General features: G+C 50.9%; 20 protein-coding genes across 45 annotated transcripts in view; 11 read left to right on the forward strand and 9 right to left on the reverse strand.

Annotated features, from left to right (window-relative positions):
- Positions 1-32,091: 32,091 nt before the first annotated feature.
- MRC2 (mannose receptor C-type 2) lies at positions 32,092-61,567 on the reverse strand. Its single transcript, XM_074562106.1, has 30 exons — positions 61,008-61,567; positions 49,478-49,876; positions 49,048-49,221; positions 48,652-48,816; positions 48,360-48,473; positions 47,469-47,612; positions 46,129-46,317; positions 44,780-44,934; positions 44,401-44,508; positions 41,936-42,051; positions 41,624-41,772; positions 41,286-41,503; positions 40,927-41,069; positions 40,403-40,505; positions 40,146-40,284; positions 39,830-39,865; positions 39,313-39,473; positions 38,692-38,759; positions 38,362-38,462; positions 38,097-38,242; positions 37,500-37,614; positions 37,249-37,412; positions 36,930-37,038; positions 36,226-36,464; positions 35,973-36,141; positions 35,626-35,775; positions 35,228-35,347; positions 34,678-34,857; positions 34,249-34,275; positions 32,092-33,452 (listed from the first exon to the last, which is right to left on the reverse strand). The coding sequence occupies exons 1-30, from the start codon at positions 61,096-61,098 to the stop codon at positions 33,232-33,234; spliced, it is 4,413 nt and encodes a 1,470-aa protein (XP_074418207.1). The 5' UTR covers positions 61,099-61,567; the 3' UTR covers positions 32,092-33,231.
- An 8,872-nt stretch (positions 61,568-70,439) lies between these two features.
- On the reverse strand, positions 70,440-115,511 carry TLK2 (tousled like kinase 2). Of its 13 annotated transcripts, none has more exons than XM_074561702.1 (23): positions 115,008-115,511; positions 112,834-112,922; positions 110,936-111,001; positions 104,033-104,104; positions 101,492-101,561; positions 100,403-100,446; positions 99,214-99,309; positions 96,296-96,463; positions 95,617-95,712; positions 92,395-92,487; positions 90,896-91,006; positions 89,384-89,520; positions 87,863-88,015; positions 83,472-83,538; positions 81,483-81,580; positions 81,071-81,152; positions 79,295-79,386; positions 78,185-78,274; positions 77,519-77,688; positions 75,867-76,005; positions 74,631-74,742; positions 73,527-73,634; positions 70,440-73,144 (listed from the first exon to the last, which is right to left on the reverse strand). In XM_074561702.1, the coding sequence occupies exons 2-23, from the start codon at positions 112,912-112,914 to the stop codon at positions 72,971-72,973; spliced, it is 2,319 nt and encodes a 772-aa protein (XP_074417803.1). In that variant the 5' UTR covers positions 112,915-112,922; positions 115,008-115,511; the 3' UTR covers positions 70,440-72,970. The 13 variants fall into 13 exon arrangements, with proteins under 13 accessions (XP_074417803.1, XP_074417797.1, XP_074417810.1 ...); XM_074561696.1 differs by having other exon boundaries at positions 112,834-112,919; positions 115,008-115,121; XM_074561709.1 differs by lacking the exon at positions 115,008-115,511 and adding an exon at positions 114,666-114,805.
- A 10,627-nt stretch (positions 115,512-126,138) lies between these two features.
- On the reverse strand, positions 126,139-139,457 carry METTL2A (methyltransferase 2A, tRNA N3-cytidine). 2 transcript variants are annotated; one of them, XM_074561973.1, is made up of 9 exons: positions 139,342-139,451; positions 137,420-137,511; positions 133,171-133,532; positions 131,741-131,790; positions 131,199-131,259; positions 129,880-130,019; positions 129,024-129,130; positions 128,739-128,804; positions 126,139-127,388 (listed from the first exon to the last, which is right to left on the reverse strand). In XM_074561973.1, the coding sequence occupies exons 1-9, from the start codon at positions 139,428-139,430 to the stop codon at positions 127,237-127,239; spliced, it is 1,119 nt and encodes a 372-aa protein (XP_074418074.1). In that variant the 5' UTR covers positions 139,431-139,451; the 3' UTR covers positions 126,139-127,236. The 2 variants fall into 2 exon arrangements, with proteins under 2 accessions (XP_074418074.1, XP_074418075.1); XM_074561974.1 differs by lacking the exon at positions 128,739-128,804 and having other exon boundaries at positions 139,342-139,457.
- Positions 139,458-151,509: 12,052 nt separating this feature from the next.
- On the reverse strand, positions 151,510-174,021 carry ITGB3 (integrin subunit beta 3). The gene is made up of 15 exons (XM_074562184.1): positions 173,608-174,021; positions 167,972-168,057; positions 163,448-163,640; positions 161,125-161,377; positions 160,468-160,630; positions 159,695-159,856; positions 159,441-159,536; positions 159,156-159,245; positions 158,630-158,764; positions 157,760-158,189; positions 155,475-155,697; positions 155,178-155,278; positions 154,934-155,053; positions 153,691-153,857; positions 151,510-152,940 (listed from the first exon to the last, which is right to left on the reverse strand). The coding sequence occupies exons 1-15, from the start codon at positions 173,663-173,665 to the stop codon at positions 152,872-152,874; spliced, it is 2,346 nt and encodes a 781-aa protein (XP_074418285.1). The 5' UTR covers positions 173,666-174,021; the 3' UTR covers positions 151,510-152,871.
- A 3,466-nt stretch (positions 174,022-177,487) lies between these two features.
- RPRML (reprimo like) lies at positions 177,488-179,178 on the forward strand. The gene has a single exon (XM_074561812.1). The coding sequence runs from the start codon at positions 178,000-178,002 to the stop codon at positions 178,333-178,335; it is 336 nt and encodes a 111-aa protein (XP_074417913.1). The 5' UTR covers positions 177,488-177,999; the 3' UTR covers positions 178,336-179,178.
- A 66,345-nt stretch (positions 179,179-245,523) lies between these two features.
- On the reverse strand, positions 245,524-275,811 carry CRHR1 (corticotropin releasing hormone receptor 1). 3 transcript variants are annotated; one of them, XM_074562220.1, is made up of 13 exons: positions 275,496-275,811; positions 266,989-267,073; positions 257,242-257,361; positions 255,893-255,978; positions 254,695-254,801; positions 254,209-254,329; positions 253,785-253,938; positions 253,478-253,538; positions 252,511-252,583; positions 251,299-251,384; positions 249,408-249,543; positions 249,164-249,205; positions 245,524-247,961 (listed from the first exon to the last, which is right to left on the reverse strand). In XM_074562220.1, exons 1-13 carry the CDS (start codon positions 275,541-275,543, stop codon positions 247,821-247,823), a joined length of 1,260 nt encoding a protein of 419 aa, XP_074418321.1. In that variant the 5' UTR covers positions 275,544-275,811; the 3' UTR covers positions 245,524-247,820. The 3 variants fall into 3 exon arrangements, with proteins under 3 accessions (XP_074418321.1, XP_074418322.1, XP_074418323.1); XM_074562221.1 differs by having other exon boundaries at positions 245,530-247,961; positions 254,695-254,798; positions 275,496-275,671; XM_074562222.1 differs by lacking the exons at positions 255,893-255,978; positions 257,242-257,361; positions 266,989-267,073; positions 275,496-275,811 and adding an exon at positions 254,932-254,976 and having other exon boundaries at positions 245,530-247,961.
- A 55,970-nt stretch (positions 275,812-331,781) lies between these two features.
- LOC141732765 (acid-sensing ion channel 2) lies at positions 331,782-863,407 on the forward strand. 4 transcript variants are annotated; one of them, XR_012584162.1, is made up of 11 exons: positions 331,994-332,832; positions 809,614-809,764; positions 838,813-838,940; positions 854,232-854,382; positions 854,807-854,863; positions 855,438-855,591; positions 856,332-856,423; positions 858,055-858,134; positions 861,415-861,483; positions 862,323-862,497; positions 862,895-863,407. XR_012584162.1 is itself a non-coding variant. In XM_074562113.1 (10 exons), the coding sequence occupies exons 1-10, from the start codon at positions 332,269-332,271 to the stop codon at positions 862,422-862,424; spliced, it is 1,548 nt and encodes a 515-aa protein (XP_074418214.1). In that variant the 5' UTR covers positions 331,782-332,268; the 3' UTR covers positions 862,425-862,561. The 4 variants fall into 4 exon arrangements, 2 of the variants coding, with proteins under 2 accessions (XP_074418214.1, XP_074418215.1); XR_012584163.1 differs by lacking the exon at positions 331,994-332,832 and adding an exon at positions 749,829-750,485; XM_074562113.1 differs by lacking the exon at positions 862,895-863,407 and having other exon boundaries at positions 331,782-332,832; positions 862,323-862,561.
- Positions 863,408-942,472: 79,065 nt separating this feature from the next.
- Positions 942,473-958,872, forward strand: SMARCD2 (SWI/SNF related BAF chromatin remodeling complex subunit D2). The gene is made up of 13 exons (XM_074562111.1): positions 942,473-942,783; positions 950,797-950,981; positions 953,133-953,175; positions 953,769-953,891; positions 954,031-954,150; positions 954,315-954,410; positions 955,502-955,603; positions 955,876-956,037; positions 956,309-956,406; positions 956,701-956,836; positions 956,979-957,101; positions 957,429-957,530; positions 957,641-958,872. Exons 1-13 carry the CDS (start codon positions 942,616-942,618, stop codon positions 957,692-957,694), a joined length of 1,512 nt encoding a protein of 503 aa, XP_074418212.1. The 5' UTR covers positions 942,473-942,615; the 3' UTR covers positions 957,695-958,872.
- A 75-nt stretch (positions 958,873-958,947) lies between these two features.
- Positions 958,948-963,187, reverse strand: PSMC5 (proteasome 26S subunit, ATPase 5). The gene is made up of 12 exons (XM_074562112.1): positions 962,760-963,187; positions 962,239-962,310; positions 961,724-961,793; positions 961,457-961,554; positions 961,011-961,067; positions 960,678-960,908; positions 960,379-960,505; positions 960,015-960,205; positions 959,815-959,913; positions 959,559-959,669; positions 959,398-959,484; positions 958,948-959,061 (listed from the first exon to the last, which is right to left on the reverse strand). Exons 1-12 carry the CDS (start codon positions 963,003-963,005, stop codon positions 959,008-959,010), a joined length of 1,443 nt encoding a protein of 480 aa, XP_074418213.1. The 5' UTR covers positions 963,006-963,187; the 3' UTR covers positions 958,948-959,007.
- FTSJ3 (FtsJ RNA 2'-O-methyltransferase 3) lies at positions 963,187-970,450 on the forward strand. Of its 2 annotated transcripts, none has more exons than XM_074562109.1 (22): positions 963,187-963,262; positions 963,510-963,636; positions 963,733-963,838; positions 964,051-964,097; positions 964,288-964,367; positions 964,499-964,598; positions 964,752-964,946; positions 965,027-965,142; positions 965,687-965,791; positions 966,037-966,137; positions 966,212-966,292; positions 966,382-966,540; positions 966,895-967,030; positions 967,139-967,344; positions 967,464-967,584; positions 967,682-967,775; positions 968,024-968,171; positions 968,264-968,340; positions 968,509-968,611; positions 968,741-968,924; positions 969,026-969,120; positions 969,445-970,450. In XM_074562109.1, exons 2-22 carry the CDS (start codon positions 963,570-963,572, stop codon positions 969,632-969,634), a joined length of 2,511 nt encoding a protein of 836 aa, XP_074418210.1. In that variant the 5' UTR covers positions 963,187-963,262; positions 963,510-963,569; the 3' UTR covers positions 969,635-970,450. The 2 variants fall into 2 exon arrangements, with proteins under 2 accessions (XP_074418210.1, XP_074418211.1); XM_074562110.1 differs by having other exon boundaries at positions 963,238-963,283.
- LOC141732928 (alpha-2-macroglobulin-like protein 1) lies at positions 970,451-996,205 on the reverse strand. The gene is given in 60 exon segments (XM_074562538.1): positions 970,451-971,101; positions 971,542-971,583; positions 971,758-971,860; positions 971,961-972,029; positions 972,154-972,244; positions 972,327-972,451; positions 972,529-972,744; positions 972,842-973,059; positions 973,180-973,336; positions 973,503-973,577; positions 973,729-973,885; positions 974,021-974,102; positions 974,293-974,469; positions 974,628-974,702; positions 974,953-975,004; positions 975,197-975,318; positions 975,608-975,734; positions 975,811-976,036; positions 976,216-976,369; positions 976,614-976,710; positions 976,964-977,173; positions 977,370-977,519; positions 977,765-977,910; positions 977,994-978,051; positions 978,378-978,596; positions 978,753-978,917; positions 979,071-979,180; positions 979,900-980,014; positions 980,099-980,213; positions 980,305-980,389; positions 980,538-980,691; positions 980,844-980,864; positions 981,526-981,578; positions 981,888-982,050; positions 982,471-982,660; positions 983,096-983,211; positions 983,213-983,304; positions 983,307-983,329; positions 985,100-985,113; positions 985,612-985,733; positions 986,245-986,374; positions 986,451-986,676; positions 987,895-987,985; positions 988,101-988,182; positions 988,789-989,016; positions 989,493-989,642; positions 989,948-990,093; positions 990,177-990,234; positions 990,542-990,775; positions 991,434-991,598; positions 991,719-991,828; positions 992,640-992,751; positions 993,127-993,238; positions 993,341-993,425; positions 993,545-993,698; positions 994,273-994,293; positions 994,786-994,838; positions 994,948-995,110; positions 995,425-995,614; positions 996,064-996,205. Coding segments are annotated over 60 exon segments (7,302 nt in total). The 5' UTR covers positions 996,138-996,205; the 3' UTR covers positions 970,451-971,069.
- Positions 996,206-997,779: 1,574 nt separating this feature from the next.
- Positions 997,780-1,002,601, reverse strand: LOC141732929 (1-acyl-sn-glycerol-3-phosphate acyltransferase alpha-like). Its single transcript, XM_074562539.1, has 7 exons — positions 1,002,287-1,002,601; positions 999,778-999,911; positions 999,316-999,491; positions 999,090-999,185; positions 998,776-998,848; positions 998,370-998,579; positions 997,780-997,949 (listed from the first exon to the last, which is right to left on the reverse strand). Exons 1-7 carry the CDS (start codon positions 1,002,469-1,002,471, stop codon positions 997,780-997,782), a joined length of 1,044 nt encoding a protein of 347 aa, XP_074418640.1. The 5' UTR covers positions 1,002,472-1,002,601.
- Positions 1,002,602-1,004,706: 2,105 nt separating this feature from the next.
- PRR29 (proline rich 29) lies at positions 1,004,707-1,009,281 on the reverse strand. Of its 2 annotated transcripts, none has more exons than XM_074561813.1 (6): positions 1,009,161-1,009,281; positions 1,008,580-1,008,703; positions 1,006,672-1,006,790; positions 1,005,598-1,005,773; positions 1,005,378-1,005,448; positions 1,004,707-1,005,212 (listed from the first exon to the last, which is right to left on the reverse strand). In XM_074561813.1, the coding sequence occupies exons 1-6, from the start codon at positions 1,009,227-1,009,229 to the stop codon at positions 1,005,181-1,005,183; spliced, it is 591 nt and encodes a 196-aa protein (XP_074417914.1). In that variant the 5' UTR covers positions 1,009,230-1,009,281; the 3' UTR covers positions 1,004,707-1,005,180. The 2 variants fall into 2 exon arrangements, with proteins under 2 accessions (XP_074417914.1, XP_074417916.1); XM_074561815.1 differs by having other exon boundaries at positions 1,004,711-1,005,212; positions 1,006,672-1,006,787.
- A 7,817-nt stretch (positions 1,009,282-1,017,098) lies between these two features.
- LOC141732673 (vasoactive intestinal polypeptide receptor 1-like) lies at positions 1,017,099-1,030,384 on the forward strand. The gene is made up of 13 exons (XM_074561957.1): positions 1,017,099-1,017,483; positions 1,020,679-1,020,802; positions 1,024,261-1,024,368; positions 1,025,301-1,025,410; positions 1,025,675-1,025,772; positions 1,026,259-1,026,391; positions 1,027,026-1,027,179; positions 1,027,876-1,027,936; positions 1,028,233-1,028,299; positions 1,028,410-1,028,501; positions 1,028,744-1,028,873; positions 1,029,192-1,029,233; positions 1,029,496-1,030,384. Exons 1-13 carry the CDS (start codon positions 1,017,301-1,017,303, stop codon positions 1,029,586-1,029,588), a joined length of 1,395 nt encoding a protein of 464 aa, XP_074418058.1. The 5' UTR covers positions 1,017,099-1,017,300; the 3' UTR covers positions 1,029,589-1,030,384.
- Positions 1,030,385-1,035,324: 4,940 nt separating this feature from the next.
- On the forward strand, positions 1,035,325-1,081,988 carry SCN4A (sodium voltage-gated channel alpha subunit 4). 4 transcript variants are annotated; one of them, XM_074561989.1, is made up of 26 exons: positions 1,035,325-1,035,729; positions 1,046,313-1,046,629; positions 1,046,944-1,047,062; positions 1,048,025-1,048,114; positions 1,048,793-1,048,921; positions 1,049,059-1,049,150; positions 1,050,837-1,051,145; positions 1,052,989-1,053,052; positions 1,053,548-1,053,689; positions 1,054,569-1,054,781; positions 1,057,149-1,057,304; positions 1,057,531-1,057,654; positions 1,058,347-1,058,585; positions 1,060,669-1,060,842; positions 1,061,155-1,061,511; positions 1,064,607-1,065,035; positions 1,069,297-1,069,426; positions 1,069,740-1,069,894; positions 1,071,121-1,071,294; positions 1,071,852-1,071,974; positions 1,072,236-1,072,514; positions 1,074,454-1,074,507; positions 1,076,362-1,076,499; positions 1,077,390-1,077,494; positions 1,078,240-1,078,510; positions 1,078,972-1,081,988. In XM_074561989.1, the coding sequence occupies exons 2-26, from the start codon at positions 1,046,366-1,046,368 to the stop codon at positions 1,080,162-1,080,164; spliced, it is 5,523 nt and encodes a 1,840-aa protein (XP_074418090.1). In that variant the 5' UTR covers positions 1,035,325-1,035,729; positions 1,046,313-1,046,365; the 3' UTR covers positions 1,080,165-1,081,988. The 4 variants fall into 4 exon arrangements, with proteins under 4 accessions (XP_074418090.1, XP_074418089.1, XP_074418088.1 ...); XM_074561988.1 differs by having other exon boundaries at positions 1,046,328-1,046,629; XM_074561987.1 differs by having other exon boundaries at positions 1,046,331-1,046,629.
- Positions 1,081,989-1,084,710: 2,722 nt separating this feature from the next.
- Positions 1,084,711-1,091,043, forward strand: CD79B (CD79b molecule). Its single transcript, XM_074561991.1, has 6 exons — positions 1,084,711-1,084,934; positions 1,086,966-1,087,007; positions 1,088,134-1,088,442; positions 1,088,933-1,089,051; positions 1,089,329-1,089,370; positions 1,089,717-1,091,043. The coding sequence occupies exons 1-6, from the start codon at positions 1,084,868-1,084,870 to the stop codon at positions 1,089,813-1,089,815; spliced, it is 678 nt and encodes a 225-aa protein (XP_074418092.1). The 5' UTR covers positions 1,084,711-1,084,867; the 3' UTR covers positions 1,089,816-1,091,043.
- A 4,230-nt stretch (positions 1,091,044-1,095,273) lies between these two features.
- On the forward strand, positions 1,095,274-1,098,584 carry GH1 (growth hormone 1). Its single transcript, XM_074561982.1, has 4 exons — positions 1,095,274-1,095,480; positions 1,096,209-1,096,325; positions 1,096,702-1,096,863; positions 1,098,283-1,098,584. Exons 1-4 carry the CDS (start codon positions 1,095,397-1,095,399, stop codon positions 1,098,481-1,098,483), a joined length of 564 nt encoding a protein of 187 aa, XP_074418083.1. The 5' UTR covers positions 1,095,274-1,095,396; the 3' UTR covers positions 1,098,484-1,098,584.
- A 221-nt stretch (positions 1,098,585-1,098,805) lies between these two features.
- RDM1 (RAD52 motif containing 1) lies at positions 1,098,806-1,107,038 on the forward strand. Its single transcript, XM_074562288.1, has 7 exons — positions 1,098,806-1,098,933; positions 1,100,477-1,100,656; positions 1,101,815-1,101,937; positions 1,102,414-1,102,576; positions 1,103,714-1,103,812; positions 1,104,796-1,104,884; positions 1,106,324-1,107,038. Exons 1-7 carry the CDS (start codon positions 1,098,817-1,098,819, stop codon positions 1,106,423-1,106,425), a joined length of 873 nt encoding a protein of 290 aa, XP_074418389.1. The 5' UTR covers positions 1,098,806-1,098,816; the 3' UTR covers positions 1,106,426-1,107,038.
- Positions 1,107,039-1,118,870: 11,832 nt separating this feature from the next.
- LRRC37B (leucine rich repeat containing 37B) lies at positions 1,118,871-1,123,736 on the forward strand. Its single transcript, XM_074562009.1, has 5 exons — positions 1,118,871-1,120,185; positions 1,120,288-1,120,383; positions 1,121,797-1,121,861; positions 1,123,395-1,123,455; positions 1,123,632-1,123,736. The coding sequence occupies exons 1-5, from the start codon at positions 1,119,997-1,119,999 to the stop codon at positions 1,123,725-1,123,727; spliced, it is 507 nt and encodes a 168-aa protein (XP_074418110.1). The 5' UTR covers positions 1,118,871-1,119,996; the 3' UTR covers positions 1,123,728-1,123,736.
- Positions 1,123,737-1,123,780: 44 nt separating this feature from the next.
- Positions 1,123,781-1,130,650, forward strand: part of PLEKHM1 (pleckstrin homology and RUN domain containing M1) — a 29,269-nt gene continuing 22,399 nt past the window's right edge. Inside the window, exons 1-2 of one of the 3 annotated variants that reach the window (XM_074562007.1) lie at positions 1,123,781-1,123,839; positions 1,129,429-1,129,866. The gene's annotated coding sequence lies outside the window, so the exon portion shown is untranslated. Of the gene's footprint in view, positions 1,123,840-1,128,271; positions 1,128,391-1,129,428; positions 1,129,867-1,130,630 lie in introns of those variants that run through there. The other 2 variants (XM_074562005.1, XM_074562008.1) reach the window with 2 other exon arrangements.

Here is a 1,130,650-nt window from a genome sequence, read left to right on the forward strand (position 1 = left end):
CAACCTCACGTCTATTTTGGTTGTTATACTGCCATCATCAGTGTATTAGGTGAACAAAATAGTATACAATTATGATTTCTGACTCATGGGGTTTTTTTCCACCATATTTCCAACAACAGAATTACATGCTACAATGTTTTGATCCCACCCCCCACCCCCCATTTTTTCCCCCCAGACCAAAACCTCTTGTGATATGGATTCATAGTAGGGAAGACCAAGTCAAAAAGAGAGCATCCAAGTGTTGGTGAGGAGGTCAGAAAAGGCTTTGTGACTGGCCCTACTTTCATGGAAGTTCACCATACCATTTTAGACCAGTCTCTGGGCAACTCTGGATTACATCTTCACCAGGCAGTAATGCAGCCCGACTGGATTTACAGAGTAAGAGTTGGTGTCAAGGACTTGGCATCCACATTATATGCATTTTAAGAGGTTTTACTTCTGCCTATTGCTCAGCCGATCATGTGAATGAATGCTAATGACCAGCTGGAGCCTGCTTTCCAGTTAAATTTCATCTGAAAGGCATTTTAGTATGTGCTCTCCCAGACTGCTCCACAGTTAAGGGGAGACTACAGAGTTGTTTCAAAACCAAAAGGCCCAAATCTGAACAAAAAGCTACTGCAGATGCCCTCTCTGTCCTCCAACTAACTCCTGTAAGTCGCACTTGATAAGACACGCTTTCTTAGGGTAGGGTCTTTTTTTGTGGTGGGGTTTTTCTGGGTTTGGTTTTTTGGGTTTTTTTTGAGTGTCTTTGAGTGAGAATCAATCAATCAATCAATCACAAAAGTGAACCTGAGACAACTATTCACCTAGAAGATTTTTCTTGCCGCTAGTCAGTCCATTAGTTGTGTTTAAATTCATTTGGGTGGTTCCCAGGTGAAGTGGTGGTGCTGGTATTCATGTCGGTGCAGGGCAGACTCAGGCTGCCTGCCTCGCACCAAGAGCATATTGAGGAAAACTTAATTCACAATGCAAATTCCGTGCTAAATACCAATCATCAATTCAAATAGCTTGACTGGAAATATTTTTTCAGCCCTGTGCACATCGCAGACAAAGAAGGGATACATAGCAATTTTGTTGGTGTGTGTACTCACTGAAAAATCAATAGATTATTGATATATAATGCATGACTACTCAAAGATAGTAATTTTACAATTTTTAATAAAATATAAGTCCATAATGAGATCACAAATCTCTGTAAAGCCTGTTTTGCATTCATGAAGCTAGATTCTCAAATGAAAAGTACGGAAATATTTGCATATGCTATTTTTGGTGGAGTTAGATTAAGATCTCTAAGGAAGCATTCTAGTGTAACTGAACTTGGTTCTAGAGAAAGAAGCAACAAACTCCCCTCGGTTGAGTATCTGCTAGTTCAAGCCTTTTTTCTCCCGGAAGACTGTATCAACATACAACATCATGTTTGCTCAGTGTTTCACAGGAAAGGGTGGTGAACTGCACAAGTTCACCGTTGTTTTACGATTAGAACAGAATGAAAGACAGTGGTCCACAGTGACCTGAGGACTGCCGAGTTTCACAAGAATCTTACCAGATAACCCCTAAAATATGTGGATGTTTTATTTCAACGTGCCCTAGGACTTTTGTGCCAACAAATATATTTGGCTTGTACATATTTCATGTATTATACTACACGATAATTCCTTTACATCTTGCAGCTTTTCATGAAACAGAGTTTACCCTCCAGATATTTCTGTTTATCTGGCTTTGAAACTATTTGGTGAACATTCAGGTTGTTTGCATTGTTTAATACTTATTTCCAGAAGAAACATTTCCGTTTATTAAATAGGCTTTCTTCTAGTTATTGAGCTAATTCAGTAGCCTCACAATGAATGGAGCTATCTACCAGTTTATCATTCATTTATCAAACAAAGCTTCAGTATTTTTAATTTCCAACGTACAGTACTTGTCTACGCATTTGTTCTGCTGTTTCAAAAGTGAAATGAGACTGTTTGATGGGTTGATAACTGAATGAAAATGTATTCTTCTATACCTCTAAACCAGAGGACAAGTGAATTCAATCTTTCACTTGACCTCGTGTTTGCTTCCCTCTTTCTCCCTGATATAGGTAATAAATGTGCTTCTGTTAGACCAGGTACCCCATATTTCTGCCTTAATTATCTATCTTCCCCTCCATATTTTGGACGGTAATTTATTTTTTCTTCCCCCTGTGAAAAGAGTTTTCTAATTTATTTCAGAATAAACAATAATGGAGATTATTTGTGAACAACAGCTCCCTCTAGTTTTTGTTCTGCTCTATTTGTTGCCAACAGGGAATTGAAACTAAAATAAATCTCCCCCTAACACAAAGATTGATCTTGGTGTCTCACTTCTACATTCTGAAATACAGTGTTTATAATTTTTATCCCAAATTGAAAGCCAAATGGAATTAAAACAGTGGAACTAAGTATGTTAAAATGGACTGTGAAGTTAGAAGATTATGCACACTTTATGGTCTCAGCTTAAACAAACATTAAAAGTATCTGGGTAAAAAGAAAGGAAATTACAATGCCCCTGAGAAAAGAATCTAAATCATTTTAAAGCTGAATAATGTGGTTCTTATTTTCTAATCTGAGGATACAGAACACAATTATTTGTCTTTATTGGCTAAAGCTTATACCCCAAGCTAGCAACTGAGCACATGTGGCTTTTCGGAATTTTTCATCCCTCCTCTGCTCCTCATTTGTACCATTCACCACAATAAATTACACTGCACTTCACTGACCGTTCACACTTAGGGCTGTATTGTCCAAAGCTTTGAAATAGCATCAAACACTCTGAAGGAGACCTCTACCCCCACAGTGGCAAGCAACAGCGAACATCTAGACTTTTCCGAGAGGTTTAAATAGAAGATTGAAGCTATGGTAGCGTGTACAAAAGACCTACTTTGGTACCAACACATTTAAAACCAGACTTAATCCTATGGTTAGCATTCCAGTTTGTGGAGAACCTACATAAAGAGAGAAGCTATCTGTTCTCAGCTATTTTCTTTGTCAGAGAGCAAGATCTGTGGTTGAAAGCTGAAGTTACAAAAATAAAATGTGAAGAAAATGTGCAAAGTTTTTATGATAGGCAGTTAATCGTTGAACAAGTTGTTAACATTGTGGTAAACACTCCATCCTGCAGAATATTTAAATAAGATATGACTATCCTTCTAAATTATAATATTTAGACCACAAAAACTGCACATAAAAACAAACAAAATGCTCTCCAAACAAACAAACCAACACACCCAGCACAAATAATCAAAAAACAGAGTTAGAAAGCAATGACTTTGTGAGCTCAATGGCAGAAATACTATTCACTTCAGAAAGGTTGCTTTGTATTTAGGTTCTACTGCTTCTACAGAATTTTATCTTTCAACAAGTCCCTTCCACTTTCTGCCTCCGTGCCATGAACTCTGTAGATGATCTGTGGCATGTAAAACTAGATGGTTATCTCCTCCTACCTGCCAGCAAATGACAACTAGTGAATAAAATAATACCCTTTCCTTCTTGGGGGGGAGAAATCATGTTCCAAGAATGAAGTGAAAAATAGATATTTCTCTGAATATTTTTAAGAAAACTGGCCTTACCTACCAACTATCAATGATAAAGATGGAAAATCTGTGAAATTAAAAAAGCATATAAAAATTTACCTCCTTGGCTCTTATTTCATAACAATTAATGATGTGCTAATCCTTTTCATTGCAGTATTTTTTGCTTTAAATTTCTTATATGAGGTTTACAAGATGTGTCATATCAACATTTTCTTTTTTTTAAACATGCCAGGAACAGTTCACTAATCTGGGTGACAAGATATTTTCTACTTCTGATTGAAATGTTGCTGTACTACTACCAAATAACGCAACATGTTGAACGTACAATTGTGATACAGCCTAATGACATAATCTTCATTAAAATACGCAAGTTACTAGAGAAAACAATTTTAATCAGGAAAGGACTTGGCAGAATCAGATCAGAGAGATCTTAGGAGACAGTACTTCAGGAAGAATTAACAATAATATTAATTATCATTCTGAGATGCTTTCATATTTATCACCATTTTGACGGTGGCCCAACAGGAAGATGTTTCTCTCTGGTTATTAGTCTCAGCTAATAGACTAGAGCCTTTTAGCTAGATCATTAGGCGTTTATCTTCTTCCACAGAAGTTGTCCTTCCTTCTTTCTAAAGAAGGTTCATCAATCTTCTCTTTATACCATGTACAAGGAAGATTACATTGATACAGAATTTGCCAGATTGTGAGTAATGGATACGTTGGTACATGCTCCAGCTCTTTGGCTCAATCTTTCTATGTACATATAAACAAAACCCGAATCCTCCTCTTGCACATTCTATTCCCGCTCACTGTACTAAAAATCTCCGAAAGAAGATGGGAAAGGAACACTTTACTGCCATTAAAATTAAGACTATCAGCATAGTCTCTGTATTTGAGTCATTTTTACATTCCTCTCCCATACAGATATATGTAGTAGGAAATAAATATATATATATAAAAAAATATATTTTTTAAAACCCATGATTATTCAGGGAATGAACGTAGATCTAAACTTTCACCGGTGCCATACATGAACTTTCTGACTCTGCAAGAGAAAAAGGGCTTTAGAAGTTCCTTGTAGCATTTGGTTAATATAAATCAGATTAACATGCTTATATGGGAGAATGTTAGGTTACTACCCTTATACAAGCTTCTGAAAAAAAAGGATTTTGCTTTAGATTACTGCATTTTAGTACAATCCAAATAAGTGCTATGCTGATGAAGCAGGTAAATGCAATCAGACACAATCTCATAATCTGCTAAGTATTTACATGACTCCACCGATAAGCCCTTGTCTCAACATGCGACATGCCTCCTCTTTCAGCTTTTTCTGTGTATCCAAAGATATTAAGCCAAATTATGTAAACACGTTTGTCTGTGACTGGTATAAAATGTTGGATGTGCATGAAAGTTTGTTATATTATTTTCTTTTTTTTTTTCCACTTTGGATTAACATAGCTTTGTAAATTCAGAAGTTGAAAGACTGGTCCATTAGCTGCTCCACTTTTCCTTGCACATTAGTCTAAACTTAATGGTTCAAGTGTAGCTGCTCCAAGAATGAAGCTGTATTATCTCCAAGAGCTTGTTATATTCTTACCCCAAAATGCGTAAGCATTGTTGAGATGTGTTAATTTGAATATTATTTTCAGTCTTCATCACTCAATATTTGTATTTGAGCATCCAGTAACATAAAAAGTTCATATGTTTTATCTCTTTACAAGGAATTTTTGAAAGACCAGAATTAATTTCTGGGCGTTATTGACAAACGGATACATCTAAATGAAAAATGCCAACATCACAATGACAAAGGTCAGGCCTGTCCTCTAGAATACAGAGGGCAGAATTGTTTCGTGGAACAGGAACGTATGAAGTGTTTCATAATTGAACCACCATGACTTGCTTTGAATGGCTCACATTGTAGTTCCCCTGATGATATTAACATGCAAAAGGTCGCAAGTCCAAATTAGACTTGCAAGTTAACAGATCTAATAAACTTAACTGGGAACATTCCCTTGTATATCTGTTTATGTCCTGTTGGTACTTTCTTACATTACAGAATCACAGCTTTCAGTTTTATTCTTGTAATAGTGATATCACTCTGGCAAGTCATCTGCAAAAGAGATTAAAGGTTTCTAACAGAAGGCCCTGATTTGTACAGTGAAGAGTCCCACACTCCAAAAAAGAACCTGAATAAAATGCAAACAAAAAATTGAAGAACATAGTACATTATGTGGAAAAGTCGGATTTCAGTACCTGTTATACAACTTGGGGGAGAGATCAGAGAAGAGAAGGAGAAAGGCGTTTTCTATTTATGGACAGCGCATGGGTTTCCTTCCTGCTATGTAAAAGGTTTGTTCTTATACTGCTTTATTTGTATTGCAATTTTTTTCCCCTCCTCAGACTTCCTTTTTCTTTTCTAGACCTTCACAAATGAATTCGAACACGGATCTGTCATCAAATCTTCTGGGAACAGACCAGGCCTTAAACTTCCTATTATAGAAAATGTATTAGTCAAGCAGAAGTTGAAATGCAACATAAGCTTAAAAAAAGTCGAGAAAATTGTACTTGACCCAAATAAAGTCACCTCAGGTGAGTACTGGGTGCATGAAATCAAGTCAGTCGTCCTAATATTACAAATAGCAAACTAGATGGATGCTTTGTAATTTAATCATCCTTCTATTACTTTGTTTTATTTTCTTCACACAAAAAAATTAGTTTAATAACAAAAAAGTTTCAAAATAGAGTTCATGCGTGCATTTTTTAGGTGTTTTTTAAACTGCCACATAACGGAAAATATAAATTGGAATTACAGCTGTAACTATAAGATTTGTTGTATTGAATGAAGTGAAACGGCTTAGTGGTATTACTCAGGACACCCAAAATTACTTTTGGAATAAGGAATCGCAGAATACGCAGACATGCCTTGCAATTAATTGTGAAACATGGGATCAAGGGCCAGAGATAAAACACATCTTCCGATCACCCTGTTCCTGCGGGGTGCAGGCTGTTTTGCAGTCACGTTCACGAGGCTTTTAATGAGAACAGGATCAAGTCCATATTTCATGGAACTTTGCAATTGGTTAAGATAAGAAGGGTAATTTAAAATGAATTATTTGTGTTTAAATGCAAAAAAAAAAAATAGGAAACTTACTTATCATAGTTAATGTTATCAAAGCAACAAGTAAATCCTGCGTAATTTATATAGCAGCCGTTAAACAAGTTCCAGCCTAACAATGTGTATGAGTAAATTCTCAGAAAACAATACGAAGTTTGCCAGGATTAGCTAATCAGTTTATTGTTTCGGTGAAGTCAGTCAGCATGTATGCCAGCAAGTTGCTTTTTAAAGTGATATTCCATTTTTAAGCACAAAGCTTCCAATATTTATAGAATGAAGATTATTCACTAAATATCATAGCAGATGGATGGTTTCTCTCTCCTTGAGGGAGACTGTGGGAACACGGCTACATCTCTGGAGACAAAAACCCAGGCCCATATAGACAGAGAAACAGCTTTGCAGGAACGACCACCTTTGCCGGTTCATATCATTGTAGAAATAGCTTACAGAAACACAAAACTATTTTGATATTGTTCTTGACGTGTATAATTAAACTGAGGCTCTCCACACAATCAAGAATGCCATTGAATATTCAAGATTCAGGTGGGTTTTTTTTAAGTTTTAGGGAGGAAATGGAATAGGCCCTTTCCTAATTCTGAGTTACAGCATATTTGCATTCCACTAACTCAAAACCAACACCATTCAGCAAAAATAAGTATTTTAAAATTAAGGTTAAACCCTTTTAAGTGCGCCTTCATGTAGGTCTGACGTAATCCCACTTACATCAGTGTTATTTCATGTCTTTGACTTAATTTAGAACAGAAAATAGGCCTCAGGTATTTGGGGAAAATGTATAGTCAAAATTAACTAGTGCCCTGATCTTGTAACCGTGTAAGGACAAAATCTTATTTCCATTCAGAGCTTCGCTTACATCAACGTGGAGTCTCCTGAGTAAAGGGCTGCCTTCACTTAGTCAGACAGTCATTTGCAGGGTAGGACCCGTTGTCTTTCCCTGCCCTTCCAGCCAGGGCCGGGGTCAAAAAAAAGCAGAGAGCAGCATAGAAATAAAGCAAAATTAAATATTACTATAGGCTCATACTTTTATGTGTGCAACTTGCTGTTTGTCTGTAGGGAAAACACTCAAACTTTGCTTTAATTTTTCAGCAACAAGTAGTTCAAAGGAAAGCTTATCTTAAAGGCCTGTCCCTGTGGCCTTTCTGTCTGTTCTTTTCACACTGCATTAGACTGAGGATATATTCTCCTACTCGCCCATCACGTTGCTAATATATTTCATCTGAATCTTTTATTTCTCTCTGACATCCTTAACATGCATGCAGGCATGCTCGCCTGATTATTTTACATCCTTATCTGCCCCTCACAATTTGTTTCTGCCTATCCTCCGCCACTGCAATGACTTTATCTTTACAGCACCCCTGGGTTTGTTTATTTACACTTGAGTGAGAAGCTAAGGCATAATAAGTGATGGATATAGGACAAGTTTTAGCAGAGCACAAAACTGAATCCAGCCATCTTATCTTCCATATAAGGGTCCTGAGTACCAGTTATATTTCCTCTTCAGAACTTGTTTGAGGCTGAGAGCGCTCTGTTTCTGCCGGGGCCATGGGCAATGAGGCAACTGTGAGAAATAACACAGCCATTTTTCTTTCTTTGATGTCATCACCTTCAAATTACCACTTTCATCGACTTCAGGAACTCTCAAATTGCTATCTAGAGAGTAAACATCTTGTTTTGAAGGAGAGAAAGAAATACTCTGACTTCTCAAGACCAATGAGATTGCTGTGGCCCCAGTTTACTCTTACATTATGGTTTTTTATGATGCCTTGGAGATGGGGGTGAAATATTTATCATCTAGACCATATTTTAGTGGAGAGTAGACCAAAGGAAATACAAGAAAAACTAAATCTAGCAGGAAGCGTTGCCTTCTGCACCATGTACTACTGAATTCTTAAGTTGCTATTAAGTTTCTGCACGGTTTCTCACAGTAAAAGCAGTTTACTTGACGCAGCAGAGAAAAGGACATAGCCACAGTAAAATGTGGGGCAGCAATCACAGATAGAGCACACGTGGTTTTAAAACTGCATTACAACTGGAAATAAGTACATTCAAGTGCACCCATGTAGCAAGAAGAAACATGATAAAGCAGCCCCAAGCAATTTAAAAATACGCTGTGTGAATGAGCAGATGGCCCAAGCAGAACAGTAGTCCAAATATCTCCTTGGGATAAAAGGCAAACACACACACTTAGCAGCCAAGGGATAAAGCACGGCTGGGAGAATCCCATCGGCTGCAATTCCACGCTAGCAAGTACAGTAGTATCAGCTACCCGAGTAGTAGTGCGGGCTTGATCTGGGTGATCTAACCCACAACTGAATCAGTCTGTCCGAGAGATTATTTTCTCTACCTGTAAGTTATATTCTTCCCTGTGGTTGAGAGATTGTACTGCATGAGGCAATTCCACAAGACGACACAGGAAGGTAGGCTGCCTCTCGCCTGTTGAGAAGGCAACGATCTATCATGAAGCATGAGCAGACTGGTTCCACCCAGACAACTTGTATTTTTGCGCTAAACAAGACGACAGGATTTGCAGTCATCTCATGGGATTTATCACATTTCCTAATGTTTTATGTGACATTTTTTGTAAAATAATAATTAGACTCTCTAAAGCTTTTTTTTTTTTTTTTGGTTACCATAACATATGGTTTTGTGTATAAATGTTAACATACAGTGAGTTCTGTTGCAGGGTGCCCTTGAGGATTAGAACAAGCAGCAGACCTCCCCCAGAGTACATATTAAAAAAATGAGCTCAGCTTCGCATTCAAACTGGGGCAGATCAAAGTGCTTACTGAAAGTTTACATTACTGTATAATAAGCAAGGGAGATAAAATTCTTAAAATCGAAAATCCCGTCGCTTACATTACATACAGACAAGCTGGCAATGCAATTCCGGTTGCTTACACAGAGGTGGTTTCTTCTGCAACTACCTATTCAACAAAGCACGGAGCAGGTGGGTCAGAACGCATTCCAGGGAGGAGGGAAATATTAATTGGCCTTCTAGGTGCCACTGCATCATTTAGTGGTATCTATTAGCGTTCTTCACATGTTCCTACACATGTCCTACCAGACAAGCAGTATTGATTTTCTGTCTGCGTCCTAGAGAAGTTCATGAATAAATTCATATTGTTAACAAGAAACATACTGGGATTAGAATTATCAATAACTGACTGTGCTATAATATCAATACCAGGATAATATTCTTAAGCCACTCCAAATGTCTGGTAAACACTGAATACAAAAGTAAAATGGTATTTTGACAGATGTTTTGGGGTTTTTTTCATTTGGAATCCAGATCTTGGAGTTCAACAACATTGTGCAAGAAAATCAAGTGAAACTGTATTTGAGAAGAGGAGGCGATCTCAAAGGAGGAGCATAACACAGTCCTCTAACCTCAGTCTAGATCACAGAGGCCTTGAGACAAAAAACAAAATAGGGACTATTCCAGCACAGAGACAACCTCCATCATCTCTAACTCAGCCACCCACATTGACCACCCAGGGAACTATCAGTTCCTCCATAGCAAACAAATTGAGTGCTTCATCCCTTCTTCACCATAGAAGACTCCTTTTTAGGTCCAGAGGGAAAAGCTTTTGTTCTATTCAGTATCTAACCATGGAAGATTCTTTTAAAGAAATGGAAGATACTGAAGACGCCAATCAGTTAAAGAAAAGTCTTTCCCTGAGCATTAGCAAATTTCCTAGGATTCTGGGACACGGGCACAAGTTTAGTGAAATATATTTAGCACAAGGTGAGTGACATAGATTGGAAGAAGGTGGAAATGACAAAAATGCATCATCAAGAGGTGGTAAGTCTTCCCATTGGCCTTTAAGAGAGCACAGAGTGATGGTCACCGCTGTAGAACTACAGCGGAGAGAATCTAAGGACAGTGACAAATTATACCCTCCAGATGGGAATTGTCTAGAAGATGCAGATCTTTCTGAATTTGAAGATGGGCCAAGCAATTCATCTATTTGAAAGATGCTTAATAATGTTAATTACCGAGATGGGGATAGAGCCCATATTTATTGCAAAGAACGGCGTTCTCATGAAAGCAATCAGAGGTGCCACGGTTACATCAGTTCTGTCAGCTGTTCCCAGACCACTACTGCACCTAACAGCCCGGGACCCTTGGCTCAGTCTGCGCGTACCTCCAAGTCCTCAGCAAATTGGAGCTCAGCAACACATTCTCCACAAACACTGGATTTGGCTGATAGTTCAACACTCAGTATGCATACACCCTTGTCCTGTATATGCTACAGGGACCCTTCTTCTACTTCAGAAAGTTTTGATTCTTCACTGCCTCTTCTCAATACACTTGAAGACGGCAGCTTACAGGAGAGCGGCGTCAATGACAGTTGGAACGTTGCATCTCCCAGTGGTACCTCATACACTGGGGAGAGCTTACACGGTTCACCTAGGTCTTCATCTCTAGAGTCTTCCAGCCCATCTTTGTTTCAGGCAAGATTCACTCCTGATCTTCGTATCGCTTGTGTTTTGCATGATCAGTTGCCATTGACTCTTCCAGCAGTGCCTTATTTACAAAGCCAAAATAATACAATGAGCAACAAAACACTCTCCCATTCAGCAAGCACAGAGGAAGTGAAGAGACCATGGGCAGATCAAGAGGAATTTAAACAACATGAAAGGTGAGGAATATATTCAGTATTTGTGCAAACTCTAGAATTATACATAAACACATAGTAGCTGAATTGCAAGAAACTGTGCTACGGCTAAGTGACAAGCTGTGTAGATTTCAAAGTTCTATTTTTATCATAGGTTGGTTTGATATTTGACTTGTTTTGTAAAGAAAGGGCTACATTTTTCTACTTCCAAGTTTTCTGTACAGTTGGAAACACACGAAAATAAGTTCATAGTTCTTCCATCTATATCTCCATCCTTATCAGTCACATGCGACTTTCGGCTGGTTCTAGAGACACTGAAAACCACTCAAAAAGGAGATGGTGTTTGCATCGTGATACTTCTTCTACAAGTCACACACTCAGTTGCTTTATTCCTAAATGCTAATAAACACCACCGAGGCTTTAACCAAGCTTTCTTGGGCAGAGACACGAGGGCGATTTGTGGGTCTTATCGTTACAGAGTTGGAGGCAAAAAATAGACTCCTCAATGTCACAGAGTCCACCACAACCCACAAACGGTCTCTTTGGGCACTGGTGTACATGGCTAATAGCACAGTCACAGAACTTGCCCTTTCATTCCTTTATAAGGCTTCCCTTTGGGATAGATCCCATCTAACCAGCATCGAGTCCTTTAAGCTCAGCTTCTTTATGTATTCCAGCCATAATCAGAAGTTCTAGTTAAGAGACACAGCTTTGTTCGTCAAAGCTATTTTTAATTGTTTGCTTGTCCTATTTTCTGTCTATGGTCTAAATACAGTAATTTCTTTGACTGCAGAGACTTTCAAATAAAGGCAGAATGAAGGAGCAATAGGTTTCCCTGCTGCTCATTGTAATCAACAAGCTGCTCACTCTGTCTCAAGAAACTGCTTAAGCAATTAGATTCAGAGAGCTATCGGGAAAAACATTTCTGGTCCCAGCTTCACTCCAAATAAACCAACTGTCTGTATTTCAAAGTTTGTCAGCTATCCCAGGGGAGGACACGGCAGACAGCTAGACAGAAGTTTCAGAATGAAACATTTCTCTTCAAAAGTTAAGGAAATTCAGAACTAGGCGTGCTACGCTGTGGGGGGGTTAACAATTTAGATGGAAGGGACATCAAGAGGTTTTTCCAATTTTGCTCTGAAAGGTTGTAAGTATTTCGTTTTCCTGCTATGCCAACAGGAAGCCTCCCTTCTCTTGAGTTTCCTCAGTCTCCTGATGACATTAGTTGGAGTTAGTAATGGTACCTGTTCTGGCCGAGAAATGCCAGAAAATGGGAGAAAAGAAAGCCAAAGGGCAGACTAGAAAGAAACTGAAAGCTTTACAGGTAAACAGGCCTCCTGTTATTCCAGCTTTCAGACAAAAACCTCTTCCTTCTTTCTCAACACAAACCATTTAGGCAAACCAAACCATGGCTAGAAGGGGATAGAAAAAGGGAGAAAGCCCCACAACCCCCCTCCCCTACAACATTCTGCTGGTGACATTAACTTGAAGAGTCTGGTGTTCCGAGGTGCTATACATGTAGCACCTAGGGGTATTAGTAGGCAAAGTTAAGGATGGAGATGTAATTCCATGTGGTTAAGGTATGAATGTGTGAAGTGATAAAGTCACAAATTGATTTTTCATTTTCCTATTTTTACTTTTACGGTACTAGTTAATTTAGAGTCCAGTCCAAGGCTCAACATTTTTGTGGTTTAGTATTCTATTTATTAAATAGGAACCCAATCTGCTCATCAGATTTCATGGAAAAAGCACTAGATCATAATCAGTAAATACTTCACATGTCATAAATGCAAAGCCATTAAAATGTTTTGTAACATAACTTTTTTTTTTTTCTTCTTTGGTTAAAATACAACTCTTCACCAAGAAATGAACTTCCCCTGCATCTAGAAAAGTTTCTAGAAAGACAGGCACTCAGGACAAACATTCAAAATTCATGCAATGCCCACACAGCTGGGAGGGGAGAGTTTGCAGCAGGTACCGCCTCTCATACTTTGTAGGCATTATTCAAACGCACTCATTCTCCTCAAAGAACAGTGGCTGTATAATTCTCAGCAACGCATCCTCGGATTTGGATTGCACAAAAGCCTAAAGGGGATTTAGAGACTGTAAGGTTTTTCCTTTGAACATTTACCAGCTTTAAGGTACATATTAACTCTAAACTGTTGGATATTATACTTCCAGGTCACCATCGTGTGATAAAGGTCCTTACTAAAATCTCTCCAAATCCTAGAACATTAGTGCAAAGGTACTGTCCATTGCTCAACTGCAGACTTTGCTGAGAGCAGTGTTTGATTTCTTCTGTTATGTCCTAATAGTCTCCTGGCAGAAGACTCCGAAGAGGAAGGAGATCAGTGTCGTATCTGTCAGATTGCTGGAGGTTCTCCTGCAAATCCACTGCTAGGGCCATGTGGCTGTGTGGGAAGCCTGCAGTTTGTTCATCAGGAATGTCAAAAAAAAACGTCTCAAAGCTAAAATAAAGTCAGGTGAGAGAGAGAGACCCACAAGATATAAAACATTCCGTTGAGATGCTTCTGCCAAATTTACCTCTCAACTAATTCCTCTATACTAATGGCTGAACAAAATGAAGTCTTTAAATTTACTCAAAGGATACATTTAACTCATGGCTTGATCAGCGTGGTAGTGTTCTTCTGTAGCACAAGCGTTCTCAGTGAAATAACAGTAGACATTAATGTCTTTGATGAGGCTACTGGTATGTAGTGAGCGGATCACCAAAACCATCATTTTCTAGTGCTTCGTTTAGACTAAAACAAGATCTTTGATATTAAGTGCCAAAAGATTTAATGAGCCAATCTACAGCAATTAGTGGTATCAGGCGAACAGCAAATTTTGCAGGGATCATAAACTGCACATGTAAGAATAATAGGTAAGAGAAATGTTTGAATGACAAAAAACATGAGATGAAACGTGTGAAGTGTTGGAAGAATTCAGATGGGGAGGGGAGAAGGAATATGAGCAGGACGAATTTTAGTATTCAGGAAGGCGACTCCCAGCTAGAGAACAGTCCTGTTGATTATTCTTTGATTTCACCCTCACTTATGTCAGCATGCTTTTTTCCCCTAAGCACTGTTCTTGCTGTGCCATTTCTAGTTCCATTCTGAATGAAGATTATCAGTGATGTTATATCAATGTAAATTTAGATTATAAGTGCATTTTCACGAGATAGACCCTATCTTTATCAAGATAAAGATGTTGTAGTCACAACACAAGTTAGGTTGAGGGTTTTTTATTTTTTTAAAGATGCATCCTACGGTGTTTGTTAAGCACTCAGGTATAGTATGGCTTCTGAAGTTCCTGCACGAGTTGTATAATTTTCAACTTACTCCTTGAAGCGAGCACTTAAAAATACAAATTTAAAAAACCCACCATCAGATAATAAGCAGAGAATTAACCTCCAGAGAGGATGCAAGTAGGTATATGATATATACACACACCCTAACTCGTGTAGATTGTGTAAAATGCCAATCCTCTACGTGGGGAGATAATAGTTTATGCCAGCTTTGTCTCTTCAGTCTTAAAAGGCAGATGATACATCAGTGAAATCCTGTGTACTTGGTTCCCTGCCAGGCCTTGTTCATTAAAATTCCTGGCTTGCCCCCAGCTTAGGGAAGTGAGTCACATTTCCCAAACCTTCCCCAAATCCTGTCCTCATCACAGAATAATTCCAGTTTCCCCTCAGTGCTAGTTGACAGCGTACGGGGATGCGATCCTGTTCGGAGAGAGTTCCTTAGGTAGCTGGGGAGCCAGAACGAGAAGAGAGGTGGTGGTATGTTTAGCAACGAAAGAACTAAGGGGAACCTTGTCCCAAGAAGCATATTTTGATGAGATACCGATCTTAACATGCAGAACTTTTGCTTCCGGTTAGTGAAGTGTGTGGGGAGGATTTCTTTGTTTGTTTAAACGGGCCATTGCTGAGCATGGAAAACAGGCCTTTTTCCTCTTTAGAAGTTTCTGTTCCAAGGCTTCCTTTAGAAGAAAAGGGGAAAAGAGAACCAGTTTTTAGGGTGTGGGTGTATCCATTCATTTTAAGGCACTCAAATGAAATTCATTGTTGTCTTAAAAATAACAAGGGGAAGACGCAAGTAAACAATTCCAGGCAATTCCTTGGCTTTGTTGGTACTGACAAGGCCTTAGACAGAAGTTTATGTATGGAGTCCATTATTGCATTTTACATCAGTGTGGCTCATGATCCCTGCAGTTTTATTCCATAAAAGCTACAGATTTTGTCATTTAAAAGCAAACAACAAAAATCCATTGCAGTCATATACCACGCAGAATTTAACAGAAGACTATTCCAATTATCCCTGCTATACTAATTACTAGTTTTATACTAAACATGGGTTTAGTACAAAAAATGCTGTGGTTTCAAATGATTCAGGAGAATTCCAATAAAAAGATAGCAATCTGTAGAAGACAGCTTTAAAATAAAACATTTCCCCATTCCAATTTAATCACAGGCCTGATGTAGTTTAAGGTTAAAGACTTAATTTTTTGCCTTATTCCAGGGGCTGATCTGGAGGCTGTGAAGACCTGTGAGCTTTGCCAGCAGAACCTGATAATTGATGTGGACAATTTTAACGTGAATGCATATTGCCGAAGTCGCCAACAGTCACGGGTAAGAAACTGCCTCTCTTCAGATAAGGGTCCATAATCCTATTTTGATACTGCTGCCTTGCAATATTTCAGTGTGTAGTGAAATGTCAACGTCAACTGAAACCTGCTAAACTGCGAGAAAGAGATACGCTTGCTTATGCAGATTTCAAGAAATGTAAAGAGACTTTATTCATCTTCGGCTCAGATTGTATAATCCCAGAGCATTTCACAGAACTGCCCAATATCTGGAGGCTTTGCATAGAGAAAACCTGTAATTAAGCATGGCAATGGAAAAAAATTCTTGTTTGTTATGTAGATACAACATTGCAGGAGAGAAGCAGATTAATGGAGAGCAGCCAAGGATTTCATTGTTTGTCCTTCACAACATTATGTAAGACGCGGAATTTAGCAAACGAAGCAACAGAAGAATCGAATATCTTCCTGTTAGGCTTTTTTTCTTTTTTTAAATGGACATGGAACTTTAAAAGAATGAAATACAGGAATGAGGGACCAAAACATTGCAACTAATAGCCTCCTTTTTTAAGGATAGCTGAGAATACTGTGTTTTCTGAGAGATTAACTTTACCAGAGCCAGATGTATGGATTTCATTATAAAACGATGCTAGTACTGAGGAAAGAGATCAACATGCTCTGCAACCAAAGAAAATCTTCTTGGTAAGATTGCAAAACACTATTCTTGAATTTTAATGCACAAATTCTATCACTTCATTGTTAGTGACAAGTTTCCACGACCCTAGGGAGTTCAAGTCATGGACAGGACCCCACTATGCAAGCTGTAAGTAAATAACATCTTACAACCAGGCCTTTTAGCAAATTGCAATAGAAGTTGCCTTCTCCAGAAGCCTTGCAAATGTCTCAGTTTTCCTCCGAGTGCCTGGTAGGAGTTTCACTGCCCACTTCTACGCAGCCTTTCTAGTACTAATAGTCAAGTAACAAGGCTTTCATGTGAACCATGCGCACGCAGTTCCGTTTTGAAACTTTTAAGTACTTTCCAGAATTTGAACTGATGCCTGTATTGGAGTCTAGTTAGATAATTCAGTGCGTTCGTGCTCACACGTTCCACATAAGGAGAAACTGCAAGGCTCATTTCCTCCCCCCAGGCATTTTAAAAATGGGATGAATTGCAAGGGTGAATAATTGCCAGAGTATTTAGAGTAATTAAGATTATAGGTTGTGTTTCTTTCTTGAGGTGTTTTATATCATATTATACTGCTGTACTTTTAGGGTATTATTTGTGATGCATTCCTAGTGATGCCAGAAGCGTCTAAAACATATGGTTAGGTGCCCTTTTCGGCATTTCTACTCATCTAAATAAATAATTTAGAGTGCCAGAGTCTTTCCTATCAACTTGGAGAAGATGCACAATCTGGTAGAAGTGTCTTTCTCAAATTATTTGCAGTAAACAGTGTATATTTCCCCATCTGCATGCCTTCAGGCCTTACTTACTCATAAAAAAAGTAAATGATTTCCCAGAATGCTTTGACAGAAGCGTTCACCAGCAAACTATTTTCTAGATGATTGATTTGCCACTATGCTGTAAAATACAGATGAACAGAAGGCCTTTCACTTAGGCTGAGATTGGCAGACACTCATTGAAAGCCTAAAGGAGAAGAACATCACGACTTGAGATGTCCGAAAGGAATACAGAAATTTAGGTGGAAAGGGTGGCGAAAGATGCAACAGTTAAAAGAACCATTTGAGGAGAATTTATAAACATGTTTGAGCATAGAATAGTATAGCACAAAGAATACACCAACCCAGTTACAGCCTTTCCCAGGTGTACCGGTATACCTAACCCATGAGAGGGACACCCCACCACCCCAAACCACCTATACCCAAAAATACAAACAAACAAAAAGGTGTTTTGATCAAAGTCCTGTGGTGTAGGATGAATTCAAGGTTAAGGGTGATGCTGCTTCCATTCACAGGCTGGCTGGTCCTGCCTCTTCCTACTTACAATTAAGATGACGGTGCTTCTCAGGAGCACTATTAGTAGCCTTAAGGTGGCTTTTATCAAGGCCAGATTTACAGAATGCCCATGCTGAATGTAAGCGCACATGTACAAAAATCCCCCTCCCTCCTCTCTGCCATTCTCTCTCTCCCCCCAACAAATGCACTTACATATACACATCATTTTTTTGTCTCTAATCAGTGGAATACAGCCATCTCTGACTTGGAATAAGGGCTACTCTTCCACGCCAGCAATATTGTACAGTGTATTTACAGGGGAAATAATTATTAATCGCTACAGTTCGTTTCACTATTGGCAGCCGGCACTTTAATTACAGAGGCAAAACGCAAACAAAACACTTGTTTGTCAAGAGCAAGACAAAATAAGTGTTTTGTCCTGAGGGTTGATTAGATTCACTGTTTAAAAAAAAAAAAAGTATTCAATTAGAACGACAGAGTGGAAATTCGGGGAGGCAAAAATCAATTACTCCCAGTGGAACGCAGTCAGGGTGCTGCATTTTATTTTATGACAGTTACAAGTGCCATGAAATCTTCAGTACCTACAGGTGGTCAAGATCTCTTGCTGTATCTCACTGAGAACTGACATTTGTAGAAGCAGCTCATCCTTGTTTCATGATCTGTGTTAGGAAAGCTTAACACCGTGCATTTCTGCACCTGGTTCCCCACAGCACCAAGATTTTTTCCTTAGAGACCTTCCATCTAGGAATGCAGAAAACTCGCTCCTTGTTTTTTATATTACTGATTATTATCTACATTGTAGTTGATCTAGATTAAAAAAGAAAGCAGCCACCTCCTCCCCAAAACCACACACACACCCCCCTTCACAGTTCTGGATAGTACCTCTGTAGTTTTAATTGCATCATTTTTTTTCCCCTTTTAATTGCTCATATCAAATCAGTACTTCACATTTGCTTTCTTCCTGATGAACTATAGCAATCTTTACTAATATTTGCTGGAATAGACCCATTTCTCTGCTGGGACTTGCCAAGTCCCATTCTGGACAGGTCTTGTACTCATACAGTGTTATATCCCATGCTCCATTTTACACCTGAGGCCAGCCGAAATGTTTTAGTTACCTGGGTTCAAAACCGTCATTCTTTCCTTTTTAACAGGATAGCGTCTCAGTAAAACTGGCAGCTCTGCATTTCTGCAGGCCAGGACTCAAAATCTAAGAGACCTCCCCCAGCATCCTCCCTCCCTCCCTTCTGAGGATGCTGCATCCTCACAATAGGCCAACAGCTATGAGCATTGCTAATAAGAAAGATTATCGTTACATACAATGCTAATTGTGAAAATAATCCAGAGCTATTCGGTAAATCAGATACTGAACCCACAGCCTTTCTGGCTGAATATGGCTCACATGCAACTGCCTTCTTTTTGAAGGCCTCTCAGTACGGACAGGAACAGCAATACGTTAAGCAAGTTATTCTGGTCACCCCCTCCATCCTCTTTCTGGAGCCTCAAATCCATTACAGTACTGACATAGAATGCAAAATCACGTCCTACACGCTGAGTTGTGACAGGAACATGCATATGCATCCATACCTAGGTGTCACTCATGTGCCCCACAACAGCGGTGCCTTCGTTTTGGTCATGCCTGTCTCGCCACGTGCTGGAAGACGCCAGCTGCCGCTCGGGCTGGCCAGGCCGCACTGCACTCCTCTCACTCACAGGGCACCTGCTTTTCAGTCGCGTCGTATGAGAGATCAATGAAACACAGGGACAAATATCTACGCAGCCTATCCCAGCCACCAGACAGGTTATCGCTACTGCAACATCGCCCAAGACTGTAGTTGCTTCTAGCATCTTTGTGTAGTTTAGCACAAGGTAGTCAACAAAAGGGAAAAAACAGGTTTGTTTTTTACATACAGGCACACCCCAAACTAACAAATCCAGGTCTTTATCTTGGATTTCATCACCTTTACAAATAGAGATTTGCAGAACTCATGAGACTGAGCTACATCCTCATTACCAGAAAAGCAGCAAAAAAAAAAGAGCACCTCGCATTACCTTGTAGTTATGTCCCGTCCTCGCCACTTTCTTCTGAGACTTACAGCAGTTTACTAGTCTTCTTTTGTTGTCAAACCCTTCCATCCACATAGAACCATCAAAGTATCTCCCAGCAGATCTTCCTTTTCAAAAACCAGCCAGTAAATGTCTGTTGTGCAGTTTTCTTACAGGTGCAATCACAGCTGATCCTCATATCCTTCTCCACACCCTAATGCAAGGTAGTTTATTTCCTTGCTTTCTTCCAATTATTTCAATGACCTTCACAGTAGTTTTGTCAGCTTAACGGACTTCACCTGTGCTCACCCTGCTCACCAGTCATAGCATTAAAAAAAATTTTAAAAGAGATCCCAAGTAGCTTTTGGGATTGTATAGGATTACATGCTTGGAAAATGCATCTGGAATGACTGGGGAATGAGAACTATAGTGATTTTTTCAACAGTGCTAATTTAAATGAGTACAGGCACATCCCTACCAGCTTCTCCGGTTGATGTTAACTAGTCACCAACTCCTTTCAATAGTTTTAGCAGCGATGCATTAGGGAATCTTAATTAAGGGTGAAAATGAGGGTTTTGATGAGGCCTTTTTGCCAGCACTCCTCCTTATGGCAAGCATCTCAACCCCTGTGGAAGGTTTTCTTGGCTGTAGGTAAATACAATTTCCATCATCTTGAGAGATGCTTCATTATTCCACTCATTTCAGGCGTGCAGACAGGAAGAGTTAGAATACATTTGTGGTGCTGTCATTTGTGACCAAATCTGTGGGTCAGCGCTATGGACATGTCAAATTAAAATGTATTTCCCTTGTTTTAGCTTGTTATGAATTGCAAAGCTGCAGATGAAACTTTCCAGTTAATTGTCAGGCAAACTCTACGTGAAACTGGGACTGTGTCCTGTACCTTGCAAAGCTCTCTGGAATGACATTTTTGATGTTTTTAAAGTCATCTTTTCACTGGAGCATTATGACTGTAGTTGAGCCGACCTAAAAAAAGGTCCCAGCAACCGATCCAGTGGCTGCTTGTGGTTTGAAGTCTTTCATCAGTCATCTTGAAACTGCAGGAATAGTGATTTTCAGTCCTGACTGTCTGGAGGTTGGGAGGGATTTTAATTAGAACCCAGGCTATGAGATGCTGGATTCTTGTGATTCCTTTCTAGTCTTGCCATTTGGAAATGTCCAGTCTAAAAATAATACTGACATCGTGATAAGAATAATTCTTTTTCCTCTATTGTTGTTGTTATGATATGTTTACCCTTAACAATTAGTGGGTATTTCTGGCTTAGTTATGGCTGAACATCATTAAAAACAAGACAAAACAACTCAAAAAACCCCAAAGAACCAAACAGTTTTCTCCCGACAAACCATCGGTCCAGATGAGAAAACAAAAAGTAAAATCATGCTTTCATATATAGCACATAAGCCACCTGTCTGTGGTGGTGCATCAGGACCTGGCATTTCCACAAGCTGCCTCTCATTTTGACTATCTGTTTTAATAAATAATTTAAAAAGCTTTCCATTTGTCATTCAGAAAGCTGAATGCAGCCCCAGCGCCAGCTGAAGTCAGCGAAGAACTCGGCACTTCCAAACAAATCAGGCAAAAGAACCAGGCAAAAGAAAAATCTCTGCTCAGTTTAGACATCCCCAGTAGAAAGTCAGCATCGCTTGGCCACGATTTTGTTATAGTCTCTATAGAGAAAAGGCAAGTCTGAGGTACAGAAATATTCTACTCTATTCTAGATGTGGTTCACCTTACCTTGCAAAAGATGACTTAAACCGGTCACAAAAACAAGAGACCCTTGTTTTTTTAAAGGCCTGACTAGGTAATATATAAATACCTGTGTTGCAGACATGAAGTGGAGCAGAGAGACCACACTCTCGCTGGTTCATACTGGTTACTGTAAAAGTGGAATCAAAGAGCATCCCCTAAAATCACTGACAAACCCATAGGCAACAATTTCAGCTTCTGAAGATCTGGGATCAGGTGCGAGGTGCCAAATCGTGTAACAGGTGAGAGAATGAGGTGTGGAACCTGCTCTTGTGGGCAGGTCTCTGGCGTGGTGCAGCAGCGGGACAGGATTACAGCTAGAATGAGCCTGTTTTCGGAGCAACCTCAATTATCTGTTAATGGCCCAGCATTAGGTGGTCAAACGTGCTCTAAATTAGTCTAACTCCCTCTCCTGTAATACAAGCCAAGCTCATCTGATGTGGGACGTTTACTGCAAGCAGGATAAATAGTACAAAATGCTGAAAATTTTTAATTGCCATCGTTTTCCTAAAACCTTCAGGAATTGAAGTGACAGCTTTAGTGTCAAATGATAGAATGCTGCAGCAGTCAGAGGTTACAGATGGCCTTGTTAAAATCGCTCATAAAGAAGTCTATCGGCAACAGGCAAACATGAAAGAGAAACCACTTTCAAACCAACACTTGAGACAGAATACCAAATTAAACCAGAGAGTAGTTCGGCGAAGCTTTTCACAATCAGTCATTAGTTATTCATTCAAATATTTTGATACAGAATCGTGTACATTCATTCTTGAAGTATGTATGCTTTTTGATAGCTGAGTCAGCCCACTTGATAGAAACAGATCATAGCAGGAAAAGTAAATGGGCAGCCCCCCAGAGGTGGCACAGAAGTAGAACGTGCTGCGTCGGTGATGGACAATTAATGAGTGTTTGATCCTATTTTTCAAGCGTTAAGCATCAGTGCTCTTCTGCTGTTGGGCTGCGTGCATTGTTTAACCTTCTCTCCCACACAGGGCCGCGCTGATATGGTTGGGATGGGGAACAGCAAGTGAAACGCATGAGCCTCCGGCTATATGAGACCTTTGGGCTTTGGAAAAAATCCTGTCCACCCCCTCAGTGTCACTTTAAGTTCAAAGGGATGACAGAGGCTTTCCCATACTCCAGGTGCCATCCTGCGATGAAGGGGCAAAAGACCTTTGGCTGAAACGACCACACAAGTTGCATCATCGAGATGCCACGTTCTTTCTTCTCTCCTCTTTCAAAGTCTCAATTCAGATTGGACTTGGAAATGAAAAATACCAAGTCCAGATGCCAGACTCTCTCCCACATGTATCTGAGAAGAACGCATTACTCCTAGGTTTGAGTTCAATCATACTTGTGAAAGCTTAAGTGTTACTAGCACAAAATTGTGATTAAATCCATATAAATCTCTGAGGGTCTGGTAGTTTTCCCCCCCATGTATAAATTTTAGTTTAGAAGCCAACACCTTAAAAAAAAAAAGATCAGAAATCATAGAAAGCAAGCTACAATCTTAGATTTTCTTGTTTTAGGATTAGCTGCTTAAATGAAACAATACAGATGAGTAAAATTAATGGCAAACCAGACAGTCCTGTCTGTTGACAAGTCATTTTGATATTGAGAGTAATCCAAAGCTTTACTGTATCTTAAGTATTTAAGTAATTTCCTCACTTGTCCTGTTTTTAAGCATTTTCATGCTTTCATTTTTTAAAAAAGCATTCTCTTTGCTTTCTCTAGCTGTATTAAATCGTATGTCTAATCAGTGTTAAAACGGGAACGCTTTATTAATCTTGGTTGCCTTTCTCCTAGTGCTCAACACAGCCTAAAGCAGAGGAAAATGAAAGTAAGCTTTGGAGCTTAAACTCACTTTTACAGAATTCGTGTTTAATTGTTCTCATTAAATATGCAAGATCTCTTGAATTGGCAAGAGGGACTTCGATATAAAAGAGACACATTAAACATCAAAAAGTGGGAGGAAAATATTGAGGAAATGCAAGTTTCAGAAATTAGGAGAATTTACATGATATCAAGTGTACAGTAAAGATATTTAATTGAAGTTCCCCACAAAAACAATGAGCAATGAAAAGAAAAAAGAAAAACCCCACAGTGTACAAGTTCTAGCTGTTGGGCTTTAGTCCTTTAATTCTTTAAAAGTCTATTGCAGTAAAACTCGATTTGTTACGCATTTGGTGTGCTAGCACTCCCCCTGATTATTTGATTCAATAAGATGTTAAATTGCCTTTACCAGCATTTATGAGCTTTTTCTGGAACATCTAAAAAGAAGGCTGGCATCTTGTTAAAGACTTTATTCATTTAATAAGGCTTTTGTTTTCATCTAGTTTTGCTTTAACAAAGTCACTGTGTTTTCTTTCCTTTGAGCTGATCTGGAAATTCTACATACCCATTTAAAAGACAAATGTTAACAGCCAGACATCGACATATGTAAAACAGGGCAATGAACTGGATTATTTTTTAAGATGTAATCACAAACTGTAAGAAAATGCTTTGCTTTTACTTGCAAAATAATCTTGGGTTCTGTGGGTTAGTGCTTACTCACGCAGCTGGTCCCCACGATGTCAAAGAGCATGTCTCCATCAAATATCGAGTAGGAGCCCAAAGCTATCCACACCAGATTCAGCGTCTGAACAAACAGCAAGCGAAGCCTCGTCCTCCGAGAAAGTTTCCTGCGTTTGTTACTGGTGTTTCAGGGTTCAAGATCTAGAACCGTATTAAGCCATTCGATTTTAGGTGGCCGCCCCTGCCGAGCTCAGAAGGAAGCCGGGACTCCTACTATACTGCTTAAAAAAAAACATAATACAATTCCCCAATTTTAATTTTTCTTACCTTAGTGAAACATTCCAGAGAGGAATTTTAAAGAGGTGCTAGTACCACTGATTAAAAAAATATGTCTTCAGCAGTCTGAAACCGGTCTTTGTTCTTCGACAAAAAAGTTTCAGTCTGTGCCCTCTTTTCCCACCCTTTCAAGCTCCGTGTTGCCAGGCAGCTCTTTCCTGAATGTGACCATTAGTCATGATAAATAAAGTCTTCTTCAGTCCTACAGTATTTCTAAGTTTATAGCGATATCTACTCTGGAATATCTTCTGTGAACAATGGGGTATTTAAATGAATTAATGCGAAGAAAAGAACAATTTTAAAAGGTAGTTAGCATACTTATTTTAACTCATTTGCTTATTGATACTTACTTGCCATCAGCTGGTAAGTTAGGGATCATCCAGTTCCCATATCTAAGAGTAACTCGGCGTACATTTGTGCTTTGCCTTGTAATTGTAACACTACTGCCTCCCAAGTTTCTAGCCACAACCTTGACTTTGACCTCGAAGTTAAACTCTCCATTACGGAGATATTTTATCCGTTTTCCATTACAAAGATATTTTTCTTTGTCTCAACTCTGATTTTGGAACGGGGATTTAACCAAAGTAAACTTCATATTTAGATAAGTTGTGTAGACAATGATTATTGGCTAAGAGATTTACTCCCCGTTTCTGATGTAAATGCTTGCCGAATTGCATTACAGAACGCGGACTCTTGTCCCTCAGCCAATAGGAAGGACTGGTATTTCTCTCAAAGGTAGAAATAAAATGGAAATAAAAGGGCAAGGAAACTTTCTCTCGTAAAACATTTATTAACCTTAGCATGTTAATATTCTCCAGAGATGTGAAATTGCCTTCTTTGGCCAAGCCAGCTACTTTTCCTTCATCTTCTAGGTCCCATTACAATTCATTGTCCGGGATTAGTGAACAGAAAAATGAGAATGCATATTTTAAATAGACATTTTACCAGTGAACGACAGGTATTTGTTGTCTTGCAGATCCGTTTACCGAGGAGCTGATGATGAGGTATGAAATCCTGCTGCTGTCTGAATTCCAACATGCCAGTTACAGGAAAAATACCACATATAAACAGGATTTCAGACTTGTAATGCCTGGGAACAATGCTAAATGCCAAACGAGTTGTTTCATTCTGAAGGAAGACTTCAGATCTTATGTTTATAAGGCAGCTAATGTTCTCATAGCAAACCTCTTTCAGCTGGAGCGACTTTTCGGTTCTTTGTTGGACTTGCTTCCACTTCCTTGGGTTTTTGCCAAAGGAGGGCTCTTTCAGCTCTGTCGGCTGGGGCGACAGTGACACCTAGTAACTGCTCGGCTAATTACAGCTGCGGCCTCCCCAGGCTCTCTCCGGCCTGGGAGCTCCAGCAGGGAGCAATGCCTCCTCCACAGCAGGATTTGCCTTTTTGCGCTACTAGCAAATCCCCTTGGATTGCCATCAGGGCCAGTGCTCGGAGCTGGATAGTCCCGAGCACTGAGAAACAGCAATTTACTTGTTTACGCTGACTTATACCTTAGAATATAAAATCATGCTTTGAATCAGACAGTTGAATTAATTAATGATAGTGTCCTTTCTAAAGAGACCTCCCTGCATGCTTTCTACATTATACGTCATGCCCCGCTATGGCAGATATGCCAGCAGTTCGTTCCCCAGAAGAAAAACATCCGCTAGTTATTGAACACGCAAAATTTACTTATCTAATATTTAAGAGTTAAATCACAATTCAAACGCTATAGATTTGAGAAACCCATCAAAAAGAAAACTGCATTTTTCAGCTGTGTTATAAGCAATGACCAAGGTAATCTAAAAAAGCAGGACTTTGCGGTTTTTGCATGATTTGCAACCAGCGACTTGAGAAGGTTTTCCACATATTAAAACTTAACAACAGTGCTGTAAGAATTACACAATTCCCTTTTTTCAGGAAAACGGAGGCTGAGGCGCTGGGCGCTCAAGTGATTTCCACGGTGTTTAGGAGATGTTTGTGTGCAACAAGGAGACCATACTTGCCGCCTGACTGTATTTTCCCACAGTAATTAAAACTATATAAATCTGAAGGCTATGCCAATTAATAAATATCTTTTAAATGCTGGGGAGGCTGTTGTATCCTCAGATAGGCAGCAAAACAGAGTTCAGAAGGGATTGAGCAGGTGCCTCAGAGCAGAACAGCAGGCTAGTAGTGCAGATAATTGGCAATCAAAATAATTATTCAGTGATTGTTCTCTACTTCCAAGCTTAAGAGAATGCAGTGACATTTCATCTTGTTATGTTCAATTAGTATTTTCCTTGTTGATGAAGAAAGGTATTCTAAAATACCCTTCTTTCTTCATTTACAGATCCTGACTCTGCGAAAAACAGATAAAACTCTCCTGATGTTTGAATTCCACCAAGAAGCCTTTATATCAAGTACCCTTTTCATTGTTTTTTATACCCCTGCTTTTCTCTTAATTAAAGCCAAAACAAGTGTGTTTATGTCACACAGTCCTTTTTGTAGCCCTACTGATGTCTTTGAAAGTCCGAACACTGACTGCTAATTACTTTAAAAGACCATAGGTCAAGGTAACTAGTAGTGAAGTCAACGTGGCATTTCTATTGATTATGTCCTAAAACTGCCTCACCTAACTGGAAACAGCTGGCTAGTAAGTTGGCTTTTTAACTGACCTCCTTTAACCTTTCAAATCACAAGCCATGGAGATGCCTGTGGTTTCTGTACTGTGGGTTTTGAGTCCCATATAATACTGACATTCTTTGCTTCTGAAGTTTCTTCTGATTAGAGCTTGAGCTTATAAAGTGACGTGATCCAGTACACAGCTTACAGCCAAAAGGTCCAAAGCCCACTTTTACAGCTGTTGATTGAATGCACGTGACAACAAACCATCGAGTGCGTTGGCTTCGGCTTGAGCGGGATGAACTTTTGCTGAAGTTCTTGTATTTAATGTTCCCTTTAACAACTAACATGGCCTGAAAAAAGAGGGTCTTTGTTTTAGAGGGGAGAATGAAGGCAGAAGAAAAGCAGTTACTCAGATCTTGACTTGAATGTTGACCTGTGGAGACAGAGAGTTCAATCCATGCAAAGCAACGGCTGCTGTTTGGAAGCGGAGATAGGAAGGCCCCTGAAGGCTTCACTGTACTGTACAGCATAAGTCTGGAGTAATTGTATCTCAGCAAAAAATCGAATTGATTAGTACGAATTTGCTGTATCAATTCTTTTAAGGTATGCTCAGATTTGCGCATGAACCTTCTGAATTCTTGTCTGCTTAACACATTTCCTAACTTCTCAATTCCACACAAGCTTGAAATATATTACTTAAGAAACTGTAATTCTTTTTACTGTGTGTGATGAGAAGGTATAATTTTGCAAGTTTGAAGGCACTTAATGTCCCCTGTGCTGCTTGCTAACACCATGCTGGTTATTGTCCGTCACTGGAAACCTGATCCGTATGCGTGGCTGTGCTCGCTCCTCTCCAAGTTGGTCCTTACAAGCTACATAGCATGAATTAGAAGGTAATTATTAAATATGAACTATACATAATATGACCAATAACCATCCTGAGTGAAGAGTACTTAGCATATTTGTCATTATCCTTGAAAAAAATTACTTACTAAGCAGACACTGTATTCACAGAACATTGCATTCCTTCTTATCCAGCAAAGATTAATAACTTCTGAGTCAGACTTAGGCCTGGATTCTGGGAATGAGGAAACAAAGATCTTGTGGTTACTCGTTTTGCACAAACTGGTTCTTTTCAGAGTAGCGGTTTTTACCATGGGGTGAAATGAAAACAGCTGCCAACTGCAATTTGCTTCAAAAAGGCAGTGTCCGCTGGTCACAGTCCATACACGTCGTATGCATTCTGAGGAGCCCCAGTCTCTCATATGCTACAGCCACTGAGTGTTTTCTTTATCCTGAATATTTAACACTGAATTCTCACCTTCGCAAACACTGCTGCATCGGATCGGAGCGGTAAAGAGAGGTCAGCCCAGCGGACTCCTCGCCCTTTCTGTGCAAACTGTTTGCCATAGCTTGCAGTCAGAACAGCCGCCGTGTCTTTGGCAGAGCCAAGCATGGCCCAATGGCTTCTCACTGCCCGTACCGTAAGGCTCCCAGGTGTATTTGAGCGCTTCCCACGCTGTGGATACTGGGACCACCTCAGTGCAGGGCTAAAAGTACTCGACACAAATGATGAGCAAGTACTAAGCAGCTCAGGCCTGCTTTTATCTGCCAGCACAGGCAAACTCGAAGGAATTAGCCTCTTTGGGAAGGATTCTGCTCACCTAAGACCAGGTGCGACATGGACACTGCAGCTCAGCTCGCTGCTCCAGCCTTCTTTTTTTATTCAAGAGAAAAGGGCGCTTTAGGTCACCATTCACACAACCCAGTTTAGACCTACTAGTGCCCAGTGAGTGCATCCGAGCGGACTACGGCAGGAGCCCAAGGCTATGCCGGCAGCGCAGGTTGACTCAGATTCATCAGCTGAAGCCCACCTTGGAGTCTAGGTGTGATGTGCTGCACTTCTTAGACATGCTAGAAACTGCTTCTGAAAATAAAACTGACATTTTTCTTCAAAACCCTTCCCGCTCGTCTGCAGCCCAGGGGCTGGCAAGAAGCACACCTCCAATGGCTAATTTTAGAGTGCCCTAGTTGCCTGCCTTGGAGGTGTTACCTTCCCTCTGTCTGGTACCTAGGTAGTCAGTAGGGAAATTAAAGAGGATTAAAATAACGAGGCTATTTCGTACCCTTCTCCAGATGAACCCAGCCTGAACCAGACCTCATGGAATTTTCTAATGACTCCCTTAAAATGGGTGTGCTCAATTCAAGTTTAGAAGAGTAGATAAAAGGAGGAGACACTTCATCTCCATGAGAAAGGGCCTTTGGTTACTACAAACTACTATCATCTTCTCCAAAGGCTGCGTTTATTTTAAATTAAAAAAAAAAATAAAGTGCACTCTGTGCTTTGCTGTTTAAAATCAGCAGTGCAAGTTTCACTGGGCTTCCTTTGAAGAGAAACCGCATACCTGAATTCAGGTCAGGTCACCGTGAGAGCGTTTCAGCTCCGGAAGGAGGACGACTCCAGTGTCCTTTCCCCCGCTGCACTGCGGCGTCGCTCAGCATTATTTCCACTGCTGTTTGCAATTAAACAGAGCAGCCCCCGCTGCCCCCCGCCAGCTCCTCTCACCTCTCGGGTGAAAAACAAAAGAAAAATCATCTGTTCCTTCAAAGGCATCCTGAGAGCTTCTGCTCCACACGCCTGCTCTGTGCTCTTCACCAAATGAAAGGCAAAACCGAATGGCCACGGCAAACCTAAAGGAAACCTTGTTGAGACCTCATCTCTCCCAACCCCACCAGCGTGGCGGGTGAGCGGGGAGGGTGCTGGGTCCGTCCCCCAGGGAAGGGCGCGGTGCGTGTGGGCAGCCCCAGGCTGCCGAAGGGATGGGGGGAAGCCCCGAGGCAGAGGGAGGTGAGAAAACAGCAGCCTGAGGCGAAGGCGGTGTGAGCAGGGGAAGCCTCGTGTGGAAACGCTGCCGGTGGCCACCCCCGATGCGGTGCCCGTGCCCTGTGCCAGCGGGAACGCTGCCAACCTCGCTGCTGCAGAAGCGCTCTTTGGTGCCACGGTGGTCGCGTCCACTGTTCACCACTCCTGAGATACGGGATGGAGCAGGTTCGGCTGGATCACTGCCCCATCTCCCAACCCTTGGTGAGAAACAGAAGTTCCGCTGCTTTTCCAAAGACCTTACTCAACCTGATGTCTCCCTTGAACTCAAGAGTCGTCCACAAGTAACCGCTGCCCATTCTCCATCATCTTCTTCCTCCACCGACTCTTCCAAACAACCGGGGGGCAGAGCCACCATACCCATGGGACACACAACCAAGCAATGCCAGGAATTCATACAAACACCCCCTCTCATCTGGGCAGACTTTGAGCCTCCTCCGCTAGAGACAGGTAGGTGTAATTTCAGTTTTGCGTTCGCTACTTGTTAGGGACACGGGGAAAGACAAGTTTTGATTTTCCCAAATAAAAGGGGGGAAAAAAAAAAAAAAAAAGGAATAGGTGGGGAAGGAAATTTTATTTCCGAGCTTCTAAAAGGATCTTACAAACAACCGAGTAAAAAAAGATGCAAAACTATATATATATATTTTATATATATATATATATATAATTGACAGGGTCCTTGTAAGCAATTCTTCACATTATTCTAACGGTGATAGGAGATACCATTTAACCATATATGCATTTTTTTCCATAATCCTGATCACTGCCAACAGCTGACAAAACTCTTCTCATACAAAATTCCCCCTAGACTGTACAGATTTCTTTTCTTGAAAGTAAAGAAAAAGGAAAAAGAACAAAAGTAATCAAGGAGAACAAAAAAAAAAAGAAAAAAAAAAAAACTTTCTTAAACAAGGTGTTCCCAGGCAGGGCTGCGTGAAAGCCAGGCGTGCTGCCTCCTGCACAGCCATGGGACCTCCTGCCCAACTCCCAACACTCCATGCCTTTCCACGGCATGGGCTTTCCTCCGGCGCCGGTAACTCCCCACCGTCCCAGCCGTACCCCTCATGCTTCCCTGCGCCCTCCTTGCCTGGGATCTCACGCGCTTCTCCCACCAACCCCAACCCTGCCCGCCTGCACCCCTCGACCTCAGCACCACTCCTCGCCCACTCCATCCCACCAATCCTAACCTCAACCTTTATTTTTTAGGACTTCCTAACAGCTCTGCTCATCCAGGAGGAGTTAATCCAGGACCTCCATCCCCACCAGCAGCACAGCTTCCAGCTCAGCCTCCCTGCTGCTATTCCAAGCATCCCTGCAGCAGGGATGCCAGCGCACTCCAAGCTTGCCGCTTGGTCCATCGACGCCTGCTGGGGACGAGGAGGAATTCACGCTCGGCTGTTCAGGATCCAGCACCCACGTCGGAAAACCATGGGCCCGTGGTCGAAACCAACAGCTGCAAACCAGAAAGGACCTCAGAAAATAAATGCGGAGAATGCCAAGAGAGAGAAACGGAGCCGGGGCAGCTCCGTGCACTCCAGATTCTCGCTCGCCCTGAAACGTTGTGGCAGCTTTTGGACATTGCCAAAAAGTAAACAAAATCCCAACGATCCTTTGTTCCCCCAACCCACCCCCCCAACACTTTCTTAAACACTTAATGTCCAGCTTAAGTGAAATCAACAGACCTTTAAATCCACACAGGTGACAAAAAGGAGATGAACAAAAAATTAGCTAGTTCCCGTTGTCATCACAACAATAAAAAAACCCAACTCGAGCCTCGGAGGCAGAGAGCTAAACACAATGTCTCTCGTGGGGGCTGTGCCACCCCGCTTCAAAGGTCTACGGGGCTTTTTGGGTCCCATTCCCAGCAGGGAACCCCCCCTCGGGGCCCGAACATCTCTCGCTGTCGCCAGGCATCCTCTGGCCAGACGCCGGCACCGGGGCTGCTGCAGGCAGGTGACGGAGGACGGCTCAGCCCCAGGCACCCCTGCTCCTTCCTGCACGGCTCTGAAGCCAGGCAGGGCTCAGCCCTCCTCCTCCTCCTCACCCTACACATAAAACAGGCAACCACAAACACCCCAGCCAGCTGTGTGAAAGAACGTATATATTCAGCACGCACTCAGTACAGTATAGCAAAAAAAGCTATCGTTTCCTTAAAAAAAAAAAAAAAAAAAAACACCAACCCAAAAACCACCAAACTTTCAATAACCACCAAAGCTTCCGAGTCGCTCCCCACCCTACAGCCCTGACGCTCAGCCTTCTGGCCTGAACAAGGCAACCAGCGGCAAGTGGCCCCAGCCCCGTGCCATCCCTGCCCGGCAAGGGACGGAGGGTGGCCCCGGCTCTCCGGCAGCGCCTCGTGCCGCAGCACCCAGCTCCTCCCGCAGAGCCCAGGGTGCTGAGGATGCTCCTGCCGGGGAAGGAACCTGGCCAGCGGTTTGCTCCGGTGCTATCATGTGCAGTTATTTTGTGGGGGACACACACCAAAGTAACAAAAAATGGGGTGGGCTCTGACTGCCAGCCCCAGGGGGAGCAGCCGCAGCCTCGCCGGCGCTAGACGCAGCCCTAGGGATGTGCCAGGGAGGAGAAGGGGGTCCCATCGCTGTTCCTGGGGGGAATCCACGCTTGGATCGCTGCGACGGCGTCTCCGCTGCTTTTTTCCCAGAGGTGGGGGACGAGGCTGAGGAGGGGGCGAGAAATGGCATGGCGGTGGGGACAGGGGGCTGGCAGGGTCCTCGCCGCTGCGCGCGGAGGGGAGGTAGATCAGCTTTAGAGACCTCTTGCCCAGGAGGATGTCTTCTCGGACACCAGCTCGATTCCTGGGGGGAACGAGCCCACCGCAGGGCCCTGAATACCCGCGCTTGCCTTCTCCCAAGGGGAAGGTGTCTCGGAGCCTGTTCACACCACCAGAAAGCTCTTAAACTGGGGGGGGGCAACTTTCCTCAAAACTTTTTAGCCCTGAAACTGCCTCCACGGCTGCTGCAGGCAAGCTCCCGGCAGCTGGAGACAAGCCCGAAGGTGTCGGCAGTGACCCACGGGGCACGGGGGACCCCAGCTCCCTCCGCTCGCCCGCCTGGCCGGACCCCGACCCCGACCCCAGCCCCTCTCCCTGCCCTGCTGCAATGGTCCCGCTGCCGCCCCTGCCCCCTGCGCCACGGGGATAGCGTGTGTGATGCTCTCCGTCCTCCCCCCTCCCCAGGTCCCCGTCCCCAGCGTCCCCCCTGCCGTTAGTCTTGCTGCTCGTTCATCTCCATGTCCGACACCAGGATGTTCTTCTCGGCGGATTCGCTGGGGTTGGAGGTGGTGCGGCTGTAGCGGGCGCTCTCGAAGGCGCCCCGCTCCGCGCTCCGCCGACGCTTGTACAGGTAGACGGCGACGCCCAGCACGGCGCACAGCGCCAGCGTCGACAGCACCACCACCGCGATGGCCGTCGTGTTCTCCGGCAGAGCTGCAGGGAGGGGAAAAGGCCAGTGAAAGGCAGCCTGATGTCTCCTGCCATCTCACCCTGTAAGAGGGGCTCTGGCTGGTGGGTCTCCAGCCGGAGGGGCAGGGCAGGACAGGACTGGAGTCTGTTTTGGGGACATCCTGCTCGTGGCAGAGCTCCCGGGGCCAGGCGGCCTCTCTGGGTCACTCCTGATGTGCGTGAACATCTGGCAGCTGCCTGGGATAGATCTTTGGGATCCCACCAGCAGATGTTTGCAAGGCCGTGTAGCGATAGGACGAGGGGCAATGGCTTTAAACTAGAGCAGGGCAGGTTTAGATCAGCCATGAGGAAGAAGTTCTTTCCACTGAGGGTGGTGAGACACTGGCCCAGGTTGCCCAGAGAGGGGGTGGAGGCCCCATCCCTGGAGACATTCAAGGCCAGGCTGGATGAGGCTCTGAGCGACCTGATCCAGTTACAGATGTCCCTGCTCACCGCAGGGGGTTGGACTAGATGGCCTTTAGAGGTCCCTTCCAACCCAACCCATTCTATGATTCTATGTGGTGTCCATCCCCCAGCCTGGCCAGGCAGCGCGGGCAAGGGCAGGAGAGCCCGGCAAGGGCCTGTCCAGACACACTCCTCCCTGGAGGGATGGCTCCTGCTGCTGGTGATTCCTAACCCAGGGCCAAAGCCTCCTGGAAGAGGGATTTCCCACCCGCAAACACCATTTCTTTGGTTATTAATACAAGTCGCGGTGCAGCACGGCCCCCCCAACACCAGTTCCTGGTCCCAGTGCTGTGCCCAGGCCAATGGTGCCACTCACCTGCCCTGGAAAAGCTGCTCTCCTCCACTGCAACGACAACACGGACACATGAGTGCACGGCCACGGCACCCTCCCCTCTCCCCAGCGCCAGCGGCCCCACGTCCTCCACCCCTCCCAGCACCGCACCACGCAGGCGCTGGGTGATGCGCAGCTGCGGGGGTCCTCTGGTCCTGCCCCACCACCACCCCACCGACCTCATCCTGCCCTGAGGCGTTGACCCAGCCACTGAGACCTGCGCAGCTTACCACTGAGCCCAGTGGAGATCTACAGACCCTGACACTGGCCCCCACAACCCCCCTACACTGGAACTGCCCAAAACACGTGGCTGGTGCGATCAACGGGACAGAACTCTGCCCTGCAGCACCCTCCTCGGACCCCCAAATCACGCCACATCAGCCCAGGCGCCTCAGGGAAAAGCGGGGGCCCTACCTCGGGGGATCTTGCAGATGACCCCCATGGTGACGTTGGTGCAGGAGCCCAGGCGCCACACGCCGTTGCTGCTCTGGATCCAGTAGCAGCTGTTCTGGCTGAGCATGCTGGGCCCCGTGTCGTGCTGGCCCCAGTTGGAGTAGTTCACAGCGGTGTTGTCATGCCAAACCAAGGTCCCACCTGGCAAACAGAAGAATTAGGTCTAAAGAGGCATGCCCCATCTTTGTCCCAGTTCAGAATCATGGGGAGGTATGATGGGCCAACAGGGAGGACCAGGGGCTGCAAGGCACTTTCCTGGACCTGCAGGCTCCAGCCCCTTGGAGGAGGCTCTGAGCTTGAAAGCCACCACTCCCATCCCACCAAGCCAGAGGAGGACACACATGGCACGTCCAGCATGGCCTGAGGCAATGGGGCTCTTGGTCACACCATGGCATGAGCCCCCCACACTGGTGCCACCACCAAGGTCTTCCTCTGCTCCCCGCAGACCTGGTGGGAATTCAGGGTCTGAATTCCACCTAAGGGAGACAAAACCTTGTTCCTTCCTTTGTACCTTTGGGGTTGAAGGTCATGCCCAGCCAGGCACCCTTGGATGGGCCCTCGTACGCCTGGAGGTGCTCCCACACAAAGACGTTCTCCATCTCGTCCTGGATAGACAACACCGTGCCACCAACTGCGAAGAAAAGAGTGTCAGGGAAGAGCCCGGAGCTTGGAGGCCGGAACTCCGGAGCAGCAGTGCCCGAGAAGACAAAGCTGAGGAACCATGCACAAAACACGTGGGAGTTGGGGAACTCCAACAGGTAACAGTAAGGAGCAGATGGCTGACCAAGGCTGGACTTGGGCACAGGGACAGAGGTCCCATTCATACACCCACAGGCATCCTGGGGACCCCATCCTCTTCCATTTCCAAGGATGCGTCACCCCCCTCCAGCCACCACAGCCCCCCCATACCTTTCTGGCACCTCCTCATGGCGTCCTTCTGCCCCAGTGTGATCTCCATGTGGAAAGTGTAGCAGTGGTCCCGGAAAGGGATCCAGGACGAGTCCTCCAGCGACTTGGGGCAGCTGCCGCTGTAGCTCCACTTGTGGGTGCGGGGGGCATCTGGGGAGCACACGGTGCATTGGGGGTGGGTGGGGGAGAACAGGGTGTCAGGGTCCCACAGCACTTTGGGGCACCCAGCCCTGCAGGGATGCGCATGGAGCTCCAGAAGGTCCCCGGTGGGATGCCATCTCTAACCCTTGGTTGCTCCCTACATGTTCTGCCTCCCGCCAAGCCCCCGTGTCCCCCCCGGGCAGCACCTGCTCGGAGCTGGCAGATGCCTCCCTGTAGCTTGGTGTCGCAGCCGGCCGTGCGCCAGCTCCCGTCCGCGTCCATGTAGGAGCAGCCGGCGACCTGCTGGGGCTCCCCGTCCTGCCAGTTGGTATAGAAGAGGTTCTCCTCCGTCAGCCATGAGTAGCTCCGGCCTCCCTGGAAAACCAAGGGGAGGAGAAGCTGGGGAGCTGCTGTGACCCCTTGGGACCCCCCTACCCGAGTGCTGCCTCCTTCCCTCACCTCGTCGTTGGCCAACCCGATCCAGAGCGGAGCCCGCAGGCTGCTGACGGCCTGGGTGAGGAAAGCCTGGCTGTAGGGGTCAGGGATGGTGGCCAGGGTGGCATTGAGGGTCTCGCAGAGCAGCAGCGCCTCATGCCACCTAAGGGGTTTCTGCAGGATGCGGTAAGTGCTGTTGTGGTAAAAGAGGGTGCCGGTGGGCGAGGGGGGGTACGGCGTCCGCGCGGGGCTCAGGGATGGGTCTGGGGGAGCAAAGAGACATGGTCAGAAAGCACGGAGCACATTCCTGCATCCCAGCACTCACCCCTTCATCCATCCTCCCCCAAGCTGTGGTGTCCCTGGCAGCACTGTGCATGGGGCACGTGGGACACCCTGGTGTAACCGGGGAGGACGGAGAGTCCACATCCCAAAGGGTGATGAACAGTGACACCCTGGTGCCATCCCCACCCTGAAGCTCTCCATCAGGATGCAAGTCCCTATAGCACACGCCGAGCCAGGCTGCTTTAGGGGTGGCCCATGTATCGCTGGGACCAGGGACCCCCCCAAAGTCTGTCTCTCCAGGCTCCCGCAGTGCCCTGAGCCCCCCTGAAGCTGAGCCCTCCTCCCCAAGCTCCCCAGCTACAGCCCCACCACAGCATGGGGCACCAGGGCGGTGGTGGCAAGTCCCCAGCGAGCAGAGGCTGGGCTGTCCCCCCCGCCCCCCCTACCGATGCTCCGCTGGCAGATGTAGCCGTGCTTCTCCTCCAGGCAGCTCCGGTCGTCCCAGCGCCCCGTGAAGTGGGGGGGTGAGCCGTGCCACACCACCACGCAGTTGGTCTGCACAGCCAAAGCCGCAGGGTCAGCACTGCCCTCTGCATGGTCATCCCACCCCCACGGACAACCCCCCCACAGGGACCCGCCACCCTGCCGGGCTGGATCCTGCTCCGCCTTTGGAGATCCACCCTAAAACCCTCCATTCTCATGGTGGGACACAGGGATGAGACCTTCCCAGGGGATGGGGGATGCTACGGGAGGGGTCTCACTCACCGGCTTGTCGCGGGGGCTGGAGGCGCCGCAGCCCGAGGGCTCGCCGGGCGCCCAGCTCACGTGCCGCAGCGGCTCGCCCTCCACCCACTGGAACTCCCTCTGGGCATCGTGGAGGCCAATCCAGAGGTCAAAGGAGATGTTGGGCAGCATGGACGTGATGAAAGCTGCAAACAACAGGCGAGGTGCTGGGGATCAACCCCCCCCGGCAGGTCCCCGGCCAGCGGGGCCGGTGGGGGCAGGGGGAGACCTACCCTGCTCCAGGGGGCTGGCGACGGTGGCCAGGACGGCGCCCTGGTTCTCGCACGCCTGCTTCGCCTCCGGCCACTTCACTATCTCGGCTTTGTCGTGGCCATTGAAACTGAAACACTGCACGGGCAGGGGCGTGGGATGGTCCAGGGGGTGCAGCCATCCCCCCCACCCCGAGCCCTGCGCCCTCCCCACTCACCCACCCTCTGCAGCCCCATTCTGCCCCAACGGTCCTTCTCCCCTTTGTGCCCTCATGCTGGCTGGTCCCCCAACCCCATCCTGCACCCCCACCCCACGGTGTGCTTCTCCCCCAGCATCCCTGTGCACGCACCCCCATCCCAACCCCATCCTGCACCCCCACCCCACGGTGTGCTTCGCTCCCAGCATCCCTGTGCACGCACCCCCATCCCAACCCCATCCTGCATCCACCCCCCCCCCAAAGTGCGCCTCTCTCCCAGAACCCCTGTGCACGCACCCCCAGCATTTCCCCCAAAACACGCATGTGTTCCTCTCCACCCTGCCACTTCTCAGTCCCTGCCACCCTCCTCCACGGGGCTGGGGGAAGGCCAGGAGGTGGCTGCCCCCTCTCTGTCCCACTGTACCTTGCTGAGGAAGGGAAACCAGCCGCGGGGACAGCCCCCGCTCGTGGGAGCGGGCAGCGGCGGGGGGGAAGGCTTCGCCGCCGTCCCGTTGCTCCGCTTGCAGATGTAGGGCAGCGCCGTCAGGCACTTCTGGTCCCCCCAGTCCTCTGCGGGGAGGGACAGGCCGGGCATGACCCCCCCACTGCACGGGGGTAGGGGTGTCTCTGCTCAGCCTGCGACCCCCGGCCCCCCCAGAGCCCCAGCACGGCTGGGCCCGGCCTCTCACCTCTGCTGGCCGTCATGTACACGCACTTCTTGTCCTTGTTGATGGGCCTGGGCTTGCCCGGCGCCCAGGAGACGAAGTTGAGGAGGGACCCGTCGGACCACCTGGGAAAGGCACCAGTGGGAGCACGAGACCGAGCAGCGAGCTGGCAAACGGGACCAGTCGCACGCCCTAACTGGGAGCATACCCCACCACTGCCCTCCCTTGGGTGAGGAACCTCCATCCCAGCACCCCAGGATGAGACCCCCGAGATGCAGGCGCTGAGCCAATGTGAGAGCTGGGGACGGTGGCACGGGGACAGGCAGGGACGCGGCGGCTCGGTCTCCAACTTACTTGAACCTCCCGTCGTTCTCGTAGGTGTGCAGCCCGATCCACCAGTGCTGCTCCTGGCCCCTGGAGAACTGCACGCCCAGACAGGACACATCAGTGTCCCCTGCAGGGACTGGGTGTCCCTGGGGACAGCCATGGCCACCCTGGGCACAGGGACGGGGCAGCCCCCCTGCAGCAGAAAGCATCGCCTTGTCGAGCCCCAAACCCGCACCCAGGCACCGGGACCTGCTGCCACCACGTCAACACCCATCATGACCTCAGCAGAGCCAGGCTGTCCCCAAATAATGTCCCTCCAACTAGACTCGGGTAGGTTTAGATGAGCCATTAGGAAGAAGTTCTTTCCACTGAGGGTGGTGAGACACTGGCCCAGGTTGCCCAGAGAGGGGGTGGAGGCCCCATCCCTGGAGACATTCAAGGCCAGGCTGGATGAGGCTCTGAGCGACCTGATCCAGTTACAGATGTCCCTGCTCACTGCAGGTGGGTTGGACTAGATGGCCTTTAGGGGTCCCTTCCGACCCAACACATTCTGTGATTCTAAGGCAGGGAGGGAGCAGCCCGGGGAGGCAGCGGAGCCCGGGAAGGTCCCCATCCCCATCCCCATCCCCGTCCCCATCCCCCTGGTACCTTCTTCAGGTTCTGTCCCAGGAAGCGCAGCTCGGCCTCGCCGTGCACCGACGCCAGCTCGGCCTGGAACCAGCTGCAGATGCGCTGCGCCTGCACCCAGGTCGAGTGGTGCTCGAAGAACTTGTACTCGGCATCCTGGTACTTCACCCACTCTTTGCTGCCTGCAGGCAGGGACCGGTGTCATGCCGTGGCTGTGCCACCCCCTGCCACAGCCAGCAGCGCCCGCCACCCTCGGTCCCTTGGTCCCCCGCGGGTTGGGCTGCTTTGCTTTCACCTCTCTCCTGCAGGGAGAGGGTCTGCATCCAGCCGAGGGGCCTGATCCTGCCCGGTCCCCACAGCCATGCCATGCAGCAAGGGGCAGCAGGATGCCTGGTCTCCCCTCCCTCCTACGACCCGACACAGGATCCATTCTCCTCTGGATAATGCTGCAGGATGCCCCGCAGGGACTGTGACGGGGCGGCAAACACCTGGGGAGGATGGTCTACACCGAACGGACACACGGCCACGGCCAACGCACCTTGGGTCGTGATCTCCGGCTCCTTCACATCAGCACCTGGCGAAAGGGCAAGGAGAAGCCATCAGCGGGATGTGGGGCTGGGATGCTCCCGCTGAGGCTCACCTGCCGGCTCTAAGGGCGAGATGCTCGCCTGACTACCCCCGGGATGGGCAGCACCTCTCCCAGCCCCCGAGTTAGGACTCATCCTTCCATAAAAGCTCAACCCTCGGAAGGGAGGTGACGGCGGGTTCCCCCACGCCTGCCCCACCATTCCACAGCCCATCCTCCACCGGGTTATTCAAAGCTGAAGGGTCTGGGGGGCCTCCTCGCCGGGTACCTTTGGGCAGTTTGCAGATCCAGTCCAGCTGGGCTTCGCACTGCATGGGCATCCACTGCAGGGAGGCCAGGTCCAGCACCGCGCAGGTCCGGATGTCATCGTCATCGTAGTTACTGCGGTCAAAGTTGTGGTAGAAAAACTGGGGGTCGAGAGAGACGGGCGGTGTTGGGCATTTCCACCAGTGCCGGATTTGCCCCCTCCCTGCACCCCAAATGCCAACGGGATTCATTTTGCCGCAATCCCCCCCCCCGACTCACCCCCAGCCCGTCGCTCCACCTCCAGCTCCTGTCCCCCGCGGGGTCCCGCCGGTTCAGGCCGATCCAGAACCAGTGCTGCTCGTGGAGCTCCGGCTCCGACTCCCTGCGGGGAGCCAGGGGGAAGGGTGAGAACACAACCCCCCCCTTCCAAACTGGAGATTTTTATATTTATATACAAATATATATTTATAATCTGGGCTTTTTTGGTTTGTCTTCAAAGCCCGCTGTCCCCACAACACCCAAAGGCAGGAGCTCGGATAACAGGCACGCTGGCTCAGGGCTGAAGGAGTTTTAAACCCAAACTCCATCCCCAAAATCACACCAAATTTCCTGCGCTTCTCCCACGTGCCCTCTTAGGTGCAGCCACACCATCTGATGCACCTTCTGCTCACAAGTTTGCGCTCAGGGAGCCACATCCATGCCCTGTCCATGCATCCACATGCGCCAGACCACGCGGGAGGGCTGTGGGCTCGTGCCAAGCGCGCTCGGGCAGCGGGACACGCGCTGGCGCCGCAGCCTCTCACCCGAAAATCTTGTTGAGGGTGTTGGCGACAAAGTGCTCCTCCTCGTAGCTGCCCAGGCTGAGCAGCTGGGCCCCCAGCTCCCGGCAGAACTCCTGCGCTGCGATCCACGTCTTCTTCTCTTGCAGTTTCTCAAAGTTGAACACCTGGGGAGGGAGGAACCGGCAGCGGAGGGGGCTCAGCACAGGGAGAGGAGCAGAGCATCGTCCCCCACTGTGCAGCATCCCGGGGGCACGCTGCCACCACCCAGCCCGAACCAGGCTCGTGGGGTGCAGGCTACCCTTCGGAAGCACCAAAACATGCTGCTTCACCCTCCCTGCACCCCCACGGCGGCCAGGGCGAGCCCCCCCAGCACCCCTCACCTTGTAGCAGTGACGGAGCTTGGAGTCGGAGCTCCATCCCAGGGGGCAGGCGGCGGCGAGGCTGGGTGTGGGGTAGGGACCGGGCAGCTCGGGGTTGACCGGGGTGCCCAGGTTCTGCCGGCAGATGTACTTGGCCTTGAAGGTGCTGCAGTTCTTCACCTCCCACAGCCCCATGGAGCTGCCGGTGGCCAGGGCCACGCAACCGCCCTTGTTGTAACCTGGAGCGCTCGCAGGAGCGGGGAGGATGCCAGCCTTAGGGTCGGACCGCGCCGGGTGGCAGAGCCAGCACCCACCACGCAGAGGGGACATCCCCATCCCACCCATGGCCGCCCCCTTACCGGGCTGGTCGCGGTTCCAGTGGGTGTACATGACCTCGTCACCGCTCAGCCAGCGGAAAGCGCCCGTCTCGTTGATGTCCTGCAGTGCTGTCCAAAAATACTCCCCGTCCCAGCCGTAGATGAGGCTGCTGACGTAGGCCTGCTCGAACCTGGAGGGATGGCGAGAGCGGGCGATGCTGCGAGAGATGCCGAGCACCCCGCGCCACCCCAGCCCGCGCATGAGCCATGGACCCGACCCGCTGTCGGGTCACCCCCCCCTCCTTTGGGGGGCTCGTTTTGGGGCAAACCCACCACCGCTGACGTTGCGCTGACCTGTTGGTGATGGTGACCAGCGTGGAGCCGTAGTCGGAGCACATCTTGCGGGCGTCGCTGTAGGGGACGCGGTCCTCGCCCAGCCAGAAGCAGGAGGGGCTGTGCCACTTCCAGCCCTGGGGACAGGGGGACAGGGCACGTCCGCCACCGCTCGCCCCAGCCCTCCCCAGAGGGACAGGAGCCAAACTCGGGGGGCGAGAGCAGCGTCCTGTGTCCCCTGCTGCCACCTCCGCCTTCTCCTGGGAGGTCTCCTGCCCCCGGCCACCCCGGTTTGACCCTGCTCAGCTTTGAGCTCTAACAAGCCCCCGGCCCCAGAGGACATGGCTGCAAGGAAAACAAACACCCAGGCGGCTTCAAAGCCAGGGAAACGGCTCTCCCTGCCAACGTCCAGCCCCGGCCGGGGCGCGGGGAGGGGAGCACAATCCTCCTCTATACGCTGCGGGGCTGAATCCAGCGCGAGTCCCACCACAGCCTGCTTTAATCCCCCGCCTTGTTGATGTTGGAGACTCTCCGGGGCCGGAGACACAATAGCGCCTGTTTTCTGCCAGAGAGGGGAGCGAGGTGGCCCCGGGGCTGGCAGCGGCGCGGGGAGGGACGCGGGGGGCTCATCCGCAAGAGGGGACACGCACGTGATGGAAGAACGAGCCCGGGTGGGAAGAGCAAAGGGGCTCAGCCGGGGAGGCCAAGTGGCCACAGGCTCAGAGACCCCCCTGGCACAGCAGGAAGCATCACGGGGGTTTTACCCCTGGGTCCCCCGGCCACTGGAAGGTCAGTGGGGGACACGTGCCATCTGCAGCGTCATCAGCACAATGGGGAGGGAAGCAGGAGAGCAGCTTTGGGAGGCCAAGAGGAAAATGACCCCCAATTCCATTTTTTTTCCCCGAGTTCCTGCTCCTGCCGCCTTTCCCCAAAGTCAGCAAACCCAGGCACAGACCCACCCACAGCCCCTGCCCTGGGCTGGGTCCCACTGGGAACAGCACGGACACCCCGAGAAGCTGGGAAAGGGGCCCAGAATGGGACAGTGCAGGACCCCGATGTCCCCAGAGGGGCCCAGATGTCCCCAGAGGGGTCCCCAGCCAGCCCTGGACCTCAGCACCGCTGAAGTCGCAGGGGTGCTCTCCCCCACACTGAGCACCACAGTGAGCCCCTGTGATCCGAAAAGGGGCCAGGATGGGACCATCAACCCCAACTGGTGCCTCCAGCCCCCGATCCTGGCATGGTCCCGCATCCCCCTCCGGCTCCGCCTTCCCCATCACCCAAACCTCCATCCCCCATTGCTTTGTTGAAGGCTGTTTCAAAAATAAAGAGGTTTTGAAAAGAGAAAGAAAAAGCAGCAAAGCCACCAAGAATAACCAGCACAAGGGCTGGAAAGGACCGGAATCAATCCTCCGAGCAAGATGCTGCCTCCTCTCCATCAGCCGCTGCATCTGGGTGGCAAATGGCCCCGCTGAGGATGAGGAGGGGGAGGAAGGATGGGAAAAGGCCTTTTCTCAGTTCATTTATCACTCCCGGTTTGTCTCCCAGCGGGTGCATCTCTCTGCTGGGCACCCAGGGCCAGAGTACGACTGCAGCTGGAGAGGCAGGAGGGAGTTAAATCCATGTGGGGACATCCCGTAAGTCCTCAGGACTGCTGCGAGGACGGGTGGTGGTGGCACACTGCCACCAAGCACCCCGTTCCCAGCACCCACCGACACCAGGGCTCCTCCGGCTCTGGCTGGCAGCCCCCCGAATCCAGCCTGGCTGCCCTGCTCCCCCCCGAGCCAAGCGGCTGCTGGGGTTTGTCTCTGCTGCGATGGGGTAAAGACCTCGGAGGAGCCTGGTGGCACCCCTGGGAGCTGGCCCCGAGGGGCTGCTTGCTAGTCCGAGCGCGAGCTGGCTGGCTTTGAAATGCTGGGAGACGTTCAAGAGCGGCGGCGATGCCAGGCTCGCCGCTCGGAGACTTTGCAAAGAGGCACAAAAGCGACTTCCCAGCAAGCGTGGGAATGGGGCAGCCTCAGCCCCGCTCGACCGCTGGGGAAACTGAGGCAGAGCACGGTCTGGGTGAGAACCTGCCGATTTGGTGACCGTCTCCCCAAAACACCCGTATCCTGCCCAGGGAGCGCAGCCTGCCATCGCAGGGCTGGCAGCCATCTCCGTCCCACCGGGCTCCCGCACGGAGCAGCTTTGCTGCCGGGTTTTGGCACAGAGAGGGGAAAAAAAAATGAACATCCCTGCTGGCAACCAAGCACAAGGGGGAGGATCTTGGACGATAGAGACGTGTTTTGTCCCAGTTTATTCCCGCAGCCTCATGCAACCACAGAAGCGAGGGGCTCAGCAGCCCCGGGCACAGACCCACAGATCTGGGTGCTGCTCGCCAGGGCTCCCCAAAATGGTCTGGGGAGAGGTCCCCCGCGACCCTGAAGCCCTGAGCATCAGGCAGAGCCGCTGAGCAGCCAGAGCCACCTCCCGACCCACGTGCCCCTCACCTTTCGGCACCCGTGGTCGTCCTCCTCCTTCTCCTGGCTCACCCGTCCAGGCTTTTTGCAGATGGACGGCAGGGTCTGGTTGCACGGGCTGTCGTTCCACCTCCCTTCCTGCGCAGCGGGGAGAAGAGCAGGACTCAGCCCAGCCGCCAGCCCGGGGAACTCCCCAGCCCATCCACCCCCACGCTGGGCCCACAGACTTCCCTTCCCTACATCGAATCCCTAAGGATGCCGTGCTGGATCCCTCCCATCCCGACAGCTGGGACGAGATGCATTCAACCCCAGCCGGAGATGCTCCCCGAGGTGTCCCTTCCCCGGCCATGAGGACGCTGCAGCGCTGTCTGCAGAGGTGCGGGATGAACCCCCCGCCCTGGGCTCTCACCGGTCCCCAGATGGTCACGCAGTCTTCCAGGCTGTCGCGGAAGTTGTTGGGCTCGAAGGGGTGCCAGTAGGTGAACCTCACGGGCGTCCCATCCGACCACTCAAAGTTCATCTGCAGCTTGAGGTCATTCAGGCCAATCCAGAGCTCCTCCACGTCTGCCGAGACAGGAGGGGCAGGGGGTGAAATTCCCTCTGCCTGCCTGAAACCTCGCAGAAACCCAACGTGAGCCCCCGCGGTGGGACCGCAGCTCCGCAAAGCATCTGCCAGAAACCCCTGCAGGTGCTGCAGGGCTCAGCCCTAACCCCAGCCATGCAGGGAGAGGGCAGGGCAGGCAGGAGAGGGCAGGGCAGGGCAGGCAGGGCAGCTCCTGCCCACAAGGACAGGCCCCCGGAGCAGGAAACACAAGACATTCGCCAGCGGTTTTCGGAAAGGTGCTGGCAGCAGCAACACGATAAATTCCGGACCCGTGGGCTCAAGTCCAGCAAGCTACTGGTTTTCAAACATTCCCTCCCATCCCCATCGCTCCTGGCCTGGGACCACCAGCACGTCGCCCTCCTTCCTCCACCCTCCTTTGGCTCCTGCCTCCCTGGGCACTAACTCCCTTCAGCCCCCAGCCCCTCCCCGGTCCCCGCTGATGTCCGGGTCCCTGATGTCCCCATGGTGAGTTTTGCTGCCAGGCTCTTCCCCTGAGGAGCAGGGACGGGCCGTGGGCTTGCGGGAGCGCATCACCTGGCTGAAGGGGCTGCATTCGTACGGGAACAGCAAAATGCCAGCCAAGGGCAACCCTAATGAGGGGTGGCACCAGCAGGGTCTGGAGGATGGTGGCGTGGGTGCTCCCCTGTACCACCACACACGATTGCTCAGGCTGGAACTTCCCAAGTACCGTCCCAGCTCTGACACATCCCGACACGGAAACTTCAACCCAATTGCATCTGGGTTAAGCCACAACTCACAAAAGAAACCTGGGAGGCAGTAGGCAGGAGTTCCCCCTTCACTTGACCTGCTGCAGGGGACACCCGTGTCCTGGGCAGATTTAGCAGTAAGAGGTGCAGCCTCCTCCCAGCAGGACCTTTTTTTCCTTGTTTTTCTACATTAACCAACTGGGACTAGCATCATTCCCAACTGCAGCCATGTATTTTCTTGCCCAGCGGTGCAGCCTCCCAGGAACGGCTTTTACACTTGCCGGATGGAGGATGTGCCCGGAGCACAGGCTCCTCTGAGCAACACGTCACCTGCCGGCCTGGGGTCTCTGCTGCCTTCGCGGCCAGGAATCAACCCAACTTCGCAGCCTCCATCACACAGAGGTCACCTCCCCAAAAATCAGACGGGCACAGCGGGCTCCCCCTTACCTTGCTTGACCTGCTTGGTGACGAACTCCAGCTCGGAGAGGGTGTGGATGCTGACCAGGTCCCCCCCGCTCCGCAGGCAGGTCTTCTTTGCCTCCTGCCAGCTCTTCTTCTCTCCCACCAGGCGGTAGCAGTTGGACTGGAAGGGCTGCCAGCTGGGCTCGCAGTCCACCTTCACCTCCGACCACGAGTCTGGCAGGACACAAAGCAGCCTGAGGGCTCCCCTCCCGCTCTCCAACCCTCTGCTTGGCAGGGAGAGGACCTCGGGCAGGGACCACAGTCCCACGGGGTGCTCAGGAGACCAAGCTAAAGCAACGGGGGAAGGCTACGGCCAAAACATAACGCGCAACAGCAAGGTGCAGGCAGCGGTGGCTTTAGAGCTCCAGGGACAAAACTAAATCCCTTTTGTTTGCCGAGGAGCGATAGCAGAGCGGAGAGCACTCCGTCCCCTGGGGACCTCCTGCTCCTCTCGATCCCTCCCACTGCTGGTTTTGGCTGGGATAGAGTTAATTTTTTTCACAGTGGCTGCTATGGGGCTATGTTTTGGACTTGGGCTGGACACAGAGTTGATAACACAGGGATGTTTAAGTTACTGCTGAGCAGCGCTTGCACAGAGTCAAGGCCTCTTCTGCTCCTCGCCCCACTCCACCAGTGACTGGGCTGGGGGGGGCACGAGGAGTTGGGAGGGGACACAGCCGGGACAGCCGACCCCAGCTGCCCCCAGGGCTATTCCATGCCATACGACGTCATGCCCAGTATACAAAACTCAGGGAAGAAGGAGGAAGCCCCCCTTCATCACATTCAGAGTGATGGCATTTGTCTTCCCAAGTCACTGTTAAGCGCGATGGAGCCCGGCTTTCCCGGGGATGGCTGAACACCCGCCTGCCCATGGGGAGCAGGGAATGAACACCCCCTGTTTTGATTTGGTTGCGTGCACAGTTTTTGCTTTACTTATTAAACTGTCTTTATCTCCACCCAAAAGTTTTCTCACTTTTACTGATTCTCTCCCCCATCCCATCGGGGGGGAGTGACCCAGCGGCCGTGGGGAGCTTAGTTGCCGGCTGGGGCTAAAGCCAACGCTCCCCTCCCGCTCAACCCGTAATTTCACCAAGCGCTTCTCGGGGGATGCTCCTCGGGGAGAACCTTTTCCAAAATCTAGGCCGCCCTGGGGAGCTTGACCACTGCTCCGCACATCCAGGGTGCCAGCAAGCTGGGGACACCATGGGCATCTCCACAGGCTGCTCCGGCACGCCGGCAGCATCCCCTGAGCATGCCGGGACGGGAACACACCTGGCTGGGAGACAGGACTACCCATTCCCGGTGCTGCCCACTCCCCCGCTCACCCGTCAGGAAGGGGTCGGCGGTGGCGTTGGGCTTCTTCTTGCAGACGTAGGGGAGGGCGATGCCGCAGTCGCGGTTCTGCCACCCCCCGGAGGACTCGGTGCGGATCACCCCGCAGTTCTCCTCGCTGGGGTTGTCGGGCTGGTCTGGAAAGTGGGGTGAGGGGGGGACACGCTGCTGAGGAGCTGGGGCAGAGCCGCCAACGCTGCCCAGGCAGGCAGGGCACCGTACAAGGGCCGGCGCCGGCAGAGCACAGCTCTCCCTGCTCCAACACCAGTAAAGACCTATTTATTTTGTTGTTTCGCATGATGAAGATGTGACCTCACATGCCCAGGATTATTTATTGTGCCTCGATGCCCGAGGACCTGGAGCATCGCTATTTTACCTACCAATGTTGGATGGCAGTTGTGGGGGGCACATGATACCAGACCTGAACTGTCCCCACATCTCCTCCAAGGGTGTCACTGTCCCCAGGAGTGCCTCTGGGTGACAGCACTGGGCACAACCAGAGCAGCCCTCGCAATGGGTCCTTCTGCCCCCCTGAGCGCCCCAGGGTTAGAGATGGGTGTCTGCAGTTGGGGACCTCTCCTCAGCTGCGCCCCAGCACCGAGATGGGATGCAACGACCCTCCAAACAAGGGCGCTCAAACCCAGGTTACCCACAGGGCTACTGAGGGTCTGCGGGAGGACAATTCCCCCTCCAGCGCCCTGTGTCCCCCCTCCAGCTCCTCGGATGCCCCAGGCTGCTTCGCAGACCCATGAGTCTCTCCATCCCCAGGCAGCAAGGGGACACCCCACGGCAGCCCGGGCCACCTGCCCTGCCACGGGCCCATCTCCGGTGGTCACAGGCTGTTCCCCAGCCCCCCCATCCCCACTGTATCCCCCGTGGCTCACCGCTCTCCCAGTTGAGGTACTTGAGGGGCGAGTTGTCCGACCACTGCCAGCCTCCGTTGATGTCCAGGTCGTTGAGCCCAATCCAGAGTGTGGAGCTGTACCCCGTCAGCAGCCCTGGGACCGAGGGGCAGGATCAGTCCCCCTGGCCCCAACTGAACCCCCAGCCTGTCACCATCCCCAGACCAACTACCCAGGTCAGGCGGAGTAACCTGGCACCGGTGATGGTCACGGTGCCACCAGCTCTGCCGCAAGTGAGGACAACGGGTGCTCAGCCAGGCTGCCATCATCTCACCGTTGATGTAGGTCTGCTCGTGGATCTCGGTGATGCTGAGCAGGTTGGCCCCTTGCTGCTCACAGCTATTCCAGGCCTCCCGCCACGACAGCGTCGACTGGAAGTTGAACTGGTAGCAGCTGTTGGTGAGGTGGTCCTTGTCCCAGAAGGTCTCGCAGTCGTTGCCTGTGAGGATGAGCACAGTGAGCACCCAACACAGCCCCATCTGTGGCTCCAAAAACCCCCAATAACCCCCAAATGCAAGATAAAAAGAAGCCAGTGGGGCTGCGCCGGCACCGCTGGCTGCTCACAGGAGGAGGGATGAGCCAGGAGGGAAGGGGACAGGCAGGAACGCCCCCAGGAGGGATGAACACGAGGTTTCTGCTTTTCCCCATGGGACGCATCCCCCGCACTTACTCTTTATGGGGCAGAAGCCCCATCGCTCGTCCTTGCCGTAGTCCTGGGTAGTGGCACACCAGAGATGGCCGTCCTCCCGCCCCGTGCTGGTGCACTCGTGAAACCACTGGTTGTCATACTTGAAGGGGATGGTGCAGGGCTTCCCGTGCGAGTTGCCCTGGATGGTGTAAATCTCTGGGGGGGGAAAGAGGAGCCCTTGCTTGAGGCTGCGTCTGTGGGGGGCTGGAGGGAGGCGAGGGGCAAGGGGTGCAGGGGGCTCAGTGCAGGGGCTGCCTCCTCCCTGGGGCTGATCCCCGTTGCACCGATTCTGCCCGGTTTTGCAGACAAGCTGCCTGGGCAGGACCCCATCGCTGCAGCACCGCGGCCTCAGTGCACGTTGCGGGGCTGGTTTGGGTTACGGGGTTAACACTAATGCCCAACGAGGCATTACCAGAGTATGGCACGGAGCACAGATCCTCCTCGGTGCCGTACGTCCTCCACTGCGAGCCGCGCGCCTGGTCGCCCCTGTCTGTGGAGGAATTGCCCGGGCGGGCGCCGAGATGCTGGGAGAGCTGCTCCCCGAGGCCGCGGCAGCTCCAGCGCATGTTGACGGACTCGCGGTCGCACTCGTAGGTGGCCAAGGGGTGCAGCCCCGCCGTGGCGTTAGCCCCGTGCCACGACACCCCCAGGCACTGCATGGCCCCCACGTTGAAGAGGCGATTTCGCGAGACCCATTTCCACTGCTGGGCCGGGACGCTGGCGTTGCAGCCCTTGGTGAGTCTCACCAGCGAGTCCTTCGTCTCCAGGCAGCCCTGCGCACCCGCGTTGTAGATGAGGAAGACTTTGGAGTCTGGGGAAAAAACACAGGGAAAGGGTTAAAGCATCGCTGGGGATTCTGCGTCATGCCACGCATCGCCCCCAGCCCCACCAGAGCATCCTGGCTCCCTTTTCACGCAAGTTTTGGGGTGCATCCCTGCGCAGAGCATCCGGCACGCTGGGGACCACTGCTTCCCTGCGTAAAAAACCCCAGGGTTTGCCCCGATGCCTGTCCTCAGGGTGATGGTCTCTGGGCAGGGTGACACGGATGGGTGTTTGCACCAAGTGTGGCATCCCTGCAACGCACCAACAAGCGGCTTTTGGGCATCGGAGCCAGTGCAAAGAGCTCGCCCGCTCTAACAGCATCAGCAAAGCCATTTAAAATAGAGTTCCCATCGGCAGCGCTCGGCTGCAGCATCCCGAGGCATCGCAACGAGCCCCGGAGGAGCCCACGCCAATGGCTTCAGCACCATCCATCTGCTCCGGGCGGAGAAAAACAGAGCGGGGAAACAGAGAGCGCATCCATCATTTTTATGTCTATTTGGGGACCTGTTAAAAAAATTTGCGGAGCAAACAAGAACTTTGGGGGAAGGTCTCCCATCGCGTGAACAGGGCGTGATGGAAAATGCCTGCACGCAGCCGCAACTCCCGCGGGCTCGGCCCCAGCAAACACGAAACGTCGCCTCAGGACCCTCCGAAATCCCAGCCCAGGCGCTGGGAGGCGGGAGCAGAGCAAGGGGAAGCGCTGCCAGCAGATAAAGCGCTCGCGCAGCTGCGGAGGGGAGAAAGGCTGATCTCAACCCCGGCTCCACGCACGTCCCGCGGTCCTGCCCGCCGCCACAGCCCAGCCCCGCAGCCCCACAGCGACTCCCCGACCCCCAGCATCACCAAGGGCCACCCCAGCACCTGAATCCAGCACAAAACCTCTATAAACCAGCAAACCCAGGACATCTCACTGGGACGCGTTGCTCCAGCTGACGTGTCATTTTTAAAAGATAACTTTATTGCTTCAAATGCTTCTTTCTAAGCGAAAAAGCCGCCCCCGGGGCTCTGCGCAGCTGCTTCTTGCCCCAACGCCCCAGCAAAAACCTGCCCAAAGCAGCACATCAACAAGACGACTTTTGTCAGGGTTTTTTTTTGTTTGTTTTAAAAGCAACTTTCTTTTTTTTTTTTTTTTTTTTTTTTTTAAACACAACAAGCATTCACCAGAAGTCAAAGCGAACTCACGGGCCCCGCTATATTTAGCTTTGGTTTGCTTTGGTTTTTTGCCATTGTATGAATTTTTTGGGCTGAAAAAGGTTTTCATTTCCCATTCCCCCGCAACCTCACCCTGCCCCAGCTATGTTGTTACAGGCGGCTCCGGCACAGTCGAGCAACAAACATCTCAGCCCAGCGAACCTTCCTGACTTGCCTCTGAAAAGAGGAAAGAAATGGAGGAAGAAGGACATTTCGTTTCAGAGCTTCTGCATCGACCCGGCTCCAGAAAAGAAATGACGCAAAAGGCCTGTTGCCCAGCCGAGATGACATCAGCGATGACCTCAAATACACAGAAGTGAAGGCCGTTCGCACGGCGATCTCCGGGGAGCAGACTCTGCACACGTGCAACAGAAAAAGGCAGCGACTGGAAGAAGAAATGCTTAATTTCTCAGAAAGTATTTTTCAAATCATGGCAAGTGAAAAAAAATAAGCAAAAAATTCAGACGGGGCCAATTTTGGCTGGCTGAAGCTCAGGTCCCTCAAACTGGTGCTGGTGTTCCCCCAACTGGAGCTGGCTTGATCCTGACCTGGACATCGGGAGACAGGCTCATCCCCCACCAAACACCCATCTCACGTGCCAGCATCACCCGTGGCATCACCCAGCCCATCGCTCTCCCCTTCCCGCATGCGACCCACCACCACCACGGGGACACGGGGCAGGGGGTGTCTTTGAGCACTTCTGAGGTGATGCAGCATCAGCGCCGTGACCCGCTGGACCCAAGTACTGGTGCTCGGGAGGGATGAGACCTCCCTGGGTGACAGGCTGTGCCGCAAGGAGACGAACACCGGCACTTCGGTACCAGGAATAGAAAAAGCTGTTCTACTGCCAGCACCGCCGTGGCCGTTAGCAGCAGGGGTCAGCAACGGGACACCCTCCTCCGCTTATCTGCTAATCCGGCTGCATAAAAAAATTAATAGCCTGTCGGAAAAGCCCTGGAGGCAGCCCCAGGAGCCAGTGTTGGGGTGCTCAGCGCCGCATCGGGGCTGCGCGGCACCAGGCAAGGGCGATGTTCAACAGCAGCCACGCAGCGGCACGGTGCTCGGAGGAAGCTGTCCAGACTGGAGGGGGCAGTCCCGGGGCCGGAAAAGCACAAAATATCATTTTACTCTAAAAAGAGAAGAGCTGGAGGTAGGAAATTATAGGCTAAGGGTTTTGGGCTGCCCCCGCACCCCGCAGGCGGCTCGGCTCAGCCCCTTTGCTCAAAGCAGGCAGAAGAGGGCATCAAATGGCCCCCTTGGTCCTTGCGGAGTCCTGGAGGAACAGGAAAGCTTTACCATCAGCTCAGCCCTCGCACCTCCCCGGCGCTTCCATCTTCTCCCCCTGCAAAAACCCCCGTGTGCCACAGGTGGGGAAGCTGCTCCTGGCAAGGCTGGAGCCAGGGCCGGGGGGGGACGACCAACACAAGCTCAACACATGTCAGCAAAGGCACCTTCTGTGCTTCACCTTTCACTTTTTCTTTCACTTTTTTTTTCTTTCACTTATTTACAGGGAATTCGGGGCTGACTTGACCCCCACTGGTGTCCACAGCACTGGCAGCGGCGCTTGGTCCGGCCCCTGATGTGCTGAAAGGAGCTTCCAGCCTCCCCAGCCGATGGGGTTCGAGACCTACGGAAGAAACGGCTCCCCAGGGCACCGACAGTCTTTTTTTCCGTGGTGCCCCTTGCTTCGGCCAAATCCGGGCTCTTCCCGACCATCTCCCAGCTGTCACTCGTGCAGAAACCTCCGACACGCGGCTGCAGAGGCCACACCACCGAGCACCAGCCCGGCTGCGGCTGTCTCCAGCTCCACAACGACGCTCAGCACCGAAACCAAGCGCCCGAGTGAACTCTCCCTGCTCCCACCCGGCTACAGATGGACGGGATGGATGCGGAGTTGGATGGGATGGGGCCAGTTTGTATTGATGAATCCCTTCTCCCAGCCTGGCATCCCGCAAAGCAAACCCAACCCTTGCAGGAGGCAGCTCCGGAGGAGCAAGCCAGTGGGACTGGGAATGTCCCCGTCCCTTCCAGGGCGCCCTCTCCTGCACTGCCCTCCGCAGCCATGGCGCAGTGATGGGCGACTCCTTTCAGAGATGCTCCTTGGGTTTTCACACCCACCCGCAGACTCGAAACCCCCCGGGCAGAGCTTCCCAACCCCCTCCGGCTCCAGAAACCCAACCAGGGCAAAAACACTGCCAGATCCTCCTCCCTGCCCCGAAGAGGAGCTGCCTGCACTGCACAGCCTGTGCCTCTCCCTCCTGCACCCTACACCTTCCCCGCAGTGCCAGCTCAGAGCAGCTCTGCTCCATCATCTCCTCCTCCTCCTCCTCCTCTGCGGAGGAACTGTGAAAGCAAAGGGAAAACCCACGCTTTCAGCGAGGATGCTGTCTTGTCCCAGCCACGCAGACAACTGGATGCTGCCTCCGGCTTACTGGTACGAGCACGGAAACCAGCCGGTGCTACAAGACAGCGTGATGGTGGGGAGTTGGGGCTGCGAGCGAGACTCCGGCTCTGCCCGCAGAAACGCTCTCCTTTCCCACGGGGGAAACACCGGGACGCTCGTGCTTTGGCACAGCGGGAGAAATCAGCCTTGGCACTGGCGGCTGAACGCCGAAGAGATTGGAGAAGCCGCGATCCTTTGGGGCAGCTCTCAAGGGAGGTTTTACACCCCGTGCCCGCCTCCAGGTTCTCTCTCTTTTTTTTTTTTTTTTTTTTTTTAAATTAGAATAAGCACTTTTTTAGCCAGCAGAAAGTCTGAACCGGAGGGAACTCAGCTCAACCCTTCCCACAACAGCTTTACCCACAGCAAAAAAGGAAAGATTCACAGCCTACAATTTTGGGGACCGTGGGCAGCACAGGATGAGAGAGGCGACGGGGAGGCTGCAGGGGACAGAGGTGGCCATCGGTGGTGGCAGACACAGAAAGCACTGCGGCACAGCGTGGATGAGTGTCCTCGGCATCACCCTGCCCCGAGCATGTCCCAGCCCGGCCACCCACACCAGGACACCCACAGCACCCCTGCTACGTTGCATTGTCGCCCTCCCATCACCAACAACACAAGCTCCGGCTGGACCCCAGTCCCGGTTATCCTGAGCTGGAGCAGCTCCACGGCTCGGATCGGTCCCGGTTATCCTGGGCTGGAGCAGCTCCAGGGCTCTGGGCGCAATTTCATCCGACCGGAGCCGAAAGAAAACGCTGGCCCCAGCATGGCAGTGCCGCTCCGGCTCTGTGCCCATCCCCTGCCACCCCCTTGGCTCCTCCACGAGTCTCATCGTGGCACCCGCTCAACGGCAGAGCCCTTTGTGCAGCTCCGGGGCTGCACTGGGGCTCACCCCGTCCTGCAGCCGCCCCGGCGAAGGTGCTCCCTGCCCGACGCTCTCACTCGGGATCGCCCTTTATTTGGGGTGTCCCGAAAAAAACAGCTCCAACCCTGCTTGTGTGGGAGGCTGAGCACACACAGAGCAACATGGATGATCCCCTCCTCAAAGGTTTCTGTGCTGCAGACGCTGCCGGGGAGGTCGCTGGCTCCAAACCACCCGGCACATCCTCCAAGCCTGGCGCGGTGCCCCCCAGCCACGGCAGCAAACGGGGCTCTACTGGAGCTCCAAGACCCGGGAGCTCCTCAGGAGCCGCAGACCCCCACGCGAGGAAAGCAAACCTGCTAACGAACGCCTTCATTCGGATTTGTGAGCCCACGCAAAAGTTTTACCCAGAACATCCCTACGCAGAAACCCACCCTTCGCTCGTACGGTGCAGAAAGAAACCTCCTTTCAGCCTGAACCTCCCAGTTCCACGTGCTCCCCCGCACTGGGAAACAGGGCACAGCAGCCCCAAGCCACTTGCTCCAAACCACCGGCTTTTTAGCCTGTTATTGCTGCCCGAGGGCGAGCAGCGGCTCCGAAACCCACATGGCAGCGATGGAGGAAAAGGTGTGGGAAGCAGTCGCTCATTCACAATAACCAAGGTGGGGACGCACCGAACTCGGGGAGGGGAAGATCAGCAACAGAGAAGCAAAACCCCCTGGAATAAAAAACAACATTAAAAGAACCAAAAAGAACCATTCTATTCTACGAAAAAGTGTTGCTGGTTGAACACAGGAGGGCTTCTCCAGACAGAGCGAGGCTCCGCCGCCAGCAGCCCTGCAGGAGGGGAGGGAGCTGCCGGGACGGGGACAGACCCGGCCCGAAAATCCACCCTCCGGGGACACCCGGGAGCGCAGGACCCCAGGGCTGCCCCCCGGCCCCAGGGCTGCCCCCCGGCACTGCGCCCGCCGGCTACACTGATGGCTGCAGCAGCGGCGCGGAAAAGCCCCAGCTCCATCTTAAATTCTTCCTGGAAAGAAGCTCCCGGCAAAGCCCAGCGTTGCCACCGCTGGCATTCGCACGCCATCCGCTGACGCCGTCCCCAAGGTCTCAGCGTAGAGAGAAGAGTAAAAGCATGGCCGCTGCCACAAAGAGCAGCGATTTTTGGCCCAAGGAAGGAGCCTGTGTGCCCCTCCAAGGCCTCGGAAAGGGACGCGGTGATAGGAAAAGCAGTGGCCGTGCCCGCGGGAGCTCCCGAGGGCAGAGCTGGGGCATCCCTGCTGCCATCGACCACGGGGCGCGAGAGCGGCCCCAGCCCGCGGGGAGGGCAGCACTCCTCCGCCTCCCCCCCAGCCGCTTCTGGGCATCCATAAACTCTCTGCAACCCCTAAAAGAGGAACTTCAGACTAAAAAAAATAATTAAAAGGGAAGGAAACACAGACCGTACCAGCAGCCCCATGGCACGCCGTGAGCTTCTGGCTCGGGACGGGGCAGTGGCACCGCCCCCGTCTGCTCGAGAATCGCCGGCAGACACCGACCCCCCCACCTTCAACGCTCCTAAACTCGTGGTTTGCATCAAACCAGCGATGCTGCCCGACGTCCCGCAGGCTCATCCCAGCCCAGCACATCCCCGGGGCTCAGCTGGGGCCGGACTCGGCCGAAAGCAGCTCCGGGCACTCCAAGCCAAGCTCCGGAATAAAAATGAGGGGTGGTTGTTTTGTTTTTAAAATAAACCTTGGGCAATCAGGGGCAGATCTCTGGTTACAGGGAAGAAAGGGAAGCTCCCGATGGCCTGGTTTAGGGTATGAGGCAGCAGGACCTGCACTTGGAGCCCAGAAACTCCTCTTGGCTCGCCCAGCGGCGCGGAGAAGCTGCTGTTTATACGGTGGGAGCCGTACGAGACGAGCTCCTTACTTGGCTGCGACCATGAAGGCTACCTACCACCCTGCTTACTCTCTGCTGCCTCGCAAAGGTTTTGGACGGGGTCCACATACCGCGTTTCAGCCTCCCTGCAGACATTACCAAGTCCATTCTCCCCGCACCCTGTCTGGGATGCGGACGAATAAAGGTCCAGCTGTTTTCCACGGGGGATGCTCGCCCCTGGGCAGCTCAAGTGACTCACTCGCAGCTGTGGCAGGGGACAAGGGAGCCAGGAGCCCCAGCATCCACCCTCCGGTACCCAGCAAAGGGTGGAAAGATGTAAATCTTCCCCAAATTTCCCCCAGTTCCTCTCCAGCCCCCAGCCCCACAGCGGCTGCAGGCACCCAGAGGTGGAAATCCCAGGTTTGCCGCCTCCCTGGGAATGCAGGAAGGCAGCGCCGTCCATCGAACGGGCTCCAGCTGGGATGGAGGAGTGCGATGGACCCCCTGAGAGCACGGCCAGGAGTGGCGACGGAGGGGGCTCCCCCCTGCTGGGACACGGTGCCAACGTCGCCGTGAATGTCCTGTCCCACACACGTCTTCTCACCCAGCCACAAAATCTCGGCACCGATTCGCCTCCGATTTGCTCGCCCCAAAGCATCTCCCACCGGTAGCACAGACCACCCCGGCCAGCAAATTCGTGGTCACGTCCGGGGGTGCGATGTGACACGCAGGACAGCCCCGACATGTGTCCCCATAGACGCGGTTCCAGCACAGTTGGCCGAAACCCAAAATTTTCAACACTACTAAAGAAACTCCCTAAGAGAAGTAGTAAAAAAAATACGACCCAGAGATTTTTCCTCCCTTGTTTCTCCACCATTCCTGATATTAACACCTCGAGCGGCACCATCAGGGTCTCCAGACAAGCGACCCCCCCTTTTTTACCAAGGCCAAGCACATCTGCACAGCAAGGATCAGCCCCTGGTGTCCCACAGCTTTTTTTTTTTTTTCTTTTAATTAAAATGTCTAACACACAACTTCCCCCCGGGTGCTCTTTCCCTGCCTCGTGCCCAGCCCTCAAGGGCAAGACCAGGGTAAATGGGGCTGTTCCCTGCAGAGCCCAAAGTCGCCGTGGCTGGATTCAGGCGGAGGAAAAGGCTCGATCTCCCCATTCCTGGTCTCAGCACCATCCTGCAAACACGCTGTTTTACATGGAGAAATCCCATTTATGTCCCCGTTTCAGCAGCACGAGGCGTAAATCAGGACCGAGCTCTCACCGGGATGGGGATGAAGGGAACATCATGCTTGAAAAACGCCCCGTACCCCCTGCAAACACCCAAACCTGTGCTCCCGGGCTAAAGAATAATCCCAAGAATTTGCAAGTCAATCCACTAATCATTTTCTAATCCTTAATTAATTAAAGATGGGTCCTTTAAGACAGGGAGCATCTGTGCGGGTCTCTTCTGGGCTGTGAGTAATCTTAAGAATGAGAAAAATGTCGATGCTCCGCAGTCTCGGCACAGTTCAAATTAATTAAAATCCTGCTCCCTCGGCTGCACGTGAAGAACAAAATTTTACAAATTGCTTGAACAACCCTTCGAGGAAACGGCTGGGTTGGGACGGGCTCGCGAGGACGGCTGCAGCGCACGCTCCCAGCGGAGAACCGGCCGCGCTGGAGGGAGGCGAGCGGGGCGCGATACACCGGGGAGCAGCGCCGGGACCCCCGGCAGAGCCGACAACTGGGGCAACAACCCCTTTCCGAGCACCCACCCAGGTACCACAGCCAGAGTCTCCCGCTACGGATCTACCAGCTGGAAAAGATGAGTTAGCAGCCGGCAACCGTACCCCCTCCGCGGCCATTTGCGTTGATTTCGGGGCAAAAAGTTTCCCCAGAGAATATTTAAGGAAGAGGGAAGGCAGGAGCGTGCCTCTGCCCTGCAGGGAGAGGTGAGAAACCCAGCCAGAAATAAAGTGGAAGAGAGAAACCCGCAACGTGGCTTCAACCATCACTGTCCTCTCGCGCGCCACTAAGGTGTCCCGGGGCAGCACCTTCACCTGGGAAACCTCCCGGGGCCACCGCACCGCCCTGGGCGGCTCTGGGGGAAGGGGACACTTTTGCTACCCAAGGCTAAGTGTCTTCTGCTTTTCATTCTTGTAATTCTTGCGCAAGCGGCCACCCCGTGTCCCCGTCCCGCCCGGCTGGCTGCTGAGCGTGCCGGGGCGGCGAGGTCCCCGGCTGTCCCCTACACCCCGCCAGGCACCGAGCCGCTGGGCTTTCAGCCGCGAAGCCGACACCTCCATTCCCCTTTCCTCCTCCCAAATAACCCAAAGAAGCCCGAGTTACAACTTCTTGGAGCGGCGTTTGCCATGCAACGAGCCGTTTCCATTGCAAAGAGGAAAACGGGGAGGGAGTTTCACGCAAAGGCGGCTCTGTTTGTTTTACAGGCTGGAAATTCTTCCCCGGGTCCCCTTCGCCCCCTCCCCTCGCCGCAAAGCCTGGGTGGCCGCAGGCACTTGGTTGCGCACCGGGGAGAAGCTGATCCAAAGCACCGGCAGCGCCATGTCCCTGCACCGACGCAGGGACCTCGTCCCTCCTGTAGTCATGGTGGGACGGGAGCTGCTGCCTCAGTTTCCCCACGGCAGGAGCGTGGGTGCTTAAGCCGTGGGGCAGAGATGGGGCAGGCGGGAGCAATACCCCATCGAGGAGCCACAAACCTCCTGCCAAAAGCCTTGCTCCGCCTTCTCGGCTCTCCTGAGGGAGAGGATTTGGCACGAACCCCTCAAGGAAGCGTCAGCTCCCTGGGGAACCCAACGCCGTCTGCCAGGCCAGCCCCCACCGAGGGCGTCCTTGCAAAGAGCACTCGCTCAGGGGACTCCTGGGACTAACCCACCCCGATCCCAAAATCCCAGCCAGGGTCCTTTCCGAGCTGCAAACCCAGCCTGGCGCTAGGGGACCTCGGATGTGCCACCTCCATCGGCGCCATCCCCTCTCCCCTTCGCCCACTGGGTGCGAGCCGGGGCAATGCTGGGGAGAGCAGCGGAAAAGCGGGGATGGGGTGGGGGGACTGCGGGTGTCCGTGCCCACGGGCCAGCGGGACGCTCAGCGGGAGCAGCGCGGCACGGGGCCGGAGGCAGCTCAAAGCCGCCTTGTTCCTCGCCCTGCCCCGGCGCGGGGCCGGCTGCCACCGCGCTCCCGCCGGCACAGAGGTGCCTCTGTCCTCCGGCTCGCGGCACTCGCCAGACCTGCATCCCACCGACATTTTTCAGGGCGAAACAGCCAGAATCGGTGCTTACAGGTAGCTAAGCCCTGCTGAGACCAAGTAACCCCCTTAAAAGCCACAAAAGGAGGAATTCAGGGCCCTCAAGGAAATTATGGGGAGGTTGAAGAGGAATTCAGCTGCGGAACCTTGGAGGGTCAGCTGAAATGTCTCCAACCAGCAGCTGAGATGTCTCCAACTGGCAGCAAACCCCAGCACCGCTCTCCTGGACGCCCCAGGGAATGGGGGGCTCCTTCCCCATCGCCGCCTCCTTCCTCCATCTCTCGGACAAGCAGTTTCTCCCAGCCGTGAGCCTCCAATCCCAGGCTGGATCCCTCACTTGGGACCGTCGCCCAACGGCATCACCACGAAGCGACGGCAACCCCGGGTTTGCCCCTCGCAATGCCCAGCGGCTGCTGCTGCGCCGGCAGGGAGAGGGGAAAGCTGGGGGCAAGGGGGGAGGAAGGGAGCGGTGCCCTCCCATGCTGCCGTTTCCAAATCTGCTTTGGATTTGCTAAACGTCCTCTAATAAAATAGGCCAAGGGTTTACGGTTATTATTGTTCAGGCAAAAGTAGCCAATTTTGCTTTTTTTTAAAAAAAAAAAAAAAAAAAATTTTCTCAATAGGGCCAAATTAATCCAAGGAAGCCAAAAAAGCTGTTCCTCGCTTCTGTGCTAGACTATCCTGGGGTAAAACGTGTCTCAAATGGCAATTCCAGGGACCGTCCCGAGGAGCCTCAGGCATCTGGCACATGGTGTCTTCAGAAGGTTTTAAACAAAAAAAAAGAAAAAAAGAAAAAAATACAACCCGTTGACTTTATTGTGAGAATTTACGAAAAGAAAAAAAAAAAAAAAAAAAGTCTGCGAATTACCCACTCGGGCCCCGATCCCGCAGGGGGACTTTTCCATAGGATTAACACGGCGGGAGGAGGGGGGGGGGGGTGTCAGGATGGGAGAGGGAGGAAACCTCCAACAAAACACTTCGGCCCCTTCCCGACCTCCCCCTCCGCCAACTGCCCTCCCCGGGGAGACAAAAGGCCGGAGCGGGGCCGCGGGGCGCTGCGGGCCCCCGGCACCCCCCGGCGCCCCCCCCGGGGCTCCCCCCGCGGCCGCGGAAGCGTTTCCGCCGGTCTCGCCAGACGCTGCGTGGCCGCACGGCGCGGGGAGTTAAACTGAAAATAATAAAAGCGAGCGAAAAGGCGACGGAACGGGGGAGAAAAACCCGACGCGGCCAAACGGGAGAAAACAAAACGCGGCGGAACGAAGCGCGACCGGAGGAGGATGAAGCAAAACAAACGGCGATAAAAGCAAATAAAACATCCCGGGAGGAAATAAACCGGAGCGATGTGAACCGCGCCGGAGCCAAGCGCCCCCCCCCTCCCCCCCCGGGCAGCGCCCCGCGGAGCCGGGCTGGGGGGGGTCCCGCATCCCTCCCCGCGCTGCTCTCCCGCCTTTCCCCCGGTAATTAACTCAAGTGGGGGGGGGGGTGTCGGGGTAAGGGGGGGTCCCACCTGGGTGCGCAGCGCCGAGCACCAGCTGGAGGCCGAGGAGGCAGCAGAGGGGGGCGCGGAGGGGCCGCGGTCCCGCCGAGCCGCGCCCCATGCCCGGCGCTGCCCCGCTCCGCTCCGCTCCGCTCGGGGCCTCGCTGCTCCCTCGCCGGGGCCGGGGGACGGCGGAGGGGCGGGGGGGGAGGAGGGGGAGGAGGAGGAGGAGGAGGGGGAGGAGGCGGGGGAGGAGGGAAAAGGGAGGGAGGAGGGACACCGAAAGGAGAGAGGGAGGCGGGGGGGGGGAGAAAAAGTTAAAAAAATAAATTAAATTAAAAAAAAAAAAAAAAAAAAGCAGCGTGCCGGGCTCAGACACTGCGTCAGCCGGAGCCGCGCTGCCCCCGCCGGTGGGCCCGGCCCCGAGAGCCGGGGGGGGCGGCGGCGGCGGCCGCCCGGGGGCTCCGCCGAGGGAGCGGCGGCGGCGGCCGGGCCCGGGGAGGGGTCTCCGTCCCGCGGCGGGGTGCGGGGGTGAAGGCGGGCTTGGGAGGTGATCATGGGTTTGGGGGTGATGGTGGGGTTTGGGGGTGGAGGTAGGGCTTGGGAGCGATGGTGGAGTTGGGGTGAAGGTGGGGTTCGGGGTGGTGGTGGGATTTGGGGTGATGGTGGGGTTAAGGAGTGAAGGTGGGTTGGGGGGTGATCATAGGGTTAGGGGTGATCATGGGGTTTGGGGATGAAGGTTGGGTTTGGGGGTGATGGTGGGGTCAGGGGTGATGGTGGAGTTTGGGGGTGATGATGGGGTTTGGGGTTGATGATGGGGTTTGGGGATGAAGGTGGGGTTGGGAGGTGATCATGGGGTTGGGAGTAATTGTGGGGTTTGGGGATGAAGGTGGGGCTGGGAGGTGATCATGGGGTTGGGAGTAATTGTGGGGTTTGGGGTGATCGTGGGGTTTGGGGATGAAGGTGGGTTTTGGGTGACAGTGGGGTTTCGGGGTGAAGGTGGAGTTGGGAGGTGATCATGGGGTTGGGAGTGATGGTGGGGTTTGGGGGTGAGGGTGGAGTTGGGTGACAGTGGGGTTTGGGGTGACGGTGGGGTTCAGGGGTGAGGGTGGGTTCAGGGGTGAGGGTGGGTTCAGGGGTGATGGTGGGGTTTGGGGGTGATGGTGGGATTTGGAGTGAAGGTGGAGTTTGGGGGTAAAGCAGAGGCTTTGCAGGATGGCCAGCACATCCCTGCAAACCCCTGGGGAGGGCTGGCTCCCCCCGCACAGGGGCCACGCACCATCCCCCTGCCCCCCAGGCGGTCCCGGTGCCCCCGACAGTGCGTGGGAGATGCCTACGGTGCCACCAGCCCCACGTCGGGTCTCGCTCAGCCGTGAGCGAGCACCTTCTCTGTCTCGGGACCTCAGCGTGGGAATCCACCTCCGCCGGCAAGAGGAGCCAAGGGCCGCATGAGCTGCTGCCACACATTTTGGGTGGCACCCGTGGGTGTTGGGAGGGGTTGGTTTATCCGAAACACGGATTGCCGAGCCAGCCCAGCTCAATCCTCCTCCCTCCCTCCCTCCCTCCCTCCCTCCCTCCATCCATCCATCCATCCCTGCGGCACAGAGCCGGGCAGCTCCCGGCTCACCTCTGGGTGGGGGATGCTGAGGTCAGACACAGCTCGTTTCTGATGCATACACTCAAGCCCTCGCCGTAGCTTGGTTCGGGATGACTAAGGAGCAACAGGCCCCACGTCCTGTGGTGAACCTGCAAGCCGGAGAGCTCCTGGATCGCGCACAAGGGAGCGAAGGTGCCTCGGAAAGGTGGTTTTGAAGCCCAAGATGCAAAATCACCAAAGTACGGAACGAGATACCGGAGCTGAAACGAAGACATTTGTCCTGTCTGTACTGCTGACTAGCAGCCAACTACTTCACTCTGCGAACGTTACCATCAGGATGGGCCCACTTGGAGCCCCGCACGCCCGGTGACTCTCCCCTCGCGCAGGGACGCCTCTCGAGGTTCGAGGTCCCTCACCCAAGACTAGGAGCTCCTTCCTCGCCCAAGGCGGAGAGATCCCTCCCTCGCGCCAGGTCCTGGGTAAGTGACCGATGGCACGCTGAACTAATGCGAGTGAAACATCACGAATCCATGGAGCTACTCAATTATTATGAACTTTGTAGAGGTAATTCCATTAGACATAAACCGTTGTCCAAGTCTGAGACGAAGATTGGACCTACGGCACCTCGGCTCCGTCAGGGGTTCGGAAAGCAAAGGGGTCGTGACTCAGCGGAGGGTCTTCCTTACCCTTTGCGTCTCCGGTCTCTGTGTGAATCATTCTAACTCCATTCTAACTCCATTTTCCTTTCTATGTTTCTTTCCACGCGGTAATTAATAAGGTGAACCTTGTCGTCAAACTTAATCTTGGTAAATCACGGTTAAACTTTGTTAAAATTCCATCGAATATATTGAACTCTGTCAAATTATCATTTTACCTCAATAAAACAGATTGCTGCTTCTCTCTTCTGGGTGTGGTGTGTTCCACTCCTGGGGGACATGGTGGCACCTTCCCCCCCCGTCCGGAGAGCGGCCTCTTGCCTCCAGCCCTGGGGGTGACGGCGCTTCCCGGGACCCTGCCGAGGAGCGTGGGGTGAAGAGCATCACGCAGCACCCCACGCGGATATATCCCGTATACAAGACCTGGATAGAAAAGGCTTTTGAAAACTTTTAAATATTTTTTTAAACTTTTTTTTTCTTTTTTTTTTTTTTTTTATACCTCCCCTCTAGGCAGGGCTGCCCAGCCCCGAAAGCCAGGCGAAGAAGGCAGTGTGCGTGGAAAACGTTGGAAATGAGCATTTTCCCGGCTTCCTACGGCCGTCGGGCTGCGTGTTGCTGTGCGAGGATGCCCACTGCCACGGGAGCCACGCGGCCACCACGGATTCCTGCTTGGGGGGGGTGGGTTTCTTCGTTGCTAAAAGCCATTTGCACCTTGGAAAACCATCAGCCCCAAAACAGCGCAGGTGCTGCCCCCCTCCTGGAGCTCTGGCTGGAGGGAACGGGTCAGACGAGGCACCCGGCGGGGATTCGGCACCCCAATGTGCCAGAACCAAAGAAAAGCCCCAAATCCCTAAAACCCGGGAGGAGAAAATTCCCACTGAGCAGCGAGGCGCTGGCTCCCCTGGGCATCGCCCGGCCGCTGGAGAGCCGATTCTCCTCCATTTCTGGAGCAACCAAGAAAGCTTTGAGAGGGGAGGTGGGAATATCGGGAAGTGCGGTGGCAGCCGGGTTGGGAACGTTGAGCTTTTCGCTTGGGATTGTGCTGGGAAGCCCCGGGGCAGCGGCGCAGGCTGGCACCCACCGTGCATTCCCGTGTTCAAGGGTTGTGCTCAGACCCACCCGAAAAAGCAGCAAATTCCTCCTTTCCCTGATGGCTGAAAGGGTCCGGCTGCTCTTGGCGTTGCCTGTGGTGTGGCAACATGGCACAGTGCAAAGATTTGGGTGCACCGGTGCGGAAAGGGTGACGCCTGCGGTGCCCATCCCATGGGAGCATCCCCGGGGACGCGGGAGCCTCACCTCCTCCTCGAGCTCTCCAGGGATTTGGGCAGCGCAGGGGGAAGCACGTCGGACCTCGACACCCAGACTCTGCCACGCAAAATCCAGGTGAAACAATGCTTTTAATCGATCCAAGACGACGGCAGCGCTCCCTCCAGCAGGGAGCAGGATCGGGCCCCGAGATGGCACATCGCGGGGGGGGGACACACACACGTGTAAACCGGCCACGTGGTGTTTGGCCGTTCTTGTGAAAATAAATGAATCCGTTGTTTCCCAGCAAGGCAGGAAGGACCTGCAGACCGGTGCCAGGACGGGCTTTGGGGATGCAAACCCTCCGGGGGGGGCCCAATTAAGTACATCAGCATCTGGGCTGTTGGGCTTTTTAAGCCAGGGATTATTTTTTAATTGAGGCAGCGCCGGGGGAACAGCCTCGCTCGCCCTCCGGGGCTGGACGCGCGCCGGGGGCTGCCCGCGGGGAGCGAGTGCGACAGCCCGGAGGAGAGGAGGGAATTGCCCAGATCCTCCCTCCCATCCCTAAACTTTGGAGACCACTCCGGGGGCATCCCACCCACCGAGGCGCCAGCGGCTGGACGTGATGGAGCCGTGGAGACCCATGAGTGGGACCCTCCATCCATCCCGGGCAAACCTGACATCCCTTTCCCGGGAGGCGAGTCCCATCCAAAGGACAGGACACGGCAGAGACGAAAGGCTTCGGATCCCACGGAGCATTGCTGCCTCCTGGCCTGGTTCATCCCATGTCTTGGAGGCCCCTGTGATTAGAAGATAATTAGCACTTCCTAATTATTAATTCCCCCAATAATGGCTAACAGCTCCTCACCTACTCTCCTCCTAATCCAGTTTAGTACCAGTTCAGTTGCTACTCGTCGGAGCGGATCGGGAGGAAACGCATTTTTCCCTTCCCCTGGGATGTTTCCAAGCTGTCTGACCTCTCTGGCCCTAACGAGCTGCTGCCAGACGAGGGGCGGCGGCTGCGTGCAGGCGATGGCCGACGGCGCCGCAGCCGAGCGCTCGGGAGGGCTCGTAGCACCCGGCAAGGGATGGGGGCGATGGGCTGGCCCGGGGTTTGGCCAGCACTCGGGCCGTTCAGCGTCTGCGGCCAATTCCCGCAGTCGGAGCATCTCTATCTGTCTCCTTGTTGGAAAAATAAATGCTATTTTTTGGCAAAAGCAAAACACTGTACGGGGGTGGTGAGAGCGGAGGGGCTGCAGTGGGACAGGGTGAAACTGCGTCAGCTCCAGCGAAAGTGCCCCTGCAGAAGGATTTGGAAAATATTTCCGTAGATGGATCCGTGCCACCCACCAGTGTCTGCCCTCGTCGGGAGCGCTGGCAGAGGACGGGTCAATGGGCGACGCTCAGCTTCCCACAGGTTGGAAATTAAATGTTGCTAACGAGCTGTGGGACCCAGCCATCGGGGTGGCACCCTGCGAGGTGCCGAGTTTGAGGTTGATACGGGGCAGGTTTGGTGTTTGCTCGTGACGGAGGCGTTAGAGGAGAGGATCTGGCGACCCATGGACCATGAGAGCAGCAGCCGTAGCACCAGGCTCGAGGGCAGACGCTCTGCAGGAAGGATCTCTACAAACCCAGCAGCCACCCCCGAGGAGCAGGGGGTCCAAAGGGTCTAATTTTAGAGCCCGGGGAGGGCACGGGGGTACCGCATCTGACCAGGGAGGCTGCACGTCCTGCTCCATCGTGCTCTTCCAAGGGTGTCCCTCACTTCCCGTGTTCCTCGGCAGGTCTGAGGGGCTTCAGGAGAACAGTGCTGGAGCCCAAAGCCCTGCCTGCGGGCAGCGGCTGTTGAGGGGCTGCTGGTGCGGCAGCTGGCTTCGCCGCGGCAATGGCGGCCGGGGATGGGCAGCACCTGCCAGGCTCGGCCCCGGGCTCAGCCCTCCGTCCGCGCCGCCCCGGCCTCATCCTGGCTCCCGAACGGCACCGGCCGGGCCAAGATCAACACCCACCTGGCAGCCGCCGCCGCGCTGAGGTCACTGCTTAGGGAAGAGGCCGTCTCGGCGTCTGCTGGCTCCTCTCTCCCCCGCGCCGGCGGCAGGGGAAGGCCACGTCGCTCTCTACCCGTTGGAGACGGGCGGGGGACGGCCAGGGCAGCCCCGGTCCCAGCGATGGAGAGGGTTCCCCCCACCCCGATCCTGCTGCCGGGCTCTGCATCGCAGCCAGCGAAGGGTGGTCGGCAGCCCCCTCGCTGGGACGTGGGGCTCAACACATCCCCCCCCATGGGCTATGGCAAGGGGGACTCGTCCCCAAAATGAATTTGTGCCCTTTCCTCCGAGGACAAGCCTGGGGACACCACGCGGGGGCTCAGCTCCTCCGCAGCCCCGGGCACGGCGGTGGCCGTGGAGTGTCCGGGTGCTGCTGACGCTCCCGAGGGTTTGGTTTTCCCCAAGCGCCGACGGGTTCAGCGCCGGGAGGGGGGTCTCAGTGCTGGTGGCTCCACGGAGCAGGGGGTGCGGGGGAGGCACCCTGCCCTGCACTGCAGTCTGCTCCCCGTGCTCCTCGCCTCGGCGCGGAAACGCGGTATTTAAGATAAGCCCCAGCTCTGCTCGACACCCAGCTGCGGGTAGAAGGATCCCGGCCAAAAAGAAGGGCCGTTTCCCTGCCTCCAAACCGACCATCCCCTTGGCTTTTGCAAGGAGCAGACAGGGCTTTGCCAGCTGCTGGGGTTCCTCCAGGGGCTCAATCAGCCCCCGCCCCCCCAAATCCCTCCCCACCCCCCTTGCTCCCAGCGCCGCAAAGGGGGTCCCTTTGTGGGTGCCCCGTGCTGCGGCTCTCGGGGCTCTTTGCTGCTCTCTCTTCTGCAGCCCTTAAGAGTCAGGCAAGTTCAAGCTGCAAATAATTTATTAAAACCAGATGTGCTCGCTCAAAGCTGCCACGAGGAATTTCAGGGCGCTCCAGCCCGGGGAAGGCCAGCGCCGAGATCCCTGCCCTTCCGCCGCGGGGGCGAGACGAGGCCGGGGGCTGCCCGGGGAGCAGCGCCGCCCTCCCAGCCCGCTGCCTTCTCCTTCCTGCCCGGCCTCCCCAGGGCTCCTGGAAAAGGGGAGAGAGAGGAATTCCAGCCATTTGCAAGAAATTTCGCCTTTTAGAAAAACACTTTCTCCGCATGACTCAAGAGCAAATTAGCAGAGCTGGGTCGGGGAGCGGGGAGGGGAGGCAGCTGGGGAGCGGCGGAGGACAGCACATCCCAAACGGCATCTTCCTCCCGCCGGATGCGGGGATGGGACCAGGGAGCAGAGCTCCCACCCTGTCCCGCAGCCCTTTCCAGCAGGAGCAGCGTGGTCCAGTGACCACGTAGTCGGCCCTAGATGCTTCGTTTCCACCTCCACTGCTGCCTCACCTCATTGCCACGGACGCCTCCGTCCCTCACCATCTCCTTTCCATCCCTTTAGCCTTGGAGGGGTTTTGGCATCAATCCTGGCCGGTCTCCTGCGTTTGGGTGCGAGCGGGTGTATTTTCAGGATTAGCAGGAGCCGGGATGAGCCAATGCTGAACAAAGCAGGTTTTGAGCCCTGATCTCGATGCAAAGCTGAGCCAGGCCAAGAGCGAGGAGGTTGCCGACACGGCAGCCCCTGTCCTGTGGACCCCGGCCAGCGCGTGCTCGTGGCTCCTGCACAGCCGGCAGCTTTGGTCAAGAGAGGACAGGGCCGAGCAGACCTGTGGTTTCTTTTTTTCTTCTTCCCATAAAATGCAAACCAGAGCCAAGCACCTTATAAACCCACTGCCTGTGCTCCCCGTGGCTGCTCGAGTGGGGACGGGAGATCTGGACAGCACATGAGGCCAAATCTCCTTGGTGTTCACCCCGCTGCTAGCAACAGCATCCCTACATTTTTAGCTCCATCCCTCCCTCGCCTTTTTAGCTCCAGCTGGACCATTGCACCCCCCTGCCCCACCCCTGCAGCCCAAGTAAGAGGGGATGGGCAAGCAGCTCCAGGCCAGGGCTGCCTGTGGGCTGGCGAGGCTCATCCCACGCACTGCCGCGGCAGGTGGTGGCCAACCTTTGGTTTTAGGCTTTTACCGGATCAGCTCAAAGCACCGAGCATCCCCTGCGCTGACCCAGCAGCTGGCCCGCCTTTGGAAACGAGGAGCAACAGAAACACCAAGGATGGAGGAAGAAGAAAGGCTGGGGCAATCCACGCCATGGTGAGATGCAGGGCTGGGAGTGAAGAGGAGCACGGAGGAGCGTGCGGTGCTGGCAGCAGCGACCGGCTCCTCACCAGACAGCACGCGCCGGCGGCTTTTCCCATCCTTTGCGCCCCCACGCAGTTAATGCATGAAATGAGAGCGTGTCTCAGCCCCGGTCCCGGCTCCCGCTCCCCCGCCCAGCACAGACAATAGCGTCCTTGTGGCCAAGACGCCTGTTCCTGGGTGTGAACGTGGCGAGGGGAGGCCGAGCGGCTCCGCGTTTGCTTGGCCTCTCGCCCCCACCCAAGGCGATGGCCGTGGGGCACCCAGCTGTCCCCGAGGGCAGGGGCAGGGCCAGGGCGAAGCAGATGCCGCGGGCACAGCCACGTGCGGCGATGGGAATTCAGGGTCTTGGTGCAAAGATTCATCAGCATCTGGTCAAAAAGGCACCTCTGGGCTGGGGGGGAGTCAGGGCTGCGCCGGGTCCTGCTTCCACATGGTGCAAGTCTCGTGTCCCCCTCCAGGCTGGGAAGGGGAAGGTTTAAATCAAGGCTGCTTGAGCCAGGCTCGCGTAGCACCCAGAGAAGAACATCCTCCAGCAGCAAACCCCAGGGAGACACTGGCAGCGGTAGCAAACCTCGCGTCGAGGGTTTGCCAGGTCACAAAATAAACTGGGACTGGCCCATTTGGCAGAAGGAAGCTCATTTCATAGCGTGACTCCTAACCGCTTAGCATAGGAGACGAAGCATCCAGCCAGGCAGCCCCTCAGCAAGTCTCATTCCCGCTGGCATCCCATCTACATCCCTGCTCCCAGCCACGCCATGCACGCCCGGGGGGTACCTGGCCTGCGGGCTCAACCGCCGCCACTGCAGGATGTTTGTGCATTCGCTGCTGAAAGGCTGCCGCCACCTCCCCCTGCCCAAATCTGCGTCGCATCATCAAAACTGGCCGAGGGGGCCAAAAAATAATCAATTGCAGCAGCGGGGAGGGAGCCGCGCTGCTCTCGGTGTTCGGTTTCACTCGCGCTCAGCCGAAAGCCGGCTTTAACTTCAAGTGCAGCGAGGGTGACGTCAGGTTTGCAGAGAAATCCTGATCCCCAGAAACTCTTCCTGCGGAGGAACCAGGCTGTGGTGGGCGGGCACCAGCCCGTTTCGCGCTGGGGATGCCCCACACGGAGGTTGGGAGATGCCTACGGAGGAGCTGGGCATGTGAACCGGCCCTCCCCCCGGTTCTTAGTCCAGATATAAGCAGACTCGACGTCTTCAGCTGCCAAGGTCCTTTTTTGTTTTCTATTCTATGTTTTTAAAGCTGACAAGACTCAGCTATAAATTTAAGAGCTGAGTTTCTCGTCACTGCCCAATGTGGTTATTCCGGGTGACTGAAACCAAAGCCCCGGGCGGCCGGGGCTGGGCTGCGGCCACCGGCTCGGCAGAGCCAGCCAGGGCACGGGACCTCAACGCTGATTTTCATCAGCAAACAAAAAAGGTGGTTTTTGTGGCCCAAACATACGTTGCTTCTTAAGGCAGCTGACACTCTACTGACGAGGGACAAACCCACCTTGGACATCTGTCTCGGTCTTCCAGAACAAGATCAATGCCAGTAATTAAATAAAACATGGTAATTTTCAGCGATTCTCACCTCACACGCAGAGATCTCACTGCTCTGAGGTGTTGAATGCAACCGTCCTCCATTCTTCCTCATCTTGTCCCGTGTCACCTCCACGCAGCCACTGCAAGAGAGCTCGTGCCAACGCTACAAAGAGCAAAACAGTAAGAGCCAGGCAAATCAGTTTCTTAAAACTTATTTTAATATCCATGTCTCATCTGTTGGGTAGAGCCAAAACAGTCTGGCCTGGTTTAAGTTACAAATTCTTCATACACTTTTCTTTAAGTAAATGAACAGTGTGGCAATAGGGTCTGTTACTGGAAGTGAAACCCATATTAACGAGGAAGCGTGGCAGCCAGAATTCTACCAGGGTTCTTCACGGCTAACAGCCCCGGGGAAAGGCCACGGCTGTCCCCAGGCCCCCGGATGGGTGTCGCACAGCAGGAATAAATGCATCTGACACAAAACTAATCACACCCACAGAGATAGCACACACTGTATGTCCAAGAAACGAGGGGACCGGGATAGAAAAAACCCTTTTAGAATTCTCCCCGATGCGGACAGACACCGAACCATCAGTTGCAGCAAATGGGATGAAGCATCAACCCCGATTTCGCCCGACAGAGGCTGAACAGACGTGTCGAAGCGCTGCTTGCTAAACAGTTAACTTCTGGAGTAGAGCAGCAGGGATGGAGAGGGCTAAGGAATCATGGCTGAGGATTTAAAGATGCAGTATTTCTTTTCTTTGTTTAAAACACTACAGTTTAGAGACCACCTTAATGCAGCTGCAAGTGAATACAGCCAATTAAAAGCCCAAGAGTCACTACAAAAATAGTAATAAAAATGAAAGCGGCAGAGTTCTCTGCTTCCCAGGTCCATTGCTGAAGTTCAACAGACTCCGCCATGTTTCAGTTGATCAAAAAGTTCCTGATCAGGTTTAAGCACAATATTTGCAGACGATGGCTTACACTAAGGCAGACAAGCGGTAGTTCTCTCTGAAAGTGCGTGACGGAGAACATCGCTTGCCACGAGAATGCCATTCGGGTGCGGAGTGTCCCAAACAGCCCACGCGCTGCCGGAGCTGCGGGAACAACCCCGGAGCTGCCGCACAGAGACACCGCAGTGGTCTGGGTATCGGGTGAGGAAGTGCGCACGGGGTGATTTGTTTTTTTAAAAACACCACCCCGAATTGCAGTAGTGCACCGCTCAGCTCCCTCCCGAGACAAACCTTGCTCTTGAACACTGCATCTTTAAATATTTCTGGCTAGGAACTCCTGCCACATGTTAGGAGCGCTCCAACCTGGCTGCCACATGTTCAAGTGCTGTGCTTTTCGTGTGTGTTTTCAGTTTTCCTTCAACGCGGGGGGGAAAAGGGGGCAGAGTGGGGACAAGAGGCTTGCGTTTCACAGCAGGCAGACTCCAGCTGAAGGTGTAAGGCCCCTCCAGGCAGATTACAGAAGGGAGACAAAACCAATAACCAGTGTTTGCTCCCTCTAAGAACATTATCTCATTCCCTCTCCTTTGAGATCGGATGCAGCGACGGCAGCACGTTAGGAAAGTCAGCAAGTTTTAAAAGGAAAGTGTTAAGGGAGAGAGGAAGCTTTGCTGCCAAGTCACTTAATGGAGAAGAGCAGACAAGTCTTCAGCTTCAGATTTTCATAACCCGAACAAGACACGTGCAGTACTGCGTGAGCACGGATCACACCTGTGACCAACTGCGCTGTGCTCCGATTCTTTCCCGCTCGCTGCCTGCCTTTTCAACAGTCGACAGGTATCATGCTCACGAGGGCAGAGAGCGCGCCGTGAACATGTCGGGGTGTGTTTTCAAAAAGAACAGCACTTCAAATAAATTAAAAAGGTGCAACCGTTGAGCGTGCTACGAAGCAGCGGCTGAAAACCTTGTGGCAGTCTGAGCTGCGATCCACCCTGATCAGAGGAGATCGACGCAGGCCTGTTCTCCCGTGGGCTTCACCGCCCTCCTGAGAAGGTGAATTATTCCTAAGAGGCCACCCCAAGGGAGCAGAAAGCTGCACCATCCGCAGAACGAACACTGCCATGAACCTGCTAATATGGGTTTCACTTTGAGACCAGAAAACTGTTTTCTTCCAAAAAATTGTTATTTTTAAAAAACTGAAATTAATTGGGGGTAAAACACTAACTCTAGTGCCATGAACAGGCAGGATCAACTTTTTTCCCCTCCAAAGGGCAAAGAGTCATATACCATCCCCAGCTGAACCTTGGTGCTTCGAGCTTTTCAGGAGATGTTACCTAAACTTTATTAAAAGAAAAAGAACAATGTTTAAATATCAACACTGGACTAGCCCAGTCTTTTTCCAAAGTCCACATTCTTCATATGAAGCACACACGGCGTCCTGGATTCCCCAAGGCTGCATGTTCAGAAGTTCACAGTACATGGAACCATGTCTTTTTGTATTTTCTTGAGTTTCCCCTCCTTGCTCAGAGCAGCCACCCTTTGTGGTCATTTACTGGATAAACCTCAAGCCATCTCCTATCCAACGTGGCTTGGCCTAGATGCCGAAGGTTTTCTTGATGAGAGTTGATGTTGTCATGCTCTATGGATGGAAAAAAGCAAGAGAAAAAAAGCACCTGGTACAGGTTTCTTGAGACCCTTGCAGATTCCTCTATTCCAAAGCTGTTTCTGAAAGTCTTTTTGCCGGTTTCTCAAGCAGTTTTTGGCCTATTACTCTGTCTCAGTTTGAAGAGCTGTTATTGGATGTTCCAGAGGTTGATGCAATTGCAGCTCCAGCTGGGCTGCTTGTGGATACAGATTTGCGGATGTGAGGCAGCAAGTATGGGTCACAGGCCAGCTGCTGGACATCTATCCGATCCTCCTTTCGGTAGGCCAAACAACGTCTGATAAATGCCTGCAGACACCCCAAAGGCAAAACAAGAATTAGGAGACGGAGAGAAACGGGAAGCGTTCTTTGACAGACAACTCTTTGGGAGCAAGGCCAATCTGACAACCCCAGCGCTGAAATTCCTTCCCCAGTGACCAGACAGCCCAGCTCCTACACCAGAAGGTCATCTTTTCTCAGGAGAAAGCACGGGTGGAGGCACACGCTGCACTCTGTTCGATCCTCAGCCTGACAACTACAACACAAAGCCACCGACCGACCACTCTGCAGGAGGCAAGCATGAAATGCAGAACTTCTCACTGGGTTCAGGGAAACCAAGAGGAAGGAACTGCCAGTGCCTATCGCTGACTGACATACACAGGGCGATCAAACTCGCTGCAAGAAGATTTACCTTTGCTTCTGGCGTGACTACTGGCTTTGGAGGGAACTGCACCTCGGTAGCTTTCAGAATTGTGTTCTCCTGCAGAATATCTTGCTGTGACTGGTTGTGACCGAAGGGCTACCAAAAAAAAAACAAAACGGAAGACAGTTGTTAAAGGTTGATGACAGGCATTAAAAAACCCGTAACGCTACTGTTTATCGTCCCTTGACATCAGTATTTTTCCAGGCAAGAAGCCCACAAATGCTGTGAAGGTGCTGCAGATTCCAGCCAGATGAGCAGGACGCGTTGCTCCTGCGCTTAAAGTGAACAAAAAGGACCCAAGCTGAAACACGTCTGGGGTGTCTCCAGCTCAGACAGGAGGGATCTCCGCCTGCTTCCAGACCTCGTAGGTCAGCTTCAGCGTGTGCAAGAGGGCCTTCATCTAAGCTGACAGGAGATTCACCCACTTCGCTCTTTGCTGGGCTGGTTCCACCATTGGTCTGACTGACAACACTAAGCAACAGAGCGTGTTTGTCAGCCCAGGTGTTCACAACACTTGGTTGCCAAGGACTTGTGAAAACAAGAGTTGATGGAATCCATTTCCTGCTCAAGCCTATGGTCTTCTGTCGTCATAAAACAAGTTACCTTTTGTCACGACAAATCACCTCTTCCTGATCTGCACCCCTCCCTTCCAAAAGCTGTCCTAAAAACTTTTGGGTGGGTCTTTGTACCTACTTTTTTTTTTCCCTAAAACACTTGCAGCTGTCAAGCACTATCAGGCTCAACAAAGACTGAGCGCATCGAAAGCATCACAAAACAACGCCAGACCACGAACCTCAGCGTCTGGCTCTGAATGATACACTTGTCCTGCCATAATGGCCTCAGTGGGAACATGCCCAGTGGAAAGAGATATTCTGCAGAACGTTGCTTTTGAAGGAAGTGCCATGTAGAGGAAAACACAACCAAGTGAGTTCTCCCCACTCCATTAGCATGGACTCTGCCTTGGAACTGAAGGCAAGGAGACAAGGCAGAAGCACCTTCTAAGCCTGGGGAGGAGAAGGAGGCAGAAGCCAGGGCTGCCTCCCTAAAGGTTTAGGAATTACCACTAGGAAAGGAGTTAAAATACCTTCTTACCTTTCTGCCATAGAGACACTGATAGAAGATGACTCCCACTGACCAGACGTCAACTTTATTTGAAATCTTTGGAGGTTCTTTCCCAACCACAAAACATTCTGGTGGCAAATACCTGAGATTAGAAAGAAGAGGCAACAGGTTACGAACAGCATCTCCAAATAGTTTCAATAATTTTCTTTTGAAAGCAAGGAACAAGCTGTTCTGTGATCAGATATTGGCTTGGGACTTGAGGGACCCAATTTTATTTCTGTGCATCTTTGGGCCAAGACCACCAATACATACCCCTTCTGGGGACAGCAATCCCAAGGACTCTCCAGACACTCATGGTCTGAGCAAGTCAGCACAGTCAGTTTCTTTTCGCCAGAGCACATAAACCAGTCCCATTTTCTTTTATCTTCAAGAACTGGTATTTGTTGTCAAAAGGGCTAGGCCAACAATTCCACAATAGAAACACACAGCCAAAATACATATTTCTAGAAATACAACCCCAGATGCCACGTCCTAGTTAGAGACACTCAGCCTCGCTCAAACTACAGCTAGTGTCATTTTTAGGAACGCAACAAACCTGTACAATACCAAATGCCTTAACAAATGTTCCTGTACAACTGTTGCCCATAGTGACAGTTTGCAGCTTGGGTAATATCCAAGAATCACGTTCGGTGGCACTCACTGTAGGTCATGCTCTCAGCCACGGGAGATGCAGTGACAACACTTGGCACTGACGATAACGTACTGCTGAAAACATCCTTCTCATGACACTTGAAAGCGAAGCTCTGGCTATAGACAGCACTGTGAGATTTACATCTTTTGTAAGAGCTAACTATGGATTTTCACCTCCTCATTTCAGTGGAATACTCTTTCCACCTCCCTGTGTACCCGGGTTTCCAAATAGGCATGGTATTCTCCTCCTCCTCGCTTAAACTGTTAGACAGTGTCATTATGGACTGTGAAATAGCAGCCAAGCTCCACTCCAGAGCTCGCCATCTCAGCAGCACATGCAGTTTTTCACCAGGGCCTTTGGAGAAGAGATGATTTTCAAATGTATAAACACTAACCCACTGAAAAGTAAAAAGCTGCCAGCCTCGAAAGGAGCTGTGTGAGGACAAGAACAGTTTCCAGGGCCTCAAATCTCCAGTGTCTCAAGCAGTGGCAGCACATACAGAGCTGACATAGATCCAAAGCTGTTTATAAACTGTTCTTGATCCGTAACTTGCAAGTGCCCGAGGCGATGCTTACCAGTAAGTACCAGCCCCCTGCGATGTCAGTTCCATGCCATCAACAGAGTTGTAGCTGTCATCATCCATGATTTTGGAAAGTCCAAAATCTGTGATTTTTATCTCTCCACATGCAGTACCATTGACTAGAAGAATGTTACCTAGACAGAGGAAAAAAACAGCCCCTTAGGATATACATCTAGCAGGAAAAGAACAAGAATAAAATTGCATTGAACTCTGGCGCTCTGCAGGAGAGGACAAGGAACCCACACAGTGAGCTGCGGCAGCCTGGGGTAGATGTTTTAACACTCAATACCCTGAGCTCCACAGACAGGTCAGCTCCCACCAAGCGCTAGCAGTGCCCATCCTTGAACGACCCAGTGGCCCGACATTACTTGGAGCCTCCAGATTCTGAGCCCTATTAGCCAAACGAGCTTGCCACCCGTGCTGTTTTGACCCCTCCCAAAGGTCCCATTGGAAGGGCAGGTCAAAAAGGAGGACTAAGGCGAGAAATACACATACAGAGTTATGACTCATTCTGCCCAGAAGTCCTGACTTGCCCTGGCCTCTCAACAGCCAGAAACTCTCTCCTTCCTGGCAGTGCTCCCCAGTGGCTTTCTAAGCTCAAAAAGGACAACTACCGCTTGGGCAGGCAAGAGTCTTTTAGAAATCCATCAAGGATCAAGAAGTCAGATCATCACTGTTTTTCTCAAAGCCTACAATAAAGCAGGAGAATCGTGCGTGATGGCAGTGGATGAATCACAGTTTTAGGCGACTGTAGGCAGAGCTCTGCAGCGTGCTCAGACAACATGAGAGCAGTCGGCAGCTGGGGGGGGAAGAAACAGGGTCCCTACAACTGGTGCAACAGCACCACCTCCCGTACAGATTCCTCATGCTGATGCAATAAACCACATCACACACCGGTTACACAATGCCAATGAAGTGCCACCAGCACAGGGAGACAAGCCAGGGATAACTGCCCAAAGAGATGGCTGAATTTTACTGGAGTAGGAAGACAGCTGGGCAGCCTGTATGCAGCACCCCAGAAGAAGGCACTTCCATTTCCCCCCTCGTGACTCTGCCCAATGATAAAGGGGAATCTGCAACAACGTTTGGAGCGGACCTTCTATGTGGCAGGCGTTACTGAATTCAAAGGCAGAGAATTCAAAACCCGAGCAAACAGTTCGACCGTCTGTCCTCAGCTTTGTGAGCTGCCACCCGGTATGAACAACCGAGTACTTCCAAGCTCGCTTCTGCCACCACATTTTCAGGCAGCTGACTACAGAAGGAATAAGCCGGAAGAATGGGAACACGAAACACACTAGTAATTATGGGAACCCTTTATGAAGCAATAACAGAAGCTCTCAACAGCAGAATACAAGCAGGACATTAAGAAACCAAACACAGACACTTGGTGGTTCAAGGGCTCATTCTGAACAAGGAGTCTACTTTTTCTAGAATGTTATTTCCTTGGTTTATGTTGCAATTCTGGGAGACAATACCCTTTTCACAGCATGTTCTATGCATTTTAGTGTTTTTCTTGTTGCAAGTTAGTTTTCCCAGACAGCCCCGTCTCCTTTTTGCTGTCTGACCAAAGTAAACTTCCCCATGTTACTTATAACCCATTACCTTTAGTTAGCATCCTTAAGCACGTCAGCTAGCAGCACAGCATACCTGGTTTAAGGTCATAGTGTATGATGGGAGGTTTGATTTCATTTAAGTATTTTAAAGCATTCACAATCTGCATGATAATGGATCGCGCCTCTTTCTCCGACATTAACTTGTGCTGTTTCAGGTAGAAGTCCAGATCATTTCCCTCACAGTACTCTAACACTGTACAAAACCTGAAGGCAAAACAGTAGTTGTTGTAATTAAGGCACCTGACAGAAACCAGAACACTTCGTTATTGCTTGTCTGTAAGATTCACCTACTTGGTCAATACATTAAATTAAGAGTCCTGCAGCCTATTAATCCCTTTCTAAAAATAAGCTACCGGGAGCACAGTCCTCAGTGCTCAAGGGTACAAAGGTCAGAGATCCCCCATTAAGTGCTAGATCCAGAAGCGGAAAGCTGTATCAACTGGGGCATTTGCCCAGGCCAACAAAGAGTAGGATTTACCAGTAAAGCACCACATCTGACATAATACGGCTAACTGGTTTGTGAGCTAGGGTCTCTAGAAAACCAATGTTCTGTTGAAACTGCCTCAGATCTCTCTGCAGTACAGTCTGTAACATTGGTGTGGACATTCTCTGGACTCTCCTGGAAAGTTTTAAGTGACCAAATACTTTGTCTGTAGTGAATGGGTCAAACCAAGTCAAAGGATGCAGCAGCATAACTTACGAGTCAGTATCCAGCGAAAAGTAGTCGTATAGCTTAACTATTCGAGGATGATCCAGTTCTTTGTGAATTCTGTACTCCCTACATGCATGTCTGAAAATAGGAAAAGTTTGAGCATTAGTCATACAAGTGACTTAATCCTAAGTTCTGCAGATAGCAAACCCAGACATACCACGCAGCGGTCCAACTTCAATCAAACCCATGCACGTTATTCAGACAGCTTAAGAAAAGGCAAGCAAACAAGGGACTGCGCAGAACAGTTCTCGAGAACCACAGAATCTGAGTGCATCTCAAATGCTGGCAATACTACAAAATAACTAATCTTGATTAATGGTACTGCTTGCCAAAGTAGAATAACCTCATAAAAAATCGTTAAGGGATCCAAGATAGCTGAATACAAAAATCAGCAAGTTCTAGAAAAATTCCAAGATGCTCAAGAGCCCAACTTCCAGGTTTCAAATTTGGCTTAGTTTGTCCCAGTGACTTGTTAGGGAATCAAGATAACAACTTTATCTTTGAAGCTCTGTCGAGAAGGCTTGGCTGCCATTCTGCCGAGCTTATCTAACCCACGGCACTAGGGAGCAAGCGTTACCAACACCAAAAGGCTTCCTGTATGTCCCTTCTAGGCCATGACATACCTATAGTCCTAATCATCTGCGAAAGGATTAGGTATTCTAGGAGGCAAAGGGAAGGGGAAGGCTTTCAGGGAGCACAATGCAGGTGTGTATCTGGAAGATGGGCATGAATAATTGTTTCCCACAACAGCAGAGCTTAGCCATTTCAAGGAGGAGAAGCCACTTTAACGCTTTCTTCATAGAGCGCTACCAGTGCTTTAGAACCTCGTGTCATAGTACTTATGCAAAACTGAGCGTGCGTGCACGTGTTTAAAACTTTTCTAATCTGACCAGCTGGTTTTGTAGGAACTCAGCCTCTGCTGGGACAAGAGAAAGAGGACAGCCCTCAGGCACTACTTCTGCAAGTAGCTACCGGGACAAGAGTGGCTTATGAAACGTAGCAAAACGCAGGAAAAAGTGGCAGCCTGTTCAGAGGCACTGAGAACCAAATGAAGGAGGAGTTTGGAAACACGGCTGTCTGCTTTACAGCCTTACTTACTTGTGATAGTTTTCTTTCTTCTCGTCTCTCCAGTTTTTATTTAACTGGTGTATTTTCACAGCTACGTATCTCTGTTCTGTTAAATCAAATGCCTGCAGAGAGAAGAGCTGAAAATCAGTAGGAATCACAACTTCAAGTTAATACTGCAAAAGCAGACAAGCTCTAACAAACCAATATCCCCACCCAGGAAATCGGCATTACGACATACTGAGCGAAGAGCAAACCCACATTTTGATGTAATTAGTTTCACTAATGAAACCAAGCAACTCTGAAAACAATTGAATATTCTGTGCTTTGATCTGACCTGCCCCATGGGATCTAACTAATGCCGCATTTATTCTGACATTTTACCACCAGAGCTACAATGAGACCAGAAAGGCCAAATTACCAAAATATAGACAGTTAATCACACTGGGAAAGACCCTGCCATTATTCCCCCAAGCCACCTAACTCATTTTCTACACTCAGTGAAATAAACCCAGAACATACAGAGGATTTTCAATACTTTGTTTCACACTGGTAGCTCAGCTCTCCATCTTGGAGCATAATGTTTCAGCTTATTTAGAAGATGGAGAATTCAGTGGCAGAACTGTGTAAATCTTGTGCTGTGTTTTTTTCCTTCCAGTTTCTGGCTATTTAGGCAGTCTTTAAAGAACGGACCACTGGAATTCTGCTCTTAGAGAAATGCAGAAATCTTTTGCCTCATCTGAGAGCAGCAACGGCTAATAATTTATAGGACGGGGCAAAATAAGCAGACAAGGATAAACTGCGTCCATCTCAAAAGTTGTGTACTTAACTCCTCATGCTTAATAGATGGGTCGAGACCCTGGAGAAGAAGGGCTAAGCATTTCTTTGTTTTAATAACACAGTTACAACGCTTAAGAGCAGTCAGCTAGGAAGCATTCATACCCTCTTGCTTTCCTCTGTGGAGCCAAGGCTTTCTACTGAGTCAGCAAAGCCTCCAAAGAGCAATTCAGGGTACTTACACGTGCGGCTCACGCTCTTTTTTTCACTACCTGAGCAGTCTAGCCCCCTTGGTTTAGATATCTATTGTTGTACTGCATCAAAATAACAAATCAACGTGAAGTTTCCAATATTTGCATTGGCCTAGTTCTTTTTATTATAGCCAAATTCAACGTAAATTAAAAACTACTAGATGGGGAATATTTAGAACTGGAAAGGGTCTAAGCGTAACAGTCAAATAGCGAGCACCAAAGTATCGCAGGTCTGGGCCATGCAAGAGTGCTGACACACAAGTAATTCTCAGTTCCAAGGAAGTCCCAAGACTCTGCACACACACCTCCAGTCTGCTACTTCAGAGCGTAAAATCAAGACACAAGGGGAAAAAAAAAAAAAAAAAGGCCTTCTACCCCCAGGACATGCAAGCTTTGCTCTTATTATTGGCGCTCTTGTCTCTTATTTCCGGTGATGTTCAGACTTGCTATGCCATACTGAATAAAACTTAGCCTCTTAAGGTATTTGCGTGTAGCACTTGAAGAAACAAGTAGTTTGCTTATCTGTTCGGCCAAAACTTGCAGACTTGGCGCAGCATTTTCTCAAAACATACATTTGCAGGGAATCTGACCTCTGAGGACCAGGGCAGAACCCCAAAATCTCAAGCCTGCTGTCTAATGCAAGCCAGATGGACACGTGCTTTGTCCTCCCTTCTTCCTCCACAATCACACACACACCACTGAGAAAAGTGTAAAAATCCTGCTTACTGCAATATTTCATTGCAGATTCAGATCACACCACAGATTGCCACTTCAAATTTACCTTATATACTTCACTGAAGCCGCCTCTACCCAGAAGATGTAGCAACAAATATCTATCATTTAGCGTCGGATGGTCTTTAAATCTATCAAGAAAGACACAGTTTAAGAACACTGACAGAAATACTGCAATCTACTGCACAATAAATTACAGCTACCACACAGCTTAGAAACAACATTTTTATATTAAGACAGAAAAATATTATAATTGTGTTAACGACTGACAGATTTGGTACTATTTGATCATTTTGCACTGATGAAAGACTATGTAATGGTGCCTTGACACACTTGGAAGCCTTTGTCTTACATGAACTTCAAGTTTATCACCATGCCAATTTAAAAAAAGATTGTTTCCCATTATGAAGGGGACATAAAAAATCATTACGTGTTCTTGTCCCTGAATCCCATGTACTTACTGTGAATTATCTTCATTGTGTATCCTTTTCAATTCCCTGATATGTAGATTTCTAACTCTCTCTAGCCGTTCCAACTCTGCCTGGATCTCTGCTTCTTCCTGCACAAGGAAAAACCAAAAGGAAACCACAACACTGTAAGACGGTGCAGTTAGCACTTCTGCCTGATTTACAGAAACACACGTTAATTCCACTTGTGAAGAACGTTTTGGTAAATAACTTGTTTGGGAGATTAGAGAGATGGTCATCGTCAACTAAAAGTCAGGTGGAAGGTGATGGGAATGAAAACTGACTGGGCAGTTTTGTTTACACCCACACACAGACAGGAGCAGACACATCTTTACGCCTTCTTAACGTTTTCTGTAATTAAGAAGCATTGTAGCTCTGGTCCTGCTCCTTCCTTGATTTAATTGCTGTGCAGCTGGTTTTGTAGGAACTCATCCTCTGCTGGGACAAGAGAAAGAGGATGGTCCTCAGAAGTAAGAAATAGGGACATCACGATGCCACATGGGGACGGGGCAGCATTCGGAGAGGATGGAGATTGTGGAAGGACAACACACGGTCCCATTAGCGGTAAGAGGTAGAAGAGGTCAGAGCGTAACTTAGTGCCGTGGGGAAGTTTTGATGTAGAGCTGAAGTTCTACTGCCCTCAAACACAACGCTAGAGTTCACATCGCTGTGGACAGGGTTGCAAATCTCAATTAAAACATGCGCCTTGAGCAGCATTATTTGGTATATATGACTCAAGGGACACAGTTACCCATTTGTCTTGTGACTCTTTTCCTTTCCTTCTCAACTTGTTCTATTTTTAGGCACAAAGAATGAGCTGGTTTCCAAAAGTGGAGAAGGATAAGCACAGCTTCAGACAATGCCACGATCCCGGAACATTACTTCATTTTCCATTAAGGTCCATTTCCAAATGGATTCCTCTGTTCCAGGGTGGCACACTACGTGCCAGCATAGATGGACCTGCAATGAATCCACTCTAGCAACGCGGAAGCCGTAGTTGAGCATGCCTTTAGTATAGTCCTGCTCGTATCACTTATCTTTGCTCATAGGTCAATAAAATGTAACGGGCAGAGTGCCAGCGGATTCCACATGTGCATTAACTTCCCCTTGCCACTGAAAATAACAAGGAGCGCAGTAGCATTAATGAGGCCTTGCATTCAACTGGTGTGTCAAGGTTACAGGAAAAACTAAGTGTAGAGTTCAGGCCCCACCTGAGAAAAGGAGGACAACTCTGGCAATGCATTTCCATGCTTCCTCTTTGTTTCATAGGGGAAAGAAAACTCTTTGGCCTTAGCAGAGATCACAGCTAACCAAGAAATGGTGGAAGACATCTATTTTTTTTTCCCCAGTATTTTATCTGTTGAAGTGTCCCAAAAAACTTATTTATAGGTTATTGCAATCACTTTAAAAGGTAACCAACAGCTTATCTAATTATAACCTCACTTGCAGGTACGATTCCTACTGAAGCCAATGTATTTGAAAACAAACGTCCATTGCAACGACCTAAACAGGGATAGTTTCCAAAAGCCCAAGAGATTTTATTGGACTGTTACTGATAATGCTGATTATTTGATAATGCAAAGAAATGTGAAAGCCAATGACGGTTGCAGTGTTTGTTGTGTTCTTGTAATTTTCTTCCCTATAATTTTCCATTCCTTCCTGTTCCCCCCTATTAGACACGTACAGAGTCCAGCACTAGGGCCCATCATAGTGAAAAAATAAGACGCATCAAAACAGTGGAACTCCCTGCAGGAAATCGTAATTCTAAGGACACAGAAATCTATTTATTGAAGCAAAGAACATCTTTCCTGAATACCACTGCCTTGGAAAAAAATTATTACAAAATCCTGGCCATCTCTTTCAAGCAAAAAAAGCCTCTCTGTTATTAAACAAACAGTAGTGACCTCTACAGAGCAATGCTATTGTTCATAGAATACTGAATCAAAAACCCACCTAAAAGCCTTTTCTGCGGTTAGTTCTTACCTTTTTAAGATGACCTAGTCGGAGTTTGAAGATTTCTTCCTGTTCGTGGTATTCTGCTAACGTTAACCTGCATAGAAGAGAGATCCAATGCGTTAGGTTTCAACGCATGGGATAAAGTGAACAGCCTGCAGAATACACATCTCCAGTGGAAGTGACAAGTACGCAGAGCGTGTCAACAGAGACAAAAAGCTTAAACCTTGATAAAGCACATACTATTTTCAAATCCAAGACCTGAATAACACCTGTTTAGGCTAGCGACTGATTTTTAACACAGAGAGTTAAATCGTAATCTAAGTGTGGAACTCTGAAGCACAATTATTCCACATCTTATTTTTTCCATTTAAAGTTTGCTTTACTGACTTGCTTTCAAAGTTTTCTTTGTAACAAAAGCTGGGTAATTCAACCCTGCTATTTATTCTGGGACTAGCAGTACCACCTGGCCACAGAGCCACTGCAAACAGAGCACTGACCTGGGATTCAGAACTTTTTCCTGCTTCAGGCTCCGCAAAGCGGCTTCCAGGGAAACCTTGGGAACTTTACATCACCTTACCACCTCTTTGACCTCATGTGTAGTTAGGAGGAGCAATGGGATAAGGGGAATAATCCCCATTTGATTGATGGTAAGTGATGTGCAAAGTTTCCATCCTAGGTGGCTGCTCAAAAAAAGTTTCATAATATTTTCAATGTCTTTTATAGCCAAAGAGCGTCACGTAGGACAGAGGCAAAACACAGCCTTACACTAGAATAACGACAGATCCCGTCACTAGTGAAAGGTAATGATGTGCTGAGATCTCTAAGGTTAGAAAAAGCAATCGTTATACTCACTTTCTTACTACCACCACCAAGGAGTTTGGTAAAGGCATCACATGTGAACATGAAGTTATGAAGCCCGTTATCAACTGCATCGGTTTACTTTGTAAACAAGATAACACACGTGACAGCATATAAATATCTTTTTTGAACCTAAATGGAGTTCAAAGCGTATCCCAGGAGGATTCCTGTTGCAGCAGTTATGCCCCGCGTAGGACTTAGTAAAGAGGTTAGTGTATGAGGTCTCCACAGCACCAACACCACAACTAGTTTGAAGAGGGGACCGAGTGCCGTGTCTGTGCAGGGCCAGGGGACACTGGCTCACTGCTCAGTAAATTCAGAGGCGGCAGCATTCAGCTGATTAAGCGCTCATCTCGAAATGCCCCAACTTCTCCCCGCTGTTGGTAATGCAGAGGGTTCCACATAGTCGAAGTAAGTGATAAAGCAGTTGTTAGCTGATAAATTTAATGCAAAACTCACAAGCCAAGTTCCCTTTGAAAGAATCCTGACCATAAGAAACTGCTTATTACAAATCAAAGATGCATACAAAACACAGCCCGTACCATAAATGTTTACATGTTGTCTCATTCCATATAAAAGCATGCTAATTCACACACCTCCCCCAGCGACAGCGAATCAGATTCCGCTAATCTAAAAGACCATCCCAAAAGTTTAGGTCTTTGGTTGGTGTTGCTGTATAAGGAATAAAAAGACAATTGAATAAACCAGCCACAAGCTTTCCACATATTCTAGTGCACAAATGAAATACAGAGCTAAACACCAACAGGCTACTCCTTAAGCAAGGGATGTAATGAGTACCACCAGGCTAACACTGCTCAAAATAGCTGCCTGTTAGCAGCAAGCGTTACAAAAATCAAGGGGGCTCTAAGACAAACACTGCTCTGTTTCACAGAAACATGCCTAAAATACACCACTAGTGAAGCTGAAGACTCTAAGGTTGCCCAGGCTGCCCTAACAAACCTCAAAAAGCCCCAGCAGACTAGTCTCCCTGAATTAAAATCTTACTCACAGGCTAGAAAGTAGTTTCAGAAGAGCGCGTGTCTAAATTCGCATCATGAGACCCTCCTCTCCTTTTTAAGACACAGAAACAACCACCGAAATGGAACCAAAAATCAAATGAAGGAACTTGTCTGCCCACCTCTCACTCAACTTTCAGAAACATTTATATTCAACTTGCCTAAAAGACGCGCCTCTAAGAAAAAGCCTCCCTCCAAAAATAAAAAAAATTTTGTACCCGATACACATCAGTTCAACAAACGCATTTACAGGGTAACTAGTGATTAAGGAAGCAGTCAGTCAGTACAGCTGCTTCAGCTGACTTGCAAAAACAATGTTTTCATAAGCTAAAGCACTCCACATGAACCACATCCATACACTGGCAAGCAGTTTTTATCAAGAATGCCACAAGAAGCTCTTGTAAACCACAACAATAAAACCCTGAAATATACAAGTGAAGAATGATAAACCAGCAAGAAACGCAGAGAAAAAGACCTGGTAGCACAAGAAGGCTTGCTAGCAAAGCCCAGTAAAGCTAGATTATGTCAAGGCAGGCTCACAACACAGGGAGGAGCTCACTGGATATCAGAGACATTATCATGATTTCCAGGCACATCAAGAGCTGCGCTGCCATGTCTGCAGAGTAAGGCACCCTACAGCTGCACCAGTCTGTTGGGGAAAAACATCCCTGCAGAAACGCGGAAGGCTAGACGTGTCCCTTGGACGTGAAAGGTGACCACAACCAACAGCAACGTTTCCAAATATCCACGCGCAGATATTCAATTTACTTGTCCAAACTCAAGTTGCAATGCAAAAGGACGGCTTTAGAACTTTATTTAGTTCTTTTCCAGCTCACTTGGCCAGAACGAGGGGTAAATCATACAATCTTCATGGTTGGAAAGGACCTTTGAGATCATCGAGTCCAACCATAAACACACACACACAAAAAAAACCAAACCAGAAAACCAAACCCCTACAATCTCTGCCACTGGAGCATGCCCTGAAGTGCCACATCTAGACGTTTCTTAAACACCTCTAGGGATGGTGACTCAACCCCCGCCCTGGGCAGGCTGGTCCAGTGCCTGACCACTCTTTCAGTAAAGTAATTCCTCCTAATATCTAACCTAAACCTCCCCTGCCGCAGCTTCAGACCCTTTCCTCTGGTCCTGTCATTCTTCACCTGGGAGAAGAGGCCAACCCCCACCTCTCTCCACCCTCCTTTCAGGGAGTTGTAGAGGGCAATGAGGTCTCCCCTCAGCCTCCTCTTCTCCAAGCTAAAACATGCCCAGCTCCCTCAGCCTCTCCTCGTATGCCCTGGTCTCCAGAGCCCTCACCAGCCTGGTCGCTCTCCTCTGGACACGCTCCAGCACCTCAATGTCCCTCTTGTACAGAGGGGCCCAGAACTGAACACAGCACTCGAGGTGAGGCCTCACCAGTGCCGAGTACAGAGGCACCATCACTTCCCTACTCCTGCCGGCCACGCTATTCCTGATACAAGCCAGAATGCTGTTGGCCTTCTTGGCCACCTGGGCCTCTATTCAAGCTACCTATTTGCAGAAAGGACACAGTGCCCTCCAACACAACACACCCGATCAGCAGGCACCAGCACCCTGTTCGGGGGCACCGCCTTGGCTGCTGAGAGCACCCCGAAGACCACAGCTCACCCATGTGCCACCTTCTGCAGTGACTGCAAAAGGCAGCGGGAGCTTTTATTTCACATGCGCTTGTAATGATCAAGACCAAGAATTCAAAGGAACCCCAAGGTCAAGTCGTGCCCAGGAGATTTAATAGTGCAAAAGGAAAAGTGTCATTGAGAGTCAACAGCAATGAAATGAAGGCCGTAAAGGAAACTGGTAGAAGGTAGGGGTATTTCCAACTCAAGAAAACTTCCAAAAAAATAATGTTCTGCATTTCTTGTGAGACACAGCTTTGAGAACACTGGGACTCTTAGAGCACCAGTAACTTCAAAAGAGGTAGGAAAACAAATCTGTAAGAAGAAAGAGTAGCACTTCAACTACCTCTCCATTTCCCTGACTCGGGTATCTGCGAAGGACTGCTCTGGAGATAGAGGTCAATGCTTAATATACTGTCCTTATAGAGAGTATATTTTTTCTTTAGTATACCAAATTGTTTGAAAATTCTTACCAGAAAGTACATGGAAATAAAGGCTTCTAAATGTGTACAATTTTTTTTTTCCTTTAAAAAAAAAAAAAGCCCCATGTATCACACAGCGATACCAAAATAAATCCTGAAGTTGCAACACGGAAGAAAGAGACACCACTTTTCAAACTTGATGCAACAGGAACAGGAATACTGAAAAAGTTACTGCATTCAAAGTTAAGCTCGTACAAAGTCTGGACTCAGCAATGATCCTTGTTTTACTCCAATGAAAACTATTTAGAACTGCAGCCAGATGTTGCCGAATGCCAGGCTAATTCCACAATATTCATTTGTGCGTGGAGTAAAGCCTAGAGGCAAGGGCAAGATTCCGTTTCCAGTAGATATTTTGTGCTCTAATCAAAGCAGCCAGCTTTGCAGTGCACCAAGAAGGCCATGTAACCTACGTTTCATTTTCTGCTCCATTGGTCTTGTTCTTGCGCTGCTTCTGCTCGTTGCTTGCTGGAGGGGTCTGTCCCATCGCAGGTGGCTTCCGTTTTGCTAACATTTTTCGTTGTCTTTCTATTTCTTCCCGCTGGGAATTTATCCTTTCCTGTTGCCTGGAAAGAAGAGAGTAGAAAAAACCGTGAAGGATGAACTATTGGTATGTACTCAGTTGTCTTCAGCATCTGTTCTTAACAGATTGGAGCAATGAATTTCAAATCAGTTGTACTTGTAAGATTAGTAACAAAATATTTTTGTACGGTAAAGGGGGATGTGCCAAACATTATGCCTCACATTTTTGAAAGGTATTTTTACATAAAAGGGGATTCTTTTCCTGGCCCACAGAAACCTTTCAGTAAGTGAAAGGTTTTATTCATGAAAAGGATATCCAGGAACAAGGAGCTGCTAACCTCACGGAAAACCCAGGGATCCATGGTAAGTCACTAACTTTCCACACACTTTTTCCTAGAAGGCTCTGTTCTAAATCTCAAGCTTTCCTGCTAAAGCTATTCCTGGAGTCTGGCACTGAGAAAGTATCCTTATGCTTCAAGGGTACGGTTAAACTATCCTTAGTTCTCTGAAATATAACCAACGCCATTCCCAATTTCACTAAGAAAATTCTCTCCTCCAAGATAAAAAGACTTAAAACGTTTTACAGTGATAAAAGCACTCTTGAAATTTCAAGTCTAAATGACTTGAGCATTTACATACTTAATTCACTTTTAAAAAGAGTCTGAGACTGCAGGTAAATATTCCAGAAGTACTTTTTCCATGTCTTACAGCATAAACTAAGGGGGAAATATAAAGTCCTTAATCTGCGCCTAACAAGACCTGCACCTCCCTATCAGACTACAGAGAAGTGATATGATTTTAACGGATCACACATAGCTCTAATGCAATTAATTTGCCAAGTCCTACTTAAAGGTCTAGGCCAGGTGGGAATTCACTGGATATTTTCATTAACATCCTGCATAAAAGGGTCTCTGATCTTCATTTCCAGGTTTCTGCAGCCCCTTTGATCACTGTTACCAGGAGGCAAAAAAAGTTAAATCGTATGGATTTTCTCTTTTAAGCTTCTCTACTTTCTACTTTAAAAAAGAAAAGGAGCTAATTAGCCTTCCGTGACTAATATATGCAAGTATGCAAATCAAACTGATTGACTCAAAATCTGGTCGACCCCTCCAGCCCAAGCACTGCACAGCCGGGCAGGTGCACCGACAACACCCGACAGGGCAGCGGACTGCTTCCCAACCCAGGGGCCAACTCAAACAATTCGATTCCAGTTTCAAGTCTCCGGGGGTTTAAGCGGAGACATATTTCTCACTACAATGCGAAACCGTTCCCCATTGTCAGAAGCTGAGTTTCTATCTGATGCTTTCATGCATCAGTCACACCATTCTCTATTTTGATATGTAAGACATCACAGACAACTGCTTAGTTTTTCTGTCTTTGCCTCTGAAGGTAAAGACAATTTCTGTCCTCACTTGATGAGGTTCTGGAAGGCATAGCCATCTGTCCACTGCTCGGTGAAGGACGCCCCGTGCCGCACCGTAGTGAAGTGACCTAGCCTCAATCGATCCTGCATGCTCTTATCTCTGCATGCCATCTTCTCCTGTTTTGACTGAAAACAAAATAAAACACATGTTAAAATATAAACCATAAATTAGCAGCTGAGAGCTGTGCTGTGTTTTAAATCATTACCAATTCTTACTGCTTTCCATTGTTTCAGTACTGCTTATCTGAAACCCAGCTGAAAATCATTGATCAAATAATTGCTGGCGCTTCACGCTGGTCTGACAGGCATTTGTTTGACCTCCTCCTTTCTGACATTTCAGCCTCACCTTTCCTTCCCCATTACTGCTTGGGCAGCTCACACCCATTCTACCATCAGCTGAAATCAGTCTAGCAGTAGGATTAAAACTCTCCCTTTGTATCAGCAGCTTAGCGAGTCTCCAGACATGGCTCTGATCAGGCCCTTATTCACTCAAACAGGAGATGAAGGAAGAAAATGCACCTTGAATCACTGTTAAGACTAAGATAGGGTGACGAGCCAGCTCAGTCCTAGACTCACACCACTCCTAGAAGTGACACAATCTCAATTAGGTCACCAACACGCCTAAAACTTGGGGGTGGTGTCTGTCACAGAGCGTGTCCGGTAAAGGAGCGGAAATTTCCAAGGCCTGAGATGAGAGCAGCAAAGCTTCAGTCAGTTCGGATTAAAGATGAACCAGCAAAGCTCCTCACTGGAGTCATATATAATGCCAGGTCTACATAACACCTAGCCCGGAGTTACAAATCCTCCCAGAAACGGGAGTCCCATTCAGCCAAGAACAATCAGCTCTGTGACAAAAATCAACTCAAACAGACTGCACGTACTGGCCAGCACCCTGGTAGTTTTGCCCATCCAGTGCCCACAAACAATAGATGTAATTGGCCAACAGGTGAAAGAGCAATCAAACCCCCACATTGTTTAACCATCAGGAAATCTGGAAATCTTTCAACGCTGAAGCAGGCTGGATGCTGGTAAACAGCAGCCTGGCAGTTTCCCCAGTGTCTTTAATGTGTTGTTTTGAGTGTTATACAAAGCAATGATCTCCAACTTTGCTGTTTGAAAGAAGGAAAGATCTAAATCACTTGCCCATGTCACAGAGCATATCTGGCAATTTCACTGCACAATGGGATACCGCTCTTGTATTGCCAGAGCTAGACAATGTCGCTTTTCAGGAGTACGAGTTTCCCAATCATGTCTGCCGCGTTTACAGCTCAGACTATTTCACTTAAGCAAGAGAGACCGCTCTTTGAGACCGTGAAAAGTAACGAAATCAAAACATTCTGAACCACTCCAGTCTTAGCATTACATTCCTATTTGCAGAGAAATAACTCAAGACAGAATTCCAGTTGTCTTTCACCACTGTAGCAATAGGAGCAGGTTTGCGCTGAGAAGTTTTCAAGGACATGAACTGTGACTGCAGAGATGTGAAGAGTCCCCCGCTCACCTTTTCTATAAGAAGCTTCTTGCTCATTGTTACACATCTATTCAACCGCTCCTTGTACTTCTCCAGCATCTTTTGCTGTTCATCTATCTGCCGTCTCAAATCGCAGTTGGCCTAAAAGCGAAAAGAGAAGAAAAGCCTTTGACTTTAAAATCACTCAGAGCCAAGCTAAGCATCACCTAGGAAGAAGCTTCTCCAGCTAGCTCTAGGCATCAGATTAAAGAAAGCAAACCAGCAGGATAAGGAAAAAAGAGTAGGTTCCTCTTAGCAAAACATGCAAGCCAAGCTCTTCGATTTTTAACCCACTCCTTACCCCTCCTACAACAGGGAAGTGCCATCACCCTGGTTTACATAAGGAACTAAGGTACAAAGGGACTAAACACAAGCACCAGGAATATTTTAATTTTTTTTAAACATTTAAGACCTTGCCACAGCTACGAAGTCTCAAAATAGCTTAGTCATCCCTGGACTATCCTCCCTCTTCAGCCACAATACTGGCAGAGGAAAAGGATGGGGTAACTCCCTTTGCACTTCCAATTAAATTCTTGTTCAAGTTGCTATCCATTAGCCCTGCTATATAGACTGCTCCCAGTAACAGATGCTGTTTTTAACACCACCAGTGTATAGCGGGATTTTATGTGCTGCATTTTCGTCGATAAAAAGTTACATTTAACCATCCCCCTTCCAAACAAAAGTCTGACTTCTGATTAAACAGCGGATGGTAACAATAAATAAATTTCCTGCTTCATGGATTGTTTTCCACAAACCCACATGTGTGTGTCTCTATGAGCTTGCCTTAGCTTTTAGGTGCCGAGAGCAGACACACAGAGAGCCTCCCCTCTTCTCCCTTTAATGTGTTTTCTAATCCTTTTCAACACTTCACAAGAGATGCCTCTCCAGCTGATGAAAGCCAAATCAATGAGAACTCCTCCATTAAGACAAGATCCTTGATTTAAAGGTATTTATCTTTTACTGAAGAATACTAATGGGTTAAGAGAAGCTTTACTCTTTTGGTTTCACCAAAAGATGCTCTCCTCATTTCTGTACATGTCACTGACTCTCATGAACGAGCACTTCAGAATACAACTTCCCAGTCGACCGAGAGGCTACTGAACATGCTGCTAAACAAAAAGCGGAGTCAGCTCCTCAGAACTTAGGAGAGAGGAATAATTCTGCAAACATGTTCGGTTAGCTAGCAAAATATCAAACTGTGCAACAGATCAAAGAAAGGCCAACGACACTGCTGAGGACACAAACACCTGAGCTACACCTGGCACCACAGTCGCTGCCGCACCGCTTGTGGATTCAAGCGGGCCCAAACAGAGTATCTACAAGGCAGGCAGTTATCTTGCAAGTAAGGGACGACCGGATTTGTTTTACCTTGCGAGTCTTGGTTCTACAAACGGTATACAAAATCCTGCTCTGCAGCCTGGCTGGCACATGCATTCTAGGTATCTTTAAATAGCAGCTTTTAAAAGAGTTGTCCCACTTTAAATACTTACTCTTAATAAGTCATCTATCCTCCCCTCCTTCTTCTCCAAGTCAGAGTTTTTACTGTTTTCTAGTGCAGATATTTTTTCCATTGTGAGGTCAGACTGTAGGGAAAAATGACCATAAACCACATTTAAGAAAAAGAGCTGATATTTCAGATAGTCAGCACGTAACATCACAGTGTAACCCTCTCTGATCTGAACAGTTAGGTCTAAGAAGAAGGAGCCGATGCCCTGCATCAGGGGAAGAACTTTCTCCATTCTTCATTTTCTTATTGCACGGTGGGCTCCTCCAGCACAGGAGGTTCAGTCATAGAATCACAGGGTTGGCAGGGCCCTCTGGAGATCATCCCCTCCAATCCCCTGCCAGAGCAGGGTCACCCGGAGCAGGTGGCACAGGAACGCGTCCAGGCGGGGTTGGAATGCCTCCAGAGTTGGAGACCCCCCCACCTCTCTGGGCAGCCTGTTCCAGGGCTCTGCCACCCTCAACCCTAGCAGTCAGCTAGCACAAAGCTGCTCCGGAGAACGCAAACTGGTAATAAAGGGCTACAAGATCCTCTGCATCCTGCAAATTTTGGTTTCATAGTTGAGTTCTGCCCACTCGTTGGTGGTCTCTGACATTCACTGTCCTTTCCTGCAGCACAACGTACCTCATACAGCAAAAAGGCTTAAGAAAAACCCCACCAAATCCCAACTCTCAGCTGGAATATCAAATTTATGAGATCTTTCACAGGCACGGACAACTACCTGCCAGACAAAAGCCAATACTTGTGGGTTCTACAGTGGTCTTGACAGAAAACACAGGTCTTCATTTTAAAGTATTATAACAGATTGAGAACAGGAATATTAGGCACAAGCCTTTGTTTCTGACAAACTGACGTATTAGTGCCCACTATGGACAGACGCTTTATAGTTCTTGAGTTAAACCTATTTGGAAAGTTTTATGGGGTGCAGCACATCTCAAATACCTTCACCAACGAAGTGAGAGTTATACCCAGGAACAGAAGACAAAAGACATACCCTATATTCCCTAGCAGTAGAAATATTTCAAACTCAGCACTCTCATTAATGGGTGCGGAAGAAAAGGTGAAAGAAATCAGCACGTACACGAACACCGCATCTAAAATACCCAAATCGACACAAGGAAGTCTCGCTCCATGACTGCGTACACGGATTTCACTTTTACGGCTAGCAAGCAGCTATCTTGGTTCTGAGAAGAGTTAGCAGAGACTTACCTGCGGAGTTGTCATATAACTGTTCTCCAAATTTCAGGCTTGCCTGGAAGCTAAAACCATGAAGTAAGAGACAAACTTGGCGGGCTGTTGCTGCTCTACATATGCCCAGTTCGGGAAAGATCAAAAAGAACACGTGCCAGCATTGCACATCAAGCGAGATGATCCTAAATCCCAAGATACAAAGGGGAGGCCTGGGCAGGTCACCTCACTTCTGCCTTAGCTTGGTTTATGCTTCCTGACAACGTGCAACAAAAGCTTTTGTCACTGAAGGCAACGAGAAGGCTGTCTGCTGGAAACCTAGGCTGCAGAAAGTTTCTTTAGTAAGTGAGTGTTATTATGCCATTTTGCCAAATGCACAGCCATGCTTGCACCGTGTCAGATGAAGTCATGTTTCAGGCTGCACGCTCTTACACGTGACTTCATCCCAACTCACCTTGCCTCAGAGCGCTCGGAGGGCCCTGGCACTGACTGAAAACGCTAAGAAAATCATGCTCACGCTGACTTGCTTTTGGCATTGCCAGAAGTGATCCAAACTGGAAATTGCTGAACTCTTTTTTTTTTTTTTTTTTTTTTAAAAACCTATCAACTCCATACAGGTTTGGAAGGGAAAACCAAGAATATATAAATGTCCTCATCGCACAAGTCAAGCACCTTCGTGGATTCTTTGCCTTAAGCGTATGCTACGTCTAGACCCCTGGAGAATACCATGAAGCTGAGCACTAGCAGAAGGCAGCCTCAGATAACATGTCACTCTTTTCAAGGAAGATGGACCCTGTGGGCATGCTAAGCACAGGAGAGAATAAAAACCTCTTGCTCGCCCCAGGAGGGACCACTCTTTTAAGCACTGGTGTTGGGACAGCAAAGATTGAAATTTGAAAGTTCTCTCTGGCAGGTTCTCAAGTTACGGCATCGTTCTCACACAAGAACTCTCCGTGCACTAGCAAGAAAGTGGGATCGTCAGAGACCAGCATTTTAACAGGACAGACAACAGATCTGACCCCAGTGACACAACAGAGCTCAGAGATTTAAGCTAATCAGTACCCCAGAGGTAGAACTGCTGTTCTTCATGCACAAAGAACTTGGACCACTCTGGTGGGGAAAAGGAGAATGAACTTCCCCCATCAATAAAATCATCTCTGACACAGACTGATGTGAGAAAATGATTGACACAAAACTCATTGTTTAAATATCACTCAAGGGAAGGGTCAGTCACAGAGAAATCAGAGATGGAAATCAAAAGAAGATTAAAAGCAGGCTTGGAGAAGAAATAAGCAAAGTGCATTGCAGATAAAGCTGAACATCCTTCTAAGCAACAGAGGAAGATGACACAGCTAAAAAGTAAATCTTGCCATAAAGCCACAAGAAGAACCTTAACAATTTAAAAGGCACCAAAAAGGCATCAGCACAGTCAAAGGAGCTACTCCTCTTCTTGACTCCATGTCAGTGGAGTTGCTGAGAAGCACTGTCAGGAGCACATCATGTTCCACCTTGACAGGACAAACTATGCCATGGGTGTACTCTGCAGAACCCAAAGAACTTCCAGCTAAACCGTGGATATTTGTGCTGTAAGCAGTGCGGAGGCACCCATGACCAGCGCTTGAATAGAGGCATTCACAGCTATCACTTGGGTTTCCTTCACATCTTCACTTACAAAGAGAGGAAGAACATTCAGGATACAGCAGAACTGAAACAGAGCTAAAGCGTTCCTCTCCTGAGCACGTTCGCACACAGCTGGAGAACTACCCACAGTACTGGCACAGAAAAGCCTCACTAACAGATTGGGCAAACTTCAGTAGCAGCAACTGGAAGCATCCCTTACAGGATAAGAAACAAAGTTCAGCGATTCACTTCAATCAGTAGTTACAGACCGACTTGGGACTGCTGACTCCTTTCACTGGAAACATTATGTCTACTACAGGTGGCATCCTCTGCTGTGGGAGACAAGCTGCATCAAGCTGCAATCTCATATCCAAGAGATGTATCATCTAGTGAGCTATACCTGTGACTGTTTGTGCTGGATGGAAATCTGTTTTTGGGAAGTGCAGGAATGCTCAGTGTTCCCTGATCCGGTAGAAGATGGGCTGCCTTGCTGGGCCTGCAAAAGAAAGTCAGCGTATTGTTATATGCTCCTCAGCGTGATCGCTAGTGCCCATGCAGATACACTTATCTTTACATGGGAGGTGCAGCCTGGCCTGGGTACCATGCTTTCACGTTAAGGTTTAAGAATGCTGTAGAGATTTAGTTCGTTAAAACAAGAAGAGTCAGTTTCTTTCAAGAAGTCTGGCCCAACCTGCTAAAAGACAAAGCTTTTAAAAGCCTAATATAATTAATGTCAGCTGAGATTAAGCGAGGCCAAAACAAACACTTCTCACAGCAAGGCTATACCTCATTCTTTTGCTTTTGAATCTATCAGATTTAGCCTCTCAGATGCTATTATTGTGATCTATGTAAGATTTTGAGTCGTTAACTTAAAACTCACATCATTTTATTAAACAAGCAAAGCCTGGGACCTAGAACTCTTCACAAGGAAGACGAACTTACCAGAAGATGGTAGACTTGGTCATCAATAAACCAGGCTGCACTTGAACCACTGTTTTTGAGCAGAAAAGCTTCAAATTCCCCATGCCTTAACTAGAAACATCCTCCCTTGGGATTCAAATCTTTTCAGAGCTGCTCACCGAGACAAAAGTAAAACAGAGGCCACCTCCCCTCTGTGCCAGCTGCTCATTCTCTAGCCGCTGCTTCGCCAGCATCACCGACATCAGCGTTGGCAGAGCAGAGTGTTCCTCCTGCGGTTCCTTTGCTGTGCTGCCGTCTACCCCATACAGCGGCTGCTCCACTCGCCGCTGTAACACAGTCAAAAACAATACAATGAACTTTTTTTTTTTTTTTAAAAAAAAAAAAAGCAATTCTCTGACTCTGCCAAAACTGTTGTCAGCGAAGCAGCAGCTCAGGAATGGGCAGGCAGCACGGTGAGGATCTGATAACTCAAACAGGACTCCTGGAGTGATTGTTCCAATGGCAGACATCAAAAAGTACATGAAGTTTACAATTAAAAAAGTCACAAATGAACACACAGGACATAATTCCTTGTCAGTTAACACACCCCCTTCCTTTGTATATATATGTGTTTCAGAGCCAGTGGGGCAAACCTGGTTGTAGATCCAGAAATCTTAGTGCATTGCAATTTTGGTCAATGCGTTCACAATTATACTACTTGACCGTTTTTAAGGACTCATTTTAAAACAGCCAATGTCACGATACATTCATTATTCTGGTGAAGTAAACTGAGTCAGAACTGCTAAATGCCAGCAACCTAACCATGTCGAGGACCCAGACGTCACGGTAAGCTCATTTCTGTCATTATAGCTGGGACCAATTTCCTGCAAGACAAGTAAAGTACTAATGTGTTTTCAAAATCTTTTAAAGATGCATCGCATCTCTTAAAGGCCAGCTCCATTCTCCTGCAGTAGGCTAATTTTGCAACTGTGATACAGGAACTGGGTTCAATAAGAACAAGAATCATCTGAGCTACATTGATTACAGCACTCAGAATCTCATTGCCCTCACTTTAAAAGCCAGGCCATCACTGATAAAAATTGGCAGTCTAGATAATAATCATCTAAGTCCTTCCAAGTCGTAACTCTCGGCCAGGCATACGCCACATAGAAAGTAAACAGTCAGGTCAGGCTTCAGTTTTTCTTAAAAACCTAAATTGCAACCTGAAGCATATTTCGTGGCTAGCGTTCCGAATGTCAAGAGCGTGCTTTCTTCCCCAAAAGAATGCTTGTATATGAGAGTAACCACAGAAGAGTCTGAAGACCTGCAGATCATTCTTCTGATCAAAGGAGAAGCAAGGCAATTCAAAGCAGTCAAGAGATTCGAAGACAAGAAGTAACATCCTGAAGTCATTACCATTCCTCCGCAAGTTCTGATTGCAGAAGATTTCCAGTACAATACAGATTAACTCACAGGTTTGGAGGAGGTTTGTCTCATCGTGAAAGACATTTTAACACTGCTCTCTTCCTAGACCATACCGACATCTGTAACGGGTAAGATACTCAACCTTCTCCAGTTTTCACTCATCCCCCTGTTTTTTGGGGCTTAGTTCAAACCACTGATATTCAGTTTGTAAGAAGAGGACAGATCTTACAAATGCACGTAATAATTTGTTATGAATAAGCAAACATTGTAGGTCTAGCTGCAAGAGTAAAGAACAGAAGATAAGAAACACAAAGAGCACCTGCGTAAGGAGAGACACAACCTGGCCTAGCTGAAACGAGCGGAACATCGGTCTTCCCCTCATGAGAAATACTCTGTTCAAACTTTTACCTACTCAATACATACAAGTAGAGAAGAAAACCACAGGAAGAATCAACTTGTCCCATTATAAACACCTGCAGGGCATCGCATCCACTGGAATAAAGAACTGTCCTTAATACCTCACGCATCTGCAACATTCAGAGATGGCATTGCTTTCATTAACTTCTCTTTAAAGAGGTGTATTAGTGAATTAATAGGACAGGAGAAAGGGCTGTTCAATTAACCAATATATTATAATTTTTGTAAACATCAAATATATCTAGAAGCATATCTGATGTCCCTTAAAGCAGCGTTAAAAGCTTCCAAAATCTAGCAACATATATTGAATTCTGAGCAGAGCATTCAGTGTTGGGATTTAGTTCAGTACACATTCGTGAACTGTGCAAAGGTCTCTGCAGAATAATGTAATCAGGGAAGACTTTGCATTTGGTTTTCGGAATACGAACCTTTCCCATAATGCTCCATACCTTTGTGACACTCAACAAATGCCAAAAATTTTTTAAAGAGGGACCCAGGCAACATTCAAAACTAGAGATCAGACACCACAGCCTCTGAATATTGCTTTGCTAGCTGAAAGAAATGTCTTTAGCTGCTCTGTGCTAAAATGGCTTAAAAATACCGGTTATTTCTTCACATTCAGATCTTGTAGAAATGCCGAGACAGCAAAATGGAATTACATAACAAAACAAAATAGCAACAGATGTGCATGTATACGCATTTCTTTGCAAGCTTTTGCTAATGCTCCTTACAAGGCACACATACGTAAACAGAAGTAAAAGACCTTCCCAATATAGTTAAAATATGCACGTTTTTCAGTACACCCAAAGGGTCCAATCAAGATCAGAATATCATTGTACCGGTGGTACACAACATACGACATACTCCCAGCTCCATGGAGAAGTTCGTGAGCTACAACAGAATACAAGATAACTAATATGTCAGTTCCACCTTTTATTAAGGACAGCGATCTATCTGTAACCACACAACATGCTAAAAACATTCCTCTTGCATGCCTTAAGATCAGATGTTCGCATCAGTTGCAACTGGACTAGCCACTGCTACAGGGTCCTGGACATCTGGCTTTGCTGCTAGAACCCAGTTTCAGATTACAAAAAAAAAAAAAAAAAAACAAAAAACTGAATACAGAATAAGCCACATCACTCACCAAGACACCCTTCTTTCCTGTTCAGAACCTTTTATTACCTGTCTGAAGCATGGCCACCAGCCTAATCAATGCCATACCACCAGCTCCGTCCCCGGGGAGAACACTTACCGGCAAGGGGTTGGATAAGGAATGCTGCGGTGACGATCTGGCGACAGGCGGCACACTTCTACCGGGACTGGTTCCTGGGCCACTTCCCCCAGCAAACTGGCCAAAGGAACAATTTGATTATCAGTAATTCCACAGAGATACTATATTTAAGCAAATTTAACAGAGACAGAAGAAATGCATTAATCTTAAAAATGAAGCCTTATAGGCTCAAGGGACTCATTTAAACAAACTGAATATAAGTTACGAGGAAAACCTTAAAATTGCATGTACTCTTTTCAAAAATAACAGCAGAAATACTTCAGACAAACATTCATATTTGCATGGAGTACATTTTTCTTTTTAACACAAAAAGATATAAAGCCGCACACTTGGCTATAGATCTGTTATTTACTGTATAGAATTAGAAAGCCCACTCCCAGTGAGGAGACGTGTCTAACTGTGCACCACAGGGGCGGTTAAGAAACGTACACCTCCACCGAAGCACCTGCGCCAGTCACTGCTGAAGACGGGATACGTAAGCAGCTGGGTAACTGGTCTAGTTGGTGCAGAAATTCATATGGTCCTGCACCTAAAAACCTTTGGCCAGGAAAGAAGTAAGCGCTAACAAGCACTTAATTTCTGACTCCAAGCTACTCAGCAAAATAAAGAACAAACATAAAAGCTAGAGCTCTGAATGGTGCAGACCTAGAAAAATGCAATTAAAAGAACGTTGATTTTTAGAGTGTCCATCGTTATTTTGGGGAGGGGTCTCTGTCTCCTGTGTGGTGCCAGCTTCCCACGGTAAGCTTTTCTAAAGGGGCAACCCCCAAAACAACCTCCTGCTGAAATCAGCATGACTTTGCAGGTAGGTTCTTTTGCAGCACTGGACCCTTATCGAAACAGGTTTGTGCACTCGGATAGCCTCACCTGAGATCCAGGCTCCAATGGAAGTCAACCTCAAACCTATACTTATGTGGCTGTTCTTTTAAAAAATTGCTTTATCAATTGTTCAAAGAAATGTGAATTTAAAAATCAACTTCCAAAATTCTCATATCCTCTACCTAAACAGATCCGAGCATATCAGGTTAACATCGTCAATCAATGACTCCAGTGCTGGATCAGTAACACAAATCGCATTACAGACTTCCATCTACAGATTTTACATAATGGGAATTCAAGCAGACTTCTCAGACAATGCAAAGATGCTTACCTCAAAATAATCACTAATTTTATGTCCTCTAGGAGTGCCTTTTCCTAAAAAGCAAAACAAAGGATGAAAATAAGAGTTCATATTTTTAAGAACAGAAGCTATGATGCCATTCTAAAAAAACTATTCCTCTAGTTTGACACTCCTTTCACTGTAGAGAGGTGCAACACCTATCACAACAAAAGCTTCTGCACAACAAAAGACTGCCCCAGGGTTACAGCTCTTGTGCTGTTGTTGGGAGGGTTTACAGTTGACAATTCAATTAACTCTCAATTCCAAACATGTCAAATCCAATCAAACAGCATTTGCACTTGCTAAAGTACTTAGAAAACACTAAACATCACTGAATGTTGCATGGGTTCTGCAGAATTTCCTTCAAGATAAGGACAGAGAAAAGGGTACTTTTAGTCCTCCACCTTCAGATAAATTACTGCATATTAGATCTCTCACTAACATTACCGTAAGAGTTAGAGAGATAATTAGTGGTGGCTTAATACCAGCTCATTAAAACTTAGCCCTTTTCTCTTATTTTAATATATTATCAAAGCGGTTCTGTCAACACAATCCCTCGATGAAGAACAAAGGAAACAGAAATCTGCCCCTATGCCCATTTGCTAGAAAATCTCCACTTGGACACGTTTTTTCTTTCGTACTGCGAGACAGCACTGCCTGCTTCATACTTGAGCACAGTTTGTTCTCTATTTGTTATGGTGAGAACTTACTCTAACGAGGCACGCGTACGTCTCAAAAAGCAAGGAAGAGAGTACAGTCTGTATTTTGAAGCCTGGCTGCTGTATACGTAGCGTCGCGGGACCGAAACAACACTCCAGAGAAGCCATGTTAAGCCTTTGGGCAGTCTGTCCCATAAAAATGCAATAGTTTGTGCGAATAAGCTGTGGACGAGTATTTTCCTGCCAATGAGGATAACAAGGCTCCCAGAAGAGAACTACACCATCATGGAGTAGTTTATAACAAGCAGCCTGACACACCCTTGAGAAGAGCCATTAGTTTCCTAGGACACTGACTGTGCAAAACGTGCACAAATTACCAACCGTTCAGAAATCCTGCAGCAGGGTCAGGAGAATGAATTACCTTGACTGGTCTCATACGCTTCTGCTTTCCTTTTTCTGTTCCGCTGGTCATTCTGTTTTTTCTCAGGAGTCTGTTAAACAATACTTCAAAATTAACATTTCTGCAGTTATTCCAAGATTTAAAGAAAATACCAAAAACACAATAATCTGCTCCATATCCCCAGTGGCCATTTCGCTTCTCTGGTGCATTTGTTTCTACTGCTGGTACTTAAAGAAACAACTGCTCTCAAACAGCTACTACCTTCTGATATCTGCGCTGCAGAAGGGAGAGAACACTGTTAGGAATGAGGTTAAATTTTTTTTCCTATTTCAGCTGCAGCAAGCCAGCCTCTACTGCCTAGTTACCTCACATGGTTAGCAGAACTAGTTCAAACACTTATAAAAACCCGTATAAATCATTTCACAATGATTACAGTGCGGGTACAAGAGGAGTAATGACAAGAGGTTTGAGTACAGACATCTAAATTTGCGGTCCAGTGGCTACTCGCCGTCTACCAGGACAATTCATCTTGTCTCCACCTAATGTTTCTTCCCAAAGCTCTTTGCAGATGGCTACAAGAACTGTCCTGTCTACTGGTGCACAACTTCAACCTTACACAAAACAAGGCAGAGCTCCCCAAGATGGCGGCCAGGAGGAAGCTGCCACAGATGCAGCAATTCATCTGGACTTCTCTCTCATTCAAGTCAAGGGTTGGTAACACCTGCCATTTCCTCCAGCAACCAGAGACCCCGAGGGGCAGTTTATCTGTGGACAGTGATATATTTAAGCACAGGCACAATACAGAGCACAGGTGGGAGGCCTGAAGGCTACAAAAGCGTCACGTCTGCACAAGGCTAGCAAGCCCAGACACGTGAGAGTGGAGGAGACCCTGGCATGAGACCCTGGCGTGGTGCTTTCCCCGTCACCAGAGTCACTCGTGTGGCCAGACCTGCTGAAAACGTTAGGAAACACTGGGCTAGAAGCAGCTTACTGAGGTTGCTGGAAAGAAAGATAGCTTGTCATTTCCATCACCAACGTCATTTTAAAAACATCTCTTATCCCAAAGGGTCCCAAATAATTTCTGAGCTATATGCTTTACAATCACTGCAGCCACCACTAAACTATAGCCTGGGGGCAGGAAGAAAACCACAGTGTGCAAAACACAGCTCTGGGACAGGGAAAGCCATGGCCAGAAAGTTTGTGGTAAACCTAAGTTTCATGCTCTTTGGAAACCAAAGTCCAAAGTACCCCGTTTAAAGATCTCTGCCAAAAGACTTGCACACAGTAAGCACAGAAATCAATCTACCTCCTTTAATAGGATAACAAGGATAAAGCTGACACAGCCAGAATCTAAACCTGGCTGTGTCCCCAGGGGATGCTGGACATCTACAGGCCCAAGTTACCAGCTGGACAGTCACCGACATGTTATTGTTCTGGTACGAGGATGGAGGGAATGTTAAGACAAAGGTCGCTATTGTGTCTGCAAAGACACTTTTTAGAATGGGAGGACTGAAAACTCCATAATTATCTAGAGACTTGCTGTACCAGCTCCTGTATCTGTAAAATTCAGTGACATAACCTCCTCACTGCGTAGTGAAGAGCAACTCATGAACAGCGTTGGCGTGACTATAACACCACAGGCTCCATTACAGCCTCCATGGAACTGTAAGCATATTAATGACATTCAGTTTAAGTTGTTTTTCCATTCAAGTACTTACATAACAAAAATTACACACAACTTTATCTGTTACAAACTGAAAAAGCAAGGAATGGTAGATTGGATTATGTCAGCTTGGTCAATTTAAATCCCTCCACAGAAGTCCATTAAAGAAACCAAGTAAAATTAGAACAAATACTCGGTTTTCCACTATTAACTATACTTACTTGTATGGAGTTTAAGATACTGCGTTCTCGAAAGACTTAGCTTCACCAGACACCTCATATCAGTACTGCCATATAATAAGGGGAAATATGATCCAAAACTTACCTGATAACCGTGTGGGAAGTTCTTTAAATGCATAAGAAAATGCATTTAAATTTGAGATTTTGCTTTAATTTTAAAGTAAAAATGTAACTCTACAGTTCATTTTGCTGCTTTAGCAAGTGTTTTGAAATAGTTAATCCTAAAGCAGTGAGATTAAACAGGGACAAAGCATCAATTTTCACCTCCCCACACTTCCACAGAGCAATTCATAAAAATGCTCCGGTTTGTACAGACTTCTGCAAATTCACATATTTGATAGGTAAGGCAAACTTTTCCATTAATGCTCTCTGGCTTTTTATTTGGCCAACACTGTATCCAAACCCAGGAAACAAATCACAATGCAGCTGAAAATAATTTCATAAGATGAGCTTTAGGAATGCCGTTCTTTCGGGTTTGGGCAAAATCTGCCTGCTACAGTGGGAAGCTTCACAGCATGGTCCAAAGACTGTAAAGATCCAGACTAAATACTTTCACTAGTCCCTTTTGCGCCCGCTCACTCACACACAATTTCTTCTATGTTTTGAGTTCAATCATGTCCACCTTAAGCCCGATGACCACGAGGATTTGTGCCTGCTTACCTCCAATTCTTTATCACTCAGAGAACCCACGCTGCACAAGCTCTGGTTGGAAGACTCACTATTTAATGGACCCTAGTGAAAAATAAGCAAAGACTGTTAGAGAAACAACTTCCATACAAGGCAGATACGTCCTATCAAACATTGCATCTCTGGGCTAACTACGCTGCTCTTAAGTCACGTGGATACAGCAGCAACACGGGTCAAACACCCAGGCACATGATGGGGCACTAAAAAACTTCAGAAATGGCTTGGAGCAAGACGGAAGTTGGACTGCCCGTTGGACGGTCTTTTCTCAGTATACTGATCCAGCCTCTACAATTTCTATCTCAATTTATACCCTAACTGCTCAATTTAACCACATCCACAAAAGAGCCAAGGCAGTATTCATAAAAGTCTAAGACAACCGGTTTGAGAAACAAAACTTCTGATTTGTTGAGTAGCAGTAGTTCCAAGCTCGGCTCTTCAGGCAAGCATCTGCTTGACCCTGGGCTAAGAATTGAGAAGCATCTTCCATCTGGCAAGGCAGCTATTACCGTTATCAGATGCTGGCAGTACTGCTGATTTTTCTTTAAATGTGAAATTTTAATGCTTTTTTTAACACTAAGAAAATGAACAAGTGAAAGTTGTGTTAACAGCAGTACAACTGGTACCCATAAGATGATCTTTCCCACTACTTTATGGACTCGTGGCTGACCTGCCAACAGAGCAGTTGCTCCTACCAGGCTAAAACACAAATTCAAGAGGCTGGAATAGATTAACCGAAATAGTATCCAGGTACCTACGAGCGTCTGCCTGCATCTTTGCAGGCTCCACTGGATACACATCTGCATTTTTACGTATCCAAGCAGTTTTGGGAATTATTTTTTAAAATCTCTATCAAAACTGGTTTTAAAAGGAAAGAAAAGTGAATCATGCAAAGTCACTGTGTTTTATCCTAGTGCTCTGACATAAAAGTATCCTCCTACAGATCTAACTTAAGAAATCTAGACAAATTTGACAAAGATATAAAAACAAGATTCACATTTACTGATGGAATGTATTAACAGGAAGAATGACATGATAAAGCCACCTCTCCATTAATAACTTGTGAGCATCTTTTCCTAAAGATTCATTCTATTTTAGCGTTCTTATTTTTGCAGTAACCACTTCCCACCAATCAGTCTTTCCTCAAAGCAAAGCCACTTCTCATTATATACTTGAGCAGAAGACTAATGGGAGGAGTGGGGGAGAAGCCTTAACACCACAGAGAAATCATTATTTTTGAGGGTAGCAGTTCTCCCTTCCCCATTTATAAGACCAACACCACCATCAAATTAAACTTGTGACACAACCTAGCTGTTACTAACCCCAATTTCCAAGCAGGCATCCGCAGAAAGTAAAAATTCCGTTTACCTTCTGTATTACACTGTGAATGTTAACTACCAGATGTGTTTCTCCTAAAAGGACACGCTTAGTTGCTTCAATAAAAAAACAACAACAACTTGAACAGCTCAAGAAGCTACACATTTAGGATTTCCTTTTAAAAGCAAATTACTTTAAGAAAAATTGCAGATGATATTATTTAAGCCATACCGTTACTCCTTCAACTCATCACACAAATAGCTCAAGACCAGAAAGATGTTTTACCTCATCTCTTCAGCAATACAAAAGCTTAAAATTTAGTTGCTTTTTAAACAAAGCAGCAAGCTTCCCCACCACCCAATGCGATGGCTCACAAATCTTATAGGTACAACTCTTGGTTATGCGAGGGATTTATTCCTTGGCTGACAGGACTTAACAGAAGTGCCAACACTACCCTTGCCCACATCCACATGAAGGCCTCATTGATTAAAAAAAGTTAATATCTTATGGCAAGTGGCAGCAGAAAGTTAATCTTTTCACCCATGTAAAAAGCTTGTTTGTAAGCTGCACAAATGCTGTCCTCTAAAATCTTTCACTTCCTCTCACGAACTCAAACCCCAACAGCACACGCAAGACATCCACCTTCTGTGCAAGCGTGAAAAGCTTTATCAGGTGCAGGAGCATCTCAACAAATGAGCGTTTGTGGGTCTCAGATGGACAGGCTGGGGTTCTGACATGATGAAGATGAAAGTGAAAGTTGTTTCCATTTTTGCTTAAATTTCGCTGCCTCCGTTTTGCACATGGATAGCAAATGACAGGAACAGCTGCTCCCAAAATGCCATGTTTGAGCTTTTCAGGAACACTGTGGTTGAAAGGGTAAGTCAGTGGCTTACGAAGGGCCAACGTTTCGGCCACGACCCTAGGTACTCCAGGCTAACCTGGAGAAAGAAACTGGTGAGGCTGCCTACAGTTAGAAACGATCCTCAGATTTTTTCAGAGATACGAGCTTACCCTCTCCAGTACAAACAATCCACTCAGACGCATCTGAATGTAAAGTTCTGGAATGCAAGCAGCTGGAAATATGCCTAATACAAAATCCACAACATTTTTCTTACTTCCAGTACTACAACTACCTGTACCGACTATTCCGCATGGGAGATTTACAGCTCTAGCAGTTGGAATCAAACCCGTTTTTTGCATCAACAAAAGAGCAGTTCAGTTCTGACCATGGATACTTGAAGAGCAAAACACTTATTTTTCCTTTATTTTAAAACTTCCTCGAGAAAGCACACTGACAAAATTGTAAAATTGAACTCAGCCCAGTAGTAGAAAGGCTGAAAAGGAACTAACTACGTAGTTATGGAATCAGAGAAGAACAGCTTGTCAGATGTCTATAAGTATCCAGCCAGTTCACTGTCATGTGTATTGATATTGTGAAAAAACGCAGAATTAAGTTTTTGTGGGCAAGTTTTGACCCACAAAAATTGCACGAGCTTTCCTCTCCCTTGAGGATCTTCTAGAGGACCTTCCACTGACACTTCTCTTAATGTAAAGGATTAGGCCTATCTTACAGACAAGCAGCTGAAGCATCTTGTTCACGTCAAAGTTGGCAAAAAAATTCCTCTTGTTTTGAGGAATTCCGGCTATGGAAACACAAATTGTTCATTCGAACGTGCTGTACTCGAAGCAATAAAGATGCAATACCTAGGAGGTTTAAGGAACATGGCCTAGTCCTCAGCTGCACCTCTTCTCACCTAGTTATGCAAAGAAAGGAAAAGCAAGTTTTCCTGATCGTCCAGCTAGATATCTAGTTCCACACATAACCTCACATTATCAACTGCTTATAGCAACAGGTTTAGACAATGGATATGAGAAACCATACATCTGAGCACCTCCCCCTCAACTAACAGTCAGTGAGTGTGTGTATAAAAAAACCCAAACCCTTCAAATTTATGTTTTATCATTCCTAACTGTTTATATTTAACTCAGCAACTGACATTGGATAAATGTTCAGTACTTAATTTAGCATACCATTACAAGTGGTCATGACACAAAAGGAATTAAAGGAACAAACCTGAATTTTGGAAAAAATCAAGTAAGCGATGGCAAGAAATACTAACATCAGAATATTGCTGGGGAAGTAGCAGTAGGGGATAATAAACATGTAATGGTTTACACAGGAAGGGCTTATAAATTTTGTTCCTGAAGAAGTCATCTGCACTGGCATCTGGCTTTTCTAGCATAGACTACTTTGGGATAATACCGCACTTCTCCGGTCTCACTTACAGCCCACTCATCCGCTGTACCCTGTCAAGAGAACCGGTGATGGGGCTCAGCAAAAATTCAAAATACGTGGGTCATCTGAAATAAGCTAATAGTTTCTATAGTGTTTACCCAAATGACAAGCACAAGAACAGCACACACTTCCTCCTCCGCAAGGAATTTCTGTCTGAGATAAGCTGGCATGCTCTTTTCCCTTGTGATTCACCTATCAACTGCTGCTTCTAAGTCCGTGACCTACCTATGCACAACAAAACCTCCATGTTGAGAAGTGGATGCAGCAGTAGCAAGCGCTTTCAAGACTCCTACTCAAAGGCAAGAAATTAAAATCTGTCCACTCACGCGAGTTGGTTAGTCATTTCTCCCTTTGCAAGACTCCTGGAAAGGCCACAAATGAGGCACAATGGCTGAAGTTTCAATAAAAACTGCTTCGCCTGATAATAGCTCCCATCGGGTCTTCCATAACAAAGCTAGCCTGACTCAGGCTGCCCCTACCTATCTCCTCTTCAAGCCTATCTACTGCCTTGCTTGACTTGTGCATTTCCTCAGCCTCGCCAAGCTCCCAAAAGTGATCCCTCAGGCCAGTCCATAATTCTTACATCGGTTGGTCTCCATTTTGTGCTCTCCAACTCCTCGCATTGAAAGAGAGCCCTAGAATTCCAAGCTGCCTAGCCAGAGTCTCCAAAGCGGACTTACAGCGACACACACATTGCAAAATTTTTTTGCTCAATGACGGAGACACGCTTCATTACCTCGAGCCAAGGTAGCCCAAGTTCTTCTAAATTCTGTAGCAAATCAAGAGATTTCAAAAGGAAAAAGTCAATCCTCAATTCCACTAAAAGTTAGTGCTGACTCCACACAGGCTTACACCAAAGTGAAACAGCTGAATGGTTTTCCAGTTACTCTGGTCCAGTGCTACTGTATAAATCAGGTTTAATTAACATATTCTTATCTTATTTCAAGCATCACATAAGTATGAGAATTACAGCCTGCTTCTTAATTGGGCTTTTGGAAAAGCTCAGTATTACAGCCAATAACGAAACCCCCAAATCACCTGGGTCTTTTTGCCACGAGAAGTTAATCTACTATCAGAAGTTCACAGGTAACCTCCCCTGTATCAGATGGGTAAGCAGGTTTGCAACAGGATTTGCTTGGCTTCCATTATGCCCCAAGAGTTCTCTCAGGTTGAAAAAACCGTATTTGTACTTTACTGATGGCAAACTGGACAGAAGGGTCACGCAATTCCCCCTAAGCCTCAGTTCAGGGGCAGAAAGAAAACTGAGACCCGACAACTATTTCTGGGCTCTAGTAGCCAGACAACACATTTGAAATAAGTAAAGTTGCACATGGAAGCATCCAAACAATTTTCAAGTATCTGGCATAAAGTCCTGGCACCTCTGTGGTAGCTGATAAATTCAATGCTAAGTTTCAAATCTCTTATTAACTAGTTCTTCTGGTGGCACGTGACACCTGTTAAGGACCTTTACTGTGCAACCACTTCCCTCCAAGGAAGACATGATTATTGTCAAACACAAATTCTCAACTCCGTAACTTCGCTGCTAAAAACTTTGCTAAGTAGACCACACAACTGGTACTTACTTAACTGACCAAGACTGCTAGAGTGACAAAGGAAGGGTAAAAACCAAAATAAACCCAGTAAATTCTGTTCCTTCTTAAGAGCAATTCTCTTTTTGCAGGCAGATGTTCTGCAGCATAAGTGACACTCTTCAGGTTATTTTCATTTCCGTCTTTACGATACCTCAAAGAGGGAGGAAAGGGAGCACTAGCTACCACCAAGACCAATACTTCTTCAATTCTAGCAGAGTCATCTGGATCTAAAAGGTTCCTACAGCACGACAGAGAAGGTTACTCTCTCTAGAAATACTTCAGCCTTTTTAATTTAGCTATAATGGAGGGATGCACACAACTTCATTTGAAGATCTTTTAAACACCAAGCTTGTAGAAGATACGCACGCTGCTGTGATGATCCACCCTGGATAAGCCTCAGACAAGCCATGTGCAAATACAGAGTCACCCATCACAACTACCTATTCCAATTCTTATCCAGGAAAAGTCTGTGGAAATGACAAAAATCCTTTGGAGTTAACCCACCTGATATCTTAAAGGCAGCACCCAAAGAGGGGCAATGGAGGCAGAAGATGAGAACAGACAAAATTAAAACAATGTTATCTACAGAAACAAACTACATTTTGTCTCCTGTACCTACTGACCCAAGGAAGATGTCTGAGATGATTAGTCAGAAAAACGCTTCAAGTGAATGTGCTTAGACTTTCCCCAGTAAGTAAACATAAACAGGAGCTAAATAAGCAGGAATACTGGTAGGTGTCAGATAGTCATGCGTTAATTCAAGGAGCCGCTCTGCAAATTTGGGGAAGAAGGCACTTTACCATATGGCAAGAATAGACATCTAAAGCATCACTGGCTTTTTGAAGCTATCTAGTGACCTGGATGAACCACATGAGTATAACAGTTGCCTAGAAACATTCCTTGCTCATAAATTTGTTTCCACGTATTAACTCCAAGCTTCTAGAGAAATATATTCTCCAACTACTAAGTAAGATAATTCATCACAGACTTGCAACAGAATTTTGAAGCATTTGGGACTGCAAACGACCTCAGTCATTGGGGTTGTGCCTTCAGCTACCACAGGAGGTGACAGCACACAGCTGTTTCCAAAACAGTTTAGGATTTCTGACCTCTACTACTGTTACTGGAAAGCTCTTCCAGAATCCCATGACTCTGATGGCTAGAAGCTTTTTTTCTACTTTGCAGCCTAAAAATTTATTCTAGATCAGCTTAGTCTCATTCATTTCTCGGAAACACATATAGTTGCTCTTTACTTGCAAACACGGAGGGAAAGTGAGCTTTAAAGTGGCAGCTGTATTAAGGACGTAAACTAGCGCGTTAGTTTTATGCAGGTCCAAAATGTACCCTGTATTTTTAAACGTTAAAGAATCCTAACCAAGCACACTAAGCGATACACCCAGTCGGTGGAAGGCAGGAAGCTCAGTTACAACTGCCTGCTGCCTTCACCCAATAGGAGAGCATCTAAGATGACATTTCTTCCTTTTATGCAATAAACAGCAACAGAATACCTTCTATCCCAGGAGGATGTGCCAGGCCCGGTCCCACTAGATGGCACTAACTTACTCTACGTAGCGTTCCTTAAACATTTAATTGGAGAGAGCTAAAAATCTTAGTTGAATCATACAAATTGTATCACAGCTTTCCCAATATATTCCCTTTAAGACAATGACCTACCAATGCCAGTGCGGAGCATGACGGACGGAGACTTGGGGGGGTAGGGAGGGAATTTGAAGCACCAACCTGGGAGGGAATGTAGTATCTGAGATTAATATTGCAACCAAGATTTGCTGCAACATAGTAGAGTCATGCTAATTCATATCAATGGTTGGCTGATCTATTGCAAATTAGCAAGTATGCAAGTAAATAAATATATACTGTTTGAAATAAGTGTAATGCACTTTAACAGTTTACTGACTAGTACAAAGTAAAACTCTATACTACATAACAACAGGTAAAAATAAAACTTGGTAACAGAACAGCTTTGCTCAAAGCAAAGCCTCCAAGAAATGAGGCTTTTTTACTTGGATATTCTTTAGGAACAAAAATGAGTTTTCAGTATTCACCCTACAGAGAAAGGGCATGTACTTTCTGCTCCAAACATATTGAAAACATACTTAAGACTTGCTTTCCTGTATCTTTTAAAGGTTATTAATTTATAAGGAATAGTTCCTAACATTCTTTGTGAGCACTGAGTACGTTGGCACTGTTTTAAAGCAACGACAGCGTCTATGCTTCTAAGTCTTAGCTAGTCTAGAAAGTTATCTGTACTGGTACAGCTAAAGATGTTAAAGTGACATACATGGCGGGAAGAGACAAGAAACAGATGAAAAAGTACATAAAAAGTTGTAATGTTGTATAAAACAAGTCTTTCAAGATCATAAATACCTTATGTAGCATAAGCTTTTATGCTAGTAAAAGCCTTAAGATTAAAAAAGTCTTAAGAGTGGGGCAAAAGATCAAAAATACCCCACGCTCTTACTTCAGTAACTGAAATTGTTATCCCTTAACAACTTCTAGTGTTAATCTTCCTTACTACACTACCTCACAGCTGAACATTTTACTTTCTCATGTTCCCTTTCAAAACTTAACCTTGTGTGGGTCCTGACTGAAGTACGGATCAGAAAGACAAGTATGAACTCAGACTAAGCCCTTTTTCAAGTCCTGATTGGCTTTGAATTTTTCTAAAGAAATACAGCACCTACAAAGTTTCTTCTTAATATAATTCTAAGAGGTTTCTGAAGATTATCTAACAATGATACGTTGTTTTACCATCTACCTTGAAGTTGTTTAAAACTCAGTATCTTCCTCAAAAGTAAACTCCTTATCACTGACCTAGTTTAAGAGGAGTTCTGCCACCATTTCATTGCTCTGAGAGAGACTACCAATTAGCACTACCAACAACATCTGGAGAACTAACAGCTTCATGCTAATTTATAAAGCAACCACACAATGTTATTATTGAAGCGCCTTACTCAAAAAAGGCAGCTACTGAACAGTTATGCAGTTGCACATGAGGACAAAGATGGGATTTTACTAGCAGGTTGTGGATCAGGAGAGCTTACCTTCAAATACTTTTGTGCATGTGTGTTCTATGCGACCGAGTACCCAATTTTAGCACGCTGCACTCACAGAGAAGTGAACAAATTCCTGAATATATTAAGTCTGGTTACATGTTGTATCGAACACAGTAAACTTGAAACTGTATCTAACAAGTGGCCAAATTCAATTCTCAAATGCATTCTTGGAGAAAGGAAGAGACAGGTGAGATTCCCACTTCCAAAGACGAAGTTGTCATGGTTTTTTGGGGGTGTACAAGCTGCCTTAAGATGGAGCAACTCCTAAGAACTTAATCAGAACCCAAAAATCTTCTGTATAGCAAAACATCTGCTCATAGAGATCCCATTTTCATTCCTCTTAAACATATTTCAAGCAAATTACCATTCAAAACACAACTATTAACACAAAACATTCTGCTTGCAAAGCAAAATTACCAGTGTAGAAATGAAAAAAACCAAAGTGCAGTGCAGGATGGATAAGCAGTCATGCCTGTTACCAACAGTACTCACGCTCACCTTAGCAACCCCGACTCCCGTGAACCTGGCCTCCAGTAGCTCCTGCCTTCGTGGGTCCAGGCTATGCAATTCTTCCATCATTTCTGCTGCTATGGGAGAACAACACTCAGATTATGCAATGCAAGGAACGGAGAGAAATTTAATATTCCGTGCCACTGACGAGGCTCAAAAGTGCCTGTTCTGCAGCATAACCATGTAGAAAGCATTTTCTTGCAAGCGAAATGCAAGATAACCATGCAATAATAACATGACTCTGCCACCATATTACTGTATTTAAACCATAACCCTGCTGGAGAGTTTCCCCTTCTATCTGTTGTACCAGCCATTTCAAGATCTCTAAATCCAAGAAACCAATTATGTCACATTCTCCCACTGGATGCTTTATTAGAAGGAAAACATGGGACCAGAGTGTTATGACTAAAAGCTTCAGAGCTTTTCATCCGTGCTGCATGACTAGCAGAAAAAAAAAAAAGCAAAATTCTTTACCCCATAATTTATTTTTGGCCAATCGTGGAAATACTACATCTCCCCAAACTCCAGATTTCACTGACAACAGCTTTGGTTCTTCCAAGCACAGAAAGGGGTTATAAGAAGAAAATAATGCTTGTTTAAACCTTTTACTTTATCAAGTAAAAAGACACCTCTAGATAACAGCTGCCTCTACATACTAGATGTACCTGGGGTACCTCCTGGCAATCCAACACAACGGATGCCATTATTTGAAGGGTTAAAAAAACCAACCCAGCATAGTTGCGTAAACAGGTTAAAAATCAGAAAATACACAGTTCGAATACTGAACTGCGAAAAAATGGGACAAATTTCAACGTTCATTATAACTGTGAATCACATCTTCCCAACTGCACCAATCAAGTTCATTTCCAGAAATGTCTGTTCCAGTTTCATTTTCTGGACTAAGGTAGAAAAAAAAAAAGAGAGATAGAAGATGAAGATTTGCTGTATAAAGAGCATATGCGATGAGGAAAGTTCTTGAAGGGCAGCAAGTGCCCTCTAGAATAGGCAGTATACAATTGTTCCTTTTATTAACTGTCCATTTTGTCCCTGCCATTTCCTCCAAACGCTGCAGATCTAAGTTAAGGGGGCAAAGCAAATCCATCCAGGGGCATTTACAACTGCTCTCCCAAGCCAGTAACAAGCCTCAAAAACTAATGGGATACTAAATGCGGTTATTAAAGAACCCTATTTCTACTATTGGTTTTAAAACCCCAACAAAGCTACAAGCCTAGTTTTCAAAACAGGAAATCTGTGCAGCGAGGAAAATGACAGGCAAGCCATGAACGCAAAGATGTTAAAGTACTCCCAGGTCTCTCGCCCATTACGGGGCACAGGGTGACCATCCGGGAGGGAATCGCATCCCCACGCCGGGATGCCGGCCTGGGGAAGGGACGGCCACAAGTTCCCGAGCCTTTTCCCCCTCCCCAGCCCCACGGCAGGGCCCAGCTCCCTCCCGGGGCCTGCCCCGGACCCCCCTCCATCCCTCCCCGCAAGGGATGGCATTCCCTCCCCGGCTCCTTTGCGGGGTGATTTTCAGCACCTCTCTCCCATCCCACCCCCTCCCCTCCCATCCTCCCTCCCCACTCGGGAAACAGAGGCACGCGTTTCAAAATAAGCCGGTGAGTGAGCAGCCTTGCCCCACTGCCAGCTGCTGCACCGCCTCGGCCTGCCTCCTCCTCCTCCTCCTCCCCGGCACCCCAGGCAGCACCGCCTCAACTCCCAGGCCGGGGATCCACAGGCCGTGCCCACCCCTTCACCTCCCCCGCCGGCCCGGGGCCTCCGCGCTCCCCCCGGGCCGACCCCCCCCGCCTCGTTCTTACCCCCCGCCCGCCGTGCCGGGCCTCGCTGCGAGCCCGCGGGGCCTGCGCTGCGCCGTGCCCCGGCGAGGCGGGCACCCGAGGCCCAGGCCTCGCTCCCGCCGCCTCGGGGCACAGGCCTCGGGCCCTTCCGCCGTGACCCCGGACCGGCCCCGACGAGCGTTTAACAGCCTCCGCCCCTCGCCTCCGCCGCGGCCCGGGGTCGCTGCCCGGGCTCCCCCCGCCCCACCACACCACCACCGCCGCCCCCGGCTTCGCCGCTCCCGGGGCGGCCTCGGGCCCGGCGCCGGGGAGGGAGGCGAGGGGGGTCCCCGCGCTTCTCCCGCCGCCCCCGGGCTCTCTCACCTGGCGCTGCCGCCGCCGCTGCTGCTGCTCCTGCCGCCGCCCCGCCGCTCCTCTCCCCTCCTGCCCGGGCCGAGCGCTCCCCGGGCACCGCTCGGATCCCGCCGCCGCCGGGGGCAGGAGCAGGAGGAGGAGGAGGAGAAGGAGGAGGAGGAGGGGGAGGGAGGGAACCTGCTGCGGCGGCGGCAGCGGCGGCGGCACAGGCGGGAGGGGGAGGCCAGGGGCGGCTCCGCGGCCTCTCGTGAGCGAGGCGCCGCCGCCGCTGCGGGCACCCGGGCTCCACGCGGGGGAGGAGGGCGGAGGGGAGGGGGGCGGCGGCAGCAGTCGTCGGGGGGGAAGGTGGGGGCTCGCCCCTCGCCGGCTGCGGGGCGGGGAAGGAGACGGGGCAAGCGAGAAGGGATGGATAGGCCGCGGATCCCCGGCCTCGCGTAAGAAACCTCGCCGGGCCGGGCTGCGCGTAGACCGGAGGCGAGGCGCAAGGCCTGGCGGGCAGGGACAAAGGCCCGAGGGAGGTTTAGTCAGGCGGCTGCAGCCAGGCAGGTGGGGAGGGCTCGGGGCGGGGGGGGGGGGCGGCGGGGCGCGGGCAGGTGGCGGGGCCGGTGCTCGCCCCCTCCCCGCGGCGCTGGGCCCGGCCCGGCCCGGCTCAGATCGATTGGTGCACACACACACTCTGGTGAAAGCGCGCGCCGTCTCGCGAGATTTGCACGGCGGCGCGAGGGCGGGGGAGGGGCGCGGAGGGCAGGTCAGCGCGGGGGGGGGGCAGGTCAGCGAGGGGGCGGGGCCTAGGGAGGGGCGGGGCCTGCGCTGAGGGGCGGGGGGCAGGGGCGGGGGGGGCAGCAGGTACAAGGTGGGGTCAGTGGGCGCTGGGGGTCAGGGCAGGCCTGGGGGGAGCAGGAGGCCTCGGGAGGGTCACAAAGGCCTGAAGGGGCGGCAGGAGGCCTGGGGGATCCATAAAGGTATGGGGAGACAGGGCAGGCCTGGGGGGGGGGTCACAAAGGCCTAGCGGGGGGCAGGAGGCCTGGGAGGGCGGTTACAAGGCCCTGGGGGGGGGGGGCAGGAGGCCTGGGGGTTCCATAAAGGTATAAGGGGACAGGGCAGGCCTGGGAGGGGGGGATCACAAAGGCCTGGGGGACAGGGCAGGCCTGGGGGAGCAGGAGGTCTAGGAGGGTCACAAAGGCCTGGGGGGGTCCACAAAGACCTGGGGGGCAGCACAGGGTTGGGATGGACCATGGAGTCAGGATGCCTGTGGGGGTCAGGGGGCGGGGGGGGGGGAAACAAGGCACAAGGTGGGGTCAGATCCAGCCTTGGGGCGTGGACAGGCGAGGGGGGGGGGGTGCAAGGGCAAAGCCGGGGGGTCAGGGCAGGCCTGGGGGCATTTCCCCCTCAGGGGAGCAGAGGATGACCTGCCCCCCCCCCCCCCCTTCCCCCTCCTCACTGTCCCCAGAGTGGGGGGTGTCCACCCTCTCTCCCCACTCTCCATCTCCCATAGCCAGGAGCCACCTCACTCCCAAACCCACCCTCACCCCCCTGAGGGAGGGGGCAAGGACACCCCAGCACCCCCCAACACAGGACACCCCCAAGCCCCCCCCGGGATGGGGGCCTGGTCCCGTTTGCCCCCTCCTCAGGGGCTGAGCAAAGATGGATACACAACCCCGGCAGCTCCCGAGAGCCATTGTCCACCCTCGCCTTCCTACGGCCAGGCTGCCAGCGGGGGGGGGAAAAAAACCCAGAATAGGAAAATCATCAAAATAAAGGCTCATCCTGGCTGCAAACGAGTGATTACATCGCCGTTTATTCGCCTTTCTCCCGGGTGGCCTGGGCCGAACGCGAAATGCCGCTGCCGGGTGTTGACGCCCGCTCAGCTTTAAGGCTGAATCAGCTTTCTGAAAAGCAAACAAGCAGGGGAGAAAGGGGAGGAAAAAAAAAAAAACACCAAACCACCCGAAAACCCCGAGGTTTGTTGGGAAGGGAAGTGGCCGGGCCCGTCCGAGGGGAGGCAGGCGCGGATTAGCCATGGAGGTTTCCCCGAGAAGGGATTGGCGGGGCAGGGAAAGCCGAGGGACATCCGTCACCTCCGTGTCACAGCGCGTCCGACAGTGAGCGATTTATGACCCAACTGGAACCTACCAGTTTGGCAAACGCGACGATGCGGAGGAGAAGAGCTGGCGGAACGGTGCGGAGAAAAAACCCGCTCTCGCAAGGCAGCGGGGGGAAGTCGTATTATTTAAAAATTGTGAATTTATCGCGCATCGAGCCCGGCCTTATTTGTTAACTTGAGGTTGCAAATGGCTTTCGAAGCGCCTGTCTATTCTCGCAAGCTATGTTTCCTGTGCTTTAATCCGTTTTGTTTTGTGTGGGTTTTTTTGTTTTTTTTTTTTTTTCGGTAGAAGAGCCACTCCAGTTTCAGCTCCTGCTGCGTGAGTCACATTTTCAGCACAACCAGCGGCAGGAATTTGTAAAATAAATAAATAAATATCATTTTGTGTGTTGTGTTTTGTTTGTTTTTTTTTTTTTTTTTTAAAGAAAAAAAAAAATTCTAGAGTAAATATTCCATCAGCTGGTAAACTAATCACTGCCATTTAGGAGAGCGCTAATTAGTACCATTCGCAGTTAACATTGTTCGGGGAGGTATAAATTTCATTTGCGCGTTTCTGTTTGATGGTGGGGGGAAGGAGGGGAAGATCTGGGAGCCCTTACACTCCACAAAGGGACCCACTTCCCCTCGGCTCTTCTGGACCCCCGCCGCCGCCCCGCGAACGCCTCCACCTTCACCCCCTCGAGCGCCGGGCAGGAATCGGGTGCCGTAACAGCGGATCTCTGGCACCATCTGCCCGGTTTTGTGTTTTAGGGGTGATGGGGGTCGCTTTGATCTAATAGTTCTCCTGCTTTTTTGGAGGGAGCTTTGCTGAGGCTCTTCCTCCTCTCCCACGCGTTGTTGGCGATCACATCGCCCTCGATCTTTTCCGATAGGATAACAGAAAAAGACCGTGGGGTTATAATTTCCTAACGGCGCTTTGCTCGCTATCGCTTTCACCGAAGTCAGACACATCAACGACCCTGCTCTTCTGCCCTCTGGCAGGACCAGATGCCCAGGGAGGTACCAGCCTCCTGGAGAGTTTACTGCAGGAATGTTTCCTAAAAGACATCCCGCCGATTTCGGACATGGGACCTGTGGCTGCAGTCCTGGGCTCTGCCGGGGTCAGGCTGCAGAGGCAGGTGGTGACTTCTGATAATGAACCTGATAAGCTGAGGTTGCACCATCCTCCTCTCGTGACCTGCCCCTCGCCCTGCCCCATGTACCTCGGTGCTCTGCAAAAGGGTTGGAGTTTCTCTTCTCGCTTGTGTTTCAGGGATGGAGCACGTCCTCTAAAGTATGTTTTGGGGGGGCTTTGGGGAGACAGCCTGTGGGGCTTCCTATCCAAGGGCTCCACTGGCTCAGCTCTGCTCCTCGATTTTCAGTCCACAAAGCCTTTCTTCTTCTCCTTGGCCAGCCATACAATCCCAGCCCTGGAGGGGTTCAAGGCCAGGCTGGACGAGGCTTGGAGCAACCTGGTCTGGTGGGAGGTGTCCCTGCCCAGGGCAGGGGGTGGGACCGGATGGTCTTTAAGATCCCTTCCAACCTGAACCATTCTATGATCCTTCCCTACTCGTCTGCTGCAAACTCAAATACCGTCCTCTCCACCTTCGTCCTCCAAAGAGCAGCTCAGAGCAACACTTCCAGCTGCAGTTTCCTTTGCAGGACATGGCAGCTCGTCTTTCTGTGGCGCAGAAGAGAATCCAGGCATCAAGTTGAAACTGTGTTTCTGGCCACAGGCATAAATTTTGGAGCAGCCTTTAAGGGTACGTCCTGCTGTCTGCTGAGTGCCAGATGGGTACAAGAGGATTTCAGACAAGTTTATCTGACAGCCTCCGTAGGATATAAGTTACCAGACAGATTTCCCAGGGCAGCCAGAGCCCGTAAGTCAGCAACCTCCGAGGTTTTTCCTCCTGCAGTCCATTTCCATCCTTTGAGCAGGGATGCACCACCCATCCCAGCCTGGTACGTCTTCCCGTGCTGTGACGGTGCAACCAAGAGCGGGTTCCCTGCAACAGCAATGGTCTCTAAGGTAAAAATATATTTATCGGTGATAACACACAGCACGCTTGGACTCTTTGTTATGGTGTTATCTCCTGCGGGAGCTAATCCCCCAGGTTGGGACTCAGCAGAGAAGTGGAAGACTGTTGTTGTTTTTTTAATTCTGCTTTCTCAACAAGAAGAGCCAAGTTATTAGAATGCGCTTCTGGCAAGAAAAGGTCAGTTTGTGACTTTCCGTTTTTACAGGGAAAGGTTTTCTAATTCAAAGTGTCTGGAATATGTAAATATTTAATAATTTTGTATAGGAAATTTTTTGATTAATTTAAAAATTCTAATGTCAACTTTTAAGATACTACTTCTAAAAGCCTATAAAGCATCAAAACTAAAACAATGCTTAAGGTTAGGAGGCCGAAATTCTATCAACCTCAACTTGATTTTCCCCATGGCATTTCAGTTTGTGAACGGTTTCAATACGTTTGACTTTCTGGCCCAGCAAGAGAAGAGAATATTTGGATCTCCAAGAATTCTCATGCAGGAAAACTCCTCCTTCCGGCCCGCACTCGAGTGACACAGGAAAAGTATTCCATTTCCCCCCCTCCTTTTTCATTAACTTCGTAAGAGCCCCTGGTGCTTTTAGAGGAGCTGGTTTGAGCGCTGGCGACGGGATGGTTGTGAGTGACGCAGTACGTACATGGACAACCAAATATTATCTCATCCATGGGGGCAAGCCAGCCCTCCTACACCATCGTCTCCGCCAGACTCCTCCCGTCCAGCATCCTGCTCTCCAGGTCTGCCATCAGCCAGTGTTAATGCTTCCCACTACATCCCCCGTGGCAGCTCTCGTCTTCTTGCACTGGTCTCCTTGGACGTCAGCGATCTCCTTGGCACGTTGCACTTGATGTATCATGTTTTGAAGAACTCCTCAGCTGCAGCAGCCATTTTCTGTCACTGAATTCGGCTGGAGCAGTCTCCGAGAGCTCCCCTCCAGCCAGCACGGCGCACGCAGCAAAATAAGGGCAAAACCCCTGCCTTCGCATCACAGCTTTGCTTTTAACCCATGTTAGATTTCACCAAAATTAGGTAAGATTTTATAGAGATTTGAACACAGCGTGTAAGTTCTTTGTCTTGAATTTTGAAAAGATAAAATGCCAGAAGTCAAGCTCCTGATCTTTTAAATGTGGTTTTGGTGATTTTTCCTTTGCCTCTGCTTTTTAGGCTTGTGAAATACTCTAACTACATCTTTCCTAGCATTTCTGTACTGCCATGAGGTCTAGAAACGGATTGACATGATGTAACACATCCACAAAAAAGAGAGCCGAGATTCCTCAGTTATAACAAGGATGCTGGGGAGTTGAGAAAAGCATCAAAAAGCCTGAACCTTTAAAACACAAAAGCTGGCATCAGTGATTTCAAATCTGAAAATTTTACGGACATTAAGAAAAAAAAAAAAACCAACCCAACAACGAAAGCGTTCAGCACTCAACAGGTTTCCTAAGGTTTTAGCACTGGGGGGAGATCTCACCTCCAAGCACCACATCCAGAAGAGCCAATCCTTGTCTGCAGAGCAGATTCTGTTGTACCTGAGGAGGGATGAGTCGCAAGTGAAGGAGTATTCACAACATCTCCCCCTTGCGTGGACTGAGCATCTAGTAAGGGCAGGGCTCCCTCCCGGCGCAGCCCTTCCCTCGCTAGGAACATTAAAAGGGTCTCTCCTCATTTTCATTAGACCGGGAGAAAGTTGGTATCTCACCTACTCAAAGATAACATGCCATCGCCTGACTCCTTCCTGAGGCCATTCGGAGAGCCTCCACCCTCCCACACAATGGAGTTTATCTCGGAGGTTGTTCCTGCCCCTCCCTCTGTCTACACCTTCAGGTATCCCATTAGGGAGGCTTTGATACCCGAACCCAGTAGGAAAGCATCCAGGTGGCTCAACCTCCACACAAGCAGCAAGCCAAGCGCAACCTCGGAGCCGTGCCCTGATCCCAGGGAGCGCGTGTCCCGTGTGCCGGAGGAGGGACGTGGACCCGCGGCAACCACCACGGCCCTGCCGAGGGGAACCAGAACCCACTGGGCTTTTTTATTTTCCCCCGCACGCACCTGAAACGATGCGATTCTCCTTTACGTGCCAGCAAATCCTTCCCTGTCCTCGCTCACTACCAGCTTCCTAGAATACAAGAGGGTATTATCCTCAGCAGGATTTGCCCCCTGCTTCTCTTCCTCCTGCATAAAACGGGCATAATAACACCCTACCTTACAGGGCTTTTGAAAGCCTCAATTAAACAAACTGCTCTGAGATTTGTGCAAGAGGAAAATTAAATCAACATCCTATTGTAAAACTAGAGCTACTGCATGCACGTTTCTCTGAGTATATTCAGCCTCTGTGTGAATGTCTGTAAATACATACCAACCTTCACAACCAGGCTCGTCTCAGTAGGGAAGAAGTCACTTGAAGTCAAGGAAAAGCCAGATTTAGTTTTCCATGCAACCTTGATCGACCTCTTCGCATCCACCCTTGGCACTGAACGTGGAAAAAAACGTGCGGCTGTGTAATTTCAGAGTGTCGTGTGCTGTGCCTGCCTGGGTGGTGCTCCCCAGACGAGGGGCACCCAGCGCCATGCCTTGTGCTTGGTCCCATGGATGAAGAAGTCTCAGGGGAGGATCAGCCAATTTTCTCCCTACATGAGGAAAGCCACATCCAGCGCCCCTGGGGCGGCGCCGCAGGGTACCTCTCCACTTACAGTCCTAGAGCAGATCCCCTGGTGCTCCCTACGCACGACACAGAGGTGTCAGCCCGGCCTCTGCGACCCAGGACTGCAAACAGCAACTCCCCACATCACATGAGCTGAAAGAAAGTTTCATAGGCCAAAGGCTTGGCCGCCATCCCCCAGAACTCCTCAGATCCTGGGAAAGCACCCCCAAATAACATGAAAATGGAAGCCTACAAACCATTAAAACAACCTGAATACGGCAGTCATGCGCGCTCTCCACCCCAAAATCAAGTTCTTGTTCACAGGCTGTGTTGGCGCTTGCAGTGAAGACTCTTTGGAGTTATTCAATACCAGGGAGCGTGTCTTAGAGCAGCAGGGTCCAAACCTCACCAGGATGTTCTTCCTTCCTGGAGACAGCCATGGACCAACAGGCTGGGACCTCCAGGCAGGTGCTGACACGTTAGATTTGCTAGTGATCTTTGCCATCAACGCTTTCCAATCACAGCGAGTTCCCACTCATCCAACTGTGGGTCAAAGACTATTTTCAAAAGCAAAAGCCTTCCCTGGTGGGACACCTCCCGTCATATCATGCAGCCTTTGGGCAGGAGGCAAAAGCAGAGGCACACACATGGCTAAGCTTCTCTTGCTTCTCCCTGCCTGTGCTCCAGCCAAGTTGCCAGGTCCGGACAAAGGTAGCTGCATCCTATTTAGTTGAAATAAGCACTCACTGTTGCCTACACAGGTAATTTCCTGCACTGTGTCCCACTTTCTCAGCAACACAAGCTCCCATTCAGCCAGGCACTTGCGCACAGGAACCTACTGCCTTCAGCAAGAGCTAAGCACAAACTCCAGAGCTTTGCTGATTAAGCACAGAGCTGACAGTTCCTTTCCCTCTAGAGCACTTCACTTTGCAGGAGAGTCCCCCCCACCAAAAAAAAAATAATTCCTCCTTCTTCCTCGCTTTTTTAGTAATTTCTATCATGCCCTGAAAACATATGCAACCACACTGTTAGAATCAGAATCCTACGGACGTTGTGCAAAAAGACGCGTGCCAAGCACACACAGCCCTGTCAAGGAAGATGAATAGCTACAAGAGCAAAAGTGACCCCGATCATGAATTTTCTCTTCTGGACTAATTTTCCCCAATATGGCACCAAACCAGAAGTGGTGGCACTGCTCTGATTGACAAAGCAGATCCAGTTGACCTACGAGGACAACAAAGAAGATTGCATGACTCAGTTTCCCTCCACCTGTCTTTACGGAGGTGCAAGGATGCTCTCCAGATCCCTTTATAACTCGATCCCTGCAGCCTCAGCCTCATCCGTGCCCTCACTTTTAGGCACTGAAACCTGCGCATCTTTCATGTGTGCTCAGGAAAAACAGTTAAGTTCAGTTTGGATCTGTGATTCCTGCAGGGAATCCAACTGGGGACCAGCCGGGGCTCATCCCAATGCCAACAACAAAAGGCAGCTCTTTCAGCTTTAGTTAGGATGCGATGCCAAAAGCCGCTGGGATGCGTACATGGAGGTTCCTTCTGCTCACACCTCTGTTTTATTGAAAATAACCAGGTCTCATTTATCCTGGAGCTCTACAACTAACTGCAGGATTAGAAATGGTGGTGATATACCCTGAGAAGGTGGAGCTGAAGTATTTGGGAGAGAAGACGATTGTGTCTGGTCTCACATGCTTCTGGCCAGAAGCATTTGATGACTACTGTTGTAACAATAAAAATCACTACGGATGACTGCCGTTTCCTGCTTTCCTGTGCTGTCAGGAGGACCCTGGGAAAGCCCCAGTTTTCAGTGGAATTTACAATTTATTTATTTTGGAAGGGAGGGTATCAAAAATACTCCCCAGCCTCTTGTTCTCTTTACCTCCCCTGTTCCCTTCCTGCTTCCCAGTTTCTAGCCAATCTGTGAACTCCGGATGCCACAAGAGGAACGGTGTACCTGGGGAGGCAAAGCGTTCTTTGCCATTCGCTGGAGCCCTCAGCACCACGGCTGGATCGAAAGCCTTTCTGAAGGACTAGTTCTGGCTCAGCCCAAGTCACAGGCTTGATGCCATAATCCCTACATGAAAGGGTTATGCAAAGGGTCAGAATAGGTGATGATAAAGTTCCCTTCCAGCCAAAACAATCTACGAACCTCCAAGGAAATCCACCATCCTCTGGCAAAAGCCAAGACCAGACTTTCTGAAGTGTAACAATGTCTGGCCCAGAATTGCAGGGGCAGTGCCTCTGAAGAGCTATGAAATCATCTCTTCTGCTTGGGAGGTTTGACGAGCTACGTTGGCATTGCCTGTCAGCCACAGACCGCAAGACTGGAATGCTGGGAGCAAAACCAGAGCAGATACGTTCAGAATGGCTTTAAAGCTAATGTTACACTGCTAAAGAGGGGAAAAAAAAAAAAAAAAAGAAAAGAAAGAAATAAAGGCACTTAACCTGGCTTTTCAACACAGTAAAAGTGAATTCAGCGATTTCCTTTGAACATGCTAGGGAGCCGTTGTGCAACCCAGCCTGCTCAGCAGGCCCAAGGTGGGAATGGCAGAAGCTGCTGCAAGTCAGGACCAAGGTACCTGAGCAGAGCTGTGTGGGAGGCAAGGCCCGGAGTCGCAGGAGAGCAGATGCTTCAGAGAGAACGGGAGCTGGCGGAGATTAATGAAGGAAGCTCAGATCTGTCTGTAGGAGGCCCGGCTCAATTCAAGGCCATTAACTTGTTGCTTTCTGAACACCAACAGGACTGGAAACAAAAGCATGTCTGCCCAGCATGGTTCACGCTCAGCGATTGCTTAAATACTCCAGCAGAACGAAGAGTGTTAAGAAAGGCACAGAGCCACTTCGATGGCTGCAGGCTCACAGGGCTGCAAGTTTTTGCATGAAGCCCAAGTCAAAACCAGGCAGGCAGCTGGGACGTAGCCTTGAAAGTAGAAACAAATAAATTACTAGCCTTCATTTTCTGCCATTCAGGAGTTTAAATTTAAAGAGGAGTCCATCAACTTTAAATAAATCATGTTTATAATTAAAAACATATTTTCCTGTGCTGCTTACAAGCCTTTGGATGATTAATAAGGCATTTTTCAAATTACTTTAATTCACACTAATTATGCTGCTTGTTTACCCCAGTCAATAATTTTTCTTCCAGGGAGATAAAGCTAGCCCAGGAGGAGGCCTCCCTCCGGGGACCAAGGAGGGAAAGGACCCCAAGGGAACAGCCTAAGGCACCAGCAACACACGGGAGGTCTTTCACTGAAAGCGACAGAGCTGGTTACATGAGTCACGTCACGTCAAACGCTCACAGGACTCCTTTTGCTAAGCCTGACTCTTTGCCTGGCTGAGATGAGAAGACATGAGCTTGCTCAGCTCCCAGGGGCCTTGAGCTGTGTTTTGCCTAGACCTTGCCTGAGGTACCAACCTTGCCAGGGAACCAGACTTTGTAGGTTTAGCATGAAAACATAGCAGCGACTCCAGAGCTTCTGGGTTGGGTCAGGCTTGTGCCTGGCAGAAGTCAAATGTGCTGAGGAAGAAAGAAGCCTCATCTCCTCCTATTTCATCAGCAGACGCTGCAAAGTCTCTTAGCCCTTTAGAAAATAGAGTACAACAAATTGAACAAGAATTCTCTTCCCAGTTATGTGACTCCCTTTCACCATTATTTAAAAGGGCTAGATACACAAAGAAAAGCAATGGTGCGTTTCCATTCCCGCCCCGGTACTGCAGCCTTTGTGGTATGAATGGGTTTGCTGGGTCACCTTTCCACAGGAAGGGCTGCGATGTCCTGACCCAGAAGCCTTCGGGCAGCAGCCATACCAATGCCTGCAGGGTGACACAGCGACGCAGAAGTTATGAACTGATCATGCTGCCACATGCCCAGAGAGTATTGCTACAGCCCCTTCCGATGCTTTACAAATCCGGGTGCTCCTGGTTTGACTCTCCAGGACTCCTGCAGACTCTCCAAAGTCAGCAGTGACATTTCCTCTTCTTTTTACCCTTTCTCCCCTGTTTTAAGACAGCAGTTATTTCATAACCTACGTGTCTCTATAGTTGACGGTTATTCTTAGGCAACTGTAAGCCACAAATGTCTAGCTAACAAAATATCCATGCTTTGTGTAGCATGAACCGCTCTTCAGCCAGTGGTGCACACACAATAGACCTTGTTGCTTCATGAACTAAACCAAGGTGTGAGATATCAGGCAAGGCTTTCCCTTTTGAGAGGAGAGCAGGCACTAGCGAGACCCATAATAACAGAAGAGGAAAAAAACCTAGTTACTGAACGGTGGCTCAGATCCTTCAGATCAGGGGCGCAGAAGCATGTGAGTTTCTGTAGAAGCCTGATTTATATTAATCAAACCAGCGTTGAAAAGCGTCACCACAAAATTTATTCTAATACCTGTTGTACCACACCCTAAAAATAACAAAAGAAAACAGGCTAAGATAAAAGATATTTGCTGTCAAAGGTGGGGAAATACCTTCAGAAAGCCACAATGTTGGCTTCCTCTAAGAAATTAAACAAGAGTGGTAGACGTTCTTCCGATTGATAATCAAAGACAGCTGTCTTGTCTACTTGGGTTTAGCACACCACCGTGACAGGGCAGCGCAGTTTGTGACCTGGGTGCTGCAGCCACCAAGAACAGTTTCTCACTGGTCAAGCACAAAAATCAGGTAATTCTGCGTAAAACCTGGTCCCGTGAGCTGCTTGTGATACTCTGCGCTCTGGAGGTACCCCAAAACTGGCATCAGCCCCAAATCTTTGAAAGCCTGAACCTTGCCTGATATGAATTTATGGCACCTGAGCTGTAGTGTGCTACCTCCCCAGATGAACACTCTTGTGGACAGTGAGGGCAGCGTAACCTGCTTTCTCCACAGGTTATCTGCATACCACGAGGCATCCGTGGGGAAGCTGGCACAGAGAAACTAGCATGTTTTTTTCAGCTCCTGCCCTCGATCAATGTATTTTAACTTGTGGATTTGCACAAACCTGAATGACCAGAAGAGAGCTGCATGAGGTAAGTTGGCCAAGGGATCCATATTAGGCACAGTCACCAGTTGCAAAAAGGAGCAGATTTACCCTTTATATGGTTTTTGTTCCCAAAACAAGAGTACACAACACAGAGGTGATGTCGAAGATCTCCTTCTGTTTCACGTGGACATCCAGAGTAAGAGTGACTCACTATTCAACTTGCTCAGCTGCTGTAAGACAGCCTGACCATTTCTTAAGTTGTTAAAACCATAAATAATTTTAAAAACTCAGACCAGTAGCAACACATTTAAAATACTGTTTGGTCTCCTCTTATGGCATTTGTCCTTAGCAAAACTCACTTGAAGTGATGCTAGGCACTGTAAAAGGCACTGAGGTCCCGTGTACGCTGGACTCCATAAAACCACATCTCACCAGGACGACACACCGCACGTGGCCATGAAGAGGCTCCAACCTAAAAACCGTGCCCTGTTTCCTCACAGTTGAGGGGCAGGAGGTTTGCGGTATTTGCACTGGATCCATACTCGATACATTGTCATTTGTTTCCCCCGGTTCACTTGCAATCGCCGATCAACCAGATTCTGGATTTTCTCCAGCCCAGCTGTCGTGAAGAGATCATTTAATTCATCTGGAAGCAGAGAGAAGGAGATTGAGGATGCCACAGCTTTCATTTAACTGATACCTGCTCACACTGAGGGCTAAACTATGTGAAAGATGGGCCAGAGGAAACTCACAGTCTCACTCTTGCAGGGAAACGTAAAGGTCAGGCAGGACTTAACTACTGTACTATGGGGGAATTAAGAATCACAGTTTCTCGAGTTTCCCTTCTACCAAGGAAGAAAATAATTATTTGGAGGGCAATTACAATTATAAAAACTTGACACAGATAAAACAGTTTCAGACATGGGTATCGCCTCTAGTAACCGATTAAGGGAGCACCTTCTGGTGAGTAGGGACAGATGCATTCCTTCCCCCTCCCCGCTCTCTCCAGAGGAATTTTAGAGTCTGCGAGAGCACAGAATGGGATCAGACCTACGCTTTTAAATGGCGGCAATAAGATCTGTGCTGTATAGGCTGGAGGGGAACGGGATTCATTAAGGTTAAGGAAAAAAAAAAAAAAAAATCCTTAAAAAACCACACCCTGCTGGGGCCCAATCAAAGCACTAGGAGCCCTGGAGGCTGCAACACTTACAGGGGCAGGTATTCCTGACCAAGCACATAAGTATGGTAGTGCCCCAGCACACTGGCCCTGGGCAAAGCCAGAGCCAGTCCTGCTGAGCAGCAGAGAGCTTGTTCAACTGCAGCCTGGGAGCACGTGATTTGGATGGAGTTTCTGTAGAAAACGGGCTAACAGGTCCCAGCTTGTGCTCTTTTATCAGATGCTTGCCATCGTGAAGCGTTTGCCAAACACGCATTAAACATTAATTTTGTTGTGACAAACAAGACTTGGGCAGCGGGGAAGGGAATCGTTGCAGCTGGGCCACTGCTCTAAAACTCACTGTGCGGAGGGACCCGCGGTGGAAGTGACTGGAGGTGTAATTGGTGATAAGCAGAGAGAATACAACCCCTGCTGAACACCAGGCAGCAGCAGGACTGGAGAAGCTGCCTCAGGTCTATGCCAAACCATGCCCTCCTTATTTCTTCATGGGAGAACAGTAAAGTTAAGAGAAGCTCCTTCAAGTGGTGTCCATCTCACTCCATCCTCTGCAGGCAACAAGATTCAAGGAGAGCTCCTCCGATCCCACCCCTTCCAGTGTACCAAACATGCTAGTCTTTCCTCTAAAAGGATGTTCCGCTAAGGAATTCACCACACCGTATGCATCAGCAAGCGACAAGCCCAGCTATGCGTGCAATTGGGAGACACTTAACATTTTTCACTGCTCCAAGAGAGAGGCTGGAAAGAGCTAGTGGCAAAACTTGAGGGCACAGGGACAAAAAGAGGTGAGGAGACTCAGAGGACTGTTTTCCAGCCTCCTACCTTGTGTGAAGAAGTAGACTCTGGTGCCATCACCTCTCACATAGAAGTTATCAGACAGACATTGACCTAAGGGCAAGGGGGATTTAAACAGTTACCAGCTATCATTTAAAAATCAACAACTGCCATCCAATTGCACGTAAAGACAAGAGGCGCTTCTCCCAGCGCACGCTGTGCTTAAGGAGAATTAATGAGCTGCCTCCTAAACAGGAGGAGCATCCAGATGCTTCCAGAGAAGCATCATCTATTAGTGATCTGGCAAGAATCCCCAGGGGAAAAAGAAAATACCTTTCTTAAACCGAAGCTGGGCCAGATCATAACGGCCATAATCTCGCAACAAAATCATTCCTCCTGGTTTCAGAAGGCGACTCAGTCTGTTAACGATGCATTGCATCCTGAGGAAAGACCAAAACAGAAGTATTCATCATTCTGCAAAACGATGCTTGTTTCCTTAGCCTACTTTCCAAAAAGAAGGTATAAAGTTTAATATATATTTCAATTTCATATAAAAAACTACAAAAAGCTAGCACTTTTCTGAGCTCTCAGACTTAGGCGGGTTGATTTTATTTGGCTGCCTTATTTCTGACACTCCTCAATTCTGCTTTTTTTTCTACAACGATAACTTGGCCTGCCACAGCAGGGATTAACTGCCCTCTCTTACTAATTTCAAAAGTATCTCCGCTGGTTTCTGTAAAACAAGTAATACATGAACTTGAAAAACGCTGTGAAATAAAACCAAAGGGAACAAGAAAGAGAGACCAGTAGGCTGTAATACACTGTCACAGTACAATCACAGCTCTTTTTAAAAATGTTTTCTGAACCTGTCCCCTCCCTTCTTGCTACCTCCCATAAGAAATTCATCTAGCAGCACACTTTCCACAAATGGGTGCTGAGCGCTCATTGGGGCTGGGGTTCAGAACAGGTGCCCAGCTGCGAGCGCAGCAAAATGTCACCTGTAGTCACCTGCACCAAAATTTGTTACAACAGAAAGTACCTGCAAATTTCATTTTCAGAGGCTTAATGGAAAACTGGACCAGGCACAGAACAAACTTTAATTTTGCTTGATGTAAGGGGACCTACTATTAAAGAGCTCCAGTTCTGTACGCATTATCTTCTGCAACCAGAAGGAATTACTAAAACTTACTTCTCTGGGAGAATCGCTGAGAGGACAAAGATAAGAATAACAACGTCAAGACTCTCGTCTGGCATTGGGAAAGGACTTTGGTCATTGCACAGGTCATGGACAAACGCAAAGCAGCGAGAAGAATCATATTCTGCATTGTTCTGTATTAAAGGGGAGAGAAATTAGAGCATTAGCAGCAGAGCCTGATCTCAATATTATCTGGACATGGGAGCATTTTAACTTTCACATAATAAAGTGGTATGTCCAGAGATCTGTTTCAGCCTCACTGAACTAAGGCAGATGAGGTCCCGTAGGCTCTCCGGTCACACAGGGAACAGGGGTGAAATGTGAAAAATAAGTACACATGGGATAGTCACAAAGAGCTTTGGACTTGTTACATTCAGACAATCAGCATTGCCAAAAACCCGTTTGAGGGTTTGAGGGATTATTGCAATTTTAAGGTCAGGTTTTCCACTAATAGTGGTAAGAAGTGAGGGATTTACACTTAAACTGGGTACCTTTACAAAAGTGCGAGCGTCAGGGCCTCTCACTGCATCACTGAAACCAATATTCATTTCAACTACAAGCAGACTACTCCCTACATCCCAAACGTCAAACCTGTCTGCCTAAAGTTATGCTCTTAAAAACCACATTTAGACTTCTAAAAGAAGTTGTATATTTTTCTAAAGCTGCTGCTGGAGATTGCAGTGCCCTCTATAAACAGCGCTTGTGTCAGCTTAAGAGGATGAAATGGCATGCTGCTTCTGCTGCTGTGCTCCCCATCTCATCTCATGAAGAGACTGATTACATTTGATACTTCATATATTCTCAGTTCTCTTCTGGCCTGAAATTTGTTAGCAGTATTTGTCCTTTGACTAAATTACAGCCTCTCGCTCCACAGACAGCAGTATCCCTCCTCGGCTGTCTGTGCAGAAGCAATCAGCTGACGTTCCCAGAACTGCAGTGACAGTAACGCACACACAAACCAAAACCAGCTTCAGTTCCTGTTAAAAAAATTGCCTGAATGTTTTCAAGGTTCAGCAGTTACTCAACTAAAAAAGCACTGGATTTAGAAAAGTACTGCCAACCACAGGGGAAAGAAAATCTGGCTGACTTGTCTGCTGCCAACGTGACATTTTGAGAACTCCAACTTCCCTCATTTCTACAATCTTCGATGGCTTATTTTCCTGGTTTACCAGTACAAGGGTCAGCATCAGGGCTAGCTAAAAACAGAAAGCTGCCACCACAGTCACACAGCTGATGGCAGCTGTGACATATTTGTGTTAGTGTGCGATTGTCACCGTGTACTTCCTACCTTCGTAAGTCACCACTGAGTTTACCTGGACAAGATCCACAGCTGTTGTAGAAAAATCACAGCAATAAACAAAAAGGCCTGGGTCACTGAAATAAAATCAAATAAACTATCATCATTTATATGAAGGTGCTCCACAGGAATTACAGAAGTTTCTTGAACGCACAGAGCACAGAATTGGGAGCCAGAAATCCTGGGCTTTAGTCTATCTCTATCAATAACGTGTTGTGCAAAATCTGGTGGATCGCATCGCTCCTTTATGCCTCAGTTATTCTCATATGGAACTGACTGCTTACTTTTCCTTCTGGAAAAGGAGAGACACTAAGGCCTGTATGAAAATGCTTTCAGAATGAGACACGTAAACTCGCCTTAGGTTTCACTGGTTGCATTCTAAGACCAAAGATTTCCAAGCTCAAAACACAATCATTGGAAGTCGGACACGGCAGAGGGACCATTCGCACCTGGCCTTTCTCTGGGACTGTGTAAACTAGGAACATGTGCAACCATTTTCCAACTGTTTTTCAGAGGCTGGTATATCATGCAGGTAAAAACCTACTGAGAACTACTTACTTGTTGGTTTGTAAAATTGGGAAGACTGTATTTCCAGCACCACAGCCAACCTGCACAAAGTAGATGTACATATAGTGAAAATAATTTCTTCAGCATGTCCCATGCAGCTCATTCCAAATCATCTCTCTACAGCCATGGAACGAAGAGCAACTCATGAGTAACAACTGAGAAGGGCAGTGACAATTTGCAAATCTCACTGCAAGATCTGAATACATTCAGCTCTGAGGAGCAGGCTCACATATAAGCCTTTGTGGGAAACCACTAAGCCAGTTCTCGTAGAAATCTTACTAACAAGCAATATATTGTTACTCTTTTGAAAACTTATTGCTGGAATCCCAAGCAGAACAACCAGTCTGAGTCACTGAAGCATTGGCAAAGGCCACGGATTAGTTGCATTCACTTCCACAGAAAATCCGAGCAACGGAGAAAGAAGTTTGCTTTACTATAATTAGATCCTGCTGTTTCAGAGTTTCCTTCACTAGATGGCTCTTCCTCAAGTTACAACTAGGCCTACCGTGATTCTGCCTTATTATTCCTTCTGCTTGCTCCCATTTGAAGGGCAGATGGCTCACACAACTGGGTTTGGGGAATTTGCCCCATCAATGTTTAAGGAATCCGTAAAATTCAAATAGACTGATCAGAAAACACCTCTGATGCCTTGCAGGGACAGGTATTACTGAAAGTACTCAGGGGAGACAGGAAAGCTGCAATGACCCAAGAACAACAAAGTCTAAGGAAGTCTCAAAGCCTCAGATTAAATTAAAAAAAAATAAAATATCAAAAGAACAGTTCATGTTGACCCTCCCTAGAAGGGCGGACTTCCACAGAACATGAAGCATTAATCAAAACCAGCGGTATCTACAGTGAACAAACTAGAAGTGGCAGAGTAAAAGGCCATTACCAGCTGTCAGGAGTCTAATATTTAGAAGCCCTACAGAGTTTTCTGGGATAAACCCTGTGTCAATCTGAGATTCCCCATTATTACATGGGCCATAAGAAACAAACCAGAGAGCATCTTTACATTCTTGGTTTCACTGTTTTCTTTCACACCTCCCAAGGCAAACAAGAGTCAGCACAAACATGCAAAACATAAATGACAGGGTAAAGCTTTATACAGACAAGTAAAAGAATCAGCTTCTTCAAAAGATGACTTTTAAATGCTTGTTTCAGCATCTGATAGTAATAGTTTGTCTTTTAAACGCGAAAGCTTCTTATGGTCCTTGTGCTCTGCCAATTCACAGCCTGAACCAACAGAATCCCAACAGATTTAATTCAGTTCGAAGCTGCCCTCTGTTTTTTGCAGTTTACTGACTTAAGACAATCAGCCCATTCACTTGCTCTTTGCCAATGATATATACTTTTATGTTCCAGTCACACTAACACCGACACAAGGGACTGTTTGATGTGTGACTCTGTTTTAGAGCTATTACCTCTAATATACGGTAAGATGCAGATGATCCTGGGTAATCTCCATCGCTTTGATTCAGCTCACTATACTTCCGTGCAGCCAACTCCTCCGTGCAGATCTGAGGTGTGCTTTTGATCACGTTTAACTGATCCTCTGCCCTGGTTTCCAGTGAACAATGTCCATTTTCACAGCTTCCCAGCCCCTCATTGTTGGATTCTTCTTTGTTACTAAATTCGTGTGCAGAATCCCCATTTTGACTTGGGTTCCTGTTAGGTGCCAGCTCAGGAAATTCAGTGAACAGCCAGTGTCTGTCCTTGAAGAAGCCATTTTCATGGATTTTATAAAAGTCATCCCAGTACCTCTTAGCATTCACCTCATATTCCTCTGTGAACACAAACAAAAACGTCACCAGCAGTCAAATCAGAAGGTCTCAGAGTTTAATCAGTTCAGACAGTGAGGGATCGCTGCAGATATCTATTCAACAATCTGCTTTAATAAGTAAGGTTATTGATTTTAAATCACCTTTATTTAAATTCTGCCACGACACATAAACACTCACCCTGCCTCCTCACAGTACCTTTGTGAGGACTCAAAAAGGTAAAAGAGATAGAAGAGGAAGGTGTCTGTCTCCTGGTAGGATTTAAAGGAAGCTGACAAGAGAAAAGGCCTCTTTGAAGGAGGCTGGATTGAAGAAATCCAGGTTTTACTTCCATCTCTAACACTAACTTGTTCAGTTCGCTGGAACAATTCATTTGGACCCTCATGACACTAAGTGTCAGGCACTTACAACTTAAGGAATTCTAAGACAGATGCCTGGAGCTGAAGAGTCCTGTCCAACATGCTACCCCTTTTTTTCAGATGGAGAAAAAGGAAAAATAGTCAACTACATAGGCCTGGCAGAAAGCCCAATTAGCATTTGTGCAATACTCCAAGATTACAGGACAGCACGTTTTACACAAGTATTGCTAGAGCCCAGTCTACAGCACTTTGTTTTCCATAGTTCCGTGCATGTTAGAGCATCGCGCATTTATGAAATTAAAACAAGAGAGGGGAATCGACAGAAGTGACCACTGTCGTAACAGTGGAGAGCTAAGGTGGACAGACTAAAGGTGATAAGAGTTAACTTTAGCAGCAAGCATTATCATTTTCACACCAAGTGGAGACATTCCAGTAGCAAGATGAGTATTACAGAAAGCTGGAAGAACTCTTACAAAGCCATGAACTAATAAAATTCAAGACACCCACGGAATTATTTCCACACATCTTCACAGATTTCAGATCAAGTACATTTCCAGGGGAACTATTTTTTCCGTGGGAAGTTATGAATCCAGCTGGTTTCCTGAATTCTCGCCGATGTGATGAGCTCTCTGTCCTGGGAAGTAAGAGCTAATTATAGCACCCTGTGCTTGTAATCACCTAGGGACATTAACATCCACAGCCAGCGATCCCAACTGCATTTTAATAACATGCAACTCCTTAGCCATCTTTGCACAGCAACAAGTGCATTACTGAATGCAAATGACTCTCCCATAATTAAAGACGACGACTGTATGTGAGAATGGATAACCCCTCTCCAACGTCTACCAAGCGTAGGGTTAAAAGAAAAAGCAGGCATCTTAAAATTGGAGATTAGCGTTATCATCTAAACTGCAGTTTATTTATTAGTCTTCCTGAAAAGCACACCAGTGTTTAGAAGATACGTGAAGCACAAAGAGCTGATACAAAAATACTTTCTTTACCTCAACCACAAGGATTTTCTCCTTTTAAGAAGTCTTGGCCTTAAACCCAAAGTTAAAAGAAATTTTAATGTCTGATATTAGACTAGAGCAATAAATTTGTGCCATGATCTCACTGTAGCTCAAAGCAGGCAGGGTCAAGTCAGTTTACTATTTACAGAGGAGAACTCAATGACTGCTAATGTCAGGGGACTAAGTGTTATTGATTCATACCCTGGCACGCTCCTGCCCGAACTGTCACTTCTTCCATGTACTAGTAGGGATATGCGAGGCTGCTGGGGCTGGAAATGCTCTTTCACCTAACAAAAATCTAAAGTCCTGATTCCTGCTGGTCCCTAAAAATCCTGTAACAGCTTGGCTGTAATGGGATGCTTACCCGAGGTGCTGGGGCAAAATTCCAGCCCGGTCATTTTGGATTACCCACATTTTTGCCATAGTGTAATAGTATAACACCAAACAAGACATTGTGCTCCTCCTGTGTTAAATTATTGTGAAATTCTGTTGGATGCTATTGAACAGCTGTTACACTCCAACCCACATGCGTGGAAGCTTTATTTAAAGCTCATTTACCTCGTAGACTAGTGTTTTCTAAGCACTGGAATAAAGGATCAGTAACAATATAAATGCAAGAAATCAAGGGCCAGCTGACAAAGATTATGCAAGAAACAGATTTAAAGCAAAAAAAAAAAAAATAGTAATTTTTTCAGTCTGACTTCCTGCACAATTTATGCCAGAAAAGTTCACGTAATACTTGCTTCAAGATCCTTTTTGTGGTATTACCTCATGACGACATCAGCATGCGAGCCAGATTCCTCCAGAGACTTTTTTGATAAGGACTCCCGACTTTTCTGCTCGTCTTTGTAAGGACACCCCCAAAGCCAAGCCCATACTCACCGTTTCACATTGCAGAAGAAGGGTAAACAAAAGTAACTGTTCACAAAAGACAGGAAGAGAACCTGGGACCCCCTGAATTGCATGGGGGCTAATTATGGAGCCTCAAAAGGAAACCGAGAAACTCTTCCGCTTCTTTCTTTGTTCCCAGCCAGGAGACACATCTTCAACATGCCCCATAGAACTTCTCTCCTCCTTCAGAACAAATTCTGACAGCCCCAAGAAGTCCACAGAATAATACAGCCATAATGACCAATAGCCTGCCTTTGTTCTCCTGCTTGGACATTACTGATTCTCAAAATACTAGCCCCTTCAGGCACACTTGGCTGGGCTGGCTTCCCTACGTTTCAGCCATCCCATTGTCTCCACACGCTTACCACTGAATAGCAACCATCAAAATCTGACTGGCCTCCATTGTTCAGTCTGGGAAATACATCATGAAGACCTGACAAACTGCTCTAACAGCAAATTGCTCCACAATTTCATAGTTGTATATAGGTTCTCAAAGCATGACAGACAGCACCCTTTAATGTTAACCAGATTTTAAAATGAACTCAACACAATGGGCATCACAATAGAAACTGCTGGATACTTCTGGGAATCCAAGAAATTAGGAGGGTTGCTCTTTGGTGTAATTAAATTTGCTATTGTGAACACAACTGGAAGCTATATGGGAAGTGTCTCAATAGCTCCAGTAGTGTTCAGCATCGCCTTACAGATGACACACTCAATTTAATTTGAACAAAAGGAGCAGATCCATCCTAGAGCTCGGCAGGGTATAACAAGATCACCGTCAAACAAGCCTCTTATCATACCAAAGAACGGGAAACCATTTCACCATCGTTCAAGGGACTGGATGATATCTAACAGGTGTGGAGGAAAGATGCAGTATTAACCCACCGAGAACAGCTTCAACCATATTACTTCACTGTAGAGCTGTGCACCTTTAGCTTGATTCGGGTTCAGGTAAGCTTTGCATTTTGGATGTATAAATATCCTTTATGCCAAGTTTGAGGAAATAAAAACTTTGGAATCCCTCTTCTGCCTCTCTGATGATACACACTTCGATCAGTATAAAATAATTTTTCTTTGCTTTTGATTTTATCATTATCATGTTGCTTGTTAACCTGCTAAAGGTGAATACGGACACTACTTTATTAAACGCTCTTAAGAGAAAAAACAAGCTTGCATCAGGGATATCTCCACAGCATGCAAGCAAACAAATGACTACCTGTTAGAAATTAAGATTTAGAGAGCAAAAGCAAGCAGAGAAAATAAGATTAAATGAGGCCGTTGCTCTACGCTGAAAGAAGTTTGTTGACAAGGAACACTAACAAGTATTTAAACGTACACAACGTGAACAAAGAAGCTCAACCCAAGATGACTCCTCCCAGCCAAGATCATTTCTGTTCCAGTAGGATGAGTCTCTGGAGAAGGTGGAAAAGTCACAAAGAGGTAAATAAAGAACAGAAAGATTCATCCTTTTCCATTTTTTGTTATCAACCACTAGGTGATGTGTTTTAAATGATTCGGGAGATGGGGAGAAGGAGAAATAAATAATGATGCATATGCAGCTCTGGCCAGACTGTTCCGCTCTTGTATGAACAAGTTAAGACTCAGCATTACAATAGTATCCAAAAGTACCTTGTTTATCTTGCGGCAATAGCTGTGAGCTGTTCTCTTGAACTTTACTCCTGGCACTGGCTTCCTGCTCTTCTGACCATTCCACATTATCCCTGTTGTAAAAAAATACGATGAACTACTCAGTTGAGAATGGTAAGGCGAAGACAGAGAGAAAAGAGAAAGGTCTAGACAGCTCTCCTGACTGGCAGCTGTGGAGCTTTTCCACGATCTCTAATTCTAGCTCAGCAGCAGTACAGCAGCTATCGGCACATACAGCTCCCAGTTCTAAATGAGCTGCACTCGTAGCATTACAAAAGATGTAACTGGAAGGGATCCCAAGAGACACCAAATCTGTCCGCTAATCCTTTTCCCTATTTGATGCTCAGACAAGTTTAGAGGAAATAAATCCTTTCTATAAAACCACAAGGGCGCTCAGCACAAACAGGCCTGCTCGGAGAGGAACTGCCATTCTCACATGGTGAGAAGCACCTGTGACTGCCAGCTAGGTGCGTGTGTGCAGATCATCAACACAGGCCATTTGATTTAGCTGTCTTGGAAAACTATATTTTCTTTCTCAAGTTAAACCAAAAAAGGCAGTAGGGTTATTTGGAAGGTAACGCGTTATATTAATATTAAATCCAATTATGAGGAAAATATGCAGGAAGCTTTAAAGCATTAAGAACCTATTAATAACTTAAAGGTGCATACGCAGTTGTGTAGCCATTAAAGTGATTCACTTGACCTTTCTTCATTAGAACGAGTGAATGAAAAGCAGACTACAAGATCAAGAAGCACTATTCTGGCCTCAGGAGGAACTAGTCTTTTGGTATTAACTCACAAAACAAAGACTTAAATGTCAAGTCTGTGAAAAAAACCAACAGATTACTAGGAGTTTCTGTAGGGAAATACTATTAAGGATGTGCTTTCGTAACATACGTTTGGTATAGTATAGTCCCAAAATGAATGACAAGCTGATACATGCACATATTACTTTATTACAAATTAAGCATACCCAATTCTCAATAGGGCTTAGCAGCCTGAGACCAAAAGCGGACGCATTTACCCCAACAATGCAAAATCTGACATTTTGGGTGCCTAACATCTCCTGAAACAACAGCTTTCTCCAACCAAAGACCTGTTCCAAGCTAACGTCTAGCAGGATCTCACACTGTTACAGCATCGTGTGGCAACAGATGGGTGAAGTGATCTTTGTTCAATCTATAGATTAGTCACTAATGTATACAGATGAAGAAAAATTATAGAGATTTCTGAGAAAGGACAATTTAGCTTTATTAACTATAGCAATGAAACAATTGCTACAGAGTAAAACAACACTGCTAAAAGTCTAAGGAGGCCTAAGGAATCCCAACTGCATCAGGAAGAGCCGAGGGAGGCTCAGGACGCCCCAAGGATTAGCACCCCCGAGCACCCAGGGCCCTCCCACACCTCTAAGCGCTTACGGCACCACCTGCCACACTGGCAGCACCCAGGCCGGAGGGTGCCACCTCCTGTCACAGGCCCCTCTCGCTGCCTGGCCTCCAGCCCCGCACCCACAGCTCCCCCGGCCCGCTCCGCTCCCCACGGGACGCTTCAGAGGCGAACCCGGGCGCCGGGCCAACAAGCCGGGAGAGAAGGCGAACAACGTTTGCGGCCGGGCGCCCGTGAAGCGGAGCGGGGCTACTCGGGGCCGACCTGCCCCGGCCGCCGAGAGCCCCGTTATTTAGTTCCTCGCCCCGGACTACCGGTAGCCCGAGGCGGCGAGGACGAGCCCCCCGCCCGCCATCTCACCCCAACCCCCGCGGCCGAGCGCGGACAGGCCCCACAGAGCAGCAGCGGCCCACAGCGCCTCGGCCGGCTTCCCGGGCCTCCCCACTGCGGGCAGCGAAGGGCCGAGGATGCGGAGCCGGGCACCGAGGGGGCGAGGAGGCGGCGGCTGCCCTCACCAGGCGTTGTGCTGGAAGAGGCGGGCGGGGTCGGTGAGAAAGCGCCTCCCGAAGGGCCGCCGCTCCGGCGCCTCCCTGGGCGCCGCCATGACGGGCCGAGCGCCACCGGAACCGGAAACATCGCCGCGCCGTCCGACCCGAGAGAGGACTAGGCGGGCGGCGGTCACGTGAGGGGCGCCGCCATCACGTGGGGACGGTGGCGGGAAGCGCGCGGCCGCGGCCTCAGAGGTATGGCAGACATGGCGGCGCCCGTGTTGAGCGTGGAACGGCCACCACGGCGAGAAGAACGCTTTCCCCGGCTTTTATTTCGCATTTCATACAGCGGGAGGGGGCAGGCCCGGCCCAAGCCGCCGTTGTCTAGCATTCACCGGCCGCCGGTAGCGTCTAAGTACGGCCTCTGCCCAGTGTCTGTCGCCGCCTCTGCCTCACAGGCCGCCGCCTGCAGCAGAGCTGGCGGTCCAGTCTGCGGAGGTCGGTCACCGTCACCAGCTCCCGGCAGGCGTTCCAGGACCAGGAGTACGTGCAGAAAGTCTGGTGGAAGCACTCGCTGCCCGTCTGCAGGCCGATCTGGGCCCCGCCGATCTTCTGCCACAGCTCCAGCAGGCTGCGGCGCTGGCGGAGGGCCGGGCTCTGGCTGTACGGCTTGGCTGCTGGTGGCTTCTGGGAGGAAGGAGAGAAGTTGAAAGAGGAGTCAGGGGACCATGGTGGGGGAAATCACACAGCTTTGCCCGGGTGGGACCAAGTGCCGTGTATGTACATACATGACTAAAAGTACTTCAGTGGCTCGTTATGATGCGGTGCTGGCAGATTATAACCAATTCGTGCTGACCATTAACAGTAATAAACAGCCAAGCTATTATTACACCTGTGGTTTCATTTTTCCTTGGACTTACGACAAAATTGCTCTTTAATACCTGTGTCTAGGTAAAACATTCACCAGACAGCTAATTAATAGGTTACACGAGTGACCAGTCACGCTTAGTTCTGCTCTAATTACAGTCCCGTAAGACAAAAGGTCACATCTTCCCTCTACGTTTCACACTCACTTGTGCTTGTGTCTTGGCCAGGCTGGCTGGGAGGAGGTTGGAGGCTGTTGTCAGAGGACGTGGTGTGTTGGGGCACTCAGTGTTGACAGCAGAGGAGCATGTCTGCTTTCTATGGTGAACAGGAGGCTTGACAGCAGCTGCCTGATTAAACAAAGCACAGGTTTTCAGGCTTGTTCCCACACCTCTGGTGCTGTTACGCAGCTGAAGAATTGCTTGTTTCTCACCTCCTGCACCTGGTTTCTCTCATGCATGATGTGACTCCCAAACGAAATGGTTGGCTTGTTCCTCTGCCTCGCCACCTTCTGCGAGCCCTCTTTTGGCTTTGCCAGTGTGGCTGCGTCTTGTTTAGAAACCAGCGGGAAGATGGGTACCTGGGCGTAGGGGCTGCCTGAATGGGGCAAAGGGAAGTGGGAACCAGAGTCACCGACTGTGTGGCCAACCCCCGGCTGCCTCTTGGATGGTCTTCTCTTGCTGGGGAAGGACTCAATAGGTCCTGAATTCCTCACTCTGACCCACAAGTCACAGCAGCTGCCATCAGGCCTGCCCAGCATCAGCAGGCATAGAGCGGCAAAGACACCAACCCCTTGGCTACAGTGTTGAGGTGTATCTGCCGCAATGCACGGGGCAGAGGTGCCTGCGGGTGTTGGGGTAACCCAGAGCTCACTCGCTGCTGGATGCTTTGTAGTGGGGTGTTCAGGGCAGCCACCTTGCACAGACACCTCTGGGGCCCGATTCCTTCACCCATATGAGCCCCCGGAGCAGAACCCACTACAGCTATTTGATTTTGCATCCTGCCCTGGGAAGGTTTTGAGCTGGATGGACTCCCGAGGCCTGCTCCAGCTCTGTTTTCTGTGATCCTTTTGGAAATGACCTTGGCAAAGGTGTGCTAACGCAGGGCTGACCCTGAGCCGCGCTGAACTCAGTACCAGAAGCACCGATCCTCCCCCTTCGGAGAAGTCCACATGCCAGGAGGCAACAGAAGCAGCTGTGGCAAATGCCCCAGCCAGGTTGTCACCCTCACAGCTCTGGTGACATCCCCTTTGGACAGAGTGGGAGTGACAGTGTGCAAGCCTTACCTTTGAGGTGCTCCACGTGAGCCCTTGCCTCCCTTTTGTTCATGGCTGAGACGCGGGCAGCACTTCTGAAGGATGGCATGGAGTAAACACTCTCTCTCTGAGTTTTGTGGGGCTTCTTCTTTCTGTGACACTTGGGGAAGTCACGATCCATCCAGACTTCTTGGCCAGTGCCGTCACTCAGCTTCTGCTGGTAGCAACTAGAAGACAAAAGAGGGCGTCGTTGTCCCATGAAACACAGCTCAGCACTGCCTGCTGTGCACCCGCATGTCTGGAAAGACAGGGTCCGTGAGGATATTTAAACTACGGAAGCGTGTGCTAGACACATGGTGGCATTTACAACAGGGTCTTTGTAGTGCAGGTGCCTGAGCTGGGCTGGTGCTTTTAGATGTCCAACTAGGTATGAAATATTTCTGGAAATCTAGTCTTGGGATCCCTGTATATAATTTGTGAGATAAGGCACAAATATCCCAGTAAAATGGGGACTTCTCTATCTTGCAGAGCTCACCTGATAATCTGAAACAGAGTTCTCTGGGGCAGAGCTGCCAACTCCACCAGATTCAAGAAGGCTTTGAAGAAGACGATTCCTCTGGCATAGATGGAATCAAAGCTGTCTAAGTCATTTTTCCCACGGGCTGGAGAGGAGGAGAACGGTCAGAGCCATGACTGAGCCTTGTCTTCCCTTCCCAGAGCTCAAAGGGACCAGAGATCCCAGCAGCCCGCAGGAAGATCTGGACAAGTTATGCCGTGGGGATCCATCCCCATTTTCTTCTGAGCACTGGTTAGGTATCTAGCAGGGAGGACAGTTCCCTGAAGCTTATCATTACCCAAAGAAGGTGAGGTCTTCTACTACTTCTGTGCCCCATCTTGTAAGAGAAGAGTTTGGCCTCTGCTCTTGTAGCCAGGAAAATCTGGAGCGACTGCTGGATTCCTGCCCTGGTCCCTGCGACTGCCAAACACAACGAGGGCTGGCCATGGGGGCAGAGCGAGCCCTGAGCTGGCCTGTTATGGCCCACTGAGCGATCACTGTCTTGTCTGAGTAGAGCGGCCTTAGTTTCTCTGGGTCTCAGATGCTGATTTCTTGCTCAATTAGTCTGAGAATCAGGTAAATTCGTATATCTCTGCATAAGCGAGGCTTTTGCTGGAGTGCCTTTGCCAGTGGCAAAGCAGCTACCTCTAAACAGCTACCGGGGGTGCAGGGGGGCTGGGGAATCTGGGCAGACAAAGAGTGAGCCTGTGTTTAATGTGAGGGCGAGGGGTCGGTTTAGTTCTAGCTCTGCGCTCATGAGCTTCAGTTATCTCTCTGTCAAAAAGGGTATTGATGCTTCCTTCAATCACTGGGTCCCCAAATCCTCGGGACAGGGGATTGTCCCTTCCTGTGTGTACCTGTGGTTATTGTCTCAGGAGGATCTGCAATGCCGCAGGACCAAGCTAAAGGTCGAACTGGCCATACTGGCAGCATGCCTTCCAAGGGGGAAGCCCGTAACAAGGTGACATTACCTTTCCGTTGTTTCCTTGCCATGCTCTTTGCTGCTTTACACTCAGTTCTCTGCTGCAGGACGTGTGAGGGGTCCCTGCCACACACACAGGCATAAAGAGAGATGGACAGGCTGACAACTCAGAGGCGCGCCCTGACAAGAGACCAACCGATACGCAGCTCCTGCTGCTGGAGCTGGGGCGAGCTGGAGCTGGAGGTGCCGGTCCTTCTGCCAGGCCTATGGGCCAGCGGTGGAAGGACTGGCAGAGAAGAGCTCATCACCCAGCTCCACGCTCACAGTGGTGGGAGTGAAACGCTGTGCGGCAGCTCACGTTAACTGCTCAAGGCTGCACAGAACCCATAAAGGGATCTTAGCCGTCTTCCCCAGCTCAGGTCAGCTTTGACAGAGGGCAGCTGTGGCCTCCCTGGTGTGTGCGGGGAAGCAGAAGCATCAGCCAGGAGGCAACAGCCCTGGAAACCTCCCTTGGCCACACCACAACGCTGGATGGACCAAGCTCTGTCACCCACAACCCTTGTTTGGGGCTGGTGCTCAGGAGCCTGGCTCAATCCACCACCTGTGCCTCGGCATTTCTTCTCTAGATTGACAATGCCAACACGCCCAGCACTGTAGGGATGAGCGTGAAGGTAGGACCCCCGCACGTGATCACATAACAGGCCAGGGACAGCAGCAGTGCCACACACACCTGGTTTTCACCTTCATGCTCACCTGGGTGTCTCCCTTGGGAAGGGTTTTATCACCCTCTTCTTTGGTAGAGGCTTTGCTGTCACACTGGTTTTGGAAGCACAGCCAGGAGAAGGAGCAATTCTTTCTGAATGTGGGAAGACAAATAAATGGAGAGTCTCATGGACTTCCCTCCAGGCTGTAGCCATCCCCCGGAGGAGAGCTGGAACGACCCTGTCCCTGTGGTGCTACCGCAGCATCAACTCACTGTCTCATCCTGTTCATGGGCAGCAGGCTATCCAGCAATGGAAATCCTGCGCCCTCCCAGTATTCCCTGTCCTCTGCTACGGCATCTTCCCTATGGCTAGTTTGAATCTCCTCTTCTTGCCACTTAAGCCTCTGATCGCCTATCCCACCTGCAGTGGATGTGCGGGGTCCTTTATTCCCCTTCCTCTGCCCTTCCCTTCAGAGTAGCCAGCGCCTGGGATGACAGGTGGCTCCGAGACAAACTGCCACCCCTGGAGGTGACACTTCATAGACAAGCTGGTTTTCCTTTCTCTACCCCTTGAACATGATGTCTCATGATAGCCAAAGGCTGACTTGTCACAGGGGGAAAATTAACATCACACCAAGCTCTCCCTTACAGTTATTGTCCTCTACCTGCTAATCCAGAACCTGGTTCATCTGATGGCCACACAACTGTGATCACAGCACGCCAGCCTGTCACCCCTGCACCACTGTGACCCAGCACTAAGGTCCATGGCGCGTGTGGCTAAAGACACAGGCTCAGTACTGGCTGTCACCCCAGAAAGTCTGTGAGACGCTGGGCAAGGGGCCTTGGGCCATGCCCAGACTTCCAAGTCCCAAAGGAGATACCCAAGGCTTGGCTAGACAAAACCTCGACCAACCTGATCTAGTGCTGGCAAGAGCTGGCTCCATGTGGGAGGCTGGTTTGGAGGCCTCCAGAGGCTCCTTCCCACCAATATTTCCACCATTCACTTTTGCCTCTTTCAGCTCCTCTGGGTTTGAATGGATCTGTGGGATGGCCAGGACGGAGCCCTCGCTCCTGACGTCAACTTTGTCCTCTGTGAAAATAAAAAAGCCCCTCTGAGTATTGTTTTCCTTCTAAATGTGGGTGTTTTAAGTACCATCCTAAACACGTCAGCAGCACCTTCTATGCACAGCCAGGACAGGAGGGAGATTGGTTATATAAAAATAAGAGCAGTAACATCTTTTGCCTTTCTCCGGCTCTGTCCTCCAGAGGATTTAAAACCTTTTCAACCCATTAGCGAAACTATTCTCTCCTGCATGCAGGGAGGGGAAAAACCCTGCCACCACTGCGACGAGGGGGAAGCAGAGCGAGATGAGGTGGCTTGTGGACAAATTGGGTCTTGAAACAAGGAGGGAAAGAGAAACCAGAAGGTGTCAAGTAAATCTTTGTCAGTCTCAAGCAGCCCATCCTACACGCGTGATTTCCCACCCTCATGGCTCCAGCGTTACAACACGGAGGAAGGAGCGTGCTGAGAGCAGCGTTGTGCTTTGATTTTTCTGGCAGCTTCAGCTTCGATGTGTTAATTTCTGATGGCCCTGAGCAATATTAAGGTTTCTGGTGGGAAACGTGTTCAGTTGGAAAGTTGGCTTGGGGACGGCGTGTTTGAACCCTCAATGAGAAGTCGGAGTTTAACACGGTTCCTCTTGGCGTGCTGTACTGGGAGCCTGGCTGCACAACCCAAGTGCTGCCACTGCCACGTGTAAGGGCCCGTGTTAAGGAAGGCGAGTGAATACGGGAATTTGTGTTGCCTGTCTGACCTTGGTGACACACAGCTGTAGTGAGCACCTGCAGTGAAGTTTTGGAAACCTACTGCAGCTGCTGGTGTGTCCCTGGCTCTCCCTGCACAGCTTCACCACCAGCAGATTTGCAGTTCGTCGAGATAGGTGGCCCCGGAGTTTTCTTCTGAAGGACTTTTATCCAATCCCATTTGCTGTCAACAAGCAGCAACTTGGGTTATGGAGATCCTCACCACCTTCATGGATTCACTAGTCTGTTGGTTTCCACAGATTCCTAGGCTTCCTCCAAGGAAAAATACCTCAGATACCTTCCCTTACCTTCCATGTTTCCTACGGCTTCCAGCTTCTCCCTGCTGGTCAGGTGGACCTCGCTGGCCACGGAGCCCTGGATGGAGTCATGGTCCTGAGTGTCGCTTTTGAACCCTACGGTAGAGCCCGGGCAATACTGGAATGGAGCAGGGCATCTCGCCAGCAGCAGGGACTGGCTCTCCAGGGAGATTTCAGGCCTTGGCAATGGCAGGGAGAGGGCAGCCAGGGACGTACCAGCCACAGCAGCGAGACTGGGCACCTCCTGTGGCTCCGGGGTCAAGCAGGTCTCCACTGCATCCAGGTCAGAGCCCAGAGTATCCGCAGAGGCTGTGTCCTCTGTAACAAGAAAGTGTTGGAAACTTCCCCTGCGCGCTGGCAGGCAGCGCAGAGAGACTTGGCAAAAAAATGTTTTAAATAATAATAACAGCGACTCCTTTGCCTTTCACCTACCCTTTCCATCTCAGGATCTAAAGGGCTGTAGCCGCAATAATGCAATGAAACTCCCTCCCCGCCAGGCAGGGTGGGATGCCGAGGCCAAGAAAGATCAAATTCCCTTGCCACGGCCAGTCATCACCCGCCACCTCCCCTCCACACGCTGCACCACATGTAACACGCTCCAGACACAGCCCCCTTCGCCTTTGGTACGCTGAGGGATGGCATTTATTTCTTGCCGAGACACACAGAGTTCCCACCGCGGCCCCTGGGCCAAAGAAGGCAAAGCAAAAATTCAACGTGAGATTAAAGGGAAGAGGGAAGTGGAGAGAATTTAACCTCGGCCGAGCGCACGGCATGTCCCACGCCAGCCATGGGCCAAACAGGAGCTGCAGGGAGCCAGCAGCGTCCCCGAGTCCCTGGCACTGGGTTGCTGGCCGGAGGGGCCATGTAGGAGGAGAGGGCAAGGAGGGAAATGTCGGTCCCCACCTCCGGCATGTCCTAGGGCTTCCTGCAGCTCCTTGCTGGCTAAGGACACCTCAGTGCTGCCCACATCAAAGTCTGGGTCCTGGATGTCGACTGTGTCCCCTGGGATATGGGGGAAGATGGGGTTTAGTCAACGGGAAAATATGTTTGAGGAAGGAGAGCCCGAAAATACAGACAAGAGCTTGGAGGGAGGCTCTTGGCTGCAGCTTTACGTGTCTCACCAAAAGGGCAGTTTATAACACCGAGAACTCTCATACCCACAAAGGATTTGGTGATTTTAGAGAATCTCACCCCAAAACTCCTTCGCAAACCAGGGCCTTTTTGGCCAGATGTAGGCTGGAGGTCCAAGCTTTCTCCAGAGTGCGGCACTCTCTCATCCCAGGCTAACCCCGATTCCTTCACTGCCCTGGAGATCCTATAATGCATAAATCCCGGAGCAACCCAGTCTGACCTCTCAGCTGACCCAGCTTTGAGCAAGGGATTGGACTAGAGACCTCCTGAGGCCCCTTGAAACCTGAATTATTCTGCGATCTTGTGAAATGTCAGCATTTTGACTTTTTTTTTTTTTTTTTTTTTTTTTTTAATTCCAGCTTTCTCCTTTTCCCCAAGTCTTAAGATTTTTGCCCAGCGGATGCCTCAGATCCTGAACAATCCCAAAGCGCCGATGTACTCACCACCCACAGCCATGTCCTCCAGTACCTCCCGGTGATTCTCCTCTGGAAAGTGGATTTCCCCCGGGGGTAGGTGAGACTTCACCTCTCCGACATTGACCTGCGTCACTAGAATCAATGGGGAAATGTGTTTCATTTCAGAAAATTTCCTAGAGACCTGGAAAACACAGTTCAGGGTTGTGAACGGGGCAGAAAGCACCTTAAATCACCTCCCAGGTGCATCAGGAAGTGCTTTGCTCATTCTTGGATTTATTAATAGACATCAGTTTACAAAAGGAGTTGAGGTGTTAATGGGCTCCAAGAAGAGGGAACACTGTAGTGCTTTCAGGAATAAAAGTAGCACAAAAAAGAACCCCGGCCCGGGGTGTTGCTGCAGGAGCTGTGTCTGTGGGATGGGTTACGGGATGTCCCCGCTCTCTGGAAACCTCCATGGGGAAAATTCCCCTGAGGATCCATCCCCGTCCGCAGTGGGAGATGATCAGAAAGCAGCACAGAAAGGTGGCAAGCATCTGACCGAGCCGCGTACAGACATCACCATCTAGTGGTCCCCAACACCAACAGCCTCAACGTGGCCCGAAATTTGCAGGTTCAGCAGAGTTGGAGTTACCACAGCTCACAAATGGCTTCTGCCGGGGAGCAGTGAGCCACTGCCACCTCCGGCTCCTGCCCCAGGAGGTACCTCCGGCTGCTCACAGTCCTTTACACCAGCCAGCACACCAACACAGCCTTGAGTTTTTTGGGAAAAAAACCCACTCCAGACTCCCAGCAGCTGGTCCTCACGGTCACGGGCCTGATCCTGCAAGCAGCCGTGCCCACTGGCATCCAGGGGCTGTGAATTTACCTAAACAGGGGTCTTGTCTCATCCCACAGCTCAATGGGAAATGAACGTCTGCCCAAATCGCGCACGTGGCACCGCTCTGGTTTCTCCAGCGTGCCGGAGTCATGGAAGCAGGACAGGATTTCAGAGCAGCACGATGGAGCAAACATGGTTGAACGGGATGGGGAGGAGCGGGTTTACCTTCCAGCTCCAGCACAGCCTCATCCTGCTCTTCTCCCTCCTCATTGCCCGTAGTCATGCCCAGGCTGGACACGCTCTTCCTGCTGAGGGAGCAGATGGACACGTGTGAGATGACCCTGCCCAGCACCTGTCCCTGTGCCGTGGGGACCCTGATCGCCCTGGGGGGAGACCCAGGGGTGGGACCGGCTCAACCCCAGACAGTCCCTGCGTTACCTGCTCTGGGGTGTGACAGGCGCCGCGGGGGGGCCGGGGGCTCCGTGCTGTGATGCTTCAGAGCAGCTCCCCATGGCACTGCTGGCCCTTGAGGCACACTGCTGTGGCTGGTCCTGGCCATTGCTCATGTACTTATTTTTCTTCTTCTTCTTCTTGCCCCATGGCTGCCATTCCTTCCGTAACATCTTGAAGGAAGAGGGGGTCTGGGGCCGGGAGCACCCGCACCATCAAAACACTGTCTGAGCACAGGCTGAGCCCAGGGAGGGGAACAGGAGGGACCTGGCAGCCCCCATCTGGGGGGCTCTGGGAGGGTCCAGTCCTCCATCTCTGGAGGGTCCCCAGCTCCTCTGCAGGAGTCTACCCCAGACTGTGCCACACCAGGGTGCTCAGCAGCAGCCAAATCCATCTCCAGGCCAAATCCTGTGCTTCCCAGGAGGATGTAAGGATGTGTAGCCCCTGGTATGACCCAGCTGCGTCCCTGGGGGTGAGGAATTGTGTGTGTGGGGGATGGACACATAGTTTTGGGGTGCAGGCACACTTCCAAAAGAAGTTGTGTGAATACATGTGGGGCCCAGCGCTGCCCATCCTCACCTGCATTGCTTTATCTGCCTTCGGTACATCCTTCCTGCGCACCACGTGCCTGGGTGGATACGTCTCGGCTATCAGTACCGTGCACCACGAGCCAGCCCTCCTGCAATGTTGGCACCATCCTCTGTCACCCTCCCCTTCCTGTCCTGCAGCTTTTCTGCCGTGAGGACGAGCAGGGAAGGGAAGACTGAAACACAGGCAAATGTGGGCTCCCACCATAGAATCACAGAATGTGTTGGGTTGGAAGGGACCCCTAAAGGCCATCTAGTCCAACCCCCTGCAGTGAGCAGGGACATCTGTAACTGGATCAGGTCGCTCAGAGCCTCATCCAGCCTGGCCTTGAATGTCTCCAGGGATGGGGCCTCCACCCCCTCTCTGGGCAACCTGGGCCAGTGTCTCACCACCCTCAGTGGAAAGAACTTCTTCCCAACGACTAATCTAAACCTACCCCGCTCTAGTTTAAAACCATCCAAGGAGGCAACCCCTTGCTTACTTGTGGGTCCTGCTGGATGTGAACTTCTTGATGGACTCGGTGCTCCTGCTGGATGTGGAGGTCCTGCTGGACACGGAGGTCCTGCTGGGGGCTGACGGGGGTCGGGAGCAGGCAGATATGTCCTGACTGTCTGCAGAGCCACATCGTGGTGGTTGCAACTGGGCCTCGGTGACTGTGGGGCCACAGGGTTTCGGTGGCTCGCAGGGCTCCATGCCCTCCTCGTCCCAGCCCCGCTGTGAGCAGGGGCACCTGTGGGGACCCGCTGACACCCAGGGGGGGTCTCACACCCAGTGGGGCTGTGGCCGAGGGCACGGCTGGGAAGGATGCGACCCGGGACTCTGTGTCCGTGGTGAGGCAGGAGGTGACTTCAGTGCCAGGGGCTGCCTAGCAAGAGGGTGCTGCAGAGCAGGGCCCCCCCCACCCGCAGCACGCCGTGTCCCCCTGTCCTGCTCCAGGGACGCTGCAGGCGATTCACTCTCTGGGCGACTGCCCCGGTGGCCTCGGGTGCACCCAGGAGGTGCGGGGCAGCCCCCAGGCTCGCTGCCTGGTGCCACCTCTCCGTCCCTGTTCTGCCTGATGTCACAGAGCACCTGGCGGCACCAGTGGCATTCCTTGGGCTCAGCTCCCCGCCACCAGCAAGCGCTGAGCTGGGACAGGGTCCAACGGGGTCTCTGAGGCACAGGGTGGCACAGGGATGGGGACAACATCCAGGGCTTGAGTACATCCGTGCCTCCACCCCTCCGGCTGCTGCTTGTCGGACCCTGTGCCGTGCCCGTGGACCTGAGCAGGATCGGGCCCTGCACAGGCTGGATGCATCCTGCAGGAAGGACCCTCGTGGGGTCAGCAGGAGAGCGGGGCAGGTCCCAGGCTGGGTGACCCAGGAGAGGTGGCTGCCCTGAACCCCATGCTGCCACCGTGCCCCTGTGGCACCACGAGCTCTGCAGCATCACGGAGCAGGTGCCCAAGCCGAGCGTTGCTTCAGGGCAAGTGCAGCGGGCTCAGACAGACCCCCTGCACCCCAAACTCCCTCTCCAGCTCCCTCTGTGTTGGAACAGCCCCAGCCAGCCTGGGGGGCTCATCCTGCTCCTTTGTGTGGCATCCAGGCTCTTCCCTGGGCTCCTCTTTACCTTCCCCTTGGCCAACCCTGCAGCTGAAATGACCCTCCTGGGGCCAAACCCAGCTGAGCCCAACCCAACCCCACCCCGGAGCTCTCTTGGGTGTTGTTGACACCCACCCTGAGCCCCACCAGGTGCAGCTGGGGACACTGAGTGTTGGCCCAGGTGCCTGGACCCACTGCATGGGCTGGGGGCACCCCATGGCCCAGGGGGTGCATTGAGGGTGTTGGAGAGACAGGCAAAGAGTTTTTTCTGTCACCTTCTGTGGTCCCAAAATGCTGCTTGGGAAGGTGGCCACTGGGTGTCCCTGCAGCCCTGTGCGATGCGGTGCTGAGCATGGGCTGGGTGCTCCGAGCTGGGGGCACCGGCAGGACCCTGCTCCCATGTTTAGCATCTTCACCCCCAGCCCAGCCCCCAGGCCCCCCCGGGATGGTCCTGCAGCCGTCCCAGCCCCGCTCCCCTCCTCCGAGGGCTTCTCCGGCGGAGCGGGGGGCTCACAGGGACCTGTGGAGCAGGATGGGGGGCTGCTGGGGGTCGCCCCACTTGCAAAGAAGCAGGTGGCTGCCAGGAGTACCATTGTCTGTGTCCCCAGGTGTGTTACCCACCCCCAGGAGGGCACCAGTAACAGAGCAGAGACCCCCATGGGGGTCCACAGCCCTGCTTGCACTGGCTCCCCCGTCCAGACCAGCTCCCCGAGTCACGCTGAGGTGCCAGGGGGTGCCCATGGAGGGGGGGAAAGCCTGGGCACAGACAGCTGGCATGGACACCGACACTGTTAGTAGTTCAAGGTTTCTTTATTTTCATTTTCGTGGTGTGAATCGCTGCCGCTCTGCTGCTGCCCACCCACCTCCCTGCTCCGGGGCTCAGCCCCAGCTCCCACCCCAGCATCAGCTGCCTGCAGCCAGCCCTTGCCCCCGTCCCCCGGCTGCTGGGGACAGGCCAGCTAGGGAACGGGGACATATGGCCACCACCAGCCCAGCCAACACACTGCTGGGGCTGTCAGGGCCAGTCCCACGCCAGGCACAAGGTCGCTGCTGCTTTTTGGTGTGAGCGAAGGGAATAGAGCCAACATGCTCTGGCCAGGGCATGGACCAGGCAGCAGCACCGTTACAGCCAAACTCTGCTACTAGGACGTTTTTATTTTTTTTTGGTTTTCCCACAAGGGTCACCCAAACCACAGGCAGCAGGATGTGGCCTGAACCCTGCCTGCTCTTCTAGAACCCTGAGCTACACAGAAAATAGAGCGGGGTGCAGTAACGCAGCCCCAAAAAGCACAGAAAAGGGAGAGAGGTGGCCAGGCTCGAGGGGTAACGGGCATCGCCACCCTCCCCAGGCTGCTGCCCACCCATCCACGTGCTTCGTGGCGTAGTGGTGGTGGAGGGGGACATGGGGAACTCAGCACCGTCATGGGGCTGAACCAGGCTGCAGCTGGGCCCAGCGCAGCTGATGCTACATAGAGTTGGCCAGTGGTGCAAACTGCATGTGGAGGGAAGGAGGAAGGGCACTGCGAGGCCGGGGCATTTGCTTTTCACTGTCCCAGGCCCCAGCAGTACCAGAAACACGTGGCTGTGAGAAGCTGGGGGATGCCAGGTTGTTTGAGCGGTATATCCTCAACCCGCAAAGCCGTGCGGTGGCTTCTGTGGGCTGGCAGCGAGGGTAGCTGCCCTGTCCCCCGTGGAGATGGCTCCCGTACCCAGGGGGGCCGCGTCTGTCCAGTGCACAAGGGGACTCTGGGAGCGGGCAGAGCTTCGCCAGCACGGGCCACGGAGGAAAGCACGGCTCAGCCTTTGGTTGGAGCAGCCGCTCCTGAAATCCCCATGGCCCGATGAGCACCTAACAAGTTCACAGACTCGCCAGGCAGAGAAAGTCCCATTTCTCTGCGTTCAGTGTATGGAGGGGCCGCCGGCTCCCGCGAGGCGACCCACCGAGGTAAGGACGAGAGGTTTGCTGTGGAAAGCACATCCCTGCAGTTACAGCGGGGTGATGGACAACAGGGCCTTGGAGGGATTGTTAAATTACGCTCAGACACACTCACACACGCAGACACACACACAGGCTCTTCTGTAAACCAGACTCCAGAAGATCCCACAGATCCTTGATCCTTGGCTGATCCCACGGCCAGCGCTGGATGCGGCATCCTTACATGTTCCCGCGGTACGTGATGTTGGTGAAGGTAGACGTAGCTTCTTTGTATAAAGGGTTGTGGCCCTGGAAGAAGGAGGAAAAAGAGCATCGTCACTTTGTGCTTGGCATCAGCATTTGCTCTACTTTACAGCTGGGGAAACTGAGGCACCATTTCAGCATTGAGTGGTGGATCCATGTCTCCGCTCAAGCCTTCGGCTGCCCACTTTAATGGCTCCCCCTGAGGTTTCACGGGGGAGAGCAGGAAAAAGCTGCTGTGGAGGAGAGGAAAGGCAGCAGGAGCTCAGGAGCAGAGCGGCCTCCTGAAAGAGCCACCCCACCCCATCCCTTCCCTCAGGGAGGTGGAGGAGAGGTGGGGGACAGGCTCCAGTACCATCCCTGCCCCCTCCCTCGTGCTCCAGGTGCCTCAGCCCTTCCAGCATCCCGTGGCAGGAGGGACCTTCCACCTCACTCATGGGATGGAAACACTGGTGTGGGCAGTGAGTAAGAGGGTCACGCTGGTGACAAGTGCTTGGGATATGCTGGAGGTGGGAAAAGCATCTGGGATATCTGCTATCGCCTGTGCGCATCCCCTGTGACCACCGCGGGCTCCGGGAAGGGGTGTCCAGGCTGGCAGTGTCACCCCGAGTCCGGCCCGTGACACTGTGCCGTGCTTCAGAGAGGGATGAGGCAGGCTGGTCCCTAAGGACTGTGTCCCGAGACCACAGACAGCAACTGGACTCTCGTGCTGGGAACACTGGGATCTGGATCCACTCAACCCAGGGGCTGCAGGCTTCAGGGACTCCTGCCCGGCACACCTGACCCTCTGGCCCTCACCGTGTCCCACTTGGCCCTGGCCTTCTCCTCCTCGAAGCGGGCGAACTCTCGACGGTCATGGATGGTGATGAGGAGCTTCCAGATGAGCAGGGCGGCGAGGCCGATGAGCAGGATGGCACCCGTCACTGACAGCAGGACCACCAGGATGTCCGGCCCCTTCGGGCAGTCTGGCAGAGGGAGGAGGGCAGAGTTGGGGGGGGGCCTCAGCACCCCCGGGGCAATTAAAACCAGCTCTGGGGCTGCCTGGCCATGGGTACATGGGGCTCCTCTGGTCTCAGGAGGGCTTCATCCTCCCCTGGCAGGGAGCAGGAGCCTCCACCCTTGAGCGCAGCAGGCTCTAAAAAGGAGGATCCCATCCATGAGGTGCACGTGTCGAGACCCTCAAGCTCCTGTCTATAGGATGGGGGTCTGCACCCAAGTCTGGAGCAGCCCAGGTCAGGGGCATCACAGGTCCCACCCGCGCTGGGGGATGACACTGGAGACCAGGTCCTTGGGCTGCTGGAAGTTCATCCCCAAACCACCAGCCAGGGCTGACACCCCACACCGCCCCCGCCCTCCGGCTGTGCATCACCGCTGCACCCACAAACCGGGGCGGCGAGATCCGGTACAAACCCCAGCACCCACCCAGCTCCCCCCGCACGCTGCCGGGGCTCTGCAGCCCCCCCGGCCCTCGCCTGCCTCTTCTCCCCGGGTACGAGGGCCAGGGAGGGCGGGCTGCTGCCCTGCTGATGGCTGGCAGCTGCCTTCGGGACAGCTTTTGAAAGATCTGCGGCCGCACAGTCCCCAGCTCAGCTGGAAAACAGACCCCGAGGTCAGCGGAGACCCCGGAGCTGCTCCACGTGGCTGGGGGGGCTGCCGTATCTCAGCCCAGCATCGCTCCCACCAGGCTGATGGGAGGCAGCAGCTCTTAATGGCATCTTGAGAAAAATCACACCCACGGAGTCAGAAGCAGGATCAGGGCGGTGGCAAGGTTGAGCCCCCATCCTTGGCCTCAATGAGGGGGTAAAATAACCGAGCAAAGTGTGGAAATGTGAGACAGAGGCAGGAAATTTCAGCCCCAGTGGCACCGAGCAGGGAACAAAGCAGCATTTTAACCCCTCTCAGCCCCCGACCACCGTGTCCCGTGAGCCTGGCTGGGGTGGGAGGCTCAAAGGGGACTCAGAAAATCCCCCCATTTAGCACAGAAACCCAGCACGGCATGCTCTGCACCGCCTCCCGTGTGACCACAGCGGACGGATCTTACCAGGCTCCTCGATAACGTAAAGGATGGACTTGCCGCTGGAGTCCTCATAGTACTGGAAACGCACCACGCAGTCATCCTCGTCCTTGTAGGTGCAGTTGACGGCGTCCTTGCCCCTGTCGCCTGCCAGAGCGAAGGCTCAGAGCCCCCCATGCCAGGGGATGCACACGCGGAGGGAAAGCGGGCGGCATACGCACCCCGCCAGATTGCCACGCTTTAGGGCAGGGGTTTGGGTCTCCTCTCTTACCCAGTTCCTGCACCGTCTCGATTTCATCGCGGCACATGCGGCTGCAGGACTGCTGCTCCACCAGCGCTCCCCGCACAAACTTCTTGCACTCCACGCACTCCCTGAGGAAGAGGAAGGAGGTACTGTGAGCTCCTCCATGCTCTCCCCGGGGAAACCGTCACAATTCTTCATCTCAGGCTGCGGAAATAGCTGCAATCCCAACCCAACCGGGCTGCAGCCGGTGAGAGCTCCGGCCGGCACCACTGCGGGCTCCCCAGTGGGGTACGGCCCGTCTCCCACCTCTCTGCCCTCTCTCACTTTTTGATGGTGCAGGCGTCTGGGCACGTGGGACATTTCTCGCAGGTGTCGCCGTAGGAGCCGGGCTGGGTGCAGTCGCACTTGCCGCAGACGCAGGAGCCGTGGCCGCTGCACACCAGCCCGTTGCTGGACATGCAGGTGTCGGTGCGGGTGGTGCAGTTGCAGTAGTCGCCGGTCCAGTCCGAGTCGCACAGACAGTCCCCGCAGCTGCACTTTCCATGGCCTGGGGACAACCCAGAGGGCATCAGGACCCTCAAGTGTCCCCATAGATCCCATTAGCAATCACCCATGTGGGATATCCATGTACCCACAGTGGCAGCTCCACCTCTGTGGGCACGGCAAGGCAGACCAGCCACCCAGGACAACCATCCCTGGGGTGGACAGACAGCAGCTCACATCTAACCTTGACCTTTGCCATGTCCCCAACACCCTTATTCCACCCAAACTGGAAAAAAATGCCAAATTTCAGGCTGAGCTGCCCCAGCTCTGGCAGGTTGGCAGCAGCAGCAGCTGGAGATACTCAATCAGATCTGTCTCTGAGCTAGTCAAGCTTTGCCTTATAATTTCAGATTGATTCAGGACATCTGGTCAAACCCCACCAAATCCCACTCATTTCCCAGTCCCAGACCAGGCAGGGGAAACCGACTGCTGGGAAAAGCTGGACCAGCTCTGCGCACTCGCTGAGACTGGTTTAATCAGACAGACAGACAGACAGACGTGCTCAAATCCTGCCAAAGCCCGGGGCTGTTTGGATTGCGGTTTGATTTCAGCTCAAAGACAAGCCACGGTGAGCGGTGGAAATGCCGCGGAGCCGGCACACACCGACCCGTCCCAAGCCCCGAGCGCAGCGGGGTAGGTTGGGAACACTGCTCCCGGCGGGGGATCGGCCGGGCACCGTCCCCGCCATGGCCTCTGGGGCACCGGCATGAGAAATAGATGTGTAACCCCGTTAATGAGGAACTGGGGCTGAGTCACAGGAAAAATAGCGCCACGCTGGGTGACAAGGCATGGAAACAGACGGGGAAGCTGGGGAGAAGTGGCTCAAGGGATGGGATGGATGCCAACAGGGTCAGACAGATCGGGTTAATTAACAGCTTGCCCAGGATGGGGGCAGCGCTTCCTTATCACCCTTCAAACCTGGCAGCCCTTGTGCAAACAGGCAGCGGGAGCAGGGATGGGCGTCCGGCTCCCCAAGGGCACTGACTGTTCCGGGTGTGGGGGGAAAACCTTCAGTTTCCACCTCTGTTATCAGCAGGCTGTTAAGATAAGGGATCAATCCCAGCAGCGCAGAGTCAGCCGTGAGCCATGAAGTTGGGCTGGGGGGCAGGTGGGGGGGTCCCAAAACCAATTTGGGGACAGTGGGGAGCAGGAACCAAGTGTTATCTGTCCAACAGGTTTCATCTCGCCCGCGCTGGGCTCCAGCAGAATGGGACCAGCTTTGGCCCCTGACATTTTCCTGGGGAGTTTTGGCCTTGCACCACGAAAGCGGTGGCTTTTTTGGCACTGTGTTAGCAGCCACCTTGCCTGGGCTCCAGTGCTTACCGGAGACGTGCGTGGGATAAACCCTAGATGGGGGTTTCCAATAGGGAAGTGGCCCCGGCACATCAGGACATGTGAAACTGCTCTTGGGGTGGGTGTTTTGCAGAGAGGGGCTCCTTCCCCGGTTCCTGGCATGGGGGAAGTATCCAAGGACCTCCCCTCTCTCCCCAGTACTGCAGCCGGGGCTGGAGTGGGGGGTCTGGTAGCACATGGAAGAGATAAATATTCAGGAGGGCCGATGCCGTAATACCAGCGAGGTGGGAGGATTTGCTTCCCCAACTGCTTTTGCCAATGGGGAGTCTTCAAGAACTGGGGGGAGGATAAAAATTGCCTCTCCCCACCCCTCTCCCTCCACCCCATGCTTTCCTCCTGCAGAGCAATACCTCTGGTGTGTCGGGGGCTGCGATTCGAACAGGGGCTGGCTGGTCCCTGTTCCCTGGGGTGCCCACTGGCCACCCCCATGGGGCTCCTGAGTCTAAGCAGGGACCAAGGTCTGCTTTTAACCCTCAGAGCCCATCACCCTGCCACGGCTCTTGGGCACAGAAGGTGATACCAGCTGCCAAAAGGGGAATAATTCTCCCTGGCATCGCTTCAGACCTAGGGCTGGTCCAGGGAGAACCACAGCTGAGCAAGCTGGTGGGGACAATGCATGGGACAAGCCCCAAAATAGACGGTGTCTCCTTGTCCATGAGGTTGGTCGGCGTGAAAATGCCCTGAGCTGCCTCCCCTCCAAGCCCAGCACTCACCCGAGCACATCTGGCCCTTGAAGCGGACGCAGGAGAAGTCGTCGCACTCGCAGTACTTGCCCGTCACCTTCCCGAAGTCGCTGCTGTGGCACACGCACTGCCCGCAAATGCACTCGCCGCGCTGGCTGCAGAGGGGCTGGTCCCGCCGGGGGCTGCAGTTGTCCTGCTGCGAGGGGTTGTACTCCTCCTCCGAGCACTCGCAGTGCGAGCCCAGGCGCCCGGGGTTGCAGCGGCACACGCCGCACTCCAGCGTGCCGTTGCCTCGGCTGCAGGACGAGCTGTTGGCCTCGGCTTGGCTCTCGCAGGAGCAGTCGCAGTTGAAGTCCACCACCACCGTCAGGCTGTCCTTGAAGCCCACGGGTTTGATGGTGAAGGATTTCTGCGGCTCCCGCGGGCACCCCCGTACCTTGGCCTCGATGCTGAAGCTCACCTGGAGGGCAGAGGGGTGCATCAGGGCAGCAGGACCACCAGCACGACACGGGGGTACCCACTCCAGTCCACACCCAAGCTTAAGGAGCCCAGAAATGGGACCCACCAGGTCTCTTTGGGCTTTTCAAAGCTGTCCAGCCTGGTTTGGGTCAGGTCACCTGCCTGCCACAGTAACCAGGCTAAATCCCACGCACTGTGGCCAGCAGGCCAGGCTGAGTTAGAGGACCACAGAGTGTGCATCCAGCAGACTCAAAAATGCATTTTCCTCCTTGCACCCACCCAGCTGGACCCCTCTCTCCACCGCAAAGATGGTGACGCAGGGTCTGTGTCACCCAGGAGGTGGTGGGGCAAGCAGACGGGGCTGTTGGAGAGCATCAGCCGAGCTGGCAGCGCTGCTACACAGAGGTGGAGAAAATCCAACCCCATGCACAGAATCCTCACCGTGTCCCCGATCTTGAGCCCCATGCAAGACTTGAGCCCGGGGATGACCTCGTCGTTGAGGCAGGTGGCATTGAAGGCCAGGGACAGCTCTTCGGGGAGGTCACGCACCTCCAGCTCCACCTTGGAGCGGATTTTCTAAGGGAGGAGGGAGGAGAGAGGAGTGATGAAGATGACAGCACAGGCTGGGCATGGCTCAGGCCTGGGGAGGAGCCCCCCTGAGCACCACAGCGATGCTCCCACACACATGGGAAAGCGGCCAAGTGGCCCGAGTCTTTCTCAGGGCTTGACTACGTCATTCCCCACAGGGGAACGCCTTCGAGGATGGGAAGGAGCAGGCAGCGAAACACAGTGATCTCCCTTCCCCGGGGTCCCCGCAGGCGTGGGTGGAGGCAGGTGCTTGCAGCTGGTCCAGGGAGGATGCTCGGGGCTGGGGGAGCTGCCAAATCTGTGTGGGCTGCTTGCAGTGTGAAGCAGTGGCTATTTTTGGGAAGCAGAGAGCTGTGGGGCCATCACACTGCACACTCACCCCATAGGAGTCCACTATGAGCTGCAGGACGTTGCTGGAGTCTCTGGACAAGGTGCCCACGGTTGTGCCTGGGATCAGTTCACTGTAATTCTGGAGAAATATCATAAATGTGGTCTGCTTGTGCCATGGCTGGGCCAAACTCTGTCTGGGCACACAGGAGCTTCCCAAGGAGCTTTGATAGGTCAGGAGACCACCAAGCTATGTCCAGCTACCCATGGTCAGCTGCAAAGGGTGCTCCTCAGGACCCACCAGGCCAAGAAGGTGGCTTTGCACAGCAGCTGTTACCTGATAGAGACCAACAACTGTATCCGTCACAGCAAAGATCAAGTTGATGTTCTTCTGTGAGAGTTTCTGAGTCATCAGGCCCAGAGAGGGATAGTCCTGGGGAAGAGAAGAGACTATACTCTAGGAATACATACCTGCAACTATGCTGGTACCCATTATGCTCTGCAACCAGGCCCAGACCACCTTTCCCATCCCATGGAGACCCTCAACAGGAGCTCTGGGCTCCCCAGCCCCATGTGTGGGTCAGGATTTACCAGCGTGGTGGAGGCAGAGTAGAAATTATCCTCGTCAATGTGGCACTGGGCATCGTTGGGCTGCACGATGCCGGCCAGCCTGCCATCCAGCGCGATGTGGGTCTTGGCATCCGTGGTGAAGACGAGTAGGTGGGAAGCATCGTTCCTCCAGCCGATTTTCTCCTGCAGCAAAAGGCAGCTCCCAGTCATGCGGCAGCATGTGCCGAGGGCAGCCCTATGTGCCAGCACCCCACTGCTGCCACCCCGGGTCATGGCTTGGCCATAGGGACCAACCTGCCGCTGCAGAGGGAACCGAGGGTGATTGCTCTCCCAGGGAAGCGCTATGGGTGTGTGGGGGCTGTGGAGCCTGGGAGGTGGGCATGGGCTGCTTGTACAGGTGAAAGGCAGGTTTTAATTTGCTAGAGTGTTAATCAAGGTGGCTAATGACTGAGGCATGAAATCCCTCCCATTTCCAGCAAAATCAAGGTGCAGGCACAGGAGAAGATGTCCCATCTGGCCTGATGTGGGGTCATCATCAGTTCCCAAGCACCTGCTCTGTTCCTCTCTTGTCCCAGGACCACATAAGGGTCCTCGTCTTGCCTTGCCTAGTGGTCTAGAAATGTCCTAGTTGAATGTTCACCCACAGATCTGAGCCCCACAGCAGCTCCACAGGGCTTACAGCCCTGTCCTGGTGGGGTTGGGTGGTCTCTGCCAACCCACCAGTCCCAGCCTGATGACCCTCTCCCAGCCCCATGACCCATTCCCAGCCCCAGCCAGGCCTTCTTGCCCCTTACGTCGCACACGGTGGCCTGGATGATGGCATCGAAGCCGCCCTCAGGTGCATCGCGGTTCCGTGAGACGCTCTGCTTCCGCACTTCCTCATTGAAGCGGGTCACCTCGTCCGTGAGCGACAGGACGTGTTTGTAGCCAAACATGGGCAGGCAGGTTTCCCCGATCCTGCGGGAGGAGAGAAGTCAGGGCATGAGGCTCAGAGGGCTCATCCTGCTCCCATGCCCACCCTGCAGCCATCCCACGTCTCATGGTCCTGTCGAGGATGCATTGGAGGGACCCAACCATCCCAAGAGCTGGTGAAGGACCTTTTAAAAAAATCAATCACATGTTCTAGAGATGCTGGGCTCAGGTCAGCTCCCAGCCTTAGTCCTGCTGGGATTTTTAGAGGTCACTTTCTTTGAGCCTCAACATCTCTCCTGTAAAAATGGTGTAAAATTGTTTGTTCCCTTAAGAGCTTTCCAGTCACATTGATATTTTTAGTTTAGACCTGCTCCTCCTCCCTGTGCCAGCAGAACATGCAGTGCAGCAAGGTTTGAACTCTGCCCAAAATCAGGCACCCAAATCCCTACTGAAATCCATTGGTATGGATTTCCAGCCACGTTCCTGTGACGTCCCATTAACTTCCAGCTCTTACAGGACTCCCTCAGCCTGGGACTTACTCATAGCAAGGGTTCGTGATGGCTTGTGGAGGAGAGATATACATGTAGGGGGAAATGGGCTTGTCCACAAAGGCCCCAAAGCCAATGCGTAGGTTGCTGGTGAGCTTGCGCATCTCACTAGCCAGCTTTGTGCCCAGGTTCTGGATGTTCCTCAGATCGTCCTTCATGGAGTTGGACAGGTCCATCAGGTAGTAGATATCCACAGGGTAGTCTTCCACTTGACGCACTTGGACGCGAAAGATCTGCGAGTCATCTGTAATGTTACAGGGCAATGGAGTGAGAGATCTTCTCCTGGGAGGAGCAAAGGGGGCTCACCGCAGGACTAGGGAGAAAGTCAACCTATGGGGTCAGCAGGAACCCAAGGAGATGGTTTAGAGGTGCTGGGAGGAGAACATCACAGTTAAACAGACAGAAAAGGGGCAAAGCCCTTCGGGCAGGGTGCTTGCACAGGGGATATGCTCTGCGCTGCTTGGAGATGGCAAATGTGGCTCATGGCTCCTGTTCTCCAAACCTCTCATTACCAGGACGTGAGCAGAGCCCTCCGGCTCAGACCTGACCCCCAAGGTGTCCTGCATGAACAGTGTGACCAACACATGCTGAATGGAGTGAGTGAAACACCCAGTGTGTGGGCAGCAGGGGTTACAGGGATTACCAGGGGGCTGCATGGCTGCTTCGGACTTCTCTGAGCTCCCAAGGACTCTGAGCATCTCCTGGGGCCTCCCCTGTCCCTGTTCCTTCCCTCTCCTCTCAGCTCCTCCCAGCTTCTTCTGGGAAATTTTTTGTGAAATGTTTTCCATTGAAACAAAAGCCTCCTCAGACAGAGCCTTCTGGGGAACAGGCCAGTTTCGATGACTTTTGCACTTCAAAAAAAAAAAAAAAAAAGGCGAAAAACACTTTGGGTCGACCTTTTCTTTCTGCCTTTTAAAAGTGACAAAGGTTCTTTCTTGCTGTTCTTTGAAACAGCTTTGTGAAATGTAAGCTGGGGCACAGCTCCAGCCTTCTCAGAACACCTCAAATGCTGAAGAAAAAAGCTTTAATTGACCTTAAATTGTTATGGTTTTCATATTTCCTTCTAAATCTGCATGTCACGTTCTAACTTTCAGGATGGAGAAAGTTTCAAAATCTATGAGAGCCCAAAGTCCTCCATCCCCCCTCCAGCTGCATTGCTGGAGCACCATCACATAGTTGAGGTCCCAATTTTGTGCCCAGAAAGCATCTGTTTCTCCTTCTTGAGCTAAAACTGTGAGGACTCTGAGCTTGTGGGACATGGGCTGTGACCTGTCCTACTTATACCCTTCAGCATTTTGTCTTGATTCACGAGTCAAGGCTGATAACTCCTGTCAAGCCTTCTCGGTTGGGCAGAGAGGATACCAAGCTGGGGTTGTCTTCTGCTGCTTCCAAGGAACAGGGACTTACAGCACTGCGTGCTGCCTCTGTTCCTCTCCAGAGCAGCACACCTACCTGCCTCCTGCCAAATATCTTCAGACCTAAATAAAGCAAGGGCCACTTAGAAGCTGCATGTCCCCATTGCGTGGGGACACTTCAGACTGCTGTCATTCAGTTGGGTCAGGACTCCTCTCGGCCAGGCCCAGGGATGTGCCCAGCGTGCCACGTGCTATCAGCCACCGATATCTGGCCCCAGGGCTTTAATGAGCACAAAGAACCAAAATTATTCCTGCTGAGACTGGAAGAGCCATCCATGGGTGGATGGCCTGGGGAGCGGGGGGGCGCTACGTGCGGGGCAGAGCACGGTGATGGCACCACTTACTCCACATTCCCCAAACCCATTTCGTGACCTTGGGTGAGCGGTGCCTGTTAGTTTTGCCTCCTGCCTGGCAGCGCTTGAAATTCCTTGATGCTGGCAAACGACCATAACAGTTAATTGGTTCCAGCCTGCCTGGCTGAAACAAGCCCGGGAAATTACAGGGACCTGTTGGCAGCCCAACCCCACCAGCTGCTCTACGGCTCGTTAGACACGAGCTGACTTCCACCAAAGCGTTCGGAGTACAGCGGCAGCAGCTAAAATCTAAATGGCTTTATAAAACGAGCCCATGCGTTGTTGAAGTCGCATCCCCATCCCGCCCCTTCGGATAACACGGGATTGAGCCAAGACACTGAAGAGCAGAAATCAGCTTGCAGACAGCCTGGCTGCCCACCAGGGATGTTCTGTGAGGGTTCAGTGCAGCCCCCAGCGTGACCTTGCCCCCGATGGACAGGAGACAGCCTTGGCCAGCGAGGCAGAGTGATGGCTCACTCATGGCTTAAGCCCTTTGGGTTATTCTCACGGCATCTCCCCTTCCTGCGGCAGTTTGGGGGCTCTTACCTGGCCGCAGGTTCAGTTGTATTTTCTGGGGGCTCATCTGGGTGGTGGTGGAGCCCCCCGAGCCCTTGTCACTGAGGGGTCGGTTCTCCAGGATGGTCACGCTGCTGGTGGGGAACTCGATGTAGTCGCGCCCACAGCCATTTTGCAGGAGGTTGGCGAGCAGGTCACAGCGAGGGGACGACTGCGCAAAAACCTGCAGGAGGAGGAGACAGTCAGGAGCCAGCTCCCCCCAGGAACTCTCAGGGTTATGCCAGGAGGAGGAGGGAAGGCCCCCCTTTTCCCCAGAAAGCCCCTGCTTTATTACACCTAACACAAGACCAGGGTAAGAGGCTTTTTGGGGCACGTGGTCCCTGCTCGAGGGAGGTGGATATGGGATCAGCAAGTCCTGCTGGGGCTCAGAGCAGGTTTTGGTCTGCTGCGCTCCCCAGTGGAGCTCAGCAACCCCTGCCAAGAAGGGGCGATGGATAATATATCCCTGCCAACCCCCCTCCTGACTCCTAGCTGGAGCCTCAGGTTTGGTTTTTGGCAAAGCTAAATGGAAAGCGCATCTGCGTGGGATGGCTAGAAGAGGGTGAGGTGGGATGTGAACACGGCAGGCTCGGGGTGAGGGGCAGAGTCTAGGACTTTTTTTTTTTTTTTAATTATTTTCTAAACTTTGGCAAAGGACGAGCCACCTTTCCCCCCTATTTTCTTGACACTTGCCCTTTGAAATCTCACTGCGAGCAAGGAACAGCCCTGCGGCAGGTGAGCCCATCACGTGGAGTGGTGCTCGGTTCCTGTCCGAGAACGGGTCAGGCTTATCTCCAGCTCTCCAGCTTCCTGCCGGATGGAGCCGGCCGGGAGAAAGGAGAACCAAAAAAGGAATGAAAGAGCAAAAAGGCAACGGGGCTGCGGGAGAAGCCGTCAAGTGCCCGTCAGGGGCAGGAAGCACAAAGTGTGGCGTCACGGTGGGGCTCCGGGCCTGTCCCTCCTTTCCTAGAAAGCTCCCGGCTCCTCGCCCTTATCGCGGTACATTCAGAAGGGCTCCCGGCGCTCGGGTTTCTCATGAGGACAAATAGGGGAAGAATTTCTTTCCCAGCCCAACGCTGCCAGGATCTGCTGCCGCGTGTTCCCAGCCAGGCAGCAGCCGCCCTCCCCTCCAAAGGGTTTCTCCATCTCCCTCCTCCAGCCCAGATCTTTGTACAGTCAAAGTCCAACGGCAGATGACCAGCTCAGCCTTTCCCTGCAGCAAAAGGAGGCGGCACAGATCCTGGCGGGGCTGGTTCAGCTCCCTCCCTGCTCCCAGGAATATGGATCCCAACGCTGCAGCCTCCCAGCACTGCGGAGGTTGCCCATCTGAGACACCATCTCCCCTACGTTCAGGCTGGCTGAACTCAGGAATAAATTTGTGCATTTTACGCAAACAAGTAGAAAAAACGCCAACGGTGTGAGGAGGCCCTGGCTGGCCCACAGCCCTCTGGAAACGGTGGCCAGGCGATAGCCAGAAAATACATCAGCAGGCGTGTTCCTCCCCGGCGGCCTCCCGCTCCCACCCTCACCGCCTGGACAGCACGCTGTCGGTGAAGAGGACAAGTCATCCCTCTAAATTAGCTCCCTCGCACCCACCCACCCCACAGGCTCGCCCCACGGGGCTCCCGGCTGCGAAAAGAGGTGCCTGGTTTAGTCCAGATCCCATCAATCATCACGTACATTCCTGTTCCAGGCAGGGAAATCACTGGAAAAATATGCGGGTGAAAAGCAGGCTGGGCAGGCAGGTTTTTAACTGTGGTGCTGGGCTCTTGGGTGATACCTGGAGATCCTGGGCAGTTCCCAGGACCTCAAAGGCCGTGTAGCACCTTATGGGATTAGCAGCATCATTCCTGCTGCGAGATTCCCATGGAGAAGCTATTTAACCCCAGGGCTGCATCCTTCCCCTTGAGCCCTAAATATTACGATTGACTCAGGACTCACAGGAGCCTCCCCAGCAACAAAATTACTGCAAAAGGCAAAGGAAAAAGTTACTGTGCCATCGAAGGGGTATTTGGCTATGGGGCCCTCGTAGCCCCCGGTCTGTTTTTAACCCCGGTCTCCGCCAGCCTTACTGGGGAGGGCAGCGGCAACTTGGGCACAGCCCCAGGTAGGAGCGACCTGGAGGCAGCCCAGGCTCACTGGTGACAAATTTGCAGCACGGGGACTTCATCCGCCGACGCACTCCCTGCAAACCCCGCTTCCCCATCAGCACAGTCCTGACAGCACGGGCTGCCCGCCGCGGAGATGCTGCGGGGGGGTGCGTGTTCCCACCCCGCTATCACAAGCCCCTGCCTGAGAGGCTCCCCCAGCTCCACCTCCCCTTCGGGCATCTCTGTCCCGCTGCAGGGAAGGAGGTTTCAGCTCAGTATCTGCTCAGGCTCCTTCCAGGATGGGAAACGGGATGATTTAATCCCCTGACGGCTGCCTCCGAAGCCCGTAAGCGAGGGCAGGGTCTGCCCCAGCTCCATCCCCCAGCTCCCTGCTGGGTGGGGAGTGGGGAGGCTGTAAGAAGTCACACAACCCCAGGGCATCTCCGTTTTCATCTTGAAGGCAACCACATGCAGCATCAGCTTCTCTGCAGGAGAGCTCCCGGGAGGACCCAAAGCACAGATGCCTCTGCAGATTAAGCTAAAACCTTCCAGCAGCTTCCCGAAAAATCAAACCCTGGTCCAGCCTTGCCTCCACCTTTCCTCCAAGGGAGCCAGAGTGGGTGAGACCCTGAAAGATTTATCACGATAATCTCCAAAGTGAGAGATTTTTAGAGCCACATCTTAGTGTTAGGGCTTGGCTGACTTTTTCCAAAAGGAAAAGTGAGCGGATGGGCACTTTGTTGGTAAGAGCGGTCAAGGTTTCTGAAAAATAAATAAAACTCAATTCTTCCCTGCGTCAGCGCTCGGTGGGGTCAGTGATCACAAGAAACCACAATGAAATCCTTCTCCTGTCCAAAGCCAGGATGGAGCAGGAGTCACTGATAACTCCTGGCTCCTTGGAAAGGCGGGGTGGGTGGGAGAGGGCTGCAGTGGGAGCAGATGGAGCACAAATAAGGGCACTGTCCCTTTAAAAAAAGCAGGGGGTGCAGACCTCCCCCACCCCAGGGAAATTAAACAAACCCACAGAAAAAAAACCCTCATTTGCTAAATTAAGCCAATGTGGTCCAGATGTCGGAGGCAGAGTTGCTGAGTGGAGCTTGCACAGCCCAGCTCTCCGGGGGCCGGCTGCTGGCAGCGGGACGCCTCCCTCGCTGCTTGTCACGTCTGTCCACGAGCACAGCCCGGAGCAGCACTGGAAATATTTCCTTTTTTGGAAACCTTTGCTGATCTGGGAGGATAAAAATCCCCATCACAGCCCCCACCGCAGCGTCAAGACACCAACCCGGCCCAGGATCAGTGGCTGGGAAGGAGCAAGGCCCCTTATCACGCTCGCTGTGCGGTTTGGCCACTCCTTGCGGGAGATAAGACAGGGCAGGAGCATCTTTATTCACACCGAGATCCTGGCGGTATCTGATGGGCACAGCGAGCAGAGGCATCCCCTCCAGGTACGCACTGACCCCAAAGCAACGGGCCACGTAGGACGCAACGGGCCATGTAGGCACCATCCGACAGCGTTTTCCAGCTTGGATGACTTTTTCCCAGGTTTTTTCCCCACTCACAGTGGGCACCACGGGCACAGCCGGATGAAGCAGGGATGGAGAAGCAGAAAGCAAGAAAAGCCTTTCCAGAGGGGAAACTGTTCCCGGCTGCGAATCCCTGAAAGAGGTTTCTCAGGGTTTCGTCACCTCTCCCCATCCCAGCCTCACCTCCCCAGTCTCTGCCCTGGGGTGTTGGGAAACTCCCTCCTCTTACGCCTGGACTAACCTCCAGGGCAGCATTTTTGGAGGGGAGCGTGGCAGATCTTCCAGGCTCTCACCCACCCAAACGGGGTGATTGTAAAGCCACAGCTCAGCTCTCACATTCTCGTTAGCTCAGTAACCAAAAGCAGGCACCCTGTCTTCCTTCCCACTTCTTTCCAAAAAAAAAAAAAAAAGGCTTTTAAACCTCTAACTTCTAATCAGTATTTTGTCTTCCTCTCCCCAGGCCCCCTTCCCTTTCCAGCCCTTCCAGCAATTAAACTCCCTTTGCCTGAGCTTTACAATGGCTTTTCAAGAAGCAAACCAAAAGTAAACTAAGTTTTCAAATGTACATTTTTTTTTTTTTTGAGAGACAAAGCAAATTCCCAGTGAAAACATCAGCGTTTCCCAGCCAGCTCGATGTAGGCACTCGGATAAGAGGCAGATTTTCAGAGCAAGGCAGGAAGGGGCAGCCCGAGCCCCGTAACGTGCATCTCGGGCTGTGGTCAGAGCCAGATGCCGCCGAGGAATGTGTTTAGACATGGTGGGAACAGATGGAGACGAAGCTTGTGGCTGTAACGCAGGGACCAGCACCCATCCCACAGCCCAGAGGCTCGTCCCTTCCTACACACCCCCTTGTCCCGCTCAGGGACGCGTTTCAGCCCTGCTCAGTCTCCCCCAGCTCTTACCGCCTCGGAGCACCATGCGCAGAGGGGGCTCACGGCCAGGCACTGCTTGCAGGAGTTCACCCCGCGGGTGGTGCAGATGTTACCCCCTGAAACAGCAAAACAGAGAGCGGTTACAACCTGCAGAGCCCAAAACCTACGTGTGCTGAAGTGTCTCAGTGCTCAGCCAGCAGCTTCAGGAGCAGGGGCAGCCCCATTCCCCCCATCCCACCAGGGCTCTGCTCTAACCCTTCCCCAATCCCAAAACCTGAGTGCTGTCTCCCTGCCCCTTTTATAACCACCTCCCCAGCCCGGTACCAGCTGGGCTTCATCCTGCTCAGCACCGAGCATCGTTTCCCACCTGCCAGCTCCTTAAAGGGTCCCCCCCATCCCTGCAACCTTGCACACGTATTGGAGTGAAGCCCCCAGTGCCAGTGGGGACACACATCTCCCCTTGTGCCTCCCTGCAGACATTTTGGGGCAGGAGGGAGGGGGCCGGGGTGAATTCCCAGGGGTGCTGCGTGGTACCCACAGCCCTGCCAGCGGCTGGGGAACTGCCACCTCTTCCCACCTTCCCCGACCCAGGGTGGTCAGTGCTTTCTTGTGCAGACGCTAAACTCAGCGGCTGGTCTTGGCTCGGGTTCAAACCCAGGGAAAGGAGGGGAGGGAAAGGGCACGAGTCCACAAAGGTGCTGGTGGCAGTTTGTGCCAATGCCCTGGGCAAAGGTTGGGCTCCGTCGGTGGAAGTGGCAGTGGGGACTTTGGGAGATGCATAATGGCACCAGTCCTGATGGTCAGAGGCCAGTGGGTCTGTGTGGGGACTTAAAGGGCCCCAAAATGCCCGCAGGGGCCTTGGGGCAGTGTCGGATCTCGCCGGGGCAGGAGGAGCTCTGCTGGCACAGGCGGGACCCTGCGGCTCTGCGGTTCCCGCTGCCGATGGCCGACGCAGCGAGCGGCTGGGGGCATGGCCGCGGTGCCGTCACCCTCGGCTCTTCCTCCCTCTGGGACACGAGTGTCTTGGCAGAGTTTTAGGATTCCCTGGGCAGAGCAGACTGTAGCCATGTGCCTGCCTGGCTCGGGGAACGCTACAGCCCGGGGAGCCCGGGGGATGCCAGCACAAAGCAGCGGGCACTGGGGTCTCCCCTTTGCCCTGTGTCCCCCCATCCCTGCTCAGGGCTCTCCCCGGCAGCCGCAGGCAGAAAAAGCAGCGTTTTCTATAGCTGCAGGAAATGCAACACAGAGCAGAAAGAGGAAATGGTGAAACGATATCGTCAGATCTTTGGGCAGAACCACCGTGACGCCACTGTGCGCTCGTGCCCGCTGGCACGCAGCCCGGGAGCGCGAGAGTGCATGGGGGGTGTGTGTGGGGGGGTGTGTGTGCGCGTGTGAGCACAGCGGCCGTGTATGCAGTGTGTCACAGATGCGCGTGTCTGTACGAGGTTGGCGTCACAGGCTGAGCTGGACACGCTGTGGCTGTCCCGAAGGCTAACGGTTGCCTGGGGACGCGCCCCAGGGCACTGGGGACGGTGTGCCCTGTCGGACCTCTGACACCCCCACTCCCCACTCGTCCCACGCAGGGAGGGGCTAAACTAAACGCTAAAATCCAACAACTGCCTGGCTCAGCACCAGTTTTGGGGTTGCATCCGCTCCCAGAGCTCTCGCCATACACCAAAATACCCAGCTACAGCCTGGGAGGATGGGGAAGATTTTAAATTTAGCGTTGCCCAAAAGAGCGACGGGTTGATCTCCAGTGCTTTCTGCACCGAGGACACTTAGCGATGTGTTAGCAGCACTATTGCGTCCTTGGGGGGACAGGTCTGGAGAGCCGGGGCTTGGCGGGGACAAAGCAAAGGGCTCTCAGAAAGCAGCAGTGGCACCGACAGCGCCGGCTCCTGCTTCTCACGCTGCTCCTGCCGGCGTCCCTGTGAAATCCCTCCTGCCTTGCCAAGCGCCGGCAGCTGCAGCTCAATGCCGGGGCACGTGCCCTGGATTTGCGCTGTGCCATGCCTTGGATTTGCGCTGTGCCGTGCAGCTGGGAGCCGGTTCTGGCGCGGCTGGCAGCGGCTCAGCCCCTTGGGGACAGCAGGGGAGGCATTGCCCTGGCAGCCCTCGAGGACGGGGACGGCCCCGGCGGCTTTTGAGGTGCTCGGGATTAAACTCTCAGAGCTGCCAACCCCCAGGGCCATGTGCTCGAACATGGGAACAGCTTCCAAAACTGCAGGTCCCTGGGGAGCCCCGATGCTTTGATACCCGGACCAGCACCACAGCCCCTCAGTCGGGGACGCGGGGAGAGGTGCCAAGTAGCTGCTTGCCCCGTGCCAGGAGTTTCATTGCTTTCCGCTCTCACGTCTCTCCCCGTAGCCACCGTGTCCAGCTGCTGACTGGCGGCCGCGGTGGCTGTGGCCCTGGCTGGGGCAGGGTCATGGCACCGGTACCACCAGCAGCGCTCCTGGCCCAGACTCCTATTTAATGTCAGTGTGGGTTTTCCCCCGCAGGGGTGGGTTTTAGCTCACTGGAGGATGGTTTAGCGACCTGGCTCTGCCCCAACACCCAGCACCCCACTGGTAGGAGCTCCTGCCACCCATGGGTGCCCCAGCCTTGCTCCCAGCCTGGGGACAGGACCCAGCAGCATCTGGGATGTGAGATGCACTGGTCCAAATCCTATCCCAAACAAGGTTTCGCCTGCAACTTGAGCCAGGTCTCTCAGCTGCTCCCTGCCTCAGTTTCCCCTGTGCAACGTGAGGTTGTAGGGAAACACACGCTATGCAGCTACAGCCCCCACCCGAGCGGTGCCGTGTGATGGGACCGGAATTTCTGCTGGTTTGAGATTGGGCAGAGACTCCAGAACCACCAGCTCTGCCCGTGCAACCGCTGGCGTAAACCCAGCCCCTGGGGACCAGCCGGGTCCTGGCCAGACCCGGCTGCACCGAAACACGACGTGGAGGATTTCCAAGCTCCTGTCTGCCGGCCGAGCCCCCGGCTGCCTCCGCTTTGCCTGGGCATGCCACGAAACCTGAGCTTTGGGGCTAATGAGGCCCGGGATGGTCCCTCTGGGCTGGAGGGCTCATCTGCTCCCCCGCAGCTGGTACGCATTACCTCCTGCCTGCGCACAGCCTTTCCGCACTGGTGGTTTCCTCTGCTCCCCTTCTGCCGCCACCCCACAGCCCAGCGAGGCCTTGATCTGCCCCCCCCCCACCATGCTGGAGATGTAATCCCAATTTTCTGGCAGATTTTGTCACGACGGCCAGGAGCCGGGCTGTCCCGCCCGGGCAGAGCAGCAGCCCCACGGCCGGGGAGCAGCACACGGGGTTAGACGGGGCTGCAGCATGGAGGGTCCCTACGGAAGGGGTGCTGCCATGCCCGAGGCTGCCCTGGGGTCTGCTGTCACACTGTGCCACCTTGCCATTGCTGGCAGCGGTGGCTTTGCCCAGGGCGTCCCCACAGGTGGGTACCGGCCCCCTTGGGCTGCCTGAAGCCCCAGCCCCGGGGTGTTCGCCCCAGATGCAGCCCCATGAATTGCTCCATGACAGAACCATGTGCCCGGGGATGGAGGACCCTTCCCCACCCTCCAGCACCCTATGGAGCCATTCTTGGCTGCACTTAACCCAGGGTTGGATGGGGCAGGGCCGTCCCTTCCCCCTGGGAAGGGGCCGAATTCCCCCGGGCGCCAGCAGTGATTAACAGAGGGGAGTTATCACCAGCCAAACACGCAGCTCGTCCCGCTTGGAGCAGGCAGCCTCACCCCCCTCACTGCAGGGAAATGTCTCGATTTTGGCATTTCCAGCAGCATTTGCCTGGCTGGACGCAGGGTGCGGTGTCAGGAGGGCTTCGCGGGAGGAAGGGGGGACGCTGGGGCGATGTAGGAGTAAAAGCACAGGCGGAGGAGAGCGGAGGATGCTGCGGCTTGAGCCCCTTCAGGCTTTGGCCCTGTGGGCGCCCAGCAGCGCTTCCCCGGCTCAAGACACTGCTTGGCCATGAGCAGGTTAACAAGAACCCAGCACAGCCTGAACTAGCCTTTTTTAAAACACTTAAAACTGGCGTTTTTCAGTTTGTTTGGTTTTTCTTTTTTCATTTTTGAGGCTTGTTTTTCCAGCCATAAAAAACTAATAAACCGAAGTACGAAAGCCGCATTTTTTCACTACGAAAGCAGCTGGTCTCACATAACGATCTGATCCTAAAGGCTCGAGCTTTAAAAAAAAAAAAAACCCAAAAGAAATCTTAGCACACGAAATATAGGGAAACGGGTAGCACGGGAACCACCCGCCTGGGGCCGGGCAGAGCCCTGGCCCCGAGTGAGGTGAAACGATGGACTCGAAATACCCCAGACGTCTGGGGCTGAGCATCACCCTTCCCTGGCTGGAGAAAATTACTCAGTTCTCGAGCCTGCACGCCACATAACCTCCTCTACGGGCCGCGTGAGCCAGCCACACACTTTGTTTTTCCCTTCTCTGCCAATTTAAGCAAGAATGTGCGCACAGAAAACTTTGATAAAGATATTTTAGAAGACTTGATGGAGACACAAACCATACTGACTTACTCTCTGGCCTTTCTGGTTGACTAAGCGATAAGGATATGGGTTTTTCTGGCTGATCTCCTGCCCACGCCATCCTGGGGCTGTGCCTTTTCCCTGAACCTCTTCCTGTCTGCCAGCATCTTCCCGGAGAGGGGATGCCCCAAACGGAGCTCAGCTGAATACAGGCAGCGATGCACAGGACCAGAGAAATCACCTGTACGGCCCCAAACTGCCGCTTTAGAAACACAAACTCTTCCAGGGGTTATCCTGTGTCCTGTCCTGATGAGAGCTCTGTACTGATGAGAGCTCACTCCGGCAGAGATCGGAGCCTCAGGCTCTTCCTGCGAATTCAACAAAGTCTGGAATTCTTTAGACAGAACAATGTTGCCCCAAACCTCCTCCAGTGGGGCCTCGAAAACAATGGGACTGATTTATAAATCAGGAGCTGAAAACACTGCAGCATTTTGCAGTTGCCAGATGCGCTTTGAGCCCCGGGAACACACCTGGGGAGGAGATAACGCTTTTCTAGGCTTCTTCTCCATGCTTCAGACATTGGAAGTTTGTGGGTTTTTTTTAAAATACAAAGTATTTTAGGTCCTGAAATCACCTGATGCCAGAAATCAGAGTTTATAAAGAAAAGCACCAAAGTAGCATGAGAAAAAATAACACAGGACAGCAACGCTGACATAAATACAGCCCATGCCCTTAAAGTGACAGGGATACAGGGACTACCTGCCCTGCAAACTCCCCCAGCGTATTTTCTGTTTATGAAGGATGGAGCTCAAGTCACGCCCCAGTCCTTCCATTACAAACCAGTGTCCGGAGCCAAACGCGGCGTAGGTAGGGAACGTAAACTTGCCGCACCCGATGTGAGAATAACGCACCAAATCATCTCTTGACCGTGTAACATCTTTGAGAAACCCTCCTGGCCCCGACCCAGCCGAAGCCCAACCAGCTTGAGCCGAGCTTTGTACTTGGGAACTCTGCCCAGGTTTCAGGCTGCCACCTCCCGCTCCGAGTGATTTTCCCAGGAAATCACAGACCCTGGGAATGCAGAAAGTCCTGGGATCTGGGGAAATAACAGGCAATAGAACCACTAAATGACCTGGCTTTAAGCAAGTGACAAGGCTACAGGCTGTAAACCTACCCCAGCCGCCAGCAGCGCAGAGCACGAGGATCCCCGCAGCCACGCAGAGTTTTCCCATCTTCTTCTCCGAGCCCCGAACCTGGGGGGCTGCTTGGACCAGCCCCGCCGTGAGCGATGGAGAGCAGCTCTGGGGCAGCCGGAGGTTTTGAGCAGTCCAGGAGATGAATCATGAGTCTGGGTGTATGACACACAGGGCGAGCGGGGCCGGCGGAGGAAACGGCGCTGGCTCGTCACTCCGTTTTGAGTCAGGAGTGCCCCCGCCCGCTCTGCCTGTAGCTCCTCAGGCTTTTTTTTTTTTTTTTTTTTTTTTCCTCTCTCACAACTCAGGCAAGGACCTAATAAACCCCCCCCGGCAGCAAGTACGAAGCGCTGGTGACCTACAGCCCTGGGGCTGGTAAGAGGCTCTTTCCCATCGGCTCTTTCGCCTGGGTTTTAATTCCTGACAAAATCCTGCTCACTCCCTCCTTTTATTAACTCTTGCATGAGAGGCAGCCTGGGTCTTAAACCTGCCAGAGCCTGGGCTGCCTCTGAGTTCAAGGATTTTGGGGCCAACAGAGCAAATACACGTGGGTGTGAAAGTGTGGTTTCGCAGCTCCCTTCCCCAGAGCACGGGTGCAAATGGGAATATCTCGGCTGAAATGGAGCTGGGAGCCGAGTGAGACCCAGCCAAGAACTGGACCTGGTGAAACCAGCAGTATGGGTGTAAACCTGGACATCGCAAAGGGAGGGAAGTTTGGGTCAGATAATTTCGACCTGGTTTTCTTCTCACTTGTCTTGTTTTTTCCCCTCTGTGTCCTCAAAAATTGCTCTGGTATTGAGCAAGTGCAGGGAGTCAGATCTGCACAGGAATTGTCCCCGCTGAAATGCTGGAGCTGCTTGTGGGTGCCTCCCGAAAGGGTGTGATAAACCTCTTGTTCCCCTGCAATACCGAGGTCCTACTCAGAGAAGAGGAAACTGAGGCACTGAGGCTGGGGGGCAGAAGGGAGAGAAGGGCTGTTTCCCTGGAGCCCCGGGATGCTCTCTCCTACAGGTGACAGGGCTTGGGGACAGCAATGACACAGCCCTGGGTCAAGACGATCCGACACACAGAAACACCAGGCAGCGGAAAAAGAGCTCGTGTGGGTGCCGAGAGCTGCAGCCGCAGCCTGGCGGTGCCGAAAGCTGTGGGGCCATGGGCATGGGGCGGTACGAGACCCGCAGCCCCACACTGGGAGAGGTGGGGATAATGGCATCGTCCCCGGAGCCATGTGGCTTTCAACGAGAGGCGATGGTGCTTGCGAGGGTGAGATGGAGCTGGGGACCCTGTCTCAGGAGCTGGGGACTTGTCTTGGCTTTTAAAGAAGAAGTTTTGATGCCCCTTTTCTTCCCCACTGAGCCCCCCCCCCAGTCCCTGCGGGGTGCTGCTGCCCTCCCGCGGCTGCCTGGGCTCCGCTCCGCGGGGGATCATTTTCCACCTGGGATCCAGCTCCCTCTCCAAAACTTCTAATGAGGATTTGGTAAAACAGAGTAGGAGAAGCCCATGGACCCCTCGTGCAGTGTCCAAAAGGGCTGCACCTTGGCTGGGACATCAATACAAACCCCAAACCTGCTTTCTGGGGGGCTCTAGATCTCGCCCTGCCCCAGATCCCGGAGCCGTTTCGCACCGCAGATCCCACTAGCCAGTTTTAGGGTAGCCAAATTCCTGCTTTTCCTGCACAGGTCCTTCTCCCCCTGCCTGGAAATGCTTGTGTGGCCTTTCCCTGTTTTGCAGGAGGATTTTCTGGCCATGCGGCAGCCTGTCCCTGTACCCCCCCACAAGCACATCTGATGCCCCGTGGAAGGGAGGAGGAATTTGTCCAAGTTTCTATGGAGAGAAATGTGGGAGCCCTGCTTGGCTCTGCCCATCCCATGGATCCGACCTGCCATCGATCTCACAGGCCCCTCTTCTTTGAGGGACTCATCCTGCCAAGCAGCTGGTTGCTTGAACCAGCAGGGGATGGTCCTGAAAATCCCCACCCAGCATTAACCAGCATTAACATTAACTCCAGCCCTTGCTTCCAGCAGGGTGCAAAAACTTTGAAGAAGAAGGGAAAAGTCACAAAAAAAAAGTCACAAAAAAAGTATTTGACTTGCCTGCACCTGCCTGAGCTCTCGTCCTGCCTGAGGACAAGGATGGCATGACCTTAAATCAGCGCATTTGGACTCAGTTTCCCTGCCGACTGCAAGAAGGTGCTGCTCGTCCTGAAAACGTCGCCGTGATGGTAACTCCGGGCACTGTGTGACTGATAGTGGGATGCTCTGGGTATGGAAGTCCCTGCTGGGACTAAGGCAAGAAACAGGCAGGGGGGTTTGGAGCTGGGAGGCCCCAGTGTCCCCGCTGCCCCGTCACCGCGGGCTGTGACCCAGGAGCGATGGGTGCAGCAGTCCGAATCCATGCTCAGGCGTGCGGGGAGAGGAGAGGCTGGAGCTGGAGCCACCAGAGGGAGCAGAAACTCCTTCAGTCTGGGAGCGAGCCGGGGAGAGGGGCTCCCGGCTGGGCTGGGGCGCCAGGGATGCTCTGCTTTCCCGGGGGGATTTTTCCTGGCTCTCAGGTTAAACAGGGGCAGACGCTCTTGTTCGATCAGGGTTTTCCGCTTCCCTCCCGCAAGCGCTTCTGCTGCAAACTGCCCTCGCGGACCGGGCGGCCCTTCGGGGAGAGAAACGCCATGCGCAAAACAAGGAAGAAAAAGCAACAAGTAAAACCCAAGCCAAACAGTTTTTGAGCCCCTAAAGTCACAGCAGCAGAACAGGGCCACAGATCCCAGCCGCATAAAAGGAAACCCGACTGACGCTATCTCCATGCCACCCTCCATCCTCAGCCAGCCTCACGCTCCTGCCCTTAGCTGCGATTTATCAATTCTCATTTAGGTTTATTAAAATCCCCTTCGGGGTCTAGGCGAAGAAAGCGAGCCAAGATATACACAGATAAATCAGGACAAGCTCCCCACATCGTGGCTTGAGGGTGATCTCCTGTTCTCTGCCATCCAGACACGTTTCCAGGCAAACACCAAAGGGGAAAGCCGGGGTACGGCAGCTCCACGGGCACAGCCCTGGGACGGGCAGGGTCGGGACTAAGCCAGACATGGCTGGACACCCCGACTTGTGCTTTCGCTTTGGGAGCTTACGCAGGCAAGGAGAGAGGAGTGACGACAAACCTTCCCCTGGGATTCCCTCCGTGGGGCAGAGGGGCCCGAGGGAGAAGGTCTGCGATGCTCCAGCCCTCCGTGATGCCGCTGTAGGACCCAGAGCTGGGGCCAGGGCAGGGCAGGGGTATTGGGCAGAGAGCAGGGTGCAGCATCGCAGTGCTCCCCTTCCAAGGGGACTAAAGGAGCCGGAGGGGGAGAAGAGGGAGACAAAGGTGCCGGGGGAGGAAACCCCCAGCCCGAGGAAGACAAGGTTGCAGAGAGGGGGATGGATCCAGCGCTCGTCTGGAAGCACAGGACAGGCATCACTGAGCAGAGCTGGGGGTGGACCGGGCTGCGTTGGGCCAGCGCTGCTCTCAGAAGGAGTGGGTGGCACAGAGCAGCAGCGGGGACCGGCGAGAGCAGCGCTGACCTGAGGCTCACGGGAGCCTGCGTCGGGGGGGGACGGGAACCTGCCAGCGGTCCGGGACGGACACTGAGCATGGGGGCTGCTTTGGGGAGCAGGTGGGGGGGCTGGGAGGAAGGATGAGTTGGGTGCCGCTCCGCAGGGCCTCAGGAGTCAGCCCCCACTCGGGGGTGGCTTGGGGGTGGCACAGGGGTGGGTGCGGGCACCCCTGGCAGGGCAGAGGGGGGGTGCACAGGCGTGGGGAAGGGGTGGGCAGCCTGGGTGAGCGTGGAGGGGGAGGAAGGCGGTCCTGGGGGGAGGCTGGAAGGGGGTGGAGTTGCTGGTTTTTTCTTTGAACACGGTGAAGACTTTAGCTTGGAACTTGCATTCGTGGAGCTCCCAGCCGGCAGGAATCAGCTCTCCCTCCTGCGGGAGACCCCCCGGCCCCCGGGGGGAACGGGCACCGCTCCGCTGCCCTGCGCTTCGGGGTGGCACCTTTGGGGCAGCGGCGAGGGCGGGAAGCATGGGGTGATCTTTGGCTGCCTTCCCCTTCCCCGCGCCCCCTTCGCCTTTTATCTCTCTCTTTTTGCTTCTTTGGGGGCTTGCGCTAAGGCTGCCTGTGCCAGGAGGGATCCGGGACCGAGCTGTCCCTCGGCTGCATGAATTGGCTTCCCACCTGCTCGCAGCCTCGCAGAAGTTTCCCCTCCATCCCAGGCTGTGAGAAGAAAGGCAGGAGGTGGAGCAGAGCCCGCCGAGCAGCGCCGAGGCTTGGCATGTGAGAGGTGGGCAGGGGGACAGCAAGCTTCCCTCTTGCCTTCCCCGGAGATCTGGGATTGCTCCTAGACCATGAATGGATCCTTTTTCAACCAGACTCTCCTAGAGCAGGGAGCTTACCCCAACAGGACCCAGGGCTTGGGGATGCTCATGGCCTGCTGCAATGGGACCGGCTCAGTGCTGGCGACCGACGGTGGCTCCTCGGTCCTGGCGCCCGACGAGAGGAGCCTTTACATCACGCGGGTGGTGCAGATCGCCGTCCTCTGTGTCCTCTCCTTGACTGTGATGTTCGGCATCTTCTTTTTGGGCTGCAACTTGCTCATCAAGTCGGAGAGCATGATTAACTTTCTGGTGAAGGACCGAAGACCTTCCAAGGATGTGGGAGCTGCAATCATGGGACTTTACTGAAGCCACCGGGCTTGTGTAGGCAAGTGAATTGTCTGGACCTGGTGCTGAGATGCAGATTCCCATGTGTTTGGGGCAGCTGGGGGGGAGTGGAAACGGGGGGGAGGGTTCCTTTAGTGTGTCTGTGTCCATGGGAAAGCAAAGCTGCGCTTCCCAGTCAACAAACTGTCGTGGTGAACGGGGAAATCTCCCCTGAGTTGTATGAAGTACAATAAATGACCAGCATCGTGTTGCATGCAGAAATGGCTTAAGTTTTGCATGAAACTTGCAGAAACAGTGATAATGTGCAGATCTGGACTCTTTTCTGCTGTTACCTTGGATACCACTACCTGGGATTTAGGGCTAAAAAAAAAAAGGGGGGGGGGAAAAGAAAAAGCGCAAATAACTCACTACAAAAAGAAAACAAAGAAACAAACAAACAAACAAAAGGGAAAGCAAAATGCACGGCACGGGCCATGTCTTTGACCATGGGGCACGGGAAGGGAAGTGCCGTGGGGGCCGTACAACAAAGTCTGCATGCCACAAAATGTGTCCCTGTGTTTGTATATCGGACCTCAAGCATGCATCTTCTGGCAGAGTTTTGTAACGGGGAAAGCATGTTCTTCCTTATTGTTTTGAGCTATCCTGTTAAAGAAACCGGTACTTTCTTCTTTCACAACATGCTGAAGGAAGAAAAGAACCCAGACAAATACAAAAGAACCACTCCAACCCCAAAACAAAAGCATGCTTGATTTTGTACACAACAGCCTTTTTTTCAAGTGTGATATTGTCACAGTCCTTGAGGTTTTTGTAGTTTTTTGAAAACTGGTGAACATTCGGGAAACAAAAGAACCTGTTTCAAAAGAATTTGGTGTTGTCTTCCTTTTCTTTCTCTGTGTGTACCGAGTTCAGGTATTTCAAGCCTAGTTCCAGATATAATCATCTCACCTTCCAATTGAACTCCAATTAGAGATGTTTATTTAAAGCAGAAACAACCACACATTTTTCACAGGCGAGTATCAGTTACCACTTGGAAATAAATTCCTCAGGAACTATGTATTTCAGGCTTGTGTTAAATACGTGCACAGCACCGAAGCAGAGATTCATAAAAGATGCACTGAGCGCCTCTTGCAAAGCAAGATTTCAGCCTCCGAATTAAAATCTCCAGCTCCTCTGATCCCGATGAGCTGTCAAAACTAAATTATGTGAGAGGAGGAGGACTCCTAACCTTTGTTCTGTGATGGAATTACAGTTCGGTCTGTGGGTGTGAGATGGAAATAATTCGAGTTTTGTTGCGCCAACAGTATTCCTGCTGGCTCCGCTTCTGTAGTGGGAAAGCAACCCTGGATACTGGAGGAGCTGATGATCTGCTGCACTTGGATGTAAATCCGGAAGAACAGCTCTCTGCCTTTCCCAGAAGGAGGAAGAAAATTAGAGTACCTTTTGTAATTAAGCAATATTTGCTGAGCACCTTCTTCAAGGTTCCCGCAGGGTATTGATGGACTAAGCCCGATGCAGAGCCGCAGCGGTGCAGCGCTGCCGCTGGTTGCTCCCACTAACCTGTTGTCTTTAACGCCTCGAAAGCACAAAGACAGTGTGGCAACAGGACCAGCATTTTGGGATTCAAAGCCCTGAAATGTCCCGTCGGTGCCAGTGAAATGGCTGAACAGGCAGGGCTCTGATTTTTGTGAGCAGCTTGCAGCTCCGCGTACCCGAGCAGCCTTCTCAGCACGGAGGGTTTGCCGCCCTGCCGGCAGAGGTAAAAGTGGCTTCTCACCGCAGCGTGGAAGGGGATTTTGGTCCCTGCTGCTGACAGGGGTGTTATGGCCGTTGATCTCTTTGCATATGAGCGCAAATTGCTCCCACTGTGGGAGCAGAGCCTGGTCACCACATCAGGGTGAGACGCAAATCACCCTAATGCATACGATGCCCCAGCTCTGCAAACGCTTAGGAGTGTACTTGCGGGTATAACCTAAATGTGTAACTGCATCTTCAGGTCGCTGTGCTATCAGGGGACAGCCCAGACGTGCTCACTAAACTCCCATCCAGCTCCTGCTTTAAGCTGGTGTTTGGTCTCTCTTGGCAATCCATCCACCAGCCGTGGCCCCAGCGCGAGGGAGAATCCCGAGAAACCCTCCAATGTTAGCGATGCAAGTCAAGGCACAGAAGAAGTTGCTGAACCAAAGGAAGCTTCAAAATCACCTTAACCCTGACCTGCAGCAATGCCCTAAGTGAAGAGGCTGCTCAAATTACCTCATCCATCCCTACCCGCCTTGCTCTGCTAGGGGCTGGGAGAGCTGGTTGTGCATGTTGAGGGGTCCTGCTGATGAGTGGGAAAATGTGGCCCTGCAACCCCCCATAGTCACCAACTTGCCAAGTGTCCTTAGAGGCCACATCCAGGCGTGGGGCATGGGGGTCTTCGTCCCTTTTGTGCTGCGGAGTCTTCCAGAGGAAAGGAGAAAAGTCAACCACAGTAGGGTCACGTACACATGAGGTGGAGGAGCAACGTAATGCCCCAGAAAGCAGAGCTGGGCACCTGCTGAGACAGACGGAGCTTGCTCAGGAGTCAACTAGGAGAGGGAAGACTTTCCTCCTGGCCTCTTGGGGCAAAAGCACAACTTGACATTGGCTTATTCATCCTCTAATCGTGCTGTGTGTCTTTCCTGACAATAAGGGCTATTTCTACATTACTGGGTCATGTGGACCAACAGACGAAGGTCTGCAGAGTGAAGCAGTTGTTGGCCACCATCCACCGTTGCCATACTATATGGCATATAGTATTGTTTAACTCTCCCCATGGGGTTACTGGGCTTCTGTCTTGCTTGCAGTGGGTTTAAGACACTTGCACGCAAGTCTCCATCCCGTTAGTTTCCCAATAAAAGGTTGATTACCCCACTGAGAGGAGGTATCATTTGGGGAAAAGAAGACCTCTGGACGATTGATGCCAGCACTGAGATGGCAAGGGGAGAGCAGAAGGAAGGCAACAGAGGGCTGGCATGGTGAGGGAAGCCCGTGGGTTAGCCTGTGGGTTAGCGATTTGGGGTCTAAAGACCCTCTTGTGGTTAAGTCATTGGTTGCTGTTTTAACCGCCCTGATTCCTTCCCCATCCTGTTCGCACAGAGCAGGTGCCAGTGCAGGTCGTGCCTGGTGGAAAGGAGGGTGCTGAGGGCACCATGATGCTCCCCAGATCTCAGGGGAAGAGCCGCCGTCTCAGGCCCTGAAAACCCTGCTGCCGTGCCACAGAGGCATGAGTCCTGCAGCCAGAGGATGAGGTGGTTACTCCAGGGCTGGCGTAAGGAACGCGGACCATAATGGCTCTTTCTGCTGCCTTTCCCCACAAATAGCTGCGTTTTTTCGTCTCACGCCTACTCATTTAGCTTAAGCTCGCAAGTGGGTACTGGCTCCCAAGAAAATTTAAGCAGACATTTTTTTTTTTTTGATAGAGGCTGGTTTAATGTTACTTTGATTTATTTTTTTAATTGTTGCTTGTAGCATGTTAGCTTCCAGAACATCACTGGGGTACCAGGGGCTGTACAAGTATGACTGAGAGACACTGCTGGCTATAAACTACAGCAGAGGCACAGGGAGAGAAGGGACATGCTTAGGTGGATCGTCACATCGGTGGCAAAGCCAGGACCAGCCATTGAGTCTCATTTAAAATCATGTCCTGGCAGTGGAATACAAGATACCAATGCAATCCTGTGGGATTGGCCACATTGGTTCGAGCCACTAGTCCACCTAGTCTGCATCCTTGCTCTGAAAATAATCATGATTTTAGGCACTACATGGTCAGTCAAGTTATCCTGCTGATGGGCAACTGCTTCTTGACCCCCACCAAGGGCAACCTGCACTGGACCTTCACAGTCCTCCTTCAGGAACAGCTTCCTATCTCTGGGCTGGTTCCCACTTGCCACTGGAATTTCTTATTTCTAGACAGGCAGCAGAGAAACAGCAGAGAAAGGCAAGTGTGAGAGCATTTCCCCCTGCTGAGCAGCCTGCCTGCAAAGAGAAATCCTCTACCTCTGTAATCACTGATTTCACAATTGGAGAAATAAAGAGGTGGCTTGACCCACCTGAGAAAACCCAGCAACCCTGGTCTGCCTGCGGTGGAGAAAAACCCAAACCAAGTCCCAAACGATACCCACCTCCTTCTCCTTGCCCTGGCAGTCTTGGCTGAGGACAACGAAAGAGTTAAACAAGATGAGACAGACAAATAGATTAGGGGGGAGGGAGGATCCCAACCTGGGCCTGGCACCAGATGTACTAGAGCGCGTGCACCAAACATACACAGTATTTAATAATTCCTGAGAATTGCCATGGTAATGAAGCGCAGAGTCAGGTTGTTATGGTAACAGCCTTTTTTTTTAGGCAGGGAGGCATTACCCAGGTTGTCACCTCAATCCAGACTGAACACATTGCTGAGAGCCCAAAAAATGAAAAAGAAGTAAAATAAAATCAAATTAGATAAGTAGCAGTTTCCTGTCTCTTGTCTGGCAGTTCCGGGCTTGTTCTGTAGGTAGGTGGAGGGAACCAGGTTGTTCCAGACACACATTGCCCTGGGAAATCTGGGGAATGGCTGGAGTGGATCTCCGCAGGTCCGAAACCGAGTGCTGATGGGGGTGAGGGCCTGGACCCCTCTCATGGGGGTTCTGGGATGCTGCGTCACCACCTGGTTTTCCTTCCACACCTCTGGGCTGGTTTCAGGCGTGTCCCCAGCTGGCTAACGGGAAGGACACGCGCATCTCCCCAAGTGTGTACGCACAAGAGAGCGGGCATGGACAAGCCCTCATCCCAGCCGAGCCCACAGAAGGATGCCGTGATCCCAGTGCACGGCCTGCCTATGGTTACCTGCATCCCGTGGGATGAAGGTCCCAAAGCCGGTCTCCCAGATGAGGCAGGCAGTTTGGGGACTGGAAAGGAGGTGACACACCACTTTTCCTAAAGCCGCATGGGAGACCTAAGAAGAAAACACAGGTTCCCTGAGCTGTGGTCTCCAGGCTGCGGTGCTCCCCGAAGGGCCACCCACTAAGGCAAAATGGAAATCTGCCGCGTCTCCCTCCTGCCCTCACATCAATGGACAAAAAGCCACTTCCATCTCCCCTCCTAAGCCTCCAGCAAGCGTGTCAGGTTTGTGCAGCTGATCCTCACATTGAATTTTAACTTAGTGCTGGTTAAATCGGCAGCTCTGCGAGCCCGTTTGCTATTGAGGAGGCTGAGGCAGTGCAGCCGAACCTCTTAGTAGGGGTTCACTTAGCAGAGACATGGCTTGAAACGCGCAGTGCAATTACTCAGGAACATCGCTCCATAAATCCCCACTGCCGCGCAGCATGGTTCTCTTGTATCGGCCGTGTGAGAGCCATTAGCTTCCAGATAAAGCCTCTCTAGTCCATTAGCTCTGCCAGCGAGGGACAATTTGGTGCCACGAGAGGCAGGTACTCAAGGGAGAGCTGAGGCCAAACAGAATTCAAGAGCCAGCATCGCCTCGCAGCTTCCGTGACTTTGCCTACCCGTTTCCCTGATTGAAAGGGAAACGTTTCCCAGTTCCTGTGTCTTCCCAGCTGCTCTGCTGCTGTGGCCTGGAGCTCCTCAGATCCCCTCTCCTTCCCCGGCCTCCTGCTCGAGCCTGCCTGGAGCTGCTACCCTGGCACAGGGCTCGCTCCCGACTGAGGTGGGCAGAGCACCCAGCACCCCCCACAAAACCTGGGGCGCAGAAAGCTCCTCGCTTCCAAGTAAATCTGGGCTGTTCCTCTTGCTCTTTGCCAAATCAGAGCTGTTACGGGATTGCATGAGCATTTAGAGTCCTCAGTAGAAAACATGGGCTTTACTGCTCCATCTGCAGTGGGAAAATGAACAGTGCCAGGGATGTCCCTGGGCATTGGAACTTGACGGATGATACTGTTAACTTGTGAGAATGGTTCTTAGTATGGTTCAGACCTGTGCGAACAACCTGACCCGAACAGTCCCTGGGCAGTGGCAAAATGACAGGGTTAAAAGACCAAAGTGCATTGCTTTGGACTGTGCTGTCTGTGCGGGGCGAGTGTCTCGTTAGAATCGATGGATTTACATGCCAGTGTAGATGTCTTTAAAGCAGTCGTTTGGCTTTTTGAACCCAACTTGGTTTTCTCAAATATGAATGAGGGACTGGAAACCCCACATTTTAGTCCTGGAGAATACGTCTTTGGAAAAACAGTGAACACAGGGAAGCACAAAACATCCTCAACAGCCTTGACAACTGCCCATTCCATGGTGTTGGACAAGTCTTTGGATTCACACCAGTTCCCCCATTAAGATGACTTAACCAAGCAATTCCCCAGCAGTCTGGTCAAGTTTGCACTCCTCTGATTTTAGAGACAGGCAATTCCTTGGACTTGTTTGTTCCGTGAGGACATGATTGTGGAAAATTCAGTTAAGAGAAAATCAGAATGTTGCCAGCAAACAGTATGGTTTGGCACATCCCCGAAGATATTGCTGTCAACGTGCTGGAAAGTGGTGGGGGCACTGGCGATGCTCAAAGACATGAGCACGTATCTAAAGTGACTGTCTCTGATCTGAAAAGCGCTTCTCATCTACATGTATTTCAGGTTGTAAGTATAACAGAAGTCTAGCTTCAGAGATGCCTTTGCAGCTCTCATCCTTCCCAGAAGCTCATTAGTGTGTGGTGATGCTTTCACATCATTAATTTAAGGCAGGTTAATCAACAACAAGCAAAAATGTCTTTTTAATGACAAAGATTTTAGCACAGTAGTGCAAGAAGCTGAGAGGTGGGTCTGGTTGGCAATCTTGGCTGCAGGTCACAGATGACGTCAAGGTGAAGGCAGCAGTTTTGGCACTCTGTCAGCCTGTGGTACTCAGCTGGTCAGGATCATGAGTGCTCTCCGTTGGGGTGCAGTCAGGGAGCAGCTATTAAATCAAACAAGTTTCCTCTTTTTGAGCTAATGAGATCTCTCTGAACATTGCTTCTCAAGATGAATGGGGTTCTGCTGTCCCAGTGATGAGCTTTGAAGATAGTGCCACTCCTTGCAAGCAGCTGTGAGATTAGAGGATGTGGCACCAGAGTCCCTTGTCAGATCTGCCCTTTCTTTCCATTGTGGGCTCCCTTGCTATTTCTGATTTATGCAGCACCAGCTGTGCCTTGCTGATATGTGCCTTTGGTGACCACCACCACTTCTGGTTTTGCTCTGAAAGGCTCTAGGGGGAAAGGAGACAAGTTCCGTCCTTCCTGTGACGCTCCAGTTCTTCTGAAAGGGTCCAATACTGTGAGGACACGAGTTATCACCTCGTTCTAACTGTGGAAATGGAGATGATCAAGGCAATAATCAACAAAAGGAAGGAGAAACATCTACCCTGTGGCAGCAGGCAACTAGAATGACCTGTCTGTGAAAGGGGCTGGAACTGCAGAGCTACACAACTCTGCTTCTTCATTAAAAGCCAGTTTTGTTCCCTTATGTCTCTGTTGATGTTGTTCGAGGCTGGTACACAAGCGCGGGTGTGCAGATGGATGCAGGTGATTGTGCAGAACGCTGCACCTTCCAGGAAAACAAGGTGTGGATGAAAGCAAGCTCCGGGCACTGTTCCCTTCCCAGGACAGCTGCCTGGCTGGTGCTGGGTGCTGGCTCTCCATCCTGGCATGGCAGAACCGTCCTTTCTGGCAGGCCCCACAAGTGTTCCCATCTTACAGGTTTCTGTGCAGCTGTGAGTACTCCCCTCTTGCCTCGCTGAGGCCCAAAATGCAGGTTTAATAGGACAAGACAGCTGAAGAAGCAAGCAAAATGTAATTAGGCTTTAATTACCCAAGTTCATTTTCTCAGATAATTGAAAATCGGACTAATTGGTTGCAATGAATTCCCAGTACAGACAGCCATCCAGCTTGGTGTGTGCTGTGCCAGCTGCCACACCACTGCACAAGGACCAGCCTGGAAACTCAACACTGCTACCCCCTGACCTGCCGTACCCTGCAGGGCCCAGTTTCTCTTCTCCAGAGAGATGTTAAAACCCCTAAACCCCCCAGGCTGCAGTGAGGGTGGCTGAGTGACTCATGTACACAGCAAAGCTCATTGTTCTTCAGCCCACACATCACAAACCGGGGAGCTGGTGGACCGTTAAACTTCACACACCCAGGCAGGAGCCAACAATCCTAGTGTGATGGGACCTTCCACGGGCCATTTGCAGCATGGCAAAGGATTATGGCTGGAAAGGACAATACGTTTAATCTCCACTTGCCTCTGTCATGATTACAGCATGCAAACAGCTGTCCGGCCTCCAAGACGGGCTGCGTATGGTCAGTGCTGAATCAGCTGTGCTGGTTGCCCCTTCTCCTGTCTCTGCTGCTGGGTTTGTCTCAGCTGGTGGGTTTCCAGAAACCCTGCTTCATAGAATCATAGAATGTGTTGGGTTGGAAGGGACCTTTAAAAGTCATCTAGTCCAACCCCCCTGCAGTGAGCAGGGACATCTTTATGATCTGGGCTGATGGAAACCTCTAGGGTACAAGTTGGAGTTGGCAGTGACACTTCTAGATCTGCCTTGGCAATGCTTTCTGGTAGAAAACCATAGATTTAGTAGCCCCTGGCTGTACTGGAGATCCCTTCTACCTGGGCAAATCTGAACATCTCCACCACGAATGTGACCAGACAAAGTGAAGCAATGATTCTGGCTGAGGAGCTTCAGGAAATAGGTTGCTTTGCCCAGGTGCACACAATTTTTCTAGCAAGTCCCTTGTGAGACTCCACATCCCCGTTTCACGGAGCAAAGACTTGGTATTTGGTACAAAAGGCAGTTTCCCAGTGGCCAGGGATGGCTCAGAGAGGTTGCACAGGTAGGAACAAACATGACGTTCTTTTCATCTTGAAGGATCATGGCTAGAAAAGTGCTGGGCTTATTCTGCATCCTTGGCTCGAGTTTCCCTTCTCTCCCACTGCTAGGCAGTGTGCTGTGTGCCAGGTGGCTGCATTTCATTACGGAGTTTATAAAGTGCCTGGGGAAGCAAGGCATGGAGGGATGAAAAATTACGCACACATTTCACTCAGCACCGACTGTTCGTCATCTCGTTGTACAGAAATGTAATAATCACTGGGGCGGGCAGGGGGTGCAGGGGGGAGATACTAATCGCGTTTGCACCATTCCTGTAGTTTGCAGCTTTTTTTTCATGCTTCCATCTGCCTGGGCTGTATCACTAGGGATATTTCTTTTCTTTTGGGGTTAAAACCGTTTCCAGCTTTATGTGCTTCCCAAATGAATGGGAAGAAAAAAGAAAGGAGGCAGCTCTGGGGTGGCTGGGTGCTCTGGATGTTGCTCCAGTTTCAAGTCAAGACCTGACATCTCATTTTTCCCTTGGGCTGCAAAGCAATTCCAAAGTACTCCCCTGCACTGACCGCATTGCACGATGGTATGAATGGCTCTGCCCCCTCCCACCCAGTTTGAGGTGCTGGTTTCAAAGCACTTTGAGCTAGAGATGAAGCCTCCAGTGCTGCTGTACGAGCCACGACAAACCCAGCTCCTTCTTGGCTCCAGATGGAGCAGCAAAGGCTGACGGGAGAGAGAAGTTAGCAAGAACCTGCTTAGGAATTTGCCCCGTGCACAGTTACTTTAAATGGCTCTGGCCTGCTGCCTGCAGGTATCTTATTTCAGGGCTTTAGGCTGACTAATAGCTCCATTATTCTCTGTGAGGTATATACCAGGTTACCCTTTAACAAACAGGAGGGAACAACACCTGGCAACAAAACACAAAGAGACACAGCTGGCCATTCGGAGGCGCTGGGCCAAAGTCCCTTTTTATAGCTCCCTCCTCATGGGCAGGGGGGCTGTGGGATGAAGAAATCGAAGAACAGCAACGCCAAAGCTCAGCGTCAGCGCTCTCCTCTTTGTTGTGGTGGAAATGCCTGGCTGAGCCTCCCAGTTGTGATCGTTTCTGGAGGAGGGGGTTGTTTTAGGACTGTGCTTTCATGCGCTGAAGCTCGCGGCGGCTCCAGCTTAGAGCATCCCCAGCTCCCTGCACCCTCGCTGTCTCTTCGTGCCTCCCCACTTCATGCCTAGGAGATCAGGGGATCTGAAAAAAACCCCATAGTAAACTATCAGTAAACAAAGGTTTGCATGTCGGTCAGTTCATTCTCTGGTTCACCGTGCAGCCCCCGGGCAACACCGCTGGCACAGGTAACAGGAATGCTGTCCTGCAGGAAAGAGGAGGGCAAGGCTGTCATGTTGTGAAAGGCGTTTCTCAAGCTCCCCCAAAAAACAGCTTTAGAAGAGTTCTCCCTCAGCCTTGGATCCACTTAAACCCCAGGACCGCCCCTCTAGGTCTTCTGCTTATTGTCCCCCATCCACAGTTTGTGTAGCTGATGATGGATGATCAATGGAGGTTTGCAGAACTCTGCGGTTGTTCCAGTGAACCCCATCACCGGGGCCATTTCAGCTCCGTTTCTCAGTTTTACTGGGCTCCTTTCGAACTCTCACCTTGCCTTGTGTTACTCACACCTCTCCTCCCAGCGTGAGGTGTCTGCAAACCTATTACACATCCCCGTCTCCTTTGTTCAAGCCACCAAAGAGTCCTTGTGCAGAAGCCCCTTGTTTTCCAGTAGCTTCTCCCTTGTTTTTCTTTTCTGGGTGCGATGAGGCGTTTTTGGGAAACAGGTAGCATGGCACCGAGTCTGCCACCTGCAACGGTAATAAATGCCTTGCCCAAAGCATCTTACATGGGACCTTCCTCCTGTGCTCAGCGTCAAGTCTTCAACGTCGATCAGTTCACTGCAGCGGAGCCGGGAAGTTTTACTCGTGCTTTGAGTTTGGATCACAATGCAGAGATGGTGGGAGTATGTGGCACTGGTTTCCTGCTGATGGGTAATTCTGGAGCTTGGGAAATAAACAGAAAGAGACAAAACATTAAAATCTCGTGATAAAACTTGGCTTGCTTTGCCTTAGTCCAGCTGCCACACGTCGTTTCCATTTCTCAGGCTTTTTCTCCCTTCTTTCAGTCTCTATTTTTTGCAATGTGACAAGAAAATAACTTTTTATTACAAAACTGGCCCTAGTCACTTTGCCTATGTCAAAATGTCTGACCTTCTTGCCTCTTCTCCATTTTTTCCCCCCATTTTCCTTGACATTTTCTCCCTTTGCCCAGCTGGGATAACCTCCCTGTGAATCCAGGCTACTCCAAGGAAATGCTTCCTCTTAAAAACATCCTAGGGAAACCAATTCTAAGCCATTCTTGTCATGGTTTTACTCTGTGTGGGTCTCCTGCAAGTTACTTCCTCCTGAAATCCCAAGCTCAATGTAAAAGAATTACCTGTCTTTTTAATCAAGGAATAATTTCAGCTGGGTAATGAATTGCCTGAGAAATGAATATGGGGGGAGCCGAGGCCCTCCAACAGAACAGCCTCCAGTTTTGCGCTATTAATGCTCTTTATGAAATGTGTCAAAACTCTGCCAGCCTTCGCCGTGTCTGCTCTGGGGACTCCGCCTCGGGACTAGGAAAATGAGAAGACAGTGGGGGAAGTTTGCCCAGAGCAAGGCTCGAGGAAAACATCTCCTGAAGGCCAGAGAGCTCTGGCACGGCTGCTGCATTCAAGCTGAACACAGGGAGGCCATTGTGCTGTGCGGGGGCTGGAACTGCGCCCGAGCACCTCACTGCTTTGCCTGCAGGCAGTCAGAAACCCACTGATGCTGGGGACAGGCTCTGAGGATGCACAGTCCCTTGTGCGAAGCCCTGCACAGCTAAATCAGGTCCTGTGCTGACCGCACGCTCGCACCAGCAGAATCACACCTTCGTGACCGCACGCCAGTGGAGGTGCAGGCAGCCACCAGAGAAGGGGGTTCCTTCCTTCCATCCCCTCTCCTGTGCCCATCAGTGAGGCAGATGACAGAGCTGATCTGGCTGAATATTGGCCTTTTTTTTGTCCTCTGGACCAGCTTCCTCACCGAACTCGCTGACACGACCCATTTGCCGCCAGTGCCATGACAGGGGAGACAAGTGGGAACATGGGACCCTCCGTCTGGCAGTGGCCTGCGCCTCCCTGACCACAGCCTCAAGATCGCGGCCGAATCTTCAGACAAATCAGCTCTCCACCGGGAAGGTCGGTGAGGCAGAGGGAAGAGCCCTGCAGCTGGGGACACGGAGCAGCAAAGATGCCGGTGGCCACTCCTGGAGTGACTGAACCCCACCGGTGGCTCGGGGTGAAGCGGGTGCCGGGTCCTGTCCCAGCAGGAGGGCCACGAAGATGATCTGAGGGCTGGAGCCCCTCTGCTGTGAGGACAGGCTGAGAGAGTTGGGGTTGTTCAGCCTGGGGAAGAGAAGGCTCCGGGGAGACCTTGGAGCCCCTTCCAGTCCCTAAAGGGGCTCCAGAAAAGCTGGGGAGGGGCTGTTTGCAAGGGCATGTAGCGATAGGACGAGGGGCAACGGTTTAAACTAGAGCAGGGCAGGTTTAGATCAGCCATTAGGAAGAAGTTCTTTCCACTGAGGGTGGTGAGACACTGGCCCAGGTTGCCCAGAGAGGGGGTGGAGGCCCCATCCCTGGAGACATTCAAGGCCAGGCTGGATGAGGCTCTGAGCGACCTGATCCAGTTACAGATGTCCCTGCTCACTGCAGGGGGGTTGGACTAGATGGCCTTTAGAGGTCCCTTCCCACCCAACACGTTCTGTGATTCTATGATTCTATGAAGCCAGCCATCCTGATGCTGAACGCCGCCTGCCCGCTTGCCACGTGGGATCTATCGTCCCGCTCCTGCTGTGTGATGATGAACCAAAATAACTCCCTGTTTTTCCCAGCCGGCGCTGAGCTGGGATGTGTTTGGGAAGACGACTGCCGACACTGTGACAGATGGCCAAGAAAGCAAATGCTGTTTTTTATGTCACCTCCGTGTTTCCTCCTCTGCTGTCTCCTGCGCTGGAGGCGGTGTTTGGAGATGGTGTGTGCTGCCAGAGCCGAGGAGACAGCAAAGGGTTGGAGCAAAGTGCGGGCCACCTCGCTCACGTTTCTCCCCTGGCTCTCTCATGCTTTGTGACCTACATCAAGGCCTTCTCCTGCAGGAATTTGTGCCAAAGACAGGGCTTGGAAGCGATCTGGTGATTGAGATGGGGTGTTTGCTTTTGCAGAGCCACTGAATGGCCTCTCACAACCTGCCTGTGCTGACTGCTGGCTCAGTCTGTTTGCTTTCAGCCTGAAGAGACAGATAGGCCAGAATCCCAGAATCCCAGCCTGGCTGGGGTTGGAAGGGCCCTCTGGAGATCATCCCCTCCAACCCCCGGCCAGAGCAGGGTCACCCAGAGCAGGTGGCACAGGAACGCGGCCAGGCGGGGTTGGAATGTCTCCAGAGACGGAGACTCCCCCACCTCTCTGGGCAGCCTGTGCCAGGGCTCTGCCACCCTCACAGCAAAGAAGTTCCTCCTCCTGTTGAGATGGAACTTCCCAGGGGCAAGTTTGTGCCCGTTACCCCTTGTCCTGTCCCCAGGCACCACTGAGAAGAGCCTGGCCCCATCCTCCTGACACCCCCCCTTTCAGTATTTATCAGCGTTGATAAGATCCCCCCTCAGCCGGCTTTTTTCCAGACTGAGGAGACCCAAATCCCTCAGCCTTTCTCCATCAGAGAGGTGTTCCAGTCCCCTCAGCATCTCGGTGGCCCTTTGCTGTCCCCTCTCCAGCAGTTCCCTGTCCTTCTTGACCCGGGGAGCCCCGCACTGGACACAGTAAGCCCAGAACTGGGTCTCTGGAACTAGGCCAGTGGCTCCTTCTGCCTGCTAGTGTGCAATACTGGCTCTTCTTATGGATCCAATGCTCACTGCACAGAGAGGACTCTGGACAAGCCAAAGCTTTGATAAAAGCCAGTTTCTGAAACTCCGTGACACTGCCTCTCCTCTGCCTTTGCGCATGTCACTCAGTATCTTCGGGCAAGGGACCACTCGCCTCCCCTCCTGGGGCACAAGCATCATGGCAGCGCTCAAGGAGGGCTGAGCTCGTGAGAGACAGAGCCCCAGATCCCTGACATACCGTGGAAATTCAACAGGGAGAGAAGCACACCTCTGCAAGAGAAGGGGAGCACAGAGAAGCCGGTGACTGTAAAGTGTTGTCACTTGGGTTCTACCTTGAAGGGCGCAGAAATGGCCCCGGTGCGGGGACACAGACAGGGACACAGGCAGGGACACAGCCCCTGCAGGTGGCTGTGGCTCCATGCCGTTTCCATGGCAGGAGAGAGCCGCTTCTGCCGCACAGCTCGGCTGCCAGGACGCCGGCTCCTCTCGCAGCTTGCCTGGTGATTGACATCTCCGTTTGGCACAGCGTCTATCTGCCTCCTGCTCCTGCCTTGTTGCACTTGGCAATTCTCCCCCTTCTCCCTCTGTTTTTCCACTAGGAGATCTCACACTCCTCTGCCTTGGCAGCGGGTAGACAGACGAGAAGGGGTGGACAGATATATGGATCCAGAACGGCTCAGCAATGACTCTCCTGTGTCTCCCTGACTGTGATGGAGGAAGAGTCTCCCTGAGTTCAAAGATCCCTGAATTCAGAACCCTGAATTCAAGGATCTGGCATTAAGCAGTGGGGATCACCGGTGTTTAAGGCAGCCAGAGCCTCTTTTCCGAAGACAGGGAACTGAATTTCGAAGGCTGGTGAAAAATCAGTGTCACACTAGGTGACAGAGCTATGAACTGGACTCATTTCCACTGGGAGCTGGGTCCTGGGGAGCACCAAAGGGCTTTGCACAGCATTTTCCAGCCTCGTAGCCCTAAGGACCAGGAGACGGCAAGTGGACGATGAGCTTCATCCCTGCTTTGGGCTAGTGTTGTGCTGGGCTTGCTGCCACCTCAAAGCCCTGGGAGGGGTAACCCCCATCTCACGATGGTTCGCCAGTATCTTTATTTGGGAGAACAAAGCAAAAGAGATAGCGGTGGGCAGATACGAAGGTGAGGGAGCAGGGCAGATACAACGACAGGAAAATTCTGCGGAGACGCAGCGCAAGGCAGGGAGAGGCAGCGACAGAGCTGGTTGCACCCACACACCCTGGCCCAGCCCTTCTCTGCAGCAGGAGCACTGAAATGGAAATTACTTGCTATTTACAGGGCCAGCATCCTTCCTGCTCCCCCCACGGAGGCAGACTGGGGCTCAGCGGGCAGGGAGGGCCCCCGTCTGTCTCTGTGGGGGGAGCAGGGTGGATGCTGGCTCTCTGTGCTGCAGAGGAACGAGGCAAGGTGTGAGACGCAGAGCCATGGTTTCCTCCAAGTGGCAGAACAGGCCAGGCGGTATTTCAGACCTCCCTAGAAGGCCCCGGTCATTATTCTGCAATATCATTCTGCTACGCGGGGAGACACATGTGTGGGAGTGCGTAAAAGCAACGCCAGCCCGTGACCTGGCTTCATTTACCCACAGAAGTAGCGTTGGCAGCAGCAAAGAAACTCGATCCCACGGGTGCTCACTGCTGTGGCTGCGCCCGCCGGGCCCCAGGGGAATTACTCGGTGGTGTAAGAGCCAGGCACCAGTCCAGGTCCCCGGGGCCAGCATCTGCTGACGGGGGCTGATGAGCAAGAGCTGAGGCTGAGCCGTGCCTGGAGCCAGCGCCCTCCTCCTGAGCTGCTGAGCAGCCGCTCGTGGTTGTGGAGACCTCCCACGTCTCAGGGTGCCCCTAGAGCTCAGCCTCCTGGGCACATGCTTTCCCGGAGCGTGGAGCAATGTCAAGGTCAGGCCTGTCACAGGGATGTCTCCTCCGTGCTCGGCAGAGAGGAGATGATGGGTCCTTTGAGAGCAGGGCTGTGAGGACACAGCTTCAGGAGAGCATCATCTCCCTCCACACTGCCACACGCCAACTGCCTCAGACCTGGAAAAGGGTCTGTAAAGGCATGGAGAAAGTCTATGAGGTGTGACTCGGGTGGCCTGTGGGGTGGTGGGATTAAGCCCACCTCGCAGAGCTCTGAGCTGCAGAGGTCCTTGGTACTTCCCATTCTTCGCCTTCGTCAGGTCTGCTCTGAGCAGCACTTCCACAGAGCACAGGTCTCTGGTGTGGCACTCTGCAGACTGCAAGACGAGAGACTTAACTGTGCGCTGGGATGGGGCTGGGGCTGGCAGCAAAGCAATTGTGAAGTCAATTAAGCAGAAAGCTCCTCCAACTACTCCAGTTGCCTCCCTCTCTGCTTTTTCCCACTAGAAATGGGGCTGGAAGATGGAGGCAGAAGAAGGAAGGAAGCAAAAGACTAGCACTGACATTACCTCCCTGGGCAAAGCATGAGAGCAGCCTCATAAAAGTCCTTTTGGAAAAAACAATAGAAGCAGTGAAGCTATACACCTGGAAGTAAAGAGGTTTTTCAGACAGGTATTTGGTTCCCCACGTGTCACAGCCCAACCATCTCCCCGCTCTTATTCTTCCCTTCCGATGTGCTCCCAAGCATTCACACCAAACCAAATGGCTCGTACCAGCACCGGCCCCGTTCCCAGCCTGGAGACCTGCGGGTTGTTCCCTAATCGGGGTTTTTTCAGGCCAGATGGCCGGAGGTTAGAGGCTGGCTGGTAGGCAGCGAGTGTTCCCAGCAAGATAGCTGGAAGGGCTGGCCAGATGGGGCACGTCTGGGCTCAGATGATGGCAGGGCAACACACAGCCACCTCCTGTTTCAGCAGAGCTGGCTGGGAGGCTTCCCAGTGAGGGCTAGACCTGCTGGATCCTCCCCTTCCCTCCTGCCTGGTACCCACAGTCATTCAGGGTGTCAGGTGCGTGTCAGGAGGACGGGGCCAGGCTCTTTTCAGTGGTGCCCGGGGACAGGACAAGGGGTAACGGGCACAAACTTGCCCCTAGGAAGTTCCATCTCAACAGGAGGAGGAACTTCTTTGCTGTGAGGGTGGCAGAGCCCTGGCACAGGCTGCCCAGAGAGGTGGGGGAGTCTCCGTCTCTGGAGACATTCCAACCCCGCCTGGCCGCGTTCCTGTGCCACCTGCTCTGGGTGACCCTGCTCTGGCCGGGGGTTGGAGGGGAAGATCTCCAGAGGGCCCTTCCAACCCTATGATTCTATGATTCTATGATTCAGAGGCAAGAGGCTGGTGAGGCTCAAATAAGATCTGTCAGGCATTTCTCTATTTTCCAGCTCTCCCTGGCCTTTCTGAAAGAGCTGCCGCCTACGTGGCTCCCCCGCTGCAGCACGGCTCGCTCCGCAGAGCTGACCACGTGAAGAGAGCGAGCCTCCGCAGGAAGGGGACTGCCGATCGCTCGGCCAAGGTCAGCACCTCAGGGCCTGATCCGGCAGCACCTCGTATGAAACACAGCCAGTTTCAAACGAAACAGAGCCAGTTCGTTACACAAGAGCAAAGACTGTTTAAAAAAGGAAGTCACCGTCATTGCAAGGTTCTGTCCTGTTTTCCTGGGGCGGCTGGAGCCCAGTCCTGGTTAAGCAATATGACAGCCCAGGGTAGAATGAGCTCAGGATCGTTTACACCTGGCTCTGGGCTGCTTGACGACTAAGTTATTTCAGTCAGGTGGCGTGCCTTAGTTTCCCCATTTACAATGGGAAATCAGCGATGCTCAGCTGCTGCAGCGGTACTGCAGTACGCAGTTTGCTGTGCTGCAGACCTGGGTCTGATCCTGGCTGTTACTCCATTCCCCGCCTCAGTCTCTGGACCTCATCAGACTTCCCGTATGTACCTTCACAAGGAAACAAAAAACCAGGACCTTTGGTGGCAGCGACACACATTGCTCTCTTCCCATGGCAAAAAGGGGCTGTCCTTTTCCCTGCGAAAGGCTCCTGAGAAGTTAGAGCTGTACCAGAGGTCTGACAAACTGCGTTTGGGATGAAGATACTGTGGATGAGCCACCAGCAGCTCCATTAACGTAGGACTCCTTGCAACACAGCGCAGGCAGGAAGGGCACGGTCCCTATGAATTGTGACTTCCCATAGGAAAGCAAGAGCATATGGTGGATATCGATGTGTGCACACAGAAGATCTGACGCTTCTGGGCTATCACAGGTCTTGTTGGGCACAAAGAGCCACTATCCTGTGCGTGAATCAACCTGGAAGCCTCTGTGCAGCACAGCTGTAATCCTTTTTTAACATTACTGCTGCCTCCTCCTTCCCGTAGTATGGATTGGGCCCGGGCTCCATAGGAGATGCTCTGGCTTTTCTGGCAGAGGGATGGTGTGGTTTCAGCCTTCCTCTCCCATGGCAGCACAAGAAGGGACAGGGGACCGATGTGTCTGTGTTGCAGATTCTAACAGAATCGAATCAAAGATCAGGAGTGTGGAACAGCTCCTCCACAGGGATGGACTAACCTAGAAATCTTCAGCCTGGAAGAGAGTTCAATGCCAGGAAAGAAATGGCTGAGGTTTGGAAGATCTTCAGACAGTGACCGGGGAGAAAATGCTGCTCGTTCTTTACTCTTCAAGAACCAGCAAGGCAGAACTCAAAAGAAATGAAAAATCAGCAGGCGCGAAAGAAATACACCACGGTGCTTTTGCACGCTGCAGGATTCACGTTTGTTTGCAGGAGTCAAAGCCAGCGACAGGCTCGGCCTGGGGCGAGACGCACTCACTGAAACCTCCTCACCAGGACTTTAAACCATAAAACAATTCCTAATCTGTCCTCGGGGCAGGAAAATGTTGAAGCAGAGCCAGACCGTCTATTGCTGCCCTGTCACTTGTGTGCTTCGAGGAACAGCAGTGCCCGCAGGCAGCTGCCGCACCGCGTGCCCTTCGGTCGGCCCCAGCGTGCCCGTTCTCACCCCCCGCGTCCCGCTCAGCCCCACGGCTGGGAAGAAAAGACAAATTCCACGCGTGCCTGCCTGCCTTGGCTGACGCAGGGCAGGCGCAGCGTTATTTCGGGATAAGATTTCCACGAATAACTCCCCTCATCTGCCAAACCCAAATTAAAATTTGCTGCCAACAGTCATGAGCCCTCCCCCCCCTCCCCCCGCCGATTCCTCCCTCTCTTCTTTCTCTCTTTTTTTTTTTTTTTTTTGGACAATTTCCTGCATTAAGATAAACCAGTGATAAAGCCAGATTGTGCATTAAACACTGGCCCACGCGGTCTGGGAAACAAAGTGCATTGAAGGAACACTGCGATTCAAACTGCTGCTAGCCGATACGCCCTTGGGCCTGTCAGCTTTTAAAGGATTTTCTAGTCTGTAACATGAGATTTTGGGAAAAAGCACCATAGCCTGCACGCATGTGAGCCTCAGGCCCAGAGATGTCCTGGAGGTCACGGTATTGATGCTTTTCCGTGTGCAGGGAAGAAGTCTGGTTAAGGACCGGGAAAAGCTACGGTGTGAGGCCCGCAGCTCTGCGCGATGCTGTAGGATTCCTGCAGTCCGCTCACCAATTTTTGGCCAGCTTTGGGTGGCTCCCAGCCTACTTTCCAGGGTGAAAGGCGTTTGCTTTATCTAGCCGTACCTGGCACTTCCTACAGAATGCTGGGGCGCCCAGGCAGAATCAGCCATTCAAAAAGGGTCTGGTGTTTTAGCTGACAGATTTCTCTCTTTTCCCATTTCCTGGAAATCTACAGGAGTCCTGGCGCAGTGACACAAAACCCCCTCCTTCTGCCAATAAAGGTGTTCTGTCGCCTGGGAAAAGTGAAAGAAATGGCTCCATGGGTGACCTCCAGTGAAGAATTAGGGTGGGCTCTCCTCCAGCAGCTATCCCCACATGCTCACAACGGCAAACAGTTCCCCCTCCGCCTCACGGAAGCCGTCACAGAGCAGATCAGCGTAGCACAAAACTTCCCAGCAGCCAGGTTCAACGTAGCTCAGGCAACCCCTTCACTCACTGAAGCAGCGGCAGTAGCTTCACACATGGATGCGAGTGTCTGCAGAGTAAAGTAAAAAAATTGAGCCAGCAATGTGCCCTGGTGGCCAAGAAGGCCAATGGCATCCTGGGGGGCATCGAGAAGAGCGTGGCCAGCAGGTGGAGGGAGGTTCATCCTCCCCCTCTGCTCTGCCCTCGGGAGGCCACGGCTGGAGCTCTGGGGCCAGTGCGGGGCTCCCCAGGTCAAGAAGGACAGGGAAGTGCTGGAGAGGGGACAGCAAAGGGCCACCGAGATGCTGAGGGGACTGGAACACCTCTCTGATGGAGAAAGGCTGAGGGATTTGGGTCTCTTCAGTCTGGAAAAAAGACGGCTGAGGGGGGATCTTATCAACGCTGATAAATACTGAAAGGGGGGGTGTCAGGAGGATGGGGCCAGGCTCTTCTCAGTGGTGCCCGGGGACAGGACAAGGGGTAACGGGCACAAACTTGCCCCTGTGAAGTTCCATCTCAACAGGAGGAGGAACTTCTTTGCTGTGAGGGTGGCAGAGCCCTGGCACAGGCTGCCCAGAGAGGTGGGGGAGTCTCCGTCTCTGGAGACATTCCAACCCCGCCTGGCCGCGTTCCTGTGCCACCTGCTCTGGGTGACCCTGCTCTGGCCAGGGGTTGGAGGGGATGATCTCCAGAGGGCCCTTCCAGCCCTGGCCAGGCTGGGATTCTGGGATTCTGTAAAGGAGTGATGGAGAGGGCATCAGCGAGGCATGCAAGTGGGGGAAGAAACCCAGTGGAAGAGACCAGACCCAGGCACTTGTGTGCATCACACACACCCCAACCCCTGGCAGCTCAGCCTGGAAGGGAGGGCCAGTGCATCTCCACAGCATTCATTTCCCTTCACCTCCACCTGGTCTATTCTCGGAAAGCCTGCCTAGAATTCATCCCCCCGAAGCGTCACACTTCACAGCTCCCTTCCCACGCAGAGCTCACCCAGCAGCTTGCTTCCTTGCTCTGAATAAACGCCGCTTCCCTGCTTGTCTCCCCACAGCCCCAAAGGCAGCCAGGCGTGCCCGCTTCCCCCCATGCTCAGGGGAGCATGCTGCAGGCCTGATCCATCCCACGCGGGTCTCGGGCAGCTGTGTCCTGCTTCCCACCAAGGGCAGGTCCCAGGTGGTAACACCAAAGGGTTCAGTGCTCGGGGCCAACCTGGGGATCTGGCCTCAGGCAGATCCTACCCCACCTCTCAGAATCCCTCTGCTGTTAAGCCACGGGCAAACACCAGTTTTGAGGATAGCGGAAGGTTTGTGGCTCCCTGGAGAAGAGTCCCAACTCCTTTCTGGCTCCTTGATGCAAAGAGGCCTGGCAGTGCCCAAACACCCGTGGTTGCTGTGGATTATGACCCAGCCCTTCCTCGAGAAGACACAACTAATTTTCCTGAAAGCTCCCTGTCAGCACTACCACGGCACAAGGGCGAGAGACTCGGTGAACCACCGCTCCCCTGAGACGTCTCGGGGGCAACGACAGGCATAAGCGAAGAGCAAGTTCAGAATCTCACCTGCTTTCGGGCCTCGGGCCAGCGCTCATTAACAAAGGCGATGTGCTGATCCAGAACACAGAACATCATCCCACTCTGACAGGACACATCCCAGCAAGCAAAGACTTGGTAACTGTGCTTCGACCGTGAAATACGCGGGACAAGGACTGCTTCTGTGGGGACCGATGACACGACATGTGAAAATCCAGAGAAAAGGAGAGACCTGGCCATTTGGGGGAGGCACCCGTGGAGACCCCAGCAAGCCCAGACACAGCAGACGACAGACTGTGATATTACCACCACCAGACCAGATTTAGATGGGGAGATTGTGAATACTTCTATCCCACTTCAGTCTCTCGCAGGAGTAGTTGGCAATACATGGAAACTCCAATGAGCCCCACCTTCAAGGCTCACAAATGGAAACATCCCACATGCAGTCTCCCCCGAGGACTTCATTTATGAAAAATTCATAGACAACCAAATTCAGCCTTTCACCTGCTTGTAGCGATCAGCTCAATGTCAGATTGATGGCAAGGCAGACAATGGCTTGTATCCCTATAAATCTGTTATTTTAATGTCATTTACTTCCTGTAATTTTAACCCTTTCTGGCCCAAGTAGTCTTTCAGTGGCCGCAGGCAGACACCTGTATGACCAAGAACGACTCTTTCCTCAGATAGTCACACTTCTCCCAATTATTTTCAGACTTCCAGACCTTGCTGTGGTTTCATTGAGTAATTCTCTGTGGATTTTGCTTCCATGAATTTGCCTAGTTTCTTTTTGAATTCATGTAAACTTCTACCACCTTAATAACACAAAAAATTTCACAGGTCAACTCATATGTAAAATTTCCCAAAAGGCAAGTCCTCCTGTTGCCCCTCAGCTTTGGCTCCAAAGGACACCGTGCCACTGTTGCAATTTTTAAAAAAACCCACACCATACTCTGGTAGATGGTCTGGCCCAGAATTTTTGGCAGGTGCTCCTTGAGACAGCCGTAATCACTCATTTAAATCTCATTTATTTTTATTTTAGAAAGCTCCCTAACAACACAAAAGATTTCTTTCCTGCATCTCACTGGAATTGTGTGCACATTGCCATGGCAACCATGCCAGAGATTTTTGTGGTCCCAGACCCATTTTATTGGTTATTAGATATCTGTGCAATAAATATATATATATAGCTTTGTTCTCCCATCTGTCTGTTCCATCTGCTTATTTCCAAGTGAAATACAACCATTTGGCTCAGCCACAGCTTTCTCTCCTTCCTCATGGGATTGGCTGAAGGAAACAGAAATGCATCTGCTGGTGGTCATGGAAGTGGTGAAGGGGAGGAAGAGGAATGAAAGACATTGCTGTGGGCATGAACCTGACCATGACACCCATGGAAAAGCCTATCAACGGTGATGACAACATCTGTAGGGTGAAACCAGTTCTTCCTCGTGGTCCAAGTCCCTGGCCACATCGCTGGCCTGTCCATTACCAATTATCTCCCAGGTGTGGAGGGGAAGAGAAACTCAAGAAGACTCTGGCCAACACAAACCTCATTTGCTCCTGGTGGAACTGCTGTGGCCCAGCTGCAGCTCAACCCTGGCCGGTTGGTTTCCTGTCACTGGGGAAGTCGAGTCAAACGTTACGTCACCAGTCAGCGAACAGGAAACTCATCACAGCTCAGCTGCATCCATTAAGAGTCTTTTCAACCTTCCCAAAAGAGGAGGAGAAAAGTATCACCTCATCCAAGTACACACTGTTCCATGGAATGGGAAAACACCAACAACGAGACCTCTGTGCCAAAGCGACCGTGTTCCTCCCTACAGCCATCTGCCTCACATCGGAACCTGTGCTGAAAGCAAGTTGACACGCCCCCATGCAAGGGACTAATTCCTTCTGGCAATGTTTGACTTACCTGCCCACCCCCACAGCCTCCGCTGTGGGAGAGAGGATGTATTTCCAGCCTCCCAGCTCCCTTACATTATTTAAGCTGTCGGTTGTTAATTATAGACCTGCATTTCAACTTGATGCTTCCCAGGGGGCCAAACCACACTAACAGACTAAAAGCCGTTCCCAGTTGAATACTTTGGGAGCGTCCGCTAGAATTGAGCTTATGTCTCCATCAGCCAGGGTGAGAGATTCCCTACCGCCCCGACTGCTCCAGGGAGACTGGAACTGCACTTCCCGCTGTAAGACCCATATCTGCATTTTCTTACCCTACAGATCGAACATTCCCGCTCACCAGATGGGAGCCACAGCTTTCTGGGAAGGGATTTCAAATCGGCCTTCAGCTTTCTCAATGTAAACATCTCCTCTCCTGCCTTCCCATGAGCTCCGAATCTCCCAGTGCAGATGGAAGGGGCAGGCGGGATGCATAGCCTTGTCTATTTGGGGATGCCTCAGAGTTCAAAGTGACAAGCAACCCTCACCGCAGCCTCTCCCCGTGCTCCACCTGACCTGCAGAGCAAGGCCAGGATGACAGTCCCATCAGACGAGCTCCCCATTTCTCACAGGCTGGAAAAACTCTGCTGCCCTTCTGTTGAAGCAAATGAAGTCTCTCAATCACACAACCATGACCACCAAGCCTGGGGGACCAGCGCAGCCCTCTCAATGTGGAAGGCGTTGCCAAGCAGTTGCTAAGCAAGTGGTCAGGTCAAGTGAGAATAAGCAAATGAGAAACTCATGTGATGTTGATGTTTTCTAGCTGGTAGCTAACATCCTCCAGCCAGGCTGCCCCTTGGCCTCGTGTGACCACGGAAACATCTGCTTCAAATGCAGAAACAAGTACAATGTTCAAACCATCAACTTGCTCAGGGCAAGAGCATGGAAAAAGACAAAAAGGTGGGAGTAGACAGTAGCGTGGGCAAAGGCTTGAGGATTCTAGCCTGCCACATCCTGATGTAAGAGCATCCATTTCACTCGACTGTGTTAAGGGAGATGTTTTGTGGGGCATTGTTTCCAGGAGAATCAGCTGTAATGGCTCAAATGTGCCAGAGGAAACTCAAGAGCTGGTTGAAGAATGCTTCAGAAAGCACCTGCTGCTGGCACCACTTTCCTGTTGAAGCCACAAAAGTCCGTGTCCTGCTAGCAATCACCGTGAAAGAATTCACAGCGTGCTTAGCAGGATACAACTCTTTCTAAAAACAAACAAAAAAAAAATCAGAAAAGAGTCAATAAATGAAAAAGAAGAAAACCAGAAGGTTGAGCGTTGCATTGCGTTGAGCCATACCTGTAGAAGTCTAGTAGCTGAGGAGAGCTTTTAGACCGGGGAGATTCAGGGCTGCTGTTCAGCACTTATGTGCTTTGCCAAATTTGCATAAACAACCCACAGTAATTATAATTTCATCTTGAATAGGTGTTATTTTAATTGTGACTGCCTTTCCTGCTCAGCACGAATTGGAGAAATCACAAAAGAACAGCAAAGCGGGAAGGCTGTTGATGACTTTGGCTTTTCCTTCCTCCAGCCAGCTCGCATCCCCTATCAGACCCCCCTTCTGGGTGACCCCCCCTTCTGGGTGACCCCCCTGAAGCTTTGTGCAATGCAAAACCATGCAGTGCTGAAATAATTACAGCCCCTAAGTGGTCGTGCAAAGAAACCAAGCACCTTCCTGTCTGGGACGACTGTAGCTCTCACCAAAGCTACCTCAGAAAATGCTCCCAACCGCAGACCCGCTTTGGCACTCGATGGTGGGGTTGGCAACTCGAGCTCCAGGTGGTTTCTCCTTCAAATTGCCAGAGTGGGTAAACTGCTGCAGTTCTCTGAGAGCCTTAACCCCTGCAGCAACCCCCTTCAGGGAACGAGCCCCCTGCTGTTGCCCCCCTAGCCTTCTCTGACCTGAACTGAATACACTCGAACTCTCGGTTCTGTAGGGGGGGTGGTTCAGGCCTTCCGGATGTCATCTGCCCTCTCTAATTTGTCATCTTTTAAAGCATGCTGCTCAAAAGCCGACAGTCTCCAGCTGAGAACTCATCAGCAGTGAGCAAAGTGCACTAATTATCTCCTGCATCTTGCATACGATATTGAGTATGTATCTTTGGAGGAGAAAGAACAGACCCAAGCCGATAGTGGTCTTTTTGGGCTGGAAAGAAAAGATATGCAAAATTACACAGGAACACTTTTAATTAATTGCTGCCTACTGACAGCAGCTGGCAAGACAGCCCTTTGCCCATCAGCATTCAGACAATTAGTTAAGTCTGTACTCCACCTGAGATGGTGGAGCAGCTCTGTATTTATTCATGTTTTGGATAAGATCAAAGTGAATCTCTTCCGTCATTTATTGTCTGCAGAGAAAAATCTCTACATCTCATTTCTTCAAAGAGCGCCGTCTCCAGCTCAGGGATCAAAGCACTTTCAGGGAGACATTCTCCTCTGGGGAGGGCTCATGACTGGGCTTCTCACTTCCTTGGTACCTTTGGCAGGAGTTGACTGTGACAGGGAGCCTGTGCTTTGCTCGTGTGACCAAGGACCTTCAGCCCAAAGACAGCTTGCTCACAGTGGCAGGTGCTACCACAACATTGCCAGCTAGACAGCCCTTTTTGCTGAAAATCATAGAATGGTTTAGGTTGGAAGGGACCTTAAAGCCCACCCAGGGCCACCCCCTGCCCTGGGCCGGGACACCTTCCACCAGCCCAGGTTGCTCCAAGCCCCGTCCAACCTGGCCTTGAACCCCTCCAGGGATGGGGCAGCCACAGCTTCTCTGGGCAACCTGGGCCAGGGGCTCACCGCCCTCACAGCCAAGAATTTCTTCCTCAGATCTCATCTAAATTTCCCCTCTTCCAGTTTAAAACCACAGAGGGTTTGTGGTCAGGCAGGCGTCCTCAGCTGCAGCTGGACCAGGGATTGTAAGGGAAACCAAGCCAGAGAGCAGAGGCTGCTGAAGACAGACCTGACTGCAAGGTCCTGCTGCCAGCACTGATCCTGGAGCTATTGCTGCCTTCGGAGCTCATCTCCGAGACAACAGCGTGAGCCACCCACCCCGTGCAGCTCCCTGGGGGCTCCCATCTTCTCCCTCTGCACCTAGGTGAATCAGTGTGCATCTCCCAGTAGGTACCGGGTGGGACACGATGGTCTGGGCAGACTGCGTTTTCATGGTTTGGGGTGGGACATGTTGGGTGAGGCATGGGGACACGCTCTTTCCTAGCCCCAGGTCCCCAGAGAGCTGTGATGAAGTCCGTCTCACAGCACATAAGCAGAAGAAACAACTTGATTTTCCTGCCAGGTCCCTGTCTGTAGGCTGTTTGCCACATGTGCAGGGGCAGTCAGGATCCAAGACACTCCTAGAGTTGCAGTGAACTAATACAAGGCTGCCGTCAAGGCGTTTATACCTCCATCGGCTTTGTCAGCTTTAACAAGAAAGAATCCCAAAGGCTCAAACTCAAAGCAGGTCTTGCTTAAGGCTGAGGTTACACAAGCAGGCACCGGAACTGCAAATTGTAAACTGCACTTGCAGGAGGGCTGTGAGCCAGATGGGGGGTCTTTAATGTTTCTCGGCAAGCTTAGTCCTACCAGCGTGAGCGACTACCTCAAAGGGGATTGGGTTCCGATTTGCCTCGTTATTGGAGCTGAGGCGCAGCATCCCCAGGATGCCTCCTGTGCCCCGGAGAGCTACCTAATGAGACGTCACATGAGCCCAGTGGTCCTGCTGGTGCTGACTGGGGAGGGGAACTGGGCTTCAAAGGAACCCACTCGCTTCCTTTGCACGGAGGAAATTTCCCCATGGCATTAAAACCAGTGGGCCTGGGAGTCCGCAGACCTCCGGAGATGTCATCTCCGTGCCCGCTGGCTGCTCTACGCTTGGGGTGCAGGGGCAGTGGGGGCGCCTCCAGAGCCCCAAGCAGATGGAGGGACGGAGTCACTCACCTTCCGGAGGGTCTGTCCATCACCACTGATGCCAGGGCACTGATGGCAGTGACGCTCACAACCTTGGCACTACATGGAAAGTTTCTTGTCCTTGTGAGCATCGCACCTCTGTGCCACCCCCGACTCATCACACGTGTGTTCGCTCCAGACACTGCCATCCCAAGGCTCCCTTAGACCCCCAGCAAGTGGGTCCAGTCCCAGCAAGGGGTGCTCCGGTGCAGGAGGAGAGTTTCAGCAATTGCTGTGAGCGCGTAGAAATGAGAGGTTGTCATGGATACCAGTATGCAATTGAGGGCCCAATTCTGCACTGCTCTGCTCCTCCTGTCCTCCCTTGCCCTGTTGTGTGGGATCTGTGGAGGCCCCATTCACAGAGGAAAAGGATTTGAAACTCAAAATCTGCTACGGATGTGGCTTTGGTTCCTAACTCTTATTCACCCAGCTGTATCTCGCAGCTCCCATTTCGCTGGGCTGAGTTTGGATTCAAACAAGTCTGCCTGAGGGCAAAACTGGGACAACGGTTTGAGTGCAGAGCCCCCAGCCTCTCCAACCAGCATGGACAGTCCAAAATACCCAAAGCCAGCATGTGTTTTGGGCTACCCAGTTGCTGATGGTGGAGAGGAAGAGGAGGGAAGAGGTACACGCAAGGGAATGTGTTTGGCAGCTTGGGGAGAAGGCCCTAACCCTGAATTTACTGGGGAGATTAAACCTCTTCTGGGCTGGATTCAGGCCCCCGCAGAGACCTGGGCAGCAGCTTTACTCAGCATTCCCCGCCCCGGGCTGTGTAGGACTGACTTTGTGACCTCCAGAAGTTTTACAAAGGCAGGCAAGTTTCACCATGTTTTCACTTTCAGAGGATAACATCTCCCCAGATATAAAACCGAGAGGTCGGATTATTTCACGGTGAAATGTTTGGGATTTCCCATTTGAAATTAGTGCTCCCATTTATCCAATACATTTTTTGTTTTCATTCCGGCCAATCAAAATTTCCCATTGCTTTTTCCCCATAGAGTTGATCACAGTGTTCTAGTTGGATTTCAGGCATAAAATAATTTCTGGACCAGAACATTTGTTAAAAAAATGGCAATTACTGAGGGACCTTGGGAAGACAAAACTTTGGTTCCCGAGTCACTTCTGAAAGGGTTCTATTACATGCACACACATGCACAGAACTGCCCTGATTTAACAGAAGACCTTTTCGGATCCAGCAAGACTGAAATCTGACATATAAGAATATTTTCAAGATGATTGCTTGCAAACACAAGCATCAATTAGTTCTCTCAGTCTGGTTAAATAGCAGTGTGGGCAGATGATTACAACTGATTGTGCTGCTGCCACTTTACTGCCTTATCACCCCACACCAAAAATCCCTTTGGTTTTCCAGAAACCCGATGGCCTTGGTCTTTCTCTTAGATCCCAGTCCAGGGAAAGCACCTAAACACAAACATCCCCAGATGCTGAATAAAATAACGTGGGTGCTTAACAGACTTTTGAATTGAATCCAGAACGACAGCAGCCTGTTTTGGGTTTTTTTTTGGTGTTCATGTGGAACAGCAACTCTGACATGTTGTAGGAAAGAACCAGGAACCCACAAAACATAATGAAGTGAAAGAGGCTTTTGACCAGCCCCGTGACAGAGCGTTGAGAGATGCGTGCGCTAGACCATGTGTATCTGCAGCCATGCCATCAGCTGGGCATCATCTGCCTGTCTCTGGGCTACCAGCCCTGCTCTGCCCAGACCCCCTCCACGGCTCACTTCTTTGAACCCTCCTGGAGGAGCCTGGCTTGAATATGGGGAATTTCACTGCCAAGCTTTTTGCTCGGCCCTTGATAGCAGGGGCAAACCAGCCCGTATTGCGAGCCAGCTCCCCCCAGCCCTTCCCCACCGACTCACGGTACAGCCCACACAGCCGGGGACAGGGCACAACCATGGCTCCCGCCCACGGCCCCCGCCACAGACCTGCTAATTACACTTGTCTCAAGATTAGTCAGAAGGAATCTGTTCGCTCCAAGCTGCCGCTGCCTCCTCATCCCAGCCGATGCCAAGCGAGCAGCCCCGTCACACGTTGCTGGGTCTCTCTGGCACGTTCGCAACCTCCTCAAGGCAGGGGGTGGGCAGTAGCTTTGCCCCATTAGTGTGCTTGCGGTTTGGGCTGCAGCCCTGCTGACACGCAGGTTTGTTCCAAAGGGGCCTCGCAGCCCACTTTAGGATTTTGCAGAGGGGAGAAGCTGAGAGCGACTGGGGAGGTTGAGCACATCCAGGCTCCTCAACAGAGGGGGACAGCCCCAGTGCTCCTCAGTCCCCGTGCTCAGTCCCTGTGTCTCAGGATGCTATCCACAACCATCCTCCAGGGACTTCGCCTCCAGCCTGGCAGAGCAACTTTAAGGTGACAGACCCAGAACCGACCTGCCTGTTCCCACCATCTTCTTTCCTCGGGCTTTACTCCAGGTCTCCACTCTCCCTGCTTTCAGAAAGCCTGGAAGCCAGAGCTCCCATCGCTGGCTTTTCCCCCTGCCTTCAGCGTGCTGATGCCAAATCACCTGCTGCAATCCCGCAGAGGAGCCTTGTGAGCTGGAGAAGAGCTATGAGGAACAGAAGAACCATGGGATCTTTATAGCTAACCAGAGGCCCTCCTGCAATCTCCTGCCTGCGCCTCCCACCCAAAGACCCACAGCCCCCTCACCTCAGACATCACATACGCGTCCCCTACTCTGCCTCTCCCCTCTCCTCTCCTCTCCTCTCCTCTCCCTCTCCTCTCCCTCTCCTCTCCTCTCCTCTCCTCTCCTCTCCCTCTCCTCTCCTCTCCCTCTCCTCTCCCTCTCCTCTCCTCTCCTCTCCTCTCCTCTCCTCTCCTCTCCTCTCCTCTCCTCTCCTCTCCTCTCCTCTCTCCTCTCCTCTCCTCTCCTCTCCTCTCCTCTCCTCTCCTCTCCTCTCCTCTCCCTCTCCTCTCCTCTCCTCTCCTCTCCTCTCCTCTCCCTCTCCTCTCCCTCTCCTCTCCTCTCCTCTCCTCTCCTCTCCTCTCCTCTCCTCTCCTCTCCTCTCCTCTCCTCTCCTCTCCTCTCCTCTCCTCTCCTCTCCTCTCCCTCTCCTCTCCTCTCCTCTCCTCTCCTCTCCTCTCCTCTCCTCTCCTCTCCTCTCCTCTCCTCTCCTCTCCTCTCCTCTCCTCTCCTCTCCCTCTCCTCTCCTCTCCTCTCCTCTCCTCTCCTCTCCTCTCCCCTCCTCTCCTCTCCTCTCCTCTCCTCTCCCTCTCCTCTCCCTCTCCTCTCCTCTCCTCTCCTCTCCTCTCCTCTCCTCTCCTCTCCTCTCCCTCTCCTCTCCCTCTCCTCTCCTCTCCTCTCCTCTCCCCTCCTCTCCTCTCCTCTCCTCTCCTCTCCTCTCCTCTCCTCTCCTCTCCTCTCCTCTCCTCTCCTCTCCTCTCCTCTCCTCTCCTCTCCTCGGCAGCTTCTGGCATTCCTCCCTGGGGACTGGCCGTTGTTGGGCTGAGTGCTCTGCAGGCAACGCATGAGTCGCACCATTGCTTCTTTTACTTGGCCTCAGCAACCCATTGCCAGCCCACACTTTCTGGCTAAGTTTCTTGAGGCAGTTTAGTGCCCCTGAAACTACCATACTCGCACAAGACCTGGAGCTGGACCAATGCCCCTGCTCTGAGCTTGCTTCTTCTATACCAAGAAGCGGAGCAAGCCCCTTCTCTTGCTTGCATTTTGCATCCAGAACCTATTTCTGCAAAAAATCCCCCCCTGCCTGCCCAGACCGGTGCGTGCTGGAGCGGTGCTTCCCGCACGGCATTGCTGCCCTCTCCTGGACTCTCCAACAGCCGCTGGGCTCAGGAAAAATTCAGCAGCAGAGGCCAAGAAGGTGGGAATCCGGCCCGAAGCCCTCTGTGGCTCACATGGCAACGCCTGGCTCTGAAAATGAAGAGGTTTGAGGCTGAGCTTTCTCCTGCCGTGCCCTATATAACCTTGACCCCAGAAAATGCTCTGGATTAAGTTCTTCCTGGGGGCTGCTTTTTCAGGGCTGTATAAAAAAGTGGTTTAGAAAGGAAACGGAGTCATTCTGTACTGTAAGGCTGACTGGCAATGATGACTCCCCCAACTAAAGACAAACAGGTGGTTCAACCTGTATGATAGGTCCCCTCCTAACCCCCAAGTCCCGTTGTGTCGGCAGCATCTAGTGTTGCAGAGAAATGCAAATAGAATCTTTATTAGCAAAAGGAGCCGTTGTAATCAGAGCTAATTTGGGAAGAAAAATTCAGAGAGCAGAAGGCAGCTATCCCTCTTCTCCGTTGCTGGGTGTTTCAGCCAGTGTGAGGTGGCTGGGGACACAAACAAAATGGGCAGCGGTGGCTAGGGGGATGCTGTCCCTCGGTGGTGGTGTGCACGTGGGGCAAGTCTCAAAAAGTGTCCTTTCTGTCCTCCTGCGTCAGCACAGGAGTTGGCTCATCAGTCACAGCAGCAAGGTTCGAGGTCACGGCAGGGGATGGTGCTCTATCTGTGGGCTCCTCATTACCTCCCTGAGATGCGCTGGTGTCCGCATCGCTGGTGTCACTGGTGGGTCCAGCATCAGGGCCAGCCTGGGGACCCTGCCTAGGGATCCTGAAGAAACTGGTCACCATCTCCATCCTTGTGGCCCTTCCTGTAATCTTGGAAGCCCGTGGAGATGACACCCGGTACTCTCTATAGAACCAGTAACAAGAGCTGCTACAGAGAGACAGAAGCCCATAGTGAAAAAACAGGAATTTAGTGCCAGGAACAAGCACCAGAGCCCTGCGGCCACCCAGCACCAGCTCTCAGGATTAGGATCCCCCAGGGCCATACCCAACCACTCCCTATATCCCTGTGTAAGCTACTGACAAGGATCATCCCAGCTGTTTGTGTCCTGCACCCTTATTCTGGCATGCCACCTCCTGCTGGTCACAGTGGTGGGCTCAGGTTTTCTTTCAGCTCCTGTTCCCAGGAGGAATGTAGAGCTGGGGGACTCAACACAAACAAACAATCCCCAAAAAGTCTCATGTTGGGAGAAGGAGCTCAGACTTACAGGATGAAGAGAAAGTTGAGGGCTAGTAATGCTGGCAACATGATAAGGATCAGGGCTGGGATCCTGTGCACGATGGAGACAGCTGAGGGGAGAGAAATGGGTGAGACTGACTCAAAATGAGAAGTCCCACTGCAAAAGGCCCTGGAGATAATGCTGATGCTAATTCTCCCCAGCCCCAGAGACAGGTGGGGATGGTGTGACCTACAATACTCCTAGCAGTGAGGTTGTCAGAGCTCAAGGCAAGTTGGGGACACCAAGGTGGAGAGAGAGAAATCAGATTATTCAGCATTGGCCTGGTGTGAGGAGCAGCAAGGGAGCTGTGATCTCTTCAGGGATGGTGATGGAAGAGGCAAGAGCTACCTATCTCCAAAGAGACCCTCAAGGGCTGTAAAAGTTGCCACGGCCAACATATTTAGGGCAGCTGCTGTGGCGTCCCACTGTAGTGCTTGCCCTCAGAGTCCCCCAGTCCCCTCCCTGCCCTGCTTCAGTAGTAGATGATCTGTGTACCCTGCTTGGTCCTTTCCTTCTTGATGCAGTCCGTCATGGAGCTGGCGCCCGGCACCCTGGTGATCATGCCGTCCTTGCAGGGAGTGCAAAATGCCACCCCGTAGATTGGGCTGTAGGTCCCAACAGGGCATGGGGAGCACTGGCTGGCCTTAGGAGGGCTGGACGTCCCTGGTGGGCATACAACTGAGGAGAGGACATGTAGAAAGGCCTTTCTGAGCAGCGGCACTGGCTACTTGATAAAGCTGTATTCAAAGAGTCAGGGAGACTGAGCCCTGATGCTTAAGGGCTCAGAATTACCCAGTCCTCTGGGCTGGGTGTGCATGGGGAGAGCAGCAAGGACCCATGGAGCTGTGTGTGGGGAGGGAATGAGACTAGCAGGGGGAACGAAGAGAGGGGACCAAAGGGCTGTGGACTCTCGGCTCACTGCAACAGTCGAGACATCTTTGCAGCTGCTTGGTCTGCCCATAGCCCCCGCTGCACTGCATGGTCTTTAAGAAGCCGACAAACTCGTTGGTGAAGTTGCTGCTGGGGATATCAGGCCCTGTGATGAGGAAGGACTTGTGCTCCTTGAAGAACCTGGTAAGGGCGAGCTGGACCTGGGGAGGGCAGAGCAGGCAGAGCTCAGCAGGGCAGTGCTGGGGTCCAAGGGGGAAGCTGAGACCTTGTTGCCCAGCACCGTAGTGTGGGAGCTGTGGTGTGTGAGCCAAGGGGGACGGCACTGCACACCAGCCTGCGTGGGAGCTCTGGTTGGGCCCCAGGGAGACTGAGCAAACCCTCAGGGCTGCTCCTCTTCATTCCAGCACTGCTGAAGATACCTGGGCCTGGAGAGACCGTCCCAGTTCCCCACAGCCCTCATGCCATGCTCCCTCCTTTGCCGGTACGCAGTCCCCAGGGCTTACCTGCCCGAGGTTGTGCCGGACTGTTTTGCGGTAGCAGTCTGTGACCGTCTCCATGTCCTGGGAGTTGCAGTGTTCGTCCCAGTGCGACCCAAAGGGGGACACTAGAGTATGGAGAGTCACCGGTGCAGCTCAGGCAGCCCCAGCTCCAGCAGGAGATGGGCAAAGCCCTGAACGAATCTAGCCATTAGACACCGCTGTCTCCCAAAAGCCCCTAATTTCAATACTCCCCCTTCAGCCCTGCACTGCCTCCCTCTTCCCCCTGCAGGCACAAACTGCGATGCCTCAACGCCTCTCACTCCACCCTCCCGTTGCCCCCTGGGGACTCCGCTATGGTGCTTCTGCCTGGGGCTCTACCTTCTAGCTGTACTTGGACAATGAAGTCATCCGAAGGGTTGTTGAGCGAGGGGAAGCAGAAGGTGGCAGTCAGATGGAGTTTGCAGTGCTGCTTGATCTCCAGCTGCCTCAACTTATCCTGTAGATCCCGCAGGAATCTTTTGGTTTGCTCATCCTCACAGACCTTGTTGTGGAAGAGCAGCACAGTGTCCAGGCCTCCGAGCACATGGTAGCCTGTGAGGGAGAAAACCCTGAAAGGTGTTTTGTTCTTCCCCCCTGCCAACAGAGAGCTCCCTTGTCCAGAGAGCTGAGTATGATCCCAACCCTCCTCTCACCCCATGGCCTCTCCACCCTTCCTGCCCTTGTTGGGTTGTTGGCATGGCGCTGGACTCACCAAAGATGCTGTAGTGAAATGTTTGAGACACAGGGACCCCGTGCTTCATGTAGGAGATGGTGCAGGAGTAATTCCCACTGTCGCCTGCTTGGAAGTGTTGGAAGAGGAGACGTCCCTCTTTGGTGACCGAGAACAACCTGGAGGCTAGTGCAGGAGACAGAGGGGTTGAGGGTAATCACCAGGACCTGGCTGTCCTGTGCTGAGCTGACCCAGTTCCTGAGTGGTTGTGTCATGCTCTCCTGCACTGCCCCGGATTTGGTCTCCTTAAACCACTGCTGAGACTCTACAAGGACACCCAAAGCTCCTCTTCCCCTTCCTTCTCTGATAAGTTATTGAGGGAGAGGGAAGAAGAAATTAAGAAACCTTGTACCCTCTCCTCTGCCAGAAATGTCCACAAATATCTGCAAGAGAACTATGTGAATTCCTGATAACTTTCTTAACAAAACCTCTCAGACCTTATTAGGACAGAAAAAGGGGTATTACCCCATACAGTTTTACCCCATAATCTCATGTCCTTTTTGAGAACAACACCTCCCACACATGCAATATCATGAGATCCCAGTCTTCTTGCGCCCCCCCCTCACCTGCTCCACAGACCTGCTCCTTCCTTGGGTGGCTGTTTCCCCTCCTACCCCTCTCCTGCCCCACAGTAACAGAGCCCATCGCAGCTCGCTCCTGACCATGCAGGAGGTCAGGACATTACCTGAGGAGCCGGGACATTACCTGCCCTGTCCTGCACCCAGCGGTAGGTGGGATGAGCCACCTCCATCTCAATAGGGCTGCAGGGCAGTGAATACAGGCTGCTCTCCGTGTGGATGAAGACAAGGCCTAGACCAGAGAAAGAGAGACAAAAGCTGGGGACACATTTGAGGAATTTCAGGACCTTGCAAAAACCAGGCCTGGACCTGAGGAAAGAGGATGGTTGGGAAGCCACTGGAGCAGGCTGGCAACCTGTGTGGCATGTGGACGGACCCAGCCCCACTGGGGATGATCCTACAGGGAGACCTGAGGTTGTTTATGTGCCTAGAGGAGAGAAAATGCCAGGAGATGTAGGCGTAAGTGGCAAGAAGTGAGGCTGTGGTGAGCAGAGCTGGTGGAGACCATAGAGTCAGACTGGGCCATCTCTGCTCGTGTTGGCTGTGACTGGGAAGCCACATCCTCTGTCCAGGTTGTTGGCAGAGTGGGCAGCGAGGAGAGGGTTCTCCCACCAACACCTGGACACAGGCTGGATGAGGAGACTGCTTCACCCAGGAAAGAGGAGCGCATGGGTCAGGGAGGTCCAGCAGGAGAGCTTTGCACATCTCACCCCCGTGGTGTTCCCAGCTGGAGTTGGCTGGAAGGTCCCAAGGCAGGGCTGCTGTCTTTCCTAGGAGGAAAGCAGAGGGGCAGCGCTCAGGTGTAGCTTGGAGGGTGCTCACCTCACTCTGGTCTCCTCTCCAGGGCTCCTGTTGGCCCTCCAAGCAGTCAGAGCAGAATATATCCACTTGATCTTTTACCTGAGCAGCTACAAAGCACCAAAGTCAGGATCTGCATGATCCCCAACACCTTGGGTCCCCCAAGGTCTGGCCAAATGCGTGGAACATAGAGCATCCTGCCCCGCTGCGCAGTGTGGAACATCTTGTTACCATGGCAATGAGGAATCTGCTGCTTCTCCCTGTCACCTTAGTGATGGCTCACAGGCTGGGCAGCGTCATGTCTCCTGCCCACCTTAGTCACAGTCACCAGGTCTGGGCTTTGTGGGAAACATGGCCCTTCTTCTGGGGACCAGCTGGGTACTAGAGGAAATCTGGCTGGGGACATCCTAGTAGAAGAGACATAGTAGGAGAGATGATCAGAGGGAAGGAGGAGGAGACAGATGATGAGGGTGCTATGCAAGGCTCTTTGGGTGCAAATCCTAGCAGGCCAAAAGGCAGGGAAACCCCAGAAAGCCTAAACTGAGGGTGAATTTGCCCCATAATTCAAGAAGGAGAATCCAGGGTCTCCAGCTATGGAGGGTACCTAGAACTAGCTGTGGAGCGTATCTGAAAAAAATAGGAACACGTTGAAGAAAGAAGGAAATTGTGGGTTTGAGGGGAAATTAACAGGCACCAAAAGTCTCAGAGGGAGAAATGACAGGAGCTGCTGAGCAAAGGAGAGCAAGATGTGACCATGTACCAGAGGGGACCTTTCTTTCTGCCGATTTGGCTGCATCCTAAGCAAGAGCTCAGCCCACAGCTTCCAGCAGGAAGTTTGTATTCAAGCCTGGGACGCTTCAGGCAATCTCTTGGTTCAGATCGGGATCTCTTAAAAAGGGTGTGTTTCCTTAATGTTCCTGTTTGTCCTGGAAATGAGATTTAGGTTTTTGTGATTGTCCATTGAGAAGTAAAAGTGAGCGGTTAAAATATATGGCCAGTCAGAAACTTGGGAAGAGTAAAGCTGAAAACTCCCTCTTACTTGTACCAGGGTTTCTGGAGGCGAGGTGTAAAGGGAGGGAGAAGTGCTTTTAGGGTAAATGTGTTCAAATCATCCTACTGGCTTCTGAAAAAAAAAAAGTATACGTGAAAAAAAATGTATACATGAAAAAACAGCACAAGTTAAAAAAAAAAACAAACCCAAGCGAAATCAGAAAACACCCACCACTTCATTTAAGATACAACAGAAATACAGAGCACGCAACGACTTAGAGACAGTAGAAAGCACCAGCAATTATTCTTGGGGAAAATCATGAGAAGTGAAGGCGGCCCTCCCTCCCTGTCCTCCCAGAATGACGAAATCATGAGAAAATCTGTGAAAAACCTTAAACTCCCCAGCCCGGTGGCCGGGAGGGGTGGGGGCCAGATCCAGCGAGGGCCGACGGAAAGGGCAGGGCTGAGCCAGCGTCTCCGGAGGCTGTTTGTTTTCAGGCTGTGCCTATGGAGAAAGCTTCGCCCTGGTGAATAATAGGATGAATGAATCCATCGTGTTTCTTTAAAAAGAAAGAAAAAAAAAAAAAAAACAAGAAAAAACCTACACCCCAGCTCTCAAGTTTCTCTTGACAGTTTTAGCATAAATAAACCAAGTCTGGCCCGAAGAAGTCGCCTGGGATAAAAACAGACTTGTGCGAGCAGCAGAAGGAACGAAGGTTTCCTTTCGATTTGTAGCATGGGGCTGCGCGTTGCCTCCTGCCTGGTGCAGGCTGAGTCATGGCACAGCTGTGGCTTTTCTCCCTGATCACCTCCTTTTTACTAAACATGTGGGAGCTTGATAGCATCTTTGAGATCTCCACTCCATCCAATTTGAGTGAAACTCGTGTTCAGAAGTTATTACGAAGAGGGCAGCCAGCCAGGCCAGACTCCGAATGGCTCCATGGATCTCTTTTCCTGAGGGGACCAGGCTAAAAATATACATGACCTGAGGCAGGTGTGATGTTTCTGAAATTTCCTATTTTTTTGCGTTCACTTGAACTCATCAGCTCATTAAGGGATTTGTTTGTGAGTTCTCAGAAAATGTGTTTAGCAGTCACTGAACGTGTGCTGCGGCGTCAGGGGAAGGGATACCCGTCTTACATAGCAAAGAGCTTGGATCCCTGCTTGAAATGCGGAATTCGGGCTCACGTATGGAGCTGAAGTTGGGTCATCCACAGTAAAATGCCAAGAATACAAATTCACTTTCTTACCATCTTACAGCATTTGTTATTCATTTGCTTATCTTGCAGCGAGCAGAACCACCGCTTCAGTAAGTACGTAGAAAGTTCATTCCCTGTGTTGTCCTGGCTAGGAATTAACCTTCCTCCCTCCCTCCAAGAGAGCGAAGCGAGTTATATTCAGATGCAAACTCACTTTGTAAATAAGAATTGATACAGGAGTAGTAGTTTCAGGCTCAGTAGCTACAGGCTCAGTAGCTTGTGCATCCCTACGTGGCTGGGAGGGAGGGACACTGGCGGCGTGGGCGTTTTCCATCGAGGAGGTTTCCTTTTCCCTTGGCTTACGTGAACTGCAGCAGTGCCCAGGGGTGGAGGAGCATCCTGTTGTGCCACACAAACACAGACCCGCAGGCACTGTTCCTGCTGTCCCTCCCTGTCCCCTGCTGGCAGATGGCACAGGATCTCACAGTCTGTATGTCCCCACAGCGGTCCCCTAAAATTGGCTTTGGTTAACTGGGGAGACCTGGATTGCCAGAAATGAAGTTAAGCCGGGCTAAGGCTGGGATATATCTAAGTCCAGATTCACAAGGAGACAGAGGTGCCCAAGTTTGGTCTCTAGTGGAGATTAAACTTGTCAAACGAGATCGTCAGCTTCAGCACTGAATGACAAGGTGCCCCGGTCCCTTGGGGACTCTCCAAGGGCATCCGCGACAATACTGCAGGGTTACAAGAGGAACAAGAGCTTTATGACCGTGGCTGGCTCCTAGCCATGACGCCCTGAACCCTTGATGTTTTTTAGCACAAAGGGAACATGCCTCTTTCTGCAGCCCTTGAGGGCCCATGGAAGCCAGAGCTGGATCTCTTGAGATCGTGATGCTTCCTAAAGAGATCCCTTGGGCTCCCACTCTTCCAGAACAACACCTAGACCAGATCCAAGGAGCACCATCTAGACTGGATCCAAGGAGAACCAACGTAGAAATGTCACCACAGCTGCTAGGTGTCTTGGTTTCAGACCGGGATTGATGATTTGGTGACTATATTCTGCTCCAGGAGCGCTCTCTGCTAAAGGCAGCAACACCGGTTATCATAAGCACTCAACAAGTTGTGTTAGCAGCGCAGGGTCACGTTTCTCTCCCTGAGAAACCCCCAGCCCGTGGGACAGGCAGCGGCGTGCGGCTTCCCGGGGAGGACAGCATGGTTCCACAGCTGCCGTAAACAACCGAATTCAGAGAAAGGGACTCCACGCTTCAGATCCTATCAGGAGACAGTTGAACATGGCTCATTAGGAAGGAATTATGCCCCCGTCTCTCTTCCTGTGATAAATAATATTTCTGGTGATAAATATTCAGGGTAGGCACCAAAGCAACAAGGCTGGCATTTATCTCTTGGCTTGTTTTCCTCTGTGAAGGGTCAAAAGTTGTTAATAAAGGCAGGAGCTGCACCGATAGCACCTCAGAATTAATCCTGGTGATGCCAGGCTCTTCTCCGGGACCTGCAGAAGGGCTTTCGGTGCTCGTCAGCTCCGAGTCCAGCTCTCCAGCTCTGCCCGTTTCGTATCTGTGGGCGATGCAGAGGGAGAAGGGGCACAAGGGCAGGGTTAGGGGCAGGGGCACCATGCGGGAAGCAGAAAGGACAGTGTGAAAAAGCAGGCCGGGGGACGGAGGGCAGCACAGCTATCTGCATATGGAGATGATACTATTTGGGAGACTGAGTGCTCTGGGGGAGCAGATGGTTGAGGGGGGCAGCAAGCTCAGCCCAAAGGCAGCTGGAGAGGCTCAGCATCTTCTGATGTGCAGGATGATGATGCCTCAGTGGCCTCTAGGGGACATAAAGGAGAGAGGAAAATAGCAGTGGCCTCTGCTAGAGGGAAGTGAAGTAGCAGGAGGAGGACAGCAGAGGGTAGCAAATGCCTGAATTCCTCTCCTGGCCCTGCAGGGCTGGCGTGAGCCACAGGCACGGCTGGGGGATGCCGCCTGGTACAGATTCACTGCTCACGTCTGGGCAGATTTTGTTCAAGAATAAAACAGGGAACAAGGCGTTTTGATAAGACGGATGTGTTCTTACCGCAAAGGCTTGTTTTGAAAGACATTTCCTTTAGAAATTTCCTGCTGAGATATCCCCAGTGACCCCATCACCGCCAGGGAGAAGGCAAGGCAGAATGTGATGCTTTGATTATAATCAGAGACGAAGGTTTTGACCAAAAGAAAAGAAACGTCTCCATGTGGGGATTTTATTTCCCAGGAATGGTAGCAACGTTGCATCTGGGTTGCTATTTGGGCAGATTCTTCCTGACTTTCCAGGTCTGAGCTTTGCCCAGCTCTTGCTGGGGTGTCGTGCCTGTGGACTGCAAGGATGGAGATCCCCCGTTCCCTTTGGGCATCCTCCAGAGGCCACATCTGGTCGCAGTGGTTCAGAAGCGGAGCAGTTTTCCTTCGTGCTTACAGACACAGCCAGCCAAGTACGAATCAAAAGCGCAGCGGTCCTTCGCACTCATATTGGAGGACTTCAAGCCAACCCCTGTGCCTAAATCCTGCTCAGCACCTTGCCACTGCAAACCAGCACAGCTGGTCCTGCTGAGACTTCACCTCTGGCACGTCAGGGTCTTCTGCTGCCCATTGTGCGCTGCAGCTTCCCCATGTAATGCAAGGGACTGAGCAGGGGGTGATTGTAAATGTTCTAAGTGTCATTAACCCCAGGGCTAATTATTGGGCAATCTGTCTCCCTTCCTCCCTGCAGACGGATGACCCATATCAGACTCAAAGCTTTGTTTTGCCCTTAAAGCGGCTGGGAGGTGGCCCCAGCTACTGGCTCATGTCGTCACATCAAATAGGATTATTCATCTTCATGAGAGAGCTGGCTGAGCGGGGCCGTGCGTGCCAGGCCATTCCCAGCCTCTGGCTGAGGGAGAACTGTGATTTTTTAGGTGGTGGAGAAGGGCACAGAGCCCTGGGTGCTGGGGGAAAACAGCTGCAGCGGCCGCTCCTGCTCCGGTGGCACCTGGGGTATCCCAGGGCGGAGTTAAGGCTGTTCCCTGCTCTTCACAGAAAAATCTTTTAAATCCTCCCCGAGTTATTTTTATGACGACTGTAGATGACTCTGCCAAGTATGAAGGAGTGGAGCTTTCTCGTTGAGGCATATTTAGTATGGTGAAATCAGTTTTCAGGCTCGTGTCATCTGCCACAGAGGCTCTTACGGAGATGCAAGAGCCGTATCTTCAGTGTTCATGGGTGGCACTTAATGAGATTCTCATTGCTTATGGTTGTGACGAGCCTTTAACACAGTAAGTGGGTTACAGATGGTAGAGGAACGTTTGGGAGGAAACCTCTTACATGCCGCTTGCGCGACTACAAGGCTCTGCTTAAGTTTTGACCCATGGCCATGAGGTCTGGCGTGTCAGGCACGTGGAGCAGGACAGAAGTCACAAACCGGAGAGCAACTGCGAAATGCATTTGTGGGCTTACAGGGTCCATATTCCCCCATTTAGGCTGGAGACTTACCGTCCTGCCCTCCTTGCATAGGAACCCACAAGCCAAACACGCTCCCCCAGCCCGACTGGAAAAGCGGCAGCTTGAAACATCACTTGATGCAGGAAAATAACAGTGTGCAGATGATTTTCAGAGTTGATTTATCTGGCTCTTTACTGATTTAAGCACCACATCTTACACCCCTCTGTTGTGAATAACAGGACCAAGTATTAACAGTCAGAGGGAGTCAGCGATAGGACTGGGACCGGGTATTCAGGAGAATTTTCTCTGCAGTTTTTGCTTTGAATTCAAACTAATATTGCAGAGCTTTCAGTTCTGTTTTAAAGAAGGATACATCTCTTTTTTCCCCTTGAACAAAGGAAGAGATTTTTCCCCTTGGTTTTGTATTTCTGAGTCATTCCACATTACAGCAAATTGCTGGCAAAGTTGCAGTTATGGTTAAATGGTCACTTCAAATTTAAGTCTCTTTTCCAGCAGCTTTATACCCTTTTAAAGAAAACAATTGCTCTTCTGGGATGAAAATTTCCCCTCACTTGGTCTCGCTCTGATGTCAAAATATTCTGGAACATGGGGAGAAAAATCGATCTGAATCCCTGACATAGCTGATAGCACCTTTTCCTTTCCAGCTGCTTTTCCCTGTGCTGATGGCTGAAGAAGCCACGGTTCCTCTCATTTGAATTGTAATTAGGGGTAATTTAGCCTCTCTCTGAAAGCGAGAGCAAACAAAAATATAGTGGTTGGCAAACAGGGTGGGATGTTGGATCTGTGGACCGGGTTATTGGCTCAGAGCTGGAAAGCATGGCTTTCTGCCTCTGGTCTGCTTGAGATGGCCGGGGTGAATCCAGCCAAGTCATTTTTCTGTATCTCAGTTCCTCCCTCGACAAGATGGGGATAAGGATCCTGTCTTCTGCCAAAGTCATGGAGCAAATACTGGCCAGCACACCGAGGCCCAGAAAGCCAATCGCATCCTGGGCTGCATCAAAAGAAGCGTGGCCGGCAGATCCAGAGAGGTGACTCTCCCCCTCTACTCCGCTCTCGTGAGACCCCACATGGAGTGCTGTGTCCAGCTCTGGAGCCCTCAGCACGGGAAGGACATGGACCTGTTGGAGCAGGGCCAGAGGAGGCCACGAAGATGATCCGAGGGCTGGAGCCCCTCTGCTGTGAGGACAGGCTGAGAGAGCTGGGGGGGTTCAGCCTGGAGAAGAGAAGGCTCTGGGGAGACCTTGGAGCCCCTTCCAGTCCCTGAAGGGGGCCTACAGGAAAGCTGGGGAGGGGCTGTTTGCAAGGGCACGTAGCGATAGGACGAGGGGCAATGGTTTAAACTAGAGCAGAGCGGGTTTAGATCAGCCATTAGGAAGAAGTTCTTTCCACTGAGGGTGGTGAGACACTGGCCCAGGTTGCCCAGGTTGCCCAGAGAGGGGGTGGAGGCCCCATCCCTGGAGACATTCAAGGCCAGGCTGGATGAGGCTCTGAGCGACCTGATCTAGTTACAGATGTCCCTGCTCACTGCAGGGGGTTGGACTAGGTGGCCTTTAGAGGTCCCTTCCAACCCAACACATTCTACGATCCTATGATTCTATGATACACCGTGTAGTAATCCCTAGGGAGTCTGGAAACAGGAAGACTTTGGCCCCAGGAGACCAGATGGATGCAGATGGCTGTGGCATTGATGCAATCGGTTCTCTTAACAGAAAGTGTTGAGGTCCTCCCACATTACCACCCACCAGGCAGAACCCAAAACATTGGGTCCAGCTACAGCAGGGAGCTGATGCAGCTGTCCCAGCACTTGGAAGGTGCAGAGAACATGGTGCAGCCCAGGGACATCAAGTTAGAGACGCACAGGAGTCACACCAAAGTGGCAGCAGGATTTCGTAGCACAGAGATGGCAAACAGTCTCTGCTTTCCATAGGAGGGAGCTGCTGGAGAGATGTGGGAGCAGCCTGACCTCTCTCCATCTCAGCAGTGTTGCAGTGAAGCTTTCTTCCTTCTGTTGCTGTTTCTGGAGGAAAGCTGGCGGCGAAAGCAAAGGGCACCTTCTCCTCTGCTGCTCACTGCAGACACATCAGCCAAAAGCTGAGGCTCTTATTTCTCCCCCTCTTTGGATGGGGAGGCTTTTTCTCTACAAAGATTTTTCACATCTGGTGGTGTCCAACCTTTGCCAGCCTTCATGCTGTCTGCCCCAGGACAGATGTTTTAATCCTTGAGCTGTTCAGGGAAAGCCTTTGCATTTATTTTCTGGCTGCTGACGGGCATCTTGCCAAGCTTCTCTGGCTCTCCCTTTCCTTTCCTGCTCTTTTTTACCCAGCCCCAGTGCCACACACGGTGCAGAGGCCGGTGGTGCCAAGGCACGGGTGGTGCCAAACTGCTTCACTTGTCCTCAACCAGTTGGTGTTGGAGCAGGCTGCGGTCAGTGGCAGTGCTGGGATAACTGTGCCCCAGGGACACGATGTGGGGCAGCCTGTGTGCCGGCGAGGGATGCAGAGGTCGGGCATCCCATTTCCCTTCTTGCAGAGGTCCAACAGCCCTGGGGAAACAAATCCCACCTGTCTGGCAGGGCCATCTCCCAGCCCGTTGGCAGGAGGGTGTAGTGCCAATTGAGGGAAAGCATCATGGCACTGCCGGGGACATGGATCTAATAATTTCCTTACTGACATCTGCAGTTATATGAGAAAATGTAGTGAAATGCAGAGGTGGGGAGGCAGGAGAGATCTGTCTCGGCTGGTCCATGATTGCTCCCTGGAGGGAACTCACTCGGATCTTGTTCAGTGTAATTTTGAGCATCCCAAATGATGGAGTTTCTACCTCGTTCCACACTCAGGGGGCTAATTTCACAGGCTAATACTTTTCCTTGCTTCTCAGCCTAGGTCATCCCACCTCTGTTTTCACCCAAGCAGCTCAGCCATGCTGCCTTTGAACTCTCTTCCACCATAAATATTTCCTTTCCTTCCTCGGCAGCAACATCCCATGATATTTGGAGATTGCAATTATCTCCCTAAAGCTGAGTCATCACAAAGCCAGCTGGATCTGCCTCGCCGCGGCTCGACATGGCTCCCTCCTAGAGGTTTTCCCCGCTCTCGATTTTAAGCTTTAAGCTCCCTCCGCTCTCACAGTAGCTGAGACTAAAACTCTCGCCGTCCGGCAGCAGCGCTGCTGGTGCCCCTTCATTGCTCCTGGGATGAAGGAGTTAAATCACCTAACGCTCGTTCCTCCTCTACGCCATGGTTGAGTAAGGCACTGCAGCTGGAGTAGAAACCACGGCGCATTACAGCAATGGACTTATTCCAAGGCCGGATGGAAAACAGTCGACCAGTTGGGATGTTCAAAGTGTGTTAATACTGCAAACGGGGATGAGAAGGGCGAACTTTTCTCAAACTGGGAATCAATAAAATAAAGAAAATCAAATGAGGCCAAACAGTTCAGTGATCCATGACATCTCATTTTGCCTTGGACCATTTGCATCTAAATATTGATTTTATTTAACCATCATTAGCCATTAGTGCCAAAACGTCTTTTGAACCAGAAAACTAGCTTTTCACCTCAAAGCAGCTGAAACCAAATACTTGGATGATTTTAAAGCTTTGCCAAATGTCTCCTTGAGGTGAGAAATACATGGAGGAGCCACCCGCTCCTGTGAAAAGCTTCAATTTAGAGGGAGAAACATCACTCGCTGGAAAACAGGAAATAATAGATTTCCTGTGGAGCCACTGGTCTGAAAGGAATCACGTCCATCCTGGCAGGGGAGACTGGGGACACAAACCGCTGCTGCTGCGCCACTCCAGAAGGGTTTTGCCGTCGCTCTGGTTTTACAATGGGGACATCCTTCAGCATCACAGGAAGAAGACTATCCACAGGTAAAGAGGTAGGGATGAAGAAGGGAGACATGGGGGTCAGTCCCAGCAGGGGTCTGAACCCTGTCTTTGTTCCATGGCATTTCTCTGGGATTTACTGGCTCTGAGCTCGCGGCAGAAGTGCTGCTAATTTTCCTCGGTATTTCATTATCGACTGAAGGGATGTTTATTGCTGATCCCCAGGAAAGCATAAAGTGCAAGGTGAGTGATGCTGCTGTTCAGAGCAGCCAGACGGGATTGTTCAGTGAGTCAAAGCAAAGCAGAGAAGGAAAACAAGCCAAGATACCCAGTCTCTCCCCACTCATCTCAGCCACCATGATGTCCACCTCGGAGGGTGGGCTGAGAACTGGACAGGCAGGTGACAGTGGCAATCTGGACCTTGGGGCCTTTCTTACATGCTCTGCTGTGACATTTGGAACCAGGTAAGCTCACAGCAGATGCCAGGCATGTTGCCTCTGTTGCAGCTTCTCTCTGGCAGTGGTTATCATTTTTGGCAGGAGTTTTCAGATGACCAACTCCAAAGCTGTTTAAGCCACAGAGGTACTCCTACAGGTTACACCTTACAAAGGAGCATTGTGGTTTTTTTTTTTAAATTGACTTTGTGATCAACATAGAGCAGGGAATGTCAGCTTGTCCCCCGGTACGAGCCCGTGGTGTATTGCATGAAACCATGGCTGCCAGGACCACTGCTGGCTTCCATCTGATGAGAGCAGTAAGGGATGAGCCCAACACTGCTCCAGTTAACGAGTCCTTGGGGGGCAGTGGGGCTCTGTTTTGGGCCCCTGCAAACCCCGGCCAAGCCCCCGGGGCTCTCTGGAGGGCAGCAGGTCTCTTTACAAGTCACTGCCAGGCCTGGCAAAGCCCCTGATGGCAACTTCTTCATACTCATGCCTGGTTCCTCATGTCAGTGTGTCTGCCTACCTTCTAGCCATTTGACATCTTGCTATGCCTTTTCTCTACTGGATGAAAAAGCTTTCAGAATCTGTTATTTTCCCCTTTGAAGATGCTCATCCACTGTATGCAAGTCACCTCTTTATCTTCTGTGACATCTAAATTGTCTAAATCACAATGCCTGGAACCAAAGCACTTCTGAGCACAACAACACTCACAGACCCATCGCTCTCCCGTACCTGACGAGCTCTCACAGGGACGAATTGCGTGACAACACATTCATGAGTCGCTGTGTCTCGCCTGTAGCTTATTCCACAGCCCTGCTTTGATGATCTTCCTTGGCTGCCTCCTCACTGGGGTCTGCGAGGTTTGTCAGCCCAGGTAGAGCTCGCAAGAGTAGGAGCAGGTGGACCCTGGGGGGTTTGCAGGTATTCTGGGCAGTCTGTAAGAGGCTGGTCTGCTAATAGAGTAAAAGCCATGAAAAATACAGTATTTTGTGAACTTTGAGCATCTCTCGTTGTCAGTAGTTGTTACTGTTTTAAGTGGGTGACAACAGGAGTGACTGTGACACGGAAACTGGTGCCAGGCTATCATTACACGGCGAGCAGTACTGCTTTTGCTGCCTGCCGCAGTCAGCTCCTCTCTCCAGCAGCATCGACTTAAAAGACTTCTTTTTTTCCCCTAGAAAAGGAAAAATCCCACTGAGCGACTGCTGGTAATCAGGGTGGGATGGGATTCACCTGACCATGCCGGCAGCCACAGACAACCTGGTGTCCCCAAACCGCTCTGCTGCCGGAGCAGATCCAGTTAATGGAGCACTCTCGTTCCCCCGAGATTTTACCTCCACCCCAATAGCCGCCTAAAATAGGCCGGAGGAACACAGAAGTGCTATGGACCTGTTGTAAAGGTGTCCTCAGGATGTGGGGACCCTGCAATTGCCCTTGGTGCTGATAACTTTGAGGATCACGGACACGGTGTCTCCCTGAGCCACCCTCATTTTGCTACGAGAAGCGTTACATGCAAAAAGCTCTGCTCACTGTCGTCATCCCTGGGCTCCTGTGCACGGAGCAGAGCCAGCCCTCAGGGTCGAGCAGCGCGAATAAATCCACGGCCAGCCGCCTGCCAGCGCACCCCGCGCTGCGCGACGTCTCGTTGCTTGGCGTTGACTTCCCAGGTGCTTTGAGAGCCCTTCCCTGCCCAGCGTGGAAGAGTTTCGCAGTGCAGCACAGCGCGACATCTGAAACATTGCTCGTTTTCGTTTGTGGAGCTCTCATTTAGATTCCTGCAGCTCGTGAGCGCCTGTCAGTATCATCGCCAGGGGCTAACGGGTGGCAGGTTGGTTGTACACAGGGTATTTTTAGCTTGTAGACACCCAGGGGATGGCAAAACTGGCAGCTGAGCCGACTTCCAGTGGGATGGGAAGGCAAATTCCCCCAGGGATACTTTCTCCCTGGAGAACAGTGGCAGAAAAAAATAAATTCTCTCCTTGGAGGCTTTGTTTGCTAAAAGAAAGTTTAAATAACCTGCAGCTGAAAGTTTGCACTGAAAATCGCATCCCCAAGCTGCAATCACTGGTGGTGGAGCAGCAGGACTCCTGGGTTCTTCGCTGGGCTCCTGTCCCGATAACCAGCGAGTCTCCAATGCCAGGAGTCAGGATAGAAAAAAAAAATCCCTCTAAGATCCTCCTTCTTGTGTCTGTTGTTGGTGAGATGAGCTACAGACCAACACCACCCTCTCCAAGTGCCTGTCCTGGTTCAGCCCAGCCCACCAAGGGTGATCAGGGCAGTGAGACACCCCCCGCATCACTGGGAGGTTGTGGTGGAGCTGGAAGGGCAAAGAGTTGCCATGTGGGACCACGGGGCATCGTTCTGCAGCTTTGCTGAGACCCACACTCACGCCTATCGTCAGCCACGTTTGCTTTCCAAGCTGTGCCTCCCACCTCTTGCCCCCCTAGAGCTGAAGTTTTCAGAAGCTCAAGAAAAAAGCAGCTGAAAACTTTTTGTAAACTTTGTGTTTATTTATTTTTTTTTTTTACTGCACAATCAATAGAGGCAGAGAAAGAGAGCCCCTGTTATTGAAGAAAGCCTCACCTAATCTCAAGTCATTTTCAGTATATTTTTGTAACCTCTTCCCGTAAATAATTGACTCATCGTCAGTAAGGCTATCCTCAGGCAACCTGCTCGTGCTGCTGAAAACCTCACTGCACCCTGGGTGATATTAGTGGTGGCGGGGAGGAGAGATGTGCATTCACACTCCTCCGTTGCATAAAGCACCGAATCCATGAGAACACGAATTTTGGAACATTACAACAGGAGCACGGTCTGCATTAAAATCTCTTTTGGAGGTGGGGGAAAGATGAGGACATGGAGAATTACATGGCTGGGAGCAGCATCTGCTCATTGGAAGCCTCTGAGACACCTCAAATGGGGACATGGGATTTTTGATCTTCTTATTGGTGGCAAATTCTGTCTTCAAGTCCGAGCTGTGGCGTGAGGAATGGGGTGGGAGTCCAGATTCAACACCTTCTAGGCCAACAGTGGCAGAAAGCTATTGCCACCTGCAAATGCCTTCTAACCTGCAGGAAATGAGTTTGTTGGGGCTCAGTCCCCTTTTAAATGAGCTCCTGGGCAGGACACAAAGAGCCACTGCAGCGTTTAGCCTTGCGCAGCATGGGGGTGGTGGCCAGCGGGGACTATCTGGGGGTACCAGGTTGCGCTCCGTGTGTCAGGTGCTGTACGTTCAGACCTGCTCCACAGCAGCTGGAAATGGTTCAATAAACCATCAGTGAGAGAAAAATCTACCCACAAACACCGAAGGAGAGAAACTGCGGACTGGAGGACACAGAGAGCCAATAAACCATCATCACACACATGAGCGGTCCATCCTTCTGCCTACACATACACGAAGATTCCCCAGTCGCGGTGGTTTTTGCGTTCCTGATCCCTCCTTGGGGAGCGGAGGTGGTGGTTGGGGGCAATTCTCCATCTCTTTCTCCCTTTACCCCTCTCCATGGCTGCACGGGGTCGTGTCAAACTTTTCCTTTTCGCTGCAGCGTTTCTAACGCAGGCTGGTTCGCAGGTGCTGCGCCTTAGCGTCGGATGCTTGAGAGCATCGAGCTGCAAATGGTGGTTTTTGGGGCAATTTGCGCTGGTGGGTGTTTGGCCACTCGTCCTCATTGTCGTCTGGTGGTGCAGGAGCAGTCGCGTCGAGATGGAGGTTTATGATCACAACATTACTTTGGAGGACTTGATTGCATCAGCGGGTTTGCCACTGAAGAGGTACTTCGGCTCTGTCTGTGTGTGGTTTTTCTTAATGGAAAGCGATGAACTGAAATGTTCCCGTTAGATGTACGCTCCCTGGCTGCGTACGGCTGCAGAGACCTTTGCAACCAAACGTAAAGAGGAGAGGTCCCTCATGTGGGTTGGATTTGGTGACCTTGGCAGTGTCCTCGCACTGAGGAAGTTAGAGAGGTCGTTCTTCATGTGCACTGCAAAAATCCCCTCGTTCCATAAGAAATTCTGCCCTCGTTTGAGAACTGCTTCCTTCAGAAGTTGTAAGTCGTTATTGTTCTGTGCCAAGAAGCCAAACGCACGGGGCAGGACGGATCCGTAGCTGATGTGAACCAGCCTTGCACCATTGACATCACCTGGGGAATGCCGGTTTACTGCATCCGACCCGGTGGCTTTACAGGAGTGTGGGGAGGAAAGCACCCGCACACAAAACAGTAAAATTAAAGGTGAGTGTGGCAGTTTTAACAAGAAACTGCTGCTGAACTGTTGCTGCTGAACGACCTCCAGACTTTATTGCCGAGGCAGGTAAATAAAACACAGCCTTATGCCATAAAAAGCCCAATCCCCATCAGCTGTCTGTTGTAAGCAGCTCTGGATCCACAGGAGGGTGTTTACATCTAAACGACTGTTTGACGGAGATTGAAGACTTTGCAACCGCAAGATTTCGGTGAACCTTTGCAGCTTTTTCTCTTGCTAATCGGAAGGAAAATGTTCATTTTGAGTAGAGTCCCAGCAGCAGGACTGCAGATGGACTGGAGCAGAGTCAGTTCAGGGCTGTGGGTGCTGGTTTTTCCGGGGAGCAGCCTGATGGAGAGACCCAGAATGGCTTCCCACCAACAGAAGCTCTCATTTCGCATCCCTGTTGACCCATTTGGTTTATTAAGGGGGCGTCACTGGTGCACGCTCTCCTGAAGACTTCTCCACCAGCTCCCAGTCCTGCAGCTCCTCTGCAGCTGCTCGTGGGAGCGGGCAGGGAGCAGAAAGCACACGGACACGCCGCGATGCCGCAACCCATGTGCAAAGTGCTGGCAGAGCTGGAGGGAGAAGCTCTGGTGTGAAACTAATGTGAGAGAAGCCAGGGAGAGCAGGGAGGTTACGCGTGGCTGGAGATCGATAGGGCCAGAGCCGGGGCGGCTGGAGGGAGGCTTGTCCGTGCTGGGCTGCTTTGCTTGACCCACCGTTTCTCTGCCTCAGGTCCTGGTGTCACGCTGGGGCGGCTCCTGAAGTCACCAGTGCAGGGTGAGGATGAGGATGGTGCTGCCAAGCTCTCCTCGTTCAGAGCCTGCCCAGAGCATTTTGGGATTAAATCGGGTGCATTTTCTCACTTCACCCACAGCGTCTGCTCACTCCCTTGGGGTGCCCGATGTGGTTCCCTCCTGCAGAACCCATCAGGCAGCCGGGAGGAGGTGCTCGTTACTGCTCATTAGCATGTTGTCTGCCTCCAGGCTCCTCACCCTCTGAGGTCTGAGCTGGCAGAGCATCGCTGGGCTGGGTGCATGGACTCAGCGGGCAAACCTCAGACAAGGACATTAGCCCAGCTCCACGCAGGGCTCCAGGGCTGAGCGGGGAGCGGGTTTCAGGCTGCTGCTTTCAGCCGCACAGCCACCCCCCCATGCCTGGCTTGTGATTCACGAGCACCTCCCTGCTCTCCTCCTCCCCGCTGCTTCGTTATCGCCACCAAACTATTTCCATGCATAGTTGATTGATGTCAAATGCAGGCTCAGGATCTTTCTGTTCCTGTTCCTCACCATTTCCAGCAAAAGAAGAAAGATCGAGTCTGTCTGTCTGAGTTATTACCCTGATGCTTGAAGGCCTATTAACGCCAGGAGGGGGATGCTGCTGTCATCTGTGAGCCTCTACGTTGCCGTCAGAGATGCTCCTGCATCTTCTTCCTCCAGCAAACACGGGCTACGGTGACTCCTGCAGCCACACGGGCAGCTCGAGCTTGGCCCTGGGACTGAGCCGATGTCTGAGCCACGAGCTCAGGTCCCCACCTCGCAATTGTGCTCCTGCTCTGAGTAAAAGCAGCCTCACGGGTGGCAGTGGAGGTCCCTCTCACCGCATAGCACATCGGCAGTGGCCAAAAGCAAGTGCTTGGGAAAGAGGGGGAGAAGCATGCCAAGGTGTGTTCCTAGCCTCCAGCTATCCGTGGCTTAGGGAGTTTGTGAGACTGAGGTGGTTTCTTTGTGTAATAACTCTCTGATTTTCCCTTCTGCCTGGTTATCTGGTCCCCCTTACACTCCTGCAGATGTAGCTGGATCTTCTTGCCACAAGCTCTTGAGGACACCAAGTACCCTCCTGACACACGCTACAGCACAGCTTTTATTAGATAAGACTGGGCTTAACCTCTGTGCAGGTGTTGCCTTTGGCTCAGGTGCCCCAGTGTTCCTATTTGGGAAAACTCTGGTTTTCCATCAGAGGCAACCAGCCGAACCCCGGTCCCTCCTGGCCACTCTCTGTGCCCATCCCTTGGCAGCAGGATCCATTTGCCAGAACAGACAGCAACAGGCTCCTGTCAATTAGCCTGTAAGGCAATAAAATCAAGCAGGAGCCGGGCTAGGCGGAGGTTTAGCCAAGATTAGCTGTGTTAACAAAATACTTCATTCAGACCCGCAGCAAATTCCCTCTGTCTGCAATTGCTGGGGAGAAGCCAGCATGGAGTGGGAGCGCTGGCCGGCTGAGCCCGACCAGGGCTGGCTGGTTTTTGGATCCATCTGGCAGTTTTAAGAGGCTTTTGAGCAAGGACGGCTCTCCTTTCAATGTTGTTTTGGGTAGAGTGGAGCCACAGATTAAGCCTTAAGCAGGCTGGGCTCGCTGGTCCCCGTGCAGAGGAGCAGGGGACTGGAAGGCTCCAGGACAAGATAAGAAGGTGAGCGCCAGGGTTGGCGGGTGATCCAGTCTCGAAATAGCAGATTCTTACTGGATAGGGAAAGGCAGGAGGTTTTCAGAAGCCTTCAGTTGATTTTGGAGCTGAGCGCCAGGAACTGGAGCCCTTCTCAGAGGCAAATCCCACGGCTTTGAAATCAGCTCCCACTGAAATTGCCAGAATATTGGGAAATAAGGCAAGGCAGCTGTTCGGAGTCAAACACCTGCACATTTATATCTTTCAACATAGTTTGTCTGTAGGAAGGTATTTTGGAGCAATTGTTTAAAACCAGCCCCTGCAAGCTCAGCCCGCATCCCTTCAGGTGCTGGGCTCCGATGCCTCATCCCCATGGACCAGGGGATGGCTCTGTGCCATCGCACAAGGGTTCAACACCCCAAGCCCCAAGTCCTGGTGGCAAAGGCATCCCCGTCCCCTTCCCACCACAGCTTCCATATAGATTTTACATGCTTTTTTTTTTTCCCCCTGAAGTTACACCTGTCCCCAAGTATGGGCCCAGAACAGCAGCATCCTCATTTGGTAACACGGTTGGAGCACTGTCTTCAAGCAGCAGCTTCCTCTAGCCACGGAAAAATGGCGATTAAAATGGAACTGGACCCCTTAACCTAAGCATCACAGGTCTTACAGGGCACCAGCATGCACGTGTACCCACGTACTATGAACTTCTGGGTAGTTACTGCTGCAGGATTACTTGATAGACCTTTGGGAGTTACTCGTATTTCTGATTACACTTACGGAATCAATTCGAGTTTAATCCAATTTGTGAGCAGCTGGTGGGCTCTTTGTAGTTGCAGTGAAAAATAGATGATGAGGCAAATATTAGGTAGGGGCAGTTATTGTAATTAGCGCACGAAGTATACCCACACTCATAACAGAGAGGTAAATAAAGGTAAAGGAAATCTCTGCAACCTGCTGTTGCTGATCACTTGCTGAAAAAGGCGCTGCATTCAACACACTTTTGGGGGTTGCAGAAGATGAAGGTTTTTTTCTGGGTCTATAACTGTGAATAAAGGGCAAAAAAATTCCCATGGAAGAGTGTAATTCAGAAAAAAGTTCATGCTTGGGTTTAAATTCTTTGCATCCCAGGCAGGAAAGGGGGAGCAGCCCGGGGAGGAGCGTTCCTCTGGCCACACTGCGATGGCCAGTGCTCCCGCTCCTTCCTTCTGCACTAATCTCTGCCTGAATGGTCCGGCTTAGGATGTTTTAAAGATAAACTTCATCTGTAAGAAATGGAGAATGGGGAACTGAAAATGAGCAGGGGGAATAAGTTAATAAATTCTGTAATTACTAGAAGAAGCTAAAGGTAGCAGTAAAACGTCCTACGCGTGCCGAGTCTGGCTTTCCACTCCAGCTCCTATTTATCACCCGCCTAAGAGGTGTTTTAATGCTCTGTCACACTCGCCCAAACCTTTATGCAGGCCAAGGAATTCTCCACCTATATCACATAAATTCCCAACTGGATTTTCACAGGTTTTGGTTTTGAGCGATGGCACGGCTCGATTTGAAGATTCCCTGCAATTTGTTCTATTTAACCTGCTGTTAAAGGCCCTGCAGCATCTTTGCGTCGCTGGCATTCTCCTGCCTGAAGGAAGGGGAGAAGCCAACAAAACCCAGCCCGACGATAAACACTGTGTTGTCCCTGTGCGAACAACAGGACGACTGACTGCAGCAGCAATTTTTCTCAGCTGTCAGCAAAGATGTCACGGATTCCCCTGCCGAACTCCTCACCGGCAGAGCAACGAGGCAATTTCTCCCTCCCTCTCCCTGCTCACAGCCCTGCATCCCGGAGCATCCCCGTCACTCTGGGAATGCAGGGGGGTTAAGGATGGCTCTGTGCGTGCCCACGTGTTTGACACAGCAGCCACCTGGTTTGGCGGAGAGGCGCAGGGTCACACTCGGAGGTTTGAACACAGCACTCGAGCCGGGAGGAAGCATTGCAGGGCTCTTCCCACAGTTTGGAGATTTGTTGTGGTAGCTTCAGCCTGGAAGTCCCAAGAAACCCACCTGCCAAAGCCCTGCTTTTCTTGTGGGGGGAGATGCTCTGAAATAACCTTGACACCTTTGGTGGTGACGACCACGCCGCGTGGCTGGGGTGACAAGACTCCGGCTGGACTCCCCACCCCATCCCACCTGGGGACCACGCTGGGCTTCCTCGGAGGCACCCTCCTGGTGCTGCCGTGGCTGTTTCACTGCATCAGGCTGGAGGTGGGTGCAAGCATCCCCATGCTCTCCCCAGCACTTGGGATGCTGAGTGAATGCGATGACTTTAATTTCGCAGGTGTGCAAGCACGGCTCCCCCAGGAGCTCGCTGCAGAGCAGGAGTGAGTTCAGGGAGATCGTCTTTGCATGTTAATGAAAGTAGAAAACCTGATTATTCCACACAGAGTTAATGGGTTACCCGGGGAGGCAGCAGGAGCTGGATAAAATCACAGCTGGTTGCAATCCTAGGGGAAATTTCCATCCGATGCCACCTCCAGCTCTCCACAAGTCTCCTTTTCGGCTCCTTTTCGGCTCCTTTTCCTGTGCAGCTTCTGTCATCTCTAACTGCCTCTCGGCTTTGCTGCTGCCCCTTTTAAGTTTCGATCCCATCTCCTCGCTCGGCTGCTTACTCTGTTAATCAGCCAGGCGTTTCTGAGTGCTGCGTTGGGAGGAAAGATGCTCCACGCATAGTACCGCTGGCTCAGACAGCAATAAATATGCCGGGTGTTCGCCTCCAGCCGATGAACGCTCCTCCTGTCCGTGTGATGAAATTACAGCGCGGGGAAAGCCTCCAGGGCCAGGCGTCTGCTTTACCCCCACTCTTCTCTCCCCAAAACGTGGGGAAAGGAACTGTCTGAGCCGCCTGAACTCACTGAGACGTGTCGATCTGTCCAGTGCTTTAAAAAATGAGCCGGTCTCCGTCCCCGTTGGCAGGCGCCCAGCTGCTTGTGTTTAGCTGCTGTGGGTCAGCAGCCTGCCCGGCCGCTTGTGCTTTATTTTGAGCTGGCCACCAGTTTTGTGTCTCTCAGGGGCAGCTGGACCCAGGCGTGGGGGTCACAGCTGCAACCAGAGGCTCTGCCCCGGGGGTACAAGGGTCACGGTGCTGCTGTTTTTCTGTGTATCCACCTCTCTGGAGCTGTCATGGCCAGGAGAGCCTGGCAGCAAAGGCACTTCCACCGGGATTGTGCAGCTCGCACCAGGAAGGGAGGATCATAGAATCATAGAATCATCTCGGTTGGGAGGGACCTTTCAGATCGTCGAGCCCAACCATTGACCCAACACTGCCCAAACCCACCACTACCGCATGTCCCTCAGCACCACGTCTGCCCGGCTTTTAAATCCCTCCAGGGATGGCGACTCCGCCACTTCCCCGGGGAAGCCTGTTCCAGTGTCTGATAACCCTTTCAGTGAAGAAATTTTTCCTAATATCCATCCTAAACCTCCCCTGGCACAACTTGAGGCCATTTCCTCTTGTCCCGCTGTCTGTTCCTTGGGAGAAGAGCCCGACCCCCCCTGGCTACCCCCTCCTTTCAGGGAGCTGCAGAGAGCGAGAAGGTCTCCCCTCAGCCTCCTCTTCTCCAGGCTGAACACCCCCAGCTCCCTCAGCCGCTCCTCACAGGACTTGTGCTCCAGACCCCTCACCAGCTCCGTTGCCCTTCTCCGGACACGCTCCAGCACCTCAATGTCTTTCCTGTAGTGAGGAGCCCAAAACTGGACACAGCACCCAAGGTGGGGCCTCACCAGTGCCCAGTACAGTGGGACAATCGCTTCTCTAGTCCTGGATCCGCAAGCCTGTACTGGTACGCATCATCCGTGTGTTATCCTGGCTGCTGCTGTTTCAACGGGAGCCTTGACTTCAGGTGACACTGGAGGACCAGCCAGGAGCTGCAGGACCCTTCCCACCACATGCCAGGAGCTGCTGAGGAGCAGAGCTGCTCCCGCCAGCTCAGGAAACCCACTTTGCAACAAGAGGTGCAGATGTGTGGCATGCAAATGCCCCAGAGAAGACCTTGGGGTGCCTTGGGTCTGCCTCCAGCTTTTCCTCCATGGACAAGAGGCTTTGCCGGCAACTTCTCTTCAGGTGAAAGGAGCAGAAGGGAGTTTTCCAGGTGAATTAAAAAAAACACCCTGATTTTGTAAGAACGGCAATGGGAGGTGAAAGCCATTTAATAGAAGAAAAGGGAATGGGGTCACACCCACACCACCTTTCCAGCATTCAATATTTCCTGGAGAAATTCCTTTACTGGAGAGCAACGCAGTGAAAAGAAATCTCTTGCACTCCGGTTTCGTCAAGGACCCGTGTGAGCGAAGCTCACCTTGCCTCTCCTTTTTTTTTGTTTTTGAGTAAATGAGGAGGAAATCTCTCCAGCACCGCCACACCAATGTTCAGTCGTTAGTTTTCAATTTGAAGGCAATCAAGCTTCCCAGCGCTGCCGTGGCCCGCTGCTCCGTGCCGTGCTGTGCATGCCCATGCCGGTGCCAACGGTGCCACACATGGGATTTCCAGCTACCGCTTTCTTTTTGCGGGAGGAGGATTGGAGGGGCTGGGGAGGATCGAGGGACATGGGTACTTAAATCAAATACTTCTTCAAAGGAAAACGAGCAGCTCTGCAGGTTAAATCACTTGGGTGGGGAATGAGGTGAAGAGAGAAAGAGGATCCAGATGTGGCAGGGAGGGTCCAGGACTTTAAAGCATCCTCAGGAACCGTGGGGGAAAGGCAGGTTTGGCTCAGCTGCAGGCAGAAGGCACTTGAGTCTCTGAGTTTCTCTTTCCCCATTTCATTTCGGTTTTGATTATTTTTTTGCTGCTGCTGCTGCTGCTGTGGAGAGATGCCAAGCTAGAAAGCTGCCTCTGCTACCACATTGCTGCTACCCAAAACGCATGCCTTGCCAATATGTCCCGTCGTGGGATCCCTGCTTGGGCTTAGGGAAGGTGAAAACAGCTCTGAGCTCTGAATTAACCCAGAACTGGGTGCAGGAGGAACTGGGGTGGGGAGGGACGTGCCAGGGCATCCTCAGCTCTCGCCCTGCCGTAGCCGTGAGCGCAGTGGGAGACACAACCTGTAGACAGAGGTGCTGAATGCACAACCCCCTCCCAGACTACCTCTGTTCCAGGACTTGTTAAAAATAAATCTTAACTGAAAAACCTACAAAACTAAGAGGAATTTCGAGGTTTTAAAATGTTCCTTGGAAAGACTTTCATGATTTTGGTTCCAGGCCAAAACATCTTAGGTTTTTAGCAACCGAAAGCTGAAAGCTTTGCCAATAAAATAATGCTTGGGGTTTTGATCTCCTGGTGGGAAAGAAAAACAAGAAAGAAATAGGTACTTTATTACAGAAGAAAACAGTAATCAATCCCCAAATGCTTCTCAAGAAAAAAATTAATTTTTGACTGAGAGGATTTGATGAGCCCTGACTAATTTTTTCCCTTTACTGTAGGAAAGAGATGATGGAGAAAAGAGAGAAACACCATCAACCTGGCTAGGGCATCAAAGGATATTGTATTAATTTATCTTGTACATGAATATTATTGAACTGCTAAAAAAATCCCACTCCTTTGGGTAAAGTAAGCGGTGCAGATGCTTTTTAAAGTGCATCTCTTTGGAAACAGGAATGGCTATTGACTGGAGTGGGGAGAGCACACGGAGCAGTGGGTATTAGGGACAGATACAGAGAACATCAGCCAAACTCCAAAGTCCACATTAATAAAAGCTCATACATAAATAGAGATGGCAGGTATCGATTTTTCCTTTGCAAGCTGCATGCTTTCCCCTGGCTAATGAAATGCAGCCCCGTCTTTAGCGAGAGGTCGGCGTAGCCACAAAGGTTTAACCGGGTGGGAAAATAAATAACGTTCTTCCAAGAGGAAAAGGCAGCCGGTCTGCCCAGGTCTGCACCCACTGGAAAACATCTGTTGGAGGCTGGAAATATGAATTTAGGCAACAGTATTTTGTGTTACGATTAGTGCTGGCACACACCGGGGTGTGTAGGGCTTCTGGTGGAATTTGTCAGACTCCCCTAAAATCCAGAAGGACTTTTTTTTTCCTCCTTCAAGCTCGAAATATTTTGCTGTGATATATTCCAAATTACATGATGTGGATCCCTCCCAGCATACTGATTTGGGCAGAAATTTGCTTCCAAAGTCTTTTATTATTTTTTTTGTGTGTGTGTTGGGTTTTTTTGGGTTTTTTTTTGGCATAGCTGCTCGCATCCACTGAGGAATTCCTAACCTCAAAACAAAGTCAGTGCTGGGGAACGGGGGAAAGACTTGAGTTCCACTCCTCTTCTGTGTTCTTCTATGTTCTCCCACCTACATTCTTGACTTGTGCCACCGTGCAGCTCCAGAGTCTGGCCCGGGTGGCCAAGTTTGCCAGGTCAACATGGGCTGGAACTAGACTATCCCCTTGCAGCAAAAACCGGGAACCCAGCATCTTCCCTGCTTGTTTTAAGGAGCCCGTGACACTGTTCATGCACTGAGCATCGCGGTGAGACAAAAAGGCGCTGATTCTCTGTGCCATCCGTGCCCCAAGAGCGCTGCTTGTGCCCCTTCCCGCAGTGCCCCGAATGCCTTCGGCGCCAGCGCAGCCCTGCGCTGCCTGGCAGGGACTGCCGAGATGACAAACGCTGCCGCAGCCGCCTGCCATCCCGTTAGGATTCCTCTCACGCCGTGCGATCGCCCTCTCCGAACGTGGCGAGAGCCCGGCCGGGGTTTTCTCCGCAATTGCTTTGCAGCACGGGAGCGCTCGCGGCGCGCGGCACCGGCGCAGTGCCGCAGAGCTGCTGCTCAGGCTCGGCAGGGGGAAGGTTGTGAGGAGCAATGTATGTTTGACAGAGAAACCACCTCTCCTGTTCGTCACGGCGTGGGTGATTCCGCTCCTCCTGCTCCTGGTTTGGGTCCCGGTTTGAGCGACACAAGTCTAATTTCTCTTCTAATGCTTGGGAAAACCGCACTTTTAGAAGACTCTGGTGTCTGAATTCGTGAAAATATTTACTTTATAGTCAGCTATGGTATGGGGGTTTCAAGTTGGAGCAAGATGATCATTAAGGTCCTTTCCAACCCAAACCATTCTACGATCCCTATGAAAATCTCAGTGTTTTCGAGCTCGCCAGGTGTGGGTATGAGGAGGAGTGAGACCCGGGCACTTGACCCAAGCTGCCAACAGGGTTATTTCATACCATAATTGTCGCATTCTATATAAATTAGAAAGTTTGCTGAGGAGTTTTCGCTCTCTCCCTTGATGGCTGCCATCCTGAGAACTCCTTGCCCCGGTGCCGGAGCCCTGAGCCCTTCCCTTCCCCCGAGAGCCGCAGCGCTCGCGGTGTCCCACGTTTGCTGTCACTGCTGGGGCTGCCCAGCTCCCTGCTGATGGAATGGGCTGAGTATAGTCCTTGTATATTTTATATTGGTATCGGGATCGATGCTGGTTCTTTAGTGTTATTAATGTTAATTATTCTATTAAATCTGTTTATGTTTCAACCCTTGGGTTTCTTTGTATTTTCCTGTTTCCTCTTCCTGGGTGGGGAGGGGTCATTGGGTGATAGAATAATTGTCTAAACGACAATAAATTGTTGTGCGTTCCTCAAACAAAAACAGTTCGCTAGGGTACGTCCCAACCTTAACTATGCCACATGCCCTGGGAAGACCCTTCTTCAGTCTCTTCCTCCACGCATCTTTGCCTTGGCCCAACAGCTCCAGTAGATTTTAGCCCACCTGCTGAACAGGCTCTCCAGTTATCTGAAAATGGTACCTCTAAATCGAGTTTTTCCCTCCTTCCCAAACATGTTTTGCTTTCTCAAACACTTCGGTTCCTGCACATCATCACAGGGGCGGAGTTAAGGGTATTTGGAGGACCGCAGCGCTTTGGCGGGCTGATAACGGTGTCCAAACAAGTGTCAAACATCCCCTGAGTGATCTGTCCTTCGTTAGCATAGTGCTATGGGGGGATAAACCTGCTTAAACTCATCCAAAACCCCCAGAGGGTGACTCAATCGCTTGAGGCTGGATTGCGGAGCCAAGTGTCCTGACACCCTGCTGCTTCCCGCTCCCCCTCGGCTGCCCTTGCTCTGCCACGGCAAAGAGCTGCTGCTGCTGCTACTTTATCACACCATCAAGCCAAGAGGCACTAATTACCCTCCAGCAAGGGGCAGAAGGGCGCAGAGCCCACGGGGAAGGAGCCTGCATGGCCATCCTGCTTGCCGCCTGCTTAGCACCAGGCTGTGATGCTCCTTGGGAAGAGGAGCCGTGGTTTGGGGGCGTGAGAAGTTTCCGGCTCAGTTTTCATGTGCCGGAGGCAGGGAGCCGGAGCAGCCCGAGGGATGGGTATTAGCGAGTGGCTGCGAAGCACGGGGAACGCGGGGCCAGGCATCAGGATTGGCAACGCGGTGCAAAACCCGGCTGAGCAGCACCTGAGCAGCCCCTGAGCCGGGTCAGCTCCTTCCCCACCTCCTGCCAGCTCCTTCCAGGCAGGAATAACCTGTTCCTACCCTCTTGCCAGGCAAACTGGGTGTCCCAAGGGCGTACCCACTGCCATTGTCCCAGGCCACCAGCACTCCGGGTATGACCCACTGCCTCTGGTCATACCCAGAGTGCTGGTGGCCTGGGACAAGGGCAAGAGCCCGATGGACACTGGCAGCACCCTTCATCATGGGTGATCTGGATCCATGGTCAGAGACCTCTGCCTGTAGGTGCTCTCCATCTACGTACACCTTCTAGCCAATGCGACAGGCTTAATTTGCCCCAGGAAGAATGAGATGAGGCATGAGGGAGCTATTCCTGCCACGGGTTAGGAGCAGATGTGTCCCAAGAGCCACTCTGTGATTCACCACCGCTCACCCAGGGCTTCGGCACCCGGAGAGCCCCGGGGCTGCCGACGGGATGCTTCTGGCAACGGCCACACTTTGCCAAGACAGACAGCTCTGCACGGAGCACAGTGTCGCTGTCGGGTAATTAGCTCCCGTTTACATCCGTTAGGTGTGCGATTAGTCTCCTATTAACGCAATTAACGCTGTGGCATTAGCGTAAGTATGTAATTGGCACAGAAGGCAGCTGCAGCTCAGCTGCTGAGAGCCAAGTGGCACCTATTTTGGGGGTTATCTGAGCGCGGTGAGAAGGGACGGCTGGTGGTCACCTCTCCAAGTGCTGGATGGGCTGGTTTTTGTGTGAAACCCTGGTTGTGCACCCACACGTGCTCCCTCTTGCTTCAGCTGCAATGCAAAGCAATTTTCCACCCTCTGTCCTTGCTTCAAACCCCTAGAGTGGTTTAGGGGAGCTGCTGAGAGGTGTCCCAGCTGCTTCCCATGGGACTGGGGGAGCTGGGGTCTATCCTTTTAGGGGGTCAAGGGACCAGATCTGACCTTGGCTGGATGCAGGTCCTCTCCCAAAGCCTTTTATTCCCCAGGGCCATGCGGATGTCAGAGGTGACCGTCCATCTGGTCCCTGTGCCGGGGGGGTGAGTATGGGCAGGGGGGAGGAATCACACGTCTGCCCACCCCCAGCCCTTCCCTGGCACCCAGCGCATCTTGGCAGGTTGTCAGCTCATGTCAAGGCTTGGCTTTTGGCAAGGTGGGCTGACAAAACACCCTGTTCGCCTGCTAAACCGCCGTGCTGATGGCAAACACCATTGGCCTTTCGGGATGTCAGGCACATGGAAGGAGAAGGGCTGCGTGGGATGGGGACGGGCTGCGGAGGGTCCGTCTCCATCCTACCCCACCAGAGGTGTCACCTTCACCACCAGCAGCATGAAATCCCCGTCCCTTTTCTGAACAAACCAACAATCTGTCTGCTTCCTCTGGCCAGCGCTTCTGCGGTTAATAGCCGAGCAGATGAAGCTGCGGCAAATCGAAGGTCCCCGCCGAGCCCTCGCTCCAGCGAGGATGTTTGGCTTTGGGAAAGCTTCTGACAGTCTTGATTAACAGCCTCTTCATCTGTTCACGCCGGTGATAAGCCATGGGAGCTCTGGGCCATTTCAGCTCTATAATCAAGAGGGTTTGAAAGAAGCAATTTTCTCCTCTTGCAACCTGGTTAATTCTCATTTAATTGCTACCCATTTTGCATAGATTTTCCTCGATTGCCATGGCATTGGCTCCGCACTTTCTCCTCTCCGGCGGTGCTTGACTCGCGTCTTGTTTTGCCAGGCTGGGATTTGTGATGCTTCGGGTTGCATCGGGGCCTTCAAATCTCCCCATGCAATTTAGGTGTAACGTGCCTGAGATGCAGCTTTTATAGGAGAAAATCTCTGGGGACCGGGCTAGGCTTTGTTCCTTGCTATCAAGCAGTGTATTGGGGCACTGCTTTCAGAAAAAGAAGTAGAAAAGCATGGGAATTACACATAGATAGGAAATTTTAAGGACAGAAACACACCTTCTTTAAAAAAAATACCCAAACCAACCAGAATTTAGCGTTTAAGCAAAAAAACTTTCCCCAGGGGGTCAAAAGAGATGGATGAAGCATATGTTGGCTGATCTGAATTAAAATATGTGGGTGTCACAGAATCCCAGAATCCCAGCCTGGCCGGGGTGGGAAGGGCCCTCTGGAGATCGTCCCCTCCAACCCCCGGCCAGAGCAGGGTCACCCAGAGCAGGTGGCACAGGAACGCGGCCAGGCGGGGTTGGAATGTCTCCAGAGACGGAGACTCCCCCACCTCTCTGGGCAGCCTGTGCCAGGGCTCTGCCACCCTCACAGCAAAGAGGTTCCTCCTCCTTGTGTTGAGATGGAACTTCCCAGGGGCAAGTTTGTGTCCATTACCCCTTGTCCTGTTGCTTGTTTGACCCATCTTCAGGTTGGGTTTGTGTGCAAGGGCTAACACCAAGGAGGGAAGGGGTTAAATGCCACCCTGCCACTGGGGACAAGCATCCAGGAGGATTCAACCGTGTTGGGAGGACCTGATGCTGCGTGGAAGCAGTGAGGCTGCTCTGGGAGAGGGTGGGATGCATTCAGATCCAGTTTAGAGTGTGTGTGTTGGGTCTCAACCGACCTGGGGAGTTGGACCAGAAACACATTAGTACTGGAATCTGCCTGATGATCCTGGCCATCCCTGGGGATGCTGAGGGTGAATGGGAAAAAGCACGTGGTGGCATCTCGAAGGTGTCACAGCGAGGGACTGGCAGTCCCAGAAGCATCTGTATGGCAGGGAGGGGAGGTCACTGCTAATTCAAGGCTGCACCTGCACAGGACACATCAACACAGGTTGGAGACTGCCCCCAAATCGTGGTCGTGGGCTGGTCTCGACCAGGCTGGGCAGTCTCCAGGGCATGCAGGTGACAAGCTGCAGTGGCTCAGCCCATGTCCTTGTCACCGTGTGTAAGCTTGCTTGCTTTCAGCTTGCAAAATTTTTTTTTTTACCGCTAGTAATCGGATGAGTTTCCCTTAGCACCGCCTGGCATAAAAGCAGCAGCCAGAAAGATCCCTGTGTGGAAAGATCTATGGAACGAGCTGTTCCCTGTTGAGCAAAAAAAAAAGGCTATTTTATCTGCTTAGTCAACCTGCAGTCTCTAAGCACATCTTAACTACATTAATGCATTAAAATATAGCTCCCATTAGCCACCCAAATCATTTTCATCAGAATCATAAGCATTTCTATTACCACGGCTTTGAGTTAGTGATGCGGCACTGGTCAAACTTCGATAAGGATGTAATCATTCCAGCCTATAATCCGAGGATTTCCTGAATATCTCATCTTATTTTCCTTTTGAACCGGCAGGCACAGTCACACTGCTTTTTCCTGGCTTGTACTTAGATCCTACTTCTGTCTTTGCGGCGTATTTCATTTCCATGTGCTGCTCAGGCTGCGGTTTTCCTTGTTTCTGTTCCTCCAGGTCTCTGGATCCTGCTGTGCCGACAACCCCTCTGCAATGGGGAACGCTGCAAGCACCTAAGCCAGGGATCCCCTTTTTGTCCCGTATTTCACATACCCACAGGCTTCTCCAGAGCCACCAGCTCCTTGAGACTCTCCGGCCACCTCGCTGAAGTCATGCTCCTGCAAAGGAGGACCTCATCCAGCGTCCAAGACCTCATCCAGTGCACCCAGAGCTGCAAGCGCAGGGCAGGAGACCCTCCTAGTTGCAACACGGCTGGATCATCTGCTCTCCCAAAGGCTGGCTTCTTCCCAAGCAAAGCCAAAGCCCTTCTGGAAGCAGAGAGATGCTACCAGTCTCTGGCAGTCGGAAACGATCCTTTAGGACCGAGCCACAAGCCCTGACATCTTGTGATGGGAGCTGGGCCACACTCTGCAGCCAAACCCCGAAGACTTTGTGCCGGCTGAGCCGGGACGGCTGTGTCACCGACACCATGTGCTGGAAAGGGCAGGTGAGGACCAGTCGTTTGTGATTTGCCTCCATGCAAAAATGGGGAGGCAGCAAATGAAGCAGCGAGGGACCACGAGAGACGGACCTCTGGATCTCAAGCACTTGCCACCGGCGCTGCTGGGGGACCCCACGGGACACTGGTCCCCGTGGGCACGGTGCTGAGCAAGGGAAATTGTGACACTTCCCCTGCTGCACCTAAAATTAGGATCTCCTGCCGTGAGAGCCAGGAAGGGCAGCTCAATCTATCAGCAGGCTGCTGGAAATGGATGCTGCCGTCGGAGCAGAAAGCAATCGTGTTTGAGGGATTGCTGCTTGGGTCAGGGTTTGTCCCTCTGGGACTATTTCCTCCAGGGCAGAAGGAGGCTGCGGGCTGCTGGGGAGGGTCCCGAGCCCCCGTCACACTCATGTCTCCTGAAGCAGCTCTCAGACCTGGATGACTGGGGCTGGAGGATGCTCTGCAGCAGAGGTGTCTGGCAGGACGGTGCTCGGCAGGCGGAGGCCAGCATCTCCTTCTGCAACACGGTGCAAATCCATGCCTCAGTTTCCCCTGCTACCAGGAGGCTCAGCAGCAGATTTGAGCAGTCTAAAAGCAATAGTTTCCCATGGGAACTTTTGCCCAGCAAAGAGGAAGGCAGGCAGGCGAGCCAGGCCACGGTGCTTGCAGGGGCTCTGCTGGGGCTGAGATGAGAACAGGCTGTTGGGGACTGCAAGGGACCGAACTATTTCCGAACAAACCTGGAAAACCTGGACCACCCTTGGTGCGCATCCCCATGGGAGCATCACTGGGGGCTCCGGCTGGGAGGATGGACTCAGGCGTGGGTGACGACTGCGGATGGACCCAGAGCCACAAGCAAGGGTGACTCTCAGTCGTGGGACCGACCCATCACTGCTCCTTGCAGATGCCTGTCTCCAGCACGTTGTGCGATACACACACTCGCGCTGCCGCCGGCACAGCCCTGGGGCTCCTCAAGGAACAGCCAGAAAAGCCTTTTCTCCAGGGCTGAACAGACGGGCTCTCTGATGGGATCAGGGAGAGCCGCGCGTACATCTCTGATCTTTAGATTTCCTCCAAACGGGAAAAATACCGCCCTTTGAAAATTTCATGAAGATGGCAGAGAGCTGCCTGTCTCTCGCCACCACGCGCTTTTGAAAGCCATTTAACTGCGGCTGCAGTGACAAATGTCAGCGGGAGGCTCGCGCTGGGGGGAGAGCAGCGAGCGGCAGGGCACTGGAATTAAAGGATGAAATATTTATTTCGGGGTTTGGCAGTGCTGGAAGGACGACACATCACAGTCAGGAGGCACGTTGGCGCAGCTGGCGCTGAAAGCCACGAATGAGCCCATCGGGCTATAAACCGCCACGAGATGTCCTCTCCCTCCCCACCTCCCACCCCTTCCAGGATCACTGCCAGCCTGGGGAGGTACAGAGAGGGTTAAACATCCAGGAATGGCCCAAAGCTGTGCACAACCAGAGAGAGATGCCGTGTCTGAGCCAGGATAGAGGAAGGGGAATGATAGTCCCAGCTTGGCTTTAAATACAAGCTATAAACCCTCCAACTGATGGACAGTGCATCATGCTCATGGCAGTGGAGCTGGAACTGGGAGGTCCTGGCTCTGGCAATGAGGTTTTTTGCCCAGGGCAACCCGGCTGGAAGGTGGGATGAAAGCTCAGATCCTTCACAGAAGGTCAGGACCGTGAGCTTTCTTCTCCGTTCCTTGGTTCAGGCTCCGGACAGCAGGTTTTCTTCTTTGCCAGCTCTTGGTGTGCTGGAGAAGTAGCGCAGGGCAGTCAGGACCCCCAGGCTTCAACCCCAGATGATAGGGCTGAGTCTGGGGAGCGATTCCAGGGCTGGAGGCAAACTCGACGGTGGGTTTCATGTGTGAATCAAATAAAGAAGCTCAATTAAACTCCATCTCCGTGTGCCAGAGAGGCTCTAGTGAGTCTGCCTTGCTCCCAGCCCAGGATGCCCTGTAGCTCCACCAGGTCCCATCCTCACGGTTCCACTTTGCCTATCCCAGCCCCGAGAGGCGCCAGGATAACACCAAGGGTTAACACAGGATTATCTCAATAGGCTACAGCCTTGTCAAGAGCACAGGAATGGCAGGTCATTAATCTCAGAATTACTTGATAACTTTAAATACAATCATGTAATCAGCAGGAACCTGTAATTATTCTTTATGGGCATGGCGCTTACCAAATTACAGCGCTCTCCAAGGCTCTGTGTGATGAGCAAATTAATTCTGCAACGGAAGAGCTTGACCAGAAAGAGGTGTTTGTGTCTGAATTTCACATGTAAACATTGATGTATGAAATGAAATTCGGGTTTAATTGGCCCTCCCTCCTGCTGCAAAGCACATTACGTTTTTATTCTGTTTTAGCTCAGCTGGCGAGAGGGAGCACCACGGAAAACTTGGGGGAGTTTCTCTAACTCTGATGGTACTTGTGTGGGAGACCTACACGGGGTGCTTCTCGTCCCCCCTGTAGATGAGATGGTGTGGATGCCTTCGCGGAGAGCCTGTAACCCACCTCCATGCGATGGGCATGTGGATGCGGAGTAGAGAAGAGACAAAAAAGCCACCAGCTGCCCCAGGTGCCTCTGTGGGATGCTGAGCCCACAGCAGCGCGAGGATGCTCCCATGGAAATCGGGGAGGGGCCATGCTGGGGTTATCTTTTCCAAAAGATAAACATGCCCCAAGAGTCCTTGTGAGAGGAATCAAAGTAATTTTAATCAAAGAAGGCTGAGAATACACACAACTCTCCAGCTACGGAGAGCAAAGTCACGTCAGTCAGAGCAGACCACTGAGAGGAGAAGGAACAAACAGTGACACAAACACAGACGCTTCTGTTTGGGTTTCTTTCTTTGGTTTTTCAGTTACCATCTTCTTTTGCACCAAGAATGACCCCACTTTAGAAAAATCCAAGTTGAACACGTAGCGCATCACTTTTTGGTAACACCACTTGTATGTACAGTGAAAAAGCTCCCTGGGGAATTTCCCCTTCTCTGTAGCCGGTAGATCTTTATTAGCTCCTGCCAAAGCACCTGGCAGAGAAATCAAACTGTCCAACAGTGGGGACAGAGCAAGTTTACCCCTTGCAGGGCATCAGCCCCTTCCGAAATCAACCATAAAGCCAGGAGCTGCCAGTTTTCCTATCGCCTAACTCTGGGGGCATTTTTCTCACCCATATATTGGATAAGGGGCAGTTTCTGGGACTGCTGGTGATGGACCAACTTGTACAAGGACCAAAACCCGCCCCATGTGCAGAGCACGGTCCTCATTGTGGTCACTCCATCATACTGGGAGTTGTCGCTGCTCCCAGCACGTTGCTAGGGGCAATGGGGTATTTCTGGTTTTGGCTGCACAGTAGATATGCAGGTAAGAAATCGCAGCGGGAGGAAAATGTGAGGAATTTGCTTCAAGCTACTGAACTTCTTGAACGTTTAAAGAAAGAACCTGGAGGTTTTAGCCTATGCCTCACTTTAAAGAAATAAAGAAAGATTTTATTCCTTTCTGGTGGTGTATCCGGAGGAAATCACGTTACTACAATTTCCAAGATGCTTAAAACTCCCCAGGGTGGGAAATACTTATGCCTGCTCTTTAGAGTGGGGAAACTGAGGCACAGAAGTGTGAAGGGACTCATGCCAGACCCTGCAGGGCCTCAGCGGCAAAATCCCTGGGACACAGAGAGCAGACTCAGCTCATGACCCCTTGGGCATCCTCCCTCTGCCCGAACATCCCCAGACCTCATATGGGACGGGGAAAATGTGGCTCCGAGGAGGCTGGGGTAAACCCATCCACCTTGCACGGACCTCTCTGCTGTCAGTGACCACGTGAAACAGGGCAGCGGGGGTGGATCGGGGACTTGGTGGGGCCTGGGAACTGCACAGGAGGGGGTCCCCAGCGAGGGGGAGGGAGGCTGCCGCTCCTCCAAGGCACTTAACCCAGCGTGGGAATGATTTGGCCCCATCCCCTGCGTAAGAGCAAGGAGCAGCTTTGGCACCGAGCCCTCCTGCACGAGTAAAAGCCGGGCAGGGAGGAGGGGAGCGAAGCCACGGCACGTCCCCATGGTAGCTGCCTTTGGGGAGATGAGCCACCACTTTGCTGCAGCTCTCCCTCGCCTTTCCACCCGCTGAGGAGGGGCACGGGGTCAGCCTGAGGTCCAGGGGCTTTGCAAAAGCCTGTAGGGCCATCTGGGGCGGGATGGACCACAGCATTAACTAAACCTCAGACTGTCACGCCTCCGTGTAGCTGTTCGGAGCCCATGGGACACATCCCTGTCCCCTGCGTGGTTCCCTCCCCTCTCCCACCCCATCGCTCTGCCTCACGTCTTCGGTGTCGAGATGAGAAATGACCTGGTCAGACCAAGCAGCAGTTATGGGACCTCCTGGGGACCAGGTGAGGAGCAGGGGAAGGGCTCAAATAATCCCAGTGCTACAAAAACACAGCCACATAAAGCAACGTCTGCCATCAGTCCAGGGCTCCCCATCCATCCCCCATTGACCCAGAGGACTTTGGTCCCCCCAGAGGGTTTTTCACCCCCCGGCAGTATCCCAGCATGCACTCACTGGAAAGCTGACCCAGCTTCCCAAGGGATTAGCCCCATAAGCTGTCCCAGCAATGTCCTGGTGTCCTGTCACCTCAAAGCAGCGAGAAACTCGAGAGAGGCAGCGGTGGGACATGGGGCGTTGTACCCAGGATGGAGGCAGGCAGGGAGGCTGCTGCGACCCCTCCGAACTCCTCCGGCGCCTTCTGCCACCCCAGCAGGTCACACCGCTGGCAGTGAGATGACAAAGCAGCATCTCAGCTGTCCTATTCTACAGGTCTGCCCCAGCAAGCAGGACAGGAGCTTCTGTAGGGTTTGCCATAGCTGCAGCGAGTTTGTGTGTCCTCTGCGAGACTGGTGGGTGCAGGCAGGACCCGGCTCCTGTGCTGTGCCATGTCGGGGGTCCCACGCAGCAGGGACGCTGGTTCCCCCATCCCGTAGGGCAGCTCGCTGCTGGCTCAGACGGCCGTGGACTGCTTGATGCTGTGGAAGCTGACGCGGGTCGGGGAGGTGGGGATGGACATGGCCCGAGCCACGCGGGCGCGGATGGAGTGTTTGTCCTGCCATCGGTGCCACCGCTTCCGTACAGCTGATCGGACCTGGGGGTGCGAGAGAGAGGAGAGGACATTTAGTCACCGCACAGCTGTCTGCAGTTGTTCAGACGCACCAACCATCCCCATCCTCAGCCTTTCAACCAAAATTGCTGCCAAAACCCTGCAGGGTCCCGGCAGCCCCTGTCACCTCCCAGGGCACCCTTTGATGGGATGCTGGTGAAACGCAGCCCTTGCAGCTGTGAAGAGAGATGAACCCGACCAATGGCGCCTCTGAGCACAAAATGGAAACAAGGTGGTGAAATAAATCTGAGAAGGGACTCTGCAGGACAGCCGGCATCTCACACGCTGCATCGGATGCTGTAAGGGGCTGGGAGGGGAGCGAGAGATAGTTGGGGAGGTTTTACAGCTTGTCTGGTTCATGCTAGTGGCATTTCTTTGACATTAATTCCACCCTACAACAGCCCAAGTGCTTTGTGGGGCAGGTAATCGGTGAAGAAATGCCTTTCCATTGACTGCAGCGTGGGGTGGCCCTGGGAGGTGGGCACTGGATGCTGGCGGCTGAGACGGTGCAGTTGGGTGAGCACCGAAATCCCCAGCCAGCCCAGCTGGGCTTGAGAGATGTAGGACCATGAATCGCACGGTGTGATATGCTCCCGGTTCACCAGCTAGCCCTGGTCCAGTCCCTTTTCATCCTGCATCAATTATTTCCGATTTTGTAATGAAGCAAGCTTGCCTGGGGCAAACCCTCCTGAGCCAGCAAAGGTGCAAGATCATTTGGGAGGAGACAGAGGAAAGAGCTGCCCAAATGATCAGCCCCACGATCAGCCTCTGCTCTCACCTCCTTCGCTTTCTGCTCTCTGTGGTTTGGGTCAGAGCCTGGGAGATGCCCCTGTCCATATGCCGGGTGTGCGGAGATCACCCTGGGGAAGGATTTCGCAGGGATGAGGGGACACTGGGCCCTTCTGCTGCACCAAATTGCATGGGTGCATCCCAAGAGCATCTCTTCCCAGGGGTCGATTTTCCTCCTCCAAAGGAGGAGACCGACCACAGCCATTCCCATCCAGGCACAGCCTGTGTCTGGAGCTGGAGGTAACGTACTGACCGATATGGCAGACGCCTTCAGTTGGGGCATTGGGTGCCGGCACCCTCTGAGCTCTGTGCAGGGGCAGAGCCTTGGGCTGAGCTTGCATCTGCTGGCAAGGAAGGCTCTAGAAACCACCCCCCCGCCCCCAACCCCTGGTGCTCACCTCGCTGTTCAGGAAGCAGTAGAAGACGGAGACAAAGAAGCCCTGGAAGGAGACAAGCAGCAGTCACCATGGAGCTACGGCCAGCAGCCACCCCCAGGCTCAGGAGCTTTGGAGCAGCCCTGGGGTTTGGGGAGGTCTGTTTTTGGGAGGGGGCAGGAACAGGGTGAGGCATCAGCCACAGGTTGTGCTCCTCCGCATCCCTTGGTGGGGGGACTGGGTCGGAAGCTAGCGCTGAGGACCATACCTGGAAGGACTCCAGAAAGGAGTTGAAGTAGATGAAGACGATCCTGGAGATCTCATCCTCCCCCGGGTTGACGAAGAACAGCATGTAGGTTATTCCCAGCAAGGGCAGCAGCACCAGCGTGGCCTTGACTGCTTTCCTGGGGAGAAAACATGGACTTGAGCTGCTGCAGGGCGGCTCTGGGCATGAGAACTCTCCCCATCCCACTCCCAGCACCAGACTGGTCTCTCTGGGTCTGGGCAAACCAGTGACTAGGGGAGGATGGAGCAGAGCCGGGCTATTTTCCGATGTGATCCCCAAGCCATGGGACTGGTTTGAGCACTGGGCACCTTCTGTGGTTCCTTCATCCAGAAAAGGGCAGTGGATAGCGGAGGCCTGACCTTGAGCTGGCGTGAAATGATTGCTTGGCTGATCTAGGGCTCGGTTAGAAAGGAATTAAGGAGGATAAAATAATTCACGCCCTTCAACATGGGTTTATGAAAAAACTTATCTCAGATAATTAATTTGATGTCTTTTCTTGATGAGATTACAAGTGCAGTTTGTGAAAAGTAATAGTGCTGATACAAGAGGAAGAGTTGGGGCTTGGCATCTCATTCGTTTGGATTAGGGGACAACAACAACGCCAAGCCAATGCTTTTTGCTTAAAAAATCCTGTTAATGGACAGATTCCAACATTAGCTGAAAATAGGAAAAGTCATCCCTGGCAGGTCTGGGCTGGGCAGGGCCGGGGCCCGGGACCTGTGCTGCATCGCTGACCTGGAGGAGAGCCACAGCCACCGACACAAGCTGGCAGATGGCACGGAGGAGCTGGAAATAACCGAAGGCACGAGCATCTTCAGGCTGTCAAACCAGGGACAGCACGTGTACTGGTGTGGCTTCCCTGGGGGAGCAGCCATGGTAGCGAGGGCATCCATCAGGTTTTACCAAAAGCCATCGTCTAAGGTGAGCAGGAGCCCTCCAGGACTGTCCCTTGCCTGGTTTAAGCAGGCCTGCACGGTTTAAAAACCTACCAAACTCTCCAAGCTTTCCTGTCCCACAAAATTTTTCTGGGAAAAACGTTCTTCTGCCCAAAGGTGAAAAACCTTCCCTGCCAAAATCAGGCAAATACTGGAAAACCAGAAGGCCAACCAGCCTATTTCAATAACCTTCATCTTTGCTCACCCCAAGCTGAATCGTTCATCCCAGCTCAACACTCCGTGATGAAGCAAGCTGGCATTTCCCAATGAGAGCATCTGAATTTTTCCATTCTCAGCTGGAAAAGCCACCCTCCACCCCAGCCCTGCTTCTCTTGACCCAGCACGCAGCGAGATCCCTGATTCCTGCCCAGAAAATGATCCGCAGAGAAGCACTGATGAAGACCCGGGTGTCTTCTCCTGTTCCAGCTGCTTCGGAGGGCTGCTCTGACCGTGCACCTCCCAAGTTGTCTGCAAAATATTCCCCAGCAGGGAAGGGTTAAATCTTCCTGCCTTGTGCTGCCAAGAGTGCTGCCTTCTCCTTGTGGCTTCGGAGGAGGTGTTTGGGGTGGCATTGATTCGTGACTTCTCCCTCGGCCTTTGCTTTGCTGCCAAGCAGCGATTTAATTCTCACCTCTGCGCCAGGATTTGCAGCTCCGAGCCCGGTGAGCTGATCAGGTCCCACCAGCAAAGGCTTTTGCAAAGAGACTCAGCTCCCAATGGCTCCCTTCAAAAGCAAATCCAGCCATCCATGTTCTCCATCACAAAGCTCTCACTGGCCAGGATTTTTGAACAACCCCAGATGCAATGGCCACATGCATCCTTTGATGTCTCTCCATGCTCCCATCCCCTAGACACTTGGCTGATGGGGCTCTTCCAATCCCCACTAATCGCGCTAATGAAGTTTCTAGGTCTGCTTTCTGCTTCTTTCGCACTCTTACCTGTACTGGATCGTCTCCGACGTGGTTGAAGCTCGGAGCTTCGTCATGAGGATTCGGACAATGTTGAACAGAAAGATGAAGTTGATCTGGAAGGAAGAGGGCACCTGGTTAGCGTCTGCTCCCCCAGTGTTGCGTCCCATTTCCTCAGCACACACAACAGGCTGTGCCAGGGGAAATGGGAATGTTTCCTCTTGAACCTGGTCTACTGCCTTCCACGCACTCGAACAGGACATCTGCATTTATCATTCTTAAAGCACTTTAGCAATAAGATTTAGGAGGTTTTTTTCAAGGGAGCAGGGCAGCAGGACACATCAGGAGATCGGCGAGGGAGAGCAAGCGTTAGAGAAAGGGCTGAAGGGAAAGAAGTTGGAGGGGGAATATAAGGCAGCCGAAGGGATTTGGGGAGAGTGGCTGCCGTCACAGCAAGGAGCCACTTGGCCACTCTCCCAGCTGCCAAACCGCTAACAAAGGCACGGGAAGGCAGCACTGGGACCCGAGCACAATTGACACAAATTAGAAGTGGCCTGGCTACCTGACGGGCTGGGAAATGAGAAGCAGGCTCAATTAGTCAGCCAGGCCAGTTGGTGCTGGTGATTAGTACTCCCTCAGGCTTTCTTAGCACTGGGCAAGGAAGGAGGAAAAGCTGTGGGACCTCGTGCACGGCTTTCCCCCTACAAACAGGGGCTGGGCCCTGGCACTGCTGCTTGTGACATGCCACCTCTGTGTCCCTTCCCAAAAGGGCAAAGCCCCAGCAAATTATGCTCCCTATGGCCCCTGGTCCAAGCATCGTTGCTCAGCCAAGGGCCAGGAGCAAAGCGATGTGGATCGGGGAATGGGGTTGAGGTCCCCAGGCTGCTGCGAATGCTTGGCAGGGCACCCACCTGCACCCAAATAGTGCCAGGGCAGGGATGGAGGGAATTACTCATGCATGTGGGAGTCTGCCGATGGGACCACCCCTATCGGAATGAGGTTTCCAGGCTCCCTTTCTAGTCCATCCCAAGCCATCAGGATCCCTGCACGCCATTTCTCATTGCGGGTTAGGCGCCCAGATTTGCTGAAGGTGCAGTTTGGGTGCAGGGAGCTGGGCTTGCAGGGCGAAAGGCATCGCTGCCGCGGGGCGATGCTGCAGGAGGGGGCGAGACCCTGGTTCCTTATCCTACGTGCAGATGGGAAGGACTCTAATTTTAGCAAGCAAGGTCGCTTTGCTCTTACCAGAAGCACCAGGATCATGGGGCCTTGGTAAATGTAGTCGGTATAAACTCCCGCTCGCTTCCCAAACCAGCACCTGCAAGGCAAGGACAAGCAGCGTCGGGGACATCTGGTGTTGGGGACAAGCCTGCAGTGTGAGTGACCTGGATTTACTCCTGTCCTTGCACAATCTCTGTAAGTCACTGTCCACAGGGTGAAACCACTACAGCTTAAACTGCTGTAGCCGTTACGGAATAGCTTCCCTGGGAACCTGGTGTATAGAGGCGCCTGGGGGCTTGTGGGGGTGTTTATGGGCCCCGTACGGATGCGGGAACTGGTTATTGTAGGACAAGCAGGAACAACCTCACATGCCCCCAGGTGGTGGTTGGCTCTGTCCCCAGCAAACCCTGTGGGAGCTCATGCAGGTGCATCCGTGTCCCGGGAGCACCTTGTTGGGGTTTTGTTAAATCAGTGCCCTGCCTGCGTGTGTAGCACAGGGCTGCCGAAGTCAGGGGGCAGAACTAGCACCGAAAAACAAGACAAGCTGCCATTCATCTAAACGGGCTCCTTTTAACTTCTCAGTCCGCAGGATGAACTCTCAGGTGCCTGTTAAGTCCTCCATTAGCAAGTGTCTGTGAAAATGGCTCAGGTGGTGGTAGTTTATATCTCTGCTGGTAGATTAAATTCCAGCTCCATTTAGCAAACACATTGTAGGAGCTCTGCCTTAATCTTGCTTTTTCCCCCCTTAAAAATTTGCCCTTTGAAGGGAAAAATGCAGCAGCAGGCGGCCGCAGGCAGGGCTCATGCGGCAGAAAGCCTAAAGGTGAGATAAAAGAAGGAACGGAATAATATTATCTTTTCTTCCTCCCACCCTTTCCATGTTCCCTGCCTCGTGTCAGCCCTTCCCGGTAGGATCCATGCCTGCCACAGCCCCTGGCTGTGGGTAATTGGGATAGGAAGGAGAATGGGGAATGAGAGCGATCAGGCTCACTTCTCGTTGTCGTAGTACAGCTTCCCGATGGCCCAGGCAACGATGATGGGAAAGGGGATACCTGCAGATGAACACACGGATGAGTCTCAGGGGTGCAACCTTGCCACCAAATCATGCTGTAACAGCAATTTTCTCGCACAGGGTAAACCACTGGGTGAGCTGATATGGGCATGCAAATCCCATCCTCCTGCTCCTGGCAACCTTCTTGTAGCTATTTGGGTACAAGAAGAGCTGGAGCAGAGGATGGGGGTGGGCATCACTATAGCCCCGGGTACCTGGTGGGTGAAGGGGAAATCCTGGTACTTACACCAGCCAATGCAGATGAACATCCACTTGCGGAGCTTGTCCGTGGAGTAGGTGAGAACGATGGCCGTGTGCAGGTAGCAGCCCTCGCCGAACATCCAAAAAAAGTTGGTGACATGGAAGTAATTGTAGGCAGCAGTGACCAAGCGGCACCAGACCTGCCGAGGGTGTTAAGAGGAGACGTGGAGGGTGAAGAGCAGAGCTCTGTGTTAACGGTGGTGAAACCAATACACAGAGCAACACAGACTGCAGCCGAGCAATTGAACCCATGTTCCTTATAAGCTGGGGTTGTCCTCCAACCAGCAGGCAGCCCTGTTTGGCCCCTCAAGCTGCTTTTGTGGCATCATTGTTAGGGTCCTCGAGCTCCCCGCACACCCCAACAGCTCAGGACTGGGCTGAGGCCAGCTGCCTGGCAGAGCTGCACCTACCACATTGCTCTCGTGCACCTCCGGGTTCATCGTGAGCTGCACCACGAACCACGTGGCGTTGCGTAGGATGAAGGCTGTGATCAGGTTCCAGTGGATGATGTTCCTCAGGCAGCGGATGCTCCTGGAGATGGGGAGATAAGGGACCGTCAGAGCATGGTGGGTGTTTGGGGGCCGGACACATGTGGGCTGGGCGACAGGACTGTTTGTGGAGCTGAATGTCTTTGTTGGGACGCAAAGCGTGAGCTGCTGGGGCCATGCCCTGGGTGAGGTGCACAGGACCAAGGCCAGGAGTTGGAAGGCACCAAGGAGGACCCTCTGCCTCCATAACCAAGTGCGTTAAAAAAAGCAGCAGGACGAAAATAACCCTGAGATAGGCACGATCCCTCCAGACTGGAAAGCAATGGCCATGGGGGTGGATATGGCAAAACATGATGGCCGTGGGGTGACCTCTCTGGGCTTGTCCACCCAGCCAGTCAGGTCACTCACCGCAGGCGCATGAAGAGGACGAAGGCCACGAGGAGGGCCCCCAGCGAGACACAGTGCCCCAGGTAGTTGATGATGACGGCGATGTGGTAGTGCAGCTTGCTCTTCTTCTGGTGGGGGGAGATGGGGAGAGGGTCAGCAGCAGCCCCGGGTACCACCACCATCACAAAACCACCACATCACATCCAAGAGCTGCACCGCACGTTTTGGGCCCTTTTTCACAAGGCGACTGGAGCCCACCTGGTGCAGGACAGTGGAGGTGGGGCTGGAAGGGGACGTGGCTGGTTGGATGGAGGACAGGAGAGGCAGCAACCTGGCCCTGCAGAGGGCTCAGGCATTTCATATCCTACCCACGCCAGGGCAGCTCAGGGTTGCTGTCCCTACATCACCGCTCCTCAGCGCTGGGACATCCCCAGCCCCTCGTCTGAGGAAATCCTGCTGTAATTCAGCCAAGCTCGCCAGCTACGTGACATCTGATGTCTCAGTTCATTCCCCGTTGCCCTGAGGGCAGCTGAAAGGCTGGGATGAATTTGGGCAGAGGGAGCAGGGGATCTCAGGAAGATGTGAGTGATAATTAAATTAATTGATTGCTCCTGCTGTTAGGCACTCATCCAACCTGTGAATTAGCAATTAACTGAGTGAGAAAACCATTCCTGGCAAGAGATGTCAGCATCTTAAATACCAGAGGTGGTTATCAACTGCAAATGAACAGCCCATATCTCTTCCCCTCTGCTCTGAGGGGTGGCTTGACCTACTCAGGGGCTTATAATTCTTGGTTCCCTTTTTTTTAAATCCTTTCCAGCTTCCTAAACATCTCCTTTATTTCATTGTCAGCAGGGAGGGATGGGGTTTGCACTGAGTGCTTGCGTCAGGAGGGAGCTGGAGGAGGGTGATGGGGCGGGAGGGCATGCTGATCTGCATCCAGCGGCCCCGGGGCCAGGAGACCTCACACCACAAACCCTCTTGGATTTTTAACAGGGAAGGAAACAGGCATGGCTTTATTTTTGGCAGGGAATGAAAATGCAAATCAAGAAAGGGGTCATATATGCTGCAGGCAACCTTATATCTGGGATGCTGCTGCACGCCCAGCCTACAGCTCCCTTGGGCCATTCCTGACCTGGATGCTGTTGTCCTTCAGAACTCCATTGCCTGTCCCTCACCCTCCTGCCAAAGCCCGGCTGAGGAGCTGCTGAGGTCCTACCTCTTCGCTGAGTATCTCCTGGCACTGGGAATAGTTGACCCGCGCTGCCCAGCTCCCGTTAGCGAGGCACTCCCTGTAGCCATTATCTGAAAGACAGGGTGCATGTCGAAGGGTTAACGGTGTGTGAGGATGGGCACAAAGATGGCATTGTCAGATGACCTGGTGATTGTCGCTTACGGAGGGGGTCGCTGGCATCGAGCCAGCGGCATGTTTTTCTTTGAAGCCAGCTCAGATGCTGCCGCGGCTGCGGTTGCAGAACCAAAATGCTTGGAACGTTTCAGACCCGCTCAAGGGCTTTGGGTCTGCACCAGCCCTGCCCCTTGGCACTTGGGGTCCCCAGCGCCTCCCACCACGGAGATGCAGTGGGGGCAGCATGAGTTTGACTCTCCTTTTCCTCTCCTCTGCGCCCTTTGCTCCACCGATCGCGTGCCATCCTGTGAGTGCTGCTTCAATGGCAGCATGAGGTTTTCACTTCTTTCCCTGCGTTAGGAGCTTTCTTTGCCTCTCAGCAAGGACGGCAAGTGGCAAGGCTAATTGGGAAGGAACGGCCACGACAGCCTCGGAGCAGCCCCCGATTAGCGTCAGCGCCGGGGTGATGCCAGCACTGGGGCGATCCTGGGCTTCAGCTATTAACGGGAGAGACCGTGAGCCTCATCAGGGCGACGGGATGGGACGGGGATGGGGATGGCTCTTAGGCAGGCACAAGTAGGGATTAACGCAGAGAGAATCCTGTAACGGCATGAGAGGCACCGCAGAGCAGGAGCCGTACGCACGCCGTCTTCCACTGCCGCAAAAATGTGGGGGACGGAAAAACTGATGTTTTCTGCAGGAAGCAAGATGGGTTTTTTTTCATCAAAAGCAGCACTTGGGTGGTCAGAAACTCAACCAGGTGCTAGGAATGTCTTTGGGCACTTTCCAAGTGCCTTTGCTTTGTCCCCTGTTCCCAGCACATCATTGGCAGTGACAACGCAGTCACCCATGCTGGGAGGGGATGCGCCTCAAGGTCCCCCAGTCCTTGCTCAGCTGGGGGTTGCAGACCTCTGTGCCACCTCCGACAGCAGGGCAGGCTCACTCTTCTTCCCCTGTCCCCAAGATGGGGACATCAGCCTCCTCCCCCTTCATGAGGCCCTGTCCAGGAGGACGTGCTTATAAAGCTGCTGCTGTGAAACCACTCTCCCAAAATTTGGGATATGAGGGCATTTTTCTTTTTTGGTTGATGGATCCCACAGAGCTCCCCAACGAGTTCTGTACCCAGGGGTGTATTGTCACTCATGCCCCTGATGCTCATGGCTCTCTGAACTCCCCCATCCCTCGTCCACCGTGTCCCCCCCCAGTGCTGCTCATCTTACTCGTGGTGTTGTACCGCACGCCATAGAAATATTCGGGGCAGGGTCGAGCAACCAGCTGTCCCACCGCGCTCCGGGGCCAACACGTGCCGATCAGGTCTACGGAGGCGTTGCACTGGGGACCTGTGGGGAAGAAGGGTAGAGAGTTAGTGGAGAATTGTGGGCCACTGTGGGCCACCTCCAGGCTGTTGAAGGTTCAAGGTTTGCCTCGAGAATGGGGGACAATGGGTCATGGCAAGCTCAGCCCCCAGAAGAGCCTCATGGCAGACACCAAAGGGGGTCTGTGCCAAGACTCCCCAAGGGCTGGTTGATCCATCCTGACCATGATTCTCATCCTGGTCCTGTCTGAGCACCTGGGTTAGGCCCAGTTCTGGCACAAGCCTTGTTTTCTGACCCAGCTTCCCAAGTCAGCTTGGGGTTCCCTGGCTCTTGTCTTCCAGCCCTGCTCCTTTCTTCAACCATGACTTTGGCACCCAGCCCCGTAACAGCCAGGTTTTCCCTTTCCCAGGGATGACTCCAGCCTGGTGCTGGTGGGACGCTCCTCAGAGCCCCTCCAGTCCTCTCACACCCGGCTGCAAGATCGCCTGCCCAGCCATTCCCGTTGGTCTCTTCCCGCCTTTCCTGGGAAGAGAGCTCCAAGTCTGTTGCTGCTATTTCAGGTTGCAAACAGGACTTGTGTGCTTTTCCCAGCTACACAAGCGTGCTAACGGAGGCATTAGGTAGGCCAGATTGCAGGCTTTTTTATGTATAATTTGTGTATATTTAGAACAACATGTACTGTAGCTAAATATGCCCTAGCTACATCTCAAAGTGAGGTAGGAAGCACAACGGCTGTAATATCCATATAATACAATCCGTGACAGGCAGCAGACCCCTGGAAGGGGCAGAGTTCAGTGCAAACCACTCCCGGGTACCCGACATGTTTGTGCTGCCGGCGCAGAGACAGACATTGCCATTTCCTAAGACAAAACACCCCAATTCACAGCTCTCTGGGTGTGAGAACACCGCGTTTCCACTCCACCCGGACTCAATGGTTGTTATTCGAATGCCTTTCCTGAGACTTCCTACAGATAGCGCTGGCTAAAGAGCGACTGAACAGAAAAAAAAAAAAAAAAAAAAATATTGTGTTGTTAATATGATGAAAGCTTTCACGGGGGAATATCTGTTCTCACTGATTATTGGAAAAATCGGCTCCTTGGTTTCTTGGGGTGTTCTCAGAGCAAATCTTCAAAGAAAAGGAGGGGTTTCTTCAAACGTCTTTGTAAGGGAAAACAACTTCCAAGCGTGTGAGCTGGGGAAGCATCAGAGCGTGGTGAGTGTTACCTTCTGCCTTCCATAGCTTGTAGTGAGAAATTAATTTTAACAATGACCTTTGCTTTTAGCTTTGCTAATGTGTATGGTTGCTGCAGCAACCTTCACTTTAAGTTAACTGTTTTAAGACACTATTTCTTAGGATCAAAGTGCATTTAATCACGTCTAGTGTGCGTGTCTGTGCTTATCTGCAGCCATTTGCATTCGTTGAGCTCCTTAGTTGTTTTTGACCCAAATTTGACAGAGAAATAGAGGGTCACAGAAAATGAAGTCCCTGTTTAAAATTTTATGATAATATTCATCCAGGTAGAGAAAAAACAAGCGGTAATTGCTTCAACTAAGGACAAAGTTAAATTGCGAGTGCCCTCCCTGTTAGCCACCTGGGAATCCACCCAGGTGAGAAGCCGCATGAGCGTCTGGAATAGGAAAAGCTTTGCTTGGAATAACCCAGCATAGGAAAATGGGGGTTGCAGAGTGCTAATGTCCAGAGCAGCTCATGCAGTCGTTGAAAACCCTCCCTGTGACCGATGGGGCTGAGCACAAACTCCATTTTCTCCCCCCGCCGCCCACACCTCGGTTTCCCTCCCGCAGCCCAGGGGCCGTGCTGGGGCACAGGCGCAGACTGCTCGGGGAGGACAAGCAGGAAGGCTCAGTAATTAAAAGTCAGCAGAGCCAGAGAGCGGCAGCAACGGTACTGTCCGTCAGGAGAACAAAACCGCAGCAATACCATTAATAACCAAACCCAAGGCAGATTCATGGAAATGATGTGGTCAGACAAAGGTGGCGTTGTTCTGCTGCGCGTCTGCTCAAGTCTGCATTTAACATCTCCACATTTCTCCAAGGCACTTGATTTAATGCTAATTGGCACTCTTATTAAAGCACTACGGCCACCCAGCAGATGACAACCGGAGTGGACGGGTCTGGCAGTCCCACCACGGCAGGGATGCGGGGTGAAGCTGGAGCAGCATCACCAGTTCAGCCCCCTCTTTGTCCCATGGGTCGGGGTTGTGGGGTGACATTCGGGCTTGGGGGCTGCAGCCAGGCGAGCAGAGGCTGTCGGAGGCTCCTGGGACTTCACCCTGTGCACAGCAGGCTTCCCCCCGCCGCCGCTGTAGGTGGCATTTTGAGGTCTGACCCACCAGTTTTTAATCTAGTGGGTGCCTGTAATATTTTTCCCAGGCTCACGCTAAGAAATGCTTGATGAAGAAAAGCTGCAGAAAGCAGATGCTGCTCTTTCTGTTCTCCCCAGCGTATAAGGAAGAAGAAGAAGAAGAAAAAAAAAAATCTCCTGCTGGGGAAGGGTTAAGTAAAACAGCGAAGGCGAAGGGTGCCGTGAGGGCTTCGACATCGCGTTTGCCCAGCACGACCATCTGCTCCAGCTGCTCCCCAGCGGCACGCGGCTCCCGGCACTTCAAGCACTGTTTAGCATGGAAATTACATGTATCAGTGCTAAATGCTTTCATATCTGCTTCGTGGCCCATCCGTATTTGCAGGGGGATTATTCTCCCAGGTTCTGCAGACGTCTGCTCCAGCTTTCCCAGCACCGTCGGGTGCACAGACGCGGCTTTGGTCTTTGCAGCGTTACGGCAAGAAAGGTCAATGAATTTCCTACCTGCACCCCATCCCCCCGATTTGGCTCCCTCCTGCACACAAACACGGCATTTTGGGTAGGAAGGAGCCAGTCCTGCTTTGAGATGGGGAATGTGGCACGGGGGAAGTCACTCAAATCCCTTCTCACCCTATTTTCTTCGGGTTGTGTTGCTTTGAAGCAACATAACGCATTTTCTTTCTTCTGAAGGAAAAAAAGCGGCCGTCCAGGGACTTACACAGAGACAAGTGTATCACAATAACTGTCTCAGGATAACAGTAGCAATATCCCTCCTGTTTATACAAAACATCCTTCTCCAGCCTGCTTCCCCCACTCCCAGAGGCCCCTGAGATGGCTCCGAGCTGAAGGCGTGCAGCGTGCGAAGCCTGGCAGGGCAAAGCTCTCCGGTCCCAGCTAATCTGTCAAAGATTTTGAGGAAATTTAAAGAGGATGGAGTGTGTTTATCCTGGGCCAGCACCACCAGACACGTGGCCACAGCGGTCTTGAGCTGATGCCAGGAGGTCTGAAGCGTTACCGTACCATCCAACCATTGCAGGGAGGGTATGAAGAGGAGTAAAGCAAAGGTTGTGCTGATATAACCGTGCCAGTAAACGCGTTCTCGTCTCACACCAGGCGCAGCTTTGCACCAACGCAGCATCCCAGCTTGCTGCTGTGTGCCCAGCGACACCTCAGGCCAAGCCTCTCTCCCCTTGCGCAACGCAAAGGGGCCAGGAGAGACCATGGCAATCTGAATCACAGGCTCATTCCCATGGTTGGGAGTGATGGGGTTATTTATCTAAGGCGTCTCAGGAGGCTGAGTAACAGCTGAAAGGTTTTAGCTCGTATCTCTGCCCGTCCTGAGCTTTTACTCAACCACAATCATCGCAGTCCATCCCTGATGTCCTTGGTGACTGCGTTGCTGCTGCTGCTGCTGCCTCCTGAGCTGCCTGGAGCCTCTGGCTCCTTGAGGGTGTCCCTGCTGCAGCATTTGCATTTGGTAATCAGGGCTTCATCTCCCCATCTAATCAAAATATCCTCGCTGAAGACGGCATGCAAAAGGTCGCTTATCCCTCCTGAGCAGCTCCACCACACTGGTGGAGCAGGAGGGGCCAAATCACACCTTATTTCCCCAAAGCAGGGGTCTTTGGGGGGGATGCTCTTATTTCAAGCCGCTGGTGTACCCAGGAGGGGTGGCTCATTCCCATCTGCGGAGCTAAATGCTTGAATAACACCTCAAGGCATTGAGGGAAATGACACTGGGGGACAACTGATGTTAACGCGGGGTTGGAATTGGGGTGGTGGAGCTGCTTGCCTTCTCTCTGAGTCAGGGTTGGTTACTCAATATGGCTGGGAGACACTGTGGTTGCCTCCAAATACTCAGATCCCTGCTCACAGCCGACCTCCAGCACTGCTTTCAGTGGCCTTGGATATTCCTATTTATCTTTGTAGGAGTCCGGTCCTTAAAAAAAACCCAGCAATCCTCCCAAGCATTCAAGTTCCGTGATCCTCAATGTAAAATAATTACACGGGCTAATTAAGTGTTATGATAGCAAAGTGTCTTCATAATGAATTTTCGGCTTGTTGCTATTCACCATCACCAATGGTCCCCTTGGGTCTTTGCCTCTGTTCTGGAGAAGAATAAATAGGAGGCATCAAACCTAGCTTCTGCCATTGGTATTTGGTGCCTCTGCTCAATGTTGTCATTTGAGATTGACCATGTACAGCATATATATTTATCGAATGCATAATGTAGCGGGCTGGGTTTCGGGGAATACCTTGTTCTCCTGATACGACCCGTAGAGTGGTTGGCGTTGTGTTATTACCAACAGTAGCAGCAAGTGGTTTATTCCCCAGGCTTTGCTGGTGGGTGAGCGAAGCAGCATAATCCCTCGCTGGCAGAGTTTTCCTAGCAAAGACTTGGAGTTTGGCTACGACTGAACAGAGTAGCTGGCAACGATTTTACTGCATCCAGTCCAAAGCGCGGTTTAACTGCTGTAGCTGCCGCTCACGCTGAGACGTGCCAGGACACTGTTTCCTACCAGAAAATCTCATCACCTTCTTCCCTCCTCCCCTACAATAAAATCTATGAATATAAGCAAGTTTCTATTGACATCCCCGTGTCCTAGATGATGGAGCAGAATGGCTTTATCGATACAAGTACCCACTTAAGGCACTATGATTTTTCCATATACATGAGTTCAAATTTTACGGTTCCCAAACCTGCCCCAGTGTCACTGCTCTCCCTCGGTGCCAAGTCCCTGCCAGGACTCATTGCTGCCTCTTTAGCCCCTGCTCAGCTCCTTTATGAGTATTTCTGCCTTGGTGGGAGAGATGCCAACGAGGCTGAAGGGAAAAGAAGCGCTGATGTTGTTAATTTGACCTTTATGAATTTAAATTCGAGTCTCTCCCCCGGGGGAGTCAGTGGGTGAATGAAACGGCAGCGGCAGGAGCGGGGACTGCTGGAGCAGCGTCAGCGGTTCGGGGAGCTGAGCTGGAGCGTGTGGAAAGTCTCTTGGTCAAACTGTCACCCGCTGTGAAACGTGTTTCCAAACCTGTCTGATAAAGTGCCTGCGAAGGAAATGCTCTCATCGCTCCCTGCTCCCCTGTGCTTCTCAGCCACAGGCTTTTGCTATATCTGGACCAACTTGATTCGCTTTATTGCAATGCCAAGCTACGCTCCGTTCCCCTCCTTGAAAAAGCCTCCAGTTTAAAAAATAAAAAGACATTTCTATTCAGTTCTGCCTAGCTTTGGTGTCATTTTTCCTTTGCTTTAGGAGAACTTGCATGGCAGGAAACGTCGCGTTCCTGGGAAGGAATCAGCTGGGCTCCCCTCTCTCTCCTGAGCACGCACACAGGACTGAGGATAACAATTTATTGTGATAACAGTTTAACAGCTTAAAGGAGTGAATCGTGCAGCCAGGACCAGCCGGGGCTATTAGCAATGGGGTGCCAACTCCTTGGGCTGATCCAAGCTCGAATGCTACAAACAGCCAAACAACCCGGGGAGCGCTCCGAGCTCGCTCTGCTCGAGTGCTTTCTGCTGGGCTGCTTTGGAAAAGCCTCATCTATTAATTAGGAAAAGGCTTTCCCATCTGCTCAGATTCCCCTTTCCTTCTCCAGGGAAGTGCCCCGACGGGAAGCGGTCCTGCAGCTGCCGGGGGATGCTTTGCTCCGATGGGTGAAGTGACCTTGTCCCTCCCCTCGTGGCAGGGCGAGGTGAGGAGCAGCTGCACACAGACCCCGGGGAGCTGAAATCATCACTTCGACAAATTTGTGGTCTGAGGCAAGCTGTTGGCTGGGAGCCCTTGGGACAGGCACCTATCCACCCCGGACAAGGGATGCTGATCCTCGCTGCATTCCTTTGCAAGCCTAATCTGGGAATTTCTTGGCTTCTAGATGTTTGGGGGTGCCGCTGACGCGACTTTCCTAATGCACCATGTTCACCTCAAGTCCAGCTTGATATGATTTCAGCCTGGAGGAGAAAACATTCACTGCTGCTGAGGAAAGCAGCCTTTCTGAAGGAGTGGCCAATTGTGCGTGGATGCCCGTGTGTCCCAGCACCGGCCAGAATCAGGGGCTCACCGAGAGGTATTAATGACGCGTTCCTAAAATACGAGGTTGGACCATCACGCCTGCGCAAGGACTCTCAATTCCAAGGGACGTTGCCCTGTGTTGGGGACAGCACGCCTAAAGGAAGGTGGGTAAGTCAGTGCTGATAAGAGGGCAGGACAAGGGAGCTCTGCGGGGATCAGCTGCTTTGCTTCCTAGGATGAAGGTTTGCTTGCAACGCCTGCACCCCATGAGCCCGGTGAGCATCACCCCGGGTCTCTCTCCACCACACTTCTGTGAGCAGAGACTTTTCCAGCTCAGTGCACGTGCCTCGGAGAGCGCTGGTGCCCTGGTGATATCACTGTCCAGCCATGCATCCTCATTAAAAAGTGTGAGATTAAATAACGAAGGGACTGGTGACCCGCGAGAGGAGGAGAACCCACGCTGGGCTACGTTTCAGAGGAGGGATGCTGCACGCGGGCGCGAGGCCGCACATCCAGCTGATGCCCTGCTGAGCCACGCGCCGGGACACCGCTGGGCTTGTGTTATCGGCATGTGCCATTTCCCAAGGGTTACGCAGGCACTAACAAATTAAGTCTCCCGGCATCGCTGCAATTCTCATTAGCGTCATCCTAACAACTCTCCATGTTAAATAGCCTCAAAACAAAGTTTGCAGTTTTGTAAATATCCCTCCCTAGGAATCGCTGCCTGAATCAGGCAGGGCTTAAATGGACCCCGAGGATGAGGGCTGGCGCTGAGCTCCACTTACCAAGCAGCAGACATAAGACAATTAATTTCATCTCTACCTCTTGTTCCAAGCCCCCTCCCGGAGCTGGAAGCGGCTCTCACATGTGCCAGCCCCATCCCAAATTAATGAGTTACTCAGGGATGACGGGTTGGGTGCCCGCAGGCCCTGGAGATTTTGTGAAGCTGAAGCCTGACATGTTGTGCTCCCCTGTCCCAGGGTGACGGGCACTGTGGTACACTAAATCCTGCTTGGATTCATGCTAATAAATCCCTACAGAGCAAAGCCCAATCCTTGTAGAAAGCTTGAGGGTGGCATGGCACATCCATCAGCAAAACCACGGCAGAAATTCTCCCCCTTCTCTGCCCTCTCCCTTGGGCTCAGGGGGTTTCAGCAGTGGGTGGCAAAGGCCACGAACTGGGCATGAGGATGCTCTTGGACCCTGGGTCATGCCACCGGCTGGTCTGTGCATCACAGAAAAGTCCCTGCAGTGCTTGGCCAGTGCTTCTGCGGGTCAGCGCCCATGGAGCTGGACATGTGTTGCACCAGGGAAGATGGGCAAGAAGAAAATAAATGCCATTGATGGACGAGAAGCTCAACATGAGCAGGCAACGCGCACTTGCAGCCTAGAAACCCCCCTGCATCAAAAGAAGCATGGGCAGCAGGGTGAGGGAAGGCATTCTGCCCCTCTGCTCCGCTCTGGTGAGACCCCACCTGGAGCACTGCGTCCAGCTCTGGAGTCCTCAGCACAAGAAGGACATGGACCTGTTGGAACAGGTCCAGCGTAGGGCCACAAAGATGCTCCGAGGGCTGGAGCCCCTCTGCTGTGAGGACAGGCTGAGAGAGTTGGGGGTGTTCAACCTGGAGAAGAGAAGGCTCCAGGGATACCTTGGAGCCCCTTCCAGTTCCTGAAGGGGGCCTACAGGAAGGATGGGGAGGGACTCTGGAGCAGGGACAGGAACCATGGGACGAGGAGGAATGGTTTTAAGCTGAAAGAGGGGAGATTTAAATGAGATCTGAGGAAGAAATTCTTTGCTATGAGGGTGGTGAGCCCCTGGCCCAGGTTGCCCAGAGAAGCTGTGGCTGCCCCATCCCTGGAGGGGTTCAAGGCCAGGTTGGACGGGGCTTGGAGCAACCTGGGCTGGTGGGAGGTGTCCCTGCCCAGGGCAGGGAGGTTGGGACTAGATGGTCTTTAAGGTCCCTTCCAACCCGAACCATTCTGTGATTCTATGATTTATCACAGCCTAACATGGCCAAGGACAATCACCTTGCTGAGCAGAGTGATGAAACCTTCAGGGAGCAAAGCACACGAGCGATCACCAGGTTTCTTGTCTGCACCGTGCCCAGGCCAGAGACATGGGGGCATTTCCATTGCCACTGGCAGCCCTGCTTTTCCTCGGCTTTCCGCCTCCATCTCCTGGGCTGGGGGTGCTCTGGGGACGCTCCTTGCAGGGCTGTGTGCCCCGGGCTCTGCCAATCGGCCAGGCACTGAATCAGCTGGTGCCGAGTTGTAATTTTTTAAGAAGGAGTTTTTAATGCTGCTGTTAATGGGAGCTGGGTGGCGGGCAGCCATCTGTCAGCGCTGGACTTCCGCAGCCATCCATCACCCTGATGGAGAGACCTGCTCCGAGCAGCAGGGACCGGGGCAAGCCAGGAAATTGCTCGGTGCCTGCTCTGGTCTTCATTCAAACGTGGGAAAACAAACTCTGCAGCATCCCTGAGCTGGGGAGGACTTTTCTCCTTATCCCTGTGAGCTCCTTTCCTCTCCCTCAGCCACTTTTCCTCCCTCAAAACTTGTCACTGAACCAGACCTGTCACTGCTGAGGTGACATCCAAGTCACGTCTTGAATATAGGCTAGCAGCCAGTTTTGGCACAAACACATCTTGGGCCTGACCTGGTTGGATGCAAACCCATGTGCGGGTGTTGAGCAGGAGTGAGCTGCCCATGACCCTGCTGGTCTCACCCAGCTCGGCTGAGCCAGCCTTGGCCATGGCCATGGCCCCAGAAGCTCCTCGTGGCTGGTGGCCTCCCGAAGTGCTCAGTGACACACATCTAGGAGTGCTGGGGGATGGAGGGTGGCCGAGCCCTGAGCACATGGTGGCCACACTGCACTGGTGACGTGGTCTCTGCATGAAGTCACAACCTCCAGTTGTCACCCCTGGGCAGGGGGATGGCAGAGGGGGGTGGACACAGGGTTTAAAGGTCCTGGTGTCCTTGGGATGGCAGAGAAAGGGCAGCATGGGAGCAGGGGCCAGGCAGATGTCTCTTTGCCCACCTCCCCCTCGAGCCCAGCCCAATAGACATTTATTTTCTCTATTTTTGGCTCTTCTGAGCTGTGCATCTTCTACCTGCCTCAGCTGTCACCCTCCAAAGAGGCTGCTGCAGCAGCCAGCACGGGGCAGTAATGCAGCCTCAGCACATCCCACCTCCCCCAGAAAAGGAGCCAGGAAGCCCCAGATCAGCCCAGAGACACCCCCTTACCCCCTCTTCCGGCCATCCCTGCCACCAGGGTCCCCCGGGGATGGCAGGTGGGGGCTGGGGACGCAGGGCACTCACCCGTGTGGTTGGTGACAGGCGGCAGGCTCTCGCAGTACTGCTCTTGGATGGAGGCTGCAACTGGGCTATCCCAGAGGAGAAACGCCTGCATGGGGAGAGAGCAGACCACAGGCAGGGTTATACATGCAATATGCTGCTTCCCCAGCCCCCGATCCCTCCTTGGACACGGCAGCAGGGGAGGGGGGTCAGATCTGAACTTGTCCATGTCTTGGTGGATGCCACCCCCAAAGCTGCACGACGGACACGTACCCATTTGCGGGACGGGTTTCCCAGCCCAGAGGAGCTGGGTTTATCCAGCCCGGGGTGGTGAGACTGACACTCTCTGCTCTATTTCCCACTCACCACTCCTCTCCTGCCCCAATTATCCCCCTCAGCAAACCATGCTGCAGCCCTGCACAGCCCCTGCCAGGCCACAGGGCTTCTGCTATTTAGCAATTTAATCAACACTTTTAGTTTTAGCGTCTTTGCATCCTGAGAGCGGACAGGGGAAACATGATGAGCCTGACACCACGCTCAGATTTTCAATACCTTATTAAAATCACAGCCTTGTAAGCTGTCAGCGGGAAGATGTTAATACACATCCTTAAGGAGATCTGATCCACAGTCAACCGAGTCTGGCTAAAGCCTTTTTTCAGGAGAAGGGCTTGTCTGCAAGCGCTGCCATTCCCATTGCATGGGAAGCATTGACCAGCATCTATCCCATCCCTTCTCCAGAGCAGCTCCGGGGTGGCTCTGCATCTCTGCTGCTAGTGAAAACCATCGACTCCGTCAGCATGGGGAGCTATTTTGGAAAAAGCTACTACCGAATTATTGTGCCTTTGCGGGAATTTGGGGAAACTAAAACCGAGGAAGGCAATTGCAAGTGGAAGACGGCAGAGGGACGGTGCCGTTAGACCGAGGGCTCACCAGGGAGGCAGACGGCGGAAGGAGGGGACCTGCTGTTTTGCAAAACACATGGATTTCTACCAGAGCAGCTGCCCAGTTTCTCCTCTGGCTTATAGACGGGTGACATGGTGACAGGCGCTGATCCCCTCTGCTCAGGGGATGAACGCCAACGGGGAGGCTGAGCTCCACTTCCCCCACCCTGAGCCTGCCCTGCCAGGGCTGGCCAAAAACCCCTTGGAGGAAAGCTCACCGCTGCTGGATTGAGCGGCGGAGCCATGCCCCGAAGTACAAGCACTCACAGATCCCTTGGGGGACTCAAACCCGAGCCTGGGGGTGGGAAGGCTCCTCTACTTTCACCTCCTCTACTTGCGAGCGAGCTCCCGGCTCCCCAGGGCGGTGGGCTCAGACACCATCCTGTGCTGAGCCAATGCAACGAACAACCTCCGCCTTCCCCACCGGCCAGGCTGGTCCCTGATCTCCCTTCCCGAGTGCCATCTACCTTCGAAACTGCTCTGGGTAGGGAGGAGCAGGTCCTCCTCTTGCCCTTTAGCCATACGAACACTGGCTGCTCTTGCTGGCACACTCAGCAGTCCCCTGCGCCTTACCAAAGCATTAGCAGGGTTTATTCAGACACGGAGACAAGCTCAGCACCCACTTGCTCTTTTCCAAACAACTATTTACTGCTTTGGAAAGCTGGTTTTGACAGCAAGAGAGATGTCAGGCAGACGTACAAATGGAGCTGAGAATAGCTTCCTTGTTATGACTGCTCCAGATGGCACAGGGGATCCGGCAGCAGAACCCTGCCCTGAGCTCCTCTTGTGCTGGTCCTGCAGGAGCCGGCCACCTCCTGGGTCTCTTTGCTGAAAGCTGAGACCCCCCCCCCAAACTCCAGACATGGGGTAAGCGAGGTGTAGCAGGGCCGGCTCCCCTCTGCACTGATGCCCACTGGGCCTGGTGGCTCTTTGTACCAGTAGCTGGGACAAAAATGTTCCTCCAAAAGGGGCCAGGATGGTTTGCCTACCGGAACGGGCCTTCAAGTGTTAATTGGATGCGTTTCTCCTAATCTCAGCCTGCTCCAGCCTGGCAGTGCCCATTCTCCTTCCAGACACAGGGAGAGGTCTTGGCACTGAGCAGCAACACGGACCAAGCTGCAGCTAGAGGGGGGTGTGGATGGAGCGCAGTCTCTGGCTCTTTGCAGGCTTTGTAAACGAGCTGCAACAGCTACAGAAGGAAGGAAGAAAGAAAGAAAAAGGTTCCCCAAAACACAACAAACCCTAACAGCTTTTTTACCAGGCTCTCAGTCTTGTCTCACTGCGATGTGACCGATGCTTTTGACAGAGGCAGAGGTTTTTTCCCCACTCCCGTCAGCACCAGCTCGAGGAGAACAAGCTGGGGAAGGTGGCAGCTGCGGGTGGATTTGCACAAGCCAAAAGCATCCCGATGTGGTACCCTGATGGTCAGGCTCTTGCCTGTTTTGCCCTGTGCAGGTTACTTGAACCCCTCCCCAGGCTTTGCACAGAGAATAGGTCAAAGCTCCGTCCTTGAAGAGCTTCGTCTGCCAGAGCATCGCTGCCGTAATGCCACATGGCGCCCAGCAGGTCCCAGGCTGGCTGGGCTGGAGCCAAGCATGCCTCAACAGCCCCGAAACGGCAGTGGGTCGCACTCAGGACAGAGAGGGGCTGTGTCCCTCTGCCCTCCTGGCCCTGCTTGGACATAGGTTACGGAAAATCATGCTCTGCAGCGAAGGACACCTCCACGACCTCTCTGACTGCCAAAATCCCGGAGAGCTTCAGCTGAGCGTTCGGCTGCACGGGGAAAGAAAAGCAATCTGCTTTTCTAGAAGCAGACGCTGTGCACAGAGGTCCCGGTCAGCCCGGGGGGAGTTGCTCCCATGGGGACGATGGTTCTGCTGGGAACTGCATGGGCCCCGTGAGGCCCCACACTGGCAGCAGCTTCTCCTCCATCAGGAGCCCCCAGTGGCTCCACTGCTGTTGCCTCAGCGTCCACCCAGCTCCCTTCCAGGCTCTGCAACACCTCTGTTTTGCACACAGGGAGGCATCGCCACAGACGCTGGTGGGACTGGGTTGACCTCGGACCTCGCGGAGCAGCTCACTCCTTCCTTTCACCCCCATGTTTCCTACAGCGGGACCAGCCGGCCCCCACCAGTCCTTGTTGCACGGCTCAGGCACCAAAACCTGACGCTGCTCCAGTGTCCCACACGGCAAACACCAGCGGCAGTTGGTGTCCCGCTACCCTCCAAGTCCCAGAAGGGAAACTGAGGCACGGACCACTGTTTGCCGGAGGTGGCTCAGGCTGCGCTGCACCACACGGGGCAGGTCGCTCCTATCCAGAACCACCAGCCGCGTCCTGCTGCAATGCCACTGGGTTTTTCGGAGCCATTCCCTGTGCCTGTGAGGGACACAGGGTGGCAGATCCCCCGGGTCAGGAGATGCGGCGCAGCGGGCTGAGACAGTGTCGGCTCTTGGGCACGAGGATGCTGGGGGGTCTCGCTGCCAGTCTGGGTGTAAGCAGCAAAATCACACACACACGGCATCAGTCTCTGTGACCTGCCACTGACCTAGCAGCAAAATTCAATTAATAACAATTAGGAATTAATGTCCCCCTGCAGTGCTTTCCCTCTCCAAAGCAATCCACAGATATTAATTAATATATTCACATCCGAGTCAAACGTCAGCCCCCTGCACCGTACTACCCAGAGACAGGCTTGTCCCCTCTTGATATCTTATTGCCTCAAACAAGATCGGATCTGCGTGGCAGGAAGGGCTGACAGCTCTGAGCAGCGAGATAGATGGCTCGTAGCCTAATTAGCAATCTAAGATGGGGCTTGGGTTTTCCACTGCCGACAGGGCTGTAATTGGAGAGCGGAGCGATTAGCGGGACGAAGCAGTGCGAGCCAGCGGCTTTGCACAAAGCAGGGAGAGGTGAGCGGGACCGATGGATGGTGACGGCCACCGAGACCTCCCTGGGAGGGGGGTCAACACCAGCCACCCTGGAGGCATCCTTGCTGTCGGGACCTTTCTCACCCATCACTTCTCCTCCCCGGCTTCTCTGGGCTTGCTGCTTCCTGAGACACTCCATGTGGAAGAAGAAAATCCTCCTGGGACACACGGAGAGGGGAAGGGCTGAGCACCGTCTCTCCGCCCTGGACCTTCGCTGAGGTTCCCTGGGGCATCAGGCTGGGATCAAGCCTGCTCTTGGCCCCGAGCCTGCAGAAAAAGGTGCCAGACTTTGGGTGTTAAATACAGTGAACGTTAAAAGAGCTGGATGCCAACCTCGGATGGCAGAGCAACATCAGTGGCGCGGGAAGGGAGGGCACGGAGCAGCACGTCTTGCCAACACCGCAAGCCAAAGGCTGGAGGTGGCTTTGAAAAGCCTGACGGAAAGAGCTGCCCCCTCAAATGGGCTTGGAGGTGGGCAGGGAGCCTCCAGCCCCTGCTGCCCAGCCCCCCCTGTCCCCTGCCTTCACTCCGCTGGGGGGATCCCTTTGCCCTTGTCTCCTCTGACTTCCAGGCACCATCTTCTGCAGCTGGTGAGCTTCTTACCACCTCCACCCTGAGGGCTTTCACTTGGATAAGTCCCATCCCCAGCCCAAGCCACGAATGAAACCCTCGGGGAGCACCTGGCCCGTGAAGGACCCTCTCTACAACCCCCTGCCTTAACCATGAGCTCAAGGTTTCTCCGCGACCCCCGCTTGAGTAACCACCGCCCCGGTGCTCCTCCGCTTGCTTTCGTGCAAAGCCCCATCAGAAGCCTTGCTCGCGTCAAGGCATCAAAAGCGCAGGCCGAGGACCGAGGCTCAAAGCAAGAACCACGGGGGGATTTTCTGTGGCTGATGTTACTCGGGGCGGGGGGGTGGCAAAGAACAGGCAGCGAGAACGCCTCCATCTGGCATTGAAAATCTGTGAATTTATGAATTTAGCCATATTAGAGGGCCAGCCCCCGTTGTGTGCAGACAGAGGCTTTGGTGTGAGTATTTATTCTGTTCGGAGTCGCTCTCTGAGCGTGCTGGATGCAGATCCTAACAAAAGAATATCAATCAGGGCTAAATGAATGCCCTGTAAAACCTGATTTATGAGCAATTAAAGGTTTTTTTCTGGATTAAGCTCTGGTCTCTCTCACTTGCCATAAATAATTCTTACTTATCTATCAAAAGGGGCGTGGATTTTGGGGGACAGGTGAAAAAAAAGAATAACGGCCTTCGGGTGTTGGAAGCTAAAGGCACAAACACGCCGGGGAAGGGGACACTGCGCGAATCAAAGTGGCTCCTATGGCATCGGGATTTGCCAGAGCAAACGCTGCTGAAGAAGAGTTGGAGTGAGGGACACAAGCACAGGGGAGGGCTGGTTTTCTAAGGCGGGGGAATGAAACTCTTCTGCTGGTCGTACACGGGGGGGACCCATGTGCACTCACGGATATTTTCATTTTGGGGTTGGAGGTTTGTTTTCCCCAGCTGCCTCCCAAGCCCCACATCTCGGCTGTCCCAAGCCCCCCTCCCCTTCACCCATCACCTTTTTAGGGTCATCCCCCTGGGCTGAACCTCTGCCATTTAATTCACCGATAATTTTCCTCCGGTTTATCTGCGTTCACAGCTAGGGAAAGCTCGGCCACAGCAAAGCGGCATCTGCCATGGTCTTTCCAGGGCGAATAGTACAGGATCCCAGGGCGGAAGAGGGACTATGACCTGCAAAAGACCATCACCCTTTGCCCTCTGCCATCTGAAGGGAGGCGATTGCCTCTGGGTGGGCGACTCATTGATAAAGCAGGACACTGCAGAGAAGGGGATACGGTTGGGAAAAAAAAAAAGAAAAAACAACAGATGGGCCTCTGGGTATGTTATGCCGTCTTTAGAAAAAGCCACCCGCTCATGAGTGACAGCTCTCAAGCGTCGGACAACGGCTCCTGGGCTCGGTTTGTTGAGGGAACCCCATGCTAATGACTTGTGCTTTCCTTCGGGTCCGAGTACCGTTCTCCAAGACAAAACCATGGATGCAGCTTCTCTAAATGCCGCAGACTGGGACCTCAGCTCGAGCTTGTCGCTCGCAACAAACTTCTGGGCCATCCCCGTGCAGGATTTCTGGCGAGCAGAGCTGTATTTCAGGGCAGGGTTGAGGCGGCCGTGCAGGTTATTCTCACCGTATTTCTCTATATTCATCCTATGGCGACAGAGCAGCTATTCCGGGAACAGGCTGTGCCATTGCCATTCACTTCTTCACGAGAGATGCGAAACCACGGGGATGATTTCATACATGCTGAATCGACTCTGGCTTTTAAGGAAAGCGAGGACTGGGAGAGATCCCCAGGGTCAGTGTGTCCTGCTACCGCAGCTCCGCAGCTTATGCCAGGCTTTGAGCAGCGAAGGGGCAGGGGGCTGGTTTTTGGGCTTCCTAATGCTGGAGCTGATAAAGGCAGGGAGGAAACCACCCCGCCCCCAACATGAAACCCTGGTTTTTTTTCCCAAAATGCTCTTGCAAAGAGTTTTATCAGCCCCAGAAATGTCATCGGTTCCTGACAAAGCTGCAGGTGAACTGTTTCTTTTTAATCACTTATTTAGTTTGTTTAAATGACTTGCAGGGTGCCGGAGAAGCATTTTGCAGCGAGTTTGGCTGCCGGTCTGTCTGTCCGACCCCCCCGAGGGATGTCTACCCAGCAAGGCAAGGCGCACAAATGGATGCTGAACTGCAGCTGCTGGCCAGATGCGTGGGGAACACCTTCGCTGTGCCAGCCCAGGGATCTGTGGGATGCAAAACCTGCCCGAGCAGGGGAGATTCGCCCCTGCTGAGGTCTGTGTTGGGGCCAGACCGCTGCAGGTCTCTGCTGGATGCTGCCTGGCTGCGGGGATGCGCTCACAAGAGGCTGGAGTTTCACTGTTTTTTAGCCTGCATTGTCCCCAGGAGAGGGTTGGGATTGTGCTGGAAAAGGGTCTGAATTTTAAATGCATGTATTTAGAAGGAAAAACAGATAGCTGGATTGCAAAGGGGCATTTTGTAGCTTGGGTGTTTCTTTTTGGAGCTGGCTGGGAGAGATTTCTCTCTGCTTGGGCTGGCTTTCGTGACCCCCCTCCTGGTTCCAGCTCCAGCACGGGAGTGGTTTTGCTCTCAAACCGGAAGGTTTTTGAACATTTGGCCCTCCATCCTCGCAAGGAGCCCACCCTTGGGGGACATGCAGAGGTGGCCAGGGAAACCCCTGAGGTTTAGCAGAGGATGGGAGCTGTGTCTCGGTGCCTTTGGGCTTTTTTTTCCCCGAGCACTTTTCGCTCACAGAGTAGCTATCGGGAGCTGTCATGCTCACTTGGCTGTCCCCATCTCAGCCCCTGCCTCTATTGCACCAACTCTGTGGCTTTGCCAAGGGTGTCCCCACATGTTGGCCAAGGAGGACCTGGGCTGGGGGGGAAGACGTCCTGCCCTGTCTCGCCTGCGTTTCTTACATCAGAACAAAACCAAACCCAAAGAGGGGAATATAACCGCAAAAGAGCTCTTATAAAACAGGCTCAGGGGTGCGCAGTTATAGGAGAAAGGAGCTGCTCAGAAGAGGAGCCTTTAAAAGCAACACCAACTTGGCAAGGAGGTCACCTGGCGTATATCAGCTCTTCTCATCCTTTAGGTGAGAACTTTCCCATCCCAAAGGTGCAGCTAAATACTCCTCCCTGCTCTTACTGCCGGCAATGCCTGGTGAGAAACCAGCCCGCGGGGTACGAACCTCAACGGTGCTAACGGGGAGGGCTGACCCTCCGCTCCTTCTGCCGTCTCAACTCTGCAGTCACAACTGGGCCACTGAGACAGCATTTTGCAGCGAGCTAGGCAAATTTTTTTTTTTTTTTTTTTTTTTTTAATTTTAACCCTCTTTGACACAGAGGTTTAATCGAAGACCTGATCATTTCATTTAACTGCCTCCTTACGTTTGTTCAAATAATGTTCAGGATTTCACTGTAAACCTTTTCGTCTCCTCGTTTTCCCCTGGGGTTTGCGATTTAAACATGCTTTGGGCTGGGAACATTTCCTTTCTCGATGAGCCCTTGGGGAGGAGGAATATTGCTTCTGACAAAGCATTTGCATTTTGTGCAGAGCTGCAAAATTAGCAGCGGCTACAGTTCTAGAGCAAGCAATTCAGAGAGGAAAGTCTTCTGCTTTGCAGGTGGGGGGGAAAGGAGAGGTTTCTTTAGAAAATCAGTTAAGGAGGGGTACAATCAGGCATTGCATTTGTGTTGCCCCCATCCATCACACCCCCAGAGCAGCCGCCCCCTCCCAGCAGCGTAAGGGAAACTGGTGGCAGCTGGTTTCACTGGGAGGTGCGAGGCGGGGAGCTGCTGGGAGAGCTGGGCTGCGCTCGGGAGGACCTGGCTGCAAGTCAGTGTCCCCCCGCAATTTAACCCACTTTCACCCACTCCAGCCCCCTCCCCATTAGTTTTTGGGCATCGTGAGCTTTTGTCAAGCCCCCGTGCCTGGACTGGAGGAATTCTCCGGAGGGCCCTTTGTGTAGCGGTTTCTCCTTTTACTTTTCCCTTCCTTCAAAGAAATGGAAAAGTCATTGCGGAGAAAGCGAGTGGCGGAGGGTGCGGAGGGGCGATGGGGAGGGAGGCAGAAGAGGACTTAAAAGCATCTTACCTGCAGGAGGAGGAGGAGGAGGGGAGCAGGACGTAGGCTGGGCACCATCCTTAACTCCCGCTGCCCCCAGCTCGCCGGGGCATGGCTGGCAGCGGTCCCCACTCCCGCTGGGCTCCTTCTGCCGTCGGGGATAAAAATCCTCCGGGTTCCGTGCAAAGGAGCGTGTCCGGGTCCCAGCGGGGCTGCCCGGGGGCGGGCAGGTCCCCGTCGCCCTCCCCTTTGCTCAGAGACCGGCTCCTGCCTTTTATAACCTCCCTCGCAGCCGCTCCTCCGGCTTCCCACCTTCCAGCTCGCCTGGCGATGGGCTACATCCCTCCTCGCCAGCCTCCCACTCCCCCCTTCTCTCCCTCCTCCTCTTCCTCCTCCCCTTTTCCTTCCTCCACCTCCTTACTGCCTTCCAACTCTATTTTATTTTTTGGGTTTTTTTGCCTTCCCTCCCTCAGCATCTTTAGCAGCAGAAACTTCCCACCGGTCCAGGGACCATCCTCCCACCCCCGGCTCCCCCTGCACCAGTCTCTCCCCTCTCTGTCCCCCGCACTCCCGTTTTGCGGGCTCTCCTGGGTCTGTGCAAAGGGCTTGGGGCTGCAGTTTGTGCGAGGGTTTATGTATTCCGGGATTTGGCTCCAGGGCTCTGGCAGAGGGACTGGGGGAAGGGGAGGCTTCCCCTCCCGCCGCCACCCCTTGTGGCCCCTTTGCAAACTGGCTGGAGAATGCGGAGAGACGTGAGACCCCCCCCTTCCCCGTCTGACAGGGATGGGGTGGAACAGGCTTCAGACCTTTCTTGTGAGCGAGATGCTCCTGAGACAAGGAGGGGCTGTGGAGCAGGTGGATTTAGGATGGAGGGTAGGTTTAGATTAGATTTTAGGAAGAAATTCCTTGCTGTGAGGGCGGTGAGCCCCTGGCCCAGGTTGCCCAGAGAAGCTGTGGCTGCCCCATCCCTGGAGGGGTTCAAGGCCAGGTTGGACGGGGCTTGGAGCAACCTGGGCTGGTGGGAGGTGTCCCTGCCCAGGGCAGGGGGTGGCCCTGGGTGGGCTTTAAGGTCACCTCCAGCTCTAACCGTTCTGCGATTCTATGATGTAGGTCTTTCCATGCAGTGGGGCTGTGGTGGGGGCACTTGATCATAACAGGGGGAAACTGAGTCACGGAGGAGGTGTGGATGCTGCTGGGAGGGCGGTTTTACTCATGGGGTGGGTGGTGGAAAGGGCAGAGGTGATGGGGCAGGAGCACAGGGTCTTGAACTCTTTTGGGAGCAAGAGGAGGGGAGCACTGTTTTGGGGGACATGTGCCCTGCGGAGGGTGGGCACCAGCAGTGGGTGGTGCACGGGAACCTGGATGATGGTCCCGGGGTCTTGGCTAATGGCTTTCCCCCCCGCCAAACCTAACCCTCAGACGTTAAAGGGTCTCTGTCATGGCTCTCTGTCTCACCTACTGCTGTCCCCTGGCAACATCCATCCTGGGCTCATGGGGAGGGGTGCCCCACATCCCGTGTCTCTTGGGGATGCCATGGCCAGGCTTAGGTCCATCTCTGAACTGGATGAATCTCTGGTTGGGTGAATCCTGCTCCCCCGTGCCAGGGCAGTTTCAGGGCATCCCTTCTGCACCCACCTGGGCCTTGGGGGGATTGTCCCAGCTGTGGCTGCTGTGCCCACCCCAGGGAGTAAGCCAGGCTCCATCTGCCCACGGTGACCTGGCAGTAGAAAGCCAGGCAGCATATTACAGTTTCTTCTTTCCTTGAGGAAATAAGGAGAGCCAAGGTGTGCTGCTGGGAAGGGTATGACAGAAGACATTGCTATGGGGGTCACCATCCTGGTGGGACCAAAGATGTTTCCCCTATCTGGTGCTGGTGCATCCACCAACAGCCTCTCACGGGGTGCTGGACCGTGCTCCTCTCTTCTTCCCAACCACAGCTTCTGCCTCCGTGGCTGCAGACCATGGCGTATTGCAAGATGGATCAATAGGAGGGCAGTGTCCTTTGATGGATTCAAGGCCGAAGCCTCCATCCATCTTCGCTGAGCCGCTTTCTGTCTCTGAAGCTTGGGAGAGGGCAGGAGGCGATCAAGGTCCTTCCTGCATCTGCGGGACCAAGGCACGAGTGGTTGGCCAGGGCTGCACCCCAGCACGCGGGTGCAACCATCCCAGGCCCCAAAGGGTAAATGCTCATGGCCCAGTAATTAAAGAGAATAAACAACACAGACAGAAATCTTCCGGCATTAGCTGGATTTAATCAAGTGTGTCATTGCTTTGGCAAAGAAGTTTGAAAATATGTAAAGCTCTGGTAAATTCAGGAAACTCTTTGTTTCTCAGGTCTCCTAACATCCCTACCCCTGACAAGTGACAGGGTGAGACGCGCTCCAGAGCCACCCTTGCGTTACCTTCCACTTCAATAAGCCCAATCGAAAACGCAAAATTTTCTAAAACAAGGCTTGAGAAAGCTCCTGCACCCCCAAGCAGCCTGGGTTCAGCCCGTTCACCGAATGCGTCGTGGGTCTGGGACACAGCTCGGGTTTTGGGGGCGCTGCTCAGGGCTTTGTGCACGCCAGGGCACCGGAGGCACCTTGAGGTGGGGACCCCATTTCCACGCCGAGAGCCTGGGGTTGTCCTTAGCCATCTCAGCCTGCCCATGGCCACCGAGTGGGACATGTGCAATGGCCACACTCTTTCTCAGGTGCCCAAAGTGCCAGGTGACGGGAGGAAAGCAAAAGTGAATATCAACTATATTTAGTCAAGGAATCGGTTGCCAGGGACATGAAGATAATTCCTTCCCCATATATCAGGGAAATGGCTGCAGTGCTGTTTGAAAGGCCTAATTGAGGGGATTTATAGTAAAATGCAACTTGTCAGATGTGGCAAAGGAAAAATAAAACAGTCCCTGAGACAAGGAAATCAGTACATTCGTCATGGTTAATCTCAAACTCCTCGGTGCGGCGCAGAGACAAACGTGGGAGATGGGTATTAGGGATGGGGAGAATGAAGAGAAATGTCAGATCTCCAGGAAGGAGGGAGAGGAGCGATTTAGCCTGACTTTATCAGCCTTTGGTGTGTTTTTATTGTTGTTTTATGTAATGGCATATGTGTTGATGCTCCTGTGTTTGAGCAGCTCCATGACGGCTGCCCTGTGGGGCTGTTTGTGTGACTTACACCTCCGCAGTGCTCCTACATTATCCCCTGCTGCCACCCCCTCTCCTGGTTTGGGAAAACCATGCAATTCCATGTGTCCGTCCTGCACAATGGGGACGAGACTGGGGCCGGTCCCAGCACTGGGGGAATGTGGCACATGTGTCCCTGCTTCCCGCATGAGGCATCGGTAGCAGTGTGGGCCACGGAGCTTTGCTTCCAAGGGGGACATCTGCCGGGAAAAAATAATCCTCGGTGTCATGGACATAGAGATCAGGTTGGTGGAAGTGTGGAGTTTGGCTTCTGAGCTGAAAACGCAGCTGAGATCAGCAATGTGCCTCAGTTTCCCTGCTGCTGTGTCGGCACTCTTTCTTTCCTGCACAAATGAGTGAAGCTGAGGATGCTTTTCAGCGCGGTGCTTGGTGGAGGAAGGGCTGCCAGCACGTGGAGCTGCGCTAGAAACTGCAGGCTGTGAAAAAAAAAAAACCCACACAAGCCATCAAGTTTCTCCCAGGGGACTTGCTTTTTGCCCTGGGTTTAAAATCCAGTTTCAGGCTTTCTGTCCTGTGTCCCTTTTCCCTCTTCCTAGACTTGGGGTGAGGGGGGGGAAGAACACGCTCTCAAATTCTGCCTGACAGAAGAAAGTGGTTGCTGGGACCAGTTTTCTCTCATTCCAGGCCCCTGTATCATATAATCCTGCCCCAAATTTGGGTTGCCCTGTTGTACTTGACCGCTCTGTATAGCCTGTCCTGGCCCTGCAAGTCTTACGGCGGCTCCGAAAGGAAGAGCAGGAAATCTTAAACCACAGACCCGCTGAATACGTTGCAGGGAGGGAAGCCAAAGGCTTGTTACTCAACCAACAACCTCCTTTAACGGTTATTACCTTAGAGCAGAGAGGTTTCTTGGTCCTGAAGACCTTGGGAGAGGCTTGGGTGGCCTCTCAACGCTTCAGACCCCTCTTCGTCCCCTCAAACTCTGCTGGGGATGCCGAGTTGTCCATGCAGTCATGCAGGGAGAGAAACCAGTGTCCTCCTGCGAGGAGGAAAACCCAACTGAGACACGTGTTGGGCTGGGTTTTGCTCTGACCCATTGCTCCATGCACCGAACGACTGATTCCTTCAGTACATGGATAATTCTCTCCTGCCCTTTCTCCTCCCCTCCCCAGACTATGTGCATCAACAGGAGATACTATATTAACAAAAACACTGAAACTGCAAATTAAAACAATCAAACTTAAGCAAGCTGGAAAGCCCACAAAGATCTGGGATCTAACCAAACGTCTCATTTGATTTCTCAGTTTCTTAAAATAGCTTGTCATATTTTTCAAATTTCTTTTGGGAAGAAGTGTCAATTTTGAATAGAACAGAAACACAAAAGCTTTTGTTTTACAGCTAATTAAACCTCAAGGCAGAATGCTAAACTAATCATAATAATAGTCATAATTATTATTTTCCTCAATCAAAATGCTTTTAGCTAAGTCAACCGAAGTTTGCCAACCAGGAGATTGGCATTTCTGATCAAACAAAACGCCGCGGTTTGTGGTTGGGAAAAAACTCCGCGGTTTTACTCTGGAGACTGATCCCATCAATCCACCAGCCGAAAGTGCTCTGCTTTCGTGCACCGTGTGACAGAGAGACCCTGCCAGCATCGAGCCGTCCTGTTCGTGGCTGTGTCTTTGTTAGCAGCGTGGGGACCCTTCCTTGCAAGGTGCTGTTGCATTGCACATGATGCTGTTGCATGCATGTACACGAGTTGCATGGATGTACACGATGCTGTTACATGGAGGTATGAGTTGCATGGATGTACGAGTTGCATGGATGTACACGATGCTGTTGCATGGATGTACGAGTTGCATGGATGTGCATGATGCTGTTGCATGGATGTACATGATGCTGTTGCATGGATGTACATGAGTTGCATGGATGTACATGATGCTGTTGCATGGATGTACACGATGCTGTTGCATGGATATACATGAGTTGCATGGATGTACATGATGCTGTTGCGTGGATGTACATGATGATGTTGCATGGATGTACGAGTTGCATGGATGTGCATGATGCTGTTGCATGGACACACTTGATGCTGTTAGATGAATGGTGGCCGGTGCAGCTCTGCTGATGCAGGGACATGCCTGTGCCTCTGGGGACCTGCCAGTGGTATGGCCACATCCACAGTGCTGCAAATCCTGTCACCGATACACTCTTCCTTTGAGCATGACCACAACATCATAAGACTGGACATGTCATGGGCGATGGAAACATCCTGCAGTGATCACGGCAAGGACTGGGACTTCTTTAGAAACAGCTAGTGGCAAAAATACCTCCCTACTCGTCAGGTCTGTAAATGCCAGTCAAGACAGGAGAGATTCTGGATGTCTTTCAAATCTGGTTATTTATTCCCTGTGCATTTGATGAAATATTAATCTCCTCATCTCCAAAAGGCAATCAAATAAAACCCAGAAGGAATGACACACAGGGCCTCGGTGCAGAGAGCAAAAAGCAGCAAAATAAAAATAAAATAAGAAATCAAACATAATGTAAAATGCGTCTCTCTGGTGGCACAAAGGGCAGAGATGAAGTGACCCAGTGCCCTTGAAGCAGATGGACTTGGGATGCTGAGCAGGACTGTACTGGGAAGGGTATGAGGAAGACTTGGATCAGGCGATTGCTTGGGCAGGTCTCAAGCTTTCTTGTAAGGGCTGTTGGTGGGATTTCTTTGAAGGTTTCCCCTTCCTTCTTTTATGCCTTAATTAGAGGGTGGGTTTGTGCCAAGACAGCAGCCAGCTCGGGCCACTGCGCTCGGAGATGGGAAGAAGCCAGATGGTGGATGTGTTGGAGGTGGTGCCGGCTGTTACTCGTAGCAACCGCGCCGTTTGGCACGACAGCGACTGGCAGTCTCGCGGGGAAAGAGCTTTGGCGTGGGGATGTTTCCCTTCAAAGCTCATGGCTGATATAAGGCCCCGTCTCCATCTGCTTTCAGGGTAATGCAACCTGAAAATGGGCCTAACCGTTGTTTGAGGTGTTCTGCATGACTATGTCCTCCAAAGCCATACTCCTCTGACTTTCTAAGACCAAGCACATGGCTCTTGGAAAACCTTCTTGGCTACTGTGGATGATGCTGGTAGAAAATGTTTTGCATGTGCAGGCAAAAAAGCCTGGCAAGTGTTGTCTAGTTTTGTATCCTCTCAGCCCATTTTCTTTGTGTGTTTGGGGATGTTGGTGCATCTTTTCCTCACAATAATCTTACAGACAAGCTCCTGATATTTGATGAGTCCAAAACCTTTCCACCTTCTCTGTTTCTCCAGCTGTAGCCTGTGTATGGGTGATGCGGTTATTGTGGGAAGTGATGAGAAAGCTAGCTTGCCTACTAGTTGCAATGATAAAATAATTTGGCCACGTAGATAAAAATCCTCTTTCTACCAAACATTTTTCTTCAGTTAATTATGATCCTGTAGGTCCTCACTACTTCAGCTGGGCAACTATAAAAAAGGACAGTCATTTACTGGGCATTTCTTTTAGTCTGTTCTCTTCTTTTATAAAGTCCCTTGGTCCCTGAGAAGCACAGAGATTATTAATATACCTGTAACGCTTCATTCCATAGGGTTTAAGGTTTTGGGCAGTTTGCAAACTATGTTTCTCATGCATGTTTTACTCCACCATTGCTCAACCAGGATTTGTCCTTCATTAGGAACAATTAACTGCTGAGTGAGGGTCAACCAGAGGACTGCAGTTTATTACAGGGGAAAGAGGAAATCACAAAGCCGGTCTGCAGAAAGGGCTCCAGTTTGGATGGGGGTGCATTTCCCTCGCCAGCATATGTTCTTGAACGTCTTTGTGGTGGGCACCAAGTGCGAATGGGAAAGTCGTGTGTGGCAGCCCGCGCCTCCCTCCACGCACACGGAGCATTGCCGTGGCAGCTGCAGTAATTGCTTCTGCAGAGCAGCTAATAACAGGGCAGAGCTGCCTTTGGAGCAGGGCACTCCCTTTTCTGGCTGAAGAAGAAAAGTTAAAATGAGGAGAGGAGAGGAGAGGAGAGGAGAGGAGAGGAGAGGAGAGGAGAGGAGAGGAGAGGAGAGGAGAGAAAAGAGAAGAGAAGAGAAGAGAAGAGAAGAGAAGAGAAGAGAAGAGAAGAGAAGAGAAGAGAAGAGAAGAGAAGAGAAGAGAAGAGAAGAGAAGAGGAGAGAAGAGGAGAGAAGAGGAGAGAAAAGAGAAGAGGTAAACCCCTGCTTTTCTTCCTTTCCCACCTCTTTGAAAGCAGCATATCCCACTTGCAGAAGATCTCTGTTCCTCGCAAGCTGACTCCCCCACCTCCCCTGTGCATGTCCTAGGCTATCTGGGATGGAGCCAGGCATGAAGCTAGAGGCATCTTCCACACGCAGGCTTTTGCATGGGGAGTTTTTGACCTCAGGATCTCAGGGAATGCCTGCTGGCAGGAATGATGCTCACTGGGAAAAAGCAGCCTGGGTCAGGCTCCATCTGCGCTGATGCTGGGCTGCAGCAAATCTCCCAGTTCCCCATGGTCAGCCCCAGACCGTGTGAGCCCACGATGTGGCTCAGGTACTGGGGAAGGGCAATCCTCCCTTGCCGTATCCCAGCTGCTCGGCACGGGGTATGCTGCACAGCAAGACAGGACGCCATCCCCGAACCTCTCCGCACTGCAATTCAGCGGGACTGAATCCAGCAGCAGAGCCTCACGGATGCATTGACAGATGTCTGCTATAGCTCAATTCCTCTCTTCCCATCCATCTTCCCTGCTTTTTCCTGCCTGCGTCAGCGATGACAGCCTCCAGGGTGCTGGGACCCCGGAGCAGGGTCAGGACGTGCAGCTAGCAGCCTCAGCATCTAATTCAATTCTACAATCAATCTCGCTGCTTGTGTTTTGCCAATGATCCAGAGAAGCAGCTCAGAAACCAGGCGTGATGGCAGCACAGATAACTGCAGGTTTACCTCTTAAGCACAGGAAGGAGATGGGCAGCAGCTGGAGCTGCTGCTTTGTTCGTGTGCCAGCAGAAGGTGCATTGGCAGCGCTCTTACCTGCGAGCAGATGAAACCCACACTCAGCTCTGCTGGGCACAATCCTTCCTCCCAGCTCTTGAGCTTTACAGAAAAGCAACCACATCCACTCCGGAGCAGGGACGTGGTCTCACGGGTCTTTTTCTACTTGGGATTTTGTTGCTACAAGGGATGACTCAACACAGCTAAAGCCTCCACATTCCCATTAACTTGAGCATAAACATCTAAATTAACTAATTTTGCAAGGCTTGGCTCCAAGCTTGGCACTTCAGTGCGCCGGTCCGCTCAAAGCTACCTCCAGCTGGAAGATGTGCTCAGCAAGAGGCACAATGCGGAATTTGCCCCGTTTAAGGCTGAGCGAGCCGCTGCCTTTCAAAGGACTCTGCACTTTGAAAGCTTTCCGGCTGCTAAGGAAGTCGTCGCCGTGTCCATGAATTCCTCCTTCATCGGAAGGAACCCGCTCTGTTTGCTTGCTATCCAAACCAGAGGTACTTTATGCTGCTCAGGTTTACTGTGAGTCCCAAAATACTGGTCTGTGTTCAGGCTCCAGCTCCTGAACCTGCAGGAATGGTCAATTTCTGTTCAAACGGGAAAATTCGGAAATGATGGCTAGAAAATGTGACCCAAGGGCACCTAATCTAGTAGGGTAAGAACCCAGAAGCGGATCTTTTTCTTTTTTTTTTTTTTTATAAACCACCTGTAAATTTAGTCTTTTTAATAGCCGGGGCCTTCCAGGCAATGGGGGTGACTCATTCAGCATCAGGTGAGAGGCTCCCCTGAAGATGAAGGTGCCAAAACAGGTTGAGTGAGGCACAGAAATGCCTTGCGAGAAGTTCTGGTCCAAGAGATATTTTTCCTGGGCAGTTCCAAGGACAGATCGCAGGAGCTACGGCTACTTCTTGGGAAGCTATCGCTTCTGCCGCCCTCAAAACTTCCCGAATATTTCCCTTTGGAAAGCCACAGGGAGGAGACTTGGTTCTTACAGAGCGCCTGGAGCGTTCTGGAGGCTTGGCAGCCGATAAAAGGCCTTTAACCTAAAATTAGCCGTGGAGCAGAGGCAGGGGAGCAGGCAGGGGGAAGCAGGTCAGACTGTGAGTGCCGCGGCTGCTCGGGCTGCTCACCCGGGTCTCCAGTAACATCATTTGTGGTTCTTCATTCTTGGGATTTCTAGTGCTGGTTAATCTTTCTGACAGCTAACCACAGCCCCAAAGTGCACCGGGTCTCTTAGCATCACCTGCCCTGTCTCCTTAAGCTTGGTTTGTGCAGGTTCAATAATTTAGTAAGTGGTGGGTTCGCCAAGACATCTCCTCTCCTCCCTGTTTACAAGTATCTCAGGTCAGAGTGTCCTCCACAGGTTCATTTTGCTCCTATGGACCAAGCCACGTTTGCAGGAACCAGCGTAAAAGTCTCTCTGGGCTGCTGGGGTTTCAGATGAGCACACCGAGCTGCTGGGCGTTTACAGCCGAGGCTCTGCAAGAGGATGGGAGCCTGGTCCGGCCTCAGAGGGATGCTCTAAGGTCTTGGTGTCCTTAGGTGCCAAGTAACAAGGATCCAAGAAATGCCTTAGCAAGGTAAAATTTTTTGAAAGAGGAGAGATGTGTCCTTGTCCTTGGCCGAGTTATGTCCAAATGGCTTCCACCGTGGCTGAATCCTCAGCTCCTGAGCGGTGCCATGTGCAAGGAGGTCAGAACTAAATGAATCGCCGATCTGTCACTGCCTCCGGCCGGAGATTGGACATTTATTATCCCACGTGGTACACCTATAGGGACCGCGTGTCCAGCGCTTTCAGCAGCCAAAGCAGCACGGGCCGGGAGAGCAGCGGTGATTTATGTCACGCTGCCAACGTGCTGAGCCAGCGCTGGAGCCTGCTGCACCCTGTCCCTCCCCAGGGCAGTGAACTGCCTCCCAAGAAAATTCACAGGTATGCGCTATAGGCAGCACGTCCGAGACAACATCCCGCTCTCCAGCGAAGTGATGTAGGTCAGAGACCTGCTTCTCTGAGGCACCTCCATCCCTTTGACCTCCTCCAGTGTGGGAGAGGACAAATTCCAGGATTATTTCTAGGGTCCTGCAATCTGTCATTGGTGTGTTTAATCCCTCCAATGTTTGCTTGCAAGGGTCTACACTCGCCTGGCACTTCCTCAGCTCCTGCCTTTCAAGAGCTGGGATTTCCCAGAGGTTCCCCTTTCCCCATCCCAGTTTGGGCAGGGCAAAAGGGGCAGCTGCCACCAGCCTGGCTGGGACAGTGCAGGAATCCCGGGAGGCTGATGGGGACTGGCTCCGAGGATGCACGAAGGGAGCACGAAAGGAGCGTGGAGAGATGGAGGAGGAGGAGGAGGAAGAGGAGGGCTGGCAAAACAGCGGAGGGTGCTGAGAGGGAGGGAAGGAGTGACAGCAGCAGACCAACAAGGCTGGAAGAGCAGACCGCAGGCAGAGGGCAACCTTTCGAAAATGGGGCTAAACCAAGCTGGAGTCCCAAAGGCCAACCCCTCCGTCACGAGAGGGATCTGGACCAGCATCACCCCGTGCAGCTTCCTCCGCCTGTGTCTGCTGGAGAGCAGCAGCAGCTTGGGAAATCAGGCCCTTTTCCAGTGTTTTTCAGCCCTGTGAGCAATCTGCTCGGGCAAACCGCGGGCTCCTCCGTGCTTTCCTTTCCCACATTGCAAACTAAGCTCAAAGCCCAGCTTGTAAAGGATGTTATAGAGGCAAAGCAGAGCGTATCAGCGCTGTGAACAGGGTGAATTACAGCGCGGGATCCCAATGGGGCATGTGTGCAGGAACCTCACAGGGTCTCTCACCACAAACTCAAGCACCCGGCTTCGGGCCCCGGGGGAAGAGTCGTGCTGCGTTTGAGAAAAAGGTCGATCCCCAAGGAGGCGTTTTTTGTGCTTGGGTGGGGATTTCGGGCGGCACCGTGCTGCTGCTGGGTGTGGGGCTGTGTTCCAGGGCTGCCACCCCGGCGGGGACAGCGTGGGGACAGTCACTGCACAGTGTGTAGATGCCACCTAGGGGACACACGCAAGACCTCACTCCACTTTGCAGAATCATAGAATCACGGAATGGTTTGGGTGGGAAGGGACCTTAAAGCCCACCCAGGGCCACCCCCTGCCCTGGGCAGGGACACCTCCCACCAGCCCAGGTTGCTCCAAGCCCCGTCCAACCTGGCCTTGAACCCCTCCAGGGATGGGGCAGCCACAGCTTCTCTGGGCAACCTGGGCCAGGGGCTCACCACCCTCACAGCAAAGAATTTCTTCCTAATCTCTGACCTAAATCTCCCCCCTTTCAGCTTAAAACCCTTCCCCCTCGTCCCATGGCTCCCCTCCCTGATCCAGAGTCCCTCCCCAGCTTTCCTGGAGCCCCTTTAGGAACTGGAAGGGGCTATACAATAAATCCCAGAGGGATGAAAATAAGGACCCAAAACCAACTGCTGGTTTTCACCCGGGTGCTCAGCTGGCTGACGAGAGCTCATTGCTGCTCCGTGAGCCTTCTGATGAACGTTCAGGATTTCAGGCTATTCCTGCCCCTGAGGAGGTTTCTTCTGGGCTTAGGTTTTACTGGGGTTTGCTGGAATGTCACACGCTGCCATGGCAGGGACGTCCTGCCACACTTGCGGGGCAAAGGAGTACAAAAAGACAGATGAGTAAATAACCCCTTGGCTGCTGAGGCATGACTCTGATCTCTGCACACATAATTTTTTTAGCAAGGGAAGAAGAAAAACATGCGGGAATATAACTAATGTGCATAGCCATTACGTTTATGCTGCAATGAGATAGCATCGCCGATACAATCCTGTCTAACCTGAGGCAATCCAGGACCTTTGTCAGCTTTTACAAGCTCAAGGGGTTGCAGAGGCAAATTGCTTCTCGGTGACAGACACCAGAGAGTGGAGGTTTGTTCTCAGAGCAGAGGTCCACCACCGCAAACCAAAAAGCTCTGGTTTGACCTCTGCCAAGGCCCTCAGGTGTCCAGAAAAATGTTAATATTGTCAAAGTTGACCCGGGTTTTAAGCATTGCCTGGACCAGAGATATCTTGATGAGCTGTGGTTTTTATTCCAATCTTCAATATGTCGGGTTTTTTTCCTAGTCTCGCTCTGTTATCGTCATTTCGCATGCTCAGTTAGCCAGGGACCAGAAGCATTTGGCTTAGCTTGGCGGGGTGAAGGAGCCTGTGCAGCTTGTTTGAGATCAGCCCTTCTTCCCTGTGATCCCGTCAGACCCTTTGAGCTGCTTTTATTTCATGTGAGTCTCTGTGAGAGCTCGACTGTGCCTTAGGTTTTACTCTAACAGGAGCTTTATAGGGATGCAGCTCCCATCAGGGGTGAGGAAGGGAAACACTGATGATGCAGACCAGGGCTTGGCTGTGGGATGCTGTGTCTATGGCAATGGCTCAGCCAGATTTCCATCCCTAAATCTGCCCTATGGAATGAGAAATCATCCGCTGTTTCCCAATAGCGGGATGAGCCCAGAGCCTGGATCTCCTCCATGCCATGCCCCGTGGCTTCTCTACTGTGCTGCTGCTGCGATGAAGGCGTGTGGGGAGCTTGAGCTGCGAAAGTAATAGTCGGGAAACGAGTTTGTGTGATTAACCTCGTTATTCCAGCCAAAGGACCTGGATCAGCCCCCAGTCAGCTTAATGGCTGCTCTGCGGATATTACCCAGCCGATACATCTTCCATGTAATCACCGTGCTGGAAGGACGAGACAGACTGATCTATGGATGTTTGCCTGCCATTTAACCAGCCCTGTAATGGTGGCTGGGATTATTTAACACAAAATGATTCAGGGGCTGGGAAACGCCGGTCAGTGGGAAACAGCGATCATGACGGCTTCACTGGGGAAAAAGCCTAAGGGCATCCCAGCTTGGGAGAGCTTGGGAGAGGAGTTTCCTTAAAGCACTGAAATATTTTGTAAAGCAAAACCGCATCTTTCACCTTCGTTCTTTCGGTTCGTTTTGTTTTAACTTTTACATTGCTCAGTGCGGGAAGGTCATCATCTGTTCACCATGGAGGTCTCCCCACCTTGAGGGACCCACCCAAAACAAGATACCTGCGTTAGGTCAGATGAATCAAGCCTTCGGCAAGGCAAAGCTAGAAGAGGAGAGAAAGTCATCAAAAAAGGGAAAACAATCAGCTCAAGGAATATATCAAAAGCGTCGAGTGAAGGGCCAGCCAGGCTGTGCGAAAGCTCTGCAAAGCAAGTCAGGGCTAGTTGCTGAACCTGGTATAACACATACAAAAAATTCCTAAAATCTTCCTGTAAAATGGGGTGTAGTTGAGCTGATGGAAGGGAATTATCTGGAAATGCCCTGCTAATACGTTGTGACAAGCTCCCTGCTGCAATGCATTAGGTCTCCGCTTAAACGCAGCAGCACAGAGAGAGCGTCAATGAGCAAGAGCTCGAGAGAGGTCCCCTGTGCTCAGCTGTGACGCGGAGACACCTCAGAGGGGGCAAAAAAGACAATCAGGGTCACTGGCACTGACCCATGGCAGGAGATAGCCTGGCTGTGCCAGTGAATACTTCGGATCATCATTTGCTCTGAAATTGGGGGGTGGGGGTGGGCGAGGGTGATGGGTTTCCAGCTTTGATGCTTCATGAATATTGAAGGTGAAGAAAACCAGCCAGGCAGGATCAAACTCTGGTCTGGGGGATGCTGGTGAGCTACAGCACATCCCCGGGCTCTTCAGTGTAACCTGGAAGCCAATAAATCTCAGTCAGATCCTACCAGCAAAAAACTGGTCCTAAAAAAGTAATTAGACGTGTGTGTGTCTGTCTCTCTGCCCGTATGTATCTCAGTATGTATGAACTTATTTCCCCAGCTCCACTATTTCAATAACAGCTGTTCCCTGGGGATGTAAGAGTTGGTACCGGCAGGGGAAAAAAGGCGCTCGCATTGCACAGCGTGATGTGTGAACTGGAAAAAAAGCAGGCTCTCGTTCCCCTATGATTTGCAGAGGTTTGCGGTTTGTGCTTGTGAGGGTTTGGAGGACCACGGTGTGTTCCCAAGGAAGGTGCCTCGCAACCAGCAGGTCACTGGAGCCAACAGACCAAGGAGGGGACATTCTCTGTCTGCCCAGACTGACTGGATTCAGACGAAATGAAGACATGGGGAATGACTCAGAGGGCCCAAGGAACAACTGAAGAAGGTCCCACTGATGGCAGAGATTATCTGCAAGGCAGAGTCCACCCCACCTCTTGAAAGCAGAGGTGGTCAAGGCTGAATTCATCCCCTTCTACCCCCCAGCAGCGTTGCTGCTGAAGAGGATGAGGATGGGACAGGCTCCCAACGCTGTTGTCAGCATCTAAAGCTGCAGCTGGCATTTCCAAGGACTGGATCCCACTTTTCTTCCGCGTGCTCTCACTGCAAACCAGCACACATCACTGGATGCCAAATATTCCCCGGATGGTGATGGGACAGTGTCAGGCTGTAGCCCAAGAGGGGCTGGGATGGAGGGGCTTTTCCAGGCATCCGTGGCTGCCTTGCAAACAGCGTGGAGACCTGTTCGTCTCAGGCAGGCTGACAGCACAGCAGTCGCTGCGGAGGGAATTGCCGGAGGCAAAAGAGCAAATCTAAAGGATGAGATGGAAAAGGCTGAGCGGTGCCAGACGGGCAGGCAGAGCGCCGGGTCCGGCGACAGCGCCTGGGGGAGGCGGAATGGGGGGGAGAGCCCTGCGTGGGCCCAGCTGTGATAACTGCTCTGCTCCACGGGGAACTGCCTGGGGGGACCTTTGCTGGATTAGAAAGCGGAGCATTTCTGCACTTAATTGACTTGACAAAAGCATGCCACGCCGGAGGACATGAGCCAGTCCCAGGCGGTGGCAGAGAACATGCCATCGCCCTTGCCCTGGCCGCTGCAGCTGCCCCAGAACTCCTTGCTCTGGGCAGTGTTTCCAGCCAAGTCATTTCCGATGTCCACATATGCATGGCCATCAGTTCCCACACACTCTTTCCACCGTTTAAGCATCACAGCCCTGATTTAAGGTGCTCTTTGCTCCTAACCCAGCTCTCATTACAGGAGGAGTGGAAAGCTTTGGTTCTATTCACAGCAGACCCCCCACAGACCCCCAGGTCAGGATTTATTCCCACTCAAGTCCTCTTCCAGCACCAGGTACCTCCTGGATAAGGGTGAGCTGCTGAGTAAGAAAGTCATTGCTGTAAGAATTTGTCTAAAAGCATTAAGGGAGAGGAATCCCAGAGTAATTTAAGTCAGAAGGGATGTCTAGGGGATTTTTGGGTCATGTTACATCTTGTCCTAGGGCTGGATCCTGAGACAGGCCAAAGGATGTCCCTAGGAGAGCTTGCATCTCTGCACCAAGGGTAGTGTCTGGGGACATCCAGGCCGTCCCCTCCTCGGCTCAGACACTGGAGGGTTTGGGTTCACCAGCTCCACGCACATCATGCCACTGGGGACCTGAGCAAGGAGGGTGTCCCCAGTGTCCTCTGTGAAAGAGCCACCCCGCCTGCAACAGCTTGGAGACAGCCAGGGTGCCTTCTCCATCCATGGTAGTCAATGCTTCTCCTACCACCCTTGGTTTTCTTTTCCCTTTTCTTTTTTTCTTTTCCTTTTTCCCTTTTCCTTTTCCTTTTTTTCCTTTTCCTTTTCCTTTTCCTTTTCCTTTTCCTTTTCCTTTTCCTTTTTTTCCTTTTCCTTTTCCTTTTCCTTTTCCTTTTCCTTTTCCTTTTCCTTTACATTGTACCTCATCTTGGAAATTGTGTTTAGAAGCAATTTGTGTCTTCATCCTTCTCTTTTTCACAGCAGCCCGGTCATTTGCTATTCACGCTTTGCAAAGATTTAATCTCATTGTCTCCTGACAACTTCCATTTTCACTTGTGCAGGTACCGGGGCTCCGGTGGGCCTCACACTTCAGTTCAAGACACCTTTCTGAAAAGCTCTTTCAATTGGAGGCAGATGCCTGGCTTTGCTGCAATTTGAAAAGTATTTGCACATGAAATAAAAAAGGCTTATTTCAGGGACAAGTGCCAAAGGGCTGCAGCTAGCTAGGGCCAACTCCCAAAAATTGGGAAACTGGGAGCACGGTGCATTGTGGGAGGGGGAAGAAGGAAAAAGGTGTGTTGGGTAGGGGGAGTAGAGAGAAAATGAACAAGCAAAGGTGAAAAAGAGACAGATACAGGGGAGAGAGAAAGCAGTGTGCTGCAATGTCTCCCTTTCCTGCAATCTCTTGCAAGAGAAATGCAATTTTTTTCTCTTTTATGTGAGGGAAGAGACACACATTATAAGGTTGTCCTACGAGCCGTCACCTCTGGAGAGTGTAGGGTGCTTTTGGAGAGTCTCAAGGCTCTCGTGCTCTGCTGGCACACAATAAAATAGCCAGTAACCTCTTCAAAAATCCATCCTTTTGTACTGGGGGGATCTAGCCACGTCGCAGCCAGGGTGCAGCCCACACTCCCCTGCTCCCGGACAGTGGAGAAGGGCCAAAGCTATTCTTGGTGGTGGTCTGCCTGTGCAACCTCTTGGGTTGAGGGAGCCCACAAACACACAGCCCCGAGCCACCTGAGCTTGCCTGGAGATTCAGTTTTTAACCATTTCCCTTGCACTGACTACAAGCTTAGGGCTTCCTATTTGTTATTCTTATAAACAGCACCTTACAAATCAAAATCAATTGCAATAAATTGAAAAAGGAACTGAAATGTAAACAGCCCTGGATGTGACATTCCTTGGAAGCTGCCTGAGTCTCTTTGCCCCCACGAAGCCACCATTTAATTTGATCTTTGGAGGGAGGCTCTGATCTCCCATGGTCTAACGACTGTGTGCAGGGCCCTGTGCCTAATTGCTGCTTTTGTCTTCTCCACATTTTATCCTCTTTTCCAAAGCGAACTAGGTTTCTAGAGCAGACAGGAGCAGCTGCCAAATAGAAGGAGGGAAAAAAATATAAATAAAGTGCAAGTGCTAGAGTCAAAGCTCCACTGGGCTAAACGTAGGAATTAATTATAAAATTCACACACGTATGTGCGTGCATGTGTCAGGCCCAGAATAGAGGAGAAGGGGGTTGCAGAGTGAGATCCATCATCTGGAAGTTTGTCTGACAAAGTCGGCTTTGAGCCATGCCCACCAAAGCCAGGAAAAAAAATGCCATCTTGTTGCCGTTGGCCACGGCCTTGTGCCCTCTGGTCTTTTCCAGACTTTCTCCAGTGTCCCCAGTTTTAGAAGGTAGTTCCCAGTCTGGGTTGTCCCCCTCAATTCTCCACCCTCGACATCTGCCATGGCGCCGTGCTGATGCCTAACACTTCTTTCTTTCCTTGACTCTCCCAGTTTCTGTTGAACATACGAAGGCTTGCAGATGTCATTTGCAGAATAGATAAATGGCCATTATATGTTCTAGCCAGAGCCTTTGTAATGATTCTACAGCCTCAGTGAAATCAATACAATTTTCTGCAGCTTTCCAAGCTGAGCGCCAGTCAAACAAAGGAATGTTTTCCCTTCTGATTCCTCCAAAGTGTCAGACTGAAGTCAGAGCTGTGTCTCCTTCCCATGGGAATCTATTCGCTCCTAATGTTATGTGCAATGATCACTTAATAATGTTCCTACTTTCTCAATATGCCATATATGCATGGAGGGGAGATGATGCCAGCACAAAGCCTTTGTTAATGCAACAGCTGTATTGGCTTTTCCCTGTTCTGAAAGTGCTCTGTGCTCTGAGAGCAGGAGTGCAGGAGGGTGCTCGAAGGGGGATGGGGAAGAAGCCATAAACTTTATCAGAGAGATTGTAATTGAAATTAAATTGCATTTGATGTACCATGATTAGCAATTCCAGGGTGAATGTGAGACAGGCAGAGCGATAGTGCTCATGTGAAATGCCTTGTTCAATCACTTCTCCACATTATTAAAGCCATTTGGAAGCATCATTCCTTGCCATTGGCACACACTTGCCTGACCCAGGAAATGTGTGCTCTGAAGACATCATTCATGGGCCAAAAAGCTAAGCGGATGGGAAGTGCTTTGCTCTTTTCTATGAAGTAAGCCCGTCTCTTGCTGGGGCCATGGAGCTTTGCCTGAATTGAAAGCCTCGGTCTGTCTGCTCGTGGGTCAAGACCGACCAAAAGGGTCATGAAAAGGACTAGAGGAGGATTTTGAAAGATTGGGCTGGCAAGAATTTTAGCCGTAGGTAAAGGTACAGCTTAAGCCATAAGTGTAGAAGTTTCTTTCCCCATGGATGGGTCTGCTACAGCAGGCTGAAAATCCCTCTGTGACAGCTTTGCCCAGGAGAGGGGGACATCCCCTGAGCAGACTGCGTGGTTCTAATGGTACCACCACACACTAGCAGGTGTGGCTGGACTCCAGACCTCCAAAACAGGCTGGCTGGGGGCTTCAGCCAGCCCTGGCAGTCCTCAGTGCCCTACTGTGTCCATGCCACCTTCTAAGTGGTTGAGATGCAACCGGAGATGAAGAAGAGACCAACCTGGGAGTCCGTTGGGGGAGTTTAGCAGAGGGTCTCCTGTTCTGCTGTGCAGTTGTATCCTGCAAGTCCTCTGAGCTCTCTCTGGTGACCCATTTGGTCGTGATCCGAGGGTTATTTTCCATGGTGGCAGTGCCTAACCAAGGAGCTCCTGCCTCCTCCTCCTCCTCCTCACTCCATCCCTCACTCCCAGTCCCATACGAGGTTCTCGGTTGTGCTGGAGGTGCCATTTCTGGGTCTGCTTAGCCAAGTGGTTGGGGGAACCAGCTGAAGCTTTGAGTTGCCCCCTTCTCTCGTGTTCTTTCACGTACTTCTGCCAGCACAAGTGCAGGAGAGGTGTCCCTAAAGGCTCTGCCTAATTATTTTCCAGGACCAGTGGCGGGTTTCACCGAGGGAAGTTGTCTGAATGCAGAGCAACAGCTTCTCTTTATTGGTTTATTATACAAACGAAGTTCCTTAGAGGCCAAAGGGTTTTCACCGCACTGAACTTGCAGCGATGCAACACTAAAACAATCATTTCGAATCCTGAGAGAATGAACTCTTAAATAATTCAGTCAGGGAGAAAAACGATTCCAGGATGTTTATGAGATGGATGAAGGGATTTTAATTAGTCGTCAAGATTTCATTTAAACTGCACGGCACTCCAGAAGGGGGGATATTAGCTCCTTTGTGAAGTTTTGTGCTGTTTCTAGCATGTATCTGATGAACTTGCTTTCACTGCAGGAGTCGCGTGCATCTTTTTTTAACTGTGTTAAGGGTCCTCAGGACTAGGAGAGGCTGTCGGGTGGTTGCTGGTGTGCAGTGGGCAGCGCTGGGGGAGCCATGCGTGGAGGGAAGTGATGTTTTTCCTCGAAATGGCGGGAGGCTGGTGTTGTCTGGCAGCTGCTCTGGGTAGAGGCTGCAGGAATTTCTCCCTTGCCATAGGTACCGCTTCCAAAGAGGTGGAGAGAAATACCCTCGGGAGCAGCAAAGGACACAACTGCAGTAGCTGCAAAGAGCTAAATCAGCGTTTGAGTCAGCCCTGCCCAAGGAGGGCTTCAATTTCCAGGTATTTCAAACCCGGCCCACTTCTGCTTTTCATTAATGGATGATAAAGGTGAAGTTGCGCCTGAGTCATCTCATCCACCAGTGCCGGGGATGGCGTATTCCTTTGCTGCCTTCGGACCTGCAGACACCCCCGTTCCCGCGCCGTGAGTCATCCCCCCCCAATGCCATTTACTCAGCACATTCTCCCACTCAGGCTGAGTCACTCCCAGCCGCCCGGCTGCGGCGTGTTCCCCACCAGGAGGGCACTTGCTCAGCAGGAGTTAACCTGGCACGTGTATTATTTAAGTCTGGGAAGAGCCCCATGTTGCCGAGAGGAGGAAGCTAAAGGCAGGAGTTGGGCTCTTTCTGTGGAGTTTTTGGAGTAGGGGCACACATCTGTGTCCACTTCCCCATACCTGGATCACTGCAGCACAGGTTAATGGCCTAATACGACACTCCCGCCGGCTGGAAGGAAAAAAATCACAACCTTTTCGTGTTTAATTTTTTTTTTCCCCTCCATTTTCTGCAGAAAACCTAAATTCTGACAAAGAGCATGTATTGAGGACCCTGCTTTTCTGCCGGACAAACTCCAGCTCCGGGCTGCTCCAGCCACAGGCTCATTCCCGTGGCTGAGCCCATGATTTCCAGCCTCACCGCTGCTGCAGAGCCTGTTACGGGCAGGTGGGATTGCAAAGTCACTAGGCTGTTTTCACACCGCTGAGCTCTTGAGCCTGATCATTTCTGCTGGACACTGTCTCTTTGCTAGGAAGGCACCCAGCTTTGCTCTGGAGACAACAGAAGGATGGCTAGTGCCTTGTTGCATGGATTAGTCATGCTCATTGCAGGGGTAAAAGAACCGTGTGCCTCATTTCCAATGCAAAGCTGCCCTGGTTCAGATCCTCACCACTGATTCCTTCTCCTCTACATTCAAGAGCACTCGAGTACCTTGTATTTTCTCTGCAGGGAGACGCTTATTCACTGTGATCAAATCACCTCTCAATCAGGCTTCTTTTTTTTTTCTTTTTTTTTGATCAGCTAACCAGATTGAGCTCTTTAAATCTCCCACAGTATGGCATTTTCTTTAGGTCTCCAATCACGCCTGGTCCCTGCTCTCAGTCCCTTCTGATTTTTCACCTTCTCTTAAGGACCACAAATGCTGGCAACACCTGAGCTGCCCGTGTAGGCAGAGCCAGGGAAGCACATACTTATTAGTTGGGCATTTCTGGCTCTAATGCAGACACGTATTGCCTCCAGCCCTTTCGGCAAGGCTGGTGTTTGATGCCGGTTCATTTTCTGAGCTGTCAAATCGCAAGATACAGCCCCCCATAGGTAAGCCTGGCTTCTCCTTTGATGCAGAGCTTTGTTTCTGGGGAGAGATGAGGGCAAGGAGGAGGTATAAAGAGATGGATTAGAACAGGCTTATTGTACGGGGGACTTGTAATCACTGGCCTGTCTTCTCTTCTTTGCTATTCACCAATTTGTCAAGCTTTGCACATGAATTTATTGCATGTGGTTTTCTATCTCCTTGAACGATGGTGATGAAACGGGAAGAAAGCATCTGGTTGCGGTTCTGCAGCGCTCCACCAGAAACATCCCACCCAAAGGTGATTTCCTCCTGGCAGCTCTTTATTCATCTGCTTCATTAGCACTGGCAAGCCCGGCTTTGTCAGGAAAGCTAATATCTTTTCTCAGTCCAGTTGGGCAGACGAAGTAATTTTCGGTCTCAGTGCTCATCTTTTAACCAGTACTAAGCCAAAGGCCCTGCAGCAATCAAAATCTACTGTATCAGAGCGGGTATTTTTGTCAACTGTAAGTGTGAGACTGAAAATCCACTTGACCAGAGACAGCCTCAATCAATCAATGGCAAGACATTCCCAGCCTTAAATTCCCAATTAACTGAATCCCATGATGAATTTCCCCATTATTTTGCCTTTGACTGGCACCTGTTTAGTGAATGGCACCTGTTTAGGGGAGACCTTCTCACTCTCTACAACTCCCTGAAAGGAGGGTGTAGAGAGTTGAGGGTTGGTCTCTTCTCCCAGGGAACAGGTGATAGGACAAGAGGAAACGGCCTCAAGTTGTGCCAGGGGAGGTTTAGGATGGATATTAGGAAAAATTTCTTCACAGAAAGGGTTGTCAGACACTGGAACAGGCTGCCCAGGGCGGTGGTGGAATCACCATCCCTGGACGTATTTAAAAGCCAGGCAGATGTGGTGCTGAGGGACATGGGGTAGTGGTGGGTTGGGCAGTGTTGGGTTGATGGTTGGAGTTGGTGATCTGAAAGGTCTCTCCCAACCCCAACGATTCTATGATTCTGTGATTCTCTGAATGTGTTGTGGTCTGGGACATCCTGCTTGTCTTCCCTGCACAATGCCCTACTGAGTTCTGCAAGTTCCTCCATAAGAAGGATTTCTCACTCATTGGTATTTAATATCAGCCTGCTGGAGAACTGCTTGACCAGCTTTTTTAAGACTCCTGAATAAAAATTATCTTGGATTATCAATTTGAAATTATATAAATATAGTTTTGTTCCTATCAGGCGTTGCTTAACAGCATCCTTAGTTACTAATGGACTGAAAAGTATTTTCTTTCTCTCATGTCATACAAGCATATTTTCCTGCTCCTTCACAAATATAAAAAATAAACATTATTGGAGATCTTGTCAAGACAGCAAGTATCTGTTCCTCAGAGATGCACAGAGGAATGAAACCTCATCAAAGGACAAGTCTGGAAATAACCCAGTTAATGTTCTTACGGAAAAAAAATGACCAGTGTTTTTGTGAGAGAGGAAGCTATTTCTTAAAAGACTTTAAAAGAAGAACCAAAGGCAACCTCTGACTCCTGTTCTGGAAATAATACAATTACACAGAGCACATTAAAGCCCCAAGTGATCATTTATAGCACATGATGTGAGAAAACGAAGCCTTCAGGAAAAGCTAAATGAAAAGGAAGAAGGGAAGAGAAGTGATGGAGTAACTATCCCACTATTCACTCATTTCTGTTGGAGGACGTTGACATCTCAGACACCCACCCAGCTGCCCTCCCTCCCCAGCACGCAGCTGAAGCGGTGGAAGGGGTGAGCGTTCCTCATATCCAAGGCTGCCAAAATAATTCCCGTGCCCTGGATTGCTTCATCCCTGAAACACCTTTCAGCAGAAAAGTGGTTTGAAATATGAATCTGAGTTTCTGCAGACACTTCAGAGGTTTCCTCCCTGCTTCCCTTGCTGACTAGAGTCAGATTTAAGGGCTAGGGGGGTGAGTACAGCTACACTCCTGGTGCTTCTGGACACCTCAGTGTCTCTTGGTGGAAGTGCTTTGCTGAGGATCGGCACAACTGTGCGAATGGGAACTTGGACCCTTGTGCTGTAGTGGATATGCAGCTGATTTACTGGAAAAAACTTATTCTCTTTCTATTGACGGGTCTTCACGGTCAACGAAACAGAAACTCGCAGGAGAAAGTATAAATACATCCTTCCTACCTCTGCCCTTCCACTGCCTTTCTCTCCCCTCCGCCCCATTGCTGACATCCCCTCCCCATGTCTTCCCCAGTGAAGGCTCACCCTCCTCTCCCTCCACACGTCTCCATCCTGAGCCAACGCTTCCATAGCAAGCCCTTGCCTCGAAGCCCAGCTCAAAGGCGGAGGGACGAAGGATTTGCGAAGTGGGACGGGAAGCAGGGGGGAGCAGGGGTCCTTGCACAGACCCCGGGTCCAGGTACATTGAGTGAGTGTGGGGGGTGAGCGCCGTCCGGGCTGTAAGGAAGGGAGTGGGGCAGACACTCTGCCCCTTCCTAATAACAAATACACACGTGGACATAGGAATAAATAAGCTCCAAAATAAAACGGAGTTTTGCCCAAAGAAATGCACTGTGAAATTTAGGGCAGGATAGCTCACGTGTCCCAGGCCAGCTCTGCAAGTTTAGACTGATTTCCAGGCTTGAGGAAAGAATGACTATCCTCTTCCTGTGAGCTACCTGCAAATGCAGTTATGGGAAGCAAAGTGCTCTTTAGGAACCCTGGGCGGTGGGCGCAGGCACGGCTGAACCCCGCCAGCCTGGAGCTGGGAGCTCAAAGCCTCAAGTGTCTGTCTGCCATCGCTGTCTTTCTTGTAAGGCTGCTCTGACATGTCAGACTGCAGCACTGAGAACAGGCAATAAAACGAAATCTGTGCTGCTTCCTTTCATGGATTTCCGTGGTCCCATCAAAAACCAATCAGGGATGGTGCTGGAAATCCAATACAGTTTGAAGCAGGGGGGGTGGTAATTTGTACTTGCAGTTTAGTTTGAAATCTTTACTTTTCCCGGCTTAGAAAATCAAGCAGCAACTTGAAAAGACACCAAGAGTCGATTATAATTTCTAAAATATTGTGACTTGAATCAGTCACAAACCTCAATTTGATGGAGAGGGTGGAGAGGGGAAGGATGAATCCTGATTTCTCAGCCTGGTGGGGGAAGGGCCCTCCTGTGTTTAAGAAAACCAAAATGAGACAAGAAGGATGTTGCATCTTTGCCAGATGCCAAGCTCAGCCAATCTCTGGGTGAGCTGCATACATACATAATCCTCATTCCATATTCCACAAACAACTTCCACTCTACTTCCAGACAGCCGCCCACCAGCCATTGAGCACGATGATGTTCCTCGCATGACAACCGTGAACTTCGGCAGCTCAGACGCCATGGAGCGCAAACCAAAAAGGCAACTGTCGCATCTGCCATCACCTTCGTCCCGTGGCTTCGTCTGAGGCACAGCAAGGTCAGAGAATCACTGGAAAGTAGGGGCACAGGTCTGGAGCCAGGGCAACACAGGTTTTTCCTGTGCCACATTTTGAGATTGGGAGGGTGCTGCTGTAGAATTAGAGTATCTGGCAGAAAATGGAGATATTTCAGCAAAACCTCTGATGGTTTTGGTTCAGGAGTGCTTCCTTCATGCCACATGGCTGCAACAGAGGTTGCCTAAAATAGACACATTGAGTTCAGTTGCCCAAACCTGTGTGGCTATTGCTGTCTGAGGTACCTCAAGCTATCTGTGGGGTCCCTGGGGCAGGAAAATACAATATAGGACCAGTGGAAATATTACACCCTTCCAAAGAGACAGCCAAAGGCTGGGGAGTACCTTGTTGCATTGAACATGGAGCTAGACACCTCCATTTAGGCAGCCACAACAAGTCTGCGTGGCTGGTGAGCTTCCTCGCTCCTCTTGCTCCATTCACTGCCTCCCTGCAGCTGAAGGTGGGGCACCAACCATAGAATCATTGAATCATAGGGTTGGAAGGGCCCTCTGGAGATCATCCCCTCCAACCCCCGGCCAGAGCAGGGTCACCCAGAGCAGGTGGCACAGGAACGCGGCCAGGCGGGGTTGGAATGTCTCCAGAGACGGAGACTCCCCCACCTCTCTGGGAAGCCCATGTGCTGACAGACGTGCAGGCACCTTGCGCCAGCTTCCAGCGCTGAACCTGCGACGAACGCACCCTCTGAAGTAGGCTGCCAGAGAAAAGAACTCACCAGGAGTTTACAGGAGAAACAAATGGACAAAAATCCCTCGGCTTGTGTTTGGCAGCCAAGGCGAGGAGGATGACTCAGCCCTCCCGGCTTTCAAGTGCCTGAATTTGTGACATGAGCAAATGCAGCAAAACACGATGGGATGCAGGTCCTGTTCCTGAGTGCACTTCTCATATTTATTCCAGTACGTGGAGGCAACTCTGAATGCTGCAGAGCTGCTGAAAGCTGTGCTGCTGAATGTGCTGTGAAAGCAAGGGTGGGTTTTGCAGTGGAATAAATAGTACTTCAACAGCAGTTTCTCATCAGGACTGCTACAGGTCTTTGCCAGCCTAATTGGGATGGGGCGTGCTTTCCTCCACTGGAGTATTGTTTGAGCTGTGGCGGTGGCGGCTGTGGTCCGGCAGCTGGGGGAGGTGCCAGAAATCATGCAAATTAACAAGGTGGAAATGAGAGAAAAGTGTTGTTCTGGCAGAACTGAACCTGAAATTGAGGTCTGGAGCAAAGGGCTGAGGTCCACTCTGCTTGGAGAACAGTGCTCTTCACCTGATGAGCTCCAAGCATTTGACATCACTGCTCCCCACTGCAAGAAAACCCCTGTTGCCTCATCTTCTCCCCTGAATCAGTCATCTGCAGGTAAAAGAAGCTGAAAAGACATCCTGCTTAGCAAACTAAGACATCTTCTCGTCAAACATACTCCTCCTCCTAAACCAAAGCCCCACTCCGCACAACACAGGGCTGCAGCCCCAATACAGAAATGCCTATTTCTGTATTGCCTAAATCTCTCCCTACCTCATCCACCTCACCATGGGAGAGATCATGTTGTGGACATGATGAGAGGTCAAAGCAGACATAGGAAGCTGACAAAAGAGACCAGAGTCCAAATTAGGCAGGGAAGAAGTAACCATTTTCCTGCCTCTCATAAGGAGGAGGGGCTCAGCAAATGGGAGGACTTGTTCAATGCATTGGGCAAGTCATTATCTCGTTATACCTCTACATTTGTGAAAGGAACCCACTGAGCTGTGACCTTTTCAGCCCCTGCTTGATGCTCCGCAGATTTCCATCCTCTTGGGAAATCAGCAACAACAAAAAGAAACTTGTACTTTCTGGTGCCCGCGAGCGTCCCTGCAAAATGAGCGTGGCTGCAAAGGGAAACAAAGGAGCGTGGAGGGGACCTGGCGGGGAGAAGGAAGCAAAGCTTATCAGACACGGCTGTGAGGAGCAATCAGGAACTGGGGTTCATGCTGGCCCGAAGCAAACGGAGGAAACGATAAACATTTCAAGCATGGATAGACTTGCCCATACTGAGCAGCCAAGTTACAAGCATGTGCCTAGGCGGTACTCAGGATTTGCACCTTATCAAGAACTTCAAAGAACAACCACCACAAGGCTGAGCTCCTGCCTACAGATCTTACCTCAATGGGGCAGGAACTCAGCAGCTTTGGATTGTTGGGAGTAGAAGCTTCTTCTGTTTTCCAGGAATTTCCTTGTCCCTAACGCTCTGAAGCCCAGGAGCCTCAAACACCAAGTGAACGATGGTGTGAGACACCAGTTCACCCAGGGATGAACAAGCATGACCCCTTCTCCAAAGCTCTCTGGGGAAAAGCTCACTGGGTTGCCCTCTGGGTTGTCTCTCTGCTCCTGGTGCTATGTCCGTGAGGTCTTCAAAGGTGTCTTCATCCCTCCCCAGCAGCTTCATGGACTTTCTTCCAGTTTTTACGACTGGAACAAATACCCCGGCTCCTTTTGGCAAAGCTGTGCATTGGTCTGAGAAATGCTGGCTGTAGCTGTGCGACTGGAATAACAAGGGCGCTGAGAATGAGTGATAAGCAATTAGATGCTAGATTACTGTTCCCCATAGAATCATCATGGAAAATCTGGCTGTTCATGGCCTGGATGAGCGCACGATCTGTTGGATCAAGCACTGGCTGGATGGAGGGTCCCAAAGAATGGCGGTCAATGGAGTTAAATCCAGCTGGCGGCCGGTCACAAGTGGTGTCCCTCAGGGCTCAGTGTTGGGACCATTTCTGTTGAACATCTTTATTGATGATCTTGATAAGGACATAGAGTGTATCAGCAGCAAGTTTGCAGATGACACGAAGCTAAGCGGGAGTGTTGATCTGCATGAGGATGGGGAGGCTCTACAGAGAGACTTGGATGGATTGGATCGATGGGCCAACGCTAACGGCATGAGCTTCAACAAGGCCAAGTGCCGGGTCCTGCACTTGGGCCACAACAACCCCATGCATCGCTACAGCCTTGGGGCAGTGTGGCTGGAGAGCTGCCCGGCAGAAAAGGACCTGGGGGTTCTAATTGACAAGCGGCTGAACATGAGCCAGCAGTGTGCCCAGGTGGCCAAGAAAGCCAATGGGATCCTGGCTTGTATTAGAAATAGTGTGACCAGCAGAAGGAGGGAGGTGATTGTCCCCCTGTACTCAGCACTGGTGAGGCCACACCTTGAGTATTGTGTCCAGTTTTGGGCACCTCAACACGAGAGAGATCTCGAGGTGCTGGAGCAAGGGCAGAGGAGGGCAACGAAGCTGGTGAAGGGCCTGGAGAATAAATCTGATGAGGAGCGATTGAAGGAGCTGGGACTGTTTCGTTTGAGGAAGAGGAGGTTGAGGGGAGACCTCACCACTCTCTACAACTACTTGAAAGGCCATTGTAGAGAGGTTGGTGCTGGTCTCTTCTCACAGGTAATTAGCGATAGAAGAAGAGGGAATGGCTTCAGGCTGCAACAGGGTAGGTTTAGGCTGGACATTAGGAAAAAATTCTTCCCAGAACACTGGAATGGGCTGCCCAGGGAGGTGGTGGAGTCACCATCCCTGGATGTGTTTAAGACTCGTTTAGATGTGGTGTTGGGGGGTATGGTGTAGGGGAGAACTTTGTAGAGTGGGGTTAATGGTTGGACTCGATGATCCCAAGGGTCTTTTCCAGCCTGAATGATTCTGTGATTCTATGATTCTGTGATTAGCAAACAACATTACTGTAGACTGTCAAAGGAATAACACAGGTCTCTGAAAGACTCTGTGCTATTGTATGGAGAAGGATGTGGACACTGTGAAATGTCCAAATGTAGCTTTTAAGGAGGATTAGCATGAATTCAAGGTACGCCTTTTTGCTTGCGCATTTGATACATAGATTATTAAGCAGACACGTGACAGAAGATAATGAGCTTGACACCATGTCTGAGGGACAGGCTTAATGCACACAAAGGGAACATGCAGGTTACATTTGTGTTCTTGGATAGCTTACACTGCCCTGCTGTTATCAGCTGGTGGCAGAAGGAGGTTACACTTGCCATTTGCTACCTAACAGGGAAACCCAACCGACGGATCTACTGCTGGTCCTGGTTGCATGTCTGACATGCTTGGAGTGAACTGGGCAGCGGTGGGTTAGATACAGAGTGATCCACGGCCTTCCAGTGTGAGATCAACTCACCTTATGCCCTTCCAAGGGCCATAGTAGGAACACAAGAGAGGTCTCCCTTTCGTGTCAGCTCCTATGGGTCTCCAGTTTCACACTGTGCCCGTGGCCTTAAAAAAAGTAAAACTCCATTTGGCCACTGAATTTTGCTGAGTTTTCCACTGTAAGGGGAAAACAAATTGTTGGGTTTTCAGAAGAGCAACCTTCAGATGGGACCAGATCTGCACAGCATCTCTCCACGTCTTGACTGGGAGCAGATTCTCAGGCTGGACATTTAGTTCAGGATGGAGCAGTGTTTGCATCTTTAGCATTCAATATCCCTGGCTGGGAATCTCTGTAAACTTTGTGACAAATCCCAATCCCGATTACCTTTTTCCCTCAATTCTAATGCTGGTATTTTCCACGAATTCCCCCCAAATTAAAAAAAAAAAAAAAAAGCTCATAGTGGCTTTCAGCACTGATCTAAACCTGGGCAAGAATTCAGAGGATGCGTGTCAGCTCTTGTTTATCGAGATCTGAGCAAGAGTCCTTTGTGTCTTGGAGTGGGCAGGCGAAAAATAAAGCAAGGGCAATAAATATTTGTTCTTTGCCTGCAAAGGAATTTCCCTGTAAGCCTCACCAGCCTCCAAAAATATCTCGACATGTTATTTTCTCCTTTCTCCTATTGATTTTTGAAGCTGTCACTGTGACAGACAGTGGAAAGTGCTCTGCAAACACCCCTCTCAACAGGGAAAGCTTTCAGCTGCCTTTTAATTTTTTGTTTAATTTTTGTTTTCGTACCTTCACTGTCTTTTCGGTCCCAGTTCTTCAGTTCAGGAGGGGGATCTTTTGTTTCAAGCCTGACTAAATCACTGACTATCTGATTTTCTCATTATTGTGTGTTTCATAATTCCTCCCTCATATTACTCTGGAAGCAGTTTTCGATCTGAGGATTAGGTGCTGAAAGCTAATAATGGGCTGGTTAAAAATTAATTGTTCTCCTTTGTAGGGAAAATAAATAAGTGAATGAAGATTAGCAGCTGTGCTACTAAACCACACGAAATACTAGTGTCTCTCTGAAAGCCTGCCTGGCGAGAAAGGTGTTTTTATGAGCTGTTCAAGTGGTCTGTGGACGTAATTCCTCAGATGGATTTGCTGCATGCCTCTGCCTTCACACAATAAGCAAAGTGTGTTTCCTGTACATTAGTTACCCATCGGAAATTGGCTGAATATATTTATGAACCTACTTCAGATGCCTGAATTTCAGTTCAGGCATGGCTGGCAGACTGATACTTGTTTTTATCTTTTGGCGCTGAAAAGCTGCTTGATGCCTCTAAGTCCGGATGACAGATATTACGAAGAGTTTCAGAGGCGGTTCAGATCTGGGATGTTTCGCTTCACCCCCAGGAGGTATCTCTTCCAGAATGACAGACTTTGGGTAGGAGACGTGAGGAGCAGGGCAAGGAGGAGGGATGAGGCTGGGTGGTGGGGCTCGGCGGTACGGCACGGTGCAGAGTTCTTGTCAAGGGACTGCTCCTTGTGTAGCAGACTGTACCTGCTGAGTGGATCTGGATAAATTCACGTGAACAGAATGAGTGAATGTCAGAGATGTTTTGGATGCCCTGGTGAACAGCTTGTGTGTGGACTTGATCCAATGTCTGCTACTAAATGAGCTGGTTTTCATTCTGGGAATAGTAGGAGTCTCAGTTTATCAAATTAGCAGCTTTTCTCCTTTTATTGAGATATAGAAGTCAACCATTTGCCCCTTCTTAATCAGCCCAGCTAAGAAATACAGTAGGACCATTTAACCCATCTTCATGTCGTCAGTCTGGTAACATCCTAATTCAGCCTTGGCTAGTGACTATTCCCCTGCCCCAGTCTGAGACCTTCTCCTCCTAGAGAAGGAACCAAAAGGCAGAGGGCAATGGCATAGGGAGAAGAGATAGTCTGCAATTTTCTTTTCTACTCCCCCCCAAAATATTGCAGTGTTGGCTGCTGTGTTGTGGGAACTGAAGGTGTGTCAAGGTGGATGTGGCAGGACCAGGACAGCATCTCTTAGTGAGGTCTTTTCTGGCTATAAGGTGCCCATGGATATTCCTATGAGATCCAAACCTCAAACCAAGGATTTATTTTAGCATCTCCTTCTCCTCTTTCCTGCACAGCCAAGCTGAATATGACTTACTTCTACAAGCACAATAAAGGGAAAATCTGAAGGACTGAAAAAAAATAGTAATTTTGGAAATGTCAAATTATTTTAACAGTTTTTGATTGATGTGAAAGTTCTCAGCATTGTAAAAATGGAAATGTCTCTTTTGTGTTTGTTACAAGACCATGAAGTGCTGTTTCACCTCTGCTCAAGTGAGTAGGAAGAATGAGATGGCAGTTACAGAAAGGGTACTAAAAATGAGAAATGGCTTATTCCATGTGATTCGGAAATCCCATAGAGCATATAAGGAAATGCAATGAGCGGTTAAAAATGTTGTATAATTGTAGGAGCCCCCCTGGCTCCTGCATCTTTTTGCAAGTTGGTCAAGGTGGCCTCCAAATCAGCAGATACCCAACTTGCTTTACCTCCCACAAATGTACAGGACGGGCAAGCTGCAGGAATTGTACTTCTGGCTTTTCTGAAGCTCACTGAGTATTTGCAGAGCAGAGTAAAGGGATCTTGCAGGAATTAACGGCAAGATCATCTGCCGAGATTTTCCGGGTGGGTTTCTTGCAGCAGGCGTTGTCGTGGAGCTCAGAAGCGGCGGCAGCAAGACCGTAAGGAGAGCAAGCTGCCCTCCCTGCTGCCGTGCCTGTCTCCGAGAGCAGCCTTGCAATGTAATTACCAACAAATCGCAGTGCGCTGTCTTGGGCAGCGCGGGTGCGATGTCCTGGTTCCAACCCACATGCTCAGTCCTGGTCTCAGCCCAAGAGAGACCCTTGGACGGTTAGAGCAGGGAACTGGGAAAAATGGTGTTGCCAGCAGAAATGTCTATTGCTTGCAAATAAAACCAGGCAGATGGCCTGCTGAATATCAGTCCTTAATTAAAAGTGCTTTATTCTCTAAGCTAATTATAGAATAATTCCTGCTGTGGGAGGGGCTCCTTTGGCATGGAGAGGGTGGTAATGAACATCTCAGTCCGCCTCCTTGTCAGCAGGCTCAGCCCTTCATTCTGCTGCCTTAGGGATAAAGATACCCCTGGCTGTTAGCTCCGAAGCAGACCCTGTGAAGGGAAATAAAAGAAAGGAGCAAGAGGTCTCAGGCAGCCCTGGCATGAAGAAATAGGATCGCACTGACGCGTCTGTCACAGCGTGGATAACCTCGGGAGCTCCCACCTGGAGCTAGACCCCAAACTGGGTTGTGACTATTAGTGAAAGCTCTGCTAAAGCAGATACATTTCTTCCAAGTGACAAAAAAAATGTTTTTGGGTAACGTTTGACATGATTAGAAGAGGTTTCAGCTAGCGTTGTGATTCTGTTCTTCAGGATTTGCAGTTTAAACTAACTCCAGCCTCCCCACGTCGCATGAACCTGGAAGCGCGACCTCACTGCATGTCCCTGTGCTCCCTCCATGAGCCCCCATGTGTATGCTGCATTGTGGAGAAAAGCTCCAAACACAGATGGTAAGTTACATGAAAAAGGACCATTTATCCAAGATGTGAATGTTTAACAGCTTGAGCAACGCCAAGCCCTTGCAGACACCGCGATCCTGGGGTGGCCTTGCTGTCCCAGCAGGTCTCGCCCCCACAAAATAGCCTTTGTTGGTGCAAAGTGTCTCCTATCTCCCAAAGTCATCATCCATCACTTTGATGGCTCCGCTAAGTGGCAAAAGATCCAACAGGCTTGTGCCCTCCTTCCTCATCTGTCTCCCGTGGCCCTTCCTAAATTGGAAGGCAGCGAGGTTCACCCTGTCCACCTCCCATCCTTTGCTGAACACTAATTCTCCCGGCCAGCCTTCCTGATTTCCCCAGCTCCTCAGGTTTATTGTCCCATCTCCAGCCCTTCCTTGCACTTAGAGAAAGAGAAAAAACCGATGCCTACAATGCTGGGCTCGACCCCTTGTGAGAGGCTTGGGCTGGCCTTGCCTCATCAGGGCAGAAGTCGGTCTTATCGGCGAGCGTCGGCAGGGCTCTTGTCTTTCAAACAGGGCTCAGGGAATGGAAATGCTGCTGATCTCTATCTGCCTGGCATTTCTCACTCTTTTTCTCCATCAAAATCAATGTGAGGGATCTTTTTCAGCCCCTCTCCAGGTTAAGGGAGGTGTGTGTACGTGGGGGGAAGGATGGAAAAATACTCAGCACATGAGAAACTTCTCATGCAATTTTTCCTGCCTGCAGCTTCTATATATAGGTTTAATTAGAACACGAAAGGCACCTCAGGATTATGCTGTGAGATTTGTTTCCTTAGCCCTGTAACTAATGCCCTGTGGTTTCAATAACGCTGCCTTCACTTCGTTAGCCTCCAAGCAAATATCTACCTATGGAAGCTGCTGCAGAATTGCTATCCTGGGTCAGCACACCACGTGAGCTCGGGGAAGTCAGAGGCTCTGCCTTAAATGCTCTCTAATTATCTCTAGCCGAGGTTACGGAGGAAGTGGTTTGGCACCTGTGAATTGGATTCTTGGGAGAGAGCCCCTTGAAATGAGCTGCTTTGCCTAAGACTGGAAAGTTTTGTCTCTTGCTCCCCACGGCCCTTCGCGGTGGAGGCAGATTAACTCTTTCTCGTTTACCTGGAAAAAGACTGAGCCATTTCTGACGGGGATGTCAAAGTAGCCAGCTTCCTTCTGGCTGCCAGGCTACCTTGGTTTGCCCCTTTGTATTAGAATCATCCTGGAAAAGGGCCGTGGCCATGCGGCTCGTAGCTGCAACTTGGAGGGGAGCCCCTCATGCCGATCCAGGAGGGTTTCTGGCTTGCAGAATGCTTGCTGGGGGTCCTGGAGACCTGAGGGTGGATGCTTCTGGGCGGAATGGCCAACTGCTAAATCATTTTATAGGTGCTAAATATCAACGATGCTTTCTGTCCTGTGACTCTCCGTCATCGGGCTGAGGCTGAAGGGCACGATGCCCGCAGGAGGAGCTGGGGCACGGCCAGGGGCTGAGCTCCCTCCTGAGGCACAGGCCACATAGACCAAGCTGGTCACGGTGATATAGCGTGGCCTCTCCGGTTCTGCCTTGGGAATACTTCTTATTACCTGCTCCAGCATCACCCTTGTAGCTGGATATTGGACCTAAAACTAGGACAGGGCTTATGAACCACAGCCGCGTGATTCTACAGGACGCCTAAGGAAGACAAACACAGTTTTCAATGTTCGAGAAAGCCTTCAGAGAACTTAGGGGTTTGACTTTAAAACTGAGTTATACGTTTTTTTCCCCCTTTTTGTTTTCCAGCTGCAAATGGATCAAAATAGCAAGCCTTTCTGCAGGGCACTTTGATGAGGCACAGGCTGGTGTTGCACATATTACCAAGGAACCTTAAGAGTCTCAAGGATAGCTTTCTACCCGAAGCCTTTCTCAATTACTGTCATCAAAACAGAGAGCAGTGCAGGAGAAAGGCAGAAGGTGCATCTGGGGCTGCTCCTTCCATCGTGGAGATGCACTTAGAAAAGCTTTTTGTGGAGCAGACGAGCTCGCACCTGCATTTCTTTTATTCCCCACCATTTTCTGTACACGCAAGTTAGCTGACAAAACTGCTGCTGCAGCTTTTTCTCCTCTCCCCTAGGATTACTATTTTTTTTTTATTGTCATTATTATTAAGGGCACAACAAGATTTATTTTCTGTAAAACAAGCCATGTTATTGTCAAGACAGATTTAAAGGGCTGGATTAGGAAGGGGCATTAAAATACATTTTGTATGAAAATGAAATATCATGAGCAGTTTCTTGGCAGACCTAATGTCTTTCAGGGCTGTTCTTTGGGAATAGCAATTCCAGGCAGGGACTCTGGAAAAAGTACAGTGCAGTGGTATAATGAGAGGCTGTATCAGGATGGATATGCATGAGCCGGGCAGATTAATATTTAATGAACAGTGAAGTCTGCTATCCCCTAATCATTGAGTGCCTGGGATTTGCAAAGTGGCTAATTTTAAAGTATTTTGTATGGAATTATTCATGCATTAAAAAGTACATGACTCTCTTGCAGTCTAAGTCACTGAAATGGAATTAAACTCAATGAAATTTAGTCATCAAAATGCCGGGCGTCGGGTCGAGCCGAGACAACGGCAACAGGACGAGGGTGTTGCCCTTCTTAAAGGCCTCGATGGAGCTGGAGAAGACAGGCTTCAGGCACAGAGCCTTCCTGCAGGGCAGGGATGGCTCATCTCAACGGCTTTCTTGGGAACCCAGAGCAGAACGGAGCCCTTGTTGGGCTTTTCAAAGCAAGGAGGAGCCAGCAGTGGGTAGCGGGGCCAAGCAAGAGCAGGAAAATCACTCGGATGAAAACATAGCACAAGGGTACTGGTACTGGGACAGGCATAGGGCTGGGTCAAAACCAGTGGCCTCACTTGAGTGACAGCTCTGACACCACCGTCATCATCTTCAGTTTTGTTTGTATTTTGCCTAGAACGCTCATTTAAAACATACTTGTTGATCTGGAGTTTAATGAGACTTTACTTTGGCTCGAACAAGTGTCTTTTGGACCTCAGCTCAGACAATTCTTCTGGCACGTCTTCTAGTCTTTTCCCCACCGGTTTCTGATAAAAGAAGAATGTTCCAAAGAAAATGTCATTTTCGCTTGGAAAATGATTTTTTAATTGGGGGGTGGGGAGGAAAGATTTTGTTCCCTGGCATCTTTAAAAGGTTTCCACTCTTTCCCTGTTAGAAAACAGTTTGTGGAAGTTAATGCACCTTCTCGGAAGTCATTGTTTGACCCAAGCTTGTGTTTTGTGCAAGAAGCGCGAGGCAGAGGAGAATGATTCTTCCTCGCTGCACAATCTATGAACGCAATGAGATCACTGACTTAATGAAAGAAGACAAAAGAAACCAAATAAAAAGTGTTTACAGCTATTTGAATGCTACTAATTATGCCAAAGAGTGTTGCAGGAGAGAAAAACATGGCAATAAGTGTATGGGAAAGGCAGAGAAGGGAAGGGCAGAACAGGATGAAGATTCATTTTCTTCTTGAGTGCTTGCGCGGTTCCTCATATAAGGATCTGTGTTATCAGCACAAACAATAATGATGATACCGACTCATTAGGAAGATACAGTAGGTAAACACTGCTGGCAGGAATGAGCAACTCACACCTACAGTCTCAGCTGTGACCCTTGAAGCACAATGACTTTCGTTAATAACGATGGAGGAAAACAAAGCGTGCGTGCACATGTATCTGCAGCCTCTGGATTTGCATGGAAGTGGTTGGAGCATTTTATTTTGGGCTTTTTTTGGAACAAAATGTTGACTCAGAAATCAATTTATCTGTTCTCTGGATAAATTAAAACAAAAGGTGAGCCTGAAAATGAGGAGAAAAAATTTCACCTCAGCTTGAGAAAAATGCTTTAATCAACCCAAAGTAAGCAGTTTTCTTTTTCCTTTCTTTTTTTTTTTTAATTTTTTTTTTTCTGTTGTTGTGGACAGAACAAGGATTTGGCACTGGATCTGCCCAAAGGTTATTTATTCTTTCTTCATCTCTTTTATTTAATCCCTGAAAAGAAAGATCCATTATATTCACAGCAATTATTCTAAGTACAGCTAGAGAAAGCCATGTTAAGTCCCAATTTGAATATGAAACATTATTAAAAGACTTTTCTACATTGTGAATTGTTCTCTTATCTGCCTGCCCATAAATGTCAATGTATTAACGGTCACAATTTGTTTCAGATGTAGGAAATAGCCTTTTCCTCCTCCCGTTGCCTTTTTTAAGCAGTGGGGAAACAAACACAGCAGGTCATGCCCATACAACCACGCAAAAAAGTTCCCAGTACAATTTTGCTTCAGCTTCAATGGAAAAGCCAATCCTTTCTTGCCAGCTGATTATTTTTGCTCTTTAATATACTCTTTAAACCAAGAAAATGTTATCTAGAGGCAGAAACAGGCAGGGGTATATTTTAAAAGTCTTTAATTTATTAAACTACAAGCCAGAAGAAAATTGGAGAAATTAATAACTCGGAGTGTGATTAATATGAAGCTTTTTTTTTATTATTATTTTGATAGCTGGAGGGCTGTAGAAGCAGAGACTCGATGCTTTGTAATGACATGAAGAAAAGGTTAAAGCGAGTGTTTGTTCATCACCGGATTCTCAAGTCCTTGTGTTTGACCAAAGCTTTTGAAAACGCCTCTCCACCTCTGAGGACTCTTGCTCCCTGTGATTAATTTCTGTGGACTTTGTGAATCATTCTCAGGCTAATAGTCTTCAGTTACTTATTTCTTTGATTTGATTTAAAGCGTGTCTCTGGCTCTGGGTGGCTGCATTTCTATTAGCGTACGCGCGAAGGGATGGAACCACCACACGCACATTGAACTGTTGCAACTTGGTGAATGTCTTGGGAAAGCTGCCTCAAGAAGCTAAACACATGCGTGAACACTGGAAATAAAAGTATTAAAGACCAAAAGTTACAGGCCAAAAAAAGGAAAAGAAAAGAAAAAAACAAACAAACAAAAAAAACAAACGAAAGAACGTGCAATTTTTCACTCCCTTGGCCAGACCAAAAGATGGTTTAGGGACAATTGAAAATCAATGTCCTTGGGGAAAAATGGGGGAAAATACACAAATGTTAGACCTTAGCGTTGCTGTGAACCACGCAGGGGACTGTGAAACCTGCACTTTTTTGTTTTGTGTGACATTTCTGAACTTGATGGGTACACAAAAGGCAGTTTTCCTCTGCTTTCCAAAGGAGTTTCTTCTTAATTTACACCACTGGCCAGAAGTCCCCCACAGGTTCCATTTTTCAGCTGAAAATAAGGATTTAAAGAAACTAGAGTGTGTCCCTGAATGGACTGATTTTGTCAAGAAAGAGATTGAAGTGGGAATTAAAGCCTTTTCTTCTGCTTTTGTAAAATTCAGGTGGAGAACCAAATGGCTGCTGCTGGAATGGACCCAGCTGACCATGTTGAAGTGAAGCATTTCAAGGTTTGTCAATACCCGTCACACTTCACAGAGACTTTGTTTAGTGAGAAATTTCAACTTGTCCTCAGTGTTGGAAGATTACAAGATGTGTTACTGGATGTGCAAGACGGAGAGCATCAGAAAATGCAGCAGCCAGCGCTGTGATGGCTGTTGCTGGGTGCCACATGGCCACACCTGAAGGTCCATTCCAAGAAGATGCTGTCCTTGTCCCCACTTTCTTCTGCATCCATAGTGCTTTCTCTCTTATTCTTGTATCCATGTACTCACGGCCCTGGACTTGTTACTACTAGAGAAAGCTGAAAACCCATTTGTGGATCTGTTGGGAACCTGGCTGAGCACAGCTCCATAAAACCATCCTGGGTGAAAATGAGCCTGAGGGGTGTATTGCTGTTGGGACCCTTTTGTTCCTCTGCCTTGCCCACCAGCGCTGCCTGCACTGGTCCCTGTACTGCTCTGGAGAAAGGCAGGAGGGAGGCACGGCTCTTGCATGGCTGTGGAGGTCCAACACAGGACAGCTGGAAATCAAGGGAGGTCGGAGTCGCGATGGGAAGAGGCAAGCTGAGACGGTGGCTCCAGCAAGGCAGAAACTCCTCCTCTGGCATCTCTGTGCGGCCGGCACAGCCCAGCTTCCCTCCTTTCCCACCTGCCAGAGCTTCTCCCCAAGAAGACATTTGGTTCTGCAGTGTCTCGGTGCTGCTGTTAGCCTGGCAGCAACAACAAAATCACCGGGTTAATTAAACACACAAGAACATAATTGCAATTAAACCCAAACAAACCGCTGAATCAGAATAGCAAATTGCCCGGAGTCTGGGGGAAAGGCTGGTTTGCTTATTCTTTTCTTTTTTATCGTAAGGGCTGATGAGGCACAGAGCGGCCAAGCAAACGCTGCAACATGAGATGCGCCACTGGCAAGAACGTTTAGCCTGCTGAATAAAAGATAAAGATAAAGCCCGGACTGGGAACAGCCTGGCAGCTTGAGTCAATTTAGGTTGGTTTCACTCGAGGGAAATCCCAGGGGTCTGCACTCAGCAAACATCTTCGCAACCTGGAAACCCTCCCCCAGCCCCACCAGTCCACTCTGCTCCCAGCTCCCTGTTCCGGTGCTGCAAACCCATAGCAGAGCGGTATGATGGCCAAAGCGTCCCCTTGACCCTCACCAAAATCCACGCCGAGGATGCCTTCCAAAGAATCTGCAAGGAGGATGCGTGATTTGCTCTGCAGCGTGCCTGATCTTCAAGGAAAAAGTCAAGGACGCACCAGGGACCGCTTGGAAATGAACCCGCAGGGCATTAGGGCTGCTGCGTCTGGCCAGCAGTGCCCGGCAGGGTACACGGGGGAAGCTTTGGCACCTTCCCACCGCCACTGCACAATTTCTGCAATACTTCTTTGCAGCAAACCCATCTATCACGCTCGCTCTAGGGTTGGTTTCTGTCGAGCTGCTTCAGCGTATCCTACTAAAGGCATAAAGTTGAGAGAAGCCAGTGAATTATAAGGTCCCCGATAGCAGGACTCAGCAAGCGGGCTGCTGTTAATCTTCCCTTCGCTACTCAGTTTTTGTTCTGCTTGTAATAAATCCCCGCGCCCTTTGCTGTTGAAACTGCAGCCTTGCTGCTGAAAAAGGAGGGGAAAAAAAAAAAAGCCGGAGATTACCATGTGCAGAAATAAAATACGGGATTCACGTCTTGGCCTGGCCAATACTTTTGCTTATCGAGGTCTGAGCCTTAGTGTGATCACCTGGTGGTAAACGTAATGCTATGGTAACTCATGCTGGTCTACAACAGATTGGAAAAGCTGTCGGATTAATGCAGGAAATGGGGCACGCAGCGCTGTGTGATTTCTTATAGCAGGGCTGAATGGGCAGTTGGAGACACGATGTGATGTTGCTTCCAAATCTGGAGTAATAGCTGGCTGGGAATCTGTTGATGAAAGTCTTTTCCCCAAATGCCGCTTCTGTGGATTTACAGCTACTTGTGGGAAAAGGTCATATTTATAATAAAAGCTGGGAAAAAAAGAAATTCTGAGACTATCTACTGCTTGCTTTGATATGATCATAATAATAATTTCCATTTTGGATCAAAATTACTTTCAATCTGGGAATTTATATAAAGCAGAATATAAAAATATTAAAAAATAATGATGAAGGAACACAGCAGTTGACAGCACTCAAATTTCTGCACTTTTAAGCAGGTTCCTCATCTGTGAAAAATTTTGGACTTTTGACTATTCACCTCCAGCTGAAGCATGAAAAAATAAAAGAAAATTCACAGAAAAATCACTTGAGGGCTTTGCAAATGTATGCTGCATAGAAGAAAAGGGGCAGGTCTTCTGATGGGGGGAAAAAGCTGCATCTTGGCGACAGTTCCAACCATCCCAGCATCCCTCCCCATTCCCTGGTCCTTCTGCTCGCAAGCTGCTGAGTTTGATTTCCTCTGGCTCAACAAATCCCTAATCCCAGAGCCGATTTCATGGTCAGGGGTTTACTTAATGTCTAGCCCTGATTCCTGTTGACAACAAGATAGCTTTATATTGCTTGTCAGGTTAGGGAGCATTGAAGAGGGTGCAAATTTATATTGGCTTCCAGGCAGGAGCTGTGTAAGATTGCCTTTGTGTCGCTGAGAATTGCATCTCCGCGGAGCCGTCGCTGGGGCAGCGCTCCCGCCCGATGCCTCAGAATAACGCAGTCTTTCACAGTGAGACCATAAATGTTGTGACAAAGGTGGAGTACGTTCAGAGGGATGGTATCTTTTATTGGAACATTTGAAAACGGAAAAGCTTTTGGCGCACACCTCTCTCTTCTTCAGGTCGATAAATGTTATGTGGCTTTTTACAGCCGCACAAGCAACCGTGTTCCTGGCTACGAGGCTGTAGAGGATGCTCCCTGCAGGAATTAAAGTCAAGGGAGAAAAATTAATGCCAAGCCATCGCCATCCAACAACGCAGGTAACAAGGCTTTCGTCTTCTGCGTGAAGGAACGGGACCGGATGGCCCACATTTGAAGGACTTAAGACCTCAACAGCGCAGCCCTCACCTGGGAAATGGGCTCTTGCTCTCCCCCAGCACAGCTGACTCCGGGCTGACCCGGTGATGGGGCAGGAGCTGCCCAGGACTGGTGGTATTGAGTGGGCGGACCTACTGGTAACCCCTTGAGCATCAAACAGGCAGGGGAAACCAAGCAGAACTGTTCCCAGACTCTGTAACTCACGGGTCTTGATTTCACAGAGCAGCACGTGAATTGTTTCTACCTGGATCTTGAAAATTCCCATCAGAATTGGTGGAAAAAGAGGTTTTCAATGCCATGGGTTCCATCACTGTGGTGGGAAACACCAAGACCAACATGGTTCTCCACCCCATGTAGTCCCCAAGAGGGAACATCAAAGAATTTTCTCTGAGGACAGTTCTATTTTTTCAATGGCTGTGGTCCGAAAAGGCTGTGGATTGGTCTAGAAATGGTCGTGATTTGGAGAAACTTCAGCAGGTTGGTTTTCACAGAGTTGAACTTTTCTGGAGTGAAAAGAAAAATTCCTTTTTTGAGCAATTTTCCTGTATAACTTTCAGCAGATGAGAAGTCACAACGAACTAGCCTTGAGTAGGAGTTGAACATGAAAAACAGACTCTTGCAGAGGAAGGGAAGATATGAACTTAATGAACTTACTGGCTCACTCATATAAAATTGAGCAAGAGAGCAATATCATTGCTTAGGTGACAGTTGTGTTGCTGTTCCCAAATCTTTTCTTTTCTTTTTTTTTTTCTTTTTTTTATTCCAACTAGGCTAGCTAGTCTAATAAAAGATATGACTTTACTCCCCATGCTTTGCCCGGTTGATTATCTACAAATGCCAAATTTGGTATCGTGTCCTCAGTAGATGCAAAATTAACTGGAGTTGCCCAAATCTGTTGGAAACGTTTTATAGTAACACGCTGGGTTGGCTAACACAGCACGGGGGAAAAAGTTAAAAAAAAATCCTGTAAACTCACTCCCACAGAATGAAAATCCTTGCCCTCCTTGTTCCATTTACATTTTTACACTGTTATATTGATGCTGGTATTTTTGATACACTTTGTAGGATGTACTGAAGTGCTTTTTAATATACTCGGATGTTTAAGAGCACTGAACGTTTTGGCTTTTTTTCTTTACTCAAACCTTTAGACATTATTAAAACAAAACAGTGTGATATTTCTGAGGCAAATGCCAGGAATTTCAAAATTCCAGAAAAGTAATTTCAATTTAGGGTGAAAAGTCAGAGCAGAGATTTGAGACTTGCACATCAGAAGACCCCTCTGCTCTGAGTGTGACCATGGGAATTGTCCATGCCTTGTTATAAGGGCATTTCTGGTGGATCCCTTTGCTGGCCTGCTCAGAAGCAAACACGAGCGCTTTCCTCCATCTCTTCCCAACGTTTGCGTTTTCCCTGCATCCCAACAATTGCTTTTGGGTCATTTGTTTAAAGAGAAGGGATACAAGCTGGTTAAACGCGTCAGCTGGGTTGTTCATGAGATGCTCAGACCCTGAAGCGTTTTAATACCCATTTTACTGCTCATGAAAACTCCTGTTCCATACAAGCTCTGGTCTTTTCCAGGCCTTCCCATGTGGCTGATTTTGGGAACAGGGTGAGGATGTCCATCCAGGTCCATTGCTGGGGGCCAGGAACATCCTGACGTTCCTCCATTGCCCCCACCCACTCCTCCTACCCCGTCTCCGTGGGGCAGCACACCAGGGCACAGCGGGTCAGGGTTAAACGAGCAGCTCGCAAAGAAAAGGGATATGTTTGGTTATTTTATATTTAATTTCTCCAGGGCTCCAGCTGATGACACAGAGTTAAGTAGAAACTTTTTCAACTGAGTTTTGGCCTTTCACAGGAAGAAAAGATGGTAACGTGAGGTGACTGGGATCCCTTTGTAGGGAAACATGCGGCAAAGCTGACAGTAAAATATTGTTCACCAGGTGAATTATTAATGCTGACATAGGAGGAAATATTCCTTGGGAATTAGGTAGTACTGAAATAACTCCTGTTTCATCCCCCACCCCATACCACAGCTCTCAGGCGGTGGGGTTAGGCTGAAATATTTGCTGTTGGACAATGACTGCGGAGCAAACAAGCTCAGGGTTTACAAGAGGATTTCTCCTTTCATTAAGTCCCATCTCCAAAAGCTCAGCCTGTGCTGCTGGAGCCCAGCCGCTCTCTTCCTTTGTGAATCACGTCTGGTGACAGAAGTTCACAGGGTTCATGCTGGCCCGTGTGACAGCACCGATACCCCGCGTCTTCAGCAGAGGATGGATGGATGTACCTGAGTCTCCTGTAATTGCATTTGGAGAAAACATCAGCGCAACCCAGAAAGTGTCACTAACTAAAGCCAGCTGAAGTTTTCCATATGCAGTTTTGCCATCACCTATGTCCCCTGCGACACAGGAGATCATCATTTCCTTGCCAGGGAGGAAATCTGGGGAAAGACATCTCCCCCCAAGCTCTGCTTTATCTTCTCCCCTCATTCATACAACGAAGCTCATGCTACTGTGGTGCTTTGTGACACCCTAAGAGGTTTACTGGTGAGAGGTGCATACTTTCAGCTCAGGATAATTATTTCTTGGTTGATCATTACTTTACAGTGTGAAGATTTTTTTCTTAGAAGGCTTCTCCTTAGATGCGTAGTGCTGTTTGCTTTCTGAGTGATGCTGGCAAATTTCTCTGTAGTAGAGGACCAGAAAGGGCCAAATCCTGTCCTCCTACACACTGGGGGAATGTGTCTCTCTTGCATACCTCACCCTAAATTTGGGTGACTGACCTGGAGGTGCAGAGATGTGCTGCCGGGCGCTGAGCATCCCGCAGAGCCACGCTGGGATTTTTTCTTTGCAGGCGCCACCATCTAGTGCAGCGCACTGGAACTTCATGTTTTCCCTTTAGATGTTACCCTGCAACTGCAATCGATCGTTGGAGCTGGTGGAATAACTGGTGCTTAATAAATGAGCCACTGCACGGAGCTGTTTATTCTTCTTAACCACAGCAAACAGTTCTCAAAGTGGGCAGGATTTCTACGGCCTTGATGATGGGAACACTTGCTGCTGGGTTCATTGGCTCTAAAAGGGAATTTGAAAAGTGATTGCACCGGCTGCTCTCTGAGGGCGTTTTCTGGATTTTGAAGTTGACCCAGTCCCTGTTCGCATGACCTAGGCAGGCAGGATAGCCGTGAGGGTGAGGGAGAGGGAAAATCATCACCTTTTGTGAGGCTCACGTGTGAACCGCACCCCAGGCAAGTCAAGGGTGTGGACATTTCTCAAGAGAGCTGATGAGAGGTGCGCTGAGACAGCACCTTCCACCTGGACAAGCCCTCTCCTTTGACGGCTGGTACCCTACCTATTTATTCTTAAAAGCTCTCCTTATTCCTGCAATCTGGCAAATTTTTCATACGAATTGCTACAAAAGGATGCAACGCTGGCACGGTGGTGCAGGAGGTCTCTGCTGCTGAGCCACCACTGACTCCTCCTGACTCCCGGAGCCCTGTTGCTGGATCAGTTGTAGAAAGTGAGACTGGAAGGTGCAAATGGAGAGGTTCGTTAGAGCCAGGGTGGCTTTTCCTTTTCTGAGAAGTGTCAGTGTTTGAGTGGATCATGCCATGACTTTAACTAAGGACCTTCAGATCTAATACTCGCAAGGGCTACCAGCTAAGCTGGAGGACCTTCTTTTCCTCCCAGTGTGCTGGCACATCCCCCCAAATTAGGTAAAGAGGGAGCAATGTGACTGTTACTCACCTACAGACCAAACAGGCTTCTATTTTTGTTTGCCCTGAGATACTCCTCCAGCACAGCTTTCAAATGGAAGGTGATTTTCCCAAATAAGAAGACAGAGAGGCCCCCCAACTCTGGAGTTTGGGGACAATTGCCCAGTGAAGCATGATCCAAAGCTACGGCATGTGGCCCGTTTCTCCCCATCCCGTGGCAGCCTGCTCGCGGTCACGACCTGAGCACGGGGGAGTGATGGGGTGACGTGCTTTGGGGAAGTGAAGCGTGGGGCAGAGTCCCCCAAGCCTGTTTGCAGCGTTGGTCCATAGCTAACTGGGGCAGCCCTCTATCCCTGCCGTTTGCTCACACTTAAGCAGAAATAAAAAGACATTATTCCAGGCAGAGTTGATTTCATGAAAAATGCATTGTCTTTCCACAGCTTCAGTAAAAATATATTGGTTTCTGCCAGTTTTAATTAGAAACCATCTATTCTTAAAACTTGGGAAGAACTAGCATGAGAGGGGAGCGAACATGAAACGTTTGAGAGACTTTAAATCTCTTGTAGGGACTGAATTAACGGACTTTAACCCTTTGCCTGCAAATGAAACTAAAGTCATGTTTCCTCCTCCTGAACATGCACCGGAAAATAATCATATGAAAACACTAAAATATTCGTTTATTTATTACGTGGGCTCGGGAATTATTGCTTTGCTTCGCTTTTCCTTGAAATACATAATTTTGTCCTACAAGGTGAACTAAAAAAATTATAAGTAAAACCATTAGCAACCTTAAAACCAGCAGTAATAGTAAGTGAAACAGAAAGTTTAATTCAACAAAATATAAATGTTTCCATTTACTTTAGAAGGCCTTCAAATTCTGTTTTTCTCCGGTTTTCCCAATATTGCATTGTGTCAGTCTTGGAGATGAAAGCACTGCAATGAGAAATCAAGACTTTTCATTTTGTAAGCGTCAGGACAGAGAGTCTTGACTTTTCCAACGTCTTTCTACCCATTTTCTTTCGAGCTGAACTCGGCAAGCCTGCAAAAAGCCGCGGGGCTCTCAGAAAGCACTTGACTTCTCGTTTTACACTCCCCGTCCACCAGATGACTAAAGCCCTGTTTGCTAATGGCGGTGCGTTGATGAGAGACCAAAGACTTATATCATTTTGCTGCCATTGACTTCGCTACCAAACAGCCCCAAATACGCCTTTCTGAAAAATAATTGGTCTTGGAATAACTCTGTTTGGATGCTCTTGAACCGCAACAAAGGGTCTTATTCTGGTTTAACCTTTGAAACCAAATTAACCTTCCCCAGAGCAAGGCATTTATATTCTGGAATAATGTACTCACACAGAGAGTTATTCTGCAACTACTACGCACTTTAAATTTCATCCCGCTGTAACATGCAGCGCGTAGAGGCCACAGGGTGTGCTGCCTAATGAATACCAAGAGCATCCCCTGCTGCCTGGCAGAGACATACACTCTGTGTACTGATCTTCCCTGATTTCTGAATTTGATATTTGTCAAATAAAAAGCAACCCTTGAATGAAAGCGTGACAAAACAACACGACCGTCCAAAGGTTTTGTGCCTTGGGAATCCTGGTGAAATCCCTAGCAGGGATTTTTACACCTGGTCTCTGCAGGAAGACAGTGATTTAACAGAGGGGATGTGGTGAATCATTATCACAGGGCTTTGCAAGGACTCCGACTTTGCTTTCAAGTGGTTTTGTGTCGATTCCTCTTCAACTGGTTTGAAACAAGGTAAATGGAAAAGTGCCATTTGGATGGATTCATCCAGACAGCAGATCCCACTGCTCGAAATAGGCTGGTTTTGTAAAACTCGGGCAGGGGGCGGAAAATAGAAACGCTTCAGCTTCCTGAATACCTGAGTTACACCACCATGGAGCAGCCCGCCCCCGGAAAGTCAGCCAAAAATTATGCCATGCTGAAGATGACCTCCCTCCTGCCTGGGGCCGTCCCCGGATCAGGCGGTCCCTGAGTGCTGCAAATGATGGGTATGTAACGATGAGTAAAGGTAAAGGATTGACCATCGAGCTCTGGAAGAGGATGGCTTGCATTGCTTTGTCCTGTTTTTGATTAATGAGTGTCAGCCCTGCATCTCTCTCGCAGTTATCGGCAATTTCCCCGAGAGGAGGAAACAAAGCAGGTTTTGGCAAGGTTCTCTCAACCGAATCACAGTTTTCTGTTTCAGGGTGTTTGCTGCTTGCAAACCTGTCTGTCTTGTATTTACAGCTCCTTCCCAGCCGGGCTCCTGGGGATGGGGCTTCCCTGTTGGCACCACAGCCGAAATGATAATGGCAAGGGTAGATCTCTGAAGGGTTGGACTCATGCCACCTCGGGAGATGCTTCCAGGGAGATGCTTCCAGGAAGATGCTTCAGCCTCCCGTGCTGCCTCCATCTCTGCTGCTCTCTCCAGGTCAGCTGCAGCGGCTGCAGAGGGGATCCTGCCCATTTGCTGGGCTGTGCTCGGCTGGTGCTGACCTTCACAAAGCACGGGGTCAGTGGGGGCTTTCCTGGCCACTTTGTTAAAGACAAAAGCCTTGAAATGCCCTTCCAATCTTAAAATAATGAGCCAATAACTCTATCATGTCTGGCTTCCAAATGAAGGTGAGCAAAGGCCAATTTTTAGCTGGTTGGGGTTTTGCTTCTTTAGTTTCCCATCTGCCACGGAGAACTGCTTCCTCACTACCGTGACCAGCGTATGGCATCTAAGTCCTGGCTCATTTTTGGCTAGCAGCAAACCTCCCATCACATCCCACCTGGCCAAAATCACGGCCAGACACTGAGCCACGGCAGTTAAATCAGCGGCGCTGGCTTTGTTCTTCCATTAAAAGTTGATTTGTTGCTGCATTAAATCATGAATAACAGGGAAAGCAAAGATGGGGCTCTGTTCCTCGCTTGCTGTTATTAAAACTCTAAATCAGGTTGCCTACAGAGCCATCTTTGTTACCTTCGCAAATGAGAGTGGGGAATTGGCCTCTTTTGTCTCTGACGGAGGTTGCGAGCACTCGCAGCAATGCTAATAAAGCACCTGGATTTTCCTGAAGCCGCCAGTTTGCAGTTTGCAATGTTACGAGCCACCACAACGGGGTCTTGTAGGAAAAAGGCTCAGAGATCCTCCTCCGAAGGGGCAGCTCGGCTGTAATTCAGACCAGCAGAGGGAAGGCAGTGGACAGGTAATTGGGCTGTGCCTCTGCCTTGCTGTGCTGCCCAGATCTCCTCTACCTGTAAATCAAGTGATGGACTTCGTAAGTGTAGATGCTTGTGCTGCAGAGACCCACATTCGAGTTAGTTTTCTCCGTCCGTAAAATCCTAACCCAGAAACATTGCTCTGGCTGAGACACGGCTGGAAAGACCGCAGGGAAGATGGTGGGGCAAGGGCATCTTAATCTTCTTCTATTGAGTTTAGGCTGATCTAATTTTAATTCTTTGTTTCAAAACAACAACAACAACAACAAAATCCCAACGTTTTGGTTTTGTTTGGACTCTTTGTTGGTGTTACACAAGGTTTATGTTTTTTCATTTGAATCCTCTGGCAGCCTTTTTTTTTTTTTTTTGCCCAGATATCACTAACCAGCTTCACTACAAATAGCTCTGGCTGACCTGAAAATGCTTTTCCACTGATCAGACAATTCATCTAAAATGCTCTGCCAAGTGAGAGCAGTGAGTCACTCACGTCTCTGCAAACCTAGCACCAGCCTGCTTCACCAGCCAGGCCAGCAAAGCTCACACCCACAGACAAAGAGTGCTCAGCAGGTTGGTTTTTTTCCCCCCTCTGATGCCATTAAACCAGGGAAAACTGATCCTTCCTTCATCTCCTGGAATGAACTTCCCATCCTCCTATAGACAGGAGACCAGGGTAGAGAACTGGTGATGCATTTGCAGATGGGAACGAGCAAGGATGTGTTTGCAGGGAATGCCTTCATGCACGTGTCCACTTGTGGCTCTGCTTTTCCTTCTACAAACCAACAAAAGGGCGAGGAGGGCAGGAGCTTCAGGTGCTGGCAGGAGATCTGCTTCTTCAGCCCTGCTTCCCCCCCCTGCTGCGCCTGCAGGTCCTGGGGAAGCGGAGAGGGAGGATCCCATCTGGATGAGCATGTGAGAATGATCAACACAGCACATAGTCAATAGGGAATGTCAGCGATGGCCTCCTCATGGCGAGGGTGAGCGTTGCTGTCTGGTCGGGTGAGAGTGAACTCTTGAAGCCTTTCACTGCTGGGTCACGAAGCCCAGGTTGCACAAGCAGAGTTTTTAATAACTGACATCAAAGAGAGTTGGGTTTTGCTTCTTTGGGAAGTCTGAATATCGAGTAGGAAGGGTCAGCTGCAGACGGAACAGAGCATTTCAATTGGCGTCTTGGGTCCTTCTCCTTTGAGTTTAATTTTTCAATGTTTGTTTTTTATTTTTTGTGTTCTTTTAAGTTTGGACACACAGCATTTGAAAAGACAGACATGAGCTTGGAAAAAAAAATCTGTTGAGCTCATTGTGCTTTTTTTTCCCCACTGAAAGCAGGCAAAACTCTGCGTTAGCTTTTCTGGGCCTTTCTTCTCACCCGCCATCTCAGGTACCTTCTCCGGGAACCTGTGATGTCTCTCCACAGGAGCAAATGGCTCATGGTAAAACCCTCTTCTGTCTCATCTTGGACAATGTGAAGGGCTCTGTTTAGCCTGGGCAGCTCCACAGAGCAACAAAGCCTGTGCTGCTCCCTTCTGCACAGGAAAAACTCTGTGCAGTGATTACTGTGTCGCTTTGCACTAACTTAAATTATATCCCAAAGGAATTCAGAAATTTCGTGTATACTTCCTCCTCAGAAAAGGCAAGGATTTAAGATGAGGCTTGTTCTATCAGTGCAGGAACAGCTCCTCTCTGGAGTGGGTATAATCTTACTGAAGAGTAAATACCATAATCTGGTTGAGTTCCTGTCCCTGCCGCTTCCCAGAGCATTGAATAAACATTAACCAACCCATCCAGCCTCCCCCAGGAGGGGAAAGGATTAGGCCCATTCAGCACACCAGGGGGGGGCACAAACAAATTAAATAACACATTTCCAGACAGCGTGTGCCTCGAGTGGCCTACAGCAAACTTCACCCCTTCCTTATCCCCGGCTCTGATTTCCCTAACGAAAGGTCTAACGACATCACGGGTCACAGCCTTGGTGTATCAATCTGTCCCCACAAAATACAGCGTCTCTAGGAGCCTTTATAAGGCTTAAGTCGAGTCACTTCGTATCGGCTACAGTGCCCCCAAACCCCATTGAGGAGATCTCTGCTGATTTATGGAAATGGAAGTAAACAATTTTAGTCAAATATAGGTGAAACAGGCTTAAAATAAACACCCCAGGGCTGACGTGGCCTTGGGTTCACACTTGTCCTCCAGGGCATCGCCAGCCAACTTAACCCAAGCTCCAGAGACGTCTGGAAGGGCAGAGGCCGAGCACAACTCGTGCCATAACGTTGGCTCAGCTTCTCTTTGTGCATCGGTTGGGACTGAGCCCCAGCATTGCCGGTGTCACAGGTCAGGGCGACCCGGCACTGGGGACTGGAAGCGGATGGGAGTGCAGCCCCCATGACAGAGCGGTGAGGATCACACCTCTGCCACCACAGCCCCGGGCAGCCTCATTACTACACTCTAATTAATTCAAGCTGGGATTTGCTCTCGATACAAACGCAAACAAAAGTTTTCTACCTGCTGGCTTTGCAAAGTCAGTCAGGGCTGGGAAACCCCGCGGTGTCCTTGCGGCGCTTCGGGAGGGGGTTAGAGTTGGATCCGAAAGCTGCTTGGGACTGTGGTGTGCCAGGAGCGGAGCCGAGTCCCTCCTTCTGCTCAAACTATCCCACTTTAAGGCTGGCAATCTCCTAAAGATAAGCTTTTCCATGAGGGTAGCAGCATCTTCTCTTCCAGCCGGGTTATATCAGTGGGGTAAATCCCTCTTTGCCTGACCCGTTCATTACGCCCAAGAGGTTTTGAGTTTCCTACTGGTAGCACTTCTCTAAGCAAATGCTCCATCAGCTTGTGGGAGGTCCTGATGGGGGATGTCCTCATCAGGACACCCAAAATGTGGCAATGTCCCCCATGTGCTGGGTGTCTCCTGCCCCTCTGCAGTTGCTGGGGTTTGGGTCAACCCAACCTGGGGAGCCCAGAAGGCAACTCAGCTCATCCCGAAGCAGATCCTTGCATCCAGGGTTTTACCCCTTGCTCCTGAGAGCTTAAAGAAGTGCCTCGTGCCGTGCTGAGGTCAAATGGAAACAGCACAGAGAGGTCCCCCTGGGGAGCACCAAGGACCTTCTGCCCCATCGCACCTCCCAGCTTTGCTCCTTTGGCAGCAGGCTAGGAATTATCTTTTAGATTGGGGGTTTTTTTGTTTTTTTTTTCTTGTTTTCTCGGTTCAGCCACTTGAGAAAGGACAATCACGGTTGCCATAGCAATGAAAGGATGACTTCTTAATTTGTGGGGTTCTTTCTCTTAATTATTCTGAGAATTGTAATCCCATCAAAACTGCCTCCTTTAGAGAATTTCAGTTAGGAGCTTCAGAGGCACTGAAGGAGAAGTTAAAGAAAAGTTGATGAAGACATTTTTGGGCAAAAGAATGAAAAAATATGTATTTCGGTGAATTTTCCTGGCGTGTTTCATGTGCTGACAAGAACAAATGCCTGGCGTTATCCAGAAACAAGGGCCTGGAACGGGTCCTAAACTTGAATTATTCATGAGTAATTCAAAGTGCTTCCATAGACTTCCTGAGGTGCAAGAGTATCAGGCAGAACTAACACGTATAAGTCAAAATAAAATTGTGTAAAGCTTAATGGCCAACAAGTATGATTTCAAGGGCAATTTAAACGAGGAGGCGCCAAAGAAAAATATCGTTCTGCTATTGCATTTTTCATCCCTGAATCTCTAAGCCCAAGACATAGGACAGAAGCGCCATTACTTTAATTGCGCATAGAAAGAAAAACCCCTTGCAGGAGGTGATGCAGCGAAGCAATGGCACACGAGGATGGAGCCGGCGGCCCCCGCAGTCCCCCCGGCGCGCTTTGCACGTCGAGCAGGTGCCACGCGAGTCACCGCTAATGCGAATATCTTCGAACCCCGGCTGATAAACACGGCCCCGGAGAAAGGGCTGATAAATCTAAGTTATTGCAGAGAAGCCGGGAATGTCAGAGCGAGTGGGACAGGCTCCGACTGCTGAAAAACACTACTGCAAATCCAATATTCCCTTTCTGTAATAAAATCTGTAGATGTAACTCGGTCTGCAGGCTCTGGGCTGATTTGGGCTGAGAGTAATCTCTATGCCCCGGGGAAGCCTCTCCCCCCGCCGTCACCAGCCAGATTTGGAGGCTGGAGGCTCGGCTCTGCCACCACTGAGCTATTAATGTGCTATAATGGTTCTGCAGGCAGAGGAGGAGGAGGAGGAGGAGGAGGAAGGCATCCTGCAGCATTCTCCCTGCTGCTGGGGGATGCCAGGAGCAGCTGGTGGAGAAATCCTCCCCCCACAACAGTTCCTCCACTGCAAAATGCCGATTCAACTGTCTGTCAATATCTTGTAACCAGCACCTTCTTTTAGGGGTGCAGGGGCATCAAAATGGAGCATTTTATTGTGTTCCAAATCCTTCCTTTAGCAGGTGTTTCCCTACACGCAGCCATTTTCATTTTTTTGGTTTTCTTTCAAGGAGACTTTTTCCCTCTTTAATTGCCTTAATTGCTTTCATTTTATGCCCCATTATAAATCCGAGCATAATATTAAATACATTGAAATCCAATCAAAATTTCAATTTTCTATATATATTAAAAAGCCATTTAACCGAGCCAAGGCTACTTTGGAAAGGATCGGATTTAATGTCAGGGGGAACATCGGCATTCAACGTTATGTTCCCATCTGGAAAGGCAGGCTCATTTAAGTAGCTGAGCTCTCTCTGCTCAGTGGAGCTCTGGGTGCCCAACAGTTTGAAGCCACTGGCCGTAAGCAGTTAGGTGACAAGGGGGTCCAAAAAGGTCGGGGAAAGGGAGACTTGTAGGACCATGGTTGTCTTCAGCAAAGTCCTTCTTTTTCCAGATGTCATCATCATGGGCCAAATACTCCCTGGCGTCCCCTCCAAATGCCTGTTGGCCTTCTTTTTCGCAAAGCCCACGGAGATACGGCAAAAGCAGCGTCCTGTGAAACTGGAAATGCAGTGAGACACCGATGGGGACATATTCCTGGTGCTCAGTGCAACCACACAAATGATCTGCAACTGGGCCAGGGAAGACAAACCACTCTCCCAGACTGCAAGCATCATTGCTTTTTTTTTTTCTTGTCTTTTTTTTTTCTTCTTCTTTTTTTTTTTTAATATTCTTTCCTCAATCAAGCCCAGAGGGAAACATAAAACCAACAAATTGGCAGAAAACACAGCAACCTCCAGTGCTACAGAAAGGGGTCTGGCCTGGGACGGTGGGGGCCGCGTGCTGAACAACACAGGGGGCCAAAGAATCACCTTTTATTTTTAAAACAACCCATTGCTCTGTCTGTAAGGCCAGTCCTGACTTTCACAGTGCCAACGCTTCGCCTGGGAGACGCTTCTGGGAGGGCTCAGGTGGGGCTGTGGGAGCGGAGGGGCTCCCACAGGTGGGGGGATCCCTCTCCATCTCTTCTGCCTCCCCCAATAAACCCATTTCCCACGTATTTCAGGGGTGGGATCCCTCACCCTGAGCAGTGCAGCATGGGCTTGAGACACAAGAGGGCAGGCGCAGGCTGTGCAAACCAGAGAGGGATCTGGCTCTGCGTTCCTCAGCCACCCTGGCCCTGCTGTCCCATCCCCACCACTCCCTCCCTGTGAGGGGGGAAAAAGGGGCTTTCCCGAGGGACATGGCTTCTGGCCCTGCCTGCCTCCTCTGCCCTTGTTTCTGAAGGAGCTTTGAAGCAGCGAGGTCTGTGAGGAACGTTCAGGGGCTGAGGTTGGACTACGAGCTCCCAAAGCTGGTGCTTCTCCCCGCAAGGGATGCCCTGCCCTGGCTGTCCCCAAGGAGAGGGAGTGCAGGTCTCCTTAGCTGGGCTCTGCCATCCTGGGGGCTTTTATGGGACTGGTCAGGCTACTTTGTCCTTACCACGCACATCCAGCTGCAGAGAGACCATTTACATGGGTGGTGAGAGGTGCCAACAGCCCTTACCGTCCCTTACGACACATCTCCCCAATCCTTGGTGGTGTCATCCCATAGTGCAGCCCCAGGCATGACCAGAGCTGCTTTCCTCCATTCTCAGGACAGCAAAGACACAAGGACGAAGCCCCCCCAGTCAATCACAGTTTCACAGAATCCCAGCCTGGCCGGGGTGGGAAGGGCCCTCTGGAGATCATCCCATCCCACCCCCTGCCAGAGCAGGGTCACCCAGAGCAGGTGGCACAGGAACGCGTCCAGGCGGGGTTGGAATGTCTCCAGAGGCAGAAACTCAATGCCAGCTCCTGGACAAAACCGGAGCCGCAGGCTCTCGCTGGAGAGCATTTGTCCCCCTCGTTTGTCCCCAACCCCATGAGCAGCAGAGCGGAGCCTGGTGAGCCGGCGCCGGTGCCAGGCAGCACTGCTGGGCACGGTGCTTTTTCCTCCAGACTGCAGCCAAAGCATTCTACATAGTTAAATAATAAAAGGCAGCAGATGGTACACGGTATGAATTACAGAAAACAGGATTGTAAAGGCAGCGCGCGTGGTGAACAAATGAAAGCATTAACGCACCAAGCCAAATAATGCAGACGGGGGGAAGAGGAGGGATGGTCACGGGAGGGATGGGCAGATGGGTTGGTCATGGGTGGGAAAGGGAGCCTATTCCTGCCAGGAAATTTTTAGTGGGGGAATGGTCTTGTTCCCGGCCGTGGGGAGATGTTGAACACAAGGGTAGACAGGCAGCGAGGTCTGGAACCCAGGAACAAGGGTGCCGTGGCCACTCTGTCCTCGGCTGCTCTAATTCTGCTTCACATGTTCCTTGGGTCTGCTCAGCGCTGCCTTCTCCACCCCTCCTGGAAAGGGCATGACAAGATGCAGGAGGTTTGTAAGGCCTCACCTTGGCTGAATTTCTCTTAACGAAGAAGGGGCACAGCTCTGTTTAGCTGCACTGAGAGCCTGGCTTTCAGTCATGAGCGGAGACGGAGGAGGAGGGACCATGCTTTGCATTTCGGGGCTGATGGGGAATTGTCCAAAGAGGAAACCAGCCTCACGTGGCAGCTCTTGCTCCTTCTGCACCCTGGCTGTCCATGAGGACCGTCCGTGGTCTCGGCACAGTCCTGGAGCCTTCTGGCTACGGAAGGAGGTTCAGCTTTAGGGCAGCAACCCGGTACACTGAAAGATCTACTGGGAAATTCAACTCACGGCTATTCTGCAAGCTTTCTGGGTGACTGCTCACGAGTCTTTTGTCCTCTCTTTGCCTCAGTTTCCCTTTTGTAAAATGGAGAGAGTAGCGTTGCGCTGCCATACAGCGGTGCTGGGATGAGTAGCTCAGATTGAGAGACACTCCCATAGGATAACCTGTGCTGGGGGATGCCGCGGCTGGGCTTGCCTTTGCCTGCGAGGGCCAAATGTGGCTTTGGAGGTAGGAAAAGTTCAAACTATCTTATCTCGGTGAAAATCATCAGAGGGAGGACAGGGTGGCTCCTGGCCAGGGGACAAGGGACTCAGGGCTCTGCCAGTGATGGTGAAGCACCTGAAGTGCTGAAGGGTCCAAATGCAGCAAAGCACAAAGGTTCTTTCAGGGTCTGCTCTCATGATAACAGCACTTGGGGTTATAAATTCAAAAACAGGGCTCGTTTTGTCCCAGATAATCTTTGGGTTTGTCCTTAAGGTAACTTCACGGGTGGCTGAGAGTCGCTAGGCATTGCCCTGCAGGCTGCGACAGGCTCTGTCTGTGCTTTGACCCTCTGCTCCCACCTCATCCAAGCTGGGAAATTCGCCTCCTGGATGCTGCCGTGGCCCCTGGGGCCCTCACCTGCCATAGCGCTGGGTGCCGTACAGAGACAGAAACTGGTTTTTAATTCTGGATCTGAACAAAAGCAGGCAAAAATACTGCTCTGCACCGAGACAATATGGAGGGGAGTTACTCCAGACCCTGCTCAGCACCTTTTTTCTCTGGGCTGAACCTTGCTCGCTCCCACCTCCTGCAGCATGCACTAAGGGTGCCCTCATGTATGGAGGCATCGTTACAGGATTTTGCAGTATCTCTTGGGTAGGAAACCTTTCCCAGTTTGCCTCCCCCCCTTGAAGCCTCCTCCTCCCAACCCTCCCGGCTGAATGCACATCTGGGAGCATCTTCCCCAAACTCATCCATCACAGCTGCCTTTCAGCGGCAAAGAAAACATCTGGAGATCCCGCTGGCCAAAAGTCTTCTGAGTCTTCGGTGGGCTGAGCCTTGGGGGCTACCGGAGCTGCTCGCCACAGCCCCCCCCCGGGTCCTGCCGAGGCACGGCCGCTTACGGACTCACCCCCCAGGCAGGAGCTGGGGGTCCGTGACGGCAGCCCCCTCTCCCTGCCCTCCCTGGGGCTCTCGCCCCGATGCGGGGATGAGGATCGATGCGTGACTCACGGCTTCAGCGCTTCACCCTGCCGAGAGTCCTGGAGCGAAGGGAAGCTCTGAGGCAGAGCCAGGAGAGTGGAGAGATGCTGCAGCCCCTCTCCTCCCGCTGCCTCTCCCTGCCGAGTCCTGCCCTCTCCAATTTTTCGCTCGGAGCTGCTGTGACAGAGCAGAGGCTTCATGCGATTGCTTTCTCCCCTGCTCGGTCTGTGTGTGTGTGTGTGTATGTGTGTGCGCGCGCATGGAGCTGAGCAGCAATTTTTCCCCCTTTTCTTTATTTTTTTTTTCAGCCTTGCCCTCCCCCTTTTCCTCCCGTACTTCCCCTGCTGAATTAGCTGCCCACCTTTCCCCAGGAGAAGCCCTTGGAAATATCACCGGCAGCACAGGGTGGGTTTTTTATGGGGGTTATTTCTTGAAACCCTGCCCAAAATGGAGGGGTGGGGCGGAGGAGAGATGCCCGAATCCAGCCGCTCGCATCCCCGGAGCACAGGGAGCGTCAGCCGGTCGGTCTGGAAGCCCCGCTGCTCTGCAAGACATCAGCTCGGGGAAGCGGCATCCTTGGGCTTTACGCACTAGTTAACAGGCTGCGAGCTGCCTCCACTTGTTTTAAGCTCGCTCGCTCGCTTAATCTCGTCTCCCTTCGGCGCGTGTGTGAGTGCATGTGTGTGTGTGTAGGGGGAGGACTTTCTTTCCATTGGCTCCGCTTGCGCTGCCCACCCACATCTCTTCCACATCACCTTGGTGTCTCCCTAAATAAAACCAGCCCTTCTTATCGCACCGAGGAAATCAAGAGAGAGAGTTTGAATGGATTTTATATAAATATTTACCCCTACGAAGCTACTGCTGAGCTTGTGGGATAAACTCGCAGCAGCTGGCCTGAGACTCTCCTTCTCTCTCCCACCCCTAAAAGGGTTTAATTACTTTCCAGAGGGGAGGGGAGGGATCCGGATCTCAGTTCCGGCTACGGACCGACCCAAAAAGCAGTGCCAGGATTTAACTAACTATCCCCGATGGATCTGAAGGACAGCACCAGCGAGGGCAGCATGGGCAGCCTGCAGCCTTCAAGCATCCAGATTTTTGCCAACACCTCCACGCTCCATGGGATCCGTCACGTCTTCGTCTATGGGCCAGTCACCATCCGTCGCCTGCTCTGGACCTTGGCCTTTGTGGGCTCGCTGGGTCTCCTGCTGGTTGAGAGCTCCGACCGGGTGGCTTTCTACTTCTCCTACCAGCACGTGACCAAAGTGGATGAGGTCGTGGCAAACAGCCTGGTCTTCCCCGCTGTCACCATCTGTAACCTCAACGAGTTTCGCTTTTCCCGGCTCACCACCAACGACCTGTACCATGCTGGGGAGCTCCTGGCTCTGCTTGACGTCAACCTACAGATCCCCAACCCTCACCTGGCTGACCCGGCTGTCTTAGCCATCCTCCAAGAAAAGGCCAACTTTAAGCAGTATAAACCAAAAGTTTTCAACATGCAGGAGTTCCTGGCGCGGGTTGGCCACGACCTGAAGGATATGATGCTGTACTGCAAATTCAAAGGCCAAGAGTGCAACCATGAGGACTTCAAAACTGTGAGTATGAGCGGACACTCTGCTTTTCTCTTCTCTGGGTGTGCGGACGGTGGTGGCGTTGCAGGACCAGGACAGCACTGGAGGTCACTGGCCAACCTGTGTGGGCACGGTGCGATGAGTGACTGGTGCCTGCCGGGCTCTGGCGCGGCGGAGGAGGAGGAGGAGGAGGAGGAGGAGGCAGCCTGTTGAGTTGAAGTTTGTTTGCTGGAGGGGGGATTACGCCCCGCAAGGGGCTTGCAGCAGGTCCAGCCTCCCTCCTGCAGAAGGCCCATGGTTCCCTGCTTGGTGTCAGACCAGGGCGTCAGATGGGTCCTGGCAAGCATCAGAAGGGGCTTGGGAGTCTCTTGCTGTGGCCAGTGAATGTTAGCCAGCTGAAGAAAGTAGAAAGGGCTGGGAAGAGGCCGGCAAGAAAGGCAAGCGTTCGGGGATGGTCTGAGTGATGTCCATTAGCCAGTTGCATTTCCCTGGGTGTTTGCAGCCTTGCTGAAGTCTTGGAAGGGGGAATATTTCTGCTTGTTCCTGGTGGTCATGGCTTATAAATCCTAGTTTGCTGCGCAGTGTGGGCAGCAGCTGGGTCCCTTTCCTGGTGCTGTGTTAGAGAGAAGGGGGAGTGGGGGGAAAAGAGAAGCGGAAAAGAAATCAGGCTCTGCTCTGAGCCCAGCCTGCTCTTAGGCTGGGGGGGAGGTGGAGCGAGCCGGGGAGCCCGAGGATCCTGAAGGAAGCAGCCGCTGCTCAGTTTACAGCTTCTGGATGACACCCTGAAGGCTGCGCTGGCTGGCCTGGGTAGTTTGGCTGACAAAAAGTATCAGCTTAAAATAAAAATAAAGGGTAGGTTGCCTGGAAGAAGTGATGCCCCCAGTGTGCTGCTGGGGCAGGGGAGGGGGCTGGGCTGGGGGCTGTGGAGGGGTCTGCTCCCCCCAGGCTGGCGGTCTGAGCCCTGTCCTGGCAGAGATGCGCGAGCACGGGCTGGGGACCGGGCTAAGTTGTACTTTGCTCTCAAGCCACGCTGGTCGGTCCCTTCGCACCGATTCAGCCAGCTGGGGGGTTTCGGTGATCCCGGAGTCAGTTAACGCTACAGCTTGCAGCCGGTTGTTTCTCTTTCTCGCTGCTTGTTCTGCTGGCTACTCGCTGTCCTGCAGATAGGCAGGTGCCATAACAGGTTTTGCGGTGGTCTGGTTTGTCAGCAGGCTTTTTGTCGGTTTTCAGGAGAAGGGAGTATTTTCTGCCTCTGCTGCTTTTGGATCTCTCAGCAAACGAGTCCAACTGACTCATGCTACAAAGTCATTGCCATCACCTGGACTGTGCTCTCTTTAAATGTCTGAGCAGGGACACAGAATTTTATGCCTCCTTTGTTGCCTGTGCGTAGCCCTGATGCCTTGCCCGTTTCAAACTGGATATCCAGGCAAACTGCTCCTTTGCTTCTGCTCCTTGGGCCACGCGAGTCGTAGGAAGGTATCAAGCAAGTCACCAGGAGAAGAGCTTGCTAAGTAAAAGCCATGTGTGACTACGTCTGGAGAATGGGAAAGAAAGAGAAAAACAAATGTGAAAGTCGAGGGGACAGAAGAGTCGGGGAGTGAGGACAGACGCCAGCAGGAGGGACAGCCCTCCCCTGACCGCAGCGAGGGTGTGGGGAGAGGGAGGTATTCTGCCCGTGGGCTTCCCAATAACGCAGTGAACACCAGCCAAAAGCAAAAGCCTCAAAAGCCAGCGAGAAAACGGCACATTCAAAACATCCGCAGGACTTAAAAGAGCAGGTCATGTTGTCAGATAAGATGTGAGCTTTTGGCAGCCTCCCTGGGACACGGTGGGATGTCATCTCCCTGGCCATTGAGCTTTTCGAGGCAGCCGCTTCAGAAACAATGATTATTTTTTTTTTCCATGGGGGATACAGTAGTTTCCAGAAAGACTAAACATTCCCTGTCTGCCGAATAAATCCTTGCTCCGCTAAAACAGGTTAGGGCCAGCTGGAAACAGAGAGGCTATTACGGACTGTCAGTGCTTGTCCTTGTCAAAGTGCTGTGGAGATTCATAAACAGGGCAATGAAATACTTCAGTCCGTTCCTCAAAGCAGCTCCTAGAGCATCCAGAAGACAACATCTTCCCAGCATTGCCTGCTCTGCCTTTCCAACTGAGGCAGGTGTTCCCGTCTCACTGACTCCAGGTAATCCCTCAGGTTATGGCAATCCAGGGAGCAGGACTCAAAAGCGACACAGCAGCCCCGTTCCCCTTCCAGGCTTCACCTCTCAGAGATAAGAGGCAGCAAAAAGTGTCTGCTGGAAAGCTGAGTAGGTCTTTCCGCAGGGAGCATGCTCTAAAGGTCTTTGAACTGCCTCCAGGCTGAATCAGAACCTCACGTCCCGGATGAATTTTGCATTTCATCACCAAGGACCTGTTGCAGCTGCACATGGGCTCTGTGGCAGCCCATCCATTCCGCTGCAACACCAGGTGAAAGAAGAGCAGAAGCATCATCTCTGAAGCCTGATTTCTTTCCCGGCGGGAAACAGAGGGCGTAAATCCCAGAGCCGTTTCGTCATACGTCAGCATGGTGAAGGACTCCGGCTCCTTTTCTGTACTCCCCAAATTCACGCATCTGGGAGCAGAAGAGGCAGGAGTTTTGCAGGAGGAGGCTGCATCGAAGCAGTTACCTCTGCGGTCGGGTGCTGCTGAAGAAGTTAGTGCAGTATTGCCAGCTGGTCAGCCGGCCCTTTTTAATGCGAAGGGGGGTGTGTGGTGTGTGCCGTGCGTCGCCTGAACAAAGCACACCCTGCTTTTGCTGCAAGGGAAAGCAGACGCTGGAATGGCAGCGTCCTGGCACTTGGTAAAACGTGACTTTGCCCTCCTTCCTCCTCCACTTCCCTGTTTCAATTCCCTGCCGCGGCTTTATTAACAGGATTTGAGCTGTGCTTTCCTTACACTCTCTGTTCCTTCTCCCCAGGATGGTGTCTAATGCCTCTCAGACACCAGTTCCCCGCATTATGGGCTGCTCAGAGGAGCGAGTCCCCTAAGCTTGTCTGCAGGGATACATCCAAAGGGAACAGCAAGGTCTTAGCTGATTCCCGAGCTGGCATTGCAATGCACCGAGCAGCAGATAAGATAATGCAGACCTCTGCTGTAGGCAAAGCAATGAAGAATAGAAAATTGGCAGAACACGCTTTAGCAAAGCCATTCCCTTGGAGTTATTTGGAGGAGGGGAAGCCTGATAACAGCAGCAGCTGAGGAAATCCCCTCCTTTTTTTTTGTGCGTGGCTCCTCCCGGGAGGTCTCGATTGAAAATGACCTCGCAGATGGCATTTTTCTGGAGGAGCTGTGCTCATGCTGCTCGACGTGGCATTAAGGTCTTCCCATCCTACCGCTGCTGAGCGTGGCAAAGCTCCGTCTCAGCAGCCCTAGACACACCGCTGTGATTTTCCAGGTATCTCTGTGGGTGTGCTGGAGAAAAGCCTCTTTCCTGGGCCCCTTGGGGTGGCTCCTGGTCCTTTGCTGCTCCAGCATGGGATGAACTGAGCAGCGGCAGGGGAGCCTTGCAGATGTGCGTGGCACAGCAAATGCACGGTGCAAGAGGGAAGAAAAGTCTGTGGAAACCGTTTCAGCCCGTGGGGCAAAGGCAGAACGACTGGTGGGATGACCTGGGTGTAGGCACAGAGGATATGTGCAGCAGGGGCTGTCTCAGTCCCACCTCGCTGAGAAAGTCAGCCCTGGCAGCCAAGCCCTGCCAGACACATCAGACGGTGGCGGCGGGTGTGCGTTCTGGTGTGTGAGAGTGGTTTTCAGGCAGGTCATTTGCTAAATGGAATGTGTAGCGTGTGCTTCCTCGCACATCCAGTTCCTTTCAGAGGTAACACAATAACTTAGCCTGTGCCTGCTATGCCTTCGTTGCTGGACGTCTATTTATTTTCAGTGGCCGTGACAATCGAAGGATATAACTCGTTTATTTTCAATATGCATTCCTACTGAAAGACAGCATCGGCATAATGGAGAGTATCTCATGTGAATATTTCTATTTTGAGACACAAGTTTCTGTCAATCTATCTGTCTCTTTCCATGCATATTTTTTCTCCCATTCTTTCTAGTGCGCCCATGAGGCCAGTATTTAGTAAACAGCTTTTGCTTTATAGACTGGTTAGTCCATTCTCATCTCCTATTATACAACTTCCATCTTCCTCAATAAAAAACAAAATAAAAATTAGGATGATGGCTGCTTGGTTCAGAAAAACATTGCTTCTTTCTATTTAACAATTTTTCTGGAAAAATCATGACTTTTCCCAAAGTATGCCCCAGATTCTGAGATGCCAGAATGAGATCTGCAGTTCTGTGATACTTTTTACATAAGTAGATAGTTCTTGCACTAAGAGACCAAATCTTTGTGCAGCCTTCCCAGTCTGCACCCAATAGGTTGAGTTTTCACGTGCTGTTGAGTTTCAGTGCCATGGGCACGGGCACAGAAGGGAGTGCTGGGTTACCGTGTCGCTCTTGGTGGTGTCTCGGTTGGGTATCTACAATGAGGTGGATTGTTCCTGGTCATGTATCTGGCTGACATGCAAACCATGCCCTTGGAAAATGCAGACCAATGTTTGGCTGGACTAAGTTTCTCTGTCCCTTAAGCATTTAACTGTAAAATGAGTGTGGTAGTGCTTCCCCGTGGAGCTGATTGGGCTTGTATTTCCTTGATTTATTACAAAATGGTAGGGTAACGCTTTAAAATGCAGCAGAACGTTTCATGGGAGGGTGCCAGTTGGGATGAACGTCAGTTCATGAAAAAAGCTTCCTGGGTCTTGAATTGTTCCTGGAGTTAAAATCTAATGAAGAGAAGGCTGTAGAACCTCAGTGGGGTCTTTTCATGGGAAACCCAATTTGAAGTCCTTTAATACTGAAAGTATTCACGCCAGTTGGACTTAAGGGTCTTTTCCAACCTAAGTGATTCTATGGTTCTATGGATGAAACAACTCCCATAGCACAGAAAATTCAAAAGTGTAGGTAGGTCATTTACTTGGGATGTGGGTGATCCACGTTTGAGACTTTGGTCTGACTCAAGACCTGAGCAGCACGGTGATAAACTCCTCCTTAATTTTCTTGTAAAAGGTCTGTCTTTTGTTCTGATTGGAGCTCTTTCTTGACCAGGCACACTCCCCTCCCTCACTAGGAGTTTGAGGTGGGAAATAATCTAAATGTTCTGAGATATCTCAGAATTCTGAAATATCTCAGAAATGGGCACAGACAAAGTATCAGAGACAGCTGGAGATCAGTGGGTTTTGAGTGCAAAGGAAGATGAGGCACCGGGGGGGCCCTGGAGGAGGAAAGACAAAGCACGTCTGTGCGTAAGAGCCAGCTGGGGGCTCAGCCTTCCCTTGCCTGTGGCCTCAGCTTATGCCGTGCACCTGGCTGCTTCGTTTGAGGGAGATCAAGAACTCTTGTCTTCTAAGTGATTCCCATTCATCACGATTATTCACCAGGAGGCCAAGTGAGAGCTCGTCTGTCCCCCTGATCCGTACCACACCTGATGAGGGATTTGCACTCAAAAGAGCATCTGGAGCTGAAGCAAAATGCAAATGCTGCCCTTGAGATGAGGAAGAAATGCTGAACAAGAAGGATGTCATTAGAGTTGCAAAGACAGAGGAGATGTTTGAGGGCTGCAAGGCTTTATCAAAATTTTCCTGGGAATTGCAGGGTGCTTTCCTTTGCATTGAAAGTACCTCTGAATCCGGCTTCTTGCACTTCATCTATGCCTGCAAAATGGGGGGGAAATAGCCTTTCTCCCAGAGATACACTGTGAATTAAAGGTCTGGAAAGTTGTGGAGATGCAAGGTTGTTAAAAAAAAAGAGAACAAGGATGATAAGTGTCTTTCAGTCACCATGTCCTGGTGTTTCCTTAGCCCGTGGTTCTCTGTGACCAACACATTTCATCTCACAGGTCTTGGACAGAGGTCTCTTGGGTACAGGCTGCTGTCTGCAGTAGATGAAGGGTGAAACCACGGGAAGCATTCATATGTACTTGTGCGCTTTCTACATGAACCAGACTTAAATCTAGTCATGCCCAAAACTGGAAGTGAAAGGCAGGAAAGACCAGGATCATATTAAAATAACCAGCAGGGTTTCCATCTGGAGAGGTAAATTGGAAGAACATAGGTTGTCATGACCTTCTTCCATACACCTCATGCAAGTGCCCCTTGGAGATCTCCTAACAAATAATAAATAACCTCCCAGATGCTCCCTCTTGCAGAATCTTTGTGCTTATCTGTCCAAGTGCAGTGATGCTGTGTGAAAAAACATGATGTGACAGCTGTAAACCACTCTGTGGATTTACTCTAAACACTCTTTGCAAGGTCCTGACCAGTGTGGTTCAGTGTCCGTGATCCCCATGGAAGGCAACGGGCACAAATCGAAACCAGCAGTCATAAAGTGAAAAGGGAGAAGTTGATTAAAAGAGGAAACAGGTGTGACTTCAGCCTTGGCCTGGGTGGCCCCTTGAGGTCCTTTCCAACCCTAATTATTTTATGATTCTACAATAAAAAGCAGGTACGTACCTGCTGGGTCTTATCCCCTTTTGCTGTTTTTCAGGCGTCTCATTTTTTCATGCTCAATTCACTCTCAAGTCTTCAATGCGAGGGTGAAAAATGAGACCCAGCTTTGGAAGATGGTTACCTTCCTTTCTGTGAGCATTGCGTACAATTTCGAGTTCACATTACTGACCTGAGGAAAAAAATTGGCCTAAAACACACAGTTGTTGACAACTCTGTGCTGAGCATCCGAGGCATTCACAGCTCTGATTCCATAATGAACCTGTCACAGTTTCTCTGAGCGAGCCCCTGTCCTTTTCCACCTCCTGGAACTAGCCCTGTTTGTTTTAGAAGGAGACAGTGGAGATTCGCTGAAAAAAAAAACCTCAAATCCATCCTTCAGCTCCTCTTGACTGAGAAAATGTGCCTCGCAGCTCCTGAGGAGCACAGCCGCCTGCACAGCAGCAGGGACAGCGAGGTCATCTGAGGCATCTCCATCTCCTCTGGCAGAGCCCGGCGTCTGCGAGTCCTTCCTACGCCTTCACAAAAGAATTTGTTAAAGGAATTTATACCTGGAGTGCCAGCCAGACTCAGCTTGGCTGGTGCGGCAGAATTATGCATTAATTGGCTGTCGGGGGGGACGCATGGTCAGGGTGCGGGCAATAAAAGGCAATATATTGCTCAGATACCTGAGCAGGGCCTGGGCAGGGTGCTAGATGGATGTGTTGCTGCCCCAGCTATACTAACTCTATATAGTATTCCAAAGATATAGAAAGTATTTTGCTTCCTGGGTCGGCATGGGTCTGTTCAGCCTGGAGAAGAGCAGGCTGAGAGGGGATCTCATCAATGCTGAGCAATATCTAAAGGGCAGGTGGCAAGAGGATGGGGCCAGACTCTTCTCAGTGGTGCCCGGGGACAGGACAGGGGGTAACGGGCACAAACTGGGACACGGGAAGTTCCATCTCAACACGAGGAGGAACTTCTTTGCTGTGGGGGTGGCAGAGCCCTGGCACAGGCTGCCCAGAGAGGTGGGGGAGTCTCCGTCTCTGGAGACATTCCAACCCACCTGCATGCTTTCTCCTGTCCAACCTGCTCTGGGTGACCCTCCTTTGGCAGGGGGTTGTATGAGATGACCTCCAGAGGGCCCTTCCCACCCCGGTCAGTCTGTGATACTGGGCTGATGTGACCCTTTGTGCAGGTTTCCATAGGAAGACCTCTTTGGAAAAAGATCCATGAAAAGCCTTCTTGTCTACAAGATGAGCACAGCTATGAGAGAGCTGGGTTGGGGGGCGAACGCAGGTCTTCCAGAGGGAGGAAAACATGAACTGTGGCTATATTTGCAGGTTGCAAAATTCAGTGGCTATTTTGCCACCTGTGTCTGCTGAGATGTTAAGAAAAAAAAGCATTAAATATATTCCCTTTATTGAGGGATTGGCATAACCTGAATGGTCTTCTAAAATCTCGCTGGGATTTCCAGACCTGCAAATAGCTGCGAAGAAACCTCTTAGGGATCACGAGCTCAACAAGCTAAGATGGAAAATGAGCTAGATGAGGTGGACATGTCTGACTCCCATCTGCCACGGATTAATCTATGAAACCAGCATCAGAAAAGCAAAATTGCCCCTTGGAGGTAAAAGAGACTGTGAGTCATTTAAACAGATTGACACCAGTATGCTCAGGGCCCATCAAGAAACACTTTCCATCCAGCCATGAATATTTACAACTGAAGCACATTCCATTATTTGAAGAGAAGCTGAATTGTTTTGATCATTTGTTGTCGTTGCTGCTGTTGAAGAAAGGATTTAGCCTGTGTGTTAAGTCAGGGAGCGTGAAGTGAAGAAGTGAATGGTAATGGAAAATGCACATATATTTGCTCAGGGTGAGATAGATGAAAGCAGGTTTAATCTGCACTTGGTTAGATTTCCAGAGAGGAGCCTGTCTCAGCGGGACCTGGGCCATCAGGGCGTTTTCACGTGCCGTAGAAGTTGCTCAGTTGTCTGCTCCTGTCAGATGAGCCAGTTCTGCATTGTGATTTCCTCAGAGGCTGGAATTTGAAAAGAAAATCAGAAGTGAGAAAGCCTGAGCCAAATTCAATCTACTCACCGGGTGCTCCTTCAGAGCAGTTTGACACTGCACGAGAAGAAGATCCCAGGCTCTGCCCAAGTGGTGGGAGCTTCACGCAAAGCCGTCGGGCTTCCCTTTCAGTCAGTCTTGCTTCCCGTGTGAGTTTGTTAGGAAATGGAGTTTGTCCTGAGGGAAACAAATAGTTCTGAGACCGTCCTCCTTCCGTATCTGAAAAAAAAAACCCAACAGGTTGAAGGCCAAAAATTTTAGTGGGCTGAAGTTTTAGCTGCTTTAGAAATCTGAATCTTCCTGGTGCTGTTTCAACAATGTTGAAGGCTGATCTATAAATGAACGTAGTATAAAGATGGGGATGAAATTAAAATAATTAAAAATGTGTTTGCCTTTTTAAAGGTTTTGACATTATTGGAGGAAGAGAATCAAAACAATCCATTTAGATATTTTCTTGTTTCATGTTTCATTCTTGTTCCTTCAAAACTTTCCGAAATCCCACGCTCACGCGGTGGAGGACAGTCATGCAAGGACTTCACTTTCTGGGGCTGAATCCCATAACGGTGATTCACACTGTTTGTTCGCCTGAACGTTTGAGGGAAATTAATCTCGGGCCAGGAGAAGAGAACAAATAAACCCAAGCAAATGCTCTCTGGTGACTTAACTGCCTGTACCGTGAGCAGGATAACCTAAGGCCTCAGATCCCTGCGGCTGTGATGGGTGACTTATTTCCCCCACTTCAAGTAGAAAATGAGGAGCTGAAGCCCTAATACAGCAGAGAGGAGAGTATAACTGTCGTGTGGGATCGCTCAATGGCAGGCAAGAAAGCGTCACTGCAGTATGCCATAGGCAGGACAATAAGGCGCTAAATTAATTGCAGAGGAGAGTTAATGACCAGTGCAAGGGATTAATGCAAGCTTAACCCTTAATTAGCTAAACTTTCAACACCACACTCCACTGCTCCCTGGCACTAAAATGGATGGTATATATAGAGACATCCATTAGAGCCTCTGTATTTCTTCCACTGCCACCTGCTACGCTTTGGAAGAGCAGCATGTGTGATCCGTCTTCGCCTGCCATGCGTGAACGGCCGCGTCGGTAGCGCTGTTAACTCATCAGCAGTTTTCCAGTGATGGAGAAACCTGCGAGAGCTGCACAGGGACATCAGAGAGGCTTCAGCTTGACCTCAAATGTGCGATGGCATTATGTTTTGGGAGATCGGAGGGACTCTAAGCCACCCGGAAAGTGATGATTTATTTGAGGGGGGTGTCTTGGATTAGAACTGAATTTTTGTCACCAAGTTTCTTGTTTATTCTACTGGAAATATGAACCAGAAATGTTACCGTGAAGTCTGCTGGGAACTGGAGTTTCAGTTCATCATATTTCCATTTTTCTCTGGACGCCCTGGTTGGATTATACCTCCCAGAACGTAACATGGTGTCTCCTCTTTTGCTAGGGAGGTGATGGCTAGTTACAGCAGTCACACAGTCCTGGTGTATGAAATATTTTCTTTGAAGCATTTAATGTTGGGCAATTCTTCCTTTTTTTTTTTTTTTTAATGAAAAGAAACAAAGTGTTTTCCCAAAAGTTTTTGTGAAAACTGCTGCGGTGGTAGATTGTCAAACAATATTCCCATCTAAACCAACCTTTATGTTAAAAACTTGACCAGTTTTCATGAGCAGCATGAGCAGACAGGGTGTGGATATCATGCCCTCCTTAAGAGAAGGAGTCGCTGTGCCAGATGTTAAGCTTTATACTCGTTGATTGAACCGCGTTTTTTGTACTTCACCCTGGTAATGAATCCCACAGCCACCATCCCTTCTACAGATGCTCCAGAAACGCTCTAAGTGGCCATTAACTAATGCTAAATTGTGATGGAGCATCTCCCGAAATACATGTGACATCCACGTGAATAACAAATGAATTCATTTCTGTCAAGGCAATGACAACGGATTGCAGTTGAATGAACATGAGTGCCGTTTGCTGCTCTACGCCAACTGCAACAAGTTCCTTAGAGGGCGCGTGTAATCACAGGGACACAAATGACAGCGGAGGGATGCCGTGAGTGCGAGGATGCAATGGTATAGACGGCTCTTAAGGATGGGCTGCGGGAAAAAACAAGTCCCAGGCTGACAAACCAATCCTATTTCTGTTGAACCCCAGTGGAGTTTGCCTCCTAAAGACATTAATGAGAGTAAGATCATGCTGTTAGCTCCCCCATCCCTGGAAAAATCATTCCCTTCTCATTATCACTTGGTAGTACAAAAAGACCCTTGGAGGTCAGTCCTATGATGATGTCTCTGTACATCTGCATCTCTCCAGGGAAAAACAGATTGAGAGGGAAAGGATTTTTCTACAGTGTTCATGCATGATACTAGAACAATGTGCATGGGTCTCCTATAGTGCCTGTAGGACTCTAAAGTTTCTAAAAACTGTTTCTCTGCTGGATGCGTTAGTGTTCAGAAACTCGTGTTACGTCTCTGCTTCTGTTGGCGCGTCGTGCCAGGTTGAGCCGTGGCACCCAACTCCTTGTTCTCAATCAGTGTTGCGTATCTTGAGGTGCTGTGCAGGGCGTGAAGAGGCAGGTTAAATGAGGCAGAAAAAAGGAATCGGGGAGAGCAAATAGAGGAAGAGGGAAAGTGAGACAAAAGTGGGAGAAAACTGTGTTTATGGCATGAGGAATCAGAGCCCTGAGGTTGGCTCAAAGAAAAAACAAATATCACATCAGAAGCAAGCATGGGTTTTTGAAACAGATTGATGAGCCTGGAATTGGTCTGAACATTTCCATTGAAAACTTTCCATCAGAAAATGCTTTTTGAATGCAAAAAAATTGCTTTCCTAAAGTAACACTGACTGGGATGAGATTTCCCATGAGAAAAATGAAAGCTTTTTGTCTTAAAGCATTTCTGTTTTCCATGAAATTAATTAAAAAAAAATAAAATCTCAGAGCAAAATAAAATCTTGAAACCCTGGGATGTCTCATTAAATGGATGTTCTGATTTTCAGCCAGTTCTGAATTATTTAATGAAAAAAGTCACCCGGAGCTGGGGAACTTTCCACCACGTGCAATCTCGACATCTTGCACTTGTAAGCCAGGTGCAAGCCAGGCTCTATTTTACATGGGTTTTGGGGCAAAACCTGGTATCATCTGATGTTAGTAAGCGTGAACCCTGAGTTAAATACTATATCTGGCTTTCCCTGAAGAGGGACATTTCATACACTGCTTTCAAATGAGTCCTCTATTTCAAAGGGTGGATTTCAGGGCAAGACGCTTTCTGATAGACCATCCTCTGAGATTTCTGGAGATGGTTCAGTTTCAGCCTTATTTCCTGAAAATAGAAGGTTTCTGCAACTTTGCTTCCATTTGAAAGAGCAGAAGCCTCAAAAACATTTGGTTTCTACAAGTTTCATGAAAACTGGCAGCTGGGAGAGACCCAAGCTCAAGTCCACTGAGGACAACGAGGGTCAACGATGATATTATACATTTTGTCTGACAGCGACCAGCTGTCCAACAAACATATGTGCCCCACTTTCTCCAAAAGCAGCCTGGCAATAACAAGACAGCCTACACTTTTCTGACAGTACAGACAGAACACCGAAGAAAAAAATCACTACGCATAGGGCTGTGCTACCCGTGGGACAGGGAGAAACAACCCAGAGGTAGATGTGTGTGCGTGTGAAGGTAGGCACGTGGATGCGGATGTTATGCTCCTGGCTGGTTCTGCTTTTGCCTAGTGGGAATCCTAAGGGACCTGAGACAGAGCAGGGAGAGGTTAGGAGACAAAATATCCTCATCCCTAGGAAAACAAGCTTCATTAATCCTCCTGTTTCAAGAAAAACTTATTATGGTGGCTTTGGTTTTTCCCAGATTATGTAAAGCATTCATTTCCCCCCTTGCATTTGCTGAAGAGATTCTCTTCTGAATGTGTGGGTACTTGAACATGCACATACCTGTGTCTACCATGAGTCGACCTGCTGGGCTGTCACCGCAGTTCTTGCTGGGAGCACAAGTGCTGCATCCTGATTTTGTAACCACCTGATTTTGTAGCGAGGCATGGCTTTGGAATACAGTGCCGTATCCACAATATGGGCCACACACGCAGAGAGGGGTTGGAGGGGACCAGAGCCTCACGGTGTTAGGTGGTTTATGCAGTAAATGCCCACACCCCGTCTCTCCGAAAGAAAGTGAGGATGTGGAAGAGGGACTGGCAGAAGAGTGGAGACGCCCTTTTATTTTTAAGCTTAAGTCCAAACAAATGGCATGAATCTGATTCTTCCCTCCAGAGCTTGGGAAAGGGCAGGAAAACTATGAGTTTAAAACATTTTAGCACCTTCTCTTGCTGGGCTCTGCCGCTCTGAATAGTCCCTAACCATCCCGGTGTGACTTCTTTTGCACTTGAGGCTCATGGCTCTCCAAAAGTGGTTCCTGTATGGAGCCCTCCAGCCTTGCTCCTGCTGTGCCCTCTGCTCCATCCCAGGAACAGAAGACTGTGAGCAGAAATACTGCCATTTCACATCAACATCCAGGTTATCCATTTGGTCCCATTCCATCCACCATGGTTAGCTCTTGGTCTCCAACCTGAAGTGAGTCAGCACCTAATTTCCTTGGGTTGAAAACAGGGGCACTGATATCTTGCCCCATGTCATGCACCGGACAGGTGGCATGGGTGGGAGCCGCCCTGCGCGCCTCCTCCCAGGGAGCAGACCACTCCCCTTGACATTCATGGCCAAAGATGATGTACGTGTGGCCACACTGAGGAGGACTAGGAGAAGACCCCAAAACCCATACGGGGTGATGCTGCTTTGTCTCACCAGGATCCGCTCCCAGCTTAACTCCATGGGCTTTTCCCCTCCAACCAACTATCCCTGAGGCTGCCTAATTCCTGGCAGCGGGAGAGGGTGATGGTGGTGAGAACCTGCGCTGCAGGACCTGGGATGCAGGAGGTGACCACAGCTTTGCGTCGTGCTCCTTGGGCCATGGGTAGGAACAGGCGCCTGCCCAGCTCCGAGCCTCCGTAATACCGTGTCGGTGCAGCGCTCGCACACCACCATTCGGATTGACGATAAAATTGTCAGCTCCTTGGGGCGAGGACTGCCTTCCTGGTTTATGTTTGTTGTTAAACATTTATTTTTAAAATTGATTAAAAATTAAGCAAGGGAGGGGATTTGTTTTAGCCTGCCTCAGAGAATGACGTGGGCTGTGATTTTGTGCAGAGCCAAGAATATCCATCATTCCCTTTTGGAAGGAATTAAAACCAAACAGATTTTTCTACGAATGTCTTCACTCAAAAAACATTTTGATAGCCTTCCTATATTTGCTTCCTCTATTTGCAAGGCAGGTACACAGTGTACCTGAGCGTCCATAGCTATTCCCAGCTCTGCAAACCCCAGATAGCTCCTGCAAGCGCCTGCAGGCTAAACAGCATCCCTAAGTAAAACGTCTGCCGTCCTTTCCACTTCGGAATGCTGTTAAATGTGGAAGGGTATTTCTAAGCCTAAGATTACTCCTCCATTTCGTGTGCCATTGGCTGTTTGTTGGTGCAATTAGTCGCAGAATATTTTCCGCCCGTGTTTCAAAACAAGCTGTAATGGTACCCGTCGCAGGGGGTTAAAGTAAAGCGCAGCTACCGCAGGTGAATTCATCTGGCAAACTATTTCAAGAGATCAAGCAAGGACAATTTAGTCACCGGGGATAGGGAAATGTGTTGTGCATTTATTTTGTTGCAAATCAGGTAGGTACGTACACAGTCCCCATTTGCAAAGTAACCTCGGAACTGGGGAAGAGGTGTAAGCGGATTGTCAAACGCTCTTATTGTTCGCCCTTGTAGCTTGTGCATCCCTTCCGTGCTTTCTTCTATCAGGAGGAGAAATAAATGTGTGAGTCAGGTATGTTCCTGTAATCACACTTACCTTTCAAAAAAGACACGCGCGCTTTCATTAAACGCAATAAACCCGGGAAACAGCATGCGTTCTTGCTTTGGTCTGGCCCTCCTCTGAGCTGTCTGCCCCAGCGGCTCCATCTCCCCACAGGGTTTCATGGTCCCACTTGGAACAGTTTCTCTTTCTTTTCTCTCCAGGCACATCCAGGCTTGACATTTTCCAGCTATTGGGTGTGCGACCAGTGGTGCCCCTCCGGCCACATCAATATGGTGTTTTTCAGCCAAGACGCTGGCTCCTGTCTCACTGGATTGTTAAGGATGGCGAGGGTTCAGTGATGCAGATGGTGATTTTTTATCATTTATTACAGCAGTGATGCAGCAAAACCCAGTTTTATGCATATGATGCTTGCTACTTTGGGGGAAACCCACGTTCCTGAGATAGCCATCTGGGCAGCCCCGCAGAGGATGTTTTTGTGTCTTGCTCCTGAGATGAGAGACAGTTTCCAGTAACTCCACACTGGGTTTTTCTACCTACCCAGTGCAAGCTGGGAGGGGAAGGAAAGGCCAGGGGAAGGGGATCCTGCTGCTTGGAGTGGGGATCAGGGAGGTTCCTGTCTAGGGCTGCGGCAGAGGATATTCCCTGGGGACCATGCTGGCAGGGTCTGCTCCTTTCTTGCAGGCACCAGGGAGCTGTCAGATGAGCCTTCGGTCCTTTGGGCCAACTTGCAGGTCTTTGGCCGAGTTCGAGGATGAAGAGGAAACGTGTGTTCCTCCGCTCCACACAGTAAAACCAAGGCACAGCATGGCAGGATCAACAGCAAGCTTTTTCTCGAGTTATTGCATTTCCCAGGGATGCAGAAACGGGTCCCCAAGTGCAAGCATCACACAACCGCACCTTTGGGAGCCCAGGCTCTGCTCTTCAATGCCAGTTCATTTTGGGGGTCTCTGTGAACTCCATCACTTCGTGCAGCACAGGTGGCCTTGGAAAAGCACAAGCAGAAGCAGGTCTGACGCTGTCAGCTGGTATTCTCCCAACCCTGAGGTCAACTGCCTGTGTGATCCTGACTCCAAGAAGGGATTTGAATTCAAGGAAGCGAGGGACATTTGTATGAGCCCCCATTGCTGGAAATAATGCTTAGCTCCATTCTTTCCCCATGTTTTTCATCCCAGACTGTCATAAAAAAATGCTTCCGTGCTGAATTTCATAGCTTTCCTCCCTCCTTTACTAGTAACACAGAATTATCTTCCTGTTTCTTTAAAATTAAGAGGTTTAGCAAGTAGATAAATTACACTTCTTAAAAACCCAGGCCTGACTGTAAAGCAAATACACCTTCCCTCTTAGGGAACCATTCCTTTGACTTGTTATTTTGAGCTCCATCGTGGTTGTTGCCATGAAGTGGCAACTTTGTGGAAAGGGAGGTTAAGTGCTTAGGTTAAAACAGGTTCAAGCATAATCCAGAGTGTCCTTGGCACAGACAGAAGTGTTTTAGTCGGTCTCATTCATCATTGCCTGACTGCTTAAAGTGGTGGAGTGGCTCATTATTGTTTTTATATGCCTTTAAAAGAGCTGCAAAGAGAAAAGTACCACTATTTTCCTCCCTTAACCCACACTCAACAGGGAACAATAGTATTTAAGACCTCAGAGAGCAAAGTAAAAGGTTTCCTCTTCAGAAACCGAATTCCTCTGCATGAGCCACGTGGAGCAGCCCAGGCTCAGTTCCAGAGAGGAGGTTTCTGTTGGTTTGTGGAGTTACGTCTACGACAGCATTTTGGAGCTGATAGCAGGGAGCTGCTGTTGCCAGCTGGTATTGCCAGACCTGCCTTCATGAAACCATCGTCTGCCCCGAAGCCAACTGGTGGCTCTTCTCCTCATCGATCCTGCCAAAGATTTGTCCTCCCTGGAGGTTGGATGAACCTTCAGCAGGGACTGTGGACCCTGCAATGTAGGGCAGGATTGCACCATCATGGAGCATTAACAAAATATATTTTGAAGATTACTACAAGAAAGACATGGACGTGCTGAAATGTGTCCAGAGAAAGCGCCACGAGGATGATCAGAGGGCTGGAGGGACTCTCCTGTGAGGACAGACTGAGGGAGTTGGGGTTGTTCAGTCTGGAGAAAAGAAGGCTCCAAGGAGACCTTCTAGTGGCTCTACCAGTATCTTAAGGGGGCTACAAGAAAGCTGGGGAGGGACTTTTTACGATGTCGGGTGATGGTAGGACTAGAGGGAATGGATTAAAACTAGAGATGGGTCGATTCAGACTGGACGTTAGGAAGAAGTTCTTCACCATGAGGGTGGTGAGACACTGGAACGGGTTGCCCAGAGATGGGGTGGAAGCCCCATCCCTGCAGACATTCAAGGCCAGGCTGGACGGGGCTCTGAGCGACCTGATCTAGTGGGAGGTGTCCCTGCCCAGGGCAGGGGGGTTGGGACGAGATGATCTTTAAGGTCCCTTCCAACCCTGACAATTCTGTGATTCTATGATTACAGATCTCAGATATCACTGAGCAAAGACCTTCTTAGTGCTCCAGCCTTGCCTATTTGTTTCGCACATGTGGAACCCAGCAGATACATGCAGTGACTCAGAGTAGTCCATACCTGAGAAATTTTGTGCAGATATGTAAACTACCAGAATCAGGCAGAGGTCCTGACTATTTTTTTTTTTTTAATTAAGTGGCTGCTTTAACTTTACATACTTTGCCAAGGATCTTTACAAAGCTGTTTCTTATGGAGATCATGATATGTCAATGCCACAGGAGAAAGCAGTGGCAAATGCTGGGGCAGAGCGACCGGTGGGTCTCATGCATTCAAAAGCAGCTGAACCCAAACTGGAACAGGTACAGAGAGAGACTACGAGGAGGATTAAGAAAAAGAGACACCTGTTTTAGGAGGGAAGATTATGAGAATTTAGCTTGTTTAATCTAGCAAGGCAAAGGCTGTGTGAAGGGCTGCGATTACGCTGTAGAAAATACGTCAAGGGGATAAGCGCTGAGAGGGAAATGGAGCTATTTCAGCTAAATGATGATGCTGGCTTTGGAGCAAATGGTATAAATTGGTCATAGATAACTTTATGCTGGAAGTTAGAAAGTTGGGGGGGGGGGTTAATGCTTGAAGGAATGAAATCCTGAAGTAACTGCTCGGTAGGAATAATGGGGATAAAAAGCCTAGCAGGTTTTAAAAAAGGATCATCCCTTGCGGATGGGATTATATGATGTGGTTACCAGTAACAGGCGGCTGCATTCAAGGACCTCTCCAATTTGATGCACACCAGAATTTTCTGAACAAAAGACGAGGGGTACCCCTGGATCGTGGGTGTTGAGCACACCTAATCTGTGTTCAGCAGGGTGGTGGGATGCCTGGAAAAACACAGTCATGTCCTGGAAAGCTCTTTTCCCTCCGTTCTTGGAGGCACATAGTGTGAATCCTGTGTTTCTTGACGATTAGAAGATTTTAATACACAGCTTATTAGAGCTGGAAATGTTATTAACTCAGACCCTGCCTACGTCTGGATGGAGATATTAATATTTAGTCCATCAGGGTGGTTAACCCTGTCCAGTGCTGTGTGAAGATCCCGTGTGGGGGCTGAAGCAGCTTCAGTGGTCGAGGGTGTTTGATGTTCCTTGCTACGAGCATCTACACAAAACATGAATGCGAGACACCCGAACTGCAGACAATCTCTGGTCTGACAACCTCTCAAACTTGTTAATGTCAAGTTGAGGACATCCCTGAGCGTTATTCAATGTTTTCACTTTCAAGGGGCGGTAAGAAATTTCCTGGGGGTTTTGCTACTGCTCAGTCTGACTGAAATCAAGGCACTAGATGCGGTGGGATTTTTGTTTATCATCTCTCTTGATATAGCATCTGTGAGCCCCTGAAATGCTGCTGTACTAGACTTTGTATGAAAATGGATCAGAAAAATGGTCTGTCCTTTCTATTGCTTAAAAATAATGTAACGTTCTCTCTGATTTAAGGGAGAAAAAGAGGGCAAAGCATCAGCTAGATTGATTCTGACCAACAGCTTTCCAGTGCTCATAAGAAAACAGAGATAGAAATGCAAACCTTACTTGAAAAGACAATAACACACTCCCTCTGCAGAAATGAATGAGTTGGTCTTGATTTTATCCACCTAGGAACTCTGATTATTGTCTCATGAAAGAGAGCACCTGGCCTATTATCCCATAAATAAGCGCGAGCAAATGCACCGTGTTTTCATTACAAAGCCTGGCTCCCCTGCAGGGCTGCTGCACGCTCTGGAAAATACTGCAGAAGAGGGAAGAAATTTGGAATTTTGCCCTCAGGTTTCCTAGAGAGACAAGGCTGTGGTAGCAGTTAGAGAAATATTCGCTCTGCCCACCGGGGTTTCCCTCCCGCGGCTAAAAAGCGATTGTTGCTGCTATTAATTAGAGCTGTATGGAAACATTCGCAGGCCAACCTGGAGCCACGTCAAACACGCCTTGCAGGGTTGTGTGTGTTACAGGCTTAAACCGCAAATCAAGTCCCTTTCAAGATGCACCGTGATGCCCGAAGGGAGTGAGGGAGCGAGCTGGCGATCTGGCACCAAGTGACGCGGGAACACATTTAGGACAAACCAAGGTCCAGATGTGGACTAATTAAGACTCACTTTCTATTGGCTTAGGGGCTATTATCTAACAAATCTGTGACTGGCATCCCAGCTTTGAGCTGAATGTGCAGTTCAACCTCCTTTCTTCTTGATTTTAGTGCCAGCACTGGGGTTTTGCTCTGAGTCCTTTTTGTCCCCTTTTGAATCCTAAATTTTGTGCTGGAAAGCTCCGCTCGAAGCGAGGACAGCAATGACCCTGCTCACACCACTGTGTGCTGCCGGCAGAGCTAGTACTGTCCGAACCCTTTGGTGCTCTGCTAGATTCACCTACGACCCGTCTCTGGAGGGATTACCCTGCTGTAGAGGAGAGCTGTGGATCAGGCCGGCTAGATCTCGGCTGGTCCTGCTGCAAACAGAGGGATGCTCTGCTCAACCAATGCAGCCAGCAAGGAGAGAGGTTAAAAAGTAAATCCGTACCAGTTGATTGGTACAAAGTACAATTAAGCCATTCGAATGGGTGGGGGTGGCTTTGCCGGAGCTCCCTTGGATGTTGAAGTCACCTCTCCCGCAGTAAAAGGTTGATGCTGGTGAAAATGTAGCAGGACAGAAGCGCGAAGGATCTGCCCCAGCCGGCAGCTCAGCATCACCCCTGAGGTACGTGTCAGGCTGGGATGCGAGAGAGTTTTCCATCTCTCGCCGTTGTGTTTCAGATCATTTGCTTTGACTGCGTGCATATGTTGTCAATTCACCAGCACCTTTACGCAGTCAGTTATAATTCACATTTGTTGTTTTTTAATAAACGTTTGTTCACTGGAGTGTTTTCCAGGGAGTGTGCGTGGTGCGTAGAGCCAGCCCACATCCCAGCAGCCTCCAACACAATCTAAGGCAAGGAATCAAGCTCGGAAACAAATCAAGAATATATTATGTGACACATGCCGCCTTGCGGTGTGAGACGGAGGGGGACTCTGTGAATGGGAGTCTTGCAAGAAAGTCCTAGCAGCCATGCAGATTGAATACTTCTTGTCAACGCAGTGGAAAAATCCCAGGGAGAATCATGGCCCTGCTGAAATTCCCTTAAAATCCAAATGCAGTCTCAGTCACTGCCGCACTGAAGCACCTCACCATCTTCTGCTCCCACCGCAGGGTTTGTTATCTGGGTTGCTGTTCCCATCGTCCAGATGGAGAATGGAAGCAAACCAGGGTCTATGGATTGCATGGTGATGAGTGGCCTTTGAGAAACATCCCAGGAGCCCCAGATCTTCAGGAGGGTACTGAGAGACAGAAAGGATATAGACAGAGCCAGGGCTGAACGTGATTCTTCTAAAGATGTAGGACGCATGCAGAAAAGGGAGTGCACAGTCTGTGTGAATACTTCAGAGGGTGTTGGGAGCCCAATCCACTTTGTTGATAGAGCGAGCAATGCAAATTCATAATTACTGTAGATAAACATGTTCAAGTTAATTACTTCTCCCATTTGATGGCTGTGCAAATGATGCATTGACTAATAGAGCCTGCTTTCCTTTCTTCTTTGCTGTGAAAGCCAAGGCTACAGCCTGTGCTTGGGAAGGACGTGTCAGGAAAGCCAAGGAGGGGACAGAAGAGCAGACGCCAAAGTTGAGCAGCTCTGAATCTTGCTGGGGGCACGAGCCTGTGACCAGGAAACTGGACTCGGACTTCAGAAGCTTTTACTTCTATCTCTTTGCCCCCAAATGCAGCTGCTGCTCGGACAAAACCAGTCTGGCTTTAAAGTAGGTCAGACTCCGTAGAACTGAAGTCATCTCAGGATGCTCTGTAGAAGAAGAAATACGTGTCAGTGTGACACCACCCCGTACAGCAGCTTTTAATAGAGCTGCTCTCCGTGTGGTTCAGAGAGCGGCTGTAACACAGAAGAAATGCTGCATCCAGCTGGAACAACCCCTGGGTCACAAATCACACCTGAAGGGACGGACTCAAGCAGAGACGAGGACAGCACAAGAGAAACATGGGAGTGGAGGTTCAAAATCTCACGCTGCTTCCAAAAAAAAAAAAAAGAAAGGAAAGGACCTGGAGGAGCACCAGGGTCCTGAGTACCTTTTTAGCAGATTTGGGGTCCCAAAAGGCTGGTTAGCCACTCAGATGCTAGTGTCTCAGATTTTTCTGGATAGTCTGTCAGCAATGCAGTCAGGACTATTTTAATAGCATGAAGGCATCCCGGGCACTACTTTTAGGTCTCAGACACACAATTAACAGTTTCAGGTTCTGAATAGATTGTTAGTGTTTTGGGAATTGGAAAGGAGACACCAATGAATCATGATTTCAGGCACCTGCTCAGCAGCTGTGAGTTTTGGATCCCCTCTGTTAGCAGTCCCAGGGAGTTCCAAAACTGTTTTGAGGGAAGCATTTCCATTAGCCTGGGGAGAAATTCCCATTTTGTCCCTTGTCATCCCCCAGCAGCCAAATCCTTCTGCTTCTTTTTCCTGGGAGGCATCATTCCCAGGCTCCGCCGAGCTGCAGTTTGCCCTGTTTGCCGCGTGCTCTAAAATCTGCGTTTAGTTTAACACATTGAGCCAATCTGTTTCCCAAAGCCAGCTGCAACTGCAAACCCTCCAGGGGAGCTTGGCAGCGCTGCCGATGTGACACCGGCGTGGGAACGCAGGTTTTTTGGGAAGGCAGTGAAGGGGAGCGGAGAGGAGGAGGAAGATGTAAGAGCAGATCAGCACAGCACCTCGGAGCGGCTTTCCCTTCTCCCAGGGCCGCCCACCATTCAACGGGAACGCAAAAGAGAATAGAAAAATAATGTTTGCTGACTCTCTGAGGAACGCAAGGCTGAAGCAAACTCCGCGTGAGGAATCTATGCATTATTTATGGCTCTCTGTGCTGTACGCTATCCCCCACCGGATGAGCAGGATTTCTTGTTCAGAGGGATGCTCTTAACAGCCAGTTTAAGCCCCGGTCCCTTTTCTCCACTGAGCTGGGACTGCAGGACACGAAGCCACAGCTGCCTTCCCTTCATCTCCCCAGGTGGGAGCAGCCAGGAGGGTTCGTCAGCCCAGCCGTGCGTGGGATGCGGACCCCCGACCCCCGGAGAGCACATGTGTGGGATGTGGACCCACGACCCTCGGAGAGCACATCTTCCCCAGGCAGGGTTTGCCCTCGCTGCCCTCACCGTCTCCAGCCGAGCCAGCAGAGCTCTGCCGAGCCAGGCAGCAATTAGCCCTCTATTCTCCCTGTCTAGACAGGCCTTGGAAACGGTGCTTCTGAGTCGAGATCTTCCAGCTGGGGTAGGTTCGTTTCACAGCTTCCCTTGGAAATGCTGCCGCTTTGCGACGGGTTCCTGTCCTGCTGGACCGCAGCCCAGGCAAACCTGCTTTGGAAAGTGCACGCCGGGACCCGATTCGTGTTGTTTTGCTCCGTGATGCGTGTAAAATACACCAGAACAAAAATCGGAGCAACGCGGAGGCAATGCTAGTGTGGGCTTGTTTGCATTTTACTTATTACCATAAAATATGAAACTATAGTATAACACGATAAGGTTTTATATTGTGTTATTCTAGGCTTCATATATTATAAAGCGTTTATATTAAATATGATATTAAATAGGTTTCTACGCACATATACTATTAAGTGGATATTTAGTATAAATTAAGTGGTTTTGCTTTTCTAAAATGTCATCAATATTTCAGTACAGCAACATGTTAAAAATAAAAGGGATTAAAGTGATAAGCTGGAACTGTCAGTTTTACCTACCGGAAAAAAAAAGAAAATACTTCAACATTTCTGAAACTAAACAAGAAAGTCCAAGTGATTCATGTAGAGTTTTGTCCTGAAGTGAATTTCACTGGATCAAATTGACACTTTGCTGTGAAATGTCAGAAATGAGATGAAACCACCTTTTCCTCCCAAGTGTTTTCTGATCCTTCCTCCACCCAGCGCCTGCCCCATCCCGGCCGCGGGAGCGAGACCCCGTGGGCTCTGGGAGGCTGGTGGGAAAGTGGGAATAAGAGCAAGGGTTTTGAGTGGTTGCGGAGGAAAATGTTCAGCACCTTGGGAAAAATGGCCAGGTTTGGGATTATTCCTCTGCCTCCTCCAGCGCGGTCTTATCTCTTGGGCTTTCTGTGCTACTGGAAGCAGCTGGAGAGCAGCAGGGCTCTGTGTGTGTGTGCGTGTGTTGGGCTTTCCGTGAGTCCAGACGTCCCGAAAGACCCTCCGTTAGCTGGTAGCCACCTGAGCATCCTGATAGACAGCCACCACGGGCACACACCGTGGAAAAACATGCCATAAAATACACAAACATCCATATGGACCCTGTGGTATTAGTGACTAATGTCTTCCTTATTGGTATAAACCACTCGGAGTGACAGCCTGGGACAGGAGGAATTTCTTTTGCTTAGCTTTGTCTCTGGATGTTTGATTTCGGAAGAGCTGAGGGATTTTGCTGAATTTCGGAGAGCCCGAGTAAATGGAGCAGAGAGAAGCTCGGGGAGGAAGGCAGCTATTTTGCCTCCCTGGAAAAACCTCCACGAGGCTCTTTTTGGCTCAATTCGGTTATAGAAAAACTCTCTGAAGCAGCTTTGGGTTGAGATGTGGTCGCAAACGCCACAGCGGCGAGGGCTGCCTCTGCCAGAGGAAGGCGAGAGCCGCACGGCAAACCCTGCGCAATCCGCTCTGCTCTCCCCGGTGCCTGCAGGGCTGCTGCTGATGTCTCTGTTTATCGGGCAAGACATGGCCCCAGGGGAAGCCTAAGGAAAAATTAGCAGCAAAGCAAGGAGTGTGAAGTGCTGCGAGGCAGCAGGCACCTCACTGCGCTGTGAGGGATGGCTTCCAGCAGAAAGAGGAGGGTTTTTTTAAGGAGCCATGAAAATTTTCCTGGCCAGACCGTGGCAGGTTTGGGCTCAGACAGCCCGGCAGATCTTCCAAATATGTCCTTCAAGGGATGCAGTAAAAAGGCCCTACAAACCTCTCCAGTTTGTGTGCTCTTGGTGCCCGCCTCCTGGGGTAGAAATTGTGCCGGGTTCATCGGAGAGGGATGTGGGCTGTGGCGGGGACTTGCGGATCCCTGCTCTCCCAAACCCTGCCGGGGGACTAGGCAGTGCTCGGGGCTCTTTTCTCCTCCAGCATCCATCCATCCATCCATCCATCCATCCATCCATCCATCCATCCATCTCTTCCAGCTCTGGGCTCAGGGACTGGGATGTCCTGACCTTTCACAGCCTATACAGTAGAGGTGGCCACAACCATGGGAGGAGCGAGGGGGGAGCGAAGCAGGAGCTCTGGGGTCTGTCTTACACCCTCGCAGGTGCATCTGTGCTGTAAAAGCAGCTGAAAGCACCAGTAGCTGTGGTGGGTCAGCATCACCTCTTCTCATCCCCTCCCTTGCACTCAGGAGGGGACATCCTGCATTCTCCGCCCCTCTTAATTTGCCCTAAAAGAGCTCTGAAAAGCCAGCGTGGGGCTGCAGAAAAGAGAAGTTTCCTGGAGAGCAGCAGGACGCAACCACCCATTAACACCAAACCCACACCTAAACTGTTCCCGGACCACAGAAAGAAGCCGAGAGCTGGTTCCACAGCGGACAGCTTTCCCCTTCTCCTCCTCTGCTCCGTGCCACAGCCTGGGAGCAGGAAGAAGCTTAAGTCATGTGTTGAAATGACTGAGGATCTCCAGGTTCTCCTGCTACAATTCACTGCTGCTTATTACCAGGCTGGTGGGGGAAATCCGCAAAAATAGCCAGCTCCATCCAAAGACTACGGAGTGTCAACGCCTCTGTGCATATTCCCCGAATCTCACTCTTTCACCGGCGTTGTGAGTTACCCTTACAAGTCCCTCACCACCCGCAAAGCCCAGTTCTTTACATTCAGGAGTAGCATTTCTGAAGCTGTTTTCTAGAAAAGATTTTTAGACCTTTCTTAGGAGCCGAGGTATTCTCATGAGAGGAGCCAGCTAAGCATTGCTAAGGACATTCTTTTAGCTCTTGCAAAATTAAATATCAAATAGCTTCTCTCTGACAATCTTGCATATTAAAAAAAAAAAGGAAAAAAACTTGTTTCGAGTATGCTTCAGCTAGTTTTAAAGAGTAACTTGCCATGAGATACAGCATCGTGTTTCCCAGCTCTCAGATGCTGTGAATTGCTTTCCCATAAAACAGATGCGTGTGAGCTTGGTTCTCTTTCAGGTCATATCCCTGTGCAGGAAATGGGCTCTTTTTTTCCCAAAGTGCCGAGTTTTCAGCTGAACAGAGCCTAATCCCAGCTGCACGTGCACACGGGCTGGGTGAGCGTGCTCCTGGATGGAAGGCACTATGGAGAGGTGCCAAGGCTCAGGAGCCTTCTAGTGCCTGGGACCGCTCATACCTCAATTCGTTGGGCAGCAGTTCTCCCTGCAGTCACACACACACGGTGGAAGGAGGAGCTGCGAATGCTCTTGAAGGTGCCCAGGCAGAAAGCCCAAGCAAGAACACCCACAAAGTCAAGAGCAACTGCCAAAAGCTTCCTTTTTCTTGTACCCCAGCACTAGTCACCCAGCCCACAGAGCAATTCTCACAGTTGGGTTCATCTGGTGGTTAGATGCGACGAGGCGTCACACACATCCAGGCTCCACTCTTGGCTCCTCTAGTGACACGCATTTGTGAAAGCAGACAAGCCAGCAGGAGAAGCAATTTTGGACCAGCAGGTCTGAGACTGCTTCAAGGAAGCGCTTGATTTCTGAGCTCCTCACCTTAAAGTGGAGGCTCCCCAAATGGAAGGGGAAACCCTGAATCTTTATCGTCATAGGATTAATGTGAACATGAGTTCTTAATCACTGGACCAGAAACCTCCCTTCTCCCCAAGGGCTGATTTTTCTTTGCTTTTTCTGTGGGGAATGTGTGAAAGAGAGAAGAGGTTTCTTTTGGCTCTGCAACCCATCTGTGATAGAGGAAACTGTCCCCTGAACCCCAGCCTGATGGTTTAACCACTGCAAAAACCCCCTGGTTATGAGCTACCATGGGGGTGTACAACCAAAGCAACCACCGCGGCTTCCCGTGCCTGGCTGACCGGGATATGCTGGGGGGCAGGTAGGTGTCAGAGCTCGGCCCGAGCACCCTGAAGGCTCCTCTCCTGAACTGCTGGTGGCTTCTCAACCACAGGTACCCCTGGGGCTTTGGAGACGTGGAGGAATTCATTTTCCTGGGTGCATTCGTTAAGGGCTCCACGGCACCATAATGAAAAGCACTGCAGATTTGTCAGCGTGGCCCTGGGAAGACATCTCATAGGAAAACACTATTTTTCTTCTCCCTTCAAGGATCTCACACATTTTATTCCTCCCATATCCACACAAGGCAAGGGTCAGACTCGTGATGAAGAAGGAACACCTTCCTCACCCCTTCTAGGAGGCTTTCATCAAAAAAGTTGCGCTGTAAATAACCCTTGTTTCCACTCACAGCTGTGGATTTTATGTTCTGGGCTGAAGAGATAAACTGACTCCCTACTCGCAACAGAGAGCATTTGTTGCATTTATTTCCAGTCCTCTCCCCCCCCACACCCACCATGGCATGACAAATAAGAGATTGTAATTCTCTGGGAGGCATGCTTTATGGGAAGCAATGCATTTTGCTGTCCAAGCAGCTAAATATTATGTAGCTCGGCAGTTGATATGAGGTTTGGGCAGTATATTCTCTGGCAGACTGGCCACGATTTTCCGATTCACTGAGCTAATACGGGATGATTAAGAGAAGTCTTCCTGCTGGCTACTACTGTAATTTTTTCCCCTGCACCACGTAATTGTTTCCCAATTTACTTTCGCACAAATGGGGCTGTTTCTCCCTTCTCCATATAGGTCTAAGGTTTAAATTTTCTTTCTCTCTTGTGCGCCCGTGGTGACCGTGTCCCATGGAGAAGGTTCAGGGAACACGTCTGTGTGTGTGTCCCAGTCTGGTTTAAGTTGACTGTTCTCAAAGCTGGGAAACCTGGAGAACAGAGTCTACTTCTGCTGTGACCTGTAACTCTTTTAAGTCATTTCTGCCTCAAAGCACAGACCGTTCAGGAGAGGAGGATATGCCGCAGGCGACCCCCAGTGTCTGAGACACAATTCTCACTTGGACTGAGGACAGTCAGCCTTGGATTGGGGTTAGTCAGCTACTGCGTGGTGATCCGCCTTCCCCACACTACATTGTTTTGTTTAAAATATAGCCAGGTCCCATCAGCCCTAGGGCTCTGTAATTGTTAACACTGTTTCAGCGGGATTTATTGGCACGTTTGGCTCCCTCTGTATCCTCGTGCAATCACTATTGCTGATACTGGCGTTTAACAAGCTAATATCATTGCCTTGACATAATTTGGATGCTGTCCTGCAGTTAACAGGTTATAATACAGCTATTTTGCAGTGCAGATACAGTCCTCTCCCTCACCCTGGGAAATTACGTATGCCAGCTCCTCCAGACATCGCGTAACAGCCCGTCTCAAAATGTATTGATGCTGGCTCTGCTCGTCGGGTGCATCTTCACACCCCTTGTGGTGGTACTGGTGTCACTGACCCAGTGTGAGCTGGTTGCAGTTTTGCTTCTAGTCTCCGCAGGGCATGAGGAGCGTAACAGAACTGTGAGCACGTCAAGGAACAGGGAATCTGTTAATAGGGATTGTTTTTTTTCCACTTGTGGAAGAGAAAGCGTTAAAGACAGAGACATTGTATTGACTTCCAGAAAAGTTAAGCTCAACGTGTCTACTTTCAGCTTTTATTTTGGAGCACAGCATAGACGCATCACGTAGGGGAATCAGGTACCTTGATTCTCCTGTGGTTTTTATTCACTCGCTGAATTTACTAGAGAATGCCGATTGCAAGTAACTAAAGGGCAGGCTATGTACACACCATAAATTGATGTGGTAGCACAGGTCTAGGTATAAATTCCCTCCTATACTACAAGAGCGGGGTAATATTCAACACCAGCGGTAACGGTAGCTACCTAACAGCTGAGATATGGAACACCATAATATTACCAATATAGTCTTGATGACTATCACTGAATTCAGAAATCGTATTATCCCCTTCATTTGTATTTTATGACTGTGCTTATGTTTATGTTATTTCTGCTGTGTGATGAGAACACCGGTTAGAAAAGAGAGGAGGGAGAAACAGGGGTTATCGCTGGCGTAGGGACAAGTGTAGGCCACCACTTGTGATCGAGCCAGGATAGAGGCAAAGGCAGACCAAGGCAAAGCATTTCAAATAGGGATAGAAGAATGTTAATACACTTGTACTTGGAGAAATTCTGGTCACACGAACAAGAAATCATAGAAGAAATGGATTTCCCTTAACGTGCCTTAGGTTGCCTGTTTTCTGCTCCTCTGGCAACACCCAGAATACACTGTCCTGGCAGTAGCAATAAATCTTTAGCAATGGCAATGCAAGACCGGTGAGAAAAACGACCGTTTTCCTAGTAGAGGTTGTTCGCCCATGAATGGATCATTATTGACCCACCAGTTCCTCTGCATTCAGCTGGTTGCTGCTGGGACAAACTGCCAAAGCCCAAGGTGGTGGGAGGGAAGCATAATCTGATATAGGAAAGTTAGGAGAGCCCTTAAGCATATAAATCACTTACAACTGTGTAACTGTGTCCCAACAAAGCTAGTGGGATGAAAGCTGGGACAGCTACTAAAGAAATACCTTGGACGAATGCCCCTGATGCTCACCACAGTTTGGAAGGGACCCAAAGTCCAAGAAGAGAGTAATCCCAGCAGAGGATTAATTTAAGCATGGGCAGAGAAGGAAGATGGACAAAGTGTTTGGAGTCGCTGCGGGAGCAGCAAGAGGCTGTTTGGGGAGCTCTCAGTGATGCTCACAAGTCGTTTCTGTCTGGGGCTGCTCCATGCTGGGTGGGAGCTCAGCTGATGGATGGCGTATAATGGTGATGGTGCTTGAGGGACCCTGAGCAGGGCCCTGGCAGCTGTCCCATGCAATGAATGGCCACAACAGTCTATTATCCAGTGATTTTGCTTCAAGGCCTTAGCTAACATCGAAGCAATTTATCTGTGCTATATTCTGTCCTTGTAAATATAGGGTCATCTGCCCCTGTTAAAGCATGAGAGTGAAGACAAGGTCTCTTAAGTCAAGGCCTTAAATCTAGATAGAAGCCAAAACCTATCCCTGGTTGTCCCACGAGAGGCCCTGGCCTTTCAGCAGTAATTAATTTAGTTGCAGGCTGCTTCATGTACTTGGCTCTGAGGATGCAAATTGCACCTGTTCATTGAATTTGTAGCTCTGCCTCCCTGCTAGCCCCCAGGTCGGATCATCACTCATCATTATTTATTAGTGCACAGCATCTTTCTCCTCTCCAAAGGCATTGCACCGGTTCTGTAATCAAAGCAGTTCGTGATGGGGGATGAAGGTTGGGTTGGAGCTGCAGACACCATAGAGGAAGGCTCAATGCGTTTGCTTGCAGTTAATTTTCCCCCAGCACACGGCCACAGGCCTTTAATTCCTGAATATAGTCAAGTCTTTGGGTTTGCATCCCACAACAGGGGTGTTGCAGTGCTTTTGCCCCAGTTTGGGATTATAAATTGAAAGATGACACATAGTAGGAACCTCTTGTACTGGAAAAAAGAAATGGGTTTTGTAATACACAGACAACGCACACGGTTTCCTCTAGAATAAAGAGAATTGCTGCATTTTTGCCAGCAACCTGACCACAGAGCTAAGCAGCTCATTTCTGTCAGCCAGAAGCCATGAGAAAGCAGAGGGAGGAAGACAAAAAGAGACAACAAACTACTATTGTAGTTTAAAAATAATAAATAAATAAAAAAAAAAGGAGGGAGAAAAGTGTCTTCTGTCCTTGGTGTCGTGCCATGTTAGCAGCATCATAGCTCTAACAGGATTCGGGAAGGTAGAAGATAAAGATAGCAGAAGAAATGAATCCCAGTCAAGACAGGCTACGATCATTAAGGGAATTTTAACCTAGCCTGAAGCTATGCACTGCAAACGTCTTAAAACATAACCTCTCGGTGACCTTGAAAAAAGATGTTTCCCTGTTTGAAAATAAAATTCAGAAGGGGAGAAAGGAGAAAATTGATAGAATAAGCACTCCAGACTTTAAACACAGACGTTACTGAACACAGCCTACAGAAAGCTTTCTCAATCCCTCATGCACTTTCTCATGGAAAACCTTACCTATTGTTCCATCTTATTTGCATTTGGGAGAGTGGCTGTCAGGCAATTGGGGCACTTAGATTAAGCACCAAGGTTTTCAATCCTTGGTAGAGGCAGAAAGAAACCAAGGAAGGCACAGGATTCGGGGCTGTGCTATTACCTGCCTGTTTGTAATGCAGATCCATACGCTGCATTTCTTGCCAACACCTCAAAGCTAAAAATAGAAACGTTTCTTTCACAGTTGGCATGCAGGAAGAATCTGAGTCCGGGGAGTGGGGACGTTAGGAAGTTTCATGGGGAAATCTCTCATTTGGTTAGTTGTACATGACCAACTGGCATCATTGACAGAAGCAATGAGCAGCATCAGCTACTTTGGAGTATCATGAAGAACAGAGTTGGCCCAGAGCCTACAAATATTGTACGCAGGATCTGAGAGGACAAATTGAGCCTCAGAGCTGCTCCTGTTGGGAGCATAATGTTGGGCAGGAAGCACATGGCCTCTGCGCCCCATGGGGAGAGAAGCCCTTTAGTTACCACCTCCATCCCTTCTGATTCACCTGAGTGACATGCGATGCCCAGGCAGAGGAGCTGCGCCATGGTTTTGATTGCAGTGAAAATCTGAGGGTCCCTGTAGTGTCCATGGGTTCGGGAGCTTCATGGTGGCCATAGCCATCTTGTGTTAGTTCTGGTGACCAGTCATCAAGACCGCTGTTTGCAGAATGAGCATGAAAAGACATTAAAATCACCCATGTTGCTAGCTATGACCAGATTTTGGTTTGGGGTAAGTACCTGACAAGCCTGCCCAAAGAAATGTTGGCTGGGGAGGGCAAAGGTACGTATCATGATTACTAAAGGGAAGGGAAGGTGACAAACATGCCACACAAGCCAACTTTTATACCTTATTCCCAATCTATTCTGCTGGGACAATTCACCCACTTCCAACTCTTTAGCCGACCCATCTGGCTTGCCACCAATGTCATGTTTCCAGGTTGAGGTGACAGGTAGGCCACCATGTTCTTGAGGCAAGACTCTGCTCTCGGCAGTGATAAGCTACTGATAGTTTGGCTACCTTCCTACCTCCTCCATCTCACTGTCCACAGCCATATCAACACCTGGATTACTTGATCCCCAACAGAGAAGGATGCCTCAGGGCTCTGGTCACATTTGGGAGTCTTTCGCCCTCTTTGGGACCTCTGCCACATAACAACAAACTGGATAATGCCATCAGCCTGCCAGGAAGAACAGGACAACAGCTTCACGTCCTCTGAAGCTAATGAGCTATAGAAAAACGATGACACCTTTTCAGCTTTGTTTCAGTTGGCCACAAACACTGATCACGGCTGATGATCCAAGGGAGTTCATACTGCTCTCCTCCTCTCTGATATTGTAGGGAACACAAGGACAGGCAGTGGGAACCCAGGAACCTTTCAAAGGGGTGTCACAACAGGTCTTTCTCAGCTTTGTTGAAGTAACTGCAACAGTGGAGGACATAACCCACTGCCTCAGAGGTGGCTGGCAGGCTCTACTCTGAGCTTTGTTGGTAGGGCCTTGCCATTGAAGTAACACTGGTTTGGATTGTTCTTCGGGTAGTACACACTATTACAGCTTCGCTACCTTGTTGTCTTCATCTGGGGCTAATACTTAATTGGGAATAAGTTTTATCCCCTTTAGGTTTACATTAGGATAGTTCTTTCTGCATGCGCGTTGGTGAGAAGTCACCTCTCCTCAATTACATTTGTAAGCAGCGCGATCATGGTGAAATGCCTATTTACAGCCAGACTTACTCTTTTTTAACAGGTCCATGCAGAGCAGCTTTTGCTTCTGGCAGGAACAGCCAAACACCCCCTCAGCAAATGCTAGAGCCAGTAGGCAGCCCACCTCTCCACTTCCTTCTGAAGGTTCAGCTATTCTGCAGCTTGAGGTCCATAAGTGAGGTCCTGACGCCCACTGAGGAGGTGAAAGGCAGAGTGCGTGTGGTAACGTATATCCTAGGAGGAGTTAAGTCTTGATGTGTTTGACATTCGATGGTGCGTCTCAGGGACGCGGTTGCAGTCTGTCCTTGATGTGTTAGACTAGAACGCCGTGGTAGTGTCAAAGCACTAATAAGATCAGCCTGAATCTCGAATGTTGTTTGCTCTGGAGGGAAAGGGGGCGGTGAGGTCGAAGAGATGGAAGGGAAGAGTGCTAAAGCTCTTTATGACACAGGGAAAGGAGATCACGACCCTTTAACTATGGATACCCCCCAAGCCAGGCAGAACGGGATGTTGGCATGGGAGGAGCAAGGATCATGTCAGTGTCATGTGTTTCCTTTCTCCACAGCTGCCACTGGATGGGAGTAACATGAATCACCAAACACCACAGCTATGTGGTGTGGCCATGCAGGGAGAAGGAGAAGCATTGAACCCAATACTTGTCACCAACCCAAGCTTGGACCAGCCATCCCAAAGGGGGATGTCACTATGGCTATCTCTACCATAGACATTGCCCAGGAGCTGCCACCTTCTCAGTCCCATAAGAAGAGGACATTGGTTCAGGAGTGACTGCGTGAGGAGAGCACCCCAACAGCAGATACCTCATGGTCTTGTGAAGAATCGTTTCACAGTCTGTGTTTTAAGGAGAGAACACTAGACCAAATTTTGGATTTCAGACAGCCTTTGGATGTCATCTTTCCCTATTCCCTGAGTCATCTCTAAGTTAAGCAATATCTAAAAAAAATACATTGTCAAAAGCAAGACCTCCTCCACCAGCTTCCAGAAGACCCGGCCGCTGCACAACAGACTTGAACCCTCATTTGAAAACTTTTCCCAAACATAGCTCCTCAGCATCATTTTTTCTGGCCCACATGGCCTCCAAATTGCAGACACTGCAATACTCCTGAATGTGTCCCTCTGTTCCTCATTTCAATGGTTGTAGTAGGATCTCTTGTGGTGTTATTGTACATTGGGTTGACAATGTCATAGCGTGGGTGCTTCAGGTGCAGTGTGCATAGGAGAAACTGGTCTCCTGCGAGGCATCTCCTGTTTTGCTTCTAGGTGGTGATATTTGACTGATGGCTGCAAGATTTGACTGATGGTTGCAGTTGTATCTGGTTCTCATTCAGGTTCTCCAGTCTGTCTTCTTACTCTGTAGCACCATGTTCCTGTCTGGGTTGAGCACGAATTAGCTAGTAAAGGTGGCTGAGACTCCTTGTTAGAGATGTTAGGGTGCAATCTGCTTTGCTTTCTGCTCAGACACCTGTGTCACGTGGTAAAAGGGACAATTTCATTTCCCCTGCTTCAATACAGAATGGGCTGGAAACACAGAATATTTATCTAGGTCTTTTGCAAATGATACTTGCTGTGGATGAACACTGATGGTAACGGCAGAGGGCTTCACTAAAATTCTCTCTCCTGGACGATGCTCATGTTTCTTCCCACCACGCACAAGCTGCTTTTTCATTGTGAGCAATGAATTGGTTCCCACAGTCTGTTGTCAATGTGCAGCACCACCTGGAAGCAGGAAGCATGGTGCCTCTTCAGATCGAGAAGTCTGCCCTTCGTAAGTCTTTGGGAATGTCCTTCCAACCGCCAGACACAGACCCACAGGAGGACAGATCTTTGCTACCAGGATGGGGAAAAACTAAGGATGTTTGTCATTACCACTGAATATTTTAGGAAGCTCTGGAAATCAGGATCATGGTTCTCTTGTCCCATGATCATCTGGAGGGATTCTGCGGTAGAGGACAGCCATTTCCCAACCCTACTATTTGTCAGTGTGGCATTTGAGGAGATGATGCAGGCTCTGAAGCTCATTGAAATCCACCCCAGAAGATACAGATCTCAGGGGGCTGGTTTCCTTCTAGAGTTACTTCATATGGATCCAACCAGCCAGGCCAATCTTCACATGGACCCAGGCCAAGGCCTACACTTGCTAGAAGGTGCTGCAGAGATTTCATGTTCCCAGAGAAAGGGAACATCATCCAAGCACACTCTGCCTGGTTCTGGAAGAGAAAGACACTGTTCTGCTTTGCATTCAAATTATTTTAGTAACTACATAGAACTCCTGTCAGAAAAGATGTCCTGCCATGGCAGTGGTCTCTGCGTTAGCTGGACCGGATCTGGGAAGTGAGCCAAAAAAAGCCATAAACTCTTCCTACCAAGTCCTGGTTCCGTAGTACCCACAGCTAGCACAGTCAGGAGACACGAGCACCACAAATCGTTATGCTTGGTGGGATGCTGAGCTGTCATTCCGTCATTGAAATGCACTACCCTGATCCCCCTTCCTTGGCAAACTTCCCGGGGAAGCAGGTCGGCTGGGTAACAAGGGCCCATTAAGTGGGTTTGCAAGCTGCCCTGCTAAACCAGATTTGTTTGGTACTTGAAGCATTGCAAAGCTTTGTGCGCAACGGGCAGGAGACTTGGAGGGAGGCAGGGGGCCACGTTAGCAGATGGAGGCAAGTGTTAACATCCTACGGCACCAACAAACGTACGCCCGTCTCCTCCCGGGGCAGCTTGCCAGAGACAACACGGGACAGGCAGCTCTAGCAAGGCTCTGGGGAAAGGATACGCCACCGCTCTCAGACAAGACCGTATTAACACCGCGTAGCAAAAGCCAGCGGTCCCGGGATCCAGGGATTATCACGTGCCAATAGACAAAACCGTAGGAGCTGTTTGGGCTCTGGAGCCGTCGTCCTGCACAGCTTTCCTTGGCAACGGTCCTCCAGTTCACCAGCAGAGCTGGCTCAGGGTTTTCCAGCTCAATTAGTTTTTGTCTGTTTTATTGGGATTCGGGGCTAAACTGCAATGTGGTGGTGTTGGAGAAAAGTCTTCTTTAGAACATAAGTTTAAGAATAGGAATATTCTATTTGCCATTGGTACAGCAAAACCCTGACGGTTTTGGTTTGCTGTGAGGTTAAGTGAGCTTTTCCCCCTTTTTTTGGTTTTTTGTTTGTTTTAAACCTCCTTTTTATTTTAAGAAAGCCCCTTCTCGGAATAAAGCATCTCAAAACCAAATATTCCGTCTCAAAGAATTCTCTCTCTCCCTCTCACCGATATTTTTCTCCCCCCCCCCCTTTTTTTTTTAATTTGGGTTTGGTTTTACTTTGTCCGAGCTCAGCAAAGAGCAACTGGCAAGACGCTGGGATTTTTCAGACAGGGGGTGTAAGGTTTTATAAACCAAAATGCGGCGGCTCTCTGGAAGCTGAGGCAGCGAGTCAGCCCTGCCCGGCCCCGGCTCTCCTGCTCCCCGCTTTGCCGGGGGCTGAAATTCCCTTTCAACCCCCACCTGCGCTGAGCCGAGTGGTGAAGCAGTCGGATGGCAGGCTGGTGGTTCTAGAGGAAGAGGGGGAAAAAGCCCTGCCCTTCGAAGTATTGAGGAGCTGAAAAAATAATTTAAAAAAATACTTTAGAAATGAACCGAAAACATCTCTGACGATTCGAGCATTTCTGGAGCGATTTTTCAGTTAATAAAAGGTCCAACTGAAGGAAGTTCTGAAATGAAACATCACTTCAAATGAAAAATAATCAAAGCTTGTTTTTTCCCCAAAGTGCCAGATTGACACAAACACTAAAAAGACTGAAATGTTTATGCTCTCATTTTTTCCAATTAACAGCTTGAATTTACAACATGTATTAGTATCAAACTAATTATTTTTTTTTCTTTAACTGGAAAAAATTATTGTATCTCCCCTTCTTCAGACTAACCAAGCTTTACCTCCTACTCATTACAGCCTTATGCTCCTGCCAAAATTCAAACATAACACAAACTTAGTGTTAAGAAGTAATCAAAAGGAAGGAGCAACCAATATATGCTGTTTGCTCGGATGAAATGAGACAGTTGCTTTGCACATGAAAGACAGCATTAGGAGTAAACTTGAAAATAACATATTTTTTTTCCTGAGACCTCAAAATGGCTATTCCACCTATGGATGTTGCTCCCAGACACTGTGCAGCACACGCGGCACTTGCTCCACAACACTGCTGTGCTTGCACCCCTTCAACAGACCCCCTTCTCCACCCCCGTTAGTAGCGATGGCTGCTCTGGGACCACAGACATTGAGACGTGTTTTGGAAAGCAGCACCCTGCATTTCCCCTCATCTTATCCTGAAACAAAATTTTTTGTGATGGGGGAGCTAAGGATGACAGCTCTGTGGAAAGAGACCTGGGAGTCCTGGGGGACAACAGGGTGACCACGAGCCAGCGATGGGACCTTGTGGCCAAGAAGGCCAATGGCATCCTGGGGGGCATCGAGAAGAGCGTGGCCAGCAGGTGGAGGGAGGTTCATCCTCCCCCTGTGCTCTGCCCTGGGGAGGCCACGGCTGGAGCACTGGGGCCAGTGCTGGGCTCCCCGGGTCAAGAAGGACAGGGAACTGCTGGAGAGGGGACAGCAAAGGGCCACCGAGATGCTGAGGGGACTGGAACCCCTCTCTGATGGAGAAAGGCTGAGGGATTTGGGTCTCTTCAGCCTGGAAAAAAGACGGCTGAGGGGGGATCTTATCAACGCTGATAAATACTGAAAGGGGGGTGTCAGGAAGATGGGGCCAGGCTCTTCTCAGTGGTGCCCGGGGACAGGACAAGGGGTAACGGGCACAAACTTGCCCCTGGGAAGTTCCATCTCAACAGGAGGAGGAACTTCTTTGCTGTGAGGGTGGCAGAGCCCTGGCACAGGCTGCCCAGAGAGGTGGGGGAGTCTCCGTCTCTGGAGACATTCCAACCCCGCCTGGCCGCGTTCCTGTGCCACCTGCTCTGGGTGACCCTGCTCTGGCCAGGGGTTGGAGGGGACGATCTCCAGAGGGCCCTTCCCACCCCGGCCAGGCTGGGATTCTGTGATCACAGCACTGAAGCGGTGGGATTGAGGGGTGGCACAGGGCAGCTCTTTCAGTGTAGTTCCAGCTGGAAACATCTGTACTAGATACAACAGCGAGCATCACCCAACTAGCTTAGACTTCTAACTTCTGGATATCTAAAATTAAGCAAGAAACCCCCACCCTTAGCTCCTCTGCTCCTGTCTGTTTTCTAGAGATAATGGCATTGCTCTATTTTCCAGAGATGTTGTAAAGATAAATATAGCCTTCAAGTGCATGAGAGAGCGCTGTGAAGAGGAAGGCAATAACGAGTTCTCCTTGTCCATGGGGGATAACATGAGAAATAATGGGTTTAAGTTGTAGGAAGAAAGATTTAGGTTAGACGTTAAGAAAAGTTGCCTAATGGAAAGGAGAATGAAACCCTGCGGTAGGTTGCTGGGGAAGTGGAGTCTCCATCACTTCAGGTTTATAACAATACATTAGACAAACAGCTGAAGTGGTTTTGGGGAGCGCTGAGCCTGCCGAGGGGAGATTGCCTGGGTGACCTCATGAATCCTAGGGGCTCTGCTGTCACCTTTTTATACGAAAGGCTGAGGGACTTGGTAACAGGCGCCCGGTAAGTGCCTTCAACTAAGTCTGGCTTTGAAATAGCTGGGGATGACGTTTCACCCCACTCTTCCTATGCCTTTTCACACTCTTTCACTGAAAACCACTTAAAGGCTTAGAAATAAGTGGCAGTGCAGAGGAACTGCAGATGCTCCCTGCTCTGAAGGCATTGTGTCGGGGGAGGAGAGCGATAGAGAGGAACCGAGCAAAGCTGGAGTCAGCACATGTGGGACCTCAGCAAGATGCACGCAAAACGTGCTCACAGTCTGGGCATGGAGCAGTGTTTCTCATTCGGGTAGCCATGCCCTATCACTCCGAGTTCATGCTTGCCTAGAGATCACTTCTTCAAAGCTTTTGAAGTCTTGAGTTCCTTTGAGTTCCTGGAGATTTTAACATTAAAACTCTTCAGAAATAGCAGGTGTCTGAGAAATAACATGGCCCAGAAGCTGGGATCAGCATAGACGTAGGCAGAGCACCCTGGTCTGACATGATGGCTCAGAGATGCCCCCAGAGAGACCAAGGCATGGCAGGGACGGAGCGAAATGCTGAGGAGCATTCATTAGCTGGACCCCGACAGCTCCGCGGTACTCTGGCAGTGCTGGGAAGGCAGCAAGGATGCTGGGCTTTGAACCCTGTACCCTGATGGGGCAAAAAGCAGAGAAACCCCAGAGGCTGCTCATCCGGGGCTTGCTCACCTCCTTGCCAAGCAGCAGTGCCTGCCTCGGCATTTACAAGGAGCTGAGCAAAGTGTCCGAGTCTAGTCTTAAGTTTCACCGGCACTGAATCCCAACAGGAGAGAGCAGAGACAAGGGAGAGGGCAGAGATGGGTTTTTCACTACACCTAGAAATTTCTGGTAACTCTTTGGCTCCCCTGGTTCAGCCCAGGGCATGGGCACAAGCAAAACTCAGAGAAGTAGGTATGTGCGTGTATGTCTCTTAGCCCTTTCCCAGCTTTGTGTGAGGAATGGGTTAAAATCCAGCACAGAAAGGTGCCTTGCTCCTGAACAGCAAGTGGAGGAGGAGAGGAAGGGTTAACCCACTGCGGAGGCCGCAGCGTGTAGGTACCCGTGCAAAAACATCCAGCAATATTTTACATGCAACTGGAGCCAGAGCAAGCAAAACACAGACAACAGGATCCTGCACAAGCTGCTCCACACGCCCATGGGCATTACAACGGGCACATCTGTCTGGTAACGCTCGTCGCTGTGTGAGCAAGGCGGGCTCAGAGCTGGCCATGCCAAATTTCAGCATCTGGCTGAAGGTGCTCCTCAACTAGAGGCAGTTCGTCTGTCAGGTTTCCACCTCTGGAGGTTAATAGGGGCTGCTCTGCCCTGCCCAGGGGTCCGTGCCATCGCCCAGGTGGCGTTTGTGACACAGAGGCGCTGAGCTGCTCTGGGTGTGAGCAAACGCCACCTCTGACGGCTGTTGAGCAGCCCAGCTCTGAAGGAGTTAAACGTCTGATACTGAAATCCCAGGCTGCTGTATTTTATTTCTGTTTGCCTCCAGTGGAAAGCTCGTCTCTGGAATCATTTATTGGTCATTGACAGAGCGTTTCTTTTCCTCCTTAACATGAAAAGGTTTGGGAGGTAAGGATTAATCTCGCGTATAAGTCACAAGTTTGGCATGAAAGCTATCTCGCTAACTTTGTGCTCAAAGTGCCTTTCTCAGCATTAGTCCTTGAGCTGGAAAGCGGCGTGCAGGCAGGAGCGCCGGTTTTGAGCAAATACACAGGAAATCTCCCTGGGCCCGAGCCCCCTCTCTCTCATTGCAGCAAGAGCAGGCAGGCGCAGAGCTGAACTCCCCGGTCCGGTGCCTTTGGAAAGCCTGAAGGAGAAAGGACTGTTCAAGGAAATGAAAAACCTGGTATCTCAGAGTTATGGGGTTCTGGTCTTGATGGATTTGCTCAGCCATCTGATATGAGGGGCCTGACAGGTAAAGAAGTGCTCAGAGAATATAATAATTGAAATGCTTACCAAAAAACCAGCACAGGTGCCTCCAGGAATGCAGGAAAGAGAACCTGCCTCCACCCCCATCCTAAGCTCACCTCTGTGCACCTGTGAGCCACCAACCCATGGTAGAACTAGGGCCGTTTGCAGCCTTTAATAGATTTAACCGCGTTAGCACCTCCTCCCCATGGCAGCAGAGTGCCGACCCCCCCTTCCCAGCTGGGGAAGAGAGCTTGGCTGAACTCACGGGTCCTCACTCCCACCCCAGGGCCACTTAACCTTCGTTAATGACGGCAGGAAGGTGCTGAGCTACTGCAGCAAAGCCCAACCGCTGCTCCCGGCGCTGGGTTGAAAGCAGAGCAGTCTCACCTGTGGATAGGGCGTTGTGTCTCAGCGGGGCCTGAGCGTAGCAGGGAAGTTTTTAATTGAGAGGTTGCTGAGCTGGTGAATGCGCAGACAGGGCCCTGGATGGATTTACGGGGCTGTCTCGGCAGCGAGCCCCGTGGTGGTGTAGCAGGAGGGTGTTTGAATGCAGGCGAAGACCTGCTTTGGAGGGAAACAGGGACTGTGTTCAATCACTTCTTCCTACGTAGTCTGAGGTTTAAAGGACACGGGGAACACTTGAACACCCCCTTTGCTGCCTGCCCCCCAGTGTGGGGAGCCCACTCACGCTCCCAGGGTAAAATACCAGCTCTTTTCTTCAGCTTCCATTCTCTGACTTGGGGAGGGTGGTTGATGCTAGAGATTTTGGCTCATAACTGTCAGGACAAATAACCATTGGACCTGCCATAGCCAGGAAAACATAGCGGGAAAACCTGCCACAGCCAGGGAACAGGCGAAAAGAAAGGAGAGTTCCATCCGCTTTGAGAAAGGGGAGGAGGAATAGGGGGTGTTTTCTCCCTTCTGAAGAGCAGGTTTCTCTAGCAGGGCGCTGACAGTCCTCCCCCCGGATGACAGGAAAGGGGGAGCCCCTCGGGAAGGTGCAGCTCCTTGTCCCATGGCGGTGGTGGGATGGGGAAGGCTCAGCCGGGCTGGGGGGTTCCAGCCCAGGGGGTGACGACCCCAGGGGTCCCAGTTTAGGCTCCTCGGCAGGAAGACAATTTGCCTGTCACAGATACACGCTCCCAGACAAGCCTGTTGCCTCAAGGACTGTTCTCGACAGAGCCATGCAGAGACTGTAAGACCCTTTCATTCCCAAGGGAAGTAAAAGGAAAGACTTTAATTATCAGCCAAGTCCGACAAAGCAAATACATCTAGGTTAATGAGCAGCCCACTGGCACACGCCTTATCTGAGCAGGTAGATATTTCCGCCGTAATTGAAAAGAAAAGCTGATCACTAGGCAAAAAGTTCTTTTAGTAATCCTAGGGACTTTCTTTACGCAATTAAACTCCTAATGAGACCTCTTAGTTCTTCCTACTTTTCTTTCAGTATTGTTTGAGGCACACCCACACTGCCAGGGTACATTAGACTCGAACAGGGGCAAGTTTCATTCCTTTGAGGCAGTTGACGGAGTCTGGGGGGGCTCAGGGCTGGCGGGGAGGGCGCTGGCAGGACCCGGTCCCTCCTGGGGCTCAGGGTTTCAGCTGCGGGCTCTGATTTCTCTGCTTTTTCTTATAGCCATGAATCCAGATATAGATGCTTATATCTAAGCTCTTCCTTAGGGTAAACTTCAATTTTTGTTTCAGTGCTAGCTATCTCTATTTAATATAATCATTGCAGGTGTGTGTAACTATTTCTTCTGAGCGTCCTTCTCACCTAAACTGCTAGGCAGTGCCTCTTTCTATCTAATGGCTACAACAGTAGGTAAAGGAGATGGATTCTGAAGCAGGGACCTCTGCTGTCTAATCTTGTAAGTACTTTGAGCCACGTAGCACTCCGGCCTTTTCAGAATGGGAAAAAAAAATAAAACAATCATTTTGTGTGTGTGTGTGTGTGTGTGTGTATGGTTGGACTCGACAATCTCAAAGGTCCTTTCCAACCATGAAGATTCTATGATTCTATGATTGATTTCCTTTAGCCTAAAAGCAGAGCCAGGATTTACAGCTGAAGGAATGCACTTTCTATTCCTCCTGCGACGAGTCTCCTGTTTCTTCCAGAGGCTGGTCCTGGGCGATGGTTTTGGGGTTCAGTAGAAACGTTCCAGTGCAGTTGCCTTATTCTCAGAAGAGCTGAGGCTCGTGTGGATGTGACTAGGCTTGTAAGTGTTTAAGCTCTTTAGGGAAATTGCATGTCATACTTGGCTGGCTTACAGCTGTAAACAACATAAAGACAAAAGCGTTGTAGTACTGTACTCAGATTGTACCTGCTCATACTAATATTTAAGAGTAGATTGACTGCAGAAGAAATAAAGGCGGAATTCACTGTTTTCCCTTTCTTTCTCACCTCTGACTGGCAGTGAAATGCTTTGCTATCTACCATACCTGCTGCTTTTAGTCCAGCGCTAAGCGCTACAACAAAAGTGGTGGAAACACGAAATAGCCTTTATGAGCCACTATTAGAAATGATTGCAGATCTAATTATAGATTCCCTGATATTTGCATTAAAATGTTGGGAAGCCGTGTTGAAGGGCAGAACACAGGTGTGCTAAATATGGACCACAGCAGCCTCTTGCCCAACATCTCGCAGCCGAAGCAGAGAAGGCGAGAAAAAGGTGGGGATTGATTAACTGTTACCACCCTCCTGCTGCAGAAGGAGAACGGAGGCCAGGGGAGTTCAGACAAGCTGCGAGGCTGTAGCAGGAGTCCGTGGTACAGCCAAGAGAGCCCCGCTGGGAGGCTTACGTGGATTACTCTGTCTAATCGCTTGCTGCCCTATTCTGTCCAGTGTCCCCAGCATGTCACGAGAGGGAATTTATTAAGCTTAAAGACAATTGAAATCATGTTGTTGTTAGCAGTTAAGATATGGAATTTTTATAATTCCCTCTTTTCCTATTCAGAGCATTTACTATTCCTCTTCTCTAAAGATTGTGTAAAATCGGGAACCGTCTCGGGATGAGATAAAGGCTAAAATAGTAATGAGCAACTCTATGCCAGTAGACTCTTTTTCCTCCTTTGCAGTGTCTCTGGAAGACCTTGGAGCTCTGCCTGGAGGGAAGCAAGATAAGCTCCTGAAAATCTGGCTGCAATATTTCTAGATGTGGATCATACTTTTCCAGGCATTTTACTCAACTTGTAGAAACCGAAAATCTGTCCACTTTGCACGGTAGCTGCATCCAACTGACTGCAGAGCCCATGTAGAGCTAGCATTTCCATATGCAAATGACCATGCATGTATGCTAATAAGTTCCATTTAGGAAGCAAAGGATGACTTGCATCAACCAGCTGTGGAGGTCCATGCTGCTTCTGTCAATTATTGCCATTGCTTTGCTCACTAGAAAAACCTGTCCTGCAAGGGGAATCTTTGCTTTGTCATGGCCAGAACTTGCAGCCCATGAAGCAACTTCGTCATCTTGATGAAGGGAAATAATACTAAGTTTGAGAAGCAGCTTAAACTGGAGTACAGTGAAACTTGGTAGAGCATCCCACATAGCGAGGAGCAAGAATCCTGGATAGTTTAAAATGGGCTAATTCAGTTTGTCTTTACTGTTGAGTTTCGACATGGGTGCAAAATTTGCAATAAGAGGTGGCATCCTTGGTGGGAAAACTAAACGTGGCCTTCTCAGGAGCACCCACCCCTCCTCTGTGCTCCCTCGCTCTCTCTAAAAACACAAGCAGACATTTGCACAAGGTCCCAGAGCTCAGGGATGTGTGAAAACAGGGAACCACACCTGGTACTGACCCAAGAAAGGTGACAGCAGAGGCAGAGAAGGACAGACGAGGGACAGAGGAGCGGATACAGGAGCCAGAGGCAGCTGCTACAGGAATCCCTCTGCTAAAAATCAGCAGATAATCAGAACATCTGATCATGCACGATGGGCTCCTATCTCTTTAGCACTTCAGAGCCAGCAAATCTCAGCACTCCTATTGATTTTCTGTCTGGATCCTTAGGGGACGGTGCTCACTGAAGATAAGGGCTTTCCCCCTTGGGCTGTACGCTGAAGGAGGCAGGGCTGTCCCGGCTGAAGCAGAAGCAGCTCCAGCTCAGAGCTTGGGGCAGAAAAACAGCTCGTGTGCAAAAACCTCCTTGTCTGGCAAGTTTGTGTCTACCAAGCAATGCAGCAGAAAAGACTGATCCTGGCCCTGAGCGTGGTGTTGCAGGGACTGTTGGTCTTGGGGTCTGGACTTGAGAGGCCTGGAGTTGGCTGGATTGGGATTGCAGGTGCCATCATTACGTCTTTGAGGTAATCATTCACTTAGGCTAAATGAAAAGTTATTCTGATTCAACTCTTGTTTGAAAAAAAAAAAAAAAGCTTGCTTCAGTTTAAAAGAAATCGTCCCTTGTGCACCAGATGCTGTCCTTACGATGAAAAAAAAAAGCCTTGGGTTTGATGACTTGACATTTTTTTAATGGGAAAAAACATGTTGTCAAAAGAATTGCACTGTATTTTACTTGCCTTCAGCGAGTTCTTGTCACTCGTTGTGAGTTTGTTTTACACTTGGCAGGAGAAGGAGAGTGGGGCACCAGGAGTGCTGGCCGTAAACCTTCCCCTCCCCTGGCTTTGCCCCGTTGGGGCAGAAAGATGGTTGACAGGAGTCAGAAAAAAACCTGCCATCAAGCGGTCGGGCAAAACCCCCTCTGCTCACAGCCGGAGCCACCTCCGCGGGCAGCGCTCTCGGCCCCAAGGATGCTCACACCCAGAGCCGGTCACACCCCCACGCTTTGGGGTCCCTCTCCTCGGGTATTATTTCATGTAGTCCATGAAAGACCCTTGAACAGGTTAACAGGCAAAAAAGTCTTTTTTCTGCCTCTATTCCTTCCACTAAGAAGCTTTGAGTAACCTCACCCAGAGCTGAGCGCTGTGGCAGGAAGGCTCAGTGCTGCGTTAGAAGAGGCAGTCCTCCCTTTGCCCTTCAGCAAAATGTGAGAGAGCAATGCAAAAAAAAAAATTGTGCGATTAGTAGAAATTGCCTTCTCGTTAATCTTTCATGAGAAAATACAGGAGTGCCTTGGGGAGGCGCATATTAACGACATATTAAAGCAATACATAATGGGCCACGCAACAGGTACTACGCTTCGGCCCCACTCCCTGGGTTCCCTTGTGATTCAGCTCATCAGGAGTTATTTACAACAGCGCCTTGTCCTATTATGCAAATAGCATTTTTCGCCCCCATTTGGGTATATGCAATGTTCCTGGCGTGCAAGGGGTTGGCAGGAAGGCTGCCCTATACTGAAAAAGTCAGGCGAAAGGCCCGTGCCATTAAAATGGAAAAAAACCTCAGTGCCGTTGCTTTTCTCGCAGACCTAATATGCTTTTCTATCACATGATTGAAAGCACAAATTGTGTTTAATCCTACCACCAGAATTACTCATATCTCTATGCTCTAAGCATGCCCGGAATAGCAAACTTGCAGTCATCCTTTTTGAATTCCGCTTTTTTGGATTAGTGGCTTGTTTGTGGATTCTCTGCCGAAGTACTTGTGTGTATTTGCTAAATAATCTGGACAAACTTCAGCTTTGGCAGCGAGTTATCAGCTTGACAGCTGTCTGTGCCAGGAAAAAGGGCTGGAAATGTGCACTTCAGATTACATGGTTGCCAGCTGTAGCGATTTTATTATGAATCTTGCAAAACTTAATGTTTTCCTTAAAGCTTCAGCACGTCTGATGCAATGTGAACTTGCGCGCCGATGTCATTACAAAGCGCGGCTCTGGGCTCTGAGTTGCAGAGGAAAGGTCGCAAGTGTGAGTGAAAAGGCTGGAAAGACAGGCAGTAAGTGAAAGGTACTCATGGTCTTTCATTTCACTCTCTCTTCAAGCAAAAACCTCATTATTTGGTGCATAACTAGCTAGCTCAGTTAGAGCAGGGCTTCTGGAGGGGCAGAGAGCTCAGTACTTACCCAGGTAAACGCAGACATACATATGTACCCCTGCAGACGCGTGAGCCTAGCGAGCTATTAGCAGGAGAGAGGGGTAGGGCTAGCATGCTGCTTGCCCACAAAGCCCTTGCAGCACGGCAAACCCTCTGCCGGCCCTCCAGCCCTCGCTTGAGAGCTCTCACCCCTCCGCTCCCTGCAAGCAGCTCGCCGAGTCTCCGCAGTGCCGAGAGCCGTTCTCCAGGCTACATCCTCAGCGCAACGTTTCTGCCTGCAGACGTCCTAACCTTTAAATGATGCAAACCCTGATGTTCATCCCTGGAGATCTTGTCATCCCGGGCTTCTCTTTCCACTCTGTCCCAGAAATTTGGAGAGCCAGACAGAGCAGATATTTGGCAAAACATAATGCAAACACCTGCAAAGCCCACTACCCCCAACGCCTGCCAAGCACTGCAGCCCTCTCTAAATCATCTACGGTGCTATTTAGAGAAACTGTGAGGGCTGCATGAGACAATGGGTGGATAAGTAACAATTTGTGCTTTAATGCAAGCTAGTAATCACTGGCTGTCTCCTGAACGTTCTCTGTATGTCAGCAAAGCAAGGGTCCCCTGCCCTGCACTTCCGAAGCTGCTTCCCGGCCCCTCCGAGAGAAATTTAGCAAGCAGAGAAAGAGTATAAGCACTGTGTTTTTGATGTGTCACATCCATCACTGGTTCAATCAGCAGAGATTGTGTAGATGCTGACAAGATGTTTTGTCTGTGAAACTGTTTAGACTGATTTAAAGCGCTGGGACTTGTGCTTCCAGGATGCACAACTGCCTGGAAATGGTTGTTATGGCAAACACGGGCAGGCAGCGGTGCCTGTCAGCAGTAATGAGTGTCGAGAAGTCAGTGGGCTTGGGGAGGGTTTTCTTCCTGATGCCGAACCCAGCGGGGTCAGAGGCTGCATGTGGCCTGGGAGAGGTGGGGATGCCCTGAGGAGAAGGACTTGGGGGTGCTGGGGGACCAGAAGCTCAACATGAGCACGCAACGCGCGCTCACAGCCCAGAAAGCCAAGCACATCCTGGGCTGCATCAAAAGAAGCGTGGGCAGCAGGGCGAGGGCGGGGATTCTGCCCCTCTACTCCGCTCTGGGGAGACCCCACCTGGAGCACTGCGTCCACCTCTGGAGCCCTCAGCACAAGAAGGACACGGAGCTGTTGGAGCGGGGCCAGAGGAGGCCCCAGAGATGCTGGGAGGGCTGGAGCCCCTCTGCTGTGGGGACAGGCTGAGAGAGCTGGGGGGGTTCAGCCTGGGGAAGAGAAGGCTCCGGGGAGACCTTATAGCATCCTTCCAGTAACTAAAGGGGGCCTACAGGAGAGATGGGGAGGGACTCTTTATCTTAGAATGTAATGATAGGACAAGGGGGAATGGTTTTAAACTGGAAGAGGGGAGATTTAGATGAGATATTGGGAAGAAATTCTTGTCTGTGAGGGCGGTGAGCCCCTGGCCCAGGTTGCCCAGAGAAGCTGTGGCTGCCCCATCCCTGGAGGGGTTCAAGGCCAGGTTGGACGGGGCTTGGAGCAACCTGGGCTGGTGGGAGGTGTCCCTGCCCAGGGCAGGGGGTGGCACTGGGTGGGCTTTAATGTCCCTTCCAACACAAACCATTCTGTGATTCTATGCTGCCTGTCCAGTCTGCATCCAACTCCAGAGCACCAGGCGTGGACACATCAGGCTATTTTCTGGCAGGACTTCATGAAAAAAAGCTGCAAAGATGCACTTGGGCCAGACCCCAAAGACTTTGTCTCGTGACTGGGCTGTACGGTGAACAAAGCCACGTGGATGCGGGACTGGCCAGGATGAGGGATCTTCAGCCCATGGCCTAACCAAGCGCTGGAGAACTATGGAAGTAGCTCCTGGGTTTTGCCTCCTGGGAGCTGGGGGCTCTTCATGGTCCAGGTTTCCAGTGCTTGTGCCCTGTGATGGCTTTTGGAATTTAGCTGCTGCTTTAGCCTATAGCTTGGCAATTGCCAAGCCAGAGCAAGGGAGAGCCCTTGATCTGGTGGGTCAATGAGCAAACAGCCCATCCAAAGGGGAGAACTGGTCAGGAGGAAATTAGCCATTTGACTCTCTTCCACTGGAGGAAGGAGCAGATATTTTTAAAAGCAGCTGGGTTTCCATAGAAACCCCAGGAAAGGGTCCTGTAACCGTATGGGGGAAGGGAGTTTTTTGAATTCAGTCCAAACAGCTGCCAAGAAGTTACATGCTGAAGGTGATGCAAAACCCCTGTCCCACAGCTGAGCTGGGAGGGGAAGTTGCTTTTCTCTTATTAATGCTTTTCCAGCTGCATTAAAGTTTTAGATGCCTTCCATTGCCCAGCGCCCTTCACAAAAGCAAATAACCCCCAAATGCCATGCTGTTGGACAGGGTGGGTAAAGCTGAAGGGTTTTCCTCCATGCAACATGCTTCAGGTGATGCTGTGCCTTGTGTGGTGTCCATGTGCTATTTTTGTGGGCAGAAACAAGCTCAGTCTGTGTAGAGACTCGATGCCAGCCTCCTCTGCTCATTGTCTGAGCTGGGTGGTGGGTCAGGGCCAAGAAACATCCTACAGCTGCTGGGTCTAGATGCCAGTTTCCAGGCTTACTAGCTCCCAGAGATCTGCCCCATCCTCATGTAGAACCACCCCTCACTTGCCCCTGAGCACACAAGGATGTCTGTGCAGGTTCAGGTCTCTATTTAGATCACTCACCAATGACATCTGCTAGTCCTCCCCTTTGTGCTTTGACCCCTTCATTCCCATACAGGTCTTCCTTTTTCCATGTGTTGCCACCTGTAGTTATCTGGATCCTTCCTATTTGTGATAGGTCACCAGCATGGGCAGCACCCATCACCTTGCAAGCCATGAGCTTTTTTGGGTAGAGCACAAGGAGTAGGTGGGAATAGACTCATCCACTGGCCTGTCACTCCCCATAGCTCAGACAGATCTGCTGGAGCAGTCACCGAACTATTGCTCGATTGCACCTCTGAGCCTACCTAATCCCCTCCTGAGACCACTTTGGGACCCTTCAAATCCTGCGTCAATGAGTGCTGCAGCTTGATTATGTACTGGATCAAAGGGTTGCCACTGTCTTAGAAAGGTCTCTTGGGGCATTCCCTGTCCCCTCTGATGTTGCATTTGGGAAGCAGGTGCCATCGTCATACCTGGTTTATGAGTTTTATCATGTTCTAGTCCCATTACTTATTAGGGGGTTTTTCTGAAGCTCACCCCCACACTTGCCTGCACCAATAGCCAGCCCCGGGCCTCAATGAGCATGATCACAACATTTCCAGGGCTCACTGTCCCTTTGTGAGAGAGCACGCTCTCCTTTCATCTCCAGCTCTAAGCATTTTAAATGGTGATTACCAGAAGAATTTGATGCATAGCACATCCAGGAACGGGAATCAAAGCATTTGCTCAGCCATGCTGAGAGCCGGTAATTACAGAGAGGGACGCTCAGTGTTTTCCACCAACCCCAGCTGCACGGAGGGGAGCTGACCTCCATAAACACCTGGGGAGCTTCATTACAAGAGAGGGAGGGAGATGAGGGTGGCGCACAGAGGGGAGGGGTCTTAAACTTTGGCTGCCGAGGGAGGTAGGTCCAGATGGTATTTACAGACAATTGCTTTTATATCTTTGCCCATTGATGCTATACCCTCCAGGCACAATTTGTTCAAGCTGGCTTTGGCAACTGGGATTGGAAGAAGTTTTAGCAATCCTGTGACGCCAAGGCTAAAAATCATGACATCCAACCTAAGTATATGAGTTATGAAAATGCTCTGGAAGCATACTGTTTCAGGGTTGTTTCTTCCCCTGCCTTTTATGACATAAACAAGACTAAAAGAACATTCCAGTTTTGGTAAACTCGAAGCTACAAACTACAGTTGCCTGTAGTCCTTTCCCCCTGCTATCCAAACCGAGAAGCTTCCTAAGAAAACATTGATTACACAAAAATGTATTTTTCCTGATGGCAGAAGTTTTGCGCTTAGTAGGGGTGGTAGAAATATTTGGCTCTCTGTGGCCAGAGCAATAGTCTGAGGGTCGCCAGGAGCCATTACATCTTGGTGTTCCTCCTGTGTTTAAGAGATGAGGGTGCCACGGGCTATCCTTGTGCTTTTATAAGTCTTTGCACCTTCATTAGCTCCATGGAGCTCAAAAATAACAAACCACTATCCTAGGCGCCTCAAACCCTTTCATATCCATTAGCTAACCAACACTTTTAAGACCCCATAGAGATGCTAAATGTGACTGTAGCTCCTTTATGGGTCTGCAAATGTGAGCTGCAGCCTTGGGAAACAGGAGCTTTTTGGTCAGACCGTAAGAACAGAACAAGGAGACTTTCTGAAAATTTAAAGGAGACACTTAAACCGCCCCCCCCAGGGTGGGCATACTGCTGTGTTTTCAGCGTTCTGAAGAAGAGACATGTACCAGGATCAGAGATGAGGGATTGGACTAGCATCATTTGTCAAGGTTTGATAATTCCCAACTTCCTAGAAACGCTGCAGCTGAAGCTCAGAGACAGTAAATAACTCGCCTGTAGACAAACATAGCTGGTGACAACATGGAAAAACCATATTTCTTCTAGAATGAGATGATCTCATGCTTCTGCTGTTTGTGGGCCATCGTGCTGCTTTCCAATCAGGCCAGACAATCCTTCCAGGCTCAAGTGGAAAATGTCATCAGCCCTAAAATCAGCAACACCATTATCACTTCAAATTTGTCACGAGGCCAATCCATTTTTGCTGTCACTCTTTAGCATCATGAAGGCCGTAGCAGGGCAGGGACAGATAATGAACCACACTGTACTTGACCCTAATAATTCAGTTTTCTGCCTTAGTGAAGCACAAAAGCCATATTTTGAAAAACTCATTATAGTCAAGCTGCCTTCGGTCTGGGAGGCCAGGAGGAGATACATAAAGTTAAACTGCCCAAAAAATATAAAACGCATTGGCCATACATGACACATTGTAGAACATAAATGCTTTACACCCAAGATCCTTGTTGGATGTAGAAACAATTTCTCTTTAATTTTTCTAGAGAGATCAAATACTTTTCCCATTCAGAGCAGACAAGAAAACATGAAAATCAACAGTGTTCATGAAATGAAATTTCTCTTCATCCATAATGAAACTTTCTGCTTAAACCACTGTGAAGCTTGCACCTTCAACTTGCAATGAAAAGGAAGTTGGAAGGATTTGGTTCACATACTTAGACACCCAGAGCACCTCGATCTGGGTTGGAAATTATATTCGATTTCCAAAATGCTTCACAGAAAAGTCCTTTAAATCTGAAATTAAACATTTTGATTTAAAAGGAATGTTGCAAATATTCCGTATCAGCAGTTTCTGCACCCCCACTTTGTTTTCACCGTTAACTGCTTCGTGCATGGAAGTAATTTTGATTTCTGCACTTGACCACTTTCTGACCAAGTATTTCATTAAACTCCCGGACAGGTCCCACAATTGTAGAACGGCTTTACAAGGAAGGTACATTTGCATTACAGCACATTGCAGATTTAACACTGGCAATAGTGAATAAAATCCTTTAAACACTTGTTAACTCGGGGAGAAGAAATGCGTTAAGCTCATTTGTCTCTTTCCCTAGATGAATTTTTCATTTTCTCTTTCAAGCTCACTGACGTTTGCGAAATGATTTTCTGGCATATGTTCAGTCAATAAAAACTGCTGCTGGATTTCAAGTCACCACAGAGTAATGCCTGGCATTAGGCATGCAGAGGGGTATGTGCGTGTATTGGGTTATAACAAAAATCCTTGATTTTTATCTCATTTGGATACACTTCAGGTATTGGCTTTTTGTGTCTGTCATCTTCAGAGCTGTCAGAGTGGTTGGGAACTGTGGCTGATGAATTCCCCTTGTCTCCACCTCCGGAAAACGCAGCACAGAGCACCTTTAGAGATGTAATGAAAACATCATTTGCCTGATAAAAAGAAAAAAAAATCACCTCAGTTTAAATTCACAGCCACTAATTTATGCCAAACTTCCATTTCACACAGGTTGAAATCACAGCCTGAGGCACCATGTCCTGGGAAATGTTTGGGTTGACCGCATTCACAACGCTTTTTAAGATTTCAAAGTTAAGTTGCCACTTTGTAAAAACAGAAAAAAAAATTATATCTGCTGTGACATCTCAAGCATCCTTTTGAACGGGGAAGGCACTTCCTCCTTCGCTCAGATACCATGCAGCCTGAGACAATCACTCTTTTTTTTTTTTCCCTCAGCAAACTTTGGGCTTTTCCTGTCTATTGAGTAAAGCTGTTATTTGACAGAGAACTAAGGCTTTATATTGGCTCATCTTGTCAAACAGTGAGATGAATTAAAATGAAACACATTCCTTTAAATAGTCCAGTGCTGAGAAAAAGTAGAATTTGCCTCTGTGGACTTTGAAGAGGGAAAGGGGGAGGCAAGGGGGAAAATCTCCTAAGGACCAGCCAAACACTCTAAGAATTAATAAGGATGGATCATTTTTATTGGCCTGACCCAAAGTGCCACGGAAGTCATTGCGAGTCTCATCACTGATTTCCGAGTATGTCAAGAAGAGGCATAAATTGACTTTGCAAAGTCAATGGGGATATATCGACTTGTACTGCTAAATACCTGGCCCTATCTTTACTGCTTCAGGATCGTGAGGCTGTGAAGTGAGCAGTCTTTAATTAGGAAGTAAGGCAGTTTGGAACTCTGTACTTCTACCTCCCTCCTAATTAATCCCAGGATTAATTTTAAAGCTTATTTCTCTCTTTCTAAAAGTTTTTATTCCAGAGATGCCCTATGCTGTGGCCAAGGAGACCTGTGCTACACGTTGTCTGCAAAAGGCTGTTTGGAGAAAGGCATCAAGCAGCAAAGAGAGCCGAAATTCTGATTTTTAAAAATTGCTAAATAAGTAAATAAATTTTGTTTCCAATCATCAGCCTGTAAAGTGATGTTACAGTGTGTATGTGGAGAGTGTTCAGGTGTTTGGGGACATATCTGTAATTAGAATAAGTAAAGCTTGCCATCTGGAGAGAAAATCTGCTTCCTTCTCGATATGGCTGGGGTCGCAGGCAGTTCCACATATGCTATCAACAGAGAATTTTCTTCCTCAGTTACCACCTGCTTGGTAATCTGTGTTTATCAATGAATAAAGGCTTAATTTGAGTCCTGGGTATTAATCTGATACGGCTTGGGTTTTGATGCAGGGGAAAAACTATGGTCATTGAAAATAGTCCCCCATGACGTGTTCCAGGCAATATCCTGTGGCAATCCATCCCTTGCTGGCTCTCATGGTTTTATTGCCTTGTGATAATTGGTGATTTTCTGAATGCTTTTGTGAATCAGTGAGAAATGCTGCTTTTTTTCCCCAACAGTGAGCTTTCCACTGACTTGGTTGCTAGGGGAAGCTTGAAACTGAGACCCAAGAATGACCTGAAAGTTCAAGCACCAGAAAAGAAGTAAGAGAAGCCAATACTTATTCAACAGTCTTGTGTTCTGGGGACATGACTGTTGCTTGCTGTAGGGCCGTGCCCTGACTGTCTCTTTGCCCTGTGGCCCAGAGCCCTGGGAACGAGAAAGATCTGCTGACCGCGTTTGGTGCAGAAGGGCAGGGGCCGAGCTGCCCATTGCTCAGCGCGAGGGGATCATTGGGTTTGCTGTGTGACTTGCGCCAGGAGGTTGCATATACATTGCTCTCTCATCTCTAAAGAAAAAAGAAAAAAAAAAAAAAAAGGAATATACTAGCTGAAGATGTAATTTTGGTCAGCAAGAGTTTCCACTGGGGGAAAAAGAGACCCTTTTTAATGCTGTAGTAAGGAGCTTTCACACTCTGGTCTTGCAAGTCTAATAGAGACTATAATGTGACATCCGTCTCCTTGCCAAGCTTCAGGATTTGGCCTCATCCCCTGCCATCAATATGCAACTAATGACTCAAGCCATTAAATTATCCCTGGTGCCTTTTCCTGCTGAGTAGGAGGAAAATACTTATAATGGCTATCTTAGGGGTGTGCGTCTGTTTGTGTAAAAGAACTTTGAGCTTAGAGACATTAATGTTTCCAATTAAATTACACTTGAAATTTTCTGGGTAGGTCATTTCCTTCCCAGTGATTGTGTCCTTATGCCAGAGGTAAGGTGGCTCCCTGGTTGCTGTCCTTCTCCTGACCTTATTGCCATGCACCAACCCTGACCTGCTGGGACACACCGTAACTTTGCTCTTGGTGTCTCCAGAGAGCCTCTTACTGAAGATGTTAGAGATCACCATACTTGTACCTGCACTATGGACATGTGTCCACCAGAGCTGACATCCCAGAAATACTTGACAAAGACCCAAACACATCCAGGAATTGGCAAAGGCTCTCAGCTGCCATTCAACAAAGCAATGTGTTGACAGTGCAACAAAAAATCCCGTATTTTTGTCAGCTGTGCTTGCCTTGACTTAGGGCTGGATTCTTCTTTCTTCTGTACAAGGAATGCTTACCTTGGGAAGCGGAGCACACTGAGTCCCTTTTCTTTCCCTGGTTTTGGTCCCAATGGATCACCTTTCAAATGAGAAGCTTCATCTTAGTGAGGTTGAGCCGAGGTCTCTGGCACTGAGTTTTCTGATGTTTCAGAGTGTGTAGAGTGTGAATATACCTACATGAACATGCACAGGTGGGAGTAGATGAGTGTTTGTAACTGTTCATACACTCAACGCTGCATGAATACACGCATGAGATGGAGGTCTTCCACCACCCTTTACCTAGGCAGAGCGCTCCTGGGTTTCGTTGAAGGTCTGATTGAGATCTCTAAGGGCGATACCTGAACATGCGGCTCGATGTCAGTGCTACTGCTGCTCATTCCTTCCACCTCTCCCATCTGTCTTGAAGGGTTTATTCGCACAGTTTTTTCAGAGTTCTGGCCTTGGGAGCACCGTGGGATGTGTTGTGTCTCTTCAGGGACAGGGAGTCGGAAGCTCTGTAAAAGTTTTAAAACATTTCTTTTTACTCAGTGCAACAAGCCAGAATTCAAAACTGATAACGCATTTCTCAATTCATAAACTGAATTAACTCTTTTTTGATACTGCTACTGGAAAGAGTAACTAGCCATATCTGCTTTATGGAGCAATTGGTTATTATTCTGCTACTGTCATACAAAAGATAAGGAAATGCTGCTGTAAAGGTTTTTTATTTTTCCCACAGAATGCTTTGGGGTTTGAAAATCACTTCAGGAGTACATTTCTACTCTGATCTGAAGACAATCTCACCTTTTCACCTCTACATCTAAATATCACTCTACATCTGGTCAAAATTTATTTATTTGTTTGTTTGTTTATTATTTATGGGTGCCTTCACTTGAAAATAAGCAATGAATCTCTAAGTGTCTGATCTCCAGTTCTGTTCAATTGGTGTTTAGAGAACAAGGCGGATATTGTAAGGAAGAAAATTCCTCCATTGCTTCCCTTGCGGCTTCAGGAATGGTGTTTGTTTTAATATTGGGATTCCTTTGAAAGCTTCACCGGGAGACTCGTTTTCTCTCCAAGACTGCCTCTAATGTCTTTTTTAAGAAGCACCCAAATAGCTAAAGAATAATCCAGATCTCACTGAAGCATTCAAAACGGGCTTTTTTAGAAAAGGAGACAAGGATTTATGGCTGGTGAGTACTTGTTGCAATGAGCGTGGAGAACTGTGGCTCTAATAACAGCAAGATTTACAGCTTCCAATCCATCAGCGCCCAAGTTGTGCGCGAGATTGTTATGACTGGAGCTTTGTCAAGACAGTGCAGGCACCTGAAAGTTAAGTCTCTATTTTCATGAATAAAAGCTACAATTGAAGGTTTTTGGTCATCAGAAGAGATTCCTGAATCATCTGTAGGTTAAAGGGAAAAAAATAGCTCTCACGAGAGGATTTATTAGGAGAGTACAGCTAAGGGCAGCAAGGCTGGTGGGGCATAATGAAATCGAAGGATGTTCTCAAGTTGTTGCTTGCAAAACGTTCTCCTTCAGGTTTGACACCTTCTTTCAGTGACTGCCAAGAAAGTGCTGCGGTGGATGGCTTGCTTTAAGGCTCTACCCACTGCCACATTGAGCCTGACACAGGGTGCCCTTGGGTGTGACAGGTGACAGCTTCCCCCACTACAGCTGGGTCTTTTTTCAATTAGTGTCATCATCACTTGCCGTGGTGGTTAGTAATAAATGTCGTGAGTGCTAAAGATCTGTCCCGCAGGCTCTCTGCTTGCAAGTCAACTCTCTGTCCATTTAACTCACTGTCCCACAGTCTACCCATCCACAAAGGGCAAATCTACTTTTCTATTTCTACTGTGTCCAAAACAATTTCATTCTGACTCTATCTTTCCATCCATGGTGCGGCCAAGCTCCATCCCTTGTTACCTTTCAGCTGAGAGGAGCAAGCTTGATCTTCATGTGGCTTTGCATAATGATGAGTTTTCTGAGCCTCCCTGGTCCAGCCAGGCAAGATCTGCTGTAACCAGCCAGGCTATAACGGAGGCCAGTGAAACCACTGAAAAATGGCTTCAAGATATTGATGTTTGAATTAATTTTATTTGCATTTTCTTGAATTAGGGATTTTTTTGCAGAAGTCTTTTGCAATATTGTCTTTACGTCTGTCTTTCCTATGTAGCTACCCATCTAGGTTTTTAGGAGAGACTTGTTCTCTGCTGAGAAAAAAAAAGCTTTGGCACAAATGAAATGTTTATCCATTCTGTTTGCCAGCTGGGCGAAAGGCAGGAACGTATCACAGTATGTGTTAATGTCTCCTGCCCAGGAGACAGGAGGGTAGGAATGCAGGCTTTACCTCTTGTGCTTATAGAGACAATATAGTTCCTAATAGTAAGAAAAACAACCAACTTCAGAACCGCTTGCAAGCTGGGATCCTTGTTATTGTGTTGTTTTGTCTGTCAGCTTCACCCCAACCCCCTGCCCCTCCTGAGCCCGTGCTCTGTTTAAGCCCGTTAGAGCTCTTTTGCTGCTCAGGATTTTGCAGGTCTCTTCCCCCACCCTCCCCAAACAAGCTTGTTCATGCCTGGAGGAGCTTCAGAGCTGAGAGGTGTTCAGGTTTTGTCTCCTCAATCTGTAGGCTGCTTGCTGAGTGAGAACATCACATTTATCCCAACCCAAAAATATTTCTGGGAAGCAAGGCCCAGTTTGCACTACTCAAAAATACCACGGCATCCCCCCTTTGCCAGTGTTTTCTTCTTCCGCACTAGCTCACGCTCACTAGTATTTTAGACGCAGACTACGCAGTTGAGCTGCTGCCTTCCTGCTTCGATCCTGCCATGCCCTGACTCTCACACACTTTCTTTTCTTGAGTACAAGATTCACCTCATCTAGATGCAGATGTGTAAGGCTGAAGTAGTCATTCCGGGCTTGCTGTGTAGTTATTAAGGAGCGAGATGCTCCTAGAGGGCAATTCATCTTCCCTGTCCTACCTCCACTTCCCAAAGAGGCATCTCTTGTCCTTCAGGGCTGCCTCCTTCTCTCTGTTAACTACGAAGGTGGCCGCTCAGACCTAGATGTTTTTTTCATTTGGCTCAGTCAGAGCAGATTAATGCCCCCACCTGTATAATCAACCAAAAAAGCCCCCAGTCCTACGCATGACATTGAGTAAAAGGGCTGAAAATGTACAAATGAATTCCCGGAGGACCAGTTTAAAAGTACACTCCACTCCGCTTAAGTCTAAAGTTATCCTAAATAATTCCTTCTGGCAGTTTAATGGTGGGTATTTTGCTGTAATGCTTCCTCTATGACAACTGCAATGACCTAGTTTACAGTTTTTACAAATAATAATTTGTCTTAATTTTCTCTTTGAAGTAGCAAGCAAAAGAATAAATAAGTGAAATCTAAACCTGGTAACCTTGCTAGATATTTTAGGTCAATAAATTATCTTCATGCATAGCTTAGTATTTCAGCTTTCCACTCCAGTGGATGAGGGCTCTTTAATGCTTGTTAAAATAGCAGCGATAAGTGATTGCAGTCTGAAGATGGAAAACATTGAATAATGCAAAGATCTGTGGATTTTGTGATTTTACTTGGCTGGGGGGAGAAAATCCTTTGATTCTTTCAGAGCCAGAGATAAGAAAATCTTTCTTTTCAGTAAGGACCATCCACACTTTTGTGCCAAACTTGGTTCTGAGGAAGTAAAAGCGCATCACTGATGAAAGTGTTTCAGTTCGGCTATGCCAGGGCTGGACATTTCTGACCTGCTTTTCAGTTTAGAAATGCAGGACAAACTGAGGATTATTTCATCAGAAAGCCAGGAAACCTTGTCAGAAACACCATTTAGTGCTACTAATGCAACTGATGTTCTGGATGCAAGTTCTGGATGGTCTGGTGATCAAAGTTGTTGCCCAAAGTTGATTTACTAGATATAGACCTGATTCTAAGAAGTACTTCAAATCGACATTACTCAAAGCAGAACGATGTTTCTCAAGAGAAAACCTGTAGTTTTAATGAGGCAGAGATGTTCATGGCATGAGCCTGACTTCCGTCATTGTATTATTTTCTCCAGACAAATCAAAATCCTCAAGGCCACAGACTTCTTTTAACAAGACATCAAAAAGTTCTGGCAAGAAACTAAAAACTTTTAATGAAAACCAAGTTTGCCACTATTGTTATTTCCATTCCTCTCTACACTCTTTCTGATAAACTGTAAGTCAGATTCTCCAGGGTCCGTTTCAACTTCTCAGAACATCGTTTTCATTCCTCCTTCTTTACAGCGACCGTTTTCTGGGTCTCAGGTCTCACTACATATGGCCATTTGTACAATCGTGCTGTCTCAGCTGTTGCCTCATGGAAGTATCATCTTAAATGAGGTCCATCACGGTGAATCTCCATACCCTGCAACCGTGGCCATGGGCTCACATTCTTGGCCCTGAAGAGTTCCATCATTTTTCCTTTTTGATAAACAGGGATGTAGTCAACATTTCTAATATTTTATTCCCCTGTCAACATATGAGAAAATAATAATTACACCCCGCTCTGCAGGACTGGGAATTATAATCAACACCAAAGCAGGATCTGTACATAATTAGAAGCTTGGTTTAGATTCTTTTTTAGAATTTATCGCACAAGAAATTGCCAGTGTCAGCTAGCATGATTTTAACCAGTAAATCTAAAAGTGACACATCATTGTTATAATTGCCACTGCGGCAGCAGTTAAAATCTCCACCATTTGCTCCAAAACAATGAAGACAAAGACTGTTGAAAAGGTTCCACAAATCAGTCAGAGGCGCTGTCCTGTTGTCTGAAAAGTTTTTGGTTTTCGACCCAGTTGCACCTTGTTATTGTAAGGTTTAGGGCCCTTCATGCCACCCTAGGGTGCAAAGGAAAGCGCCTGAGCCCTATGTGAAGTTGGATAATTGGGCATGAAGAGGGACAGATTTCTCAGAAGGTGATTTGGGAGATTCAGAAATTGAGTTGAAGAGCTCCAAAGAACTTGCATTTCACACAGACATGAGCCAGTTTAGGGTTAGAACCCAGTTTCATAAGACTTTTTTTAGCAATTACTTGGCCATAGTAGCAGTTTTCCTCTTTCAACTTGCCCATGTGTCACAGGGGCAGATGTTCTCCATCATCTTCTCAAAGATCCACCACTCTGCTTCAGTTACCCCGTGGCTCTCAACCGTGCCATGTTCAGGTGCCTGCCTGGCATGTGGCATAAGGATTTGGCCATCTCCAATGCTGGAACATGCTCGGGTTCCTCTAGTCTTCAGGACAGTGACTCTCTGAAGAGGCAATGCTGGGCAATATACTACAACAGGGGAAATATTTGAGGCTGCAGGACCTGTCCACACTGAAAGCAAGGTGGACTCAAGTCTTGGTGTGCTTGGGTGTATGTTTGCCCTTCCAGAAGACAGCTGGTGAGCTGAAATAAATACATCAGAGATCAGATGTTTGGAAGCTCACAGTAACTAGAGGTGGAAAAATACCGGAGACAAACAATTTTACACAATTTATTCGCAAGAGAGGTATACCGACTGCATGATGGCTCCTTAGCAGCCTCCTGCTAGCTGGATACAGTATTATGACTGTGGCCTTTTCTGCCTTGGCTTCTCATATATTCTCTCATTGACTTTCAGTCTTTAAGCTGCTGTTAATTTAAAAATCTCCCTTGTTCACCTCTGATACAGACTCAAGAGCTTTTCTGGCTGAGATGAATTGGAATCCATGTAAGAGCAATAAAATACCGTGTACGGCAGTGTTTTAACAGGCTCCTCTGCATCTCTTTTTCTAACTGCATGTTACTCTGCAGCTTAGATGCAATGGATCCAGACCCTGCAGCGCTGCTCGCGGGACTGCACTGGCTTCATTAAGTGTGTACACGTACCAAGTTGTCTTGATTTTTGCTTTTTTTTTCAAGCACCTGAGAAATCTAGGCAAATGTGAGAAGGCAGGAAAAGGCCTTTTAACTGCATTATAAATCCCATTTTAACTCAACTAATTATAGCTACAGCTTAATTAAAATATTGTGGAGGAAAAGAAAATAATCCTACCAAACTTCAGTCCTGTGTGTATTAGCACTTTGCCATCTGCAGACTTCTGAATCACTACACCTTTTTACCTTAAAGCAAAATGCTCAACAGCCTTTTTCGCCAGAAACACTGACCCTGCTGAGCGCATCTGTCGGGCTCGCGGGGTCCTGGTCAGAGAGGGAAACGTCTCGTGTTGGTGCAAACTTCCTCCTGTTTCCTTTCTTCAAGGTGAGAATAAACACATTCAAATGTTGGCAATTACAAATCAAAATGTCACACCAGAAGAAAAATCCCTCTTACGTAAAATTTCTCATTTCATATTGATTGGAAAGTTCCAGTAGGAGAAATGAAAAATGTTGAACTTGATTTCGTGAACACCGACTTTTTTTCAGTTACAAGCAGCAGAACAAGCCATCATGCCTGCAAAAAAAAATGCAACTATTCTGACCAGCTCTAACAGTAATTTCAAGAGTAATAAATTTGCTGGGGGAAAGAAAATATTACACCGAATCTTCATCAGTCACAGAAAAGCACCATATATGTCAAAGAAAGTTTGAGGTAATATATCTGATATAAATATACTCACACGTGTCAATCAAATTCTTTCAATATCAAAGTGGTTGAATTACCTTGCTTAGTGACATGGTATATTCTTACCGCGAGAGATGAAGGGAAGGATGGATGTTTCTTCACGTCTCCAGCTGAAGCAGAAATTACAAGGCGCAGCACAGAAATTACGGGGTGAATTTCTTAAGTCCTGTGTTACGCTGGAGGTCACGCTAGACGGCGATGATAATATTTCCTTCTGGCCTTAAAAAAATGCATCTGTGAAAATACAATCAGAGCTTATGGGCCATAGAATCCATGTGCTCAGAAATTATTTTTTTAGCAGTATAAATGACATTATCTGCAAGAACAAATAAGCTGCGTCTACCGGAGTCAGCAGTCGAGGCTGAAAATGGGAAAAGTATGAGAAGAGAATCCCAACCTGCTTAATTGCCTCACAAATCAAACGTATGGGCAATAACTCCTGTTTAGGGGAAATTCAAATGAGAAATATGATTACTGCTCTCTGCAGGGGAAAGACAGCACTTTGACAAAACGAGGGCTGGTTTTTTCCAAGTGATCCAAGTGCCAGGGCCTGACTTGCCAGAATTCCTCGGGAAGGTCAAAGCTTTCCCAGGTTCCAGCAGGTCAGGGTGGACTCGAGCTGGTGCAGCTTCTCCCATGGGGCGGGTTATTGTCCTTTCGTGTGTGCCGGGCAAAACACAGGGCAGTTTATGGGCCTTTTCATGGAAATTCAAATGTATACAGGAAAAACATTCTAAACATATACCAAACTTATGTTTCTTTTGAGGAAAACAGCTTGAGACTTTATTAATGGGGCAGCTGATGAATGTTTGTATATAAATAATACTTAAGTGCAAGTTGTGTCTGTGTTCACATGCATTAACATTCCAATGTGTCCTGCACAAAATATCTTTCCCAAAATATTCTTTCAGTAGGAGAAAAAGCAAGTTTTGCTCAATCTGAGTATAATGAGTCTTGCATAAATCCACTGCCAACCTACACAGGCAGATCCAGCCTCTGCCGGAGTAACACAAGGGACAACATCTTACCTGATGCTCTGGGCTTTGTAGAAAGGATCTTGAAGGGTTAAGAACAATTCCATGTATCAAAACAACCCAATACAAATACAAAGCATAAATATTTGGCTGTGTGGGGTGTTATATGTCTTTGCATAGACACTGGGGTCCGGTTTTGGCCGTTCTCTGCTTGTTTCACCATCCATTTGCATCTGTTCAATACATCCTTGTATGTAAGATCACACCATGATGGAAATTCAAATGCTGCACATGCAATAATACGTCTGCAGCTGCGGGTGGAAGCAGGTGCTGTACAGTCTGTGTGCAAGTGCCAGCTCTCAGCTCATTTTGTTCTGACTTGTGTCTCTTTTTTTCCCCTATTCTGAGCCCCAGAGTTATTTTCCTTCTTCTGGCGAGGGAAAGATGCTCTGTCGTTAGCAGTGGTTGGTAGAAGGGCTTGCTCACGGGGCAGGAGATGCTCCCTGCGCGGCTGGGCTCAGCCTGAGCCACGAGCATGGCAGAGTGGTTGCTCCAGCATCTTCATCTCTTAATTGAGAGGGCTGGTCCAGCCAAACAACAAGAGCAGAGGTGGAGTTGGCTTTTCCGCTGCAGCTGGGAGGGATGTGTGGGAGGCTAGAAGTGTCAGATAGCCGCAGAGCACGAAGGACAGGGTTAAACCCCCCCGCAACATGGTGCATGGAGCAAGGGTGAAGCTACTTATTTTTTTTTCTTAGTATTATTGGAGGGATTAAGTGGAATTTAATTGGTGCTTTAGCCTTGAGCTGCCCTCAGCGTGGGAGCTGCAGAGCAGAAACAGCCAGCACCGACTGCAAAGCCAGTGAACTCCAGCCTCTCACCTTCCCTGTCCTCTCAAAAGCAAACAAACAAACACTCCATTAATTAACTGCAGACGCCCTGACTGAGATCAGCAGTGCTGGGAGGCATCACCCAGGAGAGAGAAGTCAGGAAAAGGAGGAGGCTGAAAAAGTCAATCCAGCAGAATAATAAACTCCTCCTGGGTCGGAGGATGCAAAATGAACCTGGGCTGTGAATTCCTTGTTCACCATCTCTACAGTGCTGGTGAAAAGGCAAGCTGGCAGGAAAGGCCCCTGCTCTGATTACTCATGAGGGCTTTCTTGCACATTTCTGTGTCACTTCTAACATCTGAACTACTGAGTTACAATGTCAAGGAACAACCCTGGGCATAAGGATTCAAGTATCCCCAGTGGTAGATTTAGGCCTGGTCCCCCACATGGTTTTGGACCGGTCCCAATGAGTTTTTCTCATAAAAACCCCTAGTGCGGTTCAAGGAACAATTCCCACCGTGCTGAGGAGAGTAAGAGTTAAATTGTAGTGACCTGGGCTGCTCCCCATTGCCTGCCATCGGTGCCAGAGGACAGTCTGGGACATGACAGCCTTGCTAGTGTCAATGCAGCCATGGGCCGCTGCAGAGTGATGGCTGTGTGATGGAGTACTGCATCGCGCTGGAAAACTGAGCCAATACGTGTCTGGGTCATCCTGCCAGATCTGCACAGAAAGTTGTTTTTCTCTGTGCGTCCCTTCAGCTGAGTAATTGCTTTGTGCGAGTTTGTCATCTGCTGCTGCATGAAGTAAGACAGGTTGAGCAGCCACCGAGGCGGCTCCTGTTCCTAAATCTGCCATGTGCCAAGTGGAATGGCTTGATCTGATGCCTCAATTGCTCCATCTGTGAAATGGAGATAAGTGCTACGTTCCTCTATAACTTTCTGGAAGATGCAGCCATGACAAGTGTTACATGGGAATTGCTGTTCTTGTTCAGGCATAGATTAGGTCAGGAGTCTGTTAGCTCCCTGCTCCCAGGATTCAAACCATCTGAAAGCACGACCAAGAAAAGCTGTCCTAGCAAAACCTTTAAACTTCTTTGTTGGCTGGTCTGTACTCTGAAGGATTTCAGCAGACTTTATCCTTGCAGAATACCCGCGTCCACCTGGCACAAGGTAAATCTGCATCTTCAAAGCAGGGCACGTGCATGTTCCCTGCTGGGTCCGGGATGCACGGGGAGATGCTAAAGCCAAACACAAAATATAAATTATGCCGAGTCTTTCCCATAGTGGAGGAACATCTCAAGGTACCCTGTTGGCATGTGTTGCCCATTTAATGCATTGGCACAAGATCTTTGATGTACCCTTTCTCACAGAGGTTTGGATATACTAACCTATATTTTCTGGGATCTAGAAATTAAGCCCTATGAACCCTTTGCCAGCCTATGTAATACCTGAATTGGGCAAGGTTTGTCCCTGGCTGTTTCTGTAAAACTTCCGCAGTTCTGTCATTATATTTTTCTCTGCTTCTTGAATATGTCAGCTATATAGGCCCATTCAACCAAACAGTTTTACAGAATACCTGATTATTAGAGTTCTTATTTTTATTCCTAACTTTGCTGTCATGAAATCAATTTCAAGGCCAGCAGGAGCTGATGAGAAATGCCAACTGCTGTTATACCCCCCTGGGCTTATTTTCTCACGGAGACTTGCATGCTGTAATATTTTTCAAGGAAAACCCCCAAAGGTACAGAGACCAATGACGCATTTAGGAGACTTTGTGGGAAATGCAGGTGTTCTGTGCTGTGACAGGATTATAAACCAGGCAGCGCAAGAGCCCCGGTACCTGCAGTATCCCATTGGTCCTGCTTTTGTTTAACTGGTCTTTCAAACTTGAAGTCTCTCTGGTGGCATTGCTTCCAACATCACTGAACTTCCAGTGAAGATCTCCCAGGACTGTGCTCGCCACTGGAGGCTGGAAGGCAGCAGTAAATCTGTCTTGATTTAACTGAGCTGGTAGCTTTGATTCTGATCCTGGCAAGGAGCTGCTACGATGAGCCAGAAGAGTATTCTGCAATTACACGTCAACCCAGGGCAGCACCTGAGGGCCTCCACCATTCTGCGCTCTGCCAGCACTGAGTTTGCAAAGCAGGTACCTTCCAGGCTCACAGAAATTGCTCACACCAGTAGAATTCCACAGTTGTTTTTCTCACTAGCCTCAGTCCGTGTTGGTCAAGTTTGCCAAATGTTAATGAATCTGTAGAGGGTTAAAATCCAGGGAGTGCCTGTGCTGAGAAGGACTCACAACCCTCTGTTCTGGTCGAGGTGATTCCCAAGCTCATGGAGTGTCTCCTGAGTAAAATTCTGTAATTAGCTGGAGACTGAATATGAATCTATACGTGTGATGGCTGCTTCATCGTTAGGATAAATGAGCAGAACAACATCTTTTCCAAACATGCAGTTCTTGCAGAATGTCTTTGAGTTTCTTTAAGTCTTCACAGTAAAAATATATCATGCCCATTACCACTTTTGAGTCCACTCCAAATCCACTCTGTTAATATAAGCTATAAATATGCTCCAACAGATAATGTCAAAGTAAAAACCATCACAAGAGGAGGTAAATAAATGGAGGCCAAGAGTTCATGTGTGCTTCAAAGATGTTCGGTCTTGCGTCCCTGTGTGATTCTGTAGAGGGCATTCATCACCAGGGAAGGCCTGGAAATCACTGACACTTCCATAAGGAACAACAGAGAAATGGTGTTGAGCTGTGAGCAGCCAATAAAATAGCGCCCGGCTGAAACACGTTACTGGACGCAAGTCTTGAAGGCTAGGTTGGGGATTTGCACAAATAGAAAAACAGCCCAAGACTTTCTTCGCCTCTTGTTGCATCTCTTCTGTGTTGTGTCCAGTAGTTAGGGCACAGAACAGAGGTGCAGAATCCATCTCCGTTTCCTCCACAGACTGTGAAAAGAGCCTAATGACTTAGCAGGATGATCTCTAGATAGCCCACACGGGGTGTGACATCTTCAACACAGAGAAGCTTCATCTGGGGTTTATCGAGAAAAGTCCATTTTGTTGTGGAGTTTATCAAGAGCTCTGGGTAGAGTGAAGCAGTTTTGCCAAGGTAGCAATAATCTTCTTCCAAAACGCATATTATTGGGCAATTGTAAATGCCATAGGTGAATTGTGGTGCATAAGGTCAAGGGACAATTGCTTTCATCTGCCTGAAATATACTCCGAGAGCCTATTAGTACATCGTGTTTAGTGTTATCCTGGCTGAGTTAATTCAGTCCAGCTCTGGCCAAGTGCCACTACATAAACCTTGCTGACATTTCATTTCCATTTCCAGCAGCCTTTGCTGGCAGCAGCCCCTCTGATTGCCTCTCACTCAAGTTTTTAAAACTTTGGAAGAATCTTTTCTTTGTGCAAAGCAACTTGATCTTCTCTCACTGCCCAAGGAAACACATTCTGGCAAGAAGATCACTGAAAAAACTGATACAACGAACTCCAACGGACTTTGGCTGTTTATTCTGTGTCCTCAACTGGCACTTCCTGCAGATGGAGACCAAACTAAGTAGGAATGAAAAGCGAGTTGGTAGAGGCCTTTACTATTCTTTGTATCACCTCCAGTGATCACCTAGGGTCCTTGAACGTTTGTGGGAGCTGCTGTAAGAGAGAGGAATGTGTTTCTTCCCTTACAAGTTGACCATTAGCCTCCATTCCTGTGTCTCGTACCACTGCTAAGGAGGTTTTTCTGGAAATCAAACTCTCTTTCTCCAATCCTTCCTCCAATTTACTAAATTTCCTCTCCAAACTACAATGGCTGACAAGAGAAGAACACCAACAGCAGCTGGTTTGGGCTCCTATCATTCTCCTGTTTTTATCTCCGTTACAACTCTGGGCACCTCTTGCCTGTTTTGTCTAACCTATTTTTACACATCTCCCTTGCACTGTGACGAATTGTGTCCTGTGGGTGCCTGTTTTTCTCCATTAACTGTCAAGTGAGTCCAGACAACTTGCTCAGATGGAGATGTCAACACTGAGGACATGTACATTTGGAAAACAATATCAGTCCAGGGTGTCTGAGGGGTGAGATTCATCTCATCACGCTTTAGGTGTCCAGAGAGTGGATGTCAACAGCTGAGCTAAGGCATCTAGACTTTTTTCTTCCTCAACAGAGACAACTCATCCTCGGATGTTCAAAAGAGAGGATGACTAATCTATCCTTTGGCTATAAAAGGAGTCAACGTGGCTAACTGAGATGTCAATACAGATTTTGTAGATGACTCAGGGTGGAATTGAACTGAAGTGCCTCATGCAGTTGCAGAGCAATGGCTGAGCCCAAGTCTATGGTCACACATCATCATTTGTCAGCAGCTCGTCTGGCTCTGCTCTGCTGCTGATGGTTTAGGGAAAAAAAACCACCAGAGTCTGGTCCTTCTGAACTTGATGACTGAATTTCCCCAGACGCTAGCAATCGTAAGACCAAAATCCAATGCCCTTTTGACTCTGATGTCCTGTCACAACAGTTTAGCAGCAAATAGAAGATTCACATCGGGCATCCATATCTCTAAACATGCAAATAGCTCACTCAGAAAGAAATAAACCTCTGAGTGTGCTGCTGGGGAAGGGGGGGGACACCGAAGATGCAGAGGGAGCTGATGTTGGCTGTTACCTTAGCAACAATCTCCATCTGGTAGGAATCTGAAGCAGGCGGTCTGACCCCTGGCAAAAACGTTTGAATGTTTAATGACTTAAATAACCGAGTAACTCTAGGCTGTTATGCAAGAGAGTAGCATGTAGCCCCAGTTGAACATCACTTGTAACCATAATGGGTGAAGTCAACGTGGTCTCGATTCACATGCTTAGACTTTGGCAAAGAAGGTGATACAGAAGTACATGCAAGATACTGTGTTTGAAAGAAAATGGGCCTGATTTTCCACTTAGACCAAATTTATGTTATTCTAACTCCATAGAGAATTGAGTCAGTATTTCTTTCTACAAGCAGAGAAGGTGGTTTAGGGTATTGGTAATACAGTAATATCAAGCTGTTATACAGCATTTTTAATCCATAGATTTCAATACCCATTAATGACACAGAAGGAGAGGGTACAATTCCACTTGCATTTCATCTCATAATTTATTTTAAATCTTTTTATTATTATTATTATTTTATTGTGCATTTTGGTGTGGCTGAATAATTCTAAATTGATGGGCTGGAGAATTTGGCTCAGCTGTGAGTTTGTTTGTAGGGCTCTTTTTCGCTGAAGTCTTGTTAAGAAGTAATAGAAAAAGAGCGTACGGGGTTGCCTGCTTCAGTGGTCTTAAACCCCAGAAGCTTTATGATATATTCTAGAGGGCCATCTGTTGTTTCTTTACCTGCAATTAAGGCCACTTTGGAGATCCATCTAGTCTAACCTCCCGCTGAAAGCAGTAGGGCTCACGTACACGCAAAAGCTCTTGCCATAGGCATGTTCTTGACAAAGGCTCTTCTACCTGAACCAAGGAGCTTCGCTCTGGGGGAGACTCCTGTCTTCACATCCATTTATTTTGTGCCTTCCTTCTGACTGAAAGGAGGGAGATAAATTGCAATATAAGTATTTTTTTATTGAGTTCTGCTGGAACCTCTTATTGCTATAGGCAAACAATAATTGACTTTTTAGAAATTATGATGTCCATCTCACTATTCATGCCTCATTTCCTATTGTATCATGGGAATGGCTATCACGCCACCTACTTTTCCCATGGTAGAAGCCATTTCATGTAGACCAAGTGAAATTGGTCACCTGGCGCCGATTTCAGTCTTACCTTACCCTGTGCCTTTCATATTCTTTAGTAGAGACCTATGACTCTTCCTGGGCTTTTGCCCATACCGCCAGCCGCAGCCCTCCCATTTGGGCTAGCAATCCATGCTCCCTTTGTAGTCCTGGGCAAATTCCCCAAGTTCTCAATACTTCCTGGCAAAACAATCTGAAATCCCTCTTTCTCTTCACTAACCCTCAACAGAGCCCAGGACGACCATCTCCAAAGGAAGGACCTGCATTAATTAACCATTTAACACTGGCTGGGTCCGCCTGGGTAACACTGGCTGGGTCCGCCTGGGTAACTGGCACAGAAATGGGTCCTTGTAGGATCCTTTCATCTGCTTGAAAATTTCTGGCTCTGGAGCTGCCAGCGATGACAACTGTAGTGCTTCCCTGTTGTGCAGTTTGCAAAAGGTGAGAAGACTGAAATAGTTCTTAAAATAGGGGAAGCAGCCACTTGCCACCCCTCGGTCCTTGATTTCTTTATTTCTTTGCATCCGTGATTCAAACCCTGCTGCCTGGAAGACAGGCCATATGCATTCACCGATGAGGCGTGTGACGTTCCCCTCGCCAATGCATAAGGTCCAAGAAGCTGATGTGTAGTATTGTATTTGTTCACAGAAATTTGTTTTGCCTTTTCATCTTTATAAATCAAGATTTACATGCAAGGAGGTCAGCATCATATGTTATGTTTTAACTGAAATGTTATTTAGCTGGCAGAGCCATGCCTTGCGCTCCCCATATACCCGAAGGCTCCTTGGAGATTAACCAGTTACTAGTTTTATTAGGAGGGGAGGCGAGAGGTCAGGACCTCTAAATGAGCCTTATCAATCTGATGATAAATTTAAGGCTTGGGAAGCCTTGAAAGGCCATGCAGGGTCCTGCTTTTGCATTTTATAACCTTATGCAAGACAAAGCTTGCGCTCATAGAAAGCTGGTGGAAGGATTTAGGATAACGAGGTGGGATGGGAAGGTGGGGATAGCAAGGTGCTGGGAAAAACATGATGCCTCCATGCCTTGCACCCAGTCTTTGCCTTGGTGGTAGCCGTCATCAGAGCGCTGCATGTCTGTGCCCTGTTCTGATATGAAACACATAAAACAGTTATTCTGTATGAAGACTTGGCCACCACTTCCTTGGGCATAAAGGCGAAGAATGGGGTCCTGGGGGACCACTTTGCCACTCCAGGCAGCTGCCTAAGGTCAGGTCAAGTCCCAGCCTTAAAAATGGGTGTTTGGGAAACCTGTGTGCCTGGGGTATCTCACTGGGACAGATGAAGTCTGCCCTGAACCTCTCAGTTCTGAATTGCTCCTCTCATGCCATTTACAGAATTTTCAATTTTTGGCTACAGATCAGTAGGAAAATGCACACCCAAGTCTCATTCACTCATGTACTTCAGATTTTGCAATGCAGTTTAAGGTTATCTCAAAATTCTCTGTTAGTATTTGTATAAAGGAGAACAACCAGACAAAAATCCAGATATCTTGAAGACCTTGAGACATGAAAAACCTTTGTAAAAATTGTGTTGGTTCAGGTTTTTTGGTGTTTTTTTTTTTTATAAAAAAGGGATTCAGTTCAGTACAGGTTTCATATTTATATAAGGATCAGAAAATTGAGATTTTGTTGCAGCAAGCAAATAGACGACTGTCTGAGGATGGATACAAAGGCAAATGTAAGCTGAAAAGAGATAAATTAGCTAAAAGCCTGACTCTTGCATGTTCCATAGAGAAAGCTCTGCTAATTGGAAAGAAAAATTCTTTTTATTAAATCTATCCTTGGAGCAGTCTCTGGTCAAAGCGATGAAAGATTCTCCCATCTGTATAACTAATATCGCAGCATGTGGGGCTCGAAGCCCGGAGGTGACGGCACCGTGTTCAAAACACGCGATACTTTGAGGACTGCGTTTTCTCGACGCACCCAGAGCAAGGGCTCCAAGTGGAGTCTCCCACACCCCCGCTGAGCGCTCCGGTGCTCAGGCTGTTCATCATTCTAGGATGGATTGGTCTTTTTCTCTTCTTAATGACACTTTCCAAAAGCTTCTGACTGTTCTGATGCAAAATGAAAACAAATATGCAAACCTCAAATAGTTTCACAATTCATCTTTTCCAGCCATGCCAGATTCTTGGAGTCTGTCATTAATCTTTTCAGTGGGGTACCTGGGTTTCTTACTAGGGGTTTGCTTCTTGCTTACTTTGGATCTGTAAGTGTCCTGTCTTCTTCCACACTCTCCATGGAGACATTCAACGCCAGGCTTGACAAGGCTCTGAGCAACCTGCTCTAGTTACAGATGTCCCTGCTCACTGCAGGGGGGTTGGACTAGATGGCCTTTAGAGGGCCCTTCCAACTCAACACATTCTGTGATTCTACGATAAATGAAAGGTTGTGCAAAGACCCTGCCTCTGACCAAGCCCATGCTGCTGCTGCTGGTCAGGTCCTGCCCGCCCAGTTCCTGGTGGATAAACCTTCACCTTGTGATGCTTAAGGATGTCAGCTGTGACCTCCCTTCCTTGAATTTCATCAGTCTCGTGGTTTTTGCAACCCTTTCACTGAAGGGTTGCTGGATGTGGCTATCCAGATACGGAAGGGCCTCCATTCTCTGTTGGACACAATGTTCAGTCCCTGCCAATCCATCCTGCTTTATGAAAGGCTCACATGCACATCCAGTTAACGTACTGTTCCAGGAGCAAAAGATTCTCCCACATTTGCTATTGTTACAAGACCAGACAAAACATCCTTGTGGAAATTAAATGCTGCATGTGTGTTTGAATTACTAATAGAGCTGTGGTCTTTGTCTAATTGGAGTGGAAATATGTGGCCATAACAGAAATTAAATGCATTAGCCTGGCTCCATGGTTACTAAGAAACAGAAGGATGCAGGTACGCTGTAGTTATTTCATTCCCAGATGAGGAAGGGATGCTCAGACTGAAATTAAAGTTTCTTTCTGTAATGCAAGCGCAAGCACCCCTATTTAACCTGCACAGCCAGCAAATGGCTCAGTTTGTTTTGCACACTCCGTCCTTTCAGCAAAAGTTGATATGCGCCTTTGTTTACTTAATTAGTTTTTCTCCTTTTTGTATTAAACCGTGTTGCCTTCAGCAGATCATGTTTTATTCTCAGTAGGTAAAAATAATGAAAAGGAATTACTCCAGATGAAGCAAAAGTTCCCCCCTTCTTTGCAACTGAGCTTCAGAAAATCAGCAGGAGAAGTCAGAAACAGAAGAAAAGGCGAGTGTCAGGTTTGGCAAACACAGTGTTATGAGGTGAGGGCTTTTTCAGCTGGTCTCTACTCAGCCATCTTTCTCTGCCGGTAACATCAGACTCACTGGGCAGCAAAGGGAGTGGAGAAACACCACTGCCTCTTGCTCCTACCCCCGGGACTTCACTGGCCAGCTGCCCTCTTGGGGAACATCCCCAGTGCCCCAGCACAACCCAGGGAATGAAGGCACCAAGCTGCACTGTCAGCCCATTCCCTTGGGGAAGGCTTTCCCGCTGCCACCATCCAGTTCATGCAGGCTCCTTGCCGCCTCCCTTAGTCATCTCTGGCCACCCGCTGATGTTCATCTGATCCTTCTTGCTTACAGACCCGTTTCTTTCTCTATGGTGAGCCCTGGCAGGGAGTTTCATCCCATTCAGCTGTTAATATTTGATTACGCCTCTAGTGAAGTGAACACTCATTAAGTTAATTTCAGCAACAATATAAACATCAAAGGACTGAATTAGTTGTAATAGCAGAATGTGATGGGCTGGCATCAATGCTTATTTATTGCTTTCTGCCGCTTCCTAATGCTGCTGCTGTTGAGGGCAGAGCATGGCTTTGGGGGAACTTTTAGGTGCCGCATTTCAAACCTGACTTAAAAGTCCTAAATAGTGACTCCCATAGAGGAGAGCAGAGGTTTGCAAAGCCTGGCATGAGCGTGGAGTCTGGCTCTCCTGAAATACATCAACTATGGAAAATAAGGGATATAGATAAGAGTTAAGATTTCATTGTGCTCCTTATATCCCTCTAGAAGACTGACAGCTTCAGCTGCTTTGTGCTTAGTGGTTCAGACGAGCACCAGAAGATCTGGGATCATTTCAGCTCACCAGGAGTTTGGTATTTCTAATGAAAAACTCTGTGTTGTTTTGGGTCTTTTTTTTTGTTTTGTTTTGTTTGTGTTTTTTTTTTCCTTTCAAATCCCTCCAATTGATTTCCATTAAAATGATCAAAAAAATTAACATTTTGTGGGGATGTTTGGATTTTGACTGTTTGCAGTATGCTGAAATGTCCACTCCAACCTTTTCATTTCCTCTTGCTGCTGGTTCACTGCAACAAGCTAAAAGACTTTATTTTGACTTTTGCTAAAACCACTTGCATTCTGTTAAAACCTGAATGTTGCTATTGATGACGAATTTTGCATAGATGAAACAAAAATATTTACATAGTTCACACCTGTTCCACAGGAAATGAGAAATATTGACTGTTTGAAGCTTGTTTTCATCCCAAGTTGCAACATGTATCAATTACCCCTGAAAATATTGTTGTTTCTGGCCATCCTTGTTATCTTCCCTTAAATAACAAACCTTTCCATGTTTTCTCAGGCTGCTCTGCACCTGGTTTCCCATTTGTTCATTTTGTGTCTGTTACCTGGTACTACCCAAACCCCAGCGACTTAATGCTTTCTCCGGTTTCCAGTAGCACCATTACTCTTTTGATTTTCACAGCAGGGCATCCGAGGACTCTGCAATTGGCAGAACTGAGCTAATTGATTGCCTCATTTAGCTCTTTGAAGACTGAAACAATCGCACGAAGTCCCTGGTTCGGTAACGGATGAGGATTTGGAAGACAATGAAAGGTTTTGCTTGTGTTGGGCATGACATATAAATATAAAAACTGTTGTTTTATCTCCTGTAAGTATAATTACCTAGTCAGATGAGCGATTATAGCACTCACACTATTTGCTCTGGAATTAAAGTACTTGCAGGCCTATGAAGTACTGTACATGCTCTGGTAAATCAAATCAGCTTGAAAATTACATCATGTATTATAAAGTCAAAAGCAAGAACAGGAGGCAGGGACCGTGATTCACAAAAGGTTTCAGTGGACGGTTTCATGCGTCCTGTCTTTGCTATTCCTTCCCCTCCCTGGATTTTGGGCCGTTCTCATTTCTTCCAAGTCGGTGTTGCTTCATCCAAGATCATGAGATTTATTAGATGGGTGAAGGGAGGCGTAACCACCCACCACAGCCCTCCTGCCCTCGGGCACCTCTCGGTGACCCCAGTCAGGCTGTAGCTCTGCAGCTCGGTACAACCGTCCCATTCTTCCTGGGCATTCCCCACACTGGAGAGGGGTAGCCACGTCTTGTACCAACCTCTGCATTTCAGTTCTGCCCCGGTCTGGCTGCTGTCTGTTGCAGTTATAAACTCATTCCTCAAATCCAAAATTCATTTCAAGAGGATGTTAGAGAGAGGAAAGAAACCATTTACTCCCCTTCTCTCCGTTCTTACAAACGTCTCTTTATATTTTCATTCTTCTTGAATGCTTAGCAGCAGTTCTTTTCAGACGTTCTCTTGCTAGCAGTTCCAGGTAGCAGGACAAGTATTATTGCCTTACAAATTGAACTGCCTGCTTTCTTTCCTCTTCTCTAGGGGAATCCATGAGGAATAGCTGAAAGGTGGGCTGCGAGTGACTTGGGTATGGCTCATGTACTCTCTATCAGGTTATTTCCATTTAATTCTAACATTCTAACAAGTATTTGTGAAATGGTCATGCATTTGCCAGAGTCATATCGCCAGCTCAAGTAGAGCACATGTACAGAACTGCGTTTTATAATCACTGTCTTTACTGTAGACATGCTTTAAATCTTTTCTGTTAATATACAATGTTTGCTTTATACCAGACATCTCAGAAATCCTCTAAGAATTCCTGGCCAGTCTTACGAAACAGCATGACACTGGAACCGCACCTTCAGGGTCCTATTCTTCACTTAATAATTTCATTTTAATTTCTTGATGCCTCAGTTTACCCATCTGAATATTAATGTATTCCTGACAAGGCACCGAGATACTCTGGTTGTGGAGCTCTGCACAGCTAGAAATGATGCTGATGTTTTTCTTTAGCATCTAGCTGGCTGGCTGAAATCCCGCAGAGTTGATCAGATCAATTCCGATCAACGCTTCTTGATTTTTTTTCATTGCAGGAGGTGTTGGTGTTTTCAAAGTGTGGCTTTTTTTTTTCTGAGCAGTGAGCATCTGAGGTGCACTGAAATAAAATACAGAAAAGACAGTTGCAATGTTATATTAACTCACTTACTGTCACTAATTAAAGTCCAGTATAAGTGGAATTGTTGTCAGTCCAATTAACTAAAGCAGGCAGTATAAAATGCTCATATTTGATTCCTTCTTCCTCCCTTTTCCAACAATTTAACAGCAGACAGCAGGTAAAAGCGAACACACACTGTTGTCTCCACTGTTTTTCCAAAACATGCTGGAGGCTGTTGAATGTGCTCTGAAGTGTTAATGCTGAACTTGGCTTGTTAAACGAATAAGCCCAGCTAGCTGGGGGTGCCTCCTCCTTGCTTCCCTTGATCTCGCGCGGCACCCCAGGTGCTGAGCACGGGGGGAAAGAGCAGCCCCCGTTTGTAAGAGTCACTGCTAAGTCGGAGGGATCTCATCAGCACTCCCACGCTGGCACTGGGATTCTGGCTGCAGATGAAAAGCAGTTGTCGCCATGGACACCAAAACAGGGAGGACTAATCAGAAAATATCGATAGGGTAAAATGTCAGTGACTGAAAACTAAACCGGCATGTGATCTTTAAAGGAGAGCAGTGAATCATCTCTCAGTTGTGATAGGTGAGGTGATCTCTGACTGCAGGGAATCTTTGGCTTTGGGGAAATCCAAGGGGTAATTTGCATCTTTCGTTATTATTAATAGCAGTGTTACAGTGCTGGAGCAGCATCCTGGTGTGTTTAGATGTTGAATAAACAGAAAACAAAACCGGTGTCGGGTCCTACGAGTCTGCTGCCTGAGCAGCAGGCAGGAACCAGGAGGGGTTGGAAAGACGGAGCTGAGACCCAGGGTACCTCAGATGCCAGACTGCCGAGCCCTGACCAAAGGGCACCAAATTGAAGCTCAGAAAAGGGCACATCTACGGACCCTGGGAGCAGTGTCAGGTTAGGTACAGACCTTTTAGTGACAGGGGAAGGTTGCAGCTTTCGGTCCTGCCTCAACTAGTCCATGCTTGCAGTATTTGCTGCAGCATAACACAGCCCTGATGTCCCCGGGCAGTTAAAACACACGACACGATCTTCCAGCCCCTAACCACTGCCATGGGACAGCTGTGATTTGGGAAGATAATACAGTCTGCCCTCCCAAAAACTAACAAAGACCTTACAAGTTCGCCCATCTATCATTCCAGAGGGGAATTTTCTCATCAGTTTTCAAATCAGGACCTCCTCAAATCCCAGAGCTAATCAGACACTGATTTACTGCTTTGTTTTGCTATATAATTTGCAAAAATACATCCACAGGCTTGGCTGTAATGGCAGCGTCTTTACATTCTGTAGTTCTCTGAATGTATCTGATTACATTAGTCAGAGCGTGGAAGGAGTTGTCAAACGGAAAGGACAACTCCAGTAGACCCAAGTTTACTGCTTAGAGGAACTCTAGTAGGAGAAAAGGAATACAAGTAATTCACCAGCTTAATGCAATTTTTGGTTGTATGTATGTCAGGCACAACTAGGTACTTTGCAAACACACTTCAATGTGTTTCTGTTTCTCTCAGAATATTTAAATGGTCTTATTTTTTTAAAATTGTACCTTATATGTTCAAGAAAAGTGTCCCAGAATGGGGTTTCCTATGGCATGAGACATGCTGGAGAAGAGACAGGATCTGAAAGATTAAAAGGCCTTATTTGTCATGAAAGACGGGAACTTTGAGGGATCTCTTCATCAATGCCATCAACTGCAGGTACAGTTTGATGCTCTCTCAATGTATCCGGTGTGAATGACAGGAAAGGAGCTGATTCCTGTGGTAGAGATCAGGTTTTAGATCAGTTCTCCAAGATTCCCTGCTAGGAAATCTCATGAGAACAACACATCAAGAGGATTTATTGTCAAGGAGAAGACCAAGACAAACACTTTTGTGGTAATAGGGCACCTCCTATTCCAGGATGAAAATGGAGCTTTTTGAATGTAGAAAAAGGAGAAAGAAAAAAAAAAAAAAGAAAAGAAAAGAAAAAAAATGCTTTGCTTGAACATTTTAGAAAAGCAATTGTCTGTTTTCCAATTCCAAATGAGGTTTCCTCTCCATGTGCAAAGGATGGCTTATGCCCTTCCTCTTCTCACAGCCTCCCCATGCCTCTCAGCTGGGGTGACCACCACCTTGGGCAGAGCCCTGTGCTCATGAAGGTGATTTTTTCCCTGTGGTGACTCAGATGCTGTTACGAACTCACAATGCCAATCTTACTGTGGGGCACTGTCGCTGTGAGAAGGGGAGGAATGGGTAAGAAGGGAGATAGCAGGGGAGAGGGAGGGAACACGAGCCACCACAACCATTTGCCAAGAGCCTGTGAGATAACTGCCCACTTAGAGAACCAGCCTGACAGGCTCACAAGGCAGAGCAAACCCAAAGTATTTTATTTTCCTTATTATACTGTTTTAATAACTTGCTAGAGCTCATTACCACATTGTCAAAAAAGTGTGGCAGACAGAATGGCTATTTACGGTTAGACAGTTGTGCTAGGATTTCAAGTCATTATTAACGTTGCTAGCTCCAATTCTGATGTAGACATTTGGGTCGTTTAATCATATTAAAAAAGATTTTTTCCCCTTTACTTTAATCTCAAGGAGTTTTCACATCTGTTCTTCAGATATATAATGTATGTATTAAAACAATGGTGGTCATTCTGCCCGCCAGGCAGACGCTGAAATGACCCTGGAACTGCTTTATGATTGTTGCATTATTATTGTTGGATGTTATGATGATTATTTTCTAAAAAGGACGAAAGCACTGTAGGAGTAGGAAGTTAGTTTGCACTATATTATAATTAATGCAGAATAAATCCGACTGTAATCAGGATGTTTTGATTGCAGTCTAGTGGGGTTTCTGGATGTCCTTTTTAGCCATGACACCACGCAAACCTGATTTTGACACCATTAGAAGTGAGGAATCAAGACGGGAACTGAGGATGTTGGAAGTACTCATGTAGAACTAAGCCTAGAGGAGAAGACCGGTCCATTTCTGCCCACAGGCAAAGATCGAGTATCTGAGGAGACAGTTGAAGGGACACATTTCCAGATTCTCATCATAGTTATTGAATTCACATTCAGGGCTAGGATGAATTTTCCTATCAGCATCTCCAACAAAAAATTCTAAGGGACAACAGTGTCAGAAAATTTTAAAGATTATGTAGAATGAGCCAGATCATCCTTTGTTGCCTTAAAATTTCCAAATTGCCTCTTCTCATAAAGCGAGATAGCTTTGGGATATTTCTCATAATCCTTGTCATCAGTTCTTAACTGTTGCAAAGGAATGAAGGGTCCAAATTATCAGCAAAACTGTTTTGAAAGAGTCTCAGTTTTGACATAAAAAAGGCAGGCTAATTAATCAGCACAATGACAAGAAAAGATATGGTTGAGTTTTCATAGAAAAATATATCTGCGCATAAATCCAGACTGTTTATTCAGGCCTTGTCTTCTATAATCTCTCCTCTCTCATCCTAAAAATGTCAGCAGGTTCTCTGATTCTTTGTTCCCAAAGCCTTTCAAAGGACTTTTCCCCTGACAGCCAACAAACAAGCTGATGAAACACTAACTCTGCTTGCTCATTTTGGCAGCTTAATGCACATACACATGTTTTCTCAATGCATCAAAAAGCAAGATTCGGGACATTGGAGATATCTACATCGTTGGCACAGACTTGTTCCTGATGGATAACACAAAAGCTTTTGAATAATTTTCAGTACAAAATATTTCCGAGCAGACTAACATAATTGTTCCACATAACAGTCACGGCAGGTGCCCCAACTACTCAAACATGGCAGAATTTAACTCAGCATAGCATTTGCATTTTCCCATATTCACCATGTTTGATTTTTCAACCAAATCCTGGCTCGTGGTCTTATGGAAATGAAGTGGACAGAAGCTAAGCAGTACTTTATTTCTGATGAAATATTGAAACAACTTTCCTCAGTGATAAGAAAAAAATAGTTATATGTGGTATTTGGGAGAGAAAAGGCAGCTGGACCTTAGGGAATGGCTCATTCCTCCTTAGGGTGGTGTTTCCTTCTCAAAGTGCTGCTGAAGTCCAACAGTTCATAATCTCCCCTTGGATCATAGGTGTAATATTATGAGCTATAAAGCAGAGGTCCAGGAGTAGCTCCCCGTGCGCCTCTGCTGCTCCAACAACGCCTGAGAGTGGTGCAAGCATACCTTGGGGAGATGCAACCATACATTAAGCATACTTTGTCAGTATTGATGAGCCAGCGTGCCCCCAGCCTGCAAACTGAAAGCAAATTAGACGCTAGCCAGTTCCTGTGGCATGGAAGTCACCAATATCTGTAGCAAACCCTGACAATTTCTGTTATTACTTTTCTGATGTCTGAAGAAAGGCATTCTCCACAGGGTCAGAAAGAGGGATATTTCACATATAGCCTTCATCAATGAATTAATTCCTTGGTGATTTTTGTTTAGCCTTTGAAAGAGAAGGACAGCTGTGCTGACAGGGAATTCTTCCTTTTTATTGTGGCATTGGAGCATAAATGAGATATGACAGAACATCTTCAGGTTGCCTTTGGCATAGTTTTGTGTTAAACGCTGCTTTAAATCAAAGGTTTTCTGCATGGCAGAGGCAGGACACACCAGGTTTACTCTGCTTTTCTGTGTAGAGAATTTTCTTTTTTTCCAATTTGGGTTGAATTTATTTCTAGGAGTCTTCTGTCCTATTTTGTGTTGAAGTACTAAGCTAAATAAATAGGATTTAGATGATTAGAATCCCTAGGTGCACATTTGAAGCATGTCACAAAGCCATTAAGGATGGATAAGAGCTTATTTGGGTTCTGATGAGGTCCTTATGCTATAGCCTATATAGCTTTGATAGCTTTGCTTTGGTGTCAGCACTCAGATGTGTGCGCCCGTGGTCCTTGACCAAAGGCCACGAGGTGAATCCACCTCTAGTGTCCTGGACTGTAGTCAAGTTTGCTTATTAGGGGAAATGCTTGGTGCCCCATGCCTACAAGAAAAGGGGGGATTTGGCCTCTAAACTACATCTCTCATCAGACACAGCATCACAGTACAGAAAACTCTCAGTAATGCTATTATTTTGCATGCTTGGTAACCTTGACATCTGTATTTTTTTCATGTGTAGTCATCGTGAAAAGTATTAAGAATGCTGTACAAACCCCATATCATTTAAACAAAGCTTCTAGAGTACAATGCCTCTATTTAAAATCAAAGTCAAGCATTGAGGCCAGAGCTAAGAGAAAGATCTGCAACTTCACGGCAATTAACAAAGACGATTACATTCTTATAATGAAGAGATTTTTTTTTAAACTCTGTGGTTCTAATTATAATTAGGCAGTCATACATACACATGTCTTGCAGGACACTGAATTGAATTTAACACTTGCAGTAGCCTTTTTTGAATGCTGATGCACAAAAATGTGTGAAATCCTGTCCCCAAATGATGACAGAATTAATTTTCTTTGTCTGATTCAGTGACTCCTTTGTTGTGCAACAGACCCAGAATTTAAGGCTGAAACCAGAACCTTTTAAGACAAAAAAAAGGTTCTCTAATTCAACCCTGTGTTGAAGAATCTGCTTGCGTTTGGGACTTGCGCAGTCCTTTTAGATTTCATTCACAGGTTCAAGAGCTGCTCAAAATGAGAGATTTATGTAGGGTGTTTGTGGAGGTTGCTTTCTCAGGAAACATCACAGTTTCATATGGGGAATGGCACAGGAAAAGAACATTATGGTCACTGTTAACTCATTATCCACTTGTTTGAAAATACTATTTTAAATGAAATTTAACTTTTTAAACTTGATTTAGGTATGGTGTATCAAGAAAGGAAAACTCTGGAGTACAGCATTTCCAGGAAAGGAGATCCTGCGGCTGCCTCAGTTGTGACCTCTTTATGTACCCCTGACCCACACAGATGATACACACGACAAGGGAAATACAACTCCTCCTCCTCCAGGCCCCATGGTCTTCTGGCAAGTTTAAGTACCAGTCTGTTCTCGGGGCATCCCACCTGGTAGTAGCTATGTGCTCGGGCATATTCTTGGCCCAGCTTTCTTGGTGACAGTATCCAAACTGATAGTGATGGTGGCGCGTTTCTGCAGACATCACAGCATAGCAAGGAACCCCTGGAGGATCCCCTGGGAAAGAGTTTGGATTAACAGGAGAAGGAACGAGAGGGGTCTCTCGGCTGAAAAGCATGTCTCGCTGTCATTCCTCCTGCTTGTTTATCCAAGGCCAGGGTCATTCACTGGGTCAACCCTGTTCCTCGCAGCTCCAGGCTGTTTGAGGGAGAAATAAATGACAGCTGGTTTTACAGGCAGCTGCCAGAGCTGCTACACGGGCTGTGCAGCCAGAGAAGCCGTGAGACTAATGAATGTTCAACGGCAGGTGGCCTCATGAGATCCTAGTCATCCTCCCCAAGATGTCCCAGAAGTGGGACAAATTTCATAGCATTGGTCACATTAATAGACACCTAGCTCTTTGCAGTGAGGGTGGTGAGACACTGGCCCAGGTTGCCCAGAGAGGGGGTGGTGGCCCTATCCCTGGAGACATTCAAGGCCAGGCTGGATGAGGCTCTGAGCGACCTGATCCAGTTACAGATGTCCCTGCTCACTGCAGGGGGTTGGACTAGATGGCCTTTAGAGGTCCCTTCCAACCCAACACATTCTGTGACTCTATGATTCTATGATTCTAGAAGTGACTATACTCCAAATGAGCAGGGAGATGGACAAACTGACTGGCTTAAGTAAAAATGTGTATCAGCCATGAGTTATGACATACAGGATTTATAGCTCTGATCTCAATCACGCCTGCATGTTAGCTTGCCCGTCACAACTCCTTGTGGTGATGATGTCTGATGTCTTCACCTCATCTCTTGGGAAGCGTGCCGAGTGCCCAGCTGCTCCTTCTCTTTATAATATTTTCATCATGTCTCACCTAGAAGGTCCTTTATTTTCCTAGCATTGTTCTTTGCCAGGTGCTGACTCTGCACAGAGGTTTGCTAATTGTAATTCAAATTATTCATTGCAGTTCAGACGAAGGCAACAAATTAATCCATTAGAATGTGAAAGATCAAAGCATCTCATCCCTTGTTCGATCTGCAAGGAAAGCAGCAACCCAGGCATCTCTCAGAGCATGAGTAAAAGGCAGCAGAAGCAGCTGATTGAAAATTGGAATTTTCTGGCTGCAGGAACTACCAATATTTTCTCCCTTGTTTGTACTTGGGCGAAGGATAAAAAAGGAAAACGTCAAAGGACTGGCATTAAAAAGACCTTTTTGACACTACCACACAGAACACTTTCTATACTAGTCAGTTCAATTGTTCGTGAGTGTTTCCTTCTAGAATTGATACTCTGCACCTTATTCCCACTCATTCCTACCTTGAACTCATGGTCCTCTTTGGACTGATGCATCACTCCTGTACCGCCGTGGTGCATCACATCTGAAAAGAGAAGCACATGGTAACCATGATGAAATTCATGTGAGGGATCTGATGGACTCAGGATCAGCCCCAGTGCCCCATCTCTAAATTGTTTTGTTTCAACTTCCCCAACTAAAAATGAAAAATTTAGCATTTCCCATGGAAAAATGTTGAAACATTGAATATGAAAGAAAAGCCACATTTTTCTCTCAGCCTTCTTTCTCCTGAAATGCAAATCCATCTTGACACGCAATCCCCATCCACTTTGAAGTACAGGGCCGAGAGCTCTGGAAAACAAGTCCTTCTGTTTTTAAGCAGAGCATTAATGGCCACAGAAAAGGAAAAATTCCTCCATATCACTCCAGGCCCTTCACTTGAGAAAGCCGTCTTATATGCTGGGTGTAACAGTAGTCTCACGTGACTCTTAGCAGGGCTGTAGATGCCTGTAATGGAGACGTAGTTAGATGAATTTGTCCTCAATCTTGCTGAGCATGCTAATGAGACGATAACCAGGTAACACTACTTTTGGGGGTGTGTGTGGAGTGGTTAACAGCTTGACTTAAGACGCGTACACCAATCCCTTGACTTTCTATAAAAGGGTTATATTACTGGACCTAAATAACGTAGGAATAAACTTCTCTATCTTTGAGACCTCAATGAATGTGCACAGGGACCACCCTTCTGACTGTTTCGTTGTACGTGCCCAGGCAACGGTACCAGTTAAGTGGCACCAGTAAGTGGTGGTAGCAATACAAGCTGCTGGGAGCAGGCCGGTGTTGACAAAACCTTTGCAGCAGTCCAGTAAAGTGCTATTTTATTAGAATAAAAGAAGCCATTTATCAGTGAGCCATTTTAGCATGGGCCACTGAAGCTCACAGCTACTAGTGACCGCTGATAAATGTCTACTTGCATGTGAGAAGTAGGAGGGCAAGAACGAAGTGGCTTTTGACAATACATTACATTCGGTTTGTAGCAGGGCTGATGGTTTAACACCGCATGTGACTATGATCTATCTGTGGCCCAGGAGATGGTTTGCTCTTAGCCTCTGAACTGACTGCAGCTGGCTTCAGAAAACCTTCTGAAAGGCAATAACCATTTTCTGGCAGATCAGAGAGTGGATAAGAGTTAGAGTAAGATACTCATTCCTTCTGTTTGCTTTCACTCACTTTAATAAAAGTATAGCAATATTGTGGCTTTCAGTAATACAAGAGACTAATGAAAGATGCCCATGAAAATACCTGTCATTGAGGACTTTTACCGCTACCCATCTTCTAAGCTACTTCCATAGAAAATTAAAAAAAAAAAATCTCCTGAATTAGTTTCCATCATCTACCTTTCCTCAAATCAGTTTAGCTCTTTGTCTCTAACAAAAGACTAATTTCACTCTGCCAGCCTGTTCTGGACCAAGGTCAAGTCACTCTGGCTGAGGGAAGGCAGTAGAAATGACAAAAGGCTGAAAGGCTGAGATTGTGAGCTTCAGGAGAAAACAAAATAAAGGAATGCATGAAATAATGCCAGTCTAAAGAAGTTAGATTGGCCTTTCCTATTTCTCCTTTGTGCTGCCAGCTGGAGCAGGAAGGCACTCCACCTGACGGATCTCTAGGAGATTAAAAAATGTGTTAGGCAAGTGCCTTTTCGTTACCTTTTGTTCTGAGGGTTGAGGTGCTTAAGGGCAAAAAGCGAAAAAACAGAGAAAATCCAACAAAAAGGATGAACATCTACCTGACACCTGAGATCATTCAGATCTACACCAGCAGGCCCTGGTACTTTTACAGGGATACTCATTCTTGTGCTTCCACTTGTATCCCCCTCTGGTGATACAAAAGCTTCATGTACAACAGATATTTCTTACTGCACCATCTTAATCCACTCATACACCTACCCCATTTTTTTGTCCCTAGCATTGCAGACATGGTACCGAAGCTGTGGCTCTACCATGATCATCCCCTCCCTGAAACCCTTTGGAAAGCTTTGCCTTGAATGATTTCTCAGCCATAAATTCCCAGCGATGGGAATGAACAGCTGATCAAGTATATTTTTCTCATGGCCCGAGTGTCGTTATGGCGTTGAACTTTCTTCCTGGTTGGCAGCTATCTCTGGGACGGAAACTTGCTTTGGTCATGACTCTGTGGCTGCAACGTGCTAGAAATGAGACAGACTCTGAGACTGTACATGTGTGTCTAGCTGGACACCCCTAGATGACAACCTGTCTGACTTACTGCTATCTATCTATGAAGCTCTTTCTCCCAGGTATACCAATCATCATGGTACCTGGCTGCCAAAGCTAAGGTTTTATACTCTTTTCCTGCAGTTGTGAGCAGGGAATAGCTCACATACCGTGACCTTGGAGGCCCCACGAGGACAGATGGACTCACAGTAAGCTGCTGACTGTCCTTAACCCTGTGGGCACTCAATGCCTTTCCCCGCTTTTCCTCTAAATGTCTTAAAATAAGACTTAGACCCAACAGAGCAACGTGGATACCTCTGGGCTTGTTTTCAGTGTCACCAAAAGTGATTGGTGCACTTGGCCAATGATCTTTCCTCTGAGGATAAGCCCAAGATACTGGAGGTGAGGAGGACTGGAGATAAGGATGTTATACCCTCGTGAGCCTATCTGCCCTCTGTCACACATCCTGCTCCAACCTGGAATCGCTCGGCAGGCTGTTTACTGATGCCAGGTTTGCTGGGACAGGTTGCCTGATGCCTTTTAGCCAGGGATAGTAGCAGGGGCGCAGGAGGGAAGAAAGGAGGTTGCTTGCTTCTTTGCTCTGGAAAAACCCACACTTCAGATGCCATAAGGGAATGTACATCTCCGCTTGGATGACTCATCTGTCATCCCAGTAAAACAGCTTGACAGCTTGCTGCTCACGCCCGTGTGCAGGCACGGTCACCAGATCAAGGCACAGAGGGTATACAGTTAACAGAGGGAACTCCCAGTTTGCTTACTGCTTCTTTCAGCAGAGCCCCTCCGAAGAGCTGTGATTTTTTTCTTGCCTCTCTGGATTTACTTGGAAGTTATCTTCTGCTGGTAAAGGACCTGGCAAAATGAACGCACTGACGGTGCAGGCAACGGCAAACCTGCACCTTGGATGACTGGGGTGATGACTGAGAACTTGACAGTGGAGGAGAGAAAGAACAAGACCTAAGGGCCAGATACATATCCCAGTTGCACCAGTACAAATCTATGGTTGTTCCTTAGGCGTCAAAGGCTGTGCAATACATTTCTCAGAAAGCAAGTCAAGTGGACGGAAAGCCGCTGCTCTAGCAGTGCTGAGACAGCAAAACAGGTTCCAAGCAAGAAGTCCTGTTCTCTGCATCTCAGGTGGACTTAGAGGGGAGCTGGGTCCTCACCACCACACAGGACGGGAACTGGCAGAGAGCAAAGGTGACACTGCACCGTTAGCTTTTTTACAAAATACAGGCAAGGCCTGCTGAAGTGCATTACCCCTAATACACCAAAGGTAATTGCACGCTAACTGATTTTGTCTAGCCAGACTTTGGTCTAGTCTGTGTGTGACATACTGATCGTGTAATTTCATCAGCCAACTAATCATCTGGGGAGGGGAGAAAGAATAATAAAGTACTGCATTTTTCTCCCTGAGGGAAAGACAATTCTGTGACAAACCATGTCTCGAAGAGATGTTAATTACAGTATTCCCTCTGGGGAAGACTCCTGCTGTGGCCAGCCTTGTCAGGTGCTTCAAATTAGTCTCTTCTTCCTCTCTCTGTCCACCTTGCCAGTCTTTATCAGGTATTTAATTAGCTCTCCTACCAAGTGAGAGGTGTCTCTCACTTGTCCAGTGTTTCCTGTCATCAAGGGCCCTTGGACTGGGGATTGCTGGAGCTAATTTTCCTTGGTTTTAGCTCAGCAGATTGACTGTCCAAAGAAGAGCAATGAGTCGAGAAACCTCAACTTCCTTGCTGCAGGTCTTTTAGGTCCTCCTGTTCTAGCATGGGATTTAAGAGGATTTAATCTAATTCCTGTAAAATTCTTACTGGGAGCACAATGTACCATCCTGATCATCCACCACCCGTACGCAGGGGCGGGCACCCTAAAGCTACAAACTTAGAACTGTGGATCAAGGGAAAACCCTAACTGGTAGGGTGTGTTTTGGAGGTGTTACTAGACTTTATCCTCATTCCCACATGCCTGGCAGCAGGACCCCTCCCATACTTCTGGACAAGCGAGTTGGTCAAAGCCATTTAGTGACACCTGTGTGAGCCCCCTGTGTCTGCACAGGTGAATATAACTCAGTAAACGCTTCCTTGTATACGCTCTACTGTTCTTCAGGGACCTTTCTGACATGATGCTCAGAAACTCCTCATTTGGCACGCCCTTAACAGGACTTAATCTCTTTTGTCGCCCTGTTTTAACAAAGCTTCATTAGATATCATCTCAAGCTGTTTTTTCTGGTGGAAATGTAGTGCCTATCCAAGAGAGAAATCTTGCCGCAATGCAATTAGTTGAAAATTGCACATGCAATAAGTGTGTAATTGAATTTTTATTAATACACTTTGCTTGCATTCTTAATTTCTCTGCACAAAATTTTTAGCTGTATTTTTCTCTCCAAGAACTAAAAGAACCTTTTTCAAAGGCAGTTATTGTCGCTCTTCTACTAGGAAAAGTTAAAGTGTAAAATTTTGCAACTATCTAATTAACTTTCTTTTGCTCTGTAGTTAAAAGGTAGTTAAACCCCTAAGCATTCATTCAACTTTAATGAGGATGGGAAAGTAATTGCGTATGTATTTCTGTATAATTATGACTTAATTGCATTACCAGTAGGTTTATCTTTTGCTTATTTAGCCAAGCTCAGTGTATTAGGATGAGATGATGTTTGTTTGGACTGTTTCAAAGAACAACACGATTAGGAACAGAGTACTCTTGCACATGAGGCACAAGTGATAGATTTTTTTACACAGTTAGCATAGACTTTTCCTGAAGGCCAGTTCTAAATGCTTGTTATCAGCTGTGGAGGTGTTAAAACTCTTCAGAGATCAGCAGGAATTCAAGATATAAATCTTTCTGGTGTCCATTTTTTTGACTGGTTTTGAAGATCTCAAACAAATTTGATAAAGGATCTTGATACTTAGCTGTCACTTCTAATGTAATTCTGGAATCAAGAAAGTCAGTTTTGCTGGTCCAAGGAAAACTACTTCATGTTTGAAGTAGCTGTGAGCTGTTGAAACATGCTGTTGAAAATCTCCTTGCTTTGGTCCTTCTGTGTCATGGTCCCACGTTGCTGTTGAACACATGGATGTTCCCTAAGGCCCGGGAAGACAATCTGGGCTGTTTCACATGCAAGTCCAAAACTTGCTGTGAATGGGAATTGTTGTGCTTTTCAAATGAATTTACAAACCACTGTTATTTCAAGGTGAATAGAAGGAGCTGTTTTAGAGTGAAGTTTCAAGGGCAATAAAAGCTACTATCTGAGAAAATAAGGCTGTATCTATACTAGCAAATTCAAGAGACTCACAAGAATAAGATTGATTGTTACTAAACTCATGGAACAGTCTCTGGAACAAATTTGTTCCGTGTTAACTGATGCTTTCTATCTCTTGCATGCTGTTCTGGTAATGATATTGATATTTCCTAATGCTCTTCATTAGAGTACCCAGCCTTCATCTGCTTTGGAATGTGTCTGACTCTAAATTTAAGCAAAGATTTTTCATGCTATATGTCTACCTCAACCTCACATTTTTTCTTTTCTTTCAGCAAGATCTCTGCAGTATTTTTCCATCAAGAAACATATAATAGTGTGGTTAGGCCATGTTAGAAAATGCTCTATGCAGGCCAACACAAAATGAACTTCTGCTGGATCACATTTATCTTGTGAAATACTCAGGCGTCGATGGATTAAAGTTCAGTGCAAACCAAGTGCCTTGTACTACTGTACAAAACAATAAAAATAAAAAAGCCTCAGAATGAAATGTTGATCTAAAATATATACCACCTATGCTAATAAAAATATGCAACACGTATATTCAATATTGTTTCAGATCACATTTTTGATAATGGTTTCATTCTGGTCAGAAATGATACAGTCACTTCCCAGAGATACACAATCACACAATCCCTTGTGAATGGCTCCTCCGTTCTCCACAGAGCTTAAATATCTGTAACTTTTTCTGGAAAAGCCTCTCCTTGCTCAGAACATTGTTTTTGCTTCTGACCTCAGGGAAATAATAATAATGAAAAAAGAAAACTGAAAACTTTAGCGGCAATCCGTCTTTTTATTGCCATGGTTATGGAAAATTTAGATTTTAATTTAAAAAAGCCCAAATATTTCTCAATAGCTGTCACCAGAGAAGACAAAGTCTGAAAAGCATTTAAATACATAATTGTCATTGATTTTTAATATGACTTAGATAAATTCGCTTGGATCTATGCCTCATTATTTGGGCCTTGAGAGAGGGTCACCTCTGAGTTCATTACAACAGAATCCTGCCTGATATTTCGTGGGACAAGCAATACATTAAAAAGCCAGGAATGCGTGGGAAGGTCACCCATGCTCACTGCGTATACCTAAACTCTGTAACTGCTCCTGCAGTCAAAAAGGGACTGGCGGTCTAGGATGAAGTCAGTGTGTGCTGGAATTAGTCTGAAGTTGCTGGAAAAGATGATCTGGAAGGAGAGAGGCTGGGGGGATGACAGTGGTTTATACCCACTGAGAAAGACCAGTCATGAATATGGTACCCGCTGTGCAAGGTGCTGTATAAACCAACCCCAATACTGCAGTAGTTCCTGGCAAGAGGAGGAAGCTGTGGTGGGGGTATGATTAAGATGACCAGTGTCTGCTGGCTGCAATGGGCTTTCCCTGCAAGGGTGGGGGTCTGGCCCACAAGTTCTGGTGACTAAAGTTGGGATCATAGTTAGGGACCCTGTTTCTGCAGCCTGCTGCCTTATGTGCTATGCCCCAGTGGAAAATGAGCCAGAATAAGGAGATTGCTGTGGCAGTAACCCCCAACATCAGCCTGGGGTGATCTACAGTGCTTGTCAGTCACTGCCCTGCGGAGCCAGGGTTAGAGTGAGCATTGGTCATGGCACTGGTAGCGTCCATACCACCACTGGAAATGGAATTCTGTCCCCTTGGTTCCCAGCCACACATTCCCAGACTGTACATCCCATGTCCATGTGTGCCCCAGCACAGGGCAGGGACAGGATGGGAACAAACACCCAGGTGGGTGGAGAGGTATGAGCAGCTTTTTTTGGCAGCAATGCTGTCTTAAAACCACTTTAAGAGTCATAAAGTGATGGTGTGGCAGGGCATTATCTGTGAGTGGAAATCACTGGCCTGGCCGAGAATGCCCTCAAAGATGGAGAGAGATTGAGTATAACTGGGGAGAGGAGACCAGTGCCTGATGATGGGGTAATGAAGTGCAATGGAGTTGTTATGAAGTGGTTATTGAGCAGGTTTACCCCCCTCCTTTCTCTCCCACCTGACTACAGCCATGTCAGGGCTGAAATTGCCAAGCTTGTAGGGGAGGCACAGTGGCCTGCCTTTTAGTGAACACACAGGTGCCACCAAGCTCTACAAATGCATGGTGTGTACATCCCTAAGCAGAACCCTCCTCGCTGCTGTGGAGAATTTCTAACCCAGGGAGAGTGCTTTCTTTGGTCCTTGAGCCTGGCACACGGTATGTGTTGACAAGGACTGATCAATACATAAAAACTTTCGCAAAGAGCCTGGCTTTCAGAGCCTCTGCAAATCAGTGCCTGTCTACAAGTGGCCTGGGTCCAAGCTGTGCTGGCTTCTGCACGGTGAGTGGTTGAGACTGGCCGGGCAGGGGCAGGACAGCTCTTCTGGTGAATAACAACAGGCACGAGACCAGTGTCTGGAGAGATGCACTTGCACCGTTCTGTCTATTAAGAGCTCTAGTTTCCATTGTTGCTATCTATTTCACAGGCAAACACATTTCCCTTGTAAATAGGGTATCTCCTTAGATGGAGATGGAGATTCAGATTGCCTTTAGTACTGTTTAAACCCTAGCCATAGCAGGCTTTTGGCATCTGAGTTTAGGGTAGTTCATTTCATCTGCTCTTATTCACCAGCTGGCTCCCGGGAATACTTGAAGCTAAACAGATGTCTCCATTTTGAATCACAAAGGTGATTGTTTCCTCTTTATCCCACAGTAGATTCTTGCCCAGAGCATCCCAAGAAACTCATGCCCACATCTTCATGTTTTTATTATTCATTGACCCACAGCAGCAATCAAATGATTTCATCAAAGAGGAGGCAGGATTTGCATAAGAAAATGTCCATAATGCTACGAATTCTGAAATAAAAGCTTTGCAAATATTTGTTCCAATTGCCCATTCAATTTTCTGCTTGTATGTCTCAAAATGCTGTTGCCTTTCAGGTGGAATCTGCATCTTTGCACTGTTTCTCTCTGTCATTTTCTCTGTACACAGTGTAGTGTGCCACATTGCTATGGCAAACCTCTCTAAGTCAAGAAGTCACTCAGTTCCTTGCTTGGGGCAAGGTGTTCTGCTTTCCTGCCTTTTCATCGTGACCCTCTCAGAAGGGTCTCCAGCAAGAACTAAAGCTGGATGGTCTCCAGGAACGCAATGCTGTTTGTAACCAGGGTAACCTGGTGGCCTGTGCCCCAGCCTAAAATCTACTCATTAAACTGCAGGTATATGATAGGAAAGCGTGCTCAAGTATCAGAAGTTGAAGTATTAGAAACCATCTTACCCATTGTTTTTGCCTGAGGTAAGAAAGGAGACTCAACTTTACCTATCAGCTTCCTTCTAATCTCTACCATGGCTCTGCTCTCCCAGAGATCACATTGTCACCTGCAAGCTCTGGGTTTTACCCGCTCAATCAAAGCAGGTAACCCAATCTATCAATCTGCCCCAGCGTAGGTGCCCCCCATCATGCTCTGCTGACAACAATGGGGAGCAGAGGTCTATCATCAAAGTCAACATCTACAGTTGGTGAAATGCAGGACACCCAAATCCCATTTACTAGATCTCCAGTAACTACAGAAAGGCTCCTGCATCTGGGCTGGTCCCCCGAGGGTCTGTAGGTTCAATCCCATCCTTTAACCTTTCTGCATAGTCAGGGGAAGGCAACAGGCAGTTCCAGAAGAAAAGTATCTTAGGTGCCTTCAGGAGAGATGTATTTTCTATTTCCTTCTCCCACAAAAACTTCAAATAAAGGAGAAAAAGTTGGGGGGAGGGGAGAAAGTTGTGCAGATTTTATTTGGAGAATAAATGTAAAGTTCTTGTATTTGCTTTCCAGTTGTCAGTCCTTCTCAGCACATTTGTGTGATATTTTCCTACTTCCTTTGCAATACAAAGCTACAAATACCCTTCTAAGTGCAAACTGAGATTCTCACACAGCTACGTGATTCCAAGAGCTGTGGCTGAAAAAAAACCCCACACTAAACATCATGATTCTTATTTAAAAAGTGAAGAGTGCTATAGACATCAAGTCAACACAACTGAAATGTGAATACTGATTTGCAAACTATTTATAGAGTGCAAAAAGGAAAGAGAAAATAAAGCTGAATTCCAAATGCTTTTAAAGAAAGGTGCAGTTTGCACTTGGATTATTCCTGAGGAAAATAATGAAGAAATAAGCTATATTTGAGAAAAAAAAAATCTCTGTAACTAATCATGTAACTTGTCTCTTGCAAAGTGAAATCCATCAGCACGCTGAGAGCCAACACAAGGCCTATATATCACAGAGTCTTCACACTGGGGGTGTTGGAGATCACACAGCTCTTGAGACAGATTCCCAGAAGAGATGAATTTCACTCTTACTGAGCAGATGACTCCTGGCATCCTTTCGTTTGTGAAATTTAACAATTTTTTTCTGATTATGGTTATCAGCCACCTATTTTTTGCTGAAAATGGATACTGAAGTGTAACAGCAGTTATCAGCCCAGCTGAATAGTTGTTCACTCCCAGCTCTCTATAAATACAGAATTTCTGAAATAATCTCGAGCACATGTTGGTTAAAAATTCAAGGGCTGATGAATAATGAATATCAATGGACACTCCTGCATTAAAATTTAATACTAGCAAAGGAAAATGGAAACAAGACGTTTTCCAGGATTCTGCAGAACAATTACGAGCACTATTATTTCTCTCTAGAACAGGCTTCCTCCACTGAAGTCTTCAGGGATTTCACTGAGCACTCCTACAAACATGCAAGGGAAAGCAGACATCTCGGTAGATAAAGGTGCAGAGTGCTTGGGGCAAAGCCATCTTTTCTTTATGAACTTCCTAACTGTGGAGTATGGATTGAGTCAGTTTTAGAGAATTACATAGTTTAAAGCTAGAAATGAACATTAGCAGAATGCTGAATAGCACAGGTCAGCAAATGCTGTTCATTTCAGAGGGTTAGAAGAGGCTTAACTGAAAAGTAGAATTACTGAAAAGAAAAATGGTTCTGTTTTACCCTAAACTAAGACACCACTCCATTGCTCTCCTCTTCTAGGCCACAGAGCTTTTAGAAAGACATTTAATCTTGATTTCAAGACTCCATACAGTAACAGGCTCTAAGGCCAAGAGGGACTGGTTGATACTGGCTCTGAAAATCAGTGCTCTAATTTAAAAAGGAATTAATTAAAGGAATTCCATTGCCAATGGGAAAGTGACTATGGGTCCACACAGCAGTTTAAATTCCCATATAACTTGGCTTGCTAGCCTTAATATAATTTCTGAGGCTCTCTTTGGAGGTAGTGGCATGTTCACAGGAGTCTCCTGGAAATTTGGGCATCTTTATAATAAGCCCTAAGCAAAGGCATTGCTAAGGGGCGTTCTCATCACCAGCAGCGAGAGGGAATAAGTCAAATTTTGGGATTAAACATAGTAAAATGTTAAAGTAGAGACACAGTCACTCCAGCTGATTATGCAAAAGCACAAGTTAAGATTATGACAGGAGACAGCTTAATTCCCTTTTCAGTTCCTCTCTGCTGCCTGGCAGAGCAGTGGGAAGTCAGGTGTTTCAACGGCACAGCTTCCTTGGAGAATTGCATTTTTCCATTTACTGTCTTTTCTTCCTCCTCCTCTTTGCCTAAGCAGTTTGATTCTAGCTGCCACTCAAAGGTGTTAGTACTTTTTAGCTGTGGATCCCAAGGAGTCTGAATGCGCCTGAATGACGTTAGCTGTTGTTTAGCAGAGTAGATCAAAGGAATGGCAGTAGCTGATTGAGGCTGATTTGAATAATGATCGAGAAATCTCCTATTTACAATAGATAGGCCTATTCCCTGCCTTCACTTTGTTATAGCCCCCTGATGGGATGGGATGTACAGGGTGAGTGTAAGAGTGATTACTTCCACACAGCAGGTCAGTTGATTATTTGTATTTGGATACAGTATATTTCACTATTTCCTTGGCGTATCCCATTCCAGCACCCCTCTGACACACTCTCTCCATGCCCTGAACCAGCAGTGACTTTGATTCACAGGTGGCTGATATAATTCCTGCACATGGATAAGGTCAGGTCCTAAGAGCCTCACTAAGTACTTAATAGGTCCTCAGTCTGGGGTTTGATGCATTAATTAACAGAAATACGGCCCTGCTGGCAGTTTATGCCTTCACTTCTGTTCAAGATTTCCACCCTTGTTGCAAGGGCAGTTGATCTTGTGAGACGTTGTGAACCCCACAATGTTCAGCTCAGTACTAAGGTTATTTATTTTTTAATCTTCTGGACTGTTGTTTAGAAAGACTAGCTATGAAGTGGGAGCCAGAATTATGAATGGATTTAGTCCAGCAAAAGATGTAAGTAGGTGTGTGGAGTGGTGGTATTTGCAAAGACTGGGGCTAGACTCCTCCTGCCTTTTGGTAAGAGCTAGATGTTTGTTCTGCTAAAGGCCCACTGGGTAAAGCTAGTAAGATTTAATTTAATTTTTTTTTCCTGGAGCAGCATTGGGGTTTGGGGGCTTCCCAATGTGCCAAAGGGAAAATGCATCAGACAGAAGGGGTTGATTTGGCCGAAGTCCTTGGGTAACCCTGAGCTCTGGCAGCGCTGGTGTGGCTGTGTAGCTGCCTGCCTTCCTGGGGCTGCCCAGTTCTGTGGTCTCTTGTCTTTTGTGCAACCAGAGCCGGGGATTCAAAGGCAGATGAAGCTCTCAAGAGGCAGGGGAGACTTTGCAGCATTTAAAAAAAGACTGTAGAAGCACAAGTCCCCGTTCATCTCAAAAGGAGGAATTCAGAATTGTGCTGTGCTTTGTCAAGGAGTAAGAGATGTGAGAGACTAACAGCGCTCGCTGCTGAGGTGTGGCATCAGTTGGGTCTGAAGAAAAACAGGATTCTGGGCCCCATTAACTCAATGACTCCTGCAGCATCCTCTCCATGTCAACAGGCTGATAGAGAAATCCAAGGGGGGGAAAAAGCCCCGCTTGAACTCAGCAGCAATTTGTTTTGCTAGCAAAATATTTTCAAGTGACTGTGGTTGCTAAATGAGAACACAGATTGAGGAGAGGGGAGAGAGAAAGGTAGAAAATGAAGTATTTTGGCAATTATACACATGAAACAAGAGACTGGCTGGATATACTGCAACACAGTCCAGCTGCCTGGCTGTGTAATTAAACTCCAGCCTGTCTGGTTGAAATGCAGGAGGCATTTCTGCAGTGAGGTTAAATTAAGAGTTGGTGATGACAAGCAGACATTATGGAAATGTCAAAATTAGCATGTGCTGAATGAGAATGCTGGATGGCCCTAGCTACAGTCCAGCAGCTCAGAAGGAGCAAGGAAAGGAAAGTCTGAAGAAGGGGAATAGTCCCCTCGCCGTGGCTGCTCCTACCTGCCCTCTGCAGAGCACTTACTCCACCACAGGGACAATTTTTGCCAGAGCTGGTACTTTTTCAAGAGTGGTAGCATGAGAAGAGAAAGACCAAAAGTTGGCTCTTGCTCTGAATTGCCTTGTGGCAGTGTCTTCCCTCCCCATTAACTGATGGGGGAAGCAATGTCTCCTCAATAAAAGGAAGGCTTTAAAGTTAAGAAAAGATGAAGGTTCCCACGCTCACTTCCAGAGCTCCCAGGTTCCCCCAAGAGAGGGAAGGCTCCTTTATGTTCAGTCTCACTGCTTCCTAACCAGCTGCTGACTTACCATTTTCATTTTCACCATGCCTATATTGTGTTTAAAACAAAATGAACAAAACAACTCACAACTGGAGCAGGCGTGGTATTTTGTAAATTTTAGAGCTGGTCAGGGAGTCCTTTCCCAAAACCTTGGGTGGCTTATTGCTTGTACAAAATGCAGTTTTGTAGAAACTTTGTGGAAATGCTTCAGCCAAACTCTTTGGCTAAGGAAATGAGGAATGCACTTAGACTAATGCATAGCCTTTCTGATAGGAGGCACTGCTTCACATCTCTTTGATGTGAAGGACTTGAATGTGTCTTCAGCACCTCAGGAATGTCTGTAAGCTGTTTGTATGTTAACTAAGATGGGTAAGAAGGGGAAGGACTGCTTGTGCTTACTTGCTTGAGTTCTCCTTCACCTAGCAATGCCTCTGGAAATAGAACTTATCTCCGCTGTCTTGACAGGGGCACCAATGCAGACTTGTTCAAACCACATTAGGAGGCTGCAGAGAGCACCATCATGAAGCCAAGTCTCTCTTGCAGACCTCTGGTTGCAGTTATATGCAGCCAAAGGAGAAGGACCCACTTGTGATCCCTCCATTTCTCCAAGTATGTATCTTTAATGCGGATACAACCAAAGTAAATACAATGGGAGGAAAAAGTAATTTTTCCTAAGAAAGTTAAAAGTCTGGCTGGCTCACAGAAATTGTAATGATTATCTGAAAATAAAGGAATAGGCTAAACTGTGTGCAGATGCATATATTGCCTTTATTCTGCATTGTATTAATTTGCTTGTTACCTGATACCGTGGGCACAAGTTAAAGCAAAGGAAGCCAAACTTACACCTGTGGGAGAGAGATTATTAAGCTTTGAGCGAACGTTAGCTTGTGTCCCAAGCACAAACTGCCTCGTTATCTCTGGGTTCTGCCACCTCTTGTGAAAAGGTGATGGGCAAGAGAAGATGCAGGAAGAACACACCTTTTCCATTTGTCGAGAGCAGATGCTTGACTATGCTAATAGGAATTCAAGACTGAAGTAGGAAAGGGATAAGGAAGGGATACAGCTAATTTGCCTGATGAAGCACTAAAGGGATGACAGGGACTTTTTTTCTGTTACTTTCCACCACTTTCCTTGAATCTGGATTAACATCATTAATTTCTTTACACAGCTACACTTCCCGCATGGGGCTAAAAAAGGAAGCATGGTTCTCCTCCTCCATGGTTCACTAGGGAGGGGCTCGGAAATTAATTCCTGCATGCTGCAAATTCTGAACCTTGCTGGAGGCAGGGAAGGAAAAAGGAGAGGGAGAGATTAGTCTTCTAGGGAGCCCAGCATGAGGATCTGCTTCTTGATATTATTAGGGAAGTCACCAAGCATTTCTTAATAAGATTTTTTAACAAACTAATCAGCAATATTGGATTTTCAAGGATTTCAGAGGGAATTCTTGCTAATTGAGGTGTCTTTTTCCATTAGCAGCTCCCAGCAGGAGCCTTGCACACAGGTGGAAAAGCATGACTATCTTGTAAAATCAATAGTGCAGCCAATTAAAAAAAAAAGCACAATTAGTGTGGCTGATTCAAATTAGAATTGCAAATTCCTAATGGATCCAGATGTCAAGGCTAGGCAAAGATGTAGGAGTCTGGTGTGTTTAAATTCTGCAAAAAGACTGGCGTGGTCTATGCAATGACGTGAATTCCCATTCCATTCCCCACAACAAAACAGCCCCACATTCCCTGAGAGTAGCTCACGCTCCTGTATTTCAGAACATTTTGAGGGGATTTAACGACAGCCCAGTTCCCTGCACTGCTGCTAATGTAATTCCCTCTCACTCACAGATGAAGGGAATAGTCAAATGCGGTGTTGTGTTCTTCCTTGAGCCCAATAAAATCATAATTTGTAACTGAAAATTCAGTCCCCTCAGCTTAGTGGTGTTTTTACCAACCCTCTGAGCCCCAGTGACGCTATCCTCCCCTCCCTAAGCTGTTCTTTGGTGTGTAGTATGAAGATCAAACTTGATCTCTTCAGAGGGCAGGGCTTGTGGGGCCAGGATTTCCTAAGTAAAAATGAATGAAAACAGAGCACGACCATGTCCATTAGTGTTTGAACCCTTTGGGCCACAAGCTGTTGACTTGGCCACACTCTTTCATGCCTAGACAGAAAACGCAAGTGCATTTGGAATATAAATTCAGGAAAGCATTGCTGGAAGAACTCGTATGAATCATAGAGAAGAGAAGAGAACAGGGAGAGACATCAAAAGATGGTCTGCTGTGGTGCACAGATGATTGCAAGAGGCAGGACGAGAAATCTCCAGGGGCTTTATGCAGTTGTATAAGGACCATGTTTATGCCACAAGTCTCTTGTTGGCCTGACAAATCTTTCTTGCAGAGAAAGTAAGTGACTTTTTATATTGCAACTGTGAACAAACCGTTCACACTATTCCTCAGTTAAAACAATCAGCATTGTTATTTCTAATACTTCTTACGTGCCTGGGCAACAGCCATATATATGGTCATGCTTGATTTTATCTGTACCATTCACCATGCATAAAACTTGTAGCACTTTGAAAATGGGCTCCAGTCTATACCATTTAACTCATGCTACCAGGGCTTTAGCAAAAGTACTCTTAAATGTACAGTTCAGCCCTTTTGGGGATCATCACTTGCTCCTGTGAGGACATAGCACTAGCACTGTGAGGATTTGATTACCGATGCAGCTTGGAGATCTTGCTCTGGATTTTCAAGCAATGTTTTGGGTGGCAGCAGGACAGAAGTGTCGCTGCTATGATTTTACAGCAGGTTAAAATTTGCCACTGTTACTACTTGTCCTTGTGGATGGGCTGCAATGAAATAGTCATAGAAGTAGAAAAGAGGCTATTGTTTTGTGGTAGTCACAGCCTGGTCACATTTTCTCTTCCTGAGAATTTGGAAGCACAACCAAAGTTGAAGCAATGTAAAGACACTGTACCTCTTCATTCTATAGATTTATACCATTTATTCTGTACACCAAAGATGAGCCCTCAGTATGGCTCAGTCATAAGATCCCTCTTTTCAACACTGCATTAATTATTGTTGTCAGAGGTGCCTGGAAAACACATTGACAGAATGTCTTTCTGTTAGAAAATACAGATTAATTTAAATCAAATCATTTCATGGGAACACATTAGTTTTTTCATAACCATTTGTTAAAGGAAAAATCAGTACAAATTATTCCAACTTTTATCTTTGACTTTACACTATCAATGTGTTCTGTTTAAACAGAGTAAAATTATTTCATGTTATTTGTATAGTTCTTGAATTGACTTTCTCCCTGTATACAATTACTGTAACTTCAGATTAATTTTGCAGCAAAATTATTTTGTTGTTGTTTTTAATTTTAACAGCACATTCTCAACTTTCACATGACCACATGACATGGAAAAATCCGGAGTTTTCTGAAAAATTCCCTCTTGGGAGACTTTTGTTTGCTCTTGGGAGGGTGCAGTTGCAGACTCTGGCTAGGCAGCCCTGCTGACTGGCAAGTACCAGAAATGCAGCAGGTGTAGCTCTAAATTCCTCTTTCTCTTAATGGTAATATTTAATCCCTTAGATTTGCAAGCAGGGCTCCTGCAAGAAGGGATGTTTTAGACTGCTGGTCTGGAAATGACAGATAACCCAAAATCAGACCATGGAGAATGAACAGAGGTAGGTACCAGACTTACCATGCACAAATGCAGGGTGATATAGCGTTAAGGTGTTTTTCGGCTTCTACAAAATGACAATACACATTTTCTGCAGGCAGGCAGAGATGGCACCAGAGCAGCTCTGCTGGCAGACATGAGCAAACACATTCCCCTTCCAGCAAGGGAGTTAGAATTGAGAGATGAGCTGCTGTTTGTTTTCCTAACCTACTTGCTGGGCTACTTGGCTCCCTCTCTGCTCACGTAGCTGCTGAACCTGTCAGCCCAGGCTGCTCTATGACAGCCTCGGGGGTGCTATGGGTCTAGGGGTCTGTCTAGGAACTTCTGCTGTGAGAATTCAACCCAAAGCCTCTGGGAGTTGGGGGCTATGTCACTTGGGACTATGTCTTTCCTGGGACAAGGTGCTGGAATTCAAATCCTTCAGCACTTCTCCAAAAGCCAAGGTCATCCATCACTTTCCCTCTTTCCCTTCTGGATTCTTTTTGCTTCCTCCATCCCATTTTCTCTGCTCGAGCCCCCTTACCTCTTCCCCTCGTTTTCAATTCCTGGGCTGTTTCTCAAGTTGTTTGTCAAATGGCAGCAGCCTGCTGATACCCACACTGCTCAACGCAGGGGCTCTTTCAGATCGAATGACAGCCACGCTTCCTAAAAACATAGGAGGGACAAGGGACCTTTATCTTTTTGAAGAAGCACACAGCATGCAGATAGTCTCAGGAGGATGAGAGCTGCTGGTTAAAATTGTGCTATAAACTCTTCCTTAGAAGCTCATTTGAAAGTCTCCCATGCAATTAATTCTATTTTGTCACTGTAATAATTTGGGACTGTGTGACCAGGCAAATATTATCCATACTACCAACTTGGGTCTGATTTCACGAATTAAAAGGAGGAAACTTGGACTGAAGTGGGAGCTTATCAGAAGCAGGGAAGGAGCTTTATTCCCAAATCTTCTTCTTTTATTTAATGGTGCTTACTGAACTTACTGGTCTTCAGGGAGTTGCATGTGAGTAAATAAGTAATGACACAGTAAAAGGACTCAATGGAGCCCATTGCTAATGTCATCTTGCAGCTGACCAAGCAGTTGGAGACTGATGCTGCAGTTTGCCTAGCTAGTGCTGTCCAGTGTGCAGCTGTTTTAGCCTCCTCTCCCTATTCCTCCAAGAAAAGAAAGGATAAGCGTGACAGAGCTTGGTAAGGCAGTCACCTTCTATTGAGTGGAACAGCTAAGGTTTGCAATAGCAAACAGTAATTTTGCAATAAAGCCTTGCCTTTTTTATTTTGGCACTGGAAGAGGGGCTCGTGCCTTGTCACACGAATCCTACCATGCTCTCCTTGTCCAGAAATGCTTTCAGTTTCCTGCTCCAAGGATCAATCCCACTGTATCCAAAGAAAGCTTACCTGTTAATCTCTCATTAAAAGAAAAGGATTTCATAAAATTCTCTTTTGTTATCCTCCCTCTTCCTCCAACTGGAGGAAGTTTAGTTGAAAGAAATTTTTCCACCAGCACTCATTTTTACTCACAACTTCTTCATTCACCTGGTCTGCAGAATTAAATGCAGCTTTTTCTCTCCTCCACGGAGAGCTGCAGAGCCTGTTAATTGCATTTTAAATGAAGCCCTGCAATGTCTGGCAGACACTGAGGGTGCTCACAGCTTCCCTGAGTCCTGCCAGATCAGAGGTGTGAGACTGGCTACCGAGCAAACTTTCAGAGCAGGCCAGAGCCATTTAATGCTGTGGAGTGAGAGGAAGAATGCCAGTCTGCTCCCAGATACACATGCTCAAAGACCTTTGTTCAGGGTGGGATCTAAATGGTTTTGAGCAGTATTACTGTGACCAGGCCTGTCCCTCTAGGGTATCTGGTTCAAACACAGCTCAGGTAGAGTTCCTGAAAAGATGCCCATAAAAGCATTTGCCCTGTGTCCACAGCTGCAGACCCACACCTACCAACTGAATTTGCTGCTTTCCCTTACTGCCTTCGTGTTTGGGGGTGCACTGAAGGTCAATCACAGTGTAGGCTTTGAATTTGGGTCTGATTGCTGCATAGGTCCCCATGATACATTTTCATGGGGTGCTGCATTGCCACCACATCACACCTCACAAGGCGACAAGTCCCCAGTCACTTTTACAGCAAACCTCAAAGCAGACTTGAGCAGATGGGGATCCAGGAAGGGACCTTGGGTCTGGCTGTCCAAGGGCAGTGTGTATATGGCCATAGGCCTTTGTCCTTGTAATCTCAGAGTGCTCAGAAATGCAGGAAGGCACCATATAACCTCTTCCTCTTTTCCAACCTCTCACATCTCACTTATGTTAGATATTTAGGGTGTGATGAAATGCCCCCTGGACCTTTCTCTCCCAAGTAGCATATCTTACTAGCTTAGATTACCCTAGACTCCTAGCTTTTAGATAGCCAAAATCAAGTAAGATCATTAACGCTATAATAGCAGGTTTCCTTATGATTGTCCATCTTCCCATAAAGAGTGGGTAATAGCACTGCTCTGCTGAAAGGATACATGAAACATGAGCTCCTGGACCTCGAGTTATAGTTGCCTGATCAAACAAACACGGCCTGTGTTTGACAGTCTTTTAGTAAGAATGCCAGAAACAGTTTTGTAATCCGATTTCCTACTTTTGTCATAAATTCCTGTTTACAAAAAAATATCATTCACCTGTGAGCCAATTATTTTTGACCAGCTAATAAGCCAATCTGATACATTGCCTAAAATAGACAAGAGAATCTTATGGTGCAGTTTCCTCAGAAAACAATTCAACACAAAGCTGTACATAAGAAAATTCTTACAACAACCATCTATTAAGAACGTTACAGTGGTCTTGGAGCTCTGTTCTTGACCAGCAAAAGAAATGACCCAGGATTAAAGCAAGTGTCTGCTTCTGAATCTGACCTTATGCCATGTGCTCCTGGAGTATCTGCAGTGTATGCATGGGTAACCCATTAGCGTAAGTAGGAGGGAGTTAGTGAGTCATATACACAGATTTATTTTAGGCAACGTTACCCTGAGTTGTACAGATGTGGTATTGTGCATTACAAAGATTTCAATTCATTGAATTCAGAGGCTTTGGGGCATTCATCTTTTAAGAGCCTCCTTCGGTGGCATTACATATTTACTGTAGACTTCTGACACTTTGGGCTACAGATTGCTATAGACAGATCTATTCTCTTAATGCCTTTGGGCTTTACGCAAAAGCTGCTAAGGAAAAAGGAAACTTTCCACTAAATATAGAACCACACTCACTGTTTCAAATTCTTTTCACGCATGCTGATTTTCAGCTTTTTGCTAGCTGATTTAATTGCATTCACAAGCTGTCCCCCCTCTTCCCTTCTCACTAAAGTAAAATACAACACCTGGGCTCTTTCTCTTGCATACATTCTCTTTTTTTTTTTTTAGCACAGCACAGAGAAGAGGGATGACCAGAAAAGAAACTTCAAAAAGTGTATTGTTCAGTCTTTATTTTCAGATTGCCAAGAAACTCAAACCAATTGATGGAGCTGGGTCAGGTTACAAGAGTTTTTCTGCCTCTCTTTGTTTAAATAGCAAATAGCTAAGGTGCTACAAAATGGTACGCAAAGAATGCAACTGTACTTGAGGCTTTAAAAGAACCGAAAACATCTTTTTTTTTTTTTTTTCTCTACTACAAATTACTTCTTTGCAGCTCTTTATTTCAACTCTGAACAAGTCCTAGGTGTGGGGGAATAGCACTTGCGTCTGACTCAGACCCGTTTGGATTTGTCGTTCAGCTCTTCCTTCACAGTAGGCATATATGGTACCATTTTTTACCAAGAGACAAATTTCCTTGTTGTTACTGGTAACTTCTAGGGTAACTGCCACCAGTACATTCATTTAGTTTAATACTAGCTTGTGAATGGTAGATCACTGCTTTCAGGAATAAACGAGGGATGACTATCACCCATTTATGTTTCTGAAACTGAAGCCTAGTGGCTCTGAAATGCCCCGTTCCCTTCCATGGTGTTTATGCCTGATCCCCTGATGGGGTGTTGCTGATAAGTGGAAGAGTGTGAAGTATGGATGAATCTGAGAGCTGTGTTTGCAGGGAGGAGAGGATTACATACTTTAGACGTTTTTCTGAATTCAAGGAACTGATATTTGCAGAATTTGGCTGGCGTAACTACATTAGCTAAGAAATGTAAAAAAAATTAAAAAAATCATCCTGCTGATGCCAGCAAAACTCCCAGCATGGACGGTGCTATACTGGCAACAGACCACTTTTGTCAGCTCAGCTCATGGCACTTGGGGGCATTGTATAATGAAGCTGGCAACAGCCATACGCTGGGTCTATGTGAGGAGAGTCTGCTGGTGTAGTTATGCCAGAGAGGATCTCTGTTGTACACTAGCCATTATCTGCTTCCCGGGGCTGTTCTGATCTTTGAGCATTTACTACTATTTACAGCTGTGCAGCATATTCCTCATGAGTGGATTATCCAGCTTTAGCACAGCATGCTCGGAGGCCATGGAGAATTTGGCCTCCGGTTTCCTCTGCAGTTGCTGGAGCAGCACAAGGCAGCAAGCTCATTATGAATTTCACCCTCTGCAAATCCACATCCACCCACAGGAGTGGTGTCTCTCCAAAGCAGCACACTCATGTCAGAGGGCATGAGCACGCTGCCCCATCACTGGGCATTTCAGGCGGTGGAGTGACTCATTGGAGCTCTAACCACTTAAGACTAAATGAAAAGGGCCAAGGCTATTTTTGGTTTATGGCTGACCTTAACGTTGGGGAATATTGGAGGCAGCATTCCCAGTAGTAGCCAGCACTGCTTGCAGGGTCTTGGAAAGGTCTCCTTTATGTTCCCTGTGAATATCAGAACTCGTGTCATGAGCTTCAGTCCTTCCTATCCAAGCTGCAGGAGGCAGAGTAGCAAACGTTAGTCTGTCCTCCTTGAGGAGGCCCTAGAAGAGACTTTCTCCCACTGCAATTCCTGCTAGTTCTCTCCAAACTCTCCTGCAAACTCCCTGCTTAGTATCTGTATGTAGTAACTGATGGTGACTGCTCACATTTATGGTTCATTTTGCAGTTGGTTGATATAACTTTTAACACTTGCAGGGAATCACTCATGGAAACATATATCTCTCCATTTTTGCCCAGTAATTAATTGCTTAGGCAATTAAATGTCCCAGCAGTTCCTCAGTAATGATTCTTAGTGCAGGGATACTGACAATTAACCCGCAACCTGTGATAATACTGACTTCATTCTGCAGCCACGTTAAGGACAGGAATAATGATTCAGCAGTTCCATAATTACACTTTTTGCATGCAACTACTGTCTCACTACATAGAATCTTTTATGCAAATGAATAGCACCATGCCTGGAAACATAAATAACCCCAGCTCTTCAACATGAATAGTGTGTCTGAAACCTTTCACCCTTATCACATCCCAGATGTGATACACCCAGATCAGATGTATAATAACTGTGGTTTGAGCGAGAGCTCCAGTGTTCATGGAGTTTTTCCAGGCACTCCCACCTGTGCAGAGCTCAGCAGCCACTTCATTCATGTCTCACCTAACCCTGGCAGCAACCACACCAGCTCCTTTCAGAGACAATCTAGAGTCTGAAGGAATCACTTCTCCTTCAGTGCTCCAGTGAGCACTTCTTCTCATGTTGATGTTGTTTTTACAGCTTAAGGATTGTTTTTAAGTTGTTTTTTTTTCCTATATTTTTTGCTCACTGAGATCCCCAATCCTTTCCTGAGGAGCTGCTTCCAGGACAGCCAGACCCCGGCCCATACCACTGCACAGGGTTATTCCTCCCCCTGATACAAGACCTTGCATTTGCTCTTGTTGAACTTCATGGGGTTGTGCTCAGCGTGTTTCTCCAGCCTGCCCAGATCCCCTCTGAATAACAACACTGTCCTCCAGTGTACTGATTACTCACAGAATAGTTTAGTTTAGGTTGGAAAGGACCTTAAAGACCATCCAGTTCCAAAATCCTGCCCTGGGCAGGGACACCTCGCACCAGCCCAGGTTGCTCCAAGCCCCGTCCAACCTGGCCTTGAACCCCTCCAGGGATGGGGCAGCCACAGCTTCTCTGGGCACCCTGGGCCAGGGGCTCACCACCCTCGCAGCAAAGAATTTCTTCCTCAGATCTCATCTAAATCTCCCCTCTTCCAGTTTGAGGCCGTTACCCCTTGCCCCATCCCTACAGGTCCTTGTAAAAAGTCCCTCTCCAACTTTCATGTAGGTGCCCTTCAAATACTGGAAGGGGCTCCAAGGTCTCCCCGGAGCCTTCTCTTCCCCAGGCTGAACCCCCCCAGCTCTCTCAGCCTGTCCCCACAGCAGAGGGGCTCCAGCCCTCCCAGCATCTCCGGGGCCTCCTCTGGCCCCGCTCCAACAGCTCCGTGTCCTTCTGCTGTTGGTGCCCCAGAGCTGGAGGCAGCGCTGCAGGGGGGTCTCCCCCGAGGGGAGCAGAGGGGCAGAATCCCCCCCTCGCCCTGCTGCCCACGCTGCTGGGGATGCAGCCCAGGCTGTGGGGGGTTTCTGGGCTGCCAGCGCACGTTGCCGGGGCGTGTTGAGCTTCTCACCCACCAACACCCCCAAGTCCTTCTCCTCAGTGCTGCTCTCCATCCGCTACTCCCCTCAGTGTGCTGTCACCCATTTAAAACTAGAAAAGGTGACGAGGACAACCTCCAAGCCGTCACGAACAGAAGGCCATGACAACAATCGCATCCCTACCTGTCTGCCGCGTGCCCCAACCCCGCAGCGCCCTGAGGCGAACCGAGGGAGGAGCCCGGGGCCGGCGCATGCGCTGAGGGCCGGCGAGGAGACCCCCCCCGCCCATCGCCGCGCGCCAGTTTGAACTGCCCCGCCAACGGTCGCTGGTTTGAACTGCTCCGCTAACGGTTTCTCGCCGGTTTGAGCCGCGCTGCGAACGGTCGGTTTCTGCTGTCGGAGCTCCCCCGCTCCGCTTCCCGCCGCCGCGGCCCCTGACGGGAGGGAGCCAGGCCTGGGGCCAGCCGCGCCGCGGGAGGCCGGGCCTCGTGCCTGGCCCCGCTGCCTCAGTGCCCGCGGGGCTACGGGCCCCCTCAGGGCTCTCCTCAGCGTCCACCATGTTGGTACCCGCCCTGCCCTCGTGGGCGTCATCTCTCTGGGCCTCTTTTATTTTTGCTGCTGTTGTTGTTGAATGAAATTGCAACTCCAGATAGAATCTGGCCTTAGACTTCTAGGATGCCTCTCAAAGACCACCAAATGCTTTCTGAGCCATTGTAAAACACCTGTGGATGGAGAGCCCCTCAGCTCTGCCTGACTCCTGTGAGGTGAGGATTTTTCGGCTAATTGGCACAACCAAAAGGACATCTGTCTTTGCTCAGCATCACCTCCCTGCTACCAAATGATCTCTCTTGAGAAATTTGATTCACTTTTCCTTCTACCTTCACAATGGACAGACAGTTCACAATACTAGTTGCAGGTGCCTGATCTGCTTAAATGCTGAAAAACTCCAGCAAGTATCTAAGACCTCTGAGTAGAAGCAAACCTGCAACTCTGCTGCCAGCTCTGTGGAGAAGTGTCTGGCTAATAGCAGATGAAGGGGCCGTGTGGGAAGGAGATGCCAGTGTTTGAAGGATGCTGGCACCATGTCTTTCAGTACAGCTCTGCCCCAGAGCTAACAAAAAGTTGTAATGATCTTTGGTCAGGCTTAATTTATCACTCATGGTATTGTGGCCAGAAATCACAGGGAACCAGAGATAAGGTGTGTTTAGATCAGAGACTGAAGGTCTAAATGTATTGGTTTCTCTGTTTCAAGTCAGCTGTGCAATCATGCTGGAAAATTGGTGTTGCAGTGGGGACAGTTTTAAGATAAAAGCCTCAAGGAATGGGAACAGGCCAGCTCTAGCAAGAAGGAGCAAGTCCTAGGCTGGAGCTTTGGTAATGCACAGCTTCCAGACTGAATGTGAACACATAGGTCTCAGAAAAAGCCATTGCTTACCATAACTGGTACAAAATTAGAGCAAACAAATGGAAAGCTTGCTTGGGTATCCCCACTGCAGTCTGTGTTGGTGATGTGCCCTGGATACACACAGCTCTATAGAAAAACCTGCTTCCTCCCACACGGCGTTGTTTGCAGGCTCAAGACTGGAGTAACTAACTCAGTTGGATTACAAGGGTTATATTCTTCGTGCTCTCTCTTCCAAGAATCTTTGGATTCTCTTGCCTGAAGAACTGTGCCTGTTTAACAAGGCAAATTGTATCATGGACATTTTTCACAACGTTTTCTAAAACCCATGTCTCAAATGTGTAAGATAATCTCCTGTATATTTAAAGTGCTCAGCAATGATTTAAGAGGGCAGCAATTACTTGACACATCTCTCTGAAGGCTAAACAGCGCAATATGATGGTGTTTTAAGTCTGATCCAGAGGGCGTCATTTCATGTAAAGAGCAGGAAACGTACTTTTGAAGGCTACCCGCTACAGAAGGCACCTCAGGACCAGTTAAAGCTGGAAGCTGTAACGTGTATTCATCCAGCCACTGGCTATTCATGCAAGGGCTTGCAGCTGACAGAGGAGGACGGCTGGATCACTGGTTAGTATTCAGTGTGTGGAGTGAGTGAAAAGGTGGAAGAGGGGGGAGTGAGGGAAGAGTCCTGGGTATGGAGGTCTTCTGGTGTAAACCTTTCCCCTGTGTATGGTTTGCAAGCACTGGTGTTGGGGGATTGTGCTTTCCAATTTATGCCTACATCTAGGCTATTGCTTTGGAGATTCAGTTGGGGACTTGAGAAATTGTTATTCAAAGATCCAATTATGTTAAACCTTTATGAGTGTTTTCCAAACAGTACAGCTGCTTTGGCAAATCAATTCAGACGATGAAATTACATTTGAAGTCTGACAACTTCATTTGTCCCCTATAACCATAAGTACTGGTATAAAGTACCAGATGGGCAAGCTTGATAACTGAGGGGTAGGAAGGAGGTTTGTTGAAAGAACAGTGTTGAGACTGAAGCACTGATGGGCTTGGTGATTTGGTTGCAGTGTGCGTCTATGAAAAGTTTCTGCGTGACTTTTGGTAGACGACTTAGGATCCCAAGTGCTTGAGGTCTCTGCCAAATTAGTTGTACCCAAAAAACTGAAACAGTGTATCCCTTCTCCCCATATGGTCAATGGAGGGAGTCAGATGTTTCCAAAATGTGATCTAAAAAGTACACATTCAGGGAAGGTTCCAATCCCCTCTGATATGGCCAACAGCAATATGTTACTGTCCTAAGCTCCCAATTCCTGTTGCTACTGGTAGAGCAAGAATGCAGCCAGGGATCTCTAAGGAATGTTCAAGGGTGCCTTTTTTCTGTGAATTTGCAGATAAGGAAAAAATGAACTGAGATGTAGGGGGCTGATTTAATCATAATTTTACCTAGGAAGGGGATGGCCCAATGTTCAGCTGTGAATCTTTAGGACTTCCATGAAAACAGCATCCCAGCTGCATCATCTGGTTTGATGCACAGCTTTGATGCTTACTTTGGAAAACCATTATAGGCATGATTCTCAACTTTAGGTAATCTTTCTTCCTAAAGTCACACTCTGGTTATAGAGAAATTCCTCTTACACAGACATTGAGCTCTGCAGATGGCTGTAACGAGCCCTGCTAACCTCAGTGACTACTAGGTTTTGCTTTTACATGCTTCTTTCCCGGCAGCTCACATTTCAGAGATGTCAAGTTTAGCAGGTTTTATTTGACATTTGGATAAAACTGTAATAAAACAAAATCCTCATTTTGGCATCATTTGCTTACTCCTGTGCATCGTATAAGGTCGGGGGCAGCTACCTGAATCTCCCAGTATAGTGCTCAGTCCCAGAACAAGCTAATCTTTGTCATACAAACATTTCGGAACTTCCTAGCTCTGAATAGTAAGCCAGTGGTGGAACTAATCCTTCCAAAGACTTGCTTCTTGAAAAAGAGAAGAGCTGCAGGGAGCATGGTGTAACTGAAAAAATGGTGTCTTGAACATATTGCTCCTCAGCAAGCTTTGTAGTGGACCTAGAATGATAATGGAGGCATGAGGTAATTCTTGCTAATAGGAGGACAAATATTTTAGGTGAAGATTAAATCTCTCCCACCCCTCCCAAAATGCCATTTTGAGGAGACTGGTGGTGGGCCCAAAAGAGCATTCACAGCCGCAGTTCTGCTGTCAGGGTTTAGAAACCAGTATGCTAGTTGGGAGTATTGCCATTCTGCTTTGCACATGGATCACTTCTGTTTTCTTTTCCCATTTTACCTTAATTATGTTCTAGGGCCCTTACCATTCAGGGTCATATGGAGCATAGCCAGCAAGTTCTTTCTTCACACTGCCTGCTCTAATTACTCCACTAATTATTAGTTGTTCATTATCAGCCTGTTGCTTCTCTCTAATTTCTCTGAAGGCTTGTCCACATGTGCAAGGTGTATCACTTTGGCAGTCGCAGCAAAAGAGGTGGAATTTGTCTTTCTGGGGCTGGGAGTACCTGGGTGGGTTATCTAGTGTATTTTCCAGAGCGATTTTGGACATCTAGCAGTGAGAACAGCGCTTATTTTTGATGTTTACCTTAGAATGAAATAAGTTGTGTCCAGCAATGGCTATATTATAGGCATCTAACCTTAATGGAGACAGATCCCACCCTCAGCATGAAGACAACTGTATTGGTACAAAAGCACTTTAAATTGAAGGAGCTGCTGGGATGTAGGAAATATGCCCTTTCTATTGAGATAATTCTCAACAAACTAGGGCGGTGGCTTCCATGCCAAAGACGGTGATCCTAGGGAAATCATTGCTCGTCTGAATGTAATTAGGGTACCAAAAGAAATTCAGTTTCATAGGTTGTAGGCCTGGATTCTGCCTATTCTTGCTAAATCAACTGCTTGGCTCAAAGGGGTCTCTGGATATTTATATGTGATCTATGAGAACTACGGCTGAAGCCATGAAGCCGTATTCTTGGTGCCAGAGCCTGGAAGTTTAGCAACCTCCACAGGCATCCCAGGCACCACAAGAGGAGGACAGAGACCCGCTGATATGAGGCAGATGATCACAACAGTCCCAGAGGAGTGGCAAACTTGAGCTATCACCCCATTGTGTTCCTCTACAAAGCCATCTGTGTTTGCAACCCTTTTAAGGACATGCACTGCAATGAAACCATATGTGTTTTCATTTGGTAAGACAGCTTGTGGTGAAAATAGACGGGTTGTTAACAAGACAGGCAGATGGCAAATTTGCTGCAATATCATGATTACTGTACTTCAAAGAGATAATCAATAATCAGGCAATTAGGTTCTTGTTAAATTAGAAGCAGACTCTGAGAAATTTAGGAGGATGCATTTTCAAATGTGGGGATGGAGCTTCTGTGCAGCAAAAGAAATTTCTGCACAAACCTCCTACAGATCACTTAATACATACCTCTTAATCACAACTCATTGTTCACAGAAGTAGCTGATGGGCAATATGTTAACATCTTACAAACAATAACTTTATCATGTTTCAAAGTGAATGTCTCAACTTCCTCTATGGTTTCTTTCCTCTTATTTTCTTCCTTTTTTTTTGGTAAGACTCCTTATTTTGTGTTTTTATTTTTTAGAGTCCTTTTGGAGAATTTTGACCAAGATCTGAAATAAATTAAAATTTCTGACTTTAAAAAATAATTTAAAAATAAAAGACAAAGCTTGGCTGAAAAGAGATAATCCTGTTCTTGATCATAGAGCATGTCTTTCTGGTAGATTTTATATGTGGATTTCAAAGAGCCTAGAAAAAGAGAACACTACTGGATATGGCTGGTAATAAGGGAATGTGGCTGGATAAGGGAAAAGCGACTGACATCCACCTGGACTTGTGCAAATCATTTGACACTGTCCTGCACAGCATGTTTGTCTCTAAATTGGAGAGACATGGATTTGATGGATAGACCACTCGGTGGATAAGGAATTGGCTGGATGGCTGCACTCAAAGAGTTGCAGTGAATGGCTCGCTGTCCAAGTGGCAAGCAGTGATGAGTGGGGTTCCTCAGGGGTCGGTACTGGGACTGGTGTTGTTTAGCATCTTTGTTGGTGACATGGATAGTGGGATTGAGTGCACCCTCAGCAAGTTTGAGGATGACACCAAACTGTGTGGCATGGTTGATGCACTGAAGGGAGGGGATGTCAAACAGAGGGATCTGGACAGGCTTGAGAGGTCGGCCCCTGCAATCAACAAGGCCAAGTGCAAGGTCCTGCATGGGGGTTGGGGCAATCCCAAGCACAAATGCAGGCTGGGCAGAGAATAGATGGAGGGCAGCCCTGAGGAGAAGGACTTGGGGGTGTTGGTGGACAAGAAGCTCAACATGAGCCAGCAAGGTGCACTGGCAGCCCAAAAACCCCCTGCAGCCTGGGCTGCATCCCCAGCAGTGTAGCCAGTAGGGCAAGAGGGGGGATTCTGCTGCTCTGGGGAGACACCAGCTGGAGTACTGCATCCAGCTCTGGGTTGCCCAACATCAGAAGGACACGGAGCTGTTGGTGCGGGGCCAGAGGAGGCCCCCGGAGATGCTGGGAGGGCTGGAGCCCCTCTGCTGTGAGGACAGGCTGAGAGAGCTGGGGGGATTCAGCCTGGAGAAGAGAAGGCTCTGGGGAGATGATAGAGCCCCTTCTAGTATCTGAAGGGCACATGAAAGTTGAAGGGGAACTTTTTACAAGGACATGTAGGGATAGGGGAAGGGGTAATGGCCTCAAACTGAAAAAGGGGAGATTTAGATGAGATATTGGGAAGAAATTCTTTCCTGTGAAGGCAGTGAGACCCTGGCTTAGGTCGCCCAGAGAAGCTGTGGCTGCCCCATCCCTGGAGGTGTTCAAGGCCAGGCTGGACGGGGCTTGGAGCAACCTGGTCTGGTGGGAGGTGTCCCTGCCCAGGGCAGGGGGGTTGGAACTGGGTGATCTTTAAGGTCATTTCCAACTCCAACCATTCTATGATTCTGAGATCAGACTAAGTTTTATGCAATGTAAGTAGGGTCATTATTTTGTTTTCCTGGGGCCCTGTAATTAAGGAGAGAGGTTGGTAACTACACTCTGGGATTTTATATGATGGAGATGGCTTGGTTTTAGAGCGCCGTCTTTATTGCTTCTGGTGTAATTGGTTATAGGGAATTATTTGCCGTTTGTATTATCTTTCCTGATAAACAAGATAGGGGATTAGGCTTTTCCTCCCATTGCAGGGAGACACAGCACCTTGGTAACTTTAAGAACAAACCTATTTGTGCTTTTAGTGATCTCTCCAAATAACTTTATTCCTTTCTAGTAAATTCTATTCAAGCTGCAGCTTAGTCAAAGCTCAGTTATCTGATGTTTGCAGCTTCTGTTTTTTGTATAGTTGTTGTGGGATTCTTGGGTAATGATAAAACCTTAGGTGGAATCAGAGGAATATGGAAATTTCCTTTCTTGCCAGATTGTCCTCACTGGGGTACTGCTCAGCAGTGCTCACGCTGTTGAGGGGTATCACAGCTAATTAAGCTGTTCCCTAGGACTGGTTGCACATGTACATAGTCCCACTGCTTTCCAGCTGGATAAGGGGTGCAGGTACTTCTTAATACCCTAGATGCAGAAGGAGCCACTTTAGAACATGAGTGTATCACTGTGGTGGTTGGGAACCTTAAAACCAGAAGTGAAAAAAATCTTAGAGGTATTAAGTGATGCAAGCACAGAATGGACAGTATGGCTAGGCTGGATCTAACCCTCTGTTCAGCAGCTGGAGCAGGCCAATTGTGGAGAATTAAACAAATGAGTATATTTAGGTATGGAGGACTCTGTTTTATAAAGCATGGCATTTTGCTTGAGTATTCAGTAGCTCAGGCACAGGGGATTACAGTCATTCCTGGCTTAGCATCATGAAATGGGACTACCTGATGTTAGCAAAGAGTCTGTCGCGTTGTTACTTCAAGAAAATTACTTGTAAGAATAGTTTACTTTCATCATTTCTTTGTCTCCTTCTGGGAGCTTGTAAATGTTTGCAGTAGAGATGTGATCATTGGAGAGGGAGCGTTGATTACAAAGGGTCTGTTCTAAAAGTCTCCCAAAGTTAGACTCTGAGTCTATTAAAGGGGGGAGAGATCCCCCTGTCCCACAAAAAGAACAAACCCAAACCAAAACAACAACTCAACAACAAAGCCAACCCCCCAAAAAAACACCTATTGCAAAATGAAATGTTAAGAGCCTTGGAAATCAGATCTCATTCGTGCAGACCAAGGAGGAAGTGGAGCCAGGACTGTAAGACTCAGATACTTCAGATGTTTAAGTTAAACTTAAGTGTGTGGGGCATAAAACTTTGATGATCAACTCATCCTCTTGACTTAGCCTACCAGGCAAAGTTACAAGACACCAAGCATGTGGAAGTTAAACAAGTAAAGCATAAATGTTTAACAGAGGTTAATCAAGCTTTGGAACAATTCACTAAGGGCAGTGTTGGATTCTCAACCACTAGCAATTTTTAAGTTAAAAAAAAAAAAAAATCACTTTTTTTCCCTGCAAAGGTATTTTCCAGTTGAAATGCAAAATAATTCAGGCAAAGCCAATGAATTGTATTATGCAGAAAATCAGATCTCATGTTCATTGTGATCCTTTTTTGCCCTGAAGTCTATGACTTGCTTTGACAGAACTTGAAATGTGTTTCCCTGCCAGCTATTACCTATGAGATTTGTAGTTTGAATTGTTATTTCTCTCCTATTGAGACTGGCTGGCTATGTAGGGAAACTGTGTTTTCTATGGGCTTTCTTCCGAAAGCCCCTTTTGGAGTTTATCATTCAGTCTGTGCATTTAGGGACTTCAGTGCAGCAAGAAGAAAATATCCAATTTGCGAAAATTGAGGCACCTGGCTTTTGAACAGTTGCCCATAAGCAAGAACTCTTTCAGGAAGATAATACAAATCACTGCTGGACTCATTCAGACCATAACACTTAAAGCAGACAAGCTTGAAATGTCTGTTTCAGTCTGTAGTTATATGTATATGCACAAAACAGTGTTACACCAGAGTTCTGGGATCAAAACAAATCTTCAGTGTCTCAGTTTTTGACTGATACTTTTTATTTTTTCTAGCTCTAAGTGAATGCTTCTCTCACCTACGGCAGCATTTTCAGCCATAAACTCTGCTCCTTTGCCCTTACGATGATGTTTTGAATGCTGACAATCTGTATATTGTTGAGTTCAACCAAAGATATTTCCACAAACTCAGCAGAGAGAATCCATAAGTCTTTGGCTTGTTATGAGAGCCCTCAGCTCTTCTAAGATTACCTCATCATTGATGAGGGTTTCACTCTGTTCACTCTCTTCAACACATGTTCCACAATAAGCGGGTTTTTTGTTAAACACTGTGCCATCTTGAACCTGCTGTTGTTAGAGTTCAGCTTGCACTTACTTTTATGAAATGCCTAATACACCAGTCAGAAAATACATTAACCCTCTTACTCCAATTATATACACAGTAGGTGCATTATTGGCAAAGCAAATGAATGGCGAACTTTGCATCCCCAAAGCAGCCTCTCTTCTAGTGAGTGCTCCTCACTATTCCGTATTCATCATGGATAATGTGCTCTCTCACTGTGAGATACATTTAAACAGACTACTCGTAACTCCACAGGCAGAGTATGTGTTGCTCTTCAGCCTTTAAAAAGCAATTCCAAGAGAGACTCATTGCATCAGAGCCTTCCCAGGTTTTGTGCACCCTGGCTCAACTGCTACAAAGCTCTATATCACAAACTGTGCGTAAAGCGGATTGGAAACTTAAGCCAGAAACTGCTAACTCATGAATGTGAATCACTTCGCGCAAAGATGCTGATTTTGCTAACAGTGGTAAATGACAATCTCTTTTCATTAACGTAAACTTACCCTTTTATGGGACAGCTTTTTGCTTTTCACTTGAAATATGTTTAGAGGGGAGGAGTGCATGTGCACTTGTAAATGGAAATACTGAACAGTAAAATCTTTAATCCAAATGTTTTGACATTTTAACTTCCATTTTCATTGCAAAACTTTTGAGTTTAATCTTTCTAAATCCTTATTTAAAAGATGCTAAAGTAGAGAAAACATGCAAGTTTGTAAAAGAACAAACCATACAAAATTTAAACTTTTAATTTGACCTATTTTTTTAATTCATTTTTTGAGTACTGAAAAGTTTTGCTTTTGTTTCATATGGGAACAGTGCTTTTCTGTTGTAAAAACTGCCAGTAATTTTTCTCTTCTCTATTTACTGCATTAAGTTGGCATCTTCTGTTGCAACATTGAAAGGTGAAGGTGTGCTTTTTCTTCCCCAGGATGTATGAAGGGCTGTGTTTGCAGAAGGCCTGTAGGGTGGTGTCACAGGGAGGGAGGACCTGATAGCAGCATGCTGGTTGCTGGTCACATCCCAATGAACAGTCCTGCAAAGCTGGGTTTCCTTGCAAGAGCAGCCCAGGACAAGCTGCTTTTTGACTACAGGAGGCAACATAAATAAGACCAATCTATAATATATGCCTGTCTGAAAAAGCATTTTGTAGAGCATTCATAGGCACACTTCATGTCTCATCCTTCACCTGTATATCCCTGCTTCCAGGTGACGTGTGTGCTTGACAATGTGCAGATATGACTGGTGTGCTTAGACACGTAGGGGAAGCCTTGAGGGATTTAGCACCCTGAATATTCATCATCTTCTCAGCAGGCCTAGCCTGCTGGTTTCCATAGTGACTCTGCATAAACGTATGAGACCTGCAGGTTGCTCAGCTGTGTTTCATTCTTGTTAGGTTTGCCCAATCATTCTGGTTCTTTCCAGCCAGCTGTGATTTTCCAGAACAAGCCCTTCCTTTCTCAGAAAGCACCAGACCTGCACCTTGCTTTTCCTCAAATGTTTGACCCAGGAACTCCCCCATTCACACAGCCTCATCCTTCTGAGTGATACAGAAGGATGTATCCTGCCTGTCAACATGTTCCTCAGCTCTGTAAGAAGGCTCCTTCTAGGCATGCCTGATTCTTCTCACCCTTGTGTGTATGCCAAGGTCCCTTTTGGGTGACCAACAGTTCCCTTCCAACACTTCCTCCTGCCTTTGCAAGTGGCCTAAAGCTGCCTTTGTGTTGACTGCTCTCTGCTGCAAGTGATTAAGGTATCTTTGTAAATGCCTCTATTTCCTTTCAAAAATCCCTCCCTCCCTGAAGAAAATGCCCCTCCTCTTAGCCATTATTTTGTGACTCTAGGGAGCTGGCTATTATGCATTGAGGACACAGCATGTTGACAGAGATGTGGTTTTTGAGAAAGGGTTTTCTTCAGTGTGTGTGGGAAGTAAATGAACAGGAGATGATGATTTAGTGTTATCTCTGGTAACAGTGCTGACTTTAAGATCCTTGAAACACAGGAAGTGATGGGTGTTTGAGGAAAGTGTTAAAGAGAGCTGCAAAGGGATAGACGTCTGGTTGTCTGGTGCTGCAGTAGTCTTCTGCCAGCAGAAGGGTTGTTGCATCAGTGCTTGCTGTGACAGCTTCAGGAACTTTAAGAATGGGCCTAGATGAAGCTGTATTTATTTAGAGAGCTTGTATTTCTTCAGATTCTTTGCAGGTTTTCTTGTAAGACTCCTTATGTTCATTGGGCACTAAAGAACTTAACACATGGGTAGTTTCTTTAATAGCAGAACAAGTATTGACTAATGAACTAGCACTGAATTAGAGGTGTTACACTGATGGTTACTGTCTCTGGGGGACATTCTTGTTTTAGATGTCTGCTTTAATTATCTCCTTGATCTTTCATTTCTGTCAGCTTCATCTATAGTCAGTGAAGCCCAAGCTCCGGACATGTTCAGAGGTTTCCCACAAGTGAGGAAGAAACGAGGTCAAGTAGCTGACCAGTTTCTCTGGAACAGTTGTCCAGCTCAGGGTACAATGTCATGTTTCACGCAGCTATAGCTAGCTGAATGCTTTTTCCCCAATGTAAAAGCCTAATTTGATTTGAATGAAAAATTCCTATAAGAAAATATTTAATAGATGTATATATTCGTATAAGCACATTCTGACATTGTTTCCCATTTCCAGCATTTATAGTGTCCATTTTTCCTGTTTCTATTTTTTATTTCATTGTTTGTCAATAGTAGACTTTAACAGACGCTACTATTAATGAATATGCAATATGACTATTTAAAAATTGTATAATACTTCAGATGATAAGTGCGGCAGTTATTTAGCACTGATTGAAAATCTCATCTTTTCTACATCCAAATATCTCTTGCTTATACTGTAAAGTGTCAAACTGTTTGATTACACCTAGCTGCAGACATTTTCATCTAGAAAGAGATGAGACATTTCAATCACTGCTGAATAGCAGCAGCACTTAATGATGTGAAAAAAACCTAAAAACCAAACTACATTAACTCATATGATGTCATATTATCTATGCCACTGGGAGCAGTGTGTTTCATGAAATAATGGGGAAATAATAAAACTAATATAAACTGGAACATAATTCCTTTTCTGAAACTAGGGAATATTTTTAGAAAGCTGATATCTTAGAGAATTTCTGTTTAATGAAGTATTATACCTTGAAAAGGAATTGTCAAATGTTAATTTCTGGTGAAATAGGAATTCTGAGCTTCATAAGTCTTTTCAGATTCTCTAGCCTAGTTTTCTTAAAAAAAGAGGCTGATGTGTTTGGGCTGCCTGTGCACATGCCTGTCTGCTTCTTTCCATTAGTCTGCTTTGAACCCATCAGTCAAATTCAAGTGAATTTGGGTGAGGAATTAGAGGTCTCGAGGATAATAAAGGTCCTATGAATTTTATGAAAATCAGAAGCTAGATAAAGGCAAGAGATCCCATAAGTGTCTCCACTGAGGAGATGGCAATGACGTGAATTCACAGACTAGTCATAAGAGGATTCTTAAGGGGAAAAAGGTTGCATGAAGGTGTGTTCTGTGATTGCTAGAAAGCTTCGCTTGTAGGATACCCATCCATAGGGAATCAGGCTTACATTGTTCCTTTGCTTGTGAAATGGTTTTATGCTGGAATTTAAACGTGGGGAAGGGATTCAACTCGTCTCACTTGAGATGCCAGCAGCAAGGCACCTACCTCAGAACGATGCTGTTTTCAGAATTAGTGGAAATAGGCAATTCTAAATCCAATAATTCTTCTAACCTTCTGTGGATGTATAATTAAGGAGAAGGTGACAAAGTTAAAATATAAATTTGAAGGTCTTTGTACATCCTATGAAAGGCTTTAGTCTTCTGAAGTAATAAATGTTCAGGTGCTTCTAAATTAAGACATTCTCTGCTTCCAGTTTCATAGATCATAGAATGGTTTGGGTTGGAAGGGAGTTTAAAATATAATTTAGTTCCAATGCCCCTGCTGTGGGCAAGGATACCTGGTACCATCTTCTAGCACATCTCAGCAAAAATCATCCATCGTTCCAGAGCACAGCTCCAGATCTGAACCCCAGCGTGAGATTTAGTTATCGGACTTCTACAGATCCAAATTAGAAAAAGCTTAATTCCCTTCTGTTGCATGAAAAGCACAAAGCCTAGTCCTGCCAGCCTCCAGCTTATTCAGGGCGTTCTGCTCATGGTAGTTGTTCTCCTTGTTTCAATAGAACTGTTCTTTCGAGAGAGACAGGAAACCTCACTTTTCTCAGTTTGTTTAGCAGAACCAGAGTTATTTAAAAAGGCGTGCCAAAAATATTCTATTGGACCAATTTTCTGTAAAAGAAACACCAGCTCTGTGCTTCATAGCATGATATTGACATTCGTCAACTTCTTTGGGAAATCACGAGGACATGTTTTGGCTTTATCATGTAGTGTCTCCTTTCTCTGTGTAGGAGGAAGCAAGCCAAACATAATTTATAATATTTGCTCAGAACCTCTCCTGCACTGGGGTTAACATAAATCTGGAAAGCGTAAAATTTCAGGATAGGAATCCCACCTTATCAGGAGGTTTACTTTCAAAATCCCAGTTCTGCCATTCTGGCTGGGGGTCCCAGGGAACAGACACCAGTTCTTATCCACCTATGAACAGAGACACTCAGGAATGGATTACACAGTGTGATGCTACAGATCTCCACCCAGCACAAGTGTGGATGTCAAGCCATATGTAAGAGCGTTGGATCAACCTATAAACACAATAGCTTTTCTTTAAATGATGGGTATAGCATATATTCCTCATTTGCAGTCCCTCCAGGGTGGAGACGTTAATGTGAATTATAACTAACCTTCAGGGGAAGGATGTGCATTCTTAAAGTGGAAGCAGCAAGCAGTGAGGCAGGCGGCTGTTCAGACAGAACATGGGTAGCTGCAATTCATCCTCATGTCTGAGGACGCAGGAGGGTGTGTATGGGGGACTCGGCATGCATGTGTGAAGCTATTTTGCACTTTGCCATGTCGCTTCTCAAAAGTGACTTTATGCATTCAACAACTGGAGAAGCATCTCCTGCGACAGCAGGGCTTTAAGGGTCATCTCTGCATCCGCGGAGCATGGGTGACGGTAATTCAAAGTGACGGGAGCGTCTTCTAGCCCATGGCATTGTCAGCAAGCCAAACTGCTCAGAGATGACAACCCCGCTTCCTCAACAGACTCGGAGCTGTCACTCCGCATTTGGCTTAAACCAGTGAGGGCTCTGATGAACTGATTTCAGTGAGAATACGTAAACTGCAACCAGTGCAAAGGGCACAGTGGAAGTGAGGTTTGATTCTGAAAAGACTCTAGAGGTGTGAAGGGGATGAGGGAGGCTTGTAAGCCAAAACCAGGGCAGAATGCTCGGTCAGGACATAGAGCTAACTCACTTGGAGCTGGGGATGATGGTTATAGTATTGGGATGCTGTCTGGAAGTTTTGCCGGTGAAAGAGTAGCAAAAGATTGTTGTGCTCTGCCTCGTCTCTGACTGAGGGCCGTTTGCTGCCACAAAGCATACCTTTACTGTAGTACACTTGCTAACGGGTTCCAGCAGCTGTAAGCTGGGGCCTCCTGTTTTAGGGCAATAATCATCCTAGGGCATCTGTCTACACTCAAGTTGTTTGGGCTTCTGAGACCACTTGTCCAGATTCTTCCACTATCTGTATTATGTGCAAACACATTTCCAGATGTGGACTTAACTAAGCTGGCCAGTTTGCCTTTTGGAGGAAAAGATGATGGGCTAGGCACAGGTCATGGAAAAGGGAACTTATGCCAAGTGCAGGGCTGTATAAAAGGGGCCCATCTCATGTTTTTGGGTTGTGAAATAGGGAAGGTACATCCCTGTGTTGGGAGGTGTAGCCTTTGTGTCTTGGTTGTAGAATGGGCCCATGCATTTTGATGATGGGCAAGGTTACTTCTGGGGAACATCTCCACAAGGAAAAGGCTGAGGATAAAAACAAGTTTATTCCCCTAAGCTTAGATCCTCCTCTGGGAATGCCACCCAAGGATGTGAACATGTACCAGAACTGGAGCGGTAACTACAGGGTTAGATAAACAGCTCTAGCAGGATAACGAGGAGGGACGGGTCTCTTGGATATGCACTTTTAATGCACAGATATCAGATGTTCGCTTGCTACTGCCTGTTCATCTCCTTCCTGACACTTGAAACAATGGTGTCTGTATTGAGATTTTGAATAATAAATAGGTTTACTCTCATTTGACATGTGCTAAGGGGGATTTTGAGTGATTAGCCAATGCTTGGAGAGTCAGTGCAGCTCAGAGTAAGAACTGTGTTCTCATAGACTAGAAGTCTGCATTTAGTGAGTCACACTGCAGACAACCCTGTTTGATGAATCCCACTTTACTGATCAAATTCACATGTCAATAATATTTGAACAAGCATGTTGAAGTTTTTTCTTTCCGTATTTTGAGTTTCCTACATCCAGTATCACATTAGGTAAAATAATGTGTGGTAGGGAAAAGACCCATGAATAAAACCAAGAAGAGTGTGTGAGGGTCTTGGCTGGAAGTTCTGCAGAAGTCCAGGAAAATCTGTTGGATTTTCAGATATTTTTCAGATAGCTAGAAATTTTTTGGTTGGCTTGAGAGAATCATCTATTTTGTGTGCTTGTTCAGTTAGAGTGTCTGCCTCCTTGGGGAACGCTCAATACATAGTTTAATGCAGACATTTCAAACAGAGACTAAAACAGCTGCAAAGACCTGCGTGTTGAGACAGGCTGCCCTTGTGCTGCATTCCAGAGAGCAAGGTCAAACATGCTACGTTAAACCAAAGAGCATGAAAACTCTTGTGGGTCTAACGATTGCCCAAGATGTCTAGGGAATTTATCTGTGTTGATTCTTGCAGGAATGTTAGCACTTCTATTTGTCAAGTTTACCTGCCTCGCTGAGACCCATGCTGAAACTTATTAATTAGTCCTTTCCAAAGTACTTTGAGATTTTCAGATGAAAGGTAGTATAGAAGTCCAAAGGATGTAGAACATACATTACCAGCTGAGAGCTACATGAAGAGTTGGAGAATGTTGAAAGGAATCCCGCTAATTAATTTACACTTAAACAGAAGGTTTTGTTTTTCTGAAAATTAAAAAAAAAAAAAGTCAAACCAAAATCAAAAAGTAAACATTGAAAGGTTTAAGATCCCCTGGATAAAATGATGCCTTTCTATTTGGTATTTGTTCAGTTTTGCTAATCAAAGCCTTAAGACTTGAAAATGTAGTGATTGTATGATTCTCAAGAGTACTGCACATAAAATATGTAGAGACTCATTTGTTTCTATGAAAGCCAGGTAGAATAAAGCTATTAAGAAGCTGAGGATGCTATGGTGAAACAGACTGTATATAGGGAATGAAAATGGTTTGTCTGCCTTCTCCTCTGAGCTGGCTAAAATGCAAGAAGCAACCAGGCAACTCAGAGGAGAACTTGAAGGTGAGGAAGGAGAAATGTTTGACAGAGTAGAGGCAAGGAAAAGGATTAAGGTTTAAAAAAACCACGCACAGTGAAACTCCTGAATCACAGGTGATTTTATGTGTGTCTCTTTAAATCACAAAAAAAAAAAAAGTAAGTTGAAATTAAAGAAATCAGCTATGAAGAGCTACTGCTGGCAGATCTGAGGAGGGATTAGCATCTGCTGTGGAAGTTACATCATCATTTCTTTTTTTTAAGATCATGTTTGCAGTTTTCTTTTAACATGACAGCTTTGAGGTTGGTGACGAGACTGTGTGGAGTGCCAGCCTGATGCATTAGATGGAGCCTGTGGTACCCCAGCACTTGGGTGCTGAAGGGGACTTTTCCTGCCAATATGTGTTTCAGCAGCTGCTGGGCACCAGTTCTGAGAGCAGCAGAACTGTCCTGTCCAGTCAAGAGCCTCAGGAGAAATAATTGCTGGTGGCCTCAAGTGCAAAGAAGTGAGGAGCAGAGTGCTGGGGGGACGCAGTGGCACAAAGCATAGATGAGAGACCTTGAGCAGTGTAGATGGAGAAGGAGTGAAGGGTCCGTAAGCACTTGAACATGTGAATTTGGACTGTGCAATTAAACATATGGACCAAGCTTGATGTTATTACTGAGAGAACTGCTATCAATCTTTACCAAATGTCCAGAGAGACAGGCAGCCAGTTTATGTTCAGATCAAAGAACGTCTTTCCAAAATACATGAACTTTGCTGCCCTTCACTATCCACAGAGATCTGTTGTTTTCCATTCTTGCAGAGCAAAATCCACAAAGTCTACAAGTATAATACAAGGATGTATGTGGGGGAAGGAGGGTAGGATATATTAATTTATTTTTTGACTATTTCTCTTTAAAAACAAAAAATCTCATCTGAAGGATCTGAAGCCTTTAGCTAGTGAGATCTCTTGGTTCCATGTAGATTGTCCCTTTGTTTTGGATGCTGACGAGCTTAAGAAAATTAATTCTATTTGTCAGTAAGTATTCACCCCAGGAATAAGGATGTGACTGTTTCCAAAGTTTTTGTACCCACTGGTTCAGCCCACCTTCTAATGCTGAATGATTTGTGGATGATCTCAAATATTATTTGGTGTTTTTTATGACAGAAAAAGTAGATGGTCCCAAGGCAGTGATTTCTCATGGGATTTTTTTGTTGAATGACTCTTTTGAAGCCCCTCTGGCTTCAGTGAGTCTTATTTCTAAGAAAACCACAGCATAGAAAGGAAGGGTTTTATTGTTTCTTTATACATTGACCTGTCCTTGGAAGATTTTTAGAACAGGGTTGACCTTTGCCCGCTGCTGTCTTCAGGGCTGCTGTTATCAGCTGGAAACCATGAGGAGCTGTATACCATAAGGAGCAAGGCCTAAGAGAATGGGGAAGGCTGGAAACTAGGCAAACATAGTTTACAGATAAAGCAGCAAACAAATGGGGTGAGCAATTTCAAAGAAAGCAATGCACAGCCCATCTCATTGCCCAGAATTAAACAAGGGAAGTGTCCTGTTTTCTCTGTGACTTAGAGTTGCAGAAAATCTTGTCTGGAAACTCTTAAGTCCTTTTATCCCGAATTCAGATATACAGACTTTCACGTCAGCTCATAATCACAGCAGAAGGCTTTAGTCTGATAATGAAATTTTGATCTAAGGAATTACTGACCTTGGCTCCCCTCTGCCTAGTGGCCAAATGAAAAATCTGAGGTACACACTGCTTCCAGGTACGTCTCATTGAACTACCTTTCTCCTTTGCTAGGACAGTTCCTGCATCTGCAGTACGGATGATGTTATGCTCAGTGACATTTTCCACCTGGTTTCCCAAGAAAGTCTTGAAAGTACCTATCCATCAGCTCTGGCCTGAAGTCTGATAGTGATCAGGGTTTTTTTTTTTTAAAAAACCCAACCTGATATACTTGCTCTGAGGCTTTCTGGAAGCTCTGGGAAGAGAGGAAAGGAAAGAGGAAACATGTCTGCCTCTACAAGAGCAGGGGGTTGCTCCCAAAAGAGATCTGAATGACCTGACAGTATGTATCCAGAGAATGGTTGCCTTTATTGCACTGTAGGAGGGGAGAAATAGTTCCCAAAATGAGGGCCTGATTCTGAGCTGTATTTTAGACAGTCTCTGATCCTACAGGTTGCAAGTACTGTGTTCAGGTGTGGTTTTCAAAGTGGGCTGGCTTGGCCACTTGGAGCAGTATGTTTGGCTTTATACAGCTGTTACCACGGCTCCTCTGGGCTGTTCTTACTCAGGTACAAAGTCTAAAAAAAATTCTGACAAATGTCGGCCCTCGTTTTCCATGTGCTACCTGGTAGAAGGGGGTTTAGCTGCAGTTATAGCTCTTTTCCTGGTGTGGCAGTAATGCCAACAGCCCCAGTGAACCCTGTGCTGCACTTTGATGTAGGAACTAATTTTATGCTTGTATCACCTTTATCTTTTCAACAAACGCTTCTGGCTTCCACCGAGGAAAATGAAGACAGAACTAGGACTTGCTACATATGGCAGGAATTATGATGTCCTAACTGCGTGAAAAGTGTTTCCTTCCAAATGAGTCTCTTACCCACTACCACTCTCTTACTTCTTTCAAGTACCGTACTCATACATATAAAGGATGAGAGTCTGCTCTACTTTTCTCCTTCCCTGCCCCCTAGTAGCCTTTTTTCCTCCGAAATTGAGTTGTGGGCCCTCTGAGGCAGGAATAAAGCACCTGATGTGGTTGTAGATTCCCTATCACCTCTAGTAATAAGCATTAATCATAAGTAGCTTTGTGATTTGCTAACCCTTCTGTAGAAATACAATATATGACTTGTGTAAGATACACACGCACAAAGGTGCTAGAAACCATCTAAGGTCCTCAGTCATTTTTATATATTCCACCTTAGTGCTGGGAAAAAACCTTCTCAGGCGTGTAATGCCTTTGCCTCTCCCATATACGAGCTTTGATTCTTTCAGGATTTTCTCCATCACAACACCCTTTTGGGAGGGAATTCTCCTCTTGACTGGCTCTTCCCTTGGCCTCTTACCTTGGAGGTAGGGACAGTCCTGGTGTAGAGTTCCTCTAAGCTTGTTCTTTTGACAGTATGAATGGTTTCATCCTTCTCAGCCTCCTGAAAATATCCTGTCCTGGAGACCCAGCTCCTGCCTTTCATACATAACCTTCAGGTTCATGTTATCTCTCCTCCTTTGCTGTTAGATTGTCTCCATATAGCTCTATCCTAAAGTTTCTGTAGATTCCTAGACAGCGAGGCTAACTTAAGCGATCCTGTGGTGTAATGAACTCTTACAGGTTATGAAACAGCTGTTCAGCAGTAGGGACAGCAAGTGTCACATATGGGAGGCACAGCGAGATATGAAGTGGCCTCTTAAACCGTTTAGCAAACTCCTCACAAACTCCATTTGCAGGTGAAGCAATCATGGATATAGAGCAAGTTAAGTAGATCTCTGGAGTAGGTTAACAGTTTAAAGGTTGTGCAAAATTATATAGACAACTGTGCTTTGGCCAACTGTTGCTCACCCACTATGAACTCTGGGCAGTCTCAGGTTATTTTCTTTGCATGACCAGCACTGCTGCATCAGCGAGAGAGTGTCACAGAAGGGCATGTAAGTAGATGTGTTAAAGCAGGATTTGCTAACACTATTTTGATTGACTTTATGGCATGGCAAAGTGCTTTACAGAATATCAATAGTTAGTTTTCTCATTTGGTTTTTGGTGGACTTACCTTTCTTCTCTCCAACTTCACTAAAGCATATCCCCAGATTCTTTCCCACAGGCTTTATTTAAGATATGTTTGATTCAAAAGCAGAAGTTCAAAAACTTTTTTCTGTAAATATTTTTGTATTTTGGCTTTAATGAAGCAATTTTTCTGATTTACTCGTTTCAGTTGCGAGTCTGAACTGTTTACCTGGGATTTGTGTTAAAAGAGTTGACTTGATTATGGTGTGTAAATACCTTCTCAGGCACTTAATCATCAATATTTTCAATTAAAATTATGGCTATTTTATTCGGTATCTTCTTCCCCATCCAATATGGTTGAGGATTTGAGGAAACAGTGCTTTATGGCAGTGATACTCAGCTAAAAAACCAGGCAGAACCATAGGATGAGTCTCAGTCCAGCAGCCTCTGTAACCTCCTACCTTTGCATTTATTATTTTTATATTCTGTCTCTCCTCTGTTGTGAAGGACAGATTAATAAACATAACCTGATTAGCTGTGACAGAGTTTGCGCAGGTTTAATACCAGAGTTCATACAGGTGCTGCCACAGGCCATAACAAAAGAAAACAAAGCAGCCCTTGCTTTTACATCTCTTCTGAGCCACAGCATCTGCAACGGCACAGCACCTTCTAGCTCCATGTCGTAGCATTGATCCAGCTTTGATTCAGATAAAAGAATATCTATTTCCACACTTTCGTAAGCACATTCAGTGGTAGCTAGAATGGTCTTCCCAATCATAGCCAAATCTGACTTAATATAGTTTCAAAGAGCTGAAAATGCTTTGAGTAAAGGTAGAAAATGTGCTGGAAAATTAATCCCACAGAGGCAGAAGTTTAATGCCTTTAAACCCCATTCCAAGTGTTGCCTGACATGACTTCTTTGGACTTGTGAGACAATTAGGTGAAGCATATTAATACAGTCAAAGCAGTTTCCTGCAGACAAGCAAGGGCCTGGCTCAGTGAGCCCTAAGCACATCTCTGCAAAACCAAACTCTGTCTTTTAAAGCGAAGCTCTCACTTCAGTGTGTAGTCCATGGTCCTCCTATGGATGCCTGTTAAAAACCCTGGGTAGAGTTGAACAGTACCTGAATTTTCAACACCAAACCTCGGTCTGTCTAGTCAAAAATCTCCCTGAGTGTAAAGTTGCAAAAGAAAAATGATGATACTTTGAAGAATAATGGTACCAGATTATTTTGCTTCTGTTTTCTGTGGACACTGGGTCTGTTGTCCAGATGGTGGATCCACCCTCTATATTCAGCCTGTTTCTTTCACAGTGAATTTGTGCTAATTAAAAAACAGTTTTCCTGAAAATAGAATAAAAATATTTGGAATTTTTACAAAAAATTTGGAATCAAATAAAAATAATGGAAAGCCAGACAGCAATTGTATCCCTCAAGGAAAGAAAACACTTTTCATCTTAATTTCTTAGGAAAGTTGGGGTAAACTTATTTTTGAAGATGATGTAGGATATTGCTTTCCTTTTTAGGAACAATACTTTCACTTCCTAAACTGCAAAATCTGACTGGTATTGAGTGGTGAAAGTGTGAGAAATAACACTTGCAACGACTGTTGAGTGTTTTCCAGCTCAGGGCAGATGCAAACTCGATGTGACTAATGAAGGGAGGGAGAAACGAACCCTTCTCCCTTGCTGCAGAGAAAGGAAAGGCTTCTACCCTTCCCACTTATCCCGTTGCTTGTCGTTATGCCATGCAACTGATATCATTCATGGTCCTGGGGATGGTGCCAGTTCTGTGGCAAGAGTGGGAGGCAGGAAAAAAAGGGAATGGGGAGACAAAGGGCCCAGAGCACTGCTGTCAAGTCCAGGTCTGTCTGAAGAATTGAAAAGCATCCAAGCCTGTCAAATGTACACTCCTCTCTCTCGCTGATGTATCTCCAGGTTTTGCCCAGTGGAAACCCAGCCACAAGTGGTGGGACTGAAAGCAAGTTATGGAACTACTTGTTTCCTTTCAGTGCTGTGTTCCAGACAGCCAAAAAACTGTAAAGGCGGCCAGAAAAAAATGGGGAAAGGGTGTATTCTTTCTCTGTGCTTTCCTATTTGACATTTCAAGTGGGATATTATTTCCCAATGGGAAAATTCAAATGATAATTTCCCTGCAAGAACTCCAGAGGGAAAAAAATAACACCCTCGATCTTCACCCCAGCAGTAATTCTGACTACCTGTGTTCCAGGCACAATGTTCTGCTGTTTCCTAAGGGAACTGAATTAATTCTGATAATTTTAACTTTTAAAAGAGGTTTCTTTTTTTTAGCATCTGATTGATATATTTTTGTTTTGTTTTGTTCACTGGATTACTTCGAAGGCTTCCTTGATTTTCACCAGAGCATGTCATAGGGAGCCCATCCTCTTCATCAGATTAAACTTTAAATTGTGATTTGCAGATATAATCAGCAAATTAAACAAGTCAACAACAAAAGCCCATGACAAATTGCAGGTCCCCTTAATAATGAATCATTGCCAAGCATCCAGATGCTGAAGCAAGTGAGCTCTTGAATGAACCAGCTCATAAATCTTTGCATTCAGACTGAAGTAAGAGGCCACGGCCATTTTCCAGTGAATATTCATGGTCAGAGGAAAACGTGCTGTTAACAGGTGACATCAAAAGGTATATAAATAAAAGCAGGTAAATAAAAGTATTTAACCATCAAGACTAACTCTGTGTTGCAAAGAAGAGCTGAAGTTCACATATAGAAATATATTGAAAACGGTTTGAGTGCTGAGAAAGGCAATAGTATGTTGCAACACCAAAGTGGCTAAGTGAGTTAACTGGGAAGGCTTCTCAGGGTGCTATTCCTCTGCAAAAAGTTATGTTTTTCAGAGGAATATCGTGTAGGGAAACATGTCTCTTTTTCCTTACAAAAGTTTGGTCTTATTCACACACAGAAATTTGCTTGTAATGCTCAAGCCTAGATCTAGTCCGTTCCCACTGGCAACTTGAATAGCTCCTTGGGGAATTCAGGTAAAGGTGCCGGTCAGTGCTGTCTATGCTGGGGGCTTCTCTTCTGTTTGGTGGTACCAACATCAATCATAGAGGGGTCAGTACTGGGTCCAGTCCTCTTCAATATATTCATCAACAACCTGGATGAAGGGGTAGAATGCACCCTCAGCCAGTTTGCCGATGACACAAAGCTGCGGCGGGGAGGGGGCTGGCACACTGGAAGGCTGTGCTGCCATACAGAGAGACCTAGACAGGTTGGAGAGTTGGGAACAAGGACAAGTGTAGGGTGTTGCACCTGGGGAGGAATAACCCCCTGCACCAGGACAGGTTGGGGGTGACCTGCTGCAGAGCAGCTCTGGGGAAAGAGACTGGGAGTCCTGGTGGACAACAGGATGACCATGAGCCAGCAATGGGACCTTGTGGCCAAGAAGGCCAATGGCATCCTGGGGGGCATCAAGAAGAGTGTGGCCAGCAGGTGGAGGGAGGTTCATCCTCCCCCTCGGCTCTGCCCTGGGGAGGCCACACCTGGAGCACTGGGTCCAGTGCTGGGCTCCCCAGGTCAAGAGGGACAGGGAAGTGCTGGAGAGGGGACAGCAAAGGGCCACCGAGATGCTGAGGGGACTGGAACACCTCTCTGATGGAGAAAGGCTGAGGGATTTGGGTCTCTTCAGCCTGGAAAAAAGATGGCTGAGGGGGGGACCTTATCAACGCTGATAAATACTGAAAGGGGGGGTGTCCGGAGGATGGGGCCAGGCTCTTCTCAGTGGTGCCCGGGGACAGGACAAGGGGTAACGGGCACAGACTTGCCCCTGGGAAGTTCCATCTCAACAGGAGGAGGAACTTCTTTGCTGTGAGGGTGGCAGAGCCCTGGCACAGGCTGCCCAGAGAGGTGGGGGAGTCTCCGTCTCTGGAGACATTCCAACCCCGCCTGGCCGCGTTCCTGTGCCACCTGCTCTGGGTGACCCTGCTCTGGCAGGGGGTGGGACTGGGTGATCCCCAGAGGTCCCTTCCAACCCCCACCATTCTGGGATTCTGTGACAGACCACTCCTCCCAAACTGGCAAAATGGCAGCATGTAGGATTGATCCCATGGATAAATTCAGAGACTTTGGGAAATATGATGCTGTGGTAGAAGGTGATGTGGGACAGGTAAAATGCTGTCAAACTCTATGCAAAATCCCAGAGGATTTTAGCCTGATTCATTTTGTTTGAGTCTTCGTGTCTCTGTACAAAGGAGAGAAAAATAACTACCTCCATTGCATAGTGCTTCAAGATGAAAGTGCTATCTAGGAATCTGGTATTTCTTTCACTCAAAGGAAGAGCCTCTTTTCATGTGTGTTTGGTTCGTATTGAAAGACAGTTTACTGGCAGAGTGATAGTAGTGTTTTTGTTCTCAGTTCTTGGCATCTGTGTGGTTAACTTCTACCCTGCAAGTGAATGAAACTAATACTTTATCCCCTGTCTACAATATGCTATTTCTTTGGAAGCTGGAGTGTAATGAACTTGCTGTTTATTACAATTAACAAATAAAACCCTATACCTTTAAATTAGATCATAAATCTTTCAGTGCAATTCAATACCGTGGTGATTATGTTTTCTTTCCCATAAGAGATTCTTCAGTGATAGGAGCCAGGCAACTCCTGTTCCAAATAATACAACCCTGAGGACATTCCTTGTGACATATTTGGCCTTTTTCTCTGTCGCTTCCTTCTTTTATAGTCATCTGAGATGCAGCTTAAACACAGCAGTGCTAGCTAGTGAATTATAAAACACTTGTATTGCAGAGGAAATCACTTCCTGGTGTTTTAAAATCAGTGCAATTTAGGCTGCTTGTCTTCTGGGGGAGCGCTGGCCTGGGAGCTGTATGTGCAGTGCCTGGCACAGTGCTGTTCTGAGGGACGCTGGGGAAGTGGTGATGTCACAGCAATGCAAAGAGATTTGTCAAGTTTCACTCACCAAACATCAGTCCACTGAAGTCTCTGCATAGTTGTGGTTAAAGCTCATACACCGAAGGCAGCTCTCTCTGTGGCTTCTCTTACTCTCTCTGAGGACAATATTGGGCAGATTTGTGGTTCTCTGTTGAATTGGGTGCAGCCTACAGAAAAGGCTGCAGAGCTGTGGTGTAGCATCAGATAAAGAAATCCAGAGTCCCACACCTACAGCACTCTCCTAATTACAGCTGTGTATTGTACGTCTGTGTGTCGTGTAACACCCAGTGCTTTGTTCATTCTGTCTATGCCTGCACTGACTTACTGCACTCAAGGAATCACAGAAAGTAGGGAACTCGTGAAGAGCTGACTGTCAGATTGGACTGAAAATGGGCAGGGACCAATTAATACAGCTTGTCTTTGCTTCAGAGCAGCTTGTTGTCTTTTAAAGTGATTCATTTCACGTTATTACAGTCCGAATTTTGATTAAGCATAAGTTACAAGGCCGAATCACTATCTTTTCTCACTAGATTTAAGAAAAGAATTTAACAAACAGAGCCTGTCTGGCCCTTCACCCTTCTTCTATCCTGAACCTACCTCACCTGGCAGAAGCGAATGGAGAAATGTTAGAGATCTTATCTTGGGGACAAACTATTTCTCAGACTTGCCTTTTTAACTTCTAAAGTAACTATTTTATATGTTTAATATGCCTCAGTCATTTGGACTACCTTACCCTAGCTTCTTGTAGATCTTTGGGATTTACCGAAAAAATGGTCAAGCATCCTGGCAAGATGATGGTTTTAACCTGCCAGCAGCTTTCAGTGTCTTTTTTTTTTTTTTCTTTTAGCTTTCCAATACTCCTTCAGTCTCCTTTCGTCCCTCCCACCCACCAAATAAATATTGTTTCCTATCTCTAATTGGCAAACAGGGCCAACACCTTCAGGGTAGAATGAAGCTGAGATATTGCCAGCTCATATGGGAAAAAATAGTGTCCTCATGACAGATGAAAAATCAGGCTCCAAAGGCAGCTTGTCTTCCTTGAACAAGAGTTTCCACTGACACATCAATGAAGGACTGAGCACAGTGGCTCTGCTTTGTACTCCCCATCCTGCCCGGTAATGGTTTAGGAGTTAGTATTTGTCATGTTTCTTTTTCTTCACCTCTTGTTTTAGTACTTTAAAGAATGCTGAATCCTGGTTGTGATAAAAGTCAGTCTTTTGGATTGCTGTATTGGAGGCAAAAGCAAGAGCGTGAAAAAAAAAAAAAAAACAGCGCTAATCCATCCAGAGCCCCTTCTGATTTGCCAGCTTTTGTGAACTGGGTCCTGTGGTGGAAGCTGCCCCTTCCCGTGGGCCTGGCATGGCGCTTGGGATGAGCAGAGCTCCTCTGCAACCAGAGGGGCTGGCTGTGGGTTCATTGAGCACATGGAGAACTCTCGGCAGTAACTTTGGTCCCTGCTTTTGGCTAATCTGGAGCACATGGAGAGGAAATTCAGACTCCTTCAGTACAAAAGAAGAAAAGGTGTCCCCTCCCTTCTCAGCTAACTCAACAGAATGAGGATTTCTCTTCTTTTGTCTCAATTCCAAATACTTAATTAAACATTTGTAAAAGATAGTCAATATTGAGTTCAAATGTTTGTTCTCTTCTCCCACCCCAGTTTGTGACCTGACTGGAAGCAATGCAGAGCTCTCTTCCTGAATCTGCAGGCAGCCTGAAACAATAGCTCTGAGACATCTGAAACGAGTTCTTCAAGTCAGTGATGAAGAACTGAGACACCTACTTCCAGTCATTTTTACATCTATTTTTCAAAGCTCAATTTTTTGTGTGACCCCAGGAGCTGGAGCATTAATAGAAGCACCCTGGAACCACTCATGAATTGTAAAAGTTTTCCAGTGCTGAGCACAACCCCAGGGCCCTGTCGTGGCTCCGGATGCAGAGCTAACTCGTGCTCTATATGACAGGAGCAAGCACTGAGAATTCTTGATCAGGTATTTTAAAAGCACATATGGAGGCAGCAGCTGCTGTTATTGGAGAGGAAATACAGGATCTTAAAAAAAGGATATATGTCTGTCTTCTTCCTAGTGGTTCTTGTGCTGATTTCCTTGCTGGCCTTGTTCTATCCTGTTTCTGTCTGGATTTCAAACCTCCTACACACCAACATCTCCCCTTCCAGCAATGCTAGATCTCCTCAAAATGGAGCCAAACCCGTTCCCTCAGATTATGGGAACATTCCCCTTCAAATGCACAGAAATTTAAACGTGAATGTGGCAATGAAGAAAAAATATCTCCGCTCCCAAACATATCGGCGTGGCTCATATAAGGGCTAAGCTTTACCACCATACCTGCACTCCAGCCCACAATTCTTCTTCCTTTCCTATGCAATCAGCAGTTCATACTCCTGGTTGTGATGATTTTTCTGTCTGTAGAGCTCAGCCACTCTGAGTCTCATTCTCCATTGATTGTGTGTCCTTCTGCTTTCTCCTGATGGCAGCTTTGCCATTGTCTCCTCCTGTGATGTTTGGCAAAATAATCACTTGAGAATCTGTTTGCAAATGGTTAGTGCCACTTGAAGCTCACAGTAATCATAAATGGTACTAATTAGCTGCAGTGCAAGTTGAATCGTTGATCATTGCCTTTCAGCAAATCAAAGACACAATTCCAATTAACAATAATAATTCAAAACAATTAAGCAGTTACTGATGGAGTTATTTTCATCCAAATTGCAGTGAAATGAACCTTCTCTCCAGCAGGGCTTTAGCTCCTGGGTAAAGGCTTTCCTGGAAAAAAAAAAAGTAAATAATAAAAACTGTATAAAAAGAAAAATCAATAAAAGATCATTTGCAACTTGTAAAAGGTTTGCAGATCTGAGCAGGAATACTAGATTGTATTTAATAAAGCTTCAATAAATTGTGTATTTACACGGTGGAATTTGAAACAACATTCTCAGAACAGTCTAAGGGGACTTAGATTAGAGCAAGCTGAATGTGTAAAAACACGGTGCCTTCTCTCTCTCTCCTTGTATTGTATTATTTTTTGGCAGAAATTCCCAACTGAATAATTTTAGGAGAAAAGTTACAGTTTTGCTTTTTAGTATATAGAAGCTTTCATATTTACAATTTTTCTTTGTTTCATTGTAAGATCAGAAATTTTCCAGTGACAGAATGGAGACAGAAAGGGGCCAGGAGGGGTGTAGGCACTATTTTCCAACTGGCTGCAGTTCTGTTTCACCTCTACCATTCACATCTAAAGAAGATCCCTTTTGTATGTGCTAGATTGCTTTGAAACCTTATGCAATTCTTCCTTTGTACTTGCCTTAGAAGCAGCTGAGCGAGGCTTGGCAGGAGGGATAAGACCAATTTGCACTTTCCTTAGTTTCTGATTTTCCTGGACTTAGATTTTTGATCTGAATGTTGTAGCAGCTGGAGGCACCAGCCTTTGTCACTGCAGCTTTGGTCATTCTGTCTGAACACTGCTTACTGAACTGTCTTTTCTGGAAATTGGTTAAAGATGGGGGATTTTTGTCAAATTGCAAACAACTGTCTTTGCTATTTGCAAGAATACACACGCAGAAAAAAATTGCACTGTGACTTATTCCTAGGGATAAAGTTGGAAACCTAGAAAGCTTCTAGAATCCAGGAGGTGCTGGAAGTTTTCATTTGTCTGGAGAATTTGTTTGGCTGTGAAAGGTCACAGTTATTATACTTTAAGTCCTTGACCTTCTGTTTTATGAAGAAACTATTTAAGATTTTATAAAGAAGTCACTGAAGCGTGGTAGTTAGAAGAGGAGCACGCCATCCTCCATCATCCCTCCCACCCTGGCTCCTGCAAAATGGAAACTGTAGAAATCCATCTGGCTCCTCAAGGATGGCTACTGAGCTAAAATGTCTCAATTTGGAAGAGGAGGAACTGCTCCTCCTTAGCTGGAGGCATCACGAAAACTGGAATGCGCCACTTCCCTTAATCACTTCTTTCCAGTTTGTCCTTAATACGTGGGTCGTCTTTCACCTTTTTCTGGCTCTCATCTTGATTCAGTGGGTCTTTCATTTCCAGACAAGACTTCTTATGGACCCAGTATTGTGTCTGTGCAAGTGATCTCACACAACCACTGTTTGATCTCTTCTTCATAGATGTAACAGCCTTGACAGACACAGTGCTTGGCTTAAGGAATCTGCTTTCCAACTCTCTGACTGCTTTTATTTGTTTTTCTTGCACCTGCCCTGCCACTTTCTTATTGCTCTTAGTGGAATGCTGTTCTGTGGCTGTTCACTGATCATGGACCCTGCAGGGTTGGTGAATTGTATCTCAGCGGTATGAGTTGTGTCTGGCACGTGCGCTCCTTAGACAAAAGAGGGAAGCCTTGATACTGGTATTGGTGTGAGATATGGACCTAAATGCAGTGGGGAGTGTGGTGATAAATTGTAAAGGTCTGGTCGTAGTAGAAGTTGCTGTGAGACACGTGATGGTTCACCAACAACTCCCCCCTTCTCCGCACCTCATTAGCATTTATGCTTAGGGCCCTTTTTTATAAATTGAAAGAGATGAAGACCTTGTCATGTTATTCGAAACATTGTTACCAAAACCAATTTTAACACAGCTTCTCATGGTCCCAGAGGAACTGAAAAGAGGGAAGATGAAATAAAGGAGAACTTCACTCTTCCTGGAGGTGACTGCATTTTTTATGAGTGGATTAGCTGATACAAAATCCTTTGTAGATGGCTCAATATTGCCTGTGTCTGTACTACATGGCCTCTCTGCACACGTGAAGAGGAGGAGGTCATGAAATGGCAAGAATTCACACTGAATCACTCAGGAGCTGTTTGGGTAATGAGAGAAAAAGACCTGGAACAAAGCTTTTCCATCACTTTTAAAATAAATTATTCTCAAAATAAATGTGTTCTACCGTTTGGCTGCTCCTCTAAGACAGGTAAATACTAACTGCTGAGAAACATTTTTTGTTTCCTATCAGAGCTAACATTGTTTGCTGTGAACTGTGTTCTAAATAGTGCGCTTTGAGGGAGGACTCATACATTTTCATGCGCTGGTACTCAAAGCTCACTTTAGGATTTTTAATTCAAACATTAGAGCAACGCACGTTTAGCGGTTGCATCAAAAACCTGGGAAGTACTGACATCACTGGAAACTATCACAAAACTGTGAAATGGTATAAGGTGGGGAGACAAGGCTGGAATTTACTTGAGTGTTATACATGTCAGCAGTTACAAAATGAGAGCATATTTGTAGTGTATGCGTGAGAAAGGGAAGCGGCTGCACTCTGGGTATTGTGGACAGTAATGCAGCCCTCTTTCAGCCTTGCGATGGACTACAGCAGTGCCCAGAGATGGTCACAACATACACACTCGTGGGACAACCCCACAGCCACGACGTGGGACAGAACAGCGATTTCAGCCCCCAGGTTCAGGCTGCAACAGCATATTGCAATGGATGGGGGGATTCACAGCGTATTCCTGCCCTTGCTGCAAGTCACATCACTGCTCTGGGCATATGTTTCCCTGCCTGCTAAATGAAAATAATGATATTTCGCCATGGTCTTTGAGAGGTCTGGTGGGAAAGTGCAAATCAAAGATGTAAGAGGTGAGGTTTGCAGTGACAGTAACTGATAGATACAGAAAAAAGACTGACAGGCTTTCAGGCACGCAGCCCTTGAAGTTTCTGGCAGAGGTAATATCTTTTATTAGTTCTACTGATACAGCTGGAAGAAAACAAACAAATCCGTCAAGGTTTTTGTACCTGAAAGTTCATCATATTCCCCTCCCCCAAAATCCATCGGTTGTTCAAGTAAAATGCATTACCTCTCCCTGAAAACCTTGTCTGTCTAAAACCCTAAGGTGATCACAGCTGCCACACTGCTGTAAGAGCTCACTATTATGATGCTAATCTTTGTCACCTAATGTCTCCGTGACACACCCCTCAATTTCTGGTGCACCAGCAAGTAAAATAACAATTATTTCAACAGTGTTAGTAGCAATGTGTTTGGGCAAAGCTGTGTTTGAGCAAAGCCACATTTGGCTATTTCTGTCCTCTTAGGTGATGCTGTGGTGGCTTTATGGAAGATAGGATAGTCTCGCTGGCTCATGTGCTGAAGACTGCTGCCCTCGGAGCTTTATTCTGGCTACGTCATCTTGGCCTCTCACCACCACATGTATCAGGAATGTTTCCAACTTCAGTGCAAGATCAGAATCAGAGGTCTGGTTTGCTACTGGGAGCAACTCCCCAAACCCTGTTGTGACCCGGCCGCTCCACGGCCACACCTGCCATTCCACAGGCAATAGCTGGTCCTGTCCACATCCAGCCTGGCATAATTTCAGATTATGTGTTCAGATAATGTGTTTCTGGCATACCTGACTCACAGCTTGGCTCACAGGCCATGTGTGTTTCCAGAGGCTTTGCAGCACGCTCAAGGGGATATGCTTTTCTTTTTTCTCAAAACCGCAACCTGGGCGGGAGTCCATACGATCAAATCCTGACCCATATTCACACAGCTCTAAAGCAAAACACAGTAGAGTTACATCACAGTACCATTTTGGGATAGAAAGCGAAGAAGATGGTGTGCTATAAATCAGGAACTGAGGAAGGCAGCTGAGATTTTGCCAAGACAGCGGGGCAAGGATTTAACTTCCTGTAAATTAAGTTCCTTTTAAGTAATCCTGAGCTGACAGGACCTGCATAGCATCTCATATGAAGGACATTTCCAGCATGTCATTGCCTTCTGGAGCTGTTCCTGATTGGAGTAACTACCAACACTCTCTGAAGTGCCAAGCCCCTCAGCACCCCACCTGGCAACTGGTGCGCCACTGACTTGGTTATCTGCATCAGTGGCAAGTGGTGCCAGTTTGTTCTGTCATTGCCATCAAAGCTGCTACTGGTGCTGTGCTCTCACTCCAGGTGAAACAGCATGGCACGTGTTCCCAAATAAGTCCTTGTAGTGAAATTGCTATATAATGAATATACTGATTAAGCTGAGAGCCTATGCTAATGAGACCGGTGCAAAGTCATCTGGAATCCCAGAGGGTCTGCCATTCTACTTCAATATGTACCACTTTAATATTAGGGAAGGAAAGATTTTGCTAGTAGAGGGAAGCATGAATAATGTATTGCTGTGGATAATGGTAAATAGTCATTACATATTCCTCCTTTCCTTTAGATGTACCGTGCATATGCTAAAGACAGTCTTTGTTCAGAGGAAAGGATTATTTTAAACAGGGAGGTGATGCACAGTGTCTTGCAAATTATAGTCATGTGAATGTGGCAGATGGTACCATGGTGTCTGACAGTTGCCTATGACATCAAATTAGTTACTCAAGTCAAGAAGGACAATTTTTGCTGGATGTGTCTGTGTTTGCAAGGTATAAATAAAACAGGAGAGACCTGTTTGCATGCAGGAAATCTGTGAAGGATCTTGAGTAAAGGCCCCCAGTCCACTCTCTTTGAAAATGCTGAAGCAGCTATTAAGGTAGAGAGCTTTGGAAACACATCCGCTGTCCCCAGGCAGCTGCAGAGATCTTCTGCTCTCTGTGGAGCTTCACTTCAAACCATCCACTTAAAAGCCTGTAACTCCTACTTAGAGTAGCACTGGACTAAAATGGGGTCAACAGAGGGATTGAAGGAGAATGCTCAAGCAGTCTTCGTGTGGAGCACAGATATTCCTTGTGCTCAGCTACAACTGTCTGCAAGGTTGGTGTCTGCACTGGCACAACCACTCACAAGTCAGAGCCAAAAGGAATTTATTCAAGTCCTAGCAATATCACAGCAAGGTCACTGCTGCGTACTGATGATCACACATGGCTAACCGGAGATTGTTCAACAGCCGGTCTGAATGGAGGTTGCTATTAGTTAGAAGTCACTTGAGGATATATTGATGGAGACCTGTACTGGCATGCCAGTCAGAAACTGACTGGAAATCTGTCTGTAACTGATGTAAGCTTAGCTGCTGGGAACTTGTCACTTAAAAAACCAATCTGTCCCCACTTCTGATTAATGCACAGCCAGAAATCCGCTCCTCAAAGTCTCTGTGATTCAGTGCCCCATCTGCAAATAGGGTAATATTCCCTACACATTTTCTCCTACCTAGATTGTTAATTGGGTCAAGGATGTCCTCTCATTATAGCCAAATTCTTTATTAGTCACAGTGGTGGGAAAGGCTGGGCTTCTCAAGGAAAATCACCTAGATACAGGTGCCACAGCAGGGCTGGGGAGCTGTGAGTCCGCTGTTTCAGTCCTAGGCAGTATGTGGTGATCTGCTTGAACTCTTGTGTGGTATCATTGAAATACTGAATTATTCAGCCCCATGGGCCAAGGGTGAATCATAACCAGAATGCTGCTGTCACCCTGATAATATCTTACAAACCCTATGTTAGAATAGCGTTTGTGGCATGGCTCATTGCCTTGTCACAACCCCACATGCATTCCTTTGTACTTGCTCCTGGACTAACCAGGGTGGATCTCTGTAACAGCCAGGATTCCTGGCTGGCTGGGGACACTTCAGCACTGACTTGAGGGGACAAAGCAAGGTGTATGACCTGTACTGATTCCATCAGATCCGTCTGTCCTGTTCTACACTTAATTTAGATGCAGTCTCGGTTTGAACCTGTCTGTGGAATATGCTTTGCAGCAAACTGGGCAGGCCAGGGTTTGGAAACAGGCTGTGTGAGCAGCCGAGTCTTTCTGCGTGGTCTTCAGAGAGAAGTTACAGATCTCTGCCCTTCTCCACCTGTTCATTGCTGTGTCCCTTGCCAGAGGTTAGCATTTCTGATCTGACAACGAGCATTGTTCACTAGCCCAATTCTATCAAAATGATCTGGATTAGCTTAAAACATTGCTAATAGTAGGTTTTTGTTTGTTGAATTTTTTAAACCCATTTTGACAGAACCAGGTTAGACAGCAGCTATATGATCAGTTATGCCAGCTGATGTCAGGGGCTGGTAAGCTCTTAACCTACCTCAGCTGAGCCCAGAACAGCATATATAACAACAGCTCACAGAGTCTAATATCTGTCTGCATCTCTGATGTCAACTGGTCCCATTTCAAGCAAATGTGGCATGGAGGTAAGCAGATGTTAGGCCCTAGCTGACATCCTCCTTGAGGGAGACTGCCCGGGAGTTGTGTTTGGAGGGAGAGCAGCTTGATGGAGGAGAAAGAGCAATCTGGGAGAATCAGGTCTGCTTTGTGCTGGGGTTGGATTTCTGACATCATCACAACCTGCTTTGCAATGACTTGTCTTCATGCAGGATACGTCTCCTCTGTTTGCCCTCTTGGGGCAGACAGGATCTCTCTGGCCCTGTCCACACAGACAGAATAATACGGAGAAGGGAAAGGGCATACTCAGTGGCGTGGAGATGTACCGTGGCTTTAAAGCTGAAAGGAATCTCCGCATTCTCTGTGGAGGACATTAAAAGGCTGGGTTGAAGTGCCTTTGTTCAGCTGTACTTTTCTGCTAAAAAAAATAGCCTGGCAGGAGAAGGGCAATCACAAGGGAGGGGCTGGATGTAGGACAAAACATCCACTTGGAAGAGCTGAATTCTTCCTAAAAGGTCAGTGGAACTAGCTTTTTACTCTTGAGAAGCGCTGATGCATCGCAGGTGAAAGCCTGCTGCAGCGTGTCAAGAGTGGGTACAGAATGAAATTTGTATATTTGTGGAGGGGAATTCTGGTTCATTAAATACTTGAGGAAACTGCTGAAAAAGAAACACACCATCCTCCAGGATATCTCTTATTAAACAATTTGATCTTCAAGGTACCCATACTCCAGAGTTATGATCAAAACCAGACTTCAGTTATTAAATTCCTACTTTTAGGCACTTTTTAAGTGCCTTCAGTTATTAGATTCCCAGCTTCGGGCACTCAGGGGTTGAATTTCCTGCAATAAGTTTTATAGCTCTGAAGGACCTAGTTCAAGAAGTCTAAAGATGAGAACCAAGGGGCAAGTTTTATTGCTGAACAACCTTCCTCCCTGATTTTTAAGATGTATGTTCTAAAAGGGAACTTTGGAAGCAAGTACAGTGCTCAGCATGAATTTGCACTTACGTTGGAGCTCAAGACAGTTGTCTTCCAGCATGCCTGTCGCCAGGGCTGATAAGCTACATCTTCTAACACTTTGGCTTTGGACATACCAAGTGGTAGACTAGGGCCTGGTTTCCCAGTCTCCAGCCCTTGGCCTGTTCCACCACAACTACTGGAGATTTGTATTGAAACTTTTCAGATTCAATGAATTGCATTTCTTCCCTTTTATTTTCTTGCAACATTTCTTGGTGTATTTTCTCTTCACTCACCCTTTGCTCAGGTAAGGCTGGATTTAGTGTTATGAGGAATGTGTCAGGGCTGGGAAGGTGGGACACTAAATAAATAATGTCAACAAGATGTTTCTCCTCCCCTGTGGGGCTGTTAATAACCCTTCCTCTGTGAAGCTGTGCCAAGTTTGTTTGCCTTGTCCAAACCCAAGCAGAGAGAAACCAACTCCTTTGGCTTGTTTAATCACTTTCATCATCCAGCTGCTGCTCCCAAAGTCTCTGATGCACAGTGTCCGGAGCACAAGGAATACAGACAATTTCAAACAGCTAAAAAAGGAGAGAAAAAAGAGGCATGGTGGCAAAATTCAGAGCAGCAAAGAAGTAGAATCTCCTCTCCCAGCACTGTTCATCTGTATTTTTGAGATTACTTTGAAGCTGGTGAATCTGAAATTCCTTATTAGAAGCCAATGGTAGATATAGGAGGCTGAGCTTCTAATCTGTATATGAGGAGATCATTCCAACCATGACCTCCCTCTATCCACTTGATACAACATTTACTTCAATCAAAGAGGTAATTAAACTCCTGAGATGAGCAATCCCTGTGGTTCATGTCCTGAATTTAGTGCAGCAAAAGTTCTTAAGTAATAAAACGGCAGAAGCTGCAGTTATTGCTGGAACCAGACAATGCCTAAGGCATAAATACAAGGGAATAACTTTTGTCAAGGATGTTCTGCTTGCCCTAAAGAACACCTCAGGAGCCCAAGCAGGTACACCCTTGGCATGCCCATCAGGAGTCTACTAAATGTAGCTGATAAACGGTAGGGGAAACCATAATGGTGGACATAAGAGTGAACCAAGATACTGGGACTGCAGAGAGGTTAAGTTGGTACAGCTTTTTCCCATTCGTTAGCTTGAATGCTGATCCAAACGCAGAGCTGGCACGGCTACAGATAGTGACAGAGAAGCCAGAAGGAAAACTGTCAATAGTAGGTTTTTTCATCAGAAGCTGCCATTTTGTTGAATTAAAAGCTGTTCAGGAGAACATGTCAATAGCAATCATGGTTGACTAATCCTGTATTTTGTTTGATCCCAACAAAATGGATGTGATACGATCTGTGTGGTGCATTCAGATTAAAATGGTGCTGCAATATGTGCATGAAAGTGCCAGCACCATCTTTATGAAATGCCTTGATGACTCCACATGGACGAAAACAAGCCATTTCTTTTCTTCATTAGAAAATGCTGGGCTTCCCTTAGGTTTGAGATGAAAGTAGGGTTTAAAGGACTGGTATTTCCAGCAAAATAGAAACTTGGTTTCTGATGAGCTTAAAGATGTAGCTTCAGAGGGGAAACTCTAGGGCTGTCTGTGAAGCCCAGAGAACTCGATCAGAAGTGGACACAAACTGAGGCAGCTCAGCACTTCTTAAACATAAAACATTTCAGATCTGTGGATACTTTACAAAGGACTAGGCTCTGTCCCCCATCTACAAGAAAAGAGGCAGTGACGTATCTGCTATATAGCACCTTTCAGGCATCTGGAATTCTCGCTCTATCCCTGCAGAGAGTGCTACTTGGCATATACAGCAATTCCAGTGGTAAGCACAGCAGCATTTGCATTCAGAGCTACGTAAGGACTTGAATTAAAGAAGAAAAAAAATACATATATTCCTTATCCCATTAAATTCTATTATCTGAGATTTTCAAGAAAAAAATCAACTACTGCTGAAGTGGGCAACACTGCCCATTTCCAGCCTCTCAAAAATTAACTTTTCTCTATAGTCTTGCTTCTACTAGTAAGCCCCATGATTTCTTGTATCTGAGATTCCTAGTACAGCTCTCCCTGGGGCTGTCAGCTCATGAACTCCCATTTTGCTATGGGTAAAGCAGATTACTTTTAAGTGGATCAGTCCAACACATTCATCATTTGATTGTTTTTTCCAGTCCACACAGGCAGGTATAAATGGCTGGGTCATCAACCCCTTGCTGCTCCACATTCAAGCATCGTTGCATTTGTACAGTTTTCTCTTGCAGTCTTGTTTTCAGCATCAGAAAATGTCGCTTGTTGTCTCTTGGGCTGCTGTGACTGTGAGACTCATGTCGGAGATATTCCATGCCCTGGCTAATTATGCCGTGTACACCACCAGAACAGGAGAGCTCCTTTGGATGCCATCTGCTGATCAGCTTATGCCTTGAAGCAGACAAATTGGGTGCCCTAGTAATTATGATCCTCACTCCTGTCATTGCACATGCTCTGCTTGTTTTCTGTAAATGGCTGATCCTTTCTGAGTCTGCGTAAATATGTTGGTTGTTTCCTCCTCCTTCACCCCAAGGCAATGGATTTTATGCTGCCTCTGAAGGTTTCCCAGGATTTCCTGGCTGTTGAATCAGGGTCATGTTTCAGATCACAGGGTTTCAGTTTCTATTGTTTCTGGTTAACAATATGTTCGTCTTTCCCCTCGCAAACATGGTCTTAAAGGGACAGGCTGGAAAGTCTCTGAGCTCCTTTGTTACATAAAACTGTTTTTGTACAAAAAGCTACAGGCCGTGCTATGCCTGCGTGTTCCCTGGCTCCACTCTTCCTCCTCCCACTCACAGTGCTAGGTGTGGGAGAGGTAGTGCCATGTTCTGTGTCTTCTTTCTTTCAGCTGGATGAGGAAAGTATTAGGTGGCACACAGCACCCTGTGGTGACAATCAGCACAGAGGGATCCTAAAGCATCCCTAAGAATTAGGGATAAGAACCACCAAAGGTTCAAGTTGGCTGGAATCACAGTTAAATTCTAGGTCAGGCTCTGCTCTCCAGTGCTCCTGCCCCGGCTCTGCAAAGAAGCGTCCTTTGGGCTCAGCTTTGCAGTCTGTTCCTCCTTTCCTCTCCCATTTTCTTAAGCTCGGAAATCTCCAGAAGCACCTGTATGTCCTTTGCAGAGTATCTTTTTACAACCATGTGTTATTTCCTCATTAACATCACTGGAAATGCGTATTATTAGTTTCCATCTTTTAGCCTCACCATGGACCTTCCTGTGATGCTCTCAGGTAAGATACATGCTAGGATCAGGCAGAGGACCAGAGCCAGCCTTGAGAGACAACCCAGCAGGCAAAATACCACAAAAAGATTCAGCTTCTCCACCACAGAAATTGTCTTATCTCTTGTATTATGCCTTTAAAACTGAGCTACAATACAAATGGGTCAGAGTTAACCTAAAATGTACCATACTTCTGAGAGGTAAACTGGGCTTTGTCACAGTAGCGTTTATGTTTCATGGAGCGGGCAACAGGCACTTCCCAGATTACACACAGACACACTCACATAAACCTACGATCAAGTTCAGAGCTGCAGTATAAACTCTCAAGACTGTAAAAGCCAGCATTTGGCTTTGGCTTTTCCTCTTATAGCAGCAAGGAAGTGCTCAAGGATTGACGATGACCAAAGATATTAGGCACTAGGAAGCATCAGTGGTCTGGATGAGGTGTTTATGCTTTGACCTGGTCACCAGCACTCTGCCTGCTCATCCATCGTCTCCGGCACTGTCCCCCTTCCAAAACCACTCAGAAACTTCCAACAGCCACTTTTATTTCAGTGATCAATCTACAGAAGAGTTTCCTTCCCTCATTTCTGTCTTAGTTGTCTTGGTTCCATCCTGAAGCTCAACACAGGCAGCCCATAGCTGAGACAGAAGGCTCATATCTCACTGATATGTAGAGGTGGTAACAGGTATTTAAGCTCTCTGGAATGAGCCAATTACTGGCTTCCTAATGAGGTGCATGGCCACTTGCTTCCTTTCCTGCAATGTCTTGAGCTATCCACCTGTAAAATCGTGCCATTGTTCGGATCAGCAAAGCTGCACTATGTCATTTGAAGAGGTTTTTATAGCTCCTTGCAAACCTGGTGTAGTTTTCTTGGTGATAATTCAGGGTTTTGGATTTATAGATGGATAGAAATGGCAAAAAGCAAAAATAATCTTGACTGTAATTTCAGAGAGCCAAGAGATTTTCAAAGTGCCCTTTTTCTGGGGTGCTGTACCTGCCACACAGAGCATCTACAGTACCATGTGTGCGCAAGGCACAGGCAGCTCGGGGGCAGCTCCACAGCAGCATGAGTACAAACCTTACACCATCTGGAGCTAGACGAATTAGTCTCTATTGCAGGAGCTTGAAAGCCTGGCCCAATTTGTCCAGGCTGCAGCAGCTTCTTTGCTCTCTGCTGGTGCTCAAGCGAGGAAGACAAGACACATTTCTGCATGACAGACCTAGGGACAGCGTCTGTAACTTATTTATAATTACTCCACAGGGGTAATGCAGCCAGCTCTCTGCTCTCATCCTCTGCCATGTATTCAGATTCACATGCTGTCTGGCCTTCCACACCTGGGACTACTCTTCTTCCTCCTCACACCTGCAAACAAATACTAAATACTGCCACTCCTTTCAGTAAATGTAAAAGCATGTAAAACTGTAGAAAAGGTGCTGTCTGGATTAGCAGATAGACCTGGACAAGCCTTATATCTTAATGGTCAGTCAACTATTTATGGACCCCCATTGTCCCAGACAGGGAAGAGGCAGGTAAGCCTGAAGTGCTATCGTTTTCCCTGTGAACCTGCACCAGAGATTGGAGCTGGCCATTTTCGAAGCAAGAATGAAGAGTTACCTCTCTGCAGTCAGCAGGTCACTACTTAACTTCCCCCTTTACAACTTATTCTTGTTTCTACTATATGCTAAATAGCCATTACAATCCCTCTCTAAAGAAAAACATGGAATACTAGGCCTAGAGCTTTTCACCTCAGTCCTTCAAGACTGAACTTCCTTATTTTGGGAAAGAGCATGACAGCCGTGGCCTTTAAACTGCTGAATGCATTCATTTACCTGCAGAAGTGTCTTTATTCTCAATAATCACCCACTCAGCTGTGCTGCTTAGACCTTACTTATGTATTTGAGGGCTGCTCTCTAAGTGGGCTTTCACAATAGATGAGGGTTACTTAAAAGATGCAGCTTGCTTCCACAAGCCAGAAACCAGTAAAGTTGTTCAAAGGACTTGTACAAAAAACCCAAAATTATTCCTAAGACAGAGAAAACATGAAGCCTGAAATAAGAAGCTGCGTGTCTGATGAGCTGGAATCTCCAAGGATGGCTTTGGTTATCTTTGATGCCTGCTGTGCCTGGCTCACGCATAGGACTACGCAATCAGAGGAAAGTTCAGGAAGTAAAATTCTTAGTTTCATCTAATTTTGTGCAATTCCCTTTCTAATTCCAAGCTGAAACAACCAGTAATTCTAATCCTCCACAATGGGAACACAAGGAATGGCTGATACAAGTGCAGTCACCACCAAGTCTAATAAAAAAATAAATGGGATTAATTTAACCATATTATATCCTGGTATCAAATACTCATGGCTTAGAATTATAATCACATTACCCCTGCTTAAAATTAATCACGTGTCAGCTGAGTTGTCATAGCTGTGAATGGTTTTCACCTGCAGCAGATACCAGGTCATACAATGCCATTTAATCCCTTTTCATTGTAAATGAAGCTAAATTGCTCCATCTTTCCCATGGCTTGAGAGGAGGCGCACAGGACTGCTAACACTACTGAGCCCATGTAGGGCATCTTACTTAACAGCTTGGGCTTCCCTTAAGAATTGAAGTGGCCTTGACGTGCTTTATCTTAATTTGCTTTAAATAAACTCAGTCACTTCAAAAAGTTCATTTTAAATGATTGTCATGAGTGTTTTGTTGAAGACAAGCCCACAGCATATTAAATTTTCTTTTCTTTTCTCTCCACAAGCATTTTTTTCTCTACAATGGATCAACAAAGAGCAGTCTCTGTTGAAAGTGGGTAGCAGAACCAATACAACCATATTTCAAAGCTTCTTCTAATTTGTTTCCCCAGCTTCGATCCTGACAGTAGTTGGGCTTCAGTAGCTGTTTACATTTAGCTCCAATAACATAAGATAATGTACTATTAACTGCTTAAACTAATGATCCTAGACCTAGCATTTTCATTGGGACCTTGCCCCATTGAGCTGACACTCCTCAGATCATTTTCTCTCTCATTAAAGTAATTAAAGTCAATGTTGTTGGAAAGGCCTTCAGGCAATCAAAGACAGGGCTGATACTAATAAGCAAAGCAACATCCACATTTATGTTTCTCTCGAACCACAGTTTAATTGCTGGTAAGCTAGGCACACAATCTATGGAGGTAGGTTTTTCTGTCTGTGCATTTAACCTGCTTAAAGGGAAGGTGACCGGCGGCTGGAGCAGAGCTGAGCCCCTCCGGCCGTCATGGTGCTTTGCTCTGGGAAGGCAGTTCTGGCTGACAGTGCAATGAAGATGCCCCCAGTACCCCATTTGCCTGTGGACCTTCTCGTTCCTGCACTGCAACAGCCAAGAGCTTCGGAGTGATTTGTCTTCACTGTAGTAAGGGATTTCACGGTGAAGAAGGCAGAAAAGTAAGAGGGAATGAGGATTCTTTTAAGTGTGTATTTCTGCTGCAAAGGAATTCAGAAAGCAAATTTACATTGAGGGATCAAGGGTTGTGTAATGGGTGAGTGCTGGGAAGACCCTTGGTAAATGTTAGTGCTAATTTAAATTCTGCTGGGGGATCTCACCAGTCTTGCCCACATTTCCCCATTTGTGATGGCCATTTTAAATACAGTTCCACTCAGATAAAAACACCATACAAACATGCCAATGGGGCTGCTTCATTTTTCTATGGGTATTCCCCTTGTGACTGGCTCTCTGAACATGCTCAGCTAGGAATAAAATTAGCACTACTCTTTAGCTACAAGCCCCATCCGCTTCCCCGGGTACTGACAGCCCTGCTGGCCCCTGCCTTTCTCACACCATGGCTACAAAGATCCTGCAGCCAGAGAAGGTTACTTCTGAATAACAAAAGACTTACTATAACCATCTCTTAGCTGCAGCATAGAGATGGAAATGATGATTAAGTCCTCCTCTCCATAAACATAAAAATAAATTCTGAGGAGTAATATTGATAATGTTGGACAACAGCCTCATAGTTTCCATGGGTGATCTGTCTCTTGGTTCCTTTTCAGTGTGCATTGCTTATCCCATCACCTCCTTCTGTCTCTGCAGCCCTTGCACAGCAGAAGCCTGTTTCACAAGCATCTGGGCTGAGCTCATGACTCATTACTGTTGAATGGGATATTCATCCTTCCTTTGGGCTAGCTCTGGTGGTGGTGCTGCTCATTAACTGTCTGATGGGTCACTTCAGCCAGTTGAAAACAGGCTTGTTGTTGGGTTAGTGAGATGAATCTGCTTAGGGAAGGACTGCCCGAGGCTTGCAGCTGGTTTGAGGTAAGGGAGAGATGTGAGACCTGGGAGCCGAGGGAGAAGGGGAAGCAGAGATTGCTGTTAGGAGCTGTTAGATCAGCTTATCCCATCTGGTGAAGCTGAAGCATTCAAAGCCTTTAAGCTAAGTACTGCAATGCTGTATTTTTCCCTGCTGCTCTTAGAAACTGTGACTGTTCTGCTGCTTCTGGAGTTCTTATCTCTTCTGAGCATTGTTCCATGTGGAATAGCCACCGTAGGCCTCACATTTCATTTCAAGCACCTCAGCCCTCGACTATCAGTTACCTGCAGCACAGGTAAATGATTGCAGTGTGCACTGGGGAGATTTGAAAATTAGGTTATGTCTCTATGCAAGAGCACTTCACCGACTTTTACCCATGTTATTAGAGAAGTAAAGCCCAGGACAAAGCCAGAGGAACCAGCAGCATAAACAACACTTGTAAATCATATACAAATCTTGCAAGACTTGTTGCATAGGTTCTTAACTGATACGGACAGAAATTTTGAAGCTTGGTGTTATATCCTTAGCTCAGGCCTTGGAAAGTGTCCAGACTTTGATAGAAGTGTTGTCCTTCTGTCTATCTTCAGTTGATCACCTTTCTATTGAACCCAAACACCCAGGAGAAACTCAGTTAATTATTTTCAGTTGTTTTTTTTTTAGGGCCAGCTGATTAAAAGTGACTGAGGCCATAATGAAAGCTGACCAGCTTTCCAAATTCTAGATGAAAACTGTTTGGTTTTATTCCCTTAGGCTGGAGAGGGAAAATTGGAATTAAAACTAAGGGAAGAGGGAGGAACAATTAACATAATTTCTCAAGAGGGACAGTTATGGAAATAAAGCAGCTTTATTGCTGAAAATCAGTATTGCTTGTGAAACAGTTATCTAAGCACAGCATGGTGCAGTTCATTATTCATGATATTATTCAATATCATTTAAGGATTTTGAAGAACAGATCATCCTATTGTTGCTGTTATTCTAAAAGCAACTACTGCAGTAAAAGTATTGTTCAAAGGCTGTGTTCTCAATGGATATTGCCAGCTTAACCTGGAAGAATATAACTGGCAGGTCTGCAGTTTCCTGACAAAGGTTTAATTCAGTTTTACACAGACCTGATTTCAATTTACACAGAGAAATCCTGCTCCAGACAGTTGGTATTTCTTATCACGGGAGATTACATGCTTGCTGAATAACTTTTTCTGAATCTTTTGCAACTGCCTGAAATTGTGGCTCGGAGATGCGCTGCTGTCTTCTGTCAAACTAGAACGGACTTTATAGCGTTTATGATAAACATCTCCAGACATCCTGAAAAACCTGCTTGTTATCACTTGTATGCAGTTGGCTTTTTCATCAGTGATGTGGAAAATAAACAGCTTCAGATCCTGCATGCAGGGTGAAACAGAGAGAATGTGTTGAGCCCAGCTGGTTTCAGGAATTTGAGGAAGCAGAGAGGAAAAACACTTTGGGCTTGAAAGTTTGGCCTGATGTGAACTACCCTCTTAACTCTTTGTTTGCTGTTGTGTTCTTCCACTCTTCTGTGAAAGCAGCACTCGAATATTGTGGCTTCAGAGTACACAGCGACCCCAGGTCCGATCTTTCCTTCCTTCTAGGAAACGGAGCCTATTGCTGGGGAATCTTCCTAAGAGCAGGTATTTTTTTTACTTTCTTGTCCTGGTTGCTCCATGGAAATCCCTTTGACATTTTAGGAGCTTGCCATTCCAAGATCTATGTAGAAGGAAGGTGGACTCTGTGTTTGCAGAGGACTGAGAATAGGGATTACTGTGCTCTCCCTTTGCCATCTGTCTCACCATAGGAAAATTGCTGAAATGCTCGGTGCTTCAATTTACAAACAGAGAGTCAGTGACCCCTACAGTAATTACCTGCTGTAGATGGAACTGGTGGATATTTGAGATAGTTTGTACTACACGATGACACTTGATTTACACTTACTGGAGTTTCAGTTATCACTCTGCCAAACGCTTTTGGGTTAAAATTGTGTATGTGCCTGCTTCCATCTGAGCTATTTCAGTTATTTCTGAGAATGAGATGTGGAGAAAATATATCATTAGGTAGCTGGAGAGGAAAGGGCGGCCACAGTGACCTTACTGCTAGCATTTATCAACCTTCAGCGTGCTGATTTGGAATGTTAATGTTTCTTTAATGTACTGTTTAGTATGGAATTATCCTTGTATACTGAATGCTTTGCAGAACGCATAAAAAATATTCTATGGCTAGATGCATACAGTGTAATAGTTAACACAGTGAAGTGGGAAAAGTTACCCAAGTATCACTAAATGGTCATATACCTGGTGCCCTTATCCTTTCTGTGATGATTCTTTCTGGGGGAAGGATATTTTATTCTTTCTGTGATCCAGAAAAAATGGTTAATAGCTCAGCTCCTCTGGGACTGGAGGTAGGAAGGTAAGTGGTGGGTTGCAGATTGTAAGGGGAGTTGCAGGTGCCTGCAAACAGTTACTGACCGAGCAAAGACAAAGTAAGTATCTCCTTAAAGGGATGATAAATCTTGTTCATTGGAACAGAACCTTATTGTTCTGTCTATTTGGTGTTACATTAGTTCAAACCACGTCAGGAGGAAGGAGGGGTGGATATCTATCTAACTACGCACATTCCACCAGCATCCGGCAGGGGAGGGGAAAAAAGAAGAGAGAAGTAGATTGTGAGGGAGGAGAGCTACCGGGCTTCTCACAGCTTTCGGTAGCCAATTGGGATGTGTAGCTAGTGGTCATAAAGCTAGAAAAAAAAAACCAACAAAAAAAATGCTTTTAAAAGGTCTTTCATGCCCAGGATATTATATTTTGGTAAGCAGATGGGAAAAAGAAGGCAATAGCAGAGACTGTGTCACATACCTGACTAAGTAAGATGTGTTGCTTCATGGGGACAGTGCTTGGACAGTGTTGGGTTCAATGTTTGGGTAAAAAGCAAAAGGCCAGAGTTATGCTGTGCCAAAATTGCAAGGGCTGCCATTTTTCTATCTTACTGGCCTCTACGGGGCAGTGATTAGTCTGTTCAGGTCTTGTTGTGCTTCTTTCAGCCAGTCATAAAATAGACTTTCTCCTGTGATGATTATAACAGTGCTGAGCTCTCAACATGGATGCTAAGCTCAATTAATTTGTTAAGTGCTTTGCTCTTCAGATGAAAACCAAATTTTAAGTATTGCTCTGTTGAATTCCATCTTTCTTTGCCATCCATGCTGAGGGTATCCAGATGCATTTCAGACTGATAGATTCTCAGTGTGTTTCTTGCTGTGCTGTTCTGTATGGATTATTTTTACATCCACTTAATTCCCTCACTCCACGTGCTTCTTATACAGAGTATCTGCAAAAGCTGTAGAGACTGAGAGAGGAGATTCCTTGACTAAATGCTGGCCTCAATTAAAGTGCCAGAGTTTCATTTCATTTATGCAGGAATTTGAAAGTAACAGATTGTAGCAGTGGGAGAGGAAGAGGTCAAGTGAATGTAGTTCAAGAAGCTGGGCTCAGGTCCTCACTGTGTGATACCTTTTGCTCTAACAGTGAACAAGTCACTTACTGGGCCCGTAATCCTCATTATATGGAGGGAGATGTCCCAGTGTTTGTTCAGATAATGTAAAGCTTTAGGTAAGTACCACATATTTGCAATTAACATGAAATTATTTCTTTAGTTCTTTCTGGCATTGCCCTACAAATAGGAATAATTTCTGCTGAGTTTTTTGAGGAACTGGGGGTTGGGACTGCTACAGAGGCATGCAGACACATAGCTGCAATAGTGATATGAGATAACTATCATGCTAAAGTCTTCCTGTATCAGCTCACCACTTAGGCCTGATATTTCACCTGGTTTTGGTGATCTAATTATTGGATGTCTGAGACCGATGCCCCTTCTGTAGGCAATGAAGAGAAACAGCCTCTCTGGGGAGCACTGTGTCTTATCTACCTGGGACACCTCAGGAATACCTGTTTCTCTTCTTCGACTGCAGACAGCGCCTCTATGACTGGCTTAGACTTAGATCCTAAGAGTTCTCTTTGGGACAGGAATTTGACCGGTTGTCCCCATTAAGACTCCTCCAAAGTTCAGGATGAGGCAGGGCCCGGCTTAGTCCTACGGCCAACATCAGAGTTTCACAAGAGGCTTGTGATGGTTGCAGGTAGCTGGGAACAGGAGTGCGACACTCCTCCATGCTTATCTGCCCACTGCTGGGTTATTTCATACCCACAGATGCCATAGCCAGCTTCCACTGTGCTCTCTGCATGTATTGTGTGGTGTGTTTGCTTGGCAGACCTGATACCCTGCTATGATAGTGGATTTAGTTGTTTGCAGGCTGCCAACAAGCTGTCATCCTCATGCTAACAGATGTTCCCATTCTTTTAAAACCCATTAGGTAGACAATTGATTGTTCTCTCTTCCCTGCTGGGGCTCTGTTGGAATAGTACAGTCTCTGGGCAAACTTCCCTGGATATATCTTCCAGCAAGTGGGGGCTTGGCAGGAAGGTCCCCAAAATGTGGGAAGAATCTGAATAGACTTATCGTTTGAGAACAGTGACAATGCTCAGCATCCTTGTACCAGCTGTGCCCTTTTGCTGTCTGCTGGTGCTTGTTGTGCCGTAAGACCTCTGAAGACCCCAATCCTCGGCACGTCATTCCCCAGGGAGTATAAATGTTCTATGTCTCTGTTTGCAGAGCGGGTGGTTCCCTTACATTTGAAATCGCTAACAACCAGCAAACTGTAATAAGGTTAGGGTTAGGAAACCAAATCTAGGCAACGGTGCTTGGCTTCCGTAAGTTCTGCCATGCTGGACTTGCTGTCTGAGATAGAGAACTGACAGCTTTACATAAGGCCTTCATCTTCTTCCCTGGAGACAAATAGGAGAGAAATTCTCCCAAGTTTAGATGTCTGAGTTGTCATCTGGACATCTCCTTTCGCACAATCTCAGAATCCCTTAAATTGCCCTGGGAGGGAACGGGTATGTTAGTTTGCAGCTCATCTGACCTGCTGCAGCATAAGCTGAACTGCACCTTACAAGTGTGTTTCCCTTCAGTGACTAAGGATCACTATGGACACATAAAACTGAGATCACCCCTGCCCTAAGGGTAGCAAGCATTCATTACCTGACTTCTTGCATGTTCTCCCCCATCCCCAGGAGCAATTTATAACCATGACTCTAATTCTGCTCACTGTTGAGCAACTCCACTGGTATTGTTAGAAATGATGTGTGCAAAATCTTATCCTTTGGGACCCTGGTTCTTTCGGCCTTTGAAGAGATGCAAGCAATGGAAATAAAGAGTAATAGATGTAGATATCAGAATTACAATGCAGTTATTAAAGACCAGAATCTTGCCAGAGGTATGTTCTTTGTATAGAAATTAAGATGATCACAGGAACGCCAAGTTAAATGGAACAGTCATGAATGAAATCTCACAAAAGGAAGACGTCTGTATTTCTGCACCTCCACAGAGAAGCAAGGCATTATGAGTGCAGATAATCCACTGCCCTCATTTTGTATTGCTTCCTTCACACCATCCCACTGTATTAACCATGTTGTCTGCCCAGGGAAAATGGAATAAATATTCTCTTTGAAATAATGAATACTGCCAAAATGGTGGTGATGTCTTAAATAGGTTTCTGAGGTGACTGAGGGAGAGATTGCATTTGAAAGGTGCAAAGGGAGGCAGCATACAAAGTGCATACAAAGCATTTATGGGTGCTGCCGATTCTGTCTTGCAAATGGGCTCAAAGGACCTTTTGGTCACGATTGAAGGAATTGGCAGTTTGCTTCATAATTCTTCCTGATTCTTGGACAGCAGAGTTTGTTTTTGTCTCATGCTCTAGTCTGTCATCTGTCTTCACCAGCTGCTGACTATCTTTGGCATCAGGGAGTTACAGTTAAGAAAAATGATGTTATGAAATGTGTGTGAGGACAGAGTTAGCAGCGAAGAGTCTGGAAGTGCTGCAAGATGAGATTTAAAACTGTGATGTTGAACCTGTACTGGATCTGCTGACATAGGTCTGTACAGCTCGTTAGCTGCTCCATGATGCCCAAGAATCTTCTGTAGAAGACTAGATGCCTCTTTGTGCTGAATGGTGTGCAAACAGAAAGGAGAAAGAAAATCATGATCCTTGGTCGTAAACTTAACATACCCAGCTTCATTTGAAGACTCTTAAAACTTAAGCAAGTCAGCTCAAGGCCCATATGTTGGAAGCATAAGCAATCCTGTGAAATTCAAAGAAGGGTAGCTCATAAACGGGTTCATTTGTATCCAGCAAGTGAGCAAACCATCTGGAAGCCTCACTGAGAAAAGCCTCTCTCCCATTCCCAATGGGAAGATGTGTGAGAGAGCTCCAACAGCTCAGTATGGATGACACATATTATTAATTCGACATCCTCTTTTGCCTAACGAGGAAGTACAAGCTATATATCTAGGTCTTTTTACTTCCTTGTATCCATATGACCTAGATGACCAGCTTCCTTCTAGATGGACATCCTTGTACTGTGTTGCTGAAGTCATGTGTGGCTTCTCATCTACTCAAGGGGAAGCACCGAAAGAAAAAAAAAAAAAAAAAAAAAGAAACGGAAAAAAAGAGTTCATATTGAGACTTGTGAAATGTCTTACTCTCAATTCCAAAAGTTGTCATGAAATTTGTGGTCACTTGAAAACACATGGATGAGTTACATCTGTGTAGATTCTAGGAAGCACCTGCCATGCTCCTCACATTATTTTTACATTGAACTATTTGGGTTTCTTACTGTTCAGCTGGTGCTAGAATTACTCGGAAGACAAATGTTCAGCAAAAGCAGATGCCTTGTTCGGGAAACTTCACCTTCCTGAAGGACTATTTTTATCTTGTTGATGGGCAGGAACTTAAGCCGTGTTTTATGAACCGTTGAAATAAATTGTTGTCCGTTCATCCCTCCTTGGTGTGGCAAGTTCACTGCTGAGATCGGTTTGGTTTTTCTCACGGTATTTTTGCTGCTGGGGGATGCCAGACAGTTGATTTGTGTGTGCTATCAAAATGTCAAAATGAGCAGAAAATATTTATTATTGTTTTAAGTGCCAAAAATTTACTTGGCTCTAGGAGAAATGAGATGAAGGCAGTGTCTGAACAGAATAGGTTACTAGGTAATAAATGGAAGAGAAGAGAGCACATTCTAGGAATTCAAACAAGGAGTTCAGTGGAGGAGATTTAATGCTTCATGCAAATTGTTTAGGTTCATATTTATGCTTGAAGGGGACAGGAAAGGTTCTGTCTTTCGTAGTCATGTCTCCATATTCAAGCAAGAGCAGAACACGACTAGGAAACTAACTCCTTTGATAATGCCACTTACCAGATGGCCCATTAGTGATATGGTGAGGTCTGCCACTGCACGCACTTCAAACAGATCACAAATCTCGGAAATTAATTTCCCATCCTCTGTGTAGGGAGACGGATTCAAGGAGCAGGTCAGTAGCAGCAGCAGGCAAGAATGGGAGACAAAGAATGTTCTCCGTTGTCTGTAACTGGGATAAAATAGGTCTGGGGAACTGCACTGATACTGAAACCAACCTGTCAAGTAAGTATGTTTCAAAGGAATGAAAAATAGGTAGTTGGATACTTCACTGGAATTGACTGATTTCTCCGACAGGGCCATTTGCTTCCTTTGAAAGGAAGACATTAGGATTGCTGCTTTGAATGTTGATGCTTGCAAAATGTATCCAGCAAACGAAAGCTTTTGGGAACATGCGTTAGATTTGAAGATGAATGAACAGCCAGACAGGACCGACTGATACCTGCTGAGAGAAGACTGACTTGAAGCAATGAAGCCCTGTCACACAAAAAGGATGTAAGTCACAGCTGGAGAATGGGCATTGATTTATTCGGACTTTTGTGGCTGCTTCTGTGTGGCAGATGGCCCTGCAGTTTGGCCACGCGTAGGGAAGTGTGTGTTGTAGGGTGGGCTTCAGAAGCGAATGTCACACTTGCAGAAAATGCTCAGTGAAGGCTTTTGAAACTTCATATATGATGAGGTTGATTTCTGAACGAAAATCAGAACCAGCTCTGATCTTTAAGCTTTTTAACTGGTGTCCCTGTTACTTGTCCTTTATCTTTGTCATGTCAGGCAGTTCCTTTGACAGTATCATCTTCACATTAGCTGTCTACACTTTGTCTATGTTATCTGATATTCGAAGTGGATATACTATTTGGGGATAGTTCTCTCAGTAGATCAGACTATTTTAAGCTACAAAGCTTCTATGAGAAGTAGAACTGAATATTTCAGCTCAAGTATAAGTAAGTCACTGAGTTCTTACTGTAAATATTCTCTCCTGCAATGTTGTATAGAAAGTGAGAAATTAAATCCTTTAAACTCTTGGTACTGATAGTTTATGCCTCATTCTAAATTGGCCTTGGCGTATTGAGAGTACTGGGGGATGGTGCAACAACGAACATAATGTTGTCATCTTCATTTTTCGTTTAAAAAAAAAAAAAGTCAGGGAATGCAGTTGTTTTCTTTGTGTCAAGGGAGCAAGATGGATAAAAACAAATCCTTTACTCTGATTTCCATCACTGAAAATGAATTCTGAAGGTCAGAAGATTAGTAAATACTGGAGTTGAAAAGAGCTTTTTCCTAGTTAAAAATCTTCAAATTAGAGAATTGTAATTCACTGAATACAAAACAACAGAAAAGGACGTTAAAGGATGAGGGGAAAAACAAAGTGTTGGCTTTGGGATTTTTTTTTTTTTTTTTTTTTTGCAGGGAGAGGGAGGCTTTTTCTAAAGTCTGGAGATAAATTTCTATTTTTAAGTCAACTCAGACAAGAACATCCAAGGAATCCATAACTAGGTCATGAAGTGCAGGATTGCCACTTCAGCAGTGATCTGCCGGGGGTCAGTGGGGTGACACCAGCCCTGCTTTCTGGGGCTGAGCCACCCAACGGACCTGCAAGGTCGAGATCCTGCTCTGTCTACCTGACCAGAGCAGACACGAGCTTGGAGATCCCTTGGTGGGAGATCTGTGTTTTTTTCCTCTAGTTTGGAGTGTGAAGCTCACAAAATGCAATTATCGGGCAAGGCAATAATGTCCTGCAGGTAAATCCTGGTTAATAAATGTCTTGCAAGTGTGTTCCCTAATTCCTGGAGTACGGGTGACCAGAGGGACTAGGTGAAAAGTAAGGGCAGGGGATACAAGGGCAGTGTCTTTCGACAAGTTTTTCAAGGCCTCAATTTTTTCTTCTTTTTTGTTGGAACAAAAATCTATTTTGGGCCCTCATTTTATTTTGTAATTTATTTTTTTTCCACAAGAGGCATTATCTTGAGTCTCTTGGAAGGAAACCTAGCATTAACATTTCGTTTATTAAATAGTCCATATTCAAGGTGAAATAAAATCTTGTCGGAGACGTGGGATGCAGTTGCATAGCAAATGGATACATATGAGCTCACTGTTTTCAGCAGAATTCCTCTCTTTGGGAGAAGAATTATTGCATGACTCTGTTTTAAAAAAAAAAAATAAAAAAAAATCTGTATTTTAATTTCTTGACAGTTTATTGGAAGTTTTTCACAAAGGGTGGAAATTTCCCTGGGCTTATCAGCCTCTTTTGAGAAGGGCAAAGGCTCCTCAAAACTGTCATGGTGATCTGACACTTGGCACAAAAGGTGAGGAAAACAAGAGGTCACTTGTTTTGCTGCTGGTACAGCCAGGCCCAGAATCCTCTTTAGCAACGGCTCGTTGACACCTAAATGCTTTTGAACAGTCGGCTCCAGGTCTGGTCTTTGAGAAGCATGTTGGGAGTGATATTGCCTTCAGATCTCTGTCCTGTCGCTTGGCTGGTGGTGTGTTCTTGTGCTAGGGTTGGCAGGAAGGAATACGCACCTGCACTCCATGTATTCAACGCATAGTCCAGAATCTTACCTTCAAGATGGCTTCATCAGCAATTTAAAATGTCAAAATTTGCACAGAAGTAGCTGAAGCTCAGGAAGGGTGATGTTGGAGGCATTCAGGTTTAGAAAGACAGCTTGGCTGAAGGATGATCTTGGCGAATTGTATGTCCTCGCTTCAAAATTGTTGCTTGAAGCAGCAGCCCAGGTGCCAAGCACTCACAACGCGTCGGTGTCGTGCAGCGTGGCCCCTGCTCTTTGGGCAGTTGGTCCAAGAGAAGGAGAACAGCAGTGGAGCGGGGAGATAAGAGTGAAGTCACCTGTGCTGAGTACCAGTTGCAGCCACCAGTGCTGGGCTAATAATAACTTGGAGCAGAGAAGTGCAGTCAGATTTCCACAAAAACTTCATTGAAATAGTACTTACCATATTTTGATGAAAAGTGAGGACTTTCCAGAGGGAATCAGTCATTTTCAGAAAGTTCATCCTGCAGAACATGAACCCTTTGTTTCTGCAGGCAGATTTTCCCCAGTGAGGTGTGTGTTTGTGCAGTTTTTTTGTTGCTGTTACGTTTTATGTGTTTTGGGGTTTTTGGTGGTTTGTTTGTTTGTTTTAAAAAAACAGTTCCTGAAAAGCTTGTTAGTGGATGAGACCCTGAACGTTTGCTGGTTTTGAGTCCTGGTCTTTTACTTTTTATTCTTTTTTTAGATTTTTACTTTTGCTAGAGGGAGGAAATCAAAAATGGGTAGAAAATAAAGTGTAGAAATGTAGAAAATGTAAATTTCATGTTTTGTGGAAATGGTAAAAGAAAAAAAGAGCCATCAAAACTTTCTATTTATAAACTGGAACTGCTTGTCAAAGACTCTTCAAGATACTTTCAGACATGCTGGCTCTCTGGCAGCAAGAATTCCCACACAAATATACATGATGAGAGGATAAAAAGAGCTATGAAACCTATTCTTTTGTTCTCACACGTTGTTCAGTGTGCACTGTTGCTAACGCGTCATTCGCTATTTCAAAATCAGCAATTTATTCAGTGACTTTGGGCTGTTATCGCTGTGTGTAAATTGTACCTGTTGCTGAATATCTTAAAGAAAGGTACATTACAATCCCAAGTGGGATGTCTTGCACTTCCCTGTAGCTCCGGGAAGCTGCCGAGTCTGGCTTTTCAGCTTATGTGCAGAACTAGAAAGGAATTGCCTGGGGAAAATGTCACAGAATCGGCTTTTCCATTCTGCAGTCCTGGTTGTCCTGAGCAGAAGACACAGACCTGTCCTGGAGTGAAGCAGGCGCAAGGATGGGTGTGTGCTGGCCTTCTGCTCCCCTTCCTTGGCTCCTAAACGAAGCTTTATAACACAGTATAACTTGGAATAAATAAAGATCAGAATTAAATGACATCCTGCAATAAGCCTTGCCCATTGCCTAAGAGGCAAATCTTGCCTCCTGTCTCCCAGATAAGAGCATTTACAGGTACGTTGGCAGGTATGTACCTCCCCCCCGGCACGTGAACTCAGTCCTCAGAGAGTCCCTTTTCCAGCCTCCTTCGGTCTTTTTTCACTTGTGAACTGCCTGTTTGAAATGCTGGAAAAGCAGTTTACAAAAGCGCTGAACCTACACAACTCGGGTGAGGGGCAAAATAGTAAATGCAGCCTGCTGGAAACCTGAAGAGTCTTAGACCAACGCTCAGCCACCACGGGGGCTCCTGCTTCCACAGCCAGAGACTGCTGGAGTCAGTAGCTCTGATTCAATTTCTCTTGGCCTTTGGGTAAATTTCAGAAGTAGCTTACACCTGTGGTATGTTCACTCTGATTTTTAGTTTTATTTTTTTTAAATTTTATTTTATTGCTTCTAGGAAGAATGATGCGAGAGGAAAGAGACTCATTCTAATTGTTTTGCTTTGTCAGATGATGAGAACAAATAAAGTCAGAACCTAAGGCAGTGAAGTTCTTCCTGTGCTTCATGGCCCCGGTGCTCCTCTTACATACCCCATGCGTAAGCATATGCAGATGTACTTTGTGCTGTACGCCTGCTGGGATCTAGGCGTAAGAGCAAGGTTATCCATCAGAGAACTGTGTCTTGGTAGGCAGGAATTTAGTGTCTCAGTGCCAACCAGCAAACTCCTGGACCACACCACTTCCTTCGTAGCCATGGCAGCAGGGGACATGAGGGATGACCAGGCTGTTCCACGCAGAGGAGGAAAGGGATGATTTCAAGTCACAGCCATGCGTTTCCTCTGTGCCATGAGTTCTGGCCCCATGCTATATGACTTCCATCTCTTAATTAGGAAATTTAGCAGAACATGTAGTGGTGTAACTAGATGGTATGTTTACATTGGTTAATTGAAAGTACTTTTCCCTGGAGGCTAATTACAGTGCAAGCCATTAAATCACAATTAGGATTTGTTTGAATATCCAAACCATTATGAATATAATTTCTGGAAAGAAGTGCAATACTTACGGCTGGCCCCAGCTTGGTACTTACATTTCAATTTTGTGCAAGAATGCAGAATCTGATCACTTTTCTCAACCAATGACCTGCTTAGCAAATCTAATGTCTACCACCAGCTGTGGCTGATACCTGATACTTCCGAGAAAGTCAATTCATTCTCTTGAAGACTGTATGCCTTTCTGAATGCTATGGTAGTAAGTGCACTAATGGAAAACCATAGATTCTTTCGTCTGCTGGAACCAGGTGATTTTTCAAAGTATAGTGCTTTAAGGAAACCATTTCTGATGCTGTTGAGTATTCTGACACCACACGAGGCTACTGGCCTTGCATCATTATTTGTATGGTAGGACACTGAAGACGAAATTCTGTCCTTGACCTAACGAGACTGCAGCTTGATGATCTTTTATTTCTCAGTTAAACAGTGGCCTGACATACAAGTGCACTGAAAAAGATGAGTTTGGCCCTTTGGCTCATGTGTGTTTTATAAAAAATTCTCTTAACACAGTGTAGGTATCGATATCTATGTAGGCCAATGTCTGCTGATACAGTCAGTAGCAGGATACTACTGGTTGTTGGACAGACAAAGTTATGGTTCTTAAATCTGGTCTTCCAACTCCACATTTGACATCCCTGCTAAATCTGATATGTACAAGTGAAAATTCTGCAGTTTCTATAGCCTAAAGTGAAACAGGGAACATATAAAATCTTTATGGCTGTTATAGGAGCACAGAGGTAAGGCAACATTGCTCATTTAGCAGCAGTCCTGAGTTACGTGATTACTGGGATATAATCAGGGCTAGAAACTTCTCCCAGATTGGTGTATGGGTAGCTGAGGAAGAAGCAGAGATCTGAGTGCGTGTGGTGCATGTGTGTACATCACCGCTGGCTTTTGCTGTGGAATGTTGCTGTTGTGTCATATCAAATCTCTAACACTCTTTTTTTTCACTGAAGGGAGCTCCAGGACACAGTTGGGCTGAGCTTCAGATTGCAGTCCCGTGTCTGCTGTGGAGTCAGTCCTGTGCTGATCTGCATCCCTGCAGTTCCACTGAATCGTTAATGCTGGAACTAGTACTCGGCTCTTGTGTTTGTGCTTTGTTTTTTAGTGGCCCCTCTGTAATATCAGTAATAAGCATTGCAATTAAGCTGCTAAATACAGGGCATCTAACTTCAAACGTTCAACTTAAGCCAGAATGTCTACAATGCAACAAAAAAAGAAAAGAAATATGAATGCTTTTTTACCGTTTAAAGTTTGAGATGTAATCTACCAAGCCGGCAGATATTTGTTTAATTAAGAAAGAAATACTTTTCCCTAACTAAGAGTAAAATCCTCAATCAAGTAGGAATATAGCATGGACCAAATACTCTGTGTGCTTTCTTTTGCTCTAAAACCAGTTAATTTCACCTGGACTTTCTAATTGTCTTGTTGTAGCTATTTAGCACTGCTGAGCAGGTGGGGTGGGGAAGGCAAGGGATGCACCCAGTTCCAAAAGACCACTGTTCCTAAGCTGGAAAGTCAGAATCTGAGATTTGGGGCTTACTCTGGTTATTGTGAAGGACTCAAATGCCATCTCTGTTAACTGGACACGTGTGTGTGGTGTGTGCGATGTGGAGAAGGCAGGGGGGCAGATTACCCACACCGAGCTCAGGGTTGTGTTGCTGGAGGCTGAGAGTGAAGACCCAAAGAGGATTTACTCGCCAGACAATTAGTATGAGCCAAGTAATCAGGCCAAGGTAGGACACACCAGGAAATCAGCATCTAAGCTGCTCCCCCAGCCTTGCTGTCACCCTAACAAGAGGGTGATGAACTTTTCTCAGAGCTTTCTAGAAAGGAAAGCTAATGACTTTCAAGTTTTGGAAGCTTTCTTTGAATTATAACCTTCCTTTCTATTTGTGTTCTCTGCTGATGACTGTAATTCTCTTTTCTTCTCTCTATGTGAAGGGATAATTTGATGGTTGAGTATAGAAAGTTACGAGTGACATGCTAAAGAAGTAAACAGTGGTGGTGACGATATTGCAAGCTAATTTTGCAGGAGTTGATGGTACTGTGCCTCGATACAGAGAAAGTTTGTTTTGTGTATGTGTTTGTATATTATTTTTTTTTTTTAAGACAAGCTATAAATATAAGAAGCTACCAGTGACTTCTAGAAACCTGAGAAACAACCTGAGCCTGACTTCTTATTTCTGACTGTAGTTGGGAGTAACAGAAGTGTTACAAGTGGTTTACAAGTCAGATTTAGACTCTTCCTCCAAGCACTGCTTTTGTTTCTGGCTCTCAGTTTCCCTTTTGGACAAGATGCAGAGCTCCACTGCAGCAGTTTTCCCGTAGATACTTCTCTCCCTTTCTGCTCATCATGGGTTGTTATTCCCGACAATGCGTCATCGTTACTGCTTCGGAGAAGGCCCCCCTCGGCAGCCAGCCGCTCTAGCACAAAGAGGTGATGTGGATGTTATTCAGGCTTGGCTACGCTGGTGTTGCAGATCGGTAGCTGAAGACAAGAACCACTTGTGCTTTCAGTGGCAACAGAAAGGAAATCCTTCACGTGAATTCAACTGAATGTCTTAGACATCCTTTCAGTGAGCGTGGAACTGGGATTTTAATTTTCCTTCAGTAACCACCAATACTGCTCTATCAGAGTTATTGCTATTAGCCAGGTAATTACAAGCCCATCATGTAAAAACAGCATCTTAAATCCAGTTTAATATTAATCTGTGTCAAATTTACAGTGACAGCAGGTTTGTCTTACCAAGGAATATTGATGTAATTATCCCCTTGCAAGAATACAGTACTGTAATGCAATAAGGAGACGTTTCCGTTAGGGGAAAGGAAGGATGTAACTGGTTCCATAGCCACTGCTATTTTATAGTTTTTGTTTAAACCTGCTTTAAGGGCAGTCATGTTCCCCTGGTTTTCATTTCACTGACAGAGAGGTTCAGATTTGAGAAAGAAATTTGGAGGAATGAACCAAACTTAGGGATATACTTTTAAATACTGGGCTTTGAGGAAATTAATTCCTAGCTCATCTCTGAGCAAAAGGAAGAAGCTGAAGTGGAAATGACAGGAACTACCTATTTCCCCCTCCCTCCATCTTCGGTCTTAGTTCACCCTCCAGCCTCTTTGGCTGAGAGGGTTATTGGAGCCCGGTTGGTAGGGGCATGGGTTCAGCTGGGCAGTGGGGCTGAAGGGGCTCCTCTGCCCAGTCGGTGCTTCTGTGCAGGAGAATTGGTTCTTGCAAAATGAAACCCTCATGTGGGAAAACATCAATACAGCCAAAGCTGACAAACTAAACCAGCTTTGATTTTCCTGCCAGGAAACAATCCACAAATTGTATTGTGTTCGTTTAGGCATCAATCTGGACCTGAATTGTCTCAGTAGCACATGGGAGCTGTAGGGGTTTTGATTGTGTGCCTCATGATTACTTTTTTTTTATTTTTAAACTGCGTTTTGGATAAAACTCCTCTGCCAAGAGGAATCTTCTGCCCTACACTATGGTCACAAGATGTCCATGATGCAATTTAGTCACCAGAAAGCATTGTGAGGAATATTACAAACTCTCAGTGGTTCTGCTGCTGCATTTGGCAAGGGAAGAGGAAAAGACATCAAAGCCAACATGCACCAACAGAAATTCTCATTCCGTGCTCCACATCACGCTAGGAGTTTTCGCTTTTTAAAATGTTAAAATACCACTAATTCTTTCCACAGAAAGGGAAACAAGTGAGATTTTACCGAGAGCTTCAGTGGGAGGAAAGTGAGACAGTTACCACTGCCTAGCACAGAGGGCGACTGGACCAGGATAAATATCCTCAATCACTAGGCTCTAGTCCCTGAGATTTATCTTTCTGGAGCCTCTTTGCAAATAATTTTTTTTTTTTTTTAAATAAATGTGAGAATCTGTACCTACAGAGATGGCATAGGCAAAATTCTCCAGTAAGAACTTCTTTGATAGAAAATGAAATTAGGCCTTCCTTGACCGTTTGAAAATGTGCATGGAAAGTGTTTGTTTTTCTCCATTTACACTGGGAAGTCTGAACAAGAAATTTTCTTATGTTTTCTGCCAGACATGGGATACAGTAGCAAGCGAACAAGAGAAGGTGGGAATCATTCTCTGTGCCACTGTCCTGGTTGTATAGCCAGAACCTGGACAGAGAACCAAAGCTTAAATGCTTTGTGACACCAATTGAATTTTCCTTTACTGAGAATTCAGTCTCAGATTGCAAAATCCAATTCAATAACAACGGTTTCTGATCACCTCAGCAAGCATTAGGTATATTTTTTCTGCCTTTATTTTTTGATTTATGACCTTCCTCTCTTCTTTAAAATGAATGAAGTTCAATTAATCTTCATTTACCAAGTGTTCCATCTTGCCCTGTATTGGAACCTTGGCCTCATCAATATTTTCCATTTCACAGACTGCTGTATTTGTTGCTAAATTAGCAATTATTTGAGATTTTATTCTGAGTCAGTGATAGAAGGATTTACTAATGTTTGACAAAACCAAGAGGGGAGGGAGTGTGGGACGCAAGGGAGGGATCAGAAACATTCAGGATTTTGGCTTCTTGCAGCCTGGGCTGTGACCTGTCTGGGTGCACCCCCCTCCATCCCTGCACTGCTCTATAATTAGATTATAAAGAATTAGATTAAGGAGAGAGCAGGAGTGAGGGAAGCATGGCTTCAGCAGGCTCTCCTGTCTCGTGACATTGTTTGTTATTTCCAGTTGGGCTGTGGGACTGTGAGTCTTCCATCAGGGATTTCTTTAGTGGTTTGCATTGCCTCTGTGAATCTACACCTCAGGAGCGAGAGTGCAGCTACAGTGAGAGTGAATTTGTTAACATGGCACCTAAAAATAAAGAAATATATTACAGTCAATTACTTCCCTTTTCAAAGGGGACATTAAAAGTAAATCCAATAGAAGACTCACTGGGTACCTAGGTGCCAGACACGTGTGAAACATGTGTTTCACAGCTGCATTGAATAGGAAATGCTTTCTCTTTTTTTTTTTTTTTTTTTTTTTTTTTAAGATGCAAGATACCAGTCAGCAGGCCTTTAGGTGGCTTACAAAAATCACCACCCTCTTTCACACTACAGAAACGAGAGAGTTCTTAATGATGAGTGTTAATGCAATTATGATTCACGTTACAAATCCATCTGCCCTTTCTTGTCATAAGAGCGTTATTTCCCCAAAGAGCTCCATTGACAGTGTCCTAACATCTGCTGAGACCCATCCTGAGTACCATTAATTTTCATTATTTTCCTGTCTCGTTTATAATGGGGCATAGAGCAGTCCAATTCCTGGAGCAGGTAATGTTTCAAAATAAAATAATACAGATGAAGTGCAATGCAGATGTTACGGCATGTCAAATTATATTTGTATGGGTGCCGGAAGAAGCGGCCGTGATAAATGATGGTAGAAAGTAAAGGTGCCCAAATGTTTGCAGCAGGGGTATTGTTGGTGATCTTCAAGGCAAAAAGCCCGGGAACCGAGGAGCTACAAATGGCCATCGGTGTGTCAGGGAAGAGGTAATCATAGAGTGGCTCGTTCTACAAACATCATCAGTATAAGCTCCTTTGTAGGTAAGTGTATAGGCTAACAGGGTGGTGCTGTAGGTTTCTTAAGAGAAAGGGGACACGTAAGGCTTCTGAGTCACACTTACAAACAGTATAAATAGCTGAGTCTACACCTTTGCTTGGCTCTTCTGCATTTGGTTAAACCTCAAACAAAGTTGATTGCATTGAATTCATTCTGTGCCAACCTTATCCATTGTTTATAAAGAAAATGTAAGAAACAAAAAGGCAAAGCAAAGAGACAGACCTATAAAGGGCTTTAAGGATAATAAAAATAGGTTAACATTGTATTGTACTACCATGCTTTGGAAGGATGCTTCCCACTCTGGTTGTTGAAAATGAGTTAATGTGCCAAGGATGCCAATGGAAACTAGACTTTCCTACCCTACTATGGAATGAGGTTACCTAGGACAAAGCAAAATATTGTTTATATACCTTTATATAGTCCTGCTTTAGGCTTTGCTAAAAACAAGATTCTTAGGGAAGCCATAAATATTTCTGATTTCAGGTTACAAGGTCCCAGGTTCAGTTCCAGCTGGTAGAAATCTGGTCACAGTCAGCATCCCTACCATAACCTGTCAGTAAAAGCCCAGTAGTCCACCAAAAATCTTCAGTGACTTCAGTTATTACACTCAGTGCAGGTATGTGGCTTTTCCTCCATTCTACAATCACACACACGCTTGAGCACACTGAGATCCTTGTGTGGTACCCAGCCTCCTCTTTGGATTGCTGCCTGTTTCTTGGACTTATTTTTTTCAATACCAGACAGCTTCAAGACAAGGTACTTGTCTGATGGGTAACTGCATTGACCACAGAAATCAGGTTGCTCCTCCAGAAGGACAGAATCTCTGCATGCCCTGACCCCTGTGGTGCACACAGAGAACGAAGCAGTAGTGCTGCTCTGTGTTCCTATTGATTCCATGAATAAATGATGGGCTCCTTGTAATGATGAAGTGGTAACTATAGTTTCCTTAAGGGTATAAGTGCCAAGATAAATATTTAAAGCCCACATAAATAATTGAAGTATCTGCCTCTCTTCAACAGAAGGAGATTGGGGTTATAATTTCGGTTCTCCCTGAATGATCTCCTGCCTTCTTGGTGCAGAAAACTCATCTGGGAACCACAAATTATTTAGAAGGTTCTGCCACTGTGTTTATTTTTGTACCAAAACCAGATTTATGTTACTTCTGCAAGTGTATTGGCAAAGCATTTTGGTATTTCTCTGACACATAATAGCACGGGTACACCTTGCTAAGGTTCGAATAGTCAAATTCTTAATGTTTTGCCATTTGCGCTTTTTCTTTCTTTCTGGATTTCATGACAAACAGGGAATTTGGGGCCTGTAAGTGTCTCATTGTTGTGGTAGCAAAAGGTTTCCTTAATTATTCTTTAATAAACCTTGTCAAAACTAAAGGGAATATCAAGAAGGGAGATCGCATTGCCTGCGAGAAGCTAAGAGAAAGTGAAGGCTGGGAAGACACAGGAAGGAGTAAACTATAAATAAACTATAAATATTACACACACACACACCCACACACCCACACACACCCACACACCCCCCCACACACACACCCCCCCACACACACCCCCCCCCACACACACACCCCGAAAAGGCTGATTTTGGCTGTGAGGAAGGGGTTAACACAAGTGGCAGAGTTCAGTAGAAAGCAGGATGTGGAGGAGGATAATCTGGGAAACAGTTTTAGAGGTACATCCCATCTAGGCCTGGAGTTAGATAAGGCTGGTGGGCAGGGAGCTCTGGAAGGTAGGTTTCCTATCTCCTCCCTGGTCTTACGTTATCTTAATTATCTTTGTGAGGAAGAGCAGCAAGTCTTCTTTAAGAAGACAGAAATTTAACAGTGTGGGCATCCCAGGTGAATCTACCACCTCCTATGAGTCAATCCCCTGGCTCCCATATGCTTTTAAAGCCACACGCCTCTGAACAAGGCAGAACAAAGCATTAAAAATAGGAGAAAGGTCCGTAGGGTCTGGACAACTGCTGTTCTTTTGCTTATTAGGTGAGTTTATTGGTGTATTATTTCCTGCTCCTCAGCATTTTCTGAATTGGCACAGGGTTCTCGCTAGCTGAGCCACAGAAAGCTCCTCTGGAAACTTTTTGTCTCATCAGCCTGCTGGATTTTAGTTGAGATCTTCTGAGGAGAGGTTTTCTCAGGTGGTTTGCAAAGAAGCCATGCGTAACTACAGTTACACTGAGGGATAAATATCCTCATTATGCTACCATTTGGCAGCAGTTTGCTAAAAACAGCAAGATATTTTATGCTTTGCTGTAATAGGCCTAGAAAGAGAAAAAACTATAAGCCAGCTGAGATTCCTCCCTTGCAGTTTGTATAAATTCTGCAAAGGAAATGAGAATTTGGACATTTGAATAAATAAGTGTAGTAAAGCTGTAAGAGTTTGCTGTAACAGAGGTCGGGGGCTTCTTCCTAACAAAGCACTTGACTTTGTAAGACACTTCTGCATGCGGCTGATTTGTTTGTACTGTAGGAGATAGAGACAGTTTGGTGTCTGGTGAATGTCCTTGTAAGACGTTAATGAAGTCAGGCTGTGTTTTCCAAATGTTTGCTAAGTTAGTTAATCTTTAGAGTGAGTTCCTCTAGTGATATAATGCAAGTGTAATTGTAACCAATAGAGGAAGATATATGAGAAATACTGTGAAGTACCTAACCAGTAGATAGAATTTACTGATGCATGTATAAATTCCCTTATATCTGGGGATACAAGCAGAGCAGTTAGAGACAGGAAAACCATTCTGCTAAGAAGAGATCTTTGACACATCCCTTAAACTGTTTCTGTCAAGTCAGAGAGAAAACTATTGACTATAGAAACTGCTAAATGCATGGCTTGGTTGAGAAACTTCTATTGTGAACATTACTGAGGGGTATAAACTATGTATTTTGATGTTTTGAAGCATGGAAATGTGTAATATTTCTCATAGTAACTTTCATAATCTTCAGATAACTTGGATGAAGAATAAATCTAATAAAGAACAGGTAGTTTAACTGTCTTATTTTCTTACAGTTCAGAGGTCTGAAAGCAATCAGGAAAAATTGAATGTAAATATATGTATGTTATTCAGTCTATATGATTACACGTGGTAAAGGGTATAAGAGGTGAAAGGTGCTTTTTATCTTAAAGTTTGACAAACCTTTAATAGTAATCTGTGGGAATTTACATGAATGTCTTGAGTTATGAATTGTGGAGCTCTGCAGCAGATAATCTCACAGAGCCTTCACTTCTGTGTGGGACAGAAATCTCTCACGTATGGGTAGGGGGACTTTGCTGGAGACGGTATGGGGTTCCACTATCCCCATTAAATTTGCCAGTGGACCTGAGTGGGACATGTGAGCCACTTCTGCGGTACAACTAAGTGGCTGCAAGAGAAGTGATTGTGTTACGGAGGGACACAGACTTGCTGGCTTTCGCGTACTGAGGTGGGCAATCATAGCGTGAAGCAGCACATGGAGCTTTAGGTGTGGATAGTATAAGCTTGGGGCCCAGCATCCTTTGTATTTCCAATGAAAACTATGCAATCCATGATGAAAACCATGCTGCCGTGGCTTCAATGCCAACACTAGCCAAGGCATCTGGATGGAAGCTAATATGTGGTTAGCTAACTGCTAACATGCTTTCAGCTGCACAGGGCTTGTCTCCAGATAAAGCCGTTCTTGGCCAGCTATTTTGGACCAACCATGTGTGAACTCTTGTATTTAAAATGTCTTTTTAAAAAGTTTTAATTCTGTTTAAAAGTGATGCTTCATAAACATAACTAGTGTGGAAAAATACAGTAGCAGAACTCATCTGTGAGGAAAATTGGAGCTAACACCTAAAAATCCTCTTCTCTTTATTTTGCCTTTGGTGTAGGCAAACCTTAAAAATGGCTTTGTGTAGGTCTCTAAATGATATATTTACACTGCTGGGGTTTCCCCGTCCAGCCTTGCATTTTCTAATCGTCTGAACCTCTCCGTGTAAAATCATCAGCGCTGAGCTCTCGGTAGTATCTTCCTGACTCAGGACCAAGAGGTATAAATGGCACCGAGGAGTAGCTTAGTCGAGCTGCATGGCTGGCTCTCCTGGGGGAGCTGAGGCCTTTGGAAATAGATCGCTAATGGTGTGTAATTGCTTCCTGAATTGGTCTTTTGGAGAGACTAATTGTATTATAGGAGCTGCTGAACCTCACTGCATGATCTTGCAAGGAAGTGCTAAGCTGATGGATTCCTTTTCATGAAGTGCACTTGGCATTCACTGAGCACTGCTAACACGTACCCTTCTTAGGCAAGGGTCTCTACTTTTGAATCCTCCACCACTGCATTACCAGCCCCTCCTCCAGAGCTGCGATTTTTTTGCATGCACCTCCTATTTCAGGTAAGGCTGGAGTATGCAGTTTTATGAAGTTTTCGTGCAGACAGACCCTTTTCTAAGGAAAACAATGTTTTCTTACTTTCAACTAGTCAGTAAAGCCCATAATGGGGAAAGCTGTCAAATTTCTTTGGTATTATTGAAATCATCTCAATTCCATCAGAAATATGCAACCTCCCCCAAGCAACACTCCAGCCTAGGAACACAACCTAGAAACCCATGGATAATTGATTTTGCTCAGGGAAATTCTGCATGCTTTGGCAAATTCAGAGAAATGCAATCCTCTTGCTCGTGCCGGATCAAGGTCTAGAGATTTGCTACTGATGGCCAGGGAGCCCTGCCCTGCTTGGGAAGGCCACCAGCATGGTTTCAAGATGTACAGCTCCTTCAGATACTGTCACTCATGGATTACACTCAGCAGTTTTTAGTTTTTCTGATGAGTTGGGGAAGAATTTGTTTCCAAAACAGATGCACACTATTCCAAGCAGGAGTCATTAGGTGCTGCGCTCCTTTGGTTTTGATTGTCTGCCATTATTTCTTTTATGTTGCTTTGATTTGATTATTCCAGCCAATGTGGAGCTGGAGATTCTTTATTGCTCTGATTGCATGATGTTGTGTTTTCTCATGCTTTAATAAGAGGCTTGCCAATTTGTTTTCCGTGATTCATCTCTGGGTGTCTTGAGGCCTCTTATTTTTGATGAGAATTTCACAGCTTATATTTTCACAGTGTTTAGGATGAATGCTTATTAAGCTTATCGTGATCCTTAGGCATCAGCTCAGCAAGATACCTAAGCGTGTGCCCGACGTTTAGTGTATGAGTAGTTCCAGTGCTTTCAAGGGGATTTACTACACATATCTTTAAAGACAGACATAACCATATGTAATGTGCTGAACTGGGGCCTTTGTTCTTTATAGAATAGCTTCTGAAATAACAAATTGCAGCTTTGGTGTTGTCTTGGGAATGGTTTCTTCATGTGTTGCTTGAGATTTGCCAGACTCAGTCACTCCGAAATCATGAGTGTATGTTCTCCTACCACGCACGGCATGGACTGAACAATCAAGAAATATTTTAAAAGATACACTGTTGGAATCTTTCTTTCTGTTTGGTTAAGGGTTGCATTTCTTTCAAAGTCATTAAGTATAAAAAAATAAACATTTAAAGTGAAATGCAGAAGACTTCATTTAATTTCCTATCTCTAGGAGCCAGGGTATTAAGCAAAACACAAACTGAGAATCTCAATAGACGGAATTTTGTCCAGGTCTTGTCTCTGGAGAGGTCCCATCTCTAGAGAGATCCTGTCTCCAGACTTTTCAGTGAAATCTTGAGTTGTCAAAAAATCAACTTTTCCCAGAAACATACCAGTTGTAGTGAAAGATTGTCAATTGAGAGAAGTGGTTACTTTTAAGTCAGGGAGAATGTATAACTACATCTAAGTTAATGCAGCCAGACAGTTGACAAGTTGGCTTGGAGTCTACTGTAGAAGGGACCAAGTGTCTCACGGGGACAGAGATGCTGTATGTAATTTGCAGGTGCAGCGGCTCGGTCTTGGGTGCATCCAGGCTTCCCCAAACTAACAGCAACCACGACAGCATGATTCAGTTCTAAGTTCTTGAGATACCTGTGCTGTTACAAAATACTCATTCTTGCTATAGTCATGCACCAGTTTTCCCTGGTCTTGTACAGAGAAGAAAATAGCTTTCTCATCCCGCAGGAATTTGGGGAGCTCAAAAGTTATCTTGTTCTATGTTGGGATGAACCCGAGTCTTTTAATTTCTTTTTCTCTTAATGGTGAAAGACACTCACTGAGCCCAAAACAGAGGATGTTTCTCTGAGATGTGTAAAGTAAACATCCAGGAACGTAGTAGTTTAACAACTCTTACGCTGTTTCCTTTACAATGTTTTCCACTTCTTGTCTGCTGACAGAAATACTCTCCAATTAGTGGCAGAATTTACCTGTGGCTCTTTCCTGTCAGCAGTCAGTACCCCAGTTCGTAAGCTTGTGGGTTTTCTCTAAGGTACTGAGAATTATCCGCTAGCCAAATGCTTTTATAGGTGAATTGAACCTTCCTCTTTTTTTCGTTTGGTTCCCCCTCACCGCCTTTCACTTCCATAGGCAGATGTTGGATTTTTTTTACCTTTTTATGTGATTTATGAAGGCTGTTGGTATTATTTTTGCTGTAGAGGAAAAAGAAAGGAAAAAAAATGTAAATTACAAATGCAAAGTAATTTATATACTAGAGCTTTAAACAAAGAAAACAAAAGAAAAGCTAGTGGCTAAAGAATTGTCAGTTGACTGACACCAATTAGTTATCTTGTGTGTAAGACAACCAACCATGTCAATGTACTTGGTTTAATACAAATCCCCTTGTCTTTGTCTCTCTAGGGATGGAGTATTTAGAACAATCACATGACAACAGCAGTAATAAAAAACCCAATCAAAACACCCCCACCCCCCCGCTGCTCAAGAAACAAAGGGCTGTTGACTCTAAGCATACTTTAGATGTTTCTACCGATTGCACGCAAAACATGATCTGTGAAAGTATTCAAATTACCTCTCTTATTGATGCCACAAACACTGGTGTGGTCTTGGCATCTCAGCATTGCCAGGGGTCATCTCCATCAGCACAAGCTCCGATTCATCTATCCCCCCCCCCACCCCATCCAAAAGAAAACAAAGCCTCCTGGGGAAGTGTGTGCCAGTGATCAAAAGAAGGCTCCGTAATAAGAATTCTGTTTAGACCTAACAAGACAGTAATTTTGGTTTAATTAAATACCAGCTGATTGCTATCCCTGTGTATTTACTGGAGGCAATGGCAGCTGCAAAGCTACAGCCTGTGAATTACCAACTGGACCCAGGACTAGCCCACATATCGCAATTCTTATGGTTTATTTTATTTCATTTTATTTAGATGTAAGCTAATCAGAACATGGTGCTTTTCCACTGGTCTAGACATGATGTGGTTTGTGGGATTCTCAGCAACACTGAAGTGCTGGGATTTGGGAAGGCAGAGATCACTGGGAATTTCCCAACAGAATCAGCTCAAGGTCCTCTGGCACTCCTGTAAAATTGAAATTCAGTTGTGGAAGTGCTGGAGAGCTGGGAAGTTACGGCTGCTTCTATGGGCTGGGCATGACTTTCTCCCAGTTTCCTCCTGTTTCCCCTTAAAGCCTTTCCTCAAATTCCAGCAAAGAGGAGTCCTGTGTTACTTACTGATGGAAGGAAGCAGTGGGAGGGATGCTGAGTCCCTTCCTAGGAAGGAGACGAAACAAGACAGTTGGGTCCTGTGACCCTTGTTGTGTAGAGGGAGGCTCCAGGCTTTTCTAGTACCTTCACACCGTCTTCCTTATGCTGCAAGACTTGATGAATCTCAGGTATTTCTTTCTTTCTTTCTTCATGTTCTCTCCATACCCTGAAATGACATATCACAGCTTTTTTGTCACTGTGTAAATCCCTGTACACGCAGCAGTCCACTCGGAGTTGCGCTCACCAGCAGCACTCAGTGCTCAAGAGCCAAAATCACTGCCCTGACACCTCTCGCTGACAGAGAAAGAGCTGTGTGTGGGCTAGAACAGGGAAAAGCAGCTTCGTAAAAAAGACACAACTTCCAGGGAGATAATAAGTGAGGGGGAAGTCAGGAATCATATCTGTGGGCTAAAACTGAGGATATTTCTGCAGTCATGCTTTTCAGGCTACCCTGTGAGGAAGACACTTTGTCAAAAGTGACAAGTTTTGGGTTTTTTTTAATTTTTTTGTTTTTTTCCTAGAAGTTTTGCCCCTTTAGAGTTAGAGTCCTTTTGGACTGATGTGGAGTCCTGGCTTACATTTACCAGACAGAGCCTGGGTGCACCTCGGGGGCTGTACAGTCTGAGTACTGTCACAGTCCCAGCTCCGGGGCAAATTCATCATCTTCCCTCCGACATGGTTAAATGTGAAACACTCCTCTACTGAACGAAGCCTTTGCTATTCTCTCTGCTGTTTTTCTGCCTCATTAAACGCAGACCATCGATTAAGCAACAGTGGCAGATGGGAAAAGGCAAAATGGCTTGGAAGTAATTGACCTCTCTTGAATCTTGGAGGAAGAAGCCGTAATTGTCTGTAGCAGTGATGCATCTGTCTGTTTGTCTGCTGTGCGTTTCTGTATGCAAGGAAACATAAACCTGCTCCAAATTCAAGGACTTTTGCATTTCAGAATATATTTGAGAACAGCTCCTTGTCTGAGGAAAAATGTTGCTAAGTTACAGAGTGAAAATTTTGGAACAAAAAATGAGTCCTTGTTTCTTCAAGCAGAGTCCTTTCCTTTTTTGGGGAAAAATGAGTCCTTGTTTCTTCAAGCAGAGCCGATTTTCACAGTATAATCATGGGAAGACTCTCATGCACGTAGATGGGTTCTGGGCTGTTTCTTCGCTACTTCTCAGCTGTGCTGGGTCTGAGCGGCGCTGACCATTGCACAACATTGTTGAGCCATTTTTAGTCCCATCTGTTATAATATCAGTGCATGGGGAAAATCCCCCTTGGAACTGCGCCTGCATTGGAGCATGTTGATGGTGGATGGATAGATTGACTGATTCTTAATGTACTTGCAGTTGGACCCATTAGAAGGGGATTTTGTCTTAATGTGAAGGAGGGTTTGACTCTTGTAACACTGAAAACTTACGCTGTAATGGGAGGGCTTCAGTCTCTTTCACTAAAGACTGCCATATCAGGTGAGAGCGGTGGCACCCCGAGTCACTTGTGGAGAGCAAGTGAAGATGTAACAGATATGGCAGGATACCAGGACCAGAATAAATGGAAAGATAGGGCGAGATCAGGGACAGAAGAGTTGGAAAATGGCCTGAAAGAAGAACAGAGTACTCTATAAAATCTCAGATGTGTCAGGACAAAAAAAAAAAAAAAGAAAAACGAAAAAGAAACATAATACATGGGAATTCAACATTTGCTGCATCTCATCAACCAACCTGGCAACCACGGGTTCGTATGTAGCTGGGCTGTATGCAGACTTGTCGCTGAGATTGGCTTTTTAGAGATGTGGCAGTTCAGGCATCATAACCGGGTCTCTTAGAGACCTGGTCACTCCATCAGTGAACACGTCCCCCCTCCAGCCAGGGAAGGTGCTCTGGTCTCTCTGGGGCCTCTTGGCCCTAACCAAGGTGTCGATAGGGAGATCCCGAACCAAACTCCCTCAGAAATCACCAGCGTTAGGTGACATCAGTGGTACCGGCTGAAGGGTGGATCTTGGTCATGCTGGTTGTAGCTACTGTTGCAAAGAGCAGAGAAATAAACAGCCCCAAACCTGGGAACATGAAAAATGACAGACGATCTGCATCAGACAGGAAAGGCAGCCGAAAACAGCTCAAGAAACAGAGCAGTGATCTGAAGAGAAATGTGAATAGTGTGTGAGTTGTGGGCACTGACAGGAAAAATATAAATGCTTGTAGGGGAAGAAAAGAAGCTGCTCTGCAGAGGTGTGCAATCAATTACTGAAACAGGTGATTAAGAAGGACTAGTTGAAACTACTTCACTGAAATGGCTTTTTGACAGTATGCTGGATTTGTGGCTGAGCAGATGCCTTTGAGAAAAAGTGGCTGCTTTCCACAAAAAGATTTTTTTTTTTTTTTTTTTCTATTGAAAACTTGAACTCCTGAAAACCAAACATTTCACATATGTCTTAACACTGGAAATTCTGCCAAGAAAACTCCCAACTACTTTTCATGGCAACTGCAGGCAAAACTTCTTATGCTATTTTTTTTCTTTCCTTTATTATTTCCTATGAGAATAATGTCCAGTGCCACCGCTGGCTCACAGTAAGCAGGATGAGCAAGTTGCATCTCTGCACAGAGACTGGCTTCATTGTGCTAATGGACTGCTAGTGTGAGGAGGGAAAGAAAAAGATTATTTGTAGAACTAAAACTTCAACCCTCACAAAGACAGCCAGCTCAGATATTCCCCGTCCAACCAACAAACTCTGGCTCAGATGGGAAGAGCGTTAAGGGCTACTGCCAAGTTTGTCAAGGAGCTCTCCATAAATCACTGGAAAGCAAGTCCAGATAAAAACTCTGCACTGGCTTATTGGAGTCTCTTGGGTCTGTGGAATCTGTGGAGTGGCCCAGGGGGGCAGGAAAGGTGGCAGGGACTGCAGGAAATCATCGAGTCAATCCTCTGGCCCAAAGCAGGTTCAGCGTTGAACTCGGACCAGGTTGCTTAGGGGTGGCTGCAGCTGGATCTTGAAAACCTCCAGGACAGCAAATGCAAGAGAGGATGTAATCACGGGCAATGCCAGGGCTGCTCCTTTCCAGCCATATGCTTCCTGCAAAGGAACAAATGCTTTACCATTTGTGGGGTCCATTTCAGGGGCTGTTGATGTCTCCCTAGAAAACATCACCTGGCAAGTAGCCACTAAAGCAAAGCAGCGATACGAATGATGGGTGTTAAAGCCAGGTTCTTTTCAAAAAATAAATTTAAGAAGAGATGAGTGTAATCTGGAACAGACTCGTCACTGGCAGAATCAAACAGCAAGAAAAGGAGCTATTAAAAAATGGACAAGCCTTGCCTATTGGTTGACCCTATGGAGCACGATAAAGCTGGAGAAGATTCACGGTATCTTTTCCAACAAAGGAAAATTCCTGCCAAGATTCACAAAAGCTTTTTCAGCTTTAGCTGCCAAAAATCAGTTTGTGGCAGGTGAAAGTAAATGAGTAACAGCTATGCGAGGACTGCAGCCTCCCATCTTTGTATAAACAACTTTCTAGACCAGCAGCAAGCTTCTAACCGACCTGTTGTCAGCAGCCCAGAGCCCTGTTATAGTCAATCAAGGGCTCAGCAGGCTATTATGGGGATATGGGAACTATTTCAAGTGTTATAGTTTTGTTGGTTCCAGCAAAGAGATCTCCAAAGCACTTTTGACTGGACCTAACTACTATTTTCTGTTCATTTCCATCTGAAGTACGAGAATATAAATGAGCTCCAGTCAATCTGTGCTGGTCTATTGGGACTCTATACCCCAAAGTCTGATCAAATTAAGTAGAAGCATTTTAGCACACAAGTGTGTTTGGCTCTCCTCATTTTAATTTCATATAAATTCAGGCACTGAATCATAATTCGGCAGACTGGAGCATCAAGAAAGAAAAAAAAATATATCTGGATTTACCATTAACCAGCAAAAGCTGGCAGCTGCCTCTGGGCTTCACAGTCCTGTTCTGGGCCTCAGAAAACTGCTTTGTGTGAAGAAAAGGAAAAGTAAAGGAAGCCCAAGTCCCTGCGGAGCACCAGGGGTGTGCAGACCTGCCTCTGAACTCTGCGGGCAGGACCTTGATTGAAGGAGGCAGATGTGAAACAGTGACAGGTGTGATGTGAAAAAGGCCCAAGATTGTCACTGGCCCTTCCCGTGGCTCGGGGGAGTCAGAGCAGCACACGGGCTCCAAGCTCTGCGTGGCTGTGTCACGGCTACTTAAATTTTGATGATGCCACCAGGTTTTTCAATTCCGTTTAATCTTTTGGACAAAGGAGTTGTGAGCCTTCAGGGGTGGTGAATGTGTGGGCAAAGAGCCGTTTCTCCTCTCTAGCCTGTTCTTGGTCAGATGCTGCAGTCTGTCCTGGGAGACAGCAGCTCCCAGGATGCTATTGTCCCCAAACTGGTGGGATCATTTACCTGGTGTGCGAGCCAATAACACACAGAGGCGAGGTGTTTGCTATTTATGGGTGCTAGGGGGTATGCCCACAAAGCTAGCACACACAGCATTGAAACAGTCATTCATTTATAGGTTGTAAATTAACGTAATTAACATATTCATTGTTTCCGGTCTTTTACTGGTGCTCAAAATTCCTGATCTTGAAGCTGATTGCTGTAAAATGTCCTCGTCTTCAATTAAAGGTACGGCGTCTCTTAATTTTACTGCGCAGGCCCAGTGGGTTAGGGTATTCAAGCAGAGGTGGGTATCCCAACTTCTAGAGGAGGGGTTTTCATAGTATAGTTAGTCAGGTTCACCTACAGGGCACATTTTCTGAGGTATAGCCAAGTTTCTTGGGCAATTGGCCCACTGAAGCTTCTGGTACCTGGTTTTAGGTCCGTTTGTTCCTTCTATCCCATAGTCTTGTCAAGAACTGCTTACCCAAATGATTTACTAAATTACCACCATAGAGGTCACATTGATGTCACAATGCCACACTGCCACATCAGTGGATGTCACGTACGCCAGGTCACATTCAGACCCGTGCTGTCACCGTGGTATTGGTGTGTTGCTATCAGCAGGATGGATCTGCACAGTAACGTCTCCTCTGGGAAGGACCTTTGCAATTTTTCTGTACCAGGCTGTGTGCTACAAAAGATGCGAAGCAGCAACATGTTAGTTCGGCCACCAGGTATCAGAATGACTGACAGCTTGGGGAGGCAAAGCTGTGACCACACTGACTTGTTCCTTGAGAGCTCTTTGGTATGTAGTTCTGTTTCAGGCATTTGTTTAACAAGTTGGCACCTAGATTTAGGCTCCGGCATGGACCATGGTGGGGAAAGGCCACCAGGGATGTGCAGAGGAAGGGGGTCCCTGGCTGAGCACAGATTCAGGGAAGGAGAAACTGCCCCCAGGCAGGCTTTGTAACTGCCTGCGGTCCTGGGAGGATAAGCACATCAGAGGATGTTTGCCAGCACGTCCCTCCTCTGAGCATCTCTGCTATTCCCACTCACATTAGTTCAATTTACATGGCAAAATATTTCTAACCACCAGCAAGGAAAACTCATCCTGAGATCAGAAAAATAATAATAGTAACTCTTAGTCCTTATACAGCACTTTGGAGCCTTCAGAGCGCTGAACAAACATTAGCTAATGAATCAAGCTGTGCTGCTTCTCCTGCCCCATCTTGAGCAATAAACGCTCCAAGATTAGAAACTTGCTGACACATTTGTGCTGCGGGTGCCTGAGGCAGAGGGGACTGTGGCTCTAGAGCTGTGTTGCTTTTATGGTGCTGACAGGGGTAAAAACGGATCATCATGTCAGCAGATATGATCAGGACATGTGCAGGGTTCATCCTTCCTAGACGGGTGTAAATGCAGATTAAATCTGCTGGAGGCTGGGGCGTTGTTACTGCTCCATCCATAGGAAGCAAAAGTGCTGGATAAAGTGCCAGCCTCCCAGGACAAAACCTGGTCACTCAGTGGGGCTGGGGTAAGCAGGGAAAAGCTCCGAGGGTTTTAAGCGCAATTCCAGATGCATTTCTAACAGCCTGAAACAGAATTTGGCCATTTGTTACGTTATGGTTTTCAATGGGTTTGTGGCAGTTTCCCCATCAGCACCGCAGGGCAAGTACCATCAGCTGCTTGCAGCAGGATCTGAAGATCCCCCCTGCCTTTTGGGATGCTGTGGGTGTTGTCCCATTACTTCTGAGGATCTGTCTTGCCTTAAACACCTCTCCCTATCCTCTTCCCAGCCTCTCCCTAAGAGAGACTAGGCAATTGCAATGCAAAATGGCAAGTACTAAACATCTTTATTTCTGTAGTCAGTCATAGCGATTTTGGGGACAGGTTTCAGAGCTTTCCCCAAAACAGGTAAACGTTTACTCTAAAAACCTGGGGCACAGCCGAAGGGAGAGAATGAAAAGGCAGAGCTGAATTGTAAATCCTTCTTTAATCTCATTAACTGAAGTGTTTTGTGACTCGAAGGACTCACTATATTTACAGCATGATTAAATGCTTGGATAAATAACAGCTATTAAATGGGCAGTATCTAGATGCTACTGAAATGAGATAACACATTGGGTTTTTTCCTGTCTTCCCTTTTCTTGTTTTTTTTTTTCCCCTACCAATTGCTGATACGTAGAAATAGCAGTGACAGGGCAAATCGCTTCATCTCTAACAGCTCTTTGCTACTACTGGAATGGATGAAAGTGAAAAAATACCCATATATACACTGCAGTCGTGGTTTTCAGGTTCTTTCCAGGAACTGTAGTTCCTTAGACTGCCGGACTGCACTGCAGAATTTACCTTTGTGGAAAGAAATCTCATCTGGCGGGGCAAGACTGCTACCTGTGTGCTCGTACTGCTTGGCTTAAATGCTCCCATGATGTCTTTTAATATTAATGAATGATGTAAAGAAAGAGAAATACTGCTTAAGGTAATTATTATAATGTGTTCCCAGGGATTTAGCTGTGGGTTTGTAGCCGGGTGTTATTTCAATTTTTAATTGGCGCAAGAATAGGGGGTGAGGGAATGGAGGAGATTGTATTTTATTGGTGGGGGGAGATAGTTTCCCAGCTGTTTTGCTTGAAAGGTTTGGAGTTAAGAACAAAACCTCTAATTTATAAAGAGTCAGTTGGGAGAGCAGAGACATCTACCACCTCTGTCCAGCTGCTCACTGGAACCAGGCCTGGACTGGTGGAGTAAAGGATTGTACAGAGAGAGACCTTCGCAAGGAGCTGCATCCTGCACAGAAACCCACTGACACCCCCCCACCCCCCCCCACCCCCCCCCCGGCCTCACATCCTGTCCCAGAAGTAGTCAGAGATGTTTTAGTAGAGGTAAAATGTTGGGGATAAACATAAATATGTTTGTATAGCACACAAACGTCAGAAAATCTTTATGGGTCCTTGCAGTCCCACTCTGTGAGAAGGGGGGCAGCGACCAAGAGGTTAACTCTGAAATGTGAGATAAAAGTAAAACTGAGCAATTCTGAAACATGCGAATATTTCATTTAGATATTCATGAGCTGGGGTTTCTCATTATTTCAGTTCAAAAGAGCTTTTCACTCTAGAAATTATTCCAGTTAATTAGGAAATAATAGGCTAAAAAAGTATTTTTAAGGGAATTCAGTTTTTGTTGAACCTGAAAGGGATTTCTTTTTACTTTCAGTTTGCAAAAACAACAAAAAAAACCCCAAACCCAAATACATCTTTTCGGGTTGAGCAGAGAAAACCAGTTTTCTTTTCTCCCTCTCTCTGTCTGTCTATCCATTTTTGATACGGCTAGTGAACTAAAATTGCCATTGTTCACGCAGCTCCGTTCTCATGTGCCCTCTTCACCTGTGCGTAAGGGAAGGGTCTTCTGAGCTACAGAGAGACTGCAGAGAGAAAAGCCTTCAGTGAGAACAGAAAGCACGTCAGGCAGGGTGGCTCTGGGGGCAAGGCAGGGACAGGGGATCTGGAAGGAGGATCTGTGAGCCTGGGGCTTCTCTGCGCCCTGTCCTCATGCTGACAAGCTCTCTCTGGCTCTGGTGTTGTTACAATCACTGATTTTCTACATTTTGAGCCCCTGCTGTTTCTTTTGCACAAGTGACCCAGACAGGCAGTAGCCCTGAGGCAGCCTGCAGGAGAGGCATGCGATGCTGTCTGGCTGCTTTCTGGTGCTTTCTGGCAGCCGGAAATGTGCTGGCAGACCTGCCTGGGCAGAGCTGGGAGTGCCGAGGTGGATGAGCGGCAGAGCACCAGTTGTCGAGGCACTGGAGCACTGGGATTCACTGGGCAGGGGGACAAACCTGCTGCGATAACGACTTGTTGTTGAGTAGGTTTGTACCAGCGCAGAGGGATCAGGGATTCTCTGAGGGGTTCAGCGATAACATGTGAGATGTCAACAAAGTAAAACTCCTGGGGGTTTCCCAGACTCTGCAAGCGTCTGCAGCCCACCATGAGAAAACCTGTCGGGAGGCTCATGGTGCCTAAGAATAGGGTCGTGCCGCTTTTACTTGTCTGTGTAAGCAGCCTTTGGCAGGGCTTACAGCTCCCACCAACGTGTCTGTGTTAGAAGTCAGCCCCCAGGGATACCAGCTAGGAACTGCAGATATGGGGGTTTAGCTTTTTGCTGCAAGTTGCACATATTTTCAGCTCCAGAGATCTCCCGTTTAACTCTTTCAAGGGTAGCCGTCGCACAGCCTGTGGCACCCAAGCAGCATGTAGTTCAGCCAATGCTGAGCTAACCCAGGTCAAACTGCAATGGGCAAACCTTTGGAAGTAATTAGCAGCGTAGACCTAATTGCATATTAAAGAGCAATGTAAAACCAATGTAAAACTGCATAAATATCCTGGGGTGTGCACTTTTCTGTAGTTACAAGGAACCGGTACGTAGTTTTCTGCTAGTTTGTATGTCATGCAAGACCGGTGAGGTACTTCAAGTGCAAGAACCACAGTGTGAATCATGCTGCGCTTCTACCTTGGCTCAGGCCCACAGACTTTATCAAGCATTCTCTATCGTCATAACACTCTTGGCTGGTTTATTGTCCTCTTGACTCCTGTCATGACCCCTGGAATCTGCTGATCAGTGCAGAAAAAGCCATACCCATTGCTAGGTGTTGAGGGGCCATTTCAAGGCATTCCATCTCGGCCAAATGCACAACACCTGCAGAATCCACTTGTATAAAATTTCTAGCTGGGGAAAGAGGAGATTTCTGGAAAGGGTCTGTGAACTCTACAAGAAAGGTGCTTTTAGAAGTCAAGAAATAAATATGATGTTGACAGCTCTTCATCAGGGGAGAGTTAGTAGAACAGAGTAAGGTTTCTGAAGCGTAATAGGAGGCCATTTTGTGTTGGTTGGCTGGTCAATATATCGCCTGCACAGTGTTCATTTGCTCAGGAGCTGAGCAAGCTCTTCGTACTCAAAGTCTTCACCTCTTGGTAAACAGCAGCAGCCATCTCCTGGAGAGGAAAATGTGTCCCTTCCTCCATCCACTTAATTTTCCCCATCAACACTGGAGCTTCCTTTATCTAAGGAATAGCCTTTATTCACATGTCTGCGCTCTCCTCTCTGCAGCTGTTGGATTACAGCGAGGGATAAGAAGCAGCAATGTGAGGGAGCAAGAGGAGATGGAGACATGAGAGACCCAGAAAAGGTGCTGTGAAGCTTTTTTCCTTCTGCCATGGGCCAGGGCTAACAGGATTGCATGGAGAAGCTCAGCACGGGGGAGAAAGAGAGAGGGAAGGCAGCAAGCCTAGAGAAAAGCCTGAGACAGGAAGAGAAGCTAATGTGGGAGGGAACCAGGACACTGGTGCTGTCTAGAAAGGGAAGGACCTAGACAGCTGTCCACGTCCCTGACTAGTCCCATCAGCCTTGTCCTACTTTGAAGGGTATTTAAGCCTCAGCAGGCAGAAAGAAGTGTCTCGTAATGAGAGCGTTTGCTTGGGAGCTCCTATGTTCTGGTTTTAGAGCAGTGATGTGTGACAGTGACTTTATTCTTTACTGAAGCCTCGAGGATCCTGATGAGGGCAAAGGTGGTTTTTATCCCTGGCATCTCTGAGACACTGTGCAGTCAGGAGGGCTAGGCAGTATCTGGAATCCTGCTGCCTAAATCTCAGGGAGTGAGAGCTCAGCGAGGAGCTTCCTGGTGCTTGATCCGCTGTTCTACTTGAGAAGCAAACGCTGCCAGACCCTGCTCTGCTGTGCTGAGAGAGGCCTAAGAGTTCAGCCCTCAACAGGCCTTGTGCAATGGTTGTCAGCTTCAATGAAATCAGGCCCCACTAACGCAGCTGCCCATCCTCATGCTGCTTAATAACCAGCCGCTGCAGCCTGTGCAGGAAAGTAGCCCTTTGGCACCGCAATGGTGCATACGGCAAGACCCCCTTCCTGCAGCTGCAGTGAGAAAAAGGAGGCTGTTTTTCTTGAGTGATTTAACTCACTGAGCAATTACTCATTTCAGTGGCTTTACTGCAAAGCTTGCTTTGTCTCTGCTCAGGTTTTAGCTGAGAGAAGCTTGAATAATTTAGAGTCAAGAGTTTTGGGGTTATTTCTATTTGATCTTTAATTTTCCTCTTCCTTTCTATCCCATCCCATTGCAGTTATATATCTTTAAACTCAATTCCTCTTTTTTTTTTTTTGTTGGAATGATCTTGCTTTCATTGGGAGAAATATCTGCTACTTTGGGTGGAATTCATCTCTTTTAAGTGTAGGTACCTGGAGGCAATGGGACAGAGCAGCACCAGCCTCCAAATTAATCCTGTCTCTGCAGTCTCCACTGAACTTCTGACTCCAGCATTAGTGTTATTCTCTTCACAGATGTGTAGATGAGGTCCTTCTTAAACCTGTAAAGGAGGATAAATGGTAAATTGTGTAACGGAAGAGCCTCAGCCCCATTACCAGGCTAGGCAATGCCAGGAGGAAGAGGAAGAGGGACAGCAGGTAGCTGCCCATTTTGCTCATAAAATGGAGTGGGATAAGGAACAGCATCTCTCTGAGCTGTTGGGTAACTGGTCGTCTCTCTACTCCTATCCATGTTAAACGGGGGAGGTCTGGGATGGAGTTCTGCCTGCTTCCATCATCAGCGTCTCTCCTTCAGCAGGAGGGATGGCAGCCAACAGCAGTTCCCCGGAGCAGGGAGGATGCTGTTGAAAAGCGGGTAGTATGAATGCGCTCTGCTAAGCGTAGTTGTGTCTGTCTGTGGGACTGCTGCTCACAAAGTACTTGCTTTAGCATGGTGGCAGAGGCTGTGCTGTTCAGTTCCTTAGAGTAGTAAACTTCATTACTCCAACCTAGTGTGAGAGGAAGGATCTCAGCCTCCAAAACTGGATAGATTATTTGCTAAGAAGTATTTGTCATTTTTCCAATGGGAAACAAAGACGGGGTTGGTCTCTGCAACTGTTCAGCCCAGCCATGCACAGAGTTGTCTGAGTGCTGAGCATCAGATCTCTGCACGTGTAGAGCAAAGCACCTTCTTTCACACACCTCAGCAGGGGTGTGCTGAGGCTGCAGCATGTACCGTCCTCGTTGTAGTGTACCATTACTGGGAGACAAGTGCTAGATGAATGTAAACCCCATCCCTTGCTCACTGTAGTCGTGTCACTACGTGAATGTAGATTGTGCAGACAGTCCTATCAGAAGATATTTAGGTTTCAACCGCAAGTAAGTTTTGAGTTTTTAATCAGACTCTGAGTACAGATCTGCAGTGGCAAATGATTAAATTACTCCTGCTTATCAGCTGAAACAGAGAAAGTGACCCCATAGATTTCACTTTAACTGCAAGCCAAACTGCATTAGCTCGTTCCAGTGATTAATTTGTTTTCTTGCTCAAAATTTGGCATTTCATTGCTTGTACAATGGTTCGCTTCGGCAACCTCTGGGATTGGAGTCTGTTGCATGTAAATGGGGGAGTGATAATGAAAGCCCTTTAATTTCAGCTTATTGATGTTTTATCTACTCTGAACCACTTGCATTCCTTCCCCAAATGTAGAGCTGAAAATGCTGAATGCCTTTTTTGGAGGTCTGGTATGTCCGTTCCTTTGGGGTATGGCCATGCAGGTACGCCTGAGCTGGAGTTCACCCTCATCCTAACCCAAAAATGGGAATGTTGCCCGTTTGCTGGACCACTGCAGCTCAGCTCAAGTGCCTGCTGTAGCACTTGGCTTTTGTCCTTATTGAACCCAGATGGATGTACTTTATAAAAAGGTTTTTGTCAGGACATACAATTTGCAACATTTGCAGTAACACAAGTTTTTACCTGCCTTAAGAAGGATAAACAGCTATCCTGTTTCTTGATACTTTTTACACTATACTACATTCATTTGACTGTTCCTATGTGTTTGCTTTAATGTTTAAAACAAATGTTTCTCTGACAAAATGCACTTAGCTATAGCCTTCAGTTATCTTACTACTGGGTATTTATTGGGAAATTTCCTCCCAAGACTTGGGATTTGAAACTTGGTGGCACGTACATCCTAACCCTAGTGCTTGCTAGCAGTTGCAAGTAAAGCACTTTGGTACTCCTGCAGACCTCTGAGTACACCAGATTTTGGAGTCTATTTGAAAACAAAATTAAGCAAAAAGTCTCTTCTAGCAAAATTCAGGGTTGTATTCTTCATTACTAAATTGCAAAGGAAACATAAGAAGTATAAGCTATGGGTATAACCTACCTGCCGTCTCTCCCAGGTCCTCACCAAGAGTTCCTCTCACCTCTCAAGGGTGGAAGTCTTGAAGGAACTCACTCAGCAGCACTTTAGCGCTTGAGCAACAACTTTTACTGACTCATTTTTGCCTGCTGGCCATTCCTGGAGTGGCCATAGTAACCTGGAGGTTGCCTAAATGCTGCTGCATGCAAATAGATATGCACAGCGCTTCTGTAGGACAACCTTCCCTCCCTCTCTACTGCTTAAGGAAGACTTATTGCATGGTTGCTTTGACCTCTCCTTGTCTGTGAGAATGCACATAAACCAATGCTAATTTGCCTGGAAATGATTCACATCAATACAAAAATATCCTTCGATATGGGTATTTCCCTCTTTAGATTTATCCTTCTGCTTAGGAAGTAAATTGAAATAGCTTTATGACTCCATCCTATAACATGAGAAATTTTATTGGCTTTATAAGACCTTGCAAATCACAAACTGAATACGTTTTATGACACAACAAGCTGTGTCCCAGTGTTTTTCAGAGCCTGGATATAGATATGACTGACTTTGCATGTTTTAATCACAAGTTTTCAGTCTGGGGGACTTAAGCTATCAGTTTTAATAATATGTTCTTTCACCAAAATAAAACCACTTGATTTATCATGAAATAGACTATATTTGCCTGTTTGGGGAAGTTCATTCTGTCAAACTTCTAAATCTGGATTGTTGTTTTTTATTTCAAATTAATTTATTCTGAAGGTCAGAATTTCCCAAGGAATGTAAATGAAATAATCCAATGGACTCAAGTCTTTATTCTCCTTCTGAAAATAAGAGAAATCTGATAGGAAATGTTTGACCCAAAATACTGAAAAGGCTGTCTTGATAACCTGACAAAAGTTCAATTTCTAGTTAAAATGTTGACTTAAGTCATGCTTTTCTTCAACACCTCAGTGCTGATAAATGTTATTTTCTTAGATATAAGCACTTCAATGTCTTCCTTATCTATGCCAAAGAAATCTTAATTTTCCTTAAGATAAGCAAACAAGAAGCATATGTTTCACTTCTGACTTTGAGCTTGTTTTAAGCTCCCAAATAGAGCTGGGACAGGATAAGTTTTTAAATAATCCTGATGTGAGAGTTGAAAGTGGGAATAAATCTGCTGCCTGGGATGAAACAGCCCATTAAGAGCTTCTTCCTAGTAGTTTAATTAAAAGATTAGATTATAGATTGCATTGATATATTAGAGAACAGTTTGCTATAGCATATTTAAACTCATGGCTGCAAGATAACAGGCATTGCACAGAAAACATGGAAAGACAATTTGTGCACAGAGCCATTGCTGTGTGACCCAGAAGCACGCGCTTCCCAGGGCCACCCTCGTGGCTCCCTGCCCATCCCCTAAGGGATGGCCAGGGAGGGAAAGGCAAAGGCTGTGCGAGGGAGGGATTCAGTCTGCGGATTGAGACCCCTGAGAATGGATGCGTACATGGAAAACGAGCCTCCGGGACGGCTCTGGCAGCTTCCCCAGCTTGGTCTGGTTCACTGTGGTTGGTTGTGTGCTGCACAAGAGCCTTGTGGCAGCGTGCCTGAGGCACACAGAGCCTGCGTGCCACTGGGAAGGAGCAACACTCTTCAGGGTTCCCTTCGCTACCCTTCATTTCAGACCCTTATGTCTGATCCAGTTGTAGTTGTCTCATTTGATCAGTTGGTTTCTGGTTTTCTTGTTGCTAGTGATTCTTTTCTCTTCTTCTTTGGAAGTGTTTACTTAAACCACAGAAGGAAAATACTGAATAGAAAATGGAAGCAGCATTTATTTGAAGTATTTGGCTTAGCTTGAAAAATGAATGTGCACTCACCTTTCTATGAACCATAACAATAAAGCGTGGCACTGCAGCAGGCTGGAGCGTACATTGCTTATGTAGAGTGGCAGCGACCTTCAGTCCTCAATCTGGTGTGCAGGATTGTTCAATTAATGTCACCACCCTAAGGGCTACAGAGGCCATTCTTGCCCTCATTCCCTCTGATTTCCCTTCCCACTCTCCTTTACCCCGATGGAAAGGAGAGGATGGGTAAGGAGGACAGAAATGAGATTTTATCTATATAAACTTTTAGGAATGGAAAAGAGTGGAAAACTGATGCAAGAACAAGTCCCTGTTACACACGAGTGGAAATGCTTTGGGACAGAGAGGCAGAACAACCCAAGACAAAGCTGATTCTCACCCACAGAAGGAGGAACTCGTGAAGGTGAAGAGGTCGGGTGAGAATGAGCATGATTATTCTAAGGAGGAGAAGGAAGAAAAATGGAATAAGAGTAACTTCCAATGAACGCAAAAGCAGGAGATGAGATCTCATGGGAAGTAGATCTAGGGGGAAGAAACTAAGGAGAGAGCTAGGCATTTTTCATTTGATAGTAGGACTATGAACACAAATCATCTCAATTTAGAGGAAGAATAGAAGGCTCGATAAAAGGCAGCTCGACAAAATAAAAGCTTTGCATTGATTTCTTGTTTCCTTACCATGTTTGCAGAAAATGGAAAGTAGGTTAGATCAGAAAAGATGGACTTTAAGAATAGTCAATGTGTGGAGGGACACAATCGGAACAGGCAGCACTAAATCAGACACAGGAGATGAGAGAAATCCCAGAGTAAATGAGATCATACAGTGATTGCTATAAGGGGCCATGGAAAAACCTTTCACAGATGGGCCCCACAATGCTAAAGAGCCGCTCACTAAAATGCTGTGAGGAAGAGGTTGGTGTAACTCATATAGCAACAAAGCCCAGACCAAGGAGAGATAAGAGGAGAAGCAATTTGGGTCAAACGAGCTGCTCAGAAGGACATTAGTCAAGTGATGAGGAGGAGAGAGTTAATTTCTGCAGGATGAAAACATACTGGAAACTCAAAGGGACCTGTACAGCCTGACACCAGTTTTCCTGCACGGGCATAACCAGTTTAAGACACCCCCCACAGCCTGGCCTTGCGTCCGTACTTCCCCACTGAGATTCTTTCTTTGTCCCACTGTCCTGATAACGCTGGTTGGCACTGAAATTCTGCCAGTTTTTTATTAAAACCAAAACCTTTTTATTGACCCAGTTTAAAGGGGCAAGCTGTATGGTGCGAAGGGCCAGAGAACAACGTTCAATGGGGAGAGAGAGGCAGAAACCAGCAGTTAGGAGAAGTCAGCCGAAACTGGGGTGCCTTTTTAAAGGCTTTCTTTCTGAAAGAGGAGACAGGGGTTTCAGCTTGACCTCAGTATCTGGAAAATACTGAATAAATCACCTTAACTGTTTGTTGAACACATGAAAGATAGAAAGAAGATGAGTAACAGCCAACCTGGATTAGAAAAGCATAAATCATGTCAAACAAATTGAATTTACTCCTAAAACAGAGAAAAGCCTGTTGGATAATAGAAAAGCAGATGTCATGGGAAGCAATGTACTTAAGTGCAAGAAATATGACATTTTTATAAGCATGTTAGAGAAATGTAGTCTAGATAAAACTGTAGTAGGGTGGGCCAGAGGAGGCTGGAAGAATTGAGTCAGGTTTCATTAGGAATTGTCCTGTGTCCAGATCTGCTCAGTACTTCCATTAACTATCTGAACCGTGTGCTAGCAAATGCATTTATTACATTTTCAGAAGGCTGGGAGAACACTGGATGGATGATCTTGACAAATAGCGTGCTGGGGAACGGTTTCATTAGAATACAAATATACAGCAACTACTGCTAAGCAAAACAGCCAGTGCTCATCAGGTGCACAAATGTGTATTTAGGAATACAGGCTTGGGACAGGAGGGGGGGAGCAGCTGAGTTTACAACAGGTATTAGGTCTAAAGAAAGGCTCAGGGGGGATGAGGAATCGTATGAAAAACTGGTTCAAAGGGTCTTTCGGCCCTCTCAACCACCGAGGTTCATTTCAAAATTGAGAGGAGTTCAAGGAACCCCAACAGAACCGATCATTTCAGAGGTGCACACTGAAAAGACCTTGCAAAAATCCTTAAACAAGAATACAGCAAACGACGAACACTGCAATGGGAATCCTGTGCCTGGTCCCATCGCTGCAAGCCTAACGGGGAGAGAGGGATGTTAACACCTGGTGTTTCTAAGCAATGACGGCAATTAAGGCAACTGCTGGGGTTCTGTCTTAACCAAGCACTATGGCTTAAGTTCCAAGGATGTAAGAGTCTTCCTGCACCTCTGGGTAGAGACCCCAACATTAAGAGAAGCTGTGTGTCAGAGGAACAGCATCTCTGGGCAGAGACTGATGTAATTTGACTGCTGATTACAGCTACAGAAATGCCAGTTTAGCAAGCAATGTATCAACTTCACTCCCATACTGTGCAACAGTTTCACTGCCGTCTACCACCTAATTGTGTATCCTGTAGTTAATGGAGATCAAACTGTTCTGTGTCAGAAGTTCAGTTTCTAACACTTTCTTGCATAAATCACCTTCCTTATTCTACATTCCTTACATGAAATTCTTGGTGTATATCGTGGCCTAACTAATCTGAAAATATCCTTATAGTCTTCTTGTGGCCTTCACTGGGAAAAGTCTCTTCTCCGTGCCCCTGCTATGTAGGAGAGCCTGTAGTGAAACGAAATTGCAGGAAGATTCATTAGAAAGTGAAATCTTTTTAATGCTGTGAGTAGTGGTCCGCTGAAAGGGATTGCTTGACAAATTTTCTCATCATTAGAACGGCAAATTCGTTTTGCCCTTGATGCCTGTCCACAGAGACGGGCAGCTGGCTTCCAGTTCAGTTTAGTGCAGGCTGTCAGAAGTTGTGAGCATACATTGCTCTCTCTACTGGAGACCACTTGTTTGACTTGGTTCCTTCTATTTTTGAAAAAGCCATTCAGGGTAAGAGAGTCTATTGTTTGTATAGTGGAGCAATTATGCTAATAATAATGTAGAGTTGTGCTTTATTTTAATATTAATTTTAGTGACTTGGATACGACAGCAATTTGAATGTATGAATGACTAAAAAAGGCAAAATGTTTATAGAAGCACATAAAACTAATGTTATGCACTCCATTTTACAAGTAGCTTGAAATGGGTTTTTAATAAGCGTTTAAAATGATGTATTCATGTCTGTATAAAATGTCATATCTCATCTTAGGAAAAGTGATTTTAAAGAGCTCTTGTAATTAACTATTTATTTATTATTATTAAATTATTTACAATGGTATATTATTGGAAGCATTAAATGCTTTTGTATCAGAGAGCCTGCCCCCTATTCTTATGGTTGGTTATTCTTTATTGTGTGCTGTGGCTGTGCTGAGCCAGAGTCTGTTAGAGAAGAAGGACTGCACGTTCTCCGTGCCGGCAGTTCGTATTCCTCTTGTTACATCTGTTGCCTTTGTTTAGGGTGAAATCTATTGATTGTGGTCCCAGACCCTTGCCTAGCCATGCCCTTGATTGTCATGAAACCCTGAGGTGATGAGGCATTCTCACTTTAGTAAGGCCTAAAAATGAGGACATTTTCCAAACCTTGCATCAGGTTCTTTCTCTGGGAGGTCCAAAGCAGGTTTAGACCTGTGGATTAAATTCGGATAGTAAGATGGTTGTTGCCATTCATTTAAAACTTGAAAGAAGATAGGCCTGGAATAGCTCTCCAGAGTTCAATCTATTTTGCTCTAAATTCATGTTATCTCTACCCAAAGCATATCTAAATTGTTAAACTCCAGTGAATTCCACAGCCTCCCCAGGCAATGTGTGCTGGTGCTGTCCTGTCCTTCGCATTGGGTTGAAAGTTTGATTCAGTGTTGAGGCTCAACCTCCTCATGCCAGACCTTGGCCAGCCTTTGCAGACTCTTGGGAAGGGAGCACCAGAGATGCTGCAAAACCTTTTCAAAACTGTGCTCTTCTTACTTTGAGATTGAGGAATTCAAGTCCTGTTTGTAGCTGGCCCAAGTGTAGAGTTTGGTGCTTTCTGGGAGGGTCTGAGCAGCAGCCACCAGAGCCACAGCGCTCCGGCGCCTGTTCTCTTGGGGTGGGGTTTTTTTAGGGGGATGGATAAAGGTGAAAGATAAGCACGCACATCTCCTGTGGGAGGATTTATGGCAGCGGCAAAGGATATTAATTGATATTTTAGTCATTTAAAAGATCTTAAAATGAAGACTCAATGGTCATCTGCATTATCAGGCGGGTGACGCGCTGTGAACATGTTCCCCGGGGAAGCCAAACAAGAGGAGCTAGACTAGGGCTTTGACTTTCCAGCTCTGTTTCCACTGGGAAGGGGAATTAATGTGTTTTGTTTCCATCTCTTTGTGTTTTTTAGCCACATAATAAGCACAATAAACATAAGAGAGGTCCCAGAGCTAGGGCTTTAGAGACACACTGAGGAGCATGAAAAGCTTCTTGACAGGTAATTTTGGCTTCTTACAATGCTCATGTTCTTATGTTTCATTGCTGTGCTTAGACTGCATTTACTCTAGGGGGTTTTATTTATTTATTTAAGAATTCCCACTTCAACAACATAAACTCCTAGTGAGCAGTATCTTTTGGAACTTGGAGGCCAGTCGGTCCTTAGGTGTAGGCCTTGGCTAGCACAGGGGTTTCCATCCATCGCAAGTCAGAGGGAAAGAGCTGAGCTGTACAGATGGTTCCCTACCTTTGAGGGTCTGATCCTCAGCTGCTGTACCAACAACAGCACAGCAACAACAGTCACTGCCAACTCTACAAATGGAGCTGTACGTCCACATCCGCCGCTGACACAGGAGGGACCGCAGGCGTGGGATATGCGAGGCAGTCAAGCCATGGACATACTGGCCCAGCTACTGACTGTGCCATGGCTTCTTGCGCCTGGGGCAGGTTATCCAATGTGTCCTTGCCATCACCTCTCCGTGTGTCCTACCTGACTTGCAAAGAAACCTTTCTGATTCCAATAATCAATGTTTCTTCTCTTGAGGCTTTCTAACTAAATTGCACCATCTAGGGTTAGCAAGAGAACTGTAGAACTATATTCCTCTGCAACTGATTTTGGAGGAGACAAAAGGAAAGCAGATGCGACAAACCTGCCTGGGAAAAAAAAAAAAGCTGGATACTGAAGGACCGGAGTTTAAGGCAGTCATTTGCATCTGGAGATTCAAGGCCCAGTAGCTGTGAATGCTGGGGCAAACTGGGAACCAGTGTCAAGTTTAACGGATCACAGGGCTATGCCTGGTCTCTGCAATAACTAAACCATTAGGTATATGTGTGCAGCGCTCCCTTACTTGCCTCTGCAGTTTCTCCTTTAGGCTTTCAAAGCCCCAGCACTCCTTTAGAGGCACCCCACCAGCAAAGCCCTCCACTCGCACATGCACTGCCAGGCTTGTGAGGCAAAACTGAGCATCTCCTGCTGAGATCATGGTCAGTTTTGGCCCTCATCCCTTGTGTGAGCATCATTCCTCTGCCCTTAGACGCTGCAGCAAGAGGCAAGGAATGATTCTGCAGGTGCTTGGAGAGAACGCTTGTCCTTCCTGGTCTTTGAGTTTGAATGAGATTTTTTGTTTAATCAGCAGAATCTCTAGTTGGAGCATCTCCTGTCATGCTGGCAGGCTGCTTTGATCTGCAGGCAAGGTTGATGGGAACTGATCTAAGCTGAGCTGGCAGACACCAACTCTCGCCGAGTTACATCCTGTCCTTCCCCAGTTTGAGCCAGAGGGAAGTGGGAGCCAAAGGCACCAAGTGTGCTGAGGTCACAGGTTTGAACTCCACAGGAGACGGTTCAGACACAAACTGTGACACATCACTTCATCCTGCACGTTTCTTTGCCTTCCTTTATTTTCTTTTCCAAGACCTTTGTGTCTCTCTGTTAGTATGAACTAAGAGCTGCATCTCGTAGATCCCTGTTGCTGTCTCAGGGCTGCACCATGTCCTTGGAGAAGTGGTCCAGTGATTGTGTCCTGCAGGTTGCTGGCCACTGTGCTCTGCTCTGGGACTCATACCTGCCTTCCCACTAGCTCATGTAGCTGATTAAACATCTTTTAAATGAAGGATTTAAATTTGTATCTCCTTGTAGTGCATGTGCTGACCAATAATATATTGGATTTCCAACTGAGGAAGCATTTTAGCATCCCTGAAATGATGGAGAAAGCCCCTCTGTGGGGCTGCTCACTCTGGGGTGAGAGGATGTTCTGTGTTCACCGTCCTGGCTGAATTCAACTTCTCCTGCCTCAGTGTTTGAACTCCAAAAAACCAAGTGTCTTCTATGGGAAGGGAAAGGGAGTGATGAAACCTTTCAGCCTTTTCATGGGCAGCAGAGAGAAATAAGCACTTTTATGACAAGATTTGCTTCATACCAAAATGTCTGAATTAGGCAATTTACCTGTCTGTCTCCCTTCATTGACTCTGAGATTAGACTTTGGCTGACTCTAAATACCTGCGGTGCTTGTATCTCTCTCAGATCAAGGCAGGTGAGATGAATCCAGCCCACTATCTTCTTGCTTTCCTATGGCTTGTAACGCATGGCTTAAACACAACAGACCGTTTTGTTAAACTTAACAAAATGGAATTGGTAGAAAATCAGTATAATCAAGAAGAGAGCTGGATTGGATGGAGCTAAATTCCTGAAACGTCTGCCATGTGAATTTCCAGACAAATCTATGCAGAGGGGCAATGGACCAGAAGGCCAGTAAAATAAAGCCAAAACCTGTGAAGGAGCTGGGAAGAGGGAGTAGAGCCAGCTAAGTAGGACATGCTTGTCCTTGGCTGTGCTAGGAGGATCATTACTTCGAATCCATGTGATCTCACTTGTGCAGTTCCCTGTCAAAATGCCACAGAAAAGCAAGGCAGTGGCCTGTTTCTTGCAGAGCTCTCAAAGTCATTTTTAAAGCATTCCCTGGGATGTCCCCAGCTTGCAGATATGCCTTCAGCTGCCCCTCCATTGCAAGAACAGGGCTGCCAACCTCCTTGGGAAGACTAAGACGGATGGATGGAGGGAGGGAGGGATGGATGGATGGATGGATGGATGGATGGAGAAAGGGAGAGGAATGGAAAACACACTTAGGTGTCTTTGCTCTGGTCAGCTGCTGAACACGGAGGAGCAGTCATGAATTAGAGGACCCCACAACCTGATCTAGTTGAAGATGTCCCTGCTCACTGCAGGGGGGTTGGACTAGATGGCCTTTAAAGGTCCCTTCCATCCCAACACATTCTATGATTCTATGACAGTTATTTCTTTGAAAAAATTATAAGCAGTCCAGGTCTTGATTCTTTCCTTTCAATCTTGTCTAAATTATTCACTGTATTGGAAAGAAGACCCTCACACCCAAGTTAATCAGCTGTGATCTAAGGATTTAATAAGCTCAACAGCACACACCTGTCTTTCTCTCTCTTCTGCTGTGCATAGCTGCTGACAACTGATTAGCATCTGACATGCAGGCACTAATCACAAGAGGCTGCAGTAATTGATCAAGCTGAGAGCTGGACTGTCAGTGCTTTGGAGACCCCAGAGCATGCGGGCAACAACCTCGGAGCTGCTCAGCAGCAAGAATGAGATGTACAGACAGGGCTGCATTTTAAGAATATTTGTATTTCTTTTTTTTCACTTTTAATTCCTGCAACTGTAGAAATAAGTGGTTCAGCAGGAGGCGGAGACCTTGTACATGCTGCAGCTGTGGGGAGAACTGCTCTGTGCTTGTTTCCTACAGTCTAACCCTTATCCAGTGCAGAGAACAGGGGAGAGAAAGCATCAGTCATAACTCATTCCTCTCTGCTACCAAACCCAAAGGACCATACTGCAATGGAAACCAGGCTGTACTGCGTGACATTTTTACAACAAAATATTTTGTGCTGAAAAGCTGAATTTTTCACACAATGAGGAAATGCCATTCTGCTTGTAAACTTGGTATTTTAAGAGGAAAAATGGAAAACATCAGTTCTTTGGGTTTGGAGTCTGAAGTCAGCATCTGCTGATCCATAGGCAAGATGGAGAAGCAAATGAACTGTATCTGACCATCTGTAGCTGTTGCCTGGAGGCAGCAGAGTCCCTTGGTCAAAGACTGTCCCAGTCTCCGTTGTATTGTGTATAGCTCTGGCGAAAACTCTCCTCTCAGTTTTGGTAATGAGGAGCCAGGGGAAAGCCACAGTCTCCCAGCTCAAAATAAACCCAGAGGCTCCTGAGTCCACGACTGCTTCTTCCACTGGAGTTGTAGAGCCCAACAATCTGTTCTGCCCAAAATGACCTATCAGTCCCGACAAGCAGCATTGCGCAGCACCTGCACAGCGTGACGCTCTCTGAACAGTGTTTATTCTTCCAGCAGCCCTTGGGGGTCCAGTAATTTATCTATTTCTGTGCAGCGGGTACATGACCTTTAATAGAGAAGTAGAAAAGAGCTTTGTGGTTCTGCTAATAGAAATTGCCCTGTGTTGCACATATCTCTCTGTCAAGCTACCGATGAAGAATGTTGTTTCTGGCTGTTCATCCCGCATGGGGCTAAAATGCTGGCTTTTTGGCCCAAGAAACCCTCGTCTCACATATGCCTAATCGGCCCCCCAGCTTGTGTCCACTGTGCGTGCCCTAGAACAGGACTTTCCCCAGGAGACATTGCACTCAAAGGAGTCTAGGCAAAGACCCTTCCTTTGGGAGAAGCCTTGTGTTGCAGCCGCTCTGCTGTTCGGTAATGGGAGGCGTGAAACTGGGGTGGCATCTGGAGATGCTCCAGACTGGAGAATAAATCCCCCCCCGTTCATTAGCTGGCAAAATGTGAGCCTGACAGCCTTTAATGAGTTTAGCTTGTCTCTATTTATTGTTTCATGGTTTTGCACAAGCTTTCCAAGACTGGTTAAACTTAGGGGAGATGCGAAGGGGCAGTGTGGTCAGGGAGAGAGCCCGACTGGGCTCTGGGCAGAGACCTGCCATCAGAGCAGACAGTGGCATTGTGGGGTGCAGGGCAGGGAGCGATCTCCCCTTCTGCCTGCTTCTCTGTGTGTACACTGGATTCCTTTCATCAACAGAAGTCTTTCATCCATAACCTGTTTCTTCCCTCTTTGTAAAGACAGATTTGAATGCAGGTTATTTGCAGCAAGGAAAATGACCTTATTACATAATTTGCATTAAAACACCCATCCCACAAGGCGCTACAAACCTTTAGCCAGGTAGAACTGACAGATATTAGCCAAGCAATGGGATGGGTTTGCAGTGATCTTTCTCCTCTCTCCCTTTCCCTTTCCTTTTGGGGTGAGGAAGGATGAACCGGAGTTTCTTTGAAGACTGTTTCCAAGCACCTGCCGTAGCTGGGTTTCAGAGATGTCGCAGGCTCAGAGGCTGCCGAAGCCAGCCCGTGTGGGAGGGCTCTCTCCCCGCAGCCTTCTGCCTGTGGGATACGAAGCCCAAGGAGAAATCCAGGGTGCAGATGGGGCTTTGTGTCCTGGAAAGGAGAATGAAATGTGCCAAATGCACAATTTGCTCTATCGCAAAAAGATTGGACACATGGTGGCTGCCTGATTTTTTACCAGTGAGACAGTTGCTTTACTCCATCATGGATTTAAATTCTATAAATAAATCATATATTAAATTTGTAAATATATAATTATAAAACCTATATATATAAGGCATGTTTCCAGTGCCCATCCCAGTGCCCTGATCACTTATCCAATAACCTCATCACGATGGTGCCTACAAAGCACAGCAGCTTCAAAGGGAAGCCTGGAAATGGTTTCTCTGGGGTAGCTGTTACGCAGTAACTGAATGTACAGTGGATGAGCTTAGAGTGCATAAGCTTAATTTCCTATTTTCCTGAATTAGGCCATAGATGAAGTAAGTGGTCACCTCTGAGGGAAGTGGTCTGACTACTCATGTTTACGCAACTCCTGTTTTCTGTTCTTTGATGGGTTTTGTTTTCTTTTGTGTGAAAATGTCTCCAATTTTCTAGTTTGCTGTGACGTGTGACTGAATTTTTTAGGAGGATTTTGGTTTGATCTGTAGCATATTTTTACTGGACTGAGAATTCTATTTCCTCCCCTTGCAGCTTCTTCCTTGCTTATAAAAGTGAGAAAAGACCTTCTTGCGGTCCCTCAAGCCTCTAATTTGGATAACTACTTTTTGACAGGCAAGGGTGTCAGTCCCAACGATATGGCATTTAAAGTCCTCGACTCTCAGCCATTAGCTCATCCTGCCCAGTGACCCAGCAATTCCTATTTCTAGCAGCGTGAAATCCCCCAGGTGAGAATTCACAAATTTCAGGTGCTGAGCTGGCTGATCCATAAATCTCAGCACCAAGACAGATTGTTCCCTTGCTATCTTACAGCCTCGCCTCCTCTCATGCTTTTTCAGCTTTTTTTTTTTCATTTTCTCACAACAAAACTCTGCGAGTGTGAAGTCCAAACTGCTCTCCCGGCAGCAAACCCAGCTGTGAAACAACAGCACCATCCAGGGGCCACTGGGGCTCCTTCCATCGGCGCCTGCGGATCGTCCTGCAGGGCCCGGCCGCTTCCCGCTCGGTGTTTTATTTTACTTGCAGCAGAGAACTGAAAACGGGGAATGCTGCTTCTCTGCAGTCCCCTGTTTGCCATGTTTGTGCCTTACGAAAACGATCTCTGTATAACGCCTTCCTGGGTGTTCTGCCATGCTGCGGATGTCTGAAGTGATAATTCCATTTGCTTGGGGAAATTGTTAATGGTACCGCCGGAGGCGCATTTGCCCAAAGCTTTAGGTAGCTCTAAGTAGTGCCTATGCCAAGAACCATTCATGACTCTGTGTCAGCTATTTTATGCTAAAGCTGGGTAAATATTCTCTCTCCTCAACTGCTTTTTCACAGAAAATGCAGATTTTGGTTAAATTTGTGTCTGTCTGCCATAGAATTTTAAAAATGTGTATTTTTCATTTGAACACTGCATACTTTACAATTGATATGTATATGTCACTTACTGAACGCGTGTAACCTGTTGTCCATATAATAATCCCACACTCTGTCCTGCTGACCCCTTAACCAGGCTTGTTTGCCATCACATTCCATGGCCAGTGACAATATCAGGAACTGAGAAATCTCAAGAGGGAAATGCAGCCTGTAACTGCTGATTCATTCTCTCTCTGTTTCCTGCTGTTGATGAGAGATTCCCTTTGGATCCAAGGAATCTCAGTGAAGAAACGCTTTGGTTTCAATAAATGGAAATTTTCCTGTGAAGAAATAAAACGACACCAGAAAAACCTGCTGTGCGGGTGAAGGGCACCAGTAAAAGTGCAGGAACTGGGGCAGAGGTAGGTAGTCAAAGCTGACTAATCCACTGCTGGACTCACATCAAAGCTCAGCTGTATTTTTAGTGATAGAGAGAGAAATAGAGATGCTAACTAGACCTTTCAATATGTCACTAAGTCTCCAGTGGAGAGACTTCCATTAACTCTGTCAGATACTGGATCAATGAACAATAATACTGATGGATCTTAAGATTCAAGTGCCTGAGCCGCTACCCAAATAACCAATTATTCATTAAATTAAGACTAAATTCAGGAAATTAAAAACAAAACTTAGAGGTGTGTATGTGAATGTTGGAAATTCTACCTAAAACTAACTTTGGCATCACATAAAGGAACCAGGATATAACAGGAGGAAAATTGCAGAGGAAAACGTGTCCTTCTGGTCAGATAGGAGTCCTTAAACACGTAAGTGAAATAGCAGATAAAAAAATTAAAATTGGGTATGATGTGTTTTGATTTTGTTTTAAAGTGAAGGTTCTTTAAAGTGAAGGTTTTGCATTTTTTGGAAGTGTCTGGTCCTTTGGAAGCGATGGCACTGTGGCATTTTGGGCTTAGGTGACACAGGGGTCCAATCTGGTGTGACAATGAGCAGGTCAGGCAGGGACTGAAGTTACAATGGAAATAGGGAGTGTTGTGTTCGGCTTGTGCTTTGGTCTGCATCTGGGCTACGTCTGAGCACTCGGCAGCATTTCGCTGAGGGACCTGTGCATTGTGGCTGTTTATTTGTGCTGGGACCGTGAAAAAGAAATGGAGAAGTGATGGAGTCAGCTGTGGTTCCCGTGGGGGAACCTGGTTGCATGTTAAAATCATGGTATTTAAGCTAGTAACGAAATTTCTTTCTGCTTTCTGACATCTGGGGAGTTGGTTTGTTTATAATTTCCAAGGGTTCTTTGCAACTTTTGACCGAAAGATTTCTTCAGCTGAAAACTCTGGTTCCTAATGAAAAAGAGTTTGCATGGTCATTTTCTGACTGCCTTTGTTCTGTGGCACTGCTTGAGCAAAAAAACTCACGATAGCTAATAAAGTTGTGCGCGCTATTATGAGCTGACTGTTTTACAGCAAGCTTGTATGTGTCTGTGTGATCTGCTGCTATAGAAATGCTTTTTCTTGTATCCTATAGATACAAGATAAGCACCTCTGTTCACGCAGCAAATTGTGCCCTCCCCAGTGACACCAACTGCCCCAATGCCCTGTATTTTCCTGCTATGAGCCTGAACAGTCCCCTGCATTTATTAAGTTGAAAAACACGCTTTTTCTTCTACGCTGGAGAGGCGTGAGAGCTGAATGCTGATTCAGGAGCTGTGTGCTTGTCATATAGAAAGCCATATCAGAATGCGGCTCCAGTGTTACACTTCTTAAGACACTGAATAAATCCCATTGGTTTCCAGGACACCATACATAAGCGTCAGGATGCATTTGAGAAACCATTACATAGAACTGATTCCACATATCAAAGCCCAAGGATGCTCCCGGAAACCTTCAGGCGCCACAGACTCACGTCTGGTTTTGATCAGCTCACCCGCACATTGCTTTTAACTACCGCAGCGTTCCGGAAATCCTTTGGGCCAGCACATTCCAGATGAGATGGAAGTACCGATCGGCTTCTGAAGAGACGTGTCTATCCCACAGTTTACACATCCGCCTGGACACATCTGCAGCCTTCCCCCTGCACTCTCTGGCCACCTGCCTTACCTATTCCCAGCTCTCCCTGCTATTTCTCCTTCCCCGTGCCTTAACATTTCAGCAGGTAAATGCCTTTAAAGGCTTTTAGGTGCCCAACTCCCTAAATGCAGCTGTGGGCTGCTGGGGGCTGGTTTTCTTTTTGGCTGGGGGTGTTGTGCAGGAGGAGTTGCCGTTTCTATGGAGGAACAGGGCAGCCTCTTCACGTCTAGATCCCATTTGAACTCCCCCGTGTGTAGAAAGGGTTGCAGGAATGTGGGTGGATTGGCCTCTTCCCTTGTGCCTGAAATCACAGCTTCAGCGCTGGCTTCTGCCAAATAGTTTTATTCTTGGAAAGGAACTACCTTAACATGAAACCGGGTTGTGCAAAGGGTGGCTGAGGGATTGTTCGTGAGGTACTGGGCAAACTGGTATTCCGACACGCCAAATAAAGTATTTTCATCTGGGTTGATCTGATCACTGTGAGTTTCTGAGGAGGTAATTTGGCAGAAAGAGCAAAATCATCTTTGATTCTGCTGAAATCACCCTGTGATGGCAACACATAGTAAGGTTTCTATGGAAAATTTCTGGTCCTGTCTCTGATCTGAAGAAGGGCCCCTGAGGACATTTCAGTGTCGGACTTTGGAAGAAAGATTTTTTTTTCTTCTAAAGAGAATTTCTGCTGTTCCCAGCATAGCAAGGCCTCTAGCATGCCCCTGTGGGCAGGTGAGTTAAGATTTAAAAAATTTTTTAGAGCCCTTGCTGAAAGCTCCTTTATAAAACTGTGATTGCTCTCAATTTTTGGTTTGTTTTAGAAAGGGGTCAACAATATAAAATCATTTACCCGTTAGTTACAGTTTGCCTTCAGTTCACTTTCTCAGTCACCAAAGCAGTGGGTCAGTATATGGCTTCACCTTCTGGACCCCAAACCAGCCAACAAAATGCTCAGTGGCTCTGGTTTGTCCCTGTTCCCATGTTTACCGATGCTTGCCACTGTGCTGGATTAGTCTCATCGTATCTGATGGGAAACTGGCCACAGGACACCGTGCTCCGGCGATGTGGCTAGAGTACATCCGTGAATAAATTGTGTCGGTTTGGAACACGCTGAAAGGTTTGAGGTGTGGAGTAAAATCCCCAACAGTGACTTAGGAGTCTAAGATGCATTTTCAGGGTGACTTGGACTCTTGAGAATCTCGTTTAATAGCTTCAGTTTTTGCGTCTCTGATTCACATCCCTGAAGCAATCAGCTGAGGTGTTTTTAAGATTTTCCTTTTCCCCCACTGTCTGTTCCAACCCTGAGTCAGAAATTATTGCTCTCTCCTTATCTTCATCACAGAACTGGCAGAAATGTCATTGCTTTAGCTCTGTCTGAAATATTTGCGTAAACTCACTTTTTTCAGCAGTTTAAGCTAACACATTGGGCTGAGAACAGCAAGGCCTGGAGAGCACATACGTGTTTCCTGCTGTCAGCTCTGCTGTGGGATGGGAGAGAAAAGACTTAAACGACCATAGCTAGAGCTGCCAGAGCTTATCAGCCAGAGCACTGTCACCTGAGAGTCAGACTCTGACCATCTTTCTAGGGACCAAACCCTGCCGGCCTCAGTACTTGTGACATCTGAGGTCCTGAGATCCATAGAGGATTCACAGAGCTCCTTGGTCTCTGCTGCCAGCCGTGGCCTTTTTGTACAGAGGATGGAGAGTGGTTGCGATGACAAGTCGAGCACCTCGCTTTCTGTGGTCTGAACATGGCTCCTGTTTTGCAAGTGAGAAAAGGGGCTAACGGTCGCTTTTATAAAGTTCTTAGGGACCTAAAAATAGTAACGAGGTTTCAGAAATTAACACAACAGATGATCTGCTCTGCACACATTTCTCTGTGGAGGACTCTGGCTTCAACTCATGTGTTTGCCAATACAGTGTCTATGCTGTAAGCTCCCAGCTCCTTTGTTGGGTCCCCAAGCACAGAGTAAGGAACTGTAGAATTGTCTTCTCAGACTAGTGGGTGGACAATATGTAAAGTTGGATGGAAGGGTTGTCAAGCACTGGAAGAGGCTGTCCAGGGAAGTGGTGGAATCGCCATCCCTGGAGCTATTTAAAAGCCGGGCAGACGTGGTGCGAAGGGACATAGGTGGGTTAGTGGTGGCTTTGGCAGTGTTGGGTTGATGGTTGGACTTGATGATCTGAAAGGTCCCTCCCAACCTCAACGATTCTATGATTCTGTGACCTGAGTCCCTCTGTGCCTTTGATGTTTCTGGAACATGAAGTGTCAGTAGACATTAGCTTCTGTACTGGTTTGGGCTGGGATAGAGTTAATTTTCTTCATAGTAGCGATGCTTTGGATTTGTGATAAAACCAGCCCAGCACCTCTCACAGCATGAGGTGCAACTATGGGAGGTATGTTCCCTCCGATACATCAGCCACTCCCTTGCCTTTTTGTTTGAATTCTTTTAATCTAAAGTAAAACTGTCATTAGTCAGGGACTGAATTGTTCCTCTAAAGGCAGAAAACTAGCTTTTCTTTACCACTTTCAGACAACAGCATTTCCAGCATCATTTTCTTTACGGCAGCGTTTCATTTTGTATTAGTTCTCCAGCCCAGCAGCGGGTGAGACCTGCCCTGCTCGGGGCTCTGACACCCGAGGGAAAGTCTGGCCTCAGACTGGCAGCTCCTTCACCCTCGAGAACAAAAAGAAGAGATTTTCTGTAACTAGGAGTTCCATTATTTTGGCATTCATTTTTATCTGCTAACTGGATCAAAGGCCAAAATATCAACATTTTAGCGGCATTAAACTTATTCAGGAAAATGTTGGTTTGGAAACAGCAACCTGAAAATCATCTGTTTTGAGCAAAACAAATACCTAGTTTCAGAGAAATGTCATTTTTGACAGATTGAAATTTCAAAATGTTGATTCAGAAGCTTTTTAACCGTTTTGACAATATTCTGTGTTTTGTCATGTAAACTTGTCAAAAGATTTCCGTCAGATCTCCTGTTTTCCCTGTGTTGTTCGTAGCTGTGCAGCCCTCTGTGGAAAGCATCATTCAAACCACCAAAACACAAGCTCACAAAAGCCTTCAGAAAGGCTCTGGCTCCTCTGGCAGTCCTGCACAGAGCCATGGTTTTTTGGTGTAGACATGAAATTCCCGATTTGATGGCTTTGCAAGCCATTCAAAGAGCAGAAGATAAAAGGAAAATGGAATTTGATGGTAAAAGTAGCAGCTGGAAGTTCCATGTTCTGGCCTTGGATGGATTTCTGTGTGAGTTGAAGCTTACTGGTTATTTTTGTTTGTGCCTCAACGTTTGTCTCTGCCTCTAATTCAGGACCCTTTTGTTCTCCTCCATCTATGGTGAAGATTTCTGCAGCTCACAGTGTATTTATACAATTTAAGCAACAATATTCCAGACTGCCCAGGGAGTAAAAAGGAAGCTCAATCTTAGGACTAAAAACCCCTTTATGACAGTGTTTTTTCACATGATTTCCAGATCAAATACATCCACTCACTTCCAAAAATCAATTTTCACCCTCATATTTTGTTTCCAATCTTTATTTCATTTTACATTTCACATGTTTCTGCTTTTCCTCCTGCAAATGAAGAATAAATCCTGTACATTTTGGGTTTCCAAGGTGTTTATTGGTTTGTATGACCTGAGGGCTTTTTACTTATCACCTTCATCGCCATTGCATTTAATTAGAGGTGCGGAAATGTTAATATTAGGCAGTCTAGCACCAGCTGGTATTTTCTAAGCATTTATCTTTTGCTGATGTGTTTTACCTAAATCCCCCACTAGATGGTACGAAGGGACTGGAAAGAAAATTCACTCCAAAAATGGAAAGAAAATTCACTCTAAAAAAACCACCAACCCCCAAAGCCCTGAAATACTTGAATAATAGCTAAGGAGCTAAGGAGGGCAGAAATAAGACTATGTGTTGACTCAGTGGAAGTCAAGACACTTACTGGTCTGGCAGTGTTCACCATGGTTGTACCCTTTTGTCATGTAGAGGATGTTTGATGGGCTCCAGGAAAGCCCAGCTCCAGAGGGTGGTCTTGGTGCAAATGTGAGTTTTACCCTCAGTTTTAAGTCCCTTGGAAAATCAGTCATCTGCTCTTTGCATTAAATGCAGAGAAAGAAATGCATTAAATGCCTTTGTCTCATTGAGAAGCCACGACTCTGTACACCGGCTGGCACTGGGAAACATCATTGCCCACGCCTCTGAGCTCCGCAAGGAAAAGCTTTTCATTCTGCTATCCCTCACATAAAGAATAAAAGGAGCTTATTTTAATTCCCTGTGGAAATGAGTGGGCCATTCCCAGCAGGATGCCTTCCTCTCCCTGCATTTCGCCTCCAGAGCTCACTGGGTCAGTTGAGGGGAGTGCAGGAGTTTCCTCATTTGATTCATCACTCTGACAGAGAAGATGAATACTTGGAAAAAATGTCAGCTGCTGGGGACATGCCACATCTCCAGGACACATTAGAAGGCAGCTGTTGAGTACCTAATTTCACAGTTAGCTAATTAAGAAGTTTGTGGAAGAAAGGCAGAATTTGAGTTTCACTTGTGAGCTAGCAGGCATCAATACATTGGGAACACCTGGTGCTTTGGTGGGTACCAGATTTGTGCTGAGGGCATGGGAAATGCTCTTTCAAGTCTCTGGAGAAAAGTGGGTGCTCATTTTTCACGAGGTCTTTAGTCACAGATGGACAGAACTAAGAGAACAGCTGGAAAACAGAAGAGCTCCTTTCCCTAAAAGTCACCCAAAAGAGCTGCTCTTTCTCTGAAGCCCCGAATTTAGAGGCTGAGAAGTGTCAGTTCTCTCTCTGCTCTGTGGGTCTGGGAGAGATCTGGTAGAACAAACTTGAACAAAATCTTGAAAGAAGAAAAAGCTTCTCCCCCCTGCCCCAGTACAACAAGGTTTCCTTGAAAGAAGAGGGGCAGGAGAAGAAAACAGTTCTAAACTAATCACACTGGGGACAGTCCAGAAAAGAGGGAAATAAAAAATAAGTGATCTGAGGAAGGAGAAAAAGAAAAGATTTCCTCTGACTTGCAGTGGAAAGGTGTGGGACTCTCTCTCAGCTCATTCTTTTTGTCCTTAAGAAAGGAGAAAAAAGTGGAAATACAGGATGGAGGCAGGGGCTGTTCAAAGGAAAGAAAATGGAGAAAGGAAAAAGGGAGAGACTTTAAAATGAAGTTTTTAATTGTAAAATGCTAAAGGAGCAAAAGGAAATATGAAGTGAGATAATTCCATTTCTGTCCATTGAAAACATTCCCAGTGCTGGTCTCCGGGGTAGCGATAACATGCTGCTTCACATCTCTTGTGTCAAATCCACAATACATTCCTGTGCTATAGTCAGTACCTGATGCCGAGTGCAAATTGCCTGTGAAGACAGTAATTTATAACATCTACCGAGGGCCTTGGCCATCTGGTGATGAAGCTGGTCTGTAGCCTGCAGCTCATTCCGGCCTCCTGTCCAGACACCTGCCTGGCTGTTGTGCTGGAAAATATCCTGGTCCATTGCTGCTACAGGCAGATTGTGTCCCACTCACCAGGAGAAGCCAATGTGGTGATCACCTTCGTAGCCTCCGCTCTGTCTGGGAGGAAGGCCACGTATCCTGAGAAGCAGCACAGAGGCACCATCTTCCCTTCCTCCTCCTCTGCCGGGAGCCCTGCGCAGCTCCTGGGCTCTGCAAGCTGGGACAGGCATCCGTGGGGGACCCGCAGGAGGCAGAAAGGCACCGTGTGCTCTTACCTCTCCTGGGAAAACTCTCCTTGCACAAAGATTTCAGTTGCACTGAAAGAGTTTTTTCGCTCCCTCCTCATCCTCCCCTGAAATCCTCCTCCTGGAGGCTCTTGCAAAGCACCTTTTTGCCATTTAAAAAGGAAATTGCCTTGGGAAGCTGGACTCTCTCATAGTGTTGTGCAACAACCATGAGGGAGTCTGGGGGCCTGACGAAGCACTAACCTCGGGCACAGGACCCCAGGCTGAGCGGTGGGGCCAGCACTCCCCTTTCTCTGTGTCATTAGAGAGAGCTTCGAGGCCCGGGCTGTCAGGCACCCACTGGAGAAGCTCCCTCTATTCACACAAAGCTGTTTTGTGTTTGTGACACCACGTGTGACACCACGTTGGCTTAGCTACTGTGTCGCTAACGAGGTCTGGAGGACAAAAGCTACTTTCAAGCAAATCATAGAATCATAGAATCATAGGGTTGGAAGGGCCCTCTGGAGATCATCCCCTCCAACCCCGGGCCAGAGCAGGGTCACCCAGAGCAGGTGGCACAGGAACGCGGCCAGGCGGGGTTGGAATGTCTCCAGAGACGGAGACTCCCCCACCTCTCTGGGCAGCCTGTGCCAGGGCTCTGCCACCCTCACAGCAAAGAAGTTCCTCCTCATGTTGAGATGGAACTTCCTATGCTCAAAGCTCTTGGCTGGGAAAACCTTCCATCTCATGGAGATTAGACACCCCAGCAAAGTTTGTCATGTTTTTCCCGTGGAACTTGTTAGAAGGTCTAAAGAAATGTTTCACAGAGTCCTGCTGTTGGATCCACAGATGGGCCATGGAGGAGCTACCATAGCCATTAATTTAGGAGAAGTTAAAAATTCTTAAGTTCAAGGTTGTGATTTCAGCTGCTTTGTGCTGCCTGTGGGATTCAGACTGACGGATGGGCACATCCAGGTTAACAGAACTCAGGAATATACTGTCAGGACTTTCCTGTGCCTCAGCAATCGTTCTGAGATCTGGGCGTCCTGCGGTCCCGTCCTACGGGACTGGTAAAGGAGAAAATCAAGTCATCTCTGCAGCTCCCCCTCATCTTTGCCAAGCCTCCCAAGGCACGTTCCCATGAGCTAAGCTTGAATTTCTGTGTTTAGAAAGCAGTCTGAGAGACATCGTTTTAATTAAGAAGGAGGTTCCATGATGGACAGGCACGGCACAGAGGTAAATGGCTGTGAAAAGAGATCACTGCGTGTGTGACAGCGTGTAAAATGGACATACACGGAAATTTTACACTTCAGCAGCAAACCAGCAAGGTGGTAAAAACCCCCTATCTTCAAACCCACCACACCTCTAAACATGCAAACATATATTATTAGTTTCTTCATAATTTCTAAGAGAGGGATAGCCTGTCTGTTTGCTCTGTAAGCATCCATATTAGTTACAGAAAATTAGCACCTTAACCTAAAAAGGTGAGGGAAGGAGGGAGCATGAAAGACAGAGAGACTGCAAGAGTGTGCCATGGGTGTTAGTGTGTGTGTGTGTGTATGTCAAACAGACAGAGTCTTAGTCTGGGTGAGAGTGGCCGTCTATGAAAAAAGGCATTCTAGTGTAATTTAAATCTGGAGCTATACTTAGTACCGTGGTAGAGACGAGCATTCAGGATTTTAGGCACAGCTCTCCAACTGAGCTGTGTGGTGCTGTTTATTTAAACTCAGGGCATTCTTACAGTTCTGATTCTGCCACTGATAAATGCAGATTCACACCAGCCCCAAAAGCTCCTTCTTACCCCCTGTTCCCACAAGGGAGGCTCCTGCCACAAGCACAGCCCTCCCCTTGGTGCCAGCCAGCACCGCTGAGGATGCACGCAGAATCGATCCATGTCAAAATTAACCCAGAGAAAAAAGAAATGATTGATTAAACGGAATCAGTTCCCGGGTCACTGCACTGCAGGCTCACCACCGGTCTGGCGCTGCTGGCAGAGGAAGGGCTGTGGCAGTGGCAATGGCACTTGCTTCTTCTCTTCAGCATCGGCATGTGGCTTCGTGATGTGCTTTCACTAGCAGAGCTGGGCTGTGGCCCTGGTATGGCATAAATATACATATAGGTATACGTACGTACATCAGTTTTGGGTTGGAAGGGGAGGAGAGGGAGGCAGGAGGATCCATTTGTCTGTTGCTGGTGTGCAAGCGCAGGCTTAGAGCCCCCCTGTGGTTTAACCATGTCTCCTGTTTTCCCCATTCGGTGCACAAGGCACATCCAGTACATTCAGTGTACGATACTACTGCACCCCAAAAAGTGTTTTGGCCCCCCTTGTCATCCAGAGGAAGGAATGCTGTTAGGTGCAGTGGCATTTTCCAAACAGCTCAAGAGAATTATTGTCCCCCTCCTAAAACCTCCAGATCTAGTCTCATTAGCCATGCCATAAGCAACAAGGAAGCCACACGGCAGGGTGGCACCTTTTGTTCCTGCAGGGACAAAGTCCTCCACAGATGCAGAATTCAGAACAGGAGGGAGTTTGCTGAGGGAAAGATGCCTGCTCGCCTGGGCTGTTCGCTTCTCTCTGCCTGAGTCCTTTATTCCCAGTAAAATAAAGTGAGTGATTGTTTTACCTAGTCACAGAAGAGCCCTAACTCCAAAAAAACATTGAAATACATCACCTTGTTGTTTTTGCTGCAAGAGAAGAGGGAGCTCTTGTCCCCAGGGCTGCCAGCAACATCAATCGCCAAGAACATGCTTAGAGGAAAAAAAAATCTAATAAAAAGGATTTTTTTTCAGGGATTCATTGCAGGACAGAGAACTGCACTGTATCAATTTTCCTCTATCTGTTGGCTTTTCTGTCTGTCTGGGGTGCTCTCTCTTTGATCCTTTGTGCAAGCTTATTATGAAATGAAAACTTGGAAGAGTAAGCTGGCACCGCTTCCCTTGGTACCGTGCATAGGGAGGTCACAGAGCCAGGATTAGACACATTCCCTGGAGAAGCAGGCGGAGTTTAAATAAAGTTTTTTTATGGCCCTTGACATTCCTTTAGCTTTGAGGCACTGATGTAGTTTTCTTAAAAAAAAAAGGAAAGAAAAAAAGAAGGGGATGAAAAATCCATCTCTGCCTGAGACACCCAGTGTCTCTGTGTATGTGAAAATGAATTCCCATTCAGCTGCCTTAAACATAAAATAAAACGCTACAGGGCCATATTTTCAGACTTGGAAGACTGACATCGAATAACTAAAATCTATATCTGGGCAACTAATAACAAATCTACTTAAATCTGGATTTTGATCCCTTCTCTCTTCTCTTCCTTCCCAAAATTAATGGAAGTTTTGTAATAATTTTTGTTATTATTTTACCTTATCTTGAGGGCTTGTGTGATTCACCGTTGCCACACTCTCCTCACTGCTGGTAGCAGCGCTCACCTTGATGTTTTTTTGACTAAGAACAGATGAAGTAGCTAACAAGAGTCCCAGAACTTGCAAGGACCAACTTAAACCTTCAAAGTGTCCTTGATTCATGTTAGGGAAGAAATCAACAGATGCATTTTTAATATTTATTTTCTCCAGATAAAAGATATTGTTTACACTAAATTTTTATTAGACATCACTGAGCTTAAATTTCATAGAAAAAGTTTAGATCGGTTCTTCACAGTTGCCAGTTACAATTTCATTATTATTATCAACCTTATAATATGGCATGGTTTGTTTTAAAGTCTGTATCTTTTAATTCCAGGGTTCAGAGAGACCCTTCCCTTCCATACATTTCTAAATGCCAGTGAAGAAAACATTGACAAGATGAAATACATACCCTCCAAATGGCCAGAAACCAGATTCCAAGTGAATGGAGCCTAAAATGTATTATTAAAAATCCCCTAAGCCCTCATGATTTTTCAGGCAGGATCCCAATTGCTGGACCTGGCACATGATTCTGTGTGTTTGTGCTTGACGCTACTGGTTCTTACACAAACCCAACCACAACTGTTTCTCCCGTAACCTGGTCTGTGTCTCTAGGTACTTATCTCTTATTTACCTCTGAAATATCTGAGTGTGTATTTGCTCCTTGGGATCTGGCCACCAAGTGGTAATTGCCCTTTAGAGTCTGAGGAACATGTATTCTAGCTATATCCTCCTCCAATTTTAAATCCCCAGCTGGGGAAGGAGCTGAAATCAATGAGAAACAATTTGTTGTTCCTGCAGTGAAGCTCTGACAAGTCATATGCTTGGGCAGATGCCTGGTGCCAGCCCTGGTAAGTCTGTATTTGAAGCCTGCAGAAGAAATTACATTGTCTGTCATTGTCAGCATTATCGAGAGCAAACACAAAACAAAACACATTTGAGGATGTTAGATAGATAATTCTTTGGAGCAGGGAAGCAGGTAGATAAACCTGGATCCTAGAGCAGAAGAGCCAACGTTATGCATCATTACTGACATTAACATTACCTTATCTTTACGGTGTTACACCTACCAGAGAACCATCAGCTCTAGGGTCCTGGGTACAAAGTCTAAAGGACTGATTAGAATGGAGGGGGGAAAAAAAAAAAGAATATGATATCCAAACAGGAACTGCTGCGCCAGCCTGAAGAACGGCCTGTGAGAATGAGTGGAGTGGCGTTTGCGTGCAGATCTGTTTGCATGACATCTCCAGTAGAAGCAGAGTTGTGTGGTCTGGAAACCTGCGTGGGTCCCATCATATGCCAGAGCCTGGAGCTCTTGGTCATAAGCTGAATTCACAGGAAAGGATGTATAACCCCTTTTCAAGCCTGGGCTTCTCCTTAAACAAGGGTGAATGCAATCCGTCTAGGTACTTATCTCTTATTTACCTCTGAAATACCTCTGAAATTACCCCAAGGCATCAAACCCCCACAAAATAGCTTGGGCAGCGTTCAGTGAGACCGGCCAGGCAGGGTGATGGGAGAGGGAGGCACATCAGGGCTTGATATAGGGCCCAGTTTGGTAAGCAGAGAAGCTGGGAGACAAAGATGGTGTGATTCATCTCACCACACTTCTGCTGTGCGCAGTGTAAGTCTCCATGCCAAAGTCTAGATTCCCTTCCCATCCTCTGGAGAGCAAAGATGATGAGCCACCGGTTGCTCAGCCGTAACTCCGCAGGTGAATGTGGTGAGGTGAGCCCTGCCCTGACTCCATCTCCAGTGACAGGAGTGGGCATGCGTGTGTGTTTTAAATGCCATGGCAAGGCACCAAGGATTCTTCAGGGGTGGAAATGAGATGTAAAGTGACACAAAGTCTACAAAAAGTGAATAAAGCCAAACTTGGACAAGCATTGTCTGCAAGTGTCTCTGCACGGTGCTCGCTGGGCTCTTTCAGGCAGGGCTGAAGTCCGTCCCGCCGTTCTTGGTACCCAAGGCTGTTAGACACAGGATGAGTTTACCATGGCTCCAGTTCTGCATGCTGGGTGAAATGCAGGAGCATGAGGGCAACTGGAATTGTCAATAGCTATTTAACCTCTTGAAAAGTGAGATTCATCTGACAAATGTTGGTATTGGATGAAAACCCGGAAACTGCACCGACCTCGGGCTGTAAAGCCTTGTGGGATCATGCAGATCCTCCTTCTGGCCCTCTGCCTTCTGGTGTTAGTGAACAGCAATGGCAGGGGATGGATGGGCGGGTGGGTGGGTGGATGGATGGATGGATGGATGGATGGATGGATGGATGGATGGATGGATGGCTCCACTGTGGCCAGGAATCAGTGAGGCACAAGGAGAATTGTTGATGGGACGCAGGACAACTACATCTTTAATGTAGACAGCGACTTCTTTGTAAAAAAGTAAGGGTTGTAGCTGATCTTCCCCACCTCAACCTCCACTTCTGCTATCCCTAATGTTAGTTTTGCTTTCAGAGTAGATGAACCTTTTATTAATACTTTGAAAAAATCCCCAAATTATTTTCTCTCAAAAGCTTTGAGTAAACTTAGTGAGCTGCATGTTACATCCCAGCATGCTTGCTTTGAGAAAAAAGGGCAAGTGTTCATTAGAGCTGGTTGAATTGTCCCTGACGTAGCTGAGAATATTTGTGTGAATAAAAAGCAATGAGTTTGCTTTTTTTCTGTGCCTGGAGCCCTGTGACCTGTAAGGATTTGCAACGGTCTCAAGAGAGGGGTGTCATTGAGTCTCAGTTTAGATGTCTGTAGTGTAGGAGTTCAGTCATCGCCAATTGTCTGGACTTATTTAAGAGCTGAAAGAAACAGGAACACCTTTCTTCTCTTGCGGTCAGTATCGACATGCATGAAGTAAATCATGCTTTAGAGCTGCCTATCTCTTCAAGAGACTACAAAAAATTAGTTCAGAAGGCAACATTTACATTTTTGGACCTCGACCTCCACACACTCCGTCACCGAGTGAAGGATCCCACTTGAACTGGCTGTAAGAAAATACCCTAATCTTGATTTTTTCACAGGTGGTTTGACATTTTTTCCCAAGTTGCATGAATAAATACGTAAAAGATATCATACATTTTTAACACAGATGGGCTAATATATTGTTGAAACCTGGATGTGTAACCATGGGCCCGCATTTAAATTAAATGTAAGGAACAATGATGGAGGGTCATTTATCATGATGAAAAATTGAAATGAAACATTTCAGCCCACCTTGCCAAAGCACCATTTCACAAATGAAGTCAAACAATTCTGCGCTGGGATGATTGACCTGCTTGGGCTGTAATCAGAAAGCTTCCAACTTGCACGGCAAAGTGTTTGCTTTTCTATTAATAGTCTCTTTTGAAACATCTTTGTTACCGTTTTACATCCGTCTCCTCCTTTTCTCATTGTGGTAAAAACAAGCTGCCTTTTGGGTGGGTTTTCCTTGGCTCTTGTATTTTTCCCGTGGGCTTGGCGTGAAATGGCCCCGAGTCCTCTCTTCCAGCAGAGCCTGAGGGGTGACAGAGCAGCGGTGGCCGGAGGACAGTCACCGCCCGCCCGCCGTGATCCCAGCCCTGGGCGAGCTGTTCCACCTCTCACCAATCTCCTCGCCGATAAGACTCACAAAGAGTGTTCAACAGCCTTGTTATTACTGTCGATTCCGTTCTCTCCCTCATCATTTCTGGACCACTGAGGGACTAAAATATTAACCAGGACATTGATGAATTTGAGGCTGAATTCTTTTAATTCATTCCTGGCTGAGTTCCTACTTACATCCATAACTCCACTCTAGTTAATTCAGAGAATTTATGGCTTTAGCCCTGTCAGGTGCTTTGAAAAGTCTCTATTGGTTCCTCATTAATGGGACATTTTTCCCCTTTCTGGAACCTATTACCTAAGGAGTATTTTTTTAATAGCGAAAAAAATATATATAAGTAAAGCAAAAAGTAAGAGGCGTCACTGCCCTCCTCCGATCTTTTATCAGCAGCAGCGATGGGTCAGCCACAGAAACCTCCTGCGAAGCCCAGGTGACTATGACAGCGTGACACGCTCCTACCAGCACCTGGACACGTGGCTGTGTGTCACTGAGGGCTAGCAGGGAACATTTTTAGAGTCACCCACGCTCCTGAGAGCTTGATCTGGTAATCTGAAAAAGCCTTGTTTCTTTTAATCTCATCTTCCTCCTCTGCTCATCTGTCAGTGGTTTTGACCTTGTGGCTCTGTGTCAGAGGCTCACTGTCGCTGGCTTTGGAAGAACCTGCCTTTATCTCTTCTCTGTGTGGAATATGACTCTATATCTTGTTTTATTTCATCACTTAGCATGCATGCCTCCATCTATCCATCCATCCATCCATCCATCCATCCATCTATCTATCTATCTGTCTATCTGTCTATCTGCCTACCTACCTACCCACCCTATTTACATGTACACACTTCACCACTTCACTGCTGTAGCATCTGAGCGTCTGTCTGTTACAGGCAAAAGTAATAAACTAAACTGTTTTTACTGGCAGAGAAAACAGTGTTGCAGTTGAGCGTGCTTTCTGGCGGGATTGCCGTAATACCCTTTTGTTTCAGGCTGTGGCAAATTCAGGCTGAAGGGCTGAGATGTGAGAGTAACTGGGCAATGAGGACAGTGGTTTCTTCTTCTTGCGCAGATTCTTGCATTCAAATCATGTGATTGCTCTTCTTCCTCTTCAGAGTATTGTATGGTGGTTAAACTTGTGTTGAAGATCCTGAGCAAAGGTTTGATTTAGTTTTGGGGGGATGGATATTCCCTGTGTCTTTTCCTACTTAATATACAGCCTTTCAAAGCACGTGGCCTTCCTTCCTGGGTACTGAGCAGCCTCGGAATTAAGCAAACCACGGCTGAGTTGTATGTGCAGCACCGCAAGCTCCCTCTGGCTGGGGCTGGAGCACGGCGTGTCACATCGTCTGCTCAGCCACCGGCCAGCCCCGAAATCTCTGCAGGGCTTGAGTGACCTCCCACTGGGTCAAAAAACCAAAACGGTTTATTTGCCAGATTTCCCATTTAGAAGCAAACAAATCTGCCTATGCGTTTGTTTTGACTCAGTGAAGAATTCATTTCAAATTTAGTATGTATTTCTGACCACTATAAATATGTATAGGAGTGGGTGTGGGATTTCTTTTGAGAAGCTGAAATTATGCTATTTTGATGTTTCTGCAATGAGTTTTGAATTCTCCTGTTGAAAGAGTTTTGTCTGGAAATTTTGCTTTCCATAGTGATTTTGAAAGATTTTAAGTAGCTGAAAATTAGATGTTTAATGTAACTCAAGCATTGGGAGGAAAGAGAAAGGAGCAAGACTGAGCAGAAAAAAAAGTCTCAGGAAAAGTTACTTCCTTTAAAAGAAATGATAGCCAAGCAATCCTTTAAAAGAGATGATAGCCAAGCAAACACACGTTGCTTGGCCTGGAGTTGTTCATCTATAGTATTGTCAACAGACGGAAAGAGACTTGGTTCTTGTTTTACCAGTGAGCAAGAGAGATGGAGACTCACCTGCAGGTACTTCTTGCTGAGGTGGAAGCATGAAGCACAGAGCTCCTGTGTCTGCCAGCGATCCGCCCTCATTTTTGAGTCAAAGCAAGCGATGGTGTAAGATAAATGTGGCTTCATTCAAAGGTTTCCTCGTATTCTGAGGAGGCAGTGAGAAGTGTGGAGCATTTTGTTTGAAGCATGTGGGAGCAGCAGCCAGGTGTGCCATTTATTCAGTTAAAGAATCTCTTACCTTTTCATCTCAGCTTCCCTCCCCTCTTTAATTCTTTAATCCTTGATGCTTTTTATTGATCCTTTCAATCCTGGAGGAGAATGAAGTGGCATTGCCATCTTTTTCCTCCTCCTTCTCCCATGGCCATCAGGACACCTTGCAGAGACGCACACAAAGTGGAAATTGTCCTTCTCCTCCCATCCGAGTGGCGTTACCTCCAAGTCTCAGCAGGCTGCCTGGCTTCTCAGACGTGTTTGTATTGATTGGAATGGGGAGTTTTACCAACAAATTCAAAACATGAAATACGCTGCAGAAAATGATGCTGAGAATCAAGACTCTGTTGCAGGGCAGGGCTTCGCTGCAGGCTACATCACTGGTGGCTCTGATGTCCTGCTCGGGGTGGCATCCGTGCTGGGGGGGACTGCTGTGAGCAGGCTGTGCTGGATTACACTGTTCAAATAACTGGAGTTACTTTGACAACAGGAGCAGGTTTTGAAAGAAAACTTTAAACAAAAATGAGCTGGGCCTTGGGCCAACGCTTGCTGCGATAAGCAGCTGCCGCCTCTCTGGGTGGGAAGGTGGACACGCAACAGGAGGGTCCCCAGGTCTGGTATCAGAGGACAGATATTTGGCCAGAGTCTCCAATCAAAAAAAACCCAACAAACCAAAGCAGCATCTCACATCCAAGATACACCTTCCTTGTGGCAACACCATGCATTGGCACTAGAAATAGTCCATTTTACTCTTTAATTATTCCATTTTTTTTCATAGAATACATATTTGTGTTGAGGATTGCTTTTTGGCAGCAAAGGGCAGGAGGCAAAAAAATATCAAAAATGTATGTGGGAAGCAGAAACTTTTTGTAAAGATGTTCTTTAAACACTTCTAAGCAAATATTTCCAGGCACATTTAAAAATAAGTTGGGAAAAAATAGAACTGCTTTAAAAACAAAAGAGAGAATTTCCTAGTCCCCAAACACATGTCCTTCATTATTTGAATCTAAAGCTGTCAGGAATCACTACTGCAGATGAACAGCTCTGGGGGCTGCTCATTCTCGTGTACCACGTACAAAACCCCCCAATTTCTGTATCGGGTGTTTTGCCACCTCCTCCACGGTCAGTCCCTTGACCCCACTTCTCTCGGCTGAAGCCTCCTGTGGAGGAGGCTGGCTGTTGTCACCAGTGAGCGGTGAAATGTGCTTACTGGACTCATAAAGACTGAATTTAGCCAAAAAATAGCTTGCACTTGAGCATACCCGCTCTGTCCCATGCACTCCGCTTCCTCCGGGGGAAGTGGTGAGCTCCAGCAGCGCAGCGTGGCAGATAAATCACTGCAGTCACCCCAGGAGATTGATAGCTGCACGAGTGAGTTAACTCCGTTACATCTGATGGAGACAAAGAAAGCAACAGAAAGGATGGAAAGACAAACACAAATCAGGTTGTCTGTCACCTCCCCTCCGGGAGAGCTGCTTTCCCCCACCGCAGCGGTGGGAGGGGAGGTGGGCAAGAACCGTCTGCCAGTGAAAGTTGCTTTAAAGAGATTTCACATTGCTCAGGATTATGGATTAGGTCATCATAATGAAAAATTATATTTTGATTTCTGTTAAAACAAAACGGTTCCCTTTATTTTGGATTTATTTATTTATTTACGCCCCTCCTTCCCTTGTCTTAAGAATTATAGTGGATCACGGAATGTTGTAAAAGAACGGGGAGTTTAACGGATGGACAGGTGATCAAGTTTTAGTTGATAAAAAGTTTGGAATTGGTGTTCCAGTGATTTGGAGGGAAAACGGAAGCAAAATTTCACTTCCTTCAAAGTGCCTCATTGAAAAATCAGTCTTTTCCTCCCAGCTAATTCTGATTCTGTAAGTTGGCGGGAGAAACTTCTTTTGTCTAGGCATGACATTGGCCAAAGTGAAGCCCGTGGCTCTAATTAGTGCTTCTGTCAAGGCAGAAATCAACACAAAAGTGCCGCGCGGTTGGACGTGCTCCCCACATCATTGTACAGTCAAAGCAGCCGCTACCGTCTGACTGTAACGGCGGGCTGGAGGAGGGTTGCTCGTAGGTTGTAATATGTGATATCAGCTTCTGTTTCCCTTCTACCTTGAAGCAGTCTCAGCATCTATGCTCCCTCCCAATTCTGTAATAGGTAACCTGAATTCCGTGCTGGAAACCTTCAAGGGAAATAGCGGTTATGTATCATGATAGCACAAGTTGAAGCGATCATTAACCAGTAGGAGTTACTATTTGAAATCTATATCCTCACTAACCAGGCCATTCTGTTTCACCCCAGGTGAAATGCACCCCTGAGAAGAACAAGGCCAAAGCATAATTTAAGCTCCACTAAACCCTTAAAAAATAACTTCACCAATTCTGAGCACATAATTTCTTTTTTTTTTTTACATGGAACATAAAAACCTAACAAATTGTAACAGGGCTCCCATCAGTATCAATTCCCTCTACTATTAAAGCCTCTATTGTAGAACTCTGCTGATAGCAAGCTCAAAAATGTATTGTGAACACAATAAAAATAGAAAAATAAATAAATGCTGAAGTATTAAAATAGGAAGAACACTAAAGTCTTGCTTTGATAGGCACTTCTCATAGGCACTTTTAAAGGAGACCAATAGCATTAGCCCTGTTGTAGACATGAGGAACAGAAAAGCATCACGGCTTTCCCAAAGTCACATGGAAAGTCAGTGCCTGACAGACTGTTGGATCCGCACCCACTGTTCCCTTCCCTTGGAACTCGGAATTGTCCCTCGGAATTGCCTGCATGTCACATACAGCCACTTACAAACTCCTGGAGAATTTAACAAGTGGGTCAGAAGTGGGGGGTGAGGGCTCCATGTATCAAATCATCAGCGAGAAAGGGCAAAATTATAATCAGAAGCATCTCTCCATTGTCTCCTTCTCTGCAGGCAGGGAGATCTCCAGTGATTTAGAAGAGCATTTAATTAGCTACTCCATCTTGCTTGGAAAGGGAAGCATGGTCTGGGCTGTGAATTAATATGTGTGAATTTATCAAAGTAATCTGGTTGCCTGGAGGACAGGAGCCAGAGGCATATGTAGATCTCTGAAAACATTGTGACAGACATACAGCCCAAATTTTGGGACTTTGACAATCTCAGACTGTGAGGATTAGTTGAATATTCGCTGGTATTGGAGAAGCGTGGGAGGCTGGGGATGCTTTGCCAGCTGACTTACTCCCTGTCTCCAGCTGTAGCCAGTGCAGAGCCACAGCCTTCCTGGACCTGGTGTAGGGTGGGAGCTCTGGATCTTCACCTGGGGGAGCCACTCTCTCATCAGTGACCGTAGGAGCAATCAGGGAAAATTAACCACTTGTATTAGCTGTGGCAGGTGGTGAGAGCACTCTGCCTGGTTTCAGAGAGGGTAAGGAGCGGCTCTCCAGGAGACCAAGGGGATTATTTTCTGAGTCGGGGTCTTGTGCTTGTGTAGCCTTGGCAGGCTGAAAGACCTGAATTTGTCCTAGGCTGGAATTTATTTCTCTGCATGGGAGCAGTAGAAGGGACTGAATGGTCAGAGAGCACTATCTTTCAACACTTAATTTCTTTCTTGTTAGGTAATGGTCTGATATTGTTTCTGTAAGCAGCAGTAATGCACCCTATGGTTAGAAAGACCAATCTTTAAATTCACAAAATTGAATTTGTCTCTCTCTCAGGCTAATTTTAGAATCCAATTATGATCAAAAAAAGATCTTGAAAGAAAAATAACAATAAAAATTTGTTCCAGATATCTAGAGAAGATAGAGCATGAGCAGCAGCTGAAACAGTCTTAGCTTAATTGGTGAAAAAAAAAAAAAGTTTATCTTGATTTGCCTCACGTGAAGACTCAGGGATAAGAATGAAAAAATACTTGCAAGAAGCAGGATGCTTTATTTCTTCTTCAAGATCTAATAATTCTGACAAGTACATTGAAAACATATCAGAGGAGAAGATCTTACTGTCCCCAGATGGAATAAGAGTGAAATTAGCAAATGGCACATTAACATATTTCTGATTATATTCCAGCCTTCCTGTGAAAGGAAAAGTTATGGGGAATTAATTAATTAATTTGTGTAGTTTACAATATGCCTAATTTTTGCTTGGAGTTAAAGATAATGAAGAGCCTCTGCATCTGAGACGGAATCCTTTCAAAAAAAGGATGGGGACCTTCACCTTTCTGCTTAGTCTGAGCCTATGCTTCAGGCCTCTTATCACACACTGTCTTCACAGTCGTGTGATCTCCGGAGAAAGCCTTCGCAGGAATTGGGTGAGAAGTGGTTTTCACAGCCTGACAATGTTACACCTTCTCCCCCAAGGAATAGTTAATGCCTTTCACAAAGAGGAGGAAGAACAAAAGGCAGAGAGGCACCTGATCTCCTGATGCTTTAGGGTGCTCCCAAGGAGAACGGCAGGTAGATCTTGAACCTGCTGCTCTAAAGAGCGGGCTGCGGAACAGCTTCTACCCAGGTGGCTGCAAGTGCTGACAGTCTTTTAGCCAAAGAGCTCCCCGGGGTTGAGAGAGACCCAAGGTTGCTGAAAGCATAAAAGCAGAAAGACACAAATGTGCTGTCTGGATGATGTGCTCGGTCGGGGGGATTAACTAGTCTTGCACCTTCCTGGAGAGCTCCGTCCTGCCCCTTTCTGTAAACCTCAAATGATCGGGAGAATTTTAAGAACAGATTAACACACATCTGCCAGGGACAATCTCATCCCCGCTGTGAACACACTGAACTTTTTAGTTGTCTGTTGAAGGCTGTGTCTTTTTTTAATTTTAACCAAGAAATCCATACGAAGCTTGAGGAAACTTTCTCCTAGAAAAAAGTCTGTGGAAAATTCAGCTTTGCCATAATGACTTCCCTAAAAGATTTATTTTAAAAATGTATCAAAAATAATTAAGGAATTCCGATAGCTACAATGCTTAGCTTAGCTATTTAACATAACAGAAGTAATAGTTGATACCTGCTTCCATAGCTCTGAATCCCACAAATATTTATGAGTCGTAGCTGACTTGGAGTCAGTAAAGGTGGTCACCTGTATCATTTTGGAAATTCAGGTCACCTTTCCAAAATGTTAAAAAGATACAGAATCCTTAATAATCCAAGTAATATGAATAGTATCCTCCTCAAGCAATACAGAGAAAACCTCATAGCAAAGGGAATTAAAATAGGGGGTGTGCTCACAAAGGGAGTGGAATAGTCTCTGAAAGAAATGTTCAAATATCCTCCTTTCGGATTACCATTGAAGTTTGTCTCTGCAGGAAAAAAAAACAAACCAAAACTCCTGCTTCACAGAAAGCCAGGCTGAAGGTGTGGCTGGTGGACAGCTGGAAAAGACAGAGGCTGTTCAGCCTGACTTAGACCTGGAGGGTAATGAAGTGCCACTTACTGCCATTCCACGTCAGAGAAGTTATTCTGATAGTCACTGCTAAACTCACCTATTGTTCCACCCAGATCTACCCACATCACACCTTTTCCAGCGACCCAATATTATTATTTTTTTCAGGCTCTTGCAGTGCTGAACCTCCAGATCAGTGGAATAGAGAATGTGTTATTACACGTGCTGGATTTGATATGTCAGAGAAAGTAACCTTTCCCTTATGCAGCTTGCAGTGTGATATTCTCATTAGCCCCGTTACCGAGAGCCAGACAAAGTCCTAAGTGAATTAAATCACACCTTTCTAAAAGTCAGGCTGATTAACCTAGCTGGAACAAGCTAACGAGGTAGATGTAGTTAGGGTGCCCTGAAGTTTCTCAAGTAGAACTTTGTGCACTGAAAATAAAAAAGCATCACAATTATCGCTTTTCAAAGTAAGAGGTCATTTTTCTCTTTTGTGAGAGAGAGGAGTAAAAAAAATAATCTAGAATGTTCTCAAAACAAAGTTCAGGTTTTCCATTCAAAAGAGCTTTTTGCTTTGACGTGTATCTTACATAAGTGGGCAAAAGCTTTTCAGAATGTTCAAAAGCGAAATTAAGCTCTTCAAAATCATTGGTATAAAGTATTTAATTTATACCTAGGTAATATTTGCATATTTGGGAGGGATATTTTAATTTCCCCTATTAATCTATGAATTCTTCAGTTTTCTTTTCTGTTTTGAAGAAAGATTTTTTTTTCTTTTCAATCCCGATTATTTTCCCCTGGAATTAAAAAAAATAATCTTAATTTTCAGTTGCACCTTCCTCATTTTATATATAATTTTTTGAATGAGGACTAGAAGAAATGCTTTAATCTTTGGCTTCGTGATATCGGGCTCAGTGCTGGGGTTAGTAGCTTCCTTCAGAGCCTGAGTGGAGCAGAAGTTCCTGCTAGATGCTATGGGCATTAAAATGCTAGATGCTGTAGGGACCTTAAAAATCTAGAAATGTGTGAAACGTCGAGCAGTGGGAGTTGGAGTACGGGAGCCAACAAGGGTTAACTTGTCCCATGGACTTTACATATGCATTTTTTAGTTCATTTTATCAATTGCTCTGTGTAGTAAATTCACTGAATCATCCTAATTACTTATTGATTGGCTGCTGGTGCATTGGAACATCAAAGTCCCTCTGTCATCGCAGGCTCAATCCTTGCTGCCAGCATCCGTCTGCAATGGACGGGCTCCTCCTTTATTCCTTATCTCTGGGCTGTGCAGCTGACACCAGCTTCTCAGCTGCTCTGCAGCACCATCTACCTTGGGTTCTTCCCTCCAGGAGTAAGGCGGCAGCTCCTGACAAAATTATTAGTATTTCTCTATCTACTTATTTAGGTTTTCCAGTGCTGATGGGGCTCATTCAGTGGATGCAACCCGGGATAATCCTGCTTTGTGTAAAGCCTTGCTTTATTCGTTGCATGTTCAAATCAAAGTTCAAGAGTAGACTTCCCGAACACCGCCCTGCTCTGACCTTGGTGTGGGCACACGGGTCTGAATTCCTATTCAGTCTTGCTTAAGTACATCTTTTGACTGTCCTCTGTCCAGACAGCCTGGGCCCTAAGGATTTAAAAGGAAAGCTCCCCTTCAGGAACCAGTAACTGTGAAGTTTGGGACTCTGACTGATTATTATCTTAGATTGTGGCAACCCCCTGCTTCCCTTTCTCCTCTGCTGAGATGCTCGAGTCGTGTCCTGAGCGGGTGGAGTTCAAAGCACAGGGTTTTATAGTGAATTCCCACCGCCCGTGCTGGGCCTTTGTTCAGCAGCTGAGTGACAAGCAGTTCAGGAGCAGTGACTCCCAGCCATCCCAGCCTCACCAGGCAGCTTTCTGGCCTCCCAGGCTCAGTCTCAGGAGAAATCTGGGACACCTGTGCCCTGGCCTACAACTCCCCTAAAAAGGTCATCATGTGACCCCATGTGGCAGCTACACCAAAGCTGGTTACGAATCAGAATGAGTGTTTCCAAGGCCCATTTCTTTTGTTAGAAATCCTGAATTATTTGTACTATGTTAATAAAGTTCATCTAGGTCACCTAAACTGTCTCTCAGTTGTTTAATAAATTACTCACTGAGGGGCTGAATTGAACAAAGGTAAGAGATATTTAAATGTGCTGGTGACTGACTGATGTCCAAGAAGAAAAAATTCAATGCAATAGGACACAAGTGGTCAGGAGGGCATGAGAGAGCAGGGGGTCTCTGTGGGGTCGGGTGGTGGGGACTCTGGAGGTCAGATATAGGGCAGGAGCATCTGGAGAAGGATACAGAGTGGTCGGCAGCCTAGCTCATGAGACAAGTCCTTGAGTAGAGCAGAGTGGGCACATTGTGAATGCCTCTGGATATTCCTTGAGTTAGGCCTTGTCAGAACTGGAGTAAAAGACCCTGCCTTCCCTGCTAGGAAAGGAAATTCCCTGCTGGGGTCATGGTTGAGGCTTTAAGTGCTTCCCCATCTGCACGTGCCTCCCTCCAGCAATAGTGTGTCTGCGGCTTTCTTGGCATGGCTCAGCTACTGGACCTGTTGTACATCCAGCCCTTCCAGCCAGTGCCTGACCTGGTGTGAGGTGGGAAGACACAGCTCACCCCAGTCCTGCTTCTGCAGGTTTTCTCCCACTCTCACTCTGTGGCTGAGATCTGCTGCATCTGCCCACTGCGTCCCTGGGTCTTCCCTCTAGGATGCCTGGGCAAGGACTTAGCCAATGAAGCAAGGAGGGGCAGGTTTTGATAAGTGATATCTTTGCTGTCTGAGACAGAGTCCAGTCCTTTAGAAATCCCTTTGGGTGATGGAAGAGAGAGGTAGAAAGATGGAGTCAACATCGCACTAGGAGAGCAAAGCATCTGCTGATGAGGGAATTCCCTTAGGAGAATAAAATTCTAGCTTTAAAGCCATCTTGTGCCTGAATTGGATATCCTGCATATACAATGTCTTAAAAATTATAACAGGTTCTGGAATGTTCCTGAAATGCTTCTCTTTGTACTCCTACATGTAAATGATCTGGAGCTGCAGGTTTTAAAATGTTTGTCTTGAATAGCTGTTGTTTAACATCCTCTTTAATTATATTGAATTCTTTCTGTGCAATCAAACATTGCTTAGGGCCATTGGAAAGTGAAGTATTTCATTATCCTTGTAGGATATGAATACATCATCCACATTCTTTCCAAATACAGAACTGAAATATTTATTCACTGCTTCTGCTTGTTCTGTGTTGCAAGGGTAATTTTCCAGCCTGTCTGGTACTGGACCCATTGAAACCAATTCAGTCTGAAATGTTTAGGCTCAAGTCAGTGTGCTCTCAGCAGCAAAACAAACGTGTTTGCTGTTTGTGCCGCACACTTTCCTCCCTAGGGAGAAGATCAGGTTGGGAAAACTCAAGGATTCCCCTTATGGACATTTTTTATCATTTTACTGAAAATTCCAAACTCTAAATTCTTTTGTAGAGGGGGTCTAGAGTGGTAACAGAAAAAAAAAAAAAAGTGCTTTTATGGCAAAAGAGGAATAAACAAAACCCATAGGCTTGAGGGCCAGAAAGACCCTCGGATTGTCTCTTAAGGAGGAATCGGCTCCCCACGCACCACTCCTGACAGTGCTCCTCTAGCGCCTTCCTAGGCAGGGACTGCACTGAGAGGAAAGCGTGCAGTGCTGGGGAAAGAGAGAAAAACACCCTCAATTTTTTCTAAAAACAATTTTCTGATGGAGAAGAAATGTTTCAGCGTTAACAAGAAGTGTTCTCTTGTAAGTAGATGCAAAGGGTACCTCTTTGAGTAGGATACTCCAAGAATCACTCCTGCATTTTTCTTCTGCAGACGCTGAGCACGTGTCATTCCTGTCCCACCGAGCGGACAAAGGAGGAGAGGAGAGTTGGTTCTGGGGCAGACTTTGGTTGGTTGCTTGAGAGGATTTTAAGGAACAAGTGAGGCCCGCAGGAGTCAGCTCTGTGCATGTGTGATCACTTCTGTTCTGCAAGGGCTTTAGAGAAGAACCATTCCCACACTTGCCTGCTCTGAAAATCACAAACTGCTTTGTACTGACTTTGTCTCCTCTTTTAACAGTTGATTTTTCCACTCATTGCTTCAGCTTGGCCCCTGTCCTTCTCTTCAGTATAGGAAGAGGAAAAACAAACACTTCTGTATTTGTTCGTAATGTCTCTCTGACACTCATTTCACAAGAGCCTGGGAGCTGTCAAAGCCATAATGCACAATGTCAAATTAACATTTATTTTTTTCTGAAATGGTAATTATACCCTTTTGTACTGTGCTGAGCTTGTGTTTTTTGAAGTGTAAGTGTCAAAGTTACATCAAATTTGCATTTCTGAGACATCAGCGTGGGGGCATTTGTCCAAGTGCTCAGTGGGAAGACTTCTGCAGTCCTGGTGGACAGCAACAGAACATGAACCAGCGTCTCTCCTTGCAGCAAAGGTGGCAAACAGGGTCAATGGAGGTGACCCATCCCCTCTCTCCAGCACTGGTGAGACACATCTGGAGTGCTGCATCCAGTTCTGGGCTCCCAAGTACAAGAGAGACATGGGTGTACTGGAGTGAGACCAGCAAAGGGCCACAAAGATCCTTAAGGGATTGGAGCATCTGCCGTACGAGGAGGGGCTGAGCTGGGATTGTTCGGTGTGGAGAAGAGATGGCTCAGGGGATCTATCAATGAGTGTAAATGTTTGGTGGGAGGGAGTAGAGGCAGAGGCACATGCTTCTCAGGAGCGCCCAGCGACAGAAGAGACAATGAGCAGAAATCAAAACACAAGAAATTCCATTAAAACATAAGAAAAATCTTTTCTGTTGTGAGGGTGACCTGCGCTGTGCCTGCTCTTCTGCAGTGATGCATCCACAGGAGTGTATGGAAATGGCCACGCGTCCCTGAAGCTCAGTGCGTTTTCCCCAAAGGAAAAGCACGCATGCAGAAATTGCCGGTTTGCCCTGCGAAAGTTAAAATTTTCCTAAGCAGTGGGGCAAAATCCATCTCAGTTGACGTAAAGGGTTACTGTGCAGAAGTTAAATGGTCAAACAGTACCACCTCTCTTTGGATCCACATTTTCCTCTGCTGCGGGGCTGATTCAGCTGTGCTGCAGTCATCCAGCAGAGAGGACACGCTACAGGTGTTGCATTAAGAGAGTAAGAAAGTGACGGGACAAACACAGGTGTTTGAGTGGACAGAGATTTATTTTACAAGCCTGCATCGGAATCTGCGTCTCTGCTGTGGCAGAGGTCCTGCTCTTGCAGCTGGTGTCTGGAGGTTGTGGACATTTTGAACATCAAACTCGCTTTTCTAAATGCTGCCCGATTATATAATAGCTTTTTACTTTAGGTAATTGGTTCAGTGAGGATGTTTTTTAAAGCTTTTTTATAAGAGGAAGTGGAGCCCAGAATTAGAAGCAATACTTAGTAATAACAGTGATTGCTCCAAACCACGAAATGAAAGCGGTAGTGCAGAGTTAAAAGGCGCTCGGTGCCTGCTCCAGGCCATCCCAGTCCACTCCATTTCTCTGGGCACTTTCCCTTCCACCATCCTGATTTACCTCACCAACAGCTTAATTAATTCAGCTTTCCCGCTGCCAACTTGGGACCATGGAGGCTCTGTCCCTGTTGTCACCATCTCTCTGAGCCTTGATTACACTTGTAGGCCACACCCCCCCTTCTCATCCAAGCCACAGGCCTGTTAATTAGTGTACAGGGTTATTCATATGCAGAGTAAGCCAGCAGCAGCTCTGGGCAAGGAACCTCGCTTGTGAGGACCACTTGAGTGCAAACACGAAGCCTGCGTGTACTGGGCTGCCGAAAGAGTAAAGGAGGATTTTGGAGGTATCTCGCTGTCCTTAGGGACTGTGCTCTCACAGGCTGCTGTGACTCCAGTGACTCCAGTGAACTGCACTGGATTTACACTGGGAAAGCTCCAGCTTGCTCTCAGTGTGTTTACCCCCAGCAAAAGCTGGGAGGCCGACTAGGGCCTGAGGTGGGGGTTTGCATCTCTTTGATTTGTGCACAGCTTATTTGTGTCATTCACCTGGCTGTTGGGTGCTGTGTCCATTGCTGGCAGGGTTGTGGCAGCAGAGCTTGGCCACCTTTAGCAAGACACCTTCCACCAGCAAGGCTTGGTGTAGGACTGTTGATGATCTGAAAGGTCCCTTCCAACCTAGACAATTCTATGATTCTATAGGCAGCCACAGCTCTGAAATTAATGTCCTTTCAAAAATGACTCGAAGTGTCCTCTGATCCCCCGCAGGCTGTGGCTCTTGGCCCAGAGTGAGTGCGTTTGGAAATCAAACATTTAAGCTGGGGTTCAATAAAAGTGGGATGATACAGCGCAGTACCTGCAGGGTCGGGGGCTGCGTGCAGGGGCGTCATGCTTTCATTCAGTCTCTGGTTTCCTTAAGATGTGAGCGCTGGCTGGAATCTATCATCCATTCAAGGAGAAGGTGGGAGAAGACACCTGATAAGGTAGAACAGACAAAGCATTAACCTGAAGAAACAGATTGATGTTCTCTTCCTGCTAAAGCCTATCAGAGCAGATGACAAGAGACACAGACATCTCCTGGTTGCAATCTCTGATCACGCAGAAGGGAGACATCGTTGCACAGCACTAGCCTGGCTGTTTCAGTAGCAACAGGCTCGAAGGAGAACGTCTCTGCCTATCTCCAATCCGTGTAAGGCCGCCATCAATTTAATGTCTTTAATGCTGGTGCTCACAACAGCGCTGTGAAGCTGAACGGTGCTGTCAGTCCCACATCACAGCGGGCAGCTGAAGTGCCTGCGTACCTTCACACACCTTTTCTCCCCGCTGCGTCTGAATGTACAAACTCACAATACAATAGAAGGAGAGATGCACCAAGGCATAGAGCAGAGCCCGTAGCTGAAACGGGAGAGGTGGGAAAATCCCTGAAGTGCCGCTTTGTGATGGGGAGCTCCCCACTGAGAGAAGTCCATTGCAGGGAGGGAAGCTGAAGATTGAGGTGACATCCTTAATGGAGGGCCAGTTCTTGCCCATGCCAACGTGCCTGTATCCTGGCTACCGCCTGCCTAAGGAAGGCTGGGCTCTACAGGGGGATGTCATGTACCCTGCAGGGGGTCAGTGCTCCGCCCTCTCCCAGTGGCCATCCTGGGAAGGAGGCACCATGCTGCAGCACCATGCTTCCTCTCTTAGTCCAGTGAGTCTGACCTGTTGCCAAAGATGAGATATTTTAAAAAGTAAGACTGAGAAGATAAGGAAGGGGATCATTCTTTCAGCAGCATGCAAAGCCATCTGTCCTCACAGAAACTGTAGAGATACACAGTGTTTTCCACTCGTTCTCCTCTACATCTGACATTTCCCAACCAAGGGAATGATACATTCTTCCTTTGGACCTTGAAGGGCAGATGATCACCTGGCTTTCAGGTAGCTGTCTCCTTGCATCAGCTGAATATCTGCCCTTTGGGCATCTCATAAATCCATCCCCGTCTAACATGTCTGCAAAGCAAGTAACAGACATTTCTCTTTCAGGCTTTCTGCATCGGTGTAAATGTTACTGTGCAAGTGTATCCAAGGACCTCATCTACCAGTTTGGAGTTCCTCGTGAAATTTATAAGCTGTGGGACTTCCATTTTGCTGTCCATTTTGCTCTATCATTCCAACTGGGCACAAAAAAAGTCCTTACAGAATAAAGTCATTTATTCATTCTTGAAGTCTCTGGTGATAGAAACATTCTGGAGGGCTGAGAGGGACCCTGGTCCACACAGACTAGCCGAGGGAATCTATTCTCTTTGACTTCTGATGATCAATGCAAGAGAAGAACAAGATGCCTTAGGGAGTTGTAAGAAATGAGCATGATTCAGAGAGAAAGTATTGTGGCCAGCAGGTGGAGGGAGGTTCATCCTCCCCCTCTGCTCTGCCCTGGGGAGGCCACGGCTGGAGCACTGTGTCCAGTTCTGGGCTCCCCGGTTTGAGAAGGACAGGGAACTGCTGGGGAGGGGACAGCAAAGGGCCACCGAGATGCTGAGGGGACTGGAACACCTCTCTGATGGAGAAAGGCTGAGGGATTTGGGTCTCTTCACTCTGGAAAAAAGATGGCTGAGGGGGGATCTTATCAACGCTGATAAATACTGAAAGGGGGGGTGTCAGGAGGATGGGGCCAGGCTCTTCTCAGTGGTGCCCGGGGACAGGACAAGGGGTAACGGGCCCAAACTTGCCCCTGGGAAGTTCCATCTCAACAGGAGGAGGAACTTCTTTGCTGTGAGGGTGGCAGAGCCCTGGCACAGGCTGCCCAGAGAGGTGGGGGAGTCTCCGTCTCTGGAGACATTCCAACCCCGCCTGGCCGCGTTCCTGTGCCACCTGCTCTGGGTGACCCTGCTGTGTAGATGATTTCCAGAGGTCCCTGCCAACCCTATGATTCTATGATTCTATTGTAAAATTCTTTGCCATGGGCTGAAAGGAAACACATCTATTGTGAGTTTAGAGTGCTGATCAAATGTGGTCTGTTTAATTGCACTTCTGACCCATCCTCTCCTCTCTCTTTCTCTCTGTTGAACCATGGTTACGGCTTCCCTGGCTCAGTGTGTCTCAGCCTGTCACGTCAGACCAAGCCCATGATGTGACACGGGGGAATAGGGGGTGACAGGACAGGAGCAGCCTGACGGGCTCAAGGCTGGAAACAGAGGTGAAGCGAGTTATTTTAGGATGGGATGCCAGCAATTGGCAGATGATATAAACCAGACCTGACAGATGAAAGGGCCAAGCTGCTGTTTTCAGCCTTGGCAGAGGAACTTATTGACCTTTAAAGATGGTTTGGCGCATCCCCCACTGCTGAGTCACAGCAGCCCAGCAGTGAGTGGGTTGATCTCACTGCCTGTGGAGGAAGGGTGCTGCCACGGTTAAGGCACGGTATGCTGGAGAAATAGTTCAAAACTTGGCTGTTGCACTGGCCTGCAATAGGCCCAGGAGCAAGTTGCTCCAAGCTGGAGTCACCTTAGATCCAGATGTGAGCAGACGACTGAGATGGTAATTTCAGCTCCTCTCTAGTCGAGACAGCCAAGGATGCCCCCGGGGCAGTACAGCCCCTCACAAGACAGGCATCTGAGACACCTGGAGATGAGCTGCCGTCTGGTGCTCCCACATCTCTCTATATACAGGCTTAAAACTGTGCGTGTGTGTGGTGGAGGACGGGTGACTTGCCTAGATGGAGACATTTAACAATTAGGTGTCTAACGTTAAGTGAGCTGAATCCCACCCGTTGTGTCTCAGCGTGTCATCTCCAAAAAGGCGTGAATAAACTCTCTTGTCTCAATTTATCATGAAAACTCTTTAAAACCTGCATGTCTTGTGTGATGCTTATACGGAAGAATGGTCTGAGCCATGGCTTTCAGATGAGTTTTTTACTTCAAGGTGGAGCTTTGAGGCTCCAAGGGTTTGGAGTAAATTCCCACCATCCCAACCTGTCTCTGTACCATCCTCCCCCGTGTCAAACACTGCATTTTGAGACCTATTAAAGCTCTTCTCCCACTTTAAGGATGAGAAATTTCCTTGCAGTCAGTGGACACTGTGGTGAAGTGGTGAAGCAGGGATTGTATTTAGCTCAGGAAGCTCTTGGAAATATCCAATGTCTAAGTGAAATCAGAGAAAACTTGAATAAAGCAAAGGCATGCAGGGGCTCTATGGCTGGCGCTTTGACTAAGGTTGTTTTCTAACACAAGTGACTCAGAACCATGGGGGTTTGCTGGGAGACTTAGAAAATCTATTTACCTTCTGGCATGAAACAATTCCTTTGACTGTTAGTTGTATTTTCTCTGAAATTATAGCCATAATACAACTTCTGCAGATGCCGTTGGGACGATACATAATACTCAAGTCTGCCCTGGGGTAAGAGGGATTTTCCATAGATTGTCAGAGTGTCTGCTCTTTATGACATTATTCCTGCTAACCATAGCAGGTTTGTATTGACACATTTCATTTCAGTTGCCATGATAAAAAAAAACCAAATTAAGCGTGAGGAATCCCCCTTTGCCAGTGTCGTATTAGCCAGGGCAGATGGTCCTATCAAACCAGCTTTGGATACTGAATTATTCCCCTCCCCTGCCAGAGGGGTAAGGAAAGGTGAAATAATGCAGAATTTTTTTTTAAGGGATAACTTTCTTTACATATTTGGTCCGATTTCAGTCCTCTCTTGAACTAAGTCATCATAAAAACATTCAGGTAATTTTCAGAGTTTACTTCCCACTGCTTGTTCAGAATTGACTTTTTGCAAAGGGAGAGCCCAGGTATTTCCCAAATGGAAAACTTTGTGCTGTTCTTAGGGAAGCTCCGTGCAGCTTTCCCATGCCAGTCCATGGGAGAGCTCTGCGCCTGGTCCATACACTACTACTGCTTGTCAAATCCAAATCTGCAGCATGAACCATCCATCTCCAGCACCTTCCAAAAATGTAATACCACTTTAATTTAGCAGCATGCCAGAAGAAACTTTTAGGAGTGATAAGGCAGGATCTGGGGATTTTTTACCTATTGTGAAAGAGGAGAGAGAGCATCTGCCTCCCGAAGGCTGCCTGGCATCCTATTTGTGATAGATCTCAGGAGATAACATCCTTCTCTGTAAGTGCTCCCCAGAACTCCTTCTCAATAAAGCTCTAGTGAATCCTTCCCAAGGGCATGTTTGTGCACAGTCTTGTGTCTCCCCGCGGTGCGATCTTGTGAGCGTGTTGCATTTTAAAGGGGAAGATGCGTGGGTTAAGGGAAGAGCCATGCAGCAGCTCTCTGCTTGCAGGGCATGACAACGGGAGAGGATGAGGTTCCAGCACAGTGAAAAGCCACCACGTCTCATTGCTCAGTGGTGGGGGTGGTTTTTATCCTGTGTTGAGCAGCTGTGCCTGTAGCCACGTGAACGTGAAAGCACTGGCTCCAAACTGGAGAGTGCTTTTTCGGCTACAGCCGAGGACCACTGAGTTATTAACCCCCAGGTGGTGTGAGCCCAGCCTGCTGGGAGGTTACCAAAGTGTTGCAAAAGGTGAAGATGCTGCTTTTCCTCTCCTGTTCGGAGATCTTCACGTAAGCAGCAGCACAGCATGCTGCCAAGGTGGACATCCTGCCCCTGAACGAAGAGCAGAAAGAAATTGGTTTGTAGGTGTGTACCAAAGCCTCGTGGTGCGGCTTTTACATTGAAGCCTGAGATTTGACTGTTACGAGAAAGCAGGGCAGACAGCCTGAGACACCCCTGCAGGCTTCTCGCCTGCTAACTCCGACTCAAACATTTTCCACAGTAGTCCAAATGCAGTTTATTGGATATATATTGTTCCTGTGCTTCTGGTTTACTAGGAGATATTGCTGTGTTTTCTCTTTTAAAGATGACTAAGAAACATTTATGCTGCTCTCTTGGGGTTCCACATTGAACGTACCGAGGCTCACATGTAGTTAATATGTTTTCTAAATAGGCAAAGCTTCCCTTGGGCTTCAGCAAACATTTGAAATGAGTTAGAGGAGGATTGGGAGTATAGTATTAGCTATGTTATTGCTTTGTTATATTGCTGCTGGAGGAGGCAAGACTCTTCTTGTCGTGTGTGAGAGGGAAAAGAAAATACCGTAATGATACCTCTTAGCCATGAGAAATCCCTGCTTTGGCCACGCTATAGAGACCCGGAGCTGGGGAGTAAAGGCATGGCAGCACCTATGGGCTCTGAGATCTTCCTGGGGTGTTGGAGGTGTATAATCACTGCAGCATGTTCATGGAGGCCCAACATTTTCACAGTGCAAGGGGGAACTCACGGCTGGGAACTACTAGTGTTATCTGGGCAGGATGCGGGAATGCCAGGGGTTGGTTCCTGAGGGATGCAGCGGGTTTGAGCTGGACGCTGGGTCTGGTGTATCAGGAGGCTGCAGGGTGTACAGAGCTGCGTGTAGGAGTATACATGTATGTGTGTGTGTTTATGTATATATAACAGCTTCTTTGCCGCCATCTTCGCCCAGAGCCTTCATTCCCAGCGGTCAGCATAGTTTTGCCCATTTTTCTCTGTGGCTTTGGTTCTCCAGCGCTATCTCCTGTTGACCAAGGAAAGACGCCTTCAGCATCACAGAAAGTGCTGCCCTGGCAGAGGGGATTTTAAATTTTTACATGCTTCCTTAGAAGAAAAACAATGTTGAAAGAAATGGATTTTTAAGTCCTAATTTTGCTTCTTGATTAAACATTTAAAAGATTGCATGGGTTTGACAGAGGACCAGACTGCCTATTAGCTTGCAGTTGCATTAAATGTATCAAGCTAATTTAGCCCTGGCAGTCTGCCAGGAGCAAGCATGCGATTTGCTTTAAAGACAACCTAGAATCAGGTTTTTAAAATAAAAATTCAGAATAATCCACTTCAACTGGGTTATTTTTTAAAGAAAATTGAAGAAATTAATTGTTTCTAATTTATACCACAGTAAGTAAATGGGAAGCAGGCATCATCTTTGATGCTTTAGTTCCAACTCTGCCTCTGTCTGCAGTTCTAACAGTGGAAAAATAATGGATGGGAATGCATTTCCCAAGTCTGTGTGGGAATTTGAGCTAATTGACGGGAAAACTGGAAAGAGTTGGATTAAGATGTGCAGAGTGAATTTGTTAAAAAACCAGTGCCGTGGCCTGGGCTAATGGGAGAGGGTTCCCCGCCGCCCAGCTGTGCCCTGGACTGCGGGGTCTGGCTGCGGCTGCAGGGTGCGTGTGCTGAGTACGGAGGAGCTCGGCTCCGCTCGTGCATCATTAGGCTTCTACAGAGTGGCTGCAGAAGGATGGACAGTAGCTCTTGGGACCTGAAGCCTGATAATAAAGCTCAGGGGAGACCTTCTCACTCTCTACAACCCCCTGACAGGAGGGTGTAGAGAGTTGAGGGTCAGTCTCTTCTCCCAAGGAACAGGCGATAGGACAAGAGGAAACGGCCTCGAGTTGTGCCAGGGGAGGTTTAGGCTGGACATTAGAAAAAATTTCTTCCAGAAAGGGTTATCAAACATTGGAAGAGGCTGCCCAGGGCGGTGGTGGAATCACCATCCCTGGAGGGATTTAAAAGCCGGGCAGACGTGGTGCTGAGGGACATGGGGTAGTGGTGGGTTTGGGCAGTGTCGGGTTGATGGTTGGAGTTGATGATCTGAAAGGTCTCTTCCAGCCTCGACGATTCTATGATTCTTTTCTATTCTATGATTCTAATATAAAGCTTATCAATGACCATTTGCACTTCAGAGTATTTTGAAGGAAATTTCCTGAGAGCTACACCACCGTGCTGTTGTCTGGAAGAAGGGGTGGGAAATTCTGCTGTGTTTCACTATGTCCACATGCTTTAATGTTTTCCCCCTGCTCTTACAATGAAGGTGTTTCCTGCACTGATATGTGATGAGCCCCCCCGAAGGGAGGCACTCTGCGCTGGGTGCCCGAGGAAAGCAGAGCACACGCTGCTGTAAAACCGGCAAAAGCTCCCTGACAAAGCTCCGTGTATGCTTTATGGCAGCTCCTTTCCCTTGCCATGAATATCGGATACCAACACCAAGATATGTCAGTGATCTTGGTCCCTGCCCTAGGAGCTGACTGAGCAATTCAGCAGGGCTTGAAATCCTGCTGAAAGGAGAAACTCGAGAGCAGCATGAAACTGCCAAGGGGATTTGAAAACTTCTAGATGTACCTTTAGGTTGATGCGAAGTGATGGTGGGCAAAACCAGAGGCTTCTGTACATCTCCAAATCCTGGTGGATGCCCAGAGTGGGAAACAAGCAGGGTGGGCCCAGCATGTTGCAGGAGGGAAGGAAATTAAAAACTCGTTTTCTCAGTCCCAGCTCCAGTGAAGGTAACCTTTCATGGTGACCAGAGGTCCGAGTGAATGCTGTACCTGGGCAGTAGGTAGGGAAGTTCTGTTGCTTGCTTTGCATTAAGCTGGAACGTAGAAGGCCCCGGAGAACAATCCCTTAAGAATAATCTTACTTTCATTCCCAGCCAACAAATTCCCTTTCTAATTTCTCTGATAATAAGAGACTTCCAGAACTTGTGCCGTATTGTCAGAATAGAAAGACTCCTACCCTGAGCCAGAGAAGTGTCACACTCTTCAGTTGCTCCCTTCTCCTTTTGAAGGTGACAGTAACCTTTCAGCAGCAGAACTTCTTCCTCAGACATCGTTTTCAATTTAGCTTTTGTGCAGGGAAGAACAAGTGGGAAGTGACGTTCCAGCTAGAGCAGCCCTCCCGGCCGTGCTGCGACTATCCCTGCTCTGGACGGGCACCGCGTGTGCGCTGCCTCCTTGCAGGAGCCGCTGCGAGAGCTAGAGTCAGAGCCAGATGCCATCTCTGCACACAGCATGGTGACTCTCAGGGGTTAAACCAAAGGTAGATTATTTCCTATATATGCACAAAGGAAACCCTTACCATTTTTCCCAGATTTTCTTTTTTTTCTGCTTTACTGTTTCTTTTTTTTTTTTTTTAATCTTGAAAGCTAGATTAATAGGAAAAGTGAATTGCATTGGTTCCAGTTTGCAATGAGAGAGCAATTTCAATTGATTTAAAGGAAGGAATAGTTCGGGTAATGATCACAGAAAGAGGCTGAAATTAGTCAATAAATAAAGTGCAACGTCCCATCCTGCCTTCACTTTCATTAGATTAGATACACTTTGAGACTCACTTCTCAGACGATAAGGGTGCCCGTTCATAGGCAGCCTGGAGTACGGCATCCTCATCGGCTGGGGCGTTTGGCCAGCACGGGTCTGGCAGAGGATGTCCTCTAATAAAGGCTGTGCCTATATAGAGACTGTTCAGGGCTTTATTCTAGAAAAATTATTCTGCTCACAATGTGAAATATCCTGGAATAATATTAATTCCCCTTTGCTGTTGGCGCTAGCAACTCTGCAAACAGAAGTTACGTCTAATGCATTATTTGTATTCCCCTTGTACAGATGGAAGTGGTTTGTGGAACAGAGGAGTGAGCTGAACTGTTTAAGGTGGTGGCAATTACGGGTTAGAAACCAGGACACCCTGAATTCCCCGGGAAACCGTCTCAGTGCCGTAGCAGGCCCTCTTCCCTACCCCGATGGAGAGGAGGCACCACGGGGGTGGGGAAGGGGTGTCTGAGAAACCTGCTGTCACATTGTGAATCACCTCAGGACATATCCACCTTCGGGCGCAGTTAGAGCTATAGGAAATCAATATTTAATACAGTTCATTTAAAATTCACAGACGCTGATGTGTTAGGAAAGGAATAGATTAACATTCTCTATACACCAAAATCACTGTTCTCCAAGATCTTTAACTCCACATCCTCTGGAAATGGCAATTTATTATGTCAAATATGTGAAGGAGAAAGAGGTGGGAGCTGGAGTTTTAAAGATTTTTAATTTTTTTATTTAATTTATTTAAGCGATACAGACCTTTTCCTCCACGTAGCACATCGTGCCACAAGGTTTTTGGGTGGATCTGTGCCACATCAGTGTGCTTAGGCAGATACAAGCTCGTTCGCCTGGGATGCTGGATGCTCTGACGGGAAAGCTGTGTGGCTGCACCAGCACGGTGTGGTGCTCAGGGCGCTGGAGCTACACTGCGCCAGGCTTCACCAGCTTGCTGGGATAATGGATATAAAGTGGGAGCCGGCTTGTATTTGGCCGGCTCGATGAGTGGGCAAAGGGACCTGGGACGCATGGGGCTCTCCTGTGCCAAGCACCCTTCATGGTGAGTGGAGATGCAGGCACTTCCAGGGCGCGTTTAGTTCCTCCTTAACTGGACCTTAACTGACCTCTGAACTCACTCAGGTGAATCCTGCCTGTTTCTTTCTCCTGAGCATGAAAGGAGTTGGGAGTGACAACCGAGGCCATCTGCTCTGTAACTACTGAATGTGAAGTGACTGGAGCCCCCCCAGCTCCTTCCACAGAGGTGGGGAGGTTGAATTCCCAACATCCCAGAGATGGAGGGATGAGCTCTGCTGCGTGTCCACGTGGACCTGGAGTGTGACTGGACACCGTGCCCAAAGACAGGTTGCAGGAGAATGAACCACATTTTGCAAGGGAAAGAATGAGATATGACTTTATTATAGAGGGAGATGATATTTTTAGATTAACTTCTTTTCCCCTGGGAGGCTCATATTTAGGTTGAGTATAGCATTTTAAATAATACTGTCAACTAAAAAGTCAGTAATGGATCATCTGGTTAAAAAAATCCCCAGGAATGAATTGAAAAAAATTAAAGAAGTTACAATGTTTTCTGTTGACATTTGCAAAATAGAAAGCTTCAATTTTTCTATTTCTGTTCAAAAGAGACTCTGAATTTGTAAAAAAAGAAAAAAGTATTGAAAAGCTGAAACTCTAGATGAAACATTTTGGACCATGTGAAGTTGAATGACTGTCTTTTGTGTTTTCATGCTGTTGTTTTTTTTTCTTTTCTATACCAAATATCTCAGAAACTTCTGAAAATAGTTTCCATTGTAAGTTGTGTGCCCCCACTCACGGCCAACAATTTTATGTCTGATTTTGTTGTGTAAAAAAAAACCCAACCCAAACCAAACCAGGTGTTAAATAGCTTTGTTTGTTAAGAAAAATCTTGACCCGATAGTTTCTTCAAAATGTCTTGCATCTGCGAATGAAACAATCCCTTTCCAAGAATAGCTCTTCTCATTGAAGAAGCCACCAACAAAACAGTTAGGGGTTGTGGGGATAGGCGTTCCTTCTTCCGAGCATCCTTTCTTCCCTGCCCTCCTCATCCCTCTGGAAGCCTCCTACCGCCTGTGAGCTGTCAGCAGATCCAAGCACTCCTGACTGAGCAGCGGAATTGGATCAAGGTTTCTCTGCTGGCTCTGGAAGCCTTGTTATAGCAGTGGGGGGGCACAGCCTGTGGGTGAGCAGGGGGCAAATTATAGCGCTGGGGAGCCATTAGGAAGAAGGTGGAGGGGACCTGCTCGTTCCCATGGCAATGATTACTGGAAGCAGCGACTGCCTCTGTGTAAGAGGCTCTCTGGTGGCACGGAGTTAAAAGGTGTGCGGTTGTATCCCCGGGGAGCCGGCTGCAATCTGCGTTGCTGACTGGTATTGCTGTCTGCTTTCTCGGCGTGCGTCGGTTTTCTTCGATTCAGAGCTCTTTGGCTAGGGATGAAAGGGGTTCATCCAGTACAGCGGGATTCTTGTCCAGCTGCAGTGCTCCTAGACAGAAATTACAACAGTATTAAGCAAAAAGAAGGCTGAGCTGGAGTTGTTTACCATTATATTTGCAGCTAATTTTATCTAATTTAGTTTGCTGCAGAGCACGTCTCTCCTGAGAAGACTTGGCCCCATTTCTATTACCTCTTACATGAATTATTGGAACTATCTCGACATTTTTGTAACGTTCAAGTTGTTTTCAACCCTACCAGTGGTCAAATAACAGCCACTGTTTAGCTCAGCCAAGGCATGTATCTTTTGCTTGCCAAATGTGTTACTCGCAAATCTGTTCTTTTCTCATTCCTCCACCTGCGCTGGGGCTGGTGATGGAAGGAAAGTTTTTTAACTCTTGTGTCTCACTAGTTATTATCGGACTTGGCAATGCAGGCAAGTCGATCTCAAGAACACATAAATAGTCCCACAGTATGTGAAGTACAAGTGGTCCAATATAGTGGTTTCTAAAAAACCTGCTGGTTCCCCTCCCTAAGGGCTACGAGGACTGGAATGACCTGAGAAAATCGGGCTCTGACTAAGCCGGGCTCCCACGTGCTGGAGAGCGGCTCCTTTTTGGTTATAGAGTCCTACATGAATACCATCATTTAGAGGCTGGTCTGAAGAAGAAAGTTTTGCCCCAAAAAACCTCTGAAAGGTCACTTTTGTAAACTATTTACCTTAAAGTCCTTATCTGAAACAGACATAATTTTATAGAAAGTACGAGGAGGACTTTTGGCCAGCTCTCGGGCTCTGTGGGGGAGGTGGCAAGACATTAATTCTTCTCCTTCCTCCAGTCCTGCTCAGTAGTGCTGTGATCCTGGGTTGGGGGAGGCTGAAGATGTCTCCAAAGTAGTGGTTCCTAAAGCCGTAGTCCTGCAATGAATAGGTTGAGAAACTGTTGTAAGTAAGTGGCTTGCAGAAGCATGTTGAATTTTTCCCAAACGAAGGTATGCTGACGGGGATGCCCAGCAGTCCTCGAGACCGTGTTGAGGGCCAACATGGCTGGAAAGATTACAAGGCACTCTTCAGAGAAATCTTGAAGAGGCTTCCTAATTAAGGTTTTGTTGGTCTGTGGAAATAAATGTATCACACACTTACTAACACGTGGTTTCTTAAAAAGTTTATGAACTCTCCAGTGGTATTTACTGTACTCCAGGATTCAGAAACAAGCCAAAACTGCAAAGCCTGTGTGCATATGTGTCTGTAAAACTAGGCAGGCCCGGCAGGCGTAGTAGCACTATTACTCTTGCCATCCTACCTTTGCTCACATAATTTCTTCACACCATTTTCATTGTGAGAAGAGAAAAACTTGCAGCACACCCACTCTCCCACCTGAAGAAGCTGCTCTTTCTATCTGGCAATTCTGCGAGGTGATAAGCCCATTGATTTTCTGGTGTTTCATTGATGTCTGCCCAGTACCTGGGTGTGCAGCTGCCTCTTGCACGTGTAAACCACACACATATTGTAGGGCATGGCAAAAGAGGGCAAGGGCATGTGGGTACAAAGAGAGAATCAGGGAGCAGGATCCCGGAGTTGGTGGACAGAAGATGCATTTCCGTGCTTGTCCCAATGCCAGAGCAGCCATATCAGTGACATTGTGTTTTATCTTTCTTCATAGAACCACAGAATGGTTTGGGTGGGAAGGGACCTTAAAGACCATCCAGTGCCACCCCCTGCCCTGGGCAGGGACACCTCCCACCAGCCCAGGTTGCTCCAAGCCCCGTCCAACCTGGCCTTGAACCCCTCCAGGGATGGGGCAGCCACAGCTTCTCTGGGCAACCTGGGCCAGGGGCTCACCGCCCTCGCAGCAAAGAGTTTCTTCCTAATCTCTAACCTAAATCTCCCCTCTTCCAGTTTAAAACCGTTCCCCCTCGTCCCATGGCTCCCCTCCCTGCTCCAGAGTCCCTCCCCAGCTTTCCTGGAGCCCCTTTAGGGACTGGAAGGGGCTCCAAGGTCTCCCCGGAGCCTTCTCTTCTCCAGGCTGAACCCCCCCAGCTCTCTCAGCCTGTCCCCACAGCAGAGGGGCTCCAGCCCTCCCAGCATCTCCGGGGCCTCCTCTGGCCCCGCTCCAACAGCTCCGTGTCCTTCTGCTGTTGGTGCCCCAGAGCTGGAGGCAGCGCTGCAGGGGGTTCTCCCCCGAGGGGAGCAGAGGGGCAGAATCCCCCCCCTCACCCTGCTGGCCATGTTTCTTTTGGTGTGGCCCAGGCAGGTCACCCCCAGGTGGGTTGAAAATAATGTTCAAAAAAGTTGTCTTAAGGCCTTCAGGTGCAGGGTTTTGCCCTTGAGTTAATTTGTAACCAATTAACTCTAGATGGTTAATAACACATTTGTAAAGGTTAGTTTGAGCCCCCGTCCTCCCCCTAACTTTTGGTCCAGGCAAGGAACATTTCATGTCTCTGCAGGGCAGAGTGCGTGCATTTATATTCTGCTATTAATGTGCAGGGAGTGACCGGGTTTGCAAGTTAATTGACAATCAATTAACTGCAGGTTAGAAAAAGACCAAGCAGAAAAAAAGCCATTGCTGTATGGTGTGGCCTTTCACTGGCTGTGCTTTGCATTTCATAGAGGCTGTTTTGGTAGAGACAAAATAACGTGGGTGATGGAGACTCAATGCTGCAAAATATCGCGTGATGCTGATGAGCCCAGCACTCTCCACCAGTAAATCAGAGCCTTGTGCAGCTTTACCAGTGCTGCCTGGCGCCAAGATTGCTTTTTAATATTTAGCTAATATCACACAATGAAAAATGCAATGAACAGACAGAAACTCTGAATTTTTCTACCAGCTGGAAATTCGGGTTTAGTGAATTACCCCTGTGATGCCAGAAGCACAAGAGAGCGGAGGAGAGCCCTTGACATTAGACTTGGGAGAGGGAGCCAGGGACCTGATTTCAGCTCTTCTGGTCAGGAGAGTCCAAGACACGGGTTCCAGCATGTGTGGAGCCTGACGCTGAATCCATCATCCCTGTCCTATGGTCAGCCGCAGGGCTCTGCTCCGGCGCCAAGGCGCTGAGGCAGCTCAGCCCAAACCCCTTTGATCAGGACTAGCTTGAAGTTTCTTCACAGCGGGGAGAACTTCAGTCAGCATCAAAGAGAAGCCGCCGGGGTTACCCGTAACTGTCACTTGGCACAGTGTCCAGGGAACGGCCCCACTGGCCCTGTACCCAAGGCAGAGCACCTCAGCCCTGCCTTCATGAACCCCGAAAAGCTTTGGATGAAAGCAGGCATGTCAGTGCCAGCGTTCACCTCTGTGGTTCCCTCCCTTTGGTTACCTCCCAGTCTTCTCTTCCCGTTCATCCCGGGACTGAGTGCCCCCACCACCAGAGCCAGCTCCTTGCTCCAGCAGGACTGCAAGAGAGGCAGGAACAGCCAAAGTATGAGACAGTGCCAGAGCATGGCCTCAGTGCCAGTATAAGGTCGAGATCAGGCCCAGAACCAGCTTTGGGAGCAAACTGGGGAACAAGCGTAATGATCCTGTGGTGGCTGTGTCACCCGTGAGAGCTAGGGCAGGCTCAGAGCGCTCCTTGCTGTCACCAGCAGTTGGCCCCCTGCAGAAGGGCCTGCCCGCTCAGGCCCACATGTCCTCGCCAGGATTCACCTATTAAATTCAACACTGTTTTTGTGCAGAAAACTGTTCATGTGTCTCTAAACTTCTATTTCCAAGTCATTAACTGGATCGATATACAACAATTCTCTTTAACCTTAATCTCTTTGCTGGTTTGTCTATAATTTGCTTTCTATTACACTCGCTTTGGTTCCTGCTGGGTGGATTGAGAGATGGAAACCATGGTATTGAGAGATGGAAACCAGGCTGTGGTTTCACTCTCTGAAGAATTCATCTCAATCCCAGGTCAGGTATTTCCCCCCCCGGCACTCGGCCTTTTTGCCTGTTTAGTGCTCATTCACCCCCCCCGTGCCATGTTGCACATGTGGCCCAGCCATCGCACACCAGCCTCTGAGATAATTCTCATTTTTTTGTTCTTTTTTTGTTTATGTTAGTTTAACTGCCTGATGCAGCTTGTGGGCCAGTCCACCATGTATCTACTGTGGGGTGGAGATTGACAGCGGGCAAGGCAGGACACGTGAAACTGTCACCTCTGGATCTCACCACTATTTGTCTGCAAGGTGACACCACTAAGACCAAGAGATAAAGACCCACAGCCTTTCCAGCATCTGGCTTCTCTCTTAAAACTCTTCGCGAGAAGAGGCAAGAGTGAGTCCAGCTGTTTTCAGCTGAGAAAGATAAGATCAACTCCATAAAGACACTGCAGGACAGGCCCCAGGGCGGCAGAGGAACTCCTATAGCTACAGGACAGACTTTGCACCAATAGACTAGAAAATGGGAAGGGAGGCTGTGGAACAGCTACCCGACCCAAGCAGCAGAGATTAAGAAATATATATATAATTTAAAAATGAATTTTGGTAGACTCATAAAATGGTGTTAATGGTTCTCAGGGTGCAGTCGGCTGGAATGTCCTTTCCAGTCCTACATTAATCATATTTTGTACTACTCCCCTGAGACAGATGGTCCCTAGAACAGGTGGTTTAGTTATTATTTTTTATTGTGCTAGAATAATGTCATAGTCTTGAAAACTCTAGGCTCTGAGCCAAGGAGAAGTCACAAAGGTCTGGACACATCCCACCTAACTTAATGCTTGTAACTGAAGCACCTAAGCGAGAAACCTGGTAAAAATAAGGAGCAAGGAATTCCTGTACAAGCAGGGACAGAGGGTGGCTCGCTCTGTCTGGGCCGAAATCGCTCTGGAAGGGCTTTATTCCTTCTGCTGTCCATGGGCAGAGCTCCGACACCAAATGTAAACAGGGCTCCTAATTTAAACGCTTCAGTTAAGGGTCTAATTCTCTGCGGAATCCACCTAGATCAAAATCTCCTTCATCCTTAGGCCGAGTGTCCGTGCGGTGGTGTCTTTGTGCCCTGTTTTCCTCCAGCGCTCTCGGTTACGCTGTAGCTTCAAAGCGCTGTGATGTAGAGCACGGTTAATTTACTCCAGCTCTTGGGCTGCTGACTGGTGTTTAAAGCTGTTCCCACTTGCCATGTTAATGTCTTCAGAAGTTTTTCAAAGGTGAATGTGCTCAATCTGTTGCTGCAGCCTAATTTACATATGTTTTGCATAGCAGACGTATTTTGCTTTGGGTGTTTAACCCACCCCCTCATTACTGGAACTAATTGTGAGTTGACTGTATCAAGCTTTTTCTGAAAATGCCAGGTTATAAAATACCTACTCATGAAAAAGGCAGGATGGGGCACATGGAGAGTGTTTTGAGAAAGGGTCAGCACGAGGCTTTGGAAAATGGTGAGTGTTCAAAGGTTTGCAGGGAGCCCACAGAGGTTGCGTAGTTCTTTTTCTTACTCAAGGCAGGACTGACTGTGCCAAACCTTTATGTGTTTGTCTGGTCTGTGCTTATGTCTCTGACGATGGAGACTCTCACCGTCTCCCCAGGCAATCTACTTCAGTGCTTACTGTACATTATTTCATGCTTTCCTAACGTTTAACATAATATTTCTAGCTGCAACTTTTTGTCCTGTTCACTGGCCACATAGTACAGCTTGTTCTTGTCCTCTCTGCGGCGGCTTGCTATATATTTGTGCACTGTTATTATCTCTGCCCTTCTCTTTTTATTATGTTAAAGAAGCTCATTCCATTTTTTTATTGTAGGCTGGTTTGTAGAGTCCTGATAATTTCGCAACTCTCTTCTGGATCCTCCAGCTGGTCCACAGACAGCCCAGTACCGCACCTGGGACTCAAGCTCAGACCCATTGCGGGCTGATGGGCAGAAGGACAGACAGATTGCTCTTTGCCTTGTTCTCCTGATGGTGCCTTCCAAGGGGGATTTTGCCATTAGTACAACAGCATCGCGTTGCTCATTTCTGTTCCCCTAAGGATGCACTAAACCGTTCAGATTCTTCTGTGCAGAACTTCAGCCTGACAAGTGTTATCTAGCACGTATTTACGCAGTTGATGTTCCAGTGTAAGCATAAGTAATACCTAGGACAACTTCTTATTGAATGTCATCCTGATTTTTTTAAGTTAATTTCTCCAGTTTTTCCAAAACATCCTTCTAGAGTGCCTATATTCTCCTGAAAATAGCAGAAATGCTCTTCTGCTTCAGACTGAGGGTCACTCCAGCCCGGTATCCTGCCTCCAAAAGCGACCAGTCACAGGGGGGGTGTGAGAACAGGAGAAGTGTACGTGAAACTTTCCATAGGTGCCTTCCCAGCCTTTGGCTGCTTGAGTATCTCCTGACCCTGCTGTGATTTGTGTCTACACCTTTGGCAAGAAGCTTCAGAGATGTTACCTGTTGTATGAAGAACCGTCTCCTTTTGTTTCTCAACTTGCTATCAGTTTCACAAGGCTCTTCTCTGCTCTGCCCCTGGTTGTGTGAGAAATAATAAATATGGTGCCCAGCACAGACCCACATGGAAACACAGTCAATGCACCCTTTCATTTTGATAGTCAGTCATTGAAAACTCTATCTTAAATATGAGTCTAATCATGTTTTCACCCCTCTACCTTGGTTTGTTCTACCCCCTTTTCTATAGCTTGCTTATGACATCTGGGAATGGCATTTCAGAAATTAAGTCTGGGAAAACCTTCTCATTAAGGGTTTTGCAGCACCAAAGGCATGCTATATGCAAGGGATATAGTCCCCGGGCGTCAAATAATAGAGCAAAATGGCCGTACCAGGGTATGTTTTTTTTTCTTCAGTTGATTGCATGGCCAAATTCACTGTTAGTGTAAAATGCTTTGAAGTCAATGGGGTTACATCAGCAGAGAATCTAGAAATAGAAGTGAGAAATGGTATTTCATGAGTAATTTCCAAAGTGCTTGGGCTATAACTTTAAAAAGAAATAATGATCAAATTAGCTTATGATGCAGAAGTTGAAATGATGCTGCTGCTGGTTTTTTTTTTTCTGGTACTAGGTTCCAAATTAGTTAATGTCCCATAAAAGAAAGCCATTAATGGAATCACAAAAGCTTCTGAAAACTGAACTGGGCATTCCTGCCAAAGTACCTGGCAATAATTAGTGTGTTACAACTCCAAATCGGTAGAAGAATCTTGAGATATGATGAAAAGCAGCTTAAGTCTACGGACCTCCAGTCCCTTCAGATAGCATCAGTTCAAACTTTTTATTTGCACACACACATGAAGTGTCAAAAGAAAAAAGAATAAAAAGCAGCTTTGGTGGCATGTGAACTGTCACGGAGCTAAGTTTGGAGTCCCAGCTTTGCTCAGAGGAGAGCTTCCCCGCCAACCACTGGTTCATAAAAGTGTTGGCTCTAAATTAGCTTAACAGAACAAATGATTTAAAAATGGAAGCATTGGCCAATTGATCATAGTACCCAGGATGCGCAATCACATTTTGCTGCCAGTGAGCCCTCAACAGGGTAACATTTAAGCTGATAGTAATTTTAATCATATTTCAGCCTTAGACAGTTTCTTCCACTAATTCCCCGAATGACTGATGATACTGGGCTCTGGGCAGGCAGTGAATTTGCAGCTGTGCAGTGGCTTTCCTGGACTTTCTGTGTCTCTAAAGCCATGGTTGCATGGGCACAACACGCAGAAACATATTTCTGCTCTTTCCTCATCTGTGCCTCCTCTACTGGCTTTATCTCTCCCTGGGCTGTAATGCACCGAATCCCCAGTTGTGTCTTTGGTTGAAAGTTAGGTCCGTTCCCAGCCTTGGGTTACAGCACAGCCCCACAAACATTTGCCCGTGGTGCAACTGAAGATGCCCATATGGTGGTTGATGCATGGATTCCCTCTGACCTCTTCTCGGGTCCTGGCTCTGGCTATCTGGTGTAATTTTTGAGGAGCTGCCATAATTTGGGATATCTCATCACTGATATGATATCCACACACTTTGCCTGGGGCTTCATGACATCTCTAAAGGGGCTCATAAGCCACCTCTTCTCCAAAGCCATGGCTTGGGGGAGCTCTGCGGTTTTCTTGGACTGCAGCTGCTGGAAGTTTGTCCAATATCCACCACTGAGAGGTGGACCCTTAAATTTTTGCCTTACTGATAAGACAAGACTGAAAGCAAGGACTATGTGCTTGGTCCAAATGTGGAAATGGAGAAGCCGTCTTCTTGTGACAGACTAAGAGTCAGCCACCTTCTGCATGCTGAGGGCATCGTGCTTTAGGTGGGTACCCATCGTGGGCTGCATGGCAACCAAGATAATATGGTAGACATCCTACATAAATGGTCCCAGTTTACCCAGAAGATGAAGCAGGGATATTGCTTGCAACAACACTCATCAAACAGAGGCAGAGCAAATATTTCCTTCTAGGAGTGACCCCCACCTTCTCCCCAGGTCCTCCAGCTTTACAAGAGAATCCCCAAATCCTCTTCGGCAGCGCAGGGCTCACAGCAGCTGTAGATGCACCAGCTGCGGTGGGAAGATCTGCTTTTCCAGCCGACTTGCTGTTAAGGATTTGAAATCTGTGAGGTTGTTTTCAACAAATTATCCATTATAAAGCAATACCAGAGGGTTGGGAGGGAGGGGTGTAAACAAACGAATAATTGAAAAGCTGCTTGTGGCCTGGAGCTGCCATTTTTAATTGGTTGTTCAGCTCTGGTTGGTTTAGTGGTTTGCTTAGCATCTGTGGCTGAAGCAAAATAAATAAGCTGGGGTAGAGAAAAGAGAGAAGACTGTGAGCTGTTGGAGAGGAACCATTCCCTGTACCTCAGAATGGCCCATGGTCTAATTTTAAGGGAGTTCTTTTTCATTTCCGCAGTGCCCACGGGCCCTAAGATCAGGGCTTCTCTTCTAGGAGGGGATGCACTCGTACCCACCACCAAACCACCTCTTTTCTGATGCTGCTCTTTGCAACAAGAGAGCAGCTCCGAGGCCAGCGTGGTTTGGGGGTGAACGATGTGGATGTTGGCAGTGCAGCTGCTCTTCCTTTCCTTCCACCCCCGCCTGAATGCTCTTCTACAGCCCGTGCCCTCAATGTTCGCTTGCAGGACTGGTTTGCAGTAGGGATGGACGTGGCTCCAGTAAGGTACCCTAGCAGTAAAGCGGCATCAGAAGAATGTAATGATTTCCCACGGGGTCTGTCCAAAGCTTCATCGCTGGCAGTAGTGATACGGCAAGAAACATCTGGAAGCAATCATAAAATAATTGTCCTCATAAAGAGGAACTAGATGGGCTCAAGATTCCTTTTTCTCCTGAGATCTCATCTTCCAAGGGAAGAGGTCTGCTGCTCTGTGGGGCACGGCTGTGTAAAAGGATGATCCTAACGTCACGGAGAGCAGTTTCTACTCTTTCAACACTCCCCAACATGCAAAATTTCTCATGAAACGTTTACTTGGAATATTCCCAAAGTCTGGGTTGATTCTGAATTTTCCTTCAATACATTAAACAAACTGCTGTTTCTTAATTAGTTAGGCATCCTCTCACACCAAGCACACCATTTTTCACAGGATACAATTATTTCAGAGTGATCGTGGTGGAATTCAACTGCATGTAACCCTAAGAGGCTGCAGGCTGAGAGCACGCTGTGGCAGCCTTGCGCTGATTCCCGGCCACTTGTTGGGCCAGGGCAATGTGATGCAGGTGAGCCCTTCAAATAACGATACAATATACCTGCAGTTTATCTGCTTCAGCCAGGACAGGAGCGGGGTGAGGGCAGGCAGAGAACAGAGGTATCATGGATACGAAGAGACCAAATCCAAAGGATATTTTGTTGAGCAAAAGAACGGCGAACAAAGGAATGCAGCGAAAAGGAAGGAGCCGTGGCAAGTTTCACCAGAAGCAGCGTGTTAAATACAGCCCTTGGATTTTCTCATTATTAGAATTGGTAGCTGAACTAAAGACAATCAAATCTCATGCTTCGATACAGAAACTGCTGCAGGCATCTGGAATGAACCCCCTCTGCCTCTGATGTGACACCATACAATTAATCAGAAATGCTAGTAACAAGAAAGCAATTTCCAATAGCTAAATTCAGGAGACCTGGCTTCTCTTCGTAGTCCCTCACCGATCCTGTCTGGCCACAGGCGAGCCGTTCCCCTGCCGTATGCCTGAATTTCCCACTCTTATGAAGGCAGACAGCGCCATCCCTTTGTCTTGAAAAAAGCATCAATGTTGACGAGAACCAGTGCTCATTAGTAAGGGATTATAAGGGGTTAGGATTTGCTTTCTCTCTGTCCCCGCTTCCCCACCTGTCGAGTGTCGCTGGGCCTTGGAGCGATGGAGGGGCCTGGCCTTGTGAGACCCCAATTCCCCTTCTTGGTGGAAGGGAGTATTCACCTGGAGCAGCTGCTTCTCTACAGCTCTGCCCTAATCTTTGTGCCTGTAATCAAATCCATTCAACAAATTAGTTTTAAATTGAAAAAAAAAAGGGAGGTAAACCCACGCTGAATAAATTGTATCAGTTTAGTGAAGGGATAATTGCATTCTTCATCTGTCAGGAAAAACTGACGTTGTGATTTACACTCAGTAACTCCAGTTTCACCCCGTAATGGGTGCAGTGATGTACAGTTCACCACACTTGGCTTCTCAGTGGCTCTTTCTCTAGCTGTCTGTCTGTTCCTCCCCCGAATTATGAATGGTGCCTGATGTGATTGTATCATTAGTCCAGAACACAGGCTGGAGACAGCAATTTGCTTCTCATTAGGAGTAAAACTTCAAATTGTTTCCCAGTGTTTGCCCTGAGAGATGTCAGGTGACATTACTCTATTTCTAAAGGAAATTAATAGAATCAGAAAAGTCTGCAAGGCTCAAGGCAAGGATATTGGTCGGGGAGGGCTTTTCTTCAGCTCTCTGGTTTGAAGGTGAGTTGCTGCAATAAATGGCTGTTCGTTATTTCTATCTGATGCTGGCTCTGGCGAGCCAGCTGGAGAGAGCAGTGGCCCTGTCGTAGTTCCTGATGAGCTGCATCAGAGAAGCAGCCCCCACACCAGGCGGTGGTAAAAGGCAGAGCAGAGAGAACAAGGACTGATTAACCCTGGAGAGCAGACAGACTCCTTGTCCGTGCCTGCCAGCTCCCGCCTGCCCTGGCAGTGCCTGGACAGGGTTCTGCAGGGGTCACCGTCCACCGATGCTGCGCTGGGAGCTTAGTGCTGGGTCCATGGGGTATTCCCGAGCGGAGATCCAGGGCTCACTGGAGTCAATGGGAATCCTTCTTTAGTGAGCTGAGCACCAGAGAAGGCTGAGAATCCCTGTGCTTAACAGGGGTTTGGTTGCAGGTTTCCCAATTGCCCTCCTGCAGGAATGAATGAGGCAACGCAGAAACAAGCAAGGAGAGGAATCACAGGCTGACAGAAAGGTTTGCAGAAGGAAATTGAGTTCTGTAGAATCTTTCTCAATAGGTGGGTGAATTCATTACAGAAAATCTTCTGAGAGCAATTGTAAGTGGCTAATAGAGTTTGAATGAAACTGATAGCCCTGCCATGGAGTGCGTGGGAATAACAGTCTCATTATGTTTCACAGGGCATCCCTTATATTCAAAGGGTGATATACTGAGTACAGAGGGGTGGAGGAGTCACTGATTGAAGTGAGACAAGAAAGACTTAACGGGAGAAACTTTGCAGAGTATAATTGGAAGGAAAATAACTTCACTGGGAGAGCAATTATGCTGTGTGTTAGTCTAACAGAGAAAATGCAGGAACTGTATTGCTCCACGCTGGACTTGGAGCTCTGGAGAATAAGCCTTGTGAAAGGATCTTGCAGCAGTTGGTGCAAGGGCCGTCCTTGTGCTTTTGCCATTCCTACAGAGGAGACAGCAGAGAAAGCCCTTTGGCCAACAGCCTAGTGAGATGCAGCCCTAATCAGAAGCACGTTAGGTGAGTTAATTTACCAAATGCATTCCATCGTTGCATTGCCCAGGCATGGAAGCCACCATAGTAATTATGACAGGGTGTCAAGGGTGGATGCAGTTGAAAGCTGGCTGTGCTCAGGGTGAGTAGGGGCGTGTTCACCATGCAGCAGACTTAACGATAACGTCAGCAAGGCAAGCAGACTTCTGCTCTTCTGGGGGCTCCTCGTCTTTAGAGCAGCCTCCATTCACTAGGATGGTGCTGGACCCCATGGGGTGCAGTGTACTGAGAGCTTCAAGTGCACCATGAGGGAGAGAATGGGGGCACAAGCTTCCTAAACCAGGTCTTCCCAGCCTGTTTCTGCTCTTCTGCTCCCTTCTGCAGCATCAGTAGTGGGGCTTGCCTTTGCCACAACGACACAGCTGGGAAGCAAAGGCCCTCACGACAACAGGACAGTTTGAAGTCCTCTGTCTCGTGTTGCTGAGAGCTTTCCCCCAAGCCTTTCCTGACTTTAATTATTTCCCCTGTTGCTGTTTCTGGGGTCAGTTCTCCATTTTAGATCTTTGGCTGCAGTTCAGGCAGCACTGGGCATGTGGGTGGTACCTGCCATTCTGCTGGCTCTAAACCGGCTCCCGATGCCCCTTCGCAGGTGTTGTCTGGCAGAGCGGGATGTGTACGGATGCACAGAAGCCTCTAAATTAGCCATCTGATGTATGGGCCCCTTGAATACTCCTGTCAGCTTCAGTTAGAGCAGTTGCTAGACTGCTTCACCCCGGACAAGGTCAGAAAACCAAGCGGCTCTGGCCAGCTTTTGGGCATCTGTCTCTGGGATTTACTGAGCCAAAAAGGGCAGAGGCCAGTGCGTCGTTGGACAGTGGGAAGTGGCAGTACCTCAGAGCAAGTGTGTGGCCAGCAACAGATTAGCTTTGTCTAACCTGAGCTGATGTTTGATCTGAGGTCCTCCTTGAGGTCCTACAGCTTTGATAAAATCCCCTGGAGGCACAAAGCCTGTTAACTCTTTAGACCTCAGAGCAGCAAACATTGGTCCCCCTGTTTCTGTCGCCAGTGGCCATACACCTACTGTCCCGTTGCCATATGGATTTGAATTGGTACAAGCATGCTAACTAAAACCATACGGACAACTAGAATGCTTTTTATGAAGGGTTTGATTTTCTACTGCGAGACCAGGCTTTTAGGTAGAAATATTATCTTGTATTAGATCAAGTATAGTTGGAAAAAGCAGAGAAGCTTTTGGGCACACTTGCCATTATTCAGGTCTGGAATAGAAACATCAGATTTAAAAGCTAAATACAAGTTGAGGCTGATTGCTCAGAGTTTAATTAGAGATATATCAGCTAGTTCATCTCTGAAAGAAAAGGTAGGTGGTACGTATGCAGTGGAGCGGATGTTAGTTGTGGGGAGAGACGTGACAGCATGCTTATCTCCTAGGAGAAAAATGGAGATAGTTAGCTTATAGCCTGTGTAGCACAGAAATGCTATTGGTGAGGAATGGCATGCTGCAAATCACTATTTCCATTTGATCTATGTTTAGTCAGATTTCTTGCCACTGCTAGGGGCTGTAAACTTGATTTTCCATTCTTTGAATGCTTTGGAGAAAGGGGAAACCCAATTTGTGCACCGTGTATCACTGGGTAACTCACGTGCTGGTGTCCTGTTTTATATCATGTTGCTGCTTTGCGGGAAACAATTTCACCGCTGTCTTCATGCTGCCTTAAATACTGTTTTATCCATGCACAGTTTCACTACCTCGCCTCTTCGTTTATCAGCTTGCCAGGGAAGACAATAACCTTCCCACTGCCTGTGTTTCAGCAGTGCTTATTTTGGGAATATGTACTGCAGAACTGAGCAGGAAATGATGGACTGCCTGTAGAAAGAGTGACATATCCTTAAATCCTCCAAAATGTTTCGTAAGAATTCCCAAATGTTCTGTTCAAACTACCACACAGTGCTCGTTGTTAACATTCCTCAGAAAAAAACGCCATACTTATCTCTGTGTGCCATTTTATGACTTATGTAGAAAGTTTTTCTTAGAGGAAGAGGAGGTATTTTGCACACAAGGCAACAAACATCTAGTCTTCAATTTAAAAAAAAATAATAATCAATTTAATTAAAAAAAAAAACAAAAAAAAACCCCAAAACTCTTCCGCAAGACTTGCCAGGTTAGTGTTCACACGTGCTGCCGCACTCCTGACGGTTGGGCGAGGTGTTTCCCGGGACTCTCAGGCCTGAGACCAGCTCTGCTTTGGGTACATTTCCAAGCCCTTTCCTTCAAATTATCATCTCAAATCCACTCACTCCCATGCGTAATAATGAGAGAAGAACCCCACATGCATTTGAAGCAAGCCTCTCACATCTAAAAGAATTTTTGTTTGAATACGGCCCAACATTTACTGGCCATTAGCTATTCGCTTCAGATGAGGCTTGCTTTCTTATTTTTTGCACAAAGCTTCTGGATCTGCTGTGAAGAATCAAAGAATTATGATGCATTTTTTAGCACAATTTAGTATCTTGTGCTAAATTAAAAGTGACTCCTAGGTTACTGGCTTCCCTCCTGCCTGGCACATAATAAGAATAGCATGTATTTTGCTAATGTTTTTTTATTCATCATTTTGCCCCTGATTTTTAGCAAGCTGCCTCACCTTTTGTTCTCTGATTTCTCTTCCATCGCCTCTCCAACAGATAATCCACCTCCTTGGGAGCTGAGCTCCCTGATGACACTTCTCTGCATTACCTCTTCATCTGCCCTGAACCCAAAATGTGATTCTGGGTTTATCTCTGGAAGACAAAGTCCAATTCCACCAGCTCTTCGTCAGGGCGGGTTCTGGGGAAAATGTCTCATTATCAGTTTGCATTTTCCACTTATTCTTTCATTACCTTAAGAGCACTTTCCCCAGCTCGACATTCTTGAACATGTATTTTCAGACTGTTTCTGGTATTTAACTTTATCTCTGATCATAAAGGCTTTTTTTCTTCTGCTTCGTTTATTTTTTTCCTCCCAAACTTGCAGTAAGCTCTAGCTTGACTGTGAATCTTCTGGGTGAGACACCAGCGTGCAACTAGCACACGCCTCGAGCCCTGGCTGAAGGCGCTGGGGGGGAATGCCAGATGTCCACTACTGCGCTAACTTCCAGCTCTTTGGCATTTCAATACTGTCATACGGTTCCTACCCATCCTTGCGTGGTCCTTTGGTCTTGCCTCTCCCTGTGAAACCGATCCTGCTGCCTGCTCTAGTGTTGGCTTTAGTTCTGCCATATAATGAAATGCTGAAGATTAAGTGTAATCAGACAGGGCTGGCTATCCTGACATCTCTTCAAAGCAGCAGCACTTTGGGGACATCTGCCACCTTCTGCTTATGTCCATGTTGTATATTCCAGGCTGACATGATCCATGCAGCCAACCAATAGGTCAAGCCAAACAAAGCTGACGTTCCCTCCCTACCCCGTGCCATGAGAGCAGCGCCGGGGCCGGGAGCAGGTCAGCCAGCGAGCTGAGGTGTGTGCGCTTCTCTCCTCTTTCACCCAAGGAAGGACTAGGTTGTTTTGTTTACGCCCCAAGGTGACAGATATATCAGGGTAAAATCATTAAGATGGGGAACGCGGTGCAGCTTGCTGTCAGCTCATCAATTAGTTCATCCAACCCATATGGTCATAATATAAAAAGTACCAAGCATGTGTGCAGAAACTGAGATTCAGGAAGAGTTAAGCGGGGCTAAATTACAGAAAAAAAACCCCAACCACATTTTAAAAAAGTAACTGGTAGTCTGGCTTGCTTCATGTTTAAATTTCAGTCTTTCCTCTTGACTCCAGCATGTGTTTTAAACATTTATTATGGGTTGATGATGGTTTGCAATTTTCATTTGTGCTTTATTTCCCCGAGGAAAGCTCAAATGCAAGCACTGCATGTGGCTTGCGCTAAGTTGCCTGCTGGATGGTTTTGTGTGAAGTTTTCCAGCTGGGTTCACAAACACATAAGAAGTTAAACGATTTGTTTAAGGTCACCTAATGAACCAGGAGCCTTCATGGTGATAAAACACGGTGGTCCTTGACTGGAACAATATCATTTCAGTCCTACAAGGCGAAACTTTGCAACACTTTTGGTTACTTGTCTGTCTGCTCAGAACTGAAGAGATGCATTCACTGGAGACTAAAGGTATATGATGATTAGATTATGTATTTTCACATACAAGGTCGTAAATCGTGGTTGAATATGGATTACCCTTAAGAGATGAAGAGAAATAGCCTCAGTAATGACTGCGTTGTCGTTAAAAAGCTACACTCATTTGGCATTGCGGGCACTCATTCAAAATTCTCCTTCCAAATGGTGGTGGACAAGGAACAGAGCAAAGGGTCCATCTACTGTCAAAGGGCAAGAATGAACAGGATCAAGCACGCGTGAAGCCTGTCAATATTTCAAGCGAACACGTAGAAATCCTGCGCGCATGTAGGTGTCACAACCCCGAATGCATCTCACTGAGGCTAGGCCTGAAAACGTTATTGCTGGTGCCATCATGTCTCTGCCGGGAAGAGACTCTACTAAGATCTGGCATTGAAGAAATGCTTTAAGAGTTGGTCATTGATCTTTTCCAGGTGCCTGACGATGGCAAGGGGGAGGTGGGTTAGTGTTGGAGGATCTTAGTCCTGAGGCTGTTTCAGTCAGATTAAGCTGCAGGACAAGCAGAGATGAAGCAAAGATGCCTGGATTACAGGCACCATGCGATGGGGACCTGATGTTCGTCTGGTTTGTATCACTCCTTCAGGGTGTTCAACATGGCAATATGTCCTGAGGCGAAACCCTTCATCTAGAAATATAAATAATTTGGAAATTTAACGGAGATCAGACAAAAACAAAGGCAAAGAATAAAGAGAAATGCATAGATCAAGTGTTTTCTTTGGTAACAATTCAGGAATCCGAATGATCAAATGCCTTTGCACATTTGTGTTAAATTCATTTGACTATTTCAATGAAAAATAAACTTAAAAGACGAACCTTCCCATTTCAGCCTTTTCTAAACAATATTTTGAGTGGGTGGTGTCCAAGGTCCTCCCATTCGTACATGAGAAAACAAAAAGAAAGGAATGAAGCTGACAATTTGAAAGCCAAATGAAATGATTCATTTCAGACAATACAGAAGATTTAATTTGACCCAAAAGAAATTACGTTGAAGAGCTTATCATACCAGAAAAAAAAGAAAGGAAAAAAAAAAAGATTTTTTTTTCCCCATTTTGGGGGTTTTGGTCAGTGAACTGAAACATTGGTTATTTATGCGGCTCTAATCACAGAACTCCAGACATCTGGTTGCGTCAATCACACTGATTCGCTCTTGTTCAGAGGTGATGTTACTCCCTTGTATGAAAGAGCGATCCACTTAACAGCCTAACGTGTTGAGCAGATGTGGTTGAAATCTTGATGCTGAGTGGGAATAATGAGAACACTCTCAAATGCATTAGCTGCTCCTCTCACTGAAGTCAAAGGGATCATTTTGACTCGTATTTACTGTTTCATATTATTGGCCAATTACTGTAATCTCAGCTCAGCTTTTAAAGGTCACCTCTGACTTTTCTTTCAGCTCAGAGGCCAGGGCTTGAAGAGGGTTTATCCAGAGGTAATCAAGCCAGTGTAATGGTCACTGATTAGAAACCGTCTCAGCTCTCCCCCATTCAGGTGGTGTATGCCCCGTGTATGCATCCTCCTCTCAGCACTGCCTCAGGGTGTACTTAACACAGAATAAAGGCATCCAGATCAGGCTGTAATTGGGTCCATTCAGGACGCAGAGCAAAATTGCCTTCTTTCTTCCCATTTCTTGCCCCAGCAAAACCCACGCCACGTGGCAGTCAATGTCACTCAGTGGAGTGGTAGAAGGTCAGTCGTTTGCCAGTATGGTCTAGGGGGAGAGCAGGGTGCTGCCCCAGCATACACCACCGCAGTTGTGGCTAATGGTCCTAGGAACTAGTGTGATTTGCTAATTGAGTCTGTATTCCCTCAGCAACCATCTCTGCATTGGCCATGTGGAGGATGAGATCCCTTCCTCATCCTTCAAAAGACCTGCTGTACTTACGCTCTCTTGGGAAGGAAGGTGGTAGGAGGAAGCTTTTTTTGTGACACTCGATCATTTTGAAGCACTTTCTGTTCACAAGAGCTTTCTGCTGTCTCAAGCAGGACAACAATGGAGAAACTGCAGTGAAGAAATTTGAGGAATTTTGCACTCTAGGTAGAATGAAAAGTGTGGCTCACACTGAGTGAAAAAAGACTGGGGGGAATGGGGAACAAAAGTCACGAATGTATGAAGCTGAAGAACCAACCTTGGAATTTTAAGGGCTTGAGTTCCTCGTAGAGAACACGGTGCATGGGGTTATCAGACTTCACTGTTGTAGGGACAGCTGACCATGGTGACTGCATCTCCAGTGACTATGTGATGCTTTAACAAGGCTGGCTCCAGTGGAGATGCCTACACTGTAGACGCCTACCCTTAGGTGCTTGACTTCTCATTTTGCCCAAGATAAAGAGTTGACCAAGTGGATTTACCTCCACTTAGCGTAACACCTGCTCCCTACCAAAACCAAAAGGCATTGAATGATCTGGATTTTGTATCAGTGCATTCGAGGGCATGATCCCCGTTGCTACCTGATGGCTTTTTATTTAGCAGAAACCTGTAAACAAGGTCTGACGTTGTCTGATATGAGAATCCCTGGAAACTGATGCTAGGGGCCTGCAGATGTATAAGGAGACAGCTATCGGATAACAAATGTTCAGGAAGATTTGGGGGTCTGAGAGTTGCCCTGCACTTCAGAAAAATACAGATGAGAATCCCTTTTGTGGGTAAGAGTGGGTGCAAAGAGCAGGGATTTTGCAAGACAAGCTGCTCCGGTATGATGAGACAGGTACCTTAGAGACAGTTCCTCCAGGGAAAATGGGAACCTTCTCTCCATCTCTGACAAGGGGGGTGAGGAGAGCAAAACGAAACAGCTCGTTCCTCCTGATGATGTCTCGACAAGGTTGCAATAACAGCATCTGAACCACTGACTCCCAGGGCATGTCCCAGACAGAATTCCTGGGTTTAGCTTTGCCTAGCAATGATCGTGCTGCTGTCACACCAAAGACCTGGCCTCCTGTATGACAGCTCGGGGCACCTGCAGATGGGTGACTTACTCATTGACTAGGCTGTTTTTTCTTGACAGTAGGTATCACATTAATGCTGATTGACAGTTGTTTTTTCTGTGTGGGAGAAGGTGACGTGAGGAACTAGGCCTCTAAGAGATATTAGGGGCACTTGGAAGCAATCGTTATGTTATCTGAAGATTCATTTTTTGCTGTCCTGCTCAGTCCTGGTTGGGAATCCTCCACCCTCCTGAGCACTGAGCAACTGCTGAGCCTTGCAGGCATTGTAGGAGGAGGGAGCTTTAAGGAGGATGGAGAAAGCTGAGGAGGTTTTTGGAGGACTTTTCCTTCCTATCTTGGAGGTTATTATTGGGTTGTCGAGCAGCTGAGTTTTCCAGGTCAGGTCTGGATTTCTACATCCATGTGCCGTTTTTCCCAAACCACAACAATCTGTTACCAGCCACAGCACAGAGACCTACCACAGCTTTAATTCTCTCCCAGTAGGAAAATTGGCCTTTTCTCCTTCTCTTAGCCTTCTTCCTCAAGCATCCCAAATCCACCAGAAGGTCAGATGTCTCCACTTGTGCCTGTTGTGTGCTGCTCTGGGAAGGGGAGTGCCTTGGAAAGCGGGGAGGAAGAGCTAAGCTTATTTTGTAGGCTCTGTGTCATGTGGAGTGGTTGAACTACCTTATAAATGGAACCAGGGTAATAACCCACACCGTGATTTATGACAGCTTCATCAGTGTGAGGTTGGTTTGAAAGACATTACACAATGCTGAATGTGCCGCCCGTATAGAAATGATTCAACTGAAATATTGCAGCTTGCCCAGGACTATGCATTTATCTCATAAAACACCCAGGAAAGAACCGTCATAACTCACAACACTCATGGTTTTTAGCAACGGAAAGAAAGGCTTCGCAACAAGAAAGGGATAAAGAATATCAGTCAGAAATTATTGTAGAAATGTGTCTCTCTAAAGGAGTTGACAATAATATGGGTTTGATTATTTCTGAAGGGGCTTAACTGGCCTTTATATCCAGATTCCATTCAAAATGGATAATTTTCCATTTAAAAGCATATTTTTTCCCCCCAGTGAGTAGGAAATGAAACTAGATGACTTTGTATCCTTAAAAAATGTATTAACCAGATTATCGTTGGGGAGATTTAAAGAAAGAAACCAATCTCTTTGCAGCAGTGAAATTTCAAAGCCTGCTAATTTTACTGTGACGCTTTAAAATAAAGAGACAATTTAATTCTTCTGCTGTAGCAGTGTTGTTTGGTCCTTGCTTCATCTCAGGTGCTTCTGAAAGGCACTGGAAAATAATAATCATGTTCCCTTCTAGACACATAAATCAGCCTGTCTTCAGCAACATAATTTTAGATTACAAACATAAAAGTTGAGGAAGAATTTCCCATCTCGGTTTAGCCGTTTGCAGCTAAGGTCTCCCTCAAGTGATGCCTTACCCACCATGAAACTTGTGGCTTATTCCTCTGCCTTGGGTCTTCGGGGCCTGACTTTGGGCCAAAGCACTTCTAGGAGCAAACTGGTTAAAAATACTACAGGAAGGAGGATTTCTCATCAGGGCAAAATAAACAAACCCCCTCTCTTTCTCATCTGGAATCCTTTGGGGTAATTAAAAATACCAAGAAGAGATCTGTGGGTTTCGGTCCTGTGCTCGCAAAACAGGTCAAGCAAGACCAGTTTCCAGCCTCTTGCCCAGTCTGAGTGGATGCAGCACTTCTGCTGAGATGAAGAGGAGTTCAGCCTTCAAGCCCAGTCATTCTCTGACTCCCACGGAAAAGGCTAATCAGCAGAGATAATCCAATGGAAAAAAAAACAGAACGCAGAAAAATTGCAACTGTTTCCAGGAAATGTTTATTCCTTTGTGCATCGTGACTAACAAATTCCTATTTTTGCATGCTTCATTTGTTATTTGTATCTACCTATATTAACATATAGATATTTATCTCCTCTGTTCCCTCAAAGAAGTAAGACTTCCCTGGTCTCTGCAGAACCCACAGGAGCTTCGCACACTGACTCTACTGGTGCCCCAGTGACAGGCATATGGACACCTTGTTTACTTCAGGCATCTGTCCATTACCTTGGGGGATTACAGAACACGGTGAATGTCCTTTGGAGAGGTGAGATGCTCGGTCAGTTTGGAGATTTTGGAGTCCGGGGGGTTTATTGGTTTCCAGCACATCCCCCCCGCCACCAGGCCCAAGTACCAGTGTTGGCGGAGCGAATCCTGGTTCCCCTCACGCTGTACATTTAGGGCAATCCTGTGAAAATAGATGGCATTTGAAGAGCCTAAGCAATTTTAAGAAGATTGACTCCGGTGGAGATGCCTACCATTTTCCATCTGCTTTATAACAGTTTCTAATCAAAGCCCAGGGACTGTGAAAAACAGAGGTGACGAGGTCTGGCCCAGTCCTACACCTGGACTGAGGTGACCTCTCTGCCATTGCAGCATCCGCCCTGTCCTCTCTGTCTGGGCTCCAGGGACCGCTCCTTGCAGAAGTATCACCCTTCCTCTGCCACTTCTAATCACCTCTGACCTTATTGTGCTCCTGTGGTTAATGACTAGCCACAGGGGACTTCAGCGGGTCAGACCAGATCCCACCTACCTTGTGCCAAAGGGGGCAGGGAGAAACCACCTCCTCTGGACTCTATGGAGGGAGCACTATAGACTGGTGTACACTCAGTTAAAAAAATATGTTCTTTCACCGTGGTCAAATTGGCAATAAAATCAGTGGTAGGGAATCTGGGAAGAGGTTTTGAATCAGTGTCATCATGGCTATACGGGAGCATATGATATCAAATTTGAGACTTCTGGCCTTGGAGTCTCATGTTTAATGGGTCCAGATAGATTTTTCTTAGAGAAGCGCCCGTCTAGTGATTCAGAGCAGTGAGATAACTTTTCAATGCTTTTTCTTTCACCTGCAATGACAGAGTTTAGCTCAAGTCCCTATTCTTCCCAAGGCAGAGCAGTGATTTTCTTTAGGGCTTTCACATCCTAATCCTATGCTCTATTCATGGAGTTATTGGAAAAACCTTGAGGAAAAAAAAATCATCACATCTCATAGGTCTGCTCTGCCCAGAGTTCCTCCTTTCTATTCTTAGAATTTCAGAATCACAGACATTTATTCAGTGCGCCTCCTTTTACAGTTTATAACCAAGCACAATACCCTGCAGTCAGGGAATCACAGTTCAGTTCCAGTTGGAATTTTGCTCACACAAAGAATTTAATAAGCAATCCCAAGTAATGAAAAAACTCAGAGAGAGCAGAGCTGAAGCACAGATCAAGCAGAAGCTGTAAAAAAAGCTTTAAACTGGCAGGCTGTATGAAGAGAGGAGAAAACTTAACTTTGGGACAAATGCTGTAAGTTTATAGTGATCTGCTTGTAACTGTAGATCTTTCACAGTCTGGGAGTGCAGATACAAAATGTCTCACTACAAGCCGTAGCTTGAGGCCGTTATTTACATTTGTTTGCCTTTCTTTCTGGTCTTTTGCAAACAGCTCATTAGCTAAAGCTGAATGTTTCCCAGCCATGGGTAGAGACTTTTAGTTTGAGCCACTATCTGGCTCACATCTAATATTACTTGCCCTTGGAGCACACTTTGTTCTATTGTTGCCCTTTAAGGGTATTCTTTTCCAAAGAATAGAAGAATGGTTGCTCTGAAGCAGTGCTAGATGCCTTATCCACGTCCAAATATGTTTTTATTTGCGTGGAACAGAATCAGTGCTTTCTCCATACTCTTGGCTGCAGGTTTCTCCTCCCTAATGCTGGCACATCTCTCACTGCCTGCAGCTTTCAGGGTGTTCTTTGACCTCTCCCAGCCTCCGGACCTCTCCCAGCCTCCGGCACCTGGAGGGGGGCTGAAGACACGTCCCTCCGTGCGGTACCTCCAAGCCGTTCTCCAGCTGAGTTCCAGGGGCTGTTCAGAGGAGACAGTGCTTCCAGCGCTCCCCTGCCCTCCCTCACACACCAGAAACAGGTTGACCGTGGAAGATGGTTATGCTACTTTTTTTCCTGAATGGGAAAACTGGTGAGCTGGAAGAACTCTATCCAAACAATGCTCTGTGTACTTAGAGGCATCTTTGCTTCTCTGCCTTGATATTGGTGCTGTTAAACAGTCTTCCTCTGTCCTTCCCCTTTCTTCTCTCATGAGCGCCTTCACTTTACTGCTGATCTTTCAAATCTGCTTCAGTTGAGGCACCTTCTTTCCAGTGCAGCTACTTTGTCTTTAACATCCATTACGGTATTGGCTGCTACCCAGCGCTAGAGCAATTGAATTGCAATTACAATTAATAGCGTCTCCAGCGTAAGGCTTAGAACATGATTGGGCTAATACTTAATGTTCAACGTTTCCTCTTCTTCTTTATGGAGAACTGACTGAACTGACTCTTTTTCTTTTCTTTTTAATGGAGCAATCCAGATCTTTTGGGTTGATGTATTTATCCAGTTTCTTTCCAAAAAAAAAACTCGTCTTCCCCAAGGCAGTTAGAAAATCTGAATGAAAAGAAATGTGGAAGGCTAAGACTGCTTATACTGAGGTGACAAGTATGATTCCATTGTGGCTTTGATCCTTTCCATCCCTCTGAATTCACAAGGGATGGGATTTATCTCAAGGACTTAGTATACCTACAGCGTGTCTCCGAATGAGCGAGTTGTCCTGAGTTCCGTGGTGGTCACTGAATACAGGCAATGGACGTCAGAACACCATCCATCTGTCTAAATATAGGTGTCCTTTCTAGAAACAGATGAAATGCGCTCCTCTGTGTTTGTCTCTCTGACATTTATTCAGATGATTCTCATCCCCAAATCTGGATGAGAAGAATTGAACCTTTGTGCATCTGCTTTTGTATTTCCTTTTAGAGACTTGTTGGGGTAGAACAGATGGGTTCAGCACCCAAAGATGACACCCAAATATATGTCAAAGAAAATCTGGGGCTTGACTGAGTTGCCCAAACTGTGCCATTTGAGATCGAGGTATCTGCACAGGGGATGCCTGTCGGTCATCACCTAAGACCTAGGCCAGACCTTTGTGGATGCTGGAAGTCGAGAGTGATACAGGCCATTTCCCATGGCATGGTGCTCAGGTTCAGCGATTCAGCCAAGTTCCTAGCCCACATATGTATGTTTGCATTTAAATGTTTTAATCTTGAACTACAACACATCCCAAATGCCCTTTATATTTTGTGGTTCTTCAGGGCCTGATGACACAGAGTTGTGCTCTGTCTCAAGGACATGTAGGTGGTGCTGCGATACAAGTGATAAATAATAGCAAGCAGCCTTGACTGCCTCCCTGATACCCGGTTAGCTGCCATTTATTAATTAGTAATTTACCTTCTCTGTCATGGTTTCTGGTTGTTGTCAGTGCAGTCCTGATCACATAAGCTGGAGAATTAGTTTCCATCATGCTCAGCAAAATTTACTGTAGGCCATTTTGGCTTTGCGTCACAAAGACAAAGCTGTGACACATCAGACATATCTCAGCACAGAGTAACGTAGCAAGGGAAGAGGATGCAATATAGCCCCTGGTGACAGTCCCTCTCACCATGGCATGACACTCCATGCCAGACCCCTGCCTCCGCTGCAGAGCTCACGTTTGTTGGTGAGAATCTGGATTCTGGCCCTAGCCGAGGCAAGATGAATGCCATGGGTCTCAGCATCTGTCTCCCAGTGAGGAGAATGTGGTGGGAAGGGGGGCGTTCCTTCTGATGTCGATGGTCTGCAGGGTTTGCAAAAGAAGCAGAGGTCACTGATCACCCTCATCAAGAGTGAGGAGGTGGTTTGGTTAATGCAGAGAGGGTGACACGGGATGGAGGGCTGTATTCCTGCCTTTTTTCCAGGGTGGTTTATACCCTTGCTTTCTGGTAAATTAGTTCTTTGTGGAAGGAAATTATCTAGAATTTGAGGATATTTGTGTGGTTTTAAAATTTTTTTCCCTACCTGTTCTTGCTCTGATGAGGATTTGGGGTGGTTTTGTTCTTGGGTTTTTTGTCTTTTGTTTGTTTGTTTGTTATGGTTTTTTTTGTTATGGTTTATTCACTGAAAATATTGATTCCCCATCAAAAATTCAACAGCTTTTTGGCCCCCAAACACTACTTTTCAGCCAAGAAATGGCTTTTCATTTACAAAAAAACCTCTGCTTGGGTACAACTCACATTTTGTGAACTTTTTTTTAGCATAAAAAGCCTCACTTGTACACCAAAAAATGATTGTGATGGATGAACTTTGACCAGTCTCATTGGGAACATGAGGCTCGTAGTGCCTAACCTCCTCCTTTGGCTGCTTTTTTTCTTTGGAAATCACCATTTATTTTTCTTACAGCTTAAATGACAGCATGGTGGAAGCACAGTTCTAGCAGACACATCCTTTCTTAACGTTTGTCAGACACTGAAATATAAATCTTTTCCTGTGTCTCTTCAAAAGCTTTTAGCAGCATCATATTTGGAAAAGCTGTTAATTCCTACATAGCTTCCTCCTCTTGTATCTCCCAGAGTGAAATGTAACACTATTCCCATTTTCTAGGTAAACTGAGAACTGGGGAAATGAAACTAAAGGCAATGGTAGAAACGTGTCATAGAATCATAGAATCATAGAATGTGTTGCGTTGGAAGGGACCTCTAAAGGCCATCTAGTCCAACCCCCTGCAGTGAGCAGGGACATCTTCAACTAGATCAGGTCGCTCAGAGCCTCATCCAGCCTGGCCTTGAATGTCTCCAGGGATGGGGCCTCCACCCCCTCTCTGGGCAACCTGGGCCAGTGTCTCACCACCCTCAGTGGAAAGAACTTCTTCCTAATGGCTCATCTAAACCTGCCCTGCTCTAGTTTAAACCATTGCCCCTCGTCCTATCGCTACTTGCCCTTGCAAACAGCCCCCCTTCAGGGACTGGAAGGGGCTCCAAGGTCTCCCCGGAGCCTTCTCTTCTCCAGGCTGAACCCCCCCAGCTCTCTCAGCCTGTCCCCACAGCAGAGGGGCTCCAGCCCTCGGATCATCCTCGTGGCCTCCTCTGGCCCCGCTCCAACAGGTCCATGTCCTTCTTGTGCTGAGAGCTCCAGAGCTGGACGCAGCACTCCAGGTGGGGTCTCACGAGAGAGGCCCTGACTTGCCCTGTCTCACACCTTCCCGTGAGTGTGGCACTCATCCTCTGGGAAGCTCCAGCTCTGGTGTTATACAGGTCAATTTATAGGTTATAGGCCAGAGAGAGGATGCTGCTTTCGGCAGGGGACTAAAGATTGTATCATTAACGTGCAGTCAAGGAAAGAATAAAGAATTCAAAGAGTGTGGCTGCTCCCCAAGACGACTTTGGAGGTACGGACACGGGGCAGCTCTGCTCCCTCCACCCTGCCTGCCCCGTGGCACACAGACAGGGTGCAACACACCCTACAAACAGTTAAACTCCATCTATTCAGGCTGCTCTTCCCATCCAGTGCAACTCAGCTAAAAGAGCCTTTGAAGTGGGATTATACAGTTTATCTTGTTTCCTCTTTTCTTCTGTGTTCAGGCATTCTTGCTCTTGAAGCCACACTAGAAAGAAGGCAGAAGCAGAGGGGGGAAGCCTCTTGTCTGGTTTGCATGAGGCTGCTTTACAGTAGCACAGCATCAGTCCCATTGTCCAAGGAAAGGCTGAAAAGAGGGTTGTTGGGCTAATAAAGGATATTAGCTCTCCCCAGGAGCCTTCCTTTGAAAAGAGAAAGACAAAGCAACACAGCCTGAAGGTGAACTTCAACCTCTAGTCACTATTCCCTTCTCCTGAGAACTTTTTCTCTGTCTGGAGTAATAAAGCCATAGCTTTAGGGCACTAAACACACAGTACACTTCTCCCTGGTTGCCTGCTGTCATCCTTGAGTGAGCAACAAATAAAAGGCTTCCCAAAAAATCCCTCCGCTTCCACGGGACTCGGAAGCTTGGCCTGTGAAGCCCCAGTCCTGCGCATGATGCTCAGAAACATGGGCTGGGCATTAGGTCCAAAAATGGTCTCAGTCAATATATTTTAGGTGTATTTTTCTGAGCTGCCCATGGAACGAGCACAGACTGTCTGGCTGCCCAGGTCTCAGCTGCAGGCACGGGTAGAGACACAGCTGGGGACACCATCAGGAGCATGTGGCACTGGGGGTGTCCAGCCGCCCCCCAGCAGCAAGCTCTGCTGGTCTGCATCGAGGTTCAGCTGCCAGGCGCTGCTGGCCGGGCTGTCCTCGGACACTGTGCCAGCGCTCTACGGGGCGTCTGCCAGGCCCTGGTGGGAACAGGAGATGGACACCTCAGGGAACACTCTGTGCTGCGCCCAACATCCCTCCTTAGAAGCAATATCAATATACCCTTGGCCTCAAGCAGCTGAGGGCCATTGTAAACTCTACCGTCTACCGTTCAAAGTGCAAGCAATGCTGCTCTATATTGAGAAGAAAAATACCACTTAACAAAAGGGCATTTTCTGCCAGATACTACTTTTCCCTCCAGCTACAGGAAAAATGTCACATGACAAACGGTAATCACGCTGTTTAATACGCTGCTGAGAGATGCTGGGATCCTGCAGTGATGAGCAGAGGACAGAGCCTTTGTAGAGCAGCTTGTACTTCTTTTAGGCATGTGCTGACAGTGGTTTTTAGACCATCTTCCAGGATTAATTTCATTCAGGGGTTGTCCAGATGGAGCTTCCACTTGAAAGCTGCTAAGAATCAGGAGGTCTGGATCTAACGTCCTGCTCTGCCACAGGTTTTCACTGCATCCTTAAATGCATTAATGGCTTTTTCTTCCAACAGCTGCTCAGTTTCATTAGTCTGATATTCGAGAGTTCTGAAACCCATGCCCATGTTAGCAACACTGCAAATTCCCCCCGCTCTGCCCATCGTTGCCTCCACCAGCTGCACCTTGCATGAGGTATGAGGGATGAGCTGACCTCTTGGTCGTGATGATTCGTCATTCATTTCCTGGCCTCGCCCCGGATGATAGTGTTTTGGGAATGCATTTGGGAAATCTGGGCTGAAGCTGGAAAATGGTGTTAAAAAAAAAGGGTCAGATCAGTTGCCTTCTCTTGGCATGTTTTCTCAGTTTCTCATGTTTGCAGGCTGGTAGGCATTTCAGATCACACAGACAATGGGGGATGAGATAAATGGCATCTTGGCCTTCATTTGAATGCATTGACTAGTTCCCATCTCCCATAAAGAGGCACAATTACAAAGGATTTTCTCATCATGCCCATTCTTTACATACCAGAAATTATTTGAACTGTACCCTTTATACAAAGTGCCCCTTGGACCCCATCCACGGGTACTGTCATAGAATCATAGAATCATAGGGTTGGAAGGGCCCTCTGGAGATCTTCCCCTCCAACCCCCGGCCAGAGCAGGGTCACCCAGAGCAGGTGGCACAGGAACGCGGCCAGGCGGGGTTGGAATGTCTCCAGAGACGGAGACTCCCCCACCTCTCTGGGCAGCCTGTGCCAGGGCTCTGCCACCCTCACAGCAAAGAAGTTTCTCCTCGTGTTTAGGTGGAACTTCATGTGCTCAAGTTTGTGCCTGTTACCTCTTGTCCTGAGTCAAACTCACTGTGGGCCAACACAAGCTTAACGCATTCCTTGCCTTTGGAGCTTCATCCTTGGAGCTTCCTGCCTTTGGAGCTTCATCCATCCTTGGATGGGGTTTGCAGGTGGCAGGTTTTGACCAAGTCAAAAAGACTAGCCACTTGTTGCCAGGGAATTTGTCTCAAGGAGTTTGTTTCCAGGGAATTTGTCTCAGTGACCTGTTCCAATTGGGAAAGCCTTGTTACCTCTTCTGGTTTTACCTGGAAATGTTACCTATTTCTGCAGCTGGAAATTCAAGGCTGCACCTGCCAGACACACCAGCACCAGCCCACCCTGAGTGCAAGGGAGCTTTTGCAAAAGCCTAAATTATCCCATTTGTAACCAAAATAATCCCTGTGTGCGGAGGCCTGATTCAGTACATGAGGGACAAGGAAGGCGGTGGAGACAAATAGGCACATTACTGCTGCAGCCAGGGACGTGCACTCCCTGCCCTCATTACTGCCATTCACACACAGAAAATGAGAGCAATACAAAAACCCCAAAACAACAGATCCCCTGGAGGGGTGGGGGAGGCTGGAATTAAACTTGCTGCTGTTCAGATATTCCTGGAAATACTTGGTTCCTGCACTTCCTTTCCGTCTCTCCCTCTTCTCCAGCCTTGAATCTGTTGTCTGATGGGGCTGGCACCTTGCAGGGCCCGGAATTTCACGCGTGATTATCACCTTCGGAGCCAGCATTGCTGCTTCCATCAAAAAGTTCCCTTCAGCAGGCACTTCCCCTGGGCTGAATACAAAATGCAGCTTAACGCTGCTTGGTATCCACATGAAAAGTGTTTGGAGATACTGACTTTCTCAGGACTTGTTAGTAGAGGAATTTGCCCATTCTGTGAACATGAAAGGTCTCTCGTAAAATAGGAGGCAATAATCTTACCTTTATTAAATTGTGCCGTATCTGGAGGCAAAACAACTCTCTCATGGTCCCTCCCAAAGTGCCTGCAATTGAAGATATCATCCCATAAATACCCACAGGAGTGATAACGTGCCCAATTCAGAGCTCTCTTGTATCGTGGCTGTGCATCAGTGATGTTTTCCGCCGTGCAGGGAAGGTAATTGTTTGGATGAGAGCTTTGATTTTTTCATGGTACCGAAACAGATAGCAACTTTGGATAGGGAAAAACACAACTCGGAAAACAGCAGGGATGGCACCTCTTGTACGTTAAGGCCCGAAGAGTGACACCCCCAAACCAGCAGTGCCAGAAGCGATGCCAATGGCTGTGTGCTTGGAGGAGAGACACGCTGCGGGCAGGGAGGCTGGTGCGGGGAATGGAGATCTCACATCTGAGAGGTGACTTTCAGTTGTGTTTTCCCAGACATAAACTCAGGGTCCCAAGAGGGATGAAGCATCCTTTGGAGCTACAGTTTGCAAAACTGTTGCAAACCTTCTGCAGAGCACCAAAGGGAGAGAATTACTCCTGCCCTGGCCCAAATTTGAAAATATGAATCAAGCCTTGAAAGAATACTGAGATTTTTGTTTTAAATGATATTTTAGGGTTTCTTTTATCTTTTGCTCCCAGCTTTATGGAACCGATGGCTTATTTAGGCTATACTTCAGAGCTTTCTTCTGAGCCTGCAAGATTTAGACTTCTTGTTTGTTTAATGCTACCTGAGAATTTCACAGGGTTGAAGAACTGAGGCTTTAATATTGCTGCATTCCTTATAAAATAGTGAGCACCTGCAAAGCTGGATACTTGTGCTGAGTTTTCTGCTGTAAATACATGCCAATATTTGTGTCTTCTTACCAACATAGTCCTCTGCTCTGCTGTTTCCATTAACACTTTAATGGAACAAGCAGTCTGATTCCTTTCCTAAGGCCTCTGTACCTCTGTGCTCTTTGTCTGGGGTGAATGCACAGAGCCGAAGATGCACAGATACAGAGATAAAATGTTCAGAATCTCAAACCGATGTTCTGCTGCCCCTGCCACTGGCTTTGAATCCATCCTGGAAATGTGGAGGATAAAGCCAAGGAAGGAAGGAGGTTTAGCTTGGTTCAGGTGAACGTGGCATTTTATGCCTGCAGCATTGGTAGGAGAGATTAGGCTGGGTCATTAGCAAGCCCCGGATTGTTTGATTACCGTAACCAGACTGTGCAAAGGAAACAAACCAGGAGGAAATCGGCCCACAGGGGCACTGAGATTCTTCTAGTGATGTTCCTGCTTTTATTATTTGTGTGTTGTGCTTAGTGGAAGGTTTAAAAGCAGCCAAGTGGGAAACATTGGTTTCAGCAGCAGGACAGGATCCAGCAGCACTGAATACACGTGTCCGTAGTATAAAATTGGATAATGCTGAGCTAATAGGGAATAGGGGGGATGGAAGGAAAAGCTAATCAATCCTCCCTCACTCCCTCGAGTACTGTGAATGTCTCTCCCAAGGAGGCACTACACACTGAGACAGCTCTGTGATCAGCTCTGTCTGCTGGCCCTGTGACCTGTTTCCCAAGGCAGCTTCTCGCAGGGACCTCTAAGGTAAGGTCCAGACTGACATCCTTGAGGAGAAAGAAACGCTCAGGTTACCATTTTAAGCAGTGCATGTGTTTCAGTTTTGCTCTTCTGCCTAAGTTGGCATTGCCACTAAATTGTTCACTTGGGCAGGACATCAAACTGTGACCTATTGGGACTTTGCTTGGGCTTTCAGAAGAAGCTGACACAGAGGAGAAGCGTAAAAGAAGTGAGTCTCTCTCTTCACAGAGTTTATTAGCATTTTCTAACTACACGATGATCCAGAACCAGCATAACTCCAATCCAGCACTTGCCCAGATGTTTTCTGAGGGGATAGAGCCAGTGTAACTAATTTCAGGTGATGGTTATCAGGTATCAGGAATAAAACCAAAAGCAAATGAAAAATAAGGTTTTCAATCAGGGTGGATCATTGGAAACCAAGAGCAATCACATTCTATTGCCTCGGATCTTCCTGCACTAGAAACAAGAGACGGAAAAGTTACTTTTAACTTGGACGGTACCATCGTATAGGGTTGGTTTAGTGTTAACATAAGAATAATTGGGGTTTTTTTTTTGCTGATCTACAATGAGAACTATTATCCTTTTGTAAAGGAAGTGAGTTTAATCACATCTGGCAGACCTGCTGGGTATAATGTGTCCCAATATCCCATTACATTTTCAATTTACATGTATTACCTTTTCCTGGGAAAGTTCCCTGCTCTTCTGCCCGTTGAATTAAATGGCTATTATGAAAACAGAGCAGGACATTTTAGTGATCTGGATGTTTGATTTTACCCTGGGAGGCAATTAGTGCTAATAAGTCCTGTACCCAATGCCTCTCTCAGATTTGTCTCAAAAGTAGAGCATATAAAAGGCCTCAAGTGGAGAAGTGAGACAAAAGTTTCATAGGCCAATTCCCTTTCCACCAAACCTGTCTATAATGAAGAACAGAGGAGCTGTGTCTATGTAGAGAAGATCAGAGACAAATTCTGTATCTTTTAGACTTTATAACTTGCCTACAGTTACTTCCAAGTGAAGAAGCAGCATTCAAAATCAATGCTAGTTTAGTCTGTGTCTTGCAACACAAACAAATGCCATCCAAAACGTACTTGGGAGCTAATGATGTTAGTGAGATAAATAATTAAAGCAGAAGGAAAAAGGCAGGCATTGAAAGGCTCAACAAAAGTAGAGGAAGCACATTATAGACCAGATTTGAAAGGAGATGAAGACTTGATCCCTGTAATCTATATTGATCAAGGCATTTCCAATATGCTCATCACTAACAGAGAAAGGAAACGAGGAGAGTGTCATTAATCACACTCCGGTTCTGCCTAAGGGCTCAGTCAATCACATCCCTGTACTACCTCGCCACAGGATTCATATGCAGAAAGACAGACTACTTCCGAAACAATTTACAGTCCAAGGAAGTGTTTTAGAGGCAGGATCACAAGCCCTTTGATTTCAGGCATTAGGATTTAACAGCTGAGGCCTTCCGAGCCTGAAGCTTGTCAAAAAGGTACAATAAGCCAACATGAAACGAGGAGGGAGCTGCAAGGGAGGCTTTTGCCATGAGGATAGAGGGAGGAAGTTCTCTTGCCGTGAGGACAGGGAGATGAAGTTCTTTTGCCATGAGGATAGAGGGATGAAGTACTCTTTCTGTGAGGACAGGGGGATGAAGTCGGAGGCCGGTGGTGAGCAGAACAAGGGAGGCAAAATGTAGGAGCTGGAGCTGGACCAAGTTCATGATGCTTAAAAAAGAGGGTCTCACACACAGCACTGGCTGTGCTGAACCTGCTCACTCAGAAGTGGGTACCCAGCTCCTGAGAAGCTGACGTGGGGCAGAGGGATCGGAAATTAGAGGATCCATCTGTGCCAGCTTAAAGCCAGCCAGGTTTTACTTCCATGAGACAGCCTTCCAGGCAGATGATCTCTGTGGGCAGCTCACAGGAAAGGCTCTGCTTGGAAACAATACTGTCCATTGCACTATATTTAACAGATGAAAATATTCTCACATTTTTGATTACTCCAGACATCTGTTCCAGTGGTTATTCATCTCCTGCAGTTTTTATAATCTTTGTAGCTTCTAAATGCAATAGCATGTTGGGGACATAAGCAATAAAGACCTTATTTTCATGCAAATATGGCTAGCAAGAAGAACAGCAATCAGGGGGAAGAAAAATAGAAGGAATAGGTGAATATTTATCGGTGCAATATTGCCCAAAGCTCTCTGCAGGATCTTTATTGGTATTTCGTGTTAGGGAAAGTAAGAAATGAAAGATAGAAAGTGGATGTGTCTGTAGTTTTATACCCAGTTACAAAAATGCAGGAGCTGAAGCACGGAGTTGTAAAATGCTGTGTCCAGAGGAGCTTGGTTAGTGCTTCAGATCAGGGCTGGGAATACAGCAAATAGCAGCAGAGAAGGTGTGCATGGAGTCGGAGGAAGGGCATTTTCTGAAGTCTGGTTTTGAGTGTGTTTATTGGTTTTTGTAAAGATCCCTTTGGTAAGCATGCCTTGAGATCAATTTTTAATGGGCTCTGAAATCCCCAGGATTTTGCTTTGGAAGTATTCTAACTGAAATTAGCATTACATTTAATAGAGGGAAGTTCAAAGGTGGTGGAAGCAGTTGAGGCAGGAATGCAGTTGGGCTTCTCCACTGTTCATGGAACGGTAGCACTGAATGCAGTCCAAGGAAAATGGGCACATATGGATACGAGGGGGGAGCGGAGCCTCTTCTTCTCCTTGCCTACAAGCTCTACCTGCTCTCCTCATCTCAGGAAAGGGTCCTGTCCCCTGTGAAGTCTTTTCAGTGTCTTGGAAGTTGCTGCAGAAAGCAATTTATAGGTTCAGCTATTCTGATGCTGCAGATAAATATTAAAGGCAGCACAGAGAGAATTTCCATGCGACTTAATGCAAGTCATCTCCCTCCTTCCCTTTTTGAAGAGTGTGAGTGAATTCTCCTGGAAGCAAAAGAAAGCAAAGGAATGGTAACAAATCTAGAGCCTTGGAGAAAGCATGAAGCTTCCTCCAGTCCCTGCCCTAGTCACCAGCCTGGGACGGGGGCGATGTGTGTTTTCTTTGCATTTCTGTTTTTCCACACACCAGTTCACTTCCATCCTGGGCAGCAGTAACTGGGCTGCTCTTGGCCAAGCCTCCGGCAGCTCTGCCTTCTCATGGACCCACTCACCAGGGCTTGCTACAAGCAGGGACACATAGGGAACCGCCCCAGTCCAGTGTCTTCTGATGAAAATGCCAGAAAATCAGGGGGGAGGAGGCCTTCAGGCGAGACCGCAGGAGGCCAGAGTGGGATTCATCCCTTCTGACCTCAGAAATCTACAAACCAGGTATCTGCATTCCAGGTCTGTACAAGCACTGACCTTAGGGCATGAAGAATTTCACCGTAGATGCAACCTAATTTTCTCACAGAAATATGTATTTCCATACGCTCACACACCCCACACACTTGCGTCTTGCCCCAAGGTGGTTTCTGCCACTCACTCGCAGCCGCACTGACATGCATTCCCAACTATCGCCGGGCTGTTTGTTAATCTGGAGATATTGCTCCCAGTATTTCTACAATATCTGCTTACGTATGCCTAGCATTTATTTATTTATTGCCTTCTGCTCTGTGTATCAGCAAAGTGATTTCTTTGAAGGCTGTATAGATTTTCTTTTGTGCTCTGCTTTTTGTCTGTACTGAACTGGAAGGCTTTGGGAAGGAGGGAGAGTGCCAGCGTTTTCTTAGATTTTTAAAAACGAAATTGCTGGAGATATTTACGTATTAATAAATTTGTATTGAAAGACAGCCATCCCCACAGGTTTTCAGCTCTACTTGAATAAAATCGTCTACAAACAAAGGCAGCGTAAGAAAGGCAAGTGAACAGAAAGAAGATGGAGCGTCCTGTTCTGTTCTAGCCCTATTTTTTTTGCTGCAGACTTTGAGCAAAACCGGTCTTCAGGCTTATTCACCTTCTAAACCAGGTTATCAGGTCCTAACTCTTTTCTTCAAGCAGACTTTCCTGCAGGCTACTTTCGGTGCTCGAGCTGTGCTGTGCCGCGGGATGGGGTGTCTGTCTGGGGGAGGCTCGGAGCAGGGACAGCTGGCGTTGAAGCAGGGGCTGGCGCCTGGGCTTGCTTCGTCATTGCACGCACATTTGAGAGCTGGGTGCACAGACGCAAAGCCCAATCTAACCTCTGCTAGACTAAGGAAGAAACAATTGACTCTGTTGTCACCGAGGACGGTCTCTCATGTAATCGGGAGGCAATGCTTGTCGTGGATAACGAGTAAAGTAAATGGGGGTTTTACCTTCGCTTGGCAGGGCTGGGCTGTCCCGGCTGCTTTTCCCCCCGGTCTCTGAATGTGTATGTGCTGTCTCCTCCTCTCTTGTGTCAAGCATAAGTTACTTGTCTTGGCTTTATAGGCCTGCGAGACCTACCTGGGGATCTTTACTGTCATCTCCCATTCCCTCTAGACAACTTCAGTGCCCTGGGGAGACCTCTCCACAATGCCCCATCACCCATCGTTGGGTTTTCAGCCACGAGTGTTGGTGCTGCCTCCCCTGCTGTTCCTTACGCCTGAGAGGAGCTGTGCAGACAACTCAGACCCATCAGAGCCTTCCCAAAACCCTCCTTTCCTGAAATCCTTTTCCTGGCATCTGTGAAATAACTTGACAGCAGTTGCTAATCAGCAGGGAGCAATCACTGCCGTGCTGCGCGGCGCTGCCGCATTGCTCCTGCCTGTTCTCCCCTCGCTGGAGCCAGCTGTTGGCCTTGGTGCAAAACCTTTCCAGCTTTTCATCCTTCTTCTGTGTTTTGTACCGCACCTGGCGCAATTGGGTCATAGACTCCCAGACCTTGATCATATAAATAACCAGTAACTAGAATAACTACAGCTACGAGCTACAAGCTGTTTTTCCTGGCTCTCTGGAAGCTCAGATTCCCACTGCTTTGGGCCTCATTCTCTTGGAACACAGACTGTCTGCGGCGTGCGGGGCCAGCACCTGCTCAGGTATTGATCACAAGTCTCTTCTCTATTGAATTTCTCTCCAGGCAAACAAATGAATTAGATTCTCTATCAAAATAGTGGAGCCCAACAGCAAATAGAGTATATCTGAGCAAAGATCCTTCTCTGTTGTTTTGTAGCAAGCAAACAAAACTGTGAATCTTTTGTTCTTATTTAAAAACCAAAAGCGCTGGATTGGTTTTGGAAATATGGTGTTTATTTTCATCTTGTATTTATATTCTTTTCATTGAGGCCGCTGAAACTTGTGTTCATTAGTCCCAGGAGTGACCCAGGTTTTATGAAGAAAAGCTCCTCTCCTGGGGTGGCTATTTTACGATGCCCAGGGCTTGAGGTCACATTCCAACCCAAAGTTCCCAGTCATAAACTGGTTTCACACTATGGGCTCACTCTCAGACTGGAGTCTGGAAGTTTCCCAAGTTGGGAAACTGAGGCACAGGAGGGTGGAGGGAGGTGCTTTCCTCCAGCATAGGTGTGGACACTCCACCTCAACCTACATTGCACGTCTGGAAGGTTTGTTTGCAGAGTGGACAAAGGAGTCTGGGAAATTTTGGCCCTGGAACAGTGAAGTAGAAAATCATAGAATCATAGAATCATTTAGGTTGGAAAAGACCCTTGGGATCATCGAGTCCAACCATCAACCCCACTCTACAAAGTTCTCCCCTACACCATATCCCTTAACACCATATCTAAACGGGTCTTACACACATCCAGGGATGGTGACTCCACCACTGGACATCACCACCAATGACACTGGACATCTGGGGGACACGTGCATGTGCAGCTCAGTCCTCACACAACACTTTCTTTCAAGATGATCTTGGGCAGAAGCCAGCAAATATGAAGGAAGGAAAATCGGTTGGTGTAACCATAAAACAAGTCCTTCTCTTTACACGTGTGAGCATTGGAGAAGGGTTAATGTCGCAGCTCGCCTAAGTGCTCCCCTCAAGCACAGCAGCTGCCAGTGTGTGGGGAGGGATTCCCAGGCAGGATACTTTGGAGCAAGTGTTTTTCAGCTCCAACATCTCCTCCAGCAGAAGGAAAGGTAACCCTGAACCACGGTGCTTTCTTCCCACCCGCTATCTCGAAAGTGAACTGAAATGGCTACAGCAGCCACAACCTCCCAGTTCTACTCATCGATGCAAGACTAAAGTCTAGGCTCATCTGGAAGAGCAATTTCAATGCAATTACTGGTGTAGTGAAGGGCAGGAGACCCTGGGATCCCTCACCAACCCCATGCTGTAAAGCTCACAATCTGTGACTCCCTTATACACGCCCATGGCTTGTCTTTTGTCACAGCGAAGTTCATTTTTTCTCCACTAGTGAAGACTTTTCAAGAGAAAGCAGAATTTTCTCTGCAGCTATTTTCTGATGAAAATATTCCTACTGACATCTGGGATGAAAAAAATTTCCTTTCTCACCCAGTCAAAGGAGGAGGTTTCAAACAACTAAAACTGAACCTCTGCAGTTTGGTCTTTCACTGCACCTTTTCCATTGTGAGCTGTCAAAAAATACTTTGCTGTCCACTGAAATATCAAAAAAAAAATATTCCTAAATAGCAAAATCACACAAAATGATATTTTAAAGACATGGGCTTTGGTGGTACCCCTGTGAGTTCTCATCGACCATTCAACGAATTCCTTCGCAGTGTGGATTAAGCTGCCAAACTCCCTCAAGGGAAACAGGCTCCTTCCCGCTGCCTTTTTGGCTTTTATAAGCAGCCTGGTAAAGACTTTCAGTTTCCCAAAAGGAAAGATGCAACAACATGCCAAGCCAGTAAAGCATCTTATTCTGTTCCAGGCAGGGTAGAAGCAAATTCCTCTGGGTTATTTACTACTCGGGGCTGGGGGTAATGAAAACCTCTTGCAGCTAAAACAAAGCAGTAACTTTACAGAACACCAGAGTGACTTAGAGGCTTTGCAGGGGTGAGCACAGCTGCCCCTGGAGAATCTGCACAAACCTTCTATATTTTCTTTAGCCAGTTATAAACGAGGAAAAACCTGGTCTAGTGGGAGGTGTCCCTGCCCGGGGCTGGGGGGTTGGAACTAGATGGTCTTTAAGGTCCCTTCCAACCCGAACCATTCTATGATAAAAAAACAACCAAAAAAGTAGGCAGTGGCTATGGTAGTAGTGGTGGGATGGCCAGTCCTTGAGCTGCAGGCACGAGGGGCCAAGGTGGAGGGGTCCCACCAGGGGACGGAGCGCTGAGCTGCCCGTCCCGCTGCCAGAGAAGGGCTCTCTGAGTCCCTGAGCTCAGCAGCCTGCGGAGAAAAATCCCCCAGCTCTAGGAACTGAGCTTCGCAGCCGCCTGAAAGAGAAGTGGTCTATAAGTGATTAGGATGAATCCTAATACAACTGTATTTCTGTCTCCTGACAGCTAATTATTGCAGAGCTTTGCAACCAAGGCTTTGCTGTGATAGTGGCATTGTTTAATGAATCTCCATTTGTTTTCTTGTCGTTAATATTTAAAGTACCTTCTATTCTCTATATGGCTTTTTGCCATCATAAAGGGGCTGTGCTCTCAGAGATCAGGCTGAATTCTCCCTTCTTTGAGGGGAGAAATAATTGCCTGTGTGGCAGACCTGCAGAGGAGTGGGCTGATTGAAAGGGAAAAAAGGAAACAAAAGATGTTGTTTGGGAAGACCTCATTGTGTTAAGCAAAATGCCTCCATCACTGAAGGCTCCAGGCAACACGGGCGAGGGATGAACATCAGGTTGTGGCTGTGTTTCTTATTCCTACTGCCATGGTAAATTGAGCAGAAACTTGGAAGCCTTGGAAATACCGTCCTGGTTGGTGTTTTTCCCCCAGTTTTTCAGCCCCGTATTCAGGATACATGCGTACATCTACATGGACTGCCAGGAGGAAACTGCAGTTTGTAAGAGGCCTTGGGAAATGTCCCACCCACCCCTCGCCCACCCCACAGATAGGAGAGACTCTTGTTCTCCAGACAATGCTGCTGGACATATTCCTCTGGAACGGCTGCGTCTCCGTAGCAATGCTCTTTGGAAAAGGCAAACATGCTTTGTAAAAATGATGTCTCCCAGGCAATGCTCTTTGGAGGGGAAAAGCCCAGGCCTTACTTGGAACAAAGAAGCCCAGAGCATGAGAACAGGACGGCGGCGCTGACCCTGGGCACCGAGAGAACGTTATTGTGACACTGACTCCCCCGAGTCCTCCCTATCCACTGCTCACTCTTACATCTCCCATGGCTTATGGAAAACGTTGAGGAGGAAAATCCTGACCTGAAGATAGTGAAAGAATCTTATACACATATGAAACCCATATATACATAGAATCATAGTATCACAGAATGGTTTAGATTGGAAGGGACCTTAAAGCCCACCCAGGGCCACCCCCTGCCCTGGGCAGGGACACCTCCCACCAGCCCAGGTTGCTCCAAGCCCCGTCCAACCTGGCCTTGAACCCCTCCAGGGATGGGGCAGCCACAGCTTCTCTGGGCAACCTGGGCCAGGGGCTCACCACCCTCAGAGGGAAAAATTTCTTCCTGAGATCTAATGCAAATTTCCCCTCTTTCAGTGTAAACCATGTACATGCACACAGTAAGATGAGGACTTAGAGGAAGCAGAATGCAATTCCCAGGGCATGCGCTTTCCCTAGAGATGTTGTTGTGTCCTCAACACCATGTTTCTCAGTGGACCACCTCTGAATGGTCCTCATCCTTTCTTATTTGTGCTTCGCTTTGCCCTAAAACAAAATTCAGGTGGAATTTGTGCTGCATGGGAACGGTCTTTTCATCGTGACAGAATCTTTAAATAATTTTCCTCTTTTGAATGGGAAGAAAGAATCAAAAAATCTCTATTTTTTTATCACTAACTGAGGAAGGAAAAACTTGAACTAGTCAAAACATTGGGTCTTTAAGCTGTTTATTTCCATTTGACCTTTAAAAAACATTTGTATTATAAACTAAGTTACATTTCTAAGCTAGAAGTTATTCCAAACAAAAAATACTGGCTTTGTTGAAAATGGCAAAATGGGCTTTCAACAGTTTTTCGACATCTTTTTTCCTCCAAGAGGAGATTCATCAAATCAGTCCTTTCTCACAGATATTTTTGGTTTTAACAAATTGGCATTGTCTGGGGAAGAGACATTTTGCTTGCAAGAAACCTGGACCGGGAGTTTTAGGAACAACCACGTGTGGCTGATTTGTTGGATAATGGAAAGGGCAGGTGGCCGAGGGGGACGGGAGTGCAGCCTCTGCCATGAGTCCTCCGTCAACCTGGGCAGGAAGCACTGGCTTAATGCCATTTAAATTGTTACCTCTTATCAATAGGTCACTAAATTATCCTAATTGTATGGTGCAGCCCATCCATCTCCCCGCGCTGCTGTGGAGACCCGGGGGCACTGATGTGCGTGTGGGTGCCATCTGCACAGGAGAGCACGTTCCTTCTCCCTCTCCCCAGCTCCATCTGTGGACACTAACGCATTACTGACACATTTCCTCCGAAATTTCAGTGACTGCAGCTTTAGCCTTTAATCAGTAATTAATTTTTTATAAAATGTGCATGAGTAGAGTCCTAATTTATACTCTGGACCAATTCCCATCCCTCTGTCTGCTGGTCTGCCCTGTTAGCTTTGCATGTGTCGCTTGCGAGCCCCTTGTCTTCTGGTTCTGGTTTGGATGCCCGCGGGGACTTTCAGACTGTGCAGACATGCTGAGAGCGGTCCCCGAGGGACCCAGCCTTCCAGGTTGAGGAGGGTAACACACGTAAGACCAGCATAAGAGTTTACATTCGCACTTATTGGGTTGAATTTTCTAAATTTGGAGGTATTTCTGTTTTGTCTGAATCATCTCTTAACCCCACCTGTTTTCCCTCTCTGTTTGGTCCTCGTCTTTCCAGCTCTCCATTTTACACTGCCTGGTTACAGAATCTCTCCGTGCGCGTGCCTTCTATTTTGGCATATTAAAGAAATTTATTTTCTTCTTCTTCTAACAGTGTGTTTTATCTCACCACGTCAGTTTTCTGACCGCTCCCATCTATTTGCATGAGATCTCGCTGCTGACCCGTGTTTGGAAGTAGGTCTCTGAGCAGAGCGTGGGGTTTTGGTGCCCGGAGTGCAGGAGACTGAGCTCACGGCGTGAGAAAAGCGGATTGTACCCGACCTCCCCTTCCACAGCAGAGACCTGGACAGAAATCCTGCTCCCAAACACAGGACCCAGCTGGCTGGAGCAGCAGAGGCAGCCACGGGGTGCAGGACAGCAGAGCACCAACAGGCAGAAGTGGGGAGGGAGTTTGGGAGGAGGGGGGACGAGGTGAGGCAGTGATTTATTTGTGGGCTGCAATGAGGGGGCTTCGGGTACAGGCCTGAAATATCTGTCTCACGCCTGACAAATGGGATGACAGCCCTTTCAGGCATTTGCTTTATTGCCGCTATTAGTTATTTTAGAAAAAGCATTGTAATCTGCCATTTTTCTCATGCATTATTCAATACGCTTTTTCGTTTCCTGTCCCATACGCACGTATTCACATCCCCAAACACACTTAAGAGTATATATATACATACAAACGAATAAATGGCCCTCTAGAATGATTTCAGGAGCAAGCTGAAAGCCAGCAAGCCCCAGGGGTGTATTATAGCCCACAGTTTCCACTGTACTTTGCCAGGGTTTAGTAATTGAGCAGGTCCATATCGCCCGGGGACTGAGGTGCAGAGATTTACTCCGATGTTGTCACAGTTGTGGACCGGAGGAAACACCAGATGAGAGCAATACGCTGGCTGATTGAGGATGCTGTCTCCAGGAGTGGGCAGCAACAGACAATTTGGAGCAGCTCAACCTACAAACCTTACAAACCACCCCTGGATCAGCAGCACATCGTGCCTGGCCTGTTAGCCATTTTCTCTCATCCTCTTTCCAGGGCTGTTTAGCTCCCTCCCTGCATCATTCTGTGACCTGGAGTACAGTGTTCTTACGACAAAAACTGCACACGGCTCCTGTCAAGCGATGGGACACACTTCTGATGTGGGATAGATGTGCATGTGGATGTCAGGTGACACTGCAGGAAAGGGGGAATGGTCAGGAGAGGAGCACAAGGGCCTCTGATGTACAGGAGATCATCCTGGTGAGAAGGACAGGCTGAGAGAGTTGGGGGGGTTCAGCCTGGAGAAGAGAAGGCTCCGGGGAGACCTTAGAGCCCCTTCCAGTCCCTAAAGGGGGCCTATAGGAGAGATGGGGAGGGACTCTGGATCAGGGAGGGGAGCCATGGGACGAGGGAGAACAGTTTTAAGCTGGAAGAGGGGAGATTTAGGTTAGAGATTAGGAAGAAATTCTTTGCTGTGAGGGTGGTGAGCCCCTGGCCCAGGTTGCCCAGAGAAGCTGTGGCTGCCCCATCCCTGGAGGGGTTCAAGGCCAGGTTGGACGGGGCTTGGAGCAACCTGGGCTGGTGGGAGGTGTCCCTGCCCAGGGCAGGGGGGTTGGAACTAGATGGACTTTAAGGTCCCTTCTAACCTGAACCATTCTGTGATTCTGTGATTCTATGAAGTTACGGTCTCTCCTAGTCCTTAGGAGTGGATGCTGTGTTTTTTGGGGAGCCAGGCTGCATTTCAGCAGTCCCTTCAACAGAGACAGACAGCATGCAAGGGACAGACAGCATGACCAAGGACCTTGCCCTCTGCCCCGGTGGGCACTCTCCCACACTGTCCCTCGGTCACCAGAGCCCTTCACCCAAAATAAAGAGAAGGGAAGCACCAGCGGTAACCGGCAGAACCCTTCTCTCTCCTCCCGGCTTGGTGGTGCGTGACTGATGTTCTGCGGTTCCTGCCAGCAAGGATGGGTCTCCCAGGGGAAAATGAGTTCTTGTTCGCTGTGTGATTCCAGTGTTGTTTCTGCTACGAGCAAAAGCAAGTGGATTGGAGATGGGCTGACAGCGATGACAGCTGAGCTGAAGAGCAGGAGCAAGACTTAACATCTTTGGAAATGGGAACTGCTAGAGAAATAATCAGAGCTGAGGATAAAAGCTTGGAAATACCTTAGAGGCAAGGAAAGATGAAGGAAAGTCATATTCAGCGTTACAAATCGGTGTCTTTCTGTACCGACACAGCACTGTTGCAGAAAGTCACCAGGGAGGAAGCACATTCTGTGAATGCAGCAGCAGGACAGGCTCCGAGAGGCCAGTGCCGGGCTGCGTACCTGTCCCGGGCATGGGACCTGGTGATGTGATGCGTCTTCATTAGCCAGGCAATGTCACACCATCTGCAGGCATCCAGCTGAGCAGCCGTGGAGAAGCTTTTAGGCAAAGCTGGCCAGAACCAGTCACAGAACAAAGCCAAGTTCTTGAAAGCACCGCAGGCGCCGAGAGATACTTGATCACCATATGGCTGAAGAAATAAATTGGACCTCAGAAAATACCCCAAGGAGAACAACAGACCTCTGCCAGCATTAAAGCTCCCCAAGTACGTGGAAGACCACTGGCAGATGCTGAAACAGCTCCTCTTTCACTCTCTGTGAACACTGAGTGCCAACAAAAAGGCAGGCAGGCAGGTAGGCAGGAGCCTTGTTTCTGGCTGGAAAGTACTTAAGGTGCATGGTCCTTTCTCGCTCAGTCAAGCAAGGAAAGTTGAACTACAAAGTTACATTGAAAGGCTTTAATGACTGCTGCACTCCACCAAAAGCAAGACATTTCAGAGACCTGTATTGGGACAATTCCTGGCAGAATTTGTTCCTTGCTATCTATCTGTCCTTGCCGACAATTACAAGTTTCCCATTCAAGCTAGAAATCATTAGTACTGGTGATTTAAAGAAGACGTTTTCATCATGATCCCTTTCGATGGCTGAAAAATGACTTGGGTAGCATTTGGAGAAAGGGAGAAGAATCCATCAGAGAAACGTTGTCTCATCTTCCTTTTAGTTTGCTTTCATGAGCCCGGCTGTGCTTGGCAGAGAGATATGCCTACAAGAGAACAGGGATGCAGAGTAAATGGCAGCCTGTCTGACTAATTGCCCTTCTTTGTAATTCACTGGCTCATGCCAACTCGCTGTGAGAAGAGAAAGAGCTGGGGCGACACGAGTGCTGGTGAGCCAACCCCAGCTGCATGGATCATGTTTGCAGCTCTCCACAGGCAGCCCGTTTTCCATCCTAGCAAGCTTTGGTGAAAAGCTGACAGGTTCCCCAAATGACAGTGCCCGCAAGTGCCAAATCAGATGCGCTTCCACCCACGTCGGGCCTTTTGCAACATCTTTGCTAAGCCCCAGGCACCAGGTTGAGGGACAACCCTTGGCCAAGACCTTGCAGGGGCTTCTGCCAGGAGCTTTGCTCACTTGCGTCACCCAGCTGCAGAGGGTTAGTCACCTCCCAGGAGTATTTAATCTTTGGATATGCCTGTCTCCTCTCCCTTCCTCAGGCAACTGAATCCCATCGGTGTCCCTCTGCAAAGAACTGAAGGATGAGATAATTGGTCACGACCCCATTATGGATCTTCACCCTCGGCTGGGGAGACATAAGTCATGAGCTGAAACCACAGCTCTGCATAATGCTGAGTGAGTTAGGCTGCTGCTGAAGGATGAGGGGTGTTTTATAGCTGACAGGGGCTTCTTCTGTCTCCGAGGAAGGGATGATGCATCTTACACACGACAGGCTCTCAGCCAGCGCGCAGGGAGACAGCGCCATGTAGGCTTTTCCCTGTAGGGCCCTACCAATTTCAAGGCTTCGTCTGCATTGCTCCTCGCTGCTCTCCTCTTGCCTCATCCCGACCCTGGGTGTGAAATGATGGTCCCCAGCCCGAGTCCCCTTGTATGGTGTTTGTCTTCACATAGTCACCAGAGGAGCAGGGCATCCCACCGAGGGCTGCAAGAGTCTCCCCCAGTCCAATCCCACCTTCCAGCCCCAGAGCTTTCCTCTTTCTGGGTTTCTGTAATGTTTTCTTGGAGTAAGCACAAATATGCAGCTACTTCCAGTCCATTTCAAATTCCACTGGTATTTTTGGGCATGTAAATCATCTGTCTTCAGAATTTCCCCTAACTCTGAAGTTGGGATTTGCATAAATTGAAGCACGTCAGAGAAAATCAGGAGTGCCGCATATGATTTCTCAGAAAACCTAATACTGCCCCTCCAGCCTGAACAGGGCTGTGAATATCCAGCAGCAGCACCTCCGGAACGAGGAGACAAAGGGATCCTTTGCTCGCTGACACCTCCTGGCACCAAAAATGTTTTCTCCTTCTCTCCAAGCTGAAAATGTTTTCTCCTTCTCTCCAAGCCAAAAGGTGCCAGCAAATGCCATTGCCTCTTCTGTCCGGAAGAGCTTGTTATCGGAGCACACAAAAGGGAGAAGGAACAGGAAGGGTTAGACAGCGTGCCCGAGGTGATAAAGTGCCATCCAACCAGTTGCATGTCAAAAAGAAACCAATAAGTACCATTAACTAGGAATTATTTTCTAAAAGGCTCTCCAAAGATCAAGAAGCTCTTCAGCTCCAACCGACTCTCCTCTCCTGAGAGCCGTGCCTCAGTTTCCCCATTCATTAAGCGGGTAAGGAAAGCTGAATGCAGACAGGTGCTATGGGGGTAATTAGTTAAGCTTACAGGAGTGATCTCAACATCGAACTCACTCCATGAATTATTTATCCAAGTTAACATTTCCAGCACGATGAGAAAAATGATTGGTAAATACCTTAGTGACTCCCGGGCTACATCCTGCTCAGCTGCCGCTGCAGCATCTTTTCCTTCACTTGCGCGCAAACCTTGGCAGCAGCGGGTGGTTTTTTCCGGTCGGTGGTTTTTGCAGGATGTGACCTGTGTCCTGGGAGACAAGCTTCATTTGATCACAAGATGAGATTGTTTTTTAGCTGGACGTAAAATTAGGTTGACAATCTTTTGAAATCCCCGTCCAAAATGAGAATAAAATTATCGAATTGGAGGTAAGGCGGAATGCAAAACGCAGTAACCCGGTCAAAAAATGTTTTGGGAGAATGCTGCAGGAATGATTTGAGCTAACATGTAATACTCTGGGAAATTCAGAGTTTGGTTAGATTTACAGGAAAGCTAACAAGACAGAGTATGGAAATAAAATTTCAGACCTCCTACAACCTTATTTCTGCCCTTGCAAATCTGACAGTCTCTAGGACTTTCCATATTTGTTCCTTTAGTGCAATCTCATTCATATTTCCATATATTTTGAAGTCTGGTGAGGCCACACAATAAGAGAGAAAAATAACAGCAGACGACTACGGAGACATACTGTCTCATGAATATAGAGAACTCACGGTGCCCAGTTCAAGAGTTATACTTAAACGGAAATATTTGTTGAGCAACACTGGTTTTGAGCAACAAATTTAGAATTTTATCTTTTTTTTTTTTTCCATGAACGTTTATTTCCGAGGAAAAAGGCTTAATATACAGACTCCAGAGCTGGTTGTGATCTGTTTGGCTGGGTTTATTTGTCATTAATTGGAATCATTGCAAAAAATCTGTGCTATCAGTTGCAGATTGTGGCCTTATCGAGAAAATAAGGAAAAAAATCCCAGATGAAGCTGCAACAGAAGCTCGGGATGTGATATAAGATGCTGCTAATAAGAGCAAAGTCGCTTTGTTTGTGCCAAGAAGTGGCTCAGCAGAGGCGTGGACGTTAACACCTACCACTTTCACCAAACAGGAGAGACCTAGGCTTGTACAGATGGCAGCTTGAATATCAAAAGCTTTTTTGGAATCTTTTACTGATTTCAGGCAGTTTCTCCGGGGTTCGAATGTAGCTGGGTTTCGGTGGGGGGTCGCTTGGCTGTAGCCCGGTTTCCAAAGGAACACGGTTTGTGTAACGGTGGCGCACGTGTGTGTGCGTGTGTCCGTGAGTCCCCATCCTCTGCTGAATTGGCCAATTTCTGTAAAACCTGACCTCGCGGTTAAGGATTCAAAGCTGTTACGGTTTAGTGGAAACAACATTCAAGAAGATGGGCTAATTTATGCAGTTGTGGAAGAAAAAATATCCTTAACTCACCTCCTCATAGACACCAAAGAGTCCACACAAGAACCAGCTTTGAAAACCAGGCTTTATTCTGCTCTTCTAGGAACTACTTGCTTTTTAATCCGAAGCAAAACCCAGTTTCAAATCTGAACTGCAGGGCAAGGCTTGAAGAGTGTAGCAACTTCCTAGAAACCACTGGTGCAGCAAAAAAAAAAATTACCTGCTTATATTAATAGGTTATATTTTTAGCTTAGGAATTAACTGTTCTGCTCAGTGAACATCCCCTCCTGCCGCGCGTGGTATTATGTATCCTCAGGACTAAAGCTGAAACAAAGAAAATCTTTTCTGAAGGGATTTCTCCATCCAAAGTGCCCGTCGAAGGACTGGCCAAACATTTTTTTCATGAAACTTTTCTTAGTTTTTTAGATAAAACTTGAGGGAAGTGCCTGCTTGCCCCCAAAACACTCAGTTTTTCTTAATGGAACCAAAGCCACAACATTTCTTTTTACACGTGAACCTCCCATTTTTTAAGATTTCATTTCCAATATCGGCTAGCAGCCAAAAAGTGTTAGTCTTCAATTACTGAGATTCAATTTATTCTCTTTCTGAGCACTTGGCTTAATCCAGTGCAGAGAGGTACATTGATGAACTCTCTTACAGACGAAAACAGGGAGCAATACTTTGCATTTCATTAGCTCTTAGAAGAAAGCCGAGGAAGTAAAGCACGGGCCAGCGGTATTTTAATTAGCCTTCCAGAGACTGCCTTCTGCAAAAATAGTCCCTTTTAATTATATTTGTTAAAATATTCTGTAGCAGGTTGACTCCCTACTTGAAGGTCTCTCCACGGCGTGGTTTCTGCATCGTGGGCATGCGAATAAATCCCAGTGCTTTCCCCGGCGTTGCAGCCTCTGGCGAGTCGCGTCTCCCTTCTCTGGCTGCACGTGCTCCTTGCCCAAGGTTCCCTCCAGGTCTGGGCTGCCCGAGCTCTTGAGAAGCAGCATTAATTAGCGTTCGTCTCTTTGTCGGACAGATTTTAGACGTTCGCTGTATGGCCTTGCTATCTATCAGAGAAATTGCTACTGGTTATGCTGGCAAAAGCAGGCCTGGCTCTGGAGAAAATATATCTGGGAGATTTACGGGAGGAAGCTGCATCCGTCATTTCACAGTCTTCGCCTTCGTGACGGTGCTAGCGTCAGTCACAGCATCAATCACCGAGTCTCTCTGCGGACACAGGCTTTTTGGCCATTTTGCTGCAGCCAGCCTCCCGCCTTGTTCCACTTCTGCGCTAATTATCACGCCCTCCGTTAGAGTAACCGGTCGCTTCTCAAGCTTTTGTCTGGGGATTTGGAGGAGAGTCGGCTGGTTCGGCTGGCGCAAGCAGCGCTGTTGCTCAGGAAGGGCAGTGTTGGCGTCTGCTGGAGGACAGAGCCCCGTGTCCCCTGCTCCCCTGCGTCTGAATGGTACAGAAAAAGAGCAAAGGTCCATCTGGACCTTGAAGGGCAGTAATTTACTGAGGGCCCAGGTTTATCCGGGCATGCAGAAATGGCTTCTTTCCTGTCCTTTTGCAGTGACAAAACTGATTTGCTGAAATATCTTCCTCTTAACACTGTTTCCTCGGTCCACACGGGAATTATGACTCCACCCTTGCCTTCGCATCTTGCATCTGCCATGGTACACCACCGCCTCCTGCCTCAGAAAAAGGAGGGGGATTGTGAGATTTCCTCATCTTGCTGTATTATGGCAAATGCAACGTGAGCTGGGAACCTCCCTGCAGCAAAACTGGGGTCAAGGGACAACTGGGCTGCAGCTTCCCTACACTCCTGCCAGGCCTTTCCAAACCGGGCCACTCTGGTGTCCACTGAAGTAGCTTTGAGTGCTGGCATCATGCTGTTCTGCAACAAGCAATAAACTTTGTATTTCAAAACCACAGAATGGTTTAGGTTGGAAGGGACCTTAAAGCCCACCCAGTGCTACACCCCGTTGCCCTGGGCAGGGACACCTCCCACCAGCCCAGGTTGCTCCAAGCCCCGTCCAACCTGGCCTTGAACCCCTCCAGGGATGGGGCAGCCACAGCTTCTCTGGGCAACCTGGGCCAGGGGCTCACCACCCTCACAGCAAAGAATTTCTTCCTGAGATCTCACCTAAATCTCCCCTCTTTCAGTTTAAAACCCTTCCCCCTTGTCCCATGGCTCCCCTCCCTGATCCAGAGTCCCTCCCCAGCGTTCCTGGAGCCCCGTTAGGGACTGGAAGGGGCTCCAAGATCTCCCCGGAGCCTTCTTTTCTCCAGGCTGAACCCCCCCCAACTCTCTCAGCCTGTCCTCATAGTAGAAGTTCCCCCCGCCAAACCAACATTTAATTTAACCATTTTCTGCCAAAAAAAAAAAAGTCATCAGATAATATTCAATTAGGCCTGGCAGTGCCAGCTGAATTTCCGTGTTGCCTCCAGCTGGCTGCCTGCTCTGGTCCCTGCTGCACTGTCGGCAGCTCCTATTTCTGGAGCTCCCCAAAGACACCAGGGTGGTGGGGGATGCACGGCACTGGGAAACTGCTTCATTTCCAGCCGAGTAAATGCTGCTGCAGCTGCTCAACGTACGCGGAGCCAGCCAGCCCACCGCACGGGGGGAATTGAGCTGAGAGGAGGTGGGGAGCCCCGTAGGGTATGCTTTCCATAGATGAACGCAGCAAACTCCTCTGCAGCCCATTGGTCACATCCAGACCATCTCCTCACCAGATTTTCCCAGTTTTAAAGAGCTCAAACCCCGTGTTAAACTCAACTCCTTTTTCTCCCGACTGGTAAGGGTCAGAGATATTTGGTATTCACCAAGGCAGAGCTCTTGAAGGCCACGCGTCAGTTCATGTGCAGACAGATGGCAGTTGTGTTGCAGGGGACAGTGGTGTGGCAGTGCTTGGACCCGGCAACAAGGGCGGCGTGACAGCATTGATGCAGTGGGATTGCGCAGGATTTGTGCTGGGAGAATGGAGCTGGAGTTGGCGGGACATTTCAATAGTACGACTTTTGATAACGTCAAGTCCTAAAGTTTCTTCTCCCACCAGTGTAAGCTCTGGGTTAGACTCCTCATTCTAGCCCTTTGGATGCTGTCAGGAACGATATTTCATCCGTCTTGTGAATCACGCAGTGGGATGTTGGCAAACAAATGCCATAAATGTCAACAAAGGGTAGCCTGAAGACTGTGTCATGAGATATGGCAACATTGATAGCTGTATTATGGGAGACTTGTGCCATGGTACAGCATCTCCCTCATCCAGACAGCGTCTTTGCCTCTTGACCTTATCAAAAGAGCATCTTTGGACCAGGAAAAATATGTGGGATGTGTCTAAAACTGTCTGCCCCACACTGTTAAAGCATCATGAGAGTGAATCTAGAGTTTTTGAGCAACTGTTGTAATTTTATACACATGGACACATGGTACTGCTCCTTTTACTTCAAGGCATTAAAAGAAGCTGGAGGAGTTTCATCTAGATTTTGTAAGTCCCTGATGAAGCTGTCTCAGGGAAATTATATGACCTCTCTTTGTAGAACAAGGCAATTGTATTGCTGGGAGGGGAGATGGGTCGCAAAAAGACTATGACAGTATGTTCTGTACCTGGAAGCGGTTTGAAATATGTAGGGTTTATTCTGTTGTCAAGATCTCATACGCCATTAATTTTCTCTAAGCAAAGTAAATATCAAAAGTGACATAATAGTGGGGAAAATGTCACTATGAAATATGGTTAATAATCATAATCAATTCTACCAAAGAAGCAGTAATCAAACTTAGTACCCGTCGTGGCGGACCTATTAGAGATGCAGCATAAGAGATGTCTCTAGTCCTAAAAGCTTACAAGGAAAATCGCGGTTTGGTTGTGTGATTTCAGGGCAGAGGGAGGTTCAGCCAGTTCTAATTCCTGCTTTAACTGAAACCTCACTCTTGCTGTCCCTGAATCCCGATGGCATGTTTCTAAATAAAAATTAAAAGCCAACTTTATATGTAATGGTTGAAACAACTGAAGGGCGTTTTTTTGCCCCCGACACTGATCCTTGGAAGATTTCTTTCCAGCTACACCAGCTCCATCACTATGAAAGTCTCCCCTTCGTAATCCGCACAGTACTGGGGAAAGAATTAACACTTTACCTGTGAGCCTTCCCACACCACAGCGCCTCCCGCTCCCCAGCAACCCACCTGCTTTTGGGTGCAAACTGTCCCAGTAATGGAAAATCAGGAAGATTTCTCAGACAACAGCCGCTGGTCCGAAACACCGCTTTTCCTAGGACTCAAAATACCCTTTTTTGTTTGGCATCCGAAGAACCGCATGTTAATGTGAGTGTGGGGAAAAGGCAGTTCTTAGCCAGCGTGAATCAAAGGGCCTTTATTTCTGTTTTTCACAACTTTTTACACAGTGGTAAACTTTTAACGAGCAGAGATTTTTCTCATTTTTTGGTTCAGTTTTCAAGTTGGTTGCGAATTTTTTTTTTTTTTTTTTAAATGGGGAAATATGTTTCTTAGCTTTTCCTTTCTGAGGTTCTGGGCGGCCTGTTTTCACCGGCCCTGACTCTGCACATAACAAGCCCACAACAAGTACGTGATGGAACTGCAATGTGCTGCCCAGATCGCTACTGCTTCCAAAGCAAGATTCAAATTTAATCCGTGGTCCAGTTTGCTGTGTGACTGGATTCCAAGCCGCGGCACTGGCTTCTTTAGTGTTTCAACGTGTGGTTAAAAATACTCCACCAGCTGATGTCCATTTGCAGCCTGGAAGTGCCATCAACACATTTCTCATTTTGCAAAAAAAAAAAAACCAAACATGTGCCCGGTGTCAGTTTTATGGTTTGGGCTTTTTTTTTTTTTGGTGTGTGTGTGTGGCTAATGCTGAATTTCCCCCCACACATGAAAGGCAGGAAAATCTTCCGGTTTGAATGGGTTGGGTTTTTTTGTTTTTGAGTTTGCAAGGATGAGCAGACAACGAGGGACAAAAGGAAAATCTGCAGAATAACGAAATACGGCAGGACAAAACCTTTTTATACAATAAGAATTACCAGCGTTGTATCCAGTGCCCTTGTGCGGGGATTAAAACCTGATTCGTAGTCAAAGGGCTGGGTCTGGCTGGAAGTGGCTGTAGGAAGGAGGAGGAATTGATTTCTGAAGGGGCTGATACATCTCCATCTGCGGAGCGACAAGGCTCCTGGGCGATGAGCTTCTGCCAAAGCCTCAGGCAAGGGGCACGGATCTAGCCTGGCTTGGGACTTTTTTTTCTTCTTTTCATTGCAATCTCGCAGTTGGAACCAAGCAGGTACAGCTACATTTGGACCTTTTTTTTTTTTTTTTTTCCTTCAAATCAAACCTTTTACGTATCTTTGTGTCTCTTCTTATTTTGTCTTGGAAACTAGGCTGGACTGTGAGTTTTACTCAGCGTGTTTTTGTAACACGGGAAGAAAATTCATTAACGTGTCCTTGAGGAAGGGGATCATTAAAAATTAAGCCACTTTGAAAAGCTGGATTTTTGTCTTGTTTTTTCTCCTTCCAGCGTGGAAACAATTTTCTCCTGTTTTCCAGAGACTTTCCCCAGAGTCACATCTCCTTGAAAACTCCTCCGAGAAATGTCCATGGAAGTTGTTTGCTTAAAAAGGGCTCTTTCAATGAGCAAAACCATCCAGTGGAAAATTCTTGCCCTGTGCTGCAACGTTGGCCTGGGTCTGGAAGGGTTGTACTCCATGAGTAAACGAGTTTTCCCAGAATGAAGGATGTGGTCTTTTTAGGATGAATTTGGCCCTCTTTTATAATTTAAAAGAAAAAAAAAAAAAAAAAGAAGAGTTGTTGCACTTGGCTTTGACCTCAACATGGCCCTGAGAAAGGTAGTTTCCAGGGGCAAGAACAGCGTAAGATAAGAGGAAATTTCCCCAAAGGGCTTATGTCCTGCTTGCGGGCTATAGCTTTTAGTTAGAAGTGAAGGTATGAATTCAACCTTCATTTTCACTCTTCTTCAGCTAAAGTGAAAACAGAAAAAATATCTTATTATGTGTGTGGATGCAGACAGGGGTTCTCACTAGTAGAACTGGACCTGGAACCCCGAGCTGCTCTCATTTCCCCCGTGCAGCTGAGAAACATTTCTCCATCGGGGCATTTCCACCTCACCAGGTCCCGGCTTGTGCGTGGTCCCTGCATGACCAGCTTGTGTGGCTCTTGCTCCCCAGTTGGGATACTGGAGTTTTTAAGACTTTTGGTCCTTTCACCGAAGGCCTTAGCACTGTGGAATAAGGGGCTGCCTTGTGACGTTGGGGACATGGAGTTTCCTTGAGGGTGTTCTGTAGGGTTTGGCCTCGCTAGGGAGAGCTTTGAGAGTCCTGGAGAATCGATGGTATGGTATGGTATGGTATGGTATGGTATGGTATGGTATGGTATGGTATGGTATGGTATGGTATGGTATGGTATGGTATGGGAGAGGAGAGGAGAGGAGAGGAGAGGAGGGGAGAGGAGAGGAGAGGAGAGGAGAGGAGAGGAGAGGAGAGGAGAGGAGAGGAGAGGAGAGGAGAGGAGAGGAGAGGAGAGGAGAGGAGAGGAGAGGAGAGGAGAGGGGAGGGGAGGGGAGAGGAGAGGAGGGGAGAGGAGGGAAGAGGGAGAGGGGAGACTATTTTGGTTGGAAGGGAGTCACAACGACCATCCAGTCCAACTGCCTGACCACTTCAGGGCTGACCAAAAGTTAAAGCATGTTATTAAGGGCATTGTCCAAATGCCTCTTAAACACTGGCAGACTTGGGGCATCGACCACCTCTCCAGGAAGCCTGTTCCAGGGTTTGACCCCCCTCTTGGTAAAGAAATGTTTCCTAGTATCCAGTTCAAACCTCCCCTGGTGCAGCTTTGAACCATTCGCACACATCCTGTCCCTGGATCCCAGGGAGAAGAGCTCAGCACCTCCCTCTCCATGTCCCCTGCTCAGGGAGCTGCAGAGCCATGGGGTTGCCCCTCAGCCTCCTTCTCTCCAAGGGGACAAGCCCAGTGCCTGTTCTCCAGCCGCTCCTCTCCCAGCTCATGCTTGTGCCTGGCGTTACTCCCTCCTAGGTGCAGAATTCGGCATTTGGACTTGTTACATTGCAGCCCATTAATGGTGTGCAGCTACCCCGGATTCAGCAGAGGTGCTCAAAGGCTATCCTATTATTGGGCCGGATTGAAGATTTTTTTCCTTTGTTTCCTTTTTAACAAAAAAGGATTTCAGTAAGAAGCCCACTGTATTTTGATGCTCTGTGTCTTCTCTCGTGGCACAAGGCACTGCATGATTATAACTAAGAAGGTCTCAACGAGAGCAGAGATGCTCCAGGTTTGCACAGCTCCCAGGAAGCCATGTTATTTATTCAGGAACAGCACTCTGGAAAAGTCCTGCTCGCCAAGTGTTTGCTAGTGAGGAAGGCAGACTGCTCCCAGGACCATCCTGGAGCCTCGCAGGGCAGGAACTTCTGCGTTTGCTGATAACTCCTTAATTACCAGCGCTGAAAGGCCCGGGAGGATACAGGGAGATTCCCAGTAACTCTGCTAATGAAGAAGGAACGCATGAGCACTCTATATATTTGTTGCCTGATTACTGTAGAAATAAATGAATAAGGGAAGCACATTGAGCAGTCAATTCTCTCTTATTCAGAAACCAGCACAATTTAATTAAGTCTAAATAGCACTTAGAATGGTGAATACTGAATCGATTGATGGGCCGAATACTCCGGAGAGTGTTTTATTGGAAGCTCTGTCTGATTCCCTGGATGCTCGAGCAAAAATTAAGAAAGAGATCCTTTCAAAAACTTATTCCTCTCAAGGCTAGAGGCTCTTGGGTTCATCTCCAAAACAGAATTTCCTTTCAAGAGTTAATTGGTCCCTAGTCTTTCCAGAGACATGAATATTTATTGAGTCTTGAGCCGGAATCTTTTTCATTTTGAAATGGTGTAAATCAGCAGTGACAGCCCTGAAGTTCCTGAGACTACACAGGAAAAGGAATGAGGACCTTAGTGCCCCAGGCCTGGGGATGATGTGTCTTCATGGGAGCAAATAATTCAAATAAATAACTGTATACACACCGCACCTGTGGAGAAACAGCATGGGCTGGGGGGCCTGTCTCATCCAACACACCATCTTGCAAAGTCCTGAACGTAATATATGACATGATCTAATTAAAAATAACTGGTGGTGGTGGTGGTGAAGCTGGCACTGAAGCGCAGGTTCTGCTCTCAGTGATGCCCACCTTGGTCTGGAGGAACTCCGCTGGGCCGGGTGCATTACAAGGTTATTAAATTTATGAGTAGGGACCCCATTTCCTAAGGGGCTTTGTCGTAGCTCTTAGAGGCACACAAAGGCTGTCCCCCACCCGCCCATGGCTGGGGATGGCTCTGCTCCGGGCTGGCAGAGCAGCTGGAGCTTGCAGGTGGAGCTGCCGAGAAGTAATGTCACCCTGCCTGTCCCCTTCTCGCAAAACACCCTCTCCCCTCCCCCCCGCTCAGCGTTTCCAAATAGCCCTGACCACAGGAAAGTACACGAAAGCCCAGGTTAACAGATTTCAGCAAAAATCCCAAAGCAAAGAACTTCTTTGCAAAGGATTATAGCAGGATAAGCATGAAAGCCTTCAAAGAAACTCTAATAAGCGAGAAGTGCCTGGTTCCGGCGCATCGCCTGAGCCCTGCGCCAGCACAGTCTCCCTCCCCTCGGCTACTGCCTGTGTCCTCTGGTGACCTGCTCTCATTTTGCCCTTGGAGGAACGCAGGGCTTGGTAGGTGGGGTGAAACTGGACATCATCGTATCCTGTCACTGCGATTAAATCTAGTGCAGGCTCAAGAGGAGAAATAAGTCCATTAAGTCCAAGCCCAGGTGCCTTTGGGCTACTCTGCTGTCTGTCCGCGCTGGCTGGACATGGCACTCTGCGCTAAGAGCTAAACTCTGGGTAGATCTGAGGCTGTAGCATCCAGCCTTCCCTAAATCCATCCACAAAACACACGACACAGGAAATGTGGAGCCTCAAGGATAGTGTGTCCCAGCTGGAGGCACACAGACATCCAGGTGGGAGCCGGGCACCCTTTAGTCAGCGGAGGATAATTTTTGGGTGCCTAAACCATAGACCAGGGGAATCAGACATCAGACTCCAGGGTTGGAGCTAAGTCAACGTGTAAATGTTGTGCCTGAGGGTTTATCTATGTTATAGTGTGGCCCCAGACCCACATGGAGCTGAGACACCCCAAGAGCAGAGAGATGTTTTGGGGGAAGGGGTAGGGTTCTCTCATCAGGCAGCCCTAAGATACTGCTCTCACTGCATCACGCGCTTCTAGCTCTTCTAATGTCTTCTTCCAAAAGTTCTGCTGAACTTTTTGCATTTCGCAACTGCCTGTATTTATCTTACAATAATTAGATGGTTTTTTTCCTGTTGGTCTCTTTTTCTTTTAATTTTGGCCAGCGCAATAGTAACCAACGTTACCAAGGGCGATTGATTGAGGGGGAGCTCCTGAGATAGCAATTTCTTTTTTAATTAGAGCATTCAATAGATCCCATTGGAAGAAAATCCATTAATCAGATTTTAAATTGTGCAGTGGAGAGTTACAGCAAACACAGACATGTAATATGGATGCTGGTTTTCTGAAGGGCAGGGTTTAACTAGACGCAGGAGCAAGTGATACGGCTGGAGACTGCACCGATGCTTTTTGACTGTGATGGGAAGCCATAAAACAAAAAGCAGTTCCAACAGGATCACATTTTTATTTTAAAGCTTAAAAAGAACAGAAGTGTTTCTAAGACTTTTTTTTTTTCCTTTATCTCTGGGGAAATTAAGTTGCACATTAAGCCACTGACTTATTCATAACAGAAGAAAATGAATTGTTCAAAGTAATACTTTTGTCGATTCTTTTTTGAAATCCCCAGCATCAAATTCTCTTGTCCCCTCTTGTCAGGTGCAGAATTGGTAACAATATTGTGTTTTAATAAACAACACACTGTTTCCTATCCAGTAATTATGTTCATTTTGCACACAGTATTCCTTTCCCGTTGCGCGATCATTCAGTGTTTAGCTACCACTTCTTCCTGAATCGGGATCGATTTATGTTCTGTTCTTCATAACAAAAGAAATCACCGGGTTACGCTGCGGTTCTTTGTACTGCTCCAAGCCACAGCTCAACACCTGCAAGTTGCTTTTCATGGGATTTGGCAAAAGTCCCACTTATAAACCTACTCTTGTAAGTTTAGCATTAAGGGAATACTTATGTTCTTGTAAGTTTAGCATTACGAGTGGGGAAACTGAGGCTAGAGCAGGGATTTATTGAAGTCTCAAGCTGCACATGGCCGTGGAGATCTCCGTCTCCTCTTCCACATCAACCTGGGAGCTCCCATAATTCCTGTGTTTAACGGGCAGCTTTTAGATGTGGTTCTAATGAATAGTTCATTTCAATAATGCATGTGTTCCTGCCTGTGTGAGTTGCCATTTTATAAGCTGTAATAGGAGCAACTATTTTAAAAAATCACATGAGCAAGTATTTCTTCCGGTTCCAGCAAGGGGAAAAACAAAAAGGATGAGAAAGGATCATCTGAGATGACCACTAATTAAGTTTTAGAGAAGCTTATTAACTGCTTAGTGACTCACTCATTTGAGGGCAAAGCACAGATGAAGAGCTTCAGTTATAATATAGTGAGAGTCAAAGTGGATGGTAAAGTCGTATTGAATATTCGTCAGCTGTCACTCCAAGCACCTGCCCGGGATCTACGGGAAGCAGGAACCTTCCCCAACCAGGGAGGGATACAGCGGAAAAATTCACAAGGTGTAAGAGGAGATTTTTCCAAACTTTATGGAGATTTCACTTGAGAACATAAGAATTGTCAAATTAGATTAGACCTGAGATCCATCTAGACCTTTACTGCATCTCAGGGAGGCTGCGCTTCATCATCAACAAACGGATGGGAAATAATCCGTTTTCCACTTTCTTAATCCTTTATAACCGACAACTGATTTGAGATGTGGAGTTACTCTGACTCCTGATATCTTGTTTATCATTAACTGTTACAACTCAGGTTATTCTCCCTCTCTGGCTTCATACGACTTCCCGAGGCGATGCGCTCCACGGCCACATCCGTGTTGGGCGTTCCCCAGGGTGCGGATGTGTGCTCGCAGGACACACACACACACATGTGAAATCGTGTGGGATGGTTCATTCACCTGATTTTGGGATCCCTTCCTCCTTGCAATACCTAAAGCCATATTAATGCTTGCTAAAAATCATTTCCTGGTCAGGGATAATAGACTCTCCCCGGCTCATAACTTATTTACATTACATGTTCTCCTCAAGTGATGTTGGGAATGCATCAAATGTTTTAGGGTTGTTGGGAGTTTGGGGCTTATTCTTTTTAATAGGACTACTTTTTTTTTTCCCTTCCTGCAAGCTAAGCAAGGCCTCCCAGAGCTGAGTGCCACTCTGTGGGTCTGGAAAGGAGAGGAAAAATTGGAAATGATGAATGCTGGGAATTAAAAGTGATCTAAAGTTGCTGTCACATTATAATGCAATTTTCAGGTCCAGTATCTCATATTCTGCAAGATTTGGACGTAGATTGCATGCTCCATTGGAAAGGGAGTACTCACCCTCGATCCCAGGCACATAAAGCACTGGCTCCGCATGGGGAGTGTTTGCAGGATCCAATAATAAATAATAATAATAGGACCTTAAATATGTCGCTAAGCAGGGCTGAATAATGCCTATCGTATATTGCAGACCAGTGCTCCTGGAGAGTTTCCTCCCAGGGTGAGGAAGGCAGGAATTTTTGTGGTTTATTTGGGGAAAAGCAGAGGGAAATGGTCTGTGGGCTGCTGGGGGTGTCGGAGCCAGGCGGTGCCGGCGGAGGGGGGGCAGAGGCTGGTGTGAGATGCCAGTTCATCACATCGTACCCCAAAATGCCTGAACGCAGGGGGAGGTGTGTAATGCACCGCTCAAGGAGAGCTTTGTATTATTTCTATAGCAACATAGAAAGCATCTGGGATTAGGAAGCAGCTTGGGCTGGGGAAGAGGAGCCAAACTACAGTCTTTGACTTTAGTATCCATCCCTACTTGATATATTCGCTAAACCCACTTCTTTCCCAGGGAAGGCTTAACAAACCACTGTGGCTTGGCCATGGAAAACTGGCTCCTTGCGCTGCTCTCCCTGATCACTCCAGCTAATGATCGCTCTGCAGTGCATAATATTTTTTCAATCTGATTTAAGAGGAAATTCAATTGATCATCACTTTCTGCCCAGAATTCTTAGTTCTCCGTGCAAACTCGGGGCTGCTTTGCATTCCAGACAGGCTCCTTCTGCATCGAGCCAACCTACGGGAAATTAATTCAGTACAATTTTTAAAGTGCACTAGGTTAAGTCTGACATGCCTTTCGTCTCGTAGGACACAGTGTGTGGTGTCTTGCATGTCACCCTTATGGAAGCAAAAGGGGGATGAGGCAATGTATGGCTGGAAAAATAAGATAATTATTGACACATGTTTTGCGTTTATTCTTCCAGATCTCATTTATGATGTATTTTGGAGCCATTGATAAAGAGACAGGGAAACATCCACACAGATATATTGTTTGCAGATAAGAGAATAAGGCTGGTCCTGCTGACAGTTTGCTGAGGAGCTGCTGAAATTCAGGGAAGCTCAGGCTGGCTGTAGGAGACATTAGAGATGTGTCACGCGGAAAGCGATAATCAGACGAGGTGTGCAAGGGGGGCAATGCCGACGTGAAGAAGATGAAGGAGCCGGGAAGGGGACAGTCCTCGGGTGATGGAGGGAGGCACCAGGAAAAGCTTATTGCAAAATGTTTTACCAGTGCTCTGCCCATTGCCTTACAGTCCACCCCACCTCTCCTTCCTCCTCTCCTGCCCCTTCTCCATAACCCCCACTGTGCCGTCGAGCCAGGTCCCTGCAAATTCTCCATGGCTCCTGCCTCCGCTTAGCTCTCTCGCTGCTATGGGCCCTGGCTTTCTTCTGGGCTCCTCATCTTCCAAAAGAGCTGCGGAGCGGCTCAGAGGTGTGCGGGGAGCAGCGATGACCTTTCCAGAGACTTGCAGAAGTAATGAATGCTCTAAGGTGCTAACGGACTCAAACCCCAAAGTCTTTATTCAAGTAAAATTTCCCAGTGGAGGGTGAATCTTGAGACTGGGAGAGGAAGGGACTTGCCTGAGACTAAATAAGTGGGTGAAGTAGAGAGACCTCGGTTCAGCGGAGTTTAACCTCTGCTGCCAAGCCAGGAAAATCAATATGGTGATGGCACACGTGGCTGAGAACTTGCTGAATTGGGGCCAGTCCCCGACACTCGGTGCCGAGGTGAGTGCTCATACTTTGAATTGCATTAGGGAGCAGCTTGAAAGCCAGGGAAGACTTGAGTGTCTTCTCAATACTGAAGTATTACAAAATGCTGGAATATTTTGTTGCTTCTGTGGAAAACAAGCCCCAAAGCATTTCCCCACTCTCCTTTTCCGAGTATTTCCTTGGACATTTGCGGCTGAATTTTTGTTGAAACACAGTCTTTTCCAAAAACAAACAAAAACCGCCCCACCCCAACCCATGTATGTGTTGCGTTGAAAATGAATGATTTTGATGAGCTGTGGGAGCGGAGAAGTCAATTTTCCAACAGAAAGAAATTCCCACTGGTCTGGAGGAAGACTAACACACTCTGTCAGAACTTATTTGTCTTTTTTCTTTAATTCCATCAAAAAAAACCCCAACCCCAATCTGCTGGAAAGCTCTCCCTGTGCCATGCTAAAACGTGATTCTTATTAAAGTGGCAGCTGAAACCTGTAGAGGCTCGAGGGGCAAAGCAGGGGAGGATTTGGGGAGGAGGAGGGACTGCAGCTGTGTGTGCTCCAGGGCTGTACAGATATTTGCATCTGCAGTCCTGCTCCACGTATTTCCAGAGGTCTGCGGCCCTCATCTAAACCACTAAAACCCCTTTTTTTGCAATAATTCAGCTGGCAGGTGACAAAAACGAGAAAGGAAAGCCAAATGTTCCAAATACAGAGGAGAAATACTGGCTGGGAACTTCGTCCCCAGCCGGCGCAGACCACTCGGGGCTTTGTCGATCTGTCAGCCCTGAGGATGGGACATAATTCACAACAATCATTTCTCTGGTAGCTGAAATTTGCTCAGGACTGCAATTTCTTCCAGTTCATTCCTTCCTTGTGTTTGAATCATGTTTGTAGTCGGCAGTATTCAAAACCTGAGCTCTGCTGCTGGGCTATGATTGCTCTGATAAGCCCAAGGTATCATTTCTGATCCGTGGCTGGGAGTGCGTATTATCCATTTCCAGAGTGAATATTTGCCTGCAAAAATTTGCAATGCATCGTTCGCACACACTGATTTTCAGCAGAACCAGCTCCTCCAGCTAAGAATTTCAGCCCCCGACCAAAGCAAGAGCAGCTCCGCTCTGGGGCAGACCTTCCCAGGCTGCGCTTTTCGGAGCAGGCTCAGCCCTGGCCAGCCCTTCAGGTGGCACCTCACCCTCCTCCCCGGGGGACAGGGAGGAACAGCATGTCACCAAGCCTTGGTTTACAGATGGGGAAACTGAGGCGTGGAGAGATGTGCTGGAAATCCATCAGGTTTGTGGAGAATCGGAGCTAGAGAATCACTAACGTTACCCTGACGTGCTATGCGTGAGGCTGCCCTGCCTCCTCATTGGGGTCCCGCGAGCACCCGCTTGTCTCCAGGAGCCTCCCAGCCTCCCACCACCCCAAAGACACATCCCTGAGGCCTTTCCTCTGCTTTGAACCACCACAGCAATCACGAGAAAAGGCTTTGTGAAGGCTTCCCTCCCCCCTCCTTTTTTTTTTCTTCTTGTAAAATTAGCTTTTCATGAAAGAAGGCAGCGTCTCCTTGCCTCCCACCAAGGCACGTATCCTTGGGTAATGGCAGAGCCGGTGCTGGGCGAGGGAGGGGAGAAGCGGGATCTGCCCCCACCGCCCCATCAGAGGCGTGAAAGCTTTCATTTGTCAACGCAAAGATTCCACCCCGGATCCTGCGGTGACAAATCATTGTCACTAGGATAATCAAGCTGCAGAGCCAGGGTCATTTATCACGGCTTTTTGCTAAACGAAGCGCTTTCCTCCCCCTTCCTGGCTCTTGCAGGGCTCAGGGGGCTGCGCTCTCTGGGCACATACCGGCAGAGGTCCCCACGTCCCCACCGCTGTCAATCAAAGCCTAAATGACCCAGGGATGGCAGATGTGAGAAGTGAACATGGACCCGCAGCATCCTCCCGGGCACCCTGTGCCAGGGACGCAGAGGAGCCGCCCAGCCAGCGCAAAGGCACTTTGCCTCTCCTGAACGCTACGCCAGGCTTGCAGCATTCACCAAACACACGTTTGTGAGCCGGGTAGCTCATCTTGCCGGTCCTTTTCTGCTTAAAACGGGAAATATATTTGGTTGGAACTGGCAGCTAATGAGGCCAACCCGGTAGGTAGTGGCTGGAGTGGGGTTTGAGAGAGTGGGGTTCATTTCCCTGATGCCCAGATCAACTTTCTGCATGATTTAATCAATGAAAATTTAACCAATCAAACCAATCATGGCTGAGTTTGATGCCTGAATCTCAAAAGACTTAACTGCAGTAGAGTCAGATTCCTGGACTGGGATTCACAACAACTTGTTCGCTGTGGAAGCCATCAGCGTGCATCCCTTCAGGCTGCCTGGAGTTTCATTTGCATTCACAACGAAGCCATTCACGTGGGCCCAAGCCCTCACAGCAGCTCAGCTGGAGGTGGTGACTCATTAAGACCCAATAATTCCTCACAACCTTATATCTATGTGCTGCAGCAGAAGCCCTGGGTTGGGATAAGGGTTTGAATTTGCCTTGGGGGGGTGGCTTTGGAGCAGGCGGAGGCAGCTGGGGGCAGTGGATGCAGAGGCTGGTCCAAGCAGTTGCGTGTGAGGGTCTCACACGTAGGACAGCAGAAACCAGCTTTGCTCTGCCCGGCTGCCCCTCCCTGCTGAAACCGAAAGGATAGAGAGCACCACTGTAAATTGTTTTCTCTCTTTAATAGAGTGAGGTGAGCTCTCTGAAGCAAAGCACTTACTGAGTCCTTTCTGCCACTTCCTCTGATCATGGCAAATGACTTCTCCTTTTCACTGACATGCTTGCAAGCCTCTCTTGTTTTGAAGACTGGCTGGTGGGAAGGTATTTCAGGCTGTAGATCTGCTCACAACTTCTTTCCTGAGGCTTCCAGTTCTCCCTGTTCATCTCTCTGCTGTTCTCCCAGTGTGATTGATCTCCTCAGTCGATATGATATTGTTTCTCCTCGGCGACGGGCATGCTCCTATACAAAAGTATATAGACTGTGAAGCTGAATAGGCCAGCTACTGAGCTAGGAAAAAAAAATAATCGTTTTGATTTAAGTCGTGATTTTCTCTATTTAAGTAATTTTTAGGTTTAAGGTAGGTGTTTATTTACAAGTTGCCTGTTCTTTATTTTCACTTTTTTAGTTGAAAATTGCTAGTGAGCGAGTGTACTTTCTGTCAGACCGTAAATCCTAGGAAGCCTCAAGAAGGCAGTTAAAGAGACATTTCCCTGTTAGGGGACTTTGACTACCTACATGCTAATATTTTACACACAAATTGCTGCTTGCATCAGTGAAGTTACCAGCTGATGCGTTGGACTCGTAAATTTTACAGAACCTTGTCCTGATTTCAGTTCTTCCCTTCAAAGCTGGGAGTGTCACCTCCCAGCCGTGGGTATGTGTGTCCATGGGGAGAGAAATGAGAACTTCTGGGTCACGCTCAGCCCCGGTCCCAGGTAGACATTGAATGGGGAGAGCCTGGAAATTAGATGAGGTTGAGTTCATTCCCCAGTGTTTTACATGGCTGATTAATTTATTTGTGATTGGACCCTGCACCGTGAAGATGCCGCATCTGCCTGGGATCAGGGGCACAGCATCAAGCCCAAAGCTGTTCTCCCTTCTGGGGGTCTCACCCCAAGGCAACTTGACGTAAAGCGGGGTTGAGTCCCTTCTCCAAAGTCTCAGTCACTGCCTAGAGCTGGAGAGAGGGTTTCCTTTTCTTTGGATCTGAGCCAGCCCAGCCATTCTGAACTCCTGTAATTAGTCAAAATATGAAGGTGAATTACTTTCTGACAAAAGATGTAGGCAGGCAGGATTTTTAAGGCTTCATTAGTCCGGACCCTGGCAGGGCCAGTCTTCTCAGCTCAGTGGCCTGAGCATGTGATGGAGAGCAGATTCTGATATGTATAATTAACAAGCACTGAATAATTTGACAGATTGGAAAAACATTTCAATATGTGTTCCAACAGGGGAGGTGATTGGCATTTCTGTGTTACTTCCTTGCTAAGAAACTTTCCAAAAGAGATGTCAACAGCGTGTGCTGGTCAGCCTGAGGTGCTTTGGGGGCCCTTGCAGAAGGTGATGTTCACCTCCACACTGGCGGTGGCCATGGGATGGATGAGGCAAACCCGCCTGGGTTTAATAACATTGCGTGAGATCGGCATGGGGCTGGGAGCTCCTGACCGTATTCCTGTAGTTCCTGCAGAGTCTGCGATGAGGGACTGGCTGTGACTCCCTGTGAGTCAGGGTACACCCCTCCTCGCTCTGTGCCTCGCTTTACCCCTTCTAATGATCAGCTAAGCTAAATGATCTAACCAAACTAACTAAATGATCAGCTGAGCAGTGGTGGACACCACCCATGTGCTTCACCTTCCAGACTGAATTCCCTACACACATACAAAACACCAGGGCTGGCTTCTGATCTGCTGGAGCCCTGCAGTCTGCCCCAGAGAGTCATAGAGCGGTTCAGGCTGGAAGAGACCTTAAAGCCCACCCAGTGCCACCCCCTGCCCTGGGCAGGGACACCTCCCACCAGCCCAGGTTGCTCCAAGCCCCGTCCAACCTGGCCTTGAACCCCTCCAGGGATGGGGCAGCCACAGCTTCTCTGGGCAACCTGGGCCAGGGGCTCACCACCCTCACCTTCTGTCTCATCTCCTCCTCCCCTTTCTCTCTGTCATTATTGATTTTTCCATTTGGTGGCAAGCTGGAGTTTTCCTGCAAGGCAGAGCCATCCTGGGTGTGTGCAGTGTACACGGACTGGCAAGACAGAAGGCAAGAGCTGCTCCCTCCCTGATACACAGGTTTCCTTTGAGCCAAGCAGGAAAAAGGGCATCGTGATACACAGCCTCCAAAGAAATCCTGCCCTTACATCCTGTTACTGAGACAGTCTCATTATCCCATAACAAAACTGGCTGGAAATCTCCCTTTGAATATTTTTTCCCTTTTGAAAATCTTTGGACAAGATAGTTATTTCCCTGGGAAATTGTTTTCGTAGGATCCCATCACAGACACAATGGGAGCTCAGGAAAAGCGGTGAACTGTCACAACTCTCTGTCCTTTTGCCCTCCTTGTTGTTCTGCTCTTCTCTCATTTCTTCCAGCAAGTAATCCACAGCATCAATTTACCACGTCTGTGTGTGTGTGTGCGGATGGCAGAGACCAGCCAGCCCGCAGCGCCTGTGGCCGAGTCCCCCTGTACCTTCCACCAGTTCTCAACAGTTGTCCTGCCCCATCTCTGTAAATTTAATGGCACAAGCCAGGTTAATTGAGATAAAGACTCTTCAGTTCCTTTTTCAGATGACACTCTGGGTCCTCTAATTAAGGCAGGTTTCTTTCCTACCTTGTTCCTTTTACCTGTTAATCCTCGGAAGCACTATGGTAGGCACAGAATTAAAATGTCCCTTTAACAGAGGCATTATAAGTTATATTCTGTTTGGGTGTTTGAGCTTCGTGTTGGGTCATTTCAAAACAAACCCCGGAGAGTTTCATTAACTGAAACAGCAGAATGAATTTCCCTTTCTGCTTGCTTTTTTTTTCCTTCTTCAACTGAAATTTCTCGCCAGTGCTGATCCAGACTCTTCAGGCCCCCGGCAGCTGCCTTTTCTCTGTGCGGGGGGCAAAGGCAGTATTCACCAAGGGATGCAGTGAAACAAAAATAAAAAAGAAATTACTTAGTCCTGCCTTCTGTCTTCCCCTGAGCCATTCATTTTCGTCCTACCCATCTTGCCCTGAGCTGATCTGACTTCAGAGCAAACCGTATTCCCTTTTCCTGGCACATTGAGGTCTCAGTGGTCTGGCTCCATTCACTGGCTTGCATTTCCCCCCTGCTCCAGTCCAGTGGCCATGGGCCGCCTGGTGAAGAAACAGAGATGAGTCAGTGAAAATGAGCAGCACGAGCCCCTCCAGTGCTGTGAGGAAGCGTCTGGGTCTGCTCTGGGAGGAGTTGTGAAGCTCACGCGTCCGGGAGAGACATGATCTAACTCTGTCTCTGTGGCGGATGAGGGGGAAGGGGGCAGGATGGGACATGAGACCTTTATGTCTTTCAGACGTTGCCTTCAATGGCAAATGGAGCGAAAACAAACATTAGCTTCATGATGTGAGGCTCATTCTTGCTTCACACGCTCTCATTAATGTAATCAGAAAATGTGCTGTTGCGAGGCTTTCTCTGGCTCGCTCTGCAACACTTGGAGGCATTATCATCTACTGAATTCTTCCTCGCCCCATCTCTGGAGTGGGGTGCTCTTCTTACCCTACTTACCCCCTTTCCCCAGCCCCATGGAGGTACCCCTGTGCCCTGCAGCACTGCAAGCTTTCATGTGGCCTGCGTGGGCAATGGAACCTGCGCTGTACCGCGGTGGCAAGGTCACCTTCATGGGTGATGGTCCCTGGGGCTGAAGGTGGGACTCACCAGCCCAAGTGTTAAACAAAGGCTCCCAAATCTGGCTACAGTTTCACTAACCAGTGCCTGACTCCCACCAAAGTCCCTATCTCGGTGGGAATTGGGCAGCAAAACCCTTGTGCATGAAAACCTTGTAGTTTAATTTTTTTCTAAACTCATAAATCTCTTTCTTTCTCTCTCTCCTCCCTTTGGAGAGAGAGGTTGGGGGGGAGCATCTGTCGTTCTCATTGGCCAATCCGGCCCAAACCACGACATGTGCAAAGCCGGCATGGATCCCTGCCTCACCGATAATGGCCAGAACCGTCTCTCCTTACTACCAGCAGCTGCAACACAAAAAGTACTAATGGGCCTTTGCCTTCCCTTGTGCTTAATGCATCGCTCCTGGGAGGTTTTCAGGGTTTCCTGGCTGCTGTGGGAGGTGAGGCTGGTCGCAGCCATTGTTCCCATAGAAATAGGAACTTCAAAACACTCTGGAATAATCAGTGTAATAGCCATCAGTGAGTCACTTATTTTCCTGAATATGCCACAGCAATGCATTTGGGCTTTTGAGGAAGGTTAATGTGACGGTCTAGCTAGCAAGGAAGGGCCCAGTAATGATCCCAGCACGGCAGGGAGGCACCCAGAGATGTCTCTCCCCTCTCATCACTCCCTCACAGAGGGTGACAGCAGTGCGGATCTCTCTCTGATTTCAATGCAGTGATGAAAACCTATAGCCAGAAGTGCCTCCGGTGACTGGGGATGGGTGGCGATAGCTGTGCTTGAGGACAGTGAGCAATGGAGCCACTTAAATGTGGGGTCATCTAGGAAATTACAAGCCCGGGGCGTTTCTGAATGCTCCTCGCTGCTGAGGAAGAGGGAACTCTCATCTCATAAAACACATGAGGTTTCTCGGTGAAATAGTACTTCTTTGCTTCTGTGTGGATATTGGCAACTTCGGAATGAGAAAGGAAAAATAAGAGATTGCCAGCAGCTCCGCAGGAGGAAGGGTTTGGGAGTGCAGCTCTGAGCAGTGATGCAGAACTCAAGGGTTATTTTCCTTGATCAATGACGAACTCACAGTGTTACCTCGTGCAAGAGACTTGTGCCGATCCCTGACTAGCAAAGCATGGGTAGAAAAGGATTGGGATGGGGTCCATGATAGGAGAGGAATCTCTGCTTTTGGCTTCTCTAACCAACCATCTTGCAAATACCCCCAAATCCTGTACCGTCTGATTGGCGAAGCCCTTCCCTCACTCCCTGCTGCCTGTGCAACCCATAAGAGGTGCCCCACTCACTTTGGATGCGCAAGGGCTGTGGAAAAACACAAGAGACGCTTTTACTCCTCATTTGCCTCCAGAAATCCATCTCTGGCTCCTGCTGGAGCCATTATCCAGGAGGACACGCTCTGTGCTACACAACCCAGGGCCAACACTTACAGCCACTGCTGGCTTCCTAGTGCTGGGCTGCTTTCCCACCGTAGGGATGACTGCCGTTCCAGCCCACTTGGTGCAAAGGCTGAGATTATTTTTGCGCCTAACCCTGCTGATGTGTCCTGCTCTCCCATGAGAGCTCCTGACCGATCATCCCTCTGCTCCATCGCGGTCTGGGCAAACTCTTCCCTGCTCCTTGGTTGAGTCAGTGACTGCTGCAGTTTAGGGAGCATCCCAGAGAAAACTCATTCCCTGCGAGACCATCCTGGTGGAACTTCCTAAGCAATCCCTCTCAGACCTAGTGGGCAACTTTTCAGCCAATACTCCTTTTTAAAACAGCAATAAATGGTACTTTGATGAGTGAGACCGATTAAAAAAAAAATAGAAATAAGTCTCTTTCAGTGAAGCTTTTGGGATTCAGGTTGAATTTGTGGGTAGATAGTGAAGGACTTGCTTTGCAACGGTCGGGAGACAGCGTGAGCGGCCGCCGGGGGTAGTTGTTGAAAGCTGTGCCGCCGCGGAGGCAGGGTATGGACCTGAATCGAGACTCTCCTGCGTCCTGGTGAAAGGATCTGCCGCTGGGCTCTCCTCGGGCAGGGGAACAGCTTCTCTCTTTGCAACTTTTTGATCAGAGTTTTGAAGGGTCCTGTTTTCACATCAGCAGGGAGTGAAAATGAAAGTGTAAACGTTGACAATACTTTGCAAAAGGCAATTCTTGTTTCCCAGCTGTTCCCCGCTGTGGTGGGTCAGAGCTTCTCCCCCTGCGGAGGAGGAGGAGGAGGAGAAGGAGGAGGAGAAGTTGCGCTTCTGTCTGCCAGGGCCACCGTTGCTGTGCCACCACCCTGCCCGAGCCACCGCCGGCGGGCAGGGCTGTGGGGACAATGGCTGTGTCGGCATCACGATGGGGGGTGATTTACACGAGCACGGGCTCGCAGCTTTTGGAGGAAAGGAGGATGGGGGGAATCTGATGGAAAATGTCGGTGTGAGGTGAGCAGGACAGCTACGGATGGGACAGCCGTTCAAGGAGGTCATCTGCAGTAAAACAGGGAGGGTCACCCCACCATCACCCCACCATCACCCCACCATCACCCCACCGCCTCGAGTGGGGAATAAAAACGAGTGTGTTTCTATATCAAGGGTGCATCTATTCTTGACGTAAAGAAAAGCTATTCAAAAACTCTAGGTACAGAACAAAGTTACTTTTGAAAAGAAGGACAATTATCTTTCATTGTTTATTATTTACCACTAATGATCTGTCCTTCCCCTGTTAAAGAAAAGCTTGAGACGTCAAATTGAGAAGCAGAAATAATGCCACAAGAAATGGATGAGAAATTCTGGCGAAGACTAATGATTACTAAATAAATGATTAGCACCTGAGTGCTCACGTATCCTGGTTAACAAGTATGAGTAATGAGTAAACTTGTAAAAATCAAACTGTGGCTTGTTTTGCGACACAATAATTAAAAAAAGAAGCGTCAAACAGTTGGTTAATTTATATGCAATGAATAAATGAATCAGTTCTATTTTCTCCAGTGGAATAAAAGCAAACAAGAGAAAGATGTCGGATCTGTGCACATAGTATTGTTTTCAAACCTCAGCTGTTACAAACCAGAAAATATTTGCAACGGGGAGAATGATTTGAGAAATTAAATCGGGGTGGGCGGGGGCGTCTGCAGTACTGCCATTTTCCTGGTATTTGCAAAACCCATCAGTATTTTGTGCCGGTCGTGGAGAGCGGTGCTCAGAACAGGAAGGAAATGAGAATTCCACAGGAGGACAGCACCCCTGGAGAAAAAATCATTGCTTCAGCGTCTCCTACAATGCTTCTAACGTGCCTACTGGGAAAGGGGAATATGAGCTACAAATCAACCATCATAACCAGGAACGGGGAGGGCATTATTATCTCTGTGCCCAATTTGAGTTAAACTTCGGAGTGAGTTGCTGGGAAAGATGGTCTTGGCTCCTCCGTCCCACTCCAGTGATGCTGTGACCACTGCTGCCAGCATCGCCCTCTGGGGAGGATGCCTCAGGGATGCTTCCAGCCCCGGCAGCCATCGCGCAGGCACCGGGACTTCCAACCGGACGCCGGTTTGCAATAGCTTTTGTGGCATTGACACCTTACTGTAGAACCATAGAATGTGTTGGGTTGGAAGGGACCTTTAAAGATCATCTAGTCCCACGCCCCTGCAGTGAGCAGGGACATCTTACAGTCCAGGGGTCCTTGGTTATAGTGGGGGTATTTAGACCGAAGACCCTCCGCTGCTACAGTCCTCACCACCTGAAAGCAAGTATTTAACTCCCAGTCAGAAACGGCCAGAGGACTTTTTCAGACGGGAGTCCCAGCCTGGGCTGCCCAGGTTGCACCCGCGGGAGGGTTGTGCTTTTTGGGCCTTGCTTTTTCTGTCATTCTCAGGACACCTGCTCTCCAGTTTGAATCCAACCAAAAGCAGTATCCTTCTGGCACTACATTCATGGGCGAAGCAGACTCATCACGTGGCTACTGCGTAACGCACTTGGCAGCTTGCTAAACCATCCGAGCTACGTGCCCATCCCGCGCACAAACCCGAACAAAGCCGGCTGAGGAGGTGTGAAAGGCAGTGATAGAGAGATGGCAAATTCCAGACTGCGGGGCATCCCTCTTGGGCAACCACAGAAAATTGCATTTTTGTCCCCTCCTTGAACAGTGCTGTGCTGCGAAAAAAATAATCGGACATCATAGATATCATACGGGCCCACTGAGAGGCTGCTCCGCTCTGGCCCCTGCGTCCTCCTTTCCAGGGCTGCACCAGTTGGTTGCAGCAGCGCTGCACGTGGAGGATTGAGATGTTCCCAGTTACTCTGGTCCTGTTGACCAGTCTGGCACATTCTTTCTTCTCCCTGATATGCTTTCTCTGAAGCGGGAGCAGATTGTAATAACAACAGACAGCAGACCTGACAGCTCTCTGGGCTCTCTCGTTTTGTCCGGTAAAAAGAGCAGTAATTGCTCCTCTCAGCTAAGGGACTGACAAAGCGGGATGCTTTCTTATCTTAAAAACTCTGTCGTGAAAGGGAGAGGCATTAAGGGTTATTGTTCATAATGAAGCCATAATGCCCTGCTTTTTTTATGCTTGGGCGTGTTTCTGTTCTTCTGTGTCTTTAATCAAGGGTTATGGTTTGTAATGGTGGATTTTGGCTTGGAACGGAGCGGGTCAGAGCCTTTGACTGGCACACGCTTGGGCCGTGCCTGCTTAGGGACAGGGTGCTCAGACCGTCCCGTCCCCAACCTCAGCCCATATCCCCAGCGCAGAGGGGACAGTCCCGAGGCTGGAGGGGCGGCTTGGGCACCCGTGGAGGGAAGGGAGGCAGACGGGAGCCGTCAGCCTCGGCCGCGGGGGTTCCCCGAGCCCCACCGGAGCTGCCCAGTTTGCTCCCCTCTGACACCCACTTCCACCCACACATCCCATTCCCAGCAAAGGAGGAGATGCCGAGCCCTGCCTCAGAGAGACTGGGGGCAAAGGTGCACTTTCTACAAATTTTCCAAATGAAAACATTTTGTCAAACCCCAAAGTGCTGTCCGACAAATCCCTCGGATTTGCTCGGCTCCTTTGCTCCCTGGCAGCGCCAACACAACCCTCCACGTCCAGACACCGAGCTCCCGTTTCCTTCTTTTCTTCCTTGCAGCACACGCACCTGCAATCACCTTTCTGCAGGTGTGAGTGTGGCAGATTGAGCAGATTTACTCTCGGTGGCAGGGAAATTCTCTCTTTTTGTGCTGCCCGTATTGCCCACGCCCCAAATTCCCCATTGTTGCCCCTTGCGAAGGGGCAGCGGGAAGGAGCCGTGGGAACGGGAGAGGCAGGAGGAGTCAGAGGAGCATTTGAGGGCCCTAGCATAGGAGAAGACGCTCCAGGCATGCAAAAATGAAGACTAATTAAAATGAGTGAGAATTATTTTTATCTCTTTAAACAATTGTACAATCACATTTTAATTAAAATAATTTTAAAACCTTTTTTTTTTGCGGTAATTTTGCTAATGTATGTACTCATGCAGTTATCAAAAACAGACAAAGAGACTGTAATGACTTTTATTTTTCCTAAAAGGCTTTTAGTGGCAGTAAATTAAGATATATGTATATATGTAAAGATTATAGGCATAAAGTCAGCACTGAGTTATAGAAGGCTCTGTCCGGGTGAGTTGTTTGGTTTTTTTTTCCTCCCAGTGTTTAACTAGTTTTTGATGTTATAAAGACGTTCTTGCACGTAAAGCTCTTTGCAGCTCATAGAAACCTTTATTGAAACATAATTGGAAGCCTTGATCCACCCAGGGAAAGCACTGCCTTTCTTGGATGCTCTTTGCACGTATCCTGGCTCTTTTTGAGAGTTTCTGTGCCCTGCGTGGAGGGTAAATTGCCGCTGTTAGTCCTTCTCTGTGGAAGGGAAACCAATGGAGAAGTAAGAATGGAGGAAGCCACCTTTGCAGGAATGGGTAACAGATCATGCGTGTTAATGCTGAGGAGAGAGGGGGTGCCTTCATCTGTTCAGCTCTGGAGGGGTCTACAATCCAGGGAAGTTTTTCCCATGCCGGCAACCACCGTTGTGGTGTTTGATGCATGTTTCGGCTCCCTTCTGGGCGCTGACATTGAATCCCCCGACCTGTCCTGTGCCTGCACCCTGTCCCCATCCACGCCAGGACCGTGCTGGGTGTCAGGACCTCTCACCGCAGGGTGGAGGTTTTCAGAAACGAGCGGCAGCCGAGGACAAACCTGCCTCTTTCTGTGGCTACTTATTTGTTAAGGCCAGGTCGTTAACGCGCCCGTGGATTCATGCACTGCCTGCCCCAAGGTCCTTAGCTTTGTCTTGCCAGATCCAACCTGAATAAAGCAAACACGCGTGCTGCCATGCCGGTGGCTGAGGATGCTTTTAAACAACTTGAGAAATATTTGGAAATGTCATATGACGCACGTAAAGCTTATCACTAGCATGCATAGTTTGGCACAATTATTTTGCTCATTACACATCCAATTAAATCGGTTTGAAATTATGTTACTTAAATAAAAAAGCTCTACCAGAGAGAGACAGATACGGCTGCCTTTATAAAGATGATCGGATTTAGAAATCCAAAATTATTGTGCTGAAAAGCAACTAGAAGTTTAAGCCAGTGCAGAGTCAATAAATACGACAAGAGGTTTGAAGCAGAAAATTCCAATACGCTGCAGTTTTTTGAGGTTGGAATGAAAACTCTGTGATTTACTTATTTGTTTATTTATTTGGTGGTTGTTGCTAAAAAATAGAAGCATTTTTTCGTGATTTTTTTTTTTTTTTTCCCCTGCCCCAAAGGAAACCCTGAGCTTGACGTAAGATCATTTCTGGAAATAAAGCTGTAGGACTTCAGCCAGTCGCACATGTGACATGGCGTATTTACATCAAAACTACTGATAATGGCAGTGATGCCTCTCTGCAGGAAGGAAAACCGCTAAAATTCTCCTCAGGAGCCGATATTACCATCCACTTTCTGCTCGCTGAGCGGCTCCGGGATGAAACAAAAATGTTTGTCTCCCTCGTGACACATTTCCTAACGTCTCCCTGTGTAATCTGCGGAGCCGTGTGTGTAATAAAAAGATGGAAAGAAAGCAGAAACAATAATCAGAGATGATTAACGACAGCAGAGGAAGAACTTCTCTGGGCGTTGGTGGTTTCAGACCAAAGTAGACATTAGCAGAAAGGTTTGGAGCTGATCGGGAGGAAGAAATATTCAGAATGTTTCAGAGTTTTAAGGCTGATTCAAGGCTAATTTGGGGGAGGCTGAATTAGGTATTTACCAGAAAAACTTTCTCCTTTGCTGAAAAAATGTGCTTTTCTTGAAAATAGATAAAATAGAAACCAGAAAATGAAGATGGCTTGGTTTGGTTTGGCTGTATCTGTCACAAAACAAGGTTGATGCCTTTGGGCTCCTGGGCTGTGAGGGGAACTCCCGGGCTCCCGCGGAGACTCCGGACGGAGCGTGAGGATCCTGCCCCCCTGCTCAGACAGCGCTGCCCTGGGAGAGGAGCTGCCACGTTCACCCCGGGACCCATTTCTCTTTGTGATATAACGACCTGCTCCAGTAAAACTTAACCCCTATAATTCAGGTCTAGAGAAATCTTATTTTGGGTTGTGAAAGAAGGATTATAATAAAGGCGATGTTCGGGCATTTTAATGGTGCTATAAAACCCTATTAAAGCCTTATCTGCAGACATATTTCTCTATCACACACCCCGCGTTCATCCTTGTCTCTCCGCTGTTTAATGGCAGCAGCGTTTGCAGCTCCGCTGGGGGTGATGCTCTGCCGTGTCTCCCAGGCCCCGTTAGCAGGACATCTTAAAAAAGATGTTCAAACTCATCCAGGTGGCCAGACCTCTGAGACACCAGTACAAGGCAGACTTTCTGCTCACTGCGACGTGGAAGCTGGACAGAAAACCATCCGAATTGTTCGAAATGCCTCTGAGGGGCAGAAACCACTCGGGAGCTGCTGGTGTGGAACACCTGGAAGAGCCGGATCCTTATCAGCGTTCACAGGTCTGCATTCAGCTCTTCACCCAGAGGATTAGAGGAGAAATAATCCTTTAAATTTTGAAGGAAGTCAAGTATATGACAGTACACAAGGAATGGCTCCAGATTTTCCTTCGCATATCCCAGCCCCTGCGGGGCTCCTGCTCCAGCTGGGCAGATTGTCTGATCCTTTCCTCCTCATGAGAGACAGGAGATAAACGTCAGCTCTCACAGCGGAGGGAAAGGGAAAAAAAAGCCTTCGGGGAACCATGGGCTTCTTTAAGGCAAGATGGTTATGACCTTAAGTTGGGGCAAAGAAAGAGGATTTTGTCAGACTGCAGCCACATCCTGTGGCTCCGTGAAGTGCAGCGTGTCCCGGGGCCAGCCCAAAGCAGGCAGCCTTGGCTGAGCCTGCTGCAGGACCGTGCTGACACCGCTGAGCGATGTTGGCCCTTGCTATCCCTCCAGACTGTGCTGAGCATCACATGCTCCTGTTCCCTGTGACCCGCTCCATTCCCGCATTACCTGAGCCATGGGAGACATGGGTTCAGTCTCTGCTTGGCGTTCCTCTGCCTGGAAGATGAATGCTGTGTTCCTCCGTGCTGACAAAACAAAGGAACAGCTTCATAGAGTCACAGAATCATAGAATTACAGAATCACAGAATGGTTTGGGTGGGAAGGAACCTTAAAGACCATCTCATTCCACCCCCTGCCCTGGGCAGGGACACCTCCCACCAGCCCAGGCTGCTCCAAGCCCCGTCCAACCTGGCCTTGAACCCCTCCAGGGATGGGGCAGCCACAGCTTCTCTGGGCAACCTGGGCCAGGGGCTCACCACCCTCACAGCCAAGAATTTCTTCCTCAGATCTCACCTAAATCTCCCCTCTTCCAGCTTAAAACCCTTCCCCCTCGTCCCATGGCTCCCCTCCCTGCTCCAGAGTCCCTCCCCAGCTTTCCTGGAGCCCCTTGAGGGACTGGAAGGGGCTCCAAGGTCTCCCCGGAGCCTTCTCTTCCCCAGGCTGAACCCCCCCAGCTCTCTCAGCCTGTCCCCACAGCAGAGGGGCTCCAGCCCTCCCAGCATCTCCGGGGCCTCCTCTGGCCCCGCACCAACAGCTCCGTGTCCTTCTGCTGTTGGTGCCCCAGAGCTGGAGGCAGCGCTGCAGGGGGGTCTCCCCCGAGGGGAGCAGAGGGGCAGAATCACCTCCCTCATCATGAAATTACAGTGAAATCGTTGCATGCCTTTGGTTCCTGTGAAGAGTTTAGGTTTCGTCATATTTTCTGAGCCAGAGACTTGGCCATCAGATAACTTGTGAACGGAGTAAACGTGCTGTATTACTTGAACCATGGAGAAGTAATACTCCACTCACATCATTCCATTGATTAACACTGAGTTCATTAAGAAGTAGTAAAGTAAAAGGACGGGAGAGGGAGTGATCTCATTTGGACCAGCAGAATTTGAAGGGCTCCGAAGCCACACGAACCAATTTCATTAAATTGCTGTCTCCTGTGTCAGTATAATTTCAGCTCTGGTTCTTCATCACTTCTCTACCGTGTTGCTTGATCTGTGGCTGTTGATGAGGTTTGGGAACGAAGGGGTTTTAACTGTTGGAGATATGATGCATCCTGGCACAAATGAACTCATCAGACACAGAAATGAAATGACTCTGCCTTTAGATCTTCTCTCCCTGGCCTCAGCGGGTGTCTCCGCTGCATCAGTGACGTTCCTGGAATCGGGCTAGACCAGCAAAAGGTCTGTTGTTTCCCTCACAAGTCCCACCACCCAGATGGAGTGTCGCACCTGAGAGCATCAACAAAGAGAGAGAGGCAGGGAGAGAGGAAGAAGGTGGGGGGGCGTGAGTTATGGAGTATTATTAGATTGCTGTTACTTGTATCGCTTCTATAGCTGTGGCAGCTGGGGGCTCTAATTACAGAGATTAAAGGGAGAACAACCTCATAGCCGCTCATCAAATGATACATAAAATAAGGAAACTGGCGTTGTGCCTGGGAAGCCATCTGAGTGGGGCTGCACCAGCAGACACAAACAGGGAATGCCGAAGTCAGGATCCTTTCTGATGAGGAAGACCGTGGTATCAACTTGAGCTTCAGCGGTCGATAGAAAGCGAAGAGAGGGGACAGTCAAACTCTGAGGTGAGGAGAGCGATGAGCCAAGCTCGGGCCCATCGTAGCGCCCGGATCCTCCTGCTGCAGCCACCTTGGGAGCTGGAGCGTGAAGAAGTTGAAAGAAGAGGCTGGGAGAGACATGGGGCATTTAGCTGTGGATTCAGCTGGCAGGAGTCCCTCCCTCAGCTCTTCACCAAGAAGCAGAGCTGTTAATGAAGAGCCTGTTTGCTTTCTTCTAACTGGAGGGCTTTCTTCCCATGGCTGGTGGAGACACGCTTGCTGTCACAGCTCGCCCTGAGCTTCCAGCGCCCTTTGGGCAGCACGGGCAGGTCCAGGGGCTGGCCACCCTCCAGGGCGCATCTCGTACTCTGGACAGGAGCCCTTTTCTCCCATTCTGAGAAGAAAGAGAGGACAAAGAAGGAATCAATTTGTCAAAAACCTCTTAATGAGCTGTTGAAGACAGCTCAGCCAAGGTACTGATGACCTCCCAGGTTAATTAACCTGCAGCAAAACCTGATGTCTTTTTTTCATTCTCCCTGTCTAATTTTCTTCCTACAGCCAGCCAAGCTCTCCTTTAGTCCGGGTGCCGAGCTGCTCATTGTGTGACACCTTCAGGTGCTTTTATGCCTTCCTCATCCTCTGCCGGCGGATCTGGCGCTGGATGGGAGTGCCAGAAGCCAACATCCCTCCCAGCTACCTTCATGCTTCATTTTTCATTACAATGCGATTGCATCTGGCAGGAGCTCTCTGCCTCCCAGCCTGCTGCTGTCCCCTCTTGCAGAACTGCCACCCCAGCCCCTGAGGCTGCCAGAAGGGTGCCTTCAGGGCCAAACCAGCCCAGGCTCTTTGGCAGGGCAGTGCCGTGTGGGACGGTGACAGAAAGGAGCACACAGACCCCCAGGACAGGAACGCTGATGCCGGAGACAAGGAGGGACACCTGCAAACACCCGGAGCTGCCTCAGTGAGCCGGTGGCATTTCAGCTTCTTATGGAAAACAGAGCAAGGGCTCAAACACTGAATCTGCAGGTGGATCTTCCCTGGTATGGTCACATTTAGGACCCTTTCACCCTAACCTTAAGAAAGCAGGCATGGTAGCAGAGAGCAGAGCCGCAGAGTGGAGCAAGGATGGGAGGAGTCAGGTTCCCAAGGGATCTCTGGGGCCAGGCAGTGGGTTCGGAGCCTTTAGAGGGTCCTTCAGTTCAGACATTCCTTGGGAGAGCTTATCATTTCCAAACACACCCAGAGGACTTTTTCCAGAGGAAGAGGCTGGGTTATCTGAGTGAATCTAGCACCTGAGGGTGACACCTCTTCGCCAGGGACAGAGACTCTGCTATTTTTAAGCTGCAAGTGTGAATGGAACTGGAGAAGAATATGTGCTGCAAAGAGGAGCAGAGTTGCACCAACTACTTGCTGTTGACAATTTATCTGGCAGCTTCCTCCTCCGTCTCCTCTGTTACATTGACTGGAAGCCTCCCAGTGCCCAGGAATTTGTTTCTCCTTCATGCCTAGTTGATGTACTCCAGTTGATGTCTTATGTTTGCAGGGATAGACGGTGCATAATCAGCTCTTCTTTTTCCCCTTTCTTCTGGTGCCCCAGAGCTGGAGGCAGCACTGCAGGGGGGTCTCCCCCGAGGGGAGCAGAGGGGCAGAATCCCCCCCCTCACCCTGCTGCCCACACTGCTGGGGATGCAGCCCAGGCTGCGGGGGGCATGTTGCTGCCTCATGTTGAGTTTCTCATCTTCATCTGGAAAGGGTCACCGGGCTGTGACCGTAGCCACGTGACAAATGTTGGGTACTGTCTTCATTCATGCCCTTGAGGGCTGGTCAGGATGCCCTGCATCCTGAACCAGGAGCATCCTGGTTCAGAGACTCCCTGGCTGAAGCACGGAGGAAGCAGAGCTCATCCTCATCCTCGCATCCAGTGGCTGCCGGGACCTGAGCTCCCCAGTGCAGCAGCCCAAGGGCTGCGCTGGGTCGGAGCTGATGGAGCAGCTGGTTCATCCCATCCCCCTGCGGATAATGCCAGAGAAAAACCTGCCCCAGCCATGCCCCTTCCCCTGCCCTCCTCGGGCCCGGCGTCGTGGGCGTGCTTCTCTCACAGCTGGCATTTGCCGCCCTGCCCTTGCTGCTACAATCGGTCAGGGAGGAATTTATTTTAATAAAAAAAAAAGTTGATTGCCGTCTTTCGCTTTCCGGTCAGAACAAATGGATTTTTCAGCAGACCAAAAAGCCAAATGGTTGAATTTTCTCCCGCGTTGGGCAGAGCCGCCCCGGTTACGCTCAAAAGCTGCCCAGAGCCTCTCTGTGTGCAAAGTCAGAGCTTGAAAAACCCTGCAAGCTTTGCCCGTCTCAGAAAGCCAGGAGTCAGCACTGGACATGGAAATTGTTCTTTGGTTTCAGCTTCAAACAAACAAAAATCCCTAAATGAGGTCATGGGTCATTCCAAAAAAATGAGCGTTCCTGAAACATTCTTCAGATGATAATAACATCAGTGAAAACAAGAGACATTAATAATCTACATATTGTGTTAATTGCTTGTTATTGCATTGCACGTATATTTGTCATTAGCTATAACAATCAGGTATTGATATTATTGTTATTTTATTTAAACAAAAGGTTGGACATTTGTAGTTAGTCATAATTATAGGAGTGATCATTAGATTATAATTATTGCTATAATTTATAAAACAAGGCCAAATATTGTGGTTGTTGAAGCGGGCTTTTTACACCAAAAACTTGTGTATCTGTAGTTGCTCTGATTAATTAATTCTGAAGGTTGGGGTGGTGGGGACAGGGCCCTGTCCCAGCCCCTGATGGCCACAGTGTCTGCTGGGAATTCGCCGCCGTCCCAGTCTCCCCCCAGCCCGGGCTCTTGGCTGCAGCCGCTTGCTGGGGGCATCTCCTGTAGCATCCTTGAGCCAGGTCCCTGCCGTCACCTCCGCCCAGGGGACACAGTTTGACTACACCGGGCTGGGGGGGAGGTTTGCAAGGCTGAAAATCATCTTTTGGGCCATGAGATGCCTTGGTGTGGCCAGTCTTGCTCTTTGTACTGCGGTTTATGCCAACCTCGCTGTGCATTCCGTCACTATGTAAATCACAGAAATTACAAAGAAAAATTACTTCATCTGTTTAGAAAGAGGTGTGTTTTCTTTTTTTTCCTTCTCTTTTTCATCTGAAACCACAGCATATGCAAACCTGTTCAGGACTCTCATTCTGCAAGCTTCACTTAACAGGGAAATTGTTTTATTTGTGTTTGGGTTTTGAATTGCAGCCTAATGACGTGCAGGGCTGTAGGTTTTCCATTCCATTTTATTTTATTAACTAAGTGCTGAGCATTTCTCATCTCTCCGGACAAAGCATGCTCCTGTCTCAAGAGAGAGGAGTCCTGGTTCGTCCCTTTGTCCTCTACAAGCTGCAATACCAATATCTGCTCATGTAATGGCAACGCGCAGATACTTCTCGCCGCCCTTGAAGATACGCCAGGGTTCAGGTGCAGACCCTGGACATGTTGAGAGCATGCGAAGGAGAACCCGTAGGATACTGGTGAGGCCCCACCTCAAGTACTACGTCCAGTTTTGATCTGCTCACAACAAGACAAACATTGAGGTGCTGGAGCGTGTCCGGAGAAGGGCAACGGAGCTGGTGAGGGGTCTGGAGCATGAGTCCTGTGAGGAGCGGCTGAGGGAGCTGGGGGTGTTCAGCCTGGAGAGAAGGAGGCTGAGGGGAGACCTTCTCGCTCTCTACAGCTCCCTGAAAGGAGGGGGTAGCCAGGGAGGGTTGGGCTCTTCTCCCAAGGAACAGGCGATGGGATGAGAGGAAATGGCCTCAAGTTGCGCCAGGGGAGGTTTAGGATGGATATTAGGAAAAATTTCTTCTCTGAAAGGGTAATCAAACATTGGAAGAGGCTGCCCAGGGAAGGGGTTGAGGCACCATCCCTGGTGGGATTTAAAAGCCGGGCAGACGTGGTGCTTAGAGATATGGTTTAGTGATGGGTTTTGTCGGAGTTAGGTTGATGGTTGGAGTCGATGATCTGAAAGGTCCCTTCCAATCTAGATGATTCTATGATTCTGTGATAGGTGCAAACCCACAGACCGGCAAACCTCCCTGAGCAGGACACTCATATAGCCCACAGCAGGGGTACACCATGCGCTACTGCAGTGATGCTTCCAAGTGAGGCATTGAAGCCTTGCGTTTTCATGGTACTGAGAAACTGCAGCTTCCCTTTCTCCGAGCTACCCTGTAGAGCTGGAGGAGCTATTTCAGAGAAAAATTTCCCTCAGGAACCTCCCCTGCTTTGTGATGTATTGGAGATACAGAGCTGGACCTGAAATCTTCTCAGCTGTCCTTCTTATGATCTTCTGAGGGGTTTGACTGTCTCCATGCTTCAGCGATGGGGAGCAGAAGAGCTGTTGAAATACCAGGGAGTGGGGGAAGGCAAGCCCAAGTTGAAGGAAGCGAAGGGGTAATAATATTGCTTTTTCTTCAGTATTACCAAGTCCGAACATCCAGAACTCGTCACTCAGCTCTGCCTACACCACACAACTGTTTCCCGGGAGCATCACCCTGCAGCAGCCTGGATTCTGGGAAGCACTTCGCCCCTGTGCTGGTCTCTGCTCAGGGAAACCACTTGAAATTGCTCATCCGAGACCCACCTGCAAAGTATTGCAACCTCCAAAACTTCAGCAGTCACTTTCTAAAGAATCTGGAGGTTGTCTTTTGAAGCATGTGACTTTTTAAATGGAAAATTTGTCAGATTCTCATTTTTCTAACTTATTTTGTGAGATTTGAAGCTGGAGGGGAGGTGTTATTTTTAAGTTGCTGGTTTTTATCAGCAGCGCTGGAAGTTACTGAACTGAAAACTGAATCTCATCACATGCCTTTGAGTCTGGAAACTTTAATAAAACCACAGCTACATCACAACTCCCAGTGAAACTTGGAGAGGTGATCTCTGACTACCTGAATCAGCTCAGGAAGCCTTCTCCTATATTCTTATATTCTTAAATGTTATTTTTTCTGCCAGCTTTAAATTTCTCTGGATATCAGGGACAATCCTATTAAATAATATCGAGATTTCAGTTTTGTTTGTTGGTCATTTAATCCACTCTTTTTAGAAGGACTGTAAAGGGTATAAAGAGTATAAGGATTGTAACATAGTCTTGGAAAGCTGTCATTCTCCAGTTCTGAGTACGAGGAATATCATAGAATTATTAGGGTTGGAAGGGACCTTAAAGATCATCTAGTTCCAACCCCCCTGCCCTGGGCAGGGACACCTCCCACTAGATCAGGTTGCTCAGAGCCCCATCCAGCCTGGCCTTGAACCGCTCCAGGGATGGGGCTTCCACCCCCTCTCTGGGCAACCTGGGCCAGTGTCTCACCACCCTCACGGTGAAGAACTTCTTCCTAACGTCCAGTCTGAATCGACCCATCTCTGGTTTTAATCCATTCCCTCTAGTCCTACCATTACCTGACATCCTAAAAAGTCCCTCCCCAGCTTTCTTGTAGCCCCCTTAAGATACTGGTAGAGCCACTAGAAGGTCTCCTCGGAGCCTTCTTTTCTCCAGACTGAACAACCCCAACTCCCTCAGTCTGTCCTCACAGGAGAGGTGCTCCAGCCCTCTGATCATCCTCATGGCCCTTCTCTGGACGCGTTCCAGCATGTCCATATCTCTCTTGCAGTAGGGGCTCCAGCATTGGACGCAGTACTCCAGGTGGGGTCTCCCGAGAGTGAAGCAGAGGGGGAGAATCACCTCCCTCAACCTGCTGTCCACAATATGTAATAAGCTCAGTGTCCTGATGTGCTCGTATGGACAATTGAGGAGACAGAGATGAGAGGAGGGGAGGGCAGTCATAGGACTTAAAAAATTCTTGTCTGTATATATAGTATAAAGTAGATTGCAAAGGAAGATGGTATCATTTTCATTTTACTGTAAGGAAACCAAGGCACATGGCTTCCCATGTGTTTCCATGGTCTTCCTCTCTCTTCCATAGACACAGACATCCCAGAATCCCCAGACCCTAATCAGAAATCCTTGGGCACCAGGCAGAAAGCAGCCTGAGCTGCAGCGCTGAACACCTTCATGGGTGCGGTGTTGCTGGAGCATGGCCCGTCCGATTTCCCTGCTTGGCGGTAGCTATTGAAACACTTTGTCAAAATAATACTTTGTGCTTCCCAAGCGCCTTTCATCTGAGGATTTCAAAGCACGTTGCAGACATCAAACGCACCTTACCAGCCCACTCTGCAGCTGGTGAGCACGACTGCTCAAGAGGATTATGGCAGCTAAGCAGAGATAGGTTTTTGCTTTCTCCCCTGGTGAGGGAATGGGCTGACTTGAGCTACCTCCCATGGCACCTTGAGCTCTGCAGGACCTTCTGGTGGGGAAAAGCCTCCCTGGGCTCCCTCTCTTGCCTCTCAGAGGTTGAAACTGGATCTTGCCCATGTTCTTTGACTATCGTTAATAAGCTGAGCCCCTTACGAGCCTGGAGAAGTCAGCACATGGGCTCTCAATGCCTGGGTGAAGCGCAAGGTTGTCATAGCAGGTGTCTTCTGAGATAGACACAGCCTAGATCAGCCCTGCTTGTGGCCTGATGTGGCCTTTGCAACTCAGGCCTGGCTGGCCACGTGTCATCCCTGTTCCCCTGGGACACATCACAGCCAGGCTGATACTTGGGTGGCTGTTCCTAATTCTTCAGAAACTCAGAGGAAAGCAGGGCAAGGAAATACCAAGAAAGGAAAGAGAGAAAGAAGATGAAAGATGGCATTTCTCTCTCGAGGCAATGCAAGAAATAAACCAGAACCCTCCTCCTTCCTCCTCACCCCTTTTTTTTTTTTTCAGAATTAACATATTCGTTTCCTTTCTTGGCCTAGAAGATGGTTTTGTGCCCAAAAGAATATAATATAGTCCTTCATTTCTGGCTGACAGCTTCTGAAGTGTGCAGGGGAGTTCTTCCTTGCAGCTCCAGCACTCTGATAACAGATGCCTGATTGGCACCGAAGCGCAGGCAGAGGCAGGGCTCCTGCACTGTGGTCCCAAACATTTCCCCAAGCTGCTTCGGGCAATTTAACTCAAAAATAAGGCTGGGACAACGGCAGTGGCAGCTTTAGTGGTGGCCATTTAGGAGGACAGGATTTATCCAGCTCTTAAAACAACAGATTGGGAGTTATTTCTAAAAAAGGGATGGTACTCTGCCTGCTTTTCTCAAGTGTTTGCAGAAGAGTGGTGGCAAAGAGTTTGTCTCCATCAGCTGGGCCAGCAAAGCTCGGGACCCCCCCAGTAGACACAGCCTCCCGGGCAGCTTTGAGGATGACAGTGTTCATTCCTTCTGCTTCAGCTCTCTGCCCAAACCTCACCTCAACTGTGTCAGTATTCCTCCAGATGTGATGCTGTAAGACAAGAAGTGATTTTTAGTAAATTAGGAAGGAATGGGGGAAAAAATTAATGGAATCTTGGAGAGACACTGGTCTAAAGATAGAAGCTGCTGGAGCTGGTGCAGCTACTGAAGTGCCTATTTAATTTCTTGACCACAAATTTAGCAGCCTGAATTTTAGAGCTTCCATTTCCTTTGTGGGCTGGAAATAACGCATGAGCTCTTGTGTGCCCTTTGCTTTGGGCTGCTGAGGCAAAGATACCCAGGCACCGTCCCAGGGCCGAAAGTTAGGAAGAACTCCTAACTATCATGACTCTTTCTTACATTTCCTCCGGGGACTGTATACCTAATGCCAAGTGAAACTGCACTGAGACCTTTGAAATCACCGTCCATTTCCTGAAACAGCCTCTGCTCGGGGTTGAGCCAACTGGCTAAATCTATATTCCTTGGCAGCCGCGGCAGCAAGCTCAGAAGTATGGGTCTAAATATATCGCAGCCCTGCAGCCGCCTTCCAGAGAAGGGAGGAAAAAATAAATAAGGTGATGGAATGAATGAAGGGCCTGAGCATTCCCAAAAGCCATTGCTTCTCGCATTATGAAATATAGACGACATTTATGAGTCTAATACCAATATTGATGTTTGCAGAGACATTTGTTCAGTGCTCGAAGTAAATACCTTCCCGATCGATATAAATAAATGCGGCTGAGTTTTTGTTGTGTGTAGGTTTTATATTTGGAGAAGTATTGGAAATGCCTTTTCTTTTTTATTCCTTGCCTCCTTAAAAAGTTTAAGATATTGAATCATGAGTGGACCGCGGGAGGGGCAGGTGATGGATGAGACAAAGACAGGAACCATTATTTCCAAAGATTTTTATTGAACATCCTGTGATTATTTTTTTTCTGCAGCCCCCCACAAATTATTTCCATAGATCAATACAGTTAAGCTCATAATAGGGAAAATACTGGTTGGATCTTGAGTATTATTTGACTAGTTCCAGCGTAGAAAAACTAAAATCTGAGACTTCCTGAGCTAGGCTGAAAAAATCTACCATCTTCTTGTTGCACTAAGAAGTGGTCCCATTCCTACAAGCTCTTATTCCTTGGGCATCCCCTGACTTAGCTCACCGGATGGGCAGAAAAAATAACCCAGCAATAAAGGGGAGGTGGGAACAGTCCGGTCTTATTCGGAGACAGACAGATGTTGTGGCTTAACCTTGGAGTAGAGCCTTGGTTTAATGGTAAAATCACCAGCGGCGCTGCCAATTCCTCGCACAATCTGACCTCCTCCAAAGAAATCTCTGGGATTTCTGGTGAAGGCTCGGGGTGGTTGCTTGAAAAAGTAAAGACTGTGGTATTAATATTCGGTTTTTGTATGGGCTTAAATATGAAGATCTTGATTATGAAATTCCTCAAAGCTCAGATGCTGACCCCGAGATGCGGCTGCTCCCTGCCTGGAATTACCATGCCTGGGAATATTGCTGGAGGGAGACCGAATGGGAGTTTGGACAGAAGAGGGGAAATAAAGCTCTGCTTGTTCGCAGAAACTGGCCACGCAGCTTCCCCAAGGTGCTGGTAAGGTAGACAGGGCCTCATTTTTCAAACTCTACCCCGAAAGAGCCCTTAAAATAAAACCGGACTTTCTTGCTAAATCAGCAAAAAAGCCGGGCCTGTTTCTGCTGACTTTGAGATCAGTTATCCGAAAGGTGTTGTTCATGTTTAGATTGCTCAGATCTTTTCTTCAGTTTAGTTTTAAGCTTGGATTTAACTTGTCCTAATAGGAGAGGACTGAAGGAGCCCCGACTGTTTCGGTACAGCTCAGCTTCGTCTGAGTCAGTACATTTATCATCGGTAGCTGTCGCGCAGGGAGACTTCTGTGCTGAGGAGTCTTGGAACGAGAAATTGGATCCAGGGTTATTTTATATGCTGTTCTTGTTTGCCAGAAAGCTGGTTGTACACGACCGGCATATTTGTATTAAAGATAATAAAAGGTCATCAGAAACCCGGCCAGAGTCTTTCTTGGTCTGAGCTTTGTCTTCCATTCGGTACAGACATCGCCTGAAGTAGCACTACCAAGATCCAGGGGATTTTGAAACAATCACCCAGGGAGATTGAGAGCAAGAAAAAGCAGCAATGTTTGCAGAGTCTATTGTACTTTCTTATTAATGGAAATTTAACGAGTGGAAAAAATCTATAGTTTTCAGAGCCCACAGTAGCCAGGGCTTTCCAGGCAGGGAGAAACAGCAGATCCTACCCTTTAGGATTATAATGTAAAGATTAATCAAATGCATAATCCTTGCTGTTTCCTTTGTATCACAGTTTTAATGTCTGCATATTGTTAGTCTTGTAAAAGGGCTTGACTTTGTGATGGCAGAAGAAAGAGGCAGGGAAGGACTCTTTGATCATAAAAGCCTCCAAACAGCGTATGACTGCTCTGCAACTCCTGGCAGGGGATCCCGAGCACTTTCTTTGCTTTTTCTTTTTCTTTTTTCCTTTTGTAAAGAGAACCGTTTTTTCATGTCCACTGTGATGACAGTCCACTGACATTTAGCGAGAGGCCGCGGGTGAAGCAGGGCTCGGAGCGGCCACCAGCCAACTGCCCTGCTCAGCCCCCGTCCTCCCGGGCTCCGTCCTCTCCCTTCTCCTCCCCGGTGGCTGCAGCCGAAGAAAAGCTCCTCCATTCCGACAGCACGAGCAGCTCACGTGTTACTTTCTCCGAGGAGACCTGTGGAGCCAGCGCTGCCGTGGGAGAGTCTGACCTACGAGCAGGAATCGGCTCATCTGCCGGGGTTACACGTGGAGCCGTTTGCTTCGGTCTCATGCCTCCGGGCAGCTTGCTAAGGTCTGACCTACAGACCTCCTGCTACAACACATTAATTGATTTTAAAGCCAGCAAGAAGCACGGTGATTGTCTCGTAGGTTTTCTACTGGGGCAATCGAATCTCTCTCTCTACGATGTACTTGTAACATCCTTGTAGCCATAGAAACTAGGGGAATTTATAGGCACCACACGGTTCCTTTGGCTAAGTCTATGTCGGTAAATAACACTGTGCCAGGGAACGGTTTTGGGTACCGAAACGTGCTCGTCCTCGCAGGGATGTCGTTAGCATGCTCCCCGGCACGGCACCCTCCCCGTGTCCTGGGCACTGCTGAGATGTAGCGTGAGTCGGGTTTTGCCGGCAACAGGCAGTTTGTGCGAGGGAATTCAGCAGCATCGGTTCGGTAACGAGCTCTTTGGAGCGAGGAGGAGACTTGGTCTGTGCCCGGCTGGTGCGGAGGGTACATGGTGTTGACATCCCCCAAAAGCAAGTGTCACACGGTGGCAGTCCTTGGTAGTTCGTCACTGTCGCTAGTGGGACAAGAAGGTGTTCTCTTCAGCAGATGGTCAGCCTTGTAGAAAGGCTACTCAATTTTGGGGCTATTAGTCCACTTGTAGAACATACCACACACAAAAGTCTAGTTTCAAATATCTCCACATGCAGATCGCCTGTCTAAGGGCGGGGGGGGCTTTGATTTTTGTGGGGAAGAAATGATTTATAAGTTAAAACTCTAAAATTATACTTATGCCTAAAATGAGTTTGAGTTCAAACCCAAGACAGACTAAAAAGACCCCAACTGAACCTGAAACTTTTGCAATGGAAAATCAGGTTTCAGGTTTTCCTGTGTGTTTCTGGGAAAAAACACCCGCTTCTCTTCTGTTCTTCAATATTCATCAGAAAACCCTGAAGTCAAAACCCAAATAACTCTTAACAAAAAGGCAAAATTCTACTGTGAAAGCAGGGGTAGGAGTGAACATTTTACACGCAGCTCTATTCAAAACAAAGAGGTTTTTTAGCTACTTGATCACAAAAAGGATGTGAAAAAAAATTAAGGGCTGTAGATATTTTTTATGATCACATAACTCAAGACGAGCTGATTAAGTTCTTCTGAAATGCAGAAAACATCTGAGAAATGTCAAACCAATAAAGGTATTTCTGGTGTGACTGTTTTAAGCAACTGACAACAAAGGTTTAGTACAGAAACGCTGTCTCAGTGGTGCGATGTATCACCACATTGACAAGGCAGGGGAAATATTAAAAGACAGTAATGAGCTAGCTGATTTTTCCATGACTTTCAGTCGTTTGGACATGTGTGTTTCCCTCCCTGAGATGCCAGAAAGAGAAGTAATTGAACTATCTAGAATCAGTGGATTTTTTTTTTAATTTGGGGAGTAGGAGAAAAAAATAATAACATCACCCAGTGGAGGAGAAAGCAGTTTTCTCCATTTTCTCCTTTCTCCTGATAGGAATCTTCGCGTGTACAACAACCAGTCCAACCCAAGTCAACAAGATTTGTTGTTTGTACAAGAGCTGTGCTCAGCAAACATCATGCTCGAGGCTTGCCCGGAGAGAGCAGAGACATCTGCCACAGACACGGCGCGTCTGCTTGCTCTCAGCTTAGCCCGAACTGCAAAACACTCTCCTGAGGTTGCTCCATGAGAACGGGACATCTTTCCGAAAGCTACATCTTCGCTTGCTGGCTGGAGGGCACCCTTTGGAGCGGCCGATGAGCACGGGAGAATAAGTCAGTTGGGCATTTTTTGAAAAAAGGAAAAGTTTTTCCATCCAAAAATGTTAACTCTCTGAAAACGCTTTTTTTTTTTTTTTTCGCCTTCAAATGCATCGTTTTACGTAAGCACCCCTCATAGCCAGGCTGGCGTCTCTGGATCCAAAATAAAACATGTGAACCGGCGTGGTGGTTAAACGCTTTGCTTTCCACTGGGCACATACAGGCTCTGCCTATGCTGGTACCTTGGATGTGCCTGGAATGTTCTCCAGCCTTGAGACGGGTCGTTGCGACGTTGATGTGCGGGTTGATTTCACAGCCCTCATGCCAGGGGGGCTGGATGCAAACTGCCCTGGGAGCATCCTCCCGGATGGGTCTGACCCGGCTGCTGATCCCTGCCTCTGAATTTCTTGGGAGAGTGCCGACGGCCACGGGCCCAAAGCTTGCAAAGCTTCAGATAGTTTGGCAGTCCCTGGAAACATTTGAACTCCACTAGTACAGACGTGAAATTAGGATCTAAGCAAAAGCAGAGTTTGAATGCACAGTTCTTACAGTGCAGGTAGGAAGTGCTAATTAGCTATTTCTCGGTAAGATGTGGAGGGAGGGGATGCTCTGTTTCTACTTATCATTGTTTTCTTCCCTTATTTTAATTTAAAAATGTCTTAAAAGCTGTGGTCACACCATATCTCCAGCTGATTTCTACTATGAATTTTTTGTCCTTGATCCACTGCGGTCTCTTAGTTTATCAGCATGATTTCAGAGGCACAAGTCATCTCCTCCTAAAATAGAGGGTTACCTTTGATTAGGTGACTTTCAAAGTGACTTTTGTGGCCTTCTGGATAAAGTGTTCCTCCGTGTCCTCGAAGCCCAGCCCAGTCACGCCACAGTGCTGGGATGAGGGATCCGCACATTAATATACACAACGTCAGAGGCCTTTTGAATCAGTGCAAAGCTGGATACCTCTTTCCCGAGGGAATTGCTTTTCTCTCTTGGACTAAACTCTGTTTGGTTGCACCGTCTGGTTTTCCAGATCAGCCTCTCGAGGTGCGTGGTGCTTTGCTTCCGGCACAGAGAGAGAAGGGTGAGGTTCGACTCTTAGACAGCACCAGCCTCTGGAATAACAAACCACCGGCATTTGCTGCAGTCCGGGTAGCAGGGATGAGGTTTTGAGAGCTCAGCCACTGGAGGCCACTTACTTTTCAGCATTTTGCATCTCAGGGCTGAAATACAGATTTTTGTCTTCTGAATTTCAATAACGGCCTCTCGGGAGCAGAACAGCAGCTTTGGCAGAGAGGTGTTTTCCACCTGCTTATTGCTTCGAACAAAACACTGCAAACAGCCAAGGCTCTCTGGCAGCACAGCTCCTGCGGATGTCTGCAAGACACACTGCCTTGGCCCGAAGTATTAGCTCGGAGCGTGACCGGTTGTGTTCTCACGTCTTTTGCACAGACGCTGGCACAGAAACTGCTCTCTTCTCTGCTATTAAAAAAGCAAGGTCAGTCTCTTCAAATGGCCGTGCTGACGTTGTGATCTGCGGGTTCATATTCCTCGGGGATCATTTTTACTTGCTTGCCATTAGGCGGTTGCTGAATCCAGATGTTCAGCAATGCTGCAAATTCATCAGCCCGTTAACTGTAATAAATTCTGACCCGGTAATTTCTTATTTCTTTGACCCAAGATCAGAAACAGGCATTTGAAAGCCACCCTGATCCTTATTGCAGTTCCAGAGGATGGATGCCCTTCCTGTGGCTGTGGTGCAAGTAACAGAGCATCCCTGTACAGGAACACAAACAAGAGGTGCCAAAACTGATTATTTAAACAAAAATGTGGAGATGTGTGTTGTTCTGCCAGGTAGATCTGTCTTTGCCCATAAACATCCAGTGAGGAGAGCCAGGGGTTGGGGCTAAGTGCTTTCTCCCATGTGTCCTGGAGCCCGGGCATAAGGAAGCAGGACATCGGTACAGACCAAGATCTGCTTAATAAATGGTGCAGACAGAGCAAAAACGTGAGTTTTGTGGTGCGTTGCTCCATGAGGAAAGGCACAGAGAAGGCTGGAGATGGCCCTGCTAAGCCGGCTCGGGCAGGGCGGTTTCATGATGTTGGGAAGTCAGGGGTAGAATGAAGGATACAGGTCATAAACAGTTATTGATCATAACAGTTGTTAAAATAATAGAAAATCTTGTCGGGGAGGGACGTCAGGTGGTGTTTGCATTGCCAAAGAAAGGAGCATCCAGGTTGCTCCCTCCTGAGAGATCCATGTCTCATCCATTCTCCAGTATGGTGGTGTGTCAGGGTTTAGCCCCTGGGACCACGCAGCCACTCGCTCGCTCCCCTGGCTGGGATGGGGGAGAGAATCAGCAGAGTAAAAGTGAGAAAATTCATGGGTTGAGATAAAGACAGTTTAACGCGTAAAGCAAAAGCCGCGCATGCAGGCAAAGTGAAACAAGGGGTTCATTTGGCACTTCAGGGCATGCTCTAGCGGCAGAGATTGTAGGGGGTTGTTTTTCTTTTATGTGTGTATGGTTGGACTCGAGGATATCAAAGGTCCTTTCCAACCATGAAGATTCTATGATTTTATTCTATGATTCCCTGCTCCCCATGGGCAGGCGGGTGTTCAGCCATCCCCGGGAAAGCCGGGCTCCATCGCGCTTAACGGTGACTTGGGAAGACAAATGCCATCACTCCGGACGTCCCCCCCTTCCTTCTTCTTTCCCCAGCTTTATATGGTGACCATGACGTCGTATGGCATGGAATAGCCCTTTGGTCAGTTGGGGTCAGCTCTGCCCCCTCCCAAATTCTTGTGGCCCCCAGCCCGCTCACTGGCGGGGTGGTGTGAGGAGCAGAAAAGGCCTTGAGAGCTCAGAAACAACCAGACCACCAGTGCGTTATCACACTATTCCCATCCCAAACCCAAAGCATGGCACTGTACTGGCTGCTAGTAAGAAAGTTAACTCTATCCCAAATGAAACTATGACGCAATTTATTTCGGTGTTTAATTGGCCTGACCGCAAAAAAGTTTTTCCCCGATGTTTAACCAAAATGTCCCTGGTTAGAAATTAAGCCAAGTGCTCCTTGTCCTACCTCGAAGCTCATTCGTACAGGATGGGCTCCAGCAACGCGCAGGCAGGAAGAGGAGCTCTTTGGGCAATACCTTTTCCTACAGCTCTGTGCTGTACTGAACACAGCAGGGACTTAATCCTAGTCGATCCTTAGGCGTTCTTGTAATGAACATGATTCATAACAAGATAACTAATTCCTTTTGTTGCTTTCCTCTGGCAAAACTAAGTCAAAGCACAGGAACAAAAAGATTTTGTGGCGCTGAGAGAATGAGGGTACAGATCGTGGCTAGTTGTAGGCAAACAGGCAGCCACGGGCTGACAATGTGCAGCAGCAGATTCGTGGGCTCAGAAATGATGAAACGTCCCTTTTCCTATCAAGAAAAAGCATAGAAAATGTCCTCGAGCACGACTGCCCCCAGGCTTGAAAAGAGAAGGATTGTTTCTGCTTTCTGCCCTTTTCTTAGGAGTATGAAAAGCTGAAATCCCAAATTCGTGGTTGACTTATTATTCTCCCTTTCTTCACGTTTCTCATTTGCTTGCCAAGTTTTGGAATACAAAGGGAAATCCATGAATATAAACCTCTCTGAAATGCCACAAAACATCCAGAAAATAGATAAACCCAAATGAGCTCCCTTCCAGCACAACTGGGATCTGTATTAGCTCCTAAATGCAGTTCTGTCGGTCCCATTCTCCGAGCACTGCACATCTATTTACTGCTCTGTTGGAGCCATCCCATATCTTCTCCCACGTGCGCTAATGCATTTTGTTACTTCTGAAAAGCAGGAAATCAAATATTTGCCTGACGTAAATCAGGATAAAAGAGTGATTTACAAAGAGCGTTTCCTTCCGGAAATCGTGAGCTGGGTATTGCCGAACGGAGCGAGCGGTTCCTGCAAACAGATGTGTCATTTCAGTCATGGAAATAACCTGTAATTCAGATAACCCATCTATTTAGGAAGGATTGTAAAGCATCTAAGAGCATCCCCTGTTACAGCCCAGACGCTTCCATCACTGAACCCCAGACACAGCTAATTCCTGTTAATTTTTCTTCTTTCCGCATAAATAAATCCAGTTGGGCTGGTGGCTGGGGGAATCCTTTGAGGCCATGGGTAGAGAGGCTTTTGACCTCCCTGGAGACTGTGGTGTCTTCAGAAGGTTCTAATAATAAAAATGATGGAGAACGAGGTGTGCGATGGGTGTGACACACTGGGAGCAAAAGTCCTGGAGCAGTCGGAAGCAGGAGGTTCGCGGTGATTTTAACCTCCGTGAACTTCCCAGAGTGTCAACAATCCCTTCTCGGCTGAGCCAGAGCCTGGCTAATCTTTCAGTTTAAGCTTATTGCGTTTTGATTTCAAAACAAAGTCCTCCAGAAGGTAAAGATCTGGAGGGAAGAAGTTCTCCCCGGGCAGAAATCTGCAGCGGCAGGTTTTTACGCTCGTCAGAAGTGACTCAGCGCCTGCTCCGCGTGCGCAGGGCTTCGGTGGCACGGCCAGGGCTGGCAGCTGGTTCCTGTCCCCATCTGCAGCCCTGCCGATGGGTGAAACCATGCACGCTGTGTCTGCAGGGCTGGCCAAGTTCAGGACGGGGTTATGTTAAAAAAGGCAGACAGTCACGACAAGGTTTGGGTCATTCCTCCGACTCTGAAGGTGTTTCCGTTTCAGTAATAATTTTTGCCAAGACCGCAAGAACCAAGATTCGCTGCCCCCTCTCCCTGCCCCTTCTGCTCCCTGGGGTCTCTGCTGACCCTTTGGATTTGTGGGGAACAGGACCCCTGTGGGAGTTAATAATTCTTTTTCTTCCAGATTTCCTCCTTGCTCAATGTTTTCTTTGTCTTTTCCATGTGTTTGGGAGCAGTAGATAAGGGTGGATGCTGAGGCTGCTAAAATTAGGGACTAAGCAATAACTGAGGGACACACCGTGCCGCTCAGCCCCCCAAGCTGCTCTATTTCTGTTTTTCTCTGAGTAAAGCCATCTCCAGATGATGGAATAAATATGTCTTAGTGACTAAAATCATAGAATCATAGAATTGTCTCGGGTGGAAGGGACCTTTCAGATCATTGACTCCAACCATCAACCCAACACTGCCAAACCCACCACTACCCCATGTCCTTCAGCACCGCGTCTGCCCGGCTTTTAGATACCTCCAGGGGTGGCGACTCCACCACTACCCTGGGCAGCCTTTTCCAATGCTTGATAACCCTTTCAGTGAAGAAATTTTTCCTAATATCCATCCTAAACCTCCCCTGGTGCAACTTGAGGCCGTTTCCTCTCGTCCCATCGCCTGTTCCTTGGGAGAAGAGACTGATATCCCCCTCTACACACTCCTCTTGGGGAGTTGTAGATAGTGATGAGGTCTCCCCTCAGCCTTCTTTTCTTCAGGCTGAACCAGTAACAGCGCTGGCTCTGGGTGGCGAGTGCAGGGAAAGAAAGTGGGGGGGCTCCTTGGGAGGGGCAGCAGAGCAAAGGGGGTGGAAGGAGCTGGTTCTCGTGTGAGGTGGGGGTAAGGGTGCTGTGTGTGTGCCGTGCTGTGTCTTGACCCGCCGGCTCCAGGCTGTGAGGCTGCACCTCCCGTGCCAAGCGCAGCTGCATCTTCCTGAGCCGCCAGCCCCAACGCCACGGCAGTTCTGAAGCTTTTCACAGAATCCCAGCCTGGCCGGGGCTGGCAGGGCCCTCTGGAGATCATCCCCTCCAACCCCCGGCCAGAGCAGGGTCACCCAGAGCAGGTGGCACAGGAACGCGGCCAGGCGGGGTTGGAATGTCTCCAGAGACGGAGACTCCCCCACCTCTCTGGGCAGCCTGTGCCAGGGCTCTGCCACCCTCACAGCAAAGAAGTTCCTCCTCCTGTTGAGATGGAACTTCCCAGGGGCAAGTTTGTGCCCGTTACCCCTTGTCCTGTCCCCGGGCACCACTGAGAAGAGCCTGGCCCCATCCTCCTGACACCCCCCCTTGAAGTATTTATAAGCGTTGACAAGATCCCCCCTCAGCCGTCTTTTTTACAGACTAACAAGACCCAAATCCCTCAGCCTTTCTTCATAACTTTTAGCACAGTTATTCACGGTGCGGCACAACGCAGCTACAGACCCCAAACTCACACCCCCTGGTGAGGCAAGAGCCGCGGTGGATCAGGAAAAGGCAGCAGAGGGGAGGATTTCGCCTGGCCCGGCTCTGAAGGCCACCAGCGGGTTTGGGAGAGGAGGACGCACTGCTGTGCTCCGAGAGCTGCCCCCCGGGGTGGCCGGGCCCCGGATCTGACCTGGTCCCCGGCAGAGGGTGGCAGAGCTCCGTGCTGAGCAGCCAGAGGTTGCAAACCCATCCTGCTTCCCAGCAGCCGCAGGAGCAGCAGCCTGGAGGCTAATAGAGCCAGCGGCGACCTTCTTGCCCTATGCTGACATGGCCAAAAGTGTTGCTGGATTCATGGTCTTTGAGCATGCCTGGACATGTGGGAAGGCAGAGAAGTTAAAATGCAAAAACCTGATGCTTCACCAGAAGGTAGAAACAGAGGGATCAGCACTTTCATCCCGCGGTAGCCACAGAGCTGCTCAGGCAGCCCTTTCCCACTGAAATCCATGGCAATTAAATAACTAAACATCCCTCATGGCTCTGGCTTGGCCTCCAAAGGTGTTCTAGAAGCCTTGACCGTCCAGAGAACGGCCTCTCTCAAAGCCTGATGGAAAAGGGCAGTGTGACAAAAGGAGAGATAAAATACAACTCCTGCCTTTGGGGCGGTTCGACATTTTGAAATTCATTTTCCCTTCACATCAGAATGAAAGGGGAAATTTAGAAATGTTTCACCAAGCGGAAATTTCATTTTGGAAACGTCAGAACCCCCTTCTGGAAATGCTTCATTCTGTAATGCTGAAGCAGGATGATTTGGAAAAGCAAATGTAATATATAAATATTAAACACCTATGAAATATTTAGCACTTTCTATATTATTTAAATTCTTATTACACATCACTGTGTTACATTAAAACAATAGCGTAAAACCAGAGTTAAATCAAACAAGAAACTGGAAATTAAGTGCCCCATTTTGACGACAGATTATTTCCATTTCCAAGGGTGACTCATTCCCATTTTGGAAAAAGGTTTTTTTTTTATCCTGAAATACTGTTTCATGACACATCCCTCCCAGGTTGCAGCAATGGGTGCAGTTCTTCTCGGTGCTGCCAGCAAGAGGTCTCAGAAATGTTCACCTAGGACGGGAGGTTTGGTTTTATAATTTTTGATATTGGGGGATGAAGGAAAGGAGGAGAAGAGGCTTTACTCTCTCCTCACTTCAATAACCGCCTTTTAGTCTTCCGTGCTTGGAGGCCCTCCATTGAGACTCCATCATCTGTCTTTCTTGAGGAGACCCTTCCCACCGTAAAACCAGAAGACCGCTGTTTAAAGGGGGGCACAAAAACACGATAAAGGGGCAAATTTTGCAAACCCTGCCCTGGAAAGGTCGCAGGCTGAGGGGTTCAAAGTTGCCGAATGAGCAGCTTGCTCAGTTTATAAAGACAGTCCTGGGAATGGTCATCTCAATGCCAGGAGAAACCTTCTAGCTGGGTGGGATCGTCCATGCAGGACCGGCCTCCGAGCAGGACAGCCGGGAGTTACTCAGAGCCCAGCCAGCAAAGCCCATAAATGCGCAGCCAGGGACTAAATAGCTTTTTTTCAATCTACGCACAAAGTCTATAACAGAAAATGAACCTGATTTTCCTGCCTTAGCTGCCAGGTCTCACGCTAACGCTGCCAAAATGAAGTTTGCAGGGTCCTTTCCCCATTCACTGGGCAGTTTGGCTGAATGGAGGTAGCATCACTCAAGTTTAAAGCCTAAAATGATATTTAAGATTCGAGATCAGTAGCGCTGCTTTTGCTCAGCCCGAGAAAGGCATTTACATCCTTTAAAAACAAGTGTTTTGATTGTGTTTTATGTAGAGTACACATAACCAATTGAAACGTAATAGCCTCTATGTTACCGAGCTCATTTTTGCATTGCTGTGGCTTATGTCTTTATGTCTGTAGGACATTAAATCATCCCTAGGGTCTCGTGTTTTCTTACATCCTCCAGCAGTGTTTCTTTTATGGTAGACTAAGTCTCTATATGGGAGATTAAGTTTTACAGTGCGATGCCTCAATCCAATTTTTTGTTATCGCTGCTTGTTCTGGAGACTTCCACTCGCCCATGGGCTCGCGGGAAGTGCTGACATTGCTCCAGATTGTCACGCGCCACCTTCCATCTCTCTGAAAATGAGTTTTAGCTACAAATGACCAAAGGTGTCCAGCAGCACCTTGGCATGAAGAGGGACATGGGGAGAAAAGGGGAAGATCTGGCAGTGTTTAGGACTTTTTTTTTTTTAATCTGTGTTTAGCATTTTTTTAATCTATGCTTAGTGTTTCTTTAATCATTTAAACACGAACGCTTCTCCGTTTGCACCGCAACCCACTTCCTGCGTGACTGTGATGTATTCAACAGGCGCAGACTGGAAATGAAGGCTGGGGCCACCGGGAATTTTTCAGGGAATTTTCCTTTGTTGACACCGAAAAATGCCCCTGGTGACACCCAGAAGAGGCAGGCTGGAAGCCTTGCCTGACTTCAAATTTGTTTGGAGAAAAATGCTGCCATAGTCTGAACATTTCAGTTTTTAAATAAGGAGCCTCTGGGCATTGAACCAGGGGCTTTCTGGTCAAAAGTGTTGCTTTATTTAGGCTAGGAAAAAGAAATTAAAACCAAACCAAACGGTAGCATTTTGATTGATTCGTGCTTGAATCCCTCCCCCTGCACCACAGGAAGGGAAATTGCATTGGTTTTATTTAATTCACAACCATTTTTGCCACAGCTTAGGACAGAAAGGTGTTTCACCGTTACAGAGATCTTCCTGGGACAAAGCTGGGTTTCTCCTTCAGCTCTAGTCAATGGCGCTGCCCTTCCCCAGGGCCCGTGTGAGCACGTGAAGCATCAGGAGATGCTCAGGCACCGCAGCAACGGGGCCAGTTAAACAGGACGGATTGTTGTGACCTCTTGTGACTATCGCTGTTATGTGTACAGGTGTGAGGGGACATCACCGCGCTCCTGTACACAAGGATGTTGCTTGCCCATCCGTTCGCTTTTACATCTCTTTGCCTCATTGCCTTTAGCTCTCTGGCTGCCCTGCCAACAAGCTCCTCATTATGCAAGTCCCCAAACATATCCCTTCGAAAACAAACCCAAAGAAGAAAACATATTTAGCTGTAATGATGCACAGACTCTCTTTGTGTTTGGATCTATTGGAGTTTAATGAGCGAAGGACAGGCAGCCCCGTGGGGAGGATGAGCAGGGCACGTGGCTCCTCCGGCACGTCCCCTCTGCAGGGAGGCTTCTGCTGACCACGGGTGACTCCGTTAAGGTACAAGTGACCCGAAAGGAAACGTATTGCCGTCAAATTGAAAGTCAAGCTTGACATTTAACTAGAAAATATCAGGACATGATTGTGGACAAGTGGGAGGTGGTGGAGCCTTAAGGTGGCCCTGGAAAAGGCAGATGGGGACTGGTTCCTGCAGCAGACAGGGCGCAGCGAGCGGGTGGGTGATGCTGTTGGCACAGGGAACTGCAAGTCCAGGTATTCAGGCAGACGTAAACCAGACCAGTTAATGAATCTCTCCATAAATGTTTAATTTTGAAGCCGTGAGGAAGAGCTGTTGGGGTAGCAATCCTTTCTCTGGCACAGGAGGATGGACGCTGCCAAGATGCGTCAAGAGGAAGGTGTGCTGCCTGGAGATGGTGTCCGCTCTTTCCAGACCTGTGTATTGCTTGACCCTCTGCCCCCCATTTCTAGATGTCCTTCCTCTCCCTGGATACCCTCAGGATGTGGAGCATCCCTCAAATCAATCTTCTCCTCGGCCAACTCACAGACTTCAAACACACACATTCCTCCCTCCTCACCTTTCCAAACTACTTGCCATTTAGCCACGGTTTAGGTATTCCGCTCTTTTAATCTTCCCTCCTAACTCAGTCCCACCAATGCTTTAACTATTTTTTCCTTCCCATTTTTCTGATCTCGCTCCAATCTTTCTCATAACGAGATGCTTTGAGCTGCCTGTAAGAACCCAGTTTAGTCTCATCCCAGCTGGCAGTGGCAGGGCTTGCGTTACAGCCAGGCAAAAACTCGCCGGTGAAACCAAGTATCCTCACGAAAAACACCATTTCAGGCAGCACCAATTATCTCATTTAACACTTCTGAGCTTCAAATTTGTTTGGCCAAGGCTGGCTTCTCTGAAGTTTCTTTCCAGTCGGCTCAAGGGCCAGGAGCAGAGGGAGCTGGTAGCCACCAGGCCAGGCAGGTCTGCGGCAGGGCCAGGGTTTTCGGGGACGTGCAGGATCATCCCCAGCAGCGCTCCAGGGCCGTTCACAGCCTTTCCCATTTCTATCCTCAGTGAAGCTGATGGGGATGGTAGTTTCACGGGAGCAGCTGCAAAACCGTGGGAGTTTCTACTCTGTGATAAATTTAAAAAAATACTATTGGTTTCAGTTCAATTTGGACAGAAATCAACAAGCGAAAGGAAAAAAAAAAAAAAAAAAAGGAATTTCTTACAAATTTGCTTTTTTGGCCACCTCCAGCTAGTGTCTCTCTGCTCAAGGACGTGAGGAGTTTGTGAATGCTTGCTTTTCAACTCGCTGCTATAGCACACTCCTTGAAGCCAAGAAAAAAGTCCGCATAAAAAGTATCTAAAACAAACAATCTTTTTTAGACAAAGCAAAACGGGGAGGGGGGGAACTTGCATGGCTCGATGTAAGTGTCCAAGTGGTGGTCTGTCTCCTGAGAGAAGCTGCTCATATTAGAGTAGATTGCGAAAGTCAGTGTTATTCAGGTGTGGACTAATTGGGGGGGGTTTAAGGGAGGAATTTTAAGGATTTTGTTGCTTTTCCAGTCAGCCTTCAAATTAATACTGTGCAATCTGTTACACATCCCGGGTAACACGATGCAGTTACATCTGTGACCTCGCCGCTTGCCTCAGATCCCAGCTGCCTCCCTGCCCGCTCCTACACCCTTACATCTGTCCTGTATTGTGATGAAGAGGGTTGAACCTGTCCGTCCAGCCCACAGACGTTTCCGAGGTAGGCTCTGTTGATCATCAGCTCCCCACTGGTTGCCCACGTCCCCCGCTGGGTGCATCCAGCAATTTCAGACGCGCTGGCTTTGAAGTGAACTCCGCATCACAAACACGTTTCAAGCGAACAGCTTGGCGTGGTCCTTTCAAATCCATACTTCAAACTCGACGAACTCGCTGGAGCATTTCAGCAGATATTTTTTTTTTTTTTTTGGGACCGAGGTCTGATTAACTCCTCTCCTCATCTCTCAAGCCATTATGTTCGCTGAGAAGTGTAAACAGATTGGAACAGTAAACTCAAACAAACAGAAAAATGTCAGTGCATTAAATTCTTGGCTGCAGCCTAGGGAAGGAAAATAGAATCATAGAATCACAGTAAGGTTTGGGTTGGAAGGGACCTTAAAGCCCACCCAGGGCCACCCCCTGCCCTGGGCAGGGACACCTCCCACCAGCCCAGGTTGCTCCAAGCCCCGGCCAACCTGGCCTTGAACCCCTCCAGGGATGGGGCAGCCACAGCTTCTCTGGGCAACCTGGGCCAGGGGCTCACCGCCCTCACAGCCAACAATTTCTGCCTCACATCTCATCTAAATCTCCCCTCTTTTGGTATAAAGCTGTTCCCCTTCATCCTATAGCTCCCCTCCCTGATCCAGAGTCCCTCCCCATCTCTTCTATAGGTCCCCTTTAGGGAAGGCTGAAATAGATTGAGAAGGGGGAAAAGGAAAGGGAAGGTAGTGTGTTCCCCAGCTCCGTGACTCGGGCACACATTAGTACTTTCTCTTGAAGTCGACGTCAGAGTAAAGTACACACCGGGGTGTATTTTGGCACACGCTGTACAGGGATTCATTCCTGCAGGAAAAATTGCATTTTTGGGTATTATTTTGATCTGCTCCAGCAGCTCCTGGGGAGTTTTACTCAAATATTCTCTTTCTGTCGCTGACCTTTCCTCTTCTGCTCTTGGTTCAGGGGTCCCTGCTCAGCTGGCTTCTCAGGAAAAGCTCGGGGCCGGTGTGTTTCCCCGGGCAGGTGCTGTGGGTGGGACAAGGTGTCACCTTGCCACGGTCCCTTCAATGGGCCATGTGTGCCCTGTGGGAGCTACTGGGGGTGACTCTTTTTGGCAGCATCCAAAGCTATTTCTGCTTCTGGATAGAAGGAGCGCCTCGAGGCCAGAAAAGCGAGCTGGGACCATGCTGTTGGTTGGCGAGGCAGCAGTCTCGCTGTCCTCGAGGGCTTTTAGGGCAGAGAAGGTATCCATGAAACGCAACTCAGCTGGTCTGGAAGCTCCAGCTCATAGGATCTCCTATCCCACGGGCAGGGTGAGGTGTCTCCTGGGAGCTGGGACAACCACCGTGCACAGAGAGCCCTGGGCACCCCGAGGGACCATGAGGAGATCTGGTCCCTCTGGAGCTGCGGCATGGCACGGAGTGGGGAGGGAAAGGCCGACAGACGGCAGAGAAGTGCAGTAATTTCAAGCTCTGTTAAGAACAGTAAGGGAGAGGAAAGAGAGGATCAATTTCTGACAAAGAAATAAAATCCAGCAGGAGAGACGTCTTATTTCAAGGTTGCTCAGAGTGCTTTGGAAGGAGGCATCCAACCTGTTTTAAACTGACCGAGAGGCTCTTGAGGGTCCTGGCGTGAGCCAAGTGGCAGCAGGCAATTTGGAGCAATGGGATTTTCTCTAGGGAAAATGAGGATGTAGAGAAGGGGTGAGGTGAGAGTGGACCAGTGGTGGGATCAGGTCTGGGAGGGATTCAGGTGGAGCTGGTGAAGACGGACTCCAGGGAGACGAGGAGGCCGGTTCTTGAGGGATGCTTTCACGGGAGAAGGGGAGATTCAGAGCCGGGAGCAGGGTCTGCACATGAAGCTGCCTTAAGCTTGCACCTTCCATCCCGAGGAACGTTTTCCTTCGGTATCAGAATGAAAATGCACAAGAGAGAGAAAAAATGAATATTTGCTTCGGGAAGTATTACATCCCCCAGAAATTCATCAATATCAATAAACGCTTTGTGAAGCATGTTGAAATTTTATTTACATACCATTTTTCCAGCAGAATATAATGATTATGAAAATTCCCCAGCAGGTTTGTTCCTTGGGGAGGGAGGAGGAAAGCTGAAAGCAGGGATTTACCTCCGTAGCTCGCAAACGTCAGTCCCTGTAGCAGATACCTGGTACAGCTCGGGCCATGAAGGTCACTGCAGAAATACCTCCGGATGTTTAACACACTACGAAGCCAGATAAGCGACAAATGGAGTGGACATAAGAAATGACGAAGGTCATCTCTGTGGTCACGCTGTGCAAATCTTCTTTTTCACGGCTTTTGATCCCAGCTCCAAAATGTCTTTTTACCTATTTAATTTAAAAATGAATTGCTTTCTACCCGTCTCTGAAAAACAAAACCTGCCAGATAAAAGTAAACCACACAGGCCATTAATTTCAGCAGGGCTTAGGCTGCTTTCCCCATCCGTTCGGCAGAGAAAGCACATTTATAATGTATTGAGTGGCAGGAGGAAGCAGGGGAGAACATTGTCTGCAGTTGCTCAAAAATATCTCCTCCATTTCAAACATGCTTTTTTGATTTCTTTTCTTCATGTTTCTTTTTTTTTTTTTTTTTTTTTTTTGTTTCCTAAGGCAAGAGGATCCTGCAGGCAACAGCCCCAGTCACTGCCCAGGGCAGGTTCAACTCGTGCATCGAGTCAGAGACCACGAGTTAAAAAAATAGCGTGTGATGATATAATTAATGACTGGCTTCGGGAATAGGTACAAAGGGCCTTGGATGAAGTCACTGGCCCCAGTGACACTTCACTTGCTCGTTTGCTTTTCCGAGCCTGTTTTGTTTGAGGGAGGGTTTTGCGACGGGTGGAAATAGACCCTCGCTGCTTCCTTTCGTACCTTCTCCAGAGCTGTTTGGCCGCAGGCAGAGAAGACCGAGGGGGAACTTTCCAACAGTCCTTAAATATGACAAAGGCTAGTGCAGAGGGCAACGGGGTAATCTCAGCTCTGGCTGTGGTGGCTGGGACAGAAAGTTCAAGGGCTTTGCACCGAAGCTCAGCGTCAGCAACAATGCTGGTTTTTTATCAAGTAGCTAGTGATTTAGCAATTTGGGGCACCTACCTACAAATACTTAAAAAAAGACTACTTTTAAGATGGTGAAGCCTTAGTGCTTTCTAAATACCCCTTTCCAGCATTCTTGCCTTAGAATCATCCAGAGCAGAAAAATCCAAAATCAAGCCAAGCCAGTTTTGTTAAGTTTTCTTTGTGAAGAAAATGTCCAGCAAGCTTTAAGTGACCCTGGACAACTGCTGTGGTGCGACTTTGCTGATGGAAGAAGAAAAATATAATTTAGGGCTGACAGTGTAGCTTTTTCATCTATTCTAAAGCTACCTGCAGGGTAAAATTTTCTGGTGCCAATCTCTACAAAGAATTTTGCAAATGTTCCAGGTTAGGCAATGCGGTTTTAATGTTTAAAATAAGATAGTTTCATCCTCCCACTGTCCCACTCAGCATTTTGGGGGATTCTCCTGAAAAATTCTCATTGCTGGCTGGAAAATACTCCCCAGGTTGGGGAGGGTCACCCGCTCCCGTGTCCTCTCCTCCAAATCTGGCGCCAAGAGCCAAATCAGCAGAGGAGCGGATAAGTTCGATGGGTAGAGGATAAACTTGCACTGCGTAATTCTGGCACTTGCAACAACTTTTAGGGAATCTCCTGTGTTATAGCTGGTCTCTTTCCTCAAGGCATCACAGCCCAGCGGGCCAGACTCCCGCCCTTGGCCCTTGGCCTGGCACCTCGGTTACTTCTACCTCTGCGGATGATGCCTTTTCTTTTTACATTTTCATTTCATGGGTTTATAGCATGTCTCATTTTTTTGATGATTAAAATGATCCCGTAATATTGTTCATCTGAAAGCCCCTGACCTGAACTCTTAGCTTAACTTCCAGTTTAACAGAGCGTTTTGTTCAGGCAGTAAAATAAGAGCAGGCTGCGGTTGTCCTCAGCAGCGGAGCTGCTCAAACAGGTTACGCTCCTTCCAGCAGCCACCGGCACCAGAGTCAAAACGCGCCCAGCGTGGGGAGGGTAGAGAACGCACTGATTTCGTTCCAGGGGTGTAGCAGAAGCAGCCCAGGTTCTGGAGGAGGTGGAGAGAGGATGGAGCAGAGCTCTCCCAGCTGCTCCCCCTCTTCGCTTCTCTTGGTCAGTTGACCCTCACTGAAGGGCCAGGACATGATCATCCTGGGTTTGCTCTCTAAACCGTTCAGCCTGTTCTTGAGGCATTTCTTCCTCAGCAGGCCATCGGTCTTGTTGAGGTTTGGGCAGCCAAGGGCCAGCAGCTCCCGAAAACACGCCCATGACTTTACCAGCGCTTGTCTGTCTGAGGGCTGCTGCCGGCTTTTCCAACGCGTCCTCCCTCAAACAGCAGCAAGGCCTGAATACAGAATGAACTCATTCCACTGTGCTGTCAGTAAATGGTGCCCACAAAACCAGACGAGTTAGTGAGTTCCTCAAACCAGCTAAGACAGAACCTCTGCTTATATTTTGTATCTAAAGAAGCACTGCAATTAATTCCTTAACCTTCTTTCAAGAGAACTTTAATTGCTGCTGTGGCAACATAACAAGAGATGCTGTTTTCCACCCGATGCTTCATTAACTTGACCCTAATTGGCCAAGTAAACAAAAACAAATTGCTGCTCAGTCTTGACTCGGGCTGTGTCTCTTAAAGGCATCTGGATAAGACAGAGAAGGGCTCAGTGCTTGAGACAGAGGTTGCACAATAAGCAAGAAATCCTTCAGGTCAAAAATAATCCTGCACCTACTAAGAATAATCAACTGTACGCTTTCATGTCATGACCAGAAACATTAAGCAAACAGTTCCTTAAATTATACAAGGGCATTTTCCCCCCCGTTCTTCTATTAATGATGATTGGGACTGAATTAAATGGCTCGGCTGCTCATTTTTCTTCCTTCATGGTCTCAGACGTCTCTGAGAGTACAGCAGCAGGCGGAGGGAAGATGGCCATAATGTGTACACACACAAGCTGCTGAAACCTCCAATGTGCTGAAAATCCTCAAAAGCCTGGGAAAGGGTGAAAGCAACAGCATCATCCTGTGTTCAGGGTCAAACCAAGTGCTGTGGCTTCTGGCCAAGCCCAGAGAACGTTTTTCCAGGCGGTTGGTCGCGTGATCCCTGGCACAGCCCCGTCGTCCGTAGGTGGTCCACAGGTGGTTGCAGAGAAAAAAGGGAATGACAAATTAAAGTCGTCATCATTTCTCTATTGAACATCGGGTTTAATTCCTCCTCCCTCAACAGGTCAGATTCATCTCACATCAAAGTCCCTCCGTTACAGACGTATAAGGCTATTGCAGCTGGTCACCCTCAGGTGCCTTTATAGACAGTGGAGTTTAGGGTGGGAATCAACTGGCCAACTGAAGGCATCTACTTTAGGCTGAGAAGAATTGCACCAGACCCCATTAACAGTATTGACTTTGAACTGATGTCTGCTGACCTTCAAAGCAGCTCAGCAGGGCATCTCTCCTCTAAACACCCTCCCCGTTCCTTGTAGGTTGCCCGCCTTTGGAGGACAAAATGCCTGATACATTAATTATTCCAATTTGGGTGTCGTGTCCTGATGTAACTGTACCTTGAATTCCTGGGGCATCCTGGCTCGCAGGGTCCCTGCTTGCAGCCAGCCTGCATCTACTGGGTGGGGGGGGAGTGTCTAATTACAAGGATGTTTCTGTCCTTGGTGGTTTCCTCATTCCTTTTTTCCCAAAATGCCCCAAGGCAATGACAAAAATCCCATTGAATTCAGCAGGGCCGGGATCTTGCCCTTTAAGTCCATAAAAGCTTTCGTGACAGCTGCTGGGCAAGGGTTAAAGTTGTGTTCAGCTTGGGAGACAGGAAATAAAATGTTTACATCTTGGGTCATTAGCTTTTTTCTGGCCCACAGCATAGCGTGAAATTCAAGGGCAATATTTACCAGAGGACAAAAAAGGGATTGGAGAGACTGAATTTGTCTCCTTTGTTCATTAAACCTCTACCAAGTCCCAGCTTCTGGAAGTCCCCAGTGAACCCCATCCTGCACAGGTAAGTCGGGCACCAAATGCTGCAGAACTGTTAGGATCCAGCTTCCCGTCAAATCTGCTCTGGCGCTTGAGAGCCTTCATCTGTAACTGTTATTTTTTCCTTAGTATCATTTTGCTTTCTAACATTACTTGAAATAAGCAGCAGCAGCAAAACCAATAAAGTAAACCTGAGGAGAACAGGGCTTTCCTGCATGTCCCAATTACCCAGTGCTGGAGTCCTGCTTCATCTGCTCCGTCTTCCTCCGGTCTGATTACGTTAAAAGCTTTTCTGCCCAATGGCAGGACTTTAGCAAAAGGGGAGGTGGGAAAACATCCTCTGTATTTCTAGTAGGAAATGCAGTATGAATTTCACTGAACAGGAGATGATCCTGGATTTGGTTCTGCAGGTGTTCGTAGCAGTAGGGTACCTTGGAAAAAGAAGATAACGGTCCCTCCAGCTTTATTTTCTCTCTGTACCCAGAAGGGGCTGAAGTGAGCTCGAAACTGGGACTGGGAGCACAGAGGTACAACTTCAGATGCCCAGGGAGCATCGTGGTCCAGCACATTGAGGATTAAGCTGAACACCTGGCATTTTCTAATTGCAATTTTGCATTCGAGGGTCTAAATTTCACCAAGCTCCTCCCTGGGCACCTCCACTCTTCAGTCATTCTGACTCTATAAACGGTTTGTGCATCTGTGCCAGCTTGGCAGGAACGACTCCCGCGGGCTTCCCGGGTGTTGGATCAGGCCCTGCCCGCAAGACCACGCTGTAGCGAGGACGTGCATAATGATCGGGAGAAAAATGATGTGTTTATGAGCATCATTTATTCCTTTAGAGATTGGGCACTGAAGCAGGGCGGATGGACTGGCCAGGCTTCCCCTGCGCAGTAAACTGCTTAATCTCTCTGCACTGTCAACGGCCGTCTGTGGCTTCCCATCAATTACCCATAAAAAAACCATTCTGGAGTGGCGATGAAAGCCCTCCGTTTCCCCAGCACTAATACCAGATCGGGGTTTTAATGGCCCAGAGCCGCTAAAGGCATGATAGAGGGTTTGTTCTGAAGCATCTGCAAGGGAAGGGAAGGTGGGATGAGGGGAGGAGGGAAGGAAAAGGGGGAGGTGATGGAGGGAGGTTTTATAATGCCTTCGTTGCTGAGGAACTTTACAGGGAGAGTAAACAGTCAGAAACAGCTTGGGAAGTGCCACAGTAAAAGGACTGCATATGCCTGTGTTTTTCCAAATACGAGGGGGAAAAAAAAAAAAGAAAAAAATAAAATATCTGAGAGTTTATTTAGAAGGGCTTTGAAAACCCCTGGTAAACACAAAGCATCTGTGTTAGATCGCTGGGATCTAAAATAAATATTTGATTGCTATTTCATTCTCCCTCTGCAAGAGGAAAAGGTGAAAAATATTTGGGATGACCTCCTTAGTCCAGCTGTATTGTGTCAGTAGATTCAGAGTATATAAATTCAGAGTGGCGGAAAAATCTCTTTTGATGTAAAAGAGGCCTGTCATTGGGGAAAACACTAAATCCCAGAGATGAAATCTGTAAAATAAAACCCAAACAATTCCCCCAGCACAAACAAACAAACAAACATACACCCCCCCAGCTCACCCCTGGCGTTTGAAACCGATGAATAATCAGAAAACCAAACAAAGCACTGCAAGCAGAGGAGATTGCCAGGCGTTAAACAGCAACTGCCCAGCCCAGGCATCATCCTGGGAACTGCTCCTGGTGGCCACGGGGCTCCGTGCTGCAACTGGGAACCGCCGGCTGGGAAACGCAATGTAATTATTAGTAGATACCACTCGTCTGCATTTCCCATTTCTATCCTTGCCAATAGCCTCTGGGGAAGGGTTTTCATTTGGTTTTGATGAAAGCAGAATTAAAGTAATCATAACAAACCCGCATCTGACTGCATCCCCGGCGGTGGGGAGGAGGAGGGAGCGGAGCACCCTGTGCCCTCCCCTTGCCGGGCACCCGGGGTGGTGTGTGCTAACACGAAATGTGAGATATTAGGCAGAAATATGGTTATTCTTTTTCCATGAAAAGGCAAAACCACATTTGCAGGTTTACTCTAACGGAGAAGCAGAATCACCGAGTCTGAAAAAGCAGAGTCACTCCTGGGTTTTGCGGGCGTAAGGCAGAGGAGAGTCGTGCCTGCAGGTTCATGGAGTTGGAGTCTCCTCTCTCTCGGGCTACTTTGTTGTTCCCATGTCTGACAAGAAGAGAAAATCTGTCAGCCTTGGGCAAAAATCATGTTTTGGGGAAAGCTGTAAAAACACTTGTGACTGCGTCCAAATGATCATGCGTGTTCTTCCTTAATAGACGTTTCTCCCTGGTAAATCGAGCCTGCGGTTGCGTCTTGCCTTTGGGATTCAGCTCTTCATCAGCGAGAGCTTCTTCTTTCTTCTGCAACGAGTTCTGGTCGTGGGCGCTTCCACCTCACAATTTCTTAACTGAAAGTTGCTTTTTAAATACCTTGCGGTTATTTTTAAATACCCAATCCGGGCTTCTTGTGCGGCCTGACGGTGGCAGGAGTACTGAGGAGATGCAGGGGTCTGTGTCTCGCTTCCCACCACGGGCTTCTGGGGACCGGTTTGGAATCTTAGTGTAAATGGAGGAGAAATGGGGCTTGTGCTTACGGTGCTCAGGCCTCTGCATGGCAGGTTGTGCTCATTGCTGGGGCTTAGGGCTACTTTAGATGAACTAAGAAACATTGTAAGAGTCTTCTCTTGCTGGAGGCAGCCTCTCTGGGATCATTGGCGTGTGGAAAGGTCCATGCAGCTGCTTCAGTCAGTTGGGTTTGCTCCTTCTCCTATCTCTGCTACTCCTCACCTTCTGCTTTAACCATAGAATAGCTGAGAAGAGCTTTGCATTGCAGTCTGCAGTGCCTGGAGACCCTTTCAGGGTTCAAGAAGCATGAAGCTGTATGTCCAGGTAGATCACAGACTCACAGAATGGGTTGGGTTGGAAGGGACCTTAAAGATCATCTAGTTCCAACCCCCTGCCCTGGGCAGGGACACCTCCCACCAGCCCAGGTTGCTCCAAGCCCCGGCCAACCTGGCCTTGAACCCCTCCAGGGATGGGGCAGCCACAGCTTCTCTGGGCAACCTGGGCCAGGGGCTCACCGCCCTCACAGCAAAGAATTTCTTCCTAATTTCTAACCTAAATCTCCCCTCTTTCAGTTTAAAACCCTTCCCCCTCGTCCCATGGCTCCCCTCCCTGCTCCAGAGTCCCTCCCCAGCTTTCCTGGAGCCCCTTCAGGGACTGGAGGGGGCTCCAAGGTCTCCCCGGAGCCTTTTCTTCCCCAGGCTGAACCCCCCCAGCTCTCTCAGCCTGTCCCCACAGCAGAGGGGCTCCAGCCCTCCCAGCTTCTCTGGGGCCTCCTCTGTCCCCACTCCAACAGCTCCGTGTCCTTCTTGTGCTGAGGGCTCCAGAGGTGGACACAGTACTCCAGGTGGGGTCTCACCAGAGCAGAGCAGAGGGGCAGAATCCCTGCCCTCGCCCTGCTGGCCACTCTTCTTTTGATGCAGCCCAGGCTGCGGTTGGTTTTCTGGGCTGCAAGTGCGCAAGATCCTTCAGCTCGTTTGTCTCCAGGCTGGAAAAAGCACGTCTCACCCTCCCTTTCTCCCTGTCTCTTGGTTGCTGCTCTGACCTGGGCACTGCAGCCCAGGAGAGAGGTGAGGTACGGCATAGCCGGGTTCCCTGGAGCTGGAGCTGTGGTCGATGAACACCCTGTTGACTTGTTCAGGCAGCGTTTGCCGAGCCGTCCCCCTGCCAACCTCTGATGCACCCAGAGAGCTGTAGTGCTCTGGATGTTTTTTGCTGTGGATACCGGTGAAAAAAGGCTGACACATTAGCACAAGAACACAACCGCGTTTCTCCAACTCAAGACTGATCATGGTTATATGTTTCTCTGTCTCCCGTGGCCCTGCTGCTCCAGGAGGCATTAGCTTTAGAAGAGCAGAAAGGGATGATACTCTTGAACATCTCAGTACGTAGAACTGGTCTTTGAAGATTCATCTGGTTTAATCCTGGTTTGGGTGGAGCTGATCTGGCATCGAGGTGACGGCACGGAGCAGGCACTGCTTGATTTGTTTGTCTTCACCGAGTTTCAGCCGCTGTAGTGGGAGTCGGAGGAGCTCAGCTGTAACACGCAGCAGGGAGAAATATTACTGCAGCTGGGAAAGGAATGATTTAGTTGCTCTTCCGTAGATGCCTGCCCACCAGCAGCCCCCTGTGCAAACGCCACACGGCAGTTCCTTTCTCCTGCCAGGACAGAAATATTCTGCTGGAAACTCACACTGCTCTTTTGCATGAGCAGAGGTTTAATTTCGAGCCATTAATCCGCGTGATCTGCACGGAGGCTGCAGGCAATATCTTCAGGCTGGATAAAATCCTCTCTCCCGTGTCAGAGCCGGGCTGGGGGTGTGCTGCCAGCGCTATCAGATCTGTAACCTTCCCTCGACATCCCGCTCCTCCCTTTCCACCCCTGTGCCCGGCCCAGCCCTGCCTCCTTCCATGCTTCTGCTTCAAGAGGCAACGCTTCATTTGCTCAGAAGAACAGAGCAAACACAAGGCGATATTTTATTTTTTTTCCATCCCCTGCAGAAAGAACATATTTTTCTCTCTTGCCTCCAGTGGCCCCTGATCGAAGGCTTCGGGCCAGATCTTCAAAGGTGCTGCAGAACAAGAACATCTTTGAAAGTCTGGTCTTTAAGGTGTGGGAAGGGAGATGTACCCCCCAGAAAGAATGCAAAAGGCAAAAAGCAGCCCCCTAGGAGACACCGGAGCAGTTGCGAATCTCACTCCTTTCACCTTTATTGCAGCTGAAGCGGTTGTGCAGCGTCGTGCTCATGGGCTTGGCCACACGCACGGATGTGAAACCCCCTCCAGCCTCTGCAGCCCGATACCCCAGCCCCCTCCACCCATGGGCCCCGATTCAGCGGCAGTTGTCCTCTCCTGCCAGGAGACAAATGTTCTCCGAGAAACACAAACTGCTGTGCAGCAGCAGAGGTTTCGTTTCAAACCTTCCCACAGGCTCGGCACGTTTCCAGGTCCCAAAATCCACCGTGAGCCGCCCTGCGTGGGGCAATGTTGGGCCCTGCGCAAAAGAAATTGTTACCCAAACAAGATCTTAATGCAGAGAAACGGTGTTTCAGCTGGGTTGGGGGATTTCTTTGTGTTTGGGGGCTTGGAGAGAAAAGGGAGTTGATGTCGAGAAACATTTACACAGCCTTTTGAAGTGATCCACGAAAATAATTTTGCAAATTGCACCACCCAAACCACAAATTTCTTTTGCAGCGGCGTGACATGAAGCCCTGCCCTCTCCAGGTGCCCCAGGGCCACCTCCGAGCTGTCACTCAGGTGTCACCCGTCTCCAGGATCAGCACCTGAACCTCCTTCCCCATCATTGTCCCAGCCCCGGTCCCTCCCTGGTTCATGGCACCGGAACCAGAGGTGACTGATGGCTCTTCCTCAAACTCCTGACTCTTCTTCCAAGACTCAGCCTGCCAGACCATCCTCTCTTTAACACAGCTAAATTGCTCCTTTCCTCTTTCATTTGCATAACGATGGCTTTGGAGTTTATTTTGTTTGTAAGGGAGCCGTAGACTAACCTGAGCTCCGCTTAACTCCAAAGAAGTCATTAGAGTTGCAGTAATAGGAAAAGACTGGACTTAAAATTTTGCCACTTCCTGCATAAAAGCCTCTCTAGGACATTTTAATAGGACTGAAAGACCTAATAAAAGGAAATAAGGCTGCAGAAAAGCATTTCTGACCTTGAGATATTTGTAGTACTTTTCTTAGGTCTGTCAGCTGCGTACGTTTAGTGGAGGGTTGGCTGGGCTGGTCCATGGCTTTTTCCATGCTGATGAGGATTTATCTCTCACTTCAAGATTTAGCACTAAATCAGACTCTGGAAGGTGACAGTTTGAGCAAGGACTTATGCAGTGCATCTCTTATCTATCCCAGCTGCATTACTAGGGAGTCTCGGATCCAGGGAAACCCCTGAATAATAAAAACAGTTTAGTGACTGCAGCCAGTCTTGCTGTGGGAACCAGCCCTCCCCTCCCAGTATAAGCTGGGGGACAGCAGGCAGGAGAGCTGCCCCGGGGATGGGGCTCTGGAGGTGATTTATAGCCACGTGGCAAGAGGAGAGCACCGCGTGGGGCGGCGTGGCTCCGGGAAGCCGTTCCTCAAAGCCGTGCCGCTAAAAGCCCAGTGGAGTTGTTCCCAGGGTCGCTGTGGCCGTGCTGCCATCGAGACCTCAGCAAGATTTATCATTCCTCAACCTAAAATCGCCAACAGCCACCCCAAAGACTGGTGTTCTCCCTTTGCCTGTGCTGGAGGAAGAATAACCAGTCTCTTTAGACCAAAACCTTAAGTTAATAGGATGTATTTCTAACTTGTTTCAGCTGCAAAAGCAGCTGCCAGAGCCCACCCAGTCACTTGCGTTTGGATATTTTGCTGTCAGCACAGAACAGGGTTGCTCTCCGTGGCTGTTTACTCCACCTGCAGCTGCCCTGATTCGGGGAAAGGCGTGATTTATTTAAACTGACCGCTCTTTGCAGAGGGATCTTCTCAGGCTGTTCAGAGCCTCCTGAATGTCAGTTTACAGATGGTGCCGGAGAGCAGAGGGGACCAGTGTCACCTGAAGGATTTTTGCAGGAAACATTGACCTTTCTTTTTTCTTTTTTCTTTCTTCTTTCTTTCTTTCTTGTTTTTCCTTTCTTCTTGCCCATCGAGAAATTTCTGGTATTCACAGTCTAAAATGAAACACTTTCATTGACGGTTCTTGGCCCTGAGTTATCAAAGACGTGAGGCTCCAAAGCCTGGCACGCTCTCAACTGCTTCGTGAACTTGGACGCAAACTGGAGTCGGGGAACCTGTGTCGTAGCTGTCTGGCAGGAACGGCGCCGAGGGAGGCTGGAGACAGAACGGGGCTAAACCGAAGGACACCCGTTCCTTCACTCGCAAGGAAGGAGCCAGCTGTTGCTTGGCAGAAGGGCTTGGTGAGCCCCCGGCCCAGGTTGCCCAGAGAAGCTGTGGCTGCCCCATCCCTGGAGGGGTTCAAGGCCAGGTTGGCAGGGGCTTGGAGCAACCTGGGCTGGTGGGAGGTGTCCCTGCCCAGGGCAGGGGGGTTGGAACTAGATAATCTTTAAGATCCCTTCCAACCCAACCCATTCTGTGAGTCTATGACTCGTGAAGCTTTAGGTTTGGTGCAGCCCTCCTCTCTTAAGGATGGGCAGAAGATTCCTGCCCGAGTACAGCTGCCCTGGGCCACTCCGCAGCCATCCCTGCAAGGACTGAAAAGGCTGGTGCGGTGCGCGGAAGGAGTCCCATTCAGCTGTCATCCGTGAAAGGAGGTTGCTGTGAAATGTGGTCCCACAGGCTGGACAAAGCAAACCCCGGGGGACTGAAAATACAAGCTAGTTGTTCTTTATTTGCAGCCAGAGTTTGATTCACTCACTGCTGCGGTTAACGACAAGGCTAAATGATGGTCATTGTATGCTTTATGATTGCCGATAATTCCTCTTTTATGCCATGGAAACCATACGGCATGATGGATCATGAAATCATTTTTAATGTGCTTTTTCCACTAAAGAAAGGCTTTCAAAACCATCTTAATGACAGCTAGTCATATTCATTTTCCTTTGACCGTTAGAGATTATTAGCTAATTAGTATCTCATTCACATGCAGCGCAGCCTCCTTTTTTGACTCCAGAGGTCTGGGGCCAAACCTGGAGGTGCGATATCGTGCATGGTCTTTGAAAACATTGCTTCCTTTAGCGAAATAGCACCAGGACTTAAAGCAGGATTAAGTCAGGATCAGGGATTTCTGAGCAGGCTTCCGTACAGCCCCTGGGGTACGAGGCGGTCCTGCATCTCCCGGGGGAGGCACGCAGGTCGGGGGGTGCCTCCAGGGTGCGGGGGCTGGAGGAGTTATTTTCTCCAACAAGCCAGACGGAATTCATAATTTCCGTCCTGTTGGAAATGTAGAAATTGTAGGAGAAGCTTTCTGAATCCCACCAAAGGGAAACGTTAAAAGAATTTTCTTTGAAGAAGAATCCGATGTTCTGTTGTGATTAAAATTAATGTCAGGTATGCCTGAGCCCGTGAGCTCAGATTCAGCTCTGATCACTTCCAGACCCCTGGCTGGCTGGAAGCCACCCCGCAAACCCCCATGAAATAACACCTCGTGAAGTTAAACAGGGACTACACGAGTCGCGGTGGTGCAGTGTGGGGAGCTGCTTGGAGGTCCCGTTCCTTCCGAGGAGCTGCGGTCCCCGGGCTGCACAGGACTGTCCCTCAGGGGTAGAAATGTTATCCCTCAACCTATGCCAGTTCTAGGATGTGTACGTCAAAATATCCCAGCGAGACGGCTCTTAGACATTGTCCATGCAGCTGGAGTGGGTCTGTCTGGGTGTATGGCCATTTCAGGTGTCGTTTATGCAGCCGGTAGGATTCCTGGCACAGTCCTGTTTGTACCAAGGTGACAAATAATACGGCTGTGTCCATAGCATCAGGGCATCAGCACCCAGCGCCAAAAGCACTGGGTTCCTTTTCATAGTCCCTCCAAGAGAGAGTCCGAAATGTGGAGATAAGGGCAGAAAAGTCCATCATCTCTCTGACAAAATATTTTAAACGCAATGGGATGATTTCCGATATGACCATGAGGATGTGTGAGTGAGGCACGGGTGGAAGAGAAACGTGTGCCAGGGTCAGGACTTCTGTTTTGTCAGGAAATGGCACCTCTGTGGACTTAGCATGGCTGTGAAACTGTGTCCTGGAAGGGCACGGCATCTGCGGCTGTGGGCACAACAGCCTGAATGAAGACTTTCCGCAGAGATATGACGGCAATATCTCACTGGCTCTTGTCAGAACTGGGTATCAGGCTGGGGTTGCGTTTGTGCAGTGCCCCTGGGATGTTCGTGCTGGGGAAGGGAGGAAGACAAGTTGCTATCATCATTTTTATAGAATGTCTTTGAATTCTGCACAGGCAAAGTCTAGTCTCTCCAGTCTATGAAATAAGCTGTAGGACCAGCTATTCAAACTCAGCACCCCGTCTCCAGCAGCGGCCACCAGCAGGATAAAATCCTTTTCCCAGTTATCTCCTCCCAGCCCCAAGCTTTAGGAGCTATGAACCAGCAGATGCTACAATCCATCTTCCCAAAAGCTCTGGAGCTGCTGAAATTGCCAAAGGCTTCAAACCCGAGTTCACAAACAGTTTTAATGGACTCCAAAGTATATTTGTTCGAGGCAAGTATACTCCAAAGCAAATTTGCCCAACACCGAACTGGTGTCAGTGAAGCTGTCAGCAAGGCTGTTATCAATCACCGTTCCAGCAGCCGAGAAGAATTCTTAAGCACAAATCCACATGTGGGGAAAAAGAAAAAAAAAAAGAATATATTTAACATTTATATCTTTGCTTTATTACAGCAAATGCATTTTATGCCCAATAGATGAAATATACAGTGCCAGTCAAATTTCTTGGTTTGAGTAACAGCCATTATGAACTCACAGCCATTTTTGTTTAGTAAATCATTTGCAAGCCAATCCTGACGGCGCTGTATATGATTCATAAATCTTCAGCCGAATAGCTTCTTTCCAGATAGTCAGCTTTTGCAAGAAACTTCATCTTCATATTTACAGATTGGTAGACTCAATAGAGGAAAAAATTCCCGAACTTGAATTATACCGTCCTGAGGATCCAGTGGTAACCGTGTTAAGCCTTTCGATATGTGAATCCACAAACACACGCTGGTCCACGGCATTGGCCCTCAATAGGTTATTTAGAAAATATTCTCTACCTTTTAGTTAAACACAGTGTTATGAGTAAATTCTTTTCGCTTGTACATCACCGGTTGAATATGAATCGTAAGAAAAGGTGCAAGGGGTAGAAAAATGCCTTTAAACTGGTTCTGGAATATTTTGGGGGGTATTCACAAAGATTTCATAATTAGTTGTGTAATGTTTTCCAAAAATCCACCCTGAGGTGTCTTTGGGGATGTTCTATTTGAATTTTTCTCATCAGTGGTGGTTTGATGTCTCGGTGGATTGGTCCCAAAGATGGGTTCTCCCATGCATGAAGACTTCAGATGGACAAAGATATCAGATGCAGAAGAATGCGGTGGGTTGGTTTATATCTAGTGTGACCACTAATACAGGTTCTCGTGAGGCTAAGGTGAAAATAGTTGGGAAATGCAAAAACATCACAAATTTGAGTCCAAAGGAAATTGTCCTGGATGGAAAAGTTAATTTCCATAACTTTTGCAAAAGAAAAAATGTCAGGAGGTTTGGAAGCCACCGGCTCCTTAGTTTGATTTCTTGCCAGAGTGTTAGGAAGAGTGACACCATTTATAGAAGAGAGCTGAAAAAAGTTTTGTCGTTCATTTTTTAAGGACTTGTGATCTAAGCGATGCTCTCAGAAAAAAGAACTGGAGAAGAGAGACAGGTCAAAGGCGAGTGACTCCGCAAGGGGTGGAAGTCAGCTCACGGCAAACATCTTAGTGGGGTTTCCATTCACATCTCGTATGTGAGAGAGAGGGAACAGCCCTGCTTCACGGGGCACTGTCCCAGCCCTCCCCTCACGGAGTCTGGGGTTTGGAGATGAGCGAAGGAATTGGGCAAAGGACTTGGCCACCAGGGTTGCAGTGAGTCCCGTAACGCCGTGGGGAAGGAGCGTCCCAAGGGCAGCTCTCGCTCTTTCTTTTCTCACCTCTGAACTGCCCGACCTCCTCCCACAACCCTAAACTAAGGGAAAGGAAACAGCAGATAAACACTTTCCCAGGGAAGGGGTTGAGGCACCATCCCTGCAGGGATTTAAAAGTCGAGTAGACGTAGCGCTTGGAGATATGGTTTAGTGATGGTTTTTGTCAGACTTGGGTTGATGGTTGGACTCGATGGTCTGAAAGGTCCCTTCCAACCTGGGCAATTCTCTGATTCTATGATTCTATGAATAAATAATTGAAAGAAGGCTCAGTGCTGTGGCAGAGCTGGAATGCGAAGAGGCTCGCGTGATGTGATCAGAGCATGAGTTGACTGCCCGGGCGACTCTCCCTTGCATGAGAAAGGGACCTGGGATGTGTTTGTTCAGACGAAATTATAAAAGGACCGTCTTGCTTAGGAGATGGGGAACAAGTAGAGGTGAGGGGATTACCGATTTTTTGGTTTGCTGACTCTTCTGGATGGGAAAGAAAAAGTCATTTTGGGTTGAACGAAGTGTTGCATTTCTCCTGAAATGAAACATCTCATTTGAGTGGCCGAGGGGTATTTTGTGTTTAAAAATAAATAAAACAGAAGGCGATTTTGAAACCAAATTATTTTTTTTCGCATCCTGAAGTTGAAAAGGGACTTGAGGTTAGTGCGAATGACCAGGAGGCTCCTGGATGTGTGGCAGTCTCTTACAAAGGGCATTCCTGACCCCAGGGCCCAACTGTCCAACCTCACCCGCAGCCTGGTCGTTACACACTCGTTAAGGATGAGGGAGCTGCTCTGGGAGCAAGGAATGCCCATCTCCAAGTCTCCAGGTGCTGTACCCAATGGGACATAGTGCAAATATTTCCCAGCAGGACAAATCAGAGCCTCGCATGAACATCTACGACAGGTCACGCGCCCAGCACTGAAGCTGCAAAGACACAACCACGCCTTCAAGCTTTCAAATGCGTTCCCACGTAATTAAATCTGGGGGATGTTAATTTGCATTGAGTGGATATTTGGAATAGAAACGTGGTTTCCAGCTCTTCACCTGCCTCAGCTCCCCCCTAGCAGTGGTTCGAGCTGATTTTAGCTACTGCAGAGGTCATCAAAGGAATGGGGACCTTTGATCACTTCAATTACTTCTGCCGCATTACAAGCACCATCTCCCTCCCGCATGTTGTCCAGAAAGACTGTTTATTAAAAAATATTGTGACCAATTTACTGAGCTTTTAATTAAGCTGTCATGTTGAAACAGAACTGTCTCTTGGGAGGTGAACACACATTTTATGGTCATTTAATTTTTGCTTAGGATTTTAGAATTTACTCCTGGCATACTTAGAATTATTAAGATTCAGGGATTCTCGCCCATTTGTGGCAATTACAAGGCATAAATCTTTAAGCTTAATGAAGGTGGGAAGAAAATTGCGAAGTTGGATTTTTCTGTAGAATTTGGTTTTGTCTTTACGCATTTTTTGTACAAATATACTCAGGTTGGGGTCGGAGTTGATAGTCATCTGTGGGAACAGGCGTGTGCATGGGCACATGGGGAATCTTGGCGCCTGAGATGAGATGAGGGTTGTTTACAAAGGCAAATTTTAGCTTTGTTGGAACAGTCTCAATCAGAACATGTTGGTAACAGCCTTAGTAAGGGCTAAACCTTTGGAAAACCAGAGACTCACGCTGCCATGAATTCATTTGCAAGGGACAGCAAGACTGTTCTTCACTTAGTACCTCTCTTCCTGCCTGATTCCTTAACTTCGCTTTTTGCACTCGTCTGACCTCTCTTTTTGTCTTCCTTCTCCTCTCTGGGAACCTTTAAGCAGCCAAGAACAGGCTGGCAGTTGCCCAGCAGATGAGCTAAGATCAGAAATGCACAGCCAGATGCTCCAGGACTCTAGTGTCTGCCATAAGTCATGAGCATCTGGAGAACGTCTCAGCATGATGCTGGCACGTAGGAGGTGGCTGTGATGTGCTGGCTACTGCTGTTGTCACTCTCCAAATGTCCTTTGGGGGGTGGTGGTGGGGGGGGGGCAGGACACACTTCTGGCAGGTAAAAATGTTCATCCTGCGAATTACCTGCAGGCGCCACAGCTGAGACAGGCACCACAAGGGCTCTGAGAAGCTATAGGTGCCTCCACAGGGATAATTTGGGCATCAGAAAGGCCGAACTCCAGTCAAGCAGTCACTAGAGAAAGGATATGTCTAAGATACAGTGAGAAATGACTCGATGTGTTCACGGAGGAGAACAGCAGGACACCATTTCCTTACACATATTCCAGGGGCGTTTCACAGCATCCTGGTCTTTAAGCACAGGGCTGCTAATCCCCATTCGTATTGACCGCTCTTTCACAATAGTGAGAAGTAAAATAGTTTAATGCCTTTCTTGCGGGAGGTTTGTGAGGTTTGCTTAGCTAATGACTGAAAAAAGCTGTGAGAGCTTTTGGTGAAAAACACATTAGAAAGGGGAAGTAAAATTATTGACATTTTCCTCTTAGTGTCCTGCTACTAATAGCGCTTTAAGATCATTTTGTGTTTCCCTGGTCTCAGTTAGACACAATCGTTGTCATTATAATTCCCTTCTAGATAACACAAGTGAGATTCAGATGTTCCTGAGCATAAAAGAAAGTGTTATCAGCCCCCCATGCGGTCCTGTTGCTTAGAAGCCTGCTCCCTGTGCCTGAGTTATTTTATCAGATAACCAGAAGAGTCTGCAAATCCAGGCTCCCACTAGCACAGAATTATCTTTGCCTCTTAGCATGAAGTGTCCAACTCACAAGTGGAGCGTTTACTCCCAAGGACAGGACATTGCCAGGGAAGATACGTTGCTGTGGTGGTTCTATACTGGGCATCACATGAGCTACCCAGAGGTTCCAAGAGCAGACCAGCTCCCTGCAGACATGCCGTCTCCTGGGAATGTGTGGTTGGAGAAAGAGGAAGGGGGAGAAGATTCTGTGCCTCTGCCTTGCTCTCGTGAGACCCCCCTGCAGCGCTGCCTCCAGCTCTGGGGCACCAACAGCAGAAGGACACGGAGCTGTTGGAGCGGGGCCAGAGGAGGCCCCGGAGATGCTGGGAGGGCTGGAGCCCCTCTGCTGTGGGGACAGGCTGAGAGAGCTGGGGGGGTTCAGCCTGGGGAAGAGAAGGCTCCGGGGAGACCTTGGAGCCCCTTCCAGTCCCTAAAGGGGCTCCAGGAAAGCTGGGGAGGGACTCTGGATCAGGGAGGGGAGCCATGGGACGAGGGGGAATGACTTTAAACTGAAAAGGGGGAGATTTAGGTGAGATATTAGGAAGAAACTTTTCATTCTGAGGGTGGTGAGCCCCTGGCCCAGGTTGCCCAGAGAAGCTGTGGCTGCCCCATCCCTGGAGGGGTTCAAGGCCAGGTTGGACGGGGCTTGGAGCAACCTGGGCTGGTGGGAGGTGTCCCTGCCCCCAGGGCAGGGGGTGGCACTGGGTGGGCTTTAAGGTCCCTTCCAACCCAAACCATTCTGTGATTCTATGATTCTAAGATCTTCCATGAGCGGAACAATGGCAGACTTTGCAGTTGCAACTGCAACTGGAAAAAACATTTCATCTTTCTCTGCAGTTTTCTATCTTAAGTACTTTGCTGAACAGAAAACAGAGAGGAGAAAGCTACTTCAGGAGTAGTCAGTGCCTTAGAGGCACCCGGGGTCTTCTCTGTGAGGCACGACATGCCAGAGATCCCACTCGGATACCTAGAGCTCTTCCACGTGGCCTGAGCTAAAGCATCTCCGGGGCAATTCTGCCCATAACTGCCTCTACCTGAGGGGGCTCGGCCGCATGGCTCTGCCCTTCCCCGTGCTCTGGGCGGTTGGGCATTGCTGTGCAGACGAAATGCAAGATTTCTGGGGCCAGCACGCACAGGGGCCTGATGCACGTTTGTGCACAGCGTCCTACATGCTGGGCCCTGCTCCAGGGACCAGCCACTCTGTCCCAAGGAGGGTATCATCAGTTAAATTATACAAGCCATCGCGGCTGGAAACCAACGATGCCTTTTCATTTAGCTTCAGAAGTGACAAAATATTTCACCTGATAAGTGACATTTGACATTTCCAAATTGAAATCGTTTTGATACTCGGTTCCACAAAGGAAAATAGAACATTACAATTCCAATTCCCCTTCCCACCATTTGGGACAAAATCCAATACCGAACTGTCTAAATTCATCCCTAGTTGGAAATCCACAAGTGCTTAACTCTTGTATTAAGAAAGTTTTTGTGTTTATATTTCCCATCCATCAAGCGGAGAACAGAGCGTGGTCTATGAGTGACTCTGATGCCGCTGCAGAGGGACAAAACAGCAATTCTTGTGACAAGCACAAGATTAAATCCCTGAGAATAGCAGCACGTGAGAAGTACAAGTATCTAAAATGTTCACTTCAGTGATTCTGCCGCAGTAAGAAGTGCCCTCAACGTCTACAGGCAGTCTAGCGATCTCTGCTCATCAAAATGTTATGTGCATTTTTGATACCCTTTCATCAAGAGCTTGTGGTGAGATCGTTTCAGAAATCAGGACCTTATGACAGAGCGTAAAACCGAGGCACAGCCCAAACCAGGCATGTAACTGGCTTCTTGCAGAAAGTCGGGACCGCTCTGGAGGCAGGAAAGGTCCGGGAGGAATGCACGAGGAGAAACTGCCACTTTACACAGGTTCTCCAGGTAATGGCCAAGAAATAAAGGGCTGCTCTTGTGTGTGTACCTGGGTGTCCCAGCACAGCAAGACCTTCTCATTCCATCCAGGGTTTCAAAACCTGTGTTCTCTATGCAGTCACAATTGCTTCCCTAAAGGAGTTCCATCCTGGGCACTGACCGAGACGGGACTTTTGCCAAACCGTTAATATCCAGTTGTACAACAACAGACAAGCACAAGGGAGCAACAATGAAGTTGCCCTGTTGAGTTCATGCAGGTAGTTCCTAATTTCTGGATCTTAGAGGTGCATCTTCTGCATTTTAAGAGCTGAATGCTCTCACTGTGTTAGGAGAGGTGCGTGCTGTGGGTAGACGTGGATGCGATGCATTGAGGGGGGGGTTGAGTTAGCACAGAGTGGTTTAAAGTGTTTTACACCGTGGCTACACAAACAGGTATCCCAACATGTTGAGGATGTCGGTGTCCTGGAGTGCGTAGATGAATGAGTGGCTTGAGCAGGAATGGGAATGGGCAGCAACTCTTTGACCAGGCCTCATTCCCACAGCCAAATGTATCCCAAAGCTGCAGTTTCCCCCTGACTTCAGACTGTTGAGTCTGGTGTGTCCAAAATTCCATTCCTAGCTGCGCCAGGGGAGGTCTAGACTGGATATTAGGAAAAATTTTTACACTGAAAGGGTTATAAAGCATTGGAAGAGGCTGCCCAGGGAAGGGGTTGAGGCACCATCCCTGGAGGGATTTAAAAGACAGGTAGACGTGGTGCTGAGAGATATGGTTTAGTGATGGTGTTGTCTTGTCAGAGTTGGGTTGATGGTTGGAGTTGATGATCTGAAAGGTCCCTTCCAACCTGTGTGATTCTGTGATTCTGTGATTCAAAATGAACATAGCACAGTCACCTGGCTAAAATGATGCTAATGGCTCTGCTAGTCATTCGCACGTAGGGGATAAGCGCTGCTACAAAATGCTGTTGGCTCATAGCCGCTCTTCTGCAAATCGTTGTGCTAAAAGACCGCTGCTGGCTTCAGTGATCATGACCCCAGACGCGGCTTTGTAGGCGGCGAAGGTCTGACGAATGGGATGGGCCAGAAGGATGGGCAAATTTAGCTGGGCATTCACAGCAATCAGTGAAAGTGTTTGTTCTCATTGTCTTCTACGTAGCCAATATTAAGAAAATTGCTGCTAATTTCCAGCTGCTGGCTAACAGTTATGAATTCTGCAGAGACTTTATATTGCCAGGCCTTGGACAGGCAGTTGGTGACAAATGAAGAGGCTGATGAGTCCTGGTGAGACTCAGACTGAGCTGTCTGAAGGCAAAGAGGTGACACGAAGCACAGCTGGTCAGGGATGCATCGTGACCACCCAAATCGTGCGAACAGCCAAACAGCTCGCGGTGAACCCGCGGGAACGGGGCATTCCAAACTTAGGAGTCAGGAGAGAGGAGGACTTGGTGTGTCAAAACACTCAGAGCAGGACAAGGCCAAGACAGTTTCATTTCATGAAAACACAGGTGAAAAAACCCACCATGAATAATATCCAGATTTATAGAAATCGCAAAACATTGGGAATTTTAAGAAAATACCTCCTTTGAAGATGATTTCATAGTAGGATTGATCTGAACAGTACGTTCTTATAAAATCTAAAAATTTTCTGCTGTTACTGATATTTACTGTTAATCATATTCTTTTACTGGTATATATTTGTAAAATGGCACAGCAAAATAAGAGTATTCCAAAATGAGAAACTGAAATGTTCCATTATAATATTGTCATAATGTTTCGACACCATCAAAATGCTTTGCCTTCCCTCTTAAAAAAAAAAAAACAAAACCCAACATGTAGTATATAATGATACCTTTCCCCAGAGCATTTCAGTGAAATACAGTTTTCAACATATAAACGCTCTGCCTGCGTGTTTCTTACCTAGTTCCAGTATTTGGCTGGTTCTGGGGGTGGATTCGTCACAAACACTAAGGAGGTGACATCTCCACCCCAATATCATCAGACACGGAGTGGTTTTGTCATGTGGAGGGGTATCAGCCGCACAACCTCATACTCCAGAGCGTAACTGCGTCCAGCCCGGGCACACGGAGACGGTCTCGGCTCTATTGCCTGAAAGGATTTAGGTTTCCAAGGGCTGTGAAGGTGTTTCTAGAACACATCGCTCAACTTTTTGCAGAAAAAGAATTGTTTTCAGAGGTTTTGAGCATCCAGGGACTTCAGTGACAGAATTTGCACGCTCTCAACTTGCAATAATCAAGCTGTAAAATCCCAGGTGGGACCTTATAGTGTTGCAGCGAGCTGGGCGCCCTCCATCCAGCAGAAAAAGCTCCCAGACTGTGGAGGGATCTCCCCGGAGGGGTAGGCAGGAGCCTGGGGACTTGAAAAAGATTAAAATCAGATGGGAAAATAGAACTTGTTAACATATGGGGCAGTGAGGACTGGTCTTTCAGGTCTTTTCCACCTCTAACATTCAGGTTTTTATGATCTGGCAAAACTTTCACCCAAGTTTGTCCACACGGGACAGTTGCGTGGGAGCTGGAGCCCTGAGCTGAGGCTCTTTGCTGCCAGATGTGTCCACAAATCTCTTCTGCTTCCGTGTGGTGGGATGCTCCAGGGTCCTTTCCTGATGGTATCCACCGAGAGATGGCATCAAGGCTTCGGCAGGTATCACGGGAAGGTCCTTGTGGTGACCTCCCTCCAGAATAGGTGGGGTTTTTACTTGGGTTTCTTTCCACATCCCTAAACTTACAGACAGGCACAGGTTCAAATAAAACAGTCTAGTACTGGAGGGCTTTGAATAAGTGGAATTGGCAGAGAGAGAAGGGAAATGGTAAAACATATGTAGAAACACAAGTGAAGACTTCAGTGTAGGCATATTGGAAAGCCGGCTTGGGGACACGGTGATGAAGTGTCTTTCACAAGTAGTCTGCTCCGGCAAAGCTTAAATCAAGCAGTTCTGAAGTTCATGCTGAGAGACCCCGAGCTTCATTTGTCAGGAAATTTAACACTTCCAAGGGCATTTGACTTGAAAAATGGGAGCACTTATTGTGATTCAAGCCTGGTGTGACACGGTGGCTGGGTTTTTTTCCCGTGTGGCTGAGGCTTTTCATGCTTTGGAGAAAGCAAAACTTCTACGTTAGAACATTTTCCCTGTTCCCAGAAGTCGGGATGGATTATTTTGCAGATGAAGTGATTTGTTACCTGCAGAGTTTTCCAAAAAGTAGGACACAGTTTCTTTTTCTAAAATTGTTGCAGATGAAATTAAAGAAGTGATTGTTTATTTCTCTCTGTGACTTACCCTAAAGAGCATTTCCAGCTCCTTTTTCAGTATGCAGATGGACAAGGCCTCTAGTTAATCTTTAACTGAGCTATTGACACAAGGAATGGTGCCATTAAATAAGAATTAAGAATGTGCTCCCTACCTTTGAGGGAGTTTGTGATAGATTTCCTCGTTTTATAATCTCATTCGCTGCAATGTTCTCTCTTCAATCCTTTTCCCTGCATCTCAATTGAGATTTTGATGACTCATAAAATTAATCCTCTCTTAGCAGCAAATCTCTTCTCTTCCAAGCTTTAATGTGGGGAGCTGTGTTTGCTGGTGCCACGTGCCCGTGTTCTGCCTCAGTTGCAGGTGCTCCTCAAGGAGACACCAAGCTCCGCCAACCCCGAGAGCCCACCCAAAGACTTGCCTTCCATGTGGGTAGAGACCATCCTCCCTGAACTCTGAGCTGCAAGGCAGAACGTTGATTCCTTATTTGAGTATAATTTGTTGTGGGAAAAGATCAGGAATGGAATCACTGTCATCAGGGACCTGGGTCAGGGCAATGCCAAGCCCAACTCCAGGCTGGGCAGAGAATGGCTGGAGAGCAGCCCTGAGGAGAAGGACTTGGGGGTGTTGGTGGGTGAGAAGCTCAACACGCCCCGGCAACGTGCGCTGGCAGCCCAGAAACCCCCCGCAGCCTGGGCTGCATCCCCAGCAGCGTGGGCAGCAGGGCGAGGGGGGGATTCTGCCCCTCTGCTCCCCTCGGGGGAGACCCCCCTGCAGCGCTGCCTCCAGCTCTGGGGCACCAACAGCAGAAGGACACGGAGCTGTTGGAGCGGGGCCAGAGGAGGCCCCGGAGATGCTGGGAGGGCTGGAGCCCCTCTGCTGTGGGGACAGGCTGAGAGAGCTGGGGGGGTTCAGCCTGGGGAAGAGAAGGCTCCGGGGAGACCTTGGAGCCCCTTCCAGTCCCTAAAGGGGCTCCAGGAAAGCTGGGGAGGGACTCTGGAGCAGGGAGGGGAGCCATGGGACGAGGGGGAAGGGTTTTAACCTGGAAGAGGGAGATTTAGGTTAGAGATTAGGAAGAAATTCTTCCCTCTGAGGGCGGTGAGCCCCTGGCCCCGGTTGCCCAGAGAAGCTGTGGCTGCCCCATCCCTGGAGGGGTTCAAGGCCAGGTTGGACGGGGCTTGGAGCAACCTGGGCTGGTGGGAGGTGTCCCTGCCCAGGGCAGGGGGTTGGAATTAGATCGTCTTCAAGGTCCCTTCCAACCCAAACCATTCTGTGATTCTATGACATCACTACAAGCTCTTGAGGTGGCCCTTCACATCTTTTGTCATCTGGCTGTAGGAAGGACAAGTGGGAAGATGCTTCTTGGCTATGAATCTCCACCTGTGGTGGAGAAATAAATCATGAAAATGAACAGAAATGGAGAAAAGCAGGAACCTATCTGTGGGTGTTGCCCTTTCAAAAGACTGTTTCCCTGGGAAAAAAAATTCTTTATATGAAGAAATGACTGAACAGAATCTTTAAAGCCCACCCTGAACATAAGATAAAAAACATGAGGCAAGGCAGACATCTGCAGCTAAAAATCCCCACATGTTTAATAAGAGCCGAAAAGCTCTCAGGAAGGGTTTGACACCCTCACCCGCAGCAGAAGGCGGCGGCCGAGGCTCCTGCACGGCGCTGATACCCATTGCACTGCGGCACCGAGGAAGGAGGATTAGTCTCCAAATCCAAATTTGCTATTAATAAAAGGAAAGTTGATTTTAATAATTCCTCTCCGTGAAACTCAGTGACAGCTACATCTAAGAAACCTTCAGGAAAAGCTCCGCGAACGCCATTTCTAAGTCCCATGAATCTCTCTGAAGCGATTTCTAAGGAGGCGATTTTGGCATTTTTTAAGGCAGCACCAGCTTCTCTAGGCTGAGGCAGCCTGAGACATGAAAGCGTCTTCCTGACCTTTCGCGAACGAGCGGGAGAGAAGGGAGAAACGCGTTCTCATTAAAAGTAATATATCATTTTTGAAAGTGGTAATTAGACAAGTTAGCAGCAGCAGCTCGTGTTGATCGTTCGGAGACAAGAGCTTTGTTACTGGGTGGGAACAATTATTGTCGTGTGCTGGGAACGGACTCGCTTGGCAGGTTTTGTTGTTTGCTTTAAATCAGTTCTCAGTTTCCAGAGGAGTCTTTTCAAGTGTTGTGCGAGCACAGGCTTTTATAACATTATTCATTATATAGATGGGTGCATAACAAAAAGAGTTCTGCTTTAGATGGAGGCACGTCCACAAAATTGATTTAACTAGCATTTAATTAGGATTTACTTTGGCAAAGTTCTGGAGCCGAATAACGTCCCGTATTTATTTTTAAACTTGTTTTCTTCCTTTAATTAATTGTCTTCCATCCTTCTGTAAAACAATTCATTGTTTTATGGGGAATATCTGTTCTAGAGAGTCCCTGGAGACTGACTACCGTTTTACCACCAGTTTAGTACCTGAGTTATTTCATTTCCTTCCGTGGAGTTACCTTTGATCCGAGTAAGCCAGAGCAGAATTAGGCTCCTTTGCGATGAAAAGCTGCGTGCAGGAGGCAGAGATTCCGGAAAGCCCCTGAATGCCTGTGGAGAGGAGGAGCAGGCTCCCAGGCAGCAGAGCAATTGCTTTTAGAAGGACACGTGTCCCGAGCCAAGGTCAGAACTACCTTTCCATATAGAATCACAGAGTCACGGAATTGCCCAGGTTGGAAGGGACCTTTCAGATCATCGAGTCCAGCCACTGACAGAAACCATCACTAAACCGTATCTCTCAGCACCACGTCTACCTGGCTCCTAAATCCCTCCAGTGCCTCAACCCCTTCCCTGGGCAGCCTCTTCCAATGCTTTATAACCCTTTCAGTGTAAAAATTTTTCCTAATATCCAGCCTAAACCTCCCCTGGCGCAACTTGAGGCCGTTTCCTCTTGTCCCAGCGCCTGTTCCTTGGGAGAAGAGACCGACCCCCCGCGGCTACCCCCTCCTTTCAGGTACTTCCATGCCTGACAAGAACAGGTTTTCCAAACCTCCCCATCCTGATTTGCCCCTGACTGCTCTTCCTCCAGGATCCTGAGTTTTCCAAACCTTGTCCCATAAACCAGCTCTGATGTGACTGTCCCAGACTATTTTTTTTTTTTTTTCAGCTAAAATTTCTTTCTCGTTCTAACAAAGCTCTCCTTAAGTAGTGCCCGGTGCGGCTCACGCTGTGGTGTCCACCCACAGCAATTCTCCAGCCTCAGAAACCTCTCCTTGCTCTGACCCTCCTTAACGGACACTCACCCGCTCGAGCCATCCCATTCCATTAACGTCCTGAACTGGTTGGGAAAACCCCTTCTAACTAGCACCCAGTTTGCTGGTAAACTGCTTCCTTCAAAATACCTACAGTGGGTTTTTATCTGCCTGGCTTTTGGTCTCCCACTAAAGGTTTTAAGGTTGTTGTGAAGCACGGAGCAGAGTTTGTGGCCGATGGACTTCTCGGGCTGAATCTCTGCCGCACCCGTGCCTGAAATGCGGGAAGAAATTAGACCTGGGGATGCTGCCAGCCCCTCCCGGCACAGCGTTCCTCCGTGGCTCGAACTCTGAAAACGTGACTACCACCTCTTCTCCCGCGGAATTAGATTAGCTCCTGTTTCGTAATGCTCCCGAAACACGTACGTTTAGTATAGGTAACAAAGACGCAGTAGCCAAAGTCTAGAGGCAGTAATACTTCATCGACTAACCCAAAATAGTAAAGCATATGCAAGGGAGAAAAAGCTCTAAATAAACAAAACCACAATCTGCTCTTATAAAAATATATTTGAATAGTGTGTGCATAACAGACTGGGTTCCCCTCAGGGCGTTTCCAACATTTCTGAGGGTTCGAATGGGTAACAGCTCTGAAATGTGACATATTTTCAGCCCTAAAAAGCTCCGAGTCGTAGTAATTGCTAACTCTTTTCTTTAAGCAGGGCTATATTGGCATCGGATTATATTGTATATTATTTTTAAATGACAGTAGCCCAATGACAGTTTCAGCTGTTTATTTTTGGAAGAGAGGAGGTTTTAAAGGAGGTTACAGGAGAAGTGGGGCTGGCGCTGATGGTGCCGGGGCTGTGATGGGTGGAAGGTAACCTCATCCCCGCGTAAAACCAAACGCCTTGGGCAAGCCCTTGTCTTTCAGGTTTCCACGATATCATGCCAAGGCAACAGAAATGATGAGAATTAACCTCCAGAAGCTGCCTGCGGTAATATTGTTTGCAGCATCAGTGAGACTCCACCTCACCCGGCGTTTGCAGTCCTAGGAACCACAATAAGTGTTGATTAATTGGAAAAAAAAAAAAACAAAACAAGAGAGAAATGGAGTCAGATGCTTAAGGGACACGTTCAGTTACGACTAAATTACAATACTAATTTTTTTAATAAGTATGCAAAGTATGTACACTGCAAGGAGGGAAAGGAAAGCTAATTCAAGGAGCTATAACTGGGGATAATGCAATAATGCTAAGAAAGGGGGCGGCTTCACCGAATACCGGGGAGAATTGCTTGACGGTGAACTGTATTTCCATAAATTAATTTCTCACAGGAAACCGCAGAAACTCTATTACTTGAGGTGCTGAGACGGAGCCGGTACCAAGCCAGCCGCGGTCCCAGCGACGGGGACGGGTGCCCTGGCAGGTGCTGCCTGGGGGGATTTGGACAATATTTTCTTCATCGGGAAATGCAGACTCACCAAATGCAGAACTTGGGACTTTCTCTTTCCTTTCAAGTGGGAATACGTTGGGTTTGCTAAATAATATCCTCAAGTCCTGCAGGCGAGTCGGAGAGAAAATCTCCAGCCAGAAATTTTCCCTGCGGTTAGGGCCTGCACTGGGAATACCACGGTTCAACTCACCGCGGGGTCGCATTTGGAATAACGCTCTAAATTCAGGGTTTGCAGATAACACCACCAACCTTAAAATGTTCCTTTTTCCCCTTAAACCAAAGCCCATGACGTCTGGGTGTCAGCCTGTTCTTTGGACGAAGCTCGCTCAGCTCTTGGCTGTTTCAGCCCGCTAACGCTGCTGACGCTGATGGAAGTTTATCATCTGAATAAACAAAATCCTTAATATAGCGAAGTGTGTGCTGTCCTGGGGAATCGTGTCCTCTTAGAAAACGATGATTAATGCAATCAGAGCCTCCTCCCATCAGGATCTCTCAGATGAGTGTTCCCGTGTGCTGAGCATCCCTTGGCTGCTGCTGGGGACCAGGCTGAGGATCCCGCAGAGCTACGGCACGGGCTCAGCCCCGTCCCCGCGAGCCCCGTCGCTGCGTGTCTGCGCTCCACGTACGTTTTACACCTCTCAGCCTTGGCTTTGCTGCAGAGGGATGGCGAGACATAGACACGGCGTTTGCAGAACTACAGGCAGCAGCTTGCAGGAGCAAAAGCCATGGGCAGGATGCCGAGAAGCGCTGGCTCCGAGGCAGGAATGAGATGTTGGAACGTTTCAGCCACAGCCCCCCGCCACGTTACGACCTTGGCTGAAGGCATTTTGTGTCGTGGTTATATACTATTGCTGTGTGACACCTCTTGGCATCACAATATGATACGCAAACAGCACGAAAAGGAAAATAAAATACCTTCCAGCACAAAATTCTCAGATTTTCCAATGAAACATTTAATATGTTGAAAAAGGTCTGTATTTCCAACGGCTGTGTTCAGTCTGACCATCCAGAGGAGCTACTGCCTGTTTCCGAAGGGACCGTTGACTTTCAGCGACTTTCAGCATCCACCCTGTAGAAGGGGGTTAGGATCACACGCGGGTTCGGCAACGAGGAAAGCGCCCGCCGCGGTGCCACGGGAGAGCTGTGCCACCGCCCGCCGTGCCTCGGGGCAGAGACATCACAGTGAGGGACTCCAGCTCCCCACCAGAGCTGTTGGCTTTCTTGGGCTCCATGGCTATATTAAAGGGAGGAGAGAGATGAGTTTTATTAGCAAAGAGGCGAAAAAAAGAGAAGAAAGTGCCCGATGAAGAGAGAAGGCGGCAGCGTGGCCAGCAAGCACCCCTGAGCTCTCTCCCCAGGTCCTTCTTGCCTCCCCAGGGATTTTATTTCCAGGTCTTTCTCTTAGAGGGAGAAGAGATGGGCTAAATTAAAAAAATGCATTAAAGAAGATCTCTATTTCCATACACTCTTCTGATTTTGTGAGCTTCAGCTCTCACTCTTTACCTGTCAAGTGAATACAAAGAAATCATTTTTCCAGGGCAGAGATTTGATTCCTTTTCCTATTCCCCTGCTGCCTGGTGCAGCGGAAAGCTGCTTTGGGCATTAACATGCTTTGAACACTCCCGGGAGCCTGGGTGAGGACAGGGGTCAGGGAGGGAACAGCAGTAATACCTGGTGGAAATTACAAGAATTTTAGGCTGATTTTGCAAGGTGTTGACTTGCTGAGGAGCTTTGAGGAGGTGGGGAGGTAATCCAGGGCTGAGTTTCCACAGACTTGCCCCCGGCTCCATCTTTGGAGGTCAGCGAGGCGCTGGGCCCAGCAGAAGCATGCACGATGCTGTAGTGCCTTTTGCTGAGACCTTGCCAGCCTCCACTAAGGATGCGAACAACGGCATAAATCATAGAATCACAGAGTGCTTTGGGTTGGAAGGGACCTTAAAGACCATCTCATTCCACCCCCTGCCCTGGGCAGGGACACCTCCCACCAGCCCAGGTTGCTCCAAGCCCCGTCCAACCTGGCCTTGAACCCCTCCAGGGATGGGGCAGCCACAGCTTCTCTGGGCAACCTGGGCCAGGGGCTCACCACCCTCAGAGGGAAAAATATCTTCCTAATATCTCATCTAAATCTCCCCTCTCCAGTGTAAAACCGTTTCCATGGCTCCCCTCCCTGATCCAGAGTCCCTCCCCAGCTTTCCTGGAGCCCCTTAAGGGACTGGAAGGGGCTCCAAGGTCTCCCCGGAGCCTTCTCTTCCCCAGGCTGAACCCCCCCAGCTCTCTCAGCCTGAACCTCGCAGGGCACGTCCACCCCTTCTGCACAGCACGCTGGCTGAGGCTGGCTGGGGATTGAGCCGCATATCGAGCCCCACATGAAAATATAAATAAATCCAGCTATTCTTGCCTCCTAGTTCCTTCCTGATGTCTTGCAAAGCAGCAGGCAGGCGATCAGATAATGCAGGGAGGGGACGTCCCCCTTCAACCCCAACTCGGGTGACACAAATGCCAGCAGAGAAGGGGCAAAGCCAGACCAGATCCTAGGGAAGGATCTACTGCCGGAGGAAACCTGGCTGAAGGCGATGCCAGGAAGGAGGGTGCCAGGCGAAGGAGGACGGGAGGGTGTTCGCGGGGAAGGCACGGGCGGGACAGATGGTGCCAAGCGGAGAGCAGGAAGCGTGGAGGAGGGAAGGCACCATATGGGAGAAGTGGGTGAGCAGGGAAAGAGTGACATTGTTTTCAGTTCTTTTTAGCTGTCCAGAAGCTATAAAATACGCGCCACGTTACCCATGATTTCCTTGTTTCTTAGCACTGGATTGTATCATGGTACTTTTTCTTCCACTTTAAATCCCCCTTTCCCGGAGTCATGTGAATATGGGGACACATCAGGCAATCAAATTCAGCAAGTCGTTAGTGACCTGCCACACATTTAGCATGTCTTTTATGTACTAGAGAGCTGGGCAATCTCCAGCTAAATGTTTTCTGGCCAGGAATGATTGTTTTGTAGAAACTTAGTGTGTTGAGTTTTGAGGTCTCTGGAAAGAAAGCTTCTTGAGAAGAAGTCTCCGAAGAGCCGAAGCGTCCCATTTCACAGCTCCCGAGGAAGGGGTGGCTTTTCAACTGAGACACTTCGCTTTTAGGTAACTGCTTTCTCAAAGGGAAATGCAAGTGTCAACTTTTCACGCTGACAGAGCAGCCGTGCTCCCGGCTGGACCTCGCTGCCTGCTGCCCCAGGGCCACGTGCATTAGGTAGCTCAGGCTTTTCAGCTCGTGCTGCTACGTTTTACTCAGAGATCCTGATTCCAGCATCGATCCACCTGGCGAGTTTGCAGCCAGCTTTGATTTGCACCAGTTTTCCAACATCCAGAGGAACTCGTGTAGAGAACAGCTTGGGGTGAAGCTGAAGCAGGGCAAGGACTCACGGGGCCACGGTCCCCGGGCAGCTCCATCCCAGGTGGATCACGCACACTGAGCTGCCGCAGGGACAAGGCCTCTTTGAACTGCATTTTGCTTCCGATTTCCTCTGAATGACTAATCGATATGTGTATCAGAGAGATTACCCTGGCCTGTCTCCTCTCGTCTGAGGCCTTCTGAAGTTCAATGAAAAGAACCCCAAGCCCCCAAGAGTCATTTAAAGGAGGGCTTGATCAGTTAGCACTGAATAATGGCTTGATTTGAGCACGGGTTAATTACAGAACTTCATCTTTCTTGTAGCTGAAGTTGTCTTTTGCTTGGCCCTTGCATAGTAACTTCTACAGTAAGATCTCATTCTGTGACTGGGCTGCAATATGGTATAAAAATGCCATCACCTGTGGCTGTTAAAAACGAGACTGATTGTGTTGGAAGACATTTCCTTCTTCAACAGCTGCTGATAAAGCATCTTCCTCCTGCAAGGAAAACCTTGCACCGTGTTTTCATAGAATCATAGAATCACAGGGTTGGAAGGGCCCTCTGGAGATCATCCCGTCCAACCCCCGGCCAGAGCAGGGTCACCCAGAGCAGGTGGCACAGGAACGCGGCCAGGCGGGGTTGGAATGTCTCCAGAGACGGAGACTCCCCCACCTCTCTGGGCAGCCTGTGCCAGGGCTCTGCCACCCTCACAGCAAAGAAGTTCCTCCTCCTGTTGAGATGGAACTTCCCAGGGGCAAGTTTGTGCCCGTTACCCCTTGTCCTGTCCCCGGGCACCACTGAGAAGAGCCTGGCCCCATCCTCCTGACACCCCCCCTTTCAGTATTTATCAGCGTTGATAAGATCCCCCCTCAGCCGTCTTTTTTCCAGGCTGAAGAGACCCAAATCCCTCAGCCTTTCTCCATCAGAGAGGGGTTCCAGTCCCCTCAGCATCTCGGTGGCCCTTTGCTGTCCCCTCTCCAGCAGTTCCCTGTCCTTCTTGACCCGGGGAGCCCAGCACTGGCCCCAGAGCTCCAGCCGTGGCCTCCCCAGGGCAGAGCAGAGGGGGAGGATGAACCTCCCTCCACTTGCTGGCCACGCTCTTCTCGATGCCCCCCAGGATGCCATCGGCCTCTTTGGCCACGAGGTCCCATCGCTGGCTCATGGTCTCCCTGTTGTCCCCCAGGACTCCCAGGTCTCTTTCCCCGGAGCTGCTCTCCAGCAGGTCATCCCCAACCTCTCCTGGTGCGGGGGGTTGTTCCTCCCCGGGTGCAGCACCCTGCGCTCGCCCTTATTGAATTCCGTAAGGTTCGTCTTTGCCCAGATCTCCAGCCTGTCCAGGTCTCTCTGGATGGTGGCACAGCCTGCCGGTGTGACAGCCACCCCCCCCCCCCAGCTTTGTGTCATCGGCAAACTTGCTGAGGGTGCACTCTGTCCCCTCGTCCAGGCCGTTGATCATTTCCTACCAAGCAGGGCGGAAACAGCCACAGAAATGTTAGGTTTTTTCAACTCCACTAAATCGACAGCAACTTTTCGTGCAACTTCAGGCGCGGGGCGCAGCGCTAAGCGAGCCCGTGTGCTGGTTCTGTGCTCCTCTGAGATGCTCTAAGCAAAGTTTAATCCACATTTAAACCACATACCACCAATTCATCTCCGTTTAAGGGGAACAGACCGTTAGATGCATGCTGACACACTGATTGCAAAATTATTATTATTATTATTATTATTAATGAAAGTGTTTGTTTTCCTCATTGCTGCGCTTAGTAGAAGTGTGTTACTATTGTCTGCACACAGCCAGGTTTTTTTTTCCCCGAATCTTTGTTATAAATCCCTTGCCTTGGCTCACGATAGCGAACAACGTGGGCTGTGTGTGCACCCCCCCATGGGAAGGACAGCTTCAGAGAGGGGCTGGAGGTGCTGGGATTTGTGCATGTAACGCAAAGATAACTTATCAGAGATAACTTACGGGCACGCGTAGCAAACTAGGGGGGTTCTGACTTTTACAGGAAAATTCACACATGAGCTGGTTTAAAAGGTTGCCCTGAGAATCCCCAAATGCTCGTATAGTTCCAGTTCTTGTTAGGAAGTCATTTGTGTAGCCAGTTATCTGCTTAGATACCTTCGAATGCAGAGGGTACCAGCAGTAAGTACAGGAAGCAAAGCACTACACGCTCTTGTGTTTTCAAGGCTTCTAATTGCAAGCCGTGGACAAAAAATAACGAACTTCAATCTGGGGAAAATTTACCGCCCTAGCAAACTAGCTAGGCTGAGACACAAAGGAAAACGTGACACAGCAAGGTTTCAGAAATGCCTGGGGAGCATTTGAAAACGTGACCGAGACCTTTCCGGGAAGTGGATCCCCTTTTTATCAGCGCTGCACGAGTTGGGGAGAATCGGCGACGAAAGGCAGGTTGTAGTGCCCAGCAAGAGAAGAAAAACACGCGGGTAAGAGCGCAGTCTCCGGGTCGCAGCTGCGCCTGGGAGATGGAGCCAGGAATCTCATCCTGCTCCTGCAGAGACGGCTGTTCCCATCCATGGGCACATCCCACAAGTCCTGCAGCAGGACTGGGGCAGGAGGTTGTCACGTCCCACTCCCAGTAAAGGCCGGGGGGGGAAGTGACTTCAGATTCGTAAATTCTCAACGGTGCGGACTAAGGTGAGATAAATCCCAAGGTCCATATACAAGCATTTATTAGCTTCCCAAAATGGTTAGTGTAGGTCTTAACAAGTCCACGGTAATTGGGTAGGTGTATAACTAATTATGGCAAGCGGTGAGGTGAACAACGGGGATAGGACAACTTACGGCAAGCGGCACTTAAGGTCGTTACTTAACAACTCTAACCATTACTTAACAATTCTAAGAGAAAAGAGAAACTGGGGGATAGAGAAAGGAAAAGACACAGAAAAAGACAGAGATAAAGAGATCACCGGTCCTGGTTCCAGCGTCTTTTTCAGGGAATCTTCCCAGGCATAATCATCTTCTTTCTTGGAAAAATCTTCCCAGGCACGGTCTTCTTTCTTGGGAAGAATCTTCCCGGGCACTACCTTCTTCTATTGTCTCTTCTTTGTTCCCCCTTCGGGGCACTTTTTTTCCCCTTTTATGTTTGCTGAATTAGCACAGTCCACCCCCCTTGCTGAGGACAGCCTCGGCTCAGGTTTCTCCCTTCTCCCAGGTGACGTGTAGCATGATTTGGGTGGAGAGACGAGTGCCATAGTCATCCATGTTTAGCATGATCTCTATAATCTTCATTAGCGTATGCAGGGGTGTGCACTTTCATATGCATTTTGTGGATAATGAAGCAAAGGTCACTCATGGGACACAATGGCCTTGAGAGCTGAGAACGAGCGAGCTCACCACACGAGTGGCAGAACGATCCTGTCTTCACAAGACAGTTCTCCCACACTTTCAGGCGCCAGAAATATGAGCCTTATCAGTTCTTTGAAGGCCAGGCCTGGATTATTTATTTCCTTGTGAGTGTTTGAGGCGTTCCACTGAAGGCTTGGAAGGGCTCCTGCCCCTCGGCAGGGAATTTACAGTCCGTCCCTTGCAGAGGTGACCAACACAGCGCAGCCAGGGGACAGCCTGGCGCCAGCATTACCGCTAAAGAGCCCTCCAGGACCGTGTTGTGGTAACCAAAATTCAGCTTCAGGTGAGGACTAGCTCGAAGCAAAGAGTTTCTCGGGCCGTGTTGTGGCTGATTTGATGTGGCTCCGTGCGTCTGGTTTCCCTGCTAGCTCTGCACAGCGTCGCTTTTTCCTCTGGAAATATCTTTTCCATGGTTGTTGCACCCAAGGCATCCACTCGGAAATGCCACGAACCCCATATAAAATCCAGGTGCTGGCCCGAGGTGGGGAGATGTAAGGCAGGGTGTGATGTTGGAGTTAATCATGCCCAAAGAAGCAGCTGGTTTGAAGAAAGGAGTTGTCGTTGAGACAGAGCAAAGTCCCCACAAAACTGAAGGCTCTGTAATGTAGGCAGCTAGGAAACTTGCTTCAGATTTTTGCGATCGCTCTTGTATTACATTTCCCAAGCTGGTTTTGTGTCCAAGGGGCAGCTGTCATTTTAACGCGACAAACACACTGTGCTCGCTCTTGCAGAAGTCGGTGTTTTATTCTTTCACCTGGCAGCTGTTTTCCTTCAATTGCAGCGAAGGCAGCTCAGGCTTAAAAGGTAAAACATGACACTAAAACGAAGAAAAGCCAGGATTTTTTCTTGCAAATTGTTGCAAAAACGTAATTGGAAGGATCTGGGGGCATATCGCCAAACCTGAGGCGTTGCAGATGGGTAAAAGAATTCCTTCAGAAAGGTGCCGTGCTGCCTTGTAAGGGCTGGGGTCTGAAGAGCGCGTCCTCCTGTGGCTGTCCCTCGCTTGGGCTGTCCCTCGATCAGACTGTCTCTTGGTCGGGCTGTCTCTTGGTCAGGTTGTTCCTTGGTCGGAATGTCCCTCGGTTAGGCTGTCCCTCTGTCGGGCTGTCCCTCACTTGGGCTGTCCTTCGTTCAGGCTGTCCCTTGGTCGGGCTGTCCCTCACTCGGGCTGTCCCTCGCTCAGGCTGTCCCTTGGTCAGGTTGTTCCTTGGTCAGGATGTCCCTCGGTTGGGGTGTCTCTTGGTCGGGGTGTCTCTTGGTCGGGGTGTCCCTTGGTCGGGCTGTCCCTCGCTCAGGCTGTCCCTTGGTCAGGTTGTTCCTTGGTCGGGGTGTCCCTCGGTTGGGGTGTCCCTTGGTCGGGGTGTCCCTTGGTCAGGCTGTCCCTCGATCAGACTGTCCCTTGGTCGGGGTGTCCCTCGGTTGGGGTGTCCCTTGGTCGGGGTGTCCCTTGGTCAGGCTGTCCCTCGATCAGGCTGTCCCTTGGTCGGGGTGTCCCTTGATGGGGCTGTCCCTCGGTCGGAATGTCCCTCGGTTAGGCTGTCCCTCTGTCGGGCTGTCCCTTGCTTGGGCTGTCCTTTGTTCAGGCTGTCCCTCGCTCGGGCTGTCCCTCGCTCAGGCTGTCCCTTGGTCGGGGTGTCCCTCGGTTGGGGTGTCCCTTGGTCGGGGTGTCCCTTGGTCAGGCTGTCCCTCGATCAGGCTGTCCCTTGGTCGGAATGTCCCTCAGTTAGGCTGTCCCTCTGTCATGCTGTCCCTTGGTCAGGGTATCCCTTGGTCAGGTTGTCCCTTGGTCGGGCTGTCCCTTGGTTGGGGTGTCCCTCAGTTAGGCTGTCCTTCTGTCAGGGTGTCCCTTGTTCAGGCTGTCCCTTGGTTGGGATGTCCCTTGGTCGGCATGTCCCTCCATCAGGGTGTCCCTTGGTCAGGCTGTCACTTGGTCGGGGTGTCCCTCGGTCGGGGTATTCCTTGGTCAGGATGTCCCTCGGTCGGGGTGTCCCTTAGTCGGGGTGTCCAGCCGAGCTTGTCCCCTGGCAGATCAATCCTTTCTCCATGGCTACATGCCTCTGCGGGGCCGTGACTCAGTTTCCCCAACCTGCTGGGATACGTTGCTATTCGATTGAACTGCAGAAGTGCACTTGTGAGCGTTGGATGGCTCTGGGCTTCGTAGGCTTAAATGCTCTCTACAGGGTAAATGTATTCGTTCCTAGCAAGACTTCAGTGCTATAAAGTCCTTCTTGAATGGAGATGAATTTTATCCTGATAGTTATTCTCACAAAGCAAACAAAATACAGATTTTCCAACTGTCTGAAATCCAAAGGTGTTTGAGTTTTGTCTCGAGGTATACAAAGCCAAACACGCCTCCCATGGGATCTGAGTGCCAAGCTGTGTCTGTAAAGAATAAATGAAAGGTTTTATTCTTCGTAATCTTGCTGGAGCTTTGCTTAGGAGGAGGGGAGATCCCCCTTTGGGACGGAGTGAGAGGCAGACGGCTAGAGAAGTAACAAAAACCGCTGGCAGAGCCGTGTTTGGTCCCTGCCTGCCAAACCCTCCCTGCAGGGGCAGAGCAATCCGACCCCCATCGCAAAACAGACTCTTCCTTTAAACCCGCCGCGGCTGCATTCAGGCAGGCAGGAGGAAGAGCATCAGCAGCATCCACCGCATCTCCAAAGGAAGGGGCAGCCCCCTGCGGGGTAAAAAAAAGGAATATTTTGCCATGTTTAGGCAGCAATAAGTCCCCCGAGGTGTTTGGTCACCTCAAAGTAGCTTTTCCCTTTTTCCTCTTCACCGGCTCCTGCTCAGCGAGGGGAGATTCATCTTCGTTAGGCCGAGCTGTAAAATCTAACGAGAGTCCTCTGAGCAGGCACGACGGCGCTCACGCACCATGCGCAACTTCCATGCATCCAAATATGTATATCTAGATATGTAATTAATAGATACGAAAGCATATGAATGTGTGTGCATACATAGAGAGCAAGATATACCCCAACCCAGAAAGGGGACAAACTGATTTAAGTTTTGTTATCTTTGCTGCCATACAATCTGCCTTCGTTCCTCATGGTGGGGGAGGACTATGGCTCCGGTACCATGAGAGGAAGGAAAAAACCTGCCCGTGTCTAATCCAGTCATTCTTTCGGCCCCTTGCAAAAATGTGCTTCGCGTTCTGGGTGTGAGATTATTTACCATCGTTGTTTTGTCAAGGAAAGCAGAGGACAAAGCACCCCCACATAATGCGGAGCCCGTCAGTACTGAATACAAAACAAACCCCGATCATCGCGAATGGGATTCTTATTTGCAGCATTTGTGAGATTTTATGGGTTTTTTGAGCCTCGGGGGCAGCGCAGTCTGCTGCGCGTGTGCCGACGATGGTGAGTGCGGTTGTGTCGTGTGCTGCGCGGGCAACATTTAGCGCTAATGAGAAACAAAGAATTCCTGCAATCCCAAACAGCAGCGAGCGAGCTCAATTAGATGGCTGTCTGGCCGCGGGAAACGTTCTATTTTCTTTGTACTGAATAGAAACCGGAGCCTTTGTCCCACCTAAACACAGGGATGTGCAAGGCAATCTGCTTCCCGGCCAGGAAGAATTGGGCTATAACACACTATTATCCAGGAACGTCACTCTTCATCTATAAAGTGACCAATAATAAAATCCACCTTTCTCTACCATTGTTCCTGGTGTCATTCTTGTTATTTTTATTATTGTTGTTACATGTATGTTATGAAAGGACCATTCATTATCGTGCTGGCAGGTATCCCTTTGTAGCTCAGGAAGAAGTTGTATCCTCAAAAACTCTTAGTTTTCTCCCAAAGGAGAGACAACGGGGCAGTTTGTACCTCTCCCCTGCCCATCGGACGGGTCGGGATGGAGAGGACATGGAGCGGTGTGGCACAAAGAAGTTATTCTTCTGGTTTTAAGGAGGGTGCATTCTCCCAAGCGATGCTGAAGGGACGGTGAGGCAGGAGCTCACGGGGATCAGGAGGACGGAGAGGGGCAGGAGAGGGGCTTTGCTGGGCCGGGCACAGGGGCAAAGCTGAGGTCGGATGGGACATAGGACTGCTCTAGGTTGGCTTAATATATCCCGGACACAATGTCACTCGTTATGAAAATTGGGCTATCAACGGAGATGAGAAGGAGAAGAGAAAGAAAATGGGATGAGGAATGAACGGGATTCATGAGAGCCCTTTCAGGGCCTGAAAGATGAGAAACTATTGCAGGGGCAGGATGAGACCTTGGGTCACCAGGAGGAGCTGGAGTGGTCACCTGCAAGGCTATCTGCTGTCACAATGTCTCGAAAAAGATTCGTAATTTGTTTTCTTTTTAAAGCAAGGAGTCCTTCACGTTATAGCCAGTACAGGGGACAAACCTGAGCTCTTCACGTACGACATAAAACGACTTCCCTCTATTGACAAGACAGACCAAGAGGGAAACGGCAATCAATCACCCTTAGCACCAGGCAACGGAGAGGAGCCAAAATAATTATTCTGGAATGAGGAAAGGCCTGTGATGTTGAAGGGCAAGAGAGCGAAATTTGCTCTGTTGCCAGCTGGGCTGAGATCTGGGGAAAGCAAAGGGACTGTGATGATTTGGCTTTGCTTGACGTCCAAGTAACACCCGTGGAGGAAATGCAAATGCAATGGCAGACACCTTCATGGCCCTCGGGAAAAGGTTACGTGTTTCTTTCCTCTCAGTAGTGAATAAGGAAAGAATAAATGCAGTGGTATAGAGAGAAATGAGTCGCTCTTCCAGCCGTGGTAGAGAAGTTCAGGGTCTCATGGTGGACCTCAGCGCAGGGCCCGCCTTGCAGAAGGGCTGGCAGGCAGCGTCTGGGGTTTGTAACCTGCTGTCTGGTTTAGGGAGGAGGAAGAAGCTGGGCAATGTTCTCTATGAATGACTGTTATTATAGCAAAATGTAGAAATCTTGAAATATTACCCGTGAGAATAAAGGGCTTTTCCAGCCTTGAAAGACAGGTTTTCTTCCAGGGAAGATGCTGTTGCCATAACGCAAATTTTACCAACGCATTGTTTGCTATTGAAAGCAAGTAAAATCAGACCGATTTGGAAAAAAAAAGAAAATGAAGTTTCAAACCGAAATGCTGATTTTGCTGTACCCCAAAAATTAATATGTTATGTTTTTCCCACGGAACTGGGAAGAGAGGTGGGCAAGAGGAGGGCGAGGAGAGAGGTGCCACATCCTCTTCGTCTTTCTCTCGGTTCCTCTTTCCCACACTACCATCCATGAAAAAAGGATCAATGAGATGTGTAACCCCCCCCGTTGTTTCTCCATCCGTCCCTACGGGCCCCATCCCGCATCCCGCCCCCTGCCGAGCAGCATTTCACCACCCCCAGTGCGCGCTCAGCCCTCATCCCCCGGTCAATCCAAGAGCCTTGGTAAGACCTGGACTAGCGGGATGGGGCACCTTTGGGGAACCGAAGCGGGATGGAGGGAGAAGGAAGAAGCTTTTCCAGCTTGGAGAACGGGACCTGCTGCCTTTCAATAAGCAAGAAGAGAGCACGGTCTCATCCCACACAGACAGCTGGCAGGGAACAATTACAGCGCGATTATAGCTGTGTGCTCTCGCTGGAAGGTAGTTCAAAACAACACTAACGGTCTTTTCACCGCTCACGATTCCGCCATAATACGCATGTCCAAGAGCACAATTTGCTGGAGCAGAAACAAACGCTCTGTAAGAGAAAGCAGAGAGCCACTTACAAAGCGAAACACTTGTAATTATCGTATGCAAATCAGCCCCAACTACAGGTTGCACTGGGTGCGTGTGCATCGCCTGGTTAATTTGGAATCAGTTCAGTAGTTAAAAGTGAACTATGAGGTTCTCATTATGCAATTAGGACTCTAGTGAAAGACTCATTAATCTGAAATGCAATTAGTCGGGTTGCTGCCGCACAGAGTTCAAAAGTGATTTTGTTGGGTGGTGACTTTGCTGTTCACGTAGCGTTGGATGAGATATCTCCAAATGCTTTGATAGGATCTCCTCATTTCGGGCTTACATAGACTCAGTTGGGAACGATACAAACATGAAAAGAGGGAGGATTTAGTTAATTTTGAACCGTCAGCTGCTCTCTTACATCTGAATTTTCTGTTTCTTCTAATGTCTGCTATTTGTCCCCGTGGGGAAGATTTCTATCTAGTGCTTAGAAACAAGGGCTGATGTAATGGCACTCGGATATCACAGTAAACGTTATTTCTAAGAAACACGCAACCCGTCGGGTCTCTTGGGTTCAGTTATCAGCTCCACCGGTGGCTCTTTGCATGACCTTCAACAAGACCAGCCCAAGTGTGTTATCTCAGCGTCGTAAGGTGGGGGAAGGGGTGGAAGGATCACTGCATGAGGCCCGCTTTCTACCCCAAGAAGTGAGCTACGCGGCTTACCGAGACCGCATAGATCATAAAGATCTGGGTATTTTCTTTGGTCTTACAGCGCTGCTGAAGTAAATCGTGCCATTCAGGTCCTTCAGGAGTCCTTTTTGTGGAGCTGAAACTGCACAAAATCTCCGTATTGCACTCTAAGGCCTTTCCTAGGAGAGGAAAATGAAGCTTCCCGTTACTTCTGTCCCGGCTCATCCACAAATAGCTCCTGGGCTGGCTTTTTGCCCAGGGTAGGTTTCACCTACTTTGCTCACAGGTAAACCAGACATTTTAATACGTCCCAAGTCTACTGGGTAAAAGGTGATTTGAGAACGTAAAAGAAAAGGTTCTTAAAGAGCTACAGCTTCACCTGGGTGAGACATTTTGCCAAATCCTTTTCTCTCGGGAAGAACAGGGATTCAGCAGCAGCAAACTGTTCCCTGGATGGATTTCAGCCTTGCAGAATTGCCTGTGACAGACACAAACAAAACATCGGAAAAAAATAAAATGTAACAAACCAACACTCTTTGCTTAGAAGCCTCTTTAAGTTATGTTTACACCCTTATTAAAGAAAATACTTGGCTTCAAAATGGAACGTTTTACATTAGGGCAAACGAAACGTTCCGCTTAACCCAAAGTTTATTTTTTTCCCAACTTTCAAATGGACCAAAAAAAAAAATAATTTCGAGGATTCGAATTTCAAGTTGCCCCGACGCAATTTTTTTGTTTGCTTATTTTGTCGTTTGAAATTGCCGGTGAAGCAAAAAAAATCGATTATTTACACTGTTCTACCTAGGATGTCCCTCCCTAAAGTGGGCGATAACCGATTTGCTTGGCTAGCTACTGCCGGGGAATGCCAAACCCTGCCGCGAAGGGTGAGCGGTGTGAATCTTGCCGGGGGGGCTGGAAGGTGCAGTTGTTCAGGGTGAGACCTCATCTGGAAGTCATCGTCCCCTAATTGCGGTCCTTTTAACCGCCCTCTGTTTCTCATTCCAACACCAATAAGTATAATAAGGCAGATTCGGTCAGAATGGTAATAAGCTTCGTGTATCAAAAACCCGGAGCCCATCCCTGGTAATGCCTCGTAAGAGGAGGCTTAAGGCAAGCGCGTGCCTACAGCTCAGGCGTGTAAAAATGCTGGTATCTCCCTCCCTGGGTATCTGCTGCTCAAAGCCAAAGGTTAGGGAGGTTGCGGAGGTCAGTGCAAAATAAGGTAGGGCAGTTTTGATCACCTTCAGCAGCGGTTTAATTAATCTGCTTGATTCTGCACTGAAACACATCAGGAAACCGCACACGTCTCATGCAGCGGCGCTTGAGGTTTCCCATAACCGAGGGTAGTAAAAGCAACCCAGGGCACTAATTTTTTATATCTTTTCAGTTCAGAACACAAATATATATGCCCTTATTCTCTCTTAGGTGTCTGCACAGATACTTAAGGCGCCGCCACACAAAAATGATCCCGTTTGGGTAGGGCACCTTGGGTGGAGGTATCTCCCGAAGCTGTGGAGCTGCGATTCATCAGAGGAAGGGTCGTCAGCTCCTTCAGGGGAATCACAGCTCAGGTCCATTGCTGGTCCGGAGCAGATCTCCACGGGTTGCAAAGGGAGTCCACAACCGGCAGGTTTCATGTGCTGTAATGAACAGCCAAAGCCGTTTCTCTCAAATGACCTCCAGCCACAAGCGATGAGGAACACGCCGTCGCCCGGCGAGAACACCTGTAGCCTCAAAGCCCAACAAATCCTCTTTGCTTTCCTAATCTGTAATTGTGTTTGGTTATCTTCTTGCTTATGAATGCTTCAGGGGGGTTCGGCACGGTGAATATAAGTAGGAAAGGAAGAAATTCAGGATTCTAGGCAGAAAAAAGCGCCTTTCGTTAAAACAGAGAGCCCAAGATCTCTGCAGTCTCACAACTGACACAAGCTTTGCTTTACAACACTGTGTCCCCGCGGTGGTTTTGGCTTAGCTCTCAGGCACACGGTTCATACCTGGGATTTCCCCTTTGCAAACAGAGCTTGGAAACGTGGGTTTCTCGGAAGGCAGCCACATCTGCAGCTGCGTGCTGGATGCCGCATGCACAGCTCAAACTGGAAGGGAGGTCCCTCTCCAGAGCTTTAATCACCTGAAATATCAGCACGTGATGGCAGCTAAAATGAGGAATTAGTTCTCCCAAGGGACCTTCAGCTCCCCCTTCCCATGTGGCTGCTTTTGGGTGGGCTGAGTGACTCCTTGGAGGTGCCGGTCTGTCCAGGAGGAGCGTGCTGGCCTTGCTGAGCCCCCAGCCAAGCGTTGGTGGATGAACCCCAACCATGGGCTCTGGCTGTACCAAAAAAAAAAACCAGCTGAAAAAGATGCAGGGCTTTGCCCAGATGTCACTTTGAGTGGAGCCGGGGCTGCCCTGGATTTTCTCCTCCAGAGCTGGGCTCACACGTTGGCACTGTTGGCTGAGCAGACAGCCCATGCCACCAGCTGCAGCATCCTGCATCCACCCCACGTCTCCGCTGTCTGCAGGCAAGAAAGGGCTCTGCCCAAGGGGACAAACCTGTAAAGATTGGACTTAACAAGGCTTTCACCTAAGGTCTTGGGCCATCCCTTGGAACAATCTCTCTCCCACACTTCCATTACCAAGCAGCTGCAGCTGGGCCTTGAAGAGATGTTATTTCATGTTGTATTATTTCAGTAGCACCTTGGAGCTAGAAGAAGATTGAAATCGTCTTTATGTTTCCTCCCCAAATGTCAGGCACCTCAGTGCACACACGTGGTGTGGCTGTGACCTCTCAGCTCAGTGCTCTCCAGGGAAAGCAGATGTGATTTAAAGGTCAGCACAGGAGTGTAATTGCTGAGTAGAGTCCACAATGTGAAAGCTGCTTCTGCAGAGGGATGGGGAATTGATTGCTGGTCTCATAAAGCTCCTGGTACGTCAGCATCGTCTCCTGGAGAACAGGGGGTCTTTCTCATAACCCGAAGCCACAGTGCGAAGGGTCAGTAAGTGGGAAGGGTGAGGCTTCTCTCCTCAGAGATACCTCCTAGGCTGACGGTGAGGACAAAGACAGAGACAGAGGCAGGGTTACAGCGTCTTTACTGGAGCACTAAACACCCAGGTGCCCGGGTAGGGGTCACCCACTGCCCTTGTAGAGCTTCCTGCAGGGAGGTGATCATAGAATCACAGAATGGGTTGGGTGGGAAGGGACCCCTAAAGGCCATCTAGTCCAACCCCCCTGCAGTGAGCAGGGACATCTGTAACTAGATCAGGTCGCTCAGAGCCTCATCCAGCCTGGCCTTGAATGTCTCCTCCACCCCCTCTCTGGGCAACCTGGGCCAGTGTCTCACCACCCTCAGTGTCAAGAACTTCTTCCTAATGGCTGATCTAACCCTGCCCTGCTCTAGTTTAAACCACTGCCACTCGGCCTATGGCTCCATGCCCTTGCAAACAGCCCCTCCCCAGCTTTCCTGGAGCCCCCTTCAGGGACTGGAAGGGGCTCCAAGGTCTCCCCGGAGCCTTCTCTTCCCCAGGCTGAACCCCCCCAGCTCTCTCAGCCTGTCCTCACAGCAGAGGGGCTCCAGCCCTCAGATCATCTTCATGGCCTCCTCTGGCCCCGCTCCAACAGGTCCATGTCCTTCTTGTGCTGAGGGCTCCAGAGCTGGACGCAGGACTCCAGGTGGGGTCTCACCAGAGCAGAGCAGAGGAGGGTGATGTGCTGCTGCTCCAGGAACCGCAGCAACACAGACGCCAGCTTTAATAATATCCATGACATGAAACAGAAACAGCCCCAGCTGGCTGGAAAGAGCAGTGACTCAGGAGGCAAGAGATGGAGGCATCCCTCAAGACCTCCAGTGCTCCCTCCTCACCCCCATCCACCTCAGTGCATCTCTCGCAGAGTCTGGTCGCTTTAGCCATCCCTGCCTGTTGGAGCCGTGTGCTGGGAGGGGACCTCCTGCTTTTTCTTTTTCTTCTGTATTAAGCTTCTGACCCTCTGTATTGTGCAGATGTGACCTGCATGGTTCCTCCAAGGTTCAGAAGGCAAATGAAAAAGAAATGAATGTTTATGCATACATATATGCACATCTGATGATAACATGGTAATGTTTGGCCAGTATCACTCCCCAGGGGAAAAAGGGAGCTGACTTATGATCTTCTAACTCTTGTGTCTGGCATTACCATGTCTGGATCAGCTGCAGTTCCTAATGGGAGGTTTTTTAGCATGCACTAATTGAGCATTCCTTGCCTCATTGTTAAACAGTCTTCTCAATTTGTGCTCCTTCCAAACTATCCACCTATCAATAATGTTCTCCAGTTTTCCCTGGAGATGCTTTGCCCTTTGCAAATGGCAGTTTTGCTCTTGCTCTTTAAAATCAATGTCATTTTTTGCTTTTGCAAGTGTCCTTTTTTGCTTTTATTGCAGCACCCCTCCCTTCCAGCCCAGGAACTTTGCTCGCGCTATACCCAGTGGAGAGACTACATGTGGCAGGGACTGGCGGAAATTAAGATTCAGGGTTTCTTCCTTGCTGAGGCCAATACAGAATTGCCTGTTGCCACCTCTTGGTAGGAGCAAAGAACGGCAAGTGAATCCCGTCCCCTCGGCAAAGAGAAGGGTGCGATTTAGAGACGTCCTATGAATGTGGTTCTCTGTTTCCCTCCACCCCTGGGGTTGGCAGGGTGGCAGCAATAAGAGCTGGCGGTGCATTTCAAGGCATTCCTACCCTTGGGCGTAGAGAGGTCCATAACACTGGTGTCTGAAGGCCTCCGGTGGTTTACGTGGAGCCATGTACCAATGTAGGGTTGGTATTCGCCATGACATGTCTACTGCATCCTGAAAGCCCCTGGACTTGCACGTTTGGAAGTGGTTGGAGGTTGTTCCATTGTTGTAAAGAGCTCAGTTGTCTCCCCAATGGGTGGATGGCGTGTACCCCATGTGCTGGTGCAACGCTTGCCTCATGCTGAGCCAAGTAACTCTACTCAAGAGGAGTAATGTCTTCTCATGGGCTTCCTCAGCACCATTTTCCTGTAGACACTAAATTGTGTTGAGGGACCTAGAGCACAGGGTGAATGTTTAGTTACAGTTTATCAGCCTAAATAAATTCGCCTTTCTGGTAAAGCTGCCAAAGCACCAAACTACTCCTTTCCCATAAATATCCCACATGAGTATCTGTGAGTGAATAAGTCATGGACCATGGCTGAGAGACGGAAGGAGGAGCTGTGTGTATGTGATTGCACACCTGTGCGAGCGAGGGGTGAAGCAACGGAGAAGGAAACTCCTGTGCTTTACTCCTGGGGCCGAGCGTGAAGAAATAAAGGGAGCGCAGGGGAGAGTGTTGGCTCTACTGATGGGGTGGTACCTTCTGTTTTCCACCCCCAGGGAATAACAGTACATGACAACAGACAATAACTCCCAAGGAAATATACCTTTTAACTCTTTTTTTATTGAAGCTTAAAAAGTCTGCCTTCAGGCATCAGAGGAGATGGGTTGTATCTACGGATGCATCTTGAGGTTTCCAGCAGGAAAGCTAAGGGTGATCTCTTCCCCTGCATGCAGAGTCAGGGCTGGCTCTGGCTGCGTCATGAGCACCAGGAGCCAAATCCTCACCAACTTGATCTCCACCAGCTTCCAGGGCTGTGTCTGGCTCCTGTGTCTAGGGCTTCATAAGCCCCGATGATGCAGTTGCTCTTGAGTCTGGGAATTTCACCAATTTCAAAGATTTCCTTTTTTTTTTTTTTTTTTTGGTAGGGCTTTAAAATGGCAGTGTATCAGACCTGCAGAAAAAAGTAGGGGGACTTTGTGTCTTTGAAAATCCCAGTCCCTCAATATGAGTCAGATCAGCCAAATGCTATTGGTAGTGACTTGCTTTGGATATAATTAGACAGAGTCATAGCTAAGATATTTCTAACTAAGTATTTCAGGCTCAACAGATTGGCTTCTCATCTGACCAACTCTCTCTTCAACTTCAGGCTAGAAATGCTCCAACATGAGCCTGCCGGGTAAAAGCAGGGGCAACGGTCTTTGGGCTGTTAAAATCCCTTTGTTAGAACAGCTCGTGAATGGACATCCAAAATGGACCCTTGCCCAGAAAAAGCACCTTCATTTGAAAAGATGAACGAACACTTGCAGAAAATTAATTGCCTCCTTCTCCCCATTCTGGATCTTCTTCTGCCTCTTGGGACACACAGAAACACACACGCATCTACGGTTGATTTTTATTTAAGAAGACATTTTATTTTGGGTTACACAGAGAGTGAAACAGCAGCAGCAGTCTCCCGTGCCTGGTTTTACAGAGAAAACGCATTTCTCAAGGGCTCTGAACCTTTGTTCCCTCTTCCTTGTGCGTGCGGGTTACGGGTGTGTGTTCCCTCCGCAGCAGAGACCCCGTTCCCTCTTTATCTCTCTCTCTTATTAATTCATCTGCCATTCTGGGTCTGATTCTTCGCAAGTTCTTTAATTCTCAGAGTTAGCAGTAACATGCCGACAGCATCCGTTAGCGGCTCCCTCTCCCCTTCTCGCCCTCCCGGGGCAGCGTCACCGCCCTCGCTGCAGGCTTTGCTTTTTGAGGGGGCTTTGGTAGTCGCATTTCTTTACGGATGAGAGAGGAATTCGAAGCAAAGTAGCGATTCTTCCAGCAAGTCTAGCGGCGATTTCCTTCTCCTGTATCATCCTGAGGAGTTTTAGTGCTCCTTAGTCAGCTAGGCAGGATTCAGTAGCCCTCACGTAGGTGTTTGATGCCATCGTGGGTGTCCGGGGTCCGTTTCAGAGCCCTCCTGCCCCCCGGCATCGGTAGGTCCTGTGTGTGAGTGGGCAGACCTGAGCCCGCCTCGGGTGCCTTGGGACGTACTGAACGTCGCGTTTGGGCAGCCCCACAGACAGACACCCGTGCACACACGGACGGACGCGACACGGACCCGCTCCTGCGCAAGCAAGGGCAGAGCTCAGCCCAGCTGGAGAAAAAACAGCAATTGTTATTTCTTTCCTGAGCCTTCCTGGCCCTTGTCAGGGTGTGAAAACATCCAGACGAAATGACGGGGTATCAATTCTTATTTCTAGAGGGGAACAACAAATAGAGAAAGGGACAAATCCTCTGAGGATGGAGCCATCTCTGGGCAATGCCGGTGACAAGATCTGCTGAGTCCTTACGGTGTCCCTCTGACCCGCTGCTGTTCGTCTCAGCAGTGACTCCCAATAATTTCTCATGATGGTTTTTGGAAGCTCTCTTTAGTCTCAGCCAAAACATCTGACTCCGATTCCTCTGTGCTTCCCCTGTGTGACAAGTGTGTCACCCAGCCTGTGAGGGGGGGGATGGCCGAGCTGCCAGGTGACAACCCCCAGGTGTCTAACAGCAATGCCAGGCACGGGGATAAGGGACAGCACAAGGGCCATCCCACGACAGAAAGGATCAGGGACATTTTCCAACGGTCATTCTGCCGGAGGGGATGGCACGAGATGTTAATTGTGCGTTTTTAATTGGAACGAGCAGTATCGGTCATGCCCACCAAAGGACTTTGCTCACTGCGGTGAAGTTCATTAGCAGCAGACAGCGAGATAATAGCTGCTCCCTCCGCGCGCGGCGAGAAATGTCACTTTGATGAAGCCTTGTAACCATGGGCACAGTGGGCCAGGACCAGCATCTCTGCTGTGCTCTTCGTGGTCTAACCCCACCGACTTCAGCGGATCTCCCCTTGCTCACTGGCTTTAAATGAGTCCTAAATCCACCCAGAGAGAATTGTTAATGAGTAGTAACGGAGCTGGGGAACCCAAACTGAGAGCAGCAGCAGAGGATAGGGGTAAACTGGAAAGAAAAGCATCCCCTTTCCCTGCCTTCAGCCATTGCACCCCAATTCCACTCTCCCGAGCAATGATAGAGTTACAGTCTGGGAATAACATCGATCCAGTGCATCCACCAGGCACCTTGCCCCAGGCTTGTACACCAAGGACAAGACATGAAAATGCAGCCAAGTCCTGAGGTTCAGGGTAATATTTACTAGAAGTCTCTCTGCTCCTGGACTTCTCCCAAGTCGATATTCATCATTTCCAAACTGGTTTGTACTGTGGTCTAATCGCTTTGCAGCAGGCTGCCCTGCGGAGAAGCTGGCTTCGTACCTGCAGGGCCCTGGGCAGGTGGTGAGGAGGAGGATGTGCCTTTTGGATCTGGAGTCTTCACTTTTTTCCCAGTCCCCAACTAAACAAGCAGAGGGTGACCTTGACGCGACAGGGATTCAGTAAGAAAAGAGCCCAACACGTTGGCTTTTGAGCAGTTGTCCTGCTCCAGATGAGCTCAGAGGAGAACCTCAAAATGCTTCTCTTGCTCCCGGGGTCGTGGCTGTGAGGGCAGCAGTGGTGCTTTGTTGCTTGCAGCCCGGGTTCGCGCAATGCTGGGATGGAAAGAAGCCACTAAAAAGAGTGCAGAGTCCTGTCCGGATGAATTTACTGGCTAGAAAATCCAACATGGCACAAAGCAATCTCCAAGTGCATGGTGCCACATCTGCCACCCTGAGCTGGAGGTAGCCCGGGGTCCTTAGCGCTGTCCGGACAACGACAGCGGAGCAGTTCAGCTCCGTGTGGGATTGCTGACTGCACACGGGAGCAAATTCTGTAACCTCTGTGTACCTGAGGGTGAGAAAAGCGCTGACATAGATCCAGGCAGCTCAGATTCCTCAAAGGCAAGGAGAAAAAGGTGATTTCTGTCCCCAAAACCTTGCGGCGTGTCCCCACAGGGAGGGCTTTGCGCAGCAGCTGGAACTTCAGTCTCAGAGAAATTTTCAGTAAAAGCAACTTCTTATTTGGCACAGCCTGGGTAGGACTGAGGGCACGGCGCGCTCCTCTGCTCGACAGCACGCGGCAGCAAACAGGGACGCTCTTCCCTGCTGGCTTCGGCATTCGCATTTATGACCCCCCGTTGATGGCCATTCCTTAGTCCCGTCTCTTCGGCGATTGGCCTCAAACCTCACTGCCCTCCTCCCGGCAGAGCTCCTCCAAGGACCATCTCAAAGAGAAACTCGGAGTAAAGAGGGCACCGAGACATTTTTGCTGCGGGGGCCCCCCCAGCCAGCCTTTCTCTTCCGAAGCAATTTATGATAAATATTACAGGTAAATGGAAGTCCCATTAAAGATCTGACATATATTGAATGAATCAAATACATTCGGTTTCTCCGCATGACTAATAGAAGGAGGACTGACCTTCTCCCAACTTCTTCTTCCTTGCTGAATGCTTATTAGGTGTTTAAAAAATGTATTTACGAGGAGATACATCCGCCTGTGATACCTCTGCTTGTGCCTTGAATTCTGTTTTTAATTATGATGGCTATTTTTAGCCCAGACTCATGGCCTGGTGGATTCCCATTATAGACATGAGCTGTGGAAGGCCCTCAGCTCAGGCTGTCTTTGAAATGAGGACGTCCAATATGTTGTCAGCCGGGCTCCCTAATTAGCACAGCATGGTGTAGACTTATTTATTACTGCTTGCTTTAGAATAGTATCCAGAGACACCGCCTGAGTCAAACACACCCCCGCACACCACAGCACACCACGGAGATGGGCACAAACACACGCAGAGCGCTTTTAGTGGCTAAAAAATAAACACAGGTAGTAGTGGGAATGAAGAGGAAGTACTAAGACGGGCTTCGAAATGGTTTGTCGGGGGATGTTAAGAAACTGAGCTCAAAACCATGACCCTGAAAGCTTGTGCTCATTTGCCACCTAACCTCACCCCGCGTTTTAATGCAAAGGTCGTGGGACCTACCTTGGTGCCTGATGTGGACCCAAGCAAGGGAGGCTGAGGACAGTAAGTGCTTGGAAAAGTGATGCAGAGAACAGAAGAGGCACAAAGTCCATTTTTTTCATGTGTGCACTAGAAGGGGCTCACCTGGATCCACTCATCCAGATGCTGCCATTCATGGAGGGTTTCTCCAGCCCTGGCTTGGCCAAGGCAACGTTCTTGCCCACCAGGTACGGTGGTGCCACCCTCACCCGGCAGCCCCATGGCAGGCAGGAGATGGGCTTCCCTTGGACACAGCTCCCCAGTGACATGTCACCTGCTCCGTTGATTGGCTCTGAAATGAACTTTCAGCCTAGAGGAAAATTTCTGGAAAGAAATGCAAAGGTGGCAACATAGAGGGGATGCTGGAGTGAGGAGCACGTGTCAAACAGGAGCCCAGCCCTCTCCCCTGCCTGCTCATAGAATGGTTTGGGTGGGAAGGGACCTTAAAGCCCACCCAGGGCCACCCCCTGCCCTGGGCAGGGAGACCTCCCACCAGCCCAGGTTGCTCCAAGCCCCGTCCAACCTGGCCTTGAACCCCTCCAGGGATGGGGCAGCCACAGCTTCTCTGGGCAACCTGGGCCAGGGGCTCACCACCCTCACAGCAAAGAGTTTCTCCCCAATATCTCATCTAAATCTCCCCTCTTCCAGTTTAAAACCCTTCCCCCTCGTCCTATCACTACATGCCCTTGTAAAAAGTTCCTCTCCGGCTTCTGTCTGCCTCTTTCCTTCCCCCATCAATACAGTTTAGCCAGCAGGCCTATTTTTTTATTTACCCTTTATTTCTTTCTAAGCATCCACAATCACAATGCTCTGGCAGTATCTTTTAACAAGGACTGTATCAAGCGAAGCCTCAGAGACAGGAGGCTAATTGAGAGCTTCCTGAGGGACATTTTAGCTAGCAGTAAGCGGCATGAATATCCTTCAGCCTCTATTTATGCTGCAACATTAACAGGTGGGTTGATTTGCATTCCCTGCGTCGGCAGCCGGGGAAAACAAGGGGGATTTTATGGGCTGCTCATCGTGTTTTATTAACCCTCCATCCCCGGCATCGGGACTTGAGGTTCCTGTGCACACCTTGCAAGCAGTATCTTCACAACCCCTGTGTCTTCTAAATGGAGTGCAAAGGGCTATAAAGATGCTGAGGGGACTGGAACACCTCTCTGATGGAGAAAGGCTGAGGGATTTGGGTCTCTTCAGCCTGGAAAAAAGACGGCTGAGGGGGGATCTTATCAACGCTGATAAATACTGAAAGGGGGGGTGTCAGGAGGATGGGGCCAGGCTCTTCTCAGTGGTGCCCGGGGACAGGACAAGGGGTAACGGGCACAAACTTGCCCCTGGGAAGTTCCATCTCAACAGGAGGAGGAACTTCTTTGCTGTGAGGGTGGCAGAGCCCTGGCACAGGCTGCCCAGAGAGGTGGGGGAGTCTCCGTCTCTGGAGACATTCCAACCCCGCCTGGCCGCGTTCCTGTGCCACCTGCTCTGGGTGACCCTGCTCTGGCCGGGGGTTGGAGGGGATGATCTCCAGAGGGCCCTTCCAGCCCCGGCCAGGCTGGGATTCTGGGATTCTGTGAGTGCTAGGTAGAACCCAGCTGGCTCTGCTAAGGAGAGGCGCGAACGTCCCTGCACTCATAACATTTACACGGATCAAGGCCATTCCCCAGTAGAGTGTGGATGAGTATTTTTAAAAGCTGAGCTTTGTATCTAACTCTCTCGCACGCCGTTGCAACCTTCAGAGGAGGATGCTGAGAAATTATTGGCAATAGCAAGTCCTCCAGGGCCCCAAAGGTATAGGGGCACACTGAGGACTGCAGGGAAAAGGAGAAAAATATTGTAGGTGATATATGTGGTGTTTCCTCTGATATATTTATATCTCAGAAAAGCTCCGGAGGAAATACAATTGCCCTCTGAATTTGTTACTGGGATGTCTTCATAATAAAACCTTTCACTGGAGCCAGAAAAGATTTAAAGAGGGAAGTACTCAGACTTCATAATACGCTGCAATCGAGTCACGGCGGCTCAGTTCCTCCGCCGGCAGCAGAGCGAGCTCCTCACGATACCCCCCTGCTGCCGCCCTGCCTCCGCCAGCCGTGCCTGCCGTGCCACGCGCCCGGCTCCGGGGGACAGGAGCCACCTACTCTGACCATACCTCAAGGGAGGTGCCTCGACTCAGGGGAGGGTTTGAAATAACAGGCGATGGGACAAGAGGAAACGGCCTCAAGTTGCACCAGGGGAGGTTTAGGATGGATATTAGGAGAAATTTCTTCACCAAAAGGGTTGTCAAGCATTGGAAGAGGCTGCCCAGGGAAGGGGTTGAGGCACCATCCCTGGAGGGATTTAAAAGCCGGGCAGACGTGGTGCAGAGGGATATGGTTTAGTGATGGGTTTTGTCAGAGTTGGGTTTATGGTGGGACTCGATGATCTGAAAGGTCTCTTCCAACCTGGGCAATTCTGTGATTCTGTGATTATATTTCTTTGGAGCAAAACTACTGACTGACATGAATTCACTAAACCCCTTGGTATCACCAAGTCACCATCTTTACCAAAGAAGGTTTCAGCCGAAGCTTGTTACCCGGCTGAGATATAATCGGTGCAACAACACAGCTTAAGCCTTCGGTGTCATCAAGACCAGGCATTCCTATAAATCCTTTGTCCAGAAATATCATTCCCCTAACAGCTAACCGGGAAGAGAAATGCATCTCACTGGAGACTTGGTAAATATTCTGTCCCCGGGAGTGTAGGTCCATTAGAGGGTGGCTTTTTTCTCCCATTAGCACCTCAAGACCAGCAGGTTGATGAGTCCTCTTGGGTTCCTACACAACTAAGATGATGCTCAAGTGAGACCGAGAATTGCAAGGGAACCGCTGGGAGGTGGGAGCCCAACTCTCGCAGGGTTTAGTCCTTACCTCCTGAGGCCAGTCAGCTGAAAGGCGCGTGGCAAAACACTTAGGGCACCTGAAAACTAAAGAAATGATTGTGGTCTCTGCGTGGACCGGGGAGCAGATGAGGAAGCAGCTCTTCCCTCATGTCAGATGAAGCCTGTTTAGTCCTGAATCCTTCAAACAGGAGAGGACGCCCCCGGGTCGCAGTCGTGTTTTCTGCAATATCGCTTTCCGGAACAGAGCTGCTTTTCCAATGTGACTGTTTCTAGCACATCAGCAACAAGCCTAAAACCATGTGATTAAAAGAAAAAAAAAACCACAACCCTGGTGTTAAATTAGTATGGACTACCTTATAATTAATTTAAGATTAATGGGAACAACTGAGTTAAGATTCTGTAACGATAATTAGCAAGCAAATTACAATAAAAGAGAAGGGAGCAACTAAAAGTAATTACAGTGTACATATATTAAGATCCCTCACTGCCTAACGAAATAACACGTGTGTATTGAGATAACTACGCTGCCTTCAGCCGCCGCGTACCAGCACAAGCAGCGGGGTACGAGCGACTTAGGGGTTCCTCGAGCATCGCTGCAGGAGTCGTGTGGCTCCTGCATCTCATCTTGGCTACCGTTAGATATAACCGGAGTACGGTACGCACACGTAGTACAAAGCTGGAGGCGGGGGGGGGGGAAGAATTTCATTAAAACTGCAAAGTGAAATGCTTTGGATACGGGGAACAGAAGATAACGCTTTGCACTCTTCATTCATCATTTCCGCTCTTCACCTCTCATGTGAGTTACGATACTGCCTTTATTTTCATGATTTCACACTGCTTTCAGGAAGATTCCTGCCTGTGCCAGGCAAGCGCGGAGAGAGCTCATTGAAAGAGAGCGGATTTACTGCCCTGGCTCTGTCATTGTGCTCAGCGTTGGTTCTCTGGCCTTATGTCCTTATTAGGGGGGGAAACAAGACAGTTATTGTTATCTCCGGAGTTTTTGCTGCAGTTCTCGCTGTGGTTGTGTCAAGCAGTTCACAAACATGAGGAAATACTGTGCAACGGGATGACATCCTTATCCCTGTAACGGATAACGGGAGATGAGAGGAGGAGGCAGGGAGCGGTTCAGAGCAAGCTGAGATTCTTAACTCTTGATTTTGGGGCAGCTTTTTTGTTGTATTGCGTGATGGATATTCACTATTCCCTGTGTTTGCCACAGCCATCTGACTTCTGCTGTCTCTGTTTAGGTCCTTGCGCTGTCACAGCTCTCTTCTGGTTGGGGATGTGGGCAGCACCGAGAGGTCCGTGTCCTCTGGTAGCATCTGGAGCTGCTTCTGCAACACAAACAAAATAATGACTTACAGAGACTGAGCAATTAATGAAAGTCCAAACCAGCTTGGAGGGCAGGGGAGGCTGCACATGACCAAATGGCTCATCCACCGGATGGGGACGAGGGAAACCATAGAATCATAGAAGAGTTTGGGTTGGAAGGGACCTTTAAATACCATCTAGTCCAACCCCTCTGCCCTGGGCAGGGGCATTTTCAACTAGACCAGGTTGCTCAGAGCCCCGTCCAACCTGACCTGGAATGTTTCCAGGGATGGGACATCTCCCCCCTCTCTGGGCAACCTGGGCCAGGGGCTCACCACCCTCACAGCAAAGAATTTCTTCCTCAGATCTCATCTAAATCTCCCCTCTGCCAGTTTGAGGCCATTACTCCTTGCCCTATCCCTACACGTCCTTGTAAAAAGTCCCTCTCCAACTTTCATGTAGGTGCCCTTCAGATACTGGAAGGGGCTCCAAGGTCTCCCCGGAGCCTTCTCTTCCCCAGGCTGAACCCCCCCAGCTCTCTCAGCCTGTCCCCACAGCAGAGGGGCTCCAGCCCTCCCAGCATCTCCGGGGCCTCCTCTGGCCCCGCTCCAACAGCTCCGTGTCCTTCTGCTGTTGGTGCCCCAGAGCTGGAGGCAGCGCTGCAGGGGGGTCTCCCCCGAGGGCAGCAGAGGGGCAGAATCCCCCCCTCGCCCTGCTGCCCACGCTGCTGGGGATGCAGCCCAGGCTGCGGGGGGTTTCTGGGCTGCCAGCGCACGTTGCCGGGGCGTGTTGAGCTTCTCACCCACCAACACCCCCAAGTCCTTCTCCTCGGGGCTGCTCTCCATCCCTTCATCCCCCAGCCTGCATGGATACCGTGGTTTGCCCCAACCCACGTGCAGGACCTTGCACTTGGCCTGGTTGAAATTCACAAGGTTCACACAGGCCCACTTCCCGAGCATTTCCAGATCCCTCTGGATGGCATCCAATCCCTCAGGCGAGTCAATCTCACCACTCAGCTTGGTGCCGTCCATAAACTTGCTGAAAGCGCCCTCAGTCCCACTATGTCATTGATGAAGATATTAAACAGTACTGGTCCCAATATGGCCTGAGCGACAGCACTTGTCCCCAAAATCTGACTCTGTATTTAGTTGAACACACACAAGGATCTTGCGCAAAGCGCTTCACTCTTTTGGGACCTTTCAGTTGCAGAAAATCCTTCTTGGTGCTTTCCTCTCCTTGCCAGATCTCATTAAAGCCCCACAAACCGGGGCGCTGGGTGCGTCACCCCTGGGCGGCCCCATCCCGACCGTGGGACAGCAGGGAAGGGCAGCGCAGCTCCCACCAGCCGCCCGGTGCGAGCGGTACTGAGTCACCTTCTCTCCCCCCCCCGCCGCGGTGTCACAAGATGACAAAGCATCAAATTGCATTCAGATTTGCAAATTACAACTTTCGGTGCAGCTGAGCAGAACCGCGCCGCTTTGACAAATGAGTAAGTGGCTGATGTTACAGCACAGGTCATTTGTTAGGAAAGGAGGCTTTTTCCCCCCTGTGGGTTTTTTTTTTAATATATATTTTTTGGTTTAGCATTTCAGATCTTTGATTCATCGACTCAGACCACTTGAGGTACAGACAACAGCGAGAGTTGCATTTTAACTAGGCAAACAGAGCTGTTTTAGGAGTGGCCTCTTTTCGGAGGTTAATATTATAAATGCATCTTAAATGTCTAATACATAATCAAATGCCATAAAAATGGAAATGTTATGAGTATCGAAGCCCAGAGAACAAAAATCATTGCTCCTTGCTCTTGCCACCAAAGAATTCAACTGTGAATACAAGCTGCAAACTTGCCTAGAGTCATATTCCTGGAAATACCATGACGGTGTGAAATAAATGAACGGGCCATGCCTAGTTTTTCCCTGTTTTAGAACCGCTGTTAATTGCAGAGTGGAGCCTCCAGGCCTCGATCACACACACCATAGGCTTTTATAACCAAAGATTGTGAGGGTTGTGTGGTTTCTCCTAGGGCCATGGTGCCGCCTTCTTCCCAGATCCTCGCAAGCAAGGGGTAACGGGCACAAACTTGCCCCTGGGAAGTTCCATCTCAACAGGAGGAGGAACTTCTTTGCTGTGAGGGTGGCAGAGCCCTGGCACAGGCTGCCCAGAGAGGTGGGGGAGTCTCCGTCTCTGGAGACATTCCAACCCTGCCTGGCCGCGTTCCTGTGCCACCTGCTCTGGGTGACCCTGCTCTGGCCGGGGGTTGGAGGGGATGATCTCCAGACGGTCCTTCCCACCCTGTGATTCTATGGTTCTATGATTCTAAGCAGCACCGCCAGCTGCTTCCCTGTCCATAGGATGCTCCTCGATGCGGGGAAAGGGTTTGGCATCCACCAGGAGCAACACAGGTCCCACCAAGGGGAAGGATATCCGCTTAGTGTATGCAGAAGTAATGAACTATCTAGAAAGTGCATGACAGAGGATGATAACCCGTAGGTGAACGCATGATATATTGTATAAGGAGCTGATTACACCTATAGAGAGGAGAGCTGTAGCTTGGATAATTGAGTTTCAAGCTGATGGACAGCTGTTCCTGCTGTCTCGCCTTCTGATCAACGGCGAAGCACGGTCACGCCTGCCGCTTGCTCTCCTGCCCTAATAAAGGCGAGTGATGGATCGAGTGTTGACACAGGGCTCTCCAGCACAGCAACACCGCGCTGCCGGCAGGGGCGAGCCTTCTTGAGGCAATCCAAGTCTTTTGCCAGCTGAGCCCCTCCTGGAGGGGATGTGCGGGACCCAAAAATGTCCTTGCACCACTCGCCAAGCATCGTCTACAACTATTAGCCAACAAACTGTTGGTCTTAGTCACCACCTTTGCTCCACTGGCACGGCTTTGGAGACATCTTTCAGAATATCTTTGTAGGCTGCCTGCTATTTTTTCACTTGGCAGATGCAAACAAGGGGCTTTTTGTGGCCTCATTTACCAAACAATGTAAGATTTTGGTCATTCCTTACAACAGAATTAAACATATCATAGAATCACAGAATGGTTTGGGTGGGAAGGGACCTTAAAGACCATCCAGTTCCAAAATCCTGCCCTGGGCAGGGACACCTCCCACCAGCCCAGGTTGCTCCAAGCCCCGTCCAACCTGGCCTTGAACCCCTCCAGGGATGGGGCAGCCACAGCTTCTCTGGGCAACCTGGGCCAGGGGCTCACCACCCTCAGAGGGAAAAATTTCTTCCTTAGCTCTCACCTAAATCTCCCCTCTTCCAGGTTAAAACCCTTCCCCCTCGTCCCATGGCTCCCCTCCCTGCTCCAGAGTCCCTCCCCAGCTTTCCTGGAGCCCCTTTAGGGACTGGAAGGGGCTCCAAGGTCTCCCCAGAGCCTTCTCTTCCCCAGGCTGAACCCCCCCAGCTCTCTCAGCCTGTCCCCACAGCAGAGGGGCTCCAGCCCTCCCAGCATCTCCGGGGCCTCCTCTGGCCCCGCTCCAACAGCTCCGTGTCCTTCTGCTGTTGGTGCCCCAGAGCTGGAGGCAGCGCTGCAGGGGGGTCTCCCCCGAGGGGAGCAGAGGGGCAGAATCCCCCCCTCGCCCTGCTGCCCACGCTGCTGGGGATGCAGCCCAGGCTGCGGGGGGCACGATACGCCGTCCCGTTCCACAGACCTGTCCCCACACGCCGTGCACGAGCGTTTCTGCTGGTGCTGGTCAGGCAGAAGCAGAACGAGGTGCTGGACCCTGAGGGCCCCCAGGCTGCCTGGCTTTACGCGTGTGTGTAAGCAGAGGGCCGTGGCTCTGCACATGCGTGTGCACGTGCATGTGTGTCTGCTCATCCGTGCAAATTTGTACCCCACATTCACGTCTAATCCTTTGCCCCTATTTGTGAGAGCAGTGACTGCTCCCCAGAAGTCCCACTTGGCACCCAAACTTTGAAGGCAACAGGCTATTTAGCCATCGGCCTTTGCAAAAACGTTTCTGGAACACGGGATTCTCCGTAGTAAGTGAGATTCGGCCTTGCAATGCCAACACCTGCCAAGCGAGGCCATTTGGATTAAGTTTTTCACTGAAAATGTCATTCGTCTCACTGAAGAGGCTCGCAGGGAAGGGCTGGAGCTGACAACCATCCCACCCCGCAGACCGCTGGGGCAGAGAGGGGAGGCAGCAGCACAGCTCGCAGCTATTTCAACGTCCAATTTGCCGTTTTCAGAGTAGAAAGTTGCAGTCTGAAGTGCTTTTTTTAAAAAAAAAAAAAAAAAATTATTTAAATGAACCCAATGACTGTTTGGGAAGGAAAAAAAAGGCTAAATTTCAAAATTGAAGGCAAACAAATCAAAGTTATCAGAATGCAGCACTGGGCTTGAGAGGAGCTGGCTTCTGCTGCTTCTTTAGCTGGTTTCTGGGTTCAGTTTTACTAAAAACAGTTCATCTTGGGCGAACCTTAGCAAATACCAGCACCCTGGGAACACTACAGGTGCCTTTGTAAAAAAGGTCAGCTTAAAACTCCTCCGTGACCCCCGCCTTCATCTGTCCCAAAGCACACGAACCGATAACCCCCCTCGCTCCCTGTCCGACCAGGAGTGCCCCGGTGCCCCCCCTCTCCCCTGCACCCCTCCAGCAGACATCCAGCCTTGGGGAAGGCATCAGCCCGGGTGATTTACGGGCTCCACCTTCAGACGTTTCAGAAGTTCATAAGTAAAGTTCTTTACGCTGAGGGTGGTGATACGCTGGCCCAGGTTGCCCAGAGAGGTGGTGGAAGCCCCATCCCTGGAGACATTCAAAGCCAGGCTGGATGAGGCTCTGAGCGACAGTGAGGTGGATCGAGAGCTGGCTGTGTGACAGGACTCAGAGGGTTGTGACTAATGGAGCAGGGTCGAGTTGGAGGCCTGTGACCAGTGGCGTCCCCCAGGGGTCAGTCCTTGGACCAGTGTTGTTTAACGGATTCATCAACGACCTGGATGATGGGACAGAGTGTATCCTCAGCAAGTTCGCTGATGATACCAAACTGGGTGGGGTGGCTGACACCCCAGAGGGCCGTGCTGCCATCCAGCAGGACCTAGACAGGCCGGAGAGCTGGGCAGAGAAGAACCTCATGAGGTTCAACAAGGACAAGTGTAGGGTCCTTCACCTGGGGAGGAATGTCAGGCACCAGAATAGGTTAGGGGTGGACCTGCTGGAAAGCAGCTCTGAAGAAAAGGATCTGGGGGTCTTGGAAGACAGTATATCATCCACGAGCAAGCAATGTGCCCTTGTTGCCAAGAAGGCCAACGGAATTCTGCGCTGCACAGGGAAGAGTGTGGCCAGCAGGTCAAGGGAGGTCATTCCCCCCCTCTACTCTGCACTGGTGAGGCCACAACTGGAATACTGTGTCCAGTTCTGGGCTCTCCAGTTCAAGAGGGACAGGGAACTACTGGAGAGAGTCCAGCATAGGGCAACAAAGATGAGTGAGGGATTGGAGCATCTCCCTTAGGAGGAAAGGCTGAGAGAGCTGGGACTCTTTAGCCTGGAGAAGAGAAGGCTGAGGGGGGACCTTATTAACGTTTACAAGTACCTAAAGGGTGGGTTGAAGGAGGATGGAGCCAGACTCCTCAGTGGTTCCCAGTGACAGGACGAGGGGTAACGGGCGCAAGCTGGAACATAGGAAGTTCCAATCAAATATGAGAAAAAACAGGTGTGACAGGGTGACAGAGCACTGGAACAGGCTGCCAGGGAGGCTGTGGGGTCCCCTCCTCTGGAGACTTTCAGGACCCACCTGGATGCAGCCCTGAGTGATGTGCTCTGGGCAATCCTGCTTTACAGGGGAGTGGGACTAGATGATCTCTAGAGGTCCCTTCCAACTCTGAAAAATTCTGTGATTCCGTGATTCCTTGACCTAGTTAAAGTTGTCCCTGCTTCCTGCAGGGGGGTTGGACTAGATGGCCTTTAGAGGTCCCTTCCAACCCAACACGTTCTATGATCCCACAATTCTAAGTTTGCTGCTGTCAAAGCCCCCAGAAGAAGCGCCTGCGCCAGCTCCCGGGCAGCTTCCAGGGATACCCAACAGCAGGGAGGCAGCCTGAAGTTTGAAAGGAGACGAGTCAACCCTGACTTACTGTTGTTATCTCCGAATAGTTTACGCTGTATTATTCTATAATTACTCAGTGAATCATGCTGACAGCTTGCATGTTTGCTGTTTCTCTGAGTTACTCCCCTGCCTGCCGCTGAAGGCGTCGTTACTCCTGCTTGCAGAGGTGCTGCCCCGAAGGGTCGTGTCCTGCTGCCAGGCCACCCCGGGAGAGCACGGAGACACTATTTGCTTGGGTTTAGTAACTCAGTTTCTCATCTCTGTAAATAATTCCTTGCTAATTACGCTCCGACTGGCTGGTACTTATTGTACAGCCCCATGAATAATAGAATGGGGAGTAAATCCTTGTTTTAATAAGGCCAAGAAACATTTAATTCAACCACCGTGCACTAAATTAAACAAGCTTTCACCGAAGTGGCTGAGGGACCGAGCTCCGTCTCCCGCCGAGATTGCTTTGTCACTGTCTTTCTTCAGGCCACCGACATTTTTATCGTGCCGATGTGGACTTTGCTGGCGCCATCTCCACTGCTTTGCTCGGGGAGCCCATCGAGTCCCGCAGCGAGGGTGGCTGGAATAAAGGGCTGTTTCCCCGAGCGTCTCTAAAAGCCCTGGCCGTGCTGATAAAACACAGGGTTCGCAGAGAAACTCCTCTCTCCGAGCCACCCCTCTCACTCGTTCCAGCGACGTCTGTCTCGCTTTCCAGCCAAACCGGTTGTCACCGTGCGGGGCAGAGGCCAGCTACGGGCCCACCATTGCGGGGCAGCTCTTAGCTCCGTGTTTTTATCGCAACTGCTGTTTTTCTTGCTCCAGTTCCCCAGTTAGACTTTAGCAAGTGCTAAGAGACACCGATTTACCACCCCCAGCCGGGCCCCACGTGCTCCAGCTCCTGAGGTGTGCGACGGCCTTGGGCACAGACACAGGGGGCTGATGCTCTGCCCGCATCCAGTTGGAGCTGCGGCGGCCGTAGGTTTGAGAGGCAGCAACGGTTATAGCCCGAGACATCGTGGCACACAAACGGGACCACGTGAAGGTGTGTGATTCTCCCAAACTCGAGCTCTACAAAAGCAAGGGGCGGCGTGTGTGTCCATCCATACGTGCGCGCAAACACACTTATCCCAAACTAGGTGCTATATTCGCAGCGTGAGGGGCGGTTTCCCATCCAGCCCTACCTGCTCTTCACCCTCAGCGATGCCAGACCTTGCGAGGATGGAACTCCTGGCTTCGGGAAGGAAGAGCCACCAACTTACTTGCTGAAGCCGAATGTTTTTGGGGTGCGTAGGAATGTGCTGAGCTGTGGTTTGGTGTCTGCCTTTAATAGGGTGAAACCCTGATGCCGGGGAAGCAAAAGGGAGTGTCACCACCGACCTCGGCAAGGCCGCGGTGGGATCCGTAACGCTCCTCCAAAGGAGTGATCTGGCAATCCTCCCGGCCCCGTGCAATGGGAAAAAAGAGGGTTAATTTTGAATTATTTAAACACCTGCCCCGCAGCTCACTGGGGTCGTCCCTTCACGTTTCAGGGCTTTGGTTCTCTGGGAGAGCAGTTCCAGGTTGTAGCCGCTGCAGGTGGGGAAATCCCCGTTTTTGCCCAGCTTCTGCATTTTTCGAGGCTTTTGCAATGCCACGTGGGTTTCCCCAGGCCCCCACCCCCCTGCCCCCGGCGCAGAACGATGGGAAGCAACACGTATTTCTCCAGAAACCACCTCTCCTATTTGAAAGGTTGTGCTTCAAGCTAAACCTTCACTGACCAACCTTTCTCCTGAGCGCTCCCCCCGCCAGCTGAGCAGCCGTGTAACATCCCGAATTCAGCGCATTTATCCGGAATTCAGCGCATTTATCCGGCTTAGCAACAGGTAGGTCTCAGCTCGTAATCAGGCCCGTGTTGTTTTCTTAACAAACAGGGGAATTTGCTCAGACTGTCACCCTTAAGGCGGCTACTGTTTGTAAGACAACTGAGAGATTATAATTATAAAAGCAAGCAGAGCGTGTGTACACAAACCCAACTCTCGGGAAGCGTGGATGAATCTGGGGCGGATAAGCCGCTGCCTGGATATAGAAGCCCAGAGTTATTCTGGTTCCTGATTCAGTCCCTTTTAAGATGCACGAAGCTGTTACTCACGGTAGTAGCTTGGGGCCATGTGCTCGTCGGAGTTTCACCAGCCGGCTCGGCTCGTGTGGGTGCGTTAGGTTTACACCAGCAAGAAGGGAATCCCGTCCTCATCCAGAGAAATCTATCGGAGATGAGATGGTCCTGGGCCGCGCTGAGGCCACTTCACGTAGCTTTAGGCATGTATTACCTTTGACGTCTCTCTTACACTGCCAAGGGTGTCTGAAGGGACCGATGTGAGGAGATCCAGCTGCGTGCGACGAGGCAGAGCACAGCATCCGTGCTTCATTTATGAGCTGCTGCATCCTGAAGGCTGAGGGGATACAAACCCTCCGGGAGCCCGAGGACAGAGTCCCTGGCTGGGTTAGAGAATCATAAAATCACAGAATTGCCCAGGTTGGGAGGGACCTTTCAGATCATGGACTCCAACCATCAACCCAACTCTGACAAGAACCATCACTACCCCATGTCCCTCAGCACCACGTCTGCCTGGCTTTTAAATCCCTCCAGGGATGGTGCCTCAACCTCTTCCCTGGGCAGCCTCTTCCAATGCATGACAACCCTTTTGGTGAAGAAATTTCTCCTAATATCCATCCTAAACCTCCCCTGGCGCAACTTGAGGCCGTTTCCTCTTGTCCCATCGCCTGTTCCTTGGGAGAAGAGACCGACCCCCCCTGGCTACCCCCTCCTTTCAGGGAGCTGCAGAGAGCGAGAAGGTCTCCCCTCAGCCTCCTCTTCTCCAGGCTGAACACCCCCAGCTCCCTCAGCCGCTCCTCACAGGACTTGTGCTCCAGACCCCTCACCAGCTCCGTTGCCCTTCTCCGGACACGCTCCAGCACAATATAAGTCAGTTATAGCCACAATCTTGTCTGCCGCCGGCACCGATCATGCCGTGAAGTTTGGGTGAGCGCAGGTTTTTGCTCAGAATAGCAATTTCTGACTCCTCGCCCTGGTGTCCCCCGTGTGCCCGCTGCTCAGAGCAGCACTCTTCCTCCGGCTCCTCAGTCCAGTACATCCAGTACAGCAGAAAGCTTTCGCTGGGTGGTTACTCTGGGTGCTGGCAGAGATATTAGTAGATAACAAGCAGTCGATTCATGCCATTTTGCCCCAAAAAAATCATTATTATGTATCTTTATACGATATCAATTCATAGAATCACAGAATCATTCAGGTTGGAAAAGACCCTTGGGATCATCGAGTCCAACCATCAACCCCACTCTACAAAGTTCTCCCCTACACCATATCCCCCAACACCACATCTAAACGAGTCTTAAACACATCCAGGGATGGTGACTCCACCACCTCCCTGGGCAGCCCATTCCAGTGTCTGACCACTCTTTCTGGGAAGAATTTTTTCCTAATGTCCAGCCTAAACCTACCCTGCTGAAAATCACACGCATCTTTATAATGCTTAAACAGTGGGATTGATACTGGGTTATTCATAAACACTCCGTTCATGCCTGTGTCCATGAATCCCCTTCCCAGTCTGTGTGAAATGCGGGACAGTTGTTCCCGGGAGCGTGTCGGGAGCTGTGCTCGTCCCTGGCTCCTGCCCCGATGCGGGTCCCTCTGTGCTCTGCTGCAAACGCAACAGCCGCCTGGGCAAACGCCGCGGCTCGCTCGTGGGGCTCGGGGTGGGGAGAATGTCCCCGCGCGCGTCGTTTGCAGCGCAGGGCAACGCTGGTTCATTTCGGTTTTCCCGAGTTGTCATTGAGCCGAAATCCGTTCGCTTTCCAGCAGCTTAATGGGAACCTGCTGGATTCGGGCACGTCTCACTTTGCGAAGTCTGGGGACTGTCGGGAGCGTAACGTAAGAGCGTGCGAGCAGCTGTATTAAATCAGATTGAGAGTCTTGTCTTCTCCAATATCCTGTCACTGATAAAAAACATACGCCTAGAGCAGAGGATAAGAATAAGGACAGGGTGTAACACTGTCCTCCAACATACTGTGCTAATCTCCATCGGCCCGGGGTCAGTCTGTCGAAGCCAGAGGTGTATCTTGGTATGAAAAGCCCTGGGCTGCTCGTTGGCGGTGCCTGGTGTGGAGCAGTACACGGTTTTCATCCCTGTCTGCTCATTTTGTTGGATGTTTCCGGGTGCGCCTCGGGTCCCGGGTGCTCTCAGGAGGGATGCTCGAGAGGAGATGCCTCTCCTCATCCCAGCACTGGCGATACTGGTAGCCAAACCAACCTTTTGCTGAGCACCGAGAAGCAATGACACAATAAACTTCCCTGGAGGAACAAAAAGGGTGGTGGTGGTGGGGGGGATTAACTGAGCAGGACCGGTGGGGAGATGTGTAACCCCCAGGGCTCACAGCCAAGGTGGTGGCCAGTCTGACGGCCAAGAAACGGATTGCGCCCCAGCACCAATTCGCTGCCCAAAAGCTGGGTCTCTGCACAAGAGCTTGTGGAGAGCAATGCAAGCCGTGCCAGGGTAACACCTCCAGGCACAAGACGCCGATTTTCCCTCTAAGTTGGCTCTAAGATCAATATTTTGAATTCTTCCTTCGTTTTCTAAGGTCAGCATCAGGTGTTTCCAATTATCACAAAGAAGCGCCGCATTACTTCATCCGGAAGAGCAGAAGAAAATAAATTGGAAATACTGATTATTTGTCTTGTGCAATTATTCTGGGAACGGTTCCCTGGGGACTTACCGCATAATGTGATGTCAGCGAACGTGAGAAAAAAAAAAACCTCCATTGTCATGAAAAACACCCACCGTGAGGAACATATTGAAGGGGTTTTAGTGTCCACATGAAAATGTCTCATCTCGGTCCCTTTCTGTCCATCTCAGGGACGTGATAAACCCGATGTGTCACTATCTCCAGGGGCTAAATGGGGAACGTGGGAGGATGCCGCATTCGTATTTGGGATTAGCTGGAAGGAAAATAAATATCCCTGCTCTTCCTCTATTTCGTGGAAGGTTAGAGGAGGCTTTTTTTAGGAGAACGATGTGCAAACTGGTGGATTTTCAGCTGCTGATTCCCCCTTATTTGAAGACCCCTGGCTGCCGTCACCTTTCAACGCACCAAGAAATTGGTCCTGGCAAAGGGGGGAAAGAAGACGGGGACGTGTTCCTTCCCAAGATTTTAAAGCCTGGTACGTTGGCAAATGAGAAAATGCTTCCTTGGAGCATCTTGTTTACAAAGATTAATGGCAAAATTAAAACAACTCATGTGATGTTGTTAAAACAACTCATATTCTCGGAGATATAAAGGAGGAAGCGAAGGGGACTGCTCAAAAGGAGGGCGCAGAGGAGATCAGGAAGCGCTTGGTAGGTGCATTTCGAAACAACCTTTCTCAGTTCTCCCCGGAGGTTTTATACCTTCAGGTATATCGTTTTAAATTATCAAGGCAGAGACAAAAAAAAGAAGCCTCGGCAAGAAAAAAAAACAAACAACATTGACATGCCATCGCGGAGCATCATCATCCGGTCCATTAACCATTGCTCAGAGAAGCACCAAGGCACCGTGTGCACCCGCCTCCCGCTCGCCCACCACCTCCAGCGACTTCAAGAGCGGGAGAGAGGAATTATGAATATCAATGTGTGCCATGTTTATGGAGACTGCTGGAGAGGAAAATAAAAAAAGACCAGGAAACTTCACCTTTGTGCCTTATCATATACCTGGAGGTATTACATACCTTCGCTTGGAGGGGTAAGAGAATGAATTCAAACCTTCCCAAAAAGCACTGAGGACGTTTCTTCAGGGAAACTCATTCTGACGACGTCTTTGTTTCGAAGCAGAGTCAGTCCGTGCGTCCCTCCTGGAGGAACCTCCTTTCTGCTGCAGTTTCATTTCTTTGGGGCTTTTTCCGTCTCAGAGCTCCCTTCATTTTGGCTTCCCATGGGATTATGTTAAAGAAGAAAGCAGGTATTTTTAACTAAGAAAAAAAAATAAATAAAAGAAAAGTCATCAGCCATCAGATGAGCCAAATGCTGGCGCCTACAGGGAAGCGTTAATAAAACAGTCTGGACTGGCTAGGATGGGAGAGGGGCCGGCTCGCCGGGAGAGAGACCAGGCTTGACCTGAGCCAGGTCCCGTTGTCCTTCGTGCTGCACCAGCCCGTGCCTGGAAACCGCTGGTCTGTACAGGAGAGCCAGGCAGGGAAACTGAGGCAGGGAGCAAGGTGTCCATCTTCCCATCTCAGAGCAGGCGTGACACCCCCAGTGTCCTTTCCGTGTGCCCAGGCGGCAGCTCCCAGCACAACGAGGGGTTTCAGCAGAGCCCTGTGAGCCCATTGGGGGTTTGGGGGGCGCTCTCCCAGCTCCCCCCCGGCCGCCACCCGGCCATGAACACAGCCAGGCCCTGGGGAACCAGGGATGAGGGTCTCGCATTCAGCTTACGGCTCTGCTGGCCATCCAACCATCCAGCTCCTTCACCGTCATCCTTGTTTTCAACCTCTGCCACCAACTCTCCCTTAGAAGTGAGTCCTGAGGCCAGATCCAGTCGGGATGGGAGCTACAGTTCCCTCAGGCATCCTCCAAAGCTCCTTGGGAACTGCAGAGGTGGCTTTGCAAGAGGGTCCCTGTGATGCTGGGGCAGCGCCGCATCCCCACGAGGTGCAAACCCCCCCGTGCATCCCGCCCCCCCATTGCTGCCGGTCGGCAGAGTAACGACAGGCACAGGGAATATTGGCTGGATGCAAAGTGCAGACCCTTCCCTGGGGGCGACGGCTCAGCCCCTTTTCCCTGCACAGCACCGGGGGCATTTAGAGGCTATTAAGGGCCAAATCCTGCTTCTCATCCCCCCTCCTGGGAAAATGTGCTGAAGTTCATGGGGAGGGACCGAAACTTTCTCTGCTGGCAGCGAGAGCAGAATCCAGCCCTAAGCGTTCAAAGTTTCCCAGTGTTGGGTTTTGTTGGGTTGTGGTTTTTTTTATTATTTTATTTTTTAAATCAATGTCATTTTAACATTATATAACTGCAAAAAAGCATCAGAAAAAAACTTAGGGATGGTGCTTCTATTTTATCAAACCTTTTCTCCATTAGTCTTCCCACACAACTGCTGTCACCCATTAGCCTGCCAAGGAAATGTTCGATGGATCCGTTCTGTTTGGCAGCTCGGCAGGTAGCACTTACCTGCCCCGCTCCCATCCCGCCCGGCATCCCTGCGGATAGGCTTTACCCCTGCCGAGGTCAAGCGGGAATATGAGCGGAGACAGTCTTTTAACACTGACCCGGTGTCCTGGCCAAAACCTAGTCCTGGCCAAATCGCATAAAGAAGGTAAAAGGCCCCAAACTCGCTTTCTGCAGCCACTGCTGGGGTCGGGAGAGTTTGCAGCGACCTGGGATTTCTGCGGATGGGAATTACCTCAATGAACCCGTGCTGAAATAGCCGTCAATATTCCCATTGAATTTGAAAGGAGTTGGAGCAACTTTGGGGCTGTCAACATTTTTCCTTTGAAATAATTTTTGATGGGAATTCTTTTTTTTTTTTTTTTTGATGGAGAGGGGGAGCCTTTTCCTTCTACAGGAAGGGCTTGTTCCCTTGGGAAATATCACTGAAACCCCCCTGAGAGCTGCGAAGAGCCGCTGCTCCCCTGGGATTCTCCACGCGCCTTGGCTCCGCCGCGCCGTGGGGTGACCATGCCGGGAGCGGAGTTGGGTCGACACGGAACCTGCCGGAGGCTTGCCCTCGTACGCGCTTCCAGCCGCCTCCCTCGGGGATGGGGGAAATTTTTATAGTAATTGCATTTATTGATTTCTATCCAACGTGAGCTCTGCGCCCAGGCGGAGCAGACGGGGGTGCGGGCGTAGGCGAGACACCCTCCCCAGACACCAGCCCCCGCCTGGCTGCTCTCCCAGGCCTCGAGACGTCAATTGCCCGGTGACCGCTCACCCTGTGGACCTCCGATGCCCGGTCTCCGCGCAGAGCCAATTGCCCACGAACAAAGGAAATAGAGCCCTAAATTAGAATTTTTGCAGCAGCAAATTGTCGTGCGACTCCTTGTGCCATGAATCGTTCCCAGCAGCAAATAGATTTGGAGATGCTGAGGGGACTGGAACCCCTCTCTGATGGAGAAAGGCTGAGGGATTTGGGTCTCTTCAGCCTGGAAAAAAGACGGCTGAGGGGGGATCTTATCAACGCTGATAAATACTGAAAGGGGGGGTGTCAGGAGGATGGGGCCAGGCTCTTCTCAGTGGTGCCCGGGGACAGGACAAGGGGTAACGGGCACAAACTTGCCCCTGGGAAGTTCCATCTCAACAGGAGGAGGAACTTCTTTGCTGTGAGGGTGGCAGAGCCCTGGCACAGGCTGCCCAGAGAGGTGGGGGAGTCTCCGTCTCTGGAGACATTCCAACCCCGCCTGGCCGCGTTCCTGTGCCACCTGCTCTGGGTGACCCTGCTCTGGCCGGGGGTTGGAGGGGATGATCTCCAGAGGGCCCTGCCAACCCCGGACGGTCTGGGGTTCTGGGATTCTGTAGACGTGGAGGTTTCGGTGGCAGCTTTGGGAGCAGATCATGGCTTGTGGGACCGCTCCAAGGCTGCTTAATACTTAAACTCTTAAATCCTTAAAACTCTGGCCAAAGCCTCTATGGGGAGACCCCAAACTGGCCCAGAAAGTGAAATATTTGCCTTCCAGCAGGCGACCCAGCAAATAAAGGAGCCTCTAAATGTGGTGAGGGTGCTACAGGACGAAAAGCTGATGTTGCTTCATGCGAGAGGTGACTGTCCCCTTTTGTCCCGGCCCAGCTGTGCTTAACATTTTGGTATTTGAAGGCTGCCTTTCCCTGCTTCCCTCCCTGCCGCCATAAAGCACGGGGCTGTGGCAGCCTCTTTGCCTTCGCTTGTGTTTGAAATAACAGCAACAGGTTTAAGAGGAGAAAGGGCTATTTCCCACCTGGCTCCCAGAAGAGCCTTCAAATAACTAGGAAAGACAAAGAATAAATATTAACCTAAGAAATTGCTCCCTTAACTTGATTTAGAAGCAAACCTCCCTGGGAGAGATATAATTTTCAGTCCCCTTCAGCATCTAAACACCGAGCAGCTTTCCTCTGTATTTGCTAGGTCCAGTAAATTTAACCTGCGAAGAAAGGGCTGAGCAGAGGCAGGAAGGCTGGAATTAAGGTAGCGGGGGGAATTTTCTCTCCAGACAGAGGAGATGACATGAAATATTCAGCAGGCCTCCTCCGAGCCGTCCTAGCGTGACCGCGGGGGCTGGTGTACTGGTGCCACGTTCAGCCCCAAACGCCCCACGTGAAGCTCCAAGCTCCCGTTTGCCAGGAATTTCCTTGGAATGTGAGATTTGAGGTCAGGTCCAGAAGAGGCTCCAGACCCACTTTCACATGCCAGGCTTGTGCCCAGGTAGTATCCAGAATTATCCCCCCAAGACAGGGGAGCTGGGGGTCCCCGCTTCCCACCATCGCATCCCAGTACCACATGTGAAGGTGTAGGTGACATACGGACCAGCTCAACGGACACACAGCCCGGCACCAAAGCACTGAATTACATAGATTTGAATAGTAAAGTGAGCTTAGAGGGGTTTGTTTTGGGGTTGTTTTTTTTTTAGGTTTTTTTTTTTCTTTCCCTAGATTCTCTTTTAATTAAGCCAGAACGTCTCCTGTGGCGGTGTACACAAAGCGGTAAAAAGCTTCGGAGCGTGATTAAACACCCGAGCGAAGCAGCGACAACATCGCTCGCGCGCCGCGCAGCCCATCAGAAATAAAGACGGGAGCTAAAATAGCAGGAGCTCACCCAGCAAAATGCCAGGCGACTCCCCGCAGACTTCAGCCCGTTATATACAGGGGCGGGGGGGGAAAAGCCACAAAAAAACCCAAAATAAATGACAACACAAAACCACGGCTGCAGCACCGCTCCGCGAAGAGCCGCCCCAAGGCTCTGGAGTTCGGAGACGCAGACCATCTCTCCGCAAAGGAAGTAATATTCCATTTTCTTTTGTGTCCTCCTGAAGATGGAATAATTTCTCCAGCCTCTGGCAGTGTCTCATGCATCCCCCCTGCCGTCTTACAGGGCTCCTTTTTAGAGGCGTTGCTTTCTCTTTTCTCATCTCCCTGCTTCGTGGTGGGATGGACGGATGCAGGATAACTCCGGCAGGGCCAGTTAACGTGGGAGAAGTGTGCCAAAAGTGGGGTATCGGGTACCAGTCTCCTCTTCTGGCTGTTTCTCTCCCCATTTTCTTAGCATCCCCCGGAGAGAGCAGCAGTGATTTGCTCCCGCTCGCAGGGTGCTGTCTGGCCCTCCCCACGGCTCACCGTGGCCCAGCTTAAATTTTGCCACTGGCCAAGCGTTGGGGCGACCCAGGGGCGGAGGGGAGGCTCCTGGTCAGCCCTCACACCTCTGGCCAGCAGGATGGTGGCCACAGGGCCACCAAACCGCGTGGAGAGCATTGCAGCAGGAGGTGGGTTGTCCCCACGTTCCGTTGTGACCAGGGTAGCGGTGGGTACAAGATGCTCCACGCTGGAGGACAGATTTATTGAGCGCAAGAGAAAAGGAGCTTACTGATTATTAAGAAGCTGTGAAAACTTTGCTTTTTAATTTGCTCAAAAGGATTCATGTTAAAATTAGTTCTTAAGAAATCAGGAGGTATTTTCATTTGTTTCGCTCCCTCTCCTCTTTTCTTCAGCGGTGAAATGGAAAACAGGAAAGAAAAAAAAAAAAAAAAGAAAAAAAAGGGAGATAATTGGGAGGATGCCAGCTGAGAAGTTTAAAATAGATTAAAATCGTTCCTCTTTTCTACCTGCAGAAGAAAAATCTATATACTTATATATACGCGGGCATATATATACATGCGTATATGTAAACCATTTTGTTCCCTCAAGGAAAGGGGGTGAATAATGGTGGCGTCGGGAAATGCCAATTCAACTGAACTCTGCTAACGGGGCATGGGACAGCCCTGTCGTCTGGGGCCCTGCACAGGACCTTTGGAAATCGACGGTTGTTCTTCAGATGTATTTTAAGCCCGTGGACCAGCCCTTTCCAGCCACACGCCTCAGTGCCCCCTCCAAAAAACCGGGCGGGAGGGGGAGTAAATCCTTTCAAACGTGTGGGGATGGGGGGACTCCCCCACCCACAAGGGACATCAGGGCAAATGTGACACCTTTACAGGGGACTCACAGACGGGTCCTGCCCCCCGCCTCCCCCCCCCCAGGCTGAGATGTGGCTCCTCCTAAAGTATTTCTAATCAATCCTTAGCAGCGTCCTGCACAACCCTAGAAAACCCCACTTTTATTCGCTTTTCCCGCGCTGCGAGTCCCAGCGTAATCCCCAGAAAAGCAGCGGCATCTTTATTCACTTGGGCGTCCGTTTGATCTCCCTCAGGTTCGGTTTTTGTTTTGTTTTGTGTTTTTTTTCTTATACACGCACGAGGCACGGAAAATGAGATATCAAAAGTTTCCCTATTTCTGGATCTGAAAGCAGAGCTGTAAAATGCAAACTGTTTTACTACTCTGCTGATGCCGGAATGCACGCAGCAGATAAAGAAATAGGCTACTGGCATATTATTTCTGTGCCTTCAATATTTTATTACGGATCAAGTATTTCACCTCCCTACGTTAAAAACACGCAGCCCCGAAACACGGCAGGCACAGAAAAATCCCTATAAGAGACGTAGTGCAGGGCTGTACCTCGGAGGGTTCTGCTCTGAGAATCCTCAATTAATTCGGAGAATTTCACGGCTGGCAGTTCAATAATTTTATTTTCAAGGAAAATCAAATAAAAGCAAAAAAAAAACCAACAAAAAACCCCAAAACCAAAACCCCAAGCCCCCTACGGAATGAAGGTGGTGTTTGCAGGGTGGCAGCACCCAAAGCTGCGCTGGCCTCGGATCGCGCCGGGGTGGGTTTGTCACGTACCATGGGATTTGAGGCAGCCGCGATAGAATTAAGGCTGAGATGGCAGCTTCCATGGAAACCCCTATTTCCAAGTGTTTTATCACTTTCTCATAACACGGTGGCTTCGGCAGGAGTTGTTTTCGCAGCAGTTAGGCAAAGCAGAAAATTCTTCTGGAAGGATGGGTGTTGGCGGAACTCGGCGGAGGAGCGCCACGTTTTGCTCTGAGATACAGGACAAGGGGTAACGGGCACAAACTTGGACGTAGGGAGTTCCACCGAAACACGAGGAGGAACTTCTTTGCTGTGAGGGTGGCAGAGCCCTGGCACAGGCTGCCCAGAGAGGTGGGGGAGTCTCCGTCTCTGGAGACATTCCAACCCCGCCTGGCCGCGTTCCTGTGCCACCTGCTCTGGGTGACCCTGCTCTGGCCGGGGGTTGGAGGGGATGATCTCCAGAGGGCCCTTCCCACCCCGGCTGGTCTGGGATTCTGGGATTCTGGGATCCTCCAGCCCGCGGGGCTGCACCAACAGATCTGTCCCGCCGGGGCGGTTCGGTGGGGATTGGTGCCCGAATCACATCCCAGCCAAGCCGGCAGCTTTCCCGGCTGCCCGGTGGGGCTCAGCCTTTGCTTTCCGTACCAGCAGCTCCAGTGGCACCAGCTCCAGTGTACGTTCTGTACAGGGAGTCACGGTCCCTTTGCTGACCAACGACAGTGACTTGAGCCTCCTACTTGGGGACAACCACCCTTTTGGTATCTGAGCCCCGTTCTCCTTGGCTTGAGCTCCTGAGAGCTAAAATCAAACCCTTTGCAAGGTGGCAATCAGAGTCCTGCATCCTTTGATCCCATCCCTGGAATCTCGCTTCCTGCTTTTAGGGACTAAACCCGCTATAAGCCAGAAGATATCGCAGCTTTTGCGAAGATGATCCTCATCCCAGGTACAATCATGCTGTTACCACCAATTCGTAACTCGTCGTGGTGCTGAACCGGGGGTAAATCTGCTGCCCACTCGCCCACCAGGAATTGCTCTGCAGAACTGAGCAATGGAATAAATCCCATAAATCCCCTGGGATGCACTGACTCCCGCTCACAGGGGTGGAGTGGAGCTGCAGCCCTGCCAGCCGAGCCCTGAAACCTCGGAACCTCTTCCGCCAAATTCACGTTTCATAGAACCACAGAGTGGTTTGGGTGGGAAGGGACCTTAAAGCCCACCCAGGGCCACCCCCTGCCCTGGGCAGGGACACCTCCCACCAGCCCAGGTTGCTCCAAGCCCCGTCCAACCTGGCCTTGAACCCCTCCAGGGATGGGGCAGCCACAGCTTCTCTGGGCAACCTGGGCCAGGGGCTCACTGCCCTCACAGCCAAGAATTTCTTCCTCAGATCTCATCTAAATCTCCCCTCTTCCAGCTTCAAACCCTTCCCCCTCGTCCCATGGCTCCCCTCCCTGCTCCAGAGTCCCTCCCCAGCTTTCCTGGAGCCCCTTTAGGGACTGGAAGGGGCTCCAAGGTCTCCCCGGAGCCTTCTCTTCCCCAGGCTGAACCCCCCCAGCTCTCTCAGCCTGTCCCCACAGCAGAGGGGCTCCAGCCCTCCCAGCATCTCCGGGGCCTCCTCTGGCCCCGCTCCAACAGCTCCGTGTCCTTCTGCTGTTGGTGCCCCAGAGCTGGAGGCAGCGCTGCAGGGGGGTCTCCCCCGAGGGGAGCAGAGGGGCAGAATCCCCCCCTCGCCCTGCTGCCCACGCTGCTGGGGATGCAGCCCAGGCTGCGGGGGGTTTCTGGGCTGCCAGCGCACGTTGCCGGGGCGTGTTGAGCTTCTCACCCACCAACACCCCCAAGTCCTTCTCCTCGGGGCTGCTCTCCAGCCATTCTCTGCCCAGCCTGGACTTGGGCTTGGGATTACCCCGACCCACGTGCAGGATCCTGCACGTTTCTGGACCCAAGCTTTTAACTCGGCATCTCGCTCTGCCGGGGGTGTCCGGGCCCCGGCAGACAGGGGGGCTGTGGGTTTTTCAGCTTGTCAATAACACCGAGAGCCGGGAGTGTTCGGGGTTGAACTTTCACTCCTTTTACTCCCCTATGGGATGAATTAAATAATAATCATAAAAGAGTCCAACTGGAAGAAAGTATTACGGTTTACTTTCCAGGGGGTTTAAAGCTTTTATTTAATCCTTTTTGTCTTAACCTGAGTTGACGTTTGAAATGAAAATGAAGTTTCAAAGAAGGCAGTGCTTTTGGTTTAGAAAAAAATTGCGGAATATTTGTCTTTTCTGTACCTTTCAGGGGCACGCAGGTTACGTCTTGTGGGGGGGGAGAATGGCAGGATTCGCCCGAAGTGATTCACGGAATTTCTCCCGTATAGTTTTCTCTCCATCCAAACTCTGTTCTCCAACAGAAGTAGCAAACTCACCCACCCCAAGGGATAATTTTAAAAGCGGCTTGTTGATTAATAAGCAATATTTATTGATTCCGGCTCTATTATTCCTTCCATGCGTTAAGCCCAATAAGCTTTTAAGCTGCTCTGGCTGCGTAAAGAATTAAGCGGGACGCTGATGAGCACGTGCACGGGGTGAGCAGGTAACGGGAGCTGTTTTCCCCAATAAATTAAAAAAAACGGCGATGGTTTCCCAAGGGTGGGTGGCCGGGGCAGCGCGAGGCGTCACACCAGCATCAGCTGGGAGCGTTATGGTCAGGTTTTGTCTGGTTTGTCTATGTAGGTTTTCGCGGGGAAGCTTTTGAATTCCAGTTCGGGATGAAGTTGGTTTTACTCCTGTTTACCGTCAGCTTTTTCTTTTTTTTTTTTTTTAATTTTTTCTTCTTTATTTAAATTAAGAAAAGTCACTTCCCTGTGATACGTCAGACTGATTTGCTCATCGGATCAGATTGGAGCAGGTAACTTGGAGTAAGCGCGTTTAAGGGGAAAAAAGCAGCTTTCCGCGCAAACTTTCCTTCACCCTTTAAAAAAACCCAAACAAGTGAAAAACCCTTTAGGGAAAGGGAAGAGGATGAAAATAAGCAAGTGGAGAAAGCCCAGGGCTGCGGCGTGTTTCTGCGGCCAGGCACAACCCACAGCCCGGGCTCTGCCGGGGAACTTGGCACCGTCCGAGACCACCTTTGCTGCAAGGCGGCGATGAGGTTTGCGGGGGAGGGAATATTTGAGGATGTTTATAGCCAGGCACCTTTTATTTCCTTGGGTTTCTGTCAATATAGCGCGGGTAGAACAATCTCAGACCGCCTCGTGGCGAAGCGGTTTGGATGTTTATTATCCCGCGAGTGAGCCAAGGGGAAAAAAACCTCCCACTGATTTCAACAGGCGGCAGGAAAAAAAGCCGAGATCCACTCGGAAACCAGGCGGGGAGGCTCGATGGGAGCTACTAGACATCACGTTATCGCGAATATAGTGACTTCTGGCCTTTTCCCGTTCGGTTTAAGAAAGGTCATGGCCATCTTCCTGCCTTTGAAAAGGATTTGACGCTTACGAGCCGTGCTAAAAAATGGCAAAGCTCCCGCGGGGCACGGACACAAGCGAGCAGGGGCACCGCAAACCATCAGAGTCATTTGGGGGAGTCAAGCGGAGCCCACATCGACGTGTTTGTGCAAATCACTGAGGTCACCAACTCCAGCGGGGGGGACTTGGGGTCAAGCTCGGGGTCCCTCAAACACCTTTTTCCCAGCGGGAAGAATCCCAGGAGTGGGATTTTGGGGGTTTGCTGCACGTTTGCGGCTTTGCCACGGTAAAAAAAGAAAACTCTCTGAAAGAGGCTGGAGATAACCAGGCTGTAACGGCTCCATCTATTGGGTAAAAACACACAACGGATCAATATGCACATGGAAAATGAATTCAGAGGGAAATAAATAAATAAATAAATATATCAGAAGGGATTCAAAGCGGTTATCGCCACTTACAGCTTAATTGGACGCAATTATAGGAATGCTTCTTGGTACTATTCAAAATCAAAATGAAGGTAACGGCGAGCTGCTTTTCGGAGATCAGAGCTGAGAAACCCGATGAGATGCCGGCATTTACCACAAGTTATTGCCGTCTCGTCAAGGGGTTGGGGAAAAGGGGCTTTTTTTATGTGTCCGATGCAGGGCAAAATGAGCCCTCCGTCCCCAAAAGGTCTCTCGGCGTGACACGGGCGAATGTGTCGCCAGGGTCGGGATGCCGATGCTTCGGGGAGCGTGTTTCTCCGCGTTTCCACTCATCTTTCATGGAAGCGGAGGACCGCGGAGCAGCTTCGCTACGGAAAGCAAAAAGCAAGCCTCCCCCCTCCCTCCTCCTCCAAAAAAAAAGAAAAAAAAAAAAAAAAGAAATTAAAAAATTAACCGCGTTCCCCGGAAAGCAACCGCTACCAAGAGCGGGCTGCAAACCCTGCCTGGATTTGCTTGTGTCTGTGATACCATGTTTTCCCTCGGGGATGCTGAAAAGCAGAAAAACAAACTCCGGCTGGAGGAGGGAAGGAGGGAGGGAAGGGGGGGTGAAGGGGGGGCTCCCCAAAGCCCGGCCAGGGCCGGCGGCGGTCCGGGAGCTGCGAGCAGAGCTGTTCTGCCGGGGAAAGGAGTGGGGGGGGGGGGGGAGGATAAATAGTGGGGGGAAGGAAGGAGGGGGCTACTCCAGCCAAGCAACGCCGCGATCGGGGCCGAGCATCCCTCCCTCCGCCCCCCCAGCGCGGCCGGCGCCGAGCGGCGGGGCTCGCCCCTCGGGGAAGCTTCGTCCCGCTCCTCCTCCTCCTCCTCTTCCTCCTCCTCTTCTTCCTCCTCCTCCTCGCGCGCGGACCGGGGCTGTCCCCGGGGAAACGGAGGGGCAGCGGCACGGCGGGGGCAGCATGAGCGCCGGGGGGGGCGGGCGGAACGCGGCGAGGGGATAGGGGGGGTCGGGGTTGGGCGGGGGGGGGGGGGGAGGGTAACTCGCAGCGCTCACCCCGCCGAGCGGCATCGGGGCGGGGGGGGGGGGGGGGGGTGCGGGGTGTCCCGGTGCGACCTCTGGGGGCTCGGCTGGTGTGCGGGAGCACCGAGGGTGCCGAGAGCGAGCCCCGCGGTCCGGGCGCGGCGGGGCGGGGGGGGGCGGCGGTGCTCGGTACCGGCGGGGGAGGAGGGGGGTGTGCGTGTATGTTTTAGGGGGGGGATGTTTTAGGAGGGGTGTGGGGGTGTGTGTTTGGAGGAGGGGGTTGTTGGGGGGGGGAGTTGTGTGTGTTTGAGGGGGTTTGTGTGTGTTTGGGGGGGGGTTTAGGGTGCGTGTGTGTGTTTGGGGTGTTCGGCGTGTGTGCGTGTTTGGGGGGGGCGTGCGTTCGGGGTGTTTGGGAGCGGGTGTGTGTGTTCGGGGCGGGGGTGTGCGTTTGGAGGGGTGTGTTTGGAGGGCTGTGTGTTTAGGGGGGGAGTGGTGTGTCGAGTCTTGGGGGGGGGGGGGGCGTGCAGGCAGGAGTGGGGGGGGCGCACCGCAGCATGTGAGGCGGGCGGCCCGTCCGGCGCCTGACGGTCAGGGCCGCCCCGCTGCCCCCCGCGGGGGTGCGGCCGCCCCGCGGCGCGGTGGGGGAGGCAGCAGCAGCGGCGGCGGCGGCGGCAGCGGCAGCAGCATCCGCACCACCACCGGGGCCCGGCATGCCGCGCTGCCGGAACTGCTGCCCGCCGCTCAGCTCGGTGCCGGCGCGGCGGCGGCTCCCCTTTTTCGGCGGCTCCCCCCGCCGTTCGGTGCCGCTGCCCGGGGCGGGGGGGGGGGAGCCCGGCATGGCGCGGCGCTGAGCCCCGGGCGGCGGCGGCGGCGGGGAGCGCCCATGGCGCGGGGGCGGCGGCGGGCGCCGGCGCTGCGCACGCGGCTGCACGGGCTGCGGCACATGGTGCGGCGGCGGGCGGCGCCGGCGCGGCGGGCGCTGTGGGTGCTGGCCTTCGGCGCGGCGCTGGGCTTGCTGCTGGCCTGGTCCTCCGAGCGGCTGCTGCACTGGCTGGCCTTCCCCTCCCACACCCAGGTGCGCACCCGCTGGAGCCGGCAGCTGGCCTTCCCCGCCGTCACCCTCTGCAACAACAACCCCCTGCGCTTCCCCCGCCTCTCCAAGGGGGATCTCTACTACGCCGGGCACTGGTTGGGGTTGCTGCTGCCCAACCGCACCGCCCGGCCGCTCCTCACCGAGCTGCTGCGGGGCGACGAGGCGCGGCTCCGCTGGTTCGCCAAACTGGCCGATTTTCGCCTCTTTTTGCCCCCCCGGCACTACGAGGGCATCAGCGCCGAGTTCATGGACCGCTTGGGCCACCAGCTGGAGGACATGCTGCTCTCCTGCAAGTACCGCGGCGAGCTCTGCGGGCCGCACAACTTCTCCGCGGTGAGTGTCGCCGGGGAAGTTCTCGGTTCCCGTCGGTGCGGGGCTCCCTCCCTCTCCCCCGGCGCCGGTCCGGGGCTCCCCCCTCTTCCCCCCCTCTTGCCCCCCTCTTCCCCGGCTCCCGTCCGGGGCTGCCCCTCTTCCCCCGTGCCGGTCCGCGGCTCCCTCTCCCCCCCCGGTGCCGGTCCAGGTCCCCCCCCGCCGTCCCCCGTTGCCGGTTCGGACACCCCATCTGCTGGTCCGGGCTCTCCCTGCCGCCACCCCCCGTGTCAGTCCGGGCTCCCCCCAGCTGCTGCTCCGGTCTCTTCCCCTCGCCGCTCCCCGGGCTCCCCCCGCACCGATCCGGGGCCCCCCTTCACTCGGTGCCGGTCCGGGCTCTCTCCATCGCCGTCCCCCGGGCTCCCCCGGTACCGGTCCAGTCTCCCCCCACGTCGGTCCGGGGTCAGCCCCCGCCTCCCCCCCGGTACCGGTCCGGTCTCTGCCCCCGCCGCCGGCTGCGCGTATTTCCCGCGGTGGCGGGTCCCGCTGCTCGGGGCGTTTGGGGACCGGCGGAGGGTCCCTGCACGGGCCGGGCCACCGCGGCCGCAGCGGTGGCAAGTCCTCCTTGTAGCCCCCCCCTCAAAGCTCCCCGGCAGATCGCTGTCCCTGGAGCCGCTTCCCTGAGCGCTTATTTCTTCTCTGGACCAAAGCTTTTGTGTTAACTCTGGCCATCAGCAGCGGGGGGCTCGCTGCCCTTTTATTGTTAACTTAAAAAAAAAAAAAAATTAATAAATTCTGCGGCCATCCCAGGTACTTCTGTCACATTTTCCCTGTTGCTCTCAGCATAGTTGCATCTCGACTTTTTCCAATTCTGGCTAGGAAGCAAAGTTTCCCCTGGCGGGCTCCGGCTGCGGGTGCAGGGTAGCCCCCGTTTGGGCTCCATCGCGGTGGGGAGGTGGGGGCTGGCAACCCCGGCCGCGGGGCTCCCCGCTTGCCGCCCGCTCCGGCTGCTGCCCGGTGGGTTCGTTGAGCTGCGCCCTGCGCAGCTGGGGGGTGTTGGGCAGCGGGATTTGGGTCGCAAATGACAAGCTCTGTTAAGTGGAGCTGCCAGCTGTACCTTTTAGAAAGCCCCCAGCCCCTTTTGTGGGGGCGCCGACGCCCCTGGGCTCTGCGATGGGAACAGACCCCTAAACTTAAGGCACTGTTTTACAAACCACCGAGAGTATCTCTGCGTGAGAAAAATTCCCGTGGGACCGTTTGCAAGCTACGGTGCGGTGAGAGGAGATATCGAATCGTAATAGCTCGAAATGAGAGCTGAAACCGGACTCTTTCGAGTGACCCTTTCGTACTTCGTTGATAGCAGCTGGGTGTTTATTGTGCTGGAATATTCTGCTCTTCTAATCTCTGCAGATATCCGGGGGGGAGAGGTATATGCTGTGATTAAATACTCTTGCTGCTGTTAGTGGTGCTGGTGTCTGCGGGGAGAGATAACTAGTTTGAGCTGTTGCTGCTCCGCGCGCAGGAAAGGAGTTGAATTCCCTGTGCTGGAAGCGCTGCCTGAGATGCATACCTAAAATCAAAGGATGTCGTCTCTTTGGAGTTGTCACATCAGCCTAGCTGGCTGCTAAATTGTAAAGGGGAGGAGAGAGAAAATCCCTGCGGGATGAAGGGAGCTGCCCAGGAGTGGTTTGAGTTCGCATACGCTGCCGCGAAGACGAGCAGAAACGGCACGCTTGTAAAAAAAAATAAATAAAAAAATCGTATTGAGACAGGACTTTTCTAGCTGGACAAGTCTGCAAACCTGTACAGCTGTACAGTGGCGTAAGGAAATTTGGGAGCAGTCGGCAGAAACAGGCACTCAGCCTCTGGGCTGTGGAAAGCTGCTTGCCTCTTCCAGCTTCCCAGTTTACAAGTGTGACGATGTTTGCTAGTCGTCAGTAGGGCCTGACTGCGGGTTTTAATGAACTCTTGTTCCAAGGCGACGTGATTCACGTTGTCCCAAGAAACGTAAAGCCTGTTTCGGCTTGACCTGGGCAAAGGATGCTGTGGGGAGGGATGCAGGAGTTAAGGGCAGGCTCTGTTTGATGGAACTGGTTCCTCAATGCTCTGCAGCAGCTGTTCCATATCACTGGGGAGGGCTAATTAATGTGGTCTTCTCCAGCCATCCCGCACAGATGGGATCTGAAGGGGGGGTGGGTGGCAGGAGAGGGGTGTGCCCTGGGAGCTCACAGCATGCTGGGGCGCAGGGGAGCCCTCCCCATCTCTTCTCCGAGACCTGCGCCGTCGCGTGGAACCGCTCGCCCGGGGAAGCAGGTAGCGTACGGGGGAGGTTCCCCCCGCCCCCCCTTCCCATCCCAAAGGGTGTGCAGACACCGCGGTGGAGGGCGATGGGAGCCCTCCGAGCCTTCCCTGTGCCAGGCTGCTGCGGGAAGCGGGGTGAGGGGGGGTGGGGTGTCAGTGCCAGCTCCCTCCGTCACGGCACGTCCTTCCCCCTCTCTGTTCTAAAGCAAAAGAGAGCGACCTCTGCGTTGTCCTTGAGCAAAGGCTGAGGAGCTTTTCCACCTGTGAATCCCTAGTGAAGAGGAGATGTTTTTTGGGGGGAGATGCTGGAAACAACTTCCCTGGGGTCCGGCGTGTGTCTGGAGAGGTCCCTGCGGGGGGAACGTCGCTGGGATAGGGGGTACCAAACGCAGGGCTTGGGGTTTTGCTGCGAGGTGCCGAGAGTCAGACAGCCCTGGGCATCCCTTTGGGTCTGGGTTACTCGAAGCTTCTGCTTTTCTTCCGAGTTGGGAGGAAATAACACCAAGAAGGGGCAAGAAAACGCTGCGGTTTGAACTGGGCACAGACGTGAAGCAAAGCAGGTGAAAAAGATCAAGTGCAAACTGAATAAATGATAGCGCAAAGAGTATTTTGCAGGTTTGTTTTTTGGGTTTTTTTTGTATCTCCTCCGATGCTCAAAAAGAATTTTTGTGTCTTAAAAGGCAAGTGGGAGGTAATGCTTGCCGGGTTATATCTTTCATTGGGTAAAAAAAAAAAACCAAAAAAAAACCAAAACAACAAACAACAAAACAAAAGACCAAACCAGACATGTTTTTGAGCAAACAAGTCCTTCCTTAGATCTGAAGCGGAAGAAGAGGCTCTGGATGGGAGTGCTCGTCTCCTTTTATTCTTTCCGACCCTATTAGTGCATCTTGTAGAAGAAAATTGCTTCTCCTTTCAGCCTCCCTTCGCTTACACCATCAGGGGACGGCGGCACTTGCCCTTCTGTGACGTGAACGAGCTACTTGAGAAGGAGCGCAGCAAAACCGACACGTGTAGGCGGCGCCGCGGTTTTTACTGCCCCAGCTGTGTCAACACATTGGGGGTTTGCGCTGATTTATGGACTTCGGTGCGTGCAGGACAAAACCCATTCGAGTTGGGCGCGTTCAGCTTCTTCATCAGCGCTCCGATTTGAATTATTCTGGCCCGTGCGTGGCCGGTTTTGGTCGCTGTGCGCGGCGTTTTCCGGGGTGGGGGGTGAGGACGGTTGTGTATGGGTGAGATTGGAGTCTCGTGCCCCTCAGTAGATGTGGGTTTACTTATTTCCCTCAGCTGGCCCGAAAAGCCGCGCCGTTGCACGACTGTCGCCGTGACTCCAAGGGAACTGCTCTTCAGCCAGCGTCCTTCAGAAACTACGTCCGATTTTGTATACAAACCTGTCGGGACTGGGCAGTTTCATGATTAAAGGTGGTATTTGCTTTCCCTTGCGGGAACAGCCCCATCTATCTGTAACTGAGTACCGGGATGGAGCGGACGATTGTTTTGCTCCGCATCGCTTGAATTCGGGGGGTCCGATTTATTCCGCTGAGCTCTCTTTTGTTTCCAAAATATTTCTCTTGGTTGTCCTGTCCTGTGCTTATTGATTTTTTTTTTTTATTTATTTTTTTTCTTTCTGAGCAAGTTATTAATACAGCCCAGGGGTTGGGATTTATGGGCTAATTGCCTCATCCTGATTTAATAACCTCCCAAATCAAACTTGGGCCCTGCTGTAGCTGGTGACCTGCCCGTCGCAAGGGGAAGAGCTGGGTTTTGCTGGGGGGAGGAGGCAGATTTCCCTCCTCATCCTCCTCATCCTTGGTGAAACAAGCCCTGGAGAAGGCTCTGATTTATGGGGCCGCTCCAAAGGCTCGGCAGGCGATCAGTGGTTTTATACGTTTGCCATTTAATTTTTAAACACTTTTATTTATTCCCAGAACAGAGACTTCAGGGGTTTGCAGTCACACAGAGACCTGGATGCTGCAGGAAAAGTGCAGTTTTGAAATGATTCTTGTATGTTTTTAAGGCGGGGGGGGGAGTTATTTTGCTGTTTCTCCACCAGATAATAAGCTGACACTCATCAAACTGAATTAATGAGACATTTCCAGCACTGCGTTCGCATCGGGTTTTGTTGTGACTGTGCCGCCAGCTTGGATGGGCCGAGGCTTGGAGTAGCTGTAAGCGCCGTGTAACTAATGGCACGGTAATTCCAGCGCATGTGCATGTGCGCGTCCGTGTGGTTTTGTTTGCTTGGGGAATTCTGCTCACTCGACGACAAGCAAACCCGTTCTACCCGCTTCCTTTTCAGGCCCCTATTCCCTTGTGTTTCTGTTTTGATGACTTTTAATTTTCAGCGCCGCTTCCAAACGTAACCGAAATCCGGCTTTGCTGGGGCTGTTGCTTTCGGCAGGGAAGCGGGTTGCGTTTAATTATGCTGATGTGGGGCCGAAGCTTTAAATGCGCTCCCGCTCTGTACAAGTGCCATTTGAGGGAACCGCGAGCGGAGCCAGTTGGATTCGGTCTCGCTCATTAAAGCGGCAGAGCCAAGTCCCCGCTCTCCTCCCCGGGCTGCAGCGCCGTTAAGTAATATTACTAATTTAGTGTTAGTGAGCATCAAAGAATCCAAGGAGAAATTAGGACCGAACGGTACTGCCCGAAGTGATGCTGGCTGTGAAAGACGGGCTGGCTCCCGAAGAGGGATTTGGGGCGATTTAATGTTGTGTTTGGGGGTCAGTTGTTCCTTGCGCTGAAGCGAGGTATTCTAGTTGCCCTGCGGGGTTGGTTGTTGAGGTGGTTGTGACCGCAATTAGGCTGGGGAATAAAAATCGAGGTGGGCCGGCTCGGAGGTTGCCCATCCGCAACGCAGCAATTAAGAGTCACTGAGCTGCTGATGGAGAAGAGCGTGGTCCAGGAGCGTCGCCCGCTGGTGCCACACCGGCCCTTCCAGTCGCTCTGGGGAGTTTAAGAGATGCTAAATAAATCCATGGAGGAAGGAAAGCTGGGCCAGCGCGCGTGATGTGGGCTCGTGGGATGCTCTTTTCACCTTATTTAATTTGGGAGCTTAATGCTTGCAGAGAAGCGGCTCCTTTGGCGGTAGCCAGCAGCTCTTGCAGGGCTTTTTGTTGCCGCATCTTTTTGATTTAGGAGGCTGAGATGGGATGCGGGTACCTAGGTCCTTTTTATTATTATTATTTTTTTATTTTTTATTTTTTTTGCAGCACATAGCCTTGTCTCCTGGGATTGATAGACCACATCAGCAGAGCGCCAGCGGCCAAAAGTCGCCTTGGTGCTGCCGCTGAATTTGGCAGGGCTGTTTGGTGTCACCTTTGGGTGACGGGACAGCGAGGGGTGAGCGCAGAGAGCCAGGGGGGGAGTGCAGCGCTGGGAGCAGGACAGTCCCGGGGCCGGGAGGGAAGTAAAATTGGCTTGAGTGGGACAGGAATTGGCGCGAAGGGGTTGCCGTTGTCACCTCCACGTTTGAGACCCGTTCTCTTATCGCAGCACGAGGACTTCTCTGTAACCTGGGGGGTGGCAAAGTGTTGGTGAATGTCGTCCGGCGTTAGGCAGCCCGCTCCCTCCCAGGTGTTACGTGTGAGGACCTAGTCTCAGCTTAGCTTTTTTGGGTGATGCCAGAAAGGAATGTGTTTAAATAAATAGGTGGTTTTCTTAAAAAAAAAAAAAAAAAAAAAAAAAAAAAAAAAAAAATTGTTAATATTTATGTGCCTTCATATTGACTCACAGTGTTTCACTGTGCCCTTCTCTTCCTCTGTGTCTTCCTCCGTATCTGCCTCTCTGTCTTTACTTAGATTGCAAGTAATCTTTGAGATGGAGATCGCAGTTTTCCTGATCTGAGTTCACAGAATCTCCTCACCACAAAAAAGACATTGAGGTGCTGGAGCGTGTCTGGAGAAGGGCAACGGAGCTGGTGAGGGGTCTGGAGCACGAGTCTTGTGAGGAGCGGCTGAGGGAGCTGGGGGTGTTCAGCCTGGAGAAGAGGAGGCTGAGGGGAGACCTTCTCGCTCTCTACAGCTCCCTGAAAGGAGGGGGTAGCCAGGGGGCGTCGGTCTCTTCTCCCAAGGAACAGGCGATGGGACAAGAGGAAACGGCCTCAAGTTGCGCCAGGGGAGGTTTAGGATGGATATTAGGAGAAATTTCTTCACCGAAAGGTTTATCAAGCATTGGAAGAGGCTGCCCAGGGAAGTGGTGGAGTCGCCATCCCTGGAGGGATTTAAAAGCCGGGCAGACGTGGTGCTTAGAGATATGGTTTAGTGATGGGTTTTGTCGGAGTTAGGTTGATGGTTGGACTCGATGATCTGAAAGGTCCCTTCCAACCTTGTCGATTCTATTTATGGTTCCTTGGAGTTGGAATTAGCCCTTTGATGTGCTCATCTTCATCAGCATGGCCGTCTGCCAAAGCGCTTTGCACTCCTTGGCATCGGGCGTGGAGAAGGTCTACCTTCTGTTTGGGAAAGGGCTGGTTCTCCATCCCAGTTCTGGCTTTCGGGAGGCGGGTTAAGTCTGGTTGAAATTCAGACCCCCCCCAGTCTCCTGGGGCACTGATTTTGAATTTATTTCTGTTAATAGGTATGATATTAGAGCGTCTCATGATGTAAAACTCTCTGAAAACGTCTTGGCTTGGTGTCATCGTCTTGACTTTTCATCTTCTCCTTAAGCGTAGCCCATGTAGTCGAAGCTGAACCCTTTGATAATTTTCCATTGGAAAATAGAGATGCTTTGAAAACTCTTCTGTTGGAACATTTTTAGCCAATTCTTGCTTGAATGTACTTTAGATAGAGATGTTATTGGTACCTTTCAACACAGTGCAAACCGGTATCCTTCCAGGCATGAGGAAGATAATATAGAATTGCAACAAAACTGTATTTTTTCGTCTCTCTTTGGAGCGTCTCTTTGAAAGAGAAAAGAATATTGACAAATGGAGGAGAGCGTGCAGGGTGGCGGCGATAAAAGAGGTAGGAATGGGGATTGATTTCTGAGGCAGGACCAAAGGAGCCGCGTAGGTTCTCCAAGGGTGGCTGCGGGAGCTGGATGTGGCTCTCGGAGGAGATGGTGTCTACTGAGGATGTGTCTGGGACAGAGCGAAGAAATACGGGCCGAGAGGTTTCAAGGGTGAGGGTGGATAGAAACTTGCCTAATTGGTCTTCTACCGGAGACAGGCTGTCGAGAACAGGCCGCGGGGAACAATCCTTTACTGTCTCGCAGATAATCAATTTGGTCCAGCAAAGCTTCTCTGACTTTTGCCTCTTTTTTTTTTTTTTTTTTTTTTTAATTTGAAAAATGACATTGGGTTTTAAAGGCTGGCATAAAACTGATCTGAGGAACGCGCCTGGCTGCTGGGTCAGCACTAACGTCTCCCGGCTCCATCAATACGCCGCGCCGGGAAGGCCAGGGGGGAAATTTTTCAGGCTGACGTGGAGACGTGCCGCCCGGGCTCTCGCCGTGAACTCTTCAGGCTGCGTAGGATGAGGGTGTTCGGGAAGACCTGCTCTGCCTTGCTAATTTAAGACAAAGAAATGGCAGGCTCTTTACATTTTATGGTTTCATAGCCCCTGGGTCTTTATTTCTGGGGAGCGCAGCATTGCAAGTGCTTGGCGTGGAGGGTATCTTGGAAGACTGAATGTCGTCTTGGTGTGCGAGGCTGTTCTTGGGTCATTTTTCCGCTAGGTTTGGCCAGAAACTGGTCCGCAGCAGGAGGAGACCTGCGCGTTGGGGCTTCTTGCTGGACTGGTGGAGAAAGGACGTGCTGCGGGTCGTGCGGCCGTTGAAGGGAGACGGGATTGCAACTTCTTGTCTTGCTGGATTTGGGGAGAACGGGGCTGGGTTGTGCCTCCCCAGCGCTTTGCAGCCCACTTGAGCTGGGTCCGGAGGCGAGCAGCTCTTTAGACTTCGCACGACAGGAGGTTCGAACAAAATCTGGGCGAGGATTTGGGGTGAAAACCCTGGGGACTGTTATGTCAGGCAGGAAGGAGAAATTCTGTTCAGTGGGGAAACGGTTCAAAGTAAGATTTTTCCCACGACCACCGTGGAAACGTCTGAGCTTCTCCCAGTGTCTGGTCCTCGTTGGTCCTGGGATGGGAGCACGGGATCAAACCCCTTTGCTTGCGTAGGGATGTGCAGACGAGCTGTTTGCCGAGAGCAGGGCCGAGGGTGGCCGGGAGAGGGGAATCAGGCTGCAGAAACGGAGGAGGGATTTTTAGCAGGACTTCTGTTGTGTGGTGGTTTGTTTTTTTTTTTTCTACATGCTTTTTTTTTCCCCTACGTGCTTTTCCCCGCCCCCCCCCCCCCCGGTTTCATGTATGCCGAAGCCATCAGTCTGGAAACAAAATACCAGTTAGTCGCATGCTAAACATGTAATCATCAACATAGGTTTGTTTTAGTTATAGAATAGATTCCAAATAATTACTTGCCACCCGACAGCAGAATTAATATAATTAGGGGCATAATTACAGTTACCTACCACTCAGGGATTCTGCTAAGGCTTAATTAATATTTGCAAATTGCTTCAGGATCTGCCGACCGTCTACTAATAATACGTACCGAACGCAAAGAATAATAATTCGCGTATTGTTCTGGAGGTACCAGAGCAAAGTGGTGTGGGGAGGTTAAATAACCACAGCGGAATTCCAGGTCTTCTGGAGGGTGGGAATAAGTCAGGCTTGGGCTCCCTGGGCTCCTGGGCACTTGCGAGATGCCTCCAAGGGTTTGTTTAATGAAAATGCCTGTGGGGAGCCCATTATTCCCCGCAGGTTGCTGGGGTTTGCCCTTTACTCTGGGTGTAGCTCAGGGAAATGGCATTTATCCCCAAATCCCCGGGCTGCCGGAGCTTGTTCCCGGCTGGAGCGTTGGGCGGGGCCATAAGGGCTTTGCAGCATCCCAGGCTGGCTCCAGAAACAGCCGCTTTTCCCAGCGGGATGGCTGGAATCGGAGCTGGGATGAGCTTTTTTCTTTTGGACTTGCTTTTTTTTTTTTCCCCTGCCCATCCTGAGCGTGGGCTTGCCACCTCCTGAGCCGGGATGGAGGAGAACGGCTCGAGTCGGATTGCCGGGTATTACTGAAAATACTGGTTTTTTTCCTGGTTGGGGCTAAGCCTGCGTGCGGGCCTGTCGCTTGTCCAGAAGTTTTGGTCCTTGATGCCACCCAAGGTACCATTTTCCACTCCCTGGCCGTGCAGGCGGGGGCCAGCCCAGAATCGGTACCCACTGAGGGGGGGGGTGGCACCGGTGCACAGGGCAGGGATGCCGCCACGGGGCAGGGATGCCGCCGTGCCCGGATTTCCCATGGCAGGGACAGCCATTGCTGCGGGCACATGAGGGGCATGAAGCCGGCTGGGGAAATCCTGCCTGGTAATGGCTTGCCCGTGCCTTAAAAAGTCAAAATCAAGCTCAAAAAAGCCACGTGCCAGCCCCAAAAGGCTTAAAAGCACGTCGGCAGGTGTGGCCAGGGGTTAGCAGCGGGGGCTGTTTATTCTGCTTTTGCTCGATCGCAATTTTTTTTTTTTTTTCCCTGCATTTTTGTCTCCGTCTCGCCTTCACCGCAGTTTTCACCGCTTTCACCCTTTTTTTTCCTTTCTCCTGGTCCGCTTTCTCTGCTGCCCTGTAACCCGGGAGACTTGATCTGTTTGGAGGAGGGTCCCCTCTGCGCTTTTTCTTCTCTCTTTCTGAAAACGGGGAACCCTGTTGTCGCAAACCTCTGTGATAACGCAGCCGATTTCATTTCGCTTTCAAGCAGTTCTGGGAATCCTTCCTCTGTTTTGTGTTTTGGTTTTTTTTTTTTTGTTGTTGTGTTTTTTTTTTTTTTCCCCTCGCCCTGAGCCCTGTAATTTCATGCGGCGGGAGCGGGTAGTTGCAATTTGTTTTCGATTGTTCCGCTCCCCCCTCTCCCCCAGTTTTGTAAGGTACTTCTGGAATAAACCAAACTCCAGCAAAACATCCTCCTCAACCCTTCAGCTTTACATTTTTTAATCATAAAAGTGTGAGCATAGATTAAGAACTAGAGCTGTTACTAATCTTACGACCGCGCTCGCTCACATACTGATTTTCATAAGGTATATTAAATCAAGAAGAATGGCCTATTATAATACAATTAGCTGTGATTCACAAGCAGGAGTTACTGTCGCCAGTGCGGGGGGGGGGAAAAGTTGCGTAATACGATTGGAAAAGACTGAAACCTTTGTGGTTTGGGGTTGGTTTTTCTTCTTTTTTTTTTTTTTTTCTTCCTTTCCTTTTCGCCTTTTAAAAACACGCCAACAGCTGGAACCAAGGAAAACCCGCCCGAGGGAATTCGCTCCGTAGTTCGTAATAAATTTCTGCGACGATGGAAAGTGTCTCATTGTGGGCATGTAAATCTTTATAGGCTCCCGACATATGTTACTGACGCGAATAAATAACCTCATCCTGAAGCTTTATTAGACTTAATGCATGAGTGCTTCCCGGCCCGCTCTTGCGGAAGGACCCCAATCTGTCTGAGCAATGGGCAGGAGCAAAACCATCGGCAGCTTGACCTCGGCGCCGTCTTCTTTTAGCTACAAACTACTTCCAAACCAGCACAGATTTCAGAAATGTAGATTTTTTTTATTTTATTTATTTATTTTATTTTTTTTGCGAGCTGTTGGAGAAAGGGTGAAGCTGAGGAGCATCTCCCTCTGGCTTGGGGGTTTGCTGGAAACATCTCCATGGTCTGCGTTTGATTTATTTATTATTTCTTTTTTTTTGGGTGGTCTCATGGAGGACTTGCTGCTTGGGGCTGCGGACCTTAAACTGTGTTTCTTGTGGCAGGGATCCTTCAGGGTTCATCCAAAATCCTGTGGAGTTGGGGCGTGAGGTCCTTTGGGCTCTGACCTTGTGCTCCTTCGAGCCTTGTCATTCCAACCAGGAGACTTTGGCTTTTCTCCATCCAGGTGGCACCGTCAACGAGAGAGATTTTGTGTCGCTCCTAGGTGCTTTGTGCTTTTTGTTTTTTGAATGGGATGTTTGAAAACTTCCTTCCGAGTGTGCTTGTGAGAGAGAGGAAAACCTCTCCCTCTCTTTAAGATCCTTTAACCGGGTTGTGGGAAGAGATGGAGTTATCTCCAGCTCTGCCCGAGGGCAAACACAGTGGCCGAAATACCCAGGAAAACGGGTCTGAAATCGCTTGCAATACTGCAAGCGAAATTTAAGTGGACTTTCTCACCAGCCCTTTCTCAAGGTGCTGGGAGAGAAGTACGCACTTACGCAGAGATTTAATGGGCTGTGTAATAGAGATGGCTGGTGAGAAGCTCTAATGGTCCTTTCCCGTTGCAGCCTAGAAAGCAATGTGGCCTGTGAGCCTGGCTTCACTCTTGTATTTTAATTTTCTTTGAGGCTGGGGCCTTGCTGAGTGTAAGAAGGACCGTCTTCCCCTCCTTGCTGCCTTCTCCTCCCTGCCTGCTCTCCTGCCCTGGGCCTGGTCTGCACCTTCTCCTGGGCATTGCCCCTCCATCACCTTCATCACCTTCAAGAGCTGGGGAGCGGGTTTCCCCATGGGGGAAGGGGAGGGAGGGCTGGGGAGATGAGGAGGGATGGAGATGCCGAGGGTGGTGCTAGGTCCCAAGACAAGCTGCGGATGCGCTCGTGCATGTCCGGGGCACCACGGAGAATGGGAACGGATCCTTGAGGCTGCTTCTCCCTGCGCAACCCCGTGGGATACAGCAGGGACACCCGCACCCGCGTCACCAGCCTGCTCCCCCGGGCTTGCGTTGGGGGGGGCTCCATCTCTCTCAGACCTTCCTCCCATGCCAAACTTAGTAGAAACTACCAAATGCTTCCAAAAGTAGTGGAAAAACAGGCGAGTTTTTACGGTACAACACAAGGAGAGCAGCCCGAAAGGTTCCTTAAATATGTATGATACTGTTCCCCCCAGGTGGGTATAGCTTTATAACAAATATTTTGCAATAGCAATGGCTTCTCTAAGGGATTAATTGCCTTTACCTTCTCTTTTCTTCCCCTCTGTGCTACCACCTCCTGGTGTAAGCCCTGGAAACGTGGGTGCTGCTCACGGTGGGATGTGGGAACGTTGGGGTTGGGGCCACCTCTCTGCTTGCAGCGTGCCGGTGAAGATAACCAGCTAATTATCTGCATTGGAGGATAATAATTAAGCATCTCCTGGTCTCTAAACCGCTTTATGCTCAGCTGAATGCAAAAATGCGTTCCTTCCAGAGAGCGTATTTTCAACATAAGGTATCACCCTGCCTTGAGTTATTCGCTGTGAAACAATACTTAAAATATTTACTGCATACGGTGACAAATCCAGACGTCGCACGCACATAATCCCAGCTACCTCAAACCATCGTAAAACCAACACGCTCCGTAATATCAAACCCATCAATCATTCTGCCTCTAATAACGTCTGCATCCATATAGTCTCTCCGTCGCAACCTCCCACGAGTCTCGGGTGACTTATCGCACCCGGGGCTGCGGCTGGATTCTGCGCTCTGCGTTTTATCAGCGGTTACCGCCACGCGCTCTCGAGCATCCGCCGGCATATTTCGCTTGAGCAACCAGCCGAGGACGCATGCAAAGCAAAGATGGTTTTCTTCGAAAAAGGGCATTTCCTTTTTAGCTTTACAGGCTTCGCCGCCTCTTCTCTGTCCCTGTGTTGGGCGTAGCTCTGATTTCCCTCGTCCCTTTCCCTCCGTCCAGGTTTATGGGTCTCCAGACGCGGTCGGAAGCGTTAGTCCTCCATCCTTCCTGCCCTCTCTGCTCTCACCCTCCCTCCTTCCCCCTCCACCCTGGGGCTGGGGACGCAGAAGTCCCCAACCTTTCGAGAAGATAAGGGCCCCTTGCTTTACAGGGGTGGGTCTGTGGTTGTAGGAGGCTATTTCGGTGTCACGGTTTCTGCTCGCTGCTCTCTCATTAAATAATTAAAATGCCGTTTCCAGGCATTAAAACTATGATCTTCCTGACTCTGAGATCATATGTTTTCATGATGCTGGAGGGCAGAGGCTTCCTCATGGCTTGTGTGCCAGGCTGGAAGTGAGGAGAGAGACAGGACAGATGGATGCTCCTGTCCAGGCTGGTTTTTCCCTCCCGCTCGTGAGCTCCGGAGCCTCGCGCGTACCCCCGTGTTGGCCCTGCCTTTGGAAAAGGTGCTCTGCATCGCTCGGGGTGACTTTCCCTGGACCTCCCTCAGCTTCCCATCACCTCCCTCCCGCTCCTGTTGCGTCTCCCATCGCCCTATTCCCGTTGCCATCCCTAAGCTTTGGCTACCGGTTGGCTCTTGAGCATGGGCTGTGCTCCTGCTTGGTTGCCCAAGTCCAGCCCAGGCCGCTGTGTTGGTTGAGCAGCCACAAACCTTCAGGCCAGGTGCTACCATCCTCTAGAAAGTCCTCTGCCTTTTATTTTTTCCAAGCGATGGACAGTTCACCGTCACTTTATTGCTTGCGCCGATTCTCATTCTCCGTGCTTAAGTTTTTTTTGGTGCTAAATTAATTGCATGTGCCAACGCGTCCAAGGCACTTGCGTAACGAAGCCTTTGGAGGAGGCAGGTATAAATAACGTTCTTGGCTGGGGAGGGAAGCACAATAAATTCATTAGTGTCCCGTGGCAGCGTGACTTGGTGCTTGGACAAGCTTCATCTCGACTCCTGGCCTTTCTCTGCGTTGGCTGCCGGGGATTTACAGCTGCGGGATGCGCGAGTGTTTTGTAACCCGCGTGTTCTTGTATTCGCATAAATATCTCCTCCTTTTCAGAAGACCTTTCGCTCGCAGAGTCAAACCGTTCAACTTTGCGCAGGAGGGTATTTCTTTTCAACAGAATTCGATCCAGTGCCCGGCTACTCCCACTGAATTAAGCCATCGTTATCAAGTAATTGGCCGTTAGCGTTGGCGATACGGTGAAATTACAGGTCCCTTTTCCCTACCGCATCTCATCCTGCCCAAGGCTGGGGAGGTTATATTTAGAGTGGCTTCTGGATTTGAGATCTGCCACCTCTTGGGAAAGATAATACGTACGTGGGAATGAGATCCATCAACATAAATTGCAGGTTTTGCAGCTTTGCACAGGCTGGTACGCTGGGCGGAAGAAACTCCGTTGCAGTCTCTTTATATCAGCACAGGAGAGGATGTTTTCCCGTGTGAAGATGGCACCAAATGGTTTAGCAGGAATGAAATCCTGATAGTTGGCTGAAGACTAATAAAAATATCATTTTAAGAGGGTTAAAGATTTTCTTGGGTATTGGTGCTTTGCCTTCTGGCTTGGGCGTTGCTAGAGACGAGATTTCCAAGCTTTCCTTTACAATTAGTAAGAATTAGGCACTTAGATTTAAAAAACGTCCACCCTGAAATAGAGGTTTTCATGGGTGTCTTTCGTGCTGGCCTTTAGACCTCGAGAACTGAGGAATTACGTGGTCCAGGGGTTCGGCTGGGCGCAACGGAAGCCTGGGGTAACGTTGTGATGTTTGTACGTGTCGTTGACGATATGGTCACCTAAAAAAACGTTAACCGGCTTCAGGGCTGGAGGTGAGAAATGTGGGAGTTAATAGGAAATATTTGATTCTTTTTAACATCCCAGTAGGATCTGCCAAGGTGACTTCTTTTTGCTTTGCACAAAGAGAAGCGGTGTGGGTTTGAGAAGCTGCTCTGATCCGTTACGGCAGCTCTCTCCCAGTGCTGGCAGCATCTGGAGAGGTTTGCAGGCGGTCAGGCAAGGCAGGCGGAAAGATGCCAAGCGCCGGGGAAGAGCTTTGAGTTTGTGGTAGGTGGGTGGTGGAATTTGTGCTCTCCACACGTTAAAAATAGCGCATGATGCACTCCTCTCCGCGTTGCGTCCCCTGGCTGAGTCATCGCTCTACCTTTTTATTAGCATCGTGGGCGCCGCTGTTTTGGGGATCTTCCTGGTTGGCTTGTCATCCTTGTCTTGGGTGGTGACTGCCTCTCGGGGAAGGTGGTGGGATGTGCCCGGAGCGAGTGGTGGAGAGGAGACTCGGAAAAGGGGGAGGATTTTCCTGTGCAACGCCCCTGCACAGTCGGACGCGGTGGTCTTACAGGTGCCTTCCAGCTTAGGCGATTCTATGATTCTGTAACTGTTGATGTATATATAAGGGAAATGGAAAACAACCCTCGCTTCAAAGAGAAAATTGAACTGTGTGTGATAAGGAAAAAAAGAGAGAGGGGTCCCTACAGAAAATCGATCATCTCATCCTAAAATTCATGCTGGGATAAGGGGGCTGAGGGTCCTCTCTACCTCCAAAAGGGGCCCGGGGCTCCTCCTTGCCCGCATCTCTGCGATGACAATTACATTTTATCCGAGCTCTCGTGAGTCCCATCCTTTCCCGCTTGCCTCCCTTTGTCTCTTTTTCCCTTTCCCCTCCCTGTTTCAGCTCGTTGCTTAAAACCACAGGTTGATACAGGCAGTTCCTGTGTAAGGATCGCGCCGCAAGCCGGAATACGCCGTGCGGGAGGTGGGTATTTCTGTGGGCTTCTGGAGCTGGCGGTTGCGTAGGGTTAATGGAAACGTTTGATTCGGCCATTATTCAACTTGAAAGGGAGAAGGTCAGAATTGAGGGCGGCTTTGAGATGTTAGAGTAGAACGGTTCGGTCGGAAGGGACCCACGATGGTCATCTACTCCAATGTTCACGTCCTGCAGCTGAGGGAGGTCTCGGCCCCAAGCTGTCTCCCCCAGGGTGATGTGAAAGGAGGATGGATTGGGGGAAAAGAGTACATAAGGGGAAAAATGAGAGGAATAAAGACTTTGAAACATGCGGGTGCCCCCGAGTGACTCTGGGCGCCTTGTGCAAGGGGAGAGGAAAGGAGCTCGAGAGGGTTGTCATCTGTATGATCATCGCAATGCTCGGAGGTTTTTGTGGCCTACTAACCCAAAATGTTTAAATGCCTGGTTTCGAAGAGGAGAATTTTAAGGTGGTGAAATCAAAGTGCTAGAACGGCTATTCTTTCTTTTAAATATGTTATTAAGGGCAGCAAGCCTGGCTGCAGCCCTCCCGTGAGGGATGCTCCGCAGTGAGGGCTGGATGGGGATGCTCTCCAGGAGGGCGGCTGCAGCTCCCACGTGGGTTAAATGAATTAATCGGGGGGTGAAAAAAAAAAAAAAAAAAAAGAATAAATAGATATCCTGGCTGAGTAACTCTGGAGAAACCAGCCTTCTCCAGCGGCACCAAGACGGTGCGATCTCCTTCCGTACAACCGGGCACACGAGCCCAAGCAGCATTCCGTGGAAAATAACTGCATTTTGTTTTGGTTCCCCTCCACTTGTTTGAAGTGGGTTTGCTTCTTTGGCCTCCGTTTCCCGCCTGTCTTATGAAAGATGAGCTCCAGTGGAGATGAAGGGAAGACCGAACCACCCGTGCCAACTGTGTGAGCCCTTCCGCCGCGTTAAGACGGGTTATTAGTGGGACTGCTGACTTTTTGGTCTTAAAAAGCCCAGCGCCGAGAGGGGCGGCGGTGCCGTGGTTGGGTCTTCACCTCTAATTTTCCCATCCGGAGGATCACAGTCCCTTTCTCGCCTCCCCGCTGGCGTAGGATGGCCTCATGCCGAGAGTTTTGACTTCTGTCGGGGACGAAGGAATAAGTGCAGAAAAGGTCTGAGATGCCTCAAAAGAGGTGGTTTCCCAGCAACTAAACAGGAGCGAGGAGAAAAAAACAAACAGATAAAATACTTGATATCTGGCAACCTGTTTGTTTTAGAAGCCGTTCCTCAGACATCAGTGCTTGTTAGCATTAGCCTGACACTTGTGCTCGGTTTTCATCTTGCTCTCCTCTGGGCTCGGAAAGGCAATGCCCTTTTGATGTTAGACATCAAGAAAACCGGCTCCTGCCTGCGGATTTGGGGATCCCAGCCGGAGCCGGGGGGATACAGCCCGCCTGCAGCAAGCTGATTGCATTATGCAGAGAGCTCATTTGCTAATTCATATTTCCTTATCTTTTAAATATAAAACGCAGCGGCAACTTAATAACGGGTGGTATAATAAGGCTGAAGCTCATCGGGATGAAGATGTGGTGCTGCTGCTTTGGAAGAAGATCAGCAGGGGGCTGGGAGATGCCATGGGTTGGTTTATGCTGTTGAGTGAGTTGTTTGGAAGCTCTGGGTGTCCACGGTGTGGGAATTAGTGCGTCTTTAGTGCTTTAAAAATTGCCTTATGGAGCGTTGTACCGACACTAGCGTGGAAAGCCTTGAAGGAAGATGTTTCGCTGTCGAAAGCCTTGAAGGAGGACGTTTCGCTGTCCCCGTTGCATGGACTGGCAGGGCGTTGAGGCGCTGGTGGTTGGAGAACTCGGTTCAAAACCTGAGCAAAGCCCAGCTGAAACCACGCAGCAAGCTGGTGCTGTTGTGGGCCTGCAAAGTCCTGGTTAAACAAATGCTGTAAAACCTGGGCCCTTGATTGGAAGACTCATAAACTTTGCAAAACAAATTGCTCATGATGTGATGAAGCAGATGAATATTTAGCTGCTCGTGAACTTCAGTGGTGGATCAGCGAGAGCTTCAGAGTGTCTCTCGTGGTGGAGCAGGTGGTGGGATTGCAGGCGTTGGCACAAGGGGCTTCAGCCCAGGCTTGGGGTGATCAGTTGTAGATTTGCTGATGATTTTCTTTCGTTATCTCTGCCCTGATTTTCTGTTACGCCTTGAGATGGAGGAGCTTGGAGGTCTCCAAGACTATGGAGGTGGTCTTGGGTTCCACCGCACTCTACGTCCATCCTGCATGTGAGTGTGGGCTCAGAGTCAAGCTCCACAGGGACCACGTTGCAGCCGAGCGACACGCTGCAGGGATGGTGGGTGGAAAATGCTCTAATGTCCTTACCCCGTGCCCGAGGACGCGCTTGTCCCAAACAGGGATGGACCAGGCTGTGGGTGGATGGGTGCTGTCCCGCGTCCCTCCTGCTTCTCCACCATTGTCCGTGGCAGTTTGGGGTAGGTAGAACCCCTGATGTCCAGCATGACGCAGAGCAAAACCAAACAGCAATGACTAAGAGAATAAAGAAATACCTATGAAGTACATAAAGAAACACCAGTTCAGATCGTACAATTTCTCAATTTTTTGGCAAAACTGGTGGAGCTCTGGAGTGGGCCTTGCTTGGACAAGGTGGCTCCAAAGCAGCAGCGTTACACCGGCCCCTCCGTGACTCCTTGTTCCTGCAGCAAGGTTACCTTGCCAACATCTGCTTTGCCTCCTCACGTTCTTTTTAATTCCTCCCAGCACCCAGCTGAGCTCCGATCGTGAATCTTCGGCCTCCCTGCGAGTGCGAAAGTCAGAAACGGTCTCAGAATTGACAAAATTCTGATGAACTTTGCGGAGGGAACATTTATGTCTGAGTGAAAGGAGTTGGGTTTTTTTTTTTTTGTTTTTTTTGCCATTGATGTAGGTATTTTTGTTGCTGTTTAATTAGATTAGTCCTCTAGGTTTGGTGGCCAGCTGTTCACTTTGCAGACAGGCAGAAAAAAAAATATTCCAGCATTACACTCCTGCTGCTTTCGTCTTGTAATGAGCTTGTTAGCAATTAGTTGCTATTGGAACAGGCTGCCGTGGTGTGGAGCGGGAACGCAATGAGCTCGGCGTCCGAAAAGTTGATTTTTTTAATGGGAACCGGGTGGAGAGGGGTTGGAGTAAATGGTTTCAAGACTGATGGGCAGGACGCCTCGGTGCAAGTGGCTCTATTTGTCCTTCGGTGGATAGTTTGGCTGAGTTTGGGATTATAATTTATAGATGTAATTTGGGATTTTTATTTTTTTTTTTTTTACGAAGGTGATCCGAGGGCTGGAGCCCCTCTGCTGTGGGGACAGGCTGAGAGAGCTGGGGGGGTTCAGCCTGGGGAAGAGAAGGCTCCGGGGAGACCTTGGAGCCCCTTCCAGTCCCTAAAGGGGCTCCAGGAAAGCTGGGGAGGGACTCTGGATCAGGGAGGGGAGCCATGGGACAGGGGGGAAGGGTTTTAAACTGAAAGAGGGGAGATTGAGATGAGATGTGAGGAAGAAATTCTTGGCTGTGAGGGTGGTGAGCCCCTGGCCCAGGTTGCCCAGAGAAGCTGTGGCTGCCCCATCCCTGGAGGGGTTCAAGGCCAGGTTGGACGGGGCTTGGAGCAACCTGGGCTGGTGGGAGGTGTCCCTGCCCAGGGCAGGGGGTGGCCCTGGGTGGTCTTTAAGGTCCCTTCCAACCCAAACCATTCTGTGATTCTGTGATTTTGAGGTTCGGGTCTCTCACAGCTACAAGCTCCGCCTGTGCCCTCCCTTGGCTTTGGGGTGGGAGGGAGCAGCAGGGAAATCACTGCACCTGAATCCAGGCGCTCGGGATGCCCTGGGGTGGGTTCATTTATTTCTCCCCCGGGGTTGTCGGGGGACCCAGCTGTGGTTCTGCGCCTTGCGGCGAGCTTCGGATCCCCACAGCCTGGCAAAAATGAGACCCAACTTCTCCCCGAGCAAAGCCGGGCATTTGGGTTTAAATAACCTCTTGCTGGACCGCACTGCACCTTTCAAAGCTGAGCTGTTCTGCCCCGGGAGCCTTCCTGAAAAGGGTCACTTCGTTTAAAAAAAAGAAAAGGAAAATGGAGATGGGACTGTTGCTTTTGCACAGATTTTCTGTTGCGCTCTCCTCCTCTTGTGTTCCATTCGTCTTCCTTTCCAAAAATCACCAAACCGTAATGACTCGCTCCGAGCAAATTAATCCTGGGAAAGGCTCACAAGTGGAGGGGGAAAAAGAATTTTAAAAAAAAAAAAAATAATAAAAAAAAAAATTTAAAAATTGGCTTTGGGGAATGTCCCGAGGAAAGAACAAATCGAGAAATAAATGACGGTGGTTTTTTGCAAGCCGCTTTAATGTAACCTTAACGACCCCGCAGGTGCGTCTGCGAGGGGCCTGGCAGGGCTCACCCCGGCGGTGCAGATGCCGCGCACGCGGCCGGCTGCTTTGCCATCATCATCGCCGTCTGCAGCAAGGAATTGCTGTTCTCTGTCCTGGCTCACGTGGCTATCGGACATAGGAAGTTAATAAGGAGTAAATGAAGCTGAAGGCTTGTATCGACAACCAAGTTTGCGTGCAAAGGAGGACTCACTCTATTTATTTAGCAATAAATAAAAGGATGCCACTGAGAGTTGCTCGTGACACGCATAACCGAAGTCGTGCATTTGGGCCAGAGGAACGTTTTCGTGGGGGCTCGGCTCGTCGTCGGCTGCAGCTGGGGGTTAATGAGGGTTAAAGATTTGCCTGCGGCCGTGTGCGGGGTGCGGGGGTGCCTGGACAGCTGCGGAGGCGCTGCTGGTGGAGGTGAGAGGCTGATGCTGACGGAAACTTACGGCCTTTTGGCTAAAAGCTGTTTGTTAAGGAAAAGCAAAGTCACTGGCTTCTCTGTTTACGGCCACAGAGGTGTTGTTAGAGCAGGAATGTGGATGCTTACCCCAAACGAGAGGTGAGTGATTTCTCTGGGCTGCCACAGCCAAAGCGAAGCCTTGCAGCAGAAAAAACAGTCCTTGGCTGCCGCCCCTTCTGTAAGCGATGACTAAAGGGAGCAGAAAATACCACCTCTGGGAAAACAGCTCCAGGCTATTCCAGTTAAACGTGTCATTTTATCTGCTTATTCATCTCCTTTGCACGTTCGTTTCCTTCAATCTCTCTTGCCGTCCCTCTGGTTCGCGCGTTTACTCTTCTGCTCTCTCGGGATGGTGTTAAACCTGGCCTGGCGTCCGGCTGCCTTGTACTGACGTGACGTGGGATTGAGTCGAGAAGCAACCAAAGAACCCGTCACGGTTTCTCTGTCTGTTCCCCGACTGCAATAAATTTGGTTGCAATTTCCTTGTTAACACAAAGCTCACACGACTTTTTGTGTTTCAAAACAACCTCCTACGTGTGTCATCTCACACATTGGCACTTACTAATGCCAAGTGCTGAAGCCCCTAATTAGCTCATCGAGGCTTCTCTTGCCCGGCTTTCAGTAAACCCTTAACATGGTCAAACGGAGGGAGGGTGGAAGCGGCAGCGATGGCAGGGGTTAGACGTGGTAACGCTCAGCCTACGGGGGCTACGATGTGCTATAGGCAGCTCTGCTGGGGTGTTATGCTACCTGGCGTGGAACCATAGAATCACTGAATAGTTAGAGTTGGAAGGGACCTTAAAGCCCACCCAGGGCCACCCCCTGCCCTGGGCAGGGACACCTCCCACCAGCCCACGTTGCTCCAAGCCCCGTCCAACCTGGCCTTGAACCCCTCCAGGGATGGGGCAGCCACAGCTTCTCTGGGCAACCTGGGCCAGGGGCTCACCACCCTCAGAGGGAAAAATTTCTTCCCAATATCTCATCTCAACCTCCCCTCTTTCAGTTTAAAACCCTTCCCCCTCGTCCCATGGCTCCCCTCCCTGATCCAGAGTCCCTCCCCAGCTTTCCTGGAGCCCCTTTAGGGACTGGAAGGGGCTCCAAGGTCTCCCCGGAGCCTTCTCTTCCCCAGGCTGAACCCCCCCAGCTCTCTCAGCCTGTCCCCACAGCAGAGGGGCTCCAGCCCTCCCAGCATCTCCGGGGCCTCCTCTGGCCCCGCTCCAACAGCTCCGTGTCCTTCTGCTGTTGGTGCCCCAGAGCTGGAGGCAGCGCTGCAGGGGGGTCTCCCCCGAGGGGAGCAGAGGGGCAGAATCCCCCCCTCGCCCTGCTGCCCACGCTGCTGGGGATGCAGCCCAGGCTGCGGGGGGTTTCTGGGCTGCCAGCGCACGGTGCCGGGGCGTGTTGAGCTTCTCACCCACCAACACCCCCAAGTCCTTCTCCTCGGGGCTGCTCTCCAGCCATTCTCCGGCCAGCCTGGACTTGGGCTTGGCACTGCCCTGACCCACGTGCAGGACCTTGCGCTTGGCCTGGTTGAAATTCGTGAGGTTGGCACAGTCCCACCTCTCCAGCCTGTCCAGGTCCCCCTGGATGCCATCCCTCCCCTCCAGCGTGTTGACTGTACCACACAGCTTGGTGTCATCGTCCAACTTGCTGAGGGTGCGCTCGATCTCACTGTCCATGTCGCCGACAAAGACATCAAACAGCACCGGCCCCAGTACCGACCCCTGAGGGATCCCACGCATCACTGGGAGCCGAGGGGACGGCGGTGGCAGACCCCCTCGGTCCCGCCTGCTGCTGGGGGGTGCTCGGGTGCTGTGCTGGGTGTGGATCACTCCCAGCTCCGCGTCTGCCGTCTGTAAACCACCCGTCCGCTGCGAGTGAAGGCAGAGACTGGTTGCACAAGGACATTGTGGGCACAGTGAGTGCCCGTGTCGAGCTGGTGACGTGTCAGTGGCGGCTGTGACACCGGTAGAGCGGCTGTGATGGATGCAGGGGCTGATGGCTCCATCCGGGGCGCGGGGGGGGCTGCTGCACGGCCGGGGGTCCCCGAGCTGCGGGGTCGGCAGGAGGCTGCTCTCGCTCCAGAGATGTTGCGCCGTTACTTCATTACTCCGCGGCGATGCGGAGAGGATGTAGCTGCAAGACAGCTAATAAAAAAATGAGTCTTGCCATGTATAATACATAACTTTTTTTTTTTTCTTTTTTTTTTTCCCCCCCTTCCCTCTCACCTGCGTTCAAGAAAAAAATCGAGCCATTTCCAAGCGAGGAAGAGCGACGTTTCTATTTTTAAAGGGCAGTTTATAAATAGTGGCATTATTTCAGACTTTTGCGGAGCGGGGATGCGAGGCATCGACCTACAACGGCCTGAGTTTCGCTGCAGCCCTTCCAGCTTCCACCCCCCGTTTATGCTGTTCGGGCACGTTTTCTCTTGACCTATTTTCTCGCTGTGTGTTTGCAATAAGCCCCAGCTGTAATGGCACTTTTTTTTCATTTTTATTATTTTTTTTTTTTTTTTTAGTGAGTTCCCAGGGTAATAGCTTGGGAAGGAAGGTTTCCATGCGTTTGGTAGTGGCTCACCTGCGCGGTTATTTTATGCCGCGGTGGGTTCGGCCGGCGCGTGTGGGGCAGGAGGAGGGAGGCCGGGGAGTCGCGCCCCTTTAACAAAACGCTGCTTCACATCTTTTAACGAGACTTGCTGGTGGGATGGAGGTGCTTTGCTTCCGCGTGCCTCCACCCGAATTTATGGCAATGACAAGCTGCTCTCCTGGATTTGCCCGGGAAGGAGGAGGAAGACGCAGCTCCGGGCTGGTTGATGGGGCGGCGTGAGGATGCAGGGAAGGGACAAATAAAGCATCACCCGCCGGCACCCGCGGCGGGACGTCTCATTTCCTATTGCCGTGGACTTGAAGGTCTCGCTGCAATTTATTTGACTGGTTGAACAGCACAGCGGCGAGCGCGTTTCTGAGCCATAGAAACCCCGACCTGAGCAGCTGCTTTACGCCAGGCTCTAATGCCAGCTCCGGCCGGGTGGGCGCCTGGCCGCGCCGCCAGCCCGCGGCCCCTGCGACGGGAACGTTTCCCTGCAGGGAAAGGGAGCATCGCGGCCAGGAGCTCCTGGCTTGCCCCTTCCTGCCGGGAAGGCTGAGCTCGTTGCTTCCTCGCTGGCAAAAGTAGGGAAGATCCACCCTTAGATCTCGCCCGGCTTTCTCCCAGCCGGAGAGAACTCTGTAAGTCCTCCCCGTCCGATGCCACCCACCCGCGGGGCTGCAAACGCCCCGTTGGCACCTGGGGGTCTAAGATCAGCTCTGGCTGCTGCCCGCGGGTCGCAGCAGGCACCGAGTTTAAAGCAGGTTATTTCGCCGGGAGCGGCTCTGTGCGAGCCCTGGGGCTGTAATTAATAATCTCGGTGCGGGGAGGAAGATTTCTCCTTGTCGTCGATACGATGCGCCGGTCGATACAAGCTCTGCTGCAGCACGAAGCCATCGGGACCCTTCTCCTTGCAGGGTTAAGCCCGGCTAATACTAATGGGATGTGCAGGCGTGTGCCGGGGACGGGTCAGAGGGTCGTTCCCTGAAGGTCACTCGAAGCATCCGAAAAACGCGGCTGAGGTTGAGATTTTGTTTTGTTTTTAAGCTCCCGACTGCTGCAGCGCGGGGCTGAGCACTTTCGCGCTCGGTGCAGGAGCGAGGAGTCAGGCTGGGAGGACCGAAAGCAGCGGCTAGACGAGATCCAAACTTTATTCCGTGACAAAATAGATAAATATTCCAGAGAGGAAATATTCCGGAGAGAAATGTTCCCGAGAGAACTATTTGAGAAAGGACAAAATAGCTATTTTTTGGATGGGAGAGGAAGGCCTGCGGTTGGGTTTGGGCGCTGCCGGCACCGACGTGCTTTGGTTTGCGAGGAGCTTGGGATGAAGTATCCATGGACAGAAGGGTGTCCCTGACACCTCAGCTCTTAAAGGGCTTCTCGTCCTGCCCTTAAATGATTTTGGCTGCTATTAAAGTAAAATTAGTAATAATAACCCTCAGTCCCCAGAGATGCCTGAAAACCTCCGGTGAGTTGTGGCTGGGTCGTCGGCAGCCGTGGCCCAAACCTGCTATTTAATGAGGAGCCGCGGTGATAAAGGAAGAAATTCCTCCAGTTGTTTGGTGGTTTTTTTCTCTTCTTTGAGCGAATCCCGGTTTCATCTCCTCCGCCTGCCGTGGCGCTTTGGTTCAGGAGGTCTCCCCTGCCTTTTGGAAAGGTTGACCGTTTTCCGTCGCGTTCCTTTTCCGCCTGTTTAGCGAGTTAATTTAAACTCGGGTGGGTGCCCGCGGAGACTTGGGAAATCGGCATCGCCGTACGAAATAAAAAGCGTGCTGGAAGATCAGAGGCAAATTAATTCCTGTCATTTCGGGCTCTTCTGGAAAGTCATTTCCATTCTCGGGTATTGCTGTAGGGATGCGGAGATGCTCTCAGTGCCTGGAAGGAGAGCGGCGGAGCGCTCGGCTTTTGGGCTGGTGCGTTAAGCCCAGGAGAAGAGGGCCGTAAATCCCCAAGGAGGGGATTTTGCATTTGGGTGGGGAAAAAATAACAAATAAATAAATCGGGGCGGGGAAAGGGTGAAGCAGAGGAAAATTGCGGAGTGAGCGGAGGCAAGAGCTTTTTAATTGTAGGCCGTTAAAGGCATCGGTGGGGCACGGAGATGAGAAATTTGGGGCTCTGGAGTGGGGCTGGGGATGGCAGGGGAGGGATGGAGGGATTGTGCCGCGGGGATTAGGGTCAGGTCGGGGATACGGGTGCGGAGGGGAACGCAGGAGCCTTTTTATCTCGCTAGCAAAAGGGATGTAGCAACGTGGATGTCATGGGCTGGTCCTCACGCAGCCCAGGAGCTGGAGGGGGAAAACCCTGGGCTCCATCGGAGCGGGGACGGCAAAGCTCCCTGCTGGGCTGGGTCTCCCCGGGCCTTATCCCAAATATCAGGAGGTTTTGGGAACCCCGCAGGTTTCCAGCCCTGCTCGGCTGCGATAACCTCCCGAATGAATGGATGTGCTTCTCGGGAGCGATGGTGAGCGGACGGGTGCTGGGTCGGGGCCAGCGAGCACCGGGTTGAGCTGAGTTTGCTCTCTCAGAGCGTCATTTCCTACTTAATCACATTAAACAACATCAAAAAAACCAGCTCCGCGTTTTGTATTGAAGGAGCTTTGTGACAGCAGACAGGCTGTGCTGCAGCACATCTTTTTCCCGGAGTGTTTGTGCGGGTTAGGAGATACTTATTAATTTTCATTTCCTTGTGTATCATATAATCATGAGCACTTAGAAGAGGCGACGAAAGCATGGACACGGCTAAACGATTCGATTAATCATGGGTTTCCTGCGCAGCCTCTCTAGCTGTGGTTTACCAACAAGGCTTTCTTCACCTTCCTACGTTAAATAAAATACATATTTCGAGGCAATTTTCAGGTGGAGACTTTTTGAATAAGATGATTGCGCTGGATCACTTAAACGACTGCGCTAATATGACTTGTTAGCCTTCATAATATCAGCTTCCTATTACTACCGGTGATAATTAAGTTCGAGTTAAAGCTGCTAAGTGCTGTTCGGAAGATATAGCATTAAAGCGTTCCCTAAACAAAAATAAGTGTCAAGTGTGTTCGGCGATGGAGATCCCAGCTGAGGTGTCATGAACCGTCCCCGCACCAGCCCGCGGTCGCTCTGAGGGTGGCGAGCCCCTGGCCCAGGTTGCCCAGAGAAGCTGTGGCTGCCCCATCCCTGGAGGGGTTCAAGGCCAGGTTGGACGGGGCTTGGAGCAACCTGGGCTGGTGGGAGGTGTCCCTGCCCAGGGCAGGGGGTGGATATAGATGATCTTTAAGGTCCCTTCCAACCCAAACCATTCTGCGATTCTGACATTCTATATGGATCCTTTAGCATCATCACACTTCAGAAACACTGGGCAGTTATTTTGCTGTAGCAGACAGCTTTATGGTGTGGTGCAAGAGCTGGCATTAAGGTACCGTCACACCTTGGTTTTTTGGTCCTTGGTTCGTTATAAGTTATTATGGGGAGTTGGGTGCCAGCACAGGTCTGGGTCGGCATCTGATCATAGAACCATAGAATGGTTTGGGTGGGAAGGGACCTTAAAGCCCACCCAGTGCCACCCCCTGCCCTGGGCAGGGACACCTCCCACCAGCCCAGGTTGCTCCAAGCCCCGTCCAACCTGGTCTTGAACCCCTCCAGGGATGGGGCAGCCACAGATTCTCTGGGCAACCTGGGCCAGGGGCTCACCACCCTCGCAGCAAAGAATTCCTTCCTAATATCCAATGTAAATCTCCCCTCTTTCAGTTTAAAACCCTTCCCCGCTGTCCTAACTTCATCCCACTGAAGTCTCTGCTGCCTGGTTTTAGGTCCAGTTGTTCCCTCTGTCCCATGGTCTTGTCAAGAATCATTCAGCCGATGATGATCCATGATCATCATTCCATGTCCCATGATCCTGATGAGTTTCACTGGGCTCCTCTTAGGTAAAGAGGTGACTTAAATCACCCACGTCCAGGGATGGATGTCATCCATCCATCCATCCATCCATCCATCCATCCATCCATCCATCCATCCATCCATCCAGGGATGCTCCTGGCTTGGGAGAGAGGGAAGGGGGTCGCGGATCTGTGCCTTGCTTGGACACTGTCGCAGAGTCAGGTTTTGAACCCCTGGGGCTCTTTTTCTTCTACATGCGCAGAGCTGGTGGCACCTGCTGACCCAGAGGTGGGAGATGCTTAAACTGAGCAGGGTGGGAATGGCACGTCCTTCGCTGAACATCTCCGTGGGCTCCAACCACCATGGGAAACCCACGGTGCTCCCGAGAGATGTGTTTTCTTCCCATCGCAGGGCTCAAAAAAAAAGGATATTCTCGTTTTATTGAGTTTTTCAGAGCAGTGTGGAGAGGGTGCCTGTTTTGAGTTAAAACTCAAACCATTTGGGGACGGAGGACTGCTCGCGTTTTGAGCCGCAGACGTCAAGATTTGGTGTTTGCAGGGCAGGAGCCGTTCAAGTTTGTTTATCCTTTGCATTTAGGTTAAACAAAAACAAAAAACAAATCTTTCTTCAGCGTGAAAACCTTCGTGGCAAACTTGAGTGTTGCATTTTGGGGTCACAGAGTGATTTGGGATTAACCCGTAAGTATTTTCTCGTTGGAGGAAGGGAAACACCGGCTTAATTCCCCAGCGCCCAGGGGAGAGGCTGCGCACGGATAACCAGAAGTTAAAATAAATGCCTTTTTTCTAAAGGCTTGCTGGTTTTTTGAAGACTTTTGAGTTTTTATCCCAAAGTTATATTTTGAACGGCGGGGGGAGGCCTCCGCGTGCCCTCCCGAGGCGTTTCTGTGTCGCGGGAGGTGTCTCCTCGCCCTTCGCAGCCACGCGCTTTTAATTTCAGCTCGTTCCAGTGGCTGATGGTGAATGCAAGGGCTTGACGTTTCGCTCTTGTTGAATGCTGGACTTAAACTTTTCGGGATGATTTTCTATCCTTTGGAAAGCTGCCGTTTGTCTCTTTTCCGGCGATTGGCCGCTCCTGCTGTACGATGAGTTTTGTGCTTTGCCTCCCTCCTCGCTGCGGCTCCTGGGGCTTGAGCCTGACGAGTTTGGGAGCAGAGAATCAGGAAATCGGCGTCGTGGTTCTGGCTTTTAAAATTCCGTTTGTGGAGAGAGAAAGAAAAATCCCAGCCTTCCCCCCCCAAAAAAAAACACTCATGACGAAACATTTTATTCTCCGAACTGGAGAGAAGGAGCTTGCCTTCACTGCCAGCTTGTATTAATTTATTTTATTATTTGATGATGAGACCAATCAGATTAAATACCCGGCACGGACTTGCACGGACCAGAGGTGAAATTGAGAATATTAAGCATTTTGCCGGATCTTAGAGGGCTTTGTGCTGTAACAGCATTGAAAACCTTGAGAGCTACAATCAGCGGTGCCAGCTCCGCGGATGTTCTAATTAAAGATGCTGCCATTAGAGACAAGTGATGTGCAAATTGCCATTTTCTTCCCTTTTTTTTCCTTAATAAAGAAATACGCACTTTCCCAGCAAATGCAGGCTCTGCTCCACCCCAAAGACTGTACAAGTGTTTCATGCTGATGCTTGGGCTCTAACCCGCATTTCCTTACGCTTTTTAATTAATTGATCTCGATAACACGTCTGTATACGTCTCTGCCCTGGTTTCGGCTGGGCTAATTTTTTTTTTTTCTAGCAGCTGCTGTGTTTTGGGTTTCATATGCGAATAATTCTCGTGACGCAGAATGTTGTAGTTGTAGCTAGGTAATGCTTATATGAAGGCAAGGACTTTTTTCAGCTTCCCGTAGAAGCTGAGAGGGAGCACGAACAGGACGAACTGCCCAAAGGGATGTTCCATACCGTAGGTGTCGTGCTCGGTGTATGAATGGGGCTGGCACCGGGGCCGGGGAGGGGACAGGAATCCACGATTGATGCTCGGGATGAGCTGGGCAATCGATCGTTGGGTGGGGAGAGCAACTTGTGTTGTACCACTTCATTTTGTATATTCTTTTACCATGATGATAATAATTATTTATTATTACTTTTCCTTTTCCATTATTGTTCTATTAAACTATCTCAACCCATGAGTTTTTTCCCCTTTCCCCTCCTTTTCTTCCTCTGCTCCCTACCCTTCTTTGGTGGGGAGGGGGGGTGAGCAAGTGGCTGAGCGCTCCCAGTTGCCAACTGGGATTAAACCAGGCCAATCTGTGCGTCTGGGCTGTTTTTAACTGTGTGCAGCAGCAAGTTTTGGGAAGGAGGGTGAAGTCCATGCTCGGTTGCTCTTTCTCCCTCTTTGGCAGCTCGCTTTAATTTTTTCCCCTCCATTTTTGAGAAAAAAAAAAAAAGGGGGGTGGTTGGGGAGGGTTGTGGCAGAAAATGGGCCTCTGCTTCAAAATGTGGGAGACCCGTCGGAAACGGAGACGTTATTACAACGAAAAAGCGGGAATTTGAGCTGCTCGGGCAGAGGCGTCGCTGGTGCTTGCATGAGTTATAGGAGGTTTTGCTGCAGAAATTACCATAACGCTCCATGCTAAGGAGATGCCGTCGTGTCGGGCGTAGGGGCAGAACCGGCTCCCCCCGAAACACCACCAGCGTTTGAAGCCAGCACGTGTAAAGTTATTCACCTGCCTGGCATGGCTTTGCGGGTGGGCAAGGGGTCTGTGAAACCAATCCCCTGGGACACGGTCAGCACCAGGGACGCGGAGGGGCTCTGTGATGGCACGTGTCTACTCAGGCGATAAATAGAAGGCTTTATGGAGCTGCAGGAAAACTTCTCTATATGGCTTTTGTTGCCTGGCCTCAAAATATTGCAGGTATCTAAAGGGGCTTCAGGAAAGGCCGGGGAGGGACTCTTGATCGGGGAGGGGAGCGACAGGACAAAGCGGAATGGTTTTGAACTGAAAGAAGGGAGATTTAGATTAGAAATTGGGAAGAAATTCTCGGCTGTGAGGGGGGTGAGCCCCTGGCCCAGGTTGCCCAGAGAAGCTGTGGCTGCCCCATCCCTGGAGGGGTTCAAGGCCAGGTTGGACGGGGCTTGGAGCAACCTGGGCTGGTGGGAGGTGTCCCTGCCCAGGGCAGGATTTTGGAACTGGGTGGGCTTTAAGGTCCCTTCCCACCCAAACCATTTGGTGATTCCTCCGTCACCAGTGATGGAGGGGATTGCCCCAGCCCTGGAGGAGGGATGCAGCCGTGGGGGAGATGCTCGTTCCTGCCCGGTGCTTCGTGTCTTACACTAAATACCGAGTTGCTGCTCCTCAGCCGAGGGTCGTGTCCAGCAAACCCTTCACCACAGCCCACCTCGTGGCACGAGCCGGGGTTTCGCTGCCTGTGTCTGGTCCTGGGGCTTCAATTGAGTCATTAGGGGATGGTTCCTAAACCCCGCCGTGTACCTCCAAGCACCGTCTCCATGCCGCAGGGCGGTGTGTCCCACCGCCTTTCTGGAACGGCAAAGGGCCGCTTGGAGCTGGGTGGGCTTTAAGGTCCCTTCCAACCCAAACCATTCTGTGATTCGATGGTTCTATGATAGATGGTTATCTGCCCAGCTTGCTGCCTTTGGTGGCTCCATGATGTGCATGATGCCTTCTTGGGAGTAGGGATGGTCACCAAAGCCCAAAGTATTAATGCACTGAAGGCGAATCCTTTGTGATATGAAAACCCTGAGGGCATCCGCGCTGAACTCCACGCCGACGGCAGCAGCCGAGTATATCCGTAATGCTGAGCTGATAGGGCATTCTGGTTACTTCTCAAAATGAAATCCACCCTTCCTATTCCCAAGGGATAATCGGAAGCCGGCATCTCTGCCAGGCTCCCTCACCTCCTCATTAGGTGCGAGGGGTTAGGTTTTTTTTGTCTGCTTTCAATTAAAAGTTGATTAATGAGAGCGCTGGTGACGCTCTCCTCTCGCAGCCTGCATGGAGCGAAACGGTTCCCCAGGACCGGAGCCCAGAAATAGACGCGATGTTTCATCAGATGATTTGTTTGTTTGCCCACAAAACCCATCAAAGCGTGTTATTTACCTTTAGCTGTCCCAGCATTTCCAGCTTGGCTTGGAAGGCAGAGAGAAGCGCATCGGTCTCAAGGATTTTACCGTGTTGCAGGAGCTCTGTAGTTTATCCATAAATGTCACTGGCATGATAGATGTATTCCGAATAAAATGCAAAATGTACAAGGCAGATACGATCTCTGAAATGAGTAAGACCCTTGCAGAGCCATGCGAGCTGCCTGCCGGCACAAAGCACCGGCATAAAGCCGTTAAAAGAGACACTGAATAAGCTGTTTCAGACGGCAAATGATGCTGCCAGGAAGCTCCGGAGGGGACATCTGTCCTGCCGGTCTCCATTTGTGTAGCTGCGTGTCCCAGCAGCTCCTCGGATGTGGTAACGCCGACAAGATTTTCGCCTGTAAACCTCATTATTTGAGCTGCCGCTGGGTTTCCTGCTGCACCTGGGGTTTCCGCGAGGAAGGCAGAGAAAGCCTTGGGGGAGGTGGATGCCTCTGTGCCCGTGCTAAGGCAAGGTGCAAGCCCTCTTGGGGTTGTTTTAATTCCAAATGCGATGCGACAGCACGTTCTTGGGCCTCAAATTTTCTAGTCCAACTGCCTAAGACCTTCCTGCAGCCCTAAACCACCTCCGGGTAGTTTAATGCCGTCTCTGGAGAGCATCGGTCCCAGGAACATGTGGATTTAGTTCCACAAGTTTAGTTCCCAGGAACATGTGGTTGAGTCACCATCCCTCGAGGCATTTAAGAAATGTGTAGATTTGGCACTTCAGGGCGTGCTCTAGTGGCAGCGGTGGTAGGGGTTTGGGTTTTTTTGTGTGTGTATGGTTGGACTCGGTGATCTCAAAGGTCCTTTCCAACCATGAAGATTCTATGATTCTATGATTTACACTTACCCCTGCAAGAATCCCACATGGGATCATCTCAGGACATGAGGCTTTGCTTTACTTGAGGCTCTAAGACACACTCGGCATCCAGTTTATCCCACTGTGAGTCTGAATAACTCGTGACGGGTGGCTCTTCTGCTCCCCAAACTCCTGGTTTCCAGCCTCTTATCCCCCATGGGCTGCTCCACCTTGTGCTTTGCCTCGGCAGAAGGAAGGTTCCACCCATCATTGCGTCTGTGCTCAGCCCTTGTGCGCGGTGACGGTCCCCTCCTGAGTGGCGCGTGCTGGGCCAGATGGTCTGGTTGGGTCTTCACCTTGGCCACCACCGTTGCCGTTGGCCATCGGAGTCCTCTCTTGCATGGAGCGGTACCACGAAAAAAAGCCCGCTCCTTGCTTCTTGAGTCACCACCTCTTTGAGTTTCGTCCAAACGGTTGGTAAAAAGCGTGGAATTTGAGGAAAAAACCCTATTTGGAGGCTTTAATTTCAAGTCAAGGATTTGTAGGATGCTCCCCAGGTTGTGGTACGATGCGATGTCCGCTGTGGAGCTGGAGATGCTGTTCTGCAGGAGAAGCCGGAGCCGTCTGCCCGGGCATATGGAGGCCAGAAGTGGTTTCTCCTCTGCTTTTCCGTTGTTGCCGAAGCACGTTGCCCGGCGGGATGGCTCTCCCGAGGCTTGCGCCACGTTGGAGATGGAGCGTGGATCCAATAAACATGGCTCCAGGGCGGGTGAGGGAGAAATTCACCTTCATTTGGATTTTCTTCTCCTTCTTTGCAAAACATTGTTTCGGTGGCAGGTTGCGCAGTTCTTGATGCTTTACAGCAAGTGTGGAGCGAAGCAAAATGAGAATTGTAAAATAAGTTTTGCACGTCTTTTTTTTTTTTTTTTATCTCCTTTTTCTTTTTTCACGTAAAATCCTTGTTGGGGTCTTAGAGTTGCTTTTCTTTTAAGGCACCGTGATCTTTCCTTCTTGCGTGGGACTGGCCTGTCCCTGGCCTCTGCTTGCTTTCGTTCTTCTGTTCAAAGGAACTGGAAAACGTGCTGCCTCTAAATTAACATTTTTAGGCGTCTCCTTCCACTGCTCTTTAAAACCAAGTTCCCAGAAAGTCGGTTAAATTGCAGAGGAACTAGGAAAGGGAGCTGAAGTCCCAAGACCTGTGGATCAAATGCGGCGCGTGCTTGTTTTGGTGACAATCTAGACACATTAATGACACGAAGGGGAAGGCCGCCACTCCAGGCTCTGTCTAGACCGCAGCGTTGCAGCCGGAGTGATGCTGCCCCTGCCCAAAGTCTGGGCTGACTTTATCAGCGTCGGTGGGAACGGTCTGAATTTGGGAGGTCTTCTGCTCTTTGAATAAAGCCGCATCCTCTGCTGGCCGGGCGCAGGCCGTTCGTGTCCGTCCGTGGATGGGAGCGGGAGGCCTTGGGTTGGCGTGATGTTCTTTGGCCAGTCCTCACCTTGGGAGGTGGGTTTGGTTTCAAGAAGGAATTCGGGAGCTCTTGGCGTCCCGGGGATTGAGGGAGGATCGACATCTCCACGGCCCGACGCGAACAGCGGTGCCAGCTGCTGGCGGGGGGGATGATGGATGTGTGGTGGTGATGGGTGGCAGGGACCACGCTGAAGGTCCTTCCCTGTTCCTCTCCTCAAAGGAGAGCAAACCACCCTGGGAAATCACGGACGTTCAGTGCCGCTTCTCTGCCCTGTTGCCAGAGACAGCTTTACAACGGGGACCTCAGCAACCTCCCTGTCCTGTAAGGGCTATAGGGTCCAGGGTTTTGTTGTGGTTTTTTTTGTAGAATGAGAAAATAGGAGAAAAACTAGTCATTCCCCTCAGCCAGAGATGACCTGACATGCATCCAGAGGTTTCCTCCTCCAGCTCGCCATAATAGCTGCGATCCCCAGGAGAAAAAACACTTATCCCCAGGCGCTCCCAGCCCTCCCTCCTCCACTCGCTGCCCGCTCGCGGGGGAGGCTGTTCCTTGCTTGGTGTGTTTTCATGTTGTTTTTATTTTTCCCTCCTCAGATGCCTCTTTCTTGACTTACTCATGCAAAAATCTGTCGCCTTTTTTTTTTTTTCCCCCCCCGCCCTCCCCCCTCGGTGCCTGCTCGTCATGTGGCTTTCAATCATCCCGAAGACAATCTGTGGCACCGGCGGTATTAATATTTCCATTCGACAGACCGAGCTCGGTCATTAATAAGCGAAGCCAACAACTAACGGGGCCTCGCTGACCCGTGTCTGCTCGGGGTGACCTCCCACCTCCATCCCGTTAGCCAATTTGTTACCCAATTTATAGCCCCTGTCCTTGGTTGGGGGTGACCAAGAGCGAAGCACGTGTGCCCGTCACACCATCGTCCTCCTCATTAACACATCGCCTTCCAGCTCCGCTCGCAGGCGCTCCCGCCGCCAGCGGGTAACGAAGAGCCCGCTGCCCCCCGGTAAACAGCCCTCGTCCTGCGATTCGTTTGTGCGAGCTCTTTTGGAGCTGTGTTTAATTGGGATCCCGTTCGGCCCCATTGACCTGCGGGTGGGTCGGTTTGCAGCGTGACTCTGTCCGTACGGTGCGCGAAGAAGGGCGTAGAGAAACCCTCATCCTAAAACCTGTGTCATAGTCAGGCTTAATTAAACATGCTCTCCGCCTTTATAGCCCCGGATGCTTTGCCCGGCTCATTTTCCTGCTGGAAAAGCCGTTGGAGCATCGGCTTTCCCCAGCAGGCGGTTCCACATCCATCCCCCAGGCAGAGCGGGGCCGCTCTCGGCGAGGCTGGGGGATGCTGCTCCGGGACGTTTCTCCTCGCTGCCTTCCTGGGTTCGCGTCTCTTGGCCGAGTAACTACATTTCTCTGCCTTTTCTCTATCTCTGCTTTTAAACCGGAGATTAAACAGAGCGATGTCGCAGAGCCCCTGCGTTGCGGTGACCTGGTTAGAGGAGGAGACCTGGGACGTGTGCCCAGAGCTGGGCACGGGCATCGGCCGCTTGTAGGGGGTATTTTACAGGGACTGTTGACAACTCAAGATAATAATAATAAGCTTTGGCTTTTGTGCCATATTTTCTCCCCATCCACAGGCCAATTTCATGCTTTATTATGATTTCAGTGTCTTAGTTTATGCTGCAAGTGGAAAATGATGTTAGGATTCAGGGAAGCTCATTAGAGCACATTAAAGCTCTCCGTGAGACGGTTCTCCGGAATTAGAGGCTTTAACCTTGTTTAGTTAAAATTCAAAGCCAAGTCTGGCCATGGCAGGACGGGAAGGGGTAGTTCACTCCGAGGTTAATGCACTTTATGTATCCACTTTCAGTTCCCTCCTCCAGGGAATGCTCAGCCAGGCAAGCCTGTGCCCAGTCTCGGGGTAGGACAAGCGCCCCGCTTCTGAAAGCCGCCATCGGCCACCAGGCAGGTGTTGGTAGGTCTTGGCAGAGTTGAGCATAAAGAGTGTTTTATCGCAGATCTGGTGCTGTCACCGGCTGCTGATCCTGTGGCGGGGTTAAAAGTGTGTTGGGAGAGCTTAGCACCCGAGTCCATCCCGCAGTCTCCTTAAAGCCCAACTCCCCCATCCCCAGGTAACGTCATGAACTCTGTCGCTTCTAATTTTCCAGTTATTTCCAGCTCAGCGTTGGCTTTAGGGACTTGGAGCTTTTCCTTGTTGTTCATGTAGCACCTACCAACCCCAGTCTTGAACGAAGACCCCGTTGGCTTTTAAACACCTGCAGAAGGACCATGCTGGAGCGCAGAGATGATCCCCGCATCCTCACAAGCTGCCAGCAGTCCCGTCCAATTTTTTTCACTCACTGCCACACAGTCCCTTTCCTTCCTGGAGGAGAGGGATGGATTGGAGAGACATGGACTTGACGGGCACACCTACTCAGTGGGTAAGGGATTGGCTGGATGGTCACAGGCGGAGAGTTGCTCTCACCACCTCGATGTCCAAGTGGCAACCAGTGATGCGTGGGATCCCTCAGGGGTCGGTACTGGGGCCGGTGCTGTTTGATGTCTTTGTCGGCGACATGGACAGTGAGATCGAGCGCACCCTCAGCAAGTTGGACGATGACACCAAGCTGTGTGGTACAGTCAACACGCTGGAGGGGAGGGATGGCATCCAGGGGGACCTGGACAGGCTGGAGAGGTGGGACTGTGCCAACCTCACGAATTTCAACCAGGCCAAGCGCAAGGTCCTGCACGGGGCAATCCCAAGCCCAAGTCCAGGCTGGCCGGAGAATGGCTGGAGAGCAGCCCCGAGGAGAAGGACTTGGGGGTGTTGGTGGGTGAGAAGCTCAACACGCCCCGGCACCGTGCGCTGGCAGCCCAGAAACCCCCCGCAGCCTGGGCTGCATCCCCAGCAGCGTGGGCAGCAGGGCGAGGGGGGGATTCTGCCCCTCTGCTCCCCTCGGGGGAGACCCCCCTGCAGCGCTGCCTCCAGCTCTGGGGCACCAACAGCAGAAGGACACGGAGCTGTTGGAGCGGGGCCAGAGGAGGCCCCGGAGATGCTGGGAGGGCTGGAGCCCCTCTGCTGTGGGGACAGGCTGAGAGAGCTGGGGGGGTTCAGCCTGGGGAAGAGAAGGCTCCGGGGAGACCTTGGAGCCCCTTCCAGTCCCTAAAGGGGCTCCAGGAAAGCTGGGGAGGGACTCTGGAGCAGGGAGGGGAGCCATGGGACGAGGGGGAAGGGTTATAAACTGGAAGAGGGAGATTTAGGTTAGAAATTAGGAAGAAATTTTTCCCTCTGAGGGTGGTGAGCCCCTGGCCCAGGTTGCCCAGAGAAGCTGTGGCTGCCCCATCCCTGGAGGGGTTCAAGGCCAGGTTGGACGGGGCTTGGAGCAACCTGGGCTGGTGGGAGGTGTCCCTGCCCAGGGCAGGGGGTGGCCCTGGGTGGGCTTTAAGGTCCCTTCCAAACCAAACCATTCTATGATTTATCTATGATCTATTATCTACGAAGCGTGCCTGGCTGCCATGGGTTGATACTTTGCCAAATTCTGGTAGGGTGTGATGCAAAGGGCCAAATAGCAGCTGTGGTGCAGAGAGCATCGCTCATGCCTCGGCAGACATAACTGATGTCTAGAAACAGATTTGGTCAGTGCTTAGACTTGTTTTATTTTTAGCTTACATTCAAAAGGGATTTGGGATTAGAGCTTTGTTCTGCAGACATCCCGGCAGATGGGAATAGGATGGGCCAAGTTATAGCGGGAGAGCAGCAGGCGCGTGGGTGCTCTCTGGTGGGACCATGTACGTCAAGTGACATGACCAAGGTCCCACAGGGACTCCGTGGCAGAGCATGGAGAAGGATGGCAGTCTCGCAGCATTAAAACTCATGCTCAGATGTATTGGGGTGGTGTAAAGGGTCCTTGTGTCAGCTGGATTCAACTTTCACGGTTGATTTTCATGGGTTGAAACTGTCCTTGGCCACTGCCCCACGTGGAAGCTGGCATTGGGCTGCCTCCACTCATGTGATTGAAGGAGGGGAAAGCATGAGAAAGAAAGAAAACACCTTCTTTTCGCCTGGTAGGAAAGATACGCGGGACTGCAGTCTGGTTTTGAAGTGCTACGAAATTTGGCAAAGGAGATATCCCCCAGCAGAGCTGCCTGCAAAGGCTGGGCCTGGCAAGCCCTTGTGAAGTGCCTGCTTGCGTGGGGACAGCGGAGACAGCGAGGAGTTCTGAGTTTAAGACTTCATTTTGGAAATGTGTTACAGCAAGCAGGTGTATTGAACATCAGCAGTGTTGCCTGTCATCTTGGTTAGACAAATTTCACGTGAGAAATGGGGAAAAGCAAGAAAAGTGGTCATCTTGGGCGTTAATGACAGCGGTACCAGAAGGATGCAGTTATCGCTCGGCTGAGCGTCAGCGCAGCGCGAGGGGGCTCACGCTCTCCCCTCGGCACAGCAGCTCGCTGTGGAGAAGTCGAGAGCTTTAGCGTGGAATCGCGCTCGAGACCTGCGGGGAAATGGGCTCGGAGCCCTTTGGGGAGCCCTGCGGCTCCCCGCGGAGCGGAGGTGATGGGGGACAGGGCTTGGAGCAGCCCCACCAGCAGCTTGTGGGAGGCAAGGGGACGGGCACAGCACAGACGAAGTTGTTATTTAAGATATTGCTTCATGTATATTTTTTACTCGCTATAATATATATAATAGGGCTATAATATGTGGTTTGTTAGGCTTCAGGCAAGGCTTTCCTGCATCTCGGATACCTCCTTCAGGAGCACGGTTGCATCCCAGCTATGGCATTTCCTTGCACGGAGGATAAATTAATTCCCCGTGCTCCGAAGCAAAAAGCAACCTGGTCGTTTTTTCCGTGCCTTGATATTGGCTGGAGAGCTGGGCGGAGAGGAACCGTATGAAATTCAAGAAGGGCGAGCGTAGGGTGCTGCACCTGGGGAGGAACAACCCCCCGCACCAGGACAGGTTGGGGGTGACCTGCTGGAGAGCAGCTCTGGGGAAAGAGACCTGGGAGTCCTGGGGGACAACAGGGTGACCATGAGCCAGCGATGGGACCTTGTGGCCAAGAAGGCCGATGGTCTCTGGGGTGCGTTAAGAAGAACATGGAGGGAGGTTCGTCCTCCCTCTCTGCTCTGCCCTGGGGAGGCCACAGCTGGAGCTCTGGGGCCAGTGCTGGGCTCCCCGGTTCCAGAAGGACAGGGAACTGCTGGAGAGGGGACAGCAAAGGGCCACCGAGATGCTGAGGGGACTGGAACCCCTCTCTGATGGAGAAAGGCTGAGGGATTTGGGTCTCTTCAGTCTGGAAAAAAGACAACTGAGGGGGGATCTTATCAACGCTGATAAATACTGAAAGGGGGGGTGTCAGGAGGATGGGGCCAGGCTCTTCTCAGTGGTGCCCGGGGACAGGACAAGGGGTAACGGGCCCAAACTTGCCCCTGGGAAGTTCCATCTCAACAGGAGGAGGAACTTCTTTGCTGTGAGGGTGGCAGAGCCCTGGCACAGGCTGCCCAGAGAGGTGGGGGAGTCTCCGTCTCTGGAGACATTCCAACCCCGCCTGGCCGCGTTCCTGTGCCACCTGCTCTGGGTGACCCTGCTCTGGCCGGGGGTTGGAGGGGATGATCTCCAGAGGGCCCTTCCCACCCCGGCCAGGCTGGGATTCTGTGGTTGCTCTTGCGGTCCTTGCATGTTCATGATTTGCAAAAATCACTTCCTCAGTAAGTAACGATCGATGCATCCGGAAGGCTGGCCAGCCGGGGACGTTATCTTTCCGAATTAGCTTGAGTGTGTTTAACGCGTGGGCAGCGGGTGGTTGGGGTGAGCGCGGGAGCTGAAATTGGAGCAACAAGTTAGGAAGCAGGTGACTCATCCCTAGTGCTCACCGAAAACAAGTTGGAAGAGCAAAGATGGGCAGAGGATCTGGCTCCGTCGTACCCTGTCACGGCACAGCGCCAGGGGGTTGATTTAGGCGCAGAAGGCGGTGTGGAGCATCACTGGCCACCAAAGGCATCAGCACAGCGGGAGCCCCCGGTGCCTGCTGCTTCCTCGGGGAAGATGTTAACGTCTGCAAGGGATTTTTTGATTTTTTTTTTTTTTTTCTGGTATAAAATCTGCAAAATCTGATAAAAGCCGAGCGATGCTCCTGGGGTGTTAGCGGCGCTCAAGGAGAGAATGTGTGAGCCGCGGATTTCCGTCATGGTTAGCAAAAGAGAGTTAGACCCACGTGGCCATAATTCAGCTTATCGTGAGGTGCCTGTGGAAGGGAAGGCGTGCCTTGCGTCCTTGCCGCGTCTGTTGTTGGACCTGGCACGTTGCTGATAAATAACATTAAGTGAGATTAATTACGTTCTTGCTGTCTAACCCCCATCGCTCTTCAAGATGTCTAAAGCACCTAGAAGCCTTCCCCGGGGGGGCTTGCCATGTTTTTCTTGCGTCTAGTCCTTGTTTCTGGATAAAAAGAGTCGTTTGATATGGCCACCGTGTGCAGGGGAGAGCGGTGGCCATGGGGGACCCATGGGGCCAAGTGGAGCCTCGGGGAGGTGGACCCCAAAGGTTGTGATGCTTGGTCATATCAAAATGAACTATTTGCTCCAGTGCACACATACCCGCTACAGGCATATGGGGATTATTAAAAGACTTATTAAACCTGAAGGGTTTTAAACATTAATCTGCTTTCCTCAAAACCCATTGACCTGGATAAGATAGACCAGGTAGCCGTTAACACTGATTAGCTAATGGGATCCATCCGAGCTCATAAACGTCATGAAATGATGGGTAATGTAATAGCGACATAAAAAGAGAGCGGTAGACGAAGCGTCCCGCTCGGGGAGGTGGAGGTGCCACCGCCGCAGCCCCCTGGCAGCGAGCGCTGGCTGGCATTGAGAACTCAAGCTATTAAAATGAAATCTTAAATAAAACTTTCTGGACAGAAAGTCTTCAAAGTAATAACCTTTTGGGTTGTTGTTTTTAAAATCTCCCAAGTATGGAGTAGGTTCGTGCTGGGGGATTGTCTGTGGCTGGCTGCGTTCACGGGCAAAGGAGCTCCTTTGGAGCTAAGGTCTTTATATTGTAGACTGGAGTTCTTCATTTTGTTTTCCCTTTTTTTAGTCAAAAACAAGTGTTTGGTTTGGTTTTTTTTAATTAAAAAAAAAAAGGCAAAAGAAATTACGGAGAAGCAAACGTTGTTTGTGTGAAATTAAATTGCATCCGTAATTTCCAAGGGTAGGTCAGTTCGGCTGTTTAATTGGGATGGGTTTGAACTTGATGTGCGTCATGTCCCTAAAGTACGGATTGCTCACCCATGTTCTTGCTGACCCTGTTGCTTTTCGTAATGTAGAAACTGAAAATAAGTTTGCGTTTGCTTCTTGAGCTTTTCTTCCTCCCTGGCTTCTAGAAAAACCCGAGACATCCCCGCTGTCTTCCATTTTTTTCTTCCTTGGATGCTCACCTCAACACAACCATCTCTTGAGGTGCCCAAACTTCTTTTTTCGTGTGGCTTTCTGGGATGAAACCCAAGAGCATCCCACCACGGCACAACCTGTTGCTGCACCTGCGTCAGGACCATCTCTAGGCTCAGCCTCAACATCTCTCGAAATCCACCTTCACCCTGCCAGGTCCTGGAGAATGGCAAATAATAATGGAATAACACTAAGATGGAGCCTTCAACTTCAGGAGAGAAATCCATGCTCCACTTCCCTGCTTCCATTGCAATTTCAGCCCTTTGTGGGTTTGGCCCGGGCTCATCCCAACACGTCAGAAGGAGAAGGTTGGAGGGATTTAGAATCATAGAATCCTAGAATTGTTAGGGTTGGAAGGGACCTTAAAGATCATCTCATCCCAACCCCCTGGCCTGGGCAGGGACACCTCCCATTAGATCAGGTCGCTCAGAGCCCCGTCCAGCCTGGCCTTAAAAACTTCCCGGGATGGGACTTCCACCCCCTCTCTGGGCAACCCGTTCCAGTGTCTCACCACCCTCACGGTGAAGAACTTCTTCCCAACGTCCAGTCTGAATCGACCCATCTCTAGTTTTAATCCATTCCCTCTAGTCCTACCGTCACCCGACATCCTAAAAAGTCCCTCCCCAGCTTTCTTGTAGCCCCCTTAAGATACTGGTAGAGCCACTAGAAGGTCTCCTCGGAGCCTTCTTTTCTCCAGACTGAACAACCCCAACTCCCTCAGTCTGTCCTCACAGGAGAGGTGCTCCAGCCCTCTGATCATCCTCGTGGCCCTTCTCTGGACGCGTTCCAGCACGTCCATATGTCTCTTGCAGTAGGGGCTCCAGCATTGGACGCAGTACTCCAGGTGGGGTCTCCCGAGAGTGGAGTAGAGGGGCCGGATCACCTCCCTCGACCCGCTGGCCTGTTTAGTTCTGCTCATTTTCTGGTTCGGTTTTCCTCGCGTGGGGTCGGCCGCTTGCCTCTGCAGCTTGTCATTTGCTTCTGCGCCAGGTCTGTTATTCCGATGACAACAATAAGCGTTCAAGCTGTCAGCCCCTGCTTTGCTGATAATAAAATACGTTGCGAATGGCGTGGCTTTGCTGGGCAGCCGAGTAGCCCGGGAGCAAGGGGAAATAACCCGATGCGATGACTAACAAAATTATAAGGTGTGGAGGGAATAATGACCCGAGTTATTACGTTGCTTTACAGAAGCTTTGAGCGTTTCAGACAGCTACGGTTGCTCTAACCTAAAGCTGCTTCGTTTTTAATTGACTGGTAATTGCTAGTCCCCGAAGATGGCTCTTGGTAAGGACGCGGGGCATTTCCTCGCTGGTTGAATAGTCAGGGGAGGTCCCATTTGGGTTTCATCTCTGATAATCCATCTCTGTTGAGTTGCTTTTGGCTCATATTGCTGTAGATGAAGGAAACACTCGTTCTCCTGTCCCCGGAGCTGCTCCTTTCCCTCGTCATTGTTATTTCTTGGTAAACGGTTCCCATAACTACGTGTTGCGTTTGAGGTTTGTATCTGTACGCCTGTACTGGGTGGGGGCAGCTTATCTCCTAAAGGCACCTAGCTGGTGTAGGAGCTAAGCCCCGTCCCAGAGAGTGTGAGACAGGTTGGCCAAGACCCACTAAGCTGTTGAGATCCAGGAAAACCAAGGGGAGCGGGCGGCACATGTTTCCCCAACATGCTCGGGTCTTTGCGATGCCGCGTTGCGTCACACAGCATGGAGGATGCTTGGTACGCTCCCTCTCGTTGAAACCCAAAAGGCTGGGAAATGGCGTTTATCCAGGATGGACAGCACTGTGGTGGCCAGCACTGGGGCTACAGGACTTGGTTATTTTGCCTTGTGAAACTATGGCTCCAAGTCCAACCTTGGATGGCGGTACTGGAGCAGGAGGTGCACGGGGATGGTCCCTGCCCCGGGAGTTTGCATTCAGCTCATGTTGGAGCATCAGTCTCATAGCAGGGTCAGTTTGAGCCTTTATGTCTTCCTGATGTAGATCTAAGCGTGGAGAAAGGGGTTACCCTCAATAAGGGTAAAGACAGAAGCAGGACAAGCGAGCAGGGGGAGAACATCACAAAATGGTCCTCCAGGATGAGTTGCCATTTTCCCTTCACAGAATCCCAGCCTGGCCGGGGCTGGAAGGGCCCTCTGGAGATCATCCCCTCCAACCCCCGGCCAGAGCAGGGTCACCCAGAGCAGGTGGCACAGGAACGCGGCCAGGCGGGGTTGGAATGTCTCCAGAGACGGAGACTCCCCCACCTCTCTGGGCAGCCTGTGCCAGGGCTCTGCCACCCTCACAGCAAAGAAGTTCCTTCTCACATCGAGGTGGAATTTCCCATGTTCCAGCTTGTGCCCGTTACCCCTTGTCCTGTCCCCGGGCACCACTGAGAAGAGCCTGGCCCCATCCTCTTGCCACCAGCCCTGTAGCTCTTGCTGAGCTTTGATGAGCTCCCCTCTCAGCCTGCTCTTCTCCAGGCTGAACAGCCCCAGGTCCCTCAGCCTTTCCTCAGCAGCGGGATACTTCCACTTCTCCTTGCGGCAACCAAAACTAAGCAAGGTAAAAGAGCCTTTTCCGCGGATGCAGGACCATCTCCATGCCATAAAACCCTCCTTGCTCTTCCCTAGTAGCTATTTTTTTCCTCTCCCCGACTCCCTTCACTGCGTTCTATATTGACTTGGCATCTCAGCCAGATCAGCTGTGAAAGCTGCCGTGGTCCAAAATGCGCCAGCTCGGGCTGAGTTAGTTCAGACAAACAATATCTCCGAGGCTGACTCCGTAGAGCTGACTTGATTGGGAACAAGTAGCTGCAAAAGCCCTCGACGGAGCGTGTGAGGCTTTCCAGGATCCGGAGATGCTTTTAAGAAGTCACCAGGGAGACAGGAAAGTGCGGAGAGCTTCCAGCCGCGCTCCTTCCCTATTTCTTATTTCACCGCGAAGGATGAGACCGTGTCCGCTCGCCCGCGGCCGAGGGACCGCTCAGGGCAGCAAATTCGGGGGCGGGGGGAAGAAAACCGACTGGATTAAAAATGCAGAGCCTGGATGAAGCTGTCACAGACTTCCCCGGTGAGGCTAAAACTTCCATGGGATGTAGGGAGGCTCTGCAGATAACTCTGAATATCGGGAGTTACAACAATGGATGGTTTTAGAAGGAAAAAAAGAAACGTTTATGGTAGAATCTGCTCCAGCGGGAAATGCTCCATCCCCGCTCTGCCAGAGCACCCGAGGGAAGGGGTTTGTGTTGAGGGCTCTTGGATTTAGCCATTTCGATGATGCTCATTTTTTTTCTCTCTTCCTGTTTTTCCTGGCCTGTTGGGACAGACCACGCGCCCCCAAAGACTTTCAGATTTACAGTGCCGGCGGTGGGATGTTCATAAAAGATTTTCTCTTGGACTTGCGTTTTAAGAGTTTCCCGTTGTTTACGCAAAGGTGATTCTCCATCCATGTCATTTAATTAATCTGTCTGGCATTTGAGTCGTGCAATGGCTCTTCGCTTCCAAGCGCAGCATCCCTTGGAGCCCTCGTTTCAAATACAGCCCGTCTTGGCTGCGAAAAGGGTTTCTGCTGCAGCCGAGCATCGCTCCCCATTTGCATCTTTCTGTGAGCAGATCCCGTGCTGCGGCAGCTTTGCATCCCCAGCATGCCGGCCACCGCAGTTCCTGCAGCGTCCTGACCCTCAGCAACATCTCCAACCCCACACAGCGTCTTCACAATGCAGCTGAGCATCTCCAGCCCCACACAGCATCTTCACAATGCAGCTCCTGCATCTCCAGCCCCACACAGCATCTTCACAACGCAGCTCCTCCATCTCCAGCCCCACACAGCATCTTCACAACGCAGCTCCCGCATCTCCAACCCCACACAGCATCTTCACAACGCAGCTCCTCCATCTCCAACCCCACGCAGCATCTTCACAACGCAGCTCCTCCATCTCCAACCCCACACAGCATCTTCACAACGCAGCTCCTCCATCTCCAACCCCACACAGCATCTTCACAACGCAGCTCCCGCATCTCCAACCCCACACAGCATCTTCACAACGCAGCTCCTCCATCTCCAGCCCCACACAGCATCTTCACAACGCAGCTCCTCCATCTCCAACCCCACACAGCATCTTCACAACGCAGCTCCTCCATCTCCAACCCCACACAGCGTCTTCACAATGCAGCTCCTGCATCTCCAACCCCACACAGCATCTTCACAACGCAGCTCCTGCATCTCCAACCCCACACAGCATCTTCACAACGCAGCTCCCGCATCTCCAACCCCACACAGCATCTTCACAACGCACCTCCCTGTGGCTCCCGGCCCCTCACATCCCTGCAGGACGCGGCCATACACCGACTCGTGGTTCCCGTGCATAGGAATTGCACGGCTCAGCCTAAAATCCCCCTTTTTTATGGATAGGTTTGGTATCAAAATCTCTCTAAAGGCCACTTGAAGGAATTTACGGAATAGTCTTTCCTTATTGGTGCCGCTAAGCAAATAGAGCTGCGTGCGTTTATGTGCTGGACGTGCAGGATACCGTCAGGCACAGAAATTACATCAAATAAATTCCTTGAAATGGGGAGAAGGAAAATCTTTATTCGGTGAGCTGCTCAAACGGACTGCTGACGAGCCGAGCCTTTCAGGAGCTAGTGTCAAATTAATTACAAAATAAAGCCTTTACGTTTCTGAACAGCCGGTTTTTACCTTTTTTGAGTTGAATTTCGTTCGGGAGTACGGTGGGCTTACTCCTGCGAAGCGAACCGTAAAACAAGACCAGGGGAAAGTTGTTAAGGAAGTCACGGTACCTGCGATTTCGGGGCCTGCCTGGGGTGCACACGGCGAGGGTTCAGGGATTTTGCTCCTGGGTTGTTTCACGGTGAGTGTTTTCTCCTTGAGCAAGTTTTTTCTGGTGCTTTTATGAGTTTAGGAGGGCAGGAACCAATGCGTGCCGCTTACATAAAATTTAAAATAAAAGGCAAAAAGAGGACAGGTGTAATTTTACACAGTTGCTTCCGGAAGCCATCGCCGCGTGCTTTTAGGGGCGGTTACGTTCGGATCAGAGGATGCTCTCGTCACTGGTGGCATCTGGGCTTCTCGGGAGCGGCTTTGGTTGCTGCCCTGTGAACTGGCACTGCCGCGAAGGGGAGCGGGGGCAAAACGATGCTGTCAGGCGGCATCCCAGGGAGTGCTTGAAAAGGAAAATACATATTAATTTTGAGTGCGGGTTCTCAAAATTTGGCATTATTGCAGCATCCTGCCCCTGCGGGAGCAGCCGGTGGCTCTTACAGCGGAGTGAGGGGTGTTCAACAAATCCCCTTCCCTCCCCGCGTAGCGTTGGCCGGGGGCAACCCTTCTGCCCTCGTATTGGAAAGAGAAGTCTCTCTGTAGGTGCTGGGGTACCAAACCGGGTGGTTTGCACAAGGTGGTTGGACCGAGGATTTGGCACTTGGTGCCGAAAGGGTCTTTACGGTGCGAGTAAAATCCTCGTCTCATCCTGGAAACTGGAAGAGGCAGCGGGTTTCAGGGGCTGGCAGGTTCTGGTGGAGATAGATATCTAGATATATCTAGAGATATATATATATATCTAGATATATATATATATGTCTACGCTCAGTAAGCTAATTAAAAGGATATTTTTCTACTTTAAAACCATGCTGTGCGCGCTGAACAAACTCATTTCCTTGCCTGGGTTATGAATATCTTCTGAGGTTATTTCAAGGTAGAAGCAACTAAAAGCCCTGAAACGGGGCACGTTGGCTTCGTTTTCACGTGCGCTCAGCTCCGGGTACCAGATCTCTGGCTCGAGGATGCTCCAGAGAGATGAGGCGCGTCTCAAGGGAAAGTTTAATTGCACATTTTCTGACCTGCCACGGCCCGGGGTCTGTCTCCAGTTCAGCCTGGCAGGTCTGCGTCTCATCCGCGCTGGGTGAGTGCCTCGTTGGAATATGTCTATATATTTTTTAAAGTCAAAAAAAAAAAAACCCCGTATCTGGGATGATCTAGGAAACTACGTTTGCCCGTAAAGACCTTTGAGCCCCCATCAAGTGTGAAATGTGCTCTAAAAATGTAAAAAAAGGAGCTGGTGGATACTTAAGCCCTTTGGTGGCAAGTGAATAGACTTTAGACCGTAGGAGACCATAAATAGACTCTTTGGAGGCCTCCGCCAAAAATACCCGAGCATTGTTTTAAGGAGGGACGCAGACGAGCTGCCCGGCTCCCTTGTGTCCCGTTACGCCGCGTATTTGCTGTAATGAAGGAATCTCCATCTCTTTCTCTCGCCTTGCTGTGTTTCACGCTCGCATTTACAAAGCAAAACGTCCCTGCCCTGGGGCAACACCACTCCCTGCGGGATCACGAAAGGTTTTGAGTCGGATAAAGAGTTAAGGGTTAAAAAAAAAATCTTGCCTTTGGACTAATTGGGCTTTCGTGTGGTAGGATGAGGGGGAATGTTTTTAAACTGGAAGAGGGGAGATTTGGATGAGATCTGAGGAAGAAATTCTTGGCTGTGAGGGGGGTGAGCCCCTGGCCCAGGTTGCCCAGAGAAGCTGTGGCTGCCCCATCCCTGGAGGGGTTCAAGGCCAGGTTGGACGGGGCTTGGAGCAACCTGGGCTGGTGGGAGGTGTCCCTGCCCAGGGCAGGATTTTGGAACTGGATGGTCTTTAAGGTCCCTTCCCACCCAAACCATTTGGTGATTCCTCCGTCACCAGTGATGGAGGGGATTGCCCCAGCCCTGGAGGAGGGATGCAGCCGTGGGGGAGATGCTCGTTCCTGCCCGGTGCTTTGTGTCTTACACTAAATACCGAGTTGCTGCTCCTCAGCCGAGGGTCGTGTCCAGCAAACCCTTCACCACAGCCCACCTCGTGGCACGAGCCGGGGTTTTGCTGCCTGTGTCTGGTCCTGGGGCTTCAGTTGAGTCATTAGGGGATGGTTCCTAAACCCCGCCGTGTACCTCCAAGCACCGTCTCCGTGCCGCAGGGCGGTGTGTCCCACCGCCTTTCCGGAACGGCAAAGGGCCGCTTGGAGCTGTGGCTGTACAAATAATAAATAGCGGCTATAAAATCGCTGGCTGAAATCGGCTACTTCAGCAGTAATTTAAATTAAAAGGCTAACTGAGGTTAATCCTTCAGCCAAGGAATGCTTACAGAGTGTCTGCGTTGGTCTGAGCGCAGCGGCTGTGGATCGGGCACTTGTGCCAGGTTTGGGAATACAGAATACGAAATAATTTCCTTGCTGTATTAATTTTTTTTTTTTTCCTTTTAATTTCCCCTGGAAAATATTCCCGTCCTTTCTATACAGTCTTTGTAGGGCTGTCTCCAAAAAGCTGTCCTGTGTTGAGCGTGCTCCGCGCGCGTTTGTTGGGAACAGCGGGGCCTGGCTGCTGCTCTTTCCCTGATTATATCAGTCTATAAACTCCATAGCCCAAATCGGATTGACATCCCACGTAGAAAGTTATGAGGAGTGATTTATAGTAACCCAGCGGGAGTCAAGTGGATTTGCCGAGAGCGTCGTCCTTGCCTCGCTGACGCGGGGACGGCGCTGCTGGGGTGCCGCATCCCCTGCCCTCCCCCGGCGCTGCTCTGCTCTAAAATACGGCTGTAAAAATACCACGGTGTCATGCCCGGTTTACTGCCGCTCGGTGATTTCGAGATCCAATCTGCCCCGTTTACAAGCATGAATTTTATTAATTTTTTTTTTTTCCCCCTTGCCTGCCGGTACCGATTTACCCCCAGAATCGGAAAATTAAGTTTTTCGAGCGGTGCCGACGATATAAAACTTCAGCCGCGTCCCTGAGTGTGGCTGAAACACGGCCTGGAAAGCAGGGCAGCCGCTGCCCCCAAGCTCTGCACAGCTAAAAGAAGGGAAAAAGAGCAAAAAGATGTAAATTCCTCTAGACAGTCAGCTGAGCGAGAAGGGGCTGTGGTTACTAATTCTCTTTTTGCAGCTTATTACACTCTAAATGTCAAGCGTAGAAGCAAGAGGCCTCTCTGCTCCCCTGCACCATCCCGCTGGGATGGATCCTTCCCTGGGAAATAGATGCTTGGGCGTGATGAATCCTGCCCGGAGGCTTCAAACAAACTTTATCTCAGTTTATGACGATTTCTCCCTATATACCCACCCCCATACGTACCTTCCTCCCTGCTTTGCCTTTCTCCACTGGTTGCAGGAGTCTTGGCAGCGGGGTTTGGGTCCGCATTTTACTGCAGAGGCCTGAATTTAGGTGGGATAAAACTCGCTTTAGCTGCTATTTTTGTATTTTCCCTGCCGTGAGACCGTTTGTTTTGCAGCTGTCGTTGGGTATAATTCAGTTACGGCTGGGGCCAGACCTGCCAACGTCTTAACTGCGGGCAGCGCTGCTGCGTCTGTCCTGTCTCTAGGTGATGAAATGCTGCGTTACCGTGATGTGTCCGTGTGGTGGGGAGCAGAGAGGCAAACTACGACGGGATCAGGTGTTTTGGAACCTGGGAGTGAGCGCACGGGGATGGCTCTGGCCCACCCGTTGCCCCATGAGCGCAGCAACTGCCTCCTGTGAGCCGGCGCTCAGAGGTTGTCTTGCTCTACGAGGTAGCGTTTGCGTAGACGGTGAGTCGAAAGCAGTAGTGTTTTAGCTAATTAGAGGCCTGATTCCGCTCGCTCCCATCTGTAGCGAAACTCCCACTGTCTGCGTTCGGCGCGGGATGGCATAAATCGGGTTGGGATGGTATAAACCTGGCTGCGCTCCTCCTATTACGGTGATTTCCGAGCAGCCCGCGGGTGTGAGTGCGGGCGTCCTCACACGCTCCCGTGGAGTCCGGCACTGCCGACAGCCCCGTTTTACCGATCCGCAGGCTGCGTTTTCCCCACAGGAGGTGGGAAACGTGACGGCTGCCTCTCCTGCCAGCTCCACGCACCCAAGGAGGGTCCTCAAGATGAGACACCCCCCCTTCCCCAGCCCCGCCACGCTGGTGGCACGTGCGCGAGTGGTGGGGCAAGGCCGGGCGTGCATGAGTGATGGGGATTTGCGCAAGCGATGGGGAACAGCTATTTTTTGCTGGGATTTTCCGCACCAGAGGGCAGCGGGGTGTTACTGTGAGGTCTACATGGAGCCAACAGGTGAAAGAAGAAAGACGCCGTGCATGCGGCCTCTCCAAAGCTCACTCTTCCAAATGACGCAGCCGTCCCAAGAAGGTCGAAAAGAGCACTTTGTGCTAACTTCTGAGCGTCTCTTAACTAAAGTGCCTGGAAGTGCATTATGGAAATACCAATTTCAATTGATTGTAGAGAAAATTTAAGAGCCTAAATGGTGGTGCTCTGAATTACGGCTTGGTTATGTGCCAGCGCAAACCTGCAGTGCAAATCCCTTGGTGTGCAAAGGGCAGGAAAACCGTCACCCGACCGTGTGGCCGTGGCCGTTCACCCTGGCTGTGGTGGCCGGGCTGGTCCTGAGCTCCAGCCCAAGCCCTGCGCTGGGTGGAGATTGGCTTCGCTTTTTCTCGTGCCCCAAATCTTTCACTTCAGGCAGAAGTTCTAACACTCAGGGCTGTAAGTCGTAAAAGCCTCCCGAGGTTTTAAGCTTCGCTGGTTACGGAGAAATGCTGTTTTCAGTACAACGTTTAGTGCTTATCTCCCCCGCGTAAGGACGAGGGAGCGGTTGCTGCTTTTCCTTCGCAAAAGGCATGAGATGAAGTTGTCCCGTTGGGAGTATTTGGAGCTGTTTGTCCTTTTCATGAGGCTGACGCCTTCCTCCCGCGCCAGCTCTGCGGAAAGGCTGGGCTTTCTAGGCAGGGAATGGCCTAAAAAGCTCCAGACGTGCGAATAATTCTGTAGCGAGGAGTAAAAACTTCTGGTGGTGGCTGGGGAGAAACCATCCTGTGGGTTCTCAGTATCTCAGGAGGGTCGTGGAGGGTCTGAAGGCCATGGCTGAGGAATCTCCAGCTAGTCTCACCCTGGCTGACCAGGATGGCTCAGCTCACGAGCGTTTCCCCATCCCTCCTTTGGCTTTGGGGTGCTGCTTGATGGTTTTAAGGTGCACGAGGTCTGAAGATGGGCAATCAGCATTTTCTGGAGAACTTGCTACCCTTAGCTGGAGGGCTTTGGGTTTGACCCCGATGTTTCAAGTCCAAATGTTTTGTCCGCCCTCTTTCTTAAGGATCCCTAGCGCTTGCATGGGTATCTTCCCCTGGGTGAGTGCTGAGGGGATCCGTGGGCTCCTGCACCACACTCTCAAGGTATTTTTGGCAGGGCAATATTGCCGTTGTCCGTCCCAGAGCCGATGCTGGTGCTCAGCTGGAGACAAGAGCTGTGCTGCTCCTTGGTAGGGAGCTCGGCAAGGGTAATGAAGAACAATTCGTTAAATGAATCAGTGGGGAGAGGTTAGGAAGACAGATTGTAATTATTATCCAAATGAATCCTGGCCTTCCAACCGTATGCTGGCACCTGCTGCAAGGCTTCGGGGCTCCTACTGCCGGGATGCGCAGAGCTTGTCCACGGGTTGCTGCTGGTAGAGGGACAGCCTTGATGGTCACGAAGGAGGAATGCAGTACGTCGTCGCCCGCCTTTCTCCTCTTTCCACACCATCTGCTGCTTCCTGAGGGCATCGTCCAGGTTTTTGTCTTGTCTGACCTCGTTCAACCCGAGTCTGGTGCTATCACGGTCCCAGCCCGCCGTGTCTCGGGCCAGTGACCTCGTTTCACCTGTGCGCAATGCACGTTTGGACATGACGAGTGGCCTCACGCTTGTGCTGGGACATAGATTTTCATAAGATGAGAGACTCTTTCTTTAAAAAACCCCCCCCTCTCCCCTCCAAACCCCCCAAAACCAGTAAAAAGCAGAAGATGTCCTTCTGCATCAGGCTGGATGATGTTCTCCAAACCGAGTCCTGGGAATTTCAGAGATGTTCATGGGTTAATTTGTGTTTACGTGGGAGATGAACCTTTGTGGGAGCATGCAGATATTGTTTCCTACGACTAATAAATTACGGTCCGGTGGGACACAGCTCCTGCCGCGTCGTTCTGCACTGGTTTGTTATGTGTGGAAGTAATTAGGGCTTGATGGGGATGAGAGAGAGGGCAGCAGTTTTCTTAGTTTATGGACCAACATAATTCTCAAATATTTGGAGCTTCACCATTATAGTTTATTCATTTGCTGCCAGAATATTAGTGCTATATTTCTTTTTAAATATCCACTCAACCGGTGCTAAATCGCCGCGATCGCTGTGGGGGTGATTTATGCCAGCTATAAGGACCCTCCGTAAGTACTCGCCATTCAAACAAATGCTCGCACCCATATGCCGTTACAGGGAGTGGCCGATGGCACAAATAAGAAGAAAATGGCAATATCTCTTGGTGAATTAAATGTGCCGGCCTGTCGTGCTTCTGCGGTAGTGCTGCTAGACTTTAACTGTTCTTGAAGGGTAGAATAGAGGGGCGCGAATTGTGATCCACTGGGAGGCGTTTAATGCCGTCCGATAAAATAAACAACTTAAAAAGCGACTTGGTCCCGTCCAGTGGCAAAAACGGGTTTTGAAGGTGGAGGGGGATGTATTAGGAGTGTTACGTAGCGGCTTCTCCGCCACGGTAGACTATTACATTTGGGATGCTGGCCGCTCCGCTGCTAGTTTGTAAAAGAAATAGCGTTAATGCCAGTACAAGACTATCTTAGCCTCAGGCGGTACCTAGGACCTCGATAACTTCTTATTTAAAAACAGCAGACTTGTGTAAAAGCAGAGCTGACATCCCTGCTGTTCCCACGGAGTCGTGTGACAGCGGTGCCCAGGGGATGCGGGCAGACATCGCGCTGATTCCAAGGCAGCATCTCCCTGCCTTGCCGTGCCGAGCTGCTTGACAAGCCCCACTGGGAGATCTCCGTCTTGGAGAGGCCGAAAGGAAAACCCTGTCCTTGTAAACACGTCTCTGACAACTTTTATGGCTCTGCTTGCCGGAGCGCCATCCCCATTACTCTTCTCCATTGAGAGATTAAACCTGACACCATGAAGGATGGATAATATTTTGCTTGTCTGACACGCTTCTGTGCCAGGTTTCCGATAATGCAAAACAAACGTTGAGTTTAAAGAGAAATCCATGGCTGCCCTTGGAGGGGGAGAAGACACCAGAGGACGTCATCTATTTGCATTTTCCCCCCTGCTTTATGGTAATGGTTGAAAGGGCCGTGCCTTACGGCCTCTTGAGGCTGACCGACCAAGCCACCTTGTGAATGCGTGGGTCTTTCGAGTTTTTGGTTTTTGTAGGCCTGAGATACGTAATCCACTCCGAGGAAGAGGATGCCCTGGTTAGGCTTGCGTCCTCCTCTGCATGGGATGGGAACTTGATTCCTTCTTTTCTTCTGCGCTTCAGTTTGGAAGGGGGATGAAGCCTTTCCCGCCCGTTCGGCGTGAATTCCCTCCTTACCAAGCTGTCGTTGCAGTCTCGTTCTCCTTTGGAAAGAGATCCCCTTGGGATTTGACGCTTCAGAAACCTGTTTATTGTAGGCATCCGTTGCGATTTGCGCTCCACAGCCATCATTTCATTTTCAATAATGTACTGCTGCCTCCTGCCAGGGTGTGAACAAATGGACCATTGCGACGCGCTTGCATGGAGCCAACCGGACCGTGCTGTTCCTCGCACCTCGAGTGAAATAATGACGTGGCTCGGTGCCACCGTCGGCTCAGCAGGTGCCACGGGAGACCTGGTAGCTATGGGAATGTATCGCTCTGCCAAAAACTCAGAAATAAGGTCTGCTTTCCTCCTGAACAGGATCTTTTTCCCATCATCTCATGCAAGTTCCCACCCAAACCCATCTCCGTTCTCCCCAGGCCCTTTCAGCTTTGTGGTCCCCTTCTCCTGGGCCTGTCGGGGAAAGTCCCTTTGTTTTCCTTTTTGCTTCGTTTTCCGTGATGCTGTTGGACGTGGCTCGTTGGGATACGTGTCTCTGAACCTTTGTGTACTGCAATTGTGGAGAAAATGATTGTGAATGATGCTAATTTGCTCTCTTTTCAATGGTTTGTACCTTAATCTGACAACTAATGTCTTGCCTTGTCAGTGAGCTCTAGCCTGCGTCTTTGTCTGGATTTAGAAAAGTAATTTACAGTCTTCAAATGACTTGCTTTTACCATCGTTTTGCTCCGTATTGAAAGGATAATTTATCAGCAGATATGCTTGTCCTGTGCGTGCTGGTTATAAACTGTGAAATACCTTTTTCTCTATGACTCCGGTCAGGCTTGCGTGCGTTTTGAATATCAGTCGTTTTTGCCCTATCGGTTTGGCACGCGGCGGGGTGCACGTTGGCGTCTCGGAGCTTTTGATGGGGGCGTCTTCTTCCTTGCGCGTAGAATTTGTTTGAGATGCCCATTTAATTTCACCGGGTGCACGTTTTTCCCGAAAGAAGGGCTCATCGTGTCGCTCAAACACCATTTCACAGATTTTGAACGTGTTAACCTTTGTACTTACATGGGGATTTTCAGAGGAGCTGTCGAAAGTAACCCCTGATCCATTAAAGAAAAAAACTAATGGTATTTTTATAGACTATTCTCAAGGTACATGTTTGTATTTTTGTTTCTGCACTGGATCTTCTTTTTATTGCAAGTTAAAACGTTACTAACGGCAAGCAGTGGTGTTTTCCCCCAAGACAAATAAACTGGGGTTAAATCATTCTGCTTTGCCGCGCGTTTACTGTCTCAGGTGTGCCGCTGCAGTTAGATGGACCGATGTTGCCCTTTCCCAATGGCTCTGTGCTTTTATCTTCATGATCTGCTAATGCTCTGAATCCCTCCCTGTTATCGGGGAGCCCGAAAGAGCCTGAAACTGAGAGAATCCCCTGAAAAAGTTGTATCTTCCCAAATAATCGTTGATGGCAAAGGTGAGAAGGCGAGGAGCAGCGCGACCCTGTTTAACGGGAGTTGAAATGAATGCGTATGGATTTTTTGAGCTTGGCAATGTCTTTTTAAATGCCGTTATAAATAGTCTTTTATAGCTTCTTAGGGAAAAGATGGAAAACCTGGTGGTTGAAGGTCTTGAGAGAGGTACCTGCGGTTGTCCAGTGCCCTAGCCTGATGCCGCGGTTGGGCATGGAGCACCGCGCCTAAGCTCGGCTGCATGCAGAGAAGTTTTATAAATGGGGATGCCATAAAGGTACGACATTTATCTAAAGATACGACATTTATCTGTGGTTTGGTAGGGGACTTTCATGCAGGCACCGCTGTTTCTCCTGGTAGAGGAGGTGGAAGGAGCCTGCCCAGGGCTTGAGGCAGAAGGTAGCCAGCAGTGGGGCACGGGCATCCCATGGGAGCTGTGCTGCGGGGGAAAAATGAACCCTTTTCATTTCAAAATAAAATGAAAAATGAAATCAAAATGAAATGAAAAACAGGTTTCAAAAAGGAAACCGGTGGGGCTTTGCTTCATGCCTGCTGGCTCTCCGCAGCTCCCTCCTAAGCCAGGCTGTTGGCCTCAAAGCCTTCCTGCGCTGTGAAACGGACGCTGGTGGTTTCAAGCTGGGGTTAAACGCCACGTCCGTGCTCAGGAAGGGGCTCGCTCCACGCAGCGCCGGTGGAGAGCTGGGTGGATGGGACGTGTTTTCGGGGATGCGCAGGGGTGGTAGGTAGAGGTGAAGCTGCTCTATGTGCGGCACGTTGTACACAGCAGGGTGGTGACTGCTGGGACTGTAGTGCAGGAGCTAGCCAGATGTCTTCTAGGAGGCTTCTTCAGGGGCTTCCAGGGAGGTTCTCTAGCTGCAGTGAGCAGGGTGACTTTTTTCCCTCCTTTTCCTTCTCCCTTTCCCATTTTTTTTGTCTGTCTTGTTTGTTTGATGTATTTGTGACTCCTTTCTGCCTGGGAGCAGGGCTAAGCCTAGCAGAAGATTGCCTGAAGGCATCCCTGGTCGCTGCTTGAGCATTAACACTGCACATGGCTCGGGGCTGCCTTTGCCATAGGGTCCCTGCAAGCAACCTTGTCCTTGCAGGGAAAGGTCGTTTCTTCATCTTCGGTTTGTTCTCTTTGATTTTCAGTTCTCCGTGCTTTCGAGCCTGGGTCCTCGTAGCCATGGTGGTGCTCTCCTAGTGGGGGCTGCTGGAGGTGAGCAGTGGGAGCAGCGTGCAGCCAGCTCAAACCCCACGTGGAGGCATCTACGTGGGGTTTAGTTGGATCAGGAGTGTGCTTTGGGAGTGAATATCCCAACTGTCCACACTCTACTGTGCTTTGATTTGCATTGAGGAACCACCGTGGAGTGCTCGGACTCAACTCCTTGAGGGTGAAACTTAGTGGGAAGATGTGCTCCAGCCCAAATTGGCACCCAGTGCATGGAACTGGGCTTGAGGTGGTCCAAAGGAATAAAAAGTCCTGAATGAAGCATTTGGTCCTCCTCCCTTGATGTTTTGCTCTGTAAGTCTTCTCATGGTCCATGCTGTTTGCTGATGTATCCCTTGTTGGTCTCCTCTTGAGCACCAGCTCTTTGCTTAGCGACTAAGCCTGGTCGTGACCCTACCCCAAAAGTTCTCATGCTGTGTGCTGGCTCTTCGGCAAAGGTGCCTGATTTCCTGTTGGGACGAGCGTTCATGTTCTCCTGCAGAACACAGTCATGGCTCTGGTGCCGTATTTGGCCGTCCAAAGCTGTGTGTAACTGCCTACCTTGCAGAGATGGAAGGCTGGAGACGCACCAGGAGCATCATTGAGGGTCTGTGCTTGCTGGTGGCCCTAAAGAGCAGCAGCAAATCATCAGGTTTCCTTGGAAATGTGTCCTTGCAGGGTCGCAGGCGTGATGTAGATGATGCCAGCAGCACCCGTGTCTCACATTGTCCCCTGGACTTGCCACTGCTCAGCAGTAGATGTGGGGCTGGGAGGCAGTTGCATTTCTTCCATACGTGTATCAACAGAGCTCGGGTTGTGTACAGCTGGAGAGGTTTCTCATGGAAAAAAAAAAAAGCAGGAGAAACATCTGCCAAGGTCATGGGAGATGAGCTCTTGGCCGTAGCCAGCAGCTTTTCATGGACTTTGACAGTCGCTGGCTGAGGGGATGGAGGAACGTCGCTTCCTTTTCAAGTCACCATTTGATTTCTTTTTCCGGGATTGGGGTCCCAGACGTGCAGCTGAAGTCAGCCTCGGGCCCCTCTCACTTCGGATCTGGTTTGTTGGATAAACCTGCCCTGACTGGAGGTTTTACACTGAAATGTTTACAGCTGGAAAAAAGGGCCGTATAAAAAGCCCCATAAAATTGCCTGGATTTATTTGGCTAAAGACCGCGCTGGGTACATCAGCATCTAAATCCTTATTCCGCGTGGACGGTGTGCCGTGGCTCTTGAGAGAAGCTTGCTTGGTTTCCCGCGATTGTCACTAACGCAAGTTTTCTTCTTGCCGTATTTTAAACGATCCCTAATTAGAAATTTTTTGACTCCCGCCTTCAAAACCTATCTGGGAAAACCCATCTCCGGGGCACAGGCTGCTAACACAGGATTACTGTTGTTCAGCTTATCTTTCCAGCTTGAATGGTTTAATAGGTCAGGCAAGTATTAAAATGGCATTTTCACATGGATATAAAATCTTTTTTAAAGGGCGTATTTTTTTTTACTGCAAACACTTCATATTCTCTGCATCCTTTTGGCTCCGATTGGAGGTTTTGAACTCAAATATGATTTCGTAGTTGTCTCTTTTCACCTGCTTCCCTGATGCTGTGATTAGAAGGCATACGTCGATATTTGAGGGGAATAAATTGCTGATGCCTCCAGCTTCTGTTTAGTTTCATGAATCATCTTGGGGTCGTATGATCTCAGCAGCTGCGTTAGCGACTTGTGATTTCTGATGGGACTGGAGCCAGCCTGACGCTTGGTGTCGGGCTCCCTTTGCTCTGAATATTCATTACCGGTGTTTGCTGGATGCTTACTGGTTCCAAAACCTGGACTTTATGGAGCTGTAAAGCAGCAGAGTGAGTCGAAGACGACTCGTGCTCCCCGTTTCGCGCTGATGCTTGTCAGGAATCACCACGTGCGACGGTTGGGGGATTTCTAAATGTCCCTGAGCCATTTTATCCTCTTTTATTTTAGGAAGAAGTTCTGCACATCTGCATGTCCCTGGCTCTGTCAGTGCAAGGCATGGGGGAGACTTGGGTTTTAACCTTTTGTTTTTCCATATGTTCTCCCAGTTCAGGGGAGTGCAGGACTGGGCAGTGCCAGAGACCGTCAATGCCGCCATGATCAAAGATGTCACACCTCTGCTGCCCCACCAAGAGCCACCCCACTTGGAAACCCATGTCCACCTCATTTGGAAACCCATGTCTGCCCCTCTTGGAAACCCACATCCACCTCATTTGGAAACCCATGTCCACCTCGCTTGGAAACCCATGTCTGCCCCTCTTGGAAACCCATGTCCACCTCATTTGGAAACCCACGTCCACCTCATTTGGAAACCCATGTCTGCCCCTCTTGGAAACCCATGTCCACCTCACTTGGAAACCCATGTCCACCTCACTTGGAAACCCATGTCCACCTCATTTGGAAACCCATGTCCACCTCACTTGGAAACCCACGTCCACCTCACTTGGAAACCCATGTCCACCTCCCTTGGAAACCCACGTCCACTTCCCTTGGAAACCCACGTCCACCTCACTTGGAAACCCATGTCCACCCCACGTTGCAGAGCTGCTGGTGGCCTGGCAGCCACCACCTGGGCTTTGCCCAGAGTTTCTTTCAAGAGATGGGCCAAAATGAGACTAAAGAAAAAGCAAAAGCGATGGAGGAGGTCTTTCATCATTTGCCCAAGTGTTTTTAACTCTTACCAAGTAGTGCTAGAGTCAGGAATGAATGGGTTATTGCATTTTTTTGTGTCGGGAGAGCACAGGCATCACTGACATTGCTTCCTTTGGGTGGAAAGCAGTGGGCATGAGCTGCACCTTCAGGCTTTGATATTCAGCAGTTGGATGAGCATGGAGTAAGTGGGGGCTTCAGTGCCGGCGTTTCCATCCTTTGGGGATGAGCCCACCTCTAGGTCTGCAGCCGTGATCCCGCCGCGGCGGTGGACTGAGATGCCTCGCACGAAACCGAGGAATTGTGTTATATTTGAGTACAAGCTCAAACACAGCATGTACGTGTGTTTCTCGGAGGCTTAACATGATATGACTCTGGCGAGGCGAGGCAGACATTTGTTCTCCGCTCTGAAACGGCTTTCCCCTCCTCTCTTCCATCTTTTATTTTCTGTAAGGAGAACACAATACGTTAAGTGATTAAACCGGATTAGATTTATCTGCAGACATTTCCCTTCGAGCTATGGCGTGTGGCCGTTTCTCATCCCTCAGCCCGCATTCCGATGGGAAGAGGCATTGCTTATATGGGAAATATTATATTATTTCTCTCTTCTCTCCTTGCAGGTGTTTACAAAATATGGGAAATGCTACATGTTTAACTCAGGAGAAGAAGGACGGCCTCTTCTTACCACAGTTAAAGGTGGGACAGGCAATGGACTGGAAATCATGCTGGACATACAGCAGGATGAATATTTGCCAATATGGGGAGAAACAGGTAAGACCTTCTTTTTCTTCCTGCAAACATGTATGTTCTGGTGATTTTTTTTGAAAGTCCATCCCATTGCATGCTCCCCAACCAACGTCTAAACCTAACAGCTCTTGAAAGCAAGAGGAGCCCAGTCTTTGTGGAAATGAGTTGCTTTTCTCCTCGGTGTCTGCGGCTGCTGGTTGGGACCAGCACGTCCATAGTTCAGGTCGTCGGTGAGTGCTGGACTTGGGTGTCTCAGCGCCAATAATTGGGAGGCCAAACAGGAGTGTCATGGCCTGTCCTGGGGTGGGCACTTGTGGGTGACAAGAGATGTGGTGTCTACTTCAGGTGCTCCAGCATATCCTTCTTCCTTAGAAATGCATTTTTGGGAGGCCAGGTTCAAGGTGGACCTGCAGCTGCTTGTCTGCGCTTTCCTCCTCCTTGAAATTTGGGGGCATTCGTTGCCCTGATTGTTGTCTTTGCGTGGGTGAGGGCTGCCTGGGTGGACCAAGGGCTTGGCTCATTGCACTTGGAGCACTGGGGATGGACGGCATCTGTCCCCTAATGACCCCAACTGGGTCGGGCATCTTCTGAAGAGCCAGTGCTGCACTGCAGCCCTCTAATGCTGGCGTAGAGAAGGGCAGAAGGTGCTGACCAGAAAGGCTGGGGCTGTGCGCTCTCGTGGGTCTCATGGGTTGGGACGGCAGCACTCGGAGTGGCCGTGGAAATGCTGCCTCCTGCAAGGGCAGCTCAGCAGCTCCCGTCATCCCCACCGAGCTGCCGCAGTGGAAGTTGCTGGCAACGCTGGTGACGGTTTCTTCATTGAAACCTGCCAGAAAAGCAACGGGCAGGAGGTTGCAAGAAGGGTGGCAGGGGCAGGGGACAGCACGGGGAGTGACACCTGCCACCAAAGCCACCCATTCAGAGCAAGCCTTATCAGTTCTTCAGCAGTGGCGGCTGCACTTTCCATGAACCCACGTTGACATTTTAAACAAAGCATCCGAAAAAAAAGCTGGAAAAAATTGCCAGCCGCTGTGTTTCTCTGGCAGTTGCAAGGGCAGAGCGTTGCGGTGGGAGTTCTTCGGGATGAGGTTGTGTTTATTTTTGGGTATCAAGATGTCACTAAAGGTTTTGTGTTGCCATCGCTCCATCGTCCTGCACAAATGAGCCCCTTCGAGCACCTTTCAAAGTTCTGCTCAATAGCAAAGAGAAGATCTGGTTGCATTCATTCAAAACTTACAATTTATTTGTGTGCTGTTTGATTCTTAGGATTTAAACAGATTCCCACGGTCCCGTCAATCATTTAAAATTGCGCAGGTTTTTATAGCAAGAGCTTTGCTTTCTCGTTTTTATTTCGTATTCAAAGTCAGCCTGATCTGGCCCGGGTGAGGGGGAGGAGACGGTGATTTGAAATCATCTTTTCTGACTTGTTGCATTTGTTTGAAGTCTTGTCCTTTTAAAGGCAAAGCAGGTTCACAATAGAGAGCGGGAAGATGAAGTGCATCTTCTGCCTCTGATGCTTTATCACTTACAGAATGCCTTGGGGGAGCCCGTGGGGGCAGGAAACCACCACATTGATGGCTTGGAGATAGAGCAGGCTTGGACAACCCCACCGCGAGTTCCGTATGTTCGACTTTGTTGAGTTTTGGACCCCTCTGAGGTTCCCCATGGAGACACAGACTTCGTGTCACACCGTTCTCGCTTTAGGCTTGCTCTTTGGAGTTGCCTTTTGGAGAATCTTTAGGAGGAAGCCATCCAGAAATGCGCTGCCTTTAGAGTTGTGCTTTTCTATCGGTGCGATGCTGGAAAAGGTGGATCGGTCTTGGCTGGGTAAACCAGACTCTCATTACACAGGAGGCCAAAAAAAAAGAGATAGAAGCAAGTGGAAAAATAAATTAGGCGGACAAAAGATGAGGGAGGAGGATCAACCAGGTCTTGTTCTTGCCATCTGGCAGGGAAGCTGGGCAAGAGAGAGAACCTGTAGGAGTGGGGAGAAGGTTTCCAGTCTGGTACCTCCACGTCTGTGAGCATCACCGTCATCTCGAGGTTAGGTGGGATGGCGGCTTCTGCTCTCGTCACTCTCTTCAGACAACTTTGAAGCCCTGGACATGGGAAAGGTACTTGAAACCTGGCCATGGCGGTGGACTTGAAACCTGAGGGGATAAAAAAACCCCAACCCCAAGTGCATTCCTTTTTTATTTTTTCAAAAATCTTGTGGTTTTGGGGGTCTTTTGAATCCAGACTTGACTTTTGACCACATGTGTAAGGGAGCAATGTACTCCTTTGATTTTCAAGATGCCCCTGATGATGTCGTAGAATCACAGAATGGGTTGGGTTGGAAGGGACCCCTAAAGACCATCTAGTCCAACCCCCCTGCAGTGAGCAGGGACATCTGTAACTAAATCAGGTCGCTCAGAGCCTCATCCAGCCTGGCCTTGAATGTCTCCAGGGATGGGGCTTCCACCCCCTCTCTGGGCAACCTGGGCCAGTGTCTCACCACCCTCAGTGGAAAGAACTTCTTCCTAATGGCTGATCTAAACCTGCCCTGCTCTAGTTTAAACCATTGTCCCTCGTCCTATCGCTACTTGCCCTTGCAAACAGCCCCCCCCAGCTTTCCTGGAGCCCCCTTCAGGGACTGGAAGGGGCTCCAAGGTCTCCCCGGAGCGTTCTCTTCCCCAGGCTGAACCCCCCCAGCTCTCTCAGCCTGTCCTCACAGCAGAGGGGCTCCAGCCCTTTGATCATCTTCGTGGCCTCCTCTGGCCCCGCTCCAACAGGTCCATGTCCTTCTTGTGCTGAGGGCTCCAGAGCTGGACGCAGCACTCCAGGTAGGGTCTCACCAGAGCAGAGTAGAGGGGGTCTTGCCCCCCCCATGACCTCATGCTAATCTCACGCATATTGAACTTAAATTTGTGCTCAGCTAAAGATTAGAGGCATAGGGAGGGATTCTCACGTCCCTAGAAATGGGCTGATATTGTGGGGCTGGATTGCGCTGGGATAGTGGTGAAGGTCTGTCTGACTGCGAAATGCTGTAGGAGTCAAGGCAAAACTAGATAAATTGGGCTCTTAATTTGATTAAAATGGTGTAGGAGAGGCTCCTGGACTCGTTGCAAGCAAATTTGGCCATGTTCTTACAGGCCCAGGTAGAACTGGTACTTGACTTTGAAGCTCATACAACATTAATCTTTGGCTTTCAACAAGGGACTTTTTTATCCTCCACTTTTGTACAGCGCCTTGTACAAGCTGTCGTCAATCTTCATTGAGCTCTCTGGACACTACCAGAATAAAAAATATTAACTATAGTGGTTAATAGTTGCTGTTCCCATGGAAACACTTAACTCAGCTCTTAGTAGGTAAGTGAAGGAGTTGATGATTTCCAAATATTTGCATAATAATGCAAATGTGTTTGGAATGAAATCTTCTCAGCTGCTACCGCTGGGACCGCACAAACTTGGCTCTCCAGTGAGAAGCTTTGTCAAGGGCACGCGGCTCTCGGCGGTGAACTTCAGCCCTGGCTTTGGAGAGGGACGGGGGCGGACATGGGGTGAGATCTTCATGTTGCAGCGCCAAAGCCACGTGTAGGCCTGGGGGAGACCAGCCGTGGGGATACCTCCAGGATGGAAAGCGTTGAGTTTTTTCTTCCCAATGAGTTCATATCTCTCTTATAACCTGAGCCATTCCATTCTCTCCTTATCTTTTGCTCTTCAGACACTTCTACAGACTGGTTTTGCTGCTCCCTTTTCCCAATAGCCATCCTGTACCCAGCAGCTGCTCTTTTAGTTGCCTCTTAGGCAATGATTTTTGTGTGGTTGAGTTCCTTGACCTTTTTTTTCCAGTTTCCAACTTCCACATCCCTCAAACGTGGCTGCTCAAACCGTTCCTTTCCCAGCTGGTTGTCCCATGTTAATCCAGGTTTTCCCAGAGTGATCCGGAGCTGCCCCCACCAAACTGCTGGCTCAGACATGGTGTTTGCATCCCATTAGGGCTTCACAGATGCTGTGGGTGGACCAACCTCCATCACCAGAGAGAGCTCTTCACATGGAAAAATAGAATCATAGAATCACAGAATCATGGAATTTCTCTGGTCCATCGTGGTGGCCTTGGCTCATGCTTCCTGCAAGAGTCTGTCCCATAGAAAACAGGCACCCAAAGAACCCTCCAGGCCTCAGTTCACTGCCTCTCCATCCCAACCGTGGCCCAGACACCCCATGGGACCTTTCCTCCTGCCCCCCGGGTCCCTCAGACCCTCGTTGGCACAGAGCAGTTGTGGTTCTCTTGGGTGCAGATACGATTTTTATCAATGCCGAAGTTCAAGCGGCGGCATCTTATTCTGTATTTAGTCCCGTCGCTGCTTTGTTTTTTGCTCCAGATTTGGAGACGCCCGAAAAGCGCGGTCTCCTTCCCAGCCCCGCGGGAAAATAGTTGGCGCGTGGACTCAAAAAAAAAAAAAATAAAAAAAATCCTCGTTCGGCTGCTGGCTGCGTGCCTCGGGATCTCGGCTGGCTTTTTTAAGCTGTTCTCTGCAATTCAAATAAGAAGCGAAGAAGGAAAATAGTGGTCCGTAGCTTTGGGATGGGGCCGCTCCAGGAGCTGCCGCTGCCACGTCACGCTGGCATTTGCTTTGTTATACAAAAAGTGATTTAATTGTTTACGGACTCGGCAAATAAAATGAAGTGCGTTGTCATTCTAAAAAGACCTTTACTGAGTATCCAGTAATATCCTGGGAAGTCGAAATGCCTTGTTTAACAAGTTGCTTGTAATAGAAAAATAGGCCTTTTGCTTGACTGTCTGCGTGCGCGAGCCCGTTGTTTGAACACGTTTAAATTTATGCGCAGTCTAATTTTGGCATAGCGAGTGTACACAGACTGCTTCAGTCTTGATTTCCAAGCGCAGAGAAAAGGGTATTTTGACTGTGTCTGGATGTCGTGGCATCAGGCAGCCTCGCCGTCTTTGGGGGTGCAAAAATATTGTGTCAGGGCTGTCAAAATCATGAGGCGTGTGTGGGGGGGAAAGATGGGAAAAAGAAAAAGAAGTGGGAATCTCTGTCTTTGGAATGTCGCGCTTCTCGAATTTATATTTTCTAGCATTTTACTTCAACCGCGAGCTTACTAGGCGTGAAAAGACTGGGAAAATAATTTGTGGCTGAAGTCTTCACGTCGCCTTTGTGCTTTAAAGAAGGGAGTCGTGGTGCAAACAAACAAACAAAAAACCCCTAGCAATCCTGCGTGGAGGTAAAATGCAAGATGGAAAACGATTTACGCCAGGGAAAAAAGCTCTTCCCAGTAACCGAGGAGGAGACGACAAAGAGCGGAGTCGGAATAGAGTAGGTGGAAGCGGCGACCGGTGGCACATATGGCAGGGAATCTCCCAAATCCTGCGGTTGAGCGTCTTTGTGTCGCAAGAGGATGGGCTGGGGAGCGGCGGGGCTGCCGAGGGTGTTGGGTTTATTGCACTTGATAGGGAAAGCGGCAGAAACGCAATCAGATACGGGAAAAGGAATTCTTAACTTAGAGCGGTGACTATTTGATTGGAAAGGGAATCCACTTCTGGTTAATCTTTCTGGAGTGGCCCGAGGTGTTACGTATTGACCTAATATAGCGGCACAGTAAATTGGAAATCGCTCAGGCTACGGGGCTGCAAATAAGAAATACAATCGGAGAGTTCTGCGTTTGTGTCTCAGGAATCGTTGGATAAAGATGAACATTTCATACCAATTAATCAAGCAACATGCGGAATAAAAAAAAAAAGGGGGGGGGGATGAGAAACGCGCTATAAAATTGCGCTAAGCAGCAGCATGAAATCTATAAAGCTCGAGGCTTCAATCCACTTAGGAGACTATCACGTAGTATTATGGGCTGCTGTTATTTAACTTGATAAAAAACACAGGCTACAAGCAAGACTTTTGATTTAGGTCACACAAAACAAGGTCTCAAGCCTGTTTCCTTCACACCCAGCCCATTTGGATTGCAATTTATTTTTTGCTTCCCAGCTGGGTTTTTTCCATGCGCTTATTAAGTGGTGGGTACCAACCCCGGCCATCAAATGGTGGACGCAGTGGAGGAACATCTGTTGGTGGCCCCTCTCCAGGGTGTGGGTACCAACCCTGGCCATCAAATGGTGGATGCAGTGGAGGAACATTGGTTGGTGGCCCCTCTCCAGGGTGTGGGTACCAACCCCGGCCATCAAATGGTGGATGCAGTGGAGGAACATTGGTTGGTGGCCCCTCTCCAGGGTGTGGGTACCAACCCCGGCCATCAAATGGTGGATGCAGTGGAGGAACATTGGTTGGTGGCCCCTCCCCAGGGTGTGGGTGCCAACCCCGGCCATCAAATGGTGGATGCAGTGGAGGAACATTGGTTGGTGGCCCCTCCCCAGGGTGTGGGTACCAACCCTGGCCATCAAGTGGTGGATGCAGTGGAGGAACATCTGTTGGTGGCCCCTCTCCGGGGTGTGGGTACCAACCCTGGCTATCAAGTGGTGGACGCAGTGGCGGAACATCTGTTGGTGGCCCCTCTCCGGGGTGTGGGTACCAACCCTGGCCATCAAGTGGTGGACGCAGTGGCGGAACATCTGTTGGTGGCCCCTCTCCGGGGTGTGGGTACCAACCCTGGCCATCAAGTGGTGGACGCAGTGGCGGAACATCTGTTGGTGGCCCCTCTCCGGGGTGTGGGTACCAACCCTGGCCATCAAGTGGTGGACGCAGTGGCGGAACATCTGTTGGTGGCCCCTCTCCAGGGTGTGGGTACCAACCCTGGCCATCAAGTGGTGGACGCAGTGGAGGAACATCTGTTGGTGGCCCCTCTCCAGGGTGTGGGTACCAACCCTGGCCATCAAGTGGTGGACGCAGTGGAGGAACATCTGTTGGTGGCCCCTCTCCAGGGTGTGGGTACCAACCCTGGCCATCAAATGGTGGATGCAGTGGAGGAACGTTGGTTGGTGGCCCCTTTCCAGGGTGTGGGTGCCAACCCCGGCCATCAAATGGTGGATGCAGTGGAGGAACATTGGTTGGTGGCCCCTCTCCAGGGTGTGGGTACCAACCCCGGCCATCAAAGAGTGGATGCAAGGGAAAACCATCCGTTGGAAGCCCCTCTCCGGGGGTTTGTGGTTTGGGAAAAGGAAAAGTTAACAGTGTGTGGTGGTCCAGAATCTTGGGGACCAATCTCTGCCATGCCCAAGGCGCTAGATGCTCGTCTTCCCTCTGGGCATCGCTGCCGGGGGAGCTGAGCCATGTCTGTCGCATTAATCCAAATTAGCCGGAGGTGCAGGTGGTTTCGGTGGCATTGAATTTCCATGCCGCTGCTTTTCTTCCTCATTAAAGCCGCCTTAATTCCGCTGATCTCTTCCCATTTCCAAATTGAATTTAGACAAATTGAATTAGCGGGGCTTTAATTCTGAACCGGGGTCTTCACGCGAGCCCTGATGCTGTAGAAAGTAGCTGGGGTTTGTTTGCGCCTGCTGGCTGTTCTGGGAAGGGCCGTTTGGGTCCTCCTTGAGTCTGGAAAGGGGGGAAAAGTGACGGTGGTGGCATCCATGCTGCGAGAAGCAATGGTTCCCAGCCAGCCCTGACCTTCCTCTGGCTGCATCTCCCCAGGGACCGGCTCGTGGTGGGATGCTGCAGAGCAGAGACGGGCACTGGGCCATCGTGCCGACACTGGCACGAGCCTCGCTGCCTCGCTTAGCTTGGGGTAGATCAGGTTTTAGAGAAGATGTTCTCTCTGCTGGCGCTTTTTTCTGGCAAAGAATAGGTTACCAGGGCGGTGTTGAGGGACCCACCGCCTGCTTTGGGTTTTGGGCTGTGTCGTGGAGCATCTCCGCGACCTGCCTGAGGTTTGGGATGCTCCAGGCATCGGTTCAAAGGGATTTGCAGCACAAACCATCCGCGTTCACTCCGTGCAACCGGCACCGCGGCGATGCTTTTGGCTCGAGCCGGGGCTGTTGTTCCTCCTCGTTGCTCACAGAAGCCCTGGTGACTTTTGGGATCCGGCAGCCGAGCCGGAGGAGCGAGAGGACTCGGGGCTGGGGGGGGGGACGAGGGTGACGCGGGGGCAGGTTCGGGTGGCTGGAGGCCAACGCGGCCAACCTTGAAAATCCGTCTCGCAAAAGGTTACTGATGCGGGCACAAATTGAGAGCGTTTCCATGGTTTCTTTGATTTTTTTTTTCTTTTTTTTTTTTTAAATTCCCCCCCCCCCTCGCCCTCCGGGATTTCGTGCCAGGCAAAACAGATTTAAGCAGCATCTCGGTGCGGCTGAGATGGGTCTGCCCAGCGTTGTTCCTGCCGCGCTCCGGCGTCTTGTTGCGAGGGTTTTTACAGCAAAGGAGGGACAGTTGGTTTAGCTCGGGGCTCAGACGTCGTCGTCCGTCCCCCCCCCCCAGCTTTCCCCAGAGCCTCCCCAGCCCCGGCAGTGGGTCTCCAGCTGTGCCGCCTCTGCTCACGGCGCACGAGTAACCCCCAGCCCTGGGGCATTTGCTTTGCCAGCTGTGGAGAGGCACAAAGCGCTCACTGTCGTTTGCTCCTGCGTATTAACGTGATTCGTGGCGGTTCTTCATAAATTCAGGCCTCTTTTTGCTTAACAAGAGATGTGAATTCAAGCTGGCCACCCCCCAAGGTCACGGCTGTAAATCCGCCGGGCTCCTGGCACGGCTCTGGGGGGCCGGGGGGGGGCTGTTTGGGATTTACACCGCGGGGAATCGTCTGCAGGCTTTGAGCCGCCGGTATTAACGGCGGAGTTTGGGAAAAGGGGGGAAAAAAAAGGCACCGCTTTGTGCCTCCGCTTCGCTCGCAGCTGGTGGAGTTCTGAGTGGGCTAATGACAATTAACATAAAAGTCACCCGCGAATATAAAATAAGGAGGAAATGACCTGGGAACGTGACGGGCGGCAGCAGGTATGCGTGGTGGTGGGATGCTGGGCTACGGCAGCGGGGATAACCCCATACACACGCGCGTGCGAAACCCCGAGCACGTTTTAAAACAGGAATATACTTCCCAAAAGTGCGCGCGGGGCCGCTTGGAGCTTTTGAACGAACCTTCCTGAACGAACACCTTTCCCTCCTGATGAGCTTGAGCTAATCTTTGATTGAGGAATGGGCAGCGGGGGGAGCGGGGGGGTGGGTGGGGGTGGGCAGGGATTCTGCCCCTCTGCTCCCCTCGGGGGAGACCCCCCTGCAGCGCTGCCTCCAGCTCTGGGGCACCAACAGCAGAAGGACACGGAGCTGTTGGAGCGGGGCCAGAGGAGGCCCCGGAGATGCTGGGAGGGCTGGAGCCCCTCTGCTGTGAGGACAGGCTGAGAGAGCTGGGGGGGTTCAGCCTGGGGAAGAGAAGGCTCCGGGGAGACCTTGGAGCCCCTTCCAGTCCCTAAAGGGGCTCCAGGAAAGCTGGGGAGGGACTCTGGATCAGGGAGGGGAGCCATGGGACGAGGGGGAAGGGTTTTAAACTGGAAGAGGGGAGATTTAGGTGAGATCTAAGGAAGAAATTTTTCCCTCTGAGGGTGGTGAGCCCCTGGCCCAGGTTGCCCAGAGAAGCTGTGGCTGCCCCATCCCTGGAGGGGTTCAAGGCCAGGTTGGCCGGGGCTTGGAGCAACCTGGGCTGGTGGGAGGTGTCCCTGCCCAGGGCAGGGGGTGGCACTGGGTGGTCTTTAAGGTCCCTTCCAGCCCAAACCATTCTATGAATGCCAGATAAGACACACCGGCATCTTCACTGCATCTTTATTCGTGGTCTGTAGGTGACATGGCAGTGCTGCCTTGCTCTCAGTTGTACGTGGAGCTTCACTACCCATCCGTTCCCAGCCGTTTGCAGGGCAATGCACAGATTTGGCGATGTCGAGCTATGGCGGCGATGGTGGACATCCCTCCCTGGCTCCTCTCCCACCCAACCCCCTTGTCTCCCAGCAAGTCAGGGCAGAGCAATGAATTTTGGCTGGCGTTGGATTTCAACTTGTGCAAGAGAGTAGAGACCCAGAAAGGCTCAAAATCTGGGGAAGTCAAGACAGCCACAAATGGACTCAGAAGCCATAAACCTGATTTTCCCCAGCACCCAGGGCAAGCCTTGAGTATCAGCTGCTCACGAAACTGCGAGGTTGACTGGTGGTGATCGGTGTGTTCGGGGCCCTGCACAGGCACCTCTGTGCCAGAAACATTTTAGGTTACGATCTGCAGTGAGAGCCCATAAAAGCGATGAAGAAGATTGAACCAGGGTAGTAATTTGTCGCGTGGCGTCAAGCTCGTCCTTAGAGAGTCAAATTATCCTCGCTGCTTACATCTCTTCCTGCAAAATGAAGTTGAGCTTCCCGTGCATAAATCTCCTCTTGCTAAATAGAAGCCATTAAATGCTTCCACTTCTACTGAACCGCAGCCAACGCTGCAAAGGGCGAACGCCGCTTTATTTGAAATGATGCGACGGTTCGGCATTGCCAGGCAGCAATAATTAGCCAAGGCAGTAGAAAAACACCCCAGACCCCAATGGCAAAGGGTTGATTCATCCTTCTGAAGACTTGAACGTCCGAAGAGATAAATGGTGCCTCTAAAGCGGCAGCGGCCTGGAGCGTAAATAACACGGAGGGGTTTGGGCCGGGAGAACTCGTTGCTTTTTTGCAACCGGAAAATCTGATCTCGGATCAACCCGTCAAGAGGCAGCTTGACCTTTAGGAGGCTGGTTGGTGTCACCTAAAGGGAGGCATAAAATGTGCTGCGTCTTGGACCTTTTCCTAATGAGAGCAAGAATTCATTCAATTAGCCAGGTTTCCTGGGGAGAAAAGGTCAATGTTGTTGCCACTTTCCACCAGCACCCTGACAACCAGAGCATCCACAAAATTAGGCTGCCACTAAAAATTAATTATGTTTGCCTGAGCACACTCATCGATAGCGCCGGAGCGAAGAGAGGCTCAAAGGTTACTCGAGTTTTTGTGTCTGGGCTGCGTCATTAAGGTTGGCACATAACCGATACGCTCCCGTTCGCGGCGAATTGCTCTCCGGGGCCTCTCGATGTTATCATGGAGCTGGAGAGAGCCAACGCAGTCTTTGAAAAAGCTCTTTTTTCTCTTTTGCCATGCAGCAGGTACTGCTGTTCCCGTGCGCCCAGGAAATTGCCGGGGGCTGATCCAGGCTCGGATTGCCCCGAGGGTTGATGTTGCCCATCCAACAGGGCTTGTAGAAGGAAAGGACTTGGGCGGGGGGGAGATTTCAATGTGGTATTAAAATCAAATGGTTGTTTGTTTTAGTAAATAGAGGGAAAATGTTCATCGGTAGACTTTCCTGCAGGCTTTTGGGTTTAAGAGTCCAAAACTGGTGCTTTGCAGCCATGAGGAAGAACATCTCAACAGCTTTGGCTGCTGGTGAGCAAACATAAGCGTGAAAACTCTGGTCTTTTCCCAAGGGATTTCCTCGTAGCATCCCCGTATCTTGTCCATCAGCCCCTCTGGTTCCCATGGTGAGCTTGGTGCTGAGGTCCTGGCCCATGAGCTCAGCTAAGGAGCGCGTTTCAGCCCATCCTAGCGCAGTCAGCGCATCGTGCAACGCCCGCTAGGTCCAGTTCATGCCGGTTTGGCGGTTAGACACCCAGAATTCAAAACATTTCAAAAATAAAACGAAATGACGGTGCTTGTGATTTTATATATACAGACGGGGATGCGCCGAGCAGTTAAGACGTGTCTGGGAAAGCTGCTGCTCTTCCTGGGGTCCTGCTTGAGAAGGTGTGAGCTACGAGAGCAAGGCGTTCTCCTCTGTAGGACTGGTATTAGCAAGCACAGCCAGACGTCCCCGGTCACGTCACGTTGTTAAAATGAAGCTGTAAATACATATCGGTGACTTAATGAGAAAAAAATCCTTTAAGGGATGTAGATGCTTCAAAAGCTTTCCTTAAAAAAAAAAAAAAAAGCCCCGGAGTCAGGAAATGTTCATTTAAGGCAAAACCAAAGGAATAAAAAACTAGCAGCTGGCTTCGGGAAATCTGGCAAAGCAGAGATAAGGCACCTAAAATCAAGGGGTACTTGTTACAAAGCGATGCCGCGTGGTGTTAAAATTGAACATGCATTTCATGCCGCAGCTTTCGTTCGAGTCTTTGTGGCCGGCGTGTAAAGTTAAATGTCCGTAGCCAAAATATGAGCGCTCAAAATAGCGAGAATTCGTGGGCTAGTAAGGAGACACGAGAAGGGTCCTGGCATGGCCAGCGTTGTGACCATCGGCCGGTGCCCGGGCAGCTGGCGCGGAGGTGACAAGGTCTGGGGGCTGCTGTCTGCGGCCTCAGCCTTTGCTGTCCCAAGAGTCCCAAAGGTGCCGCAAACATCAGTTATTTTATTATTTTATTATTTATCTGGGGGTTTTTTGAGCACTGGGAGCGAGATGTCGGTGACCCTGGTGAGATTTTGGGATGCTCTCTGGATGCAGCAGTTTTACATGAGGATAATCCAGGTCGTTACCCCCCCCTCTCTTTGTTCTTGACCCTTCCCCGATTGCCTTCGTTTCCCTCCTGGAAGACGAAGAGCTCCGCGCATACTAATCAATCGCACGGAGGCACCGGGAGATTTTGTGGCTAGAAAGCGCTTTGAAGATAAAAGTCTTTTGCAAGTGCTAATTAAATTTAATTGTTTTAATCTCCTCGGTGCAAGGATCATCGTTTTGCTCCGATTTTGTCCAGCCCGTAGCGACGTGGGCTCCGGTTGGCATTAGAGACCTCCCAGGTGCTTCCTAAGGCGAACTGCCGTCATCCCCGCGCGGTGTAAAGCTGTGCTGAGGATGACGGTGGAAGGGTTCTCCCCTCCCGTAGATGCTCTGGAAGCGTTTCCCTTGCGCTGAGCAGCATGAGTAGAGCCCAACAGTCTTCTCTTAAAAAAACATCATTGCTTCCGCCAGCTCTGAAGGAGCAAATAATCGGTCTTTGCTGAGATATGCAGCAAATAAAATATGGTTTTTCCTGAGATATGCAGGACTTAGTGAGAGAAATCGAGGAGCTCCAGCGCCCACGCACTGGGTAGGAGCGCTCCTTGAGGGTTTCCTGCAGCTCTTGGTGGCCGCTTCTTACCTCATCTCATTTCGTCATCAGGCAGCATCCCCGAATTTTCATCGTCCTTTCAGTTACGGCTCTCTCCTTGCTTGTTTACAAGACAAAACAGCCAACGGTCCATGTTGAGCGTCTCTGTTGAAGAGCGCAGCTGTCTCTGGTTGTGCCGAGTCTCGTTGCGGTATTACAAAATGCTTGAAGGAATCACAGATGGCAAAGAGCATCCAGAGTGCGCTTCTGGATGGCTGGAGAGCAGGTAAAGACTATCTCAGCAGAACAGAAGAGCAGAGGGGGGGGAAAAAAAAAAAAAGAAAGAGTTGTGGTTAATTATTCAGCTTTTATGGAGGTTAAAATGAGGGCAGGAAAGAATCAAAGCTCCTCTCTCATCAGCCCGCGAGCAGCGCATTTCTGCCGCTGTATTTACTAGATCCACGGTGGTTGGATGTGCGGAGGAAAGATGAAAAGGGAGAAAAGAGCTTGAATTTTGCAAGGTCTTCAAGGTCTTTATCAGCTCTGCTGTGTCCGCGCTGCCAGAGCTCCAGCCGTCGGTGGCACCTGCTGCCACGTGAGGTCTTCGGCTGCGAGACTTACCCGCAGCAGCGCTGGGCTTCACTTGAGGTGGTTGAAATGGGGAAGGAGTCAACGCTGTCTGGTTCAGAGAGGAGGAAGGAGAAAGGCTCGTAAGTCTTCAGGTAAGGGAAAGACTAAACTGGGGAGAACGGGAGGGACAAGCCGTGGTGGGTAGGTGAAGAACGAACGGACTTGGGTGGTGGGGAGGCCACTGCATGAAACACTGGAAAGATATCTCCTCTTGTCCCTTGTGTCCCTAACGGAGTGAGGGAAACCCTTCTTCACTGGAACCTTTAGGGACAGGTTAGATGACGGTCCATCGGAGGAGGCTGGGACTGCTGTGATGCAGCCCTGGGGCAGGAGGTTGGGTTTGGTGGCCTCCCCAGGGCTCTTCCAGCCCTGGCTGTTGAGACAGGTCACTCAGTGCCCGCGGGGACCCTGGCAGGATCTGCCCCCGCCTGCCCTGCAGGGTGATGTCAGGTGATGTTACTGGTGACCTGCGCTGCTGGCCTCTTCTGTTGGCATCTTCTGTTTCTTCAAGGCGTGTTTCTAATGCTTCGAAGGCTGCTTTCATTTTCTGGCGAGGTGAGACGTGCCGGGTCACAACTATTGCCAAGGATGGATGACTTTTCTTCTCAGTGACAGCAGAGTAAGATTGCAAAGCCATGTAGCGATAAAAACCAAGCTGGTTTAGAGCTGCGTGGTGCCCAGTCACCACTACCTGGGAAGAGACCCAAGCATTCTGGGGCTGTCTGGGGTTGGGTTTGACGTGCTGCCACCACCGATGTATAGACTTTGGTACCAAATACCCTGTGAAACTGGGGAACTTTAGGAAGGAGGATTGCTCCTGTGTTTTGTTTATCGATTTTAATATTTTTGTTGTGCGTATTGCTTCCACTACTACTATTTAAGGAGAAGCTTATAAAGATTAAGAGAGGGAAATGCCATCTGCAGAGTTTGGCCAAGTGACAAACTGTACTAGACGGATGTCGTTACTCAAATATTTTGGAGAGCGAGAACAGCGGAGAGGGGAAGTGATTGCCGTTGCCTTCTCTCAAATACCAACGTGCAGAAGGAAAAGTCCCTTTTCTTCCAGTGGAAGGTCAGTGTGAGGAAAGCAAAATAAGTGTCTTTGGAAATGAGGATGGGAAAGAGGTTTCTGCTATTAAACAGCGGGGCAGCTGGAGGCAGAAGTCCTTCTCTTTATGGGGAAGGGCCAAAGATAGCAAAGGATTCATGCAGGAGCCTTAAGAAAAAGGGCTCTGAGCCAGCTCTGCTTTTCCTTGTGATCTGGTCACCTTCGGTCTAGGGCAAGAGACCATCAGCTCACAGGGACGTTGTTTTTGAAGGCTCCATTTCAGGCGAGAAACCCATTTCCCACCAGTCATGAGCACTATGGCACTGTGCACCCGATACTGGCATTTCAGCCATCCATCATGTTCCCCAAACTAATTTATTTTGTGAGACTTCAGCCCCTGCCACAACGTATGAATCCATCCAGGCTGCTGGTCCCCATGGGGGAGCAGAAGGTCCCCCCCAGTTTGCTCCCCACAATCCAGGCTGCTTCACTGGTGGCCTCTCGCCATCACTTCACCACCCTCTTTTTCCAAGGCGTCGGAGGTTTGACTCCCATCGAATTCCAGGCTAGGGCTGAAGCAGCTCTCTGGTGTAGCCACATCAAAAGGGATGTCAGAGCCAATTCTGGGGGGAAAAATAGCAAAAAATCCTGTTTATTTCAGTGATGTCCTGATTGAGATGCATTTCTCACGCTCTGAGCTCTTATCTGAGCGTGTTCCCAAGGGAAAAATTGACACATTTTAATGTTACGCAGCAGTTTGTTATACTCCGTCCTGGGAGTCAGGAACGATTTATCTTCGCTGTCTCGTCGTAATGCCCTTCAGTGCAGATATTTATTTCTATAACGGTAGTAATGGCCTCGCGGGGTTGTTTGTATAATGTTGTATGGGCTTCCATAAATATTTCAATAATAAAAGCAATAATTAAGCATTATTGCTGCCTTACGAGTTAGTATTGAACTCGTGAAAGCTGCAAACTCATAAAAGCAAGAACACTTGCGTCTCTGGCTCCTGGCTCCGTCCCACGCCGCTGCAGCCAAGGGCGCAGGGCTGGGCTTTGGACAGGAGTGGACCAAGGCTTTGGGGGTTGGATTTGGTCATTTTACTGCCCCGGGGTGGGATGTTGACGCTCGGGGGCCCAGGGTGTTGCTGTAGGGATGCTGAGCGGGTCCCATGGGCACGGGGCAAGAATTGAGGTTTCCAGAGGGAAGGTCTTACCTTGGGGTTGGAGTTGTGGTCCGTAAAACGTTACAAGGCAGATCTTTGGAGCCAGGTCCTTGGTCCCACTCTTATGGGGAGATGCAGGAGGCAGTATTTGCACCTTCTTAGCCCCAGTGGTTTGTTCCCCCACCCGGTTCCCCGACGGTTTGGCTTTCCGGATGCGAAAGCGGGTGCAGAGCAGGCACAGCCTGCTGTGGTGCCCACCATGGTTGCATGGTGCCTACCAAGGCGATGGAGAACCTCAGCCCTTCACCGCGAACCGTACAGCCTGGAAGTGAGCTGTGGGGCTGCCCCTAAGCCTTTGCAGCCAAAATCCCCTTGAAAGAGCAAGGCTTCTCCTTGAAGGGCAAGAGGCCACAAGGTGGTATTTAAGCTAACCGTGCTAGCACTTACGCTTTCTGCCGTGGCCCTGTATTGTTGTTGGCTCCAGACCTTTTGATTTCCAGGTGAAGTTTATTCACCGACATTTTATCGTAGTTTGGATTATTTTTTATTTTTTTTTTTACAAATATTTTCCTGTCGGTGGAAACGCTCTGCTCCCTTCTGGTGTTTGCCTTTGATGTATTTATAGAGAGGATTCGTAGCCTTCGTCTCGCCAGACGATACACAACCCAAGCTGTGTTGGACTCCTCCCAAATGCCGGGTTCCCCGCTCCTCTTCCCATCCCAGCAGCTTTGTTGTGCTCCTTTCCCAGTCTCCATTGATCAGGCTCCAGTGACCAGAACCGATGATGGTGTTTCAGATGAGGTTCCACCACCAAGACTCTCTTGGAGTCCCCTTGCTCACACACATCATTTCTTTCTGTGTGTTGGCACTTGAGAAGGTGGATTTGGGTGATGAACGGGGTGACCAAGCTCTGAAAGCTGGAGTGGAGCCATCTCACCCTCCCTTGCCCATTAAAAAGAGGTTTCTCATCTAAATAAGTCAGACAGCCCTCAAAGGATGGGGTGGGTAATCACCCGTCGCTCTCCATGGGCTGTGGAGGAGCCCTAGTGACCAGCCGAGACTTGACGCTCAGCTCTTGAGATGGCCAAAACAAGAGGAGCCGCACGTCTCCCTCACTTTGTCTTGCTTGCAAAATCCACCTTATTTCCCCCAAATCCCAGCAGGGTCCAGCTATGCCTCGTGCTCCGTCCCGTTGCTGTGTTTCCCCTCCTGCCCTGTCTCTCGTGCTGCCGTTTTCTCCCCGTGCCTTGCGAAAACTCAGAAGCAACCTCTGGTCTCAGCAACGCTGTTTGCTGCTTAAATCTCCAGGTTAGCGCTGATGGATTTTATTTTTTTTTTTCTTATTTCCTCCCCCCCCCCTCCAGCAAAATTCATTGCAGCCCCGCAGGCCGCGCGAGATGTCATTTTCACGGGTTATTTTTATCAGAGGAAAATATTAGGCTGCCTGCTGCCGTATGAGATCTGTCTGTGCCCCGCCGGCCTTACCGTGGGCAGCGCACCACAACACAATGCAAATATTTTTTATATATAGCATCCTCCATCTGCGGCGCTGGGGGACGGCGGGAGGAGAGAGGGCTGGGGGGGGGGGGGGGGGCAGGGAACACACTCCGGGGGTTTTGGGGGGACCAAGGGAGATGCCGCGTGAGGAAGCAGCGATGCTTTGGGCTGAAGATGGGACATACGTCGAGAAGGAAAATCCTTTCTTGGTGCAAAAAAAGGGTTCGGTTTTGGCGTGCGGACGATGGGAGTGGTGAAGGCACCCGGGAAGGTCTGCGGGTGGGAGGCTGAGATTGGAGGAGCAGAAGGGACACCGGGGGAGCATCACCTCCCACGACCACCCGCTCTCTCCGCTTTGGGAACCCCAGTCCTGAAAAAATGGCTATAAAATAGGCCATTTTATCATAATATCATAAATAAGCTAACAAACAGGCAGTAGGAAATTCTCCTCTCCCCAGGCCTGCAGACTTTTTTTTCTTCCATTAAGGTCGAAAATCCGGTTGGCTGCCAGGGGTAAAAATTCCTAGGTGCGAGGAGTTTTCTAAGCAAACATGTAGGAATTGAAACTTCTTGGGGAAATGTGTGGGAAAACCTAAATCTCCTTAAAATATCCTGCATCTCGGTCGTTGAAGCTTCTCTTTGGATGCGAGACCAAGGCCTACGCACTGGTATCGCTGAGTTTGATCAGGGTGTTGGGGTTTCTTTTCTAGTTTTTCCTTTTTTTTATCTCCACCTCTAGAAAGATCACCTGTTTCAGGTCTGTCTTGGTCCTTCCTGGACAACTGTTCGGAATCTCAAGTGCGCGAGCAGGAGGAGCATTTCTCTCCGCGACGTAACTAAAATACTTGGATTTTCCCCCCCCACACACACTCTGCTAGAGTAGCTCTTTCCTGGTATTTTGCAATCACAAACGGCGTCTGAGGAGCATCCTTTTCCATTAAAATAAGTGTTTACTTAGTTGCCGAGTTCACCGAAGCGCTTTGAAATTACATCACTCAAAACACTGACATTTACAGGCGATGCAAATTAAATAGACGTATCCGCAGCTGTCGGTGCAATTCAGGCAGGGCACGGAGTCAAGGTTTCTCGAAATGGTGAAAACCTCTCTGCCCGCCGCCTGTCTTCAAACGTCCTTGTACCGCCGCTGATTTTATTTAATTGCAGGCTAACTCCAAAGCTTTCCCATCCGGCCCGGCTTTGCGTTCAGAGAGAAATCGCTTTTCTCCAAAAGGGTACAAAAGCCAATGGGACCCGCTCCGGAGCTCCTGCCTGCGGGGACATCTGGGCTTTGGCCTCCGGCAACGTGGCCTGGAGAGGGACCAGGAGAAAATAAATAGTTGTAAGAGGTTATTACTCATTGGAGTGGCTGCAGAATGAGAAAAGCGTGCGGGCGATGGGGAGGCATGAGCTTGGCTCAAGAGGGAAGTCTTCTCCTTGCAGGATAAAGGCCCAGCAGGAGCAAATCCTGGTTATCCGCTGGTGGTGCTGGACCAGCGTGAGCTCTACAGCATCCTCCAGGCTGGAAAATTCAAGCACAGATCCTGCAGAGGAGCTGGACCTGGCACAGCTCGGTCTGATGACCTGCATGGACCTTGCAGTCCCACGGGAGGCTCTCACCGCAGGTCAGGGTGGTGGTGGTGGTGACGGGATCACCGCTTGGGATGGTGACCCACCATCTTGGGGTGGTGACCCACCATCCCGGGTGATGACCCACCCCAATCTTCTTCTTCTGTCTCACTTTGGGACTATCATGGCTTCTCATGGGACCCACATTCCCGGAGAGGTGTCGGGATGCAGAGGGGCTTCCTGGGGTCCAGTGATGCTCAGAGCTGGAAGATCTCCCTGGCATCTCTGGACTTGTAGTTTGAGAAACCACATCCTGCTGACTACGCTACCAAGTTCGTGGAGATGACATCTCCCTTTCGTCAATGCCAAAGGCTGGCTGGACCCAGGGCTCAGCCTCCCAGGCATCCTGGTCCCCTCCATCCATCCGTCTGCACGGAAAGGGGCAGCAGCAGAGCCAGGAGCCGGCCTCGGCCCTAGGGACTCTGCTTCCATCGGGTTCCGCTACCAGCCAAAATTAGCAGCAGCTCTTTCACCGTTTAATATTTCAAGATGTTCTGGGGGAAGCGGCTGGGCTCCTGGGGGCAGTGGGGGGGGAGGGATGTGCGAGAACCACTTCTGCGCCTGTAAGACCTGTCCTTTCTTGGTTTTATTGAATTTTTTTTGAATCCTTTCTCTCCCTGCGGTGGCAGCAGCTTGCTGAAGCGAATGTGGGCAGATGGGTCGCCTGGGGGGGTGGGGTGGGGGGGGGCCCGGCTCCCCCGGCTCTGGATTCAGGGAATATTTCTCCCTTCCGGAGGGAATATCTCTCCCTTCCTCGCTCCATATTTCTGGCAGCAGCTCCCAGGGAGGGGGGAGATAACTGGCGTGGCTCTGACCAACCCCCTGATTTTTTGGCTCTCCTCCCTGATTTTTTGGTTGCCCACCCGTGATTCCCAAAGGATGCCGAGGTGGGAAGGGATTTTATTTTCCTTCCCCGCCAAGAAGCGATCGTATAAGCAGCGTAACCTGGCAGGAGCATCCCTCCCTGCCCTGGCATGACCCCGCCAGTAAAGCAGGTTACGAGACACTTTTCCCCCCCCCACTTTAATGATTAAAGCTTAAGCTTAATAGGAGAGAAGGAAGGAACTGAAATATTCATTTGCTGGCTCCTCGCCGTCCAGCAAAACCGCTTTAACAGCTCTGGGCTCGGCTAGCTGGAGACCTGCCGGTTTCTCCTGCCCCGTATATTATGTAAGAAGCATTTTAATAATATACGTTGAGACATATGGCCCCTCAGATTTAGTATGCAAATGCAATATGCTTAACTAAAAATAGCGGATATGCTTAATGTAGTTTGTTATAACACCTTCTGTTACTTGGTGAGTAATGAGTCGCGGCTGCGCTTTGCCGGGAGCTCGGGATGGAGCGAGCAGGGAAAAACCTCCGCTCCTGGCTTGGCTTTGGGAGTGAAGGAGCTCGATCATGCCCTGTCTCCTGCCTCTTCCAGCACCGTGACGGGATAATTAACTAGAAGACACCCCAATAAATGCTTAATGGGGGATTAAGTAATTAATTGCTGGTAGGAGAGCTTTGGGTCCCAGCTAGGTGTAGTTGTTGCCTTATATCCCGGAGCGTTAGCTTGTGTTTTGGGGTTTATATCCCATATATATTATCCCGGTGTATGCTGTAGGAATCGCACGGTGGTTAAATCCCAGCGGTGCCAGGTGAGACATCCCCTCTCTGCCTTCATCCCTCGGGGCTTTACGGCAGAGGCTCTGCTGCTGCTTTTCCAGCCTTTGGGCCATGGGAAGAGAGAGGAGGACACGAGGTCCATCTCCTGCCCTTCCCAAATCTCCCTTTCAGCTGCCCTCTTGCAGGCTCTGTAGGCAGAGGTTCTCTTCTCTTCCCTCTCCTCTCCTCTCCTCTCCTCTCCTCTCCTCTCCTCTCCTCTCCTCTCCTCTCCTCTCCTCTCCTCTCCTCTCCTCTCCTCTCCTCTCCTCTCCTCTCCTCTCCTCTCCTCTCCCTCTCCCTCTCCCTCTCCCTCTCCCTCTCCCTCTCCCTCTCCCTCTCCCTCTCCCTCTCCCTCTCCCTCTCCCTCTCCCTCTCCCTCTTCTCTTCCCCCTTCCCTTCTTCCCTTCTTCTCTTCATTCAAATCCCTTCTTGCCGTTGTTTCTCACCAAAGCAAAGAGGAACAGCAAACCAGAGGTGTCGTTTCGTGGTGACAGCTGGGTGACAGCAGTGCTCCCATCCCCTTCATGTCACGGTCAAGGCTGGGAAGCAGCCCTCCATGCTCCCGTCACAGCCCCAAGAGCCAGGAGATGAGGTTTTCTAAGTATTCTTTCATTAAAAATAAAAGAAAAAGGGGGGAAAAAAAACCCTCTGAAATAACTCTGACCGTATCCCAAGAAATTAAGAGGAAGAATTGATTTACCTCTGTAACTAACATCACTACCTCACTTGCCTTTAACACAAGCTGGTGGCCTTTCATGCTGGTAGCTCGTTCAGGTGCTTTTGGTTTTGTGTTCCCAGAATGAATCTTTAACCTCGCACACGAAATACCTGATGACTTGCTATAGGGAAACTTGTCACACGGTGCTTCTCTGCCGCTCTTCGTCTGCTCTCCGTCACCATCGAAGCCTCCTGTAGCCTTGAGATCATCATTGACGTGCTGGAGCCACATCTACCTGGGTTGTCCAGCTCCTGGGTGATTGTTGTGGTGTCTCAGATCACTTCCCACCTCTGTGAGAGAGGAGTTGGTCCACCAGGAAATGATCCTTTTTCGCCCCGTTTCATCCCAACACTGATTATTCCAAGGGACCAAGGGAACATGAAGTCCCTGTTGCAGGTTGTCAGCAGCGCTTTGAAGCAGCAAGGTTTGATTTCATCGCCAACGGGGAAGGGTTTCTAGAGAGAGAAGCTGGTTACCTTTACGGATTCCTCAGCTTTGAAAAGGGAATGCCTGAATTTGCCGTTGGGGCTCGGTTGTGCTTATCGGATCCAGTCGTAGCTCCTTACGGAGATTAAGGAGTTGCTTTGGCTCGGTGGAGGGAAGTTGCAACACCTTGGCCGTGACTCATCCTGCTGTAGACATCTCCCTGGGATAGGATGAATCACTCCTGCTCCTTTGGTGAAAGGAGGAGCCTGAAAATAGATTTTGGTGTCCAGAGCTGGGCACCGGGCTTGCCTGGAGCTTGTCTTGGTGCTGTCAGCAGCGAGTCCTCCAGCAGCAGCGGGGGCCCCGGGGGTGTCACTGCAGCATCCACGAGACCCCAGCACGGACCGTGGCAAGCAGAGCACGTTGGAGAGAAAAACCAGCATGCCTTGGTGTGCTCCAAAGGGGAAGAGCCTTGGAGGTGATGTCCTGCCTTTTGGGCTCCCAGCCAAAGGGGACAAGGTTGAGGGACCTGTCCTTAAGAATAGAGGGCTGGGTGGTCTCCATCCAGGAGACTTTAGGGCCGTAACCTGTAGATAATAAAACTTTCTGTCCTATCACCCCCACCCTAAATGCAACGTCCACCTCCTGGAAAGCAGTTAGTGAGCTTTTCCCCTCTTCCGAAAGAGGGACTCTTCTCCAGCCGCTTTGGGGGACATTTTTGTCTTCTCCAGCATCAACGTATCCCCGTTCCCTTGGGCCGGCGCTGGCCCTACCACACACCCAGCAGCAGCCGGACCTCTCCGAAGCCTGGCCAGACGGACGAGACCACGACAGGCTCCCCACTCCCCCGGCCACCCTTGCACGGGGGCTTCTCTACATTTAATTTGTCCCTCTTAAAGGCAGGTGAGCAGCCAGGCTGGGCTCACGCGGGCTCCGCACAGCCCCGCTGGGACTCTCGCTCCTGCCGCATCCGAGCGGGACGCACGGTCTTTTCCCCAGCCGCTGCCAGTGCCGGTGCTTTGACATCTCATTTTCATCCGTGGGGAAATTCGTCATCCCTGATTGCTCCCAAAACAGCAGCCGAAGCACGGCCCGCAACAACGAAATACACGGGGCAAATTTGGAGCGAGGGGTTTTTTTTTTTAGTGGGGAAAGTTGCGTCACCTCTGTCGCCTGTCAAACGGGCGCTCTCAAACCTCCCCGAACCCTGCCGTGAATACTTTTATTTCGCCTTCGCTTAATCCTGTTACCAAGCAACTTTAAGTGAAGCGAAACATGACGCTTCCATAGAGATGAGAGCGCGCGCAGGGGAGCGAAACTGGTTTCGCGGGCGTTAAACTGGTTTCTTTAGAATTCTGGGGTTTTTTCAGGGTAGGCTTGCCGGTCCTGCTTTCTTACAGTTATGTTTCCATGGCGATTTGGGGTGGTTTTTTTCGTCTATGAATTTTTGCCTGTGAAAAATGTGAAGGTTAGGCATTTGTTTAAGCTTTCTGCACAGATACAGCCTGGTTGAAGCGGCGATTGACTTCCCCGAGCCTGGGACCACAAGGCACATCCTCTGGGTTGCTGCGGGTCCTGGCTGCCCCACTGGTGTGATGAGCTTGCCGTGCTCAGGAGGTGCCGAGCTGCGGGTGCAGACCCCGGGGCTGATGTGAGGACACGCAGCCAGGTCCCACCTGCTGCTGAGCTAAATGGGATCCCTGCAGCAGGGATGCAGGAGGGATTTTGGGGCTCACTGGGGTGGTGTGAATGGGGCCGTGGCCATGTTGTTTTGCACACCCAGAGCAACTCGGGGTGCTCGACCCCGGTGCCGGATCTGCCAACCCACCCCGGGGGCCGACACGGGAGGTGGAGAAGCGTTTGCTCCGATGCGCGTCATTTCCATGGCGATACTGAGCAAAGGATGCTGTAAAAACTAGAGATGAACTTCGACGTCTCACAGCGTCTTCTGGGCACGTCTGTGCTGCTGCGGCGACCCCCCTGCTCCTGGGGAGCCTTCCTCCCTGAGGAGGACAAGGAACCGTGGTCTCAACGTACCCTTCACGGCACGAACGTCTGTGCGTCCTTCCAGGTGTTGTGCTTGGTGCTGCCCGTAGCCCTGTCCCCATGAGATCCCTGTCCCCCATGTCTTTGGGCCCCGGTGATACGCCGCGCTGTCGAACTGCGCTTTGCAGAGCGTAGAAGACACGTGGGTGACCCTTCCAGCCCAATGAATTCAGTACCAACAGCGCTCCCATTTTACAGATGGGCAAACTGAGGCAAAGGACGACGAGTGTCTGGGGAGAAACCAAACCTCCCAGCTCTATGCTCACTTCTGCAGAGCGCGGGAGAAGGCTTATTACCCAAAATAAACCTTCAGGTTTATTTCTAATACAGTCATAAAGTGAGCCAGCTGAGAAAATACCGTCTACTTTTCTCAGATGGGGCCGTGTGGGATCTGTTTTGGTTGCCTCTGAGCACGAGCGTCTCCCACGGAGCTGCCGGTGCCTCCGGCAGAGCTGGCAGGTGACGGCTCCAGCTAGGAACGACCCGTGACTCGGGCAGTGTCTTCAATTCCCAATAAATTAATGCTGAGCACAGCTTCAGATGTTAATTGCCAGAGAGAAGTGGATCAGGTTGGACATAATGAGGCAGGGGGAGAAGGGTAGCTCCGTGCCTTTGGCAGCATTTCTTGTTTTAATTGCAGCTTCTTGCATATTCACGGGGATGAACTTCGTAGCCCGCACCCCGGCGTACAGTCAGCCGGAGCTTTATTAAGCTTTTCGAGCGATGCTCTAAGCAGAAAGCCCCGACGAAGTCATGGCAAGCCAACGCCAGAAATAGAAAGCGGTGCAATCTGCAACAAATAATACGCTGCAGCCAGCTTGCAGCACATGCTGGATTAATCCCCAATTTAATTAACGCTACTCTAATCCTTGAGTGAAAAGAGCAGCTCAGGATTTGTTTGGAAACACTGTCCCGTGTACCGTAATGTACCTTCACGTGTTCAAAAAATGCAACCGTCAAGGAGTTTTTGCTCTGTTCTCGACCTGGGATGCGCTAAGAAACGTATTTACAGGCGCCGCCCTCTGGAAAGTGGGATTGGGGACGGAATGAAGGTCTGGGCTTGGGCAACATCGCGAAACTAGTTTAAAAACCAAAAGGTACGAACCAAACCCCCAGCCACTGGAATGTATTTCTTCAAGTTTTGCTGGGTTTTGAGCCAATTCAAAGGGGTTTCGGGGTTACTTTTTGCTCCCTTGATGGCTGATTACAAGACAAAGGCTTAACGGAACAGCGGTGACCACCTGGACCGGGGCTCAGCCCCGCGCTTCCAGGAGGTACTGCTAGAAGAAGCCATTCAAAAGGATGCTAAAACTGCAAAAACTGGCAAACCCATGGCCGGGCCGTGTCTCTGTGGATGTTCTCACCCCTGCTTGCACCTCACCAGGCTCAGGGTGACTGTCCCGGAGACCACAGGGCCTTTTGGGGTTTGTTCTGCTCAGGGACATTCATTTTAATAAGCGAAATGCACCCAAAACCGGGTGGTCTCGAGCTTCTGGGTCCGGTCCTCCGAGACCTTTTCCTTACACTTGGAGGAAATGTTTAACCCACACTAATGTTTCTCGGCTCCAGCGCGGAGCTTGGAAACATTTAAGATGGAGTTAGTGAGGACCGGTCCGAGCATATTCCATCAAAGGGGTTTTGTAGCCGGGCTTTTAATTTTTCTCTCTTGGCGGAAAACAGCTATTTTGCGGGAAATGAATTTTGAGGAGAAGCGACTGTTTTTCAAGGCCAGTTTCGTGTTTATAGTTTTCGTCCTCGCAGGTGTTTCTTGCAGGAAAGACAATGAACGCCGCCTGGCTTTTGGCAGCTTTTCGGAGAAAAAAAAACCTCCACTGTTTATTTTGCTGCTCTTGTTATTATCGATGATGAAAATTAATTACTGGTGTGTCTGAAAACCAAAGTTTCTTCTGCGGCATAGAAGACGCCTTCCCCCTTCCCGCCCGTGATTACCGCTGGCTACATGCCAGGATTTTCTACTTCAAATTACAGACCCCGCTGCTTTTAAGTCCCTTATGGATCCCTGCAGACTGTATCGTGTCTGCTTGATACGGGTGGGCAGGGTTTTACCCGCAGACGGAGCCGGGCCCAGCGCCCGGTCATAGGAAATAAGGGGAATTAAGTCAGAGCTGAACAGACCCGGGGCAGGTGCAGAAATGGGCAGAATAATTTCAGATGGAACATGTTTCGACAAAACGGTTCCCGTTGCCCAACAAGTTACACTAAATAGAAGCTCTCTCCTCCAGCTTGTCAGGTAATTACTGAAGGAAGCATATGGTATCTCTTCTGAAGTGTTGGAAGGGGATCAACACCAGGGAAAGCGATGGAGCCGGGTGGGATTGGTAGGAGTGGGCGTCACGTGGGAATAAACAGGATCGGGATTGAAATTGGAGGAGTTGGTGGGTGTTCGGGAGAGGGTTTGAACCCGTTCGGGTGTGCGTTGGCCCATGGGGCACCCCTGTGTGCCGAATTGTCTGTGGAGCCCGGGGCTGCTGGGGTGCTGTTGAGCAGCGATGAGGTTGGATGGGGACAGCCTGCATTGCCGAAAGTTTTGGGGAAAGCTGGCTTGACCTCAGCGCTGGGGTGTTTGGGAGAGTCAGTGGTGGGGAGGTGTTGGGAGGGAGGAGACCCTCAAGTGAGACCCCCGTGGGTGGACAGATGCAGGGCTTGAGCAGACAACGAGAGAGCCTGGACATGTCAACGCCCGTCTGACACCTCTTGGAGCAAGGGGGCCCAAGTATGGCTGGGCAAGGCAGGTTTTTGTCACGGTGGGTCCCAGTAATAGGGTCGTGTTGCTCGCAATGCCCCCCATCGTGGGAAGGTGGTGGGGAGTGATTTGGGTCATGGTCATCGGGTCCGGAGCAGAAGTGGAGGCCGAGAGCAAGGATGGTCAATGCCATCGCGCCCTGGGGGCGTCCAGCGTAGGGAAAAGCCCAAATAAACTCATAGTCTCTGTGCCCGTATCCCACCAACGTGGGATTCAGAGGAGACGCGCTCAAGCTCCGCATCCGCCATGTGCCACCCCATGCAATAGCAATGCTCCCTGCCCGAAATCTTGGCATTATTTACATACCAAAAGCACTTTTGTCGCAAGGAGGCAAAACTAAATAATTAGCTTGCGTGGAGCGTCGCCGAGACAATGCCCAGACAGGCAGATTAGCGCGGGCACCGGAGGCATCGGTCGATGGGAGGGTGTGTTCAAGAGTGAGCCTTGCAGACCAGTACACCTTCTGACTGATTAAAAGTCCCACTCCCAACTGGTTGGAGCTGAGCCCCGACCAAGCGCATGGAGAGAGCTCGCCACCATCCCAGAATTGCACAGAAGTAGGCGAGGCCTGGGGAGGTGAGTGCTTTAATAAATGCTGTTTCTCTCCAAATTGTTTTCCTGTGCCTTAGATGGAAAAGCTGGGCTTTAAAAGCCTGCTCCAGCTGGGTGGTCTGCAAAGCCTGCCGAGATCGAATGCTTGAGATGTGGAGATGCTGCTGGTAGACGCGTCACTGCGGGTGCAGCGCATGAATTTTTACCGAGCCACCACGTAAAGCAGCCTCGCTGACAGAGTGGGGCTTCTTAAATGTTGTTTGTTCCCAAAAGCTCAATGAAAACGTGTGGTTTGGTTTGTTGTTGGCGAGGAGGGATTGTTTGCTCAATAGGGGGTGAAGGTGACGGCTGCGTGTCTGGCCAGAGGTCTCCAGAGATCTCTGTTCCAACCTTCTTGGACCAAATCTTGGTCAGTGTTGAGGTTCAGCGCCATGGCCGAGTGTTGAACCTCAGAGGACGGTTAGCTGTGAAGGACATAGATCTGAGCACCGTGGATGCTCTCGTTTAGCCTGACAAATCCATGCAGATCCAAGGCTTCGTTTGTCTTGGGGGCTACCAGGTGAGCAGGGTCCAAGAAAGTCCTGTCGGGAGAAGGCGGCTGATCCCTTTGCTGCCCAAGTGAGTCAGCAGAGTTGCATCCTCCGAAGTGGTGGGTTCCTGACATCCGTAAACCTCATGTCCTCCACTATCACCTTGTTCCTCCCTAGTTATTCTCCTCTGCCCGTATCACCCCATGCTCTGGTGTCTTCTGCTGCAAATCTTTGCACGGCCCTTGGTGTAACAGCTCTGCGGCCATGATTCCTTGGTGCTGGGTTTCTACCAGGGCTTTGGATTGAATACAGCGCTGCTAAAAAGACGAAACGCAGAATAAAGCAGTAGGAAAATCAAGGCGTAGTAAGCAAAGAAAATAAAGGAGTGACTCGTCGTTCAGCAGAAGCTCTTTAGATGTAGAGGTGGCATTGCGGGCCGCAGGCGTGGATTCATATTAGCGGGTAACTCAGTTTTTCGGCCAAATTATGCGTAGTTAAGAACTTCCTTTGCAAATGAGCCCCCCGCCCCGTAGTCCCATATGCTCCCTCTAGTTTGTTGGGAAGTGAGACCGTGGCAGCAATGCTGAAGAGAGGGAGGTTACGCGCCCCAGCTGGTGAAGATGCCTGTGTGATAGAGGAGCCCAAAGTGCTCACGTATCGTACTCGGCTCTGATTTGCATCCCATTAATTCTTCTTTTAAGTCTTTTTTGGGTTGGTTTTAGCTTCTGGTGGAAGAGGGGGACTGACCTCGAGTTACTCGGTATTCAGCACAGATTTGGGATGTGGAAACCTCACATCACCCGTAACTCGGTGTCTGCGCCCATGTGCTGCAAACGCCTTTGTCCAGCTTGGAGCCACTTCAGCTGCCAAAACCCTGAGCTCCTTTGAATTTAAAACACTTTTTTCGTTATTTAATTGCTTACGTTGTCTCACAAGTGGCCTCGAGCTGTGTCACAGTTGGGGCAGTGGATGCAGGGCGCACCCATGCTTTCGGCACCTTACGGACAGTAGAAACGTCTCTGTTTGGGGGAAAGAGGAGTTTGTTTGTTTTAGTAATACCGGAATGTATTTAAAATGCTGTAACTAAATAGCAGCTAGAAAGTAGGTGTCACCTCCTGTTTTCTGTAGCTTGGACCTACAGACCAAGCTGGTGAGATCATGCAGCTCTGCGTTACAGGGAGGGTGTAAGGACCAGGGGCCTGGAGATGCTCTTGGACCCGATGGGGGGATTGGGGCTGAGTCCCGGGTGCGCTCTGCTCAACGGCAATCGCTGCTGCTGGGGTTCCTTCCTCGATGCCCACAAATCTCATCGTCCAGGTTGGAGCACTCCCAACTGTTTATCTCCTGCTTTTGAGCAGCACGGATTGACCGGAGATAATTTTCCACGGAGGGACAAACGTGCCCGTGCTGGTGGACACCATCCCACCCACCCCAGCCCGCTAACCTCCCTCCTTCTTCTTCCAGAGGAGACGACGTTCGAGGCCGGAGTCAAAGTCCAGATCCACAGCCAGTCTGAGCCGCCTTTCGTCCAGGAGCTGGGCTTCGGGGTGGCCCCTGGATTCCAGACCTTTGTGGCCACCCAAGAGCAAAGGGTAAGTCCTAAATTTCATTTACACACCAGGAGTCCTCCAGTGGGTCCGTATGAAAGGTTACTTCTATGTACCCATGCCCCTTGAGAGTCATCTTCATCGTTAACAGCTAATTTTATGCTTTGCTTCAAATCGGTGGGGATGAGGGCAGCTTTTTCAGCGTTGCTTCTCGTGTGTTGCCCATAATCCTTGTAATTTTGGCCACAGAAGGGACTTCATCCCCGATAATTTCCCTGCCTTCCTCTTCTGTGGTTATGGTTCAGCTGTGGCCGTCGCTTAATGTGTTGGGTACCTTCCAACCCTCTGAGAAAGGATGCTTTTTGCCAAAAGGCTCTCAACGTTCCAAGGATATGAAAAGAGACGAGAGGAGAGTGTTTCATTACGTAGATCAGCGTGAATCCTGTCAGGTAACACAGCAATAGTCGCGTTATTTATTACAAACTGCGGTGGGATGCTCCTGGCTCAGGCTGCATCACCCTCCCCGAGGCCCAGCGGTGGCTCGTCGTCGCGGTGTGGATGGATGAGATGTGACGTTGCGTCATTAGACCCGAATCCTGATTAGGCATATGGAAAGGCAGCCAGAGGAATAATGTTTTCCCCCAGCTTGGCCTCAGTGCCTTCAGTCCTAGCCCTCCTGCCTCATTGCCTCTCTCATTTTCCTCCCTGCTCTTGCATCCACCCTCAAATGAGATATAAATCAAGTTGAGGAAAGCGAACACGAGCTGTTGGAGGCTTTGCTCTGATTAAACTCCTCCGTGGAAATCAGAGCCGCAGTCGTTACGCTTCGGCTCAGAGCAACGCGAGGAATTCACCACCAAATGTATCGTTAAGGCATCTCTCCGTGGCCGCTGGGGACCAAAATACACCTGAAGATGGTGCATTTCAGCGAGGCGGGATGCAGATCTTCCCTCCTTCATTACGGCGCGCTTGTGCGTAATCATGCAGGAGATAACGAACGGTGTGGGTTCCCGGTGGGCGAGCGCCAGGTGGAAACTTCTCAGTTAAAGCAGAGAAATGTTTCGCTGTTGCTGGTTTGTGTCTTGTGGGCAGTCCGAGGGGCTGGAGAAAATGAGCGCCTTTATTAGCGCTCAGGGACCTCCTTTGGAGTGTTACACCTTCGTAATGGCCAAGGCAAAGGGCTCTTCGGGGGCTGAGGCAGCAGCTGCTGAAGTCCAAAGGAGAAACGGGCTTGGAAACCCATCATGGGCATTTTTCATGCCCGTTCCCTTGACAGAAACCTTTCCATGTGTCCCCAACGTCCTCGCCTCACTCCACAGCTCCTTTCTGTCACCCCAAGGGAAAAGCAGCAGCACTCAGTGTTGCTTCCGTGGGACACGCTGCGAGGAAAAGAATCTGGAAGGATGGAAAACTGATTCATTCCTGTTGGCAGTAATTACTGGGCATTGAGTGCCTTATCCATCTCCGCTCCAGGGGCATCTCCTGAAGCACTCTAGGGGTGTCCACACGCCAAGGTGGCGCCGCTGGGGTCAGCCCCATGGCCGTGGCTGCCGTTGGCAGTGGGGTCTGGGTACGGCCCTGGGCTTGGGGCCAGTGGCTGGTCATCCCCCACAGTGGCTGCAGACAGGAGCCGTCCCCGTGCCAGCACCGGGCAGGCAGCTCGGAGGTGCTGGGCTACTCCAGGGAGGACAAGTGACTTGGCAAAGGTCATGGAGGAAGGCAGTGATGGAGCAGAGGGTCCCATGTTAGACTAGGTATAAGGAAGAAATTTTTTACGTGAAACACTGGCCCACGTTGCCCCGAGAGATTGGAGGTGCCCCATCCCTGGAAATGTTGAAGGTCAGGTTAGACGGGGCTCTGAGCAACCTGATCTAGTGGAAGATGTCCCTGCTCATTGCAGGCAGGTGGGACTAGATGGCCTTTCATGGTCCCTTCCAACCCAAACCAGTCTATGATTCTATGATGTCGCGTATGGATTGACGCACTTCACTCAGAGAGAGAAGCAGCAGTACATGTATTGATACAAAACAGGGATTTAACGAAGTTTGATGGTAAATGAGACAGTGTTTTAACAAGATTCGGGAAGGCAAGGCACACTTGGTTATTTACTGCATTTACTGTTATTTACAGGGTCAGACAGAGCTGTCAGGGAGACCGTCCCGTTGAGTCGAGGTTCAGAAAGGACCCCCTGGCTTTCTAGGAGTCACAGTGCGGCTGGATCCAATCCTTGTCGCAGACTTGGTCAACGGTTTGGTGGTTGGTTTCGTCTATGGTTTAGTGATGGGTTTTTTCAGAGTTATGTTGATGGTTGGACTCGATGATCTGAAAGGTCCCTTCCAACCTGGGCAATTCTGTGATTCTATGATTCTAACGGCTTATGTCTAAAGGGCTACATATGCGCAATCCCTCCTTTTTGTCACTTAGCTAAGATTTCAAAGTTTAGCGTGCTATTAGTCACTTACCGAGGATCTGTTGCGGCAAGGCATCTCCAGATCTCAAGAAGTAACCTTGAGCGGCATCCCAGCTCAAGGGGAGATGCTGGCGTGCACCCCGTTGCCGTGCAGGAGAGCTCAAAGGGCCCTTGGGCTGTTCACTATTTATGGAGGTGAGATGATTGACCTGTGTTGGTCATATTTGGCTGTTGACCACAATACCAGCATTGCTCCAGTTAGCCCTTGGCTACTGAGTTGTTATCTGTCTCCTCGAAACCACGTTGTGCCCCGGATGAAGCCATCATGCCTAGAAGCAGCCATTGTCACCACCATGGTTGGAAGTCGCTTGGGCAACGGGAGATGAAGATCAGGTTGGCGCCTGGGGAGGGGGAGCGCACTGTCACATATGATTCTGTGCTTCCATGTTTTTATGATTCAGTGATTCTATGTCGGAACAGAAGGTCCCGTGTTGGGGTCTTGCGTTTCCATCCCCAGCTTCTCCTTCGAGCGAGGCCCTCTCCTTTCTTTTCTCAGCAGCAGAAGAGCAGGATTTTTGTTTCATAAATTGTCAGGCGTGAAAAATGCCTCCAGCAGAATCAGCGCCCCCCTCTTAGTGAGACCACATCAGCTCCGGAGTGAAGCTGACGGGGGAGATGCCGAGGTCGGCCATCGAGAAGGGCATCGCCAGCCGTTTCCGCGGCACTTTGCGTGCCCCATGAACAGGCAGGGGATCGTGTTGTGCGGTGCGGCTGCCTGATGCCGGAAGGGTTTGGCGACACCTCCTCGAATCGAACTCGCCCGGCAGCAGGAGCAGTAATTGGAAAGATTTGTCTTCTTTAAACATTCTGGTTTCAGCAAGATTTGGGAAGGTGGCTGGGAGCTGGAGCCTGCAGCGAGGATCTCCAGGACTTTGTTTTAAGATAGAAAGAGTGTAAACGCTGGAGACTTTTAAGACAGCTGCTGTAAATCTTCCCCAGCATTGCCAGCATTAACTATTTCATTATTTTTATTAAAAAATTAGATTTCCTATCAGGGAGACAGCCAACTGAGAGAGAGAGAGAGAGGGAAAAAACCCATCGCTCTCCAAATCCCTCCTTCCAGGCAGGGAAGCTATAGAAGGATGAGAAGAAAAACAGATCTGGGGGGATTTTTAGCTGGAGTGTGTTCCCTCTTCTGCAGGTTTTGATGGAGTTTTGGTGCTGGGAGAGGGAAGGGCACGTTTCTGCTTGGGGCCAGGGGTTCCGTAACTGGTTTCAAATTATACCACGGGCTGAGACACCTTTACCCAGGAGACCCGGAGGCTCTTCAAGCCGCCTGCCTGGAGCAGCACTCAGCTCCCCGGGCGATGCTGCCCGCCCCAATCCTCCCACTCCATAAAGTCATTTTTTAACCTAATTACGACCATTACAGCATACACATGCTACTGCCTCCTCGAATTACCCCGCAGGGACCGGCCAGGCATCACCCACCTTCTCAAGCCCTGAATGGGCATCTTTTATTCAGACCCCTGACTAAGTCTCGGGTTTTTTTCCTACTAAATCTCTACATCTGGGGCAGGCACGTGCTGCTGCTTCAAGAAATAAGAGCAAAAGGTGGAAAAGCCCGTGGGCATCACCCAGGGGACTAAGGCCGGCTAGTTCTTGAGATCCGAAACCGTGTGTTTTATACCATGAAACATAAATGAAACGATCCTCCAGCTGGAGAAGAATAGAAGTAAAGCTAAAGAGAAGGTCGTTCCACGTCTCCCAGCTCAGGGCAGCCTCTGTCTTACTTTTCCCGGCAATAAAAAGCGCTTTTCCCAGCAATAAAAAAATAGACGTGGAGTTGGGCAGACTCGCCTTGGTGTGATGGTGAGACCCGTGCATCGGCTTTGAGACAGGCTTTGGGGCGAAGGGAATTTATTTGTGGTTTAGAGGCTCATGGCTTTATTTGCGGCTCTGTTACTATTCCCTGTGGCCATACCCAAATCCATCCCTTCGTCCCCCCCAATCCCAGTCTGGAAATAAGAATATTTACTGGGCTTTACTTACTGATTTCCTGCCTTTCCAGGTATGCAGCCGCTTAGCGCAAGCGAGGACTTGAGTCTTAGTGCTGGGGCGATAAATCCTGGATCTTTATACCGAGAGCTTTCCGAAATGCCCTTATCGAAAGCAAACTCTGGCTCCGTGATGGTGCCTGATCTCATCAAATCTCCCTTTAAAATTAGCTGTCAGCCTAAACAAAAAAGAAACCAAATCAGTTTTTCTTCTCCCTCTGCTTTTTAGGTACACTTTTAAGGTCCATTTACCAGTTTGGGAATGTTAATGCTGTAACGCTGTCGTGCTGGTTTGCAATAGCGGCATGGTAAGAGGGACTTTGCACGGGTATCTCTTTGCCTGGAGAAGAGAAGGCTCCGGGGCGACCTTGGAGCCCCTTCCAGTCCCTAAAGGGGGCCTACAGGAAGGATGGGGAGGGACTCTGGATCAGGGAATATGATGATAGGACACGGGGTAAAGTCCTCAAACTGAAAGAGGGGAGATTTAGATGAGATCTGAGAAGAAATTCTTGGCTGTGAGGGTGGTGAGCCCCCGGCCCAGGTTGCCCAGAGAAGCTGTGGCTGCCCCATCCCTGGAGGGGTTCAAGGCCAGGTTGGACGGGGCTTGGAGCAACCTGGGCTGGTGGGAGGTGTCCCTGCCCAGGGCAGGATTTTGGAACTGGATGGTCTTTAAGGTCCCTTCCAACCCAAACCATTCTGTGATTCTATAAAAACATCCTCTCTGGGTGACTTTCCGTACACCACGGCAGTGGCTGTCTCTGAACACGCCGTGAAAGGAGCTGTAGCGGTTTACATGGACGTGCGAGACCATAGCTGGTGTTTTGGGGGGTTTTCACACCGTTTTACATGGGGAGAGCTGGCCGCGGTCCCCGTTGTGCCTTGCAGCGAGAGATGCTCCGGCCACGCAGGGGAGCGGTTTCCATGGCAATTGCTGAGTCTAATGAATAAGGTTTATTTTCTCGTGAATGGGCAAAGCTCGGAGCTGTGCAGGAGCTGGCTCGGGGGGCCGTCACCCTCCGGACGGGTTCCAAGGGAGGGCAGGACCACCCTGAGTAGGGCAGTGCCTTTCAGCGCCTGCTGCTCTTGGCTTTGGAGAGATACATCTCAATTTTTCCCTTTTCCCAGCAGTTTTGGGTGAGTCTGGTGCTATAACAAGCCTCCCCGGACCTTGCGTTGTGCGTGGCTTTGAGGAGGCTGCAATATCCCCCCCATAGCCTTGCACCGCACCACAGCACCGAGGCGTGGGTGAGCGCACTGGAAATTACATTTCGGAGGGTTGATCCGCTGGAGAAAGATAAATTCCTCCTGGATTTGGCTCCTTTTAATCCTCTTTTCCCGGCTGGGTTTTACAGCGTCGTCGCCGTATCTCGGCGGCATCGCCCGAGCCTCTCCCAGAAGGGATGGGATCGGAGAATGGGACCTCCCCCGTCTCGGCAGCTCCCTGCCACGCCATCGGCACGACGCGTTAGAGAAGATGAAAAGCGCACTAAAAATGGCAATTTCTGCCAACTTGGCAATAAAAAATTTAAGAGGCTTCAATTAAGCAACAGGTTTGAAGATGGAGCAATATTGTTTAATAGGGCTCTAGCGTGCCTTGGAGACTCATCCCCTCGTAATGCTTGCACGGGACAGAGACCATCAGCTACCACCAACTGCGGTATCAAAAGTGTAATTACAGAGGCAGGAAAACACGACTCGGGGTCTGGCAGCGATTGCACCGAAGCCCGTATTTCCAAACAGGGTGTGGGCAGCGGCATTTGAAAATTAGAAGCAATTAAATAGTATTTCCCATGTTTCCTAACCCTCGCTCAGAGCATCTTCTCCAACCTACGGTCTTACACATCCTCCCAGAAGAACATCCACTCTCCGATTTCTTTCTGTTTCCCTCAGTCCCACGCACTCCCAGTTGATTTCCTCTGGTATATCATCGGACTCTTAATTAATTCAACAGCAAGAAGCAAACCGGCCAGACGCATAGAAAACTTCGTTGCACGGGACCGGTTCAAAGGAGGAGACGTACAAAAATGATTGCGTGGCTGTTTTTGTAGGGCAGGGGAGCGGTTTTGCTTAGAAAACAGCATTAGGAGTGAATCAGCCTGTTTCTAAAAGGATGCAAAAGAAAACGGGTTCGGAGGCAAGCGATGGACTTGAGTCAGGGGCAGGAACGGTGCGTCTGAACCGGGAGAGATTGGAAAGGCCTCGCTTAGGAAGGAGATCAGAAAGAGAAAACATCAGGGATGCAGGTGAAGTAGTCGTCTGGGGGCTCCTGCTAACCCTTCCCCATATTATACGGATACGAGGATTTTTTTAAAAACACTAGAAAGCTGCTGGCTGAGGACAGGAGAGCTTCAGAGGGTCCAACTCCCGCCACGCACCCGCCAAATTGGGTACCTCTGTAGCAGTTTGGCCAATGTAGTCCAACAAATACAGCCAAGGGTGTCGGGCAGAATGAGGGGGAACGCTTTTGCTGGCTGTGGATGTGCCAAGGAGGTGACCAGGAAGGAGAGAGAAGAGTTTGTTGCCATTTAAGACCGAGCGTGCACACGAGCGAGGGGTCCGTCTCCTTTAGCCGGGAGGTAGAACCGAGCGGTAGATGCAGCGACTGCCGGGAGCAGCCGTTCTGGGAGCAAAGCCGGGACGAGCCTCTGAAGGGGGCTGCCCTGGACTTTCTGGGGAGGTTTCAATATTCCTATTTGATTTGCAAAATCGTTTCTGAGGAAACGGGGACCCGGAGGAACCTGAGCTCCAAAATCACATTTTTCTTCCGGTGCCCGCTCCCCCTCCAGCAGCTGGGGACTGGTGGGCTGTAATAATTTCCCCGAGCTCAGTGCATGGGGACCTTCCAGCTGCTGGAAGGGTTAAGCCCTTCTCCTTAAAGACAACTTCTTTGGTGCTTGCAAAGAAGGGAGCAAATGAGAAGGAACGACGAGGTATCGCACCGGCACGGCAAAGGTAGACGGCAAATAGACAACTTCCAGCATCATTAACTGGGAGAGCTGTGCGTAGGCCGAGCTTTTTAAGCATTTTACAAGTGCTAAAGCTGCCTGGGATTGAAATTCTAGTCAGTTGCTGCTATTTGATGTCTCATTAAAGAGCGGAGATTTCTGGTCGTTATTTAGTTGTGAGCAAATGCGAAGACACCCCCTCTAGTTGTTGCCGTGTTCGGGGAGAGGTTTGATCCCTCTTTGCTGGTCGCTGCCTGAGGTTTGGTGGCGGCAGGTGGGGGACCCGGCCGTGGAGGAAGCAGGAGAGGGGCTGAGCCGTAGCCCAGAGCCCAGGCGATGCAGGATGCGTCCCCAAAGCCGGATCCATCGTTACAAACCGGGCTGAAACTGCCCCGACCTTGTGTTGGAAACGGCTCCTCTGCGTTTCCACGTCTTCCCTATTGCATAAAATTACAGCACGTAGAAAAGAACAGAGATACCACTGAAACTAAATCAAAAAAAAAAAAAAGCCTTTTCTGGCAGCAGAGAGATGCTGGCAGTTGTCGGGAGGCTCAGTGCCAGGGGTGGCTACGAGGGGCCGCAGCGTGGCCAGGAACAGGGGCTGTGGCAGGGAGGAGGCTGTGCCGAACGGCCCCCGCCGCTGCCAGCCGCGTCCGTCCCCCCCTTCCCCGGTTTGCCGAGAGCAGCCCACCCTTCCCTTGCAGTTTCCAGCAAGCGAGCTCCGTCCTGCTTTTAAGGAGACAAGTCAATTTGTTTCTTTTCCTATTCGGCGCCTGCCGGTTCGTAACCGCTTGTCGGAATCCCCAACAGCCGGGATCAAGAGAATTTAAAAAGCATTTTGTTAATTAGGTAAGTATTAGTGATTGCGAAAGCGCGAGGAGGTAAGTTTGTCAGCCTCAATTACAGGCTGAAGATGAGTTTCTACAAGGGCGAGACCGGGGAGGGGTATGTGCCCTTGGAAAGCTGCCACGGCAGCGGAGCAAAATTAGAGCTCGGCGCTGCTCTCCTGCAGGAACGGAGGGCAGAAACTGTCCCTGCTGCCTTTACCTCTGCTTTTCCTTTTGCTTTTATGATTTTTTCCCCCCCCCCACCTCTAGCTTGAAAGAAAAGCGGTTTGTCTTTGGTGGTAGGCGGAGAGGGTTGGAGGGGAGCAGCTCAGCATCCTTGGGCAAGCCGCCTCCGGTCCAGCGCCGTAGCCCTCCCTCCGACCCCAAATCAGCATCATCTGGAAGAGGGGAAAGCCGTTCCCTCGAGAGGAGGAAAACTCTGCACGGCTGCCGGGGAGAGGAATCCAATCCAATTAGCGTCTCTCCCGTTTACATTGTTTACACGCTCCGTCTCGTGTGCTCCTGTTTGCCGGCCGGCGAGGCGGGCTCGGCTCCCCGGCATGCTCTTCCAGGCGATGCAGCAGCCTCAGTAGCATCGTGGCCAGGAAATCCAAATGTCAAATCACAGAATCACAGACTGGTGGGCGTTGGAAGGGACTTTTGGAGATCATCTAGTTTCCAAATGTCTAAAATAAGTTGCTGGGGCAGCTCTCTGGGGCCAAGCGCTTTGGAGGTGAAGGCTTTGCTTGAGGTTGCAGCCCCATTTTGGCGAGGAGGGGGTTAAGGAGGGATGCTCTTGTGGGTGGCTTCACCATTGTGTTAACCCCAGGGCTTGCAGGGCATCCGGAATCCTATGCCAAGGCAGGAGAGGCAACAGGAGCATGGATGGAGCTGGTCCGCAGGGCGTGAAGCCATGAAGCTGGAGGGAAGAGCCTCCGGATCCTGCTCCATTGCATTTCAGGGCAGGAAACCCTGCGGAAGAGTTTGGCCCTTTGATTCGAGTCTTTCACTGCAAGGGGAGCTATGCGATGGGTAAAACCCTACCCGGCTCTGGGGCTGGATCGTCTCTTTGAAGGATAACAGGGAGCAGTTGAGAGGAAGCGACCCGGCGGTCCTGGCGGTCCCGTGAGCGATGCTGCTGGGGCTCCAAACAGACGGTAACAGCAGCCGCCTTCAGACATCACTGCAAATAAAAGGTCAGGACAAGAGCTGACCACATCGGAGACTTGGGACGTTGGTCCCTGCTCATCAAAACCACCTGGGAAAGGTGAGGGAAGCTTTCGTGGGACCAAATTACCTTTGGGCCTTGAGGCAGGATGTGGGAAATGTGGGTGATCCTTGATGGTGTGCCTTCTCCCTCCGGAGAGGTCCCGCAGCCCTATCTGGCTGCCGATCAGTCGAGAGTTTGCTTCTGATTACAAATTACAGAGAACGAGGGAAGCAACGAGTCTTTCAAGCTGTAATTACGACGGAGGCTCCAGGTAATAGCCCTTGATGAGCCCCTTGGAGAGGGAAGAGTTCATTGACTTGCTCAGGGGAGGGAGGGTCCAACCCTGCCAGCCCAGGGAGATTTGGCTGGAAAATCTTGCCTGGAGGAAGAAGCACAGATTTGCCTGGCATACTTCGAATGAACCTTCCCTGCAGCGCTGCTTCCCACCGAGCCGGTGATGGAGGGGGAAGCGCTCGGATTCCCGGTGCTGATCCCCCTGGGATGTGGGAGATGCTCCGGTTACAGCTGCCGCATCTTGGGGCTCTGCTCGGAGTCGTAGCCAGCAGCAAGAAATCCCTGCCCGGTGATAGAGAGATGTAAGTGGAGCACTGGGGCCAGTGCTGGGCTCCCCGGGTCAAGAAGGACAGGGAACTGCTGGAGAGGGGACAGCAAAGGGACACTGAGATGCTGAGGGGACTGGAACACCTCTCTGATGGAGAAAGGCTGAGGGATTTGGGTCTCTTCAGCCTGGAAAAAAGACGGCTGAGGGGGGATCTTATCAATGCTGATAAATACTGAAAGGGGGGGTGTCAGGAGGATGGGGCCAGGCTCTTCTCAGTGGTGCCCGGGGACAGGACAAGGGGTAACGGGCACAAACTTGCCCCTGGGAAGTTCCATCTCAACAGGAGGAGGAACTTCTTTGCTGTGAGGGTGGCAGAGCCCTGGCACAGGCTGCCCAGAGAGGTGGGGGAGTCTCCGTCTCTGGAGACATTCCAACCCCGCCTGGCCGCGTTCCTGTGCCACCTGCTCTGGGTGACCCTGCTCTGGCCGGGGGTTGGAGGGGATGATCTCCAGAGGGCCCTTCCCACCCCGGCCAGGCTGGGATTCTGGGATTCTGTACGAGGTAGGGATTAATGTACCACAAGGCAGCACTGAGGTGTTTATATCGCACCCCACAGGGCTCTGCTCCATGGCCAGGAGTTTCACTGGGGAAATTTCCTTTAAATAGTAAAAGTTGGAGCTTCCCTGGAGTCTCCTGTTGGTCCCAGACACGATGCGCTTTTCTCAAAAACAGGGAACGCCATTATACTGCAGAGCAAAAAAAACTCCGCTGGGATTAAATGCACCAAGAGGCTTTTTCTGCTCTTAAGTATCGGCCATTCAGAGAGGGGTAGGGAGAGAAAAACCTTGGCTTCTGGCAGGGGAGATGTGTTGCATCTGGGATGGATACTGGGAAAAATTTCTACACGGAAAGGCTTGTCAAGCATTGGAAGAGGCTGCCCAGGGCAGTGGTGGAGTCGCCATCCCTGGAGGTATCTAAAAGCCGGGCAGACGCGGTGCTGAGGGACATGGGGTAGTGGTGGGTTGGGCAGTGGTGGGTTGATGGTTGGAGTCAATGATCTGAAAGGTCCTTCCCAACCGAGACGATTCTATGATTCTATGATTCTATTCCTGCGTCTTTAGGAAGACGGGGGAAAGTGAATTCCGCATGCACGCGCACACTTGTGTGTGTGCAAGTGTGTGCACGGGATCGCGTGTGCAGCAAAGCAGCAAATCCACAAGGAACGCCACGCTTTTGGGGAGGTGCAAACCAGCTTTGCTTTTTGGTATGGGGGTGGTCAGTGCTCGTGGTCCTGGCTACAAAACGGGCTATAACTCTGTTAACGAAGTGGCATCGATTAGGGTTTAATGAATCATTCAGGCCGTGCGCCTCCTGCAGATATGCCGTGCCAGTTCACAAGCGCCGTGGCTCAAATCCAACGCTGGCTGAGCAAAAAAGTGTGTAAGCTAAATATCTGGTCACGACTCCCATCGTTTTCTGATCTCGTCACCTACATTTCAGAATAAAATTTAAAGGGCTTAGAAGATTTGTGTGTAGCCGTGCTTGGAAGAGAGCTGACACCATCTGAGACCGCGATTATTTATTCTCCTTTATCATACAACGTGCAACATATGGGCCCTTTTCTCCGCCGCGGATGACTAAATGATGGCATCTGGTACTCCATTATATTGCGAGTGTAAAGCAAATGAGAAAAGATCCCCTTCAAACAGCCCTTTGCTATTGTCACAGAGATGCTCTTGATATTTTTGTTCCAAGGTGCTGCTTTGCTGACTTTCCAAACCACCCCATTGCGAGCCAGGCCTGTTTCTTGGAGGATGCCGAAATTGCTGGGAACTGCTTTTTTTTTTTTTTTTCCTCCCTTAATGCCTCAGCTGGTCCCCGCAGATGGGATCCCTCCGTCACCTGCTGCATCTTCGCACCCCTTCTGGATACTGTCTGCTCTTCAGATCGGCCCCGCTGAGCACAGCGATCGGTGCGCGTCGCTCCAGGCGGCGGAACGGCTCTCGCCGCTGTTGCTTTTCCGAGCAGTTTGAGCAGCAGCACGGACTGAGGCTGATTTTGGGGATGCCGGAGCTCGCATCCCACCCCAAGCAGGCCGGGCACCCACGGGCGATGGCTGGCTCTGGAGGGCATAGCATCCTGCAGAGGCGCTGAGCGGGACACGCAGCTCGACGTCGCCGCAACGGTTTGTGTCTCATCAGTGCTTGAAAGTAGGGTTGGTGCTCACAGGAGCAGGGGAAGGGAGCTGGTGATCCCTCCATCCCTGGCTGCTGGGGGCATCCAGAGCCAAAGAGGGGTTGACCATCACACGGAGACCCCCTTCACCCTTGGGCAGGCAGGTCTGAGCTTTTCTCAGCTCCAGCCTTGGGGTCAAGGAAGACCTTGCACGACCATCTTGTCCTGGGGAGGACCTCTGGCTCATCTAGAAGACGGGTGTGCCGCAGGGCTGCCACGTCCACGGTTCCAGCTGGTCCCGTAAAGCCCACGTCAGCCCGTTGGAGACAGAACTAACTGGGAACCAGCGTAATCCCCGTAGATGCTGCAAGCAAAGTGCTGGAGTAAGCAAAGCACCTCTGGAGCCCTGGATGGAAACTGTTCACAGCAAAATTGTTCCTAGAGAAGGAACGGCTTTGGTTTGGCTGAGTTGAGAGCTTGTCCAGCCCCAGAGGGCAGGATCACCCTCTGAAGCCTGCCGTCTTCCCCAAACTCTCCTTTAGCTTCCAGGTTTCGTGCCCCTCCAAGGCAGACTGTTGCCATACCCAAGCGTCCCCACGTTCTTCCTAACATCTCGTCTTTCTCTTCCTGGCTGCAATTTAAGGCCGTTATGGATTTTTAACGCCTGAGTGGTTCATAAATCAAAGCCACAGGGAGTTTCACCAGCGCCCCAGCGCTGCAACCTGCTGCACAAGGTGGACATCTCTTCGCAGGGTGCTTTGGAGAGCTGGAGCTCTCTTCCCACGGAAGATCTCATGGGGTAAACCTACAGCAGAGCGTGGGCTCCAGACGGTTTGCAGAGTGGTAATTTTGTCATAGTTACGGCAGGTCCCTGCCTGAAGGATTCATGAGGTTGTTTTTTATCCCACAGCGTCTGCCTCCACTTCTTGGGTCATCTCTTTTTCTCCTCCCTTTCCCATCAATCTCCAGCAGAAACCCAAGACGCGCACCGCAGAGCCTCGCCACTAAGTCCTAGGCTCATAGTCCATCAACATATGTTTACATATTTATTTGAGGACGTGATTAATGTTACTACACTTTTTAAAGCAAATGTTTTTGTTCAGCCAACGCGCTTTGCCAGCACAAAACGTTCCGTGTTTGGAGCAAAGCAGAGCAAATTGGACGCTGCTTTAAAAGACGAAGAAGGAGGGGTTAGGGGAATGCTATTTTCTGCTCTTTAGCAAAGAGTTGTGCGGAGCATTTAGCAAAGATAAAGAGAAACGGGAAAGGCTGCCAGGCTGCGGAGAGAAGAGGAACGAGGTAGATTTGGCCGTGGGGGCCAGAGAGTGACTGTTTGTCCTCCGGCGTGTTCTGGGCTCTGGATTAAGGTTTCGGCGGTGGGTTGTGGAGTCCCGCTTATCTTATCTTTGCATTTGTGTTAAATAAAGCGGTAACAGCAGAAGGGTTTGCGTTGCCCTAGCACTGAGCAGAGAAGTCGTGAGCCTCACGCGAGGTGATGTGCAAACAGGGGAGAAGGCGGCGGGTTCCTCGTCATCATGGGGTGCCGGGAGAGTGGATGAACGTGTATCTCGCTCCACGGGGCTCTCCCCCAGCGTGGGTGTTCAGAAAAATGAGGCGATGGACTTGTCTGCCTTCTGGGAGGCTGCAGCGAGGTACAGCTCTGCCTGGCACCATCTCCCGTGGCAGCACGGCTCTGAGCAGAGCCATCCCTCCATGGGGAGCAGGAAGGTTTGGAGGCTCCTTACGGCGTCGGTACGCCCTTTCCTTGGCATTTTTCACCTTCTGCAGCAATCTCTAGCTGCTGAACTGTTCTTGATCCTTTCCGCATGCTTCCCAAGTCCCTGGCTCTCTCTGAGGGTTGTGATCTGCTGCATTTTTCATCAACGAGAAAAGTGCCTGAAGAAGGGAACGGTGCAAACGTGGCAGCTTTGCTGACGCCAGAGCAGTCACAGAGCAGTCACAGCCATTGCCGGGGTCTCACTGCCACCCCGTTCTGCTCCTCAGTGTCACCAGCGCTGTCTGCGTTGTCCCCACGAGTGGCACGGAGTGGGGCAGTTCAGAGGTTAGAGTAAGCTGGAGATGGGAACTATCCATGGGCCAGCAATGTGCCCTGGTGGCCAAGAAGGCCGATGGCATCCTGGGGGGCATCGAGAAGAGCGTGGCCAGCAGGTGGAGGGAGGTTCATCCTCCCCCTCTGCTCTGCCCTGGGGAGGCCACGGCTGGAGCACTGGGGCCAGTGCTGGGCTCCCCGGGTCAAGAAGGACAGGGAACTGCTGGAGAGGGGACAGCAAAGGGCCACCGAGATGCTGAGGGGACTGGAACACCTCTCTGATGAAGAAAGGCTGAGGGATTTGGGTCTCTTCAGCCTGGAAAAAAGACAGCTGAGGGGGGATCTTATCAACGCTGATAAATACTGAAAGGGGGGGTGTCAGGAGGATGGGGCCAGGCTCTTCTCAGTGGTGCCCGGGGACAGGACAAGGGGTAACGGGCACAAACTTGCCCCTGGGAAGTTCCATCTCAACAGGAGGAGGAACTTCTTTGCTGTGAGGGTGGCAGAGCCCTGGCACAGGCTGCCCAGAGAGGTGGGGGAGTCTCCGTCTCTGGAGACATTCCAACCCTGCCTGGCCGCGTTCCTGTGCCACCTGCTCTGGGTGACCCTGCTCTGGCCGGGGGTTGGAGGGGATGATCTCCAGAGGGCCCTTCCCACCCCGGCCAGGCTGGGATTCTGGGATTCTGTGACCGGTACCAACAACCCCATGTTTGCTCTCACCAAAGTCGGAGATGATTTGCAGGTCGGAGCTTCTCCCTCGGTCCCTGCATGGGCAAGATTTTCCCAGTGGCGCAAGAAAGACCACAGAGCTGGTCTTGGAAAACCTCTGGCGCTGCCCATCTCCAGTGCACCATCCTGCCGTGGCTCTGCTCCCGGAGATGCTGGGTTGGAGGGATGCGGCAGAGCAGCTCTGGAGCAGAAGACCTTGCTAAAGACTCTCACTTGGCCAAAGTCATGCTGTGGCCTTCCCTTGCAACAGCACCGCTTGGTCCCCTCCTTACAAACATCACTAAAATGGCAAGAGGAGGGAGATGCTGTGCCCCGCTCCTCGCTGCTGGTCCCCAGCGTCCCCTGACGCCCCGCTCCTCCCTCTCTTGCAGCTGACGTACCTGCCTCCGCCGTGGGGTGAATGTCGCTCGTCGGATATGGGCTTAGACTTCTTTCCCGTTTACAGTATCACGGCTTGCAGGATCGACTGCGAGACCCGGTATATTGTGGAAAACTGCAACTGCAAAATGGTTCACATGCCAGGTGAGTGTGCCGGGGGGCACAGGGACCCCCCCTCCCTCCATCCCTCATTAGGGGTTAATGAGCTGGAAAGGGACCAAGGATTAAAGGAGCTGGGAATACCTTTCCCTAAGGAAAGAAGGATGCTAATAACCTTTGCAAAAGGCCCTGAAATAGGGGCAGGACGTGGCAGAGGCACCTGGGTCTGATTTCCCCATATTTGGCCCCACTTAACAGCCCTGGGTGGTATTTCCAGTAACCCACCCCTTGGTTTGCAAGAAAAGGCCCCCGGGAGGGGCAGAGGTGGGGGGGATGCTGCCCATCCCCAGCCTGGGTTCGCTTCGCTACAGGGAGGTCCTTGTGGTCCCCGCGGGGAGGCCAGCAGTCCCCAGCTCCCTCGCAGCAGCGGTGGCTGATGCCCAGTGATGGATGTGTCCTCTCCCTGCAGGGGATGCGCCCTTCTGTACCCCGGAGCAGTATAAGGAATGCGCAGAGCCTGCGCTCGGTGAGTACCGGGTGATATCCCTGGGTACCACGGGTATCCCGGGCTGGAGGGACTTCCAGCAGCCTGCGTCCTCCTGGCTGGCAGGACTGGGATGATCTAGAGCAGCCGCAACCCGGCGATGGGTTTTCGTGAGACCCAACCTGTTGGGAAGGGCTGGGTGCACCCCAGGGTGAAGTTTCTTCTGGTTCTACATGGGGCACGGGGCTCCATCAGTGCAGAAACCCTCGGGATAACGGGCACCCCAGGATATGTAGGAGGGGAGCACCTCCAGGTCTGGGTCTGGGTTTGGGTTTGGGAGGGAGGGACCCATTCCAGGTCTGGATTTAGGAGACTCGATCACCACGTGTTCCCCGAGCAGATGCTGGTAACAGAGTGTAGCCTGGGGCAAAAGGCCTCTCTCCAAGATGGTGGGGTTGGCCATGGGATGAAGTGGGAGAGTAATGGCCAGGACTGGTTTTCCTGCAGCATTTCTGAGATGTGACTCCTTGGCCCCTCCGTGGGTGGCATGACCTCTGCTCCCACATCTGCAGTGTGTCCCTGATTCCCTGAGATCTAACTCCATGACCTTCTCCAGGTTTGCTTGCTGAAAAGGACAGCAATTACTGCATCTGCAGGACACCCTGTAACCTGACCAGGTACAACAAAGAGCTCTCCATGGTCAAGATCCCCAGCAAGACTTCAGCCAAGTACCTGGAGAAGAAGTTCAACAAGTCGGAAAAATACATCTCGTGAGTGTTGCCAAAGACAGATCTCCTTTGCTTTATGGGGGAAAGTGTCTGTAAAACCCTGTTGGGAGTTTAAACCAGCCCATGCTAAGACCAGACCTTGCCAATGCCTGTATCACTGAACAGAGGTACGTCCTCCACAGAGGGTTGGGGTGAAACCCTTGAAGAGATGAGGTGTAGGTTACTTTCATCTCAGTAGATGTGTTTCAGGACAACTGTATAGTCCCTCCCTGGCCTTGTCTCCATGAGCATGCCCCATACCCAGCAGAAAAAAAAGTGCAAAACCTCCTTTTATTTTGTCAGGGAAGCCCGGTCTTGCTGGCCCTGTCTGAGATGTGGCTACTCTCTACCTGAGTCTGGGCTGTGGACCTCAGGCAGCCGCTGTCATGGACCACTCCCAGCGCTGGGCCCATTATTGCCTTGTGGAGGCAGAGAGAGTTATTGCATATTATGCATCCTTTGGACTCTTGCTGTTATAATCAAAGTGAGATCCAGAGCTCAGATCCTGAGGGATCTTGGGAAAACATTTTCCAGCTTCTGCTAAGGCTGCCAGCGTCCTATAGGCGCCCTGTGGTCTTGGTCTCCAGGTGGTCCAAGTGTCTGTGGGTTGCTGAGGACCCCAGAAGGAGAAGAGTCAGGACAGGGAGGGGATGAAAGCCCCAAATTCCCATTTTTTTTCTTCTCCCAAAGCACACAAGCCCATTAGTGGCTGATGGGCTGATGCTCTTGTCCTCTTTCTACAGAGAGAATATTCTTGTGCTGGACATATTTTTTGAAGCACTCAACTATGAGACAATTGAACAGAAGAAAGCCTATGAAGTGGCAGCCTTACTTGGTAAGGAGGGAGCGGGGGTGCATTTTGGGGTCCGTGTGTGTTTATGGGACAGACAGATGCCACGAGTGGGTGCACGGGTTATGTGCATTGCCATGAAATCCCAGCAAGATCCAGCCACCTTTCCATTTTTCTTCCAACAGCAAGCTGGGGAATGTCCCAGGGATCGCAGCTAGTCCATGTGTCACCCATGAAAGGTTAATGTGAGTGGTCCATCTCAGCTTGCTACCAGGCCCTATTTTTTGGGAATCCCAGGGCTGAGCGGTTGATGGATGGTCTCTGTGGTGCCCTCAACGCTGGAAGGGTAGTGTGTGGAGGACAGCTCTTAAAACCATCTACCCATCACCTCTTAAATCCTCCTTTCCAGCATGGCCAGCCAGGACCCTGAGCTCTTTGCCTTTGGGTGGTGCCCCACAGCTTGATGGAGAAGGTGGAGGAGTTGTTGGGTTGCTCAACCTCAAGATGGGTCAAGCTTTGTGGGTGCCACCTACAGATTTGGGTGCTTGGGACCCATTGGGTCTTTGGGGTGGAGGTATTTGGTCAGGAAGGAGAAGCAAGCGTGCTCTGTGCCCACTCAGCCACTCCCAATCCCCAAATCCCTCCTGGGATGCAGGGAGTGATCAGCACCTTTGGTTAAAAGCTGAAGCCGGGCCATCCCGTAGGGCTGGACTCTGCGAGCCTGTGCCGGGATGGGGGACACTGCAGGGAGCAGAGCACCCCAAGCCCCTTGGGGTGCCCCCACGTCACCCCGCCGTGGTAGCTCTCCAAAATGTACATGCCATGACCCCATCTGCACCTGCTGTGGGTTCCCCAGTGCTTTGGGCAGAGTCTCATCACCTCCCAGTCCTCAGCCTCTTTCGAACCAGCACTTTGTCCCAAAGCACCTTTTTTCCTCTCTTTCTTCTGTCTCTGTCTCATGGACGCCCACAGCAAAGGTCCTGGTAGCTCCGCCACCCATGGGTGCCTTCACTCGGGGGAGCAACACGGTTGAACCGTGGGGTGTTTTGCCGCAAAACCCATGAGATTTGTCTTCCCTGAAGCACACGGTTTGGCGTAGCAGAGCATCTCACGTCAGGGGTTACCTTCCCAGCAGGTCCCTGGAAGTCTCCTCTCCCCACGGTGCCTCGTCCACAGCCCTTCCCCAGCCCCGGGGGACTGTAGGACTTGAGCGGTGACAGCTTTGAGATGCTCCCCCCAAAAAAGCAGGCCATCTTCCCTCTCCCTTTCCTCTCTTTGGCAGCTTTGGGGTTTTTTGTTGGCTCCAGGGGACGTTACCTAATTCTTCTCCAGCATCCTTCTCCTTCCCCAGCCCAGTTTGGGAATTGGGCTTTGGGATTCCTAGGACGCAGCCTGCTGTCTGACAGATGGCTTCCTCAGATGCCAGCCTGCGGTATCGCATCCTCGTTAGGCTTCCAGCTGATGGCCTCGTTAGCAGGAGAAATGCTTTGGTGGCCAGCAGCGTCCTTCCCGGGATGCTTTTCACGCCGTTAGAGCTGTTGGTGTTTCTGGGGTGATGCATTTCCCCACTTTTCGGGGACAGCAGCACCCAGGGAGCTGCACCGTGGTTGCACGGGTGCCTCTAGGAGCGTTTACCCCAGGGGTAAAAGCCACCTGTGTGTTGTTCTCTCTCCTAGGTGACATTGGAGGCCAGATGGGGCTATTTATCGGTGCTAGCATCCTCACTATCCTAGAGCTCTTCGATTATATATACGAGGTAAGACCCTCGTCCTTCGCCTTGTTCCTCTGGCGGGGTGTGGGTTTGCCAGCCTTGATGCCAGGCTCGGCTGGTCGCGGACCAGCACCCTCCATGCCCAATGTGCCCACGTGGATTATTCATGTTAATTCATGGTACTATATGATTAATGCTCGACAGGAGTGCTATGTCGTCGGGTCACAGCTATGTAGCGTGGTGCGGAGGTCCCTGCGTCGGCGGGAAGAGGGTTGGCACGCAGCCATGACATGGCACAGCCAGGTTCACTTGGCACCCTGCCTCTGCTAACGACGTTTCCTTCTCGCTTGGGCTAATTAAGCACCACCTTCATGGGGCTGTGCTGCTTCCTACGCTGGATCTCGCGCTGCCCGAGGTGCGGTGGCTCTGGGGTGCTGGCTGGGAACCTGCTGCTGCACCCTCCTGTCCCCGTCCCCACTTGGGCTTCTCCCAGCAGCGCGGCCTTATCGTCATCGTGAAGTTCTTTACACTGAGGGTGGTGAGACACTGGCCCAGGTTGCCCAGAGAGGGGGCGGAGGCCCCATCCCTGGAGACATTCAAGGCCAGGCTGGATGAGGCTCTGAGCGACCTGATCTAGTTGAAGATGTCCCTGCTCACTGCAGGGGGGTTGGACTAGATGGCCTTTAGAGGTCCCTTCCAACCCAACACGTTCTATGATCCTATGATTCTATGAAAAACTCCTTCAATTAATGCCTGAGCCCCAATCCAGCCGTCAGGTGGGAGAAGCAGTGAGGCCAGACCTTGTACCGCTGCTGGGGAGGTGGAAAAACCCCAGTCCCTGTTATCTGCAGCTCTTCCAGCAGCCCCGGAGCAAGGAGCTTTCTAGGAAGCGCCGAGACGAGCTCGAGCGCGGTCCCGTGGCTCCGCGGTGGCCGAGTGCAAGCCCTCTTTAATGGGAATTATTGCAATAAGCAGTCGGGAGAAGACATTGCTTTCTGGCAGCCCTCCGTCCTCCTGCCCTCCAGCAGCAGAGTTACGCCCCTTGGGTATTTTTAATCTCTTTTTGCCTGAGCGAGTTGCCCCGGTGAGCGCTGGTGTCTCGGCCCAGCAGCACAGCACAGCAGCTCCCAGGGGATTTTGGCTTTTCTGTGCCGAGGTGCCAGCACAGCCCTCGGTGGTCCCATGCTGTCACAGCGTCCCTGCGGGCATCGTCCCTCCAGCATCCTCCGCCGTCGCCCCTGCGAGCGCAGAGGCAGGTTCCAGCCCACTTGGGCTTTTCCCGCCCCATTTTTCTTCTCAAATGGGCCAAAATAACCCTCCCTGGAGCATCCTCCCCGACAGCCGTCGGTTTTCCTTCCTAGTCTTCATGGCCACATTGCAGAAGGCTTCGTGTTGAGGGTCAGGCTCATGATTTTGGGTTATGAAAGGGGAAATGGAGGCAGGGAGAGGAGCTGCAGCCACCGAGGAGCCACCTCTTCGCACCAAGATGACCCCAGGGACCCCAACATGCAAGAACATGTCCTGTTTCGTAGCAGGAAAGGATAAGTTTATGCCTTGGGTATAGTTTGGAGGAGGATGCAAACACCTGTAGAGATGGGCAGTTCCCGACAAATTGGACACATCCCAACCCAAGGTCCTCGGCCCTTGGCCCTGGGAAGGTGCCTCCTGCGAATTCAGCTCATCCGCTGTAGCTGCAGGTTTTAACGCCATGGCTTCGGGCCCCCCGCCCCCAAATACGCAATATTTTATACCTGCGTAGCCCAGTGCTCCCGTAGCCCTGTCTCAGCCCCGTACCGTGATGGCACCGGGAATTTTTAATCCCGTGGGATATTGCAGCCGGGGGTCGTTCGTGGCTGTTGCTTTAACGCGTGCCAAACCAGGTGCATGGGGGCGTCAGGCAACCGCGGTCTGCTCCGAGCTCGCCGGGGCTTGAAAACCCCCTTCATGTTATTAAAGTTGGGATGCTAGTCGCGTTTTAAGACGGTCACTCCCCATCCCAGTCCCTTCTGGGCAGCTGTGAGCACTTGGTGGCATTATTCTGCAATAAAATATATGGAAAATTACAAGCGTAAAGCTCATAATGGCTTCGGAGTGCAAACAAACCCCGCGCCTCAGTTTATATCCGAGGCTGAACGCACACAATATTTCATTAAAATCGCCTATTCCCGGCTTTCTTGGGGTTCTTTCGTAAGCAGGTAATAAGAACCCTCGCAACGGTTGGATTTTTCTTCTCTGTTTAACTCCTTTATTTGACATCTGCTGATAAAACTTGGCAAATAGTTTCCTCTCGCTGGTTTTTTGGGGTTTGTTTTTTTTTTTTTCTTTTTTTTTCTTCTTTTTGGGCAAGCGCAGCTCTTAAGAGAGCATCCTGTCTCCTTGGAGAGGATGCCTGGGGATGCAGCAGCCGGTTCGGCCAGCTACGCCCTGCGCAGGGGTCATCTCCGTGGTCACCCGTGATATAAATGTTTAACCCACACTGCGCGGGGAGAAAAGGAATTAAAATGTCTTAAATGCTGCCTAATCTACGTGGTTGATCCAATCCGCTCAGGGTTGCGTCGAGGTGGGGTGCAGAGCTCCTAAAATTCACTGTGTTTTCAACCAAAACATTTATAAATTATATATTAATTATAAATTTATAAACTGTTTGAGATTGCCAACAAATGGCTACAGCGATTCTTTCCCGGTGGCGTAGCCAAAATCTGATGAAATATTGACCGTAGAGATGGGGGTTTTTTTTTGCATCGTTGGCTCAGCACAATCCTCCTTTTGGTCCTGTCCCGGGGCAGAGTTGGGCTCCTGGACTCATCGGGGTCCCGAATCCCCACCACGTGTCTCCGCGTGCCAGCCAGCGGCCACCTCGCTTCCTTAGGAACTGACCCAATTCTTCACGTTTTTAGCGTTCTTCTTTTTTTTTTCTCCCCCCCCCCCACCCCGCCACGCTCCCCCAGTGGAGGTTTTTCAGAAAAACACTCACTTTTCAACCCTACCGGGACTGCGCTTGAAAATAAGTTCTTCAGCAGCCGCGGCTGCCAAGGAAATAATGTGGCTGTGAAGGGAAGCGGCGCTCGCATCACTGACATTTTTCAATAAACCCCCAAATATATTTAAAAAATTGAGGTTTGGGTGGGTTTGGTTTTTTTTCCCATGTGAAGAGGCCCGTTTTGACACATGGGGCGGTTTGCTTGGAAAGATTGTCCCCTTCTCCGTATCCTTTGGAGGGTGTCCTCCAAACCCAGCACATCTCCTGGACCCAGCCCCGTTGGGTGGGTGAGGCTGCCCCATGCCTCGTGGGTGCCCACCTTAACCCAACCTCCCTCTTTTGCAGCTGATCAAGGAGAAATTACTAGACCTACTCGGAAAGGAGGAAGAGGAAGGGAGCCATGATGAAAACGTGGTAAGGAGCCCCATTGGGAGAGAGGAGGATATTTCCCCGCTCCATACGGATGCAGCGTTTGACTCCAGCTTCTTTCCAAAGGCTTGATGCTATGGCTCGGCCAAAGAAAAGGGATGGTTGGGGTGGTGGTGGGTGAGAAGCTCAACGTGAGCAGGCAACGCGCGTTCGCAACCCAGAAACCCCCCCCAGCCTGGGCTGCATCCCCAGCAGCGTGGGCAGCAGGGCGAGGGGGGGATTCTGCCCCTCTGCTCCCCTCGGGGGAGACCCCCCTGCAGCGCTGCCTCCAGCTCTGGGGCACCAACAGCAGAAGGACACGGAGCTGTTGGAGCGGGGCCAGAGGAGGCCCCGGAGATGCTGGGAGGGCTGGAGCCCCTCTGCTGTGGGGACAGGCTGAGAGAGCTGGGGGGGTTCAGCCTGGGGAAGAGAAGGCTCTGGGGAGACCTTGGAGCCCCTTCCAGTCCCTAAAGGGGCTCCAGGAAAGCTGGGGAGGGACTCTGGAGCAGGGAGGGGAGCCATGGGACGAGGGGGAAGGGTTTTAAACTGGAAGAGGGGAGATTTAGGTGAGATCTAAGGAAGAAATTTTTCCTTCTGAGGGCAGTGAGCCCCTGGCCCAGGTTGCCCAGAGAAGCTGTGGCTGCCCCATCCCTGGAGGGGTTCAAGGCCAGGTTGGACGGGGCTTGGAGCAACCTGGGCTGGTGGGAGGTGTCCCTGCCCAGGGCAGGGGGGTGGAACGAGATGATCTTTAAGGTCCCTTCCCACCCGAACCATTCTGTGATTCCGAGGGAAAGGGAGCGTCCAGCGGCCCTAGGGTAACCCTGTCCCCCGCTCTCCATCCGCAGAGCACTTGCGACCCCATGCCAAATCATTCGGAAACCATCAGCCACACTGTGAACGTGCCACTGCAGGCCACCCTGGGAACGCTGGAGGAGATCGCCTGCTGACACCGTCCGACTGCTCCACAGTGCCAACACCTAAGGAAGGAAAACTGCACAGGAAAGCAGGGACCGAGCTCAGGTTTGCAACGGGGGCAAAAAAAAAAAAAAAAAAAAAAAGATTTAAAAAAAAGTATTTAAAAAAAAAAAGGAAGAAAATCGCTATGCATTAAAAAAAAAATAAATATATATATTATATATATATATACTCTGCCAAAACCAAGCGAGAGGCGCCTTGGACTTGACTTGTGTTGTCCTTTCCTGTGGGGGGGTTGTCTTCAAGATGTGAAGGCAGCAGCTCATTTTTGAACTGTACAAAACAAAAGAGACCACCACCGCCACCGCCACCACCACCACCAAAAACACAACCGAAGCCCCGCCATTTCACGTACTGCCAAATGTATAAAGCACTTGCATGCCAGGTCTTTTTATGGCAATATATTCCTATCTGTCTTTATAAGCTCTGTTCCTCTTTACAGTCTCTGATTTTCACTACAAGAAGGAACTCGCGGGCCCAGCCATCCCCTGAAATCACCATTACTAACGTCGTAGGCTGAATTAGAATAAAGAAACAAAAAGTCGCAGCTCTTGGATTCTTCTTACGTTCTTGTCCTTCGTGTCAGTCTGTGATGAATCTTAAGCTAAGCCGGGTCCCCCGAGGCCGGGCCACCGCCGGGGCTCCTCAGCGCTACCAGTCACCCCAAGGTGAGCATCCCTGGAGAGGGGCCGGACCGGTGGCTCTTGGTGGAACGTGTGTGTGTCCCCCCCCAAGCTGCTGTGTCGTGCTCCTCCGTCTGCAGTGCCTGGATAGTCCGTCTGCGGCGGGTGGGCACGGGACGGTGGGTTTCTATATTATGTTTTTATTTTATTTTATTTTGGAAAAGTTTTTTAATTTTTTTAAATTTTTTTGTTCTTTTTTTTTTCCCGTTAACGGATTCTGTGCTTTCTCCTCGTTCTCATGACTGATATTAAAGCTGGTCTTGTGGAAATGGCCGGGCTGTGTCATTTCTGCCTTGCCCCCGGCGCAGCCTTGGCGGGGGCGTGAGGGGCAGGCGCCAGGACGAGCCCATCGCGGGGGCTGCCCACAGCCGTTCCTCACCCCTCACCTCCCCTTGGCCCTTCCACCACATCCTAGAATTGTTAGGGTTGGAAGGAACCTTAAAGATCATCTCGTCCCAACCCCCTGCCCTGGGCAGGGACACCTCCCACTAGATCGGGTCGCTCAGAGCCCCGTCCAGCCTGGCCTTAAAAACTTGCCGGGATGGGGCTTCCACCCCCTCTCTGGGCAACCCGTTCCAGTGTCTCACTACACTCACGGTGAAGAACTTCTTCCCAACGTCCAGTCTGAATCGACCCATCTCTAGTTTTAATCCATTCCCTCTAGTCCTACCATCACCCGACATCCTAAAAAGTCCCTCCCCAGCTTTCTTGTAGCCCCCTTAAGATACTGGTAGAGCCACTAGAAGGTCTCCTCGGAGCCTTCTTTTCTCCAGACTGAACAACCCCAACTCCCTCAGCCTGTCCTCACAGGAGAGGTGCTCCAGCCCTCTGATCATCCTCGTGGCCCTTCTCCGGACACGCCCCAGCACATCCGTATCTCTCTTGTAGTAGGGGCTCCATAATCACACACCTCCTAATGGGGTGGGCACCAAACCCTGGCCATGCTCAGCTACGTCCCCATCTTCTCCGTGGTGGTGGGGCCAGCTCCGATGTTGTGCACTGTGGTCGTCTCTTGGAGTCTCATTTCTTGGTGACCAGGATTTTAAATAGAACTGGGTCAAAAGGATGCTGCTTTACCCCAATAAAGAAGAATACAAGTTTCCTGGAGCTCCAGACCCTGCTGGCTTTGTAGCCTGGAGGGGCAGGAGCAGGATGCAATGTGTGTTTGCACCTCTGCTAGCTCCGGGCAGGGTACTGCTGAATAGCCGGTTGGCATCACCAACATGGTGGCCACAGCAGGGAGAATCGCAGCTGGACTGTGAAAAACTGTTTTTGCAGAGCTGATGGAGTCCCAAACCCTGGGAGGGCATTAAACCAGTCACAGGGACTGGAGGTCAGCCCAGAATTACCCGCAGGGGACGGTGGAGATGGGAGGTGTGTTGTGGTCTGCAGCCAGCTGGGGGACTGAGGACATCCCTTTGCCCTGGAGAAGGTTCAGATCTATCCTCCACTGTCTCGAGTGCCATGTTCGTGCACAAAACCACCTTTTGGGACAAATCCTTCTGCTGCCCAGAGCATGGTGCAGAGGGGTTCCAGTCTATCACTTGTTCTGGAGTAGACATGGGCAATGTCAAGCTAGCAACCGGCCAAGGGTGCTCAGGGTGGGTCTGTCCTGGGCCACCTAAGTCAACAAGAGCTTCCCTGTGCTGGGACAGACGTCCCAGCTGGGCAGCCACACAGACAACCTCGGTGCAGTGCAGTGACTCAGGAAAGGTGGGTCCTGTCTCTTCAAAGTCCAAATCATGTCGTCCCCCCTATCACGTGCCACCAAACCCGAGTCCACTGCTGTCCCCGCCATGCCAACAGCAGGACCTTGGAGCAATGCTCCCATGTCTGCCACCGTGAATGCCTACAATAACCTCCGGGAAGCAGCACGTTGGCAGGGCAGCTGCCGCAACGGGCTCTTTCCACGCAGCAAGCTCCGTGCTTTGGAGCTGCCACACGTCCTTCCCTGATTGGAGCCGTTTAGGCTCCTCTCCCTGCTTTCGGCGTGGCTTTGGCTGATGGCATGTGAAGGAGAGCTTTGCTGAGGCAAGACCAAGGGGCAGGATTGCAGCCCAGCGCTCCGCCGTGCTCACTGTCCGCCAAGGGCAACCCGAAGCCCTACTCCTCCTGTCTCCTGCGCTTGCTCATCAAGCCCAAGAAGCTGCTTTGAGGGTGACCCAGCTGGTCAGACACAGCACAAGGCATCCAAAGCTGCCCCAGCACCAAAGGCTGGAGTCCCTCCCACACTCGGGCTCCCAAGCAGTGCTCACGGCTTCCCCAGGCCCGCAGGACATGGTTCTTGGCTTTTCCTCCTCCAGGCGGGTTCTTCTCTGGCTTCTGCAAAGCTGGTCCCTGCTCAGCGGGGTCCTCCTTCAGTTAAACATGAGCTGTGGCACCAAGGAGCCACTTTAACACATCCCGCAGGCTATTTAGCTGCAGTCTCCTCCTCCTCCCTTTGCTCTCCAGCAGCAGGTAGTCCACTTCCCCTCAACGTAGTCCACTTCCCCTCAACGTTTCTCCCTCTTAGACAAAAACAAAACCAGTAAGGCTCCCAACAAAAATACCTGGTTTGTGCGACTGAACACACCCAAAAATCCTTCACCAAGCAAGGGAGGCAGGCAGAGTCCTTTCGGACATGGAGGAGCAGCAGCCGGGTTTCAGTCCAATCCTCTCCAGGCTGGCAGAGAAGTGCGTAGAGGACGTGTGCTCAGATGTGTGCCCTCTAAATGCTTCAGGGTGACAGTGACTCCAAGAGTCATTTCCACGCATACAAATTTCTCCCCTTGGGAATTTATTAAATCTCCATTACGAGATTTTGGTAGAGTCATTGGAAGGCTTTGCTGAAGCTTGATGGGGTGGGACACCTCGGGGACACCCAGAGGTGCTGTGACGAGTTTTGCTAATACCACCTGTAGAGGAAAGCCACTTGAAGGGGGAGGCTGGCACAGGGATGGCACCTCTGATTGCTCCTGAAGAGCACACTCTCCACGCTGAAGAGCTCGTTCTGCGTTATCAGTCTTCATTATCTCCTGAGACCTGGACGCTGGCCACACGTTCATTATCCACGGGATGCCCAGCGGCCATCAGCTGGTAACAAGTGCTCATTGACAGCCTGGCTGCGGAGCTACGGAGCTGCCAAGCTCTGGCTCCCGTTGCCAAACCCCTGTGCCAGACTGGTCCTTGTGGTCCCTGCTGGACCAGTGGAGGGAATTTGTGCCAGGCCTGGCTCAAGGGGACTCATTGCAACATCTCCAGGCCCTCAGACATGCCCACGATGGCTGGTTGAACCTCCAGGCTCCTCATGCAAACTGGTCTTTCTAACCCTTATGCTCATGAATGGCTGGGAAGGGAGTTGGCCCTATATCCACGGTGGACTTTGTGCTGTATATCTTTGTGCCTGAAGAAGCAGGAGTGTCTCCACCTTGGTGTGGGTTAGAGTCCACTTTACAGGATCCAGCCCCCCAACTGCAAAAGCAACTCACCAAGAGAGCGTGGATCTCGAGAGGGGATGGGGGCTGAGCGGTGATTCACTGCTGACAATGCCAGTCCCGAGCAGATAAGCTGGTACCATTTGACCTCTAAACCTGGATGAGATACCACCAGACTGGGTAAATTTAGAAATCTAGGGTTCCGGGCTACTTTACTAAATTCCTGGGGCAGCCCATTACTAAAAAAAAAAAGGTGTTTGAACACTGAGGATGTATCTCAACCCAAAAAACCCCATAGGCACCTTGGGGATCACCACCAAACTGCGTTACACCAACATGGCCGGGACAGCAGCAGCAGCATAGTGCGTAGCTTGAAGGACGGACACTGGAAACCAGAAACCTACTTGTGAAACTTCTGGCTGCCTTGTGTCATTTTGCCCTGTGAATTCAACGCGCCTCAGCCCCTGTGATGGAGAGCCATCCCACAGCCAGCGCAGGGGGGCTACGGTGCTTTTAGGAGATGGCTGTAACTGCAGACACAATGCCCTGGCTCGGTGCTGGCCCAGGTGCCAGTTTGAGCAGGAGGGCAGCAGAAGGTGGAAAAAGGTCAACTTGTAGCCATGACATCTTCCATCCCTCCGTGTAAGGTGGGTCACACTGTGACACTTGCGGTGGGTTTGGCACCTTCAACACTGGTGGATTTATGCCTGCCTAGAACGTCGCCCCCATTCCCACCTCCTACCACAGGATGTGCCCCTGAGGTTTCTCCAGCAGCAGTGATGGTGATGGGCCACAAAGATGCTCCAAAGGTTGGAGCCCCTCTGCTGTGAGGACAGGCTGAGAGAGCTGGGGGGGGGTTCAGCCTGGGGAAGAGAAGGCTCCAGGGAGACCTTGGAGCCCCTTCCAGTCCCTAAAGGGGCTCCAGGAAAGCTGGGGAGGGACTCTGGATCAGGGAGGGGAGCCATGGGACGAGGGGGAAGGGTTTGAAGCTGGAAGAGGGGAGATTTAGGTGAGATCTAAGGAAGAAATTTTTCCCTCTGAGGGCGGTGAGCCCCTGGCCCAGGTTGCCCAGAGAAGCTGTGGCTGCCCCATCCCTGGAGGGGTTCAAGGCCAGGTTGGACGGAGCTTGGAGCAACCTGGGCTGGTGGGAGGTGTCCCTGCCCAGGGCAGGGGGTGGCACTGGGTGGCCTTTAATGTCCCTTCCACCCCAACTGTGCGTGTCCCTTCCAACACAACCATTCTGTGATTCTTTGCTGCCCAGTACTCTGCAAGCCCATGGCTTGAAGGCTCCTGATGTGACTTTAGGGCACAGAGAGGCAGCGTTGATTGGAGCCTCCTTGGCTCTCAGATGGGCTCTCAGCCCAAGTGATGACTCAAGACCCCTCTACCGTTTGGACCTGCCCTCTCCTTCCTGAAGAGCCTGTGTTTGGGGAGCAGAGGGGATGGGTGGTGGAGGAAGGAGGGACTGGAGGAGTCAAAACGCAGCATCTCTTGCCGGCGGTCACTACAATGTGTCCCAAATTCAAAAGCCTCACGCTGTGCTAAGGCAGGGCACATCCCTGGGGACCACAGCCGTCCCACGGCCACCCCACGACCCTCCCACGCAACGCGGAGCCGCGTTCAGGCAGCAGCTCCTGGGAGGGATGTTGGTGCATCGCAAATGGTTCAACCGAGAGCTGCCGGGGCCGACGCGAGGCTTGGCGAGCTGCCTGCCAGCAAGAGGAAAGTTCAAGTCATTTAGTTTAACAAAGGGGAGGTGAAAAGGTGGCTCCGTCAGTCTGTAAATTCCTCAGTGGAGAGATTTCTAATAAAGGGTTCTTTAATCTGGCAGACAAAGGCAGAACGGGGAGGGGAAGGGGGTCATGACAGGGGGAAGTTAAATGCATTCAAATGAGAGAGCGTGAATGGGACCATGGATGGTCCCACAGCCCCTGAAGACTTTAAATCAAGACAGAACATTCTTTTTCCCAATAGATGTGCTCCTAGAGCAGGTTCCCCATCCCTGCAGCACTCTCTGGGCTGCCTTATGGAGAAGACCTCGCAGTAAAGCTTTTAGGAGCGAAGACCCCAAAACTCTGCATTTGAGCCTCTTGGTGTCTGAGTCCACCCAAACCCTCAGCGCGCTGGACTTGTACCCAGTTCTCCCCCTGTTAGACATTCACAAGCTTTTCTTTTCCCAAGGAATTGACAGCAAGAGCTGGGGCAGGTCTTTGCGCCGGAGTCGCTCTTCCACTCCCGGCTATTTCTCTTTTTGCTGCCTTTGACATTCAGCCTCGGAGGGGTGGTTTAAAGGACCAAAAAAAAAAAAAAAAAAAAAAGCCCATATTTCAATCACTTATCAGACTGAAGGCGGTGTGATCTCCAGGACTGGCAAGGAACAAATAATTACCGCCGGGTACAAAGTGTTTCTCTGTCAAGGATCTAGCGTGTCAATTGATTAGAGGCAACGCACGTTGTGTTGACGCCGGCTGTCTTATCTATCAGCTGCAAAGCCAAATTCATACGGGAAAGAAAGGGAACATTATACCACACCCTGGGGGTGGCCGAGGACATGCCCGCCCGCTCTCTGCACTAATATAAGCACTAATAAACACAATTGTGTTCAGTGGCACCTCAATGGCAGCAGGCGGGAGGGCGTCACGGGGCGATGCTGGGCTGAGCCTGAAGGCTGGCGCTGCTGCACGAGCCCATGTGGAGCGGGATGAGCCATGCCCATCGACCCACAGCTCTCATCCTGGCTGTAAAAAAACAGGGTTTGAAGCTGCCATGAAGCCTCCAGAAGGAGAACTGCCTTCAGCCGGTGACACAGGACCCACAGGGCTTGGGTATGGCCCTTGAAGTGTAAACTCCTGAGCTGGCCGAAGGAAAAATTACCTTGATCGCCTACCTTAAAACCTCAGCCTGAGCACTGGTGTCATGCTGGAAGTACTCTGTGTCCTTGCTTTGCTCTCCCCATCCTCCTTCTATCTGTCCAGTTCAGTTTCTCCCATTTTTACCTGTTTTTGTCCTGCTCAAATGCCCAGTCCGCCGTGCACCCATGGGTGCTGGGAAGTGAAGGAGCTCGTTCGTTCCTCTGAGTTCTCCTTAGCAGGCAGCAGACATTTATGTCCTGCTGCTTCCCCGCTTGTGCCCCCGGGCGACAAATCTTCCTCTCCCGGTTCCACCACGCACGTAGAAGCTGCAAGAGCCCAGGTCTGGGAGAAAAGTCCCGCCCTCGGGCTTAAAAAGCTCTTTGCAATCCTTCACTGCTCTCATCCAGCGTCTTACAGCCGTCCATAGTCACAAAACCCCCTTGCACAGAAACCTCGTGGTGCTTCTCCCTTCAAGATGTCAAAAAATAAGGGAGGCTCAAATTCTGCAGGCTGTGAAACCTGTTTTGTTTCACAGTTGCTGGGGAAAAAGAAAAAAAAAAACCAAACCAAACAACGAACCCACTTCAGTCCCCTGATGCTCTCCTCAGTCTCCTGATGTTCTCACCCACCTCCTGGTGCTCTCACCCTCCTGACGCTCTTTCCCACCTCCTGATCCTCTCATCTGCCTCCTGATGCTCTTCCCCACCTCCTCACGGTCTCATATCCCCTCTCCCGGCATCCCAGTGACCTTTGAGCTTGGGATCAAGTGAGGTGAGAGAAACTTCATGAGAAGGTGCGCCATCCCAGGAGGGACACTGCGGTGCTGCGGTCACCAGACAGGAGCTCTTCAACACCTCCTGGAAGCTATTCATCAGCTGGGCGTTTTTCCATGCTCACCCCTGCTCTGTATCCCCAGGGCAAAGCCCAGCAGCAAACCTCCCCCAAATCACAAGATTGCCTTAAACAATCATGAGAATTTTCTCTAAAAAAAAAATAAAATTAATAAATAAATCGAAATTGGGTGTTGTTTTCCCTTCCTCTTCCTCCCACCTCCCCAGCGAGAAAGGTGACATTCGCTTCACAGCTTCGAACGCTCAGGAGGAAGCCTGGAAACGTGCAAAGAAAACTGCGATTCTCACGCAGAATCCTCTGCTTCCACCCACCCGCGCGGCGAGGAGCTGCTGAGACGCCGGGTACGCTCCCGAGGTCCCACCATTTTAAAAGCCCGTGGGCATGGACGTGCTGGAGGATCTTCCTCAACCCAATCACCAGCTCTCCTCTAGCCCTTGTCCTCACCCCCACCAAGGTCTGCGGGCAAATTCGGCAGGTGCAGATGTGCTGCCCCTGGATGGAGTCATGGAGAAGCCAGGATCTGTAGTTGTGAGAGATATATATTTATATAGATATGTTTTGGGTTTTTTAAAGATGCAGTAGAAAATCATGACTTTGACCCCGTCTCCAGAGGAAACGCCTTATGAGACCTTGTTGTCAGCCCATTTGTCTGCTCATTCATCATCACCCCCGACAGCTTTCACATCCAGGAGCCAGTTCCAAGAAAATTTGGCAGTGGGTCCTGAGAAATAATTCATCTCCTGCGCCGTTGCACGAGTACCGCCGGTTGAGTGGAAGAGGGGAACCCCACGCTGGCGGCTCTGGACCCAAGCGGGGCTGATGGACCACGCACGTGGCTCCGAGCTGTTTCCAGCATCTGCTGCCTTCTCCTGGCAGCGTTGTCCTGGGAGGCGGGAGATGCACAGGCATTGCTGGAAGCAAAGGGGGCACGAAGCCATAAGAAATCAGGTTGCTTTCATGCCGCTGCTCAAGGAGCAATTACTTTCCGCCAAGCCATAGATTTTTAGCAGCCAGAGCAAGCAGCTCTGTGAAACTCCACGCAGCTGGGGCTGGGAGATTTGGAGCCTTGCTACACCGGCAGCTGATTACACCTTTTCCTTTACTGATTGATTTTACCTGGCTCAAAAGAGTAACAAGAAATAAAGTGACATTCAAGTACGTCCACTCAAACCATCCCCTTTAAGACGTGCGTGGGCAGCGGCTTCGTTCCCGGGTCCAGAGACCAAGTGGCAGCTCTGCCCCTTCTTCAGCAGGGGGAGGAACCTTAAAACTTTCATGAAACCAACATGATGAGCCAGCGGAGGGTTTGAGGATGTCCCTGGAAAAGGGACCTGCAGCCCTGGGGGAGAAGGTGGGATGGAAGGAGGCGGCATTGCCAATGCAAAACTCCATGGCGTGTATGGGACTAATAGTCCCTTTTTCAGGGGAAAAAAAACCAGTAGTGATTAAAAATCAAGAAGAGCAGAGAGGTTTTAGGGGAGAAAAAAAAAGAAACATCGAAACATCAAAACCCAACCTGCTGAGCGAGCACGGAGAGCAGCTCTGCTGAAGAGCGAAAGGATCTGCCAAGCAAAAAAAGGCGGCTCTAAGCACTTGATAAATTATTTGCTGCAAATTAGCCCCGTGCTGGCTTAGAGCACATTTCAACGAAAGGAGAAAGGAATGTAAAAGACACGGCACGGCACATCCCTGCCGCCCCGTTACTGTCTCGTCATTGTCGTGGTGTGTCTGTGCAGTGCGAGACGCTTCGCGTTCGGGCTGCTGAGGTGTCTGAAGAAGGGGACCAGAGGTGACGGCTCTACTACAGCGGCTGGTTTTCCCCGGATGGAAAAAAAGGTCGCCCAGGTCTGCGCTGCCGGCGTACGATCCTTCTGCACACTTCTGTCTATCTCGGGCGGCTGCATCTTTTTTGGCAATCGTGCCCTTTCCCTGAAAAACAACTTCCCTGATTATTTATTAATATTTGTTACAGCATAGAAAGCCTCCGCTGGGAAAGTCCATGGGCACCAGCCTCCTGCTGCCTGGACCCAGTAAAACTTTTCCTGAGTAAGTTTTTGGTTTTAAGAGCATGGGGATTTAGAAACATTTTTTTTTGGCTCCACTTCTTCCTGAGCCGATTCCGTCAGCACGATTTTTATTGAAGCATCTCATCCGTTGGATGTTTCATGGAAGAGCAGAGAGTGCAGCCAGCTGAAGGCTGGGCAGTCACACGTCTCTGGAGGACACGAGGATATGGAAATTTGGACCATACCCAACTTCCATAGGGACCACATTGCGATGCAGCAAAGTGGTTTTTGGGTTTGGTTTTGTTTGGTTTTGTTTTGTTTTGTTTTGTTTTCTCATGCAAAAAAAGAAAAGGTTAAAAGGAAGATGGAGTTTTGTGTGCTGTTAAACCTCAAGTAGCTTGCATCTTCTCAGCCTGCTAGAGGTTAACAAGCTGAGATGGCCCCACCAGCAGCCGCTAAAGAGCAAGCTGGGGTTTGACGTCTCCTGCCTCTTTCCTGGAGACATCACCCTCTTTGCTCTTAGCCGCTGGCGGATCCAGGAGCTCTGCGCAGACAAAGCAGGAGGAGTTGGGATTGCTTTGGGTGAGGGATCAGATGACCTCGAAGGCTTGGGTGTAGACTTCGCAAGATGCTCCATCAGCTCTTGCAAAAGACTCCCTGAAACCCACCTTGAAGCCACCTGGGGAACTTACAACATCTCACGAATCTCCCATCTCTGCCACGGGAGGAGGTGCCAGTTGCTGTGGCTGATGCTCCCTAAATTTTGTATGGGTTGCATCTTCTGGAGCAAGTCTGGCCCCACCAGCCACATACTTCAGCATGAGATGGGGCTGGTTTGATCTTTGTTTGACCATCCTTCACGTGTGGCATGGTTTGGGCCAGACCAGCCACTGAAATGAATGGCAGATGCTCTCCCTAATATCCCTCTCCAAGGACCAGGACCTCAAACAAGGACAAGGTGGATTTGGTGTCTCCTGGAGGACAGGTAAAGAGCAGGATTTTTAGTGCACAAATCAGACACTCAACGCTAATAAATAACACATGCCCTAGGCCACCAAAATGAGATACCACAGGCTGAAGTTGCCGTGGGGTAAAGCACACAAAGGCTGAAATGTCTGAGAAGTCAGAGGAGATGAACGCAAGAGAGTGGCTAAAAATAGAAAGCGCGAATGAACTTCAGCCCAAACATGTGGGAGGGATGGGGATGGCCATGCCAGAAATCCGGGAGCTGAAGCTGCAGGAGAAGAGGCCGCTTTGCCAAGAGAAGCATAAGAAGCTGGCGAGGCACGAGGCTCTATCGGCAAACTGGTGGAAGATAGATAGACACTCCGGGCCACACGGTTGGAGTCACTGGACCAATAATTCACTTTAAATGCCTGGGAAGTCAAAGGCTCCTGTATTTACAAGACAGAAGTGGCTGGAAGTTGCTTCGTTCCAGCTGGAGCCCAGAAACCAGAAAATTCCAGGGTGTGAGAGCCGCCTCCTGGCCACGGGCTGAGGGCAAATCCTTTCGGCTTCGGGGAAAAGACCGTTGCAGCCCTGGGTTCAATCTCTGCAACGGCTTTGGTTTGAAAATGGAACTGCTCTGGGGAAAAAGCAAACAAAAAGGCGAGAGGGACCGGTTTGCTGTTCTTACCATCCGAAAATGGGCATTTTGCTGTGAAATCTGGAAACGGCAAAACCATTTTCCAGCCCAAAATTTTGGATATGAGGGGTTCAACTTTTAAAGGAGAATAAAGAAGTCCTGAGTTAAAATAAAAAAACATCCTGAGTTAAAAAAAAAAACAAAAACCCCAAACCACAGAAAAACCCCGCCCAACCCAAAAAAACCCGAACAACCAAAAAACACGCATTACTTTTTAAAAAAATCTGATTTTGACGGGAGGTATTTTTTCTAACGAACATCCCAGCCTTTTCAGTGAGTGGGCAAAGCCCAGTAGGTATAAAACTTCAAAAAAATATATTCCGGCAGATTTCTTGCTTCCTGCAGGGAGAGATTTCTGCCCAAAGCCCAGCCCCAGTTATCTCTGCAGTGCGGACGAGCCCTGTCTACATCTCACAGATACTCATGGCTTGAGTTTTGGAGCAGCCCATGCTTGGAGGTCGCACGTTTCCTACCAAGCCTGAGACAGTTTAGCTCCTGGTGGTGCCCGGAGCCCGGGAAAAGGGAGCTGTTCCCCAAAAGTGTTTGTCTGGCTCCTTCTGTACAGGGCTGAGCAGAGAAAAGAGGATTTAGGGCTTTTGGGAAAGTTGTATGGTCATAACACGTTGGGTCAAGGCTTGGTACAGGCCCGTGTGTCCCAAGGGAGTAGACGTGAACGTGGTCCCTGTGCAATCCTTTACTGGGTGCCCTGGCTGCAAAATTATGAAATTAGGGACAATACAGAGATGAGGAACCCTCATTATTCCCACGTTGAGAGAAAGAACACAGAGGAAGGTCCTTAAACACAAACTAGGCTGGGATGACCCAAAATGCGCCAGCTGGGGCAATCGGAGCTCTCACCCTGGGCAGACATCGGAGGATCCGGCCCAGAAGAGCCAAGTTTTGCTCCTCCAGCTCCTCAGACAAGGGCTAGTTTCCACAAAGCAAACAAAACCCTTTCTTCTTGGTTTACAAAGGTAGAAACAAAGGTATGAAGTGGAGCCTGCGAGTAGCCTCGGTGCTTGCTGGGAGGAGTTTGTTAGCCCGAGACGCTCAGGGACTGGAATTGACGGAAGAAGCGCTCAGTGGGGATGAATTCAGAACCAAAAATAGCTTTCGACTCGGTCGCATCCCGTGGCGGGCTTGGCCCGGGTTATAAATGTTTGACGAGCGCTGATGTCGGAGGCAGCACGGCGGCAGCGGCGTCCTGCACGCCCACGAGTCGGGCAGAGCTCAGCCCCCACCGCGGGGCAGGGCAGGGGGGGAGAAAAGGGGGCTTGAGAAGCGCAGGCAGCGAGAAACAAGGCTTGAGCCAGCGGAGGGGACAGGCAAGAAATTTTGGAGCTGCAACAAGAGTTCCTGGGGAAAACAATCCTTAAAAAAACAAATAAAAAAAATATGAATCTCGCACTATTGCTCTGACAGCATTTCTCAGGGCTTTAGAGCCAGGCCCGGGGGGCGTGGGACAGGGAGGGTGACTCGCCTCATATCAGAGGACTTCTTACTTTTTGCACAATTCCTGCACGAGCGCAAACAAGGACGTAAAAACTCCCTCAGCTCAGGTGTCCCAAACCGCATCTCTTTGGGGTGGATTTTTTTTTTAACCTTTCCCCTCCTCTTTTAAAAATCGGCCAGCTGCAAACCGAAGGAAAAAGAGTTCTGACTTTGCAAATGTCAGAATAAGTAATAATCTTTTGTTCGTGCTTTACCAAATACTTCCCTTTTCTTGGCCAATGCTGTCCATTCAGTTCATCCTCCATGCAGAAAGCTCCCTCCTCCCGCCCCTGCCTTTCAGCCACATCTATATATTTCTTACCCAAAGATGCCTCCAATCCATGCCTGGGGGAGTCCTTCGGGATATCTGGAAGTGCCTGACCATCTATCCAGGTTGTCTCCAGCAGCTTCTGAGTACGTGGCCACCTCTGCCTCCCAGCTGTCCTTTGCCATTAGGATCAGGAGAAATATCTGCAGGTCTCCACACGCTCCACCCTCGTATCTGAGCCCTGCACCCCGTGATGCCGTGTCCTGTCTCTGATGCCTGCAGCACCTCGGGAGCCGGTGTTCCTGGCTGGCAGCAGGGATGGTACTGTAGCTCCCCACGGCTCTGGGAGGACTGGGAATAGCAGAGAGAGAAATACTGAAAAAAACCCGCAGAGATTAGGACAGAAAATGAGCTGTAGAATGGCGCGGCGATGTGGCTGCCAGTGGCCAGCTTCCCCGCTTCGTACCCGGACGAGATCAGCAAATGTGCAGAAAATACTGGGACGTGGGGATGCTTCCCGTTCCCATTTATAAGCGTGGGAGAAGCTGGTTCAATCCTGGTGCTGCAGCTCTCCTGTGAAAACCCTGGACATCCCTTCCCTGCATGAATACCCCTCCAGCCCCTGGAAGAGCTGGATAAAAGCGCATCGCCCTGCTGAGCTGTGCCCCCCCCCATGCCGATGCTTTGGGAAGCGTACGGCCCATTTGCCACCACGAAGGCAGGGCAAAGACACCCAGCTGAGACGACATGCCCTGGAGCCATCACTGTCTTGAAGGTGCGGATCAGCGGGTTGAGCGCCGCTCTGGTGTATTAGCCCACGGGACCGGCTTGCCTTGGCATTGGGTTCAACTCCCTGGGCTACCAAGGGTGCGGGCTGGGCACTGCCTCCTGCCCAGCAGCCCCGCGGGCATCTTCTAGCAAATTTGGGCATAAACAAGAAGAGAAAGAGATGAGACGGCTGGAGCTGAGCCACTTGAGACTCACAAGGAAGCATGAATAAAAAATCCCCGGGATGCCCTGGCTGCCTACTTCCCTCCGACCCAGGAGAGCGACGCCACTCGTCCAAAAGCACTTAATGCAGCCAAAAAGGCTACCCGTGGCAGCCAAAGGTGGTTGTGCGGGGCTGCCAAGTGGCCTAATTACTGCACAAGGCCCCTGGATTTCATTAGCATGCCGAGATACTCCTCCAAATATGCAATAGCCCTGCAACGCGCTAGTAGCCCACCAGAATGTCTCCCAAGCACTTTGCCGGCACGGTCCTGCGGTAAGATGCCGGCGTGCCAGCTTGTCTGACGGATCTCAGCTTTGAGTCACAGCTTTGCCATCTTCCTGCCACCCCCAGCGCTGTCTCTTGTACAACGGGCGCTTCTGTTCTCATCACCAGTGCATCTCCCGGCGGGGGGGGGACCGTCCCTCCTCCCCCAGCCGGCTCAGCTGCTAGCTCTCAACCTTCCCCGCGACCTCTGCAGCATTAAGGCAAAATAAGCCCCTCTTGGGATGCAGCACATGATGGAGATGTGCTGTTCGGCTGATGTAATCGATATAAAAGCCGAGAAGGTCACTGTTGCGGGTTTGATAAGGGAACATAACAAAGCTGTTACATCTCCCAACCTCCCCTTTCAAGCTGACGAGTCTTGAAAAATTAAAAAGCACACGCACACACGTGTGTCTGCCACGTCTTTCCCTCCGGCGTTTGTGTGCAAGCGAGAGCTCAAAATAGTAAAGTGATGGCACCCTGGTCTGGACCGTTTTGTAGGATGCCCAAATACCAGTTCTAAGTGCCAACGCTGCCGTCACGCCACTCCTGACCCAAAACACGTACGAGACCAGGGGGACGGCGCTGGCGGCGTGCTTGGGCCGGCGAGTCCCTCTTGATTTTTCCCTTCTCTGACTTCCAGCAGCGCCAGCAGGCTCTGCGGCATTTTCTGGGTGCGTCCAAGCAAAAATGGGTTCAGTCTTGGAGCCTCTTTTCCAGAGCCATGAAATTTGTGGGGTCTGTCGTTCTGCAACGGAGGGGAAGGAGCAAAAAAAGCACAGCTTTTCCCTCCCGCTGCCTGCCCTTTGGGGCCATTCAAAAGAGTTGGGTTCAGTAAAACTAAACCAGCGTGTTTGATTTTAGTCTGTTTTATGCACCCAATACTACAAACCTCAGCTCTAGATAAAACGCCGCTTTGAGATAAAACGCTTCCCTTGCTGCTTGGTAAAACCAGCCATTCCAACTGCCCCCCCGCCCCCCCCCTTTTTTTTTTTTTGCACTTTCTAAGCCTTTCTCAGGAGGAACCCCTTCAAACCGAGCCTTTTCTTTCCATCAGAGCTTTTTCCAGCAGCTACCACAAAACCTTTGGAGATAGTTTTATCTAGCTCCTGCCAACAGCCATCTTTCTGGATGCTCCAATTCCTTCCCTCTGCCAGCGTTGGTTTTTAAACACCCGCCAAAACTGTTAGAGATTTTCCAGGAGGCATAAATTCTCTCCCTACATCGTACAGCCAGCTTGTCTACAGGAAGCTGAACTTTTCCTCCTGTTAATTTTAGTTGCTGAAACTTATTTCCTATATGGTTTTTCCTTGTAAAAAATCTTAATTCATTTTGATCCTGGTCGTACCCATCCAGTCAAATTCAGCTCTTCTCTCATCTTTTTAATATCCTCCTCTGTTGCCTTCTCTCCTGCTCTGATAACATCAAAGAGCCTCTTCCTTGTCACCGCCACGCTCACGCTTCCTCTTGGCATGTCACTTTTATTAATTTGTGCTTTCAGAGGCCTTCTCGTCTCTGCGTCGGGAGGTATTAACTTCAAACATCGCAAGCAAGCTGCTCGGCGTGGGGGCTGACAGGCGACTGCCATCTCCTCGGGAGCCCGTGATGCTAAATGTGCGTCTTACGTATTCCCTGGAGAGGGATTTTTATGGGGTGTATTTTCTTCCTGAGGCATGAAGCACTCCGAAATTTTGCTGTCTGTGTATTCCAGAGCCAAAGAGACCAGCGGGGCAGCGGGCTGGGCAAAGGAAAGGAGCTGATCCGAGCACTCGTAGCACCCAAACTCCAAGGTCCGAAGGAATGGAGATCCAGCTGGTTTTCCAGCATGTGGGTGGGCTTGTGGGTAAAGACATGGGCGAAGGCGAACGAGTCCCTTTGGTGAGACACTGGCCCAGGTTGCCCAGAGATGTGGTCTACATCCCATCCCTGGAAGCATTCAAGGTCAGGTTGGACGGGGCTCTGAGCAAGCTGGTCTAGTAGAAGGTGTCCCTGCTCATGGCAGAGGGGTTGGACTAGATGTCCTTTAAAGGTCCCTTCCAACCCAAAATATTCTACAATTCTTCAATTCTACGCATGCCTGCACTCACCGCCGCGGCCGAGCACACCCGGCTGTGAGCAGAGGTGGCACGCACAGCTCCGGTCCGTGCCTGAGCGGATGCTCAGCAAATAAACGTTTCCTGGTGAAAATCCTGCGAGTCCGGCGGGGAGGACCCCAGGCAGGCAACATTTGGTGGTGAAGTCACGCCAGCGAAGCGGGGGCGGGCAGTGCTTGGGCTCAGAGCAACGTCTGGTGGTCGGTGCTCGCACAGATGGCAGGTCGCAGGCAGGGGGGTGGCATGTGCCCAGATCTATCCGGGTCATCTCACCCACATTCAGACCAAGCTCTGCCGGGTACTGACACTTTTCTGGCACAAGAGTCGTTGCACGTGAGCAGTTTACACCACCCAGCTCCCTCCAGGCTCAATTTTCTAATGGTACGCAGCCACCTTCCGACCATAAAGCACCACTATTGGCATGTTAATTTTGCAGGCAGCAGCTCCAACACATGCTATACCCCATAACCACGGCGTTTACTCACACATTAAATAAATAGATGGATACTGGGAATTAGAAATGGCCACTTGTCCCATCAACGCGTAACAATTTCCTTATTCTTCCCCGAGGACAGTCTCTAATTGCTTCCTGAATGATCCCAGTTCTCCAATTCACAGCTTTGCCTCCCAGGCCCACAGAGGCAATTAATTATGGAGGTGAAAAGTGCATCCCTGTGTTCGCTCAGATTGATTTAACTTGTGTCCAGGCCTCCTGGTACCCTAGCGAAGCCTTTCCTAGGCTGTTTTCACTTTGAGGGGCTGCTGGTGGTGTTTGCAGCTGGCTGAGGCTGATGCTTTTCAGCCAAGGTCTCCACATTCTGAGCGGAGATGGGACCTTCATTGCACCTAATTCCTGTCGGCTGGAAGTGCAGCCCCCAGTCTGAGAGCCATCGAGGCATTTCCCACCAGTGGAAGGAAGGGCACCTCCAAAAGAAAGTCCATCCTCTGCCCTGTCTGCAATGGGAAGTACTTCACCACGGAAGTTTTTGATCTTTTCCAAGATCTAGAAACACCTCTGTGAAGATGAGGTCTTTATTGGGCTCAAATTGGCCCATTTCATGGCCACGTGCATATCACTATTGCTAACAGCTAGCGAGCAACCAATTGAATTCTTCAGAGGGAGTCCAAGGAAGACACCCATGTTACACAAGAAGAGATTGCAGACGAGTCTATAGCCAATAAAGATGAAACAAGATCAAGCCATAGCCAGATAAAGTCAGAGTAGTAATATTTTCTAACATTTTTCTAACAAGGCGTTTAATTAGCTACTGGACCAACTGATTATTGGAAGCGCTGCATTCCCCACAACTTGTTTTCATAAGCCAGGTGGGATGGCAACTCTGGAAGACCTGAGCTGAAAATGAAATTGTTGGCTTGTACCAGGTGTAATTACTGCTGGAAATTTCTTGGCTTGCCCTGAAGGTAGCATTTTTAAATTCTCTCTCTTTCTCAATCAACAGCCAAAACCAAATGGAAGACAGAGAGAGCATCACAGGGAGATCCACCATCTCACACCTGACCTGCTCTGACCGGCGTGGAGCTCAGCAGGTGGCACTTAGCCAGCTCCATGTCTGCTCAGGGCTCAGCTGCGGCTGATGCAACTATTTCTGCCAAAGCTCACAAAGCGGCGAGGTAATTCCACCTTTTGTAGCAACAATGTTGAGGAGAAACCACCTTGCCAAAGAAGAGGTCCTGGCAGCTCACCCCAACATGAGTTCACCCCAGCAGAGCCAACATGCAGAGGTGCCAAACCAGCAGGAGAGCTGAGTGTGAGCATTTCATCCAAGTGACAACAAGCGCTGGGCAGCTCAGATGAGCCTCTTCAACGAGATATTTCAGCCTTGTCCTAGCTGAGCTCATCGTAAAGTTGTAATCATAGAATGTTTAGAGGTGGAAGAGACCTTAAAGATCATCCAGTTCCAACTGGGCAGGGACACCTCCCACCAGCCCAGGTTGCTCCAAGCCCCGTCCAACCTGGCCTTGAACCCCTCCAGGGATGGGGCAGCCACAGCTTCTCTGGGCAACCTGGGCCAGGGGCACACCACCCTGGATATCTATTGCAGAGGGATCCAGGTCTCTGGGAGGCCTCAGCGAAGAGAACAGGTCGTAGTTTCCACTCTTCCAGTGGAAGGCAAGGGGAAACGCGTAGAGGCACTGCCTGGAGAGCTGCTCAGACACTTTTTATGCAGGTGAAATTTTGGTTAAAGGGGTTGTTTTCTTCAGTGCAGCAAGTTTGAAGCTGAAGCTCCAGAAATGTTTTTTCTGGACTGCAGTGGAGAGTAAGACAGAGCCTGACCCTATAGCAGCACAGTGTTGCAGGAGGAGACTAAGGCCGTTCCCTGCCAGACTTGGTGAAGAAAGATGATCCCTCTCCCAGCCAAGGTTGGGGTGCTGCTCAACCACATCCAGATGGTCCAGTGCCCTTTGAATTTTCTAAGACATTTGTGAGAGTCTTTGATGCTAAATGAAGGCAAACTTAGAAACCAAACACTGCTGGCTGACCATCGTGTCCTCTTCTGGCTTCTGACAGTGAGCCAGGAGTAGCTCCGGTGGGACCTCACCTCTGGTAGCCCCATCACCGGGAGCCAAGGAGGTTGAGGGGTGGCTCAAGGGCTGATGCCTCCAGCAGGGTTAGGGACAGCATGAGCAGGGGCTGCAAACACCAGCCCGTGAGCCCCACAGCTGCTTGTGTGGTGGCTGGTGGCGCTGCCTCCCACTCTGGGCCATGAGCCTGGTTTCAGCCCAACAAAAGGGGCCTCTTGAAGGCTGCGACCATGACAATGAGGGCGCCACTGGGAGTTGAAGACAACGTACAGTGAGGAGCAGGAAGACACTCCATCCGAAATGAAGTCCATCCATCAAAATGAAGGATGGGGCATGGACTCTCATCCTTCAACACTGCATTAATCACCACTTTCTGCAGTCCCTTCAGCACAAGCTTGCAGGGCCTGACTTACATAGGTCTTTTTCAAGAGATCGAGTGAGTCGGCGTCAGGGCTTTTTGTGTTTTCCTCCAAACTGTACAGGCTGAGGGGACAGGAGAAGTTGTGGGAGAGGAGGAGGAACAGCAATAAGCCCTTTGGCTCCAGGGCTGTCCGAGGTCTATCACTGGCCTTGACAAATTACGCAGACTCCGTGCTCTGTTTTTCAAATCAGGAGCTGCTTCTCCGACTGCCACTCAAAAAGAAGCTTTCAGAAGGTGATAGGTTTTGTTCGTAAACTCAACGCTGAGCTTGCATCTGCAGTTTGGGGTTGGTTTTTTTCAAGTTTGCAAGGCTATATCTGAGACACCCCGGGGAGAGCAAAGCGCAGAGGCACCAGCCCTGCCTTGCCAAGCAGCTCTGCAAACTGGCAGCTCCTGAGACACCCGAGATCTTGATGTCAAAAATGACAGGCGTCAAGAGTCATCGTGGGAGATGAAACTCCCATGCAAGAGCTGGGGAAACTTGAAGTTCAGTGGGACTGACAAGGGGGTTGGCCTAGCAGGAGCTTGGTAAAGTCATCCTCAACACACAGGCTTATAAAGCAAAGCCAGAATTGGCATCCAAGAGGACAACCCCCTTGTAGCTATACAGGGCAGAGGCACCGGCCACTGGACCTTCTGTGCTGTGCAGCAAGATCTCAGGTTTGGGACAATGAGCCATATCCCATGGGAAGCCCAGAAATGCCTAAGGAGAAAAAGCAGGACCAGAAACAGCCCCAGTCGGCAGTTCCTAAACTGTAGCCGCATTTTTGGAGACTAAGAGAGCTCAGCTTTGCATTGAGCGGCTTGGTCTCCAGGCCAGAGCACACCCCCTGTATTTAAAGCACAGCCAACAGAGCCCTGACCAGCCATCGCAGCTGCTTTGCCTCCTCAGCAGCTTCCATATGGACAAGAAAAATATCCGTCAAATATCCTTGGAGACCCTCGCTATCTTCCAGCAGTATCGCACGTCATCAGTGCAAGGCCAGCATCCCCACTGGGAGAAGGATCACCTTCACCTCCATTTCATGCCCATTTGCTCAAGGTCACCCAACCGCATGGACCAGGGTGGAGAGAAACCCACCTCTCCCCTATACCAGCTTCGTTCCCCGCATGCACAAAGCTCCTCTATCCCACCAGAAGCTCTTTGGACCGATACTTTATCGCTCCCGATAATCACGAACTGTAAAGTACATTTCCATGGCCCATTCAACATGTGCCTCCCTCCAGAGACTGCCAGCAAGGAGATCAATTAGCAGCAATTAGACTGATGTTTTTAGCAAAAAGATTGTCCTTGTTATGTGTTGGGTGGGACGGAAAGAGCCAAAGCCTAATCCCAGCCCTGTGGGAATTGCTTGTTACAATGCTTCTCCCACAGCTTGCTGGTTTCCGAAGGTTTCGGTGCCTTTTCCACCCCACAGTTGTTGATGGCAGTCCAAGAGCTCAGAGCATTTCTGGAGAGCTGCAGTCATTGTTGTTTTTTTGGCTGAATCTAAGCGCATGAATATTAATGTGTTTCATGTTTGACTGGAGGTTTACACTATCAGAAGCTGCTATTTTTCCTCTTCTCTGTGTGTTTCCCTGCCTCTGCATTGTTATTCCAGATACAGAAATATTTCTCAGCCTCCTTAAAAAATAATATTGACACTCTGCAGGGTTCCTGCTCTTCCCCGAGCCAAGAAGCAGCGAGTTGCCAGGGGCGCGCTCGGAGCACACACGTCGCGTTGGCCGTGGAGCAGAACGAACCAGCATCGCTGCAGTTCATCTGGGAAGGGCTGCGGAGGGGTTTAGGCACAGAGAGGATCAGGCTAACCCCACCTACAGCCCCGAAAGGATCGTAGCATGGAAGCCCTCAGCCACGTCTCCGTGTTTGGCTGGTGAATCTCCAGGGTGAGAGGGGGTGGGTGGTGTAGGACAGGGAAGATGACCTCTCTCAGGACGCCAGTTTGAGGACTTCCTCATCACAAGTTGCATTTTTGCCCTCTCCAGCCCTCCAAGCCCTTCTGTTTCCTTAATTTTACATCACTCTTTCTGCAGCCTGTCCCTGATTTTGACTTCCCCAGGCTCACTCTCTGCTTGCTGTAAAACTTCTTTGCCATTTCAGTCACATTAAATCATTTTCTCCATCTCTCCCTCCGGTCTTCCAGAGACCTCAGCAGCTGCGGCTTGACACCATTTTGCCCAAACATGCTGAAGATGCTTGGTGCCTGCTGGACTCTGTGACACATCCAGGGCGGCTGGGCCAGGGGCTTCCTTGGACCCTGATGGTGCCATGTGTCCCAGCGAAGGAGCACCCAGCCATGGCCATCGCATGCCAGGGTCCCTGCAGGGGGACAGGCTGCTCCTCCGTTTTCCCACTGCAAACACCAACGGAGACCGTTCAGCTTGTGCCCCTGTGTGCAATTGTGGTGGCATCCCCAGGGGAAGGACAGGGATGGTTCCAGTGAGGAATAAGAAGTCGAGCAGATGTCTGAGATGGATGTGCAGCAGCGCGCGTCTTTTGCCACTGTGTGCTGTATCTTCTCTTTTTCTTGGTCTGGTTGCAACTCCCACTGGGTTCCCTTCATCCTTCCTGGGAGACTCCCAGTGCCGGTGGCTACGGTCACCCTAGTGACTCAGCAAAGAGCAGGGAAAACACAGTCACAGCAGAGAACCTTTGCAGGAGCAGAAATTGCCTTTTCCTACCAAGATCCCCCAGGAAAATACAGCAGGAGCAGAGCAAAGTGAAACACGACCCGTGTGTGAAGGCACGTGGGCACCCACCAGCCCCAGCCGGCGTTCGCAGCCCCTGCACCCGCCAGCCCACCATGGCACGGGACCCGGCTCCCAGCCCTGGGCAGAGCCGGTCAATCTGTTGCGGCAGCCGCCCCGGCTGGAAACTGTCAGTCCCTCTGTCAAGCGCGAGGTTTGATGCGCTCGGAGGTGATGGGCTCAGGCGGGGCGGCCGGCAGAGAGCCTGACGCACGGCACCGACCCACGCCAATTAAAGCGAGGGACGTGGAGCATATTGTGCCAGGGAGAGATTCGCTGCGAGATCTGAGCTGACCAAACAAATAAGCCAAACCCGAGAGACGGGTGGAGGCAGGGTCCAGGGCTGCAAGAACGAAGCGGCTTTTGTGAGGCAGGGGCTGCGCAGCAGAGAAAAGCTGAGGTGGCCACGAGGACGGTTGGGATAGACACCCAGATGGGGAGGTCTCACCTTTGGGTCTTCTTGGACAGTCTCTAGACCATTTGCAGGGCTGGGACTTGTCAGATGCAGGTTTCCCCTGACACCGCCACAGTCTGTGGAGGGCACCGGTCACCCAAAGGCTCCTGTGGGCTTTTGGGAATCTCCATGTTGGTTCCTGGGTGGAATCTTTTCATTAGGGTTGTTAACGGCATCGCTGCCATGCCTGAATGCCCAGCTGAGGGGTTCACCATCCCCCCCGTGCAAGGAGGGAGATGCCCAGTGTGAGGTCAGGAAGACCAGCAAGGTGATGGGACTGGGTGAACTGGGAAAAAGGGAGCGCAGAGTACATCCAAAAGAAAGGAGGGAAGCATGTGACCCTGCTTCATTGTGTCCCGGTGCCTCTTCCCTGGGGAATCCCAGATGCAAGGGCGTGTCTGTTGCCTAAGGAGAGGGCCACGGAGGCAGCCCGGGGACTAAGGTGAGCACAGCTCTACCATGACCCTGTTTCCATCTCCTGGTCTCTTGTGGGGCTCCAAAGCAGGACCTGGCCACCGGGGTCATGTCTTCTGGGATCTCCAGAGCTGCTGTAAGGATCCCAACCCTGGGGTTGGCTGGAGAAAAGAGGCATTAAGTGGAGTGAGCTGCTGGAGTGTAAATATCCTTGTGTTACATCCTCGAGTTATCTCCTGTGCAGCGACGGAAGAATCATAGAATCATAATGGTTGGAAAAGACCTTTAAGATCATCAAGTCCAACAGTTAACCCAGCACTGCCAAGTTACCACTAACTGTTGTCACTCAGCACCACGACTACACATCTTTTAAATACCTCCAGGGATGGTGACTCAACCACTTCCCTGGGCAGCCTGTTCCAACGCTTGATAACCCTTTTCGTGAAGAAATTTCTCCTAATATCCATCCTAAACCTTCCCTTGCGCAACTTCAGGCCATTTCCTCTTGTCCTATCACTTGTTACTTGGGAAAAGAGACCTTGCTACAACCTCCTTTCAGAAGTTACCATGGATGGTGATGGGACACCTCTGAACTGAACCTCCAGCTCCCCCCGCTGGGAAGCAGCCTGGGTCCTTCAGGCATTTGATTCCAGCCCAGGAGAAACATCAGATCCATGCTGTCCAGCCCTAAATCATTGCTCTCAGACCCAGGAGTACCCTGGGCTCCATTTTCCTCCACGTGTCCATCAGCAGGGTACGAGAATACCCCCATCACATGCATGCACGGTGCTATGTAGGTATGGCTCCGGGATTGTCCAGAAGAGACAGCAGCACAGAGGAAGACCACATCAATCCGACTTCAAAATAAAGGTGAGAGACGTGATGGTGTGGCCCACGCAAAGGGGCTTTGGTTCTTCCAGAGAGCTGAGCCAAGCCCCATAGGTTTCCACACCTTTCCAGACAAAGGCTGATAGAGCAAAAGCACGACGCACCCTGGGGTCCTGGTTACCACTGGGGCTATTAATGAGTCCAGGTCCCTGGGAGATACCATAGCCCATTCAGCTCACGGCTCTGCCTCCCGCAACGTGTGCCGCTGGCTACTCCACAAAGTGATGAAATAAATCAGTACTGAAATGATCTGCATAGGGCGTTTCTTCTTAATCCTACTCGGTTAGAGCTGATCTGTGACCCTCACGACAGCATCTTCTGTTGGAGCAGGGATGTACTGCTCTTGAGTGTCGCTGGGCAAGAGGACGGACTCAGGAGAAGTGCCTGTTTTGCCCCCAGCGACCACTTACTTCGTTGCGCTCTGCTGTTAATCTCTCCTCGGAACTGCACGGCTATGATCCTCACCCTCTTCCAAACCCCTGCACCCACCAGAACCAGCCTCTGAGCTCCCCCAGGCCAGAGGGAACATCATTCATAGTCAGATGTCCCCAGCTAAGCCCAGGAAGCTACTGAGGAGCTATTTTTGATCTAGACCCTGATCACCCATAAGTGTATTTAAAAGTGTTCCTTCCAACGTATGTTATTTTCACCTGACAAGCATGAATTTCATTTTCCACCACCTCTCCCATCCACCTGCCTTGGCAAGGTGCTTCCCAAGCTCCCAGGAGCCTTTTTTGGTCATGACTCATCTAAATAAGCTCTAAAGGAGCTCTGGAGTTTGCCACCTTCCTGCTCGCCCACCTCCAGCTCATTAATAAACAAGATGCCGCGCTGCCAGCGGACAAAGCGGGATCAAAGGTGATCATTGACCTCGGTGATCGCCAAAAGTGCCAAGGTCTCATCTGCAGCCTCGGTGGGAGGAGCGCCGGAGCCCATTTCCATGGTAAAGCAGCAGGCAGGGGATGGGGCAGCAGCCTGATGCTCAACGTGCCACGGGCAGTGGGGTTGCCTTGGTTGCAAACTCAGCGGCAGAGCTATGAGCCGGGTCTATTCTCAGTGCAGTCATGCTCATTTGCAAAAATAAAAGTACAAGAGCAGCCCCAGGCCCCGCTGGGTAGGTGTTGGAGGCAGAAACCAGGAGGGGTGGGAGCAGGACCCTGGGAGAAGGGCAGAGCTTCGGGGACACCTCCAGCCAGCTCCAACAGGGACTTCTCCAGCTATGGAGCTGGAAAGATCTGCCCCAAAGGGGACCCCACTGCTATCCACCCCCAGCCCCGAGGGGGAGAGAAGCTGCTTCGAGGACTGGAAGGATCCAGAGGAAAGCATCCTTGTAAACTATGTGTTTGTTTGCTGAGTACCGGATCCAGCGTCTCAATTATGCATGACAAAATAAGGCATAATAGCTGCATTTACAAGCAGCGGTTTGTCATATGGGCTGCAGATGAAATATTTAGAAGCAAAGTAAGTGCCTTTTTTGTCTGGATAGGATCCTCATCCTTCCCCCTCACATGCAGGTTTGCAAACGTTGTGCCAGGACCTGGTAAAAACATTAAAAACCCAGAATGGTCTCCCAGTTTGTAGGTAAACTGTACATAAATTATTATTTCCCGGTTGCGTTTGATGGCTTGTGGTAGCGCATTCCCCCATGGGACTGCAAAATGGTTATGGGGCTGGTGGTGCTCGGGAGGGGGAAAGGGGATGGGGAGGAGGACGAGGCACCATGGATGATGGCCCAGAGCTCACCACCGAACAGATCCCCAAAGGCTGGAGAGGCAGAGAGCCACAAAAGGCAGGGATTCAGAAGAAGGAAGGGGGAAGGGATCGTTTCCCCAGTGCTACCAATACCCACCTGGGGTCTGATGCATCGGAATCCGAGCGGTGCGGTCGGTGCAGCCGCCTGCGGGCCAGAGCATCCCAGGATCCTCATCCCTCCCCACGGGAAGGTGCTTTGCGCATGGAGCTTTAAGACGCATAAACAGGAATAAGCAGCACATTAGAGAAGATGAATCTTGTCCAGGCTGATACGATCCATCTCCCAGAGGGCGCTCCACGTGAAATTTCATTAGCTTCTGGAGGGGAGTTGCTCTGCTTATAATAATCAATAATTATCCCAAGTGACGCATGGCTTAGTGGTGTTGAATGATTGCTTCCCTCCATGCCAGTGACTTCATCTTTTTGCCTGGTTTAAGACTCGCTTTTATGCGCTCATCTTTTTTAAGGGAGACTTTGGAGAGGGAGACTCCAAGAGAGTAATTCAGCCTTTTATGGCCTCCATTCAGTGCAGACTGCAGCAATGCTCCACCCCATCACTGAGATCTGCTCGGCAGGGTTTCCCTAACCATCCCACAAAGAGCTGAGGAGCCCACCAAGGAGGGAAGGTCATTGATTTACTGTCGTTTGTCACCTTTCATTTGCCCCAGGGCCAAGCCTAGAAGCCCTCCCTGATATCCACAGGGGAGAGAAACACGGCAAAGGTCCATAAGGCTGTGAATCCCTCCGTGCATTGAATTCCCAAAGAAACAGTGGACCCAGTCCTTGTGTCCTATCCTGACCCATCTAGAGGGACACGCTGCCAGGCAGAGCTGATGAAAGCAAGACTGGTCAGCTGGGAAATCAGGTCCATAAAGAAGAGGAGACCAGATTTCTAGGTCAGATGTGGAAATGTGCTTCAGGAGTCCCCGAGCCAACCATGAGGTGACCCAGCCCTGGTTCTACCAGCTCCCACCAGGGCCACACGATTCATACCTGCCCCAAATGCCAACCTGGGATCAGCGACTCGAGATCATCCGATAAAACCAGGGAAATCATTTGCGTCGTTGGGATCGCCGGAGGGAGCTTCTCAGCTTCCATTTTTCTGCTGTTGTCACGGTCCTGCCGAGGCAAACTTAAACGCATAAATTAAACCCAGCTCAGTCCCTCTTCTCCCAAGCCCCCGTGCAAATAGACTAAATCAGTTTCATTTAGAAGATCAAACCAGGCATCACTCAGAGACGGGTTTAAAAATGAAGTCCTTCACTGCATGCATTAAAAAAACAACAAGCAATTTATCTTCCTCATCACTCTTCAATATGCTTGTTGTGAGGCGGGCTGGCAGTTATGAAGAGCACCGTGGTTTTCCCGTCACCTTGGCCATGCAGAACCCCTTCCACTGTGGTGGCCCAGGTTTTGGAACGGGAAGCCACATCCCCCCGGCAATCGGACCTCCTCCTGGCCTGCTCTGCCTGGGCTTTGGGGTTTATTTTGGCTGAGTGCTACAAAGCCCAAGACTGATTTAGAGAGAGATGAAACACCCCTGGATGATGCTCAGCAGAGAAAACGGCCAGCTCTGCTCCCCCGTGGGGTTGGACCTGGGCAAAGGGCTGGGAGCACGGTGGTGACAGCTGGATGAGGAGCTCACGGCTCAGGGCGGACTGGCTGTTTGAGAAGGAGCCTGGAGGTGAAGATGTGGTGTTCTCCAAACTTGCAACACTTCACCCTTACCCTCAGCCCCTTTAGTCCTGAAATCGCCACGACCCCCACTATGAACACGAATGAGGGATGTCCCACCACCTCTCGAGGTCACCCCTGCTATTGATCCCCATGGGAAGGGAGGAATGAGCCCTGACATGAGATCCCAGATGCCCCAAAACGCAGGGAGCTCGGCATCTCTACAAGCAGGAGAAGGATGAGGCCAAAAGCCTTCAAAGGCCTGGGCAACAGTGACCTCCCCAATTCATGAGCCACCTCCTCACCCCGCAGCACCCCACGTCCAGGGTGGAGGAGTCCCCCCTGAGACACGAATCTAGGCAAAAACTACGAACCCACCAGGGAGCAACTGTAGGACAACACACTCGGATGTGCCTGGCCGTGAACCTGTCCCGTGCCTTGGCCACCGCATCGGTGGCAAGCAGGGACCCGAGCACAGGGAGCTCAGCGGAGGTCGGCTCCGTGCAAAGCGGGGACTTCTGATTTCTTTTTAATGACATTGTTTACTGCTAGCAAAATTTCCCGGAGCCAAAACTTGTCTTTCCTAATAATAAACAAGCAAATAACAATGAGAGAGAGAAGGAAGCACATTTTTAAGCCATCAGGCTTTGATTTGATCGATCCTGGTAATAAACCCCTGCAAAAAGGAGTTGTTAAGCTGGAACGGAGGTTGTAGATCTCCATCAATAACTTAAGCAGGAATGAGAGCGCTGCATTTAAGCATGCAAAAGCCCCTCCAGATGCAATGCTGAGACAAGGCTGAAAAACACAGAGAGGCCAACGTGAAGATTGTGAAGGTTTCAGTGGTGCTGGGAGGGTGCTTGGGGGCCACAGCATCCCAGCCCCATTTAAGAGGATGGAGCAGGCACAGAGGCCAAAAAGGCTTTTTCTGCATAAGAGGCAGCTGAAATCATCCTGGGAGTATCTGGCCGTCTTGCTCTGCCGTCGTTTCCCCATTTCCTTTTCCCTCTTTCCTTCCAGAGCCAGGGATCAGAGATCTTCCTCCCACCAGCCCCATCCCTGTTCATCGCCCAGCCCACACGCAACCGAGACGACAGAGGAGGGACCGCAGAGCAAACCCCGATGGCAAGATCTCCAGGCGTGACGACAAGGCTGCGGCATCCTCAGAGCCTTCCTCGCGCAGGGAAGAAGGGCCATGGGGAGGGGGAAGCCTGGCCTTGCTCTTGCCGTTCACATTTCCGCAGGGGGTCCTCCATACAAACAGCACTTTATAAACAGGGGACGCGGGAGGCAAGAGCTGCTCTTTACAAACCACAAGGAAAGAGGTGAGAGGAAAGCTTAATCCTTTAAAGGCTGGCTGGGTAACGGGCAAGCCAATAGACTGTGCTGGGAACACTCCATCAGGCTGATTCTTATTTAAAATAGCAAATGGAAGACGCTTCTGCTACTGTAGGATTTAAAGGCAATAAGGCGTGACTAATACCCCCTTGCTGAGCTCAAGCAACAGCACTTCACCAGCCACGCAGATTGGAGATGCTGTAAGTGGCTCTCCAATTTTTTTTCCCCCCACAAAGACAGTGATGTTTCACGCACTTGGAGAAGAGATGCTCCCAGCCTCACGTTGCCGGTGACGGGGACTCAGAGCCCAAGCCACGGACCAAGACAGACCCCCACCTCTCTGCTCCCCCACACCCACGCAAGCAGCTCACCGCCTCCACAGCTCTCCAGCTTGTGTTGGCCCATCTCCATTTCCCCCCGGAAGCACAAGTCTGCTCGAGGGCAGGTTGCTGCAGAGCACGTGTGAACTTGCTGCAGGACATCCTCCACGGAGCCCCTGGGGCTGGTGCAGTCCATCCAGATGTGGCCACCTTAGAGTGGCTGAGAGAGTTGGGGTTGTTCAGCCTGGAGAAGAGAAGGCTCCGGGGAGACCTTAGAGCCCCTTCCAGTCCCTAAAGGGGCTCCAGGAAAGCTGGGGAGGGGCTGTTTGCAAAGGCATGTAGCGATAGGCCGAGGGGCAATGGTTTAAACTAGAGCAGGGCAGGGTTAGATCAGACATTAGGAAGAAGTTCTTTCCACTGAGGGTGGTGAGACACTGGCCCAGGTTGCCCAGAGAGGGGGTGGAGGCCCCATCCCTGGAGACATCCAAGGCCAGGCTGGATGCGGCTCTGAGAGACCTGATCTAGTTGAAGATGTCCCTGCTCACTGCAGGGGGGTTGGACTAGGTGGCCTTTAGGGCTCCCTTCCAACCCAACACATTCTGTGATTCTATGTTGTAACATCCGTGAGGCAGGTTTTGGTACGGTAGGACCATGGGATGGTGGAGAACAGGGTCTACCCCATCCCTGGAGGTGTTCAGACCAGGCTGGATGGGGCTTGGAGCAACCTGGGCTGGTGGGAGGTGTCCCTGCCCAGGGCAGGGGGTGGCACTGGGTGGGCTTTAAGGTCCCTTCCAACCCAAACCATTCTGTGATTCAATACCAGCCCATCCTCTGCTCTGTTGAGCTGTTCATAAAAGCAGAGACGTATCCACAGGCTGCTTCTCCATCAGGGCATGGGCCGGGCTGTGCGCGTGCATACAGGTCCCTGCATGGCCAAGGACATGCTGGGCGCAATGGGCAGAGCGTGGGCTGCCCAAGCCCTTTCTTTCATCTCCCTGTCCCTCTGTAAGGCTGCAGCCACAGCTACCTGCCCCCTCCAGCTGCTGCAGCCTGATCCCTTGGGGAACAGCTTGGTTTTATATATCCAGCGAGTGTCCCTCCTTGCTGAGAGCCGACAGCAAACGCTGCTTGCGCCAGTGAGAAAGGGAGATGAGAGGAGATGGAGAAACGTCCTGCCTTGAGTGCTGCCTCCATTAAAGCACCACGGGGCTTGGGCAAGGAAGTCTGCGGGAGCCTGCGATTCATGTGGGTCCCTGGAGCAGCGGGGAAATACATGCTGGGAGGGAGACATGCTCGGCGTGCGCAGACAGCCCCGTGCCCGCCTCACCTGCTCCGGCAGCTGCCGAGCCAGAGGGATGGTTTGAAAATCAGTGCCGCTGTAAAACGTGCCAATGCCTTCAAGCCATGGAGCAAATCGAACGCACAACGTGGCAGCCGCCGCTTGATGGATTTTCCACGGCCTTCACTTCTTGCAAATTGCCTGGGGGGGGAGAAAAAAAAAAAAAGCGATATTTCCTCAACTGATTCTTTATTTGGAATCATCCGGCGCTGGTGCTCAGGTGTTCACAAGCACTTCGCTGCAGATGTCCAAGGTGCCAAGATCCCTGGGAAACATTTCCAAAAGCCAGGGTGACTCTCAGGGCTGAGTTCGTGGGTGCAGAGAGCACCTTTTACTGACAGGCACCTTGGAGTTTTGGGAATTTGCCGGTTATTCAGGGAGCGCGTTGTCACTTTGTGGTGTACACAGGTTCACACGTGGTCTCTTCCTGCTGTCCCCCCTCGCACACCTCCACCTCCTGTTTGTCTCCGGCCACCAGCCCGGTGAGGGGGGAGCTCCCACGTGGGGGTACGTCGCTTTCTAGGGCCCGGATCAGAGCTCAAATTTCTGCAAGCAGTTTGGAAGAGGGGTTGAATGAGTGCAGGAAATAACCCCCCAGATCCTCCCTGCTCTGCACCTACTTGAGCAGCCTCCTTAGGTCCCACCTGGGAGATGAGGACCAGGAATCTCCTCACTTTCTGCCAAGGGCAGGAAGGAAGCTGGGAGCACCCTGTCTGGCCAGGGAAAGGGAGATTGGCTTGGACCCATCCACCAGAGAGCAGGGAACACCAGACCCCCAGACCTCACCTTACCTGCCTGCCCCATCGATGACGCAGCCACCCTGCAGAGTTTCCCCACCTCTAGCGATCAGACTTCACCCGCTAGTTGTAAGACCCCCAGACCCCATGCGCTGCCAGCGTGGGAGGCTTCAGTCTCCCCTCTTCCCCTACAACTGCCCTGAAAACTTCTGGAAAGTGGTCCAGGGCTTTCTCCATCCCTAAATACGATGAGCTGCTCTTCGTTTGCAAGCAATGGAGATTGTGGGAACATCCCCTGTCACATTAGGGACCAGGGTGAACACGGGCGAGAAGTTAAAGGAGAAAAAGTTTGAACTGGCTGCAACCCCTTTCCAAGATTTGGGCATCGCCAGCAGGAGCAGCACGGGCTGCAGCTGGGTGCTGTGGGGAGAAGCAGGAGACCTTGTCCTCCACCAGGGATTTTTGGCCCCGTGTGGCTGCAAGCAGGATGCCTGCGGGGAACGGAATGTCCCTGGTGGAGGACATTCCGCAAGACCTACTCCTTTAATTACATTACCAATCTCTGGACCGGGGGAGAGGCACACGGTGTCCAACCTCCCCTGACTCCCAGCACAGACCGAGATGGACCGTTGTGCGAAGTCCTGGGACGGCAATCACCAGGGCAAGGGATGGTGTGCGGTGACATCTGTGTCACTGCTGTGGAGCTGCAGCAGGAGCCCGGCCTGTGGAAATCTGAAATTCAGAGCCACCCTGCTTTCCAGGAACAGCTGTGTCTCTGTCACCAGCATGAATTATGGCTAATGATAAGTTATGCTTATTAAGTATGTCAATAATTTACCCTCTTACAGACAGGAAGGACGTGTTTTATCTCTGGCTCGGAGGCTGCTGCAAGTCCAATAAAACAGAGCGTAAGTCAGGGGAAAAAAGTGCGATGCCTGAGCCGGGCTGCGAAGCAAAAAAGTCACCGTGGTGCAAAGTGAGCTCCCCTGGAGAGACGCGGAAAATCCCTTCTGTGCCCTCCCCATCTCCCTGGGGACCCAGCAGTCCCTGCGTGATGCCATTCCCCAGAGCTCACAAGGTGAAAGGGGCAGAGACACCCATCCTCAGCACCAGAACGACGCAGCACGCAGCTGCGTGGGACCTTCTACAAGGGCATGGAGTGATAGGACGAGGGGTAGTGGCTTCAAACTGGAAGAGGGAAGATTTAGATGAGATCTGAGAAAGAAATTCTTTGCTGTGAGGGTGGTGAGCCCCTGGCCCAGGTTGCCCAGAGAAGCTGTGGCTGCCCCATCCCTGGAGGGGTTCAAGGCCAGGTTGGACGGGGCTTGGAGCAACCTGGGCTGGTGGGAGGTGTCCCTGCCCAGGGCAGGGGGTGGCACTGGGTGGGCTTTAAAGGTCCCTTCTAAGCCAAACCATTCCGTGATTCTGTGATGTAGGTCTCAAGGGACCACGATGACAAACACAGAGTGCCCAGAGGAGGGGATGTGCCCGATGTGCAAATGCACTCCAAAGCCCAGCTTGGGAAGGCCCAGGTTAACGAGCCCAATGAAAGCCGGGGTGGGAAGATGCGGCCAGGTCTCTCCCAGGCTCTCTTTTATCCCCTTTCCTTGTTCACAAGCTTTTTTCTTCTTTGATTGCAGGGCGTGTTGGCTGGAAATTTGCCACTGCCAATTTTTTCAATCAAAAAACGGAGGGTTTGATTACATGCAAATGTCTGCCCAAAACATCTGCTTTTCTCTGACACGTTTGATCTGAGAAAAATATCCCCATTTTCCCTTCTGCTGCTCCGGGTAGAAAATGTCCTTCCCTTCCATTTCGTTGAAGGACTCAGTCTGAAATGGCAGCTCTGCTCTCGCCCACATCTCCCTCTGCCTCTTCAAGGTCCAGTTTCGTACCAGTTTCCTTTTCCTCCCCACTGGAGGGGATGAAGGATTTTTCTTCCGACACACATCCACGAACGTCTCTCACATCTTTCTGGACACGCAAATGTGTTTTCTACTAACTCAAGACCAAAGGGATGGGTTTGGAGGGAAATAAAAGGAACTGTTTCTTCTCCACTTTCTTGTCTTTTAAAATACATCCCTCCAAGAAAAGCGTCATGGCTCTTTGCAGAGATGTTTGGTGACAGCAGCTATCTCCTTCTCCAGCCCTTCTCCGTGCCGGAGCTACAAGTTTTTGAACTATTTTGCTTTGTTTTTCTTGCATCAAACCTTTGATTTAGAAATGAAAGAAACTTCCCCGTCTTAAAACTTTGGCTTTATGCTTTCCTGCGCTCCGTTGATTTTTTTTTTTCCCCCAAAGCGAGAGAAGCTCCTTTTCCCACGCGTCCTCCAGTTTTCCCAGTTCTCCACCCAGCTACCCCGCTGTGGCCCTGTCGCTGGGGGGGAAGCCAGCTGGCAGCTTGCTGAGAGCCCCACACCGCTCGTGGCCTTCAAAACCAGTTGGTCTTCAAGCCCTACATTAATTTTAATCAGGATCTGTCCGGATGCAAATGAAAGCAGGCAGCTCTCCTTTCTCCTGCAGGCTGGGACAGCCCCGGCGAGGCTGATTTAGAGACCTCAGGTTGCACGGTTCTTCCTCGCTCCCTCGCGGGTCAATCCCAACAAGCTACGCACAGCCCCATTACAGGTCATTAACACCGGATTGATCCTCCCAGGCTTTGTGCTTTTTTTAATTAAACGCTTTTAAAGGTTTATTTGAAGTCTCGGCGGATCCGACTTCATTTCGGAAAGAATCATTGCTCTGCTGTGGTGAAAAAGTTTAATAGAGTTTTTGCGCAAACAGGGTCAGAGGTGCGTGCAGAAATCGGGGCTGTGGAGCATCCCTTGCCCCGGGGATTGCTCCGGCCAGGCACCGTGGGATAGGGAAGGAGCTTTGCAAGACCCTGGAGATGCCAAAATCTGGCCCCAGGACCCACCTCCTGGCTGGGCTGCCTTCAGCATCGCTGCCGCAATTCACGCCCGGGCTGTTGGGGAGGTTTTCTTGGCAAGCGGGGCCGGCGTGAGACCTCGCAGATAATAAAGGGTGGAACGTAATTGATTTCACAAGAAAAACAGAGTTTCCAGAACATCCGCTCAACGCCAAAGAGATGCAAGGGTAGCAATTGGGAGGAAGGTACAGCCGTGACTCACGGGATTATTAAATGACAAGCAAACACATTCCCGGCACTCAAACGCAGCCCATATGCTCAGCTCCGAAAGCAGCTAGATCTGCATTCATTTCCAAACAGCGAAAACACAGGGTTTTATTTACTAGGGACAGCTGCGTGAAGCTACTCAGAAAAGCTCCGTAACGGGGGAAATTTCAATGCTTTGAATGCACAGACCACGTTGGAGATGGGTGTAAATACTCACCCTGGCCTCCGAGGGGAAACGGGGTCTGGAAACCGCTCCGTTAGTATTATTATTGGAGTGGGTGGATGCCCCAGGTGCTGGCAAACACATCGGGAACGAAAGGCAGTACGCCAAATAGTCTTCCTTTTAGCTGACAAAGGAAACAGGGCCCAGAGAGATGGAGACATCGCAGGGAGGGAGAGCATCCTCTACAAGACCTGCTGACGGAGCTCCGGACAACAAGCAGCTCTCGGGCACAGTCCCTTCACAGCGCCCTTCCTGGCCGCAGCAGGATTGCACTGGGAAACGAGGGGACTTACCTCCACGGGAATAAAATCTGTCTCCAAAACAGCTCCAGTCACTGTATAAATCCACGGGTATATTTTGAACGCGGAGTGCGACCTGGGTCTCCCATCTCCGAGCGCAGCAGGACTGGGAAAGGGTCAGTGCGTGGTAACTGGGGCGAGCAAAGGCTTGGATGAGGAACAGTCGAGTAGACAACACCGGTCCAAAGTAGAAAAGATTATCAAAATGAAGATACGGTACAGCGAACCCCTAATGGCATAGAAAAAGGCAATAAGAAATAATTGTTCGCCGTCTGTTCTAAGGCCAGAACGCGGCAAACAAGGGAACTAGCAAAAGCTTGCTGCAGACTACAAGGCAGCTCATGCTGTGCCTGCGGCGCCCCTTGCTGCAAGGTGTGCAGCTTCAGAAAGCGATGAAACAAGTCAAGAGAAAAAAAGGTGGTTTTTTTTTAAAAAAAAAAAATAAAAAAAAATGGCAAAGCGAACAGGTCTGTCCTGGAAAACACCCGCACTACAAACCGGTGGGGCCGGCAAAGCCTTTCGGGAGAGCATCACAGCTTGCTCGCCAATTCTTAGATGTTTCCCAAAACGTTGGGAAGGTGCTCGGCCTGGTCCAGGTGCCTGTTTGGACTGAGGAGGTCAGGTTGTCCCTGGGTCACCTCCCAGCCCCTCGCCCCCATCCGCTTTCTCATGTACCTTCTCGTAGCAACCTCTCAGTGAACGGCACATCCCACCTGCCAAGGAACCGAGGAACCCGCTCCAGGTAATTCACTGCCTTTTGTTTCCTCAAGCGGCTGAGATTAAAGAGGGCAGCTCTTTAAGTGTGACATTTGGGTTAAAAGCAAATGGTGGAGCCTGATGGGGCAGATGCTCCTCGGTGCTGGGGAAAGGGAAAGGATTCTGGGGTCCCAGAGGTCTGCACAGCACCCAGCCATGACCACAAAGGTGGGAGCCTCCAGGGTGCGGAGCCTCAAGGGTATGTGGGGATCCTGGTCGCAGGTGAGTCATTGAGGGGAGACGCTTGAGTGGATCCAAAATCCTGGGATCTCAGCCCCAAATTTGCTTCAGCTTCTCTTCCACCTGGATAAGAGCAGGGCTGGTGTCCCACCACCACCCAAGGGTGCAAGATGAAGCACACAGAGGGCAGGGGCTGTGGAATTAGTGATGGGTACGCCGGGATGCAAATGTGCCAAGTGGTGATTCCGCTCTAAACTCATTAAGTTTTCTCATTGAACAGAGGCGACAATGGTTATTACCTGCACCCGATCATAGCAGAAGAGCAATCGTGAAGCTTGAAATAGATAAAATCCCAAGTCATTATATTAGCAAATTATCTGTTTGGGTCTGTTTCCTATTGACAGTATTAAGCCTATTCTCATTAATATTTCACTCTTCGGGGAAATTAAACTTTAATGAAAGTACGGCACTTACAATGCCAGCCTGACAATTCAAAAGGGAAAAAAAAAAAACCAACGAAGAAACCCAGCAAGGCCACGGCTGTCTGAATTATCTCTTGCAAATAAGTCATCGAGAAAGCCGAGTCCTTATTTATCCGAAAATTACTCCTGAGCCCAGACCCAGCTTCTGGGAAGAGGCAGGTTATCGATGAGCATTTACTACCCCAGGCTTTGCGCGTCATGGCGTGATGACCTCAGACAGGACGATGTGGGGCAATATACGGGGGCCGTGGTCCCCCTCGGGGTTATCTCCCGCTGAGGCACGTTTGGGCAGAATTTGCTTCACCTCTGCGCTTTGCACCCTTCGCCTCCCGAGTTCCCCGCCCAAAACGCAGCAAGGGCGGGCAGCAGCCCCCCGGGACGCCCCGCCACCGCGTCCGCCAGCACGCGCTGGGATGAAGCGGGTCCGGGAGCAAACAAGTGAGCTCTGAGCCCAACCTACTGCTGGCTGCGTGGCAGTGATGTATGGTGCAACACATCACGTATGAAGCCTCATTTGGTGTCTGAATTAATCTTGTGTGGTCCCGGCTGCCGCCGTCCCAGCTCTCCCCATTACCTCCAGAGCCCAGCACTTTGGAAACCCAGTTACTGCTCAGCGTTAAAAGAATATTTTTCTCTGTCGCCACTTGACATTTCATTTTTGCTAAGACAAAGTAACTATCACTGCAACTTCGGGGGGAGCTGCCGCAGCAAAATGGCAATGCTCTCCTCACTCCTCCAGACTGTGTTTGCTGATGAGAGAAAATTAATTAACTTCTTGGAATGCTTCCTGGGCACCCAACAGCACCAGTGAGAGAAACCTTCTTGCAAAGAGAGCATGCGGCGAGCCCAGCTCTGCCCTTTACCTCTCCTCCCAGCAGCAATGACTTCCAAGCAGGCTGACCCACTGCCCAGCTCTCCACGGTAGATAGAGGAAGATTATTTTTTCCCCTTTACCATCACGTTTTGCAGCTCCAGGTCTCTTTGCCGGCGCGAGCCCAGCGGCAAGCCTTCACTGTGCTAAAACGAAGGGAGCATCAGGACTGCTTGAACTCAGCTTTGTGTTGGGTCATAGAATCACCAAGTGGTTCGGGTTGGAAGGGACCTTAAAGCCCACCCAGTTCCAACCCCCTGCCCTGGGCAGGGACACCTCCCACCAGCCCAGGTTGCTCCAAGTCCCGTCCAACCTGGCGTTGAAGGTCACGCAAGGCACTGATAGCACCAAGAAGTCTCCACTTCAAGCACCACATTTCCCCAATCTACAGCACCCCCAAAGCCCGCAAATAACTGCAGCCATCAGATGACAACCCATGTGCTCCTTTGCTTCTCTACTAGAATTTTCTCCAGCCATCAGCGAGCACCACACAGCTCCTGCAAGCACCCATCTTGTCCTTGGGAAGCGCCTGCATCCCTCCATCCATCCGCCCAAGGGGACCTGGGGCAGCTCAGCTCTTCAGTTAAACACCGTCGTTGTGCACCTTCATTCAATCCAGGATTTAACCTGCTCATCTCTCTGCTCCTCTGGAGTTGAGGGCAGACAAGTGTATTAACCCAACTCCACCATGCCAAGCCCAGCTGTAGTCTCCCTGGCACGCGGATCTGCTCCCAGCACCGAAAACAGACCGGTCTGTGTCTGGGGGACACCGAGGAGCCAGCAGCCCACAGTTACTCACCCACACCCTGGGCTGATGTCGCTCTGGTGGACCGTGGGGCTGCACTGAGGTCCCCGTGCATGGCAGAGGCACCCAGAGCCCCTGCACCACGTAGGGCTCCCATAAGCTGGATAAAAGAGATGGAGACAAAAGCATGGCCCTACCATCCCCTGGCTTCAGGTGCCCCTCAGTTCCTCCAGCAACACCTGCCGAACCCTATGGGCTTCCTCAAGGGAAAAGCATTTTTTGTCTGAAAATTGTATAGAAAAGGTCACTTCCTTGAAATCAAACTTTTTGCAAAGGCACGGAAATCTCAATTCAGGAAAAAGCCCTGGGAGCTGATGCTGAGGTGCAAGTCGGAGAGGAAGCTCGTCCAAAACTGCCAGTCCTGTGGTCGTAGCCCACAGCTGGTAAAGGAAGGGTCCAAAACCCTCTTCCAGTGATTTTTCATTTTGGTAAGATTCAAGCATGAAGAGACACCGCCAACTGAGTTAGCACGGACTGGTCACCAGTGCCCAGGGGCGAGATTTCACCTGGAGGATGCCAACAAGCTCCACATCCCCGCGTTATTTCTCTCCGTTATGACAAAAGTCTGAAATAAATACAACCTTGGGAGAAAAAAATAAAAAAATTAAAAAATCCCGATTTTCTCCAATGCGGAGCTGCACATTTTACGAAAGGCCAGAAGTCTGGCTTTTCCAGCCCTCCGTGCTCATCGTCAATTAGCAATTACACCATTAAAGCTTTAAAGTTTGACTTGCTTTTAAAACTGGCCAGAGTGCTTTTTCTCTTCTCTTATTTTGATTAGTAAATAAATACCCCAGGCCCCAGGAGCTGTTAGCGATGACATCTGGAGTCATCCCGAGCGATTTACCTGTCAAAAGCCACGCGGCTTCTTTTGGACGCGCTTGGGCTTGGCCATCAGCGCCCTGGCATGGAGGGGGCTGTTTGCTTTTCTGAAGGCGCTTTGAGCGGAGTAAGGGGCTGCCTCGCAGCGCGCAATTGGAGACCATTAACTGCAGACGGACATGCCGCCATCAGGCTGGGAGAGGAGCAGGAGGCAGCATCCCAGCTCAATGGAAAACTGGGGAAAAAGTTGGCCAAATGGCAAAAACCCTACTCCATTTCTAGAGGGAAACTGGGGGAAAATTCTCCCCGTCTGTCTGTAATACCAAGGACTGTGTACTGGCGGCTATTTTGCAGCTCCTGGGACGTACCTCAAAGGAAACTTGAAGCACTCTCCTGCTTCTCATCCTCACTTCTTCTTTTTTTCGGCCTCAATTCTACATCCTTTCTTGCTGATACAGCCAAGCCTAGGAGAAGCAAATTCCTCCAGGCAGCAAGGCTACTTTCCCCTTCATCTTCCTGTTTTCCAATTGCATGGGAATAAAAGCAGAACGATTTGGAGGAACTTATGCGCTTCTGCTAAATCTGCAAGATCAGAAAGTTTTCATGATTTTTCAGACCTTTCAGGTGCCGGAGAGCTTGTTACTTTTCACCTTGGGCTTTCGGTCCTCTCCCTTTCCTCGCTGGGCGGCGTCGGCAGCGCTCAGTAGATGCTGGGACGTGAACAGGTCGTTGGGTTGATGCAACAACAGCAGAGATCACGCCACAAAGTTTTCCAATTCAATAAAACTCCTTGCAAACAGAAATCGGCGGTTTCTGTGCGACCCCGTTCTTGCAGTTCACCGGTGCTTGTGTAAGGCACCAAACAGCTTTCTGCCCCGTCTTACTGGTTAAACTGGGTAGAGAGGGAGGATAAAACCTGTAACTGGCCTGGACTCAAGTCCTTAAAAGACCTCAGATGCCATCATTATTATTTCGGTTCACAGCACAATGGATTCAGTGGTTTAACCCTTAAATATTACCAAGATCTGCTCTTCCACGGACCTGTGTTCATGTCTGGTTTGGGGATGGAGATGGAGTCTGGCCGTGGGGAGTGCCACCAGCCCTTTATTTTTCAATGAGGCAAGAAATGCCGGCAATCTTTGCCCTCTCACCCGGGAATACCTTGTTGAGCCCCAAAAGAAGCAGCTATTTGTGCGTTTTCAGCTTTGCCGCTATTCTCCCAGAGACCAACCATCACACATACGACCTGTCACTCGGGGGGAAAAATAAAGTTTTAAGCTTTGTTACAAAAGAGAAGCCTATCATTGGTGAATAAAAAAAAAAAAAACAAACCCAAAAAAAAACCCCAACATACTCCCAAAATGCTGCCAGCTCTGCCTGGAAATCCACCAGTGCGTGCAGGCATCCCTCCCTCTAGTGACTGAACCCTGGATGTACAATCCCCACCTTCGGGTGACGGACATTCTCCTCCCAAAGCTGAAATTTAAGATCCCACATCCCCACCCAAGGAGTCGCGAGCACAGAGGACGAACACAGGTGAGCCATTTGTGGCAGGTCCCCACCCGGGGAAGAGATGGGGATGCTGCAGAAACGTGCCAAAAGGGCTCCTCTCTGCTGATATCACCCACGTACACCTTCCTTCTACCCCCAGATTATTTTTTTTTTTAAGAGAAGGTCACAGCCCCGCTGCAGAGCTACCCCAGATATTTGCAGAGCAACCCGTAGCCAGGACCGCGATGGGACAAGAGCATGTCCTGGCTGGTGGGGACCAGCTGAAGGGACATGGTGGATGGGTACTCGGAGAAGAGGGGTTGTGGGTTCTTGGTCCCCGTCCTCAGGTTGGGCCTCCAGACCCAGAGCATTATCTCCCAGTTCCTGATCCCATTTTCACCTGGAGACCAAAATACACACCTTCCCCATAGGTCCTCCATTTGAACAGCTTCAGTGGTACAGCAGAGACATTCAGGACAAGAAGCTGCAGCCTTCGCTTAACGTTCACCTCCTACATCTCCACATCCCTCCTGGAGCCCAAACAGGGCTGGAGATCGGGTGGAAAACTGAATCCCACCATTTCTCACCGCAAACCGCCCCGAGTATCCACAGTCAGGCTGCTCCACCCGAGCTACAAGGTTCCGAGGAAGGGATCAGGGAGGAAAGCACTGATGCAACCGTTGTCAGTGGCAGAAAACGTGTTGCCATCACACGTCGACCTTTGAGAATTGCTGGCCTGGTCTTGGCAAACCTCTGCCGTTGTTATTCATCAGACACCAGCCCAGCTGCAGACCCAGGCTTCCTCGGACAGCGCTGCCCTGCCATAAAAATAAACAGGTTTAACACATCACGCCCCATCTCTGCAGCCACTCAGGCACCGCCAGAGGGCTCAAGGGAAATGTTGAACTGGATGTCGTTACACAGCTTCTTATAAAGCACGTGTTTGGTGGAGCCCCTCAAAAGCCACCCTTGTCAGAGCTGAGGAAAACACCAGGGACGGTCAGTATAAAGCAAAACAGCCCTTCATGGGGGAGAATTCACGCATGGGCGGAGGGGAAACTCTAGAATTAAATCTGATTTCTTCTCTTGAGATTGGGATTAATATTCCAGGTTGTTGATGAGTCGGAGGGAAAGGAAAAGGTTACAACACAGGAAGGGTGAGGATGGCCCACACATCCTTGATGTTTGTGCCAACAGGGAGATTTTGTCCTGGAGACGTCATCTTGCTAAAGCTTTTAATAAGCTTAGCTCTTCCCCTCCTGTCCTTGGGTAAGGGGCTCCAAGCCCTGCAGCGAAGCAAAACTGAATCGCAAAGCTCTTGGGGCAGCTCAGGAGCTCAGTCCTTGGTGCAGTTTCTGCTGCCTGAAAACCCTGCTCAACCTCCTTTCCCAGGACAGCAGCGATGCCACTCGCACACGCTGCTCCAAGGGCTGGAAGGGTTTGGGGACAACATGTCCAAATTTCTGAGAGCTGGAGGAGACTTGTTATCAAGGGGGACATGCCCCAGGTCTCTGGAGTCGGTCATCCAGGTTAAAGAACCCAAGAGCTTGGTGTCCCCGTGCAGCAAAGCCGCTTGCTAGGACCATCTCCGGTCCCTTTGGGAAATCCCTGGTGAAATGCTCATGGTCCAAATTTCACAAAAACTCTGAGCCAAACTCACATGCTTAAAACTTTCCCCAGAAAAAAACAAACCAAAAAAAACCCAAAAAAACCAAACAACCCCAAACAAACATGTTTTGATCCAGAGACATGTTTCACACACGGGGGTTTCTGCTCCCCCGGGAGGTATTGATTTTTACGGTAAGAGATACAACCACGCAGCCAGCCCTCGGCACAAAGCTTTGCGTAGGAATTGTGAGCAGCGGGTCTCGTGCAAGCTGAAGTCCTTCTTTGGGTCGGGCGAGGCTGTATCTGTCACGGGGTCACGGATGCTAAGGGTACCATGGGAGGTGCAGCACGGGCAGAGGAACAGCTCGGCCACAGCAGCAGCATCTGGGGAACCTGCTCCCTGTCTCCGGGCACAGCAGAGCTCCCCAATTGCTTGTTTTACCCAAAACTTAAAAAAAAAATACAAAAAACAGCTATTTTTCCCATTACTGTTCACTGACCAAACTAACCGGGGAACCTACAGAAGGGGAAGCAAAACTGACAGCTCCCGAGGAAAGCTAAGTGCAGATGGGGGCTGTCACAGGAGCTTTCCGTGGGTGCCTCTACCTGAAGTAAATGAAACGGAGCTGTAACTCACGCTTGAACTGCTGTCGGAGGTGTGTGGGTGTTCAACTGTGCATACCTCGCTCCAGCGTGCGCTGCTACCTCCCACCACCTGTGCGAACGGATCAGCCGTCCCGGTGATTTGCTTGGGATGTTGCAGCTGGTGGAGCAGGATGGGGCTCAAGATGGGGCTTTGAATCCTGCCGGGCCTCTCCGGGGAGGGGGAGAGCAGCTGTGGACTCCTCCCGTGGGTGATCATCAGGACAGAAAGAGCCAAGGTCCCTCTTGAGCATGGGGCACTAGTTTTATTATTGCATAGGTTAAGGACAAATAAGCAGATTTCCACATGGCCAGAGTCCCAACATCAACCACGGGCAAAGCCATCCTGGAGCTCTCTACAGAGATGAGTGATTTAGAAAACGGGGGCAAAAACCATATTGAAACAGGGCACTTTAAGTAGGAGGTTTCCAAAGAGCACAAACATCCTGTTATCGAGGGCTCAGCTGCGAGTTGAATGAGTCGAGGACCCAAGATGGGGACATCCAGCCTTGAGCAGCTTTGCCAGCTCCTGGCTCCTAAAAACTATCTTCCACCCAGACAACCCAAAGAAATTCTCACCAGCGAAGCAAACGCCTTTCCAGCAGCTAGATCAGACCTTATGGAAACATTGTCACACTCACTCTAGCTAATCAGTCAAGTTTTGTGGGGAAGAATGGATCAATATTTTAGTTCTCGATGGCCAACTTGACACCAGCAAGACAACTTTACGACTCCGGCAAGATTTCCATCTGCCTTGGGAGGAATTGGCTGTCGGAGAAGAGCTCTCCATTTGCCATCTGCAGCAGGGGAGGAGGGAAAGGCTTTCATCCATTAAATATGAGGGCAGATCAGGACAGGGCTGCAAAGGAAAACTAACACTGGTGCCAACCAAGAGCATCAGGGAGAACAGAGAGGCACCATGTAGACAATCAGCCTCCATCACTTGGTGGAGCTGATTTGTTGGACCATCTGGGACCAATAAACCCTTCTGAGCTTTGCTTATGAGCCCCGTGGGCCCCAGAGCAGATGCACAGGTAGGGTCCACTGAGATCATCCTCTCTTGGCCAAGCGGTACCTCTTTGGGATCCCAGCCCTGCTCCTGTGGCCAGGGAGGCTGCTCTGTGCTGGCTGCACGCATCACAGATCTGCAAGGGGGCAAGAAAAGTTCCCTCTGCAAACATCTGATAGAAAAGACCATCTCAGCCCCCAGTCCCTGCATCCAGATGCCACCAGCGGCGCTCGCAGCACGGGCACAGCTCTGCCAAGACAGGCACCGGCAGCGTCAGCTCCCCCCTCCAGCCCCGCACCACCTCCTCATCCATCCCGCCAGAGCATCTCGCCTTGCTCAGACCCCGACTGCATAACCCAGCCGTGGATAATAAACGTCATCCCTCCCAGCCCCAAGGCAGCATCACAGCGTTTGCAATCACCTATATTAAACCAGTAACTTGTGTTAACGTTACCACTCCCAGCGGAGGTTTGTTACCGACCGTAATCACCTCAAAGCAATGCCGCACAGCCTTAAATGACGATCTAACATGAATTATTTAAGAGGGTCTAATGGGCTGGGAAGTTTAAATATGAAGAAGTTGTTATCCATGGATTACTGGCCGTAAAAATGTTTATGCTGCTTCATATCGTATTAGTAGCTGTAGGGTAATTTGCTAAAAGTAAAAGAATATCGGCGTTTGGAAGTGCCGTTTAAACAGAAGATCTAACACGGAGGGGATTGGGGCTGTCACGACAAGCAGCTCAAAGGAGGCTGCTCTGCTAAAGGGCATCTCACATGCCATCGTGATCCCCAGGAGGGTCAGTGTGGGCAGCTGGGTCCGGGGAGGAAGAGAAAATAAAAGCAGAAAGAATAACAAGACACCTAGTCTCTGATTTTTTTGCAGAAGACGATGTCGGGGAGCCCACTGTGCTGCTGGTTCCCCACAGCCCAGACCATTGCATGCAGCACGACGCAAAAGCACCTAAAACCCCTGAACTTGGCCCAAGCATGGCCGTGGCATGGCGCCGAGGCATGTGGACCCGTGAGCTCTGGTCCCCAAGCGCCTGGGGACCCCCACACCAGGTTGAGCATGGATGGCTGCTCCGGTCCATGCACGGATCCAGCCCAGCACCAGGCACTGCTCTCCCCACGGACCATTTCATTGCAAGGGGCTGCCAAGCCTGGGGTGAAATACACCACGTGCACACAGCAGACACGTGTTTTTTTTGGCAAACCAGTATTTCCGGGAGCCTCGAGAGACGAGACGCGCTCCCAAGACAATGCTAAGAAATCCACTTATTCCAGGCACCACAAACGCACTGACTTTTCCTGCTGCTACAGCAAAGTTACAGACCTCCTCCTCCTCCTCCTCCCCCAGAACTAATGACCGAGCACAATTAAAAAAAAAAAAAAAAGGAAAGAACCATCACTTCTCTCCAAGTGACTGGAGTACGATGCTCTAAATGTTGTATAGGCTTGCATTTTTTATTTTTTTTTTCTTTCTCTCCATAGCGTAACTTATTACCTTGAATTTTTAGTGAACTCATTTCTCTTTGAGAAGCGTGTTGGATGTTTGTTTATTCCCCTCTCCCTCCAAGCAATCAGTTCTCGTAACGATCTCGCATTTATGTGCCGCGTCACACCCAAGTGGGTCCAACGGTACTTTACAACTCCGCGCTCCATCCCACGTACAGCCCTCTGCCCGGCGCTGAAACGCAGCCAAAGAAACAAATACGGGAGGGGGGGAAACCCACACAGGCGCTCCTCAACGGATGGAGAAAGCAGCTACTTGCTTCTATTTTCAGCTGATTAAGGACGGAGCGCTTTGTTTCCCACACGAGGAGATACGAATCTCCTGTCCCCAAATAGTCCAACAACACGAGCTGCAAAATGACTCCCGTGTTCGAAGAGGCTAATGCGGAACAAGCCAATAATGGACAAACTTTATCACCCAGCGACGACGGCAGGTTGCATTAGCGTGTGGCGGCACTTGCTCCCCACGACCCACATTGTGACGGAGGAAGCTCGAAGCCGCTCGGTAGCTAATGGATCAGCGTAATTCTGCCAGCAGCGCTATTGTACGTCACGCTTGAAATGCAATCTGCCTCCATCGCCGGCAACTCAGCGGGGGAGGCATGGGCAAACGGTGTTTGCCCCCACCACCACTCCCGGCCATGTCACCTTGGTCTGCAGGGTCCCCTCGTGTCACGCTGACTCCACGTGTTGTGCTGAGTTCAAAACACAGCGCTCCCCCAGGGATGGAAATCAATGGCTCTTGTTTATAACTATAATTAGCTCACTGTAGGCTCTGGGGAGACCTTCGAGCCCCTTCCAGTATCTGAAGGGGGCCTACAGGAAAGATGGAGAGGGACTGAGAGGGATGGAGAGGTTGGACGGGGCTTGGAGCAACCTGGGCTGGTGGGAGGTGTCCCTGCCCAGGGCAGGGGGTGGCACTGGGTGGGCTGCAATTCCTTTCCAACCCAAACCATTCTGTGATTCTATGATTAAGTTCTCTCTGTTGGTCTGGGAAGCCTTTGCTGGTGAATCCCAGCCAGGAGAGTTGATGCTGCAAAGAGTTAGTGAAAACCAAGAGGTTTCCCTGTGCCCCAAAGTGGAGAGGAGATGCTCTTCCCCAGGCTAAAACCCACCAAAAGTCCACCAGTTTTCCTGAAGTTACAAAACCTGCAGGTTTCCCACTTCTGCCTGACACCCTGACAGCCAGCACAATTTACAGGGGAAGCAGTAAATGAAATAAGGTGATCTGCAGAGTTTATTCACTACCGCTTTTCCCATAAAGCACAGCTTAAATTTCATTTCGCCTGTGTTCTTGCTTAAACGAAGCCTCATCTTCAGCTCCGATCGGCCTAACAACCCTTTTTCCACTTACTTTTTTAATACCTTAAATGTTTCTGTCACCTTCGCTTATATAATGCCAGTAAAAATGCTGGAGAAGCACCTTCAGGCAAAATTTTTCTCCACTGAAACAGGCTGATTTGAATCAATGAGAAGCTGCTGGCATTTCTGCAGGAGCTCACCTGCACCCCACCTCTGCTGGAGCCCCATCAGGGGAAGGTTTAATCAGAAACTCACTCAAAAAACCACTTCAGTTCGATGGATGGGGTCTCAAATTCTTGGGCCATTGATGGTCATGAGCAGGGATGGGTTGCACCAAGCAGATGATGGCCAGGAAACAAACCCTGTGTTCCAGGATCTGCAACTCCAGCATTTTATTGCTGGAAATATCCAGGTGAAATGGGGTTTTGCTCCCCACGGCCACGACCTGGCTTCCCAGGTTGCAACACACACTACGCGAACCCACTTCTGACCCACCAAGACCCCAAACCCCTTCACTGGGGCTCCCCGTCTTCGCCTTCACGGCCGCTTACACCACTATAAGTTGCCTTATCCTTCTGGTGGGACAATCTTTCTCACACCACGTCTCTGCTAATGATCTTACAGGTGTACTGCTGTCTGCAGAGAGCCATTAGCAAACCGCCCTAATTACAGCACAGATGCCACATGCCACCTGGGGCTAGCTACCAAAAAAAAATAAAAAAAACACAAAACACCAAACCAACCCAGCAGCAGCCAAAGCAGGCAGGGCAAACTCCAAAGACAGGCAAGTTTTTGCAAGTAGGAGGCTATGACCAGGATTGTGTTTAATCCCCAAAATTGGGCCAAAAGCATGCAGCACTCTGGGGAAAACTGCGCTTTGCCAGGCTAGGGGGAAAAGTCAGAAAAAGAGAATTTATAGAATGGTTTGGGTTGGAAGGGACCTTAAAGACCAGGTAGTTCCACCCCTTGCCCTGGGCAGGGACACCTCCCACCAGCCCAGGTTGCTCCAAGCCCCGTCCAACCTGGCCTTGAACCCCTCCAGGGATGGGGCAGCCACAGCTTCTCTGGGCAACCTGGGCTGCTGTGAGGCTCACCACCCTCACAGCAAAGAATTTCTTCCTCAGATCTCATCTAAATCTCCCCTCTTCCAGTTTAAAACCATCCCTCCTCGTCCTATCACTACATACCCATGTAGAAAGTCCCTCTCCATCTTTCCTGTAGGCCCCCTTCAGATACTGGAAGGAGCTCCAAGGTCCTCTCGGAGCCTTCTCTTCTCCAGGGCTCCCACAGAGAAACAGCTCCCAGGGGGTTTGGAGGCTCAGGCCCGGGACTACCTTCCTCTGCCTGCCCAAATGGTAGAAGCAACCGCTCCTTCCCTACTCCCATCACCAAAACCCCTCTCCCCATCAAAAATCCCACCCTTTCCCCAAGACACTGCTCCAGTTCCCCCTCACTTCCCCATGGGGACCCTGGTCCGTTCATTGAGGCCACCTCCATCCCCCACCCAAGCAGTGACAGCCACCCGCCCATCACCCTCTCCCTACGCAACAGTCTTCCCTTAACACCCCACTTTCCCTCTAAGCCTCATCTACGCCGCACCTGCGTTTATGGATTTATTGCCTTTTTCCACCTCCTGCTTGCCAACTTCAGCCCAAACTTTAAGCCCGTCCAAATTTAAGCAGTGCTGTGCCTCTCGTTATCATTAGCCGCAGTGTTTCTTTGCTTTATAGCGACACAAATAAAGCCTCTTATCTCATTTGCAGCTACGCTGGTACCCTGATGCAGAGCCAGCCCTGCCTGCAGCACCCCCCCCCCCCGCTCCCCGCCTTGGATTAATCTTCATCTGTTTATTGACAAATATACATATTTCATTTGCTCTGTATCACTCTCCCATCTGTTGTTTGATGACAACCCGCAGGTTAAGTAGTCGGAGCTCTGTGCCTGTAGGCACAAGCAGATGCGCCTCCACGCAAGCAAGGAACAGCAGGACACCGTGCAAGCGCCCCTCGGTCCACATCCTTCACGCTCAGAAACGCCCCCCTCCCTTGAGGAATTCCTCTGGGAGAGCATCACGGCTGTTTTTCCCTGGTGGGACACCATATCTGAGCTACAAATCCGCATTAAATAGCTCCTCGGAGCCTTGCTAAGAGCTTGGAGTAGCACCTAACCCTCTTGGGAAACGCTTCCTCCTGAGAAAGCCCACCAGCCATGGACGGCTGCAGGACGGTGTCCGCTGCTGGGACGGTGTCATGTTCTTGCACCTTATCATCTTTTAGGAGAACCAGGAAAGTTCAGGTAGAAGGTTTTTTTTACTTCTTAAGTGTTTTTTGCTTTCCTAACCCATTTCCCCCCCCTCCCCCCCCCCCAAAAATCAAGATCTTCTCTAGAAAGCCAGTTTTTCCAGGGGGGAAAAAAAAAAAACAAACCCCAAAACAAAAAGATCATCAGGATCTCCACACAGCCCTGACCCCAAGCTCTTGTTGGTGTTCTCTACTGCAAGTGCCAAATAAACCAAATCTTGCCTCAGCCAGATGATATGCTGGACGTCATCTTGCCTAACCTGCTGTTGCCACGGCCGATAATCGATAGCCGCGTAAAACATCAGCCTTTTTGAGAAAGGTCTTACCATCCCCTTGTGCTAGAAAAACCTGAGCTTTCGGGTCTATTTTTCATCATCTGCTGCACGGCTAACAAATATTGGATTTTCATAAAGTCAGAATCCTGCAACAAACGACTGTCCTAAAGTCCAAGGTTTGTCCTCAAAGGCCTAGAAACAAAACGCGTCGGTGAGCTGGCCTCGCTGGAGACATCTGCGTTATTCAGAAAGCCTTGGTCGGGGTGGAGGTTATGGAGGTGCTACAGCTGAATCCACGATACCGGGTGAATTTACCGCTCTTCAATCTCTATATAAAGAGAAGCGCCTGGATTTACACTTCCAGTTATGAGAAGTCATCTTAAAAAACCAGCTTCTGGCGTTTTAGTAGTCTGGGGCTTTTCAATCTTCCGGCAAAACATCAAACAGATACTTTCTAGGGGGGAAAAAGAAAAAAAAAAATAAAAATATATATATTTAATGGAAAATTGGGGCTTTTCATTAAGAAATATTTCGGGGAAGTTCTGCCTGCTTTAACCGGCAGTCGCTTAACCTGAGTTCCGACCGAAGCCACGCGCCCAGGCAAGTTCTTGCTTTTGAGAAGACTCACTGCCAGACTCGTACCTGTAATACCACACCACCGCGCACGTCCTTGCTGCCTCCTCCACAAAGCAGGTTATTCCAGCCCTTAAGGGAAAGCGCTCCAAAAAGCGCTCCTAAAAGAAAAAAAAAAAAAAAAAAACCACCACCACAAAAAGAAGCGCTCCTTTCATAATATTTTCATCCCTCTATTTGTCTCCTTTTTATTCGCACGGTAGGAAAAAAACCAAAAAAAAAGAAAACAGAGCGCTGAGTTGTATTATTTGTTTTTATCAAACAAGACATCCAGCCTATGCATTCGTATCGCTGCTTTTTTCATCAAGCTAACACGAAGAGCTCGCAAACCTGCTGGCAGCCCGCCTTGGGTTCAGTCAGGAGAAATTTGTTGGAGACAAAAGGAAGATTAACATGACAAAGGCAGGTATATTTTCTTTGAAAAATCATAGGCTGAGCGAGAAGCGCGGGGAACGGAGAGACTCACGCAGAGTCCCCGAACAGAAAATCTCTAACAGAACTGGGCTGGTTTTTAACAATCTGCTCCATTTTGTCTTTTTTTTTTTTTTAAATGAGAAAGAAGGAAAAAAAAAGAGGCGTCTGTTTTATTCAAAGATCCTACAACACAAGGCAAGCAACATTTGCGCCCTCCACTGCTAATCCCGTGCCCAGGCCCTCAAAGTGCTTCGAGACCCAAAGTTACGCTTCCAACACATGCTACGAAGCAAATTATTCCACAAAATTCAGCAGCTCCCTGCCTTACTCCTCGGTGTATGCTCTGCTTGAGGCTCTTGTGTGTTTTCAGTGCGGAGGAATAAAAGCGAGGAGCAAAGGGCGGTCTACGTTCACGGGATGAAGCCGAACCCTGGGAAATGTTTTACCTGGCTTTCATCCACCGGTTCAGCTCTTAATATCAGGCTTCCCTCGCAATCAATCTCACCTAACGGAGCCGCTGAAGCCGGAGGTACAGAGCGCCGGGGAACTTATTGGGAGCTGTAACATTAACTGACTACGGGAGAAACCAGCTCAGCTGGAGATAAATCCCCCGCCAGCCCGGAGGAAGGGACTGCCTGGCAACCCGTGATGGATGAGCCCCGGGGGCGCGGGAAAAGGACGGTGCGACGATCACGCTGCTCTTTGCGGGGCCAGGCACAAGCCCAAGGGGTACAACCAACCTTCTGGGGAAGGGAGGAAAGACCTGGCGAAACAACGGAAGAATCCGAGGATGGTTCCCTAGGTTTTACTTGTGATGGAGGAGAACAGCAAGGGGTAGAAACAGAAAAAGAGTTTGTAAAGATTTAAAAGAGAGCCAGACCTATGAATACAGGTTTTACAAGACGCTTTATCGAAGACCAGAATGCCTTGAGATGGAGCAGTAAAAAAACCCTCACACAACCTTCAAGTGGTTTCTTGGGGAGAGGATTATGGTGCCAGGAAAAAGTAATACGTCTACGCCAAGTGCTAAAAACCCCAGAAAGATAAATAAAAACCTCAGAGGAAGACCCAGGGATAGCTGATGAGCTGAAAAGAAGCAGAGTTTTGGTTCATTCATGCCCTGCTGTGAATTCTGACACTGGGCCCTTGCAGTTGCCTGTGCCCTGGAGAGGAAACCCATGGCAGATTTTGGGGCGCTCCTGGACACCCCCCCACCACAGCCCACTTTGTCATCCAGGCACCTGCCTCCAGCGCTGGCATGGGACATCTTCCTCCACCAGGCAGGGGTTGAGCCCATGGGGCTCTTCTCCGGAGGGTATTTCAGGGGGGTCAGGAGATGTGCTCCCTTTCCTCTGCTGCTGCTCTACTTCGCAAAAAGCACTTACACATCCACCTGAAGAGAGAGCAGTCCTTGCCCTGGCTCCCCAAGGAGCATTCTCACCCCTGCACTACAAACACCCACCCAATTTCTGCCCCCCCTTGCCCACATTGAGACAAGGAATCCCAGCCTGGCCGGGGTTGGAAGGGCCCTCTGGAGATCATCCCCTCCAACCCCCGGCCAGAGCAGGGTCACCCAGAGCAGGTGGCACAGGAACGCGGCCAGGCGGGGTTGGAATGTCTCCAGAGACGGAGACTCCCCCACCTCTCTGGGCAGCCTGTGCCAGGGCTCTGCCACCCTCACAGCAAAGAAGTTCCTCCTCCTGTTGAGATGGAACTTCCCAGGGGCAAGTTTGTGCCCGTTACCCCTTGCCCTGTCCCCGGGCACCACTGAGAAGAGCCTGGCCCCATCCTCCTGACACCCCCCCTTTCAGTATCCATAAGCGTTGATAAGATCCCCCCTCAGCCATCTTTTTTCCAGGCTGAAGAGACCCAAATCCCCCAGCCTTTCAAGGAGAGCCGCTTAAAAAAAGCTCCACCCAACAAAAGCCCAAGGACCACCCCCACCAAGTGGAGACCACCCAGCCCAAGGCTTATAAAGCCTTTGGGGAGTGACCAAAAAGGATGGGGCTCATTAGAAACACATGGGATTGACCAGTGCTGGTCCTTCCACAGCCAGAGGGCATCTCCCTGCTCAAGGCCACGTAGCCCAAAGGCAGTGGGAAAGTTTCAGGTGAACCCTGAACTACGGCTGCGGTTGGACCCAGAACCTGTGCAGGACCTTGCGCCTCCTGGCTCCCAAACAGCAACCGAGGAGTTTCTCTTCTGCCCCAAATAATTAATTCCTTTCAGCACGGGGAAAATAAACAAATGCATCCTCATTCGGATTCAACCAGGGGGGCTCCCCAGATATTTTAGTTAGGAAAGCAATTGTTCTTGCAGAACAACGTAATTGTTTACAGCTTCCCGCCCCACCAAGCTGGCAAAGGGGAACCGCAGAGCCAAAGGAGCAAGGGAGGGGGGGCGACAGAAATAAAAGGGTGGCAGCAGACAGCATCAAGTCAGCAGGTGCCCGGCTTTCAGACAAGTATTCGGAAGCTCTCATAACGCTGGGCATTGCGAGGAAAAGCCGACAGTGCTTATATTAAGAGCAGGAAAGGTTTCTTGGAGTGGCATGGGAGAGCTGTTTCGCAATTTGGGAACGGCTTTACGGAAGCTGGAGAGATGGTGTAACCAAAATGCACCCTGATGGCTTGGACGTGGTCTGTCTGGTACCACTGAACCTCGGGTAGAGACACAAACTGCCAGGGGCCGATGAGCAGCATGCAGAAAAGCGGTGGGAGGATGGGCAGGAATACCAAGGAGCAAGGGAAGTGGGGCCACAAGAGCTTGCGGCCACACGAAGAAGTGAAAAAATCAGTTTTATCCATTCACCCAAGACAGGTTTCCTCTTGGAGCCATTCAGCCTTGTCCTCTTGGAAATCCAGCCTCGTCCACAGTGCAGCCACAGCTGGATGGGACATCGTCCCTGGAAAGCAGGCAGAGGAGCTGGGCTCCTCCGTGTGCTCAAGAAGCTTAAACCCTCGCTGAATTCACAGGGGAGAGATGGGCACCCTCTGGGGGAACAGGACTTTGCTCCCCGAGGAGCACAGAAAGGGAGACCAGGTCTCCCTTCAAGGCACCAGAAGGTCCAAGGGACTAGAAGGTCCAATATTTTGGTTTCATCATCAATGAGACAAGTCAGCTCCACCAAGAATTGGGATGTACAAACACATTTCAGGGCACAGACGGGAGAAAAACCTGGTGGACAGAGTGTAAGACACCCTTCAAGCTACCTGAGAGCCTGGAGAGACGAGCAAAGGGAGAACGGAGAAGCAGGATAAAAATAGTTCACAGATTTATCCCGTTATGGATATGGAGAGTCACTGGGCACTGACATGGCAATGCAGGGATTGCTGTCTGTCCCCAAGAACCGGAGGAGCAATGTAGATATATCACGGTCTATGAAAGCAGTCTCCAGAGTAAGGTAAGGATTGGGTTTTTTAGAGTTTTTCTATTTAATTATCAGCGTTTCACTTGTGCTCTGAAGTCCTCTGGGAAGTGCAGGAGGGACCCAGCTCCCTGCACAGGGTATTTTCTTGGCGCTGGATACGGGAGAAAGGAGCATGGGGCAGAGCAAGCCACCGCTGCCGGAGGAAGGGTATAAAATGTGCTGCCTCCTCTTCAGTTACTAAAGCAACAGCTTTTTGATACCGATCTCCATCACCAGAAAGCCACGCGCACGGTAGGAGAAGACAAAGTCTTTCGCAGATAAATAGGCAGAAGTCACCTGACGCATGCTCCGGCAGAGACACTGGGGGCTGCTTCAGACTCACGGTGTAATATTTAAGCTCGATTCGGGCATTTTTCATGTCTGTCCCAACCCTTTGTTGCTCCACCACAACAGCAAAACTACTGGACCCTTTTTTGAGAGTAACAACTTACACCCTCCTCCCCGCAGGAGGGGGAGGATCCTGCGACACTGCTGTGGGTAAAGCACCATCAGACCACCCCAGCAGCCACCTCCCACCCTCCCAGGCCCGCTCTGTGCGTCACCAGCCTCCGGTTTTACTCCCAAAGCATGCTCCCAGGTGGAAAACGGCTCGTATATCCCCACAGACACCGCTCACCCACGTCCTGAGACCGCGCGTGAGACCCTCGCCCCACGGGAGGATGCTCAGCCTCGCAGACTCCTTTTTCTTCCTGCTTTTTGGGGGATTTTAGGGGCGAGCAGAAGAAGCAGCAGCTCCGTTCATCTCCGCAGGTACCCCAGGGAAGAGAAGCGCTGCTGACCGGCTGCACTGATGCTGGGTATCAACTGGTCGCCAGTCAGCTTCGTTTACTCCTCTATCCAGTGATTTATCAAGTGACCAGGGGACGGTTCAGATGAAGCGAATGGATTTCATTAGCACGGTGCTAACAATTTGGCATTTTAATAGAAAGAAAGGAGTACAGGAAAATACAAGCGGTGAGTTCCCCATGAAGCTCGCGTCCCACCCGCTCACAGGGCCGACAGTGAAAGTCCGACGCCACTATGGAAGTCTGCGTCAGAAAGCGCTCATTGTTGAGAGAGCTGTTAGCACAGGAAAAGCCTTGAAATTTTGGTTAATTCCCTTGTTTGCATGAGCTTATGGTTCTCAGGAAGCCCTCAAGGATGTAATCATGAGAAGACAGCTGAGGTGGGGTGACCCTGGCTTACACCAGGTGTCCACCAAAGCCGCTCTATCGCTCCCCTCCTCAGCTGGACAGGGGAGAGAAAACATAGTGAAAGGCTCGTGGGTCAAGATAAGGATAAGAGATGCCTTGTTAGTTCAGCGCGATGGGATTTAGAAAGGCAGAATGAGGAAAAGAGATGACAGACTACACCTTGTTCTCTGTCTCCACACGCTCCTGCACTTGGTCTGTCCTTGTGGCCACTGACACACCTCCAAGAAGCCACCAGGGTCCTAAAGCTTTCCTTGGCCAACTTAGCTTGGCATGAGCTCAGCCCCCAAATCAGCGCCGCAGGGACCAAAAGGCAGGTTTGGCGAACCTCACCCACTGCATGCAGGGCTGGCCAACGTAGGGAAAGTAGAAAGAAAGGGGTGCACACATGTGGGTGCACGCCGTGAAGGAGAAATATTTCTTCGGAGCACTTCACCCAGTGCAAGCATCTTTAAATTGCAGCCCAGCTGACTGCGGCTGCCCAGCTCTCAGCAGCCTGACGCCCTCGCACCATTAAGGCAACCCTCCCTCCCCTGCCGTAAGGATGCTGGCGACAGGTCCCCCCTCTCTCTTTATCTCCAGCAGCAGAGACAGGAGAGGGCACAATCCTGCCCTGCTCCCGGCAGGCTGTGACCGGTGTTTTGGCTGTCCTTTCCTGCAGGGCGCTGGTCCCCGCCGGTGAGGTTAGGACACTCATGAGGAGGAGAGCAGCCGGTTCCCGTGTACCAATAAACCCTCCCTAGCATCCCCATCGCTGCCATCCTGACCTTCGCAGCAGGGGTGGAAGAATAACACGGATGTGCTCAACCTCCCCCTCTCCCCGCTGTCTTCACCGTGGTGAGGAGCTTGTTAGCTTTAAAAGGACTTGGCCAAGGAAGTGCGAAGGACGGGAGAGACCCTGGGAAATGTTTTCCCAACTGATTGTAATAAGCGTAGAGAAATAAATGCTCAAACCTCTCCCCAGCTTGTGGGCTGGATCCCTTCTGGCTATGAAGGCTGAGGTGGTCCGTGCCTGGTTCAGCACAGGTGCGTGAAGGGCTGTTTCATTGTTTTTCTCCCTTTAACTCCCACCAATTAACAATAATTGCTAGAGCTAATGATGATTACCTCTAGAGTGAAGCCTGCTGAGTCCTGGTATTCTCCAAGCCCTTCTCTCATGAGCCAAGACCACAGGCTCCTCCCAGCCCCGGCTCACATGTTGTCCCCTGCTCTTCCCCGGAGCTGGACCAGCTTTTCCTCCTCTCCTTCTGCTCTGCCTGCCCCAACCAGCCCCAAAACTTCCATACCCTGTTACACCACAAGTGGTTTATAGAAAGCACAGGCAGCACCATCAGCAGGAAACCCAGGGGCAGATGCATCACCCCCAGTGTGCTGCTTGGTACCCCGAGGGGAATTTGGCACCTCTCCACCCCCGTAGTGATAAATTCACCACAACGGGCGGGTTTGATCCTCTGGAAAGCCCGTTCGATAAGGCTTTTGGGAAATCCAGAGCAATAGCAAAGTCTTGGCTGTTATTGCTCGTTGTGTTCCCTCTTGAAGAGCCAACTAATGGCCACATCTAGGGACCCGGTCACCGTAAGAGACTGTCTTTGTCCATGGATGGGTTTTAGCCATGGATTGCACCTCAGCACAGAGATGAGAGGAAAAGGAAGAGAAGACCAAGTCCAGGCTCTTAAAGTGCTGCAACAGGGAGCAGGTAAACCCAGGTTGTCCCATGGCAACATTGGAAGGGCAGCAATGGTCCTGCAGATGTGCAGTTTGAGGACAAGCCTTGCTCCTATAGCAATTTAGTGCTGGCTTAGTAGGAGTAGCTTTGTGTCTTAGTAGATACAAAGTTTAATTGTTTTCTGTTGTCTTCCAAAAGAAGTTGTTACTTTTCTGTTATGACCTAGCTACCAGCCCTCTGTGCTAAAGGTCGGTTCGTTTTTTTATTGTTTTCTCATCCCAGTGAGTATCTTCACATCCTCATGTGAGGCACAGATTCCTCGGAAGAGCTGACTCGGGTCACAGATTAGTTTCATTATTATTAATTTTATGAAATAGGGTTTATCGTGGATGGAAACTCAAACAGTCACGAGGGAGTTTTCATGCAATTAACTGGTTTTGCTGAGAAATTAATCAGTTTTGCTGCATAAACTGACTCCTGAGGTTAAACTTCTCCAGCTGGATTTATACAAATCTGCCTGGACTTATGAGACCCCCTTTGGAGGCCTTCAGGGGATTAGCAATGCATTTTAATTTATATAATGCCTTTTGAGCCTAGTTGGTAGCCCAAAGCAGGAGGAGTTGGTGGCCCACGGAGCTACTCTGAAGGCACCCTACACCCAGGGGATGCTCCTCCAGGCACAGAGGCATCTCCGATGGTGCCTAGAGCTTTCCTTCCTGCCACCACTGTGATTCTCTGTGGGGATGGTGTTTCCTCAATGGGAGTATCCGACTCCAGCTGTGGCCAGCTGTGATGTTCTGGCTGATGCTACTCAAGACGCGGAGGTTATGGTCTTCACCCGCCCCCCGATCAGATGGTAGATCCAAAAGCTACTAGATAACATAATAAAATTTCCTTCTCACATCCCTGGGGACAGAAACATCCATCCCTGAAGGACATGCATGAAACTATCAGAAGACAGAGCTGTGATCCCATCTCTGGGATTCCATCTCTACAAAGCCAGGCTGTGACCGACCCACAAAATCTTTGTGTGTGAAACAGTAACGTCCAGCTGCCCAGCTATGTGTCTCTTGTTTTGTTATTTATTTTTTTTTTTTTGGATTAACTTCATCTAGATATCCAGCAAAGTTGCAGTAATCGTGATGAATATCAGGGAAATTCAGTAAAGAAACACTCCATAAATCAAGACAATTTAAAAAACATCAGCATTCAAAGCATATATAACCCTGATTTCATACCATGTTACATTTTTTTGGTTGTTTGTTTGCATGCACCCTGAAGACAACAGCTATGCACCGAAGACATTAATTTTCGTTATAAAGCTCCAGGCAGTGAATCAATTTTACCTGGGTTATGTTCAGCTACAAAATAGGAGCCGCAGAGCAAAATCTAATGGCTGCACGGGCAGGTGGCACGGATCTACCCAGCTCTCTGGCATCACATCGCAAAGCCCCTCACACCATAAATGCTTTTCTCCCCTCAAAGGTGCAGGTATCTCAGGACCCGCTTTATACCCTTTTCTTCTGCTGCTCTCAGCTGCTTTGAGGCTTAAACCTCTGTTTTGCAAAGAGTTTTTTCCTTCTTTGGTTGCCGGTGTAAATCCAGCTGTGCACGGCCAGATTGCTTCTTCCAGGAGAGCGCAAGGGATGTTGGTGGCTTTGGCTGGAGCGTGTTGAGCTGGGAAGAGCCTGTGCCTTTTGCATCTGTTTGACCTGTCCCTTAACCCAGAGTTCAACCCTCTGAGCAGCAGAGGACTAACAACACCCAAAGGTAAATCAGAAATAAGCCAATTCCCGTATCCTAAGACATAAAAGGCATGAACAGAGGTGAGCTGAAGTTGTTTAGGCATGACCATGTTTTAAGATAGAATCATAGAATGGTAGGGCTGGAAGGGCCCTCTGGAGATCATCCCCTCCAACCCCCGGCCAGAGCAGGGTCACCCAGAGCAGGTGGCACAGGAACGCGGCCAGGCGGGCTTGGAATGTCTCCAGAGACGGAGACTCCCCCACCTCTCTGGGCAGCCTGTGCCAGGGCTCTGCCACCCTCACAGCAAAGAAGTTCCTCCTCCTGTTGAGATGGAACTTCCCAGGGGCAAGTTTGTGCCCGTTACCCCTTGTCCTGTCCCCGGGCACCACTGAGAAGAGCCTGGCCCCATCCTCCTGACACCCCCCCTTTCAGTATCTATAAGTGTTGATAAGGTCCCCCATCAGCCGTCTTTTTTCCAGACTGAAGAGACCCAAATCCCTCAGCCTTTCTCCATCAGAGAGGGGTTCCAGTCCCCTCAGCATCTCGGTGGCCCTTTGCTGTCCCCTCTCCAGCAGTTCCCTGTCCCTCTTGACCCGGGGAGCCCAGCACTGGCCCCAGAGCTCCAGCCGTGGCCTCCCCAGGGCAGAGCAGAGGGGGAGGATGAACCTCCCTCCACCTGCTGGCAGGACAAAAGATGGACAAAATCGTCATAACAATGGACAAACAGAAGGTATTCTGGAGAAGAAACGGAGGGGAAAACCTATATGAGGTTGCACCTAAAGCTTGTGATTTTGCCCCATTTCCAGGACACCCAATACTTTCTTGAGATCCTGGTGATGACAGGAGGAGAGCAATGACCCGTTTCAGAAAGTCCCACAGTAGGAATTTTATTTAACTGTGCCACTAGGGAGAGGAAACCCCATGGAATGTCGGGCCTGGCACTGGAGCTGAATTTGCCCTTCCCATGGGGCTGCTGGTTCACAGCTTTGACCCCGGTCCCAGGAAACAAGGCTGGTTCTTTGCAACCCCACTTCCCAGGATCTCGTCATTTCTTGGCGACATCAGCACTCATTTTTACTATAAGCGGGTTCCTAGCTTTCCTGGAGTCAGAGAGAAAAAAAACACCCTGAAAGAGCATCCAAAGGCTTAGATCTAATGAAGGAATGGCAGGAACCTGACATCCCCGTTTGAAAATCTCATGCTTTTCAAGTACGTGTCCTGACCCAGGGGTCTGAGCTCCTGATCTCCGCGTGGCCGTGGACTCGGCGACCAGGGGAGTGGAGCAGCCCCAAGAGAGAAAGGATGGAGCTGGTCCTGCAGCCCGTGATGGATGGGGGCTACTCTCATTCCCAAGCACCAGCGCTATTCCCCTCTCTCGGCACAGGATGGGGAAAAAAAAAATAAAAATTAATGTCTGCATTTCTGTTCCTGGGAATTAAACATTTTCTCAAAAGGCGCTCAGCCCATGGCCTCAGTAATACAGCGTAAACACACAAATCCCGGGAAAAGCCTCCCCGTGCAGCACGCAAAGCTTTCATTCCCTCTTCAACCCAGCTGCTTTTTTAAGGAGAGCGCTGCCAAAGCGCAGGTGTCTATTGAACCCAGGGAACCGCCGCTCCGGGTGATCAAACGCGTCTCCTGGCCAGGAACAAAGCAAATCCCAGCAAACAGGACAAGTGCAGATGGCAGCTTCCTGATGGAGCTGAGATGCCCACGATAAAGCGGCGAGGGCACAGCAAGGAGCATTGAACAAGCCCCCCCCACACCCCGGATGGTTCCCAAATTTGCAGCATCTTGGGGTAGCTGCTGATCTAAGGAAGGGATGTTGCTGTCACCACGCTCCTGGTGAACGTTCCTCTTCCCAAAGCACGGTCCGACTGCAGGGAAACAGCGTTTTCCATTTTTACCTGATCCAGGCCACGCAAAGCGACAATAGCTTTTGCAAGACTTTTGCCGGCATGGAAACGCCCCAGAAAGCACGGTGCTGCTGGTGCAGATTTGGTGGCTTGTCCCCATCTGCTGCTCCCTTGGCAGTCCCACCTGGGCGTACAACACAAAAGCAAGGGCAGGGGTGCTCCGACGCAGGTAGGAAGAGGCGAGGGAGTCGGGCGGGAGATGGGAGAGCCCAAAGTATACCATCTAATTGAGAAGGACCCCCTCTGATATCACCCCAACCTGCCTACGCAACCCCGCCACCGTGAGCCCTCCCAGCATCCCGTTTTCCGCTTCGCTCCAACATAAGGGACGTGAGATGAGCTTGAGGCAGTGGAAAACCAACATAGAAAGCTGACGATTTATTCTGTCAACGTTCAAACCGATTACTGGAGAGAAAGGAGACAAAAAAAAAAACAAAACAAAAACAACCAAAAAACCAGAGCTGGGATTATGGTTTTAATAAGGGCGGGCGCTTATTGCGGTATCTCTTATTCTCTTTGTAACAGTTGTGCTGGTGGAGCTCTCGTGGAGTCATAGCGATATTAGCGTTACAGCGTCATCCCCCGCAGCAGCACCAGCAGTCCCAGTGGCTGTATTAAGTGAAAATCTCCCTTCCTGACGGTGGGGCTCGGCCACGTGCTGATCCCCGACTGCCGCAAGCTGCCCATGCAGGGGGTGAGGGGAAAAACGAGCCTGCTGCCAAGAAGGTACTGCATCCTTATAAATATCTTATTATTTTATAATATCTTATTAACGCTCTCTCCAGAGCTGGGCTCAACATCAGCAAACATATAGAGATTGACCCATCATGGAAAGGAGACAAAAGTGGTGCTTGTTTTCACTGTCTCTGGGAACTGCTTTCACTGCCCCAGTAATCTTTGAGCTAACACTCTCCCAGGGTAGGACTCAACATCAGCAAACATCTAGCGATTGCTCCCACACAGAAAGTGCCGGGAGGGAAAAGAGGGGCTTCTTCCCGCTGTCTCCGGAACTGTTTTCACTGCCCCAGTAACCTGAGTGCTAACACTCTGCGCAGCGCTAAGCTCAAAACCAGCATCCTTAGTAATTATCTTAACCAGGGTCTTCCCCTGCTTGCAGCTGATAGCGCTCGAGGAAGAGAAATTCCAGAGAGCTGCGGCGGGTGCTGGAGCTGCCAAGCATTGCACCCATCGCTGCAAAACTCCACCCAGCTGCGATACAGCCCTGGCACTATTCCCCTCTCGGGACCCGTGTTCAGGCTCTGCAATTCTGGGGTAAATTAGGGTGGCAGGTGATGGAGCTGCTGGGACGGCTCTGCCTTCCGCCAGCTCTGCCCCACTCCAGAATCACCCCGCCCAGCATCCCCTCTGCCCCACACCCACTAGTACACCACACTGGGGGCTTGTGACACACTGGTGGGTCGAAGGAGAAGCTCCCACCACAGGGGACAGCCCAGCTCACCCAGGCATCTCAGCACCAGGACAAACAGGCAGCCGCCAGTGGGCTGCAACCACAGAATCACAGAATGGTTCAGGTTGGAAGGGATCTTAAAGGCCATCTAGTTCCACCCCCCTGCCCCAGGCAGGGACACCTCCCACCAGCCCAGGTTGCTCCAAGCCCCGTCCAACCTGGCCTTGAACCCCTCCAGGGATGGGGCAGCCACAGCTTCTCTGGGCAACCTGGGCCAGGGGCTCACCACCCTCACAGCAAAGACTTTCTTCCTGAGAGCTCATCTAAATCTCCCCTCTTCCAGTTTAAAACCCTTCCCCCTCGTCCCATGGCTCCCCTCCCTGATCCAGAGTCCCTCCCAGCTTTCCTGGAGCCCCTTTAGGGACCGGAAGGGGCTCCAAGGTCTCCCCGGAGCCTTCTCTTCCCCAGGCTGAACCCCCCCAGCTCTCTCAGCCTGTCCTCACAGCAGAGGGGCTCCAGCCCTCCCAGCATCTCCGGGGGCCTCCTCTGGCCCCGCTCCAACAGCTCCGTGTCCTTCTTGTGCTGAGGGCTCCAGAGCTGGACACAGTGCTCCAGGAGCAGAGGGGCAGAATCCCCCCCCTCGCCCTGCTGCCCACGCTTCTTTTGATGCAGCCCAGGTTGCGGGGGGTTTCTGGGCTGCAAGTTCGCGTTGCCAGCTCATGTTGAGCTTCTCGTCCACCAGCACCCCCAAACCCTTCTCCTCAGGGCTGCTCCCCAGCCATTCTCCGCCCAACCTGGATTTGTGCCTGGGATTGCCATGACCCAGGTGCAGGACCTTGCACCCATCCCCTCCCATCAGCCTGGTCCTGCGGTGATCCCATTCTTTCCATGACAATAGTCGGCTCCCTGCCAGCTTATAAGATGTTTTCTAGCGATTCGCACTTGGCTGAGTTGAACGCTTTACTAAGAATCAAGATATATGAATGTCTACCACCTTCGCTTCATCCCCTAATTTAGCAATTCTATCAAAAATGTAATTAAGTTTGTCTAGCATGATTTGTTCTTAATAAACCTGAGCCGCTCGCAGTTCTGCTATCCTCTTGGTGTTTATAGCTATTAATATTTGCCCAGCAAATTTGCTGGGATTTAAAATGAGATTCAAATGAACTTGTATATATTATCTAATTAATAAACAATACTGATACAGGAGTAGAAGCAAATGACCAGTGCCCAGCGCTCAGACTTTGCTGGCTAATTAATTCCGCCACCGCTCCACTGAGCGGAGATCAGGTCCCCAGCGCAGCCACGCGGATGCGGGCAGGGAGGCTCCGGCGTGGTCCCCAAGCCAAGAAGGTATGAAGAGTCCGAGGACTTCAGAGCTGCTTTGGTGCCTCAGATCCAAGTCCCCACATCCCCTTGGGGTCCGTGGCAGCAGACATAGCCTGGGGAAGAGGAGAAAAGAGTGGATGTCCCAGCAACCTTCCTCCTGTCAGTGGTTTGGGGACTTCCCGAGCCACGGGCTACCTCCACACCATCACATCTGGTAGCGCCATCCACCTCCTTTGAGACGGTACCTCTTGTCGAGACCACGTGCATTGCCTGCCCTGCTCTTCTCACCCCTTGTGTCTTCCCTGTGAAGATAGTTAAGCACTGCAATGAAATTATTTCAGATCCTCTGTTTTTTTGAGACACCAAAGAGTCTTCGCCCCAGGCACTTTTAGGAAGTGCCCCATGGAAGCTGGTTTCCCACGGATGTGCGTCTGGTTTCTGTCCCATATCCCACATGGGGACATGATCCCATCCCCTGGGCTCCTGGGTCTTCTCCTGCACCATTGCATGCCCGTGACATCGGGTCCCTCCATCCGCTATCGTGCAAAAAAAAGTCTCCTTGAGCATCTTTGGAGCTGCAGCAGCCAACAGAAGGTCACTGGCTCCTTTAGAGACATATTTCTGGGGAATTCAAACACATTGATGGCTAAAAGGCTCTTCTCTATACAAATCATTAGCTCAATAATACATTAAAATAAATGTCAGTCTTAGGTCACTGCATATTGTGAGCGGAGATGAAACAAGCCATTTGCCCCCATCACCTCTGCGTGACTCTTACCACAACCTTTAAATACATCCAGAGAAGAGCTTAAAAGAAAGGTAGGGACGGCTGGAAAATTTAAATCAAACAGCTTTTTTGTTGTTGTTGTTGTTGATGGAAAGTTGGCATTGCAGCAGGATGAAAACATGCGCAGAAAACAAAGAGAAAAAAAAATTCCAACAACAAATTACAGGAGAAGGTTGGGGTTTCTCAGAAGGTCTTTCATTTTCTTTTCCTCTTAAAAGTCCACATTTTCTGCAGACACCCTCCACATCCAGCCTGGTGCCTGCTGGAGGCTTTGGACATGCCCAGCCTGGGATGGGGAAGGGGATGCTGAGACCAAGCCAAGAGGCAGTGGGTGACCCCAGTCGTAGCTGAGCAAGGGACAAAGTCCAGAGCCAAGGTTCAAGGACAAGAGGCAGGAACGGGATTACTCCTCTGCACCGAAAAACCAAGAGCGTCCATCTCTGTGAGCTTCTCCTTGAACAGAGCAGGATTCGCACATTTTGATGATCTGCCCCCAAAACCCCCACAGAGCCAGTCCGCAGCCCCCCCCTTCCCCATCACCTGGAGCCGGTGACAGAGGACTCTACTCCCTGCTCTCCTCCTGGCAGCCGCTTTGTGCCATTCCCCACTCCGATGCATTTAAAGGTGCATTTATAGCACAAAGTAGATGTTTACAATTTATAATGGTGTTCCAATTATGGGCTGGGAAAGCGCCTGGAATTGAGCCTGTCTCCGTTATTTATGGGCAGCGTAATCCTAACCCAATAGATACCTCTCACGAAGAAAGCTAACATTTTTCACCGGAGCACTGAAAGCCATACTTCATGCTAATAGAGTCTGTTATCGGAGGGAAATAAGCCTGCACAGGCAGCTCACCGGCTACCCAGAGAAGAGCACCTCAAAGCACAGGGATCCAGAGGTCTTGATCGAAAAGCAACCGGCTGCTAAAAACGGAGATCTGCTTTTGGGGTACACCCAAGAAAGCACAAGATGGGACTGGGAGGAGGAGCAGGGATGTCCACCTCCCACTGGGTGCAGGGATGAAGATGGAGGAGAACGGGGCAAGATCCCCACCTTTCCCATGCTAAAGGTATCCCTCTTCTTCCCTTGTGCCCCATGGGGCTCTGTTGGGAGCATCTGCATTTGGAGAGTGTTTCGGGCCTCCGTGACACCCCAGTTTTATCCAGAGCTTGCCGCCTGTTTCTCCAAGAGGAGCTAGCCCTCCTGCAGCAGGGACAAGGGATGTTCAGACCAGTTGGACTAAGACACAGTGCCAGGTGGTTCCTGGGACACTTAGGACATCTGAAACGTGGGATACCGCCCGGTTGCCTGTTCCTGGCAGAAGGTCAATGCTCCTCACCTCAACGGGAGGACTTGCCTGCTGGACGGTGACACCAGGTCTCCCAACACTTCTTTGCAGACTGGCAGGAGAGGAGCTCGAAAGCCAGCAGGTCTCAGACACGTTTTGGGGGGAGCAAACGTTGTCTTGGTCTGTGTCTGTCCATGGCAGATTCCTCTAAGCATCCTTGTCCAGGGTGCACAGGCTGAAGGGCCTCTAGTACGGTGAATAATGTATATATAAAATATGGTTTTGGCTCATTAAGGTCCACTAGGAGCTAGATTCTTGAATAAATCCTCTCCACTCTCCTCAAATATCTCCCCCCACTCTTCCCCCAAGGATGCTTTCTGGGCTGTGAGAAGAGCAGCGATAGTGGGGCAGTCATCTTCATCTCAATCTTGATGACCTTGATTTTGCATGACAAGCCGCATACTTAATTAATTAAAGAAAAAAACCCTCCGTTCCTTCTAAAAGGCCATTATTTTAATTTTGACAGGTAATTACAAGAGAAGAAATGATATATCTTCCTGAACACTGTTTGTCTTTAGCAGAGGCATTAATTATGGATGTTTTAAAGCTGAGGCTGGATGTAGCTGAAGACATGTCAACGGATGAAGAAGTGCTCGAGACCACCTTGAGCTTCCCGATGGGTAGCCCCACCACTGCATTTCTGCCCACGCCGTAGGAAGGATGATGCTCTTCTGAAGCTCCATAGTGGGAGCGAGAGATTGAAACAGCTAAATGCAATTCACTGGAGAAACTCATAACGGCATGACACACTTGGCCTCTGGAACTCATTGCCATCATACATCATCTGGCAGCGTTTAAAAAAGGATCACCATTTTATGCAGATAATAAGAAAATCCGGAGTTATATCAGAGAAAAAAAATAAAAAGAGAACCAAGATATTCTGTGAACAGTGGAAATAAGAGAGCCTGATTTCTCATGCATTAGGGTGCTCACTCCCTTAAACGCGCATCCCTCAGTAGTATCAGATCCTCCCCGTGTCCTCCAGAGGAAAAGGAGACCACCATCTTGCTGGCTGGTGAACCATCACCATCTAATGGCCAAGTGCTCCCTGCCTTCCTCTTGGACAAGGCATTAATTTGGGCTGCTCACACCTGCTACAGCTCTAAAAGGTGACTAATTTTGGTAGGTGACAAACCCAAGTCATCAAAGCACCAGAGCTGGCCAGAAAAGTGCTTTCACTCAGACCTTGAGTGGAAATAGCAGCTTTGACGAGCCCAGGTTGGCCTTGTGTCTGGTCACGAACCAAACCAGCCGCTAACACGCAGGTAACGTGGAGGGGTCCAATTAAACAGTCGTTAGCCTTTTCTGAGGCACGAAAGCCATTCGCATCCCCCAGCCCAGGAGCTCTACAGGCAGCCGCTGTGTTGCTGGTGGGCAGGAGGTGGTGTGGTGGGGCTGGGAGAGGACGCCAAGGCTCTTGGTTACACCAGAAACACAGATGGCTCAGAAAGCATCCTCCCCTACCGCTGCCCCTTCCCGGCAACATATTAAATCGGTCGAGAGCAAATTCCCTCTCCTTGGTTTCTATTTCAGCTTTGCAATTATCACCCGGGCGGAAAACGGGCTCATCCCCTCCACGTGTTGCTCCGAGGAGCATCCCTGTGCCGGGACTCCCCGGGCCGGAGGAAAGTCCATGCTTTGCTCCCTCATCCTGCATCCCAGCCCGGCGAGGAGGTGCAGCGGGACGGAGCAGCAGCTGGTGGGATGCTGGGGACAGCCCCACGGAGAAGGGGTCCAGCCGAGCGGTTGCCAAGGAGATGATGCTCTCCCATCCCGCTCTCACTCCTGACCTTTCGGCTTTAAATGATTTCCCGCCTGGCCATACGAATGAGGGAAGGCATTTAGTACATCTGTAAGTGTCATTAGCAGGGTAATCTGCACACGCTGTAGTTGTAACTGTCATTAAGAGGGCGATTTTCAAAGACCAGCAATAAGTCATTTAGATTTGACGGGATATTAAAACCAGAGCCCGTCCGCAGAGGGGAGCTGAGAGATGGGTCAGACCCCTCGATGGTGGCTACCTCCTGTTTTTTCCAACCTGCTCCTAAAATCCAGATTAAACAGAAGGATTTAGGTGGTGTCCAGCTACCCAAGCTGGCAACCGCTCCGGTAATTAGTCAGCGCTAGATTAAAGCATGCGGCGGGGCCCTGAGTGCTCCGGGGGAGCGTTGGCATAGGGATAAAGGACCCAGCAGCATCCCATTTCCATCGACTTACTGAGAGGGGCTCGGCCGGGGGGATTTGGGGGAGCACACACAGGCAGGAGCCCGGGGCACGCTGCCACAGCGCATCTACACCAGCGTTCGCTCCAGCCGCACTTCAGGGGAGGATTTATCCCTCCAGCCAGCCGACAACACATTTGGGTACAGACCCAGGCAAATCGGGGCTGATGGAAGGGGCAATGTGGCACCTTAACCTGGTGCTCACACCCCTTCGAGACCCTCCCCCTGGCCTGTGATCACGGCCCCTCTGCAGACTCACGTATCCCATTATTTCACAGGGTTCTTCCCCCGTTAGGAGCGATGGATTCTCTTTTTTCCTGGAAAGCTGAGCTCCCCATCACCCCACAGGAGCGGCTGCTGCCTTCCGCCCCCGCCCCAGCCTCCCTGCCCCTCCATGTGCCCCGCGGCATGGCAGGTTTCCACGCTTTTCTTTCCAGGCTTTCCTTGCCAAAGGGCAGAGACAGCATTAAGACATCACAGGAGGTCCCAGAAGGCTGGGCCGGAGCCAGGCTCCCGCATTAAACACAAACCCTGTCCATGAATAACCTACGAGGTACGAAAGGCTCCGTAGCCCAGCTGTCAGGCATACGCGGCTCTTTTGCATTTGACTTCGCCCAAAGGAAAATCTCAAATTCGCTGCAAACCGCCGCGAAGGTTTTACACACGCCTAAAATGAGCCCATCCTCATATACCTAAAGATGTCCCCGCGGGGAGGCGTCCTGCCCTCGCAGATATTATCACACCGACAGACGTGCTGCCAAGGGGAGCGCGCCAAGGGGACGCTTGTACTAAGCCATAATCACGCTGGAGTCGCTTTATTGTCCTTCGAGCAGCCTCGGACAGAAGCAAAGAATAAATCCAAATTATTAAACTCCTTAATCACTTCTTGTCACCAAGCACGGAGAGAAGGGATGAGGTTGTAAGCACCATCAGTGGTGGAGCCAGATAAGAAAGCCTGCTATGGGGCTAAGCAAGGGTGAAGATGAGGAACCACCAATGGTCACCTCTGCCCTGGACATTTGTCCACCACCTGGGTGACCACACCAAGCTTTTGAGGCTTTGAGGGGCTTTTTGGTCCCCACCTCACTCGAGCTTTTCATCCTAGTGCTTCCCTCCACTGTATCGCGGGCACAACAGTGCTCCTCTCCTCCGCAGGGACGTTACAAGGATAAGCACGCTGAAGACGGTGAGGCGGTGAGACACATTACTATGGTAACAGGAGCGCCACGTACCTGAGACAGACCTAGAGGAGAAGGCCTCAATAAAAAGAGCAGAGATGTGTAGAAGAACAGGAGATTATTCCAACCCTTGCCAGCTGGGAGCAGGCACCAGGCCATCACCCAAGCTGATGAGTGAGGACACTCCAGAACGGACCATGGAATCATAGACCCATAGAACCATAGAATGTGTTGGGTTGGAAGGGACCCCTAAAGGCCACCTAGTCCAACCCCCCTGCAGTGAGCAGGGATGTCTTCAACTAGATCAGGTCGCTCAGAGCCGCATCCAGCCTGGCCTTGAATGTCTCCAGGGACGGGGCCTCCACCCCCTCTCTGGGCAACCTGGACCAGTGTCTCACCACCCTCAGTGGAAAGAACTTCTTCCTAATGGCTCATCTAACCCTGCCCTGCTCCAGTTTAAGACCATAGATAAAGCAGATGAGATGGGGGAGGCAGATCAGCTCTGCTGGGAGTGTCCTCCCTGCTCAGGAGGGACAGATGGACACGGGACCACCCGCAGCACCCCCAGTGTGACTTCACTGGGTGGGAAACCAGCAGGAAAGCCAACAAGTTGGCCGACACTTAAGGAGATGATGTCCCCAAGCTCATCTACTGCAGAGCACATTAAACTAGCCTGGGTACTGCGTCCACGGCAGGGAAGAAGAATTAGGCAACCGTGTGGTGAGGGAAGGATGGTTTGAGGCCCACGGGTACCCCGGAGGGTCTGGGGAAGATAAGGCTTGTCCCTGGCATAGGGACAACTGCAGACGCATGCTATGGCTTTGAAGTCTCCTGTTCCCCACCTTACCCCTCATTCCTCCTGCCAGAGATTCACAGGCCCATCCGATGTTCGGTCATTGAGACCGACCTTCTCAGCACCACCGGCCACTTCATCCCCCCCAGTGCCCCAGTACCTCATGTGGGAACGAAGCATCCCTCAAACCATCCGGTCTCCATGAAACCCCACCACTTCCTCAAAGCTTCGCTCACGTGGTTAATCACACTGCCTGCTTGAAGCACCAGCCTCATTTCTCGTCCAACTCCCTCCCAGCTTCCCTCCGGTACCCTCATTTCACTGCGTGTTTTGCTCTTCCAGAGATGCTCACACCGGAATAAAACCACCTCACAGTCGTCTTTTTGAGGAGCTGAATAGCACAAACTCTTTTTTCCCCCCATCAGACGCTTTCCCCTGTTTGCCCATTGCTAAAAAAAATAACGTAAAAGGATCTATCCTGCATCCCTCCCACAGGGTGATGCTTAATAAGTTGGGTTTATTCTCCTCACCTGCACAAAAATTGCCCACACGGGTGTTTTGGGGCTTGCAAAAGGGACATTTTTATCATTTAGTCATTGGGGGTTTTCAAATCCCTTAATTATACGCAATTCATAGTGGTTTGAAGAAGCCAAACAGCATCGGCAGCTTCTGTAACAATCGACACAAAAGCATCTTCCAAGCGTCTCTTTTATGTGGTTTTGCCCAAAATCATGGCAGAGAGATAAAGTTCTGTAATTTATTCCCACTAATATAGTCAGGCAGCAATTGATGTTTTTTATGAGGGTGAATATGTCTGTGGGATGTACTAATGTTTATAGGCTGGTAAATTTGATTTATACGGAATAGTCGCCGTTGCTAGTGGTAAAGGCCCAGTGTTTCTAGGAGAGCTAATATGATTTGCGTTGATGAGATTAATATCAATTAAGCACTCCCAGGTCTGCAGAGCGCCGCTGACGCAATTTCCACCTGCTCTAACCCCAGCGGGTGAAGGGGCTGTTCGTTTCGAGAGCGGTGAGCGAGGGTTTGACCTCAATGAGCACAAACCTCCAGGGATTTCGTTGCCCTTGCTGGCCCCAGCCCCAGAAACACGGGTTCAGCTCACGCAGCAGGAGATTCTGGCTCCGCTCGGCTCCTGCTCCCCTCGTTTAAGGCGATGGAATTTAATGGGATGGGCACAGCACGGCCACGCACACGGCGGCGTAGGGCAGGAGCATCCTCTGGATGCGTCTGCTGGCCCCTCCGTGGCCAGTGGCCAGGGGGGAAGGTGCAGAAGGGACCTTCTGGCTCCAGCAGCTCCGTCTGGGCTCAGGGACACTCCGATCGCGGTGGTGTTTCAGTGCCCTCTTGTGCCCAAGCACAGAGGGGTGAGGGAGGGGCTGAGCCCGGAGAAGATGCTGATCCAAAGTTCTCCCCGGTGAAAATCTGGGAAGAGGGGAGAATGTTTTTCCGCCGGGATAAACCCCCTTAGCATGATCCTGCAACCCATGAAGAGATAAAACCACCTAAAAATGAGGCTTAACGCTTTTATGTGCCAGGTGCCTTGCATCGCAAGGGAGGTGTCCCGTAGCAGGGAAGGCAGGGGGGACTTGGGGTGGCTCCCTGGGAAGGTGGCACAGGGAGCAGCCCATCGCTGCCGGAGAAGCGTGGGAGGAAGGGATGGGGCTGGAAATGGTGCCAGGGATCTGTCGGGAGACCCGGCTCAGCTGCTAGCGTGGGTGCAGCTTCCCGGCTCGGTATATCCAGGATTTTCGGCATTAACAGGCCGTCTTAAGCTGATTCTTCCGCTGCTGCCTTCCCCCTCAAAGCATCTTGGCTCACCTGGAAAACACGGGATTTGTCCCAGCTCTGTCCCACGGTACCAAAAGCCCTCTGAGCTCAGCCTTTGCCACCTGTCCCACGGGGACGGAGGGGACCGAGAGGGGTTGTCCCCCGCCTCCCGGCAACACAACCCATCCCCAGCCCATCACACAGCCTTTTAGCGGTGGATGGAGTTTGACAGGCTCCAGAGCCAGCCTGAAACCTTACAGCCGCCGAACGACAACGGAATGGTGAGAGGACAAACTCAACCCCATTACAGCTCAGAGAAGGTTAAACAGGAGCCGTGTTCCCAGCATCGCTTTAAATCCTCCTGACGGGGAAACCTTCCCTGCACAGGTAAATGATTTAAAACCTGAGTTATCATCTGGCCGATTACTCAAAGCTTCATCGTGTGCCTTACGTGAGGTGTTAGGCAGAGCTGTGTCACAGGTTGGACCCAGATGGAGCTGGGATAGACTGGGGTAGGCGTGGGCTTGCAAAGACTCGTGGTTGGATGAAAATTTGGCAGCAGGCAGCCTGGGGATGACATGAAAAGCAGATCATTTTCTTCCCAAATGAGTTGAGAAACACATCTGCTGAGGCGAAGGGAGGGATGTCCATCTGCTCGTCCCAGGACCAGCATCCACACTGCTGGGAGTCTTCCACCAGCAATCAGCTCAGGCTGTGGAGCCCTGGGGTGTTGAAGGGCACCAAGAAGCCAGTTGTCCTACAGCTGGGAGGGGAAATTACAGAATCCCAGAAGCCCAGCCTGGCCGGGGTGGGAAGGGCCCTCTGGAGATCATCCCCTCCAACCCCCGGCCAGAGCAGGGTCACCCAGAGCAGGTGGCACAGGAACGCGGCCAGGCGGGCTTGGAATGTCTCCAGAGACGGAGACTCCCCCACCTCTCTGGGCAGCCTGTGCCAGGGCTCTGCCACCCTCACAGCAAAGAAGTTCCTCCTCCTGTTGAGATGGAACTTCCCAGGGGCAAGTTTGTGCCCGTTACCCCTTGTCCTGTCCCCGGGCACCACTGAGAAGAGCCTGGCCCCATCCTCCTGACACCCCCCCTTTCAGTATTTATCAGCGTTGATAAGATCCCCCCTCAGCCGGCTTTTTTCCAGGCTGAAGAGACCCAAATCCCTCAGCCTTTCTCCATCAGAGAGGGGTTCCAGTCCCCTCAGCATCTTTGTAGCCCTAAATTGTCCCCAGCGATGCCACCCTGCCAGGAAGGGAAAACCAGGGGCTGTCCTTGGATTCATGGGCCGAGGCTGCAGCTGCCCTGGGAGCAATGGGGCGATGGATGGCCCAGAGGCAGAGCAGACTCACATCCAACACATCTGCAAGACGCAACGTGGTCACAGCTGGAGGCTGCCGGTGGGATGAAGCACCGCAGGGTCGTATCTGGTGGTGGTGCAGTCCCACACGTGGTGGGAGCGGGCTTGAGATATCGAGCTCTCCGCTGTGAAATGTCCCTACCGCCCAAGCTTCTACATTAGTCATGAACCAAAGCCATCTTTATCTCACTATCTCCAGTAACTTGTTGCTTCAACGCTCTCTTGGGAGCCACTGGCGCCTGGGACGGAGTCTAACACATAAACAGCATGTCCACGGCTTGCACCAGACCAACTACTTCAATCCCCGAAGAAATGAAACCTAACAATGGTGGAATCTGCAAAATCCAGATTTCGGTTGGTGTTTCTCTAGTGGTTCCCCTCGGTCCTTCCTCTGGAGCACAACTTTTTTTGGAGATCTCTTCAGCCCTCTTGGCTCGAGGGCTCTGTGCCTTTCCTCGACATGGTCAAGGCTGTTCATCAAACAATATTTGGGCCTGCTGCCTTCCTCTGCCACCCGTGACTGTCCATCTGGAAGATCTTCCCATCTCCCAGGAGTGTTACTGTGACAAGCTAAATATCTCCCTTCCGTCCCCAAAGGTTGAGTTGGCCACCGGCATGGATTTGCAATTTATATGTTAATTGCTTCTGCCTCCCAGGATTGTGCTGACCTAAAGAAGGGAAGGTTTAATTGAAAAATATGCAAAGGATGCTCCTGACTTTTCATCCAGAGAGGAAGCTTCCCCTGGTCTGTGCAGACAGCCGAGAACAAGGAGCCTTCCCAGAGAGGCACTGAGCCTCACCTACGCTGACGAACGGGGTCTCGCTAATTAGGCTTCAGCCTGTGCCACATAATAGGAGTAGAAACCAGGGCAAACACGTTTGCTCCCAGCTGACAAAGAGAAGGTCCTTTAATCAGCGTCCTCTGGGCTTTGACCCCGTGCTAATGATCTGGCACCTGGTGGGACGCTGGAAAAGTTCGAAATTTGAAGAGGAACTCCAGCAAAGTAATCATTGAGGTCTCCGCGCTTCCGAAAAACGGCACAAGAGGCGATTAAAAACAGCACACGAGTAAATGGAGAAGACGCCTAGCGTTCCTGGGAGCTCCAGACTTTCTGCATGAAGGGGAAAAAGGGAAGTAGGATTTTTCCCAACCGCCTGCATGATCCCTGGAGATGGACTGAAACAGAGGAACTGCTAAAGCTGCCAAAGCTCTCGGGCAACAAAACGATTGCAAAGATGCCCCCAGTAGGGACTGGGGACACCCACGGAGATGTTCCTGCACAGCCGGGCTCTGCTTTCCTGCTGGGAAACCGGTGCCGTGATTTATTGGCAACTTCTGCCCCGGGCAGGGGGAATCTCCTACCGGCAGCAGCAGGACCGGGTGGGTTGGGAGCCTTTCCCACTGCAACAGGGGTGGGAAAACTGGGGAAAAGGGAAACATCTTGCTGAAGGTCATTCAGCAAACCAGGGATGGGAGGAGGACCCGGCGCCCTGGGTGCTGGCACATGCTTTGTCCCCAAGCCCTGGGGATTTCCGTGCGCTCACGGGAAGAGGGCGGGAAAAGAAAATGGAGCTGGAAAAGCAATAAAGCCCTAATCCTCACAATCCTTGTCTTCTTTCCCCAAAGCCCGTTGCTTCTGCAAGGGCCCTGTGGCGCCGCAGCAGGGTGCCTTGTACCTACCGACTGCATTGCAGAGCACGCGCAAATTAAATCGCTGTTGTGCCGGCGCTTCTTCATCTTAAGCCTTTTGTTTACCTGCCTTATTTCCAGAAGTTTATTCGGGTTTAGGAGCATCTCCTACATTTCAGCAAAAGGAAAAAAAAAAACAAAAAAAACAAAAAAAGCCCACAAAAAACCAAGAGGTGAGCGTTCTCTGGTTTAGATCCCTTTCCTATCTACGAGTAGGAGAAGCAGCCCTGCACCCCGGAGAAGGGTTTTCCTACGGGAAAGGGAACTCGCGCCCAGCACAGCCCAGCCCGAAACAAAGCAGGAAAATCCTCTCGGCGATTGCACAGATGGAGAGCGGAGCCACGCGTGTCCTCCCCGGGGATGAACACCCATCGTCGCTGCCGTCCCATTGGGCCGAGAAACCGCCAGGAACGAGACTGGGACGAAGACTTAAGCCCTGTAGGAGGGAAAGGGCTGAAAGGAGCCTTTTCTGACCCGTTAATAGTAGGAATTCTGCTCAGGGGAAGGTCTGGAGCGACAACCACGATGCAAAGAGGTTTCACCATCACTTTCAAACAGGTTTTGCCTGTCCCCGTTGCCTGGGACACTGCGGTGAAGCCACCAGAGGGGAAAGACATCATTTACTGCCCATCCTGCTGCTTTCACCGAACAGGCAGGGACCACAGAGCACCCAGATCGCCCAAAAAATCCTACAAACTTCCCCAAAACCACTGGCAAATTTGCTGGGATGACAGACAGCGACTAAATCTGACGCCAGCCCAGAGAGATGGATTCATCAAGCAAATAACTCCCGGGCACGGAGCGCGGTCCCCGAGCATCGCTCACCGCCCCGTGCCGCCACCGAGCAGCTCCCGCGCTGGAGCAGTATTTCAACCTTTCCTGGCGTTTCATTAAGGGTTATTAGCGGCTCTGTAATCGCCACCGGAGCAGGGTTTCGTGTTCTGCTTAATGAAGTGTCAGCGCTTCTGAAGGGAAGCTCCATGTTTTACTGATGGTTTACGGCTGCGGTGGAAGCGCGCAGGCAGGGAGGGAGAGCCGGAGGGTTTGGAAACCTGGGGGAGGGCGATCCCCCACACCGACTGCCCCAAAACCTCGTTTCATCCCCATTTCATCCAGGGATGGGGGGGGTCCCCCAGCGGGACGGAGTCGAACAGCGGGGATGCGGGAGATGTTAATTTAACAGGAAAATTTGCTTTTTTTGGTGCTTTGCTCCACCTAGTGCCCACGGAGTGAGGCTCGAAGGGGACACGGGTGTCGGCGGTACCTTCTGGAGCGCTTTTGGGAAGACGCTGGGGAAGTCACCTTGTTCCATGGACCTTCTCCCCCAGCACCACGTCCCCCCCCTGCTCTCCGTGGGGAGCAGCCCTGGCTTGGGGGCTGCTCTGGGGAGAAATGACCCCACTCCCAGCCCCACAGGATGAATAATAAATCAAAAATAAGCCCAGACACTGGTCCAGCTCCAGTCTGCAACTGGAGTTCCAGCTCTGCTCTCGTCCTGGTCCCAGCATGGGCAGCCAGACTGGTTGAACTGGGCACAGCCAGGCATCCTGCTGCCCCCGGGCCGGCTGGGGCAGGTCACTGGGGGAACGGGGCTGAGCGCTGGTGTCCTACCTGGCCAGAAAGCGGTGGTGGCAAAGAGGGGAGGGGGCATGTGTCTGCCTGGTCAGGAGGCTCAGCGGCCACAAGATGACTGTTCTGGTGATGGAAATGGAGCAGCAAGGGCAGGGAGGGGGGGAAAAAACGAGAGAAAAAGGATGCAAAGACCAAGAAAACGGAGTGGGTCAGCTGCAGCCGAGGGTCTTGGAGCCATAGCTGGGGGGAAAAGAAAGGAGAGGGGCTGAGCCAAGCCCCAGAGGGGTGACAAACCTCGTCCCACCTTAGGTGGGGGTCTACCTGAGCGGGTAGGAGCAGAGAAAGCCCAAAGCCCCCTGGGGCTGAGTGGTGGCCTTCACAGCCTTGAGTGCGCCCACATCAGGCCCTGCCCCACACCAGGCTCTATACTGAGCCCTGCTCCTGCCCTGCCCCACACCAGGCTCTATATTGGGGTCCTGCTCCTGCCCTGCCCCACACCAGGCCCTGCCCCACACCAGGCTCTATATTGGGGCCCTGCTCCTGCCCTGCCCCACACCAGGCCCTGCCCCACACCAGGCTCTATACTGAGCCCTGCTCCTGCCCTGCCCCACATCAGGCTCTATATTGGGGCCCTGCTCCTGCCCTGCCCCACACCAGGCCCTGCCCCACACCAGGCTCTATACTGAGCCCTGCTCCTGCCCTGCCCCACACCAGGCTCTATATTGGGGCCCTGCTCCTGCCCTGCCCCACATCAGGCCCTGCCCCACACCAGGCTCTATACTGAGCCCTGCTCCTGCCCTGCCCCACACCAGGCTCTATATTGGGGTCCTGCTCCTGCCCTGCCCCACACCAGGCTCTATATTGGGGCCCTGCTCCTGCCCTGCCCCACACCAGGCTCTATATTGGGGCCCTGCTCCTGCCCTGCCCCACATCAGGCCCTGCCCCACACCAGGCTCTATACTGAGCCCTGCTCCTGCCCTGCCCCACACCAGGCTCTATATTGGGGCCCTGCTCCTGCCCTGCCCCACACCAGGCTCTATATTGGGGTCCTGCTCCTGCCCTGCCCCACATCAGGCCCTGCCCCACACCAGGCTCTATACTGAGCCCTGCTCCTGCCCTGCCCCACACCAGGCTCTATACTGGGGCCCTGCTCCTGCCCTGCCCCACACCAGGCCCTGCCCCACACCAGGCTCTATACTGGGGCCCTGCTCCTGCCCTGCCCCACATCAGGCCCTGCCCCACACCAGGCTCTATATTGAGTCCTGCCCTGCCCCACACCAGGCTCTATACTGAGCCCTGCTCCTGCCCTGCCCCACACCAGGCTCTATATTGGGGTCCTGCTCCTGCCCTGCCCCACATCAGGCCCTGCCCCACACCACGCTCTATACTGAGCCCTGCTCCTGCCCTGCCCCACATCAGGCTCTATATTGGGGCCCTGCTCCTGCCCTGCCCCACACCAGGCCCTGCCCCACACCAGGCTCTATATTGGGGCCCTGCTCCTGCCCTGCCCCACATCAGGCCCTGCCCCACACCAGGCTCTATACTGGGGCCCTGCTCCTGCCCTGCCCCACACCAGGCCCTGCCCCACACCAGGCTCTATACTGAGCCCTGCTCCTGCCCTGCCCCACACCAGGCTCTATACTGGGGTCCTGCTCCTGCCCTGCCCCACACCAGGCTCTATACTGAGCCCTGCTCCTGCCCTGCCCCACATCAGGCTCTATATTGGGGCCCTGCTCCTGCCCTGCCCCACACCAGGCCCTGCCCCACACCAGGCTCTATACTGGGGCCCTGCTCCTGCCCTGCTTCACATGGAACCCTGCCACACACCGGGCCCTGCTGCTCCCATGCATGGCCATACCTGTCCCAGCCCCACACACCAGGCCCTATACCGGGCCCTGCTCCTGCCCTGCCCCACATCAGAGCCCTGCCCCACACCGGGCCCTGCTCCTCCCATGCCCCACGCTAAGCCCTGGTCCTGCTCCACCAGGACGCCAGGTCCCGCTCCACCTCGGCTCCCCCCGCGGGCAGAGTCCGGGAGGTCCCAGAACGGCCACCGGGGTCGGGCCCACCGCCCCGGGCTCTGCTGCCCCCCCGCCGCGGCAGCCTCCGGCCCCCCCCCGGCTCCGCAGCGGAGCGAGCGGCCGGGTCCGGCGCTGCGGCGCCCCCTGGCGGCCGCGCCGATGAGCAGCGCTGCCCCCGCGGGGCTCCCCCGGGTCCTACCGCCCACCCGCGCCCGCCCGTGCGCGCTGCCCTGCACACGCGTGTGCCAGCGGCCCCCGCCGACACGGGCACGACCAGGCCCGCACACACACACCCGCCCGCACACGCTGCACGCGTGAGCGTACACGCCCTGACACCTGTGGCTGTGGATATTGTCTACCTAGGCTTTCAGAAAGCATTTGACACTGTTCCCCCTTGGAATTCTCATGGAAAAACTGGCGGCTCATGGCCTGGATGAGCGCACGATCTGCTGGATCAAGCACTGGCTGGATGGAGGGTCCCAAAGAGTGGTGGTCAATGGAGTTAAATCCAGCTGGCGGCCGGTCACAAGTGGTGTTCCTCAGGGCCCGGTGTTGGGACCATTTCTGTTGAACATCTTTATTGATGGTCTTGATAAGGACATGGAGTGTATCATCAGCGAGTTTGCAGATGACACCAGGTTAAGCGGGAGTGTTGATCTGCATGAGGATAGGGAGGCTCTACAGAGAGACTTGGATGGATTGGATCGATGGGCCAACGCTAACGGCATGAGCTTCAACAAGGCCAAGTGCCGGGTCCTGCACTTTGGCCACAACAACCCCATGCATCGCTACAGCCTTGGGGCAGTGTGGCTGGAGAGCTGCCCGGCAGAAAAGGACCTGGGGGTTCTAATTGCCAAGTGGCTGAACATGAGCCAGCAGTGTGCCCAGGTGGCCAAGAAAGCCAATGGCATCCTGGCTTGTGTTAGAAATAGTGTGACCAGCAGAAGGAGGGAGGTGATTGTCCCCCTGCACTCAGCACTGGTGAGGCCACACCTTGAGTGTTGTGTCCAGTTTTGGGCACCTCAATATGAGAGAGATCTCGAGGTGCTGGAGCAAGGGCAGAGGAGGGCAACGAAGCTGGTGAAGGGCCTGGAGAATAAATCTGATGAGGAGCGATTGAAGGAGCTGGGACTGTTTAGAGGAAGAGGAGGCTGAGGGGAGACCTCACCACTCTCTAGAACTACTTGAAAGGCCATTGCAGAGAGGTTGGTGCTGGTCTCTTCTCGCAGGTAATTAGCGATAGGGCAAGAGGGAATGGCTTCAAGCTGCAGCAGGGTAGGTTTAGGCTGGACATTAGGAAAAAATTCTTCCCAGAAAGAGTGGTCAGACACTGGAATGGGCTGCCCAGGGAGGTGGTGGAGTCACCATCCCTGGATGTGTTTAAGACTCGTTTAGATGTGGGGTTGGGGGATATGGTGTAGGGGAGAACTTTGTAGAGTGGGGTTGATGTTGGACTCAATGATCCCAAGGGTCTTTTCCAACCTGAATGATTCTGTGATTCTACCTGCGTGTCTCTGCACATGTGCTCTTGCACCCACATCTGCACATGCACGTGCTGCTCATGCGGGGCTCCGTGCCTGCACATGCACGCACCTCATGTGCACACGCACACACACGCGTGCTTTCACACTCACGTCCGTAAACACACACGCCTTCACACACATGTCTGCAGGCACAACCACAGCTTCACACCCCCTTGTACACACACCCGTGTACCTGCACACCGTGCAAAGTCCTGCACGTGGGTTGGGGCAATCCCAAACCCAAGTCCTGGCTGGGCAGAGAATGGCTGGAGAGCAGCCCCGAGTAGAAGGACTTGGGGGTGTTGGTGGGTGAGAAGCTCAACACGCCCCGGCAACGTGTGCTGGCAGCCCAGAAACCCCCCGCAGCCTGGGCTGCATCCCCAGCAGCGTGGGCAGCAGGGCGAGGGGGGGATTCTGCCCCTCTGCTCCCCTCGGGGGAGACCCCCCTGCAGCGCTGCCTCCAGCTCTGGGGCACCAACAGCAGAAGGACACGGAGCTGTTGGAGCGGGGCCAGAGGAGGCCCCGGAGATGCTGGGAGGGCTGGAGCCCCTCTGCTGTGGGGACAGGCTGAGAGAGCTGGGGGGGTTCAGCCTGGGGAAGAGAAGGCTCCGCGGAGACCTTGGAGCCCCTTCCAGTCCCTAAAGGGGCTCCAGGAAAGCTGGGGAGGGACTCTGGATCAGGGAGGGGAGCCATGGGACGAGGGGGAAGGGTTTGAAGCTGGAAGAGGGGAGATTTAGGTGAGATCTAAGGAAGAAATTTTTCCCTCTGAGGGTGGTGAGCCCCTGGCCCAGGTTGCCCAGAGAAGCTGTGGCTGCCCCATCCCTGGAGGGGTTCAAGGCCAGGTTGGACGGGGCTTGGAGCAACCTGGGCTGGTGGGAGGTGTCCCTGCCCAGGGCAGGGGGTGGCGCTGGGTGGTCTTCAAGGTCCCTTCCAACTCTACCCGTCCTGTGCCCGTTACTCGCCCCCGTGCCCGTTCACCCCCCCACGCCCACATGTGCGCATGCGCCGCAGCGGGGCCGTGCCCCCGCCTGGGGGCGGAGCCCTCGGGGCGGGGTTTGCATGGGAGGCGTGGTCACGACGCGGGGGGGCGTGGCCACGACACGGGGGCGTGGCGTGTGGGGGGGCGTGGCCAGCGGGCGCCGCGCGCTGCCTCCGTCTCCGGCCGCCGCCGCCGCCGCTTCCGAGTAAACACCGCGGGCGGGGGCTGCCCTCCGCCGCCCCCTCCCCCCCCCCCCCTCCCCGCCATGGCCGGCCGCGGCGCCTTCCCGCTCAGTCCGCTGCCCCCCGCCGCCGCCCCGCCGCCTCCGGGCCCCGGCCCCGCCATGCTGAGGGGGCCCAGCCCAGCTCCCGCCGCAGCCGCCGCCGCCGCCCCGGGCTACCGCCCCATGGGCCCGGCCGCCGCGCAGTACCAGGTGAGGCGGGGCGGGGAGGGGGGTGTGTGTGTGTGTGTAAGGGGGGGGGTGTGAGGGGAAGAGGGGGTGGCGGAGGCCCCCTCGGTGCCTCCCGGGGGTGGCGGGCGCTGGGCCGGCCGCTGGGGCCTTCCTTGCGCCTCAGGGCCTGAGGCAGCGGCGGCCGGGCCTCCGCCGGCTCCCGGAGCCGCCCCGCGGTGCCCCTCACCCGGGAGCCCGGCCTCTACCGGGGCTTAAATCCCCGGTAATGTGGTTTTCTTGCTGTTTTTAGTTAGGATAGCTCCGTACCTTCCCTTGCTCTCGCTTTCCCCCCGCCCCCCCTCCACTTCCCCGGTAAAAGTTAGGGCAGCGCCGCCGAGCGCGTCCCCTCCGCCGCAGCCAGCCATGGCCGGTGGCTGCCTGGCAGCAGCCGGTGCCCGGCCCCGTTACCCGCTGGAGCGGAGGAATCCTGAGGCCGCAGACCCAGCTCCGGGCCCGCAGCCATTTCCCATTGCCCCCAGCAGCCTCGAAACCCGGACACCTGCGTCTCCGGCGAAGGCGGAGGTGACCCCACGGCGCGGCGGGTGCGTGTCTTCCACCCGCGGAGACGGTGAGGCGGTGGACAAGGCGAGCAGACGCTCGCTAATACTGGTGGAAACTATATCTACCCTCAAAAAGCAAGAGAAACCGCTCGTTTTCCAGCCGGAACATCTCTTGTGAGAAGTATATTCTGATATACACTCAAGTTTCCACCTCCCGCTTGCACCCACAGCTTATCGATTCACTTTTACGCGCGGGGTGGTTATTTTTGGTTATTAGGTTTCTGGTGTAAAACACCAGTTTTCCAGGCGGGCTTGAAATGGAGGAGCCTGGTTGTGCAACATGTTCTCAGGCGCCGCTGATCGCCTCCTCCAGAGCTGCCGCCTTAATTTGCATGAATTAAAACTTCAGAAATAAATCAAGCCGAGGGAATTCCCAGCTTGTAAGCTTCATTAATACAAGATGAGGAAACAACTGCCCACCGTAGCCTTAAAAACGCCCTAAAGCCTGGCGCTGAAAACTGAGATGGCGCAGCCGAGGCTGATCTGAGCGTGAATTGAAGGCAACTCGACTCAGGAGGCGTTTTGGGCCGGGCAGATGCTGACCTTCCGTGCGGCAGGTTGCAAAATCCAGCCGGGAAGCTGAAGCCTGACGGGAGCAGCCGGGAGCCGCTCACCGCCACGGGTAAACAAGCTGACATATGCTTGTTTTTTTCGCCCCTGTGCTCCGTTGCTGGCCGTAACGCTGTGATGGCAGCAGGTGTTGGGAGCGCAGGGCGATGTACATCAAGTGTACATCACTGTAGTGTCCTGGTGCAGGAGACGGCTGGGTCGGTGGGGCCGGTTGAGCCTCGGGGCTGGTGGCAAGCACCATGCCTCATGTCTGGCCACGAGCTGCATCTGGCTAGCAGCTTGCTGGCAGGGCTGCCTGCGCCTGGGAGGGGAGAGCGGGTGTGATCCAGAGGGTCTGTCCTTTGTTTTGCAATTCCCAGGCTGGGGAAAACAGCCCCTCCCCTCCCAGTGGCCATCCCTGCCATACCCGGAGGACTTCCCTGCTTCGTTATGCCCTGGCTTAATGAAGAACTTCATTATTTCAGCACTAGGAGACACAACAGGCCTCATCCACGCCAGCGAGTGCTTAAGGGCTCTTTAATCACTGGATTATTAAGCATATGCTCGTCCTTTTGACATCCTTGCGTGCCTGCTGGTTATTTACTGGTGGCTCAGGCAGGGAATTCAAGAGGATGACTTCTTTGGGGAGTTCCTTTTGGGACTGATTTGGGACCCCTTTTGGGAGCTGACGTTTCCAGAGCAGTCAGGCGCCGGTGACGTGCCTGGAGCAGGAAGGAGAGGGGTTTTTTTTCCAGCGGAGGATGATCAGCTAAGCTCCATCAGGCTGCTTGGCAGCAGGTCTGCCCGCAGAGCCCCCGTCCTGGTCCCTGTGCTGGTGGCAGCGCGGCTGCCAAGGCCAAATTCCAGCCCCCAGCATCCAGGTTGTGCCAGCTGGTGTAAATGCAACGAGAAGGAGCGTTTCTTCTGTTTATTTAGGTGCTAGTTTCAGGCTTAGGAGAGGTTTTTCCTGAGTTATCAGGTTGACGCTGTGGCGGGGAGCGGGCTTGGCACTGTGTAGTGGAGATGGGACTGTGCAAAGCAACGCTCCAGCCTCGAAGTTACCCCATGCTGATGCTTTGCTGGTGCACAGACATGGCAAAAAGGAGCATTAATTAGGTGATAAAAGAGTTTCATAGGCACTTGCTGGTGAGAAGGAGCCTGGTTTCCATGGGACAGGAGGGCTGCTGCAGTCCAAGCAGCTCCTAACCCTGACAGCAGCTGTGGCTCAGTGATCCTGTCCCCGGGCAGGCAGCAGCGTGAAGAAAAGTAAAGTTCAGGGAGACATTATAGCTGCCCCACACCAGGACCTTATAGCAGCTTTGCAGTATCAGAAGGGGCCTACAAGAAAGCCGGAGAGGGACTTTTTCAAGGGCGCATAGTGATAGGATGAGGGGGAATGGTTTTAAACTGGAAGAGGGGAGATTTAGATGAGATATCGGGAAGAAATTCTTTGCTGTGAGGGCGGTGAGCCCCTGGCCCAGGTTGCCCAGAGAAGCTGTGGCTGCCCCAGCCCTGGAGGGGTTCAAGGCCAGGTTGGACGGGGCTTGGAGCAAGCTGGGCTGGTGGGAGGTGTCACACCTCGTGTCACGCCACATGGAACGACATGATCTTTAAGGTCCCTTCCAACCCAAACCATTCTATGAAAGTCGTGCTTCGTGGAGAAACCTGTGCAGACAGCCGGGATGGAAGAGCTGGAGAAGTGCAGGTCGCTGGTACAGAGCCAGGTGAAAGATTGGGGTGGCCCAGACATGTTGGAGAGGGCGTAGTGCAGCGTGAGAGAGTTCCACACGATCTTGGGAGCAGAGGAAAATGGTTTTCCTGCTCGTCGGGTGATTGGGGTTGGCTCAAAGGGGGCCTGGAGGGAATGGCCAGGCTGGAGCTGCACCAGAAAGCTGTGATGCTGCTTGGGCTGGGTGATCCCACCCTTCCCAAGGGAGATGGTTTCCAAGGCAGGTTTCATCATAGACTGAGCCTTGAATTAATTTAAGCGATGATACGAAGCAGATGAACGCTGTCCTCTTGGAGCAAGAGGGAGGAAGGCAACATCGGAGACCAGAGCACCCTTTGTTTCTCCTGGGGAAACATGACAGTGAACTTCTAGGTGGACAACATCTCCAGAACTTGCTGTTGAAGGCCCTCACTCCATCTTCCTCTACAGGACCTTCTCGGGAGCTCTCGGAGCCATTCCCTGGGCAGCTTAGCACTGCAGCAGCGCCAAAGGCAGTGTTTTATGCCAGGCACCTCTTCCCGTGTGTGCCTCCGCGCTGTGTTAGCAGCTGCTGGAGTTTCAGGCGGGAACTCGACACCTTTGTTCCTTGTTCCTGCTTGTGGTAATGCCTGTGTTATGATTTGAATCCCCGTGACCTTTCCTTTCTCTGACCTGTAACATCTGCAGCTTCAGGTGCGAGGCAGCAGACGGGCAGGATTTTCTGGACCCAGACATCTCTGTTGGTGCTTGGAACGGTGCCAGCACGTGCCCTAAATCTACTCGGTCTCTTTGCCTGTTGTATTGCCTTTTTTCCTTTAATTTACTACTTCCTCGTCTATGGTTTTTAGCTGAGAAGCAACCCAACCCCTGGAGCTTCTCCTGTACCAAAATATGGCGGGTCTTCCAAGCGTGACAAGCTGCGCTGGGGCAGTTTGGGGGTTTGCTGGGAGCAAGGTGCTGCGTGAGAGGTTGCAGGCTGCAACAGCATCTCGACAAGACCACCAGCTCCGGGATGGAGATCTCCACCGGCGCAAACCCTGGCTCTTCCTGATGCCCTCCCAAGAGGGGTTTGCTCACAGATAAGACTGGAAAAAAAAGAGGGGGGGAAAGCACCTTTTTGGGGTGTGCTGGGGGGGCTCAGTTGGTCCTTATCCATGCAAAGCCTTGGGCTGAGCGGTGGCTTTAAGCAGCCGACCTCTCCTTGAGACCAGCCTGGCACGGAGCTCAAATCCCGTTTGAACAGGCTTTGCTTTTAGCATTTGTCCTAATGGGAAGCGCCGCCGTCCGGGCGTGCGGGGAGGAACTTGCAGGAAGAGCCGTTGTCGCCTGGCGTCTGTCCAGGGCTTTGCTCCCAAAGCCCCGGGCGAGGATGCATGTGGGCTCTCGTTCCCTGACTGTTAGTATGTACAAAGTTGGATCGCGCCTTTTGGGACGGAGCAAAATGGGACGTGCGTCGGGAAGAGCCTTTCCCCCCTCGTTGTGAGCTGCAGGAAAAGAGCTGCGGTCTTGGAAGGAAGACGAAGAGAGGCTCTCAAGCTGTTTTCGGAAATGCTGCTTTTCTTCAGGCTCACTCTTCAGCTTGGCTGCTTCTTGCAGATCCATCCTGCGATTTATTGCTCCCCTTGTTTCTCCTTTCTGCTACCAGCCTCTGATTTCTGGCCTGCCCTTCCTCAAGAAGGGGCCTTTGGCAGGCGGGGAGGCTCCTGTCATGCCAACAAACATCCATCGGGAAGCCTTCCAGCCTCCCGTTGGATCCAACTGAAGTTGACTCTCAACAGAGCTCCCCAAACGCAAGCGGCCTGCACGTTGACCTGGGATGAACCGCTAAACCACAGCCAGCCCTGTTCGTTCCTTCGCCTTTGGCAGGGAACAGAAACAAGCTGTTTTCTGTCCCGTTTCCAAACGGCTCCGCTCGCTCTCCGCGGGGAAGGCTGGACGAGGTCCAGCTTGTTCCTCGGAGCTGAGCTTGCGAGGTTTGCCCTTTGTCCGCCCCACTGGCAGGGGCGGTGGGGCAGGGAGGGGAGGACAAGGCAGGACCCAGAGGGGATGGGTGAAGAGGGGTGGATGGAGGGCTGGGGGGTGTTGTCAGCCGGGAAGGAGCTAGGGAAGGTCTCCTTGGTTTAGCCGGTTTAATAAAACTTCCCTAATTTAAGCCCCCTTACATCCTGCTAATTTCCAGGGCTTCCGAAGGGGGCTGGAGGCAGATTTCACCCCGCCAGGGCTGTAATGCTGCTTCGTGGCTTAGCCAGAGATTTAAGGCCGTGCTTGTGTGAGTCGATTCTTAGAAGCCTGCAGCCTCCGGGGAGCTGAGGCTGCCCCGGACAGGGATGCAGGCGCTGGTTGAACACAAGGCAGAGCCTGGCCCTGCTTTGCCAAAAGGCTTCTCTGTTAGCAATTTGCAAATCTTGAGAGTAAACTGAGCGGGGGGAGGGGGGGGGGAAAAACCCCATCCGTGTGGAGGATTCTGCCTTGCCGCTTTTTTGCTCGTCCAAGTGATCAAATGCAGGTCCCTGGTGGGCTGGAGCTCGCTCCCCCGGCAGCTTAACTGTGGCTGATGGTTCTCAGATGTTTGTGGAGGGAGGTGGCGTTAGAGTCTGAAGTGTGACAGATCTGTTCATCCTTGCACTGAACTCTCCCTGCCAACAGAATTTTCTCCTCTTCTCGCAACCGAGCAGTCTCTTGCCTTCCAAAGAGCAGATGGACACACGGGAGACCTTGGACAAGGTGCTCTCGCTTATGTGGAGGAGTCAAAGACTTTCTCAGCTGACTTCGGCCAGCCTCCAAATCTCTCCTTTCAGGGACAGATCAGAAATGTGACCTGTGGAGTGGCAGAAGGAGATAGGAGAGACCTTGGGGCATGGTGGTGGTGAGAGCTACCCTGGCCGAAGGACGGGAGCTGGTCGTGGCCACGTCACCTCTTAATCCAAGCAAGCTGCTGGCGGCTTTTGTCTGTCTGCGTGCTTTGGGAAGGAGTTGTGTTGTCATATGTTGTCACATAGGGAACCTGCCTGACCACAGACCAGTTTCCCCATGGCACTGATTGTGGTCTCCTGCGTGGGCTTGAGAAACACGCAGGGGTGAGGGTTTCCTTGAAAGCTGTCTGTCTTCTCCATGCTCCTGATGGCTGTAGGGAGCTGCAGGTGACTGTGTGCAGCTTCGGCACGATGCAGCTTTTCCTGGGGCTCTCCGATTCCTGATGAAAAGTTTCACAGCCTCTTCTCACGGCTTATCTGTTCTCCAGAAGCCCTCGTAGGTGAGTCAGCACGGTTATGAGACCGCAGTCCTCTTGTAGCCACGCTGCGCTGGCAAACAGTATTTACCCACTGCCTGTGTTTTATAATTTTGCAAAGGGTGTGGATCTCGGTGCTGCCTCCTCCACAGAGGATTTCTTGATAATCCCAGAGAAACGGTTCTCGCCTTGTGATTTTTTGGCAATAAGAGGAGGTGCTGCTGGCCGCGGTTGGCTCTTGGCGATGCCGGTGCAGTCCCGCTTGTCATGGGGAGTTGCGCAAATGTGGCCGATCAAAAGGAGAGAAACATCTGGGGGCTGTTAGGAGGCAGGAACAGGCTCCTGCCCTATGGCAAGGGCAGGTTAGCGAGCCCAGGCTCTGGAAGCGCTTCTTTGAAGGAAGGCTGAGCAAAGGCAGAGACAGCATGAGGTTGGGAAATGTGCTCTGCTCGTGCTTTGTGTGCGTGTTTGAACTTCCGCGTGCGGCACTAATCCTGTGCCCTGCTGCTGCTCGAATTCCCAGCTGCAATATGCTTCTCGATGCAGCGCTTGGTATGTTTTCAGCATCTCCTGCTTGCAGAGATACCTGTGGCCTCAGGCTCCGGAGGGGGAGCAGCTTGAGCTCTTGATTTTTGCATTTACCAGCATTTTGGGGACGATGTGAGTGTGTTTTGCTTCCAGCTGCCATCAAACCAACCCCCCCCAACACACACCCAGGTCTGAGCCTGCCTGTAAAAGCTGGGGAGGACAAACAGGCTGCAGCTGCTCCCAGCCCTCCCGTACCTGGGCTTAACACTGAAATTAATGCCCATATGCAGATAAGCTCGTCAGCCCCATGGCATCGCCTTGCCAGGCCCTTTTGGGATAACGAGGCAGCTTTGTTAGCTTCCGCAGCACGGCCGTGTGCCCCAGCTCCATTGTCAGGGCTGTGGGAGGGGAGCCGTGGGGGATGTCCTGGCACGTCGAGGAGCCTGCGGCAGGGGAGAAATGTTGCTCTGCTGGCTTGGTGGCTCTCCCAGCCTCGCATCTTGGCAGTGCGGAGCTTGAGGATCAAAGGATCCTGGGAGGCTGTTGGCTCAGGCCACCGGTGAAGCAGGCTGGAGCATGTAGGGGTGGCCAGTGGGTCATGGTGGGGTGCTGTGACCAATTGTTGGGGGTCCTGGGGGGCTGCATGGGGTGTAGACCTGGTGGCACCTGCAAGCCACAAGTGCAGGTGCTGACTTGCCAAGCTGCTCTGCTCTAAGAGATGGGGAGGGGCTGTGAGTGCTGCCCTGGGTTGGGACCCCTTGCCGGAGGGAGTCGTTAGGTATCCTGTCATGGCTTGGAAGTGGCCTTTCTGGGTCCCTGGAAGGGGAAGGACGGGGGCTGGCATGCTGGCAGGGGGTGAGCTCTTGCCTCCATCCGTTGCACCCAGGAGCTAGGCTTCCTGCCTGCCGGCCTCATGACCGATGCTGTTAGGAAGTGGGATTGCCCCGCTCCCCTGCCAGGCATTGCGTCTGCCAGCACTGGCGCTTTCCGGAGAGAAACCCACGGCACAACCCACGCCGCAGCCCCTAATGTCCCCAGGGTGGGACGGCTTTGCAGGCAGTGACCCTCGTGATTCTCCAGATCCAATGTCTCCTGCTGTGTGGCGGTGCCTCGGGGCCACACATGGTTCGGCTCCGTGCTGGCTGGCAGGTTGGGCTTCCCCTGCGGTCAGCGGCTTCTGCTCATCCTAGTTCTGCTTTCCCATCGCTCTTCCTGCAGCAAGGAAGGCTGCAGCTCCTGATGTCCTTCCCTCCTCCCTGCCTCGTCCCTCACCCGCACCTCGGGGCAGGTTACAGCTTCGGAAATCTCTCCTGAGGAAGAAGCGAGAGGGCAGGTGGCATCCGCTGTTCCCCAGCAAAGGTCGGGCCCCCTCGCAGGGCAGTGTTTAACGTACACTCTTCCTCTTTTCTCTTCCCCGCTAGCGCCCCGGGATGCCGCCCGGCGGCCGGATGCCCATGGCAGGGCTGCAGGTGGGACCACCAGGAGCTCCCCCCTATGGAGCAGCCTCCCCGATGAGACCCGGCCTGCCCCAGTCGATGATGGACCCCTTCAGGAAACGCCTGCTGACCCCCCAGGCACAGCCGCCGCTGGCCACCCAGAGGAGAGGGTAAGGGGGCGGCACCCTCCTGCTGCAGGACGGACACCCACGGCAGGCTGGAGGGGGGAGGTTTGACCCGCTGGGTCCCAGTTGGAACCCACAGCTCCCTGCCCTGCTGCAGAGGGGCGAGCTGCCCGTGGCGGGGTGGAAGCCAGCAAGGCTTTTCTGGAGCGTCCCCCCGGCTGGCAGCTGCCAGAGCTCGGGGCTGGGATGTTTTGTGATGATGGGGGCAAAGATCACTGGGCTCACAGTTTCCCTGCGCTCTGATCTCCACGCCAGTAACCGAAAAGCCTCACTGCGCGCGTTCGTGCTTGTCAGAAGCCCCAGCATCAGCTCCTTGAGGTCTTTCCTCTTGTCACAGGGGTTGGTGCTGGCTCTGGCAGGCACAGGCGTGGGTGGAAAGAGGGGTCGGGGGTGGCAGGTTGCGGAGACGCTTCCCGGAGCTGCCATCTCGGCAGGACTGTTTGTTGGCGCTGGTCTCGGTGAGCTGCAGGGCTCTGCCAGCAGCTCCTCACTTGTTTACAACACTGCTAATCCCTGTGCTCAGTTTCTGTTTTCCACGAGGGCTTCTTGATTACTGCAGGCTGTCTCTCAGGGCAGGGTCCCTTGGTCCTAATGGATACTCAGGTCCTCTTCCCTGCCCTGGATGTGTAGCGGGGCCGGCGGCTGACGGCTCGGTCGGCTCCGTGATCCCTCTGCAGGGAGTCGCAGCCTCCGCACAGCGACTGCGCATCACTTCAGTGCTCCAGAGCAAGCTGGGGATTAAGGACGAGGGGCAGCTCGCCACCGAGCAAGGACGTCAGCAACCAGATAAATCTGCGGCGTCATTCCCGGGGGCTGGCTGCCTGGGATCAGCCGTGCTCGGCTGGTCGAGCATCCTTGCTCCCGGCTGGCTGCGGATCAAGGGATCAGGAACTGCCAGCTGCTAATGGGGTGGCCAAACCCTGCAGGAAGCATTTAATGCAGTGACAAGAGCTCAAAGAAGTGCTGTGACTCCCCTTCTTACTAGGGCTGCCCTCCCGACCTGTCCTCCTGTGCCAGCAGCCGTGGGGCAGCCAGCGTACCTTGGACACCTCGTGATGGCGGCACGGATGCCCGCCTTTGCTGCCCCACGGCTTCACGTGTTGCCCAAGGAAAGGGGCGTCCCTTTGCCCGCTGGAGTCTGCCCCGTCTCTCAGATGCGCAGCAGAATGGGAGGAGAGTGTTTCCCTGTGCATCCAGGCGTTGTGCATAAATTTAGTGGGGCATCGGGGTGGGCTCGGCTGACGGGGCGCCTGCAGCCTGCGGGGTGGGAGGAGAGCCCTGGGGTTTGACAAGGTACTAGAAGCTTGGGGAGAGCTAAAATGGCTCCGAGCAAGGCTGCAGCCGTTCTGTGGCTCTAGAAGCCGCTCTGCTTCCTCTCCCCGCGACGATTTCGGCCCCGCTGTGGCAAGGTTGATTTGTTTTAAGCTGTTTTTAAGTGAGTTCCTGGAACTGAGCTTTGGTTTGTAGCGCTGGGAGGATGTAATGGCCATTTCCAGAGAGGAAGCTCAGGAACGTTGTCCTGCAGACAGGAGCGTGCCTGCAGCCGCAGCTTGCGCCACCTTCTCCTTGCTCCTGTCCTGTTCTTCAGCAAGCAGCAGCACAAACTGAACCCAGGGACTGCATTTCCTTCCCTGGTGATGGGCTCTAGACGTCCAACACCTTCCCCCCCGGAGTCATCTTGGCTTGCCCACAGGGATATATTCTCTTACTCATTTGCTTTCCGGCACTGAGCCAAGGTCTTGTGCTTTAGGAGCTCTTACAGACCTTCTTTGTTCTTCTGCAAGTTCAAAGTCCCTGCCACCCAGAGCAGCTCCGAAAGGGGATCTGCACCCCCAGAGACCTGTTCGCTGCAGCGGGAGCCTCGACACCTGGCTCAGACCGAGCCATCCACGTGGCATACAGCTGGCATTGCCGCTGTGACTCCCTTCCCTGGAGCCCGGCCCCATTTGTGGCCCGGATGGGGCCAAAAGAGCCACCGGGTTCCTGGCGTACAAGCAGAGTTTGGTGTTGTCCCCTGAGACCTGCTGCTGCCGGAGCGCGGGCCATGCAGCAGCCTCCCACCGGGCAGGCAGCAAGATGTCATGCGAGAGGTGCAGTATAATATTATTTTTTTGCCTGTCTGTGTGCTTTTTGCAGGGTGAAGAGGAGGAAGATGGCTGACAAGGTCCTGCCACAGAGGGTGAGTGCTGCCTCGGTGCGTGGGGAAGGAGCCGAGCTGCTGGAGGGAGGTGGTGAATCCCTGCTGCCTTCCCAGGGCAGCCGGGGTGGTGAGGTCCCCACGAGGAGGAGGAGGAGGAGGATTTCGCTGAGCTGCCTCCCACCTGCCGGGCACTTCTGCTCCGTCCCAAACCACCTTGGAAGATTTCCGTCTCTTCCGCTGGGGTGGCAGGAGAGGTTTGGGGCGCACACAAATTGGACAAGCAGGACTTTGGGCAAGCGAGGAGTGGCGGCTTGGGATGGAGACCCCAGGAGGACCCTAAGCCTCTCCTGGGAATCCCCCGTAACAATCCGTTACCCGCCTGTGACACCGGGCGGGCTGCTGGGCACGGTGACAGGCTCCAAACTGAGGTCTGCAGTACAGCTCTGTGCTTTGAGGAGAGGTTTGCCAGGCTGTAGCCTTCATTTAAAATGAGAAATCGGTGCTGTCGTGCTACACTTGTCGCTTGGTGACTCCTTGCCGTGTCAGCCCAGCGCCAGTAGCGTTGCTGGGGCTGGTGTGGGGGACGCAGCCCCGTCCCAGCACGGAAGGGACTGATGGTTTCTGTTTGACAGATCCGGGAACTGGTCCCGGAATCCCAGGCCTACATGGACCTCCTCGCCTTTGAGCGCAAGCTGGACCAAACCATCGCTCGGAAGAGGATGGAGATTCAGGAGGCCATTAAGAAACCGCTGACGGTGCGTGGCAGCCCTCGCTGGCCGGGGCGGTGAGCAGCTGGGCGGAGTTGGGGGCGAACGAGGTGGGTGCTGCTGTGGGTGCTGCCCAGCCGCCCTCTCACTCCAAGCATCCCCCCCTCTCTGTTTTCCTATGCCACAGCAAAAGCGGAAGCTGAGGATTTACATCTCCAACACTTTCAGCCCAGCCAAAGAAGAAGGGGAGGGTGGTGAGCGAGTGGCCTCCTGGGAGCTCCGCGTGGAGGGCAAACTGCTGGAGGACGTAAGGAACGCGGGCAGGGATGAGCCGGCTGTGGGAGGAACACAGTGCTCCGTGCTGAGAGCTCGGCTGGATACGGCCTTCTGGGTGCTGAAGGCGGTGTTTGAGCTGGGGCCGCCTGTGTGGCTGGTGGTGTCAGGCCAAGCCTCTCCCGCTCTGTTTTGCAGCCGAGCAAGCAGAAGAGGAAGTTCTCCTCCTTTTTTAAGAGCCTCGTCATTGAGCTGGACAAAGAGCTGTACGGGCCGGACAACCATCTGGTGGAGGTGAGACGGGAGGCTCCCGGCCGCGCTGCGGGGCTGGCTCTGCACCCGGGGCAGGGTGGGGAGAGTTGTTATCCCCCGCGGGCGATGGGAGGTGGGGTCCTGCAGCGTAGCCTGTGGAACTCAGCTCCCAGCCCAGCGCCTGTCCCGCTGCCAGAGGGGCTTGAGCAAGGTGCTTTTGGGTGGTGGGGCTCGGTGCGGAGCCTTCCCAGGGGAACCACGCTGCCGGGATTTCCAGGCTCAAGTTTACAGCTGTGTTTTCCTCCCCGGTGCTGGCTGGTGGCCTGAGTGACTGGGCTGCAGCTGCTGCCCGCTCGGCTTTTAACCCCCACATGCCCACAAGTAGGCAGCTAGAGATGAGAGGTGTGGGGCTACAGCGAGCACATGGCTCCTGGAGGCGGCTCGGGCAGCTCCAGGCCCCACAGATCTGGAAATACGAGGTCCAACGCAGGTGATGATGCCACAGAAAGGCTCATCTGTGCCTCCCAGCGCCAAGTCGGGGGGGGTGTGAAGAGTCTCCCCTGTTGCCTCCCAGCCCCCATTGCCTGGCTGGAAGGTCCTCGGGGAGATAAAGCACTGCCTGCGAGTGGGGTCAGACCTTTTTTGGGGTGCTCCTGCCTGGAGCAGGCTTTCCCTGCGCCCAGCTCATGCTTTTCAGCCCGAGAACTGCTTGTTTCTGTGGTGGTGCCTGCTGCGGTGGGGGTCGATCCCCTTCATGCGTGGGGTGCTTTGTGAGAGCAGCTCAGATGCCCAGCGCCTGCGCTGGCTGTGGCAGGATTGATCCCACATGGACTCCAGGAGCTGTTTTGAGCCCTTGACATCAAGTGCTGTAACTCCCCCGGCCCATCCAAAGTCCCCTCCGCCTCTGGGCTGGAGCACACCAAGCTGTATCTGTTGAGGACCGGGTGGGCTCTCGGCTGAAGCCCACTGGGGTCAGACCCCCAGGGGCGGGATCTGGGCTGCCTGCCTCTGCCCGACCCCTGCGCCGAGCCCGAGCACCGGCTCTCTCTGCCCCTGGCTGCAGACGCAAAGCCTGTTAGCGGGTGGCTTGTCACGGTCCTGGAGTTGAGCGGTGTCCCCTTGGTCTCTCGTAGTGGCACCGGCTGCCCACAACCCAGGAGACTGATGGCTTCCAAGTGAAGCGTCCCGGCGACGTCAATGTGAAATGCACTCTGCTGCTCATGCTGGATCACCAGGTAGGGGCCGCGGGGCTCTGCGGGCGCTGGTCGTGCCCTGCTGCCCTTCCTCCAGCACGGCTCGTCTGTGCGGGGAGGGCAAACGGGCCTGGGTTGGGGCAGAGCCTTAATAAGAGGCTATTTTGGGGGCTGCGGGGGCGGAAAGGGGCACAGAGAGCTCCTTGCAGCCTGCGTTGACACAAGTGTGTGACACGAGGGCTGTGTGGGGCAGGATGCCCCCAGGAGGGGCCCTTCCTACTGCCAGACCCCCTTCATCCTGCCTGTCCCTGCAGCCACCACAGTACAAACTGGACCCTCGCCTGGCTCGCCTCCTCGGGGTGCACACCCAGACCCGCGCCAGCATCATGCAGGCGCTCTGGCTCTACATCAAGCACAACAAGCTGCAGGACAGTCACGAGAAGGAGTACATCAACTGCAACCGCTACTTCCGCCAGGTCAGCCCTTGCCCCGCGGCACCAGCACGCTTTGCTGGGAGGAGAGCACCCTTCCCCCCTCCAGTAAGGCCAGAAAAAGCACTTCTTTCTGGCTCCGGAACGGCCAGTCTCCATTGATGCCTCTTCCCCAGGCTTTAGCTTGCACCCATCAGCTTGCCATGCACAAACCAGGGCTGGGCAAGTGCCCCCCACCCCTCTCCTGCCTGACTTTCTGTGGCAGGTGGAAGGAGCCCCTGCCACGGACAGCAAACGCTCTGCTTTGCCCCTCCAGATCTTTAACTGCGTCCGCATGCGCTTCTCTGAGATCCCCATGAAGCTGGCGGGGCTCCTGCAGCACCCGGATCCCATCATCATCAACCACACCATCAGGTAGGGGCGAAGGGCGTGCTGGGCAACGTTCCGCAGGGCTGGGGGATTTAGGGGGGGTAGAGGGGGCAGGGTTACCTCCCCGCAGGGTGCAGGAGGGGAGGGCAGTACCTGCAGGGGCTACAGGGCCTCTGACCCAAAGCAGGAGTGAGCACAAATCACTTGGGAGGGGAAGAATCAGCTGAACAAATCTGGGCGTTTCTTGAGGGTTGCTCGTGTTGCTGCCGGGGGAGTTGATCCTCTACATCAGGGTGAAGGCTGCAGAAGTGCCCCCCCTAATGTCCTGTTTCCTCCCAGCGTGGACCCCAATGACCAGAAGAAGACAGCCTGCTACGACATCGATGTGGAGGTGGATGATCCCCTGAAAGCTCAGATGAGCAATTTCCTGGCTTCCACCACCAACCAGCAGGAGATCGCCTCCCTGGATGCCAAGGTGCGGGGAGACCCGCGAGGGGGGCAGCCCTGCCTGGCAGCAGGGTGGCACTTCAAGGCTGCGCCGCAGAGCTGGGGGGAGCTCGGTCTCCTGTTCCTGGGGGGACACAGCTGCCTCTGACCCCTTGTTGTCATCTCCCTAGATCCACGAGACCATCGAATCCATCAACCAGCTGAAGACGCAGCGCGATTTCATGCTGAGCTTCAGCAACAACCCGCAGGATTTCATCCAGGAATGGATCAAATCCCAGAGGAGGGACCTTAAGGTGAATCACAGAATGGTTTGGGTGGGAAGGGACCTTCAAGCCCACCCAGTGCCACCCCCTGCCCTGGGCAGGGACACCTCCCACCAGCCCAGGTTCCTCCAACCCCCGTCCAACCTGGCCTTGAACCCCTCCAGGGATGGGGCAGCCACAGCTTCTCTGGGCAACCTGGGCCAGGGGCTCACCGCCCTCACAGCGAGGAATTTCTTTCTCAGATCTCACCTAAATCTCCGCTTTTCTAGTTTGAGACCCTGAGGCTGGGAGCTGGGCGGGGAGGGTCTAAGCCCTGGCACTCACCCCGTGTTTCCCCCAACCCCGTCCTTTGCTCAGATCATAACGGACGTGATCGGGAACCCGGAGGAGGAGCGGCGAGCCGAGTTCTACCAGCAGCCCTGGGCGCAGGAGGCTGTGGGCAGACACATCTTCGCCAAGGTGGGCTCCGTGCCATGCTGGTGGGGTGCTGCAGCGGGTTGGGGTGGCAGCAGGGGGGGGGTTGCCTGGGGCAGTCCCTCTCCCTTCCTGACTGCTCCCATCTCCTCCAGGTCCAGCAGCGCCGGCAGGAACTGGAACAAGTGCTCGGGATCCGCCTCACCTAAGGGGCCAGCGGGGGCTCGGGAGCTCCTTCTCCTCTCCCTGCTGCCTGAGCCTGACGGTACTTCTTACTGGAATCAAAAATACAGCACTTGCACAAACCCTATGTGCCTGGAGGGATTCGGAGCCACTAGCCCCCCCTGGGCTCCCCTCGGCTGGGAAGCTCTAGCCATAAGGCAGAGCACAGCGGAGGGGTCCCCTGGTTCCCCCCCCTAAAGTCCCGCTGCAGCTTTTCTGCTGCGTTAACGCCTCCTGCTTTTGCATCGTGCCGTTCGCCTCTTTCCCCGTAGCACCTACAAGCCCTCCTGCTCGTTCCCCTCCTGGAGATGCTGCCCAGCAGGGAAATGCTACCCGTGCCGAGCGGGAGGTGCTGCCTTGCTCCCGCCCGCGCTGCCAGCCCTCCCTGAGCCCAGCCGCCGCCGCCACGGCAGGCCCTGCCCTGCCCCTCTTCAACCAAAGTTGGTTTTTTTGGGGTTTGTTTTTTTTGTGTCATTCCAAACGCCAGCCAGCCCTTTCCCCCGCCGCTGGTGCCCGACGTTTTGCACTATTTTTGTGAACAGGTTTTATAAAAAAAAAAAAAAAAAAAAAAGGAAAAAAAAAAAGGAAGCGTTTTGTACAGTGGGTTTGTATTTGATTAATATATTGAGTTCCTCTTAACTGCACTCATTGCCTCAATCTATGCAGTGGTTCGTGGTGTTCTCAGAGGGGCTGGCTCGGCCCAAGCTGTTCTTTTTATACGTAACCAAGTTTTTTAGCGTTAAGTTTTTGACAATCAGTTGATTAATTCCCCCCCCCCCCCCCCCCAAACTCCTGCTGTTTTACGTAATTAGCGACTTATCTTGTGAGCGATAGGAGGGGTCAGGGCTGGGGGCGGGGGGCAGCTCTGTCCCCGGGGAGCCTGCGGGCAGCCGGGGGTCAGCAGGGCTCTCAGAGAGAACTGGAGATACCGGGGAGGAGCGAGGGGACCATAGTGCTGGGCTGAGGGGACGGTGCCACCACCCGCCGGACCCACTGAAGTGCCTTAACCCCGCTGCTCCTCTGGCCCCGGGCGGTTGCAGGCAGAGGGGAGGGGGGGCGTTTACATAATTCCCAGGGTGGACGGCTCAGGGGTGCCTGCTCTGCCTCTTGTGTAACCATTTTTTTGTCTATTTTGGATATTTTCTAATAAAACCAGTTAGCAGCAGCTCTGTGTGTTGTGCTGGTGTTCTGCAGCTCCCCCCCCCCAGCCCCTTCCTTTCCCCACACGGGCGCACAGGCATGGCCATAGCAGCACTTTATTAGAGACAACGCAGCCCGAGGAGCAGCCCCAGCCTCACCGTTACTTCCACAGCTTCTTGATGGACATGTTCTTCTCGCTGTCCTTCTGCATCACCTGAGCAGGGAGGAGGAGACAGTTGGTTCCCAGCCCGCAGCCCCCATTTGGGTGCTAATAACCCCAAAAAACAGCCTGAAACTTCAGCCCTGCAGCCTCCATCTCCAAGCAGGATTGGGCTAGGAAAGGTCTCCACCACCTCCCCAGCCTCTTCCATGTCGCTCACATGGGGACAAACGCCTTCAACAGGGTTGGTTGTCCCTGGAGCCGACCCGCTTCGCAGCTCCCAGGTCCTGGCAGATGCTGCCCAGGACAGGTTACGCCCCCCCTGACAGCTCCCTGTTCTGCAAGGAGCCCACCAGCAGCCCCTCCTTCGCCTCCCCCCACGACACTTACCTTGGCAACAGCCATTTCGAAGTCTTCTTGGGTGACGTGCACCCGCCTCTCCCTCAGCGCGTACATGCCAGCTTCTGTGCACACCCCCTGCAAGGGACAGGGATGTCACCCACTGTTCCCCCTCTGCCAACCCCGGCGCTGCCGCAGTGGCCCCAGCTCACCTTCACTTCCGCGCCCGACGCCCCTGGCATCAGCTCCGCGATCTTCCGCAGGTTGATGCCCCGCGTCAGGTTCATTTTCCGGGAGTGGATCTTCAGGATGTCCAGGCGGGCCTGGAGGAGAGCAGCGAGAAGAGGGCTGGAGTCACAGGAATCGCTCCCAGAGAGGGCTGGGACCAGCGTGCTCCCCCCAGGGAGAGGAGCAGGACAGCGGGGGACCAAGGGAGAGACGGGGCTCGCCATGGGGCACCCCACCTACCTCCTCGTTGGGAGGGGGGAACTCGATCTTCCTGTCGATGCGGCCAGGGCGCAGCAGAGCCGAGTCCAGAATGTCGATCCGGTTCGTGGCCATGATCACCTGCATGAGGAGAGCAATTGTCACCACTCCGGGCACCCCACTGCCACCACGGGGCTGGCAGGACACTGCCCTGTCCCCAGACAGGGACTGCACCCTCCTACCTTGATGTTCTTGGTGGCCTCAAAGCCATCGAGCTGGTTGAGGAGCTCCAGCATCGTGCGCTGCACCTCGCTGTCCCCGCCAGAGCCCCCCTCCAGGCGGGAGGAGCCGATGGAGTCGATCTCGTCCATGAAGATGATGGAGGGAGCATGTTCCCGGGCCATCACAAACAGCTCCCGCACCATGCGGGCGCCTGCGGGGAGCAGAGACGGCTGAGCCCTGGCACCACGCACAGCTCGACACAGCCCCAGCACTGCCGTCTGCCCCAGATGCCACGTAAGAGGCCACTCCTGAGGCCACCCAGCACCGCGAAAGCCCTCGCTGGGGCTCTGGCACAAGCAGCCACCTCCCCCTACACCATTTTACCTTCGCCGATGAACTTCTGCACCAGCTCGGAGCCCGAGACGCGGATAAAGGTGCAGTCGGTGTGGTGGGCCACAGCCCTGGCCAGCAACGTCTTGCCTGTGCCGGGGGGTCCATAGAGCAGCACACCCTGCAACGGCCACGGGGAGACCTCAGCACTCCTGTCCCTGCCTGCATGGGCAGCCGCACCACGACAGGAGACACGGGGACACTCCCAGGGGTGACGGAAGCAGCATTACAGTGGCACCACAGCACCCCTGAATGCTGACCCCCACCCGCACACCCACAGCTGCAGCACTTGCCTTGGGCTGGGCGATCCCCAGCGCCTCAAAAAGCTCAGGGTGCTTGACCGGCAGCTCGATCACTTCCTTGATCTCCTTTATCTGCTTGTCCAAGCCCCCAATCATCTCGTAAGTGGAATCCGGAACCTTCTCCACCATCATCAGGGACACCAGAGGATCCACTTTGTTGGGCAGGATCTTGTGCAGCGTGTAGCTGTCGTTGCGCAGGGCCACGCGACAGTTCGGGGTCACCTGCAGCAAGAGCAGAGGAGAGCTCAGCATCCCTGCAGCTGGGAAAGGGACTGGCAGCACCAGGCTGCCCGGAGGGAGCAGTCACGTCCCCAGGACACTCACGTCATTAATGTCAATGTTCTTGTCCACGTCCACCACAAACTTTCCCTCGGGGTGCACCTGCAAAGCAGCAGTTGCCACCGTCAGAGTTATTTCTCTGACGAGTAACCTGTCACGCGCACGCGCGCGATATCCACACTGGCTGCTCCGAGCAGGAGGAAGGAGCCAGAGAGCTCAGCTACTGCCAAACACTCTGCGGCCTTCCCTGTCCCCAGGAAGCCCAAAGCCAGGTGCCTCCCACCAGCCTGGGGAAGGTTGGGGCCCAGGAGAGCTGCTGCGACCTGTTCCTCTGGAGAAAGAGCTCTCACTTCACATCTTTTAGTTGTTAAATCCTCCCAGAGCTTGTGCTCACGCTTGCTCCAACCCCCGTGGGGTCAAATGGAGGGTCTGTCCACCCCACCTGGCTCTGCCCCAGCCCCAGTCACCCTCGGAACAGCTCAGCCTCGTACCTTGACAAGCACTTTCTTCTTGTCCATGGCTCTCACCACTTCTCCCACGTAGGAGCCCTGCTCCTGCAGCAGCTGCAGCTCCTCCCGCAGCAGGCGCACTGAAGGGAGGGAGACATCAGCGCCAGCCACAGGCACCCGTGCCCTGACCCACAACAGATGGGCAGAACTGGCCACAGCGGTTGGCAACTGAGCCAGGAGCCACCAGCCCAGCAGGTAAGACCAGCCCCACAGCCCTGGGCGAGGAAGATGAGAGGAGCTGAACCGTACCTTTAGCGTTCAACTCATTTCTCTGCGCTTGCAGGCGCCTCAGATTCTGGCTCTTCTCGTTCACGATGAGCTGTTGGGAGAAAAGCTTCGCTGGGTCCTCAGCATCCCGTGGAGCGCTCACATCAACTGAGCGTGGGCACTAGCACAATGGCCTTTGTCTTCGGACAGGGCCCTGGAGGGGGGCAGCCCTTCCCAGCAGGACGTGGCCAGCCAAACCGCACTGCCAAGGGCTGGGCAACACCTCGCACACACGCGGCAGTGCTGTCAGCTCATAGGATTGAGACTCATGTCATATACCCCCACCACCCAAAGGCTGGGTCCTGCTTGTAGATCCCACCCTGGGGCACTGCTCGCTCCTTGCACCCCAGAACAAGGACACCTGCAGCACAGAAAAGGCTGCGGACACTCTCAAGGCAAGCGCAGGGACGCGGCCACACAGTCCCGGCTGGAACCGTGGCGATGCCGTGCTGGGGAAGGCCGGCTGAGCATCTCCCGCGCAGCTAGGACTGGCTCACCTGCAGCTCCTCGATCTTGGACAGGTAGTACTGCCGGAGCCCTGTGCCTCCTTTCCCATCGTCCATCTCCATCTGTGAGAGAGCAGAGCTCAGCAGCACCGGCCTTACGTCCAGGGGCCACCCATTCTACCTGAGGCCTCGAAAACAATCTGTACCCTCAGTCAGTCTCCGTGCTGCCCCTCTAGTCCCCATGTCCCGCGTCAGGCCCTGGGTCACCGTTTTCGCTCCCACCCACCTTCTGCCTCCCTGGGGCCGGTGCCCAACAACAGCCCCCAAGCGCCGGTTCCCCCGCGGGTCCCACCATCCCCACCTCCCCCCTAACCCCCTCCCGGAGCCTCGTCCCGCACTCCCCAAGCCTTGCCCCAAACCCCGGTCGGCCCCTGCCCTCTCGGCGAGACCCGCCGAGTCACGGCGACCGCCAGGCCGCGACCAGATCCAGGCCCAGCAGAGCCCCGCGGCAGCACGGCGCGAACCGAGCACCCCGCGGCCGGCGGCTGCACCCCGCTCCGGCCCGCCCGTACCTGCTCGGGCCCGTCCACCGCCATCTTCTCCGCCGGCATCGGGACCCCGGCGCCGCTCCTGCCGGCACTAAAGATGGCCGCCGCCCTCCTTCCGCTGCCCGCCCCCCCCCCCCCGCGCGCCGGGCGTGATGGCGTCACTTCCTCTCTCCGCCGCGACAACAGACCCGAACACCCTGCGCCGCGCAGCGCCGGGGCGAAAAGCGCATGCGCGAGGGTGGCTGCCTGGGGTCGGGGCCGTGCTGCCATCTTGGTACGGTCAGAGCTGATTTCTCCGCATTACGGAGCCTCACAAGCGCAAGAGCAGGCCGAAGACGCGCCTCCGGGGAGGGTTCGGTACCGTTCCCCCTTCTCCCGCCGCTGCATCACCCCGGTCCCACCTGGCTGCGGCGGCGGGGACGCGCCACTCCCAAGATGGCGCCCAGGCGAGCGGAAGCGGAAGTCTGGTTTCTCGCGCAAGGCACGCCGGGAAGGCGGCGCCGGGCACGCGGCGGTGTCGGGAGCGGGTCGGTATCGCCGTCGTGTCTGTGCGTGTGGCGGAGGCGGCAGCGGAGGCGGCCCCGGCCTGGGCGGGGGGAACTGGGGTGTCAGGGCTGAGGGGACCCCGGGGCGGGGGGGGGCGGGGTCGGCCGGGGCAGCAGGGGAGCCCTGAGGGGACGCTGGGGTTTGCCTGTGCGGGTTGTGGGGGGACACCGGGCCCGTCCCTCCTCTCCCCTCCCCCCCGAGCTCACGCCGACTGTTTTCCCCCCTCAGGGCCGTGCCGGCGGCTGACAGCAGGGCCCGACCCCGCGGAGGGGCCCGACCGCCGCCACCATGGGCAAGAAAAGCAAATTGGGCAAGAGCCGGAGGGACAAGTTCTACCACTTGGCCAAGGAGACGGGTGAGGGGCCTGTCCGCTCGCTGCGGGACAGGGGGGGCTGCAGCCCCACGAACCCCTGACCCCGGAGATCCATAACCCTCAGCTCTCCCTCCGCAGGCTTTCGTTCCCGCTCCTCCTTCAAGCTTCTCCAGCTCAATAGGAAGTTCCAGTTCCTGCAGAAGGCCCGGGCGCTGCTGGACCTGTGTGCAGCCCCCGGCGGGTGGTGAGTGGTGTCAGGGACCCAAGTCGCAGCCTGGTGCCACCAGCTGTCCTGGGACATCGTTGTGAAGTGGTTTTTGTGTTCTGTCTTGTGGTGACTTATCTCAGCCTCTGTCCTCGATGCCAAACCTGATCCCAGCCCCCTGTCAGCACAGTCCAAGGCTGGGGGCTCTGCCGGGATCCTGCCGTAGCTTTATTCCTCTCTGTTCTTTCTAGGCTGCAGGTGGCTTCCAAATTCATGCCGGTTTCCAGCTTGATCATTGGTGAGTGGTGGGACAGGAGCAGGCTGGGGACAGGGACCTCCACCACGGTCCCTGGTTATGGCCAAAGAAAGGGGATCGTGGACTGGGGATCCTTGTGGGAGGAGAGGGCGGATGGGGAAGCCACGTCGGATGGGCTGGGCTGGTGCCTGTTTTTGAAGGGTTGTGTGTTTATATCTCCTCTTTGTGCCAGGAGTGGACTTGGTCCCCATCAAACCTATTCCCAACGTGGTGACACTGCAGGAAGACATCACCACTGAGAAGTGCCGCCAGGTACAAACCTGTCTCCCCTGCTCTGAGCGTCGTACACCGGTCTGGTAGGACCGTGGCAGGGGACTGAGCTAAGCTGCCTGTTGATTCTTGCAGCGGGGTTAGTAGGACTAACGTCTGCGTCCATCCCTCAGGCCCTGCGGAAGGAGCTGCAGACATGGAAGGTGGACGTGGTGCTGAACGATGGAGCACCCAACGTGGGAGCCAGCTGGGTGCATGATGCCTATTCCCAAGGTGGGGCTTGCCTGTGGCCTGGCACAGTCTGGGAGGGTACAAGGGCAGGCACATCTCATACCCTGTCAGGGCAGGGTGGCAGTATGCTGTGGGACGGGGAACTGGGCGGTGGGGACGGTGACAACCGCTGACTGCACTTCTCTCTCCCTTCAGCCAACCTGACCCTCATGGCCCTGAAACTGGCCTGCGAATTTCTCTGCAAAGGCGGCTGGTTCATCACCAAGGTTTTCCGTTCCCGGGACTACCAGCCACTTCTCTGGATCTTCCAGCAGTTCTTCAACAAGGTCCAGGCCACCAAGCCCCAAGCCTCCCGCAACGAGTCTGCTGAGATCTTTGTGGTGTGCCAGGGTGAGCAGCCAGGCGGGACTTGCAGCCGCTGGGATGGGTCTGGAAAAAACCTGCTCATAGCTCTGATTCCTCTATCCCAGGTTATCAGGCTCCAGACAAAATCGACAACAAGTTCTTTGACCCAAAATACGCCTTCAAGGAAGTGGAGGTTCAGACTAAGTCCGTTAGTGAGCTGGTCAGCAAAAAGAAACCAAAGGTATGAGTTTGCTTCACTGGGCAGCAAGACCAAACACACACTAAAGGGGCTGCGGATTGGGGACAAAGAGATAGTAAGCAAAGTTGCGCAGGAAAATTAAAGGTGTGGGGATGCAGAGTGGTGGAAGAGCTAGTTTTGGGGAGGCTTACAGCCTTAGAAGGCTATGGAGCAATGGGGAAACAGTGATACAAGTTGTGAAGCTGGGGATGGATCGGTAAAACCCTCCCTGCAATCGTTGGCCACTAGGTTTGTGTCTTTGTGACGCGTCTTTAGGGCACAGGGCAGTAAAGGCTGCATCAAGTGGCCTCAGCTGGGCATGGAGCTGACACAAACCTCTGTCACTGTCACCTCTCCGAGTCTGAGGTGGGACTGGGAGACGCTGTGGAGCGGGTTGGGGCTGGTAACTTGCCCTCATCCCGAAGTCTTGTGGGTGTGTTTATGGGCTGCAGTGGGACATGAGTTATGTGACATCGTTCATCCCTTAGGGATGGTTGAAGCTGCTTTTGCGCCCTGCTGCAGCTCACGCAGCTCCTTCCTTCTGTAGGCAGAAGGCTACGCAGATGGCGACACAACTCTCTACCACCGCTTCACCCTGATGGACTTCCTCAAGGCTCCCAACCCCGTGGACTTCCTCTCCAAGGCCAACGAGGTGAGAGTGCCTGAGTGAAGGGGTCCTTGGTGGCCTCCGAGATGTCCCCAGGAGCACAGAGCCATGAAAAGAGGGAGCTGGGTGCCCCAGCGATGGCCCTTATCCTGTTCTCGTGGGAGGTGAGGCAGGGCAGGAGCCTGCCTGGAGTTTACCTGGTCATTGTCCTATTTTATAGATTGGTTTAACCTTACCAAAGAAAGAAATTTAGTATACGTGCTTAATTAATTTGCCTCTCTTCTATCTAGATCACACTGGGGGATGGTGAGCTGGAGAATCACAGTTCCACCACGGAAGAGCTGCGTCAGTGCTGCAAAGACATCCGTGTGCTGGGACGCAAAGAGCTCAGGTACTGGGTGGGACTGGGACAGGGCGTTATGCTGGGCCTGATGGATGCGTCTAACAGTCTGCCTTCCCGCACAGAGCCCTGCTGAACTGGAGGACGAAGTTACGGCGTTTCTTGGCCAAAAAGCTGAAAGAGCAGGCAAAGGAGCTGGATATCAAGTAGGAACAACAGGGCTGCCCCAGAGCGCCAGTGCGGTGGGATGGGCCTGCCACTGGGAGAGATGGTCTGAGCTCCTTCCTTTTGGCAGCCTGAGCTCCGGTGAAGAGGAGGAAGGCAAAGAGGAGGAGAAGGAGGAGAAGAAAGCGTCACTGAGCGCTGCACCTGATGAGGTGGTGAAAGAGGAAGAGGAGGAGGTAGAGCTGGCGTTGGCGGAGATGAAGGCCAAGGAGCTGGCAGAGTTGAAGAGGTAAAAAGATCTCACCTGAGGAGAGATGAGGGAGCACCAGGCCAGCAGAGCACAAGGCGGGCTCCAGCCATGGGGACAAAGGCTGGTAGTGTCAGAGCCTGTCCTGCTGTTGACAGTGGGTGAGGGTTGTGGGTCTGGAGTCCTTGGGGTTGTCTGCTCATCTGAGCAGGTGAAGCAGCTGTTCCAATCTGGCACGGGCCTGCTTCATCTCAGGGTTGGTGGCCCCTCATAGGGCGGTGATAGTGCTGCTGAGGGAGATCTGGCACCAATGCGGCAGTGGAAGAGCCACTGGGCTCTGTGTGTGTGTGTGTGGAGGGAGCCAGTGCGGCCTCATCCCTTTGCCTCCTTCTCCAGAAAGAAGAAGAAGATCCTGAAGGAGCAGCGGAAGCAGCGTGAGCGCGTGGAGCTGAAGATGGACCTCCCTGGTGTCTCCATCGCTGATGATGGTGACACCAGCATGTTCTCCCTCCGAACTATCCACAGGACCCCGGTGTGTGGGGCAGGGGGAGGCCAGGCTCCCAGAGCCATCACGACTGGGACAGTGGTGGGCCCATGGCTGATGGGCCGTAGCTAGTGACTCGTCTCACTTGCGTTGCAGCTGCTAAACGAGGTGACCCGGGGAGACATGGCATCCGCAGATGCCCTTCTGGAGATAGGACCTGGAGACGATGACATTTATATCTCGGATAATGAGGAAGAGGATGATGTGTCCCTGGCTAGCGATCTGGACCCAGAGGAACTGCTTGAGATAGAAGCCCGTCAGCGCCGGCTGGAGCGGGAAAAGCGAGAGAAAGGTGCAAAGAGGTGAGAGCCGGGAGAGATCTCCCTGAGGTAGGGGCTTCCTTTGGAGCAGCTCCGGAGTCCCGCAGTGGGCACACCCCGTCCTGGTTGGGGGACGCTGATCCTGCTGCTGTTTGTCACAGGGCGAAGTTTAAGCAGAAGGAAGAGGAGGAGGAAGGGGAGGAAGTGGAGAATCCCCTGCTGGTACCCCTGGAGGAGAAGTCGGTGCTGGAGGAACGGCAGACCAGCCTGTGGTTTGGGAAGGTGAGTCCCACAGGGCCAGAAATGACAGGGCGGCCTTGGCCCCAGCAGCTGCTCAGGTCTGCCCTGTGTCCCCTGACCTGCTGCTCCCTGTCCCCAGGATGCCTTCGCTGGCATCGAGGACGATGCGGACGAGGACCTGGAGCTGGGGCAGTCGCAGATGTTGGCTGAGAAACAGCGCGAGTCTCAGAGAGGTTAGTGGGGGGCTGCATCGCTGCGGGGGGCACAGAGGGACAGCCCCATGGCCCAGACTGGGGTGCTGGATCAAACCACGATGGGGGTGCTGCTCTGAGCAGGACTGGAAATCTCCAGGGGCTGCTTCCAGCCTGTATCATTTAATGAGCTGGTGTGAGTGTAGTGTTAACGAGCTGGATCTCTAGAGTAACGCTCTGCAGTGGGGTCTGCCTCGACCCTTTCTCACCCAGTGGTTCCTGTTCCCCAGACAAAGCAACAAGGAAAGGGCAGAAGAAGGAGGTACCCCCGGAGGAAGCTCCAGCTGAGCCCCCACCTGCCACAGACGCAGGACCCGACACTGGTAAAGCACAGGATGAGCAGAGCAGCGACGATGACAGCAGCAGTGACGAGGAGAGGTGAGGGATGAGAGGGGAGGCAGCCTGGATGTTCTCCACAGTCCTGGAGAGCGGGGAGGTGAGGACCCCGGCCCTGATCAATCTCTCCGCAGGCCACTGACACCAGTGGGGAGGAAGCGGGACCGTGTCGAGCCGTGTGGCTTCGAGGTGGTGCCCATTGAGAACCCAGGTGAGTGGGGGGTGCTGTTTGCACCCATGTGTGCCCGGTGATACCATGCGAGTTCCTCTTTAGGGTGAGGAGGCAGGGTCAGACGTGGGCTGGCAGGGCTCCGTGCTGCTCCCTGGGTCTCCGGCTGCTTGCAGATAAGCCAAGCTTTAATCTGTCCATATGCTGCAGTGAAAAAAGCCCGTGTCCTGGACGCAGAGGGCCTGGCGCTCAGCTCTGTCATTGCCACCTCCAAAAAGGCAAGACGGGACCTCATTGATGACTCCTTCAACAGGTATGTGCAGCTGCGGTTGCTGGAGGGGCAGCAGCGCTCGGTCTCGCAACAGGAGACAGGCCATGGGGGTGGCAGATGTATTGGTGTGGGGACTCCATGTCCCCCTCACGACCGTGTCCCCCTCCCCAGGTATTCCTTCAACGAGGACGAGGGAGAGCTGCCGGAGTGGTTCACAGAGGAGGAGAAGCAGCACCGGCGCAAGCAGATACCTGTGGACCGGCAGACGGTTGAGGCGTATCGGCAGCGCTGGCGTGAAATCAACGCCCGCCCCATCAAGAAGGTGGCGGAGGCCAAGGCCCGCAAGAAGAGGCGGGTGAGTGGGGCTGTGGTCCTGCATGGGTGCTCTGTTCCCCCTCCCAGGTGCTCCGTCCCTCCTCCAATCCCCCTTGTCCCTCACCCTCGCTGTCCCCGCAGATGCTGAAGAAGATGGAGCAGATGAAGAAGAAAGCAGAGGCCGTGGTGAGCACGGTGGATATTTCGGAGAGGGAGAAAGTGGCCCAGCTGCGGCGGTGAGTGGCGGAGCTGAGATCCGGATCCTTCGTGTCATGCTGGGCTGGTTCGCGATGCCTTGTCCCTGCAGCCACAGCGTGGGGACAGCTGCTGTGTGTAACCCAGCAGGGCTGGCAAAGGCCGGGCTGGATCCGGGTGCAGGCTGAGGGGTGGCAGAGCAAGCAAGGGAGCCCCGTCTTGGGGCACGGAGGCCCAGAGGAGTGGTGTCACCCAGTAGAGTGGTGTCACCCAGTATTGGTCTTTGGATACATCCTAAAGCCAAACTGCTGGAGCCGGGCCACGGTGCTGGGGTCTCGGTCTCACCTTTTGCCATTCTCCTGCAGCATCTACAAGAAGGCTGGGCTGGCCAAGGAGAAGCGGCAGGTCACCTACTTGGTGGCTAAGAAAGGCGTAGGACCCCGGGTGCGTCGTCCTCCTGGCGTCAAGGGCCAGTTCAAGGTCGTCGACAGCCGCCTGAAGAAAGACGTGAGGGCTCAGAAGCGCAAAGAACAGAAGAAAAAACGCCATAAGTGATGTGGGACTGGCTCCGTCCTCGGCCAGGGACTTGGCTCGGCGCACGGGGCAGCGCTGGCTCCTGTCCTCCCACCGCGGCCTCGGGAGCAGATGTCTCATCCTGCCTCTCCCCCGTCACGGGGACAGGGCTCCACACGTTCCTGTTAGTCAGTGCCTTGATGTGACATTGCCTGCTGTCCTCCGGTGGGGCAGGGAAGGTTTATTTGACCTCAGCACTGTAGCATCGACCCCCTTCCCGTGCTGGCTGGATGGCCCCATCTCCAGGTCTCTCACCGTTGCCGGCTCTGCTGGAAGACTCTTGCCCTGGATCCACGCCAGCCCTCGCTGTCCCCAGAGGGGTTGTGGCTCACGGTGACAGCTCCCTGGGCCGTATTTGCCACCGAGCTCACAGGACGGTGGATGCTGAGCCCTGAGGCAGGCGGGGGGCGGGGGTCCGCGCAAAGCGGCTCCTCGGTTACAGCAGAATTAAAGCCAGGTCTGAGGCTGCACCGGGACGTGTCCTGCATCGTCAGGAGATGAGGGGCCTGTGCTGGGAGCTGCCACGTCCCTTCGGGCGATATAGAAAGAGGAGCGCAGGGTTGGTGGGGTCCGTGCACCTCTGCCAATGCTGTTGGGGAGCCCACCCACCTCGGCCCACCTCGTTTTATCTCTGGCAAAGGAGCCGAGGAGCAGCTGGCCTGCCCTGCAGCAGCGGGGCTGATGTCCACCCCCCCTGCCCCGACCAGCAAAGTCCCCAGCAGCCACCCCATCCCCGCCAGCGCAACCCCCTACTGGGGTGGGACCCGGCCAGCAAAAGAAAGACCAAGAGAAAACCCCTCCGTGAGCAAATGTCTTTATTTAGACTTGGCGGGGGGGGACGACTATGGCTTCTCCAACACGTGCTTGAATCTGTTTTGGTGGGACCGGGGAGGTGTCCCCAGGTCCCTTTTGGTGACGGGGGCACTCTGTTAGTGTCAGGGAGGGGGCTGGGGTAGCACCGTGTTTCGCAGGGAGAGCACGCCGGGGCGAGCGGTGGTGGGGACCTGCTGGGGAAGGGACAGTTGGTCTGGGAGGAGGGAGGAGGACTTGGTCCCGTTCAAGTGCTGTGGGGAGGGGAGAGGCCAGACCTGGTGCCCCAGAGCTCCTCGGGATGGCACGGGGGCCGTGCACAGGGGTGTCCCTGTAAAGCCACCGCTTGGCTGGTCAACCAAAGTCAAATATCTGCGGCTGGGGCTCTGTTGGGTCCTGGTGGGGTGGGAGCTACGCTCTGGGGAGAAGTGGCTGAGTCCAGAGCGAGCCGTGCCCTGCTGCAAGCACCTCGGGGCCACCTTCTGTCCCCCGGGGAGGGTCGGGGCCGTGGCCAGGGTGGGAACAGAGACCGTGGGCTGTCCCAGTCCTCGGTGGCTGAGGGAGTCGGGGCAGGCGGAGGGGGCCGGCTGCCAGGCTTCAGCCCGTGCTAGAAGTTTTCCTGCTGCTCACCGTCGGCCTCTTCAAAGTGAAATGTGGGCGTGCTGTGAGAGGGGAGCCCCGCTGTGCCCCCCCACCAGCCACCCATGGCTGTCCCTGTCCCTCCAGCTGAGCTCCAGCCCTGGGAGCTCGGTGTCTCACCCCCTCTGTGACCCCAAAGGCGCAGAGGGAAGCTCTGCAGGGGGCACAGGAGGCAGGCCAGGTGTCATGGGGGTCTGAGCCTCCTTGAAGAAACACAGCTCCTCTCTGCACCCCACAACCCGGACACCCGGCTCCTCCCTGACCTCTAGCCCCCCACGCTCTGGCCAGCAAGTCCCCATCAGTCACTCCAGGGTTCTTCCCTCCCCACTCGCTGCCCTCCGTCCCCTGGGTCCATGGGCTCAGCACAGCCCAGGTGGGCCCTTCAGGGTCGGTGGGTCCCCATGAGGGTCCCGATGGCAGGGTGACTCCTCTGTCCCTACCTGAGCTGCAGGGCGCACTGTAGGCAGCATCCGTGCGGTCACCTGCAACGGCAAGGACGGTGACCGACGGGCTCAGGGTGAGCTGCTCCCGCTAACGAGCCAACGCTCATCAACGCGAACTGACAGCTCAGCCAGACCTACGTATGAACCACCAGGGTCACAAGGGGTGGCAGTGGGGCCAGGCACCCCCATGGCCACGTCCCGGGTGGGGCTCACCTGTCTCGTAGTAGTCGTACAGCGTCACGGCGGCCGGCTGGAGGTTCCTCACCGGGAAGTCCTGCGTGGCGGTGAAGGCGAAGGTCTTCTCCTCCTTGGTCAGCTGCGGAGACAGCTCAAGGGTGAGGCGCGACCGTCGGCCATGGGGAAGCATCCCCACGCCCTGGCACAGAGGGCTCTGCTGTCCCCGTGCCACATCTCACCTGGTCCAGGTAAATCGTCACCTGGTCGGGCTGTACCTCCACCTTCTTCACCAGCTCCTGCCTCTTCAGCTGGAGGGACACGGCTCAGGTTGGGCACCAGCTGCTCGGTGGGTGCCCCAACCGGAGCCAGCACCCCCGGGCTGGGTGGCCCGGTGGGGCAGGGGGGGTCCCGGGGGCAGCGGGGGCTTCTCACCTCCACCACAGAGCTCTTCTCCGGGATGTAGCCAGATGGCAGCTTGGCCTCGATTACAACCATGTTGGTGGTGGGACGTTCCCCTGTGTACCTGCAAGGTGGGGTTGGGGTCTGCCCTCCCTCCTCGGCTGCTCCCGGACCCTCCAAACCTGGGGGGCAGCCCCGACCCCTACCGTGCCCGGAGGAGGAGGCGGAAACGGGTGCTAGCGTCGCCCCTGCACTCCCTGGGCTCCGTCTCCACGTGGAGGTCGAACGTCCCCGTGCTCGGAGGGGGTGGCACGTTATAGCGCAGGGTCGCCTGGGGTGACACGGGGCGGGGGGTTAGAGCCACCGAGCGGGCACCGCACGGGGATAGAGACCCCAGGATGGACCCACCTGCACCAGGGCGCAGCCCTGCCCGCGGGCTTGCACCCGGTACGTCCCCGGCAGCTCTTGCAGGGCCGCCCGCTGCAGCACCAGCCGGGTGCTGTTGAGCAGCACAAAGTCCTGCGCGGTGCCCGCCGGGGACGTCACCGTCACTGTGAAGTCCCCGTTGCTGCTGTACGTCAGGGCGGCATACTTGGCCAGGGCTTGCAGGGCCACCACGGTGTCCTGGGCATGGAGAAAGCACCGAGCCGGTGTCACCCCTAATTACGGGGGCTGTAGAGGGGGGATGCTTGGAGGAACCCACGCCCCCCGGTGCCGGTACCTGCGTGGAGGCGAAGCCCCCGTAGGGGTTTTGCTGCCTGCTGAGCCAGCGGACGATTTGGGATGCTGTCCCCAGGTTGTCAGAGGACACTTGGGGCTGGGAGAGGTAGGCCAGCAGGACGTAGGCGGTCATCTCCACCTCCGCCGGCGCGGCGGCGGCCCAGGAGGGCTGCGAGGAGGGGAGAGCCTTCCCCTTCCTCCGCCAGGAGAGCTGCCCCTCTGGGAGAGAAGGGGATGGGAGCTCAGCCCCCTGCTCCGGGGGGGACTGGGGGTGGCATGGGGCGACCCAGGCAGAGGGTGGCGCTGCCCGGAGGTGCCCCTGCCCACGCCGGGTGGTACCTGCGCTGACGCTGTGCTGGGCCAGGCTCTGCAGCTGGGCTTGCTGCTGCTCCCCGCGCCCCGCCAGCCCGAAAACGTAGGCGAGGAGCGCCTGCGTGTAGGGGTCATCCGCGGCCGAAACCTCCAGGCACCGCAGGGCTGAGCTCACCATCGGGTCCTGGCACGGGAGCAGAGTCAGGAACGAGCCCACAGCCGTGGGCATCGCTCACCGACTCCAGTTCTTGCCCAGTGTGACCAGTTGCACCCAGGTTGGGCTGGGAGGTGGCCTGGAACAACTGGACTCCCTCCACCAGCCTCTTCGGGGAAGATGGGGTCATCCTCACCGTTGGGGACAGCCCCAGCTCCAGCATCGCAGCCGTGACATAAGCCGAGAGTGAGAGCTCATCTGAGATGCCACCCTGCAAAGGCGACAGCGGGAGACGAGTCCGGCCATGCCGTGCCACCGGCATGGGGACTCCCCCGCTGCCTAGAGCGCAGGCTGGGGACACGCTGGGGCCAGCCTGGCTCTGGCCGCATGTCGCCGTGTCCCACCTGAGCCCACCAACCCACCTGCAGGGCGTTGTTGAAGAGCTTCCCCACGCTGCGGAAACAGCCCGTCTTCTGCTGCTGCTTCTGCAGCCAGCGCAGCGCGTCCGTGATGTGCCGCTCCTCAATGGCCACGTAGGCTCGGGCTTGCCCAAAGGACTTGAGGACAAACGCCGTCAGCCTGCGAGCCAGAGGGATGTTGGAGGGATGGGAAACCGGGACTGGGGCATGCTTGGTGGCAGGAGGAGCCCTGGGATGTCTGTTCCCTGGAGGAATGCTGCTGCACAACCTGCCTGAGCCCCATCTGGTCCCTCACCAGGTATTGCCGCTGGAATCACTCTTCCCGAAAGCGCTGTAAGAGCCGTCGTCATGTTTGTAGAGCAGCTCTCGCTGGTACCCTGTGGGGAGGGGATGGGGATGAGTCTTCACGTGAAGGTCTTTACATCCCCGGGGGATCGTAGAGGCAGGATGCAGCCCCGACCCACCCCGGGATGCCAGTAGAGAATGGAGAGGGGGGAGATGGGGCGGTGGTGTCCCTGGGCAGCAAGGCAGGGTGTGAGGACGAGAGAGGGGACCGGGGACGCTCACCGCTCTGCAGGAAGCCCTGCGCCTTGGCGCGGATGTCGGGGCGCAGCTGCCCGCTCTTCTCCAGGTACTGCTGGATGTAGATGTTGGGGGCGAAGCGGACCATGTTCTGCTCCCCGCAGCCGTAGGGCATGGCCAGGAGGCTGTCCAGGTTCTGCAGAGCGTTGCCCAAGATGTCACCTGTCCCAGGGGGATACGAGGAGCGCCGTCATTGGCTGTGTCCCCCGTATCCCCTCCCATCTCAGCCCCAGGTGGTCCCACCTCCTGCTGAGCTTGGGCCACGGAGCTCTGCACCCTCCCTGCCCCACGTAGTGCCTCGTTCCCCACCTGTCCCTTACCCATCACGGTGACGTGGGCTCGCTGGGAGCCCTCCAAGATGTTTGCAGGAATCTCCAGGGAGATTTCTTCATCGGCTGCAGGGATGGAGGGCAACAACAGTGGGAATGCCCAGCTTGTCCTGGCCTGGCCCCGTGGCACCCCTGCCCACCCCCTTCCTGCTCTGACCCTGTGTGGGCTCAGGGTTGGGTTGGGGCATCTCAGCCAGGAGCTCCTAGGGACCCTGGGTCCTTGGCTCCTCTGGTCTGGTGGCTCCTGTGACCAGCATCCAAGCGTCCCTGCCCCACATCCCCACGGCACTGCCGTGACACCCCCGGCTGGTCCTACCTTCCTGGCAGAGCAGGGAGTTGTGCGCCTTCTCCACCAGGATCCCCCCGGGCTGTGGGGAAGCAGTACCAGAGTCGGTCAGGAGAAGGGAACAGCCGCGTCCTTCTGTCCCCCAGGGTCATGTCTGCAGCCTGGGCTGGGGGCCGGGTGCTGTCCCACTCCCGGCCCTCCCTCTGCACCCCAAGGGCTGCTCGGACCCTGTCCCCAAATCCATCCCATTTTCCTCCTCCTCAACCCGTCTGACCTGCACCAGCAAGGGCTTTATCACAGTGTCCACACGCCCCTGGGCTGGCACCGCGGGCATCTCGTTGCCACAGAGCTCCTTGGAGCTCAGGGCCTCGGTGCTGACAGTGATGTTCACCTGCCCTGCGGATGCAAGCGAGGTACTCAGTCCCCATGGAAACCCCCCAGCCCACATTGCAGCCCCACGGGCTTGCATCAGCCCTGGCGCTTTGTGTGGGGCTGGCTGGATTGGGAAGGGGGCCACCAGGTTGAGGAGCAGTGCTGGGAGGCAAGGGGGAGGGTGAAAGTGGAGCGGAGGGGAGCTTCCCAGGTGGCATTGCCTTTGCTCCTGTCCTCTCCACCCACCCCGTCCTCCGAGAAGGTCCCCAAGCTGCAGGACAGGGAGGCCCGCCATGGCCTTGGTGCTCCATACCCAGGTTGGTGGCTCGCACGCCCCATCGGAAGGTCCTCGCTTCATCTGCACAGATGCAACCGCTGTACACCTCGTCCGCACTCGCCGACACCTCCAGCTCTGCTGACTCCGCCAGCGTCACCTGAACCTGCCGGACCACGGCCACAGCTCCATCAGCCCCCGCCGGACCCCAGCCCCAGGGCCCCCTCCCCAGCCCCACTCACCCGCAGGCACTGCCGCAGGTAGTTGAAGACGGTGGCCACGAGGGTGAAGACTTCGTGGCGGACCACGGCGTAGGGCAGTGCCAGCTCCACGAAGAAGGGTTTGAAGGCCGTGAGGGTGGTGGCAGGGGCCATCCCCAAGCCCAACGGGGACATGCAGAACATCCTGGCTTCCCACTTGGTAATGGCATCAGGCACCGTCACTGCCATCTCTGCGGAGCCTCCCTCCCTGCGGGATGGAGAACACCATGAGGCCAACCCACCACCTTCACCCGCAGCTGGCGTCATCCCCGGCTGGGCTGGCTCTCTCCATGTTGGAGAAGGAGCCGTCCTGAGGTCCCCAACCTCCCTCCATGCAGGAGGGGAGGTGGGGAGAGGACCAGCCCTATGGGAACCGTTCTCACTCACCCCACAGGGACCAGGTCCCACAGCCACGTCTCTGGGAAGTATGTCCGGGGTGCCGGTTGCTCTTCCTGGACAGGGACTGGGATACCACTATGGCCCGTTACTTCTCTGGCATGAGTTTCTATCCGTAAATGGTGGTCTTGGGAATGAAGGGCAACTGGAAAAGGCAGAGCAGAAATTAGGATCCACAGGTCTCTGCATCTCAGCTGAACCTCACCAGCAGGCAGCCTGAAGGGTGCCAAAATCCCTTTGAATACTCTTCAAACCCTTTGATGCCGAGTGTATTTTCAGGATGGCTCCGAGTCCCCCTGAGGACACGGGAGCCAGGACTGGGCACCAGCTCTTTGGTCTTTTCTCCTGAGAGGGCTCAGTGGAGCAAGCAAGCTGAGGGCTGTGCTGACCTCTGGGACCTTGGAGACCCACTATCCCAGGCATGCCGAACGTCTTTTTGCAAACATCACTGGTGTTGGCATTGGTGAAAAGTTTCAGTGCTGCGTTCTGTGAAAAAGAAAAGAGGTTGTCCATGTCCGAAACGCAGCAGGAGGAGTATCCCCATCCCAGAAGTAAATAGTCACAGGGCTGCAGAAGAAGCCAAGTGGAGAAGGACCGGAGCCTGGGGTCCGGGGGAAAGACCTTTGCCACGAGCGTGGCTTTCATGGGATGTTGCTGTGCTCTCCCAGCACCCCGGGCAAACCACAGCCAGCTCCTGGATGAAGAGGAGCCAGGAGGCACAGGCAGGCAGGGCTTTTACCTGAAATAACTTGTAGGTGTCCATCTGGGAATTCCTCCAAGAAGGGGGAGGTAAGGGACGCCTCCTTGCGTGGTGAAGGAATTGTCGCGTTCTCGGTACAAATGGGCTGAAGGGAATGAGAAAGTTGGGATGGTTCCAGAAAAAGGTTGAACAGGGTGGTGGGTCTTTAATGCTTCCAGGGTAGTTGAATTCGGGGAGTACTTTGTAGACCTAGGAATAAACATGTGTGCTAGGAACAAAACCAGGCGGGCACCTACCCCCTGCCCAGGAGTAGGACTGCCCTGGAGCCACCAGGACTCCCCGTAGGGGAGGTCCAAGCCAATGTCATCTCTTCCCCCCTCCTGTCCCACATCCCCAGCTGGTCCCTGGGGCTGCAGAAGAAGCCCTGGGCAGTGCCACCACTTACCACCTCTGTGTTGAGCTCAGCCTCGGGTTTCAAGAGCAGCACACTGCGGTCCACGGCACGGACGGCACACAGGGACCCCGGGGCAGCCACCAGCTCCAGCCGCAGAGCTGAGCCGGGCAGAGCCCTGTCCTCCGAAAAAGCCATCTTCACCTGGGGAGGGACAGGGACATCAGGGGGCAAGGGCAGGAGGGGGAGCCACCTCCGATGGAGGAGCAGGACCAAGCCATGGACATGGAGGTCTCTTCTAGACAAGGATAAAAATCAGGCTTGAGGGTTTGGGGATCAGGTTAAAGAGACTGTGATGCTGTGATGCAACTGGAGCAAATGGACATCAGGGCATGCAGCTATGGGCAAGCCGTGGAGTGATTCCTCCATCCCTAGCAGCCTTTCCTCACCTTGTTGGGGAAGCACTTGGCCACGTTGAGCTCGATGCTGTGAGCCACCATCTCACCATTGGGCAGCACCGCGTAGCCCAGCACCTTGGCCTTGGGTGCCAGTTCGAGGCCGATGGGCAGCTCCAGGGAGAAGGAGCCTCTCAGCCCTGGGTGGTGGGAAAGGAGGGGAGGTGAGGACCAGGCATGGAGAGCAGAGCCCTGCACAGCCCGTCCATGCCTCGGGACGTACCAGCCCCTGCAGGCAGCTCCTTCCTGAGGACGGTGACAATGGTCCCCTTGGCCAGGACCTACAGAGGAGGAGACGGGAACAATGAAACCGATGCTGAGTGTGGAACTGAAATGCCTTGATGGAGAATGGACCAAGGGGTGAGAGTGTTGGGATGGTTTTTGACCTTGCCCAATCTCCAGTTCCCCCAACATCTCCTGTTGGAATGCAGATCCAACAGTGCCAGCAGACACCTCTACTAACAAGCGTAGGTCCCTCAGTCTAGCCAGGACAGATTGTTTATTGTCTTGTCCTCAGGGACACGACCATGAACGTGTGTGTAGATGTGGACCTTAACACACAACCTCCCTAATGCCTGCTGCCCCCCATCCCTGGGCCAGGGCTCACCAGGAAGACCACATCCAGGTTCTCTGGCTCAGTCCCCAAGGCCTTCTTGATGAAGATGTAGTCCACCCAGAGCTGCTGGGGCTGGCCGCAGGGCAGCTCGCTCTCCAGCCGGCGGATCTGCAGGAAGCTCCTGCTCGCTGAAAAGAAGGGGCTGAGGTATGCGTAGGCATCTTGGTAGGTGCCATCGTTCTGGCTGTGAGCTGTCTCGTTGACTTGAGCCTGAGCGATGGAGGTAGAAATCAGGGTGGTGAAGCCATCCAGCAGCCCACGAGGTGCTGGTCCCAGTGCCAGGCATCACTGATGTTGGCTTGGAGAGTTGCCCAGCCCTGTACTACTGCAGAAAGCACCCTGAGCGGTGGGAGATGGGTCACTTACATGCAGGGTGACCATGCCGCTCCAACCAGAGGTCTCCAGCTCGAAGAAGACTCTCCCCGATCTGTCTGTCAGGAAAGTCTGACTCTTATCTTTTCCTTGCTGGTGAACGATGAGCAAGAGCTGCTTCTGGGGCATCACGGCGCCATCGGCTCTAGTCAGCAGCATCTGAAGATGGAAGGGGAGATGCCCCAGGTTGGGCTGCAGGCGTGGGGCAGAGGGCAAGGGTGGGAGAACAGGGCTGGGGGGGTCAGCAGGAGCTGACTGGGTGCAGCAGGATGCAGGGGAACCCTGCAGGGTGCAGGAACCACTCCCCATTACCGTCCCAGTGTAGGGGATGCCGGGCTTGTAGAAATCGTCGTTGTTTTCAAAGGTGACAGTAAAGATTTCGGGTAAAATCTCGCAGCTTTTAGTGTTTTTTTGCTCCAGCCCTGTCGAGAGGGAGTGGGGAGCTGAGGATGTTACAGGGACACAGGGCACAGGTTCCAGTGCTGCCCGTTCCCCCACCACGTTGCAGAAAAGGTCCCTGGATATTTTAGGCTTTCCCTCTGCAGCCGGCAGCTTTGAGCACAGTTTGTACCTCCTACGGGAGGAGCAAAACCTCTACGGCACGTTTTAGACCTACAACCAGGGTGCAGCTGGCTGCAGAGACTTCAGAAAAGGCTCTCCATCAAAGCACCGTGATGCAGGGCCACCTCGAGACCAGTGGGCCTGGGGACAACCCCTGTTTGTCTTTTTTTTCCCCGAAGCCAAGCTGCTGGCAGTCATTTCTGGTGTGACTGAGGTGGTGGGTGAGGGATTAGCTCGAAGAATGAAGCCACACCACTGGACTGGGCGAAACCACTGCTTTGCATTGCAAGGACTCAACTCACTGCTAGCCATAGAGTTGGGAGAGTTGTTGGATCTTGGAAAGGCGTTTTTGCCTCCTGACCATTTCTCTGGTGGGAATTAGAAGTATTGCCTGGCTGACTTGGCTCACATCCCCACCTGGACCCCCTCCCTGCACACATGCGCCCCTAAATCACTGTGTTGCTTTGGGGCTTCTCTGGAGAAGACCAATACCCCCGTGCCATGCCACGTCCATTTGGGTGCAAAACCATGCACCCGCAGCAATGCCCGTTCCCAAGCAGAAGAACACCTCCATCCCTACCTGTCCCATCTTCCACCAGCGATGCCTGGACTCGGAATTTCTTCCCATACATGAAGCTGGTCAGGTTGAAGGCAGCCAACAAAACCTCTGTTGAAAAGCAGCCATTCTTCTCAGTCTGGAGGGAGATAGTCGACCCCGTTAGCAGCAGTCCCGGGATGGGGCTGTCCCAGTGGCACCCGCGCTCCCCGGCTGTGCTCACCTGCCCGCTAACCTCGATGCAGCTCTGGGTCTGTACGAAAGGACTGTACCAGATCCCGATGTGCTGGCACAAGCTGGCCTGGACCTTGCCCTGGACGGGCTTCCCGTAGGTGTACCTGTTGGGTGGAGGGTGGTGAGGGTGTTCCTGATGGACCACGTCATGTTGGATCCGTCCCCTCCCTCTTCCCAGTGCTGTTTCGGGCTCACCGTCCGCAAATCTCCACCTGGATCTTCTTATCCTTCTCCAGCACCACGGCGGGGAGATCAATGATCACCTCAAACTTGGGCAGCACTGATGGAGAGGCAAAGAGAGAGAGGCCTGTCACTCCCAGGACAAGGACAATGGTGCCTGCGTGGCCAGGGGGGCCAAGACATGCTGCCCACAAGGACATGCCGAAGTGGGGCTCCCACCCCCTGTGCACCTCCCGGTCCCCATGTACCATATTCCTCCACGCTGAAGTAGTGTCTCTTCCCCTCCACCTCGATGATATACGTGCCCAGGGCCGGCTCTGCCGCCAGCGGGAGGGACAGGTCCACGATGCCCTGCCGCGGGCTCACCTTCCGCCACTGCGCGATGCGGTTCTGGCTGGGATCCTGCACACGGGGACACGCAGCGTCAGCACCCCAGGGAGCCCAGCACCCGGCGATAAAACAGCCCATGGCTGCCTTACGCATTTTCCTTCCCAGCCATGCTGCCTTCCCAAGCCCACACCACCCAGGAGCCTCCCTCCATCTCTCAGACTGACCTTCAGGATCACAAGGGGCAGCTGCAAGGCAAAGAGAAGATGGTTAGAGGAGAAATTCAAAGCCTTCCTTGGGGTCTTATGAGGGTGGGAACATCTACGGAGCCGTGGGTGGAGCAGAGAGAGGGTTATTTGTGGGGTGCTGTGAAGTTCCAACCCTTCAATTTGCTTTGGGGTTGATTTTGAGCGCAAGCTGGGATGAGCCAAGGGCACTGCCAGCATGGCAAGGAGAGGTGGAATCTCCTAGCGCCTTCGCAAGAAGCCAGCAATCATTTCATCTGGGAACGTCCTGCAGTTCCAGAGACCCAGATGGTTGCTCGGAGGTGCCAGAGACTGAACTCGCCTGTAATCCTGGTGTCTCATGACTTGATGGATACCGATAGTGCTTCCCCCGCTTCCGACTCACCATCGCTACCTCCCTAACCATAAGTTTAAGTGGGTGCGTTCCCACGTCACACATACGGTTCTGCTTTCTCTTTCCTTAGCCTGCTAAAGCCTGTGTGAGCGACACAGGGCATCCCTGCCCCTGGGGAGCGCAGCCACCCAGGCCAAGCTGGCTGGGGCAGGATTCCCAAGGGGAAAGGCGCTGGATGACTCCCACACCTCTCTCACAGTTCGCCAAGACTGTAGGAGGGCGGTGCAGAGGAGCCCCGTCACCTCCCCCCTTCCCCAGCCCTTCTCTCACCTTCTTATCGCTGGGAACGAAGTCTTTATCCAAAGAGACAATTCGAAACTTCACTGGAAAGAGCAAACAGGGATGCAGGAGTGAGCGGTGGGTGCATCGGCAGGGGAGGGGCGTTCCCCATGGGGAAGGTGGATGGAAATCCACCCTGAGCCCTGCAGTGGGGCACTGCCCCCCAAGCAGCACAGCCTCCAGCGCTGCCATCGCATCCCAGCATTGCCCTGGGACAGCGCTGGGGGTCCCAGTACATCCCAGGATGAGCTCTTCTATTTCCATGCAGTGTACGAGCAAGGCTGAGCCTCCTGAACCCCTCTGCCACTAGGTGCTTCAGCCCAGAGCAGGATGGTCCACCCTGCCACCCTCACCTTGCTGTCCAGGCTTGTAGACAGCCTTGTCTGTCTGTATGAAGATCCCAGGCTCCAGGGCTCTCAGCATCACCTTCTTCTTCTCGGAGACATCCAAGGAATCTCCCTGGATTGAGACGTGCAGGTCTACGATTTCCTCCTTCCCTTTGGCGGGGGCTGGAGCCTGCCAGGGGGAACACCAGACACCAAGTGAGGACAAGGGATATGCCATGTCCAGGATGTTCTGCTCACTCTGGGTGACCCAGAGCGCTCCTCACCCACAGGGACACCTTCCCCAAGCCAGGGGCTGGGAAGAGATGTCCACCCAACACCCTACTCTAGTCTACAGGTCTGCTACCAGTTGATCATTTCAGCCACTGAATAACTGGGCTAAGCCTAGAGTCGTTTTGCCTTCATGGGGGGCGAGAAGATGGGGAAGTCACACCTGCTCCCATCCTCCTCCAGCTGCAGAGGCTCAGGGCTGTGCAGCAGCATGGGGACCACAGCCCCACGATCCGGGGAGCTGGTGGAAACTGCCTGGGGACAGCGGTGTGTCCAGGGCATCCCCCTCCACGCTTATGGCTGTGCGTTGGGTGACACTCACAGGGAAGGTGACGTTCAGGTACAGATGAGGCTCCTGGACCTTCCTCTCCAGCAGGGTGATGTTATGGGTCCCATCTGCTCTCTGCAGCTGGATGGTCACCTGGACGGGCTCATGGAGGCCACTGAGATGCACCCACAGCATCGCTGTGTGTGGGTGGTAGAACACAGCTGGGGACGTGACCACATAACTCCTGGCGAGGAGAAGTGCTGAGGCATGAGGATGAGGCACATCCCAGTACAGACCCCCATGGAAGTCTTGAAGAGCTCTTGGGCACACAGAAACCCGTGCTGGGGTGCGGGACCACTACCCCCAGCCTCCCCGTTCTGTTTCTGAGCTCCCCTTGACGTCACGGCTCAGGAAGGCAAAGCTTCTGCTCACACGTGGGCTGCAAGTGAGGCAGCACCTACAATAAACCACCCCAGAGCCACCAGCCCCAGCAGCCCCCGGGGTGCAAAGTCCTCAACGCACATGGGCAGGGACAACCCACCACCCCGAGCATTTCCACCCTGGCCACCGATCACACGCGTGGGAAGGATTAGCTCCCCACACATCCTGCCAAGGAGCCAAGACTACACGCTTCCCCAGCAGGCAGGGACAGACAGACAGACAGACACAGAGGGCTTACGGTGCTGCAGATGCCCCAGCTGCGAGGTGCAGGATGAGGAGCAGCAGGACGGGCAGGAGAGCCGGGGACCTCATGTCTCCAGCTGCAAGAAGGAGCTGGGGATGGCCACAGCCTCCTTTCTCCAGGTGTTGGATTGCTGTAGACCCGCGTCTGCTCCGCTGCAGGCTCTGGAATGAGATCTTTGCTTTCCACCCAGCGAGCAAACAAGGGTTGGCAGAGGGATCCAGCGTGGACCTGCAGATATAGCCAAGGCAATGTTTACCATCTGCCCACAACCTCCTGGGTTCAAGGCTCTGATGGATTTTTGCAGTTGGAGGCAAAGTTCCCATAGGCTACAGAGGTTCAAAACCAGGGGGCAGGACCCATCTACACACTGGTTTGCTGGGAAATGATGGCAGGAGGGAGTGGGAACGAGTTCCCCAAACAAAAGTAGACAGCACCATCATGAGAACAGCCTGTGAGCTGGTGGTGATTTCTCAGAAGGGCTTGTTTCCGGGTGTTTCAAATTTAGCCAAACAGCATCTATTTGGGCTGATAGCAGGTCTCAGGCTGTGTTTTTGCCCAGTTTCTTCTGATTTCATCAAACCAGCTGCGGGCACAGGAGCAGGATGGCATTGAGCTGCCGTGCCAGGTCTACCCCCTCTCATTCCTCCGTGCACCGTGCCTGGGAGCCAGACACCGACCAGGATGTGGGCTGAGCTGCCTCCTTCTGTCCTGGTGGGAATTTGGGAAAGTTGAGGCAGTTCCACAACAGCCACACGGCGTCCTGAGTGCGTCCCCTGCTGTGGGGGTTTGCGGTCCCCTTCCCTTTGGGGACGCGAGGGGAGGCAGAGGCAGCACTGCAGGAAGCCACAAATGGGGCTGACCCCTTTCCCGTGGGCTCTGGGATGACCACGGCTGCTGTCCCCATGCCTGCCCTGCTCAAGTATTGCTGGATACAGCCCTGTGCTCACCTCCCTGCCCTTCGGGAGCAGCCCCACACGGTGTCGGTGTCCAGCAGAGACTGGTCCCCACCACCGCGCTGGACACAAGGCGGGAGCACGGCCCTGAGCCCATCCTGCCACCCTGGGACGTGGGTCAGTGCCCCACTGGGCATCCTGGGGGTGGTTCAACACCGAGCATGGGGCAGGACGCAGCATGGCCAAGGGGAGATCGATTTGGGAGCGGGGTGGACCTCTGCCTCTCCGATCGGTGCCCTGTGGGGCTGCCAAGGGGAAATATTGCACGGAGGATTTGTCATTCGGTGCTGCTGGTGACTTCGGAGCAGGAGCCAGAGTGCGTTGACCCCCAGGCACCGCTGACCCCCCGTTGTGCTGTTTCTTCTGCTGCCTTGGTGCCCATGCAACAAATGCTCTCCCTGCTTTGGTCTCAGTTTTTTATTCAGCAAAGCAAAGCGAAGGTACGGCCCCTCTGACACATCATTAAGGGGGAAAGGAACGCTGAGCTCCTAACATAAAGTCTGTTTTGGGACACAGGGCTGCCTTTGGTCAGGGATAGTGGGAAAAAGCCTGAAGAATGGGAGATTTCTTGCAAGAAAACACATTTTGCCACTTCCACTTGCATTTTTCTTTATTTTTGACCCCGGCTGAGCAGGCGCAGGTGCAGGGCTGTGCTCGGGGCAGCTCTGAGCATCCTCTCCGTGCCCAGCCATCAGTCTTGCACTGATCTCCCAAGGCTTTGCGTTAGCCCCGGGTCAGCTCATCTGCCCTGGTCCCCTCTCCGAGGGATCGCACTGGCCTCAGCTCAAGGGAAACCACGACTCCATGGTGGGCAGTAAAGCGGCTGCTCCCCAGGCAGTCCCGGATCTGCATGGGATGGCTGCTGGGGAGCAGGGCTGGGTTTCGGAGTCCTCATCTCAACCGTGTTGCTGCAGGCTCCTGCCAGGTCAGGCACAAGGGATGAAGGGATGGGAAGAGGTTGCCAGCCCTCGGGATCGTGGCTGTCTGGTGGGGCGCGATGGGTCAGGAGCAGAGGGACAGCCAGGCAGCTGCAATTTCCCTTCACATCAGTTCTGGAGGCTTTAAAACCAGGAATACAGCATGTGTGAGACCAGGATCAGAGTCAGCCTGCCCTTCTCTGTCCCTGAAATGCCACCCTCCCTCAACAGAGACCCCGCCTGGACCCTGTCCCCACCAGCAGCCCAGCAGCCCTGACACGCCAGCAGAGCACAGGGCCACCCGGGCCAAGCTGGGCTGTCCTCGGAGCAGCCCCATGCACCGAGGGGATGCTCGATGCCCGATGAGGGGGGCACACTGAACATCACACAGCAGCCTCAAATCTACCAATCTCACCCCAAAAGGGAAGGGAAGGCACCATCCTACTGATGGTACCTAAGCACGGACATACTTCCCCCTCGCTCCAGGTGCCAACGCTCTCCCCACACCTCGCAGCACCCACGGGCACCGTCCAGCCTGGCCGAGAGATGAGGAGATGCTCCGCTCTGGGGGTGACTGCTCTGGGTGCAGCTCTGCTCCCGGCGAGAGGGCGGCGCAAGCCCAACGCCTGGCTCTGCTCACCTGCACCCTCAGGAGTTTTGTCTCGGTGTCCACGTGCCCCTGGGCTGGCACCACGGGCACCTCGGTGCCGCAGAGCTTCTTGGTGTGCAGGGCCTTGGCGACGACGGTGACGTTCACCTCCCCTGTGGAGGCAGAGGGGGAACATCGCTGTGACACTGCCTCAGCTCAGAGCCATGGTGGCGAACCAGGGAAGGAGGAGGGTGCAATGGGTGCAGTGGGACCGGGAAATGGAGGGAGACCTTATCACTCTCTACAACTCCCTGAAAGGAGGTTGTAGCGAGGGGGGAGTCGGTCTCTTCTCCCAAGGAACAGGCGATGGGACAAGGGGAAATGGCCTCAAGTTGCACCAGGGGAGGTTTAGGATGGATATTAGGAAAAATTTCTTCACCAAAAGAGTTGCCAAGCATTGGAAGAGGCTGCCCAGGGCAGTGGTGGAGTCGCCATCCCTGGAGGGATTTAAAAGCCGGGCAGACATGGGGCTGAGGGACATGGGGTAGTGGTGGGTTTGGGCAGTGTTGGGTCCATGATCTGAAGGGTCCCTTCCAACCTGGGCACTTGTGTGATTCAGTTCTACGAGTCTCACCCACTGGGCTTGTCTGCCCCCTCCCCAGCGCTGTGCCGTCCCCTCCATACCCAGACTAGTGGCTCGCACGCTCCACTGGAAGGTCCTCTCTTCATCTGCGCAGACACAGCCTCTGTACGCCCCCTTGCCCATGTCCGCCAACACCTCCAGCTCTGCTGACTCCACCAGCGTCACCTGAACCTGCCGGACCACGGCCACAGCTCCATCAGCCCCCGCCGGACCCCAGCCCCAGGGCCCCCTCCCCAGCCCCACTCACCCGCAGGCACTGCCGCAGGTAGTTGACGACGGTGGCCACGAGGGTGAAGGCTTCATGGTGGACCACGGCGTAGGGCAGTGCCAGCTCCACGAGAAAGGGCTTGAAGGCCGTGAGGGTGGTGGCAGGGGCCATCCCCAAGCCCAACGGGGACATGCAGAACATCCCGGCTTCCCACTTGGTAATGGCATCAGGCACCGTCACTGCCATCTCTGCGGAGCCTCCCTCCCTGCAGGGCAGTAGAAGATGGACAGACCTTGCAGGCTGGGTCTGATGGGCAGAGCTAGCAGGAGCATGCCAACACCCTTCCTCTAGGTCCATCCCTTCCTGTAGGATCATCAGTGGCTTTCACATGCTTGGGGAGGGGCAGAGGTACCATCAGTACTCTTATCTCTTACAGTATCCCCTGCCTACAGGACTCCGAAGGCTGTACTGCCGCCCAGAGAGACCTCGACGAGTTGGAAATTTGGGCAAAGAGGAACCGTATGAAATTCAACAAGGGCAAGCGTAGGGTGCTGCACCCGGAGAGGAACAACCCCCCGCACCAGGACAGGCTGGGGGTGACCTGCTGGAGAGCAGCTCTGGGGAAAGAGACCTGGGAGCCCTGGGGGGCAACAGGGTGACCACGAGCCAGCGATGGGACCTTGTGGCCAAAGAGGCCGATGGCATCCTGGGGGGCATCGAGAAGAGCGTGGCCAGCAGGTGGAGGGAGGTTCATCCTCCCCCTCTGCTCTGCCCTGGGGAGGCCACGGCTGGAGCACTGGGGCCAGTGCTGGGCTCCCCGGGTCAAGAGGGACAGGGAACTGCTGGAGAGGGGACAGCAAAGGGCCACCGAGATGCTGAGGGGACTGGAACCCCTCTCTGATGGAGAAAGGCTGAGGGATTTGGGTCTCTTCAGTCTGGAAAAAAGACGGCTGAGGGGGGATCTTATCAACGCTGATAAATACTGAAAGGGGGGGTGTCAGGAGGATGGGGCCAGGCTCTTCTCAGTGGTGCCCGGGGACAGGACAAGGGGTAACGGGCACAAACTTGCCCCTGGGAAGTTCCATCTCAACAGGAGGAGGAACTTCTTTGCTGTGAGGGTGGCAGAGCCCTGGCACAGGCTGCCCAGAGAGGTGGGGGAGTCTCCGTCTCTGGAGACATTCCAACCCCGCCTGGCCGCGTTCCTGTGCCACCTGCTCTGGGTGACCCTGCTCTGGCCGGGGGTTGGAGGGGATGATCTCCAGAGGGCCCTGCCAACCTTATGATTCTGTGATTCTGTGACTCAGCCTGCCCAGATGTCTCCTGGGGTTGGTGCTGAGGTCTGAGGGAAGGGGCTGGACATGTCTCAGTGTCACTCCTGGATACACGGACACTTCAGCAGAGGTGTGGGTGCTGCACCCAGAGGTGAAGCTGATGCAATAAGGGCAGTCGCCTGGCTGGAGGTCTGTTGGGGCTCCTCACTCACCCCACAGGGACCAGCTCCCACAGCCATGTCGCGAAGAAATCCATCTGCATCCCTGTGTCTTCCTCCATGACATCCTTCTCCGGTCCTGCTCCTGCAAACAGGGGCACAACTTGAAAGTGCTGCCAGAAAGGATGGAAAGAGGCAGGCTGTCCCCACCCGTCCTTCTGCAGCCACCGTGGGGGCCATTACAGACTCTCTCCACTCGCCTTGAGAGTATGAAAATCTTTGTGACTGGATGCTCGGTGCAGACCCCAGCTGGGTGTTGGTGACAGTTTTCAAATCTGCATTCTGAAACATGACACATGAGAGAGAACAGCACCACGCTGAAGGCCAAAAATACCGAAACGACTTCCCATCCCTCTCTGAAGCAAGGAATCGACGTGCACGAAGCCAGAACAGAGCTCCCAACGTGCCAGAAGGGAGCTCCCGAAGATCAGGACCCCCCGCAGTGCTGCAAAGGGAGAGCAGGAGAGGAATATCTGTGCCAGGAGAAGCTGCTGCATCAGGGATGGTTGGAAAAGGTCTGGTGGATCTGGTCTGCCCGCTCCATTCCCAAACAGCCCCGACCCCTGGGTTTGCTGCCAGTGGGAGACACGCACCCCCAAAAAAAGCAGGGGAATGCCAGGCCAAACCATGCTGTTTACTCCAAGCCCAGATTTGTGATGGGAAGAGCAGAGCTTAACCCCATCCCTGTGAAACGCTACTGTGCCTGGACTGATGGATGCCTTTCCCGTGTCTGTCCCAGGCTGGCAAAGCGAGGGTCAGGGCATGTTATTTGGGCGATAGAAGAGCACGATTCGTGAGTGCAGGCGTGGGCTGAGTGAGGGACTGGGAGACCCCAGCACCTCCCTTCTGGGAGGAAGAGGAGGGGAGGTAGGGCTGGAGGTCTCGTACCTGCACCAGGCTGTCAGAGTCCGGCTGGATGACAGGCTCCGGTACCTCCCTGCGCCACAGGATGCGGAGGCAATCTTTCAATCTACTCCCCGGCGCATCATAACAGTTAATGGGTGGAACCATTACTACCTCGTCTCTGAACCTGTTTATCCAACAGCGAGGTGAATTGGATTTTTCAACTTCAAAAGGATATCTGTCTTCAGAAAACACCGGAAATAAGTTAAAGACCTAAACAAAACACATGAACTTCGGGTGAGAAAGATGTGAAATGCTCCTGGCCCAGCTCCAACCCCTAGCATCGCCCTGTAGCTTCCGCACCTCCCTGGGCATCACAGTGCTGCTGCCCTGCCTCCAGCCCCTCTGCTAGGACCCGTCACCACCCCATCTCTCTTGAGCTTGGGATGCTTCTCACCGTCCGCGCCATGTTCGCAAGATTTCCACCCCAGGAGGCACCACAGAGCAATTCTGTGGCTCAGCTGCCCCCAGTCAGCGATGCACAATGTCCCCTGCAAAGCCCCAGAGCCATGGGTGGTGGCAGGGGCTCACGGGGGGCTCACACGGCATTCATCCTGCAGGGGCAGGTCCCCCAAGGTCCCTACCATCCTCCCCTAAAATGGATAACGGTGGAAAGAAACTGCTGGCCTCATGCCCCGGCAGCAAGCCCAGTCCAGCCCAGCCCAGGACCGAGGTTACTCAACACTTACCGTGCTGGGCTTGAGCTTGTCCTTGAGACCAGAGGACCACATGCGTTGATCCACAGTGTAGATGGCGCACAGTGACCCCGGGGCAGCCTGCACCTTCAGACGGAGCCGTGAGCCCACCAGAGCCCTCTGCTCCGAAAAGGACAGATTCACCTGGAGAGGGGAAGCCTTTGGGTTAGCCGAGAGGGGAGCTGGTGGCAGGAAGGAGCTCTGTACCACAGCCTGACCCCAAACACCAGCAGAGGATGGAGAGTGAGGACTGCGTTCAAAACCAGGAGATGGTTTGCAAGCAGCAACAGGAATGGGAGAGGAAAGAAAACCCTCCCTGAAAGGAGAGCTTGGGACCAGCCAGTTGCAGGGCAAGAGGAAAGGCTCTGCTGAAGAGCGAGGGTCAGTGCCCACATCTCCCCACACCAAGCCCGGCAGCAACTCCACCAACTCCAGCAGCCTGCGCGTACCTTGTTGGGGAAGCACTTGGTCACGTTGAGCTTGATGCTGTGAGCTACCATCTCACCATTGGGCAGCACCGCGTAGCCCAGCACCTTGGCCTTGGGTGCCAGTTCGGGGCCGATGGGCAGCTCCAGGGAGAAGGAGCCTCTCAGCCCTGGGTGGTGGGAAAGGAGGGAAGGTGAGGACCAGGCATGGAGAGCAGAGCCCTGCACAGCCCGTCCATGCCTCGGGACGTACCAGCCCCTGCAGGCAGCTCCTTCCTGAGGACGGTGACAATGGTCCCCTTGGCCAGGACCTACAGAGGAGGAGACGGGAACAATGAAACCGATGCTGAGCACGGAACCGACACGAGCAAACAAGGGGAGGCCATGGAGGATGCTCAAGGAGAGACTATTAGAGACACATCCCGCAGGAGGGATGGAAATAGTGCCCCAAGACCTGACAGCTCCAGGGTCCATCCCTGAGTCCTGAATCCAAGAGTACCAGAGAAATGGCTTCTGCTGGAAGGGAAGGCTTAACCCCACACCCCAGACAGCTTCATTCTCCTCCCCTGAGCTCTGCCCTTCGTGCAGGCTCCCATCTCTTCCCAGGTGAAGGCTCACCAGGAAGACCACGTCCGTGCTCTGCAGCTTGGTCCCCACGGCCTTCTCATCAAACATGTAATCCACCCAGAGCGTCTGGGGCTGGCTGCAGTGCAGCTTCTCTTCCACCTTGCGGATCCTCAGGAGACTTTCGCAGTTCGACGAGAGGGAAAAAGGGTAGAGGCTGGCCATGGGGTGTTCGAGATACTTCTTGCCTTTGTGCTCCAAGGCTGGAGGGTCATCCTTGAGCTCACCCTGAGGGATGGAAATCGAGGCTTTCATTGGCAAAGACCAGCTCAGCAGCAGAGCACTGTAGGGGTGGAAAGCAACTCAGCAGCTGCGACTGCCCCGTGCTTTGCTGTGACATCCCTGCAGGGACATGCCAAGAAATGCAACCCAGCTGCCCTCAACACCAAAAAATTGAGCTGCACGTCATCACGGGCTTTGCCCAAAGGACAGTCAAAGGGGTAGCCAGTGGATGGCAGGAGGGCGGCATGGCTAAGCAGCAAGCGTTGGGCAGACAGTAGGAACTGAAAAAGCACCCCACAACCATCTAATCTTGTGCCTGGATGGTGAAAGTAGAAAGGATCCTGAAATTCAGCAGTGAATGATGAAAACAGTAAGGCAGGGGCAAGGCATTAGCGGAAGAACTCGCAGAATGCATCAAAAGTGAGCGTAGCCCCTTTTCCCAGTGCAGGAGGAGCAGGAAGGGTGCTGGGGTCGGTAGGGTCCGACAGGCAATCGAGGTACCGAACAGGGCTAATAAACGTGTGAAACTCTTGACCATGGGATGCTGTGGGTGCCAAAGAGCAAGTGGGGTCAAGGGGAGGCTGGAAGAGTCTGTGTAAGAAAAATCTCAGTGATCTTTACTAAATCCAAAGTGCCTGAGGGGTGTGGGACACGGGTCACTTACGCGCAGGAAGACCCCTTCAGTCCAACCAGAGGTGTCCAGCTGGAAGGAGGCTCTCCCCGACCCATCCATGTGCAAGGTTTTTCTCTGCGTTCCTCTTCCAGTGTTAACCACAAGCAAGAACTCCTTCCCCATCAGGGCAGAGATGTTGGTTCCCTTCAGCAACATCTGCAGCAGAAGGGAAGGGGAGATGCTCTGGGCTGGGGGTGGGATAGCAGGGTTGGGGGTCAGAGGGAGCAGGATTGGGTGCAGCAGGAGCCCTGCAGGGCGCGGGGACCCCCCCATTACCGTCCCGGTGTAGGGAATCCCAGACTTGTAGAATTCATCGTTGTTTTCGAAGGTGATTTTGGCCGTTTCGCTCACAAACATACAGCTTTTATTGGCTAAACGCCACATCCCTGTGGAGGGGGAGATGAGAGGGGCACTCGGCAATTTGTCCTGGAGATTCCCCCCAGGGCAGCTGGGTCCGGTGCCTGCTCTCCTGTCCCCTCCCTGACCAGCGACCAGACCACGCTGGTGTGGAGACCCAGTCTGGAGAGCATGAGGAAAGTCCGCACAGCGCAAAACCACGTTTGTGGGGCTACAAATGCAAAAAAAAGTGGTCCTCGGGCATGACAGGAGCTGTATTGCGAGCAGGACCACGCTCAGCCAAGAGCTGTGTGCTACCGAAATACCCAGCTTTACCCCAAAATGCCCCTCTTAATGGCCACAAGCAAATCGGAGAGGCCGAGGATCTGCCACTCACAGCTGGGTTGGGCTGAAATTGGGCTTTTCACCCTAAGGATGTGTCTAACGAGCCTCCACCCCCGGCAGATACTGACTATTTATAACTAGATTCAAAGTTAGAAAGACCCGATAAGAAAAACATGATCACCGTGGTAGCTCTCCAGGCACTAACCGAGCACACTAACTAGGCTCAGAGTGGCAGAGAGTGGGGAAGGAGAGGTGGACATTGGAGGTATATCTCGGGGGGGGGATGCTGGAAGGGGGAGAAACTCCTGATTGGCCTTCAGAACCCAAGGGATTGCTCCAGCAGTCAGGAGTAGAGGAAAAATGACACCAAAGCAAGTGAGGGCACAGAGCGGCTGATGCTTGTGGATGGGAAGGGCAGAGACCCTGGAGACACCCGAGCGGAGCAGCTGTGCCACGTCCTCCAGGTGCCACCCCCCCAGGACATCACCAGGCGGCTGACGGCATGGCTGTGCTCACCGGTCCCTTCCTCCAGCAGCAACGCATGAGCGTAGAGCTGAGCCTGGTAGAAGCTGGTCAGGTTGAAGGAAGCCAGCGGCACCTTGGTGGAGAAGCAGCCATTCCTCCTCGTCTGAAGGAGAGAGTCGCCTGTGTTAGCAGCAGCCCCACAGACAGGCCCTTGAGTGTCATCTTGAGTGTCATCTGCTGTCAACCCTGGCCTCCTGCTCCTGTTGCCTCCCTCCATCGCATCCTGCAACCCTTGGATCCCGCAAACTTGCCCCCCTGGGGCTGGTCCCACACGCTGCCATGAATCTGGCTGTCCCGTTCCTGCCCATCCTGGCCCAAGAACCACCCCAAGAGTCCCCGCTCGGCTCCTCAGCCCTCTTTGGGATGACTTCAGGTTTGCAGCACTCTCACATGAGAGCTGGATCACCTGGCAATGCCCAAATGATGCACCCGGCCATCATCAACCCAAGCACCCCAAGATGGGGACACATTTCCTCACCTGGCCCTTGAACTCAGCACAGATCCTCTCAGATCCCTCCTGGAAAATATGGTCGTAGTCGTGGCACAGCATGCCCTCAGCCCTTCCCCGGAAAGTTCTCCCGGATGGGTACCTGTCGGGAGGGAGCAGGAAGGGGACCGGATGGGGAGGCTGCGGCGGGAGCATCGCCCTGGGGGCAGCCAGCCTTGCTGCTGGGGGCTGCTCTCCGACTCACCGCCCACAGACGTGCAGCGGGATCTTCTCATCCTTCACCGTCACGACACGGGGCAGCCGGATCAGCCCTTCAAAGTGGGGCGCTCCTGGGGGAAAACCAGGGGGGAATGGGACTGTGCCCATTTCTTCCTTCGGGAGTTCCTTACCATCCCATGCGATGGCTCCCAAACACCCCCTGTGGAGCCCAGCCTTCATCCCCACGCACCGTAGTCCTTCACGCTGAAGTAGTGTCTCTTCCCTTCCACCTCGATGATGTACGTGCCCAGGGCCGTCTCTGCCACCAGCGGGAAGGACAGATCCACGATGCCCTGCCGCGGGCTCACCTCCCGCCACTGCGCCACCCTGTTCCCGCTGGGATCCTGCACACGGGGACGTGGGGCATCAGCCCTCACTTGTGGGGCTGGAGATGGAGCGTACGGTGGTGGTTCTGGGTTGACAACCTCAAGGACTCAAGTCACCCTGCGTATCCTCGCAAAAAGCAGAGGTTTTGCCCTGCCATCATGCTCAGAGCAGCCCTGAGGGTTCTCCAGAAGGAAAATTTCCCCCTGGGGACTCTATTAGCCTGGCTACAGAAGCTGGAGCTGGCAAGGGGATGCTCCAGCATGGAGCGGGAGCTTAGGGGGCTCTCCAGTTTGGGTCAAAGTCTCCGTGGCAATAGCCACTGCCGTCTTCATCCGTGCAACCTGCCCCTTAGCAGCATCTCCCCAGAGGAGCCCCATCTTGCTGGCAGACGGCGAGCTGACCCCCCGTGGGCTGGAAACACGTATGAGGAACCCAAGCCCTTCTCCCCATTCCTTGTAACCTCTCTCAGCACCCGCAGCAGGGATGTCCCTGTCCGTCCCCCCCAGCTCCTTGTCCCCAGCACCACACATGTGCTGGGGCCCTTTTCTCCTGCTGGGGAAGCTGGCAGGCTGGCACAGGGGGACAACTCACCTGCACGGCCACCAAGGGAAGCTGCAAAGAAAGAGAGAGGAAGGATTTAGCAGGATCAAAGCACAGAGGGCTGAGCTGAGGGCTGAGGCGTCTGGATTGGCCCCTACAGGGCCGGTTAGTGGCCTGGGGGGCTCAGAGCCGCTGTCATTGCCCAGCTCCCGCCGCCACATCCACAGCCATCGCGAGCAGCCGCGCTGTGCAAACAGCATTAGCCGTGCGATGCACGACACCAGGGGGCTAAAAGCGGTGGGTGTTATAACGGTGCATAAAAGCTACATGCAAAAGACAGGCAAAGGGACGGTGCAAATAATTCATCTCCTGCGCCAGTGCCAAAAGGGGCACCCAGGCTGGGAGTGACGGGAAGAGCTGCGTGTGTCGCCCATCCCACAGCCCTGCGGCGTTTGGGGGATCCCTTCCCCGCACCCGTCCCCTCCATGCTCGTGGGGACGCTGAAGGCTGTGCCAGCGCCGCCGAGACCGATCGCGTCCTCCCTGTGCCCCGACCCCGCCTCACCTCCCTGTTGTTAGGAATGAAGTTTTGATCCAAACGGACAATTCGAAACTTCACTGGAGAGAGCAAAGGCAGGAGCAGGAGTGAGCGCTAGGGCCTGGGAACGAAACCTGGAGGTCCCATTCCAAGAGCCCGTGAGCTCTTCCAGCACCTCCTGCCCCTCACCAGTTTGTCCAGGTTTATAGACATTCTTGTCTGTCTGCACGAAGGTCCCCAGCTCCGGAGCTTTCACCAGTACTTTCTTCTCCTCAGAGACCTGCAGGGAACCTCCCTGGATGGAGACGTGAAGATGCGCAACCTCATGGATTTCTGCAGGAGGGGTAGAAATCTGCCCCCGGGGAAAGAGCAGAAATGGTTGCAAAGCCTTGATGTTGGATGCCAGTGGGTCGTCATACCTGTCCCCCATTGTCACCACCACGTTGCGCCATGAAAGCATCAGGAAACTGGTGTGCGTGGGAAGAGGATGCGGATACAACCCACAAGGTGTCCTTATGTGCCCCACATCCCTCCACTCTTCAGCTCACTCGTTGCCCATCCAGGACCCACGTCCCCTCCCAGTTCCCCCAGCCCTGCTCTGGCAGTGGGTAGGGGATGGATACCCCTTCCCGAGGTCCCCAGCCTTGCCGCGGGGCCATGACTCACATTGGAGAAGCGGGGCCAGTTCAGCTGGAGGATATCGCTGCCCTGCGCCTCCAGGGTGACGTTGGGGATGCTGTGGCTGCTCGCCAGGTGGAGGGTCACCCGCACGGGCTCATCCAGGTCCATGAGGTGGATGTGCACTTTGCCCGGGTACGGGTAGTAGAGCACGGAGGGGAAGAGCACCACGTAGCGCCTGGGGAGGGGACACCTGGCTAGAGGAGGAGAGCAGGGACCTCCCCACCAAATCCCAGTGCTCCCTTCCATTCCAGACTCTCAAGGCGGGGCGGACTTGTGTTTTTTCCAGCCCTGGATGCTCTCTGCAGGGCTACGCCACCCAGCCTTCCTCCCATCCGCCCGGAGAGGCTGACCAGTGCACAGACTGGAGTAGAGCCCCCTTTGCCTAAAAACCTCGGGAAACATCCGCGGGGTTGATCTGCAGGTGGAGGAAAGGCTCTGCTCTTGTGTGTAAGGTTGCACCTACGCCAAAGCAGCCCAGAGACACCAACCCCAGGTGCAAAGTCCTCTGTGGGGACAACCCACCACCCCAACCAGCAACCACAGTCAACGGCAGGGATTGTCACACCACTTGAGACCAACCACCATCCCGGCAGGCATGGACAGGCAGACACAGAGAGGGCTTACGGCTTTGCAGGTGCTCCAGCTGTGAGGTGTAGGGTGCAAAGCAGCAGGCAAAGCAGGGCAGCTGCGGACTCCATAATTGGGGGACCACGTGGAAGCAAGGTGGTCCCAGAACCCCCGTGCTGGGTCTTCTTCCTCTCCTCAAGCTTTCACCTCCCCGCTGGCAGCAAGCAAAAGCCAGCGAGGTCTCTGGCTGGGACCCAGCTAGGACAATGTTTAACCACCCGACCCAAGCTTTGCTGGGTTCAAGGCTCCGGGCAGCCAAACCGCACCCATGGTGGCGGGCACGTGGTGGGACCACCGAGCCAACTCAGAGCTGACAGACTAAACGCCACGTAGGGAGCCCTGGTGGGAGGGAAGGGAATAATGGAGTTTCCTAGGAAATTAAATCCCTCACTTGCATGCTGCCCTTGACCTGCACGCTGCCCTGCTTGCGAGTGTGTCCAGTTCTGGGCTCCCCGGTTCCAGAAGGACAGGGAACTGCTGGAGAGGGGACAGCAAAGGGCCACCGAGATGCTGAGGGGACTGGAACACCTCTGGAACACCTGATGAAGAAAGGCTGAGGGATTTGGGACTCTTCACTCTGGAAAAAAGATGGCTGAGGGGGGGACCTTATCAACGCTGATAAATACTGAAAGGGGGGGTGTCAGGAGGATGGGGCCAGGCTCTTCTCAGTGGTGCCCGGGGACAGGACAAGGGGTAATGGGCACAAACTTGCCCCTGGGAAGTTCCATCTCAACAGGAGGAGGAACTTCTTTGCTGTGAGGGTGGCAGAGCCCTGGCACAGGCTGCCCAGAGAGGTGGGGGAGTCTCCGTCTCTGGAGACATTCCAACCCCGCCTGGCCGCGTTCCTGTGCCACCTGCTCTGGGTGACCCTGCTCTGGCCGGGGGTTGGAGGGGATGATCTCCAGAGGGCCCTGCCAGCCCCTATCATTCTGTGATTCTGTGACCACCTCCATGTGACGGTTCCCAAGTTGGTGAGTTGTCACTCAAGGGAAGTTTCTTTTCTGTTGCTGATATTTTTGCCCAGTGGTATCCGTTTTGGTCCATGATTTCCACGGTTTTGCAGAATTTCCTCCAGAATGAGCCAGCCGCTCCCACGAGCGGGAACAATGCCACACTGGAGCGCTGCACCCTTGTTTGGCCACGGTTTGCACTTCTTATTAGAAGATGGGAGGTGAAGCCTGCCCACCCTGCTCCCAGCACTAGGGGCAGCCACGCACTCTGCTTCTCCCTGCCCTACTGTCACCCCAGGGTGGCTGAGGCAGGAGCTGCTGGTCTGGCAAGGAGCCAGCAGATGCCCAAAGCCCTGCCCGGCTGCAGGGAAGAGGCCAGGGGACATGGTATCTGGCACATTGGTCTGGTTGTGCCATGGTCCAGAGGCCATGGAGAGGTTCCTCTGGCTCCAGGTGGGCATAATCCTCTGCCCTCTGAGGTTTCTGGGCTTTATTGGTGCTCCTTCTGCACACTTACTGCTTGTCCCTATGTCAGGGAGAGGTCCACGCTGGCGTAACTCACACCATCCGGCACTATACCCCATGGAGAAGCTGTGGTGTCCATATTGATGCTCTACACGCAGCAATCTGTGCATCCCACATGGCCATAAGGAGATGGATCCCCATCCCCACGCTCCCCTCGGCACCCAAGGCTCAGGCAAGACGCCATACACACACACACACACGCTACTAGGTATGGACCCTTTAATCTCGCACCCTCTTCTCATAGTTCAGCATCGAGGATGCTCTTCCCACGCGGCAATATCCCCTGGACCTCCTGCCACCCCCCCGGCCCCAGCCACACGCTGTGCTCTGGACCCCTCCCCAGAGGTGGCTGCATCTGAGCAGCATTGCCAGCTTGCAGGAGCCTCTGGAAGAAGGAACCCAGCAAGTCTGTGGGTGAACCCCGCTGCGAGTCACGTTGTCAGGGCTGGAAAATGGTGTGGTGAAGCCCCAGCCCAGCCTGGCACCTCTCTCCCCTCACCCCGAGCGCAGGCAGGAGCCATCCTGCCGGGCAGAGCTGGCAGACCGGGTTTGATACCCCGGGGCCAAACACAGCGCCAAGTTTGGGGGAGACGGGCAATGCCCCAGGGGAGGGGACGCACAGTCATAGCGAGGGGTTTCTGGGGGCACCGTGCACTGATTTCAGGCTGCTGCCCAGTCCCTGTCCCTCTGCTTCCCCTTGCCGAGGCGGTGGCAGGTCTGGTGGACACATCTGCAGGGGACAGGGTAGACCAGCCTCTGGCCGTGCCACCTCCTTAATGTCCCCGAGGGTTTCTGCCTAATATCTGGTCCCGGTTTTGTCCCCCTCACGCTCCAGGCTGCCCGTCCCCCTGCCAGCACCAGCCCCAGGGCAGCGCAGGAGCGGAGGCTGCTCAGCGCCCTGGTCCCCACAGTGATTTGTAGACATCTCAGCAAGGGCATCAGCCATGGTCTGGCGGACAGTCTCTGTCAGTTCAGGGACATCCTTTGGGCTCAGGCCCTGAGTTTCTACCTTGGGGAGGACTCGGATGGTGCACGTCCCTGGAGAGAGAAGGGAAAGGCCAGGGAGGCTGTTAGAGGAACCCACCAAGAACCAGGTCTTCCCACCAGCATCCTCCACCACCAGCTGCCCCCCCACACCTCAGTGTCCCACAAAGGGACCCCCCCAAGCCCTACGTGCTTCATCCCCCCCACCAGCCCTGCCTTCTGGCAATGGGGCTTTTTGTCCATCGCTTACCAGAGGTGAATTTCTTATCTTTGGAGCTGAAGAATTCCCGGTATGGGGAGATCACGATGGGGAAAATGGGAACCTGTAGGAGATGGAGGGTCAGGGGTATCCTCCTTACAGACCCCCTCCAATGTGGGACTTCAGCTCCTGCCATGCCCCAGGCTTCAGCAGGTCCCCATCTCCTCCCTGGGTCCTGCACAGCAGGGTGCGTGTCCCTGGGGACTGCAGACACCAAAAGACCCTAATGTCCCCCATACCACTGCCCCAGGGTGCCCACCCACCCCACTCCATCAAGGGCAAGGGGAGGGGAAGGACAGCCTTACCTGAGCCTGCACGGCCAAGTGGAAAGCCCCGCGCTTGAAGGGCAGCATGGATTTGTCCTGGTTCCTGGTGCCTTCAGGGAAAATCAACACTCGGAGCTACACAGGACAGGGAGAGACGTGAGCATGGACCCTGACCAGAGCGCCGCGGGACCTGCTGTCAGTCCCCTTGCCCCATCGGTGTTTGCTCCCCGACTCCCCCCAGCTGCCAGCCCCCACCCCCCCTCACTTTTTCACGCTGCATGGTCCTGGCCGTCTGGGAGATGACGTTGATTGCGTCTTCTCTTTTGTGGCGGTCGATGAAGATCATGCCGCTGAGCCAGCAGGCCCACCCCACGGTACCCATGTACAGGAGCTCCTTCTTGACGATGGGCACACAGTGGTCGGGAATGATCTCCACTATGCCTGGAGGATGGGTGGGAGAGGAAAGGATCCGTCCCTGCCCAATGGCACTCAGAACCAACCAGCCCTGGTGCTGTAGTGACCTGGCATCATCTTCCATTGTCCCAGCATACCCATAGCCCTGAGCTCCTGTCCCACCAGCTCTTCTGGCCCGCCCCTTCCACGCTGCCCTGTACAAATCCTGGTGCTGACCTCGCTGGGAACACCCAGGGAGAGCCTGGTCCACCCCTGCAGCACCCCAGAGGCTGCCCGCCCATGCAGATGAGCCCCCCCTCTCTCTTGCACATACCTAGGAGGTCAAGGGAAGCTTGGTGGTTGCAAACTATCACATAGGGCCCCTTGATGTTCAGATGCTCAGAGCCCCACACCTGTATCTTGATGCCATAGAAGTATTTGAGGGGCCGGATCGCAGCACGCAGGAGCCTAGGGCAGAGGAACACACGCAGGGAGCAGATCGACACAGCCCTTCACAATCGCTCAGGGAGCAAGGGGAGAGATTGGCCAGGCCAGACCTGCTCTACATGAGCAAATAGTGGGTCCCAAGGTGGATCTGCCTTCAGTCTCAGCGATGCTTTGCTTTTCTAAAGCGCATTTGTAGCCTGCACAGCTCAGAGCTAACCCTGTAACCATCCCCAGGGTGGGACCAGCTGCTGCCTTAGTAGTAGAAAGTCTGTATTGGAGCTGCTGCTGAAGAAGAGCAGCCAGTGCAAGCTGGTGGGAGGAAAAAAAACCCCAAACCACAGGCTTTTTGATGTCTAGGGATGATGGGGAAGCAAGACGAGAAAGGATGGGATGCCTGCCTGCAGCCAAGGTGCAAATCATCATATCCCAAAGAGGAGAACTACCTCTGGCCAGGTAAGCATCACCCGTAGGCTCACACACACACACACACACAAAGCTGGATCTGGGTGTGCAGGCTGGAAACCCAGACACCAGAATCACAGTCTGGATCGCAGCCGAGAGGTGCTAAGCACTGAAGATGGACATGCAGAGGAACAGTCTTGAGACAGACGGGGGTCTACAAGGCTGCAGGCGTCTCCAACGGACTGTCCCTGCAGAGCAGGCAAAGGGCAGGGCTGCAGGCACCAAGCTCCATGCTGCAGGGGGAGAGGGAAGAGAGCGGGGAAGGGAAAACCAACTCAGCTTCATTCGCTAGAGGAAATCACAAAGAATAGCTTCACCAGACCTGCAGTGTTGGGAAGAGATGGAGGTTTCGTCTGTGCGGATGGAAGGGGGAAGAAGGAAGAGCGGCGTCACCATCCAAGAAGGGTTGGACAGGAAGGGTGACATTAGGATGGCGGTATGATGAAGGGTGATGCTCAGTATGAGAATAATGAGAGGAATGGAGGGAGGATGGAGCAACAGGGATTGCAGCACCCACAGTGCAGATAAAAAGCCGGAATGCTTTCGGTGTTGAAATGGGCCACGCTCAAACCCACAGCGTGAGGAGCACCCATGCCAGGGTCCACACGCCTGGCAGCCATTGGTCCCAGGGAGCCCACAGGGGACAGGGCAGGGGACAGGGCACCAGGTAGGGATGAGAAGCACTTTGGGAGGAGGCAGCAGAGGCAGGCACAGAGGGAGAAGGAGGCACGATGCTTAGAGGGCCTGTTGCATCAGAAGGCCACCACATCCCTTGGGAGACGAAGGCTCAGAGATCCTTGTGTCTGCAGAGAAGCAAAACACTTGTGGCAATGGCCCAAAGCCAGGGCTAATGACAGGAACATGCTCCAAGCCCGAGGCTTTGGGATTTGGAGGCTGAGGAAGAGATGGGACCGGCAGGCGTGCTGCGGGGGCAGAGGACGGCTGCGAGGTGTCGGTGGGATGCGATAAGGCAGCGTGAGTCACCTTATTTCCACAAAGGGTATTTCCACTAAGCCGGAAGCGTTTGCACCAGGGCTCGCAGCACCTCCGGATGCGTGCGTGTGCACGCAGCATTTCTGCACAGAAAGGACGAGGGAGAGAGGCTGCACCACGGCCTGATAACATCAAACCTCTGACCACGCTCCTACCGAGGGCCCGAAATCCATCAGCGGAAATATGTGGTGGCTCGAGCTCAGCAAACACCACAGGCTCAGACATTTTTCACTCTGACATAATTACATCCCTTGCGGTATGCTATCATGCCCAGGAATCCAGCAACAGGATTGCAACACCCTTGAAAGCAACCAGACCTTCCTCTCGTGTTGCACAGCGATGTTATCTCAGCTGCCACCACCCCTGAACAAGCTGACAGCACCAGTGCATGACTCGCCGGGACGTGACTGCGCCAGGCCCGACAGCTGATGGCATCAAGACATCCCCAAATCCCTCTGCCAAAGCGCAATCCCCGCTGAGCAAGACCTGGTTGCACTGCCACGGAGACTGCAATGGGTGTGCGTTGCCATCCTGCTTATGATCGTACCTCCAACCTTTGCCAAAACCCCCCTATTGCCCACCCGACTGATGACCCCAACATTGCGATGGCCAAGGATGATCCCTTTCATGCCACATCCTCCAGAGACCACTAGTCCTGACCCAGCTGGCCATCTCCATTATGGCGTAACCCTGCCTGGGCATGGCCAGCACCTTTTCACCACCATCACCACCTTTCCAAGATGCAGAGGCATCCTTCGTTGCCACATGGACATGACCACAACCTTTTCTGTAGCCCCAGGGCTCAACCACCAGCCATAAGACGGCTGCGGGTATGCCCAGAGCAGGAGAGAGCGTGTGTCCACGAGACCACATGAGCTCCTCCACCACAGTCAAGCCCCAGCCATCTCCACATCAGAAGTACATCCCCAGGCCGTACTCACTTCATGTTCTCCACAGAGCGTCCCCAAAGAGCCGCAAAGGGGGACAGGAGGGTGGAGACGGCCACAATCCAGCAGTTGAAGAAGGCCACCTTGCAGAAGTAGTGGAAGGTGGCATTGTACCGGTAAAGCAGCAGGGCTGCCAAGGGGAGGAGGAGCAGCAGCCCGTGGAGCAGGACCACCTCCATCCCGCTGCCCCGGCGGCAGGATGCTGTGGAGCTCAGCCCGTGTCACCGGGAGCAGGGCGAGTGGAGCCAGGGATGCCGAGGATCGCGGCAGGTGACTCAGGTGTATCAGCAGAGAAGCGCGTGGGCGTTTGGGGCTGGTCCAGGGGAAGGTGCTGTGCGTATCTCACCCTGTTGAGGATGGACTGGCTCAGACAGGAGTCAGACTACCCCACCAAGGGTGGAGAGTGGTGGTGAGTCAACGGCGGGGACCCCAGCTCATCAAAGGTGTCACCGCTGATAAGTGCCCTCCTGGGCTGTTAAAAGTGTCTCTGACTTGATGCAATCTAAAGTGTCCATTCTCTGGGCACCTCTCCCGGCCACAGGGAGGTGTGGGAAAGGGGGATCTCAGCTGGTGGGACAGCGGGAGCTGGTTCTGGTCCCTGCCCACCACCCCAGCGAAGTTTAGCACCGTTCCCTGTTGGCCTCATGGCTAATCCCCACACCTCACCCTGCAGAGTACCAGATTATTGGAAGGTATCTCCCTGCCTGCGTCTGCAGCAGGCACATGGTGCCAGGGCTCCCCGTCTCCCTGCTCCCCCCAGTCTGGGCTGCAGGAGCTCCTCTGTCCTTCCCCTCTCAAGGTCCAGCATCTGGCACCGAGGTCCAGGTGATGCCACAGTGGTCTGCGCCCTGCCACCACCCCCTGCTTCCACCCCAAGCTGAAGGAGATGCCAGCCCTCGCCCCACTTGGCAGCCAGGGGCCACATTGCGTTAGGTGTTTACCTAGGTGTAATTAAGACGCACAGGGCTGTAATTAGCCTCTCCTTCCGCTCTGTTTCTTTCGCACTGGGCACGCAGGATCCAAGCCAACTCTGGGTTGCCACGTGGAAACTTGCTGTTAAAAAGCAAGCGCTCGTCATTGAGGAGGTAACTCTGGCCTGGTCTCAGCCACCAGCAACATCTCCCAGCCTGGCTGTTCCGTGTCCCAAGCCCTGCCAGGAACATCCAAATGCTGCTGCTCAGCCCCATTGATTCCTCTCTAGCCGGCAAGCAGAGAGCTCCGCTTGTGCCTTCCCGTAACAACCCGACCAGGGCTCTGGGGCAAACAGTCCCATCACACCACACTGGGGAGGGACATCACATCACCCAGCAGCCCTGTCCCTCGTCTGACACAACCTACCTTCAGCAAAACCACTCTGCGTCTCCTCTGCTCCGTTCCCCTCCATGCCCATGGCTGCTCTTTCCACCCACACCTTCTCCCTGTCCCTGCCAACGTGGGTGCGAGCAGATGCCGGTGGGCTCCTGGCCGTGCGATGCTCTCCGTGCCGCCAGCTGAAGGGTGCCCCAGTTCAACCAGTGTGACCCAGAGAGAGCTCCAGGGGTTACTTCCACCATGGGTGTTGCAATCCCCATTGCTTCATCCTCCCCTTCCTCTCATTATCCTCATATTCAAGCTAAAATTGGGACATATCTTGAGCCCAGCCTTCCTGTCCACCCCATCCCCAGGTGACTCCTCTCCTCCTTCTTCCCTTTCTGTCTATACAGATGTGGAAACCTTTGTGCACCAGCCTGGTTTCCCATCGAACTCAGCTTTGCTTTTGGATCGTCTCCTTCCCTTTGCTCTTACTGCTCTGCCCAGCCAGTCTCACAGCCTGCCAGGGTGCTCCCAGCTGGAGGAGATGTGTCTTCATGCTGCAACCCAACATGACTCTTTTGCTCCACACCTGGGAAGCTTCTCCTCCAGCTTCAGCAGGAGCCAGGAGGAGCTTAGCTGGAGGGGCAGATCTGCCTGTGCCAGAGCACAGCTCAGTCCTGGGCTTGGAGAAGACAAACCCTGCTTTCCGTAGGGAGCCCAGAAGAAAGTCAGGGCAATCCTCATGCCCAGTTGGGGCAAAAGGAGGGGCTTTAAGGTGCAACTGCCTGAGCGCCATCTCCCTGCTTACTCTGAGCTCCAGGTGACCACCAGCCCTGGGGTCTCCTGCTAAGAGCTCTGCTCTTAAGGCAAAGCCTCCTGACAACTGGTCTGGAACCCCACTGGGGTCAGAGCAGGGCTGTCACCCCTAAGTGGCATTGTGGAAGGTAGCAGAGGCGGGGGGACAGCTTCCAGCACCCAAAAATGCATCTGCCCCCGCTTCCCGATGGGCAGAGGGGACACTGAATCCTGAGGAACTCCATGATCACCCCTTTTCACACCCACCCACCCCTCCTCACCCCCACAGCTTGGAGGGATCCCTGCATTCAGGCACGGCGCCAGCAGTCTGTGTAATTACAGATGCTTAATTAGTGACAGCAGGGCACTTCCTTAACAAAGCAAATTAATTACAGGCAATGTGCTGCATTGAGATCTGAAGGCACTAATGAAGACCAGGACCACCTGGGCTGGCATCACCCGCCTCCTCCCACCCATGGGGAGGTGGCTCAGCTCCTGCTGCAGAGTCCTCAGGGCTTGGAAGAGACGTGTTTTCCAGCCAGGATTGGGATGTCACCACCCATCTGCTGGGGATGAGCCCCGTGCAGAGCGTGGAGATAAAGACTGTCCCTGTTTGGGGTCATGCTGTCACCTGGCTTTTGGTGACAGGCTTCCTGACACCCTCTGCCTTCGGGGGTGGCTTGCGGGGAGGAAGCCCCAAAACGAGGTGTATCATGGAGCACCCATGCTCAGAACCTGCAGGATCTTCTGGGGTTGAGGGCTGGGATGTGCAGGAGAAACCACCTTGGGATGGATGGAGCTCACAGCCTCTCCTCCACCACATCATAGTACTCTGCGGAGAGAAAAGGGCAGCTGGAAGATGCGCAATGGCCACCCCCAGGATCCCACGGATGGAGGGAGTGGGGAGGGCTCAGCTTTGACCGGGTGCTGCCCGTTTCATCCACACGTGAGGGCAAGACGTCCCTCGTTGAGGGACATGGGGAGAACGTGTCCTTACCCGAAGCTGGTGGGACGTTGGCTCCCACAGTCCCCGTGGCGCTGGGGGGTGGAGGCGGGGGCACCGCACGGCTGGAGGAGAGCAAGGACAGGAGTAAGTGCCACCTCGGCATCGCCCCTTGTGTCCCAGCTTGGGCTGGAAGTCTTGTTACACCAGGAGCCCCGGGGACATGCACGCGACCCTGTGCTGGGTGCCACCAAGCAGCACCCTCGTTACTCACACCTCCTCATCCTCGGCTAACGAGCCTGCGCCCAGGTACCGTACAGCCGCAGGTCCCCGATCCCGCGTCGGGACCGGCCACGCCAGGACGGGAGCGGGACCAGGGCAGGGGATGTAGTGATGGTGGAACACCACAGCCTCCTCTTCCTCTCCGGTCTGCAAAGGTACCGCCATCGCCTGCGGGGAGGAACAAAAGGCAGGGCTGTGCCCGGCCCCTTTCGGCAGCCTGGGGCACCGCTCCCCAAAGCACTGGCAAGAGAGTTCCCACGGAGCCGCTCTTGGCTGCGATGCCACCGACACGGCACGGCTCTCCCAGGGTCCGGCTGGGTGGGCTCGCTCCCACACAAAGCCCCGCGGTTGGCCAGCGTGGGAACCAGGCTGCTGGGGACACGGGGAGGTGGCAGCTCCGCAGCCGGGACCTCAAAACGCTGCTGGGAAGATTCTGTTTGATCCGGCCGCTGGGATGCGACAGGCAGGGACCGGTCTTGGGTGAAGTGGTGGGCACTGGGCGGGCAGCAGGGGAGGGGACGTGCCTCGAGATGCCAGCTGGCAGCGAGCAAGGCAGCTGCCCGCAGCCCAGCCCTCGCCCCCGCCGAGAAAGCAGCATTTGTTTCCCCCCAAGGAGATGAAATGTTTCATATGATTTAGGTTCGAGATGGACTTTTAAATGAACGCCCTTGCAGAGCCATTCTGCCTAATGAATAGCGCTCAGTCTCGTTGCTCGGCCGCCGCAGCCCCGCGCTGCACCCTGCCCGGACCGCAGCACGCAGGGAGGGTCCTGGCCCTTCCCCGCTGGGCTGAATCGCCTCCAGGAAGCCTGGATGCGATCTGTGCTGGCAGAGATGGGGGTCAAACCAGCACAAAGAGCCCCAAAACCCCAAGGGGCTGCAGACTGAGGTGGGCTGAGACCACCCAGCTTCTGCGCCCGGAGGGATCCTACGCTGTGCCGAAGCAGGAGATGGGCATCCTGCTCTCCTGAGCAGCTCTGGAAAGGTCCCTTTGCCCACCTCTTTGGTCCTTTTGGTCCTCTTTGATCCCATTGTCCCTTTGCTCATCCAGCATCCCTGACCCTTACCTGGGCAGCGGCTGGGGATGGCCCGAACCCAAAGGACGTCAGTGCCGACATAGCCAGGTTGTTCATCACCACCTGGTGCATTTGGGAGTTTTGAATCATCATCAACTCGATTAAATCTGCTGGAGAGTAAGGGGCTCTGCGTCAGAGAGAGATCGGAGCAAGGGCACAAGAAACACGGCCATGGGATGAGTGCCTGGGATGGGATGGGGCGGCACCACGGTTTGTCCCTGTGCCCAAGCGGCGGGAGCTAAGCCAGACTCCCCCCACCCCAATTTGGAAGGCCCATGTGGCATTTAAAAATTATTTTGCTTGGATAAAGCTTTAAAATAGCCATATTCCAGCCTATTCTTATTTGCAAATGTGATTAAACATCTGGTCTGGCTTGCTGAGGGCTGCTCACAAAAGGTGATTAGTGGTGCTGGAGGCATCAGACTTTCCGCCCATTCGGAGGAGAATTGCTGTGGTCCTGGCAGTGCTCAGCGGCTTGGCAAGGCTCTGCCTTGGCACCAGGCGGCAGAGCCGGTGTCCTGGGGGTGGCACCGCATGGGGACCACGCCAGGGTCAGCTCTGCTTGGCACCACATCATGCAGGGGGGGCTCAGAGACCCTCCCGAGGAGGCAGGAGCTGGGGCTGGACCCACCTCCATCCCCAGGAGCAAGCACCTACGGAGCTGGGTCCGGGAGAGGAGCGGATTGGGGATGCTCGGTGCCTCGCCAGCCCCTTCCCTGGCTCCGCATGAGGAGCTGGGACACGGAGCAGCCAGGCACGTACATGTCCCGGTCCCCTTGGCTGGATGCCCAAGCCGCGAGGTGGCCGCTGAGGGCAATCAGGCTGCGGGGGAAGCGCAGCGTCTGGCTCCACATCCCCATCGAAACATCCCCATTTGCCGCAGGCGTGAAGTTCCCCTGCAAAATGCCTGCAAACCTGCTGGAGGGGCTGCCCCCGAGATCCCACTGGCTTTCTGCACCAGACCCACGATCCACTTTTAGCTGGAATCCTGGGAAAAAAAGGGGTTTGGGCACCCCTGTGTCCCACATGCCCGATCCCAAAATGCTTTCACGCCCTGGGATGGGCTCCCAGGGCACCCATGGGGCAACTGACCCTCCAGCGAGGAGCATTACAGCACAACCCGGGAGGTGGCCGGAGCCGGAGCCACGAGGGGAAAGCGGGCCAGCAGCCAGGCATTGAACCAGGAGGAGAAAGCAGGCGAAGGGCTGGCAGCTCTTAATGGATCCCACCCGTCCCGCTGGAAAGGCAGCCGGCTGCGAGGGGCCGGGCTGGGCTCTCCTTTCTCTTCCCACACCAATTTTGAGCGTGCCCTTTCCTCCGTGTCTTTCTAAAGACGGCCTAACCTTCCCCCCTCCCCGAAACGCTGCGTGGCTTCCCCCGCAGAGTGTCCTGGGGATCACAAGCTCCCCCGTCTCTGCTCTCTGCTCCCCCAGCCCAGATTGATGGATCCTGGGTTGCACAAGGTTGGGTGAAGCCCCTGTAGACAGTCGGTCTTTGCTCCCACCTGCACGTCCCATGGGCTCTGGGGCTGGCACGTGTCCCACTCCGGTCCCACCTAGGAGCCCGTGTCACCCTGACTTTCCCTGGTGATGCTCCCTACACCCACGTGAAATGGGGGTTTTGGAGGAATAAAGAGAGGTGGATTTACAAAATCAGCCCAAAACCATCCCCTGGAAGTGTCCCGATGTGGCCAAAGCCTGCCCAGATTTCAAGGTTGCTAAAACCATCAAAAATCATATCCCATGGGGCAAAGCAGCCGTCAAAGCACGGGGTACGGCTGTAAAGGGTGGGCACAGCCCCCCTGCCTGCCCCTCATCCTGAAAAGGCTGGGCAAAAGAAGAAGAGGATGAAGTTAAGCTGGTTTTAACGCTGACCTCTACAACATCTACCATCACGCACCTCCCCGGACGTCTGAAGGTCCCGCGGGGGGAACCGGGGCAGCCACCATCCCGGGAAGCTGCTGGAGGATCACCACTGGCTGCTGGGGCACCGGCACGGCCCCACCGGATCGCCCAGGTTGGAGCTGAAAGGCAGGAGGGGAAGGAAAACCCCAGGAATCTCCCACTCTAATTTAGTGCCCCATTAGCGGGACAGCAGCAGGGGAGGAGAGGGGAGAGGAGCTGGTGGTGGGGAGGAGAGCAATGCTGGCCCCGGGAGGAGCAGGGGTGAGAGCCTCAGAGGCGGGGGTGGCTTGCACCAGCCCCCATCTTCCCAGGGGTGCAGCCCTGCAAGCCCAGATGAATTGCATGCCTGGCAAGTCCCAACCCCTGGGGACGTGTCCCCGTGCAGAAGTGGCCTTCCCGGTGACCTGCAGGGAGCAGGGAGGGATTTTGCAAGGAGCAGCTTTGCTGCCCCAGATCCCAGTGCCCACCCGAAACCAGCCCCTCTCTCCTCCCACCCCATCCCGTTTTCCCCACCCGACCCTCGTGAGCCCTGACTATCCCATAAATCCAGAGACAGAGCTGCTCTCCAGGGCTTACCCTGTGGGGTAGGATGTAGGTCCCTGCCGGCGTGCCCCCCCAGGCCCCATGGGGTGCCCCCACCTCCATGGCTGGGGCGGGCGATGGGGCGAGCAGGGCTGCTGCAGGCAGCAGGGCTCGTTGCTATAGCTGCTGGGGCTAAACAAACCCTTCCCCGCAGGTTTGGCCGGCGGAGGAACCTCCCCGGGCTGGTTTTCCCTGTGGTGTATTCCCAGGATAACCCCCCGACACTGTGACAGGCTGTGGGGCAGGGATGGCTTGTGCCCCCCTGATGGCGTTTCTGAGCCTGGAGGACAGCCTGCCCGGCAGGGAAGCGAGCTGGGAGTAGGGGGCTGCAGGTTTTTCCAAGCCCTGCTACTGGTCCCAGTAGCAGGGGAGACCTGGTCCCAGTGCTGGGGCCGCTGAGCCCCGGTGACGGCATCTCACAGCTTGTGGCTTTGGGAGCTTTCCTAAAATCCCAGGCCCCAGCACCCTGTGGTCTCCACTGGTCCCATCCATCATGGCCGGTGGGAGACGGGGCTGCTCCTGCCCTGTGGCTCGTGCTCTCGGTGCCTCTGTTTCCCACTCTCGGGGGCTGCAGGAGATATTTGGGATCACCGAGCCCAAACGCAGCCACCCCAGGCCAGAGCAAAGGTCACTCAGCTGCGGGATAAAAGGGAAAACCTGCGATGACAGTTCCCTGCTACCTTCTCCTGGGCTTCAGCAATGTGGGGCTCTGGGACATCCGAAGCCGGAGATGATCCCGTCTTTAACAGCCTTTTCTTTCCAGTTTAGGGCCGTTGCCCTGTGTTGGCTCCGAGCCCGCTGCCAGGTCACCTCCCCGGGGCAGAAGGCAGAGAAACAGGAAAACAAGGATGGGGTGGGATGTGCTTTCCTGTCGGAGCGGCTCGCTCCTCGCCGCACCGCCTCTTTTATTGGGACTTGTTGAAAGGTCCTTTCAAGCGCCGGCGGAAAGCACGGGGAGGCAGTGGCAGCGCGTCCCTGTGGGGCTGAGACGTGTCACCTGTGCCTGGGGGGTGCTCCGGGACGTCGGAGCAAACCTGGTGATGAAAGGCAGGGAGCACTGGGAGATGGGTCTTGGCGAGAGTCTGGGATGGCTTTGGATGTCTGGGATCAGACCTACAAGGCTCTGCGGTGCCCGCCGTGGGATGGAAGCATCCCTGCCTGTGCACCACGGGTTTGGGGTCTCAGTTGGTGGAGCGAGAAAGTCCTTCTACCCCATGGGATGTCCCCTTGCAGGTCCTCAGAGACAGCGTCCCCCTGTGCACAACCAAGGCACAGTGGCCGGGGATGTCGCTCAGCCCTGCCAGTGCCACCTGAGTTCTGGTCCCCAGGGTGCCCATGGCACAGTGCCGGGTCCCCTGAGTCTGGCTCCCAGCCTCCTGGACCACTTCCCTGGAGATGCGATGACCATCCACCGTATCCCGCCATGGAAACCAGGCAGGAATCAATTGCACCAGAGCCTGGCTCCAACCCCCAGCTCTTCCCGACCACGAGTCCTTCCCAGGATGCTCGCAAGGGGTTTTGTGTCCAGCAGACCAAAACCAGCTCATATTTTCCCTTTATCTCCCCTTGGCCAGAGAGCTCTGCGTGTCCAAGCTCGTCTCAGGCAAACACTGCATAAAATATTTAAGCCCTTAGCAACCCCATTGCCATGAAAAACCACTTTCTCCCCCAAAACAGCCCAACTTCCCACTGGTCTCAGGTATCCTTCCTCCACCTCCACCAGCTGCGTTTCCCCCCGACTCCTCTTCTGGGTGATTATTTCCACCAATATTACATCCAAAATCCGTCGTCCGCCGATAGCGCAGATCTGGGAACTTTTCCCAGAAACCCAGCCTGCAGCCAGTCCTGTTCACCGAGCAGGAACAGATCTCTCCAAAAACTCTTGTTCTGCCCCAAAATGTCACTGGAGACACCCCCAGAAGCCAGGGGAGGAGCGCTCCGAGGCCGGCTGCCTTAGCCCCCAGCCGTTGGCTCCAGTCAGGCTATTTTCTGCTTGATTAGATTTCGCTCCGAGTTCCTAATTTCTCCAAGCCCCTCCGGATTATTCCTCTGCCTTTTGTTATAGCTCCCAAATTCCCATTATTTGCACATTTAATTACCGTGCTGATTACCCCCTGCTTCTGGCAGAGCCTGCCTTGCTCTGAACAGAGCCCGGGTATCCGCCTCGCTGACGCTAATATTGTTCTCATCTGTGGGAAAGATTCAAGCTCCGGGGCGAAGGTAGAGGGTAGAGCTGTGCTCACCGTGGCACGTCCCTTTGGAAGTCCCCCAGCACGTCTGTCACACAGAGGGAAGGTCTGAGCATCCGTGGGAGAGAGGGAGCAGGAGATGCAGGCACCGCGCACCCGCCCTTGCGTGTCAGCCCCGCTCTCAGTCTTCTTTAAGTCACAGCGTCATTGAATTCGGGCGGCGGATATCAGAGCGGGGGCAACCCCTGCCCAGCCCCCTCGAGCAGGAGCACTCAGGGCCTTGTGGGTGGTTGGGCTGCTGGGTGATGGATGGATGTCGGGTGGCATCACAAGTGCTGGCCAGGAAAGCGTGGGCTGGGCACAGGGTCCAGAGGAGGCCCCGGAGATGCTGGGAGGGCTGGAGCCCCTCTGCTGTGGGGACAGGCTGAGAGAGCTGGGGGGGTTCAGCCTGGGGAAGAGAAGGCTCCGGGGAGACCTTGGAGCCCCTTCCAGTCCCTAAAGGGGCTCCAGGAAAGCTGGGGAGGGACTCTGGAGCAGGGAGGGGAGCCATGGGACAAGGGGGAAGGGTTTTAACCTGGAAGAGGGAGATTTAGGTTAGAGATTAGGGAGAAATTCTTCCCTCTGAGGGTGGTGAGCCCCTGGCCCAGGTTGCCCAGAGAAGCTGTGGCTGCCCCATCCCTGGAGGGGTTCAAGGCCAGGTTGGACGGGGCTTGGAGCAACCTGGGCTGGTGGGAGGTGTCCCAGCCCAGGGCAGGGGGATGGAACTGGGTGGGCTTTAAGGTCCTTTCCAACCCAAACCATTCCGTGATTCTATGATTCTATGAAATGTAAATGTTAAGGCACATAGGATGGGCACAGAGGAAGGCAGCCGTGGCTGTGCTGTCCCCAGGACACGGCCCAGAGACACCTTTCACAGGTAGAAATGACCCTCCGGCTGGAGGTACCACCTCTTATCACAAAGGAGGGGTGAGGTGGGGTGAGGACCCCCATCAACCGACTCACCAACACTGGGGAGGAGGTGACAGCCCAGGACCAGTTTATGCTCCCCATCTTGACATGCTTGGTGATGGCCCGTAAGCCATCCACACGTGCATCACAGAAAACCAGGGCTCAGGAGGGATCAGAGGATTACAACATTCCGGTGGGCATGGACCCTGCCGTCCCCAGTAAGAGCCACCTTGCCAAACCCAACCCCCAGACTGAGATGTGTGCTGAGACACCCCGAGGATGCTCAGCAGCTAATTTTACTAGCAGCCCTCACTTTGGAAGCTCTCCGGCCCCTCTCTTAAGTCTGGAATTTCTTGTTCTGGAAACCCTCACCTAAATCTTCTCCCTAAATCAAACCCAGGGCCGGGAACTCTGGTTAGGCAGAGGGTGGGCTCCACCAGAAGCTTTGCTTTGGGCCATGGTCAGGACCAAGGCAGCGGTCCCGAAACAGGGTCAATCACCCGGGGACCAGGAGGGACAGGCACCCTCTGCCACCCCCTCGGACATGAACCCAACATGGGCACCACGCAGGTGCAAGCAGGCGCCACAGCACAAGCTGGGAGCAGAGGGTCGACGCTCCACCGGGCATCTGGAGCGGGATCAACGTGGTCCAGCCCCTCGGAGGGAAGCCGTGCTCTCTCTTGTGCAGGTCTCCGCTTGCAATGCAAGCAAAGAAAGCTCAGCATCAACGAGCTTTGGTAAAATTAGCCGAGGAGCAGAGCAGGGGCACCCTGGGCATTCTGGCCGGCCGGCCGACCGGGAACTCCGGGACGGTGATGCATCGGATGAGCTGTGCTGCGGTACGGCAGCACTGAGTCACTGAGCTGCCCTCTGATAACTGGGGGAGGGGGGCGAGGTGACGGCGCATCCCTTGTGCCACCCCCCTTCCCTGGAGACAACTTGGAGCTGGAGCAATTCCCCAAATGAGGAAACACGGGCAGGAGGCAGCAACCTTGCCTCAGACTCGTGGAAGATGAAGTAAACGCAACTGAGGCAATACACCCCCCCCATAATCCCTAATCCCTTCTGGCTCTTAAGGGGCATAAAAAAAAACCAGTCCAAAAACCAGTTTGTCATTGCACATGAAGACAAATCCCGGATCCGGAGCGGCAGATTGGCAGCCACTTGTCCCCTGAGCTCTGCATCGCGCTGTCACACACAGCCGCTCGGGCACACACCTCTCGGGGATGCTCTGTGGGTCCAGGAGCGGGAGCGGGTGAAAGCATCTCCCTTTCAAAGCTAATTACAACCAAAAAATGCCACTTTCCAGGCGGTCTCACGCTGCTGGTGCTTTGAGCCCCATCTTCCCCGAGCCGTCATCCAGCCACCGTGGTCTCCTCTTGCTCTGAATCGCCCTTCGCAGGCTTGTTTCCTTCCCCGGCGCCTAAAATTAAGCAAGAGGTTGTTGGCGAGGGCTGGGGACACCCCGCTGCTCTGCTGTAAGGTGGGATGGAGGTAACCCAATTAGTAATTACCAGCCCTGGGTAAACGAGCGCTTGCCGCTTGCAAAAAGATTACTGCCAGTGACTTCATTTGCTTTGGAAACGGCTGAGTCATTTGTAATTAGCGACAAGCACCAGCAGCGATCTCAGCGCTGGAGGTGGATTAATGGGAGTGCCCGTGGCTGGAGGGCAGCCTCCGGGAGCTTCCCGGGGCTTCGGAATGGTCACGGAGCCCCACGGTCACCATTCCCCCCACCCCCCCGCCCCGGCCATGCATGACCAAAGTGATGTGCCTGAGGCAAATCCTCCTCTCCTGTCCCCTCCAGTCAGCCACCACCGTTCCCCATCACCGCCACCATTGCGTGCCCCTGTGCTGGTCCAGGCGGGGAGCCCGGAGGGGGCTTGGAGGGTCCCAGGCTGGCCAGGGATTGCAGTGCCGTGAGTTTAACCTCATTTCATAGAATCACAGAATGGTTTGGGTGGGAAGGGACCTTGAAGACGATCTAATTCCAACCCCCTGCCCTGGGCAGGGACACCTCCCACCAGCCCAGGTTGCTCCAAGCCCCGTCCAACCTGGCCTTGAACCCCTCCAGGGATGGGGCAGCCACAGCTTCTCTGGGCAACCTGGGCCAGGGGCTCACCACCCTCACAGCAAAGAATTTCTTCCTCAGATCTCACCTAAATCTCCCCTCTTCCAGCTTAAAACTGTTCCCCCTCGTCCCATGGCTCCCCTCCCTGCTCCAGAGTCCCTCCCCAGCTTTCCTGGAGCCCCTTTAGGGACTGGAAGGGGCTCCAAGGTCTCCCCGGAGCCTTCTCTTCCCCAGGCTGAACCCCCCCAGCTCTCTCAGCCTGTCCCCACAGCAGAGGGGCTCCAGCCCTCCCAGCATCTTCCACTTGCTGCTGCAAAATAGAGCAATGCCCCTAACGCCGGCAGGGCTGGGCAGGTCACCCAGGAAGGACGTCAAGCCACCATCATCTGTCCCAGCTCATCCTCAGTGGAGGAAGGGCAGGACCAGCTCGGGAAGGCGGCGGTGGTCCGGCATCACCTGAAGGGTCCCCACCGCTGCCCTTCACATGGGGTTCTTGCTGGGGAAGGGAAGAGCAGGGCGCATCCTCCCGCCATGGCGATGCTTCTCAAACCTCCTCTGGCCTTTCCCACCGCGGGGACGGGACCCGGCCACCTCCAAACCGGGCTGCTCCCCTCCCGCGACCAGCTGGGGACGGGACCCTCGGGTCCATTTGCCACCAGATGGCACCACGGCCTTGTGGGGACTCGTTGGGTTGCTGAGGGCCACCACCACCCCCAAACCAAACCACGTCCCCCATCACCGCCTTCCTCTGCCCCTCAGCGGGAGCTGCCGGGCGTGGGGCGACGCGGGGGGGCACGGGGTTGTTTGCATCGGGTATGGTTTCGTTTGGGTTTAGCAGCGCCTGATAAGGCACCCTCCCTCTGCATTGTTTATATGCTGTCGGGAAATGAAGTGATTAAAAACGGGTGTTTTTTGCATTTCAGTGGAAACTATTAGACGGTAACGAGTCTGGCCGGGTCTCAGCAGCCTTTTGCGTCGACACAACCGCGGGCTCAGCCTTCAGCGGCGGCGGTCACTCCTAAGAATGTCAAACAAACGAGTGCTTTTAAATATTAAGGATGCAGTTCTTTTATTTGCCTTTTTTTTTTCGTTAGGAGTATTTCATTTACGTAGCGGTTCTTACTGAGGTCTTTGAACGGCGCGGGGCGGCAGCGGCGCTTCCTTCCTTGGCTTCGCGTCTCGTCGTGAGAAGTTACGGAAGGAGCAGCTAATGCGATCCACTGCCTCGTTAAGAAATGGTAATGACGCAGGATTACCAAAATTAGCGACAGAAACGGTTCGCCCTCCTCCCACCCCCGTACCAAGCGGGGTGCAGCCCCCCCCCCCCAGCCCTCTACCCTCCACAAAAGGCCCTTGGGGCCATTTTCAGCCCCGACTTTCACCATGGCCCACACCTGAGTTGTTTCGGTGAGGAGGATTTCGGGGGGCGTCCGGGGCTGCGAGGCTGGACCCTTAATCCCAAAAGATTCCCGGGGCCGCCTTCCCTGCGCTCCCGGGTTTCCTTCGCCCCTCCTGCCCTCTCTGCTTCGTCAATAAAAGCAGTAAAATGGTGAAGTTTGGGTCAAAACTCCCCTTGCTAAAGGGGCTGGGCCTTTGTAGCGTGGAGAATTATATCTATTTATATATTTTTTTATTTGTATATTTATGTAATTATATGTTCGTATATTTGTATATTTATCTATTTATACATTTATATATTTGTATATTTATATGTTTATATATTTGGTTTTTATATATATTCATAACATATATGGTTTTATATATATTATATATTTTTTTTTATCTATATATATAAGGAGGAGACCTCAGGTGAGGGCCTGGGGTGCGTAGGTGGCCCCAAGGGCAGCCCCATCCCTGGGCACGCCTGGGGGGGACCCTGCGGGGGGGGGGTTCGTGGTGTGTGTCCGTCACGGGTTGCTCCGACACCCGGGGTGCACCAGCACCCCCTCTGCTCCGCTCCGCTTCCGTACCGGTAGGTTACAGCACCCACCGCCCTGGTAGCACCAAACCACCAAGATCACGAGCTCAACCGAGACCGAAAACCTCATTTTGGGGTAGAATTAAGGTTATTTCGCCAAGCCGGCCGGACACCCGGTGCCCACCCAGGGCCTTTCTGGACAGGGGGTGCGTTTGGGAAAGGGGGTCTGGGGTGTCGGCGGGAGGCGAGCAGGGAGGATGGAGCTGGGGACGGGGATGTGCCAGGGCCGGCAGGGCTTGAAGGAGCATCACTGCCCCCCACCCCATGTGCCGGCGTGTGGCCAGGCATGCACACACGTGTCAGGGCATGTGTGTCCCGGCATCGCGGCATCTCCTTTGAGCTCTCTGCCTTCCTCTAGCCCTGCCTGGAGTCGGCTGGGGAGCGTCAGCACCCTCGGCATGTCCCCCGCGCCCCATCCCGACGGCACCCCCACTTCCCACAGCCTTTACCCGGCGGTTTTCCGGCTCAGCAGCATCCAAGGAGCAGGCGAGAGGGCTCCGTGCCCTCCGCTGCACATCCCCCTGAGCCCAACTGGGGGTCCCCGTGTCCCTGACGGGAGCAGAGAAGGGGATGCTGGCAGCCCGGGGGTGGCCAGGCTGGGGTGTCATGTCCCCCCCCGCCGCCCCTGTGCTGCTGCTCCTCGCATCCAGCCCTCTGCGTGGGGAGGGGGAGCGGAGGGTGGAGCCTGCCATATTACCAGATCCAGGAGCTGTGACATTCATTTTCGCAGAGAGACGGAGCCCGTCGGTGCTGGGCAAGGGTGGGGGGGACAGACAGAGTTGGGTGGGCACAGGGAGCGGGGTCAGGGTCACCTGAGTGGGACCAAGCATCCTCCACGGGAAAGGGTCCCAGAGGGAGGCGGCAGCAGGACAGGGCTGGGAAGGAGCAGCGGAAGCGGGGTGAGGGGGAGCAGGGTGCTGGGTCGCCCCCCTGGGAGCCGGGGTGCCGATGTGGCCCCCCCACCCACAGGGCCATGCAGGAGGAGCCGGGCTGTCCCCAACCCCTCGGGGACTGAGCTGGGACACACGTGGATGGGGCAGCGCAGGGTTGGCTCCAGCCATGGGGGGCCCACGGCGGCTCCCCGGTGCCTGCACGCTGCTGGTTCTGCTGCTCGCGCTCCCCATGCTCCGGGTAAGTGTCCCCAGGGACGACGGGATGGGGAGAGGGTGGGCGGTGGTGTGGCTGTCCCTTGCCTGTGACAGTCACTTTGGGGGCCGGCTGGCCCTGGGGAGCGGCATGCCCGCGGTCCTGGTTAGGGGTCAGGTCTCCCCCAGCACGTCCCCATCTCCGTCCCCATCCCTCGAGCTGCCCAACCCCTGGGTGACACCGAGCCACAGCCCTGCGAGCTGCCGGCACCGCTGCACCCACTCGGGTGCTTTCACAGCAGCTTCTGGGGGAGGATTTGCGGGCGTGCAACGCAGGGAGGGAGGTGGGCGATGCCGGGACCCCACTGCACATCCCGGGGCTGGGACAGCACTCAGGGTCCAGCCAGGGTCAGCCGGCAAAGCTCCGGTGGGGTTCAGCTCCAGGGGATGCTCCAGAGCATCCCCAGGGAGGGTGACCCCCTCTGCCCTGCCCAGGGGACGGTCCCCTCCATCCTGACGTGGGTCCTGGAGGAGGGGGCTTCGCTCACACCATCCTCCAAGGCTGGAAGGAGCCCCAGACCCCAAGGGCTTGGGGGAGCACCCGCAGGCGCGAAGGTTGGGATGGCTGGAGGGCGCAGGGGGCAGGGACCACGCATTGGGTGCTCCCCATCGCTGGGCAGACCCAGGGGCAGCGGGTGCCCGCTGAAACGGGGGTGACACAGGGGGGTCCGTGCTGCCGGAGCAATGCGCCGTGAGCCTGGCAGCCATGCGGCAAAGCCACCCTGGACTTGTCAGATTGCTCCGGCTGCAAATGCCAGGGGGTGGAGGGCTCCGGAGGGAGGGGGTTTCGGCTCAGTGTTTCTCTGCAAAGCCTTCGGGATTGCTCCCGGCGCTGCCTCGCTCCGCGAGTTCTTTAGCTAACATGGAGGCTTTGGATAATGGGAAGGAAAAGAAAATGAAAAGAAAGGGAAGGGGGGGAAAGGAAAGGAAAAAGAAAGGAAAAGGAGAGGAAAGAAAAAAGAAAGAAAAAAGGCAAAGGGAAGGAAAAGGAAAGGAAAAAGAAAGGAAAGAAAAAAGAAAAGAGAAAAAAGGGGAAGGGAAGGGAAGGGAAGGGAAGGGAAGGGAAGGGAAGGGAAGGGAAGGGAAGGGAAGGAAAGGAAAGGAAAGGAAAGGAAAGGAAAGGAAAGGAAAGGAAAGGAAAGGAAAGGAAAGGAAAGGAAAGGAAAGGAAAGGAAAGGAAAGGAAAGGAAAGGAAAGGAAAGGAAAGGAAAGGAAAGGAAAGGAAAGGGGAAAGGAAGAAAAAAAAAGAGGGAAAGGGGAAAGAGCAGGGAATGCAAGCAGGACCAGGGGAGTACCAGAGGCTTTGAGGGCTTTCTAAGGAGAGCGATGGCATCAGGCCCCTTCACAGAAGGGGAAACTGAGGCACAGCAAGGAGTTGCCTGCCCTGAAGCAAGCTCCAAAGGGAGCACTGCACATTACCTGCTCCGCTGCTCCAGCAGCCATGCTGCGCGGCCATAAATAATAAAACCCAGCAGCTTTACAGCTAAAAGGGGCTGCGGCACCTCTGCCCAGTCCACGTCCTTCCTCACTGCAATGAAGCACTGTGCTTCCTCCGTGCTGTGCCCAGCAGCCATCCCCAAAATGTATTTTGCAGACCTGAAATTTCCTTGTAAATCTTGTGTTCGGCAGGAAAAGAAAACCAAATCTCCTGGGAAAGGTGAAGGAGCCCCAGGGGAGTGGCCGCACGGTGGCCAGGCCAGGGCAGGGGAGGACAGGACTCAGCCAAGCGATGCTTTAATGTCCCAGACTTTCCTCCAGCCCTTGAGTCCGCTTGCCCACCCTCATCCCTCTGTTTTTCCAGCTTTTCGCTCTCTGTCCTCACGCTGAAAACCATCAGCAACCCAATCCCGTCTGCTTGGCCCCACACATGCCCCAACTCCGGATGCTGCAGCCCCGACTGCATCCCCTCATGGGCATGGATGGATGGGAATGGGCATGGATGCTTGGGAATGGGCATGGGTGCATGGGAATGGGCATGGATGGGTGGGAATGGGCATGGGTGGGAATGGCCACGAATGGGAATGGGCATGAATGCTTGGGAATGGGCATGGGGGCATGGGAATTGGCATGGATGGATGGGAAAGGGCATCGATGGGAATGGGAATGAATGGGAATGGGCATGGATGAGTGGGAATGGGCATGGGTGGGAACGGGCATGGATGGGAATGGGCATGGATGGGTGGGAATGGGCATGGGTGGGAATGGGCATGAATGGGAATGAGCATGGATGAATGGGAATGAGCATGGATGAGTGGGAATGGGCATGAATGGGAATGAGCATGGATGGATGGGAATGGGCATGGATGGGAACGGGCATGGATGGGAATGGGCATGAATGGGAATGGGCATGGGTGCATAAGAATGGGCATGGATGGATGGGAATGGGCATGGATGCTTGGGAATGGGCATGCAAAATCCAGCCTCAATCTCCCAACTCTCCATCTGGAAACCAAAGGGGTAAACCCCAAATGCAGGGAATTCCAGGCAGATTCTATCCCAGGGCTCTGAGCCACCACATCCCTTGCTTTTTTGGGAGCTGCGGGGTCAGGACATGCTCCTTGGTGTTTCAGCACTTCTGCTAGCAAACCCCGGAGATTTAATGAGGTCATTGCGCCCATTTTGCAGCATTGCCCCAAAAAGCTGGGGAACGGGAGAAAGGGTGAACTCCAACAGCCATAACCGACGCCTCTGATGAAAATACACCAGCCTGAACGGGAACAAAACCCCTGTGAGCAAAACCCAGCCGGCAAGGGAAGGATTAGACCTGCCCAAATAGGTGTTTGGTTTTTTGTTTTGTTTTTGGTTTTTTTTTTTCAAATCTCTAATTACGTGGTTTCCTTCCTCAGGCTTTGAACGTGCTCGCCTCTGCCCCGCTGATGGGGTCGGCCCCTCCGTCTTTAAGCTCAGCTCCTCCGCGTGGAGCTTGAGTCTTGGCGGAGCGGTGCCCTTAAGCATCGCAGGCTTTCAGAGGGAATTAGAAATAATCGCCGTGGTTCTTTTATGGTGTTTACAAGGCAAACAGTAGAAAGCTAAGGAAATGTCAGGGTCCAAAAGCACCGTTACGTAGGTAGGCTCTCCTGGGGCCGGCTGCAGCAGAAATAGTGAATATTGGCTGGTACCCCGCCTGCTCAGGTCTTTTAATGCCCGGCATCCCACCCTCTGCCCTTTCCTCCCTCCCAAGGTGCGAGCGACACATCCCGACTGCTCCGTCGTCCTCTATTTCCAAGAGCGAGAAGCTGAATGTCTGGAGATGATCAGGAGCGAAAGGCAAACGTCAGCCCCCCCGGGATCCCCCCAGCAGCGGGGTGAGTGCGAGCCGCCCGCCGCGCACGGGGCTCGTCTCCCTCGGGAGGAGGGGGGGGATCTGCTGAGGGGGGTCTTTGGAGGATGATCCGTGGCGGGGGGAGGCGAGGGGGATGCAGAAAAGCAGGTATTTTCAGGAAAATGGAGAGCGGCGCCGAGGTGAAGGCTAAGGACAAGAGGAAACGGCCTCAAGTCGAGCCAGGGGAGGTTTAGGATGGATATTAGGAAAAATTTCTTCACCAAAAGGGTTGTCAAGCATTGGAAGGGGCTGCCCAGGGCAGTGGTGGAGTCGCCATCCCTGGAGGGATTTAAAAGCCGGGCAGACGTGGTGCTGAGGGATGTGGGTCAGTGGTGGCTTGGGCAGTGGTGGGTCGATGGTGGGACTCCATGATCTTAAAGGTCTCTTCCAACCAAAACGATTCTATGATTCTAAACGTTCCCGGAGAGCCCCGAAATTGCTGCTGCAGGGAGAGGTGGGGGCTGAGATTTCACCGGGGAGGTACAGGGGGGCTGAAGGATGCAAATGACCGCAGGGGCTGAGTGTCCCCCCCCCCGATCTAAGGCAATGAAACGATGGAGAGGGCCGTGGCCCAAGCAGAGCCTCCTGCCCCGCTCCCATCCCCCCACAGACCGACGCTCCGGGGCCGGGCAGGACAATGCAGAGCCTTGGTCGCCAGCACGAGCGTCGCGCGGCGCGTGTCACCACTTCACCCCTTCCTAACTCAGTTACTTTTAATGCTAAAGAGGTTTCGAGCCACTTAGTTTTTACACATCCAGGACGTTTAAACCAATTATCTAACTGAAAACCAGTTTTAAAGTGCTGCTTTTGTACTTTTTTGGGGTTTTTGTTGGTTTGGGGGGGGGGGGGGATTGTTGATTTTTCTGTTTTGTTTTTTTTTTTTTTTTTAATTGCATTTCAACTTCCATCCAAAAGCAGCGTGGCTTAAATTCTGGGTAAAAATGATCACCTAGTGGATAAGAAGTGCGTCATTCAACGGATTTCATCTACTACAAATGTAAAGACGAAGCATCTCAATAGATGCCCGTTAAGGTGCATAATTGCTTAAGTAACTGCGCGGAGATATAACGTATCATCCAGCTTAGCAGAGAAAAGCCAAGTTGATTGGAAAACATCCATTTCGCAGCCCGGATCGTGCCAGCCAGGGGGAAGGAATCTCACTGTGGGAAAATAAGCAAGAGGCATCAATGCGTAATTAAAATCAGTATTTAAGCCCAGGTTTCCTGCTCGCCTGCCGCCTCCGCTGCCCACCTGAACCGAATTTATCCCTTCCCCCATGCTCGCTTGTGCCAGCGCGGGGACGGTCCTGCGGGGGGTGACGCTGGAGGGGATGGCTCAGGTGCGCTGGACGCGGTGGCAGTATAGGGTGAAGGAGCAGGACAGGGACCTCAGGCTTCAGCATCCTGCCAGGGAACCCGCCGCGGGGCCCTAAAACCGGTTAGAGCTCACGTTGGCGACGCTTTCGCTTCAAAGTCTTGCTCCGGCGCTCGCAGCATTTACTGCTCCGAAATAGCCGGGAAGAAATAACCTGCTGGTGAGGTGAGGCTCGGCCGATCTCTTTTGGAGGTCTCCAGATACCAGTTCGAGCAGCAAGAAATAGGGAGGCGACCCCGGCAGGTCTGCACGTAATCAACCAGCAGAAACGCGGAGCAGGAATTTCCCATCAAACTGTCTTTTGAGGGGAAAAAAAAAAATGGCCTTTTCGGCCACGTGAAGGAGAACATGACGAGGGTGATGTAGATCTCCGGGATGTTTCAGCCCTCCACCGGGGAAACGGGAATACAGCAGGTTGCTTTGGGTCAGCCCAAACCAAACACCTCGGGCTACGCCAGTTGGGAGCTCGGGGACAGGGGACAGTGAGAGGATGGGGTGTCTCCTGGGGACCGACAACGCGGGGACGCTGAAGGCACAGCTCCCGCCTGCGAGGTGGGCAATGAGACACTTGGCAGTTCCTTTGCTCGCGGATTTTTTTGCCCTTTCCCCCCAGATGTTGCCTCCATCACCTCTCCTCCACGGCAGAGTTGTCCCCATTTTGCAAGCTGCTAAGAAATGTTTTGGGTTTTTTTTTTTTTTTTGGATGCCGCAGCAGCCCAGGAGAGGGAAACAGAGGGGGAAGGGAGATTTAAACCTTCCCTCCCCATCCGAACGGAGGGGTGGCTCTATTCACTGGGATTGCACCGCAGAGCTGCGTGAATCCCAGCTCGATCCCGGGCACCACGGGTGGCTCCTCTGGCTCCCAACCAAGCGGTCCCGCAGCACCCACTGTGCTGGAAGAGCTCGCTGACACAGCGAGAGATGTGTTTATATATAAGGGGATGGCTCCGTCAGGCAGACCCATCCAGATATTTCACTCAGCCTCCAAGAAATGAAGCAACCGCTCTCAGCACCGGTCCCAGCAGCTGTGCTGGGTTCACCTGTCCTCCGGAGCAAAAATGAAGACGTACCTTGACGTTGTAATGACAGCCCTGCAAATCCCTCCCAGCCTGGCCGCATACCTACAGACGGCTTTGCTGAAAATCAGAGAAAACTAATTAGACTTGTCTGAGTCCACGTTCCCTGGCTGGGAATAGACGTGGCTCCAGGTTAATAATGTATATCTACAAGGTTAATAATGTACATGTGCAAGCAGGAGAGCTGTCCTGGGAGCGTGATGTCTATGTCTCATCCCGGTGTGCTGCAGCACTAATTCTCGCTTTTTCGGCCGTTCTCATTTCCAAGGCAATTGGAGAGGCATTTAAAGATGAACTTGGTGCTAGAGAGAGAAGCAAAACATGTTTAAGCTGATTGTTCTTCAGCAAGTCTGAATTATAGAATAACAGAATCACGGAATCACAGAAAACAGAATGGTTTGGGTGGGAAGGGACCTTAAAGATAATCCCTTTCCACCCCCTGCCCTGGGCAGGGACACCTCCCACCGGACCAGGTTGCTCCAAGCCCCATCCAACGTGGCCTTGAACACTTGCTTTCTCCCATCCTCCTCCTTCGGGCTGGCGAGATGTCCCGAGCTGGGCCACCACAGCTGCTGGGTGCAGAAATCCAGCATAAACCCACATTATTTTAGATGCCACCAGGAAAAATCCCAGCCCTTCCCGCACCTTCGTCCCCCGGCGTCTCCCCGCAGGAGCTCTGGCTCTGATGTAGCCCCAGGAAATACCAGGTCCCATCTCGCCGCCGGGCCAAAAGGAGATCTCAGTGGGGGGGGGAGGCCGTTCCCAGAACTGGAGCCGGGACGCTCCTAATTCCTGAGGGGGTACGGCATGGCCCCGTAGATCGGGTGACGGCCGGCCGCTCTCAGCTCTCCCGTTACACCCACGCAGCCGTGCCTGCTGCGGGCTGTGCCGGGCACCGGGGGGGCTGCGTGTGTGTGTGTGCGTGTCCCCAGCACGTCCCTTCCCGGCGGTACTAACCCTCCCTTCCCTCCCTCCCTCCCTCCTTCCCCAGGCTGCCTGACGGAGTGGGATGGAGTGAGCTGCTGGTCGGCCGTGCCCGTCGGCCAGTCCCGAGCCGTCGCCTGCCCCGACATCCTCCACGTCTTCAAGAAGTCCAAAGGTGCAGTGCTCTCAATCCAGCCCGGATCGCTCATCCCCTGGGACCCAGGGCTGAGCTGCACCCACCCCTGCCCGCTCGGGGTCCTTGTGCCACCCCAGCCCTTCCCCTCCGGTCCCACAGCTCCTGCCCCGTCCAAAAGCTTGACATATATTACAACCAAAGCAGGGGACAGGCAAAAGCAGAGATGCAGGGTTCTGTCACGCCAGGAAAGTCCTCAAACCCTTTCATCACCCTGTAGCAAGCATCCCCTGTGGGCAGAGCGCTTGGGGACCTCATCCTCCAAGCGGGTGACACCAGGAGAGTCCCCTAACTGCTCGGCGCCCTCCTATCCCCATCCACACACCAGCCTTACGCTCCTGACCTGCTCGGTACCACTCCAAGCCCCGCGGATGAAAAACGCGGTGTAAGATCATGATTATTTCAAGGCCGCGCACCCTCCCGGGTCCCGATGCTGCTGCCGGGGGAGCCGCTGCCTCCATCCATCTCGGAGGCAGCAGAGTGTGAAGGAGAGCACCCAACCAGCCCCCACGGCATCCCAGCGCTGCCTCGGCTGGGCAGAGGCGATGGGGGGTTGGTAAATGCTTGCTTTAGGGCAGAAACAGCTCAGGAGAGGCTTGATGAAGCCCTTGCAGGATGAAAAAAACCCTTTTTTTAGCCTTAATTCCCTCCCGCTGTTGAGGATTCATGTTTGCTTTCACATCCTGCCTTAAGATGGCCTGGCACCTCCGGCACCGGAGGACAGAGATGTGATGTGGATGGGAGGGACGGGGCAGCCAGGCCATTCGGGTGCCACGCTGCTGTCACAGCCAGGGTGCTGGTGGTGGGGTCTGGGCTCCGTCCCGGAGAGCAGGGTGCCATCCCCAGACGTTTTGGGGGTGCCCGTGCAGAGGCGATGCCCGTGGCTCTCGTGAGGTCCCTTCTTGTCGCTGCAGCGCTGATCCGGAGGAACTGCACCGAGTCGGGATGGAGCTTCCCCAGCCCTCCCTACTACAATGCCTGCGAGCTGGAGGCCATTGGCAGCAACAACGACACCGAAGCCAAGGCAAGTGGGTCCCCCGGGGGGGTGGCCATGGGGCACCCTCCCTAGCATCACCCTACCCCACGTTGCCCCATGCCGTTGGGCAATGAAACATGAAGATGAAGATGTCTTGTTGACCTCATCCTTGTTGCTGGGATGCCTGGAGGGATCTCAGCTTGGCTGGGCACAAGCCAAGGGCTGGGGCATCACCCTGCCACCTCCCTGCCCGTCGCAGACCAGCTCCTCCCAGCCCGTGCTGCCTCATTCCGCTGGTGCTTTCCCTTCCAGAAAGGCTATTTTGTCACCATGAAGGTGCTTTACACCTGCGGCTACTCCACCTCCCTGGCAGCCCTCTTCCTGGCCATCGGCATCTTCTCCTGCTTCAGGTAGGGCTCCAGCGCTGGCTGCTCCGTGGGCTGGAGGAAAGCGAACAGGGGATGGCTGCTCTCAGTCTCTCCCCTCCCAGAGCAGCCAGGCTCCATCCCTGCCAACACGGATAACCAGGGAGGCATGAGACGAACCGCAGCGTTGTCCTTTCCTGCTGACACAAAGACTTTAAACCCTCAGGTTGCCCTTTCAAGCTTTGTTTTCGCAGACCTCGCTGTGCTGCAGAAGGATGCTCTCAGGAGGTGGCTGGAGGATGTGCCCCAGCACACCTCGTCCCCGGGCAGCAGCTTCAAGCACAGCACAACCCCGTCCTTCGTGATTTCGGAGGAGGAAAACCTTCTCCAGGGCTTTGCGCTTGACCACCACCAAGACATGGCCCCCTGGGCTGGGGTCCAGCCAGGGAAGTGGCTCCCAAAGGAGAAGCTTCTCCTGCCATCCGCTTTCTCTGCTCCGCCCTGGGCACAGCACATCTCTTCCTCCCATAGGAAGCTTCATTGCACCAGGAATTCCATCCACATCCACTTCTTCACCTCCTTCATACTGCGTGGGGCTGCCGTGTTCATCAAGGACGCCGTCCTCTTCTCGGACGAGTCTGTCGACCACTGCACGATGTCGACGGTAAGACGCCGAGTCCCAACCCTGACGTGGTGGAGGAGAGGGCACCATGAGCTGAACTGGAGGGGTCTCGGTGGGTTTGTGGTGGATTTAGCATTGCAAAGAGGAGAAACAGAGAGGCCGTGAACCTGGGGAGGGGGGAAGGCTGGTTTGGCTGGACTTCAGGAGGTTCACGACAGCATCTTTGCATGGGCCCTGTCTCCAGCAAACACATTCTGCCTTCAAAGCTCTCCCTGGTCTCGGAGAGCGTCCCAGCAGGGCTGAAGCTCTGCACAGCCCCGGCAGCACCGTGTACATGAAAACAGACCTGGCGCCTCCGGATGCGTGGATTCGGGGTTGTCAGTAGAAACGGAAACCCCTGCGCGCAGCCCAGATACAACGCTGCGGACACCACAGACACAGGTTTCTAAAGGTCCTCCGGTAACAGCCTGCGGCCGCCTGCCCATGCTGCGCAGGCAGAGCGGAAAATGCCGCAGGTGACATGCGGCGCCGGCGCAGCATCCCTGGGGCTGCGCTGAAAGGCCATCGCAGGTCTCCTCGACGGATGGACGGAGAGGCTGCCCACCCCCTGTGCCCCCAGGACAAGGTCTGACACCAGCCCGCCCTCCTGAGCCTTTCCCCCTCCTCATCCTCACAGGCGAACTGCAAAGCAGCCATCGCCTTCTTCCAGTACTCGGTCCTGGCCAACTTCTACTGGCTGCTGGTGGAGGGCATGTACCTGCAGACCCTGCTGCTGCTCACCTTCACCTCCGACAAGAGGTACATCTGGTGGTACATCCTCATCGGCTGGGGTGAGTGCAGGGGCCCCTGGGCAGATCCACCCCCCTCTGGTGAGGTCCCGTTGACATAGACTGGGGTCTGCGCCGCCTTCGGGGATTGCCTGCTTTGTGGCCCACCTGGACAGAGGTCCACAGAGGTCCCCATGGCTGCTCTCCGTGTGGCCCCCCACCCCAGCATCTCTCTGCATGGCCTCGTGCTCGGTCAGGCAGCACGGCTTGATCCTTGCCCTTGTGGCATGTGTGCAAAATCCCTCCAAGTGGAAAATGTTTGCTAATGCCGATCAAAGAGCCTTTGTAGCAGCATCTGATGACCTTTAAAGGTCCCTTCCAACCCAACACATTCTATGATTCTATGATCTGCTGCCCACCCATCCTGAATGTGGTCAGGATGGGACAGAGATGGGTCCTTCCTTCTTCCCGCATCCATCTGGGGCTGGAAATGCCCGTCCCGGGTGCCCGGGTTAGATGCAAGAGCCCAGAGAGGGGCAGGATGGTGGCCAGGAGGTGACTTGCAGACAGGCACATCACCATCAGTGGGCGCCATCTCCTTTTAAAACCTGGAGAAAGGGGAAAGGTTGTCACTTTCCTGCCACCTCCAGGGCCTCATACCTGACATAGACACGTGTTTTTGGGGACAAGGGATGGGGGGGAGGTACGGGGGCTCCCCAGAGCCCCAGGGTGACTCCGTACCCTCGCCTGTCCTTGCAGGCATCCCCATGCTGACGGTCTGCGTCTGGGTGGTCACCAGGCTGCAGTACGACGACCACGGGTAAGAGCAGCCACCCCTCTTCTTGCTGCAGGCCAGCTCGGCCACGTGTCCCCCATGCAGGTCGTGGGGGGTGCGGGGGGGACGAGCCTCATGCATGGGAGGCTCAGGAGGGGAGAAGTGGGGCAGCACTTTATTTTAAAGCTATTTCTATTTTCCAGTGGGGCCCATACTGCGGCGGGGCCCCGTTGCAAGAGGTGCTGTGCAACCGGGGCAGGGGGCTGGGAGGGGGGAAGCGGGGTGAAACCTGGGCTAAAAGGGTGCGAGTGGGTGGCAGAGCCGTTTCTCCTCACCCCCAGGTGCTGGGATGACTACACCAGCCTGTACTGGTGGGTGATCAAGGCTCCCATCCTCCTGGCCATATTTGTGAGTACGTCCCCGGAGCATCCCAGCCCCAGAGCCGGGGGGGTCCCATAAGAACAGGGGGACCCAATCAGGGGTCTGTGCAGAGCCTGAGACATGGCTTCTCGTGGCAGGTGAACTTCCTCATCTTCCTCAATGTCACCAGGATGTTAGCACAGAAGATCCGGTCCCCGGACATCAGCAAAAATTACAAGCAGCAGTACATGTAAGGGCTGGCTCGGGCAAGGGGGAGCTCCCCTCACCCCGGTTTCTGGGCAGACCCAGGGCAGCAGGGACCCTTCCCTGGCAGAACACAGAGGAGGAGGAGCATCCTTGGAGCCTCCAAGACCTCCTTTCGCGGAAAATCTATTTTGGGTTAAGACCAAGGTCTTGGGAAGGGCTTGTCTCGCAGGGTAGGAGGACCACCGCTGGCACCCAGGCCACCGCTCATGCCACCACTCTCCACAGGAGGCTGACGAAGTCCACGCTGCTCCTTATCCCTCTCTTCGGGGTGCACTACGTGGTGTTCGCGCTCTTCCCCGAGCACATCGGTGTGGATGCTCGTCTGTACTTTGAGCTGGTTCTCGGCTCCTACCAGGTACAGGCCGGGGCAGATGGGTAGACAAAAGCCCCATGAACCCATCCTGTCCCATCCCAAGATCCCACCAGGGGACCCTGGGATGGGCTGCTGGGGCTTTGCACGCTTCTGGGAGGGGACAACACCCCAGGCACCCCTCAAACACCAGGGATAAGGCACAAGGGTTGGGGTCTCGTGCACGTGCACTGATGCCATACACCTACCACCCGTAGGGTGGGGTGAGAGGTGTGGGAGGATGCTACAAGCAGGCAGCGGATGAACACAGAGGGGTCCAACCCTTATTCCTTGGGTGAAATTCTCTCTTTCTGCCCTTTCCAGGGGTTCCTGGTGGCTCTGCTGTACTGCTTCCTGAACGGAGAGGTGCGTGTCCCCCCCATCACCAACCCCCTGGGCACCACAGCCACACACGTGGGTGCACAGACACCCCCAAGGGTGCACCCCAATGAGCGCGGCATGCACGCAACCCCGCACGTGTGCACACCGGGGCACGCAGACATGCATGGGGGTCCCCATCCTCTGGTACCCCAGATCCCTTGTCGAGCCCCGGGTGCAGCTCCTGCCCCTCCGTTGGGTGCTGGAGGGTGGTCCTGGGTGCCAGCACCCGTCCGTGGTGTCACTTCAGGTCCAGGCTGAGATCAAGAGGAACTGGGGCAAGTGGCAGTCCTCCATGGAGAGCAACGTCTTCAACCTGGCGACCCAAGACTTCACAGCGTGACGAGGACTGCGTTCCGGGTGGGGGTGGGGGGGAAATACCTCCCCGAGGATGGTGGTGGTGGTGCTGCCGCAAGGCTACGGTCCCAGAAACGCAATAAAAAGGATTTTGTAGGTCCTGGGTCTGGCAGATTTGGGTGGTGCAAACGGCCGTTGGGAAAAGCTCTGCCTGCTCAGGTGCTGGTGGCTCTTGAGGACCCCAGAGGCGGTGTCCTGCTCGCCCAAAGCTCTCCCCACATTTTGGTCGGTGTTTTAGGCGAAGGGAAGAGAGCTTCTCGCCCTCTTCTGCCCCGGGCAAGGGTAGGAAACACAAATATCATTTCACAAAGGGCACCTGGCATTTTTCCTTTGGCACTGGAATGAAAACTGAAGCAGCCCCAACGCTGATGGGATTTACTGCTGGTTATTTTCCCCTCCTTCCTTGGTTTACAAAATTATGGGAAGACGCCTAGACACAACACCCAGGAGCCATTCTGGGAGGAGGAGAAACAAATACAGAGACGGACCAAGCCCCACAGCTCCCTAGGTGAGACCCCCGACGGTCTCATGCCTCGGATCCCCCCTTGATTTCCACAAAGTTTCCCTTTCTCCCGTGCCTGTTGCTTCCGCTGCTCTCGGTGCCGGGGCAGACGGTCCATCATCCCCACCATGCCAGCTCCGAGGAGCTCTGCAGCTCGCCAGGGGCTTTGCACCAGAGGGACGGGATGGTTTGCAAGCAGTGGGGCTCACCCGTCTTCGCTGGGGATTCGTTTGCCTGGGGCTAGTGAGGATTTGGCCAATAAAATATTGTTCTGAAATCCAGCATTGCTTTTGAGAGGTTTGGTTTGCTCTACAAAGGCAGATAACTTGGTACCAGGCTTCCTAGAGGGTAGAAACCCTGCCGGTGTCTGTAATGCCTGGAAATATTCCCCAGGGGGGAGAAATAATCTGCTTTTTCTCTGCCTGGTGAAGCAGCCAGGCTCTGGGCACGGCCACGGAGAGGAGATGGAGGAGGAAGGTGAAGAAAAGCCCAAGATGGGTGTATCACGGGCTGTCCCAGAGGTGCTGGGACACTGTGTCCCCTCCGGGTTGGAGCTGCCACCGCCACGCCACCCTGTTTGTCCCCAAGAGCATCCTTCACCCTCCCTGGGCTGAGCTCCTGCCTTGGAAAACGCTGCCTCCAGGAGCGAGAAAGGCCTCGAATGCCCTTTCCCCAAACCTCCTGGCGTCTCCCGTGTCCCCAAGACCCCGGCCACCCGATCTCGGCGGAGCTTCTCGCAATTCCCGGGTTGTAATTTCTCCGTGTAGCCACATGTCCTTCCTTAAATAAAACCCACTTGTTGGCCCCTTTCCAGACTGCGGGATCTCCAGAGATCCCGCCCGGTCTCAGGAAGAGGCGTTGAGGGAAGGAAACCGAGCCCCAGACTTGATTTGAGGTGAGATGGAAGATGCATCATTAAACAACACCCCCTCGGGCCAGCAACACCCTGCGTTGCCGGCCAGAAAACCTCCAGAGGAGCCCGGGAACTGTCAAATAAATGCCTGCCTGCAGCCGTGAAGAGACCACAGGTGAATAAATATCTCTCTCCATCATTAGCGAGGAAGATGCTGCTTCGGCAGGGCTGGGAGGCAGACAGCAGCAGCGGATCACGCCAGGGCTGGGTGTGCTGGGTGGGAACCTCGCGGCTGCCACAAAGCTTTGAAAAGCACTGGGTTTTGCATGTAGTTTCAGCTGCGAACGGGCCTTTCTGGGTGCTAAACCTGCCCCCGCAAATGACCCGCTGGGTTTCAACCCCGTAGTTTCCGTGGCGGGGCAGAGCCTGGGAAGGCAGGAGGCCACCGTGGGCGCAGGAGGGGTGATGTGCCACCCCCACGGGGACTGCGCGTCGCCTTCAGGCTGCAGGAAATGCTGTCCAAAGGGTTTGCTGCATCTCTAGCATGGACCATGTCCTACAGACACATATCTGGGGTGGCTGAACCTAGGCAGAGCCGGGGCAGGTTTTCCCCATCTCCCCTCCAGCAGGGTCTGAGCGACGCAGGACTCATTTCTTTTCTAACGCTTGGCAAAACGGGACTTTTAGAAGACTCTGAATCTGTGAAAATATTGACTTTATAGCCAGCTACGGGATATGGATTTCAAGGTCTCAGTGTCTTCAAGCTCACCAGGTGCGGGGATGAGGAGCGAGACCCGGGCACTTAACCCAAGCTGCCGACAGGATTATTTCATACCATGAACGTCACGTTCAATATAAATCAGAAAGTTTGCTGGGGAGTTCTGTCTCTCTCTCCCTTGACGGAGGTGGGCCGGAGGACTCCTTGCCCCGGTGCCAGAGCCCTGAGCCCTTCCCTTCCTCCCGAATCTGCAGCGCTCGCAGTGTCCCACATTGGCTGTCCCTGCGGGTAGTGCACGGCTTCCTATGACGGAACGGGCCGAATCCTCCTACATTTATATTGGTATCAGGACCAATACTGGTTCTTTAGTATTGTTAGTGTTCGTTATTTAGTCTTATCCTATTAAATCTCTTTATATTTCAACCCTCGGGTTTCCTTGTTTTCCCCGATTCCCCTTCCCGGGTGGGGAGGGCTCATCAGGTGATAGAATAATTGCCTAAAGGAGGATAAATTGTGAGTTTCTCCAAGTATAACATTGCGGTCTGGGGGAACGCAGTAGCCTGGGGTCCCGGGGGGGGACCAGTAGCGGGGGGGGGGGGGGGGGGGCTCGTCCTGCCCCGAGGGCAGTGGGGTGTGCGGGGAAGTGCGTGTGTGTGTGTGTGTGTGTGTGCGTGTGTGTGTGTGGTGGGGGGGGGATGTTTTGCCGGTGGGTGGCACTGCGGCCCCGCCACACCGCCGCGGGCACTGACATCGGATCCAGGGTGTCAGCCCCGCGGCGCGCAGCGTCCCCGCAACAAGGCGCCGGGACACGGGCTCGGCCGGCGCGGAGGGACCCCAGAGCACCCCGGGGGCTACCGCCTGCTGGCCCTGGGTGCCGGCACCCAATGGTTCTGCCCTGAGAGCACCCAGGGAGTAAGGTAAGGGGCCACGCCGCTGCGGGGGGAGAGTTGCACCCGGCCCCGCGCGTCCCCTCAAGGCTCCGGCAAAAGCCGGGGAACCCCCAGGATCCCCCTCTGTAGCCTTGGACAGGGGAGGGTTAACCAGAGATGGGGATGGGGATAAGGCTGAGGGCTGGGAGAGCTGTGCTTTTGCCTCTTGCTTCTTTCCCTGCCCGCATCCCCTGCTCCTCCCCGGGGCTGCCAGGCCGCCCGCCTTGGGTGCCCAGGGTGCCCCCATGCCTGTGCTCGCACCCGCTCCTTCGTCCCTGCTCCGGGATGTGCCCGGATCTGCGGCTGGGGGACTTCACCCTGCAAATGCCCCTTCCCCGTGCTTGTTTCCACCCTGCTGCGTGCGGGCAGCTCCGTCTCTGCCCAGCCCTGCCTGCACGGAGACCAGCCAGGGCTCAGCCCCACAGAGCCCCCATGGATGCAGCCAGTCGTCCCCAGCAGGGCGAGGGGCAGGATGCGCCCAGCGCCGGCAGTTTCGGGGGAAGGTGCCAACCAAAGCACCTGGAACACCTCGGCGTCCCTTAGGCTGTGCCAGGCATTGCCTTTAGCCCGCCCTGTCACCCCAAGGACACAGTTTTTCTCCCAAATTAGTGTTGTGAGTACCCCTGGGTACCCCAAGCTCCCATTCCAGTTGGGATTTAGCTGGTTTTGCAGGCAGAACCGTGCCCTTGTGCCTGCCCAGTTGCCCAGCTGGACACCCAGGGTTGCTCCAGCTTCCCAAAGGGCAGAAGCCCCATCCCGGGGTTTCCACCCTCACATTCCTCACCCCAGGTTTGCTCCAGGCCAGAAACAAAGCAAAAAAAGACCAGTGCAGCTTGCACAGGCTTCCCGGCGGTGCCGAGGCTGGGTTTGGGGCAGCTGGCAGCTGACGGGACCCGGCGAACATCCCCTGAATTTCCTGCTGTGACCAACGGAGCAAGCGGAAAGTCCCCAGAGCCACAGGGGGAGGAAGTCCCTGTCCCTGCCCTCCCGGCCCGCTGAAACCACCGGCCGCTGGGTGCACGGGGAATGCTCTTTGCCCGTGGGTACAGGCTGCTGCTTTGCTGCTGAGCTCCCGACGGGCTCCGGGTGCTCTCTGCCCTGGATGTAGCAATCCCTTGGGAGTTCCTCACTCCCTCCTTCCCTTGGCTTTAGCTGCTCTGAGCCCAGCCTGGCCTCCAAGCCAGCAAAAAAGAGCCCTGGGGTCGGTTTTTAATTGAAGAAATCAAAAGTTACGCTTCCCAAAGCACACCTTCAGCATCTCCCGCAGGGAGCTAATCCTCCATCCCACGCTGCACAACCTCTCCCGCGAGAGCTAAACCCGGTCTCCTGCGCTGCTGTATTTCCATGGTCTTGGACAGAAAAGGAAAATTATTGAGCAAAAAGCAGAATTGAGCCAAGGAACTCCACTTCCCACCTCCCTGGGTGCTCAGGTTCGCAACCTTGGCCCTGTTTTTATTGATTGCATGGGACGCCAGCGAGCAAAGGACCCCCGCGGGCGAGAGGCTGGAGGCAGGGAAAGGGGAATTGTCATGGGAACACAACAGCAAGGGATGCCCGGCTGGGCAGGGCAGGTGCTTCAGCTCCAGTAAAGCCCATGCCAGCAGGGGAAAGTGGCTACAGCGTATTTTGTGACCGGACGAGCAGCAGAAGAGTTGCACAGAGTTGGAGAGATGACGGGGAGGGACTCTGTATCAGGGAGGGGAGCGATAGGACGAGGGGGGGACTATTCTAAACTGGAAGAGGGGAGATTTAGATGAGATGTTGGGAAGGAATCCTTTGCTGTGAGGGTGGTGAGCCCCTGGCCCAGGTTGCCCAGAGAAGCTGTGGCTGCCCCATCCCTGGAGGGGTTCAAGGCCAGGTTGGACGGGGCTTGGAGCAACCTGGGCTGGTGGGAGGTGTCCCTGCCCAGGGCAGGGGGTGGCACTGGGTGGTCTCTAAGGTCCCTTCCAACTCAAACCAGTCTAAGATTCTATGATGAGTCTCCTCTGACCAGGCTGGGTGCTGAGGTGGTTGGTCCACCCCCAACGCAGCTCTGTGCACCCCAAAAGGGCTGACCCTGCAAGCTGGTCACCCCGCCACCTTCTCCTCCCAATCCTGGGTGCCCCCTGAGCACCCTACACACCCGACCAACTACCTGGGCACGCAAAGAGCACCCAAAGGCCCTGTCAGGAAGGACACGAGGGGGGACAACCATGCAGCAAGCCGTCCTTTTGCACCACCCTGTGCCACCCTGGTCCGGCTCAGATCCACGGAGGTCTCCCCGGGCAGGGTGTGCATCAAGGGACACGGGTGTCAAAGCACCCTGCTGTCCAACCAGGGTGACCCCGCAGGGCTACTGGCCATTCTGGCCACTGGATGCTCCTGGTGTGCAAAGAAACATGGTTCTGGTGCAACTTTCAGCAGCGGCGGAGGGTGGGCACGGGGGCAACAAAGCAGAAAGGGCAGATGCCCCCCACTTGCAAGCAAGAGGAGGAGCTACGGCCGGCGCTGGGTGCTGCACGACCAAATAACGCTCCCAGAGAGCCACCGACTCGGAGGCGACGTTGGCAGCAGGGTTGGCACCGAACTCCCCCCCCCACCCCGGCCCCGCCGCCCTTGCAGTTGTCCCGCTGCTCTTTCCAATCAGATGTCACTTCTGGGAGAGATAGATGGGGAGGTGCCGGCCGGGGTCCCTTCCCGCCTCCCCTCCCGCCTCCCCACGGCACATTTGGTGCCAAAGCCAGTCCAAAGCCACCTCAACAGCTGGGACACCCTGCTGCGCTACCGTGACCGCCCCAGGTGGCCGCGTCCCCCGGCTGGGCGCGTGGCCGGGGTGGCCGTGGTGCAAGGCGGGGGGGTCCGGCCATGCAGGACCCCGGCAGCACCGGGCGATGCGGCCACGGGGGGTTTGCAGGCGCCGCCAGCCCCATGATTGGCACGGCGGGGGACGAATGCCACAGCTGAGACGGGGCCGAGGCTACCTGAAGGATCCTGTGTCCTCAGGTTTCACACATGACCATCTGACAGCAGCAGCAGCTGCTCTGCCAACAGCCACTTGCTGAGCTAAAAGCCTCCCGGAGTCGAAGGAGAGGGAAATTCTGGCCCTAAAAGGTCTCTCCTTGGGATTTCGCTCTCTCTACCCAACAGTAAGTACCGGGTTCAGCCCTGGGTTGATGCCAGGGCACCGGGAAGGGTCTACAGGGTCTTGGATGTCACCGGGTTTGTCATAGTCGCGGTGCCCGGAGCGGTGCAGGCAACATCAGGGGCTTCGCAGTTGGAGAGCTGGAGGTGGACGGGAGCAGGACAGCCCCCGCCATCGCCGGGGTGGTGTTTAGGGCTGTAGGCACCCACCTGATCCCCCTGCGTGGAAAACAGCCCGGGACGGGGGGAGAAAGTCCCCGCAAAGGTGCAGGCAGGGCGCGGGGACGTCGGTGCCAGCAGCCACCGGACCCCTCAGTGGCCACGGACCTGCCGCCGGGACGAGAGGGGACGGTGGGGGATGTGACGGGCAACCGGTTTCTGAGCCACCTTCCCACCGGGAGGAAGGGAGCTACAGGCAGAGCTTAAAAGTCACAAGTCGCCTTTCTCCTCGCTTCTCCTGGAGGTCTAAATATAAACCTCAGCTTGGCCAAGGCAAGGTTGCAAGAAAGGTCTGGGGCGGGGGGGTGGTGCGTCGCAGTGTCTCCTTTCGGGAAGGCGTCTGTCCCCGCAGAGCCCCTGTCCCCCGTGGGGCAGTAGGGAGGGACCCCCGTGGGGGCGGCGGGAGGAGGTGGGACCCCCTCTGCCATTCCGAAAGAGCGGTGACAGGGTGACGGGGAGGCGGGAGGCCGTCAGTCCCCGATCCGCGCGTGGGGGCTGGGGGGCGCGCACGCAGAGCCAACAGCTCTGGGGTGCCGGGGGGGGCAGGGTGAGCCCAATGTGGGGTTCAGGGCTCAGAGCCCCCCATGGGCAGCGGAGAAACAGGCAGTGCCAGGGTGGGATTCGGCTCAGTTTTTGGGTGCTGAATCCCCACCCGCACCCCCCCCCACAAACATCTCTGGCCTGCGGTGGGTGCGCGGGGGTCTGCAGAGTTCCCATCACTCGCTGCACCCCCCGGTGCCGTTTTGGGGTCTATTCAGAGGCAATCGGCCACCCTGGTCCCCAAATCCTTCACAAAAGCAACCATCCCTCTTGGCCGGATCCTGCGTTGCTGCCCCCCTCGCTCCTCGAAGCCGGCGCTGAGTCGCGGAGTGAATTTTGCAGATCGGCACCGGCGTTTCCTCCCCTGCCCGCACCGCTGCCGGCAGGGATGCAACGGACGCCTGCGGCGAGCTGAACGCCCGGCAAAAGGTTTATCAGCGGATAAAGCCGATGGGCAACAATTCCATAAAACCCCGGGGAGGGTGGGGGACACCCCAGTGGGTCCCGTCGTACAGGGGAGACCCTGCACATGCAGCCGATGGATTGACGCTGTGAGCGCCGGAGCTGCCTCCTCTGGTCCCTGCTAGGAAAATGCCTGACGTCATAACGGTTTGGGGGAAAAAGGGCACATTTACGGGAATTGGTTAAAGAACACAGAGTCCTGCCTTGACTTGGCTGTGCTAATATTGAAAATAGCATTTTCTACTTTCCAGTGTGTACATAAGGGGCCCAGGAGCATCATCCAGGGCAAAAGGGCCCTGTGGAACCGCTCCGGCAGCTCCGTCTTCCCTCAGGGAAACTTGCTGGATCTAGGGGTAGGAGAGTGAGCCGGCTGCCGGTAATGATGAGGCGTCGAGGATCATTTTCGAGGATCATTTTCGGCAAGTTGGACTAATGAGGTCATTTATATGGAGGGGAGGAAGCAGAAGGTGGCGGATCCTTTGGGGAGTTCTGAGGGCAAAGATCCCAGCCGTAGCCTCCGGAGATGCTGGGAAGGGTGCTCAGCTTCTGCGCCTGTCTGTTTATCCGTCTCCCTCCTTCCTTGCTTATTTATACAGCCCTTGGGAACATCGCCGAGTCCCCTTTATCCAGATCCAAATGGATCTGAATGATCCCTGGGGAGCTGGAAGGCAAGAGCGGAGTGCGGGGCTCGGCGCCTGGAGCTGGGCATGGGGTGGGCTGTGCTGGCCGCAGGTGCCCCACGTTGGTCCTGGTTTGCGTGGTGTCCTGTGTGGGGTACAGGGGTACAGAGGCTGCCATGGGAAAACGGGCATCCTCCAACCCCGGGATGCTGCCGGGGCCTCGATATTGCCAATCCCGCGGGAGCATCAGGTCCGGGATCTGCTCCCGGGTTGGGGATCCCTATGGTGATCCCCGTGGTGTCTCTCCTGGCATCCCTCGGAGGTGGCTGCATCGCTGTCCTCCCATTCTCCCCGAGGCCGGGGGACCCCATGGCAGGTAGCAGGTCGTGATGGCCCCACGCCATCCTCCCTTCCCCCAGCCATCCCCTCTCAGATCTTTTCCAGGAGGAGCAGGAGCACTGGATGACACCGGAGCGCAGGCAGAGGGCAGTGGGCAAGCGCAGGGTCCCTGCTTTAACCCTTCCCCGCCTGCCCGAACCTCCACCGCAGCCAAAATCCCCCCAGAATAAACCCAAGCAGCCGTCCGCCCTGGTGTCCCCTTTCCAGCAATCCCCTCCCGGGGGTCGGTAGGGATAGGGGGGGACACAAAGGAGGTGGGGATGGGCTCGTACCCCCCGCCGCATCCTCCAGCTCCGGGCAGGAGGGGGTTAGCGCGTTGCTGCAGGATGTTGCAACCTCCTATTTCCATTTGTGGCCCAGGAGAGTATCTGAGGACTTCACAGCTTCCAGCCTATGCACGCCACCCCCCGCCTTAAGCACATGGAGGTACCCTTGGTAGGGCAAACAGGCATTGAAGGGCCAGCGTTTGAGTAAGTTCAGGCCAATAACGACCAGCGAATTGCATAAAATTAATTTCCACCCCGCTTACGATGCCGGTGGCAGGAGTGGAGGCACCTCTGCAGGGGATGTATTTTGGAGGGGTCAGCGGTTTATGTGGTGGAGGGGGGCTGGTGCCCCCTTAGCGTGTTCAGCGTCACGGATTCGGCTCTCCAAAGGCAGGCAGCGATGGCGCAGGCTTGGCCCCGTCTTTGCAAGGAGCTGGGGAAGGGAGCAGCCCCTTGCCTGGCACCCATCGCGGTGGGACCCGGCTGAAGGTGCTGCTGCAACGGGCCATGAGACACGGGATTGGGCATCACGTCCTTCTCCTCCTCCGCGTAAATCCCCCGAGCACCGGCACAGCCCTCGGCTGGCGGGTGTCCTTATCCCAAAGTGCATCGCAAGGCAGGGGGTGGGAGATGCATCGCGTCGCAGAAAAGGGGCCGGAGAGCCTTTGGAGACCTCCTCTTGTTCTGCTCGAGAAAGGCAGCGTCCTGCAGGCGGAAAGCAGCGAAGCAGCGTCGTTCCCATAGCAGCGAACTCATTCAACGTGGCCTTAAAATCAAGCATTTGGTCCAAGCAACCGTGCCAGCATCACTGGTGCTGTGGGTGACACGCGATGAGTGACCTTGACTGGGCTGGACCAACCTGGGGGACCACGATGGCACCTGAAGAGCTTCTCAGTCCCCCTGGTCTGGCTGGGGAAAGGCATCCGCCAGCCCTGGGCTTGCTCTGGCATTTTTTTCCAAGGGCTTTCGACACACCATCCCTTTTGCTCGCCATCAGGCGATCGCAGGTAGCGTAGCGTAGCTTCCCCCGGGTCCCTGGGATGATGGATGCTGCTTGGAAGCATCCTGCATTCCGGCCAGTACAGTTGGCTTGGGCCACGCTTCAGGCAAAGGAACAAAATACACCAAGAGGAGGGTAAAAAACCACGGTGGTGACAGGAGTCGGCACGGGGGGGGACATGTCACTAACGGGAGCCAGCGGTGCCGGCCAGGCTTGGTGGGCGAGAGGCTGGTGTTTGAGCCACACAGCCCATGGGACTTCCCAGCCAGGAGCTTAAAAAACTCATTAATTCAAAAGGCTAATGCCGGAAAATGAAGAATTAATTTTTTTTCCTCGTTCTTAAAAGAGTCTTCCAAGCCCACCGCCATTTGAAAATAGAGTGGGAAAAGGATCGGGTTGACTGCCTCTTAATTTTTTTATTTTTTTTTTTTCCCCGGTGTTATTTTCTTTTCGTGGAACTTTAGCCCCAGCTCCCTTTGAAAAAGAGCCGCCAAAAAAAACCAGAGCGAGTTTACGGTGGGCTCGGCACTGCTGCGGTGGCGGAGCTCCGGCGTCCCACGGCAGCGCCGTAAGAGGTGTTTATTTGCAGAAGAAGATTTTTGGAAATTTCGCGTGTCTTTCCGGATAGCCTTTGTCATGTAGTTACAGCAAAGCATTTGGGGACAACCATATATCTGGGGATAGTAAACATCAGACTCTTAAATAGCACATTATCGCGTGACTGAAAGGGACATAAACTTGTTTATAAAATTGCTAATTTTGTCTGGCACAACTGAAGGGTGTTTATCCCAGTTACCACTAGAAACTCATATAATCTCGAAGACGCTCATGCAGCTCCAGGCCCTGCGCGTTAAATCACCTGTGTGCATGACTTAAAGCCGCTCTCTCTCCACCCCCTGTGCTATTTGTGGGCAGAAAAAAACCCAAAACATTTCACAGTAGATTTTTTTTTTTCAATTTCCCCACTTCCTTTTTTTTTTTTTTTCCCAAAACCTGGGGAAAACACAGCAGGAAATAAACACCCTGTAGGACTTTCTTCACGACGTGACATCCACAGGACCACGCCGGAAGGGTTTTTTTTTTCTACCACTATCAGACTTTACGACAAAGCACGGTGCACTTAAGCGTCACAAGAAAAGCCAAATATCCCGAAGCTCAAACAAAACCCACGGCAGCGGATGGCATTGCCACCACAGCACCAGGGTGACATCGCCTCCGGCGTCGCAGCCTCCACCCGGTGGGGTTTGGGGCTGTTTGGGGTCCCTTGCTGGGTACGGTGGCAGGATTTGGCCCTGCTCATTCTCCTTCCCACCATGGTCCCACCACTGAGTACTGGGTGTACGGAGGTGGGAAATGCAGAGGGGATAAGGACAATGCTATTTATCATAGAATCACAGAATGGTTTGGGTGGGAAGGGACCTTGAAGATCATCTCATTCCACCCCCTGCCCTGGGCAGGGACACCTCCCACCAGCCCAGGTTGCTCCAAGCCCCGTCCAACCTGGCCTTGAACCCCTCCAGGGATGGGGCAGCCACAGCTTCTCTGGGCAACCTGGGCCAGGGGCTCACCACCCTCAGAGGGAAAAATTTCTTCCTAATATCTAACCTAAATCTCTCCTCTTTCAGTTTAAAACCCTTCCCCCTCGTCCCATGGCTCCCCTCCCTGATCCAGAGTCCCTCCCCATCTCTCCTGGAGCCCCTTTAGGGACTGGAAGGGGCTCCAAGGTCTCCCCGGAGCCTTCTCTTCCCCAGGCTGAACCCCCCAGCTCTCTCAGCCTGTCCCCACAGCAGAGGGGCTCCAGCCCTCCCAGCATCTCCAGGGCCTCCTCTAGACAAGAAGGAGCTTTCTCATCCCCATAACGCTCCCCGTCCTCTGTGGACATGTGAACGCTGTCCTGACCGCTCCGAGTGGCCACGTTCTTGGGCTGGGTTTGAACCAAATACACATTCTCCTGGCAGCAGGTCTCCCAGCCCACGTGGGTTTGGTTTTTAAAACCTATTTAACGTGTACAGGGGTGGAGGGGGAACCTGCTGTGGTGGGGGGGGACGGTTCAGGGGGGAAGTGGCAGGGTTGGGAGAGCGAGACCCATGGCATCTCCTGGGCGAGCGAGAGGCTGCCTCGGGGACCGGCAGCGTGGAGGATGGATGGTGTTTGTAGCAGGGCTGGCGATGCACGTGACCGAGCACCCATCCCTGAGCTGTGACTCATCCCCAAACCCTGCGGTCCCAGCTGGTCCCCGTTGCACCATCCTGCCCCACCCTGGGTGTCCTTGGGGGATAAATAAGGGAGGGATGGAGAGGGTTGGGTTGCCCTGTGTGCCGTCAGCCTCTAGGTGCTGTTTGGGTGGAGGTGGCATGTCCCAGGAGGATTTGGGGTGCAGGGAGTGGGTGCTGCAGGATTGTGCTTTCGGTGTGCTGTGATGGGCTTGGGTTGTGCATGCAAACAAGGTCTGGTTTCCAGAGCTTCTGAGCTGCTTGGTGCCAGCTTATCTCCCCCGGCATTAACTCGTAGCTATGAGCGTGCGGGCCAGCCCTGGGTTCCCTGGCACCGGCTGTCCCAGAGCTGGCTCTTCACGGGCTTTGGGGCACGAGCGCGTGGTTTCCACGCTAATCCCTGCTGCAGGGCACCCGCCCTGCGCCGCACACCGCGAGCTCTTGGCTGAGCATCATCTGGCTCTGCTGGTCCTTGGTGAGTGAAGCTGCTTTACACTTGCTGGTGACCACTCGGGTTGTTTTCTGTCTTGGACTCGTGTCCCTGTCGGCCTCTTCTAGGGTCTTTCCAGAGTGTCTCCTGTTAAGAGGATGAATTTTGAGGGCAGGCTTGCAGGTGGCAGCTCTTCAAGATGTGTTGGGCGGTCTTGCTGCGACACTGCAGATACTCAGAGGGTCCCACTGCTGTCTCCGTGTTCCGGGTGTCCGTAGAGCTGAGAGATCTCAGGGGCAGCATGTCTTCACTTGAGACACCCCAGTTATACCTGTCTCTGTTAACCCAGCCCTGAGTACGGTGAGGGAACAGTTGCATCTCTCTGGGCTTTCCAGGCTGGGGGAGCGTTGCTGGGGAGCAATGCCCTGGGAAGGGAGAAGCAGAGCCCCGGCGCCTGGGTGATGGGCTGAACCCAGCACCTCCACGGGCCAGCAGGATGGGGGGAGGCCCCCCGCCACCCCGTGTCCCTCACAGCCACATGTCTGCGCACAGCGGCCAAGAAAGTCCTTCCCCCTCTTCCTCAGCCCACGGGAGGTTATTTTCTGTGCGGGGATGAGGTGCCAATTCTGGATGGGGTGGCTCTCCAAGCTGTCTCAGACAGGACCCTGTCGCCCTTCCGTCTGTCCTGATTATAGAGAACGTATTACGCAGCATCTCTGGTAGCTTCCAACCCGCTCTTGTTATTTTGGAGGCTGATTCATTTGTGTGGCCTCAGAGCAGCAAAAAAAAAATATCAGAGGAAACTGAATTTCTATCAAAGTGAAGGCCGTGGGCTCCTGAGCAGGGAGCTGCTCCCAGTTGCCTGCTGGGAATTGATGATGCTGAGCTGGGGAGCACTCATCCATGGGGAGAAGCTGGGGAGATGCTCATCCGTGGCGTGCCAAGGTGTCGGACATGGGCAGTGTGTCCAAAAGCAACAGCTCAAGTGTGTCACAGTAAAAACGGAGTTATCCGGCTTAGCTGGGAGTCCAAAATCTACGAAGGCAATAAATAGCAGATCAGAGCTTTGCGGAGATGTTTTAAGAGACTAATTTAATCCTAGAGTCATTAAGGTTGGGAAAGATCTTTAGGACCATTGAGTCCAACTGTTAAATTCTTAGCATGAAAGCCGATGGGGCGAGAGTCTGCCTTTAATAAGGGGCTCTGGGGGGACCCATGTCCTGGGGAGAGCTGGGGCTGAGCCCCACTGGGCGACTCATGCCAGGGGCAGCACCTGTTACTGCGCCTGAACCGCTTTTACCTATCGGAGGCGCAAAGAGTTTGATCTCGGTTATTTATAGCAGCTGCTATAAATGTGCCAGGCCGGCAGCAGAGGGGCTGTTCGCCCCGTCCCGGCGGCGGAAGGTGGCTGGTCCCAGGGGGAGCTGCTTCACTTGGGGTGGTGGGACACGGCCGCCTCCCGCCCACACGCTGGTGCGGGAACTGGGCGCGCTGCGGGGGGAGAGGGGTGTTCAGCTGGATCCCCCACAGAGCCTGCGTTTGGCTCTTGGCCCCTTCTCTTTTGGGAAGCAGCGGTCGACCAGAGATGCTGATGGCTCCAGGGCTGCAGTGTGTGGGACTGGGATATAGGCTTAAGTCCTGATCCTGCTCCCTGGGCTCATCCCTCTATCCCTGGGTGTCCGCGAAGGGGTCAGAGCAGGACCAGACGCTGCAAAAGACCCCCCCAAAAAAAAAAAAAAAACACAAATAATTTCCAAAGGGCAACATCCCCTTTGAGGAACCCCCTGTTTAGCCTTGGGCAGAGCTGCCAGCACTTAGCATCAACCCCTGGGGCTGCCAAGGGCTGCTCCATCGGCAGCCGGACCAGCGTGGCACGGCACGGTGGCTTCAGCCCAGCCAGAGGAAGAGGGGACACAGGCCGAAAGCAAAGCCGGTGCTTCTCGCTCGAGCTCTCCTCCTGCGCTCGCTCCTGCCGGGGCAGGAATGAGCAGAGTCATGGGGCTGGAGAAACTTGACTCCTGCGGTGATCGCTGGTGGGAGCTGGCACCAGCACAGCCACCTCCGCCGGGACCGCAGCAAGCGGGGACAGGGCATTGCTGGGGGGTTTGGAGGGGCAGCACCCAGCGGGAGGCTCCGGAGAAGACCCGGACCATGCCGCACCCCATGCATTGAGGCCTTGGAGAGCAGCGTGGAAGGGGCTGGAGCCCGACGGGGCGCTGGCGTGGCCCACAGCGCGCGCTTGCCCTAAAAGCTCTGCAAAACCCCATTTCCAGGGAAACTGAGCTCCTGTAAGTTCTCGGAGTCCCCAGGAGATGGGGTGGGTTGGTCCCCCGCCATGGGTGCTGTGGGTCCTGCTTGTGCGCGCATCACTGCATCCCCCGTGGGACTGGGGGCGAGAGAGCCAGACGCAGCCCCGTGCTTTTCGGCTGGAGCTTCGAGGCCGCTGGTATCGAGGGAATGCAACGGGCAGGATTCCAGAGCCGCTCAAGTGGAGTGTGAAATGGGTGTAAATCCAGAATAACTGGATGAGAAGAAGCAACGGTGGTGCCCTGCTGACCCGCTGCCGTGGCCACTGTCCCCTCGCGGGGACGTGTGGTGGCAAAAATTTCCCTTTTTGCTTCCTTTGAGGTCCCACCTTCGGGGTGCAGCGGGCCTGGGGTGAGACGGGGCTGTGCCCCCCTGGGGCGGCTGCTCCAGGCTCTCTGTTTTGCGGCGATTTGGGCCAGAAGCTGGTTTTTAGGCAGTGCCAGACTCCACTTTGCAGTGCTGCGACTCAGTTAATCCGATTAGACAGCCCTGTTCAGCAAGGACAAAACTCTCCCGCTTCTAAAACAGGTTTAACTACAAAAAGTGGTGCTCTTGCCACTTGATTATTTTTATTTATTTTTTTTTTTTAAAGCTTGCCCCATTCCAAATGGCAGCAAGTTGCTGCCATCCCTCTACCAGCTGCCTTTTGATCGCGCATCAAAGCCCTGGTGCTGGAGCCACGAAGGGGCTGTTCAAACGCTGTGATGGAGATGGTTTCTGCCGGGGGGGGCCGGTCCCTGCATCATCCCTGGGGCTGGAAGCGATGAGGGGGGGTGTGTGTGTGTGAGCAGTAATACCCCCACACCGGTGTGCTGCTGCCCTTGGCAGAAGAAAATCCATTTTGCCCACCGAGAGTCAATTCGGCGGCGATAGCGAGGGAGCGCGGTGGTTTCTAAAACGCAGTTATCCTGCCCTGCTCGAAATCGATACCTCCCTTTTGCCGCTGCTTTTATCACTTGGTTTTTATAATCACCATCGGAACGTGTCGATACCGTTGCGCGCCCGGAGTCACTCTTCCCATCAGGGTTATAAATGTCCAGTTCTCCTAAATTACAAAGGGCTGAAGGTTTCCAGCTCTCAGCGCGGCAGGGCTGGGGCTGTCGGGAGTATCGATCCTAAAGCTTTTTCAGCAGCATCACGTAAAGTTTTGGTGCACAGAGGAGTCGCTGCTTGCCAGTGGGATGCCGGTTTTTGGGGAGGGGGAGGCACAGAGGTGCATCTATCCCAGTATCCCCGCAAAGCGGGATTGAGTGGTGCGGAATATTGGGCTCGTCTCTGACACAAGCTGATGTTTGGGGGTCGAACAGGTATGGAGGGGAAGCTGAGGCAAGATTACTCAAAGAAAGAACCTCTCTGGTGTCTAGGAAGCCTTGGCCGGGGGTTTCAGCCTCCCTCAGGGCATGGCAGCTTGTTGCGCCGGGTTCAGTCACCCGTCTGGTCCCCACTTTGTTCTCTCCAACCCTTTTTGTTGCTTTGCTGCTCAGTGGAGCCACTCTTATCTCTCCCAAATGGCCCATCCTATTCCTGTCTGGGGAGTCATCCTGATCCCTGTAACATTAGAAAGTGTCATTATTGCCTTGCTTTTTGGTTCAAGATAAGGCTTTAACCCCTTCCTCTGGGGAGCAGAGCCATCCGGCACTGCAGGTTACTCATGTTTCCTACAGGACCGAGCTCCTCTGGCTGAGGAACCTCTTGCTTTGAGCACCCCACGTTGTTGGCGCAAGGTGCGGGAGGAAAGCTGTCCATGCCCTGCGACATATTGCAAAGGGGAGACAGCTGGAGCGGTGCCACTGACGCCGGAGGTGTTGTGTTTTGTTGAACAACCCTGTCTAGGTTGTGAAATGGCGTGTCTAACAACAGCCACCTGGGGCCGGGGACACCAACTGCTCGGCTCATATGGTGCTCAACCTGATGGTTCTTTTTGCTGGGGGGCTGAATGGGGGTCTGAGAGGAGAAGGAGCACAGGGGGTGCTCCATCCGCAAGCGATCCATGCGTGATAACCTTTCTTGCAAGTTCAATATTTCTGCAATAGACCCGTTTGCAAAAGCCCACCGAGATCCTGCCATCACCTGGCTTCAAGGGCTGAGCAAAAAATGCCCCAAAACGGCACCGGCTGGCATTGCCTTCTCAGCCCCCCTCTCCCCAGCAGGCTGGGTGAAGGCGTCCCGGAAGCAGAATGAGAGGATGGCCGGCCTGCCGCACATCCCGGGCCCCGAGAACCTCCGCCCCTTCACCCCTGCCTCGCTGGCTGCCATCGAGCAGCGCATCGCCGAGGCAGAGGCACTCAAGCTAAAGCGGCAGCAAGTTGAGCTGCCCGAGGAAGAGGAGATCAAGCCCAGCAGCGACCTGGAAGCTGGCAAGAACCTGCCCCTCATCTATGGTGACCCACCGCCGGAGCTCATAGGGACTCCACTGGAGGACCTGGACCCTTTCTACAAGGATAAGAAGGTGAGGGACACAGCTTAGCCCATGGGTAGACTTGGCATTAGATGTAAGTCCCAAGAAAAAGACCAAAGCATGGACCATCTTCTTCTTTGCACCATGTCCCAGGCTCTCACATGAGCCCATCTTGGCGATCCACAGCCCCAGACTTCTGTGGTTGCTTCTCCAAAGCAGAGCATCTGTTCCTTAGCAAAGTCTCGAGCCTTTAGAGACCCAAAGCATGCAAAGAGGTCCTACCTCTAATGGCAGCACTTGATCCATGGGTGTTTCAGGCGTGTGCAGAAAGGCTAACCCATCTTCCTTCTCTCTTTTCTCCACAGACATTCATAGTCCTCAACAAAGGGAAGTCCATCTTCCGCTTCTCGGCAACCCCTGCCCTCTACATGCTGGGGCCCTTCCACCCCATCCGCAGAGGAGCCATCAAAGTGCTTATCCATTCATATCCTTGCCCTCTGTGGTGCTGCTCCATGGCCAGGTCAAACCCTGGTGCTCAGAGTGAGAATAGCCCTGGGAGAGGGCTGAGAGAAGTGTTTCATGATGGTGTGGAGCAAATCTTCTGGGCTGGCCGCCACTATGGTCAGGACTCACTGCCCAGCCATCCCAGTGCTTTGGTCCCTTCCCAAGGAGTAGGTGTTTGGACGCTTCAGGCACATTGGTGGCACCAAGAGCTCAGTCTTGGTTGAAGAAGGGAGGAATCAGTTTGGTTGGAGAAGGGAAGAAACCTAAGTGTTGGAGCTTCCTAGGAAGAGGCTCAAGGTCTCTGAGGACTGGAGACACTTGGAAAGGAAGGAAAATATTTACAGGTCAGAGGATCCTGTCCCGTCTGGCAAGTGGGTGAAGGAGCTTAACGGATGCTTTGGGAGAAGGAAGGCAGAGGAACCATGACATTGGAGTACAGGGGAGGAGGCAAATTTGAACTTTTGATGTGAGACAAGCAGAGATGGAAAGACAGGAAAGGACCCCAAGAGCAAGAGAACACTAGGATGGGTGGGAAGTGATCCCAGAATAACTCTGGTGGCAGGAGGGTTTGGTGGCCTGGAGGGAGGAGGAAAAAGGGGGGATGTTTGTGGCAGAGGGAACAGACAAGTGGGGAACGCTGTATCATGGGGTGATGGAGAGGAAGGAGCACAGGGGACAAGAAGGGAGGCAGAGCCAGCACCATGGAGACGGGGAGGGGAGCAGAAAGGGAGGGCAGGGGCCAGGACCGTGCACGGGAGCAGGGGGACTACCAGGAAAGCGTGACCACAGGACTGAGCTGGGAGATAGCCGCAGGAGGAGTAGGCCAGGGCATGGGACCAAGATGGGAGCCAGGACGAGAGGAGTAGGGGTGCTTGGCTTCATAACCGTGTGAAGGGGGAATCTAGGCAACAGCCGCAGCATTTCTCCTTGACCAGGTTTTAAATTATTCAGCATGTTCATCATGATCACGATTTTAACCAACTGCGTGTTTATGACGCTGAGCAACCCCCCAGCGTGGTCCAAGAACGTGGAGTAAGTTTCTTCCTCCTGTGACCTCCCCCGGCCATGGGGGCCATCCCAGCTTGGCCGTCCTCAGGAGGGACAGGACCAAGTCTGAGAGAGGGATGTTGGGATCCAGGCACCCTTCAGAGGAGGAGAGGCATCACTGGGAGGTGCTGGTGGCCCTCTTGATCTCAGGAGGGATGTCCATGCTCTGCATTAGGCATTGCAAAGAGTGGGAGCGTTTCAGGGCTGCCCAAAATCTGGTGGGGTCCCTGTGACAGGAGACAACTGCAGAGCAGGTCGGGTCAGGTCAACAGTGATAGTCTGGAGAGGCTGAGCAGATTCTCCAGTCCAAGGAGTATGGACAACCAGCCCCAGGTGAGAGGGGAAAATCCAGCATTTTCTGCTGTGGTTCTGCACAATCAGGTCTCAGCTGGGTTTTACAGAGAACATGGTGGTGTGGGACATCAGCAGGGATCAGAGGTGTTGTAGAATAGTCACCAAAGGGATTGGTACATCAAAATGTCCCAACTTTCCTGACAAGGTGAGGTGAAAACCTCCCCCAGTGCTGAAGCACCCCAAGAACCCATCAGCCCGGGTCCCCCCAAACTCAGCTTCCCAAAATGGTCCCATGGGGGGACAAAACCTCATCGTGAGCTGGCCCTTGGACCCCGGTGAGCATCCCCTCAGTCACCGTTCCCGTTTCAGATACACCTTCACTGGGATATACACCTTCGAGTCCCTCATCAAGATACTGTCGAGAGGCTTCTGCATCGACGACTTCACATTCCTGCGTGACCCGTGGAATTGGCTGGACTTCATGGTCATCTCCATGGCGTGAGTTTGGTGGGATGGGGGAAGGACAGGAGGTCTGACCACTGCACCCAGGGAGGGGACCCTGGGGAGGAAGGCTGAGAAACAGGAGGTGGGTGCCCGGCAAAGCCCTTGAAGCTCTCTCCTCTCCTGTCCTGCAGCTACATTACTGAGTTCGTGGACCTGGGGAACATCTCTGCTCTCAGGACCTTCCGTGTCCTCCGTGCCTTGAAAACCATCACCGTGATACCAGGTGAGACGTGAAGAAGGGGTCTCCTCTCCGTATCTTCCCCTTCCTCGAGCTCAGGTTTTCCCACGGTTCACAGCAATTCCTTGTTCTTTTGACAGCTCTAAGAGAAAACAGAGGAAATAAGGTATTCAATATTTATAAATAATTTTCCACATAATTCAGCTTTTGGGTCAGGTCCTGCTGGTTTTACATCTTGAAATTAGCTGCGCTCACTCGGTTGTTTGGCCAGGGAAAGCTCCTGGTGGGCCAGATGTGGTGTTTTTAGGGCTCCTCGGAGAGGCCTTAAGTGGACTTGTGTTTATGGGCTCGACAAACCGATATGCTTTGTTTGGTCCTTGGAGCCATAAACTCAGGTTTGTCCCCACTGCTGACTGCTCTGGTTCTAGGGTTGAGATATTTGGTGGGTGACAGTGCAAGAGCCGGCGTGGCGAGTGTTTAACATCACCCCAAACATCCAGCCTGTGGTGTTAGCGGCCGTTTCCCAAATTTGATGCCGTTTCAATGCCCTGCTTTGGTACCACCTCGTGCAAGCTCACTGAAATGATGGGTCAGACCCCTTGAAGACGCATGAGATTGAACTGAAAATGATGATTTCTTGTGGTGAACAAGTTCTTGCGTCCCTGCGGTTTCCTGATCTTTAGGGTTCATATTTGAATGTTTCTTGCCTCTCTCAAACAGGCTAAAAATTGCATTTAGGAAAACAGAAGCTGATGCTTCTTGCTGGAATGACATCCCCCCAAGAGGCTTTGCAGAAATAGCCGTTGCAAAAATAAGCGGTTTTAGAACGGCGCTCCTCAGCAGTTTCCCAACATAGAGAAGCCCTTGGAGAACAGGGTTTTACCTAAATAGTTTGGGGAGGAGGGGGGGGAAACTGGCACGATGACAGGGATAAAAATCACGTGTTATCAGAGAACTGCCTCCGCGTGAGAAAGCGCTGTGCTCAGAGCTGCTTTTAAGATCAATGTCAGGATGTCCCAGCGTCACCCATCAGCCGTGTAGACCTCGGGTGACAGGAACAACATCCTCCATGTCAAAAGCTCTCCGAGGATCAGTGGGCGAGCCTTTTCTGCGGAGGGAACGGCGATGCTGGGGGGGAGAGATGAGTTAATCCTGATGCTTAATGCAGATGTCGCTTTGTCACCTTCGCTCAGACACGATGGGGTTTCTCCAGCTTGAAGGGATCAGGCTGGAGGGTCCATCTGAGCTCCTGACCACCCACGGGACAGCAGCACGTTGGGGGTGTTGGACCACGGAGGCTTTTCGGGAGCTGAGAGTGGTGCTCAGCATCTTCCAGCTGGGCTGGCAAACAGCTTTTCCATGTGCCACAGCAAAGTGGTCTACCCTAGTGGTTTGGGCCAAAAAAAAAAAGGACAGATTTTGGCATTTGGGCAAAACTTAAAGCCAAAAGTAATTGATGGCTGCCAGGCTGGGGTGGGCTTTGGCTTGTGACACCCGGCTTAAGGTTGGCATGGGGAGGCTGGGCTGGCACTGGTGTGAGGGTGACAATTTTGGGGGAAGGGTTTATGCTGCCCAGCAACATGGGGCACAGTGCTGGGGGTCTGAGGACATGGGGTGAATTTGGTGATATCACATGTCCCCACCAGATCCAGCACCTTTTGGGAGCACCAGAGCACGTTCTCCACAATTAGCAAACAAGGGATTAGCTCAGTAGTAACACCTCCCCCCTAGGGCTGAAGACGATTGTTGGGGCTCTGATCCAGTCGGTGAAGAAGCTCTCGGACGTCATGATCCTCACCGTCTTCTGCCTGAGCGTGTTCGCCCTCGTTGGTCTCCAGCTTTTCATGGGGAACCTCCGGCAGAAGTGCGTGCGGTGGCCCCCCCTCAATGACACCCTGCTGGGGGACTTAGGGCTGGACAACGACACGTTGGCCAACGAAACGCTCTACGGCAACTTCACCGACGGCATCGCCAGCAACTTCACCAGCAACTTCACCAGCAACAGCACCTTCGATTTCGAGGCCTACATCAACGATGAAGGTAAACGCTCATGCATGCCCTTCTCCATTGACCCGTCGCTCTGGTTTGCTCCTCAGTTTCTTTGGTCTTCTTCCCTGTCAGACCAGCATGGTGTGCTTCCATGGATCTTTCTGTTGAGGTGCTTTGCAGGGAGAGATGTGACCGGTGGGTGAAACAAGGGTCGTGCATGCTCACAGGGTGGACAGATGGGATCAAATCCTCCTTGCCAGGGAAATGCAGTCCACCTGGGCAAGCTAAACTCCTCCAGAAAGGTTTCACCATGGGGAGACCTGGGCAAACCAGTGTCTCCATCTCTTCCCACTTGCTAGTGAGGGCACAATCTCCCCATCGTGCTGGACTCTGGTGAGCAGCTGCTCCATCTGGCTGGTCACAGCAGGGAGACCAAACCCTCCAGGAGCAGATGGGACTTTGGGTGGAAAACCAGAGGGAAGGATGCAGGCATGACATTTCTCACCCACTTTCACTGTTCCATCATAGCTGGGTCCTACCCCAAGTACCGTGGTGTCTAGGGAGCATTGCATGCAAGCATGCAACACCGTGACAGCAGAGAGGAGGGGAAGGAGGGAGAGATGGGATCAAGCACAGGTCCTCAGACAGGTCTCCAAGTTTGCTGCTTTCCAACCCCTTCTTTGTAACAAGTTTGGTCCAAAAAAGTGTGGTGGGTTTTTTTGTTCTTCTTTGGTTTGTTGTTTGTTTTTTTTTTTTTTAAACTCCATGAAAATGTAAAAATCTCAGAAAACCTGCCTGGCAGAGCTGCGCGGTGGCAGGATGCTCCGCGGGGACGTTTCACGTCTCATTTAGGGCACTGGGCAGAGCTCGGCAGAAGGTCGGGTTACGTCTCGGCTGAGCTGCTTTGCCCGACTGTACGAGTAGCTCTGGCATTAATTACAGGAAGGCTTCTTGGTAGGGGTGCAAATTCAATATATAGGATCTAATGAGTGCAGCGCAAATAGCAACAGCACCCTGCGGCCATGCATTCAGGTTAACAGCTATTGGGGCCAGGCCAAAAAAACACGTCGCCCGGAGTTTCACAAGCAGGGCGTCTCCTCCACGAGCCCACGTCGGTTAAATAAAAGCCTGGTGGCAAGAAGCCAGGTGGAGCCAAGGATGCTTTGAGGGAGCTCCAGAAATGCCTGCGTGGCTCCCGGAAGGGCTGTGATGCCCAGGATGGGGGTCCAGCTGCCCTCTGCCATGTCCTGGGGCGGGTGTCTCCAGGTGCTCGTCTGTGTGTCCCTGGGGGCAGGTGATCGGTGGTGCCACTTCTTGGCAGCTCCTGCGGCTTCAATTCTGTGCTCGAGATGTAAGGAGGAGCTTTAAGGACCCCCGGTCTGTGAGTGGGGTGGATTTCCCCACCCCAGGTGGGGATTCCCCCACCCGGGTAGGGGCTGGTTGGGATGGGAGCAGCAGGAGGAAGGTGATGGCCACGGAGCAGCAGCAGACCGTTTCCCCAGGCTTTTCTGGGAGCCCTGCAGTCCCCCATGCTCGGTGCTCCCGGGGAACGCTCCACTGTTTTGTACATTTTCCCAGCAAAACAGACCGGCCCTGGTCCTTTGAGCAGATATTAACCCACCTTCCCAGGATGCCTGACCCCGGCCAACCTGGCTGTTTCCAGAGCTCTTTATGGGCTTGGGAGCCATCTAGTTGGGTCGGTGAAACGAAGCCATGAGCTCTGTGAGCTAGTGCCAAGTAGTTCAATGCAAATAGCAAAGTCAGCAGAGAGAAGATAACCCAGCGCCTGACGCGGGGATTCAGGGAATTTCCCTGACAGCGAGGAGCTGCCAAAAATTTTCAAATCAATGTATTTTTTTTTTTTTTGTGTCTTGTTCTTTCGCCAACTGCAAAGCCAATTTCTACTTTCTGGAGGGAGCGCTCGACGCCCTGCTCTGCGGGAACAGCAGTGACGCTGGGTGAGTGCAGCTCACGCTGGCAGCCGGGGTCCCCTCTGGCACCGCGGGAGGGGACAAGGCAGCCAGCGCAGCCTGTTGGGAACACTGATGCTTGGGTTGGGATAGGACCGGGGTTGGGATAGGACCGGGGTTGGGATAGGACCGGGGTTGGGATAGGACCGGGGTTGGGAACGTGGCTGTGCAGGTGAATGGTCCAGGAATCCCGACTGTGTCATCTTGGAGGGGGGGATCAGTCCGGGCGTCCGACTGTGTCATCTTGGAGGGGGGGATCAGTCCGGGCGTCCGACTGTGTCATCTTGGAGGGGGGGATCAGTCCGGGCATCCGACTGTGTCATCTTGGAGGGGGGGATCAGTCCGGGCATCCGACTGTGTCAGCTTTGGGGGTTGGTCCTGCTGAAGCATCTCAGCACCTCCGGGGGTGGAGCATTCCGCTGCGGGTGCAGGAGGGGCAGCTCTGGGGGCTCACACCAGCTGCCCCCGCGGCTCCTTTGGTAGGAAGTGCCCTGAAGGGTACCAGTGCATGAAGGCGGGGAGGAACCCGAACTACGGCTACACCAGCTACGACACCTTCAGCTGGGCTTTCCTGGCCCTCTTCCGCCTCATGACGCAGGACTTCTGGGAGAACCTCTTCCAGCTGGTAGGTGCCCGCGGGATCCCTGTGGGTGGGGGTGGGGCTTTGGTGCGAATTTTTATCCTTGTGCAAATTCTCCTTTTGTTTTGATGCTGCCCCTGGCATAGGATATGGAAAAAGGCAGTTGAGTGGAAAGTCGCGGGACCTTGTCCCATGATGTATGGCTCTAACCAGGGTCAGCGGAGATGGGGCACCGTCCCATCTAGCTCCTCAACCCGAGCAGTGCAGAGCATTTTCCAGAGCAAAGCCCAGGCTTGCTTCAGCTGTATCATGGAAATTGGGGATTTACAGGAGCCTCTAGTACCTCTTCGGCTTGAGCTGAGGGAGAGGGGAAGGGGGGAAAGCCAAGTCACTTGTACCCTGGATTGAATCATCCTTTAGGGAGAAGTTGCAGACACCATGAAATCCCAGCGGGGTCCGGGGACTGTTTAGATAAAAGCAAGCCTATGCCTGAAGGCTACACGCGTCCTCTGGAAATGATAAGGCCCAGATCTGGAGTTAGAAAAGGACCGCTCTTGGCCCAAGGGTGAGACCTATGAAGTTGGGGGCTGACAGACATCAGCCCCTGCCACGGCAAAGGGAGTCTCTGATGAGATACTGGTCCCATCTCCATACACGCTTGCAGCCCTTGGGCTACCAAACAGCACGCAGCAGCGTGGCTGGGTTTGCCGAGACTTCTGGCTGTTTCACAAAAGTTTCACCCAATGCCATGGACTGCAGAAAGGTCAAGTGGGCAATGACCAGCCCTTGGGGAAGATGAGAGCAAAATATTGTATGCCTACCACAAACGGGAGGGTGCCCTGGTGCAAGACCTTTCATCGGAAGCATCGCCAAACCGATGTTGTGCTGAGGTGGTGTGACAGCCCGTGCCTCCTCTTTCCACAGACGCTACGTGCAGCAGGGAAAACCTACATGATCTTCTTCGTGGTGGTTATATTTCTTGGTTCCTTCTACCTCATCAACCTCATCCTCGCGGTGGTGGCCATGGCTTACGCAGAACAAAACGACGCCACGATGCTGGAGGAGCAGCAGAAGGAGGAGGAGTTTCAGCAGCTCATGGAGCAGCTGAAGAAGCATCAGGAGGAGCAAGAGAGGATGGTTGGTGGAAAGTGTGGAGGCCAAAATGAGGGACCTCAGGAACGGGGGGAGAAAAGGGGAGGCAGCGACAAGAGTGGTGGTGACTCTGTTTATGTAAAATCCAAGAATAAGCCCCGTTTGGTCCATAGTAAGCAAAGATAATAATTAGAATGATAGAACAGTAGAATCATCAAGGTTGGGAGGGACCTTTCCGATCATCGAGTCCAACCATCAACCCGACACAGCCCAATCCCCCACTAACCCATGGCCCTCAGCACCACGTCTGCCCGGCTTTTAAATCCCTCCAGGGATGGCGACTCCACCACTTCCCTGGGCAGCCTCTTCCAATGCTTGACAACCCTTTCTGTGTAGGAACTTCTCCTAATATCCATCCTAAACCTCCCCTGGCGCAACTTGAGGCCGTTTCCTCTTGTCCCATCGCTTGTTGTTTGGGAGAAGAGACCAATCCGCCCCCAGCTACACCCTCCTTTTGGGGAGTTGTAGAGAGTAACTATTTTGAGGGTCTCATCCGAATCAAAAATTTGAGATATTAACCTGGGGGGAGGGGGTGCGGGGGAGAAGAAGGGGGGAAAAAAAAAACAAACAAAAAAACAAAAAAACAACAACAAAAGCTGAAAAGATTTAATTTCCACACGCAAAATCCAGCACAGGGAGCACTGGGAGGCAGCAGAGAGGTGCAGCGCCGAATTGTGGTATTGCTTGAAAGGAGGAGGTGAGACACGAGGCGTAAAAAGCCCCAGAACTAACAATATACCTCCCCGCAGCACGTCAAGAGCAGGAAACCTGGCAGAGAGCCCGCCCGGGCAGATTGTGATCAGGGTTCAAAAGAAGCGCTCAAGGAAGCCAGGGCGGTTGCAGCAAAGCTAAAGGCGTTACCAAATCGTTTGCTTTTGGCCGAGGCTGGAAACAGAAGAGAGGGCTGGAGGGGACCCCGCGTCTCAGCCGGGGAGGTGCTGGTGTCCTTGCAGGAGCTGAGGCTCAGCTCTCTGTGCCCCAGCACACGAGCAGATACACATGCCTGATGCTGCAGAGGGTTTGCACTGCTGTTTCTTCACGCTGGAGTCTCTAAGCTGCCTGAGTTTTCCACCCATTTGCTCCACTGCGGCCCCCAAGGTGTTGCCTTGGCCCCTTTCCAGTCCTTAGGAGTCTCTTTTGAGCACAAAACGCCTCCGAAGCTGCGAGTGAAAGCTGCTGTGAGGTCTGATACTGCAGCCCAGCCGTCTTCCATCTCTACTCATCATTTTGGCCAGCGTCCGCGAGGTCCGCGGGAGACACCCCTGCAAACCTCCCTGTTGGTCTGGGCAAAAGACCAGCTTCCTCGCATGGAGAGACAGACACAAAACAGTGTCTTCCTCTCTCTAGAACCTTTATCTCTCACCGCTTATCTGTGCCGAGCCACAACATCCTCCGAGGAAGTGGCTTTGCCCTTATCTGGCTGCTGCTGGTTGCAGGATGGGTCTCGGCAGGTCCTGCCCAAGGGATGGGGACCCCCTCCAGGGCTGGGCATAAAGCTGATGCCATGGCCGGTTCCTCGGACAAACGAACCGCTGAGTTGCCCAAAGGCTTTGTTATTCGTTTATTGTCACCTAGAGAAATGGGGAAGACGGAGGGAGTAAGGCTGAGAGGGAGGGCAAAGAGCCTACGAGAAACGGGTGCCCGGATCCATTTAATATCCAGCGCCCGAGCCTGGAAACCGCGTTGCATCCCGGTGATGCGCAGTGGGAACAGAGAGGTTCCCACTCGTCTGTGGCATCCTTAGTGCTACCAGAAGGCATAGTAAACTTCAAATATTAATACCACTTTTTGTAAAGAAACAAAAAAAAAAAAAAAAGAGAAGGATTGCATGCGTAAATTAAAACCTAATAAAACAACATTTGAAAAAAAAAAAAAATTAAATTTTGACACAAACGTTCACAAATTCAGTGCAAGTCCAAAAATCTTGGACGTTACCTTCCAGCAAGAGCCTTGAAGATTTTGCTGCTTTTCCATTTGGGATGAAAGCCTGTTTCGAAGCTCGAAATTTCCTGCAAGGCAGAAACTAAGGGGGTGCCGTAACTTTGTCTTTCTGAATTATTCACCCTGGCCAAATGGTGAAGCAAGCAAAAAGGGAAAGCTTGCAACCTCAGGCACGTGTTTAGCTGCTGCAAATTGTTATCCCTCCTCATGGCTCGTGAGGATCCGAGTTTGCCGATGAGCTTCACCTCTGCCCAGGTCCTGCGGCAGCGCGGACTTTGGGGTCACAAAGTCCTGCCCAGGACGGTGCTGGGGCTCAATTTGCCCCCCTTCTTAGCCTGGTGGCCCATAGTGATTGTGGGAAGCTCCCGATGGCTGCGGACAGGCGGGTGACGGAGACGTGGGTTGCTGCAGTTGCAGGAGCGACGATCCAGCAGCAGTTCCCTGCCCAGCAGCGTGGCCGAGAAGGAGCGCGACTCGGACCTGAACAGTGACCAGGACAAGGCAAAGGACTGCAACGGGCAAGTGGTCCCCAAGGTCGTGCTGGAGCGGTCTGCTACGGTGATTGATGTACGTGCTGGGCTCTGTCTCTGCCATCCCCTGAGGGTGCCCAACCCAATAAACCCCAGTGGAGGGACAGGCTTGTGCCCAGCTTGTGAGGGCTATGAGCCCTTCTGCAGCCCACCCAAGGTCTCTCCAGACCATGCCCCTTTTTTTCCTGCCTGCTCTATCTTTAAGTGCATTAAATACCACGCAGCGCTCTGCGTTCACCCTCTGTGGCCTCCTCTCCTTCTAGTTCAACCCGACCCCTGAGCCAGAGAAATCGGACCACAACCACCTCACCGTGGGCAACCAAGATGGGCCAGGCCTCGAGAAGAGAGTGGGGAGCGCCATCAGTGTCATCTCCAACGCTGTGGAAGGTACGTCCTTCTCCAGCCTGGGCGAGGGCTGCGTGCGCCGGCTGTTTTAGCCCAGCCCTTGTGTGTTGGTGGGCTTGGGGTGCTCAGCACGCACCAGTGATAGCGGCTGTCCCACATCTCCAGCCCCACGCGAGGGATGACTCTGGACCTGGGGTCTCCAAATGTGGTGAGGGCACTGCAGTGGTGCTCAAGCATGGCTTTTCGTCCCAGCATCATTCTAAAGTCATCCCAGAGTCAATCAAGAGCTGTTGAGTGGCTTCCCAAGAACCGTTGTCTCAACTTCAGCAAAAAGCACCACAGTCATCAATAACGGGCTTCTCAGCCCTGCCCTCCCTGGGAATGGGCACCGAGCCCTCCAGCCACACCAGAGCAGTTCCCTTGGGTGTTCCTGCCATCTCAGCGCGGCAGGGACGCCTCAAATCCTGCCTGGGTGCTGAAAGCAGGATCGTATCCACAGTTCCCTGACTGATTTGCCTTTCCATCCCCCTCTGGTTGGGAGGGTGAGGTCTGCAACATCACTGCGCCTGGGCATGGGAAGGCTCCTCCTTTTAGCCCCCATATGAAACTCGTAGATGGTCTAGTGCTCGTTCAGGACCTCAGAAGAGGTCCCTTCTTAGGGGGTTACCACTTGTCCCACCCAGGAGAAGACAGGAGAAGCCTACACTGATGTAATTTTTCCTTCCTGCCCTCAGAGCTGGAGGAAGCTCACCAGAAGTGCCCGCCCTGGTGGTACAAATTTGCCCATACGTTCCTGGTTTGGAACTGCTGTCCTCCTTGGGTGAAGCTGAAGGAGTTTGTGAAGATGGTGGTGATGGACCCCTTCGTGGACTTGGGCATCACCATCTGCATTGTGCTTAACACAGTCTTCATGGCCATGGAGCACTACCCCATGACAGAGGAGTTCGAGAACGTGCTGACCGTGGGAAACCTGGTAGGCAGCTATGGATGTCCTGTCCTTCCCCGTTTAGAGCCACAGCAGCCACACCATCCACCCTGGTGGGAAGATCCCCCCTGCTGCCACTGTGTCACCAGAAAGCTGGAGAGGGACTTTTTATAAGGGCATGGAGTGATAGGACGAGGGGGAATGGCTTCAAACTGGAAGAGGGGAGACTGAGATGAGATCTGAGGAAGAAATTCTTTGCTGTGAGGGTGGTGAGCCCCCGGCCCAGGTTGCCAGAGAAGCTGTGGCTGCCCCATCCCTGGAGGGGTTCAAGGCCAGGTTGGACGGGGCTTGGAGCAACCTGGGCTGGTGGGAGGTGTCCCTGCCCAGGGCAGGGGGTGGCACTGGGTGGCCTTTAAGGTCCCTTCCAACCCGAACCATTCCGTGATTCTATGCATGCCTGGAAACACTTCCCAGCTGCTGAGAAAGTGCTCTGGCTGTGGGGGCGGAGCTGTGTGTCTGATCCCATCATCCCTGTGATGGGTCAGGCTCCAGGATGGCTCAGATCAAGGGAAGTGATGTGGGGGTGGGATCCCTCACCCCTTGCTCCACCAACTGCTGCAGCTTCTGTCTCGCTCGGTGCATCTCGGCGATGCCAGTGTGGCCACGGCCTTGCAGAGCTGCCCTGAGCCGTCTTCCACGTCGCAACCCAGGGTCAGGCGCGAGCTGCTGACACCACCATGTCCTCAACGATGCCGGGTGGCCACGTGGCAGAGCAGGGGCAATTCAGATGCTGGGAGCAAAGAGGTCCCCAGGCAGCAGGAGGGAGGCGGCAGTGAAAAATCACAAGCAGGACTTTTCCCACTGAAACCACTGCAAATCTGGGCTGTCCTGATTTCACGGGCACGTTTAGCCGCCAGTTGTGGCTGCTCCTGCTTGGAGCTCCGGGTAAAGGGCTTTCAGCTGGACGCAAACTGCTGGTGGGACGGGTCCAGGAGGCCCTTGGTGGCTTTGGGAAACGGAGCTGAGGGGTGGGAGAGCTCGCCGTCTCCTCTCCTGCCACCTTGCCCTGCGCCAGCACCTGCCGGGGCCTCTGCGTGCACAGGCTCTGGAGTGACACATGCCGGTGCCCGAGCCCCGGGGAGGGGAAGGATGACGCTCAGCACATAGCTGCATTGTCTCTGGTTTCATTCAGGAAATACAAGGGGATTAATTGGCTGTTGCTCGAAGCACGGTCGGGCTGCAAAGACAAGCTCCAAGCTTTTCCTTCGGGCCAGCAGCGGTTTCTGGCCGTGCGTACACCCCGATGTCGGTGGGGATGGGGATGGTCTGCTGGGGAAGGGCCAGGGAGGGGTGGGAGCAGGAGAAGCAGCTCCCACTGAGCCACGGTCTCCCCCCACATCGCTTGCCTGTGACGGAGATGAAGACAGAAGCGCCTGCTGCCCATCTCGCTGCCGACAGAGAACCAAGCTATAAGAGAGCACAGAAGAAGAAAAGGGGACGCTTTGGGGCTGGCGGGGAAAGGGGGATGTCAGGGAGCATCCCTCGGGATGCCAGTGCCAGAAGCCTTTCTGCGAAGCGGAGGCAAGGACCTGCGCGTCCCAACCCCATCCACATCCAAAACTTGTCAGCGGGGCCCCTCTGCACACGCCGCGTCAGGAGATTGCATCAAAGATGCTAATTGCCACATTGCTGATCCCACCCCGGAGTAATGTGATAATGCACCGCGCCGTTGTAGTCCCGGGAAAAGCGTAATGTGTAAAAGCCGGATCAGCTTTCGCAGGGCTCGGGGCCGGGTAGGGGCACCCCAGCAGCAGCCCAGTTCCCAGTGCTGGGAATCCCCGCGATTCAGCAGTCATTTGAAGGGGGTCCCTTCACCCATGAGGCTTTTATTTTTAATTGCCTCCTGCTGACGCGCACCTTTGCCGAGTCTCTCCGGTAGCAATCGGTCCCCAGTACTCCCAGCCTGGCTCCATCAAGCCACACTGGGCAGCAGCTGGGGAGCTGGTTGTTAACCAGGGCTGGATACAGTGGGATGAAACGCTTTGGGAATACCCCAAAAAAGGAGAGGTTCTACCCGCCCCATGCCAAGGACTGGCTTTCCAGCAAGCTGACGGGGTGCTGTTTCCCACAGGTCTTTACCGGGATCTTCACAGCGGAGATGGTCCTGAAGCTCATTGCTTTGGACCCCTACGAGTATTTCCAGCAGGGCTGGAATATCTTTGACAGCATCATCGTCACCCTGAGCCTGGTGGAGCTGGGCCTGGCCAACGTGCAAGGGCTCTCTGTGCTCCGCTCCTTCCGCTTGGTACGTGCCGTTGGGGACGAGCCGGGCCGAGGGGGTTTTGGATGCATTTGCCACCAGGGTGGAGAATGGCTTGTTCAACCTCCTTTACGGCGGTCACCAACTTGCTCCCTGTTAAAGATAACGCTGGCAGTTGAGCTAAATATTTAGGGAAGTCGGAATCTGTGCTCTTTGCAAAGCAGTTGGGTGTTTAATCTCTCCTGCCTTAATAAAACTGCCACGTGGAGGCCTAATCCCAGCTTCGCAGCCTTGCTGTCACCTTGTGGCAACGAAAGCCCCAGACAAATCAACGCCTTGTTTCCTTGCTCCTTGTAGCTGAGGGTTTTCAAGCTCGCCAAGTCCTGGCCCACCCTCAACATGCTCATCAAGATCATCGGTAACTCGGTGGGCGCCCTGGGGAACCTCACGCTGGTGCTGGCCATCATCGTCTTCATCTTCGCCGTGGTGGGGATGCAGCTCTTTGGGAAGAGCTACATAGAATGCGTGTGCAAGATCTCCCTCGACTGCACGCTGCCCCGCTGGCACATGAACGACTTCTTCCACTCCTTCCTCATCGTCTTCCGCATCCTCTGCGGGGAGTGGATCGAGACCATGTGGGACTGCATGGAGGTGGCCGGCCAGACCATGTGCCTCATCGTTTTCATGATGGTCATGGTCATTGGGAACCTCGTGGTGAGTGTTGGAGCTGGGGTGGACCCTCAGTGAGAGTGGGGGGTGAGGATGGAGGGTGTCATGGGGTGGGGACACCTCCGGCCCTCGCTCTCTGGCCAATGCTGTCCAGCTCAGCTCATCTACAGGGCTACGCCTCTAGGCGTGGTCTTGTCGGAGCTGTACAGAAGCACGGGTGAAGGGCTTGTCCTCCCTCCTGGAGACCCGGAGGGGATGTGCTGTGTGCTCAGCTCTGCGTAAAGCAGGGTAAGGAGCAATTTCTGAGGGACCTTCAGCTGAAACCAGATCAGGAAGGAACAGAAGGGGAAACCGAGGCGGGGAAAACTTAAGAACGGGCTTTAGGCAGATGCGGGAGCAACTCTGGGACAAAAGAGAGCTCATCTTCAAGCTGCCCTTTCTTCATGTGGCTTTTCAGGCTTTCCTCCCCTGTTTCCCTCTCTCCTGCGATGAGGAATGGAGGCGGTGTTATATCCGGCCCGCCCCGGGGATGGCCCTTTCCTCCTGGGTGTATTTAGGAGCAGACCCCTCCAGAAGGCTTTTGCAGACCCCCAGCATCCCTAATCCTCCCCGCGGTCCAGGTGGCATCCCGGGGATGCACGACCCCTCCGCGGCCCACGGCTCCTTCCCCCAGGTCCTGGTGAACCCCTGCTCACCGTCGCCCTCCTCCCTCCCTGCCCCGTGCCCTCCCCGCTAACCCGAGCCGCTCGCTGCCCGCGCTGCAGGTCTGCAAGTTCCAGGCGAGCGTGAAATCCTTTCTAAACTTGGTAACCCTCTCGCTGGCGGCTTTGAAGCTTGTTTTCCAGGCTGCGTGGGCCCTTCTTAAGGAGCAAGGCAGGGGAGGGAAGCGCGGTGGCTTGCCGAATCGCTCCTATTACTTGCCGGGGTTGTGTAAGCCCTTTGGAATTTGCTTTGAAACCTATCTGGGAGCTGCTGACGCTTCTCGGGTAGCTGCTCCAGCCCCGGGGCTGGCACAGCCCTCCAGTGGGGTGAAGGCAGCCCCATGGGGAAACCCAGACCCTCCCCATGGCTCGGGTGAGGGGTAGGGCAGCTTAGAGTGTCCCCCTTCAAGGGTAGAAAGTCGGGATTTGGGTGCTGCTTGGCTTCACTGGCTCACGTCAGGCATCTGGGGCTTCGAACTGGCCCCCCCGTAGCAGCGCGGAGAGCTGCGCTGGCTGCAGACCTCACCCTGGGGTCTCCTGGGGTCTGGGCAGACGTGGGGGCATCACCTCGCGGTGGGGAGCAGCACGACGTCCCCCCGCCCCGGGGCCGCCCGTCACCCCGGCACTCACCAACGGCTTGGAACGCTGCCGTTCAAGGGGGAAGATGCTCATTTGAATTGCGATGCCGAAATGGGGTTAAAATCACCCGTAAGCAGCAGGAGCATCGCCAGGATGGTCTGCAGGGGATGCAGGAGCTTAGAGACTGGGAATCGCAGCTGGGGCTCCCTGGCAACCCTCCCCAAAAGGGCTCCCGGAGAGTTTTCCTCTTCCGAAGCCAGTTTGTGGAGTAGGACAGCCCACCCACCCCTCCAGGAGACTTTCCTGGAGACGATACGGGGGCAGCACGATTTTCAGCTGGTGGGGTCAGAGGCAGCCCTCACTGAGATTGCACCCCAGCTTTCCGGGCAAGCTTTGCAGCTCCTTCCATGGCCTGTGCTGCTGCACGGGGTTCATTGGAAGCTAAGTAGAGAAACAGGGCGCACAACCACCTACAGAGCCGTCTCTGCCCTCTTCATCCCCCCTGCCAGCCTCTCCTGGCTGTGTCTCCGGTATTTCCGAGTGCTGGAGCCTGTCCCGCACAACCTCCTGAGCATCCCGGCCGCAGGGCGGTGTGTGTTTCTCCCTACTTCCCCTGCCCGAGGAATAAGGCGACGGCTCGTCGTCCTTTGCTGTTAATGACACTTTGAGCATTTCCTTTGGGGGTTATTAAGGGAAAAGGGAGGAAGTCAGTCGGGTGACAAGGTAACGGACGCCTGTCCACAAAAGCCAGAGCCAACGGCAACTATTAGCTGTAATTGGTACTTAACGTTAAGTATTAAACTGATGGGATAGTAGGGATTTATTTAAAGATGCGATTTAAGTCGTATGGTATGAGCCATGTAAAAACAGCAGTGACCTTGGATAGCAGCTAATTCCCGTCTCAGATACGCTGCTGGCACAAAAAGGCACAAACATCAACAGCTGTGGGCTTGGCCCATTGGCCGCTCCGCACAGCGAGAGCCTGTCTGGGTGCTGCCAATGCTCCCCTACCCCGGGGAGAGCCCGTCCCACTCCTCTCCTCGTGAGCTGCTCCAGCTTTCTGGCATGCAGCGAGTCCACCCATGCCAGGCGAGGCCACGGTGGGGTCCAGTCACGTTTTGGGCATGGTGAAGTAGGAGAGATCTGGGGGAAGGAGAGGAGAGCCTGTGCTTGGAAAGATATAGAGCGTTTGCATCCCGTGAGCTGACTTGTGCTGAGATGAAATAGCACTTTCCGTGGAACAGAGTGGTCTCTGGGAGAAAGGGACGAGGTTATGGCTGTGGCTCAGGCTCCTACGTGGCTCCAGGGTGTTGGAGACCCTCAGGACCTTGCCGGGCATCTGAGCTACCAGAGCCAACAAAGAGGAGAGGAAGAATTGCATCTGGGAGGACAATAAGCAGGAGATTTCCCCCTGGGAAGAGAGGGAGTCACATCCCTCTGGGTAGTGAGGAGAAGCACCATAGGCTTGGGGGGAGTCCCACGTGGGGACCAGCCAGGCCAAGTTCTCCAAAAGACCAAAGGGAGGGACCTGTTGATGCACCCACAGGGGAGGTGGCTTGAGAGGGGCCGAAGCGATGACTGGCATCACTTCCAAACGGATCAGCAGGACCCAAGAAGCTGGAGGTGACAGTGAGGGCATCACAGCCCAGGGCGGAGGGAGGAGGACCATGTCCGCGTCCTCCAGGAGATGTGGTTGGCACCTCTGTAGTTCCCACAGCTGGGTGATGGGAGGAGGGAGTCCCACACCACGGTCAACGAAGGGGTCTTCTCCATGGCCATGGCTGGTCCACTTTGCTCCAGCCTACAGGGATGACATTGGTGCCGAATATCAGTGTTGGTATTTGCTTTTGTCCCCTCCAGGTGCTGAACCTGTTCTTAGCTTTGCTGCTGAGCTCCTTCAGTGCCGACAGCCTGGCGGCATCTGACGACGACGGAGAGATGAACAATTTGCAGATCGCTATTGGCAGGATCACCAAGGGGATCGACTTTGTAAAGGCCTCTCTCCTGATGCTGCTCCGCAGGCTGTGGAAGGGGAAGAAGGTGGCCCCGGAGGAAGAGCAAGAGCACAGTAAGAAGGACAACTCTGTGCTCAACCACGTGGACGCTGGCCAGGACCTCAAGTTGGAGTACTTGGACGGAGTCGCTGGCAAAGAGCATTTTTTCATGGATGAACTGGACCACATGAATTTCATTAACAACCCCAACCTGACAGTGCAAGTCCCCATCGCCTCGGAGGAGTCTGACCTCTACGAGGAGACGAGCACCCAGTCCGACACCGAAGATATCAAGGTAAGAAAGGCGGGTGGAAGGGTTTCAACCCAAAAAACCGGGACTGACCCGTTCTGGCTGTGCTGCCCCAAAAACGATGGCTGGGTTTGGTTATTTCTAGCTTTTCCACAACGTGTGGCGTGGGCCGAACGTGGGGTTTTCCAACCTGGCATTTCCCAGTGTAAGCTGGATGTGGGGCGGGGGGGTGCCCAAGCAGGGGTTTAGCCTGGTTTGGGTCAGTCTATGGGGTTATTGCAAGTGCCAAGGGGACCCACAGCACCACAGGGTTGGTGCAAGGGTCAAAGCGCTCAGTTTGGGGTTAAAGATGTTCCAGAGGAATTTGATGCTGGGAAATCTGCTGATGGCACTAACATTGGATCCACTGCTAATGCCTCAGAAAACATCATCGGGGTGGGGGCGGGGGGGGGGAGCATGAAACCAGATGGAGGAGCTTAGCACAAGCGAACATGAAGCAATGCATTTCGGATCCAAAGCCGACGAGACATCTGATGTTGGCACCGCTGTGTCAAGGCGCGGAGAGGACTGTCAGGGCTCGTGGGACACCGATGGCCTCGGTGCTCGGGGAGACGCGAGACGAGACGCTCAGGAAGACCTGAGTGGGCACAAAAAGGAGGGTGATGGTCTGGGGCGGGGGGGGTGGGGGGGAATTGCTGTTCATAACGTGGTCGCACCGAGGTCCTGGGGAAATGCAGGGCAGCAGGGACGCTGTGGTGGAGAGGAGCAGCCGCAGCAATCTGGAAAGGGGTTTTGTAGGAATAATAGGACACCTCTGACCTGGGGGTTTGTCATCGCCATCGATGGCAAATGTGTCTGCTCAAGGAGCTGAGGAGCCTTTGGGAAGCTCTGTCCCAGCCGGTCCTGCTCGGGGTGCCACGCTGGGGCGGAAGGCAGGGGTGCAGTTTGGGGGGCGATCCCGACTGTGATTGCCCAGGGACCCCAATGCAGGGCTGGAAACTGAACCAGGACCCTCAAAACCCCAGAGCCACCCACCTCCCTCCCCGTCTGGCGGGCTCCTTGCAGCTCCGCACAGCACTAGGGACCCGGCGTCGCTTGGGGCACGGTGCAAGAAGAGGGGACAATCCTGATTATCCATTTATTTTTTGGTTTTAGCTGGGAAAACAGGGTGTTTGCAGCAGTTGGGGCCGCAGGGGGAAGACGGCAGGAGCGGCCGCGGCTGGCTGTGACCCGTTGCAAACGTACTGCTTGCTGTGCTCAGAGGGGACAAACTTGCCCGGAGGACCTTGGGCGAGGGACCGGGGCAAGGGCAGTTGCTGTTGTCGTTCCCCGCGGCGTTGCCAGCAGGAGGGCTGAGAGTTGGCGTTTTTCCCAAAAATTTTTCCTGCTACGAGTCCAGTCCAGCAGCACTAATCCCGAGTACACCCAGGCCGTGCTGCAGCACACTGGGCGTGCGGTCACACCGATTGTAGAATCGCAGAATGGTTTGGTTTGGAAGGGACCTCAAAGCCCACCCAGTGCCACCCCCTGCCCTGGGCAGGGACACCTCCCACCAGCCCCAGGTTGCTCCAAGCCCCGTCCAACCTGGCATCGGATGCTAATGCCAACCCGGCCACCACAGGGGGACGCATCCTGCCCGGTCTGTGGGGTCCCCACGGACCTCAGTTCCCCGCCAGCGTGATGTCCTTCCTGGCAGATGGGGGAAAAACCTCAGCATGAGACTACGGGACACGTCCCGACGTGGCTCCAGCGCTATGGGGCTGTGTTCAGCTGACATCTAGCGGCACCTGCTCCAACACCCTCCATGGAGATCATATTTTGCAAGCCGCCCGTGGCTGCTCAGCACGTGCAGGGGGCAAACACCGTCCCTCAACCACTAAATACCAGTTCACCCCGTCATCGCTGCTGCTTTTGGTGGCTAAATTCAGTGGAATGTTGATGAAGGTGCCAAGCCGGGGGGGTGGGGGGTGCGTTAACAACCCGGCGACGGCCTGGGTGGGCAGCGGGCCGGCGGTCATCGCGTGAAAAGATCATTAGAAACCAGATGCTAATTGGTGGGAGCCCTGAGCGGGTCCTCGGGGAGGATTGCTGCTCGCTGGCCCTGCTCACATGCCGTCGCTTATCTCCAGATGGAGCCAGAGCCCGGCACACCACCTCGCGCCGGGGACATGGGCCGCTGGTGACTCTGGCAAACTGGGGTTTTTTCTCCCGATGGGCTGCTCAGAAAAGGCTGATAAATGCCCCCCGGCTTCCAGAGCAGCTCCTTTCCCAGGCAAAGACATTTTTCAGGGTGAAATAATAACGGCGGGGTGATGGCCGCTCTCCTCGAGCGCTTTTGCGTGTCTGACGGTTGATTTGGGTTTTGCACCGTGAAGCAGCGAGGGGGTGACGGGAACGGCTGCGAAAAGAGTCCGTGCTGTGGCTCGGGGCTCTTCCTGGGGGCTTTTTGCCCTCACACCCTCCTGCTGCCGGGCAGGGTGATGTCACCTGAGATGCTCTGGGCTGTGCGCATCACAGGAGTATCGTCAAGCACTGTGAATTTTGGGGTCACGGGGTGAGCGTGGGTGTGCAGAGCCTGAATGCCGGTGCTTGGTGCTGGCAAGGACGGGGAAAGCCCTGGATTTGGGTGGAAACACCCAGCCCCCAGGCTGGAGGTGCCGTAGCAGGTGTGTGATGGAAATTGCCCTGCAAACCTGCCGGTCGCAGGCGCGTGGGCGCTCAGAAGCCCCCGGAGATGGGGTTTGGGGACCACGCGGTGGGACCAGCACAGTTATCCCTGTCCTCCCTCCTCAAGAGGACCTGCCCTGGGCACCTTTCCCCTGTTCTCCGGCGCAGCTGGCCTGGTTCGTCCCCACCTCGTGCCTTTGCAAGGTTTGTCCTGGAGACAGATGGTTTCCGTGTGTCCTTCCCCGGGGTCACAGCTTGCCTGGCTCCGTGCCGAGGTCTCCTAATCCCTCCGTCCCGCCCCAGCCCCGGCAGAGGGTGACCCCAATGCTCCTGCAGAGCCGCCAGCCGACGGCTCGTGCCACCGCTACCGCTGTGTCCTTCTCTGCGTGGTAATGTGTCCCCAGCGTGCGGTAGCGCGGCTGCAAGGCTCCCCCATAGCAATGTCTTCTACTGACGTGGCTGTGGCCCCTGAAGCTGCAGGCAACAACGGTGCCTCAAACTACCCCAGGGGGTCTCCCCTGGCTTGTTGGAGGTCGGGGAAGCTGCTTTATTCAGTACTGAAAGCACTGGCAACCCTGGGGGAGGACTGGACATTGGAGATGTCCCAAGATCTTCAGGTTCCCACTTGAGATGTCCAGGTCCACCCAAGATCCACCCAAGATCTTCAGGTTCCCACTTGCTCCCAGGTAGGACAGGCAGCTTTGGGGATCTGCTCTTTCCTCAAGTGCCACAGAGAGTCTTCTCGGAAAGCCATTAAAAAAAAAAAAAAAGGGGGGAGGGGGAGGAGAAAAAAATTCCAAAGGCCTTGCCAAGGTTTTCTCTCGTTATCAGCCCCTCCGGGCTTTGCTGAGTGGTGTCTGGGAAGCCAGCCAAGCTGAGCTGTGGTGCAGGATGGAGCCGGTGAGAGATATTTGGGATGCAGGTTTTGAACTTGTATGAACCTCAGCCTAAAAGCCCTTCGGCACAAGCCAAGCCAGAGGGAATTGAGAGACGTGCCATGGTGGCCACCCAGCTTTCTGCAGGTCTCCTTGTACCAAAGGGTGTTTGGCAGAGAATTTCTTAGACAGAGGAGGAGGAGGAGGAGGTGAGAAAATCAGCCAGAGGTGATGGTACAAGTGGATGGGAGAACGACTTGCTGTGCTGGGAGGAATCACAGAATCACGAACGGTTTGGGTTGGAAGGGACCTTAAAGATCATCTAGTCCCAACCCACCTGCCCTGGGCAGGGACACCTCCCACCAGCCCAGGTTGCTCCAAGCCCCGTCCAACCTGGCCTTGAACCCCTCCAGGGATGGGGCAGCCACAGCTTCTCTGGGTGACCTGTTCCAGCGCCTCACCACCCAAGGAAGGCTGGAGTCAGGGGACCTTTTGCTCCTCTGAACCTGGATGAAAAGCAAAGCTTGTGCAAGCTCGTATACCAATGATCCTTCAAGGCTTGCAGCCCTGGGCAATTCAGAAGATTCACTCTAGGCTGCGTTTTCGTAGGAAAGGGCCGAAGATCAGCCTTCAAGCGAGGGGGTCCCACCAGCTGGCTCCCACGGTGGGGGCAGGAGGAGGTGGAGGATGGCTGGAGGCAGCCGCAGCCCAGGAGCATCCCTTCCTCAGGGCAGCCCGGCCTGAATCCTCCTCTCCCTTTGCAGAAACCCCTCCCCGGCGACAACGCCTCCTCCCTGTGCAGCACCGTGGATTACAAGCCCCCGCCGCCGGAGGAGGAGGAGGTGGCAGAAGAGGCTGAGGACAGCAACGAGCCCGAGGAGTGCTTCACCGAAGGTGAGGGACCGAGCGGGGCGGGGGACCCCGTGGAGAGGGGGAGGTGGGTATGGAGGGGCTGTTGCCAACTAATCCTTGCAGCGTAACGACCCCCAGGCTCACTTAGCTCAGCCCAAACTCCAAATCCTCCTCTACTACCAGGGAGATGGTCCCCGTGGGGTCCCCTCTTGCGTGCACACCCTCAAACCCAGCAGGGTCCTGCTCCAACCCTCGTCTAGGAGGGTTTGAAAAGACAATAAAAGCACAAATAGTCTCATGTTGGTGGAAATGCCCTGGCCAGGAGGTAACCTACAGCTCTTTACCCCGTCCCCAGCCTGTGTGAAGAGGTTTCCCTGCCTCTACGTGGACGTCACCAGCGATCGAGGGAAGGTGTGGTGGAACCTCCGGAAAACCTGCTTCCGCATCGTGGAGCACGACTGGTTCGAGACCTTCATCGTCTTCATGATCCTCCTCAGCAGTGGGGCGCTGGTAGGTCCCACCTTTTGCCCTGTCCCCTTTGCTCTGCGGCAGCTCCCCAGGAGCTGGGGAGCCCAGGAACGCGGGCAGAGCCCAGGCAGCAGCACCAAAGGCTCTGGACATCACCTGGTTGGTTCCTGCGCGAAATAACACAGCTGTGGGCAGGTGTTTGATTTAAAACCCCATTTGGCTCAGGTCTGCCCCATGTACAGCCTTGCAAGGGGATCAAAACATCCTCCCCTTGCCCTCCAAGAGCCCTGCGTTGGTTCAGTCACCCCGCTACAGCCCTCCCCAGCCTCCATCGTGGGCTGTGGTCCACGGGCTCAAGGGGATGCAACCGCCTCCAGCCTCCCCTCCCGCTCTCGGCGTCAACCATGAACCATCTGCACCTTCTCTTTAGCTGTACGTGGATGGTTCCTCGTTTCACTGCCTCCGTTAACTGGCTGTCGGGAGGCGCTTTTCAAATAGTTCATGGTTATCATTTTGCTGTTCAAGCGCTTCCAGCCGCTGACGGGTGCACCCTCCACCCTCCCAGAACCTGGGCAGCCATTTACATCAAGCTCATTAAAAAGCTGCGTCTCGGCCTGTTGGTCCTCTCTGACTATTTGGGCTGGGTGTAACTCAGCTGCGCCTGTAAATACGCAGAGCTAATGGGGAGACAAGCTTCTCCGCCAAGTTCGGGGGGTAAAAAGAGAGGGAATGAGGACAGAGGGACCGAACTGGTTTTCAGACACACTTTATGTGTCTGCGTCGTGCTCTGCAGTGCAGTTTGGGGATGTCTGAGGTTGTAGCTAGTGCCGGAATCGAAAGTTATGCTAAAACAGCTGTGCAACACCTGGTCACCGTGCCCGTACCTCTGATTGTTTATGTTTTACGTGCCATGAGGATGTATCAGTAACCCTAAGCGCTCCTAAGAGCATTTTCAAAACTACCAGGGCATCCAAAGGTGCAAAGTTGGTGTCCTGGCTTTTGGCCAGGGAATGAGATGCAGCTGGACATTTGCTGCAGCGAAGCTTTGCTGTGGGACAAACACCGCTCTACAGAGCCAACAAGAGCTTACAAACAGGAGTTAGACCCCACGTTGATCAGGTGCGTCAGTAAATGTCACCTGTAGCTAGGCTCTCGACTTTTCAAGCGGCCCCAAGCCCAAGGAAACGCAGGCGTGGATGCGGCTGCACGGAGCCGTGCAGCGGGTCTAATGGAAGAATGACTGTCACGTAGCTCCATGCCTCTTCCAGGCTTTTGAGGACATCTACATTGAACAACGGAAGGTGATACGCACCATCCTGGAGTACGCCGACAAGGTCTTCTCCTACATCTTCGTCATCGAGATGTTGCTCAAGTGGGTGGCCTACGGCTTCAAGGTGTACTTCACCAACGCGTGGTGCTGGCTGGATTTCCTCATCGTCGATGTAAGTGTTGTCTGGTGAGCACCTCTGGAGCCATAGTTGGCCAAGGGATTTGGGAGCATTAGGGGATTGCAGCAGGCTGTTGGAAATGAGCCCACATTGTATTTTAAAGGACAATGGGGTGGCTGTGGAATGAGGGCTTAGACCATTGCTTAAAATAATGGTCCCCCACAGGAAGGGCCATTTCTTTCCTTCATTGCAGAAACCCTTTCAAAGCCTTTCTGTTTGACGCTCAAGCCAAGAACAAGCCCGTGCTGTTCTACCAGACCCCAGTAGAGATGGGAAGGGATACAGGGTCTCCCAAATGCTCCGTGGCACAGCAGGCCATTCCACCTGGGCAGTATTTCTGTGTCCCTTGTCACCTCCACCCTAACACCCAAGAAGCAGGGACATCCGCCAGGTGGCTGGTCACCAGGAACCCAAGGACTCAATGCAAGTCCCTGTGTCCCAAGACAATGTCCACTGGCCTGAGGGAGTGCTGGGGAGGGAGGGAAGCGCAGGATCTGCGTGGACGCGTTTCAGTTGTGTTTCCATCTCATCCCTTGGGCTGCTCCTTCCAGGTTTCCCTTATCAGCCTGACAGCAAACTGGCTGGGATACTCCGAGCTGGGAGCCATCAAGTCCCTGCGGACGCTGAGGGCTCTGAGACCACTGCGTGCCCTGTCCAGATTTGAAGGCATGAGGGTAGGTGCCTCCCCTGTGTGCTGCTCGCTCTGACATGGCCGTGCACCGTGGTACCGTTCAGCGGTCACCTACACCAGGCACCCATCCCAGTTGGTTTTCAGGGGACTCCGGATCGGTGGGATCAATACTAAGGGATTTGGTCCAGTTTGAGCCCACTTGGTGCCGCTGGGGAGGGTAAGGCTGGGGCACAGGAACATGAAGGTCATCATTGGTAGCCTGGTTTCCTAGCCAGGTCCTCCAAGGTCTTTTCTCCCCTTGCAGGTGGTGGTGAACGCCTTGTTGGGCGCCATCCCCTCCATCATGAACGTCCTGTTGGTCTGCCTCATCTTCTGGTTGATATTCAGCATCATGGGGGTGAATCTCTTTGCGGGGAAGTACTACCGATGCGTCAACACCACCACAGGGGAGCTCTTTGACATCAGCGTGGTGAACAACAAGAGCGACTGCATGGCCCTCCTCCACACCAACGAGGTCCGATGGGTCAACGTCAAGGTCAACTTCGACAACGTTGGCTTGGGATACCTCTCCTTGCTGCAGGTGGTACGTAACGAAAGCAGCTGCCATCCCTCCTCCATGCATCATCGTAGCAGGGCAGTGCAATTAGAATCATAGAATCGTCGAGGTTGGAAGAGACATTTCAGATCATTGAGTCCAACTGTTAACCCAACACTGCCAAACCCACCGCTGACCCATGTCCCTCAGCACCGCGTCTGCCTGGCTTTTAAATACCTCCAGGGATGGCGACACCACCACTGCCCTGGGCAGCCTCTTCCAATGCTTGATAAACCTTTCGGTGTAAAAATTTCTCCTAATATCCATCCTAAACCTCCCCTGGCGCAACTTGAGGCCGTTTCCTCTCATCCCATCGCCTGTTCCTTGGGAGAAGAGACCGACCCCCCCTGGCTACCCCCTCCTTTCAGGGAGCTGTAGAGAGCGAGAAGGTCTCCCCTCAGCCTCCTCTTCTCCAGGCTGAACACCCCCAGCTCCCTCAGCCGCTCCTCACAAGGCTTGTGCTCCAGACCCCTCACCAGCTCCACTGCCCTTCTCCGGACACGCTCCAGCCCCTCAATGTCCCTCCTGTAGTGAGGAGACCTAAACTGGACACAGCCCTCGAGGTGGGGCCTCACCAGTGCCCAGTATGGGGGGATGGTCACTGCTCTAGTCGAATTAGCATGAGGGCTGAAGAAGTTCTTTACGCTGAGGGTGGTGAGACACTGGCCCAGGTTGCCCAGAGAGGGGGTGGAGGCCCCATCCCTGGAGACATTCAAGGCCAGGCTGGATGAGGCTCTGAGCGACCTGATCTAGTTACAGATGTCCCTGCTCACTGCAGGGGGTTGGACTAGATGGCCTTTGGAGGTCCCTTCCAACCCAACGCATTCTATGATTCTATGACGCCTAGATGGGGCGCCTTACTTGCTTCTTAGCTCCAAAATTGGTATTTAACACAAAAAACCCTGCAGCGCCAAGAAGGAAAGGGAGAGGGTTGGAAGATGGGTGGGGAAAGTGTCACCAGGGAACCGCTGCGGATGAGCGTAGGTACCACCCAGCCTGGGGCTGCGAGAAGTCCTCTGCAGAGCACAGGATGCAGGAGCCTTTGCCCCCTACCCATTTGAAAAGTTCGGTCTGCTCTCAGTCGCAGGCTGCAAGAGTTTTGCATGGGGAAGATGACGATTGGAAAAAGAGTGCGTGTGTCCGCTTGCAGGGCGGTGGGCGAACGCAGCCGTGCTTCCACCGAACCCACCGCAGCTGAGCCAGGCAAGCAGAAGAGGAACTGCTCACCCCTCATTTCAATAAAAATATAGGTGTGGGCTCTGTTATGGGGTGTGCTGGGGTCACTCCCAGCAGATCCAGGGGAACTGGCGGTTGCAGAATCGGAGCACGACACAAATTGACCGACCAGCTTTAAATTCAGCTTCCTCTTCAGATTTGTTGTTCCATCAGATTCAGGAAACAAGATGTTCAGGCTTTTTGTTTAACAAATCAGCAGCAAAAACCTGTAAAAGATGCGGTGTGCCCCCACCAGGGTCGGGATCCAGGTAGCAGAGGCAGCGATGCAGAAATTGGGGCTACGGAGGTGGCAGAGGTTGGGAGCAGGAGGGAGGCAGTCGGCTCCGGCACAGCTTTGCCACTGAGAAAATCCATTTTGGTTTTTTGGGGAGGAAAGAGTCAATTGCTTCTTCTCCCAGCCTGGTTCGCAGCAGTGTTTTGGGGAAGTCCTTGGTAACCTCAGCCACAGAACGGAGCTTGTGTGTGCACACACGCGTGTAAATCTCCGCATTTCTGTATCAGGGCATTTTCCTTGTGGATTCAACTCATGGTCCCTCTCCTGCTACTCCCACAGAGAAGCTGTAACTCCAGTAACATCAGCCCAGAGCTGAACCCCCAAACTAAACCCCAAACACGCACCCGTTGCCTTCCCCTCCCTCCCTCACCCCCAAATACCTCCCAGCGGATCTGTTCTTCTCCTCTGTCCCTGCAGGCGACCTTCAAAGGCTGGATGGACATCATGTACGCCGCTGTGGACTCACGCGAGGTGAGGGGACAAGCAGGGATGTCTCACAACCGGCACCAAGGATCACCCGTCCCACCGAGCCGGTTCCCCGGGCAGGCTGGGAGCAGAGTCCTGGGGCCGAGGAGATGCTCAGCACAGGCTGGGGATGGACCCCTCGGCCGCAGCAACCCGCCTGGCTCTGCCCATCGGGGCTGCCCGCATCCCACCCTTGGTTTCAGCTAGGACATGGGCTAAAGAGTGGAGAAACCTCCAAAACATCCCCCCTGCTGAGGTGCACAGCCCCAAAAAGGGCAGCCAGTTGTGTCCCTGTGCCGCTCGTGTCATTGTCACCTGCACCACAGCCACCATCCCAGCTGCACCCTGGCCCCCACACCGGGCTCCCACCTCACCCAGGCTACAGCTGGGGCTGAGCCCGTTCCTCTCGGCTTCACCTTCATGGTCTGAAATCCCTGCTCTGCCCCCACAGCTCCAACCTGGAGGGCTCATCCTTCACCCCACAGTGACGCAGTGCCCCTCCATGTGCCCCTCCAGCTGGAAGAGCTTATCCCATCCTGGATAAAGTGCCTGGCTTGACTTGAGAAATAATCATAGAATCACAGAGTGGTTTGGGTTGGAAGGGACCTTAAAGCCCACCCAGTGCCACCCCCTGCCCTGGGCAGGGACACCTCCCACCAGCCCAGGTTGCTCCAAGCCCCGTCCAACCTGGCCTTGAACCCCTCCAGGGATGGGGCAGCCACAGCTTCTCTGGGCAACCCGGGCCAGGGGCTCACCGCCCTCACAGCAAAGAATTTTGTCCTCAAATCTCATCTAAATCTCCCCTCTTCCAGTTTGAAGCATTACTCCTCATCCCATCATTACCTGCCCCTGTAAAAAGTCCCTCCCCAGCTTCCTTGTAGGCCCCCTAAATGGGTTATTTTATGTAGGCCCCCTAATAAACGGGTTATTAAAACAGCAGCCAACGTTTAACCTTTGGGTTAAATGGGTGACGAAAAAAAAACAAAAAAAAAAACAAAACCAAAAAACCAACGTTTTGAAGGGTCTTATGCTGGGGCTGTTTCTACTGGCATCCACCCCAAAAACCGTCCCCAGGCCAGCCCATGTGTGCACGCCCTGCCATGAGCCAGCGCAGAAGGGACTTCCTACCTTTCTCTAACCGAGCCATCTTGCCGGTGCCCCGCTGAGGGGGTCAGCCCCGCACACCCACGGGCCTGAACGTATTGTTTTCGTTGCCTTTTTTTAGCACCAGAAACAAGCCGCTCTGCTCGCCCCGGCTGCAGCTGCTGGGGCTCAGCGGAGGAGCTGCTTCCAGCTCCCTCTGAAAACGGCCTGGGCTCCTGCCTCCCCAGACACCTGGGGCAAAGCTGTTTCGGGAGAAAAACCACTCCTTTCTGCCAAGAGCTATCCTCGGAATGAGGGAGGCTGGTTGTGACACCTTGGGATGTCTCCAGTCAAATGTAGAGCGGAATTAAGTGACGTTCCATGACGAGGAGCGTTTTCCCGGGCTGTGCCACCCCCGTGCGCTGGCGCGGCGTGAATTAAACCTCTTCTCCTTTCCCCTCTTGGCTATATTTCAGCCCTTGGAAAGCCGATTGTTGGGAAGAAACTCAAGTTTGCTCATGGGTATCTCCACACCTGGGCATCCTTTCCTACTCCCCAGCCCATGCCGTGGGATCAGGGGTCACCCAGCTGGTGTCACCTTGTTGTCCCTTCCCATGGCTGCTCCCACAGGGACCACTCAGCCCACGCAGCATCTGCCAAAGGTTTTGGAGCAGCGACCCCACAGCTGTGTCTGGATAGAGCGATCCCTTGTCCGGGGGTTTGGGGATATGCTTTCAGGAGACGGTTAGTCTCACGTTTCCCATCTCTCCTGGTCAGATTGAAGAGCAGCCGGTGTACGAGATCAACCTCTACATGTACATCTACTTTGTCATCTTCATCATCTTCGGCGCCTTCTTCACCCTGAACCTTTTCATTGGCGTCATCATCGACAACTTCAACCAGCAGAAGAAAAAGATAAGTATTTTCTGGGTGCTGCAGCCACTGTTGCCTCCTGGGCCGCTGGTCCAGGGCAGAACCACAGAATGGCTGGGGTTGGAAGGGACCTTTGGAGATCGCCCAGTCCAAACCCCCTGCCAAAACAGGACGGAGGGGACCCGCACGGTTGTGGGGTGAGGAGACCAGGGCTTAGATGGACCCCAGGGTCCCTCTGCAACCCGAACTGCCGTTATCCATTAGTGAACAAGGAGTGCCGGGCAAACAGTAGCCAGGGATTTGTGTCCTGGCCATAGCATTTATAGAAGATTTCATTTATGGATGCAGAGGGAGGAGGAGGTGGGGGGAGCCCTGTGTTTTCTCTTGCCTATGCCCCAGCAGGCACGGCTGTACGCCAGCGCTGTCGCTTTTAGTCTCTTTTCCCACCCCGTGACCCTTTCTCACCGTTTTTCCATGCATCAAGGAAAGACTCAACTTCTGCTTTCAAGCCAGCAGCACGGGACTGACGCCCCTGGGCTGCCGGAGGCGGGGAGCAGGCGGAGGGTGGGTAACACGGAGCACGTTGTTTGCGCCGAGCACGCTCTGAAGCTCACCGAGATGCTGCCAGCAGGATCCAGCCAGCACGTAGGGGGTGAACCCCAGCAGGGCACGGGGTGCCCCGGTCCCTGCAGCATCTCACCTCTGCGGGAGGAAACCACAGCGCTGGGGTGTGCACCCATGGGTGCTGTGAGCTCGGGGAAGCAGCGTAGAAAAGGGCAAGCGGAGAGGAAGCAGGTTTCACTGAGTCAGTGCAGCGAGTAATGCCTGGTAGGAGCTTGGCTGGAGATGCTTGGTGGGAAGGAGCACGGTCAGAGATGCTCGGTAGGAAGAGGTGAGTCCCCCAAGACTAACAGAGGCGATTCCCTTTATACTTTGGAGGCAAAGACATCTTCATGACGGAAGAGCAGAAGAAATACTACAACGCCATGAAGAAGCTCGGCTCCAAGAAACCTCAGAAGCCCATCCCCAGGCCATCGGTATGTTGGGTTAATCACCCTGGAGTGCAGCAGGGAGGGAGCACTTCATGCCACCGGCTGTCCCAAAGTCAATCAGAAGGGTCTAGGGAAGACCATTTGCCAGGGCAAGGAGCCAAATCCTGGCTCCCTGTCGCCACTCTTCGGATGGGACCTTGCTAAGAGACGGGGCTGCCGGGAGAGGTTCCCATCAGGCGACATCCTTTGGGTCTGCTCTTCAGCCCCAGGGCTGCTGGCAAGGGCCAGGTGGGGGTTCACTTTTGCAGGGATTAGGGTTTTCTCCTATCTTGGCTCCCAGCTCCTCTCTCCAAGGGGGTTAGACTCCGGGAAAGCTCAGCTTTCAACGCTCCTAGAAGGGACGTTGGCCCAGCCAATACATACACGGTTGCGACTTGGGTTTGGTTTTGATAGAACTGCTCAAGTGAGGCCTTTCCGTGTGTTTATTTTTGCCCTGACACATTAGCTGTGGATATAATTAGAAAGCAACTGTCCCCTGTGCCTACACCTCCTGGCCGTGGTGTCACGGTGATGGTAATGGATTTCATCCTGAAAGGTGCTGGGTGTCCTCCTCCCACAGCTTTTGGGGCCACGAGACCTGTGTACTGGCCACAACCCTGAGGTTTTTTACGCTCTTTTAAATACGGTTCCTTCTTCTCTTTCTGTTGTGTCTTTTGTTTTGTGTGTGTCTGTCCCACGTTCCCACCTCACCTCTGGTTCCCCATCATCACGCACATGGCCCTCACGACAGAACAAGTTTCAAGGGATGGTGTTTGACTTTGTTACCAAGCAAGTGTTTGACATAACCATCATGATCCTGATTTGTCTTAACATGGTGACCATGATGGTCGAAACAGATGATCAAAGTGAACTCAAAACATCTGTCCTCTACAAGATAAACCTGGTCTTCATCGTCATCTTCACTGGAGAGTGTGTGCTCAAAATGTTTGCCTTGCGTTACTACTACTTCACTATTGGCTGGAACATCTTTGACTTTGTGGTGGTCATCCTCTCCATCTTAGGTGAGTCCTGCTGGTTCCACCAGTTCCTCGGGGCTCCCACTGGATAATGAAGAGTGGAAATGATCTAGCTGATCCACAGCCACCAAGCAGTCACCGGCCACCCCCTTACACCCACCCCTTGAGTAAGTCCAAGCCAACAGGATCCTGAGACAAGAGGGATGTGAGGCCACCCCATGCCACCAAGCTGGATGAGGGGCTGGGGATGTGTCTCGCTCCTCCTTGGTGTTGGGTTCCCCTTGTCTCTCAAACAGAGCAGCCAGCATTTAACCTTTGAGTCTGTGTTCAGAATTCATTTTTTTAATGTGTTCCCTTTGCCACCAGAGGAGCAGAGAGCTGAGTGCCATCAGGGGTGGCCTCATCTCCGCCTATCTGCCCACTCTGACAGATGGAGTAGCTCCATATCACCTCCTCGTGTTGGCTGCAGAGCATGGCAAACTCACCTCTTCTTCATCCCTTCGCAGGTATCGTCCTCTCAGACATCATAGAGAAGTACTTCGTATCACCCACGCTCTTCAGGGTCATCAGGCTGGCAAGGATTGGTCGTGTTCTCCGGCTGATCCGAGGGGCGAAAGGCATCCGGACTCTCCTCTTTGCTCTGATGATGTCCCTGCCTGCCCTGTTCAACATCGGCCTCCTGCTTTTCCTCGTCATGTTCATCTACTCCATCTTCGGGATGTCCAACTTTGCCTATGTAAAGAAGGAGGCGGGGATCGATGACATCTTCAACTTTGAAACTTTTGGGAACAGCATCATCTGCCTCTTCCAGATCACCACGTCAGCGGGATGGGATGGCCTCCTCAGCCCCATCCTCAACAGTGGCCCCCCCGACTGTGACCCTGACCTGGAAAACCCTGGCAGTTCGGTAAAAGGGGACTGTGGCAACCCCTCCATCGGCATCTTCTTCTTCTGCAGCTACATCATCATTTCCTTTCTCATCGTGGTGAACATGTACATTGCCATCATCCTGGAGAATTTCAATGTGGCCACAGAGGAGAGCAGCGAACCCCTCTGTGAAGATGATTTTGAAATGTTTTATGAAACTTGGGAGAAGTTTGACCCAGACGCCACTCAGTTCATCGCGTACAGCACCTTATCTGACTTTGTAGACACCTTACAGGAGCCACTCAAAATTCCCAAGCCGAACAAGATCAAGCTAATCACCATGGATCTACCAATGGTTGCTGGGGACAAAATCCACTGCCTGGATATCCTCTTTGCCCTGACTAAGGAAGTGTTGGGAGACTCAGGAGAGATGGATGCCTTGAAGGCCACCATGGAGGAGAAGTTCATGGCCGCGAACCCCTCGAAGGTTTCCTATGAGCCCATCACCACCACTCTGAAAAGGAAACACGAGGAAGTCTGTGCTACAAAAATCCAGAGGGCTTTCCGGAGGTACCTCCTGAGGCGCTCGGTGAAGCAGGCGTCCTACATGTACAGGCACAGTAAGGACGAGGAGGCCCTGAAAGAGGACGCACCTGAGAAGGAAGGTCTGATCGCCACCAAAATGCACGAGATGTATGGGCACGGTGGGACAGACGTGGAGACGGCCCCTGCCTTTGATCTTGCACCCGTTCCCAGCTCAGAGACTCGAGATGCTCCTGGCGAAGCAGAAGCGTGGGATAAGGAATGGGTGGTGAAGGAGTCGCTGGTATAACAGGAGGAGGCTTCCATCTCTCGCCCAGCCTGAAAAGACTTGATTTGTATCTCCTTTTCAAGAGCCCTTCCATAGACAGATCACTAGATCTTAGATATTGAGCTAATTTGAGATATTTCGAGGAGACACCTTAACTTTCGAAGCAGGATCTCTTACCGGTCCTGGTTTTTACAGCTCACTGCACTTGCAAAGAGTTTAATATTTTTATTATGAGAATGAAATGTGAAATCTATCGTTGGTGGAAGAGAAACACTTTAGTTTTGAAATGACGTCATCACGGTAACGATGTTTTTCACACATTAACAAAGGAGGATGGCTGTCCCTTTGCTTAAAGTAATTATTTATTAATGTTATTTCACAATTAAGAGATTTTCTTGTACACTATCCTTCCAGAGTGCAGCCAAGCGGCCAGTGAAAGATGAGCCAAGTGAAATAATATTAAGGATAATTACAGAAAAAACAAAGTCTTCTGAACAAAAATCTCCAATGTCTTAAAGTAGCACCTTTCTTCTTGAATATTTGAATAAGCTTTATGGATTATTTTTTTGTTACATACAGAGAAAGTGCAATTAACGTCTTAAAGATTTGTTTGCATAGCCAAAACCAAAGCATCTGCAGATATGTTCTCAGGGTTAAATATCAGGTTTTAAAGGTCTCTGGATATGCATTGAAATCATAAATCATTCAGGTCTCCGTGGTACGAATGTAAATGGTATTTATATTCATGTTTCTTCACCGTTTTCCTCTTTCATCCAGATTTTGTGGCAGGAAAGGAATGGACAAAGGTCGGGTTTGGAGAACCTTTTCCGAGAACCCCCGGTCCCTGTAACAAAACCCTCTAGGGTTCCTTCAAGCCCCGCAGCGAGTGGAAACGTCCCGCTGGAGCGCTCCTGATTAGCGTTAATTAACGAGACGCATCCCCAGGGGGATCGGAGCGGGTCTTTGAACGGTCGTTCTTTGCAACGAGCTGCTTCAACGGGGTCCCTTAAATCCCATCATCCACCAGGGGCCTTAACGCAGTGAATGCTCCCACCGGGGTGTAAATCCCAAAATACTGGAGCAGAGCATCCTTCCCTTGGCCAGGGCTCTGGAGATGACCCAGCAGGACATGCTGGGGCCAGGCAGGTCCTCACCAGGAACCCTCTCGGCAGAGGAGGGTTTTCCCAGGGAGAGGGGAAGGGTTTTACTGCTCTTTACCCAGGTGGGGGAAAGAAATTCAAGAAAAACGAGCAAAAGGCCCCGAGTTCGTCTCTGGGCTGCCTTCTGCTTTTAAAAGGGGAAAAAAAAACCCAACCCTCTTGAGATCAAACCAAACATGAACCAAAACCTCTTCCAGTTAAAACAAGGGCTGCTTCTTGAAGCCAAATGGTCTGTCTTTCTTTTTTATTATTATTATTATTATTATAATTCTTTTTTTTTTTTTTTTTTTCTTGGGCTGATGTTGGCGCTGAGCCGTTACAGATGCCCCATGTTCAGGCTGGCCAGGAGCGGTGCTGAGCTTGCTTGAGTCCACGTGCTGTCGTCGGCCAGGCGGCAGAGCCGGGGTCGCTCTGCTCATCCCGTAGCGTTGTGCTTTCGTTTCCGTGTCGCGTAGGGTGATGCTCCCTGGAACAGGAGCCTGAGCTACTTTCGATGGCGTTTGCCTGGGAAGCATCCGTGGCACGGCGGTTTCCAGCCCGGATTGTGGTTCACAATCGATGCTGCTTGTACGTACGTGTTGTCGGTGATGGAAAAAATGCCAAAGAGCAGGATTCGTGCGCGCTAAAGGCATTTTTCTTTGTACATTTCTTAAAATAAACAACCATAAATGGTCTATTATTACGATATTAGGTGCCTTGGTGTGTGTTAGGGTTTGCTGTGAGGGCGGTGAGCCCCCGGCCCAGGTTGCCCAGAGAAGCTGTGGCTGCCCCATCCCTGGAGGGGTTCAAGGCCAGGTTGGACGGGGCTTGGAGCAACCTGGGCTGGTGGGAGGTGTCCCTGCCCAGGGCAGGGGGATGGAACTACCTGGTCTTTAAGGTCCCTTCCACCTCTGACCATTCTGTGATTCTATGTTAGAGGGAGAAACGTTTACCCTGCCCCTGGGAGGGGTAAATGCCCCCCCGTCCCGCTTTGCTCCAGGGTAGATGTGGGGAGCCCTTTTGCATGGCTTTGGGTGGACCCGCCATCCTCAGTAGGACCTGGTGCTCCCATTCTGCACAAGAGCCCCCTTGGGCTGTCCCCCCCGGTGCCTCCAACCCAACCCAGACCCCAGAGCTTCTGCTCTGCTCGTGAACAAGTCCCCTGGGGCCCTCGGTGCCTCACAGCAATGAGCCCCAACTCTAGGAGATGCTGCTGCAGGTTCAACCAAGGAGAGAAGTGGGCTTGGAGGAGGTGCAGAACCCCATGCCAGGCTCTGTGGGGCCAAACCTGCCCCACCGGCCACGCGGGAGCAGTTCAGCATCATGGGGAGAAAGCAGCGGTGGGTGAAGGAGGTTTCTGCATCGATGTGTGGTTGGAGGAGGAGCCACCTCCGGGACCCGCTGACGTCCCCGAGGGCCACGGCATGGCCTCACCGCTGTATTTTTCCTCTGGTTGGAACAGCTCGTCCCAAGGCTGGCGTAATTCAAGTTGAGCATGGTGGTACCCACGCAGGCAGGGGGCTGGAGGGAGGAGGTGGTGTGACCCACTGTCCCCGTCAGTATGAAAGGACAGCGGTGAAACCCAAGCCCTGATGAATAGGAATGGGTTGGGGAAGGGCACAGCTGCCTGGCAGCGGCTCTGCTCCGCCCTGCCCACAGGGCACGGTCTGGCCATGAGCTGCGGGCTGGGGAGCCAGGGTGGCCCAGGGGAAGAGATGCTGGGGGACAGGACCCTGCCCTTGAGACCTCCAGCTCTCCCTACATCCCATGCCATGGGGTACTGCAAGCACAGGGGACTTCAAGGGTTGACCGAGCCCCTCTGGATGAGGTCTGCGTCTGTTTGACGGAGCCTGCAGGCAACGCGGTGGGGTAATTTGGCCACCGTTGCTGCAAACCCTCTTTGGCTTGTGCCCTGCTCCTGTTTTTTGCCCCCCGGGGGTTCCGCAGGCACCTCCAGCATCGCTGCCTCGCTCTTCGCAGCTCCCACCTCCAACCCCAGGGCTTGACGACAATCCCTCCAGTGCCGGCTGAGCACAAGGGCATCCCCCATCACTTTTGCCTTGCCGGGATGTCACGACCAGGCTGTGCTTTTCCAGCAAGACCAGGGGTGCCAGCAGCGGGGACTCAGCCCCAATGTACAGCACCATGCACGGCACGACCTGCCCGCTCTGCCAGGAGAAGACACCTCTCCCATCACCTCTCTCTTCTCCTCCTGGGACCAGCCTTTCTCTGGAAACCTTTATCCCTCCTTTTTCTCGCTTCGCGTGCCCTCGCATACAAGGTGAGGCTCAGTTTGGTTCCCAGCAGCCGCCGGATGCTCAGAACCGGCAAAAAACCCCACCAAACCTGCAGAAGGTGAAGGTTTGGGGAGGCCCCCAGCAGAGCCACCGGGGCTCTGGGGACCAACACAACTGGCAAAAGTACCTGAAGGTGTTTTTCATATGGATTTACAGTTCAGTGCTCGCCCGCAGCTGGTAAAGCGCAGCCGCCGGAGGGCACAGCATGGAGGGAAACCATATTTCTGCATCAGAGCAGAGGGGGACAGAGCTCACCTTGGGGTGTCACCTTGTGCTTCCCCAGGGAGTGGTTGTCTCCAAAGGACTCATGGAGAAGGGTGTCATGGCAATCAGGGCGGGCATGGCTGGCAACCAGGGAGGTGACACCTCGCTTTGGTCCTCCCTCTCCTCTTCTAGATTTCACCCTTCCCTGGAAGGGCGGCTGCGGGGGCTCTCGGGGATGGGAACTGGGAGGACCATCCCCACTGCAGCCCTCAAGGAGCAGAGATGAGAAGCCCCACAAACACCCCTTAGTCCCACCTTGTTCCTGGCCCAAGTCTTGCAACTGGGCCAAGCATTAACCCCTGCACCCATCACCTGCAGGGCGAAACTGGGGAGGGGATCTTTACACTGAGGGTGCTGAGACACTGGCCCAGGTTGCCCAGAGAGGGGGTGGAGGCCCCATCCCTGGAGACATTCAAGGCCAGGCTGGATGAGGCTCTGAGCAACCTGATCTAGTTGAAGATGCCCCTGCTCACTGCAGGGGGTTGGACTAGATGGCCTTTAGAGGTCCCTTCCAACCCAACGCGTTCTGTGATTCTATGATTCTACGATCTGCCCGCGCTGCTGTGCAGCTGGGGTACAACCCCGGGGGTGACCCCCATCCTCTCCCCCCCTGCCCAGGGATGTGACAGTGCCACCGGTCACATCTCGTTTCCCGGGCACATCCCCTGTGCTCGGCCCGGGTTTGGCGGGCGGGCTCGTCTCTGGCTCTGGTGTAGACCCACACCAGTCGTGGTCACCTCCATCAAAGGCGGCCACCACGACGAGCAGAGCCTGGGGACACGAGGCTTGGACGGGGCCCAGGGCGCAGGCACCGGCCGCCCCAGCGTCTGCGCCGCATTCAAAACCGGCCCCGAGGGGAAAGTCCCCATCGAGGAGGATTTACATGAGCAGGAAAGGGGCCGTCTCACTTAGCGGCAGCTTTGCCATTTTTAGGTTCGGAGACCAAGCCGGTGGGAGAGGCCGCTGTGTTCTGCAGACGGGAGGGCCGGCGAACTGGATGCTTCCCCGCCGTTTGGGGTGAAAGATGGCTGATTTTTGCACGAGGCTCTGGGTGCTCCAGGCCAACCTCTGGCTGATGGCCCTCGTCACAGGTAGGCATCAAACGCGGGCTTTGCACCTCGGAGCAAGGAAACACGTAGCCAGGAGATGCGCCCTGGCTCGGTGCAATGAGGGGCTTCGCCCAGGGCTGGCTTTCAATGAGCTGGTTTTAAGCTCTGCAACCGTTGCTCTCTGTCGCTCGGAGCCGGGATGGACTCGCGGGGGCCCGGGGATCAACATCTGCCTCGGGTTTTGGGTTTTGCTTCCCATTGGGGCGCAGGGATGGGACACGACTGTCTTGACCCCCACCATGGGAGCTTTCTGGGGCGGCTGAGGGTGTGCCGAGCCTGCCCAGCTGCGGTTGCAGGTGTCAGGAAAGAAGGGGTTGGGTCTTTTTTTACCATTTATTGTTCTCGGAGGCCTAAGGACGGGGCCGGCACATCGCTGAGGCCACGGCCAAGCCACGTCCCTTTGCTTTGTGGGGTTCAGTGCGCGGGAGCAGAGGAGAAATGGGAGGAAAAATGGGTTTGGGGGTGATTTGGAGGCCCTGTGTGAACACCCCGGTGCTGCTCCCCTTTGCATCCCTGTGGAGAAGCAGCAGCTAAAGCCGGGACCCAGCTCCTGTCCCCTTCCAACTCCTCTTGCTCGGTGCAGGGACACCCACAAAATCCTGCGGCAGGAGGAAATGCCTTGGATTCTCTCGGATGGAGATTTCTCTCGGATGGAGAAAGTTGTGCCCTCAGGGGAACGGGCATTTCAAGGGTTTTATTGGGTGGCCACCCAAGTCCAGCACGGATTGGGCAATTAAAGTGTTTCTGTTGGGTGGCCACCAACATGGATTCAAGGTCACAAGGTTTCGCCCTGGCTCTCCTGGGTGGCTTGGAGGGAGGACAGGGGAAGCTCAGCCCACCCATGGTTGCGATGGAAATCCTGGCTTTGAGGAACGTGAGGGCTCTCAGGGTGAGGAACCAGCCTGGCCTTCGTTTAGAAACACCAACAAAACACGGAGAGCAAAGCCCCGTGTCCCGCCTGGCCGGCAGGACCGCAGGTGACAGGGAGACGTATCCAACGCACAGCCCGGACAAGGCGCATCTCCCCGTCTCAAAAAAAAATAACAAAATGAGGATGGAAGGGGGAGTTTGCCTGAGGAGATGTAGGTGCTGGAGCTGAAGAGGGCAGCACGGACCTGGAAGAGGCTCTGGGGAAGGGAGGGGACCCCATGGCGAAGGTCTGGGTGGCAAGGCAGCAGAACTCAGGCTGGGGAATTGAACCTTCTTTCTTCTTCTTCTTCTTCTTCTTCTTCTTCTGTTTGGAGGGGAGGCAGGGGGGAGTTTTGCAGCTGCCCCAACGTGCTGGGAGGTGGTGCAGCCCCCACCTCCGTGCCAGCTTCCCCGCGGTGGGGTTTGGCGAATATCGATCGAGCGGATGGAGCCGGGCACTGAAGCGATGCGATAAACAGGTCTGGTGCTTCCTGCCCAGCTGCAGCAAGAGGAACCGAGGCACAGGAGCACCGGAGCTGTGGGCAGGGGCACCCACGGGTGCTGGGGGGTCCCTGTCTTGCCCCCTTTCCTGCACTGGATTGTAGGTCGCATGGCTCCATCCAGCTTTTGTCCCAGGGGGGCTGCACGGTCCCAAGGTCTGAGATCCTGCCCTGGCCATCACGGTGCTCTGAGCCCAGGGAAGCCCCGGCAGGGAAAGTGTTTCTGGTTGATTCAGAAAACAGAGAGTGTAAATAAAGAGGTGCGAGTCTGTCTGAAAGGCTGCCAGCCTGGGGCAGCTGTAATAGCACAGGCAGGTTTCGCCGGGCCGTCAACCAGAGAGCAGCTTAGGGAAAATTCAGGAGATGGGACAGAAATGGAAGGGTGTGAATCCAAATCTCCACCGCTCTGTGTCCTCTGAGCAGGGCTGTGGTTGATGCTCCCCAGCACTCCATCCCGCATGGAGTAGGCACGAAAGACCCGTGGGATGTGACATCCCACGTGGGACGTGCCATCCCACGTGGGACAACCTACACGGGTTTGTCCTACACGGGCTTGTCCTACATGAGCTCCTGGCCACTGTCTGAGGGCCCTTCTGTCTTGCAGGTGGGACGTCAGCAAACAAGAACAGCACCATCAGCAGCACAGGTAACCTCCCAGACCCATCGGGCTCTTCCCTACCTGTGTCCCCAGGGTCCCTCCCGTCCCCGCTGGCTATGCCACGAAGGTGCTGCTCCCCTGCGGAGCTGGAGATGTCCCATCACCCACCGCCCTTCCCCGTCACAGAGGCGATTCCCAGGCTGTCACCTCCTCCGCGGCGTTTCCCCAGCCCTGCACCTCGCTCTCCCTCCGCTGAGGGAGAACCCATTTTGTCTTTCCAAAGACCACACGCGTTTTCCGCTCTGCGTTTGCAGAGCACGGTGCCTGAACAAGCCCATGCCTTGGAACCGGGCGCTTATGCCATTCCCACCCGCGGGGTGTTAGGCATCAACTCTGCAACCCGAACGAGCCCTCAAACTCACCAGCTCTGGGGCCAAAACACGGGCAAAAATACAAAATGCGTCAAAATTTTAAAAATATGGAAGCATGAAAGAAGCCAGCTGGGGAGATGGGGCTGTCCTAGCAAAGGCTCTGTGGTGTGTGTCAACGCAGGGTGTTATTTTGGAGCTGGGACCAATGAGATGTACAAAGAGAGGGGTGGGAGCAGCAAAAAAGTACTCAAATGAAGCCATTCCCACACCACAGTAAATCAGAGTTTCCGTTAAACGCGCATTTTCACCAAAAGTCTCTGATTTCTGTCCCCGGACGATGATGACTGACCAAAACAAAGCTGAATCCCAGAATCCCAGAGTGGCCGGGGTGGGAAGGGCCCTCTGGAGATCATCCCCTCCAACCCCCGGCCAGAGCAGGGTCACCCAGAGCAGGTGGCACAGGAACGCGGCCAGGCGGGGTTGGAATGGCTCCAGAGACGGAGACTCCCCCACCTCTCTGGGCAGCCTGTGCCAGGGCTCTGCCACCCTCACAGCAAAGAAGTTCCTCCTCCTGTTGAGATGGAACTTCCCAGGGGCAAGTTTGTGCCCGTTACCCCTTGTCCTGTCCCCGGGCACCACTGAGAAGAGCCTGGCCCCATGCTCAAAAGCAGTATAATCCATGAAAACGGAAAGCTCTTGATTTGGGAGATGCTGGGGGGGGAAGTCTCATGAAGTGGCTTTTTCTCTGAGGCTCCCCGGGTGCCGGGTCCTTGCTGGCCGTGACCACCCTTGTGCCCTGGCAGGCGGCGGGTGCCCTGTGGTGCAGCAGCACCCGCGGTACGTGGCAGCCAAGAAGAACATGCCCGTCCACTTCATCTGCTCCTCCAAGGACCCCGACAGCATGCAGTGGTACAAAATGGTGGAGAACAGTAACGACATGCACGAGCTGCCCGACTCCCCCCGCTACAACATCAAGAGGGAAGGCAAATTCATCAACTTCACCATCTTCAGGATCACCTACGAGGACAACGGCATCTACGTGTGTGACAGCAAGAACCTCAGGGCGGAGAAGAAGCGACCGCACAGGTGCGGGACGGAGCTCAGAGTGATGGGTGAGTGGGAGACCCAGGAGATGCTCTTTCTTCTTCTCTCACCTTTTCCCCCGCCATGCGAATCCCGTATCACGCTCCTGTGCACCCACCCCATGCTGGTGGGACCCCTTCAGATACAACTGTAGAAGCACGGTTTCTTTGCCCATTGCCAGCCACCAAGCAGCAGGATACCCCCCCTGTTTTCCCTGGCACATCCATCCCACAGAAACACATCCCATGGACTGCATTCCCATAACAAATCAGAGTTTTCCTGGTCCTGGCTAGTGGTGGCTCCTGGCCAAGGTATCTCATCCCAGAGCTGGTCCCTGATGACAACCCCGGGGGCAGTTTGCATTGCTCTGGTCTCTCCCGAGGGGGAGGGTATGTCACCCTGCCCCCCCCCCATCCGCTCTGCTGACACGAACCTGTGGCCAGGCCGAGCTCGTCCCCGTTCCGTGGGAGCTTGGCACGGAGGTGGGACTTAGGGCTCTCCCTGTGCTCCTGCTCCCAGGTCACAGCAACATCCAGCAGATCCAGAGCAGGAACACCCTGAAAGATGCCATCATCATCATCCAGTCCATCCTGCTGGTCGTCTTCATCAGCGTCCCCATGCTCCTCTTCCTAGATAAAGTAAGTGACAGCATCTCCAGCCCATCATCAGATGTATCTCCAGGCACCAGCCTGGGATGTCCCCAGGGGTAGGACGCTGCTAGGGATGGCTATGGGCAGGCACTGGGCTTGGGGCTGTTGCATACGGGAAATAAGCATCTAAAATGGGGTGGGGGGGACTGCCTGGATTTGCATTTGGAAGCCGCTGGACCTGGCCTGGGGGGACGAGGCTGGGACAGGGGACAGAGGATCCCAGTGGGTGCTGGTGACACCCAACCTGTGACTCTCCTCTCCACAGGGTGAAGGCAAGGAAAGCCCGGAGGAGGACCACACCTACGAGGTAACGCTGCGTTAATTAGAGAAATGCCTCTGTAATATCAACCTGAGCCTTGAAACGGCCGGTTGTGCCCTTCTTGGGTGTCTCCTGGGCACCACCAGCCCTTGCAGGGCATCTTCCTCCCAAGTGCTTCTTGCACTTCAGCCGTAAAGAGCTGCTTGGAAGACCAAACCAAGCTCTGAGCACATCCAGCCACCTATCTCCACCTTCTCCCCTCTCAGAGGCCGCCCCGATCTCCAGGGGAATAGCCTAGAGATGGGTCTCTGCTTGAGGCTCCCAAGGCGGGGACGCGCTGTGGCCAAGGCCATGGTCCCCTTCCCGTGTCTCAACCTCCTTCTTCTTGGCACAGGGCCTGGAGGTGGAGCAGATGGCCACCTACGAGGACATCACTCCTTTCCGGGACGTGAAGGCCAAGTGGACGGTTGGGGAGCACCCGGGTGAAGAGTGAGGGGTCCTGCGCCCACCGCCTGGCCGGCACCGGTGGCATGGCTCCCTGCCAGCACCTTGCCGGCGCCTGCGGGGAGGGGCCCCCGGTTCCTGCCCTGGACCACGGCTCTGATGGGTGCCCGAATCCCGGGCTGCAAACCATCTCCAGCAGCCTTGCGCGGAACTCGGGTCCTGCTGCCCACCAAAGGCTGCCCTGTCGCTCTCACCGCCCCGCTGATGAACCCCTAAAGCCTATGTAGAAATTAGAAGCTACCTGCAATCCCCCTGGTAGCGAACTGGCCCCAAACCCCGGGCAGCCCCACACCACGGCGCTGAGCTCCTGCATGGTTAATGCAATGGAAGTACCAGGGTGGGTGGCGGGTCTCCTCCAGCCCCACCATCCCTGGGAAGGAGAGGACCGGACATGATCCCTCTCCGTCCTGCAAGGACCCTCCTGGGCTGTGAGACCCCGCTGCAGCCCTGGCAGAGGAGCCGAGGTGAGCAGTACCATGTGGGTTTTACAAGAAGCGGATTTTGGGCCACTGTTTAGCTCTTCAGCCACAGACGTGTCCAGCAGGCCAAGCTGGCAGTCGTCTAAAATGGAGGATCCTCCAAAAGAACCTCTTTCTCCCCAAAGACTACAGGAAAAGCTGGGCAGACAGCTGTCACCCAGAGGGTCTTGCGCAAGTCTTGTTCCTCTCCAGGCAAGAGCTGGCCCATATCACAAGGACGTCCCCTTGGTGAGGGCCATGTCCGATCTCAGAACCTACGGGAAGGATGTAAACTGTGGGACTCAAATGTCCATCTGCTTTTTCAAGCCCTAATAAAGATAACGGGTAAATTCACATCCTGCTCCGTCCTGCCGTGCCCGGTTGGGGGGTGTCCCATAACCCTGGTGCCAGGGTTGGTAGGATGGATGCTCTGGGAATAAGAAGCAGCTTTTCATAGGTCTAACTTAGGTAGAAACCACACTTCACCTCCTCAGGGCTCCGAGCGTAGGCAGGGATGGAAAGCCGAGAGCAGCCGCGGGGTTTTCCTGGAAGCTCTCGCTGAGCACGCACGGGGGGACCTTTGTGGTCCCAAGATGTCAGCTGGGGACGAGGGACAAAGACCATCACCAGGAACCGAAGCCCAGGGCCAGAAATTCCGCTCCCAGCTACATCTGGTCTTGCAAGAGAAGCTAAAAAACATCTGGAGAGGAACAGAGCGGCGCTAATTGGTTTTGTTAATAAAAAACTATCTTGGCACGGAAGCAGCTGTGTGGGTGATGGGGCTCGGGACCGGCTGGGCATCCAACAGCAGGGCTCAGGGGGGTCCGGAGAGACACGGTGGGTTTGGCTGGACGAGGCAGGACAAAGGGATGATGAGGACCGTGGGGCTGAAAATCTGTCCCCGCTCAGAGAGGCCAGGGCCCCCGCGTCCCTGTGGTTCGTGACATTTCGGGCCCCGAGGAGAAGACGGGACTGCTCCGCATCCCAGCCGGCAGAAAAGGGAGGGTAAAATCCTGAGCAAACAGGGCTTTTCAGCAGGGAACAGGATGGTTCTTGTTTAGTAGTAAACCACCTTCGTGGAAAACTGGAATTCAATCTAAATAGCACAAAACCGGCATTTTAAGCTTGATTTTTACTAGTTAAATAAAACCACCCCAAATTAGTTGCACGCACATGCATATAAATGTTACTTAAACATGTTTTACTTATAAAACGGATTAATTAAAGAAAGGAACATTCACAGCGAGAGAAGTGAACCGGCTGTTCCCGGTTTCCGCGTTTGCCAAGGTTTTAGGACTAGCAGAGCTCATCCCTCCATCCCTCGTTTTCAGTTACGAAATGGAAGAGGAAGGCGAATTCTCCGGCCTTCCCAGTTCCCAACCGCTTTCTCAGCTCTGCGTAAACAACTCGCTCAGCCGCCTTAACCGAACCGTATGAAAATTAAGGAGAATCTGCTGTTTGCACCTGGAGAGGAAGCCACCGATGTCAAAAAGCAGTTTCGGCGACCCCAGTTCCGCTCTGCCGCTTGGCTACACTCTTAGCCCAGGGCTTTGGCTTCCTTTAACACGCCAGAAGCAAATAAACATTTCTGTAGCGTTAGCGGTTTCTTTTAAATGCTTAGACTAGTTTCTAGGGAGCCCAGAGATAGGGTTTGTTGTCATTTTATACTGAGATGGGTTTGTATTTAAAACGCATTTCACGTAAATAAATATATTTCAGTATCTACGGTGTTTTGCCCTGATTTGTATCCCTAGATGAGCAGGACGCTCGTGCGGACGGGCTGGGTTGCAGTCCTGGACCTCTCCAGCCTCCTCTTTAGAAACGGGTTCAGTGAAACCGAGCAGTTCCAGTAAATAAAAGCCACCAATCCAACCCGAAAAGGAATATTTACCCGCCGAGTAGCGAGCTAGCGGAGGCAGTCAACCGTCACTTAAAAGCTCTGTCAACCACGTCGTCGCCCACCGAAGTGCAGCGCCAGGGCTGTGGGCCAGCAGCTGGCTGCTGGGTCAGGAGTCAGTGGTCACAGCTCGCCCATGGGTCAGGGAAGGTCTTCTCCACACAACCACAGCAAGGCTGGGGGGCAGGAGGGGCCAGGAAAGTTGCTTCACTTGTTGAGATGCTGCTGGTGATGCTCAGGGTAAGGCGGGTGGACACGGGACCACCCTGAAGAAAACTGAGGGGTTTGGGTTTTTTGTTTTTGGTTTTTTTTCGGGTTTTTTTTGTCTTTTTAAAAAGAAAATTAACTGGGAAATTACACAGTCTCACGCTGCTTGCCAAGACGCCACTTTGGGTCGCAAAGGCAGGCATTCGAAAGCTAGAAAAACGCCAAGCTGATCTTTGAGAGCGGCTTACGCGAGGGTAATTCTGCCAGTGGTGTGTGCGTGCCCAGCCCAGCACTTCGCAGTCACGCGCTGCCTTCGCCGCGGCGCTTCTGCCTCGGAGATGACGGGGGACAAACCAAGCCTCAGGGCCACCGCACAGCCTGGATCATCCCGGCATCCCCGTGCCTGGCTGCGACATAAAATAAAATTCGTTGATTGAGCACCGTGCTTTTACTAACAGAGCTCCAGAGGCAGCAGGGCAGCAAGCGACAGGCAGGACTCGGGTACAAGGTGGTCGAGCAGCATCATCACCAGGCAGCAGAGCCTGTGCTGGGCTGGGGGTGTCTGTCGCTCTGCTCATTTCTGACAAATATTGACGTATTTAAACATGATCCGGAGCAGAAAAACACACCCAGATGTTGCCGGCTACTGGGTGACGGGATACCTGATAGCTGCAGGACCCACTGTTCCCTCTTCTCTAGGGACTGACATTTACTCTGCGACGCCACCACATTTCCAGCGAGCAAACACCCGGGGGCTTCTCGGAACAGACCGCGCTCCCCCCGGCATGTTTATTAACCAGCTCTCGCACCCTCTGCTCCAGCCGCCCCGCTGACGATGCTGCCTCTCAGAAACCGGAGCCACACCACGGGGACACGGCAAACCCAGGGCCTGGGGCAGCCAAATCACCAGCCCTGGCCAGGGAGCAGTCCCTGAATCCCGGACAAAGGGCTAAAACAGGGTGGTTTGGAGCAATCGGTGCCTTATGGGGGGTAAAAGTCCTTTAAGCCCCCCCAGAAATCTCCTATCCCTGTCTTGTTTTGCTCAAAAGCAGGGATAGGCGTGCTGCGACTTCTCCTCTTCCCCACCTCCTCTTCGTCATCTCAAATACCTCCTTCCCACACCAGCCCTCTGCTTCATCCAGAGAACATTTCACATTTGTAGCTCAGGCAAGAGCAGGAAGACGCTGATAACCAGATCTTCCCATGGTCTTGTCCATCTGAGGACGTGAGAAACGTCCCAGAGCGCTGGCATCTGGGATTTGCGGTGGGCAGGCTGGTACCCGAACAGGCAGCCGGGTGTGACAGCTCTTCGTCACACCGACGCCAAACCAGCTCGCCGAAACTATTGGCTGAACTTTGGAAATGTTGGTGGCGTGAAAGAAATGACTTGTCACCTGACAACATCCGCCCAGCTCTGCCACTGCTAACGATAAAGGGGGAAAACATCCCACTTGCTTCGAGTCAGAAGTCTCCCAAACTGGTCAGTCTGCCCTGTTAACTGGGTGGCCAAGGATGTAGGGCCAGGCAGGGAAATCAGGTGGATTTTCGACCCTCTGTGGCAAATTCCACCATGTAAAAGCACCGATCTGATTTGGGATGGGTCTTCCAACGACCATAAAGCCCCTCTTTGCAATAAACAGCAGAACATGGCGAAATTATTCAGCGCCGATTTCATCCCCAGGCAAACAACCTCCCCAACCTTTACATCTATGTATAAACGACTACGATTGGGTAGCACCATTGCGAACACTTGTGCATTTATGCACGGAGAAGATATAGAGATGTTGTTGTGATCATGAACACATACATACATTTTAAACAGACCCCCTGCTATATAAGGGGTGGCTCGACAGTTACCTTCACCAGCCTAGACGAAAAGGAGGAAACATTCGCTCTCAAGCAACACCTGAGCAACGCAGCGCGCAGAAATGGCTCCAGGTACTTTTCTTTATTTCAGTTTTAAAGGATTGCCAGCGCTGCTGCCCGCGTAGGGTGGTGATGGGGTGGGACTGCGGTGGGCGGCACACACTCAGCGCCAGCTCTAAATTAAAATGTGGCAACTTCTAAATCAATGGAAAAGAACACCTTTCCGTACAGCGGGACTTAACTTAGGTAGTCGTTAGCCTGAACTGGGCAAGGAGAGGGTGGAGAACACGAAGAATAAGGTCAAGCCACAGTTATAACAGTGATTATTAACATGAATGTTGGCAGGGATATTAAAACTCATATTCCAAGCTGAAGACGGGGATCAGGATGATGTCTAATGCATACATCCAAGCCCTACAGGCTCCAGGGCATTCCTTCACTGAAAGGTATTTATTTGTCTGAGATTAACTTTGTGGTCTCTGTAAGCACAGATGGACACTTGTGTGAGTTAGATGTCAGGGGCGGAAAACCTTTAGGCTTGACAAAGATCACCAAATTCTACAGGAATGTCCCAGAAAGAAAAAGAAGCTGGTCAGAGCACAGGTAATGTCACCAGTGAAGGCAGACAGGCGGTTTCACCTCAGCAGCGTGGAGTAAACCAAGGCTGACGTGAGCTACTCCCAGACCCTCACCTGGTGCTCACCATCCCCTGCTTGCTCACACAGTGTGCTCTCCTCATGAGGGCAAGGCCTACGGAAACACACGAGCGTGTTAGGGAAAAACATAGGGACACACTCTAGTTTCCATGGAGGAGCAATGACTCTTCAGCCAGGAAGACACCGCTGGTAACGCTGAGAGCAGTACAAGCCTCGAGGGCAGGTCCAGTGGCAGGGGATGAGGTTCCATTTGATTTTGGGGAGGGTTAAACTCACCCGAGGAGCCAAACAAGACAGTCAGGAAGGTGAGCTCTCAGCCAGCACGGAGAGAAGAGGCTGGGAATTCATTCTCCTCAGCACGGCCACTAAAGGACTGCCACCGCCTTTCCTCTCCGCTTTGCTGCAGGGTCGTGGTTTTCTCCTCTCTTCATTGCTGCGATCGCTCTGGGACTGCAGTGGCCACAGGAAGCTGCCACCTTCCCGGCCATGCCCCTTTCCAACCTGTTTGCCAACGCCGTGCTGAGGGCTCAGCACCTTCACCTCCTGGCTGCCGAGACATACAAAGAGTTCGTAAGTGTTGCATCCTCTGGGCATCACCTTCACATTAGTTTGATGGTTTCAGGACCGTGCCACAGCTTCCCACCCAGTATAACTTCCTAGAAACAGAGACTTGTCAACAATTAGTGTCGCCTTCGACAGTTCTTGATGAGGCAAAATGGTTTTAATGGGATAGGACAGGCGATGTCCCATCAGCTTGGGCCCTGTCTCCTCTTCTCAGCTCTCCGCGTCCCGCTCTGATCCTGCACAGTCCCCTCCTCAGGGCCATTGCTGCCCGTGTCCAGACCCACCGCAGGGGGTCAGCTGTCTCAAAGAGAAACCTGGCTCTGAAAGCACTGGGAGACGGCACAGATATTTTGCAAGGCTTTCCTGTGACCGTCACCCACAGCCCTGGCTGATCCCAAGTGCTTAAAACTACCCAGTCTCTGCTGTTGCCAGGAGCTGGCATGAGCTGTCACTTTGGCAAGAACTGTCCTTGAGGGTCACCTACTTCTGGTCCCAGGGTGTTTTGCATTCAATTTAGCACTTTGGCTTAGCGAAAAGAAGACCTTTAGGTCCAGAAGCTACTGTGCCAACACACAAACTCCTGTTCCCACCTGCCAGCCCCGTACAGAGGCACCTCATGTCTCGTATTTACTTCTTGCAAAGAGTAACCGTTCAGGACAGCTCGGGGAAAGTGTCTGTGGTCTTCTCCCAGTACGTGGGCAACAGATCTCAGCGTATTTGGGATGTCTCCACAGGAACGCACCTATATTCCAGAGGACCAGAGACACGCCAACAAAAATTCTCAGGCAGCATTTTGTTACTCAGAAACCATCCCTGCTCCCACGGGGAAGGACGATGCCCAGCAGAAATCGGTAAGTTCGCTCCCCTGGGCAAGCACAGACCTGTTTGAAGAGCCCAGCCGTGCTTCATTACAGGGACAGAGGCTTTCCCGAGGTATCATTCCTCCCCTCCCTTTTTTACTATTTGAACCCTGCATGAACAAAGAACGACTCTTCTGGGTTAAGACTATAAATCATATTCCCACCCCAAGGAGGAGAAAAACTATTGTCTCCGCGGGACATATGGCTGGGTGCTGCTCTTCAGCTTGCAAACTTCTCTGTATCTGCTGAAGCTGCAGGAGCAGTGGCACATCTCTGGGTCAGCCCCAGGCTGTTTCGGAGGGAGCAAGACCTACAGGTAACTGTACCAAATATCTCTTTGACCCTTTCGTTTTTTTTTTAATTTCAGGATATGGAGCTTCTTCGGTTTTCACTGGTTCTCATCCAGTCCTGGCTGACGCCGGTGCAATACCTAAGCAAGGTGTTCACAAACAATCTGGTTTTCGGCACCTCAGACAGAGTATATGAAAAACTAAAGGACCTGGAAGAAGGGATCCAAGCTCTCATGAGGGTAAGTTGGAGCACGATTACAGAATAACAGGGATCTCCTAGAGACAGGGCACTCAGCTCCCAGGGTCTTCCATGGGATCCAAAGACCACGGGAAATCTCCCCACCTTCCACTCTGAAGGCCAGTGGCATCCCTTGGACTCTGATTACTTTAAGATAACGAGATCATGACACTCCATTGCACATGTTCCATCACGGGGGAGTATAAAAAAAACACATAATAAGTGTGAATAGAAAGCCATAACCACTCAGATAGCAGCACAGACCAGGAAAATCACAACAGTCCGGACCCAAAGTCTTTCCAAACCCAGCACCAAAGAGTATTCCATCAGTTAAATCTGTACAAACAGCAACGGAAGGATGTTTGCTCTATCTCCATGCAAAACATTTTAAAGGGGAGTAAATTTTATGAAGTTTGCAACCTGGCTTTAAGGTCTTCCAACGTTTTATAAAAACAGCGCGCACAAGTCTGTGTACAGATGGAAGCCTTTACTCCCATGTTTCTCTCTTACATTAATAGAGCACCCAGACAGCTGAGAGCTGGAGAGTGGTCTTCTACGAGAGTCGCTCTTAATCTTTGCTTTATTATTTTAAAGAAATTGCTTATTATCTGTCAGGACACCTTTTCAGTTATGCTTCCTCTATAACTAAGTATAAACTTTATAAACTTATATATAAACTGCCAGCATCACCATGTAGCTAGAGCTCTGAGACCTGTGTCTGTGAGAAATGAGTCTGGACAATTATTTACATCTTCTGGCATCTAAATAACTCTGAAAGTCAGGCCCTGAGAGTAAATAGAGATCTTCTGTCCTGCAAGTAGGTATATATGTATCAGTACCATTTCCAGATTTTGCTCTGTGTATGGTATGTGCTTGGGCATTGGGAAGCGATACACAAACTAGCAAATAATCACATTTCATCCATTTACGGCACTGTTTACTTAACCAGAACTGTCTTGTTTGCTGTGCCAGCTGGTGAGCAAGGCAAGGCAGGAGGAATGGCAGACGGCCGATCTCCCAGCTCCAGATGCACACACCTTGGGACTGGGTTAGAGCTTTGCTCACTGGGAAAGCGGGAGAAAGAAAAGAGTAAAGTGGGAGAAAATTACCCAGTTCCCCATCTCCTTGGCTAGAGTAGCTATGGACAGACCCTGCAATTTTCCCCTTATTTTAAGACCCCAAAGGACACGCTCCTCCTTCCCTGCAGCCTCGTGGCCAGCTTGCTTCTCGCTGGCAGCAATTTGTGTAGCATCACCCCTGCATAATTACCCTTCCTGTAAATACATACACTCAAAAATATACTTGAACTATGATTAAGGGGGGAAAAAAACACCCCAACCTCCTCTAAAGCTAGACCTGAGTCTCGGCGATGGGCCCCTTGGAGGATGCTCATCCCCAGGATCTCTCCATCCTCTCCCAGGAGCTGGAGGACCGGAGCCCGCGGGGTCCCCAGATCCTCAAACCCACCTACGACAAATTCGACATCCACCTGCGCAACGAGGACGCCCTGCTGAAGAACTACGGCTTGCTCTCCTGCTTCAAGAAGGACCTGCACAAGGTGGAGACCTACCTGAAGGTGATGAAGTGCCGGCGCTACGGTGAGGGAAACTGCACCGTTTGACACCGCGGACGGCTCCCCAACCGCCCCGGCCCCTCGCCGGCCACGGCTGCCCTGCTCCTTGTAAAGAAAATCAGAGAATAAACCTGCAACCCACTGACACGTCTCTGGCTTTTGGAGGGCTGCGGGGACAGGCCGCCATGAGGGGCCTCTGAGGGACGAGCCGCAGCCTGGGCAGGGGGGAAGTGGGGCTGGGGGGGGGGGGGTTGGGGCTGGAGGTGGGGGTTTGGGGCTGGAGGTGGGGATTTGGGGGTCTTTTCCCCCGCACTCGTGGCCGGGGCCCGCAGCCCAGACCGTGTCTCCCGGCCGAGATGGGGGCGGGCCGGGGGCCGGGCGATGGCGGGGCGGGAAGGCGGCTGCCCCGGCATGGCGGAGGTGGTGGAGTTCCGGGTGCCCGCGGGGAGCCACCAGACGCTGCTGGTCTGGGGGCTGGAGCCGCAGCCGGGGCTGGAGGTGAGGCACGGCCTCGGACCGGGCCGGGGGAGAGGGGCCTGGCACACCCCCGGGGCTGGGGAGCGGGGCCCGGATTCCCCCCGCCCCGGGCTACGGAGAGGGGCTCTGGATCCATCCCAGTGAGAGGGAGCAGGGCCCTGGATTCCCCCCCGGGGCCGGGGAGCGGGGCCCGGACCCAGCCGGGGCTGGGGAGCGGGTTCTGGATCCCCCCGGCGTCTGGGGAGCGGGGCCTGCATCCCCCCAGGACCGGGGAGCAGGGCCCTGGATTCATCCCAGTGATAGGGAGCAGGGCCGGGACCCCCCCCCCCAGGGGCTGGGGAGTGGTGGCCTGGGTCCCCCTCCAGGGCTGGGAGCCCCCTGGGGCCTGGAAGCGGGGCCCTGGATTCCCCCCTGCCAGTGACAGGGAGAGGGGCCTGGATCCCCCCCGGGGCTGGGGTTTGGGGGCTGGATCCCCCGTAGTGATAGGGAGCAGGGCCCTGGATCCCTCCCGAGGGTGGGGAGCAGGGCCTGGGAGTCCCCTGGGGCTGGGGAGTGAGGCCTGGATCCCATCCCAGTGTGAGGAGCCGGGCCCTGGATCCCCCCCGCAGTGACAGCCTGGATACCACCCCCTGACCCGGGGACCAGGAAGCAGGTCCTGGATCCTCTTGGGGCTGGGGGAGCAGGGCCCTAGATCCCCCCTAGTGATAAGGAGTGGGGCCCAGACCCCCTCGGGGCTGGGGAGCGGTGCCTGGACCCCCCGGCTCTGGGGAGCAGGACCCTGGATACCCCCCGGGGCCAGGGAGCAGGGCCTGAAACCCCCCAGGGCTGGGGAGCAGGGACTGGGACCCCCCACCATCCCTCTCCCCCACTGGAGCTAAGGCCCCTGTCCCTTCCCCCTCACCTGTACTCATGGCTTCACCTTTGTGCTAATAAGATATTTTTAAATCCCTCCCTTTATTTCATTTGTTTGTTTTTAATCATTCTTTAGTTTCCTTCTCTCCCTGAGGCGTGCTGGGCGCCGGGCAACCCCAAGGGAGTGTCGGGCTTCACCCCAGGGTGATTTCTGCCCCTGTGCCACGCAGCCGGTTCTGCACAGCAAAACTACAGAGACACCAGGACGAGTTGGAAAAGCTGGAACAAAACCCCGTTAACTCCGCCCGTAAAATATCGGGCTAATTTTTTCAGTGCACACTTCGACAAAGAGTGCGCTCACGCAAGGCGGGATGGCGGAGAGCAAGAGGCGGTCGGGGACGAGGGTGACAGGGGACAGAAAATCCCACGTCTGCTTTCGCTCTCCTCCGGATGCAAGGGCTGGATGATGAGGGAGACGAGACGTCCTCAGGGGCAGAAATCCAGCCAGGTTGAGTTTATTTTTATGGAGGCATACACATCTTCAGTCTCGCTGCTTACTCCAGGGCTTATTGCTGTTAAACGGTACTAAAAACTTTCCTTGTTTTCTAGGTGATTAGGTCTTGGGAGTAGTCCTCTCTCTGTCGCTGTTGCCCAGCCCCTGGAGCTTCCATAGATACTTCAAAAGACCCTTTTGTCTCTTCTTTTTCCTCAGCGTTCCCTGTTTTCAGCGTTTTCCAAATTTGGGCCGCTCTACTCGGTGCGAGCGCACCGAAACGCTGCCGTGGCAGGGCCGGGGTATTACGCCATCATCAAGTTTTACTCAGCTGGAGATGCCAGGAGAGCCCAGCGCACGTGCAACGGGCAGAGGCTGTTTCAGGAATCTCCCTTGAAGGTAGGCAGAACCGCCCCAGGTGTGGAAGGTGCAGGACCCAGCACCGTGCCCTCCAGCAGCAGGGCAGAATCGCATTCAATATTTGTTGATCTCAGCGATGCTTCCTCTGCAAAAAGTTTACTAACTTGTGGCTGGGTGCTACCGCTGCGGTGACACAGAATCACAGAATGGTTTGGGTGGGAAGGGACCATAAAGATCCTCTCATTCCACCCCCTGCCCTGGGCAGGGACACCTCCCACCAGCCCAGGTTGCTCCAAGCCCCGGCCAACCTGGCCTTGAACCCCTCCAGGGATGGGGCAGCCACAGCTTCTCTGGGCAGCCTGGGCCAGGGGCTCACCACCCTCAGAGGGAAAAATTTCTTCCTTAGATCTCACCTAAATCTCCCCTCTTCCAGTTTAAAACCCTTCCCCCTCGTCCCATGGCTCCCCTCCCTGCTCCAGAGTCCCTCCCCAGCTTTCCTGGAGCCCCTTCAGGGACTGGAAGGGGCTCCAAGGTCTCCCCGGAGCCTTCTCTTCCCCAGGCTGAACCCCCCCAGCTCTCTCAGCCTGTCCCCACAGCAGAGGGGCTCCAGCCCTCCCAGCGTCTCCGGGGCCTCCTCTGGCCCAGCTCCAACAGCTCCGTGTCCTTCTGCTGTTGGTGCCCCAGCGCTGGAGGCAGCGCTGCAGGGGGGTCTCCCCCGAGGGGAGCAGAGGGGCAGAATCCCCCCCTCGCCCTGCTGCCCACGCTGCTGGGGATGCAGCCCAGGCTGCGGGGGGTTTCTGGGCTGTCAGCACACGTTGCTGGGGCGTGTTGAGCTTCTCACCCACCAACACCCCCAAGTCCTTCTCCTCGGGGCTGCTCTCCAGCCATTCCCTGCCCAGCCTGGACTTGGGCTTGGGATTGCCCCGACCCATGTGCAGGCCTGGTTGAACTTCATGAGATTTGCACGGGCCCACCATCTGCTGGCTGCCAGGTAGTATTTTAGCAGTAAAATGGCAGCATCCCTCCTTTGGAATAATTTGCAGGGCCCATTCCCGGGAAAAAACATTTAACACAGAAGCACGCATGCGGTCAGGGAAGAGGTTACCTTCGAGTGACTGTCCCAGAGCCATCCATGGTGTGTCTGTAGCGGGAACCCTGCAAGCAAAGCCTGGCTAACCAGAGTTCTTTCCCGGACAGGTTTGCGTTTGCACCAAGCAGAAAGGGTTTCAGCAGCAAGTTCTTGCTCTCAACAGCAACAAGTGCCAGGAGTTGGCCAACCACTACCTTGGCTTTAACGGCTGGTCCAGTCGCATCATCACAGTAAGGGGCCCTTTATATTCATCCATCATCCTTCTCCTCATCCTCTTCTTCGGTAGAGTGGTTGGTGGAATAAGAAGAATTGTCCTCAAATCAGCAAATAATAGACAGCTACGGGAGCTGTGGTTAGGACGCAAGTGAGGGTATTTTGAAAGCCTGGGGGGAGAAGATTTCTATGGGTGAAGGCGCTGCCTGGGCTTCTGTTAATAAAAATGGGGGTGGCTGCAATGAAAGCAGTGCCAGGGCTTGACCGTAGTCTTTGTGTGCTGAAGGTGTCCAAGATGACTGAGATTCGGAGGATGGGGACTATGAAGTATTTCTAAAATAGGGTCAAAAGAGTAAATATCCCTGCGCTGTCTCCACCGTGTGCTTCTGCCTTGGAGTCATGCTGTGCAGAGGTGGTGTGTGGTATCCAGGCGGTGGTCATAAGATCCCCTTCCTCTTTGGTGAAAATTAATGATTTGTGGTCTTCCCAACAGCTGCAGAATGTATCTGGCTTTGATGGTGAGAATGAGGAACTGGGAGAGACGTTACAGAAGCGATCCGTGAAATACCTGTGTGCTGTAGAGGTGACACTGCCCCACCACAGGGTACGCACCAAGGGAGTTGCCCTCGGCGAGGCAGACATAGAAAACAGTGGAGGTACGTTTTGGATGCAGCTGGAAGTCTCTCTTAGCATCTGGCACAGGCACTGGTCAGTCTTGCTTTTGCACAGTTTGTGGCTCTCATAAAGTATCTGAATTTAGCCGGAGGCAAGGATCTGTGCAGGGCCTTGTGAGCTGCTGTGCTACGCAGCAAGGGATCCTGAGCGTGCCTCTTCCCTCCCTGCTTCGCACCAGTATCGCTTTCCTAGGATCATAGAATCATAGAATTGCCCAGGTTGGAAGGGACCCTTCAGATCATGGAGTTCCACCATCAACCTAACTCTGACAAGACCCACCACTACCCCATGTCTCTCAGCACCGCGTCTGCCCGGCTTTTAAATACCTCCAGGGATGGTGACTCCAGCACTTCCCTGGGCAGCCCCTTCCAATGCTTGATAAACCTTTCGGTGAAGAATTTCTTCCTAATATCCATCCTAAACCTCCCCTGGCGCAACTTGAGGCCGTTTCCTCTCATCCCAGCGCCTGTTCCTTGGGAGATGAGACCGACCCCCCCTGGCTACCCCCTCCTTTCAGGGAGCTGCAGAGAGCGAGAAGGTCTCCCCTCAGCCTCCTCTTCTCCAGGCTGAACACCCCCAGCTCCCTCAGCCGCTCCTTACAAGGCTTGTGCTCCAGACCCCTCACCAGCTCCGTTGCCCTTCTCCGGACACGCTCCAGAACCTCAGTTCTTTTTTCGTGGTGAGGGGCCTAAAACCTTACACAGCACTCGAGGTGGGGCCTCACCAGTGCCCAGTACAAGGGGAAAAGTACCCTCTGTTCTCTCCCTCTCGCCTGCAGCGTTGTTCATTCCCCGTTGCAGCCACTTCTGGTGTGAACATGGCTTTGGATTCTTCATACTGTCTTTGTGGCACAGCTCCGGTGCCAGCAGGGCTCTGCACTGCCCGCTGCGCTGGGCAGAGTCCTGACAGAGGGCTGAGGGTCGCGTGCTGCTGGGGGTTGGCAACAAAAACCCCTTCGAGGGTGCTGCCATGCTGCCAGCGGCTCCCGAAACACAAGCAGCTTTCTTATCGGCTCCGTAAGGCTGTGTTTGGTTACGTTTCCTAGCGCAAGGCAACGGGTGTGCTTCGATTGCAGAGTGTCGTCTTGATATCGATAACACGCTGCTTGTTGTGTTCAGATCTTCTCGAGTTTGTCACGGCCTCAAGGAGAGCTCAGAAAGTCGCAGTCGGGAAGGCTTTGTCTTGCGCCTTTCAGAAGATACTCCTCGTAGTCTTAGGTGAGGCCAATTTTTGTATTAAACACGAGGCTGTTTGGGCTAATGATATTATAACTCATGATAATGGATGTGAATTCTTCTCTGAACCTTTCTTGGGATTCATTTGGGCTATGAGGGTCTGGGGCAAAACTAAACTTGAGCTATGTGAGTGCAAGGAAAACCCAACGGGAGGTCAGATTTTTTTATGATAAATAAATCATTGAGACTCCAAATTCCAAGATTGTAGCACTACGTGTGCATGCCCAGTAGGGATGTGGGGAAGTTCTGGTTCCAGCGGGAGCATGAACTGAATTGCAGCACTTGGCACATTCCTGTCCTGGTTCCGAGCCAGCCAGGGGGCATCAAAGGTCCGTGCCCCACTGTGGCGTTCCACGTTGCTTCTTTGGGGTTACTACTCCTTTGAGTTTTTAATCACAGCAGCTGACTCGGTGCCTGTCCAGGAACTGTTGGATCTGCTTTCTCTGGGTTCCAGGTCTTGTGGTCTCTGGGCTTTCAGGTGACGCCTCTTTGTGTGGTATCTGAGTACTTTAGTTTTTTATGCTTATCAGGACAGATCCCTATGGGATCAGGTCAGTGCCACTATCCTCATTTTAGAGAGAGGGGCCTTTCATCTGCCAGGCTCCTCCCCTGGACTCCTTAAGGTGTTTTTTCCAAAGGTGGCTTTCTGGATTCAGATGTTTTGCAGTCCTTCCTGCCTCCTGGTCCATCATGTACACGGAGACGAGCAATTAACATGCTCCGTCTTCTCCGTAGATTTCTGCTTCCGCAATTTCAGTTTCCACTCCATTTAGTAAGAGCCATTTGGTTTTCCGCAGAGAAGAGAGGCCAGAGAAAGAAGCACATTCCTTCAGACCAACCAGCCGGTTGCTCTGAAAGCCGTTATGAAGCAGGATTGTCCCATTTGGAGTTTAGGGTAGGTTTGTTGGCATTAGACACCGTAGTAATTAACCGTGTTTGTTCTCTGGCTGTTTATTCTGTTTCAGAGAATGGGAAAGTGGCCGTGGAGTACAATCCCACCCAAGAGGAGCTCACAGACTCCTTAACAGAAGAGGAACTGAAGGGGCTTGTTCAGGTAAAACCGGTGGATATTTAGCTTTTGCACAGGACCTTTATGTTACATCTAGGGATTGGAGACAGAGCTGTTAACTCTTACAGCCTCTGACACCCTCCTTTTATGCAGCAGCGATTACCTTGACTTAAATCCCAGGAAGCGGTTACATCTTGAAATTGTGCAGCACGCCAAGGTTTTAAAACCCTTACTTTTTTGGGTATCTTTGTGCAGAAATGCATGGATATTGTAGCCAGCACAGGGAAGTGCGCAGTTAGGGGACAAGGACTGTTATGGTGCAAGTTGACAAGTCTGACGCGTGACAGTGTCCAGGACCGCTCTTTGTAGAATCTGTAAGAGTGAAAACCCCCGTAAAGTCACCGTGTGTTAAATCAAATGATTTTTTAATACGTTCTTAAATAAATCAAACTCCCCGTCTAGAAATGCACTTCGTAAACTTATCCTTACCCCAGAGGGAATGATTGTTAAAAGCTTTGGTGAAATAAAAGCTTGGGTGGAATCCCTGCAGGTAATTGTTAGCATGCACTGAACAAAAATACCCAGGTACAACAGTAAAACTTTAATTATTGTGCTCAGCGAGATGACTTCTGCGTGCCAGCTTTTGCTCGCAGCCGGTCCCCAGCAGAAGACTGAAAACGCTGCTGCTTGCCAGGGGAGACGACTGAAAGGGACGGGTTTTGAAAGCGGGCATCACTCTCACATGATGCGTCAGCTCCGCGCTGCGCAGCGTCAAACTCCTCCTGCAGTTTGCATGGAGGAAGCGTCTAACGAACCTTGTGATACTTTATTCCGTTTGATGACGCTGAGTCACCTGGTGTCCACGGGCAGGACTATCTTCCTTTCTTACTGAAGAGCAGCTGTAAAATAGGAGGTATTTTCGTGCGTGAAGTAACTAACGCCCACCAGATTATTGTTTTTTTTATCAGTTGAGAAGATGACATCTCTGCTGGTTTGTTCTCTCTCTGCATTTTCCTCCGTACAGCCCCCTCCATCTGACTTCTTTGAAACCCGCAGAGAGCCGACCTCATGTGAAATCACCATAAGAGAAGTGAGGAGCGAAGTCAAACAGAAAGCCTCCTGCTTCTCAAACCTCTGTTTTACCCAAAGAGCCATCCCTGCCCTCCCCTCCCTCTCACTTCCCTTCTGATGGTGTGTGGGAGGTTAATTCGGTGCTCTCTCCGCAAGGCACCTTCCAGCCTGATAGGAAGAGGAACAGGCAGGAATTCGGAAGGACTTGTTCGGGAAGAGAGCTGCTGGGTGTCCTGTAGGTTCATTGCCTTGTGATGTCGGTCAGTCTTTCCGAAACAGAAATGTTCCTGAGTCGGTAAATTCCATGGAGGCTGTCTCTTGCACGTGGTAAAAATATATAGTTTCCAGATGCAGAGGGATGAACCGAAAATACATTGGAGAGAAAGAAATTTACTCTTGATTTCTTTTCCCAGGTCAGTGAGTTGTCCGTGGAACAGTTTGACCTGGAAGAAGAAGTTTTGTCTGATGTCAGTTTTGATGATGAGCTCCCTAGCCGGGAGGTGCCGTCTAATTAGCGCAGCTCTGTTTTCACATCGTTTCCAAAAGTTCTGCAGCGTTTGATTCGGAATGAAAGTCTTAACGCTGTGAAATGACATGTGCGTCATATCCACTGTTTTCTTTTTCTCCGGATACGTAACAGCGCAAGAAATGGGCAATAAACCTAGTGTTACTAAAATTAAGCCCAAAAATATATGCTGTTTTTGGAGAGGAAGTGTTTTCCTGTCAACTTATCCAGGTCAGCTATATATAGAAGCCAGCTTAGCTGCACAATTATTATTTAGACAGCATAACAGATGTGCATGGCACTTATAGAAAAATAAAAGGAACGAGCCTGCCCTTCCAAGAGCCTTCAGTTCAGGTTCGCTCTGATCCGCCGGAGAAAGCCGGAGACGGCAGAAGGAGACGTCTTACCAGCAGGAGTAGCTGTGGTACTTAGAGACGCCTGCACAGGCACAGGGAAAATACCGCTCTAAGTGAAATTTCTTTTAAGGAAATCAGCGTTAAGTCTTCTCGTAATGTGTTGAGCCACATGGGTTGAGCCCCAGCTACAAGGAGTTGGGACATTGTCACGATGTAAAGCAAAGGTTCTTTTTAAGAGGTTTTTCATTAAATTAAGTAAGATTTTGTAACTCTGTGTGGTGAATGAATCTCAGAGGCAATGGGAAGGGGCATCAAGTTCCCCGAATCATGAGGGTATGCAGTGGGGGGAAAGCTTATTTGATAACAGAGCCCTGTGCATGTTTTTTGACCCCTGTCTTTGGAAAAAAAAGATGATTGTAAAATGGGAGAGCTCAAGGAAGAGCCACAGGAATGATTTGTGTTCTCTCGTGAAACGGGAGGATTGTGGCCTGTTTAATTTAACTAGAAAGAGCGGGAAGAGGTGATTTGCTCCAGAAGAAGACACCTGATACCAGGGTGAGCTTTTTAACGGGGAAGGTGAAACAAAATCCAGCGTCGGGACGCTGAATTTAGAGAAATCCAAATGGGGAAGCGAGATTCACAGCGTTTCACAAGGGGCGATGCTGGAGGGAGGGCCCAGCCCTCCACGGCGTGCAGTGAATCCTCTACTGGGGCAAGTTCTCAGGTGGAGATTGTAATTTTATTTTAGATTTTATGGTGGAGAGGCCCAAACTGTCAGTCCCAGCTCCGGGCCGTGAGGCCTGCACCCCCCTGTTGCCTGGCGACCACCGTCTGGGCCTGGTCTGCCATGGGCCTGCCTGGGCCCGGCTGCCCGCTCCTGCTGCTGGCGCTGCTGCTGGTGGCGGCCCCCTGCCCCGGGGGACCCTGTCCGTGCCGCTGCCGAGGGTGGCTGCAGGACTGCCGCCATGCCGCCCTGGATGGCCTGCCCCCTGCCACACACCATCGGGCCCTCTCCGTCCTGTGAGTACCGGCGGCCAGACCCCCTCCATCTTGGCGACACCAAGCTGGGTGGGAGTGTTGACCTGCTGGAGGGCAGGATGGCTGCACAGAGGGGTCTGGACAGGCCGGATCGATGGGCCGAGGCCAACGGTGTGAGGGTCAACAAGGCCAAGTGCCGGGTCCTGCACTTGGGTCACACCAACCCCATGAACGCCACAGGCTGGGGCAGAGCGGCTGGAGAGCTGCCGGCGGAAAAGGACCTGGGGATGTTGGTCGACAGCGGCTGAATATGAGCCCGCAGTGTGCCCAGGTGGCCAAGAAGCCACCAGCATCCCGGCCTGTTTCAGGAACAGCGTGGCCAGCAGGACTGGGGCAGTGACCATCTCCCTGTACTCAGCACTGGTGAGGCCCCACCTTGAGTGCTGTGTCCACTTTTGGGCCCCTCACCACAAAAAAAGACATTGAGGGGCTGGAGCGTGTCTGGAAAAGGGCAACGGAGCTGGTGAGGGGTCTGGAGCACGAGTCTTGTGAGGAGCGGCTGAGGGAGCTGGGGGTTTTCAGCCTGGAGAAGAGGAGGCTGAGGGGAGACCTTCTCGCTCTCTGCAGCTCCCTGAAAGGAGGGGGTAGCCAGGGAGGGTTGGGCTCTTCTCCCAAGGAACAGGCGATGGGATGAGAGGAAACGGCCTCAAGTTGTGCCAGGGGAGGTTTAGGATGGATATTAGGAAGAAATTCTTCACCGAAAGGTTTATCAAGCATTGGAAGAGGCTGCCCAGGGAAGTGGTGGAGTCGCCATCCCTGGAGGTATTTAAAAGCCGGGCAGACGTGGTGCTGAGGGACATGGGGTAGTGGTGGGTCTTGTCAGAGTTACGTCGATGGTGGGACTCGATGATCTGAAATGTCTCTTCCAACCTCGACGATTCTATGATTCTGTGATTCTATCTTCCCTTCCTGCACTTCTTATTCCTGATAACCCCATCCCAGACACCCAGGAGAGTCACCGGCAGGAGACAGCTTTGTTCTGGGGGCTCCTGCTGCGGCGCCAAGGGGTGAAGCTGGGCTGGCCGGGCTGTTGCATCTCCAGGCAAACTCCGCTTCCACCTCAGCAGCCAGATTTGCAGGGGAAAGGGTTTTCCTGAGGGGTGACAGCATCAATCATTTCTTTGCAGAGATTTCACTGGCAACTCGATTTCTTCCATCGAAAAACAAGCACGGAGGGAATACCCATGGGCTGAGTCCTTGTAAGTATCCTCTAACATTTAAAGCGTCAGGAGCTCAGGTATTTTCAATCCTTTCGTCTGGTTTTTGAGCCAAGGGTATGATAAGCCCGAGCACCCACACAAACTGTTTCCATCTCAACTCAAAGCTGAGCTGCTCAGCAAGAAACCATTTCCGTCTGAACTCAAAGCTGGGCTGCTCAGCAAGGAGGGGTGTGAATCCCCAGGGCTTCCTAGGACGGCAAAAAATGCCGTGAGCTGTGTCTCTTCCATCCTACGGGACCATCCCTGTGCCTATTTAATCAATGATCAGGCTACACTTAGCTTCAGCAGCCCAGGAGCAAGTGCCTGCTCCTGCGACGAGTGGTGATGATCCCTGTCGTGACTCAGAGAGATGTTTTAGTAAAGCTTCCACGGGATATTTTCCCCTGAAAATTCCACTTCCTCCTGGAATGCAGCTGGTGTTACAGTAAATGTCTGCTTGTCTCATTCCAGGGTCCTCCAGGACAATGTTCTGCGGGCAGTGAAGAGGCATTCACTGGAGGGTCTGCTCCTGCTGAAGCACCTGTAGGTATCATCCCCTGCCCACCATGGTGGGTTACTGCCTCCCCCTCCCTTGGACCCCTACTGCTCGATGCGCCCCCCCCCAACGCTCCTCCGCCTTATTCCTCCTCCATTTCGAGCTACAGCCAGAGCAGAGCCGGGTGTCTCGGTGCTGCCATAGTGCCCGGTGGGAGGATTCCCGCAAGGCCATAGCGCAGCTTTCATTTCCCCAAATCCAACCAAGAGGAGGCGGCTGCTGCCCTTTCCCACAGAGATTGGATGACTTGTAGTCAACCCCACGCTAACAGTGACCACTCCCCACACCCTGGGAGATTGCCCCCGGCTCTGTTTATCCGAGGACTGACATTTTTGGGGTGAGAACCACCTAGAACAAGGCAAAACCCACGCATGCCTTGCTTCTGCTAGGGCTTGGGGGGAAAGACCTCGGTTGTGGTGAAGACAGAGCTCCACATTGCTGACCGCTCTTGGGATAGCCCCTCTGGTGGCTATCTGAGGTGGAAAGAGAGAAGCCAGCACTGCCCCTTCCTCTGCTGAAATCCCAGATGGACCGGGGTTGGCAGGTCTCTGCTTCAGCCTCCAGCTCCGAGCAGGACTAACCTCACACCTAGCACAGGGTTTTTCTGTTTAAAAATCAATGAGGTTGCTCAGGGCCTTATCCAGCTGAGACCCCCCCCCCGCTTCTTGGAGGAGAAATGAATGTGCATCTACGGATGTCATATGAAATGTCAGATGAAATGGCAACAAGTGCTCTGTCTCTTCCACACCCTGAAAAGGAGCAGAAAAGCATTAGGGTTTTGTTTTTTCTCTTGTTGAAGTTCAGGTTTTTACATATTTTTTGGGGTTTCCTGTGCGGTGCAGGCAAAGGAAGTATGAAACAAGAACGGCAAAATCTTGCCCTGTTCTCTGTCCTCTGCTTGGCCGCTATCACGCTGTCTTTTTCTTATCCTAAAGGCTAAGCAGGAGAAATAAATCCCCCTGTGGAGGCTCAGAGCTGTAGTGCCCAGATCCCAGATTACCTGAGCCTCAGAGGAGACGCGGCTACACTCATTTCTCAACACAAACCTCATGTCAAAGACAAAAATACTACCGTGCAGAAAAACTGACAGCCAAGGAAGCATTGGCTTGGAGTTGGCTCGTGAGGGTCGTGTTTTGAGTCCCGTTCCTCCGTTATTAGAGCAGCTGAAATGAGGACACGGAGACGTGTCCCCAAATCCCCTCTGTTGTAGATCATTGCGAGTATCTCAGCTCCATCACCGTTTGCATTCATAGCGTCATTTGTTGAGTGCGACCCTTACATGCTTGCATTTTTCCCAGAAAAAGGGAGGTTTTGTATTTTCTAGTCCTCGTGTTGGCTTGGAAGGAACCAAATCCAGGGTGGTCTTGGCCTTTCTGGAGCTGCTTTTGCGGTGAGCCAGCCCTAGGGCGGCGTCTAAGCCCTGTCTCAGCGCTGGGGAATGGTGGAAAACAAGGTAGTGCCAGTGCCGGGGCTCGCTGCCCACACCAGCTCCCCCTCCCCGTGGCTTTTTAGCAGGTACGTGTGCCCTACATTGTAGAAAAGAAGGATCCAAGAACTTAAAAGCAGGGAGCATGCTCTGCGGGATGTGGGTTGCAGGCGAAACGAGTCCGTTTGGGAAGAAACATGCTGCCAGCCACGCTCCCCTTCCACGAGGCTGAAAACTGAACTCTCCAAAGCACTTCTGAGATCGCACATGCAAAGACCTTCCTCCCACCGCTCGGCTGCCACCCTGGGAGGTCCGGACCCCGCAGGCGAGAGCTGCGGTCGCTCCCCGACGCTCTCTCTCAACACTCTCTCCAAGCAGCCAGGCCATCTCCTACCGAAGAAACCTTGTGCATTCGTCTCCTCTAATTTTAGATGCCTAATAATTGCCTGGGATTAAGCTAATTGTTCAGGCTCTCTTTATCCGCCATGGAGAGGAACAGGCACTTCCCATTCACCCAAACCATCTCGGGAACTTGTCCGAGGAGGGGCTGAATCACTCCCCAAATGTATTTCTCTCGCGCTGTTTGCTGCAGAACAAGCCCGGGCAGCGAATTCAGGCTGAGACAAGGAACCTTTTGATTTGTAAGGCTAGGCCAGGTGAGTCCCGCAGCTGCTGAGTGTCTACACACATCTCCCAGCAGAGCTGTGCAGGAAAGCGGAGTTTAAGCTACCCCTTCATTCTGCCCTTCCCGAGACTTCCATGTTCTTGATTTTCCATCTTTAATAGGGTCGCTTTAACATAACTTTTTCACCAAAAAAGGGATGAAGAGAAAAATCGTAGAATGTGTTGGGTTGGAAGGGACCTCTAAAGGCCATCTCGTCCAACCCCCTGCAGTGAGCAGGGACATCTGTAACTGGATCAGGTCGCTCAGAGCCTCATCCAGCCTGGCCTTGAATGTCTCCAGGGATGGGGCCTCCACCCCCTCTCTGGGCAACCTGGGCCAGTGTCTCACCACCCTCAGTGGAAAGAACTTCTTCCTAATGGCTGATCTAACCCTGCCCTGCTCTAGTTTAAACCACTGCCCCTCGTCCTATCGCTACGTGCCCTTGCAAACAGCCCCCCCCAGCTTTCCTGTAGGCCCCCTTCAGGGATTGGAAGGGGCTCTGTCTCCCCGGAGCCTTCTCTTCTCCAGGCTGAACCCCCCCAACTCTCTCAGCCTGTCCTCACAGGAGAGGTGCTCCAGCTCTCGGATCATCAAAAATAACCCTTTTCGTCACCCAGGTGGTTACCAACCCGTCCCTGAGCCCTCAGACTAGAGGTTCTGTTCCAGCTTTTCTGGCCGACTTCAGCAAGCAAAGCACCGGTGGCACCGGGGAAAGGCAGGTTCCATCCCTGTGGCACATCCAGAGGTGGGCAAATCGGTGTGGTCCCTGCAAACGCATCCTCGGCTGCTAAACCGGGCCTGCGTAAAGCATCTTTTCTGTTATCAGCGAGGAAAATCGCGCCCTAAAATAATTCCGAGTGGGATCAGAGCTAGAAAAAAAAAATCACGGAGATGATAGCCACCTCCAGTCAGGAGGGTTATCACAGGTTACACACCACTGCAAGCTGATATCAGATATAAACACCGCAGGAAACCAGAGCCATGTAACATATATGCTGCCAGCGTCAAAGCAAATGAAAGTAAACGTGACGGTGCAAACGTAATTAACATTTCGCGTTCTAATTTTAACAGGGATTTATCTTTCAATAAAATCCTGTCGCTTGAGGAACATGCTTTTGAGCCACTTCCTTTTTTGCAGCTTATGTGAGTTATAAAAGTTTCTTTCTAGTGTATTTAGTGAAGCCTGTTTGCATTTATAACCCTCCTTGTGCTAGAAAATGTGCCTGCTATTTTTAGCACAGTGACTAAATTTCTCCTGCTAAAAAGACTAACCGAGCTAAAGAGATCGATCGATGCAGATGGCTGGGTGACCCGCAGCAGGATGAGAGATCACAGCGTGGTTGTCCAAACGCAGCCATAATCGAAGCCATTTCATGAAGGCTTGCTGTATCCCGGGGCAGAAATAGATTAAGCACATGTGCACTTCATTTCCTCCCCTTGACAGGTTAAGAAAAAAAATGAGAAAATGGCAGTTTCCTTCCTATTCTACCTTGGATTTGCATATTTCCTACAAATCGATACCGGTTTTGGCTCCAGCTTCCTGTAGGACAGACTCATTTTCTTTCTGTGATCTCCTTTTTCCCCAGAAACCTTAGCGGAAATCTCATCACGCAGATCCGGAACGGCGCTTTCCAGGCACGGCACGGGATGCAGTTTTTAGAGAAGCTGTAAGTCGAACAAGGTCCAAAGGTAGATAAGAGCGGGACTCAGCGGCGACAGCGGGGAAGAGCGGATTTGCTCTCTGCGAAGAACTGAATCCTACCACAGACGTCATCCAGGGTCCACCAAGAGTCTGCAGCCTGAAAGCTGCTTTCTCCTGGGCTGCCCATCTTCTCCGCGGCTTCCTTGAACCAGCATCAGGTTCAAACTGCAGCGGAGAGAGGCCACGGGGACGGATCAGAAATGCTGCGGGAAGGGAGAAGAGGCAGGGGAATGAAGGGTACGGGATGTGACCTGGATTTCTAGCCGGAGATTTCACTTGGCGTATTTGCATTTAAAAGCAAAACGTCTCAAAAAACATCCACAAAAAGGAAACTTTGTTCTTTTGGTATCTGGAGAAAACGTGACTTAATCCATAGTGCGTTCTATCAAGAAGCCCTTCCAGGGGCAGGATCACCGTTTCCATCCGGACCTGAAGTAAGCGGGAAGCCAGGGCGTTTTGCCCACCGAGGGTTCACAGACGTAAGGAAAAGCCCACGGTCTCCCTGCGCTTGCTCCTACAAAGTGCCATGCTTCTCACATGAGACACCAAATAAGGTGGGATAATAAATTAGGAATGACAATTCCCATCGGACTAGGCCGCAGCTTTGCCTGGCCGGATGCGGTAACAGAGTAAAAGTTTATGGACAGTGGAAATGGAAGAAAATACGGAAAGTTAGACTCCAAAATAACATCAAAGGCCTGGTCAAGGGAAGCAAAGAGAAGGTGTGAGCTGAGGAGGAAAGAAAGAGATGTTGTGTTTTCCAGAAGCAGCACTTCTGGGCTTTTGCTCTTTGAGCTGGAGATAATCAGGACCTGATGTATTTTGTGAATCAGCCCATCAGCATGTGTTCCTGCCTCCAGCCTTCATCCCAGCCCCTTCCTCACACGCCTAGCGCCGAGCCAATTTTTTATCTCCGGGCTGAAATTTCCTATGTTTGTTCTCTACTTGAAAGGAAATTCTTTGGGGAGGTTTGAGCAAAAATTGTTCAGCCAAATCCACATCTGCCATCCATAAAAGCGGGCTGGATCCTTACCAACCATAAGCCTCTTTACACCCCTCGCACAGTAGAGGGGAGCCTGGAAAGCGGATTTCAGTGTAATTCCGCATCAGATCCAACAGGCGCAGCTCTCTTTGGGCCTCTCTGCTATTCAAAGGGCAGAAATGTGAAGCCTGGCAAAGAGGGAAAACTCCTTGATCACAGAAATATTTTGCAATGATCTAGTGGAAAATCACTTTGATTTCGCTGTGTTTGTACAATTCAGGAACCGCTGGGTTGTTGGTTTTTTTTGACTCTACAGTAAGTGTTTTAACCACCTCCCGTTTCTCCAGTGCCCGCTGATCTTGGCTTTCCAGACTCGTGGGCAAGAGGACGCGGGGACACGCTGTCCCCACGTCCCCCTACCCACCCAGCTCCCGTCCTTCCCATCACCCCCTCACAGCGGTGTGTTGTGTTTTTCAGGACCCTAAGCCATAACCCCCCGTCCGTTATTGCTGACACATCGTTCTTCGAGCTGCCTTCCGTCAAATATCTGTAAGTATTGACTAAATTTTACGAGATTAATACAGATCGTTGTCTCTATCAAGTGCCCGATTGTCAGGAAAGCAGAGATCCAGCAGCAGATCTCACTTTTCTCCCAACTTTATTCTGCTGGAGGCAAAAATAACCCCAGCACTGGCAGAGCGAGGCAAAGGCCAAGCGGTCCGGGTGTGTTCCCAGCTGCAAAGCAACCAAGGAGCCGGGACGCACAGACGCCAAGGTCTGGGGTTATGGGGTGGCCTGAAGGGTGTGGGAATGCCCCTCGCCCCTGCTTGGGTGCTGAGAAGGTGGGATCCTGGTCTTTGGGGTGCTCATGCCGGCAGTCCTGGGCTCCTGCGCACCCCACATCCCCGCCCCGCTGCCTTGACGCAGCTCAGGGCAGGGGATGTCTGTGTTCATCACAATTCACAGCATCCGATGGCTCCTGCTCGCATCGATGTGACTCCTCGGGGAGGAAGACGTGCAGGGTTTTTGCAGAGGTCCTTCCTGCTGGCAGCCCTGCTATCCCACAGATACCCTTTGCTTTCTGCTCAGCACGTTTTCTCTTTTCACTGTTATAATCTCTCTTCCCACGGTCACAGTGGATTCATCCTCTTGGGCAAGAAGCGTCTCCCTCCGAGGGCTGGAGCTGCACTCGTGGAGAGCAGGAGGAGGGGTTTTGAGCCAGGGAATCCTTTCAGTTTGCATTTATCTCCCACGAGAGCTGCGGGATCCCCTCCTGAATCAGACCCCATGGTTAGGAACAGGTCAAAGCAGAAAGACGAGAGGGTTTTGAGTCATTTCTGTTTGATTAGGCAGAAGTGGATCCCCCTGCGAACACCACCACAATCACCAGGGACCTCTTCTTCTTCTCAGAGCAGAGTCCTGGTAACGCGGCCTGAAAAATTAATGCGGTTTTTCAAATCCTTTCAGAGACCTGGGTGCGACAGAAGTGACTCAGCAGACATTGCTCACGCTCCTCCTGACAACAGTCCGCTTGGAAAGGCTGTGAGTACGCAGGGACTCGGTCCCAGCTGCCAGCAGATCGTAATTGCTGGAACAAAGGGTCTGCCTGGGAGACAAACCAGCTCGCCACTAAATCAGAATAACCCCAGTGAGCCTAAGGTTTGCTATTTACTTTTGAGAACCTCCCAAACTCACCTGCTACGAAACGGAATCTCACCTTTTAGATCACGTTTTCCAGGTTTTTCGAAGGGAAGTTTTAAATCAAGGTGGGGCGTGTTTCTGTTCCAAACAGCGTTTTGGGATCGGTTCCATTTTCAAAGGTAAAATCAACATTTTGATGCCACCAGAGAAGCCTATTTTCTATTTGAATCCTCTCCTAGACCTTTGGAGAACGTATTTGTCCATCGGAACGGTGGGGTGGGAAGTTTTCCAGAGCCGTAGAAGAAATCCAAGCAAAACTGTGATCTGTGCGTTACCTGAGTTGGACTCAGAGACAGGGATTGAGATGCTGGGTTTTTCTCCAGTAACCTCTTATCTTTAGCAAACTGCCCGGTGACATGGCCTGCTGCCTCTGCCAGGAGAAACCCACCACCGAAACCCCCTGCAGGACCATCAAGTTCCACTGCGAGAACCTGTGCTCCGCCAGCGCTCCCCACTGCGGTAGGCTTCCCCATGACGTAGACTCCCCAAATCTGCCCCTTTTCCTCTAGCTTTAGTAGCATGGCCCTATTTTGTGTGGTTTCCCAGGCAGCGTTGGTCACTTCGATGTCATCAGTCCAGCCCGGTGGCCCCTGGCCAGTTCCAGGGACACTAAATCTGAGCAGATTTAATGAGTTGAGCACAGATTTAGTGAGCTGAGCACAGCTAGAGGAGCTCCGTCCGTGCGAGGCCTTTAAATCAGCCAGTGCAGGGAGCTCAGGTGAGACCTGGGAGGCCCCTGACTCTGCTCCCGGAGCCACAGGCACAAAAATCTCCCCCTTGAGCCTATGACTTGGAAAAAACAAGGGTTGAAAAGTTACTAGTGATTGCACATATCTTCTGTGTCAAATACTATCTTGAGAAGAAATAGCTTGCTGGGCTAAACAAACACACGAGCTTCCAATCCACACAGCGCATCTAGCCAAGGCAATCATGCGTTCCCAGTACCCTTCCCAAGTGCTGGAAGGCACCGTCTGCTCATAAGGCCTCCAAATCCCCCCTGACAACCTCACGAGCCTTTCCAGTGCCACCATACCTTGGCTAACCACAGCTCAGCGGCGAGAGGGGTCCCAGACACAGCACAGACGTGGCCAAAGGGCCCGGTGATGTTTGCATGGCTCTGGTAAGGTGCCGAGCTGCACCTCAAACCTGCCACCCACACTGGAAACCCCCAAAACTGAGCATGGATGCCCCCCGGCAGACTCTATAGAACCCTCCTGTGATGTTAGAGCATGTTGGAAGGGGGCAGGGATATACAGGCTCCAAAACTTGCCTGGGTGACCCCCCCAGACAATTGCCTGGTCTCTCTGTCACCCTGCTCCCCATGGGCAGCAGAGAGGACAGGAACCCCGGTCTCCTTCGCAGGGCATTAGGGGAACACCGAGCATCGTTATTCTCTCGTTAGCCTGGGCAGCGTGAGCAATGCGCTGGCCCGCTCCATCTTTGCAAGGGGTAACAAATCGGAGACAAGCTGGAGTTCTGCAAATAGGTACAGGAAGGTCCCCGAGTAACTCATTTTCAAACTGGAGCTGGACAAGCGAGCCTAACCTCGAGAAGGCTCCGAGGAGACCTTGGAGCCCCTTCCAGTACCCAAAGGGGGCCTACAGGAAGGATGGGGAGGGACTCTGGATCAGGGAGTGTAATGATAGGACACGGGGTAACGGCCTTAAACTGGAAGAGGGGAGACTGAGATGAGATCTGAGGAAGAAACTCTTTGCTGTGAGGGTGGTGAGCCCCTGGCCCAGGTTGCCCAGAGAAGCTGTGGCTGCCCCATCCCTGGAGGGGTTCAAGGCCAGGTTGGACGGGGCTTGGAGCAACCTGGGCTGGTGGGAGGTGTCCCTGCCCAGGGCAGGGGGTGGCCCTGGGTGGCCTTTAAGGTCCCTTCCAACCCGAACCATTCTGCGATTCTGTGAAAACAGGCTGCTAAGCCATTTAGGGCTAGGTACCTCAAAGGTATTTATGCGTCCGATTTCCTATCATTTTAACAGGGAAAAAAAGGCCTAAATACCTTCGCAATCTGTAAATATTCTTGACCATGTCACCCTGCCTCTGGCACAAGGCTATCTGCAAAGCAGGATTAGAGATAAGGGTGTGTTTGCAGCCTTGGTGTGGGACTCTTCAAGACTTATCCTGGCTCTGCAGACTCAGCGGGTGCCCTCCTGGGCCGTTTGCGTGGCTCTGGGTCAAATCCCCAACGTTTTCCACTTCTTCTAGGCCAGGGTGATGGGAGCTGCACCCACCAGCAGCGAAAAAGCTCTCCGTTATCAGGGGCTCGCTCTGACTGCAGCTTGTGGCAGACCACAGTATTTTAACATGAAATATCCCAGGTTTTCCTGACCGCAGGGAGAAGGGCTGGTCGGGATAACTGCTCAGGGACAAACACCGTGCCTCTGGGTGTTCTGCTTTCCAGGCTTGCTCCCAGTTTAAAAGCTTTATGGTGATTTTAGCGACTCAACACTGGCTCGTATCGAGCTGTGGGAAACTCTCCGACAGCAAACCCATTCCCCCGGGATGCTTCCCGTCGATCCAAAGAGACCAGAAAAGAAACATCTATCTGATGAGATAATCTGATTGATTTAACAAGATTTTTTCCCCGTCTGTAACACGTCCACCCTTCAGTTCACGCACTTCCTTGTCTTAAAGCCGAGCGCCTGCTGCTTGGGGTAAACCTTTGACCCTGTGTTTTGGCAGAAAGCTTCTTGTGATGCCGAGCCACCGATCTGCTCTCCCGGTGTTTTACAGCTCGCGCGGCTCCTCTGGCAGAGACACAAGGAGAAATAATAGAAGCCGTACAATCCAGGAAACTGAGCGTCAGCACGGTGTTGAACCTCAAGCCCAAGGAGCCTTCGCTCGGAGAGCATGAAACTGTAACGCTTGCGGTTGTCCTGAGCCTGACCAGCACTGACGGTGATCTCAGTAACCCCCACGATCACATTTCTGGAACAAATTCATATTCCCCTCAGCAGCTATCCAGGCAGGAACGTAAAACCAGTACGGAGCTGATGCTGATGCTGCACAGCGCTCAGCGCATGGGCTGGACCAGTGAAACTGCTATGAGGAAACTCTAGTTTCTAGAAGAGGCTGAGCTGAAGAAGCAGCTGCACAAGGCTAAAATCGTCGTGACTGTGAAAAACATCGTCTCAGCCCTGCCAGCGCCTGGCGTGCTGAAGCAGGAGGTGCAGGAGATCCCGGCAGCGGAGGGAGAGACAACCTGGGTAAAAAAGCAGCGTGACGTAGGTTTGAACCGTGCAACATTGAACCCCTGGGAAGCAGCTGGCAGGTTAAACCCCACTGACAACCTCTCGGTCTTCAGACAACGCAAAATATCCACACCTCCTTCAAAACATTCCCTTTCCCACTCCCCAGCGGAGGCCCCTCATTTATCTGGGTCTTGTAACATTCAAAATTATTCCGATACTGTGGAACAGACCGAGAAAACTCCTGGGATGGAGGATGTGGAGGATGTAGAAGATGCAGAGGAGGCACCATCTCCAAGGCAGGACTATGTTTGGACTTACAGGAAGCACAAGCAGGAGGACAGCCCGTATCTGAATAAAAGCACTCAGCTTTTCTCCAAGACGTTTGGCAACGTGAATCCAGAGGAAGAGCCCACAGCGACAGCAAGTAAAGCAGAGACTAAACACAAAACAGCATTTTTTTGATACGCTGTTGGTTAACGACAGCCCCCCCACTGCAAGCAGCGTGCTAGAGGACACTGCTGAAGAAAAGGGTTCTTCTCTAGGTGGGCATTTACCAGCCATCCCTCAAGCCACAAAAACACATTGTAAGCAACAAAAGAAAGGATCCGGTTTCCTCAATAAACCAGGTAGCTCCGACAGCCCGGACGATGCGCTGGTTCAAGGAGACCTCTTTGAAACCAAGGTCAACCATGACCTGCGCTTGCTCATCCCCAACGAAGCGCTGCGGACGTTCATCGCCCAGGTGGCACGAACCCTGAGGATGGACTGCCGCCGGCCCAAGCTCCAGCTGGCCTGTGCAAAGATGGTCTCGAAGACGGGGCTGCTCGTAAAGCTGCTCAGCGAGGGGCAAGATGACCAGTCAGCCTCTGCTGTCACGGGCCAGTGTCTCCTGGAAGGGAACGTTTCCAATGGCACGGCCAAGGAAACGGGCAGGAAATTCACAGGGAAGGTAGGAGAGATACTGGGCGTTGCTGGACACGTCCTTCTGGACAACGGGGAACGGAAGGAGCAACTCTCTCTCCCCTCCTGATTTTCTCTTCTTTGCTCCCAGTTGAAAGCAGAGTACACCTTGGGTGACGGGTTCCCGTTATCGATGTCGGTGTCCATCATGATTGTGATTATTCTCACGGTGATTTGTCGTCTCGAGGTAAGCCGGTCACTTGTTTGACAGACAGCTGTCAGTCAAGCCTTGTAGCTGGAGTGCACCGGGGCAGGGTGGTGCCTCCCCACACGGATTCTGAGCCCCGGGGTGCCGATGCGAATGCCCGTGGCTAGCACAGGAGATGTTCTTCCAACCTTGGAGCTGGTCACGGCATCCATGCAGCTCAGTGCGGGTTCAAGCCTGCTTGGAGGGGATTGTCTTGGCATCTAGATGATCTTTAAGGTTCCTTCCAACCCAAACCATTCTATGATTCTGTGATCTGTAGCTCTGCTTTGCAGTTTTCCGAACAGCTTCCTTGAGTGGGGCTGCGGCACGTTCCCAACCCAGCCTCTCCCATCAGCCCTTCCCTGAGTTTTATCCCGCAATCCCAACCCTACAGAGTCACCTCCCAGGCTCTTCTCCTGACCCTGGCCTGCTCTCCTGCCCACGCTGATTGCTTTCAGCCATGCAGCGATTCCCCTGCTGCCTTCCCTCTTGCCAAAATCACAGAATAGAATCGTAGAATTAAATCACAGAATCGTTTGTTGGAAGGGACCTTAAAGCTCATCCAACCCCGCTGCCCTGGGCAGGGACACCTCCCACCAGCCCAGGTTGCTCCAAGCCCCGTCCAACCTGACCTTGAACCCCTCCAGGGATGGGGCAGCCACAGCTTCTCTGGGCAACCTGGGCCGGGGACTCACCACCCTCACAGCAAAGAGTTTCTTCCTCAGATCTCATCTCAATCTCCCCTCTTCCAGTTTGAAGCCATTCCCCCTCGTCCTATCGCTCCATGCCCTTGTAAAAAGTCCCTCCCCAGCTTTCTTGGAGGTACCGTTCAGATACTGGAAAGCTGCTCTAAGGTCTCCCCAGAGTCTTCTCCTCTCCAGGCTGAACACCCCCAACTCAACTCTCCCAGCCTGTCCTCTGGAAGGACAAAATCAAGTTCTTCGGCAAGGCGTGACGGCTCCGCGTGGGTCAGGGCAGTGGGACAGGCTGGGGGGAGGACCCAGGGTGCCCACAGGCTTTCAGCCCCCATTTGGGGCCCTTCTCGGAAAACAAAACAAAACGGAACAAAACAAAACGGCTTTTATTTCTTTAAAACCCGACCTACGTGTTTCAGGCCGGGGTTAAATCGGAGGGGAGCACCCTGCAAAACGCTGCGCAGATAAGAAAGGCAGACATAAACACTGCTGAGATTAGGAGAGCTCTGGGAGTTCGGGTCATTCCGGAGGCAGGGAAAAGCAGGGAGTTGGGAAGGGAGGATGGGCTCTTTCTAAAATCGTGGCTGCTGGTACAGGCTTGCACGTGTATATAACGGGCTCGGTTGGAGGAAGAACCTTTTGGCCTCCCTTGTTTTTGCAGAGTACGACGAGAAAATCCTGATGTTACAAGTCACTCTCCCCCTCTCTCCTTCACCAGGCTTGCTCCCAAAAAAATGCAGCTGCTTCCCAACCCCGAAGTACCACTAAATCACAACCGAAAAGGTAACGAACCCCTGCGTCGTGCCACTGCTGTGTCATGAATGATCTTTACTCCTAACAGCACCTAATCCCTGAGCCCCGGGCATGTGGGCACCAAAGACTCACCAGATTAGGTTAAAAACACAGAGCTTTTTTAAGACACCCAGAGAAGGGACCCCAAAGCTGTGAGCTCACATCTCAGGCAGCTGCACCCTGGATGTGGTGGATGTCTTTGGCCCCGGGCTCCCATGTGGTCCCACGTCCCTGCAACCACAGTACCCAGCCCCGAGGAAATGCCTCCCCGCTCTGGTTCCCATCAAAACTCTTCTCTGGTGCCAGCTCAGCCCTATTTCATAGCACCTTAGAATCACAGAATGGTTTGGGTGGGAAGGGACCTTAAAGACCATCTCATTCCACCCCCTGCCCTGGGCAGGGACACCTCCCACCAGCCCAGGTTGCTCCAAGCCCCGTCCAACCTGGCCTTGAACCCCTCCAGGGATGGGGCAGCCACAGCTTCTCTGGGCAACCTGGGCCAGGGGCTCACCGCCCTCAGAGGGAAAAATTTCTTACTAATAACTAACCTAAATCTCCCTCTTCCAGGTTAAAACCCTTCCCCCTCGTCCCATGGCTCCCCTCCCTGCTCCAGAGTCCCTCCCCAGCTTTCCTGGAGCCCCTTTAGGGACTGGAAGGGGCTGGAAGGTCTCCCCGGAGCCTTCTCTTCCCCAGGCTGAACCCCCCCAGCTCTCTCAGCCTGTCCCCACAGCAGAGGGGCTCCAGCCCTCCCAGCATCTCCGGGGCCTCCTCTGGCCCCGCTCCAACAGCTCCGTGTCCTTCTGCTGTTGGTGCCCCAGAGCTGGAGGCAGCGCTGCAGGGGGGTCTCCCCCGAGGGGAGCAGAGGGGCAGAATCACCTCTCTGGATCTGCTGGCAACGGTTCTTTTGATGCTCTGGAACCCTCAGCACAAGAAGGACATGGAGCTGTTGGAGCGGGGCCAGAGGAGGCCCCGGAGATGCTGGGAGGGCTGGAGCCCCTCTGCTGTGGGGACAGGCTGAGAGAGCTGGGGGGGTTCAGCCTGGAGAAGAGAAGGCTCCGGGGAGACGTTGGAGCCCCTTCCAGTCCCTGAAGGGGGCCTACAGGAAAGCTGGGGAGGGGCTGTTTGCAAGGGCACGTAGCGATAGGACGAGGGGCAGTGGTTTAAACTAGAGCAAGGCAGGGTTAGATCAGCCATTAGGAAGAAGTTCTTGACACTGAGGGTGGTGAGACACTGGCCCAGGTTGCCCAGAGAGGGGGTGGAGGCCCCGTCCCTGGAGACATTCAAGGCCAGGCTGGATGAGGCTCTGAGCGACCTGATCTAGTTACAGATGTCCCTGCTCACTGCAGGGGGTTGGACGAGATGGCCTTTAGAGGTCCCTTCCAACCCAACACGTTCTGTGATTCTGTGATTTTGCAGCGCTGTAGATGCCACCCATCCCACATTAGCTGCGGCCCCGGCAGCACAACCTTCCTGCTGGTAACTGCCCCCACTTTTTATCCTGCTTTTCCTCTTTTTTCCCCCCAGATTCTTTCAAAAATTCCTGCCCCGGGCATGGAGCGTGGAGGAGGACGGCGTCAGAGCGCAGGTAAGGGCAGGGAGCGGGTCTGGCCGCTGCCCACGCCACCGGCCGCTCCGCAGCCTGCCCCTACGACCTTCCTTCCCCGGTGTCCCCAGGGCTGACGCCAGCCCCGGGGCAGCCCCGAGGGGGGTGCCTCCGCGCCGGGGTGGCTGCGGGACCTGCACCAGCTCCTCACCTCCCAGCAGGAACGGGCCCTGGCCCAGCCGTGCGACTGGAACGCCCCAGAGGAGGAGGAGGAGGAGGAGATGGAGATCTTCAACAGGGCCCAGCGACGCTAAGGGGGACGGGGACGGGGACGGCGGCTGTTGCGCGGCCCCGGCGTGGGCACTGCTGAGCCCACCCGGCGCCGCCGTTTCCTGGGTGTTATTTCCTTGGTTCCTTCCTCAAACGGTATTTCCTCGGCGTTCTTTTCTCAGCTCTTATCTCCTTGGTTATTTCCTTGGATGTTATTCCCTTGCGATTATTTCCTTGGCTGTTATGGCCTTGGCTGTTTCCCCGGCTATTTCCTTGGATGTTATTTCCTTGGCTGTTACTTCCTTGGCTGATATTTCCTTGCCGTTATTTCCTTGTTATTTCCTCGGATGTTATTTCCTCGGCTTCTGTTTCCCTGCCGTTATTTCCTTGGCCATTATTTCTTTGGCTCCTTCCCCGGATATTATTTCCTTGCTGTTATTTTCTCGGCAGTTATTTCTTTGGCCAGTATTTCCTTGGTTATTTCCTCGGATGTTATTTCCTTGGCTGTTATTTCCTTGGCTGATATTTCCTTGCCGTTATTTCCTTGTTATTTCCTCGGATATTATTTCCTTGGCTTCTGTTTCCTTGCCGTTATTTCCTTGGCCATTATTTCCTTGGTTATTTCCTCGGATGTTTTTTCCTTGCCGTTATTTCCTTGGCCGTTATTTCCTTGGCTATTTCCTTGGATGTTTTTTCCTTGCCGTTATTTCCTTGGCCATTATTTCCTTGGCCATTATTTCCTTGGCTGTTTCCTCGGATATTATTTCCTTGCTGTTATTTCCTCAGCAGTTATTTCTTTGGCCATTATTTCCTTGGTTATTTCCTTGGATGTTATTTCCTTGGCTGTCATTTCCTTGACCATTATTTCCTTGGCTGTTTCCTCAGACGTTATTTCCTCGCTGTTATTTCCTTGGTTATTTCCTTGGATGTTATTTCCTTGGCTGTTTCCTTGGCTGTTATTCCCTTGGCTGTTATTCCCTTGGATATTTATTTCCTTGCTGTTATTTCCTCAGATGTTATTTCCTTGGCTGTTATTTCCCTGCTGTAATTTCCTCATTATTTCCTTGGCTGTTATCTCCTTGACCGCTCTTTCCTTGACCGTTTCCTTGGCTGTTATTTCCCGGGATGGCCTTTCCTTGCCGTGACCCCGCACCGATGCCGGCAGCGCCCGCAGCAGCCGCGCAGGGGGGACACACGCCACCCCCCCGCCCCGACGCCCTGTGGCTCCCCTGCACCCCGAGCGCGACGGTCCCCCTGCACGGAGGGGGACGGGGGGGACGCTGCGGGCGCCGTGCGCTCGGGACCCCCAGAGCTCACCCCGGCGGGGTGGGACCGGGCGGCTGCAAGGATTCCCAACACGCGTGGGACACGCTCCGGCGGGAAGGGACGTCCCCACGGGGTGGCGTGGGGTGTCCGAGGCCGTCACGGTTGTCGGAGGACAGGGAAGCGCTGCCGAAGTCACCGTGAAAACCCGGCGGGTTTTCACCCAAAGCATCCTGCGAGCAGGGGGGAAGCGCACACGCGTGTGTCCGGGCCTGCACACGCATGCACACGCGTGTGTCGCAGCCGTGAATGGACGGTGGGGAGGTGGCTCTGCCCGGGGGGAGCACCAACCCCAGCCTGTGACACCCATGTGCGCACGTGAGCAGGCGTGTTCAGGCGTGTGCAGGCGTGTGCAGGCATGTGCGAGTACACACGTGTGGGCAGGGGTCTGGGTGAGCCTGCCTGGGCACGTCTGTCCATGCGTGTGCAGACGTGTGCCCGCTCGGGCGTGTGTCTGTGCACCTGTGCCTGCCACGCGTGCGCTCGTGTGTCTGCTTGTGCGTGTGCTCACGTGTGTTTGCATGTGTGCGTGCACGTGTGGCTTCGTGCACACGTGTGCCTGCCATGTGTGTGCACGTGTGTGCTCGTGTGTACATGTGGGCGCGTGCGTTTGCACGTGTGTATGAACATGAGTGTGCGTGTGTGTGCGTGTGTATTTATTTGCACAGGTGTCTGAGCGTGTGTGGATCTGCGCACGTGTGTGCACGTGTGTTTGCATGTGTGTATGAGGGCGTGTGTGCATGTGTGTATGTGTGCACGTGTGTTTGTGTGTATGAGCATGTGTGTGTGTGCATGTATGTGTGCGCGTGTGTGCGTGTGTGTGTGTATTTCCACATGTGCGTGAGCATGTGTGCGTTTGAAAATGTGTGTGCACGTGTGTTTGCATGTGTGTATGAGCATATGTGTGTATGCGTGTGTGCACGTGTGTTTGCATGTGTGAACGAGTGTGCATGTGTAGGCATGTGTGCACGTGCGTATGAGCAGGTATGTGTGTGTATGCGTGTGCGCACATGTTTTGGATGCGTGTGCACGCGTGCATTTGTGCTCATGTGTGCGTGCATGCGTGTATTTCCACATGTGTATGACCATGTGTGCATTTGCAAACGTGTGTGTGCACGTGTGTTTGCATGTGGGTATGAGGATGCGTGCGCATGTGTGCACGTGTGTGTGCATGTATGTGCATGTGTGTGCGCATGTGTGTGTGCGTATTTCCACGTGTATGAGCATGTGTGCATTTGCAAATGTGTGTGCGTGTGTGCACGTGTGTTTGCACGTGTGTATGAGGGTGTGTGTGCATGTGTGTACGCATGTTTGCACGTCTAAACGTGTGCATGTGTATATGTGTTTGCACGTGTATGAGCATGTATGCGTGCACGTGTTTGCACGTATGTGCATGTGTGCGTGTGTGTGCATGTGTGTGTGCGTATTTCCACGTGTGTATGAGCATGTGTGCATTTGCAAATGTGTGCATGCATGCACACACACACGCACACACATCCCCATACATGCAAGCACATGTGCACGTGTGTTCGCATGTATGAACGTGTGCATGTGCGTGTGTCTGCACATGTTTGCATGTATGAGCATGTATGTGTACGTGCATGCGTACGTGCATGTGTGTGTGCATGTGTAAACATGTGCATGTGTGTACATGTCTGCACGTGCGTTTGCGTGTATGATCATGTATGTGTGTGTGTGCATGTGTGCACGTGTTTTGGAGGGATGTGCATGTGTGCATTTGTGCACGTGTGTGTGCGTACTTCCACATCTGTATGAGCACGTGTGCACGTGTGTCTACATTTATGACTGTGTGTGCATGTGTATGCATGTGTGTATGAGCATGTATGTGTGTGTATGCATGTGTGCGCATGTTTGCATGTATGAGCATGTATGTGTATGTGCCCGTATGTGTATGTGCTTATGCATATATGCACGTTTGCATGTGTGTATGAGCATGTGTGTGTATGCGTGTGCACGTGTTTGCATGTATGAGCATGTATGTGTGCATGTGTGCACGTGTGTTTGCATGTGTGTATGCGTGTGTGCATGTTTGCATGTATGAGCATGTGTGTGTGTGCATGTGTGCACGTGTGTTTGCGTGTGTGTACGAGCATGTGTGTGTGTTTGCGTGTGTGTGTGCACGTGTTTGCATGTGTGTATGTGTGTGTATGCATGTGTGCACGTGTGTTTGCATGTGTGTATGAGCATGTGTGTGTGCGTGTGTGCACGTATTTGCATGTGTGTACGAGTGTGTGTGTGCGTGTTTACATGTGTTTGCATGTGTGTATGCGTGTGTGCATGTGTTTGCGTGTGTATGAGCATGTGTGTGTGCGTGTGTGCACGTGTGTTTGCATGTGTGTATGCGTGCACATGTTTGCATGTATGAGCATGTGTGTGTATGCATGTGTGCACGTGTGTTTGCGTGTGTGTACGAGCATGTGTGTGTTTGCGTGTGTGTGTGCACGTGTTTGCATGTACGAGCATGTGTGTGTGTGCACGTGTTTGCATGTGTGTACGAGTGTGTGTGCGTGTTTGCACGTGTTTGCATGTGTGTACGAGTGTGTGTGTGCGTGTTTGCACGTGTTTGCATGTGTGTATGCGTGTGTGCACGTGTTTGCATGTGTGTACGAGCATGTGTGTATGCATTTGTGCACGTTTGCATGTGTGTATGAGCATGTGTGTGTGTGCGTTTGTGCACGTGTTTGCATGTGTGCACGTGTGTTTGCATGTGTGTATGCGTGTGTGCACGTGTTTGCATGTATGAGCATGTGTGTGTGTGCATATGTGCACGTGTTTGCATGTGTGTATGAGCATGTGTGTGTGTGTGCATGTGTTTGCATGTACGTGCATGTGTGTGTATGCGTGTGTGCGCGTGTGTTTGCATGCGTGTACGTGCGTGTGTGTGTATGCGTGTGTGCACGTGTTTGCATGTACGAGCACGTGTGTGCGTGTGTGCACGTGTGTTGTCATGTGTGTGCACGTGTGTGCCTGTGTCTGTGCCCATCTCCAGGCTATGAGCACGTGTGCCTTTGCACGAGAGTCCATGCGTGTATGTGGTTGCGTGTACGTGCACGCGCGTGCACGCGTATGTATTCGCACGTGTGCGAGCACGTGAGCATTTGCACACGAGAGCGCGGGTGTGCACGCACGTGCATGTGTAAGAGCACGTGAGTGCGCGGGCGCGGGCGTACGTACGCGCGTGCCCCTGCACGCGCGCGTGCCCGCGCCCCGCCTGCCCCCGCGGCCCGGCCCCCTGCCCCGTGGGGTGGTGGGCGTGGCCCCGCCTCCCCGCCCCGCTGCGCGCTGACGTCAGGAAGGGGCGTGGCCCGCGCGCTCCCGGCAAGGCCGGCACTTCCGGGTTCCCCGGCCGGAGGCGCGGAGCCGGTGAGCCGGGGGCGGGGGGCTCAGAAAAGGGGGGTGTCAAATAGGGGGGGCAGAAGAGGGGTGCATGGGGGGAGGTGTCAGAGCGTGCGGGAGAGTCCAGGGTGGGGAGGGGTCAAAAAGGGGGTGCAGGGAGGGGGTCAGGGGGTGCAGGGGGGATCAAATAGGGGGTGCAGGGGGGGTCAGAAAGGGGGTGCGGATGGGGGGGGGGTCTATTAGGGGATCCAGGGGGTGCAGGTGGGGGGGTCAGAGGATGCCAGGGGGGCAAATAGGGGGTGCGGGGTGGGGGGGGTTCAGGAGATGCAGGGGGGGTCAGAAAGGGGGTGCGGGGTTGGGGGGGGGGTCAACTATGGAGTGTCAGAGGGTGCAGGTGGGGGGGTCAGAGGATGCCAGGGGGGCAGATAGGGGGTGCGGGGTGGGGAGGGGTTAGAAAGGGGGTGGGGGGTCAAAAAGGGGGTGCAGGGGCGGTGTCAGAGGGCGCAGGGGGGGTCAAATGGGTGGGGGTGGGGGTCAGGCGGGGGTGCAGGGTGGCAGGGGTGCAGACGGGGGGTGCAGAGTGGTGCAAGCAAGGGGTTCCCCCCCCCAGCACCCCCCGGCTGCTGCCTCTTCCCCAGGCCGGGAGGGTGGGCAGGGCCCCAATCCATCCCCACCCCCCGGCTGCCCCCCAAAGCTGACAGCCCCCCCCCCCCCCATCCCAGGCCAGGCCCTGGTGGCCTTGGCCCCGCGCTGAGCCCCCCCCATGGCTTGGGGGGCCCCATGCTGTGGGTCAGCTGCTGCTTTGGGGTCCCGGGGGGGCGTTTGTGCTGGTGTCGGGTCTCTCCAGCGCTGACACCCCAAAGCTCTGGGCCTGTAACCTCCCCCCTGCGCGGAGCCCAGCACCCACAGGACCTTTACACCTTTCCCTGATTTATTGTGCGTTATAGTCTCTAAAAATGACGTTTTTCTCCCTTAAAACGAGCGGTTGCAAGTGAGCGCTGGGGAATTTTTGCATCCGACAGAAAATGCAGAGTTTAAAAAGCCCGTTTCTTGTCTCGTTTCCAGCGACCCTCGGTACCCCTCCGGCACGGCATGCGAGCTGCCCGCCCTGTCAGATGGCCACCGAATCAACCGGGGAACTCCAGCGCCGGGAATCCGAAGCCACCCAAAAATCGGGAGTATAAATACGGGAACATCTTGCCGCAACGCGCTGGGGGTTTCACAACCTTGTGTGCCGGCTCCGTCGTCTGCGACGCTGGGGAAAATCAACCCCGGCTTCACCTGCGGCTCCGGCAAATTGCAGCCCGGGACAGGAGTAGGCGACAGGCTAAAAGAAATTCTCCTTTTTGAGTGTTTGAGAAACACAATTTCACCATCGAGGGCAGCGCTGGGAGTTCAGCGTCCGCTTTGCCTCCCCTGGCTGCTCCGGAGCGGCCTCCTCAGTGCCGCGGGGACAGAAATTGGAGGGGTTCAGCAGGGGCGACTCTTCTCCCACCCCATCAGGTTTGTCAGCTGCGAGGAGGACGTTTCCGCGGGGAAGAGGGTGGCGTGAGGACAGGGAACTGCTGGAGAGGGGACAGCAAAGGGCCACCGAGATGCTGAGGGGACTGGAACCCCTCTCTGATGGAGAAAGGCTGAGGGATTTGGGTCTCTTCAGCCTGGAAAAAAGACGGCTGAGGGGGGGATCTTATCAACGCTGATAAATACTGAAAGGGGGGGTGTCAGGAGGATGGGGCCAGGCTCTTCTCAGTGGTGCCCGGGGACAGGACAAGGGGTAACGGGCACAAACTTGCCCCTGGGAAGTTCCATCTCAACAGGAGGAGGAACTTCTTTGCTGTGAGGGTGGCAGAGCCCTGGCACAGGCTGCCCAGAGAGGTGGGGGAGTCTCCGTCTCTGGAGCCATTCCAACCCCGCCTGGCCGCGTTCCTGTGCCACCTGCTCTGGGTGACCCTGCTCTGGCCGGGGGTTGGAGGGGATGATCTCCAGAGGGCCCTTCCCACCCCGGCCAGGCTGGGATTCGGTGGTTCTGTGTTGGTCCCCATCCCTTACGCGATGCCCGTGGGGATCACGGTGGTGCCGAATATTGCCGGGCTGGGCGCAGAGAAGGAGCTGAAGTTGGACCGTGAGGGTCCTGCTGCTGCTGCTGCGAGCCGGGGCTGGGCTCTAACCCTGCCCTGACCCTTGTTTATTATTTCCAAGGGGTTTTATCCTGCAACACGCCAAGCTCCGGGCTGCGCCAGCTGGCTTTCCCGCTCCTGGCCTGCCTCTGCGTGGCCTCGACTTGTCT

Source organism: Larus michahellis, chromosome 18 (assembly GCF_964199755.1).
Source record: "Larus michahellis chromosome 18, bLarMic1.1, whole genome shotgun sequence".
NCBI classification, from domain to species: Eukaryota; Metazoa; Chordata; class Aves; order Charadriiformes; family Laridae; genus Larus; species Larus michahellis.

What these genes read in the sequence shown, in the direction of transcription:
- MRC2 (XM_074562106.1), bottom strand. Translation starts at nt 61,098, where the DNA reads ATGGGGCGCGGCTCGGCGGGACCGCGGCCCCTCCGCGCCCCCCTCTGC. An exon ending in ACGACCACGGGTGCCGAAAG is followed by an intron (nt 42,052 to 44,400) that starts GTGAGGGGCACG and finishes CCCTGTCCCCAG; the next exon opens with GGCTGGAAGTGGCACAGCCC. An exon ending in ACCCTCAACAAGATTTTCGG is followed by an intron (nt 40,506 to 40,926) that starts GTGAGAGGCTGC and finishes GGCTCCCCGCAG; the next exon opens with GGAGTCGGAGCCGGAGCTCC.
- RDM1 (XM_074562288.1), top strand. Translation starts at nt 1,098,817, where the DNA reads ATGGCGGGGCGGGAAGGCGGCTGCCCCGGCATGGCGGAGGTGGTGGAG. An exon ending in TTCAGGAATCTCCCTTGAAG is followed by an intron (nt 1,100,657 to 1,101,814) that starts GTAGGCAGAACC and finishes TTTCCCGGACAG; the next exon opens with GTTTGCGTTTGCACCAAGCA. An exon ending in GGTCCAGTCGCATCATCACA is followed by an intron (nt 1,101,938 to 1,102,413) that starts GTAAGGGGCCCT and finishes TCTTCCCAACAG; the next exon opens with CTGCAGAATGTATCTGGCTT.
- LOC141732929 (XM_074562539.1), bottom strand. Translation starts at nt 1,002,471, where the DNA reads ATGGAGGTGGTCCTGCTCCACGGGCTGCTGCTCCTCCTCCCCTTGGCA. An exon ending in GGACCATGCAGCGTGAAAAA is followed by an intron (nt 999,186 to 999,315) that starts GTGAGGGGGGGT and finishes TGTCCTGTGTAG; the next exon opens with CTCCGAGTGTTGATTTTCCC. An exon ending in AGATAAGAAATTCACCTCTG is followed by an intron (nt 998,580 to 998,775) that starts GTAAGCGATGGA and finishes TTCTCTCTCCAG; the next exon opens with GGACGTGCACCATCCGAGTC.
- LOC141732673 (XM_074561957.1), top strand. Translation starts at nt 1,017,301, where the DNA reads ATGTGGCCCCCCCACCCACAGGGCCATGCAGGAGGAGCCGGGCTGTCC. An exon ending in GTACATCCTCATCGGCTGGG is followed by an intron (nt 1,027,180 to 1,027,875) that starts GTGAGTGCAGGG and finishes CTGTCCTTGCAG; the next exon opens with GCATCCCCATGCTGACGGTC. An exon ending in CTGCAGTACGACGACCACGG is followed by an intron (nt 1,027,937 to 1,028,232) that starts GTAAGAGCAGCC and finishes CCTCACCCCCAG; the next exon opens with GTGCTGGGATGACTACACCA.
- GH1 (XM_074561982.1), top strand. Translation starts at nt 1,095,397, where the DNA reads ATGCCCCTTTCCAACCTGTTTGCCAACGCCGTGCTGAGGGCTCAGCAC. An exon ending in CCGAGACATACAAAGAGTTC is followed by an intron (nt 1,095,481 to 1,096,208) that starts GTAAGTGTTGCA and finishes ATGTCTCCACAG; the next exon opens with GAACGCACCTATATTCCAGA. An exon ending in GGATCCAAGCTCTCATGAGG is followed by an intron (nt 1,096,864 to 1,098,282) that starts GTAAGTTGGAGC and finishes ATCCTCTCCCAG; the next exon opens with GAGCTGGAGGACCGGAGCCC.
- PRR29 (XM_074561813.1), bottom strand. Translation starts at nt 1,009,229, where the DNA reads ATGGAGGTGGGGGCACCCCATGGGGCCTGGGGGGGCACGCCGGCAGGG. An exon ending in TTAGCCGAGGATGAGGAGGT is followed by an intron (nt 1,005,449 to 1,005,597) that starts GTGAGTAACGAG and finishes GCTCTCCTCCAG; the next exon opens with CCGTGCGGTGCCCCCGCCTC. An exon ending in CAACGTCCCACCAGCTTCGG is followed by an intron (nt 1,005,213 to 1,005,377) that starts GTAAGGACACGT and finishes TTCTCTCCGCAG; the next exon opens with AGTACTATGATGTGGTGGAG.
- TLK2 (XM_074561702.1), bottom strand. Translation starts at nt 112,914, where the DNA reads ATGATGGAAGAATTGCATAGCCTGGACCCACGAAGGCAGGAGCTACTG. An exon ending in CGGGAGTCGGGGTTGCTAAG is followed by an intron (nt 111,002 to 112,833) that starts GTGAGCGTGAGT and finishes ATTCCCTCCCAG; the next exon opens with GTTGGTGCTTCAAATTCCCT. An exon ending in ACACTATGACCTTAAACCAG is followed by an intron (nt 76,006 to 77,518) that starts GTATGCTGTGCT and finishes TCCTCTGTCTAG; the next exon opens with GTAACATTCTTCTAGTCAAT.
- METTL2A (XM_074561973.1), bottom strand. Translation starts at nt 139,430, where the DNA reads ATGGCGGCGCCCAGGGAGGCGCCGGAGCGGCGGCCCTTCGGGAGGCGC. An exon ending in CATCTTACCGTATATTAGAG is followed by an intron (nt 131,791 to 133,170) that starts GTAATAGCTCTA and finishes TACTTTGTGCAG; the next exon opens with GTTGGCTGTGGTGCTGGAAA. An exon ending in CCAATTTTACAAACCAACAA is followed by an intron (nt 131,260 to 131,740) that starts GTAAGTAGTTCT and finishes ATTTTATTTCAG; the next exon opens with TGACCCAGGCCTTTTTGTTT.
- RPRML (XM_074561812.1), top strand. Translation starts at nt 178,000, where the DNA reads ATGAATGGATCCTTTTTCAACCAGACTCTCCTAGAGCAGGGAGCTTAC.
- SCN4A (XM_074561989.1), top strand. Translation starts at nt 1,046,366, where the DNA reads ATGGCCGGCCTGCCGCACATCCCGGGCCCCGAGAACCTCCGCCCCTTC. An exon ending in AGGAGGAGCAAGAGAGGATG is followed by an intron (nt 1,054,782 to 1,057,148) that starts GTTGGTGGAAAG and finishes GGGTTGCTGCAG; the next exon opens with TTGCAGGAGCGACGATCCAG. An exon ending in TCAACCAGCAGAAGAAAAAG is followed by an intron (nt 1,076,500 to 1,077,389) that starts ATAAGTATTTTC and finishes TTCCCTTTATAC; the next exon opens with TTTGGAGGCAAAGACATCTT.
- LRRC37B (XM_074562009.1), top strand. Translation starts at nt 1,119,997, where the DNA reads ATGGACTGCCGCCGGCCCAAGCTCCAGCTGGCCTGTGCAAAGATGGTC. An exon ending in GCAGGAAATTCACAGGGAAG is followed by an intron (nt 1,120,186 to 1,120,287) that starts GTAGGAGAGATA and finishes CTTTGCTCCCAG; the next exon opens with TTGAAAGCAGAGTACACCTT. An exon ending in CGGTGATTTGTCGTCTCGAG is followed by an intron (nt 1,120,384 to 1,121,796) that starts GTAAGCCGGTCA and finishes CTCCTTCACCAG; the next exon opens with GCTTGCTCCCAAAAAAATGC.
- CD79B (XM_074561991.1), top strand. Translation starts at nt 1,084,868, where the DNA reads ATGGCTGATTTTTGCACGAGGCTCTGGGTGCTCCAGGCCAACCTCTGG. An exon ending in CAGCACCATCAGCAGCACAG is followed by an intron (nt 1,087,008 to 1,088,133) that starts GTAACCTCCCAG and finishes GTGCCCTGGCAG; the next exon opens with GCGGCGGGTGCCCTGTGGTG. An exon ending in TGCTCCTCTTCCTAGATAAA is followed by an intron (nt 1,089,052 to 1,089,328) that starts GTAAGTGACAGC and finishes TCCTCTCCACAG; the next exon opens with GGTGAAGGCAAGGAAAGCCC.
- PSMC5 (XM_074562112.1), bottom strand. Translation starts at nt 963,005, where the DNA reads ATGGCAGCACGGCCCCGACCCCAGGCAGCCACCCTCGCGCATGCGCTT. An exon ending in GCAGAAGTTCATCGGCGAAG is followed by an intron (nt 960,206 to 960,378) that starts GTAAAATGGTGT and finishes TGCTCCCCGCAG; the next exon opens with GCGCCCGCATGGTGCGGGAG. An exon ending in AGGCCACCAAGAACATCAAG is followed by an intron (nt 959,914 to 960,014) that starts GTAGGAGGGTGC and finishes CTCCTCATGCAG; the next exon opens with GTGATCATGGCCACGAACCG.
- SMARCD2 (XM_074562111.1), top strand. Translation starts at nt 942,616, where the DNA reads ATGGCCGGCCGCGGCGCCTTCCCGCTCAGTCCGCTGCCCCCCGCCGCC. An exon ending in ACAAGGTCCTGCCACAGAGG is followed by an intron (nt 953,176 to 953,768) that starts GTGAGTGCTGCC and finishes TCTGTTTGACAG; the next exon opens with ATCCGGGAACTGGTCCCGGA. An exon ending in CCATTAAGAAACCGCTGACG is followed by an intron (nt 953,892 to 954,030) that starts GTGCGTGGCAGC and finishes CCTATGCCACAG; the next exon opens with CAAAAGCGGAAGCTGAGGAT.
- LOC141732765 (XM_074562113.1), top strand. Translation starts at nt 332,269, where the DNA reads ATGGATCTGAAGGACAGCACCAGCGAGGGCAGCATGGGCAGCCTGCAG. An exon ending in ACCATGAGGACTTCAAAACT is followed by an intron (nt 332,833 to 809,613) that starts GTGAGTATGAGC and finishes CTCTCCTTGCAG; the next exon opens with GTGTTTACAAAATATGGGAA. An exon ending in GCCAATATGGGGAGAAACAG is followed by an intron (nt 809,765 to 838,812) that starts GTAAGACCTTCT and finishes TTCTTCTTCCAG; the next exon opens with AGGAGACGACGTTCGAGGCC.
- FTSJ3 (XM_074562109.1), top strand. Translation starts at nt 963,570, where the DNA reads ATGGGCAAGAAAAGCAAATTGGGCAAGAGCCGGAGGGACAAGTTCTAC. An exon ending in CCACTTGGCCAAGGAGACGG is followed by an intron (nt 963,637 to 963,732) that starts GTGAGGGGCCTG and finishes CTCCCTCCGCAG; the next exon opens with GCTTTCGTTCCCGCTCCTCC. An exon ending in GAACTATCCACAGGACCCCG is followed by an intron (nt 967,031 to 967,138) that starts GTGTGTGGGGCA and finishes CTTGCGTTGCAG; the next exon opens with CTGCTAAACGAGGTGACCCG.
- CRHR1 (XM_074562220.1), bottom strand. Translation starts at nt 275,543, where the DNA reads ATGGTGCCCAGCCTACGTCCTGCTCCCCTCCTCCTCCTCCTCCTGCAG. An exon ending in GTCCTCTTCATGCGCCTGCG is followed by an intron (nt 254,330 to 254,694) that starts GTGAGTGACCTG and finishes CCCCATCTCCAG; the next exon opens with GAGCATCCGCTGCCTGAGGA. An exon ending in CTGTACTACGACAACGAGAA is followed by an intron (nt 252,584 to 253,477) that starts GTGAGCCTGATC and finishes CTTGCCTTGCAG; the next exon opens with GTGCTGGTTTGGGAAGCGAG.
- ITGB3 (XM_074562184.1), bottom strand. Translation starts at nt 173,665, where the DNA reads ATGGGAAAACTCTGCGTGGCTGCGGGGATCCTCGTGCTCTGCGCTGCT. An exon ending in ACAACTGAACCTGCGGCCAG is followed by an intron (nt 161,378 to 163,447) that starts GTAAGAGCCCCC and finishes GTAACATTACAG; the next exon opens with ATGACTCGCAGATCTTTCGC. An exon ending in GACGCCTGCACCATCAAAAA is followed by an intron (nt 155,279 to 155,474) that starts GTGAGAGAGGGC and finishes CCTCTTCCTCAG; the next exon opens with GGAGTGCGTGGAGTGCAAGA.